This window comes from Loxodonta africana, chromosome 27 (assembly GCF_030014295.1).
Source record: "Loxodonta africana isolate mLoxAfr1 chromosome 27, mLoxAfr1.hap2, whole genome shotgun sequence".
NCBI lineage: Eukaryota > Metazoa > Chordata > Mammalia > Proboscidea > Elephantidae > Loxodonta > Loxodonta africana.
The window spans coordinates 11,135,246-12,288,678 of NC_087368.1; the positions used below are offsets into that span (position 1 = coordinate 11,135,246).

Here is a 1,153,433-nt window from a genome sequence, read left to right on the forward strand (position 1 = left end):
GCCATCCACACGATCATTGCTACTTTTGACCCCATTGTTGCAGTCACTGTGACAATCCATCTCATTGAGGGTCTTCTTCTTTTTCACTAAACCTCTACTTTACCAAGCATGATGTCCCTCTCCAGGGACTGGTCCTTCCTGATAACATGTCCAAAGTATATGAGACAAAGTCTTGCCATCTTCGCTTCTAATAAGCATTCTGGCTGTACTTCCTCCAACACAGATTTGTTCGTTCTTCTGGCACTCCATGGTGTGTTCAGTATTCTTCAGTAACACCGTAATTCAAAGGCATTGATTCTTCTTCGGGCTTCCTTATTCGTTGTCCAGTTTTCCCCTGCATATGAGGTGCTTTTTAACACCTTAAAGCAATCTTTTGCAGCACATTTGCCCAGCACAACACATCATTTGATTTCTTGACTGTTACTTCCATGTACGTTGACTGCGGATCCAAGTAAAATGAAATCATTGACAACTTCAGTATTTTCTCCACTTATCATGATGTTTAATATTTTCCACATAGAATATGGGGAAATATTCCCTAAAATATTAAACAACACAGGCAGCATCAAAAGAAGATGGAGGGAATACACAGAGTCATTATACCAAAGAGAATTGGTCAATACTCAGCCATTTCAAGAGGTGGCATATGATCAGGAACTAATGGTACTGAAGGAGGAAGTCCAAGTTGCAGTGAAGACACTGGGGAAAAACAAGGCTTCAGGAATTGACGGACTATCAATTGAGATGTTTCAACAAATGGATACACACTGGAAATGCTCACTTGTCTATGCCAAGAAATTCGGAAGACAGCTACGCGGCCAACCGACTGGAAGAGATCCATATTTATGCCTATTCCCAAGAAAGGTGATCCAACCAAATGCAGAAATTAATGAACAATATCATTAATATCACATACAAGCAAAATGTTGCTGAAGATCATTCAAAAGCGGCTGCAGCAGTGTATCAACAGGGAACTGCCAGAAATTCAGGCTGGATTCAGAAGAGGACTTGGAACCAGGGATATCATTGGCTGATGTCAGATGGATCCTAGCTGAAAGCAGAGAATTCTAGAAGGATGTTTACCTGTGTTTTGTAGACTACGCAAAGGCATTACACTGTGTGGATCATAACAAATTATGGATAATATTGAGAAGAATGGAAATTTCAGAACACTTAATTGCACTCATGAGGAAACTTTATATAGATCAAGAGGCAGTTCTTCAGACAGAACGAGGGGATATTGTGTGGTTTAAAGTCAGAAAAGTTGCGTGTCAGGGTTGTATTCTTTCACCATACCTATTCTATCTGTATGCTGAGCGAATAACCTGAGAAGCTGGACTATATGAAAAAGAACAGGGCATTGGGATGGGAGGAAGACTCATTAACAACTTGCATTATGCAGATGACACAACCTTGCTTGCTGAAAGTGAAGAGGACTTGAAGCACTTACTAATGAAGATCAAAGACCACAGCCTCCAGTATGGATTATACCTCAATGTAAAGAAAACAAAAATCCTCACAGCTGGACCAATAAGCAACATCATGATCAATGGAGAAAAGATTGAAATTGTCAAGGATTTCATTTTACTTGGATCTGCAATCAACAGCCATGGAAGCAACAGTCAAGAAATCAAAAGACACATTGCATTGGGCAAATCTGCTGCAAAAGACCTCTTTAAAGTGTTGAGAAGCAAAGATGTCACCTTGAAGACTAAAGTACGCCTGACCCAAGCCATGGTATTTTCAACCACAACATATGCATGCAAAAGGTGGACAATGAATAAGGAAGACAGAAGAATTGATGCCTTTCAATTGTGGTGTTGGCGAAGGATACTGAATATACTATGGACTGCCAAAAGAATGAACGAATCTGTCTGGAAGAAGTACAACCAGAATGCTCCTTAGAAGCAAGGATGGGGAGGCTGTGTCTTACATACTTTGGACATGTTTTCAGGAAGGGCTCAGTTCCTGGAGAAGGACATCATGTTTGGTAAAGTACAGTGTCGGTGGGAAAGAAGACCCTCAGTGAGATGGATTGACACAGTGGCTGCAACAATGGGCTCAAGCATAACAACGATTATGAGCGTGGTGTCGGTCCATACAGTGTTTTGTTTTGTGGTACATATGGTCATTATGGGTCTGAACTGACTGGACAGCACCTAACAACAACAACATCATGATGTTGCTTACTGGTCCAGTTGTGAGGATTTTTGTTTTCTTTATGTTGAGATGCAATCATACTTAAGGCTGTGGTCTTTGATCTTCATCAGTAAGTGCTTCAAGTTCTCTTCACTTTCAGCAAGCAAGGTTGTGTCATCTGCATATCACAGGGTTGTTAATGAGTCTTCCTCCAATCCTGATGCTGCGTTCTTCTTCATATACTCCAGCTTAGTGGATTATATGCTCAGTGTATATACTGAATAAGTATGGTGAAAGGATACAACCCTGATGCACAACTTTCCTGCCTTTAAACCATGTAGTATCCCCTTGTTCTGTTAAAAAAAAAAAAAAAAAAGACTTGAATAGAAAGGAGCAAACCAGTTGTCATCACGCTGATTCCAATTCATGGCGACCCCATCTGTGTCAGAGAAGAATGTGCTCCATAGGGTTTTCTTGCTATTTTCTTTTTAATTGAAGTTTGTTTGAAGTTTTACAGAACAAACTAGTTTCTCATTAAACAGTTACTACACACATTGTTTTGTGACATTGGTTACCAACTGCGCGATGTCAACCATTTCCCCTTCTTGACTTTTGGTTCCCTATTACCAGCTTTCATGTCCCCTCCTTCTAGTCCTTGCCCCTGGCCTGGTGTGCCCCTTTATTCTTATTTTGTTTATGGACCTGTCTAATCTTTGGCTGAAGGGTGAACCTCAAGAGTGATTTCGTTACTGAGCTAAAAGGATATCCGGGGGCCATAGCCTCGGGATATGCTCCACAGGGTTTTCAATGGCTGACTTTTCAGAAGTATATTGCCAGGCCTCTCTTTTGAAGCACCTCTGGACAGACTTGAATTTCCAAATCTTGCAGTTAGTAACTGAGTGCCTTAACCATTTGTACCACCCAGGGACTCCAGGAAGGAGCAAGTCCTTTCCTATTTCTTCAAGAACTTGCAGTCTCTCTCCAATACCATTCATTGCAAAACCTAACGAGGAGCAGCTGGCAAAGCAGAAAAGTGGTTTGTAGAATCCCAGCATCACGAAGTAGGCAATAGAAGGGTAGGTTTGGAGATGAGAGACAATAACTTAATAGATTGCAACTCTGTGTCTTAGATTCTTGGTGCTGCTGTAACAGAAATGCCACAAGTGGGTGGCTTTAACAAAGAGAAATTTATTTTCTCCCAGTTTAGGAGGCTAGAAGTCCAAATCCAGGGTACTGGCTCTAGGGGACACTCTGTGTCAGCTCTGGAGGAAAGTCCTTGTCTCATCTTCTCTAGCACCAGCATTCTTTGGTGGTGTCCACATAATCTATCTTTCTCCCCTGTTTGTGCTCACTTGCTTCTCTTGGTGTCTATGCTAGAGCCCTGGTGGTGCAGTAGTTAAGGGCTCGGCTGCTAACCAAAAAGCAGGCAGTTTAAATCCACCAGCCACTCCTTGCAAACCCTATCGGGCAGTTCCACTCTGTCCTATAGTGTCTCTATGAGTCGGAATCAACTCAACAGCAATGGGTTTTGTGTCTATGGTACTCTTTATATCACTAAGAAGTAATTAAGTGGCGGAGCCAAGACGGCGGAATAGACAGACGCTTCCGTAGAGCCTTCTTTACAACAAAGACCCAAAAACACAAGTGAAACGAGTATATTTGAGACAAGCTAGGAGCTGGTGTTTTTTTAGGACCCCTGAGCATCAAAGGCAGGCTTAGACAACGAACTGAGAAGTGGGGGAGGAAGAGGCCATTCAGAAGCGGAGAGGAGTTACCAGACCTGAATCGCAGGGAGCCCTCAGCCACCATTTCCGGAGCAGCAGCAGTGGTGGGCTGGTCCTAGCATTCGGCTGCAGTGTCCTCGGGGAGAAGCAGCCAGCCACACAGCCCACTCACGCCTCCGGAACCTGAGCAGAAGGGCGCTCTTGGCAAAAGCTAAGTACTTGAGTATATTTTACGACCCGCCCCCCCCCCCCCCCCCCGCAAGCTGGCTTCAGTGGCTGAATCTCTGATCCTGAGATAGACCCTGGTAAGCACCTAGAGCCATCCTCCCAGCCTTGGGGAAGGAAAAAATTTGCAACTGGGGGGAAAAGATAATTTGCTAGCTCCATTAACCAGGGGAGCTCAGGACAGAAGCAGCTCCTGTCCAGGCATAAACTGTCCGTGGACCTTGAGCACCTTTCCCTTTTGCATGCAGATAGCATGATCTTATACACAGAAAACCCTAAGGAATCCTCAAGAAAACTACTGAAACTTATGAAGAGTTCAGCAGAATATCAGGATACAAGATAAACATACAAAAATCAGTTGGATTGCTCTACACCAACAAAAAGAACATCGAAGAGGAAATCACCAAATCAATGCCATCGACAGTAGCTCCCAAGAAGATAAAATACTTAGGAATAAATCTTACCAGAGATGTAGAAGTTTGTAACCAATCGCGCAGTTGGTAACCAATGTCACAAAGAAAACTACAGTACACTTCTGCAAGAAACAAAAAGAGACTTACATAAGTGGAAGAACATACCTTGCTCGTGGACAGGAAGACTTAACATTATAAAAATGTCTATTCTCCCAAAAGCGATCTATACATTTAATACAATTCCGATCCAAATCTCAAGGACATTCTTCAATAAGATGGAGAAACAAATCACGAATTTCATATGGAAGGGAAAGAGGCCCCGGATAAATAAGGCATTACTGAAAAAGAAGCACAAAGTGGGAGGCCTTACTTTACCTGATTTTAGAACCTATTATACTGCCATAGTAGTCAAAACAGCCTGGTACTGGTACAACAACAGATACATGGACCAATGGAACAGAATTGAGAATCCAGACATAAATCCATCCACATATGAGCAGTTGATATTTGACAAAGGCCCCAATACAGTTAAATGGGGAAAAGACAGTCTTTTTAACAAATGGTGCTGGCATAACTAGATATCCACCACCAAAAAAGTGAAACAAGACCCATACCTCACTCCATGCACAAAAACTAACTCAAAATGGATCAAAGACCTAACTATAAAATCTAAAACAATAAAGATCCTGGAAGAAAAAATAGGGACAATGTTAGGAGCCCTAATACGTGGCATAAACAATATACAAAACATTATAAAGAATGTAGAAGAAAAACTACGTAACTGGGAGCTCTAAAAATCAAACACCTGTGCTCATCTAAAGACTTCACCAAAAGAGTAAAAAGACTCCCTACAGACTGGGAAAAAGTTTTTAGCTATGACATTTCTGACCAGCGCCTGATCTCTAAAATCTACATGATACTGCGAAAACTCAACTGTAAAAAGACAAATAACCCAATTAACAAATGGGCAAAAGATATGAATAGACACTTCACTAAAGAAGACATTCAGGTAGCTAACAAATATATGAGGAAATGTCCACGATCCTTAGCCATTAGAGAAATGCAGATCAAAACTACAATAAGATTTCACCTCTCTCCAACAAGGCTGGCATTAATCCAAAAAACACAAAAGAATAAATGTTGGAGAGGCTGTGGAGAGATTGGAACACTTCTACACCACTGGTGGGAATGTCAAATGGTGCAACCACTTTGGAAATCTATTTGGCGCTTCCTTAAAAAGCTAGAAATAGAACTACCATGTGATCCAGCAATCCCACTCCTTGGAATATATCCAAGAGAAATAAGAGCCTTTACACGAACAGATATATGCACACCCAAGTTTATTGCAACACTGTTTATAATAGCAAAAAGATGGAAGCAACCAAGGTGCCCATCAACGGATGAATGGATAAATAAATTATGGTATATTCACACAATGGAATACTACGCATCGATAAAGAACAGTGAGAAATTTGTGAAACATTTCATATCATGGAGGAAACTGGAAGGCATTATACTGAGTGAAATCAGTCAGCTGCAAAAGGACAAATATTATGTAAGACCACTATTATAAGAACTTGAGAAATAGTTTAAACTGAGAAGGCAACATTCTTTCGTGGTTATGAGAGGGGAGAGGGGGGAGGGTGGGAGAGGGCTATTCACTAATTAGATAGTAGATAACAACTACTTTAGTTGAAGGGAAAGACAGCACACAATACAGGGGAGGTCAGCACAATTGGACTAAACCAAAAGCAAAGAAGTTTCCTGAATAATAAGAATGCTTTGAAGGCCAGCGTAGCAGGGGCAGGGGTCTGGGGACCATGGTTTCAGGAGACATCTAAGTCAATTGGCATATTAAAATCTATTAAGAAAACATTCTGCATCCCACTTTGGAGAGTGGCTTCTGGGGTCTTAAACGCTAGCAAGCAGCCATCTAAGATGCATCGACTGGTCTCAAGCCACCTGGAGCAAAGGAGAATGAAGAACACCAAAGACACAAGGTAATTATGAGCCCAAGAGACAGAAAGGGCCACATGAACCAGCGACTACATCATCCTGAGACCAGAAGAAGTAGATGGTGCCCCGCTACAACCGATGACTGCCCTGACAGGGAACACAACAGAGAACCCCTGAGGGAGCAGGACAGCAGTGGGATGCAGACCCCAAATTCTCAGAAGACCAGACTTAATGGTCTGACTGAGACTAGAAGGACCCCAGTGGTCATGGCCCCCAGACCTTCCGTTGCCCCAGAACAGGAACCATTCCTGGAGCCAACTCTGCAGACAGGGATTGGACTGGACAATGTGTTGGAGAGGGATGCTGGTGAGGAGTGAGCTTCTTGGATCAGGTGGACAGTTGAGACTATGTTGGCATCTTCTGCCAGGAGGGGAAATAAGAGGGTGGAGGGGTTTAGAAGCTGGTGAAATGGACAGGAAAAGAGAGAGTGGAGGGAGAGAGCAGGCTGTCTCATTAGGGGGAGAGTAATTGGGAGTGTGTAGCAAGGTGTATATGGGTTTTTGTGTGAGAGACTGACTTGATTTGTAAACTTTCACTTAAAGCACAATAAAAGTTATTTTAAAAAAATAATGAAGTTTAGGGCACACCCTACACTGAAATGGTGTTATTAACATAACAAAGAAAATCTTATTTCCAAATAGGATTACATCCACAGGTATAGGGGTCAGGACTCCAACAAGTATTTTGGGTGGGTTGGGGCAGGGTGGAGGAGGGGACACAATTCAATCCATAGTACTCTGCTTTTGGGAGGGCTGCCTTGCAAATTGCTCTTTTCTTGGTGTTCTCACCAGGAATCTTGGAACCAAGGAATGATCACATTGTTTTACTTAGCGGTCACATGGAGCTGGTTGTGCTTCCTGAAGGGAAGGCAGGGCATGACTTCTGTCATAAATGATCCCTCCTCGTTTTAGAGATAAGGTGAATTCTGTGTGTTTGAGGAGAGAGACAGCCTATGCCAGGACCATCCTGAGAAGCTGGTTTCCTGCAAAATTCTTTAAAAATGGGTTCTTTAGTTCTTACATGCTTTTAATTAGCAAAATGAAATTCCTCATTCAGATGTTCCAGCCAATCTGATACATTTTCAATTTCAAATGATAGTCTCAACATTATGTCTGCATTACATAGCAAGAAACCCAGCCACAAACAAGAAGAAACTCCACAGTCCTGGCAAATGGTAGCTGCCAAGTGGAGGCATCCATTACAAGGCTGTCTCTTTGGAAAACAGAGGAAGTAAACTACAAATCAGGAAAGAAGTGTAAGAAACTGCAGATGGAAGGTAAGGGGTGGGCACCTGCTGCTAAAAGGAAAAAGTCAATTTTTACATGATATGGTATGCATAGAAACCCTGGTGGCGTAGTGGTTAAGTGCTACAGCTGCTAACAAAGAGGTCGGCAGTTCAAATCCACCAGGCGCTCCTTGGAAACTCTATCGGGCAGTTCTACTCTGTCCTATAGGGTCGCTATGAGTCGGAATCGACTCAACAGCAGTGGGTTTGGTTTCGGTTTATGGTATGCTTGGTAGAAAGTCATCAACAACACTTACAGGGAAATTCTTGGGAAGGAGAAAACCTTGAGATGCTCTTGGAAGACAGGCTTGTTATGAGTTTACAACTACATAAAAGAAGGGGACCCAACCCATGCTGTAATTCTAAGCTACTTTTCCAATTGTGCAGAACAGTGGCAATAATAGTACTTGTGTTGCTCAGTCTGTCTCTTCAGCCCTATAATCATTTTGAGCTTGACAAGCCCAGGGTTTAAAATATTCCTTTCATCGGGGAACATCTCGGAATCATAGGATGTCAGATCTAGACAGGACCTTGGAGCAAGAGAAATCATAGAAGAGCTAAAATGAATTCTGTAGCAATAAAAATTTTATAATTCTAAACAAAAGCCTCAGGGGGGATAAAGTTAGAAGCAAGTGTCTGAAAACTAATATTAAGGGAGGAAAGAGTTTGGGATAGTTCAAGTAAATAACTCAAACAACTCAATTTGAAATAAAGCAACTGTGAATTAGGATGAAAATTACAGTTTAATGATGAAGAGAGAAAGTAATGGGAACTTTATTCACTTTATGAAATGTCTTACACCACTAAACAATACAGGGATCTTTCATCCAGGAAACTCGAGTATATTTGAAATAAACTCTGAGTAGATCATATTATTCAAGATTTTATAGAGATGTGGCTATTCCTCACATATAGGAAAGACAGAGCAATTGACGCATAAACAGGCATTGTTCTAATCATACTTACTGAGCCCATCGATATGCTAAGATCTTCAAGGTCCTACACCGTATGCTTCCATCCTAAGTCAACTTGACCCACCAAGTGTTATTATACAGTACACTGCTCACAGGTAATCCGGTGCATAAATTCTCCAGCGATAACGAAGAATTGCCATTTGCTGACCACCTATGTGCTAATGTTTTTCACAAAAGTTATTTTCTTTCCATCTTTAAATGAAAACTTTTTATGTGATTGACTTGACAAGCAGGGAAATAGTAGCATCAAGCAAACAGTGGTCACGGAGCTTGGTTTGAGCCCAAGAGGTTATGTTAAAGACCAGGAAGCCACAGGAAGGAAAAGGTGGCTGTCATTATTTGGAAGCACAGGCTGTATGTGTCGTGGGGCTGAGGAGAACTCTAACCACATACCACACATCTGTCACTTCAGCCACAGTAATCCAGACCTAAAATAGCTCACTAGTCACATGGGGTTTAAATAGAAAGGGTGACATCATAAAAACTGGTTGGGATGCTTTTTACCTTACCTCACTTTATAAGCACATACATTAGGCACCTACTTGAACCAGGCATTGTGCTTGGAGGTGGAAACCAAAACTTGTTGCCATGGAGTTGATTCTGACTCATAACGACACTATAGAAAAAAAGCTATGGAGGCAGTATTGTGTAACGGTTAAGAGTTTGCCACTTTGAATCAGAACTAGGTTGGATTCTTAAGAACATGCTATTTGCCCTCAGGCAAGTAACTTGACCTCTCTAAGCCTCATTCCTACCTCACGGAGTTGTTATGAGATGGTACAAGTAAGTAAAGCTTATAACAGTATTCCACATATCAACAAATGGTTGCCAATAATATTTAATCAATAACTTAATTTAATTATTTAAACTCTAGAAGTTTGCAATCTAGCTTAAAGATGGGTATTAACACATCTGTATTATAACAGTGATTCAAATAAAACGCAATGGGAGATATTTGTTTCTAGCAGGAAAGAGAAGAGATTGAGAGAAGTTTTATAAAGGATATAACATCTACTATTAAGAAAAATTAATTTCTAAATGGTAGATTATCCCCAAAGTGGCCCAAAGTTCTATTTCTATGATGATAACACAGGAATGGACAAATAGATCTGTAGTACAAAATAGGACATCTGAAAACAGATCCAAATATATACTAAAACTGAATATGTGATAAATGTGACATTATAACTTAGAGAAAAAATAATATATGGGGTTAAGAAAATCAGTTATCCATTTGTAAGGGAATAGAATAAATCAATCACATACAACAATAAATTTGAAATAATATTAAAGACCTAGATGTAAAAATAGAACATATTAGAAAACAGAATATTTTTATAACCTCAGAGTGAGGGAAGTCTTTCTAAGCAAGTCGAGAAACCCAGAAGCCAAATGACTGATAGATTTGAGATGCGTTAGAGGGTGGTAGCAGACTTGGGGTGGAGAGAATATGTTTGATCCAAGTGCCGAAGGCTTCAACGAATGAAGAGGTCACCAGGGAAAGAATAAGTTTGAAACAACTGCCAGGCTCAGAGAGAATAAGGTCATATTATGACAGTACCAGTCAAGTAAGAATTTTCTATCTTCGTTGCTTTTCCCACCCCTGCCTATACCTTGGCAGATTCAGCGATCTCAGGTACCAAGTTAGGGGAGAAGAAATGCTAGACATGAGAAGAAAAGAAAGAAGACCACTCCTCTGTTCCAGGCTCTTAGTAGGCCTCAGCTGCAGGGAAGGGAAAAGCTTAAGGGTGAGTCAAGTTGAAAACCTTTATTATCGGAGACTAGGCAATATCAAATTGAGACTGTGAGCCCTGGTGGGCTAAGATCTCGGCTAACCAAAAGTTCAGCAGTTCTAATTCACCAGCCACTCCTTGGAAACCCTATGGGGCAGTTCTGCTCTGTCCTGTAGGGTTGCTATGAGTCAGAATCGACTAGATGGCAACAGGTTTTAACAGGTTTTATGACTTAAAGTTACTGTAGAAAGTTTCTAGTTCCTTTGAGCAATTAAAAAAAGTAATTAAAAAAAAATTTAAAAAGTCATAGGGACTGTCCAAAAGCTTACTCATATATAAAAGAAGTCACCCCGGCACACACACACACACACACACACATACACAGGGGACACATTTAAAGGGACAATAAAACTAAAAAAACCAAACCTACTGCGGTCGAGTCAACACCAACTCATGGCGATCCTATAGGACAGAGTAGAACGGCCCCACAGAGTTTCCAAGGAGCAGCTGGTGGATTCCAACTGTGGATTCCAACTGCCAATCTTTTGGTTAGCAGCTGAATTCTTAACCACTGTGGGTTTTTTTTTATGGGTGATACCAAGGCTCCAAAGGAACAGCAGGAGTCAAAAGTAAAATCTTGCTTTTTATACTATCACCCCATAAGTTTCCTGTGTTCAGTAAACCAGTTATACACAGAAAGGACTCAGCTAGTGAGAAAAACATTAGGGAGAATCTAGTCTAAATATAACAGTATGGAAGCCCTCTTAAAAGAGGCATCGTTTAAGCTGAGGCCTAAAAAATGAAAATGGAGTCAGCCACACACAGGTAAGAGGGTTGTTCTTCACCCATGTGTCCTTTCAAATAACCATAAAAGCATTTTTAAAAAATAGGCAAAAGTCCAAGAGAACAGAAGAAGAGAGAAATTCCAATCATCTACAAGGGAATTTCAGTCTTTATAGAGTAGGGAGAGGCCTGGTCCAGAAGCTTCTTTTTTTAAAAAAAAATTTTTATTCTGTTTTAGGTGAAAGTTTACACAACAAATTGAATTCCCATCCAACAATTCATATACAAATTGTTCTGTGACGCTGGTTACAGTCCCTGTAATATGTCAGCACTTTCACTATTTCCACCCCGCCTACCTCGTTTCCATCTGTCCAGTATTCCTGGCCCTCTTTGCTTTCTCATCTTTGCTTTTGTGTAAATGTTGATCGTTTGGTTTCACATAGTTAATCGTTTAAAGGAGCACATTCTTCACAGGTGTTACGTTTATTTTATAGGTCATTTTAGTTTCACTGAGAGGTAACCTCCGGGAGCATCTTCAGTTCCAGGTTAAAAGGGTATCTTAGGGTGGTAGTCTCGGGAGTTCTTCTAGTCTCCATCAGTCCAGTAAGTCTGGTCTTTTTTATGAATTTCAGTTTTGTTCTACATTTTTCTCCCATTCTAGCCAGGACCTTCTATTGTGTCCTTGGCCAGAATGGTCAGTAGTGGTAGCCATGTACCATCTAGTTCTTCTGGTGTTAGGCTAGAAGAGGTTGTAGTTCATGTGGGCCATTAGTCCTTTGAACTAATTGTTTCCTTGAGTCTTTGATTTTCTTCACTCTCCTTTGTTCCAGACAGAGACCAATAGTTGTATTTAGATGGCCGCTCGAAAGCTTTGAAGACCGCAGATGCTACTCACCAAAGTAGGATGTAGAACATTATGTTTACAAACTAAGTTATGCCAATTTACCTGGTTGTCCCATGAGACTATGGTCCTGAGCCTTCAAACTCAGTACATCAATCCAACGAGGTGTTTGGGCAAAATGCTTCTTAAACATTCTTACCTAATCATCTTGTTTCCACTCCCACTTCCAGAGTTACCTGGGCTGCCAATTTCCTCAGTGCAAATTGGGCTCCACTTCAGCTTCCCTTGCTGCTGCCTTAGGCTTCAGCTCATTTGTCAAGTCAGGTACCACTTGTTTTTCTGCTCCCTGGCTTCTAAATTTAATTACCATCTTTGCTAGCTGTTGCAGACAAAACGGTGACCAAGAGCGACATGAGTCCTGTCCTTGTAGAGTTTATATCCCAGTGGAGGAGATAGGGGAAACACAAACGAATGAAATAATTGCAAACTGTGGTGAATATTGTGGGGAAAACCCACATAACAGGGCCTTAAAATTGAAGTTTCAGCTGAGACTCTGCGATACTACTGATTTTGCATTCCAAAAGAGGGGTTAGACTCTTGCTAATCAAAGGGGGGGGGGGGTGCGTGGAACATCCATCACCCTGGAACATGCTAGAAATGCAGAATCTTGGGCTTTCTCCAGACCTACTAGGTGATTCCCGTGCACGTAAAAGTTTGAGAATCAGTGTAGTAAAACTACATGAAAAATTTCAAAGGCTTTAATTGAAAACATATTTCCCTCCCTCCCAAATTAGGGTTTTTTTTTAATTATTTTATTGTGCTTTAAGTGAAAGATTACAGAGCAAATTTGTTTCTCATTAAACAGTTAATACACATATCGTTCTGTGACATTGGTTGCCAACCTCTCCATGCATCAGCATGCTCCCCTTCTTGACCTTGGGTTTCCCATTTCCATTCATCCAGCTTTCCTATTCCCTTCCTGCCTTCTTGTCTTTGTTTTGGGCTGGTGTGCTCATTCAATCTCGTATACATGGTTGAACTGCATGTGTTATTGTTTGTTTTATAGGCCTGTCTAATCTCTGGCTGAAGTGTGAACTTCATGACTTTCATACCGAGATATAAGGGTGTCCCAGGCCCATACTCTTGGGGTTTCTGCAGTCTCTATCAGACCAGTAAGTCCGGTCTTTTTTGTGAGTTAGAATTTTGTTCTATATATATATATATATATTTTTTCATGCTCTGCCTGGGACCCTTTATTGTGATCCCTTTTTCAGTTTTTTGCAGTAGTGTTTTGTAGTTTCCTTTGTATAGATCTTTTATATCCCTGGTTAGATTTATTCCTAAGTATTTTATTTTTTTAGGGGCTACAATGGTGGAGCCTGGTGACACAGTGGTTAAGAGCTACAGCCGCTAATGAAAAGGCCTGCAGTTCGAATCCACCAGCCACACCTTGGAAACTCTATGGGGCAGTTCTACTCTGTCCTGTAGGGTCAATATGAGTCAGAATCGACTTGACAACAACGTGATTTTATATAAATGGTATTGTTTACCTGATTTCCCTTTCATAGTTCTCTTTATTGGCATACAGGAATACAACCAATTTTTGTATGTTTATCTTGTGTCGTTTGTCCTATCGTGGTGTCTTGTGTGTTGCTGTGATGCTGGAAGCTTTGTCACCAGTATTTCAAATACTAGCAGGGTCACTCTTGATTGACGGGATTCAGTGAAGCTTCCAGACTAAGACAGACTAGGAAGAAGATCCTTGCAATCTACTTCTTTAAAAAATTGGCCATTGAAAACCTCATGACTAGCAGAGAAACATTGTTTGATATAGTGCCAAAAGATGAGCCCCTCAGGTTGGAAGGCACTCAGAAGATGACTAGAGAAGAGCTGCCTCCTCAAAGTAGAGTCGACCTTAATGATGTGGATGGAGTCAAGCTTTTGGAACCTTCATTTGCTGATGTGGCACAACACAAAATGAGAATAAACAGCTGCAAACATCTGTTAATAATCAGAACATGGAATGTAGGAAGTACGAATCTTGGAAAACTGGAAGTTGTCAAAAATGAAATGGAATGCAGAAAGATCAATATCTTAGGCATTAGTGAACTGAAATGGACTGGAATTGGCCCTTTTGAATCATTTTGAAGAGGAATGGTATCACATTCATTTCAAAATCTATCCTGAAGTACGACGCTGTCAGTGATAGGATAATATCCATATATCCCAAGGGAGAGCAGTTAATATGACTACTATTCAAATTTATGAACCAACCAGTAATGCCAAAGATGAGGAAATTGAAGATTTTTACCAACTTCTGCAGTCTGAAATTGATCGATATGCAATCAAGACACATTGATAACTACTGGCGATTGGAATGTGAAAGTTGGAAACAAAAAAGGACTGGTAGTTGGAAAATACAGCCTTTGTGATAGAAATGACTCTGGAGATCACCTGATAGAATTTTGTAAGACCAACAACTTCTTCATTGCAAATACCTTTTTTAAATCACATAAATAGCAACTAACTATACACGTAGACCTTGCCAAGATGAAGGAGTTAAATTGATGACATCTGTGGAAAGAGACGATGGAAAAGCTCAATATCATCAGCAAGAACAAGGCCTGGGGCCAGCTGTGGAACAGATCATCAATTGCTCATGTGCAAGTTCAAGTTGAAGCTGAAGAATATTAGACCAAGTCCATGAGAACCAAAGTATAACCTTGAGAATATCCCACTTGAATTTACAGACCATCTTGAGATTTTTGTGTGTGTGTGCTTTAAGTGAAAGTTTACAGATCAAGTCAGTTACTCATACAAAAACTTATATACACCTTGCTATGTACTCCTAGCTGCTCTCCCCCTAATGAGACAGCACACTCCTCCTCTCCACCCTGTATTCCCCATGTCCATTCAACCAGCTCCTGTCGCCTTCTGCCTTCTCCTCTGGTCTCCAGACAGGAGCTGCCCACATAGTCTCATGTGTCTACTTGAGCCAAGAAGCTCAATCCTCCAAAGTATCATTTTCTGTCCTATACTCCAGTCCAATCCCTGTCTGAAGAGTTGGCTTTGGGAATGGTTCTACTCTTGGGCTAACAGAAGGTCCAGGGACCATGACCTCTGGGATCCCTCTAGACTCAGTCAGACCATTAAGTTTGGTCTTTTTACAGGGATTTGAGGTCTGCATCTCACTGTTTTCCTGCTCCATCAGGGATTCTCTGTTGTGTTACCTGTTAGGGCGGTCATCGGACATAGCCAGGCACCATCTAGTTCTTCTGGTCTCAGGCTGATGTAGTCTCTGGTTTATGTGCTGCTCTCTGTCTCTTCAGCTCATTTTTACCTTGTGTCTTTAGTGTTCTACATTCTCCCTTCTCTAAATGTGTTGAGACCAATTGATGTATCTTCGATGGCCACTTGCTAGCATTTAAGACCCCAGATTCCACTCGCCAAAGTGGGTTGGAGAATGTTTAAAACAATAGATTTGATGCATTGAATATTAACAACCAAAGACCAGACGAGCTGTTGAATGAAGCAAGGACATCACACGTGAAGAAAACAAGAGGTCATTAAAAAGACAGGAAATAAAGAAAACACCAAAACTGATATCAGAAGAGACTCTGAAACTTGCTCTTGAACATAGATTAGCTAAAACAAGAAGAGAAAATGATGACATAAGAGAGCTGAACAGAATATTTCAAATGGTGGCTCTAGAAGACAAAGGAAAGTATTATAATGAAATGTGCAAAGACCTGAAGATAGAAAACCAAAAGAACATTTCTCAAGCCAAAAGAGCTGAAGAAAAATTCAAGCCTCAAGTTGCAATATTGAAGGATTCTATAGGGAAGATTAAATGCCACAAGAAGCATCAGAAGATGGAAGAAATACAGTCTCTGTACCAAAAAGAATTGGTTGACATTCAACCATTTCAGGAGGTAGCATATGATCAAGAACTGATGATACTGAAGGAAGAAGTCCAAGCTGCACTGAAGATATTAGCAAAATACAAGGCTCCAGGAATTGACGGAATGCCAATTGAGATGTTTCAAAAAATGGATGCAATGCTGGAAGTACTCACTTGTCTATGCCAATAAATTTGGAAGACAGCCACCTGGTATGCAGGGGTGGTTCAATATTAGAAAGCAGTTAATGTAATCCACCACATAAATAAAACAAAAGACAAGAATTACATGATTTTATCAAATGATGCAGAAAAGGCATTTGACAAAGTTCAACACCTATTCATGATAAAAACTCTCAGCAAAATAGGAATAGAAGGAAAATTCCTCAACATAATAAAGGGCATTTACACAAAGCCAATACCCAGCATGATCCTAAATGGAGACAGTCCGAAAGCATTTCCCTTGAGATCGGGAACCAGATAAGGTTGCCTTTTATCACCACTCTTATTCAACATTGTGCTGGAGGTCCTAGCCAGAGCAATTAGGCTAGATAAAAAAATAAAGGGCATACAGATTGATAAAGGCCCCAATCAGTTAAATGGGGGAAAGACAGTCTTTTTAACAAGTGGTGCTGGCATAACTGTTTATCTGCAAAAGAAACAAGACCCATACCACACTCCATGCACAAAAATGAACTCAAAATGGATCAAAGACCTAAATATAAAATCTAAAATGATAAAGATTATGAAAGAAAAAATAGGGACAATGTTAGGAGCCCTAACACATGGCATAAACAGTACACAAAACATTATTAAGAATGCAGAAGAAAAACTAGATAACTGGGAGCTCCTAAAAATTAAACACCTATGCTCATCCAAAGACTTCACCAAAAGGTAAAAAGATTACGTACAGACTGGGAAAAAGTTTTTAGCTATGACATTTCTGACCAGCACCTGATCTCTAATATCTACATGATACTGCAAAAACTCAACTACAAAAAGACAAATAACCCAATTAAAAGATGGGCAAAAGGATACGAACAGACTCTTCACTAAAGAAGACATTCAAGTAGCTAACAGATACATGAGGTAATGCTCACAATCATTAGCCATTAAAAAAAATGCAAACCAAAACTACAATGAGATTTCATCTCACTCCAAGCCTGGCATTAATCCAAAAAACACAAAATAATAAATGTTGGAGAGGTTGTGGAGAGACTGGGACACTTATATATTGCTGGTGGGACTGTAAAATGGTGGAGCCACTTTGGAAATCTATTTGGCGCTTCCTTAAAAAGCTAGAAATAGAACTACCATAGGATCCACCAATCCCACTCCTTGGAATATATCCTAGACAAATAAGAGCCTTTATAAGCACAGATGCACACCCATGTTCATTGCAGCACTGTTTACAATAGCGAAAAGGTGGAAGCAACCAACGTGCCCATCAACAGATGAATGGATAAATAAACTATGGTATATTCACACAATGGAACATTATGCATTGATAAAGAACAGCATTGAATCTATGAAACATTTATAACATGGAGGAATCTGGAAGGCATTATGCTTAGTAAAATCAGTCAGCTGCAAAAGGACAAATATTGTATAAGACCACGATTATAAGAACTTGAGTAATAGTTTACACAGAGAAGAAAATATTCTTTGATGGTTACAAGAGGGAGGCGGGAGAGAGAGAGGGAAAAAGGTATTCACTAATTAGATAGTAGATAAGAACTACTTTAGCTGAAGGGAAAGACAACACACAATATAGGCAAGGTCAGCACAACTGGACTAAACCAAAAGCAAAGAAGTTTCCTGAATAAACTGAATGCTTCAAAGGCCAGCATAGTTGGGGTGGGGTTTGAGGACTGTAGTTTCAGGGGACATCTAAGTCAATTGGCATAATAAAATCTATTAAGAAACATTCTGCATCCCACTTTGGAAAGTGGCATCTGGGATCTTAAATGCTATCAAGCAGCCATCTAAGATGCATCAATTGATCTCAAACCACCTGGACCAAAGGAGAATGAAGAACACCAAGGATACAAGGTAATTATGAGCTCAAGAGACAGAAAGGGCCACATAAACCAGAGACTACATCAGCCTGAGACCAGAAGAACTAGATGCTGCCTGGCTACAACTGGTGAATGCCCTGACAGGGAACATAAAAGAGAACACCTGAGGGTGCAGGAGAGCAGTGGGATGCAGACCTCAAATTCTCATAAAAAGACCAGACTTAATGGTCTGACTGAGACTAGAAGGACCCTGGTGGTCGTGGCCCCCAGACCTTCCATTAGCCCAGGACAGGAACCATTCCCAAAGCCAACTCTTCAGACAGAGATTGGACTGGACAATGGGATAGAAAAAGATACTGGTGAAGAATGAGCTTCTCGGATCAAGTAGACACTTGAGATGAGAGGACAGAGAGAGCTAGAAGCTGGCGGAATGGACAGAAAAAGAGAGAGTGAAGGGAAGGAGCAGGCTGTCTCATGAGGGGAAGAGCAATTAGGAGTATATAGCAAGGTGTATATAAATTTTTGTATGACACACTGATTTGATTTGTAAAGTTTCACTTAAAAGACAATAAAAATTAAAAAAAATACATATTGCATTGGGCAAATCTGCTGCAAAAGACCTCTTTAAAGTGCTAAAAGGCAAGGATGTCAGTTTAAGGACTAAGATGTGAGTGACCCAAGCTGTGGTATTTTCAATCACCTCATATGCATGGAAAAGCTGGACAATGAATAAGGAAGACTGAAGAAGAAGTAATGCCTTTGAATTATGGTTGTGAAGAATATAGAATATACCAGAAGGATACAGCCCTGGTGGTGGTGTGGCTAAGAGCTTGGTTGCTAACCAAAAGTTCAGCAGTTCGAATCTACCAGCCACTCCTTGGATACTCTATGGGCAGTTTGACTCTAACTCTAGGGTCACTATGAGTTGGAACTGACTCGATGGCACCTAAAAACAACAGCTAGAAGAAGGAACAAATTGGCCTTAGAAGTACAGCCAGAATGCTCCCGAGAAGCAAGGATGGCAAGACTTCATCTCATATACTTTGGACAAGTTATCAGGAGGGACCTGGAGAAGGACATCATGCTTGGTAACATATAGGGTCAGTGAAAAAGAGCAAGACCCTCAAAGAGATGGATTGACACAGTGGCTGCAACAATGGAGTCAAACATAGCAATGATTGTGAAAATGGCGCAGAACCAGGCAGCATTTTGTTCTGTTTTACATAGGGTCGCTATGAATTGGAACCGACTTGACAGCACCAGCAACAACAACAGCAGGATACAGTTATATGCTGAGAGCAATAGGAATATTAAAACAAAAACAAACACACAAACCTGTTCATTATGTATTGAATTGTTTCCCCCCAAATATGTATGTCAACTTGGCTAGGCCATGATTTCCAGTACTGTGTGGTTGTTCTCCAATTTGTGACCTGATGTGTTCATCTTAGGTGTTGTAAATTCTAACCTCTATGATGTTAATGAGGCAGGATTAGAGGCAGTTATGTTAATGAGGCAGGACACCATCTACAGGATTAAGCTGTATCTTGATTCAATCCCTTTTGAGATATAAAAGAGAAAAGTGAGCAGAGGGGAGAGGAACGTCCTACCATCAAGAACGTAGAGCCAGGAGCAGAGCATGTCCTTTGGACCCAAGGTCCCTGCCCTGAGAAGCTCCTAGACCAGGGTAAGATTGCTAACAAGGAACTTCCCCCAGAGCTGACAGAGAAAGAAAGACTTCCCCTGGAGCTAGCACCTTGAATTCAGATTGCTTGCCTCCTAAACTGTGAGAGAATGAATTTCTCTTTTTAAATTCATCCGCTTGTGGTATTTCTGTTATAGTAGCACTAGATAACTAAGACAGAATTTTGTAGCAGGAGAGTGGGGTACTGCTCTAACAGATACATTAAATTTGGAAGCGGTTTTGAAACTGTGAATGGGTAGAGCCTGGAAGAGTTTTAAAGTGCCTAATAGTAAAAGCCTAGATTGCTTTGAAGAGGCTATTGGTGAAATTATGGACTTCAAAGGCTATCCTCAAGAGGGCTTTGAAGAAAGGGAGGAGAGTTTTGACACTGGAGATGGCGCAGAAGGCAAGAAGCAGCAGCAGAGAATCGGCAGCATCAGAACTAGGAGACAGCTGACTCTCATTGCAAGACAGCTGAGTGCCTTTGGGCAGGGGGCTTCCTGGTGGAGTGGAGTGCCTCTGGGCACTTACTGCTAGAGCTGAAGAGTTTTGTAACGCTTGCTTGAGCAGGGCAAAAGCCAGGCCAGCCCAAGAGGCCCTGAGGGGCTGAGGGGCCAAAAGACCAAGGAACGAGGAAGCAGTAGGTGAAGAGACAAGGAACAAAGGATGCAGAGCTGCTTCAGTCTCAAAGGGAAGGCCACAACCTCTGGGGTCTCAATGGGTGGGACCACGGCCTCCCAGGTTACAAAGAGTCAGATCTTCACCAACTGGGTTCCAGAGTGTGAGGTTGCCTTTCACCAGTAGTAGTGGGATGGGGCCAGATCCACTGCCCAAAGCTGAGGGGAGCAGGGCTGCCATGCCCTAGGGGCAGAAGAACAGGGACTTCAGGGGCTGAGGGGGTTGGGTTACCACTCAACAGCCTAGGAGAATGGGGACACCCAAATGCAAGGGAGCAGAGTTGCCATTTCAGTGTGCCTAGAAGGTAGAGCTAAAGCCGAGGGCTGAGGCGCCTTTACCCAGAATCCCGAGAGTGTGGCCAACACCCGGAGTCTGGAGGGCAGGGCCATAGCCTATATAGTCTCAGACAAGAGAGGATTATTTTCAAGCCTTGAGAGTTAATGTAATGTATTCTACTAACTTACTTGGTGCCGCTTATCTGTTTTTTCCCTCCAATTTTCCAATTTCTCCCATTTGTAGTAGAAATGTCCACCTTGTGCCTATTCCACCATTGTATTCTGGAAGCAGATAACTTGTATTTTAGATTTCACAGATGAAGAATAATTTTGCAGAAGATGAGATTTTGGACTTTTGAGATTATACAATGGTGTGAGTGTTTTACACGTTGCAAGGAAATGAATTTGGGGGGACCAAAATGTGGAATATTATAGATTGAATTGTATCCCCTCAAAAATGTGTGTCAACTTGGCTAGGCCATGATTCCCAGTATTGTGTGGTTGTCCTCCATTTTGTGATCTGATGTATTTATTCTGTGTGTTATAAATCCTTTCTATAAGATTAATAAGGCAGGATTAGAGGTAGTTATGTTAATGAGGCAGGACACCATCTACATGACTAGGTTATATCTTGACTCACTCTCTTTTCAGATATAAAAGAGGCACTAGAGCAGAGAGGAGAGGGATCTCATACCACCAAGAAAGAAGAGCCAGGAGAAGAGCATGTCCTTTAGATCCAGGGTTCCTGCGGTGAGAATTTACTAGACTAGAGGAAGATTAATGACAAGGAGCTTCCCCCAGAGCTGACAGACAGAGAAAGCCTTTCCCTAGAGCCGACTCCCTGAATTCAGTCTTCTAGCTTCCTAAATTATGAGAGAATAAATTTCTGTTTGTTAAAGCCACACACTTGTGGTATTTCTGCTATAGCAGCACTAGGTAGCTAACACACTGTTTCTGTTCAGTCGATTGCAACTCGTGACAACTCCATATGTTACAAAGTAGAACTCCATAGGGTTTTCTGGTCTGTAATCTTTACCAAAGCAGAGTACCAGGCCTTTCTTTCCCGGCACCACTGGGTGTGTTTGAACCATCAAACTTTCAGTTAGCACCTGAGCACTTAACCATTTGTGTCACTAGGGCATCTTTGTTGTTGTTGCTGTTAGGTGCCATTGAGTCAGTTTCAACTCATAGCAAACCTGTGTACAACAGAACAAAACACTTCCCTGTCCTGTGCCATCCTCATCGTCATTGTTATGCTTGAGCCCATTGTTGTAGCTACTGTGTCAATCCACTTCATTGAGGGGTTTCTTCTGTTTTACTGACCCTCTACTTTTACCAAGCATGACGTCCTTCTCCAGGGACTGATCCCTCCTGATAATGTGTCCAAAGTACATGAGACATAGCCTCACCATCCTTGTTTCTAAGGAGCCTTCTGGTCGTACTTCTTCCAAGACAGATTTGTTCATTCTTTTGGCAATCCATGCTATATTCAATATTCTTCGCCAACACCACAATTCAAAGGCAACAATTCTTTTTCAGTCTTACTTATCCATTGTCCTTTAGGAGTCCTGTATTTCTTGGCAATGTGGTCTCCAATTTTCATTTGCATATGAATAACCTGGGGATCTAGTCAAAATGCAGATTCTGTTTCATAGGTCCTGGGTGGGGCCTGAGATTCTGCATTTCTAGTAGGTCTCCAGGACCAAGTGATGTTGCTGCTACTAGTGCATGGACTACACTGAGTAGTAAGGGTCTAGGGAACTCCTAACCAGTCTCTTGGGGAGAGTTAATGCTCCCCTTCTTAGGTAAAAATAAATAAATACATAATAATCACATACATACATTCTTGACTTTGCTATCCAAGATTTTGGCAACAAACATACATTTATATCTCGGTGATCATCACCCAGGTTATTGTACCTGTTTGTAGTCTGTGTTGGACCAATATTAATTCTCCTTGGTGATCCAGCTCAGGGAAGACATAGATCATTTGCATGTGTAATGTAATTTCCTTTTGTGCTTAAAAAATTCATGAATAATAGTGTAGCAGAATATGACTTTATAAGCTTTGCTGTGACAAGCAATTTCTCTATCTCAAATTGCATGCACATTATCTTTCTTTTAGATAACATTGGCTGCCACCTCCTTCAACTCCTACCCTCAACCCCAACTGTGGTTCTCACAGGAGGTGGGTGTGAGAATTGGGTGAGCTACCCAAGTAAACACCTCAGACTTTGGCCTCCCCGCCAGATACCAAGACAAGGATTAGAGGATCATCTGAGGCACCGTGTTTTCCAGCCACTTGCAAGAAATGAGAGTAGGGACCACTTCTCTAATTCCAACAGTCATCACCTGCCAAGGTAAGTCTAGCCCAATCAGACTTCTGTTTTCAGTTACATCCTTTACTTTCAAACCTGTCTCACTACCCCCTTACTCCATCCTCCCATTTAGACAAAACTATTCAAACACTTAAATTCATTTTCTTATTTCTAAAACCATTTTATCAGTTCTCATACAGAATTATAGATAGCATGCCCACCAATTTATAAGTTCCCCAGAGGCTGAACCATTTGATCTCTTCTCCTTAAAAGGAAAGACTTTTTGCTGCCCACCCTAGAGATAACAAAGCGTGGCTGCTGAGGGGAAGGTGGAGGAAAATCAAGTCTTGAGGCAACATCGCTCCAAAGACCTGCCCCCAAATCCACCAGAAATGGTAAGCTTGTTGGGAGCTTTTTATGTTTCTGTTACAGGAATAGTTTGCAGTTATATCTGCAGTGGAAACTCTCATGCCTGATTGAAAGGAGATGGGGTTAGTGGAGGATCCATCCAAAAACACAGTCACTTTGAAGACAGGGAGGAGCAGATGATGCTTGAGGGCCATGGTTTTCAAGATTCTTGGTGGTGAGGGGGCTCATGGTTACAGGTCTAAGATTCCTCCTTTCCCAATTTGAATGGGACAAAAAGCTAGTGGCAGAAGAGGAAGGGAGTATTGGGGAGAACTGCCTGAAGTTTCTGGTCCTAGACTTAAAGATTGATCTTCCTGAGCTAATGCTAACAATAGTGCTGCTGCAACTTGATAAGAGGAACTGAGTGAGAGTGTTTGAGACCAATCCGATACTAGTCAGAGATATCACTGAGAAGACAGAACTTGGTAGGAGGCCCACGTGAAGCCTGATGACTGCAGGAGCCCACTCTTGGGAGAGTGGCTGTGAGAAGGGAAGGCTGCTCCCCTGGGGAAAGCACCAGTACTGGGGAAGTGCATTTCAGCATGTGGATCTGATGGAAGCTTTCAAAGTGCTCCAGCAAACAGGGCATCTGTCCTTAAACTTCACTTGAGAAATCCCTCAACAGCCATGTCCATACCAGACAGCGCCTAAACCAGTGAGTCCCCAGACCAGCAGAAGTAGCATCACCAAAGCAGTTATGACAGTTTTAGACCTACTAAGTCAGAAACTCTGGGCAATCAGCCTGTCCTTCCAGAAACTTTCCAGGTGATTCTCACGCATATTCAAGTTTGGCCTAAACTAAGCAGGAAAAAAAAAAAAAGAGTCTTTTTTTCTCAAGGGACAACATGTGTTCTGTGGGGGCAGAGTTATTGTTAGATTTGAGAAGTTAATACTTGAAACTGAAAATCAGAAGGCATAAAAGTTGTATAGTTCATAGAGCAATAAAAAACATCAGAGTTGTTGATTTGTGGTTGTAACCGAACCATACAGGAATTTTGAATTTGGATTGGGGAAAGTAAAAATGTACCATATGTGGATGTAAGATAACTACTCCCCGCATGGCAAAGGCATTTGGGAAATTTAATTAAAAACAAAATCTGCTCCCAACCTAGAAAACCTCTTCACAAAGATAGAAGAGAAAGCAAACACTTTGATTACTGAATAAGCATTAAACCAGAATGTGATACATCACAGTCGATCACTAAAGAGCTTGCAAAGACAGAAAGGAATCTTAACTCTTTTAAACAGCTAAGTGGATACAACCCACTCAAGATCTCATATCTTTATGGCTGGAGGTCGGTTTGCAATTTGGAGCCTGATACCACCTGAAGTCATAGAAACTAGGAAATAGGAACGCTATCTTCCTTGATGATCACATTTCTAAAGAAATGACTCCTTGGTCCTCGAGGAAGCATCCTACATTTACATTCTTTCCAAAGAGACAGAGAAAGAATTTATAAATCACAGGTTTTCTAAAGCCAATACTGAAAGAAAAGGGGAAGAAGGTGGGGAGTCCCTTCCTAGTTTTTATTCGTATTTGCCTTTATAGAATGTACTAGTTTTTATTCGTATTTGCCTTTATAGAATGTACTAGTTTTTATTCGTATTTGCCTTTATAGAATGTACTAGTTTTTATTCGTATTTGCCTTTATAGAATGTACTAGTTTTTATTCGTATTTGCCTTTATAGAATGTACTAGTTTTTATTCGTATTTGCCTTTATAGAATGTACTAGTTTTTATTCGTATTTGCCTTTATAGAATGTACTAGTTTTTATTCGTATTTGCCTTTATAGAATGTACTAGTTTTTATTCGTATTTGCCTTTATAGAATGTACTAGTTTTTATTCGTATTTGCCTTTATAGAATGTACTAGTTTTTATTCATATTTGCCTTTATAGAATGTACAAGGAAATGGCTCACGCAGTTGTGGAGGCTGGCAAGTCCCAAATCTGCCAGTCAGGTCTCAGGCTGGAGGCTTCTCCCAACACTCTTTGCAGGGGCTGACAAACCCAAAATCTGCAGGTCAGACAGCAGACTGCTGGCTCACAGCCCAAGAACCAGAGGTCAGAGGATGATGAGTCAGATCCAGGATCAAGAGAGGCTGAGCTTTGCCGGAACATGTATTGAATACAGGCCTATCTTAGTTCTCTAGTGCTGCTATAACAGAAATACTAAAAGAGGATGGCTTTTACAAAGAGAAATTTATTCTCTCACAATCTAGGAGGCTAGATGTCCGAATTCAGGGTGTCAGCTCCAGGTGAAAGCTTTGTCTGTCTGTCAGCTCTGGTGGAAGGTCCTTGTCATCAAATTTCCCTGGTTGAGGAGCTTCTCAGTGCAGGAACCCTGGGTCCAAAGGACACACTGTTCTCCTGTCTCTGGTTTCTTGGTGGTATGAGGTCTCCATATCTCTCTGCTCACTTCTCTCTTTTCTATCTCGAAAGAGATTGGCTTAAGACAAAACCTAATCTTGTAGATTGAGTCCTGCCTCATTAACATAACGACCACTAATCCCATCCCATTAATATCATAGAGATTGAATTTATAACACATAGGAAAATCACATCAGGTGACAAAATGGTAGACAATCACACAGTACTGGGAATCACGGCCTAGCCAAGTTGACAGATACTTGGGGGGGACACAATTCGATCCATGACAAGGCCACCCCCCCACCCCAAGGAAACTCCCCAGACACCAGATCACCAAATGGAGGATGATTACATAATATCTGCTAAACCACTGGGAAGCATGGCCTAGCCAAGTTGAAACATAACCTTAACCAATACACAGAGGAATAAAGAAAACGTCATGTGATGTAGTAGAAGCACTTTAATCACACAAAAAGGTGGACTGTTGGTGCTGTATGAATTTGTCCTGAGCAACAGTGCTAAATGCTTTCCTCTCCTCTCTTTTGATTTCATTTAATACTGTCCTTGGGGGAGCAAGAGACTGGGCCAATATCCAGACCTGGTGGGATGAGAGATTTCTCAGTGGAATTCATAATAAAAAATGGGTTCTGTTTCCTGGGCTAGCAGCTTCTCCATCATTCTGCCTGTCTGCCCTTCACTCTGTATCTGGGCTGGATTAATTCCCGGAGAATGGAGTATTTTTCTGGTGGAAACTCACAGCACTGATTGGAAGGAGATTAGTGGAGTTTCAGTTTTGGTCCTGATGCATTTTGGAAACTCAGTCAACACAGGGTATCCTCAAGACACATTTTCTCAGTTTCCTTTCCTGTTTTTCAACCTGAATTTAATGCTTGGATCTCATTCTTTTCTCCTTGCCATTCTGCTTTAAAAAAAATATGTATTTGCATGCATTAATGACATACCTGCTGTGTGCAATGCACAGTGCCAGGTAATTTCACAAACCCACATTTTCATCCCATTGTCTCCAACATTTGAAAAGAATAAACTGTAAAATACCTCTCTCCTCACCCCTTGCCACTATTTTTTTCTGGCATTTCTTTAACCTCTTAAACTACACTTTAAGAGAAAATAATTGGGATATCTCACATTTTAAGCCATTTGTGAAAAAGGCAGGGAATTCTTAGAAACCAAAAAGTACACATGGCATGTCCTTTCACAGTGGGACTGCAGCTTTGATCTATGACTCTCCTGGGCTCACGGTTTCTGTTGGTTATTTTCCTATTGAACAGAGAATAAGAAATGGGAGTGAGTTGTGGGAATGAGAGGTAATTGCTTCTACTCTCTGCTGTGCTACTTTGCAGGGGGCAGAATAAGCCTTTTATCAGCAGAGGCAGATGCACTGGGCTCTTTTGGTCCTTCCAGAAGTACATTGTTGCCACAGAGTAGGACTCTGGTCTGCTGCCTTTCACCAAGGCAACTGAGTTAGTCACAAGTGGCAATCAAAAATGGCACTCCTCCAGGCAGAGATGTCCATATTGTATGCACAAGGGGAAGATAACTCCCACCTAAGAAATAAGGTGTATAAGATCCCACATTTACATTTGTATGGATTATTGAGAGGACCGTTACAATCTATGTCAAACAGAAACTGAAGTTGCAGTAGTTTTCAAAATTTGGGAAGCAGAAAAATGAAATCTAAGAACAGAGCTTCTTTTCAAGCTCACCAGAGTCATAAAGGAATGTTTACGAGATAATGAAATTGGCAAATGTTGTGCTATATATGTATTTACAACCACAACAATAAAAAAAAAAAAAGATAGGTAATAAGTATTACGGTTTGCATTCAACTGCAAGTCAAAAGGTTAGCAGTTTGAACCTACCCAGTGGTGCCATGCAAGAAAGGCCTGGCAATCTCTTCCATAAAGATTACAGCCAAGAGAACCCCACAGAGCTCAGTTTTGTTCTGTAACACATGGGGTTACCATGAGTCGAAATCAACTCAATGGTAACAGTTTTGGTATTTATAATGCTCAGCTCACTACCCACATCACCGCCACAAAACCTGATTTTTAGAGAATTCAGGAAAGGAAGTTGTGTAATGTTTCATGAAGATGTACCTGGACCTCTAGTCTAATAGTCTTAGTCTGTAAATTTCTAGCAGTCTACATATGTATTTCTCTTTAACAAGGCAACTCCATGCCTTTCCTTCTGCAGGTTAACATGTAGGGATGTCCTCAGAAATCCATTTCTGCACGTGGTTTAAGAGGCTGTGCTGGTTCGGAATGGAGGCTCAGGACTCAGGCCTATCTAGCTGAAATCTATTCTTCTCTGCTTTGGAGCTGTGTGACCTTGGTACATTTTTTTAACTTCTCTGAGCCTCAGTTTCCCTAGAGAGTGCTAAAGGATTACGTGAGATGATACATGTAAAGAATTTAGCACAGTGCCTGATGCAAAAGCCACATTAGATTTTAGATATATTTGTTATCAGTTGAACACCTAAGGGAATTTTGGTTGCATTTATTTAATTATTATGTCTATTTTATGCTCAGTCTAGTCAGGACAGAGTTTTGTTTTTGTTTTGGGGGTTGTTCATTTTCTCCTCCCTCCCCATCTCTTTTCATCACTCTTCTCAACCCAGAGGAAATAGCCATCTGAAATGAGGCCTGCTTTGCATTAGTCCCTTGGGAAAAGGCTTGGATCACCGGCCACGCTGTAGGTGTTTGTTTGGCAGGCTGCTGGCTTCTGCCCATGGTAAGAGGCACCTCAGCAGGTTTAGGTATTTAAAAAAAGGGAAGCAAGGGCTGCTAATGATTCCTAGAGGGTGTGTGTGAATGGCACCTTTACTTTCTCCCACTGTCCCTGGGGCTACCGCTCTTTCCAGGGCCTCTAGTTGACCCAGGGAGTCAGGATTCCAAGCTTCTTTTGCTGGACTGTGAGCTGGCAGGGAGCACACAGCACTGTGCCCTTAGCATTCCAGCAGCTCAGAAGACGGCGCTTCTCTCTTGCCCTCATTAGAGCCAGCTGCCTCCAGCATACACAGGAGGACAAGCAGAGCCTCTGTAAGCCAGTAGCAGTGCACCTGGGGAGGTGACAGGAGGGCAGGACCTCCTCCTCAGAGCCAGCCCCAGCAGCATTATGTAAATGACTTCTTGGAATTGCATGCCCGGCGCTGGTGAGACTGAAAGATCACCTTGCAAGTGGGCCGGCTGCCAGCCTGCCAAATGGCCTGGACTGCTCATAGCTCAGCCACATTAGGCTCATCAAGTGTGTTCCCTGAAGGCAGGTGGCCCAGCCTGGAGTGTCAGGGAGGCCATCCACAGCTCAGGCTGCAACACAGGTTCACCAGCTCTCCCTGCCCACTACTCTACCCTACACCTGCGGTGTTTTCTCTGAAGAAGTAAAAAGACCTCTCTTTCTACCTAAAGGAAACCCTAGTGGCACAGTGGTTAAGTGCTGTAGCTATTAACCAGAAGGTCAGCAGTTCAAACCCACCAGGTGCTCATTGGAAATTCTATGTGACAGTTCTACCCTGTGCTATGAGGTCACAGTGGGTTTGGTTTTTTTTTTTGTTCTACCTAAAGCAAATCTCTGAGCCTTCAGACTATTGATTCACCTCTAGCCTAGAAGGAGCCTTGATGGCGCAGTGGTTAAAGCACTCAGCTGCCCAACAGAAAGGTCGTAGGTTCAAATCCCACCAGCCACTCTGCAGGAGAAAGATGTGGCAGTCTGCTTCCTTGGAAACCCAATGGGGTAGTTCTACTGTGGCCTACAGGGTACTTATGAGTCAGAATCCATTTGACAGCAACTTTTTTTTTTTTGGTCTAGCCTAGCCTCTACAGGACAGCCCTTTACAGAAATCAATTGTTTCCATCAAATGAACCAGCTACTGCAAAGTTAAAAAGGACAATAAAATAACAAAGCCTATTTTGAAGAATGGGCTGTTTAGAAACCCTGAGACCTCAGTAGGGTATTAAGAAAATATTGGACTTTGAATTTTATGATTTCATGTCTCCTAGGACTTCAGACCTCTTGTCATGTTTTGTTTTTTCAAAGCATGAGTCCTTTTTATAATAGTCAGAAAGTGTTTTTTAAATGTTTAACATTTTCTCTCCCTTATACTCAGCATAAAGCCTGAGGTGACAATGTGCCTAGACTCAGCCTGTGTATTTGAGATAAGCATTCAAGGAGAGAAGCCTTTTTAACTCACAACAGAATCTGTTTGCAGCCATTATTCAATTACTGTGGGGTATCTCGTTCTTGGGCATGTTGTATAATGCATCACAGTGTAAACCAAGCCTTTTCAGTACTGACACCAAACTTGATAACAATGAAGAGGGAGGTAATTTGTTAAATTTCTTAGAAGTCTTCTAAAACAATTCTTCTCAAGACTGAACGAATTGACACTTCGGAGCTGAGATGCTGCTGAAGACTATGTGTTGGTTATAATAAGACATCTAGAAGGAAACTAGAAAAACCGCATGCCATGTCCTCTTTAGGAGCCAGAAAAGCTGTCAGATGAGTTAAGATTAAACCTCATGAGAGGCTGTGGGTGTGCAAAGTCACCAGCTAGCTAATATTAACACAGCTTGCAGCAGAATGCTGTCGCTAGAAATAGGACAGCCGCAATTTGCATTCTGTGGACCAGCCCCTAAATTCCTCCTGGCTCCTCTTGCCCTCGGGGCATTGTATTTCAGGACACTTTTACCCGGTGTTCATACTAGGCTGTCTGGTTTCACCGAGAGCTCTATCTAAAAGAGGAAGCAGCAAGGACAAGGAGAAAATCTGCTTTGTTTGCAGGGAAGTGGGTGAGCTACAAGCAAACCTCTAGGCAACTGAGGAACTGCAGAGTTTCTAAATTTCATAAGGTTGCTGACAGAGAGAGGCAGACAAGAGCCCTCTTGCCTTCCCCATTATGGAGAATCTGTTGCCTCAGTCTAGATTCGCTTATTTCAAAAAATACCCTCTCCATGCAATTAGGAAATACTTGTCGACACTGAGAAACCAAAGAGCCGAAGAACAGGTATCATTCCGTTTATGTCATCTTTAGTCAATGAGTGCTTACTTCTACGTGTTGTTCTTTTGTTGTTTAGCGATTTAGTGTCGGCTAGTTTACATAATTATAGGCACAGGTTGGTTGCTGTTTATGGCTGTTCAGACTTGGCAATCAGAAGAGCGAGCAGGCTTGTGAGGATTTACCTAAATTTGGAGAACATTTGGAGCCTGAGTTTAATCTGAAGTTCTGCAATGAACCATGTGCTTTTCTTTTTTCTGAGTAGCTAGGCTAAACCACTCTATCGGAGTTAAATTCGGCATTCCTTGATAATTTTCCACCTCTTCAACTACAAATTTTGAAACATCAATATCTTGACAAAGAAAAATATGAAGCCCTAGAAGTACATTTGACTTTTTGTATGTATTTACGATGATGCTAATATCACTAGGATTTGTAAAAAAAAAAAAAAAACTTTTTTGTAGACTATTTTGAACAGATCATTAATGAGCTGTGAAGACCGTTCTGAGGTAACTAGTAATTTTGTTTCATGGTGGAATACTGCAGGCTTCAGTCTTTTTAGTCAATCAACAGTTAGGATTTCTAGTCACAGGTTCTATCCTGTGAGAGTATAAGTATTTAAAAACTATGCAAACGTCTGATTATTTCTCATTTAAAATCATGCATTCCTCTTACTGCTTGAGGTTTCTATCATTCCATCCCTTACAATCTGTGGAAAAAGTAGTTATAAAAATGGCTCTTATGAATTGTACCAACTTGTGAGAAGAAATAGCAACATCTGATCCTTTTAAATCTGGTGGTTCATTTAGGAAGAAGTGTGGCAGTGGTGGAGCCCTGGTGGCACAGTGGTTAAGAGCTTGGCTACTAACCAAAAGGTCGTCAGTTTGAATCCACCAGCCGCTCCTTGAAAACCCTGTGGGGCAGCTCTACCCTGACCTATAGGTTCGCTATGCGTCGGAAGGCAATGGGTTTGTTTTGGTTTGTGGCGGTGGTATAGGAGAAATGGGTAGCCATGGGAAAGATGGAAACAAACAAACAAAAAAAACCAAACCCAGTGCCATTGAGTCGATTCAGACTCATAGCGACCCTACAGGACAGAGTAGAACTGCTCCACAGAGTTTCCAAGGACCACCTGGCAGATTCAAACTGCTGATCCTTTAGTTAGCAGCCGTAGCACTTAACCACTACACCACCAGGGTTTCCAGGAAAGACGGAGTCATAAATTGCTTGTGCATTGTGCTTGTAACTAGAACTGCAAAACTGTACGTGAGATATTCTCAGTGGTCCTATATTTGTCCTCCTTTGTGATATGAGTTGGCCCACTTAATAAAACACTTCCAGGAAATGAAAGGAAAGGTCAACTGACGGAAAATCCTCTAATGACAGGTTTCCAAAAAAAGTCAATGCCTAATTTGGAAAATGCAAATCATTGCTTCTGATTGAGATGGCACTGTTTTTATGCCACACTTTAATGATTTTATAAAAGTTGGGAATTCAAACAGACTATGCTAAGAGAGCTTACTTAGGCAAGGTATCACACTTACAAGGATATCTATTGGTTTCCAAATCTTAGCAGGCACTTGATTTTTGAAGGGGAAAGCCAGAGAACAGGGTGGTCGTGCTCCAAGTTGCAGTTTGTCCCACTGGCAAAGTTCACAGGCATCTTCAGGCCCTATTCATTATGGGGGGGGCGGGGGGGCAGGGGGACACATGGAACAGGGAGAGGAGAGGTGGCTGAAAGGATGGGGCCAGAATTGTGGAATACGGATTAAGTGATTTCCTCCTCTCCTTTTCTTGTGATTTTAAGTTTTCTGAGATGTGGCTATATTGTTTATTTGTTGTTGTTGTTAGTGCCATTGAGTCAGTTCCAACTCATGGCAACCCCACATACTAACAGAGTAGAACAGCTCCATAGGGTTTTCTTGGCTGTAACCTTAACAGAAGCAGGTCTTCAGGCCTTTTCTTTCCCAGCACTGCTGGGTGGATTTGAACCATCGACCTTTAGGTTAGTAGCTGACTGCAAACTATTTGTGCCACCCCAAAAAACAAAACAAAACATTGCTGTTGAATCGATTCTGGCTCATAGAGGCACAATGGGACAGAGTAGAACTTCTCCCTAGGGTTTCCAAGCCTGTAAATCTTTACAGAAGCAGACCACCACATCTTGCTCCCTTGGAGTGGCTGGTGGGTTTGAACTGCCGACGTTTTGGTTAGCAGCTGAGCACTTTAACTGCTGTGCCACCAGGGATCCCTTGTGCCACCTAAAGACCTTATACAAAACTGAAAAAACCAAACCTGTTGCTGTTGAGTTGATTCTGACTCATAGTGACCCTATAGGACAGAGTAGAACTGCCTCCTAGTGTTTGCACAGTGCACTTGGTGGATTTGAACTGCCAACATTTTGGTTAGCAGCTGTACTACTTAAGCACTATGCCACCAGGGTTTCCAGAGACCTTATACAGGGCTTTTACCGTTTTTTTTTTTTTTTTTAATTTACTTTAAAAGTGTTACAAAATGCATTCAGCTAGAACATTAGAATTTAATGTGGAAACATCTGACTTGGACTGGGTGGGTGGTCCCCTTCTCAGCTTACAATCACTTAAGATGACCTGGGAACAGCTATGGAGCCCTGGTGGCACAGTGATTAAGCATTTGGCTGCTAACCAAAGGGTCAGCTGTTCAAATCCACCTGCTGCTCCTTGCATGCCCAGTGTGGCAGTTCTACTCTCCCCTATGGGGTTGGTATGAGGCAGAATTGACTCAACGGCAATGGGTTTGGTTTTTTTGGGTTTGGGAACAGCTATGAGCAATGCGCTGAGTGCTTACTTCTATAAGGGAATGGGGAAATAAAGAAAAATAATGTATTTGATTCCTTTCTAAAACCAATGAAAGCTCTGCAGATATAATGTCTCACAGAATTAGAGAAACTAGGTCAGAGTCAATCATGACTAACCTTGAAAATCTTGTTGGAAAGTTATAAAGGAGGTCAACAATGTCTATAATTTTATGACCTGCATATTTGTTGTCTCTTACTCCTGTAAGACTGATGCTTCTTATAACGGGAGGGAAGTGAGACTTAGGGCTCTTAAGAGGGCTCACCCAAGGCCACCCAGCTAGTAAGTACTAAAGTAAGATTTGAACTCCTGACTGCCTGATTTTAAACTTTATCCATTTTACCCTGCTTGATCCTTGAAAAATCTAGTGACAGCAGCACATCGGACTGCGAACTTTTCACCTCTCTAGGTTCTTCCTCTCTAGGGAGTTTTTAAAACTTTAGATACTTACATACCATTGTCATAATTCTTACCATAGGTGTTTATTACCTCAATATTTTTCTATATATTTAAATCACTCACTTTTTATACTTCCTTGTTTAAAAAGAAAATTTCATAGTACTACTGTAAATGGAAACCACTATCATTTGCCATAAATAGAACAGAAGGATACATATAATTAAAGCAAAATAATATTAAACTCTAGCTAGATGCTGTTACCTGTGAAACCTGAGCCTAAAGCCTGCTCTGTTTATTAAGAAAGAAATTTAGTTTTTAAGAGAAGTGTGAAAGCATCCTAGTAGCCAGTTGAGAAATTCTGCTAGGCAAGGAGAGATAGGAATTAATTAAAATGTAGACAACGGAGACAGTAAAGGCCACATGAACCAGAGACTTACATCATCCTGAGACCAGAAGAACTAGATGGTGCCTGGCCACAACTGATGACTGCCCTGACAGGGAGCACAACAGAGAACCCCTGAGGGAGCAGGAGATCAGTGGGATGCAGACCCAAAATTCTCATAAAAAGACCAGACTTAATGGTCTGACTGAGACTAGAAGAATCCCGGCGGTCATGGTCCCCAAACCTTCTGTTGGTCCAGGACAGGAACCATTCCCGAAGACAACTCATCAGACATGGAAGGGACTGGACAATGGGTTGGAGAGAGATGCTGATGAAGAGTGAGCTACTTGTATCAGGTGGACACTTGAGACTGTGTTGGCATCTCCTGTCTGGAGGGGAGATGGGAGGGTAGAGAGGGTTAGAAACTGGCAAAACGGTCACGAAAGGAGAGACTGGAAGGAGGGAGTGGGCTGACTCATTAGGGGGAGGGTAAATGGGAGTATGTAGTAAGGTATATATAAGTTTATATGTGACAGACTGACTTGATTTGTAAACTTTCACTTAAAGCACAATAAAAATTATTATTTTTAAATGTAGACAATGTTCACATCAAGTGATTCATTGTTATTTAATACAGCATCTGCATGCCCCCTAAAATCTTCTCCTGCTTCATCTGGTGAGGTACCATTGGGTACCACCTGTGTTGTGTCCCACATACTTGGGGAATATTATCCCAGACACACCATATGCTTCTCCACTCTTGTGCATTTGAACACATTCCTCCGTCTAGCCCAGAATATTCCTCCTTTACTTACTCCTTGCCCACCTGGAGATCTCCTACACGTACTTCAAGACTCAGGTTACATGGGCTCAGTGAAAACCGTTCTCCAATCCTGATGAAGGTTTTCTGAGATGTAGATATATTGTTTATATAGGATTTTTTTTTTTAAGTGTTATAAAATGTATTCATTAAGAACAGTAGATTTAACATGGAAACATCTGGACTTGGACTGGGTGGGTGGTCTCCTCCCCGGTTTACAACTGTTTGGGGTGACCCATGAACAGCTATGAACATTGTATTGAGTTCTTACTTTCTCAGCCCCTGCCTTTCCCAAGATATTCTGTGTTTGCTTCTATTACAGCTCTTATTGCGTGTAGTAAATAATTTACTTACACATCAACATATTTGCACCCATACACACATAATGTCAGGTTGTATCTTGTTCTTTGTTCCCTCAGGCCCATCTTAGAGCCTGGTACAAACTGGAGTAGGAGGGACCTGCATCCCAGGCAGAAGGTACACACTGCGTTGCCTATGGAGTATACCTCCTTTCTTGACTCTGCACATTTCTTGACTGGACCTGGAAGGTCTCTATGCCCCTCTTCCCTGGTCTAAGTCATGGTCATTGTTATACTCGCCCTGTGCACAAGTCCTTTTTTATCCGAAGCTTCTCCTCAGCAATCTTCTCCGTTATACTTGGCATCATACAGATGTGAAGGTTGACATGAGATATGACTTTTTGTTGTTGTTGTTTTTATTATCATTGTTGTTTCTATTGTGATGTACCAGCCAATGGTCAACAGGCTATTTATCAAATAGAGAACAAATAACTCATCCTCTATGGCCCTGAGATCATCTTTAAAAATTAAATAAAAAATATCACATGAGGTCTTCTAAAAATCAAACAGTGGCTTAACCAGTAAAAAATTTCTGCCTTGAGCATGATGCTGTTTTAATATTTATCTGTATAGGGTCACTATGAGTCAGAATCTCCTTGACAGCAACTGGTTTGTATGGGATCAAAGTGACAACAGCAACTTGAAAGATTAGATAGGAACCTTAGGACCTCAAGAATTTATTTAATGGGAGAGGAACAACACAGAAATGGAAGGTGAGAATCGTTGCACAATTCAAAGAATGTAATCAATGTCACTGAATTGTACATATAGAAAGTGTCATGGACTGAACTGTGTCCCCCAAAAATACGTGTATCAATTCGGCTAGGGTGTGAGTCCCAGTATTGTGTGATTGTCTACCATTTTGTCATCTGATGTGATTTTCCTACGTGTTGTGAATCCTACCTCTATGATGTGAATGAGGTGGGATAGGCAGCAGTTATGTTAATGAGGCAGGGCTCAATCTACAAGTTGGATTGTGTCTTGAGCCAATCTCTTTTGAGATATAAAAGACAGAAGCAAGCAGAGAGACAGGGGACCTCATACCACCAAGAAAGCAGCACTGGAAACAGAGCTCATCCTTTGGACCCCGGGTTCCTGCACGGAGAAGCTCCTAAGCCAGGGAAAGATTGATGACAAGGACCTTCCTCCAGAGCCAACAGAGAAAGCTGTCCCCTGGAGCTGGCGCCCTGAATTTGGACTTCTAGCCTACTAGATTGTGTGAGAAAAAACTTCTGTTTGTTAAAGCCATCCACTTGTGGTATTTCTAGATAGCTAAGACACTGTTGAAGTGGTGTATGTTTTGCTGTGTATATTCTCAACGATAAAAACAACAACAACAAAAAACTTATCCTCTGCCTTCCCAAGCTTTCTTGTATCAGGCATTTCATAAACACCAAGCCCCTAAACAAGTAGAAAATTGAGCCCATTAATCAGATGAAGATGCTGAAGTTTGTGAAAATTTAATAATGAGGCATTTTAAATCAGTGTTATTTAAATGGTGTTGTAGTGATAAGGGGTGGGGACAGCCAAAACCCAAGTGAGGTCTCAGATGAGTCTGGGCAGGTTTGCTGAACATATGCATGAGGGTGTATAGTTTTAGCTATTTTTATTTTGGCCTGAGGGGAAAAGCCAGGGTTGGACTCAGATGTTGGTGTTAGAGCTTGGGAATGATTTCATGAGTACTAGAGGCCCAATAATCGGCTTTATGGCTTAGGTGACCAAGTGGGACACAGAGGTGGAAGGGAGAATTTGCTCCATCTCTGGGCAGACCGTAGCCTGGCTTCAATGACGCCTGCAGAAAACAGTGTGCCCTATGAACACCCAAGAGTACTGCCCTTGGGGGCCAGCACTCTTGGTGCAAACACTATTCATGGGTGACAGCATCAATCACTATGAGATAACAGTTTGTGACCTCTCCCTGGGTGAGCTCCTCCTTTTCCACCGCTCCCTCATGTTTACCCTCAGCTCAAACCTCTCTCTGCACTCAGCTTTGTATATCCAATTGCCTACTTGACATCTCATCTGAATGTCTTACAGGCTGAATGTGTCCAAAGAGAGCACACAAGTCCCATCCCCAAACCTGCTCCTCCCCGGGTTTCCCCATCAATCAACCCAATAGCTCAAACCAGAAACCTGGGGTCACTTTGGCACCTCACTTTCTGTCCTTCATCTACCCTTCCCAATCCCTTAGTGAGCCTGGTCAATTCTACTTCCAAAATAGTTACTGAATCCTCCATCTTCACTCCAACAAAACGGCTACGCTATCCTCTCTCACTTTGACTATTGCAATAGCATTCTAATTTGTCTCCCCACACTCAACTCTTGCTACCCTACTCTTCATGTTCCTCATAGCAATCAGAATTCTCTTCTTTAAATAAAAATCTTATTTCACCCCGATGCAGTGAACATGATTGTTTTCCTTTTCTCTTTTGTCCCCAGTGCCAAGCATAAATCTGGCAGATAAGTAGGTGATAAATTTATATAATTGAATGAAAGGGAATTCCATAGTTATGAGAGAAGCTGGGGGGGGTTGGGAGTTCAGGGGCTAAGATGCTGTAATACACGTGAGCGTGAGATGATGAAAATAGGGTTATTACCCTTAGTAAAGGAGTCCCTGGGTGGTGCAAATGTTTAACGTGCTCAGCTGCTAACCAAAGGGTTGGAGGTTCGAGTCCACCCAGAGGTGCTTTAGAAGAAAGGCCTGGAGATCTACTTCTGGAGGCTGGTGATATCTAGGGGAAATCGTATAGAGTGATTTATTTTATGGATGTGAAGCTAGTGTCAGAAGTTAAGGCATTTGCCTAAGTTCACACAGCTCACTTGTGCCAGAGCTCAGATTAGAATTTGGCTCATTGACCACCAGCTCGGTGTTTTTTTTTTTTCCATATGTATTGTGAATCCCTGGGCAGCAACGTAGAAAAGGCAATATTCCTGCCATGCAAAGAGAAGAGGACTGTATGGGCTGCGTTTAGAAGGCAGTTGGTACCGTGGGGTCGCCTGTCAAGAGGAAACAAACCCCTCTGATGAAAGGCTGAGTCAGAGAAGAGCCTGTTCTTTTTAGCTCTTCTTCCTTATACTGTCCTTCAGCAGCCTCACCAACCTGAATCTAGTCTCCTACATGTTCCTCCAGGAGAAAAACGGGCAAGGAACCAGAAAATACAGGATGGCTAATTTAATAGACAACGATTCAGGATGATTTATGCTGGTAGTGCCTTGTTCTTTTGAACAGGAAGACTTTGGTCTGAACAAGAAATACCATCTAAGAGCTGACCTGACAAGTCTTGCCTATTTAACAATAAACCTGCTTAAAAGAAGAGTGGTCATAACAATAAACCTGCTTAAAAGAAGAGTGGTCTTTGGGGCCAGGAGGTATGTACAGTAGCTATATTTTAATTAAGGATTAGAACCAGACTTTGTTTTGGAGGCTGTTCAAAAGTTTTTCTTCAATGGCTCAAGGAAATATTTCCAATTTGAACAAGATCACTGGATTTTTATTTATTTATTTTTTGCGGTTTTAAAATATTTAAAGGAATTTTTATTAAGTTTGTAAAAGGAAATTTTTTTAACATATCTTTTTTGTTGTGTTTAGGTGAACATCCATAGCTCAAGTTAATTTCTCATACAAAAATTGATACACATATTGTTTTGTGACATCAGTTGCAGTCCCCACAATGTGACAGCACACTCCCCCTTTCCACCTCAGGTTCCTTGTGTCCATTCAGCTAGTTCCTGTCCCTTCCTCCATTCTCATCCTGCCTCCAGACAGTAGCCACCCATTTGATCTTGCGTATATGATTGAACTAAGAAGTACACTCCTCACGTGTGTTTTGTTTGTTTGTTTGTTTTATAGTGCTGTCTAATCTTTGTTTGAAGAATGGGCTTCAGAAATGGTTTCCATTCTGGGTTAACACAGTGTCCCAGGGCCACACTTTTGGGAGTTCCTGCAGTCTCTGCCAGACCCTTAAGTCTGGTCTTTTTAGAGGAATTTGAGTTCTGCTCCACACTTTTTTCCTGCTCAGACCAGGACTCAGTGATGTGTTCCCTGTCGGCGTAGTCATTGGTGGTAGCTGGGCACCATCTAGTTCTTCTGGTCCCAAGCTGGTGGAGTCTCTGGTTTATGCGGTTAGATGTCACTCACCAAAGTAGAATGCGAAACATTTTCTTAATAAACCCTGTTATACCAATTGACCTAGATGTTCCCCAAAGCTATGGTTCCTGGACCCCAGCCCCAGCTACTCAGTTCCTCAAAGTGTTTGAATGTGTCCAGGAAACTTCTTAGCTTTTGCTTTGGTCCAGTTGTGCTGATATCCCCTGTATTTTGTGCTGTCCTTCCCTTCACCGAAGATGATTCTTATCTACTACCCAGTTAGTGAATTCTCCTCCCCCCTCCCATAACCATCAAAGAATGCTTTCTTCTGTGTTTAAACCTTTTCTTGAGTTCTTATAATAGCGGTCTCACACAATATTTGTCCTTTTGCGACTGACTAATTTCACTCAGCATAATGCCCTCCAGATTCATCCATGTTGTGAGATGTTTCTCAGATTCATCATTCTTCTTTATTGTTGCATAGTATTCTATTGTGTGTATGTACCATAATTTGTACAACTATTCATCTGTTGATGGGCACCTAGGTTGTTTCCATCTTTTTGCTGTTGTGAACAATCCTGCAATGAACATGGGCGTGCATATGTCTATCCATGTGATGGCTCTTATGTCACCAGGATATATTCCTAGGAGTGGGATTCCTAGATTTTTTTTTTTTAATGGTACTTCTAACTCTAACTTTTTAAAAAAGAAAGCATTAAATCATTTTCAAAGTGGTTGGGCCATTTTACCTTCCCACCAGCAGCGCATAAGTGTTCCAGTCTCCCTACAATCTCTCCAACGTTCATTATTTTGTGTTTTTTGATTACTGCTAGTCTTGTTCACGTGAGATGGCATCTAATTGTAGTTTTGATTTGCATTTCTCTAATGGCTAATGATGGTGTGCATATCATCGTCTGTCTGGTAGCCACCTGAATGTCTTCTTCTGTGAAGTGTCTGTTCACATCATTCACCCATTTTTAAATTGGATTATTTGTCTTTTTGTTGTTGAGGTGCTGCAGTTTCTTATAGATTTTAGAGATTAGACCCTTATCAGATATGTCCTAGCTGAATTTTTTTTTCCTGGTCTGTATGCTGTTTTTACTCTTTTGGTGAAGTCTTTTGATGAGCCTAAGTGCTTGATTTTTAGGAGCTTCCAGTTATCTAGTTTCTCTTCTGATGTTTGTGCATTGTTATTTATGATTTGTGTACTATTTATGCCATGTATTAGGGCACCTAGCGTTGTCCCTATTTTTTCTTCCATGATCTTTATTGTTTTAGATTTTACATTTAGGTCTTTGATCCATTTTGAGTTAGATTTTGTACGTGGTGTGAGGTATGGGTTCTTTCATTTTTTTGCAGATGGGTGTCCATTTATGCCAGCATCATTTGTTAAAGAGACTGTCTTTCCCCCATTTAACAGACTTTCGGCCTTTGTCAAATATCAGCTGCTCATAGGTGGATGAATTTATGTCTGGGTTCTCAATTCTGTTCCATTAGTCTATGTATCTGTTGTTGAACAAGTACCAGGCTGTTTTGACTACTATGGCGGTATATTAGGTTCTAGAATCAGGTAGTGTGAGGCCCCCCATTTTGTGCTTCTTCTTCAGTAATGCTTTACTTATCTGGGCCCTCTTTCCTTTCCATATGAAGTTGGTGATTTGTTTCTCCATCTCATTAAAAATTGCCTTTAGAATTTGGATCAGGATTGTATTGAATCTGTATATCCCTTTGGATAGAATTGATTTTTACAGTGTTGAGTTTTCCTATCTTTTTTATGAGCATGGTATGTTTTTCCACTTATATAGGTCTCTTGGTTTCTTGCAGTAGTATCTTGTAGTTTTCTTTGTATAGGTCTTTTACGTTTCTGGTTAGGTTTATTCCTAAGTACTTTAGGGGCTATTGTAAATGGTATTGATTTGGTGATTTCCTTCTCTAAGTTCTCTTTGTTGATGTAGAGGAATCTATGTTTATCTTGTATCCTGATACTTTGGTGAAATCTTCTGTTGGTTCCAGCAGTTTTTTGTGAATTCTTTGGGGGTTTTCTGTGTATACAATTACATCATCTGCGCTAGGGATACTTTTACTTCTTCCTTACCAATTTGGATGCCCCTTATATTTTTTCCTTGCCTTATTGCTCTGGCTAGGACCTCCAGCACAATGTTGAATAAGAGTGGTGATAAAGGGCATCCTTGCCTGGTTCCTGATCTCAAGGGGAATGCTTTCAGACTCTGTGTTTAGAAGAATGTTGGCTGTTGGCTTTGTATAAATGTCCTTTATTATGTTGAGGAATTCCCCTTCTATTCCTATTTTGCTGAGTTTTTTTTTTTTTTTAAATCAGGAATGGGTGTTACACTTTCTCAAATGCCTTTTCTGCATCAATTGATAAAATCTTGTCGTTCTTATCTTTTGTTTTATTTATGTGATGGTTTACATTGATTGATTTTGTAGTGCTGAGCCATCCCTGCATACCTATTATGACTCCTGTTTAGTCATGGTGCATTTTTTTTTTGACGTGCTGTTGAATTCTATTGGCTAGAATTTTGTTGAGTATTTTCGTGTCTATGTTCATGAGGGATATCGGTCTGTAATTTTCTTTTTTGTGGTGTCTTTACCTGGTTTTGGTATCGGGGTTATGCTGGCTTCATTGAATGAGTTTGGGAGTATTCTATCCTTTTCTATGGTCTGAAATATCTTTAATAGTAGTGGTGTTAACTCTTCTCTGACAGTTTGGTAAGAATTCTCCAGTGAAGCCGTCTGGGCCAGGGATTTTTTTTTTTTTTTTAATTAACTTTTATTAAGCTTCAAGTGAACGTTTACAAATCCAATCAGTCTGTCACATATAAGTTTACATACATCTTACTCCGTACTCCCATCTGCTCTTCCCCTATTGAGTCAGCCCTTTCAGTCTCTCCTTTCGTGACAATTTTGCCAGCTTCCCTCTCTCTCTATCCTCCCATCCCCCCTCCAGACAAGAGCTGCCAACACACTCTCAAGTGTCCACTTGATATAATTAGTTCACTCTTCATCAGCATCTCTCTCCCACTCGCTGACCAGTCCCTTTCATGTCTGATGAGTTGTCTTCGGGGATGGTTCCTGTCCTGTGCCGACAGAAGGTCTGGGGAGCATGGCCGCCGGGATTCCTCTAGTCTCAGTCAGACCATTAAGTCTGGTCTTTTTATGAGAATATGGGGCCTGCATCCCACTGATCTTCTGTTCCCTCAGGAGTTCTCTGTTGTGCTCCCTGTCAGGGTAGTCATCGATTGTGGCCGGGCACCAACTAGTTCTTCTGGTCTCAGGGTGATGTAGGTCTCTGGTTCATGTGGCCCTTTCTGTCTCTTGGACTCCTAGTTGTCGTGTGACCTTGGTGTTCTTCATTTTCCTTTGCTCCAGGTGGGTTGAGACCAATTGATGCATCTTAGATGGCCGCTTCTTAGCCTTTAAGACCCCAGACGCCACATTTCAAAGTGGGATGCAGAATGTTTTCATAATAAAATTATTTTGCCAATTGACTTAGAAGTCCCCTCAAACCATTTTCCCCAGACCCCTGCCCCTGCTCCACTGACCTTTGAAGCATTCATTTTATTCCGGAAACTTCTTTGCTTTTGGTCCAGTCCAATTGAGCTGACCTTCCAGGTATTCAGTGTTGTCTTTCCCTTCACCCAAAGCAGTTCTTATCTACTGATTAATCAATAAAAAAACCCTCTCCCTCCCTCCCTCCCTCCCCCCTTCGTAACCACAAAAGTATGTGTTCTTCTCAGTTTTTACTATTTCTCAAGATCTTATAATAGTGGTCTTATACATATTTGTCCTTTTGCCTCTGACTCATTTCGCTCAGCATAATGCCTTCCAGGTTCCTCCATGTTATGAAATGTTTCACAGATTCGTCACTGTTCTTTATCGATGCGTAGTATTCCATTGTGTGAATATGTCACAATTTATTTACCCATTCATCCGTTAATGGACACCTTGGTTGCTTCCAGCTTTTTGCTATTGTAAACAGACCTGCAATAAACATGGGTGTGCATATATCTGTTTGTGTGAAGGCTCTTGTATCTCTAGGGTATATTCCGAGGAGTGGGATTTCTGGGTTGTATGGTAGTTCTATTTCTAACTGTTTAAGATAATGCCAGATAGATTTCCAAAGTGGTTGTACCATTTTACATTCCCACCAGCAGTGAATAAGAGTTCCAATCTCTCCGCAGCCTCTCCATCATTTATTATTTTGTGTTTTTTGGATTAATGCCAGCCTTGTTGATGTGAGATGGAATCTCATCGTACTTTTAATGTGCATTTCTCTAATGGCTAATGATCGAGAGCATTTTCTCATGTTATCTGTTGGCTGCCTGAATATCTTCTTTAGTGAAATGTGTGTTCATATCCTTTGCCCACTTCTTGATTGGGTTGTTTGTCTTTTTGTGGTTGAGTTTTGACAGAATCATGTAGATTTTAGAGATCAGGCGCTGGTCGGAGATGTCATAGCTGAAAATTCTTTCCCAGGCTGTAGGTGGTCTTTTTACTCTTCTGGTGAAGTCTTTAGATGAGAATAGATGTTTGATTTTTAGGAGCTCCCAGTTATCTGGTTTCTCTTCATCATTTTTGGTAATGTTTTGTATTCTGTTTATGCCTTGTATTAGGGCTCCTAGGGTTGTCTGTATTTTTTCTTCCATGATCTTTATCATTTTAGTCTTTATGTTTAGGTCTTTGATCCACTTGGAGTTAGTTTTTGTGCATGGTGTGAGGTATGGGTCCTGTTTCATTCTTTTGCAAATGGATATCCAGTTATGCCAGCACCATTTGTTAAAAAGGCTATCTTTTCCCCAATTTACTGACACTGGTCCTTTGTCAAATATCACCTGCTCATACGTGGATGGATTTATATCTGGGTTCTCAATTCTGTTCCATTGGTCTATGTGCCTGTTGTTGTACCAGTACCAGGCTGTTTTGACTACTGTGGCTGTATAATAGGTTCTGAAATCAGGTAGAGTGAGGCCTCCCACTTTCTTCTTCTTTTTCAGTAATGCTTTGCTTATCCGGGGCTTCTTTCCCTTCCATATGAAGTTGGTGATTTGTTTCTCTATCCCCTTCAAATATGACATTGGAATTTGGATCGGAAGTGCGTTATATGTATAGATGGCTTTTGGTAGAATAGACATTTTTACTATGTTAAGTCTTCCTATCCATGAGCAAGGTATGTTTTTCCACTTAAGTATGTCCTTTTGAATTTCTTGTAGTAGAGCTTTGTAGTTTTCTTTGTATAGGTCTTTTACATCCTTGGTAAGATTTATTCCTAAGTATTTTATCTTCTTGGAGGCTACTGTGAATGGTATTGATTTGGTTATTTCCTCTTCGGTGTTCTTTTTGTTATGTAGAGGAATCCAAGTGATTTTTGTATGTTTATTTTATAACCTGAGACTGCCAAACTCTTCTATTAGTTTCAGTAGTTTTCTGGAGGATTCCTTAGGGTTTTCTGTGTATAAGATCATGTCATCTGCAAATAGTGATAACTTTACTTCCTCCTTGCCAATCCGGATACCCTTTATTTCTTTGTCTAGCCTAATTGCCCTGGCTAGAACTTCAAGTACGATGTTGAATAAGAGCGGTGATAAAGGGCATCCTTGTCTGGTTCCCGTTCTCAAGGGAAATGCTTTCAGGTTCTCGCCATTTAGAGTGATATTGGCTGTTGGCGTTATTATGTTGAGGAATTTTCCTTCAATTCCTATTTTGGTAAGAGTTTTTATCATAAATGGGTGTTGGACTTTGTCAAATGCCTTTTCTGCATCAATTGATAAGATCATGTGCTTTTTATCTTTTGTTTTATTTATGTGATGGATTACATTAATGGTTTTTCTGATATTAAACCAGCCTTGCATACCTGGTATAAATCCCACTTGATCAGGGTGAATTATTTTTTTGATGTGTTGTTGGATTCTATTGGCTAGAATTTTGTTGAGGATTTTTGCATCTATGTTCTTCAGGGATATAGGTCTGTAATTTTCTTTTTTTGTAATGTCTTTACCTGGTTTTGGTATCAGGGAGATGGTGGCTTCATAGAATGAGTTGGGTAGTATTCCATCCTTTTCTATGCTTTGAAATACCTTCAGTAGTAGTGGTGTTAACTCTTCTCTGAAAGTTTGGTAGAACTCTGCAGTGAAGCCGTCCAGGCCAGGGCTTTTTTTTGTTGGAAGTTTTTTGATTACCGTTTCAATCTCTTTTTTTGTTATGGGTCTATTTAGTTGTTCTACTTCTGAATGCGTTAGTTTAGGTAGGTAGTGTTTTTCCAAGAATTCATCCATTTCTTCTAGGTTTTCAAGTTTGTTAGAGTACAACTTTTCGTAGTAATCTGAAATGATTCTTTTAATTTCATTTGGTTCTGTTGTGATGTGGTCCTTCTCGTTTCTTATTTGGGTTATTTGTTTCCTTTCCTGTATTTCTTTAGTCAGTCTAGCCAATGGTTTATCAATTTTGTTAATTTTTTCGAAGAACCAGCTTTTGGCTTTGTTAATTCTTTCAATTGTTTTTCTGTTCTCTAATTCATTTAGTTCAGCTCTAATTTTTATTATTTGTTTTCTTCTGGTGCCTGATGGGTTCTTTTGTTGCTCACTTTCTATTTGTTCAAGTTGTCGGGACAGTTCTCTGATTTTGGCTCTTTCTTCTTTTTGTATGTGTGCATTTATTGATATAAATTGGCCCCTGAGCACTGCTTTTGCTGTGTCCCAGAGGTTTTGATAGGAAGTATTTTCATTCTCGTTGCATTCTATGAATTTCCTTATTCCCTCCTTGATGTCTTCTATAACCCAGTCTTTTTTCAGGAGAGTATTGTTCATTTTCCAAGTATTTGATTTCTTTTCCCTCGTTTTTCTGTTATTGATTTCTAGTTTTATTGCCTTGTGGTCTGAGAAGATGCTTTGTAATATTTCGATGTTTTGGATTCTGCAAATGTTTGTTTTATGACCTAATATGTGGTCTATTCTAGAGAATGTTCCATGTGCGCTAGAAAAAGAAGTATATTTTGCAGCAGTTCGTGGAGAGTTCTGTATAAGTCAATGAGGTCAAGTTGGTTGATCGTTGTAAGTAGGTCTTCCGTGTCTCTATTGAGCTTCTTACTGGATGTCCTGTCCTTCTCCGATAGTGGTGTGTTGAAGTCTCCTACTATAATTGCAGAGGTGTCTATCTCACTTTTCAATTCTGTTAAAATTTGATTTATGTATCTTGCAGCCCTGTCATTGGGTGCATAAATATTTAATATGGTTATGTCTTCCTGATCAATTGTCCCTTTTATCATTATATAGTGTCCTTCTTTATCCTTTGTGGTGGATTTAAGTCTAAAGTCTATTTTGTCAGAAATTAATATTGCTACTCCTCTTCTTTTTTGCTTATTGTTTGCTTGATATATTTTTTTCCATCCTTTGAGTTTTAGTTTGTTTGTGTCTCTAAGTCTAATGTGTGTCTCTTGTAGGCAGCATATAGATGGATCGTGTTTCTTTATCCAGTGCGTGACTCTGTCTCTTTATTGGTGCATTTAGTCCATTTACATTCAGGGTAATTACAGATAAATAAGTTTTTAGTGTTGTCATTTTGATGCCTTTTCATGTGTGTTGTTGGCAATTTCCTTTTTCCACATACTTTTTTGTGCTGAGACGTTTTTCTTAGTAAATTGTGAGATCCTCATTTTCATAGTGCTTGACTTTATGTTAGTTGAGTCGTTACGTTTTTCTTGAGTTATGGAGTTGTTATACCTTTTTGTGGTTACCTTATTATTTACCCCTATTTTTCTAAGTAAAAACCTAACTTGTATCCTTCTATATCGCCTTGTATCACTCTCCATCTGGCAGTTCAATGCCTCCTGTATTTAGTCCCTCTTTTTGATTATTGTGATCTTCTACCAATTGACTTCCATGATTCCCTGTTATGTGTATTGTTATTTATTTATTTAATTAATCTTAATTTGTTTTTTTTTGTGATTTCCCTATTTGAGTTGATATCAGGACATTCTGTTTTGTGACCTTGTATTGTGCTGGTATCTGATATTATTGGTTTTCTGACCAAACAATATCCTTTAGTATTTCTTGTAGCTTTGGTTTGGTTTTTGCAAATTCTCTAAACTTGTGTTTATCTGTAAATATCTTAATTTCACCTTCATATTTCAGAGAGAGTTTTGCTGGATATATGATCCTTGGCTGGCAGTTTTTCTCCTTCAGTGCTCTGTATATGTCGTCCCATTCCCTTCTTGCCTGCATGGTTTCTGCTGAGTAGTCTGAACTTATTCTTATTGATTCTCCCTTGAAGGAAACCTTTCTTTTCTCCCTGGCTGCTTTTAAAATTTTCTGTTTATCTTTGGTTTTGGCGAGTTTGATGATAACATGTCTTGGTGTTTTTCTTTTTGAATCAATCTCAAATGGGGTTCGATGAGCATCTTGGATAGATATCCTTTCGTCTTTCATGATGTCAGGGAAGTTTTCTGTCAGGAGTTCTTCAACTATTTTCTCTGTGTTTTCTGTCCCCCCTCCCTGTTCTGGGACTCCAATCACCCGCAAGTTATCCTTCTTGATAGAATCCCACATGATTCTTAGAGTTTCTTCATTTTTTTTAATTCTTTTGTCTGATTTTTTTTCAGCTATGTTGGTGTTGATTCCCTGGTCCTCCAGATGTCCCAGTCTGCATTCTAATTGCTCGAGTCTGCTCCTCTGACTTCCTATTGCATTGTCTAATTCTGTAATTTTATTGTTAATCTTTTGGATTTGTACATGCTGTCTCTCTATGGATTCTTGCAACTTATTAATTTTTCCACCATGTTCTTGAATAATCTTTTTGAGTTCTTCAACAGTTTTATCAGTGTGTTCCTTGGCTTTTTCTGCAGTTTGCCTTATTTCGTTTGTGATGTCTTTAAGCATTCTGTAAATTAGTTTTTTATATTCTGTATCTGATAATTCCAGGATTGTATCTTCATTTGGGAAAGATTTTGATTCTTTTGTTTGAGGGGTTGGAGAAGCTGTCATGGTCTGCTTCTTTATGTGGTTTGATATGGACTGCTGTCTCCGAGCCATCACTGGGAAACTAATTTTTCCAGAAAATCCGCTGACTGGTACGCTGGGTCCAGGCTCTGAAAACAATCGCTGCCTCTCCGTATTTGTTCGTTCTCCATCTCTAAATCTGTGTTTGTTGTTCAGGGTTCGTAGATTGTTATGTATGTGATCGATTCACTTGTTTTTCCGTGTCTTTGTTGCAAGAGGGATCCGTGGTAGCGTCCACCTAGTCCGCTGTCTTGCCCCCAGGGATTTTTTTGTTGTTGTTGTTGGAAGTTTTTTTAATTACCTCTTCAATCTCTTCTTTCATTATAGGTTTATTTAGCTTTTCTACCACTGTTTGTGTTAGTTTAGGTAGGTAGTGTGTTTCTAGAAATCTGTCCATTTCCTCTAGGTTTTCAAATTTGTTGAAGTACGATTTTTCGTAGTATTCTGTTATGACCTTTTTTATTTCAGTTGGGCCTGTTGTGATATCGCCATATCTTTTCTTATTTGGGTTATTTGCTTCCTTTCGTGTTTTTCTTTTGTCAGTTTGGCTAGTGGTTTATTAATTTTGTTGATCTTTTCAGAGAATCAGCTTTTGGTCTCGTTGACTCTTTCAATTGTTTTTCTATTCTCTATTTCATCTCTTATTTTTATTATTTCCTTTCTTCTGTTGGTCAAGAGCTTCTTTTTTTGCTTTCTTTCTATTTGCTCAAGTTGCAGGGTTAATGTTTTGATTTTTTTCTTTTTGGACGTGTCCATTTATTGTTATAAATTTACCTCTAAGCACTGCTTTTCCTGTGTTCTAAAGGTTCTGGAAAGATGTGTTTTCATTCTCATTTGATTCTATGAATTTGTTTTTTCTGTCCTTGATTTCTTTTATGACCCAGTAGTTTTGGGGCAAGGTATTGTTCAGTTTCCATGTATATGATTTTTTCCCTTGCTGTTTCTGTTATTGATTTCTGCTTTTATGACACTATGGTCAGAAAAGATGCTTTGCAGTATTTCAATGTTTTAGATTCTGTTTAAGGCTTGCTTTGTGGCCTACAATGTGGTCTATTCTGGAGAATGTTCCATATGCTTTGGGAAAGAATGTATACTTGGCTGCTGTTGGGTGGACTGTTCTGTATATATCTATGAGGTCACGTTGATCGATTGTGGCATTTAGATCTTCCATGTCTTTACTGAGTTTCTTTTTACATGTTCTGTCCTTCAGTGAAAGTGGTGTGTTGAAGTCTCCTACTATTATTGTGGAACTGTCTCTTTCTCTTTCCAAAGCTATTAGAGTTTATTTTATGTATTTTGGAGCCCCGCCATTGGGTACATATATATTTAGTATAGTTATGTCCTCCTGATGTGTTGACCCTTTAATCATTGTATAGTATCCTACCTTATCCATTGTGGTGGATTTTGCTCTAAAGTCTATTTCACTGGAGATTAATATTGTTACTCTTGCTCTTTTTGGGCTGTTGTTTGCTTAATATATTTTTTTCCATGCTTTGAGTTTTAGTTTGTGTCTTTGAGTCTAAGGTGCGTCTCTTGTAGGCAGCATACAGATGGATTGTGTTTTTTAATCCATTCTGCCACTCTGTCTCTTTATTGGTACATTTATCCATTTACATTGGGCGTAATTATTGATAGGTATGAGTTTACTCTGTCATTTTGATATTTGTGTGTGTGTGTGGTGTTGACAGTTTCTTTGTTCCACTTAATTTTCTGTGCTGAGTTGTTTTCCTTCATGCATTTTCTTTTCACTTTTTTCATTATTGTTGATTTTGTGTTTGCTTAGTCTTTACGTTTTTCTTCTTTTTTATTTCAATGGGAAGGGTTGTTAGCTTCCTTTGTGGTTACCTTAAAATTTACCTTTATTTTTCTCGGTTTAAACTGATCTTTTATTTTTTGATACTGCCTTAACTTCTTCATATGGAAGTTCTATGATTACACTATTCTCTCTTTTTTGTTTTAGCATTGTCATCACTTACATATTGATGTCTCTGTTTCCCTATTTTCAGTCTTTTAGCTTTGACATGTTTTTGTGACTTCCCTATCTAGGTTGATATCTGGTTGTTCCGTCCTGTGTTCTAGCCTTAGGTTGTTGTCTGTATTGTTAGTTCTCTAACTGGAGCACTCCCTTTAATATGTCTTGTAATTTTGGTTTCGTTTTTGCAAACTCCCTCATCTTCTCTTTATCTGGAAATGCCCTAATTTCGCCATCATATTTGAGAGACAGTTTTGCTGGATACAAAATTCTTGGGTGGCAATTTTTTTCCATTCAAGGCCTTTTATATGTCATCCCATTGCCTTCTTGCCTGCATGGTTTCTGTTGAGTAGGCAGAGCTTAGTTGCATTGACTCTCCTCTGTAGGTGACTTTTCTTTTATCTTTGGTTTTCGCAAGTTTGATTGTAAAATGTCTTGGTTCGTTGAGCTTCTCGAATGGAAATCTTATCTTTCACTATATCAGGGAAGTGTTCTGTCAGCAAATCTTAAACAATTCTCTCAGTATTTTCTATTATCCTCCCCTGTTCTGGTACTCCAATCACTCATAGGTTTTTCCTCTTGATAGTGTCCCACATAATTCTTAGAGTTTCTTCATTTAAAAAAAAAAAAAATTTTTTTCTGAAATTTCCTCAGATAAATTGATGTCAAGGGGTTTATCTTCAAGCTCACCAATTCTGAATTCCATTGCCTCGGTTCTGCTCCTACGACCTTCTATTCAGTTGTCTAATCCTGAAATTTGATTGTTAATCTTTTGGATTTCTAGTTACCATCTCTCTGTTGTTTCTAGCAGCCTTTTAAATTTATCGTTCTGTTCTTGTTTGTTTTTCTGAATTCCTGTATTGCTTTGTCTATGTGTTCCTTTGCTTGGTTTGAGTTTTGCCTGGTCTCCTTCCTGATCTCTTGAAGAGCTCCGTATATTAATCTTTTGATATCTATCTCTGATAATTCCAAGACCTTATCTTCCTCTGGAAGGTTTCCTGGTTCTTTATTTCGGTCACTTTGCTGGTGCCACCTTGACCTACTTCTTTACGTGATTTGATATTGACTATTGTCTCCAAGCCATTAATAAGTTATTATATTTATTTATTGTATTTTTTTTACTGTGTCCTAGTTTTTGTTTTGTTTTGATATGCCCAAGTAGGCTGGACTTGTGAGCTACTTTCGTTATTGGCATCTTTGAAGCTCTCATGTCCTGTCACCAAGTGGATAGAGCAGCTACTAGGCGCATGAGCCCAGTAGTCTGTTCACTTTTCTTGTGCGGATGTGGTTCAGGTGCCTAGGTCGTTGGTCACCAAGTGTGTGGTGCGGTCTCTCACCTACAGTCTTAGACAGTAGGGCTGTATAGGTGTGTTCGGATCAGGCACAGATTATCTGGCTGTAGTAGGGGGCTATGTGCTCAGTAAGGCAGGAGCTGATGGCTGCCCCTGGGTGCCTGGGTGGAGGGCATGTCCCTGTCCCCTAGAGCACTTAGGGGGTTGGGTTTTCCAGCCAGTCCTTGAGCACCCAGTGCTGTTGGCTGTTGGGACTGGGAGGTACTACTTATTCTCAGACCCCTGTTGTGGGTGGGGAAACCCTGGTGGCATAGTAGTTATGTGCTACTGCTGCTAACCAAAGGATCGGCAGTTCGAATCCGCCAGGCACTCCTTGGAAACTGTAGGACAGTTCTACTCTGTCCTATAGGGTCGCTATGAGTCAGAATGGACTCAACAGCACTAGGTTTTTGGGTTGTGAGTGGCTAGATGGAGCGAATAATCCTGCCAGCCCTCAGGCCTCTGATGCAGGTGGGTGAGGTCTGTGCTTAATGGGCAGGATGGTGTCAAATGTCATGAATCTGCAACTCCCCCTCGGCAACCACAATTGAAAATGGGCTTCAGGTGTATGCCTTGTTGTTTTATGCTAGTGAGGGCATGCTGTGTTGAATGAGCCCACACAGGTCTAAGCAGGGGTGAAAGGTGCTACAAGTCGGTGAATCTCTTATGCCAGTGCCAAGGCAAAGGGGCAGACCTGCCCTGAGTTCTAGCTTAGGAGGCGTGGTGTTTTTTAAAAGCCCTCAGATTTGTTTGGGCCTGGATAGCCCTTAGTTCTGGCTTAGGGGGTGTGGCAGTTGTTGAAAACTGCTTCATTGGTGTCAGAGCAGAGTGGGGTAGGCGGTGGGTGAGAGGAAAGAGGCGCTTCTCTGCAGTGAAAATCTCAAGGGGGGGGGGTTATTTCGACCCCGCGGAGGAGGTTAGAGGCTTGCACTTAACTTTCGCAGATCTAGCAGTGCTTCCACCTCGCTCTGGAGGCTTGTGCAGACCCTCCGCCTCCTGGCCTCTTCTGACTACATGGTGAGATGCGTGTTCTGAATGCTTCTGATTGCCTCAGCCCATGCGCCCCGGCTGTCGCAGCCAGCAGGGTGCCAGCAGCCTCATGACTTGCACTCCTTCGCTGCTTCTGAACTGTCTCTCCTCTGGTACTGCTCTGTCTGACTCCTCAGCTTTGTCTTTGATGATCAGGGCTCCTAGATTGTCAAATACAATTGATTCACTTGTTTTTTCTGGTCTTTGTGGTAATAGGGACAACAGGAAGCGTCTATTCTGCCATCTTGGCCCCGCCTTGGATTTTTATTTCCTGCTTTTTTTCTTAATAATCACCCCAAAGTTGGATTGTGAAATATTTGAATTTAATTTGAACTTGAGGAACATACTTGTTCATTTTGATTCTTATACCTACCTGTTCTTAATAATAATTTAAAAATTGTGACTTCTCTCCTGTCCCCCAACCCCCCCCCCCAAAAGAAAAAAACTCTCCTGAGATTTGGAATACAATATAGGAGTTTTAGGTTGCTGATGGAGTGTCTGCCCTTACTGGGTAAATTGATAGACATTTCACCACAGCTCGGTTTAAGGTATGTTGGGAGTTTTTAGCTCTTAAAGTGAGTTGGTTATATCTTGGGAGTATATTAAAGCTATTCATTTATAAACGAAGTTTTAATCCTTTAGAAGCAGTAGGAAAAGATTAAATAGAATTTAAGATAGAGGGCAGGAAAAAAAAAAAGAGAGAGAGAGGGCAGAGATTCTCCACCACTTTTAGGTTGGAACTGGTGTAATTATATATAGGTAACAGTGACAGTTAAATTGCTATGGTAATATGAAACTGAGCCTTAATATTTCTGGCTATTAAATATTACGTTAAAAATTAAGCTATTTTATCATGGTAATTATAACAATCTCCTCTATCTGAAAGAAGAAATAAAGAAAAAGAGCTATATATTTACCCTAAAAAAAAAGCCACCAATGAATTTCTCCACAATCTTCAGGGTATCTAAGCGTTGTAACTGATAGCTTGCATGAAGATTAATGCCTTGCAGTCTTGAGCACCCACCCTGAGATTTCTCTCCCAAACCTGTTTTCTCTATTTAAGCAAATAGCTCCACCACCATCCCTCCTGTTATTCAGGCCGGGGCCTAGAAATTATATTTGGTATTTTTGCTTCCTCAGTCGATATCTAATCTATCACCAAGTCCTTTCAATTCTATCCCTCCAGTCAGTCCACTTTCTCTCCGCTCCTTGCCCTTACGATCACTCTAGTCTAAGAATCATCATAACTTCTTGCCTGAAGTACTGTAATAGCCTTCTCACTGGTCTTCTACTTTTGTCCTGTCTAATAAATTCTTCCCACTACAGCCAAAGAGGTCTTCTAAAGGTACAAACCTGACCACACAACCCCTAAATCCCATGCTTAAAATCTTTCATTGGCTTCCCGTTGTTTCTAGCATAACACAGCTCCCCAGCGTGGAGGGTCTTGCATGGTCTAGCCCTGGCTCTCTCCATTGCATGTTTACCTAGCTCCCCTTTGCTCTCTGCATCCTAGCCACAGCATTCTGTCACTTCTCCCGCTTCTCTGGCACTGTTTGGCCAGAGCTTTTGTTCCAGGCCCCCTCACTCACTTTCCCTAGTAAATATCTGCTCTCCCTTCAGGTCTCAATTCAATATTATCTCACTGAGGGTAGCCTTTCCTGATTTTCCCCTCTTGGTCATATCTCTCATTGTGTATTTGAAAGACACCTTGCAACTCTCCTGTGCTTTGTTTACCCCAGTAGCAATTTTATATGTATTTGTGGGGCTATTTGAGTCCCATATATTCCGGGTGACTACAGTAACTTAAAAAAAGACACTGAATACAAGTTTGTGGAATGAGTTAATTATGGGGGTGAGGTGTGTGTGTGTAAACAAGCACTATCCTGAGGCAGAAGCATTTGAAAGATTCCTGGATATTGGGCTCTGTGATGAAGAGACTTCAGACATGATTAATTTTGTGTGTGTGTGTTTTTCTTTAGATTTGTAAGGACTAATTTGTAGAAGAAAGGTGGGGATACTTTTGGGAGGTTCCAGAGGAAAAAACCATGGCTAATGGGTAGAACTTCAGGGAGAGGTTTTGATTCAGCAGTAGGGGTGGACTTATAAAAATGAGAAGGAAAGGGACTACTTTTTCAGAGGGCAGAGGTGTGTGACCCCTCCTCAGGGGTTATTGTATGGATGATCTCTGTATCATAAAAGAGAAGACTAAATGATGTATTAGACCCCTTCTAGCCCTGGGATTCTTGTGCAGTGGCCAACAGAGAGATGGACAGTTCAGATACCTTAGGAACAAGGCGAGGGCACCGGTGGACTGGTTAGAATCATTTGATTTATGTGGTTAGTGGTAAACACTCCACAGCCTGAGCATGCTGCTCTGGAGTCTAGCACCAAAGGACATAGAATCAAATGTTTTTAGAAATTTGGGTAGCATGTAATCCTCCGGCAAGGAAAAGAAATAGAGCTACATCTAGCAGACACCTCAGGTGAAAAACTTACACACCAGTGCCTAGCTTTTCTGAGCATGATGGACCACTAAACTACTTCTGTCCATAGTTTTATAGGTTTTATAACTCCCTCCAGTGTAAGGATAGATAACTAAGTGTACTTATGCAGTCATTGTTGGACAGGAGTGCTGGGAGTTTCAGGTTAGTCAGAGAGATTTTAACTACTGGTTTTTGTCTGTTCATTTTGCTTTTTTCCCCTCTTTTAATATCGTTTCATTGTTGCTGAGTTAATTCTGACTCGTGGCCACCCTGTATGTGCAGAGTAGAACCGCTCCACAGGGTTTTCCAGGCTGTGACTTTTCAGAAGCTGATCACCAGGCCTGTCTTCCGAGGCACCACTGGGTGAGTTTGAACCACTAAACTTTTGGCTGGTAGTTGAGTGCTTAACTCTTTGTGCCACCCAGGGACTCCCATTTTTTAATGCCAAGCCTCTTTTACTTTTCACGCTTTTTCATGCAGTTAATGCTGCCAACTTTCTGCTTAGAACGGTCTCTGCTGAAGGTGTTCCGTCCTTCTTGTCTGCTTGGTCACACCTGTGAAATGTCAGAATGCCTGGGAGACACCTGGGCCCTCAGCTGACTTCTAAATTTTTCTAATCCCCTAATCTGCTCCTGAAATTTCCTAGTCTCATGTGCTCAGATGCCTTGGAAACACAGGAGTCAGTAAATGGATGAGTACCAGAACTGTGGCTTTGTCTTTCAAATAAGCATATTAAATGCAGTGCAAAACCTTTTCCTGAACTACAGTGAAGTTTGATATTTCATTCCACTTCTTAAACAGCTCATCTCTAACATTTTATTTGGTAACTTTTGTTCAGAAGAGAAGATGATGTATTTTCACACCGTGTATAAACAGTTTCATGCCTTCACAGAAAAAGAACTTCCTACATACGTTATACTGTTCGTAATTTGTTGTCAAGAGAGCAGGAAAAATGCTGGAATTATTTCTTTCCTGCTCATTCTAAAGGCAGCATATTAGTAAGACTATTTCAAGAAATACAACTTGGATTAGGCATTCAAGAATAAAGAGTTTTAATTGTTATTAAATGTTTTATACATGCCAGACAGTTTGCAAGGTGCTTTACATACATTGTCCTTTAATCCTCATAATAAGCTTGCAGAATAGATGGCATTGTCCTCTTTTTATGGATGAGAGAACTGAAGTTTCAAGAGGCCATATGACTTGGTACACAGCTCATAAGTGATGACAGTAAGATTTTAGTCCCAGGTTTGCCTGTCTGACTGTAAAGTCTGATTCATTCCATCGTACTGAGCCACCTCCCAAGGGTATGGCCCCTCTCTCCCCTTCTATCCTTCATTCTTTCCATTCTTTTTCTTCCTTCCTTCTTTCCTTGATATTGGCTTTTCTTTCATTTATTGAGGAAGAAGGGGTTAAAAATAAAACCATTTCCACTGTATGCTTGGCCATCAATGCTCATTGCAATATTACTGCTCACAACAGATGCATAGATAAACAAAATGTGCTATAGTCATACAATGGACTATGACTCAGCCAGAAAGAAAGATGAGATTCTGATATATGTAAACCTCAAAAACATTATGTTGAGTGACATAAGTCAGACACAAAAGGACAAATATCATCTCACCTGTATGAATTATGTAGGCTAGGCAAATACATAGAGACCAAAGTCTATTTGTGGTTATTAGGGTCTGGAGGGAGAAAAAAATTGGGAATTACTGCTGAAGGGGTACTGAGTTTCTGTTTGGGGTGACATAAAACTTTTGGAAATGGATAGTGGTGATGGTAGTACATCATGAATGTCGTTAGTGTCACTGAATTATACACTTAAAAATGGCAAATAAGTAAAACTGTAACTACTGTGACAGGGAAAAACTTAAATCCTTTTGGAATAAGGAATATAGTTGGAGATCCAGGTTTCTGAGGGCTTTCAATGCTATTCACTTTGGGGGACCTTTTTTAAGAAAAATAATACAAAATCATGAACATTAAATGAGATTTAAAAAATGAGTATTCATTTATTTAGAATGGAAAAAGTAATCACGACAAATTACAAATCTGAGTGCCAAATATCACAAACATCAGAAAACCCAGAAAAATAGGGTTTCTAAGCTGACACACCCTAAAATGCTTGTTCCATTTTTTTGGCTGCAGTCTTTAATCACTTCACATGGCAGTGATTTTCTAATGCAGGCACTACCCAGGTTACAAAGGAGATCTGTCCCTAAGTGTGTCTTTACGTCAGATTTGTAGGTAAGTTAGAACAGTGTGTACAGTTCTTATTTACCCTTACTTTAGTGCAAGAAGGAGCCCTGGTGGGACAGTGGTTAAGAGCTAGGCTGCTAACCAAAAGGTTGGCAGTTGGAATCCAGCAGTCACTCTTGGAAACCCTATGCGGCAGTTCTACTCTGTCCCGTAGGGTGGCTGTGAGTCCGAATCAACTCAACAGCAACAAGTTTTAGGGCAAGAAGAGGCTCAAAGTGTTTTCCAGGCTTTCAAAGCTGCAGGTGCAGCAAGTGAAGGTGACTGTGACGAAGAATTTGTTGCTGAGCAGGGGTTGGTTCAACCGTTCCAAAGTGAGGGCAGATTTACGTAGCATTAAAGGGCGAGTATGAGTTGTCCCCAAGCTGGATATTCATAACCCAGGAACTCGCGCTATTCTCCAAAGACATAATAGAGAGAGAACCCAGGCTGTCCTCTACAAAACCCAGTGCCATCGAGTCTAGCTTGGTTAATTTATAATTTTTTTTTTTCTTTTTTTAGAGTCAAGGAAAGTTCCACAGAGTAGCTTCTGGCTCTGTTTCTCCTCTACCACCTACATATTCCAGGTGCTGAGTGCCGTGGGACACATGTATATCACGATTTCCGTCCCTGTAGATTAGTTTGTAGGTAATAGGAATATTCCTTGATGTCATTTCTCTATCAGAACAGCTAGCAATAACTTTACCATATATATATATATATATATACGATCTCCATTAAATTCAAGCAAAATCTAAATCTATCACTGTCTCAACTTCCTTTGAGCCAGATTCAAAATATGCCCACGACCACTCTAATGCTACCTGATAGGAGTGGAAGTGTGAAGGAGGGAAAGTCAGCAGAAAGAGTGCTCTGAAATCACTTGTATTTAAATATCTTTTGCAAATTTTACTATAAAATAACACCTTGAGAACATGGCTAGAGTCTCAGGGATTTGAAAGGGGCCTTTGCAGGTGAAGGTTTCCAAGAAAATTAATCTCTGAAGGAACAGGATGGCAAAATGGTATTAAACTATATAATACGTAAAAGTCCATGCCACAGTGTGGCTTCAAAAGATAGTGCTGTATGAGGTCCTATTCTGAGCAGCTTTATCTCCCAACCCCGTGGGATGAATTTGAAGATGTTCTCTCGGAGTATTTTGTTCTACGGTAAGGAGTACTATGGAGATTGAGATGTTCTGGTACTGCAAAAATTCATCCCCACCCCAATTTCTATTTGAAAAAGACATTATTTACAAAAACAAATAGATCTCAATACTCCTATATTGACCTAACTAATATTAAACACACCATTTACTATCTTTCCAAGCAGGCCGGTTAGTTAACGTACATAGAGAAAGAGCATGCAATTACTGTTAAAGACTACACAGTAGAGAAATTTATAACAGCACTAAGCAAAACAAAGTCTTTAAGAATTCATTAAGATGTAATCAAGCTTTCGCACACTCAGCTTTTATTTGTAATTATAACATAATTACTGTAACTTGTCTAATACCCTGGAAAAAATCTTTATGCTGAGTTTCTGGATTTCTTTGCTGAATTTTCCTCACTGGTAATGTATTCAAATGCCCTTGAAGAGAACTCTTGCTGAGTTGTTTGTTATATCTATGAATGTTGCTGTTGTTAGGTGCTGTGGAATAGCTTTTTGACTCATAGCGACCCCACGTGACAGAGCAGAACTGCCCCATAGGGTTTTCTCGGCTGTAATCTTTATGGAAGCAGATCACGAGGTCCTTCTCTTGCAGAGCTGCTGGGTGGGTTTAAACCGCCAATCTTCCAGTTAGCAGTCAAGTGCTTAACTGTTCAGCTGCCTTAAATGTAAGGAGTCTTCATAATTTTATCCTGTGCCATCAACTCTATTATAATATTTGCCACTGAACTAGAACATGGCCTATAAATGCATCTCAAATTAAATAAAGCAAATGATAGGAGTATTTTAGCCTTGTATAAAAACGAGTGCATAGTTTACAAACTGTTTAAAGTGATTGAGTAGTATGAATAGTGTAAAGCTCAATTTTGAGTAAAAAAAAAAAAAAATTCCCTTTTGCTCTATTCCTAACACAATTCCTGAATGTACTTCAGAAAAATCTTTATAGCCTCTGAAAAGTTACACAGAACTTTTTTTAAGGGGTGCAACACTTTCTCTAAGTGATACATTGTTTGAAGAGAATGACATTTTCTATTTACTCTGTAAAGCCTCCCCACTACCCCTTTCTTTCATCCACCTGGTGCTGCTAAAGCCTGATATACCTGGTCAAAGAAGCATTGTTCCAAAGGTCCTCACTCTGTTCTTGAGAATCGAAGCCTGTTAGCACGATCAAAATATTATTAGATGAAGGTTTTATATTTCTTGTAAACCGGAGCTCCAACTTTAAGGTACGTTGGGATCCTGGAGGATTAGTTAAAACAGAATGCTGGGCCCCATCCTTGTTGTTATTAGTTGCAGTTGAGTTGATCTGGACTCATGACAACCCTGTGTGTGCAGAGGAGAACTCCTCCGTTAGGATTTTCAAGGCTGTGACCTTTTGGAAGCAGATCACCAGGCCTTACCGCTGAGGTGCCTCTAGATGGGTTTCAACCACTAACCTTTTGGTTAGTAGTCCAGCGCTTAACTATTTGTGCCACCCAGGGACACCTGGGCCCCATTCCTAGAGTTACTAATTTGGTAAGTCTGGGGTGGGGCCTGAGAATTTACATTAATAAAAAGTTCCCAGGTGGCAGGACCTCCTCTTTAAAAACCACTGGTATATACCATTTCATGATGCATATTTTCAAAATCAAAGTTGACAGGGGTTGCTATGCTTTCTCAGGAATAGCACATGTGCCATTTAGTAGATGAAAAGCCATTTTTGAAGCCAGGGGAGATAGTAATGCTGACTTACAGCTTCACAGGTTCTTAATTGACCATTTTCAACCACAGCTGCCCCAGGCCTAGCATTACATAATGCTTAGTAATGCAAGAAGCCATTAAGCAAGGTCTTTGCTGTAAGAATATCATCTAAAATATGTTCTTATCTCTTTAATTCCTTCTTTCATAACCATTTACTGACTGTAAAAATGACGTGGCTGGGGTGTCTGACATCTAACTTCACAAGGGGGAAGGAGAATCAAGATCAACAGCCCGAGGTTGATTCCTATGAGCCAGGGGTCAGGCCAGCCTCCACCCTCCAACCTTTTTACCAATTCTGACACCAGCCATCCATCCTACAGCACCCTCTATTTCTCTGCTGGGTTCGAAAATTCATTGCAATGGCCACATAAACTCACAGACCATACTCACAATTACAGGGTTTATTAGGGAAGTAATAGGTTACAATTCAGGTTGGGGAATGCTCAGGATACAGTTCTTTGATCAGAACGGTTGTTCTTATTTGTGCCACAGGCAGGCCTCTCCTTGGCCCTTTGGCCTGGCCTCTGCCCTGCTTTGTCAAGTGTTACAAAGCACTTTTGGCTCCACCAGTAAGTGCCCGGAGGTGCCCCACTCCACCAACAAGCCTTGGCTCTCTTGCTCCACGGGTCAGGAAGCCGTCTCCTGCCAGTCTCTGGGTTCTGCTGTCTCTGCTGCTGCCTCTCACCGATTCTGGTGTCATAGCTCTCCCTCTCTGTACTTGTTCTACTGCCTCTCTCTGTCTTTGGTGTTACAGAGCCCCCGGCCCCCACCCCGTGTCTCCCTTTAATCCTAGCAACATGGCAAATTTGACCAATCCCCTGGTTAAATTTCCATATACCTTATTTGCATGGTCCCACCACCACAAGGGTGCCGTGCACTTTACTGACATTATTAGCAAGCTTTCCATTTCCCTTGATGGGCTGCAAGTACCTCTTTTGCATAGCCCCACCCAGTCATTTGTTGAGCATTATAAAACTATGGCTAGAAGGGACATATAAGTAATTCACTGCACTGCGCTGATTAAACTGATGTGGCAACTGAGAGTTTTAATTATGGGTTTAAATTGTGGAATATAAAAAAGGTATAATAGTCGTTATGTTCTCTATACTGTCTAAAGCCATTATGAGGTCTTCACGTTAAAGCCAAAATTTCTCAATTTTCCCTTGCACCTATTCTGGTTTAGTATGCAAATATAAAGACGCAGAACAAAGAAAAATTTAACTACTTGGAAAAATTAAATTGGTATTTTCAATACTGTTTAGTGACTTTTAGATCCTAGGACATGTGTTTAATATGTATTCTGTTAATTTTTTAATGAATGTATCTCAATTACTTATTGGATAATCCCTCTAAGATGGCTGTGATAATTTCCTCATAAGATTACACTCCGTTTTAGCAGCACTTTTCAACCCTCAGAGGATAAACTCAAGGGATTCTAGAACAGCTTCTTCTTGGAGTGTGATTTCCCCGGTGTGACGGTATCTGAAGTTTAAGTAAGTACAGGCCAGTAGATAAAGACAGTGACCAAGGGTGTTTTAAAACTAAGTCCTTATTAATTAACACATCCTTGAATGTCATCAGATGACGTCTGGGCCGAAACCCTAGGATCAGGATACCCTAGTCTCTATAGATGTTGCAGAGGCTTCAATGGATTGAAAGAGGTAAGAATATAACACAAAATGATAAGCTAGGAAAGGTAATCCAATAAACAGGGAAATTTCCTGTGTTGAAGTCAAGAAGGATATTTGACTACTGGCTTCGACATTAAATAACGAGCCCTGGTGGCACAGTGGTTAAGTGCTCAGCTGCTAACTGAAAGGTCAGCAGTTTGAAACCACCAGCCACTCACTCTGTGTGGGAAAAATTTGGCAGTCTGCTTCCATAAAGATTTACAACCTAGGAAACCCTCTGAGGCAGTTCTACCCTGTTCTACCGGGTCGCTATGAGTCAAAATGGATTTTACAGCAATGGTGGTTTTGACGTTAAATAGTAAGAAATTCTTGTGCAAGGAGAATCACCTGTCTGAGTCTCAGCTTTGTCAGCTATAAAAACAAGCAATTAACGAGACCTGGTCTGCTTACCTCATAAGGTTGTTGTGAGGATTAAGTTTAATGACGGACATGGAAGTGCTTTGTCAACTCAAAAGCCCTAAACAAACATGTAGTTTTGGTGGCTGTTCAGTGAAAATTGATTTTCATTTCCCGAAAAAGAATTTAAATTATTTAATCAAATGTGCAATGTTGGCAGCTTTACCTTACCAAGCACTTTCCAGGGTTAAAATGAAGGATTTGATCACTGAAACTTGAAAAGAATACACGTAGGTTATTCTTTTTTTAAAATAAAATTTCATAGCTTTTGAACTGCTGTAAATCAGCAAATAGATATCAGCAAATAGATATAAGTTGAAGTACAAACTCCAAAATAGTAAGTATCTTTGTTGGAAAAAAAAAAGTTCACATTTCAGAGAGGTATAAACTTAATTTCATTTTAACAGTTTCATAGTAGAATTTAAAACTAAGTAGTCATTAGTTGGTGGAGACCTGGTGGCACAGTGGCTAAGTGTTTGGCTGCTAATCAAAAGCTTGGCAGTTCAAATCCATGAGTCCCTTCTTGGAAGTCCTATGGTGCAGTTCTGCTTTGTCCTATAGAGTTGCTATGAGTTAGAATCAACTCCATGGCAACATGTTAGTCATTACTTGACAAAACAGAAAAAAATCTGGTGCCAGGGCACACGATTATATTTATATAATATAAAAAAAAAAAAAACAAGGGTAAAAATTATAAATTCTCACTATTTTTCAAAAAATGAAATAGTTATATTATTTAAGAATGCTCCTGATATGTTTATGAGAAACTGTCAACAGTTGCTGAAGTCAGTATCCAAGTTTTTACTTTTTGTGCTAATATGGCAATCACTTGTGTAGTCTCTTTGACTTACACCTTACTTTGTAACTTCTCGTTGATTAATATTTACATCAGCATTTTAAATCATTGATTTAACATTTTATACTTTGAATATATTAGATTATATTATGTTAGCTGGGATTGAATTCTTTTACCTTTCATGTTGTTATATGTCGTGAAGTCGATTCTGACTCATAGCAACCCTATGTGACAGGAACTGCCCCATAGGGCTTCCCAGGCTGTAATCTTTACCGGAGCAGAGCACAGGTCTTTTCTCCTGGGGAGCTGCCGCTGGTGGGTTCGAACCACTGACCTTTCTGTTAGAAGCCCAAAACCAAAAAAAAAAACCCAAACCCAGTGCTGTCCAGCTGATTCTGACTCGTAGCAACTCCATAGGACATAGTAGTACTGCCCCGTAGGGTTTCCAACGCCTGGCGGATTTGAACTGCTGACCGTTTGGTTAGTAGCCATAGTACTTAACCACTATGCCACCAGGGTTTCCGTTAGAAGCCCAGGGCTCCTTTTTTAGGAGTAGCCAAAGCATCAACCAACTAATATTTTAACCTATGTGTTTTTATGCAAAGTAAGCTATTTTTTTCTCATTTAATATTCTATCAGTTAGGATGCTTCTAGCTGCAAGTAACAGAGAACGCAATTTGTTAATTATCTCATGCTAAAGGAATTGCACTGGTGGGAGAGACGCCAGGATTGGTTGATTTGTTAGCTTAATTATATGTTCAAGGATTTAGCTCCTTCCATCACTCCTTTGTTATTCTTGGTGTTGGCTTTCTCCCTGGGAGGGGTAACGAGGTGACTGCAGCACTTCCAAGTGTTCAGTATTACCAGGAAGGCTTGTGAAATCACAGATTCTTGGGAGCCACAACCAGAATTTCTGATTCAGTAGGTCTGGGTGGGACCTGAGAATTTGCATTTCTAATAAACTCCCAAGTGATGCTGGTGCTGCTGATTCTGAGGTCACATTTTGAGAAATACCTAGTCTAATGATTCTGGGGGAGAATAGATGTTTGAAGATCACTTACGATGTTCATTGCAAGATGGACTTTATCATTTGGAATGTAACAGAGTTCCCTTTACTCTCTTTATAAGGTCTGATACTATTTCTAGTTTGTCAACCTTCCTGTTAAATATCCTAGGCTGAAATGCCGATCACTTAGAACACCAGTGATCCTGGTAGTTGATGCTGTGGTTTCTTAGAAAATGGTTTTGCATCGAGCTCTTCGAATTAGGAGTTGGTTGGGCCAGTTTGAGCCCCAAATTTGCACTTTTTTTTTCCTGACAGCATTTTCTCCCCTTTCTTTCCAGAATCCCACTTTCCAACTTCCTCCAAGTATTACATATTTGACACTATTAAGTTACTTCTAATATCTTCTGATCTAGGCATAAGCATAGCCTTTTAAAACTATGAAAGCAAAGTTAAAGTTGCCTGAAGGCATACTGTAAATGTCTCCAATCTAACTTTTCACCCGATCTTTATTCGTAATGATGAATTTTCTAACCCAAAGGTTTAACAATTTGCTTGTGTTGCAAAAACTCCATCCTGCCAAATTGTAATGTCCTCTTAGATATCATCTATTTTGCAAACCATCGTGCCAAATTGTAATTTCCCTTCTCCCTCATCTATCTTGCAAACTATCTCTTTGGCATGGGTTCTATATTTTGCATAATATGCTCAATGGAAGTAGTGGTCTTTTTGCATAATTGTCCAGGGCCAACTTCAGGACCCTCGTAAAGCCTTGGGCTATTTCTGTGTTGTGTATCTCCCTAATTTTTTTTTTTTTTTTTTTTATCGTAATGGCAATTTTTTCCCATTTATTTTCATAACAGGAAGCACAGTGGAGACAGATGATTTCTGCAGGGGTCCTGGAAGGATATGGGACAAGTTCAAGCAAAGATGCAAGCTTTGCAAAAAAAAAAAAAAAAAAAAACCACTCCTAGAAAAGAGTGGGGTAGGAGGGTTTTAAGTGCAAAATATGCCTTTTGGAGGTCTGAGGAAATGCAGCCTTTCCCAAAGCTTAGATACTGGTGTGCAGCAGGGTTGAGACTAAAGCATTTCTGATGTGAAATTGAGAAAGCATTTAAACGGAGGGAGGAAGCCTTAGCTCTTACTGCAAACATGGCATGGAATCTGATACGGGGCCTGCAGAGCATGGTATGGAATCTTTCTCATAGTTTCAACTATTTATGACAACCAACCATCAACGAAGTTTCAAGGTTGGTAGAAGATACTAGCCATTGGCAATTTAGCTTACCTGGCTATTCTAAGGCCCGTTGCTTATATCTAGCTTCCTAGATGTCTTGTCTAGGAATTAAGAGTAGATCCTTTGATCCCTAAGGTAATGGTCGAAGATTGTGCTGGAAATTATAGTGCTTTAAGCTTTGATAGGCATTGATATGCATGCTAACGAAACCCACAGCAAGGGCTTAGTTGAAATTTCCTGTGTGTATGGAAATTGCCACTTCAATGCTGTTATCTTTTGATTTCAAATGGTTAACTGGGCTCAAATCCTGGGTGTGTAATTTCATCTGCTCTGGGCAGTGCTCAATATTTAACACTTCTTGCAATGATTAGGACTTATTCTTAGATCATGTTGTCCTAGCTAACCTTTTGTGGTTTCAGAGATGTAGATTCATTTTTAAATCTTTTAAAATCCCTCAACTTTTCTTGAAGAGTCCCTACATGGTGCATATGGTTACCACGTGTCTGCTAGCCAAGAAGTTACAGGTTTGAGTCCACCTAGAGGCACGTTGGAAGAAAGGCCTGGTGATCCACTTATGAACGATCTGCTATTGAAAACCCTGTGGAGCAAAGTTCTACTCTGACTCACATGGGGTCACCAAGAATGGGAATCAATTCAATGGCAACTTTTTAAACCTCTGCTTTACAGGAAAGTAGGAACTCAGGTTTAATTTGATCATAGGAAGCAAACAGCAAAGCCAAAGGTGGGATTATGGTTTACTCATTCAACAGTAAATATTTATTTATGATGACCACTTTTCAGACTACCCATGCTGTTGTTATTAGTTGCTGTTGAGTTAATTCTGACTCATGGTGGTTTCATGTGTGCAGAGTAGAGCTGCTCCATAGGGTTTTCAAGGCTGTGACCTTTAAAAAAAAAAAAAAATTTTTTTTATTCTACTTTAGATGAAGTTTTACAGAACAAACTAGTTTCTCGTTAAACAATTAATACACATATTGTTTTGTGACATTGGTTGCCATGACATGTCAACACTCTCCTCTTCTCAACCATTATCGGCTTTCCTGTCCCCTACTCTCTTCTCATCCTTGCTCCTCGGTTGGTGTACCTATTTAGTCTCGTTTTCTTTTATGGGCCTGTCTAATCTTTGGCTTAAGGGTGAACCTTAAGCGACTTCATTACTGAGCTATAAGGGTGTCCAGGGGCCATACTCTTGGGGTTTCTCCAGTCTCTGTCAGGCCAGTTAAGTCTGGTCTTTTTTTTTTTTTTTTTTGTGGGTTAGAATTTTGTTCTACATTTTTCCCCAGCTCTGTCCGGGACCCTCTATTGTGATCCCTGTTAGAGCAGTCAGTGGTGGTAGCTGGGGCCCGTCTAGCTGTGTTAGACTCAATCTGGTAGAGGCTGTGGTAGTTGTGGTCCATTAGTCCTTTGGACTAATATTTCCCTTGTGTCTTTGGTTTTCTTCATTTTCCCTTTCTCCAGACGAGGTGAGACCGGTGGAATATCTTCGATGCCCGCTCACAAGCTTTTAAGACCCCAGATGCTACTCAGCAAAGTAGAACGTACAAAATTTTCTTTACAAACTGTTATGCCAGTTGAGCTAAATGTTCCCCACCATGGTCCCCACAAGGGCTGTGACCTTTTGAAAGCAGATCACCAAGCTGTCTACTGAGATGCCACACGGTGGGTTTAAACTGCCAACTTTTTGGCTAACGGTTGAGCACTTAACGGTTCGTGCCGGCCGAGGACTTTGCAGATTACCCATTCTACAAGACAAAATGTTTTGGGGCCAGGGATAAATTATGCCAATTTGGAACTAGACAGAATGGTATGTTTTAAATACCATTTTTATCTCAAAATGAATCTCGGGGCCTCGTGATATGAAATATTGTATGTCTGCGGACTCAGGGGCATGAAACTCATACTCACTTTGCTCTCCTTCCTTCCCTTTTTTATCCTCAACTATAGCCCCTTCCACCCTTCACCCTAACCCAGAGGAAAGTAATTTTATTGGGGTGCATACCAAGGATCCCAGATCTCAGGCTCTGAACAGGCTCAGAACCTTTGAATGGGGAAAGTGAGTTATACTTAAATAGAAATGAGAAGAGTACACTTTAAACTCTCTACTTCAATTTCTTCGGCTCGGTTTCACCGAATGTTTCATGTTTAGAATGCTAGCATGTAGGAAAGAGGCTGTGGATTTTTGTGTGCCGATAAAATGTTTGTAGAGAACTTGAGGATTTGTGTGCTGTTAAAACCAACCAAACACGGGCAGCTCTAATTTGAGCTTATTCTCGTTTTTATTCTTGCTTCCAGCTGTGACCATTCCAGCACTGCTACAGCACGAAACCAACCAATTTCATAGCCATTCTGGCAGGTATTTCTTAGATACTGATTTCACATGACACTTCTTGCAATCAATCTCTATTTCCCCAAACTTGACACTTAACATGTCCTTTCTCCTATAAAAAGACAAATTTTTCTGTTGCTCTGTTGCAGTAGGTTAGCTTATAAAAACATAAGTAGGCTAGCTTTTAAAATACCCAATTAGAAAAAAAAAGACAACCTTTTTTTAAAAGCGACTAGGTGAAATCCCTTAACTGTTAACCCTTGGTACAATGTTGAAACAGCCTTTGAAATGAGATTGAGGAACGATTTTAAAATAAACTTTCCCAAGTTAGTTTTTAGATCTTCAAGGGCCATATATTCCTTTATCATCCAGGTTTTTAAAAATGCCAGCTATGAAATTTGATATGAAAAGCAAGATGCCTCACATCTTTTGTGAAATGGGGCACAGTATGAATAAAATGAGAACATCGTGACCATTCTTCCTCAATTTTCTCCATTTGCCATTTATTTCCCCCAAGCAGAGATGCCTGACAAATTTTTCCTATATTGCTCACATGTGACTTTTTATACCAGATGTGTTTAGTTTTGAAGGTTAAATATTTAGCACAAAACGAAGAGTACCCAAACCAAACTCACTGCTGTGCAGTCCATTCCAACTCATAGCAACCCTACAGGACAGGGTAGAACCGCCCTATAGGGTTTCCAAGGCTGTAAATCTTTATGGAACCAGATTGCTACATCTTTCATTCCTGGAGTGGTTGGTCGGTTCAAACTGCTGACCTTTCAGTTGGTAGCCAAGCACTTTAACAACTGTGCCACCAGGGCTCCTTAAGATAATAGTAGAAAGGATTTTTAGAGTATTGATTTCTAAGCAAGAAATAAGGGGAAACTTGGCCATAATACATTCCATGGCTACTCTTTCATTCTAGCAAGGTAATATCCCATGCTTTTGCTTGCTTCTCTGTATGATAGTCTTATACTTTTATAAACCTGTTGTAGTCGATTCCGACTCATAGCGAGCCTATAGGACAGAGTAAAACTGCCTCATATGGTTTCCAAGGAGCAGCTGGTGAATTCAAACTGCCAACCTTTTGGTTAACAACCAAATGCTTAACCACTGCACCACCAGGGCTGCTTATAACTTACAACGTGTCACCATTTATGTTATCGGAGCCTCATTAACAATTTTGAGGGAACGAAGGTAGTTATTATGCCTGTATCTTAACATATACAAATATATATGTATGTGTGTGTATGTTTGTGAATACATATATTCATTTGCAGTGCACATTAATCTTAGTCCCTTCCTCCCAAGATAAGGAGGTGAAGATTGCTGCACAACACAGTATCATGGTAGTTTAGCTGGTCTGAGGAGTGGATGCTGGGAGAAGGAAGAGACCTTCTGAAGCTTGTGGTCCAAGCATTCCCCATTGCTCTGGCTTGAACAGTTAATACCTGGTGACTTTCACGTACAAAATGCATACATATACATAAGAAATGCTATTTTTCATATACATAGGATGTAAAAATCGCTGCTATTGATGATTACTAGCTTGGGAGGGGGAAGTGTTCAGGCACAGAACAGATCACTCTGTAGAGAGATATTGCTGAGGTTCAAGGATTAGCTAACTGGTTGAACCTTTAAAGGTTCTTTGCTGCCCCCAAGCCTAAGTAGTTGTGAGATGACTGTGGATTAAGAATGAAGTATGTGACAATTCTTCTGGGATAAACCTGGTGTTACCCAGGTTTTTGTTTTTGGCTTAGCAATTAGAGCAATGGCTTTCACAATTTGTTGTTAGTTGCTGTTAAGTATTCTGACTCATGGCGTGCCCATGTGTCTCAGAGTAGATCTGTGGGTTTTCAGGGCTGTGACCTTTCAGAAGCATATTGCCAGACTTGTCTTCTGGTGTGCCCCTGGGTAAGTTCAAACTAAAAACCTTTCAGTTAGTAGTCAAATGCTTAACTATTTACACCACTCTAGGGCCTCTTTTCACAATTTGATGTTGTTAGGTGTTGATGAGTTGATTTCGACTCATAGCGACCCCACGTGACAGAGTAGAACAGTCCCGTAAAGCTTTCTAGGCTGTAATCTTTATGGGAGCAGATTGCCAGGTCTTTCTCCTGTGGAGCAACCAAAAAGTAAAATTTCAGTGTAAGCTACTTTAGGTATAAACATGGAGCTATAAATCTTTAAAAAAAGGGGTGCTAATTATGAATTCATTGCTAATGCTGGGGTATCACAGTGCACAAAAATAATTCTGAAAAGTTGTCTCAGATGAAGTATTTGAGCTAAGTAAAGCAATCCACGAGTTCTGGACCATGAAATTACCCTCTAATTTGTAAATCCAAATATTAATATCAAAGTGTTTATATCCTTTATATTTCTCACCTTAGAGCTGTCTTGTTTTTAACATGATGCTGTGATGTCAAGGACCGATCAGTGAAGTAACTAATAATCATTGTAAATTGATTACAACATTGAGAAGGAGATAGCACATTCATTATTGTACAAATCATAGGCTTATAAAGCCACTGTGCAGACACAAATCACTAAGCATGCAAGCCAAAGGTGGGTCATAGATAATTAACTCTTAGACTAGAAACCTGGTTTTTATGGTTACACCTTTGAAATCTAGACGTGGCCTCGCTGGAATAAAATCTCATTATTTCTTAAAAGAAAGGTAAATCTAGAAAGCTGCCCAAGATTTTTGATCCTAAACTAGTTCCACTTATTTCAGACCATACACAGAAAAACAGGCAACTCGGTCCACTTGTTTTTGATATTGAACGTGTAGTTGGTGAGCATTTTGGGGTATGTTTCAGGACCTGAGAACACGGGCAAATTTTTAACAGGTATAAGCGTTGATGGAGAAAAATACCACTAGCACCTGACGGCCTTTGAGCATCCGAGAGCTCTTTCAAGGCTGGCCAAGAACTCACTAGATGAAGCCCTGCCCTCTAGTGGATATGAGGGCAAGAGGACTCGGGTTCAAAGTCTTCCCTGTGTGTCTGGCTCCCAAGGCTTATTTATTAAAACCAACAGGCCATCAAAAAGCACTTGTTAGGGGTCTGGGTTAGGTGCTGAAGAAGTGAAAGGTCCACGTAGCAAAAGACATAGCCAGTGCCCGACGATATAAGGCCCATTCTTCGGCTTCCATCTCTGGGCGCTCGGTTTCTATTGCTCTTTCAGCTTTTCCGGCTGCCTACACCTGACTTGGACGAAAAAGCAGCTCGGGGTCCTCCCTCGAGCTCTCGGGGCCGATCCTTGCCCTCTGTTTACACGCGGGGTCTGAAACTGACCCCTCCCCGAGAGAGAATTTTGGGAAGTCGCCCAGAGATGAGCTGCTTCAGCCAAGGGAGTGCAGCAGCCCTTCAAATCGGGGGTTTGCAAGTTACGATGCAAGGCCAGGGAGGCTGTTCGCGGTTCCCAGTGCCCAGCAGAAACACGGGCGTCCCTCCGCGCTCGCCCCTTCCTCAGGCGGCCCCTGCGTCGCCTGCCGAGATTGTGACGGTCCCCCCGGCGGGAGGGGCTTCCCCGTCGCCTTTGTTGAGGGCGCTCAAACGCCTCGGGGCAGCGGCCATGACTGTCCGTCCGGACCTCGAGGCCGCCTCAAGGGAATGTGCGGCCCATGCAGGGAGCATGTCAATCTCGGATCCTCGCGCTCAGTGGGTGCGTAGGAGCCGGCGGGCCCCGACACAGGGTCAGCCAGGACGCGCCACAGGGCAGCGCAGAGCCAGGCCGTCGAGCCCACGTCCCCGACTCACGCGCGCTTCGCCCCGACCCCGCGCCGGCTCAGGGCCAGCTGCCCAGCCCTCACTTCACTTCCGTTGTCCTCGCCAGGGCGTGCGAGTGCGCGTGCGCGCGCGCCTCTTGAGCGGAAGTAGTAGCGACAAAGCTCGGTCCGCGGCGGGCCCGGGAGTGCGGGGCGCGCCGCGGCGGCCGGCGGCGGGGAGGGGCGGAGCGCAGGCGGCGGAGGAGGGAGCAGACGAGCGCGGCCGGGCTGAGCGTGACGGGCCCCCTTGCCTCCTCTCCTTTCCCCTCCCCGCCCGACCGCCGCTCCCTCACGCGCCTTCACGCAGCCGCCAGCCATCCGCCTTGCGCCGCCGCCCCGCGAGGCGCTCCTCCTCGCCCGAGGCACGCGGGGCACCCCCACGAGCCCCGCGGGTGAGTCCCCGCAGCCTGGAAAAGGAGGCCGAGACTTTGGGGAGCATCGGGCTTATCTCCCACTCATCCCTATTGACAGAAACTTCCAGATCCTGAGGGAAGGGGGTGTCCGGGGATGCACTGGCCGGGGGCGTCTCTAGGGCGCCGCCCCGCCGGCTCGAGCCGGGGACACTGGGGCGCAGGTCTCGGGGGTGCCAGAGGTGACGGCGGGGCGGGGGGTCTTTCTCCTCTCCGGCTCGCTCTCTAGCGCAGCTTCTCCTGGTTTTTCTTGCAGATGCTGCTGCTGGGGGTGGTGGGAGAAGCCGTGGGATGCGTGGCCGGGAGCGGGGGTGACAGCCTGGGATTCCGGGGGCTTCTCTTCCTTGTCCTCTTCTCGTTCCTATTTCCAGTGTGGCCGTGGCTGACACTAAAGACTTTGTAGCCATCAACCCAAGTGCAGTTTCGATGGACAATGAAGGTAAAGGCCCCTAGTAAACGGGTTGCAACGCGGAGTTGAGGGTGTGGTGGTTTTGCTTTTAAGTTGTCTTTCTTTTTCCGTCTTTTTATTTCCATGATTTTTTTTTTAATTTGCATATGAAGTGTCCAAGAATTTGCCTTCCATCGTTTTACCTATCATTTATTTTGGTGATTTGCAGCATTTCGGGGTTAAGATTCTGTGGAAGACTGAGCTTGACTCGGCTTTCCTGAGAAATTCATGCTTTCTTTAGCTCAGGAAATGGAAGGGAGTTTTCTTTTAGGATAGCATATATGCTTGTTTAAATTGGTATTTGAAAGGAATCACCCGAGGGGAAGTGGAAATGGGGGAAGGGGGGGAAGGGAACGGGCTGCTGCTTTGTGCCTTTGCATGTCTAGCCTTGCTATGGTATGTGACTGGATTCAGTTACTAGAAAGAAAACGGCTTTTCATGGTCTCCAGTTTTGGGGAAAAAACAACTAATTGTTTTTCAATTCACAAGAATTCTCTCTTTCTCTCTCTCTCTCACACACGGACACGCGCATAACCAACCCTGAATTTAATGAAATATTATGAGGCGATTTCCTTTTTTAAAGTTCCGCCCTATTTCAAAACACAGTTTAGGAGGTTGACAGTGGAACCTGTTTGTCCACTATACACTTTGGACACATTAGATTCTCATTTACATGTTACTTGATTCTTTTGGCCTAATTAAAATATTTACTGCTTTTCATACACAGCACTGGTTATTTTTTAAAGAGAGTTGAACAACCCTGAATAAATGATTTTTTCCTCCCTGAAACAACCACACTTAAATTTTTTGGATTGATTTCTGATTTGTGTATGATATTTGTTTTTTCTTCTTTTTAACCACAGGGCTGCAAGATGCTGTAGAATATACTTAACAAATTACCTTTTATCATCTTGTATCTTTTCAGTTGTTTAAAAATCTTTCAGTATAAAGGAGCTGCAGTTGAGGAGGCTGACTGCTCTCTCATTTGTTTTTCTGTTGCTGAGAATGTAATCTTGATTGTCCTAAGTAGGACTAGTAATTTTAAGATAGATGTTTCTTATAGATGCAGTAACCTGTTTTGCTATCTGAGACCCCCTGGGATATGTAGGGAATACAAGCCATGTGATCATATTGCCCAGTTTTACTCTGGGTGGATCATTGGTGGAAGACATTTTCTGAAGTACTAAAGTGTGTAACTGCAGACGAGTGAAAAACTGTCTAATTGGGTCTTTAGAAACAGCATTTGAAAGCAGTAATGTTTTTGTCTGCTGGTATGGAAGATTGCTTTCCTGAGGATTTTTCCTCTTTTAGTTTATAAATTCAAGAAAGGCAGATAAGCTCTGTCCAGAAGAGACAAAGAATATTTAATTCATTGATATACCTGTTTCTTTCGGTAGTCGCATTTTAAATAACATCCAAAACGTAACGCACGTTTGTGAGCCCTGCTTTCGTAATGTTACCAGATTTAAGAGAGTAGCCTAAAGGTGGATTCTTAGTTTTAGTATTTTCTTGATCTCTTTGGAAAAAGAGCTTGAGTAATAAGGCTGACTCATATTATCTGGAAACCCTGGTGGCATAGTGGTTAAGTGCTTCAGCTACTAACCAGAAGGTCGGCAGTTCGGATCCACCAGGCGCTCCTTGGAAACCCTATGGGGCAGTTCTGCTCTGCCGGATAGGGTCGCTATGAGTCGGAATCGACTCGATGGCAGTGGGTTTTTTCCCTCATATTATGTATTGAGTGGAAGGGAGTTGGTTATGAGATAGGAGCATGGTGCACACTTGTGTTTCATTGTGCCTCCATTTTACGGCCAGATGTTTAGCATCAGTAAAAGATACAGTTCTTAAAAACTCACAAGGTATTCTATCTTGTTTTTGGTCACTAGGAGGTCATTTATATCAGTTTCTCATATAACATATTTCCCCCTTTTCCTATTTAAACACCTTGAAGAACTTATATACGGCCTAGAAATTTTCAAAAGCAATTGACCATCTTGAAATACATAGATTGATACTGCTTTATTTTGTAGTGTCTTCTTTTTGACAAGGTGTAGTAGTAACAGCTTGGGGAGGTGAAACAAAAGTAGATTCAAATCTTGCCATAACTATTTATAAGCTGCGTGACTTTAGGAAAATTACTTCACCTCCCTGAGCCTCCATTTCCTCATTGATAAATTAGGATTGCTAGTATTTTTTTTTTTTTTTTTAGTATTTAGCTCATAGAGTTGAGTAGATTAAATGAGAAACCCTGTGTAAATTCTGTTGAGAGGGAGGAAGGGTAGAGTTTGAGAGCATGGGCAATGAAGTCAGGCAACCTGATTTGAATGTTATATTCCCACCTATTATTTGGCCATATGCAGATTAAAGCTTTTTGTCCTTCACTTTCTTTTGTCTGTAAAATAAGGATAACAATACAGCCTCCCTTATGAAGAGTTGTAAGCATTTGGAATAGTACCTGGCATGTAATAAGTGCTCAATAAATGTTGTTGAATACCTAACCCAGTGTTTACTGCAAAATAATATGCCAACTGGCATTAATGTTGTTATGTCAATTGAATATTGGAAGGGGGAACAAAACCAAAACCAAACCCGTTGCTATTGAGTTGATTCCAACTCATAGCTACCCTATACAACAGTAGAGCTGCCCTATATGTAGAGTTTGCAAGGAGCAGCTGGTAGATTCGAACTGCCAAACTTTTGCTTAGCTCTTAACCACTGTGCCGCCAAGGCTCCGGAACGGGGAACAGTAGTGGCCAAAATATTCTCTCCGAAGTTGCCATTATTGGTTAGGAGATGGGGGAAGTTAAGTAAGAGAATTTTCTAGAGTCTTAGAGGTTCCAACTCACAGAGAAGGTTTTGGCTTTACCAAGAAGCTAGGCTGTTGCTGTGGAAGGAGAGAGGCTTGGATTTTAATCCTGGTGGGTGATTTCTCCTCTTCTAAAAGCCTGACAAATTACTGTGCTTTTAAGCTTTCTCATCTCTGTTTTCTCATCTGTAAATAGGCCCTCTTGGAGGGTTGATGTGAGGAATAAATGAAGCCTAGAACAGTCGTTGGCACACAGTGGGCAGGCATGTGACCAATAGTGGCTCCTTGGAGCATCAGCACGAACGTTCTTAGGCCTTTCCAGGCCTAAGGGGTAATGTGCCGTGTGTATAATGGTTGTTGGAGGAGCGAATGGCTTCACTTAGTGGTTCCCTTCAGTAACGGTCGTATTTTCTTTGGCACTTGAGTCTATTCTTTTGGACGTTTTTTCCAGGGGTCCCTTACACTTTCTCAGTATAGCTTAACCAGTATTCAGCTTTCGCCTCCGTGATGCTTCATGGATACATCCTGACAGTCACTGGGAGCATTTGAAGTGTTAAATTCCCGGATTTTCAGAAACCTGTCCAGGACATCCGTTTGTGGGTTAGGGTTTTATCCAGATCCTTTGGAACTCCTTTTTCCGTGTTCATCAAGAATCCAAACAGATACCACTTAGGAATGCGTGATGCACACCAGTAAATGGCCGTTTTCTGATTTTTTTTTTTTTTAAATTGCCTTGGTGTTTAAAAGGATAACTTACTAGAAAATATGTTTAGGTATTTATGTCTAGATGGAGAATTTTGTGAATAGTTTTTCCTACTCAGTTATGGGCATATTCTTTGGAATAAATTTGGCCTTTCCCATAGAAAAAACAATGTAAATTTAACGCACACAAATTTTTTTAAAAAAAATATAATGACTAGAAATATAATAATGTTCAGGACATGCTTAATTAAAGATTATAAGTAGAGGTAACGTAGTTGTAGTTGTTGTTAGGTAGCTTTGAGTCGATTCGAACTTATAGCAACCCTGTGAACAACAGAATGAAACACTGCCCAGTCCTGCCGCATCCTCACAATTGCTGCTATGTCTGAGCTCGTTTTTCAGCCACTGTGTCATTCCATTTTATTGAGGGTCTTCTGCATTTTCACTGATGCTCTACTTTACCAAGCATGATGTCTTTCTTCAGGGACTGGTCCCTCTTGGTGTAACACGTCCAAAGCACATGAGACAAAGCCATGCCATCATTGCTGTGAAGGAGCATTTTGGCTCTACTTCTTCCAAGACAGATTTGTTCATTCTTCTGGCAGTCAGTGGTATATTCAATATCCTTCGCCAACACCATGATTCAAAGGCACCAGTTCTTCTTCGGTCTTCCTTATTCATTGCCTAGCTTTCACATGCATCTAAGGTGATTGAAAACACCATGGCTTAGCTCAGGTACACCATGGTCCTCAAACTGACATCTTTGTTTTTAATACTTTAAAGAGGTCTTTTGCAGCAGATTTGCCCAAGAAATCATTTGCTTTCTTGACTGCTGCTTCCATGGGTGTGGACTGTGGATCCATGTAAAATGAAATCCATGACATCTTCAGTATTTTCTGTTTATCATGATGTTGCTTATTGGTTTAGTTGTGAAGATTTTTGTTTTCTTTATGTTAAGGTGTAATCCATACTGAAGGCTGTAGTCTCTGATCTTCATCAGTAGGTGCTTCAAGTCCTCTTTACTTTCAGCAAGCAAGGTTGTGTCATCTGCATATCACAGGCTGTTAATGAGCCTTCCTCCAATCCTGTTGCCCCATTCTTTATATAGTCCAGTTTCTTGGATTATTTGCTCAGCCTAGAGTAAGTATGGTGAAAGGATACAACCCTGATATCCCTTTGTTCTTTTTGGACGACTCCCTCGTGGTCTGTGTACAGGTTCCACATAAGCACAATTAAATGTTCTAGAATTCCATTCTTTGCAGTGTTATCTGTGATTTGTTATCCACACAGTTGAGTACCTTTGCATAGTCAATAAAGTACAGGTAAACATCTTTCAGGCATTCTCTGCTTCAGCCAGGATCCATCTGATAATCAGCAGTGATACCCCCTTTCCATGTCCTCTTCTAAATCTGGTCTGAATTCCTGGCACTTCTCTGTTGATGTACTGTTAACAACTGTTTCTGAATGATATTCACTAAAATTTTACTTGTGTGATATTAATGATATTGTTCGATAATATTAATGATATTGTTTGATAATCTCCCCATTCTGTTGGGTCACCTTTCTTTGGAATGGGCACAGATACGAATCTCTTCTTGTCGGTTGGCCAGGTAGCTGTCTTCCAAATGTCTTGGCATAGATGAGTGAGTACTTCCAGCATTTCATCTGTTGAAACATCTCAAATTGGTATTCCGTCAGTTCCTGGAATCTTGCTTTTCACCAGTGCCTTCATTGCCTCTTGGACTTTCTTTCAGTACCGTTGGTTCTTGATCATATGCTACCTTCTGAAATGGTTGAATGTTGACCAGTTGTTTTGGGTTCCATACCCATTGCCATTGAGCCAATTCTGACTCATAGGGACCCTATAGCACAGAGTAGAACTGCTTCATAGGGTTTCCAAGGAGCAGCTGGTGGATTTGAACTGCCGACCTTTTCGTGAGGAACTGAACTCTTTAACCACTCAGCCCTGATATTCCTTACATTTTCTTTGGTTGTGTCTTGTGTCGTTCAGTGTTTTGCACATAAATCCACTGCCATAGAGTTGATTCTGACTCAGAACAACTCTATTTTGCCCATAGAATCCTTCAACATTGCAACTCAAGGCTTGATTTTTTCTTTGGTCTTGTAGCTTGAGAAATGCTGAGCTTGTTACTCCCTTTTGATTTTCTAACTCTGGGTCTTTGCATATTTCATTATAATATTTTACTTTTTCTTCTCCAGCCATCCTTTGAAATCTTCTGCTTGGTTTTTTACGTGGTCATTTTTTCGTTTTGCTTTAGCTACACTGTGTTCAAGAGCAAGTTTCAGAGTCTCTTCTGACATCCATTTTGGTCTTTTCTTTCCTGTCTTTTTAATGACCTTTTGCTTTGTTCGCGTATGATATCCTTGATGTCATCCCACAACTCCTCTGGTCTTTGGGCATTAGTGTTCAGTGTGTCAAATCTATTCTTGTGATGGTCTCTAAGTTCAGGTGGGATATACTCAAGATCATACTTTGGCTCTAGTGGACTTGTTTTAATTTTCTTCAGCTTCAGCCTGAGCTTGCATATGAACAGTTGATAGTCTGTTCTGTAAGTGGCCCCTGGCCTTGTTCTGATAGATGATACTGAGCTTTTCCAACATCTCTTTCCGCATATGTAGTTGATTTGACTCCTGTGTATTCCACCTGGTGAGGTCTGCATGTATAGATGCCGTTCATGTTGTTGAAAAAAGGTATTTCCAGTGAATAGGTTGTTGGTCTTATAAAATTCTGTCTTGTAATCTCTGGTGTCTTTCCTATCACCAGGGCCATATTTTCCAACTACTGACCATTCTTCTTTGTTTCCAAATTTTACATTCCAATCACCAGTAATTATCCATGCATCTTGATTGTATGTTTGATCAATTTCAGACTGTAGAAGTTGGATAAAATCTTTAATTTTTTCATCTTTGGCATTAGTTGGTGGTAAATTTGAATAGTAGTCATATTAGCTGGTCTTCTTTGTAGGTATATGGGTATTATCCTGTCACTGACGGTGTTGTACTTCAGGATAGATCTTGAAATGCACTTTTTGTCAATGAACGCAACACCATTCTTCATCAATTTGTCATTTCTGCAGTAGTAGACCGTATGATTGTCTGGTTCAGAATGGCCAATACCAGTCCATTTTAGCTCACTAAGGCCCAGGATATCAATGTTTATGCATTCCATTTCATTTTTGACTGTTTCCAGTTTTCCTAGATTCAGACTTTATACATTCCACGTTCTGATTATTAATGGGTGTTTAGAGCTGTTTCTTCTCATTTTGAGTCATACTACTGACACATATATTGGTTTGTCGTACTGTGGGGGTCTTGCATGTGGCTTTGATGCTATGCTGGAAGCTATGCCACTGGTATCTAAGTACCAGGAGGGTCACCCATGGTGGACAGGTTTCAGCTGAGCTTCCAGGCTAAGACTAGGAAGAAGGACCTGGCGGTTTACTTCTGAAGAAAGCTAGCTGGTGGAAAAGCTTAATGAATGGCAAGAAGGAACAAATCTGCCTTCGAAGAAGCACAGCCAGAATGCTCATTAGAAGCAAGGATGGCGAGACTTCATCTCACATACTTTGGAGATGTTATCAGGAGGGACCAGCCTCTAGAGAAGGACATCATGCTTGGTAAAGTAGAGAGTCAACAAAAAAGAGGAAGACCCTCAATGAAATGGATTGACACAGTGGCTTCAACAATGGGCTCAAGAGTAATAACGATTTTGAGGATGGCGCACGACTGGGCATTGTTTTGTTCTGTTGTACGTAGGTTGCTATGAGTCAGAATCGACTCGTTGGCACCTAACAACAACAACAGCAGCAAATGAAGATCTAAAAGCTTTACTACATCCACGTCATTAGGGTTGACTCTACTTTGAGGAGCGGCTCTCTTTAGAAAATAAATCCTGTGATCTCTTTGAATAGCATTGAAAAATAATATCATTTATACTTATACTTTACTTTTAAAAATAGTTTATTTCAAGTTGAAATTGCTAGTCAGCTTGGAATGACTGCAGATAGGATAGTTGTGACTGTAGATAGGATAGTAAATGACCGTGTTAGGATAGTTGGAGGAACTATAAGAAAACAGGGAGGAGAAACTTCCTGAATTGTATTTGACTGGAAATAGGAACCAGTTGTGAACTCATGGCGACCGCATATGTGAAATAGGAAACCAGATCATAAAAATACTTTATTTCCTGAGGTGTGGAAAATGTAATTTATTTTGTTCGCAGTCTTGTCAGTAAGATAGTATTCTTAACTAATACTGTATGAGAATTGAAACTAAAAGAGATAATGTATGTGACAGCATTTTATACATTATAATAATTTAAGCCAGCGGAAGGATGCTGCAGAGATTATTTGTAAGGAGTAACCCTCTGACAGTTGAATCCCAAATACTTGATTTGTCTTAATGTTTTTATCATTTATTTAATGTAAGCAGAATTCACCTCTGTTAACTGAAGCTTTATGAAACAAAGTAGTCTCCTAGGGAACGCTCCTTGGGGCCCACATCTTTTTTTTTTTTTTTTTGAGATCTCGATTAGCCATAATCCTCTTTACAAGGTTAAATTTTATTTCAAGGTGGAAAGAACACCATGGCTTTATGGTAAAATTAGTAGGAGTGAATTTTCAGTTTACTGTTGTTACATATGATACCCCTTAAGGATTAGTTTAAAAGGTTTCCCTACATTTGCTCTGTTACAAGAAGTTCTTTTCACAGTAGTGTTAGGCATGCAGTTGTGACAGTAAAGGAGCCCTGATGGCACAGTGGTTAAACACTTGGCTGCTAACTGAAAGGTCGACGGTTTGAATCCACCAGCCACTGTGTGGGAGAAAAATGTGGTAGTCTGCTTCCATAAAGATTACAGTCTTGGAAACTCTATGCGGTAGTTCTGCTCTGTCCTCTAGGGTCCCTATGAGTCAGAATCAACTCCATGGCAGTGGATTGGGTGTGGTTTGGTTTTGGGTGTGACAGTAAAGGTCTGAGGTTAAAGCCATTATTTTATTTGTTGTTACTTGCTGCCTACTCAGCTCCGACTTGTGGGGACCCCATGTACAACAGAATGAAAAGTTGCTCAGCCTTGTGCCATCTTAACGATCACATTGTTCAGGCCATCGTGTATTTTGAGTGCTTCCGTCATAGGGGGTTCATCTTCCAGCACTATATTGGACAGTATTCTGTTGTAACCCTTAGGTTTTCATTGGTTGAATTTTGGAAGTAGATGAAGAGGCAGGCCCTTCTTCCTAGTCGGCGTTAGTCTGGAAACTACTGAAACCCGTCCACCATGGGTGACCCTGCTGATGTTTGAATAGCTTCTAGCATCATAGCAACATGCACGCTACCACAGTGCAACAAACTGACAGACCAGGGTGGCGGATCATTTTATGTCAGAGGGGGAAAATATGTCAGGCTAACGATGCATTTCCTCTTGAAACATATATGCATTTGTTAATATATTTTCCATATTCAAGGCTTTAAGTTGCTTTTGACAGTTATAAATCTTAGAATTATAACGAAATCCCTTAAATTGTATTGAATTAGTTTAGCTTAGGCTAAGTTGTGATCTATTTGGAAAATGGAAGGAAAATGTTACTATCGTAGGTTATAGACAGAGATGGACAGTAATGGTTGTATTACCTTAAGATGGCTCTAAGGGAGCATCTAATTCCGTTTCAGTACCTTTTTTCTTTCTGCTTTGGTATCCAGACAGTGTGCAGTGAACTTAGTTAATATACATGTTAACTCTAATTGCTTGCCTAAGTGAAGCCTTTGACTTGACTTTTAATCATTTTATAAAAGTGATGACCTAAAATTTGGTCCCACACGAGAAAATGCATCAATTTAGCATGACATAGTCTTTTTTTACTATGGTAAAATATATATGTCATAAATTTGGCTGTTTTAATCGTTTGTAAGTGTACAATTCAGTGACATTAATTATATTCACCACGCTGTGCAGCCGTCACCACTGTTCCCTAAAATAACCTCTTACCTACTTTGGTCTCTCGGCGTTTGCCGATTCTAGATAGTTCATGTAAGCGTGGTAATAAAGTATTGGTCCTTTTGTGTCTGGCTTGTTCCACTTAGCATGTGTTTTTAAGGTTTGTCCATGTTGTAGCATTTATCAGGACTTCATTTCCCTTGATGGCTGAGGAGTAGTCTATTGTATGTGTATACTACATTTTCTTTATTGTCTGCTGATGGACACTTGGATTACTTCCACCTTTTGAGTATTGTGAATATGCTCCATTGAATGCTGGTATACAGGGGTCTGGTTGAGTCCCTGCTCTCAAATCTTTTGGGTATGTAGCCAGGAGTGGTATTGCTTGTTCATATGGTAATTTTATGTTTAACTATTTTCCACAGTGGCTGCACCATTTTACATTCCAACTAGCAATGGACAAGAGTTAGGATTTCTCTACAGCCTTGTCAACATTCACTGTTTTCCGTTTTTCTGAAAATAGACATTCTGGTAGGTGTGAAGTGGTGCCTCATTGTAGTTTTGACTTGCTTTTCCCTAATGATATTGAGTGCCTTTTCCTGTAGTGGGACGTGTTCTTTATTTTAGGAAACAAAGCTTACTTGCAAACATTATTTTCATTATTTTTTTTTTAATTACATAACCTGATAAAGTCAGAATATCAGCAGGACCCTAAATATATTTCCCACTGCACACTGTTGTTTGATGTTCAGCCTTTACGGTAAAGCTCAGAAATAATAACTATAGCAGAAATATTCAGAATATCACCCACCATACTTTTATCGAACATTGTTTTTTAAAAATATGCAGTATGAATAAACGTTTTGATTGTTGTCGTTAGGTGCCGTAGAGTTGATTCTCACTCATTGGGACCTTGAGTGTAACAGAACGAAACGCTGCCTGCCCGGTCCTGCGGCATCCTCATGATTATTGCTGGACTTGAGCTCATTGTTACGGCTGTTGTGTCATTCCACCTCATTGAGGGTTGTCCCCATTTTCTCTGACCTCTCCTTTACCAAGCATGATATCCTTCTCCAGGGACCGATCCCTCTTGGTAACGTCTAAAGTATGTGAGAAAAAGTCTCTCCATCCTCACTTCTAAGGAGCATTCAGGATGTACTTCTTCCAAGACAGATTTGTTCATTCCTTGGAAGTCCATGGTATATTCAGTATTCTTCACCAACACTATAATTAAGGCATCAATTCTTCTTTGGTCTTCTTTATTCATTGTCCATCTTTTACATGCATATGAGGTGATCGTTAACATCATGGCTTGGGTCAGACGCACCATGGTCCCCAAAGTGACATCTTTGCTTTTAAACACTTGAAAGAGGTCTTTTGCGGCAGATTTGTCCAATGCAATGCATCACGTGATTTATTTTCTTTATTGTGCTTTAAGTGAAAGTTTACAAATCAAGTCAGTCTCTCATACAAAAACTCATATACACCTTGTTATGTACTCCTAGCTGCTTTCCCCCTAATGAGACAGCACACTCGTCCTCTCCACCCTGTGTGCTCCGTGTCCATTCAGCCAACTCCTTTCCTCCTCTGCCTTCTCATCTTGCCTCCAGACAGGAGCTGCCCACATAGTCTCATGTGTCTACTTGAGCCAACAAGCTCACTCCTCACCAGTATCATTTTCTGTCTTACAGTCCAGTCCAATCCCTGTCTGAAGAATTGGTTTCAGGAATGGTTCCAGTCTTGGGCTAACAGAAGGTCCAGGGACCATGACCTCCGGGGTCCCTCTTGTCTCAGTCAGACCATTAAGTCTGGTCTTTGTATGAAAATTCGAGATCTGCATCCCATTATTCTCCTGCTCCGTCCGGGATTCTCTGTTGTGTTCCCTGTCAGGGTAGTCATTCGCGGTAGCCAGGCACCATCTAGTTCTTCCAGTGTCAAGTTGACGTAGTCTCTGGTTTATGTGGCCCTTTCTGTCTCTTGGGCGCATATTTACCTCGTATCTCTGGTGTTCTCCATTCTCCTTTGCTCCATGTGAATTGAGACCAATTGATACATCCTAGATTGCCACTTGCTAGCATTTAAGACCCCAGAAGCCACTCACCAAAGTGGGATGCGGAACGGTTTTCTAATACATTTTGTTATGCCAGCTGACCTAGATGTCTCCTGAAACCATGTTCCCCAGACCCTAGTCCCTGCTACTCTGGCCTTCAAAGTGTTTGGTTATATTCAGGAAACTTCTTTGCTTTTGGTTTAGTCCAAGTGTGCTCACCTCTCCTGTATTGTGTGTTGTCTTTCCCTTCACCTACAATACTTGCTGTCTACTATCCAGTTAGTGAATACCCTTCTCCGTCCCTCCCCACCCTCGTAACCATCAAAGGATGTTTTCGTCTGTGTTTATTTCTTGAGTGATCTCATATAATATTTGCCCTTTTGCAACTGGCTAATTTCAGTCAGCATAAAACCTTCCACGTTCCTCCATGTTACGAGATGTTTCATGGATTCATCATTGTTCTTAATCATTGCGTAGTATTGCATTATGTGACTATACCATAATTTATCCATTCATCTGTTGATGGGCACCTTGGTTGCTTCCACCTTTTTGCTATCATAAACAGTGCTGAAATGAACATGGGTGTGCATATATCTGTTCATGTAAAGGCTCTTATTTCTCTAGAATATATTCCAAGGAGTGGGATTGCTGGATCATATGTTCTGTTTCTAGCTTTTTAAGGAAGCACTGAGTCGATTTTCAAAGTGGTTGTACCATTTTACATTCCCACCAACAGTGTGTAAGTGTTCCTGTCTCTCTACAATCTCTCCAACATTTATTATTTTGTGTTTTTTGAATTAATGCCAGCCTTGTTGGAGTGAGATGGTATCTCATTGTAGTTTTGATATGCATTTCTCTAGTGGCTGATGATCATGAGCATTTCCTCATGTATCTGTTAGCTGCCTGAATGTCTTCTTTGGTGAAGTGCCTGTTCATACTCTTTACTCATTTTTTAATTGGGTTATTTGTCTTTTTGTTGTTGAGGTTTTATAGTATCATGTAGATTTTAGAGATCAGATGCTGGTCAGATTTGTCATAGCCAAAAACTTTTTCTGAATCTGTAGGTAATCTTTTTACTCTTCTGGTGAAGTCTTTGGATGAGCATAAGTGTTTGATTTTTAGGAGCTCCCAGTTACCTAGTTTCTCTTCTGGTGTTTATGGGTTGTTAGTAATATTTTATATACTGTGTATGCCATATATTAGGGCTTCTAGCATTGTCCCTATGTTTTTTCCATGATCTTTACCATTTTAGATTTTTATATTTAGATCTTTGATCCATTTTGAGTTAGTTTTTGTGCATGGTGTGAGGTAAAGGCCTTTCATTTTTTTGCAGATGGATTTCCAGTTATGCCAGCACCATTTGTTAAAGAGACTGTTGTTTCCCCATTTAACAGACTTTGGGCCTTTTGTCAAATATCAGCTCTCATGTGTGGATGGATTTATGTCTGGATTCTCAGTTTTGTTCCATTGATTTATGCATCTGTTCTTGTACCAGTACCAGGCTGTTTTGAGTACTGTGGCGGTATAATATCTTCTAAAATCAGGTAGTATGAGGCTTCCCGCTTTGTTCTTCTTTTTCAGTACTGCTTTATTTATCCGGGGTCTCTTTCCTTACCATATGAAGTTGGTGATTTGTTTCTCCATCTCATTAAAAAATGTCGTTGGAATTTGGATCAGGATTGCATTGTATCTATAGATGGCTTTGGGTAGAAGAGACATTTTTACAATGTTGAATCTTCCTATCCGTGAGCAAGGCATGTTTTTCCACTTAGGGAGTTCTGTTTTGGTTTCTTGCAGTAGTGACTTGTAGTTTTCTTTGTTTAGGTCTTTTATGTCTCTGGTTAGATTTATTCCAAAGTATTTTATTTTCTTAGGGGCTACTGTAAATGGTATTGATTTGGTTATTTCCTCTTCGATGTGCCCTTTGTTGGTAGAGAGGAAGACCACTGATTTTTGAATGTTTATCTTATATCCTGAAACTCTGCTGAACTCTTCTATTAGTTTCAGAAGTTTTCTTGAGGATTCTTTAGGGCTTTCTGTGTATAAGATCATGTCCTCTGCAAATAGACATACTTTTACTTCTTCCTTACCAATTTGGATGCCCTTTATTTCTTTATCTAGCCTAATTGCTCTGGCTAGGACCTCCAGCACAATGTTGAATAAGAGTGGTGATAAAGGGCATCCTTGTCTGGTTCCCAGTTTCAAGGGGAATGCTTTCAGACTCTCTCCATGTAGGGTGATGTTGGCTGTTGGCTTTGTGTAAATGTCTTTTATCACGCTGAGGAATTTTCATTCTATTCCTATTTTGCTGAGAGCTTTTTTTTTTTTTTTTTTTATCATGAATGGGTGTTGGACTTTGTCAAATGCCTTTTATGCATCAATTGATCAGACCATGCGGTTCTGGTCTTTTATTTATATGATGGATTACATTGATTGTTTTCTAATGTTGAGCCATCCCTGCATATCTAGTATGAACCCCACTTGGTCATGGTGAATTATTTTTTTGATATGTTGTTGAATTCTACTGGCTTGAATTTTGTTGAGGATTTTTGCATCTCAGTTCATGAGGGATATAGGTCTGTAATGTTCTTTTTTTGTGGTGTCGTTATCTGGTTTTGGTATCAGGGATATGCTGGCTTCATAGAATGAGTTTGGGAGTATTCCATTCTTTTCTGTGTTCTGAAATTTAGTAGCAGTAGCATTAACTCTTCCCTGAAAGTTTGGTAGAATTCGCCAGTGAAGTTGTCAGGACTAGGGCTTTTTTTGTTGGAAGTTTTTAAATTACCTTTTCAGTCTCTTCTTTTGTAAATGGGTTTATTTAGTTGTTTTACCTCTGTGTTAGTTTCGGTAGGTAGTGTGTTTCTAGAAGTTTGTCCATTTTTTCTAGGTTTTCTCACTTGTTAGAGTACAATTTTTCATAGTAATCTGATATGGTTCTTTTAATTTCAGTTGGGTCTGTTGTGATGTCGCTCATCTCATTTCTTATTCAGGTTATTTGTTTCCTTTCCTATTTTTCTTTTGTCAGTTCACTGATTTCGTTAATGCTTTTAAAAAATCAGCTTTTGGTCTTGTTAACTTTTTTGTTTTTCTGTTCTCTATTTTATTTAATTCTGCTCTAATTTTTATTATTTGCTTTCTTCTGGTGCCTGAGGGTTTCTTTTGTTACTCTCTTTCCATTTGTTCAAGTTGTAGGGACGTTTCTTTGATTTTGGCCCTTTCTTCTTTTTGGAAAAATTGTAAATTGACCTGAGCACTGCTTTAGCTGTGTCCAAAAGGTTCGGATAGGAAGTGTTTTTATTCGCATTGGATTCTGTCTTTTTCTTTATTCCATCCTTAATGTCTTCTGTAACCCAGTAGTTTCTGAGCAAGGTGTTGTTCAGCTTCCAAGTGTTTGATTTCTTTCCCTTGGTTTTTCTGTTTTCTCCTTTTTGGCTTTATGGTAAGAGAAGATGCTTTGTAATATTTCGATGTTTTGGATTCTCTTAAGGCTTTCTTTATGACCTAATATGTGGTCTGTTCTGGAGAATGTTCCATGTGTGTTGGAAAAGAAGGTATACTTGGCTGCTGTTGGGTGGAGTGTTCTGTATATGTCTGTGAGGTCAAGTTGGTTGATTGTGGCATTTAGATCTTCTGTGTCTTTATTGAGCTTTCTGGATGTTCTGTGCTTCACTGAAAGTGATGTGTTGAAGCCTCCTGCTATTATTGTGGAGCTGTCTGTCTCACTTTTCAGTGCTGTTAGAGTTTGTTTTATGTATCTTGAAGCCCTGTCATTGGGTGTGTAAATATTTAATATGGTTATATCCTCCCGGTATATTGTCCCTTTAATCATTACGTAGTGTCCTTTCTGGTGGGTTTAACTTTAAAGACTATTTTGCCAGAAATTAATATTGCCACTCCTGTTCTTTTTCGATTGTTATGTGCTTGATATATTTTTTTCCATTCTTTGAGTTTTTTTGTTTGTGTATTTAAGTCTAAGATGTGTCTCTTGTAGGCAGCATATAGACAGGTGGTGTTTTTTTTTTTTTTTTAATCCATTCTGCCACTCTCTGTCTCTTTATTGGGGCATTTAGTCCATTTACATTCAGCATAATTATGGGTAGTTAGGAGTTTAGTGCTGTAGTTTTGATGTCTTTTTTGTGTGTGTTGTTCACAGTTTCTTTTTTCTACTTTTTGTGCTGAGTAGCTTTTCTTTATATATTGTCTTCCTCTTTTTCATTGTTGTTGATTTTGTTTTTTGCTGAGTCTTTATGTTTTTCTTGTATTTTATTTTGATGAGTATGATTGTTAGTCTCCTTTATGGTTTTCTTCATATTTACCCCTATTTTTCTAAGTTTAAACCAGACTTTAGCTCTTTATGTTGTCTTGACTTCCTCTCCGTATGAAAGATCTATTACTACATTTTTAGTCCCTCTTTATTGATTTAATGTTGTCACCTTTTACGTAATGACATCGCTGTTTCCCTGCTTTGAGTGTTTTTTATCTTGATTTATATTTGTGATTTCCCTATTGGGTAGCTATCTGCTTGCTCTGTCCTGTGTTCTGGTCTTGAGTTGTTATCTGATGTTATTGATTTTCTAACCAGAGAACTCCTTTAGTATTTCTTGTAGTTTTGGTTTGGTTTTTGCAAATTCTGTAAACTTCCGTTTATCTGAAAATGTCTTAATTTCGCTTTCATATTTGAGAGACAGTTTTGTTGGATATATGATCCTTCGCTGGCAATGTTTTTCCTTCAGTGTTATATATATGTCATCCCATACCTTTTTGCCTGCACAGTTCCTGTCCACTAATTTGAGCTTATTCTTATCGACTCTCCTTTGTAGGTGATTTTCCGTTTATCCCTAGCCACTCTTAAAATTCTCTTCATTTTTGGCAGGTTTGATTATAATATGTCTTGGTGACTTTCTTTTGGAATCTGCCTTATTTGGGGTTCGATGAGCGTCTTGGATAGATACCTTCTCATCTTTCATGATTATCCGGGAAGTTTTCTGCCAACAAATCTTCAATAATTCTCTCTGTGTTTTCTGTTGTCCCTCTCTGTTCCGGTATTCCAGTCACTCATAGGTTATTTCTCTTTATGGAGTCCCACGTGAATTCTTAGGGTTTCTTCATTTGTTTAAATTCTTTTATCTGATTTTTCTTCAAATATATTGGTGCCAAGTATTTTACCTTCGGTCTCACTTATTCTGACATCCATTTCCTCAGTCCTGCTTCTCCGACTTTCTGTTGAGTTGTCTAATTCTGAAATTTTATTGTTAATCTTCGGAATTTCTGATTGCTGTCTCTGTATGGATTCTTGTAACCTATTATATTTGTCATTATGGTCTTGAATAACCTTAATTTCCTTGACTGCTTTATCTCTGTGTTCTTGGCTTGTTCTGTGTTTTGCCTGATCTCCTTCCTGATGTCTTGAAGAGTTCTGTATATTAATGTTTTGTATTCTACCTCTGGTAATTCCAGGAAGATATTTTCGTCTGGTTGATTCCTTGATTCTTTGCTTTGGCAGCTTGTTGAAGTGATCATAGTCTGCTTCTTTATGTGATTTGATATTGACTGTTGTCTCCGAGCCATCTGTAAGTTATTGTATTAATTTATTTTATGTTTTCTTACAGTGTCCTGGCTTTTTGCTTTGTTTTCTTTTGATGTGCCCAAATAGGCTGCTTAAGTGACCTAGTTTGATTATTTGCACCTTTGAAGCTCTAACAACCTATCACCAGATGGCTAGAGCTGTTACCAGGTATATAAATCTAGGAGCCCATTCACTTTTCCTGTATTGGTTTAGCTCAGGTGTCCAGGTAGTTGGTCATGAAGTGCGTGTTGCACACTCTTCCCTACAACGTTAGAGGAACAAGGGTGATTGGTATAGGCACAAGTATCTGGTTGCAGCAGGGGGTCACATTCTGAGCAAGGCAGGGGGCTAACAACCATGCCCTGAGTATCTGTGAGGGAATTGCCTCCCTGTTTCCTATAGCGCACAGGTGGGTGGGTTCTGCAGTCAGACCATGGGCACCCAGTGCTTTTGGCTGTAAGGATTGTGAAGCACCATTTATCCTTGGACCCCTGTTGGAGGTGGCTATGTGGTGTGGATGGAGCCACCAGTCCTCAGGCCCCTGATGTGGGTAGGTGATGACCCTGCTTAATAGGCAGAGCAGTGTCAGACGTCAAAATCCTGCCTCTCCACTGCACAGCTGAAACAGTTGATGTCAGGTCTCAGGCGTATACACTGTTGCAGTCTGCCAACAAGGGCCTAAGCTACTAGGATGGGCCCACACAGGTCCACAAAGGGGTGAAGGCATTCAAAATCCATGGATCGTTTGTGCCTGGACAGGAGCCGCTTCTGCCCTGAGTTTCCAGCTTAGCGGAGCTGGCAGATTATTTTTCCCCGCTTTGTCAATTTGTTCCCTCTACAAGGCCTGGAGAACGGCTCAGGGCATGCAGCAGGACCTATGTTAGGCCCAGGGAAATCGGTAGCCACTGAAGCCGTCTTGGGAGCTAGGGTAGAGGGAGGAGGGATCAGATAAATGGGAGAGAGTTCTTTTGCAAGGGATGCTATTTGATGCACGCAGTAAATTAGGTGCAAATACCTACCTTTGTCGAGAGCACTGTTCTTCACTGATTCCAGAGGCACGAGTAGACTCTGTGCAGTTTGCTCTCTGGCTGAGCAAATGGCATCCCAGACGCTACAGCCAGCCCTGCTGCGGTTGCACCAGGGGATGATGCCTCAGGGGCGCCGGTTCCCGCTGAGTCCGGTACTGCAGCTCCTCACCACTTCCGAACCGTCTCTCCCTTCCCTGCTGCTCAGTCCGGTTTCCTAACTCTGCCTTTGGTGTTCAGGGCTCCTAGCTTGTCATATATATAATCGTTTCACTTGTTTTTTTGGGTCTTTTTTGTAAGAGGGATCACCAGAAGCTTTTGACTACTCTGCTCTCTTGGTCTCACCTCTCCTCGTTTGATTTCTTGACTGCCGCTTCCATGGGCGTTGATTATGGAGCCAAGTAAAACGAAATCCTTGACAACTTCAGTGTTTTCTCCGTTTATGGCGATGTTGCGTATTGGTCCAGTGGTGAGGATTTTTGTTTTCTTATGATGAGGTTCAATCCATACGGAAGACTGTGGTTATCAGTAAGTGCTTCAAGTCCTCTTTGCTTTCAGCAAGCAAAGTTGTATCATCTGTGTATTGCAGGTTGTTAATGTGTCTTCCTCCGATCCTGATGCCACATTAGGTTGTGAATTTCAAAGATTGGATTTAAAATTATCTTGAACTTAAAAGGATAAAGCATTTATTTCCTAAGGACCATAAGTACAATGAAGTTCATTCTATGCCTAAGGGAGAGATCATCTTCAAAACACATCGTGGATTTCTTCTCATCTTAAGTCATTGCCTTCATTTGCGATACAATGTTGCAGATTAGCTTTTTGGAGCTGTAGTTTTATATATGTACATAAAATACATGCTTTGTGTGCAGTTATTTCACTAGATTTTGTTTGGCTATCTGTTTTAGAGTTTACTAGTGGCATGTTTGCTTTACCTGCCTTCATCTGGGTTTATACATCAGCAGGGGCAGAAATGTTGCTTTGTTTAAGCTTTCTTCAGCAGTCTTAATTCACTTGATCTGTTGAGTGTCAGGTCTACATTCTGTGGAGCAGGCAAAAGTGCTTCATTGCGTGAGTGCCAGAAATAGCACACAAGCCACTTTTTAATGGCATACCATTTTACCTGTGCTATGTTCTTTCTTAATGATTGTCAGGGCTGCTATTTATTGAGAGTTAACATCTGGCTTCTGAAGTTAGGTCTGTGATCAAACGGGAAATTCCAGCTTCCTTCCCCACCCCAGAAAAAGAGGATATTATCTTTGCTGACCACTCTTTGAAGCCTGCTAGTCCCCTACTCTAGAGATTGGTAGTTCGATTATGATATCTTGATGTATAACCCTTAATTCATTTGAGGGACCGAAATTAGTTCCTTCTGATTTCTTCCAAAATTGTGTCTGTGATAGAGTGGTGGGAATGGAGAGTAGGGATGGATGAGAGAGACATTTTACAGGAAAAAATCAGCAGGACTTGAGAGGCTGTGACTAAGATACAGGGCAATGAAGGGGAAGACTGAGTCAGAAATGACTGTAGGCTGCCACTGACTGGATGGAGGAGTGAGCTGATTTGGGGCCTGGCAAAGGGGAGCATGTTGACGGTCATTGTCATGGTGTGTGTGTCATAGGGCTATGTATAGAGAGAGGTTTTAAATCAAACACCAGTTGGGCTGAAAGACGAGGGTTCAAAGTGAGCTCCTGAGGGTAGAGACCTTGTCCCTTATTCAACTTGAATGGAGTCTGGCATGTAGCTATTGTTGATTGAATGAAAATTATGGCTTTCTTGCTCTAACTCCAGTGATTCTCAACTAGAGCTAATTTTGATTTTGCCCCCTCAGCGAACATTTGGCAATGTCTGAAGACGTTTTTTTTTTGGTTGTCAGAAGTGGGGGTCTGGTGCTACACTGACATCTAGTGGGTAGAGGTCAGGGATGCTGCTAGATATTCTACAATGCACAGGACAGCCCCCCACAACAGTTTTCCTGGCCCACAGGTCAGTGGTGCTAAGATTGAGAGACACTGTCCTAACCAAAGGCAAGGGAGTGAACTCTAAGACTTGGTTTCCTCTCTAGTAAAGGGATGACTGTGATTCTGCCTCAGATTTGTTAGGATGAAATAGGGCAAGCAGGAGGGAGCTGCTCAGCCAATGCTAATTTTCCTTACCTTGGTTGATGAATAAATTTGGGAAAATTAATGTTGGTCACTGGTCTCTTAACTTCTCATTTCAAGGCTTCATGTATTTTTTGAGAAAGGAATGAATGCCCAGGAAACCTGTAGTAGCTTTTATAATCAGGTAATGCTTTTCTCATAATTTTATCAAATTACGATTTTGACACTGCTTTGATTTTGGGTTTGAGTATTTCATGATTTGTAACTAGCGGTAGTCAGAAATGTTGAAATCTGGATTAAAAGCTTTACCCATTAATGGTGAGGATAAACCCTTAATTTTACTTTTTAGCCTGTAAATGTATTATGAGTACTATCTACCTTTCTTGAAGCCTTGATGGTGCAGTGGTTAAGATCTATGGCTGCTAACCAAAAGGTCGGCAGTTAGAATCTACCTGCTGCTTTTTGGAAACCCTGTGAGGCAGTTCTGCTCTGTCCAGTAGGGTCCCTGAGAGTCGGAATTGACTCGATGCCAACGGGTTTGGTTTGGATTATCTGCCTTTTTCAGGACTTTACCGTTCTTTGAAAGCAATTTTACTGTGTGAAATCAAACCAAACTGTTCTGAGTTACTTCTTTTGGGAAATGCCATACCTTATGTGTCTCTGATGTCCTTTCCCTTTTTATCCATTTACAAAATTCCAGCAGACAACCTCTCCGAAGTCAGAACTCTTCCTCAGATTTATTAGGATCTTTTCATCAAATAGCTTTCTATTGCTTGTAAAGTACCTCTTTTCTTTTTTGTAAGATGTGAACATGACCACTAGCTCCTTCACTTATACTAGGAGCAGGACACATGTATTTTCAATTCTAATGCCATTCCCTTGAAGATGCATCCCAACCATTGCCTTACTGTGTTTAAGGCCTACTTGCGTGTGCATTGTTGGGTGGCATTCTCATTTTTAGGGGGCCACTGAAAGTCTTCTGGGGCTCTTTCCTTTTAGGAAATTGGTTCAGTCATACTATGCCTTAATTTCCCCATCTGTAACATAGGCTTACTAGGTAAAGGTACTTATATTTAGTAAACTACTTATTAGACTTTAACTAAATGTATTTTTTATTAATGGCAGGTGGAATTTAGAAACAACGACATTTGTTCTGTTTTTCCAGCTTAGATGAATTATTTAAACCTGTCATTCATTAAGTAGTTTATTATATTAAATTGTATTTGATGATAAACTGCATTCTTGGGCTTGCATGGCTGCCTGTTGTACCTGTAACCATCTAGATTGGTAAGCACAGGGTGCAGAAGATGCCGTGGTCATGTCTTTGATTTCATTTCATAAGGGCTTGATTTGCTGTAGCCTGTGAAATTAAGCCCACCAATTAACTGCTTGAATGCCCGTGGTCATGGAGGAACTTGGAAAGGTATGAAGGAGTCTACCATTTGTCACTACAGTAGAGTGACTGGGCCAGTGGCAGAAACTTGAAGGAAAGCGATCTCTAACAAAGGAAGAATCAGTCTTTCCTTTTTAAAACATTTAATTTCCTTCTTTACTGTGATACTTTGTCCTGTCGTGGGCCGTCAGGTCAATTCCAATTCATAGTGACCCTATAGGACAGAGTAGAACTGCCCCACAGGGCTTTCCAGGCTGTAAATCTTTATAAAAACAGTCCGCCATGTCTTTCTCCCACAGAGCGGCTGGGAGGTTTAAGCCACCAACTTTTCAGTTAGCAGCCGAGTGCTTAACCATTGTACCACCGGGGCTCCTTGTCTTATGACTAGTGATGTTAAATGTGAACACTTGGTAGAGATGGTGCCTGCCGGGTTGCTCCACTGTGAAGTTCCTCTTTTTCCTTTGTAATTAATACCATACTTTGAAACCATGCAGATACCCTGTTTATCATACTTTCAGGGGCCAATATTAGCATCCAAATGGGATTCTTGGAGCAGTTACACTGTGGTGTTTGTCCAAGGATGATTTTCTATTACCCTTATTCCTTCTATATTTATTAATTAGAATTCTACTGTTGGCAAGAATTCATTTATTATCCAGTTATTTATATCAGCATTGATTTATGGATATTTATTTTACTGTATGAGTTATAATCTAATATCATTATTTTATTGCTCAAATTGTTCCAGCTTTGGTTATTGAGCACTGTCAAGTTTGATCCTGTGTCCTTTCTATATGCCCCCATTTTGTGAGCACTGATTTACTTTCTGGCTCCATAAGATGTTCCAGGTCCATCTTGTGTTTCTCCTGCCTGTCCCAGCCATGGAATCAGTCCTTTCTCTCCAAAGGAGCTGGGTTTGTTTTATTGGAGAAAGGTATCTAAGAACCAAGCTCTGGGTGCCAGGTGTGTTCAGTACTACTGGAGGTTCATTGTTTCTAGGTCCTTTCAGTAGACAGAACTAGCCAGTGTATATATAGTAGCACCCCCACGCACATTTTTTATTTCCTTATCTATCCATATATAGGAAACCCTGGTGGTGTAGTGGTTAAGTGCTACAGTTGCTAACCAAAAGGCTGGTGGTCCAAATCTACAGGTGCTCCTTGGAAACTCTGTGGGGCACTTCTACTCTGTCCTGTAGGGCCACTATAAGTCAGAATTGACTCTATGGCAATGGGTTTGGGTTTTTTAATTTTGGTTACCTATATATATATGTATATACATATACACCCACATTAAAAACCATGAGTTCACATAACAAGGTTCATTCCAGCATTTTCTTTTTTCTAGCCCTTTTCCTTCTTTGTTACTTCTCTACAGGTGAGAAACCTTGTTCTCATTCACAAGATGTTAATTCATTTGTTCAATCCTAATACACACCAGAGTAGTTTTCACAATTGCTAACCCATTCCCCAATGAGAAATAAATTTTTAAGCTAGAGTACAATGTTTGTCTTTAACTATATAGTATACAAAGTTTTGTTTCCCAAAGTTACATATGTTAGTTCTTTTCTTCCCCCACTCCTTTCTGTATGGTAGTGTTCATTTATTATATAATTAGATTCTTTTATTACTGTTTGTATTATATTTTAGATTGTTCCTACACCCTGATTTTAATTACTAAATCTTTTTGAAGTAAATGGTGATGATATCTCTCCTCCATTTACCAGGAATGAAGGTTGGATCTTAAAAGGTCTGGAGTTGCTTAAAGTTAGGCACAGCTGTAATTGCTTTGCCTGAAAGAAGGAGCAGGGCTGTCAACATTCTCTTGGGATTTCTGGCTTGGTTTCTTAGTTACACTTCTCGTTTCTACATTTTCTACACTTGGGGATTTATTCCAGCTATGATCCAGTAACTATAAGTGCTTGGAATCAGCCAACCCTTCCTCCAACTAGATTTTCTTTGTTCTGAATGCATAGTTTTAGACCCAAAGCTACCTATATGCTGAATACTAATTCTCTTATTGCTGAGGTAAACCGTGAATTAAAATATTTTGCAGATTCTGTCCTGTACTTTTTTCCCTTTGGAAATATAATTCATATACCCTAAAATTCACCATTTTATAGTGTACAATTTAATGGTTTTTAGGATACTCAAAAGGTTACGCATTGATCACCACTATCTAATTCCAGAAATTTTCATCCCTCCACACTGAAATCCCAGGCCCATTGGCAGTCACCGCCACCCCCCACCCCCACCCTGAGCCTCTGGCAACTACTAATCAACTTTCTGTCTTAATGGATTTTCCTAATCTGGAGGTTTTATATAGATGGAGTCATACAATATGTGACTTTGTATATGGCTACTTTCACTTTAGAATAATGTTTTTGTCAGACCTGTTGTAGCGTGTATCAATATTTCACTAGTGTTTTTTTTTTTTTTTTGTGGAGGACCCTGAATAGTGTTCCATTGTGTGGGTGTACCATGTTTTGTTTATTCTTCAGTTGGTGGACATTTGGGTTGTTTCTTGGCTGTTATGGATAATAGTGCTGTGAGCATTTATGTGCACATTTTTGTGTGAATGTATGTTTTTGATTCTTTGGGTGTAGAACTAGGAGCGAAATTGCTAAGTCATATGATAATTCTATGTTTAAGTTATTGAGGAACCACCACAGTGGCCGTACTGTTTTATATTCCCACCAGCAGCGTGTGAGAGTTCTAGTTGCTCCACATCCTCTCCAACACTTACTTTCCTTTCTTTTTCTGCAGAAGCACTGGCAGTGTAGTGGTAGCATTCTCACCTTCCATGCAGGAGGCCTGGGTTTGATTCCCTGCCAGTGCGCCTCGTGTGCCCCTCTGTCAGTGGGGGCTTGTGTGTTGCTGTGATGCTGAATAGGTCTCAGCAGAATCTCCAGGCTTAGATAGACTAGAAGAAAGCCTGGCAATCTATTGAAGATCAGCCGGTAGAAACCCTAGGGGTCACAGGGGTGTAGTCTGCAGCCAGTCGTGGGGATGGCTCAGGAGCAGTCAGTAGGACAGGCAGCATTTCATCCTCTTATACAGGGGGGTTGCCGTGAGTTGGGGGCCAACTCGATGGCAGCTGACAGCATCGACTCATGATGATGCCAGGTACCTTGTCCTATTGGCCATTGGTGTATCTTTTTGGAGAAATGCCTATTTAAGGTGTTAGCTCATTTTGTAATTTGGTTATTTGTGTTATTAATTGTTGAGCTGTAAGAATTTTTTATATATTCTAGATACTAGGTTCTTACAAAATAGTCATTTGCAAATATTGCTCATTCAGTGAGTTGTCTTTTCATTAATAGTGTCCTTTGACACACACAGTTTTTAACTTTGATGAAGTCCAGTTTATCTGTTTTTTTTTCTTTTGTTGTTTGTGCTTCCAGTGTTATATTCAAAAAACATTTTCTGATTCAAGGTCATGAAGATTCACACCTATGTTTTCTTTTAAAACTTTTATATTTTAGCTCTCACATATAGGTTTTTGATCCATTTTGAGTTAAATTTTGTTTACGATGTGAGGTAATGGTCCAACCTCATTCTTTTGCGTGGAATATCCATTTGTCCCAGCATCGTTTGTTGAATAGACTGTTATTTCCCCATTAAATGTCTTTGGCACTGTTGTGGAAAATTGATTGGCCATAGATGGATGAGCTTGTTTCTGAAGCCTCAGTTCTATTCTCTTGGTCTATGTGTGTATCCTGATACCAGTACCCAGGTACCACACTGTCTTGATTACTGTAGTTCTTGTCGTAAGTATGAGTTTTCCATCTCCATTCTTCTTTAAGATTGCTTTGGCTGTTGGGATCCCTTGGATTCCCATATGAATTTTAGGATCAGCTTGTCCATTTCTATAAAGAAGGCCATTGGAGTTTTCATAGGGATTGTATTGAGTTGTCCTTTACTTTTGAGAATACGATATTCTTAAGTAGATGCAAACAAAATAATATATTTTTGAGCATTTGAGTATTATCTCTTCCTATATAACTGTGCAAAATGGCTGTAAAAGCTTGAATTAGCCTAATTTTAATCCCCTTTTCCCCCCTCCTTTCCCAGGAACAACTTAGTGGTATAAATAACTTAGTGGACAGCTGGTGAACTCTTAGGGAAAAAGTGTAAAGTTGGAATGGGGAAGGCTTCTTAAAAAACTAAGCATGCTGTGAGACCCCAAAATCATAGTGGAAAAGATTGAAATACCTCATTGTATAAAAATTTTAAAAAGAAACAAGCAAACAAAAAACCCACCATTAAGTCAATAGACAAACTGCAAATCAGTAATAAAAAACTTGAAATAAATGACAAAGGGTTACTTAACTTCAGAAGGCTCTTTACATTTGTAAGAAATGCCAGTAATTTCTAGAGAAAAAAAGTAAAAGGACATGAACAAGCAGTTTGCAGAAAAAGATGCAGATGACCAAAAGATTTATGAAAAAATGCTCTGCCTCTTACAAAGTAACCATTTTCCACTCAGTAGAGTGGCAAAGTTTAAAAAGCATGGTGATGCCTGGTTTTGGCTAGATTGTGTCTGTTTGACACAGCCCCTTTGGAGGGCAGATTAGCAATAGCTACCGGAGTAAAAAATAAAAACACTCCCAGGAGTGTATCCTGTATCTGTATTTGCACCCACATACAAAGAGGTTTGTGTAAGGATGTTCATTGCATCAGCGGTTATAATAGCGAAGGATGGGAACCAACCCAAAAGAGCCATCAAGAGGACAGGTTAAACTGAGGTACTACTATATAATGAAATGCCCTGCAAGCCATTAAGGAGAATGAGGCAGAGCAGTATATGTGGTAAAATGCAAAGTCCAAGATGTATTGAGTGGAAAAAACAAGTAGTTACTGTGTGGTTCCATTTGTAATTAAAAATAAAAACTGTATGCCTACGTGGAAGATATCTGGCAGTATAGACAGAAACCATCAACAGAGGTTACTTCTGGGCAGTGTGATTGGGATGTAGACCTGTTACATTAAACCTTTTGTTCTAGTACTTGACTTTTTTTTTTAGTTTTAAACAATGAGCAGCTTTTTATTTAAAAAAAAAATCATTAAAAATGACTTAACAGTAGTAATTAAAAAGTCCTTTAGGAGTAAGATTTGTTTTTCTGTCAGTTTGAGAGTATTTGTGTATAATCCCTGTTGATCTCCAAAGGAAAATGCATTTTTTTTTTGTGATTTGTATTGCCCTACTGAAAATCAATTACAATTAACTCTTGGATACAAATACTCAACATTTAGAACCCTTTGTTTTCCATTCCTAAGCATTGTGGATGCAGAGGAAAAATACAGTTTATTGTTTTAAGAGTTGTAATCGTGCTAGTTACAATTCATCAAATGAGGAACCTCTAAGTACTGGTCTACACTGGAGCCTGGCAGTGCCACTCTTCTTTGCGGGTCCATGTTCTGGCACTTAAGGATCAGTGTGGAAGGTAACCATCTAAATTTTTTTTTTTTTTTTTTATCTCAGAGTACCCCTCTTAATAAACCAAAACCAAACACATTGCCCTTGAGTCCGATTTCGACTCATAGTGCCCCTACAGGACAGAGTAGAATTGCCCTATAGTGTTTCCAAGGCTGTAATCTTTATGGAAGCAGACTGTTACATCTTTCTTCCGGGGAGCAGCTGGTGGTTTGAATTGTCAGCTTTTTGGTTAGCAGGTGAGCACTTAACCACTGTGCCACCAGGGCTTCTTCAACCAGTTCATTGCCAGGAACCTTAGTACCGCAGGCAATGAGCAGGCAGTGGGATCTCCCTGCCCTTTGCCAGATCATTCCTAGAATCTTAGGGTTTACAGGGGACTATCTTCCCACCTCATGTAAAAATCCCCAACATTCTCTCCTGAAAAGCTTTTGGTCATCGGAAACTTTACTTTTGTCTGTTGATGCTGGTTCTATCCTTAATCTAGGTAGACTGTCATGTTTTGTATAACAGTTCTTAAAATTTGAAGGTGCCTGTCATATCCTTTATTCATTTAGAACCTTTATTGAAATCCAATTGATGGTCTGGCACTGCTCTTCATAGTTCTGTTCTCCAGGCCAAATATTTCTAACTCCTTCCACCAGTCTTCTTAAGACCTGTTTTCATAAATGTCACCCTGCTGTGCCACACCTCGGAACAGACTGTAGTGATGTCCTAAACTGAATAGAACTCTCAAGGTGTGGTTGGATCAATGTTGAGTACTCTGGGCCCATTACCTCCCTTGGTCTAAAAACTGTGCTTCATGTAATGCCATTTAAGTTGCTGCTTACCTTTTTTTTGCGGTAGGGTTACAGTGAGAAGAATTTTCTAGCTCCTTAAATGGTGCTTAAGGTCAGCTTGCCCATGTGTTTAGTAGTTATTTTTTGAGTAGTTGGTATTTCCAGCTTTCTCTAATAAGTGTATATGTGCTTTGATGAATGTGGAGGTGGTGAAATATTGCCTCTGCTCACTTTTCAGCCTGATAAGCTTGTTTGAATTACGTTTTGATTGTGAGGCAAGGTGGCTGCTGCTCCCCGGTCTTGGGTTGATGTCATGTCTAACAAGCACACTATTTAGGTATTTATCCCAGTTGATAAAATATTAAACAAGATAGAGCCTAGTGGCACACCTAGAGCACTGAGTTTAGTAATGCTGTTGGCTCACCTAGCCAGAAAGCTGCCCAATTTAGCCAGTGTGTTTTCATTTTAGTCAGGTGACAATCAGAATTTGTAAAATGCCTTGGTGGCATCAAAACACTATACAATCTCAGTATTCTGACCTTGTTTAAAGTTCTTAGTTGACACATACTGGTTTTAAATGGTCATCATTTTCTCCTTTTCAAACTTCAAAAACCATCTGCAGCATCTGTTCAAGAATTTTTGGGATGTGTGTGAGAGAGAGGTGGGGGTTGAGATGCTTCTTTGCCCCAAGGTTGCTTTTTGTTAAAAAGAAACTTTGTTCTTAAAGAATTTTAAATCTGGTTTCACCATACTGAAATTTTTTCCTCTGAACTTGATTAACTTTGAAGTTTTTTTGTTCACCTGATTCAGTATAGTGTAATTGTTAAGAAAGAGGGCTTTAGAGTTAGACCTTGGTTCAGTTCCTGGCTGTACTACTTAAGTTTTGTTCATTTGTTTTTATCTTGGGCAAATTACTTAACTTCTTTAATTTTCTCGTGCACAAATAGGAAAAATAATAATGCCCACTTCAAAGGGTTTTCTGAGGATTAAATGCAGTAATGGAAGTAAAGCACGCAGCATTCCGGCTGGCACCCAGGAGCTGAAAAGCGTAAGCCTATTCTTCTTCCTCCTCCTTCTGCTACTAATCCTACTCGTCTTACTGCTCTTGTAACGTTTGTGAATACTGAGCCCCCAGGGGCTGCACGCATGCACACAGTTCAATGTTTGGCTGCTAGCTGAAAGGTTGGCGGTTTGAACCCACCCACAGGTACCTTGGAAGACAGGTCTGGCCGTCTGCTTCCGAGAGGCCATATAGCCTTGAAGACCCTGTGGGACACGGTTCTCTGACACACATGGGGTTGCCATGAGTTGGAGTTGACTGGATGGCAACTAACAACAATATGCTGAATCAGAAGTTCTAGACTTTTTTTTTACTTAAAGCTCCAAAATGTTAAAAACATCGTATTTCTTATAGCTCCTTTAAGGATAAATAGTTTATGTTCTTAAATAAAAGTGCTCTGGGAAAGTTGCATGGCTAGAAATTTTTGTTCTTTAGCATTTAAGGTTAAAGCCACATAATAACCAAGAAAAATTTAAGATTAGAGTATACCAATATTATTATTTTGGATTAAAGATATGGAGAACGCATTCTAAAATAAAGTTACATTATGTTATGGTTTAAATTTTTAAAAAATTTATTTAAATTACTGACTCATGCCAACTTACTTTTGGCTTGTTTGTGTTTAACGGTGTCATTTTTTGAGTGTCTTTTATTATACCTTAATAAAAGGATTAGCAGGTAAAGCAAAGTATTAAAGATATAGATGAGAGTTACTGATGTAATGATATAAATTGTGTTACACAGGTAGATGCCTAGGAATGAGGAACTTGCTTGAGTAACATATATATATATATATATATGTATATATATATATGCATTTTTTACTTTTATTATGCTTTAGGTGAAAGTTCACAGCACAAATTAGTTTCTCATCCAAAAATTTATACATAAATTATTTTGTGACATTGGTTGCAACCTCTGCAACGTGTGAGCACTCTCCCCTTTTCCCTTCGCACCCCAGGTTTCTTGTGTCCATTCATCCAGGTTTCCTGTATCCATTCATCCAGGCTTCCTATATCCATTCATCCAAGTTTCCTGTGTCCATTCATCCAGGTTTCCTGTCCTTCCTGCCTTCTTTGGTTTTGGGCAGGCGAACTAAGAAGCACATTCCTCATGTGTCCTTTTGTTTGTTTTATAGAGCTGTCTAATCTTTGGCTGAAAGGTGGACTTTGGGAGTGGCTTCAGTTCTCAGCAGGGTCTCCAGGGGCCATTGTTTCGGAGGTTCCTCCAGTCTGTGTCAGACCAGTAAGTCTGGTCTTTTTTTGTGAATTTCAATTTTGTTACATTTTTCTCCTGCTTTGTCTGGGACTCTCTGTTGCAATCGCTGTCAGAGTGGTTGGTTGTGGTAGCCAGGCACCACCTGGTTCTTCTGGGCTCAGGCTGGTGGAAGCTGTGGTTCATGTCTCTTAGTCTTTTGGACTAATATTTTCCTTCTGTCTTTGGTTTTCTTCGTTCTCCTTTGCTCCGAATGAGGTGGGACCAATAGATGTATTTTAGATGGTTGCTTGCAAGCTTTTAAGACCCCAGACACTGCTCATCAAAGTAGGGGGTAGAACATTTTCTTTACGAACTGTGTTATGCCAGTTGACCTAGATGTTCCCTGAGACTATGGGCCCCAGCCCTCAGCCCAGTAGCTCAGTCCTCAAGGTGTTTGGATGTGTTTAGGAAACTTCTGTGGCCTTGCCGTGGTTAAGTCGTGCTGACTTTCCCCTATATTGTGGGTTGTTTTTCCCTTCACCAGAGTTAACCCTTGTCTACTATCTAGTTAGTGATTGCCGTTTCCTACCCCTCCCGTTTCTCATAACCATCAAAGATGGTTTTTTTCTGTGTGTAAACCTTTTCTTGGGTTTTTATTATCGTGGTCTCATACAATATTTGTCCTTTAATTTTACTCAGCATCATGCCTTCCAGATTCATCCATGTTGTGAGATGTTTCGCAGATTCATCATTGCTCTTTATTATTGCATGGTATTCCGTTGTGTGTATGTACTGTAATATGGCCATTCATCTGTTGATGGATGCTTAAGTTTTTCCATCTTTTTGCTATTGTGAATAGTGCTGCAGTGAACATGGGTGTGAATATGCCTATTTGTGTGATGGCTCTTATTTCTCTGGGATATATCCGTAGTAGTGGGATTGCCAGATCATAGGATATTTCTATTTCTAGCTTTTTACGAGGCACCATACTGTTTTCAGTAGTGGTTGTACCATTTTACGTTCCCATCTGCAGTGCATAAGAATTCCAGTCTCCCCACAACCTCTCCAACATTTGTTGTTTTGTTTTTTTAATTAGTGCCAGTCGTGTCTGGGTAAGATGGTATCTCATTTGTAGTTTTGATTTGCAGTTTTCTAATGGCTGATGATCAGGAGCATTTCCTCATATGTCTGTTAGCCACCTGAAGGTCTTCTTTGGTGGTGTCAGTTCATTTCTTTTGCACATTTTTTAATTGGATTATTTGTCTTTTTGTTGTTGAGACGTTGAACGTAGATTTTAGAGTTCAGACCCTTGTTGGATATGTCATAAACAATTTTTTTTCCTACTCTGTAGGTCCTCGTGTTTACTCTTTTGGTGAAATCTTTTGATGAGCATGAATGTTTAATTTTTAGGAGCTCCCAGTTATCTCATTTAGCTTCTGGTGTTTGTATTGTTAATTATGGTTTGTATTGTATTTATGCCAAGTATTAGGGCCCCTAGTATTGTCCCTGTTTTTCTTCCATGATCTTTATTGTTTTAGGTTTTATATTTAGTTCCTTGATCCATTTTGATTTAGTTTTTGTGTATGGTGTGCATTATGGCTCCTGTTTCTTTTCTTTTTTTTTTTTTTTTTTTACAGATGGACAACCAGTTTTGCCAGCACCATTTGTTAAAAAAAATGACTAAGAGATTTTTTTATTGCCCTTCTTGTACCTTCCATCTCCCTTCCTCAGAGTATACTTCTGGCATGGGAGCATGGCTTTCAACAGAAGGCAGCCCAGTTTTTACGAACAAGTATGAGAGTCACTGAAATCTCCTGCAGTTATTTATAATGCAGAGCAAACTGAGTGTTAGCACTTAAGGGAAAGCAGCTGGATCACTGAATCTTTCTTTGGCTCAGTAGTTACTTTGGATGACAGGAGGGCTTTTCCCCCTAGTATAGATCAGGCCAGAATAGCTAGATATAGAAGGTATTTTTGAAAGAAAAGATTTAAATATGAACTCATATTGGGATTAATTCATTCTTAAGTATAGGAATGTACAGTTTTAGTTTATGAGGACAGGTTTGGTTCTGTGGTATAATTCTCAACTTTCATGCTGGAAACCTGGGTTTGATTTCCAGCCAGTGTACCTCATGTGTTATCTGTCAGTGAGGCTTGTGTGTTATGACCTGAGCAGGCTTCAGCAGAGCTTCCAGACCTAGACAGACTAGGAAGAAAGGCCTGGAGATCTCTCTCTGAAAAGCAGCCAGTGAAAACTCTGTGGGTCACAGTGGTCTGATCCACAACTGATCATGTGGCTAGTGCAGGACTAGGGCCACATTTTGTTCTGCTGTGCATGGAGTCACCATGAATCAGGGGTGACTCATCGGGAGCCAATAACAATAACAGTTTTAGTTTAGGGAAACAGCACTAGTTGAAACAGTTAAGGTTAATAGTTAAGTCTAGTTTGTTAGCTTAGTTATTCATTAATCTTTTTATTTAACAGTTATTGAGCATGAACCATATGCCAGGAATGGTCAACTTTGTGCAGTTCCTGCAGCCATGTAGTGAAGAGAAAAAAAGACATGTCAATAATATATTTGGAGAAGGTGTGGCAGCCTGAGCGGAGCACTTAGGGGTGAGTTGTTCACAGTTGCCAGGGAGGCATCACAACAAGGCTCACAGAGGGAGTAAGCCCTGAAAGCTGAGTAGGTAATAGAGCGGGCAGGCAGGACCTAGTCCCTTTCTCCTCCAGAGATGTGCTGCAGTCATTTCAGGCAGAGGGAGTAAGTTCAGACTTCTCCCGTGTAGGCCACTTACAGTATTGTGGTTTTGGACTTTATGTTTAGCCAGCTGTTGCTAAAGCTTTCTGAGTCAGTTTAAATCTAATTGTCAGTATAGATAAGTGGGTTATGTATTCTACTAATGCTAAAAAAAAAAAAAAAAAATGCTAGGGAGTTGGTAATCCTTTTATGTGAAGGGCAACGTTATTAGAACATGTAAAGAAAACTATTATCTGTGACAGATAGCAAAATACTTAAGTCTAGTTAATAGGATTCTCAGTGTCCAGACTAAGAGTAGGAGGAACGTCCTGGTGATCTGTGTCTGAAGGTTAGCCAGTGATAACCCTATGGATCACAACATCTGATCGGAAATGGTGCAGGACTGGGCAGCGTTTTGTTTCACTGTGCCTGGTGTTGCCGTGAGTTGGGGCTGACTCTGGCAGCTAACGACACTCCCTTTGGGGATGTTCTCAGATCTTATTGTTTATTATTAGAGTTAAATCAAAGCTTAAATGTGTATTCTTACAGTTTTTCTTTGCTTTTCAAAACCATTGTGTTTCTTTTGCCTTGAGAGGGGGAGACAGCTGGTCTCAGTGTAGGCAGAACTCAAGTTACCTGACTAATGAAGCTGAGGACTGTCTGAACCTGTTTGTGTAACTTGACCTTTCAGTTCTCTTTATTGTCCATATACAAAAGTGATATTTTCCTTTTCATGTTGGTGAGTGGTTTTTCCAGACACGGCTTTTGTTAGTATGTACTGATCGTGAATTCATTTCCCTGATTGCGTCCTTGAAGCAGCCAAAGTCATTGGTTAGCAGAGACAAAGCATTGAGTAGTTAGATTTATTCTTCATTCTTCAGAGGATAAACCTAACTACTGGGCAAAGAGTTTTTTTTTTTTTAAGGGAATATGATGAATACACTGTTGTAACTTTTAATATTAAAAATTGAATAAATAAGCTCAGTGATAATCAGCCAAATGGCCAGAACTGTTATAGATCAATAATACAGGTTTCAGCTTCTAAGAGACAGAAGATAGCTCACTCTCTGTCCCTCATTCATACATCACTTCTCCCTTTTCCCTCCAAACCCAAACATGGCTTCAGTAGCCTTCTGTGGCCAAACCTAAAACCCATTGCCATGGAGTCAATTCTAACTCATAGTGACCCTACAGGACAGAGTAGAACTGCCCATAGGGTTTCCAAGGCTATAATATGTTTTTTGTTTTTCCTTGTTGAAAAATTCATACAAAAATTGTTTTGTGACATTGGTTGCAATCCCCACAATGTATTAGCACTCTCCCCCTTTCCACTCCGGGTTCCCTGTGTCCATTCGTCCAGTTTTCCTGTCCCTTTCTGCCTTCTCATCTTTGCTTTTGGGCAGGTGTTGCCCATTTGGGCACATGTGTTATTGTTTGTTTTATAGGCCTGTCTAATCTTTGGCTGAAAGGTGGATTTCAGGAGTGACTTCAGTTAGCAGGATGTCCGGGGGCCATAGTCTTAGGGGTTCCTCCAGTAAAGGGATTCTTTAAAACAGCAGATTAATATCGTGAATTCCTTTGAGTTGCTTTATTCATTTCATATAAGTTTAGTCTGAGTTGGATTACAGATGGTGTACAATTGTATTCAGCAGATAACAGTTGGGAATGAATGCCAGAGCCTATTTTTGAATCTTGCTTAAAGGGTACTGTGTGCTGAAAATGAAAATGAAACACTTTGCTGACATGGACTTTTAAGAAAATCTACTAAGACTCAAATCATGGATGAAATTTGGCAAGAGAATGTGTATCATTGGTTTCTTATTGCATTGTTGCAGAAAAACAAACTTACCTTATAAATCATTTCAAGAAGGACTTTGGTCATGAAGTATATAGATCTAAATTTTCGTTAGTGTTGGAGGTAATGTGGAAAATACAGCTAACCTTGAAGAGTCGGTGATCCAGTTCTTTACCTCTGCATGTTGTGATGGGATAAGAAATGAACTGTGTTTGCCATAGTAGATGGGGAAGAACTAAGAAGAATTCTACCCAGTGCGGCAGAGGAAGTTGCCAGAAAGGTGGCAGAGGTCTGCCAGCATCACTAATACCAGGGTTAAACAACTTACTAAATGGCTCAGGAAAAATGTCTGTTGACATCATGTAAAACCTTATTTAATGTATAATGGACTAAATATGCAGAAATGAAGGTTGGGGAGAGTATACATACTGTATTCTTTACTATTTTAGTTTTTTTAAGAAAGCACTTAGCATTCTGGGAAACATGAATTGGCAGATAAGAGTAGGAAATGAGAACATCTACTTTGGGAAAGGGAGAAAAAAGTTGAGATTGAAGGGATGGATTTAGAATATTGGATTGGAGCCAAGGGAGGGAATACCAGGACTTTGATAAAAACAACTGCTATAGATACTGTGTTCTAGAGCAATAAACTAGAGTTGGTTAGTTTGTAAATGTCAGAACCAAGTTCTTTAATGGAAAGGACAGTAACATCACTGGATTTTGTAGGTATAGTTGAGACATACTGCTCGTTTCTCCCTAAGAATTGTGTTGTCATGTCTGACAGTTGCTTTCTAAGGGTTACCTTGTATAATAGTAAGCACTGGCTTAGTACTAGATAATTCATGGAACTAAGCATTATAGTTCTTTCTTAAAACATGGAAAAATATGTAAATACAGGGATAATAAAAGATTGATAAATTTGACTCCATAAAAAGAAACTTTTTGCATGGCAACAAAACAAAGTCAAGACAACTAACAAGCTAGGAGAAAATATTTACAACATACCACAGTTCAAGGGTTAAGGTCCCTAATATACACAGACCTCTTAAGAACTGAGAGAATAAATTACAAAAACCTGATAGAAAAATGATCAAAATAGAGAGAATTCCCCCAATAAAGATATAAAAATGGCCCTTAAACATATGAAATGACTTCAAACTCATAATTAGAGAAATACAAATTAAAGTACATTGAGAACACCGTTTTTACCTATCAGATTAGCAAAATATAAAGTATAACACATTCTTTTGGCAAGCCTGTGGGGAAGCAGACATACGTTGCTGGTGAATTGGCAAACTGGTTCAACCCTATTTGAGGAAAATTTGGCAATATCCAACAAAATCCTACATATGTAGGTGCCTTTTGATCTATCAGTCTCAACGTCTAGGAATTCATGATGAAAATACACCTGAATAATATGAAAATACAAAGTTACTCATGGAGCATTGCTTGTAATCTCATCCATGGAAGGGTGGTTAAGTAAGCCGGGTACATCCACGTAAGAGAGTACTGTGTTGCTGTGATAGAGTACTATGTAATTGTAAAAAGAATGAGGAAGATCTCTGAACTGACATGGAGCTGTTTTTCAGGATGCATCGTTAAGTGGGAAATAACGTATCCATAGAGTATGCTACTTCATACAAAAGAGAAAGAAATAAGGAAATGCGCGCCTAGCTGCTCACTTGTGCTAACGTGAACATAGGAACAATCAACTGGAAACTAATAGGCTGATTTCCTAAAGAGGGTGGAGAGAAGGATCAAAAGAATGGAGGGGAAGCGACACTTCTGGTTATATCTGTTTTGAATAGTTTTGACTTTTAGAACTAAGTTACTATTCTAAATAACATTAACAAGGATTTTATTAGCAAATAAATAAACAAACAGAATTAACAGAGATGGGGAAGAGGAAGAAAAAGAAAATCCCAAATAGAGTAATACAAACAGAAACAAATGAACCTAATTATATTTCAAATAACAAAAGCTCACTGAAAGGTGGGCATGGAAACTAACCTAAGGAACTTTGGAGTAGAGTGTTTAAACTATGTAATCTAAGACCAGTGACTAAAAGAACTGTAAACAAACCTAAGGCTAAAGACAAAAAGAACAGTACAGCTATATTATACTCCAGTTTGATTGTGATTGCTAACCATACCAGTGTGAAAAAAAAATCCCGTAAATATAATAGAGGTGATGAAAGGCAGGTTTCTCACTGTAAGAGAAGGGAATTAGAAATTAAGGAAGGGAAAGGCTGGAATGAACCCTTGTTTATTTAGATAGGAATTGGTGGCATCAGTAAGAACTTGTGGTTATTAACATATATACAGGTAGATGTATACACAAATTTCTTAGCTCTGTCTGCTGTGAAGACCTAGAAGCCTTGGCATTTCTTTACGAGTGTCCAGATCCTGGTTTCTGAGTACTGCTTGTCAGTAGAAGGAACCAAGGCTTCCTGGAGAAAACATCCTGTGGAGCCAGAAAGTAAAGAAGTGCTCGAAAATTGCTGAGAACATGTCAGAAGGACACAAGGAGCCAACCTGAACAGGCTATATACTGGCCAGAATTGGGCAATTTGAGCAACAAAATGGTAGTAATGGATTTCCCATAGAATAAAATAAGAACCCATGATATAAAAAGTGGTGATGATGATATGTACAACTAAATAGGGAAGAAGGGAAAGCTCTTCTCGCAGTAGGATTCCACCTAATAAAAATCAGAAAAATCACCATTTGGTAATCAGTATAGTAATAAATGAGGAGCCCTGGTGGTGCAGTGGTTAAAGCGATCTGCTGCTAACCGAGAGGGCAGTGGTTCGAAACCACCTGGGAGAGAGATGTGGCAGTCTGTTTGCATAGAGATTTACAGCCTTAGAAACCCTATGGGGTCCCTATGAGTCGGAATCGCGCAGTGGGTATAGTATTGGAAACCCTATGGGGTCCCTATGAGTCGGAGTCGCGCAGTGGGTATAGTATTGGAAACCCTATGGGGTCCCTATGAGTCGGAATCGCGCAGTGGGTATAGTATTGGAAACCCTATGGGGTCCCTATGAGTCGGAATTGCGCAGTGGGTATAGTACTGGAAACCCTATGGGGTCCCTATGAGTCGGAGTCACGCAGTGGTTATAGTATTGGAAACGCTATGGGGACCCTATGAGTCGGAATCGTGCAGTGGATATAGTATTGGAAACCCTATGGGGTCCCTGTGAGTCGGAGTCGCGCAGTGGGTATAGTATTGGAAACCCTATGGGGTCCCTATGAGTCCGAATCACGCAGTGGGTATAGTAATGGAAACCCTATGGGGACCCTATGAGTCGGAATCGCGCAGTGGGTATAGTAATAATCGTGCTGGGCAAAAATTAGGTAGTGAGCAGAGTATGATGTGGAGTGCCTGGGTGGCTCATACAGTTAATGTGCTCAGCTGCTCACTGAAAGGTTGGCAGTTCAAGTCTACCCTGGGGTGCAGGGCGGGGAGGGGAGATGGAAGGCCTGGTGGTCTACTTTTGAAAAATCAGCCACTGAAAACCCTAGGGAATGCAGTTCTACTCTGACACGGGTGGGGATACCATGAAATGTGTAGGTGGCAACTGTTTTTTTTTTCTTTTAAATAAAGTATGATGAGATATAGGATTTTTACATAGTCTCAAAGTTTCATCCTGTAAGATACTTATTATTTATAAAGAAAAAAACAGTAAATTGATAGTGGGCAATCTGATAGATACCACCTTAGCCAAGTGATCAAAATTAACATCACCATGGGACAGATCACAGCGTATGCCGCTTGATGATGCATTGAGAAGGATATAACATAGCTTCTGTGTTGGTGTTCCTAGCAAAAACATTGCCTGAATTTAACGAGGAAAATCAGACAGACCCAAATTGAGGGGTAGCCTACAGAATAACCTGCTTGTACTCTTCAAAAGTGTCAAGGCCATGAAAGACAAAGACTGAGGAACTGTTCCAGATTGAAGGGACTAGAGAGAGAGACAATTAAATGCAAAGTGTCATCCTCAATTTTTTTTAAGCTATTTGTTCAAATCAGGATTGTAGAAAGGTTCACACACTGTAGTTGATTAACATATCTTTTAAATGTTAAATATCTCCTAATCTAAAAAAGCTCCCTCTCATTTTTTTTCTCTTGTAGTTTATTTGTTAAAAAAACCAGGTTGTTTGTCCTGTAGAATTTCCCATAGCTTGGATTTTGCGGAATACATCCTGTGAAGTACTTTAATGTGTTTCTCTATCCCCTGTATTTTCTATAAACTGGTGGATAAGTACAGAATAGTGCTTCTCAGCCTTGACCCTACGTTATCTCACTTAGGGAGATTTAAAAAAAGACCAATCACTGGGGCCCACCCACTGTCTCCGGGGATTCTGATTTAATTGGTCAGGAGTTCTGGCATAGGAATTTTTAACAGCTCCCTAGGTGATTTTAATGTGCAGCCAGGGTTGAGAACTGTTGCTCTAGACCTAATTACCACCGGTGTTTGGGCTTGTTCAAATTCGGCTCTTTTTTGGCAAGAATACCTGCATCATTAATAAGCACCCACCTCCACTTCCAGCTGATTCTGAAGCCCCCTAAAGTTTGAGAATCACTACATTTCATTTTTCCCTTTAGATGATGAGTTTTTTTTTCTTTTATTGTGTTTAAAGTGAAAGGTTACAAATCAAATCCATCTCTCATATAAAAACTTACATACATCTTGCTGTGTACTCCTAGCTGCTTTCCCCCTAATGAGACAGCATACTCGTCCTCTCTACCCTGTATTCCCTGTCCATTCAAACAGCTCCAGTCTCCCTCTGCCTTCTCATCTCGCCTCCAGACAGGAGCTGCCCACATAGTCTCATGTGTCTACTTGAGCCAAGAAGCCATTCCTCACCAGTATCATCTTCTGTCTTACAGTCCAGTCCAATCCCTGTCTGAAGAATTGGCTTCGGGAATGGTTCCAGTCTTGGGCTACCAGAGGGTCCAGGGACCATGACATCCAGCGTCCCTCTAGTCTCAGTCAGACCATTAAGTCTGGTCTTTTATGATAATTTGAGATTTGTATCCCACTGTTCTCCTGCTCCGTCAGGGATTCTCTGTTGTGTTCTCAGAGCAGTGATCGTTGGTAGCTGGGCACCATCTAGTTCTTCCCATCTCGGGCTGATGTAGTCTCTGGTTTATGTGGCCCTTTCTGTCTCTTGGGCTCATATTTACCTATATCTTTGGTGTTCTTTTCTCCATGTGGGTTGAGACCAGTTGATGCATCTTAGATGGCCCTTGCCAGCATTGAAGACCCCAGACACCGCTTACTAAAGTGCAATGTGGAATGTTAATACATTTTGTTATGCCACGTGTCCTAGATGTACCCTGAAACCGTGGTCCCCAGGCCCCCATCCCTGCTAGGTGATGAGTTTTTGTGTTGGTGACTTTGGCAGATGTAATTGGTGGAAAAACTAGCGACTTTCATATATGGGAGGCATTTATAGATGTTTCTGAATACTTAGTTATCTGTGTAATCTTGGACATGTTACTTCAACTTGGTCACTTTATGTTTAAAGTGGAGTTAAACCTGCACCTCAGGTAGTGCAGCATTTAATGAAAGCATGTTTACAGGGTCTTTGCCTTCCTATGTCAACATTTCTTTATCCCATCAGGATCAGTGATCATGAGACAGAAAAGAGATCAGCTTGGCTATAATTAAATGGCCTTTGATTCAGTATTTTTGGAATCTAAACCTAAGTGTGGACCACCATATAACTTTTACTGCTAGCACCTGAGAACTACTTGAGATTAACAAACTAGATGCTCAGACAAGATAAGGGGCTATATTTCTGTGGCATCAGTTTGTGCTTTGAAGAGCTCCGTGATGGTCAGACTGGCTTTTCCTTTTTCATGGCTAGTGCATTTGCCGGTACAAATACAGTGGCAGTGGAAAACCTTATTATCAGCACTTTCAAAGGGAAATACATGCCAGGTCCTTGTAGAAGACAGATTAATTCATAGATGATCAAATAATTCTTTTTCTGATCTCTGCTCTCTGCTTGTACTTTAATGAAAGATAATTTAAGAGGCACAGGTATGCCTCAGGATAACAGCACTCTTTTGTTGCTACATATTTGTCTGTTAAGATAGAAAATCCTAATTTTTTTTTATTTTACAATACTTCTCATGCTATATATTATTTAAGCGCTTTGCAGAGGATACCAAGATGACAAAAACTTGTCCATAAACTTGTCTGTCAGTTTGTTGTACTGTGATGGCTTGTGTATTGCTGTGATGCTATAAGCTATGTCACACGTATTTCAAATACCAGCAGGGTCACCCATGGTGGACAGGTTTCAGCAGAACTTCCAGAGTAGGACAGTCCAGGGAGAATGACCTGATGATCTACTTCTAGAGAAAATTGACCAGGGAAAACCTGATGGAAAGCAGTGGAACATTTTCTGATATAGGGCTGGAAGATGAGCCCCTCAGGTTGGAAGGCACTGAAAATATGACTGGGGAAGAGCTGCCTCCTGAAAGTAGAGTCGACCTTAATGACATGAATGGAGTAAAGTTTTCGGACCTTCATTTGTTGATGTGACATGACTCAAAATGAGAAGAAACAGCTGTAAACATCTGTTAGTAACTGGAATGTGAGATGTACAAAATATGAATCAATGAAAAATGGAAGTTGTCAAAAGTAAAACAGAACACTTGAAGATTGATATCCTAGGCATTAGTGAGCTGAAATGGACTGGTATTGGCCACTTTGAACCAGACAGTCATGTAGCCTACTATGCCGGCACGACAAATTGAAGAGGACTGGACTCGCATTCATTTTCAAAAAGAACATTTCAAGATCTATCCTGAAGTACAGCACTGCCTGTAAGGAAGACCAGTTAATACGACTGTTCAAATTTATACTCTAACCACTAATGCCAAAGATGAGGAAATTGAAGGTTTTTATCAACTTCTGCAGTCTGAAATTGATCAAACATGCAGTCAAGATGCATTAATAATTACTGGTGATTGGAATGGGAAAGTTGAAACAAAGCAGAAGGATCAGTAGTTGGAAAATACTACCTTGGTGAAAGAAAGAAAGCCAAAGATCGCATGATGGCATTTTGCAAGACCAACAACCTATTCATTGAAAATACCTTTTTTCAACAACATGAACGACAGCTATGTACATGGACCGCGCTGGATGGAATACTTAGGAATCAAATCGACTACATCTGTGGAAAGAGACGATGTAAAAGCTCAGTATCATCAGTCAGAACAAGGCCAGGGGCGGCTGACTGCAGAACAGACCCATTAATTGCTCATATGCAAGTTCGAGTTGAAGCTGAAGAAAATTCAGACACGTCCAAGAGAGCCAAAGTATTAAGTATATCCCACCTGAATTCGAAGACCATCTCAGGAATAGATTTGACACACTGAACACTAATGACCAAAGATCAGATGAGTTGTGGGATGACATGTAGGAATCATACATAAAGAAAGCAAAAAGGTCATTCATTAAAAAGACAGGAAAGAAAAAAAAGACCAAAATGGATGTCAGAAAAGACTTGAAGAAGTCTAGAAGCTACATTTCCTAGAAGTCCTTGTCAGCAGGCTTCGAGGATAGAGTCCACCAATGAGAAATCCCTTGCAAGACTGGAAGGAAGAAGAGAAGCAGAAGCCATTATTAAAGCAGCAGAAAGGTGTGTGGGCTTTGCCAGACAGTTGATTTGAGATTTCTCAGTAGCTTCTAGGCATTCTCTTGTAAATTGCCTGTTTCGGGCAGCTGAGGCCATTAACAGTAATTTCCTGTAGTTCCCACAATTCCTGCAACTTCCTAATTTCTTAAAAGCTAGTTAAAGCTTTTCCTGACCTTCATTTCCTGAGCTCTGTCAGTAGGTTTGTAAGCATTCAGCTTCCTGGATTAAATTCTTTTTTCTTGGGGGAAAAAAAGAGACTTGAATGTTCAGGAAACTTGTTCTTGAACATAGAGTAGCTAAAGCAAAAGGAAGAAATGATGAAGTCAAAGAGTTGAACTGAAGATTTCAAAGGGTGGCTCGAGAAGACAAAGTACTATAATGTCCAAATATCTGGAGTTAGAAAACCAAAAAAGAAGAACATGCCCTATAGGCATTTCTCAAACTGAAAGAACTGAAGAAAAAAATTCAAGCATCGAGTTGCAATATTGAAGAATTCTGTGGGCAAAAAATTGAATGACACAGGAAGCATCAAAAGAAGATGGAAGGAAATACAGAGTCACTGTACCAAAAAGGACTGGTCATTTCCGGAGGTAGCATATGATCAAGAGCCTATGGTACCGAAGGAAGAAGTCCAAGCCGTATTGAAGGCATTGGTGAAAAACAAGGCTTCAGAGATTGATGGAATACCAGTTGCGATGTTTCAACAAACGAATGTAACACTGGAAGTGTTCGTTTGTCTATGCCAAGAAATTTGGAAGGCAACTACCTGGCCAGCTGACTGGAAGAAATCCGTATTTGTGCCCATTCCAGAGAAAGGTGATGCAGTGGGATGTGGAAATTATCAAACAATATCATCAGTGTCACACGCAAGTAAAATTTTGCTGAAGATCGTTCAAAAGTGGCTGCAGCAGTATATCAGCAGGAAACTGCCAGAAATTCAAGCTGGATTCAGAAGAGGATATGGAATGAGGGATATTGTTGCTGATATCAGATGGATCTTGGCTGAAAGCAGAGAATACCGGAAAGATGTTTACATGCGTTTTATTGACTATGCAAAGGCATTTGACTGTGTGGATCATAACAAATTACGGGTAACACTGCAAAGAATGGGGAGTTCCAGAACACTTCATTGCACTTACGTGGAACCTACACTTAGACCAAAGGCAGTCAGTCGAACAGAACAAGGAGATAGTGCGTGGTTTTAAAATCAGGAAAGGTGTGTGTCAGGGTTGTATCCTTTTACCATACTTATTCAATCTGTATGCTGAGCAAATAATCGAGAAGCTGGACTATATAAAGAAGAATGTGACATCAGGATTGGAGGAAGGGTTATTAACAACCTGTGTTATGCAAATGATACAACCTTGCTTGCTGAAAGTAAAGAGAACTTGAATCACTGATGAAGATCGAAGACTACAGCCTTCAGTGTGGATTATGCTTCAACATAAAGAAAACAGAAGTCCTCACAACTGGACCAGTAAGCAACATCATGATAAATGGAGAAAAGATGAAAGTTGCCAAGGATTTCATTTTACTTGGATCCACAGTCAGTGCCCATGGAAGCATTGTCAAGAACCAAATCATGTATTGCATTGGGCACATCTGTTGCAAAAGTCCTCTTTAAAGTGCTGAAAAGCAAAGAGATCACTTTGAAGACTAAGGTTTGCCTGACCCAGGCATGATATTTTCAGTCACCTGATGTGCATTCGAAAGCTGGATAATGAATAAAGGAGACCAAAGATTACTTGATGCATTTGAACGATAGTCTTGGTGAAGAATATCGAATAAACCATGGACTGCAGAAGACTGAACAAATCTGTTTTGGAAGATGTGCAGCCAGAATGCTCCTTAGAAGCAAGGATGGCGAGAGTTCATCTCATTTACGTCGGACATGTTATCAGGAGGAATCAGTCCCTGGAGAAGGACATCATGCTTGGTAGAGGATCAGCGAAAGAGAGGAAGGCTCTCAAATTGTCACAGTGGCTACAACAATGGGCTGAAACATAGCGATGGTTGCGAAGGCGGCATAGGACTCGGCAGCATTTTGTTCTCTTGAACGTGGTGTCACTATGAGTCGGAACTGACTTGACGGCCCCTGACAACAACAACCCTTGTCAAGATCGGTTTCGTGTGGGGGTGATGCAAATGTGTATATATGATTAGTTTTACGCCATGGCAAAAATCAAAGAAAACCAAACCAGTTGTCCTCTAGTCGATTCCAACTTCTGGTGACCCCTTTTGTGCAGAGTAGAACTGCACTCCGTAGCATTTTCAAAGTTGTGACCTTTTGGAAGTAAATCACCCACCCGGAGGCACCACGGAAGAAAGGCCTGACCTTAGGGCAAGAGGGCCAGTATTTGAGAACCTGCCATACGCTAGGCAGTGTGCCACAGCTGTAAATGCTGTTTCTTGTGATTCTTGTTGAAACCAAGATAGGTATTATCCCTATATTCTATTGAGCAAAAAAGACCCAGAGGAGTTAAGTAACTTTTTCCAGGTCACACAGCTGGCAAGACATAGACTTGGGAGTATAAATTGGTGATTATAAATTGGCTTTCCTAGTTTATAGGTCTTACCAAGGTAATCAGTCTGACCTTGACCAGAGCAGTGGTTCTAAAGTGTGAGCCCTGGACCAGCAGCATCGACATTGCTTGAACACTTGTTAGAAAGACCCACACAGACCTGCTGATTGAGACACTCAGAGGGTGGGACCCAGGTGATTTTGAGCCTCCCTGAAGCTGAAGTTTGAGAACCACTGTACTAGAGGGTTTCATTTCCCCCCCATTTATAAAAGCTGTAAAACCCTTTGTTTAAATATTACCTTTTTTGAAGAATCCTGAATATACAGTATATAAAAGTAAAGCTGTTGTTTTTGAAGCCGTGGTGAGGCTGGGACATTGTCCTTTCTTCCCGCTTCTGAAGGAACCTGCTAAGTCATGGAAGCTTGGTTTAATACTGCAGTAAAGTGTCTCCCTTCCCCAGCTGAGCATGACATAGCGTTAATATAAATAAATGGGACTTGCGGGAAAATACTGGCTGCTTTTTTTTTATTTGCAACGAGAAAATCGATTAAAGAAATTGGAATCACCAGGACATCTTGGCGGCCAGTATTTGCATCTAATGATAGTATCATGGGCTTTACTACAAATATGACTTGCTGAGAGGTGCCAAGTGAAAATTCTCCCTGGAGTGTGTACTATGCACGTAAGCCTCTGTTTCAGTAATTACAGCCATGTCTAGGAATTATTTCATGTCACTCGCTTTTGGTTTTAATGAACAAAGCAATTGCTTCTTAAATTGAGCAGGTCTGCTTGATTTCTGTAGATCACAGTGAAGCTGCGGTTCTTCGTTTGGAACTGCCGTTATCAGTATCTTCTTGTTGGAACTGCTGTTTCGTTATCTTTATGTTGTTGTTGTCCTTCTGCCCGTATATACCTTCTTCACATTCATAAAATGCATTGTATGGCTTGACACACACAGTTTGCACTAGCTGGATAACCCTGCCTTTCCACGTCATAGCTGTTTAACAGCCGTGGAGAGATGCCTGGTTCTCATGAGTTAAATGCTTAGTGCTCTTGATTTTCTTGGGTATTAGATTTGTTTCTCATTACTTGCAAATGGAACTTGGAAAAGTGTTTTGTTGTCAAGAGTTGACTTGAAAAAAACTTTTAATAACCCTTATGTAATAGTGTAATAGTCCTGAACTTTGTAGAGATGAAGCATTTTTAGTTTTTCCCCCATAGCTTGACTTCTTTTCGCTGATGTGGACCACCTTTGCCAACTTGCTTTTTAAAATCAGGTTTCTGTCTGTGTGCTGAAAGAAATGACAGAATTTATTAAAGGGTAATTCCCTCCTCCCCCAAGAATATTTTAAAGACCTATGGTGGTACCTCATTTTAGAAGATGTTTACATATCAGAAGTAAAATATTCTAGAGTTTGAATTTAATCATGACTTTTAGCCCTGTCCTCTAGGCCAGTGGTTATCTACCGTGGCTGCACACTACACTAACCTGGGGGAGTTTTAAAAAAATAAACACATTTTGGCTCTACTCCAGACCTAATAATTTATGCTCTGAAAGGATGGTGCCTGAACACCTGGGTTAAAAAAAAAAAAAAAAAAAAGACCCCGATGTAATTCTGACTTATGTCAGGATTAGAAGCTGATGAATAGCAGTGGTTCTCAGACTCAAAAATGAGAGTTAGCTGCTAATCTCCGTAGACTGCAAGCTGGGCTCGCTAAGTCTGGGCTGGAGTCTGTGCACACAGGACCCATATTTAACGGAATTATTTCTAAAATCCAAATCTGAAAGTTCTTGTAGCTTTTATCTGCATCCAGTTAAAACCTGTAGTTTCTCTACGGTCTGGATGGATCTGGATCATTTAGTAGAAGTAGAGGTGCAGAATAAAACAGTTATTCCTTCCAGCCAGATTGGCCTAGTTGTGCAGAAAGTAACGTAGCTGTTCGTTGCTATGCCTTTTCTTTGTATTCATCTCTTGTTTGGAACACTTCCTTGGCGTATTCTGGCCATCCCCTGCCATCCATTCTTCAAGGTTTAGGTCAGGAATGTTTTCTCTCATTACCGAAGGCTGGAGTAATGTTTCCATCCTCTGAATTCACAGACGTACTTGTGATTTCAGTAACCTGACTGCTTTGTGTGTGTCACACATCTCCAGTATGTACGCGCACAGGTATGTGTGTGCTTTGGCATTATTGGGCTGTCCAACTGAATTACTCACCTCTGCAGAGTGTAGACTGTGGACTCTGATTGTGGTGTGGTCTATTATGCAGTATATGTTTGTTGAAATGAGCTCATAGAATCTAAGGTGTAGATCTAATAAATGCCATTATTTGAAAGCGATATAAAGCGACTGTGAGGAAATTAAGATATGTTTAAGCACAAGGTAATTTTTAGCCCAGATAGGAGATGAGTAAGTAATACTTAGTGTTTGAAAACTGAGTCCATAGACGGTGGGCTTTTTACAATAATAGTGAAAGTCATGGCATCTCCTCTTAGGATGGTTTACCTTTCACTGAACTTATTTGATCTTGTATTTTGTAATTGTCAAAGTCAAAGCTTTAGCAAATCACTCAAAGATTATTTGAGCTGAAAAACTCTCCTAACTTAGCCAGAGAAAAAACTCGATCCCGTATACACAAGTGGTGGGATTGTAAAATGGAGCAGCCTTTATGGAAAACAGTTTGGCAGCTGTTAGGTATTATTATGCTCCGTATGAGGATTCTAGTTTTTCTACATCCTTTTTTACTTTAATTAATTTTGTTGTTGAGAATATACACAGGAAAATATACACCAATTCAACAGTTTCTACATGTACAATTCAGTGACATTGATTATATTCTTTGAGTTGTACAACCATTCTCACCCTCTTCTGAGTTGTTCCTCCCCCATTAACATAAACTCACTGTCCCTGAGGTTTACATTTAAAGACTGTCTCAGGGTAAAAGTTTCAGAGGTTCATCCAGCCTCATGACTCCACAAAGTCTAGAGTCCATGAGAATTTTAAATTCTGTTCTGCATTTTCCTCCTTTGATCAGGATTCTTCTATAGACTCTTTGATCAAACTTCTGGTCTCACGGCAAAGGAGGCAGCTGTTCATGGAGGCAGTTAGCTACGAAGTTCATTTCCTTTTCTTGTTCCTGACTTGAAAGAACTTTGGTGGCACAGTGATTAGAAGTGCTTGGCTGCTAACTGAAAGGTCAGCAGTTTGAACCCACCAGCGGCTCCACGGGAAAAAAATGTGGCGGTCTGCTTCCATAAAGATTACAGCCTTGGAAACTCTATGGGACAGTCCTGCTCTGTCCTATAGGGTTACTATGAGTTGGAATTGACTTGGCAGTGGGTTTAGTTTTTAGGTTTATTCTTGACTCTCCTTCTTACCCTGTTGCTCCAGGTGAGTAGAGACCAATTGTGCCTTGGATGGCTGTTTGCAAGCTTTTCAAGCCTCAGGCACTATGCAGACAACTAGGAGGTAGAACCGAAACACTAAACATTAACTAAACATTAGGCCAATTAACTGGGATGTCCCGTGAAACCAGGACCCTAAACCTCCAAACCAAGGAACCAGATTTCATGAGGTGTGTGGTTGTACATAAGCAGCCTCAGTAGCTACTTTCTCTTTTTTTCTGTTCTGAATATGTCTATCATACAGCTTTTGCCAATTTAACTTTTTACAAGTATACAACTTATTGACAGTAATTATAATAGTTGACTACGCAAATCTACCCTCTGCATCCTTTCTAACAGTTGTTATTATCTGTCTTTTTCATTACAGCCGTCCTAGTAGATGTGAAGCTTGACCTCATTGTAGTTTTGATTTTCATTTTCCCAGTGGCTAATGATGTTAAGCATCTTTTCAGTTGCTTATTGACCATTTATATATCTTCCTGGGAGAAATACGTATTCAGATCTTTTGCCCATTTTTAAATGGGCTATTTGTCTTTATTTTTGAGTTCTATCAGAAAAAAAAAAATTCTTTATGTATTCTAGATACAAGTCCCTTAACAGATACATGATTTGCAAATATTTTCTTCCGTTTTGTGAGTTGTCTTTTCAGTGTCTTGATTGTATCTTTTGCAGCACAAAAGTTTTTAATTTTGATGATGTCCAATCTACTTTCTTTTGTTGCTTGTTCTTTTGGTGTCACACCTAAGAAACCATTGTTTAGATTTATGCCTAGGTTTTCTTCTAAGAGTTTTGTGGTTTTAAGTCTTAAATTTAGGTCTTTGATCCATTTTGAGTTAGATTTTGTATATAATGTAAAGGACGGGCCCGACTTTATTCTTTTGTATGTGTGTTTTCAGTTGTCCCAGCACCATTTATTGAAAAGACTTCAGTATTTTTAACCATGACGAGTAGCATCACTATTCAGCATGTAAGACAAGCCAGAAATCTTGTGTCATCCTTGATATATGTATCTAGTTCATCATCATGTCCCATTGTTTTTACGTCCTTTTCCATTTTCACGGCCCACCACCTTGGTCCAAGCTACACTTATCTCTTGTTTAGACTTCTATAGTAGCGTCCAAACTGATGTACTCTCACCACTGCCACCCCCCACCCCTGCCCCAATCGCCTTTATTTTCCAGCTTGTGTGAGTCACTTCTTATTTTTTTCAGGGTCTTCCATTTGCTCCCAGGATCAAGATAAAAATTCCATGACATAAGCCACAGGGCCTTGTAGGATCCCTGCCTTCTTCTTTAATTGTGTTTTTGCCTCGGATACCCGCTTGATTTCTGCAATCCAGACATTTCTCAGAAGAATATTTCTGTATGTTCCCACTGTCACAGCTGCCTGCATGCCTGCTCCTGCCCATGTTACTCTGCCTTCCCACCTTTCTATCCATTTCCTTATCCTTAGCCCTTCTGCTAACACACTGGATTCCGTCCCTCCATCTAGTCAAGGATATCACTTTAACAATCGTCCCATCTCTCTTCTGCATTTTCAGCTTTTTTTTATTGTTGTTGTTGTTATCAGATCATTCAACAAACAAACAAACTCATTGCCATCAAGTTGATGCTGTCTCATAGCAACCCTAAGGACAGAGTAGAACTACCCTCTAGGGTTTCCAAGGAGCGACTGGTAGATTCAACCTGCCCACCTTTTGGTTAGCAGCCATGCTCTTAACCACTGCGCTGTCAATATACATGCTGTTATTTCTTCCATCTTAAAAAATAAAACTCCTCTTGATCCCACTTTGCATTCTGCTTATCGCCCATTTCTCTTTTACTGCAGAAGGAATTATCTATACTGGGTATCTCCAGTTTCGCTCATGCTCTTCTCTCAGTTTTTTGATCCTTATCATTAGAGACTGAAGCTGTTCTTGTCATTGAGTTCCATGTTGCCAAGGCCAGTGGTCAATTCTCACTTCTCATCTCAGTTGACTTTTCAAGAAAATTTGGCCTAGCTGTTTATACCCTTCTTGAAATACTTATTTCACTTGGGTTCTCTTTTGGTTCTCCTTTTACCTTACTGGCTGCTTCTTCATGATCTTCTTTCTCGGTTAACATTCATCTCCGATCTCTATGTCGGAAAAATGCCCTAGCATCAGTCCCCAGACCTTTTCCTTCTATGCTGGTGAACACTGTTCCTGTGATGGCAGGCATGTTTATTCTCAAATGTAATACATTTATATGCTAATAACTTCCCATGCATGTATTTCCAACCTGGACCCCTCCTCTGTGCACACATGCCCACCTACCTCCTGGAGATTTCCACCTCGATATCTAATAGCTATTTCCTCGTTCTTTCAGGTCTCTGTGCCCAAATGTCAGAGTATTGGAGAGGCCCTCCCTGACCTTCTATATAAAATGAAGCAATTCCTCCCCTACTTATCTCTCTTTTCTTAATTGTTTCCTAGAACATTTATTATGTAATACATATATGTGGATCCATGAGGCTAGAACCTTACATGTTTTGGTCACTGCTGTGTCCCCAGTACCAAGAACAGTGGCAGGCAGGTAATAAGCGTTGACTGTGTGTCAGAAGACTGAATGAATAAAAACTGGTGGCCCTCTTTTAATATTTTTTTCTAGTCATGCTTTCCCCTTCTTGGGGACTTTACCCAGTATTCAGTTCTCTCTGTTTTTCCCTACCTCCCCTAGTTAACTTATTTTTTACTTCTAGGCACATCACTTCCTCAGCAAAACCTTCCTTTCCTGACTAGTGAGATCCCCTGATTGTAAGTTCTCATAACGCCGTGGACCTCTCCTTCATAGCAGTGATCAGTTGCCATTTTCTATTTATTTGTGGATTTTTTGATAACATGTCTGCTCCCCCAGCTGTTCTTGCTCACTGTTAAATCCCAAGGGCCCAGCATAGGGTCACATTCCAAATAAGTGCAGTGTTTGTTGAAAGAGTAAGTGAAAGAACAGATTTAAAATACTCTTATGAGCCATATAACTACATAATAACCCATCTGAGCTGGTAAACTCTGTGCCATTTGCTTAAAAAGAAAATAGGATTAACATTTCAGTAATTTATATAATTTTATTGACATAGAATCTAGCAAGCATAAATACAGATGAAATCACTGCCTTTGGCCAATAATTTTCAGTGCTATGGCTTGCCTCTCTTACAGAAATTCCTTCAGTGAAATCAGTCCTTATTAGATGGCCGTCTCACCTTTTCTAGAACATGTCCAGCACTTTTCATTCTAACTCCAGAAGCTGGTCTGCTGTAAACCCCACCCTTTGGTTTTGGTGTTGCTCTGTTTCTTTGGCCCTTCATATATTTAGAAAGTTATGTCCCTTTTGTGTCTTATTCTTCATTAACTGAAGTAGTCTCATTTTCTTTTTTGAGATTTTCAGCTCTTTTGGGTCCACGGGACATTCCTTTGGGATTTTATGTGAAGCGTATTCCAGGATTATCGTTTTTCTGGTGTGCTGTTATGTCGATTCTGACTCATAGTGACCCTATAGAACAGAGTAGAACTGCCCCATAAGGTTTTCTAAACTGTATTCTTTATGGGAGCAGATTGTCAGGTCTTTTCTCTCGTGGAGCAGCTGATGGGTTCAAATCACTGACTTTTTCCATTAGCTGCCTAGTGCTTAACCCTTGGCAAACCAGGTCTCCTTGTGTTCCAAGATAGATTCTGTTTACCAAGTACTAAAGAATTACCAATTTAAGAATGTTTTGTGAGTAAGGCTCTTATACTGTGTATTAGAGGTAGCAAGGTTTCAGTATATTTATAATCATAGAAGAGCATATTTTAGTAGAAAAATTATTGTAAGTCTCTAACTTTATTCTCAATTAGTAATTTAGTTCTGTATGAGTGAATTGAGCTAATTGCACTTTTGAATATGTACATATAATTATTAAATTGTTTTTAAAGAAAAATAGGTATCATTTTGATAGCTTATCATCCGATTGCCTTTTTGAGCTCTTATTTGAGCTACATTTATTTGAGTGCTTATTTTTAGTAGATCAAGCTCTATTAGTGGAATGGCTCCTCACAACCACTTAGTGGTTTAGGCATCCCCATTTTATACATAAAGAAACTGAGGTTCAAGAATCATAGAAATAGAGTATATTATTAATCTAATTTTCATTGCAGGCAATGTAAACATACTTGCGTCCAAGATTATTGGTATAATAACGAACGGCACTATAGGCAGACATTTCTTCTTGATCCTTTTTAATTTTGCTTCATGATCTCACAAGATAAAAATAAAACCCATGTGAACTGGTTTAGTTCTCATTGTTTTATAGGACTCAAGACATTTTGGGGGGAATTTTCTCCAAAACTTAAAGATTGTTCACTCACATATTTCGCCGTCCTAGTCTGTTTGTTTTATAGGGTTTTCCCAACGGAGCATAGTTCTACCCTGACACACGTACGGTCGCCGTGAGTCGGGGTTGGCTTGACAGCAGCTGGTTGATAGCTTCTTCTATAGATTTGAAATAAAGACATTCAGTAGTTCTAAAATATGTGTATGACTTTTAAGAAATTTCCAGCCTTTTTCCTAAGGTTTTGAATTTCTTAATTATGTAAAGATATTGTGCAATGAAATAATTTTAAGACCTTCCTGTTTTTCATGAAACAAAAGTAACCTGTCTCCAATTTCTGAGACTATTTAATCACCAATCTCTTCATTTAAAGTGGAAAAATACTGAAGCTGTTTGCTTTAAAGCACTTAAACATTTAACAGTGCCTTTTTAACAAAAGAGATTAGAAAACATGTATTTGGTAGTTTCAGAAGGTAAGCCACACTTGAGAAGGGTACTTTTTTACTCAGCTGCTTACCATTTGTGGGAGTAAGTGCAAAGACTCTTTATGCACACAGGCTTCTGTAATGACACTTTATCAGTAGTAGAATCTTATTCTTTGATCTCATTCATTTTCTTAAAGAAGTATTGCCTGAAAACACATTTCAGGGAAATTTTATCCTAAAAATGCTGATCATCCAAGGTTGAAAACATTTCCACTTGAAAGTTTAAAGCCTTGTATCTTGGCAGTAAGATGATCACTTTAGTTTTATTTTAATCAGTAGTTGTGTGGCTACTAAGGTATTTTCTAAAATGCCAGTTGTTTTTGTCTGCCCTTAATCAGCCCCCGACTCATGGCAGTGCCATGTGACGGAGTAGATAGAACTGCTGCACAGGGTTTTCCTGGCTCTAAGCTTTATGAGAGTAGATCAGCAGGCCTTTTCTTCTGCAGAACTGCTCGATGGGTTTGAACTGCCAACCTTTCACAAACAGCTTGCAGCACTTGGGTTTCTGAAGTGTTAGTGGGTGGTTTTTTCCTTCCTTTCTCCCATTTGTTCTCAGAGCTTTTCATCTATAGAGAACCTCAGTTTGGGACCCAGGACAAATCTGGATTGGGGATTTATTTCTAGAATTTCTGTTAAGCACTTTTGTCAGTATTTGCTTATGAAGCTACATCAAAGTAGGTACCATGGTTACCGCTCTCTCTGTGGATTACCCTGCTTGTTCACAGCCCCTTCACTAACCTTTGCATCCTCTGCTTGTCTGATCTCCTTTGCCTTTCCTCCTTCCCCCAGGATAGCCCTTTACAGTCCCGCTTGCTGTCATGGTGCTTTGATAGAGTAGCCAGCTATCCTTTTTGGATAAATAAGAAATGAGCTGACCAAGGGGAGTAGTTAAAATGGAGAAGCTTAGCTGTTCCTTTTCCCTTGTGTTAAACATAATGAGTTTAAAGGATTATGACTACATGTAATCATCAGGATCTGCTAGACGGGACATCTGTTGTACTTCTTGACTCTTACATTGGAGTAGAAATAGCATCCTTTTTATTTAATGTGAAAATTATTTCGCGTCCTAGCTGGCACTGGTGTTAGAGCTGATTTAATTTTCAAAGTGTACTTTCTGGAAAAATAGCACACAGTTAGTGTAAAATTGTCTCATTAGGAATAGATACTCATTATTAGTCTGGGAAAATACTTGTTTTTTTAACTGTGGAAAATAACGTCACTGTGCACATTTGGATTTTCATTTGTTATTCTAGACTGCGTTAGAGCTGTTTAGTACATTAAAACATTTTTCCTTTGCTTTCATTTCGTAGGTTGCACGTTTTCAAAAAATACCTAATGGTGAAAATGAGACAATGATTCCTGTATTGACATCAAAAAAAGCAAGTGAATTACCAGTCAGCGAAGTTACAAGCATTCTTCAAGTAAGTGCTCGTGGGAAGAAAGGTAACCGATAGTCAAATCCATCGCTTAGATCAGTGCTATCGAATAGAGCTGTCTGCAATGATAGACATTTTCTGTTCAGTGCTGTCCGATATAGTTGCCACAAGCAGTACAAGGCTGTCGAGCACCTGAAATGTGACTAGTGTGATGGAAACCAACCCAAAACCAAACCCACTGCCGTCGAGTCGATTCCGACTCATAGCGACCCTACAGGACAGAGTACAACTGCCCCATAGAGTTTCCAAGGAGCGCCTGGCGGATTCAAACTGCTGATCTCTTGGGTAGCAGCCGTAGCACTTAACCACTGCGCCACCAGTGTGATGGAGGAGCTGACTTTATTTTAATTCACTTAATTCTGAGTAGCCGCATATAGCTAGTGGCTACCTCATTGGGTAGTGTATCTCTAGATCTTTAGCATCGCCAGGACTATTTGTGCTGTTTAGGGATTAGGTAGATCAGAGAAAAAAAAGGCAGTTTAATTAGTAACGTAAGTAGAGTTTATCTTTTTTATAAATGTTTTCTACAGTAAAGTGAAAGCTAAGTATAAGTAGAAAACTGCAAATAAACTTCAGCTGATGATGTGATTTAATCTGTCCTAGTTTTAAAAAACACAGTCTAATGAAACATGAAGAAAATAATAATTTTTTTTTTTTTTTTAATCAGACATTCAGGCATTTTAACAATGACATTAAAAACATTGAATGTTTAGCTTTTGACCAGGGGAACTAATTATTTTGGGGGTGCAGGAATTTTCATTCTTAAATGATATATATAACAAGTCATGAGAGACAGTGACTAAAGGATGTAGGTGGTATTCATAAAACGTAAATATTCCAAGAATCAGTTGATCTTAATAACATCATTATCTCGAGTCATTTAGGAAGCACTCATCTTTTTGCTTAAAAAATTACATAATCTAAGAGCAAAAGTAATATGCACTTCAGGGTTTTGATAGGCTCAGAAAATAAGGAAGGCAGTTACGACCTATTGAATGTCCTTTCGGAGAAACTAATTTTAGAAAACAATGACAACACAAAAAGCTAATTGTAATGTACCAGTATTTTACTTTCTGTAAGTCTTGTGGCTGGTTTGTGTTATTCTTCTTTCCCCATAGCAAAATGTAAGCTTTTTGTTTGCTAAACTCTACCTTGTTGCTTACATTAAATACAAACAAAAAAAACTTTATTGAGACATAGTTTACATACAATAAGATGCACCCATTTTAAGTGCAGGGTTTGGATTTTGACAAATGTGTATACCTCAGTAACTACCATGCAATTAAAATATGGAACATTTCCATCACTCCTGAAACCTCCCCCGCCAACATCACGGCTGACCCCAGGCAACCACTGATTTGCTTTCTGCCACCCCATATTAATTTTGACTATTGTAGAATTTCCTATAAATGTGATCATACAGTACGCTGTCTCTTGTTCTGTGCTTACATTTTCAATAACTGTAATGTGTGCAATCTGGTAGGCTGATCTTCAGAATGGCCTAAACAAATGTGAAGTTAGTCATAGGCGAGCCTTCCATGGCTGGAATGAGTTTGATATCAGTGAAGACGAGCCACTGTGGAAGAAGTATATTTCTCAGGTGAGATATTTTTTATTTCCTCTCCTGTATAATTTACATGAATTTTTGTTACTGTAGTTTATTTTTGTGAAGCTGTTTCTGAAAAAAGAAAATGCTTAACTTTTCTTTTTGTTTGGTTTACTGTCTATGATTTTTATCGTGTAACTCCTTTTTTTAAAAAAATTTTTATTGTGTTTTAGGTGAAAGTTTACAGCATAAATTAGCTTTTCATTCAAAAATTTATACGCGAATTGTTTTGTGACATTGGTTGCAATCCCTGCAATGTGTCAGCACTCTCCCGCCTTCCCTCTCCAGGGTGTGTGTATCCCAAAGGTTTTGGTATGATGTGTTTTCATTCTCGTTTGATTCTAGGAATTTTTGGATTCCATCTCTGATTTCTTCTATTACCCAGTGGTTTTTAAGCAGGGTGTTATACTCAGTTTCCATGTAGTTGATTTTTTTTCCCTGGCTCTTCCTGTTAATTTCTACCTGGATGGTATTGTGGTCAGAGAAGATACTTTGTATTATCTCAGTGTTTTAGATTTTGTTGAGGGTTGCTCTGTGGCCTAAGATGTGGTCTATTCTGGAGAATGTTCCATGTGCGTTGGAAAAGAATGTATACTTTGCAGCTGTTGGGTGGAGTGTTCTATATATGTCTGTGAGGTCAAATTGGCTGATTATGCTCTTTAGCTCTTCTGTATCTTCACTGAGTTTCTTTCTAGATATTTTGTCCCTTATTGAGAGTGATGTGTTGAAGACTCCTGCTATTTTTGTGGAACTGTCAATGTCTCTTTTCAGTGCTGTTAGCATTTGTTTTATGTATTTTGGAGCCCTGTCATTGGATGTGTAGGTGTTTATTATGGTTATGTCTTCATGATGGATCATCCCTTTAATCATTATATAGTGCCCTTCTTTATCTTTTATGGTGGATTTTGTTTTAAAGTCCATTTTATCTGAGATTAATATTGCCACTCCTGCTCTTTTTTGGTAGCTGTTTGCTTGATATATTTTTCTCTATCCTTTGATTTTTAATAAATTTACATCTTTGTTTCTAAGGTGTGTCACTTGTAGACAGCATATTGATAGATCCTGTTTTTTTACCCATTCTGTCACTTTCTCTTTTTTTGTGGGTGCATTTAGGCCATTTATATTCAGCGTAATTATTGATACAGGTGTGAGTTTATTGCCGTCATTTTGTAGTGCTTTTTTTTGTGGTGCTGATGTTTTCTTTGTGCCCTTGCTCTCCTATGCTGAATTCCTTTTGTTAGTGGATTTTTTTCCCATTTCTTTTGTTTTTGCTGAGACTTTGTTTTTCTTCTTTCTTTTGATGAGTAGGTTTGTGAACTTCCTTTGTGGTTACCTTGAAATTTACCCTTATCTTCCTAAGTTTGAATCAGCCTGTCATTACTTGGTATCACCTTGTCTTCCTCTTCACTAGAAAGTTCTATACCTACAACGTTTATTCCCTCTTTTATTGTTCTGACATTGTTGTCATCTACAGATTAACCTCTTCTGGTTCCCTGTTGTAATTCTTTTGGTTTTGGATAGCTCTCGAGAGCTCATTTCCTAGGTTGGTATCTGGCTGCTACAATCTTGCGTCCTAGATTCAGGCTGTGGACTGATGTTGTTTGTTCTCAGACCGAAGGACTCCCTTTAATAATTCTTTTAAGTTTGGTTTGGTTTTATACATATTGCCTTAATTTCTGTTTATCTGGAAATGTCCTAAATTCACCATCAAATTTGAATGAGAGCTTTGCAGGATTATATTATTCTTGGTTGGCAATTTTTTTCTTTCAGAGTTTTATATATGTCATCCCATTGTCTTCTTGCCTGCACGGTTTCTGCCAAATAATCAGAGTTTAGTCTTACTGTTTCTCCTCTGTATGTGACTTTCCGTTTCTCAAGCTGCTCACAGGATTCTTTGTCTTTGGTTTTAGCAACTGTGATTATGATATGTCTTGGTGATTTTCTTTTGGGTCTATCCTATACGGGGTTTGTTGAGCTTCTTGAATGGTCAGCTTTTCATCTTTCATGATATTAGGGAAGTTTTCTGTCAGCAGTTCTTCAGCGATCCTCTCTGTGTTTTTCGTTTTCTTTCCCTGTTCTGGAACTCTGATCACTTACAAATTTTTGCTTTTGATTGTATCCCACATAATTCTCAGGGTTTTTTCATTTTTTTTTTTTTATTCTTTCTCAGAGTTGTATTCAAGTGTTTGTCTTCAAGTTTGCTGATCCTGTCTTAAATCATTTCAAACCTGCTCCCTCAGCCCTTCTATGACACTGTCCATTTCTGAAATCTCGTTGTTTTTCTTTTGGATTTCTAATTGTTGTTTTTGTATGATTTCTAGTTGTGAATTTATTTTGGCATTTTGTTCCTGTATTATTTTCCTGAATTCTTCCATTTTTTGTCTGTATTTTCCATGAATTTGTCTGCCTTTTCCATAAGCTTGTCTAGTTTTTCTTATTTTTGTCTGCTTTTTGCTTCAACTCTTGGATAGTTCTGAATATTAGAGATTTTAATTCCCTATCAGGTAGTTCTAGTGCCGTTTCTTCTATTGGAAAGTCATCTGGTGTTTTATTTTGGACGCCTACTGGAACCATCCTGTCCTTTTTAAAAAAAAAAAAAAATATGTTTTGATATTATCTGCTGTCTTTGGGACATTCAGTAGTTATTTTCTTTGTTTATTGATTGTCGATTTGTTTGTTTCTTCCTGATTTTTTGTTTTATTTGGATATGTCTGAGGAGACAGGCTGTGCGTTCTTTGTTGTTTGCTCATCTGTGGGTATGATACTTTTCACCTTCCTGTCCAGTGGGCAGGGCCAGTTGCTCAGCTGTGGTGCAGCAGGGCAGGTTCAGCTGAAGGGGAGGGACTGGGATGGGTTGTTTGTAGCATGCACTAGGTCCAACAGAGCCGGCTGGGAATCAGTTCAGGGCAGATTCCAATAGGCCGTGTCTGTGCTGCTTGGGAGTATGATGTTCAGCACACGGTGCAGGTAGGCAGGAAGGAGGGGGGTGGTTATGATATGTGTAGCTAAGATGGGTATGGGAAAGAAGAGATAGAGCAGAGAGAAACAGGACAAACAAAAAAATAAGTGCTAAGGGACCTTATCGTTGGAGTGGAGAAGTGAGAATCCGAGAAATGGAAAAAAAAAAAAAAGGCGGGGAGGGGAGGGAAAAATAAATAAATAAAATTTAGAAGAAAAGAAAAAGGGAAAGTCCCCAAGGATCCCACTGGTGCAGCTGCGAAGACCGGGGAAGTGGCTCCCAGGCCGTGTAGTACAGCCTGGCTAGAAGGCGTAGAGATGTCACAGAGCACCAGGTATTTAGGAGACAGGAAAAGAAGGTAGGTGTAGAGAGATAAGAAACTGAGAAAAGAAACATTAAAAGGAAAAAAAAAAAAAGAGAGATGCCCCCAGGGATCCCACTGATGTGGCAGTGCAGACTGGGAAGTGGCTCCCAAGCCACAAAGTAAGCCTGGCTAGTAGGGGCTCCCAACCCGCAAAAAAAGAAAAACAAAGCGGAACAGAACAGGACAAAGCAAAACAAAAAGCCCTGGGGATCCCACCGGCATGGTGGCAGGGGCGAGGAAAGCAGTTCCCCAGTCAAGTGGCACTTCACAGCCTTTCAAGAAGCAGAGATGGCACACAGAGCCCGATGTTTGAGAGAAAGGAGAGGGAGGTGGTGAGAGGCACAGAAGAAACCAAAAGAAGCGGAAAAAAGCAACATCAGCAACAAATGACACTCCGGGAGCTGACCAGCATGGGTGGGATGAGTCCGAGTGACAAGGGACTGAAGTCAGTGCCTCTTGGCCAAGAGACTGTGGCTGGCAGGAAGCAGAGGAGGCCGAGCAAAGGGGGAGAAGGATATGGGGGTGGGAAAGCATATATCGCCAGTTACCAGGTGCTTTGTCTCCTACTGGGAGCTCATTGAAGCTGCTTTCTCATACACCCTGTCCGTTCATCTCTGATATGGGTGGGGTGGATCCAAGCGGCATGGACCCTACATTTCCTGGCCAGCCGAGTGACTGCAGCCAGCTATGAAGTGGGGGAGGTCGAGCAGGGGGGAGAAAGATGGGGGGTGGGAAAGCATATATCACTGGTTACCGGGTGTTCATCTCCTGCTGGGAGCTCTGTGAAGCTGCTTTCCCATACTCCCCGTCCACCGATATCCGACAGGAGCCCAAGGTGGCGAATCTGTGCTGTTAGCTGGTAGGGGACCTCCGCACATATCTCTGTTCTCTGTCAGTTTCTTATTCCGTGCGGTGCTTGGCTGAGTTCTTTATCTCTTCATTTGATGTTTAGGGTTCCTGGACTGATATTTGTCTCTGTTTTACTTAGTTTTTCGTGTCTTTTCTGTGGAGGGGGCGGCGTGGTGCCTCCATTTATAGCACCATGATGTCCGGAAGTCCAGAATATTTTCTTTATTAACTATGTTATGCTAATTGACCTGGATGTCCCCCTGAGGCTGTGGTCCCAGTTCTTAATCCAGTAAATTGGTCCCTCAGGGTGATTGCATGTGTCTGTGAAGTTTCTATGACTTTGCCTTGGTCACATTGTACTGACTTCCCATATAATCTGTACTGTCTTGCCCTTCATCAGTTACCACTTATCTCCTATTTAGTTAGTGATTTTTCCCTCCCCACCCCTCCCCTCCCTCATACCATCAAAGATTGGTTTTTTTCTGTATGTAAATCTGAGTTCTGTGAAAATTAAGTGAAACAATACTGGTAGTATATTTAAATACAAGCAACAGTTAACAGTGATTATTGTTAATCATAAAGCACTGGGTGACTCTTTACTCCTTATAGAAAATACTGACGTTGTTCTGCAAACATCCGCTCAGTGTCTGCCATATGTCAAGTGATGTGCTTAGTACTATGGAGCAGTTTTTTTGGGGGCGGGGGGGAAGACCACGAACCTTGGCTTCAACATGTGATGATAACAGTTAACATTTGAAGACGGTTTTATGGTTTACACAGGGCTTTACTTTAATGTGTATAGTTTATCCTCACTGCAATCCTTGGGAAAAGGTACGATTTTACCAGATGAGAAACCTGGACTAAACAATATTGCCACACGTAAGTGGCAGGGGCTGGATTGAACCTAGTTGCTTATACTCAGGTTAGTGTTTTGTTAGCCCTGATCCATATTGCTCTTGTAGTTTTATTTTGCTAGAACAGTGATTTTTAGTTCCCTATGCATTATGCATTAGAATCACTTGGAGTGCTTAAAAAATGCTGAAGCCTGGGCGCTGTGGTCAGAGATTCTGATTAACTGGTCTGGTGTGAACTTGGGCATTGGTATTTGTTAGAAGTTCCTCACATGATTCTCAAGTAAAGCAGGTTTGGAACTATTGTGCCGGGGAATGGAACCTTGGTTCTCAAAGTGGGTAGGAGGTGGTATCATTTAGCCTCCAAGCTGTGATATCTAGGGGCTGGGACTCTTCTGGGACATATTCTTTGTAGCCCGGTTACTTTGCAGGTTTTACAGCATTTGGCACCACTTTGGCAGAAGACAAGATTCTGGTATCAGCTCTGCTGTTTGGGGAGCAGGATGTCCAGTTGACATTTGCGGTGGCCCTGGTGTCTGTCATTTAAGTGCTGCCTAATTGGGTTGGCTACCACTCATCTGTCAGTTCGTCATACTTTGGCAGCTTGCATGTTGCTGTCATCTGGAAGCTATGACACTGGTATTTCAAATACCAGCAGGGTCGGTGCACCAGACCTGGCTCCATGGTATTTTCAGTCACCTCATATGCCCATGAAAGCTGACAGTGAATAAGGAAGACGAAGAGGAATTGATGCCTTTGAATTATGGTGTTGGCAAAGAGTATCGACTATACCGTGGACTGCCAGAAGAATGCACAAATTTATCTTGGAAGAAGTATAACTAGAATGTTCCTTAGAAGCAAGAATGGTAGGACTTCATCTCATGTACTTTGGACATATTATCAGGACGGACCAGTCCCTGGAGAACGGCATCATGCTTGGTGAACTAGAGACTCAGTGAAAAAGAGGAAGACTCAATAAGATGGATTGTCATAGTAGCTCTAACAGTGGGCTCACACATAGCAACAATTGTGAGGATGGCGCAGGACTGGGCAGCGTTTCATGCTGTTATGCATAGGGTCACTGTGAATCTGAACTGAATCAGTGACACCTAACAACAACTAACAAATTGGATTGGTGCTCTGATCCTGTCCCTTTGGATGCTATAGCCTCAGCTAGATAATTCATTGCTGTTGGGTTGATTCCAACTGATAGGGACCATATAGGACAGCGTAGAGCTGTCCCATAGAGTTTCCAAGCCTGTAATATCTACTGAAGCTGCCACATCTTTCTTCCATGGAGTGGCTTGTAGGTTCAAACCACCAACCTTTTGGTTAGCAGCCAAGTGCTTAACCACTGCGTCACCAGGGCTCCTTCCTCGGCTAGATAGATGTTGGGAAAACCAGCCTTGAGGGAAATCTTCAGCTTCTCCTGTGGAGATCTTAGTGTCTGTTCCCGCCTGCCCCTGGAGGTTGTTCTTGTGGTGTGTGGGTCAACCAAAGCATTGTAATTTGTACTAATATACTTAATTTGAGGAATGTTTTAATCTCGTAGTTTTGGTGCGTTACCTAGTGTTTAACCTAAATCCTTAGCTTAGAATCGTTTCCCACTTTTTCTAGCCTCAGTAGAAATTCATAATAGCTATATTTATTTCATTAATCAATTGGAAATACATGTGTACTATAAGGAATTAGTTTTATGTATCTCTAATTTTCTTTTTTTTCCTCAAAAAGAGCTGTTATAAAGGGGTATCTTAAATGTGAAGTATAAACAATATTTTGCTTTGTTGAATTGAAAAATATGTAAAATAAACCAAATTTAGTCTCTTTATAATTTTCTAATCATGTTTGCATATATATATGTATTTTTTTTTTTGGTTAAAGTTTTGCTGAGATGGAACTTTCATTCGTATAGAACAGTGTTGAATTGCTGTTTGTTTTTACTTTCAGTTTAAAAATCCTCTTATTATGCTGCTTCTGGCTTCTGCAGTCATCAGTGTTATAATGCATCAGTTTGATGATGCTGTCAGTATCACTGTGGTAAGAAACAATATATGTAATTTTAATCTGTTGGTTAATTGTGCAAATTGAGATTGGGTTATAGTTTGGAAAATGGATTGAGAGATGCCTTAATATTTTTCCAGGGTTTTTTTGTTTCTATGTAAATTCTGTTTTTAGTTTTAGTAGTCTCCAGTAATGCTCAAGGATCTATGATTGACATATTTGAAAATTTTTTTAGCAATGTGATAATTTCATAGATATAAAATATTTTATAATTTGTGGTTAGATTTTCAATTTTTTTAACTTTCTAGTTAAGAACGTTTTAACTAATTGTGAACTGTAGCCTGATATGCATGAAATTAAGGTCAGTCTTTAACAGTGCACCCTTTATTTACTGTATCACTTCATTCTTTCCAGCTAGTTTATTCTGGCTTTCATTGATTATTTTCTTTATCTTTTTTCCTTACTCGTGTTTAACTGTAGTGTAAAAATTTGTAGCAAGTTAAATCATTCATTAAAACTAACGTGTTTTGCTTAAGAACACAATAGAAAGTAATGTTGCGTGACAGATTTTGAATTGTTGCTTGTGGCCTCCCAGGAGTCCGTGAGATCTTTTCAGAGGGGGTATGTGTGGGGTGAAACTGTTTTCATAATATTAAATGTGATTTCTCGTTACATACATTGGCATTTGCATGGATGGCACAAAAGCAATGGCGGGTAAACGGTTAGGGCCTTAGTGTAAATCAAGAGAAGTGACATCCAAACTGTACTAGTAATTGTTTTCTTTTATCATTTCTCCTAGGTGTGTTCTTGATAAAGCAGTAAAAATTAATTTTATTAAGTCTTGAGCTTTGAGTACATTCCTTTTTAACATTCTACGTGACGAAATGAAAAGTACGCATAAGAGCACTTCTGTTCGTTGAAGTGCGGTGGTTGCCTTAAGGCGATTGTTTCAGCTGTGAGCTGAACTAGCTTTTTACCTGAAGGATGACTGATAGACAAACTATGGCTACTGCCACCTGGGTATTTGGGCAGAATGTTTTTTTGAAAGTGAGTGAAGTGAGCCTGTGGCTTCAAGGAAAACTACTGATAGAATTTGTTGCCAATGATAAAATTCAGGCTTTTAAATGATAATTAGAATTTTGGAAAATTTTTATGTAATACCATAAGCTGAATAGTTATTCAATATTTATGACTTTCTTGATGAGATTTTCTGTAGTGATCTCAATGAATGTGATTTTTTTGGCCATTATGAAATTTGTCAACATGTGGATGACTTGAATAACTTCAATAACCGATATTTTTTAAATGACCAGTGCATGGTATTACAAAGATCCATGCAGAAGGCAAGGTAAATCAGTGGTTTTTACACTAGCAGATTATGAAAAGTTTGTTGATATAATTCCAAATTCTATAGTGCAAATTATCTTAGAAACTAATACTTACTGAGTTTTGGTGTAGTAGATACGAAAAATATCCATAGTCATCTGAAAAAGCTATTAAAATACTCCCCCTTTTCTAGCTGGAAATATGTGTGAGGCTGGATTTTCTTCATATACTCCCACCTAAACTGCATATCTCAATAATTTGAATGCAGAAGTAGATATGAAAATCCCGTTTTCTGTCAAGCCAGACATTAAAGATATTTAGAAAATGTTAAAACATTGCCACTTTCTTCACAAACCTTTTTGTTTTAGAAAATATAATTTTCATAAAAAGCATTATTGTGTTAACATGTAATGGGTTTGCTACTTTTTTAGATAAATTAAGTATAAATGGAAACTGAATAATTGTTGAAGTATCTAATATGATAAATATCAGTAGATATAACCCACATAAACAGAAGCTCTTTGTGGTTCTCAGTTGTAAGAGCATAAAACCAAACCCTTTGTTACCGAGTCGATTCCAACACATAGTGACCCTGTAGGACAGAGTAGAACTGCCCCCATAGGGTTCCAAGGCTGTAACCATTTTGGAAGCACACTGCTATATCTTTCTCCCACGGAACAGCTGGTGGTTCCAACCACCAACCTTTTGGTTAGCAACCGTGTGCTTAACCACTGCGCCACCAGGGCTCTTTTGTAAGAGTATAACCAAAAACCCTAAACCAAACCCATTACCGTCAAGTCGGTTCAAACTCATTGCGACCCTATAGGACAGAGCAGAACTGCCCCATAGGGTTTCCAAGGCTGTAAATCTTTATGGAAGTAGTCTGCCACTGTCTTTCTCCCGAGGAGTGGCTGGTGGGTTCCAACCGCCTGCTTTTTGTTTCGCAGCTGAGTGCTTTAACCACTGCGCCACCAGGGTTCATCATGTAAAAGTATAAAGTGGTCCTGAAATGCAAAAGTTTGAGATGCTATCCTAGGGGAGCAAACTACCGTCAGATGTCCGTTTCTTCCTCTCAGGCCTCTGGACAGAATCATGATTTTTTCTCCAGCCGTTCTCAAAGCTTAGAATCTGTTATCCTGGTGCTGTAGGTAGAGTCAGAAAAAATAAAATGTGGTTATATCTCAAGTTACTGTCTGATTTAAAAGGCTGTTTTTTTCTTTTTTAGGCAATACTTATCGTCGTTACAGTTGCCTTTGTTCAGGTGAGTAGGTAGCCTATTTTGCCAACATGAAAATGGTGTTTTAGTTAATTGCTTAAAAAAATTAAGGTGGTTCAAAGCGATATCAGTAGTCATGGGGAGGTGGCGACGACTAGTAGAACATTTTAATTTTTATGCTTGTCAAATACCTTCAGTTATAGACATCTTTCCAGCAAGCTTGTGGGACTAACTTGACAGCTTTGATTTAGGTAGTGAAATGAAGAAAGTCTAGTTTTTTTATTTGAGGGTGTTAGAATAACTGAAGCAAATGGAACCGGAAAGCACATTAGTAGAAAAAAATATTGAGTAATAGATTTTTGTGTTTCCAATTAAAAAATTCAAGGTTATATTCTTATAACCATATTATGTTTTAATACCTATTAGAGGTAAGTCTAGAAGAAACCCCTCCATAAAAAGAGGTAGAATTCAAAGGTCAGTTGACGAAGTAGTATTTGCAGAGAATTCTATGGATCTCTGTGAACGGTCCCCCTGGGAGAATGATTTACTTACTCACCTCCCCTCCAATCTTATATTTCATTTGAGTTTTTTAGGGGGGAATTAAAAAGGCTTCTAATCACTGTTGGTTACTTTTTTTTTTTAATTCCTCATTCCTCCACAGTAGAAATGTTCTGATCTTGTTCAACCTTCCTATTCAGCGAGCCACTGAAACAGTAAATAAAACATGAAAAGGGCCCCCTTTTAAAAATTAATTTCAATAATGTAGATATAATGTCAGGATTTTTATTGACAAGTATAGGCACAAATAAAATCAGGCTTAATTTTATGTTTAATATATAACTTCTGCAGGTTTTAGAACAATGTTCCAGAATATTGGCAGGTCTTATTGGCATGTTTAATAAGAATAGAAGAATTATTCTGTTTTTAGAGAATACGTGAAATATTGTCGTATGACCCTGAAGATTATGCTGCTTTGAATCTTAAGGCTGTATTTGGAGTAATAGTGGCTGTTCTCAGATCCATAGTGTATACTGTGGGTATGTCCCGTCACTGTCCTGGCCTCCTATGGTAATCTCTAATTCAGTGAGTTATTAGCTTTATAGCAAGTCAGTTGGAATCAGATCATGTTCAGCAAATCTGTGAGCTCTGTTATCAGTAGACCATTAGGGATCCTGTCTCTCCAGAACCCTCCTGCTTAGAATAGATACAGGCTGCCCTGGGGCAGAGGAGCTGGTTAGCCTAGCGCAGGTCACTCTTGGCTGGGTGTCATTCAAGGTAGCTGTTCAGGAAGCCGGATGAGTGGTACAGCTCACTGAACCAGGAACTGGAACCCTCCTTCAGTTTTAATAACTCTTCAGATATATGGGACACGTGCCCTTTTTCCTTTTTCAGAAGGATTCTTACAAACTTTTAGCACTACAAATGGAAGACCTCAGTGGCTTGTTCTTTCTGGTACATGAGAGAGCGTTACCCTAAAAAAAAAAAAAGTACCCCACAAAATCGTGATTTTAACAGTCATTGTGCAATTTTACACAGATAATTTGCTATATGCTTTTAAAATGTAATGGCTGAGACTATCTGCTAAATATCTTTATGGTAGGTTCATTTTGAAAAGCCCCAGAAAAGATCAAAACATTTATGAAAAGCCTAGTTTCAAATTGGTAGGTCTGGCTTCTTACACAGATGGGACCCTTTTCCCCAAACATGCCTATGAAACCAACGAAATTTTTTATGAATAACAATTTAAAAAACCCTCTCTAAAAAGACCCTATTTATTGTTGATTGAACCTTTATCAAAAATGTATCAAAAATTCTTAATACTTTATGATTATCTAGTATTTTTGTTTTTACCTGGGAAGAGAGTGCTTTTTATATCCTTTTTATATTTATGTCTGCCTGTCTTTATCTCCTTCTAATCCTCATTCCCCACCCTCTTAAACTCTACCCCAACCATAAAAATAGCCAACTGTAGTCAAATAATATCATCTTAAATGAATTTGACAAATAAATTTTAGATATTCATTAGAAATGGCCCTTGAAATAAGTATCTTTGAGGTATCTTTGTAGTTGTAGAGAGTTACCTGTTGTTGTCAAGTTGATTCCAACTCAAAGTGACCCTATAGGACAGAGTACAACTGCCCCGTAGGGTCTTCAAGGAGTTGCTGGTGGATTCGAACTGCTGACCTGTTGGTTAGCAGCGAAAGTCTTAACCACAGTGCCACCAAGGCTCCAGTTGTAGGGAGTAGAAGCTAAGAAAACAGAAGAAAGAGGTAAAGATGGGGGTAGCTTCTATGTCATTCATTATTAGGATCTAGGATTGGTGAATATTTTCTAGCCTTTTATGGAATTTTTAGGTAAAGTGTCCAAATTCTTTAATATCCTTGGTATGGTTGGGGAGTATTTTATAATTTTTTATATTTGTAGATTATGATGTATTTGTACCTACTGCCAAGTAGAGACTGAGTTATAAGTTATGCTCATGCAGCTTTGCATTTTCTATTTGCGAAAGTTTGTGATGAACGTGAAGTTTTGACTGCGGCTATTTCACAGCTCTCCTTGCCTTTCGCCCCGGCCACTTCCCCCTCACCCGCCTTAACCTGATGTCCAGAGATTTGTGTCCTTAGTGCAGACGTGAGGCAAAAATAGCAGTGATGTATAAAGTAAGACTGCTAATGGAAATGGGAACTCCACAGAATAGTGAGATAGAGGATGTCTGACTCTCAGCTGTGTTTATAGGAGTGGAAGACGTCTGGAGCATCACAGAGAGCTAGGGCTCCCAAGAATTTTCCCTTTCTGATAATTCACATGACTGGTAAGATATTCATCAGTGTAGGGCCAGCCACGTCTCACTCCTTGTTTAACTTTTATTTTTCCCAAGCAAATTGAATCCATAAACCATTGCAATTAGCATGGGCTTAAATCCTCAAAACAAGTGTTGCTTGTGGTTAATTGTCTTTGCCTTCTTTAGTCTTTAAACACTAAGCATAAAGTTCTTTAATTATGAGACTCAATGATATTAATAGCTTTTAAGGACTCAAAACTATATACTCTTGTACACACTAATCAGCTTTCTTCATTTTTTACAAATAACTTAAGCTAAGATTTGCACTTTGAATATTAAAATATAAAATTTGGGAGAATATTTAATGATCAAAATTGTTCACTATAATTTAACATTGTTTAATGAGAGCAAGCTTTTATAGGTAGGAATATAAGCAGAGGTAGAGGAAAGGAAAAGAATTGGGGGGAAATTTAAAAATAATGATTGAAATTAATATTTAATTTCTATGAGTATGTCCGTAGGACCATATATAATTGTACTTCTTCATAAATGTTTTGTTCTGTTAATCTCTGCTTTTTCTTTTCAATAGGAATATCGTTCAGAGAAATCTCTTGAAGAATTGAGTAAACTTGTGCCACCAGAATGCCATTGGTATGTTCCTTGTTTCCGATAAGAATTTCTACATTATGGCTCTGTATTTGTGTAAAGATGTAAAAATCATTAATCAGACATGAAAAATTCATATTCTATTCACTGTAACAAATTGCACTATTAAGACTTTAAAATTGTAATTTTGAGATCCTTGAGACATGAGTTTATTCAACAGATAACTTTTTGCACGTGAATGTGTGCCACGCATTGGCCCAGATACAGTGATGAACAGACAGACAGACCCAGATGGTCCAGAGTTAGCTTCAGTTTTTACACTGGAACAACTAGCCAGATTTTCCAGTGATTTTCTGCCATCTAAACATCTTTTTACCAAGAGCACAGAAATAATACTTTTCTTCGTTCTTCCTTGACTTATCTGCTTGGAAGTGGTAGTAATAGAATGTTTTCCCTTGATCAAGCCCAGTGGAAAGAATTTTTTAGATGAGTGTCGTGACTTCTTTTAACTAGGGGGCCTTCTGTTTTTTGGTACAGTGTGCGGGAAGGAAAACTGGAGCATACGCTTGCACGAGACTTGGTTCCAGGTGATACAGTTTGTCTTTCTGTTGGGGACAGAGTTCCTGCTGACTTACGCTTGTTTGAGGTAAGTTTGGGAATCTTATTTGGAAAGCATAGTTAATAAGAAGAGAAGAATTATTCTGTATTTAGAGGAAAAGGGAAATACTATCATATGAAACTGAAGATTACATTGTTTTTAACCTTAAGACTGTATTTGGAGTGATAGTGGCTGTTCTCACATACCCTGGGTATAAATTTGTGATAAGTAAAAATACTTGGATGTAGATCAGAGGATAAATATTAGCAGTTTTAAGAATTAACACATAGTTGATTTGAGACATTTACTTTTCTAGTTTAAAAAAATGACATGTAAATATGCTTTTTTAAAAATATTTTGTGATTATGCAAGTTAGGTTTTCATTTAACAATTTCTACACAAATTCACTGATACTGCTCACATTTTTCACAATGTGTCATCATTCTCATTCATTTTGTTGTGCTGTACCGTTTCTTGAACTCTTATTTCCCTGCCCCCTTACCTTTTGATCTTTGCTTTAGAGTATTTTTTGACCATTCAGTCTGATAAAGATGATTTTTTAAAGGAGCATATTACTCACGGGTGATATTCTTTATATTATGAGCCAGTCTGTTGTTTAGCTAAAAGGTGACCTCAAGGGATAATTTTGGTTTAAGGTTTAAAGAGTATCTCAGGGCAGTAGTCTCAGGGAGTCCTTTATTCTCAACTGGTCCAGTAAGTCTGGACTTTTTAATAACTTGATTTCTGTTCCATATTTTTCTCACCAGCAAGAACCAGAAAATGTGTATAGGCACGTATGTATATGGGTATGAATATGTGGGTACATACATGTACACAGATGTATCTGCAGGCATATGTACATACAGGTATGTGTGTATGTGCGTGTGTATTCAAGTATATAGTAAGCTACGTAGAGGACACAGGTATAGATCCTTCTTAGACATAACCAAGTGCCTTGTGAGATTGGTTTTCTGGGTTTGAAGGCTTCGGACCATAGTCTTGTGGAACAACTCCGTTAATTGGCATAATATAGTTCATAAAGTATATGGAAACATATATATGTGTGTATATATACATAGAACTTTTGAGGCATCCAATTAGTACATCAGATCTTTGTGGAAAACTGTGTATTAGGCACTGTGGAAGAGACAAAGACGATAAGATTCTTGCCATTAGGGAGCATACTATTTGTGTGCACAAATCACTCACCATAAAATAAGAAAGAACTCAGTAAGCAAGTAAGAGAAGTACACAGAAAAGAGAGGTATGAAAGTTTAGAGATGGGAGAGGGCACTATGATGTGGGTGAGACTAGAGAGTGTCGCAGACAATGTGGCTTTTCGTGGAGATGATTGAAGAGTAGTATTGGACAGAGATGATGACGACAGAATGAAGCAACAGTATTCAGGGAGCTGGGAGCATTCTAGTATGTGATATGGGCCTACGGTACATTAAGCATGGAAAATGTGTGAGGGAACCAGATTCAAGAGGGTCTCAAATGTGAAACTCCACTTCAGATTTTATTGATTAGGAATTAACTCTTAAAGCTTATGTGCAGCTAGTAAATGATGGTACTTTTTTTGTGGAGTCATCTGATCTTATATATCTATATAAAAAATTGTGCTTTAGTTGAGAGTTTGCAGAACAAACTAGCTTCTCATTAAACAGTACACATATTGCTTTATGACATTGGTTAATAAAGCCACGATATGTCAACACTCTCCCTTCTCAACCTTGAGTTCCCTATTACCAGCTTTCCTGTCCCCTCCTGCCTTCTAGCCCTTGCCCCAGCGCTGGTTTGCCCCTTCAGCCTCGTTTGGTTTTACGGGCCTGTCTAATCTTCGGCTAAAGGGTAGACCTCAGGAGTGACTTCATTACTGAGCTAAAACGGTGTCTGGGGGCCATGGTCTTGGGGTTTCTCCAGTATCTGCCGGGCCAGTAAGTCTGGTCTTTTTTTTTGTGAGTTAGAATTTTGTTCTGCATTTTTCTCCAGCTCTGGGACCCTCTATTGTGATCCCTGTAAAAGCAGAAATGATGTTACTTTTAATCTGGCCACAGTGTATAGAACGGGTTGAAGGGGTGAAAAATGTAGTTAGGCACCTGAGTCAAGAGGCCGTCATAGCCCATTAGCATGCCAGCCTCATCTGCTGTTGGAATTAATAGCTGTTCATTGACACCTGTAGAGCTCCCAGTCTTTATATTTAATGATGTCCCGAAGTTCTCGTACAGAGCTTATGAAAAGCCTCAAGACCCTTTTGAATTATAATAAGAACAGACTTCATTTAATCTTAAAATAGAGGTCTTTTCCCCAGATACTTAATATTTATCCTCAGAAACATAATCAAATTGCTGTAATTAAGTGAGTGGGAATAATTTATAATACAAGTATTAGGAATGTTATAAATTTTATTTTCTACCTTCTTTCTCCACTTTGAAGGTCTTTTTATGTTATTTCTTCATTTTTCTTCCATTTCTCTTGTCCCTAATTATACTTAGTTTTTGTAGTACCTTGGATTATTATTCCTCAGAGATTGGGTAGTCCTGTCATATGACATGTCATCTCCCCACAAAGAGCACTAATTTGAATTCATGGAGTTGATGTTTCTCTGTTCTGGACTGCATCTCTTCCAATTCAGAAGCAGGCCTCCTTAGTGGGATAGTCAGAAAATAGTGTTTTCCATGGCTTGAAAAATTTGAGCAGTATAATGACAGAAACTTCAAAATACTACATGGCTTGGTAAAGTATTTTAGGGTTTTCATTTAAATAAGTGGTAATTGATCTGAGAATTAAGTATCTCAAAGTTCACATATAAACAGCAAAAAACCTATCAAAGTATGAATTGGTATGGTTTTGATGCACTCAGCAAAATATATATTGAAGGTATTTTAAGTTCAATAAGGAGTTCCTTACTTTTTAAAGATTGATGTCTTAAAAATTATAAAGCATATGTCTTGTGGAGTAATTGTTTAGTTGTTAGTGCTTTCCTCCTACATGTTAGCTTTTCAAACACTTTATCAGCATGTTTTATTCTGCAGTGCTGTAGTTAGGTTGATTTTGTTCTAGTTAATCCATTTTTACATATGTAGTCCCCCCCCCGCCCCCCAGTTCTGCCTCTGGGGTCCCTCCAATCTCAGTGAGACCATTAAGTCTGGTCTTTTTACTAGAATTTGAGGTCTACATCCCACTTTTCTTGTGCTTCATCAGAGATTCTCTGTTGTGTTTCCTGTCAGGGTAGTCACTGGTGGTAGCCAGGCACCATCTGGTTCTTCTGGTCTCAGGCTGATGGAGTCTCTGGTTCATGTGGTCTTTTCCTTCTCTTGGGCCCATATCTTACTTGTGTCTTTGCTGTTCTTCATGCGATCTTTGGATAATTTTGCAAGGCTAGCTGATCATTTGATCTCCTGAATGAAATAAACTGTTCATTATGGTTTAAAGGAACCAGAAAACTCCTTGGTCAATGTTGGGATATCATTAATTTCTCACTAACAAAGCAAATGGATTTCACTTTAGAGAAAGCGAGTGCCTGGACTTCTGCAATACAGCTCTCTTCTTGTGGACTGGACCCAAGATTAAGGTTGCCACTTCAGCATCGTCATGCTGCAACTCTGTGGTTCTTGTCATGAATTTCAGTGGGCAGTGTTTCAGATTTTGGCTGTAAATCTTAATTGGCTCCATAGCAACATCTTGTCAGCAAAATCAAGTGACCTGACTGCTGTATATCTTTTATCTGGTATTATCTATTCATAGGCTGAGACTAGCATTTGTAAATACTTTTAAAAGAAGGTTAATATTGATAACTTGAGGACTTTGTGTTTGTTTTTTCCTGCACGAGTCAGTTTTCCCTGGGAGAGAGCCAGTGTGTTCGTGGTAGTAACCTTTCCAGCTGAGGAGCCTGAGAGACCCACTGATAGACAGTAAGACTTAGAGGAACTGTTTTTTACTGGAAAACTTTGGGCCTGTTTTTCATCTTTTCCCTGAGAGCTTTTGTTTTAATTTTATTTTATTTGAGAACCGGCACCACTGGACAATCGGTGGTGGTCATTGGATTGGTCTTTAAATGAAGCAGTCTTGTATCCTATTTATATCTGCCAAACAGTGCTTTTTGCCTTTGTGAAAAATAGCATATTTTCCAGCTGAAGTTTATATTGGTATTTGAACAAAGACTGTTTTATAAAACAATGTGAAAGTCAGATGAAGGACTTTTATTTTTTTTGGTCTGTTGAAAATATTTTACCTCTTCACTTATAACTTTCTAACTAAGCCCAATTCAATACATTGCCTGAAATGGTAGCAAATTTTTCTTTCACAGAGAGTTCTGAATAAATACTTCCATTGACTTTTCTTTCGTGGTTTTATGTGCTTAGGGCTGCCCCATTGTCTTTGAGAAGTGTCTTCAAGATCTAGACGCTAGCTGCAACTGCCTTTTTTTTTAACGGAATTTTTGATCTTACAGTTTTCTGAATGTATCAGACTTCTTTCAGAGAATTAGTACCATTTGTGGGGCTGAGAGCCAGGATTTGGTCATTTTTATGACAGTAGATTATCAGATCATTTTAACCTGGGCAGAAAAGGTAGCTCCATTAGAGTCAAGGTCTACTGGGGCCAAGCCCAGAAGTCCAAACTCACACAAGCCAGTTGTCATTACGTATTGAGTGAGCTGTTTTTTACCTCATGAATCCAGGAAAATGGTTTGGCTCAGTGAATAGTTTTTGATATCCTCAGGGCTTGTTCTTTCCTGTTCCCTTGTTCTAAGGGGAAGTAAGAACCAAAGATAATGGGCATGGTTGAGCAGGTATAGATTACTTTGACCACCTCTTACCTGAACGGGTAAGTGATAGTCTTCTCCACTGAAACCCTCTTGACTTTTATCCCTATCTGTATATTGTACAGCCTTTTGTTAAGAACCACTCGTAAGCTGCTGCTTCTGTGTTAGGTAACTCCATTGGGAGAGCCATCTTTCTGTGTCAGAATATTCTGTCTTCCTGGATTACAAAATACATGTTGCATTTTCTCAATGAAAAACTTTATATTCTGGCAAAACCCACATTGCAATTCTGGTTTCATACTTTTCCAGAAAAGGATCTTTTCAAACATTTAATAGAATGTAAGCATGTAGTCATATTTATAATTTACTTCTGTTTGTAATGAAGCTGATTTAGGCAAAATGTGATCTGTTTCTTAAGGAATCAGCCTGTGACACGAAGCCACTTTAGCTATTGAGTAGACATTTGAGGGCCATGTACAGAGCGCTCTACCAGCCTTCAGAGCTAAGAAGTGAAAAAGACACAGTTTGGACCCTGTCTACTGGGAGATACCAAATTACAGGCAGCTGAGATGCAAGAAATAAAATGCTGCTTATGAAAGGAAATGAACTGACCACAAGAGCTTAGGCAACCACTGAACTTTTTAGGCCCCACTTTTCTAAGTGTGAAGTGGAGTTAGTTGTCTTAGGGCAGTGCTTCCCAAACTTTAGTGAGATAAGGAATCATTTAGGTTCTGATTCTGTAGGTTTGGGGTGGAGTCTGAGACTCTGGGTTCCTAACCACCTCTTGTTGTTGTTGTTAGGTGCAGTTGAGCCGGTTCTGACTCATAGCAACCCTGTGCACAACAGAACGAAACACTGCCTGGTCCTGTGCCATCCTTATAATCGTTGCTATGCATGAACTCATTGTTGCAGCCACTGTGTCAGTCCACAGGGTCTTCCTCACTTCTGCTGACCTTGTACTTTGCCAAGCGTGATGTCCCTCTCCAGGGGCTGATCCCTCCTGACAACATGTCCAAAGCATGTAAGACGCAGTCTCGCCTTCCTTGCTTCCAAGGAGCATTCTGGTTGCACTTCTTCCAAGACAGATTTGTTTGTTCTTCTGTAAGCCCACGGTATATTCAGTATTCTTCACCAACACCACAATTCAAAGGGTCAGTTCTTCCTCAGTCTTCCCTATTCATTGTCCAGCTTTCACATGCATATGTTGCAATTGAAAATACCATGGCTGGGATCAGGGGCACCTTAGTCTTCAAGGTGACATCCCTGCTTTTCAACACTTTAAAGAGGTCCTTTGCAGCAGATTTACCCAGTGCAGTGGGTCCTTTGAGTTCTTGACTGCTGCTTCCGTGGGTATTGATTGTGGATCCAAGTAAAATGAAATCCTTGATTAACTTCAGTCTCCTCTCTGTTTATCATGATGTTGTTCATTGGTCCAGTTGTGAGGGTTTTTGTTTTCCTTATGTTGAGGCTCAAGCCATAGTGAAGGCTGTGGTCTTTGATCTTCATTAGAAGGTCACCTAACCACCTCATAGGCCATGCCAATGTGCTGGTGCACCCACCACATCTTAAAAAAAATTTTTTTAATTGCTTTACTGAGATGTAATTCACATATCATATAATTCACACATTTAAAGTAGTTTTCAGTATATTCAGAGTTAAGTAATTACCACCACAATCTAATTGTGGAATATTTTCATCACTTCCAAAAGAAAACCCTTACCTTGAAGTAACTACTTTGTAGCCCTCCCCACACCCCAGCTCCTGGCGGCCACTAACCTGCTCTCTCTGTTTCTGTAGATTTGCCTGTTGGGGGCATTTCCTAGAAATGAAATCATACAATATGTGTTTGATTTCCTTCATTTAACGTAATGTTTTTGAGATTCGTCCATGTTGTGCTGTATATCAGTACTTTATTCCCTTTTATTGCTGAATAATATTCCATTGTATTTGTTTCCTGTTCCTCAGTTGATGGACATTTGCTTCTACTTTTTAGTTTAATAACGCTTCTATGAACATTAGTATACAAGTTTTATGTGAACACGTGTTCTTTGTATTTTTTTTTATTTATCTGGAGATGTGCTTTTATGTATCTAGGAGTAGAATTGCTGGCTTGTTTGAAAACTAACTTTTGGAGGAACTGCCAGACTATTTTACAAAGCAATCGCACCATTTTACATTCCTGTCAGCAGTGTATGAGGGTTCCAGTTTCTCTACATTCTTGACAAAACTTGTTACTGTCTGTCATTTCGAGTGTAGCTGTGGCTTTTAAAAGACCTTTCACATTTGGATTTATAATTCTTATTCTGATTGGGAACAAGATTGGATCCATGAAAGCCTTTTTTGAGGGAGAGCTGAATTTTGTAGAATGAATAGCGTTTTTTGAGTTCCAGAAGGGAGAGGAAGGAGATTGCTTCATGGCTTGGTGGTCCGAACATAATCATATAAAAGCATATGTAATGGAAGAATGTTGTGTGTGAAATAATATAGTAAAACACAAAATAAACTCATATTTTCTGTTTATTATGATAAAGGCTAGCAGAACATTTTTATTGCTTAATTCTTCAGCAGGGAGAAAAGATCTATTAAAAAAATCTCAGAAGGGAACAGATATATTATAAATTTATTTATGGACTTAAGTGTAATATTTTTTGCAAGGTAAATTTGATAATTTGTTTCATGGTATGTTACTGTCCCTCTTATTGTGATTTTATACTTAGATTTGTAAAAAAACACTTTACAGGTAGGTAGTGGGGATTTTAATTTAAGCATTAAAAGAAATTTAGTAGAATGTTTGAGAAAGGTATATAGTATACTTGTGGAATTTAGAAATATTCACGAAAAACAGTTCGATGTAGTCACACGTGTGCATTTCTGTGATAGCATTCATTTTTTTTTCTTTTTTATTAGCATAAACAACCCAGTAAGTGACTCCAGAGGTACTTAGAGCATTGAAATGCTTGTTCTCTTAGATTGGATAATAAGCTTTTACTGCCTAGTGCTTTGTTGTCTGATTTTTAGAGTTCAGTGGCTTCAAAACAGTGTGAAGTGAGGAATGCTATTCATGTTTAAAACACTGAAGAGAAAGAACATTTCCCCCCCATTAAGTCAGTAGCATTTAAAAAGGGAAGAAAAAACCAATGTGACTGTGTTACTGTCCACTTATTTTTTTTTAAGATTCTCATTTCACATTGGTTGGAAAGGACTGTTGCAAAAGTAGATCCCTTAAAACATTTTTTAAAATTCATTGTTTTATTCAGCTTTTTTTTTTCTTTTTTTTAGAGCATACCATGATAAGGCACTGTTCCAGGTGCTGGGGTTATACCTCTGGAAATAAAAAAATATAAAACAAAAACACAACGCACGTGCACGTACACATACCCCCCACAACTGCCTTCGTGGTGTTTACACAACCCAGTTGAGAGAGAGAAAAATAAATAAGATCAGTGCTATGATCTTGGTTTTGAGAAGGTTTGGAGCTATTTCTGGCTCAGGTATAATGACAATTAGGTGTCTTTTGAAATTTGTTTTAATAATTGTAGTGAGGTCATTGTTAGCTGAATCCTGGCTTTTGAACTATTGGCCACTTGATCAAATTCAGCCTGTGTGCTTGAGTCAGACAGATGATTGTTCATGCATGAATTTACCATGGGATAAAATCGATTTCTTGTTGCCTTTTCAATAATTTATAACACTTGGGTTGTCTAGGTTTTAAGTGTTGATAAGCTAGAGATCATGAAGAATTTTTTATTACATATTTCTTCGTTTAAATAAACAGAGGAATCTAATTTTAAGAAATGTTATCATAATAAGGCACCTGCAGATGAATATTTTGAAAAATTATTTTCTGAGGAAAGAAATCCATTTCTAATTTGCTTTTTAATGACTTTCAATTCTGGACTAGACAGGTGATTGGCTCAAGAGCATGCTGTGTACAAGCTGTTCTTTAGTTTAAGAACTTAATTATAGCTGCCAGTTGTTTCATATATTAATTTTTTAAAGTACTTTTTGTCATTTAGGAAACTTTTTGACTTTCATATATGCCTGTTTTCTGCCTAGTGTTTTTTACAGGAATAATAATCCTGTGAATTTTTTCAGCATTTTTATTCTGTAGGTGTTAAATATTCAGGTCATGGATTAGATATACATCTTGCTTATTATTTATATTCTGATTTTTGAACGGTGTCATGAGTTATTCTCTCACATCTATCAGAGTGCCTGAGGAAGAATGAAGAAAAAGTGAAAATCACTTTCTCTACTCATTAGCAACTCTTCTGAAGGTTTAATGTTTAAACTTTTGGCTAGTTGGCGTGAGGTTGATCCTTTGATTTTATTTTATCTTACCTTTCTCTCATCCATGCAGTGGATAAATGACTCTAATGTCTTATGAAATAGATTGTGACTTTGTTAAACTGTAATAGGTTTGCCTAATTTACTAAATATCACCCCTGGAAATGACCTCCTTCCCCCCACTCCCTCAAAATGCTGCCTCCTGCTAAAACTCTTGCAATCACTGGAACCTTTAGAAAATATTATAGTTCCAAATGAAGGAGCAAAGATAGATCAAGAAGCATAAGCAGTTTCAGAAAGTCATTAGGTTAACATTTGTTCACAGCAGTGTCCGTCATTTGTATTAAACTGCTTCCTTTTCTACTGAAGTTTGATTGGAGAAATTGTAATTTGAGCTTTTGAGGGATAGTGGTTCTATTTTTGAAAAAGATTTGTGTTTCAGGAGTGTGGAGCATATATTTTCCTTGTGGATTTGCATTCTGGTGGGGAAAGACGTACACAAAAGAGATGATGATAAAGCTTATGGAGAAAAATAAAACAGGGAAGGGAGATAGGGTTTGTCACATGTGGGGAGTAGAAAGTTGTAATTTAAGATTGAGTGGTTAAGGAAGGTCTTACTGAGAAGTTAATATCTGGGCAAAGACCAGAAGGGAGGTGGAAGAAAGAAATACCTTTTGTAATATGAAGTTGAGCGTGGGAATTAGCACCATGGCAGTAGATGCTGAAGAAAATTGAGGTCACCGTGCATCTGAGGAGAAAAGTACTAGAATAGGTTGCATTAAAAATAAAAGGACATTCCATGTTCATGGATTGGAAGAATTATAAGATGTCAGTACTATCCAAAGTGATCTATAGATTGAATGGAATCCTGATCAAAATTTCAACAGCTTTCTTTGCAGAAATGGAAAAGCCGGTCCTCAAATTTAATGGAATTTCAAGGGGCCCTGAATAGATAAAACAATCTTGAAAAAGAGCATTGAGGTAGTAGGACTCATACTTACTGATTTCAAAGTGTACTACAAAGCTATAATACTCAAAACAATCTGATACTGGTAAAATGATACACATATAGACCAATGGAATGGAATTGAGAGTTCAGAAATAAGCCCGTACATCTGCGGTCAGTTGATTTTCAATAAGGGTGCTAAGTTTCTTTAATGGGGAAAGAATAGTCTCTTCACTAAATGGTTGGATTTCCATATGCAAAAAACAATGAAGTAGGATCCATACCTTACACCATATATGAAAATTAACTCCACATTGATCAGTGACCTGAAATCATTAAACTGTTAGAACATAGCATAGGGGTAATACTTCGGTACCTAGTTTTGGACAATGGAGTCTTAGATGTGACACCAAAAGCATGAGCAACAAGAAAGACAAAATAGATAAATGGGACTTCATCAAAATCAAAAACATTTGTTTATCAAAGGGCTTTATCAACAAAGTGAAGAGACAGCCTAAAGTGTGGGAGAAAATATTTGGAAACCAGATTAAACCTCAGAAGGGTTTAATCTCCAGAATATATAAAGAACTCCTGCAATTCAACGACAAAAAGTCAACCCAAATTAAAAAAAAAAAAAATAGGCAAAGGACTTGAAGAGGTATTTCACCAAAGAAGATATATATAGTGGCCAGCAAATAAAGGATACTCAACATCATTAGTCATTAGGGAAATACAAATCAAAATGACAGTGAAATACCACTTTACCGCCACTGGGACGGCTGTGTATGGTGAAAGGATGCAACTCTGACGCGCATCTTTCCTGACTTTAAACCACGCAGTTTGCCCTTGTTCTGTTCAAACGACTGCCTCTTGATCCATATACAGGTTCCTCATGAGCACAATTAATTGTTCTGGAATTCCCATTCTTCACAATGTTATCCATAATTTGTTATGATCCACACAATTGAATGTCTTTGCATAATCATTAAAACACATGTAAACATCCTTGTGGTATTCTCTGCTTTCGGCCAGGGTCCATCTGACATCAGCAAAGATATCTCCGGTTCCATATCCTCTTCTGAATCTGGCTTGAATTTCTGGTAGTTTCCTGTTGATACACTGCTGCAGTTGCTTTTGAATAATCTGGAAAATTTTACTTGTGTGTGGTATTAATGATATTGTTTGATAATTTCTGCATTTGGCTCAATTACCTTTCTTGGGAATAGGTATAAATATGGATCTCTTCCAGTCAGTTGGCCGGGTAGCTTGTCTTCCAAATTTTTTGATGTAGACGAGTGAGCACTTCAGCGCTGCATCTGTTTGTGGAAACATCTCAGTTGGTGTTCCATCAACCCTGCTTTTCGCCAGTACCTTCGTGCTTTCTCCTTCAGTGCCAACGGTTCGTGATCATCTGCTACCTCCTGAAGTGGTTGAACATTGACCAATTCTTTTTGGTATAGTAACTGTGTATTCTTCCATCTTCTTTTGATACTTCCTTTGTCATTTAGTGTTTTTCTCGTAGCATCCTTCAGTATTTCAACTGTAGGCTTGAATTTTTTCTTTGGTTCTTTCAGCTTGAGAAATGGCGAGCATGTTCTTCCCTTTTGGTTTTCTAACTCCAGGTCTTTGCTCATGTTGTTACAGTACTTTGTCTTCTCGAGCTGCCCTTGGAAATCCTCTGTTCAGCTCTTTTACTTCATTATTTCTTCCTTTTGCTTTAGCTACTCAATGTTCAAGAGCAAGTTTCAGAGTCTCTTCTGACATCCATTTTGGTCTGCGTGGATTAAAGTCAGGAAAGGTGTGCTTCAGGGTTGTATCCTTTCACCATACTTATTCAATCTGTATGTTGAGCAAATAATCCAAGAAGCTGGACTATGTGAAGAAGAACAGGGCATCAGGATTGGAAGAAGACTCACTAATAACCTGCGTTATGGAGATGACACAACCTTGCTTGCTGAAAGTGAAGAGGACCCGAAGGACTTACAAATGAAGATGAGAGACCACAGCCTTCAGTATGGATTACACCTCAACATAAATAAAACAAAAATCCTTACAACTAGACCAGTAAGCCACATCATGATAAATGGAGAAAAGATTGAAGTTGTCAAGGATTTCATTTTACTTAGATCTGCCAGCGACGCCTGTGGAAGCAGCAGTCAAGAAATCAAACGACGCATTGCGTTGGGCAAGTCTGCTGCAAAAGACCTCTTTAAAGTGTTAAAAAGCAAAGACGTCACCTTGAGGACCAAGGTGTGCCTGACTGAAACCATAGAGTTTTCAGTCGCCTCATATGCATGCAAAAGCTGCACGCTGAGTAAGGAAAACCCGAACTGATGCTGTTGAACTGTGGTGTTGGTGAAGAATATTGACTATACCGTGGACCGCCAGAAGAATGAACAAGTCTGTCTTGGAAGAAATACAACCAGAATGCTCCTTATAAACAAGGATGGCGAGATTATGTCTCACATATTTTGGACACATTATCAGGAGGGATCAGTCCCTGGAGAAGGACATCGTGCTTGGTAAAGTAGATGGTCAGCAAAAAAGAGGAAGACCTTCAGTGAGATGGATTGACACAGTGACTGCAACATGGGCTCAAGCATAAAAATGTGATGATGACACCTGACCGGGCAGTGTTTCATTCTGTTGTACATAGGGTCATTAAGTCAGAACCAAACTGAGGACACCTAAGAACAGCAACGACAGAATGGCTGTTGTGAGAAAAATGGAAAATAACAAGTGTTGGAAAGGATATGAAGAAATTGGAACCCTTATCTATTGTTGGTGGAATTGTTAAAATGAAGCAGCCGCTGTGGGAGGTACTTTGGCAGTTTCTTAAAAGGTTAAACATAGACTTGCATATGACCCAGCAGTTCCACTCCTAGGTATGTATACGCAGAGAGATACAGTCAAGCGCCCCATAACATCTGTTCAGTAACATTCGACCTTATGTATGTCTGTGATCTCGTAAGGTTAAAATACAGTTCAGAAATTCTGATTGGAGAATTGGATGAAGTGGACGTAACTGGATGTAGCAAATGCCTGCGGCTTCCCACATGCAACACGTGTATCTCATGTCTCTTGGCTGAGCTGGTGCTGGGGGCTGAGTGGGGCAGGGTGACTCGTTTCACTTTTCCCGCTGCCACAGGGGCTTCTCGGAATCTGTGTACATCTTGCACCACCTGAACCTGAGTGGAGCTTCCCGGCAGTCCTGAGCAGTGAGTAGTTGGCCCCACCACAGACACCAGGCATCTGGGAGGGCGTGTAGGATGCTGAGGTGTGCTAGGCAGTGGGAGGCTGCCAGCACCAGGCCAGAGTTGTCAGAGGTTGGAGCTGCAACCCAGGTTCGTGGTCAGCAGGTGGGAGCCCAAGTGTCTGGATGCTGAGAGCTTTCAATTGGTGACCTGGTGTGGGGTGAGCACTCCTGCAGAGTCCTGAGGCCTTGGAAGGACGGGTGATCATCTAGGGTTAGGCATGCTGGAGGCGTCTGGAGCAGGAACCCAGGCATCCGAGCAGGAGGAGGTGTCTGGCGCTGCCAGGCATATAATGGTACCCCAGAACCATTAAACCCACTACTGTCGAGTCGATTCCGTCTCATAGTGACTCCATAGGGTTTCTAAGGCTTTAAATCCCTACAAAAAAAGACTGCCACGTCTTTTCTGTGGAGCTGCTGGTGGTTTTGAACTATTGTTCTTTTGGTTAGCAGTAGATCACTTTAACCACTGTGCCACCAGGGCTCCTTATATAATGGTACCAAACCCCTTGCTGTCGAGTCGATTCTGGCAACCCCATAGGACAGAAGAGCTTCCAAGGGGCGACAGGTGGATTGAAACTGCTGATCTCTCGGTTTGCAGCCCAGCTCTTAGCCACCGTGCTACCAGGGCTCCATATGATGGTATATAGTACATATATCATGTATATTACCTTGCCAGATATGTTAGCTGAGATACAATACTGTGTGTGTACATTATCTTGGATAGTCAGTACAGGTACACTACGGTACCCTGTATCTCTTTGCTAAGAACATAATATGGTGTTGGCACAACGTCCAAACCATGTAACATCCTATTTCACAGACTGTATCGTGGATGTTAAGCAATGCATGACTGTCCTTATGTATTAGTGTTCGTTGCAGCATTATTCACAATAGCCAAAAGATGGAAACAACCCAAATACTCAACAACAGACAAATGGAGAAACGTAGTAGTATGTGGCATATACATGCAATGTAATATTACTTAGCTATAAAGAGAAATAAAATTCTTATACGTCCTATGACATGGATGAACCTTGAAAACATTATAGTTAGTGAAATAAGCCAGACACAAAAGGAGAAATAATTGTATGACTGCACTGACACGAAATGTTTAGAATAGGCAAATGCATGGAGACCAAAGTTTCTTAGCAGTTACCAGGGGCAGGTGTGAGGAGAACAGGCATTATTGCCTACCTGAGTTCCTGTTAAGGGTGATGGAAAGTTTTAAGAATGGATGGAGGAGATAGCTGTCGTTGTAGAGGAAAAAGACCCCAGACTCAGATTTCATGAAAAGGTTTTTATTCAGCTAAGACAAAGATAATCGCTGCAACGAAGGATCCGCTCGCATGCACGGGGCGCAGGAGACTAGCAGCATCCACTGAATCACGATCGGGGTGTCTGACACACTGTCACAGAGGGAAGTGAGGTTGGACAGACACTCTGGCGGGTTAGTCGTTAATACCTTACTGTCCCCAGTGGGAAGCGTAACGTGTGGGGATATATGACTGGTTTAAAAGAGCCTTTGTTGGCTAGATACCATTTAGTTACTGTGGGGAGGTTTCTCTGCGAAGGAGCTGGCGTCATCTGTTCTTGGCTTAGTGACTTGCAGTGGGTTTCCAGGTGAGTCATAAGGAAATTGCAATAAGCTCCTTTCTGAGAGCGTAACTTCCCTGTAGCAGAGCCCCTTGGTTGGTCAAGATAAAGTGCGCTTCATGGAACATTCCTCCAAGTAGGGGAAATAATTAAACAATGAGTTTCGGCTTGCACTCTCATTTCTTCCTGAAACTACATAATGATTAACTTTTAACAAATGCTCACACAAAATGGATTCTAGCATCAACTATAACCTTAAACAAATTCTTACATAAGTTGGATTTTAGGCCTGAACCCTACTTTTGCTTCTCTTCGTCTGGTTAAGACCTCATATAGTTTTAAAGTCTCCATATCATTGTACAACATGGTGAATATAATTAATGTCACTGAGTTGTGCATGTGGAAATTGTTGGAGTGGCAAATGTTTTATTATACGTATTTAGCACATTAAAAAAAGGAGAAATTCCTTAAAATCAACTTGACGTACATAAAAATTTGCCCAGGGCTGACCTTTCACCTACGGAAAGGAGACAGGAAGATGTGCTGTTACTTCGTTTCCACCACATGTATACCCCAGTTTGCAAACTTAGAATTTAAGATAACATTGTTAGCATCATGCTTCATGATGTTTTCCACATTCCAAAGTGGAGATGAGAACAAACATGTGAACACAGCCTGTTCTATGCACTGGGATGCCTGGACAGGAATTCCACATCACCAAGTGACAGTCAGAATTCGATGATTTCTTGACGACGCTGGGATTGTAAACTATGTTCCCAGTCTTAATCATTTTCCTAGTAAACTTTATACTTTTGGGATTGATCACGTTTTTTTCTTGGTTAATTTTCTTAATAAAAGATGAATTTATGCTTCTTAAAATTTTTTTTGTTAGAAAGTTCAAATTCATATATTTGAGCATTAAATTTTATTAAAGTAATGGTTACTTGGTTTCTCAAACTTGATGTAAATGTGTATACTTTTCTATAATCTTGAAAGGAGAAAACCATTTGGTGTCTAGTTTTTATCTAGGACTTATTCTTAAGGTCTTTAGTAGAGAAAGAATCATTTCATGAAAGGAAAAAAATTAACTGGTTAAAGTAAGTAGTAATTTAATGTAATTCCAACTCAATTTTGTACTTTGCTGCTATTTTAACTCTTAAAGTATGTTCTCTTAAGATACCTTATTACCTGTATTATAGAATAACTGATTTCTTATATATTATTAAATGCTAACTCTGTGCCAGACAATTTGCAAGAGTTTGGATATTTGTTTTATAAGAGTTTTAATTAGTGATTAAAACAATGTGGTCTCTACCCTCTTTATGCTAACATTCTTGTGGGAGAGACAGACAAAAAGCGTATCTTATTGTTTGACCTCATATGATCTTCCTAGCTTGTAGGTGCACATTTGGCATTGTTACAAACATTTCATTTACCCGTTTTCTGTTTCTTGGGCAGTGAAAAACAGAAAAACCAAACTTGTTGCCTTTGGGTCAATTCTGACTCATAGGACAGAGTAGAACTGCCGCATAGGGTTTCCAAGGAATGCCTGGTAGATTCGAACTGCCAACCTTTTGCTTAATGGCCATAGCTCCTAACCAGGGTTTTCTGGGCAGGGAGAGGGATTTCTAAACTGTAAATTTCCAATTGAGGATAAGCTCCCTGGGGCCAGAGAACATGTCTTGTTTGTTGTATCCATATTAAGTAGCACTGTACCAGGTACAGAGTAGGGACCCAGGTACTTAAATAAATGATTATATGGATTTTAATCCCTACTGTTTTGTAGGAATTACTGTCTCAAAACAAACCTTATTCCTGTGAGGCTTTAGGGCCCTTCTTCAAACCATGTGAACCTCTTCATTCCCCTATCTCTTCTTGTGGACTTGCTCAGCTGAGCTGTTTTTAGCTGTGTACTCTTTGCTTCTCTCCCTTTAGTTATTTGAAGTGCCCACCATAACGTTCCTTTCTGAGGTGATTGAAAATTGTTTTAATAGCTGAATTTCTTCTCTCTTTCTTGAAATGTCAGCAGAGTCTATAAAAAAAATCAAAATGTGCTAGTTTCCTTCCAGTTGTTTTTGTCACCTGAAAGTGCCTTTGATAATCTTATATTTTTGAAACAGACAGATGAGATCTATACAGCTAGTAGCTACATTGTGTGATTTAGACAAATCTCATTGGTTATATGTTCTTGGTAGTTTGAGTTCTAGTTAGGAATTTATAATTATATAGAAAAAAAAGAGACGTAAGGGCCCAAATCCCCTTTTTCTTCCTTACCAGCTTGTCTCCTGCACTAGACAAGACTGATTGCTATTGTGCTGTGACCCTCCTTTTCTGTAGAATTTAAAAAAATTTTTAAATTTAAAAAATTCTTACCCTCCTCAATGGCCGTTGGCCTAAGGTTGAAGCTGAAGAGCCAAGTCACTGATAGGACTAATAAAGCTATGCTTTTCCTCTCTTTTTAAAAATACCTAGGGTATCCATGATCTCCATGGAGGCATATATGTATACATTTTGATTCTTACTAACTTTTATTTGGAATAAATGCAGGGAAGTATAGCAAGAAGAATTTCATGGATATTGACCTCAAAATGATGAAATGATTTCTTTTTTAACTCTTTATTCATGTTTCTCATTTTATCATCTTTGGTTTTATATCTGCCAAACACATTTCCAGAACTTTAAATCATGTCAAAATTAGGACATCATATTTTATTATTAAAGAGTTTAGTTTTCTCTTGATAAAGACCAGGTCTCAGCTAGTGTTTCCTTTTCCCTGGTTATATTTGAAATTTAGCCTGATCTAGTCTCATGGTGTAGCAGCCAGCTTTTCATGTCTTGGATTTTGCTCATTTAACTTCATTTTTAAATATGGGTGTATATATTCTGGTCTTCTGTCTTTGAGTAATGGGTATTATATAAGATATAGATGATCAATAAAAACGGGATGTTTGAGAAAGAAGTGATGGCTATGAACTTTTGAGATGGTAGGTATAGCGCCGAGAATCTTCAGGCTTGAACTAACAAAGGTTTTGTTCTCCAAGGCTGTGGATCTTTCCATTGATGAGTCCAGCTTGACCGGAGAGACCACTCCTTGTTCTAAGGTGACAGCTCCTCAGCCAGCTGCGACTAATGGAGATCTTGCATCAAGGAGCAACATTGCCTTCATGGGAACACTGGTCATTTGTGGCAAAGCGAAGGTATTTTTTTTTCCTTGTTTTAAAAAAAGTAGTTCCTTTCTTTTCAACCATTTTCTCAAATACTGTTTTACTAATTTTATGCCATTTTCCAAAATATATGGCAGAAATGACAGTATGAAATACCTAACTAATGGGAGCTATTTGTGAGCCTGGGAAGAAGCTTTGTCCATAGTTTTGTCATTTACCAGATATAATGGGTCTTTTAAAAGCATAGTCCTCGGTACCTGTTCCTTTTTTGACTTAGAGTGGTTCATGGACTGCTGGTTAAAGAAATTTTTAGTATTTAGTTGATATGGTACTGGCTGTGAATATTCTGGCTACATATTGTTTACCTACTGATTGTCTTCAAATACTTTATTTCTTTGATTCTGATATTCACAGAACAACTGCATTTGAGTGGAAGAAATCATATTAGCTGTCTATATTGAGTATAAGAGATTCAGATTTCAGAAATATTAAAATAGGCAAAAATGGGCCCCAGAATTGAGGCAGTATTATTTTAGTGAAATATTTGCTTTCACAGTTTGCATCAGAAGAAGTAAATACTAATGATGTATAGTAACACTGAAAAGTAAGCTGACCAGGAACATTGGATGTGAGTGTCAGGCATCTCCTCTGTGGGCTAGCCTTTAAAGTAAGCTGACCAGGAACGTTGGATGTGAGTGTCAGGCATCTCCTCTGTGGGCTAGCCTTTAAAGTAAGCTGACCAGGAACGTTGGATGTGAGTGTCAGGCATCTTCTCTTTGGGCTAGCCTTTAAAGTAAGCTGACCAGGAACGTTGGATGTGAGTGTCAGGCATCTCCTCTGTGGGCTAGCCTTTAAAGTAAGCTGACCAGGAATGTTGGATGTGAGTGTCAGGCATCTCCTCTGTGGGCTAGCCTTTAAAGTAAGCTGACCAGGAACGTTGGATGTGAGTGTCAGGCATCTTCTCTTTGGGCTAGCCTTTAAAGTAAGCTGACCAGGAACGTTGGATATGAGTGTCAGGCATCTTCTCTTTGGGCTAGCCTTTAAAGTAAGCTGACCAGGAACGTTGGATGTGAGTGTCAGGCATCTTCTCTTTGGGCTGGCCTTTAAAGTAAGCTGACCAGGAACGTTGGATGTGAGTGTCAGGCATCTCCTCTGTGGGCTGGCCTTTAAAGAAAGGGGATGAAAGGGTTTGATTTTTGATTGAGAGAGGTGATTCCATCTGAATGTCAATGTATTTTTCTTTTTTCCCTCCTAGGGTATTGTCATTGGAACAGGAGAAAATTCTGAATTTGGAGAAGTTTTTAAAATGATGCAAGCAGAAGAAGTGAGTATTTACCTCTCTAGTTCAAATCTGAAATTCTTCACTGTAAGTAGAGGAAAGAGAATATTGGTGGGTTATTTCATGTACTGTGGAAGCCGTATTTTATTCAGAATATTAGTCTCTGCTTAGCAACATAACTGGAAAGTCTTTTATTGAGTACCTGAACTGATACAGTATTCTAAAACGTTTTGATTTTTATTCATTGTTTATGGTGGAAAAGGTTTGTGGCCAATCATTTAGAGATCTTACTCTTTTTAAAAATTAGCTTTATCATATCAGTTTTAAGGATTACTGATTAATATGTTTGTACTTCAGAACATTTCTTCTACCAATATTTTCAAATTTACATAATTCCAAGCAAGGAAAATAAAAAGATTGCCTAGTACAATAACCTAAAAGATATTCTTGGTAAACGGTGTTTTGAAGATTAGTTCTTTCTGATTTAAAATACTTTTCTATATATAAAAAATTGTATTCTGCAAATACCATATTCCAAAAAAATCACATGGATTTCTCAGGTTACCTTCTAAGACTCCAGTATCTGATGAAGTGTGAAAATCCATTCCAAAAAGCTTGACAGTGAAGGGAAGACTGGGTGGGGAGGGGGTCAGGGAGTGAATGGGGTAAAAAGTCTTGGGCCACTAGTCTGTTGGTCAACACAGAAAGTGAACAGATTAGAAAACCAAGTGAGGGGACAGCTGGTGGTATAAAGTCCGGGAAAAGTTGGTAGATGGGAGAATAAATTTTTCCTCAAAGAGAAGCACAGGAGAATAGATTTTTTCAAATAGACTTTTTGAAATTGAAGAGTTTTTGCCTTCCCTTGCTGCGAGACCTTAGCCATTGTTTTATGTCTCTAAGTCTCAGTTTCCTCAGTGAAGGTGGTCATGTTTATCTTATGGGAGAGCTGTGTGGTTAACTGAGACCTGGGTATGTTAAGCACTTAGCAGAGTTCCTGGCATCTGGTAAGGCTTGGTAAGTTTTAGTTACCGTAACAACAGTAGCCGATGTCTATTTACCTGGCATTTTAAATGGTTTCACCGATATCATTTTTAAGCATCTGATTTTTTTTGAAAAGGAGACATTTGTGTTTACTTATATTAAAATGGTGTTTGCCCAGTAATTGTGATGACACTTCTCTCCACTTTGGCAAGGCCCCAAAAACTCCTCTACAGAAGAGCATGGACCTCTTAGGAAAACAACTTTCCTTTTACTCCTTTGGTATAATAGGTAAGAGAAGAGTGAGTATGTCTATCTCATATTTTTACTTTGCTTTTCTTTTTTGGTGGGGGAGTGAGGGGCTATTGTAGTCCTGTTTCATTTGGTTTTTTTTTTAGCTTGCTACTTTTTTTAGAATCATTATAAAACTAATGCCCAGCTATGGTGCCTTTTTTTTTTCTTTTTTACAAAGAATAAATAAAACTTCATATAATCTCTGTAATGAGAGGGGATTTCTATAAACATTTTAGGGTTTTCCTTCTAGTCTTTGAGAAAAATATGAGAGTTTTTATGGCTTACCTTTTTTTTTAAAACGTCTCATCGTGAATATCCTGTCATTAGGTAGTGCTCACCTAAGACATATTTAAAGCCTCCATTGTATGAATACATATAATCGAGTCTCTTTTAGGCATTTAGGTTGTTTTGAGTTTTTTTTTTAACTCATGTAAATAATTCTTCAGTGCAGGTATTTATTTTTTGTGAACACCTCATTTCCTTAAGGTAAATTGTTAGAAGTGATATTATGTGGTCAAAGGGTTCGTATGTAATTTTTAGACAAGTTTTTAAAGGCACCTGCTTTGTATAGCAAGCTGTACCCTTCATGAGCAGGTTAAAAGTACCTCTCTTCTAGCACTCTTGCCAACTTTGTTATTAATTTCATAGGTGAATAAAACGCCACTCATTATTTCATTGTGTAGTTTATTATTAGAGAAACTGAACAGCTTTTCACATGTGTCTTGTTCCTTTTTATTTTATTTTATGACTTACCAATCCCTCCCTTTTGTCCCTTCTTCTTTTGTGGCTTGAGTCATAGATTGGTAAGAGTTCTTTATATAATTGCAATATCAATCTTTTTGCTGTTTAAGTTATAAGTTTTGGTTTTTGGTTCATTTTCAAATTGTACTTGAGGGATGTGTAACTTCGTGGGGATAGAGGAAATACAGCACAATTTAAACAGCCCCTTGCCCTGAGCTCCTTATAGCCCCCTGCCATTGCGAATTATGCAATTATGGTTTCTGTGTTTGTTTTGTTCATAAAGGGTTTTCCAAACTTATGATTGTAAAAATATTTATTTAAACATTTTTCTGCTACTTTAGATTTTATTTTAGACACTTAAATTTATCTGTTATACTTAGAATTTATCACATGGCATGAGGTAGAGTTATAGCTTTCTTACTCAAAAGTTAATTATTGAGACCAGAAGAACTGGTTGGTGCCCGGCCATAACCGATAACTGCCCTGACAGGGAGCACAACAGAGAACCCCTGAGGGAGCAGGAGATCAGTGGGATGCAGACCCCAAATTCTCACAAAAAGACCATACTTAATGGTCTGACTGAGACTAGAGGAATCCTGGCGGTCATGGTCCCCAAACCTTGTGTTGGCCCAGGACAGGAACCATTCCCAAAGACAACTCATCAGACATGAAAGGGACTGGACAGTGGGTAGGAGGGAGATGCTGATGAAGAGTGAGCTATTTGTATCAGGTGGACACTTGAGACTGTGTTGGCACCTCCTGTCTGGAGGAGGGATGGGAGGATAGAGAGAGTTGGAAGCTGGCAAAATCGTCACAAAAGGAGAGACTGGAAGGGCTGACTCATTAAGGGGAGAGCAAGTGGGAGTACGGAGTAAGGTGTATATAAACTTATATGTGACAGTTTGACTTGATTTGTAAACGTTCACTTGAAGCTCAATAAAAGTTAATAATAATTAAAAAAATAGTGAATTATCCCAGTACCATCAATTCTATAGTTCATTCTTTATTCAATGAATTGAAATGACATTTTTATTGTAATTAAACACTTGCCTCTATTTCTGGAATTCTTTTTTACTTCTCATTCTTCTACCATGCTATTTTTAATTATTCTAGCTACTTTATTGTCTTAAAATCGATAAATTTTAAAGCAGTGTTTCTGCTGTACAGGCTCAGTGAAGTAATTCTGTAAACATTAATTCCATTGATCATCTGTCTTCATAAAGTAGAAGGTAGGAAGGTAATTAGCTGCTCTCGCTGAGCTAATGTGGATGTTCTCATAACACCCTTTATTTAATTCTTGCTATTTATTTTCTAGAATTTTTGTAGTAAATTTAATAAAGGGCATTCCAGCGAATTAAATCATGCTGGACTCAATGGCACTGGGTTAGTCTATATTAACACTACACTGTGGTAAAAAAAAAAAAAAAAAGGCAAAAACCCTCAATTTAGTGATAAAAGGCTTTCAACTTTATCACTGCCTGGTTCTGTGTTAGTATAATGCATTGGACATAATTTTCCTTGGCAAGATATTATATGGAATAGAACCTACATCAGTGGTTAGCAGACTTTTTTTTGGTAAATATTTTTGACTTGTAGTCCATGTGGTCTGATGGAAATAATCAACTCTGCTGTCAGTGGAAAATCAGCCATAGAAAGTATGTACATGAATGGGCGTGGCTAGGCAGGAGGCCCATAGGTGATGGTTTGCTGACCCCTGGTATAATTCATTGGACATAGTTTTTTCATCAGGATAGTATTTGGGGTAGGATCTTTGAGAGCCATGATCTGGATCCTTGTTTTGTAGTTGTACAAAGATGAAGAAAAATTTGTTTTAAATGTCTGTATTGTTCTAGAATACAATCTCAAGATTGGTTTATTTTATTAAACCTCAGATGATACTATGTTTTCTTGTTTCTCACAAGCTCAGTGGTGCCCTGTATTCTTAAAGATTAAAGTAGCGGGCATGGAATCAGCTGTTTGGCTTATGTTAGTGGATTTTTTATTTTTAAATGTCATGAAAGGAGTAATTTTTAAATGTTAATGCAGTTTGAAATGTCCTAAGTAAGGTGCATCACTGAGCCAAGTCCTGAGTGCTTCTTATTTTATATTCTGTGAAAATACCAACTATGTTTTCTTACACTGGGGATTCCCAGATGTTATTGCTTTAAGGGATGAGAGGGAGCAAAGGCAACAAAAGGTGGTATTTTGTATGTGCATGTGTCCACATCGCTGACCTTAATCTCCCTTACTTAATGAATTTTTGTAATATATTGTATACCTTCCCTTTTATGTCAAGAGAATTTTGGATACCATCAACTTGATAATATCAAGGGAACTTTTGTATACTGTCAACTTGATACTGTGTCCTTTCTATGCCTAGTTGATTTTATATAAAAGGAAAAACTAGCCCTTTGATTCTTTTTCAGGTATAATCATGTTGGTTGGTTGGTTACTAGGAAAAGATATCCTGGAAATGTTTACTATTAGTGTAAGGTAAGTTTTGATAGTTTGCTTATAAAGTGCAAACTATTTCTCTGATAGGTATAGTTTGCATTTCAGTATGGTGGTCTGTATCATATGAGCACGTAGAAGTACCTCTAACTACTTAAATTGTTTCAAAAGTCGTATATTGAAATGATACCATGGGAAAATGAAAACCTTCATATATGGCAGTGAAAAAAATCCACACCAGATGTCTGGAATTATCAGCCCAGTATTGCATTTTTAAATATAAATAGACAATTAAAGATTGCCAAACTGAAAACTAACAGCATGAAAGAGAAAGACCAAAATAATGAAAGTTAAATAATCTCAAAGGCAACAGAAAAATTCAAGACATAAAGAGAAATTAAAAATAAACAGAAAATGTATTTTCACAGATTTGTGAAGAAACTACATCCATGATTGAGGGAACAAATTGCTGTAGAAAAAGATTAGCGAACCAAAAAGGATTTTTATAAATTAAGATTATGATTGCTGAAATTAAAAATTCAATTCAAGGGCTATAATATGAAGTCAAAGAGATCTGCCACAAAATAGAGCAAAAAGTCAGAAGCAGAATGAGATAAAAGTGACAAAGAGGAATAATTCAGGAAATATCACATTTAAATAATAGGAGTTTCAAAAAGAAAGACATAGAAGGAAATTGAGAAATAATACATGAATATTTTCTTGAACTGAGGTGAGATATGTAGTTTGAAAGAGATTGCCAGATGCCAGGCAGGATGGGAAAACCTGCAACCTAGATACATCACTGTGAAACCAAAGGGGACAAACAAGTGAGATCAGCTACAAAGCCAGAGTAATTAGACTGGCATTAGACTTCTCGTTAGCAACTGCAGCTTCCACCAGGTGGTCTTTTTAGTTTCTAGTAGACAGACTCCCAAAACTCTCATAGGCCACCTCTGGTACCTGTCTACTCAGACGGATATGGGACAGGAACGTACAGTGTAACTTTAGGCATCACTCTTCTGAGAGAGTCCTGCACAGCAGCTCATATAGCAGTTAGCTCACGTATAAGGACATGAGCTCGACATTGTGAGTGCAGGAACCGTGCTGGGTTAATAGGTAGAGTTTCCCAGGTGCCTGCAAAAGGGACGTGTTCAGTTACAGGGGTCACCACACTTAGGAAACCCAAAGCTATGGCTTCCTATAGGAACTCTAGAGAGAATTTGTCAGGGGATGTGTATCATAAGCAATGTTGCCTAGCAACATTGTTGACACACTACGCTTATCAGCTCATTAGAAGAACAGAGCTAGGGAGTTAAATACAGGTGAAAAACAGGTATTATCTTGTTAACCCTTCGTCCACAGCAACATTGTAAAACATTAGAAGACAGTGGGGCAGTCCTACTAAATTATGAGGGAAAATTATTGTAAATTTATAAATGTATGCCTCGCCAAAGTGTCAGTCTAATTGATTACAAATAGATAAGCAAGTACTGAAAATTTGTCTCCCACCTATTCTTGTATGAATTTAAGGGTGAAAGAAAGGACGATGATGATGTGTGGCATATAAGAAACTAGGTGGAACTAACCTAGACATGTAAGGAAAAAAAATCCTGGATGCCAGTTACATAGCAGGCCTACAGGGTAACTGGTTCAGGTGTTAGAATGAAAAATCAATGGATTTCATGAAGAAAAATGGAATGGATTAGAAGGAATAAGTAGAATGAATAAGAAATTAAAAGATGTCTGTGATGTGGTGAATCAACCTTTAGTAAATTATTTATTGAACTCTTGGCTTTTGAGGGTTTTTTTTTTTTTTGGAGCAGTGTTAATTATAAAGATTGACTTTTATTTCTTCAAAGTTGTCTAAAGAACAAAAGGAAATTTTACTATTTTTTTGAAATAAAATAAAACTCATTCTGTCTTGCAGTTACCATGTGGGCCTGTTAGACCCTTTTATAAATCTGAGATATGTTATGGCATCTTTAGCGACCTTATTTTCCCAGTATCTTGAAACATTTTTCTAATTCATCACCCTAAGAAGTATTTTAACAGTTATTCCCAAAAAAGACTAAAACAGTAAGGAAATGGGAGAGTGATGGAATTTCTCAGAAGGTTGGTTTGACAATAAATCACTGCTTTTTTTTTATTCTATTATCCTTTAGTTTTCTTATTATGTTGCCCTCAAAGTATTGCCCATCATTTAAGAAGGTATAAAAGATGTATGGAGACAAAATCTTTGTAGTCTTTTTTTTTTTTTTCAAGCTTCCATTGAATAAAGTTGAGGATTCAGAATTTTTCATTTTCTACCATAATGGCAGAGAGAAGATTTGAGAGAGAAGACTTCATAGTTATTAGACAAATCAAAAAATAAATGCTAGGGGAGATATAAAACCACTGTAGGCTCTAGTGATGAGGGTGAAGTTGATCGTGTGTGCAGTCTCAGACTTTGAGCCTGGATGATGATAGCCTAGATTTTCTCAGACCTCTGAATTGATGAGTGAACACTGTATTTCTAAGGACAAAAAAGAAATAGCTATTCTCTTTCAGTTAGTCATTCTACCGGAAGGAATTCATCATTCAGTGTTTTCTGACCAGAACCTAGGCTATTAGTTTTGCTGAGAGGATGTATGACAGTATTCTTTCATCTTTTATGATGTTTGTTTACCAAAATTTACTCGAATTGGTTTATAAGTGGAGAAACATTGAAGGTTGGTGTGAATATAAAGATGATTAAAAGAAAATAGATGATACAGAAATGAAAAAAATCATTGGATCCATCATTGTAATTAGTGTTTATAACCCTAATACAAAGATGTTTTGCAGTGTTTTGTAAATATTGCGTTTCGATGATACAAGTACAAAGAGAGGATCAGAATTCATAAGCCAGAACCTGTTAGAAATGTTTTTGAAACCTGAAGTCAGCATTTCTGAAATAAATAGTTCAGGTTCACTGATGACAGTTGATGAGTGGTTATATCCACAGGATGTTTCCCATTTTAGATATATATTTTATGTATACTATTTATATATATAAAAAACCAAAACCAAACCCACTGCCATCCAGTCGATTCCGACTCATAGCGACCCTATAGGGACAGGGTAGAACTGCCTGATAGAGTTTCCAGGGAGTGCCTGGTGGATTCGAACTGCCGACCTTTTGGTTAGCAGCTGTAGTAGCACTTAACTGCTATGCCACCAGGGTTTCCATATATATATATGTATATATATATATACACATATATATATACACACACACACACACACACACACACACACACACCCCTTCAAAACCAAGAAAATAAGGAATACAGTTTTGGGTTTAAATTCAAATGAAAATTTCTAATAAAATTTTTTGCTCTCTGTCATGGATTGAATTATGTCCCCCAAAAATGTGTGTATCAATTCGGCTGGGCTGTAATCCCTGGTATTGTGTGATTTTCCTATATATTGTAAATCCTAACTCTGTGATGTTAATGAGGGAGGCTGGGTGGCAGTTGTGTTAGTGAGGCAGGACTCAGCCTACAAGATTGGATTGTGTCTTGAAGCAATTTCTTGAGATATAAAAGATAGAAGCAAGCAGAGAGACAGGGCAACCTTATACCACCAAGAAAGGAGTGCTGGGAGCAGAGCGCATCCTTTAGACCCAGGGTCCCTGTGCTGAGAAGCTCCTAGTCCGGGGGAAGATTAGTAAGGAGGTCAACAGAGAAAGCCTTCCTCTGGAGCTGACACCCTGAATTTGGACTTTTAGCCTACTTTACTGTGAGAAATAAATTTCTCTTTGTTAAAGCCATCTACTTGTGGTGTTTTTGTTATAGCAGCACCAGATGTCTAAGACGTTCTCCCTTTATTATTCTGTAAGTTATTTGTAAAATGACTTAAATATAAAGTATTTAAAGGTCCAGCATATAGTACATGATGATGACTGTTTTTCCTGGTATGGAAGTGAAAGAAAAGAGGATTCCATTTTAGCTAGGGACATTCACTTAGAGGAGACCAAAAGAAACAAGAAAGTGTTGATAGTATATATTTCTTGACTCCTCAGTGTTCACTGTTTAGCCATTGGTATTGTAAGCATTGCTCATTAGCATTCGACTTTAAGAATCCACCTGTAGAAGAGGTAATTACGGTTATAGAGCAGGATGATAAAAGTTACCGAGGTAGATTACGTGAAAGAAAAAGTAGGTAACAGAAACTGGGAAGTAGAAACAAGAGGGAACAGTGGTAGAGTGAAGGAAAGGGGTGCTTGTGTCCTCATCTGTAGCAGAGTAAACAGAGATGTAAGTAGCAATGAAACAAGAAATAGAGACCTAAGTAGATTTTTAAAATTACAAAGGAAAATAGATAATTTACCTTTTTAACCATTTTGAAGTGTTCAGTTTAATGATGTTAAATACATTCACGGTGTTGTACAACCATCACTATTACCTTGTTCTAAAACTTTTTCATCACTACAAAAGGGAACCCCATGCCCATTAAGCAGTTGCTCACCATTCTCTCCCCCAGCCACTGGCAACTACTGAACTGCTTTCTGTCTCTGGATTTCACTATTCTGGACGTTCTGTATAAGTGGAATTATACAATAGTAGTCTTTTGTATCTGGCTTCTTTCATTTAACGTAATGTTTTCAAGACTTATCCACGTTGTAGCATGTATCAGTACATCATTTCATTTTACATCTGAATAATTTTCCATTGTATGTGTATACCACATTTTGTTCATTCATCAGTCAGTGAGTATGTGGGTTGTTACTACCTTTTGGTTATTGTGACTAGTGCTGCTTTGAACACTTAGGTACAGGTTTTAAATTGAAGACCTGTTTTCAAGTCTTTCAAGTATATACCTAGGAGTGGAATTGTTGGCTCATATGTTAACTCTGTGTTTGACTTACTGAGGAATCATCAAACTCTGTTCCACAGTGGCTGTTCTGTTTAACATTCCCACCAGCAATATGAGCGGGTACCAGTTTCTCCATATTCTTTCCATTACTTTATATCTTCCAATTTTTGATCATGGCTTTTCTAGTGGGTGTGAAGTAGTGTCTCATTGTGGTTTTGATTTTCGTATTCCTGTTGGCTAATGGCACGAGCACTTGTTCAAGTACTTGTTATTTCCTTTGGATAAATTTCTATTCAGACCTTTGTCTTTTTTGTTGTTGAGTTGTAAGAGCTTTATGTATTCTGGATAGTAGACCTTTATGAGATATACGATTTGCAGATATTTTCTCTCTGTGGGTTGTCTTTTTGTTCTTTGGATAATGTCCTTTGCACAAATGGTTTTAATTTTGATAAGGCCTGATTTGTCTGTTATTTTCTTTGGTAGGCTGTGCTTTTGGTGTCATACTTAGGAAACCATTGCCAAATCCAAGGTTATTAAGATTTGCTCCTAAGTTTTTTTTTATATAGTTTTAGCTCTTATATGTAGGCCTTTGATCTATTTTGAGTTAACTTTTATATATGGTGTGAGGTAAAAGTCCAGCCTCATTCTTTTCATGTGGATATCTCTGTGTCCTAACACTGTTTGTTGAAAAGACAGTTCTTGCCCCATTGAGCTGCTTGGCATACTTGTCAAAAATCAGTTCGCCATAGATGTATCAGTTCATTTCTGGACGCTTATTCCTGTTCTGTGGGTCCATATGTCTTCTTTATGCCAGTACCACATTGTTTCTTTTAATTTGTGTAGTTTTAAAAAATCATGTATTTTGCTGTAAATTTTGAAAAATATAGTAGGTATTCTTTGAGTAAACCCATTTCACATAGTTTAGGTATATATTAAAATGTCAAATTCCTTATAAGTAAGTGAACTTCCAATGTCGTGCACAGTTTTAGTTTCAGGAAACCCAACTCTAATGTAAGAGGTAAAAAATACACCTAGAACTGCCAAGTCCAGGTTCTAGCTGTTGTCCTTCATGGGTAGACCCAGTGTTTGAAACTGTATTGTAAAGGTTTTGTTTTCCTCCTTTTCCTATCTGTTTCTTTGTCATACTTTGGCCTCATTTTTCAGAGAGACTCTTGACATGTATAGTAGGCAAGATGGTTTACTGCAACCTGTATTCACACCCTCTTCTCCTTATACCCCCAAAAGAAAGAGATCTTGATCACTCTAGTAGAAATGGACCATCACTCTAGTAGAAATGGGCTGGTGAGGACTCTTGATTGGGCTGATTGGATATCATTAGCTGTCTCTGAACCAGTCATTGGATAATGGGCTACCCTTGCCAGCCTGGTTAGCCTCAGGTCACACACTCAGCCCTCTAGCCTGGGGTGTGGAATCTCATGCATCAGACCCATGTGAAGTGCATTCTCCAAAGGAAAGAGGGTACCCATTACCTGTAGATACTGTGTTGTGTGAAGACTGGATACAGGTAGCCAAGATAAAAGATGATCAATTCTGGTAGCATAGTTAAGAGAAGCCAGGGTGTGAAAGGAGACTTCAGTTTAAATTCCAGCATGTTCTGGGACTTGTGATTAGTAAGATCTTCTCCGTGAGTTTTATTTTTTTCTTCTGTAGAATAGATTAGATTGGGTTCTAATTTATGGGGCTTTTGAATTCATTGAGGTAATGGTAGTAATAAATAATAGCAAACATTTACTAAACAGTTACTGTGTATATGGCACTGTTATTAAATGCGTTTCATGCTTAGCCATTTAGCCCTCACATTAACCCTATCAAGTAAATGTTACTGGTACCCATATTTTACAGATGAGGAAACTGAACTCACAGAGGTGGAGTAATAAGTAGCCTGGGGTCACACAGGTAAAAATTGGTGCAGCCTAGGGTATAAACCCAGGCAATCTGATTTTACATCTCATGTTCTTTAAACCGCTGTGCTTAACCTGGCAGCCAGTGTAAGTGTCCAGTAAAAATTCATCTGCTCTCCCTTCTTTTGAGAAGGCCTTTTTTGAAGTTCTGCTGTTAATGTTGAATTTTATTACTCTTTATTTTAAGTAACATACAGTTACAATTATTGCTGTGGCTACTGTGTCAGTTACATTTTAATGCTGTGTACATATTGGTTACAGTTTGGCTGTAGCAGCAATTCCTGAAGGGCTTCCCATTGTGGTCACAGTGACTCTGGCGCTTGGTGTCATGAGAATGGTGAAGAAAAGGGCCATTGTGAAAAAACTGCCTATTGTTGAAACTCTGGGTAAGGCTGTGTTAAAAACATCCTTATGTAAAAGTGTGTCAGTAGTGAATCATCTTTGGGTTTTAGAATATTTGTCTTAGAGGTTTGCACAGTGATTTTGACTTGTGGCCCAAAAAAAAAAAAAAAAGAGTAGAAATAATGTATATCACTCAGGGCGGGATTTCAGGAGACCTCTTTTTACAGCATGGGGTGTTCTAAAGCTTAAATTATCTTGAAAATCTACACAGAATGAAACCCAGAAGTAAAATTAATAATAGAGTTTTTTCTTTTGACATCTCAAGGAAGGAAATTGATAATTATGCATCCCAGAATATCATTCTTGAACTGAATTTGGTTACAAGAGCAGTAAATTTACAGTAATGGTATTACTGTAACATAGCTTTATATGTGGTATGCTATAAAACTTTCTTCCCTTGAATTTAGAATATCTAAAAATGTATTGAATTTAAGTTTTAGAGTGTATTTTAATATCGGGATGGTAAAATACCTTAAAAAGCCTTGACTAAATAAATTTTATGGGCCTAAACTTAGGGACCCTCCAAGCTTTTTAGAAAACTTTTTTTTTTAAACAAAAATTGTTACGTAAAGCCAAAATCAGTAGCTTTGCAGAAATCAACTAGATAAAGAAGATCTGAACATTCATCATTATCTAATTTTTAATTCTAATTTCAGGAACTACCTTCTTAGGAAGCAAGCATAATGAAAGACGATATTATAAAATTATCAATGGGTTTGATCTCCACAAAATTCAGAGAAGTAGGACAGGTTTCCAGGGTCTTTGATTTGCTTTCATTGTGAGCTTGTATTTCTCCTCCTGATTCTTTTGGTGACAAGTAATGATTTATTCTTTAGGTTGCTGTAATGTGATTTGCTCAGATAAAACTGGAACTCTGACAAAGAACGAAATGACTGTTACTCACATATTTACTTCAGATGGTCTACATGCTGAGGTACTCTATAGGTTTTTTTTTAAAAAATAATATTACTTTGCTAAGAAACTCTATGTTTAACATTTGTAATGATTCTAGGGTCTTACCTTCAAAAGGGCTGTAGATAAGCAGCAGAGCTATTTCTGTCCCATGTGATCCTACCAAGAGTTAGTCCCACTTGCCCTCTAGTTGTACAATCCAGAAACTTTGAATCCTCTTTGATGCCTTTCAGTTACCCATCCATCCTCCTATCCTTCCATCCATCACCAAATCTGGCAGTTTTTCCCTCCCATTACTCTCCTAGCCATCCATTCCTCTATTTTATAGCCATCCTTAGTCTAAGTTACCATCATCACTCACCTGGCTTACTGGTAAAGCCTCTTGACTGGCTTTCTGACACTGGCTCTTGATGCCCTTACACTTTATGCAGTATAGGATCTTTAAGGGCCATATGTTGAGCATTTGTCACTCCTCAAATAAGGTGCTTTAGTGGCTTTCCATTGTAATCAGGATCCTGAGCTGTGGCCTCCCAAAGCCCTACATGTTTTCTCCCTTATTTTCCTCTTCAGCATTACTTGCTCCCCTTTGCTTTCTGTGTACCAAATACACTAGCTCTGTAGTACTTTAAGAGTATTGAAATTTCTCTTTACTTTAGGGCCTTTGCTACTACTCTCACTGCTTAGATCAATCTAGCACTTCATCCTTTGCATCTCAGTTCCAGCCCCACTTCTTCAGAAAAGATTCTACTCACCATGCAGATCTGGCCCTATGTTATATGTCATCATAGCACACCATACCTCCTAGTCCTGTCCCAGGTGAAATTTTCTTTATTTCCCATTATACCGTAAGTTGTAAGAGACCAGGAACCATGTTGCCTAGCACAGAGCTTGCCTTATTGTAATGAGTACTTATTCAGTGAATGAACGGATTAGTTAATGTATTTTACAGATCATGTACTGACAGTCTTTTAAGTGCATATCACTGTATGTGCATTGGTTCATGCAGAAGCTAGGTCCCACCTGGTCTTGTCAGAATTTCTGACTGGAATGCTCATGAACACTACTTACAATGGGTACAGTATTTTAAAATGTAATTACAGCTAATGAACTAAGCAAAATAAATATTAAACGAATTGATAGAAGTTATACTTGGGTTTATTTAATCCCATTATATATATAGGTCTTAAAACGAGTCTGTTAACATTTAAGTAGTTGGATTTGGCCAAAGGTACCCTATCTTATGTTGGTGACAGTGTCCTTTCTGGATGACTCAAAGGGATCCTTGAAGTTACATGTACTTATATGGTCTGGAGATAGGATATTAATGCCTCTTTATAAGTCCATGTCCAATATGTACCATTTGTGAATTCTTTTCTCTCTAAATGGCCTTTTATCGAGAAATTTTAACTTTTGTTTGGCTTGATTTGTGTAGCCACACAGAATGAGTCTTCGGCCTGCCTCTGTCTCTGAATTCACCGAGTTCTGATTGTTAACGTTGTTGATATGGTGTGTTAGTTTCTAAGTGCTAGCTGGGTTCAGGGCAGGTCACTTAATACCTCTGGGTCGGAGTATCTTCAAAGGGAAGGATTCGGCTTCTGTCTAGGTTACAGGTTTATATGGAGTATTAGGTGTGGTAATGAATTTGAGTTCTTCAAAAACTGCAATATGCTGTCTAAATGTAAAGTTCTGTAAATTTAAGCTCATTTATTTGTGTGTAGAGATTTTCAGGTTTCTTATCCTTTTTATAGTATAAGTAGAAACAACCTAATATCTTCTTAAGTTCATCATTGTGGTGAAAATTAGAATGTATATTCATTTAACTATTAAATCTCTTCTAGACAAATTGAAATGCTTTTCTAGGTGTACATTTTAACAATGTCATGCTGTATAAAATGAAGTTAACATAACTCATCATAGTTTTTGGTTTTCATAAGTATTGTCTCTTTATTGGTCCCACTTATGCTCCTTAGGTTACCGGAGTAGGTTATAATCAGTTCGGAGAAGTGATCGTTGATGGTGATGTTGTTCATGGATTCTATAACCCAGCTGTTAGCAGAATTGTTGAGGTAAATATTTTATTCTCCAAGACAGTGGCTTTCTTCATATTGACTTAGGACACGGTGATGGTTCATAGAGTATGTGTATTTCTCTTAGGCCGGCTGTGTGTGCAATGATGCTGTAATTAGGAACAACACTCTAATGGGGAAGCCAACAGAAGGAGCTTTAATTGCTCTTGCAATGAAGGTATGTGCCTACAAAGTACATGGTCTTTCTTCTTGGCCTAAGAGATAGTACCCTCAAAAGAGGGTCGTAAGTCCTACATTTGATTTAATGAGAAATTTAAAACTCTAATTTCTCACTCTCATACATCAAAAACTGGTCTACTTTTAGGAGCAATAGGTTGCTTAAGATGAGATACAATGTAGAATTGTATTTAATTAAGTAAAATAAATTGGATATTTTTAGAATTCTCTCAACAGAAAGCTACATTTCTTTATCATTTGGACTCATTTTAACTAAAATAGCATCCTGTAGCTTTCTAAAGGTGTTCTGAAGATGAACCGGTAAAAATTTTCTTCCGTATGTGATGCTTAACCAGGTATTAGGCTCTTTGAGAGGTGAAGAGTCTAACGACCTCCTTACTGGCCTCAGGGGCCTCACAGTTGAGGTGGAGCGTTAAGACTGACATTTCTTGGAACAAATAAAAGCAACCCAAGACAATAGACAGCTAAATTCTGAACGTTGAGCCACATTTAAGAACAGTACAGATTAGGGCTGGGAGCTGAGTTTTGAAGGATAGGAAGGGTTTAGATAGGCGGTAAACCGGGGAAGGAGCTAGACTAAAAGCATAAAGGAATAAACAAGCGTAGGATAGGTTACCGTTAATGAGTTGGGTAACGTAGAGGAAATGGAAGGATTTTGAGTAACCAGGAGGATTGTTGAACAGGAAGAAGAGCCTGAACATGATTCAGTAGACAACATAAAACAATGGATTGTAGGTTTTTGAGTAGTTTTAATGGTATTTTAGGATACTTGAAAGAAGATGCAAAAGAGCTTTGGGAGAGATAGCAGCTAGACGACAGGGTAGAAGGTGGTCGAGGATAAGGTACGAGGATGATAGCAATAGGTGAGACAGATTTAAGAGTTTCTAGGAAGTGAAGGGTTGAATTTAAAACTTTTATTATCGTTCATAAAAAATATATGCTTAGAATTGGCCAGGTGCCTTTATTTATTTGTACATTGCCTTCTTCCAGAATTTTGAGGCAGTAGAGATACCAGTATAGTCAGTGCTGGAGGTCTGGTCTGCATACAGCCCGGTGTGCTCTGTTTCTGTGGCCTGGACTGTGGCTACACACCCAGCTTTCATGTTGAAAATGCATGTTGCTGCTCAGAGAAATCCATCGTATAGATGGAGCATTGCTATTGTATTACCATTATTTGAAAAATAAGTATCTCCAACCAACCTAGCTATAAGTTGTGAGTCTCGTTCTTTGTTAAAGGGAAAAAAAAGTCCCATGTTTCCCATGTTGGTGATAATTAACTTTGTGTGTGTGTGTGCATCATATAGATGGGTCTTGATGGACTCCAGGAGGACTATATCAGAAAAGCTGAATACCCTTTTAACTCTGAGCAAAAATGGATGGCTGTTAAGTGTGTACACCGAACACAGCAGGTAACTTTCTCCTGAAAAAATGTTTATTATATCCTGTTCAGCTTAGATGACTTATTTGAATCCACCTTTAAACAGTCATTGAGTATAACAGGTAATCTGTTGCTTTAAAGCATGTATAATTAACAGTACCCATATTCCTTGTTATTCTCACATTCTCTCTGATACTGCTTCCTTATAGAATCCATGCATAGATAAATTCAGTTATGTGGTATGAGCAAGTGTCCTTCACTAATGTGAGTGGGAGCCTGGTCTCAGTCACCTAGAACTTGTGACATCAGGTTCTCTCAGCATGTTTTTTGTTCTTGATGACAGTTCATTGTAGGTGTGTTCTCAACCAGTGTTCTTTCATTGAGGTACTGTCTTATCTACAGAAAAACAATGACAAAAAAAAACCACGTTATTTTGTGGAAAAATGGTTCCCGAATATATAATTAATGCTAATTGACCTAGTTTACAGACTTGGAAAATGACGTGCACTGATACACCGTTCTCCCACTTCGTTCCTGGGTGCTTTGGCAAGTTTTCGACAATGTTAGTGTAATAAGAGTTTTCATTTATCTTTAGTGTGTAATTCTATCACTCATGGTTGTTACTACCAGCTTGGTGCTTAAGGTTACTTTGCCCTTAAAAGATGTACATTTGCTATTCTTGCATTTCACCCAAGAGGAATTAATGATTGGTTATGACCAGACATTTTGAAACCAGTTACATCTCTGTAGGCAGGAATGTATGAGAGGATTCCTCTCATTCATAATAAACAGGAACTGTTTTACTGCCTTTAAAAGAAAGGTAAACTTGGCCAGCACCATTGAACTTGTGAATAGAAGTCTGTCACATAACTCTATTCCTGAGGGGGTAAAATTTCAGTCTAAGCTCTAAAGGAACTTTTACAAACTCCTGGTAAGGGAAATAATTGGTAACAAAAGTATAAAAATGAAATGTCTGTTATTTTAAACCTTGTAATATAAAGCTTACTGAAAGAAGAGAGTCTCAGGAAACAAAGGCAACGCCAGATGCCAAGGAAAATTTCCAAAGACAGTAAAAAATTACAAGAAAGTACTTTCAGAAGAAACTTGTCTCCTAAGTGAAGGAATCTATCAGAAAGTACAATAATAAAAAAAAAAAGAGATGGACAATATAAAATCAGGAAATAAATACGGGAGATCAAACATCGACCTAATAGTGGTTACAGGAAGAAAGAACAGAAAATGGGAAGCTATTATCAGATAACACCAGAAAAATTTCCAGAGCTGAAAGATTATAGCTTCTAGAATGAAACGGTCCATCAACTGCTTAGCGCTATGAGTATGTCGATGGTGGGGGTGGAGGAAAAAACACACCAAAGCTTGTAATCAGATGAGATTTATGAAAGAATTCCAAAAGCTTCTAGAGATTTGGGGATGAGGGGTGTGTGAGGGAGAGATTCCATACCAAGGTCCAGAGTTAAAGTACCTTCTTTAGTTTATTCAGCTGCAACACTGAAGCCTGGAAAATAATGGAGCAAAGACTTTAAATTGAGAGGGAATTTTATTTCCAGCTAAGCTTAAAAATGTGAGGCTAGAACGAAGACCTTTTCAGACATTCCAAGTCTCAAAATGTGTATTCCACATACCCCTTCTTAGAAAGATACTGGTGGGTATATTCTCCCAAGATGAGTGAATAAACCAAGGAAAAGGGAGACATGGAATCCAGTAAGTCCAACCCCAGCAGAGGGGTTAAAGGAACCCCCAGAATAGAAGACCCAAACCAAATCCATTCTGACTCATAGTGACCCTATAGGACAGAGAAGAACTGCACCATAGGGTTTCCAAGGCTGTAAATCTTTACGGAAGCAGATTGCCACAATTTTCTCCAGCAGAGTGGCTGGTGGGTTCAAATCGCTGACCTTTTGGTTAGTAGCCAAGCACTTAACTGCTTAAGCAGTGCTAGATATCAGCCAGCCCAGGTTGGAAAAGGAAAGGAGATTGAGGCTCAAGGAGGGAGATTGCCAGTAAAAATATGGAAGTAATAGCTTACATGCTCATTTGATCAGGTGAAAAATATCATTGAGAAGAGTTTTATAGTTACATCGAGGAGCTTGGGAAGAATCGGTGATAGGTATAAAGAAAACTAAACAAATAAAAAAGAGGCAGTTACTACCTTAGAAAAGACAAGTTGCCTATTTGATGTATCAGTTAAGACAGGCTATCGATCTTCTTAACCATGAGACCAGAAGGACTGGATGATGCCCAGCTACCATTACAGAACGTTTGAATCATAGATCCTGTAGAAGAATCCTGATCATAAGGGTGAAAATGCAGAATAGAACTTCAAATTCTTATGGAATCTAGATTTTCTGGAGCAATGGAGGCTAGATGAACCCCTAAAACTATTGCCCTATATAATCTTTAAACCTTAAAAGTATCCCCAGATGTCTTCTTAAAACCAAACAGTAATTTAGCTTAAATTTTTTTTTTTTTTTTAGTGAAGAATGTCTGCCCTGAGCGTTATGTTCTTTTAAGAACTCTCTGTATTCCTATTGACAACAGCAACTTGAAAGAAAACTTAGGGGGCAGTGAGTTTATGTTAATGGTGGAGGGACAATCCAGAAAAGGAGAGGGAATGATTGTACAGCTTGAATGAAATCACCGTCATTGAGTTATACATGTAGAAATTGTTGAATTGGTGTACCGCTGTGTGTATTCTCAACAACAACAATAACAAAAGATAGGCTATGGAAACAATGCCATCCCCTTCTGTTCCCCCAGTCCCAAGTATCTGCTTTCTGTAGTTAGTTGGAGACCCAGAAGATGGAAGCTCCATCTCAGTGTTAGCACACATGTCATAGAAAGGGCCAGGCCATAACAAGTCATGCAGTGGTTGCTAGATTTCTGTTTGGAAGTGACGCAAGTACTTCTGCTCGTACATTACTTCAAACAGGAGCAGGGAAATACATGCTTATCATGTGTCTGTAAGAACTGGGCTGCCTGTGAACCACTGTAGTTACTACGGAAACCCTGGTGGCGTACCGGTTAAGAGCTACAGCTGCTAACCAAAAGGTCGGCAGTTCAAATCCACCAGGTGCTTTCGGAAACCCTATGGGGCAGTTCTACTCTGTCCTTTAGGGTCTCTATGATTTTTTTTTTTTTGGTAGTTACTACCACATTTGGCTCAACAATGAGGAGTCAGTGTAAACAGAATACTGACAAATAAGTTTTGCTCTAACTATATTATGAAGACGGGGGCGTGGATAGCTAGTAAGGGGTAGGCCAGATTCACATCTAGCCACAATGGGCAATGTCTACAAGTGATAAATGCAGAAATAGCTGTGTAAATATATTTAAAAGCATGGATGTAACTGTCAAGAGAAACAGCTGTAAGTAAAAACTGGTTTGCTTCTGTGGAGCAGGACTGTGGGTGAGAAGGGTTGGACAGGGGACTGCAGTCTTTCATTATAACCTTTTGTATATTAATTTGCTATGATAAAAAATTCAAAGAAAATGTCTGGAAACATCCATAATTACAAGGTAGTCGTGAGAATTAAATGGGATCACACGCGTGTATATTGTAGCTAGTCTGGACCACAGTTTGTGGGCTAATGTTAGGTGTCTTTCCTTTTCCTGTTTTGTTTAATATCTAACTCTGGGGTTAGTATAACACTGCCTTTGGAGTGTGTGTGTGATGGAGAGAGAGACGGGGAAAGGGGGAACGGGGTCCTGCACAGAACTGAGGGTGTAAAAAGCTCCCACATGTGAGCTTTTGGTCTTCAGACTTCAAGTGCCACTAAAATAAATAAATAAAAGCCTTAGACTCAAGTAGCTTCCCTGGTGATTGTGAGAAATGCATGAGACTTGTTTTTGGACCCCAGTGGCAGATACGTACAAGTTGAAATTTAACTTGAATTTGTTTGGTATGTTTTTCTCCTTAGGACAGACCAGAGATTTGTTTCATGAAGGGTGCTTATGAGCAGGTGATTAAGTACTGTACCACATACCACAGCAAAGGGCAGACCTTGACCCTCACCCAGCAGCAGAGAGACTTGTATCAACAAGAGAAGGCCCGAATGGGCTCAGCAGGACTCAGAGGTAATGCCATTTCAGCGTAGTGTCCTGGGGAGGGAAGAGTGCACCTTCTTGCCGTTCATTGCAAGTGGATTCATGGCTTCATATCTGAGCTGTCCAGCTTTATTCCAGTCGGTGTAGAACTCTTGCCTTTTCTGAGTTGCTGTGTTCTAGCTGGTTAACTGGCCTCCAGTAGATGGAAAGTCAGAAATGTAGCAAATATGAAATCTCTGGTTCTTCAAGGCCTGCAGTGAACTCTGAGTAGCTGATGGAAATTTTATTTTCAACAAGTTTACCTTGTGTGATAAGGGAGATGGATAGAGATAAAGTAAGGCTACTCCTTTATTTCACCACTTTGTTTTTGATAATAGAACTAAAATATTTTCCTGAAAATTAAAGTCATAAGGCCTTAATTTGTCTTTTAAACTGAAGTGATTGCTAACTTGATCCTCATCTGCTATGTCTCCCTTGCCACTCATCAGGGAGCTAAAGATATGCCCAGAAACTGTTTATATAGGTGTTGCTCACTGAACGATGATGGGAGCAAGGATCTGCCATGCACACACATCAGGCCACCTGTCCTGGGGCACTAAGTGAGAGATTGGAGGAGCAGGGTTTGGGGCCACACCCAGTTTTTACCTTCCCTGGATGGTCATCTGGCTTGTGGGAATGTATGTACTTATGTAATTTCTCAAGGAAAGTGGAGAGCTGGCTTCCTTATTCTTGTTGTTTTAATGAAATGAAAGTCAAGCACTATAATTTCTGGGAGGAAGGAAATGAGTTATGTAAAAAATGCTATTCATATTCATGGTTCCCTTTTGCAAGGGCTTTCTGTGGGTTTAATGTAGCTAGATTTATTGGACTTCTGCCCTTATACTAAGCTAGGTTTGGAAAGATACTGGGATATACAGAGTTTGATAATACTTGTGGCTTTATTTGAGGTCAGTGTTTTGTTGCTCTTAGTCCAAAGCAAGAGGATTTCAGAGATGGCATGGATGTAGAGACCATGTTGATGTTGTGTGCCGCTGAGTCAATTCTGACTCATAGCAACCCCACAGAACTGCCCCATAGGGTTTTCTAGGCTGTAATCTTTACCGGTCTTTTCTCCTGAGTAGCCACTGGTGAGTTTGAACTGCCGACTTTCAGTTAGCAGCTAAGTGCTTTAACCATTGTGAAACCAGGACTCTACAGAGGCCTTAAAGAGATCTGTAAAGGTTTGGCATGTGCTCCCTGTTTTCTTTAATTTTTAGAACAAAATTTTCATCCTTTTTTCTTTTAACTAATTCTTTTCATCTTAAGGGTTTTGAAGGTTTGTGTATGTGAGGCTTGGTGTTTAATATTGTAAAATAGACCAGGGTTGGTAGAGGAGAAAAATCTTTGTTTCACAACGTTTGGGGAAACGTTTGATCATGTCTCTTTTGCTTTATGTCTTTTCGTCTCCTGTGCACCACTCCCCTCCTTCCTTCCCCTGAAGTTGCCATAGCAAAGAAAACAAATATTCTTAATTTAAGCTGATATGTACTTATTTTGCATCTTACAAAACTTAAGTTGCTTAAAAAAAAATCTAATTTGAAATTAGAATATGATTTGTTTTTGTTTTAGTCAGGGGCATTCTACATGAGAGAAGTCTATCTATCCTTATCCCAAAGAGTAGCAGTAGATCTTCATTTGTGCAAAGAAGCAGACACATAAATGAGGGCCTTTAAAGAGAACTTAGGTCTCAAACCTGGTGTGCCTAGGCTCGTGCCACCCCTCAACTGGGAGTGCCCAGAGCGGAATTTTTCCTTCTCAGGACTTGGTGAAACACAAATTGATACTCAGTTTCCCCTCTAGGACCATTTTGCCTCTATCCAGGGTGAAAGCATTTGGGGCCCCCATCTATGTAAATTGCTAGATGTGATTCTTACATTGGAAAAATATAAGTTACTTGCTTATAACCTTGGTTTTTCCAAATATGTCTAATCCTCCATACTTTGTTTGAGCAAGAATAGATACTTCCTTTGGTTTCTTTGGGATTTTTCAGTTTTCCTATGAGGTCCTTATGTTGAATTTCTGTGCTTTTGCATGTTCTGTTTGGTAGTTGTTCAGTCCATTACTATCCCTCCAGGGAAGCACATCCCCTTCCTTCCATAAGAGTAGTTCTCAGAAGTTCTGGAATTGTAAGAATAAGCAAAATGGTGTTTGTGAAATGAATGGTACTTGGTGATATATCTTAAGTGCCCAAGGATGACAAGAAACTAACTGTAAATAATAATGTGGTGGTATTATTTATATATAGTTAGAGAACCAAACTTAAAAATAAGAAATGCCTGTTAATGTTAGGGAAAGAGTGAAAGAATCCAAACTATTGTGGGTATTAATGGTTTTACAACCACGTTACAGATTAACTTGACCTCTAAGAGTTTGTCATGTAGAAAATTGTTACAGGCTGTATATAATTAATATAACTTTCTTTTGAGGCTATTGAATTTTTCTAGAGATCTATGAAGTGGAAAGAGGAAAGATACATGAGTAGAAGCCACTTTCAAAGATGTCTGTTTAAAATTGACCTTAAAGCTTGACAAACCCATAGTTTCTCCAAATAATTAATTGGGTTTTCTGAAGAGGCAGTGATTTCTGCCCACAGTAAATGTGCAGTTGCTGTGCAAAGACATTCTTCTTGCGCTTCTCACTTGTCTTCTCTGCTTACCAGTTTTTTTTTTACCTAGTCCTAGTCCCTTAAAATTTTTATAGCTTAAACCAACCCATATCCAGAACCATTAAAGGGAAGATTCCTTAGCATGTTATAATTTTGATTTTTAAAGACTATATAATAACTACAAATGATGTTATAGTCTTAAGTGATCTATTCGAGAAGTAGTGTCTCCAGCTCCTATTCTATCAACTAAATTCTAATGTTTTTGAGACTCACATTTTCTTTTTTGGATTTTGTTATTTCTCAAGTTCTTGCTTTGGCTTCTGGTCCTGAACTGGGACAGCTGACGTTTCTTGGCCTGGTGGGAATCATTGATCCTCCTAGAACTGGCGTGAAAGAAGCTGTTACAACACTCATTGCCTCGGGAGTATCAATAAAAATGATTACCGGAGACTCGCAGGAGACCGCGGTTGCGATAGGTATGACTAGGCTGGTTCCTTTTGTTTTTGGTAGCTTTTCTTAAAACACTGCCATGTACATCTAGTTTTGTGACTATTAGACATTGTAAATGTGTTTATAAAATAATGAGGTTATACAATTAAATCAACTCATGATTTTACTCATACTCTTTAAAAGATGATGTGCAAAAATTGATTTAAAAGGTAATACTATTATTGAAAATATATAATTGAATCATGAAATCGTATCTATTTTATTCACAAAATGGTAGTTAATTATTTTTAACTTCATATTCCACTTTGCTAACATTAAAGCACTAGGTCATTGAATGTGAATGGAAACTAAGTTTTCCTTTCAACTTAATTTTGAAAGTATGAATTTCCGAAGCACCTTCACCAGATTTATAGGGAAATAGCCTGTGTGTATGTTTCTGTTGCCTCGTCATGTATATGCCAGTGTTTCAGTGTCATTTTAACGTTGCCTTAAGAAATATGAGAAAAATAATGAGTAGGAAAGTTAATCTCCCAGAACCTGTGAACAGTAATTCACACTGATAAATTTAAACAGTTCGCTAAGCTCCATTAATTCTGGTTTTATTAATTTGAAGAGGGGCTGGAACAGGAGTTTTAAAGTTGATGTTTTCCAAGAAGAATAAATCACTAGAAATATAATAGTGTTGAGAAGATTATACCTAGAAAAAATTTTCAGTATTTATTTTCATTTATATAAAAACTACGTGATTGTCACAGAGCCACTGTCTTTTTGTTTGGTTTTGAATATTGTTCTTAAAATACACTCTGATCTTCATTAAAATTGAGCTGCTGAGCTAACTGGTCCAGCTTCAGTTCTTAGGTATGCCAGCTTAAAAAATAAAAATTTCCTTTTCTTAAGTTTAAACAAAAAACAAATAGTCAAACAAAAAACACAGGATTCTTACTAATTCAGGTGGGGTTTGTCAGTAATTACTAATAGTTTGTCTTGTGATCCCTTGCTATAAAGACACGTCATACTTTAAAAAAAAAAAAAAGTGTGTAATTTAAAGCATACTAAATGCGAAGTATGTTGACTAGCCCATGGAGCAAAAACAATTTGGTTAATTACATCTTCTCTTGCTTTTTACTTTAGCCAGTCGTCTGGGATTATATTCCAAAACGTCCCAGTCAGTCTCAGGAGAAGAAATTGATGCAATGGATGTCCAGCAGCTTTCACAGATAGTACCGAAGGTAGGCCGGAAGCGTTTGAGACTGAGGGACCTTATTCTAGCTGTTACCATTTCTGCCAGTAGCCTAATGAAAAACTTTATTGGAGAATGTTTTGGACACGACCACCAAACCTCTTGGTGGAAGTCATGAAGTGAAGTCTTATCATTGAGATAAGGCTTGTCACTGAGAGTATAATACGAAGTGATCATTATGAATATCAGTGTAAAATGATTAACTTCAGCAGGAACTGAGTTTCCTCTGAGGAATGTACTATGGAAATTAACAGTGGTTGTGTTTATAGAGAGTGCAGAGGGACCATTACTTTACACTTCTTAACCTTTTGTTCTATTTTAGTGTTGGCATGAATATGTAATGCCTTTTTTTTCCTTTCAATCGCGGTATCATTTACATACAGTAAAATTTACCCTTTTTAGTGTACTGTTGTGAGTTTCGACAGATGTGTGCATTCGCGTAACCACCACCACAATCGAGATATAGAACAGCTCCACACTCCTGCAAAGTGCTCTTTAGACCCTTTAGTCAACTCCTACTTCTAGCCCCTGGCAACCACTAATCTGTTTCCTGTGCCTGTAATTTTGCCTTTTCCAGAATGGTCTAGAAATGGAGTCACACAGCATGAGGCCTCTGAATCTGCTTTTTTCACTTAGCATAATGCATTTGAAGTTTATCCATAGTGGCATGTGTATTAGTAGTTCTTTTTTTTACTGCTGAGTAACATTCCACTGTATGGATATACCTTACCTGTTCACCAGTTGAAGGGCATTTGGATTGTTTTCATTTTTTGGCGATTATTAATAAAGCTACTGTAAACATTTGTGTACAAGTTTTTGCATGAACGTAAGTTGTCATTTCTCTTAGGTGAATACCTAAGAGTAATTGCTGGCTCATATGGTAGGTGTATGTTTAACTTTGTAAGAAATTGCCGAGTTGTTTACAATCTGGCCTCATCATTTTGGGTTCCCATTAGCAATGGCTGACAGTTCTGATTACTCCACGTCCTCATCAGCACTTGGGATTGTCCAGTTACCCCCTTTCCCTAGACGAATAGGTGTCTAGGAGCATCTTAGTGTGCTTTTAATTTGCATTTCCCTGATGGCGAAGGATGTTGAACATGTTTTCATGTGCTTCTTTGCCGTCCATGTATCTTCTTGGGTGAAGTGTCTGTCCATATCTTTGACCTCTTTTTTAAAAAATGTGTTGTGTTCCTATTATTGAATTTTGGGAGTCCTTTATATATATATATTTTTTACATGTTATGAATACAAGTCCTTTATCAAAATTGGATTTGACAATATTTTTTCCCAATCTGTGACTCGTCTTTTTATTCTCTTAACAGTTGCCTTCAAATAGCAGAAGCTTTAATTTTCAAGTCCCAATTTATCATTTTTTTCTTTTATAGATCATGCTTTTGATGTTTTATCTACAAACTCTTTGTCTAACCCGAACTCTTTGTCTAACCCAAAAGCACAAAGATTATTTTCATCTAGAAGTTCTACGTTTACATCTGTGGTCCATTTTGACTAAATTTGTATATATTGTGAGTAGTGCGTTGAGGTTCATTGTTTTGTTTTTTTTTTTTTGCATGTGGATGTTTAGTTGTCCAGTACCATTTATTAAAAAGACTACCAAGAGGTCGGCAGTTCGAATCTACCAGCCGCTCCTTGGAAACCCTATGGGGCAATTGTCCTCTGTCTTATAGGGTTGCTGTGAGTCAGAATCGACTTGATGGCGTCGGGTTTGGTTTTTGTCCTTTATTAGCTGAAATGCCTTTTTACCTTTGCGTGTAATGCTTTTCTAACAAATACATAGAAAACAAGGATATCTCTTGTCCCACAAGACAGCAGCTTCTTTAGAGCCAGGTCCCCCTGAGACAGGGTTGACTTACTTGATTATCTCTGGATGTTCTTGGGGCTTAACAAAGCCTAGTTGTGAGAACACAAGTCCCATAGGAAGGGCCCCATATGAGTTGGGCAGCATTCTACATCCAGCTTGTTGGTAGTTCACATTTCTTAACCTCACTGTTACTTGACCTATTTGTGCATACATATACATATATTCTTTAAAAGAAATGCTTATCTCCTGGCATGTATTTTATTAGCCGTTTTCTAGCCATTCATTCACAGTGTGCTACTGTAAGAACGGAGTGGGGGTAGTGTCTGACCTCCTCTAACTTCACAAGGGAGAAGGAAAATCAAGATCAATAGCCCAGGGCTGATTCCGATGCTGCAGAGGTCAGACATGCCTCCTATCTCCGCCGTCTTAACCAATTCAGAAACTAGCTGTCCCTCCCGCGGCATCTTCTGTTCCGCTGGGTTTGATAATTCATTGCAGCGGCCATGTACAACTCAGAGCCCATACTCAAGGATTATGGGGTTTATTGGGGAAGTAACAGGTTAGAGTTATTTAATTGAAGTAAGTAACAGGTTACCGTTATTTAAGTTAGGGAAGTAACAGGTTACAGTTCCGGCTTAGGGAGCACTCAGAATGCAGTTCTTCGATCAGGACAGCCTCTTCCCAGCTGTGCTTGCAGGCACGCCTCTCCCTGGCTCTTAGTCTCTGCCCAAAGGCACCCAGCTTTCTTAATCCATGGGACAGGAAGTCCACTGTGCCATCTCCTGCGGGTCTCTCCTTCCTTGGTGGTGGTAGGCTCTTTTCCTGCCTCAGGGGTGGCTCATTTTAAGCCCAGCGGGGTGGCAAAACTGACCTGTCCCTTTGGTGGGCCACAGTTGCCACATTTGCACAGTCCCACCCAGTTGCTCGGGTGGTTACAAGACCATGGCTAGAAAGGCCATGCAGAAGCCACTCACGGCACCGCAGCCACTTTGTATTTTGATTTACTTTACACTCACAAGCGCAAGCTATGTACTCTACAAAACACTGAATTTCCTTAAATTGTTCCTTCCACATGTTAAGGCTTATCTTTTTATAATACTTTTTTCTGGTTAGAAAATGAATTAATTATTGTTGTTGTTAGGTGCCCATAGTGAAATGGGGAAGTATAGAAAAGAGCTCAGGTTCAAGCTGCCTATAACCCAAGCCAGACATTCAGAGTATAACCCATTATGTCTTTTTTGTGAAATGTGTTTAACAAAACCCAATTTGTACTATGGTCTTATAATTTGAACAATCATGTAACATAACTTGAGCATTATTGAAACTATTAATTATTAGAAAACATGTTCTTAATGGCTGCACAAGATTTTGTTTGGCTATTCCATGTGTAATGTGTGTAAGGAAATAACAAATACAGGGTTATATAACAATTTACCTGTTGTTGGAATTTCAGCTTTCATTTTTTTTTTTTTTTACTACTATAAATAACACTTTAAGAATAATAACACTACCAACCATTTACCATGTGCCAGGCAATGCATACATTATGTATATTATCTTACTTACTACTACTTAGAGCCACCTTATAAAAGATAGGTAAACCATTTTTAAAAACGAGGAAATCGTGGCTCAGAGAACTTTGAAGACTTGCCTGAAGCCTCAGAGCTGGTGAGTGGTGGCATTGGGACTGGAACCTAGGTCTGTGTGACTCCAAAATTCATGATCTGTTTTACTAATTTTTTGAACATCATTGTACATGTGCCCATCTGATTATTACTGTAGAATAAATCCCTGCAGGTGAAATAGCTAGACAAGTGATTGGCCCATTTTTAAGGCTCTTGATACAAATTCAGTTTATAGTTCCAGAGGCTACGCCAGAATGCTCCTTAGAAGCGAGGGTGGCAAGACTTTGTCTCACATACTTTGGAAAAGTTATCAGGACGGACCAGTCCTAGAGAAGGACATTATGCTTGGTAAAGTAGAAGGTCAGTGAAAAAGAGGAACACCTTCAATGAGGTGGACTGTGTCAACACAGTGCCTGCAACCATGGCCTCAAACATAGTAATCCTGGTGAAGATGGTGCAGGACTGGGCAGTGTTTCGTTCAGTTGTGCACAGGGTCTCTATGAGTTGGAACCGACTTGAGGGCACCTAACAACAAGAAGGACACGCTTCATACAGTAGCATTGAATACCTGGAGCTCCAGCTTCATGCTCCTTATCCTCTAGTAAGCAGTTAGATTTTGGATATAGTTAGTAGTAGAAATGCACCATTTTGTCCATCCAGGTTTCTCTTTCTCAAGCTCCGGTCACTCATGGGTGCTGTTTTCAGAGCATCTGGGGCAGTGTAGATGTTTGATTTGTTTAGGTTTGAGGGGAAGGTATTTCCACATTTGAAAAGGGCTCTTTTGTGTTTTATCCTGATAGTTTCTTCTTTATATTTATTTCTGAAAGAATAAATCCCACATTGAGTTCTCCTGAGGCACTGGGACAGAGTATATAATAGTAAGGATATGTGAAATCTGTAATTAATTAAATATTTTCCCATCAGACCTTCATTTAGCCTTTCCTCCAAATTTTTTCCCGGAGATGCTAACAAATAGTGAAACTGAGAGATTTAAAAATTTTCATCTTAGTTGCTTTCTTCATTTTACTCTTTGGCACTCAGATAAAAATGCTAATAATGAACTCTGAAGGTGGTTAGTTAAGGGAAGGAAGAGGCAAATTACATCACTGGCCCGCACAAATTACATCATCTGTTTCTGCAGGTGGCGTGTTCATTAATTACGGCAAATACCTGGATGCTGCTTGGAAGAGACTAAAGTAAAATAGACGCTAAACCTTGTCAGGAGCTCGTTTAATTGCTTAAAGTCATCCTGCTCTAAATGGAAGTCCATAACTACCAGGGCTTCCTTCTCCTTTTAGCTGTTCCATGTCTTATGAATACTTAAATCTTTTGTCCAATTATTATTCATGAATTTTAGTCCTTTGAGATTAGCAAGACTCCTTTTTTTCACCCTGGTTTGTTCTCATTGCCCATACACACACTTTTTCTTGTTTTATACCTCTTACATAATCTTACAGCCAGCGTGCATACTTGGTCATCTATTTCTTTTGCTTCACAGCAGTTTCAACAGCATTTCTTTTATTAGTGTTAAAAAAAAAAAAAACAAAAACTTTGCTGTAAATAACCAGCTTACTGACATTTTCCCACATGTGCTAAAAGCAAGCATACTAATTCTGTTGCCCATTAAAATGTTTTCCAGCTTTCTCTTGCCATAATTCAATCACATATTCCAAATTTCCTAACACTGCTATGGCCTTTTGATCTATAGCCCATTAAAAACTGGTATGCAAACTGATTATTTTGACCATGTCATCAGGAAAGACCAATTGCTAAAAAAGTAGATCATGGTTGGTAGAGGGTCAATGAAATGGGGGAAACCCTCAACGAGATGGATTGACATAATAGCCGAAACAATGGACTCAAACATAGTAACGAGCATGCAGATGACACAGGGCCGGGCAGCGCTGGTTCTGTTCTCCTTACAAGGCCGCCCTGAGTTAGAGCCCACTCAGTGACGACTGACGACAGCACCGTGCAAACCGCCCTGAGTTAGAGCCCGCTCGGTGACAACTGACGACAGCACCGTGCAAACTGCCCTGAGTTAGAGCCCGCTCGGTGACAAGTGACGACAGCACCGTGCAAACCGCCCTGAGTTAGAGCCCGCTCGGTGACGACTGACGACAGCACCGTGCAAACCGCCCTGAGTTAGAGCCCGCTCGGTGACGACTGACGACAGCACCGTGCAAACCGCCCTGAGTTAGAGCCCGCTCGGTGACGACTGACGACAGCACCGTGCAAACCGCCCTGAGTTAGAGCCCGCTCGGTGACAAGTGACGACAGCACCGTGCAAACCGCCCTGAGTTAGAGCCCGCTCGGTGACGACTGACGACAGCACCGTGCAAACCGCCCTGACTTAGAGCCCGCTCGGTGACGACTGACGACAGCACCGTGCAAACCGCCCTGAGTTAGAGCCCGCTCGGTGACGACTGACGACAGCACCGTGCAAACCGCCCTGAGTTAGAGCCCGCTCGGTGACGACTGACGACAGCACCGTGCAAACCGCCCTGAGTTAGAGCCCGCTCGGTGACGACTGACGACAGCACCGTGCAAACCGCCCTGAGTTAGAGCCCGCTCGGTGACGACTGACGACAGCACCGTGCAAACCGCCCTGAGTTAGAGCCCGCTCGGTGACAAGTGACGACAGCACCGTGCAAACCGCCCTGAGTTAGAGCCCGCTCGGTGACGACTGACGACAGCACCGTGCAAACCGCCCTGAGTTAGAGCCCGCTCGGTGACGACTGACGACAGCACCGTGCAAACCGCCCTGAGTTAGAGCCCGCTCGGTGACGACTGACGACAGCACCGTGCAAACCGCCCTGAGTTAGAGCCCGCTCGGTGACGACTGACGACAGCACCGTGCAAACCGCCCTGAGTTAGAGCCCGCTCGGTGACCACTGACGACAGCACCGTGCAAACCGCCCTGAGTTAGAGCCCGCTCGGTGACAAGTGACGACAGCACCGTGCAAACCGCCCTGAGTTAGAGCCCGCTCGGTGACGACTGACGACAGCACCGTGCAAACCGCCCTGAGTTAGAGCCCGCTCGGTGACGACTGACGACAGCACCGTGCAAACCGCCCTGAGTTAGAGCCCGCTCGGTGACGACTGACGACAGCACCGTGCAAACTGAATTTTGCTTAATTATTTGTAAAGTCCATCTGGGAGTTTTCAGGGGTTTCTGTTTATGATTTCTTCTGGTGTGTCCTACATTTACCCATTGATAAAGGTAGTCGTCCTCTTTCATTTATTGTTCTTTTGATTTTTAGAGTAGTACCTCTTTGTATTTTCACCAGATCTGTTATCTGAGCCCCTATAAAATGATTGCAGTTTGTATATGGTTTAATTTTTGGCCAATCATAAATGCTTACTTCAGTCACCTATCTTCCTGTCAGTGCAACTGTTACATTTTTATCTCTCTTGGTAGATTATTATTCTAATGCCAGAGACACTGTTTTTCATTCGCCCGTTGTTTAATATTTACCTATTTCCTTCTTTTAATGACTTCCTTTCCCTAGTGCTCTTTGTTTCTTAATGGCAATCAAAATGCAAGTGTTTGCCACAAATATGACACCGAAAAGAAGGCGGAGGAGAAGAGAACAATACCTTTGCAGGTTCCTTCTGAAAACATGTAGCCCTTTTCTCCTTCCTTTGCTGGTTTTTCCCTTTTTTCACTCATATTATTCCCAAATCTCTCTCCTTTTCTGAAGTAGTTCTCCTTTCCCGCCATCCTCCTCCTGTCTTTTTCTCTTCCACTCGCAAACCACAGTGATCGCATTGTGCACTTATCTTTAATCAGTAGTATTCCCTTTTTTTTTTTTTTTAGGTGGGGAAACATACAAAGGTCAAGAAGATTGTTAATCTTGAAAATTCAGTCACCTCCAGATTTAATCCTAGCTCTGTGATAGTGATATAGTTTAGCTTTTAGTCAGCACCTGACTTCTTTAAGCCATAACTTTTGTGCCTGTTTAATGTCAATATTTTCACTCAACTAAAAGGATTGAGCTGCTTATCTTGGCTCTTTTGTTTTATTGCTTTAAGAACAACTTTTACTCTGTGCAATGTCATGTACTACTTAGAAAACACCAAGTGCACCTTCAGCTTTGGATCGAGATCTGCTTAGCCTCAAAAGCAGCTGCTCTTATTTTTGAGTTGTCATCAAAAGCTTCGAAATGCTAAAATCTTGTATCAAGTAATAGGTGTGCTGGATGCATGCCAGGTAATTGACTACTACACAAAAGAAATATGCCTTTAGTCCAGCAGTTGGTGGCTTGTCATTCCTCCTGCCATTATCAGCAATAACCCCTGGGAGCTATAAAGAATGATCTGCAATGTTTCAAAATTTTTTTGTGCAGAACAAAGGCAAAATTCTACTTTGTACAACTTGAATATTTGTAATTAGCCTTTTATTTAAGTAGCCTGCAAAAATCTACAGTCTTTGCTATTCTTGTACTTCAGTGTTGTGTGCTTCATAATTAATTTGAGGTAACCTAGAATTTTCACTTTAGAAGGTAACCAATTTACTTTTAACATATATATAGTGTAGTCCTTCTAAAAGACACATAAAAGGATTTCTGAATGGATTTTTGAACTTTGTTTTAAAAAGAGCATAGCTTCCAAATATGGGTTATATGATTCATGGCACCTAGAGGGCCTACGGATAATCAGTAATGTGGTATTACAGTTCACCTGAGTCTTTGGTCTAAGAAAATACTCCTCTTTGGTTTTAGACATTTATTGAAATTGGGACAGAACCTGGGAACAGTCTGAATGATGGTACTAAGGTTCATTTAATCATTTATTCTTTCATCTTAGATGTACTTATAGAGCACTGGGCATAGAGGGCACAACTCTTTGCCTTCATGGAGCTTATATATATATAGTATATATACTATGATAGATAATTTTTTTTTTAGATAACTGCTAAAGAGCACTAAAAAAGCAGGGAGGAGAGAGTTGAAGGGTCAGAGAGGGAGATTAAACTTTTTAGATAACATGATTAGAGAAGGTACTCTTTGACAAGAGACCTGAAAGAACCAAGGAAGTAGGCCATGTGGTTATCTGAGGAAAGAACATTTCAGGAAGAGAGAACAAGAATAAAGGCCTTGAGCAGTGCCTGGCCTGCTTGAATGTAGAACAGCGAGGAGGCCAGTGTGGTTAGAGGGAAAAGATCAGTGTTGTGGGGGTGTACTTGGTGCAGAGCTTAGCAGGCCGTAAGAGACTTTGACATTCACTGAGAGAGAGATGGGAAGTCATTGGACGATTTTGAGCAGAGGAGAGGTGTGATCTCACTTTTTACAATGTCGCTCTAGCTACTATATTGAAAATAGATTGTAGGAGGCAAGGGCAGAGATAAGAAGAGTTCAGAGGTATTGGCCCAGAGTGTTGACAATGGCTATGGTGTAAGGTATTTGAATTGTGGATATGTGTGAAGGTAGAGCCAACAGGATTTGCTGTCACTGCTTGTGGTATGTGATAGAAAAGGAGCAATCAAGGATGGCCCGCAAAATTTGAAGTCTGAGTAGTCCCGCCCATTAACAGAGGGCGGGAAGGAGCACGGTTTTCTGGAATTAATAGGGGTTCATTTGGGATATGTTTAAATTTGATATGAGACATCCAGGAGGAAATGTGGCGGAGGTAGGTGGTTTGGTTTCATTGGTCTAGATTTCAGGAGAAATGTCTAGGCTGGAGATCTAAATGTATATAAATGTTATCCAAAGCCATGAGACTGGATGTGATCACTTAGGGAGAGACAGTATGGTGTAAGACCTTGTATAGTGAAGAGTCTTAAGAACTGAGCCTGGTGTACTCCAACATTTAGACTTCTGAGAGGTCAGGAGGAACCTGCACAAAAGGAGCAGCTGAAAGTGAGGAGGAAGACCAGGAGCACGTAGGGAGGTCATGGAAGCCAAGGGAAGAAGGTGCTTCAGGAGGAGGGAGTGACCAACTCTGTAAGTGCTGAGGAGAGATCAGGTCAGATAAGGAAAGACCCTGGGCCTTAGCAGTGGGGGGCAGGTGGGGGGAGCTTTGGTAATCCAATCTTGAAGAATGGTTTCAGTGCAGTGGTGGGGGTAATGTCCTGATTAGGATGGATTCAGGAGAGGATAGGACAAACCCAAAACCCAGTGCAAGAGACAGCAAATAAAAGCAACTCCTTAAAGGAGTTTTGGTATAAAGGGAAAAGGAAAATTGGGTTGTTGGCTAAAGTGAAGGTTTTTTCCCCCCAAAGTTGGAAGCAATAACAGCATGCTTGTATACTGACGGTAAAGACACAGCAGTGAGAAACATTTTTTGATGCAGAAGAGGGGAAAATTTTAGGAGCAATTGTCTTTAATAGGTAAGAAGGTGGAATATATAACTTTGACTGGCACATATTCAGAAACCCTGGTGGCATCGTGATGAAGAGCTATGGCTGCTAACCAAAAAGTCGGCAGTTTGAATCCACCGGGTGCTCCTTGGAAACCCTGTGGGGCAGTTCTACTCTGTCCTATAGGGTCACCATGAGTTGGAATCGGCTCAACGACAACGGGTTTTTTTAAGAGCCTATTCAGTTCACCTGTAGTAGTAAAAGGAAAGAAGGGTATAGATACAAGGATATAGATACTGGATGGTGGGAACTTGTGGAAACTCCCTTCTGATTCTGTTTTCTCTGAAGTAGGAAACAAAGTTGTCAGCTGAGAATGAGGTTAGAGAGGGGGTAGACCGGTGGTATGAGGGGAGAAGGCAAATATGAACTCCCCTCTGGGGGTGTGGGAAAGAGAATGATGTATTACGTGGATAATGAAATCACCATGACTTGCATGTCTTGTTGGAGAGAGTGACAGTGAGGCAGAAGTTGAAATCTTGGCACAGTGAGGGAAGTAGCCAGGGGAGCAGTGGATGCCTGCAGTTAGTGGGAAGGACAGTCTGATGTGACGTTCAAAACTGGGGTCTTACGGAAGAGGAAGAGAAGATGGAGGGAGGACACCTTCCCCGCCTCCAGGCCCTCCTGGTGGTACTATTTGAGAGCATAGTGTTTCATGAGAGGGAAAATGAGGTTCGAGCAAGGAGGTGAAAAAGAGTCAAGGTGCAAGGGGATATTGTTGATGGCTGACATTAGAGCACAGTGAAAGGGTTTTCAGGAGACCAGGAAATGGGGCCAGAAAAGAGGACCAAATATAGGGCTTAAAGAGAGAAAATCATATATGCAATTTGGAGATACAGTGGAGGAGAGGCTACTGAATTAACCTGAGTAAAAGGAAATAGATACTTGGCACTGTAAGGAACGGCTGTGTGGACATTGAGAAGCAGCTGTTCCTTATCGCCCCTGAAGACAGAACAAAGGGAAAAGGACATTTAAGTTGTACACGAGTGTCATGAGGAAACAGATGCCCGAGAATTTTTGCTTTCTCTGTCTCTGAATCAGTTCAGAATAAGACTGTTGTGTCTTCACAGTTTAAATATAATGGAATAAATTGGATGCCTTGTTTAGATTATTTTTTTCCTGTGGTACCTTTGGTAAAATGAGATGGCTGTAACGAGTGTATTAAGAAGTATATGGTATATTGCTGAAGCTTGATCTGTAGCTAAATTAAACACAGTTTAAGTGAAAAATCAGAGTTACTTATGGGTGCCTCAGTCATTCTGATATTTCGTAACATTAAAGATTTTTAATGTGTTCTGTATTTTAACAGGTTGCAGTATTTTACAGAGCTAGTCCAAGACACAAGATGAAAATTATTAAGGTGGGCATCTAAGAATCAGATCATTTTTTCTCTACATATAAAATGCCTCTTCTTGTCTTCCGTTACTAGGAGTATTGATGAAGTATTAAAACTGCAAGTATCTTGAAGCAAAACAGATGATTTTTTAAAGCTTAAAATAGTAACACTAAAAGAATGTCGTTGGCATAGGAACATGTAAAAGAAAACTTCAGTGCAATATCTGCAAATATAGCCTCCTTAAAAAAGTTGAACAGTGTAGAGGTATATTCTGACAGGGACCCATAGCCAGATCATCCCAGTGTGAACAGCAGCAGTTAGAAACTGAATACAGCAACAACAGTAAGAAAATTCTCTGAGAAAGTAAACAATATTTAAAAGGGTATGGCTGTTTATATTAGCCAAATATATACAAATCAATTGTCAGCATCCACTAGTTAGTAACTGGACTTAATCAAAATAGCCTACCATTATAATTCAGGGTTTCTCAACCGTGGCACTTTTGTCTGGATAATTCTTTGTTGTGGGGGATTGCCCTTTTCATTGTAGGATGTGTAGTAGCATCCCTGGCCCCTACCCACTAGCTTCCAGTAGCATCCCCCGAGTTGAGACAGTCTAAGATGTCTCCAGATATTACCACACATGTAATACCCCCAGTTGAAAACCACTGGTGTATGACTGGATCCGATTTTAGACATACAGTTCTCACAGATGAGGATACTAAAAGCAACCTTTTCTAAACTATCTTATTAAGACCTCCATGTATTAAGTTTATTGAAAAATTGTTGGTCTGTATTATTTCTAATCTTAATTATGTGAAGAAAATAATTGGCAGAGGATTTGTCTGTCCCTTTATCTGTTTGGAAGTGACCTTTTTATCAGAACCCGTCTCCTCCTTCCTGCCGCAGTCTCTGCAGAAGAACGGGTCGGTCGTAGCCATGACGGGAGATGGAGTAAATGACGCCGTTGCGCTGAAGGCCGCAGACATTGGAGTTGCAATGGGCCAGAGCGGCACAGATGTTTGCAAAGAGGCAGCAGACATGATCCTGGTGGATGACGATTTCCAAACCATAATGTAAGTTTTCTTCCCATGAGTCTTCCCCCTTCCTTCTCGTACCCGATCCCCAGGCAATTCGACTGGAAAAGCATAAGCAGAATTTAAGCATTGTGTAAACTAAACCATTTTGCTAGATTAATGTTATTTTATGACCCAGTGTATAGTTCTGGAGAAAATGATTTGTGTGGAATGGAGAGGGCATCATGCACAGTAAGGCCGTTCATTCAAGAAATATTTATTGAGTACCAGTTACATGTCACATTTTTCTGGGTACAGCAGTTAAACCCTTATTCTAGTTAAATTCAGGCTGTCAGAAACATGAATGTGCATGGCTTTACAAATATTAAAAATTGTCAAGTTCACATTCGTATCTGTTTCCTTTTGTCCGTAATCCTTCATGTTGCCCTGGTTTCATGAATTTATTGAACTGAAATTTCTTGGAACTCATGTCCGTTTCAGCCAGTTTCTGCCTGATTTAAGTCTCCAGTGTAATACCTGGTGGTATGAATTTCACGGTGTTCAGGCGGGGGTCACCTGAATCTCATTTCCTTTTGATGATCACCTGTTGGATGACTCGAGTCTTACTCTGTTCCATCGTACATGCTAGTTAATGCCCTAGGCTGCTGTATTATCTCACTGTGACCTTAAGTACAGACAGCATGTGGGAGCTCAGGATTCCCAGGTATTTGCCCAGCTCTTGAAGGGTATAACCCGTTTTCTTTCAATTTTTAGAATTATATATACAGATCTCGCAAGAAAAGGGAAGTTGTTTAATAGATTCTTTTTCCTAGATTCAGTCAAATGAATGAGAGAATTTATATGAATCTTTGTAAACCATATTGTGTCATTTCCCTGCATATTTATCTAATTGTGTACAGGAAGAATAACTTAAATTCCATAGTTCTTAAGTATTTCATTTGCCATTTAATTCCTGACATACATTAATTTTATTCCTCACCATGCATCTTGTACCTCTGAGGAAAATGAAGCTAGAGGGATAAAGATCATCATTTTATTATTATAAACCAGGTACTTGTACAGAAAGACAGTGTGTGATTTTAATGTTGAAATACCTTTAAGAATAAAAATTTTTATATTATGTAATAAAATTAGTTCAACTAATGCTTAGCAGGCTGGACTTCCTTGTATTTTTTTTTTCCTCATCTTAATTGTGTAGAGAAGATAATTCTTTTAGTGATACATGTATGAGGTGGTAGTTTATTTTCAAAATTAGCTCTATCGTATTTTAGTATAGGTATATCTTTATTTTTATGTGCTATTTCTCACCTCTTTGTTTTTAATTTCAGGTCAGCAATTGAAGAGGGTAAAGGGATATATAACAACATTAAAAACTTTGTTAGATTCCAGCTAAGCACGTAAGTTTGCAGAAATGTGTCATGACGGGTCTTTTAGACAAAGGATATTTCAAGTCTAATTCAAGCAGAATGCTTAGAAGCTTTTGGGCTTTTTCTGAGGGTTGTTCATGTATAAGTTTTTCAAAATGAAAATTGTGTTCTGAAATTTAAAATGGCATGATAAGTAGATTCTCAATGAAATTGGATGTCAATGTTACGAAAACCTTTGTGATTATTTAATAACTCATGAAATAACGAAGGAAAGGTAGTCAGATTTTAGTGTTCCCTCTTAGTATCTCTTTCCAAAAGTAGAAGGGCTTTTCTGTGGTCAGAAAACATTTACCAGAATATCTCTTCAACTGTTATGTAGCAATAGCTATTCGGAACTCAAGTTTAAAAACATTCCTCTGTATCTGTTGTCTGAATATCTTTTTAAAAAGCTTTGTTAAAACACTGTGTTGACTCTTCAGAATGTTCAGATAGAGGAAGCATAGGCCCCCACAACACAGACCTCCTTCCAAAGCCCGGCAGTGACGAGAGATTTCTAAGTGCTAAAATGTGGTACCAGATCATCAGGAGGAATTTACACTGCTGACCAGCTTCTAAATGACTTTTTTCCACAGGAGTATAGCAGCGTTAACTTTAATCTCATTGGCTACATTAATGAACTTCCCTAATCCTCTCAACGCCATGCAGATTTTGTGGATCAATATTATCATGGATGGACCTCCAGCTCAGAGGTAAGAGTGTTTTTTCCATGCATGAACTGGAAGGACAAGGAAAGCGTGATATCGTGATGATTCAGTTTTAAAGCTTCATTCATGGATGGCATCAGAATGCATTGCAGCAACATGTTTGTTATAAATCAGTTATTCTTTTTGGGTACTCGTTCATTCAGATGGATCTGAATCTTTACTGTGTTAGATGCTCAGCCTTAGGCTGAGAACAGATCAGGGAATAGACACAGTCACTGCCCTCAGGAAGTAAGCGTTTTATTTTTGAAAATGAAATGTCATGGAGCAGTTGCTGAGTTCAATGTTATTAGATTCTGTTGTCAATTTTAGACAAGTATTGAAGTATCTAAGGGCCTAACTATTTTATAATAACGGGCCATATATGTCACTTCCCAACATCAAAGGAATAGTTGAATGAGATATGTCACACATGTCATTGGCCATTGCAACAAGTCATCCTAGTCACAGCCTCCTCGCGTGGAAGGGACTTCAAAGCCTAGTTGGTAGGTCATTCATTTCAGGCTATATCTGAGGCAAGTAAACTTAAACGTAATATATGTAGATGGTATTAGAATTTTTTTTTTTTAAATTTGGCTAGCAAGCCCTAGAAAACTGCCAAATAAATAGGGTAAAAGAGAAAGACCAGTGACAAAATCAGTGGTTATTTTCGAGTATCCATAGCTAAGAATTTCTTTATGATTGAGCGTTTGGTTTCCATAAGAAAGCATTTAGGTTACTGGGTAGCTGAGGTTTATGAGGTTGAGAAGGTAACAAATCCAAACGATCAAACTTGAAACCAATTCACTTTTCTGTTTGCTCTTCAGCCTTGGAGTAGAGCCAGTGGATAAAGATGTCATTCGTAAACCTCCACGCAACTGGAAGGACAGCATTTTAACCAAAAACTTGATACTTAAAATACTTGTTTCATCAATCATCATTGTGTGTGGGACTTTGTTTGTCTTCTGGCGGGAGGTACGGTCACTGAACTGCATTACTAACATGCATCCTGTGTGATAGGATTCTTAAAGTTGTTTAGGGCGTTACACTGAAGGCTGGAGGGCTAGGAGAGCTCTTTGGGAAATATAATAGTAAAAATATTTTAAAATAGTTTGATTTTAATCTTTATGGGTTGGTGGACTTCCTGATTCATTTATTAGAATAATTTAAATATAGAGAGAAGAAGTATCAAAGTAGAAATTAAAATATGAAAATTTTGGAAGACTAAGGAAATCTGAGAAGGTCTTTAATACAACTATTTTTATTAAAAAAGAAAGTTGGCACATCTACCACGGCCTCCACCAGACTGAGTCCAGCTCAACTAGATGGTGCCCAGCTACCACCACTGATTCCTCTGACAGGGATCACAGTAGATGGTCCTGGACAGAAATGGAGAAAAATGTAGAACAAAATTCTAACTCAGAAAGAAAGATCAGACTTGCTGGCCTGACAGAGACTGGAGAAACCCTGAGAGTATGGCCCCCGGACACCCTTTTGGCTCAGTAATGAGGCCACTCCTGAGGTTCACCCTTCAGCCAAAGATTGAACAGGCCCATGGAACAAAACAAGACTAAAGGGGCACACCAGCCCTGGGGCAGGAACTGGAAGGCAGGAGGGAACAGGAAGGCTGGTAATAGGGAACCCAGGGTTGAGAAAGGAGAGTGTTAGTACAACAATGTGTGTACTAACTCATGAGGAAACTAGTTTGTTCTGTAAACCTTCATCTAAAGTACAATTAAAAAAAAAAAGTTTAATAGCTAATATATAGTTCATGAGATGTTCACTTTTAATTGTCTAACCACAAAAACCCATTGCTGTGAAGCTGATTCTGACTCATGGCGACCCTATAGGACAGAGTAGAACTGCTCTGTAGGGTTCCCAGGAAGCGGTTGATGGATTCGAACTGCCGACCTTTTGGTTAGCAGCCATAGCTGTCAACCACTGTGACACGAGGGCTCCTTTAATTGTATAGACTAAGCTATTCATAGGTGTCTTATTTAAATGGCTTATAGGAAATTTGGTAGCTTTTATGTTTCATATCTTAGACTAAATCTTTTCATCTTAATGGGAAGAAAATAATTCACCTTTTAAAAGCATGAAGTATTTGTTCATTAAATTTAGTCCCTGAAAATTTGTCTTTTTCTCGTTGACAGCTACGAGACAATGTGATAACACCTCGAGACACAACGATGACCTTCACATGCTTTGTGTTTTTTGACATGTTCAATGCATTAAGTTCCAGATCCCAGGTATGTTAAGGTGGTCGGAGCTGATGAGCTCAGTTGGGTAGAGCACTCTACTAATAAGCAGTAGGCAAGGGTTATGGGGTTTTAGTCTTGCTCAGTGTTGTCACCACAGATTACAGCTTCATACACAGTCTTCCTACAAACATGTACTACTGGTCACAATGAGAATGGGTGTTGGGGAAAATCAGCCTTTCCTTTGACCAGAAGACCAAAGTAAATTCCAGCTGCTGGCACCCAATCTTTTTCCTTTCTGTCCTTTTGTTAGCTATATATGATAGGCTCCAGTTAATGTTACCTGAGTGCACAGGACAAACCTCATGGGTTCTGTTAAGGTAATACTGGGTTTCATTTTAGAAGACAGTACTGTTAGAATTCCAAGAATAATTTTGTGCGTATTGATTTTTTTGCATTACTTTTGTCGGGTGTCACAAGCTTAGGGCATTTTAAATTTGCCTTCCTTTCTGTGAGGTATTTCAAGGTGTGACCACCACCTCTTCTTGTCTGCAGTGCTGTGGTAGAAGACAATGAGGTAGAAACTAGTGGTGTGTTTTTAGAGCATATCATCCCTGAAAAGTCCATCCCAGGCCGTATCATTCATTTCAATTTTAAGAGACTTTGGACATCCTTAACTGTATCTGTTACCATTTACCATGTTAGAGCTTTCCAAGTTCACTGCGTTGTCACTGGTTTTGACTAGTTTTTGAAGAAGCTGTAGTGTGTTTTTTGTTTAAAAAGGCAGTTTTACTTTTCAGGACACACATAGCTACTTCGTTCTTCAACAAAGCTTGTTAGGTTATCTACCTTATGAAGGGGTACAGGTGATTTAGCATAGTAACCATAGACCAATAAAACTTCTTAATGTTTTGGGATTCCAAAAATAGGATTTCTTTCTTCCTGTGGTCATATATATATAGAAACACTTTGTTTTAAGAAAGCTTGTTCTTGATAGATGGAAGCTTCTTTAAAATTTACCCTTGTTCAGTCTGAATTATTAAAAAACAATAGTTAAAAGATTTTATGAAACTAATATTACAGAATTTGGTGACTACAAAAGTTTCTTTTTGGGGGGGCGCTAATTTACACATAGTGGTACTGTTTGAAGCTTATTAAAAAATTGTGGCAGTGAATGTAATAATAAAGAAGTTGCTTCTGTGATCAAGGAGTAATGCACTCTCTGCTCTGCCTACAGACCAAGTCTGTGTTTGAGATTGGACTCTGCAGTAATAAAATGTTCTGCTATGCGGTTCTCGGGTCAATCATGGGACAGCTACTCGTTATTTACTTCCCTCCACTTCAGAAAGTTTTCCAGACCGAGAGCCTAAGCGTACTGGGTAAGTAAAACGTTATCTTTATAACTGACATATTTTAGATGAATTCCCTTAAGTATTTTCTACATTTTCTCTAATAAATTTTTTTTTTTTTTTAAACAGTGAAATGTAAAAATGACTGACTTGAGAAAAGAATATGTGCTGTTTCTTCATTTGGGAAATTCAGGGAGTCACTCTTCCTAACTGTTGTTGTTGGTTGTACTTGAGTCAATTCTGACCCATGGCGACCCAAGGCGCCTTTGGGTAGTTTCGAACTGCCAATCTCTTAGCTAGTAGTTGAGTGCTTACTGGTTTGTGCCACCTGGGGACTGACTTTAGGGGTTTTCATTTTTTTTTTTTTTTAATTATCATTTGTTAAGAGATCCTATTGGTGATTCTGAAGGCTGGCAAATCGAAATCTGTTATAGAGTAATTGTAGTTTATAACTTTCTTTTATGTACTTTTCAATCTCGTATGGAGATAAAACTAGATTTACCCATACTAAAAACAAACTTTTAAAATTCTAATTTTTGATAATTAAGCTAATATTTCACTGTATTACTTGCTAGTTTGCACACTCTAATTTTTATGAAATAACTGATCCTTTAAAAGCAGACAGTTGCAGCAACATTCTATGGGTGAAGTTAGGCATTATTAAAAAAAAAAAATAGCATGTGTTAAATGTGTCAGGACGTGGTATATTCAAAACGAATCTTCATATGTAGGCGTGAGGAACGACGTAGTCCATGGTAATGCTACCGTTAAGTCTTGGGGTTTTAAGTTAATTTGGTGTATTTATGAAAAAAAGTGTGATACAACTTCACTGTACGTTTAAGTTGATCTGGTTTAATTTCTGTATTTTAATTCCATATTCATATCCTTTCCTCTTTAAAAAGAAGTTTTAAGGACACAGCTGTAATTTTTTAAGCAGTAAAGAAAAATTGAGAGTGTGGGTATAATTGTCAAGGTGTGGTCTTTAAAAGACGAGCTCTTGTAGACTTTGAAATTGAACAAACAGATGCGAATTTCCAAGTAATCTTCAGATAAGCATTTTCAGTCAAATAGTTACCACTGCTTACAAAGTACCTTCTACAGGCTGTGTAATCTATTCCATAGAAAACTCCTCTTGCTTGTGTTACTGGTAAAGGCTAGCCACCTGAGGTCAGCCCACGGTTCAGGGGAAGTGGTCAGAGGATGGAGGTTCTATAGTTCTGGCTGCTGCTTTTTCTAGTGTGCGACTCTGGGGAAGTCACATAGTACCGTCGAGCCCTGCTTGGTCAGTTTTTAAACTGAGGATGATTGTGTTTAACCTTATGGAATGGTTGCGAAACAACAAAAAAAAAAAACATTTAAAAGCTGTGGTATAATGCTAAGACAATGTAAGCTATTAAGCTTTATAGCCTGTTTCAAAGAATTTGTGAAACCTTCTTTTTCTCTCTCGCAGATCTGCTGTTTCTTTTGGGTCTCACGTCGTCAGTATGCATAGTGTCGGAAATTATAAAGAAGGTAGAAAGAAGCAGGGAGAAGATCCAGAAGCATGTTAGCTCACCATCATCGTCTTTTCTTGAAGTATGATGCATATTGCATTCTTTTATTTGCAAACTGGGAATTGCAGTCTGAGGATCACTTGGAAGGGCAAGTTCAAGAGGATAAATGAAGACCTGAGAACTTTTTAACTTTTCATTGACTAAAAATGAGCGTTAATGTTCAAGACTTGATTTGAGACTTTAAACCTGCTGGCAGACCCAAATGAAATTATGCAACTTTGATAACTTAACTCTTCATTTAAATTGGCTTTTGCGATTGAGTGGAACTTTATAAAGCATATGGGCAATTATTTAATTACCAAAAAAAAAAAGAAAACGAAGCCTAAACCACCTTCTGCACTTAAAGAGGTCTAACAGTACAGATACACTATCTATCTTAGATAGATATAAATATTTTTTTTTTTATTTTTAAATATTGTACTATTTATGGTGGTGGGGCTTTCTTACTAATAAAAAAAATAAATTTTATCGTTTCAAAGGCATTCTGTTTGGTTTAGAAGTTGAGTCCCAAGAGTGCCGTATTTCAGCTACTGTATTTTCTTTTTCCTGCAGTATCAGCATCTCTGATACCTTGTGCTACCATTTTTGTATCTCACGTTTGTTGCACAGGATGTGACCACTGTCAGATCACTGTTCTTTTCTTTCTTTTTGTGATTGAAAAGCCTATACTGCAATTTGAAGTAAATGTTTGCTTTTCTTCTAAGTGTAAATGGTTGCTTTTCTTTTTTAGGCATGAGCCTTTGTTCTAGCAAAATTAATACAGGGCTGTCAAGTGGCATTCTAGTTGGGTAGCAGTGTCTGTAATTAACACTTAGTCATAGAATCAAAAACATTTAAAACTGGGCTGAATTTTATAACAAATGATATTACCGTGTCATGCCTCTTTTTGAGTTAAATATATATACTCTGTCAAACATCATTTTGTTATCCCCTAAATATAAATCCAAGTACCTCAGCTGCAGAATTGACTTTCATTATTTTTAATGTTTTCTGTGTGTTTTTACGCATATTTTTAGGAAGTATAGGCTGCTACACTTAAAGAATAAAAAAGCTGCGAACTCAGTTTGTGAATCAGCATCTGGGTAGAAGACTGTGTGCTGACCGTGTGCTTCACGTACCAGCAGGTTCTTTGGCCCACCCTGTAGCTGGCCGCAGCACACCGGGGTCTGTCCCTTCTACTTCCACCCTTTACCTCTGCCTTTGTGCTTCACTGGGCATGCTACAGAGGTGGACGGATTTGCTTTGTGTAACGCCATCAGTTTTTGCAGTGACTTGATGAGGTGTGAGTAACTTGTTTCAAAGGTATGGCACATTTGGGCCAGAAATTTAAAATCAGAAATCCATTCTCCTATTCTGTATTTCTCACTATAAACAGAAATGGGTCTTAAATTCTTACAGCTTTAATTCTTACCTAAGTTAGTAAGTTTTATATTTTAAAATAATTCTACATTTTTAAAACTGCCAAGGTAAGCCACACACTTTAGTTTTTATCACCAATATTAAATTGCAAGTGTTGGCACTGGAATACTGTCCTTAATGATAGGGAAAAAGATGTATTCTTCGAGTACTTGTTACTGAAACAGTTGAGTTTAGCAGCTGAGATGTCTGCAATTTATTTCTGCTTTGCCCTTTAAGGCCGAATAGTCAAATGTACACTGTTCTTTTTCATTACTTCACAGGGAGGCCATTTTGCAATCAACTTTATCTTTAGTGATTTGGTATTTCATACCTCAATTTTGTAATGATTTTTCTTCTCTGTTACAAAGACTTGAAGTATGTACTACACGCACGTTCATCTTTCGCCTTGCATTTTAGGCTCAGAGTATGAAATAAACGTGCCTATCCTTGCATTTGGTTTTTGGACTATAAAAAATAAGATTATTTAAATGAATAACCTCCCATGGGGCTGTTAGCATTAATAATTACCCATAGGGATGCTGAAGATAGATACAGAAATTAGGGAATATTCATAGTATACAGAATGTGTGCTTGAAAAAGAAGTGAAATGTACATTATAGATCTGATACATCCAGATTTGAATTTTCCATTGATTGTATGGTCTCCAAATTAGCATGGGTCATTTAAATGTACTAATATGTAAGTTTTGTATTTTTACACCATTTTTTAGACCAGGGGCTTGCTGCCTGTTGCCCTTGAGTTGCCTTCAATTGACGGTGACCCCGTGTGTTTCAAGAGTAGAACTGGGTTCCATACGTAGGTCTTTCAGTGGCTGTAAGATAAGAGTCGCTGGGTGGCGTCGTGGTTAAGCACTTGACTGTGAGCCAAAACGTTAGTGGTTCAAACACACCCAGAGGTTCCCTGGAAGACACGTATGGCAATCTGCTTCTGAAAGATCACAGCCCTGAAAACCCTGTCAGAAGTTCTACTCTGGACCCGTGGGGCTGCCGTGAGTTGGAATGGACTCAGTGGCAACTAACAGTCCTCCAGAATTAGATCACCCGGCCTTTCTTCTGTGGTGTCACTGGGGGGATTCAAACCACCAACCTTTTGGTTAGCAGTCAAGTGCAAACCATTTGTGCCACTAGGGGCACTTAGGGCTTGCCACAGTACTTAATAATACGAATTTACTTGATTTTTCCCTGTTAAGCTATCTAATGAAGTTATTGACTCACTACAATGTAAATATCCTCAGGAAGAAAACAAGAAACTTAAGATAACAGTTCTCAGATGTTCAAAACTGGCTTCATAAAACAACTGAGCATGTTCTGTCGCAGTTGTGTTGGACACTGCATGACCCAGAGATGAAACAAGTACCAAACCAGACAACTCAGAGGACCACCCCCTCAGGGAAGGGCTTGATTTAACAGCAGGACCTGCAGCTCACCTGGGTCAGACATGTTTCTTCACCTTTCATGCCCATGCAGGGTATGTCTGGTACATCGGTAGTCTTTCTGAAATCACTAAGTTTTTATCTTTTTAATACATTATTTAAATAAATGGGTACTGGCCACACTTGAAATATTTTCTAACTGAAATGAACTGGTGGTAAACAATATCTTAAATCTGGGGACCTTAATTATCTCCACGCTACTTTCTGCCTCTGTCATTCGGCAATTCATATGCATTTTATTTCCACATACAACTTACCTAAGAGCTTAGGTGGATGAATTGATTGTCTTTTCAGTAAACATTTATTGAACACCTGGAATGTGCTTAGAAGTAGAAAGATGACAGCATCCCTGCCCTTCAGGAGCCCATGGACCGGGGTGGTGAGGGATGTAACTGTTAGCAAGCTGTTTCAAGAGAGGTAGTAGTGGTCTTTGCGCATTTATTTTAAAAGTACATATATACTAAAATGTGTCCAACATACATTTCTTTGGAAGTTTCCCTTGACTTTGGCAGCCGAAAAGTCTTCCAAATGCCGCCCCCCCCCCCCTTTTTTAAGGCTGAGCTCATGCAATCTAAACAGTAGCTGATTTGCATACACAGTGCAGATAAACATTAATCCCAGCTGGTGTGTAATTAGACAAAGAAATCACCTTAATAATTAAGCATCCTGAAGCTCACCTGGCAGTTGGTATGATTATTGACTCGTTTAAAAACCCGATTTTGGGTTTTGGTTGCCAGAGTTGGTTATTGCTAATAGTGGGTAACAGTTAACCTATACCTGATATTAATGCAGGTGTCAGTCTGCAAACACTGTTCTAGGTTTTATATTTATAAAGAAATAACAGGTAGTATCTTACCGTCGGCTCCCTAATGGCACAGTGATTAAAAGCTTGGCTGCCAACCATAAAGTTGGCAGTTCAAATCCACCAGCCGTTCCTTGGAAACCCTATGGGGCAATTCTACTCTGTCCTACGGGGTCACTGTGAATGGGAATTTGACTCAATGGCAATAAGTGATCTTACTGTCAGGGTTCTCAGTCTTAATTCTGGAGACCGATAAATACATCCAAGTACAGTGTTAAATGCTGTTCAAAATACTACAGTAGCTTACAGGAGAGAAATAATTTCATGGAGAGCAGTTGCCAGAGAAAGTTCTGTCATTCCTGGCATCTGAATCAGCCTTCCATTTGGTAATCTCTAGCAGAGATGCAGCAGGACCTGGCAACCAAAGGGCACGGACTTTGCAGAGATGTCGGTGGGAACTGGAGGGTACATGTGAGAGTCACATGGTGCAGTGTGAGGTGCTGGACACATTGGCAGAAGCCTAGCGATAAAGTAGGAGGCATGTGACTTTGTCTCAGGGCACACTGGAGGAAGGACAGAGTGTGACATGAGTTTGGAATTTTATCTTGTTTGTTACATGATGATGGCAGCACACAGGGCGGCTTGTAAAGACTGGAAACGGAGAATGATGAGAAATTGTGGAAGCTTAAAAAAAAAAAAAAGGAGTATATTAATTCCCTAAAGCTACTGTAATAAAATACGAGAAGCTGGGTGGCTTATAAGAACAGAATTTTATTGTCTCACAGTTCTGTAGGCTAGAGGTCCAAGTCAACGTAGCTGCTATGTTGGGACTTCTTAGGGCTCTGAGGGAGAATCTGTTCCATGCCTCTCCTAGCTTTGGTGGCTGCCAGCAATCGTTGGTGTTCTTTGGCTGCCAATCTCTGCTTCTGTCTTTCCTGTCTCTGTGTATCATAAGACACCAGTCATACAGATTAGGACTCACCCTACTCCAGTACGATCATGTTCACAGATAACATCTTCAAAGACCTTATTTCCAAATAAGGTCCCGTTTACAGGTACAGGGGTTAGAACTCAAACACACCTTTCTGGGGAACACAGTTCAATCCATAACAAGGGCTAAAGGGATAAATGAGTCCAGGTGATCGGTATGGAGAGGAAGGCATGCTGTATCAATCTTCTAAGACAGAGCATTTCTGTGACTACAGGGTGGAGTGGAGAAAAACATGGAAGGCACTCCAGATTCTGGCCTTCTGGCTTGAGTTGTACAGCTGTTGACAGAATAGCCAAAGCCAAACAGGCTTTAGTGGGACACAAGTCAGTTTGAAACGTGAAGTCTGTGGTGTCTTGGAGACGTTCCGGGGACACACTGAGGAGGTTTCTAGCATGGAATGAATTGAAGCCACGGCTGACTGATTATAAGCCAGTAGCAGAACAGTTGCCGTGTACAAGCATCAATGATTTTTTGTTAAAAGTAAAGCAGTAAGTGAACTTAGCTTTAACAGAATAAGATGTTTTCAAAAGTAATGTCTTTGGCATTGTTATTACCAGGAAACAGCAACTGATTGTATAAATTCAAAATGCAAAGCTGAGGTTTTGTTCACATTGTACCTTAAACACAAATTTTAAATAGATGATAGACTCCTGGATCCCTGACTGCTGGATGTCAGTCAATTCCCAAACGGTAAGGATCATGACCAGCGTGCATGGAAAATATCCCGCCATCGTGGTGTATTAGCTAAACGGTTAACAATTCCTCTTTCAACACAAACCTCCTCTTTCACTCAGGAACAGTTTATGCCCAGACCAAGTCACGTAAGCGAAGTAAATGTATACAACGGGGAATTTTGAGTCTTAGGCTGTCACTTTGTTATTTAAAAGTAAACTACATTCCAATAAATTATTGTCAAGTTCAAAAACTGTTTTTTCTTTCTTGTGACCATTAGTCAAACTGTAAAATGCTACTTCTTGTCAAGAACCCTCTGTACAGATAAGCCTTGATATATGATTGTTGGAAGAATGTTATTCAACTTGATTTTGAAAGCCCTGAACACTTACGCCCTCCTTTATTATAACGTGTGTGTGTGTGAGATGAGAGTATATACAGTAAAGAACTACACAGCTCAGACAAAAGTTTGTTGTGCATGGAAACCCCACTGAGTGAGCAGCAGTAGTAGTTGAAAACAGCTACTTGCTCAGAACAGGTAATTTATGGCATGAAAGTAGAAAACAGTGCTAATTTTGTTCACTTATAATTCTTCCTTGGCCCTTTTAGCCTCATTTCCCACACATTGCGCCAAAAGAAATCTCCTGCCAGGTCTTTTTGGACACTATTCCTTCAACTTGAAATTTTCTTTCCTCTGCCTCTTCTTTTTTTTAATAAGTTTTTGCTTTTTTAAAAAATATTTTGTTGTTGGATATATACAGCAAAATACACCAATTAAGTTTCTACACGTAGTTTAGTGACACTGATTACATTCTTTGAGTTGTACATCCATTCTCCCCCTCCTTTCCTGAGTTGCTCCTCCCCCATTAACATAAATTCACTGCCCACTAAGGTTCCTATCTAATCTTTGAGTTGCTGTTGTCACTTTGATCCTATATAGACAGTTCTTAAAAAGAGCATAATGCCCAAGGCAGATAAATTTTTACTAGTTAAGGTAGACTATTATTTACTTTTAAGAAGACTTTAGGTGATATTTTTGGTTTAAGGTTTAAAGATTACCTCAGGGCAATGGTTTCAGGGGTTTATCCAGCATCTGTGGCTTCAGAAAGTCTGGAGTCCATGAGAATCTGAAATTCTGTTCTGCATTTTCCCCCTTTTGATCAGAATCTTCTATAGAATCTTTGATGAGAATGTTCAGTAATGGTGGCTGGGCACCATCTAGTTCTTCTGGTCTCATGGCAAAGGAGGCAACTGTTTGTTTGTGGAGGCAATTAGCCACACATTCCATATCCTGCCCTATTCCTGACTCTCCTCTGTCCTGTGTTGCTCCAGGTGAATAGAGACCAATTATCTTGCCTTGGATGGCCGCTTGCAAGCTTTTCAGACCCCAAGTACAATGCAGTGAACTAGGAGGTAGAACAGAGGCACTAAACATGTTATTAGACTAATTAGCTGGGTGTCCCATGAAACCATGACCCTAAACCTCCAAACCAAGGAAAATTCCGTGAGGTTTTTGTTTGTACATAAGCAGACTAATGCTGCTGCTTTTCCCCCCATTGTTGTAAATACATCTATCACACAGCTTTTGCCAATTCAACTTTTTACAGGTGTACAGCAGTTACAGTAATTGGCTGTGCAACCTATTCTTAGTCAATGTGGTTTTTCCATCACCATTAGCCCCCCTCCTCATTTTTGAGACTCAAAATTCTGACCTGGTCTTCAAAGCCCAACTGAAATGCCAGCCATCCTGTTGAATGAAGCCTTTCTAGTGTGTGTGTGTGTCTGTGTGTGTCTGTGTGTGTGTGTGTGTGTGTGTGTAGTGCAATTTCTTACAAACACTATTAAGAATAAATGTAGCCAGAAGTTTGGGCATTAAATTTGTGGGGCTTTATGTTTCAGTGTTAAAATTTAAGTCCAAGTCACTTTGTTGAAAAATTTAGAAGAGAATTAGAATAAACTTAAGTGTTGGTGTTTGAGGAGGAAAATGAAAACAAATACCCTGGCCATTAGTTTGAATTTCTTAGAAATTCTTTTTGACTAAACCTGACATTCCTGTGTACAAGCCAAATGCACACAATGGTGTGTTAATGACGTGTACTCAGGCTGCTTCAGGGTAGCTAGTGTTTCACGTGCAGGTGCAGTGCAAATCCGATTTCCCATTCCTATCCTGTTTTGCTCAGTGCTAGCCAGTTGACAAAGAGCCTGGCAAAGGCCCACATTTCTGTGGTGGCTCTGTAGCTGTTAGGCTTGTCAGAACTGCCCTTTATCTCAACTGCACGGCTTCCCCATCACTATATATATATATTTTTTTAGCAGTAACTGCATTGTTCTATTTAGTGACACTCTGAGCAGAAAGTACACCTCACTGAGCAGTCACTGACAGAAACTGCACAGATTGTTCTACATGAGTTCCAGAAGTCTATTTTAGAGCTCTGTGCACTTCTGGCTCTTAATTCAAGCAAAATGTGCTTTTTAATGCAGTATTAAAAAAAAAATATTAACCCACTCAGCCACATTAAACGCAATTTTCTATTAGGACCTTCTCTGTGATAAATATACTGGAGTGCCCCAAAGGTGAGAAATGGCCATTTGGAGCCATCTTGTGGTCATAAAGAAAATACTGTATGTGATACCTTGACCAACTGCCATTTTTCACCAAGTTTGCATCTTAAAAGCATATAATGAAATGTCTTCGTATGTGAGTTTAAAAAACATTCTCCTTGGAGCTAAACAAATACATGATTTTGTAGAACGTGTGTGTGTGACAGGAAAGATACGACAAGCTTTATATTTAAGCATTACTAGATCAGTTGTAGAGAGTCCTAAGTGTAATTTTTTACTCACGTTCCTTGTAGCAACCATATGGTTACACAGTGCGAGTACACTAGATTCTGCATCTTTGTACATGGAGCGAGTATGGATGACCCATTAGCTATAGGTGTGACAAGTCAGGGAAACTTTATTTTAATCCTTCCTAACCCACCTACATGGAACTACTGATTTAGTTTTAGGGTTGGCAAACTACGGCTCCGGGGCTAAATCCGGCCTACTACTGCGTGCTTTGTAAATAAAGTCTCATTGGAATACGGCCAACACGTTCCTTTACGTATTGTCTGTCGCTGCTTTCGTGCTACAACAGAGATGTACAGCTATGACAATGACCATATGGCCCACAAAACCTAATTATTGTCTGGCCCTTTATTTACATAAACAGTTTGCCGAGGCCTCATTTAGACATCTGAAAAAAGGGCCTATGCTTTACATTGAGTGGACCAGAAAGGAAGTGGCATCAATTTTCTCTACCTTTCACTCTCCCAACAGGTGTTTTCTCTGGCACGGATGCACTTGGTAGCAGATTGGATGTCAATGACTCCTCTTAGGCTCCACCAAGGCTCCCACGTGGAAAAAGTCAGTCTCAGTCTGTTCTCACTTCATCATCAAGGGAGAGGATATGCCAGTTACTCCCGGTCCCATATCACCGCCAAGGCCCCTTGTTCTAACTTGTTGTCCCATCTGAGTAGCTGTGCCCTCTCCCAAACACGCCCGCGCACGCGCACAGACACACTCGCTCTTTCTGTCTCTTTTTCCCTGCTCACCCCAGGCTTTCGTCCATAAGCAGCAGTCTGCTCCTCACTGGTCTCTCTGCCCCTTCCACCTCTCTGGGTGTGGAAGAGAAGTGGGGCATCCTTCTCATTGGCTGTTTCCTCCTAGTACAGACACAGAGAAACAGACTTATTTTGAAGAGGCTGAAAGTATGTTATCTTGCTTAGGGAAGACAACGTTTAGTAATAGAAACCACAATATCTAACAGCCCAGTCTTAGGGAAAAATACAATTTAATTTTCTCAGAACATTCCATAAGCCAAAACATATTGCATAATATTTCTCATATTTCGAAAAATAATCATGGCAATATCTCCGAGTGAATTCCTTTTATGACCCACCCTGGTTGTCTATGACTTCAACTGCTTTACAACACAGATTATGGTTATCCTAATAGGGTCAATTTCTTAAGTTTGTCTTTAAAAAAGCAACTTGCCTAGGAAATAGAAAGGCCGTGGCACTCTGTGACTAAAACTCGGGCTTGTGGTGTCACCATTCCCAGATTTCCCCACTGACGGCTACCTTCCCCCCTCCCATTTTTACTCTCTTGTTTTTCCCAGTTGTCTTGGGGCAAGGCAACAGTGGAGTCTTGCCCTCTGGATGCCACACTTCCCAGGAGCTGCAGACGTTAAACATTTCTCTTACTATAATAAGACCTCATGCTCGTTACAGACACTCTGTAAACAGAGGCGTAGAAGAGGAAAACGTTTCATAATCTCAACGGCCAAAGTCTATAAATGTCGAGGTTTTAATGTCATCTTTATTTATCCCTGACTTTTCCTTTTGCTCCCGATATATATCCAACTGCCTAACATGTCACCATGGCACTCGCTCCCTCAGGTGTGTCAGACTTAACGTATCCGCAACAGAGCCACCCATTTCCCCACCTGCCAGCTAGACCCGTCCTACACGAATGAAGGATAAATGGAAATTTGAAAAGGGAGAGTTCCTGACATTGTTCTAACGAAGGCATAAAAATTACGGATTACTGTCGTGATTTTAGCAATAATTCCTAACAGTTATCATTGGTACATTTACATGCCCTGTTTCAAGAATAATGCCAATATCTATTTAATCAGAAACTGTTTTCATATTTGTCAGAGCAAGTTCACCTCCTGACATCTGAATTCATCCGTATAGTCCTGCCTACATCATGAAATATAAAGTGAATCACTGTGTCTGTGATAATATGCACTCAGCCACTGTGCAAAGTCGACTTTTTTTCACGTCAAGGTCCTTTGACCTACTTCTCTGTACCGTGTAGCCACACATGAACCAGACGGGTGGAGAGGGGGAAAGTAACGTCTAGACAGACACACGGCGGTTTTCAACACGGAAGTACTGGCACCTCAGTTAATCCACCAAAAGGACTAATTACATGTAAAAAGACACCTACCTGAAAAGTTTCCCTATTCTTGTCTGCTAGCTCATGCGATGGCATAATTTTTTCAGAGTCAAATGATTCAGTCCTATAAATAATCAAAATACCACTATTGGTACGTTCTGATGTCCCGTGTTGGTAAGTGTGATCAGGGTTTCAGTTAACATCAGCTTTTTTTTTTTTGGAAAAACATTCCTAAGTTGCCCGATTCTGAGGAGAATGGATTATATTGTGCACAGAAATCTCTGTCTCCAGTGTGGTAATATCACAGTTCTTTTCCAAACATACACAGATATGTATACACACACACATATATACTTTTATATATATATATACAAATACATATTAAGCAAAAGACTTAGCCGTTTTAACGAAATATCTAAAATGATGTCAAGACTAGTAGGAACGACGGTGATGCTTGTGCACTGGCAATTTGTTCATATGACATTTGTTTTTTCCTCCCTGAGAGCAGAATCCAGTGTAACTTGTTGGGAACGCTTGTCCATGTATTATCTCATTCATCTGTTTCTGCCGTTTTAAGGCTGGTCATTGATCTGCTGCAGTCCTGCCTTTGAATTCGAAATCTTCCTACTTAGCGTGAGGTTCTCATCTTAGAATTTTTACAGCTGGCTGGACTTGAATTTGGCATTACTGAGATCTTGGGAAACAAGTGCAAAAAACAACCCCTCCTGTATGGCTCAGAAATTGGCTGCTGGGAGGCATCTTTTTAATACATCTGTCCCAGAGAAATGGTGTTTTAATATCAAACTGGTACAAGGTACAGAATCATATTCAGCTGCCTTGACTGAAATGAGGCGTCAGAAAGTGTTATGTGATAAACACCAAGTTCCCCGCAGCCAGCTCACTAAAGATATAAGGCCACCACATCTGGAGTCAGGTATTACAAAGAGTTATCCTTTTGCAGAAGTGAAACTCTGCCTCCTGGCCCTGGTGCTGGCTGCTCTCCAGGCACTGCTCGGGGTTCACGGTGGGCCAGCAGTCAGGCAGCATGTGCAGAGCACAGCACCGAGTGGACCCTGCGCCCAGACTGTGCCTTAGGGCTGTGGGGTAGGGCCAGGATAGCCCTGGCAGTTGCAGGAAGAGGAAATTCCCAGGAAGTGGTAATAGCAGCTCTTATTTATTTTTGTTTTTTTAATTTTTTATCTCTGAACATACCCTGGACTTTTTCAAATTGAGTTTAAACCAATATGGAAAATTTGGACAACAGGAGAAGGGGCATAGGAGCTCATATGGGAATAGCTGGTCTCTGTTTTCATTATTTTCTGAGTTTGAGTTCAGCCACCTATCACTTTTCTTGGCACTTCTCCACTCTTTTCAGGGTGGCTTCAGCCTGACAACTTTGATGAACTTCCTGTAATGGTTTCTTCTTACGTTCTTGCCCTTCTTCCCATCTTGACCACACTGGATAGTTAGTGCATTGGATAGTGCTGACCTCTCCCGCCTTTGCAAAATTCTGCCTTAAGCTTTGGCAACACTGGTCTCATGGTGCCTTGATAGTTCTCCTCAGCCTTCTCTCACTTCTTCCCAGATACCTTGCTTTGCTCTTGCTTTTCACGTGCAGATGTAACAATAATGGCTATCATTTGTTGCATGTTTTTAGTTCCAGACACTGTGCTGTTGTTGGTAGGTGCCATCAAGTCAGGTCTGACTCACAACAACCCTATGTACAATGGAACAGAACACTGTCCAGTCCTGCACCCTCCTCACCATCATTGTTATGCTTGAGCCCACTGTTGCAGCCACTGTGTCAGTCCATCTCATTGAGGGTCTTCCTCTTTTTCGCTGACCCTCTACTTTACCGAGCATGATGTCCTTCTCCAGGGACTGGTCCCTCTTGATAACCTGTCCAAAGTACGTAAGACAAAGTCTCAACATCCTTGTTTCAAAGGAGCATTCTGCCTTCCACAACAGGTTTGTTCATTCTGGCAGTCCATGGTATATTCAATGTTCCTCGCCAACACCATAATTCAAAGATGTTAACTCTTTGGTCTTCCTTATTCACTGTCCAGCTTTTGCATGCATATGAAGTCATTTTGAAAATATCATGGCTTGGGTCAGGTGCACCTTAGTCCTCGAAGTGACATCTTTTCAGCATTTTAAAGAGGTCTTCTGCAGCAGATTTGCCCAATGCAATACGCTGTTTGATTTCTTGACTACTACTTCCACGGGCGTTGATTGTGGATCCGGGTAAAATGAAATCCTTGACAACTTCAGTCTTTTCTCCGTTCATCATGATGTTGCTTATTGGTCCAGTTGTGAGGATTTCTATTTATGTTGAGGTGTAATCCATACTGAAGGCTATAGTCTTTGATTTTCATTAGTAAGTGCTTCAAGTCCTCTTCACTTTCAGCAAGCAAGGTTTTGTCATCTGCATAACGCAGGTTGTTAATGAGCATTCCTCTAATCCTGATGCCCCGTTCTCCATACAGTCCAGCTTCTCGTATTATTCAGCATACAGACTGAATAAGCATGGTGAAAGGATACAACCCTGATGCACACTTTTCCTGACTTTAAACCACACAGTATCCCCTTGTTCTGTTCGAAAGACTGCCTCTTGGTCTATGTACGGGTTCTGCATGAGCACAATTAAGTGTTCTGGAATTCCCATTGCAGTATTATCCATAATTTATTATGACCCACACAGTTGAATGCCTTTGCATAATTAATAAAACACAGGTAAACATCTTTCTGGTATTCTCTGCTTTCACCCAAGATCGATCTGACATCACCAGTAATACCCCTTCTTCCACGTCCTCTTCTGAATCTGGCTTGAACAATCGGCAGTTCCTTGTCAATGTACTCCTGCAACCATTTTTGAATGATCTTCACCTAAATTTTCCTTGCATGTGATAATAATGATATTGTTGGATAATTTCCCCGTTCTGTTGGACCACCTTTCTTTGGAATGTACACAACTATGGATCTCTTCCAGTAAGTTGGCCAGGAAGCTGTCTTCCAAACTTCTTGACATAGATGAGTGAGCGCCTCCAGCACTCCCTCTATTTGTTGAAACATCTCAATTGGTATTCCGTCAATTCCTGGAGCCTTGTCTTTTGCCAATGCCTTCAGTGCAGCTTGGACCTCTTTCTTCAGTAGCATTCGTTCTTGATCATATGCTACCTCCTGAAATAATGTCAACCAATGCTTTTTGGTACAATGACTCTGTGTATTCCTTTAATCTTCTTTGATGCTTCCTGCCTTGTTTAATATTTTCTTTGTAGAATCCTCCAATGTTGCAACTCAAGGCCTGAATTTTTTTCTTCAGTTCTTTCAGCTTGAGAAATGCCAAGTGTGTTCTTCCCTTTCGGTTTTCTAACTCTAGGTCTTTGCATATTTCATTTCAATCCTTTACTTTGTTTTCTCGAGCTGCCATCTGAAGTCTTCTGTTCACATTGCTAGTCTATGTTAAAGAACAAGTTTCAGAGTCTCTTCTGACATCCATTTTGGTCTTTTCCTTTCCTGCTTTTTAATGACCTTTTGCTTTCTTCGTGTATGATGTCCTTGATGTCATTCCACAACTTGTCTGATCTTCTGTCATTAGTGTTCAGTGTGTCCAATCTATTCTTGAGGTGGTCTCTAAGCTCAGGTGGAATATACCCAAGGTTATATGTTGGCTCTTGTGGACTTGCTCTAATTTTCTTCAGCTTCAATTTGAACTTGCATATGAGCAACTGATGGTCTACTCTGCAGTCAGTCCCTGGCCTTGTTCTGACTGATGATACTGAGCTTCTCCACAGTCTCTTTCCACAGATGTCGGTTTGATTCCTGTGTACTCCATCGAGTGAGGTCCATGTGTATAGATGCCATTTATGTTGTTGAAAAAAGGTTATTTGCATCAAAGAAGTTGTTGGTCTTGCAAAGTTCTATCATGTGATCTCTGGTGTGATTTCTATCACCAAGGCCATATTTTTCAACTACCAATCCTTCTTCTGTTTCCAACTTCTGCATTCCCATCACCAGTAGTTACTGATGCATCTTGATTGCATGTTTGATCAATTTCAGACTGCAGAAGGTGGGAAAAATCTTCCAGTTTCCTCATCTTTGACATTAGTGGTTGGTGCGTAAATCTGAATAATAGTCGTAGTAACTGGTCTTCCTTTTAGGCATACATGTATTACTGTATCACTGACAGCGCTGTACTTCAGAATAGATCTTAAAATGTTCCTTTTGATGATGAATGCGATGTCATTCCTCTTCAACCTGTCATTCCTGGCATAGGAGACCATATGATTATACGATTCAAAATTGGCCAAGACCGGTCCATTTCAGCTCACTAATGCGTATGATATCGATCTTTATGCAGTCCATTTCATTTCTGATGACTTCCAATTTCCCTAGATTCATACTTCTACATTCCTTGTTCCAGTTATTGATGAATGTTTGCATGTTTGCATGTACATGTTATTTAATCCTTAGACAATAATCTGAACTATTTTGATCCCCATTTTATAAGTTGGGTAACTGATGTGTCATAGTTGTTGATTCATTTACTTTTATGCAGAAAAGAAGATAATTCTAAGACCTTTTAAGCTTAAAAGAAGAATGGCTGTTTATGTCCTAAAATCCTAATCACCAATGTGAGTTCTCTTTTGCATTATGATCAGCTGGCATGAGAGGCCTTTAGAGAGTGTATTTCCAGCCTATATATTAAAATTTCGAGGTGCAGGTGTCTTAAAAGAGGCTTTTACAAATAAAATTCAAGTCTAATTTCATCATCACCAAATACAGAATATGATTACAATCTAATAAATGTTTTTTTATCCAAGTTTATCCCTGAAATTTACTCAGCTGTCCAGAGTTCCTTTTGTTATTTAACTTGCCAGCTGCAGCCTTGCCCTTCCAAAGCGTCAGGTGAGATTTCATTTGCTAGAATTGAGACAGAAGGAGCAGGCTCTAAAGAGTTGATTAAAAACAAACAGTAGAGTTCACCAGTGGAACATGGGACTATAGCACTGCTTCTGTACAGACACTCCCTGTTTTCTTCTGTACCTGATCTGAATTACCTGCCACTTAAAGCAAAACTCAAAAGCTAGGTCTGAGAACACTTCTGATTTACTCTCTAAATCATGTCATACTTCTCTCGTAAACTCCTCAGATATCCTATAAAGTGCCTGTGACCTCTCATCCATTACTTGCAGGGAAGACACACACAGCAGTAAGTAGCTTTCCTAAGTTCCCGCAGAGAGTGAGAGTGAAGGAGATTATTGCTAGAGTTTAATGCCTGCAAGGCTGCATAACTTCATGTGAATGGCTGTAATGACAGTGGTTAGAGGAGGAAACCTGACTTCTTAAAATCAGCTAAAGGAGGACCCTTTTGCTTGGAATACTCCTTTTAATAAAAGAAAAAGATGACTGATGGAATTCAGTTGACTTTTAATCAAACTCTGTAGCCCATACACTTTCCATTTTGGTACCTATCAAAACAGTTATTTGCTCAAATGGCAATGGGAGTGAATGGTTTTCCAGGCAGGATTGGTGGTTTTAAAGGGCAGTGTTGATGATTAACGAGGAAACTGGACACTTATACTGGTATTATAATTTCCAGGTTGGCTGCACACTCTACAAGCTAATCAAGGAAAAGAGAGTATTGACACAAACAAGGTTACATGTTTATGGCCCCTACTGGATTCACTATTTGCTGGTGAAACATGTCTCTTCTCAAAACGAGATGCACCTGACTGCTTTTCATACTTCTGGGAATAACCTTGTCTTCTCACTACCATCTCTTGAGAGACATTAAAAAGTGCCACCATGCTCTCCTAGAATAAGGAAAATTTCCTTCTTTCAAGAACTCTCACTTGAAAGAGAAATCTGTTTTTAGGGTTGAGAACTTTAGGAGCAAATGAGACTGTGTTTTTGCTTTTTGTAAATGGCTAAAGCTAGTCACTACGTGGGAGGTGTGTGTGGACACCAGCTGACGCTCTGAGAGTACGGTTCTTCTAGGGGACTGCAGAGACTTGTTTCTCAGGCCTGTTCAGAATGGCAGCTGAGAGCAGCCTCTAGGGTTATTACTGATGGAACAGGCCATTAGGAGAGTAGAGAAGAAGCAAGGAACACAATTTGTGTGAAGAAAAGTAAAACGAAGATTGAATATACTTTCAGATCTTCAAATCTTGCCCAAGTCTCTTCATTCCACTTGCTTCTTTTTACTGTCAAATTCTTTATTTGGAATTGGCCAGTATCTTCCAAATCTGTTGATGCTGTGTTTTTAGCAGCCATGGTGCGTTCCAGAACAAAGCCTTTCAGACTTTTTTGACTGTAACCCACAGTTACAGCAGGTTTTAGGTTTTAACCCACAGTAAGAAATACATTTTGCACGACAATCTAATTCATGATATACATGTGTGACACATTTTTTTCATTTAAATATGACAGTTATGACCCATTAAATTTCACATCCCATTAGTGGGTCAAGAATGTTAGCATGAAAAAGGGTGTAGAATCTGGTACTGCTGCATGTATCCTGAATATTTTCGTTTCTTCTCATTGGTTCCTCTTTCCTCCTATAGATCTTGCAGCTCAGGATGATGTTTCGTATTTTGCCCATTACGGTTTCAACTTCTGCCTTAAAACCTGGAGCGTCCCTAAAGTGCTCATCGACGCTGCCGTGCTCTCATTTACTAAGTACTTACTTTCTGAATAAAATTTGCTGTCTCGCGTCTTCACTTCTAGGAGCCCTGGTGGTGCAGTGGTTAAAGCACTTGGCTGCTAACCCAAAGGTTGGCGGTTTGCACCCACCAGCCGCGCCGCGGGAGAAAGGTGGCAGTCTGCTTCCGTAAAGATTTATAGCCTTGGAAACGCTATGGGGCAGTTCTACCCTGTCCTACAGGGTTGCTATGCGTTAGAATCGACTTGACAGCAGTGGGTTTGGTTGGGGTTTACCCTCACTTCTATCTTCCATGGCCCAGGCCTCTCATACTAACATATGAAGAGGGATCTGTTTTGCAGAAATTTTGAAATGGTAACAACTCAGCTTCTACTTAGAGGAAATAAAGGAAGTAGGACTCCTACTCTGAAAATGTAACTGGCTGAGTTGCTGCAATTCAAAGGTTATAGAATGTTATAACTGGAATGGAACATGAGCCATACAAACGTGTTTAAGAAATACACAAGTTTCTTAAATCGGATTGTATTTAGTAAAATCAGTACAAAATACCCTGGAGTTCAAAGGTTACCGACTGCATTGTCAATCCCTTAACAGGTTAGTGCCAAAGAGAAGAGTTAATCATTTCAAGGGAAGTGATAGGAAAATTTTAAGTCAGAATTAATTATACATCTGGCTGCAGACTGAGCTTATTCAAGCTCTGAGGCCTCAACATGCTCCTCCAAGTTTTCAACCTTTAACAGCCCAAATCGATTGCTTCCCTCATGCCGACACTTGGTACCTGAGGTGGTTCCCACTTTATTCTTTGGCCAGCTGCTACCTTGTTTCTTCTGCCTTTTCTTTTTTGAATGTGATTTACCCTTTGGTAGGAATGACTCAGGAGGGGCAGATGACTGCATGGCATTGAACATCTGTTCATATAGTTGCTTTGCCTCAGGACACATGCTCAGGAGACTTTCCACAGAGGGTGCTGATGCTAGTAGCTCTCGGCATAGTCCGTGCACCAGGCTTCCACTGTACAATCTGTCAAGGGGAGACCGAAGTGTGTTGTTAAAGCTTAGGCTCACTGCACTGGACCACTGTCATTAATGTGGCAGAAACACACTGAGAAACAAACACACTGAGAACTCTTACTGCTTGTGAAAAATTATTAAAATTATTTAAGAATAATCTGTTCCTTGAAGGAAAGAACTAAGTTGTTATAACAGAGATTAATTATTGGCTGATGATATTTAACAACTTTATCAGCAAATTAAATGATGAATGCTAACTGGTTTTCCAACTGGACCCAAGCTAAGGGTGACCAAAAAAGGAAAGGAGTAAAGAATCTATAGGTCAAAGGCCAATTAATCGTATTCAGTTGAAGGTTCTAGGGTTAGCTCAGATATGAGGCCCAGAGATGCATTAAAAACACTATTTACTGCTGGGGAGCTTTTCACCTTGAAACATATTTATAGTTGTATCAGCGTATTTTGTATGTCTCCGAACCATTCATTCATTCAGCAAATACTTGAGTACTTGTGTGATAGGAACTGGGGCTACAACAATGAACAGACAATTCACTGCCCTCATAAAGCTTACATTCCAGTGGAAAGGGACAAACATTTTACAATCTCAAATATGCCATTCTCTAACCAACCCCCTTTCACCTCCTGGATCGACCAGGACAGACAATCCATTGATCCCACCATTTTTTCACTGGCCCCTACCCTGCCGTTATCATTTTCTTCTTCCTTACCCAGCTTAAACTCCACAGTCAAACAGGATCACTCCCTGGGATACAGGCTCAACTCCCTTGCCTCCTCTCCCTCTTCATTCTTGCCTGGATAAAGCCCACTTAGATGTCTAATAGGCTCCTCACTGGAATAAGCTCTGTGACAGCAGAGACATTTTTTATTGTTTTGTTCATTACATCCCTAGCACAGAGCAGGCACTTAATAAATATCTGGATGAATGAATGAGTGAATACTATGTCAAGTGGTAAGAAGTACTATTAAAAAAAAGAGTAATAAGACTAGGGTGATTGGCGGAGGGGTGGTATTTCATATAGGGTGGTCAGGAAATGCCTCTAAGGTGACATCTGAGCAAAGACCTGATGGAAGTTAGGGAATGAGTTAGAGCCTCCCAACAACTGCTTCTTTCTTTCGGTTATATTAGTGTTCTACTTTAAGGAACTGATTTTTTAAAAATGTTTTACTGGATCCGATCATGGCAGCTTTCTTTTGAAATACAGAAACAACAATACTTTTCCCATTTCCAGCTCTTCAGCTAGAACAGTGATCCAAAATCAATTACGTTGACATTAATTATAAAAAGTAACTTTGCTTTAAATGTATGCATTTCCCTCTTGTGTGCATCCACGTGAAGTCAAGTCCTGCGTGGCACTTACCGAGTTAGGTCCGGCTCGGGGAGAGGCGTGGAGAGCAGCTGATTGAGATAGAGCCCCATCTGCAGGCAGCACTGCCACTGACAGAAGACGTGAGCTGCGTCTAAGTCCAACTTCTTGCTCAGCCGGGTCTGCGCCTTCACTCTGTGCAACTCTTTATACAACACCTTGGCACCATCGTCACTTGCATCTTCCTTATCTAGATAACGAGACAACCCAAGGGCAGTATTTCCAAAAACATATCACCTTGTAATTCTCCACGTATAAAACAACACATTCCACAAGGGAGACAATTAGTTTACGAGGCTCAAATGCTTTTCTGTTTTGGCCCCTTACTATTTTAACTCAAAATAAAAGCCTTGCTGTTTAAATTGAAATATTTATGCTGAGATATGTTTTTAATAATTTTATTGAACCCAAATAGTTAATTTTGTCCTTGAAATAAATTCTCTTCTACTAGTTCGCTAAATCTAAAAAAAAAAAAAATCTAGTTCACTAAAAAAAAACCTGGCTTTAAATACATTTACATTTGAACTCTCCAAATCCACAGTCTATGTCCATGAAAATTAAAAATTACTATTAAATACTGTTCCTTTTCACTAAACTTCCTCTCATGGAAACCCCAATGCTATAGTGCATTTGTTTTTAAAAAACAGGCAGTATGTTCAAAGCACATTTTAGCTTCTGTTTTAGGAGAGAAAACTAAAGTATAACTCAGGGAATTTGAGGATAAGGGACAAGAGGCAACTCTAAGGAATAAAGAACACTACATGTGCTCAGCTATCAGCTGCAGGTTGGTTTGAGCAGGTGACACAAAATGGCATCTGGATCAACTTGAAGGTAATGAAAAGGAGGCCCACCTTTGACCCATTAGTGAACAGCACGGCACTGAGCCTGCCTGGGTGAGGGGTCCGCAGTCCCTAAAAGAAGAGAAACAGACCCTTGGCGTGCACCTTCTGTTAGACTCAGCTAAAGACTTGTGCTGAGATTTATATTTTTCATTCAATGGGAGGAAACACTCTATGTTTGTATCCTAAAGCAGTTACCTCTTGCCATCAAGCTGAATCCTACTCACGGTGGCCCCATGTGTGTCAGAGTAGAACTGTACTCCATAGGGTTTTCAATGGCACATTTTTAAGAAGCCGATCTCCAGGCCTTTCTTTCGAGGCTCCTGTGGGTGACTGGAACCTCCAACCTTTCAGTTAGCACCAGGCTCGTTAACCTGTCTGCACCACCAGGGAGCACTTAAAGCAGTAGTGGGCCTTAAGTCATTTCTTTTGCTCTCATGTAACAGTCCCTCTGACAGCTACTTGAGCCTGAAAACCTGGGGTATCTTGAAGTCCATGCTATTTCGCTCTTTCATTTATTTTAAGAAGTAAATGCTAGAGTACTGCTGTTCAACGGAACTTTCTGCCACGATGGAAATGCTCTGTATCTGCGCTGTCCAGTACAGCATCTTCTAGCCACGTGTGGCTACTGAGCACTTGAACCGTGGCTAGCGCACCTGAGAACCGGAATTTTTCATGTTATTTGATTTTAATTAATTTAAACTACAGTGACCACATGTGGTACCATATTATACTGTTTTAGAATGTGGTAACACGTTTAGATAAAGTGCTATAGCATTCAGAATCCTTGAAAGAGAATAATTCCATTACAGAACTTACCTCCAAGTGTATTTCTCTAGTAGAAACAGAAGTTACTGTATCTAGCATCACTACTTACATACTATTTGAATTTACAGTAGAGGAAAAGGAATAAAAAGGTTAGTTAAAAAAAAAAAAAAACCCCAAGCACGAATGCCTATGGAGGTTGCAAGCATTCGGAAGCTTCTCCAGTGGGCAGTTTTAAGTCAGTTCTTGTGGGGATGTCGCTGCTGTACTGAAGATGGATAAGGAACGTGGAATACAGAACGCAACTGGCAAATGCGCCTGCCAGGCACCTCACAAGGTAAAGCGTTAGGTGCCACAAAGCAGGCGGGATGAGGCAGAACCAGCTCTTCACTGCTGTACCGCTCGCTGGAGTCAAGTCCTCCAGCACCGAGCCTGGCACTATCGGCAAATATTTCATGCCAGAAGTATTTTATCAACGAGTGAATGACTCTTTGATGCCTCCTTTTCTAAGCTGTGGTATAAACTGGTGAGAGTAAACAATCCAAAAACATTTTCTTGGTTAAAGCTTCGCGTATATGCAAGTAACATGGAAGGCTATACTCCCGGGAATTCCGGACACCTACCAGGGCTGTTGGTTCTGGCATGCAAGGGCCCCATCAGCATCCCCAGCAATAAGGCCTGTACGTGGTGCAGCTTTGCCTTGGCCTCCGTGTGCTGCAACCAGTAGGAGCTGACAGCAACGGGCAACCTCAGCGAAGGAGGAACTGGGTCCAGGATGGTCCGCTTCACCTTCAGGGTTTCTAACAGAAGCATCTCCCGTTTATCCAAGGAAAGCTGAAAATATATACCAAACATCTTGGAGGTTACTTTGGGGAGTGGCATTTTTTTCCCCTCTAGCACAAAAAGAACACAAATGAGACTTTGGTGTCAGCTGTTACCCTCATCTTCCTGGAAAAAAATCAGCCACCCTCAAAGGATTTAGAACATTCATGAAGCACTTGGTATCGTTGACTGAATGGCTGCACTGTCTCCCCGAGCTACCCGGCCCCTGCTTGTGTCATTCCATCCTCCCTGTGGAGGCTGGTGAGCAGCAAACTTCAGCACACACAGCAAACAAGCAGGGAAGCAGGTTAAAATTTCAAATCTTCAGCCCACCTCCCAATTTTGATTCTGTTTAAGTCCGGGGGAATGCAGGAATCTGCATTTTAACTAGCAGCTGAGAGGCAGTGCTCTGAGAAGCAAAGATCTGTACTCCTGGAGGGCCTGCCCTTATTTGCTAGTAGTGCTTAGGCCATAGCTTCTCATGAAGCCATCCCTGCTCACCTCCAGAAGACAAACTCTTCGTTTATGCAAACCCTCTGGGGGGATCATGCAGCCCAGTTTTGCTGGGGTCCTGCCTTGTGAACGCCAGCTTGAATGTTTTATTGTCTTTGTGTTCTCCCACACCAGGATCCTCACAGAGAGACTGCTTATAGGTCAGGGGAACACTGAAGGGAGTTGGAAGCATCTTAAGGACCACCTGCATTGTGCTTCCAATACCCACTACCCTTGTGTTTACACCAGGCTTTGTAGTGCACTTGAAATCAAAGTTAAGAAACAAACAGCTCTGCCAGATTTAGGCTTCATGTTGAAACACTTTTAATTAAGTGAATCTTCTGTACTTACAAAGCCACCAAAGATCTTAGAGGTCACATACTCTTATAGATAAAGCAACAAGGGCTATTAAAAAGGCAACTTCAGGAGGACTTCACAATCAAACTCTGAGAAAAAAAAAAAGTTGTATTTCCAGCGTCTGCACACTGCCAGAAAAGGATTTCTTTCTTCTTAACTTTCTGGGCGGATGTGACAGTCTGGCACATTTCTTAACACCCAGCACACAGTAGCCAAGTGTGGTAAACAGCTTAGAACAGAGACGTTAACCTGAAATAAAACATGTCAAAATTGACAAAACTGTCTTATCAAGGCATAAGAGCATTAACTAGTACAATTTCTAAATAACTTGTTTTGATAAGATTGTGACAGTGGTAAAGTTATGTTTTTTTAATTAGTAATACACAAAGTGCTTTATAATCAATCACCTCTACTAGAAATAGCATTAACTACTTAAAGTAAAATAAAAACTTCTCTTTGTAATTTCCTAAATTGATAGAAAAATACACCAAGTAAAGGTAAGAAAATACCTTCATCCTTTTCTGACATGTAATGCTTAAATTATTGAATTCTAGAGCTAAATTACAACTTTAATGACTGAGCTTTGTTCTACCCCTCACTAACTCTACACCTTGCACAAGTTTCCAAGCTCCTCTTCAGTCTCTTCAATCTTCTGTAAAATAGGCATTTTAATCACTTGCAAAAGATGCTTCAAGGGGGGGCCCACAAGTCCTCAGCTCCTTCCAGAAGGGGAACTTCTCTGCTCACTGCCCTTGGTAAACTGTTCAGGTTAATCCCATATGACAACTCCTTTCCCTTCCCTTAGGGGTAGCGAGAGCGCGTGGCTGCAGAGGAAGCTGCCAGAGCGGCCTGCATGGGCACCCAGAGACGCTACTCTTGGCACTGCCTCCCTTCCAAGAATGACCCACTTCCATGTCTCCTTACAACTAACCTCCCTTTTCTTTGGTTAACTTAAGTAGTGCTCTGTCCATTGCAGCCAACAGGACCCAAATGAAACCTTACCCCACGTGGTTACTGTGGGAATTGAGTGAGCAATTATATAAAGTTCCTACCAGCTGGCACAAAGCAGGTAATTAAGTATTTACTATTACCACATCATCTTAAGACACGACACCGAAATGACTAAATACTGTCACCAGGTTTCCATTCTTGTACCTGCATTTGTATTTGGAATCCTATTTACACCTGGTACCATTTAGAACTGTTATGGGCAAATTAGAACCAACAGTATTGGACTAAATACAGAATTGATGAGTTCGTGCCAAAGGAAAGCCAAATGACACCCCAGCAGAGAGTGAACTAAGATTTCACACTACTCTGAATAAAGGTAAGGAGTAAGACTCAAGTCATCTCCACTTAGCAAGGGTTATAACTGGCAATGGTTGAATTGATTCAATTGGATTTCCATAAAGTGGAAAGTGTTCTGATTCCTACTTTACACCACCCACAAAAAAACCAAACCTAAACAGATTGTAAATTTAAATATGACAACAAAACAACATAGCTTTTAGAATAAAACACAGAAAGACATTTTTGTGACCTTGGCATAGGCAATTATTTTTTAAGCAGATCACAAAAGTGATAACCATAAATTTAAATTGGACTGTATTAAGAACTTCTGTTCATCAAAACATACTAAAGAGTGAAAAGGCAACCCACAGAATGAGAGAGGCTATTCACAATACATGTCATTTAACAAAGGACTTGTATACAGAAATCAACAACAAAAAGACAACATGATAGAAAACTGGGCAAAGACTAAACAGAAACTTCATGTAGAGAATCTCCGAATGGCCAATAAACATATGAAAAGGTGTTCAAATTAATCATCTGAGAAATGCAAATTAAAATCATTACATACCCATCAAAATGGATAAAATGATACCACTACACAACCGAAAGAACAGCTAAACTTTAAAAACCAGGACAGAAAATTCCAAGTACTGGCAAGGGTGTAAAGTAAAGGGGACTGTCATATGCTGCTGGTGGGACTATCAATTAGTACAACCACTTTGCAAGACCATTTGGCAATACATCTTCTAAGCTGAATGTAAGCGGATCCTAAACCAAACCCACTGCTGTCAGTTGGTTCCGACTCATAGTGACCCTGTAGGACACAGTAGAACTGCCTGCCCCATAGGGCTTCCAAGTCTAGAAATCTTTACTGAAGTTGACTGCCACATCTTTCTCCTGCAGAGCAGCTGGTGGGTTCAAAGGACCAACCTTTCAGTTAGCAGCTGAGCGCTTTAACCACTGCACCACCAGGGCTCCTTAAATGCATCCTATGACCAACAACTCCACTCCGAGGTATATATGCAACAGACATGTGTCCAGTGTTCACTAAATAACGTGTACTAGAATGTTCATAGCAGTGCTACTCAGAAGAGCCAAAAGCTGGAAACTACCCAAAGTGCCCATTAGCTGTAAAACGGGAAAAACAACTGTGGTGTATCTCGTAACGTAGTGAAATGCAGCGGTGAGAATGAATGATCAACTCCTCACACCAACAGTGGATGAGTCTCACAAGCAGTGTGCTGAATAAAAGCCAGACATAAAGGAGCTCATACTGTATGACTGAGCTTTTATAAAGTATAAAAACAAAACTTTCTGTTGTTAGGGGCCAGGGCAGTGACAAGAGTAGAAGGGATGCGTGACGGGAACAAGCCACTGGGAAAATCTCCTGGGTGCTGGTCTTATGTCTACTCAGATGTTTGTGAAAACTCATCAAGCTGTGTGACTTCTGTGCACCAATCTATATGTATATGTATAAAAAAAAAAAATAGTCAGGGAGGGATAAATTATAAAAGGGCACGAGGAAACTTTGGGGGTGATGGACATGTTGGTTATTTCAGTTGTGGGATGGCTTCACAGACGTATAGACAGATCACAACTCACCCAAGTGCACACCAATGAGCAGTTCATTGCTCATCAATTACTCCTCAATAAAGCTATAAAAAGTAAAACAACAACACGTGTGGCCCAGCACCGTCTATGAGAAATCTAATCTCAGCCAAACACCTTTAGAATGTTGCTAATTAGAATTTTATTTGTATGGGTAAAGGGTTAATAAAGCACTCCTATTTGAGACTCCGACCTGTGTAGACCTTTCTGGCTCCGTAACTCTGGAAACCTGATTGTCAGTTGTGTTACTAAACACGATACTAAAACTGCATCTAGACTTGAACATAAACAGGCATCTGATGGGAACACCCTATCTTAGGGCCTTCCTGAATAGTGACGTTTGTCATCAGCCATGTCCCTTGCAGGGAGCTCAAAAGCTCTGTCTATAGAACGGTTACATGGAAGACTGGGCCCTGTGGGGAATGAGGCTTCTAAGCCAGTGAGGCTTTGTCCCCTCTGAGATATAACTCATACCATACACCTCACCTGGTCAGTGTGTAATTCAGGAGTTTGTGGTCTACTCACAATGCTGTGCAACCGTCACCACTATCTAATTCCAGACCGCCTTCATCACTCCAAAAGGAACCCTGTACCCCTTTAGCAGTCGCTCCGCACTGCCAGGCAAGCTCCTGCACCCACCCGCCTGATGCCAGTCTCATTTCCTCGGACCTGAGCTGCCACTAATGACGATGCTAAAGAGGCTAGTTCTTGCCAATCTCACCACTACTGACAATTTGGGCCAGATAATTCCTTGCCATTAGGCGCTGTCCTGTACGTCGAAGGATGTTTAAGCTGCACTCTTTGTCTCTGCCCACTAGATGCCAGCAGCAATTTTCTTCTGGGAAGCTGTGCTTGTTCTTCTAGGTCCCTGCGAGTAGACTGGTGCCGAGAGCGGCCTGTGAGAGGCTGGTGACTCTGAGAGTTCAGTTGGATCTAAGGAAACTACCGATGGGCATTGCAGCTGGTGTTCTAAGTTTATCTGCATTCACTCTGGAGGCTTAACTGTGTTATCGGCATAGACCTTTTGAAATCTATTTGTATTTTTTCATACATTTATGTAATATTACAAAAAGAAATTAACTCAGCACTGGGGTGATCCAGGGGAATTTTATTTCCTAGAAAAGGGGATTGGTCTGAGCATTACTCAGGTTTAAGGAACAATGAGTTAGGCTAAGAGTCACGTTTTCAGTATCAAACTAAGGAAATCACCATGATGCCACAAGGCTAAAGCCTGAGGGGCCTCATCAATAAAATAAAAAATCCGACTCAAGCATCAGTACTAATGTTAACTGAAACCTGATACGGTCTGAAATGTTAGTTTCATCAGTGCTGATAAGCACGCTTTTTTTTTTTTTAAGCCACACAACCCAATCTGTCTGATAGCTAGTGGAAAGAAACCCTGGTGGCGTAGTGGGTAAGTGCTACAGCTGCTAACCAAAGGGATGGCAGTTCGAATCCGCCAGGCACTTCTTGGAAACTCTATGGGCAGTTCTACTCTGTCCTATAGGGTCACTATGAGCCACAATCGACTTGATGGCACTGGGTTTGGTGTTTTTGGGTTTATTGATAGCTAGTATCAACATAGTAGTGATAGTACCGGCAAAGATAACCCAGATCACTGAATTACAAATGGTTGATTTGGAGCTAAAAGGTCTAGGTTTGAATCCTAATGCCCGCACCCTGGCTGGGATATTAAACAAGGCAGTTTACTTGACTTCCAGTTTTCTCAGCTATGAAAAGGGAGCAATAGAGCAATCTACCTCAGTTTGTTGTATTAAGCAAGGTGATATATGTGAAAGGAGCCCTGGTGGCGCAGTGGTTAAAGCACTCAGCTGCAAAATGAAAGATCAGCAGCTTGAACCCGCCAGCTGCTCTGCGGGAGAAAAGACCTGGTAATCTGCCTCCTTAAAGATTCACAGCCTTCTCAAATTCTCTTAAAAAGACCAGACTTAATGGTCTCACTGAGACTACAGGGACCCAGAGGTTATGGCCCCGGGACCTTCTGTTAGCCCCAGGCTGGAACCATTCCTGAAGCCAACTCTTCAGGCAGGGATTAGACTGGACTACAAGACCTTTTTTTTTTTATAAGACAGAAAACGATACTGGTGAGGAGTGACCTTCTTAGATCAAGTAGACACATGAGCCTATGTGGGCAGCTCCCGTCTGGAGGAGAGATAAGAAGGCAGAAAGCGACAGGAGCTGGTTGAATAGACACGGACACGGGGAATACAAGGTGGAGAGGAGGAGTGTGCTGTCTCATTAGAGGGAGAGCAGCTAGGGGTACATAGCCAAGTGTGTATAAGCTTTTATACGAGAGACTGACTTGAACTGTAAACTTTCACTTAAAGCACAAAAAAAAAAAAGAAAAGAAAAAAAGATTCACAGCCTATGGGGCAGTTCTATTCTGTCCTACAGGGTCACGATGAGTTGGAATTGGGTTTGGTTTAATCTACATTATAACCTGTAAAGTGCTTTACAAGGATTTCATTGGTATCATACTTACCTCAGTCAATTTGCTGAAGTCAGAATAATGCTCAGGCAGTTTTACTGCATGAACAATCGATGTTTTGATATTTTTATTAATCCTTTCCACTTCGCTGACAGCTAGTGGCTGAGCAGGTGGTGCTTTCCAGGGCATGCTTTCCAGGTGTGGAGAAGCATTCAAAAGCAGCCCGTAGATGGTTTGCCGGATGGACTGGGATATTCTGTGGGCATTGGGTTGCTGCATGTTTTCCACCTGTGTGTGAAGAATGGTCCGTCTTAGCACCAGAGCATCGCTGATGAAAGGTGATAGCTGGCCTTTGGTCAAAGCTGCTAGTACCCATTCTGGTAAGCCCAGGTTCAAGGAGTCTGGACAGACATAAGCACCGTACTGGAAGAAGTCCTGCAGCTTCACCAGGGACTGCTGGTATTCTTCCATGGAAGAGCAGAGAAGCTCCTTAACATTTGCTCGATCCTTTTTGGGGACATGCTTCAGAACATTATCTAGTGCTTCCGTAGGGCCAGCAAAATGAGACAACCAATTCAGAAGTCCCAGAACTCGGTGGTGTCTCCTCCCCTTAGGACTGGTAGCTCCAAGAGGAAGACGTATTTTACTTAAGACTGTCTCCATGATGGGCAGATTGACATGGTCGTTTCCACACAGCACTGCAAAGAGAGGTAGCAGAGCTTTATTCATGTTGCTGAAGTGACGGCAGAACGCATCAATGGAAAAGCACATGGCAGGAATATAGCAGTTTTGGGTGCCTTTAAGGGTGTTCACATTTCTCCACTGAAAGCCACTCAAGGGGCAAAACCCAGCTTTCAGGTCAAAAACGCAAAAGTCGCTATCCGAAGATAACACAGGGCAATCCCAGTGATTAGCAAGCGTCATGATATCCCGATCTGCTTCTGAGAAGCACTGGACAAAACATACCTGCAGCTTGATCAAAACCTGTATGAACACTTCCCGGATGAGTAAGGGACACACACACCCGCCCCCACCAACAGAAAGGGAATGGGCCATCTGGATCTTCTCTCTGGCCCGATCCTTTAAAGTTGTAAGCTTTTTATCTGAAACGTCACATCCTCCATCCAATACAACATACGGACGTATATTACAAGCAGATAGTGATTCAAAAAATTCTTGTACAACGTCTGTAAAAGAATCATAGTCCCCTCCATACTGGAGCTCCATGTCTGAACTGAAGCAAAGCCGATGGAAAAGAGCATAGCCATCAATGACAATTTTTGTGTCCCGCAACTTCAAATCAGTGAAGAACTCGTTACGATGATCTTCCACAAAACTCATCAGGCCCCGGATACCCATGATGACAGTCTGAAGAACTGCCTGTTTAAAACAATGGAAAAGGTTTCAATTGATGCTGGTTATGGTTGCTTCCAGCGCCATCAAATCATCAGCAAATGCTATGAAGTGCTGTTTTGACAGAACACATTAGGTGTCAGCATTTCAGAATTCTTACCTAGATCCTCAGCCAACACCAGCTAGGTGAGCACTTTTTCATTCTTTTGTCTTCCCTGTGTGTTATAAGGCACAAGCCCGGTGGTTTCATGAATTTTGATCCTTGGGATGGAGGCTGTTGATGATTCTAAAAGAAAACAAGCTAAGTCCATTAATGACACACCAATATTATGCTTCTGTGGCCTTGGCTTTGATACTGAGATAAAGAGTAGTCATATAACACAGAATATGTTTTGTGGGATCAAGATAAAAAGCTCTAAGATATAAAAAAGATATCCTTTTCAATTGCATAATTAATAAATCAGAATTAGACTTCAGTTAAGTGAAATGTGTAGGGCCAGTGATACATATCCTGTTTTTTGTTGTCACTGAAAATCAGAGTCTGAGAATTTCAGGCCTTGGGCTCCTGGGCCTTTTAACTGGCAAAGTTTCTGGCAAGGAAAACTACTGCTCCCTGCCTCCAAGAGCTCAACTCTCCAGTTTCACCCAACCAGAGGCTCTTTTCATCTTCTTGTCTTTGCTCACCTGGCCTAGTTGCCTGCAATACACTCACTCCTTCCCCATCTGGCTAACTTTACTCACAGAATCCAACCAATTAACCAGGTGCTGTGGAGTCGCTTCCGACTCAATGGCAACCCCACGTGCGTCAGAGTAGAACTGTGCTCCATAGCCTGATTTTTAGGAAGTAGACCGCCAGGCCTTGCCATTCTTTTGGTTAGCAGCCAAGGGTGATGGCGGTTCACACCATCCAGGGAGTCACTCACAGGATCAGTATTACTGATCATTCCTTTCGCCTCAGGTTCTGATATAGCTCAGCACAGCACTGTTACTGAACTTGTCTTTATGAAAAACTGTGACATTTGTCAACGATGAATTTTTGGCATTCATTTTGATTTTTTAAAATACTGCATTAAAATTTATTTCAGTTTTCTGACGTCCCCGTATACTCTGCGCCCAACTCAGCTCACCCCAGTCCCAGTCCCCTCTCTCTCAGCGCCTTATCCTGTGCCGTACTTACTTCTTCACAAGTCTGTCTTGCAAGCCCACTGTGACCACTCATCCTAAACTCATTAGAGCACCTTGCTTAGTTGTTCAGGAGAGGCCGGTACAAGGTAAGAGCCAAGCCCTCAAACACAGGCCTTCAAACACCGCACCACCCCAACCCTCACAGCTCGTCCCCGATCCAGCAGCAGATCCCACCTGCTCGGTCCTCCCAGGGGACCGGCTCCTCCATCAGACGCCGGAAGGAGCCCAGCGAGACCTGGAAGCCCCGACACGTGAAAGTCCAAATCCAGGAGCGGGAACCGGAAGTCTCTGCGTATGACGTCACTGGGATACCTCCCCCCTCCCCCCGTTCCGTGGGGCCGGGTCGGGCCAGCAGGGGTGGTGCTCTCAGGAGCGGAGGCACGAAGTTACTAAGGGAAGCTGGGGAGTACGCCCCCAAATGGCTGCTGATTGGTTAGGAAGCTCGCCCGCTCTTTTTCCCCGCCCACTTGGCTCCGCGGACACTTCCGCCTCGGGGACTGGTTTTGGGACGCCTCGCCCAGACTTCCCAGCATGCCCCGCGCTGTCTCCCTGACGACGCGGCTAAACAGTCGTGGCAGGTGGTGGTCCCTGAGCTCGGCGGGCGCCGCTGCCCCTCCGTTGAGGCCGGTGCTCTGGGCATGCTCCCGGGGCCGCCGCTCCTCTCTCCAGGACGGGGAAAGGTAATGCGAACGGCGCGCCTCCGGGCATTCCGAGCTCTGCAGCGCCGCGGAACGTGATCGTTTCAAGCAGCCCTGGCCAGACGACACCCCTTGCCATCTCTGGGCTTCTGTCCGCGGCTCTCTCATGTCCCTTGACTCCTTGCCTCCCGGATCTGCTCCAGTTTCCAGGGCGGACAAAAAAGTGTTGCTGGTGCTGCTCGATATACGTTAATCTGCTTTACGAAAACGTGAATTTTAAAAAAGTTGAGAAAACAAGGAAATTGTTCATTTTACCTTAATGTTGACGTTTACCTTTAAGGTTAGACTTCTACTTTTGTAGAACCTGGCCTCAAATCTGCTTCCTCTCGTTTACTAATATTGGGAAAAGAATAATTCGGCTTCAGGCCGTGGTGAGCACTCCTTTTTCCCATGTCTTTTGCCCCCAGCCAGGTCAACTTCACCTACAAGGGTCACTTTGCCTAAGGCAGTATTCTCTGCTTTCTCGCAGAGCCCATCCAGCTTTCTTAACCTTTTTTTCTGGGTGCCAGTTGGTCTGCTGAACGCTTATTTTTGGTAACAGAGTTCAGCGAACACCTACTATATGCCAGGCGTGATGCCAGGCACCAGAGATACAGAGATAAAGGTGTGTTTTCCACACTGAAGCCCTGGTGTGATGGAGGGGAAGGGGTTTTGACAAGTGAACAGGTAGTTCTGCAATCTAGACAGTGCCGTGCATTCTCAGGTTGATGGAATCCCAGAGGAGAGGAATGGAATAGATGGCCAAGGGTGGACTGTGAAGGAGGCATGGCTGAGTCTTTCAGGTTGGGCCAAATTTTGTCTAACAAGAGTCCTTGGGTGGCATAAAAAGTTAAGGGCTCAGCTGCTAAGGTTGAGCTGGAAAGGTTGGGGTTGAGCCCATCCAGAGGCACCTCATGAGGAGGCCTGGCAATCTGCTTCTGAAAAGGTCACAGCCTTGAAAACCCTACAGAGTGCAGCTCTTCTCTGCCATACATGGGATCGCTCTGAGTCAGAACAGACTCCACCACGACTGGTTTGGTTTTAACTCTGTGACCCAGATCAAACGTGTTAGGACCTGCTGGGTTAACCCCTCACTTACAAATAGGAGCTGCTGGGAAATTGGAACTTCTCAGGTGAACTGCCTACAGCACCTGGTATCCCCAGGTGGTCTCCTATCTAAGTACTAATCAGGCCTGACTATGCTTAGCTTCCAAGATCAGATGAGATCAGGTGGTTCAGGGTAGTATGGCCGTAGACTGGGAGCCCTGGTGGCACAGAGGTTAAGAGCTTGGCTGCTAACCAAAAGGTCAGCAGTTTACAATCCACCATCTGCTCCTTGGAAACCCTGGGGGGTAGTTCTACTCTGTCCTATAGAATCACTATGAGTTGGAATAGACTTGATGGTAATGAGTTTGGTTTTTTCGGTCAGGAGAACTGAACTGGCTGCTCTAATTCTGTCTTTCACAAAATGGGGACCTTACACTAATCTTTGACATGGGAATTACTGCGTGATCTGAAGGGCCTTGTGAGTAGAAAAGGCTGTGAGTCCGTACGTTTTCCTGAACAGCCTCATTTGGCCAGAATATATCGCTCTTTTGCGAGCAAAGGAAGTGGACAGAAGGCATATTTGGAGACCTGCTCGGTTATTTTGTCAGCAGAAAATTTCACTGACATTTTATTTCCTGTGATCTTGATAACTCCACATAATTTTTTATTTCCTCTGATTTTTTGAGGTATGAGCCCCAACTCTGGGCCCCGATGCTGATGTTTTAGTGTTGTCAGGAATACCCAGTCACTCAGGTGGTTTAGTTTCTATTTCCACCTACCCTCCCCGCCCTGCAAAGAAAAGGCTGGCTACTAGTCGCCTCACTGGCATCTGGTGCAGCTTACGTGATTAAATACATTATTTCAAGAAGCAAAATACTGTACACAGGCATTTACTTGTTCATGTTCTATTTTGAGGATTATTTTACCCTCCCTGGTGGTTTTGTGGTCACTTGCCACCACCACGTGACACCGGTTGGCCACATACTGCCGATGACATAGATAACACCTGTTTTATCATCGTAAAGAATGGGTTTTTGTCTTATAGCTGTGGAATTGTTAAGTATGGAAACCTAAGTCCAAGGTATAGGTGGTCTTCATTTTAAAATCAGGTTGTCATATAGATGTAAAACAAAAACTTAATTTTCACGGTTATTATCAAATCATTTCCCATTTTGATGAAATAAAAGTGATTTTACTGTGCTCATTCTTTTTTTTTATTCTTATGCGAAACAGTCCTGCCTTTGATAACTCTGTCATACACTGAGCAGCTTTTTGAGTAATGGCAGACTTACCTATGACACATTTGATATTCAGCTAACGATACAGTGCAGTTTGGGGCGTGAACTGCGTTTGTGACACTCTTTCCAATCCAGGGAGGTTAGTCTATACATAGTGTGTGTAATAGAAATGTCAGAAACAAGGTCAGAATTTGCTTAGGATGGGAAAAATTTCTGAGTCCTTTTCCCTTTTTAAGCTATTCTAATAAATGCAAAAGACATGGCTTAAAGTCTACCGAAAAAAACAAAAACAATCTAAAGGAGCCAGCATCATTGCTAATTTCTGGTTTAATCCTAACTCCCCATTTGTGAATCCAAATAGACACACAGTGGGATGAAAGCATAACAAAACAAGGTTGATGGAAATGTATAGATTTTAGGAATTGACAGTGCTCTTGCATTTGGATTTTTTTAAGTAGGCGGGAAATGTAAATATTGAACTGACTACTGATTGTAAAACAGATACATCCCAGAACTTCAAGAAAAGTTGGCTGTAATGCATTTTTGCCAAATTTGGGGGTACAAAGGAAGGCTTTCTTCTTGTGAAAGGGTGCCGTCTATCGGAATCTGCAGTGTCTCCACCTCTGAACATTTTTCTCTCCAGGTGTTAAACTTGGCCGGTATGGTGTCATGTATTCTACTAATCCATGGCCAGGTGTCTCTGTCAGCACTTTACACTTTTTGTTAATGATCATTAAAAAAAAAAAAAAAAAGATCATTAGCATCCATTAAACCTGATCTCTGGACTTTTCACTTTCAGGGTACTGATCTCAGAGTACTGTTTGGGTGAATTTGACCATCTCTTAGGAGACTTGAACGTTAAGTTTCTATAAACGAGTAAACCAGTTTCTCTCTTGTTTGAAGCAATGCTGAAATTCCAGGAGGCTGCTAAGTGTGTCAGTGGGTCAGCAGCTGTTTCCACTTATCCAGAGACTTTGGTTGCCAGAAGATACGAGCTTCTCCAGAAACTTGGCAGTGGAAGTTTTGGAACGGTCTATCTGGTTTCAGACAAGAAAGCGAAAGAAGGAGAGGAACTGTAAGTAAAAGTACTTCCTGCAGATCTTCAATTGGCTGCCCCCTGTGTGCAGCTCTGCAGTTGAGAACATGGAGTGCTGTCCACCCTGCTCCTTGCCTTAAGCAAGAATTTCCTAAAAGATAGAAATGCTCCTTGACTGATCATTAGATAAGGCTTTAAAGGCATTTCAGCAGGTGAATAAAGTATCCAGATGACCTAGAGAAGCAAATGGGGTTTATTACGTGAGAATGAGATTTTTATGCATACCGCAGTCTCAAATCCAACATTGCTTCCACCTAACTTGATTGGACCTCCTTGAACAGGAAGATAAGAATTGTATATGACGACTGCATTTTTAGCCATGCTATGAAATGCAAATAAACGGTAATGCACACGTGAGGTGACCAGAGCGTGCCAAAGCGAATGCACACGTGAGGTGACCAGAGTGTGCCAAAGCGAATGCACACGTGAGGTGACCAGAGTGTACCAAAGCGAACGTGGGATTAGTTTTCTTTTGCTTTTTGTGGAACGACAGAGATTTCGAAGACTGTAGTCAGCCCTCAAGTTAGATATTTAAACCAGGCAGGAGCTCCCACTTATGATTCGCTTATGTTGATTTTTCCCTTGGACCTTCTTTCTTTTGACTTAGAATTTTATAAACTTTTAGAGGAGAGAAAAACTTAATACTGTTTGACAGTAGGTCTCTTACAGATGAGAGTAAACCTTGAATTTTAGCTTAAAGTTTTTTGAATTTGCTGCAGTGAAAAATGAGTCGGAGCTGAAGGTAAGAAACTTGGACAACAGAAGCAGAGCAGGGAGTGCTCCTATGAAGAATGCTCTCTATGAGCCGAACCTGACAACAGTTAATCTAAAGCACAGCTAAGAATGTTAAAGGGGCAGAGAGCCTAAATTCATGGTGATGAAATGGTGTGGGTAGACTTGAGAATAGTTACCCAATGGGAAGTGTGTAACCAGTGTTATTGAACTGATCATGAAGAAGTTGTGAATGGATGTATGTTTGGTTGTGTGTATTGCCACCAAAAATAAATAATTTTTTTTTTTTTTAAAAGAAAAGAAAGAAGGAGGAATGACCCAAGAAATCAGCCCTTAGCCCCAGAGGGCCAAGTTTCCATCCCATAAACAGAGGGTTTTAGGCTACTGCAAGTTCTTCCACTTTTGCCAATTGGATTTTGAAGTATGAGTTCAAAATCAATGTGGGAAATATGTTTTTATTTCTTCATGTTATAGGAATTGTAAAGGTAAAAGTAACTGATATACCTTTAAAAGTCAACCCTTTAAATGGTCTCTGGGTCCAAATTTTTTAAAGTTGTAACTAATTATCTGGAATTCATGGTTTTCAACCAACACTTAGGAGAAGAATGATGAGAGGGCTGTCACTTTCCTGGTGTCCTTGGGACATGCATTATGACTCCTACGGAAAAAGATTTCCCCTTAAGTCCTAAAGGCACTCTTTGGCCGTTGAGACCAGCATGATACATTTCTGACAATTACAGAGAGCCTTTAGGGAAACACTGAGAGTAAGACATACATCTGGCCTGGGATTTATAAAAACCACACTGGAGAACTGTGTCAGAGAATTCACAGGAGGGGCTAAAAGGTTGATGTAAAAAAGTAGTATAAAGACCGGACTTGAAAGCTTCAGACTTGAGATGGTAGGTGAGTGTAGTGTGTGGGTGTGTTAGAAGAAAGAGAGGGAGATTGAGAATAAGCACAAGAGAGAAGAAGGGGCTGGTGGTTGGGAAGTGGTTTGTTGGTGATCCTTCATGTAGATGAGCTAGTCTTACAGCACGTGGCTTGAGCTGAGGATGGCAAATGAAGCCTAGGTGTGGGGAATGAGTCTGCAGGGAGGATAACTGCCAAATCACTTGGCACCAGAAGATCTAGTCCCGAATTTCTCGGAAAGGAAGAATGCATCATCAGAATCTCTAAATACAGACTGGCCATGTTCAGCTTTCAGATGTGTTTTTTTCGGCCTGCAGTGTTTCTTTTTTAATCTAAATTAGTTGCCAGTATTTAAAAATGGGCAGCTCTCATAAAAATTGAGCTTTACATCTTCTCTAAAAAAATCAAAAGATTTGGTAGCATTGGTGCCTGCGTGGCTACAGTCACCTGGAGCTGGGTGGCAGTTGCTTTTCACACAGACCCAGGGCTCTCCAGTTAGCCACATTCCCACCTCTCCTCAGTGTGTCTTACACCCACCTGCGTCACACCTTTCTACTACCTGCCCAGCCTCATAGACATTTGATTTTGGAACTCTCTGCTAAAATCATGAAGGGCATCGATGTGGCTGCACACAAAATCCTAGACTGCAAGAGAAGGCAGGCAGTACTGTGATGGGTGAAGGCCACGGGCTTTCAAAGTAGACAGGTCAAGGAGTAAAACCATGCCCGTTCTTAACTGTGAGGTTAGGGTTATGCTGGTTCCTAAGCTGAGTTTCTGTTTTGTCATCTGTAAAATGGGTAAAATAATACCTCATAGGATTCTAATAAGGGTTAAATAAGATGGCGTTGTTATTAGGTCCTGTCGAGTCGATTCCGACTCATAGTGACTCTATGTACAACAGAATGAAGCACTGCCCAGTCCTGCATTATCCTCACAGTCCTTGCTATGTTTGAGCCCATTATTGCAGCCACTCTGTCAATCCATCTCATTAAGGGTCTTCCTCTGTTTTGCTAACCCTCTATTTTACCAACCATAATGTCCTTCTCCAGGGACTGGTACCTCCTGATAAGATGTCCAAAGTATGTGAGACAAAGCCTCACCATCCTTGCTTCTAAGGAGCATTTTGGCTGTACTTCTTCCAAGACGGATTTGTTTGTTCTTCTGGCGGTCTATGGTATATTTCAATATTCTTCACCAACACCGTAATTCAAAGGCATCAGTTCTTCTTGGGTCTCGGTTATTCATTGTCCAGCTTTCACCTGCATATCAGGCGATTGAAAACACCATGGCTTGGGTCAGGCGCACCTTAGTCCTTGAAGTGACGTCTTTGCTTTTTAGCAGTTTAAAAGAAATCTCTTGCAGCAGATTTGCCCAGTGCAGTGCGTTGTCTGATTTCTTGGCTGCTGCTTCCATGGGCATTGATTGTAGATCCAAGCAAGATGAGATCCTTTGACAACTTCAATCTTCTCTCCATATATCATGATGTTGCTTCTTGGTCCAGTTGTGAGGATTGTTTTTTTCCTTATGTTGCGGTATAGTCCATAGTGAAGGCTGTGGTCTTTGATCTTCATCAGTAAGTGCTTCAAGTCCTCTTCACTTTCAGCAAGCAAGGTTGTGTCATCTGTATATTGCAGGTTGTTAATGAGTCTTCCTGCAATCCTGATGCCTCATTCTTCATATAGTCCATCTTCTTGGATTATTTTCTTAGTACACAGATTGAAGAAGTATGGTGAAAGGGTACAGCCCTGACACACACCTTTCCTGACTTTAAACCATACTGCTTGCCTTGTTCTGTTCGAATGACTGCCTCTTGGTCTAAGCACAGGTTCCTTATGAGCACAGTTAGGTGTTTTGGAATTCCCACTCTTTGCAATATTATCCATAATTGTTACGATCCACACAGTTGAATACCTTTGTGTAGTCAGTAAAACAACGGTAAACATCTTTCTGGTATTTTCTGCTTTCAGCCATGATCCATCTGACATCAGCAATGATATCCCTTGTCCCATGTCCTCTTCTGAATCTGGCTTAAATTTTTGGTACATTCCCTGTTAATGTACTGTTGTAACCACTTTTGAATGATCTTCAGAAAAATTTTACTCGTGTGTGATATTAATGATATTGTTCAATAATTTCCACATTCTGTTGGATACCCTCTCTTTGGAACGGGTACAAATATGGATCTCGTCCAGATTTCTCAGCATAGATGAATTAGCTCTTCCAGGACTGCATTCATTTGTTGAAACATCTCAGTTGGAATTCGTGGAGTCTTGTTTTTTGTCAGTGCCTTTTTTTTTTTCAGTGCAGCTTGGCCCTCTTTGTTTAATATCATCTATTCTTGATCATATGCTACCTCCTGAAATGGTTGAATGTCGACCAGTTCTTTTTGGTACAGTGACTTTGTGTATTCTCTGTATATAATGTATCTGTTTATATATAGCTACACGTATTGCATTGCCTTACACATAGTTATCTCTCAATAATAGCTGACATCTTTGTAAACAATCCAAGTTAAGGGAGTAATTAAAGAAAACCTAATAGTTAATCATCACCCAACAACTGCAATTGGAACGCTACTAAAGGGAAGTTTTTATTTCACATTCCGTTTTTAAGAGAGAAAAATTTCTAAGAACACTCAGGTAGTAGGCATGTGATTTAAAAAAACTTCAAGCATCTTTCTTGAGATTATAACAATTCTGTTATCTATTCTTTTACTTCTCTCTTGTTGCCGTTGTGTGCCCTCCAGTCGATTCCAACTCATAGCAACCCTATATGACAGTAGAACTGCCCCATAGGGTTTTCTAGCTGTAATCTTTATGAGAGCAAATTGCAAGGTCTTTTCTCCCACAGAGCTGCTGGTGGGTTCAAGCTGCCGACCTCAGTTAGCAGCCAAGTGCTTACCCATTGTGCCAGCAGGGCCCCTTTATATATCCGTGGAACTGTCCAGAAGAAATTGTTGACCTTTGAGTTGTGTAAGAAGTCAACTTATCGCTGATTGTTTTATTTAATACATATGTTTTTTTATGGAGGCAGGAAGCTGAACTCGTATTTTTTTTTTCAGGTTTTCCCCCAGTTGAACATCTAGTTTGACAGTAAAGCACGTTACGCATCACCCGTTGTCCGTACACTTTGGTTAGGTAAGGTTTTAAATTCTGCATTATATAAAACCTGTTGCCACCAAGTCCATTCCAACCCATAGCAACCATACAGGGCAGAGTAGAACTGCCCCACAGGGCTTCCACGGAGCAGCTGGTGGATTCAAACTGCTGACCTTTTGGTTAGCAGCCATAGCAGTTAACCACTGCGCCATCAGGGCTCCTTGTTTTGTATAGCGGGCTGTAAACATAGGGAATTGGTTAATGTTAGAGGTGGGTAGACGATGAATAATTTTCTATAAAGATTTCTGTAATGTTATGAATGTTCTTTCTTTAATAGATCAGACTAGATCTGATTCCCTTCATTATTTTGCAGACAGATCCCTAATCCTTTGCAGTAATAGAGAAGGTGTGTCATACCTTTGCATACCAGATTATCCCTTGCTTGTCAGTACTAAAGAGTGGCTTTGTAGGGGAACATGAGTCCAAGATGGTCTTCAAGACACTTTAATAGGCTCTGTCAAGTCTAGGTTAATATAACATGCATTTATTTCTAGTTTTAACCAAAGAACTTGACAAAACGGAACAGCTGTACACAGTGCTTCCAACTTTTCCATCAGAGTCTTGCAATATTTCATTTTGCCACTTGGGGGCACCACTCTACCATTGACATTCTGCGTGTGCTGTGAACTTGAATTACAATGTAAATACCATATTCCTTTAAATTTTTGTTGACTCCGTTAGCGCTGGAATGAAAAAAAAAAAGAAGCTACAGGCCTTACACTCGATCAATGCGAGTTTGGAGAGGGTTTTCTTTTTAGCATAAATATCTGGCATTCCTTTTTTAGCTCTCATGATAGAATGAAATTGAACTGTTAACGTGAGTAGTGGTCTCCTGTAATGAATGAGGTAGGAGTTTTTCCTTTCCTGCCAGGTGCTCCTCGGAAACTCCACGGGGCAGTTCTACTCTGTCCTATAGGGTCGCTGTGAGTCGGAATCGACACGACGGCACTAGGTTTGGTTTTTTGGGTTTATGTTTCATGAAATTCGTAAAAAAAAAAAATCTTTGGGTGCATTCTCTTTCATCATTATTGAAAATCTGGTCTATCGGCTATAATAATGTTAACTCATTCTTAAATAGGTTGGTCTAGTTCATAATTTTATATTTTTCTTAAGCAGTCAAAGTATCCCCCACCACCTTTTTTTTTCAGCAAATTCAAAAGATTTTGATGAGCCAAGAAGTTACTGTGGCCTTCAGTATAATAACCAAAAACCCAAACCCGTTGCCACGAGTTGATTCTGACTCACAGGGACCCTATAGGACCAAGTAGAACTGTCCCATAGAGTTTCCAAGGAGCAGCTGGTGGATTCGAACTGCCGACCTTTTGGTTAGCAGCTGAGCTCTCAGCATCCAAAAAACCAATACCCAGTGCCGTCGAGTCGATTCCGACTCACAGCGACCCTACGGCACAAAGTAGGACTGCCCCATAGAGTTTCCAAGGAGCGCCTGGCAGATTCGAACTGCCGACCCTTTCGTTAGCAGCCGTAGCACTCGACCACTACACCACCAGGGTTTCCAATACATAGTGTGAGTAATTTAATCAAAAAGAGATGTTAAGGAAGTGAGCTTACTCTAAAACACACGATTAAACTTGTGATTAACAATGGCTGTAGTGGCAATGAACCCCAGCGTTTATCGGCATAGAATGCTGGCTGTAGTAATTTTTTATATGTCATCACAAGGTACAGTGAAATGATCACATGGAGTTGGTTTTTTGCTCTAGTCTTAGTCTGTCAACTAATATTTAAGTATTAGACTTTAGACTCAGCACCTGGGGAAAATTGAAGCAATAAAAGATAAGGCCTGGCCCTCAGGAGCCATCAGTCTAGGAGAGACAATTAACATATGGAAAACAACTAGCAAACAGCGTAAGATAATGGCTTAAGGGTCTGCTCAAGGCAGGTGGTTCTTCCAGAGTTGGAGTGGCCAGTGCCTGACTCCCTGTAAGCTGTACACAGTCGTTCTCTAACTAGTTTCCATGCATTATAAAAATTAGCTTTAATTTTTCCCCTGGTCCTTTCCACGTAAATTCCCGAATATTTCCCCCAACACCGGGCATCCACACCTTGGCCTTAGTCTAAGTAATGTTTTGTGATAAATGTGGAAATGCTTTATTTCTCCAGAGATCATTTCTCCACAGTTTCCAATGTCTGTAACACGAGACAAAGATCAGGAGGTGAACAGGAAAGGCCTCTAAGTTCTTAAAGAAGTGTTCTGAAGCCCAAGCGTTGACCCTCAGGTCCTTGCCTCCTAAGAGAGCTCTTGTGCTGGTATCAGAGTAGATTTTAGATTTTAGTCCTAACAAGCTGATTTCCCACCCAGCCATGGAAACAAAGTGGAGGGGAGGGGGCCGAGAGCAGCAGAGGAGAGTGATCTCGGAGCTGGAGAGTAAGAGAGGTAAAAAGAAATCATCAAAGGGCAGTTAAAGAAACAAACAACCTGCAGTCCAGGTCCATTATTTTATGTCTCAAGACCTTCCCATACCCCAGCCCCTCCTGAGAACATCTCTGGCTTACAGCCCAGCTGCAGGGGGTGGGGTTGAAGAGGGTCAGGGCCTTTGGAGGACAGAACTACGGTTGAGCCAGCATGTCCAGGTCTATCCTGATCTTTTCATGTTCTTAATATACCTGGCAGTTTGAATCCGCCAAGCACTCCTTGGAAACTGTATGGGGCAGTTCTGCCCTGCCCTTTAGGGTCGCTATGAGTCAGAATCGACTTGACGGCGCTGGGGTGTTGACTGGGAATATACCTAGAATGGGAGCCCTGGTGGCCAAGTGGGTAAGAGCTTGACTACTGATAAAAAGGTCAGCAGTTCGAATCCACTAGTTGCTCCTTGGAAACGCTATGGAACAGTTCTACTCTGTTCCATAGGGTCACTGTGAGTTGGAATCGACACTATGACAGTGGGTAAAGATACCCAGAGACGGTCAGTCTTGGTGAGGAGCTTATGCGAACTAATTAAATTCAGTTAAGGTAGAGCTATAAACCATGATGTCAGTTCTTAATTCAGGGCCAAAATGAGCAGGATCTCCATTTCCTCTGCCCTCCCACCGTTTCTGGTACAAGTTGTGGAGAAACCAAATATCTAATAGAAGTGAAAATATAACGTGAACAAAGCAGGTGGAATAATTGGACGATTATTCACCTAAGCCAGATGACAGAGAATACCATTCTGAGTGACCGTTTTTCTGAGAACCCTCAGACCCAGTGTCCCTGCCTCCTTGTTACCGGAATAAGGTTCCTGCCTCTCACTGGTCAAGAATGAGCAGGTGTAAGGTACGTAGAGTTTTCCATACAAGCAAAGCTTTATTGAAGAGGTTTGCGAGCTGAGACGAGGAAGGCCTAAAGCAACGCTTACCCTCATCTCACAGAACAAGGACCTGCCTGAGTTTTTAAAAGTTCTTGGGTGGGAGAAGATTCATGTTTATTCACAGGCATAGGTGGGGTTTTCTAGCAAGTAGCCCGTTTTGGGAGGGAATAGGTTAACTAAGGTGCACACGCAGCGGGTTTCTAAGATGGCTCCTGTCCTGGAGACCTCTGGGATTCGTAGTAGGACTTTTTATGGGGTGTCGTGCCTGTGCAGTCTCTCACTCCCCAAGTTCAATTCCCGGCTGCTGCTGCCCCTCACTGCCCCTGGTGGAAGGTCACTCAGCGGTCACAGGTGGACATTCTGCGCACGCCCCTGGGGCTGGTTTTATCCGGCTGCTTCTGTAAGACAACTTTAAAATAAAGTTTGTGGGCTGTTTTCTGATACCCTGTCCCATTGTTCTGGGGAATGCCTTTGTTTCTGTGCCCCAGCCCATTTCCTGTACTTTGTTTGCAGATTTGGGGAGCCCTCTGTTCCCTGTCTTATCCTCACTATCTCTGGGTACACACACACACACACACACACACACACACACACACACACACACACACACCCATCCTTAGGGTGCCTTCTTTCTGATATTGAAAGCAGTGTGCATTTATGTGTTACCCAAAATGCAGGTGTATAGAAAGAAGCAGGGAAAAAATTAGTAATTCTGCCACCCAGCATCTGGTCTTTTCTGTATGCATTGCCGTATAATTAATCATTTGAAGAAACACGTTGTTGTTCATAGTTGCCTCAGAGTGGGGTGATAGAGAGGGAAAGAGACTGACTTTTCACTTAACCCTTTTTGTACATTTGGGATTTTGTACCATGTATAAGATTAAAACAAACAAAAAACCTACCCACAAAATAAATAAAAGTACATATTGATTCAACAAGTATTTACTGGCCACCTGCACCTTGAGATGCATGAAGCCTGGTGCAGTGGTTCTCAGCCTTGGCTGAACGGTGGAATCACAGTTCGATAGATTCCGTTTTAACTGGCCTGGAGTGTGGCCCAGGCGTCTGGATTTTTGAGAGCCTCCATGTGATTCCAGTGTGCAGCTAGGGTTGAGAATGGTCTGATGTGAGAGGAAAAACACTAATAAGATTAATCAGAAAAATAAGTACTTGCAAGCTGTTCTAACTGCTGTGGAAGGAAAGTCTTGGTTGGTCTGAGAGTTCTAGAGACGCATTTAAGCTGTCAGGATGGGTTGGGTGAGGAAAGGCTTTTCTGAGAAGGCGTTGTTTAAGCTGAGACCTGAAGAAAGATCAAGAAGTAGCTAGTGGTTTTCATACTTTCGTGGGCATCATAATCCCCTGGAGGTGTTGTTGAAACACAGGTTGCGGGGCCCTATCCTCAGAGTTTCTTTTTTCAGAAGGCCTGGGACGGAGCCTGAGAATCTGCATTTAACAAGTTCCTAGGTAGTGACCACGATCCTACCCTGAGGGACTATACTTTGAGAACCACTCAGCTATGCAGAAGGGTGAGAGAACACGTCCATTCAGTGCAGAAGACCCTAAGATGGAGCAGAGGGTCAGACAATGTGTTCATACAATTTTGCATCTTTTTTTAACTGCTAAAATGTGTTTTCTCATGCTATTGAACACTGTTAAAAGCATCCTTTGAAATGCCTGCATGATAGTCCATTTTATGGCTTTAATATCATTTCGGTCCCTCTTGTTGAGTATTTTGGTCTGGTACATATTGCATCTTTGAAGTACAAGTAAAAAACTATTAGTTTGCCTTTTAGCATCCTCAGGGATTTGATATAATGGTTGTATTCACATACCTTTTCTGTCAGTGGTAAAACTTTGAAAAACTAATGAAGAGCCGAGTGCCCATCACTGAAAAGTGACGGGCATTGTGTGCCACTCAGCTGAAGCATATTTGGGTCAGTTATAAAGTCTGGGCCACATTTGCTGAGATACTCAGTCGTAAATCAAGTTTATTCGTGACACACTGAGAAATGGAGAAATCAGTTTTTATATCATAAGGACTGAGCTAAAAAAAACCTCCCTTTTTGTGTATAAGTTTTCACTGTTTATAAGAAAGACATTATTTTCTTTTAGAAAATTGGTAAATTGATCTTAGTGGCTTGAGAGTATCAAAAATAATTAATACTGAGTAATAAGTGTCACTAGTATGCATGGCTTTTGTAGTATTAGATGTAAATTTTCAGTGATTCAGAATGCGAGAAGTAATTTCTGCCTTTTAATAGCTGATATCCCCTTCACCAAAACTAGGATTTATATATTGTGCCTACTAGCACCTATTTATGGATTTTCTGTCTGTTTTATTTAATCCTTTTAGCAGTGTTAACAGAGCATCCAGGGACCATAGTTTTGAGGGACATCTAGGTCAGTTGGCATAACAAAGTTTATTAAGAAAATGTTCTGCATCCCACTTTGGTGAGTGGCGTCTGGGGTCTTAAAACTTGTGAGTGGCCATCTAAGATGCATCAATTGGTCTCATCCCACTTGGAGCAAAGAAGAATGAAGAACATCAAAGACGCAAGAAAAATATTAGCCGAAGAGACTGAAGATCCACATAAACCAGAGACTCCACCAGCCTGAGACGGGAAGAACCAGATGGTGCTGCTACCACCGATGACTGCCCTGACAGGGAACACAACGGAGAGTCCAGACAGAGCAGGATGACAGGACAGAGCAGAATTTAAATTGACACAAAAAGACCAGACTTCATATCCTGACCGAGACTGGAGGAGCCCCCAAAACTGTGGTCCCTGGATTCTCTGTTAACCCAGAACTAAAACCACTGCCGAAGCCCACTCTTCAGACGAGGATCAGACAGGAGTATAAAACAAAAAATAATACACATGAGGAGTGTACTTCTTAGTTCAATCAGGTACGCAAGACCAGATGAGTGGCTCCTGTTCAGAGGCAGGATGACAAGGCAGGAAGGGACAGGAACTGGTTGAATGGACTCAGGGAACCCAGGGTGGGAAGGGGAGTGTGCTGTCACATTGTGGAGATTGCAACTAATGTCACAAAACAACATGTGTATAAATTTTTATGTGAGAAATTAACTTGAGCTGTAAACTTTCACCTAAAGCACAATGAGAAAAAAAAAAACAAAAACAAAATCCTTCCTTTTAGTTTTGAGTCATTCTAAACAAACATCAGTAGATTTAAGGAGTCCAACTTTGAGCCCAGTCTCTGTACTCTTATTAAAGCTATTATTTCTGTATTCTGACCAGGAGGAGTTCTCTCAAGTGGCTCTCTGTGAAGGGAGAATCGAGTTACTGAGTGGGCTGAGCGAATCTAACAGGAGTCAGTAGCTTACGAAGCGGAGAGTTATGAAAGCAATTTAGCCGAAACGAATGATTTCTTTCCATTTTGCGCTGCCAGGTCTCAGAACACAGTTTTCTTCGTGGCGATCGGTTTCTTTTTCTTAAAATCTTCTGTCATTTAAGATAGATTCTAACATGCTTTTATATATTAATCTTTAAATAGTTCTGGGGGATCTTGTGTTTAGGCTCCTCTAGGTAGAAAAAAAAATTTTTTTTTTTAGGTAAGTCTTGAAAGGATCCATTCGAACTTGGATTTCACTTTGGGCTTTGCTGGTTCTCTGCTTGTGGTAAGGTCAGGCCTCTGAGCTGCTGGGCATCTTACAACCTTTAAGGTTTCGGAGATAAAAGAAAAAAAGGGGGGAAGTGCGTGGGCACACAGTTCCTTTGGCTGACCTCAGTCGTGGCAAGAGGTCTGCGTTCTGAGGGAAATGATTTAGATTTCCCTGCAGCCACTTTTCTGCACATGTCACCATGAAAGCAACATGTGCTTTTTTATCTGGTTTTTAAAGAGATGAGAGATGATTAATAAATAAAATAATTTAGGATGTGTTTTTTTTTTTTTTAGGATGCAGGGAAGTCCTCAGGTTCTTTTTGGCTTTGGCAGGAGGCCAGAAAAGGCTCCTTTGAAGTCTGAATCCCCAGGAAGCATTTAGGAAGAAGACAATAAATAACAATAACAACAAAAATCCCTTCTTAAAATGTTTTTTTTTCTTACAGTGCTGTTGTTGGAGAGAAAAAAAAAAGCAATTTATTTAAAATACCACGATGTTGACAGGAAAAGAATGTACGCACACTGTAGGATATTTATTACATTTCCAGACTGGCTCTTTAAATGACTTACCCCATTCTGCTCTTCCTAGGTATTATTTTCGTACGATTTGTGGGTAGGGAAGCGATAGTTTCGCTAACACTGAATAGCATCCCCAGAAAATAAACGGCATTCTTCAATGAAATGTATGAAATGGGGGGGATATCAAAGTTTTTTTTTTTTTGTAATTTTTGGTAGGAAAATATTTTTAATATAAAATTTGCCATTCCTTTTTAAATGTACAGTTCTGTGGCATTAATAATAAAAAAAAATGTCATTGGATATGTCGATCATCCACCATTGTCATTGTTGACTCAATGCCGGATGTAAAAAAGGCAACATCTCTGTTTTAAGCCTATTATTCTACCTGTTATTTTGTCTCATTTATTCAGTAAATAAAACAAGATATTCTAGGATGAGCACAAAATATGTGAGAGCAGAACTTCACAGGTGTAGTCTAATTCCAGCTTTTTCCCCACCAAAAAAACATTTTTTTTTTTGCAAGGTGCATTACAGCAAAGACTGAGGTAATTTTTAATAGGTTCCAGAGGTGGAAATTTCAAAGTGTCCTCAATAACAAAATCTAGTGTTTTAAAATGTTCATATCAGAAAGTTATCTGGACTGGCTTTCGTTTTCTGACCCATGACACCGTCATGTTTAATCTGTAACTAGCCCTTATGATCTTGGTCCCACTTAGGCGACCTTCTTAGGAGACTTTTTCCTCCAACAGCGTTTGGTGGGTTGAGCAGCCCAGGGCCCTCCGTGGCCCGCAGCAGGCAGTTCCCCTTTCCCCTTTGTCACTGATTCCAGCAGGATCAGCTGAGGGAGGCGTCCCTCCACTCAACCCTTTCCCTTCTCAACTGCTCTGATTTCCTTTTCTGACAATACATGGACCTGGCAGTTAGGCAATTTTGGCTAGCACCCAGCTATATAGCCGTTTTGAACTGGGAATTAGAGCTACAATATCATCGACATTTAAATAACTTGGAATGATGTATAGGACTTCAAACAAATGAGAAGGGGAAGCCCCTCAGGTTAACATTAGTTCCTGGCTCAGTGTATCATCTTGAGTTGATTTTCCTGGGGAAAAATGTAGTTACCATGATATCTGTTTTAGTGTGCTAGTGCCGTTAATAACAGAAATACCACAAGTGGATGACTTTAACAAACAGAAACTTATTTTCTCACAGCTTGGGAGCCTAGAAATCCAAATTCAGGGCGCTGGCTCTGGGGGAAGGCATTCTCTCTCCGTCAGCTCCGTGGGAAGGTCCTTGTCTCTTTTCAGCTTCTGTTTCTGGGTTCCTTGGAGATCTTCATGTGATGTCTGTCTTCTCCCATCTGCTTGCTTCTTGCTCTGCGTAATCTGCTCTTTTTATATCTCAAAGGTCATTGGTTTAAAACACACCCTACATTCATATAGCCTCATTAACATGACAAAGAAAACCCTGTTCCCAGATGGGATTACATCCCAGATGTATAGGGGTTAGGATTCACAACACATATTTTGGGGGGGGGACACAGTTCAATCTATAACAACATCTCTGTCTAAGTAATAAACTTACAGTGATGTGTGTGACGTAAAAGTTGACAAAGGGGGAAAATAACCAACCCTTATGTCCTATTAAACCCTGGTGGCATAGTGTTTAAGTGCTATGGCTGTTAACCAAGAGGTCGGCAGTTCAAATCCGCCAGGCGCTCCTTGGAAACTCTATGGGGCAGTTCTACTCTGTCTTATAGGGTCGCTATGAGTCAGAATTGACTCGACGGCAGTGGGTTTTGGTTTGGTTTTTGGGTATGTTCCTATTAGTTTTTTTGTTAGTTATTACTAAGGTTGGTTTTTTCAAAGAGTGATTTATATTTATGTGGGAAATAGAGGCCTGTAGGCGCAATAGTTAAGCACTTAGCTGCTAACTGAACGTTTAGCCATTCAAAGCCACCCAGTAGCTCTGCAGGAGAAAGACTTCGCTATCTGGTCCTGTAAAGATTCCAAAAAAGCCAAAACCCACGGCCGCCGAGTCGATTCCGACTCATAGCGACCCTATAGGGCAGAGTAGAACTGCCCCATAGAGTGTCCAAGGAGCACCTGGTGGATTTGAACTGCTGACCTCTTGGTGAGCAGTCGTAGCACTTAACCACTACACCACCAGGGTTTCCCCTGTGAAGATTATAGCCTAGAAAACCCTACGGGACGGATCTACTCTGTCACACGGGGTTGAAAGCAACTTGACAGCACCAAACAACAACACTAAAGAGTTCTAAAAGTAGCTTCTGTACTCCCCTGATCATGCATTGTATAAGTAATCTCATGTAGTATTAAAATCAGAGTTAATATGGTCTGGCTTTTATTGCTTTAAAATCCTGTGAAGCTGAATTTTTGACCCATAGTTTAACCAGAACGCAGTCACTCTATTCCTCAGCGGCTTCCATAGCCCTTACTACCTGATACTCGTAAGTATGAATGAACAGCTTTGAAACCTTGGCAGGTCTTCTCATTGCGTGCTGAACATACCGGTCAGTATAATAGTGCTATGTTTAGGTAATTATGCGAAAGACCGACCCAACGTTTTAATTATTAAAAAAAGCACCCCCCGGGCATGAGGACATTCTGGAGGATGTTGCATATGTGAGGTAGTTTCACGGGCACATACATATGTCAGAGCTTATCAAAGGACATACTTTATGTGCAGTTTATTGCATGCCAGTTATACCTCACTAATATTTAGGAAGCAAAGCATTTAGACTTTCAGTATAGATTGGACTTGGTACATGTCTGAAGCTGAACTTTAAATAAGCCGTAGCCCACTGCCGTTGGGGTCATCCTGACTCATAGAGACCCTACAGGACAGAGTAGAGCTGCCCGGTAAGGTTTCCAAGGCTGTGAATCTTTACAGAAGCAGACTGTCACATCTTTCTGTCGTTTTGAACCGCTGACCTTTTGGTTACCAGCTGGGTGCTGTAACCACTGCACCACCAGGGCTCCTCAAGTAAGCCTTACTGTCTTCAAAGGAATTGAATATTGAGCTCATAAGGAATACATTTATTTTCAAATGTTTTGAGAACTGACAACAGTAGATAATTTCCCCCAGGTAAGGCAATGGGTTTTGGAAGGTTTATTTTGACTTTATTTTGCCAACCCCTCACTATCATAAAAACCCTGTGTCTGTGTGTGCACGCGTGCGCATGCAGGCGTGCTTACGTGTGTATGTATGTGTATATATATGTGTCCATGTGTGTATGTGTATACATATATGTGTGTGTGTTTATGTATATACATATGTATTTGTATACATACACATTCTTGATTCCATAGTTTTTCAGTTCAGCACTAGTTTCAGCAGCAAAGGTTGTGCTCAGCTGATAACAAATACCCTGCTCTTATGGAGGGAGAGGTCAAGACTCAATTTCAGAGCCACACTCAGACAGACACTAGAAATACTCAGCTGGGAAGTCTACTTATAAAAATTCAAAAGGCGTTAATATGGCCCCTCCCTGGAAGGCCCACACTGAGAGACCCTAACTACCCTGCCTCTGCAGTGTGGGGTAATTGTGGGGTCTCCCCTCGACAGCTACCCCTGGCTTGTATTATGCCATTAACCAGACCCATGCCAGGATTCCTTGAAAACTGTGTGCCGACCTGAATAATTTATTACTCAGTGATCAATTATTCATAACTCGTTATTACAACTGAAATAAAACCTCAAGGTGGACTCATTCGGCCGCTTATGAATATCCAGCAGATCACTGGGAGCTTGCAGTGGAGTTTAAGTCCTTGCGGCTCCCACTGCCTGTTTGTTTCTCTGAAGGGATTCCAGAGAGAAGAGCCTTCTGAAAGGGAATCAGAATCCGTGAAAGCAGTAACAAATGACCCCCTGCCGCTGCTGCCGCATTGGTTCATCTATTCCTGCTGTTTGTCTTTTAAATTCTAGCCTCATTTACACCTAGAAATAAAACTTCAGTTTGAAAGAATCTAGGAGACATTTATGGCACTGTTGGTTTATTAAACAGTTCTTAGGAGGTCCAGGAGGATACAAAACTCACCCTTAGAATATCTTTTCTGGGGTAAAACGTGGGTACCTTTGATACATTTTATTGACATTCATCATATTACATTGGCCTGTTCTATCATTTATCTCTGAGTTGTATTTTATTTATTTACTGGACTATACATTTCAAGTATATATAAAGAAGTACCATGTGGTTTTGACATATATAGAACATGTTTTAATAGATTTTTGTGAAAGCATAACAAAAAAAGCCTAACTTTTTTATTCAGAAAAATAGTAGGAAGTAGTTTGGTTTAAGCCACACTTTTATTTTTTTCATAATCACCATGATTTCTAAAATGTCTTGAAAGTTGTTGGAGGGTTTTAGAACCCAGTTACATTGCAGTGTGAAGCGGGTTTGTCTCTGGGGTTTCTTGTCTCCCGGCCAGTTGGCTTTTCAGTGGGTGCCCTGGCACTGAGGAGTGGGCAGCGCTAGCTCTGTGATGCTTCACTTCTGGGTGGCTGTTTCAGTGTGGTGGCACTTCCTGTGTGGTGACCTCCAAAAGTAAGTCGGTATTAATTCTGGGCATAAAAGTCCCGGGACACTGCCGTTAGCATTGCCATGTTTTAAAAACCCCAGCCTGTAGATAAAATCTTAAGCTATTGAGCAAGTATTTTTCAGTAGATGTTGGAGATTTTTTTTTTCCTACTGATATCCTGAACCATGGTTCTGTAAATGTCATGAAGGCTAAATGGTTAAGCAAGTTTTAAATGGCCTGACCCACAGCTCCCACACTGGACCACACAGGATATCCCAGGTGACCCACCAAGCCGAAGTTTAAGTACGAATTTAATTTTACTGTCATGAAACCGTATGGGTCAATTTTTTTCTTTTAAGACAAATCCAAATGTGTCATGGAGTAGAATGAACACTTTGTATAATTTTTGAACTTTCGAGTTTTTAATAAGCTATCCATTCACATGGTTCAAAAAAGGTATACTGCTAAAAGTCTCCTCACCCTGGCTTCATTTTTCTGCATTCCCATCCTCTTCCCCAAGGGTAACCACTGTGAGAGTTTCTTGTGCATCCTTCATGAGTTGTTTTAAGGAACTCTGGAATATAGATTCTTATTTTTGCCCCTTTGTGATAAAAAATTGCATATTATGTGCGCCATTCTGTGCTGCTTTTTTATATACCAAAAGATCTTGGAGATCTTCCATGTTAGTAAATAAGAATTTCCCTGTACGTTTCTCCAACGCTCATAGTGTTCCATCCTAGGGCTGTGGTAGAGTGGATTTACCCACTTTCCTGCTGATGTGCATTTCAGCTGTTTTTCACCTTCTGCTGTTAAGTATGCTGCCACAGTGGATAACCCTGACCGTTTGTCACTTGACAAATAGGTCAGTACTTCTTGCGCTAATTTTTTAAGATAAAGCAATAGATTTCAGAGACCTCTGCTTTTGGCAGTTCCATTTTGAGGGTATGAGTTTATCCTTTGCTATAACGGGAACTTTGAAGGAGAAATTTGAGAAGCACTGCCGGAAACTTGTTATTGAGGCCTGGTGGTGGGATGATTTTTCACTTTCTGAAATAACTTCGCTGTGAAATGATAGTGACGATAATGCTGGTTTGCCATCCGGTGTTTCCCAGAGGCGATGTTATAAGAAAATGTGTACATCTGGTGACAAATGATTTATAAGCAGAAATCGTATTGTAAAATTGTCCCATTTGCTTGTAGGCATTTTCTGCAATGAACCATTTCGAGCTGTGAGTTTTTGGGACAGGCTAAGTGCCCTTTAACCCTAAGCTCTAGAACACCAAATGTTGGTGCCTTGGAAAATGTCAACAAATGTTCTGCATAAAAAAAAGTTCCATGATTAAACAAGTTTGGCAAATACTAGGCTAAAAGAGAATTGAACGTTTCTTTACTGGGGGACTGTTCAGAGCTGTGAATCTGTAGGGTAAATAGTGACTCTCCAAACGTTGGATGTGTGTGCAGCATTTCCAAAGCTTGCTTGGCTACTGAACTCCCCCCCGCCCCCTTTTTTTTTCAGACTACTCTTATTTATTTATTTATTTTTACTCTTATTAGTTCTAGTGTCCCACGGAACCCAGTTTGGGAAATACTACCCTAAAGGCCACTATGTTGAAATTAGCAGCTAAAGGTAATTAGAGTGAAAGTCACTTTTAGAATTAACCATTATGAACAGCAGATGGTGGTAATGTCACATGCAGGCTGACTAGGAAGACATGGCAGTCTGGCCAGTGCCGATGATAATTCAACATCCAGAATGTCATCTTCATTTAATTACAGCTTACCAGTGTTTTAACTTCACCGGTTAAATGAATAAAAGGCTAAAAGTAGGCGATTAACATACTTCTAACTTTTTCCCAAGGAAAAGCACAAGTCAGCTGAGAAATAAATTTGGAGAAATCTTTTTTATCTTCATAGACTCTTTTAACTGGCATGAAGTAGGTTTGGTTTTTCTTGCTGTGCGAGTATTAGATAGCTGTTACCTAGTTTAGAATTACGTGGACCCAAAGATGTGTGCATTATCTCGCTTAAAACAAAAAGCCATAAAAAACAGTACCAGTCATCCAGCAAGCGTCTAGCTGGTGTCTGCCAAAGGGATTTTGGGAACTCAGAGATGAAGCAGCTACTGCCATTGTCCTCCAGGAACTGACATTTGGGCTAGAAATAAGACGTGAACATGAACAGTTCTATTAGAAGTCCAGTGGGATCAGAGAGATCAGGGTCCCTTGAGGTCGTGAGGGGTCTGGGCCACTGCCATTCTTTTGAAGTCTATCAAACTAGGTAAGACTGTGTAAAACCAGGCAGTAAAAAACAAGGTATATTTAAATACTTGCATTTAACAGCAAAAATATTTAACACACAAAAATGCAATGTAATTATTAAAAAAAAAGATTGTGGTCAAGATAACTGCTTACAAAATAATTGTTGTTGTTAGCTGCCGTCGAGTCGGCTCTAGACTCATGGCCGCCCCACGTGTTACAGAGCAGAACTGCTCCGTAGGCTTTTCTTGGCTATAATTTTCTCAGAAGCAGTTTGCCAGGCCTTTCTTATGTGGAGCCACTGGGTGGGTTTGAACCACTGACCTTTAGGTTTGCACCACCTAAGCTCCTTATAAAATAATTACAGGATTATTCTACATGTTAATTCCTAGTGTATTACATTTGGGACATGCATGTAAAGTTTTGTATGAACACCTTCCAGACTGTGCCTCCGTGACAGAGGGTGTAACCTGACTTGGAGCCCTTTTGGCCACTTCTGTGAAGTAGGTGGTAAACACCAGAGGAGCTGAAGGGAGAGGAGTGACTCTTCCCAGGAGTCCATCTGCACCAGCCTGATGAATGTGGAATTGCTGAAGGTGGCTCAGGGGAGGGGTTGTATAGCTAGGTTGATGGGTATCCCCCAGTATGGGAAACCACAGTTGGGAACTATCAAAGGTCCAGTTGTGCAGCTTCTTAACCCTGTCCCTCCCTTCCTCCTCACCCCCAGGGTGAGCTTGCTTCACTCCTCTTTCCAGATGTAGCAGAAGGACCAGCCTCAGCCAGGGCTGAGGTCCTAATCAACTGGCCAGATCCCTCACCCCTGGGGGTAGGTGAGCCTTGATGTCTTACTGTCCATGAGTGGCATGGGGCCACTTTTTTGATATGAAGACCTCTCTCTAGGTCCTTCAGTAAAAACAAAGAGATCCAGTTTATGTCAGTGAAGTACTTATAGCAATGGTTATTCAGTTAGTAAAAATTAGGAAGCAGTATTTTCCTAGAGTAATCTACAATGTGAGTATTCGTTCAGTCTTTGGTCAATGGAAACGATTGCCAGCAGTGCCAGGCGCTGTTCCAGCCTGTGTGAACAAAGCACTGTCTCTGTTCTCAGGGAGGAGATGTTCTGTGGATCTGTGGAGGGAGGCCAAAAGATGTGTAACGTTAAAACGGGATTCAGTGCTGTGGATAAAAATAGAACAGGAAGAGAGGATATAGAACGCTGGGCGTGTGTCTGTCTGATAAATGCTAGTCGATAGTTCACATTATACTTGGTATGAAATGGCAGTAAACATTGACTCTGAGGAAAGCACCGAAAATGAAAGATTGTTGGGAGCAATAGCTATCATTAAAGCTCTTGTTTCCCACTAGCAGGAAGAATCGATATTTTTTCATGTTTATGTTTCTGTGGGCACTAGCGCAAAGAAATCGAGCATGCTGTGTGTCACCCGGTTCCTTCTCTTGGAGAGTTGGAGCCGTTTTATAGGGCCATAAACCACGAATGGGGAGGGAAGAAACGGGTGTTGGGATTTCCCTCTGAAGGGCTTTAACTCATCTCATTGCCTGGAGGTCAGTGAGGACTCCTGGGGAATCTCCCAGCTGGTCTGCTGCTTTCTCTGTCTCATTATCTGTCTCTGCTCTGCCGAAGAGATGTCACACCGGGATGAATGGGTGCCACGGTATTGGGGTGGGGGAGATCTGGAATGGGGTAGTGACCCCATCCCCTGCCCTTGCAGACAGGGTCTTCCTGGGTATGAAGGAGTTAGATGTTATCAGAGGGACATTTCGGTGGTGCAAATTGTTTGCGCTCAACTACTAACCTAAAGGTTGGCAGTTCGAACCCACCCAGCAGCACCATGGAATAAAGGCCTGGCAGTCTGCTTTCATAAAGATTACACCCAAGAATATCCTTTGGGGAAGTTCTGCTCGTGGTGTCACCAAGAATTGGAATTGACTCTATGGCAACCTTTTTTTTTTTCTTTTTTATTCAGTGTTCCAGCCTTCAGCTTCATGCAGGGCCTGAACACATTTTGTTTCTCCAGCAGTGGCCAGCACACTCAGCGTGGTTTTTCCTTATCAGGGTCAGTGATGTGGGAGGCCCTCAGGAAAATCCTCCACTGGGGGCCCAATCTAAAATCATAATAATAATGGAAATAGTAAGCCTCAAGATAACCTGATTAATGGTGCCTCTTTCTCTTGGTGAGCAGATGGGTCTAATGTGCTGCGACTACTATTTATCATCCTTAAGTGTATTACCCAAAGATCTTGTGCCTCTTTCCCTTTGAAACTCCCTTTGGTGAAAGCCCCTCTTTGTTAAAAAGGGTGGAAATCACACCAGCTTATTACGGTTCCAGTAGAGAACAGACAGAAACTTGTCCCTCTGTGTCCCAGATGTAGAGAGGTATCACCAAGGACCTATATTTGCCACCAAGGGGGTCAGGACAGATGCCCTCCAGGCCTTCAGAAAAGCACCCTCAAGGGCAGGCACTCCTTCCTCTTTTGGTCCCCAATTCTGAGACGTGCAACACCTTCCCCAGAGCAGGGCTGTTTGGACACTGAAGAATCCTGCCTTCAGGCTTCGGGCTGAAAACTGTGGGGATAATATCTGGATATTGCTTGTCATTGAATGTGATTGAGAATAAAGGATCAGTGAAGCCTGTTGACTCATCTCTGTCTTTTGATATCTCAAAGCCTGCATCACAGTTCTTTTAAATAACTCGAACCACAGAATGGACAAGAGAGGGGATTCATCCTTAATTTTAGATCCTAAGATCATGATACTCAGCTCACTGATCCTCACAAACATGTCTGACTGGGTAACAGGAATTATCCCTGACACAGCCGAGGTAATAAAGGGCAGGTATTTGGCCCACGTTCAAGGTATGCTGGAGAGCTGAGGACAGAGCATAAGAGTTCCTGTCTCTTAATTGAGACTTTAACCACTAAATCCTGAAAACAAAATCTGGAGTTGATTAAGGGTGAAATATTTGGTATTCTTTTGTCTTAATTTTCTATGAATATAAAATTGATTGATATTGATTCACCTCTGAAAGTGTAGGATACATAAAGTAAAATGACATAAAGCTGATAATACCTTTTATTCCAGAAATTTGTCCTTATATTGTTTCCCGTTAGCAATAGTGTAACTTTTTTTTTCTCAAAAAAATTGAAAGTATTTTAGCAGCCATGTCTCATTTGTACAGCGGACCAGTGAGGAGGCATCAAAAAGATTAAAAAAAACAAAAAACTATTGATGAACACCAAGGTACTACTGATCTCTAATTTAGGAAAACTCATAATTTTAACAATGAAAATGCATTTTCAGATTATTTTAAGAAGCATCTTTTACTTGGTTCTCATGAAAATTTATTTTGCGAAATGATTTGTGTATAGATTTTTGAATGAGAAATTAATTCGCACTGATAAATTTCACCTAAAGCACAATAAGATTAAAAATGTAAATGTATTAGTTCATTAAAACTATTACTTCAGTTTTATTTTGAGGTGCTTTTTCTGGAGCTGGAGATCAAATACAAGAGGAAATTTTATGATATACGTTCATTTTTATGTTTTTACATACATTCTTGAAAAGTTAGGGTAAAACTATTATGACTTAGTGTCACATTTTGGAAACCCTGGTGGCGTAGTGGTTAAGTGCTATGGCCGCTAACCAAAGGGTCGGCAGTTTGAATCTGCCACCTGCTCCTTGGAAACTCTATGGGGCAGCTCTACTCTGTCCTATAGGGTCACTATGAGTCGGAATCGACTTGACGGCACTGGCTGGTGTGTGAGTAGAGTCACCTTTTCCTGATGTGAGAACTTTAGAAATGTAACCCACAAGAAATGAAAGCTGGTTTGAACATGTAATAGAATTCCTATCAGAGAATCTTGTCATTCTTCGCAGTTCTGTCAATGTAGAGACGTGTGCGTTTACTTCTTTGTGTGGGATATGTACATTAAATAACACTCGTTTCAGAGTATGGACACAGTTGGTTCCCCTTTGATTGGGCTTTTCTACTGACCAGAAGGTGAACGTTTAAGTGGCCCATGGTGATAGCTTTCTCTGCACTGCAAGTTGAAGGTGTTTCAGTTTCCTTTAAATGTTTCGATGGCCTTCTTAACCTCCTGACCCACAGTAACGGCCTCACGCCCCTTCCATGTTAAGACCATTTATAGAACTGACAGACACATAGGGGACTGACATGTCTGAGCCCTGCCTCAGTTTATCAAATGTATAAAAGCAAAATTGATGCTCTGAGGTTGGTAAGTTTAGCAAGAGTCACTTGTAAATAGCAATCGTGCTTGAATAACACAGGCAGGACCGGCTACATAATTTGGGGGGCCCAGTACAAAATAAAAATACAGGTCCCTTGTTAAAAAATTAAGAAGTTTCAAGCTGGTGATGGCAGTACATCAAACCACGTCCTTCTGAGTGTGGGGCTTTGTGTACTGCACAGGTCCCAAGCAAGTGAAGCCAGCTCTGAACACAGGATAGCATAGATTTTGCTGTTGGTGGGAGTAAAGTTCCCCACATGACAGACCTATGGCAGAATTCAGTAGCAACCGAGGTAGTTGGAACTGGTTCTGAGTAACTGAAGATAATTAAGCAACGGTGAAGTCATCTCCTTTGAACAGATCTTTATAGACTCACATGGAATCTTAGACACAGAGGTCTTTGAGGCCATATTTAGTGAGAGAAGATAGGCTTTGTCTTTTCACAGTTAACTGGCTTTGGTGGTTTTTCTCAGTGAGGCAATTTATCCTTCTGATGATTAACTGAGTCGAAGTTTACATGGTAAAATATTCTTCTGGGGTGAACAGTGATGGACTAAGTGTAGGTGTTGCTTCACATTTGCTCCATCTACTTTCCTAATTTTCCCTGTTACCTGTGAGCCAGTGACCCTAAACCTGCATCTTTAACCTGACCTTCCACCCATTATGCTATCTTAGGTTTCCAGAGGTCTAAAGAAAATCTCCATTTGAATACCAAGGTAAAGTCTGAAAAGTAGCAAATCCAATGGAAAATATCCTTCTCCTGGGTAGTTACCAATCCTCCTGGTTCTGAAGACTAAATAGTGTTCCATGTGACTCTCTCCTCTTTGCCCACCACGTATCCACTAGACCCAACCCCCAAAATTCTTTCTCAAGAAGCTCCCAAATTCACCTTTCTTCTCCACCATTGACTTTAGGCCCTCTCCGTGTTGCGTCCCTAGGAGCTTCCTGGCTGGTGGGCCGCTCAGCTCTCCTCAAGATCAAGGATGAGCCTTTTTCAGTTAACACTTTTGTAATCTCATTCTCTTGCTTAAGGTTTTATAGCTCTTGAATTCCTCCTGTCAGACAAAATTTCAATTAAGCCTCACAGTCAGGGCTTTCTATCAGCTGAACCCTTTCTATCTGTCTGGACTCTATTAACCATTATTTCCCAACCTGACCAGTCTCCGCCCCTTCCCATGCTCGTTGTCCTTTTTGCTTGTTTGTCATCCTCGCTGTCTTCCTCTTCTCCCATCACTGTCTGAGAAAAGGACTTGATAGCTTGCAAATACCCATTCAGAGGTTTTGTATTCAAGACGTGGAATTCAGGGTATAGAGGAGCTAGTTTTGGAATGTACACTAATCTGAATTCCCTTGGCCGTAGAGTGATAGGCTTGGGTTAGCTGATGTACAAGCTCCATCTAGGTCTAAACTCTGATTCTACTGGGAGAGTCAGTCTTCACTGACTGAACCCACCCTGTCTCTACTATCTGTTTGCTTCCATTTCTCTTGCCTACCCATACGTAGTGCATTTTAGGGAATGCCTGACTTTTGCACTGGCTCCTGTTGGGGGTGGGTGGGAGCCTGGGAAGGGACAGGATGGAGGAGAGGAACATGGTGGTTCTTCTCCCTCCTTAATGGCCAGAGTTTTGGACAGTGCTGTCTCTACTAGGACCCTGTATTGTTTAATCAGGCCATGGCAACACATCTCTAAAACATTATTCCAAGTGAAAGAAGCCAAATAACAGTACATACTGTATGGTTCTATTTATTCAAAACTCTATAAAAGACTTCTCTATAGTGACAGAAGGCAGGTCAGTTGCTGCTTAGACCCAGGGTCTGGGGAGGATTGTCTGGAAAGGGGCATGGAGGAATTTTTTTGGGCTGTGGAGATGTTTTGTATCTTGCTTGTGGTCATAGGATCCTTGGTTTGTGAATCTGTCAAAACTATTCAGGATGTACACTTAAAATAGCTACTTTTTACGGTACATAAATTTTATCTTGACAAAGTTGATGTTAAAAGAATCAGGCCATGGTAACAAGAGGGAGAGCAGGGAGAGAGGAGTGCAGTGGAAGTTAGCCTTTAACCTGGAGGTTCCCTGGTTCAGATGGCGAGGTTGTAAAATGTGTTTTCATATCCAGAGCATCAGGGATGATGGCAAGTTGCCAAGACCATCTACTTCTTAGTTTTATGGCAACACCATGGTTACATGCTGCACGCATGTCCTGTCACCTTAACCCATGCTGCTTGGTAACGGAGAACCTTGTCATTCTTGCTTAGCAGCTCTGTGTATGCCTCAACTTCTTCAAGTAAGATGAAAGCTCTTAGATGGCATGAATTAGGTCTATTCTAGGGTAAAATCATCACAAAGTTATAGTAAAGCAAAAAGAAAGATGTTATTCGACATATGTTCAAAGAGGCAGAGTGGGAATTGGATAAGCATGCTGCCTGAATCCAAGGAATATTACAGAATAAGTAAAAGTGGGAAAACAGATAAGCATGCTGCCAGAGCCATGTCTGCCCCAGTCGGAGGAACAGAATGTTGCAGGAATCATCAGTATACATTAACATCACAAACGGATAAAATCATTGAAAGCTTCACGTTTTCACAGATTGGCTAAAAACTGTGAAGTAACAACAGTCAGGAGGGCCTTCATTGGTCCAACAAATCTTACTATGCACTAAATGCTGACAGAAGAAGATGAGTGGAAAGCATGTGGGTCTTTTGTACTCTGTTTTATTAGTTATGTGTAAGGTTCCCTAAAAGATTTTCTGGGATTGTCCTAGCTATTATCTTTATAGCTCAGAGCCCAGGTGATGTGTCTTTGTGAGTCTTTGGGTCCAGCTCCAGCTGGGTCACATTCTAGGACAGGGAATAATGGCTCCAGTATTCTCTCTTAGATCAAACCTTTAAGTTTTTTTTTTTTTTATTAATGTGCCAGTGTTCCTGGTGCCCTTTGGATTAATTTATTATCTGTCAACTCTTTTATCCATCAATTGAGCATTGTATGCTCCACGGTCAGTTGTCCTGGACTTGGAACCAGGCTTGATGCCATCAGGGCTCAGGGACCGCAGGGAGGCCACTCTGGTGGTGGTCCTGGGACAGCAGTGAGATAGACGGTGGGGAGGCTGCAGGGTCGTGCTCAGGGTGGAGGCAGCAAGGGGTGCTGCCTGGCTCGGGGTGTCACATGATTCTGAATGCTGGAGTATTATACCAGGTAGGCTGTGTAGTTCCCGAGTCTGGTCCTCCAGAGCCCCTGGTTAAACTGTGAGCTCTCCATTAAGTTTTTAATAACACCTTTTCTGGCTTCATTTAGCCAAATCTTATTTGGTTGCTTGGAACCAAAAAACCCGATAGATGAGAGAAAGGAGAGTACACACATTTTAGTAGTCTCTAAAGGAAGAAAAAAAAAATTTTTTTTTTTTTAAAGAGAGCTTGTGTGAACGTGGTGAGATCTATCTTTTCCCTTTTTCAGAGAAAGCAAGAGGTAGGAAAAACTTTCAGAAATAGGAAAAACATACAAAATTCTCCTTGAGTAGGGACTCAGTACATTTTGTTGTTGTTAGTGGCCATCAAGTTAGCCCCTGACTCCTGGCAGCCCCATACGTAATAGAAGGAAACGCTGCCTGGTCCTGTGCTATACCTGTGATCAGTGCAGCTTGGACTGGAATACATTTTAGATAATAGTCAATGTGAAGTTTTGTTATTTGATCATAAGGCAGAATAGTTAAACATTAGATTGAGTCTACCAGGTACAGAGCTAGCATACCATGCACATGTAGACCACACCCTGCCCTGCATTCCATCCAGTGTGGGACTCCCTTCTGCAGCTTTCATGGAAGATGCATCAGCCAAACTCAATTTGACACCAGTTAATGAGGTAATGTCCTCCTGCCTACAAGTCTCACCCACCAGTTCCACGTCTTCAGTCCAGAACAGCATAGATCACATGTTGTCCACTGAACACACCACAGGTCTTCAGCTATTTACAGAAATTTTAGTTCCTTTTAAGGCAGTTGTTCTCAAACTCAAGTGTGAGGCAGAAACCCCTGTAGATTCCTAGGCCTGAACATGGAAATTTGATTAAGTAGGTCTCAGCTGGAGTCCTGGAGCTCTGAGTTATTCTGCTATAAGTGATCTATGACTTCTATTTATTGAGCACTCACTGCATGCCCAGTTATGTGTCAGGCACTAGGAATATAAAAACAAATAGAAATAGACACTTCTCCAAAGATATAAAAATGGCTAACAAACCCAGGAAAAGGTGTTCAACATTTTTAGTCATCAGAGATATGCAAATCAAACTACAATAAGATACCACCTCCCATCCACTATAATGGCTATAATAAAGGAGACAGATGATAGCGAATGTTGGAAAGGATGTGGAGAAATTGGAACACCCACTTACTGCTGGTGGGAATGTAAAATGGTACAGCTTCTTTGGAAAAAAGAAGGTTAAACATAGAGTTACCACACGACCCAGCAATTCTACTCCTATAGACAAGAGCCGTGTCCTAGTTTTGTCTACCCAGAAAAAACCCAGTGCCGTCGAGTTGGGTGAAGAAAATTAATCATCTTTGTTGTTGTTAAATGCCATCGAGTCGATTTCTACTCATAGCCACCCTATAGGACAGAGTAGAACTGCCCCATAGAGTTTCCAAGGAGTGCCTGGCGGATTCAAACTGCCGACCCTTTGGTTAGCTTTATTAACACCTTTATTGAGATATAGTTCACAAACCATAAAATTCACCCTTTTGAAGTGTACAATTCAGTAGTTTTTAGTATATTCCAAGAGGTTTTCAACCGTCACTACTATCTAAGATCATTTTCATCATCCCCAAAAGAAACCTCTTATCCATTAGCAGTCACCCTCCATCCCCCCTCCCCACAGCCCCTGTAAACCACTAACCGACTTTGAATCTCTGTGGATTTGCCTATTCCAGACATTTTATATAAATGGGATCATACAATATGTGGACTTTTTTGATTGACTTCTTTTATCAGCATAATGTTTTCAAGGGTCTTCCATGTCCACGTTTTCAGTGTTCATATTATAGCATGTATCAGTACTTCATTTATTTTTATTGCCAAATTACTATTAATTGTATGGATATAACCAACCAACCAGTTACCACTGAGTTGATTCCACAGGGTTTTGAAGACTGACCTTTTGGAAGCAGAACACCAGGCCTTTTTTTCTAGGTACGTCTAGGTGGGTTCAGATGGCCAACCTCTCAGTTGGTAGTCAAGTGTTTGTTTGCACCACCCAGGATTTATCTATCTCTTAGTCAGTTGATGGGCATTTGGATTGTTTTCACTTTTTAGTTATTATGTATAATGCTGCTATGAGCATTCACGTATAAATTTTTGTGTGGACATCGCGGTATAATTGATTACTTTTGTGTGGCCTTTCTAGCCATGGTCTTATAAATCCCACCCAGGTGATTGGGTGGGACTGTATGATAGGGTAATTGTGGCCCACCAAGGGAATTGGTCAGTTTTAAAGAGAGCCAATTCCAGAGCAGGATCCTACCACCACCAAGGAAGAACAGCCAGGAGCAGAGAGTGCATCCTTTAGACCTGGGATCCCTGCTGAGAAGCTCCGGGAAACAGGCAACCAAAAGAGAGAGAGAGAGCAAGAACAAGAGAGAGCAAGAGTTGAGAAAGAGCAAGCTGTAACCCTGAAGACGGTAAGAAGCAGTGGCAGGAGAGACCTGGTAGCAGAGACCTGGCAGCAGGAGATGGCCCACAGAAAGAGAAAGCTGAATGCGCTGGGGAGAGGCCTAGGACCGGGGAGGGGCCTAGGACCGGGGAGAGGCATGCCTGACCATGGTTGGAAAGAGGCTGTCCTGATGGAAAAAATGTATCCTGAGTGTTCCCGAGACTGAACTGTAACTGTTACTTCCCTAATAAACCCCATGACCCTGAGAATGGTCTGTGAGTTCTGTGTGGCCACTGCAATGAATTATTGAACCCAGCAGAGAAGTAGAGAATGCTGTGTGAGGGACAGCTGGTGTCAGAATTAGTAAAGGTGGCCAAGAGAGGAAGCTTGTCTGGCTTCCAACTCATGGGAGTCAGCCTTGCACTGGTTGATCTTGGTTCTCTTTCCTCGTGGGGTTGGAAGAGGTCAGACACTACCCCAAGTCGTTTTTACAGACATGTTTTCATTTCTGTTGGCCCAGTCTTCTCTAGGTTAATATTATCAGCATTTAACTGCTGGATAAAGGTTGCATGAATAGTGTAGTGGAAGGAGCTTTGACTTTCAGGTCAGACTCTCCTGCTTTCATATCTCAGTTCCTCCACTTACTCTGGACAGTTGCCAAAACTCAGTCTCAGTTTTCTCATCTGTAAAACGGAGAAAATAGTAACTAGCTCTGTGTAGTTTTAAGTATTAAATGAATGGCACAGGAAACATTCCTAGCACATTTTCACAAGTTAATTGCTCAGAGTATATTAGCTCTGTCTCCTTATTTGCCTGACTATTCCTTGGATACCCTATTTTAGTTTCCTAGGGCTGTCATAACAACGTACCACAAAGTGGGTGGCTTTAAAGAACAAACATTTATTGTCTCATAGTTCTGGAGGCTGGGAGTCCAAGTTCAGAGTGTTGACCGTGGTGACTTCTGAGGCTTGAGGACAGAATCTGGTGCAGGCCTCTCTCCTAGCTTCTGGTAGCTCCAGTTGTTTCTTGGCTTGCTGCTGCAGCGTCACACAGTGTCCTTCATCTGTGTGTCCATCTCTTTTATAAGGACCACTAGTCATACAGGATTAGGACCTACCTACTCTGTTATGACCTCATGTTAACTAATAACATCTTTTTAAAGATCCGATTTCTAAACAGGATCATTCGCAGGTGCCGGGGCCAGGACTTGACCATATCTTTTTGGGGGCCACAATTCAGTCCACTGACACTGACTGTAAGACCCCTCCACATCTTAGTCATCATCTCTTGAGCAACTTTGGTGGTAGCATTCCTCTCGAAATGAGTCTCCTAAGCTTGAACACAAGGGACATGATGGAACAAAGTATATCGGTACTAAAACTTTTCACACAGTTTCAAATTCAGGTTAAAATCTCAGGAGCCCTTTGACAGTCACTTTGTTGGCTTACATTGAATTTTGGGGAAACCATCACCTTCCAAGGAGCCCTGGTGGTGCAGTAGTTAAGAGCTATGGCTGTTAACCAAAAGGCCAGCAGTTCGAATCCACCAAGGCCATTCCTTGGAAACCCTATTGGACAATTCTACTCTGTCCTGTAGGGTCCCTATGAGTTGGAATCGACGGCAGCTTTTTTGTTTTTTCCGTCTCCTTCCCACACACTACTTTCTTGCAGGCTTTACTCATCTTAGATTTGAGGATTTGATTTTCTTGATTCTAACTATAAACTTCAGTTTAGCCTTGCAAAATTTAATTTTGGTGGTTTCAAGCTTACCCTAAAGTTTCTTCAGTCATTTTGAAAAATTGACTCTGCCTTATGTCTGTTGATTAGGCTGCCTGGCTTTGTGTCTTCTACATGCTTGGTAAACATGTCTTTTCACATCTTCAAGCCATTGATAAAACATGGGTGAGAATATTGTGAGGGGAGAGCGTGGTGACATGACAAGAGGTACCACCTGCGAAGTGCCCTGAGGCCCTTGCCTCCAGCAGGTATGTTTACCCAGCCATCCCTGCACAAGAAGATTGCATCTCTCCCGTATTAACAGGGTCTCTCAAGGCTCTTTGCTTTGACATCTGTTAACATGGCTTCATCAAATAGACTGAAATCATGATATACCCCCACTAATTGTTTTTTTCTGATCTACCAATCAAATAACCCTCTCCCCACCAAAAAATTAGGTTAATTTGTATGGCTTTTTTTTGATAAGCACATTTGAGCCCCTGTTGTCGCTACTGCTTGTTCTAAATGCTCACAAGCCATCTGTTTAATCATCATTTCTCCAGTTTTGCCAGGGATTGAATGAGGTTTGTTCTTTACAATTTCAGGAATACACTTTTAATGAAAGTTAGAACATGTGCTTTTTGGGGGCTTGGGGGGATGGGCCACTTTTCCCTTCTCCTGCCCTGATTATTCATATTACCAACTTTGTGCAGAAAATATATCTTCAAGTTATTTTCTGCTCTTGGGGTATGGCTCCTTTGGGTCTGGCTGTGTAAACTCAGAAGGCAGGCTCCCATGATGGTTAGGTGCCAGGTTCTGGATTCAGAAGTGTTATAATTCAGTGCCATTATTACTAGGTATGCTTTGTGTTTGGGTGAGAGTCTTACTGTCTGTGTGTATCCGTTTCTTCATTTCACAAATGGAGATAGTAATAGTCTCAGCACAGTGCATGGTGCCAATCGACTCTTCCATATATAGCACTTGCTGTCATACCTATCACCACTATCATTATTTTAGTGATTGGATGCTATATCTTGGAATTCGGTTCTCCTTCTAGGAGACTCAGTTCATCCTTTTAAGGTGCATGGTGCTTTGTTGCAGTTTTTAGTTACTTGTCTCTGCTCTCCTATTGGATTGCCAACTCCTTGAAGGCAGAGGCTGTGCCTCTGACAAATAGAGTGTCTTGTACAGATCAGGTGCTTCCAAATTTAGAAACTAGAATTAAGAGTTAAGAAGCTTTTACTAAATTAGACATCAATTAAAGTACATTATTCCATATGTAGGAGCCCTGGTGACACAATGGTTAAGCGCTCAGCTGCTAATTGAAAGGTCAGTTGTTTGAACTCACCAGCTGCTCTGCAGGAGAAAGATGTGGCAGACTGCTTCTATAAAGGTTTACAGCCTTGTAAACTCTGTGGGGCAGTTCTGCTGTGTCCTATAGGGTCACTATGAGTTGGAATCAACTCAACAGCAGTGAATTATTTTTTATTTTATATGTAAATTGGAATTCTATATCTGAATATATTCTATTTTTAAAAATCACTGATGTCCTCCTTGGGAAATACCTCCAGTGCTATTTGACTAAAATTAAAACTGGCTTATGTCAAGAAGGATCTAGAGATCCAATGCTCATGGTTTGGAAGACTTAACATTGTAATAATGTCAGTACTACCCTAAGTTATCTATAGATACAATACAATCCTGATCCAAATACCAACAACATTCTTTAATGAAGTGGAAAAACTAGTCTCCAGCTTTATACGGAAAGGAAAGTGGCCCTGAACAGTTAAAGCAGTATAGAAGAAGAACAAAGTAGGAAGCCTCACTTTTCCCAATCTCACCACTTACTATATAGCTACAGTAATCAAAACAGTCTAGTACTGGTTCAATGAAAGGACACACATTAATGGAATAGAATTGGGAACCCAGATGTAAGTCCATCCATCCATGGGCAGCTGATTGACAAAGGGTTGAAATCCATTCAATGGAGAAAGAAATAGCCTCTTTAACAAATGGTGCTGGCAAAACTGGTCATCCATTTGCAGAAAAAATGAAAGAGCATTCATACTTCACACCATGCCCAAAAACTAACTCAAAATGGATCAAAGACTTAAATGTTAAAGCTAAAATTATAAAATTCCTAGAAGATAATGTAGGAGCAAAACTAGAGGACCTAATTTTCGGCATAAGTAGCCTATCAAACACAACTAAAAATGCATAAACAACAGAAGATAATTTAGATTACTGGAACCTCCTAAAAATTAAATACTTATGCTCATCAAAAGACTTTACCAAAAGGGTAGAAAGAAAACCTACAGCCTGGGGAAAAAAAAAATCATCGGCAACAGCATATCTGACAAGATCTTAATCTAAAATATAGAGAAAACTCCAACAACAAAAAGGCAACTAATCTAATCAAAAAATGGGTAAAAGACATGAACAGGCAGGTCACCAAAGAGAACTTTCTAATGGCTAACAAATACATGAAAAAATGCTCATGATCATTAGCCATTACCAAAACCAAACCAAATCCATTGCTGTCAAGTCGATTCCAACTCATAGCACCCATGTAGGACAGAGTAGAACTGCCCTATAGGGTTTCCAAGGAGCACCTGGTGGATTTGAACTGCTGACCTTTTGGTTAGCAACTGTAGCTCTTAATCACTATGTCACTAGGGTTTCCCATTAGCCATTAGAGAGATGCAAATCAAAACTACAATGAGATACCATCTTACCCCTGTAAAAAAGGTAATGATCAAAAAACAAAAACAAAAACAAAAAATGTGGATCAAAGGAGAATGAAGAACACCAAGGTCACAAGATAATTATGAGTCCAAGAGACAGAAAGGGCCACATGAACTAAAGACTTACATCTTCCTGAGACCAGAAGAACTAGATGATGCCCGGCCACAACTGATGACTGCCCTGACAGGGAGCACAACAGAGATCCCCTGAGGGAGCAGGAGAACAGTGGGATGCAGACCCCAAATTCTCATAAAAAGACCAGACTTATTGGTCTGACTGAGACTAGAAGAATACCAGCAGTCATGGTCCTCAAACCTTCTGTTGGCCCAGGATAGGAACCATTCCAGAAGACAACTCATCAGACATGGAATGGACTGGACGATGGGTTGGAGAGAGATGCTGATAAGGAGTGAGCTACTTGTATCAGGTGGACACTTGAGACTATGTTGGCATCTCCTGTCCAGAGCGGAGATGGGAGGGTAGAAAGGGTTAGAAACTGACAAACTGGTCATGAAAGGAGAGACTGGAAGGAGGGAGCGGGCTGACTCGTTAGGGGGAGAGTAAGTGGGACTATGTAGTAAGGTGTATATAAGTTTATATGTGAGAGACTGACTTGATTTGTAAACTTTCACTTAAAGCACAATAAAAATTATTTAAAAAAAAATGGGGAAGTTGTGGAGAGATTGGAATTCTTATACACTGCTGGTGGGATTATAAAATGGTACAGCCAGTATGGAAAACAGTATGGCGCTTCCTCAAAAAGCTAGAAATAGAAATACCATATGATCCAGGAATCCTACTCAGGTATTTATCCAAGAGATATGAGAGCAGTGACACTAAGAGACATATACACACCTATGTTCTTTGCAGCATTATTCACAATAGCAAAAAGATGGAAACAATCTAAGTACCCATCAACAGAGGAATGAATAAACAGTGGTACATACATACAATGGAATACTACAGAACTATATAGGATGATGAGGAGGCCTCAAAACATAACATGGTTGAATCTGGGGGACATTATGCTGAGTGTAATAAGTCAATCATGAAAGGACAAATATTGTATGGTCCCACTCGTATAAAAAGTCAGGAATAGGAACACAGAAGGAAACATTCTTTGATGGTTACCAGGGATAAGAAGGAGAAGGAAGGGGAATCACTTGTAGATAGTAAAAAAAAAAAAAATAGTAGACACTTGTTATTTTTGGTGACGGGAAAGGCATTACCAAATACAGGTAAAGTCTGCACAACTTGACCAAGGTAAATGAAGCCACTAAGAAGTACCCAAGAAGGGACAACTTTGGTAAATGCTATCACATGGACAATTTTGTAACAGTGGTAATAACAGCCAAGAAGTATGTGTGTGGTCATACAGGTAGAAGTGTATGTGTATTTGTGTATAGGAAGGCTCATGTGAGTACATGCACGTGCAGACATAGTTGTATCTGTAGGCATATGTAAATACATGTTTGTGTGTATTACACATATATCCATGTATATAATAAAGCACATAGGGGGCGTGGTTACGGAGACTTTCTAGACATATCTGAACAATTTGTGGGATTGCTTTACTGGGTTAAAACGCTTAGGACCATAGTCTTACGGGGCAATTTAGTCAATTGGCATAACTTAGTTCACAAAGATAATGTCCTACATCCTATTTTGGTGAGTAGCATCTTCGGTCTTATAAGCTTGTGAGAGGCCGTCTAAATCTGTTGGTCTTTACTTGTCTGGAGCAAAAGAGAATGAAGGAAACCAAAGACCCAAAGAAGAAATCAGTCTACAGGACTAACAGCCCACACAAACCATAGCTTCTTCTAACCTGAGACCAGAAGAACTAGATGGTGCCCAGCTACTACTAATGACTGGTCTGAGCAGGGGCACAATAGAAGGTCCTGGATAGAATGGGAGAAAAATGTAGAACAAAACTCAATTTCCTAAAAGAGACTAGCCCTACTGGACCAATAGAGACTAGAGGAGCCCCTGAGACTTATCGCTCTAAAATACCCTTTGAACTTGGCATTGAAGCCACCCCTGGCGGCCATTTTTCAGCCAAATAATAGATTGGCTTTTAAAATAAACAATATCATCCATGAGTAATGTGTCCCTTAGACAATCAACTCTATGAGACCAGGGAATCCCTGGTTGCGTAGTGGTTAAGCACTATGTCTGCTAACCAAAAGATTGGCAGTTCAAATCCAACGTTAACATTTACCCAAAAGCAAAGATGAAAAGGCAAGGAGGGGAAAGGAAGTTAGATCAATGGAAACAGAACAAACAGAATGGAAATAAATGAGGATGCTGACATGTTGTGAAACTGTACCCAGTGTCATGGAACAATATGTATAAAAATTCTTAAATGGGAACCTAATTTGCTGTGTAAACTTTTCACCTAAGACACGATAAAATATTAAAAAAAAGATCCAGAGATTGAAATACCCTCTTGTAATAGGCAAGAGGAGTCCCTGGGTGATGCAAAGAGTTAATGCGCTTGGCTGCTGACCTAAAGTTTGGAGGTTCACGTCCATCCAGAAGCACCTTGAAAGAAAGGCCTGGTGATCAGCTTCCAAAAGATCAGCCGTTGAAAACCTGACGGGCACAGTTCTGTGACACACAGGGTCACCCTGGATCGGAACCCACTTGACTGTAACTGGTTACTAAGCAGGAATTGCTTCAAACTGCCATCAAAATGACACAGCCTAAGAAGCTTGGAACTAAATTTGAAGCTCAGATGTAGCAACAGTTTATGGTCAGCATGATTGTGTCCTCCTTTTCTATTTCTTGTTTCCACCTACTCTTTCTGGTCCTAATTTTCTATTCTATTATATACTTACTGCAAGTTAGAGCAATCCTCTGTGGAATGAGTACATTAAAGTAATAAATTATGTAACAAGAAATGTTTGAAGGGTCAGTGGCCAGTTGTACTTTATAGTAATAGGAGCAGAACAGGAGGAAACTGGTGTAAACTGTAGTTTAAAGAATGTGAACCAAAACTCTAAGGGAGACTTTCCTAATGGTGTTTTAAAATGGTGACTGGGGTTCTGGGGCCATATTGGTGCTGGCTGTGGAATACTGTCAGGAGGCAACGTAGTCAAGTCTCATGGCCTCTCTAGACTCCACCATTCTCATCTGTGAAATGAGAGGACTGGACTAGCATGGGCTCCCAAACCTTAGTTGTTAAAGGAGAGCTCCTGCTCAATGGGCGTGAGAAGGGGACCATGCCCCATCACTTGGCCTGATCTTCAAGCCCACCCTCTCCCCAAAGTCTTCGGAGGACTCGGGGACTCTTCAACAGCCTTATCTGGCAGCCTTCTGGATCCCTACCTGCTCTAAACCTGCACTCAGTGTGTGGTCCATGGACCAGCAGCATTGGCATCACCTGGGAGACCCCACCCCAGGTCTATTTTAGCAGGACCACCAGGAGATTTGTATGTGCTTTCGAGTCTGTGAAGCACTGCTGTAGGACCCCCAAACATCATGTTTTTATGATCCTAATAGTTTTTTTTTAAATAATTTTTATTGTGCTTTAAGTGAAGGTTTACAAATCAAGTCGGTCTCTCACATATAGACTTATATACACCTTACTACATACTCCCACTTAGTCTCCCCCTAATGAGTCAGCCCGCTCCCTCCTTCCAGTCTCTCCTTTCGTGACCGGTTTGCCGGTTTCTAACCCTCTCTACCCTCCATCTCCCCTCCAGACAGGAGATGCCAATACAGTCTCAAGTGTCCACCTGATACAAGTAGCTCACTCCTCATCAGCGTCTCTCTCCAACCCATTATCCAGTCCCTTCCATGTCTGATGAGTTGTCTCCAGGAATGGTTCCTATCCTGGGCCAGCAGGTTTGGGGACCATGACTCCCGGGATTCTTCTAGTCTCAGTCAGACCATTAAGTCTGGTCTTTTTATGAGAATTTGGGGTCTACATCCCACCGTTCTCCCACTCCCTCAGGGGTTCTCTGTTGTGCTCCCTGTCAGGGCAGTCATCAGTTGTGGCCGGGTACCATCTAGTTCTGGTCTCAGGATGATGTAAGTCTTTAGTTCATGTGGCCCTTTCTGTCTCTTGGACTCATAATTATCTTGTGACCTTGGTGTTCTTCATTCTCCTTTGATCCAGGTGGGTTGAAGCCAATTGATGGATCTTAGATAGCCACTTGTTAGCATTTAAGACCCCAGACGCCACAGTTCAAAGTGGAATGCAGAATGTTTTCATAATAGAATTATTTTGCCAATTGACTTAGAAGTCCCCTTAAGCCATAGTCCCCAAACCCCCGCCCTTGCTCCGCTGACCTTCGAAGCGTTCATTTTATCCAGGAAAATTCTTTGCTTATGGTCCAGTCCAGTTGAGCTGACCTTCTCTGTATTGAGTATTGTCCTTCCCTTCACCTAAAGTAGTTCTTATCTATTATCTATTCAGTAAATAATCCTCTCCCACCCTCCCTTCCTCCCCCCTCTCAAAACTACAAAAGAATGTGTCCTCAGTTTAAACTGTTTCTCAAGATCTTATAATAGTGGTCTTATATAATATTTGTCCTTTTGCATCTGACTAATTTCACTCAGCATAATGCCTTCCAGGTTCCTCCATGTTATGAAATGTTTCACAGATTCAACACTGTCCTTTATCGATGCGTGGTATTCCATTGTGTGAATATACCATAGTTTATTTATCCATTCATCCGTTAATGGACTCCTTGGTTGCTTCCAGCTTTTTACTATTGCAAACAGTGCTGTAATAAACATGGGTGTGCATATATCTGTTCGTGTAAAGGCTCTTATTTCTCTAGGGTATATTACGAGGAGTGGGATTTCTGGGTTGTGTGGTAGTTCTATTTCTAACTTTTTGAGGAAACGCCAGATAGATTTCCAAAGTGGTTGTACCATTTTACATTCCCACCAGCAGCACATAAGAGTTCCAATCTCTCCGCAGCCTCTCCAACATTTATTATTTTGTGTTTTTTGGATTAATGCCAGCCTTGTTGGAGTGAGATGGAATCTCATTGTAGTTTGAATTTGCATTTCTCTAATGGCTAATGATCGAGAGCATTTTCTCATGTATCTGTTAGCTGAATATCTTCTTTAGTGAAGTGCGTGTTCATATCCTTTGCCCAATTTTTAATTGGGTTGTTTGTCTTTTTGCGGTTGAGTTTTAACAGAATCATATAGATTTTAGAGATCAGGTGCTGGTTGGAGATATCATAGATGAAAGTTTTTTACTCTTTTGGTGAAGTCTTTAGATGAGCGTAGGTGTTTGATTTTTAGGAGCTCCCAGTTATCTAGTTTCTCTTTGTCATTTTTAGTAATGTTTCATATTCTGTTTATGTCTTGTATTAGGGCTCCTAACGTTGTCCCTATTTTTTCTTCCGTGACCTTTATTGTTTTAGTCTTTATGTTTAGGTCTTTGATCCACTTGGAGTTAGTTTTTGTGCATGGTGTGAGGTATGGGTCCTGTTTCATTTTTTTGCAAATGGATATCCAGTTATGCCAGCACCATTTGTTAAAAAGACTGTCTTTTCCCCAATTAACTGACACTGGGTCTTTGTGAAATATCAGCTGTTCATATGTGGATGGATTTATATCTGGGTTCTCAATTCTGTTCCATTGGTCTATGTGCCTGTTGTTGTACCAGTACCGGGCTGTTTTGACTACTGTGGCTGTATAATAGGTTCTAAAATCAGGTAGAGTGAGGCCTCACACTTTCTTCTTTTTCAGTAATGCTTTGCTTATCCGAGGCTTCTTTCCCTTCCATATGAAGCTGGTGGTTTGTTTCTCCATCACATTAAAAAATGCCATTGGAATTTGGATCGGAAGTGCATTGTATGTATAGACGGCTTTTGGTAGAACAGACATTTTTACTATGTTAAGTCTTCCTATCCATGAGCAAGGTATGTTTTTCCACTTATGTAGGTCCCTTTTAGTTTCTTGCACTAGTACTTTGTAGTTTTCTTTGTATAGGTCTTTTACATCTTTGGTAAGATTTATTCCTAAGTATTTTATCTTCTTGGGGGCTACTGTGAATGGTATTGATTTGGTGATTTCCTCTTTGATGTTCTTTTTGTTGATGCAGAGGAATCCAAGTGATTTTTGTATGTTTATCTTGTGACCTGAAACTCTGCCGAACTCTTCTATTAGTTTCAGTAGTTTTGTGGAGGATTCCTTAGGGTTTTCTGTATATAAGATCATGTCATCTGCAAATAGAGACAATTTTACTTCTTGCTTGCCGATCCAGATGCCCTTTATTTCTTTGTCTAGCCTAATTGCTCTGGCTAGAACCTCTAGCACATCTAGCACAATGTTGAATAAGAGTGGTGGTAAAGGGCATCCTTGTCTGGTTCCCGTTCTCAAGGGAAATGCTTTCAGGCTCTCTCCATTTAGAGTGATGTTGGCTGTTGGCTTTGTATAGATGCCCTTTATTATGTCGAGGAATTTTCCTTCTATTCCTATTTTGGTGAGAGTTTTTATCATGAATGGGTGTTGGACTTTGTCAAATGCCTTTTCTGCATCAATTGATAAGATCATGTGGTTTTTGTCTTTTGTTTTATTTATGTGGTGGATTACATTAATGGTTTTTCTAATATTAAACCAGCCTTGCATACCTGGTATAAATCCCACTTGGTCGTGGTGGATTATTTTTTTGATATGTTGTTGAATTCTATTGGCTAGAATTTTGTTGAGGATTTTTGCATCTATGTTCATGAGGGATATAGACCTGTAATTTTCTTTTTTTGTGGTGTCTTTACCTGGTATCAGGGATATGGTGGCTTCATAGAATGAGTTAGGTAGTATTACATCATTTTCTGTGCTCTGAAATACCTTTAGTAGTGGTGGTGTTAACTCTTCTCTGAAAGTTTGGTAGAACCCTGCAGTGAAGCCGTCCGGGCCAGAGCTTTTTTTTGTCGGGAGTTTTTTGATTACCTTTTCAATCTCTTTTTTTGTTATGGGTGATCCTAACAGTTTTTTCCCTTTGATTGTATTAACATAAAAACACTTTGATTTATTCTCAAATGAATTCCAGACTCTCTAGAAACAAAGCTTGCGAGAAAGCGCATCCAAGACTTTTTTCTGAGTATTTTGCTCAGTGTTGGAGCCCTGGTGGTGCAGTGGTGAAGAGCTCAGCTGCTAACCAAAAGGTCATATGTTGGCATCCACCAGAGCAGTTCTGCTCTGTCCTTTAGGGTCGCTATGAGTCAGAATCGACTCTAAGGCAATGGGTTTGGTTTGGCTTTTGCTCAGTGTTAGGACTTGAAGTGGCGGTCTCCTGTGCCAGGTCCTATGGGCCACTTGGGCAGGCAGGACAAATGCTCCCCAGCCATCTCTGTGAGGTGTAGCAAGCGCTAAGCAATCTGGAGCATTTTACTCAGCAAGGCTCTCCTCATAACTCTCGTCTTTGAAAAATGAAGCCTTGTGTAATCGGAGACAGCCTCGAACCACAACTTTCCCTGTCTCATCCTCTTCATGGCCAACAGGGACTATTTTGTGTGTTACAAATCAATGAGTAAATCCATAAGCTGTCATTCAGGGAGACCAGATCCTTTCTCGTAATTTGTGGCTCTGGGGGTAGGTGAAGCCCTGGCTTTTTAGGTGCATAAAAACAGAGTTTTATTTCTGTATAAGCACAGCTCAGCAAAAATAGTAAGACTCAGAATCAGTTGCTTAAATCCTCTTAATGGAAGTGTGTAGCGGAGAGTTTTGCTTTTCTCCCTTCCTACCTTAATATTAAATGTAGGAACCTCCTGCTTTATGCCATAGTTAGATTAAAGGGACGTGTTTTAGCTCAAGTCCATATATTGCAATTTCTATAACCAAACAGACTGAAATTTAGAATTACAAACTTTTTGCTGTTTTGGCTGTCTTAATGCTAACTTGAGGACAAACTTTTTGAGAGGTCTTCAAACATCACGTTTTTATAATTCTAACAACTAGGATTCCAGAATTTTTTTTTGTGGTTCTAACAAATAGGATTAACCCATTGTCCTCCAGTTGATTTTAGCTCTCATAGTGACCCTGTAGGACAGAGTAGAACTGCCCCATAGGGTTTCCAGGGAACAGCTTGTGGATTGGAATTGCTGACCTTTTGGCTAGCAGCTGAGTTCTTTAACCACTGTACCACTGGGCTCCATAAATAGGATTAAAAAACTAAAACTAAACCCATTGCCATTAAGTTGATTCTGACTCATAGTGACCCTATGGGGCAGAGTAGAATTGCCCCAGAGGGTTCCCAAGGAGTGCCTGGTGGATTCGAACTGCTGACCTCCTGGTTAGTAGCCGAACTCTTAACCACTATGCCACCAGGGCTTCCACAAATAGGATTAGGGGATTTGATTTCACTGAAACCCTAAATTATTTTTTTCTTTTTCTTTTTGGAGCATCAGCTTTCTTCCTGCCTGGTTTACAGTTGAATTTTTCTTTAGACAGAGTTTATCATTTGTCAGTTTTTCGTAGTCAAGGAAATGAAGACAATCAGTTTTTATTACTTCTTAAAGCTTGATTTGTTCCTGCATCTTGATTTGATGGTAGGTTTTGCATCCCATGGTTATCTCATTGAAATCTACAACTCTAGTATTTTTCCGTAATGTTAAAAAAAAAAAAACCTGACGTGAATTATGCATTAGAATATTGCATTTTGAATATTAACCTAACATTAATTGTAAATTTGGAGCATATAACAGTCGTAACAAAAGCTAACCCAGTTATCTATGGTAAATTATTCTTTCATATCCTTACTGACATTGTCATGCTACTTAATGTCCTTGCGGACATAAACGATCTTTGTTTTCTCTAAGCTCAGTACCTTTTAAAGTGTGATAGGAGACTGAGTGGTTTGTTGCATAGAGTCGTGTATTGTTAATGTTTATTGTTTTTAAGGCATCTTAATATTCTTCCATTGTTTAAGAATTTCGAATCAAATCGAGTTTTACACAATTGAATTTTATTAAAAAACTGGCCCTAAGACGCACAGAATCACACCTGGAGGGGTGTGGTACCTGGCACTACCTTAAGAACGTGGGCTTTACCACTTTGCTAGGAAAGTTGAATCCTGAGAAATAATGTTTCTCTCCTCTGTAGGTCTCCCCAGACCTCCAACCTGGGCTCTGTAACGGGCAATAACTCTTGACTATTGGCTGGATTTCCCCTAACTCTCAAGTGATAACTAATGAAAAACAGACATAGCCTCATTAGTACCTCATCAAGAACAAGACCATTATTCCAGTCACTTATGAAGAGATTTTTTGTTTTTGTTTTTCCCTTTTCCTTAATGCTAAAGGAGGGGACTATAGGAGGTGGCAGGATTGTTTTGTTCTTTGAAAATGCTTTGGAAAATGGAAAAGTTTTAGACTTTCTTGGTTGTTAGAGACTGAAGATTTTTATACTAAAATGAAAAAGGGTAAAATGGTTAAAGTTCGAAGCCTCTTCTTCTGTAGAGTGGGTGATCTGTTTCCTCCTTCCAAGAGATAAACGGTGGCACTTCTGTAACTTGCTCTATGACCTTGGATAAATTATTTACTTCTCAGGACTTTAATAAGCTGAGGGGCTTTGATTATTCACTCTCTGAAGGTCTTGTTTAGCTTGAAAATGCTAAACATAAAATCCATCCCAAAATTAGGAGAGGAGTTGAATAAGGAGGCAAGGATGGGAAAACTGGGCAGCTTTGTGCTTCTCCTAAATTAGGTCATTGCAGTGGGTGTCATCATTTTTCTAGAATACTGTGGTGAGTGAGCTGAATTTTGAAGGGTGAGGCGTATGCAAGTTTGGTTCAGTTCAGAGACACCAGATACTACTGGGTGCCAGGGATTCTATAGTAAATTAAGTGTGATCTTGGCCTTTAAAGTGTGTACAGTCCAGTAAGGGAACTCACTGTGTAAACCAAAAATGTGAGTAGATGTCATGAAATGCAGTGGGAGCACAGAGAAGGGGCCCCTGCCTTGGCCCTAGAAAGGTCCAGCCACAAAGGTTTTCAGATGAAAGCTTTTCACAATGTCTCAATATGGATAAATGTTACCTATAGCTCTTGGAGGAAACCCTAGTGACGTAGTGGTTAAGTGCAACGGCTGCTAACCCAAAGGCCAGCAGTTCGAATCTGCCAGGTGCTCCTCGGAAACTCTATGGGGCAGTTCTACTCTGTCCTATAGGGTCGCTATGAGTCAGAATCAACTTGACGGCAGTTTTTTTTTTTTTTTTGTAGCTCTTGGATCGCTCTGAGTTGGAATCAGCTCAGCAGCAATGGGTTTATAGTTCTTGGAGGAGCCGTGGTAGCGCAGTGGTTAAAGTGCTCGGCTGCTAACCAAAAGACTAACAGTTGGAGCCCATGAGCCCCTCCATGGGAGAAAGATGCGGCAGCCTACTGTGAGGATCACAACCTTGGAAACCCTGTGGGGCAGGCCCACTCTGTCCTACAGGGTCGGTATGAGTCAGAGTCGGCCTGACGGCAATGTGTTTTTTATAGCTCTTGGAACTTGGCTTTACTTTCTTCTTCTAAAAATTAAAAGACAAGTTTTTTTTTTTTTGTCTCTAACACCTAATAACTTCATTCTTAATTTCTTTAAATTTGAGGTTTCAGGCTATGTAAAATAAAGCCATTCCTTATATTAATAATTTTTTCTCCTTTCTCTATTCCCAGAGTTGTAAAAACCTGTGTTTATTACTATTTATGAATGTATTTATATATATATCTATATATAGATATTTTTGTTTTGTTTTGTTTTGCAGGGCAGGGGGAAGACCAAATATTTTAGGAATTCTTTTATCTTGGTCTTTTCCATCTCAGTTTTTTTTATTATTATTATTTATATATTCTTTCAATTGGTGAATTATTCAGGCCCCTTACTTCACTCTTTTTCTCCTTGCAACCCATTTTGAATTACCTTCTGTTTGCTATCATAACTCTTGTATTAGCAACTAAGGGAAGGAAGGAAACAATGGTGAAATTTTAATTATTTTAAATGTTGATGCTTTTTGGTAACTGCTAAAATGTGTTAATATATAGAAATTTTGAATTAATGACTAAAATTACGTTTTCAAATTATTTAAAGAAAGACCGTGTTGTGCTAGCTTCCAGATTTACTAAAAACATAGACCTTCTCGTTGTTTGTCCAAATCTTTTTATTGCTGTAGATTCATTTTTGAATAATTCACTGTCATGACTTTTTAAAGATTCATACTATGTTCAAGTAGAAAAGAGCCAAATTATAATACCTTTTTCAATTTCAATTAAAACACTCATTAAGTGCTTTCTAAAGGCATAGCCCCTGTTCTCAAGGGGCATACCTTTGGGCTGAGCTTTATGTACAGCACAGCTAAACCAAGCTTCAGTTTTTGGGTTTTCACAACCTTAAGTATGTGCAAACAAGGAGACTATTTATCTACATTTTCCACCTCGGCTTCTGATCTCTTACAGTTTCCTCTTCTTGTAGCAGAGTGTCAGTGTCCACTGGGATGTCTGTAGTCATCAAAAACAGCTTAAAGAATAAGACAGTTATCTCCCTAACAAAGAGCCCTGGTGGCACAGTGGTTAAAGTGATTGACTGCTAACCGAAAGGTCAATGGTTCAAAACCACCAGTGGCTCCGCAGGAGAAAAGATGTGGCAGTCTGCTTCCATAGAGATTTATAGCCTTGGAAACCCTGTAGGGTCGCTATGAGTCAGAATCGATTCGATGGCAGTGGGTTTGGTTTGATTTGGGTATCTTCTTAACAAGAAGCCGGGAAGGAGAGCAGTTCCAGGGTTAAGGAATTCAGTAGCTCAGCATTGTCAGCCACAAGAGACCTCACTGTCTTCTCTCTTCCTTCTCCATCGTCCAGCCTGTTGTTTCATCATCTTTGGGTGCCTTCCCTCGTGGTCCCAAGATGGCTGCCATGGTTCAGGGATTCATATGCAGATGATAACGTGCAGAGGCAGATTAAAGAAGAGTTTCTTTTCATGTTTCTTGTTTTATCAGTGAGGAATATCTTTTCCAGAAAGTCCCACAAGACTTCTTCTCACATCTCACAGGCCAGAATCATATTACATGACCAGACCAGTCACTGGCAAGAAGAGTAGGATTACATGATAGAGTTAGACAAATTATAATTCACCCCCAGAGGCTGAAGAGAGGCCCTTCCTCCCCGGAAGCATATGATGGTGGGCACACGGGGATGATTGTGGGGTAGGCAGCCATCAACGTCTCTTCATATAATTAAGCCTCAACATTGAATGACTTTGCCCATTTGAATAAATAAGAAAAATAGAATTTTTCTTCTTTTTTTCTGACCACTTGTTTCAAGGTACAGGGGAGCAGGAGAAGGGAGAGGCAGAGCCATAATTGGTTTTGAGGGGTGAATTAGAATTGCCCTTACTGCTTCCCTAGTTGTAAAGAGAACTTTTAGAATCTATAGTAAGAAGTTCCAGAAAGCTGTCCTCCATGAAGGGAACCCACTCATTTTTTTTGGTTAAAAGGAGGGGGAAGGGCACTTCGTTCTCAGTGGAACTCTTTCATGAGACAATCTGAGCACCCCTTACAGAGGCTATGATTTAGGAATGGGGAGAACATAGCTTTTTTGTAGTGAGTGTACAAATACACAGGCTTACCCAACTTATCCAAAACAAATGCCGGCTTTTGCAGCTCCCCAGTTAATTGATATTCACCATGGTCAAGCCTTGGGAGAAGGACTTTGTACAACAGAACAGGTAGACATTTTATCTTTTTTTCCCATGTGACCTCAAGGAGCTCTCCCTTCTCCAGAGAAGGGCTAGTTGTGGTCCATTGTGAAGCCAGCCTATTGTTTGATCAGCACCAGAGATTCTCTGCAGAGAACCCTCTCCCACGAGCACCACCACCGTTTCCAGCCTTGAGACATGTGCCCAAGCCATTTCTATTTTTCTTATTTATACGAGCAGGAAAAGTCTTTGAATTCACAGGATTATTAGATATTTTTTATTCAGGCAATATTTGTCTTCAAACCTCCTACTCTTGAAATTTCTGTTTACTCTGTTCTGTTTCTTAAAAATAAGTGGCAACTTGTGTAATTTGTTATGGTACCAGCATTAAGACACTGCATGGAAGTTGTCACCACAGATGAAAATATAATCTAGGCAGGAGCCAGGAATAGGATCTTTGCCAAATAAAAATTTCTGAAATAATTCTACTGTTATTTATTCTTTGTTTATTATCTGTATTATCATTTGTTACTAATTCTTTGCTTATTATCTCTATCTAATGGTTCTATATGCTGCTAAAATGTTTGTAAACCAAACAAGTCTTAAAAAACATAAAAAAAAAAATGAAACAGAATTTACCTCTAGTCTAAAGGTTGATTTGTAGTTTCATTATTCAGTATTCAGGACAGTTTATTTTACTTTGTCTAAGAATTACTGTATCCTGGCCATGTTTGGGTGTATAGATGAAAGACCAGAATTAAAATGAGGAAATTTCTGTAATTTTTGTCCCAGTGGAAATAGTTTTGGTGCCTACCTGTATCCCCCGGGCACTTAACATTTCCTTGTGCTCTGGGCCACCCTTTAACTTTGGATGACTCCCTCTAACTGCCCAAACCCATAAACCCATTGCCATCGAGTCAATTCTGACTCGTAGCAATCCTATAGGACAGAGTAGAACTGCCCCATAGGGTTTCAAAAAAGTGGCTGGTGAATTCAAACTGCTGACCTTTTGGTTAGCAGCCAAGCTCTTAACCAATGTGCCACTAGGGCTCCTTCTGCCAACACTTTAAATCTGTCTAAGGGCTTTCTCTGGCCATTAGGGCCAGCTGTCCCAGAGCATGGGACAGGGCTGAAGATCAGGGGAATTAATACCCCCGGGAGCAGCCATAACCAGTGTGGGATGGGAGTTGATGGGTGAATATCCGGGCTCCTCACTCCTTGCTGTTAGGCGAGGGAGGTCCGAGGACATGCTCAGCACCGGCTGCCGGAGCTCCTCTACAGGAGTAAGCTCCAGACGCCCGCAGTGGGAACCATTCTGATAATATACCCTTTAGGGGCTGCCTTCTTTTCCTTGTCTCACTTTCCCACTTCCCGGATTTGCTGATCAGTGAACCAGTGACCAGTGGCCTTGAAGGCAGTGCTGAGTCATGGCAAACCCGTGGTCGTCAGAGCAGAGCTGTGCCCAGTAGGGTTTTCAGTGGCTGATTTTTCAGAAGTAGGTGGCCAGGCCTTTCTTCTGAGGCTCCTCTGGGTGGACTCAAACTTGTAACCTTTCGGTGAGCAGCCAAGAGCATAAACTGTTTGCACTGCCCAGGGGCTCCTCAAATTGACTGCCTCTACTCAAATCCTTATCTCAGAGTTTACTCTCTGGAGAACCCAAATGAAGAAAGTCCCCTAGAGCAGAGCCGAATGCAAGGGTTCCTCACGTTTATTTTAAAAATCTTTTTATGTAAAGCATAAGTGCTTTTTTGATATAAATGAGGAATAGATGCCTGGGTGGGGAGGAGGGAGGGCGGGAGGTAAGGGAGGAAGGAAGGCACAAGTGAAGGAGTGGTTTCTAAGCCTGGGGATTTTACAGGTCTCATCCAGCGTTGCTTAATGTGTACGTGCTCAGCTGCTAACTGAACGGCTGAAGGTTCACGTCCACCCAGAGGAGCCTCAGAAGAAAGGCCTGCTGACTGTGATTAGTGTGTGTGTGTTTAAGAAATGATATATAGATACTGAAATTTTTAAGTAGTCTTTCTTAAGTAGTTTTCTTTTTAAAAAGTCACATGCTTTTAAACTTTCATAGCCTCTTCAAGTAATGCAAATACAGACACTCATTTACTGGGTGAGTATTGATTTATTTAGGGCAAATAGTAAAGAAAGATAAATTTCTTTCTTTTGCTACTTGGGATCTGCCTGGGAAAAAGACTATTCAACATACTATAAAGTGGTTTGGGGGGGCCCTGGTGGTGCAGTGGTTAAGAGCTCAGGCTGCTAACCAAAAGGTCAGCAGTTAGAATCCACCAGCCACTCTTTGGAAACCCTATGGAGCAGTTCTACTCTGTCCCATCAAGGGCAACAGGTATAAAGTAGTTTGCGTGTGCGTAACGTCCTGGGGAATGTCCGTGGGCTCTAATCCAGAGGTTTTGCCTTTTCTTCTCCCCTCCCCTCAGTACTTATAATATTTATCATAAAGTTATTGAGCTGTTTTTAGGCTTGTCTACCTTCCCAATGGGACCGAGCTCTCTCAGATGCAGGAGTTTTATCTTTTTTTTCATCTGTTGTATCCCCAGCACCTGGCATGGTATTTAACATACAGGAGGCAGGCAAAAGATGGTGAAGTAACGCAAGTTCTGGAATTCCTGTCTTCAAGCATTTGGTAGTGGCCCCGTGGGGCTTTGTGTTGGGGAGCCTGAAGTCTAAGCTGGGCAGAAAGAGAGTGCTGCTGTTTGCTGACGTCTGCCATGGGCCCTGGAGGGGCACTTGGGCTTGCATTTTGCCAGCTGGCACTACATGGTGATGCATCTGAGCCCCTGCTGTGTCCAAAGACTCAGCTTCTTGCTTGTGAACATGGGTGGAGAGGAATGAACAAGATGATCCTGAGAGTTCCAGCCCCCAAATGAGCTAGGGTCAGGGATTTAGTTGTTAAAAACAAGAAGCGGCTCAGATGATGGTGACCCATAAAATAATTGTGTACTTCGCTCTGACCATGGACATTAAAAATATGTTTGTTGAGTTGCTGAGGGAAGGACAAAACAACAGAAATAAAAGTCCATTTATGGTGGTTTCTCCACTAACCTGTCCTATGTTCTTGTTTTGTTTTCAGCTGTGCCTTCAAGCACCTTTAGTTTTTGGCTTTTCTTTTTTGTTTTTTTAATCAATATGCATCTTTTAAAAATAAACGTCTCTCTTTTCCACTTATGTTTTTTCATGTCTCTTTACTTTTTAAAGTATATGTAACACTAAAGGGAATGGAATTTATAGCAGTATGTTTTCTACTTGCATGATATTTCTGTCTATAAATGGAGAAAGGATAACTGTGCCCTCAAGTCCCTCAGAAGATAGTAAGTTTTAAGATGAAAAAAAAAAAATTTTTTTTTTTTTTTTCTAAGGCTAATGAGTCAACCCTTTGGAGGTTTATTTCCCGTTGCCCCCGATGTTCATAGTGATTTGTGCTAACACCTGAAAGAGCTTATATGTTGCATAATTGCACTGATCAGGGCTCCCAGGTACAGATAAGAGTGTCCACCCTGTGAGAGGCTTAAGCAAGATTTGTTCTGGAACCCAGATAACTCTACCCTCAGTGGGAGGGCTTTGGGAGCAGGCTGGAGGCAGCATTTCCAGGAACCTCAGCCAGAACCACCACACTGAAGCGGCCTGCTGCCACTGACCCCAGGGCCACGCTGTTTCTGATAATGCCTGCATCAGCCTGGACGCCAGCTCCCGGTCAGTTCACGCAGCTCCCACCCAAGTCAAAGTATCAAGTGGGTGCGTCTGTCTGGCAGAACCTAGGTCACACTCCTGTACCCCAGCTCAAGGGAGGCTGGGAGATACGAGGTTTGTTGGTTTTTGTCTATTGGGGAAGGCAGGATTCACAGCACCCAGGTCTATGACCATGCAGAGAAGCTGTTCAAGATGCTGGGCAGCCAAGGTGACAGGTGTCTGCTGCAGCGATGTCTCATGAGAACAGCAGTGAGAATATCGTGTAAAATGTTTGGGATCTACTGCAAAAATCCTGGAAGGCAACACAAAAATGTTAATCGTAATTATCTTTACGGTGGATTTTGGGTATGATTTCCTCATGCTTTCATGTTTTCAAATTTGCTATAATGAACTATTTTCTTATTAACTAGAAAAAATGAGAACTTACCGCTTAAGAAAAGGGGATTAATTAAAATAACTGCTGCCTTGCTAAACTGATGAAAACTCTAGCTTAAAACTCCCAAGCAGGTTTAATAGTCTCCCTTTGTTAACCACGTGAACACTGAATTAAACAACAAACAAAAAATTACTCTCTTGTCCAAACCAAAACCAAACCCACTGCCGTTAAGTCGATTCCGACTCATAGCGACCCTATAGGGCAGAGTAGAACTGCCTCATAGAGTTTCCAAGGAGCGCCTGGCGGATTTGAACTGCTGACCTCTTTGTTAAGAGCCGTAGCACTTAACCACTACGCCACCAGGGTTTCCTCTGTTGTCCAAGCTGAAGTTAAAATCTATTTCCTGTGACTTTGCCCTCAGTGGGTGCAGCGAACCACTGACCACATCACATCAGAGAGGCATATCATCTTTTATAAAAAAATTGTATTCAGTTTGTTGCTGTTGAAAACATACACAGCAAAACAGTTTCTACATGTATAACTCAGTGACATTGATTACATCCTTTGAGTTGTGCAACCACTCTCAGCCTCCTTTTCTGAGTTGTTCCTCCTCCGTTAACAAAAACTGTCAGCACCCTAAGTTTCCTATCTAATCTGTCAAGTTGCTGTTGTCACTTTGGTCCCATATAGATAGATCTTGAACACAATGCTCGAGGCCGAAAGAATCATAGAATCTTAAGTCAGAAAGGCCTCTGACATCATTTACCTCAACCTCGTAGCCTTCTTCTCAACTGGAAGTTTAAAAAACCCAAACACACATGTTATACACATTCATACACACTTGTTTAATAGCCATCTCCCCCAGAAGACACAAGGGCAGGGACCATGAATCCCCAGTGCCCGCTGCACTATAGACACACAGTGGGCACTTACTACATGTGTGTGCAATGAACGGATGTTGATGGTTACATCACAAGGGAAGGGACTGTAGCTATCTCTAGACTAACTGAGAAGCCATTCCATCCCACCAGCTGCCTGCCCTCACGGAGATGGTGTGGCTACTCTCCTTGTCTCACCGGGATGCTGGAGATTCCAGGGCGCTCTCAGGCCCATTGGTTTACATGACCCTTGAAGACCTTTTTTCATCTCCTACACCTGCTGGACATAAGAAAATGTGGGGGTCCTGCTGTTTTGTATGCCCTAATTTGGGAAGAGAGCACATCTTAGCGCTCTCTTTCCCCACATGCCCTCTTTAGACCTGGCCAAGGGGGCATGAACTGCTTTCAGGGGCTCAGCAGAACCTAATTTTCTTGCTTGCCTCTAGCCCGCTCCCCTACCCCTGATCTAGAAGATCTTTTTCTCACCTGGGGGCAGGAGGAATGCTCACTTACTGATAAGTCTTCCTCCACTTATTTTATCTTTAGCCTCAGTCTCTCCTTTGGAAACTTAAAAACCAGGAATTTGACATGTATTGTCTGTAGTTTGTGATGTCATCTTATTCCTGAGGCAGCTGAAGGTGCTGGCTAAAAGGGAAAATACGAAAGGTATAATACACAGAAGCTTGGTGGAAAATAGCCTGCGGTTAATGTCTCAAAAATATCATCTGCCCCATTTGTATGAAAGGTGGACCAATTTTAAGGAATGAAATTAGCCATCGTCATCCCAAACTTCCAAAGTCATGCTTCAACGACTTTGTCAGTTCACTACTGATTCTAGAAAGAAGCACGCGCTCAGGAAGGAGAGCAGAGAGTTTGAAAAATTAGTGCATCTGCAGGGATGCCTGGCTTGGCTGCTGTCATAAAGTTTCTCCCCAACAGTTGAGGTTCTGATAAAGTAAATATCTGGCATGTTATTTAGGAGCGGGTGACAGGCTGCGAGTCACTGAGCAGGTGACAAGTCGTCCTTGATGTGGTGAGTTTCCATGGCTGTCTTTGGCTGATAGGGATCTCCTACTAAGTGACATGCAATGAGGGTTTCCTCTGTCAGTTCTGTGACAGTTTCAGGCAAGGAAGATAGAATGTCTTCTTGTCAGTGAGAGATGATTATAATAGATATCACCTGTCTTAATGGCCCTACCTTCGTTGGCAAAGCTGTGGGCGAATGAGATGTCATGCTTTATCATCAGGCTGCCAGATGGGGCTCAGGTAACTATATGTAAAATCTCAGGCTCTGTTGCACAATAGTCGTTTGCAAGGGAAAGTAAGTATCTCAAAGCTTTTTATAGCATTTGTTCTACCACATCAAGAGAATATTGCAAGTTTGTAGAAGGCTTTATATTGTCATGTTTAACCACCGTGACTTATAATTGCATGCTAGCTGGGGCACAGTACATTACCAAAAAAGCACTACGAAGATGTTATTAAGCTTTGCCGGCTGCTTCATAATCTTCAAAATTATCGAAAAACATAGCTGCGTGTGTCATTTTGAGCCCTTTTTTTGTATACTAACAGTCAGAGATGCTACTCCTAATGACTTTAGGTCACTTTTAAGTCAAATTCTTGATAGGACAGTCTTCCCCTGTAGTTGTTGTTAGGTGCCGTTGAGTTGGTTCTGCAACACGGTGACCCCATGTAACACAGAATGAAACACTGCCCAGTCCTGCTCCGTCCTCACAATCATTGTTATGCTTGAGCCCATTGTTGCAGCCACTGTGTCAATTCATCTCGTGTAGTCTTTCTAGAGGATATATTATGAAGCAAACATTTCTCTACAGTCTGCTTCATTATCAAGTAGGGGCTGATTAGGCTGTTCAGGAGTTAAAAAACAAAATCAAAACAATGTGAAAGCACCTGTTAGAGGGAGGGAAGTGAATGCTCCAGTTTTCTAAATTACCATCGTGTTCAAAGACTCCTGTAAATGGCAGAGCACACCTGGTGCCCATGAAGCGCCAGGTTCCTGGCTGTTCTTTATAATCCCATTGATCTGCTCTTTGTAGAAGTAGCCTGCTCTTGCTTGTCTTTTGGGGGTGGGATGAATTCACAATGGGACGACCGAGAGGAAAATTTAAAATAAAATGTTATCGGACCCAAGTTTTTTCCTTGTAAGATTTTTGAGAACAGTTAACATAGCTTTTATTGATTAGAGAGGGAGGAAGGAAAAAAAAAAAAAAAGCCAGATGCTACTTACCCAACATCTGAGGAGGCTAACTATGCTTTCTAAGTTTTTCTACTTGGAATAAGGGAAAAACTGAATCTCAGTTTTTAGTGCAGTGTCTAACTTAGAATTTACATGAATTTTTCCCCATCGACTCACACTGAGAAATGGAATGGGGGAAAACTGTACAATAGTGTGTTGACAGCAATTTCAGAGCTTCTAGGCCCTGAACTTGAAAGAGGAAACAAGCACTATCTCGGTATTGCCTGTGGAAATTACTTTTCTACCACAGTAAAACCCCCACACATCTGTCAGCTTGTCATAGTGTGGATGCTTACATGTTGCTGTGATGCTGGAAGCTGTGCCACCGATATTCAAATACCAGCAAGGTCAGCCATGGTAGACAGGTTTCAGCTGAGCTTCCAGACTAAGACTAGGAAGAAGGACCTGGTAGTCTACTTCTGAAAAGTTTTAGCCAGTGAAAATCTTATGAATAGCGGTGGGACATTGTCAGATATAGTGCCAGAAGATGAGCCCCCAGGTTGGAAGGCACTCAAAATATGATGGGGGAAGGACAACCTCCTCAAAGTAGAGTTGACCTTAATGAAGTGGATGGAGTCAAGCTTTTGGGACCTTCATGTGCTGATGTGGCACGACTCGAAATGAGAAGAAACAGCTGCAAACATCCATTAATAATCAGAACGTGGAATGTACGAAGTATGAATCTAGGAAAGCTGGAAATCATCAAAAATGAAATGGAATGCATAAATATTGATATCCTAGGCATTAGCTGAAATGAACTGGTATTGGCCATTTTGAATCAGACAATCATATGGTCTACTACACCGGGAATGACGACTTGAAGACAAATGGCATCGCATTCATCGTCAAAAAGAACATTTCAAGATCTATCCTGAAGTACAACACCGTCAGTGACGGGATAATATCTGTATGCCTACAAGGAAGACCAGTTAACACAACTATTATTCAAATTTGCACACCAACCACTAAGGCCAAAGGTGAAGAAATTGAAGTTTTTACCAACTTCTGCAGTCCGAAATTGATCAAACATGCAATCAGGATGCGTTGATAATGACTGGTGATTGGAATGCAAAAGTTGAAAACAAAGACGAAGGGTCGGTAGTTGAAAAATATGGCTTTAGTGATAGAATCCATACTGAAGATCGCATGATAGAATTTTGTAAGACCAGCGATTTCTTCATTGCAAACAACCAGCTGGAAGAGATCCTTATTTATGGCTATGCCCAAGAAAGGTGGTCCAACGAAATGTGAAAGTTATTGAACAATATCATTAATATCACATGCAAGTAAAATTTTGCTGAAGATCATTCAAAAGTGGCTACAGCAATATATAGACAGGGGGCTCCCAGAAATTTAAGCTGGATTCAGAAGAGGATGTGGAACTAGGGATATCATTGCTGATGTCAGATGGATCCTGGCTAAAGGCAAAGAATACCAGAAAGATGTTTACCTGCATTTTTTTTTTTTTTTTTTTACTATGCAGAGACATTCAACTGTGTGAATCATAAATTGTGGATAAAGTTGAGAAGAATGGGAATCCCAGAACACTTAATTATGCTTATGAGGAACCTGTACTTAGATCAAGAGGCAGCCGTTCAAACAGAACAAGGGGATACTGCATGGTTTAAAGTTAGTAAAGGTGTTTGTCAGGGTTGTAGCCTTTTACCATACCTATTCAGTCTGTATGCTGAGCAAATAATCCAAGAAGCTGGCCTATATGAAGACGAATGGGGCATCAGGATTGCAGGAAGACTCATTAACAACCTGCGTTACGCAGATGACACAACCTTGCTTGCTGAAAATGAAGAGGACTTGAAGCACTAGCTGATGAAGATCAAAGACCACAGCCTTCAGTATGAATTATACCCCAACATAAAGAAAACAAAAGTCCTCACAACTGGACTGGTAAACAGAGAAAAGATTGAAGTTGTCAAGGATTTCGTTTTACTTGGCTCCACGATCAATACCCATGGAAGCAGCAGTCAAGAAATCAAATGTCTCTCTAAGTCAATTGGCATAATAAAATCTATTAAGAAAACATTCTGCATCCCACTTTGGAGAGTGGTGTCTGGGGTCTTAAATGCTAGCAAGCAGCCATCTAAGATGCATCAATTGGTCTCAACCCACCTGGAGCAAAGGAGAAAGAAGAACACCAAAGACACAAGGTAATTATGAGCCCAAGAGGCAGAAAGGGTCACATAAAGGAGAGACTACGTTAGCCTGAAACCAGAAGAACTGGATGGTGCTGGCTACAACCGATGACTGTTCTCACAGGGAATACAACAGAGAACCCCTGAAGGAGCAGGAGAGCAGTGGGATGCAGACCCCAAATTCTCATAAAAAGACCAGACTTAATGGTCTGACTGAGACTAGAAGGACCCTGGAGGTCATGGTCCCCAGACCTTCTGTTAGCCTAAGACAGGAACCATACCCAAAGCCAACTGTTCAGACAGGGATTGGACTGGACTATGGGATAGACAGTGATACTTGTAAAAAGTGAGCTTTTTGGATCAAGTAGACACATGAGACTATGTTGGCATCTCCTGTCTGAAGGGGAGATGAGAGGGTAGAGGGGGTCATAAGCTGGCCGAGTGGACATGAAAAGAGAGTGTGGAGGGAAGGAGTGTGCTGTCTCATTTGAGGGAGAGCAATTAGGAATATATAGCAAGGTGTTTATAAATTTTTGTTTGAGAGTCCAACTTGATTTGTAAATTTTCACTTAAAGCACAATAAAAAAAAATCAAATGTCTCATTGCATTGGGCAAATCTGCTGTAAAAGACCTGTTTAAAGTGTTGAAAAGCAAAGATGTCACCTTGAAGACTAAGGGGCACCTGACCCGCCATGGTGTTTTAAATCACTCACCTCATATGCATGGGAAAGCTGGACAGTGAATAAGGAAGACTGGAGAAGAATTGATGCCTTCGAATTGTGGTGTTGGCAAAGAATATTGACTATACCATGGACTGCCAGAAGAACAACAAATGTGTCTTGGAAGAAGTACAACCAGAATGCTGCTTAGAAGCAAGGATGGTGAGACTATGTCTCACATACTTTGACATGTTATCAGGAGGGATTAGTCCCTGGAGAAGGACATCATGCTTGGTAAAGTAGAGGGTCTGTGAAAAAAAGGAAGACCCTCAATGAGATGGACTGACACAGTGGATGCAATAATTGAGCTCAAGCGTAATGATTGTGAGGATGGCGCACGACTGGGCAGTGTTTCCTTCTGTTGTACATGGGGTCCTTATGAGTTGGAACCAACTCGATGGTACCTCACAACAACCACCACCACAGTAAAACAGCTGGAGGGAAAGGGTTGTTTGAATCAATGAAAAGTTTATAGTATCACATTTTTAAAAATAGTAGGAGCCCTGCTCTCCAGTGTGATTGGAACTGGTAGTTGGTTACATAGAGGAAATGGCATGACGTAACTAAACATTTACATCAATTTGTCGTTATTGTTAGGTTCCATCAAGTCGGTTCCGACTCAGAGTAACCCTGTGTACAACAGAATGAAACTCTGCCCAGTCCTGCGTCATCCTCACAATCATCGTTATGCTTGAGCCCTTTGTTGCAGCCTCTGTCAGTCCACCTTGTTGAGAGTCTGTGTCTTTTTCACTGACCCTCTCCTTTGCCAAGCATGATATCCTTCTCCAGAGACTGATCCCTTCTGATAACACGTCCAAAGTATGTGAGAGAAAGTCTCACCATCCTTGCTTGTAAGGAACATTCTGGTTGTACTTCTTCCAAGACAGATTTGTTCATTCTTTTGACAGTCCATGGTGTATTCAATATTCTTCACCAACACCATAATTCAAAGGTGTCAATTCTTCTTCAGTCTTCCTTATTCGTTGTCCAGCTTTCACATGCATATGGGGTGATTGGAACTGGACAATCATGTGGTCTACTATGCCAGGAATGACAGGTTGAAGAGGAATGGCATTGCATTTATCATCAAAAATAGCATTTCATGATCTATCCTGAAGTACAACCCTGTCAGTGATAGGATAATATCTATCCACGTACAAGGAAGACCAGTTACATCAACTTACAACATGTAATTACACAGCCAACATCTAATGTCTTTTGGTGGGCAGTTCCCTTCTTCTTCCTTTTTATTTTTGCATGAGCTATACCCTTAATATATTGACTAAGATTTCCAGGTTTACCTGGAATGAAAATTTAGCCATCTGAACCCAGAATACTGGATTTTTACATCTTTAATCAGCCTTTTGGAGTTGTCTTGCCAATTACTTATTTGAGAGCTACTTTTTTTTTTTTTTTTGCAACTTGCCATTCATTTTCAAGTTTTTTTTTTTTTTTTGGTAAGCATCCAACTTAGTTTTCCTAGCAAAGATAACCCTCTCACACTTGTTCTTCATCAGTTTACATCATACTTAAATCACATATTTAACATAGTGAGTACAACCGGCATAAGCAGGTTTGGGGATAAACACAACGTCTCAGGTAAGCAAGCAAACATCTGAACTAGAAGGGCAGAATTCATGGGTGTGCCAGAGAGGGCCTACCAGCCACAGGCATTCCATGTGGCAAGGGTATCCATAAGATCTTCTACAAAGTAACTGGAGAACATTGGTTAAGCTATGAATTGGTTAAGGGGACTTTAATTAAGACAGTTTCTGCCGTAAATACATTTTCATTAATATGCATAGGTACTATCTCCTAAAGAGGATTTTCCTGAAGTGTTTTCTAGCACACGTCCTACAGAACTTATCTTAATGAGCAGCCGAAGCTCACTTATAATCAGCAGAGCCTTTCTGCACATATAATTGATGTACTAAAGTGCTTTTCCCCAGCAATCTAGTTTAGACCATGGTACTATAATTGGTTTGTTCTTCAGACTTTCTTTTTTTTTTTCCTTAGATGGGAAAGGATATGTTTTGGTCCACTCTTCATTCAGTTATCCCGATTTTTAAATTAATGATTTAGAGACTTAATGAGATACTGTTCCCTTTATACATGCCAGTGATCCTAAATACCTCTATCAGCTTTTTCAGTTAAATTTGTTCTTCCCTTAAATACTGTGAGCAATAAAATATGATATGGAAAGGATAATTTGAGAAGGAAATTAAATAGACATTGGTCCTATTAAGTTGATTTCAAAAATTTTAGAGCTGAGAGACAGAACAAGAAGTCCAAGCTGTGCTGAGGGCATTGGCGAAAAACAAGGCTCCAGGAATTGACAGATTACCAATTGAGATGTTTCAACAAATGGATGCAGTACTTGAGGTGCACACTTGTCAATGCTAAGAAATTTGGAAGACAGCTACCTGGCCAACCAACTGGAAATGATCCATATTTGTGCCCATTCCAAAGAGAGGTGAGCCAACAGAATGTGGAAATTATTGAACACGTGCAAGTAAAATATTGCTAAAGATAATTAAAAAATGGCTGCAGCAGTATATCAAGAGGGAACTGCCAGAAATTCAAGCTAGATTCAGAAGAGGACGTGAAACCAGGGATATCATTGCTGATATTAGATAGATCTTGGCTAAAAGCAGAGAATACCAGAAAGATGTTTACCTGAATTTTATTGACTATGCAAAGGCATTCGACCATGTGGATCATAACAAATTATGGATAACATTGAGAAGAATGGGAATTCCAGAACACTTAATTGTGCTCATGTGGGGCCTGCACTTAGACGTAGAGGCAGTTGTTTGAACAGAACAAGGGGAAACTGTGTAGTCTAAGTAAAGGTGTGCGTCAGGGTTGTATCGTGTCACCATACTTATTCAGTCCGTATGCTAAGCAAATAATCTGAGGCGCTGAACTATCTGAAGAAGAATCTAGCATCAGAATTGGGGGAAGACTCATTAACAACCTGTGATATGCAGATGACACAACCTTGCTTGCTGACAGTGAAGAGGACTTGAAGCACTTACTGATGAAGATCAAAGACTACATACAGCCTTCAGTATGGATTACACCTCAACATAAAGAAAACAGAAATCCTCACAACTGGACCGATGAGCAACATAATGATAAACAGAAAAAAGATGGAAGTTGTTGAGGATTTCGTTTTACTTGCATCCAGTCAGTGTCCATGGAAGCAGGTCAAGAAATCAAACGATGTGTTGCATTGGGCAGATTTGCTGCAAAGGACCTCTTTAAAGTGTTGAAAAGCAGAGATGTCACTTTGAGGACTAAGGTGCACCTGACCCAAGCCATGATATTTTCAGTTGTCTCATATGCATTCAAATGGTGGACAGTGAATAAGGAAGACCAAAGAAGAATTGATGCCTTTGCACTATGGTGTTGGCAAAGAATATTGAATATACAGTGGACTGCCAGAAGAACAAACAAGTATGTCTTGGAAGAAATATAGCCAGCATGCTTCTTGGAAGCGAGTGAGACTTTGTCTCACGCACTTTGGACATGTTATCAGGAGGGATCAGTCCATGGAGAAGGACATCATGCTTGGTAAAGTTAAGAGTCATTGAAAAAGAGGTAGGCCCTCAATGAGATGGATTGACACAGTGCCTGCAACAATGGGCTCAAGCATGGCAATGATTGTGAGGATGGTGCAGGACTGGGCAGTGTTTCATTCTGTTGTGCAGAGGGTTGCTATGAGTTGGAACTGACTCGATGGCACTGAACAACAACAGCATGTATACACACACGCATACACACACACATATTTGTATATACACACAGGCAGAGAGAGTGAGTCAGGGAGGGGAAATACAGAGGTATACAAAGAGTAAGAGAGATGGACAGAGTGACAGAGACAGCTAGAGACGGGGGGAAGGGGAGACACACACACGCATACACACACACACACACGCAGAGAAAGAGATGCCAAGGTAGAAATAGAAGAGAAACAGAAGAAAACGGAAGGAGACAGAATGCATAGAAAGAAAGAGGCAGAAACAGCATGGAGACAGACATAGAAACCTCTAGAAAGAGCAAGTGCTACCCCAGCAATGTTGCTTGAGATTAGCTTCAACTGCCCTTTTGACCAAAGCTGCAGAGCACACAGTGTGGAGGCCAGAGGCCTTGGGAAGCTGTATCACTGACCAGGGCAGGAGAGCAGGCCCAGGGACCAAAAGGAGGTGTAGTGCCACATTAGGCAATTCCAGACCTGTGAGAAGGTGACGGCCTACACATTAACTAGGTGGCCCTGCATCACTTGTTCAGATCTGTGAAATGTGCTTTCTGGCTCTAAATGTATTTTTTTTAATTATTATTATTTTTGGCTGCAGAAAGGTACTGAAGGAAATCTCTGTTGGAGACCTCAATCCAAACGAGACTGTGCAGGCCAATTTGGAGGCTCAGCTCCTCTCCAGGCTGCATCACCCAGCCATTGTGAAGTTCCATGCGAGCTTTGTGGAGCAAGATAATTTCTGCATTATCACGGAATACTGTGAGGTGAGACTATCCTGTCCTGTAACTCAATAAAAATCTGTTCTGCCATAAAAAGGGTTCCCTAAGGAAACATTCAATAAATTCAATAATCTAGGCACAAGCTGAATCCCGAAAACCTGGAATCTCATATCTTGTAGCTAAGAATAATCATTTTTTTATGCAATGGACAAGCTTATTCCCGCCACACACACACACACACACACACACACACACACACACTTTGGCAAACTCAGTCAATCTTAAAAAATTGCTGAAGAAAGCTTCAATTTCCCACCCCGCCTTCGGTCCCCAACCCTTCTCCAACGGCTCAGTGCTTATTTGGACATTTAAATGCTGTAGCAGAGGCATGGAGGAGCATGGAGGAGCAGGGGGACATCTCCTGAGTTATGGGTTCTAGCTCTACGGTGCACTGTCCCCAGTATGCATGGAATGCCTGCATATTTATTGATGTGCGATTTATGGCTTCAAATACTTGGAGTTTTCCCCAACACTCCACGTTCTCTTTGAGTAATGGTAATGCATTTTACTGAGTCTCAAGTAAGCATGACGCTGCTTGGAAAGGTAAGAGAGGGGAGAACTGACAACGCATAGCTAATGGGTATCTGTGTGTTTACTCCTGAGAAACTAAGTAGAAGTGAGTTACATGGGTTGTGTCAGGCAGAGAATACCTAAAATTAACCTTGCTCAAAAAGTATCTCCCAGAGCGGTCTGGGAACCAGGATTAGCCAAAATATCTTGGGCGAATTTGGTATTATTCACACTTTAGAATGAATTAAGTCAGCTCATCACCTGTGTGTTACTGGGGCCCAGAAGAAATGATGCTGGGGATAAAGAAGACACTTTTTAGAGTGAAGGGCAGGCCTGCTGGGGTCAGAAACTGTGGACAACCACATACAACCCAAGGTGTGTGTATTTGAGAGGCAGAAAAGAAGAGACAGAAGGGGAAGCAGTTCAGAAGCAGTGGGAAAAGCAACAAGACTCACCTTGCCCTCTTTACAAATGAGCCGATATGTTACCCAAAAGGAAATCAAAAGCCAGATTAGAATATCTAAACAAGTTTGAAATGTTCCAAGTCTCGGCCACTTCCCTTCACCTCAGCCTCCTGAGTCTTGCCCATCCTCTGCTTGGCGGAAAGTGGGGGAACAAACCAAACCAAACCCAGGTTATTCAAATGTCTACTTCTCTCTGCCTCCAATGGATTGTTAACAAAGTCAATGAGATGACAAGATGTGCCAAGTGCTGATATTGAATATCTACTCAGCCAATAATCCATGCAAGATGACAGCTGTTTGCACAAGTAGCTACACTGTGATGCATCTGTTATAATTTAATCGTTTTTCTTGCTTTAGCTCTGTCAGTTATTTTATTTCTTAAACAATTGACTCTTATTGCTTTTATGACTATACTGATACAGCTTTTTTTTTTTTTTTAACATTTTATTGTGCTTTAGGTGAAAGTTTATACAAGAAGTTAGTTTCCCATTCTATAATTCATGCACAAAGTGTTCCGTGGAAATTGGCTGCAGGCCCCACACCACGTCAGCGCTCTCCCCGTTTTCACCCTAGGTGCCCCGTTTCCATTCACTGGGTTCTCCTGTCCCTCTCTGCCTTCTTGTCTTTGCTTTTGGGCAAATGTTGCCCTTTTGGTCTTGTATAGTTTATAGTTTCAAGGAGTACATTCCTCATGGATGTTATTGTTAATTTTCTAGGCCAGTCTATCATTTGGCTAAAAGGTCGCTTCCAGCAGCGGCCACAGTTCCATGTTAGAAGGGTGTCTCAGGGCTACAGTCTTGGTGAGTCCTCCAGTCTCTATCAGACAACTAAGTCTGGTCTTTTTATAAATTGGATTTTTGTTCCCCATTTTTCTCCCTTTCTAACCAGGATCTTCTGTTGTGTTCCTGCTCAGAGCGGTTGGTAGTGGTAGCCGAGCACCATCTAGTTCTGGTCTAAGGCCAGAGGAGGCTGTGTGGCTCATTTGGGCCGTTAGTCCTTTGGACTAATTGCTTCCTTGAGTCTTTGGTTTTCTTCGCAATCCTTTGCTCCAGACGAGAAGAGACCATCTTAGATGGCCACTCACAAGCTTTAAGACCCCAGGCACTACTCACCAAACTAGGGTGTAGAATATTATCTTTATGAACTATGTTATGCCAATTGACCCAGATGTCCCCTGAGACTATGGTCCTTAGCCTTCAGGCCTGAAAACTCAGTCCCATGAGGTGTTTGATTATGTCTAAGAAGTTTCCATTTTACTTGGATCCACAATCAACAGCCATGGAAGCAGCAGTCAAGAAATCAAAAGACGCATTGCATTAGGTAAATCTGCTGCAAAGGACCTCTTTAAAGTTTTGAAAAGCGGAGATGTCACCTTGAAGACTAAGGTGCGTCTGACCCAAGCCATGGTATTTTCAATCGCATCATATGCATGTGAAAGCTGGACAATGAATAAGGAAGACCGAAGAAGAATTGACGCCTTTGAATTGTGGCGTTGGCGAAGAATATTGAATATACCATGGACTGCCAAAAGAACGAACAAATCTGTCTCAGAAGAAGTACAACCAGAATGCTCCTTAGAGGCAAAGATGGCGAGACTGCATCTTAAATACTTTGGACATATTGTCAGGAGGGATCAGTCCCTGGAGAAGGACATCATGCTTGGCAGAGTACAGGGTCAGCGGAAAAGAGGAAGACCCTCAATGAAGTGGATTGACACAGTGGCTGCAACAATGAGCTCAAGCATAGCAACGATTATAAGGATGGTTCAGGACCAGGCAGTGTTTCATTCTGTTGTGCATAGGGTCGCTATGAGTTGGAACTGACTCAACGGCACCTAACAGCAACAACAAGAAGTTTCCATAACAGTGTCCCCTGAGTGCCATGTTACATATATGACTATACATGTAACACACACAAATATTTATGTGGAAATATCTGCAGCGATACCTACATGTGCACACAAGTGTATTCCCGTAAGACCTCCTGTACCTATTTAGTGTACATATGTACCTATGTATCCACTCACAAATTATTGTTTGTTATTACTGTTGTTGCAGGATTATGTATATTATGGTATTTACCGTAGTTGCCCTGGAAACCCTGGTGGAGTAGTGGCTATGGCTGTGCTATGGCAGCTAACCAAAAGGTTGACAGTTGAAATCCACGAGGCACTCCTTGGAAACTCTGTGGGTCAGTTCTGCTCTGTTCTAGAGGGTCGCTATGAGTCGGAATCGACTCGACGGCAACATGGCAACATGTAATTGCCTCTTTCTCTTGATCATGTTGTGCTGACGTCCTCCATATTGTGTATTGCTATTTCCTTCACCAGAATTTTTACTATCTAGTTATTCTCCCTCCCTCCCCCCTCCCACAACCATCAAAGAATGTTTATTTCTGTGTGTAAACCTGTTCTTGACTTTTTATAATAGTGGTCTCTTACAATATTTGCCCTTTTGTGATTGACTTATTTCACTCAGCATAATGTTCTCCAGATTCATCCATGTTGTGAGGTGTTTCACAGATTCATCACTATTCTTTTTCATTGTGTAGTGTTCCATTGTGTGTATGTACCATAATTTGTTTATCCAGTCATCCGTTGATGACTTATGTTGTTTCCATTTTTTTGCTATTGTGAATAATGCTGCAATGAACATGGGTGTGTATATGTCTATTTGTGTCACCGTTCTTAATTTCTCTAGGATATATACCTAGGAGTGGGATTGCTGGATCATATGTTATTTCTATTTCTAGCTTTTTAAGGAAACACCATACTGTTTTCCATAGTGGTTGTACCATTTTACAATTCTACCAGCGTTGTATAAGAGTTCTAATTTCCCCACAACCTCAACAGCATTTGTTGTTTTTTGATCAGTGTCATCATCATTGCTGGGGTGAGTTGGTATCTTGCCGTAGTTTTCATTTGCATCTCTCTAATGGCTAATGATTTTGAGCATCTCTTCATGTGTGTGTTAGCTGCCTGAATGTCTTCCTTGGTGAAGTGTCTGCTATGTCCTTTGCCTATTTTTAAATGGGTTGTTCATCTTTTTGTTGTTGAGGTATTGAAGTTTTCTATAAATTTTAGAGATTAGATACTTGTCAGATATGTCATTTCTAAAAATTTTCTCCCAGTCTGTAGGTTTTCTTTTCCTTCTTTTGGTGGAGTTTTTAATGAACGTAAGTATTTAATTTTTAGGTGGTCCCAGTTATCTAGTTTATCTTTTGCTGTCTATGCATTATTAGTTATACATGTAGGTCTTTGATCTATTTTGAGTTATTTTTTGTGTATGGTGTGAGGTGTGGATCCTGTTTCATTTTTCCACAAATGAATGTCCGGTTTCACCAGCATCCTTTGTTAAAGAGACTATCTCTTCTCCACTTAGTGGACTTCGGGCCTTTGTCAAGGATCAGCTGACCATAGCTGGATGGATTTACACCTGAGTTCTCAGTTCTGTTCCATTGGTCTATATGTCTGTTGTTGTGCCAGTACCAGGCTGTTTGGACTACCATGGCTGCGTAGTAGGTTCTGAGATCCGGAAGTGTGAGGTCTCCCACTTTGTTCTTCAATAATGCTTTGGTTATCCAGGGGCCTCTTTGCTGTCCATATAAAGTTGGAGATTAGTTTTTCCATCTTGTTAAAGAGTATTGTTGGAATTTGGACCAGGATTGAATTATATCTATAGGTCATTTTGGGTAGTATTGACATTTTTACAATGTTAAGTTTTCCTGTCCACGAGCCTCGTATGTTTTTCTATTTATGAAGGTCTCTCTTGGTTTCTTGCAGCAGTGTTTTGTAGTTTCCTTTGTATAAGTCTTTTATGTCCCTACCCAGAAACCCAGTGCCATCAAGTTTATGTCCCTAGTTAGATTTATTCCTAAGTATTTTATCTTTGGAGGGCTATTGTAAATGGTATTGTTTTCCTGATTTCCTTTTTGGAGTTCTCTTTGATAGCATAGAGGAATCCAACTGAGTTTTGTGTGTTGACCTTGTACCCTGCCACTTTGCTAAACACTTCTGTTAGTTCTAGTAACTTTCTTGTGGAATCTCTGGGATTTTCTGTGTATGGGATCATGTCTTCTGTAAATGAGGATGGTTTCACTTCCTTATGAATTTGGATACCTTTTATGTCCCTTTCTTGCCTTATTGCTCTAGCTAGTACTTCCTGTACAATATTTAATAAGAGTGGTGATAAAGGGCACCCTTTTCTGATTCCCATTCTCAAGGGGGAATGCTTTCAGTCTCTCTCCATTGAGAGTAATGCTAGATGTTGGTTTTGTATATATGCCCTTAATAATGTTGAGGAATTTCCCTTCTATTCCTGTTTTGCTGAGTGTTTTTACCAGGAAAGGGTGTTGGATTTTATCAAATGCCTTTTCTGCATCAATTGAGATGATCGTGTGATTCTTTTCCTTTGTTTTATTTATGTGGTTAATTACATTATTTGATTTTCTGATGTCAGACCACCCTTGCATCCCTGGTATGAATCCCACTTGATTGTGATGTATTATTTTTTTGATATACTGTTGAGTTCTTTTGGCTAGAATTTTTATGTCTATGTTTATGAGGGATATTGGTCTGTAGTTTTCTCGTTTAGTGGTGTGTTTGCCTGACTTTGGTATTAAGGTTATACTGGTTTCATAGAATAAATTAGGGAGTGTTCTTCCCTTTTCTATGTTCTAGGATTTTTTTTTTTTAATTTCTTCTATTAACCAGTGATTTTTAAGCAAGGTGTTACTCAGTTTGCGTGTATTTGATTTTTTTCCCATTGTTCTTCCTGTTATTGTTTTCTAGTTGTATGGCATTGTGATTAGAGAAGTTGTTATGTAATATTTCAGTGTTTTCTAATTTATTGAGCCTTGCTTTGTTGCCTAAAGTATGGTCTATTCTGGAGAATTATCCATGTGCACTGGAGAAGAGTGTGTGCTGTGCTGCTGTTGGGTGGAATAAGGTCAAGTTAGTTGGTTGTGTATCTTTGTTGAGTTTCTTTCTAGTTGTTCTTTCCTTCATTGAAAGTGGTGTGTTAAAGTCTCCTACTATTACTGTGGAACTGTTTATCTTTTCAATACTGTTAGAGTTTCTTTTGTGTATTTTGGAGCTCTGTCTTGTGTGTAAACATTTATTATGGTTATGTCCTCTTGGTGGTTTTTCCCTTTAATCATTATGTAATGCCCTTCCTTGTCTCTTATGATGGATTTTGCCTTAAAATCTTATTTATCAGAGATTAATATTGCCATTCCTCTTTTTTTGGTTACTGTTTGCTTGATATATTTTTTTCCATCCTTTGATTTTTAGCCTATTTATATCTTTGTGTCTAAGGTGTGTCTCTTGTAGGCAATATATTGATGAATCATGTTTATTATTATTATTTTTGACCATTCTGCCAATCTCTGTCTCTGGACTGGTGTGTCTAAACCATTTACATTTAGTGTGATCATCAATAGGTATGAATTTACTGCTTTCATTTTGTTATGCTTTTTTTTTTTTTATGGTGCTGACAGTTTCTTTGTTCTGCTTAATTTTCTGTGTTGAGTTCTTTTCCTTTAGGAGTTTCTTTCCATTTCCTTCATTGTTGTTGATTTTGTGTTTACTGAGTCTTTGTGATTTTCTTCTTTTTTATTTTGGTGAGTAGGTTTATTAATTTTCTTTGTGGTTACCCTGAAATTTACCTTTATCTTCCTAAGTTTAAAACAGTCTGTTATTTCATGATACCTCACTGACTTCCTCTCCATATAGAAGTTCTATAACTGCACCATTTATTCTCCCTATTTGGTTTGAAGTTGTCATTTACAAATTGATGTCTCTGTTTCCCTTTTTTCAATTTTGTAGCTTTAGTTTACTTTTGAGAATTCTTTGTCTTGGTTGGTATTTGGGTAATGCTGTCGTATGTCTTAATCAGGTTGTTGCCTGATGTTGTTCATTCTCTAGAGGACTCCCTTTAATATTTCTTGTAAGGTTGGTCTGATTTTTACAAATTCCCTTAATTTCTGTTTATCTGGGAATGTCCTAGTTTTGCCATTGTATTTGAGAGACAGTTTTGCTAGATGTGTGATTCTTGGTTGGCAGTTCTTTTCTTTCAGGGTTTTATATATGTTATCCAATTGCCTCCTTGCCTGCATGGTTTCTGCTGAGAAATCAGAGCTTAGTCTTATTGGTTTCCCTTTGTAGGTGAGACTTATTTTTCCCAAGCTGCTTTCAGGATTCTTTCTTTGTTTTTGGAAGGTTTGATTATGATATGTCTTGGTGACTTTCTTTTGGTTTCTATTCTGTATGGTGTTTGTTGAGTTCTGCTCCACATTTTTCTCTCCCTCCATCTTGGTCTGTCTTGTGTTCCCTGTCAGGGTGGTCCTTAGTGGTAGGTGGGCACCATCTATTTCTTCTGGTCTCAGGCTGATGGAGTCTCGGGTTTATGTGACTCTTTTGTCTCTTGGACTAATATTTCCTTGTGTCTTTGGTGTTCTTCATTCTCCTTTGCTCCAGGTGGGTTGGGACCAATTGATGCATCTTACATGGCTGCTTGCAAGCTTTTAAGACCCCAGACGCCACTCACCAAAGTGGGATACAGGACGTTTTCTTAATAAACTTTGTTATGCCAGTTGACCTAGATGTTCCCCAAAACTATGGTCTCCAGGTCCAAACCTCAGCTACTCTGTTCCTCAAAGTGTTTGGTTGTGTTCAGGAAACTTCTTAGCTTTTACTTTGGTCCAGTTGTGCTGACTTCCCCTGTGTTGTATGTTGTCATTCCCTTCACCTACTATGATTCATGGTACTATCTAGTTAGTAAATTCCCCTCCCCACCCTCATAACTATCAAAGAATGCTTTCTTCTGTGTGTAAACCTTTTCTTGAGCTCTTATAATAGTGGTCTCATACAATGTTTGTCCTTTTGCGACTGACTGATCTGACTGATTTCACTCAGTGTAATACCCTCCAGATTCATCCATGTTGTGAGATGTTTTGTGGATTCATCGTTGTTCTTTATTGTTGCAGAGTATTGCATTGTGTGTATGTACCATAGTTCGTTCATCTATTCATCTGTTGATGGGCACCTAGGTTGTTCCATCTTTTTGATATTGTAAACAGTGCTGCAGTGAACATGGGTGTACATATATCTATTCATGTGACAGCTCTTATTTCTCTAGAATATATTCCAAGGAGTAGGATTGCTGGATCCTATGGTACCTCTATTTCTAGCTTTTTAAGAAAGCACCAAATTGATTTCCAAAATGGTTGTACCATTTTGCGTTTATTTTAAGGTAATTTTAAGCTACCAGATAAGTTATAACAATAACATGGTGAATACCCATATACCCTTCATCCAGATTTACCAAATGGTGACACTTTGCCAAATTTACTTTATCATTATATTTGTCTATCTGTCTGTTTGTATGGCTATCTACCTATCTATCCACCTATCTTTCTATGTACCTACCTACCTTCTCTACCTACCTACCTACTTTCTCGGCCTGCCTACATTCTCTACCCACCTACCTACCTTCTCTACATACCTACCTACTTCTCTACCTACCTACCTACCTTCTCTACCTTCCAACTTTCTCTAACTACTTACCTTTTCTATCTACCTATATACCATCTCTACCTTCTGACCTACCTTCTCTGCCTACCTACCTTCTCTACCTACCTACCTATCTACCTTCTCTCTCTACCTACCTACCATCTCTACCTATCTACCTACTTTCTTAACTTACCTGTCTACCTTCTCTATCTACCTGCCTACCTACCTTCTCTCCCTACCTACATTCTCTACCTATGTACCTTCCTTTCTACCTTCTTTATCTACCTACCTACCTATTTACCTACCTTTTCTATCTGCATACCTACCTTCTCTGTCATACTTACCTACCTTCTTTACCTACCAACATTCTCAACCTACCTACATGATCTATCTACCTACCTACCTTAAGTATGACAGAGAAAGTAGGTAGGTAGATAAGATCAATAGGTAGGTAGGAAGGTAGAGATGGTAGATAGGTAGGTAGAGAAGGTAAGTAGAGAAAGTTGGTAGGTAGAGGGGGTGGGTAGGTAGGTAGACAACATAGGTAGAGAAGGTAGGTAGGTAGGTAGACAACATAGGTAGGTAGAGAAGGTGGGTAAGTAGCTGGAGAAAGTAGGTAGGTAGGTACTAGAGAAGATAGGTAGGTAGATAGAGAAGGTAGGTAGGTAGGTAGTGAAGGTAAGTAGGTAGGTAGGTAGAGAAGGTAGATAGGTAGGTAGGTGGTAGACAACATAGGTAGGTAGAGAAGGTAGGTAGGTAGATAGATCATGTAGGTAGGTTGAGAATGTTGGTAGGTAGAGATGGTAGGTAGGTAGAGAAGGTAGATAGGTAGGTAGGTAGAGAAGGTAGGTAGGCAGAGAAGGTAGGTCAGAAGGTAGAGATGGTATATAGGTAGATAGAAAAGGTAAGTAGTTAGAGAAAGTTGGAAGGTAGAGAAGGTAGGTAGGTAGGTAGAGAAGTAGGTAGGTATGTAGAGAAGGTAGGTAGGTGGGTAGAGAATGTAGGCAGGCCAAGAAAGTAGGTAGGTAGGTAGAGAAGGTAGGTAGGTACGTAGAAAGATAGGTGGATAGATAGGTAGATAGCCATACAAACAGACAGATAGACGAATATAATGATAAAGTAAATTTGGCAAAGTGTCACCATTTGGTAAATCTGGATGAAAAGGGTATATGGGTATTCACCATGTTATTGTTATAACTTATCTGGTAGCTTAAAATTACCTTAAAATAAACACGAAATGGTACAACCATTTTGGAAATCAATCTACCTTCTCTATGTACTGACCTATCTTCTCTACCCACCCATCTACCTTTTCTACCTGTGAACCTACTTCCTTTACCTGGCTACCTTCTCTACATTCCTGCCTACCTACCTATCTACTTTACCTACCTACCTAACTTCTCTACCAACCTACATACCTACTTACCTAGTTATCTACCTACATTCTCTACCTATGTACCTGCCTTCCTACCTTCTTTATCTACCTACCTTCCTACCTATTTACCTATCTTTTCTATCTATATACCTATCTTCTATACATATCTACCTACCTTCTCTACCTACCTACTTACCTTCTCTACCTATCTACCTACCTAGGTTCTCTATCCAAATACCTACCTTTTCCACCTATCTAATTTCTCTACCTACCTACCTTCCTTCCCTACTTACTTACCCACCTTCCCTACCTACTTACCTGTCTTCTCTACCTACCTTCCTACCTACCTAATTACCTTCTCTACGTACTTATCTACATTCTCTACCTCCCTACCTGCATTCTCTACCTACCTTCTCTAACTACCTACTTCCCTACCTTCTCTACCTATCTGCCTACATTCTCTAATTACCTACCTACTTTCTCAACCTACGTACCTGCATTCTTTAACTACCAATCTACCTACCTATGTACCTTCTTTGCCTTCCTACCTTCTCTAAACACCTACGTACCTATGTACCTTCTTTGCCTTTCTACCTTCTCTAAATACCTACCTTTCTACCTATATACCTATCCACCTACCTTTTGTACCTACCTACTTTCTCTATCTACTTGCTTACCTACCTTCTCTACATACCTACCTACCTTCTATATGTACCTACTTTCTCTACCTATGTACATAGCTACCTACCCTCTCTATGTACCTGTCTACTTACCTACCTTCTCTACCTATGTACCTACCTACTTACCTTCTGTACCTACCTACCTATGTACCTTTCTAGCTAGCTAGCTACTGTCCTACCTATCTACCTTCTCTACCTACCTATTTACCTATGTTCTCTACCTACCTACCTTCTCTACTACCTACCTACCTACTACCTTCTCTACTTATATGCCTACGTACCTTCCTTTTCTGCTTACCTAATTACCTACATTCTGTAACTACCTACATACCTATCTTCTCTACCTACTACCTGCCTACATATCTACCTTCTCTACCTACCTACCTTCTCGATAAACCTACCTATTCATCTATCATCTTTAAATACCTGCCTACCCACCTGCCTACATGTCTTCTTTACCTACCTACCTTCCTACCTACATACCTACCTTCTTTACCTACCTACCTACTTACCTATCTTCTCTACCTACCTACCTTCTCTGCCTAACTTCTCTACTTACCTAATTACCTATATTCTCTAACTGCCTACCTCCCTCCTGTACCTACCGGTCTACCTTCTCTACCTAACTACCTCTGTACCTACCTACTTACCTACCTTCTCTACCTACCTGCCTACCTATCTTCTCTACCTACAACCTTCTCTACATATCTGCCTGCCTACCTACCTTCTCTACTTACCTAATTACCTACCAACCTACCTACCTACCTTCTCTACCTACCTACTACCTACCTTCTCTACATACCTATCTACCTACCTACCTACTTACTTACCTACCTTCTCTACCTACCTACCTTTTCTACTGTTACGGATTGAGTTATGTCCCCCCAGAAATGTGTGTATCAGCTTTGTTAGGCCATATGTGGTTGTCCTCCATTTTGTGATTTTCCTATGTGTTTATAAATCATAATCATAATCTCTGCCTGTGGCTAAAAAGTATTAGGGTGGGCCCTTGCTCAGGCCACACCCCTGATCCTTATCTCTTAAGAGATAAAAGGAAAGGGAAGCAAGTAGAGAGCTGGGAACCTCATACCACCAAGAAAGCAGTTCAAGGAGCAGAGCTCGTCCTTTGGACCTGAGATTTCTGCGCTGAGATGCTCTGAGACCAAGGGAAGACTGATGACAAGGACCTTCCTCCAGAGCTGACAGAGAAAGCTTTCTCCTGGAGCTGGCATCTGAATTCGGACTTCTAGCCTACTGGACCGTGAGAGAATAAACTTCTCTTTGTTAAGGCCATCCATTTGTGGTATTTCTGTTACAGCATCACTAGATGACTAAGACATCTACCTACCCATCTTCCTACCTTCTGTACCTACCTACCTCCTCTACCCACCTACCTACTTATATTCTTTACCTACCGACCTTCTCTACCTTCTCTATCATGAATTTTTTTTTTCTGAACTCCTTTAGAATAAGTTGAAGGCATGATGTCTCTTTGCTTCTAAACACTTCAGTGAGTATTTTCTAAGACTCAGGACATTAGCATTCAGACAATGCTATTATGTAATCCAGTAACTCTCAAAGTGGGGTCCCAGACAAACAGAATCAGCATCACTTGAAAACTTGCTAGGAATACATATTTTGAGGCCCTACCCCAGAAATAACCAGAAATTCTCAGGGTGAGGCCTAGCAATCTGTGTTTTGACAAGTCCCTCCAGGGAATTCTGATGCCCACTCAAATTTGAGAGCCACTCATCTAATAGTCCACAGACCAAATTAAAATTTCTCCAATTGTTTCAATATTGCCCTTAACCAAAAGATAAATAAACAAACCCATTCTGACTCATAACAATCCTGTAGGACAGAGTAGAACTGCCCTATAGGGTTTTCAAGGCTGTAAATCTTTAAGGAAGCAGACTGCCACATCTTTCTCCCACAGAGTGGCTGGTGGTTTTGAACCAGTGACCTTTCAGTTAGCAGCTGAGTGCTTAACCACTTAAACCACCAGTGTTCCTTAATAACATCCTTAGAGAGGATATTTCTGTAAGAAACATTTTGCCAGTTCAATATCTAATCCAGGATCATCTGCATGGATTTTTAAATGGTAGGTGGTTTCCATGGGCTGAGCTGCTCTGCGGGGGGAGAGGGAGGGTGTTGACATGGTGACATGGTTGACAGGGCCCAGAGAACAGCTGCCGGGTTTCCGGGGCTCTGAAGCAGCCGAGCTGTCGCTTCTCTGGCTCCTGAGGAATGATGTGTGCAGATTGCTCCATTCTTGTTGTTAGCAGAGACGTTTCTCATCTTCAGACCCAAATTTACTCTTAACTTACACAGGCCTGGCATTATCCCCTTTTTATTAAAGTAAAATAATAATACTGAAATGGCAGGTGGCCAAACTTGCAGCTCATAGAAAAATGCTGTCACCATTGAAATGCCTGACTTTTTTTTATCTCCGAGTTCCGTCTCCTGCAATTTAATTTGGGGCTTTGCAAGATTGAAATGTATAAATGAATGAATTCACGAGGTCACTATATCCACTACCCACCCCTTTGGATACATCACATCAGACTGTGAATGTAAAAAGCAACCAACCAAACTCCCTGTCAAAATCTAACCAGAGCTTTGGTGGGGAATTATTTGAAACCTACCAAGGTGCCAGAATGTTGGTGTCTTCCTCTTCTCCTCCACACAAAGAACTATTTGCTGTTTTCTGTCCATCCACCTCTTCAGCTTTGGTTAGGCAGTTCCCCTTCAGAATGCCCTTCCCTTTCTCCTAGGATCACATCTTTAAATCCTACCCATCCTGCCAGGGCCAGTTTAAATGCTGCCTCCTCTATAAAGACTTTCATGATCTTCTGGTTGAAAATCACCACCACCACCCCCTCTCCCCCCTAACCCCTGCAACTAACTCTCATGGCATTTTAACTCAGTGGCACCCAGCATATTATACGTCGCCGTCGCATAAGCCATTCCCGACTCTCAACGTGTGGGACTGAGTCTTTTCCTGAGTTGTTTTTGTATCACATCGTGAACCCACGTAGGGAGCCACAAAGAAGTTAGCACTCGGGAAATTATTTTTTGATAAATGAATTCTTTACCACTTGCTTCCAGCTGCCTCTCACCTCATTTCTGTCAAACACTGATGGTAAAAGAAAATGTTGGATTCTTCCACTTGTCGTATGTGCCAAAAGCATCTTGTCCTACCTTCTTCTGCTGGCACACCTACAAATGTGCTGCACTGAAGACTGTGAGGCACTGCCTGAAGATTTTCCATTTGGGTGAGGATAAGGCATCCCCAGAAACTTGGGGATTACATTAGTAGATACAATACAGAGCAGATGAGATCACATATCTAGAGAAAGGCAGGAAGATAGAACATGTGACTAACTCCCAAGGCAAAAAGCAGGGAAGATTGGACTTGCCTATTTCCTGCTTGTTGGTGTTAACAATGCTAAACAAAAATTACAGGCAGTCCCTGGGTTACGAATGTCTGACTTACCTACAACCTGTGTTAAGAACCAACCCTCGTAAAGCCTATTATATGAGAAATTCGAGGTACAGACAATGGTTTGTAATAACAAATGGGTGCTACTTTGCAGTATGCATGGAAATATTAACTGTATTATTAAAGATGTTTTAGTGTACCTGGAAGTGTTTCTGTAATGTTTTTTATGCATACAAAGGTGTACTGTATACTAAGACAAACATTTGACTAACTGACGTTGGGTATGTACCTGTTTCGACTTACGTACAAATTCAACTTAAAGACAGATTTGGGAATGGAACTGTATTTCAATAGAATAGTAGCTCTCAGCCCCGGCTGCATGTTAGAACCACCTAGAGAGCTTTCGATAATTCTGATGCCTAAAACCCACCCTCAGAGATTCTGATTTAATTGATTGGGGTGTGGCCCTGTTATCAGGACTTTTGAAAGCTCTCTAGGTGATTCTGATGTGCAGCCAGGGCTGAGAACTGCACAAAAGGGAGAATGGGTAGCGTGGAAACAGCAAAATGGTGTCATAGAGGAGAACTTGGGTTTATGGAGTACTGAGCAGAGACGAAGCCCAGGCCCAGGGAAGTCTGGCCCTGGTGGGTGTAGATTCTGATCAGACCACCGAATTTGTTGCCATTATTCACCAATACCACCCAACTCACTCTCTAAGCAACTTTCTGATTCCAGTTCAGCTCTCTACGTACGCCTTTTCTAACAGAAAAAAAATATGCTGGCTAAACCAACGTGAGATTCCTGCCTTCTTGGCAGGTCTGTTTCTTGTTGTTAGTTGCTGTCATGTTGTTTCCTACTTGTGGTGGTCCTATATGTGCAAATTCTCTGTTTCTCATTGCGTACGAATAAATTGGCACTCTGGTTTATCAGTTCCTTATGAGCTTGACGTTCACAAAGGCAATAGTAATCAAAGGCTTTCAGAAATCCATCACTGAGCCCCAACTCTGTCAGAGAGTTCCAGGCATGGTGTGGGGTAACAGATAATTTATTCAACGTATTTGTCTGGTAGGGTGAATGAATCATTTATATCAATGGCTAAAATACAAAGGAGAAAGTGATATTACAGTGCTGTGGAAGAGGAGAGAGAAATAACTTCTGACCACGGGAATCACAGAGGAGCTGGCATTGTATCTGGACCTGAAGGATGGGAAAGATTTGGTTCAGTGGAATTGGGGCACGGACATTTTAAAGAGAATAATGTAATAAAAGGCTCCGAGGTAGACAAGCACGGGGTATGATTTAACTGCAGTGTGTTTGCAGTTAAACAGATTCCCGTAATGTTAACAACTTACACAACCGTAGTACAGTTATCAAAATGAGGAGATTAACGTTTTACGGGTTTTCCTCTAATGTCTTTTGTCTGCTCCAGTATCCAGTTTAGGATACTACGTTGCATTTAATTGTGTATCTTCTTAGTCTCCTCCAACCTGTGAGTTTCCCTTTCCGTCCTTGTTTTTAATAATCCTGAGCCCTTTGATGAGTTGTTGTTGTTACATGCCGTCAAGTCAATTCTGACTCATAGCTACCCCGTAGGACAGAGTAGAACTGCCTCATAGGGTTTCTAAGGAACGGCTGGTAGATTCGAACTGCTGACCTTTTGGTTAGCAGCCTGAGCTCTTAACCACTTTGCCACCAGGGCTCATCTATGATGAGCATTGGTAAGTTATTTTGTAGTGTTTCTCAACATGGGTTTGTCTGATGTCTTCTCATGATTAGATTCAGATTATGTATTCTGAGCAAGCATTTGCCAGAGGCGAGGTTGTACCCTACTTAGTGAATTGTATTGGAGGACATGATGTTGGTATGTCTTATTACTGGTGATGTTAACTTTGATCACTTAAGGTTGTGTCTTGCTAGGTTTCTCCACTGAGAAGTTACTGTTCTTCACTTTGTAATCGATACTTTGACACTCTGCTAACATCTTGTTTCTCCTGAGTTTCACCCACTATTGTAAGCATATTATCAGTGGAAGTTGCCTGCAGCAAATTTTACTGTGGCATTTGCCTAATGATGATTTTATATCTCCCTCATTGCTTCTGCATTTACTAATTACAATTCTCATGTAAGGAAGAGCCGCCCCTTCTCCTCCATGTGTATATTTATTTACATCAGTATGGATTCATGGATATTTATTTTAATCTATGGATTATAATCCAATGGCATCGATATTTATTTTGTTGATCAAATTGTTCCCACTTTGGCTGTCAGGGTTTCTTCAGGTTGGCTCCTGTGTCCTTTTTACATGCCCCCATTCTTTATCAAGCAGACCCAAAAACCAATCGGTGAGTCGATTCCAACTCATAGCAACCCATAGGGTTTCCAAGGCTGTAAATCACTACGGAAGCAGACTGCCACATCTTTGTCCCCTGGTGCCACTGGTGGTTTCAAACCGCCAACCTTTGATTTGTAGCCAATCACTTAACCACTGTGCCCCCAGGGCACCTTCCTCATCCAGCAGAAGTGGATTCTTATTTTTTAATCCTGTTTCACAGATGAGGAAACACGACCCCAGAGAAGCAGAGTGATTTTTCTGGCAATCAAATGGCTAGATAATGTTGGATTTGCTCCAGGGAAGCATCAGGACTAGGGGTATTGGGAAAGCATCTCCTTTTTTTTTTGGCTCATTCACACTTAAGTTCTATATGATTATCTGTCTTTATTTCTATATTATGTATACACAAACACATGTACACCCATAAATATTTTAATGTAATGATTATGCTATTATTTTTCTCTCATTAGGAGACTGTTTTGATCACTTGCACTTCACTCCCCTGGCGAGGGAGGGATTCCCGCCCTAGGGTTATGAGGATGGCCAAACACGGCACCCGGCATTAGACAGATGCGATCAATAGCAGTTCATCAGTCACATACACTCACAGCAGGGGGAGCAGGACACAGCGCACCACACAGGACCACATGGGGGTACACTCAAGGACAGAGTGAATGATCAGGGGCTGTGAGAGGCAGACTTTGCAGTAACAAAAGGGGTAGATGACCATTGGTTTCCAAGCAGGATGTGGTTGGCTTACTTGAATAATTCCATATACTGGCAAAGAACTGAATCCCACAACTCAGAAATAAGCAGACACTATGCCTTGGTACCATGATATGAGGGTTGTTTAGGTCAGAGACCTTATCTGCAGGAGCACACTGGGGAAGGGACGTGCAGTTTGGCCACTCAGGGCCCTCCTTTTACCATCAAAGAAGCACATAAAGTTGAATCTGAGTTTCAGGTTTACACCACAAAGAGGATTTAAAATCGTGAAAACTGTATGGGCTTTGGCATCAGACTGACTTCTGTTGAAATCTTGTTCCATTTCCTTGAGCCGGTGCTTTATTTCTCTGATCCTTTTACTGATCTTAAAATAATATAATGACATTTATGTAGTTGGGTTTTTATAGGAATTCACAATAATGAACGTTGAAAAAAACAACTCTGATCCTTACTGATCTTAAAATACTATACCCAACCCACCTATAGTGACACCTATTTTGTTAGGTTTTTATGAAAATTCAAAATAATGAATGTTGAGAAAAAACGACTATCAGAGGCTTGCAGGTAGTAGGCCCTTAATAATGGTAGCTGCTATTATAATCGTTCACTATTTCGTATATACTTTCCCACTCCCAGAGCCCTTGTGCAGTGGTTAAGAGCCACAACTGCTAACCAAAAGGTCGGTAGTTTGAATCCACCAGCTGCTTCTTGGAAACGCTATGAGGCAGTTTTACTCTGTCCTATAGGGTCGCTATGGGTCGGGATTGACTCAATGGCAATGAGTTTGGTTTTTTTTTTGGGGGGGGTCTCCCACTCCCAATAGTTGTTTTCTAGAAGGCAAGCTAATTTTACCTCTTTGAGTTTCTGGCTTGCTGCCTTTGATATGAGGATTCACACCAGAAGGAGGAAACATGCAAATTCTTAAACACTAATGGGTCTGATAGCAACTTTTAGGCAAGTACTTTCCAGGGATCTGTTGGTGCTATAAAAAACACAATTTGAAATTTTCACTTATGTTTCTTGTTTATACAAAACTGTTTAAATAAACCAAGAGGTGGGATGTGTTTTACAATCTTGAAACTCTAGTGGGTGTTGATAGACTCTTGGAAGTGAATTTGCCAATGGTGCGATAGCCACAAGGCCTCCTAGTCCTCAGAGGGCCCTTATAGAACTTCACACTGGGCAAGATGGGTCTATTAAAGACAAACACTTCCCTGACCTTCAGAGCCACTGCCCATAGTCCTGAGGCTCTGTCAGGTGCTACCACCACCCATAATTGGCTATTTATGGATGAGAGACACTCCTGGGGTGTTGTCCATTGTGGCATTGGTTGGCCAATCTTCCTAGTGGGAGCTCCAGGTATCCTCACATTGAGGGTGTCTTCGGTTGTCTGCGTTGCTGGGATTACAGCTGATTGAGAAAACTAAGCATTATCTGCAAAGAGGTGGATCCCATCAGGAGTCCTCTGGTTTCCCTGAGCAGCTCCACCCTGGAGTAGGTAGGCCTCCCTGAATTTACCATGGGTCAATACTTTATTCAGTTTGGAAAGGCTGTAAATAACGGCAGTGTCCCATGTTTTTACATACCTAAACTGATCAGGTTATGATTTTCTTGAGTATCAAAATTTGGTTCCATTTATTTTCTTTCTTTAAACTCTGAAATATTTTAACCTTTATAAAAAAGGGAAACTCTGGTGGCATAGTGGTTAAGTGCTACTGCTGCTAACTGAAAGGTCAGCAGTTTGAATCCACCAGGCGCTCCTTGGAAACTCTATGGGCAGTTCTACTCTGTCCTTTAGGGTCACTATGAGTTGGAATTGACTCAACAGCAATGGGTTTTTTTAATGGAAAAGGTTAAAAAATAAGGCCACTGATTTATATTAAAAATGTAAAAATTGAAAAGCAAAACTGGTTTCATTTAAAAGAAATGCTCTAAGGCACTAATATAATGCAGTTCACAAACCTAGTACAGTTTATGGCATTTGGGGATGGCTGCAGAAAAGAGTTTATATAAATATAAGTGTTCAAAAATAGAAGCAGAATAATTCACTTCACCTAGTTTATTAAAAAAAAAAATTCAGTGCTTTACAGATGAAAGCATTTATTTCATGACACTTTTTTTCAAATAAAAATAAGTTCTGCCATTTTATTCTTATTCGTGTAAATTGACCTCAGCAGGGAAAACACTTACTCTAGAAGAATTTGTAAAAAACCCAGAAAGGCTTATTCATATTATCAGACCTAAATGTTGTGATACTGCATGGCCTTCTTTAATAATGATTTAGAAATTGGATTTTCTTATTTTGCTTGTAAGAGCATGATGTGGCTTACCATTTCCTCCCTGTTTATATAGCCTGTTACACTGAACTTCCAAAATTCTAAGGAAATGTCTTCAGATTCTACAATGTCATGACAGAAAATGTCCTCCCAACACCTCTGCCTCCATTTTTCAGCGTTCTCCTAAGTAATGTTGCAAACTTTAGAAAATAGGTCATTGTAAAATGATTCTTAGCCAACCTTGCCTTTCCCAAGTACATCTTTTGCCTTTTGAATTGTTCAAAGTATTGGACAAAATGTTTCCATTGATGGCCTAGATCCAGATTTATTGAACCTCAGCTCCATCCAGATTTACCAAATCGAAGTCTCTGTTGGTATGGCCTGGAAATCCGTTTTTTAAAAAGCAACTTGGGTAATTCTGATGCATGTTAAAATTGAGGTCCACCAGAAAAATGTTGGAAGGTTGTTTAAAGGAGATGTGGTAGGGTGTAAGGGAACAACGTTTTCACATGTCAACCCAGTGAGTTAATAAGGAGCAGTGTTTCCATTTTAAAATGAAGAAGCAAGGCAGAATGACTTTTCAGGCTCCTTCTGGCCCTAGAATCCTGAGATTACATTGTCCTCTGCGTATGCTCTTAATATTGTAGACAATTGAGAATGCTCTCCTTTGGTTTCTTAAGCTGGTTGTAAGTGTTTCTACTGTGGACTAAAAAAACACGGATTAATTTTTTTCATCAAATCCTTTTAGGATTTAAAACTTAACGGCAGTCAAAGCTGAGGTTTAGACGTTGTATTTGGGCCATTCTTTGTTTTGCCAAGGCCTCAGCATTTCGAAGTCAATCTGGTGTTGGCTAACTTGGATGAGGGAGGAAGGAAATCCCATTAATCCATCAAATGGTACAGTTTGGACTACAGATTTTGAAAACCTTGGAAGTTAACATCAAGGCTTTTATTGTAATTTTCAAGGGCTGATATTAGTGGAAGAAAGCATTTTCTATCAGACATGTAGACTTAAAAAAAAAAAGACTTAGAAAAACATTAATATTGGTTTGAATTAAAGTCAATTCTCTTCTCATTAATTTTAGCAGTAAAAGTCACCATTAAATATTTCTCAACGACAACGCTTAGAAAATCAAACGAACTTACAAATTTACCGTAAGAACTTTAGAAACCAAAGAGTGACATTTCATCAGAAAAAAAATTTTGTTTTTCCTTGGAAAATAGCTTAGAGAAGAAAGTAATAAATGCTTTTCATATTGCTGAGTTAAGATCAAACTGCTTCACAAAATTACATTTCCTTGTTATATGAAAGCATAATTTATTGTATCTTAATCTATGAGCGACTTGTATAGCTTAATTAAATCCTAACAAAACAATCCACAGAATGTTTATTAAGGAAGAAAGTGAATACAAAACAAAGATTTTTTTTCTTTGGAGATAACATACAAAATGAAAAACGTAGGAGCATTAGCTGAGGAGTCCCAGGAATAGCTCTCTGATTAATCTTTTGGCATTCTGTCTTCCTGTTCATAGAACATGCCCTTTGCTTAATCCATAAAAGTACATTTCTTCCTTTATGGATTCTACCCAGAGAACAAGGGGGAATTTGTGTATTTCCTTTTGATGTTTTACTTTGGGGCCTACTATTGAAAGCTCTTTTTTTTTTTTTAATAGTCTAAATACATATTTAGTCAGAGGGTATCATGCACTTAACATTAATTCAGGCAACAGACATCCAACTTCTACTCATTCCTTAGGAGGGGGAGCAAGGAGGTGACTGTCAAGTTAACAATAAGTGCCACCCAGAGAATGTGCTCCCTTTTTGGCGAGATGTGACTCACAGAAAACATAATTTCACTCACTCATAAAGTAAACAATACAAAACTGATCCAAATGTGTAGAAATTCATGTCCTTCACTTGCCACAGTTTAAAAAAAATGACAGTAGAAATGAAAAGCAGCTTTGCAGTTTGGGGATAAATCCCTGAAAGGAATGCTGTTTTAATCCACAGACAGCTTTCTCCAAATTTCAACATTATTACAATTGAGGCAGACAATTATATACGTGAAGGCTGTATTTGTAGACAGAACTCTGCTTACGTGTGTTCTTTGTAAAGTAAGAATCATCTTATTGGCCTAAGGCGTTAGCTGGCGGCTTCACTGGTGTTTCTTTAAGGCAGGCTTTTCCTTTTCTGTCATCATCTGACGCTATTAAAGGAGATGGCAGCAGGTAGATAATTATCTTTCTGCAAATGGGATAATGAAAGGAGGTCTTGTTTTTGTTTTACATTTTTTCATGTATGAGCAAAAGCTTTTCTAGCGTCATCTTGGATGAAAAAGGAAAACTGAGATTGGAAAAAAAAAGTATATTTATAGCTCACCTTTAATCTCAAGTGCGTTCATGTCTCTTTCACCGGATGCAGTAACAATCTTTTATCAAAAAACGTTTTTGCAATTCATAGAAACATTGTTAACAGTATAGCTTGTATGATCCCTCAGAATTCTAGCAAGCTGTAGGATTAAAAAGAAGGAATATAAAGGTAAGTTTGGGGAATGAGAAAGAAACAATGCTCTTTTGACAAGGAATCTAATATTTAATTCACCGTATTTTTTAATTCCAGCAAGCTTTGGTCTTCTTGCCCGAGAAAATCCAGCAGAAAGTTGAGCCTGGAATAGGCTACAAATTCAGTGTCCGAAAGGTCACTTTTGACTTGTTATGGTCCTGTGTGCAAGGAGAGAAAATGCTAAGCAAATATTTGTCCATTGCACTGAAAGGCAATAAACAATGCATTATAAACGAACTAGTCAGTTGACCTCATGATTCGATTAGAAGTAATTTTCTTTCATTGCCCATAAACACTTTTGCATTCTACCTAAAGATGACTCTGTCATGGTCTGTGAGTAGCTTAATGTTTTAGCTCTTATGCTCCTCATGGAGGTGGCAAATACAACCTGATCTTTGACTCTTTCAATCTGAGCTCTCCTGCTCTTTGTGGGACCTATGCTGTTGGCACCTTTTCAAACACCAGACACAGTTGTAATTAACCCGTTCCTTTCCTCAGAAGAACTCTTCTCAGATTGTCTCTAATTCCTCAGGATTTTAAGATAAAAGGGACCAGGTATACAACTGCTCCAAGAAAATGTTTAACATTTTGTGTTTTCCTTTCCCATGGTAGTTGAAATATTTAATATTAGCATAGTCAGGAAAGACCTCACATCAAACACTGCCAGGCAATTTCAGATGTTGTCGTTTGTGATCATGATTAGTTTTTGGCACCAAGTATAATTATTTTAAGGAGGCCTGGTGGTGCAGTGGTTAGTGCTCAGCTGCTAACTGAAAGGTTGGTGGTTTGAACCCAGCAGTGACTGCAGGAGAAAAGATCTGCTCACCTGCTTATGTAAAGATTAAAAACCGTTAAATAAAAAAAAGTTGCCGTTGAGTCCGATTCTAACTCATAGTGACCCTATAGAACATGGGTGACTCTGGAGGACATTATGCTGAGTGAAATAAGTCTGTCACAAAAATACGAATATTGTATGAGACCACTATTATAAGAACTCAAGAAAAGGTTTACACGCAGATAAAAGCATTCTTTGATGGTTACGAGAATGGGGAGGAGGGAGAGGGGAAGTCATTAACTAGATAATAGGCAAACATCAACTTCGGTGAAGGGAAGGATAGCACACAATACAGGGGAAGTCAGCACAACTGGACCAAAGCAAAAGCATACACATTTCCTAGACACATTCCAACACTCTGAGGGACCAAGTACCTGGGGCTGGGAGCTGGAGACCATAGCCTCGGGTTGGGGGTTGGGGGAGAAATGGAACTTCTAGGTCAATTAACATAACATAGCACATAAAGAAAATGTTCCACGTCCCACTGTGGTGAGTGGCATCCGAGGTCCTAAAAGCTTGTGAGTGGCTATCTAAGATACATCTATTGGTCCCATCCCATCCAGAGCAAAGGAGAATGAAGAAAACCAAAGACAGAAGGAAAATATTAGCCCAAAGGACTAAAGAACAACATGAACCAGTGACTCCACCAGCCTGAGACCAGAAGAACTAGGTGGTGACTGGCCACCACCAATGACTAACTGCTCTGATAGGGACAGAGTGGGAGCAAACTAGAACAGAATTCAAATTCATGAAAAAAGACCAGACTTACTGGTCTGACAGAGACTGGAGGAACCCCTGAGACTATGGCCACAGACATTCTGCTAACCCAGAACTAAAGCCATTCCCACGACCCACTTTTCAGACAAATATTAGACAGACTTATAAAATAAAAAATAGCATATGTGAGGAACATGCTTCTTGGTTCAACCAAATATATGAGAACAAATGGGCAACTCCTGTCCAAAAGCAAGATGAGAAGGCAGGAAGGGACAGGAACTGGATGAATGGGCACAGGGAACCAGGGGTGGAAAAGAGGATCAGATTGCCGTGTTGGGATTGCAACCAATGTCACAAAACAACATGTGTATGAATTTTTGAATGAAATTCACTAGAAGTGTAAACTTTCACCTAAAGCACACACACATGCACACACACACACACAAGTTGCTGTATTCATGAGGATTTTGCTATACAGTGAAACCTGTGAGAGATTGCCTTGTTTTTCCAGGTCTCACAAGTTTTCTGCCTTTGACAAAGTACAGCCTTACCACTTTTCTGTTGATCGCTTTAGTAGAAAATATTTGCCTTTCCCTTCTCTGATAGGTTTCTGCCTTGTACAGATTCCTGCTTTTGCAGGTTTTACTGTAGCTAAATGAAGAAAATGAGAATTAAGTTGTCACAAGGCACATGGTAGTCTGGGCGTGCCAAATTCAGACAGGTCTGCACTACAGCTGTCAGTGCCGTGGGCACCGTGCTGGCAGCAATTTAGTTTCACCAAAACATTGCTATCTTTTTATTAAATTAATATCATTAATTAGAATTTTATGTTTTAATTTGTATATATATTAAAACCCAAAAACCAAACCTATTGCCATTGAGTCGATTCTGACTTATAGCAACCCTACAGGACAGAGTGGAACTGCCCCATAGGGTTTCCAAGGAGCTGCTGGTGGGCTTGAACAGCCGACCTTCTGGTTAGCAGCCAAGCTCTTAACCACTGTACCATCAGGGCTCTGTATATATAATAAAAAAAAAAAAAAAAATTTTTTTTTTTTTTTAGAGTTCTATAATTCTATAAAACTCTAAGTAAAGTTATTCTTAGTTTTATGAGCGTACATATTTAGGTAATGTGATTAAAAAAAAAAATTAGGTGGAGGTATCTTGATAACATTTCTCCTTTAGGAGAGTTTTGTCCTTGAGTAATTGTTAGAGTTGTAATATGCGCTCACTTTCTTATAAACAGAGTACTATATATTGGCTGTTGCTAAGAGAACTTGATTTTAAAATCTTAACAGAAAAAAACAATATATGAGGAATTATGCTATTTTGTTTCAGGGCCGAGATCTGGACTGTAAAATTCAAGAATATAAAGAAGCTGGAAAAACGTTTCCAGAAAATCAGATAATAGAATGGTTTATCCAGCTGTTACTGGGAGTTGACTACATGCATGAGAGGTATGTTCATTTGCTGCTGAAAGTAGGATTTCTTATTTTTAACACTCATCTCTGAACTTGAGAAATGATTTTTTTTCTTTTTTTTTTTTGTAAGTTTGAAAGAAAAGTACAAAGGGTAAATGGCTGTAGGTAAACATCTACAATATGCTTTTTCACAAGGAACTTGAGTGATTTTATTTAGAGGATTTACTAGCATACCTTTTTGTTGTTGTTTCTCTAAATTTTAAGTTGGCCTTGAGTATAAGTCAGAAACTTGTATTAAACACATTCCCTTAGATCTGATAGTATCTTGTGAATTACAAGTGAATCTCAAATACTTGTAGCATGCTATGTATTATATCTTATGGTAGCCTTGGGCTATAAATACTACTCTCATATGCTACAAATGAATTGCGTGGTCACCTTGGGATGTGTCATTGTGCATTTAGCTGGGTTCACATCCCAAGATGAGTTGAGCCATTGAAGTGGGAGACATTCTTTGACCTCAGAGAGATCAATATTCAGATCAAAAGTCAGTTTTGATGTGAAATCTCTTATAAAGAATGTCAAAGTATGTTTTATGAGTTTCAATTGTCTGTAATTTGCATTTACAATTCTTGACTCTAAAACCTATTTTAAACCTTTTTATTAGTTTCCTAAATCCTGGTGGCATAGTGTTTAAGTGCTATGGTTGCCAACCAAAAGGTTGGCAGTTTGAATCCACCAGGCGCTCCTTGGAAACTCTATAGGGCAGTTCTACTGTGCCCTATAGGGTGGCTATGAGTCGGAATTGACACGATGGCAACAGTATAGGTCAAAAGTAAGAATTTCGAGATGTTAAATGTTTTGCAGACTCATCAAGAGCAATGAATGTGTTTGAAAAGATGAACATTCATAGACAAATAAAAGTAGAAGCTATGAGGTGCCCATGAAAGTAGACACTTAGACTCTTTACCTGGGAGTGGGCTAGAATACATCGTAACTTTCTTCTTGAACAGAAGTGGTGATTTATGGGGTAAATCAAAGCCTGACTATCCGTAGGTACCAAACTATTTAAATGTGTCATCTGTGGTTTCTGATAGCATAAAAAGTAATCAGATTATTCTGTGCTTTGTCATGTATCTTCTAAAACACATGTTTGATAATACAGATAGCCACTGGTTTACTGACAACTCAGAACAATTTTTTGAATGATGTCAAATTAGACTGAGAGACAATGATAAAAGAATATCAAATAATTTTTTAATAAACTATCCAAAGCTGCTGAATGTAAGTCTTCAGCATACATACAGTTATATTGGTATTTCTTTTATTTTCTTTACTACTTTCTGGCATATTGTTAGCTTATACACAAGGAAAACTACTCAAAGCAACACTTAACGTAAAGATTATAACTTTTGTGTTCTGTGCGCAAAATACAAAACTGTTTAAAATCTGGTTGATGTAAGAATCCAAATATTTTTGACCTATCTTGTTCTGCTTAATAATGTTGTCATTAGGTGCCGTCCAGTTGATTCTGACTCATAGCGACCCCATGTACAACAGAACGAAACATTGCCCAGTCCTGCCCTATGCCCACAATCGTTGTTATGCTTGAGCCCGTTGTTGCAGCCACTGTGTCAATCCATCTCATTGAGAGTCTTCCTCTTTCTCATTGACCCTGTACTTTACCGAGCATGATATCCTTCTCCAGGGACTGATTTCTCCTGACAACATGTCTAAAGTATGTAAAATGTAGTCTCGCCATCCTTGCTTCTAAGGAGCATTCTGGTTGTACTTCTTCCAAAACAGATTTGTTCATTCTTTTGGCAGCCCATGGTATATTCAACATTCTTTGCCAACACCACAATTGAAATGTGTCAATTCTTCTTCAGTCTTCCTTATTCATTGTCCAGCTTTCGCATGCATATGATGGTATTGAAAATACCATGGCTCGAATTACGCGCATCTTAGTCTTCAAGGTGACATCTTTGCTTTTCAACACTTTAAAGAGGTCTTTTGCAGCAGATTTGCCCAATGCAATGTGTCTTTTGATTTCTTAACTGCTGCTTCCATGGGTGTTAATTGTGGATCCAAGTAAATGGAAATCCTTGACAACGTCAATATTTTCTCCATTTATCATGATGTTGCTTAGTGGTCCAGTTGTGAGGATTTTTGTTTTCTTTACGTTGAGGTGCAATCCCTGCTGAGGACTGTGATCTTTTATCTTCAGCAGTAAGTGCTTTAACTCCTCTTCACTTTCAGCAAGAAAGATTGTGTCATCTACATAAAGCAGGTTGTTAATGAGTCTTCCACCAGTCCTGATGCCCCGTTCTTCTTCATATAGTCCATCTTCTCAGATTATTTGAATAGGTATGGTGAAAGAATACAACCCTGACACAGACCTTTTCTGACTTTAAACCACACAGTATCCCCTTGTTCTGTCTGAACAACTGCCTCTTGATCTATGTACAGGTTCCTCATGAACACAATTAAGTGTTCTGGAATTCCCATTCTTCGCAATGTTATCCATAATTTGTTTTGATCCACACAGTCGAATGCCTTGCATAGTCAGTAAAACACAGGTAAACATTTTTTTGGTATTCTCTGCTTTCGGCCAAGATCCATCTGACATCAGCAGTGATATCCCTGGTTCCACGTCCTCTTCAGACAGAATCTGGCCTGAATTTCTGGCAGTTCCCTGTTGATATACTGCTACAGCCACTTTTGAATGATCTTCAGCAAAATTTTGCTTGCATGTGATATTAATGATATTGTTTGATAATTTCTACATTCTCATGGATCACTTTTTTTGGGAATAGGCATAAATATGGATCTTTTCCAGTCAGTTGGCCAGGTAACTGTCTTCCAAATTTCTTGGGGTGGACGAGTGAGCACTTCCAGCACTGCATCCATTTGTTGAAACATCTCAATTGCCTTTGGCGCAGCTTGGACTTCTTCCTTCAGTACCATCGGTTCCTGATCATATGCTACCTCTTGAAATGGTTGAATGTCAACCAAGTCTTTTTGGTATAGTGACTATGTGTATTCCTTCCATCTTCTTTTGATGCTCCCTGAGCCATTTAATATTTTCCCCATAGATTCCTTCACCATTGCAACTCGAGGCTTGAATTTTTTCTTCAGTTCTTTCAGCTTGAGAAATGCAGAGTGTGTTCTTCGCTTTTGTTTTTCTATCTCCAGCTCTTTGCACATGTTATTATACTTTATTTTGTCTTCTTGAGCCACCCTTTGAAATCTTCTATTCAACCTTTTATTTCACCATTTTTTCCTTTCACTTTAGCTATTCGACACTCAAGAGCAAGTTTCAGAGTCTCTTCAGACATTCATTTTGGTCCTTTCTTTGTTTCTTATCTTTTTAATGACCTCCTGCTCTCTTCGTGTATGATGTCCTTGATGTCATTCCACAACTCTTCTGGTTTTTGGTCATCGGTGTTCAGCGCATCAAATCTATTCTTGAGATGGTCTCTAAATTCAGGTGGGATATACTCAAGGTCATACTTTGGCTCTTGTGGACTTGTTCTAATTTTCTTCAGTTTCAACTTGAACTTGCATATGAACAATCGATGGTCTGTTCCGCAACCGGCCCCTGGCCTTGTTTTGACGGATGATGTTGAGCTTTTCCATCATCTCTTTCTACAGATGTAGTCGATTTGATTCCTGTGTTTTCCATCTGGCAAGGTCCATGTGTATAGTTGCCATTTATGTTGGTAAAAAAACGTATTTGCAATGAAGAAGTCATTGGTCTTGCAAAATTCTATCATGCAGTCTCTGGCATCATTTCTATCACTAAGGCCATATTTTCCAACTACAGATCCTTCTTCTTTGTTTCCAACTTTTGCATTCCAATCACCAGTAATTATCAATGCATCCTAATTGCATGTTCAATCAATTTCAGACTGCAGAAGTTGTTAAAAATCCATTAGTCTTCTAAAATTCTATCATGCAATCTCCAGCATCATTTCTATCACCAAGGCCATGTGTTCCAACTACAGATCCTTCTTCTGTGTTTCCAACTTCCGCATTCTGATCACCAGTAATCATCAATGGATCCTGAATGCATGTTTGATCAATTTCAGACTGCAGAAGTTGATAAAAATCTTTAATTTTCTCATCTTTGGCCTTAGTGGTCGGTGTGTAAATGTGAATAATAGTTGTATTAACTGGTCTTCCTTATAGGCATATGGATATTATCCTATCCCTGACAGCGTTATACTTCAGGATAGATCTTGAAATGTTCTTTTTGACGATGAGTGTAACGCCGTTCCTCTTCAAGTTTTCATTCCTGGCATAGGAGACCATATGATTGTCTGATTCAGAATGGCCAGTGCCAGTCCATTTCAGCTCACTAATGCCTAGGATATTGATGTTTTTGCTTAATAATAGTTAAAATAAATGAGTTTAAAATGACCTTTCAAGGAGACAATTATTAGTAGATGGTTTAAAAGTTTATCATTGTTTCTGAGACGCACGTAAGAAAAGCAGTCAAAACTCTAATAATTTTTTTTTAATATTGAGTGTTAAAAAAAAAGTCATTAAAAGGGGCTAATTATTTGGATATTTGTGGTATGTCGACCTGAAATACCATCCTTTATGATTCAGATAACAAATGATGATGACTCTTATTAATTATGTTATTGTAGCCAATTAATATAAATTTTTATGTATAGACAGAAATTTCAATTTTATATTCAGGTTCACTCAGTCATTTGTTCGTGATAAATTAAAATAACCACTGATGGCACAGTGGTTAAGAGCTATGGAGTGTTATGGCTGCTAACCAAAAAAAGGTCAGCAGTTTGAATCCACCAGCGCTCCTTGGAAACCCTATGGGGCAGTTCTACTCTGTCCTGTAGGGTTGCTATGAGTTGGAGATGACTCAATGGCAATGGGTTTGTTTTTTTTTTAACCCCCAAAAGCTGTTAGTAAACTAGCAGAAATAAATCATGCACTCAAATAACTATAATCTATGTACCATGGTGGATACAGAGAACTTGAAGTCTAGGTCAGCCTCCACTACTTACTAGCCTCATGTTCTTGGACATGCTGCTTAAGATCTCTGAGTTTTCATTTCCCCATCTATAAAATAGGGATACTAATGGGATTCTTTTTGCTTACTTTATAGGGCTGTAGGGAATATGAGTTGGGATAGCATACATGAAAGAAGTCTTCAAATTGTGAAGTCCTACATAAATAATAGTGGTAGTGGTTGTAATTCTATGTAGAAAGGAGGGCATAGCCAGGAGGGCTAAAGAAACTGACAATACCAAGTGTTGACAAAGATGTAGAGCAACTACAACTCTGTTACATTGCTGGTGGGAATGTAAATTGGTATAACCACTTTGGAAAAATGTTTGGCAGCATCTACTAAGAGGTACCCTATGACCCAGTAATTCTGCTCTTGAGAGTGGAAATGAGTACTCATGTCCAACAAAATACATACACAAAATTGTTCATATTTTGGCTATATTTTAATAGCCAAAAAATTGGAAAATGTTCATCTACAGCGGAATGGCTAGATAAAATTGTGGTATAGTCATACAGAGGAATACTACTCTGCAATGAAAACAAACATACTACTAATATACAAGGTCTACAGATGGCACAAACAGTTCGCACTCAACTTCTGACCTAAAAGTTGGCACTTTGAATTTAACCAGCAGTACCACAGAGGATAGGCTTCCCTTAAGATTACAGCCAAGAAAACCCTACGAAGCAGTTCTGTTCTGTAATACATGGGGTTACCACGAGTTGGAATCAACTCAACAGCAACTAATAACAACAGCTGATATATACATGACCTGGAAGAATTTCAGAGATATAATGTTGGGTAAAAGAAAAGCCAGATGCAAAAGAGTGCACTTGTATGACTGCATTTACATGAAGTTCTAAAACAAGGCCACAAAGAAGCCGTCTGGAATGCTGAAAGTGTTCTATATCTTGATCTGGGTAGAGGTTTACAGGGGTGATATATACGTAAAAATTCATCAAGTGGAAGATTTATGCACTTTACCGTATGTAAGTTAAACTTTAGTTTAAAAGAGTTGATGAGGGTGCCAAGAAAAATATAATTAGTAGTTACAGGAGAGCAGATAAACTTCTATTTTGGAAAATTGACGAAGACTTCTTGAAAGAAGTGACATTCGACCCTAGGTAGGTTTTGAATATGGTAAAAGATGAGTCAGATCTTTCCAGGTTTAGGGAACAGAGTGAGCAAAGTCACAGAGTTGGGAAAACATTGTACTTTTAGCGTGAATGGTGAGTGGTTCAATTGGGAAGACTCTTGAACAAAGTTGTGAGTAGGGAAAGGTAGGTTGGGATCAAATTATGATTGGTTTTATTTTGTAGAGTAGACATTGGGCATCACAGGAGGTTTTTGAGTGGAACTATAATGTCACTAAGGAACCCTGGTGGTGCATTGGTTAAGTGCTGGGCTGCTAACTGGAAGGTGGGTGGTTTGAACCCACCAGTTGCTCTGCAGGAGAAAGATATGGCAGTCTGCTTCTGTAAAGATTATAGCCTTGGAAACTCTCTGAAGCACTCCTACTCTGTCCCATAGGAACACTGTGAATTGTAACGGACTTGATGGCAATGGTATAACATGGTGAGGTCTTGCTTCAGGAAGATCAGATGATGAATTATAGAGTGGACAGAGGGGAACTTGGGTTATCAGTCAGAAACCCTGGTGGTGTAGTGACTAAGTGCTACGGCTGCTAACCAAAGGGTTGGCAGTTCGAATCCACCAGGCGCTCCTTGGAAACTCTATGGGGCAGTTCTACTCTGTCCTATAGGGTCGCTATGAGTCGGAACCAACTCGATAGCCCTGGGTTTGGTTTGGTTTTTTGGTTAGGAACCTTTAATAATACCCATAGGTGAAGTTGTAAAACCTAAACCAAGGTGGCAGCAGTGAGCAGGATGTAGAACGATATGAATAAATTTAAGTTGAAATGACTGGACTTAACAATTAAGTGGATTTGTGAGATATAAGGAAAGGTTCAAAGATGAATTCAAGATTGGATGGAAAGACAGATTTGAAACAGTGGTACTGAAACGATTGTGAATATGCTAGGTTTGAGAATTCTGTAGAATATGGAATTTTTTTTTTTTTCTTTATGGAACAAGCCCATGAGGAAGTTAGAAGTGAAGCTCTAGAGCTTGGGGAAACACCGGAATTTGCCTTAGTTTAGGTTCCTCCAAAATTAGAGCCCTGAAACAAGGACTGGTCTATTTGGGAGGTGATTTCAGGAAGCAGAATACGGTGAGTAGAGAGAGTGAGATGGGGAAGTGAGAAGTAACATAAGGCACATCATTGAGCTGGTTGGTTGCTACTGCGGATGGAAGGATGCAGAGACGGCATTCTTCTATGCAAGTTTTAGGTTTAAGTTTCTGCATTCTTTCTGGGCCTTTCTAAAAATTCTTGCCAACGCATCACCAAAAAACCAAACCTTTGCTGTCAAGTCGATTCCGACTCATAACGACCCTACAGGACAGAGTAGAACTGCCCCATAAAGTTTCCAAGGAGTGCCTGGCGGATTCAAACTGCCGACCTCTTGGTTAACAGCCGTAGCACTTAGCCACTACGCCACCAGGGTTTCCTGCCAATGTATAAAATTATGGCTATTGTTTTTTATCACTCTTAGGAACTTCCTCTTGAAAATTTTCTTATATTTCTGGGGAATTTTGGGTGGGAGGAGAAAGCAGGTGATCCCCATCTTGATCCAGTCTTCAAAGTAGGTTTTATATGGAGAAATACTCTATTTTCTTCCTGATCATAAATATATAATCTACTTTTCACTTCTGCTAACTTTCAGTATTTAATTTTGTATAGTTACAAGATATGTTTCCTTCAGAAAATAAGCTTATTTATCTTAATTATGTTTTAAAAACAATTTAAATCTAAAAGAGTGATTTATTAGCATATGGCATGAACACTTAAAAATAAAGATGTTAAAAGCCAGGTATATTTACAGTTCACTAAATGTAGCATTAAAACTTACTCCTGCCAATCTCAGTGGCTTAAAAGAACAGTAATTTCTTGCTCATATTGCAGGTTGGCAGCTGTGGGGCAGCTGCAGTTGCGCTTTATGTGTCTTTTTATTCCAGAACCCAAACAGAAGGAGCAATTCCTGTCGGGGACATGGTTTTCTCGTGGTAGAGGGAAAAGTAAGAGAATTAGCAGGAACCCTCAGTGGCTTTTAAAGCTTCTGCCTAGACAAGGCAAACGCCACATGCCATTGGCCAAAGCAAGTCACACGACCAGGCCCCGTGTCAGGGGGGTGGGGATGCCTGTTCCTCCCAAAGGAAGCGCTCACTGCAGGGCACAGCAGGTGTGATTATTTGGGAACAAGAAGGCAGTCTACCACAGTGTTTCATTCAGCTTTAAACTGTGGCCTATAAAAACAGGACTATGTCCAAAGCATTATTCCAGTTTTTTCCTTGTATTCTCCATATTAAAATGTATTTTGAAAATTATGTAGATTGCTTTCATGTGAGATGAGATTGCATTGGAAACAGTCTATGTGAAGAGGTTAGATTTGGCTCCTCCATTGCAAAATAGCTTGCAAATTATTTCAGTGCAGCATCAGAGGAAGTAAATACTGCCTGGAAAAACTGCAAAGAATGAGGGTACGCAAGAAACAAGGATTTTACTCACTCCGTTGGAGCTTTCCTGTGCTTAATTTGGTTTATTTATATGTATGTAATATTCTATATAGCATATGGCATAAACGCTTATAAATAACGATGTTAAAAGCTGAGAATATTCACAGTTCATGAAAAGCTACGCTAAGAATGTAGCACTAAAATCAATTCCTGTTGAAGAGGCGGAGTTCAGTTAGCCTAGATTTCTTAAGATGAAGGACAGAGCAGCCTCTCCATAGAGAGTCTGCGGGCTGCTGATCTTTCTGGTTTTGGTACTTTCACAGTGGAGGAAAGAAAAGGCCTGGGGCACTGTCTTAGTTATCTAGTGCTGCTGTAACAAATACCACAAGTGGGTGGCTTTAACAAACAGTAATTTATTTTCTCACAGTTCATGAGGTTAGAAGTCTGAATCAGGGCAGTCAAGCACTTAACCACTGCACCACCAGGGCTCCTGTGCCCAGGGTAGTGTTTTTAAAGTCAACATACATTTGAGCATCTACTGTGAGCAAGGAGCTATGTAGGAGAGGAAAAGATGAATCTGACAGGCCAGAGTTTTTGCTGAGGCTGCTGGAGGCATTGGCAGGTCCAGATTGCGCGGTTCCTGATAAGGCCATGTCGGGAATTTTAAACTTTATTCTGGAAGCAGTGTCAAGCCATTGAAGTTTTTTAAGTTCTGAGCCTGAGTCTCAAGAATTCTGCTCCCAGACTGGAGTCTTCTAGTTAGGTCCAGTGATCAGACACACCACAGAAATTGAGGTCTGTTATAATTATGAATCATTAACAATATCCTTTGTGAAATCAGGGAACTATATAGTCCATTTTAGAAAGATGTGTATAAAAAATAGTTTGAGAAGTTCAGGCACATATAAATCTAAGGGTTCCATCAAGTTAAACTAACCAAGCTTAAAAGTCTAAGGTATTGCAGGTAATAATACGGGCAAGTAAGATGTGGACCTTCTAGAGTTTATAATTTGCAAGAATGATTAGCCAATTTTAGAATATGCTATTAAAACAAGAACTAGAAACTCAGAGAAGTAGGAGAGCATGTCTAACTTCTCAATGGTAGTAGGGATGATGCTTAGGAATTAGGAGAAGATGATAGAGAAAGATCCTAGTCTGAGCGTAGGCCTCTAGGAAACAGAGCCTAGTGCAATGATTAAAAAGCTGACTCCTTCCTTGGGAGGTGTAGACCCTGGTGGTGAGAGTGAGGTAAGGATGTGAGGCAATGTAAGGTTGTGTGTTATTATGCTGGCCACCATTTCACAAGGAGCATGGGAGAAATAATAGGGGGTTGCTTGCAGGGGTATATGCACGTTGTATGGGCTTTTCTAAATGGATTGCAAGGGAAAATCCTCAAAGAGAGGAAGGAGGGAGAATTTATCTGCCCAGCATCTTTTTACCTCATCTCTCATTGGTTCACACCAAGGCAGTTAACTCCCTTACACTTTCAGGTTGTATGATGTAGCTCCTGGTGTTTCATCCTAGTGTTCTGTTGCTGTCAAGTCGATCCTAGAGGGCTCGGCATACCCAGGAAGTCCTTGACTGGCCCCAAGTACAGGAGATGGGCAGTATTTTGGGAAGGAAGGAGGCAATCAAGGAATCTGAGGAGGTGTACATGAGGTTTGTATCTAATACAATCCTGAAGGACAGATAAGATTCTGAAACACAGGGATGATATTTTAGTATGAGCAGTGACATAGAGGAAAAATGTGTGATGTATTTAAGATCAAGCAAGTAACACAATTTGGCTACAAAGAGGTGTGACAATTTCTTGGACTAGATTTTCTTGGCATGTAATGTTTTTGAAATTTTTTTCCTATTAGAAGTTACACTGAATGCATAACTGAATGTCTATTCCTTCGTTAGATTTTTTGTCTGAAGAAATTCACCAACTGGAAAAAAATCCTCTTTGAGGTATTTCTTACAGATGTGTGTGAATAGGTGGAAAAGGAGGCTGGAAGTAGAGGAATCCAAATGCCAAGCTGTCCTTCATTCAGCCAGCAGTAGGAGTCGAAAGACAATCTTGAATGGGGAATAGAGTGTGGGAAAGTGAGAGGCAAGATGACATGGTTTAAACCACTCCCAACAGTTCCCGTCTTACTCTGTTTCTCTTGAGGTAATCTGCGTGACTCAGCTGCTCTGTTGTTCACTGTTCAACATTCGTCTTTGCTAGATATTCTCACAACTCTTCCTTTTTGATATATTGGTGATAAGAATAACAATGGCAATGTGAGGGGTAACAATAACAAACACAACAATGGCTCATTCCCTCTCTTCATTCATGTCCCTGCTCTAGTCTCATTTTATCAAAGTCCTTCCCTGACCATCTGATCTAAACTAGCATCTCCTCAACCCTGGTTAGCCTCTAATCTCTTGCTTTCCATCATTGTGTTTTGTAGCATTAATCACTAAAAAAAAAACTAGCCGGTGTCATATTATGTATCTGCTAATTTAGTTGTTTTCTGTATATTTCTTTTAATTTAGTTGTTTTCTGTATATTTCTCTTATCAGAAGGATTTGTCCATCTGATCACTCACTCCTAGTGTCTGGCCCTGGTCTAAGCACTTTATAGGATTATAATTGAATTTTTTTGAGGCCAGAGAATGTGTGTACTGTATGACACTGATTCTTTGGCATCTGTTCAGGCTTGCTTTATATATTAGTTCATTGTCAATTTTTGAAAACTTCAGGTATGCATGAAAGAACATGCATTTCTTAATTGTTGGATATAAAATTCAATTTCTGGGCATTAGCTCAAGCTAATTGTATTTTTCAAATCTATAATTGTGCTGCTCGAATCTTTACTAACTTTTTTGCCTACTGAGTCTATTAATTACTGAGCAAAGTATGTTAAATTTCCCACTATAATTGTGGTTGATCAATTTCTCCTTAAATTTCTATTAATATCAATTTTTTAATTATATGCCTAAGGCTGAGTATACAAGTATGGAATTTTAAAATGGTCTCAATAAAAGATTGATGTATTCATTATGTAGTGATACTTTTTAACTCTAACTTATATTGCTTTTGCTGGCTTTGTTTTGCCTAGTGTATCTTTTTCCATCCTCCCACTTTTGGCCTTTATGTGTTCTTATGTTTTAAGTGTGCTGTTTATAACATTAAAAAAAAAAAAAAATCTGTCAGCTTTTATGTCTTAACTAAGATGTGTTTAGTCCGTTGTGATTAGCAATGTGTTGCATATATTTCTACCATCTTGTTTTGTTCTTTTTATTTACTCTGCTTTTTAAAAAACACTTTTTCTCTTTTCTCAAATTTCTTTGGATTGGACGGGTTTTAGTTATCCTTCTTTTTCTTCTACTAGCTTGAAAATTGTACATATTCTATTGTTTTAATACTTACTCTTAAATTATTAAATGTATACTTGAATTAATGAAGTTTGAAGATAATATCTACCCTTGAACATCACAAAGAATTTAACTCCAGTTACTTCCTTCCTTCCTTTTTATATTATTGTTGTTCTGGATTTTAGTTCTACTTTCTTCTCATACTCAACAGATTAGAAGTTATGATTATTGGATTATACAGCATTTGCTTAGATTTCCTCATATTTACCAGTCTCTCTTCTGACCCGTCTTCTTGCACCCCAGGCTTTTCTTCTGTGGCCATTTTCATCCTCCCTGAAATAAATCCTTTAGAAGTCCCTTCAGTGAAGTTCCTTCAGTGAAGTTACGTGAATGATAAATACTCACAGGTTTTTGGTTGTTTGAAAATGTCTTTGTTTTGTCCCTGTTCTTGTATAGTAGTTTAGCTGGGTATTAAATTCCATGTTGGCAGATATTTTGTCTAACACTTTGAAAAATATTATCCCACTGTTTTATGGATTCTGTTATTGACATTAAGAATTCTGCTTTCTGTCTAATTGTCATTCTTATTACGGTAGTCTCTTTTCTTCTAGTCCTTAATATACTTTCATTCTTCTTGGTGTACTTCAGTAGTAGGGAGTTATTTCTAGTTATGGCTTTATTTATTTATTTATTCTGCTTGGGGTTTGTTTTACTTGGACGTGAAAATTCATGTCTTCCTAAATTCTAAAAATTTCTAGTTATTTTCTTTCTTTTTTTTTGAATTTTATCTCTCCTGTATTCTCTTCTCTCCTTTCAAAGTGCTGATTAGATATATGTTGTACTTTCTCCTTGTATTTCCCAATCCATGAGCTCCATCTAGGATTCCATTTATAAATATGTTAGGACTTTTTAACCATGTTTCGGATATCTCTTATACTCTTTTTGATACTTTTGTACTTTAGTCTGAATATTAATCATTCTGATAGAGCAAGTCTGAAACTAACCAATATTTCAGTTTCTAAATCCTCCCTCTGCTTTGTTTAACTTACTTCCAAAAGTACCTACTGAATTCTTAATTTTAGTAATTTTTTTTTCTTTCTAGAATTTCCATCTGAGCCTTTAAAAACTCTATTTAGTACCAGGTTCTCTGATGACATTCTCCATTTTGTCATTTGTTTTCTTTAACATAGCAATCACTGTTATTTTTAAGCCTTACCCAGTAATTCCAATAGGAGATCAGCTGTGAATTTGTTTTCTCTTAATTTTTGGTCATTTGGTCTTGTCTCCTGGCATGTGGTATAGGTTAAATTGTATCCCCAAATATATTGAAATCTTAACAACCGGTATGGTGAATGTGACTGTATTTGGAAATAGTGTCTTTGCAGATGTAATTAGTTAACATGAAGTCATACTGAAGTAGGGTGGGCCCTAATTCAGTATGACTTGTCTTTATAAAAAGAGGAGGAGAAACATAGAAAGATACGCAGGGAAGATGGCCATGTGAAGATAGAGGCAGAGATGAGAGTTATGCTACCACAAGCCAAGGAACATCTAAGGCTACCAAAAGCCAGAAGAGACAAAGAAGGATATTCCCCTAGAGTCTTCACAGAAAACATGGCCCTGTCATCACCTTGAATTTGGACTTCTAACCTCCAAGACTGTGAAGAATAAGTTTTTGTTGTTTTAAGTCACCCAATTTGTGGTTCTTTGTTACATGGCAGCCCAAAGAAACTAATACAGCATGCCTGGTAGTTTTTCATTGAATTCTGGGTATTATATATGAAAAATTATAGAGACTTTGGATAATATTATCTTCCTGTGAAGATAATTAAAAAAAATTTTTTTTCTGGCCAGTAATTATAGTAGGGGCAGATCCAATCAGAGACTGAGGTAGTTTACGATGAAGTTTCAGGCTTGGTCTATTTCCAGTTTGCCTTTATTTCAAAGAAGTAATCCTTCGGAATTTTCAGCTGAGGGCTTTAGTTATTTTAGTTACCTCCTCTTGGTGAGCCCTGAATTCTAAGTTTAGTTTCTCCAGTGAATCTACTGAAAGCTCAGCTTAGTATTTTAGCCTCTTGATAGCTATTTTCTTGCCCCTGAATAGCCTAGGATTCATCAAGTGCCTCGGGTAAAAACCGTACGGAATATCAGACTCATTCCTCTTTGGTTCTCTTTTCTCTGGAAAATTTTACCCTCAAATCCTGGCTAGTCAATTAGCCCTGAACTACATTTTTGTCTCCCAGTCGCAGTGGAACCTGCCACAAACTCTAGGCCACAGCATTCGGCTTATTCTAAAAGTCCTGAGAGGAAAACACAATAGGAAATGTTTGGCTCATCTCAGTACATTTCCTTTCTCTCCAGGATCCTGGCTCCTTAAGACCTGACTGTCTTAATTACCTTAGCTGATCTCTGATATATTCAAAGAGCTATTTTATAAAAAAAAAATTATTCAGATTTTACATTGTGTAAATTTTAGAGTATTCTCTATACAACCGTGGAAGAAGGGAGATTTGGTGTGATATTTGTATACTTTATTCAACATTTTAAGGCATTTTTTAGGCAAGGGTTTTCAGATTACCTAGTTCTCCATAATTTCAGAAGTAAGTCTTAGCTCACATAATTTAAGTGCCTGACTTATATATAGTAAAACTCAATAAATGTTATCTGTTATTAAATATCATCATCAGCATTATTGTTTCCATAAATATACAAAACCTCAACATTTGGGTAAGAACATATTATAGCCTTTGATGAGAACTGGTGGAGCAGTTGTGTGTATGGTTACTGAATGTGGTGCTATGTAGATCATGCTACGAAAACACGATAAAATTTGGCCTGTTGAAGTAGTTAAAAGCACATTGCCCTTTTTCCAACTACATGTTCCTCTCCCTTTAAAGCCGTTATTCAACTCCTATTTCCCCAGAGAAACTAGAAAATATTGTGTCTTTGTAATTTTAAACATTCAAAAGATATACCTATGGGAATACATATTTTTGTGTGTATCACTTTACATAAAAAAAAAACCCAGTGCCGTCGAGTCGATTCCGACTCATAGTGACCCTGTAGGACAGAGTATACAACCATATATATTATTTACTTTTGGATTTAAAAGTTTTATATTTTGCATAAAACTGCATATCCATTTTTTGCCTTTTGTAGGAGGATACTCCATCGAGACTTGAAATCAAAGAATATATTTCTGAAAAATAACCTACTTAAAATTGGTAAGATTTTTTTTTCTATTATCCCAAACACATGGAAGAATCTATTCTAAATGCTATCAGTATATCAAGTTGAAGTATATGGTATCTAGAAGTACTAATCACTGGTTGATTTAAACTTCTCAAATTTTTGCTCTTACCAGGCTGTGTCCAATTAAAAAATGTTATTTTGCTCCAGATTATCTGGTATAAATTGAGGGATAAAACGTTTGCTGAATATTTGGTAGATTCTACGTAAATTTATTCATTCAACAAATATATTTTGAGTTCCTACTCTATGCCAAGCACATTGCAAGTAGGCCGTTTACTGGTTTGAATCATTACTACAAGTTTCTTGCTTATTTTATCACAAGCAATAGGCAGTTACCATAGATAATTAAAATGTTGATGTAATAGCTTTATTAACCTTTAGTTCTTCTTCACAACTGTAGCCCCACTCATAACAGTTAGCTATTGAATCGATTAATCTTAATGTAGGGTGCTCGTAGGGAGGAAAGACAAAAACGCATGAATTATATTAGGCAAAAATAGAGAAGCTGATGGGTTCAAATTTTTATAGTTGTATTCTTGAAAAGTTTCAGGTCTTTTATTTTTAAAAATTTCTTTATTGTAATTAAGAACAAACTATTCCCTTTCAAAATACAGTACCTGCCTTCAAAGCCATTCCTTCCAGAATCATTCTGTTTGCTGTTATTCAAACTGGAAATAGCTTTTTGTTTGAAGTTTTCTAGATCTGTATAAAAAATCTTAGCTTACATAATTCATTTGCCTGGCTCATGGCCTTCCTCATTCTATAAGGCTTATGTTTTAAAGCATTCACCAGCATTGCATAATTTAAAATACATAATTTTTCTCTTGTTTTCCTTTAACATGGTATGAATCATTGCATATTAAAATGATCAAATTAGACAGTTGTTCATTTCCAGTGCTGATTTCTGTTATTTGAAAGTTCTCATACAAACTAATTATTATTTTGAGGGGATTTCGGAGTTTCTCGACTCCTGATGGGACCCTGTGACCTGGCAACAACTTTAACTGGAACTCCCCATTACATGAGTCCGGAGGCTCTGAAGCACCAAGGCTACGATACAAAGTCAGACATCTGGTGAGTGGGTTGCAGGCTGGTCCATACTCTTCATCTGCTGCCCTGCAGGAATGCTGCGTGTTTTCAGGCTCATGTACTACATCAGCTCACTTTGTCCTTTTGACGTGTGAGTCATTATGGGACCAGAGCAAAAGAAGCTCTTTTGGATTTGAAACATGATCTAGTCCATTAAGTTGATTTTTCGAAATTCTCTTTATTCATAGATTACTTGGTTGGTGTGGATTTTTCTTCCTGAACCATAGGGAAAATTCTTAATGTACCATAAGCCTTAAATTTTGATACATTTCTGCTTGCCTGTTAAGTAAAGCGTTTGTAACCCTAAATACTGTATTTTATTTTAAAGCTAACTTCCACCTCTGTGGGAAACATACAGCTTTTCTTTCTTTCTTTTTATTCTTGCTACTTTTAAGAATTTTTGCTAACACTATTGACTTTAAGGATAAGCTTAAATTTAAAAAATTGTGGGTTTTCACTGATAGATACATCTGAGATTTCAGTTGTTATGAGCTTATACACAAAAAGGATTTCTCCTTCCTTCTCATGGAACCAGTTTAAATCTCAATGCAGAAGCCGTGTGGAAAATTGCGCTCCCTGTGTTCTGTTGAAAGCAACAAGATCCTATTTGGGAAAAATTTATTTCCCTTTGAAGGGAAATCTTATATAATTTTCAGCTTGTTAAGGGTCAAAAGGACCGTTTAGCTGAGAACCATGTTAATTAAATAATTATTGTATGCAAATCAGCGTAAGTAGTTCTGCTTTCAAAGACAAGCAACGTGGAAGGTGTGCCCACTTCATTCTTTTGAAGGGGATAAGGTAGAAGGTTACCTTTTTCTCTGACTGGGGAAGGGGAAATTAGAATTTTCTTAAGGGTCTTTACTCCTGTTTTTATTCTGGTTTCTCCCAAGTGAGAGAGAAATCTGTCAAGATTGGGTGTGGCTAGGACAGGTCCTCATCTGCCCTGTCCCTTCAGTTCACTCTTGTGATTATTCATTTCTAGATTCTTGACTGGGTTTTTTGTTTTTTAAATGATTGTGCTTTAGGTGAAAGTTTATAGCACATATTAGCTTCTCATTCAAAAATTTATACACAAATTGTTTTGTGACATTGGTTGCAATCCTGCAATGTGTCAGCACTCTTCCCCTTTCCACCCTGTGTTCCCTGTGTCCATTTGTCCAGTTTTCCTGTCCCTTCTTGCCTTCTCATCATTGCTTTTGGGCAGGTGTTGCTCATTTGGTCTTGTATACTTGGTTGAACTAAGAAGCATGGTCCTCACGTGTGTTAGTGTTTATTTTATAGGCCTGTCTAATCTTTGGCTGAAAGATGAACTTTGGGAGTGGCTTCAGTTCTAAGTTAGCAGGGTGTCTGGGGGCCGTAGTCTTGGGGGCTCCTCCATTCACTGAGTTTTTTAACCCTGGAGATCTTTTCTAATTTGCCTATCATCTTCCCTCTATCACATCCTTCCCCTGTACCCCCTAAAAAATGAACAAAAAACTGAAAGCAAACAAAATCACAAAGGTATGATCAGAGAAATGAGTTCTTTCATTTTTATTTTATTGCGCATCTACTGTTTACCCTGGACTGTGCAATCACCCTTAGGGTATAAGAAGAAAAATGATAATATTTCTCCCCCTCAGAAGAAACCTTTTTGCTCTTTCTGGAGTCCCTTTCTCCAGTTTGAGAAAAGTAGTTGGATTTCCAATTGAATTTTAGTTATATACCTACATCTGTCTTCACACTTAATATATTTATTATTATGGGCATTTAAAAAATATTCAAATATACAGTTTCTTCATATTTTAAGATTACATGCTATCTCAGGGGTATTACATCATATCATTTGAATAAGAGTAAATTAAATTATGAGGCCTATCGTTTATGTTTTTGGAATTACATTTACAATCAGCTCTCCATATCCGTGAGTTCTGCATCCATGGATTCAACCAACCGCGGATTGAAAATATTCGGAAAAAAAAAAAAGAAAGTTCCAAAAAGCAAAACTTGAATTTCCTGTGCATGGAGCACTTCCCTGAATCCACGCAGATGAAGTGATGGGTAGGCATCCCCTGCTGTAGCCTCCTGCCATCTCACAGATCCTCAGTCTCTCTCCGACACTCGTTTTCAGCATTCGCTTCATATCTTGTCATTATTCTTTAAACAATACAGTATAACAACTATCTGCATAGTATTTACATTGAATTAGGTATTACAAGTAATCTAGAAATGATTTAAAGTATATAGGAGGATGTGCATAGGTTATATGCAAATACGATGCCATTTTATGTAAGGGATTTGAGCATCCTGAATTTTTGTACCTGCAGGGGTCCTGGAACAAATCCCTCACAGATACCAAGGGACAACTATAGCAAGAAACTGGCTCCTTTTGACAGGTGTCTACATCTGCTTGCCACATAAGATGGATGTCTCGTAGAAAACTGAAGCAACAGGACCCACAGGGAAAAGTACAGTCTTCCCCTTAGTTGTAACTATGTTATTTCTCTTTTTTATAATTGTTCCTACTAGCACTGCATGAAGATTTATAGGAACATCAGACAGCGTTGGTATGTTTTAGGGTTACAAAAATGATATCCGACTCAGGCAAAACTTAAAATAGCCAAAATCTCCCGAATATAAAAATACAGGAGAATTTTAATATATTTCTCTGAGCCCTCCTTGCAGAGATTATTAACTATTCAACAAATACGAACTGATGCTTTATCGTCATCCTGACCCCAAATAACCACTTTATTATGAATTTAATACATTTCTCGATTGTATCAGAATCCAAATGGGCTTATGTGGTAATGAAATTTGTATTACCAAACCTACAGTGGAAAGAATAATGAACTATTAATGATAGCGGCAGATACATAAGTGTGATGAGTAATCTTTGGGAGACACTCTTAGACAATTTAGATTGAATGGGGTTAAGAACCCTGCTCTGAATCTCAGTGTGTAGTGTCTTTTTATTGTGAAATATTTTCTCAGGCTTGGAAAGACTTATGAATAATTGACAGGTGTTTTGCTTTAAGCACTAATGGCTGTACATAGTGTATTTATAAAGGCTTGAAGAAATTGGTCCTAATACTAATTATATTTTCATCTGTTAGCATTTGCCCATATATAAACTTATCCTCCTGCAATCCGTTAAACCTTTCTGGATTAATTTCTTTATAGCAATCAAGTGCAGGAAGTCCCTCTCTTAAAAATGGGTTAAGTTCCAGAAGTTTTTAAACGGCTATTTGGAAAGTTAGGTTCACCAAGGACAATACCTTAAACGTAGCTGAGCTGATATGTATAAGCAATTGCTAAACACTTTTTCCTCAGAGGAAAAAATTCAATGTATGAATTGGGTTCCTAGACCAGCTGTTAAAATTGATTCAACTTACATACAATTAAAATGTATTTATTTTGGTAGGAGAAACAAATAAAAAACAATCCTATTGGAATAATGATAGCGTGATTAAACAGAAAGGAACCAGAATATTTCACTGTCAGTCTTGTTTATCTCGATGAGAGAGGTCAACCAGATGGCTCTTTGATCTTGTGGGCCTATATTTTTAGATGATTTAAGTGGAGGGAATGGTGGTGGGAGTGTGGTGGTGGAAATAGTGGGGGGTGTCAGGGTGGACTGTGTTTAGCTCTCAGGGATTTGCTCAGACATCTAGTATCGAGGTTGGGTGGGCAGAGAACACTGGAGGAGTGTGGTTCACACCTAAAGCTGGAGTCAGGCTTTAGTCATCTTGGGCAGAAGTGTCAGAGAGGCTTAGCTCTGGGTAAAGAAACAGAGAACCAGCATCTGCCTGGCTGCCAGGATCAAGCAGGTGTCCTCAGAAGAGAACATTTCCAGGGTGGACAGGGACATGGTGTGGGAAGCAGAACAGACTATTTGCAGGTGAAGGATTTAGGAAGGGGGGAAATACAGGCCAACTTTCTCACAGCACCACATAGGAACTGTGTCTCCCCAAAGCTTTGTTGTTTAGAATTAGAGATTTTTACTTTGTTGTTGCAGATAAACAGTGGATTGGCAGATTTATATGCCCTTGCTCTGTTGATCTGAGGGAAAGTGGGAGAGGAGTGTTAGTTCAAACTTTTCTTCCTCTCCTTTTACCAAAGGGAAACTTGTTTGTGTTAACAGGCTTTTATTTTAAAAAATGCAAATCTTGGCAAGTGTTAAATCTCCAGTCACCATACTTCATTGTCAGTTACTTCTGAAATTTGTTTTTCATTGAAATCCCTCATGGAGACCAGTAATTCCATAGCAGATAAAGTTGGGATTGACTCTCCCCAGTTTCAGGGCTAGGCATTTTACAGCAACAGGCATCTCAGGCAAGGAAAGGGTATAGACATGGGGGCCTGGGGAGGGCCTGTGTCTCTGAGGAAAGAGGCTTATGGATGGGGGCAGAAGGTAAACTACTCCCATGATCCTTAGGGTCATGTGACAGATTATATTTTCTAAAGATGGCTGTTATAGTCCTTTCCACATATTCTTTTTACAATGTTATGTTGACACTATTCCTATTGAGAGGTATGGTCTATGTTCCCCCACCTTGAATTTGTGTAGACCTGTGATTATGCAAAAATTCTAGGTCATAAAAAGGTGACACAGTTTCTCCCTTGTCATCTTGGAATTCTTGTTCTTAGAACCTTGCTATTATGTTATGCCTCCACGTGTCTGTCAGTTTGTCGTACTATGGGGGCTTGCATGTGGGTGTGATGCTGGAAGGTATGCCACCAGTATTCAAATACCAACAGGGTTCACCCAAGGTGGACAGGTTTCAGCTGAGCTTCCAGACTAAGACAGACTAGGAAGAAGGACCTGGCAGTCTGCTTCTGAAAAGATTTAGCCAGTGAAAACCTTATGAATAGCAGCAGAACATTGTCTGATATACTGCTGGAAGATGAGCCCTCCAGGTTGGAAGGCACTCAAAAGACGACTGGGGAAGAGCTGCCTCCTCAAAGTAGAGTTGACCTTAATGACATGGATGGAGTAAAGCTTCCGGGACCTTCATGTGCTGATGTGGCACAACTCAAAGTGAGAAGAAACAGCAGCAAACATCCATTAATAATCGGAATGTGGAATGTACGAAGTAGGAATCTAGGAAAATTAGAAGTCATCAAAAATGAAATGGAATGCATGAACATGGATATCCTAAGCATTAGTGAGCTGAAATGGACTGGTGTTGGCCATTTTGAATCAGACAATCATATGGTCTACTACGCTAGGAATGACAACTTGAAGGGAAATGGCATTACATTCGTTGTCAAAAAAAACATTTCAAGATCTATCCTGAAGCATAACACTGTCAGTGATACGATAATATCCTTACGCCTACAAGGAAGACCAGTTAATAGGACTATTATTCAAATTTATGGAGCAACCACTAAGGCCAAAGATGGAGAAATTGAGGATTTTTACCAACTTCTGCAGTCTGAAATTGATCGAACATGCACTCAGGATGCACTGATAATTACTGATGATTAAAATGCAAAAGTTGAAAACAAAGAAGATCCGCAGTTGGAAAATATGGCCTTGATGATAGAAACAATGCCGGAGATCGCATGATAGAATTTTGCAAGACCAATGACTTCTTCATTGCTAATACCTTTTTTCACCAACATGAACGGCCACTATACACGTGGACCGTGCCAGATGGAATACACAGGAATCAAATCAACTACATCTGTGGAAAGAGACTATGGAAAAGCTCAATATCATCAGTCAGAACAAGGCCAGGGGCTGACTGCAGGGCAGGCTTCTCTTTGCACAGACCAAGCAGATTTCAAAGTATGACTTTAGTTTTCTTGAGTCAAGGCAAAGCCCAAGGTACATTTTCAATTCATTATCATCCTGCACTTCAGGAATCCTCTTGGCAGCTCCGGTCGACTTGGACAGATGGCAAGTTTACGGAGCTCAGGTGTAATTTGCTTCACATGGACCTGATCCCACTCTTTCCTTCCATTGCTTACGTTAACTCCCTAAGGGATCTATGTGCCTACTCCTTCACAGCTGTCTGCATTTTGGACAAAGAAAGGAATGCAAATCACAGACTTCAAATAAAAACGCACCTTTCTCTTGTCGTTTTTCCACCTCTCCAGCTGTCCCCCCTCACCCGTCCAATGCTTTTGTATTGCCAGAGTTAAGAACTGGGAGCCAAATAGGAGAAAATTCTCCAAAAAGGATGGAAGTGATGAGTTTGAGGTGATAGAATGATTCCCATGTAGAAATTTATAGATGGAAATTGGGGAAAATAAAAACCAGGAGTACATATATATATAGTTACCAGAATAGAACATATATATATAGTAGATAGATTTTAAAACTTATAACAGAATAAGCAAAAATCGTTTGCCCCAAGTGTCACAGTCTTGTTTGTCATCAGATTGTCTCACATTTCAGTTACTGGCAAGCCTTCCAGGCAGGGGCATTGGCACCAGAGCAGGTCCCTTTTAACAAGTTACTGGTTGATCAACAAAGTCTTCTCCACGTGCTCAAGTGCAAACAATATCATTATATCAAAGGGAAATGGAAAGCAACATGCTTTCAGTGTAGCTGAGAGGATTTCCAAAAAAGAGAGTAGCCCTATATGGAAGCTAATTCATTACTGAGCCAGCCTCTAGATCTAATTGTCCCATAATCCGTTTAACCAGATAATTGCACATCTTGTTTTAAAACCTTCATGACTTCATAAAATGTGGCTCAGGTTGAGGCAAGCCTTTGTAAAACCAGAGTTTTACTTAGTGGTCAGTTCACTGCGCTGAATAGACCTCTAGCCCCATTTCCCTTCCAAACAACAGAAAAAATTGATGCTGTAAAAGGAAAACAAAATGAAAATTAGTGCCAAAAGAGCCGTACTTGCCTGCCTTCCTTTCCTTTTGTCAGGGAGTCTCATTACCTGTAAGCCTTATACCTGACCTGCATGGCTTGTTGTCTCAGGCCCCAGGGATCTCTGGAGGTGGAATATGGTTCCAGAACAGATCTGAGGTGGGCTTGGGAGGTCAGACCCTGCCTGGAAAACTTCTATCAGAGCTATCCATGATTTTCAACTCAAGAGAGCCCTACATGATCAGAAATGCTCTGATTGGTGCAGTACATTGAGCCGGGGGGTATCGGAGAGTCACAATCCTAGCTTCACCACTTATTCACTATGGAACCTTGAACAATTTACCTAATCTTATTGTTTCCTGAAAAATGGAAATGACAATAATAGTTCCTACCTCATTGGGATTATTTTGAGGATGAGTAAATGAGTTAAAATATGTAAGAAACTTAGAAAAGGGCGTGGCTCACAGTAAACACTTGAAATTTTAGCTATCAGTGTCATTATTGTTATTATTGTTACCATTTGCATTATTGGAGGAGACACTCTAATTGTCTGCTTCTAAGACAGCTCAAATCGTCCTGGATCAGGGATTGTTTCTCCTAGCCAACCTTTAAGACCTGTCAGAGCCAGGAGAGGTTGTCTTGTTCTGCTTCTAACCAGAGTTCCCAAGGAGACTTTGAGTTGTGAGGGCTGGGGAGAAGTCTTCAAAAGAGAGTGTGGGTGCTCAGCAATTGATAGCCTTCTGTTACTCGGGCCTGCAAGTGTGATTTCTTTTTTCAGTATTCCGATCATTAGATGTACATTAGTATATAACAGGCCGTGAACAATGTATCTTTTAAAAACATTTTTAATAGAGGGTCCCGGATAGAGCTGGAGAAAAATGTAGAACAAAATTCTTAACTCACAATAAAAAATCAGACTTACTGCTCTGACAGACTGGAGAAATACCAAGAGTATGGCTCCCGGACACTGTTTTAACTCAGTACTGAAGTCACTTCTGAGGTTCACCCTTCAGCCAAGGATCAGACGGCTTACAAAACAAAATGAGACTAAATGGGCATACCAGCCCAGGGACAAGAACAAGAAGGCAAAAGGAAACAAGAAAGGTGGTAATAGGGAAACCAAGGTTGAGAAAGGGAGAGTGTTGATATGTTCTGGGGTTGGCAAGCAGTGTCACAAAACAATATGTGTATTAATTGTTCAATGAGAAACTAATTTGCTCTGTAAACCTTCATCTAAAGTACAGTAAAAAAAATGTGGAAAAAAATTTTTGTGAGAAATACTGGGTGAGAACCAACACCAACATAAGCTGATCTAATGTGGGACTTTTCTGGGCAAATCACTTCTCTCTGATTTTTGATTTTCCATTGATAAAATGAGATTTGAAACCTAGCAAATTTTAGTCCCTTGTAGCTCTGTGACTCTGTGATTATAGAAGGAAATTCTTTAGGCCCAAATTAGATTCTCTTTGGGGACATAATTAAGTATAATGGGGCAACTTATAACACACAGATATTTTATGCACATTTATACAGGTGAAAATATTTGGCTCAATCTGTTGATTATATTTTAGAAGTTATATATGCCCCCTGTGTTTTTTTTTTTTTTTAGAAAAAGCTTTTTCATAGTATAAAAAATATATACTTGGTATTGTTTGTATTCTGATGATTGTATACTGGTACTGTGCTGTGGTTTTAATTGCATTTCTCTGATGACTAATCATGTTAAACATATGATTTTTGGTTAGCGTCTACTCAGTATTTTGCCCACTTCTGTATTGGATTCTCTGCTTTTTTTCTTTTGATTTATATATTTTATTTTACACATTCTGTCTACCAGTCCTTTGATGGGCATTTGAATTGTAAGTACCTGCCTTCCTTTTTCACTCTTCTGATGGTATCTTTTCATGAGGAAAAGATCATAATTCTAATGAAATTTTATTTATCAGTCTGTCACTATATTGTTAAGTGCTTTTTTGATTTTGTTTAAGAAATATTTGCCTACTCCAAGACCAGGAAGATATTTTTCTGTTTTCTTTTAAAGTTTAATAGTTTTGACTTTCATAGCTAGATCTGCCTGTAGTTCATTTTGTGTGTTTGCTGTGAGATAGGGGTCCAGATGCATTTTTTCCCATATATTCAATTGGTCCAAAATAATTTGTTGAAACAACCATCTTTTCTTTCAGTGCGGTGCAATGTTACCTTCGCATTAATCAAGGGGTTGAATAGCGTGGCTCTGTTGCTGAGCCCTCTGTTTTGTTCCAGTCGTTTGTTTTTTCTTTGCCAACCTCACCCTGTGATAGTTAAAATAGCTTTATAATCAGTATGTGGTGATACAGAACATTTAGATTTGTTCTTCAGTTATCTTGGCTATCCCTGTCCCTTTGCATTTCCATATAAATTTTAGAATTAGCTTGTCAATTTCTACAAATAAATCTGCTAGGATTTTGATTGATGTTGTATTGAGTCGATAGATAATTCTGAGAAGAGTTGATGTATTCATAATATTGAATCTTCCAATCCATGAACAAGTATATATCATTCCTTTTTTCTTTTCTGTCTTTATTAATTTCTCTCGGCAATATATTGTAGTTTACAGTGTAGAGTCTTGCATATCTTTCCTTAGATTTATTTGTAGGTCTTCGTGATGTTAATGTAAATGACTTTTTAATTTCATTTTTTAAATGTATTTGTTGCAGGCTTATAGAAATGACCTTTGTATTCAGCAACCTTGCTACATTCATTTGTTCATTTTAATATTTCGTAGATTCTTTTGGATTTTTTATATACACAATCATGTTTTCTCAGGATACTGATAGTTTAGTGTCTTCTTTTGAAATCTTTATATATTCTGTTACTTTTTCTGGCCTTATTTCTCTGGCTACATCTTCATTATAATGTTGAGTAGAAGTAGTGATAGTGGACATTCTTATCTTGTTGGTCATCTCAGATGAAAAGCATGAACTCGCAATATTTGATCAGTAGTAATGACGTTCGTCATACATGTTTAGTTTTAAAATACCAGACTAAGGAAGTTCCCTTCCATTCCCAGTATGCTAAGAGTTTTCTTCTGTTTTCAACACAAATGGGTATTGAATTGTATCAAAACTTTATTTGCGCATCTATCAAGATGACGATATGATTCTTTTTTGATTTTCAAATATCAAATCAAACCTAGATTCTTGAAATAAACTCTGCTTGATCCTGATGATTTTATTTTAAAAAATATTAATAAATTTTATTTATGTTGTCTGTGCGTGTGTGTGTTTTTTCATTTGGATTCTGGAAACCCTGGTGGCAGAGTGGTTAAGTGCTATGGCTGCTAACCAGGAGGCTGGCAGTTTGAATCCACCAGGTGCCCCTTGAAACTCTATGGGTTAGTTCTACTCTGTCCTATAGGGTCACTATGAGTCAGAATTGACTTGATGACAGTGGGTTGGGTTTTGGTTTTCACAAGATATTTTTAATAATGTTTTGTAGAGTCAATATTCATCTATATATATTCACAAACTACTTTTTTCAATGTACTTCATTCCTTCCTGCATTCTTTATTTCTGTCTCAGATCATTTTTCTTCTGTTTGAAGAGCTTGCTTTTAGGATTTCTTTTAGTGCTTTCCTGCTGGCAATGAATTCTCTGTTTTTGTTTGTCTGAAAGTATTTTTATTTGAAGGAAAAGTTTTCTGGTTATTGAAATCTAAGTATATCCTTCTATATCAGATACCACTTAATAGTCTTACAGATAGACTCAATTTATTGAGCCTCAAATAATTTTTTTTAAGTTATAATGTTTACATTGATCTTGGTGTTCTAGGCAATATCATCTAACTTCTTCTAGCATCCCCCTTCTTTCTAGTATGATACAATGGGCATAGTCCAGGATTGGGGAAAAAATAAACAACTTAATTCAAGAGTGAGTTCTGCCTGTGTGATATAGGCAAAGTCACTTAACTTCTCTGAACCAGTTTCCTCATTGATGACATGGGAAAAATATAATATTGCCTTATATCACTGGGTAGTAGTTATGAGATTCTGTTGAGACATACGTGAGAGTGCTTTGTACCATTCAGTTGGAATATTTTAGTGTTATTATTATTTACTGGAAGAGAAATATTCTCCATGCATATATCCAGAGTTCTTTTACAAATAAAAAATTTCATGAAAACCCACAAAAAGTTTAAAATGATTGAGTTCATATAAGTATTTATTTATGTATATACCCCTCCTGGTACCAGAAAGAATTCAGAACATTGTTAAAGTTACATAAAACACAACTTACACAAGATTAGTTACAAACGTATTTCTAAGCTTTCAAGCAACTAACACAGAAAGGGAAACCTAATTAATTACATAATTCACAATGTCCATATGATAAAAATAAATACACTATTCAGGAGAGGAAATCCTGGTGCAGTGGTTAAGAACTACAGCTGCTCACCAAAAGGTTGGCAGTTCAGATCCACCAGGCACTCCCTGGAAACTCTGTGGGGCAGTACTACTCTGTCCTATAGGATCGCCATGAGTCAGAATCGACTTGACCGCAACAGGTTTGGTTTTTTGGTATGCAGGAGAAGTAATGATTATTTCTTAATACTAAGGCCAGCCAAGAATTTCCCCTTAGTTTTCTTTATGATGCAGAGTTATTTAAAAGATTTTCCTGCTGGCTTAGAGGTTACTGATTTCCATGGTTAATCCAAATCAGTGTTGGACTGATCTAGAATTTTAATATTCTGTTTCATAACCCAAAGGAAAATTACATATTTTAATGTGAGCTGCAAGTAGCTGCTCTTCCACCCTACTTGCAAATGGATTATATTCAGAAAACTAATAAAGAATGCCAGTTTCCTTTTCAGAATGCCTGGGTACACATTAGAGGCAAGGTTAGGCTAATGAATTAAAATTTAATTTTGCGTTTATTATATGAACAAAGCTACTGTAGGATGACATGATTTAGTTGCCTTCTATTTTTCCACCATAGAAGTTAATTCAAAAATTCCTTCCTTCGCTGATCAAATACTTATTAGGTACCTACTATGTGCAGGCATGTTGTTACTATTGGTTTGTTTGTTTGCTCTCTTTTGACAAAAAGTAATCATTCAGACTTAGCTTTTGCACTTTCTTCTTTCTTTTTTTTAGTAAACATGAATCTAACTGGAAAAGAACAGTATAAAACTGAAGTTTTTAAGCAGACAACTGAAGTGTATGGTAGTGCCTCACACACAATGCCCTAAAATCTGAGATTTTGTAGAGTGAACATATTTAAAATCGAACATTTGTTCTTATTTAAATTCTCTGACTTCGTCTTCAGGTCACTGGCGTGCATTTTATATGAGATGTGTTGCATGAATCATGCATTCACTGGCTCCAATTTCTTGTCTATTGTTTTGAAAATTGTTGAAGGCAACACGCCTTCTCTCCCTGAGAGATATCCAAGGGAGCTAAACGCCATCATGCAAAGGTATGGAAAATAAATATGGGTCACCAAAACAGTTTTAGATTGTATTTATATTTTTGCTCATTTGGAAAATAATTTTCTTTTTAAACATTGCAGCATGTTGAACAAGAGTCCTTCATTGAGACCATCTGCTATAGAGATCTTAAAAGTGCCTTACATTGATGGACAACTGCAGGTATTTAAAATGAAAAGGATATTGGGAAGTACATATTAGCATTTACATACCTATCCTATAACTTGGGAAATCCTGGTGGCGTAGTGGTTAAGAGCTACAGCTGCTGACCAAAAGGTTGGCAGTTCGAATTTACCAGGCGCTCCTTGGAAACCCTATGGGGGAATTCTACTCTGTCCTTTAGGGTCGCTATGAGTCGGCATCTACTTTGTTTTTGGGTTTTCTATAACTTGAAGATATGCTGTGGGAATGAGGTGTACTAAGAATTAGTCAGAAAGGAAAAACAATCTTAAAAAGAAGCTGAGGGAGATATTAGTCGTGACAGTCTCTTGTGAACTCTAGTTTCCTGGTGCCACCCTAGGTATGAGAAAATTAGAGTTGTGATTTTGTGCCTAAACAACAGCTACCCTTAGAGCTCTTGGTTTACAGACCTTACCTCAGCTCTTTACAAATGTATCGCTGCTAGGACAAAATGTGCTACTACTACTGCGAAAATCTGGGATTTTCTCTGAGCACTAGTTTTTTTTTTTTTTATATATTATTCTACTCATTATATATCTCAATAATACTTTTGATTGAATCCAAACCCAAAGCCACACCCAGTGCCATCAAGTCGATTCCGACTCATAGTGACCCTATAGGACAGAGTAGAACTGCCGCACAGAGTTTCCAAGGAGCGCCTGGAGGATTTGAACTGCCGACCCTTTGGTTAGTAGCCGTAGCACTTAACCACTACGCCACCAGGGTTTCCTTTGATTGAATAGGTGAGTTTATTTTGTTTTCCTGTAGATTAGAAAATTTGATACAGAGAATCTTCCTCAGATGGCAAGAAAGAAGCAAATGGACCCCTCTTGGGAAGTTTTGTTTTTGCTTTTGTAACTTCTTAGCTTTTTACGACACAAATTCCTCAGGCAAATGTCCTCTAATTTTATGAGTAGCTTGAAGAGGAACCACAAGGCATTCATTCACCTTAAAAAATTCACATGCCTTTTCGTTAGCAGGTCAAGCCCTAAATCCAAGGAAAACCTGGATGATGACTTGATGTGTGTTTACTAGTTCAGTGCAAGGCTTTTTGTTGTTGTTAGGTGCCATCAAGTCTCTCCTGACTCATAGCGGACCCCATGTAGAAGAGAACAAAACACTGCCTGGTCCTGCGCCATCCTTACAGTCGTTGCTGTGTTTGAGCCCGGTGTTGCAGCCACTGTGTATTTTGAGTGCCTTCCAACCTGAGGGGCTCATCTTCTGGCACTGTATTAGACAATATTCCACTGCTATTCATAAGGTTTCCTCTGGCCAATTTTTTCAGAAGTAGCTTGCCAAGTCCTTCTTCCTAGTCTGTCTTAGCCTGGGAGCTCCGCTGAATCCTGTCCACCATGGGCAACTCTGCTGGTATTTGAAATACCAGTGGCCTGTCTTCCAGCAGCACAGCAACACACAAGTCACCACAGTACAAGGGCGTCAAAATGAAAGGACCTGATACACTTCCTGCGCTTGCAGGGCTGGATTAAGGCATGCGAGGGCCCTAAACGCTAATAATGTGTGGTGCCCGCTTCTCTGCTTACTCACCCACTCTCATGGGATATGTGACTTGTATGCATGCATGTCTCTCTCTCTCTCTCCCCCCACATATGTATATGTGTGTATGTATATGTATGGGTGTATATAAAAAAACAAATATGTGTGGGTGTATATATGTGTGGATGTATATATGTGTGGATGTATATATATATATATATATATATATATATATATACATATATATGGAGATCTGGAGGTCCAGTGGTTAAGTATTTGGCTGCTAACCATAAGGTCGGCAGTTCGAATCTGCCAGGCGCTCCTTGGAAACTCTGTGGGGAAGTTATACTCTGTCCTACAGGGCCACTATGAGTTGGAATCAACTCGGCGGCCATGGGTTTGGTTTTATATGTGTGTGTGTGTGTCTTAGCTATCCATGATGTAACTTCTTTTTAAATGTGACTATGATATTAACAATTGAATACAGAATTGGCGTATACTGTTTTAGCAGAATGAGATGAACTGGATTATAAAATTCTTACTGGATACAGGCTCCTGAGATTTTTAGTACATACCACATTTTCTACTAAAAGAGTATTCCACTAAAAGAGTATTCCACATACTCTACAACAAGGAAATGAGTCAGTGAACTCAGTTGTTCCACCAATCAGTGTAAAATTCTGTTGATCTCCCACAACAAAAAATTGACTTTCACCAATCCTGCTTTAAACTGCTCATACCTCAGTTTTGATGCTTGTTTCATAATAAGTGCTACAATTATAAATGAACAGATGAAAAGATGTCATAAAAGAAAACTTAATGATCAGAAAACAAATACTACAACAAATTCCTATAATCACCCTTGCACGGGGGCACCCTCTTGACCCTGCGTGAACTTTGTTTCCAGCCGCCATGTTCTCACGCAGCGGAGCTGGCATCAGTTTCGTTTAGTGCCCTGCCAGTTCCTTTCCGCTTCAGCACTTGCTTTTCCTTGTGTCCTGTCTGCTTGGCATCTATGTGTCTTTGGTTCGGACAACTGGTGCCCCTGTTTTGTTGATGCCCTGGGCACCTGCTTACCTTGCTTATTGGGTCATCCATCCCTGTGAACTTGAATGCTAGTGGGAGAACCCAATACCTTTAGGTTAGTTGAGTGCTTAACCATTTGTGCCACACAGGGACTTGCCCAGTAACTAAAATAAATAAATAAAGTAATTACAAATTATCGTAAGCACTAGGAAGAAAGTAAACAGTATCCTGTAAAAACAAGGGAGGGGGTGGGTTCTCGGTGATCAAAGAAGGAGTAAACCCAAAAACCAAACTTGTTGCCATTGAGTCAATTTCGACTCACAGTGACCCTAGTGGACAGAGTAGAGCTGCCCCATAGGGTTTCCAAGGAGCAGCTGGTGGATTAGAACTGCCGACCTTTTGGTTAGCAGCCGAGCTCTTAACCACTGCGCCACCAGGAAGTGGGTGACATTTAAACAGCATTGAGACAGATGAGAAGCAGCCCCCCATGCGAAGAACCTAAGGGTGCTGGAAACCCGGGGAATAGCTAGTCCAAAGGCCCAGAATTAGATCATGTTTCCCGGAGGTAAACAAAGAGAGGAGGGTTCTTATGCAAGAGTGTTCTCCCAGGGGAAACTGGTGAGGAAGTAGGGAAAGCAGGACAGAACAAGGGAGAGGGGTGCGTAAGTCCCCTGGTACTTCTAGCCCTCCGTATAGGCAGGCAAAGTGGCTGCCAGTAGCCCGAGGTCAGGCCGCTGAAAAACAGGTACGGGTGCTGGCTGTCAGGATCCAAAATACAATGAGGGGACAGTGTGCATACACAACCCATCAAAAGGGATCTGCTGAGACCAGGGTGAAGCAAGTCAGTTACTTGCCCGACGTACAAAATTTAAGAGGATGCAAAAAAAAAAAAAAAAACCTCAAAAAACAAAAAAAAACCCCTCAGTAATCAAGATAAAGAATATTCTTAATGCAATATTAAAAAAAAAATTAATGCAAAAAATCCATGGTGAACAAAAAATCAAAAGTTTACATAAAGCCAGGATCCGACGGGGCCAAGATTAGGGTGAGGTGAGTGAGGCAGAGTTGTGCAAGTATAGGGTTGGATCCTGTCTTTATGTAAACTTTTGATGTTTTGTTCATCATGGGTTTTTGGCATTAATTTTGATCTTTTATGATGTTGCATTAAAATATTACTTATCCTGGTTGTTGGATTTTTTTGGTGACCCCTTAAATTTCATTCCTGAGGTCAGTGCCTCACTTGCCTCACCCTAGTCCTGGCCCTGGAAGCCTGGACATTGTCTAGTACAAGAAAGAGCTATGTATTCTTGGAGCTGGGAGGTCTGCCCCATGGCTGAGTAACGGGGAGTGAGAGAGCAAGCAGCACAAGATGAAATTGGAGAGTAAGTGAGAGCCTGACCCAGCAGGATCTTGTTACATAAGCTACCATGTAATTTATGTAACCCTTTTTAGAAGGAAAAATAGTTATCCAGTGCTTGGTTTTCAGGTTCCCCACCATGGTCAATAATACCGTAAATCAGAAAAGGCACCTGGTAGTCTTATACCTTTTCATCCCTGAAGAGAAGTCCTTAAGGTTTGTCAGAGTTGTTGCTCTATTTTTCAGCACCTGATGTGTAAATATTCAGAAGCGACTCTGGAAGACAAGAATTTGAATTGTCAGAAGGAGGCCGCTCATATAATTAATGTCGTGTAAGTAATTGCTTTGTTTTTAAAAAGCCCATCGAGCGTAAATGTTAAATGCATTTGTCTTTAAAAATCTGTTAGTGCTGAGCTGACTTCATGAAGTATCCTTGAATTCACTTAAGCCTTGCCAAGAAATTAAGGAGCTTCAGTAACTTGGCAGTTCCAAAGCCCTTTGCCCCAGGTGGTAGCAAATTGAAGTCATGAAAGTTTAAACCAGTGCACAGCTTACCGATCTGCAGGGTAGCCCTGCAGTTGCCTTAGAAGTATATAGAGAAATTAATATCTCAGACACTGAGTGATATTTATGCTAATGAGTCTTCCATATTAAGCATAAATGGCTTTCACATGTTTGTTTAACAGGATCTGGCAGAGTATCTACTCAAAAGAGCATATTGTGGAGTCCTGGGACAATTGAAAATAAGCCAAAATTTACTTTCTTGAGATGTGCATCCTTTCACATAAGAACTAGAGAATGTATATATAAAGAACCATAATTATTTCCTGGCTGAATGCTTTTTTCCTACCTTGTTCAAAATTTTTGTGCTATAACTTGCAAGAGTCCAGAATACTATAACATGGTCGTGAGATCACGTTAGAACAGCCACATACAGCTGTCTAGGCTGTGCACTGCACAACTGCAAGGGGACTCCATTTATAAAGACCAAACCTATGATTTTGCTGAAGCAGCTCTCTTTAATCTTTTAGAGATCCAGTAAGAATGCCAGTTGCCTCCTGAGAGCTGTGCAAAGTAGTAGGATGAGAACAGCAACCCTCAAAAGGCTGATCTTCAATGCCAAATAGCACAAATGTGCTCATTTAATACCCAGTCCAGTGATTTCTCAATGGCTCCAGGTTTGCTTTCCATCTTCACTTTCAAACTGAGGAAGCCAGTCAGAAATTTGTTTCCTGGAAAGACTTCTGACTTACCTATAAAGACCAACACATTGGCAGGCTTTTTAGAGGATGACTTTATAAATCTATACCATGAAAACCATTTTACTGGGACCAGTGTTAGAAATGGTTTTCCCAAATTCAGACAAACGAGGGGTATCTGGGTCTCATAGATGCAGAAGCTCCAGTCCCTTCTGGGTGCATGGGATAGTCTTGAGGGAAAGCCCTGGCCGGTGTCACATTCTGAAATAATATGTGATATTGCTATATGACTATGTGAGTTTTCCATCTTGTGTATAAAATACTTGTGTCTCTATTTAGACTAATCATTACATGCAAATTAGGGAAAATGCCTGTTTATTCAGCTTACTTATTCCAAGAACGGTTGTTGGTTTCTCTTTTTGGATCAGTGGCTACCAAGCAGGCGGTCCCAAAGTTGTGGGACTGTTGACTCTTCGCCGTGGCCTATATTTTGGTCATGGCACTGTGACACTCATCTTACCCTCCTCATGATCTTTTCACTTGTTACAATTTTTTTTTTTAATTCCTAGAAATTAGCTCAGTATATTCATGTTTCTGGAGGAGAGGAATTACATGAATCAGTAAAATGGAAAGATAACTCTTAATGTTCCCCTTTTTACACCCTCCCAAATCCTTTATGCGAGTAGTTAAGAAGGCAGATTTTAGTTTTTTTTCTCTCTACACCCTATGACACCACCACCGGCATTTCACACATTGATTACTTTGTTGGAAACAATGGACCCTTACTCCCAGGAGTCAGATTTTTTTTCCTGGCTATGATATATTTCATACCATTCCCAAGCACAAATTAGCCCAGTGCCCCTATGTAAACCTTCTTCATGCAGCCTGGACCAGCTGGTCACTTTGATGGCCCCATGGTTTGATGGAAGTCAGACCTGAGGTGACAGGAAAATGCTGGGGTTTGAGGACCCCCTGGAGCTCAGGTCTACTATAAAGCTGGTCAATTTTGATAACATGGAGAGTGGACCTGGGAAGCTCTAGATGGAACTGCAGCCTCCCAGGTAGGAGACCCTGGAGGCGAAGAGTCCTGACACTTGTAGGCAACCAGGGATTAATATTAAACAGGCCAAAGGCACAGGCTTTCAGGTCTGTACTCAGCTGGGCAGACCCTGAACCATCATAGATCGTCTGTCTTTGTTTATAATACATGCTTTCCTGTTAAAATATACTGCCCCTTGAGGGGCAAATTTTTAGCTGTGCTCCTAATAACCTAGGTTTATTAGGTTGCTACCTATAATTTGTAGAAAGCCTGGAATTGCTTATTTCATTTTTTTTTAATTTATTTTATTTCATCCCATTAACTTGAGACATGAGAGTATAAAAAACCAAAACCATTGCCATCGATTCCAACTCACAGCGACCCTGTAGGGTTCTCCCATAGGGTTTCCAAGGAGTGGCTGGTGGATTCGAACTGCCGACCTTTTGGTTGGCAGCCGAAAGCTTAACCGCTGCATTGCCAGCGTTCCAGGATATCTCGTTTTAAAAATATAGGACAAATTCTAGCTATCATTTTACACAATCGTTGTGAACCTGTTTGCCTGGCACTGTTTACAGTTAGCAGTGTGCAAGAATCCATTTGTTTGAAAGGCATTTCATATTATGAAAAATTGGTTTCAAATAGTCACTCTTATTTTCAAGATCTAAAACTTTGTCTTTAAGATCTATTTGTTCTCATAAAACATCTCACCCCACTGCCATCGAGTTGATACCGACTCACAGCGACCCCATAGGGTTTCCAAGGCTGTAAATCTTTATAGAAGCAGATTGCCACACCTTTCTTCTGTGGATCGGCTGGTAGGTTTGAACTGCCGACCTTTTGGTTAGCAGTTGAGTGCTTTAACCACAGCACCACCAGGGCTCCTTTCTTACAAGATAAAGGATGTGTATTCCTGAAAATTGCACAGCCCCTAGAGGCTTTGGTCTGGCCAGTATTACAGAGAGATGATAGCAGCTACAATAGTTGGCAGAATTTTCTCATAGTGTTTCTTAAAGAGACAGTTGATTATGAAAAGCATTCTACAGTATTAGGACCTAACCAAGTCTGGGACAGAAGCAATCGTTATTGAGAAAGTGGTTGCAGGCTTTGAATGTGTGATTAATTTAGGCACATTTCTTTAACTGAAGAAAAGAAGTTTTTAAAGAATAATATTGGCAAACATGATTTTGGATCCTGACCACACACCTGACTCTGTTGTAAGCACTTTACCTGAATTAACTCGTTTATCCTCATAACAACTTATGAAGTAAACACTTTTTTTTTTTTCCTTCATGGTCATAGGGATGTTAAGTAACTTGTCCAAAGACATATAGCTTGTAACTTTGGAGCTAGGATTTGACCCAGAGATTGTTACTAACCTGTGCAATTAACCACTACCCCATGCTGCCATAAATACCTACTGTATAAAGTTAGGGATATAAAACACAATTTAGCTATAATGATAAATACTACCATTTTGGATGCCTTTTATGCACCGGCCACTGTATGTGTGTTACCTCATGATACTCACGATAGCCCATTCTTTATGGATGAGGGAACTGAGGCTCAGACAGGTTTAGTAACTGACCCAAGGCTACAGAGCAAAAGTGTAGCGGAGGTGGGATTCAAACCCTGGCTGTCTGGCTCCAAAAGCTGTGTCCCTATCACCGTGGTTGAATTACCCTGCTGTCAATTTACTCGTTAATTGCCAAGCTCCTAATTTGTCTTACATTATGAAAACCAGTCGTAGGCAATGAAATGAGAAGAATTTGGAAAGTACATAATTTGCTTTTAAACAAAAATCTAATTAAAAAAATATTGCCAGTTAACTAGAGTCCTGGCTGGCTCATTACCTACCCGGAGTTGATTAGTTTTTGCCTGGCCTGTCTCGAGATGTTTTTCTCCTCTCAGTCATGTAATGATAATTCTGTAAAATATTTGTTTAATTTCTGTGAGCACGTTTGGGTTGGGTTGCATATGGGGAATCTTCATTATTTATAGGAAAAAAAAGATCCACCTCCAGACTCTGCGGGCGCTGTCTGAAGTGCAGAAAATGACGCCGAGGGAAAGGATGAGGCTGAGGAAGCTCCAGGCAGCTGATGAGAAGGCCAGGAAGCTGAAGTAAGCTGCCTTTCCTTTGGACACCCATGCCCCTAGGCTACTTCCTAGGGCTCTAAAGGCATTTACTGAAGAAAAGCAAAAAGCAATCCAAGAAATCAAAATGAGCACAATCATATATTTACTTGTTTATTCAATTATTTATTCACTCATTCTCTCAATACAAAGTTATTGAGCCATAGGTGGCTGTGGGATGCCAGACATTATTAGTGTCAGGCTTCCTAGTCTTACATGAAGGGAAATTGACTATCAGGGAGGTTACTAGTGAAGAAAATAGAGTCTGTCTCCAAATGGCACCTTATTGTTGTTGACTCCTTCTGTACACACCTGAAAAGAGGGTGAAAAGGAGGCTTCACTACTCCTCTGTTGTCACCTGGGGTGCTCACTGCCCCTCTCAGCATGCAGCCCACTCCTCAGGAGGCCCAGCTGATCCAGAGGGAGGAGACTGTGCTAGCAGGAGATGGCTGGCTTTAGGAAGGAGGCTGGAAAGAGGCTGCTCTGTTCTGTCAAGTGGAGACTTCTAAAAAGTGTACGCTGAGGGCATTGCTGCCCTGGGAGATATCTCTGGTAATTAGACTATTTACATGAAGAAGTGGAATTCCCAAGAGCTCCAGACTCTCAGTTTCTCAGACTTTTTAGTTGGTATGTTATCCAATTTCCTAATTTTTCTTCTTCCTTCCCTTGCCAACTTCTTGGTAGCTTAGAAGCCCCAACCACGAACTAGAGAGACAGAAAAGACCTGAAACTCAAATCTGTTCATTTTGTGACCTTGTTAACGTACCTGAAAAATGATTTAGAGGTGTCCTCGCACTTAGAATGAATGTCATGCTGAACCAAGTAAGAACCTATGAGACTATTTTCTCTTAGTGCATTCTTTCTTTAATAAATGTGGGAAAAGGTTTCCATCAAAGTGCATCGCAGGCGGTGGTGTGCTGGTAAATGTTTAACAACCAGCTCTGGGGTGAGGCTATGAAATCAATTCGTTTGCTGGTTTCTGTGGTATAAATATTCTCACAATAGCCAGCTTCAAGGTACCAATATGATATCATCGAACGTGCTGTTGGGAAGAGATTCATACAACCGGCTCTTGGGAGCCAACATGAGTGGGTTTCAGCAAACTGCTGAGTGTGGGCTTTACTAAGAAAACATACATACATTACTTGTGCCATTGCATCAACTTACAAGCTCTGTTTTGTTCAGTTCCCAAACCTGTTTCTAACACTTCAGAAATGGCAAGATTTCCAGGGTACCATGATTCATGTCATTGGCTGAAGGTAAAAAGAAAGTTAAATTTCTGATAAGAACAGATTAAAAAGACAATTCAAGAACTTACTTGCACAGCCCAAATTATTATTCAGATTAAAACTGTTTTCTTTTTTCTGTGCAAAAGAAAGTAATCTTTCTGAGTTATCTTCTGAATGACACTTTAATATTTTTAATATTAAATTAATTTATGACATTTACTATTTTTCTTATTAAAAGGCAATGGTTTTTAAATAAAGTTCGACCTTGATTTGATGAATGAATGCATTGGAATACATTGCTTTTGATTGTTGTTTCTAGAATTTGGGAGGGATCATGTGTTTTAATCTAGAAAGTGGTTCTTTTGCCAGAAGGGTTATAATGTATCCATTTACAGACGAGAAAATTTGACTACAGAGGTGTTCGGTGACTTTTCAAACATCTAAGCGTAAATTAGCAGACAAGTTATCACAAGAACTCAAATCTTTCTTCCAGTCGAGTAGCAGGTCTATTAACTTCTGCTCTCTGGTAGTAGAGGAAACAAAATATGTATGGAGCAAAACTCCCATTCACAGTGACTCTGATATTCTTTTCTATACGTTCTTTGCTATGTATCTCTATTTTCCTTGTTTATGGGTTTGTTCATCCAGAAACAGTTATTGAGTTACTAGTACATGTCAGGTAGTGTGTCAGGCATCAGGGACACACCCCGTCATCACACTCAGAGAACACACAGGGATCAATACTGTCTTCTGCATTTCAGCAGTTCTAATGATGGACAAGGAGCCAGAGAGCCCTGGTGTGTACTTTAAAGAGAAGAAAGTGGGTGCTGCACGGTATTCACGTTGATGAGGAAGGGACCCATTGGCATGGCTCTCCAACATCCCAGTCCGCCTGCCAAAACAGGGATCATGCTTAACTGGATTATGTAGATATGGTTTTAGAAAATTGGAGTTATTTTTCTACATTCACTGTGAATTTGCAGAAAGCTTGTAGAAGAAAAATATGAAGAGAATAACAAGCGAATGCAAGAGCTGCGATCTCGGAACTTTCAGCAGCCAAGTGTTGATATACTCCATGTAAGTACCCTCTTATTTTAAATTTTACATAAAACCTTTTCTTGCATCAGACTCTTCAGATTTATGGGGCCAAGTGGGTAGGAAGAGGGACAAGGTAGGAAAAAAAGCAACCAGACTAACTTTGCCCAATTCCATGGAGAATCTACTGGGGTTCATTCTAGAATGTAGGTCAGCGGTTAGTAACAACCCTAATTCAAAGTAATTGGACCTAAAGATCTATTAATTGATTCATCAAGCAAATAGTGAGTACCTACTGTGTACAAGATAACACTGGAGGAATAGTTGATGGGTTAAAATGATTAATTTGTAGAACAAATGTGTGTATTTCTAATTTCAAATTCATGCTATTGTTGCTTTATATTTTTAGTCCATTTTTCTATTTTTCAGTGCCTTATTTTTTATTCTTTTTTTCTTTTCCATCTCCCACCCATATCATTGTGCATTGTGTTAATTAAAAAAATTAAAACCCATTGCCGTTGAGCCATTTCCAACTCATGGTGACCCCACATGTGCCAGAGTAGAACTGCTCCACAGGATTTTCTTGGCTGTAATCTCTATGGAAACAGATCGGCAGGCCTTTCTTCCGTAGCACCACCGAGTGGGTTCAAACCACCAACCTTTAGGTTAGTAGCTGAGAGTGAACGTCCATCATAGATATTCAATAACTAATAGGGTTGTAGAGCCACATGAAAGAGGTCCCGGATTCATGTCCTCTGCCTTCCAAACCCCTAAAGAGCAAATACCATTTTCTTTAATGGCTAAAAACATCTCCATAGGCCTCTGGGCAGGCTCTGCTACTTAAGGTAGTCTTGATTGAGGGTCCTTTTTCAATGATAAACATCAAGACCAACCTCATTGCACTTCTGGCAAAAGCAGCCTGGGATGGGTTCACTTCCGTGGAGAACTTTCCCTGACTCTAAATCTGGGTGTTCATTCGTTTGAAATCCCTGCATGTCAAGGAGACTTTTTCCTTTTGCAGGAAGAACCAAGCCCCCTGGGGCTGTGGGGATAATCCCCAGAAGCCTGGAGATGCCAGTTGTGCCTGTAGTTCAGGCTGCAAATCCTGGGGCATGCAGGAACCCCCAACAGAGCTCATTCTCCGCAAGGCCAAGCCTAGGAACGCTGGTTTTCTGCCCCTCTCTGAGAGGAGGAAGCTGCCAGTAATCCGCTTTTCTTCATTATTTAGGGGCTGTAGGTGTTTCAAAGTCCTGAAAGTCCAAAGTTGGACCAGACAGGGACCCCAGGCTCCTCTGACATTAAGAACCTCCCTCTGCTTGTTTACCCCGTTAGCAGATAATGTGGGAGTGCTGGCGGTGCATGCTTGATGCTCCCCCCTTTCCCACGCACCTGCCACCCCCATTAAGTGAAGCCAGCTGTGAGATCTGTTCCAGGCCCCAGAGACTTGGGAGGTGGGATCTTTTCCGCTCCTGGAACCTTGGCGAATGGAGAAATAGCTGACTGTAAGGGCTTGGGGGTCAGAGGTGTGTCCAGTCCCTACTCTGAGAAGGGTCTTGATGCCACTCTGTGTGGGAGAACCCAGCCCCCCTCTGAAAACTGAGCGCCTTTCTTCAGTTTTCCAGTCACTTTCTGGGCCCTGAAATTATGACTTGTGAAATTGTATCTTCTTTCCCAGGTCAGTCAGCTTTGTTCCCCACAGGACTGAGAACTGCAGATTCTCACAGAGCCCGACAGGCAGTGTGGCATTATTATAAGAAATAAGTCACAGAGGGCAAATATTGTATGATCCCACTTGTGTAAAATATCTAGAGTAGTCGGATGTATAATGACCATCATTTATTAGTGGTTACCAGGGGTAGCAGGGAGTGGGGAATGAGGGCGTCATTGCTTAGGGAGCTCTGAGTTTCTGTTAAGAAAAAAAAAAAAAAAGTGGTTAAGAGTGATGGAAAAATTGGAAACAGTGGTCATGGGTACACAACATGACAAGTGTTATCATAAGGCCAATAAAAATATACTTTCAAGCATGATCTTAAATACTAGTATTTGACAATCAACTCTTTGGTTTTCTTTTTTAACCTTCAAAATAATCATTTTTGTGTTCTTTTCTATATATGATATAATTACTATAATTAATTATTAAATGTAACTGTACTGTAGGGAGGCCCTGTCACCCCTATAAATCAGGGTCCTTTGAGGGGCCTTAAGTAACTTAAGATTAGACTGAGACCACATGTGAAACAGAATCTCAGGAGAATTGCTCAGCCATATGCTATCCCATGGAACATGGGAGCCAGACAAAATGTCCTGCTCTTGGAGCAACTCACAAAGATTTTATGAATGTATGAATTCTCAAGTTTTAACTTCTGCTGGTCATCCCATTTCTTCCCAATTCCACCCCCTTTCCATCAGCAAGGAGCAAAGGAATCAGGAGGGGAAGTGTCTGATGTTATCTTGGCCAGAGGCCTGGGCTTATTCTTTGCTCTTCTAAGATTTAGGACCACTCACATCTTGGCCCTGACTTTCCCAGAAGCTGCTTTCCTAAATTTGCATATTGATGGGGGCATAAACTGCTCCAGACAGATACTTGGCTCTTCTATGTCTTTTTTATGGACACTTCATGTCCAATTTAAGATAATGTCCTCTTCCTGGCTGGCTCAGTCCCACAGACAAGGTTGCTCATTACCTGCAGGTTTCTTGCCCTCTTTTGTGCAGTTTTCATTTCCCCCTGGGCTTCCCACTGTTAGCATCTCACTTTCTCTGTTTCAGATGCCACCTCCTCCTCAGGAAAACCTTCTTTGACATCTCAGGTCCATAGTTAGCCCTTTTCCTAATTGTTATGATTTGTAGTAATGCTTCTCAAACTTTCATACGGCAGCTGAATCCCCTGTGGATCTTGTTAAAACGCAGATTCTAATTCAGTTGGTCTCAGGAGGGGCCTGGGATGCTGCTTTTCTAAAAAGCTCCCTGGTGACTCTGATGCTTTGGGTCCGTGGACCACACTGATTTATAATGGACAGAAATCAGGGCTTCTGAAAGCAGCAGCTCACCTCCTAGATGAATGAATACCTGGAAAAGCCTCCAATGAACAAACTTCCTTATCTCTCTAGGCAAAAAAGCATTTAATAGGGACAGAAGAAAAGGAGGTGCGATCTGAGGGAAGGCTTTCTTGTTTCCCCCAGGAGGAGGCTGGAGACAGGAGGCCAGGCAGGGAAGAGGCAAGTTCAATCACATTCACAGGCAGAAGAATGAGGCAGGTTTAATGATATTCGGAGAACAAAGGAGGGAGAAGACGGGAAGCAGAACCGTTTGCAGAGGAACTGGAGGGTTTTAAACATCTCAAGGAAAGGCATCATTGAACTGAGAATAATGAAATATAGGAAAGAAGCTGGACTAATGAGATGGAAGCAGTCAAAGAGAAATGTGATGAAGAAGAACAAGAGGAAGGAAGAGGAAAATGTCCCATCTTTGAGTGCTTTCTTCCCCTTTACCCATACACTAATTTATGATTTCATGTCTTCCTAAGCTTTTTGGGGCTCCTTCCCCTCCTCCTTCTTTCTTGCTTAGCTGAAGCAAACAACTTTACATTTCAGAAGCAGCTGTGGGAGATAGAATCAGAGTTGGGGGACAGAATGAGCTCTCCTCTGAAACATTATGAAATTTTTTGAGACATTTAAGAGATGACTTGCTTTGTTTTTCAGACCCTAACTGACAGGGCCTTTTATTTAGGCAGGCATTGTCTGCTTGACTGAATTTGGCCTTAGAAATCTTAAAGGACAGTCTCCTCAAATGTGGAACTGAAATCATGTTTGGCACCATTTCTTTAAAGGATGCCAGCTTAAAACCAACTCTGTTCCATGATACACAAGGCAGCTCAGTCTCTCTTTTATCCTGTGGCATGTACAGTTGTGCTGGTGCCAGAATTGGGGTTCCGTAAGAAGTGCATGGTACACCAGGCCTCCATATGTGACATGGTCATGGGGGTCCCAGCCTCCATACGTGAAATGGTCATGGGGTCCAAGATCAAATCAGGTCCTTCAGTTTCTAAGAGAAGCAATCATAATAATTCTTGTCTGTTATCGTCAAGGGGGAACCACAGCAACTCAAAGTCAATTGAGGGTCCAAATGCTTATTTGCAAGTAATTTCTGAGGTACATACACATGAAGACACGTTTCATACAGTCTTTATTCTTTGTTATTAAAGCTCTCTGCATGGCATCAGTGAGCCTTTGAAATTTTAACCAGTTTTGCCTCCTAAACAATTATACCCAAGCCATGATATTTTCAGTCGCCTCATATGCATGAGAAAACTAGACAACGAATAAGAAAGACCGAAGAAGAATTGATGCCTTTGAATTATGGTGTTGGTGAACAATACTGAATATACCATGGACTGCCAAAAGAACAAACAAGTTGTCTTGGAGGAAATACAGCCAGAGTACTCCTCGGAAGAGAGGATGGCGAGACTTCGTCTCACATACTTTAGACATGTTATCAGGAGGGACCAGTCCCTGGAGAAGGATATCATGCTTGGTAAGGTAAAGGGTCAGCGAAAAAGTGGAAGACCCTGAACAAGGTGGATTCACACAGTGGCTGCAGCAGTGGGCTCAAGCATAGCAACAATTGTGAGGATGGTGCAGGACTAGGTGATGTTTCTTTCTGTTATTCATAGAGTTGCTATGAGTCAGAGCCAACTCGACGGCACCTAACAACAATGAAACAGTTATACAGTACAGAAAGAAAACTTCTTAAAAATAATTTATGACTGTTTTCTCACAAATTCCTCAGCATGGTGTGGCATGGCTTCATTTTACTTTTTCCTTTAAGATTAGTTTGAACTTTCCATCTTGCTTTTTATAAGAAAACACACTTGGAGTAGTTTCCTGTGAAAGCCATTTGTCAAGGAGAACAGGTTGATTCAGCACCAGCCCTAGATTACAAACAAAAAACTGGGGAAAAAAAGGCAAAATAATTTACGGCAATACCTACTGATGTTTTGGAGCAGTTTAACTTTTTTTTTTTTTTTCATTTTCAAAGTATCAATTCTTTCATCTGTGTCCTCTTAGATCTTTCTTTTAGGAAATTGCAATTCACAGTATCACAGAACTTTTAAACTAGAGGAGAACTTGGAAGTCACCTAAGCCAACACCTTTAATTTTGAGATGAGGAAACTGAGCAGGGCCACCAAGAATAAGGTTAGAGGATGCCTTGGGTGCCAGATTTAAGAAGGTACTCTCAGGTGCCAAACCTATACTTGCACAAACCTAAAAGTGAGTGCCCTCTTAAATTTGGCACCCTGTTTATTTGCTTACTTTAATCCTGGCCTCAAACTGCCTTCCTTTAATTTAAAAATGTTACCATGTTTAATGGAGATGATTAGGTAGGCTTTTGCTCCCAAATAGTTTTCTAAGAACGTTGTTTCGTTTGTGGTAGGGCTAGTTCCTTCTATCAGCTTCTCATGAATTGTTAATTACCTTCCACCAGGAATCTGATGAACCAACTTCAGAGAACCTGCCTGAGTCTCAGCTCATTCCTTCCCTGAACCTCATGAAACTTGAGTCAAGTGCAGAGGACACCACAGCCGACCTTGCAGAGTGTGGTATGAGTTGGTACTTGTATTCAGAAGGTGCTCTCAGCTGACACACGTGGGTTGGTGTTAAGAGAGTTCCATGTGCTGGTTCCTGACTGACCTCACAGAGAAGGTGTGGGTTGTAAGTGACCACCTACCATCAGTTTGCCAGAGCTGAGCTGTGATCAGGAAGAAAAGCAGAGAAGCCAAGGGATTTGTCTGTCCTCTCATGTCTTTTTTGTTAATAGTAAAGATTGGTTTGAAACTCATACCAGGTGAGGGACATCTTCTGTCTGGGTTGAACGATACCATAATCAACTTGACTTTGGCAATGTGTAGGGACTGTCAGTGCTCTGAAGCGCTTGTGTTTCCTCTATTATAAATGCGTTCCCTGGCCCTCATAAATTTAAATTGAGGAAGTGAAGCCAGTCTTTGAAAATCAACAATTCGAATGATTAACCATTGCCAGAAAAAAATAAAAGTGCTCAGAAGTGCCACCCAAATGGGGGAGATGTGTGATAGCCTAAGGATTCAAAACATGAGTTTTAGAGTTTAAAAATCTGGTCCTATCACTTCCTGGCATTTGGTGGTTGAGTGGCAGAATTCTCGCCTTTGGTACTTGAGATCCTGCTTCAATTTCTAGCCGATGTCCCTTACGCGTAGCCATCACCTGTCTGTTGGTGGAGGCTTGTGTGTTGCTGTGATGCTGAACAGGTTTTATTGGAGATTCCAGACTAAGACAGACTAGAAAAAAAGACCTGGCGACCCAGTTCCCAAAATCAGCCGCTGTAAACCTATGGGTCACAATAGTCTGATTCCCAGTGAATCATGGAGATGGCAGGTCTAGGCAGTATTTCAGCAGCCTTTCGCTCTGTTGTGTTTGGGGTCTCCATGAGTTGGGGGCAGCTAAGAACAACAACAATCACTTCCTGGAAAGCCCCTGGCAACTTTATCTAGGTCTTAGTTTTCTTATCCATGACACAATAGCAATGGCTTCTTTCAGGGTTTTTGTGAAGAGCAAATGACACTAGGCATGTCAAATGCTCTTAGCTGAGAACCTAGCACACAGTCAAAACGGAAGAAAGGGAGGCAGTTATGACAACGCAGGTGAGGGTTATGAGCCAAGGGGCCTTCTCCATCTTGTTCATCATCTCCCTAGTGCTTAGACAAAGTGCCAGGGACATTGTAGGCACATGATAAATATGTCTTGAATGAATGAATGAGTAGATAGATGAATGAATGATATCTTTAGCTGGACCTCTGCGAAGTAGACACCAAGATGGGATTAAATTGCAAGGATGTTACTAGAGGAAATGCCTGCGTGAAAGGAAATAGGAAAGGAGTTGGAAAAGGCTGCGAGAACCATCAGACCTCAATGCAAATCTGGCTCTGAGTGAAGGAGAGAGAAGGTCAGGCAAAAGTGTCTTAGTCTGCTATGCAGTCAAGGGAACATTGTGCAAAGAATCAGGAAGTCCTCAAGCACAGTCTGCCATCAGAGGCTGCCTTAGTGTCCCCACTGTGCTCAGGCAGTGACAGGGAACGGCCCATGGGGAGGCGTAATAGCTTCCCAAGAAAGTACAGAGTGAATTTCAGATCATGGCAGCTGGGGCCCTAGGTCAGTTGTGCTCCCTGTAGTTGGGAGGTCTGTAAGGTGCATCCTGAAGACTGCATAATGGTTTAACAACCCTCTTTGGCAGTAGTTCAGTTTTCTCCTTAAATTGAGAATGAAGGTAGTGAAGCTTGGCTAGGCCGGTCATGTCAGCCCAAATTTGCACTTGAGGCCTTCCTGGTAGAGCTGTTGGAGCTTGTGCTGCCTCCGTCAGCTGAAAGGAGACTTAGCACCTGAGCTGTTTAGGTTGGCATTTGCCAACTTTTAAAATGGTCTTGTGGAAGCCACCTTGTAGCATATGTCATAGACAAACAAATGTGTATATCAGATGGATTTGTTTCTCAGACCCTTTTGACATATTTCCCTAATATATTATTTGTTATTTTCCAAAAATAAAATCTGGAAGCATAGAAATGTCCCATGGACTTTTCTGTCCAAGAATATAAAATTGAGACAGGGCATTGTGTAGCACCTGAAATGGATGGCTTGCGCTCTGGTGGAAGGCAGGGCTATAGCTGTGTATAAAAGGGAAGCCCCCGATGGGATGTTCAGTGGGTAGTCTAGGATCAAGAAATCTGGGCCCAGCCTCCTGGCTCAAAATAGGAAAAGTCCTTTTTACTGCAGTGTCACAGATGTAAAGCCAAAGACATTAAGTGATTTGCTCTAGTACGCCACCCACCTTGCCTTCTAGTTCAGCACTCTTTCCATTTCCCCCAAAGCCTGTGTGTTTGGAGGAGGTGGGTAGGATCAATGGAGTTGTGAGAAACAGGCAAGCATGTCAAGTGAATTGGACGTCCAGAAGACAGAATCTTTGTGTGCCTTTATGCTAATTTTTGTGAACCGTAGCAGCCAGTCCTGCCCCATAGGCTCCAGCTGCAACCAGGAGACTCAAGCTGATATCCTTACCTCTCATTTTGTCTTTTGTCATGGAGGTTTCAATATGGTGGACAATGCATTGATTTACCAGTCAAACTGGGAATGGCCATATCTATTCCTTTGACCATCTTGTTCCATGGTATAAGGAAACACTACTTAGGTCTCCGTAGTAAGCTGTAAGATTCAAAAAAACATACAGGCCAAATGCCTTGTAAAGTGTTTTAAACATATCCCTTATTTTTGTCTCTGTGAATTCATTTTTTTCTACATGTTATTCTTCCTTAAATACTAAATTGGAAAAAAACGCTTGGAATGATCAAGATGCAACTTGTAGATTTTATAAGTCATTAGAATATTGTGCGACTACAAGATGGTTGGTGATCATGTCGTTTGATCATGAAACGAGACTGATTTATTGGCGAACTGTAAAATGGGTAATTATTTTCCCAATGCTCTTTGCCTTTTAGAAGATTGGACTCCAAACTTTCAGCACCCAGAGGAATTTTTATTTGTTAATTTTTTATGTACCATGTATATATAGGATAAAATTACACAGTCATTTTTTTAAACTCCCACATCAATGTTTAATCAGTCTTTGATGTTAAATTAGAAAATTCTCTCTGGGATGTGGGAAGCTGGATGCAGGGAAAGAAAACAGAATAAGACTTATTATGTACATTTGATAAGCATTTAGTTGACTACAGCTAATTTAACCTAGCTGAATTTATGACTAAACCATTATAATCAAATGAGAAAGCACAATTGGAACTTTAAAAGAATTTTCTATATTTAACTTTTTATACATAATGCTGAAGATGTCTTGCACATTAATTTTTGCCAGACACTTCATTGCACTCTAGCCTTATTTTCAGCAACTCACAGTTGAGTTGCAGAGCGGAGTTCCCTGCAAAGCTGTGGGATTGTCTGAGACTCATGGGCCCGGGCTGACCCAGAGTATGGCTCCTTAACCCCCGCTTTCAGATGTGGAGGCTTCTTGGGAGTAGGCCTTGGCAGCCCCCCCACACCCAGACCAGCTGTCACCTCTTCCTTTCCCTATCAGCCACTCCTAGAGCAAGTCTTGAGGCCCTTCCCTGTGCTTAGAGAGAGCCCTGGCCCAAGGGAGTTGTACTTTGTTTGCCCGTAGGAACTCCACATGCCCTTTTTAGTCGTGTGCTACTCCGTGATTTATGACAGAAGCCTTGATATCTCTTCCTGTTAAATGTCCAAGTGGAAGCAAGGTGATTTGAACTCTGTTAAACATGATGTATTTTTATTGTTTTAATTTAAAAAGAAAAGAAAATCCCTACTGACCAAGCAATTCTACTGCTACATAATTACCTGAAAAACGTGAAACCACATGCCTGAGATGGTTTGAAAAAATAGCCACAGCAATGGACTGGAACATACCAACAATCATGAAGATAGCGCAGGATCAGGCAACATTTTGCTCTGTTACACATAAGATCTCCATGAGCTGGAGCCAACTCGATGGCAAGTAACAACAACAACAATAAGACCTGCACACAAATGTTCTTAGCAGCTTTATTCATAAATACAAAAAATTTGAAACAAGTCAGGTGCCCATCAACAGGTGAATGCATAAACAAACTTGTATATCCACGCAATGTAATACTACTTGGCAATAAAAAAATAAACTACTAACACACACAACAATATGGAATCTCAAGAACATTATGTTGAGTGAAAGAAGCCTCATACAGAAAAGTTTGTAATGAATGATCCACTTACATGAAGTTCTAGAAGCAGCAGTATCACTAATCTATAGTGATAAAAATTAGGTCAGTAGTTGCCTGGGGTGGTGGCAAGGGGAATTGACTCCTAAAAGGCAGAAGGGAACATTTTGAGGTGATGGGAAAGTCCTGTATCTTGATTGTGGTAATGGTTACCCATCTGTATACATCTGTCAAAACTCATCAAACTCTACACTTTGAAAGATAGCATTTTACTGTCTATAAATCTAACCTCAGTAAAATCGATTTAAAAAATTAAAATGTGCAAACCAAAAAAAGAAAGGAAAGACAGAGAAAAACATCTTGAGTTACGCCCATCAGTCTTTGTTGCAGCTAATGAATGGCTGATAGAGACTGGGGTGAAGTGGTGGAGATAGAAAACAACTGGGAAGATCTCTAGATATTGTTTAGGACTTGAAGTCCTTAGACTAGGAAATGATCATGGAGTTATCTTGGTTGTCGTTGTTGAGACTCTACACAGCAAAACATGTATGAGAGTTTCTACATGTACACTTCAGTGACGTTGATTATATTCTTTGAGTTGTATAACCATTCTCACCCTTGTTTTCTGAGTTTTTCCTCCCTCACTAACATGAACTCACTGTTCCCTAAGGTTCCTGTCTAATCTTTGTCAATTTTATCCCATATACATAGTTCTTAAAAGAGCATGATGCATAATATCCCCTGAAGTTAAACTATTTTTCTTTTTTAAGTTGACTTCAGGAGATATTTTTGGTTTAAAGTTTAAAGATTATCACAGGGCAATAGTTTCAGAGGTTTATCTACCCTCCATGGGTCCATGGCTCCAAAAAGTCTAGAGTCCATGAGAATTTGAAATTCTGCTCTGCGTTTTTCCCCTTTTGATCCAGGTTCTTCTGTGGAATCTTTGATCAAAACGTTCAGTAATGGTAGCCAGCATGAGGTTTTCTTCTAGCACCAATTGAACAACATTGTCTTCACAGGAATGTTCACAAACAGAATTTTGGTGTCTTCTCTGGAGAGGAAAATTAGCTACTTAGAGGTGAGGGGCTGGAATCCTTTAGCCCCTCTCTTCAATCTTAATAGTTGGAGTGCACACATCTGAATGGCCAGGCACCTACACCAGCAGATCTAAAAGGACCTAAAACCAAAAAAATACCATACCAGTTGCCATTGAGTTGACTTTGACTCAGGACAACCCCATGCGTGTCAGAGTAGAACTGTGCTCCATTAGGGTTTCCAATGGCTGATTTTTCAGAAATAGATTACCAGGCTTTCTTCTGAGATTGCATCTGGGTGGACTCAAACCCCCAACTTTTCAGTTAGCAGTAAAGCGTGTTAACTGTTTGCACCACCCAGGGATTCCTTAAAGGACCTAGTGCCTGCTAAAGCATCCTGGGTATAATAGAACAAAAAATAATAGTCCAGACTCCAAAAAACAGCCAGAGCTGCCTTCAGCTCTCAGAAGACCAAATTCTAGTGGTCACTTCTAGGTCCCCCATCACGTCCACAGCCTTAGATGTCTTAAAGGCCTGGTTTGTAAATACAAATTGGTGGTGGTCTTATATTGTATTTGTCACATATTCTACTGAGTTACAGTTGTGTTTCATGATAGTGTTTCCACCTGACTCTAATATTTACTCTCATGAATAAAGACCCTGCAGTTCCTCCCTAATTTCCTGAGCTCTAGAAGATAATTAGAGTGAATCTAATATTGAATGAAAATCTGCTCATTGTCTGCCCTGAGGCATATGTAATAATTTAGAGCGTTCCTTGTGCATACCAAGGCGGCTAGGTGTCTGTAACTAAGTTTAAAAGATTATGTTGAATTTGAGAAATTAAAGCAGGTGCAGAATAATACCTGCCCAAGCAGCTACTTTGCTGTGGTGTCCTAAGAAGGCATAATAGAATGATTTGGTCCTCAGCACATCAGTTATTCCAGAGAAAATCAGCACCCACAGACCTCTTAAAATAAGTTTCTCATCTGGGAAGGCTATCTGTGATCTCACGGTTCATCCATCAGCTAAATATAAATTATACTGTAGTTATTAAACTAAGGGCCCTGCCAGTAGGACAGAGAGTACCTTTAAGCACTCTGATTCTTGGTCCACCGTGGTTCAGTTTTGGAATGAAACAATTAAACAGAAGATTAAATAAGCATCGATCATGGCTTTAAGGTAGCAGAGAACACAAATATAATAGAGTAAAATCTTATCCAACGCATGTCTCAGACAGTGTTTTGCATATACCATGGAATGGTTTTTCTTTAGTGAATTTATTTTTAGCAAGTGGAATTTATTTTTGGTGCGTCAGGGTGATGCCCTGAGGAAGCTAAGGTACCATGTGACTCAGGGAAGAGTCATTCAGATCTGAGTTTGAGTCCTGGCTCTGCCACTCGCTAGTTCTGCGATCTTGAGCAAGGCACTTAACATCTGTGATCCTCAGCTGAAAAATTTGTCGAGGAAATGGAGTTAGTAATACCAACCTCTGGATTTTTATTATGAGCCTTAAGTGAGAACCACATGCACAAGATGTCTGTTCCTCTGTCTGACTTAGTAAATGATCAGTCCGGTCCAGTCCAGTCGCCATCAAGTCAGCTCCAACTCATGGCCTCCCCATATGTGACAGAGTAGACGTGTGCTCTGTAGGGTTTTCAGTGGCTGATTTCTCGGAAGTAGATTGCCAGGCCTTTTTTCGAGGCACCTCTGCATGGACTCGTACTCCCAGCTTTTTGCTTAGAAGCCAAACATGTTAACCATGCGAATCACCTAGGGACTTGCTAAAAGATAAGAGTTATTATTACCATGCCAGACAAAGAATGTTTAGAATGGTGCTTATTGTCTTTCCTCTACCTCTTGGAATCCTACCCATTTTTTAAGTACTGGCTCAAAGCATTGGTCTTTTTATTTACCTTTTCAGGTGTCTCTCACCAGAATTCCTTGACTATTCTCAAGGGTCATTTTCTCTTTCCTTAGAACCTACCCCGTGCTGCCTTACAGTACCATGATTTGTGCATCTGACCTTGGGTCGTAAAACTGGGATGTCTTTGTTACAAACCTTTTTGAATCACTTTTAAAAGCAATACAGTGAGTAGTTGTGTTGTAAAAATTATAGATATAGGGTAAACAACAACATACAAAAAAGAAAGCTAGGAAATCTCATTTAAATGAGTACTTGTAATTTAAAACTTGTAATGACAGTTTCTTATACAAATTCAAAGAGAGCTGTATCTCAAACATCTTAGCTGGAAGTGCTCTGGAAAGTTGGGTTGGACAACTCTTAGTCACCTAGTGCTTGTTGTAACACAAATACCACAAATGGGTGGCTTTAAAGAACATGCATTTATTTTTTCATAGTTCTGGAGGCCAAAAGTCCAAATCAGGGTCTCGGCTTCGTTGATTCCTTCCTTGTCGGTATCCGTGGACATTCCTTGGTTTCTTGGCGTTCCTTGGCTTGTAGACAGTTCTTACCTGATGTCTGTCTTCCCCTCTGTGTGTGCATCTCTGTGTCTGTCTGATCTTGTTATAAGTCAGAAGTGACTAGGTTTAAGATTCACATTTGTTGGCATGAGATCAACCAATTGATTATATTACATTGCATTATGGAGGATATATTATGGAAGATGATTACATTACATTATAATTACAGAAGGTAATCTGCTTTACCCAAAGTCAACTGATTTAATCACATGTAATTACCCCATGATAGCAGCTAGACTAGTATTTGGCCAAATAACTGGGGACCACAAACGAGCAGGTTGACCCATAATATTAACAATCACAGACTCCAAGTAGCCAGAGCCATGGCAAAGACGCTTATGTCTGGTTGTTTGTAAGGAGCTTGGACAGTTGCATTTCATGAAATTTCAGAGTAGAGGGGAAGGCAGTATCTCTAAATATACTACTTCATATGAAAACATAAATTTAAGTTCACTAAATTAATAAAATAAATATTATAAATAGCTTTCTATTTAATTTATATTCCTGATAGTTTGACATTCAAAATTGGCATTATTAATAGAATATGTGGCAAGTATTTTAATCTTCTAGGTTTCCTTAGATATCCAACCTAAAATACGCGTTTTTGTACACTCAAACATCTCTGAAACTGAGATGCATCTTAAAATCGATGGTGTGTCATAATTTCAGCAACAGTTTTTTTTTTTTAGTGACATAAAATAAAGGTGCATCTTAAAATTGGCTACAGTCTTTGACATTCATCATAAGTGCTTCAAGCCCTCTTTGCTTTCAGCAAGCAAGGTTGTATCATCTGCTTATCGCAGATTGTTAATGAGCCTTCCTTCAATCCTGATGCCGTTTGCCATTTTAATCATTTTTAAGTGTACAGCTTGGTGGCATTAATTACATTCAGCATGTTGTATAGCCATCACCACTATCTATTTTTAAATATTCCCCCTTACTCCGAACAGAAACTCAGTACTCCTTAAGCAAAACTTCCCATTCCCTCCAACCCACAGTCCCTGATAACCACTAATAAACTTTTGTCTCTACGCATTTGCCTATTCTAGATTCTTCATATAATGGAAACATGCAATATTTGTCCTTTTGTGACTTCCTTATTTCACTCAGCATAATGTTTCCAAGGTTCATCCATGTCATAGCATGTTTTGGAACCTTATTTCTCTTTATAACTGAATGATATTCCAGTGCATACACGTGCCACCTTTTGTTTATTCATTTGTCTGTTGATGGACACTTGGGTTGTTTCCACCTTCTGGCTATCATGATTAATGATTAATGCTGCAGTGAACACTGATGTCCAAGTATCTGTTGGAGTCCCTGCTTTTAAGTCTTTTGGTTATATACCTTGTTAGTCATAAGGTGATTCTGTGTTTAACTTTTTCAGGTACCACTGTACTGTTTTCCACATCACCTACACCGTTTTGCACTCACAACAGCAATGAGGGTTCCAGCTTCTCCACATCCTTGCTGATGCTTCTTATTTATTTATTTTTTAGTGTGCTTTAAGTGAAACTTAGTTTCTCATACAAAAATTTATGTATACATTGTTATGTGACCCTAGTTGCTGTCTCAATAATGTGACAGCACACTCTTCCTTTCCACCCCGGATTTCCCGTGTCCATTCAACCAGCTCCTGCCCTTTTTGCCTTCTTATCTTGCCTGCAGACAGAGCTGCCCATTTAGCCTCATGTGTCTACTTGAGCTAAGAAGCAGTCTCTTCACAAGTGTCATTTTGTGTCTTATAATCCAGTCTAGTCTTTGTCTGAAGAGTTGGCTTCGGGAAAGGTTTCGGTTTCTGGCTAACAGAAAGTCCAGGCACCATGTCTTTGGGGGTCCCTCCAGCCTTAGACCATTAAGTCTGGTTTTTTTACTAGAATTTGAGTTCTGCACCCCACTTTTCTCCTGCTCCACCAGGGATTCTCTGTTGCGTTCCATGCCAGTGCATTCATCGGGGGTAGCTGGGCACCGTTTAGTTCTTCTGGTCTCTGGTTTATGTGGTCCTTTCTGTCTCTTGGGCTAGTATTTTCCTGGTGTCTTTGGTGTTCTTCATTCTCCTTTGCTCCACATGGGTTGGGACCAATTGATGTATCTCAGATGGCTGCTCGCTAGCTTTTAAGATCCCAGACTCCACTCACCAAAATAGGATGCAGAACATTTTCTTAATAAACTTTGTTGTGCCAGTTTACCTAGATGTTTCCCTGAAACATTGGTCCCCAGACTCCCACCACTCTGTCTCTCGATGTGCCTCGTTGTATTCAGGAAACTTCTTAGCTTTTGGTTTAGTCCAGTTGTGCTGACTTCCCCTATATTGTATGTTGTCCTTCCCTTCATCTAATTCTTATCTACTAGTTAGTGAATACTTCTGTCCATCTGTCCCTAGCCTTGTAACCATCAAAGAATGTTTTCTTCTGTGTTTATACCTTTTCTTGAGTTCTTATAATAGTGGTCTCATACAATATTTGTCTTTTTGTGACTAATTTCACTCAGCACAATGCCTTACAGATTCATCCATGTTATGAGATGTTTCACAGATTCATGGTTGTTTTTTATCATTGCATAGTATTCCATTGTGTGAATATACCATAATTTGTTTATCCATTTGTCCGTTGATGGGCACCTAAGTTGTTTCCATCTTTTTACTATTGTGCAGTGAACATGGGTGTGAAAATATCTATTTTTGTGATGGCTCTTATTTCTCTAGGATATATTTCAAGGAATTTTTGTTATTTCTTAAAATAGCCACCCTAGTGGGAGTGAAGTGATATTTCGTTGTGATTTTGATTTGCATTTCCCTAATGACTAAGACAGTGAACATCTTTTCATTTGTTTATTGGCCATTGTATTTCTTCTTTAGAGAAATATCTGTCAAGACTTTTCCCAGTTTTTAATTGGACTGTTGGTCTTTTTGTTGTTGAATTGTAAGAGTTCTTTATATATTCTTGCTATTAAACCCTTATCAGATATATGGTTCCCAAATATTTTCACCCAATTTGTAGGTTGTCTCTTCACTTTTTAATTTTGATTAAGTCCAGCTTATTTATTTTTCTTTTTGCTTGTGCTTTTGGTGTCATGTCTAAGAATACATTGTCAAAAGGTAGGTCCTGAAGATTTACACTTATGTTTTCTTCTAAGAGTGTTATTGTTATAGTTCTTATATTTAGATGATTGATTCAGTTTGAGTTAATTTTCATATATTTTATAAGATATGGGCCCAACTTCATTCTTTAGCATTTGGAGATCCACTTGTCCCAACGCCATTTATTGAAGAGACTATTCTTTCCCCCAGTGAATGAACTTGACAACCTTGTCGAAAATCAATTGATCATACATGTATGCGTTTATTTCTGAACTCTCAATTCTATTCTGTTGGTCTGTTTGTCTACCATTATGCCAGTACCACATGATCTTGATTACTATAGTTTTATAGTAAGTTTTAAAATCAGGAAGTGTGAGTCCTCCTCCTTTGCTCTTCTTTTCCAAGATTGCTTTCGCTTTTTGGGTCCCCTCGCAATTCCATATGAATTAAGAATCGACTTTTTCATTTCTGCCAAAAAGGCTCTTAGAATTTTGTTAGGAATTGTGTTGAATCTATAGATCACTTTGGATAATATTGACATCTTAACAATATTAAGTCTTCCAGGCTAAGAACATGGGATGACCTTCTATTTATATAGGTCATCTTTAATTTTTTTCAGCAATGTTTTATAGTTTTCAATTTACAAGTCTTTCACCTCCCTGGTTACATTTATTCCTAGGTATTTTATTGTCTTATATGTTGTTGTAAATGGACTTGTTTTCTTAATTTCCTTTTCAAATTGTTTGTTGCTGGTGTATTGAAGCACAGTTGATTTTTTTTAAAAAACACAAGTGATTTTTGTGTGTTGATCTTATATCCTGTGACTTTGCTGAATTCATATATTAGCTCTAGTAGCTTTCTTGTGGATTCTTTGGAGTTTTTTTTTTTTTTTGCATATATAATCATGTTGTTTGCAAATAGACATAGTTTTACTTTTTCCTTTCCAATTTGGATCCCTTTTATTTCTTTTTCTTGCCTTATTTTTCTTCTTAGAACTTCTAGTGCAATGTTGAATAGCAGTGGTGAGAGTAGACATCCTTGTCTTGTTCCTGATCATAGAGGGAAAGGTTTTGTCCTTCTTCATTATGATATTAGCTGTGGGTTTTTCATAAATGCCATTTATCATGTTGAGGAATTTCCCTTCTGTTACTAGTTTGTTGTATGTTTTTATCATGAAAGGGTTTTGAGTTTCGTCAAATGCCTTTTCTATATCAATTGAGATAATTGAGTTCTTTTCCTTTGTTTTATTAATGTGGTATATTGCATTGATTGGTTTTCTTATGTCGAACCGCCCTTTCATTCCTGGAATAAATCCCACTTGGTCATGGTTTATAATTCCTTTAATATACTCTTGAATTCATTTTGTACTTGTTGAGGATTTTTGCATCTATATTCATAAAGGATATTGGATTATAGTTTTCTTGTGGTAGGTTTGTCTGACTTTGTTATCAGGGTAGAGGTAATTCTTACATAGGTTTTTAAATTTTTTGAGTCAGCCCTTAATATGTAAAATTATATTTTGGGGCCAGCTTAAGCCTTGTTAAAAACTTCTGATCAACAGGGTTACATATGTAATATTTATAATCTATCTTAATTTTTTTTATCTTAATTTAACTCCTTATTTCTATGAGCTGAAGAAAGCTATTATGAGAGGCAGAGTACACGGCAAAAGGTAGTATATTAAGGTTGCAAATGGAATTAAGGCTGCTAATCAACTGACTGACAAGCAAATGAAATGGAATGCATAAACATCGATATCCTTGGCATTGGTGAGCTGGAATGAACTGGTATTGGCCATTTTGAATTGGACAATCATATAGTCTACTATGCTGGAAAAGACAACTTGAAGAGGAATGGCGTTGCATTCATCATCAAAAAGAACATTTCAAGATCTATCCTGAAGTACAACGCTGTCAGTGATAGGATAATATCCATATGCCTACAAGCAAGACCAGTTAATACGAGTATTATTCAAATATACGCACCAACCACTAAGGCCAAAGCTGAAGAAATAGAAGATTTTTATCAGCTGCTGCAGTCTGAAATTGATTGAACAGACACTCAAGATGCATTGATAATTACTGGCGATTGGAATGCGAAAGTTGGAAACAAAGAAGAAGGATCAGTAGTTGGAAAACATGGCCTTGATGGTAGAAACAATGACAGAGATTGAATGATAGAATTTTGCAAGACCAACAACTTCTTCATTACAAGTACCTTCTTTCAGCAACATAAACGGTGACTATACACATGGACCTCACCAAATGGAACACACAGAAATCAAATTGACTACATCTGTGGAAAGAGAACATGGAAAAGCTCAATATCATCAGTCAGAATAAGGCCAGGGGCTGACTGTGGAACGGACCATCAATTGCTCATATGCAAGTTAAAGCTGAAACTGAAGAAAATCGGAGCAAGTCCACAAAAGCCAAAACATGACCTTGAATATATCCCACCTGAATTTAGAGACCATCTGAAGAGATTTGATGCATTGAACACTGGTGACCAAAGACCAGACGAGTTGTGGAATGACATCAAGGACATCATACATGAAGAAAGCAAGAGGTCATTGAAAGGACATGAAAGAAAGAAAAGACCAAGATGGATGTCAGAGGAGACTCTGAAACTTGCTCTCAAACGTCGAGCAGCTAAAGCAAAAGGAAGAATTGATGAAGTAAAAGAATGGTGGCTCGAGAAGACAAAGTAAAGTATTATAATGATATGTGCAAAGAGCTGGAGATGGAAAACCAAAAGGGAAGAACATGCTCGGTGTTTCTCAAGCTGAAAGAACTGAAGAAAAAATTCAAGCCTCAAGTTGCAGTAGTGAAGAATTCTATGGGGAAAATATTAAACGACACAGGAAGCATCAAAAGAAGATGGAAGGAACACACAGAGTCATTATGTAACTGAACGCCACTTGGGTTCTTGTCCTGTCTTATTAGCTGATTGAAATAAGATGGACACTGATCGCAAGGGAAACAAAGCTTCCTTGATCTTCCATGATCTTCATAAAGGGGTTTTCAGTTTTGTTTTGTGACATTGAGGGCCACATCAGTAAAAAAAAAAAAAAAATCGGTACCAGTCATTAATTGTTGTATGTGGGACAGCCTCTTAGATTCACCTGGATTCACGTTCCATTTTTTGATATGAAATAGCACCTCTCCAGAAACAGAATAAAACATAAACTAGAACTTTCCAGCAAGGGACTATGGCAGCAATATCTAAAACATTTTCTCATTCGTAACTAACAGCATTTTCAACTGACTTCTCTTTTCCTTTTGCTTCTAAAAAAAAAAAAAAAACTTTTAAAATAGAAAAATAGGAAACCTATAGAAAGATCCAAATGATTGTCATGTTTCATAGTATTATGTCTGTGTGTAAGAAGTACAATGAATGCGACTTATTCCAAAGCCAGTGAACCAGTCAACTTTTTTTTTGGATCTGCCTGTAAGGAAGTGTGTGTGTGAGGTTGTCAGCATTTGCAGCCCACCAGTTAGATATGTCTCTGAGATTTCAGAGGGAGTTCTTCCGAAGCCCATTTTAGTGTTTTGTGTATCAGTATCCACATGCAGGCATGTATTTACAGATGTAAATGTATATACCCAGCTTCGCAGCTAACCTTGGTAGTCCTTTCCTGCTAAACCCTTGACTCCTCCGGGCTTCTTTTTCTGGCCATGGCTCCTTTAAATTATTAATGCAGATTCCTTCTTACTATTAAAGATTACCCTGCTAAGTACAGATTTTTAGATTAGCTTAAGATGCCAGCACTCTTTCACTTTCTCTTCTACCTGAGCTTTGTGAGTTGTAGAGATCAAAATGACTTTACCTTTTTTGTATCTCAGGTTAATTTTTCTCTTTTGAATTTGGGAAAAATGAACAAACCCAGCCCCGTTCCCAGCTTAACACTGAGTAACCTGTTTTCCTGGATTCAAATAGCATAGAATTAAATTAACCCCCTTCCTTCCTGCCACCCACACTTCCCCACAACCCCATTTTAAGCTAAAATAATATGACAATTTGCCTAAGCAGTTTCTTAAAACCATATGGTTTCTAGCCTTACAGTTGACCTCCTTTTATTTGTGATGTTACACATTTTAACAAGACCAGCCTGTCTTTGTTCATGGTGACTTTGATGAGGAATTTTACTAGTACATGCAATAGGACGAGGTGTCTACTGTTTGAAAAAAATGTAGGTTTGGGGAAAATTTTTAAAAATGCTTCACTTGGCCCTTTAGCTCTGTGTCATTGATAAGGAGAGGGGTTCAGTGCTTTGATTGTGCTAACATGTTCACAAGGCCGTGCTCTTACCCGTTCCAGGGAATGCTATCATTCTTTGGACCCACCTTGATGTTGTTCCAGGCCTCACCTCTTTTTTATTCTCAGTAAATTATACTCTTGCAATCATTGCTCTCTCAGCTCAAAATCATATGTAACAGGCATCGTAGTAAAAATATATATTTTTTCAGTTGTGTTGACAATATTCATTGATTCAAATTTGGCAGGACTCCTGAGAAGCATTCACAGTAAAGGTGGGTGTCACAGCATAACAGCTGTCTCTTAGTTACCTAGTGATGCTGTAACAGAAATACCACAAGCAGGTGGCTTTAAAGAACAGAAATTTATTTCCTCACAGCTCTAGAGGCCAAAAATCCAAATCAGAGTCTCAGCTGTGTCAATTCCTTCTTTGTAGTTAGCCTCAGACATTCCTTGATCCTTGGCTTGTAGAGAATCCTCACATGGTATCTGTTTTCCCTAATATGTGCTTGTCTGTCTCTATCTCTGTCATGGATTGAATTATGTCCCCCCAAAAATGTGCATCAATTTGTCTGGGTGATGATTCCTGGTATTCTGTGATTTTCCTGTATATTGTAAATCCTGCCTCTATGATGTTAATGAGGGAGGATGGGTGGCAGTTGTGTTAGTGAGGCAGGACTCAATCTACAAGATTGGATTGTGTCTTGAGGCAATCTCTTGAGATATAAAAGAAAGAAGCCAGCAGAGAGATAGGGGGACCTCATACCAATAAGAAAGCAGTGCCGGGAGCAGAGTGCGCCCTTTAGACCCGGGGTCCCTGCACTGAGAAGCTCCTAGTCCGGAGCAAGATTGATGAGAACGCTGATAGAGAAAGTCTTCCTCTGGGGCTGACACCCTGAATTTGGATTTTTAGCCCACTTTACTGTGAGAAAATAAACATCTCTTTGTTAAAGCCATCCACTTGTGGTATTTCTGTTATAGAGCACTAGATGACTAAGACAGTCTCTATGCTGCTCTTTTTACAACTCAGAAGTGATTAGGTTTAGGATCCACCCTACACTGGTATGACTTCAACTGATTGATTGATTACATCTGTATCACATTATATTAGATATAAGGTAATTACATTACATTACATCCACAGATGTAGGGGGTAGGGTCCCAGTACATATTTTGGGGGAATACAACTCAATCCATAACAAATCGAGAACCAATAAACTAGTCCTTTGTTAGTTACAGTATGGTCTGTGAACCTGCAGTACTGGCTTTACTGAGAGCTTGTGAGAAATGCAGAATCTCAGACCCCACCCTAGATTTACTGGATCAGACCTGAATTTTAATAATTTGTATGTACATTAAGGTTTGAAAAGCCCTGAGTTAAACTGTAGGCCCAGTAAGAGGATGAACAAGTCTGTCTTGTTCGTCATTTTATTCCCACCTGCTAAAACAGTGACAAGCTCAGAGTTGATGCTTGGTAAATATTTGTTGGATGAATGACTAAATCTTGGAAAAAAATTATATGAAGAACACTAATACCTTTTGTTATAAACAGCATATATTTCTTGTAGAGATTAATTTAGTTTGGGAAACAGTAGAATGACAAATTGCCAGAAGAGGCTAATTTGTGTGCATTGGTATTCACCTGTAATTTTTTCTCTTTCTTCTTAAGGGAGATTGTAATTTAATCTTACCAGATGGATCCTGAAAAGAAGACAAGTAAAGGAGTTTCAGAGACATGAGGATGGAAGTCCTCCATGCTTGCTTTTGAGTCTCTAACCGCTGCTTCTTTCTTTATCCATATGCCTACACTTAAAACATCTCTCATGTAAGCAACCAACAGTGCAGAAGTATGGTTTCTTCCTCTGCAATAAATGTAGGACAGTATTAATTTCATAGAAGTGGCCATACTACCACAAAGAACTAAGGAGTCAGGTTCCTTAGTGTTATGGATTGAATTGTGTCCTCCCAAAAATATATGTTGAAATCCTAACCCCTGAAGCTGTAAGTGTGACCCTGTTTGGATATAGGGGTTTCCTTTTGTTATGTTATGAGGCCATACTGGAATAGGGTGAGTCCTAAACCTAATTACTCAGAAGTGTCTTATAGAAAGAACTGTATAGATACAGATACACACAGGGTAAGACAAATGCCAAGAAACTTCCAGGGCTACTAAAAAAAAGGGCCCTCCCCTTGAGCCAATGCCCTGATTTGGACTTCTGGCCTACAAGACAATAATTTCCTGTTCTTTAAAGCCACCTACTTGTGGTATTTTTTGTTACGTCAATACTAGGTAACTGAGATACGTAGTTACCCAAAATGTGGTCTATGGACTGACATCACTGAGAACGTGTTAGCAAAGCAGAGTCTCAGATTTAATCACCCTAACAGGGTTTCATGAAGTAGAGTCTGTGTCACAGGCACACACACGCTTGTTTCTTTTGTTTGCATCAGCTTTAGTCTCTCCATGAAACCCATGACAGCACTTTAGATATGGCAAAGCCTGAGCAAATATTGATTGGTGAACTACTCTTTATTTTTTAAAAAGAGTCTTGGCCTTAAAACTTAAACCAAAAATATCCCCTGAAGTCTTGGTATAAGACCAAACAATAGTTTAGCTTAAGTAGTAAAAAAAAATGTCTCCCTTGAGCAATTATGCTCTTTTAAGAACTATCTGTACGGAATCAGAAGATGCATTGCTTTCGACAGATCTTCTGCAGAAGACCTCTTTAAAGTGTTGCAAAGCAAAGACATTACCTTGAAGACTAAGGTATACCTGACCCTAACTATGGTGTTTTCAATCGCCTCATATGCATGAGAAAGCTGGATGATGAATAAGGAAGACTGAAGAATTGATGCCTTTGAATTGTGGTGCTGGTGAAGAGTACTGAATATACCATGGACTGCCTTACCATGGCTGCATAGCAGCTGTAGCTCTTAACCATTGTGCCACCAGGGAAGGATGGAATTGTAGCTAGAGGGCTGAGTGTTGTGCATATTTGGCTGTGCCCCCAGAGAGGGTTATGCCTGTGATGTCACTCATTTTGTCAAGATGGCAGGAGGTTTGGAATGGCTGCACTGAGGGAAGGCAGGCTGGATGTGGGCATCCACTTTGAAGGAGCTGAGGCTAAGTCTTGTCCATGCTCAGAAGTGAGCAGGCCTTAATAGACTGAGTCAGACTACCTCAAATTCACAAGAGGCTGAGATGACCACCTGGCATCTCAAGGTGACTTTGTATGTGTTCTGAGTCCAAGCTTTCCAATTGGGCTTCTTATCAGAATCACTTATGGAGATTTAAAACATACAAATAAAATGGTGTCCGTCCTCTGAAACCATGATTTAGCAAGTTGAAATTGAAGAAAATTAGAAAAAGTCCAAGAGAGCCAAAGTACAACCTTGAATATATCCCACCTAAATTCAGAGACCATCTCGAGAATAGATTTGATGCACTGAACACTAATGACCGAAGACCAGACAAATTGTGGAATGACATCAAGGACATCATACATGAAGAAAGCAAGAGGTCATTAAAAAATGGAGGAAACAAAGGCCAAAATGAATGTCAGAAGAGATTCTGAAACTTGCTCTTGAATGTTGAGTGCCTAAAGCAAAAGGAAGGAATGATGAAGTAAAAGAGCTGAACAGAAGACTTCAAAGGGCAGCTCGAGAAGACAAAATAAAGGATTACAATGACATCTGCAAAGACCTGTAGATAGAAAACCAAAATGGAAGAACGCACTCAGCATTTCTCAAGCTGAAAGAACTAAAGAAAAAATTCAAGCCTCGAGTTGCAATATTGAAGGATTCTGTGGGGAAAATATTAAACAACACAGGAAGCATCAAAAGAAGATGGAAGGACTATACAGATTCACTGTACCAAAAAGAATACACAGAGTCACTGTACCAGCCATTTCAGGAGGTAGCATATGATCAGGAACTGATGGTACTGAAGGAAGAAGTCCAAGCTGCACTGAAGCATTGATGAAAAACAAGGCTGTAGGAATTGATGGAATGCCAACTGAAATATTTCAACAAATGAATGTAACACTGGAAGTGGTCACTCATCTATGCCAAGAAATTTGGAAGACCGCTACCTGGCCAACCAGATGGAAGAGATCCATATTTACACCTATTCCCAAGAAAGGTGATCCAACCAAATAAAGAAGTTATCAAACAATATCATTAACATCACATGCAAGTAAAATTTTGCTGAAGATCATTCATAAGTGGCTGTAGCAGTATATCAACAGGGACCTGCCAGAAATTCAAGCTAGATTCAGAAGAGAACATGGAACAAGGGATATCATTGCTGATGTCAGATGGATCCTGGATGAAAACAGAGAATACCAGAAAGACGTTTACCCGTGTTTTACTGACTATGTTATGACTGTGTGGATCATAACAAATTATGGATAACATGGTGAATAATGGGAATTCAAGAACACTTAACTGTGCTCATGAGGAACCTGTACATAGATCAAGAGGCAGTCATTAGAACAGAACAAGGGGATACTGCATGGTTTAACGTCAAGAAAGGTGTGTGTCATGGTTGCATCCTTTCACCATACTTATTCAGTCTGTATGTGGAGCAAATAATCCTAGAAGCTGGACTGTATGAAGAAGAACAAGGCATTAGGATTGGAAGAAGACTCATTAACAACCTGTGTTAAGCAGATGCCACAACCTTGCTTGCTCAAAGTAAAAAGGACTTGAAGCACTTGCTGATGAAGATCAAAGACAACAGCCTTCAATTTGAATTACACCCCAACATAAAACAAAAATCCTCACAACCATACCAATGAGCAACATCATGATAAATGGAGAAAAGGCTGAAGTTGTCAAGGATTTCATTTTACTTGGATCTACAATCAACACCCGTGGAAGCAGCAGTCAAGAAATCCAATGGTGCATTGCATTGGGCAAATCTGCTGCAAAAGATCTCTTTAAAGAGTTGAATGGCAAAGACTCACCTTGAAGACTAAGATGTAGTTTACCCAAGCCATGCCGTTTTCAATCGCCTCATATACATGTGAAACCTGGATGATGAATAAGGAAGACCGAAGAATTGACACCTTTGAATTGTAGTGTTGGCAAAGAATATTGAAAATGCCAAAAGAACAAACAAATCTGTTTTTGAAGAAATACCACCAGAATGCTCCTTAAAAGCAAGGATGGGGAGACTACGGCTCACATACTTTGCACATGTTATCACAAGGGATTAGTCCTTGGAGAAGGACATCATCCTTGGTAAAGTAGAGGGTCAGTGAAAAAAAAGAAGACCCTCAATGAGATGGATTGACACAGTGTCTGTAACAATGGGCTTAAGCATAATGATTGCGACGATGGCGCAGAACAGGGCAGTGTTTGGTTCTGTTGTACACAGGGTCGCTATGAGTCAACCACACCTAACAACAACCTAACAGCAGTAGTTCCCAAACTATAGTGTGCATCAGAATCACCTAAAGGGTTTGTTAATAACACAGGTTGTTGGGCCCAGTGGTGTGCTGGACCTGGCTGGCACTGACTGTCAGAGCCTGTTGTATGCCTCTCTTTCCAATATCAAATTCAGTGATATCATGTGAGTAGCTTGGAATCAGCCGTGGTGGGAGTATTTACACCAGGGAAATTGGCAAATTCGGTAAGTCTGGGACAGAGTCTAAAAATTTGCGTTTCTAATAAGCTCCTGGAGTCCCTTAGGAGTATAAGCAGTAAACTTAACTGGTAAATCAAAAGGTTGGAGGTTGGATTTCACCCAGAGGTGCCTTGGAAGAAAGGCCTAATAATCTATTCCTGAAAAATCAGCTATTGAAAGCCTCAGGGAGCACAATTCTACTTTGAGACATATGGAGTCGCCGTGTGTCAGTTTTGACTCCATGATAAGTTCCCAGGTGATGCTGATGCTGATGATCTGAGGGTCACACACTGGGAAAAATTTTTCTAGGACCATGCTGTCCAATTCAATAATCAGTGGCCACATGTGGTTATTTAAATTTAAATTCAGTCTAATTAAAATTAGATAAAATTTAAAAATCTCTTCCTCAGTCACATTAGTGACATTTCAAATGATTAATAGTCTCATGTGGTTAGTGACTGTCATGGATGGAATTGTATCCCCCCAAAATATCTGTCAACTTAGCTTGGTCCATGAGTCCCAGTATTGCGCGATTGTACACCATTTTATGTGATTTCCCTGTGTGTTGTAAATCCTATCACTATGATGAAATGAGATGGATTAGTGGCAGTTACACTGATGATCTACAATATTAGATAGTGTCTTAAGCCAGTCTCTTTTGAGATATAAAAGAGAGAAGCGAGTAGAGAGATACGGGGACCTCATACAACCAAGAAAGCAACGCCAGAGCAGAGAGTGTCCTTTGGACCTGAGGTCCCTGTGCTGAGATGCTCCCAGACCAAGGCAAGACTGATGACAAGGACCTTCCTCCAGAGCCGACAGAGAGAAAGCCTTCCCCTGGAGCCAGCACCCTGAATTTGGACTTCTAGCCTCCTAGACTGTGAGAGAATAAACTTCTGTTTGTTAAAGCCATCCACTTGTGGTGTTTTTGTTACAGCAGCACTAGATGACTAAGACAGTGACTACCATTTTGGACAGAACAGTTCTAGAACATTTTCATCATTGCAGAAAGTCCTGTTGGGTAACTGCTCTAGGGTAAAACCTGTGCAACTCAATTTTTTAAAATTTCTACAGATGATTCTGGTGGGATGCTTGTTTCAATAATCACTACAACTATTAAATTTTGATTTTATGTTTCAACTCTGTAAAAACCAAATTCACAAAAATTCCGTTTCCCTCATTTTCTAGTTCTTATTTCGGAAAGGGACTGGTTTGCTGAAATTCTCAAATACTGACAACATGTATTAATGACCACTTATTGTAGATAAGGACATTGAAGTGCAAAGAGGTTAAAAAAAAAGGTGGGGGGGAGAATTGTTGAACTAGGATGCAGTCCCAAATCCATAGTGTTTTCAGCCCAGAGCTTTCTCCTTTGTGCTAAATAGAAGAAATGATTATGTATGTTTGCTCACAGTCCTGCCTGGAGATTCGGGCTCAACAGTCTGATACCATTATACTGCCTCACCCTAGTGGTCACACAGATTGAAAAGTGTGTCTTTTGGACTCTCTCTAATAACAGCTGTCTCCCAACCAGTGAAGCATAAGACTTGCATTTATTGAAAACCAATTGATCATGTTAATTAATTGGAAGTGTTCAAACCAGCAGATCACACAAGAGTCTAGAGGGAATAGTATTTAATTAGTAATTAAGGGTCAGGTGAAATGGTTAACAGTCAAGTGACGAAAACCTGCGTTAATGTGGTTTACACAGACAGAGGCCTGATCTTAGGCCAGGAAAGAGCTGGCCTGGGTTAATGTGGTTTACACAGACAGAGGCCTGATCTTAGGCCAGGAAAGAGCTGGCCTGGGTTAATGTGGTTTACACAGACAGAGGCCTGATCCCCGGGCCAGGAAAGAGCTGGTAAGGCGCACTGCAGTGTGTGGGCGCGTCTCTGGTGTGTAGTTGGTAATAGTCTGCTTATTAAATAGCCTGGCTAAGTTTTTAAGAGCAGTATGCTTTATGAATTCCCGTCTCCAAGATGCTTCTGTAGCCTAAACAGTGTCCACTTATTTCAGTCTCTGTGTGACTGAAATTTTATATTTCTTTACAAATAGCCAGTGGTGTTTCTTTCTTCCTCTGAAAGATTATAATAGCCTTTATTTTCTCAGGTGGCGGTTTGCGTCTCTAAGATTCAAAAGTTGTTGCCTCTTCTGGTTCTGTAAAACCTCTCCAAAACGACGCCACACCATTTCCTTTTAGGAATTCTGACCTTTCCCACTGTCATTATCCTAGTACTTTTGAATCCTAATTGAGCTACTTGCTTTGGCTTTCTTTAGTTGCCTTTCACATCCTCAGCAAAGCATTCCCTAAACACTTTATTTTTTTTTAAATCAACATTCAACTGCCATCAAATATTTTTTGGTTACTCACTTTGCTGGGAAAAGAATGCAAGTGTGAGCAAGACAGACTTGATTCTGCCTGTATGAAGTGGAGTTTTCTCCACCCAAAAGCCTTTAATTACTTTATTCATTCCTCCAGTTTTTGTATAATGCTCAAGAGAGAAGGTTATGTAGTTAGATTATCTGGGTTCAAGTTCTGGCTTGCCAATCATTGGCTGTATAATTTGGGTCAAATTACTTGAACTCCTGTGTATCAGTATCCTCATCTGTAAAATGGGAAAAAGAATATCTGTGTCATAGCATTGTCATAAGGAATAAATAAAAATACGTTAAAAAAAAAACAAAATCCAAACTTGTTGCCTTTGAGTTGATTCTGACTCAGCAACCCTATAGGACAGAGTAGAACTGCCCCATAGGGCTTCCAAGGAGCGGCTGGTGGATTCAAACTGCCAACGTTTTGGTTAGCAGTTGTAGCAAGTTGACCACTCTACCACCAGGGCTGCTGGTGGAACACAGTGCTTAATAATTATAGCCAATTATTTTACTCCTATCTTACTAATTCCTTGATGTTAAAAACTTAGAGAATCTTTCACAACCACTCCAGACTAGAGTGTTTTTTCTCACTCCTCACTCCCATAGCCCTCTGTTTCTTCTACTCTAAATCACAGACTGCCTTGTGATGGTATTTAACATTCCACATCAATATAGAAAGCAACAAATACTGAGGCTCTGCTAAGTTCAAGGTGTTCTGCTAGATTGACAGGAGCCAGGCAGGCTTGTGGTACTGTCACTGGATCAGACCAGATCCATCCACCTGTAGGAGAGGGCTTGGAAAGGGGGTGTCGGGAATACAAATTACTCAGTGCTGAGACTTATAGATAAGTCGGTCAACCAAGGCTGGATCATAGACTCTCACCCATCCAAAATTTAACAAAATGAAATAGAAAAATTTTTTTTAAAGCAAAAGTTCGTCTGCAGCAAATAAACAAGAATAGGGCATGACCTCATTCACTGATTCATTCATTCACTCAAAAATATTTATCAAGTACTCATGTGCCCAGCATTGTGCTATGCACTGAGGGTTCAGGATTGAACAAAGCAGATAAAAATTCTTGCCTTCATGAAGCCTATAGTCAACTGAGGGGGTTGGATAGTAAACAAGATAATTTTTGTAAGATATTTACAATGTTTGATAGTGGTGGGTACTCAAGAAAAAAAATAACGCGGGGAAGGGCAATAGAAAGTATCGGGGAGGGGTTGAAATTTTAGATGGGCTGAGAAAGTGAGCTTTGAATGAAGACCTGAAGAAAGTGAATGAATAAGCCATGTAGGTATCTGGGGGAAGAGTGTTCCAGATGGAGGGCATATCAAGTGCAAAGCCTTAAGGTAGGAGTGTGCTTGGTGTGTTCACGGAGCAGTAAGGCCAGTGTGTCAGAGTGGGATGGGTAAGGTGAGTAGGTAATAAAGTCAGGGAGACAACTAGGGGCCGGGTCATTTAGGGCCTTCTAACCAGAACCAGTTGTCATCAAGTGGACTCCAACTCATGGTAACCCCATGTGTGTCTGATGAGAACTGCTCCATAGGGATCATGGCTGATTTTTCAGAAGTAGATTGCCAGACCTTTCTTCTGAGGTGCCTCTAGGTAGACTTGAACAGCCATCCTTTAGGTTCCATACTTTGAGTAAGATGGAGCAGGCATTGGAGGGTTTCGGCAGAGGAATGACGTGAACTGTCACGTGTTTTAACAGGATTATTATAGCTGCTGTGTTGAGAATATGCTGAAGGTAGGAAAGCTAGAAGCAGAGACTAATTATTGCATCCAGGAAATAAATGATGACAGCTTGGACCAGCATGGTATTGGGGGGCAGTGGTGGTAGTGGTGAGAAGTGGTTGAATTCTGGATATCATTTTTTAGATAGAGCTGACAGGATTTTCTGACACACTAGATGTGGGATGACAGTGAGAGAGTGGAGTCAGGATGATACCAAAGTCTTTGGCCTGAGCACTTGAAAGAATGGATTTGCCATTCATTGAGATGGGAGGACTATGGGCGGAGCCATTCTGGAAGACAGTTATAAATATCAAAGAATTCAAGGAGTGGAGCATTTTTTGAGCCCTTTTTGATTAAATACAGGCAATCAGGAATGAAAAGGGAAAATCTGGTTAACAGGATAAATGAAGAAGCTCTAGGAGTTAGATTAAGGAGCCCTTGTGGTGGAATGGTTAAACCCTCAGCTGCTAAAGTTTGGTGGTTTGAATTCACCCAGCAGCTCCGTGGGAGAAAGACATGATGATCTGCACCCATAAACATTACAGCCTAGAAAATCTTATGGGGCAGTTCCACTCTGTCACATGTGGTTGCTATGAGACAGAATCAACTCCATGGCACTACCAACAACAGCAGGATTTAGAATCATGTCAACAAAATTCTGAGGTTAGGGTGTAACCAGATAGTTCCGTTGTCCTTTGAGTAAGAAATAGTAACAGACAGATGTTCTCAGGCTTACAGGATTCAGAAAATATAATACCTAGAGTGCTCATTCGAAAATAATTGCTAATAGTTTCAAGAACAAAATCGCAGTTAAAAACTCAGGAATCAAGAAACGGTGGTTAAAATGTTTATTTATGGGTATTGAATCCCTTAATCCAAGATTGTAATCCGGGATAATCTCCCTATTTTAAAGACTAAAGATCTGTGGGAAATATGATTTAAGAACAAACTATAATATAAAACAAACCTCAACAACATAAAAATAACACATAACTAAATTGAGAGATGAGTAATAGCAGGAAATCAACCATTATTATTTAAAAGTAGAACACAGAGCTAATAAGAGATACAATGACTACAGCCTCTTCACATTTTTTATAACCATTATTCTTATCCTTAGAGATTTCAGTAACTAGTGTCTTTTGTGTAAAGAATCACTTATCTAGAGCTCAGCAATTACTGAGTTTCAGTTTTTTTTTTTGTTAATTTCAAATAAACTACATTTACTACTTAGAAGAAAACAATACTGTTAGTTTCCTGTTGCTGCTGTAACAAATTACCACAAACTTAGTGGCTTAAACAATACAACTTTATTATAGTCCTGGAGGCCAGAAATCTAAAATAAATCTTGCTGGGCTAATATCAACATGTCAGTAGGGCTGTGTCCTTCTGGAAACTCTAGGGGAAAATCCATTTTCATCACCTTTTCCAGCTTCTAGAGGACACCTGCATCCCTTAGCTTATGGCCCTTTTCCTCCATCTTCAAAGGCAGTAACATCATGTTACCATCTCTCTGGCATACCCTTTTTGCCTCCCTGTTTCACTCTCAGGGCACTAGTGATTACATTGGGCGCACCTGGATACCAAAAAATCAAACCAAACCCAGTGCCGTCGAGTTGATTCCAACTCATAGCGACCCTATAGGACAGAGTAGAACTGCCCCATAGAGTTTCCAAGGAGTGCCTAGTGGATTTGAACTGCCAACCCTTTGGTTAGCAACCGTAGCACTTAACCACTGTGCCACCAGGGTTTCCCCACCTGGATAAGCCAGGATTATCTCCCTATTTTTATTTATTTATTGTACTTTAGAGGAAGGTTTACAGAACAAACTAGTTTCTCATTGAACAGTATGCATATTGTTTTTGACATTGGTTAACAACCCCATGACATGTCAACATTTTCCCTTCTCAACCTTGGGTTCCCTATTATGAGCTTTCCTGTTCCCTCCTGCCTTCTAGTCCTTCCGCTGGGCTTGTATGCCCCTTTAGTCTCATTTTGTTTTATGGGCCCGTCCAGTCTTTGGCTGAAGGGTGAACCTCAGGAGTGACTTCATTACTGAGCTGAAAGGGTGTCCGGGGGCTGTACTCTTAGGGTATCTCCAGTCTCAGTCAGGCCAAAAAGTCTGGTCTTTCTTTTTGAGTTAGAATTTTGTTCTACATTTTTCTCCAGCTCTCTCGAAGACCTTCTATTGTGATCCCTGTCAGAGCAGTCAGTGGTGGTAGCCAGGCACCACCTAGTTGTACTGGACTCAGTCTTGTGGAGGCCGTGGTAAATGTGGTCCATTAGTCCTTTGGACTAATCTTTCCCTTGTATCTTTAGTTATCTTCATTCTTCCTTCCTCTGGAAGGGGTGAGACCAGTGGAGTATCCTAGATGGCCGCTCACAGGCTTTTAAGACCCCAGACACTACTCACCAAAGAGAGTGTGGAACATTTTTTTTTTTTTTATAAACTATGTTATGCCAGTTGAGCTAGATGCCCCCTAAGACCATGGTCCCCATAGCCCTCAGCCCAGCAATTCATTCCCTCAGGGAGTTTGGATGTGTCTATGGAGCTTCCATGACCTTGCCTTGTACAAGTTGTGCTGGCTTCCCCAGTAATCTCCCTATTTTAAGGTAACTTTATTAACAAACTTAGTTTTTTATGCAACTTTAATTCCCTTTTTCCATGTAAGATAATGTATTTACAGGTTCCCAGGATTAAAATGTGGGCATTTTTTTGTTGTTGTCGTTGTTGGGTGCCATTGAGTCAGTTTCAACTCATAGAGAGCATATGTACAACAGAACGGAACACTGCCCTGTCCTGTGCCATCCTCACAATCATTGTTACGCTTGAGCACTTGGTTGCAGCCACTATGTCAATCCATCTCGTTGAGGGTCTTCTTTTTAGCTGAATCTCTACCAAGCATGATGTTCTCCTCCAGAACGGGTCCCTCCTGCAACATGTACAAAGTATGTGAGGTGAAGTCTCACCATCCTTGCCTTCTAATGAGCATTCTGGGTGTACTTCCTCCAAAACAGACTTATTTGTTCTTCTGGCAGTCCATGGCATATTCAGTATTCTTTGCCAACGCCATAATTCAAAAGCATCAATTCTTCTTCGGTATTCCTTATTCATCGCCCAGCTTTTACTTGCATATGAGGCAACTGAAAACACCATGGCTTGGGTCAAGTGCACCTTAGTCCTTAGAGTGACATTATTGCTTTTTAATACTTTAAAGAGATCTTTTGCAGCAGATTTGCCCAATGCAATGAGACGTTTGATTTCTCGACTGCTGCTTCCGTGGGCATTGATTGTGGCTTCAAGTCAAATTAGAAATCCTTGACACATTTAATCTTTTCTCCATTTATTATGATGTTGCTTATTGGTCCATTTTGAGGATTTTTGTTTTTTTTTAAAGGCTGTAGTCTTCAATCTTCATCAATAAGTGCTTCAAGCCTTCTTCATTTTCAGCAAGCAAGGTGGTATTATCTGCATATCTCAGGTTGTTAATGAGTCTTCCTCCATTCTGATGGTACATTCTTCTTTATGTAGTCCAACTTCTCAGATTATTTGCTCAGCATACAGATTAAATAGGTATGGTGAAAGAATACAAACCTGATGCACACTTGTCCTGATTTTAAACCATGCAGTATTCCCTCATTCTGTTCGAATGACTGCCTCTTCGTTTAAGTACAGGTTCCTCACGAGCACAATTAAGTGTTCTGGAATTTCCATCTTTGCAACGTTATCCATAACTTGTTATGACCCACACAGTCAAAAATAGGTAATAAAACACAGGAAAACATCTTTGTGGTATTCTCTGCTTTAAGCCAGGATCCATCTAATGTCAGCAGTGATATCCTTTGTTCCACGTCCTCTTCTGAATGTGGCTTGAATTTCTGGCGGTTCCCGTGGATGTACTGCTGCAATCGCTTTTGAATGATCTTCAGCAAAATTCTACTTGTGTGTGATACTAATGATGTTGTTTGATAATTTCCTTTTCTCTTGGATCACCTTTCTTTTGAATGGGTACAAATATGCATCTCCTCCAGTCAGTTGGCCAGGTAGCTGTCTTACAAATTTCTTGCCATAGTCGAGTGAGTGCTTCCAGTGCTGCATCCATTTGTTGAAACATTTTAATTGACATTCTGTCAATTTCTGGAACCTTGTTTTTCACCAGTGCCTTCAGTGCAGCTTGGGCTTCTTCCTTCAGTATCATCGGTTCTTGATCATATGCTACCTCCTGAAATGGTTGAACATCAACCAATTCATTTTGGTACAGTGACTCTGTATTCCTTCTACCTTGTTTTGATGTCAATTTGTCATACTGCGGTGGCTTACATGTTGCTGTGTACTGGAAGCTTTGCCACTGGTATTCCAAATGCCAGCAGGTAGACTGGTTTTACCTGAGCTTCTAGACTTAAGACAGACTAGGAAGAAGGGCCTGGCAGTCTATTTCTGAAAAAACTGGTCAGTAAAAAACTTATAAATAGCAGCAGAGCATTGTTGGATATAGTGCCTGGAGATAAGCCCCTCAGATTGGAAGGCACTCAAAATATGACTGAGGAAGAGCTGCCTCCTCAAAATAGAGTTGACCTTAATGACATGGATGGCGTCAAGCTTTCAGAACCTTCCTTTGCTGATGTGGCATGACTCAAAGTGAGAAGAAACAGCTGCAAACATCTGTTAATAATCAGAGCGTGGAATGTATGAAGTATGAATCTAAGAAAATTGGAAAGCATCAAAAATGAAATGGAACACATAAACATTGATATCCTAGGCATTAGCTGAAATGGACTGGTATTGGCCATTTTGTATCAGATAATAATATGGCTTACTAAGCCGGGATGACAAATTGAAGAGGAATGGTGTCACGCTCATTGTCAAACAGAATATTTCAATATCTGTCCTGAAGTACAATGCCATCAGCGATAGGATAATATCGATATGCCTATGAGGAAGACCAGTTGATATGAGTATTATACAAATTTTTGCACTGTCTTAGGCTGAGTTCTCTAGATAAGCAAAACTAGTAAAGCATATAAATATATAGAGAGAGATTGATATCAAGGAAGTGGCTCATGTGGTTGTAGAGGCTGGAATGTTCCAAGTCTGTAGGTGAGAATAGAGGCTTCCCCTGATTCGTGTAGCCACAGGGGCTGGCGAACCCAAGATCAGCAGATCAGAGAACAAGGCTCTTGCTCACAAGCTGCAAAGATTGATGAATCCCAACATCGGCAGGCAAGACTGCAGGTAAGCTGCTAGCTCAAGTGCCAAGAACTGGAGGTCAGATGAACAGAAGCCAGCTGCAGGATCCAGAGCGAGCAAAAGCCCATAGAACCTTGTCAGTATGCCTACTTATATTCGATGCAGGCCATACACCCAAGAAAACTCCCTTTCAACTGATTGACTACTCACAGCAGGTCCCATCATGGTGATCACATTATATTAAATCTTATTATGGAAGTGATCACAGCACCATGTGACTGCCAAACTACTGAAAATCATGGCCCAGCCAAGTTGATACACAACCATAACCATCAGATGCACCAACCACTAAGGCCAAAGATGAAGAAATTGAAGATTTTTACTAACTTCTGCAGTCTGAAATTGATCAAACATGCAATCGAGATGCATTAATAATTACTGGTGATTGGAACTCGCAAGTTGGAAACAAAGAAGAGGAATTGGTAGTTGGAAAATATGGCCTTGGTGATAAAAATGATGCTGGAGATTGCATGATAGAATTTTGCAAGACCAAGACTTCTTCATTACAAATACCTTTTTTTCAACAACATAAACAGCCTCAATACACGTGGACCAGATGGAATACGCAGGAATTAAATCGACTGCATCTGTAGAAAGAGACGACGGAAAAGCTCAATATCATCAGTCAGAACAAGGCCAAGGGCCAACTGTGGAACAGATCATCAGTTGCTCATATGCAAGTTCAAACTGAAACTGAATGTCTCAGTTATCCAGTGCCGCTGTAACAGAAATACCACAAGTGGATGGCTTTAACAAAGAGAAATTTATTCAACTCACATTCAAGTAAACTAGAAGTCCAAATTCAGGGCACCAGCTCCAGGGGAAGACTTTCTTCTCTGTGTTGACTTTGGAGAAAGGTCCTTGTCATTAATCTTCCTGTGGCCTAGGAGCTTCTATGTGCAGGAACCTTGGGTCCAAAGGATATCCTCTGCTTCTGGCACTGCTTTTTTGGTGGTGTGAGGTCCCCTGTCTCTCTGCTGTCTTCTCTCTTTTATGTCTCAAAAGAGATTGGCTTAAGACACTATCTAATCTTGTAGATCTCATCAATATAACTGCGACTAATCCATTTCACTACATCATAGTGATAGGATTTACAACACATAGGGAGATCACATCAGATGACAAAACGGTAGACAGTCATACTATACTGGGAATCATGACCTAGACAAGTTGACAGATATTTTGGGGGAACACAATTCAATCCATGACACCGAAGAAAATTAAGTCCATAAGAGCCAAAGTAAGACCTTGAGTATATCCCACCTGAATTTAGAGATCATCTCAAGAATAGATTTAACACATTGAACACTAATGACCAAAGACCAGACGAGTTGGGAATGACATCAAGGACATCATACATGAAGAAAGCAAGAGATCACTAAAAAGACAGGAAAGAAAGAAAAGACCAAAATGGATGTCAGAAGAGACTCTGAAACTTGCTATTGAACGTAGAGTAGCTAAAAGCAAAAGGAAGAAATGATGAAGTGGAAAAGCTGAACAAAAGGTTTCAAAGGGCGGCTTGAAAAGACAAAGAAAAGTATTGTAATGAAATGTGCAAAGACCCGGACATCTTTTGGGGGCATTTATTCTTCAAAGTATACTTTTTTAGAAAAGAGTTAAAGCTAGGAAGATAATTTGGAGTCTGGCTGTGTGGGATCTTGAGTATGTTAGCCTGTGAAATATAAATTTTTCTCATGAAAGAATGGGAGGCCACTGAATGGCTTTGAGTGGAAAAATGAAATTAATAATCTCCATTTGTAGGCTTTATTCCATGGAAAACATCTTACACTGGTTACCTCTAAGTCCATACAATGCTGTAAGGAAGTTATTATTACCTTCATTTAATTAATTAATATTTTGAAATAATTTTAGACCTTCATTAAAGTTGCAGAAATAGTACAAAGAGTTTCTGTATACACCTTGCTCCCCCTAATGTTAACATCTTACATAACCATAGTATAATACTAAAAGAAACCCTGGCAGTGTAGTGGTTAAGTGCTACAGCTGCTAACCAAGAGGTCAGCAGTTCGAATCAACCAGGCGCTCCTTGGAAACTCTGTGGGGCAGTTCTACTCTGTTCTATAGGGTCCCTGTGAGTCGGAATCGACTCCACAGCAGTGGGTTGGGTTTGGGTTATAATACTAAAAAACCAGGAAGTCAACATTGATACCATACTACTAACAAAACCTCGAACCTTATTTGAATTTTACCAGTTTTGCCCCAATGTCTTTTCTTCCATGCCAGGGTCCAATTCAGGATCTCACATTGCATATAATTATTGCATCTCCTTTGTCTCCTCCAGCCTGTTAACATTTCCTCAGTTTGTCCTTGTCTTTTATGACCTTGGAATTTTTTATTATTATTTTATAGAGTGTTTCTTGATGTGGGTTTGTCTGATATTTTCTCATGATTAGATTGAAGTTAATGTATTCTTGGCAGGAATATGACAGAGGCGATGTCATATCCTTCTCAGTGTGACCTATCAAGTGGGAAGCATGATGTTGATATGTCTTATTACTCTGGGTGTTAATCTGGATCGCTTGGATAAGGTGGTGTCTTCTTTGCAAACAGTGGTGTGTCCATTGTGAACTTAACCATTTTTTCTTTATAATTGGTAAATATCCTAGGGGAGGTATTTTGAGAGTATATTGCTCCCATTTTATTTTACTATTACTATTTTAATTTTATTGTGCTTTAGGTGAAAGTTTGCAGTTCAAGTTAATTTCTCATTCAAAAACTTATACACATTTTGTGACATTAATTGCAATCCCCACGATTTGACAGCATGCTCCCCTTTTCCACCCTGGGTTCACTGTCTCCATTCATCCAGTTTCTGTCCCTTTCTGCCTTCTCTTCTTCCTGTTGGACAGGAGTTGCCCATTTGGTCTCATATATTTGATTGAACTAAGAAGCACATTCCTCACATGTGGAATTTTTCGTTTTATAGGCCTGTCTAATGTTTGTCTGAAAAGTGAACTTTGGGAATGGTTTCCATCCTGGGTTAGCAGATTATCTGGGGCCCATAGTCTCAGGGATTCCTCCAGGCTCTGTCAGACCAGTAAGTCTGATCTTCCTTTGTGAATTTGAATTCTGTTCTACATTTTTCTCCTCCTCTGTCCGAAACTCTCTGTTGTGATCCCTGTCAGAACAGTCATCGGTGGTAGCCAGGCACCATCTAGTTCTTCTGGGCTCAGGCTGATGGAGTCTCTAATTCATGTGGTTCTTTAGTTGGGCTAATACTTTCTTGTGTCTTTGGATTTCTTCATTCTCCTTTGCTCTGGATGGGATGGGACAAATAGATGTATCTTAGATGTCCACTTGCAAGCTTTTAAGACCTCAGACACTACTCACCACAATGGGATGTAGAACACTTTCATTATGAATTATGGTATGCCAATTGATCTAGATGTTCCCCAAGACTATGGCCCCCAGCCCTGAGCCCCAGCTACTCTGTCCCTCAAAGTGTTCGGATGTGTCTAGGAAACTTCTATGCTTTTGCCTTGGTCCAGTTGTGCTGACTTCCCCTATATTGCGTGTTGTCCTTTCCTTCATGGAAGTTGACACTTGTCTACTATCTAGTTAGTGATTTCCCCTCCCCACCCTCATAGCCATCATTGAATTTTTTTTTTCCTGCATGTAAACAATTCCTTGATTTCTTATAATTGTGGTCTCATACAATATTTGTCCTTTTGTGACTGACTTATTTCACTCAGCATAATGCCCCCCAGAATCATTCACGGTATGAGATATTTCGCAGATGCATGGATTCATCATTGGTCTTTATTGTTGTGTAGTATTCCATTGTGTGTTTGTATCATAGTTTGTTTATCCATTCTTCTGTTGATGGGCATTTAGGTTTCCATCTTTTTGCTATTGTGAACAGTATTGCAGTGAACATGGTTGTTCATATGTATCTTCATGTGAAGGCTCTTATTTCTCTAGGGTATTTTTTTTTATATTCCTAGAAATGGGATTGCTACATAGTATAGTATTTTTATTTCTAGCTTTTTAAGGAAGCACCATATCATTTTCCAAAGTGATTGTACCGTTTTACATTCCCACCATCAGTGCATGAGAATTCCAATCTCCGCACAACCTGGCCAACATTTTGCTATTTTGTGTTTTTCGGATGAGTGCCAGCATTTTTTGGGTGACGTGTTATCTCAGTGTAGTTTTGATTTGCATTTCTCTAATGACTAATGATGATGAGTATTTCCTCATTTTGTTAGCCACCTGACAGTCTTCTTTGGTAAAGTGACTATTCATGTCCTTTGTCCATTTTTAATTGGATTATTTGTGTTTTCGTTGTTGAGGTGTTGCAGTATTTTGTAGATTGTAGAGATTAAGCCCTTGTTGGATATGTCGTAGCTGAAAATTTTTTTCCCAGTCTCTAGGTTCTCTTTTTACTCTTTTGGTGATGTCTTTTGAAGAACATAAGTGTTTAATTTTTAGAGCTCCCAGTTATCTAGTTTCTTTTCTGGTGTTTGTGCATTGTTAGTTATGACTTATATCCTATGTATCAGGGCCCCTAGCATTGTCACTATTTTTTATTCCATAATCTTTATCATTTTAGATTTTATATTTAGGTCATGGATCCATTTTGAGTTAGTTTTTGTATATGGTGTGAGGTATGGATCTTCTTTTATTTTTTAAAAGATGGACATCCAATTATGGCAGCACCATTTGTTAAAGAGACTGTCTTTTCCCCATTGAATGGACATTGGGCCCTTGCCAGATATCAACTGCTTATAGATAAATAGCTTTACTCCTGGGTTCTTAATTTTGTTCCATTGGTCTATATGTCTGTTGTGTACCAGTATCAGGGTGTTTTGACAACTGTGGATATACAACAGGCTCTGAAATCAGGTAGTGTGAGGCCTCCCACTTTGTTCTTCTTCAGTAAGGCTTTACTTATCTGAGGCCTCTTCCCTTTCCATATAAAATTGGTTATTTGTTTCTCCATGTTGTTACAGAATGCTATTGGAATTTGGTTTGGGATTGTATTGTATCTGTAGATCACTTTGGATAGAACTGACATATTCACAATGTTAAGTCTTCCTATGCATGAATATGGTGTGTTTTTCCACTTACGTAGGTCTCTTTTGGTTTCTTGCAGTAGTTTCTTGTAGTTTTCTTTGTGTAGATCTTTTATGTCTCTGGTTAGATTTATTCCTAAGTACTTTATCTTTTTGGAGGCTACTGTAAATGGTATTGATCTGTTGATTTCCTTTTCAAAGTTCTCATCGTTTGTGTACAGGAATTCAACTGATTTTTTTTTCGTATGTTAATCTCGTATCGTGCTACTCTGCTGAAATCTTCTGTTAGCTCCAGCAGCTTTCTTCTGGATTCTTTGGGGTTTTCTGTGTATAAGATCATATCATCTGCAAATAGGGATAATTTTACCTCTTCCTTGCCAATTTAAATCTCCTTTGTTTCTTTTTCTTGCTGTATTGCTCTAGCTAGGGCTTGCAGCACAACGTTGAGTAAGAGTGGTGATAAAAGATATCATTGGATGGTTCCTCTTCTCAGGGGGAATGCTTTCAGTCTCTCTCCATTTAGAGTGATGTTGGCCGTTGGCTTTGTAGAAATGCCCTTTATGTCAAAGAATTTTCCTTCTATTTCTACTTTGCTGAGAGTTTTTATAAGGAATGAGTGTTGGACTTTATTAAATGCCTTTTCTGCACTGGTTGATAAGATCATGCGGTTCTTTTGTTTTATTTGTGTGGTGGATAAGGTTGGTTGATTTTCTAATGTTGAACCATGCCTGAATACCTGGTATGAATTCCACTTGGTCACGATGTATTATTTATTTATTTTGATATGCTGTTGAATTCTATTGGCTAGAACTTTGTTGAGAATTTTTGCATCTATGTTCATGAGGGATATTGATCTGTAATTTTTTTTGTGGTATCTGTGCCTGGCTTTGGTATCAACGTTATGCTGGCTTTATAGAATGAGTTCCTTTCTTTCCTACACTCTGAAATAGCCTGAGTAGTACTTGCATTAGCTCTTCTCTGAATGTTTGGTAGAATTCTCCAGTGAAACCTTCCAGGCCAGGGCTTTTTTGTTGTTGTTGTTGCTGGAAATTTTTTTATTACCATTTCAATCTCTTCCTCTGTTATAGATCTGTTTAGTTTTTCTACCTCGGTTTGTGTTAGTTTAGGTATAGATACTGTGTTTCTAGAAATTTGTCCATTTCCTCTAGGTTTTCAAATTTATTGGAGTACAGTTTTTCTTAGTATTCTGTTATGATGCTTTTTATTTCAGCTAGGTCTATTGTGATATTGCCCATCTCATTTCTTATTCAGGTTATTTGCCTCCTCTCCTGTTTTTCTTCTGTCAGTTTGGCCAGTGGCTTATCAATTTTGTTAATCTTTTCACAGAGCCAACTTTTGGTGTTGTTGATTCTTTCAACTGGTTTTCTGTTCTCTGTTTTGTTTATTTCTGCTCTAATCTGTATTATTTCCTTTCTTCTGGCACCTGAGGGCTTCTTTTGCTGCTGTCTGTCTATCTGTTCAAGTTATAGGGTTAATGTTTTGATTTTGGCCTTTCTTTTTTGATGTGTATGGTTATTGTTATAAATTGACCTCTAAGCACTGCTTTTGCTGTGTCCGAAAGGTTTTGGTAAGATGTGTTTTCATTCTCATTTGAGTCTATGAATTTTTTTATTCCATCCTTGATTTCTTTTATAACCCAGTAATTTTTAAGCAAGATGTTGTTCAGTTTCCATGAATTCAATTTTTTTTCCTTGCTGTTTCTGTTACTGATTTCTACTTTTGTGGCATTATAATAGATAAGATGTTTTGTATTATTTTGATGTTTTAGATTTTGTTAAGGCTTGGTTTGTGACCTAAAATGTGGTCTATTCTGGAGAATGTTCCATGTGCACTGGAAGAAAATGTACACCTTGCTGATGTTGGGTGGAGTGTTTGGTATATGTCTATGAGGTCAAGTTGTTTGATTGTGGCATTTAGATCTTCCATATCTTTTCTGAGTTTCTAGATGTTCTGTCCTTCCCCAAAAGTGTTGTGTTGAAGTCTCCTACTATTATTGTGGAACTGTCTATTTCTCTTTTCAGTGCTGTTAGGGTTTGTTTTATGTATTTTGGGGCCCTGTCATGGGTGTGTATATATTTGTTATGGTTATGTCCTCCTGGTGTATTGATGCTTTAGCTATTATATAGTGTCCTTCCTTATCCTTTATGGTGGATTTTTGCATTACAGTCTATTTTATCAAAGATTAATATTGCCACTCCTGCTCTTTTTTTTGGTTATTGTTTGCTTGATATTTTTTTTCCATCCTTTGATTATGTCTAAGGTGTGTCTGTTTTTTTTTAACCCGTTCCACCATTCTCTCTTTACTGTGCCTTTAGGCCATTTACAGAGTTATTTTTGATAGGTGAGTTTACTGCTGTTATTTTGATGTCTTTTTTTTTTTTTTTTTTTTGTGGTGTTGAAGGTTTCTTTGTTCCACTTAATTTTCAGTGCTGAGTTCCTTTTGTTTATATATTTTCATCTCTTTGATTATTGTGGATTTTGGGTTTGCTGAGTCTTTATGTTTTTCTTCTTTTTTATATTGATGGGTAAGTTTGTTAGCTTCCTTTCTGGTTACTTTGAAATTTACCTTTATTTTTCCAAATTTAAACCAGTCTTTTATTTCTTGATATCACCTTGACTTCCTTTCCATATGGGATTTCTGTGACTACACTGTTTATTCCTTCTTTCTTGTTTTGATGTTGCTGTCTTTTACATATTGATGTTTCTTGTTTCCTATTTTCAGTCTTTTAGCTTTGATTTGTTTTTTTGAATTCTCTGGGTTGATATCTGGTTAATCTATCCTATGTCTTAGTCTTGGATTGTTGTCTGATGTTGTTGGTTCTCTAACTGAAGGTCTTCTTTTAGTATTTCTTGTAATTTTGGTCCACTTTTTTACAAATTCCCTTAATTTCTGTTTATCTGGAAATGACCTGATTTTGCCGTTGTATTTGAGAGACAATTTTTCTGGATATATAATTCCTTGTTGGCAATTTTTTTTCTTCAAGGCTTTATGTATGTCATCCTATTGCCTATTCTTGCTGGTATGGCTTCTGCTGAGTAACCCAAGCTTAGTCTTATTGGTTCTCTTTTGTAGGTGACTTTTCATTTCTCCCTAACAGCTCTCAGGATTGTTTCTTTGTCTTTGGTTTTGGCAAGTTTGATTATGATATGTCTTGGTGCCTTTCTTTGGGAGCCTATCCTGTATGGGGTTTGTTGAGCTTGTTGGATAGATATCTTCTTGTCTTTCATGATATTAGGGAAGTTTTCTGCCTGCAAATCTTCAACAATTCTCTCTGTGCTTTCCATTATCTCCCCCACCCCTATCCTCATACTCTGATCACTCACAGGTTTTTCCTCTTGATACTATCCCACATAATTCTTAGGCTTTCTTCATTTTTTTTTCCATTCTTTTTACTGATTTTTCCTCCAACAAATTGGTGTCAAGGAATTTATCTTCAATTTCATGAATTCTGACTTCCATTGTTTTAATTTGGCTCGTATGACCTTCTCTTGAGCTGTCTAGTTCTGAAATTTTATTGTTAATCTTTTGGGTTTCTAGTTGTTGTTTTCTGTATGGTTTCTAGCACCCTGTTTATTCTGTCATATTGTTTTCCTGAATTCTTCTATTGTTTCATCTGTGCAGTCCTTCATTTGTTCTGTGTTTTGCCTGATCTCCTCCCTGACCACTTGGAGAGCTCTGTGTATTAGTCTTTTGAATTCTTAGTCAGGTAATTCCATTGCTTTATCTTTCTCTGGAAGGTTTTCTGGTTCTTTATTTTGGTTGCTTGCTGAAGCCATCTTGTCCTGCTTCTTTATGTGATTTGATATTTACTGTTGTCTCCAAGGCATCAATAAGTTATTGTATTTATTTATTGTATTTTTGTTTTGTTTTGATATGTCCTAGTAGGCTAGGCACGTGTTCTGCTTTGGTCATTGGCATCCCTGATGTTGTCACTTCCTGTGCTTAAGTGGTCAGAGCAGCTACTAGATGTGTGCACCTGGGAGTCTCTTTGCTGTTCTTGCGGGGGTAGTGAAGATGGCGGCAGAGATTTTTGGTGAGGTAATGGACCTGTCCTGCTTGTCACCTGGCTGCAGGTGCAAGGTGTGCCCACCCTGGTCATTGGATTAGAGGTTTTATGTGTGCTTCCTGCTTACTAGTTGTGCAGGGCGCTGGTATCTGGGTAATCAGTCACCCAGTGTGTGATGCAGAGACTCTCACCTATAATCCTAGGTGGGCCGGGCTGCGTGAGGACGTTAGGGAGCTGGCATGGACCTCTGGTTGCAGTGGGGGGCAATGTGGGGGAGGGGCAAGGCAGGGGGCTATAGGCTGCCCCTGGATGCCTGTATGGAGGGCATGCCTCTGGCTGTTAGATCGCGTAGTGGGGGAGGGTAGTGCAGCTTGTCCTTGGGTGCCTGGTGCCATTGGCTAGAGGGATCCTGAGGCACCCCTAATTCTCAGGCCCTTGTGGGCAGCTAATGGAGTGGTGGTTCCTCCGGCAGTCAGGCCCCCAGTGTGTGTGGGTGAGGCCCCTTCTTAGGGGGTGGTACAGCATCAAATGTCACCAATCTGCAGCTCTCACTTGGCTGCTATAGGTGAAAATGGACTTCAGGTGGACTTCAGGTGGATGCCCTGCCTGTTTTGTCCTAATGAGGGTGTGTGGTGTCAGATCAGCCCACAAGGCACTGGGACAGGGGTGAAGGGCACTGCAAGTCTGTGGACTACCTATGCCAGTTGCTGGCTGAAGGAGCGGATGCCTCAGTACCCAGCCTCCAGTTCTCAGCTTGGGGGGCTGGTGTTGTTGATTGCCACCAGACTGGTGTTGGAGTGGGGGATGGGTGAGGGAAAGGGGGTACTCCTCAGCCTCAGAGCTGTTGTGGGAGGAAGGGTAATAGTGCGTGTGTGGTGGTTTGGGAGATTGCACTTAACTTTCACAAGTCTGATGTTGCTTCTCTTTGGTTCTGGAGATGTGCGCACTCTCCCTGCTGTTTGGCTGCACCAGATGGGGTGGGTTTCAGCTTGGGATGTTGCTGCTTGCCTCAACCTGTGTGTGTTGTGCAGATTCAGTTAGGAGGATGCCAGCAATCCTGCTGTCCATAGTTCCCTATTTCCACTATTTTTGAATTGTGTCTTCTTCTACTTATCACTCAGTCAGATCCTTCAGCATTGTCTTTGGTGATTAGGGTTCCTAGATTGTCATATATATCTGGTTCACTTGTTTTTTCAGGTTTTTGTTATAAGAGGGACGACATGAAGCATCTGAGTGTTCTGCCATCTTGGCCCTCTCAATGTGATTATTGTTCCCATTTTAGATGGGACAGCTGAGGTTCAGAGAAGTAAAATGACTCATGCAAAGTCACACAGCTAGTAAAAGGAAAAGCCAGAATTTTGAAGGCAATTTTACCTGACTGAGAAGCTCACATTCTTCCCACTGCCTGTTTTAGGAAGTTGGTCTCAGCAGTAATTATAAAAAGAGCAGGGACAGCCTAGAGCCAGAGAGCCCAGCTAGACTATTGAGTACACTCCAGGCTAGAAGTTCTCAAACTTTTTGGTCTCAGGACAGCTTTATACTCTTAAACATTATTGAGCACACCAAAGAGTTTTGGTTTATGTGGTTATATCTACCAATGTATAATATATCAGAAATTAAAACCGATAATTTAAAAATATTTAAATCCATTTAAAAATAACAATAATAAGTTTATTACCTGTTAACAGAAATAGCATATTTTTTTAATGAAAATTAACTGTCTTTTCTAAAATAAAACAAAGTATTGAGAAGAGTGGCATCAGTTTACATTTTTACAAATCTTTTAAATACCTGACTTAAGAGGAGGCAACTAGATTCCTGTATCTTCTTTGCATTTAATCTATTGTGATATTCTGTGCTATGTAGTGTCTAGAGAACTCCAGCGTATTCTCATGAGAGAATGAGAGTGAAAAAGGCAAATGACATCCTAATATTTTTATGGAAGCCATTTAGTTTGGGACCCCCTGGAAGGGCTTCAGGGACCCCCTGGTATTCCTGGGCCAATCTTAAAGAACTCCTGCCCTAGGAATGAAGTGAGACAGTGAAAGAACCAGCATTAAATATTCCAGGACATCATGAATAATTTCTCCATCTGTACTGCCCTGTTAAGCAATTTTTTAGTAAACTGGAAAAAGGATAATGAAGCAGTAGGAGCCCATTTCATGAATAGGGTGCTCTAAGATAAAAGCCGAGGAGCCCTGGTGGTGCAGTGATTAAGCATTTGGCTGCTACCCGAAAGGTTGTGGTTCCAGCCTACCAGCCTCTCCATGGGAGAAAGATGTGACGGTCTGCTTCCGTAAAGATTAAGCCTTGGGAACCCTATGGGGCAGTTTTACTTTGATTTATAGGGTCACTGTGAGTCAGAACCGACTTCACCGCAATGGGTTTGTTTTTTTTTTTTGAAGGTAAAAGTCCTACTTTATTTGAATTTCATAGGTGTGAAATCATTAATAAGCAGAAAAAATGTTGCCTGTGTTATTGTAATGGTCATAAAACTCTGCAGTGTTACTGAGATGATGCATTTTTATGCTTTAGTTGACATCATTTTATGTGCTAAAAAGGTAGATGCTAGATCTTGAAATTGCTTCGGGGTCTCCTACGGGGATAACTTGGAAATTTCTAAAGTCACCCAAATGCCTGGCTCCGGAGTTCATTAGATACAGCAGTATCTCTTCACTGAAGAATCCCAAATGAGATGCAAATTCTTGGATAAATTATTTTGTGTTACTCTTCTACTTTTCAAAAAAAAAAAAAAAGTCCTTGGAGAGCTAACTATAGCCTCAGCAAATGCCGTCAATGCATTAGAGAAGGTTGGTTTTCAGTTTTCATCTTCATAGAAATAAAACCTTTAGACACTGGGGGTACGGTGACGGTGAAACGTGTTCTTTTCCCGGTGGCATGGGATTTCACAGCAGACCTTTAGTTGGATTGTCCTATGTCAGCACTGATAAGTTACAGGTATAGCTCTCTCTATTTCAGTTTCTCCGGTTATATTCTTAAATGAACATATTCCTGTTTTGTTCAATGTTTTCTTTGGAAGATTTAAAATTATTTTTGGTTCAATGACCTGTGAAAAATTAGGTGCGTTTGATAAAGTGCTTAATGTGCTGAAGGAATAAACACGATTCTATTTGAATACACAGCAAAAGCACCAATGGGATCAAATTTATAATATTTCTATATGTGCCGCTATTCTTTTGTCAAATTTTATTAGCTCCTACAGACTTTTGTAGGGGCTTTTCAAAAGGATCCTATTAATTCATATCGTGGAGTCAGAAGCATCTAACATTTTGTCACTTTAACAATGACAATTTTTCCCTTTCCCATTGTTTAAAACGGTCATTTTCATTTTATTGAGTCAAGTAATACAATACTTAGGCCGTTTGCATTGTTAAAATTTTATAAATTGATCTTCTCTAGTTACATATTTCAGTAATAATTGTGACACCATTTTAACCATAAATTTTGCTTGTGTTTTAAATTGAATTTTGCAATTGATTAAATAGGAGAAACCACAACCATTTATAAAATACAAAATATATTTTTCCCTTAACTTTCGCTAGGAAATTTTCATCCTACCTATTATTCAATTGGATGTATCTTCTAAACATTGTTTTGTATGACAAATATAGAGCAAGAAGGCTGCATAGCATAGTGAGAAATCCAGAGCCGCAGAGTGAGACTGAGTCCAGCCCTCCCACACTAGCTGTGTGATGTAAGACAAGCTCCCAAACTGTGCCGAGCCTCAATGTTTTTGCCTCTAAATGGATTCTGAGGATCCAATACCAGGCCGCTACTGGACCCATCCAAGTGCCCAAGTCTAAACCACTGTCTTCCCCCGTGAAGTGCTGCACTAGTCTCCAGCCAGTCCCTGCCTCCGACTAGTTCATTCTCCACATGGCTGCCAAAATGATTCTTTAAGTTCATAGCTTTCTTGCTTAAAACTCCCCAGTGGTTTTCTTTTGTGCTTAGAATAAAAAATGGAAAATCTTTAGAATGACCTACATGAAGTCTCTGAGTGGTCCAAACAGTTAACACACTCGGCTGTGAACTGAAAGGTTGGAGGTTCAGTTCCACCCAGAGATGCCTTGGAAGAAAGGACTGGTGATCTGTTTCTGAAAAATCAGCCTTTAAAAACCCTATGGAACACAGTTCTACTCTGACATACATGGGGTGGTGGCCCTGAGTCAGACTTGACAGCAACTGGTCTGGTTTGAGAAGGACCCTGCTTGTCATCATCTGCCAACTTCACCCCATCCCCCACTCTCTATCTCACTTCTGTTAGGGTGACCAGCCTTCCCAGTTTACCCAAAGGGCTCCCTAATGTATGATTCTCTTTATGTAACCATCAAGACCAGATAAACCATACTCTATCTTTTAGAAATGATACATAGTTGGGAAACTAAGTAAAAGCAAGGAAGTGATTACTATAAAAGTGACCAAACCAAACCTGTTGTTGAGTCGATTCCGACTCATAGCGACCCTATAGGACAGAGTAGAATTGCCCCATGGGGTTTCCAAGGCTGTAAATCTTACAGAAGCAGACTGCCGTGTCTTTCTCTGTGGAGCAGCTGGGAGGTTCAAACCACTGACCTTTCAGCTAGCAGCCAAGTGCTTAACCACTGTACCACTAGGGCTTCTTTGTAAAAGTGAACATATTGTTTATTTCTAGAGTGAGGAGCAGGGTTACAACCAGGTCAGAATATGGCATGTAGGGATGTGGGTAGTGTTTCTAGGGTACCGGTTAATTCTGAATTTCTTGCTATAGGTGGTAGTTTTATAAGTATTTGCTTTATATTTATGCATTATATTACACATTTATGGCTTTGTTTAGGAGGTAGAATTTTCATATAGACTTGAATGAAATGAGAGAGCAAGCCATGAGCATATCTGGGAGAGGGATTCTCTGACTGGAATGCTCATACCCCTTGAGCCAGCATCTTCACTTGTAGTAGTTAAGCCTCCAGAAATACCCCTACAAGCTTGCAAAGTTATATGTTCATCACAACATTGTTTGGAGTGTGTTAGTAATTTTGGAATCAGAGCTTATCTTCAGTGGGGCTTCTGTCTGAGCAAATGCTAAACTAGGTTCTGGAGAAATGTCCCTCTAGAGTCCTTTCTTGTTTGTTTCTGGCAGGCATCCTGGGGAACTTCTTCAGGCCAATTTAATGTTATTTCCTCAGGAAAATCCTGTAACACGCTGTCTTAGGCTGGGTTCTCTAGAGAACCAAAATGACTGAAGGATATATATATATTTATATATATATACACACACACGCACATACATGTAGAGAGAGATTTATCTCAAGGAAATGGCTCATGCGGTAGTAGAGGCTAGCAAGTCCGTAGGTCAGGTGTCAGGCATCAGGCATCAAGGTGGAGGCTTCTGATGCACGTAGCTGCAGAGGCTGTTGAACCCAAGATCGGCAGGTCAGACGGCAGGCTGCTGGCTCACAGACTGCAGAGGCCAACGGATCCCAAGATTGGCAGGCAAGCTCCTAGCTCAAGTCCCAAGAACCAGAAGTCAGAAAATGATGAGCTGGGTGCAGGATCCAGAGCAAAAGCCTTACTGGAGCATCCATTTATATATTGGAGGCAGGTCACACCCCCAAGGAAACTCCCTTGCAACTGATTGACTGCTCATAGCAGATCTCATTATGAGTTGATTCCATCATTACATAATTATCAAATTACATCCTTACAAAACTATCAAATTACATCGTTACATAACTGCCAAACTACATTACAGCTGCCAAACCACTGAGAATCACGGTTCAGCCAAGTTGACAGAAAACCTTAACCATCAACACATGAAGAGTAAAAATTCAATTTTAAACTCAGGTCAGGCTTTGGGTTTTGATTTCTCATGAGTTTAATTTTTTCCTACCCAAAGCCATAGGTTACCCAAACGGGTTTGGTTTTTGGGTTTTTTTTTTTAGTTTTTTTTAAGCCATAGGTAGAAGCAGAGCTTTCCTGCATCTCCCTGAGCCAGTAAAAAAAAAAAAAAAAGCCAGTAGGAAGAGGTTATTCAGTCTCTTATCACAGAGAGTACAGCCCTTAAAAGGTCACAGCCTCACACAGGATCTTGTCTCCTGTCTGTGCATGGCTTTGGGGAAGGGACTGTGGATGAGGCTTAGTGTTTGGGTAAGACTTACCTTGGTGAGCTGAAATCAGATACTAAAAAATGGTTTCTCACTCTTTTGATTGGTTCTTAGAATCCAGAATAAGCTCAACAAGATTTTTCTCTTCAACAGTGAAAAGCCCTGTGTTTCACAATGAAGGTTCTGGGCCTCATTGACCATGAAGTGTTGTACAACAATTTCCAAGTTTACTCTGGTTGCATTGGAAGCAGCCAAAGATTTGAATGAGAGCCTGCTCATAGCTCCAGAGGTGTGTGTATAATATTTATCCACAGTGACCAGTAGCTTATTTATTGCCTAAATCAGGGATTGGCAAGCTTTCTTAAAGGACTAGTAATAAATAATAATAAATATGTCTTTATAATCTGTACCAACTCAGCCATAATTACTCAACTGTACTGTAGAACTCTGCCATTGTAGAGCAACAACAGCCATAGACAATGTGTAAACAAATGGGCATGGCTGTGTTTCCATCAAACTTGATTTACAAAAATAGGCAGCCTGAATTTGGCCTGTAGGTCAGTTTGCTGACTCTTGGTCTAAATTATTTTCTGCCCATTGCCTTTGTGTTCTGAGCATGTTGGCAGATAGCATTAACAGTACTGGAAAATATAAATTTGAAAATAAATACGCTTGCTAGATGTTTATCTTCCTTTTATTGAAACTTGCTTCAGCTTCACTGAAACGAAAAGTTTTAGTACTATTACCATGCAAATGTACAACACATCCATCCCCCCTATGTACTGAATAGGGAAAAATTAAATTTCTAGGGGGATAATTTAGCATTTCTGTTTATGAACAGAATTGGATGCACATTCGGTAGGTGTGCCCTGGGCTTTCTCATTGTTTGCAGCATGGGTACAGTCACAGTGCATGAACATATGTGCTCTGAGGCAACGAGGAGCTGAGTATCAACAGGAAGAGGGCATGCAACTGTGTGACTTCAAGATTTTTTATTCTCCATTGTGAGTAGGAATTTCTTGGGACTCTTGTCAGCTAAATATGAGTTAGAATTCATTAAACACTGTGGCCAAGCAATGTAGGTTAATGCTTATAAGTGTCCAGTCCAGATCAGGAGGCCTGGGCAAACTGGAGGGAGGAATGAGGGTGATTCACTGCCCTTGGACAAATCTCTGGATAGCAAGATGTTGGTGTTGAGTGGACTTTGTGCAAAGCAAACTAAAGATTCATTTGGGTTTGGGCCCTCTAGAACAGCGCTGTTGCATTTGAGACTAAACTGAATATTTGGCTACCTTGGAAGATGGCCAAACAAATTTCTTTAGTCAACATGATTTAATACAAAAGAGCACTGGAATGGGGTCTGCCACTTCCAAGTTAAGAGTTCAGGTAACTTGCTGAATTTCACATTCCTTGTCTGTGATGTGAAGAATAACACCATCTCTCTCATATGGAGGGGCCCTGGTGGCTCAGGGGTTAAGGGCTTGGCTGCTAACCGAAAGGTCATTGGTTTGAACCCACCAGCCACTCTGTGCAAGAAAGGTGTGGCAGTATGCTTCTGTAAAGATTTATAGCCTTGGAAATCCTATGGGGCAGTTCTACTCTGTCCTGTAGAGTAGCTATGAGTTGGAATTGGCTCAATGGCACTGGGTTTTTATCTGTCATAGAGTAGACGTTCGTACTCTGATTAGTGTGAAATTGAGAGATTTATTGAAAAAAAACAAAAAGACAACTGGAGCTGGGAGTAGGCTGAATTCTCTATGTGGTGGAATCCAGTAATTCAAAATGGCCACTCAGCAGTGACTTTTTTAGGAGAACACTGAATATGAAACATGTTACTTGATTGGTATTTACAAACTTAGATCATTGAAAGACATTACTTGATTGGTAAATCACAAGCTTAGATCATCGAAAGGCATTACTTGTTTGGTAGTCGACCATTTTAAAGCAGAGCTTCCTGTGCCCAGTTCCTTAAGCCAGTTGGGTAAAACGGTATTCATCTCTTTCTTAGATTGGATACAGTGCAGCAATTACATGGATATGCGACAGGGAGGGGTCGCAGTATAGTTACATCATCATTATCGGGCCTACAGTACAGAAGATGGCAGGTTGTAGGGTGAAAACAGAACTGCAAACAGGGAATTGCAGCCAATCCTGAAATTGGCCATTTCAGATCATATCAGGTACCTCAGTTGTTGTTTTTTTTTAATTCCCTTACACATATCTCACATGGTTGCTTTTAGAGAGTCTTAAATGAAAAAAATATATTTGAAAGCACTTTGAGAATTGTAAAGTGTCATACTTACTGCTTACTTATTGTTATTACTTACTGCTCCGGGATCATGTAAATGGAAGTTTTCCCAGATTTTATAGGTCGTGAAAGAGTTCCTTTTAAACTCGGGTTTTCCTTGCCCTGTATGACCAGATCACATTTAGCAGGAAGTAGCACTGGGTCTGGGTACCCCGGATGAAGAAAGGGCAGTCCATTCAGGAAAACCCAGCATTGCAATAGAAATGTTTCCTGACCTAAGTAGGATCGGAAAAACTTACCTAAATGGATGTGTATGATAAGCATTTTCTTTAATTGAAAAATTTTAAATGAATGAATGCCCACAATATCCATGCAGCAGATTCCCCTTGTGATTTTCTTGGCTGATTATTGGCTTGTCTTGCTGTATTAAGTTTGCCGGTTCACACTGATGAGCCAAGAACATATTGGTGCCAGCAAGCATTTCTGACAGTTTCGTAACTGCCTCCAGCTGGGTAGTTAACAAAGTGGAGCTACCAATGGGAAACAAATGTTTTCCAGGAAACTGGAGGTAGAAAAGAGAAATTATGACTATGGGCCTTTTGATGGTTAAGGTTGTGTGTCAACTTGGCTGGGGCATGATCTTGTGTAATGATATAGTTTAGCAGTTATATGATGCATAATTTGGCAGTTATGTAATGATGTAGTCATTCTTCATTTTTTGTGATCCGATGTAATCATCCTCCATTTTGTGATCTGGTGTGAGGCCAATCAGTTGAAAAGGGCATTTCCTTGGGAGTGTGGCCTGCATTCAGTATAAATGGGTATTCTGACAAAGCTTACTCGCTTGCTCTGGATCTTGCTTCCAACTTGAGTGAGCAGCCTGCCATATTGCCTGCTGATCTTGGAATTTGTCAGCCTCCATAGCCAGTGAGCCTACAGCCTACCATCTTACCTGCTAATCTCAGACTCATCAGTTTCCACAGCCTGTGAGCCAGTGGCCTGCCATCTGACCTGCTGATCTTGGATTTGTCAGCCCGCATGTGAGTCAGGAGAAGCCTCTAGTCTGATGCCCAGCCCACAGACTTGGGACTTGCCAGCCTCTACAACTGCATGAGCCATTTCCTTGAGATAAAGCTCTCTCTATTTATGTGTGTGTATTTATATATATATATAAATAAATATATATAAATATTTATATATATATAAATATATATATATAAATATATATATATATATATATATATATATATATATATGGAAACCCTGGTGGTATAGTGGTTAAGTGCTACAGCTGCTAACCAAAGGGTCAGCAGTTCGAATCCGCCAGGCACTCCTTGGAAACTCTATGGGTCAGTTCTGAGTTCTGCTCTGTCCTGTAGGGTCGCTATGAGTCAGAATCGACTTGACGGCACTGGGCGTGTGTGCATATATATATATATCTCACTAGTTTTGCTTCTCTAGAGAACCCAGCCTAAGACAGGCCTTCATCAGAGAGGAAATCACATTTGGCATACAAGGTGTTCTCTCTTCCAACCAACAAAGAAATTGCTAAACACATTGGGCTATACATGCAACTCTGTTCATGAGGATGTACAGCCAAAGAAAAATGAGAGAAGAGGCAGAGGCCTCGTTTTTGATAGCAATTCAAATTCCCTTTCTTCATGAAAATCTTAGTTATAATCTCACTTGTTAGCAAAATGCTTGGTGGCCGGGAGCAGAAAGCAGTGGTTTGTACCCTTGCTGCTCAAAGTGTGGTTTGTGGACTGCAGCTTGGGCATCACCTGTCAGCATGTCAGAAATGCAGACTCCCAGACCCACCTCAGACCCACCAATCAGAACCTGCATTTCATCAAGCTCCCCAGGTGATTCAGCTGCACACTAAAGCTTGAGAGGATTGGTCTAGTCATAAGCTCACAGGCCTTAGAACCTCTGGTTCAGCCTTCTGTTTTCAGGCTGGTGAATTACAGCTGTCTCAATTTTATAGACAAAATGCCTAAAGCCCAGAGAGCTCAAACCAATTGCCTGAAGTCTGCCTCTAAACATGGCATCCAGCTATGAACCAGCTCCTTCAGGGTCTCCATTTACTCTCCCTGGATTTCCCCTTGAAAGAATAGATTTCCTGGTCTGTGTTTATTTCTGTGAATCTGGTGAAGAACAGAAAACTTGACCTAGTCATTTTAACTTCTGTTCTCCAAAGTAGGAAAAATGTTACAGTTTTGCCTGAAGGAGAGTCATCCTGACACATAGGATAAAGGCATACACTCCAGAGCTCAAGAAAGACCTATTTCCAAGTGGATCGTGGTGTTATTTCTGTTGTGGGGGTGTGGGGGGAGGGGGTGGGGGGAGGGTGCTTAGTGCACTCAGTCGAGTAGAGAGATGTCACTCTGAGAAAAACTTACAGCAGAACCTGCTGTCCTATATATAAAAAAGGTACTGTACTGTACTTAATTTAATCCTCCATACAGAAAGAGTCATGAATATGCATTTTGGCTAAGAAAATTATTTCTTTTCACAGCCCCATGTGTGATGCTGCAGGCTAAGCTAATCAACGTGGTTAATTTTAGCCCTAGTTTTAAGGGTTTATTTTAGAAAAGGTCACAGCACTAACCTATAGCTTATTGTTTGAGAAAAGAAAGCATTAAAGAGATGTAAAACCAAGCAACTGCTGTGCCACTCCCTTCCCTCAAGACTATAAATGTGTTGTTTGTTTTGGGGATTTAGCACCACTTGCATTTAGTGATAATTATTGATGAAGTGGACTTGAACCTGCTATGTGGTGAAAGGAATTGTATAATACGGGGTCTGGGAGGCCCATGACCTGCCTTTCTGTGAGGCAGTGGGTGGAGGTTAGACATCTATTAAAGCTCTGCTTATAGATATTATGTAAAATAATGTGAAAAAAGGCATCTTATAGATGAGAAGGTTTGATCTGATGTAGATCTTATTGTGGCTCTGGGAAAAAGCAGAAGTCCAGGACTAAGGCAGGGTGGAGTCACTGCTTCTCCCCTCCTGTCATTGATTCCAGGATTGTTAGAGCTGGAGCACCTCCAAGGGTTTGTGGTTCCACTTTCTCTTTTACAGGGGTGGGGATTGATGGTACCAAGGGATGGAACTGGAAATCGGAAAGGTGAATTGACCCACAAGCCGGGGCTTCAAACTGGAGCCTGTGGCTCAGCAGGGTTAGATAACTATATCTCTACCTATGTTGTTATTGTTGTTAGTTGCTGTCAAGTCCATTCTGACTTAAGACAACTGCGACGGTTAAGGTTGTGTGTCAGCTTGGCTGGGTCATGATTCTCAGTTGTTTGGCAGTTATGATGTAGTTTGGCAGCTATGTAATGATGTAATCACCGCCATAATGAGATCTGTTATGAGCAGCCAGTCAGTTGAAAGGGAGTCTCCTTGGAGGTGTGGCCTGCATCCAATATATGTGGACTTTTGGGCAAAGCTCACTGACTTTTGCACGCTATGGATCCTGCATCTGACCTCCAGTTCTTGGGACTTAAGCTAGCAGCTTACCTGGCGATCTTGGCATTCATCAGCCTCTGCAGCCTGTGAACAAGCAGCCTGCCATCTTACCTGCTGATCTTGGGATTCATCAACCTCCACAGCCTGTGAGCCAGTGGCCTGCCATCTTACCTGCTGATCTTGGGATTCATCAACCTCCACAGCCTGTGAGCCAGTGGCCTGCCATCTTACCTGCTGAACTTGGGATTCATCAACTCTGCATTTTGGGAGCCAGAGGCCAGCTGTCTAGCCTGCTGGTCTTGGGCTCATCAGCCCTGTAGCTGTGTGAATCAGGAGAAGCTTTCAACCTGACCTGTGGACTTGGGACTTTCCAGCCTCTACAACTGTGTGAGCCATTTCCTTGATATAAATCTCAATCGCTCTCTCTCTCCGTGTATGTACACACACACACACACACACACACACACACACACACACTTCACTGGTTCTCTGGAGAACCCAGCCGAAGGCAGCAACCCCCTGGGCAGGGTAGACCTGCTACATATGGTTTTCAAAGCTGTGACCTTTTGAAAGTAGATTGCCAGGCTTGAACCCTGGGTGGGTTCAAATTGCTGGCTTCTCAAGTTGATGGTTGTTATGGATTGAATGCTGTCCTCCCAAAATCTGTATCAACTTGGCTAGACCACAATTCCCAATGTTGTGTGGTTGTCTACCATTTTGTGATCCAATGATTATCCTAAATATTGTTAATCCTAACCTCTATGGTGTTAATGAGGCAGGATTAGAGGCAGTTATGTTAATGAGGTGAGACTCTGTCTACAGGGTTGGGTTGGATCTTGAGTCAATCTCTTTTTAGATATAAAGGAGAGAATTGAACAGAGAGGAGAGGGACCTCATACTACCAAGAAAGAAGTAGCAGGAGTGGATCATGTCCTTTGTACCTAGGGTCCTTGCACTGAGAAGCTCCTAGACCAGGGGAAGATTGATGACAAGGACTTTCCCCCAGAGCTGACAGAGAGAGAAAGCCTTTCTCTGGAGCTGGCACCCTGAATTCAGACTTCTAGTTGCCTAAACAGTGAAAGAATAAATTTCTGTTTTTTAAAGCCATCCACTTGTGGTATTTCTGTTACAGCAGCACTAGATAACTAAGACAAAATTTGGTACCAGGAGTGGGGTGCTGCACTAACAGATAAAATTGTGGAAGCAGTTTTGAAACTGTGAATGAGTTGAGGCTGGAAGGGATTTAAGGTGCTTAATAGTAAAGCTTTTGGGTTTTTTAATAGTAAAAGCGTAGATTGCCTAGAAGAGTCTGTTGGTGGAATTATGGACATCAAAAACAATTCTGGTGAGGGTTCAGAAGGAAGTGGGGAAAAACGTTAATACCAAAGATGGTACAGATAGTGAGAAGCAGCAGCAGAGAACCGGCAGCAGCAGAACCAGGAGACTGATGTGAGATGGCACAGGAGCTGACCCATGGAGCTAGAGAGCTGAGTGCCTTTGTGCAGGTGGCTTCCTGGTGGGGTAGGGTACCTCTGGGCACTTATCAGTGAAGCTGGGCTTGCTGACCCACAAAGTAAGAGAGCTGAGTGCCTTCCAGCTGAGGTTATTGGTGGAGTGGGGTGCCTCCAGGCACTTACCAGTAGAGCTACAGAGCTTTGAAACACTTGCCCAAGCAGATAGTGAGAAGCAGCAGCAGAGAACCAGTAGCAGCAGAACCAGGAGACTGACGTGAGATGGCGCAGGAGCTGACCCATGGAGCTAGAAAGCTGAGTGCCTTTGTGCAGGTGGCTTCCTGGTGGGGTAGGGTACCTCTGGGCACTTATCGGTGAAGCTAGGCTTGCTGACCCACAAAGCAAGAGAGCTGAGTGCCTTCCAGCTGAGGTTTATTGGTGGAGTGCGGTGCCTCCAGGCACTTACCAGTAGAGCTACAGAGCTTTGAAACACTTGCCCAAGCAGGGCAGATGCTGAGCCAGCTCGAAAGGCCCAAGCAGAAGCTGAAGAGACAAGGAACACAGGAAGCAGAGCTACCTGAGTAACAAAGGGTAGGGTCATGACCTCTGGGGTCTCAAAGGGTGGAGCCATGACCTCTGGGATTTCAAAGGGTGGGGCTACAGCTTCCTAGGTTTCAGTCAGTTCTTCACCAACTCGGTTCTTGGAGTGGGGGCTGCCTTTCACAAGTACCAGCAGGATGGGACCAGATCCACTACCCAAAGCTGATGGGGCAGGGCTGTCATGCTCAAGGGACAGAAGAACAGGCCTGCCAGAGCCTAGGGAATAGGGTTGCCACTCAGATGGACTAGGATAATGGGGCTGCCCAAATGCGAGGGAGCAGAGTTGCTGTTCCAGTGGGCCTGAAAGGTGAAGCTGAAGCCCAGGGCTGATGGGCTTCTACTCAGAGTCCAGAAAGTATGGCTAACACCCAGAGTCTGCAGGACAGGTCCATTGCCTAAGTGGTCTCAGAGAACAGAGGATTATTTTGAAGCCTTGGAAGCTAGTGAGAATATGTTCTGCTGTCTTGCTTGGTACCTGTTATCCCTTCTTTCCCTCCAGTTTCTCCCACTTATGATGGAAATGACTACCTTGTGCCTGTCCCACCATCGTACTTAAAAGTAGATAACTTGTATTCTAGATCTCACAGATGAAGAATAATTTTTGGAATTTGAACTTGGAGTTGATTTAAGACTGTTGGGATGATATGATGGAGTTAATGTGTTTTACATGTGACATGAACATGAATTTTGAGGGACCAAAGGGCAGAATTTATAGATTGAATTGTGTCCCCCCAAAATATTATCAACTTGGCTAGGCCATGATTCCCAGTATTGTATGGGTGTCTACCATTTTATGATATCATATGATTATCCTACGTGTTGTAAATCCTAACCTCTGTGATGTTAATGAGGCAAAATTAGAAGCAATTACGTTAATGAGGCAGGACACAGTCTCTAGGATTCAGTTATTTCTTGAGTCAGTCTCTTCTGAGATATGAAAGAATCGAGCAGAGAGGAGAGGGACCTCATACCACCAAGAAAGAAGTGCTGGGAGCAGAGCATGTCCTTTGGACCTGTGGCCCCTGCGCTAAGAAGCTACTAGACCAGGGCAAGATTGATGACAAGGACCTTCCCCCAGGCTGACAGTTTCCCTGGAACTGGCACCCTGAATTCGGACTTCTAACCTCCCAAACAGTGAGAAAATAAACTTCTGTTTGTTAAAGCTCTCCACTTGTGGTATTTCTGTTATAGCAGCACTAGATAACTAAGACAGTGATCGAGCACTTAACCGTTTGTGCCACCCAGGGACTCCTATCTGTATATTTCTATGTATTTGTATCTATATCTGTATCTTTAGCTTTATCTATATAGAGGACCCTTTAGAACATCGCTGTCCAGTAGGGCTTGTTCAATAATGCAAGTGTCTTCTAATCTTGTCACAGATGGCTATTCAGCACTTGAAATGTGGCTAATGTGATGGAAGAACTGAATTTATAATTTTAATTAATTTAAATTTAAATGTGGTTAGTGGCTACCATACTAGACAGTACATTTCTAGAAGGAGCAGTGCTTTAAAGGAGTGAACTTGGAAAACAAGAGCAAGTTTAGGAAAGAATGTAGAACCCAGATTACAAAAGCTAATATTATGATCCAAAGGTTCATCTAAGAATCATCTAGAAAGCTTCAGAAAAATAAACCTGTATGGAACCAGCCCAGGACCACCCATTCAGAATCCCCCAGGAGGAAGCCTTTTGGTATATACCTGTTACGGATTGCATTGTGTTCCTAGAAAAGTTATGTTGAAGTTCTAACCCCTATACCTGTAAATATGTCCTGTTTGGAAATAGGGCATTTCTTTGTTATGTTAATGAGTACATACCAGAGTAGAGTGGGTCCTCAACCTAATAACCTCTTCTAAGTGGTGTCTTATAAAAAGAGCAGAATAGACATAGACACACACAGGGGAAGACAGAGTCCACATAAAGATATCTGTTCAACCTAAGGAATGCCAGGAAATGCCAAGGGATGCCTGAGGCTACTGACAAGGAAGGTCCCTCCCGTAGAGCTGATGCCCTGATTTGGACTTGTAGCCTCCAAAACTGTGAGACAATAATTTCTGTTCGGTAAACCCACCCACTTGTGGCATTTGTATTGTGGAAGCCTTAGTTGACAAAGTTAAATACCTTTAACTGAGAACTCTTAAACTCATTGGTGGGAGTAGGCCAGTCTGGGAAAGTGGGTTTCAGCCAGATGATAGAAGTCCATGACTGTCTAGCTGAAGACTTTGTATTCAATTTTATTGACAGCATGGGAGTTGTTGTGGGGGAAGAGTGACCTGGAGAGTGCTTTAGGCAAGATTTGTGGCAGCTTGTGAAAGATGCAATGGAGGAAGAAGACTGGAGGATATTGTAAGAGCTGAGAGGTAAAACAAACATTTTACGTTTTGTTTGAGAGGTAAAAATACCTGGAGTGTTCATTTCTCTCCCAGAGTATTAGTGTGTTTATTTCATTGGGGCGCTGTCCATATTCTTCCCTGGGCTGAACGTTGGCTCAAAACATTTCTTGGCAAATATGCAAGCCTCAAGCCCCTGTAAATGTTATGGTGATTGAAAATTACCGTTTTCTTTTCGTGGGCCCAGATGGGGCTCTGGGTAATGACATAGATGCAGCAGCCATTTGGAATATGGAGTAATAGCCTCTCCCGGGACCTCTAGCCAGGGCCCATAATATCCATAAAAAGGGATGACTCACCACAGGAAGGAAGGAGCACAGGTCCCAGAATGTGCTCTTCCCACTCTATGACTTTGGAGCTCCAATGAACAATCTTAACGGTTGCCGCTGGGAACCAGGCCACCACGAGAACTGTGTTCTAGACACAGCTGATGACTCACTGCATAACCCTGATAGACCATTTCACAGTTCACAGGGGAGGGAGAGATGACTTTTAAAAATTGAAAAGGAAAAAATGAAATCCAATGTATGTTGAATTGAAGTTTAGAAATTGACAAAATGCTTTTTCAAAAACAGCAAAATTTCAAAGATTCACTCCTTCTGGTAGTGCAAGGGAAGATATGTCGGAGGGTGAGAAACTGAGGTTGTTTATTAGCTCTCGGGAGAATGGAAGGCTGAGGTTTTAAAAATGATTTTTCTCTGATTGGTGGTATTCAGCTGTTCCCCTGATGGACAGGTTACCTTGGCCTGAGGAGTCTTTTCTCCAGCTCTGCTTTTGGCCCTTTATATGCAAATGCTTCTCCTGTATACCAATATGATTTAGCCTAGATGTCAGCTTGGACCCCTCTGCCGATGGGAGATCTGGAAAGCTTGGCTTTAACAGACATTTTCTCAGCCCATGGTTGTCTAGAGCTTTCTTCAGAATTGCTGTAGACAAGCTACTTCAGGCTTCCCTCTGCCTCTGCCTCATGTGCACAGACCAGCAGCCTCCATTTGGCACTTACCAGTTCAGATACTAAGCTCAGCATTTTCACCTATGCCAAGTGTTTGAAGAGTTTACTATCTCACAGAGCATGTGACCTTCCAACATCTCACGGGCTTTAACCCCTGTTCTCCTTCCCTGGCCCTTTTCTGGAGAAAGGCCAAAGCCCTCCTTTTGTTTCTGGCAGAAGTTCATCTCACAATCTCACGTATTCTTGTCAGGGTATTTTTCTAAATACAGTTTCTTATGAAGAATTTTCTCACCAACTGTTAAGAAAGCTAATATTTCCTACCTCTGAAAGTAATGATAACTGCCATTTATTGAGCACCTACTGTGTGCTGGACACTATGCTAGAGTGTTTTAAGAAGACTCTGAGCAGGAACTTTTGGCTAGACTGACAAAGAAAGAAAGAAAAGGTGAAAATAACCAAAGAGATGTAAGAGGGGACATCACAACTGACCTGATAGAAATAAATTGAGTATTATGACAGAATATGATAAACAACTATACTGCAACAAACTGGGTAACCTAGATGAAATGGACATATTCTTCGAATCACACAACTTACCAAAACTGACTCAAGAGGAAATAGAAAGTCTCAACAGACCTATAACAAGTGAAGAGATCAAATCAGTGATCAAACAATCCCCCCCCCCCAAAAAAAAATAACTCTGGATCAGATAGCTTCACTGGAGAATTCTACCAAACATTTAGAGAAGAATTGATGCCAATACTGTTTAAACTCTCGAAAAGATAGAAAAGGAAGGAATACTCCCTAATTCATTCTATGAAGCAAATATAACCCTGATACCAAAACCAGTCCAAGACACCACAAGAAAAAACTACAGGTCAGTATCTCTTATGAACATAAATACAAAAATTGTCAACAAAATACTAGTGAACAGAATCCAGCAGCATATTAAAAAGTCATACACCATGACCAACTGGGATTTATTCCAGGAATGCAGGGATGGTTCAACATTAGAAAATCAATCTTCTTAATACACCACATCAAAAGAACAAAGGAAAAGAATCACATGATCATCTCTATGGATGCAGAAGAGGCATTTAATAAAATCCAACACCCTTTCTTGATGAAAACTCTAAAGAAGATTGGAATAGAAGGAAAATTCCTCAGTATGATTCGGGGCATATGTGAAAAGCCAGCGGCCAACATTATACTTAAGAAAGACTGAGAACTTTCCCCTTGAAATGAGGAAAAGACAAAGGTGCCCACTCTCACCACTTCTATTCGATATTGTATTAGAAGTCCTAGCCAGAGTAATAAGACAACAAAAAGAAATAAAAGGTATCCATATTGGAAAAGAAGAAGTAAAATTATCTGTATTCATAGTTGATATGATCCTATATACAGAAAATCCCCATGAGTCCATAAGAAAACTTCTAGAGCTAATAAAGGAATTAATCCAAGTTACAGGGTACAAGGTAAACAAACAAAAATCAGTTGGGTTTCTATACACCAGCAATGAGAAATCCAAAAGGGAAATTAGGAAAACAATTCCATTTATAATAGCGTCTAAGAGAATAAAATATCTAGAAATAAATCAAACCAGGGACATGAAGGACTTATATAATAAAAACTATAAAACACTGTTGAAAGAGATGAAAGAAGACTCAAATAAAAAGAAAGATGTTCTATGCTCATGGATTGAAAGACTTAATATTGGTAAGATATTAATACAACCCAAATGATCTGTAGGTTCAACGCAATCCCAGTAAAAATTCCAACAGCCTTCTTTACATAAATAGAAAAACTAAGCCTCAGCCTTTATATGGAATGGGAAGAGGCCCTGAATAGCTAAGGCAATGTTGAAAAAGAAAAGCAAAGTAGGAGGACTCACACTTCCTGATTTTAAAACATACTTTACAGCTACGGTAATCAAAATAGCCTGGTACTGGTACAACAATAGATACATAGACCAATGGAATAGAACTGAAAGTCCAGAAATCAATCCACACATCTATGGTCAACTGATTTTTGACAAGGGTGCTAAGTCTATTCTATGGAGAAAGAAGAGCCTCTTCAATAAATGGTGCTGGGAAAGTTGAATTTCCACATGTAGAAAAATGAAACGGGATCCATTCCTCACACCATATACAAAAACAAATCCGAAGTGGATTAAGGACCTGAATGGGCAGACTGAAACTATAAAATTCTTAGAAGAAAAAGCAGGAGCAGCGCTGCCAGGCCTAGCTTTCAACAATGGATTATCTAATGTAATAACAAAAGCACAAACCACAAAAGACAAAATAAATGGGACCTCATAAAAACTAAAAACTTTTTCATCAAAAGACTTTACCAAAAAAGTCTTTTTGGTCCTGACTGGGAGAATATCTTTGAAACTATACGTCCAACAAGAATCTGATAACCAAAATAGATATAAAACTTCGGCAGCAACAGAAAGACAAATAACCCAATCATAAAATGGGCAAAGGACTCGAATAGACATTTCACCAAAGAGGACATTCAAATGGCCACCAAACTCATGAAAAGATGCTCAGTGTTATTAGCTGTCAGAGAGATGCAAATCAAAACCACAATGAAATACCATTTCATTCCCACTAGAATGGTTAAGAGACCCTCTTGGCATAATGGTTAAGTGTTCGCTTGCTAACCAAAAGGTCAGTTGTTCCAATCTACCAGGCGCTCCTTGGAAACCCTGTGGGGCAGTTCTACTCTGCTTATAGGGTCACTATTAGTCAGAATCGACTTGGCAGTAACAGGCTAGAATGTCTGAGATTAAACAAACAAACAGAAAATAACAAATGTTGGCGAGGATGTGGGGAAATTGGAACCCTTACCCATTGCTGGTGGGAGTGCAAATGTACAGCTGTTGTGGAAAATAGTGTGGTGATTCCTTAAAAAAACAAAAGTAGAACTACCATATGACCCAGTAATTCCACTCCTGGGTATATACCCAAAAGACTTGAAAGCAGAGACTTGCACACCAATGTTCATTGCAGCAGTATTCAAATAGCCCAAAGGTGGAGACAACCTAAATGCCAAGATGAATGGATAGACAAAATGTGGTACATATATACAATGGAATACTACTCAGCCAATGGGAGAAATGAAGTCTAGATACATGCTACAGTATGGATGGAGCTGGAGGACATTATGCTGAGTAAACTAAGTCAATCACAGAAGGACAAATATTGTCCTTCTCATGTACATAAAAAGACAAAACTATAGAGACCAAAGTTTATTAGTGGTTACCAGGGGCTGGAGGGAGGGGAGAAGGGGGGTTAGCTGTGATGAAAATATCACATTAATTAAGGGTAGGATTGCACAGCCAATTATTGTAATTGCTGTCAGTGAGTTGTACACCTGTAAAAACTTGAACTGGCAAAATTTGTGTGATAAATATATTTACAACAATGACAGCCAAAAAAAAAAAAAAAAAAAAGCTGCTGAGGCTGCAATGTACAATCAAAAACCTCATGGGATTTGGTTTCTTGGTTTGGAGGTTTAGGGTCATGGGTTCATGGGACATTCCAGTTAATTGGCCCAATAACATGTTTAGTGTTTCTCTTCTACCTCCTAGTTTGTTGTGTAGTGCCTGGGGTCTTAAGAGATTGCAAGCAGCCATCCAAGGCTCAACAGGTAGTCTCTATTTGCCTGGAACAACAGAGAACGAAGTAGAGTTAAGAATAAGAGGAGGATTTGGAATGTGTGGCTAATTTCCTCCATGAACAACTCCCCCCTTTGCCATGAAACTAGAATCACTGGATGGTGCTTGGCTACCATTACTGAACAGTTTGATAAAAGATTTCATAGAAGAATCCTGATCAAAAGGGGGAAAATATAGAACAGAATTTCAAAATCTCATGGACTCCAGATTTTGTGGAGTCATGAAGGTTGGATGAATCCCCGAAACTGTTACCCTGAGATAATTTTTAAACCTTGAACCAAAATATCCCCTGAAGTCTTCTTAAAACCAAACAATAGTTTAGCTTAACTAGTAAAAAAAAAAAAAAAAAAAAAAAGGCTTGAGCATTATGCTTTTTTAAGAACTGTCTATATGAGATCAAACTGACAACAGCAACAGATTAGATAGGAACCTTAGGGGGCAGTGAATTTGTTAACTGGGAAGGAATAACTCGGAAAAGGAGGATGAGGATGGCTACACAGCTCCAAGAATGTAACCAATGCCACTAAATAGTACATGTAAAAACTTTTGAACTGGTGTATCTTTTGGTGTGTATATTCTCAACAACAGCAACAAAAAATAAATAACATTTTTAAAAAAGACTCTGAGCAGGGCCAGTAGGACTAGATCTCATGAGATAAAAAATTTAGCAGTCCGAGATATAATTGATATCCGACTACTGACTCACTTTGGCAATGTCATAGGTGTGGGCTCTATTGTTTTCTAGAAGTTCTAAAGATTAATTTGTAATATAAAAGAGCGTGACCTTACTGCCATCTGGCTATGTTCCTTTAAGGGATGTTTATATTACTGCATAGCATCATTTATCTTTTCTAATATGTTGTAGCTATGTGTTAAAGTATTATTGTTGGTTGGGTTCTTTAGCCTGAGATGGGTATTTGGATATTGAGGGAAAGCTCTCGGGGTGGGGTGGGGTGGGATGTGTGTCTGGACACGGCAGGGGAAGGACCTAATCAAGGAGGTGGTCTCAGCTGGAGACTAGCCCCAGCCTGATCCCACAGTGAGCTCTGGAGCATAAATTTTAACTAGAGGTTGTCCCACCTTGAGTCAAAGGGGCTGGTCTTTTACACCTCCTGTCAGTCATTGGCCAGAACTGCCCCTGGGGTAGAGATGAGGCTGAACTCTTTGACAAGAAACCTTCTTTGGGCAGATGGCAAGTCTCTGGAGAAAAGAGCAGCTGTGAGTTTCTAGCAGCCAGTACTCACAGCAGCTGGAGGTTGAGTCCACCATATGTTTCTTGGAATGTGTCTAGTAAAGGGGGTTTGGTGAACACCAGCCTACTGCTGAAAAAACTGACCCCAAGAAGTGACGTAGCCTGCCCAAGGTCACATAGCTGGGTTTGAACCTGACCTGCCCCACAGCTTGTCCTCTTAATCACTACTCTGTACCATACCTCCTTCTGGGAGACAGTCTTTCCCAGAGGCAGTAGCTACCACCAGTTAACTTGACTTCAGTTTCTGTTTTTTTCTTATTTGTCCCCACCTTACACAAGGTGGAGCTCTTTGGGGAAATGGAGTTAACTCAGCATAGAAATTAATGTGTGTCTGTCTTTTTCCCTACTGTTTTGAGGATGTTGTAGATTATTATGTATGAGAAAATGATGTTTAATGTTTTTTAATTAAAAAATGAAGTTGGCAATCTCTTTCAGATCCACAAAGGCTATTCTGAAGAAATTGTGAGACCTACCTTTCCAGCACAATAATAACTATTAAACTATTATCATGTAAGCACTGTAACTTCCAATTTCTAATGAGAGAAAATGGTCTTTGCAGAGGCCACATGAAGATACAGTATAACAATAAATAGGTTTGTTGTTATTATAGCCTTTGTTCAGTATTCTCTGGCTCAGTGAAGTAAAGCCATTGCCCCCTTCAGAAAACTGGGGACGGAAGGAAAAGTAGAGAAGGATCTCTCTGGGCAGCTGCCTGCCGCTGAGGTTCCTCCCTGCCCCCAGCCTGCCTCACCCCAAAATCCAAATCCATGGCCATCGAGTCAATTCTGACTCATAGTGACCCTGTAGGACAGAGTGGAACTGCCCATAGGTTTTCTGAGGAGCGGCTTATGGATTCAAACTGCTGACTTTTTGGTTAGCAGCCATAGCTCTTAACCACTGTGACACCAGGGCTTTAAATAGCACCCTCTCTTTATAAAAGTGATTCTTTCTCCCAAGCTGTGGATTATGGTGAGAGCCGTTTTTAAAAGTATCTTTTGGATATTTTTGTGCTTTCTGGGAGAAGAAGCAGAAGGGTGCAGGCAAGTCTGTTAGATTTCCCAAATCACAAGTCGTTTGATCGCCAAGCTCAGCAAACATCAATCAATTCTGACACCATTATTAGATGTGTATAGCAAGGCAGGGTGGTGTCCTAGCTGGAGCGGAGTCTGGGGCACCTGGAGAAGCCACGGTCTGTCAGCGTATGGCATCACACTCCTGGTAACCTTGGCTGAGTCCTCCAAGTTGGCAGGCCTGTAGGATGTGGCTAGAAATTTTAGTAGGAAGACTTGTTTTTTGATTGTTCAAAGTTATGACTACATCTGGTATGTAAGTTCAAATTATGTGAGAAAGAGGTCTCTTAGGGGAAAAAAATCTATGTCTCTTCCATCTCCTTCTCCCCCGTGCAAAAAGGCTAGCAAATTCTTGCATGAGGTACTATGTGGTAGTTTGGAAGTCCCCATTTCTTAGGAATTAATGCATTTATTTATGTAGCAAGAAGTTCTGAGTGTCTCATCTGTGCCACGCCTTGAAGCTACCACGGTGAGCAGGACAGACAAGATTCCTGCCCTCCTAGAGGTTAACACTGAGCAGCCATTAAGTGCTGGTCTTGGGGGTAAATTAGTGGGTCTCAAACTAAGTGTGGAGCAGGATCACCTGGAAGGCTTGTTAAACCGTGGATTGTTGGACCCCAGCCCAGTTTCTGATTCTGTAGGTCTGGGGGTGACCTGAGAATCTGCATTTCTAACAAGTTCCCAGGTGATGGCTGCTGCTGCTGCTGCTGCTGTTCTGGGGACCATGCTTTGAGAACCTCTCTGCTAAACTGGTTACGTGCATTTGCTCCTGGTGAGGGTCATCTAGGATGTGAGGGTCATCTAGGATGTGGTGGCCACGCAGGCTGACATAACTCCTTCTAAACAACAAAGTTCCTTTAAAAAAAAACAACTTGGTTTTTGCCTTTTAGGCCAAGTTCCAGTCTCATGATAACTGGCTCTTTTTTTTTTTTTTTTCCGTTTTCTTTAACTCTCGAATATATTTCCTGATCATTTTCGATCTTTAAAGAGCTGGTGCGATAATATATGAAATAACATAGAGTTTCATTTAACAATTTCACCGGTATGTCATTTCCTCCTTGAAGGTCCTATAAGATAGAGCAGTAGTTCTCAAAGTGTGTTGCCAGACCAAGCAGTATGAGCACCACTTGGGATCTTCTTAGAGATGCAGAACCTCAGGTCCTGCTGTGGTGAATCAGAAACTCTGAGCGTGGAGCCTAAGCATCTCACGAGCCCACCACGGGATTCTGATGCACTATCAAGTTTGAGCGCGCCTGAGATAGAGGGAAGTGAGAATTGGGCTGGATCTGAGTGAGGGCCCCTGGCACTCAATATTCCCAAGTCCCTTCAGACAATCTACCAGGTATGACTGAGTTTCACCTTTCCGATCTCATAAGTCAAAAGTCATGGGGAAAATAAGTTTATTTGTGAAGTTGTTTTAGTTTTTTTTTTAGTAGCAAAGATGAAAATTCCCACTAAGTAGCACCACCACTAAGGTAGCACCACCACTAAGGTAGCACCACCACTAAGGTAGCACTGTTGTGTGCTGTCACACTAATCTTTAGAAAAAAAATAGGACCCTTGTGTTCAACAGGAGAGCTGTGTGACTTTTGGTGGGTTATGAGTGTGGCTGAGTCTCACTTCTCAGCAAAATGGGCATAACAATGTCCTCCTGGTCTATCTTGAAGAGTTGTTGCACTGATAAAATGAAATAATGGGTGTGAATGTGCTTTTAAAACTGTAAAGTGCTGTGCAGGTATAAGGACCATGACTTTGGGCTGCTCACCCTCAGCTTTGTTCTTACCCATCAATAAGATGGGATTAGCCCGTTATAACTCCACAGAGATTATGTGCATAATTGAGACATCTAATGGCACAACAATTTGAGATTTTCTAGAGTTATTTCTTTTGTCATTTTTTGTGTTTAACATCCAAAGATTGGAAGATGCTGAGATACTATAGAATATTATACCATAGTGATTCTATTTGAACTTGTGACATTCAAGAGCTGTGGTTCTCAAAGTGTAGCCCCTGGACCAGCAGCGTCAGCATCACCTGAGAACTTGTTAGAGATACAAATTATCAGGCTCCACCCAGACCTACTAAATCAGCAACTCTGCATTTTAACCAGCCCTCCACGTGACCTGGTGCTTAAATCTTAGAAGGTCAAGGGCCGGACAAAAAACCACCCTTTTCCTGGAACAGGTGATTGCATCTCTTTTTCTCCAGCGTGGATTTGCAGCATCCGTGTCCAAGCCCGGGCAGCCATTATTGGATTCTGTCGTCAACACACTTTGTCACTGTCTGCCCAGCACAGAGAGCTGAAATGCCATTCCAGTGCATCTGTTACGACACTGACTTCAGGGTTTGAGGAAATTAAAGCTATTTATCACCGACCATTTTTCCCTCAGCGACAGGGGAAATGAGCCTGAGCCTCACATGGCTTCAATTTGGACCCATGTGTGAAAAGCACATGCTTGACATATCCAGCTTGAGCACACTTAAATTTCTTTTGACTTTTCCCTTGGAAAATGAGCCTTGTGAATAGCACCAAGCTTGTGTTGCTTGTGTAAGAAATGCTGGTGATGGATCCAGCCCAGTTTGTTTTGAGACTTAAGCATATGTGGCAGGATGGCACTTTCCCCCTTATCATTTCTTCCTTTCTCCCCTTCCTTGGAGGAGATCCTTGATAAAAGAGGGAAAGAAACTAAGATAATTTGTACAGTGAGGCATGTCATGGGAGGAGAGGTTTCATGTTTTAGCAAGAGAAGGGTTTGTATGTGTTGTAGCGCTACTACTCGTCTATTGCCTGTTTTTATAAATAAAGTTTTATTGGAACATGATCACACTTATTTGTTTATATTCTGTCTATGACTCCTTTCAAGCTGCAAAGGCAGGGTTGGGTAGTTGTGACTGAGTCTGTATGAAACCACAAGGCCTAAAATTTTTGCTATGGCCTTTACAAAGTTTGACATCCCCTATTGTAGTGGTTCCCTCTAAGTGGCCTAGAGGGAGCCCAGGTGGAACCAATGGATAGGAAGGACAATGAGGGGAGGACAGAGTAGCTAAATGCGCAAGAGCCCCTGCGGAGTCCAAAAGGAGGGAAATCAGAGAAGTGATTCCTTATTGCCTATCTGTGTTGGGTTCTGTATGGATCGAGAAGTTGATTCTATTTGAAATGTAAAGTATACATTTGTAATTTATAATATTTATATTTCTTCCTGGTGATGGGCATTACATGTAAAACTATGGAGCGTTTGCCTTACTACTTTCAATAGTAACTAACATTTACTGGATACGTACCATGTGTGCAGCACTTGGTATCCATTATACTATGTAGTGTTCACAACATCCTGTGAAATCGGTACTATCATCTCCATTTTACAGACGGCAAAACTGAAGTGCAGAAAGTTGGGATAATGCCCAAGGCCACGGAGCTGGTGTTGTTAGGTGCCGTTGAGTAGGTTCTGACTCATAGCAACCCTGTGTACAACAGAACAAAACCCTGCTCGATCCTGCACCATCCTCACAATCATTGTTATGTTTGAGCCCATTGTTGCAGCCACTGTGTCAGTCCATCTTGTTGAAGGTCTTCCTATTTTTCACTGACCCTCAACTCTTCCAAGCATGACGTCGTTCTCCAGCAACTGATCCCTCCTGATAAGATGTCTAAAGTATGTGAGGTGACGTCTCTCCATCCTTGATTCTAAGGAGCATTCTGTCTGTATTTCTTCCAAGATAGACTTATTCTTTCTTTTGGCAGTCCGTGGTATATTCAGTATTCTTCTCCAATAGCATAATTCAAAGGCGTCAGTTCTTTGGTCTTCCTTACTCACTGCCCAACTTTCGCACGCATATGAGGCAATTGAAAAAGCTATGGCTTGGGTCAGGTGCACCTTAGTCTTTAAAGTGGCATCATTGCTTTTTAACGCTTTAAAGAGATCTCTTGCAGCAGATTTGCCCAGTGCAATGTGTAGTTTGATTTCTTGACTGCTGCTTCCATGGGTGTAGGTTGTGGATCCAGGTAAAATGAAATCCTTGACAACTTTATTATGATGTTGCTTATTGGTCCAGTTGTAAGGATTTTTGTTTTCCTTATGTTGAGGTGTAATCCATAGTGAAGACTGTGGTCTTTGATCTTCATCAGTAAGTACTTCAAGTCCTCTTCACTTTCAGCAAGGGAGGTTGTGTCATCTGTATAACACAGGGCATCAATCCTGATGCCCTGTTTTTCTTCCTATAGTCCAGCTTCTAGGATTATTTACTCAGCATATAGATTGAATAAGTGTGGTGAAAGGATACAACCCTAACACACACCTTTCCTGACTTTAAACCAGGTAGTATCCCCTTGTTCTGTTTGAACGACTGTGTCTTGGTCTAAGTACAGGTTCTTCTTGAGCACAGTGAAGTGTTCTGCAATTCCTGTTCTTTGCAGTGTTATCCATAATTTGTTCTGATCCACACAGTTCAACTTTGCATAGTTAATAAAACACAGATACACATTTTTTTTGTATTCTCTGTTTTCAGCCAGGATCCATCTGACACCAGCAATGATATCCCTCATTCCATGTCCTCTTCAGAATCCGGCTTGAATTTCTGGCAGTTCCCTGTTGATGTACTACTGCAACTGCTTTGGAACGAGCTTCAGCAAAATTTTACTCATGTGTGATATTAATGATATTGTTCAATAATTTCTGTATTCTGTTGGATCACCTTTCTTGGGAAGAGGCATAAATATGGATCTCTTCCAGTCACTTGGCCAATAGCTCTCTTCCACATTTCTTGGCATAGATGAGTACTTCAGCGCTATATCCATTTGTCAAAACATCTCAGTTGGTATTCTGTCAATTCCTGGAGCCTTGTTTTTCACCAATGTCTTCAGTGTAGCTTGGGCTTCTTCCTTCAGTACCATCGGTTCTTGATCATATGCTACCTCCTGAAATAATTGAATGTCGACCAATTCTTTTTGGTACAGTGACTCTGTGTATTCCTTCTATCTTCTTTTGATGCTTCCTGCTTTTTTAATATTTCCCCTGTAGAATCCTTCAGTATTGCAACTTGAGGCTTGAATTTTTTCTTCAGTTCTTGCAGCTTGAGAAATGTTGAGTGTGATTGTCCCTTTTGGTTTTCTATCTCCAGGTCTTTGCACATTTCGTTGTAATACTTTACTTTGCCTTCTGCAGCCACCCTTTGAATCTTCTGTTCAGCTCTTTCATTTCTTCTGTTCACTTTAGTTATTTGATGTTCAAGAGCAAGTTTCAGAGTCTCTTCTGACGTCCATTTTGGTCTTTTCTTTCTTCCCTGTTTTTTTAATGACCTCTTTCTTTCTTTATGTATGATACTCTTGGTGTCATTCCACAACTCGTCTGGTCTTTGATCATTAGTATTCAATGCACCATATCTGTTCTTGAGATAATCTCTAAATTCAGGTGGAATATACTCAAGGTAGTATTTTGGCTTTCGTGGACTTGTTCTAATTCTCTTCAGGTTCCATTTGAACTTGCATATGAGTAATTGAAGGTCTGTTCCACAGTTGGCCACTGGCCTTGTTCTGACTGATGATATTGAGCTTTTCCTTTCTCTTCCTACAGATGTAGTCGATTTGATTCCTGTGTATTCCATCAGGTGAGGTCCATGTGTATAGTTGCCCTCTATGTTGGTGAGAAAAGGTATTTGCAATGAAGAAGTGGTTGATCTTGCAAAATTCTATCATGCCATCTCCATCATGGTTTCTATCACCAAGGCCATATTTTCCAAGTACTGATCCTTCTTTGTTTCCAACTTTCGAATTCCAGTCACCAGTAATTATCAATGCATCCTGATTGCATGTTCAATCAATTTTAGACTGCAGAAGTTGGTGAAAATCTTCTGGTGTTAGAGCCATGATTTAAATGCAGGTCTTTTTGTTACCAAAACCAGCATTATAAACCAGTGTTTTTCAAAGTCTGGGCTGTGAAATCAATTGCAAGTTACAACTAGCTTTTTATTTTTTTTAAATTAAGTAGAATGGAAAATTCCAGAGTGCATCACATGTAATGTGGATAAGCTTTGATATATGAAAATTTTATTTTAGTTATAAAGACATTTATTCACACGCACATGCACACACACACGTTTCTGTGCACTTGGTCAAAATGTAAACCACATTTCTTACTGCCATAGCCAAGTTTGAAAGCAAGTATTCTTTCCTTGGGTTGGGAGGGGAAACCCTGGTGGCGTAGTGGTTAAGTACTACAGCTGCTAACCAAAGGGTCAGCAGTTCAAATCCGCCAGGTGCTCCTTGGAGACTCTACGGGGCAGTTCTACTCTGTCCTACAGGGTCACTATGAGTTGTAATCGACTCGATGGCAATGGGTTTGGGTTTGGTTTTGGTTTTGGTTGGGTGGGGAGGGGAGGATAGGAGAGAAAGAGGACTAGACAGGGGAAGAACAAGAGCTAGAGGTGATGAGTGAGTGAATGAATGAATAAATGTCAAAAAGAGACTTAGGGAGAGGAGAGGAAGTGGGTAGGGAAGACTCAGGGAGGGGTGGGAAGTGGGTGGAGGATACTCAGGAGGAGGTGGGGAAGACTCAGGGAGAGGGGAAAGTAAGTGGGGGAGACTCAGGGAGAGGGGGAGGAAGTGGGTGGGTAAACTCAGGGAGAGGGGGAGGAAATGGGTGGGGGAGCCTTATGGAGGTGGAAGAGAGGGAGGGAAATTCAGGGAGCGGGGAAGAGAGGGAAAGAGACTGGGGGGGTAGCGGGTACAGAAGATGTAGGGATGGGGGAAGAAAGAAAAGGGGAAAGGAGACGTAGCACAGGGGTTCTGTCCACCATTGCACTCAGCAAGCACTTGCCCCTACTTGAGGCATACTGGAGCCCTGAACTGTTGTCTTCTTAGTGGATTTTAGTTTTCATGTACTTTCTCCTTCTGTAGCCCATTTGTCATTCTGAATGTGAGCCTAATAAAGGTATGCATTTTTCACAGAAACATGGCCTCTGTATACAAATTTCATCTGGTGCTCAGCTGACCAATGTGGATTAGAGATACCGAGAGAAAGTATGAGATTTCCCAATACACCCCTTCCTAAGCAATTGACAAAAGCAATTATTAATATATGTAGTTTCTGTCTTTTGAGCTGACTAGTTTGGATTCCACTGTACTGCCTGTTGTGTTTTAGTGGGAAACCATAAATTAACAGATTTTAAAGCCTCCTATTATTAGGGAAAGAAAGGAGCCCTGGTGGCACATTGGTTAAAGCACTCAGCTCCTAACCAAAAGGTCAGGAGTTTGAACTGCTTCGTGGGAGAAAAATGTGGCAGTCTGCTTCTATAAAGATTTATAGGCTTGAAAACCCTATGGGGCAGTTCTCCTCTGCCCTATAGTGTGGCTATGAGTTGGGATCAACTCAGTGGCAATGGGTTTGGTTTTTCGGTATTGTTAGGGAATTTTATATCCATTAAACATTTTACTTTTCAAAAGATTCTGGAGTCAGCTAATGAAAAGCCTACGATTAAAAAAAAAATGATTACAGACGTGAAAATTGGGTGAACGTTTGTATAAAGCTTACCTATTTACAGACTGCTTTCCTAAGAATTGGGTTATCGAATCCCCATGGCTACCCTGCTTGATTGCCCTTATGCCAGTGTTACTGGAGAAATTGGAGCTCTGTAAGTTTAAGTCTCTTGCCCAGGTTCTCCTCTAGGAGGTGGTAGAGCTAGGTTTTTTTTTTTTTTTCTAAGTCTCTTGCCCAGGTTCTCCTCTAGGAGGTGGTAGAGCTAGATTCAAACCTTGATTCTCTGACCCCAAATTCCGTATTTTTTTCCTCTAGACAGAAAATAGGAGCCCTGGTTGTGCAGTGCTTAGGAGCTGCGCTGCTAACAAGAAGGTTGGCAGTTGGAACCTACCATAAAGATGTGGCAGTCTGCTTCTGTAAAGATTTACAACCTTGGAAACCGTATGGGGCAGTTCTACTCCGACCTATAGGGTTGCTATGAGTCTGAATAGACCCGGTGGCAACAGTTTTGGTTTGGGCTTTTGACAGAAAACAGCAAAAGGGGATGAAAAAACAGTGCTGTGTGTTACAATTTAGGATAATTTTGTTTACAAGTCAGGGTATGGTACAAAGGCTAAAATGCCAACTATTTCACCATGGCCAGGTATCATTATGTAATTTCCTCCTCCCCCTGCCAAGGATATTTTTCTATTTCTAGGTCCCCATTAGCAAATTGGATTTGGTATCACTATTTTTTTTGATTCATTTTTTTAGCCTGTCTTGTATAAAGATTGTTATAAGCACTAACTGTGTTTTTAGTTACTGATAATGTTGCACCAAGTAACTTGGGTAGCCACTTCTTGGCGTCAGCGTAAGTGGGTGTCCTTTTTTAAAAATAAATGCTGTGTGTAAATGGGGGTGGAACCCACCAGAGCGAACTCCATCTCAAAAGCCTTCATAGCCTGTGAGAAAAGAATTGTAAGGTTTTGCCTATTTACCAAAATGTCATTGTTATAAATTCTATCTATATTGTTTGGTCTCACTACTAACATTTTCTTTAAAAAAAATTTCCAGGAAGAATGCTGGCCTAGCTCCCACTGCCTCTGCTAAAACTTCAATGTGAGTTGTGGAACAGGGTCCTGTAGCCAGGGCTCCTTGCCCTGCTTTTGCGCCTAAACCAAACCAAAACCAAACCTGTTGCCATCCAGTCAATTCCGACTCATAGTGACCCTACAGGACAGAGTAGAACCACCCCATAGGGTCTCCAAGGAGTGGCTGGGGGATTCAAACTGCCGACCTTTTGGTTAGCAGCTGAGCTACTAAAAACTGCCACCAGGGCTCCCTTTTGTGCCTGAGTCCTCTCATTTGTAATAAGGATTCATGCCTCCAAATAGGAAGACTTTAAAGCAGATAGACTTTTCTTGTTTCCTTGTGTCATTTGCCCACCTTCAAAAGGTGGAGTCTCGTTGCTGAATGTTAATTACATTCAACCAGGTACTTTCAGGAAGCTAAGATTCAGCTCTACACTGCACAAAAGCTTCATCAGTACAAACAAAATGTACATCTCTGGGAAAACACAGGGGAACCCAACCTCATTATAATTTTAATAACTGTTGGGACCTGATTGTTATTTATTCTTTATTTCAGAGATCCCAGAAGACCCACTTGTAGCTGAAGAGTATTATGCTGATACATTTGATTCCTGTTCTGAAGAGAGTGAAGAGGAAGAAGAAGAAATAGTGTTCTCAGGGCCAGAGGAGGAGGTCAAGGACAAGGAGCCCCAGCCTGCTTACAGAACAAACCAGGTACATGCAGCTCCCTACCAGAAGTAGTGGACCCCTAAGACAGTCAAGGGAGTTTTACAGTATGGAGTTGGGGGTAGAGGATTACAGTTTGTTATAATGGCTCCAAAGAGCCCTGGTAGTGCAGTGGTTAAAGTGCTTGACTGGTAACCAAAAGGTTGATGATTCAAACCCACCAGCTGCTCTGTGGGAGGAAGATGTGACAGTTCACTTCACTAAAGATTTACAGTCTTGGTAACCCTATGGGGAAGTTCTGCTTTGTCCTGTAGGGTCACTATGGGTCAGCATTGACTCGATGGCAGTCGGTTGGGTTCGGTTTTTTATAATGGCTCCACAGGGCTTTCCATGGGATAATTCTTGTTTTACAAAGTTCAGGGGCAGGTGGGGCATCATGGAATTCTGAGAATCTGGTCCAGACATGTTGATGAAGGGGGGAGGACAAGACCATTGCTGCCTAGCCTGTGGCTAGAGGAGACAATAGTTGCTGGAAGTGGGGGAGAAGTGCACTGAAGAGTGTCCCATATATAGCTACTGAGGCTCTTTAGCCGGGATAAACAGATTTTTTTTTTAACTTTTCTGACTGGTAATTAGATTTGGGAGTTATGGCTCAGTGAACAAATATGTAAAGACTGGCTTAGTCCCAGAGATCCTCGGCTTAGGTGATGGTCTTTCTAGCCACTTCCAGCCTCTGAGAACCCATCTTTATATCTTGGCCATAAGCCAAGGAATAGCCCTGACATATGCTTTCTCTGTTCAATGTCTGTGGGAGAGGAAAAAAGCAAGAGGTAAGTGAAGAGAACGCAGATGATTTGAGATAATTTATGATCATATACTTCATTTTCTTCTTGGCCCTTAACCTGATAACCTTTTCAACCCGAAACTTCATAAGGTAGAGAAGCTTTTTGTAAACTGGGAACCATTAAGTCATGAAAATAAAAGTTAAGCAAGGATACCTGAGTCAGTGGAAACTTAATGGGGGCGTGATTTTTGGAAAGGAGAGCAGTTGCATACAATCCAGTCAACCATTGTTAATGAAGACTAAGCAGTGCATCATAATATTCAATAAATACAACAAATAACAAATGTCCTTATGTTGTATATAAGAGGAGAAAGAGGCAGCGAGAAGGGAACCAGTACGGTATGGGTATGGGGCTAAAAAGAGAAAGGGGTGAGAGAGAGAGAGAAGGAGAAAAGATTGGGGGGGGGGGGGAGATGAGAAAGGGAGGAGAGAGAAAGGTAGCCTGATAGACAAGTACATGAAGAGAGAAATAAATGTTGAGAGAAATACAGTGAGAAGAGGTAGGGGAGGGGAAAGAAGACACATGGCAGGCAGCTGGCTCAGTGATCTCATGAACTGGAGGTCAGATGATGAGGAGCCAAATGAAGGATGCAGAGCAAAAGCCAGTGAGCTTTGCCAGAAAGTCCGTATATATTGGATGCAGACCACACCCCCAAGGAAACTCCTTTCCAACTGATTGGCTGCTCATGGCAAATCTCATCATGGAGCTGATTACATTATATTAGATCTCATCATGGAGGTAATTACATCATTATAGAACAGTCAAACCAATGAAAATCATGGCCCAGCCAAGTTGACACACAACCTTAACCATCACAAGGATTAAATGAAATAATGTAATAAAGTAATGAGATATTAGCTATTATTATGAAATTATCCAGCCATCTTTCAGTCTTCTTATGATAAACTGCCAAAACTCATTAACGATAAAGTGAGATTTTACAATAGTATAAAAAACATCCCATCCCTTCTTATTATTTCTTAAGACAGATGATAAATATAAGGGCATCAGTTTTGCTCCCAGGTTTGAGCATCTGTCACATATTATGTGACAGCTTGTGATTGATTTTAAATAATCTACTGGGCAGTAATCTAAGGCCTCTAGCACATATTTTTTTCTCACAAAATTGGGTAGTTATCCTTATTTTCCAGATGGGGAAACTGAGTTTCAGAGAGAAAAGCATCTTGCCTGTGGTCACCTAGCTAGGGAAGGGTCAGAACCATGCACCAGGCCCAGGTCTATCACCCAGGCCACGGTTTTTTTTTTTTTTTCCTACAGAAGGTTTGTCAACCTAAAAGGGACTTGGCTTAGAGAAACAGGAGTGGAAATCACAGTAATTTGTAGTAGCGATAGGTCATTACGATCCCATTTCTTTTTCCTAGTAATTTGATATACTTTCCCTTCTCCAAAGGTGGTGAGTGTGGAGTTGTAATGAGTGTTGACTCTCCCCTCTTTAAATTATAAGCGATGCACACATAGCAGCTAAAGAACGCAATCCTGAGACCCCATCATTTTGGCTTTGTGAAACAGGTGAATCCTGGGGCCGTCCCCTTGATTTGCCTCTTCTCCCCATCTTCAGTCTCTCCTTGGCCTGTGAGTGTGCCATGTTCGGTTTTAATGCTCATCATACCGTGGCTTTTATCTGAGTCGATTCCCCTCCTCCAGCTAGGGCAAAAGTCATATCATTTTTACTTTGATGAGAGAAGAGTTTCAATCCTATGCTTCCAAAAGAAAAATAGCCATAAGCTTCATTGTGATTGATTGCTGAGCCCCTTGTTCCGCCCATGAAAACCTTTCAGCAGCAGCATCTCCAAAGTACAGTTTTATTAAGCACCTAATTGCTGTTGATGGTCAGTTGTTTTTCTGCTGTTAGAGAGAGCATCAATAACACCTTTTATCACAAGCCATTATCAAATTGTTGGTAGCTCCTCTGGGAAATCTACGGTCACCGAATTGGAACGAGCCTCTTAGATCTCAGGAGACTACTGTTTGTAGCTGTCATCATAACAGGGTTCTTGACAGTATTTGTGGGACCCCTCATTGAAAAGTGTTCCATGCATTCTAATGTTTAGGGCTGAAGGCTGATGGGTGTTTTTGTAGACTCTTCTATATTTTCCCTTACTGCCTTGATCACCTTTTTCCACTCTGAAAATAATTAATGTCACATGCTAAGTAGACTGTAATGACGTGATGGAGAACTCCCTTGAGTGCCCTTCACTGGAGTTTTAAGAGGGCTCTTCAAGACCATGGTGTTTGTTCTTGTTAAGATGAAGGACTACAAAGACCCAGTTTTTCCAGCTCATTCTGAAGTTTTCAATACTTATTTTCCAAATCCTTTAGTGATTCTGAAATTTTTTTCTGCGTAGTGAAGTATTAGGAAAAGCAGTGATGATCTTCTGCTTGGAACATTGCCACAGCGGCAGAGAGATAGATATGGGGTGGGCAAGGCCCAAGGCTCTATTAAGGACTCTCAGGTCAGAACGTCATGAGGATAGGTGCCTCTAGGAGCATCTTACGAAAGTGGAGTCATTAGTTTAACAAAGTCATGATTATTATAACAGTAACAGCTAGCATTTCTAAAACCTTCGTTCTGTGCCTAGTACTTTACATGCCATGCCAGTTCAGGTCCTCCAGGAAGCAGATGACAAGACAGAATTAGAAACGAAAGGGAGGTGCCTGTGAAGTAGGTAGGGAGAGCCTCAAACCATGATGCTGGTCTGATACCTTTGAGGGGAAGGAAGGAAGGAAGGAAGGCTGGGTGAGAAAAGCCTTGGACTGCAGTGTAGTTCAGAAAAAGTCTTGGCCAGGCTGATTAGGGAGTCCAAGGTCAAAGACTCCTCCCAGGACAGGAATCCTGCACTGGGCAGGAATGACCCACCTCCAGTATCCTCACCATTCTCTCCTTGGCTGGGAGCAGCCCAGGGAGAGTGAACACTGCAGTGTATCCCAAAGGCATCTGACAGCACCTATGGACTTTCATTCAAAGAGCGATGCTCTAGAGTGAGAATGCGCAGAGAGCTGTAAATCTAAAGTGCCCCAGCTGCGTCTCAGTTTTTGTGTTTTCTCTCAGGCTGTGAGACTCTTTGCTTTGAATTATTGCTCTAGACTTAACAGTGTTTAAAGATGCATGGTTTTCATATGATGTAGTCCTTAAGTGTAATCAACTATTTCATTTGCTGCTCAATAAAGAAATAGCATTGGAGAATCATTTTCTGATAATTGATATTTCATTAAGGACTGACTTTTAAACCCAGCCCCTCGGAATCGTGAGGCTATCGTGATTACACAAGAGGAAACTGAAGTTTGGGGAGGTGAAGCAACTTCTGCAATGCCTGCAGCTAGTAAGTAGCAGAGCTAGACTGTCTGACTGTATTTTTAGCCCCCTTTTTACAGTCGTTCGCCCTGCATAACAAACAGGATTCCTCCTCCTCTTTACTGATGGAGTCAAACACTTTAGGTGTGAGGGAATGCCTGAGGGGCTGTTGTATTGTCTGCTCCTCTGGCCAGACCTGTTTTCCTGAATTTCTGAGCTATGTACAAGGCAAAATTTATACCAGCCTAGGAAATTGCTGAGTTCTGAAAATTAAAAAAAAAAAGAAGACCCACCTCTCGAGTCTGTCATGGGTTGCACATTTATCTCCTCCTACTGTGTTTTTATACAAGATGCCAGAACTCTTGAGTGCAAGTAGTGGGGCTGATTTCCCTGCTAATTTAACATGATTAGACCTAATTAATTTAACTGCACACATGGGAAGAAACACTTTTTGTCTTAAATTTACTTTAGAGGTCATCGCTTCCAACAAGCAGCCAGCCCAGTTGTCATAAGCTATTGACTCATTTCTCCATCAACTGCCCCATCCTGCATCCCAGGCTATAGAGCAGCCATCCTTGTTAAAATGTTAGTGGATGCTCACGGTCTTGTGTGTCATTCCTTCCAGGTAATGGGCCTTCTGTGGATTCAATATGTGTTGCTTCAAGGAGTGACTTCTATATGAGAATTACTACATCCACCCCCACTCCAGTTCCTGTTTCCATCATGGCTGTTTTCCCATCCCTCTTTACCACTTCTTGTGCAGGATAAAGTATAGCTCATTGCTGGTCAGACTGGGGCCTTGTTCTGGGGCATAGTACATTGGGCTTTGTACATAGTACATGTACATAGTACATTGGGCTTTGTAGAAGGCCTTATTCCCTAAAACTTTAAAATTACATCTAGTTTTTTTTTTTTTTTTATTGTGTATAGGGGAGCCCTTATAGTACGGTGGTTAAGAGCTCAGGCTGCTAACCAAAAGGTAGGCAGTTCAAATCCACCAGCTGCTTCTTGGAAACCGTATGGGGCAATTCTACTCTCTCCTGTAGGGTCACTATGAGTCGAAATCAACTTGACATCAACGGTTTCTTTTTTTTTTTTTTTTGGTTTATTGTATTTAGGATCACACCTCTACTTTCTTGCTCCAGTATAAAGCATTATTCATAATTGCCAAACATTAGAAGCAGCCAAGATGCCCTTCAGTAGGTGAATGAATGAACTGTGGTATATCCACGCCAAAACCAAACCAGTTGCTGTGGGGTCAGTTTCAACTCATGGTGATCCGTGTGTGTCAGAGTAGAACTGTGTTCCATGGGGTTTTAGTGGCTAATTATTTGGAAATAGATTGCCAGGCCTTTCCTCCAAGGTGCCTCTTGGTGGACTTGAACTGCCAACCTTTCAGGTAGCAGCTGAGCTTTTGATTACCAATGATGTGTTATTCAACAATAAAATTAATGAATTATCATGCTATGAAAAGGCATAGTGGAACCTCAAATGCATATTGCTAAGTGACAGAAACCAATCTTAAAAAGCTACATACTATATGATTGTAACTCTGACTGTCTTAGGCTGGGTTCTCTAGAGAAGCAAAACCAGTGAACCGTATATATATATATATATGATAATATGTATATATGTGTGTGTGTGTGTGTATATATATATTTGGCAGCACAGTGGTTAAGTGCTGCGCCTGCTAACCGAAAAGTCAGCAATTCGAATCCACTAGCTGCTCCTTGAAAACCCAACGGGGCAGTTCTACTCTGTCCTATAGGGTCATTATGGGTCAGAATTGACTTGATGGTAATGGGTTTTTTTGGTTTATGTATATGTATGTATAAATAGAGAGAGAGAGAGATTATATAGAGAGAGATTATTGTGGAGGTGATCACATTATATCACATGTCACCGTGGAAGCCATTCCATCATTATATGACTGCCAAACTGCATCATAATTGCTAAACCACTGAGAATAATGGCCCAGCCAACTTGACACACACGCTTAACGATCACAGTGGCATTCTGGAAAAGGCAAAGCTATAGAGACAGGAGAAAGATCAGTGGCTGTCAAGGGGCCAGAGGCAGACAGAAGGGATGAATAAGTGCAGCACAGGGCATTTTGGGGCAGTGAAACTATTCCATATGATACTGTAATGATGGACACATGCCATGATGCATCTGTCAAAGCCCATAGGACTGTACAACACAGTCTAATATAAGCTGTGGACTTCAGTTAATAATGTATCGATACTGGTTCATCGATTGTAACTAATGTACCACGTGAATGTAAGATGTTGATAACAGGAGAAACAGTGTGTGGAGGAGACAGGAAATATGTGGGAAATCTGTATTTTCTGCATAATTTTTCTAGAAACCTAAAATTGCTCTATTAAAAAAAAAAAGCAGCAACAGGAAGGAGACAGGGTGGATAAAGACAAAGCAAGAGAGCTCCTTTCAGTGTGGAGCATGATGAGGTCACCAGCTTTCATGACCACCCTGTTGTTGGATGAGCAAGAGAAAAATGTCCTGTCCGGTGAGGTGTCCCCATGCTCTGCGGTGGTGTCCTGGAGCATTAGAGGTGATGGCGGCCAAACAGTTTATGCTGATTTTTATATAAGTTATAAGACTAGTTGGAATGGTACCTTTGGTACCAATAATAATTCCTGTCTCCCTGGCTGTCATCAGAGTTTAGGTGCCTTGACCATACAGGGCACAAAAAAGTCTGCAAAAAACCTGAATGTCCTCCTAAACTGCCCTTGTAAGCAGGAAAAACTAAAGACCCATCGCGTTACTTTGTGATTCAGTTACAGAGAGAAATCAAATTTTATTCCCTGAGTATTTTATTCAAGCTGGAAAGGGGAGTGAGTGACTATTTCATGGTATCCAGCCTGGAAAGAAAAGGATGTGACACAGCTGGGACATTGTTGGAGGTGCCGTCCTTCCAGCATGACCTGCTAGTCTGGAGGTACCTGGGTTTGTGTTACACCTGAGGTAGCAATAGTCCTGGCTAATAGAAATGCAGCTGCCTGACAGCATGCCAGGCACTGTGCTGAGTCCTGTGTGGGCATCATCTGGTTTTACACTCACAGGCACTTTCTGGGGTTAATATCTCTCATTCCATTTTACACTGGAGGACCCTGTGAAGCCGAGAGGGTAACTGATTTGACCTCACTCACCCAGTCCAGTGACTCATTGTGTCAACTCTTAGACATTTTGGATAAGCATAGAACTTAAGGTAGAAGTCAGTAAAGGAGACTTTAAAAAGGAGATGCTGGGGACCTGACAGACAATTCCGAACTGTGGGGAAATGGAGTGTGATCTGATGACTGAAAATCACTGCGTGAAACACAGCACCAAGCTTTTCACTTACTTGCCAGGATGTAAATAGAAATAAAACTTGAGTTGGACTCAAAAATAGTTAATCTACAGTAAAGAAGTGCCTCTCATGAGGGCTGCATTTGGCATGTGAAAATGCTTCCTCTTTTTGTTCTAATAAACCTCTCTTAAATTGCAGGACTTTCTTTCCGAGACTGTTGGATGGAAAGTGTGTAAAGAGATAAGTAGTTAATCAAGAGTAAGGGTGCAGGCCTGTAAAACAAACAATAACACACATGAGGAACATACTTCTTAGTTCAATCAAGTATACAAGACCAAATGGGCAACACCTCCCCGAAAGCAAAGAAGAGAAGGCAGGAAGGGACAGGAAAACTGGGTGAATGGACACGGGAAACCCAGGGTGGAAAGGGAAGCGGGGACAGTGCTGACACATTGTGGCAATTACAATCAGCGTCACAAAATTTGTGTATAAAATTTTGAATGAGGAACTAATTCGTTCTGTGAACTTTCACCTGAAACACAAAGTTAAAACAACAACAACAAAAAAAGGGGGAGTAAAGGCACTATTGGGAGGGAAGGGATTGATTGGAGGTGACCTTACCACCACCCAAGGGAACTCTATAAATGGATTTCACAGAGGGAGCATGGGCCTCACCAGCTCCTGAAAAATCCATTGCCTGTGTTCTTGGTCTGATGTCCTGGTGTCACTCCGTCAGCCCTGCATTCTTTTTCCTTCTCTTGATCCTTTACATTTCCAAACCATAATCCAAAATGCCTTAAGAGTTCTGTCACTGAATACCTATAAATGCCTTTGAAACCCTAAAACAACCCTGCAGACACCAACTCACTGTGAACCGAAGCCTTAATAAAAGACAGCTGCAGTTAGAAGGCTTTACTAATGCAGAGTAAACAAGGCATTAGCAGTGAAATGTGGACACATTGGCAGTCATGTTTCAGTGATTCTGAATTCAGTGACAGGGCCGTTTAGTGTTATGGGAGCCGGGGGCTTGTTTGCAGCTTGAATTTTGCACATGTGGCCCTGTGTTCCTGCACACACTGAAGGGCCTTTTCTCCTTGGCAGAAGGTGACCACCAGCAGTGAGACAGGAGGAAAGAGCTTAGCTTCCTGATCTCAGGGCAACCCCCACAAAGGTGCCATCAGCTCTTCATGGCTTTGTGCTAAACGGCGCTGTCTGTCTTCCCATGAATTATGAATGCAGATAAGCAAGGACTCAGGTTCTAATAAGATTCAAACAGAGATGTGAAAGGTGCATCTGAGTGTACAGAAAAAGGTGTTTTGGCCTCTGTAATTTAGTGACTTTTTCAGGGCTCTTCTGGATATGTTTTGAAGGTGAGTGGATAAGAACTTAGTACAGCAACTTGCAGAAAAGAAAGTTGGTGGGCTGTTGCTTGAATCATTTATTTACACATGAAATGTTTGAGCGTTCTAGACGCTGAATACACTACAGTGACTAAACAGACACAGTCCCACCTTCATGGAAATCTCACTCGGTCTTTTATGTTTAAATGGTATTTATAGATGGGCAACTCCCAATTGTGTGTCTTCTGACCTGGGGTCTCCCTGGAACTCTAGACTCACACATCCAGTCTGCCCTGCTATGGGAGTGGGGTTAGAAGTCATGTAGATGGACCTCTTTCTAACTGACACCCTAAACAAAACATGTTCAAATGAGCTCTTCACATAGTCCAGCCCCAGCTCAAATCAGGAGCCCTGGTGGTGCAGTGGCTAAGAGCTCAGCTGCTAACCAAAAGGTGGGCAATTGGAATCCACCAGCTGCTCCTTGGAAACCCTATGGGACAGTCCTACTCTGTCCTGTAGGGTCTCTATGAGTTGGAATCGACTCGACGACAAGGGGTAGCCCAGATCAGCTCCTCCTGCATCAATCTTGATCTGATATCCTTTTACTCCCCTTCCACAGCCAAACTATAAGCAAAATCTGTTGGCTTGATCTTCAAAATATATTTAGAATGTGACCATTATTCAGCACCTTCACTCCTATGGCCAAAGCCACTATCACCTGGCAATAGCTTTAACTGGTCTCGCCGTGACCTCCCACCCATCTCACTCAAAAGGAACAGTCTTCTCAATGGCCTCTAGCATCCCGTCATCTGTCCCTACTAGCTTACTGAGCCCTTCTCCTCTATCACCATGAGAATCACGCTCGCTCACTCCTCTCCAGTTACACTGCCTCCTTAGTGTTTCTGGAACACACAAGGCATGTTCCTGCCTTGAGAAGCCTGCAGTGCCTTCCCTCCAGACATGCAAGTGGTTCTCCCTTGCCACCTTCCAGTCTCTACTAAAGTGTCACCTTACTGGGGAGAACTCTGACCACCTTATATAAAAGAGCACTCACTGGCCTGTGAATCTCTCTTCCTCTTCCCTGTTTTTTCTCCATACTCCCTGTCATCATTGGATTTACCCACTCTTTACTAGCTGATTAATTTATGGTCTGTCTCCCCCTAGTAGAGTACAAACTAATAGGGAAGAGATGTTGTCTGTTTTATTCACTGCTATATTCCCAGCAACCCTGGTGGCATAGTGGTTAAGTGCTACGCCTGCTAACCAAAGTGTTGCTATGAGTCGGAATCAACTTGAAGGCACTGGGTGGTTTTATATTCCCAGCACCTAGAACAGTGTTTAGTACAGAGCAAATACTTAGTAGGTATCATGAAATGAACAAATGAATGTATGAATGAATGAATGCCTAGAGTGTACAGTCTAATGGTATAGGTAGCCAGTAAGCCAGTACACAAACAAACAAATACAAGCAAATAGGACAAAAAGAAGCTGAAGTGATGGAGCAAATGGACATTTGGGAGATATGGGGAAATGTACTGAGAAGGGAAACCCTGGTGGTATAGTGGATAAGAGCTACAGCTGCTGACCAAAAGGTTGGCAGTTTGAATCCACCAGGTGCTCCTTGGAAGCTCTATGGGGGCAGTTCTACTGTGTCCTAGAGGGTCGCTATGAGTAGGAATCGACTTCACAGCAATTGGTTTGGTTTGGTTTTTGGTACTGAGAAAAGGGGTGTTAGGGAGAATTCCAATGGAATTATATTCGGCTGTGACCTGAAGGACAGAAAGAAGCCAGCCCCGAAATATAAGAAAAGGGAGTTGGAGACGGAGTGCTTCAGCAGGAGGGAACAGTATGTGGGGTGGCCCTGGGTCACAGAAGGGCTTGGCAAGTTCGAGAAACTGTATAGTGAGCAAGAAGACGGTATGAGATGAGGTTGGAAAGATCAGGTCAGCTGTAGCTACGTCGTGAAGGCCTTATAAGGGGTGTAGATTCTATTACAGTTGAAAAGGCAATCTAGGGAATGGTAATTGAAACAAAGTCTTAAAGTGAATCTATGATGATAGAAATTAGAACAGTGGTGTCTGAGAGGGGTGGAGGCCTGAAGGAGCTTTCCGGGATGATAGAGACGCTTTTTATCTTGTTTTGGGCGATGGCAACAGAGGTGTATGCATTCTTTAAAACTCACTGAATTGTACACTTAAGATCTGTGCATCTCACTGTATGCAAATTGTGCTTAAGTGAAAATAATAGATCATCAACAATGTCATCGATAAGAAAAGAAAAATTACACCAGAGTCATGATACTCATATATATACGTAATGAGGCACACATTTCCTCAGCCTGCATCGAGGCCTCTTCTCTGACTGCTGTGGCCTGTGCATGACTTCAGCTTCAAGGAAGTGTGCTCAAATGAGGTCTCTCAGGGGAAAAAAAAAAAAAAAAAAGGTGGATCTAGAATGACTGGGCAAGTAAGGAAAAGGGCCCCTGCACAGTCTGGTCTTATCACACGGGATGACTCTGAAAGGAGAATCAATCAAGAGGTGAAAGAAATCAGTCCTGTCCCACTCTCACATCCATTGAAACAAGGGACCCTTGAATGTGAGGATGACCCTGGGCGGGGCAGGTGGCAGGGGGGGCGCGTCTGAGTAAGATGAAGCTCAGTTGGGCTCTTTTCTCCGGCTGGAGCCGTAATGGAAGATCATGTCCTCTTTGTCCATACACGTACAGATCTGCACCTGCTGGGATCGTTCAGCAGACGGAGACCATGGTGTCAGGCCTGGCAGCACACCCTTCAGGCATCCATTCCCACTCTGAGCAGCTTTCCACCACCGGAAACATGAGGCACTTCTGTAGCTGTAAAACTGTCTATGTTTGTGTTGGTATCTACCAAGCCTCCTGTGGATGTGCCTTTGGGAATAGCTTAGCCCACCTGCCAGGAGAGTGCTGAGGGTGCAAGATATAGACAGATGGTTGCGTCTTCACTGCCTCAACGTGGAGGAGCAGTGAGCAGAAGAACAATTTGGGAAGCTCTTGACACTCTCTAAAAATAGATAGTCAATCTCCAAGGGGCTGCTGGTGACAAGACTGAGCCCTCATCCCAAACTAAGGCCTTATGACAGCTAGTTACATTTCTTTCATTCATTCGCTAATTCATTTGTACATTCACAACCCATTTATGAAGGAATGCAATATAGTACCATTTTACTTATATCATTGCTGGATCTTTCTCTTATTTATCCTATATTCAGGTTTAAAGAGAGCCATACAATTGTTTTCATTTAGCTGAGCTTGTAATTAAAGCCTCTCCTATGGGTTTATCTCAGACTTTCAAGTTTCAAACTTGGTCAACACTTCTTTTAACCAACTTGTAAAAATTTCGGCCAACTTACAATTATTTTTCTCCTTTTCTCACTTAATGAGAGGAAGAAATTCACTGGGGAAAGTGGAGGAGGGAGGGTTGCAGCATTTTTATGTTTCTGTGCCTTGCCTCCCTTTGGCTCCTCCCCCTGTGATCTCCGTTTCATCCACATAAAGACCAAATGCCCTTGGACTTGGGACAAACAAAACTTGCAGGACTAGGCTTCTCCCGGGAGTGGGTTCTCATTGTTTTGTTTCCTAAGTAGTGGCAGAATCTCTTTTCCTTCAGTTTCACCTTTTTTATTTGGAATTCAGTTGCAGCTTGAACTTGTACAACAAGATAGAGTCTCTTGGATAAGTAACTATCAGCAACAGCTCAAGAAACAAACTGCCTCAAAGAGATTTCTCCAACTTTATCCATTTCCAACAGTTGGAGCCATCATCCATCGTCTGTTCCAACAATTTGGGTAGAAAATTAAACTGTGTTCACTTTAGGATACTGTGCATGTTTGTTGTCCACTCAACAGGCATTTCTGAACATTTTTTTTTAAACATTTATATTGCACTTAACATGTACTAACTAGGTACTGATCTGTGCACTTTACAGATGCTTATTTAATCCTCTCAACAACCTATTTTATAGATGAGGAAACAGAGGTACAAACAGGTTAATAATTTGCTGGAGACACATGACCGGCAAATGACAGGACTGGACTTAAACCCAGGCAGATTTACTCGAGTCCATGCTCTTAAGCACTAGGATATGCCCCTCTTCCTTGGCCTATTCCATCAGAACTTCAATTTTGGCCAGTGACTACCCTTTCCCCATGATGTGGATAAGTCCGGATTCACTCAAGCCAGAGTGGCGTTGCACTCCACTTGCCCAGGGATTGGTTTAAGATGAACATGCAGTCAATTCTGGCCAAAAGCTGTGAGAGCTTAGTGTCTTGAGAAAGAGGGGTCTTTGAAAATGCTTGAATGGTAACATAATAGGTCTCTTTGTGTAAGTCTTTTTATGTAGGTTTTTGGTTACTTACAGTTGAAATTTTGGAGCCTTGGTGACGCAGTGATTAAGAGCTCGGCTGCCAACCAAAAGATCAGCAGTTTGAATCTACCAGCCACTCCTTGGAAACCCTATAGGGCAGTTCTACTTTGTCCTATAGGGTCACTATGAGCCAGAATAGACTCAACGGCAACAGGAAACAGTTCAAATTGTCCTAGATGGGATAGATGCTAATTAAGATTTTTTTTTAAAGCAGAAAAATCAATGTGGAAACATGATGGCATAATTTTTGGATTATATTTTTAAACCAGCAGGTTGTCAACTTTCAAATGAAAGTTTGAATTTTCAAGGAACACAGTGATGCTTGGAATATACAGAAATGTGGCATTTTGGCTTGCCTCAAAGAAACTAAAGATTGAAAAGAGTAAGATACCGTGTAGCTCTGGTTTGATATAAGCCTTGCGGTTCTGTGATTTGTAATTACGTTTTTACTTCTGTGTTCTGTTATCAACCATACATGGAGTATTTTTGAGAATTTGGTGTACTGTTCCTCTCAGAATATTAGATTCCGACTAAATAAATAACGCTCATAGAAAATCTTCTTCCTGAATTGGGAAACTGCTTTTTTATGCCCCTGAATTCTTCATGGTTGGGAGATTTTTGTTTCCCAGGAGCCAATATTCTCTTGTTATATCAGTAGTAAATTGACTAGGAAAACAGCAAAAGTTGTTGTTTCTGGCAATCATAGCCTTTTTTTTTTTTTTTTTAATGTTCAAAACAAAGGTTTTCAGAACTTCTGATTTCTAGTGTATGTAGGATTTACAGCATTAAAGTGGCTGGTCCAGAAGAGCTCCATGATAAATGTGATTCTTTTGATTGAGTTTTGTCCCTTTTTAATTCGTCACTAACATAAATAGCACCATACTTTATACACCAAAGTCCCTCAATTAATATTTCTCACATGAAAACAGGGGTAAAGATTTCGCTGTGGTTTTAAACATGTATTATATATAATGCACATGTTAAATTATTATCTTTGGTTACAATTTAAGTTATATAGTTATATTCCCACATTCATGTGTGGGCGTACACACGTGTACACATACACATACATGCACACATATGTACCCCACTAATGTTAAATGTAAAGCTCAGAAAATAAGAGCTAGCATGTTTTTGCAGCTATGTGGGGAAGTTGAAACACCTGAGTCTTAAACAACCTTTCTTAGAAGTCAGCTTTATTTTTTCACAGGTATAACTTAGTGTTGTGAAATACATTTACATAGCAGTCAATGACGTCTATGGACTTAGATACTCTGTAACAGAGTACAGCGTGTATCATGATGCCAAATGACTCTGAATGGGCATTTTGTCCCCCCTGGGATATTTGTCAATGTCTAGAGACATGTTCTGTGGGGGAAAGATGTGGCAGTTGCCTTCTGTAAAGACTTACAGACTTGAAAACCTTATGGGGCAGTTCTACTCTGTCTTACAGGGTCACTATGAGTCAGAGTCCACTTGTTGGTGATGGGTTTTGTTTGGTTGGTTTAGAGACATATTTAGTTGTCACAACTAGAGAGCGATTCCTAGCAGTGAGTAGAGTCCAGGGATGTTGCTAAGAATTCAAGAATGCACAGGGCAGCCCCCTGCAGAAAGAATTATCCAGCCCAAAATACCAGGGGTATTGAAGTTGAGAAATCCTGAGTTAGCAAAATAGTGAATATGACAATTCTTCCCAGATTAAAGTACCATTCACACTACCTGAATAAATAACAATGACCTAAAGCACCTGTATTTTCTAGTATAATGCTCATGGCAGGGTCGTTTAGGAAGTGTACCGTCGAGTGCATTCCTCATATAATTCACGTTGGCTAGAGTTTGCTATTCAAATTGTAGCCCATGGCCCACATGGACCACATCAGCATCTCTTGGCAACTCATTAGATATGCAGAATCTCAGCCCTACCCAAGACCTACTGAATCGGAATCTGCCTTTCAACCAGATGCCAAGGTGATTCCCATACACAGGGAAATTTGAGAACTACCGTGAAAGAGAGCTGTATACCCACTAAATGAAAGGGGATTCCAGGCAATCATGGGCTGCTTTAATGTAGTTGAATTGAAAATAATCAGCCACAAAATGTCTATAGACTTCTCTCTTAAGTCAGCACCTCACCTCTAGAGTGACTAGAAACCATGCCCAGAGGTCCACTTCCCAGAAACATGAAGCAAGACTGCAAATCTTGCACACCCAGGATTCAGGTAGACGTTTCCCTGTGAAAGATGTTCATGTTAACTACTTTTATTGCCCCCTTTACACCTTTGTTTGTGGGCCAGCAATTAAAAACCAAAACCAAACCCATTTCCACTGAGTCAGTTCCAACTCATAGCAACCCTGTAGGACGGAGGAGAACTGCCCCATAGGATTTCCAAGGAGCAGCTGGTGGATTTGAACTGCTGGCCTTTTGGTTAGCAACCATAGTACTTAACCACTGCACAACCAGGGCTCCTCTGCAATTAAAAGAAGAGTGAGAAATTCATTGAAACACACTGAATTTTAATATTCAAACTAATACAGGATTTGATACAGGTCTACTGCCACCAAATGTGAGAGTTATTGACTCCAAAAATACTGTCCCAGTTTCATCCTAAGATCTCTTTGGGTAGACCAGACTTATGTTTAACAAGATTAAAATACAAAAATTCTCTCAACCTCTGCAAAGAAACAAAGCAAAGCCATGCTTCATCTTTCTTTTTAGAGGTTGCTTCAGAATCTTCGATTAGTTTAGAGATTCTAATGTGAAACAACAAGTTATAAATATGTAATGGAAATGCCAGTGCTTGATATATATATATATATATATTTTTAACATGAAGTGATTTGAGGGGGATGGTGAGAAAATAGCATTTTTTTTTTAACCTCAAAGAAAGAACTGTAAAAAAAAAAAAGGTCTGAATTTGTAAATTTAAAGTTAAAGGTATTTTAGGTTTGGGGATGCTAAAGCAGTCTTTCTTCCAACCAGAGGGATTTATATGTAATAGAATAGGTGTTATAAATAAATAAAATAAGGACCAGGAGCTTGTAACATCCCAGGACTGAATTCTATAGAGACCATCAACTGTGGATCCCAGAATGAAAGAATTGAAACAAAAAGCTCTATTCAATGGGTTTGTCCTTGTTAGGGTTTCCCAAAGAATGTTCCTGGGACTTCCACAGAATGGACTGGGTTCCATGGTCAGTTAAGTTTGGCAAATGTTCAGTTAAACAAAGTTGTAGATCTTACTTTACTACAGGGTTTCTCAGAACGTTCAATGTGTTCACGAGAGTTATGAATCTCCAAGCTACAATATGTAGCATTTCCAAAACATGTTTTCATAGATCTTTTTAAAAAGTCCTTTTGTACATATGTCTTTGGCATATACTTTGGTAAATGCCACCTGTGTTGCTGAGTAATAAGTAGTGGGGACATAGTGTAGAGTGAGAAGATTAAGAATAGTTCTGATCTGAGACCAAGGTGATGAAAATTGTGACTCAGGTAGTAAAGGGTCTAGTTTCTCATAGGCCATGGAATCGTAAGAGGAATAACTTATGGGGCTGCTGGAATATGGACTTGGGAAGAACAGCGAACTGTTCCCAGGAAGGACCAACCATAATTCAAGGAAAGCCTGAGAGACACTAATGACCTCAAAGCTGAATTTAGGACGGAAACTTTAAGCCTGTCACTGACTTACCCCCAACAGTTGTATGTCTCACAGAGCCTGATGGTGTAGACTCTTGTGGTAGCCTCAGGGGAGTAAAGCTTACAGGAAAGGCTTCTACCCACAGTGGGGCTGTCTTTTGAAAGGAGAAGATCCTAGACATTTGGGAAGTAGCTGTAGAAGGTTGCCCAGGAAGCTCCTGATAGGGATCCTACCAAAAGAAACTTAAGTTTGGGGGGTGGAATATTAAGTCATACCTGTCTTTGGCATCACCTCAGAAGTAGTCAGAAAATAGCCTTACAGAAGGACATTTGTGAACCAAAAGGGTACCTGAAGGATGAGAAAGTCATGCGTATGTGAGGCAGAGCATTCCAGCCAGTGAGAAGACCCTAAGGTGGGAAAGATCTTGGTAGGTTTGAAGAACTGAAAAAGACCCACAGGACTGGAGTATAGTGAATGGGAGACAGACTGGAGTGAGAGGAGATTGGAAAGGAGCTGGGCTGTGCAGGGAGTGGCAAGCCAGCTACTTACTCTCTATAGAGGGATCTGGATTTTATTCTCTGTATGGCAGCAAGGTGATTGCTGTGAGGGAAGTGGATTAGTCAGGCAGCAGTGGAAGCAGAGAGAGAAGTAAGGAGGCTGTTGATGGTCCAGGGAAGAGATAATGGTGGCTTGAGTTGGGATAGCTATTGAATATTTGTCTGCTTTTAAAGAAAAAAGACCTTTTATACTGGTTTCTCAACTTGGCATCTGGAATCCTACTAGTCACCTCACGGTTGAGAACATGTATCACAGGAGAAATTGTTGGGAAGATTTACTGCTGAAAGACCAGTGAGTCACTAAGCATGCCAGCTGGGTTGCCCTAGGGACACGCTCTGTCATCCATCCCAACCTCCGTTCATCTGCTCTCTTCACTCCCATATATAGAAATGGATTATCTTCCCAAACTAGTGAGCCAAGCTGCGTCTATCTCCCACCTTTGTATATCCATGCAGCGTGATTTTTTAAAAATTGTTTATTGTTGCTTTAGGTGAAAGTTTACAAATGAAGTCAGTCTCTCATATAAAAAGCCGTACACACCCTACCATGTACTCCCAGCTGCTCTCCTCTTAATGAGACGGCACATTCCTCCTCTCCACCCTGTATTCCCCATGTCCATCCAGTCAGCTCCTGTCCCCCTCTCCCTTCTCGTCTTACCACCAGATAGGAGTAGCCCACATATTCTCATGTATTTACTTGAGCCTCAAAGTTCACTCCTCACCAGCATCATTGTCTATCTTATAGTGCAGGCCAATCCCTGTCTGTAGAATTGGTTTCAATAGATCCAGTCTTGGGCTAACAGAGGGTCCAGGGACCATGACCATCAGGGGCCCTCTAGTCTCAGTTAGACCATTTAGCCTGGTCTTTTTACAAGAATTTAAGATCTGCATCCCACTGTTCTGCTCCATCAGGGATTCTCTGTTGCATTCTCTGTTAGGGCAGTGATCGGTGGTAGCCAGGCACCGTCTAGTTCTTCCAGTCTCAGGCTGATGGAATCTCTGGTTTTTGTGGCCCTTTCTGTCTGTTGGGCTCGTATTTACCTTGTGTCTTTGGTGTTCTTCATTCTCCTTTGCTCCAAGTGTGTTGAGACCAATATATACATCTTAGATGGCTGCTTGCTAGCGTTTAAGACCCCAGACATCTCTCACCAAAGTGGAATGCAGAACGTTTTCTGAACACATTTTGTTATACCAGTTGACCTAGATGTCCCCCGAAACCATGGTCCCCAAACCCCTGTCCCTGCTACTGTGGCCTTTGAAGCTTTTGGTTGTATTCAGGAAACTGCTTTTGGTTTAGTCCAGAGGTACTGACTGTCCCTGTGTTTGTGTTGCTGTTCCTTTCACCTAAAAAATTTTTTTTGTTTACTATCTAGTTAGTGAATATCCCTCTCCCTCCCTCTCCACCCTCATAACCATCAAAGAATATTTTCCTCTGTTTTTAAACTTTATCTAGATTTCTTATAATAGTGGTCTCATACAATATTTGTCCTTTTGCAATTGATGAATTTCACTCAGCATAATGCCTTTGACATTCCTCTATGTTATGAAATGTTTCACAGATTCATTGTTGTTCTTAATCGTTGCATAGTATTCTATTGTGTGAATATACCATAATTTATTGCTCCATTCATCCATTGACGGGCACCTTGATTGCTTCCATCTTTTTCATGCAACGTGACTTTTGAAGCACTGTGAAGACCCAGCCCTCTGTCCCCCTTTGACATTCCTACTTGCTGCTGCCTAAACATTTGCTGGTAGAAATTAATTCCTCTGATATGAGGTTATATCCTTTAACGAAACACAGATGTCCCGAGAGAGATAACATGTGAGCCTTAACAATCATTTTGGCTTTAATGAATCTAGCATCAGTCACTTGAGAGCAAGCAGATTTCACTTGAGGGGAGGATGAAAAAAGCATGAAGACATTGTAGCTCATTGTGGCAAAAATGCACTGCTTCAAGTGGGTGGGAGGGTGGAGAAAAGGACAAAAGCAAAGAAAGAGGAGAATTTCTGAATGCTCACACTCTTTGGCCAAAGAATTCCACTTCTAAATGGCTAACCTAATGAAATCATCAATACACAACAATTTATGTGCAACTAGCCTTTGCAATATTTCCAACAAAGTAAGATGGAAGCAACCTAGATGGGCAATGATGGAGTATATGTGAATACAATGTGGCTGTACAGTGCAATATTGTACAACTATTGACACTGTTTCTGAAGAATTTTTAATAGCATGAGATAACAGCCCAAACAAGTGAGTGTGCACACACACGTGTATCTATGTATGTATACAAACCAGTTGCTGTCTAGTCAATTTCAACTCATGGTGACTGTTGTTAGAGTAGAATTGTGCTACATAGGGTTTTCAAGGACTGATTTTTCCGGAGTAGATTTCCAGGCCTCTGGATTTCCAAGGTGCCTCTGGATAGACACAAATCTCTAAACTTTTGGTTAACAGCTGAGTGTGTTAATTGTTTGTACCACCCAGGAACTCCATATATGTGTGTGTACATATATGTTATTGTTGTTAGCTGCTGTCTGGTTGGCCCCTGACTCATGGAAACCCCATGCACAATGTGACTATGGTGATCCATAGGGTTTTCATTGACTGATTTTTTTGAAGTAGATCCCCAAGTCTTTCTTCTTAGTCTGCCAGCCCTGCTGAAACCCATTCAGCATCATACCAACACTCAAGCCTTCACTGGCAGATAGATGTTGGTCGCACATGAGGTACATCGGGCTTTTATGCCATGCTATTAAAAATTCTTCAGAAACGTAATGTTAATATCCGCACAGTCAAACCCGGTATCCCACATGGAAGGCGAGAATTCTACTGCCGAGCCACCATACCCCCTGCATACACACACACACACACACACGCATATACATATACATACACACACTCATACATGAGCATACACACACATATATAGTATGTATACACACATATCTTGTACATATGTAGTAGAATCTCAAATACCAAAAAGATGTACGTAGAAAACACTGTATGTATGTGTGTTAGTAGTGATAGGATTTTTGGTGACATATATTTTCTTTCTAATAATTTGCCATATTTTGCACACCTAAAAAATACATATGTATTACAACAGAAAATATTATTTAAAATAGCCATATACAATCATTATTTAAAAATATCATAGCTTTTTCTATGACTGCTGGGCAGGCATTAATAGTTATTATGCCTATTATGGATCTGACTCTGCGTGTGTGTGTGTGTTCGTATGGGTGCGCATGTGCATCTGTGTGTGTTAGGTGCCTTTGAGTCAGTTCCAATCATAGTGACCCTGTGTACAACAGAATGAAACACTGCCCGGTCCAGCGCCATCCTCACAATCATTGTTATACTTAAGCCTGTTGCTGAAGCCACTGTGTCAGTACATCCCATTGAGTGTTTTTCTCCTTTTTGCTCACCCTCTGGAAACCCTGGTGGCATAGTGGTTAAGAGCTACAGCTGCTAACCAAAAGGTCGGCAGTTTGAATCTACCAGACACTTCTTGGAAACCCTATGGGGCCATTCTACTCTGTCCTGTAGGGTCACTTTGAGTCCGAATCGACTCAATGGCAACAGGTTTTCTACTTTACCAAGCATGGTGTCCATCTCCAGGGTCTAATCCCTTCTGACAACACGTTCCAAAGTATGTAAGACACAGTCTCGTCATTCTTGCTTCTAAAGAGCATTCTGGTTGTACTTCTTCCAAGACAGATTTGTTCATTCTTTTGGCAATTTATGGTATATTTAATATTCTTTGCCAATACCACAATTCAGAGGCATCGATTCTTCTTCCTTCCTCCTTATTCATTGTCCAGCTTTCACATGTATATGATGTGATTGAAAATACTATGGCTTGAGTCAGGTGCACCTTAGTCTTCAAGGTGACATCTTTGCTTTTCAACACTTTAAAGAGGTCCTTTGCAGCAGATTTGCCCAATGCAATGAGATGTTTGATTTCTTGACTGCTGCTTCCATGGCTATTGATTGTCCTTGACAACTTCAATCTTTTCTCCATTTACCATGATGTTGTTCATTGGTCCAGTTGTGAGGATTTTTGTTTTCTTTATGTTGAGGTGTAATTCATACTGATGGCTCTGGTCTTTGATCTTCATCAGTAAGTGCTTCAAGTCCTCTTCACTTTCAGCAAGCAAGGTTGTGCCATCTGCATATCGCAGGTTGTTAATGAGTCTTCCTCTAATCCTGACACCCTGTTCTTCTGCATATAGTCCAGCTTCTTGGATCATTTGCTGAGCGTACAGATTGGATAAGTATGGTGAGAAGATACAACCCTCATGCACACCTTTCTAGACTTTAAACCACACAGTATCCCCTTGTTCTGTCCGAACAACTGCCTCTTGATCTGTGTAAAGGTTTCTCATTAGCACAATTAAGTGTTCTGGAATCCCCATTCTTCGAAATATTATCCATACGTTGTTATAATCCACACAGTTGAATGCCTTTGCACAGTCAATAAAACCACAGGTAAACATCTTTCTGGTGTTCTCTGCCTTCAGCTAGGATCCATTGGTTATCAGCAATGATATCACTGATTCCACGTCCTCTTCTGAATCTGGTTTGAATTTCTGGAAGTTCCTTGTCTATGTACTGCTGCAACCACTTTTGATTGATCGTCAGGAAAATTTAATTTGTGTGTGATTTTAATGATATTGTTTGATAATTTCCACATCCATTTTCTTTGGAATGGGTACAGATATGGATCTCTTCCAGTTGGTTGGCCAGGTAGCTGTCTTCTAAATTTCTTGGCATAGAAGAGCGAGCACTTCCAGTGCTGCATTCATTTGTTAAAACATCTCAGTTGGTATTCCGTCAATTCCTGGAGGCTTGTTTTTTGCCAGTGCCTTCAGTGCAGCTTTTTTTTCAGTGCAGCTTAGACTTCTTCCTTCAGTACCATCAGTTCTTGATCATACGCTACATCCTGAAATGGTTGAACCGTAACCAGTTATTTTTCATACAGTGGCTGTGTGTATTCCTTCCGTCTTTTTTTGATGCTTCCTGCATTGTTTAATATTTTCTCCGTAGAATCCATTACTCTTGCAACTTGAGGCTTGAATTTTTTCTTCAGTTCTTCCAGCTTGAGAAATACTGAGTGTGTTCCTCTCTTTTGGTTTTCTATCTCAAGGTCTTGGCACATTTCATTGTAATACTTTGTCTTCTGGAGCTGTCCTTTGAAATCTTCTGTTTGGCTCTTTTACTTTATCATTTCTTCCATTTGCTTTAGCTACTCGGTGTTCAAGAGCAAGTTTCAGAGTCTCTTCTGACATCCATTTTGGTCTTTTCTTTCCTTCTTGTCTTTTTTATAACCTTTTGCTTTCTCTTTGTATGATGTCCTTCATGTCGTTCCATAGCTCATCTGGTCTTCAGTCATTAGTGTTCAATGCATCACATCCATTCTTGAGATGGTCTTTAAATTCAGGTGGGATATACTGAAGGGCTGTACTTTGACTTGTGGACCCTCTCTAATTTTCTTCAGTTTCAACTTGAACTTGCATATGAACAATTGATGATCTGAGGCATAGTCAGCTCCTGGCCTTATTCTTTCCACAGATGTAGTCAGTTTGATTCCTGTGTGTTCCATCTGGTGAGGTTCACGTGTATAGTTGCCATTGATGTTGAAAAAAGGTATTTGCGATGAAGAAGTGGTTGGTCTTGCAAAATTCTATCATGCGATCTCTGGCATAATATCTATCACAAAACCTTATTTTCCAAGTACCAATCCTTCTTCTTGGTTTCCAACTTTCACATTCCAATCGCCAGTAATTATCAATGCATCCTGATTGCATGTTCGATCAATTTCAGAGTGCAGAAGTTCATAAAAATCTTCAGTTTCTTCATCTTTGGCCTTAGTGGCTGGTGCATAAATTTGGTCTTCCTTGTAGGTGTATTAGTAGTATTCTATCACTGACAGTACTGTACTTCAGGATAGACCTTGAAATGTTCTTTTCGACAGTGAACGCAACGCCAATCCTCTTCAATTTGTCATTTCTGTCATAGAAGACCATATGATTTTCTGATTTAGAACGACCAATACCAGTCCTTTGGGGTCATTAATGCCTAGGCTATCGATCTTTATGTATTCCATTTCATTTTTGATAACTTCCAATTTTCCTAGATTATACTTTATACATTCCATGTTCTGATCATTAATGGATGTTTGCAGCTGTTTCTTCTCATTTTGAGTCATGCCACGTCAGCAAATGAAGGTCCCGAAAGCTTGACTCCATCCACATCATTAAGGTCAGCTCTACTTTAAGGGGACAGCTCTTCCCTAGTTGTACTTTGAGTGCCTTCCAAACTGAGAGGCTCATCTTTTGGCTCTGTATCAGACAATGTTCTGCTGCTATTTATAAGGTTTTCACTGTCTACTTTTTTCAGAAGTAGACTGCTAGGTTCTTCTTTCCTAGTCTGTCTTAGTCAGGAAGCTCTACTGAATCCTGTTCAGCAAAGGCTGAACCTGCTGTTATTTGAAATAGTAGTGGCAAAGCTTCCAGCATCACAGTGGCACACGAGCCACCACAGTATGATAAACTGACAGACACATGGTGGTGGATCTGACTGGACCTCTTGAAAAAAAGGTACTCTTTACACCTTCATTAGCCAAAGAACTGCATCTGCTTTTGAAGAAAAAAAAAAAATCTGGTTGTTTGACTGGACTTCAATCTATGGGACAATTTTTTTTGGACCTGAATCTTAAAAGATGTTCCTGATGGCTCTAAGGTATTTTCCGTATGGATGGGTTGATGGTTATGGGAGAAGGAGACTTGATGAACATCTAAATTAATTGGCAAAGGAATCATCATGTTATTTTCACAGCATCTGAAAGTCGGCTGGCTTCCTGGCTCTTGGCTGAAGTGACAGAAGACTGGCATCATTGTAATTTGGCATCAAGCAAGGTGTGGTTGTTCTTCCGGGACACTTAGCTCCATAAGGTTTAAATTGTGAAACAATAAGGAAATGCAAAAGTTTCAGTCAACAGCATAATCTCCACATTGCACAGGCCATAATATGGTCCTGAAAGATGTCTTCCTTCACCAACCTTCTTGTTAATGTACAAACACAGTGCAGAGTATCAGACGCCATCTTTAAAAGGGCTTGGCATTCATTTCCGTTTGTGTCTCCCCTTTCTCATGGGAGTGGGTATATTTCTGTTGGGCTTGTTTCTATTCTATTAAATGACAGTTTCTGAAATGCTAGGAATGAATTGGTTGGTAAGTTAAATGGCAACACAGTAAAACAAACTCTTTAACTCTTCTTCTAAATTGTTATTTAGTATTAAAAATGTAGAACCCGGTCTTTGTTTGAGTTGTCTCTTTTTCAAAAAAGAGAGTTTTATTTAAATGTTACAAGGTACAATGGCTTCTTCTTTTATTCTATGGCTTATAATCCATTAATATTATTACTTATTTTGATGCCCTGATTGTTCCAGATTTGACTTGTAGGAAAAAAATATGTGTGTACCTATAAATACAGAGGTATATGTAGATCAGTAGCTCTCAGCCAAGGGCAGGTTTTCCCCCCAGGGGACATTGGAAAATGTCTAGAGTTGACAACTGTGGGTCAGAGGGGAAGAAGGGGCAGTGCTACTGGCATCTAGGGGGTTGAGGCCAGGGATACCGTTAAACAACCTCACTGCACAGGACAGGAATATCCAACGCAAAATGTCAATAGTGCTGAGGTTGAGAAACTTTGATGTGGATAGATGAGGGAATGAAAAAGTAAATGTCACAGAACATTGACATCAGGGTTAAGAGTGTATGGGAATTTTTATACTATTTTGCAACTTTTCTCTAAGCCTGAAATCATTTCAAATTAAAAAAAAATTTTTTTAATGGGTACAGTTGGCTGTTTGGGTCTTAATACCTTGACCTGCAGCCTCAAGAGAGAAAATGACTTGTCCTTGTTGCAAATATAAGTCCAGGAATTGTTACTGATTCTTCATGAGCTTATGCCCTGGTTTCTCCAACAGTGTTGGGAGCTCCTCTGGGTTAGAATCCTTGCCCTTTGTTACTTTTATTCATATGTGTGATGTAGTAGCTAAGATGAGTTCATGCTCTGGACACATAACTGCCTATTCACCTCTGACTAGTTGAGTGGCCTTGGCTATATTATGAAACCTGTTTGTGCCTCAGCTTTCTCAACTGTTGAGTGAGGGTAATAATAGCACCTAGTTCATTAGGTTTAAATGAATATAGGAAACCCTGATGGCGTAGTGGTTAAGTGCTACAGCTGCTAACCAAACGGGCGGCAGTTCGAATCTACCAGGCGCTCCTTGGAAACTCTATGGGGCAGTTATACTCTGTCCTATAGAGTCGCTATGAGTCGGAATCGACTCAACGGCACTGGGTGTGGTGTTTTTTTATGTAAATTGATACAATAGCCCATTTTAAGAGCTTAATAAAAGGTAGTGTTAATTCACTCAGTCTTTTAGCCAATATTAGAATTATTTCTGCCCTTGACATACCCCTATACAGTGCTCCCTAACCTCTGTATTAGAAAACATACTTGATGTGTCCCAGCCAGTCAGATGGCTCTTACAGCTGTTTCTGTTGGTGTCATCACCTTCATACTTAGATGTCTCAGGTTCTTGCTGTTTCCATTGATTGAGTCAACTCAACAAAAACTGAGAATCTCTGTGTTTTGTGACAGGCACAGTACTTGGGACCAGGGGCAAATTATCCAATTGGCAAGGTAACCAAGGTGCTTACCTTGCTTACCAGATCTTCTGTAGTGAACAATTTCACATTTTTCACCACATCAAAGATTCTGCTTCTAGGTATGGCTGGCATCTGTCTCTCCCAACCCCACAGCACCTTCCTACAGAATCAAAGCCTCTTTTCAAACTTACAGTCCCTGACAGGGGTGGACGACCAGTATGCAAGGTAAACATAGGTTTACTTGTGCTTACTTACTAATCTGAGGTGAACATTTTCACTACAGATGATCTGGTAAGCAAGATAAGCACTGTGCTTACCTTGCCTACTAGATAATCCACCCCGATTGGGACTTTTATATTTAATCTTCAGTTTCTCTGTCCCTCTCCCATCTCCTCCTATCTCCTCTCCCATTTGAGTGTTTCCAAAGAGCCATGCACTGTACTAAGAGCTTTATCTGTATTATTTACTTTACTTCTCATAGGAGCCCTGTATGTGAGAGAGGCCATTATTCTCACTTTATAATGGAAGAAACTGGGGTTTGGAGGGTTAAATGACTTGTAGTGTGCTTTCCCTCCACTTTTCCAATGACAATGTGCTTTGAACTTGACAGAGTCTGGCTGTCTAACTGGAGGTAGAAGACAGTTCAAAGAGTTGCTTCTATGCTACTAGTTTCACTTCCTTGAATATCACAGAAGCTAGAAGAGACCTGCAAAGATACGTATTTAGCATAGTGCAAGGGGCTGGGCTACAGCTGGGGACATAAAAATGGAAAAGACTTGGTCAGTGGCCTCAATTTGTTTACTGTCTCAGTTATCTTTTGCTGTTTAACAAAGCATTACAAAACTTAGTGACTTTAAAGGATGATTTACTGTTTCTTATGATTTTTTGGGTTGCCTGGGCTCACTCAGCAGTTCTTCTACCCATATGATATTGTTTAAAGACACTCATGTAGCTGCATTCAGCTGGAAGCTTGGCCTGGGGCAGACCAAGATGGCCTCACCTAGTGTCTGGCGGTTGATGCTGGCTGTTGGCTGGGTGCCTTTGTTTTCCTCCACCTGGCCTCTCATGCTCCGGTACCTGCCACTGTGTCATCTCTCCAGTGGGATAGCCTGGACTTCTTTACATGATTGCTGGCTTACAAGAGAGTCAAATGAAAGCTACCAGACTTCTTAAGACCTGGTTATAAAAGCCACACACTATCACTGCTGCCACATTCTGTTGACGAAAGCAAGTTACAGGGTCAGCTTAGATTCAAGGGGTGGGGAAAGAGACTCCACATCTTCATAAGAGGAATGACATAGGAGTACAGGGATGGGAGGGCTTATAAACATCTTTGAAAACAATCTACCACACTTACTGATCATCTAGCTCTTTAGCCAGAAGCATAGGGTTTTAGAGCTAGAAGACTTCTTATTTATCATCTGATCCAACCCCCTTATTTCACAGATGCAGAAACTAAACCTGGTAGGTCAAGCCACTGGTCGGTCCTAGGCCACCGTGCTAGTGGAGGTGCCAGGCTTAGAACCTGGGCTTCCGTGGTTGGTATCATCACCTTCATATTTAGATGTGTGCTCAGCTTCTTCTCCAGCAGAGGATGTCTCTCTGCTGAGTTCTACCCCCTGACTCAAGGCTGTTCCTGCAAGTTGGGAGGACACAAGGGTGCATTGACCAGGCATACCTTCCTCAACATGGCTTCCCTGTAAGTTCTGAGTGTATGAAATGATACTAGGTTTTACCATATGACTAAAAAAAATTGCTGCCCAAACCCCACGGGATGTTATAAAATAAAATCTAACACATTTATATAACATTTTAGTTCAGTATACTATAGTACCTGTTTATAATATCCACAATTACTACAATATGAAATGTATTGTTTGTTTTGAAATGAAGCAGGTGATCCATAAATTACTAATTTCTCCTAATATAACCACAAACCTGAAATTATGGCATAATTAAGAGGTTCCATTTTCCCAGATCACGATAGTATTTTTTGGTATTTCCAGCCTGTTGAGTAGAGTACAGAAACTTATTTAGTATAAAAGGTAATTGTTCCATGAAGAAAACCAAAGACACAAGGAAAAGATTAGTCCAAAGGACTAATGGACCACAACTACCAAAGCCTCTGCCAGACTGAGCCCAGAACAACCATATGGTGCCCAGTTACCACCACTAACTGTTCTGACAGGGATCACAATAGAGGGTCCTGGACAGAGCAGGAGAAAAATGCAGAACAAAATTCAAAATCACACACACACACACACACACAAAAAGACCAGATTTACTGGTCTGACAGAAACTGAAGAAACCGCAAAAGTATGGCCCCCGGACACCCTTTTAACTTAGTACTGAAGTCACTCCCAAGGTTCACCCTTCAGCCAAAGATTATAGGGCCAACCCCCTACGTGTCTGTCATTTTGTTGTACTGTGGGGGCCTGCATGTTGCTGTGATACTGGAAGCTATGCCACTGGTATTCAGATACCAACAGGGTCAACCATGGAGTACAGGTTTCAGCTGAGCTTCGAGACCAAGACAGACTAGGAAGAAGGACTCAGCAGTCTACTTCTGAAAAGAATTAGTCAGCAAAAATCTTATGAATAGCAGCGGAACATTGTCTGGTATAGTTCCGGAAGGTGAGCCCCCCAGGTTGCAAGGCACTCAAAAGATGACTGGGGAAGAATTGCCCCCTCAAAGTAGGGTTGACCTTAATGATGTGGTTGGAGTCCAGCTTTTGGGACCTTCATTTGCTGATGTGGCACAACTCAAAATGAGAAGAAATAGCTGCAGATATCCGTTAATAATTGGAACCTGGGATGTACAAAGTATAAATTTAGGAAAATTGGAATGCCTCAAAAATGAAATGGGACACATAAACATCAATATCCTAGGCATTAGTCAGCTCAAATGGGCTGGTATTGGCCATTTTGAATTGGACAATCATATAGCCTGCTGTGCCGGAAATGACGACTTGAAGAGGAATGATATTGCATTCATTGTCAAAAAGAATATTTCGAGATCTATCCTAAAGTACAATGCTTTCAGTGATAGGATAATATCTATATGCCTACAAGGAAGACTAGTTCATACAACTATTATTCAAATTTACACACCAACCACTAAAGCCAAAGATGAAGAAATTGAAGATTTTTTCAGCTTCTGCAGTCTGAAATTGGTCAAACATGCAATCAGAATACATTGATAATTACTGATGATTGGAATGAGAAAGCTGAAAACAAAGAATAAGTTGGAAAATATGGTGTTGGTGATGGAAACAATGCCAGAGATCAAATGATAGAATTTTGCAAGACCAATGACTTCTTCATTGCAAATACCTTTTTTCACCAACCTAAACAGTGATTATACACATGGCCCTCACCAGATGGAACACACAGGAATCTAATTGTCTACATCTGTGGAAAGAGACAATGGGAAAGCTCAATATCATCAGTCAGAACAAGGCCAGGGGCTGACTATGCCTCAGACCATCAATTGCTCATATGCAAGTTCTAGCTGAAACTGAAGAAAATCAGAGCAGATCCACGAGAGCCAAAATATGACCTTGAGTATATCCCACCTGAATTTAGAGACCATCTTAAGAATAAACTTGAGACACTGAACACTAATAACTAAAGTCCAAACAAATTGTAGAATGACATCAAGGGCATCATACATGAAGAAAGCAAGAGGTCACTGAAAAGACAGAGGAGACTCTGAAACTTGCTCACGAATGTCTAGCAGCTAAAGCAAAAGGAAGAAATGATGAAGTAAAAGAACTGAACAGAAGATTTCAAAGGGTGGCTCAAGAAGACAAAATATTGTAATGACATGTGTAAAGAGCTGGAGACAGAAAACCAAAAGGGAAGAACATGCTCGGTGTTTCTCAAACTGAAAGAACTGAAGAAAAAAATTCAAGCCTTAAGTTGCGATAGTGAAGGATTCTATGTGGAAAATATTAAACGATGCAGGAAGCATCAAAAGAAGATGGAAGTAATAAACAGGGCCATTATACCAAAAAGAATTAGTCAATGTTCAACCATTTCAAGAGGTAACATATGATGAGAAACCAATGGTACTGAAGGAAGAAGTCCAAGCTGCACTGAAGGCATTGGCGAAAAACAAGGCTCCAGGAATTTACAGAATATCAACTGAGATGTTTCAACAAACGGAGGCAGTGCTAGAAGTGCTCACTCGTCTATGCCAAGAAATTTGGAAGGCAGCTACCTGGCCAACCGACTGGAAGAGATCCATATTTATGACTCTTCCCAAGAAAGGTGATCCGACAGAATGAAGAAATTATCCAACAATATCATTAATATCACATGCAAGTAAAATTTTGCTGAAGATCATTCAAAAGCAGCTGCAGCAGTATATTGAGAAGGAACTGCCAGAAATTCAGGCCAGATTCAGAAAAAGATGTGGAACCAGGGACATCATTGCTCATCTCCGATGTATCGTGGCTGAAAGCAGAGAATACCAGAAGGATGTTTACCTGTGTTTTATTGACTGTGCAAAGGCATTCGACTGTGTGGATGATAACAAATTATGGATAAGGTTGAGAAGAATGGAAATTCTGGAACACTTAATTGTGCTCATGAGGAACCTGTACATAGATCAAGAGGCAGTCGTTCAAACAGAACAAGGGGATACTGTGTGGTTTAAAATCAGGAAAGTTGTGCGTCAGCACTGTATCCTTTCACCATACTTATTCAATCTGTATGCTGAGCAAATGAACCAAGAAGCTGGACTATATGAAGAAGAATGGGGCATCAGGATTGGAGGAAGACTTATTAACAACCTGCATTATGCAGATGACACAACCTTGCTTGGTGAAAGTGAAGAGGACTTGAAGTACTTACTGATGCAGATCAAAGACTGCAGCCTTCAGTATGGATTACACCTCAACATAAAGAAAACAAAAATCCTCACAACTGGACCAATAAGCTACATCATGATAAAAGGAGAAAAGATTGAAGTTGTCAAGGATTTCATTTTACTGGATCCACAATCAACACCCATGGTAACAGCAGTCAAGAAATCAAACATCTCATTGCATTGGGCAAATCTGCTGCAAAGGACCTCTTTCAGGTGTTGAAAACCAAACATAGTCACCTTGAAGACTAAGGTGTGCCTGACTCAAGCCATGGTATTTTCAACCGCATCATATGCATGTGGAAGCTGGACAATGACTAAGGAGGAAGGAAGAAGAATTGATGCCTTTGAATTGAGGTGTTGGCGAAGGATATTGAATATACCATGAACTGCCAAAAGAATGAACAAATCTGTGTTGAGAAAAGTACAACCGGAATGCTCCTTAGAAGCAAGGATGGCAAGACTGCATCTTACATACTTTGGACGTGTTATCAGGAGGGATTAGTCCCTGGAGAAGGACATCATGCTTGGTAAAGTAGAGGGTCAGAGAAAAAGAGGAAGACCCTCAAGGAGATGAATTGACACAGTGGCTGCAACAATGGGCTCAAGCATAACAATGATTGTAAGGATGGCACAGGACGGGGCAGTGTTTCGTTCTGTGGTACATAGGGTCGCTATGAGTCAGAACCAACTCGATGGCACCTAACAACAACATAGGGCCAACAGAAACTCTGGTGGTGTAGTGGGTAAGAGCTATGGCTGGTATCCAAAAAGGTCAACAGTTCAAATCCACCAGGCACTCCTTGGAAAGCTCTACTGTGTTCTATAGGGTCATTATGAGTCAAAATCGACTGGACGGCAACAGGTTTGTTTTTTTCTTTTTCTTTTACGGGGCCAACGATAACACACATGAGAAACTTGCTTCTTAGTTCTATCATGTATATAAGACTAATGGGCTTGCCAGACCAAAAGCAAAGACAAGAAGGCAGAAAGGGACAGGAAAACTAGACAGATAGAAACAGGGAACCTGGGGTAGAGAAGGGGAGAGTGGTGACATATCGTGGGATTGTTACCCAATATCACAAAACAATTTGTGTGTTAATTGTTCAATGAGAAATTAACTTGCTCTGTAAACTGTCACATAAAACAAAGTTTTTTTTAAAAAAGGTTAATCGTTCTTCTCAAATACAGTTGTGGATCCCACCCAACCCTTGTGTGAGTGCCTGACTCTTATGGTGTATGAAGGTAAATGAGGAGTGCAATTTGTAGTTGCATGACTTTTTGAGGACCATAAATTTCCAAAAAGAACTAGTGGAGAAACTCTCCAGGAAAAATGATCGCTTAAATTCTGCTGTATTGAGCAGATGATAGATTGAATAAAACTTTTTTAAATTCTAATAACATTTACTATTTTTTTTATAAATTAAAGAAGTAAAATTGTTTATTGTAGAAAATTTGGAAAAGAGGTGAGCAAACAAAGGAGAAAATACAGATCAACCATAATCCCACCTTTCAGTCAAAACCACTATTAACATTTTAATGTATGTAAATCAGAGAAGTGAAGCAGTAGACCTATAGACTGATCTGCCCATTACCACTGAGTTGATTCCAACTCACAGAGACCTTTTAAGACAGAGTAGAACTGCACAATAGGGTTTCCAAGGCTGTAATCTTTACAGAAGCAGACTACCACATCTCTCTCCTGTGGAGTGGCTGGTGGGTTTGAACAGCTGACCTTTTGGTAGCTGAACATTTAACAACTGTACAGCCAGGGCTCCTTCACAGACTGATAGAGAGAGCAATATACACACATACATAGTCATTTTTCTTTTTTATGTGATGGGATCATACTATAAAATAATTTTGCAACCAGATTTTTTACTTTATTTTATTTTGTTTTGCTTAAATAAACATTTTTCTGTGTCACTATTATTCTACCATAAAGATAAAGTAAATCTTTCTCTCTTATTTGGCAGGACAGTGATATTGAAGCACTGGTCAAGTGTTTGGAAAATGTCCTGGGTTGCACCTCTTTAGGTGAGTAACGTTCTTCAAATTCCAAAATATAGTGACACCTACTGATTCTATTGGAATATCCAGGAAATTGGACGTTTGAAAGGGATCTTACAGTCCAGCCTCCTTGTTTAAAGATGAGGAAACTGAGGCCAGTAGAGGTTGGTTGGCTCATGTAAGGGCCAGTAAACACAAAGAAGAATTGTTTTATTATTATTATTATTTTAATTAGGAAACTTGTAAGTGACCCTCAGTCTCCAAGGATGAAATAATTGTAAGTTGGCAGCCCACTGTGATCAAACGGTGGCCTGGCAGTGCATAGCAACAGTTTTTATAGGTTTCCCGGGAAGAGGAATCTCCCCACCCATTTGTCCTGTAGAAACAGATTGTGTTGAGCTGTGCTGAAAGGACCATCACTTTGAAGGTTGGTCAGTTATTGGAAAAGTTTTGGTTTGAAAAACTAAGCTGAAATTTCTTGAACGTTGTCAGTCTCGATAAATGGGGTTGATGTGCCTCAAAGATAAAACTCTATTTCTTAGTTACTTCTTCTGTTTTCTAATCCGAAAAGCCCAACTGTGATAACTTCTAGCGCCAGAAGATAAATTGTCACACCTGACATGGATAGAATACTGGAGGGTATTCTCGTAGGTCCTGGGTGAAAAGGGCAGAGATTTTTTTCTTTGAAATTTGATTGTGAATTTTTTATTTTTAATTGCATGACCAAAAACAATCTCTTCAAAGGGAATGGCAGAAGTAAAGATGAAAAATTAACCCAACATTTTCAGGTATGCCAGCATTTTGTTAGGGGCTAGATGAACAATTTGTAGCCTTTCCCTAGCTTATTCCACATCTCCATGGGCCTCAGTCGTAATGTAGCTCCCGGGTTTTTCTCTCTGAACCACCATCTGATTGGTTTAAATGCATATCGGTAACACTGGTTAGGTACATTTAACTCCCAAGTGTGGATCTGGAAGACCTGAAAGGCTTTGCTTTGGTCAAGTCACTTCCCCTTCTGGACCTCAGCTGGATTGGATCAGTAGTTTTCAAACTGGGTTCTTGGGGGTTTCCAGGGAGGAAGAGAGAGAAGGTGTACCAAGCAGCATGAGGAGAAAAGCATGTGTGCGTCGCTCATTTCTGTGTCTCCAGTCTCACACAGGGCCTGTGCAGAAGAGGCCCTTAACAGATGTTTAAGAATTTTTTAAAGAGGAGTAAGATGCAGACCTGCTTCTGTTCTAGCTTCAACCAAAATGGTTTCACTCATCTGTTTTACAAATTGAATTTCTACATAAGATTATGTCTTAAAGAAAGATTCCACTGCAAAAAAAAAAAGTTAACACTGAATTGGATAGGTGATATTTAAATTCCCTTCTATACACTGTGATTTTATAAAAGGAACATTAGAAAAATGGAGTAAAAAGACATTTATCTCTGCCTGGAGCGCCACTGATATGACAGGAAAGAGATAAAGCTGATATAAACCTATAGGAACAAAGAGAACGGAAGAGGAAATGGGAGCAGATGAGAGCTTCTTGTGAACTTTAGAAGACAGAAAGCAGATGGTTGAGTGGTGACTGATTTAGACAACAGAAAAAACTGAAAGCTAAATGCCTGAGGTGTGTGGGGAGGAAGGAAGGGTGAGGGATAAGCCAGGAGAAGCAAGCCAACTGACCCTGCAGACTCTCAGTAAGGCTCAGGATTTGGAGCCCCCATTTGCCTCTGAAGACAGAATGTGGGTGAAGGTCCCCTCCCTCCATGGGCACAGCCAGGAAATTCCTCACCCCAGTCAAAGCAAAAGATTTGATTTTAGGGAGAAATGACTCAGAGAGGCTCTCTGGTTTTGAGGGTACCAGGATCACCAAAGGGGAGAGTGATATGATGTGATGGAAACAGGGATGGAGTGAAAGTTTGCATATGCAACAATGAAATCCCCAGAAACCATCCCCACTTGATTTCTGAAACTATGACAACAATGCAGGGACCGCCATCCAGAGATTAGAAGATATCTCTCTGGGACCACTGACTAGCCTAAGAGGAAATCCTAAGGATACTGACATTCCTCTAAAAAAAAAAAAAAAAGTGAGGATGAGCCCTACAAATTGACAATCCCTGAATCCACAAAAAGAACTTTAAGTTGGCTTTTGATATTTCACACTCAAATTTGAACAGACAGCCAAGGGTAGCAGACATCTGGGAAAATCTAACGAGAATGAGAAATCTAAACAAAAACACACAAAGAAGGACTCAGGAAACAGATAATATAGGGAAGCAAAAAAAAGTTTAAAAAACTATTATGAAAATCCTAGAAGATTTCAGAGAAGATGTTATCTCCATGAGACAAACAAAAGGATATACAGAGAATAACAAATCTTGGAATTATAATTCTGATAGCAGAAATTAAAAATTCAATAGAAAATTTGGAGATAAAGTTTCAGAGTTTAGGTAATAAATGATAAGAAAATCAAATGATTAATCCAAGTGGTTCAGCATCTAACTAATAGGAATTCCAGGGGAAACAGAACAGAAAAACAAAGAAGAAATTTATTAAAGAAACAAAAAATTCCGGAGAGAGTAAAACAGGTCACGTTGTATCAGAAAAAATTTGATTTTTCAACAATACTGAAAGCTAGAAGACAGTAAAGTTTGAACCCAGAATTGTGGATCTATCCAAACTATTAATCAAGTGTGAGAGAGAAATAAAGACATTTTCAGACATCCAATGTCAAAAATAAGGTCTCAAAAATACCTACCTCCCATGACTTTTCTCAGGAAGCTCCTTGAGGATATGCTCCGCCAAAACATGGGAGTAAACCAAGAAACAGAAACACATAGGCTTCAGGTGATAGGAGATCCAACAAAAGGGAAAGGTTAAGAGAATTCCTAGAATGATGGTAAAGGAGCAATCCATTCAGACTGGAGTGGGTCATAGGGGTCCAATGATCAATGGATACCTCCTAGAGAGAAATGGAACTAATTGGGTTTGACCACAATGAGGGGAATTTTCAGTTCTTTTGGAGAGTTCAAGGATGAATTAGAAAGAGATAATCAGAAAACTAGGCAAAGTTAAAAAAAAAAAAAAACCAAGACAATTATTAATCCTTGGAAAAACAAAAAGTTATAAAAGAAAAAATATAATCTGGATACATTAAGGACTTAGCTGTACACAATATTTTCATAGTCATAATAATTTAAAAGCTGAATTATATAACTAAAACTTATGATATCATTATTTGAAAGTTGGAAGGAGAGAAAGAATATGTGAATGTGTGTGTTCATGTATGCGTATGTGTGTGTGTAAGAGAGGAAACAGAGAGATAAATCCATATCCTCCAAACCAGCCGCCGTTGAGTTGACTCTGACTCATAACAACCCCATAGGTCAGGGTAGAGCTGCCCCGTAGGGTTTCCAAGGGGCGCCTGGTCAGTTTGTACTGCTGACCTTTTGGTTAGCAGCCATAGCTCTTAACCACTACACCACCAGAGTTTCCATCAAGGCAACCGAGTCTAATTGATGCCGCTGCTGAAATGAAAGGGGTCCTTTGATTATGGCCACAGACATTGAGGTGGTGAGAGAGCATGCTTTAGAAATACCTGTCTTCAGAGGGAATTCACAGCAGAGCCATCATTGCAGATGAGAATATTATTGCTTTCAGACTCCAGACACTTTCATACCATTACATAGAAGTCATAAACACAATCTCCTCATGTAGTCTCATAGGGGACGAGAGTATGAGATTGCTTTGCTCTTACTACATTAAAAAAAATAATAATAGTAATGCCATTGAGTCATTTCGAACTCATGGCAACCCCATGAGTTCCAGAGTAAAGCTGCTCCATAGGGTTTTCTTGGCTGTAATCTTTATGAAACCAGATCTCTTGGCCTTTCTTCCACGGTGTCACTGGAGGGTTCTAACTGCCAACCTTTAGGTTAGTAGCCGAGCACAAACCATTTGTGCCACCCAGGGACCTTAGCTACAGTAACAGCTAAAAACAAGACCTGTTACCTTCAAATCGATTCTGACTCATGGCAACCCCATGTGTTAACAGAATAGAACAGCTCCATAGGGTTTTCTTGGCTGTAATCTTAATGGATTCCCAAGGAAGGTGATCCAACCAAATGTGGAAATTGTCGAACAATGTTATTAATATCACACACAAGTAAAATTTTGCTAAAGACCATTCAAAAGCAGCTGCAGCAGTATATTGGCAGGGAACTGCCAGAAATTCAAGCCAGTTTCAGAAGAGGACATGGAATATCATTGCTGATGTCAGATGGATTCTGGCTGAAAGTACAGAATACCAGAAAGATGTTTACCTGTGTTTTATTGACTATGCAAAGGCTTTTGACTGCATGAATCATAACAAATTATGGATAATGGTGCAAAGGATGGGAATTCCAGAACACTTAATTGTGCTCATGAAGAACCTGTACATATATCAAGAGGCAGTTGTTCGGACCGAGCAAGGGGATAATGACCGGTTTAAAATCAGGAAAGGTGTGCGTCAGGGTTGTATCCTTTCAGCATACCTGCTCAATCTGTATGCTGAACAAATAATCTGAGAAGCTGGACTATATGAAGAAGAAAGGGGCATCAGGATTGGAGGAAGACTCATTAACAACCTGCAATATGCAGATGACACAATCTTGCTTGATGAAACTGAAGAGGACTTGAAGCACTTAGTAATGAAGATCAAACAAAGACCACAGCCTTCAGTATGGATTACACCTCAACATAAAGAAAATAAAAATCCTCACTACTGGGCCAATAAGCAACATCATGATAAACAGAGAAAAGATTGAAGTTGTCAAGAATTTCATTTTACTCGGATCTACAATCAACACCCATGGAAGCAGCAGTCAAGAAATCAGACATCTCATTGCATTGAGCAAATCTGCTGCGGAAGACCTCTTTAAAATGTTAAAAAGCAAAGGTGTCTCCTTGAAGACTAAGGTGCGCCTGACCCAAGCCATGGTGTTTTCCATCGCCTCATATGCATGTGAAAGCTGGACAATGAATAAGGAAGACCGAAGAAGAATTGATGCCTTCAAATTGTGGTGTTGGCAAAGAATATTGAATATACCGTGGACTGCCAAAGGAATGAACAAATCCATCTTGGAAGAAGTACAACCAGAATGCTCCTTAGAAACAAGGATGGTGAGACTATGTCTCATATACTTTGGACATGTTATCAGGAGGGATCAGTCCCTGGAGAAGGACATCATGCTTGGTAAAGTAGAGAGTCAGTGAAAAACAGAAAGACCCTCAACGAGACGAATTGACACAGTGGCTGCAACAGTGGACTCAAGCATAACGATTGCGAGGATGACGCAGGATCAGGCAACGTTTTGTCCTTGCTGTACATAGGGTCGTTATGAGCCAGAACCAAATCCATGGCACCTAACGACAGCAGTCTTTCGTGTGTGTGTGTGTGTGTGCTTTAGATGAAGGTTTACAGCTCAAGTTAATTTCCCATAGAAAAATTTATACACATGTTGTTTTGTGATGTAGCTACAATCCCCACAATGTGACGCCACACTCCCCCTTTCCACCCCAGGTTCCCTGTGTCCATTCCACCAGTTCCTGTCCCTTCTTGCCTTCCCATCCTGCTTTTGAACAGGAGCTGCCCATTTGGTCTCTTATATCGGATGGAACTAAAACGCACATTCCTTGTGTGTATTATTTTTGTTTTATAGTGGGAATGGTTTCAGTTCTGGGTTAATAGTGTGTCCAGGGACCATAATTTCTGGGGTTCCTCCAGTCTTTGTCAGACCATTAAGGCTGGTCTTTTTTTGTGAGTTTGAGTTCTGTTTTATATTTTTCTCCTGCTTTATCTGGAACTCTCTGTTGTGTTCCCTGTCAGGATGGTCATTGATGGTAGTCAGGCACCATCTAGTTTTTCTGTTCTCAGGCTAGTGAAGCCTCTGGTTCATGTGGTCCCTTAGTCCTTTACGACAACAATCTTAACGAAAGCAGATCGCCAGGCCTTTCTTCCATGGCACTGCTGGGTAGGTTCAAGCCTTCAACTTTCAGGTTAGTAGTCAAGTGCAAACCGTTTGCATCACCTAAGGACCTTACAATAACAGCTACAGCTTATTAATCGTTGTGGTTGTTAATATACCTCAGAATGTTAACAGGATCCAAAGGACAATTTATACTTAAATGTGGCAGAGTATAAGCCTGGTCACTTAAAAACCTCTGTGAATTGTGCTAGGCTTTCCTCATGTTCATTATCAGCCTGCTTATTCTGGGAATGTCCATTTAGTCATTAAGCATGTTAACATGTTAAGCATCTTCCACAAATGGTCTTCGAGGGCATCTCCTAACCCTCAATAAGAAAGAACAACAGAAGCATCCTTCCTAATGATTTGGACCAAACGAGTTTTACCTTTGTACCCTAATATGGTCTCATTTCTCCTGAAAACAGGGAGAAAGGATCCTTTCCCTTCTTGTATCACAAGGGAATGAAGAAGAATTACTTAGCATTTAAGACATCCTGAAATAGAAGGTGCGCTTTTGTACCCCAAGCCTAGGATATTAGTCTCATCATGGTCAGACTAAAACTTTGATGTTAGTGGTTCTCACACTTGAGCGTGCATTAGGGTCACCCCTTGTGACATTGCAGCTTATTGGGCCCCACTTCAGAGTTTCTGCTTCAGTAAGTCTGGTTTGGGCCAACAATTTGTATTTCTAACGAGTTCCCAAATGATGCTGATGCTTGGGTCCAGACCACTGCTTTAAAGTCCCAAATCCCTGAGGTCATTAGTGTGCCCACTATTCCAATTTATAATCCAGACCAAACAATACCAAAGTATAAAATAAAAACTGTATTTCTCAAAGTTATATGGAACTTGCCTGTGAGCTAAAATGAAAATAGCTTCTTTCTAGATTCCCTTCTCACTGCCCTCCCATGGTGCTCTCAGTGTGCACTGGGCTATGGCATTGTGTACAAGAATTACCAGCTTATTTGGGACTAGTATTTTACTTCTACCTTATTCTCAGTATCTGCATCAGCATTTAGGGAGGCCTGGTAGGTCCAAGGAGCCCTGGTTGCATAGTGGTTAAGCACTCGGCTGCTAACGAAAGGATCAGTGGTTCGAACCCACTAGCTGCTCCAAGGGAGAAAGATGTGGCAGTCTGCTCCCATAAAGATATACAGCCTTGGAAACCCTATGGGGCAGCTCTGCTTTGTTCTACAGGGTCACTATGAGTTGGAATCAAGTCAATGGCAGTGAGTTTGGTTTGGTCTGGTCTGGTCTGGTCTGGCTTGGTGAGTCCAAGGGACCATATGAAGAATCAGTTGTTGAGAGCAATTTGGAAAGTAGTCCTAGCCACCAGGTGAGGTCCTGGACAAAGGAAGCTTTGTAGCAATACCAGGAACTCCCACAAGATGTGTCTTTCATACATGGAGGACCTAAAAAAAAAAAAACCCCGTTGCTATTGAGTTGATTCCAACTCATAGTGACCCTATAGGGTAGAACTGCCCCATAGGGTTTCCAGGGAGTGGCTGGTAGATTCGAACTCCTGACGTTTTGGTTAGCAGCTGAGCTCTTAACTACTGTGCCACCAGGGCCCCATATTGTCACAAGTAGAGGAACCTCGTTTCTGAAGCTCCCAACTCCCCCTGAAATTTCCCATGGAATATGAGCAGGAAGGCTGCTCATGAACAGATTTGTGAGTGATCTAGGCAAAATTAGAAGAGGGAAGAAATGAAAGAGTGAGCAAGAAAGACTGGAAATGAGGGCACAAGGAGTCTGCTAAGAATGTAGCAGCGACCATTTCACTGAGAGCAGATATTTTAAAAACATGAAGTTTCCATGGTTGTTATGTGTATCCTTCTTTCCTACTCTCCTCCTACAAATGTGCATAAAGTACTTACTATGGGCCAGACGTCACAGATACAGTGATGAAGAAGATAAGGTCCCTGTCTTAATGAGCTCCCAGTCTAGTCAGGGAGTCAGATTATGGGCTATCATTGCATAGACAAGAGATGATGTTACTATAGTAACTGTTCAGGCCCATCACTACTTAGCAACAGAATACCAGGTACCGTGATGAACACAACACATGCCGTGAACAGGTGAGTGAAGGAGGATGATCCACCATGTGGGCAGGGCCCAGGGAAGACATAACAGAGGAGGGGGAGGTTTATAATCTCCTGTATCTGGGAGCGCAAGGCAAAGTCTTATTCATTGCAGTGTTCTCAGAGTCTAACACACAGCCTAACACATGGTATCTTTTTTCAATAACTATATTTATCATATAAAAAAAATTTTTTTTTTTTATATGATAAATAAGTAGAAAGATGAGGAAAGTTTGTCAAGTGTTCAGGTGGGAGAAGTCTTCTCCAGAAAGGATCAAGCAGTATGAAGGCTCAGAGATGTGAAACTTGATATATTCATGGAACTATCAAGAAGTTTGGTGTTGCTGGAATGTAAGGTGTGAGGAAGGGATTGGTGAACCTGGGTATATAGGGCCAAAGCCATAAAGAATCTTGTGTGGTAGGTTAAGGAGTTTGAACTTTATCCTGTGGGTTAGGTTACCACTGGTTTCCAAGCATGATTAGGAAAGATCACCTTTAACACACAATAAGGAGGGTGCTTTGAAAGGAGTAACTTGAGATGGGGAACTGATTAAGGATTATCACTACATAGACAAGAGATGATGTTACTGTGGCAGCTGTTCAGGTCCAACACTACTCAGCAACAAGAAGAGAAGAGGACCTTCTGTCTTCATCTTTTTCGAACTTCTTAGAAAGGAAAATTCGGTCTCCGTATTTCTAAGTAACCAGATTATGAGCCAAAGTAACATATTAAGTTTAACATTCTTTAATGTTTGGGAAATTATTCATACTTCTAGAGAGAAGTCATCAGCAAAATGATGCAAATCCTTGGTAGACTATATTTATAAAAAAGCTTTGTAGATCTAAACTGAATGTTGTCACAGAAGCAATTAGAATATCACAGATGCTTCAGAGCCTCTCTTCCCACTAAGATCCCTTTAGTCTGTTGGTGTGTCTGATCTGTTTGGCTTTTGAAAATTGTTACCCCTCAATCTTCCTTTGAGCCTTGGTAATGACTATTTAATCTCTGCTAAATAAAATGACTGATATAGACCAGAAAAGCAAACTTCCTTTGCCTAAGCTCTTCAAACTCTTAAGCAGTCAAGTGTAGGGATGACTGACAGCCATTTAACCTTGTGCTATTGTGCTTTTGGAAACCCTGGTGTCATAATGGTTAAGAGCTACGGCTGCTAACGAAAAGGTTGGTAGTTCGAATCCACCTGGCGCTCCTTGGAAACTCTATGGGGCAGTTCTACTCTGTCCTATAGGGTCACTGTGAGTCAGAATTGACTCGATGGTAATAATTTTTTTTTTTTATTGTGCTTTTAACCTTGGCAGAAAAGAATTTCTCATAATATAGTATTTTCAACATAATATTTTGTCTTTGGTTATTGACACATTGAAACCACTATCATTTGGAGGACAGGAAGGATATTTTGAATCATAAACCACTAGGATCATTTTGATGTGGATGTATATCTATTCGTCACTATCCCTTTTGTTTATGTCTTACAGCAGTTTAACAGTTCCTATAGGTTCACTAAGGAGCCCTGATGGCACAGTGGTTAAGAAATAGGCTGTTAACCAAAAGATCAGCAGTTCAAATCCACCAGCCTCTCCTTGGAAACCCTATGGAGCAGTTTTACTCTGTCCCGTAGGGTCACTATGAGTCGGAATTGACTTGATGGCAACAGGTTTGTTTTTTTGGTTGGTTATAGGTTCTGTAAAGCTCAAATGAACGTAACATGTTTAGAATTAGTAGCAATTTATGGAGAATCTGCTATGTGTCTGCTACCTTGTCAGGTACCTTAATATGGCAGATGTGTGGGGACAGGGAGGAGGCAGGGAAAAGGCTTTGTAACATAAATAAATCCCTACAACAGTATTATTAATTATTCTTAGCAGTATACTCTTAGCAAAGAATATTCTATGTATTCCTATTACCTTGAGAAAAAAGTTCCACTAATTAAACTTTCCTAAATAGAAGAGAAACTTAGCAATCATTATTCATTTATACATTCGCACGTTATGGTTTAATCAAAGTTAATATACTTTGCAGAAAGCATGCTGTTAGGTACTAGGCTTACATTGATTTGGTACACCTGGATCCTACCTGTCATGGATTGAATTGTGTCCCCCCAAAATACCTGTCAACTTGGCTAGGTTCTGATTCCCAGTATTGTATGATTGCCTACCATTTTGTCATCTGATTTGATTTCCCTCTGTGCTGTAAATCCTATCACTATGATGTTAATGAGATGGATGAGCAGCAGTTTTATTGATAAGATCTACAAGATTAAATAGTATTTTAAGCTAATCTCTTTTGAGATATAAAAGAGAGAAGTGAGCAGAAAGACATGGGGACCTCATACCGCCAAGAAAGCAGTGCCAGGAGCAGAATGTGTCCTTTGGACCTGAGGTTCTTGAGTGGAAAAGCTCCTAGACCAAGGGAAGATTGATGGCACGGATTCCTCTCCAGAGCCAACACAAAAGGCCTTCCCCTGTAGCTGACACCCTGAATTCGGACTGGTAGCTTACTAGACTGAAAGAATAAATTTCTCTTTGTTAAAGCCATGTACTTGTGGTATTTCTGTCATAGCAGCACTAGATGACTAAGACACTACCCTTGAGGACTTATGATTTTACAAAGGAACTAAGAGCCTAAGTAACTATAAACCAAGCAGTAAGAGCTGTGAGGATTCAGAAAAGGAGATTAGTATTAGTTGAAGGGATAAAGTCATCAAGGAAGCTTTAAGGAGAAGGTAGCATCTGAGATCATTCCTGATACAAGAATAGATTTGACCATGAGGAAATGAGGAAGGCCCTGCAGGTGGAAGGGAAGGCACGAGGAGGGACACGTAGGGGGGCAGGCAGGGGCAGGCAGGCTTTGTTCAGGAATGGTGACTGATTCTATTTAGTGTTATTTGTCTGAATCATCACACTTGTGAATGAATACAAGGTAAACTAGCTAATTGTTATTTTTTCCAAAACAAATAAGGTCTTTCTTTTCCTTAAAAAAGGTGTTTGCTGGGATCTTTAATGTGCAATACCCTTTTTTTTATTTTCTAAAAACAGCTTTATTGAGAGATATAGTTCACGTAGCATACAATTACTAATTTAAAGCATGCAGTTCAGTGGCTTTTAATATATATCCACAGGTACAAGCAACTATCACCACAGTCATTTTTAGAAAATTTTGGAATATTTTATCACCTCAGAAGCAACCCTGTACCCTTTAGCCGGCACTCCCCTATACTCTCAGCCCCTTCCCCAGCCCTAAAATCTACTTTCTGTCTATAAATTTCCTTGTTCCGTACATTTCATATGAATGGGATTATGTAATATGCGGTGTCTTGTGAGTGGCTTTTTTTACTTAGCATAATTTCAAGGTTCATCCATGTTGTCGCATGTATTAGTACTTCATTCCTTGTTAGAGCAGAATAATCATCCCTTGGATAGATACCCCACATTATCCATTCATCAGCTGATGGACATTTGGATGGTTTCCACCGTTTGGCTATCATGAATAATGCTGCTATGAATATTCATGGACATTTTTTTGGTAGACATTGTTTTTTGTCTCTTGGGGATATGCCTAGGAGTGGAATTGCTGGGCCATGTGGTAACCATGTCACAGTGCATGAGAGTTCCAATGGCTTTTAATTCTAGCCATCCTGGTGGGTGTGAAGTAGTACCCCATTGTGATTTTGATTTGCGTTTCCCTGATGACTAATACGTTTGGGATGACTAATAGTGTAGAGCATCTTTTCATGTGTTCATCGTCCATTTATATACCTTCCTTGGAGAAATGTCTATTCACATCTTTTGCCCAGTTTTTAATTGGGCTATTCGTCTTTCTATTATTGAGTTTTAAGAGTTCTTTATATATTCTGGATACAAGTCTCTTATCAGATTATATGATTTCCAGATATTTTCTCCCATTTCATGTGGATGGTGTCCTTTGAAGCACAAATGGTTTTAATTTTGATGAAACTGATTATCTATTTTTTTCTTTTGTTGCTCATGTTTTTGATATCCTAAGAATCCTTTGTCTAATCCAAGGTTATGAAGGCATAACCCTGTTTCTTTTTCAGGGTTTTATAGTTTAGCTCTTACTGTTAGGTCTGTGATCCATTTTTAGTTAATTTCTGTGTATGCTGTGAGGTTAAGGGCCTGACTTCATTCTTTGCATGTGGCTATCCAGCTGTCCCAGCACCATTGAATGGTCTTGGCACCCTTGTCAAAAATGAGTTGGCCATGTGTGTATGAGTTTATCTCTAGACTCTTAATTCTATTCCATAGATGTGTCTTTCCTTGCCTCTGGGCTGGTGTGCCTCTTTACTCTCATTTTGTTTTATGGTCCTGTCTAATCTTTGGCTGAAGGGTGAACCTCAGGAGTGACTTCATTACTGAGCTAAAAGGGTGTCAAGGGGCCATACTTTCGAGGTTTCTCCAGTCTCTATCAGGCCAGTAAGTCTGGTCTTTTTTTGTGACTTAAAATTTTGTTCCACATTTTTCTCTAGCTCTGTCCGGAACCCTCTATTGTGATCCCTGTCAGAGCAGCCAGTGGTAGTACCCAGGCACCATCTAGTGTACTGTGCTCAGTCTGGTGGAGGCTGTGGTGGTTGTGGTCTGTTAGTTCTTTGGACTAATCTTTCCCTTGTGTCTTTAGTTTTCTTCATTCTCACTTGCTCACAAACGGGTGAGACCAGTGGAGTATGTTAGATGGCCGCACATAGGATTTTAAGACCCCAGACACTGCTCACCAAAGTAGAATATAGAACATTTTCTTTATAAACTATGTTATGGTAGTTCAGCTAGATGTTCCCCAACACCATGGTCCCCACAGTCCTCCGCCCAATAATTTGGCCCCTCAGGGAGTTTGGATTTGTCAATGGTGCTTCCATGACCTTGTCTTGTATAAGTTGTACTGGCTTCCCCAGTGTTGTGTACTGTCTTACCCTTTACCAAAGTTACCACTTATCTATTGTCTGTTTAGTGTTTTTCCATCCCCACCCCTTCCCTGCCTCTTAACCTTCAAAGATTGTTTCTTTTGGTGTGTAAACCTTTTCATGAGTTTTTATAGTAGTGGTCTCATACAATATTTGTCCTTTTGTGATTGACTTCTTACACTCAGCATAATGCCCTCCAGATTCATCCATGTTCTTAGATGCTTTGCAGATTCATCATTGTCCTTTATCATTGCCTAGTACTTCACTGTATGTGTGTATCATAGTTTGTTTATCCATCCATCTGTTGATGGGCATCTAGGTTGTTTCCATCTTTTTGCTATTGTGAACAATGCTGTAATGAGCATGGGTGTGCATATGTCTATTTGTGTGATGGTTCTTATTTCTCTAGGATATATTCCTAGGAGTGGGACCACTGGATCATATGGTATTTCTATTTCTAGCTTTCTAAGGAAGCGCCATATCGTTTTCCATAATGGTTGTACCATTTTGCATTCCCACCAGCAGTGGATAAGGTTCCAATCTCCCTGCAGCCTCTCCAACATTTGTTTTTTGTTTTGTTTTTTGATTCATGCAAGTAATACCGAGGTGAGATGGTATCTCATTGTGGTTTTGATTTGCATTTCTCTAACAGGGTCGCTATGAGTCGGAAGTGACTCCATGGCAGTGCATTTTTGGTTTTTGGTAATGGCTGGTGACCTCGAGCATTTCCTCATGTGTCTGTTAGCATCCTGAATGTCTTCTTTGGTGAAATGTTTGTTCTTTTCCTTCGCCCGTTTTTTAATTGGATTATTTGTCTTTTTGTTGTAGAGGTGTTGGATTTTCCCTTAGATTTTAGAGATTAGACTTTGGTAGATTTGTCATACCCAAAAACTTTTTCCCAGTTTGTAGGTTCTCTTTTTACTGTTTTGGCGAAGTCTTTTAATGAGCGTAGTGTTTAATTTTTAGAAGATCCCAGTTACCTAGCTTGTCTTCTGGAGTTTGTGTATTGTTAGTTATGATTTGTATCCTGTTAATGCCTTGTATTAGGAACTCTAGAGTTGATCCTATTTTTTCTTCTATGATCTTTATAGTTTTTTTTGTTTTATATTTAGGTCTTTCATCCATTTCGAATTAGTTTTTGTGTATGGTGTGAAGTATGGGACCTATTTCTTTTTTTTTTTTTTTTTTTTGCAGATAGACATCCAGGTTTGCCAGCATCATTTGTTAAAAAGACTATCTTTTTCCCATTTCATGGACTTGGGGCTCTTGTCAAAGATTGGGTGACCATAGGTGGATGGATTTATAACTAGGTTCTCAATTCTGTTCCCATTGGTCAATGTAGCTATCATTTTACCAGTACCAGGCTGCTTTGTCTACCACACCTGTATGGTAGTTTCTGAGGTTAGGTAGTGGGAGTCCTCCTACTTTATTCTTCTTCAATGGTGCTTTACTTACCTGAGACCTTTTCCCTTTCCATATGAAGTTAATGATTAGTTTTTCCATCTCTTTAAAGAATGCTGTTGCTATTTGGATTGGGATTGCATTGTATTTGTAAATTGCTTTGGGTAGAATTGTCATTTTCACAATGTTGAGTCTACCTATCCATGAGCATCGTATGTTTTTTATTTATGTAGATCTCTTTTGGTTTTTTGCAGTAGTATTTTGTAGTTTTCTTTGTATAGGTGTTTTACATCCCTGGTTAGATTTATTCCTAAGTTTTTTTTTTTTTTTTAAGGAGCTATTATAAATTGTATTGTTTTCCTGATTTCCTTTTCATAGCTCTCTTTATTGGTGTACAAAAATCCAACCAATTTTTGTATGTTTATCTTGTATTGTGCTACTCTGCTGAATCTTTCTACTACTTCCAGTAGTTTTCTCGTGGAGTCTTGGCTTTTCTATGTATAGTATCATATCATCCGCAAATAGGGACAGTTTTACTTCCTCGTTACCAATTTGGGTGCTGTTTATTTCTTTTACTTGCCTTATTGCTCTAGCTAGAACTTCCAGCAGTGTTAAATAGGAGTGGTGATATAGGGTGTCCTTGTCTTGTTCCTGTTTTCAAGAGGAATGTTTTCATCCTCTCTCCATTAAGAAAGTTGTTGGATGTTGGTTTTGTATAGATGTCCTTTATTATGTTGAGGACTTTTCCTTCTATACCTATTTTATTGAGAATTTTTGTCAGGAATGGGTGTTGGACTTTGTCAAATGCATTGATTGAGATGATCGTGTGATTTATTTATGTGGTGGATTACATTGATTGATTGTTAAACTATCCTTGCATACCCGATACAAATCCTACTTGGCCATGATATATTATTTTTTTGATATGATGCTGAATTCTGTTGGCTAGAATTTTGCTGAGGACTTTTGCATCTATATTCATGAGAGATATTGGTCTGTAATTTTCTTTTTTTTGTTGTGTCTTTGCCTGGTTTTGGTATCAGGGTTATGCTGGCTTCATAGAATGAACCTGAAAGTACCCCTTCTATGTATGAAATAGTTTGAGTAGTCCTGGTATAAGCTCTTCTCTGAATGTTTGGTAGAATTCTCCCAGGAAGCCATCTGGGCCAGGGTTTTTTTTGTTTTGTTTTGGGAGGGGAGGGAGTTTTATTATCTTTTCAACCTCTTTTCTTATTAGAGGTGTGTCCAGACTTCATGATGGATCGTCCCTTTAATCATTATATAGTGCCCTTCTTTTTCTTTTATGGTGGGTTGTGTTTTAAAGTCTATTTTATCTGAGATTAGTATTGCCACTCCTGCTCTTTTTTGGTAGTTATTTGCTTGGTATATTTTTTTCCATCCTTTGATTTTTAATAAACTTATGTCTTTGTTTCTAAGGTGTGTCTCTTATAGACAGCTTATTGATGGATCCTATTTATCCATTCTGTCACTCTCCATCTCTTTATGGGTGCATTTAGGCCACTTACATTCAGTGTAATTATTGATAGGCGTGAGTTTATTGCTGTCATTTTGTAGTGCTTGTTTTTTGTGATGCTGGCATTTTTTTTGTTCCTCTTACTCTCCTGTGCTGAATCGGTTTGTTTGTGGGTTTTTTTTTTTTTAATTTCTTTTGTTTTTGTAGATTTTGTGTTTACTGAGACTTTATGTTTTTGTCTTTATTTTGATAAGTAGGTTTGTGATTTTGTGGTTACCTTGAAATTTACCCTTATCTTCCTGGGTTTGAGCCAGTCTATTATTACTTGGTATCACCTTGCCTTCCTTTTCATTAGAAAGTTCTATGCCTACACCATTTATTCCCTCTTTGGCTGTTTTGACATTGCTGTCATCTAAAGATTAACCTCTCTGGTTCCCTGTTATAAATTTTTTAGTTTTGAATAATCCTTGAGAGTTCATTTCCTAGGCTGGTATCTGACTGGTATGATCTTGCGTCATCTGATGATGTTTGTTCTCAAACCGAAGGACTCCCTTTAATAATTCTTGTAAATTTGGTTTGGTTTTTACACATTCCCATAATTTCTGTTTATCAGGAAATGTCCTGATTTCACCATCATATTCGAATGAGAGTTTTGCAGGATATATTATTCTTGGTTGGAAATTTTTTTCTTTCAAATTTTTATGTCATCCCATTGCCTTCTTGCCTGCATGGTCTCTGCTGAGTAATCAGAGCTTAGTTTTACTGTTTCTCCTCTGTATGTGACTTTTTGTTTTTCTCGAGCTGCTCTCATGACTTTGTCTTTGTCTTTGGTTTTAGTCACTGTGATTATGATATGCCTTGGTGATTTTCTTTTGCGGTCTATCCTATATGGGGTTCATTGAGCTTCTTGGATGGTTAGCTTTTCATCTTTCATAATATTAGGGAAGTTTCCTGTCAGCAATTTTTCAGTGATCCTCTCTGTGTTTTCTGTTTTCTCCCCCTGTTCTGGAACTCTGATCACAGGCAAACTTTCGCTTTTGATTGTATCCCACATCATTCTCAGGGCTTCTTCATTTTTCTTCTTTCTTTTTTCTGGTATTTCCTCAAAGTTGTATTGAATTATTTGTCTTCAGTTTCACTGAGCCTGTCTTCGATTGTTTCAAATGGGCTCCTAGGACCTTCTGTGCCATTGTCCATTTATGAAATCTTATTGTTTATCTTTTAGATTCCTACTTGTTTTTGTATAATTTCTAGTTTTGAATTTACTTTGACATTTTGTTCCTGTGTTATTTTCATGAATTCTTCCATTGTTTTGTCTGTATTTTCTATGAATTTGTCTGCCTTTTCCATGAATTTGTCTACTTTTTCCTCATTTTTGTCTGCTTTTTGCTTCAACTCTTGGATAGCTCTGTATGTTAGAGATTTGAACTCCCTATCAGGTAGTTCCAATGCCTTTTCTTCTACTGAAAAGTCACCTGATGGTTTATTTTTGATGCCTACTGGAACCACCCTGTCCTGTTTTTTATATGTTTTGATATTGTCTGCTGACTTTGGGACATTCAGAAGTTATTTTCTTCATTTATTGATTTTGGATTTGTTTATTTCATCCTTCTTTTTTTGTTTTATTTGGTTATATCTGAATAGACGGGCTGTATGTTTTTTGTTGTTTGCTTGTCTGTGGGTATGATACATTTCACCTCCTTGCCCGATGAACACGGCCAGTTTCTTTTATGGTGCACTAATTTTTTTAGGGCAGGTCCAGATGAAGGGGAGAGGCTGGGATGGGTTGTTTGTGTCACGTACTAGGGCTAAGACAGGACAGGCTGGGAATCAGTGCAGGGTAGGTTCTGGTAGGCCATGCCTTTGCTTCTTGTGAGTGCAATGTTCAGCGCATGGTGCAGGTAGTCAGGAGGGAGGGGTAAGGTTGTGATGTGTGGAGCTAAGGTGGGTATGGGAAAGAAGAGAGAGAGGAGAAACAGAAGCCAAGAAAAAGAAAAAAAGAAAGTGCCGAGGGAGCCTGCCATTGGAGTGAAGAGATGAGAAACCAAGAAATAAAGAAAAACAGAAAGGAAGAAAGAAGAGAAAATTAAAAATAAAAAAATGTCCCCAAGGATTCCACCAGTGACTGGGGAAGTGGCTCCCAGGTTTTGGGGCACAGCCCACCTAGAAGGGGCAGAGGTGGCACACAGTGCCAGGTATTCAGGAGACAGGAAAAGAAGAAAAGTAGAGATAGATGAGAAACCGAGAAATGAAGAAAAACAAAAAGAGAAAGGAGAATAAATAAAAAGAAAGGCCCCTAGGGATCTCACTGGTGCTGCTGTGCAGACCGGGGAAGTGGCTCCCAAGCCATGCAGTACCCCCTGGAGCGGAGATGGAACACAGCACCAGGTATTTGGGCACAGGAAAAGAAGGTGAGGAGAGAAAGATGAGAAGCTGTGAAATGAAGAAAAACAAAAAAGAAAAATAGTAAATTGAAATTAATTTAAAAAAATGCCCCCAGGGATCCCACCAATGCATCTGTGCAGACTGGGTAAGTGGCTCCCAAGCCCCTCAGTGCAGCCTGGCTAGAAGGAGCAGAGATGGAACACAGCGCCATGTATTCAGAGACAGGAAAAGAAGGTAAGTAGATAGAGATGAGAAACTGAGAAATGAAGAAAGACAAAAAAGAAAAAAACAAAACAAAACAAAAAGTCCCCAGGAATCCCACCAGCATGATGACGCAGACCAGGGAAGTAATTCCCCAGCTGAACTGTGCTTCACAGTCTGTCAAGAAGCAACAAAGATGGCACATGGAGCCAGGTGTTTGAGAGAAAGGACGTGAGAGGCAGAGGAAAAACAAAAAGAAGCCAAAAAAAGCAACACCAGCAACAACGAAATGGCACAGAAGGAGCCAGCCAGTGTGGGAGGTGCAAATCCACGCAGCATTGAGTGGAGCCTTCCTGGCGGAGTTCGCTCAGCCCACTGGGAAGTGGCAAAACCTAAGCAGGAGGAGGAAGGGTGAGGGTTGGAAAAGCATGTTTCAGTGGTTACCAGGTGCTCTGTCTCCTGCTGAGAGCTTTGTGAAGGTGTTTTCCCATATTCCTTCTCCACTGATCTCTGACAGGAGTCCAAGATGGTGAACCCATGCTGCATTAGCTGATAGGGGACTTCCACTCGTATATCTCTTCTTGTTCTCTGTTCTCTGTAAGTTTCTTATTCCATTGAGTGTTTGGTTGAGTTCTTTATCTCTTCATTTGATGCTTAGGGTTCCAGGATTTTACGTTTGTCTCTGTTTTACTTAGTTTTTTGGGTCTTTGGTGTGGAGGGACAGCATGATACTTCTGTCTGTAGCACGATGTTGGCTTCACCTCCTTATTTTGGCTATTCTGGGCCCCTTGCAATTCCATATGAATCTTAGAGTCAGCTTGTCAATTTCTACAAAGAAGTCGGCTGGGATAGGGATTGCGTTGAATCTGTAAATCACTGTGAGGAGTTCTGTAGTGCCATCTTGACAATGTTAACTCTTTGAATCCATAAACAGGGATGTTTTACCAATTATTTAGGCCTTTTTAAATTTCTTTCAACAATGTTTTGTAGTTCTTAAGGAATGAGTTTTACATTTGTTAAATTTATTTCTAAGCATTTTTTTCTTTTTGGTGCTATTGTGAATGGAATTGTTTTCTTAACTTCATTTTAAGATTGATCATTGCAAATGTATATAAATACAATCAGTTTTTGTATATTGATCTTGTATTCTGCAACCTTGCTGAACTAATTGTTTTTTACTGGATTGTTTAGAATTTCCTATATACAAGATCATGCCATCTGCAAATAGAGATTTTTTTTTTTTTAATTTCTTTCCAATCTAAAAAAAAAGGTTAAGAGCTCAGCTGCTAACCAAAAGGTCAGCAGTTTGAATTCACCAGCCTGTCCTTGAAAACCCGATGGGGCATTTCTACCCTGTAGTACTATAGGGTTGCTGTGATTCGGAATCAACTCAATGGCAACAGGTTTGGTTTTTCTAACCTGGATGCCTTTTATTTCTTTTTCTTGTCTAATTTCCCTGTTGAAGTGTGAGCAGACATCTTTGTCTTGTTCCTGATCTTAGGCAGAACACATGTAGTATTTCATCATTAAGTATGATGTTAGCTGTGGGTTTTTTGTAGGTGCCTTTTATCAGATTGAGGACATTCTCTTCTATTCCTAGTTCATTGTGTATTTTTATCATGAAGGAGTTTTGGATTTTGTCAAACACTTTTTCTGTGTCTCCTGAGATGATCATGTGGTATTTGTTTTTTCTTCTATTGGTATGATGTATTTTTATTACATTAATTGATTTTCTTATGTTGAATACTCTTGCATTCCTGGGCTAAATCCTACTTCGTCATAGTGTATAATTCTTTTTATAGGTGACTGAATTTGCTAGCATTTTGTTGAGGATTTTTACATTCATGTTCATAAGAGATATCAATCTGTAGTTTTCTTTTTTATGTATAATATTGTTGTCTGGTTTTGGTATGAGGGTCATATTAGCCTCCTAAAATGTGTTGGGAAGTGTTCTCCAATAGCTTTTTGTGTGGAGAGAAATACTACCACTTGCTCTTGATTTAATGTTCTGTGTATTAAGCTAAACTACTTGGCACATTTTCCTGAACATTTAAACATTACTTACCAAATAATGTATTGTAACTTTTAAGTAGAAATTTCAAACATTTGAATGTTGGTTGAAGTCAAATATTCTTAAGTATTTCAACAAAGTCCCACCCAGCCAGTGCCGTCAGGAGTTGAATATGTCAATTTCTCTTAAAAGAGACTTACACACTTTAAAACAAAATGTATACCAAGAGGTCACAACAATGACAAAGTACAGTGTTGTACATACACTTAAACTCCTTTACCCATATTCTGTGAGCTTGACTCATTTCTTTATTATTTTTCTACTTATTATACACCTTCCTTGAGTTAATCTTAATCCAACCCCAAAGAAAAAGATGACTGTCTCACATCAGCTGAAGTTACAGCTTTGGCACCTTAAACAATTGATTCTTGATCAGGATCTAAGACCTAAGTAAGACTTCCAAGTTGATTCAGTTCTGAACTGACTTTTCTTATGTGATTGCCCTCTTGTGTTCAAGGTCACCTGCTACATCCAAGTTTACACATTTTCTTGTACCTGGTACCTCCCTTTATGCCCCCATGCTCTTTAATTCCTGATGATAGGGCATTGCAGCACAGTTTTTGCTTTATTTACTTCATTAGGTCATATTAGCAAATAATTGTAATTAGTGGAATCATCTAGGGGTTTCATCTCTCAGCAGTAGAGTAAGTTTGCATATTCAATTCTTGTTACTCATTTAACGAGTCTGTCATCTCACATCACACAATCAGACCCTGTCTTAGTCATCTAGTGCTGCTGTAACAGAAATGCCACAAGTGGATGGCTTTAAAAAAGAGAAATTTATTTTCTCACAATCTAGTAGGCCAGAAGTCCAAATTCAGGGCGTCAGCCCCAGGTGAAGGCTTTCTCTCTCTGTCAGCTCTGAAGGAAGGGCCTTGTCATCAGTCTTTCCCAGTCGAGGAGCTTCTCAGCACAGGGACCCCAGGTCCAAAGGACATGTGTGCTCCCGGTGCTTCTTTCTTAGTGGTATAAGGTGCCCCTGTCTCTGTGCTCGCTTCTCTTTTATACCTCAAAAGAGATTGGCTCAAGACACAATCCAATCTTGTAGGTTGAGTCCTGCCTCATTAACATAACTGCTGCCTATTCCACCTAATTAACATCATAGAGGTAGGATTTACAACACATGGGAAAATCACACAGATGACAAAATGATGGACAATCACACAATACTGGGAATTATGCCCTAGCCAAACTGATACACATATCTTTCAGGGGCACAATTCAGTCCGTGACAGACCCTCTTTCTCTTTGGTTTTTAGTGTAATGGAGCCCTTCTGCAGGATCCATGCTTCAACACAATAAACAATAATTTCAAAATTGGCTTTAAGATAAATGCAGAAACAGTCTTCATATATTTTGTTTCTTACCCTTATCATCTATAAAAGCTTTAGTTCATTGTTGATTATTTATGGCTGCGTAACAAATTACCCAAAAACTTATTAGCTGAAAGAACGCAAATTATGTATTAGCTCTCATGGTTTCTGTGGCTCATGAATTCAGGAGTGGCGTGGCTGGGTAGCTCTGGCTCAGGGCCTCTCATGAGGTTGCAGTCAGATGTCAGCAGGGGCTGCAGTCATCTGAGGACTTAACTGAGGGATACATTTCCAAGGTGACTCACTCTTGCAGCTGGCAAATTGATGGAGGGCTGCAGCCCCCACCTCCACAAGGCTTCTTGAGTGTCCTCAAGGCATGGTGCTGGTTTCTCCCACAGAGACCAAGGCAAAAGCTGCGATGCCTTTTATGACCTACTCTGGGGACGCAGTGGTTAATAGCTTGGCTGTTAACCAAAAAGGTCATCAGTTGGAATCCATCAGCAGCTCCTTGGAAGCCCTGTGGAGCAGTTCAATTCTGTCCTATAGGGTCACTATGAGTTGGAATGGACTTGATAGTTACGGGTTTCTGGTTTCTCAGAAGTCACAAACTATCACATTTGTAGTACTCTCTTGGTCATGCAGGTCCAGCCCTGATTCAAGGGCATGGATACCAGGAGACAAGGATCGCTGGGGCCTGTTGAGGCTGGCTGCCATGGTACATAACTCACCGATGGTGTCTCTGAGGGGACTAGCGTAATGTTGTCAAGTTGTGTGGTTGTATCTATCAGTGTTCTTAGCTGCAACAACAGAAACCAACTCTAATTTAGGCAGAAAATGAATTTATTATAGGTTGTAAGCTAGGCCTCGAAAAATAGGCTTGGAAGCCAGGCAACCAAGAACAGTGTCCTAAATCTGGCCACCCAGCTACTTAGCACAGGCATTGCATGGTTAGGCATGCCTAACCACTAATGTTAGACACTGGGCATGGTTGTTAGACTGACTATCATTGCTGTCTTGGGAACCTGACTAGGTCCACTTCTGCTCCATTGCTGCCTGGATGGACTCCATGTGGTCTCTTCTCATTACCAACATCTGATGTAAAATTGGGAAGGATGTATCTTGTGGGCAGAGGCTGTGTCGAGTGCCTATATCCTAACAACAAGGGAAGCTGGAAAAGTATCTGGCACTTGTAGCTTCTTTAGTGGGAGACAGGCTCTGCCCCACAAAGTGGAAGATTCTCCTAACAAGGGAAGGGAGAATGCAAGGCCAAAAATAATAACAAATATCTGCTATAATAATTAACTTCCTTGTTATAAAGATAGACCTTGAAAATACCTGGGGTGGGGGGAACCCATTGATGTAGAATTGATTCCAACTCATGGTGACCCAATGTTATAGAGTAGAACCGCTCCATAAAGTTTTCTTGGCAGAAATCTTTACAGAAAAAGACTGCCAGGCCTTTCCTTCAAGGTGCTACTAGGTAGGTTCAAACCACCAATCTTCAGTAGTTGAGCACAAACCATTTGAGCCACTCGGGAACGTAACTTCTGGAAACATCTCCTTTTTTGGCCGGGTTTGTCACAGAAGCTAAGGAGTAGACAATGCAAGGTAATTTTTTTTTAATTTAATTTATCCTTTCTGCTGTTGACTGTAGAGGGAGCCATGTGCTTGGAACAGCAGTTGCCAGGATTGATGCTCTGTAGTGAAAGGTGAGAACCTGACTTGAGTTCTCACCTGAGTGGAGACTCATGCCAGGGCCAGCTGGTGGTGTACCACATGGGGTGCTCCTAGCAGGACCAAAACACTTGGTCCTGGATCTGCCTAGCTGAGTGCACAGCTGAGACTCCAGAATTCCACGGCATTTATCTTAGCAGAGGTGGTAGAAGCACAGACCCCCTGCCATCTATCTCAGCCCCAGAAGCAGTTCAGTAATGCTCCTGGGTGCATCTCAGAACATGCAGCACAGATGGCCAGAGATGTTCCTGCCTGGATGAGTGGCTGCTAGTGGCACCCCGATGAATTAACAGATGAACCTGGCCATTTGGATTTTAGAGAGCCCCTGTTCTGAAAAAAAGAATATTGAGCTGTTCTTTCTGGCAGTAATTAGACATCAAACCAATTGCTTCTTGAGGCCACTTCTAGTTGGGGTAGTAAATCCCTGTCACCAGCCAAGCTGGGATTGCCCACCTACTTGCTAAGGCAGTTCATTTAAAAGAAGTATTAGGTTATTTAATATGAAATGGGGCTGCATTCACTGCAGATCACTTAATTATCGAGTGTTTTTTGAACATTTCCTGGCATAGAAACACTGTAGGGCATACAAAGGAATATCAGACACAGTTCACGTTTTCAAGAAATTTCCAGGTTACGTGGGGTGTTAACATCTCTAGACCAAGTTACTAAGACTCCAGGCAGAAAGTTGTGAATGCCACATGAGTGGGGCGGATCACCAGGGCTGGACCAGTGGTTCTCAAACTGTTGGAGTGTCAGAATCACCAGATCACTGGAGCCCACCCCTGGAGATTCTGATTCCGGAGTTTTGGGGTGGGCCCCAAGAATCTGCATTTCTAACAAGCCCCCGGTGATGCTGATGCTGCTGGTCTTGCTGGGCTAGGAAATCAGAGAAGGAAGAGTTCACTCCCAGCTAAGGCTTTACAGAGAAAGTGCTTATTGTTGACAAATTGTAATAATGGTTTCTGTGGCTCATGAATTCAGAAGTGGCCTGGCTGGGTGGTTCTGGCTCAGGGCCTCTCATGAGGTTGCAGTCAGAGGTCAGCCAAGTTTTTAACAAAATTGTCTCACATTCAACTTTTAACGTATTTGTTGCCCCACTGAAGAGACCATTATTTACAACCTAGAGATAGGTTTTCTCTCAACATTTAGGTTGTACTAACCTGAAAGAATAAAATATTTTTGACTCAGCATGTCTGTGTCAAGGAATTTATCTTAAAGAAATAATCAGTTGTGTCTAAAGATAAATATACAGGGATGTTCATAGCAGTGTTTATGTTGTTGTTATTTGCTGTCAAGTCGATTCCAATTCATGGCAACTGCATGTGTTTGTAAGAGTGAAAAATTGGAATCAAATAAATGCCCAGCAGAAGAGCGTATCTTCCAGAACAAAGGAAGTTCTTTATAATTTATTAAAATGATGTAGTTATATGTTCAGTGGCATGAAAGGTGTAATAAAGTACTATAGCAGATTTCTAGACGCACAATCTAGAAATACTAAAATGTTAATAGTGATTATCCCTGAATGCTCCTCCCTTTCTGTGCACATGGATGACTTATGTGATTTTTTTCAACTAAAAGAAGGCAGTATTGATGTACCTACCTTATGTATTTTTGTCAGTCTTGAAGCCAGTCCCAACTTGCTGTTAGAGAAAAACAGGTTTTATCCTTAAAGCAAAATTCTCTATGTTGGCTGCCTAGAATGGTTGAACTCCCGAAACGTTACCTGCTGTCTCCACAATGCAAACCCAGCTGAAAAGTTAGGTAGGGTCTGGCTTCCATATACTTCTTCTTACTCTGTATCCACATTTATTGCTGTGTGTTGATCCAAAACAAGACACTCCCTCTTCTTTTAGTGATAGATGCTGTTCTTCGAGCCCTCTTCTGGTATATTTAACAAGACACAGAAATCTTCAAGTCCCTGAACTTCTGTTGTGTTTAGTTTTCCATACAACTCAGTTGAATATTTGTAGTGTTAAATAACTGTGTTTTAAAAATAGAAAGTTTTTTTTTCCTATTTTCTGGTATTTGTCATTTCTCCTATGAGTAGCAAGTTTACTTTTCCAAGCTGACCCAGTTTTTTTCCAAGTATTTTATTTTGGTGAAGGCAATGGAGGTGCTATTTATTTGAGAAGTAGCCCTGTGCAAAGCGCTGTGGTGGGCCATGGGGATGAGGGAGGCAGTGTTAAGTTTGTATTGGGCCTTTCTTTACCAACAGGAAAGCCTTTGTATGCATTATTGCATTTAAGCCTTGCTAGGGCTCGCTATGAGTCGGAATCGACTCGATGGCAGTGGGTTTGGTTTTTTTTTTTTTTTTTTTAGGGCTCTAGAGGAGCCTGGGTGGCACAGTGGTTAGGAGCTACGGCTTCTAACCAAAGGTTGCCAGTTCACATCCACCAGTTGCTCCTTGGAAATCCTATAGGGCAGTTCTACTCTGTTCTATAGGGTCACTATGAGTCGAAATTAACTCAATGGCAAAAAGTTTTTTGGTTTTTTAGGACCCTGGGGGGTAGTTCTGTTTTTGTTTTTGGTACAGGTGGGGAAACTCAGCCTCAGAAATTTTGTAACTTACCAAATATCACGGAGTCGGCACTCAAGCTGAAATCCTCTAAGCCCAGATCACACACTCCTAATATGTCCCACTTTCTTTCCTGCTGGAAAGCATATGGAGGTTGTTCATTCCTGTATCATCTTCCTCCACGGATGGGTTGGCAACAACTTTCTTAGGCAGTGGCTTCTGCCCTTTGCCAATAAAACAATTCTCTCAAAGAGCTGGGATGGGCAAGGGATAGTAGGAATGGCCACATCTGATCTGTCATTTCTATTATTGCTCTTATTAAACACTCAACTTGTTAAAGGTGCCAAGACAACCATCTCCATACTCCTCAAATCTTCCCCCAAACCCAGTAGCCATGTGTCCTGGGTTTGGCACTGCAGGAAACAGCCTCCAACATGCAGTTTAATGAGCAGGATGTTTATTCTGGAGTGCCTTTGGGATTGGCACCTGTGGAGAGGAGGGGAAAGAAGCAGGATGAGGCAGAGGGAGAGGTTGAGCCAAGATGCAGTCCTGACAAAGCCCTGGCCAAATCCACAAGGAGCTCTGGACCCAACAGAGCTGTTAACATAGCCGGGCTTTGTACCTCTACATTGGTCAGTCATTAAATGTGGGCCGCCTGGGAAGAGCATGACCTTGGGTGAGGCAGCTTTCTGTAGCTGAGGCAATTCTCAAAGAGCCACAGCTGGGGGCTATCGTACTGCTAGCAGCCGGGGCAGCAAATCTTTCCATGAAAGGAGATCCAGGTAGCCCATCTCCATCCCTAGTGTGTCAGGGTGACATAGTGAAGACAGAGAAGAGCCTGCTTTGCAGGTTCTCAGGGAATTTTACTGACTTTCTAATGCCTACTAACATCACAGGAGAAGCTTAGTGTGGGTTAGTTAAGCTTCTCAGCAGAGTGGAACTGCTTTCACATTGCCCTGATTCACACTCCCTTTCAGAATAAATGGTGGAGCCGTCACCTGGAGGGATAGAGAAATGAGATGGCAGATGTAGATTGTAACAGTTTCACTTGGAGGTGCAGTCTTATCTGATAATCACCTGAGTTTTCAAAATGTTGTGAAAAATCAGCCTTCAACACACCTACCTGGAGGTGGCACGTCTGTGGGGTCTTAGAAAGAACACTCATTTGGGAAGCAGGAAACCAGAGTTCTGGTCCTGGCTCTGCCCTTTCCCCTTATAGCTCTATAGCCTTGAGAAAGTCACACAGCCTCTCTTGGCCTCAGTTTCCCCATCTGTGAAATGAGGGAATTGGGCTATAAGATTTCCATGGTCACTTCCAATTCATAATGGTGATGATTCTCCAGGGGTTGGCAAACTACAATCCGCAGGCCAAATGTGGCTTCTTGCCTGTTTTTGCAAATAGAATTTTACTGAAACACAGCTGCGCTCATTTGTTGACATGTTATCTGTGGCGTTTTCTTGCTATAACAGCAGAGTCAAGCAGTTGTGACAAGAATCCATATTACCTGCAACGTCCAAAATATTTACTATCTGGCCTTTTTCAGAAAAAGTTTGTCGACCCCTGGTCCAGACAAGTCTTCCATCATATGCCACTTCAAGGAATAGGTTGAGAAATGTTGACCATGAGGTCATACTTTGGGACAAAGAATGGTGTCTGTCAAGTAAATGGGATTTTTTGAGTATTCCTTAGGAAATTGAGAGAAGGGAGAGTGTTAAAGGATTTGGGTGAAAAGCATTCTAAATGTACTGTGCACCAAGGGCAGTGTCTGCAAAGATTCCCGAGTAAGCAATGTCCCAGGTGCTTAAGAGAGATCTTGTTTGCCAAAATAGCCATCCCTGCAGTCCCTGCATCAGCTCTTTGTTACCCACATGGCAGGATATTTAGAAGGGAGGGCAAATGTAGGTTTTGTATTATGATCAAGGTCATTTGTCCAGGAACTGAAGTGAGTAAAGGGAAATTTTGGAAGGAAATTTAGAAAGAAATGAGAGAATAATCTGTCTCTGATAGTGAAATGTCAGAATCATCAAGGTGTCACTCCTTCAGAAAAAATAGCTCTGCTGGTGAGAGACCACAGAAGTAGGAGGAATTCTGACAATATTACCCTAAAAGCTGTGATTTGCGCTCGTAAGAAACACTGCTTCTAGGAGCTTAATGCCTCTTCATATCATTTTGTTTTCATCTCATTGTCAAAACATTCCCATGGGGTAGTGTCAAGTGTTATAATCCTCATTATCTTATACTTCACAGGTGGGGAGAGAGACTTCAAGATGATTTTGCCTGAAGTTATATAATACTTGTAGCATTTATTGTTGATCCCAGCCACTTGCCTCTTAGCATTTGGTCTCTTTGGTTGCTATTTACCTTTGTTGTATACAGGTATTGTCTTCCTAAGTAAACTCTGTGCCTATGGAGGTCTAGTGATATGTCTTAGATCATAGACTGTTAGAATTGAAGGGAGGCCCTCAGTCTAATGAAATCACTTAAATTTAAATGTGGAAGCTGGCCCAGGGAGATATCTCAGGGCCACATAGCCAGTGAGAGTAGAACTAAGACAATAACTGTGGCCCCCTAACTCAAAGTCCAGTTCTCTCATTATACCTCTTTGTATTTCCCACACCTAGCAGAGTACCTTATGTATATATACACTCCGTAGTACATCCGGTTATTATCTATGTAGGTACCCCCTCTTTTCCTCTTGACTACAATCTCTTTGTGGGCTAAAGACCACAGCTACTATTTTTATTACCCTTAATTTTAACTCCCACCTATTGAATATCTAAAATATGTGCCTTACCTTGAGTAACTAGAAAAAGAAGAGCATATTAAACCCAAAGCAAACAGGAAAGAAGGAAATAACAAAGACTAGAGAAGAAATAAAGAAAATAAAGAATAGAAAAATAATAGTGAATATTAACTAAGCCAAAAGTTGTTTTTTTGAAATGATCAACCAAATTGACAAAACTCTAGCTAGACTGACCAAGAAGATAAAAGGCTCAAATGATTAAAATCAGGAATGAAAGAGGTGACTTAGCTTTAAAAATAATAAAGATTATGAGGATATACTATGAATAACTATATGCCAACTAATCAGATAAGCTAGATTAAATGGGCAAATTTATAGTAAGACACAAATTTCCAAAACTGACTCAAGAAGAAATAGAAAATGTAAGTCCTTAACAAGTAAAGAAATCAAATTAGTAATTTTAAAACTTCCCACAAAGAAAAGCCTAGGCCCAGATAGCTTTATTGGTGATTTCTGCTAACCATTCAGAGAAGATTAATACCCATCCTTAACAAACTCTCAAAAAATAGAAGAGGAGGGGATACTTCCAAGTTCATTCTACGAGACCAGTATTACCCTGATAACAAAACCAGGCAAAGACATCACAAGGAACAATAACTACAGAAAAATATCCATTATGAAGAAAAAGAAAAAGAGATGCAAAAATTCTGAACGAAATACTAGCAAATGGAATCCAGCAACATATAAAAAGGATTATACACCATAATCAAGTGGGATTACCTCAGGAATGCAAGGGTCATTCAACATATGAAAAAAAATCAGTGAAATACAGCGTATTGATAAAATGAAAGAAACGAAACGTGATTTTCTTAATAGAAAAAGCATTTGACAAGATCCAACAGTCTTTCATGATCAAAACACTCAACTAACTAGAAACAGAAGAGAATTTCCTCAACCTGATAAAGGGCATCTACTAAATATTCATAACTAACATCGTACTTAATGGTGAAAGACTGAATGATTTCAGTCCCTCTAATATCAGGAACAAGACAATGTCTTCTCTCAGCACGTCCATTTAACAGTGTTTGAGTTTCTATCCAGGGAACTTAGGCAAGAAAAAGAAGTAAAAAAGGCATCAAGATTGAAAAAAGTAAAACTATCCCTCATTGTAGATGACATGACCTGTATATAGAAAATCCTAAGGAATACACAGGCATGCATACACGCACACACAACTATTAGAACTAATAAATGAGTTCAGCAAGGTTGCAAAATACAAAATGAATATACAAAAAAATCAGTTGTATTTCTATATACTAGCAGTGAGCATTTCAAAAATGAAACCAAAAAAGCAATTCATTTACAATAGCATCAAAAAGAATAAAATACTTAAGGATAAATTTAATAAAATTTGTGCATAACTCAACTTTGGAGATACAAAGATGAACAGGACACAGCCTCTGAGTTGAAGGAGCTTACTACCTAGTTGCAAAGGGTAGGAGAGTGGAGGGAAAAATTCACATCTATAGCTAAGGGTACTGGAAGACAAAATGGGGTAAGGAGCATCCCAGCTAACACCTAGCAATTGTCAACATAGAGTGGGTATTTACTGAGTCTTACTACCTGGGATATGTAGAGCAAAGTGGCTAGAGAAAGGACTGTGGAATAAAAGAAGACCTGGTTTCAGCTTCCAACTATGTAATTTATCAATTGTACAAATTTGAATAAATTACTTGACTTCTCAAAACCTCAATTTACTCGTTGTAAAATATACCTGCTTCATAGGAGCCCTACATGAGATGATACAGATGAGATGCTTAGCACTGTTACTTGACTGGTCTGGCACTTGACTACTAAAAAGTTTTGGCCGTTATTATTGTTGTTGTTGTTGTTGCTAATGATAAATTGGAACAAATCTGTATAGAAATTAAGTTATACAAAGACAATAAATCTGAACAGTGAAATGTGAAATGCATGACCTGAGGCAGGAAGAAAAAAGAACCTAGGATGGACGAGGTGGGGTGAACACTTGAAGGAGGGGATCAGGGAAAGGGGAGAGCAGCAGAGAACAGACAAAGACTGTGACTAGAGAGGATGGGGGTAGAGTCTGAGCAAGACAGACCCCAGGATGAATGACACAAGAGGGAAGAGTGGAGTTGGTTTAAAAAGAAACTCAGTGGAACCACCTGGTGAAGGGAGTGATGGGTATGGGGAATAGGAAGAAAATGCTCAAATTATTCCATGTTACATTTTTTGTCACCACTTTATTTTCAAAATGGCGGGGCCCTCAGCTTTGTTGCTGACCCATGGTTTGAGCTATTCCCTATAAGCAAGTGGTTTACTCCACTGCTCAAGCAGCATGAAGGTCACTGTTTTATGGGGCCATATTCCCCTTCTAAGGGACAAACAGCCCAAGCAGCGAGTGGGTAGAAGGAGGTAGGACATAGCGGCCATTTTGTGCCCCAACCGCATTCTCCTCTGGCTTGAGGCTGCAGCCAGTGAAGATCTGCTGAGTCTCATCCACACAAAACACAATGCAGAGATTTCCACAGAGGCATATTTGAGTCAAATATCTTCAGAATTTACAACTGGCAGAAGACAGTGGTCAGAGTTTTTTTTTTAAATCTACCGTGGCCACCCCTTGAATGTGTACACATCCACTTTAAAGAAACCACCATAGGTACAACTGTTCTGTGGCTGGCTAGTGGACATTTTGCAGTCTTTGGAACTGAGACGAGAAAAGTTCTACCTAACTATTATGGATTGAATTGTGTTCTCCAAAAATGTGTGTCAACTTGGCTAGGCCATGATTCCCAGTATTGTGTGGTTATCCACCATTTTGTGATCTGATGTGATTATACTATATTGTAAATCCTAACCTCTATGATGAGGGAGGATTAGAGGGAATTATGTTAATAAAGGTGGAGTCAATCTACAGGATTAGGTGGTATCTTAAATCAATCTCTTTTGAGATATAAAAGAATTGAACAGAGAGATAGGGATCTTGTTACCACCAAGCAAGAAGAGCCAAGAGTGGAGATTGTCCTATGGACCCAGGGTTCCTGCACTGAGAATCTCCTAGACCAGGGCAAGACTGATGACAAGGACCTTCCCTCAGAGCCGATAGAGAAATCCTTCCCCAGGAGCTGGTGCCCTGAATTCAGACTTCTAGCCTACTAAACTGTGAGAGAATAAATTTCTGTTTGTTAAAGCCATCCCATTGTGGTATTTATGTTACAGCATCATTAGATAACTAAGACAAAATTTGGTACCAGGAGTAGGGTGCTGCTCTAAGATACCTAAAATGTAGAAGTCATTTTGAAACTGAGAATGGTGGGGCTTCCATGCCCAAGGGGCAGAAAAAAAGACCCTCCCAGGGCTGAGAGGGTAGAGGTCAACACGCAGATGTGCTAGGACAATGGGGCCACCCAAAGCTGAGGGAGCAGAGTTGCTGTCCCAGTGGGCCTGGAACCCAGGGCCAAGGGGCTTCCACTAAGAATCCAGAGAATGTGACCAACACTGCGAGTCTGGAGGGCAGGCCCATTGTTTAAATGGTGTTAGAGGGTTATTTTCAAGCTTTAAGAGCTAATGCAGTGTGTTCTCCTGACTTACTTGGTGTCTGTTATCCCTTGTTTCCCTCTATATTTCTCTCATTTATAATGGAAATGTCTACCTTGTGCCTGCTGCACCATTGTACTTTGGAAGCAGATAACTTGTATTTTAGATTTCACAGCTAAAGAGGAATTTTTGGAATTTGGATTTGGAGTTGATTTAAGACTTTTGGTATGATATAATGGGGTGAATGTGTTTTACATGTGGCAAGGACATGAATTTTGGGGGGCCAAGAGATTGAAGTTATGGATTGAATTTTATCTCCCCAAAATGTGTATTAACTTGGTTAGGCTGTGATTCTCAGTATTGTGTGGTTGTCCAACATTTTGTGATCCAATGCGATTATCCTATGTGTTGTAATCCTAACCTCTATGATGTTAATGAGTCAGGATTAGAGGCAATTATATCAATAAGGCAGGACTCAATCTATAGGGTTAGGTTGTATCATGAGTCAGTTTGTTTCGAGATATAAAAGAGAGAATGGAGCAGAGAGGAGTGGGACCTCATACCACCAAGAAAGAAGTGCCCAGAGCAGAACATGTCCTTTGGACTCAGGGTCCCTGTGCTGAGAAGCTTCTAGACCAGGGGAAGATTGATGACAAGTACCTTCCTCTAGAATTAACAGAGAGAAAGCCTTCCCTGGGAGCTGATGCCCTGAATTTGAACATCTAACCTCTTAGACTGTGAAAGAATAAATTTCTGTTTGTTAAAGCCACCTACTTGTGGTATTTCTGTTATAGCAGCACTACATAACTAAGACACTAACCAGTGCTTAATGGTATTAACGACCAGTGCTTAATAGTATTAACGACATTAAATACCCAATAAAAAAATCATGACAAGGAGGAAGCAGCAAAAGAAAGAAAAAAACTTTCTCTTTTTAAACGTGGGTCCTTGCTTTTTCATTCTGTAGCTGGCCCTGTCTAGATCCTTTAGAGTCATGCTACTCCAAGTGTCATCCAAGGACCAGCAGCATCAGTATCACCTGGTAGCTCATTACAAATGCAGAATTCCAGGCCCACCCCTGACCTACTAAATCATGTTAATAAGATCCCCAAGTGATTCATGTCACATTGAAGTTTGAGAAGCAGTGGTCTAGAACAAACTCTGAACCTAGTCATCAGTGACGTGTTAGACAAAGCCTGTCATTCTAAACCCAACCATTCTGTCATGATTGCTAGATGTGTTTTCCTTTTCCTTGACATAAACCAACCAGCTGTCATGTTTAGAAGGTGGAGTGGAAAAGAAAAACCACCCGGCCAATAAGAAACACTGAAAAAGGAATTGCTCTGAACACAGAGCTTTGCCAATACTGTTGTTTGAAATTATATTTGCCCTGTTCTCTGTCCTTGGGCTCAAGGTTTAGCGTCTTTCCCAGCAGCAGTGAGCCTTACTGAGGGGAAGAGTGGCCAGATTAAATAAGCTTCAGCCCTTGTGAAAATTGCTTTGACCGTTATTTGTATAAGCCTTCAGGACTTGCCAGCTCTCTCTAGAAGAGGTGGGAAAGCAGCACCTTCCTTTCCTTCTTGGCAGCACTGATTTCTGAGCACACACATGTGTGACTTGGCATGGTGTGGCTACTGTTGCTTTAGTAACTTGCCAGCTTCTAGGAAAAGTGACCATAAAAAGCAGCCAACGTGGGTGGTCGTACAACATGATGGATGCAATTGGCTTCATTGAATTGTACAAGTCACAAATGCTGAATTGTCAAGTGTTGTGTTATCTATATTCTCTACAACAATAAAATAAAGAACATGAATATGAGATGAACCCCATGTCTCGTCCACCTCCCCCTGTAAGTCTTCTGGGGAAAGCCAGCCCCCTGCTGCAGGGGGAAAGGTGGAAGCTGAAAGGCAGCAGCAGTCCAGCGGCAGTGAGGGCTGAGGCGGATTTCTGGGTGTGGAGGAGGTGTCCCCAGAGTGAGAGAAAGGGGGGTAAACATCAGCTGCTAGTACTTGTGTTTTTAACCTGGGTACACAATGATTACTGTACCAGGAAGGACGGGTTGTTTATTCAACTAATTGTACTGTGCCCTTTAAAAAGCCCATACTAGTTGATGCAGTCATTCCAATTCTAGGGCTGGCCTGGGGAAAGATCAGAGGTTTTGGCAGAGTTAAGCAGGAGAATAACCATCTCGATGATATTTGTAAAAACAAGAAGATTGAAGTAAGACACGTGCCCCAAGGGGGTATTGCAAAAGGGGTGTGTATGTGAGAAATATTAGAAATTGCATCTCACTTTTAAAATTTAAAAATATAAGAAAAAATAAGGTTTACTTATATGTAAAGTGGTTAAGAGCCCTGCTGCTAACCAAAAGGTCAGCAGTTGGAATCCACCAGCTGCTCCTTGGAATTATTACTGTACCAGGAAGGATGGGTTATTTATTTAACTAATTGTACCTCTTTTTTGTAGACCCTCCAGCCTTTGGTAATGTTAATCCTTGCACCACTCAGAGACTACTGTAATAGCAGCTACATGTGTCTAATTTATAAATGAATGGTAGGGGTGCTTAAAAATTTTTTTCTGATGGGGTGTGCAGCACCTTGTGGGAGGTGTCCAGAAATGCACAGGAGGCCTGTGCCCCAGCAGTGAGTAACAGCTCCAGGGCGGCTTACGGCAGCCCGCGGCCCACATGTAAATCCAGCTCTGTGGATTCCCTGAGACCTCGCTAATGGGCCAGCCTTAGCCTCTAGTGACTATGTCTTTCCCTTCCGTTTCTACATGTTTTGTAAGGACCTCCAGGGTGTGTTGGTAAAAACTACAGCTGTCTCAGCAGATTTCATAACACCACAGCTTTCATTAACAGCTCTTCCCCTTCTGAACCCAACTCTGGCCTTCTCCTCTAATCTGCTAGAGTTCAAGGTGGCAGATGACCCTTCCCCCCCCACCAATCAGCATCCTGCTTTCCATTGTAAAAAAGGGTAATGCCCAGGTATGGGATTAAAGTAAAGGAAAACCAAGCTTATTAGAAAAAATTCTTCAGTCATCTAAACATATACCCACACCTGCTGAAAGCGAATGGCCAAAGGTTCTCTAAGAACCTTTGCTTTTCTATAGGTACGTTTTCTGGAGTTTTCCTAGTATTAAAAAAACCATGATTTAAGTAATAATTTTCTGTTTAAACAGTGCTCCTTGGAATTCCTCATGCATATTAAAACTGTAAATAATCGTATTATTTGGGCTAAATCTCCTGATGTGCGTGGCATAATTGAATTCATCTCTGATTAATGTAGCATTACCTTGTTGCAAAGGTGGATTAGCTTCTGTTTTCTGATTGCCCTTGAATGTTGCCTTGAGGTTGTAGGAGTCCTGATGAAGTCAATAAGGGTTGTGCATTGGTTTTCAGACACAAGAACCATCACCAGCAAAGTTCCAGACATGTCCCAAGGACCAACAATTTTCAACAGTGCGATGGCCGGGACCAAGATGAAACGCATGAGGGAGTAAGTAGCACGTTGCCTGATCCCTAGGAATGGGCAGCGTTAGAACATAGTGACACAGAGCGTGACCCAGTCATGTCTCCCTCTTGCACTCAGCCCCCGTAAAAATGGCAGCCGGGCTTCATTTTTTACACACAGCGGTGAGTGGAATGGGCCAAAGCCCAGTTGAAGGGCCTGAGTATGCATCACTGGTGCCTCTTTCAGACTTCTTGGCCAGGAAGAGACACCCAGCTTCCTAGTCTAACCTCTCTCATACGACCCCTTACCTCTAGATCAGGGGTTGGCAGAAGTTCCCTGAAAAAGGCTACCAGTTGCCACCGAGTCATTTCCAACTCTCAGCGACCCTATGTATGCAGAGTAGAACTGCTTCGTAGAGTTTTCAATGCTGTGACATTTTGGAAGCAGATTGTCAGGCCTTTGATCCAAGACACCTCTGAGCAGATTTGAACCACCATCCTTTCAGCGAGTAGGCTAGTGTTTAGCCATTTGTGTCACCTAGGGACTCCTTGTAAAAGGCAAGATAATAAGTATTTTAGGTTTTGTGGGCCATACGGTTTCCATTGCCATTACTCAGCTCTGCTGTTGTAACACAAAGAAGCCATGGACAACATGTAAATAACTGAGCTGTGCTATTATATCATTTATGTGAATAAATGACCATGTAGCTTTGCTCCAACAAGACATTTTGTTTTGACAGTGAAATTTGAATTTCATATCATTTTCAGGTATCACAAAATATTCTTTTTTTGAAATTTTTCAATCATTTAAAAATGTAAAAGCCATTCTTAACTCATAGGATGTACACAACCAGATGACGGGCCAGTTTTGGCCTGTGGCTCTATAATTCTCTGTGCCTGCCATAGATGTTTTAATTCAGAAACTTCTCTCTAAAATCCACCTCCTACGTTGGTGCTGGTTGAGTAGTTAGGGAAGTTTGGTAAGATTTATTTTTCAGTCAATTTACATTTATATTGTTCTTGTAAAATTATGTATTATCATCAAGCTAATAGTTGAAAACAAATGATTTTAAAAAATGCTGAAAATCATTTCCAAACCTGAAGCTGGTAGTGTGTTTAGATGCTTATTGTTTCCAAGGCCTGCCTGTACCAGTGTAATCATAGAGTAACAGAGTTACCATGGCAACAAAGGGTTCCCAGGAACCGAAAGTGGGTATGTTTAGACTACACTGACCCTCCTCCGCCTACCTCCATCTCTCCTTGCTGGAAGGAGATGGTGGAGAAGGCTTTGCTAATCTCCCAGGCCATAATCTTCAAAGAGAAGAGTAGCTAACTTCTTTCCCCCTTAAAATTTAATAATGTGTTATTGTCTGATTTTTTTGTATCTAAGACTTCACTTTTGCAATGTACGCAAACATCCCAAGTCCTAGTATATTATGAAATGTTTTCAATAATTAAAATGAAACTAGTTTTGCCAAGGTAAATGACCGAGATGCATTTTAGTGATTTTATTCCTGACCAAGTGTTTCCTGGCTCACCTTTTCATGGGGACAGTGCAGTTTGCGCTGCTCTCTCCGGGGATAGGAGTGTTCCTCTAGCAGAGCCACCTGCCATCCCCCTAAACTCCGTGTCAGGAAATGCTGTACTGTTCCAGAAAGACAAAAAGGAGATGGAGGCTGCAGGGCTTTGCATCTTCTGCACATATTGTGTTTCCTTGGTTTCTAAGACTTAGGACACATTCAGAGGAGTGGGAGTCTTGCCATCCTGTCACTGCAGGGCGGTGTGCTGTGTGCTCAGAGTGTAGACAGCAGCTGTTGGGACGCAGAGAACAGTGAGTGATACTTGTCCCCAGGGAGCTTACGATGTAGAGAGAGCACCAAACTTCAAGTGTGGGAAGTTAAATGATAACAGCAAAAAGAAAGTAAAATAAAACCCAAACCCATTACCATCTAGTTGACTCCAACTCATAACAACTCCATCCATGACAGAATAGAACTGCCCCATAGGGTTTTCTTAGCTATAATCTTTACAGAAGCACTTAGCCAGGCCTTTCTCTGAGGCATCGCTGAATGGGTTCAAACCGACAACCTCGTAGGTTAGTGGGCAAGTGCAAACCATCTGTGCCATCCCCCTGCCCCCCAAAAAAGACATTGCCATCAAGTCAAGTCAATTCCGACTCAAAGCGACCCTGTAGGACAGAGTAGAACTGCCCTGTAGAGTTTCCAAGGAGCACCTGGTAGATTCAAACTGCTGACCTTTTGGTTAGCAGTTGTAGCTCTTAACCACTAGGCCGCCAGGGTTTGTACCACCCAGGAACCCTTAAATGACAACACAGTGGTTATGTAGTATGAGATAATGGTTAACAGAAGTGCCCATGGAGCCATGTGCCAAATGGAGCAAACAGTGAGAACGCTGAGGTCAGAAAGGGGAAGTCAGGAAGGCCTCTGGGAGAAGCAAGAACTTGACCATGGCCTTAACAGAGGAGTAGGATTTGGAAAGGCAAAGAGATGGGAGGAGGAGCTGGAGATCAGCGGGTTTGGATGGAGTGTGAGTTGTGGCTTTACCACTTAATGGCTTTCTGACCTTAGGCGAGTGATTTTCTAAGTTTCCGTTTCCTCAGGTGCAAAATGGCCAAATACCCAGGAAGTGGGCTTGGAGACGGGGGTTAATGTGCAGGAGGTTTGTGAAGAGTGTTCTTGAGGCCAATGCCTGTAGAAAGGAGGGGTGAGGTAGTGGACTGGGCAGAGGGAGAAGTCAAACTGAGAGGCAGCTGACCCTACAGGGAGCTCTAGAGTTGGAATGACTCTTCAGAACTGTCCTGAGTTGGGAGAAAAAGGACCAGGCCTTTATAACCCCAAGTCTGGCAGTCTTTGGATATGGGCCACCCTGGTGGGTGGTTAAGGGGCTGTGACTGGGCAAGATGCTTTTCAGCCAAGGAAACCCCCCAAGGGGCTGACAGCTGAGGGCCGCAGCTGGGAAATGCCCGAGGGGCTGCTGTGACGAGAAAATGACATAATGCATATAAAAGTGATGTATATAAGAGGAATTCTTTAAAAAAAAAAATCAAGTAGAATTGGTATTCATCACTGAGGAGCAAAGAAGACAACTCTTTTTCAAGAAGCTATAGGGAAGGGAATGCAAGGGATATCTTTGGGGCATAGTGATTTCATCAGGTTAATTATTTAAAAAAAATTAATTTTGAAAAAATGCCAAGCCTACAGAGAAGTTGCAAGAATAAGAATAGCACAGCAAACACCTATATATCCTTCACCGAGGTTCACCACTTGTTAACATTCTGTTACATTTGGCTTGCATGCTCTCTCTACATATATAAATATATGTGTGTAATAATTACTACTGATTCTTTCGAGAATCAATTTCATAAATCATGATTCTTTGCCCTAAATATTTAAGTGTGTAGTTTCTAAGAACAAGGACATACTCTTATATAACCGTAGTATAATTATGAAATTCAGGAAGTTTCACATTGATACATACTATTATTTAATATACCAATTTATATGCAAATTTCACTCATTGTCTCAATAATGTTCTTCATGGCAATTTTTTTTTTTTTTTTTCCGAATCCAGGGTCCAAGCCAGGATCACATGTTGCATTTTGTTGTCATTGTCTTTTTAGTATCATTTATTCTGGAACAGTTCCTCAATCGTTCTTTGTCTTTCACGACACTGACATTTTTGAAGGACATAGACCCATTGTTTTAGAGAGTATCCCTCAATTTGGGTATGTTCTGGTGTTTCCACATGATTAGATTCAGGTTGTATATTTTTGATGGTATTCTACATAAGTGATGCTGTGTGCTTCTGACTTTTTAAATTTTTAATTTTGGAAAGATGCAGACGTATGTAAAAGTAGTCAGAATGGTAGAATTAACTCCCATAGACTTGTCAACCAGCCTCACCAATTATGAACATACGGCCAGTCTTGCTTTTTCTGTTCTCCCATGTCATTTTTAAGAAAATTCCACTCATTATAGCTCTTCATCCGTGAACATTTCAGAGAAGATGTGAATTTTAACCTACTCTTTGACATCTCGCTTTGGATGTCCATTAGGCATCTCAAAGTCAGGATGTCTAAAACTGACTTCCTGAAGTTCCCTACTAAAACTGCCTTGACCAAAGCCTTTTCCACCTTTACACAAGCAAACATAAGATCTAGAAAAGGACAAACCTTCCAACTCAGCCATCGTTGCCTCTAAATGGTTTACTGTGTGGGGATGTATGAGTATCAGATCCTCATGTGGGTAAGTGAAGCTCGGTATGGAAGCTGGAGAGCGGCACATCTGACAATCATACTGTCACCCTTCTGCAAGTTCTGTTAGCTGCTGTCCATAGGGGTTATGGGGGACGCTGGGGCAGTAAACACAGTGTCAGGCATAGAGTCCACTCTAATAGGGTGGTCAGGAAGGAAGGGGATGCTCTACCACTTAACTAACATGTGACCTTGAGCAAGCTACTTATCCTCTTTGTACCTCAGATTTTTATCTGTAATGCGGGGACAGTAATGGTTTCTACATCATAGAGTTGTTATGAGGGTTAGTTGAGATGATGTATGAAATGTATTTAGGATAGTTCACGGCACATTGTAAGTCCTCAATAAATGTTAACAATTTATAGTAGACTCTCAATATACCTGTGGTTGCTTCCTTTTGAAAAGCCCCAAGCCAAGTATCTGAAGGTGTTGCCATAATGTTAGTCTGCTAAGTGATGTTTTATACCTGAGGGCATCTGTGGGTGAAGCTGTCTGTGAAGACATTTATATAACATTTTTTTAGCACACAACAAAAGTACCAATTCTCTGGGAAACTGTCACGAAGTTGTTGAATATAAAAGCCAACCATTTGCCGTCCTCTAACACTTGGCTTCCTGCCATGGTCTATTCTTACTCCTACTGAGAGACTGGTCTACAAATAAAACTCTCCTGCTGAGGCACAGGCAGCACTCAGCTCTCAGAGGTCAGCATTTGTTAGGTGGTGCCACTTAAAATCATTGGAGTGTCAGGAAAATGACACGAAATCAGTATTGACTTACTTTCTGGCTAAGAAATTTCCATATACATTTGAAAAGAGAATGCTATTCATATATAGATGGGTGGGTGGATGGGTGGATGGATGGGTAGATGGATGGGTGGATAGATGGATAGATGGAGGTGGGCCTTGGCAGCTTTGTGGGCCTCCTGGAGCATCTACCCTCACGGCAGGGTTTTCTGTTAAGAAGAGTTTTCTTCACCATCAGGAGCTAGATTCTATTCCATGCCTGGCTCTAGGCTCCACTAGGGGCCAAGGAAAAGATCCTGTGGAATGGCCCTGGTCAGCTTTAAGCTCTGATGAGAGTAAACAACACACACTGTCACCAAGGGACCTAATCCTTTAGGTCACAGGGGCTGAGGCCATATATCACCTGTACCAAACCAAAACCAACCTGTTGCCATTGAGTCATTTCCAATTCATAGTGACCCTATAACTGCCCTGTAGAGTTTACAAGGCTGTAAATCTTTATGCAAGCTACTGCCACGTTTCTCTCTCGCAGAGCAGCTGGTGGGCTCAGTCGACTTCTTGGTTAGCAGCCGAGTGCTGAACCACTGCTCCACCAGGGCTCCTTCATCACCCATAAATGGCTTGTTTAATCTGAACGGATGGTTCTCCTGGCCTCAGATTTACATATCAGGTGATCTCACTGGTGTCCTGGCTTTGCTACTTAAAGTATGGTCCATGGACCAGCAGCATCAACATTACCTGGAAACTTGTGAGAAATGCAGAATCTCCACCTTTCTTGAATCAGAATCTGCATTTTAAAAAGCTCTCAAGAGATTCATATATGTACTAAAGTTTGAGAAACACTAACCCAAGAGGACTTTCACCCTGAGGAGGAGCTTGCTACCAAGAGTATGAGTTGGGATCAATTGTAGTAAAAGCCAAATATTATATAAAACTATATCTGTGTATATATGTTCTTAAGACCCAAATGTTTTGACTTGTAAAAATTCATTTGTTTTCCATTTATTTTATTAAGGTAGAATTTACACACAGTAAAAATCACACTTTTTAGTGTCTAGTTCTATGAGTTTTGACAAGTGCATCACTTTTTTATTTATATACAATAAAATTCACTCTTTTTGGTATGCAGTTCTAGCAGTTTTAACAAATACGTATAATCTTATAACCACCACTACAATCAAGATTATAAATGTTATGTAACAAGGGACATCATTGCTGACGTCAGGTGGATCTTGGTTGAAAGCAGAGAATACCAGAAAGATATTTACCTGGGTTTTATTGACTATGCTGAGACATTCAGCTGTGTGAGTTATAACAAATTATGGATAACATTGCAAAGAATGAGAATCTGGAACACTTAATTGTGCTCGTGTGGAACCTGTACACAGACCAAGAGGCAGTCGTTGAACAGAACAAGGGGATACCGCATGGTTTAAAGTCAGGAAAGGTGTGAGTCAGGCCTGTATCCTGTCACCATACTTAACCTGCGTGCTCAGCAGATACCGAGAAGCTGGATTGGAAGAAGACTCATTTACAACTCGTTAACCACTGCACCACCAGTGCTCGCTGACAGTGAAGAGGACTTGAAGCACTTACTGATGAAGATCAAAGACCACAGCCTTCAGTATGGATTACACTTCAACAGAAAGAAAACAAAAACCCTCACTATTGGACCAATAAGCAACATCATGATAAACAGAGAAAAGATTGAAGTTGTCAAGAATTTCCTTTTACTTGGATCCACAATCAGTGCCCATGGAAGCAGCAGTCAAGGAATTAAATGATGTATTGCATTGGGCACATGTGCTGCAAAAGACCTCTTTAAAGTGTTCAAAAGCAAAGACGTCACCTGGAGGACTAAGGTGCACCTAACTCAAGCCATGGTTTTGCAATCACCTCGTGCATATAAAAGCTGGACATTGAATAGGGAAGACTGAAGAAGAATTGATGCCTTTGAATTATGGTATCAGTGAAGAATATGGAATATACCATGGACTGCCAGAAGAGCAAACAAATCTGTCTTGGAAGAAGTACAGCCAGAGTGCTCATTAGAAGGGAAGGTGGCGAGACTTCATCTCATGTACTTTGGACATGTTATCAGGAGGGACCAATCCCTGGAGAAACACATCATGGTTGGTAGAGAGTCAACAAAAAGAAGGAAGACCCTCAATGAGATGGATTGACACAGAGACTGCAACAATAGGCTCAAACATAACAGGGTGATACAGCACTGGGCAGAATTTCATTCTGTTATACACAGGGTCGCTGTGAATTGGAACCGACTCAATGGCACCTTACAACAACAGCTAGCGCTTCAAAATTTTCCTTTACGCCACCCCTTTGTAGCTAACCTCTCATTTCATACTCTACCGCTGGCCACCATTGGTCTGTTTTCTGGCCTTTGCCTTTTCCAAAGTGTCATATAAGTGGAATCATCACTTAGCATCATAAGGCGCCAATTGTAACTAGATAGTACTTGTGAATATGGATCTATGAATAGTCATGTGTTGTGAGAACCTTGCAGTTCTGATTTCTTTCATTCCACATAGAATTGTCAGAAGAAGGGTTGGATTTGGGTTAAAGTCTCCAGTACCTCACTAGTTTCTGGCCCTAATAAGAAGCTGCCATTAAGGGGACTTTGCTGCCAGGAAATTCAAAGCCTTATGTGCTGGGTTCTCTGTCAGGGATTAGTCAGGTTCCTGTAGCTGAGAGGTGCCTCAGAACAATGGAGAGAGGGGCAGACCCTTTGGACAAAGTTCCAGGGATGAGATCCACCTCATCAACACTCAGCCTGCGAATGGGAAGGCACAGAAAGTTCTGAGGGTCTGGGGAAGAGTCTGAGCCCACTGCTGCAGCTGGAAGTTGATGGCCTGAAAAATATTTGGACCCTAAGAGTTTTTTTTTTTTTTTTAATGAAATGGATGGGATATCCTTGTAGTGACCACAACTCTAAAATCACCTCTGCATTGCCAATTCAGGCAGAGGGCTCAGGAAAAACAATGTATTTGTCTTCAGGGGTCCTTATCTTTCCCTTCAGAAAGGCCAGTTACACATACATTAAGCTGCTTGAAGTTGTCCCGCAGCTCATTGATGCTCTGATTTTTTTTCTCTGTTGATTTTGGATATTTTCTATTCCCATGTCTTTAAATTTGCTAATGGTTTCTTTTATAATCTCTAATCTCCTCTTCATTCCAAATAGTGCATTTTTCATTTCAGACATGGTAGTTTTCATTTTTAAAAATTCAATTTGGTTCTTTTTTACATCTTCACTGACTCTGCTAAACAAGCTTAAAAAAAAAGCTTACATAAGATAAATGTTTGATATCTTGTTTTCAAAATAGTGAATTGGTTCCCTAAGATCATCTACAAGTAACCAACAAGTTTTGTTTATTATTTTGAATATCATTATGAATTCACAGACCTAAAAATAATTTATATCTTTCACTCCATTTTATTTATTATTCTTGTTGATGCTAAAATTGCCCTGTTTTCAGTCATTTGGAGACTCCTCAAATTGGTTCCTGGGTCTTCTTGACAAACTGGTAGTATTTGCTAGTCTCTCTGATTTCTGGAGAAGTGACATGATTTAACCTATGTGTTAAAAAGAAAGGATCCATAAAATTCCTATTTTTTTAAGTGAAAAATCCAACACCTCTATGATAAAAAGACAAATCATCCAATTAAAAGATGGGCAAAGGATATGAACAGATACTTCACCAAAGAATACATTCAGCCAGCTAAGACACATGAGGAAATGCTCAAGATCACTAGCCGTTAGGGAAATACAAATCGAAAACACAGTGAGATACCATCTCACCCCAAAATTACTGGCACAAATAAAAAAAAATAAATAACAAATATCGGAGATATGGGGAGATTGGAACTCTTACGCAGTACTGGTGGGAATGCAAAATGCTACAACCATTTTGGAAAATGATATGACACTTCCTTAAAAAACTAGAAATAGAAGTACCATATGATCCAGCAATCCCACTCTTAGAAATATATCCTAGAGAAATAAGAGCTGTCACACGAATAGGCATATGCACACGCACGTCCATTGCAGCATTGTTCACAATAGCAAAAATATGGGAACAACCTAAGTGCCCATCAACAGATGAGTGGACAAACTGGCACGTACATGCAACAGAATACTATGCAATGATAAAGAACAGTGATGAATCTGCAAAACATCTCATCACATGGATGAATCTGGAGGGCATTATGCTGAGTGAAATAAGTCAATCACAAAAGGACAAATACTGTATAAGGCCACCATTATAAAAACTCATGAGAATGTTTCCACACAGAAAGAAACAATCTTTGATGGTTACAAGAGAGGAGAGGGGTAGGGACGTACTTCATAGTTCAATCATGTATATGAGACTAATGGACACACTAGCCCAAAAGCAAAGATGAGAAGACAGGAAGGGACAGGAAACAGTGAACATGGGGTGGAGAAGGGGAGAGCATTGACACATCGAGGGGTTGGCACCCAGTGTCACAAAACAATATATGTATTAACTGTTTAATGAGAAACTAATTTTCTCTGTAAACTTTCACCTAAATCACAGTAAAAATTAAAATAAATAAATAAAAATAAAGGAATTTTCAAGCCTTAGACCTAGAAGCAGGCATTTCTCTGATATGCTCTGGTTGCTTTTAGTTGGAAAAATGATATTTTAGATGCTTAGAAGCAAAGATGGCGAGACCACGTTTCACATACTTTGGGCATGTTGTCAGGTGGCATCAGTCCCTAGAGAAGGACATCATGCTTGGTAAAGCAGACGGTCAGTGAAAAAGAGGAAGACCCTCAGTGAGATGGATTGACACAGTGGCTGCAACAGTGGGCTCAAGCTTAAAAACAGTTGTGAGGATGGTGTAGGACCAGGCAGTGTTTCATTCTATCGTACATGGGGTCGCTATGAGTCGAAACAAACTCAGTGGCGCCTAACAAAAACATCATCTAGAGGAGCCCTGGTGGCACAGTGGTTAAAGCGCTCAGGTGCTAACCAAAAGGTCAATGGTTCAAACCCACCAGCCACTCCACAGGAGAAAGAAGTGGCAATCTGCTTCCATAAAGATTACAGCCTTGGAAACCCTATGGGGCAGTTTTACTCTGCCCAATAGGGTCGCTACAAGTCAGAATCGACTCGACAGCAACAGGTTTGGTTTATTTATCACCTATCTATCTCTTTTATAAATATAGTGTTTTACTATATGGCCTATTTTACTTGCTTGTTCCTTCTCTGTTTGTTTTTAGAATTTAAGAAGCTATGAGTAGGAATGGACTCGATAGCAATGGGTTTGGTTTTGATTTACAGGCAAACACATTTGAGGGTCGAGTACATCAGCTGTCCCAAAGTCTAGATATGGGGTGGAAGGCAAGAAGCCATTTTTGGTCTGAGGTTTTGCTTGAGCTTTCCAACACAGTATGTCAGATAGAAACCTTGCATATTGGGAGTCGGATGGTGCCGCTTGCACAGGTTAATAGAAGTGATGCCTTTTTTTTCTTGCATTGAGCTGTTTAGTCAGAGATTTTTGTGCAACTTAACCTACTGGTCAGAATCTTACTGAGGAGAAGGGATTCGTGGTGCTCCTATTCCCTCATCCGCAGAAGAATCACCTTTCCTGGGCTGCTGCCTTTAGTGTCATTGGTCTTAGATGAGTAAAGCCTAGAGATCCAGTGTCAGTGTGGTGATGTACTACGTCATGCCTAAGTGGGCACAGCTTCTCCTATAAGTAGGCACTTTATCATCTTTGTTGGGTACGTTGAGAAGAAAGGCTATCGTGGAGCGGCCTAGTGCCCTGCTGCATTTAACGGGCTACACTCATTGGCTTCCCTGTGCAAGCATTCCTGGCCCAGTGCATGCCACTTCTGTTGCTCGAAATTGGTTTCTGTATTTTTTTCACTGTCAAAGAGGTCTGCCCTGGGCCGGATGGCACAAGATCTTATGTCAGCTGCCGTGACTGCAGACCTTCCTTGAGTGCCGCGGGTCTGGGGAGAGCTTCCTGTCAATTTCATTGTTAAACCCTTATATCAGCTGCTTTGGAGAGGTCTTGCCAAAGTCAGAGCACAGCCCTGGCCGAGTGCTGTGATGAGGGCTGAAGTCAACTATTTAGAGGCTGCAGAGGCACCAGGAGGTTCTGTAAGTAATGCTGAGGTCAGACGTAGTAATTGGTTCAGTCTCAGATAGCTGGGCTTACAAGTTCTTGAAATTTTTGTTTCACTTTCAATCACAGGAAACCCTGACCAAGAAAGGACAAAGTGAGGATGAGAAGTCCTTGGCCTTTATTGTCCTTCTTATTAGCCTGATACAGAGCTCACGGCACAGTAGCAATCGCTTGTGAAAATGATGGTGGAGCGTTAAGCACTTGCTAAAACTGTTTACAAGATAGAATAGCATGAGGTTTGTGGCAGCATCAGCTCAGGTTCTGAACGGAACCAAAGCCATAACAATGTTTAAGTGGGGCAGCTTGCTTTTGTCGCATGCCTACGTGCCAGGGTGTGTGCTGAGCCAGACACACTCTGTCACGTGCGGTTCTCACCACAACCTGGCAGGTGGATAGGATGCCCCTTTTATGGGCAAAGAATTCGTGCTTCAGGAGATTAAGATACTTTCCCAGTGTCACACAGCTTGTAAGTGGCAAGGCTACATCTTCAGCAGAAGTTTCAACCAAACCAAGACCAAACCTGTTACCGTCGAGTCCATTCCGACTCACAGGGACCCTATAGCACAGAGTAGAACTGTCTCATAGAGTTTCCAAGGTGCGCCTGCTGGATTTGAACTGCCAACCTTTTGGTTAGCAGCAGTAGTACTTAACTACTATGCCACCAGGGTTTCCAAAGGTTAGCTAATTCTAAACTCAGTGCTGATAGCCACTGCCAAGGTGGGGTGAGGACGGTGGGAGTGGAGCAACACAAAACCCTGGGTCACATCAGGAATGCTAAAGGATCCTGGTATGGATTGCACCATGTCCCCTAAAAAGCTTGTTGAATTCATAACCCCTGTACCTGTGACTGTGACTCTGTTTGAGAAGAGTCTCTGAAAATGTTGTCATTTAGGTTATCATAGGTCGTACTGGAGTAGGCTGGCTCCTAATCCCATGTGACTAGTGCTTTTATAAAAGAGGAGATACACAAAGTCAGAGACGTAGAGGAAGGATGCCACGTGACAATGGAGGCAGATACAGCTGCAAGCTAAGGAATGCCAGGAGCCACCAGAAGCTAGGAGAGAGGCATGGGGCAGATTCTCCCTTCAAAGTCTCAGGAGGAATCAATATGCCTCAAGAACTGTGAAACAATAAAGTTATGTTCTTATAAGCCACCCAGTTTTTGGCATTTTATTACAGCAGGAAATTAATCTTGGTGGTGGTTGCCATCAAGTCAGCTAATGGTTACAGAGTAGAACTACTCCATAGGGTTTTCTTGGCTATAATCTTAATGGAAGCAGATTGCCAGGCCTTTCTCCTGCTGTACTGCCGGGTGGGTTCAAACTGCCAACTAGGTTATCAGTGAAGCACAAACCATTTGCGCTACCTTTTTTTTTCTTTTACAGATTCCTTTTTTTTTTTTTAACGTGTGGTATGTTTCATTAAATTTTATTGTGATAAAACAGAGAACCCAAAAGTCGCCATTTCGACAGTCTTTAAGGATACGATTCAGTGGCATTAATTACATTTACCGTGTTGTGCAGCCGTCACCACTATCCATTTCCAAGTGTTTTCCATCATCGTAAACAGAAATTCAATGCCATTAAGCAAGAAATCTCCATTTTCCCTCCATGCCCCTTGTAACCACTAATAAACTTTTGTTTTATGCATTTGCCTATTGGACATGTTTTATATGAGTGGATCATACAGTATTCTTCCTTCTGAGCCTGACTTATTTCACTCAGAACGTTTTCAAGGCTGATCCATGTTGTAGCATGTAGCACAACTTCATTTCTCTTTATGGCTGAATAATACTCCATTGTAGTATCTATCATGTTTTGTTTATCCGCACATTTGTCGATGGACACAAACCAAACCCGCTGTCATCGAGACAGTTCCAACTCATGGCAACCCCATGTGTTATAGAGTAGAATTGTGCTCCATAGAGTTTTCTTGGCTGTAATCTTTACAGAAGCAGGTCACGAGGACTTCCTTCTGCAGTACCACTGGGTGGGTTTGAACCGCCAACCTTCAGGTTAGTAGCAAAGTCTTTGCGCCACCCAGGGCCCTGTGATGGACAGAGATCATTTTACTTCCCACAGACCTTCTACGTGCCTGACATCACGATATGGAACCTACTTGTTCTCCTTCGATTGCCCTGAGTATGTGCCAACCCACTTTTAAGATGAAGAGTCTGATTCAGAGAGAGGAAGTCACACACCCAAGGCCAAAGCTGGCAACCAGGCTTGGTCTGTCTGCTATGAAATATTATGTCTTTTCCCATGGTGTTCAGAGCTGGTGGATATTTGATATTTGTATTTTGACAGCATCTCATTCTCTCAGCCCAGGCTTCTCCTTTGTCAAATATATACATTTAATACACAGGGCTTACTATTTTAGGATTTCCAAGGTGCTGTATGAATAAAGCTCATTCCCTCTCACTGATTGAAGTAACCCTTCAGTGGTGAACCGGGTGAAGTGATGGCTCTTTTCTCCTCTGCTCTCCGAATCTCACTGAAGGGGTGTTAGTTATGCCTTCAACACTCCCTGTCTTTAATCACAGGTTAGCGTCAGGCAGCATTTCTGAATGGACCGCTGATCGAAACCAGCGTTTCAATTCCAAAATAACAACAAAAGCTTGTCAGTAAGGAAGGCGTGGTAACTAGCAAACAAGGGTTCTTTTCCGAAAGAGCAGCGGTCCTAAATTTAAATCCTGTATAAGGCTTAAGAGATCTTTGACAAGTTGCCATACCTCTTACTCAGCCATCTCGAAGTCTGCAATCGATTAATTGTCCTTTTCTCAAAAGTGTATTAGGCGTGAGACGTTATGCAAAGTTGTGTGGGGTGCACAAAGGATGAGAAGCCTTGCGATTTAGCCAGGGAGGTTGAGTACACCTGAAAGTGCGTCACAGGACTGAAGGTCAAGGTAGAGTGTCGCCTGAGTGGTGTCAACACCCAGGAGGCTCGAGAGAGGGGCTCATCTCTGTGTTGACAAGCGCTGGCTGCCGTCCCGCCCGCTCTCAGTCATGGCCGCCCCGTGTGTGTCAGAGTAGAACTGTGTTCCACAGGGTTTTCAAAAGCTGATTTTTCGAGTAGAGCACCAGGCCTTCCTCCTGAGGTGGCTTTGGGTGGACTTGAACTGCCAATCTTTCTGTTAGCAGCCGAGTGTGTTAACCATTTCTACCACCCAGAAACCAATCCGTGCACTGCCAAGATGGCGCCTTCTCCCTCAAATGGACCTATTATGTTCATTTTCCTGCCCCAGGAATGACTGAAGGCCCTCTCATGAGGGCAAGATGGCCTGGCAAGAGTTCAGCCACATAACTGTAACCCACCTGTCAGCCGATTTGCCCCGCCCCTCCAGGTGTAAGCAACTTTGACTCAAATCCTAATCCCATTGCCCTAGGGTCGTTCAAAGCCCCTCCTAAAACTTCTGTGAATTCCTGTGTGTTTCTTGTGATCATCTCAGCCTCTGACTTCTGGCTCTCTTATCCTCCTTCTGTGCCACATTGATGGAGACTGAAAATCTAGACTTTTCCTGTATTTTCCCTGATACCTCTACGCACCTGTATCACCTATGAGGGCACTAGACTGTTCTGAAGATTTGGAAGCTGGTGATAAAAGACTCGTATCACAAGGACATGGCAACTTCAAACTAAACATTAGGCATCCCCGTCCTTTAAAATGCTCTTTAACCACCCATTGCAGGGAAGGCTCGCTGGAAAGTAGGCTCTGAGATGGAGATTTGTACACGGGAAGCTTCTTGGGGAAGGCTGGCTCTGGATCCATAGGTGTGGAGAAAGGGAAGGAGGAGTTGGGCTGTGCTAGGATCTCAGCAAGGCTGGGTGGACCGCACAGGACGTGTTGAAGGTGGATGGCCCTGCAGAGATGTTCTGAGTTGGGGTGTCCACCAATCATGGGCTGCAGGAGTGTAGGAAGGGATGTGACCCCTGGTGAGGCAGGCCTCTTCAGCTGAGCTGAGGGCAGTTCCTGAGAGGATTGACAGCTGATAGCTGAGGGCTGACCTCCAGGGGCACTCCAAACAGCTGGGGAATAAGACTTCAAACCTGAACAGGGATGTTATGGTTTGAATCATGTCTGCCAAAAGGATATGTTGAAGTTCTAATCCCTGGTACCTGTTAATGTGAATTTGTTTGGAAATAGGGTCTTTGAAAATGTTATCAGTTAACTTGAGGTCACACCTGAGGTCACACCCACCCTACTCAATCAAATCTGAGTGATATCCTATAAAATACAAGAGATAAAGAAAGCAGAGGGAACATGGCTATAAGAAGACAAACATACAAGGCAAGGAGTGCCTGGGGCTACCAGAAACTGGTCAAATGTCAATATCTTCCCCTAGAGACTTTTGAAAGAGCATGGCCCTGCCACACTCTGAATGTGACTTAAAGCCTCCACAACTGTGAGACAATAAATTTCTGTCATTTGAAGCCACCCACTTTGTGGTACTGTGTTACAGCAGCCTGAGGAAAATAATACAAGGGATTGTGAGGGTGCCACCCAGAGTCCACCACATCCCTAGTGTTTTTCATCCCCAGTGTCACCCCAGTTTTCTGGCATCTCTTGCTTCCTCTCTCTCAGGAGCAAAACTACATTTTCTCAAGCAGGGTGTCTTAGCTGTCCTCCCCTTCTTAGACTTTTGCTAACACCCATGCCTGAGGCTCCTGCGAGTCTTCTCTAGGTATTTTTTCTAAATGAAGGCTTTTGTACCCTAATGACATTGGTTTCCATTTCAACAACAGTGGGAGGCATCAGAGAGGCCAGCTGCTGTACTGAGAAGAGCTAGGATTTTAGAGTCTGTACAATCTGGCCCCTCTTCTTACTGGGTCTTAGACAAATCTCTTTGCCTCTCTGAACCTTGGTTTCTTTATCTATGAAATGGAGTAATAATTAATCTAAGTGTTAAATAGCAGGTCAAATGCTGTATTAATTTCATGGGGCTGCCATAACAAAATACCACAAACTGGGTGACTTGTAAGACAGACATTTATTGTCTCAGTCCTGGAGGCTTGGAGTCCAAATCAGGTATTGGGTATGTGGGTTCACTCTGAGGGAGAATCTGTTGCATGCCTCTCTCCTAGCTTCTGGTGGCTCCTGGCAATCCTTGGTGTTCCCTGGCTTGCAGCCACGTGTACTTACATCATCACATGATTGTCCTTCCTTTGTCTCCCTGTCTCTGTGTATCTTCTTGTCTTTTAAAAGGACACCTCTCACATAGGTTAGGACCTACCATACTCTAGTGATCTCATGTTAACGTAACTGATAATATCTTCTAAACAGGGTTACATTCACAGGTACCAGCCATTAGAACTTTAGCATATCTTTTTGGGGAGTACAATTCAATCCATAACAATTGCCTAGCATTGTACTTAGTACTAAGTGGGTACCCCCAAAATGCTAGTCTTCTCCTTTCTCACATCTTTCTTGACCCCTTCCGTTGCCATTCTGCAGCTCTTGACTTTATGTATTGATGTCTAAATGAATATGAAAATGCTTGTTCTGTTAGTTTTTTTTGCTATATGTATTTGAAGTCATACTTCCAGGCAAACAATCTTAAAGAGGGATCTCTAGGATATCATCAACTATAAAACACGTATTTGTTGATCTGGCATGGGTGAGGGCTTACTCTCCCTCCTGCCTTCCCTCTCAGCCTGCAACTCAAGGGTTTCTTGGCCAATATTTATATTCACAGCTCCAAGGCTTGCTCAGTCTTCCTGGTGTCTCCTGTTTACTCTTCCTTGTTCATTTTTTTTTCTTTTCTTCTTCTTAGAGCCATAAATATGTTACACATATTTGATTTCCATTAAGAACATGCTTGAGTTGTAATATACGTGTAATTTTCCCAGTTGGGTACAATAGACATTGTTTTAAAACAATTGAACATGTTTATGATAAAATTGCAATAAAGTAACACAGCTGGTCCTATATTATTTTGAAATATCTACAATTTGTGCAGTGCTGAAAACCCTAAACACCACTAGGTACCACAGGTTAAGCAGGGAATCTCATGCTTATTGTTATATTCATTGAGTTTTGACTCAAATAGTTTTCAGTTTGCCAAATTAGAAGACCAAAGTCAGCATGCAACCAGATTCTTATCTGGTGGAATAAACCATCGCATGAGTTCCCCACTCACGGAACTTTGAGAAGGAGGCAGGCTCCCTCTGACAGTATGATGTGAAGATGCTGGCAAAGACATAATCTAAACAAATGTTGTTTTGGATTCTTGACCAGGTGGAGTAGAGTCAGGAGTTGCGTCTGCCCTTCCCTAAGTTCCTCCAGGTGTGAGGGGGACAGCTGGGTAAGTCATCCTTGCCCAACCTGAATGTTCAAAGGGAAGAACCAGAAGCACTCTGAGTAGAGTTAGATACAGAATAATGAGCAAAACCTAGAAAAATGGAAAGAATACTAGAGCCATAGTGTTTTCAACTCCATGTGAAAAAGAAGGTATTTTTTGTCAATCTGTGCCCATGGAAACTGAGCTGGGTGGATGGATAACCTTATAAGAGCAGGAATGCTCTGCAGTGTGGCTAAGGAGAGTCCCACAGACACAAACAGGTCCCTCCATCTGGGACAAGAAGGACAAGACTCTGTTGTGGGAATAGGACCCAGATTTGGCGACTTGATCTGCTTCAAAGCTCATCCAGGGATCTTTGTTTTGAGCCCAGGTCCATCCAGAAATTTTTAAGCACTATATTGTGACTCCTTAACTAAGGCAGCAGGGAATATCTGAATCATAAGAGTAGCCTTGAAATTGTATCCTCCTCCTCCCTGTCACTCAGGTCATTGTTTCCTAAACAATTGTCCACTAGTATTCTGAGCTCAGGGATGTCCTCTGCTGCTGCAGTGCTGCCGACTCTCTGGGACCCAACCTGGCATTTGATCCAGCAGTCTCAAGACAGCTTATAATAATACACCCAGGTTCCGGGGTGCACCCAAGTCCATCATACTTGTTAAGATCGGGTAACTGCTTATTGGAGAAATCAAGATATTCTCCACCGGTCTTCATATCCTGCACCTCCTATTTTTAAATTAAAATATTGCCTCCCAGGTTACATCAAGCTCCAAGAAATGTAATCCAAACCCTCAATAAGCAAGAGTTAGCCCTTGTAGCCTTCAGTAGTATTTATGGCAGCCCCTGCTGTTTGCAAAGAATGGTGCTCACTGCTGCAGAGAGCAAAATAGAAGACAGTTTTTCCCTTCAAGGACTTAAAGTTTACTTCATTTAAAAATGTATTAGTAAAGTTGGACCCATACCTCAATTTTTGTACCATATACAAAAATTAACTCAAAATAGATCACTGACCTAAATATAAGAACTAAAACATAAAACTTTTAGAAGCAAATTTAGAGATAAAGCTTCAAGATTTGCTTCTGACAACAGATTCTTAGATATGACACCAAAAGCATGAGCAACTAAAGAAAAAATAGATAAATTGAACTTCATCAAAACTAAAAACTTTTGTGCATCAAAAGACTTTACCAAGAAGGTAAAACAATAACCAACAGAATGGGAGAAATTATTTAGTAACCATATATTTGATAAGGATTTAATATCTAGAATATATAAAGAACTCCTACAACTCAACAACAAAAAGACAACCCAATTTAAAAATGGGTAAAGGATTTGGACAAAGATGTGCATGTGAAAAGATACGCAACATCATCATTAGTCATTAGAGAAATGCACATCAAAACTACAGTGAGATAACACTTCACACCCAGTAGGATGGCTACTATCAGAAAAATGGAAAATAACAAGTATTGCTGAGGGTGTAGAGAAATTGGAACCCTCATGCTTGCTTGTGAGAAGGCAAAACAGTACAGGTACTATGGAAAACAGCTTGGCAGTTCCTCAAAAAGTTAAACACAGAATTACCATATGACCCAGAAATTCTACCCCTAGTTATATACCCAAAAGACTTGAAAGCAAGGACTCAAAGCAGATATTTGTATACCGTGTTCATTACTGCATTATTCACAATAGTTCAAGCACCCAAGTGTCCATCAACAGATGAATGGATAAGTAAAATGTGGTATATCCATACAAATACCAAAAAAACAAACAAGCAAAACGAAACAACCAAAGTCACTGCCTTCAAGTTGATTCTGATTAATGGCAACCCTATAGGACAAAGTAGAACTGCCCCATAGAATTTTCAAAGCTGTAAATCTTTACGGGAGCAGACTGCCACATCTTTCTCCCCCAGATCAGCTGGAAGGTTCAAACAATGGAATATTATAATGGAATATTATTCAGTCAAAAAGATAACCGATGTTCTGATTCATACTACAACATGGATAATCCTTGAAAACATTTTGCTTAATTAAATGCAAAAGGGCAAATATTGTATGATCCCATTCACATAAGAGATGTAGAATAGTCAAGTGCATAGAGACATGAGTTTATTAGTGGTTACTAGGGGCTGTTTTTTTTTTAGGGGCTGGGGGAAAGGAGGAATGAAGAGTTATTGCTTTTAGGGGTACTGAGTTCCTGTTTGTAGTGATGAAAAACTTTTGGAAATAAATAATGATGGTGGTTGCTCAAGATGGTGCATGCAATTTATGTCATTAAACTGTACACTTAAAAATGGTTAAAATGGCAAATTTATTGTAATATATATTTTACCACAATAAAAAAATTTAAATGTATTTATTTTATAACTGTCAAATAGATTCAAAAATCAAGTTACTAGTTGATGCATATGAATGGCATATATTTTGCTGATAAGAGCTTAATTCTAACTACTTAGAGAAATTTATTCAATGTATTTTTACATAAAATGCTATATGCAATAAGGCTAATACAATGATAAAAAAATAGAAAATGAAGATCAGAAGAAAAGTGAGGAAATAAGGAAGTCAATATGCTGTCTATATTGCTGTGGCTGAGTGTATGGTTTGGCAGTGAGCTTCCAGGAAGGCAAGTCAAAAGGAGAAAACATGATACAATTACTAGCTTTTATGATCAAGAATGTGGAAATGTTACCAGTTCCTCAAGGAAGATAGAACTTTTCACATGGCATTTTATATAGAACATAATAAGTGAAGCAATATCCTGAATAGCAGTTCTGCAGGAATTTTATATTGGTGGTTTTTTGGTGATAAAAAGTTTCGGGCATCATTCAAGTTCACCTCAATAAAGGCTGTCTGTGATGGGGTAATCCATGTAGTCTACCAGGAGTCTAATGCCATTCAAAGGTAAAACGTGGAGTACCTAGAGAATTTACAATCTACTGGTTTTAATTAGAATTAAATGCTTGCTTCCTGCTGTATTTAATTAAAACTATGTGACCCTGGAAGAAGGAAAAAGAGCAAAACTGAAGACAGGTTTTGATTTAAATTCTCTGGAGGAATAAATGACAAGGATGTCCTTGGCTGGTTTGATGAGTATGTTCCCATAATGTCATGCATTAATTAAGAGTGTTTTGGCTTTCTATTTTTATGGTCAGCTCCTAATCAAGGAGTGTTGGAGTACAATGACTATTATAGATGTCCTAAGAAAAGCAGGAAGCAGAATAACGTCCATTAGTAACTCAAGGTGGAGCCTCCTTGGTCAGCCTTGGGTTGGGGGTTCAGTTGGGTTGGTTTGCCCATTCATCAGGCAGTAGAATCTTATCTATAATAACCAGGAAAACCTTGATATAATGAAGGATGGAGAGGTTGCTTAACTCCAACCTGCCTGAAAACATCTCAAGCGTGAGTGTAATCAACTTTACCCTCTTGCATGAGAACAAGGTAGCTATGCAGAAATACGTAAAACCAATTCTGATGGCTAATTGAAAGGGGGCAGAGGACCAGAGGAAGTGATCATGATAAATTTCTACCTCCTTCTGTAACGACTGGGGATTCCCTTTTCCAGTAGGTTTCCTCCAGTCACGTCTAGATTTTAGTCCTCCTTGTACAGCATACGTTCTTTCTGATGGTCTTCTAAGTGTACCACTCTGTTCTGGACTGGGAAGACCTATTCTTTTATCTGGGTTCTTTTATAATAGGCAGAAATTCCTTGATATTAGTACCCGAGGATTCTCAAGATTCAATGTAAGTATAATCATTATTAGCCAGCTTTTATAACTTGTGCATTCTCTAATATACAGTAAAATTGTAGGTGCTGCATAATTCCACTAGAATAGTTTATGCTGTATGCTTGGCCTGTAACTCTGTCTAATGTCAGGACTGTAGTTCTCTGTGTCAGTATTCTGCCTGCTGTGCTGTTGGGAAGAGGATTTTAAAATTCTTTGGCTTATGCTCTTTCCCAGTTATGTCTTTGGGAAAAACTAAACCATCACAAGTTGGGCCCTGAAGTTATTACTTGGACTATTATAAAAAAAATTATTGGCGTATAAAGAGTCACTTCCTGAGGTTGAGGCTAAACTGAATCTCCCACTGTCAGAAGGATGGACAACACTTGCTATAAGACACTATCCAATAACCTCCCCTTCCACTGCCTGCAGCAGCTCAAGTAGGTGTTCCCATTAGACACAACTCTAAGACAATGTAGTTTCATTACTCAAAAAATCAAACCAAAATTCTTCATAGACTGGAACATTTGGATACAAGACAAATGCTTCCAAATTTATAGAGAAATGGATAATGAATAAATTAAGTTAGTAGGTAAGTTTGTTGCCAGACAGCCCGAAGAGCTTTATAGAGAAAAATCCTCTCATGTTTAGAAATGTTAGGGTAAGAAACTGTATTTTAAAGGGCAAAAATGATTTTCTTATTATATTTTTTTTCCATAGGAAAAAGGGTACTAAGATCTTTGTTCTTAGGACAGGGTTCTTTTGGTTCTTTGCTGATTCTTCAGCACAAAGAGTAGCTACTCAATAAATAACTGATGGGTAGATGAATGAATGAATGGATGCGTGAATCAGTGACTCAGTCAATGAATCAATCAATGAATAAATCAATGAAATGTGGGGGCGGAAAATTTTTTTTTTTTCCTTATTGCATTCTCGAGTCTCCATAATTCAGGTCTCTGGTTCCCCCAGATGAATTGTGGTTAGACTTAAAGAAATGGTTTCTAAGGGCAGTTTTCAGACATTCGCAGGTTTTCTCTGGATGAGGTGTAGGTCTGCAACGAGCAGCTGGAGCCAAGCCAGTTGCCATCAAGTTGATTCCAACTCATGGCAGCTCCATGGCGTTTTCAAGGAGGTGACCTTTCGGAAGGAGATCACTAGGCCTTTTTTCTGAAGCACCTGTGGGTGGGTTCAAACCACCAGCCTTTCAGTTAGCAGTCAAGTGCGTAATCATGTGTGCTACCCAGGGACTGCCATTATGGGAGACAATATGGCCTTAAAGGCAAGTCTCAGGGCTAGATGAAGAAAGATTTCATATATAACTTCACGGATGGATGGCTGAGCTATTACCTTCTGAAGATTTTATTTTTTGAAATCTCTTGTGTCTCAGTTTTTTGTTTTTGCTTTGTACATGACAAATATACTTTGAAACTTAAAAGTGAAAAGCAGTATCAGAGGTGCTGGCATTCACACCTTTTGAGCGTCAGCTGCAGTGGGATCTGTTTCTCGGCGGTGTTTCTTGGCTGCTTCTGCACATCAGAAAAAAGTACAGTGTGTAACTGCGCACAATAAAGACATACAGGAAAAGACAGGACTTGTGTAATAACATAATGGGGCACCTCATCTCAAGCAGTGTTCTAAAATAAAGATGTTTCATATCTTAAAGCAGCTGTTGTCAGTATCCCTGATAAGATATCTGTGAATATGTAGCCCAGTTATTTGCTTCTAGCTGTGCAGCATAAGCACCCAGACCTCCTTCCTGAGCCACATTAGGGGAGAAGAAAATATTCTTTGGTCCTGTTATCTATGTTTCCCCATCCCGTAAAACCTACTGTGGATCAGTGGAGTTCCTGGTATCCCTGGTCTTTAGTTTGTGTCCAGGGCTGTGCCAGCCCTGGGGGATTTGGGAGATTTGCCAACTCTGTGGCTTGGGACAAATTGCTTAGGCTTTCTGAGCCCCCATTTCCTGATCCATAAAACGGGAAAAAGAATGTTACCTACTCACATTTTTTTATTATAAACCTTGAATTAAATGGGATAACGCATACAGAAATGCTTGTATTCCATGACATTGGCTGAATATTGATGAGTGAATAATGTTTGGGAAGATAGATGATTGTGGAAGAGCAGAAGTTTTTAATGTAATTTAAAGAACGTGCTAAGGCAACTGACATTTGCCACTTGGAGACAAGACTAGACGAGCACTGAGAAGGATGTCATGGGTGAGAAAGAGAATAGCTTTTGCAAATGTTTGATGTGTGCAAATCAGTAAGGTCTAGTGATAAACATCATGGAGAAGATGAAGATTTAGCAAAGTCATAAAACCACCAGTTGTTTTCTAGTACTGCTGGATAATTAAGTAGAAACCTAAAAAGGTTAGAGATATTTTGTCTTTTTTTTTTTTTTTTTGGAAGAGCTACTTGGCTTAACCTAGGAAACTATTAGAACCCATCCGTTCTCCAGAAGCTATAGAAAAACTCAGAAGGCAACCAGACCACAGGAATCATTGGTTTTGCCCATAAACATTTAATTGCCCAAGAGAAGGTATCTAAGATAGGATGGAGGGTGGGGAGCAGGAGTTGGATGAAGCTATGCAATTGCCCTGAGGTGTTAGGCATGTGAGTCTTGGAGCCAGGGAGACCTGGGTTCAAACTCTGACTTTTTGCCACCCAACGACTTGTATGATCTTGGACAAGTTGATTTATATCTGAGTCTTAATTTTATCATCTATGAAACGTGGGTAACAATGCCTGTTTCTCAGGGTCGAAATAATTGGATAATACATTAAGTGATTAGCACAGGACCTGGAACATGGAAAAAGCCAGTAAATTGCAGTTATTTTTTATTACCCTAGACCCCCAATGGCCATCTCTTCTCCTTTTCAGTTTCCCCACCTGCCACACTCATTACTGTGTCCAGTGGCTGTTTTTATCCTAGATGCTGACTGTCGTTGTTGTTATTAGTTGCCATCGGGTTGATTCCAGCTCATGGTGACCCCGTGTGTGCAGAGTAGAACTGTGCTCTATAGGGTTTTCAAGGCTGTGACTTTTGGAAGCAGATCGCCAGGACCGTCTTCCAAGGGCACCTCTGAATGGGTTTGAACTGCCGGTCTTTTGGCTAGTAGTCGAGCACTTAACTGTTCTCACCACTCAGAGGCTGCTAGATGCTGACTAAAACAATGCACAATGCCCAAATTGTGGCAACTAACAACAGTTATCATGCCTTTAAAAAAATGCCATGACATCTTCCAAGCCCATTGACCCCCACATGTGGCCTGGGGGAATCAGAAGTGCAGATGTGAGCCCATTTTACAGATGAAGGAATATCCTCCAAGCATCAGCCTTGGGCCAGAGCAGACCTAGAATCCCAGTCTCCTGACCATTAGTCCAGGCAACTTCTGTGCAGGGTGGGTTCAGGGTGGGCTCAGGCTCCAGGGGTCTTCCCTCTGAGGAATCTGCTCATCGCCCAGCGGTTTCTTTACAAAAAAAAAGACACTTAATATTTGTTTAATAAATGAACATTCAGCCAATTCAGCCTCATAATTGTAGCTTTTACATTTAAAACAAACAGCACAAACTCAGTTTGATCCCTTCTAATATAGATTGGAGGCAAGAATGATTCAGCCAATAGTCTCAGAGCCCAAGACACTTACAAGTGCTTGTTTCAGAGTAGGTCAAATAGGAAGACTAAAATTTAGAGGCAAGGGACGTAGGTATTAAGTTTTCTCTATGAAAAAGTTGAAGTTTTTATAGTCTTCTCTGTTATACACAAAGCAACACATCTGAACGTTCTTATATTACTGTGTTTACAAATAAATGATTTTGCAATTTTAAACAAGAACAAACAAAAGGATCTTAGGACTTTTCATGCCCAGTTCATGTACACAACTCTGTTGCTTTTCTCCTACAACAGTTGCTTTTTACAGTAAAGTGGGGGTAGTAGTTTCCCCCTGGGTTAACAACTTCAATGTTGTGCTTTTTCTAAGCTAAATGTTTGGCAGTTTTTTCATTCATTTGAAAGTGTCTTAGTCATCTAGTGCTGCTATAACAGAAATACTACAAGTGAATGGCTTTAACAAAGAGAAATTTATTTCCTCACTGTAAAGTAGGCTAAAAGTCCAAATTCAGGGTGTCGGCTCTCAGGAAGGCTTTCTCTCTCTGTCAGCTTTGGAGGAAGGTCCTTGTCCTCAATCTTCCCCTGGTCGAGGAGCTTCTCAGGCGCAGGGACCTCGGGTCCAAAGGATGCACTCTACGCCTGATGCTGCTTTCTTGGTGGTATGAGGTCCCCCTGTCTCTCTGCTCTCTTCTTTCTTTTATATCTCCAGAATGCCTCAAGACACAATCCAATCTTATAGATTGAGTCCTGCCTCACTAACACAACTGCCACCCGTCCTCCCTTATTAACATCATAGAGGCAGGATTTACAACCTACAGGAAAATCACATGATACCTGGAATCATAGCCCAGCCAAACTGATACACACATTTTTTGGGGGACATAATTCAATCCATGACAAAAAGGTTTTCTTTTTTTTTTTAAATTGTACTTTAGATGAAGGTTTACAGAACAAACTAGTTTCTCATTAAACAGTTAGTACACATATTGTTTTATGATACTGGTTAAAAGCCCCACGACACGTCAACACTCTCCGTTCTCAACCTTGGTTCCCTATTACCAGCTTTCCTGTCCCCTCCTACCTTCTAGTCCTTCCCCTGGGCTGGCATGCCCCATTAGTCTCATTTTGTTTTATGAGACTGTTCATTCTTTGGCTGAAGGTGAGCCTCAGGAGTGACCTCATTACTGAGCTAGAAGGGTGTCCAGAAGCCATACTCGCATGGCTTCTTCAGTCTCTGTCAGGCCAGCAAGTCTGATCTTTCTTTTTGAGTTAGAATTTTGTTCTACATTTTTCTCCAGCTCTATCTGGGACCCTCTACTGTGATCCTTGTCAGTCAGTGGTGGTAGGTGGGCACCATCTAGTTGTACCGGACTCAGCCTGGTGGAGGCCGTGGTAGATGTGGTCCGTTAGTACTTTGTATGAATCTTTCCTTTGTATCTTTAGTTTTCTTCGTTCTTCCTTGCTCCTGAAGGGGTGAGACCAGTGGGGTATCCTAAATGGCCACTCGCAGGCTTTTAAGACCCCAGATGCTACTCACCAAAGTAGAATGTAGAACATTTTCTTTATAAACTGTGTTATGCCAATTGAGCTAGATGTTCTCTGAGATCATGGTCCCCACGGACCCTCAGCCCAGCAATTGTATCACTCCGGGAGTTTGGATGTGTCTATGGATCTTCCATGACCTTGCCTTGGGCAAGTTGTGCTGGCTTCCCCAGTATTGTGTACTGTCTTACCCTTCACCAAAGTTACCACTTAACATTTTTCTATCCCCATCCCTCCCTTCCCTCATAACCATCAAAGATTGTTTTTGTGTGTAAACCTTTTCCTAAGTTTTTACAGTAATGGTCTCATACAATATTTGCCCTTTTGTGATTGACTTATTTCACTCTGCATAACGTCCTCCAGATTCATCCATGTTATGAGATGCTTCACAGGTGCATCGTTGTTCTTTATCGTTGCCTAATACTCTGTTGTGTGTATGTACCACATTTTGATTACCCATTCTTCTGTTGATGGGCATCTAAGTTGTTTCCATCTTTTTTGCTATTGTGAACAATGCTGCAATGGACATGGGTGTGCATATGTCTATTTGTGTGACGACTCTTATTTCTCTAGGATATATTCTTAGGAGGGGGATTGTTGGATCATAGGGCTTTCTTAGGAAGCCCCATATCATTTTCCAAAATGGTTGTATCATTTTGCATTCCCACCAGCAGTGCATAAGAGTTGTGATCTCCCCACAGACTCTCCAACATTTGTTGTTTCCTGTTTTTTTTTTTTTTGATTCGTGCCAGTAATGCTGGGGTGAGATATTATCTCATTGTGGTTTTGATTTGCATTTCTCTGATGGCTAGAGATTGTGAGCATTTCCTCTTGTGCCTGTTGGCTGTTTGAATGTCTTCTTTGGTGAAGTGTCTGTTCGTTTCCTTTGCCCATTTTTTAATTGGATTATTTGTCTTTTTGTTGTAGAGGTGGTGGAGTTTCCTGTAGATTTTAGAGATTAGGCCTTTGTCTGATTTGTGATACCCAAAATTTTTTTTCGCAGTCTGTAGGTTCTCTTTTTACTCTTTTGGTGAAGTCTTTTGATGAGCATAAGTGTTTAATTTTAAGAAGATCCCAGTTATCTGGGTTATCTTGTGGAGTTTGTGCATTGTTGGTTGTAGTTTGTATCTTGTTAATGCTGTGTATTAGGGTCTCTAGCGTTGATCCTATTTTTTCTTCTAAGAACTTCATAGTTTTTGGCTTGATATTTAGGTCTTTGATCCATTTTGAGTTAGTTTTTGTATATGGTGTGAGGTATGGGTCCTGTTTCATTTTTTTTTTTCAGCTGGACATCCAGTTTTGCCAGCACCATTTGTTAAAAAGACTGCCTTTTCTCCATTTGATGGACTTTGGGCCCTTGTCGAAGATCAGGTAACTATAGCTGCATGGATTTACATGTGGGTTCTCAATTCTGTTTTCATGGTCAATGTATCTGTCATTGTACGAGTACCAAGCTCTTTTGACTACTGTATAGTAGCTTTATAGTAGGTTCTGAGATCAGGTACTGTGAGTCCTCCTACTTTATTCTTCAATAGTGCTTTACTTATCCAGGGCTTCTTCCCTTTCCATATAAAGTTAATTATTAGTTTTTCCATCTCTTAAAAAAATGTTGTTGGTATTTCAATCAGGATTGCATTGTATTTGTAAATTGCTTTGGATAGAATTGTCATTTTCACAATGTTAAGTCTACCTATCCATGAACATCATATGTTTTTCCATTTATGTAGATCTCTTTTGGTTTCTTGCAGTAGTATTTTGTAGTTTTCTTTGTGTAGGTCCTTTACATCCCTGGTTAGATTTATACCTCGGTATTTTATTTTTGTAGGGGCTATTATAAATGATATTGTTTTTGTGATTACCGAATCTTTCTATTAGTTCCAGTAGTTTTCCTGTGGAGCCTTTTGGGTTTTCTATGTACAGTATCATAAAAAAAAACCCAGTGCTGCCGAGTTGCATATCATCCACAAATAGGGACAGTTTAACCTCTGCATTACCAATTTTGATGCCCTTTATTTCTTTTTCTTGCCTTATTGCTCTAGCTAGAACTTCCAGCAGAATGTTAAATAGGAGTGATGATAAAGGGCATCCTTGTCTTGTTCCTGTTCTCAAGGGGAATGTTTTCAGCCTCTCTCCATTAAGAATGATGTTGGCCATTGGCTTAATATAGATCCCCTTTATTATGTTGAGAAATTTCCCTTCTAAACCTGTTTTATTGAGAGTTTTTATCAGGAATGGGTGTTAGAGTTTGTCAAATGCCTTGTCTGTATCGATTGAGATGATCATGTGATTCTTTTCTTTCCTTTTATTTATGTGGTGGGTTACATTGATTGATTTTCTAATGTTGAACCATCCTTGCATACTTGGTGTGAATCCTACTTGGTCGTGGTTTATTATTTTTTGATATGATGCTGAAGTCTATTGGCTAGAATTTTGTTGAGGATTTTTGCATCTCTATTCATGAGAGATATTGGTCTGTAATTTTCTTTTTTTGTGGTGTCTTTGCCTGGTTTTGGTATCAGGGTTATGCGGGCTTCATAAAATGAATTTGGCAGTATCATTTCCTTTTCTGTGACCTGAAATACTTGAGTAGTACTGGCATAAGCTGTTCTCTGAATGTTTGGTTGAATTCTCCAGTAAAGCCATCTGGGGCATGGCTTTTTTTTTGTTGGGAGTTGTTTTTTGTTTGTTTGTTTTTAATCTTTTCAATCTCTTCTCTTGTTATGGGTCTGTTCAGATTTTCAACATCATTTTGTGTTAGTTTGGGTAGGTAGTTTGTTCCTTGAAATTTGTCCATTTTCTCTAGGTTTTCAAATTTGTTGGAGTATAATTTTTCATAATATTCTGTTATGATCCTTTTTATTTCAGTTGGGTCTGTTGTAATGTCCCGTTTCATTTCTTATTTGGGTTATTTGTGTCTTCTCCTGTTTTCCTTTTCTCAGTTTATCCAGAGGTTTGTCGATTTTGTTGATCCTTTCAAAGAACCAACTTTTGGTTTTGTTGATTCTTTCTATTGTTTTTCTCTTCTCTATTTCATTTATTTCTGCTCTAATCTTTTTTATTTCCTTTCTTCTGGTGGCTGTGGGCTTCTTTTGCTGTTCTCTATTTGTTCAAGTTGTGTAGCTAATGTTTTGATTTTGTCCCTTTCTTCTTTTTTGATGTGTGTATCTATTGCTGTAAATTGACTTCTGAGCACTGCCTTTCCTGTGTCCCAAAAGTTTTGGTATGATGTGTTTTCATTGTTGTTTGATTCTAGGAATTTTTTGGTTCCATCTTTGATTTCTTCTGTTACCCAGTGTTTTTTAAGCAGGGTGTTATTCAGTTTCCATGTAATTGATTTTTTGTCCTTACTCTTCCTGTTGTTAATTTCTATTTTGATGGCATTATGGTCAGAGAAGATACTTTGTATTATCTTAATGTTTTGGATTTTGTCAAAGGTTGTTCTGTGACCTAAGATGTGGTCTATTGTGGAGAATGTTCCATGTGCATTGGAAAAGAATGTGTACTTTGCAGTTGTTGAGTGTAGTGTTCTATATACGTCTACGAGGTCAAGTTAGCTGATTGTGCCCTTTGGCTCTTCTGTATCTTTGTTGAGTTTCTTTCTAGATGTTCTGTCCTTTACCGAGAGTGGTGTATTGAAGTCTCCTACTATGACTGTGGAACTGTCAGTTTCTCATTTCAGTGCTGTTAGGGTTTGTTTCATGTATTTTGGAGCCCTGTCCTTGGGTGCATGGATGTTTATTATGGTTAAGTCTTCATGATGGGTTGTCCCTTTAATTATTACCTACTGCCCTTCTTTGCCTTTTATGGTGTATTTTGTTTTAAAGTCTATTTTATCCGAGATTAGTTTTGCCATTCCTGCTCTTTTTTGGTAGTTATTTGTTTGATATTTTTTTCCATCCTTTGGCTTGTAATAAATTTACATCTTTGTTTCTAAATTGCATCTCTTGTAGACAGCATACTGATGGATCCTGTTTTTTTTTGTTGTTTGTTTTGTTTTTTAATCCATTCTGTCACTCTGTCTCTTTATGGGTGCATTTAGGCCATTTACATTTAGTGTAATTATTGATAGGTGTGAGTTTATTGCTGTTATTTTCTAGTTTTTTTTTTTTTTTGTGGTGCTGACATTTCTTTGTTCCTCTTATTCTCCTGTGCTGAATTCCTTTTGTTTGTGGATTTCTCTTTCATTTCTTTTGTTTTTGTAGATTTTGTTTTTATTGAGATTTCATGTTTTTCTTCTTTATTTTGATGAGTAGGTTTTTTAACTATCTTTGTGTTTACCTTGAAATTTACCCTGATCTTCCTAGGCTTGAACGAGTCTATTATTACTTGGTATTGCCTTGCCTTCCTCTCCATTAGAATGTTGTGTACCTACACCATTTATTCCTTCTTTTATTGTTCTGATATTATTATCATTTACAGGTTAACCTCTCTGGTTCCCTGTTGTAATTCTTTAGATTTTGGATAGTCCTTGAGAGTTCATTTCCTACAATTGTATCTGGCTGGTACAATCTTGCATTCTAGATTCAGGCTGCGGTCTGACGTTTGTTCTCAGACTGAAAGACTCCCTTTAATAATTCTTGTAAGTTTGGTTTGGTTTGTACATAGTCCCTTAATTTCTGTTTATCTGGAATTGTCCTAATTCCACCATCGTTTTTAAATGAGAGTTTTGCAGGATATGTTATTCTTGGTTGGCAATTTTTTTTCTTTCAAGATTTTATATGTGTCATCCTATTGCCTTCTTGCCTGCATGGTTTCTGCTGAATAAACAGAGCTTAGTCTTATTTTGGAGTCTTATTTTAGTCTTATTGTTTATCCTCTGTATGTGACTTTTTTTCTTGAGCTGTTCTCAGTATTTTTTCTTTGGTTTTACCAAGTGTGATTATGATATGCCTAGGTGATTATCTTTTGAGGTCTTTCCTATATGAAGTTTTTTGAGCTTTTTGGGTGGTCAGCTTTTCATCTGTCATGATATTAGGGAAGTTTTCTGTCAGCAATTCTTCAATAATCCTCTCTGTGTTTTCCATTTTCTCCCCTTATTCTGGAACTCTGATCATTTTCAAATTTTTGCTCTTGATTCTATCCCAGATAATTCTCAGGGTTTCTTCATTTTTCTTCATTCTTTTTTCTGATTTTTCCTCAGAGTTGTATCCAAGTGTTTGTCTTCAGTTTTGCTGATCCTGTCTTTTGTCGTTTCAAGCCTGCTTCTTAGCCCTTCTATGACACTGTCTGTTTTTGAAATCTTGTTTTTGTTTTGGATTTCTAATTGTTGTTTTTGTATGATTTCTAGTTGTGAATTTATTTTGGCATTTTGTTCCTGTATTATTTTCCTGAGTTCTTCCATTTTTTTGTCTGTATTTTCCATGAATTTGTCTATCTTTGGAGTGGAGAGATGAGAAACTGAGAAATGGAGAAAAATCAAAAAGGAAAAAAGGGGGGGGTGAAAAGAAAAATAACTAGATAAAAATTTGGAAGAAAAAAGAAAAGCCCCCAGGGGTCTCACCAGTCTGGCTGCAGAAACTGGGCAAGTGGCTCCTAGGCTGTGTAATATAGCCTGGCTAGAGGCAGTATAGATATCCCACAATGCCAGGTATTCAAGAGACAGGAAAAGAAGGTACGTATGGAGAGATGAAAACTGAGAAATATAGAAAGACAGAAAGGAAAAAAGAGAAAGAAAGAAAAATAAATGCCCCCAGGGATCCCACCTAGGTGGCTGCACAGACTGGGCAAGTGGCTTCTAAGCTGCGCAGTGCAGCCCAGCTAGAAGGGACTCCCAAGCTGCGAAAAGAAAAAGAAAATAATCAAATAAACAAAGCAAAAAAAAAAAAAAAAAAAATCCTCAGGGATCCCACCAGCGTGGTATTGTGGGCCAGAGAGTGGTTCCCCAGTCAAGTGGCCTGTCACAGCCTTTTAAGAGGAAGCAAAGATGGCACACAGAGCCAGGCGTTTGAGAGAAAGAAGGGGGAGGTGATGGGAGGCATGGAAGAAGCTGAAAGAAATGGAAAAAAGCGACACCAGCAATAGAAATGGCACTCAGAGAGCCAGCCAGTGCAGTTGGGATGAATCCAAGCAGCCCAGGGCCGAAGCAGTTGCCTCCGGGCCAAGAGAAGCATAGAGTTTTGGGCAGGGGACGGGGATTAAAACCAAAAAAAAAACCAAACCCAGTGCCGTCGAGTCGATTCCAAATCATAGCAACCCTATAGGACAGAATAGAACTGCCCCATAGAATTTCCAAGGAGCACCTGGTGAATTTGAACTGCCGACCCTTTGGTTAGCAGAGGTAGCACTTAACCACTACGCCACCAGGGTTTCCGGGTGGGGATTAGGAAAGCATATATCACTGGTTACTGGGTGATCTGTCTCCTGCTGGGAACTTGATGAAACTGCTTTCTTGTACTCCCTGTCAGCTGATCTCCAGTGTGGGTGGGGCAAATCCAAGCAGCACAGATGCTGCACTTCCCAGTCGGCCAAGCCACTGCTGCCAGCCTGGAAGCATGGAGGTAGAGCAGTGGGGGAGAGGATTGGGGTGGGAAAGCATGTTTGGCTGGCTATGGGGTGCACTTTCTTCTGCTGGGAGCTTTGTGAAGCTGCTGCCCCATGCCCCTTGTCTGCCGATCTCTGACAGGAGTCCAAGAGTGCGAGTCTTTGCTGCATTAGCAGGTAGGGGACCTCTGCATGTATCTCTCCTTGCTCTCCATTGTCTGTTAGTTTCTTATTCCATTCGGTGCTTGGCTGAGTTCTTTATCTCTTCATTTGACAGTTTAGTTTCCAGGACTGATATTTGTTTCTGTTTTGCTTAGTTTTTCAGATCTTTGTTGTGGAGGGACAATATGGTGCTTCTGTCTACCACGTTAGCCAGAACTCCTTAAAAGGTTTTCAAGTGAAGGTATATTTACTTTTCAGCCCACTGTACAGGGAAATAAGTGTCAGCTGCCAACTCAACAATGCTGGCATTTGCTCCTGTAATGACATATAGCTCTTCATCTTAGATCTGACCTGGGATGGGGATTCTGGTTGTGAATCTCCAGATTCATCTCCAGAAATCTCACTGGTTGCTTCTCCCACTTTCTACATGCAGAAAAAGTGTGTTTGTGTGTTGCATTAAGGACGCTAAATTGTAGAATCCTGTGATCACCTCATCCCACATCCTGTCTGTCCTATTTACTGCTAGGGAATGTGTGGCAGTAGATAGAGGTGGAAACTCATAGAACAAATGTTAAAAGATGATAGGCTATCTGGTGTCTCCAAATAGGATGAGGCAGTTTGACCCATAAAAAAAAAAAAAAAAAAAAAAAAAAATTTTCAAATTACACAGCAAAGCTTATGAGGAAATCTACGCTCATAAAAAGTTTTGTCTTTAGTGGAATCCTGCCCAACCTTTCTTGGTTGTGTATCATCAGGGTCCTGTTAGGAGAAAGAAACCACACCAATTATTTTAATAGAGAGAATTTGATGTAAAGAGTTGTTAACCAGGTAATTGTTGGTTGCCTTCTAGTCGCCCCTGGCTCATGGTAACCACACGCACAATGGAACAAAGTGCTGCTTAATCCTACGTCCTGCGCCATCCCCGTGATCAGTTGTAGATCAGACTGTTGTGATCCATAAGGTTTTTATTGGCTGATTTTCAGAAATAGATCACCAGACCTTTTTTCCTAGTCTCTCTTGGCCTGGAAGCTCCACCAAAACCTGTCCAGCATCATAGCAACACACAAACTTCCACTGACACGTGGGTGGTGGCTACACTTGAGGCGCACTGGCCAGGAAAGGGGACAGTGGAGCATCATGGGGGAGCAACTGCAGGAAGCAGCTACCACCCCCAGGCTGCGAGAATAAGGAAGAGGTTGGGACTCTTAAAACTTTGAGGCTTGGAAGAGGGTCACTATGGAGCAGGGATTCATACCTCTCAGATCAGGGCACTGCCTGGCTGGTGCTGGTGTCTCTGGCCTAGGAGGGGGTGTCTCATGGCTGGAGCCCAGGTTCCTGAGGAGAGGGTACGGCCAGCTAGTGCTGGTGTCACCTATGGGAAGTCGTGATTCTGGTTCTGTAAATGTTGGAAAAACTGCAAACTGGATTTAGCTGCTGCTTTGAGAAGGAATTGCCACTGCTGGGTTGAGAGGTGTTACTGACAGGACCAGTCACAGGAACTGGAGGGTAAGTTCCTGTTCTCTGCTCCAGCTTTCCAGCCTCTCTCCAGCTGGAGCCTAATCTGGGGCAGCAGACAAAGCTAAAACATGGTCAGCAGAGTTTTGGGCCCAGCATCACAAGGCAGAGCACTGAAGGGTGGTCTTGAAGCTGAGACAGTAGCTTAAAAACAGGCACTTCTTGCCGCCCCACCCCACACCGAAGGCATTCTCAGAGCAGACCATGTTTACTTGCTCCTTGCTTTACCCTGAACCCTGAGGAAAGAAACTTTATGCCTCTCTGATTTGCTATTCAAATAGATCTTAAAATGCAAATAAAAGTGTAACCAAGAACAAAAACAACCTAATGGCTAAGCACCACATTTTTTAATAATCCCTAATTAGAGCAAAATTTAAAGTGAATACAAGCATATTAGAAACGTTCTGTCTCACTTATCCTTCGTTTATATCTATCCTCATAAAACAAACCCTGCATGTCTCCGCCCAGATCTAAGTGGAACACACTTTTTTACCCACATTGAATCTATTTCTTAAAGGCAAACACCTTTCCTAGGTGTAGACACAGCAGGCACATTCAACATCCTCACTAGGTGACAGAGTTCTTAAAAGCTGCACTAACCTGAGTGAGTCTTGCCCTCTTGATTACACTTTGAAAAGGAGAACAAGCATTAATTAGTCTTCCTAGGGCTCCAAGCCAGAGCTTTTGCTCCTGTTTTGATTTTTTTTTTTTCCTCACAGTATCTTCATGCCTCACTACGCTTAGGCTGAAACTGAGAGACAGAAAACCTAGATATGCCAGGACCAAGCACTGTTTCATTAAATCAGGGAGGTGCGAAATGTTCCCTCTTCTACAGCTGGTGAGATTTCCAAGCTAGCATTTACACTTCTCTTGATTCGCAAGGGCCCAAAGGCGAAGAAGCTATCATAAAGAAAAAATTAAATGCAGAAATTTCTTGGTTCCTAAACACCCATATCCTTGTTTTTTTTGCCAGTGTCTTCAGAGCAGCTTGGACTTTTTCCTTCAGTACCATCAGTTCTTGATCATATGCTACCTCCTGAAATGGTTGGACATTTACCAATTCTTTTTGGTACAGTGACTGTGTATTCCTTCCATCTTCTTTTGACGCTTCCTGGGTCATTCAATATTTGCCCATAGAATCCTTCAGTATTGGAATTCGGGGATTAAATTTTTTCTTCAGTTCTTTCAGCTTGAGAAATGCCAAGTGTGTTCTTCCCTTTTGGTTTTCTAACCCCTGGTCTTTGCACATTTCATCATAATACTTTACTTTGCCTTCTTGAACCTCCCTTTGAAATCTTTCGTTCGGCTCATTTACTTCAACATTTTTACTTTTTGCTTTAGCTACCCTATGTTCAAGAACAAGTTTCAGATTCTAGTCTGACATCCATTTTGGTCTTTTCTTTCTTTCTTGTCTTTTTAATGACCTTTTACTTTCTTCATGTATGATCATGAAGAATGGGAGTTTCAGAAGAGTTAATTGTGCTCATGCGGAACCTGTACATAGACCAACGGGCAGTCGTTCAGACAGAACAAGAGGATGCTGCACGGTTTAAAATCAGGAACGGTGTGCATCAGGGTTGTATCCTCTCACCATACTTATTCAGTCTGTATGCTGAGTATCTTTAATGTCATCGGACAGCTCGTCTTGTCTTCGGTCATTAGTGTTCACTGCGTCAAATCTATTCTTGAGATGGTCTCTAAATTCAGGTGGGTTATACTCAAGGTCATATTTTGACTTTCATGGACTTGTTTTAATTTTCTTCAGCTTCAGCTTGAACATGCACACGAGCAGTTGATGGTCTGTTCCGCAGTCAGCCCCTGGCCTTGTTCTGACTGATGATATTCAGCTTTTCCATCATCTTTTTCCACAGATGTAGTCTATTTGATTCTTGTGTTTTCCATCCGGTGAGGTCCATGTGGATAGTTGCCGTTTATGTTGATGAAAAGGGTATTTCTGTTGAATAAGTTGTTGGTCTTACAAAAGTCTATCATGCGACCTCAGGCATCATTTCTGTCACCAAGACCATATTTTCTAATTACTGATCCTTCTTTGTTTCCAGTTCTCTTATTCCAATCACCAGTTGTTATCAATGCATCTATGCGAAGAAGATTGGAAGACAACTACCTGGCCAAATGACTGGAAGAGATTTATATTCATGCCTGTTCCAGAGAAAGATGATGCAACAGAATGTGGCAATTACCCAAACGATAGCATTAACATCTCATGTAAGTAAAATTATGCTGAAGACAATTCAAAAATGGTTGCCACAGTGCATTAACAGGAAACTGCTAGAAATTAAAGCCAGATTCAAAAGAAGACATGGAATAAGGTATATCATTGCTGATGTCAGACGGATCTTGGCTGAAAGCAGAGAATACCAGAAAGATGTTTACCTGTGATTTATTGACTATGCAAAGGCATTTGATTGTGTGGATCATAACAAATTATGGATAACATTGTGAAGAATGGAATTTCCAGAGCACTTAATTATGTTCATGCAAAACCTGTACATAGATCAAGAGACAGTTGTTCAAACAGAACAAGGGGATACTGCATGGGTTAAAGTCAGGAAAGGTGTGCATCAGGGTTGTATCCTTTCACCATACCTATTCAATATGTCAACCCAAAACATTCAATGTGTATGCTGAGTAAATAATCTGAGAAGCTGGACTCTCTGAAGGAGAACAGGACATCAGGATTGGAGGAAGACTCATTAACAACCTTCGTTATGCAGATGACACAACCTTGCTTGCTGAAAGTGAAGAGGACTTGAAGCACTTACTGATGAAGATCAAAGACCACAGCCTTCAGTATGGATTACACCTCAACATAAAGAAAACAAAAATCTTCACAAGTGGACCAATAAGCAGCATCATGATAAACAGAGAAAAGATTGAAGTTAAGGATTTCATTTTACTTGGATCCACAATCAATGCCCATGGAAGCACTAGTCAGGAAATCAAATGACACATTGCATTGGGCAAATCGGCTGCGAAAGACCTCTTTAAAGTGTTAAAAAGCAAAGATGTCCCCTTGAGGACTAAGGTGCACGTGACCCAAGCCATGGTATTTTCTTTAGCCTCTTATGCATGTGAAAGCTGGATAATGAATAAGGAAGACCGAAGAAGAATAATTGCCTTTGAATTATGGTGTTGGTGACGAATATTGAATATACCATGGACTGCCAGAAGGATGAACAAATCTGTCTTGGAGGAAGTACAGCCAGAATGCTTTTCAGAAGCGAGGAAGGTGAGACTTTGTCTCAGGTACTTTAGACATGTTATCAGAAGGGACCAGTCTTTAGAGAAGGACATCATGCTTGGTAAAGTAGAGGGTCAATGTAAAAGACAAAAACCCTCAATGAAATGGACTGACACAGTGTCTCCTACACTGGGCTCAGATATATAAACAATTGTTATGACAGTGCAGGACTGGGCAGTGTTTCCTTCTGTTTTACACAGGGTCACATGAGTTGGAATTCACTCAATACTACATAACAACAACAACAAACATGCATAAGTAATTCCAGCTGGAACGTGGGGAGGTTTTGGAGGCCAGCATTAAAATGGTATAATCCCAGAAGGAAGTTGAGATGCCATAAAACCTAGACACAAACTACTTTAATGCTGGCCTTGAAGCAACAGTTCCCAGCCTGTTCTTCTATTCCAGTATAGGAAATAACAAAACGAGGCCTCACACCTACCAGCTGTAGTTTACGGTCTCCTTCAGGACAGGATCTAAGGCAGGCAATTGCCGCCTAAACTTAGAAGAGTGTTAGCAACACCAAGTACTACATGAATCAAAGGATTGTTGGAGTACTCTGTGTGACAGAATTTATTACTACATTATGGAGGTGAAGCACATAAAATATTTTTCAGAAAAAGTAAAAAAATAAGCATACCATAGTGTCATGGTGCAACTTAGTCAATTGGCACAATATAGTTCATAATGTTCTACATCCTAGTTTGGTAAGTAGCATCTGGGGTCTTAAAAACTAACAAGTAGCCACTTGAGATACAACTATTGGTCTTTACTCGTCCAAAGCAAAAGAGAAAGAAGGAAACCAAAGACTCAAAGAAGAAATTAGTCTACAGGACTAATAGTTTACCTTGAGACTAGAAGAACTAGATGGTGCCCAGCTGCCACTACCAACTGTTCCAACCAGGGACACAATAGATGATCACTGATAAATGGGAGAAAAACTCAAATTTCTAAAAAAAAGTCCAGATTTACTGGACTGGTAGAGACTAGAGGAACCCCTGAGACAATCGCCCTGGGATACTTTTTAAACCTGGAACTCAAACCACTTCCAGAGGTCACCATCAGCCAAATGACAAATTGGCTCATAAAATAAATAATATCACCTGTGAGTACTGTACTCCTCTAAATAATCATCTAAATAAAACCAAATGGTAAACATTTACCCCAGACCAAAGATTAGAAGGGAAGGGGGAGGGAGGGGTAGCTAGATAAATGGAAACAGAGCAACCAGAATGGAAATTATGGGAATGCTGACACATTGTAAAAAATGTAACCAATGTCACTGAAAAATATGTATGGAAATTGCTAAATGAGACCTTAATTTGCTGTGTAATCTTTGACCAAAAACACAAAATATTTTTAAAACGTAAGCAAAAGGTTTGAATGCAGCAGTTGTTTGGGCCTGGTGCTGGTAAGAGCACAGGATGAACCTGATGGGCAGAGCAGCTGTGGCCAGCTTGTTATGTTTATCACCTTGTAACATTTGCAGAGGGTTCCTGACTGGCGCACACTGTTAATGAATTTGGCTGCTAACCTAAAGTGCCTTGGAAGAGATACTTGGAAGAAAGGCCTGGCAATCTACTTCCAAAAATCAGCCACTGAAAACTTTATGGAATCTGTGTATATAGGATCAAATTGTCAACAGCAACTTGAAAGGTTAGATGGGAAACTTAGGGGGCAGTGAGTTTATATTACTGGAGGAGGAACAACTCAGAAAGGGAGACTGAGGATGGTTGTACAACTCAAAGAAGACAATGTCACTGAATTCTATATGTGGAAATTGAATTAGTGTATGTTCTGCTGTGCATATCCTCAACAACAATAAAAATAAATTTTATTAAAAAAATAAAAACCTTACGGAGCACAGTTCTCTGATACACACGGGGTCACCATGAGTCAGAGTCAACTCAATGGCAACTGTTTTTTTTTTATATTTTCAGGAGACACTCTTGGCTGTCAACAGTAATGCTCACAGCTCTCGCCATTGTTTAGTACAGCACCTGCCTGTTTTTTCTGGCCGTGGGCTTTGTCAATAAGTCTCTTCTACTTGCTTATTAAGTCCCCAGGCCAGCAGCATCAGCATCACCTGGGAGCCCACTAGAAATGCACAATCTCTGGCCTCACTCTAGACCTAATGAATCAGAATCTGCATGTTAACAAGTTCCCTGGATGAATCCTGTGCCCATGAAAGCTGGAGATCCACTGATCCCAATCGGCCTCACCAGTATGTCTGACTTTCCCCATGCTGTGGATTTCCATGTGTTTTTACAAGTGTGCCATAGTACTCTTGGAGTTTGCAAGTTTTCTTTCAAACACACACATACAGGAACACACAGACAAGTGTATCCCATTCCCTGCTGATAGTGAAAAATGAAGCAGTTACTTTCATACAATTTTGAAGGGAGTGTTAATCAGTGCTATCATTTGGGGGAAAATTTGGCAGTGTCTATTCAGATTCTTTGAAATGAACATTCCCTTTGATCTACCAATTTCAGGATTTATCCCAGAGGGACAGACTAGCTGGGGCTGGGGCCTGGGGACTGTAGGCAGACATCTAGGTCAATTGGCATAACAAAACTTATTAAGAAAATGTTCTGTATCCATCTTTCTTTGGTGAGTGGCCTCTGGGGTCTTAAAAGCTTGCAAGCAGCCATCTAAGATATGTCAATTGGTCCCAACCCACTTGGAGCAAAGGAGAATGAAGAACAACAAAGACACAAGGAAAATATGAGCCCGAGAGACTGAAGGTCAACATAAACTAGAGACTCTACCAGTCTGAGCCCAGAAGAACTAGATGGTGCCCTGCTACCACCAATGACCACCCTGACAGGGAACACAGCAGAAAGTCCCAGACAGAGTGGGAGAAAAGTGTAGAGCAGAACTCAAATTCATGGAGAAAGACCAGACTTAATGGTCTGACAGAGACTGAAGGAACCCGCAAAACTACAGCCCCTGGAAGCTCTGTTAACCTAGAACTAAAACCATTCCCAAAGCCCACTCTTCAAACAAAGATTAACTCACTGCCATCGAATCGATTCCGACTCATAGCGACCCTATAGGACAGAGTAGAACCACCCCATAGAGTTTCCAAGGAGCGCCTGGCAGATTTCAACTGCCAACCTTTTGGTTAGCAGCCGTAGCACTTAACCACTATGCCACCAGGGTTTCCAGACGAAGATTAGGCAGGACTATAACACAAAAAATAATACACGTGAGAAGTGTGCTTCTTAGTTCAATCAGGTACACGAGACCAAATGGGCATCTCCTGTCCGGAGGCAGATGAGATGGCAGGAAGGGACAGGAACTGGTTGAATGGACACAGAGAACCCAGGGTGGAAAGGAGCAGTGTGCTGTCACATTGTGGGGATTGCAATTAATGTCATAAAAAAATACATGTATAAATTTTTATATGAGAAATTAACTTGAGCTGTAAACTTTCACCTAAAGCACAATTAAAAAAAGAATTTATCCTCAGAAACCCATGCATAAAAGCACAAAAAAGTATGTCAAAGGTATCTATTATGGTACCGTGGTAATAGCAGAAAGTCGTAAATAGCCTAAAGGTATCAATAAGAGTTATTTTGAAAAAATCTACATATAGTTCTGCAATGAAAAACTATCCTGCTGTTAAAAATAATTGAGGAAGATTGTGGTGAGCTCACTAGGTTATATTGTTAACTGAGAAAAAAGTACAGATCAATAGGTGGAGACCTGGTAGTGCAGTAGTTAAGTGTTTCGCTGCTAACCATAAAGGTCAGCAGTTCAAATCCACCAGCTGCTCTTTGGAAACCCTGTGGGGCAGTTCTACTCTGTCCTATGAGGTCGCTATGAGTCGGAATTGACTAGATGGCAACAGGTTTGTTTATGTGCTCTGTGTGTGTGTATATGTCTATGCATGTGCAATTTTTAAATGTGCATTTTTTAAATTTGAGATAAAATTTACGTAACATAAAATCCACCACTTTAACCAATTTAAAGCATACAATGTATTGGTTTTTAGTATATTCACAATATTGTTTCCACCATCACCAGTATCTAATCAAAGACATTTTCACTACCGCGTAAAGAAAACCCAAACCCAGTAAGCAGTCACTCCCTCTTCCCTCCCCTCCCCAGCCCTTGGCAACCACTAATCTACTTATCTATGTGTATTTGTCCGTTCTGAACAGTTAATTTAAATGAAAGCATACACTATGTGACTTTTTGTAACTGGCTTCTTCCACTTAATGTCTTCGGAGTTTGTCCGTGTCATACCACGTATCAGTACTTCATTCCTTTTAATGGCTGCATAATATTATTTCATTGCGTGGGTATGCCACAATTTGTTTTCTCAATTTCAGTTGATGAACGTTTGGGTTTTTTTTTCTACTTTTGGGCTGTTGTGAATAATGCTGCTGTGTACAAGCTTTTGTGTGAACCTGTGTGTTCATTTGTCTTGGGTATATACCTAGCAGTAGACTTGCTGGATCATATAGTAACTCTAGGAAACCCTGGTGGCACAGTGGTTAAGTGCTACGGCTGCTAACCAAGGGGTCGGCAGTTCGAATCCGCCAGACGCTCCTTGGAAACTCTATGGGGCAGTTCTACTCTGTCCTACAGGGTCGCTGTGAGTCAGAATCGACTCAAGGGCACTGGGTTTGGTTTTTGGGCTTTGTAACTTTTTGAGGAACTGCCAAACTGTTTTCCACAGTAACTACACCATTTTATATTCCCATCACCGGTGTGTGAGGGTTCCAGTCTCTCCACATCCTCACCAACCCTTGTTATTTTCCAGTAAAAAATTATTATTGTTAATATCCATCCTACCTGTTCCGTTGAGTCAATTTTAACTCGTAGTAACCCTATAGGACAGAGAAGAGCTTCCCCACAGGATTTCCAAGGCTGTAAATCTTTATGGATGCAGACTGACACATCTTTCTCCACCAGAGCAGCTGGAGCGTTCAAACTGCCAACGTTTTGGTTAACAGCCGAGTGCTTAACCACTGCACTACTAGTGCTCCTTCATATCCACATCCTAAAAAAAAAATCCTAGTGGGTGCGAAATGGCTTCTCATTGTGGCTAAGATTTGCATTCTTATAGTAACTAACGATGTTGAGCACCTTTTCACGTGCTTATTGGCAATGTATGTATTTTCTTTGGAGAAATGTCTAAGTCCTTGGCCCGTTTTTAAAATGGGGGTATTTACCTTTTTGTTGTTGAGTTGTAAGAGTTCTTTATAGTTACTGGATACTAAACCCTTATCGGATATATGATTTATAAATATTTTCTCCCCATTATATAGGTCATCTTCTCACTTTCTTAAAGATGTCCTTTGAAGAACAAAGGTTTTTGATTTAAATCAAATCTATACCTGTTTTTGGAGCCCTGGTGGTTAAAGCACTTGGCTACTAACCTAAAGGTCAGCAGTTCGAACCCACCAGCTACTGCGTAGGAGAGAGATGTGGCAGTCTGCTTCCATAAAGATTTACAGTCTTGGAAACACTATGGGGCAGTTATACTCTGTCCCATAAGGTCACTAAGAGACAGAAGAGACTCAGTGGCAGTGGGTTTGGTATTGCTTTTATGTCCATTTTTTCTTTTGTTGCTAGTGTTTATGACGTCATATTTAAGAAACTATTGCCAAATCCAAGGTCATGAAAATTTGCCCCATGTTTTCTTCTAATAATTTTTTAGCATTAAATCTTAAATATTATAGACCAACACCCCCTCAGATAGCCACCTCAGCACTGGGAGAGTTCCCAGCTAGGCAAGATAAAGGCAAGCCCTTTGAACTGGTCCTCCAGGAAGCTACCAAAAAAGTCAAAACACACAATGACAGTTCCATGTGAATGAGACTGTGATGGCTAAGGTTGTGTGTCAAGTTGGCTCGGCCATGATTCTCAGTGGTTTGGCAGTTATGATGTAGTTTGGCAGTTGTATGATGTTGTGATCACTTCCATGATGACATTCAATATAATGTGATCACCTCTTTGATGTGATCTGCTGTGAGTAGCCAGTGAGTTGAAAGGGAGTTTCCTCGGCCGTGTGGCTTGCACTGAATATAAATGAACATTCTGGTAAGGCTTGGGAGCTTTTGCTCACTGTGGATCCTGCAGCTGGCTCATGTTCATCTGACCTCCAGTTCTTGGGACTTGAGCCAGCAGCTTAACTGCAGTCTTGCCTGTCAGTCTTGGGATTCACTGATCTTCACAGCCTGTCATCAAGAGCCCTGCTCTCTGACCTGCCAATCTTGGGTTCCAGCCACTGTGGCTACATGACTCAGGAGAAGCCTCTAACCTGACCTACGGACTTAGGACACTGTAGTCTCTACAAGTGCCTGAGCCATTTCTTTGATATAAATCTCTTTCTATATATATTTATATGCTTTACTGGTTTTGCTTCTCTAGAAAACCCAACCTAGGGCAGAGGCCCATTCTGACCCTCTGGTGATGAGTACTCTCCTGGAAATGTACTGGGAATGTATCTTCAAGAAAACCACTGAGCTGTGAAAGGGGAATGGGACCAGGATACGTTAAATACCACAAATCTCTTTTACCAGGATTTAGCTGGATTTTCAATTTTTTGTCCATGAAAGTTTACAGAGCAAACTGGTTTCTCATTAAACAGTTAAATGCACATATCGTTTTGTGACACTGGTTGCCAACCCCATGACATGTCAACACTTGCCCCTTCTCGACCTTGGGATCCCCTTTACTAGCTTTCTGCTCCCCTCCTGCCTTTGCATCCTTGCCCCTGGGCTGGTGTGCCCGTTTAGTCTTGTTTTATTTTATGGGCATATCTAATCTCTGGCTGAAGGGTGAACCCCAGCAGTGACTTCATTACTGAGCTATAAGAGTATCCAGGGGCCATACTCTCAGGGTTTCTTCAGACTCTGTCGGAGCAGTAAGCCTGGTCTTTTTGTGTGTATGTGTGTGTGAGAGTTAGAATTTCGTTTTACATTTTCCTCCAGCTCTACGTGGGACCCTTTATTGTGATCCCTGTCAGAACAGTTGGTGGTGGTAGCCGGGCATCATCCAGTTGTGCTAGACTCAGTCTGGTGGAGGCTGTGGTAGCTGCAGTCCATTAGTCCTTTGGACTAATCTTTCCCTTGTGTCTTTGGTATTCCTCATTCTCCATTGCTCCGGAAGGGGTGAGACCAGTGGAGTATCTCAGATGGCTGCTCAAAAGCTTTTAAGACCCCAAACGCTACTCGCCAAAGTAGAATGTAGAACATTTTCCATATAAACTATGTTATGCCAAATGAGCTAGATGTTCCCCAAGACCATTGTCCTCAGCCCTCTCATCTCAGTAGTTTGGTCCCTTAGTGAGTTCAGATATGTTTATGCTGCTTCTATGACTTTGTTTTGGACAAGTTGTGCTGGCTTCCCCAGTATTGTGTACTGTCTTACCCTCCACCAAAGTTATCAGTTATCTATGACCTATTTAGTGTTTTTCCCTTGCCACCCCTTCTCCCTCATAACCATCAAAGATTGTTTCTTTTTGTGTATAAAACATTTCATGAGTTTTTGTAATAGTGGTCTCATACAATATTTGTCCTTTGTGATTGATTTATTTCACTCAGCATAACTCATAATGAGTTATGCTGAGTGGAATCTAAAATCTATAGGAAAATCCAACACCTCTACAACAAAAAGACATATAATCCAATTAAAAAATGAACAAAGGATATGAACAGATACTTCACCAAAGAAGACGTTCAGCATAACTCCAGATTCATCCATGTTGAGAGATGCTTTGCAGATTCATCATTGTTCTTTACTGTTGCATAGTATTCATTGTGTATATGTATCATAGTTTGTTCATCCATTCATCTGTTGGTGGACACCAAGGTTGTTTCCATCCTTTTGCTATTGTGAACAATGCTGCAGTGAACATGGTTGTGCATATGTCTATTCGTGTGACAGCTCTTTTTTCTCTAGGATATATTCCTAGCAGTGGGATTGCTGGATCGTGTGATATTTTTATTTCTAGCTTTTTAAGGACGTGCCATATCGTTTCCAAAATGCTTCTATCATTTTATATTCCCACCAGCAGTGCCTAAGAGTTCAGTCTCCCTGCAACCACTCCAACATTTGTTATTTCCTGTTTTTTTGATTCATGGCAGTAGTGTCAGGGTGAGATGGTATCTCATTGTGGTTTTGATTTGTATTTCTCTGATGGCTAGTGATCATGAGCGTTTCCTCATGTATCTGTTAGCCACTTGGAGGTCTTCTTTGGTGAAGTGTCTGTTCATATCCTTTGTCCATTTTTAAATTGGATTATATGTCTTTTTGTTGTAGAGGTGTTGGATTTTCCTGTAGATTTTAGGGATTAGACCTTTGTCATAGCCAAAATTTTTTCCCAGTCTATAGGTTCTCTTTTTACTCTTGAAGTCTTTTTAATGAGCATAGTGTTTAATTTTTAAAAAAGATCCCAGTTATCTAGCTTATCTTCTGATGTTTGTGTATGTTAGTTATGGTTTGTATCCTGTTAATGCAGTGTATTAGGGCCTCTAGCATTGACCCTATTTTTTCTTCTATGATCTTTATAGTTTTTGTTTTATATTTAGGATTTTGATCCATTTTGAATTCGTTTTTGTATATAGTGTGAGGTATGGGCCCTGTTTCATTTTTTTGCAGATGGACTTCCAGATTTGCCAGCACCATTTGTTAAAAAGACTGTCTTTCGCCATTTGGTGGACTTTGGGCCTTCTTCGAACATCAGGTGACTGTAGGTAAATGGATTTACATCTGGGATCTCAATTCTGTTCCATTGGTCAGTGTATCTGTTGTTGTACCAGTCCCAAGCTATTTTGACTACCATAGCTGTATAGTAGCTTCTGAGGTCAGGTAGTTCAAGTCCTCCTACTTTCTTCTTCTTCAATAGTGCTTTGCTTATCTGGGGCCTTTTCCCTTTCCATATAAAGTTAATGATAAGTTTTTCCATCTAAAGAATGCTGTTGGTATTTGAATCAGGTTAGCATTGTAGTTGTAGATTGCTTTAGGTAGAATTGTCGTTTTCACAACGTTGAATCTACCTATCCATGAGTATTGGTATGTTTTTCCATTTCTGTAGATCTCTTTTGGTTTCTTGCAGTAGTGTTTTGTAGTTTTCTTTGTAAGGGTCTTTAACATCCCTGGTTAACTCCTAAGTATCTTATTTTTTTAGGGGCTATTATAAATGGTATTGTTTTCCTGATTTCCTTTTTGTCATTCTCTTGACTGATATGTAGGAATCCAACTGATTTTTTTAATGTTAACCTTGTACTCTGCTACTCCACTGAATCTTTCTATTAGTTCCAGTAGGTTCCTCGTGGAGTTTTTTGGGTTTTCCATGTATAGTTTCATTATCAGCAAATAGGGACAGTTTTACTTCTTCCTTACCAATCTGGATGCCCTATATTTCTTTTACTTGCCTTATTGCTCTAGCTAGAACTTCCAGCACGATGTTAAATGAGAGTGGTGATAAAGGGCGTACTTGTCTTGTTCCTTTTCTCAAGGGGATTGTTTTCAGACTCTCTCCATTAAGAATGATGTTGGCTGTTGGTTTTGTATAGATGCCCTTTATTGTGTTGAGGAATTTTCCTTCTATACCTATTTTATTGAGAGTTTTTATCAGGAATGGGTGTTGGATTTTGTTGAATGCCTTTTCTGTGTTGATTGAGATGATCATGTGATCCTTTTATTTTTGTGGTAGATTATGTTGATTTATTTCTAATGTTGAACCATCCTTGCATGCCTGGTATGAATCCCACTTGGTCATGGTGTATTATTATTACTATTGATGTGATGCGGAAGTGTATTGACTAGAATTTTGTTGAGAATTTTTGCATCTATATTCATGAGAGATATTGGTCCGCAATTTTTTTGTTGTTGTTGTTAGGTCTTTGCCTAGTTTTGGTATCAGGGTTATGTTGGCTTCATAGAATGAATTTGTAAGTATCCCTTCCTTTTCCATGTTCTGAAATAGCTTGAGTAGTACTGGGCAAGCTCTTCTTTGAATGTTTGGTAGAATTCTCTAGTGGAGCCATCTGGACCAGGACATTTTTGTTGTTGTTGTTGGGAGTTTTTTTTTTTTTTTTAAATTACCTTTTCAATCTCTTCTCTTGTTATGGGTCTGTTCAGATTTTCAACTTCAGTTTGTGTTAGTTTGGGTAGGTAGTGTGTTTCTAGAAATTTGTCCATTTCCTCTAGGTTTTCAAATTTGTTGGAGTATAGGTTTTCATAATACTCTGTTATCCTTTTTATTTCAGTTGGTCCTGTTGTAATGTCCCCTGTTTCATTTCTTATTTGGGTTATTTGCGTCCTCTCCTGTTTTTCTTTTGTTAGTTTGGCCAGTGGTTTGTCGATTTTGTTGATCCTTTCCAAGAACCAACTTTTGGTTTGGATGATTCTTTCTCTTGTTTTTCGATTCTCTATTTCATTTATGTCTGCTCTGATCGTTATTGTTTCCTTTCGTCTGGTGTCTGTGGACTTCTTTTGCTGTTCTCTTCCTATTTGTTCAAGTTGTGTAGCTAATGTTTTGATTTTGTCCCTTTCTTCTTTTTTGATGTGTGCATCTATTGATGTAAATTGAACTCTAAGGACTGTCTTTGCTGTATTCCAAAGGTTTTGGTATGATGTGTTTTCATTGTTGTATGATTCTAGGAATTTTTTTGTTCCATCTTTGATTTCTTCTATTACCCAGTGGTTTTTAAGCAGGGTGTTATTCAGTTTCCATATATTTGATATTTTTTCCTTCCTCTCCCTTTTATCAATTACTACTTTGATAGTGTTGTGATCAGAGAAGATACTTTGTATTATCTCAGCGTTTTGGATTTTGTTGAGGGCTGCTTTGTGGCCTAAGACGTGATCTTTGTTGAAGAATGTTCCATGTGCCTTGGAAAAGAATGAGTACTTTGCAGCTGTTGAGTGGAGTATTCTATATATTTCTGAGATCAAGTTGGTCAGTTGTGGCCTTTAGATCTTTTGTATCTTTGTTGAGTTTCTTTCTAGATGTTCTGTCCTTTACCGAGATTGGTGTGTTGAAGTTTTCCACTATCATTGTGGAACTGTCAGTTTCTCTTTTCAGTGCTGTTAGAGTTTTTTTCTGAATTTTGGAGCCCTATCATTGGGTGCATAGGTATTTATTATGGCTGTGTCTTCATGGTGGATTGTTCCTTTAATCATTATATAATGCCCTTCTTTGTCTTTTATGGTGGATTTTGTTTCAAAGTCTATTTTATCTGAGATTAATATTGCCACTCCTGCTCTTTTTTGGTAGCTGTTTGCTTGATATATGTTTTCCCATCCTTTGAATTTTAATAAACTTATGTCTTTGTTTTTTAAGGCGTGTCTCTTGGAGACAGCATATTGATGAATCCTGTTTTTTAATCCATTCTGTCACTCTCTGTCTCTTTAGGGGTGTATTTAAGCCTTTTACATTCAGTGTAATTACTGGTAGGTGTGAGATTATTGCTGTAATTTTGTACTGCTTTTTTGTGGTGCTGATGTTTTCTTTGTTCCTCTTACTCTTCTGTGCTGAATTTCTTTTTTTGTTTGTTTCCTTCATTTTTGTAGATTTTGTGTTTACTGAAACTGTTTTTCTTCTTCATTTTGATGAATAGGTTTGTTAACTTTCTTTGTGGTTATCTTGAAATTTACCCCATCTTCCTAAGTTTAAACCAGTCTTTTATTACTTGAGAATGCCTTGACTCCCTCTTCATTTGAAAGTTCTATACCTACATCATTTATTCTCTTTTTTATTGTTCTGACGTTGTTGTCATTTACAGACTGGTGTCTTTGGATCCCTGCTATAAATTTTTTGGTTTTGTTTTATCATTGAGAATTCATTATCTAGGTTAGTATCTGGCTGCCGCTGTCTTAGGTGCTAGATTCAGGTTGTTGTCTGTCCTCTAACCAAAGGACTCCCTTTAATCTTGTAAGTTTGGTTTATTTTTAATGTATTCCCTTAATTTCTGTTTATCTGAAAATGTCCTGATTTTGCTATCATATTTGAGTGACAGTTTGTAGAATATATTATTCTTGGTTGGAAGTTTTTTCTTTCAAGATTTTATATATGTCATGCCATTGTCTTCTTGCCTGCATGGTTTCTACCAAGTAATCACAGCTTAATCTTATTGTTTCCCCTTTATATATGCCTTTTCATTTTTCTCTAGATGCTGTCAGGATTCTTTCTTTGTCTTTGATTTTAGTGAGTGTGATGATGATATGTCTTGGTGTCTTTCTTTTGGGGTCTATCCTATGTGGAGTTCATTGAGCTTCTTGGATAGTTGGCTTTTCGTCTTTCATGATTTTAGGGAAGTTTTCTGTCAGCAGTTCTTCAGTGATACTCTCTCCTTTCTTTTTTTCTCCCCCTGTTCTGGAACTCATATCACAGGCAAACTTTTGCTTTTGATTGTATCCCACATTGTTCTCAGGGTTTCTTCATTTTTCTTTGTTCTTTTCTCTGATTTTTTTCTTTATTCTTTTCTCTGATTTTTCCTCAAGCAAAATGGTATCCAAGTATTTGTCTTCAGTTTTGCTGATCCTGTCTTCCATTGTTTTGAATTTGCTCCTGAAACTTTCTGTTGCACTGTTTCTGAAATCTTGTTTATCTTTTGGATTTCTAATTGCTGGTTTTTTTTTTTCTTTTATCATTTCCAGTTTATTTATTTTGACATTTTGTTACCATATTATTTTTCTGAATTCTTCCATTATTTTGCCTACCTTTTCCTTGATTTTATCTCTATTTTCCATGATTTTGTCTATTTTTTCCCTATTTTGTCTGCATTTTCCTTTATCTGTTGGAGAACCCTGAATATTAGAGTTCCGAATTCCCTATCAGGTAGTTCCAGTGCCTTTTCTTCTAGCAGAATGTCATCTGGCATTTTATTTGGTCATTTTGTGGAGCCATCCTCTCCTATCTTTTTGCATGTTTTGATATTGTCTTCTGTCTCTGGGACATTCAGGAATTATTTTCTTCATTTATTGATTGTAGATTTGATTGTTTTATCATGATTTTTTGGTTTATTTGGTTGTGTCTGGGCAGGCAGGCTGGGTGTGTTTTGCTTGCTTGCCTGTGGGCACGATACTTCTCACCACCTTGCCCAAGTGGGCAGGTCTAGTCACTCAGTTATGGTGCAGCAGGGTGGGTCCTGTGGTGGAGGGGGGGCAGGGGTGTGTAGTTTGCAGCACAAACTGGGGGCAACAGGGCGGGACTAGGGTCAGGGCAGGGTGGGGCCTGGGGGACTGCATCAGTACTGCCCAGGAATGTGGCACTCAGCACATGGTGCAGATATGCAGGAGGGAAAGGAGAGGATGTGATGTGTACAGCTAAGTGAGTGGGTGAAAGAAGAGCAATAAAAGAGAGAAACAAAGACAGAAGTAAAAAAAAAGACATTATAGATAAATAAAAAGAAAAAAAAGTAAATAAAATGGCAGTGCAGCATAATTTGGTGGGCAGGGATGAGGCAGACCCAGTGAGGCTGTGTGCTGATGGCTCTCTAGCTAAGCAGTGTGGCTTGGCCTGTTGAGAAGCAATGTGAGTGGCACATGGGGCTAGGTGGGTGGGAGAATGGAAAGGAAAGGGAGAAAGGAGAGAGGAGAAACTAACAACCAAGCAAATAAAAAAATAAAATAAAACAAAAAAATGTGGTGAGGCGGGGCGGAATTGTGGTGGCGGCAAGCTGATGTCTGTCTCACCAGGTGGCACAGCATGGCATGTCAGGAAGGGTTAGAGGCAGCGCAGAGCCTAGGTGAGAGGGAGAAGGAAAAGGAGAAGGGGAAAGGTAAAGAAAAATATAAAATATGGTGCTGAGGTAGCTCACCTATGGGGGAAGGAAGCCATGTGCCAGTGGTTCGCCAGCTGAGTGGTACAGCACAACCCACCAAGAAGTTGGGAGCGTTGCATAGGACTGAGTGGATGGGAGAAAGGATTGGCAGTAAGTGAGAGAGACAAGAAACAATAACAACAACAAAAAAGGCAAAAATAAAAACAATAAATAAAATGGCACTGAGGGAGCTTATTGGCAATGGTGGTGCAGACCCAGCATGCTGCACAGTGCCTCTCCAATGGAGAGGTGCAGCACAGCACCTCTAATAGCGTACACAAGGCTGGTGGGCAGGAGAAAGGAAAGGAGAGAAAGAGAAGAAACTGAAAAAAAAAAAGAAGCAAACAAACCAAAAAATCACAGCTCATCAAGGAGGAGAGGGGATGGCACATGGGGCTAGCTGGCCGGGAGAAAGGAAAGGAAGGAAGGGAGAGAGGTAGAGAACCTACAGAAAAAGTTAAAAAAACAATATCAAAAAATAAACAAAAAAAAGAACAAAGCAAACTAAAAACTCACAGCCCATCAAGGGAGAGAGAGAAGCAAAGAAATAGGCCAATATATATATATATTAAAAAACAAACAAAAATGCAAACCAAATAGAAAACAAAAAAAAGGTGCTAAAGTGAGGGTGGGGCAGAACCCCCACCGGCAGTGAGCTAGTGACTCTCTGGCTGAGCAACTATGGCCCATTGGCAAGCGGTGGAGGCCTCATACAGGCAAGAAGGGTATGGGGTGGTAAAGTGTGAATCCCTGCTTATCAGGTGCTCTGTCTTCTGTTGGGAGCTCCCTGAAGTTGTCTTCCTGTACTCTCGGTCTTAGTTCTTTGACTGTAGCCCAAGATGGCAAATCTGGCCACATTAGCTAGTATGAGACCTCCACTCCATAGCTCTCCTTGTTCTCTGTTCTCTTCCATTTCTTATTCCATTTGGTCCTTGACTGAGTTCTCTGTTCCTTCATTTTATACTTATTGTTCCAGGATTGACATTGCATTTTACTTAGTTTTCCAGGTCTTTGCTGCAGAGGGACAGTGTTGATGCTTCTCTCTGTAGCGTCAGGTTGGCTCTGCCCTAGCTGGTTTTCTTGATTAAGCGTACCCCTTGTCCTGCAAGGTTAGTTTCCAGAGTTTGAAAAAAAAGAATCAATTCTGACAGTTTTAACAGTTTTTTCATTGTATTTGTGGAAGGACAGACTTAAGAAGTTCCTTGCTCTGACATTTTTATTGACATCACTGCCTATGCACTTGTATATACATAGAAAACTTCTGGTAAGTTGTAAAGGGAACCACTAAGAGTGGTTTCCTTTTCAAAGTGGGGCTACCAATCTGGGGAGGCTTACTTTTCATCATGTTTTCTTTTGCACTTGTAGAATTTTTTTACCCTGTACATGTATCATTGGTAAATTAATTAAAAAAAAAAAGTTTAGAGAAACAGATACATTTTCTTCTTTCTCTCCTACCTAGATTACTTCTTTTGCTTAATAACGTAAATATTATTTTCACTCTCAGAGTATTATAACACATTTCCATTGTGGAAAATTTTGAAAAATACAGAAAAATATATAAAGAATAATTTTTTTAAAAACCTTATTATTTTGGAAACTCTGGTGGTTAAGCAGTAGGGCTGCTAACCAACAGGTTGGCACTTCAAATCCACCAGGTGTTCCTTGGAAACTATGGGGCAGTTCTGCTGTGTCCTGTAGGGTCGCTATGAGTTGGAATCGACTCGACGGCAACAGGTTTGGTTTTTTGGTTTATTATTTTTAACGTTGTTGATGCATTTCCTTCTAGTCTTTTGGATATCTATATCGAAATATATATAATTTTATGTATAATAAATAACATTGTGTTTTTGCAGCCGATGAGATATTCTGCAGTCAACATAAACACTATTTTGGCAGATTTTTTAATAACTTCGGACATGCTTGTGATGTAATGCTAAGTTAAAAAAAACAACATTAATGTCATTTTTTTCCACCTATCTTGAACATTTCCCAATGTTATTAAATATTTGAAAGCATCATTAATTTCTCTATAATGTCCTGTTGTTTGGTCTTTAGGTTTCCAGTTTTCCCAACTCATTTATAATGTTGACATAAACATTTTTTTTTACTTTAATTTTTTACTCTTTCCTAAGATAAATATTTTGTAATTACTGGTTCACAAGTTGTGATCTTTTTATTATAATTGCTGATTCGTAGGATATGACCCTTGATATGTATTACCAAATTGCTTTCTATAATGGACAAAATTTTTTGTGTATGTGTGCTTTAAGTGAAAGTTCACAAATCAAGTCAGCCTCTCACACAAAAATTTATATACACCTTGCTATGTACTCCTTAGTTGCTCTCCCCCTAATGAGACAGCACACTCCTTCTCTCCACCCTGTACTCGCCCTGTCCATTCAGCCAGCTTCTGTCCCCCTCTGCCTTCTCATCTCCCCTCCAGGCAGGAGCTGCCCACGTAGTCTCATGTGTCTACTTGAGCCAAGAAGCTCACTCCTCACCAGTATCATTTTCTGTGTTATACTCCAGTCCAATCCCTGTCTGAAGAGTTGGCTTTGGGAATGGTTCCAGTCTTGGGCAAGCAGAAGGTCTAGGGACCATGACCTCTGGGGTCCTTCTAGTCTTAGACCATTAAGTCTGGTCTTTTTACGAGAATTTAAGTCTGCATTCCACTGCTCTTCTGCTCCATCAGGGATTCTCTGTTGTGTTCTCTGTCAGGGCAGTCATCGGTTGTAGCCAGGCACCATCTAGTTCGTCTAGTCTCAGGCTGATGTAGTCTCTGATTTATGTGGCCCTTTCTGTCTCTTGGGCTCCTAATTACTTTGTGTCTTTGGTGTTCTTCATTCTCCTTTGCTCCAGGTGGGTTGAGACCAACTGATGCGTCTTAGATGACCACTTCCTAGTGTTTAAGACCCCAAACAACTCTCACCACAGTGGGACGCAGAATGCTTTCTTAATAGATTTTATTATGCCAAATGACTTAGATGTCCCCTGAAACCATGGTCCCCAGATCCCCATCCCTGCTACCCTGGCCTTCAAAGCGTTCATTTTATTAGGAAACTTCTTTGCTTTTGGTTTAGTCGAGTTTGCTGGCCTCTCTTGTATTGTGTGTTGTCTCTCTCTTCGCATAAAATAGTTCTTGTCTACTATCTAATTAGTGAATACCCGTCTCCCTCCCTCCCCACCCTCATAACCATCGAAGAGTATTTTCTTCTGTGTTAAAAGTATTTCCTGAGTTCTTATAATAGCAGTCTCATACAATATTTGTCCTTTTGCAACTGACTAATTTCACTCAGCATAATGCCTTCCAGATTCCTTCATGTTACGAAACATTTCACAGATTCATCATTGCTCCTTATTGATGCATAATATTCCATTCTTTAAATATACCAAAATTTATGTATCCACTCATCCATTGATGAGCACCTTGGTTGCTTCCATCTTTTTGCCATAGTAAACACTGCTGCAGTGAAAATGGGTGTGCATATATCTGTTCGTGTAAAGGCTCTTATTTTTCTAGGATATATTCCAAGGAGTAGGATTGCTGGATCATATGATAGTTCTATTTCTAGCTTTTTAAGGAAGAGCCAAATCAATTTCCAGAGTGGCTGTACCATTTTACATGCCAACTAGCAGTGTATAAGTGTTCCAGTCTCTCCACAACCTCCCCAACATTTATTATTTTGGGTTTTTTTTTTTTTAATTAATGCCAGTTTTGTTGGAGTGAGATGGTATCTCATTGTAGTTTTGATTTGCATTTCTCTATTGGAAACACTTGTGGCGTAGTGGTTAAGTGCTACGGCTGCTAACCAAAAGATCAGCAGTTCAAATCTACCCGGTGTTCCTTGGAAACTCTATGGACTAGTTCTACTTTGCTGTATAGGGCCGCGATGAGCCAGAATTGACTCAACACCAACGGGTTTGGTTTTGGTTTTCTGGAATGGCTAATGATTGTATTTCCTCATGTATCTGTTAGCTACCTGAATGTCTTCTTTAGTGAAGTGCCTGTTCATATCCTTTGCCCATTTTTTAGTTGGGTTATTTGTCTTTTTGTTGTTGAGTTTTTGCAGTATCATGTAGATTTTAGAGATCAGACATTGATCGGAAATATCATAGCTAAAAACTTTTTCCCAGACTGTAGGTTGTCTTTTTTTCTCTTTTGGTGAAGTCTTTGGATGAGCATAGGTGTTTGATTTTTAGGAGCTTCCAGTTATCTGGTTTCTCTTCTGGTGTTTGTGCATTCTTAGTAATGTTTCGTATAATGTTTATGCCATGTATTAGGACTCCTAGCGTTGTCCCTATTTTTTCTTCCATGATCTTTATCATTTTAGATTTTATATTTAGGTCTATGATACATTTCCAGGTAGTCTTTGTGCATGATGTGAGGTATGGGTCTTGTGTCATTTTTTTTGCAGATGGATATCCAGTTATGCCAGCACCATTTGTTAAAGACACTGTTTTTTCCCTATTTAACTGACTTTGGGCCTTTTGGGCCTTTGTCAAATATCAGCTGCACGTATGTGGATGGATTTATGTCTGGATTCTCAATTCTGTTCCATTGGTCTATGTATCCGTTGTTGTACCAGTACCAGGCTGTTTTGACTACTGTGCTTGTATAATACATTCTAAAATCAGGTAGTGTGAGGCCTCCCACTTTACTCTTCTTTTCCGGTAATGCTTTACTTATCCAAGGCCTCTTTCCCTTCCATATGAAGTTGATTATTTGTTTCTCTATATCGTTAAAAAATGTCATTGGATTTTGGATCAGAATTACATTGTATCTATAGATCACTTTTGGTACAATACACATTTTTACAATGTTGGGTCTTCCTAACCATGAGAAAAGCATGTTTTTCCAATTATGCAGGGCTTTTTTGGTTTCTTGCAGTAGTGTCTTGTAGTTTTCTTTGTATAGGTTCATTCCTGTACGAGATTCATTCCTAAGTTTTTTATCTTCTTGGGAGTTACTGTAAATCATATTGATTTGGTGATATCCTCTTCAATGTTCTCTTTCTTGGTGTAGAGGAATCCAACTGATTTTTTGTATGTTTATCTTGTATCTTGATGCTCTGCTGAACTCTTCTATCAGTTTCAGTAGTTTTCTTGAGGATTCCTTAGGGTTTTCTGTGTATAAGATCATGTCATCTGCAAAGAGAGATACTTTTACTTCCTCCTTGTGAGTCTGGATGACTTTATCTCTTTACCTAGCCTAATTGCTCTGGCTTGGACCTCCAGCACAATGTTGAATAAAAGTGGTGATAAAGGACATCCTTGTCTGGTTCCCGTTCGCAAAGGGAATGCTTTCAGACTCCATTTAGAATGATGTTGGCTGTTGGTTTTGTATAAATGCGATTTATTATGTTGAGGAATTTTCCTTCTATTCCTATTTTGCTGAGAGTTTTTATCATGAATGGGTGTTGGACTTTGTTAAATGCCTTTTCTGTATCAATTGATAAGATCATGTGGTTCTTGTCTTTGTTTTATTTATATGATGGATTATATTGATTGTTTTTCTAATGTTGAACCATCCCTGCATACATGATATGAATCCCATTTAGTCATGGTGAATTATTTTTTTGACATGTTGTTGAATTCTATTGGCTAGAATTTTGTTGAGGATTTTTGCATGTAAGTTCGTGAGGGATATAGGTCTGTAATTTTCTTTTTTTGTGTGGTGTCTTTACCTGGTTTTGGTATCAGGGATATGCTGGCCTCATAATCAGTTTGGGAGGATTCTGTCCTTTTCTATGCTCTGAAATACCTTTAGTACTAGTGCTGTTAACTCTTCTCTGCTGTTAACTCTCCAGTGAAGCTGTCAGGGCCAGGGCCTTTGGGGCGGGGGGGGAGTTTTTTCTACCTTTTCAATCTTTTCTCTGTTATGGATTTATTTAGGTGTTCCACCTCCGTTTGTGTTAGTTTAGGTATGTATTGTGTTTCTAGAAGTTAATCCATTTCTTCTAGGTTTTGAAATTTGTTAGAGTACAGTTTTTCATAGTAATCTGATACGGTTGTTTTAATTTCAGTTGGGTCTGTTGTAATATTGCCCATCTTATTTCTAATTCAGTTATTTGCTTCCTCTCCTGTTTGTCTTTTGTCAGTTTGGCCAATGGTTTATCAATTTTGTCAAAGAATCAGCTTTTCATCTTGTTAACTCTTTCATTTGCTTTTCTGCTCTGTGTTTCATTTAATTCTACTCTAATTTTTATTGTTTTCTTTCTTCTGGTGCCTGAACATTTTTTCTCTCTTTCTATTTGTTCAAGTTGTAGTGATAATTCTTTGATTTGGGCCCTTCTTTTAGTATCAAAATTTATTCATATAAATTGACCTCTGCGTACAACTTTAGCTGTGTCCCAAAGGTTCTGATAAGAAGTATCTTCATTCTCATTGGATTCTATGAATTTCTTTATTCCATCCTTAATTTCTTTTATAACCCAGTCGTTTTTGAGCAGGGTGTTGTTCAGTTTCCAAGTATTTGACTCCTTTTCCCTGCTTTTTCTGTTACTGATTTCTACTTTATGGCTTTGTGGTCAGAGAAGATGCTTTGTAGTATTTTGATGTTTTGGATTCTGTTAAGGCTTGCTTTATGGCCTAATATGTGGTCTATTCTAGAGTATGTTCCATGTGCGTTAGAAAAGAAAGTGTATTTGGCTGCTGTTGGGTGGAGTCTTCTGTATATGTCTACGAGGTCAAGTTGGTTGATTGTGGCATTTAGATCTTCTGCGTCTTTATCGAGCTTCTTTCTGGATTTTTGTCCTTCACTGAAAGTGTGTGTTGAAGTCTTCAACTATTATTGTGGAGATGTCTAACTCATTTTTCAATGACGTTAGAGTTTGTTTTGTGTATCTCAAAGCTCTGTCTTTGGGTGCATAAATATTTAATATGGTTATATCCTCCTGGTATATTGTCCCTTTAGTCATTATATAGTGTCCTTCCTTATCCTTTATGGTGGATTTTAAAGTCTATTTTGTCAGAAATTAATATTGGCACTCCTGCTCTTTTTTCATTGTTGTTTGCTTGATATATTTTTTTCCATTCTTTGAGTTTTAGTTTGTTTGTGTCTTTAAGTCTAAGGTGTCTCATATAGGCAGCATATAGACAGATCATGTTTTTTAACCCACTCTGCCACTCTCCGTCTCTTTACTGGTGCATTTAGTCCATTTACATTCAGCGTAATTATGAATAGATATGAGTTCAGTGCTGTCATTTTCATGTCTTTTTTTGTGTGCTGTTGACAGTTTCTTTTTCTCACTTAATTTCTTGTGCTAAGTAAATTATATTTTGCCTTTTTGTCTTATTCATTGTTGTTGATTTTGCTTTTGCTGAGTCTTTATGTTTTTCCTGTATTTTATTTTAATGTGTACCATTGTTAGTCTTCTTTGTGGTTACCTTAATATTTATCCCTATTTTTCTAAGTTTAAACATAACTTTTAGTTCTTTATATCTTCTTGACTTCCTCTCCATATGAAAGGTCTATGACTACATTTTTTTGTTGTTGTCATTTTTTAATTTTATTTTTATTGTGCTCTAAGTGAAAGTTTACAAATCAAGTGTCTCATACAAAAATTTATATACACCTTGACGTGTACTCCTAGTTGCTCTCTCCCTAATAAGAGAGCACACTTCTTCTCTCCATACTGTATTTCCCCTTTCCATCTGGCCAGCTCCCCCCTCTGCCTTCTCATCTCCCCCTCTGAACAGTAGCTGCCCACATAGTCTCATGTGTTTACATGAGCAAAGAAGCTCACTCCTCGCCAGTATCATTTTCTGTCTTATACTCCAGTTCAGTCCCTGTCTGAAGAGTTGGCTTTGAGAATGGTTCTGGTCTTAGTCAAACAGAAGGTCTGGGGACCATTACCTCCAGGGTCTTTATAGTCTTAGTCAGACCACGAAGTTTGTTTTTTTCCAAGAATTTGAGGTCTGCATCCCACTGATCTTCTGTATAACTACATTTTTTAGTTCCCTTTATTTTTTTAAAAGTTTTCATCTTTTACATAATGGCATTGTTGTTTCCCTGTTTTGAGTTTTTTTTTTTTTTTTTATCTTGACTTATTTTTGTGATTTCCTTGTCTGGGTTGATACCTGATTGCTCTGTCCTGTGTTCTAGTCTTGGGTTGATATCTGGTATTATTGATTTTCTAACCAGAGAACTCCCTTTAGTATTTCTTATAGTTTTGGTTTGGTTTTTACAAATTTCCTAAATTTCTGTTTATCTGGAAATGTCCTAATTTCACCTTCATATTTGAAAGACATTTTTGCTGGATATATGATTCTTGGCTGGCAGTTTTTTTGTTTTTGTTTTTTTGCCTTCAATGCTTTATATAAGTCATCCCATTGTGTTCTTGCCTACACGGTTTCTGCCGAGTAGTCGGAGCTTATTCTTATTGACTCTCCTTTGTAGGTGACTTTTCATTTATCCCTAACTGCTCTTAAAATTTTCTCTTTTTCTTTTGTTTTGGCAAGTTTGATTATAATATGTCTTGGTGACCTTCTTTTGAGATCTACCTTATGTGGGGTTTGATGAGCATCGTGGATAGATATCTTCTCATCTTTCATGATACCAGGGAAGTTTTCTGCCAACAAATCTTCAGCAATTCTCTCTGTATTTTCTGTTATCCCTTCCTGTTCTGGTACTCCAAGGACTAGTAGGTTATCTCTCTTGATAGAGTCCTCCGTTATTCTTAGGGTTTCCTCACTTTTTTAATTCTTTTATCTGATTTTTCTTCAAATATATTGGTGCCAAGTGTTTTACCTTCAGTCTCACTAATTCTGCCTTCCGCTTCCTCAATTCTGCTCCTCTGACTTTCTATTGAATTGTCTAATTCTGTAATTTTATTGGTGAAACTCTGGTGGCATAGTGGTTAAGTGCTACAGCTGCTAACCAAAGGATCGGCAGTTTGAATCTGCCAGGCGCTCCTTGGAAACTCTATGGGGCAGTTCTACTCTGTCCTATAGGGTTGCTATGAGTCGGAATCAACTCGACGGCACTGGGTGGGTAATTTTATTGTTAATCTTCTCAGTTTCTCATAGCTGTCTCTCTATGGATTCTTGCAGCCTATTAAATTTTTCATTATATTCTTGAATAAGCTTTTTAATTTCTTCAACTGCTTTATCTGTGTGTTGCTTGGCTTGTTCTGCATTTTGCCTGATGTCCTTCCTGATCTCTTGAAGAGTTCTGTATATTAATCTTTTGTGTTCTACATCTGGTAATTCCAGGAATACATCTCCATCCAGAAGATACCTTTATTCTTTGTTTTGAGAGGTTGTTGAAGCGATTGTGGTCTGCTTCTTTGTGATTTTATATTGAGTATTGTTTCCGAGCCATCTATAAGTTATTGTATTAATTTACCCTATGTTTGCTTACTGTATCCTAGCTTCTTCCTTTGTTTTGTTTTGATATGCCCAAATTGGCTGCTTGAGTGAGCTAGCTTGATTATTTGTGCCTTTGAAGCTCTAACATCCTGCCACCAGTTGGCTAGAGCTGTTACCAGGTATATGAGCCTAGGAGTCAATTCACTTTTCTTATATGGATTGAGCTCAGGTGTCCAGGTAGTTGGGCATCAAGTATGTGGTACAGGCTCTGTCCTATAGTCTTAGAGGGGAAGGGGTGATTGGTGTAGACACCAGTATTTGGTTGCAGCAGGGGGTCATGCTCTGAACAAGGCAGGGGCCTGACAACCGTCCCCCAAGTGTCTGTGAGGAAAGTGCTCACCTGTTCCCTAGAGCTCACAGTTGGGTAGGTTCTGCAACCGGACCATGGGCACCCAATGCTTTTGGTTGTAAGGACTGGGAGGCACTCCTTATCCTTGGACCCCTGTCACGGGTGGCTAGGTGACATGGGTGGAGCCACCAGTCCTCAGGCCCCTGGTGCCGGTAGTTGAGAACCCTGTTTAATAGGCAAAGTGGTACCAAACATTCAAAAACCTGCCTCTCCACCGCAGAGCTGAAACAGTTGAAGTCAGATCTCAAGCACCTACAGTGTTGTAGTCTGCCAACAAGGGCCTAATTTCCTGAAATGGGCCCACATAGGTCCATGCAGGGGTGAAAGGTATTCAGTATCCGCTGGCCATTTGTGCTTGAACAGGAGGTCCCCAGTTTAGTGGAGCTGGCAGATTATTTTTTTTTTCCCAAATTGTTAATTCATTCCTTCTCCAAGGCCGGGAAAATGTCTCAGGACGTGCAGCGGAACCTATCTCAGGCCCAGGGAAATCAGCAGCCACTGAACCTTGCTTGCGGGATGGGAGCGTGGTAAAATAAATGCAAGTACTTACCTTTTGCTGAGAGCACTGTTCTTCCCTGGTTCCAGAGGTGTGAGTAGAGTGTGCAGCCCTGAGGAAACTGCATCCCGAATGCTATCACCAGCCCCATCACAGTCACTCCAGTCGATCGTGCCTGAGAGGTGCTAGTTCCTGCCAAGTCAGGTCCGGCAACTCCTCGCTGCTTCTGAACCATCTCTCCCTCCCCCTGCTGCTCAGTCCGGTTTCCTAACTTTGCATTTGATGTTCAGGGCTCCTAGCTTGTCTTTTGTATAATTTTTTTACTTGTTTTTTGGGTCTTTGTTGTAAGAGGGATCACCAGAACATCTGATTACTCCACCATCTTGGCCCGGCCTCCTGGACAAAGATTTTAATGTAATAGTTTCAATTTTTGCTAATGTAATTGCTTATTAAAAGTGATCATTCATTCAATGAACTTTTTAAATTTGAGATAAAGTATTTATTAATGCATAGTGTGTGTGTTGAGTGATAACCCAGTGATGTCTGGATCCAGGGTTGGCTGCATAGCCATGAGACCAGAGAAAGACTCTGGAACCAGCGATCAGAACATATGGTTTATTCAGGGAACTTACTTACAGGACAGTGAAGGGTGGCAGCTGGACCAGAGTAGCACTCTGCTACCACCTAGCAAGGGACACAAGCTTGTATACAGTTCCAGCTGGGGCTAAGGCTTTTTTTTCTTCCAAGTCTCTGGGCAGCCACCGCTTCCAGGGACTACACATCCAGGCCCAGATGTTTTTCTTTCTGTTGATAATGTGTTTCCTGGCCTTGGTCACCAGCCCAGTCACACCACTTCCAGCTTTGTATCTTAGCCTGAGTTTATCCCCAGTTTATCCCCAGCATGCTTCAGGGAAGAGCAAAGCTGCCTCCATTAGGAGGGAATGCATATAGCTGAATAGTATTACCCTACAGTGTGCCAAGCTCCCTTAAAGGCACTAGGCAAACCATTATAAATGTGCTTCCTACTTGCTACTCAAAGTATGGTCCCTGGCAGGCATGGGAGAAACAGACACTTAAACACATAATTACACTGTGATGTGATTCAGGTTTTCATAGAATGATGCCAAGAGCGCCACGGGAATACAGCACACTTATGGTAAAATTTTTCAAGTCCTCTTCACATTCAGCAAGCAAGGTTGTGTCATCTGCATAATGCAGGTTGTTAATGAATCTTCCTCCTTCAAGCACTTAGCGATGAAAATCAAAGACTACAGCCTTCAGTATGTATTATACCTCAACATAAATAAAACAAAAATCCTCACAATTGGACCAATAAGCGACATCATGATAAACTGAGAAAAGATTGAAGTTGTTAAGGATTTCACTTGGAATCACAATCAATACCCACGGAAGCAGCAGTCAAGATGCATTGCATTGGGCAAATCTACTTCTAAAGATCTCTTTAAGGTGTTGAAAATCAAAGATGTCACTTTAAGGATTAGGTGTGTCTGACTCAAGCCATTGTGTTTTCAGTAGTCTTATATGCATGGGAAAGCTGGATAATGAATAAGGAAGACCAAAGAAGAATTGATGCCTTTCAGTTATGGTGTTGGTAAAGAATATTGAATATACCCTGGACTGCCAAAAGAAAGAACAAATCTGTCTTGGAAGAAGTACAGCCAGAGTGCTCCTTAGAAACAAGGATGATGAGATTTCATCTCACGTGCTTTGGACATGTTATCGGGAGGGACCAGTCCCTGGAGAAAGACATCATGTGTGGTAAAGTAGAGCGTCAGCAAAACAGAGGAAGACCCTCAAAGAGATGAAGTGACACAATAGCAGCAACAATGGGCTCAAACATAACAACAAATATGAGGATGGCACAGGACGGGGCGGTGTTTCCTTCTGTTGTACATAGGGTCACTATGAGGTAGAACCAACTCAATGACACCTAACAACAACATGGTAAAGTTGTGATAATTAACCAAGAAATGGATTAGAGTCTTATACTTAGCCTTGAACCTTCCTCTCCCACATTCCCATTGAAGAGTAGTGTTAACTTGGTGGTGTCCTCTGTTAGGGAGCAATCTCACCTCTCTTCTTCCTCCTATCAGAGTTCAGGTATTAACTGCCTCTTTCTGACTATAACAAGTAAATAGAAATCTATCCTAGTTTGTGATTTTAAGGTCTGGTACCATTTATATACTTCTTTCACAGATTCAGAAGATGTTAAGCCTTCTTCAAGGGTGCATACATTCATCCTGATTTTATAAGCCAACTTGGCCTTCTAACAGCCCATTTCTTCTGGCTTCTTGGAATAGAAAGGAGTTATCTAGCCTTTAAAACATTTTCCTCAACTTCTTAAAAAAAAAAAACTTAAAAACAAAGAAACAATCTAGCCTCCATAAATAGCACTCTTCTTTGTTTTAATATTTCTCATGTCAAGAAATTTTAATCTGGACTTGAATAGACATTTCACCAAGGAGGACATTCAAATGGCTACCGAACATGTGAAAAGATGCTCAGCATCATTAGGCTTTAGAGAGATGCAAACCAAAACCACAGTGAGATACCATCTCACTCCCGTGAGGATGGCTAAGGAGACCTGGTATCGCAGTGGTTAAGCATTTGCCTGTTAACCAGAAGGTCAACAATTTGATTCTACCAGCCACTCCTTGGAACCCTATGGGACGGTTCTACTCTGTCCTATAGGGTCATTGTGAGTCAGAATTCACTTGGCAGCAACAGTTTTTTCAGGACGGCTAGGATTAAAAACAGAAAATAACAAATGCTGGCAAGGATGTTGGGAAATTGTAACCCTTACCCATTGCTGGTGGGAATGCAAAATGGTGCAGCTATTGTGGAAAACAGTGTGGCAGTTCCTCAAAAAAACTAAAAATAGAAGTACCATTTGACCCAGCAATTCAGCTCCTAGGTATATACCCAAAAGACTTGAAAGCAGAGACTCAGACTTGTATACTAATGTTCATTGCAGCACTATTCACAATAGCCAAAAGGTGGAATCAGCTTAAATGCCATCAACAGAGGAAAGGACAGACAAAATGTGATATATACATACAATGGAATACTACTCAGCCAGTAGGAGAAATGAAGTCTTGATACATGCTACAGTATGGATACATTATGCTGACTGAAATAAGTCAATCACAAAAGAAAATTGTATGACCTCGCTTATATAAAAAGACAATAAAAGGCAAATATATAGAGAACAAAGTTTATTAGTGTTTACCAGGGGCAGGAGGGAAGGGGAAAAGGGGAGTTAAAGGTGATGGGAATATCACATTGATTAAGGGTAGGGTTGCACAGTTGATTATTATAACTGCTCTCAATAAGTTGTACACCTGTAAAAAGTTTAATTGGCAAAAGTTGTGTGATAGGTTTACTTAAAAAAAAAATTAGCTGCCGAGGCTGCTTATGTACAACCAAAATCATCCTGGGATTTGGTTTCTTACTTTGGTGGTTTAGGGTCATGGTTTCACGGGATATTCTAGTTAATTGGCCTAATAACATGTTTAGTACCTCTGTTCTACCTCCTAGTTCAATGTGTAGTGCTTGGGGTCTTTATAACTTGCAAGCAGCCATCCAAGTTACTACAGTTGGTCTCTATTCACCTGGGGCAACAGAGGAAGAAGGAGAGACTGGAATAAGTGGAGGATTTGGAATGTGTGGCTAATTGCCTCAATGAACAGCTGCCTCCTTTGCCATGAGACGAGAAGAACTGAATGATACCTAGCTACCATTATTGAACATTTTGATCAGAGATTCTATAGAAGAATCCTGTTCAAAGGAGGTGTGATGGTTGATTGTGTGTCAACTTCTTTATATGTGATCACCTCCATGATGGGATCTGCTGTGAATAGCCAAACAGTTGAAAGGAAGTTTCCTTGGGCATGTGGCCTGCATCTGAATATAAGTGGACGTTCTGGCTTTTGCTTGCTCTAAATCCTGCAGCTTCCTCCTGTTCATCTGACCTCCGGTTCTTGGGACTTGAACTAGCAACTAACCTGCTGCTCTTGGGTTTGCCAGCCCCTGCAGCTACATGAATCAGGAGAAGCCTTGCAGTCTTGGCTGGCTGATCTTGGGATTTGTTGTTCTTCACAGCCTGTGAACAAGAGCCCTGCTCTCTGACCTGCCGATCTTGGGTTTGCCAGCCCCTGAGGCTACGTGAATCAGGAGAAGCCTCTTTATTGATCCACAGACTTGGGACATTTCGGCTTCAACAATCGAGCAAGGCATCTCCTTGATATAAATCTCTCTATATATGTATATTTATACACTTTACTGGTTTTGTTTCTCTAAAGAACCCACCCTAAGACAGGGAAACTGCAGAACAGAATTTCAAATTCTCATGGACCCCAGACTTCCTGAAACTATGAAGGCTGGCTGAACCCCTAAACTATTGCTCTGAGATAATCTTTAAACCTTAAACCAAAATATCCCTGAAGTCTTAAAACCAAACAATAGTTTCACTTAACTAGTAAAAAATGTCTGCCTTGAGCATTATGCTCTTTTAAGATCTATCTATATGGGATCAAATTGAGAACAACGACTCAAAAGATTAGATAGGAACCTTAGGGGGCAATGAATTTATGTGAATATGTGAGGAACAACTCAGAAAAGGAAGAATAGATATACAACTTGAAGAATGTAATCAATGTCACTAAATGGTACATGTAGAAGCTGTTGAACTGGTGTATATTTTACTGTGTATATTCTCAACAACAACAACAATATAAATAATTTTTTTTAAAAAAAGCTCTAAACTGAAACATTCGGATTAGGCTGAACTATAGAAAATTGCCAACATTTGACTATTTTTGTTTTTTACTTAGAAAAATGGCAGTTTCCTTCACTTCAACATAAAACCTGCCATTTAATTCTTCCTGTTTCTTCCCTACTGTATCTGAAGAGCACCCATATGTTGGACCTAATTGAAACTTTATTTCACACCAAATGATTTCTGCAATACCTGCTGCAGATACAAAGAAGAGAAAATTTATTAATGCAAATTTATGCTTGGTTGTCACTTCCTAATCGGATCATCAGTAAGGTATTAGAATATGATATTCCCTGAACTGAAGGGAAAGACGTTTCCTGCTTATTTAAGCAAAGAGATTTCTAGCTTATGCAGAAGTAAGAGTCAGGAGCAAAGGTGGGCAAGCAGATCCAGCAAACTACCAAAGAGATTAATTCATAATCTCCAACCCAAACAAGGCTATTGTCTTCCTCTTAAGAAATACAGAACTGTGGCCCGTTTGGGGTCCCTGGGAGGTACAAGCGGTTAATGCACTTGGCTGCTAACCTAAAGCCTGGAGGTTCAAATTCAAACCCTATAGAACACAATTCTATTCAGACATATATGGGGCCACCATGAGTCAGAGCTGACAGCAAATGGTGGCCTGATCAATGCTGAGAGTATCTGTGCACCAGAGATAAAAAAGTAATCTTAGTAATTCGGTAGTAATGCTGGTATGGGAAATGATGCCTCAGAGCTTGGAAAGCTGGACTGAGCCTAAAATAGCATCAGAATTCTCTGTCAAAATCTAATTCAACCCTGGTGGCATAGTGGGTAAAGACCTCGGCTGCTAACCAAAAGGTTGGCAATTGAATCCACCAGCTGTTCCTTGGAAACTCTTAGGGGCAGTAGAGTCTTGCTACTCAAAGTAGAATCCTCTGTTCCAGCCAGTGCTTCTGAAACTCTAATGTGCATATGAATGGGTCTTGTTAAGATGTGGATTTGACTTTGTAGGTCTGGGGTGGGATCTGAGATGCTGTATTTCTAACCAGCTCCCACGTGATGTGATGCCCTCGGCTGGACTCATACTTTGAGTGGCAAGGTTGCGGTAGAACCTCCTTCTGATGGCTTTGGTTCCTTTTCTTTATCGGCAGTCAGATCCTGAGAGTCATATACCAAAAACTGAACATCAAGAGACTTGGTCTCCCCTTCAGTGACTTTGCTCCCTCCTTATCCCCACTCTTCTCACCTGTAAAATAGGGCTAACACATCCATCTTTAGTGTTCTCTGCGAGCAGAATCCGACTTTCTGGGGAGGAGGAGACTTTGGAAATAACCCAATTCAACCTGGCCCCTCTACTTCCATCCCATCCTGGGCCTGAAAGGCCATGCCATAGATCCTGCCACTGAGTTTGCAGTTGTGATTCTCATTTTACCCATTGGACCCGGGAAAGTTCTGCAGGATCAGGGCCTCTTCCAGATATTTTCAAATAAGTGGGAGTGGCTAAAAAACCTATTGCTACTACAAAGTCACTTTAATGAGGGATTTTCTTCTTTGGTCTCAAGGCAGAAGACAAAAAAAAAAAAAAAGTTTCCAGGTGAGATGTTTTAGCAGTTTCCCTCCCTCCATGTCGTTTCCCCACAGCAGGTGCAAAAAGCAGAGCTCAGTCTTGATTCACCCCCCTCCTGTCAAGAGTAGGTGTCAGCTTCAATTACTGTTTTGCAAAGTCATTTCAGTCCTTTCATGCAATTCACCTGGAATGAGGTAATGCTTCCCCACTCTCAGCTATTTTTCCTAAGGGCTGTACACAGTGGCTTCTAGTCTTTCCTTGTTTTCCCCTCCCCACCCCCACCTGTCCCTCTCTGTCTGCACTGCCTGCCACATTCCTGGTAAACGTTCTCCAATAAACCCGTCTGTAGTATCGACCCGAGGGCAGTGGGTTTTGGGTAGTCATCAAAGGAGAGGTGTAATAAATTCACATTCATTGTGTGAATGTGTGTGAGAGATGTCATGTTGAAAATCGTTTTTTATTTATGGTGAAACTTTTTAATTTGGACACAAAATGATACAAACCAAGCGTAACTATGCCTCCGCAGTCAGGACTAAAAGGGAGCTTCTCATTCAATGAGTCTGTTTTCTTTGCCCTTTGCGTATTGCTGTTGCCCTGTTTTTAAAGCTTAAAAAAGACGTCTTCTACTTTTGGAGGACCTCTAGTCAGTGAATTTCATGCCATATGTAGTGACCATGTAATTTATTGTTCAAACCAGGACACTTCAGAGAGTGGAACAGGGTGCCACTGGTGGTTGTACTTCTACCTCAGGCATATATGAGGATGATCTCAGGTAAACTGAGACACCTGGTCTGTCTAGTTATGAGCAGTTTGTGATGTGAGACCTAATGACAGTCTGGCATTGAAAGGTGAATCTCAACAAATTAAAGGCAGCTTTATAAATTCACTCTTATCCAAGAAAATGTGTTATTATGGATTGTGTCCCCCCAAAAGATATATTGAAGTCTTAACCCCTGTACCTGTGAACATGACATTGTTTGTAAATAGGCTCTTTGAAGATGTTACCAGTTAACAAGAGGTCATATTGGAATAGGGTGGGTCATAATCCAAATAAGTAACTGCTTATAAAAGAGAACAGATACAGAGAGACACACAGAGGGAAGGACAGCCATGTGAGGATGCCTCTATACATCAGGGAACATCTAGGGTTACCAGAAGTTGGGAGAGATAAGAAAGGGTCTTCCCCTTGAGACTTTGGAGGGAGCATAACCCGACCAACACCTGATTTTGGACCTCTAGCCTCTAAAACCGTGAGACAATAAATTTCTGTTCTCATAAGCCACCCACTTTGTGATATTTTATTATGGCAGCCCTAGGAATCCAGACACCCATAATTTTTCAATCATGAAAATTCATCTTTGCTCTGAGTAATTCTTCCAAACATATTTATATTCTAATTTCTTTTCCTTTATGATTTCTTTTTATTTTACTTTGCAAGTCCAATTATTCTTGTTGTGTTTGATTAGGGAATCTATTTTATCTTCTGATCCTTGCTTCTGCTTCACCAAAGCTGGAATGAAATTGACTTTTGAGAAATGAAAAACATGGTTTAAATTGATGAAGGGAAGCACAATTTTAATTCAGCAGGAAGAACCTCATCAAGGGGGTACATGTCTTGGTGCATTGTTTAGTGAAGCTGAGAGAACACAAGGAAAAGCAAGGGGGTGTATTTTATGCTCATCTGTATGCCCATTACAGTGGATGTCCAGTGTAGGGTCTGCCTGGTTTCTGTAGCCCAGTGCTCATCATCGGGCAAGCCCCTTCCCAATTCTGAGTACCAGTTTCTACATCTATAAAATGAAGGTGTTCGATTAGATGAGTTCTTTGGTACTTTACAGGCCTTTTTAAAAATTCCATAATACTGATTTTTTTTAAATCACTCCATCCCTCTCTAGACTGTACTTCCTTATTTAAAATATCTATGTTAAAGCCATTATAAAGGATCATAAATGAATGATGGTAAATCAATCTGAAAATGATGATTTAATGTAGAACCTATCTTTGAAAATCTCAAAGTTTTCTATGCTTGTTTATGTCTTGTAGTTTAATATGTAATGATTCCAAGGAAACACGTGCAAGACTGCTCACAGCAGCTTTATTAGTTAAAGTGTGTGGGAGTAAAGAGGGGGATAGAAACCACCTGAAATGACTTCAGCAGGAGAGTGAATACATAAACAGTGATGGACTGCCACACAGCAGTGAAAATCAATGAGCTATAGAATCAGAGGGGATGAATATCAATGGTGTTGAGCAAAAAAAGATGAGAAAAAAATTAAGTGCAATATCACTTACCCAAAGTGTGAAAGCACACAACACTGTATTTTTTAGGGGTACGTACCTACATATATACAGTAAAAGTATTTTTAAAATGAATGCTGTTGATAAACACCAGATTCAGGATAGTGGTTACCTCTGGGGGGATGGGAGAGAGACAATTTGGAAGGAGAAGTCATACAGCTTTAGATTTAGGAATCTAAAAGTCATACAGACTTTTAGATTTCTTAAGCTGGGACTTATATATGTGAGTGTTCATTGTATTAAACCTTTTGGTATGCTTTAAAATATTTTATAACATTCATGTGATAAAGTTGGGAGCATCATGAAAAGACATTGCATGCACTAGATTATGAAGATTAGAAACAGAATCTCAGTGAACTGCCATAATTTTTTAGTAACAAAGGCTAAAGTGGATTTAAAATGTTTTGCTACCTTCCCCAAAACAAGACAAAACTAACAAACAAAAAACTTCTGAACACACTGCTGAAAGAACTACAGGTCAGATACCAGTCTCTTGATCTACAACTACTTATGTGTGTAATTACTAGTATTATTTCCTTATAATTTGTGCTGCTTTGAGAAAGGTTTATGGAAACATCTATGAGTAGTTAGGTATAAAATTGAGATTGGATGCCATATTGATAAATGAGCAGTTTGCTCCGCAAATAACCACCAAACTCAGCTCGGAGCTGCCAAGTGACCAAGATAAGAAGAGAAACCCTATGAGTTACAGAAACCAGTTGCATAGGAGAGTTGGGCTTTTCTTGGCATTAAATTTTGGGGAATAACTAGTCACAAGAACCCTTATGTAAAGGAGACTGAGGATTTTGAGTAAATTGGTGCTTCTGCCAATTTACTCTTGGCAGGGGATCATCCATCCATTTCATATACAGAGTGATCTTGTTATACCAGGACTCAGTTCATTTCAGCCCTCCAAAGCTTCCCATTGTACCACATGTAAAGTCAAGACCTCAGCCTCCAAGGTCTCTGCCCTTGCCTAACCCTTCCACCTCGCTTACCTTTCTCCTCTTCTTAAGTAGGCCCCAAAGACCCTAGTCTTCTTTTCTTCTTTAAACTTTTGTTGTGCTATAGAGTCTTGGCATTTCATCTTTCCTCTGTTGGGAATGCTGTTCTCACAGATCCCAGCATGGCTGACTCATCTTTATCATTCAAGTCTCCATTCAAACGTCACTCTCATCCAGGGGCAGATTACCCAATAAATAAGCAAGGTACGCACGGGCTTACTAATCTGTAGTGCACACTTACACCTGTTTTTCACTACACCAAATCAACCATCCAAGAATCAAAATTTCACTTCCCAAGCCACTTCCTTCTTTCTCTTACAAAGTTCCATGCTCTAGTGAATCTGGAGCCAGTGCAATGAATCCCACTTCTGACACCAATGGTAAAAACAGTTTAGGGGCAGTGTCTGACCTCCTTAAACCCTACAAGGAGGAAGGAGAACCAAGATCGGAAGTGTAAGGGTGACTCCCATGAGGTGGAAGCCAGACAAGCCTCCTTTCTCTGCCATCTTTACTAATTCTGACACCAACTGTCCCTCGCACAGCATTCTCTACTTTTCTGCTGGGTTCAATAATTCATTACAATGGCCACACAGAACTCACAGACCATACTTATGATTATGGGGTTTATTAGGGAAGTAATAGTTACAATTCAGGCTTAGATGTGCTGGAACCCATGTGAAATTGTGTACTACAGATTAAATAATAAGTAAGCACAAACCCATGTGTACCTTCCTTACTGGTTAATCCACCCCTGCTCCCACCCCACCCCCCAGAGAGGCCTTCATTAATTATGTTAGTAAAAGTAGCCTCTTCTCTCGTACCACCCTTAGACTTGGCCAAGAGGGCTTCTCTGGGCCACATGCTGTGGAGGACACCACTCTGGTCATTCTCTAGCCACATCTCTCCCCATGGACCAAGGAGTCCTTGAAGCCAAGGGGACTTGCCTACCAGAGACTGAATCTCCCCTTCTAGGTCATGCTTCGAGTGCCTCCCCATATGGCCCCAAACCCATTTCTGTGGACTTCTGCATTGGATCCTTCCTCCCATGAGTGGGCTGAGCTTTCAGTTTGCATAACCCTGAGCCCAAAGAGGAAACCCTGCTGGTGTAGTGGATAAGTTCTATGCCTGCTAACCAAAAGGTCAGCAGTTTGAATTTACCAGTTGCTCCTTGGAAACTCTATGGAACAGTTCTACTCTGTCCTATCAGGTCACTATGAGTCAGAATCAACTCGAGGGCAATGGGTTTTAGTTTGGAGCTCAAAGAGTGACCACAGGGTGCCAAGAATTATGGATGGATCTTGGACATGTACACTGAGGTGTACATGTATGTGCAAGAACCCCTTCACGGTGGGAGATGGAGCCATGCTGGGAAGGGAAGGGGACAAACCAAGACCTGGAGATTAGGGGTCTGGGGGCCAGCTCACTTATTGCTACCGCATTCTGATACAGAGCTCTGAGGAGTTCTAGAATCTTAAATTCAGACCTGCCTTCCAGGTCTTAATAAAGCTAATTTGTCAAGGTAAGATGATAGGTCACATTTAAGAATTTGTTAGCTTGAAATAATAATAACAATAATGAGTTTTTCAGCCTAATTTACAACTTTTAATTGTTTAGACATACATGGGCCTCCATTTCTACCCTTGCTTCATCCCCCACTAATGTAAGATGCAGGCCTAGCTTCCCTGAATTCGTATCAATCAGGACGATGGAGGAGCTGGTTCAAATTACAGGGCTTGGTGGTAAAAAGGGGTCTGTGGCAAATCCTCTAAAAATATCTTTACTGTGTCCACTCTTGCTGAAGGTCTAAATGTTCTTTTCCTCAGCCCTGCTCTCTAATCTCTCCTATTTCCCTGTTTTATTTTCTGTGTAGCATTGACAAAAATACGAAATTACCTTGCTTGTTCGTTTACTCATTTAACATATGTTGTCTTCCCGTTAAGGAGCACAGAGGTTAAAGCTCTCAGCTGCTAACTGAAAGGTCAGTAGTTCAACCCCACCAGCAGATCTGAGGGAGAAAGATGTGACAGTCTGCGTCCTTAAGGATTACAGCCTTGGAAACCCTATGGGGCAGTTCTACCCTGTCCAATAGGGTCACTGTGAGTTGGAACCAACTCGAAGACAATGGGTTTGGGTTTGGTTGGTCTTCCCATTAAAATATCCATTCTGTGAGTTAGAGGCCTTGGCTGTCTGGCTTATGGCTGCATCCCCAGCAGTTGACAGGTCCTAAGTGCTCCTTGGAGCCCTGTTGGCACAGTGGTTAAGAGCTTGGCTGCTAACCTAAAGGTCAGCAGTTCGAATCCACCAGCCACTCCTTGGAAACCCTATGAGGCAGTTCTACTCTGTCCTATAGAGTCACTATGAGTCAGAATCAACTCGACGGCAATAGATTTGGTTTTATTTATTTATTATGCTAAATGCTCCTTAAAAATTTGCTGAAGGAAAGACTTAAGTGCTGTTTTGTGGAAAAATGACTTTAAAGAAAGGTTCCTGTCCCCAAGGGCCTAAAAGCCTACTGGAGAGCAGACCTAAAAAACAAGCAAAAGTCCATTGTTTTTAGTTTACACTCCTCAAGTGGTTAACTAATCTGGAAATATGCAAACAAAATATAGGTAACCATTACAAGGAAGCTTCTACTGGGCAGAGAAGTTGTTTTCAATGCAAATATGCTCCAGGGACAGGGAAAGACTTTTCTGTTAGTATTTCTAAATGGTTAGGGATAAGAGAACTTTTAAACTTGATGATCCATCAGAACTGGTGGAATCTCATTTGTTCTCCTTCTCCCTGAGAAAAAATTGCTTATTGTTTTTCTAGGAGGGGAGAACGCGTTAAACATTTTCTGCTGTGAAGCTAAAATATTGTTTAGAACAGAAGGCTAAAATCTCCTCAGCTGCTGCTCTCTGCCTTATTTAACTCACCCAGCAGACGGTGACATCTGTTGAGCAACACAGCCTCAGCTGCTGACTCCCTCCAAGGACCCGAGGGTCTCTGGAGTCAACGTTCTGAAAGGTCTCACATGCGCAGTGGGACCTCTGGGGCTTTCAGCAGACTTGGACAGATTTCACTTGGTCTCCAAATGGCTTGGGTATGCAAAGCATGAAAGAAGGTGGGTAAGAACACAGTCCTTTCCCATAGAATTTTTTTTCTTTAAATATGTCTTGTTTCTTCCCAGTCAAAAAAAGTAAAGAATCATTTTTATCCAAAGATGTTCTTACAGGGCACATAAAGCCAATTCACTTGATAATAGGGATAAAAATACTATAATAAATACTGAAAACTACACTTAATTAGAACTTATAATTTATCTTGAAAAACAACAACTAAAAATCATAAAAATGATCCTATATTTTGTGGAAATTATTAAACAATATCATTAATATTACACGCAAGTACAATTTTGCTGAAGATTATTCAAAAGCTACTGTAGCAGTACCTCAGCAAGGAATTGCCAGAAATTCAATCCAGATTCAGAAGAGGACATGGAACCAGGGATATCATCGCGGATGTCAGATGGATCCTGGCTGAAAGCAGAGAATACCAGAAAGATGTTTACCTGTGTTTTATTGACTATGCAAAGGCATTCGACTCTGTGGATCATAACAAATTATGGATAACATTGCGAAGAATGGGAATTCCAGAACACTTAGTTGTGCTCATGAGCAACCTGTACCTATGCAAAGAGGCAGTAGTTTGAACAGAACAGGGGGATACTGCCTGAATTAAAGTCAAGAAAGTGTGCATCAGGATTATATCCTTTCATCATACCTATTCAATCTGTATGCTGAGCAAATAATCCAAGAAGCTGGACTGTATGAAGAAGAAAGGGGTATTAGGATCCAAGGAAGACTCATTAACAACCTGCATTATGCAGATAACACAGCCTTGGTTGCGCGAAAGTGAAGAGGACTTGAAGCACTTATTGATGAAGATTAAAGACCACAGCCTTCAATATGGATTACACCTCAACATAAAGAAAACAAAAATCCTCACAACTGGACTAATAAGCAACATCATGAGAAAAGATTGGAGCTGTAAAGGATTTCATTTTACTTGGATCCACAAGCAACACCCGTGGAAGCAGCAGTCACGAAATCAGAAGTTGCATTGCATTGGGCAAATCTGCTACGAAAGACCTCTTTAAAGTGTTGAAAAGCAAAGATGATTAAGGTGCCCTTGGCCCAAGCCATGGTGTTTTCATTCACCTCATATGCATGCAAAAGCTGGACGATGAATAAGGAAGACCGAAGAAGAATTGACGCTTTTGAATTGTGGTGTTAGCAGAGAATACTGAATATACCAGGGACTGCCAAAAGAACAAACAAATCTGTCTTGAAAGAAGTACAGCCAGAATGCTCCTTAGATGCAATGATGGCAAGACTATGTCTCACATACTGTGGACATGTTATCAAGAGGAACTGGTAAGTTAGAGAGTGAAAAAGAGGAAGACTCTCAATAAGATGGATTGACACAGGGCTGCAACAATGGGCTCAGGCATAACAAAAATTGTGGTGCAGGACTGGGCAGTGTTTCGTTCTGTTGTACATAGGGTTGCTATGAGTTAGAACCAACTCAACAGCACCTAACAACAGCATACTTTACCAAATTAGATTATAATTTTACTGTGTTATTCATAGAATTAAAAAAAAATACCAAATCTGTTTCCGTCGAGTCAATTCTGATTCATAGTGACCCTATAGGACAGAGTAGAACTGCCCCACAGTGTTTCCAAGGAGTGCCTGGTGGATTCAAACTGCTGATTTTTTGGTTAGCAGCCAAACTCTTAACCACTATGCCACCAGGGTTTCCATTCTTAGAATAAGCACTAAAAAAAAGTTGCTGTCAAGTCATTTCCAACCTATGGCACCTTCATGTGTGCTAGAGTAGAACGGTGCACCATAGGGTTTTCAATGACTGACTTCTTTGGAAGTAGATTGCCAGTCCTTTCTTTTGAGGTGCCTCTTAGAGAACTTGAACTTCCAACCTTTCCGTTAGCAGCTAAGAGTATTAACTGTTTGTACCACCAAGGGACAAATGCTAGGATGCATAAATTTTAGAAATAAAATTGTGTAACATCACCATATTTCTTTTCTATTTGACTTTCAAGGTGTCTGTTCATTTGTCCAGGTGTTTATTATGTACTTACTATGCGCCAGGCACTGTTCTAGGCAGTGGGATTGGGGAACAAAAGAGACAAAAATAATCCTTGCTCTCATGGCCCTTATATTACAGTGAGAAGATTGATGAATAGTAAAATATTAAGGAAAACAATAATGTGCTAGAAAATAACAAGTGCTAAGGAGAAAATATAAAAGCAGAGAAGGTAGATAGGTAATGCCAGAATGGGGTAACTGCTACTATTTTAAATAGGGGGTCAGAGTGAGTCTGTCTGAGAAGATAACACGAGAACAAAGACTTGAAGGAGGTGAAGGAGTGGGACATATGGATGTCTGGAGAAAGAGCGCTTCAGTCAAAGCGAACAGCAACTGCAAAGGCCCTGGAGTGGGATGTGCCTGTGTGTTCAAGGAAGAGCAAAGGACCAATGTGCCTTCGATAGAGTGAATTAGGACAAAGAGGTAGGAGATACGTGTGGAGGGTTACGTGGGGCGGATCATTCACGATATTATAGACCACTAGAAAGACCTTGGGTTCACTCTGAGTGAGATAGGAAGCCCAGTGGAGGGTTTCAAGCAGAGGACTGATGGGATCTGACTCACTCTGGCTGCTGAGTTGACAATAGACTATAGGAAAGTGAAGATAGAAGTGGGAGAGCAATTTGGAGCCTATTAAAGAAATCCTGGTAAGAAATTATGATAGTTTGGACCAGGGTGGTAATGGTGGAAATTGTGAGAAGTGTTGGGATCATGGATATATTTGCAAAATGGAGCTGATGAGATTTGCTAACTAATCTGAGTATGAGAGAAACTGGACGATTGGAGTATGAGAGAAAGAAAGGAATCAAGAATAACTTCAAGGTTATTGGCCTGAGCAAATGGAACTCAGGAGCTGACATTAATGGAAATGAGGAAGGCTACAACATTACGATATTTTGGAGGGAAGATCAGAAATTCTATTTTGGATATGATAACTGTTATACGTTGAATTCTGTCCCCCTAAAATATGTATTATAAATCCTAACCCCTATACCTGTGGTTATAATCCCACTTGGGAATAGGTCTTCTGTGTTATGTTAATGAGGCAGTACTAGTATAGGGTGTTTTGGATAAGTCTATTTTGAGATGCAAATGAACAGATTAACCACCCTGCCTGGAGTAAGGGAGAATGAAGAAAACCAAAGACACAAGGGAAGGATTAGTCCAAAGGACTGATGACTACAACTACCACAGCCTCCACCAGCCTGGGTCCAGCACAACTAGATGGTGCCTGGCTACCAAAACTGATGACTGCCCTGTCAGGGATCATAATAGAGTGTCCTGGACAGAGCTCAATGGCAGTGGGTGGTGGGTTGGACAGAGCTGGAGAAAAATGTGGAACAAAATTCAAACTGACACAAAAAGACCAGACTTGCTGGTCTGGCAGAGCCTGGAGAAACCCCAAGAGTATGGCAGCTGGATACCCTTTTAACTCAGTACTGAAGTCACTCATGAGGTTCACTCTTCTGCCAAAGATTAGACAGGCCTATCAAACAAACAATAATATGCATAGTTCAACGATGTATATGAGACTAAATGGACACACCAGCCCAGAGGCAAGCACGAGAAAGCAGGAGGGGACAGGAAAGCTGGACAAATGGAAATGGGGAGCCCAAGCTCGAGAAGGGGAGACTGTTGACACATTACGGGGTTGGCAACCAATGTCACAAAACAATATGTTTATTAATTGTTTAATGAGAAACTAATTTGCTCCGTAAAACTAGACCTAAAGCATAAAAAATAAAAAGAACAGTTTAGGCTTAGAGAGAAAGCGGAGATGGGGGAATGTAGATCCCACGCCACGTGAAGATCACCAAGGAGCCAAAGAATAGACTGAAGAGAAAAGGACCTTCCCCCCAAACCAACAGAGAGGCAAAAGCCTTCCCTGAGAGTCGGTGCCCTGAATTCAGACTTCTAGCCTCCTAAACTGTGAGACAAAAAATTTCTATTTGTTAAAACCACCCACTTGTGGTATTTCAACAGAAGCAGCACTAGATAACTAAGATAATAAGCATAAATATGTCTATTGGGCATACAAGTGGAAATGCCAAGTGGGTAGTTGAATATTCAGGAAAGAGAAGTCTATGCTGGAGGGAAATACTTGAAAACCATTAGCTTATGGATGGCATTTAAAGTCATAAGACTTCATGAGCCACCTTGGGAGTGACTATAGATAGAGAAGAGAAGAGGTCTGGGGACTGAGCCCTTGGGCACTCCAACATTAAGAGGTGGGGGAGATAGGGAAGAGCAAGCAAAATATAATCCTAGAGAGGATCATTTTTGAGAAAAAAAAAAAAAAATTAGAGTACTTTATTAGTTTTTTCAAAGTCTTCTCTCAATCCTCTAAAATTTTAATCATCCTATTTAGAGCACCACCCTGGTGTCATCATTGTTGGTTTTTTAGTTCTTTAATAGTTAACTGGCATAATGCTCAGACAGCACAATTCCAACATTGCTTTCATCACTATGTGAAACCCTGCATTGTTTGCAAGTTTTGCAGTGTCGTGTCAATGAAGTCAGTTTTTATTGTATTTGTACTCTGTGTTCAGCTGTTCACAGAATCCACAGCTAACAGAACTCTTAGTGTGATGGAGAGAGCTAGAAACTGGTATTCAGCAGACAGGCATATTTTAATAAATGGTGCTGGCAAACCTGGATATCTAACTGCAAAGAAATGAAACAGTATCCATACCTCATACCATACACATAAACTAATTCAAAATGGATCAAAGACCAAAATATAATACCAAAAACTATAAAGATCATAGAAGAAAAAATAGGGTCAATGCCGGAGGCCCTAATACACGGCATAAACAGGATACAAACCATAATAGTAGACAAACACCAGAAGATGACCTAGATAACTGGGATCTTCTAAAAATTAAACACTTATGCTCATCAAAAGACTTCACCAAGAGTGAAAAGAGAACCTACAGACTGGGGAAAAAAATTTGGCTATGACAAATCTGACAAAGGTCTAATCTCTAAAATCTACAGGAAAATTCAACACCTCTACAACAAAAAGACAAATAATACAATTAAAAAATGGGCAAAGGATATAAACAGACACTTCACCAAAGAGGACATTCAGGCAGCTAACAGACACATGAGGAAATGCTCTTGATCACTAACCATTAGAGATATGCAAATCAAAATCAAAATGAGATGCCACCTCACCCCAACATTACTGGCACGAATCAAAAAAAAAAAAAAAACAGAAAACAGCAAATGTTGGAGAAGCTGCAGGGAGATTGGAACTCTTATGCACTGCTGGTGGGAATGCATAGTGGTACAACCATTTTAGAAAACGATATGGCGCTACCTTAAAAAGCTAGAAATAGAAATACCATATGATCAAGGAATCCCATTCCTAGGAATCTGTCCTAAAGACATAAGAGCCGTCACACGGATAGGCATATACACACCCATGTCCATTGCAGCATTATTCACAATAGCAAAACGATGGAAACAACCTAAGTGCCCATCAACAAATGAGTGGATAAAAACAATAGTACATACACACAGTGGAATACTATACAACAATGAAGAACAATGATGAATCTGAAAACATCTAACAACATGGATGAATCTGGAGGGCATTATGCTGAGTGAAATAAATGACTCACAAAGGATAAATATTGTATAAGACCACTATTATGAAAACTTATGAAAAGGTTTACATACAAAAAGAAACAATCTTTGATGGCTACAAGGGAGGGGAAAGCTGGGGAGGAAAAAATACTAAATAGGCAATAGATAAGTGGTAACTTTGGTGAAGGGTAAGAGAGTACAAAATACTTGGGAAGCTAGCATAACTTGACCAAGGCAAGGTCATGGAATCTTCATAGACATATCGAAACTCCCTGAGGAACCGAATTACTGGGCTGAGGGCTGGGGACCATAGTCTCAGGGACATCTAGCTCAACTGGCAAAACATAGTTTATAAAGAAAATGTTCTACATCCTACTTTGGTAGTAGCATCTGGGGTCTTAAAAGTTTTTGAGCAGCCATCTAAGATACTTCACTGGTCCCACCCCATCTGAAACAAGGGAGAAGGAAGAAAACCAAAGACTCAAGGGAAAGATGAGTCGAAAGGACTAATGGATCACAACTACCACAGACCCCACCAGGCTCAGTCCAGCACAACTAGATGGTGCCCTGCTACCACCACCACGTGCTCTGACAGAGATCACAATAGAGGGTCCCAGTCAGAGCTGGAGAAGAGTGTAGGACAAAATTCAAACAACAACAAAAAAAAGACCTGACTTTTTGGTCTGACAGAGACTGGAGAAACCCCAAGAGTATGGCCCCATACACCCTTTTAACTCAGTACGCAAGTCACTTGTGAGGTTCACCCTTCAGCCAAAGATTACACAGGCCCATAAAACAAAATGAGACTAAGTGATCACACCAGCCCAGAGGCAAGGATAAGAAAGCAGGAGGGGACAGGAAAACTGGTAGTGGGGAACCCAAGGTCAAGAAGGGAGAGTGTTGACACACCGTGGGGTTGGAAACCAATGTCACAAAACAGTATGTGTATGAATTGTTCAATGAGGAATTAATTTGCTCTGTAAACCTTCATCTGAAACACAACTTAAAAAAAAACTTTGGTTTTGGGTAATGAATATTAGATGATAATGGGTAATGAATATTAGATGATAATGACTCCCTGTGTATGCATTAAACCATTAGCAACATCTGCAGACAAATTCTGAAGGAGAATTCATAGGTGTTAGAGCTGAGCTTAGAGATCATTCTAGAAGCTAACAGCTGTATTTCATAAAGGAGGAGCAACTAGAACTCCCACATATTGCTGGTGGAAGTATAAAATGGAACAACCACTTTGGAAAACAGTTTGTCATTTTCTTATAAAGTTAAAGATACACTTACTATGTGTCATGAATTGAATTGTGTCCCCCCAAAAATATCTGTCGATTTAGCTAGGTCATGATTCCCAGTATTGTATGATTGTCTAACATTTTGTCATCTGATGTGATTTCCCTATGTGTTGTAAATCCTATCACTGTTATGTAATGAGATGGATTAGTGGCAGTTATATTGATAAGATCTGCAAGATTAGATAGTGTCTTAAGCCAGTCTCTTTTGAGATACAAAAGAGAGAAGAAAGCAGAGAGACATGGGAACCTCATACCACCAATATGCGGCACTGGGAACAGAGCATGTCCTTTGGACCGGGAGTTTCTGCACAGAGAAGCTCCTAGACCAGGGGAAGACTGATGACAAGGACCTTCCTCCAGAGCTGACAGAGAAAGCCTTCCCCTGGAGCCGATGCCCTGAATTTGGACTGGTAGCCTACTAGGCTTCAAGAAAATAAATTCTCTTTGTTAAAGCCATCCACTTGTGGTATGATGAGATGACCAAGACAGAATTTGGTACCAAGAGTGGGGTGCTGCTCTAACAGATATCTAAAATGTGGGAGTGGTTTTGAAACTGTGAATGCATAGAAGACTCAGAAGGAAGTGAGGAGAACTGGTAACGCTGGAGAAGGCGCAGATGGTGAGAAACGGCAGCAGAGGACCAGCCGCAGAAAGGAACTGGCAGCAGCAGCAGAGTAGCAGCAGAGGACCAGCAGCAGAGGACCGGAAGCAGCAGGACCAGGAGACTAGTGCCAGACAGTGCTGGAGCCAAGCCACAGAGCAAGAGAGCTGAGTGCCCTTGCACAGGAGGCTTCCTGGCTGAGTGGGGTGCCTCCAGGCACTTATCAGTAGAGCTGCAGAGCTTTGGAACACTTGCCCCGGCAGAGCAGATGTGGGTGTGAGGCCCGAGGGGCCAAGATGCCAAGGAACCAGGAAGCAGAAACTGAAGAGACAAGAAACACAGGAAGCCAAGCTGCCTCAGTCTCAAAAGGTATGGCCAGGACCTCTGGGGTTTCAAAGGGTGAAGCCATGGCCTCTAGTGTTTCTAAGGGTGGAGTCACCACTCAAATGGACTAGAAGAATGGTGTGCCTAAAGCAGAGGGAGCAGAGTTGCTGTCCCAGTGGACTTGGAAGGCAGAGTTGAAGCCAGGGCAGAGAGGTCTCCACTCAGAATCTGGAGGGCAGGGCTATTGTGTGAATGGTCTCAGAGAACAAGGGATTATTTTCAAGCCTTGAGGGCTAATGTAATGTGTTCTGCTAACTTGCTTGGTGCCTGTTATGTCTTCTTTCCCTCCAATTTCTCCCATTTGTAATGGAAATGTCTACCTTGTGCCTGTTCCACCATTGTACTTTGGAAAGAACGTGTATTCTTGATTTCACAGATGAAGAGAAATTTTTGGATTTCAGACTTGAAGTTGTCTTAAGACTTCTCCTATGATATGATGGAGTGAATATGTTTTACATGTGGCAAGGGCATGATTTTTTGAGGGCCAAAGGGTAGAACATCATGGATTGAATTGTGTCCCCCCAAAATATCTGTCAACTTGGCTAGGTCAGGATTCCCAGTATTGTATGATTGTCTACCATTTTGTCATATGATGGGATATCCCTATGTGTTGTAAATCTAATCACTATTATGTAATGAGATGGATTAGTGGCAGTTATATTGATGAGCTCTACAAGATTATGTAGTGTCTTAAGCCAATCTCTTTTGAAGAGAAAGTGAGCAGAGAGACATGGGGACCTCATACCACCAACATGCAGTGCCAGGAGCACAGTGCATCCTTTGGACCTGGGGTTCCTGCGTGGAGAAGCTCCTAGACCAAGGGAAGACTGATGACAAGGACCTTCCTTTAGAGCTGACAGAGAAAGGCTTCCCCTGGACCTGACACGCTGAATTTGGACTTGTAGCCTAGTAGACTTAGAGAATAAATTTCTCTTTGTTAAAGCCGTCCACTTGTGGTATTTCTGTTATAGCAGCACTAGATGACCAAGATACCATGTTGTTGTTGTTAGGTGCCGTTGAGTCGGTTCTGACTCATAGCGACCCTATGCACAACAGAATGAAACACTGCCTGGTCCTGCACCATCCTTACAACCGTTGTTATGCTTGAGCTCACTGTTGCAGCCACTGTGTCAATCCAGCTTGTTGAGGGTCTTCCTCTTTTCTGCTGACCCTGTATTCTGTCAAGCATGGTGTCCTTCTCCAGGGACTGATCCCTCCTGACAAAATATCCAAAGTATGTAAGACGCGGCCTCGCCATCCTTGCCTCTAAGGAGCATTCTGGCCGCACTTCTTCCAAGACAGATTTGTTCGTTCTTTTGGCGGTCCGTGGTATATTCAATATTCTTCGCCAACACCACAATTCAAAAGCGTCAACTCTTCTTCGGTCTTCCTTATTCATTGTCCAGCTTTCACATGCATATGATGCGATTGAAAATACCATGGCTTGGGTCAGGCGCACCTTAGTCTTCAGGGTGACATCTTTGCTCTTCAACACTTTGAAGAGATCCTTTGCAGCAGATTTGCCCAATGCAATGTGTCTTTTGATTTCTTGACTGCTGCTTCCATGGGTGTTCATTGTGCATCCAAGTAAAATGAAATCCTTGACAACTTCAGTCTTTTCTCCGGTTATCATGATGTTGCTCATTGGTCCAGCTGTGAGGATTTTTGTTTTCTTTATGTTGAGGTGTAATCCATACTGAAGGCTGTGGTCTTTGATCTTCATTAGTAAGTGCTTCAAGTCCTCTTCACTTTCAGCAAGCAAGGTTGTGTCACCTGCATAATGCAGGTTGTTAATGAGTCTTCCTCCAATCCTGATGCCCCGTTCTTCTTCATAGAGTCCAGCTTCTCATATTATTTGTTCAGCGTACAGATTAAATAGGTATGGTGAAAGAATACAACCCTAACGCACACCTTTCCTGACTTTAAACCAATCACTATCCCCTTGCTGTGTCCGAACAACTGCCTCTTGATCCATGTAAAGGTTCCTCATGAGCACAATTAAGTGTTCTGGAATTCCCATTCTTTGCAGTGTTATCCATAGTTTGTTATGATCCACACAATCGAATGCCTTTGCATAGTCAATAAAACACAGGTAAACATCCTTCTGGTATTCTCTGCTTTCAGCCAGGGTCCATCTGACATCAGCAATGATATTCCTGGTTCCACGTCCTCTTCTGAAACCGGCCTGAATTTCTGGCAGTTCCCGGTCAATATACTGCTGCAGCCATTTTTGAATGACCTTCAGCAAATTTTGCTTGCGTGTGATATTAACGATATTGTTCTATAATTTCCACATTCGGTTGGATCACCTTTCTTGGGAATAGGCATAAATATGGATCTCTTCCAGTCAGTTGACCAGGAAGCTGCCTTCTATATTTCTTGGCATAGATGAGTGAGCACCTCCAGCACTGCATCTGTTTGTTGAGACATCTCAGTTGATATTCTTTCAATTCCTGGAGCCTTGTTTTTTGCCAGTGCCTTCAGAGCAGCTTGGACTTCTTCCTTCAGTACCATCAGTTCCTGATCATATGCCACCTCTTGAAATGGTTGAATATCGACTAATTCTTTTCGGTATAATGACTGTGTATTCCTTCTATCTTCTTTTGATGCTTCCTGCGTTGTTTAATATTTTCCCCATGGAATCCTTCACTATTACAACTCGAGGCTTGAATTTTTTCTTCAGTTCTTTCAGCTTGAGAGACGCCGAGCGTGTTCTTCCCTTTTGGTTTTCCATCTCCAGCTCTTTGCACATGTCATTATAATACTTTGTCTTCTCAAGAGGCCCTTTGAAATCTTCTGTTCAATTCTTTTACTTCATCAATTCTTCCTTTTGCTTTAGCTGCTCGATGCTGAACAGCAAGTTTCAAAGTCTCCTCTGACATCCACCTTGGTCTTTTCTTTCTTCCCTGTCTTTTCAGTGACCTCTTGCTTTCAAGATAACATATGACCCAGCAAATCCCACTCCTAGCAAATTTATCCAAGGAAAATGAAAACATATGTCCATACAAATATTTATACATGAATAATGATAACTTTATTCATAATCTGCAGAAAACAACCAAAATATTGGTCAAATGAATTTTTAAAAAACTGTGATACACTCATATAACAGAATACTATTCAGCAAGTAAAAAAGAATGGACTACTGATAACATGCAATAACTTGGATGAATCTCAAAGGCATTATGCCAGGTGAAATAAGTGAGTCCTTAAAAAATTACATTCTGAATAATTCCATTTATATGACGTTCTGGAAAAAGCTAAGCTATAGGAACCCAGGGTCGTGGGAAGGAGTTGACTAATAGAAGACACGAGGGCATTTTTGATGTGATGGAATTGTTGTAGTGGTTGTCAAACTCATAAAACGGTACAATCAAAAAGGCAAATTTTACTGAATGCAATTATTTTCCTCAAATTAAAAAAAAAAAAAGAGAGGGAATTTCACAAAATCAAAACAAAACAAAAAGCCTAGCAGACTTTCTTGTCCTTAATAGAACCCCAAAACAACAACAACAAAAAAAACGGGTTTCTTCCCCATTTCTTTTTTCCCTCAAGCGGTAATTATATAACTGAAAGCTTTTAAAAAGACTTTTCTTCTTTGGATGCTATTAAAAAGACTGAAATTCATGATTCACAAAGAGTCTCATTTTTCTATTTGTTTTTGAATCATTTACTTATTTATTCTTTCAACAAATATTTATTGATCACCTGTAATATTTATTGATTACCTGTCCTATAGGGTCGCTATGAGTCGGAATTGACTTGATGGCACTGTGTTATTTTTGTTTTTTTTTTTTGTTTGTAAGCAAAGAATGTCTTACTGTGCTTTCACTTAGAGTCTGAACATTTAGAGCTGGAGGAAACTTCAGGTACATTTAATCTAAATTGCAGATGAGACAACTGAGGCCCTAAAAAAGGAAAGTCACTCACCCAACACCAACAGTGAGTCTGTGGCAAAAGCACAGCTAGCACTAGAGTTTCTGATGGGGCTTTAGTCCTCCTTCCTTCATGCTCAGCTCTGCAGCCCCCAAACCTACTAATAACTGTTTTGAGAAGCAATCCCTCTAGCTCTATGAATGTGCCCTTCAGTGGTAGAATTTTATATAGAGTGACAAGTGGCATGAGGAAAATCCCTGGAATAGGGCATTCTTTCCTGAGGCTCTAGAAACTTGCTTCACAAGCTGCTTCCTTTCTCTAAGAGGACCCCTTATTTCTCACAGCACAAGATGAGTAGAGCTGTATGGAAGAATTATGAACTTAGCACTTGGAAATGACAAAATGCTTCTATTACTTCCAGGGCATTTTTTGGACCCAAGAGAAGGAAGAACCCTTAACTGATGTGGGTAGAACTCTAACAATGCCTCAAGATAAGAGAATGCTATGCTTCTGAAGAAGTCCCTGGGTAGTGCAAACGGTTAACCCTTGGCTGCTAGCCAAAAGGTTGGATTTTGAGGCCACCCAGAGGTACCTCAATAGAAAGGCCTGGCAATCTACTTCCCAAAAATCAGCCACTGAAAACACTATGGGGCACAGTTCTACTCTGACACACCTGGGGTCTCCACGAGTCAGAGCTGACTCCATGATAACTGCTTTCTACTCCTGAAATGTCTTTCGGCTAAAGTATAAGAGAGCGGGAGTTGGTAACCACCATGGGCATGGGCAATACAAGTTGAGGGACATTTTACTGAATAACTGGCTTCTACTTTTATAAGTGTCAAGGGCATTGAAGGAGACTAAAGAGACATGACAGCTCAATGCAACGCATGATTCTGACCTGGGTTCCTTAGTTATTGCCCAGCTGGGGAAACGGGATGGATAGAGGATTAGATGACGTTAACGTGTCACGTTAGTGTCCTGATTTGGGTGGCTGTTCTGTGGTTATGCAGGAAAGTGTTTTTGTAGGAAATACAAAGTATTGGGGGTGGGGGGTGGGGATAGGACATCAGGTCAGCAACTTATTTTCAAATGGCTCAGGGAAAAAAAGAGTTCTTTGTGCTATACCTGTAACTTTTCTGTAAGTGTGAAATTGTTTCACAATTTGAAAAATATTTTAAAAGTAAGGACATTTTCCCATGAAATCCTATAGAACTAACTAAGTAGATTTGCTCTTCTTCTTTAGAGCCCCAAAGAGATGCAGATAAGCAATTAGAGGACTCACAGAGCAGTCAGTCATTGACGGGAAAATATATAACAAATAAAAAAAACCTAATTGCCATCCAGTCGATTCCGACTCTTGACGACCCCGTGTGTGTCAGAGTAGAACTGTGCTCCGTAGGGTTTTCAATGGCTGATTTTCAGAAGTAGATCGCCAAGGCCTTTCTTCAGCGATGCCTCTGGGTGGACTCCAACCTCCAGCCTTTCTGTTAGCAGCAGAACAGGTTAACCTTTGCACTTTGCACCACCTGGGGACTCTAGGCAAATAAATAAATGTGATAAAATGTTTTGTTTGCAAATGAGAGCTAAGCACAGGAAGAGATAAGTAGAGGAATTTGGAGGTTGGGAGGTAGAGTGTGGAGGAAATGAGCAAAGGGGAGAGGAAGAGCACCCTTACTGTTTAATGGAGTTTGTCAGCTGGGGTGTCAGCCAAGCACACAGTCGGGATTTTCCCCAGGCAGCCCGAGCTGTGGGGCCATGCAGACCCTTCCTCCAAATTGTCTGTGTCTGAGCATCATGTCTGTGAGGGAGGGTGAACTGGCCCAAAGATCCTGAAACCTGAAGTCTCGCTGATTTGTCCCCAACTAGCTGTGTGATCTTGGGCAAGTCACTTAACTTAGAAGCATTAGAACAAAGCTGATATTTGTTGTTGTTGTTAGGTGCCACCTAGTCAATTCAGATTCATAGCCAAATGTGATGGAATAGAACTGCCCCAGAGGGTTTCCTGGAGCCCTGTGCGCAGTGGTTAGAGCTATGGCTGCTAACCAAAGGTCGACAGTTTGAATCTACCATCTGCTCCTTGGAAACCCTATGGGGAAGTTCTCTGGTCACTATGAACCGGAATTGACTGCATAGCGTTTGGGTTTAGTTTGGTTTTTGATAGAGCTTCCTAGGCCATAAGCATTTGGCTACTAACCCAAAGGTTGGCAGTTTGAACCACCAGCAGCTCCATGGGAGAAAAAACCTGGCAATCCGCTCCTGTACCCATTGCCATCAAGTGGATTTTGACTCATAGTGACCCTATAGGACAGAGTAGAACTGCCCTATAGAGTTTCCAAGGAGCACCTGGCAGATTCAAACTGCCGACCTCTTGGTTAGCAGCCATAGCACTTAACCACTACGCCACCAGGGTTTCCAAAACAGCAAGAGAGTTTCCTTAAATAGAATTTTCTATTTTATGAATCCTAAAATATTGTAATCTTTATGGAAGCAGACTGCCACATCTTTCTCCCGCAGAGCGGCTGGCACCACCAGAGCTCCTATAAAGATTACTGCCTTGGAAACCCTATGGGCACTTCTGCTCTATCTTATAGGGTCGCTAGAAGTCAGAATTGACTCAACGGTACACAAACACAATGGTCTTTACCGAAGCAGATAGCCAGGTCTTTTCTTCTGCAGAGCTGCTGAGTGGACCAAACCACCAACTTTTCAGTTAGTAGCCAATCATTTAACCATTGTGCCACCAGGGCTCCTTAGAGGAATCCCTAAAAAACTAGGACTTTTGATTCTTGAACAAGATGATAAAATTAGGAAAGGAAATGGATCATAGGGAGAGATGAATGGAAAAGAATGAAAATGTAAGATCTTTTCATTAAAAAAAATTTTTTTTTTAATCAATGTCATGGAAGTAGCAGTCAAGAAATCAAAGGACGTCTTGCATTGGGCAAATGTGCTGCAAAAGACCTCTTTAAAGTGTTGAAAAGCAAAGACGTCAGTTTGAGGACTAAGGTGCGCCTGACCCAAGTCATAGTATTGACCTAACTAAGGAGAGAGTTCTTTCTCTTTCTCCCCTCCCACTTCCTTTAAAAAAAAGAAACTTGGAACCCCTTCTTTAATTTGAACAGCATGGAGAACACCGACCTCCCTTCTGAAATCTTAGATAACAGCAAGAGACCAAAAAACCCACTGCCGTTGAGTCGATTCCAACTCCTAGCAACCTGATAGGACAGAGTAGAACTGCACCATAGAGTTTCCAAGGAGCGCCTGGCAGATTCAAACTGCTGACCTCTTGGTTAGCAGCCGTAGCACTTAACCACTACACCACCAGGGTTTCCAAAACAGCAAGACAGTTTCCTTAAGTAGAACTTTCTATTTTATGAATCCTAAAATATTCGAATGCATCACTGCAGAAATATTACATCACGTTCCCCACATGTCAGAATAAATCTGCACTGCACTATTACAGTGCTTGGGCCCGTGTCACTTCTCTGTTGGCCTAAAGTGAGTTTGTTTATGACACAGCTTATTTCTTCTTTGACTGTAACTTACTGAAAATATGTTTTTAGATATAAAACATGTAGAATTGTTTACTTCATGTTTTTGCTACAGATTTCTAACAATTGTATTGTAGTAGAAAGACTAGATTTTGTATGAAACCAATTCTTCAAAATGTACTGAGGCTTGAATTGTTGCCTAGTATGTGGGCAGTTTTTATAAATGTTGCCTGAGAGCCTGGAAAGAATGTGTGTTCCCTAATTGTCGGAGAAGCGAGAGGGTTCTAGATATATTCCTAAGCTTACTAAATATGTTATTGGAATCTTCCACACCATTACTAACTTTTTGAATGCTTCACCTATCAAAAACTGAGCAGGTGTATTGAAACCCTTCGTTGTTGTTGTTAGGTACCATCAAGTCAGCTCCAACTCATGGTGACCTTATGTATAACAGAACGAAATGCTACCCTGTCCTACACCAGCCCCACAATTGTTGCTATGTTTGAGCCCATTGCTGCAGCCACTTTGTCAGCCCATCTGGTTAAGGGTCTTCCTCTTTTACACTGACCCTCCTTCAAGCATGATGTCCTTCTCCAGGGATTGGTTCCTCCCGATAACTTCTCCAAAGTAAGCAAGATGAAGTCTGGACATTCTTGCTTCTTTTTTCACTGTCCAGCTTTACAAGGCACATGAGGAGACTGAAAATACTATGACTTGGGTCAGGCGCACCTTAGTCCTCAACCTAACGTCTTTGCTTTTCAACATTTTAAAGGGGTCTTTTGCAGCAGACTTGCCCAATGCAAAACGTCATCTGATTTATTGACTGCTGCTTCCATGATATTGTTTTTGGATCCAAGTAAAATGAAATCCTTGACAACTTCAATCTTTTCTCCATTTATCATGATGTTGCTTATTGGTCCAGTTGTGAGGATTTTTGTTTTCTTTATGTTGAGGTGTAATCCATACTGAAGGCTGTAGTCTTCGATCTTCATCAATAAGTGCCTCAAGTCATCTTTACTTTTGGCAAGCAAGTTTTGTCATCTGCATATCATTGTGAGGAAATGTTATGAGGTATATCTGACAGCTTCTCTCTGTAGTGCTGTTTATTTTGAGTCTATTTTGTTAGATACGTACTAATTTAGATGTTTTCTTTCTTCCTAGTAAACGGCACTGTTTACATTATCTAACAACCTTTTTTTTTGTCCTAATGCTTTTTATTTTTCCTTAAAATCTATTTTGTCTCATAGTAACATGATTACCCCTAGTTTCTTTTGGTTATTATTTCCTGGCAGATCATTTTTTAAAAATTCATTTCCTGTAAACTCTTCTATGCCCTACGTTTTAGGTGGGTTTCTTGTAAACATTACCTAGCTGGATTTTGTTTTTTAGTCAGTGAGTTCAGTCCATCTTATATTTATTGTGATTATGAACAATGGAAGGTGATTAGGTCCCAAATAAAATAAGGCTTTTAGGCATGGTGGGTTGTAACAGAGTAGCCAATCAATCATTGCACTCAAGATTCTCTTGCCCAGGATGGAACGGGGCGAGGGGAGCCCCAATTACAGAAAGGGGCCTGAAAGTCACACATCCCACCTAGGGGTGCCACGTGTCACCCAAGACTCCACCAGCACAGCCACCTGCCTCTGTAAAGAAAGCTTCTCTGTGTTTGCCCACCAAATTCAGAGACAGCTATTTATTTGAAATATCAGCCATGGGGAGAAAGGGTATAAAATCCATCCAAATAAAGATTCCTGATGCTTGTTAGCCCCCAATGATCGCTGAAACAGCAGCACTGAATGGAAAATCCATTGCACCATTTTATCCCTGCAGTGACTCATACATATTTGATGTGCAGGGGCTTCTTGTATTCTATAAAATCATTTCAGGGTTTTCCTAAACTATGCCTGGAGAATAAGCCAGGTGTTCTTTTAATGCTTTGTGGTTATTTCTACAAAATTACATTCATTTTTACTCCCACAGGGGCACTGTCCCACTTGTGTCATTTTTTTTCTTAAACAGGTTCAGCAGTAGAAGTGAAAAATATTTAAGACAGTGTCTTAACCAGAGGTGGAATTACACAATTGCTTGAGGCGTCCACTTAAACTAAAATAGGGTCGCTGTGCATCACCATTGGGAAAGGAGCAATCACGTACATGACGGTACAAGAATAGCTGTCCAGAGCCTGGTAGGGGCAGGTTCTCTAAGATATCTGTATCTATAGATATAGATGTAGATAACCTGTTGCCCTCAAGTCAGTTCTGACTCATAGTGACCCTATAGGACAGACCCTATAGGCTGTGAACTGCCAACCTTTTGTTTAGCAGCTGTAGCGCTTAACCACTCTGCCACCAGGGCTCCTAGATGTAGATATGTATATCCAATTGCCGTGGAGTCGATTCTGACTCATGGCGACCCCGTCTGTGTCAGAATAGAGCTGTGCTCCATAGGATTTTTAATGGCTGATTTTTTTGGATATAGATTGCCAGACCTTTCTTCTGAAGCATCAATGGGTAAACTCGAACCTCCAATCTTTTGGTTAGCAGCCGGGTGTATTAGCCATTTGTACCACTCAGGGACTCCACATATATATAGTTTTTTTCTCTATTTAAATATGAAAAATCTGGTCTGAGACTAGAAGGACCCCAGAGATCATGGGCCCCAGACCTTCTGTTAGCCCAAGACAGGAACCATTCCCAAAGCCAACTCTTCAGATAGGGATTGGACTGGACTATGGGATAGAAAATGATACTGGGGAAGAGTCAGCATCTTGGATCAAGTAGACACATGAGACTATGTGGGCAGCTCCTGTTTGGAGGGGAGATGAGAGGGCAGAGGGGGTCAGAAGCTGGCCAAATGGACACGAAAACAGAGTGGAAGGAAGGAGTGTGCTGTCTCATTAGAGGGAGAGCAACTAGGAGTATATAGCAAGGTGGATGTTAAGTTTTTGTATGAGAGACTGACTTGGTTTGTAAACTTTCACCTAAACGAAGCACAATAAAAATAAATAAATAAAATATGAAAATGTGCAGCTCAGAGACATTAAGTAAGTTGCTGGTGATAACATGATTAGTGAGGGACGAGCCGCCATTCCACCCTGGGTATCTCTAAATTCAAAGTCCACATCATAGTGCTGAAGAGTGATCCCTGGAATGAAACTACTTAGAGTGAAATCCCAGCTCTCTCACTTAAAAGCTGTGTGGCAGTAGACAAGTTACTTACCTTCTCACCTCAGTTTCATCTGTAAAATGGAAATAACAATAATATTGATCCATTTATGGTTGGGAGGATTTAATGGAATGATATGAAAGATGGCTCAGAACAGAGCCTGGCACATAGAGAAAGCTGGAAAACTATATTATTATGGTTTCAGGGGATACTTCTTGGGCTCCTTTGTATCAGGAATGATTGATATTACTAGTCAAATTCTAAGCTTTCTTTAAATTTGAAAGTCATGTGATTCTCACCTTCACCTTCATGTGTCTTGTTCTCCTGCTGAACTGATCACTGATTTCCCAGTGCTCCTACTGTGGGCACCTACCTGGCTTCCCTCCAGCTGTCATGGCCCAAATTACATGGTGTCTTCTCTCTCATGGGGCGCTCCCTGATTTTCCCAACTGTAAATTTTCACAATACTTTGTGTTTTCCTCATGATACTTAGGAGAATGGCTGTATGGGTCATTCCTCCATTCTGCAAATATTTACTGAGCACCTATTACACTGAGTCAGAATCGACTTGATGGCAATGGGTTTTGTTTGTTTGTTTACCTATTACATGCCAGATCTTGTTCTAGGCTCCGGGAACTTATACGTTAATAGAGGGGATGGGGAAAGACAAACCATGAACAAATACACAGACAAAGATAGAAGAAAAATACCAGAGAGCTGTAAGTGCTATGCAGTAGTTAAAGTGCTGTGATCTATGAACTAACTGGACGGCTACTTTAGACTTTAGGTCTGGGAGAAGGTGAAGTTTAAGCTGAGATCTAAGTCGCAAGGGAGCCAGCCACATAAAGATCAACGGGAAAAGCGTTCCAGGGAAGAGGGTACAGCTAGTGCAAAGGCCCTCGGGAGGGAATAAGCTTGTGTTGAGTTTCAGAAACAGAAGGGAGATAAGTGTGACTGGAGCACAGTGGGTAGAAGATAGAGCGGGGCCTCAGGGAGGGCTTGTGGGTAGAGAAAGGCAGGATACAGATTATGCACCACCTGACCAATCAGAGTAGAGAAAGGGCAGTACCCTGACATGATAGGAGGCCACTGGAGGCTTTAAGCAGCTAAGTGATAGGACTTGGTTTATATTTTTAAAAGCTCAGCTGGCCATAGCATACTGAGAATGGATGGTTAGATAAGTGGAACCAGAGACTATTGCAAAGGTCAAGGAGAGAGATGACAGTGGCTTTAACTATGGTGGCGATAGTTAATGAATTTAGGATTTGGTTTGGAGGTAGCGTATGCAACATGCTTCTCAAAGTGTAGTCCAAGGACCTGTTACCTGTTTGCATGAGGTAAGCACAGAAATTGAGAGAACATTTTTAGAAACTGTTAGAGCAAATTAACACTGCCACCACATCCATGCCTGTTAAGTAGGCTTGCCTCATTGAAGAGGGTGTAGGCCAGAGTGAAAAAACCAAACCAGTTGCCACTGAGTTGATTCTGACTCATGGTGACCCCATATGTGTGGGCGTTGTCAGATTTTCTTGGGGAGCTGCATGTGGCAGGAACTACGTGAGGCATAGGCCATGTATTAGTTATGGGCCTATATCAGTTCACAGTGGGATGGGAATAAAAAAAAAAGAGAACTGCTTCTTAATAACAGATGGTTTGCGGAGCATTATAAGACTTGCTAACGGGTGGGAATTGAGAGAAAGCAAGGAATTGAGAGTAGCTTGACTTGCAAAATTGGGCAGATATTGGTACAATTTGCTAAACTAAAAAATACTATGAAATTAACAGATAGTTTCAGGGAAAGGGAGGTGGCAATTAAGAACTCTTTTTTGGCCATCTCGAGGATGAGTGAGATATCCATTAGACATCCAAGTGGAGACAGCAGGTGAAGTCTGGAGTTTTAGTTAATACTGCCTGTGGACAGTATTAAAGACCTGAGACTAAGTGAGATCACATAGGCAGAGAGTGAAGACAGAAGGGAAAAAGGGGGCCTGGGATTGAGCCCTCGGATACTCCTAAACGTAGAGGCAAAGCGAGGAGGAGGAGGAGTCAGTAGAGGAGGCTATGGAGAGGCAGCCAGTGTGGCTGGAAAAAATCCTGGAGAGGGGGGTATCACCAAAGGCAACAGATAGAAGGGTTTTAAGGAGGGAGCGGGCAACTGTGTAGAATGGTTATAAGATACGTATAAAACACCAACAGGTGAATGAATGAGTAAACACATGGTAGTATATACATAGGATGGAATGTGTGTGGACTCAGCCATAAAAAGAAATGTAGTAGTTAACTCACAAAATGCCACGATGTGGATGAACCTCAAAAACATTATGCAAAAAAATCAGGCACAAAAGGTCACATAGTGTATGATTGCATTCATATGAAATACCCAGAACAGGTAGATTCACAGAGGCGGAATATCGGGTGCCGGGGAGAGGCTGGAGGGAGGGGGAAATGGAAACTGCCTACCAGATACGGGGTTTCCTTTTGGGGTGATGATAATGCTTTGAAACTAGATAGAGGCGGTGGTTGTGAATATAATAAATGCCACTGAATTGTTCACTTTAAAATGGATAATTTCATGTTATGTGAATTTCACCACAATAAAAAAATAATAATTTTAGAAAGATATGTACAAAGAAGTGACCGGAGAAATTGGCCATAGGAAGGTCATTGCAAGAGTAGTTTCAGGAAGAAGTGAGGACAAAGGCCCAAGAGGAGGGGACTGAAGAAGTGTGCAGTGACAAAGTACAAACAACTACTGTATCTTACTCTGTCAAAAGTTTTATTAGGAGACAGGATTAGGAGGTGGAAGGAAGAGAGTGAGCCAGTTGATAAAATCATCGGTAAATAAAGGAAGTGACCAGCATTTGGTAGACGTTCGAGAAGGGGAAAGCTTGGATTTCTGGGGGTGCCTGAGGCAACTAGGGATGTGCAGTATGCTGGGATCCGTCCTGATAATCTCTTACCAGGAGGTAGGGGACCAGAGGTAGGTGTGGGGCCCTAGGGCTGCTGGTCTCTCTGGCACTTGGAGTTCCAAGACCTGAGTTTGAGCTCCAACTCCACCACCCACTAGGTGTGTGAGCTTGTGAAAGGCAACTGAAACCTATTTATTCTCTTCTGTAAAATGGAGATAAAAATCCAACGAATTGCCTAGTTCACAAGGATCATTTGAGATAATGCAAAAGCACTTTGCAAGCTCTAAAGTGCTATAAAAATTAAAAATGTATGTACCATGATTAGAGTCACTGACCTCTAAACCAGAGCAGGACCTATTACTTTATTCTTCCTTTTGGCTGCCACAATACCTGACCCAGTTCCTTGTGTACTAGAGATTACAGTAGTATTCAGCCTAGAGATTGAATAGCACTCCACAATAAAAGCTTATAAAATGAAGGCATCTCTGACTATTGCCTTCGAGGTTATTGTTAACTACCAGTACTATTTAGCCTTAATGCTTTACAAATTCTGAAAAAAACACCAGATTTCTTTTCATTAAATCCACTGAAATGAAAAATAAATACTTCTTCTTGATAAAAGTCATAAAACAATGCATACATTTTGACCTAATCTAATTCCCATAAAATTTTTATCTTTTAATCAAGTACAACATATACACAGAAAAGTACAGAAATAAAAATGCATTTATGAGTTCCCACAGAGTGAACACACCCATGTAATTAGCTCCACTTCTAGAAATTTGATGCCGGGAAATATTCTCCTAAACAGCCTGAAGATGTTGACCAGGTGTTACAGTAAGAGTAGAGAAAGCGAAATGTTCAGTGGAAGAATGATTAGGTCGGTGTTGACACATAAACCTCAATGGAACATTGTGGTGGAGCCCTGAAAAACGGCAATTTTCAAGAACTGTAGAACAAAACCCACAAACCCAAATGCCCTTGAGCGAGGCAGGCAGAACAAATATGAGAAGCAGCCTAGTACAAGCTGAGATGGAGCGGGGGTGGGAGGGGCGAAGGACAGCCAGAAAGGGAGGGGTGGAGAGTGCAGGCCCTGCCTAAAGACATTAACGTATAGTTTTTAAAAATAATAATAAAACCTGGTGCTGACCGTACAAAACATGTCATAGGCCTAGTTTGTGACTCTTGCTGGAAATAGAGGAAAATATTCAGAGGAGAAAAAAGCATCATCTAAGATGGGGTGTGGCAGTACAATTATAACAATGCAAAGATTATGTCTACATATAGCTAAGGACTGGAAGTGTGTATGGAAAAATAAATGTTAGCCTCGGTGGGAACTTGGCCAAATTACATCTTTAAACCTCAGTTTCAGATTTAAAAAAATGCTTCCCTTATAAAGCTGTTGTAAGGTTTATGTAGAAACCCTGGTGGCATAGTGGTTAAGAGCTACAGCTGCTAACCAAAAGGTTGGCAGTTTGAATCCACCAGGCGCTCCTTGGAAACTCTATGGAGCAGTTCTACTCTGTCCTATAGGAACTCCATGAGTTGGAATCGACTCGAAGGCAATGGGTTTGGGTTTTTTTTTTTTTTTTTAAGGTTTATGTGTGTAGTAAAGTGCCTGGCGCACAGGGTTAATAAAACAATTCTTTCCCTCTTTTTCCTCCTCCTCCTCCTCTAAATTATTTTATTATTATCATTAGCTACTTCTCTGATTTTGTTTCCCACCATTCTCTTTCCCTTTGTTCTCCGGACTCCAGGCACACTAGCCTTCTGGATATTTCTCCAGCATGTTCTAACCTTAGGTCCTAAACTCCCTTCCCCTAGTATTTGCACAGATTGATCTCTCACTTCGTGGGATCTCTGCTCAAGTGGTATCTCCTCAGAGGGAATTTCCTTGTCCCTCTCCCTTCTCTCACCCTACTGCACTTTTTGTCATAGCACTTAGCACCACCTGCCATTTTATTATCTCTCTATCTATCTGGAGCCCTGGTGGCGCAATGGTTAAGAGCTCTACTGCTAACCAAAAGGTCGGCAATTTGAATCCACCAGCCACTCCTTAGAAACCCTATGGGGCAGCTCTACTAAGTCCTTTAGGTTTCGTTTTGGTTACCCATCTATTTATCTGTTTATTCTCTGTCTCTACTTTAGAAGGGAAGTTCCATGAAGGCAGGAATTTTCCTAACTTGTTTACTTCTGTATTCACAGTTCCCAAAGGGGTACCTGGCACATAATAGACATTTAAGAAGAATTTATTGAATATTGTTGAATGTTTACAGTAGAGACGCTGTGCCTTATTTTTCTTGCCTTTTTTTCTAAATCCCATGGTTGCAATGTTATTTGTGTAATAAATTATTTAAAAATACATTTTTCTTACAGGTGGCCTCAATGTGCAATTTTTCCTCACCTTTTCTAACTTGTTTGGCAGATCAGCGATGCAGAAACTGGGAGCAGAAGTATTTGAAGAGGTCTATAATTACCTCAAGAGAGCAAGGCAGCAGCATGCCAGTGAAGCGGAGATCCAGAAGTCTCTAGAAAAAGTGGTGCCTCGGGCCAGTGACTGTTTTGAGGTTGACCAGCTCCTCTACTTTGAGGAGCAGTTGCCTATCACAACGGGAGATGGGCCCACATTCCAGAACCTTCGTTAAGCAACTGTCAAAACAAGCAGACACTCAGGTGGACAAACTGAATGCATAGGGTAGACTCTATTGTGGAAAATGGGTACACAACTGGAGCTGCCGCCTTTACTTCAGTTCCTTGTCAGGAGAAGCAACGACACCACTTGCTGTTGAGTGGTTGCGTATGTGTCAGAGTAGGACTGTGCTCCACAGGGTTTTCAATGGCTTATTTTTCAGAAGTAGATTTTTCTTCCAAGGCACCTCTGGGTGGATTCAAACCTCCAACCTTTCAGTTAGCAGCCGAGCGTGTTAACCATTTGGGCCACCCAGGGACTCCATTTAGCAAGAAGGAAACATGCCTGCCTATACTTGGAGTGTTGTTTGGTCTACTTCCTGAGAGGCTTATGGATGACTTTGGCTTCTTATAAAGAATTTCCCCCATGAGCTCCCCCAGGGGTTTCAGCAGGCTTGGGCCACCCAGGATGATGGGCTGGGAGAAGCCTTATGCAGTTTCCAGGTGGAGGACAGAGCTCAGTGCCTGACTCCCTTGGGTCTCAATTGACTGTGGCCAGCCTGCTTGCAAACCTCAGTGGACACTGGCCTCTGACACACCAAGTGACTGCTCAGGAGTCAAACATACCTGTCTCAGGTAGCCTGCTTTTGGCTCACTTTTGTCCTTCCATGACTAACAAGCAAGAAGTCCATATTTAAAAGGACTTGAATTAAAATGCAAAAACATGATTCACGTCTGTCACTTATTCCCCAAACTCATCCCTGCAGTATTGAAGATATTTATTTCTAGCAAATATACTTTCTATGGTTACAAAATAAATCACCTATTTTATCTTTTCCGTATCCAAAAGTATCTTGTCGAATGTCATACATCCATCTAATGATAATTATCACTCTAATGGCAGCTAACATGTGGCTTATTTGGTGCCAGGAAACCCTGGTGGCATAGTGGTTAAGTACTACAGCTGCCACCCAAAAGATCGGCAGTTCAAATCTGCCAGGCACTCCTTGGAAACTCTATGGGGCAGTTCTACTCTGTCCTACAGGGTCGCTATGGGTCGGACTCAACTCGACGGCAGTGGGTTTGGTTTTGGGTTATTATATACCAGATGCTGTGTTAAGTACTTTAAGATTCTTCCTTCACTGGATCTTTTCACCAACTCCATGGATAGCTGCTGCTACTATTTATAGCTGAGGTGTGAGAACCAGAGCTGGGATTTCCATCTGGGTCTCTCTGACTCTAGCACACATGCTCTTCATCAGAGGGGTTTTCATCCAACAAGCTATATCAGACTTGCTTGAGAAACTTCTTAAACATATACTTGTTTAAACATACCCCACCCCACCTCACTCCTTCCCTGGGGGGATATAAGTCCAAAGCATGTCTTCTGTTACAGAGTTACCCTGGTGAACATGATGCATAGAAGCATGGTTATTCACTATTCAACCTCCTACTAATGATTGAGGAAACTGAGGCAGAGAGAGATCCGTTAGTAGTGCCATGCTTCTACATGATGATGCTCTTCCTTCTAGGCCAGTGGTTCTCAAACTTCAGCTGCATGAGAGCCATCTGGTTGTTAGGAGCCGCCGAGTTGATTCCGACTCATAGTGACCCTATATATAACAGAACGAAGCCCTACCCGGTCCTGCACCATCCTCACAATCATTGCTATGCTTGAGCCCCTTGTTGCAGCCACTGTGTCAGTCCATCTTGTTAAAGGTCTTCCTCTCTTTCACTGACCCTCTACCAAGCATGATGACCTTCTCCAGGGATGGGTCCCTCCTGACAACATGTCCAAAGTATGTGAGACAAAGTCTCACCATCCTTGCTTGTAAGGAGCATTCTGACTGTACTTCCTCCAAGACAGAGTTGTTCGTTCCTCTGGTAGTCCATGGTATATTCAATATTCTTCACCAATACCACAATTCAAAGGCATCAATTCTTCTTAGGTCTTCCTTAAAAAAACAAAAAACTAAACTCAATGCCATCGAGTCAATTCCAACTCATAGCAAACCTATAGGATAGAACAGAACTGCCCCATAGGGTTTCCAGGGAGTAGCTGGTAGATTCAAACTGCCAACCTCTTGGTTAGCAGCTGGACTCTCAACCACTGCACCACCAGGGCTCCGTTAAAAAACCAAACCAAACCCATTACCACTGAGTCGATCCTGACTTGTTAGCAGCCAAGCTGTTAACCACTGAGCTACCAGGGCTCCTAGGGCTCCCTTAAAACCCGTTGAAAACCCCATTGCCGTAAAGTCAATTCCGACTCATAGTGACCCTATAGGACAGAGTAGAGCTGCCCCACAGGGTTTCCAAGGAGTGCCTGGTGGTTTGAACTGCCAGCCTTTTGGTTAGCAGCTGTAGCACTTAACCACTACACCACCAGGGTTTCCAGGGCTCCCTTAGGAGTTGTTAAAACACAGATTGCTGGCCCTGCCCTCAGAGTTTCTGATTCAGGTAGTCTGGAGGAGGGCCTGAGGATGTGCATGTCTAACAATTTTCCGGATGGTTCTGCTACTGCTTGCTGGTATGAGGACCATAAGCAGAACCACTGCTCAAGCCCTTCTTTCTATTGCCTGTCTTCTCCCGCCATCATTTCAAACAGTTGTTTTGAGTGCTCTGAATTGGAGCTTACAATTCAACACACCTAACCCTGGTGGTATAGTGGTTAAGAGCTACGGCTGCTAACCGAAAAGTTGGCAGTTCGAATCCATCAGGCGCCCCTTGAAAACTCTGTGGGGCAGTTCTACTCTGTCCTATAGGGCCACTATGAGTCGAACTCAATGGCAACGGGTTTTTTGTCTTTGTTTTTCAATATCTCTAAAGGTGGAATGAGGACTGGGAAAAAGGGCCCAAGGACTTCAGCTGCCTCACCCTGTGTACTTTAAAAAAGTAGCGAGAAGTCAAAGTGTGGCTAAGAAAACTAGATGGGCTCATTTTATGGACAAGGGAGTATGGCCACTGTGGCTCCCAGTCTCTGCCTACTCCATGGCCTCACTCCCACTTCTCTCCAGCAACAAGAGGAGCCACGGGGTGCCCAAATGAACTCACAACTTCTGTGGTGTTCAAGGACTTGTGAACATCACTGTTGCCTTTTCCCTCAACTCCTGGTTTCTCCTTTACACTATGGAAGAGTGTTGGGGACAGCACAAGTCTTCACCCTGCTTCTCCAAGCCAGTGGTGGTTGCCCATTCTCCCCCTCCATTTCTGTATGCTGGGGAATCGGTCCTGCTGGGAGACAGAAATCATGTTGGTGCTCTCACAGCCCCTCTAAGCATCTGGTTCAGGAAGGGCAGGCCTTAAATATTGGCTTCTAAAAGTGGGATCTGAGATTTTTCAGAATTCTGTACTTGAACATGTTAGGCACGTCAAATCTGGGACCCGTGACTGTTGCCATGGTAGAACACTGAAAATCAGGTTTGTCTGGGAAACCCAGGATGGTGGGGCATGTGACCACTCCACTACCGGGAGCAGGCATGGAGATTCTATCATGCTAACAGGGAAGAGACCTAACCACCAGGAAGAGCTCCCTTTGACCCTACAGGCCTTTTTAGCCATTCAGATTTCAAATGGATATGGAAAAGGGTTGTGATCATAGCACCCAAGTTAAGGAAAGTTTCTGAATCTCCATGCTAATGGTTTTTATAACCTTAGAGCAGAATACTTCTGTGATTTCCTAAGTCAAAAGGGGGAATAGCTAGATATTCATAGTCCTCACCATCTTTCACAAACAGATCACACATCCAGGGAACGATACCCCTGTTTTAGATGTTTCCGAGAAGACAGGTCCAGACTGAGAACACCTTACCCTTCTGGGTCTTGTGCTATACACCGCATCAGGCTTAAAGCAAAGGGAAGCTGGGAGAAATACCATTTTAGATCACAGTCCCATGCCTTGTGAAGAAGCTCACTCACATTTTCCTTTCACTTGGCTCACTGCAGGGAAGCAAAGTTTAAGACGATGTCTTAGTTATCTACTGCTGCTCTACCAGAAATACCCCAAGTAGGTGGTTTAACAAACAGAAAATTATTTTCTCACAGTTTAGGAGGCTAGAGTCTGAATTCAGAGCATTAGCTAGAGGGGAAGCCTTTCTCTGTCAGCTCTGGAGGAAGGTCCTTGACTCTTCAGCTTCTGCTCCTGGTTCTTTGGAGATCCCCATGTGTCTTGACATCTACACCATCTCTTCTCTGCTCACTTGTTTAATCTCTTTTACATCTCAAAAGAAATTGACTCAAGATACTTCCTACACTAATTCTGCCTCATTAACATAACAAAGACAACTCATTCCCAATGGGATTATAACTATAGGCATAAACCCAAAAACCAAGTGCTGTCGAGTCGATTCCGACTCACAGCGACCCTATACGACAGAGTAGAACTGCCCCATAGAGTTTCCAAGGAGCACCTGGCGGATTCGAACTGCTGACCCTTTGGTTAGCAGCCATAGCACTTAACCACTACGCCACCAGGGTTTCCAGACTATGAGGTTAGGATTTACAACACGTATTTTGGGGGGATATAATTCAATCCCTAACAGATGACTAACAGATGACTAGAAGAATATACGTTTTTGTTATTACCACTGGGAAAATGCTTTCTCCTTCAGCCATTCTCAGGCTTAATTCTGAGCAACTCTGATGTGGGTATTAATAACTAGCCAAATTGCAACATGATAGGGGAAGTCAACTGAGATTTAAAATAACTAGGAAGTTGCTTGTTATGAAACAGTCATAGACATGAGAGGATAAAGGGACCCTGCTAGCCTGCTGCTTTGTAAAAAACATATATATTTCACAAATGCCAATTGACCTTTCTGCTTCCTATTTATGCTGAGGAAATGCCACTGGCTATTTTGGGTGATACAGAGATAAGGCACATAAAAAAGCGAATGGAAGTTAATTATTTAATGTCTTTGGGGCTGAGACAGGAGCAAAAGCTCAAGGTGTATTATAAGATCCAGCTATCACAGTGGGCTTGGAAGGATAAAGGAGGCAGGCAAATTTAGTAGCTCAAGGGGGAAAAACACACCACATTCCTCTTGCAAAATGATGGGATCACTAACTAATGTATCAGAAGGGAATGGAACCAGCCACCGAGATAAGAAGGGAGCAGAGACGAAGCAAAGAGAAGGGAGGAGTGTGTGTGTGCAACAGAGACAGAGACAAAAAGAGACAGAGCAGCCAGCTAGGGATGGACATGTAGTAAAGAACGTTTTAAAAATACTTTGCTGCAAGCGGCCATCTAAGATGCATCAATTGGTCTCAACCCACCTGGAGCAAGGGAGAATGAAGAACACCAAAGACATATGATAAAGATGAGCCCAAGAGACAGAAAGGGCCACATAAACCAGAGACTACATCAGCCTGAGACTGGAAGAATTAGATGGTGCCCAGCTGCCACTGATCACTGCCCTGACAGGGAACACAACAGAGAATCCCTGATGGAGCAGGAGAACAGTGGGGTGCAGATCTCAAATTCTCATAAAAAGACCAGGCTTAATGGTCTGAATGACACTAGAGGGACCCTGGAGGCTGTGGTCCCTAGACCCTTTGTTAGCCCAAGACTGGAATCATTCCAGAAGCCAAATCTCCAGACAAGGATTGGACTAGACTATAAGATAGATAATGATACTGGTGAGGAGTGAGCTTCTTGTCTCAAGTAGACACATGAGACTATGTGGGCAGCTCCTGTCTGGAGGCAAGATGAGAAGGAAGAAGGGGACAGGAGCTGGGTGAATGGACACAGGGAATACAGGGTAGAGAGGAGGAATGTGCTGTCTTATTAGAGGGAGAGCAGCTAGGAGTACATAGCAAGGTGTGTATAACTTTTTGTATGAGACTGACTTGATTTGTAAACTTTCACTTAAAGCACAATAAATAATACTTTGCTTCAGTTTTTGTAAGAAAAAAGAAATTGAACTGTACATTAGCTGACTTGGAATCTAGACCTATTCTTGCTATTTACTGTGTAATCTAGGGCAAGTCATTTTCTCTGAGTTTCCTTCCTAGGTCAGAAGATTGGTGTAAAGAACCAATAAGATAATACAATAGGTTGAATCACATGAAATTGCCAACATGTGGAAGTGCTTTCATTGCTGTAAAGTGCTATAAACTTTGTGAGGAGGAATCATTAACTTTATCATCAGACTGCCTGATCTTCCACCATTGCAGAATTCATCCCTGAAGACTTCCTTGGGCTTCTAAGATCCTACTATTACCATGCAAACACACCCCAAAACATCTATCCATTTCCAGTTAGCACTTGACTAGAGATTAGCTGACCAGCAGCTACCAGCTGACAGAGCAGCTCCGAAAGGCAAGTGAGTGGGCTTTTAGGACCAGCTTTACCTCCTGCACAGTTCTTCCACCCATTTTACATTTCATTAACCTACTGTGCAACTCCAAAGTAAGTATCGGCACCAGAACTCTTACGGATGCTCAGTTCCCCCATAACTTGGAAATTCAAAATTTGGTCCAACAAAAATACATTATTTTGAATTCATTAGGAGGATCACAGTCATTAAAATGGGTGTAAAATTGAATTTTCATCTCCAACAATATTTTCAAAGTAGATTTGTAGGTTTAGCTTGGGAGGCAATCTTTCAACAGCTAGAGACACTTTTTTTTTTTTTCTTTCCAAAATATATATATATTTTTTGATAGATTGAATTTTGGGTCCCAATTCACTCTTCCATGTACCCTGCCTACTGCCTTATAACTCTGTAGTTCTTCCCCCTCTATGTAAGGAGTATATTTCCCTACCCCTTGACTTTGAGTTTGGCCATAGAACTTGTTTTGGCTAATGAGTGAGGCACTCAGGGGCTGGAAGTGTGCATGTACAATTGGGTATGTTCTCTTACACCTCTGTCATCATCAGCTAGCTCACCAATCATAAGAGAAGAATGAGAGAGCTGATGGAGCAGAGCCACTCCAGCCAACCCAGAGAGTAAAGCAAAGCCATCCCAGCCAGAATAAAGGAGAGCCACTGCAGGTGATCGGCAAACTCCTGGGCAAGAAACAAATGCTCATTGCTGTCTGCTCCTCAGATTTCCTGGTTGGTTGTTATGCAGCATTATTGTGGCAATCAACGTAAATTGCGGTCAAGTCGATTCCGACTCATAGCACCCTACAGGACAGAGTAGAACTGCACCATAGAGTTTCCAAGGAGCACCTGGTGGATTTGAACCGCTGACCTTTTGGTTAGCAGCCTCGTACTTAACTATTACGCCACTGGGATTTCCATTGTGGCAATTAGCTAATCAATATACCTTCCTTTTCCTGATACCACTTCTATACCATTTCTCTAACATCTTTTATCAAATTTTGGGATTTCGTTCTTTTTTGCATTGATTTTATAAACCTGAGGGAAAGTTCATCTCCTGATTGACTGATTTTGTGGCGTCCTGGAGGACAGGGGAGACCATGACACCCTTTCTCGAAACAGCTCAGGTGAACCATTGAACTCTGTCTTTCTCGACTTTCAGCATTGTATGAATTGGATTGTGTCCCCCAAAAAGAGTTGTTGAAATCCTAACCCCTGTTCATGTGAATGTGACTTTGTTTGGAAATTCAGTTTTTCTTTGGAGATTTTATCAGTTAAGTTAATGAGGTAACTAACTCCTTCTGAGTGGTGTCTTACAAAAGGGAAGAGCAGACGCAGAAACAGAGTCACATGGGGAAGATGCCATGTTAAGATCATCTACAAACCAAGGAATGCCAAGAGATGCCTGGGGCTACCATAAGCTGGAGGAGATGAAGAAGAAGCCTCCCCTAAAGCAGAGAGAGCGTGATACAGAAAACACCCTGAACTTAGACTCCTAGCCTCTAGACTGTGAGACAATACATTTCTGTTCTTTAAGATTACCCACCTTGTGGTGTTTTGTTAGAGCTGCCCTAGGAAACTAAGACAAACATGTTTCAAGGCAATGCTGCATGAATGTACGGGATCAACCAGGACCAGCTTTTCCACAGAGGTGGCTTGCTTCTTCTTTGGATTTCAGCTCAATGTGTACTGATTTCCCATTCTATATCAGGCATCATGTCTAGGTTCACAATTTTAAATGATAAGTAAGAATTCATCAGGCAAATAAGAGGAAGAAAAAAACCTTGTAGGCATGAGGAATACAAGGATGAAGCACACAGCCTTGTGGGTTCTGGGAATTTGAAATCTCTTGGTGCTGATGGCACATAACATATAAGAGTGAGCATTTCAAGTCTACAGAGAAAGGTGTGGCAACCACCCTCCAAGAAGGCCTCCAATGATCCTCACTTCTAGTTTTCATGCCCTTGTTTAGTTTCTGCCCACATTGCATCAGGATGGCCTGTGTGACCAACAGAATACTGTAGAAGTGATGATGTGTGACATTATGAATTCACCTTGCTCTCTCTTGGATCACTCATTCTGGGGGAACCTGTTACCGTGTTATGAGGACACTCAAGAAGCTCTGTGGAGAGGTCTATGTGGTGAGAAACTAAGGCTTGTAGCCAGCAGCCTGTGCCAACTTGCCAGCCATGTGAGTGAGCTACCTGGGAAGTAAATTCTTCAGCCCTAGTCAAGCCTTTACTTGACTGCAGCCCTGGCCCACATCTGAACAAACACATCATGAGGGACCCGGATCCAGAACCACTCAGCTAAGCCATTCCTAGGGCTTCTAACCAGGTTAGTTCTGGTTTGAATGTCTGCTGAGAATTTGCATTTCCAATAAGTTTCCTGCTGATAATTTGCATTTCCATCCCAGATGTACTGGATCAGAATCTACATTTTAACAGGATCCCCAAGTGATTCTTATGTATAACTTCCTGGGAACTTGTTAGAAATGCAAATTCTCAGCATGCGTTTGAACAAGACCAAAGCTGTTTGCAGCCCTGACCATTCCTTAATTCCTGACCCACAGAAACTGTGAAATACTAAATGTTTATTGCTGTATTAAGTTGCTAAGCTTTGGGGGTAATTTGTTAGTCAGCAATAGATAACTAATACAGAAGGCAAAGCTCAGATTTTAGTTGTTGAATTTGCTCTGCTGTATCCTGTAGCCAGGGACAGGAACCGAAAAGGTATTGGCAGGGTACGGCCTTTACTTGTAACTGAGCACTGTGTGGAAGGCAGGTTTGAAGAGTGTGAGACTGGAGGCAGGACAGGGAGGCTGTGAGGAGGTGTAGTCCAGGTGAGAAAAGATGAAGTCCTGATCCCAGTTAGGGCATTGAGAGTGGAGATGATGAGCAGGAACTCAAAATTGAGGACCGCTGGATGGGGGAGAGAATGAGGAGTTGTCCATGAGGGCTCCCAGGTTTTCAGTTTGTGACAGGGCAGGTGGTCAGTCACTCATAGAGCTGGGAGATACAGGAGATGCAGATTGGGGGTGGGAAGAGGGAAGTATACTGAGTTCAGTCCTGCATGTGTAGGGTTTGCGGTGGTTGTTGGGTATTCAGTGAAGAGGCCCACACATGAAGTTGGAGCTGTCTGAAAAATACTGTCCTTGTAATGAAACTGATGGATCTAATGGACTTCAGATAACACAGAGTAGATATTCTTGATGATGGACCTGCAAACAACCTAGAAAAGGGCTGGGTTCTGGAGAATGCCACTTACTTAAAGGCTTCTGGGTGTGATTTCAGGTATATGAATGCTTTAAAAATAATGATAATAGAGGCAGGGCCAAGATGGCGAAAGAGTCAGAAGCTTCCTGTGGTCCTTCTTACAACAAAGACCCGAAAAAACAAGTGAATTGATTATATATGACAATCTAGGAGCCCTGAACATCAAAGACAAAGTTGAGGAATCAGACTGAGCAGCAGGAGGAGAGACAGTTCAGAAGTAGCAAAGAAGTGCCACACCTGACCTAGCTGGCACCCTGCAGGCTGGCCCACTTGGCACATGTGGGCTGAGGCAAGCGGTAATGCTTGGGACACATTTTTACCATGTTGGGAGAAACTGAGCAGTGGAGACTCTGCACAGCCTCTGGAGCCAGGGGGAAGCAGCACTGGATCTGCAAAAGTTAAGTGCAAGCATCTAACCTATCACATGGAATTAAAATAACCCTTCCCCCAGGGGGAAGTGCCTCTTTTCGCCTCACCTGCCCCTCCCCACTCTGCTCTGGTGCTGGTCCCCAGAGTTCAACAGTTGCTGCACCATCTGAACTGTAAGTAGGAAACTTCATGCATTGCCAGTCTCCCAACTTTGGGAAAGGAACAAATAAATAAATGAACAAACAAAAAGGAAAACACCAGCTCCCCTAAGCTGGGCCCTCAGGGCTAACTGCACTCAAACCAGTTTTGTGGCTTTAAAAAATCACCACACCCCCTAAGCCAGGAACTCAGGGCAGGCATTGCCCCTTTGCCTAGGCACAGGCATAAGGGGTCCACGGACTTTGAGTGCCTTTCACCCCTGCCTAGACCTGGGTGGGCTCATTCAACACTGCAGACCCCCATTAGCGTAGTACAGTAGGGTATATACCTGAAGCCTATTTTCAACTGCAACGGCTAAGAGGGAGTGGCACATTTATGACATTTGACATTGCCCTGCCCATTAAGGCAGAATCCCCACCCACATCAGGAGCCAGAGGATTGGGGGCTTCACCCACTACAACTAGCTACCCATGACAGGGGTCTGAGAACAAGTGGTGTCCATAAGTCCTCACAGCCAAAACCACTGGGTGCCCAAAGTCTGGCTGCAAAACCCATCCACCTATGCGCTCTAGGGGACAGGGACATGCCTTGCACCTAGGCACTCAGGGGCAGCCATCAGCCCCTTACTTTGCTCAGCACATAACTGCCTACTGCAGCCAGATACCTGTGGCTGCTCCAATCGCCCCTATGTATCCCTGCCTGTCTAGGATGGCAGGTGAGAGCCTGCACCACACAATAGGTGACCAACAACCTGGTCACCTGAGCTGAATCCACACAAGAAAAATAAACAGATTTCTGGGTTCACATATCTAGGAGCAGCTTTAACCACCTGGTTAAAAAAAAAAAAAAAACAGGACATGAAATCTTCAGGGAAACCAGTAATCAAAATAGCTCACATGCCCAGCTTATTTGGGCACATCAAAATGAAACAAAACAAGACGCTAGGACACAGTAAGCAAATATACAATAAATAAAATAACTTATTGATGACTCAGAGACAACAGTCAGTATCAAATCACATAAAGAGGCAGACCATGATGGCTCCAGGAAATGACCAAAACAACCAGGAAACCTCCTGGAGAAAGATAAAGTCTTCGGATTACCAGAGGTAGAATTCAAAAAATTAATATACAGAGCTCTTCAAGAGATCAGGCAACACTCAGACAAAGCCAAGGAACACACTGAAAAAGCAATAGAAGAATTTAGGAAAGCTATAATTTTTTTTTTATATACAACAGCAAAATGACAAATTTAACAGGCTGCCAGAATCCACAGAGAGATAGCAAATAGATAGCCAAAAGATTAACAATAAAAGAATTAGACAACTCAATAGAAGGTTAAAGAAGAATTAAGGAAATGAAAGTCAGAGTTAGACTGAAGATAAAGCACTTGACACCAATTTATTTGAGGAAAAATCAGATAAAAGAATTTTAAAAAATGAAGAAACCCTAGAATTATGTGGGACTCTATCAAGCAATAGAAACCCTAAGAACCATGTGGGACTCTATCAAGAGGAATAACCTACAAGTGATTGGAGTACCAAAACAGGGGCAGGGAATAACAGAAAATACAGAGAGAATTGTTGAAGATTTGCTAGCAGAAAACTTCCCTGATATTGCAGAAGACAAGTAGATATATAACCAAGAAGGTCACTGAACCACACACACGGTAGATCCCAAAAGAAAGTCACCAAAACATATTAAAATCAAACTTGCCAAAACTAAAAATAGAGAATTTTAAGAGTGGCTAGGGATAAATGAAAAGTCACCTACAAAGGAGGGTCAATAAGACTAGGTGCTGACTACTCAGCAGAAACCATCCAGGCAAGAAGGCAATGCGATGACATATACAAAGCCTTGAAGGAAAAAAATTGCCAGCTGAGAATTATATATCCAGAAAAACTATCTCTCAAATATAAAGGCAAAATTAGGACATTTCCAGATAAAAAGAAGTTTAAGGAATTTGTAAAAACTAAACCAAAATTACAAGAACTACTACAGGGAATCCTCTGATTAGAAACTCAATAACATCAATCAGATAAAAACCCAAGACTAGAAGAAAGGACAAAGCAACCAGATATCAACCCAGACAGGGACGACACAAAAATAAAGCTAAAGCACTGAAAATAGGGAAACAGAAACATCATCATGTAAAAGATGACAACATTAAAGCAAAAAAGAGGGACTAAATAGCATAGTCATAGAACTTTCATATGCAAAGGGAGTTAAGAGGATATCAAGAAATAAAAGATTGGACTTCTGTAAAACATGGCACCCTGGACAGAAGCACCACACCGTCCCTCCACAGCAAAGACCCCTAAATCTAAGTAAAACAGAGACAAATGTCATTCCTGGAACCTGAAGTGTCAAATGAAGACATAAAGAACTCAGCCAAGCACCGAATGGAATAAAAAACTGACAGAGGACAGAGAGCAAGGAAAGATATGTGCAGAGGGCCCCATCAGCTAAAGCAGCATGGATCTGCCATCTTGGACTGCTGTCAGGGATTGGCAGACAGGGAGCATGGGAAAGCAGCATTGCAGATCTCCCAGCAGGAGACAGAGCACCCGGTAACCAGGGATACATGCTTTCCCACCCCCCATTCTCTCCCGCTGCTCCATCTCCAAGCTTCCTGGCTGGTTGCAGTGGCTCCAGCTGGGAAGTGCAGCATCTGTGCCACTTGGATTCTCCCCATCCACATCAGAGATTGGCAGACAAGTACGGGAAAGCAGTTTCACAAAGTTCCCAGTAGGAGACAGAGCACCCGCTTGGAAGCCCCTTCTAGCCAGGCTGCACTGCACAGCTTAGGAGCCACCCCCCCCCCACCCCAGTCTGTGCAGCCACATAGGTGGGATCCCTGGGGGCAATGCTTTTTTTTTGCTCCTTTTTTTCCCCCTTTTTTCTTTTTCCCTTTCTTTCTTCATTTCTCAATTCTCATCTCTCTTACCTTTGTTTCCTGTCTCCTGAATACCTCATGCTGTATGACATCTATACCCCCTCTAGCCAGGCTATACTGTGCATCCTGGGAGCTACTTACCTGGTCTTAGCAGCCCCACTGGTGGGACTCTGGGGCTCCTGGGGGCTTTTCTTTTCCAAATTTTTATCTAGTTGCTTTTTTCTTTCTTTTTCCCTTTTTCCCTTTTTGCCTTTCTCCATTTCTCGGTTTCTCATCTACCCACTCCAACGGCAAGCTCCCTTAGAACTTTTTTTTATTTGTTTTAGGCTCCTGTTTCTCTCTTCTCTTTCCCATACCCCTATTAGTTCCACACATCACAACCTTCCCCTCCATCCTGCCTACCTGCGAGCAGCACAGACATGGCTGGAACCTGCCCAGCACTGGTTCCTGGCCTGCCCTATTGGCCTAGTACGTGCCACAAACAACCCATCCCAGGCCCTCCCTTTCAGCTGGACCTGCCCTGCTGCACCATAGCTGAATGACTGGCCCTGACCATTGGACAAGGAGGTGAAAAGTATTGTGACTACAGACGAGCAAACAACAAAGAATGCACAGCCAGCCTGCTCAGACATAACCAAATAAAACAAAAAATCAGGACAAAACAAAAAAAAATCTACAATCAAGAAACAAAGAAAATAACTACTGAATGTCCAGAAGACAGCAGACAATATCAAAACATATATTAAAAAAAAAAAAAAAAGGACAGGATAGTTCCAGTAGGCATCCAAAATAAAACACCAGATGACATTCCAGTGGAGGAAAAGGCACTAGAACTACCTGACAGGGAATTCAGATCTCTAATATTCAGAGCAATCCAAGAGTTGATGCAAAAAGTGGACAAAAATGAGGAAAAAACAGACAAATTCATGAAAAATAAAGACAAAACAATGGGACAATTCAGGAAAGTAACAGAGGAACAAAATGCCAAAATAAATTCACAACTAGAAGTCATTCAAAAACAACAATTAGAAATCCAAAAGATAAACAAGATTTCAGAAATGGACAGTGTCATAGAAGGGCTGAGGAACACGTGTGAAACAATGGAAGACAGAATCAGCAAAATTGAAGACGAACACTTGGATACAACTCTGTTTGAGATAAAATCAGAAAAAAGAACAAAGAAAAATGAAGAAACCCTGAGAACTATGTGGGATACAATGAAAAGCAAAAATTTGCAAGTGATCAGAGTTCCAGAACAGGGAGAGAAAATGGAAAACACAGAAAGGATCACTGAAGAATTGCTGACAGAAAACTTCCTCAATATCATGAAACATGAAAAGCTGACCATCCAACAAGCTAAGTGAATCCCATGTAGGATAGACCCCAAAAGAAAAACACCAAGGCATATCATAATCAAAATAAAATCAAAGGCAGAGAAAAACTTCTATGAGCAGCTCCAGCAAAACAAAAAGTCACATACAGAGGAGAAACAATAAGAGTAAGCTCTGATTATTCAGCAGAAACCATGCAGGCAAGAAGGCAATGGGATGACATAAATAAAACCTTGGAAGAAATTACCCTGCAAAACGTTCATTCAAATATGATGGTGAAATTAGGGCATTTCCAGATAAATGGAAATTAAGGGAATATGTAAAAAACAAACCAAACTTACAAGAATTATTAAAGGGAGTCCTTTGGTTTGAGAACAAACAACATCAGACCACAGCCTGAATCAAGGATGCAATATAGTACCGGCCAGACACCAACGTAGGAAATGAACTCTCAAAGACAATCCAAAATTAAAACAATTGCAACAGGGAACCAGAGAGGTTAATCTGTTAATGACAACACCGTCAGAACAATAAAAGAGGAAATAAATGGTATAGGTATAGACCTTTCTAATGGAGAGGAAGGCAAGGCAATACCAAGTAATAATAGACTGGTTCAAACCTAGGAAGATAAGGGTAAATTTCAAGGTAATCACAAAGAAAGTTAACAAACCTACTCAGCAAAATGAAGAAGAAAAACGTAAAGTCTCAATAAAACAAAATCTATAAAAGCAAAAGAAATCCACAAACAAAAGAAACTCAGCACAGGAGAGTAAAAGGAAAAAAGAAAATGTTAGACATTATGCTGAGTGAAATAAGTCAATCACAAAAGGACTCATGAAAAGGTTTACATACAAAAAGAAACACTATTTGATGGTTATGGGGGAGGGGAGGGGTAGGGATGGAAAAACACTTAATAGACAATAGCTTAGCAGTAACTTTGGTGAAAGGTAAGACAGTACACAAAGGGAAGCCAGCACAACTTATACAAGGCAAGGCCATGGTAGCTCCACAGACACATCCAAACGCCCTGACGGACTGACTTGTGGGGCTCAGGGCTGTGGGGACCATGGTCTAAGGGAACATCTAACTCTGGCATACAGAGTTAATAAAGAATATGTTCTACATTCTACTCTGGTGAGTAGCATCTGAGGTCTAAAAAGCTTGTGAGTGGCCATCTAGGATACGCCACTGGTCTCACCCCTTTGGGAGCAAGGAAGAATGAAGAAAACTAAAGACATAAGGGACAGATTAGTTCAAAGGACTAATGGACCACACCTACCACGGCCTGGACCAGATGGAGTCCAGTACAACTAGATGGTGCCCACCTACCACCACTGACTGCTCTGACAGAGATCAAAATAGAAGGTCTTGGACAGAGCTGGAGAAAAATAGAAAAAAGCTCTAACTCAAAAATAAAGACCAGACTTGCTGCCTGACAGAGACTGGAGAAACCCTGAGAGTATGGCCCCTGGACACCCTTTCAGCTCGGTAATGAGACCACTCTTGAGGTTCACCCTTCAGCCAAAGATGGAACAGCCCCATGGAAAAAACAAGACTAAAGGGTGCATCAGCTTGGGGGCGGGGACTGGAAAGTAGGAGGGAACAGGAAAGCTGAGAAGGGAGAGTGTTGACATGTCGTGGGGTTGTTAACCAATGTCATACAACAAGGTGTGTACTGTTTGATGAGAAACTAGTTTGTTCTGTAAACCTCCATCTAAAGCTCTATAAAAAAATTGAAAAGAAATAAAAGATTGCTTTAAACTTAGAAAAATAGAGGTAAATTTTAAGGTAACCACAAAGAAAACTAACAAATTTGCACATCAAAATAAAAAGCAAGAAAAACATAAATACTTAGCAAATACAAAATAAAAAATGATGAAAGGGATGAAAAGAGAATACATAAGGAAAAACAACTTAGCAACAGAAAATTAGGTGGTACAAAAAAACTGTCAACACCACACACGCACACAAAAAATACACAAAATGACAGCATTAAATTCATACCTATCAATATCACATTAAATGTAAATGGACTAAATGAACCAATAAGCAGAGTGGCAGAAGGGATAAAAAAAACACGATCTGCCTATATGCTGCCTACAAGAGACACACCTTAGCCTCAAAGACACAAACAAATTAGAACTCAGAGAATGGAAAAATATATATCAAGCAAACGACAATAAAAAAAGGCAGAGGTGGCAATATTAATCTCTGACAAATTACACTTTAAACCAAAATCCACCACAAAGAATAAGGAAGGACACTATATAATGATTAAAGGGTCAATACACCAGGAGGACATAACCATAATAAATATTTACGAACCCAATGACAAGGCTCCAAAATACATAAAACAAGCTTTAACAGTGTTGAAAAGAGAAACAGACAGCTCCACAATAGTAGTAGGAGACTTCAACACACCACTTTTGGTGAAGGACAGAACATCTGGAAAGAAGCTCAATAAAGACACGGAAGATCTAAATGCCACAATCAACCAACTTGATCTCACAGACATATACAAAACACTCTACTTAACAGCAGTCAAGTATAGTTTCTTTTCCAATGCAACTGTCTCCAGAATAGACCACATATTAGGCCATAAAGCAAGCCTCAACAGAATTCAAAGCATCAAAATATTACAAAGCATCTTTTCTGACCACAAAGCCATAAAAGAAAGAAATCAATAACAGAAGAAGCAGGGAAAACAATCAAACACATGGAAACTGAACAACACCTTGCTCAAAAACTACTGGTTACAGAAGAAATTAAGGACAGAAATTCACAGACTCAAATGAGAATGAAACGTATCCTACAAGAAACACTGGGAAACAGCAAAAGCAGTGCTTAGAGTTCAATTTATAGCGATAAATGCACACATCCAAAAAGAAGAAAAGTCTAAAATCAAAACATTAACCCTACAACTCAAACAAATAGAAAGAGAACAGCAAAAGAAGCTCTCGGACATCAGAAGAAAGGAAATAAAAAAAATTAGAGCAGAATGAAATGAAACAGAAAATAGAAAAACAGTTGAAAGAGTTAACAAGACCAAAAGCTGGTTCTTTGAAAAGATCAACAAATTGATAAACCATTGGCCAAACTGACAAAAGAAAAACAGGAGAGGAAGCAAACAACCCAAATAAGAAATGAGATGGGCAACATCACAACAGACCCAACTGAAATTAAAAGAATCATAACAGGATACTATGAAAAATTGTACTCCAATAAATTTGAAAACCTAGAGGAAATGGACAAATTTCTAGAAACACAGTACCTACCTAAACTAACAGAAACAGAGGCAGAACAACTAAATAAACCCATGAAGAAGAGGTTGAAGAAGTAATTGAAAAACTCACAACAAAAAAGCCCTGGCCCTGATGACTTCACTGGAGAATTCTACCAAACTTTCAGAGAAGAGTTAACATCACTGCTATTAAAGGTATCTCACAGCACAGAAAAGGATGGAATACTCCCAAACACATTCTATGAAGCCAGCATAACCCTGATACCAAAACCAGGTAAAGACATCAAAAAAAAGAAAATTACAGGCCAATATCCCTCATAAACATAGATGCAAAAATCCTCAACAAAATTCTAGCCAATAGAATTCAACAACATATCAAAAAATAATTCACCATGACTAAGTGAAATTCATACCAGGTATGCAGGGATGGTTCAACATCAGAAAAACAATCAATGTAATCCATCACATAAATGAAATAAAAGACAAAAACGACATGATCTTATCAACTGATGCAGAAAAGGTATTTGACAAAGTACAACATCCATTCATGATAAAAACTCTCAGCAAACTAGGAATAGAACGGAAATTTCTCAGCATAATAAAGGGCATTTATACAAAGCCAACAGCCGACATCAATCATCCTAAACAGAGTCTGAAAGTATTTTCCTTGACAATTGGAACCAGACAAGGACACCCTTCATCACCACTCTTATTCAACATCGTGCTGGAGGCCCTAGCCAGAGCAATTAAGCTAGAAAAAGAAATAAAGGGCATCCAAATTGGTAAGGGAGAAGTATAAGTATCCCTATCTGCAGATGATATGATCTTATACACAGAAAACCCTAAAGAATCCACAAGAAAACTACTGGAACTAATAGAAGATGTCAGCAGAGTATCAGGATACAGGAAAAACATACAAAAATCAATTGGATTCCTCTACATCAACACAGAAAAGAGGAAATCACCGAGTCAATACCATTTACAATAGTTCCTAAGAAGATAAAATATTTAGGAATAAATCTAACCAGGGACATAAAAGACCTATACAAAGAAAACTACAAGACACTACTGCAAGAAACCAAAAGAGACTAAAAAAGTGGAAAAACATAGCATGCTCAAGGATAGGAAGACTCAACATTGTGACAATGTCAGTTCTACCCAAAGCGATCTACAGATACAATGCAATCCTGACTCAAATTCCAAGGACATTTTTTAATGAAAGGGAGAAATAAATCACAAACTTCATACGGAAAGGGAAGAGACCCCGGATAAGTAAATCATTACTGAAGAAGAACAAAGCGGGAGGCCTCAGACTACCTGATTTTAGAACCTATTATACCACCACCGTAGTCAAAACAGCCTAGTACTGGCACAACAGCAGATACATAGACCAGTGGACAGAATTGAGAATCCTGGCATAAATGCATTAAATGGGGAAAAGACAGTCTTTTTTAACAAATGGTGCTGGCATAACTGGATATCCATCTGCAAAAAAATGAAACAAGACCCATACCTCACACTATGTACAAAAACTAACTCAAAAAGTATCAAAAACCTAAATATAAAATCTAAAATGATAAAGATGATGGAAGAAAAAATAGTGACAACTCCAGGAGCCCTAATACATGGTATAAACAGAATACACACCGTAACTAATAATGTACAAATGCCAGAAGAGAAACTAGATAACTAGGAAGGAGCTCCTAAAAATCAAACACTTATGCTCCTCAAAAGTCTTCATCAAAAGACTTCATCAAAAGAGTAAAAAGACTACCTAAAGGCTGGGAAAAAAAAATTTGGCACCACATCTGACAAGGGTCTAATCTCTAAAGTCTACAAGACACTGCACTACCTCAACAGCAAAAAGACAAATAACCCAATTAAAAAATGGGCAAAGGATATGAACAGACACTTCACCAAAGAAGACATTCAGGGGGCTAACAGGTACATGAGGAAATGTTCATGATCATTAGCCATTGTTGTTGTTGTTACGTAACATCGAGTCAGTTCAGACTCATAGTGACCCTATGTACTACAAAACGAAACACTGCCCGGTCCTGCACATCCTCACAATCATTGTTATGTTTGAGCCCACTGTTGCAGCCACTGTGTCAATCCATCTCATTGAGGGTCTTCCTCTTTTTTCACTGACTCTCTACTTTACCAAGCATGATGTCCTTCTCTAGGGACTGACCCCTCCTGATAATATGTCCAAAGTATGTGAGACGAAGTCTTGCCATCTTTCCTTCTAAGGAGCATTCTGGTTGTACTTCATCCAAGAAATACATGGTAGTCCATGGCATAGTCACTAATTCTTCTCCAACACCACAATTCAAAGGCATCAATTCTTCTGTCTTCTTTATTCACCATCCAGCGTTCACACGCATAGGAGGCGTTTGAAAACACCATGGCTTGGGTCAGGTGCACTTTAGTCTTCAAGGTGACATCTTTGCTTTTCAACACTTTAAAGAGGCCTTATGCAGCAGATCTGCCCAGTGCAATGTGTTTTTTGATTTCTTGACTACTACTTCCATGAGTGTTGATTGTGGATCCAAGTAAAATGAAATCCTTGACAACTTCAATCTTTTCTCCATTCATCATGACGTTGCTTATTGGTCCAGTTGTCGAAATTTTTGTTTTATGTTGAGGTGCAATCCATACTGAAGGCTGTGGTCTTTGATCTTCATCAGTAAGTGTTTCAATTCCTCTTCACTTTCAGCAAGAAAGGTTGTGTCATCTTCATAACGCAGGTTGTTAATGAGTTCCTCCAATCCTGATGCCCCGTTCTTCTTCATATAGTTCAGCTTCTCGGATTATTTGCTCAGCATAGAGATTGAATAAGTATGGTGAAAGGACACAACCTTGATGCACACCTTTCCTGACTTTAAATCATGCAGTATCCCCTTGTTCTGTTCGAAAGACTGCCTTTTGGTCTAAGTACAGGTTTCTCATGAGCACAATTAAGTGCTCTGGAATTCCCATTCTTCAAAATGTTACTCATAATTTGTTATGATCCACACAGTTGAATGCCTTTGCATAATCAATAAAACACAGGTAAACATCTTTCTGGTATTCTCTGCTTTCAGCCAGGACCCATTTGACATCAGCAATGATATCCCTGGTTCCACGTCCTCTTCTGAATCCGGCTTGAATTTCTGGCAGTTCCTTGTTGATATATTGCTGCAGCCACTTTTGAATGATCTTCAGCAAAATTTTACTTACTGTGATATTAATGATATTGTTCAATACTTTCTGCATTCGGTGGGATCACCTTTCTTGGGAATAGGCGTAAATATAGATCTCTTTCAGTTAGTTGGCCCGGTAGCTGTCTTCCACATTTCTTGGCATAGACAAATGAGTACTTCCAGTGCTGCAACCATTTGTTGAAACATTTCAATTGGTAATCTGTCAATTCCTGGAGCCTTGTTTTTCACCAATGTCTTCAGTGCATCTTGGACTTCTTCCTTCAGTACCATAGGTTTCTGCTCATATGGTATCCCCTGAAATGGCTGAATATCGACCATTTTTTTTTTTTTTTTGGTATAGTGACTCTGTATATTCCTTCTATCTTCTTTTGATGCTTCCTGAGTCGTCTAATATTTTCCCCATAGAATTCTTCAGTAATGCAACTCAAGGTTTGAATTTTTTCTTCAGTTCTTTCAGCTTGAGAAATGCAGAGCATGTTCTTCCCTTTTGGTTTTCCATCTCCAGGTCTTTACATATGTCATTATAATACTTCACTTTGTCTTCTCGAGCAGCCCTTTGAAATCTTCTGTTCACTCTTTTACTTCATCACTTCTTCATTTCTCTTTAGCTACTTGACATTCAAGAGTAAGTTTCAGAGTTCCTTCTGACATCCCTTTTGGTCTTTTCTTTCTTTCCTGCCTTTTGAATAACCTCTTGCTTTCTTCATGTATGATGTCCTCGATGTCATTCCATAACTCATCTGGTCTTCTCTCATTAGTGTTAAACGTGTCAAATCTATTCTTGAGGTGGTCTCTAAATTCAGGTGGGATATACTCAAGGTCGTACTTTGGCTCTCGACGACTTGCTCTAATTTTCTTCAGTTTCAACTTGAACTTCCATATGACCAATTGCTAGTCTGATGTGCAGTCGGCCCCTGGCCTTGTTCTGACTGATGATATTGAGCTTTTCCGTCATCTCTTCCCACCGATGTAGTGGATTTGATTCCTGTGTATTCCCTCTGGTGAGGTCCGAGTGTATATTTACTGTTTACATTGGTGAAAAAAGGTATTTGCAATGAAGAAGTGATTAGTCTTGCAAGATTCTATCATGTGATCTCTGGCATCATTTCTATCACCAAGGCCACATTTTCCAACTACTGATCCTTCTTCTTCATTTCCAACTTTCATATTCCAATCACCAGTAATTATTAATGCATCCTGATAGCACATTCGATCAATTTCAGGCTGTAGAAGTTGGTAAAAATCTTCAGTTTCTTCATTTTTGGCCTTAGCGGTTGGTGCATAAATTTGAATAATAGTCATATTAACTGGTCTTTCTTGTGGGTGTATGGATATTATCCTATCACTGACATTGTTTTACTTCAGAAAAGATTTTGAAATGTTCTTTTTGATGATGAATGCAACACCATTCCTCTTCAAGTTGTCATTCCCGGCATAGTAGACTATACTGTCCAATTCAAAATGGCCAATACCAGTCTATTTCAGTTCATTAATGCCTAGGATATCGAGCTTTATGTGTTCCATTTCATTTTTGACGATTTCCAATTTTCCTAGATTCATACTTCGTACATTCCAGGTTCTGATTATTAATGGATGTTTGAGCTGTTTCTTCTCATTTTGAGTTATGCCATATGAGCAGATGAAGGTCACGAAAATTTGACTCCATCCATGTCATTAAGGCAGACTCTACACTGAGGAGGCAGCTCTTCCCCAGTTGTCTTTTGAGTGTCTTCCAACCTGAGGGGCTCATCTCTGGCACTAAATCTAAGAATGTTTTGCTGTTGTTCATAATGTTTTCACTGGGTAAATCTTTTCAGAAGTAGACTGCCGCATACTTCTTCCTAGTCTTCCTTAGTCTGGAAGATCAGCTGAAACCTGTCCATCATGGGTGACCCTGCTGGTATTTGAATACCAGTGACATAGCTTCACAGCAACACCCAAGCCCCCACAGTACGACAAACTGACAAACACATGGGGGATTAGCCATTAGAGAAATGCAAATCAAAACTACAATGAGATACCTTCTCACCCCAGCAAGGCTGGCACTAATACAAAAAACACACAACAATAAATGTGGAGAGTTTGTGGAGAGACTGGAACACTCATGCACTACTGGTGGGAATGTAAAAGGGTACAACCACTTTGGAAATCAATTTGATGCTTACTTAAAAAGCTAGAAATAGGGAGGTGGTGCCAACATGGCACTATAGACAGAACACTACGCTGTTCCTCCACAGCAAAGACCCAAAAAACTATGTAAAACAGAGACAAATATTAGTCCTGGAACCCTAAGTGTCAAATGAAGAGATAAAGAACTCAACCAAGCACTGAATGGAATAAGAAACTGACAGAGAACAGAGTGAGGGGTCCCTTATCAGCTAATGCAGCATGGATTTGCCAACTTGGACTCCTGTGGTAGATTGGCAGGCAGGGAATATGGGAAAGCAGCTTCACGGAGCTCCCAGCCGAGATAAAGCACCCGGTAACCAGCAATATACGCTTTCCCAACCCCCACCCTTCCTTGCTCCTGCTTAGCCTCCGCTGCTTCCCAGTGACTGTGGCCCAGGAGGTACCAGCTCCATGCTGCTTGGATTCACCCTGCCCACACTGAGCAGCTCCTTCAGTGCCATTTCGTTGTTGCCAGTGGTGCCTTTTTCAGCTTTTTTTGGTTTCTTCCCTGCCTCTCACCCAGTCCCCCTCCTTTCTCTTGAACACCTGGCTCTGTGTGCCATCTTTGCTCCTTCTTGACAGGCTGTGAAGCACCACTTGGCTGGGGAACTGCCTTCCTGGTCCACTCCACCATGCTGGTGGGATCCCTGGGGTGTTTTCTTTTTGAGGCTTGGGATCACCTTCTAACTAGGCTGTACTGTGCATCTTGGGAGCCACCTTCCCAGTCTACACAGCCATGCCAGGGGGATCTGTGGGGCACTTCTTTTTCTTTTTTTCATTTTTATCTTTATTACTCAGTTTCTCCTCTCTACTTTTTTTTTTTTTTCTGTCTTCTGAATACCTGGTGCTGTGTGCCATCTCTGCCCCTTCTAGCCAGTTTGTACTGTGCAGCTTGGAAGACACTTGTCCAGTCTGTGTAGCTGTGCCAGTGGAATCACTGAGGGCCTTTTTTTTCTTTTTCTTTTTTCTTTTTTGTTGTTCTTCATTTCTCAGTTTCTTGTCTCTCTCTACTTCTTATCATGTCTCCTGAATACCTGGCACTTTGTACCATCTCTGCCCCTTCTAGCCAGGCTGTACTGTGTGGCTTGGGAGCCACTTCTCTGGTTTTCACGGCCGTGCCAATGGGATCACTGGGGGCCTTTCTTTTTTATTTATTTATGTTTTCTTTTATCTTCTCCTTTTTGTTTTTCTTCATGTCTCACTTTCTTATCTCTTAGTGCTTTCCTTCTTTTCCTATCTCCTGAATATGTGAAGCTGTGTGCTGTCTCCACCCCCTTCTAGAAGGCTGTGCCCGAGGCCTGGGAACCACCGGTCACTGGTGGGATCTCTGGGGTCATTTCCTTTTTTTAAAATAAATTTTATTTATTTTTCTCTTTTTCTTAATCTCTCAGTTTCTCATCTCTCCACTGCAATGGCAAACATCCTCAGCACTTTTTTGTTTGCTTTTTTGGCATCTGTTTCTCTCTCTTCTTTCCCACACCCATTTTAGTTCCATACATCACAACCTTTCCCTTCCCTCCTGCTTACCTACACTGTATGCTGAACATCATACCCCCGAATAGCGCAGGCACGGTCTTTGGAACTTGCTCTGCACTTACCCCTGGCCTGACCTGTCAGCCCCAGTACATGCCAAAAAAAAAAAATCCCAAACTCTCCCCTTCAGCTGGAACTGCCCTGCTACACCATAGCTCAGTGACTGGCCCTGCCCACTGGATAAGGAGGTGAAAAGTATCATGCCCACAGACGAGCAAACAACAAAGAACACACAGCCCACCTGCTCAGATGTAACCAAATAAAACAAAAAAGCAGGACAAAACAAACATATCTATAATCAATAAACAAAGAAAATAACTACTGAATGTCCTGAAGACAGCAGACAATATCAAAACATACTAAAAAAAAAAAAAAAGGACAGGATGGTTCTAGTAAGCATACAAAAGAAAACACCAGATGACTTTCCAGGAGAAGAAAAGGCACTAGAACTACCTGATCTGGAATTCAAATCTCTAATATTCAGAGCTATTCAAGAGTTGAAGCAAAAAGTAGACAAAAATGAGGAAAAAATAGAGAAATTCATGGAAAAGGCAGACAAATTAATGGAAAATACAGACAAAAAATAGAAGAATCCAGGAAAATAATACAGGAATAACATGTCAAAATAAATTCACAACTAGAAATCATAAAAAACAACAATTAGAAATCCAAAAGATAAACAACAAGATTTCAGAAATGGACAGCGTAATAGAATGCCTGAGGAGCAGGTATGACACAACGGAAGACAGGATCAGTGAAACTGAAGACAAACACTTGGATACAACTTTGTTTGAGGAAAAATCAGAAATAAGAAGGAAGAAAAATGAAAAAACCCTGAGGATTATGTGGGATAAAATCAAAAGAAAAATTTGTCAGTGATTGCAGTTCCAGAACAGGGGGAGAAAATGTAAAACACAGAGAGGATCATTGAAGAATTGCTGACAGAAAACACCCCCAATATCATGAAAGACGAAAAGCTGACCATCCAACAAGCTCAACAAACCCCATATAGGATAGATTCCAAACGAAAGACACCAAGGTATATCATAATCACACTCGCTAAAACCAAAGACAAAGAAAGAACACTGAGAACAGCTCGAGAAAAACAAAAAGTCACATACAGAGGATAAAGAATAAGACTAAACTCTAATTACTCAGCAGAAACCATATAGGCAACAAGGAAATGGAAAGGAAAAAAATTGCCAACCAAGAATAACATATCCTGCAAAACTCTTGTTCAAATATGATGGTGAAATTAAGACATTTCCAGATAAACAGAAATTAAGGGAATATTTAAAAACCAAATCAAACTTAAAAGAATTATTAAAGGGAGACCTTCAGTTTGAGAACAAACAACACCAGACCAGAGCCTGAATCTAGGAAGCAAGATCGCACCAGCCATATGCTAACCTAGGAAATAAACTCTCAAGGACTATTCAAAACCAAAAGATTTATAACAGGGAACCAGAGAGGTTAATCTGTAAACAACAACATCACAACAATAAAAGAGGGAATAAATGGTGTAGGTATAGAATGATGAAGAGGAAATTAGGAAAACAATACTATTTATAATGGCTCCTAAAAAAATAAAATACTTGGGAATAAATCTAACCAGGGATGTAAAAGGCCTTTACAAAGAAAACTATAAAATACTACTTCAAGAAACCAAAAGAGATCTACGTAAATGGAAAAACATACCATACTCATGGATAGGTAGACTCAACATTGTGAAAAGGACAATTCTACCTAAAGGAATTTATAAATACAATGCAATATTGATCCAAATATGATTAACATTTTTTAAAGACATGAAAAAACTAATCATTAACTTTATATAGAAAGGGAAGAAGCCCCAGATAAGCAAAGCACTATTGAAGAAGAAGAAAGTAGGAGGACTCAAACTACTTGACCTCAGAACCTACTATACAGCTACAGTAGTCAAAACAGTCTGGTACTGGTACAATGACAGATACATTGATCAATGGAACAGAATTCAGAACCCAGATATAAATCCATCCACCTACAGTCACTTGATCTTTGACAAGGGCCCAAAGCCCATCAAATGGGAAACAACAGTTTTTTTTTTTTTTTTAACAGATGGTGCTGGCAAAACTGGATGTCCATCTGCAAAAAAAAGACACAGAACCCATACCTCACACCATACACAAAAACTAATTCCAAATGGATCAAAGACCTAAATATAAACCAAAAAGTATAATGATCATAGAAGGAAAAATAGATTCAACATTAGAGGCATGAACAGGATACAAACAATAACTAACAATGTACAAACTCCAGAAGATAAGCTAGATAATTGGGATCTTCTAAAAATTAAATACTTAAGCTCATCAAAAGACTTCACCAAAAGAGAAAAAATGAGAGCCTACAGACTGGGAAAAATTTTTTGGCTATGACAAATCTGACAAAGGTCTAATCTCTAAAATCTACAGGAAAATCTAACATCTCTACAACAAAAAGACAAACAATCCAATTAAAAAATGGGCAAAGGAAATGAATAGGCACTTCACCAAAGAAGACATTCAAGTGGCTAACAGACGCATTTCGCTCATGATCACTAGCCATTAAAAAAAAAAAAAAAGCCATTAGAGAAATGTAAATCAAAACCTCAATGGGGTACCATCTAACCCTAGCATTACTGGCAGGAATCAGAAAATAACAAATCTTGGAGAGGCTGTGAGGAGTCTGGAACCCTTATGCACTGTTGGTAGGAATGCAAAATGATGCAATCTGGGTCTTAATTATCTAGTGCTGCCATAACAGAAATACCACAAGTGGATGGCTTTAACAAAAAGAAATTTATTTTCTCACAGTCTAGTAGGTTTACAAGTCCAAATTCAGGGTGTCCCAGGGGAAGGCTTTCTCTCTCTGTCAGCTTTGGAGGAAGATTCCTTGTCCTCAAACTTCCCCAGTCAAGGAGCTTCTCAGGTGCAGGGACCCCGGGTCCAAAGGATGTGCTCTGCTCCCAGTACTGCTCTCTTGGTGGTATGAGGTCCCCAAATCTCTGCTTGCTTCTCGTTCCTTTTATCTCTTGAGAGATAAAAGGTGGTGCAGGCCACCCCCACAGAAACTCCCTTTACATTGGATGAGGCAGGTGACCTGAGTAAGTGTGGTGTTACAATCCCACCCTAATCCTCTTTAGCATAAAATTACAATCACAAAATGTAGGACAACCACACAAAACTGGGAATCATGGCCTAACCAAATTGATACACATATTTTGAGGGGGACACAATTCAACCCATTACACAACCGTTTTGGAAAATGATATGGCACTTCCTTAGAAAGCTAGAAATAGAAATATATGACCCAGCAATCCCACTCCTAGGAATAGATCCTAAAGATATAAAAGTCGTCAAACCCATGTTCATTTCAGCATTGTTCACAATAACAAAAAATGGAAACAATCTAGATGCCCATCAACAGAAGAATGGATAAACAAACTATGGTACATACATCCAGATGGAGTACTACGCAACGATAAAGAACAATAATGAATCTGTGAAGCATCTCACAACATGGATGAATGTAGAGAGCATCATGCTCAGTGAAAGAGTCAGTCACAAAAGGACAAATATTGTATGAGACCACTACTATAAAAACTCATGAAAAGGCTTACACAGAAAAAGAATCTTTGATGATTACAAGGGTGGGGAAGGGTTGTTGTTGTTGTTGTTAGGTGCCGTCGAGTTGGTTCCGGCTCATAGCGACCCTATGCACATCAAAACGAAACACTGCCCGGTCCTGCGGCATCCTTACAATCGTTGTTATGCTTGAGCTCATTGATGCAGCCACTGTGTCAATCCACCTTGTTGAGGGTCTTCCTCTTTTCCGCTGACCCTGTACTCTGCCAAGCATGATGTCCTTCTCCAGGGACTGATCCCTCCTGACAACATGTCCAAATTATGTAAGATGCAGTCTCGCCATCCTTGCCTCTAAGGAGCATTCTGGTCACACTTCTTCCAAGACAGATTTGTTCATTCTTTTGGCAGTCCATGGTATATTCAACATTCTTTGCCAACACCACAATTCAAAGGCATCACCTCTTCTTTGGTCTTCCTTATTCGTTGTCCAGCTTTCACATGCATATGATTCGATTGAAAATACCATGGCTTGGGTCAGTCACACCTTAGTCTTCAGGGTGACATCTTTGCTCTTCACCACTTTGAAGAGGTCCTTTGCAGCACATTTGCCCAATGCAATGTGTCTTTTGATTTCTTGACTGCTGCTTCCGTGGCTGTTGATTGTGGGGAAGGGTAGGGATGGAAAAACACTAAATAGACAATAGATAAATGGTAACTTTGGTGAAGGGTAAGACAGTACGCAATAGGGGGGAAGCCAGAACAGCTTGTATAAGGCAAGGCCATGGTAGCTTCATAGACACATCCAAACTCCCTGAGGGACCGAATTACCGGGCTGAGGGCTGTGGGGACCATAGCCTCGGGGAACATTGAGCTCAATCAATGTAACATAGCTTATAAAAAAATGTTTTACATTTTACTTTGGTGAGTAGCGCCTGGGGTTTTAAAAGCCTTTGAGTGGCCACCTAAGATACTCCAGTGGTCTCACACCTTCAGGAGCAAGTGAGAATGAAGAAAACTAAAGATACAAGGGAAAGATTAGTCCAAAGGACTAATGGACCACAGCTACCACGGCCTCCACCAGACCGAGTCCAGTACAACTAGATGGTGCCTGGCTACTACCACTGACTGCTCTGACAGGGATCACAACAGAGGGTCCCGGACAGAGCCAGAGAAAAATGTAGAACAGATTTCTAACTCACAAAAAAAGACCAGACTTACTGGCCTGACGGAGACTGGAGATACCCCGAGAGTATGACCTTTTAGCTCAGTAATGAAGTCACTCTTGAGGTTCACTCTTCAGCCAAAGATTAGATAGTCCCATGAAACAAAATGAGACTAAAAGGGCACACCACCCTGGGGGCAAGGACTAGAAGGTAGGTGGGGACAGGAAAGCTGGTAATAAGGAACTCAAGGTCAAGAAGGGAGAGTGTTGACATGTCATGGGGTTGTTAAACAATATCAAAACAATATGTGTACTAACTGTTTAATGAGATGCTAGTTTGTTCTGTAAACCTTCATCTAAAGTAAAAAAAAAAATTACATTAAAAAAAATCTAGAAATAGAAGTACAATCCAAAAAAAAAAAAAAAATACAATCCAGCAATCCCACTTCTTGGAATATGTCGTAGTCATCCAGTGCTGTTATAACAGAAATACAAGTGGATGACTTTAACAAAGAGAAATTTATTTTCAAGTCCAAATTCAGGGTGCCAGCTTCAGGGGATGGCTTTCTCTCTCTGTTGGCTCTAGAGGAAGATTCCTTGTCATCAATCTTGCCCTGGTCAAGGACCCCAGGTCTAAAGGACATGCTCTGTTCCTGGTGCTGCTTTCTTGGTGGTATGATGTCCCCAATTCTCAGCTTGCTTCCCTTTCCTTTTACCTCTTGAGAGATAAAAGGTGGTACAGTCCACACACTGGGGAAGCTACATTGTATCAGGGAAGTGACCTGAGTAAGAATGGTGTTACAGTCCCATCCTAATCCTCTTAACATAAAATTAAAATTACAAAATGGACAACAACCACACAATACTGGGAGTCATGGCCTAACCAGGTTGATACACACACTTTTTAGGGGACATAATTCAATCCATGACAGAATATATCCCAGAGAAACAAGAACCATTGCACAAAAAGATATATGAACAGTCATATTCATTGCAGCACTGTTCACAATAGCAAAAAGAGGGAAGTAACCTAGGCGCCCATCAACAGACAAATACATAAAGAAATTATAGTGCATACACACAATGGACTACTATGCAAAAACAATGAAGAATCTGTGAAACATCTCACAACATGGATGAATTTAGAGGACAGTATGCTGAGTGAAATTAGTCAGTCACAAAAGGATGAATATTATATGAGACCAGTATTATAAGAACTCAAGAAAAAGTTTAAACACAGAAGAAAACATTCTTTGATGGTTATGATGGTAGGGAGGGAAAGAGGAATTCACTAGATGGTAGACAAGAATCGTCTTGGGTGAAGGGAAGGACAACACACAATACAGGGGAAGTCTGCACACCTGCACTAAAACAAAAGCTAAGAAGTTTCCTGAACACAATCAAACGCTTCAAGGGGCAGAGTAGCTGGGGCTGGGGGCTGGGGACCATGGTTTACAGGGACATCTAGGTCAACTGGCATAAAAATAACAAAGTTTATTAAGAGAATGTTCTGTGTTCTACTTTGGTGAGTGGTGTTTGGGGTCTTAAAAGCTTACAATTGGCCATCTAAGATACATAAATTGGTCCCAACCCACTTGGAGCAAAGGAGAATGAAGAACACCAAAGACACAAAGAAAATATTAGCCCAAGAGACAAAAGGGCCACAAAGAACAAAGGCTCCATCAGCCTAAGTCCAGAAGAACTAGATGGTGCCTAGCTACCACCAAACACTGCCCTGACAGGGAACACAACAGATAGTCCCTGACGGAACTGGAGAAAAGTATGGAACACAACTCAAACTCACATAAAAAGACTAGACTTAATTGTCTGACTGAAGCTAGAGGAACTCCTGAAGCCATGGTCCCCGGAAAAAAAACACTATGCTAACCCAGAACTAAAATCATTCCCGAAGATCACTCTTCAGACAAAGATTAGAATGGACTACAAAACATAAAATAATACTTGTGAATACCGTGCTTCCTAGTTTGAGCAGAAACATGAGATCAAATGGGTGGCTCCTCTCTCAAGGCAGGATGAGAAGGCAAGAAGGACAGGAGCTGGTTGGATGGACTTAGGAAACCCGGGGTGAAAAGGGGAAGCGTGCTGTCACATTGTAGGGATTGCAACTAGTGTCACACAACAATATATGTATAGAATTTTGTATGAGAGATTAACTTGAGCTGTAAACTTTCACCTCAAGTACAATAAATAATAAATAACAGCACTTAGGCCTTTCAGAAGTCCTTTTGGATAAACCCCAACTGGCTATAGCTGGTAGCTCTCTGCTAGTGGCACCTTCCCTAACCCCATCCATAAAAAAAAATCCATACATTCCTCTAAATCAGTGGTTCTCAACCTGGGATTTGCATTGGAAGCACCTAGAAAATCTTATCAAGATTGAGGATTAAGTGGAATGATTTAAAATTACCTGGCATAGGTAGATGTTGGTGGGAGTCTTTTTCTTGTCTAAAAGGATTAAAAAAATGGTGAGACTAAATAAACCCTTGTGTCTCTCTCCCTCTCCTGGACCAAAGGGATCCTGTCTGTGAAAGCGTTTTGTGAAATGCAAAGCTTTATTCAAATGTAAATTATGACTTTTACCTTAACTTCAGGAGAAGTCAAAGATGTTTTTATTTTGAACTTTTACTGTGGAAAACATCAAACATATATAAAAGTAAAGAGAATAATAAGCTCTTAATGGACCCATCACCCAGCTTAAAAAATGATCAATTCATGGCCAATCTTGTTTTATTTATACTCTCACCCACTCTCCCCTCACTGAGTTATTTTCATCATATTATTTCCTTCATAAATATTTCAGTATATATCTCCAGAACATAAAGAATCTTAAAAAAAAACCTATCGCCACATTTAAAAAGTACATCAATAATTCCTGGAAATATGAAATCAGAATTTACATTTCCCCCACTGTCTCACTTTTTACATTTGTTCAATTTAGGATCAAATAAAGCCCACTTGCTTCAATTGATATATTTCCTCAATCTTTTTTAATTTATAGATTCTGCCTCCATCAGTCTTTTCCTCTTGTGATTCATTTAATGAAGAAACCGGGTGACTATTCCTGTAAGGTTTCCTTCAGTTTAGACTTTACTGATTGTATTCTCCTGATTTTTTAAAAATAAACTTCATTTTTTTTAGAAGCTTTTGATTTACTCCCCCCTCCAAAAGGCAAAGATAATATATAGTTCCCATATACCCCACCCAGTTTCTCCTGTTAACATTAATACGGTACATTTGTTAACAATTAATGAATCAATATTGATGTATTTTATTAACTAAAGGCCATACTTTATTCAGATTTCCTGAGTTTTTACCTTAAATCCTTTTTCTGTCCCAGGATCCCATCCAAGATACCATACTACATTAGTTATTATGTTTCCTGACGCTCCTCTTGGTTGTCACAGTTTCCCAGTCTTCCTTGTTTTTGATGATCTTGACAGTTTTGAGAGGTACTAGCCAGGTGCTCCTCGGAAACTCTATGGGGCAGTTCTACTCTGTCCTATAGGGTCGCTATGAGTCGGAATCGACTCGATGGCACTAGGTAGTTAGGTATTTTGTAGGATGTTCTTCCACTGAGGTTTCTGTGCTGTTTTTCTCATGATTAGACTAGGGTTATATGTTTTTGGGAGGAAGACCACATAGGTAAAGTGCTATTTTCATCATGTTATGTCAAGGGCACATGCTATTCATGTGACTTATCACTGTTGATATTGGCTTCATCACCTGCAGGGAAGGCAGGGAGAAGGCGGAACCTCATACCACCAAGAAAGTAGTGCCGGGAGCAATGTGTGGCCTTTGGACCTGGGGTCCCTGCGCAGAGAATTTCCTAGTCCGGGGGAAAATTGATGAGAAGGTCGACAGAAAGAGAAAGCCTTCCCCTGGAGCTGACACCGTGAATTTGTATTTTTAGCCTACTTTACTGTGAAGAAATATATTTCTCTTTGTTAAAGCCATCCAGTTGTGGTATTTCTGTTATAGTAACACTAGATGATCAAGACAGGCTCCTTCATTCTTCAATTGGAATATTTTTATAAAGAGAAACTTACCCTCACCAACTATTTGGTAGCCCTAAGGTATAAACCATATAAGAAAGGCAGGATAAATGCTTAACTCTTTTCTCTATTAATGTTAAAATGAATTGGTCCAATCTGACCACTGAGTTACTTCTGCATTTCAGTGTCATTATGAACACGGGGTGGGTCTTCAGCCCTGTGGTGTACTCCGCTCTTTACCTCCTGCCTTGACTCCTGAGTAATCTGCCTCAGAATGCGGGGTGGGGGAGCAGATTCTGGGCCCTCCTGGCAGAAGCAGAGAGCCGCTTGGATACGGATGTCGAGGTTGGGGGAGGTGGGCCTTGAGGGCTTCCATGTTCATCCTGAAAAACTCTGGTCTCCAAAGTCATTTATTCCTGTATAGGGGTTTCCTACATTGGCTGTATACTTGGTTTTATAGAGCTTTTCCTCATGTTGCCTTAGAATAGCTGGTTGCCGTCTCCTCAGGCAACCAGGAAGACAAACAGAACAGTCTGAAGCTTTGGGAAGAGGCATAAAAACAAACAAAAAAAACAAACCAGTTGTCATCAAGTCTATTCCAGTGGGTAGGTTCAAATCACCAACCTTAGTTTTAGGGTTTATAGTCAGTCACAAACCACTTGCACTACCCAGGGACAGAAGCCCTGAAAGGAAGCCCACCTAGGACAGAAACCAAGTAACCTTCAAAATGTTAGGCGTGAGGGGTAAAGCATTGGTTCTCAACAGTGGCTGCTTATTAAAATCACCTTGAACACATTTAAAACCACCTCCAGAGACTCTGATTCAATTGGTCTGGGGTGGGACTCAGGAAAGGGCAATTTTTATAAGCTTTTTGCAAAGTGATTCTAACGTTTGTTGTTTTTTTTAGTTGCCCACAGTCGGCTCTGACGCGTGTTAGTTGCCCACAGTCGGCTCTGACGCGTAGTGACCTTACATATAACAGAACAAAACGTTGCCAGGTTTAACCCAGGGCTATTCTAAGTGCTGAAATGGTTGAACATTGACCAACTCTTTTTAGTATAGTGACTCGGTGTATTCCTTCCATTTTCTTTTGATGCTTCCTGATTCGTTTAATATTTTCCTCATAGAATCCTTCAGTATTGCAACTTGAGGCCTTGAATTTTTTCTTTAGTTCTTTGAGCTTGAGAAATGCTGAGCGTGTTCTTCCCTTTTGGCTTTCTATCTCCAGGTCTTTGCACATGTCATCATCATAATACTTTGTCTTCTTTTACTTCATCATTTTTTCCTTTTGCTGTAGCTACTTGATGTTCAAGAGCAAGTTTCAGAGTCTCTTCTGACATCCATTTAGGTCTTTTCTTTCTCTCCTGTCTTTTTAATGACCTCTTGCTTTCTTCATGTATGATGTCCTCAATGTCATACCACACCTCATCTGGTCTTCAATCATTAGTGTTCAATGCGTCAAGTCTATTCTTGAGATGGTCTCTAAATTCGGGTGGGATATATTCAAGGTTGTACTTTGGCTCTCGTGGACTTGTTCTAATTATCTTCAGTTTCAACTTGAACATGCATATGAGTAATTGATTGTCTGATCTGAAGTCAGCCCCTGGCCTTGTTCTGACTGACGATGTTAAGCTTTTCCACTGTCTCTTTACACAGATGTAGTTGCTTTGATTCCTGTGTATCCCATCTGGTGAAGTCCATGTGTATCTTTGCCATTTATGTTGGTGAAAAAAGTATTTGCAATGATGAAGTCATTGTTCTTGCAAAATTCTATCATGCCATCTCCAGCATCATTTCTATCATCAAGTCCATGGATCAAGAGGCAGTTGTTCAGACAGAACAAGGGGATACTGTATGGTTTGAAGTCAGGAAAAGTGTGGGTCAGGTTGTATCCCTTCACCATACCTATTTAATCTGTATGCTGAGCAAATAATCCAAGATGCTGGACTATATGAAGAAGACGGGGCATCAGGATTGGAGGAAGACTCATCAACAACCTGCATTATACAGATGACACAACCTCACTTGCTCAAAGTAAAGAGGACTTGAAGCACCTGCTGATGAAGATCAAAGACCACAGCCTTCAGTAGGGATTACAACTCAACTTAAAACAAAAATCCTCACAACTGGACCAATAAGCAACATCATGATAAATGGAGAAAAGGCTGAAGTTGTCAAGGATTTCATTTTACTTGGATCCACAATCAACACCATGGAAGCAGCAGTTAAGAAATCAAAAGACACTTTGCATTGGGCAAATCAGCTGCAAAAGACCTCTTTAAAGTGTTGAAAAGCAAAGATGTCACCTTGAGGACTAAGATGCACCTGGCCCAAGCCATGGTGTTTTCAACAGCCTTATATGTATGCAAAGACTGGGCAATGAATAAGGAAGACCGAAGAATTGACGCCTTTCAATTGTGGTGTTGGTGAAGAATATTGAATATACCATGGACTGCCAAAAGAACAAACAAGTACAACCAGAATGCTCCTCGGTAGCAAGAATGATGAGACTACATCTCACATACTTTGTACATGTTATCAGGAGGGGTCAGTCCCTGGAGAAGGACATCATGCTTGGTAAATTAGAGGGTCAGTGAGAAAGAGGAAGACCCTCAACGAGACAAACTGACACAGTGGCTGCAACAATGGGCTCAAGCACAGCAACAATTGTGAGGATGGTGCAGGACCAGGCAGTGTTTCGTTTCCGTCATGCATACGACTTGATGGCACCTAACAACAACAACGAATTCTAAGCACCAGGGAACTCTTGCAGGCTAATGCCAATTGTGCCACACCTGCAGCCTCATTGCCTTGATCCAGGTGTGTGTCTCCTTCGCCCCCGCTGGGTGTGCTAAGGCTCTAATAAGCCTGGCTGAGTTCCAACCCTGGGGTCTTTAACGTAACCCACAGTACTCCGCGCCATCCTCAGCTCCAAGAATGACAACATTTACTACGTGCCAGACACTGTTCAAGGAGCCCTGGTAGCGCAATAGTTAAGAGCTTGGCTACTAACCAAAAAGTCGGTGGTTCGAACCCACCAGCAGTGGCGCTGGAGAATCTGCTCCCATTTATAGGGTCACCATAAGTCGGAATCAACTTGATGGCGATGGATTTGTTTTTATTTTTTTTAGGAATGGTCTAAGTGCTTTAAGCCTCTCAACACCCCTGATCGTTTGAGCATCATCTCCATTTAACAGATGAGCAGCTGGGGAACTGAGAGGGTTAAGTGGCTTGCCAAGGTCACAAGCCTGTGTTTTGGGTTCTTTCCTACCACATCCTGTCACTTACAGGCTGTGCTTTATGCTCAGGCTCTCTCAAGGAGTGGCTTCCTCTTTTCCTTTGTGTAATAAATATTGATTCTTGGTGTAGGAGCAAAGCGCAGAATACAAGGCCTGAGGAAAGGTGGGGAAGGCCTGGCCTGGGGGATCCTGAATCCCAATTCTTCAGCATCAGGCCCTGAGTAGCCTCGTGCACTGGTGCCGAGGTCACTCACCTGCTCACCCCACCCCCTTCACAGCTCCAAGGTCTCAGTGTTTGAGAGTAAAACCTAGAAAGTCTTGGGGGCTTCTTCTACCTCTGACCCCTTCTCACTCTCCTTCCTGTGCCCACACAGTTCCACCCACAGCTCATTCCTCACCCACCCTCCCCCAGACGCTCTCATCCAATCCTGTGACTTCTCTATGCCCCATTTCGTGTGCATCAGACCCCACATCTACCTGCCGAGTGCCCATCGCTACCCAATTTCTAACAAGAACTTATTACTGATCACCCCCTTCCTATGATTATCATTTCAAAAAATGACATTGCCATCCACTCAGGCCAAGTACTCTGACCACAAACTAACCCAATTCTCCCCCTACACCAAGTCAGCCACGGAGTGCCCTTCATTGCACCACTCAACCCAGCCGTTACAGCCATCACTCCTCCAGTCCCTACTGCCCCAGGATAGGCCACACCTCAGAAGCCAACGGCCTTATTTCCTCCTTCTTAAGGCCAACTCCAGCCCCTGTGCTTCGTGTACTATCCAGAGCAAAGCAAGTGTAGCTTCCTGAACACTCCATGTTGTTCCCTGGGCTCCCAGGACTCGTCCCTAATGGAATCTGACTCATGCTGCAGAAGCCCACGTGCGCCCCAGCTCTCCTGACCTCCTGGGGAACTCCGGCAGCCGCCGGACTGTGAGCTAAGCACTCATTTACCGTCTCCTGGCGGCTCCAGGACGCGGGCCAGACCTTCAGCCCCGCCCCAGGCCCGAGGCCCAACCCGTGGGAAGCTTTCGGTTTCCCGAGGGTCCCCCTGTCCTCGACTTCACCCAGGCCTGCAAGCCCCGCCCTCATTGGCTGGGTCTGGGGAACGAGTCGCCGCGCCCCGCCCTACGCCTGCCGGGATTGGCCCTGGAGGCCCCGCCCAGGCCCGGATTGGTCCAGGGTGGGGTCCTCTCGCTGGCCCACTGGACGCGGAGACAGCGGAGGGGCAAGCATCCGGCCATGGCCGGGAGCCGCCGCCTGGAGCTGGCCGAGGCCCTGGCGCTGGGGCCCCGCTGGCGACACGCGTGCCACGCACTGCTCTACGCGCCCGACAAGGGGCTGCTCTTCGGCCGCATCCCGCTGCGCTATGCTGTACTGGTGAGGTCCCGCTCCCCGGCCCGTCCCTGCCGCATCCCGGGCTGCGCCTCCTCAGGCGCTGCAGCCCATCCTCGCTTCCCCTTCCGCAGATGCAGATGCGCTTCGATGGGCGCCTGGGCTTCCCCGGCGGCTTCGTGGACGCGCAGGACGACAGCCTGGAGGATGGGCTGAACCGCGAGCTGCGCGAGGAGCTGGGCGAGGCCGCGGCCGCCTTCCGCGTGGAGCGCACCGACTACCGCAGCTCTCACGCCGCGTCCGGGCAGCGCGTCGTGGCCCATTTCTACGCCAAGCGCCTGACGCCCGAGCAGCTGGCAGCGGTGGAGGCCGGTGCACCGCGCGCTAAGGACCACGGGCTGGAGGTGGGACCAGCCGGCAGATCCTGCCCCACATCCATCCGATCACGCCCATGCCCTCCTCTTCTCTGGCAAAGCCTCACTGTAGGCAGGTCAGCGCCCTTGCGCTGTCTTGTAATTTCCTGGTATACCTGGGGGCCTTGGTCTTCTTTCAACTGAATGGCTGTCAGCCTACCTAGTGTCCCCGCCAAGGTTTTCTCCCTCCACCCCCGCACCCCCCCCCTTTTTACTGGCCTCTGCAGAGATCTTTCGAGAAGATACAAGTCTCTCTTCTGCTCCCCAATGGTAATGGCCAAGCATGGCACCCTAGGCACTTATTTTCAGGCTCCTGCTTTTCTTGGGTAGGAGATGTATCCTGGTACTTTAAGGGGAAGCCTGGGCACCGAGGCTAGGTGAGTAGGAAAACAGATTGTGTATGGAGGTGGTTCTCGCCCTTTGACAAGTATCAGGATTATCTGGCGGTCTTATTAAAACCCGGATCACTAGGTCCCACTCCCAGAATTGCTGGTTCAGTAGGTTTGGGGATAACGGGAACCCAATAGTTTGCATTTTTCCCAATGTCCCAAATCACACTGGCCTGGGTACCACACTTTGAGATCCACTGATGTAGGGCCAAGCCTGCATCATGGAGGCAGAAGCCACTGCAGGTTTAAGGGAGATGTTGAAAGAATTGGTGTTTGATGTCTTGACTCATTTGCGAGGAGAGGGCTGGGCCCATTGGGCTCCACTGAGGTGTGTGCCTTGGTATGGTTCTGCTGGGCTGATAAGGGCTAAGGCCTCTGCTCTAGAAAGAACTGGTTGGGGAGAGGGTGGGAGTAGGGGGGTGGGCTCTCTGGGTTTCCAGTGTCCCGTCTACTTCTTTCCACAGGTGCTGGGCCTGGTGCGGGTGCCCCTGTATACCCTGAGGGATGGCGTGGGAGGCCTGCCCGCCTTCCTAGAAAATTCCTTTATTGGCGCTGCGCGGGAGCAACTGCTGGAAGCTCTCCAGGACTTGGGATTGCTGGAGTCTGGATCCCTCCAGGGCCTTAAGATCTCAGCTCGTCACTAGAGGCAGCTTTTCATGGGCTTGTGGAGCCCAATCTAAGGACCTTGGCACAAGGGAGGGAAGGAAAGAGGAATGTTTTCTCCTCTGGGCCTGGGAGATAATAGATAACAGATTAAAAGAAGGAGAAGCATGTGTAATATGTTCTGAGCAGAGACCCTCCTGCCCACCCTGCTCTTGCCAGTTCACAGCATCAGGGGCAAAAATCATCCCAGGGGCCCTAGCAAACTCTCAGTGCCTGCTTCCTCCTGGATTCACGTACATACACACACACATAGCCTGGCACCCTCTCTGTCCCCCACTCCAATCCTCGCCTCAGGTATTTGAATGCACAATCTGTGTCCACACACAGGCTGACATCTTCACCCCATTTAACCTGGAAGTGTTGTGGGTAGGGCCTGGCTTGTCACCATACCTTTCTCCTTGCTGGGAAGGGGCTTTTGAAACAGGGAAGGGTCTTAGGCTCCTACATGACTACTTTCTAGGGCCTAGCCTGGCCTGTGCTTGCTGGCAAAGGACAGAGAAGCTATCTTTGCTCCCTGAAAGTGGTCATGTTCTTGCCAAGGGAGTGACCAAAACAGTGGGTCCCTGAAAGGTGGGAGAGGGTTTCAACCAACGCTTGACCCTCTCCGTCCCCTGAAATTAAGCAGGGGGTGGGGGTAAGGAAGGGACATGGTTTCCTTGGTCTGACCTTAGACATGAGACCTCTGAGCCCTGGTGCCTCTCCAATAGGACCTTTATCTTTGGGATCCCTTGGACTCTGGGGAGATCAGAAGAGAACTGATCCAGCTCCTGTCTACCCTAGTCCTGCCCAAAAGAGCCTCCCAGGAAAGAAGGGCTTGTAGCTGGGGCTTAAGGCCTAACAGTTCTTTCAATAAGTGTTTGTGTGCCTACTAAATGCTAGGTACTGTACAAGGTATTAGAGATCTAGTGGTAAGGGATCCATTGGCCCTGTTCCCCAAGACTCAAGCAGGGATCAGCAAACTTTTTCTTAAAGGTCCTTATGTTAAATATTTTAGACTGAATAGGCCACATGGTCTCTGTCACAACTACTCAACTCTGCCTTTGTATTTCAAAAACAGCCATAGACAATATATAAACGAATGAGTGGGCTGTGTGCCAATATAACTTTATTTTAAAAAGCTGGTGACTAGTCTGTGGGCTGTTGCTTACCAACCCCTGCTCTAGAAAGGAAAAAAGAAAAAAAAAAAATTTTTTTTTGAAAGGAAGCTAGGTTAAAATTTTTAATAGTGATGCCTATTTATTTGCTTTATTTATGTAAGTGTTAAGAAGAAATAAACAAGGGACTGATACAGGTTATATCTTGATGTTTTTAATATTAGTTGGAGGGGTCTGAAAGGGCCCTCTCTGAAGAGCATTTAAACTGAAGGATAAGAAGGAAGTAGATGGGAGTTATGGAAAGAGTATTCCAGGTATTCCAGGGAAAAGCATGTCAAGGCCCTGAAGTGGGAAGAATCCTGGCAAACTATTCCAAAACTTAGTGGTTAAAACAGCCATTCTATACCTCAAGATTTTTTGGATCAGAAATTTGGATAGGGCTCAGCTGGGTGATTCTTCTGTTTCATGTGACATCAGTGGCGATCCCTTGAAAAGGCCTGGTTGTATTAAGCTGGTGAATAGGACCAGTCTGGAAAGACAGCATCACTTACAAGTCTGGCACCTGGTGGTGATGGCAGGAAGCCTGGGCTCAACTGGAACCGTTGGCCAGAGCTTCTGTGTATTGTGTCTCCAACTTGGTGGTCTCAGGGTCGATGGATTTCTTATATAGTGGCTGAGGGCCCCCGAAGAAGTATTCCAAGAGACCAGGTGGAAACTGCAAGGCAGTGATCTGGTGTCAGAAATTGCACAGCATCAGTTTTGTCACCATTGGGCCAGCAAATCATCTAAGGGAAGGGAGATTAGATGCCATCTCTTAGTGGGAGTAGCAGCAAAGAAGTTGTAGCCATCTTTAGTCTACCACAGCGTGGTCTAGAAATTGGAAAAAAAACAGTGTGATTAGAATATGGTAAGCACAGGGAGATGGAGCTGAAATGGTAATCAGGAGCCAGATGGTACAGGGCCTTACAGATCATGGTGAGGAGCCTGCTGTATGTTTCAAGGAAGTCACTCCTGCTATTGTGTGGAGCTTGGACTAGAAGGGGCTAGGAGAGGAAGCAGGACAGGAAGCTACCACAGTAGGTCACATGGGAGATGATGGTGATCGGGACTTGAGTGGTGGCAATAGAGATAGAGATAAGATGCATTTTAGTTTTTGGAGATGGCGTAGACGGAATGTACCCATGATGGACAGATTGAGGACAGAGATGGGGAAAAGGATTTAAGGATGACATAGGTTTGTGTCTTAATTTGTTCATTCATGTTGTAGATGAAGTGAAAACTGGGTGGGTGCTGGGAGTAAAGCGTTCAAAGGGAACAGGATCAAGGTAATCATTTGCAACATGTTGAGATGTAACTTTGTGAGTCATCTGCATAAAAAAGGGTATACAAATTTGTGGGAATGGACGAGGTGATCCAGGAAGAGAAAAAAGAAGCAGGCTCAGGACAGGGTCCCAAGGAAGTCCAACTCTGAGAGTCTGGGTAGAAGAGGTGGACATGTTAAAGAAGACCAGGAGCTGAGAGAGGTAGCTGCTTTAGGAAAGTGGACTTCCCAAGTGCTTTGAAGAATTTCAGTGAAATGAGGACAGAACTGTCAGTTGGGTTTGGTAACATGAGGTTGGTGATGACCTTGATGGGAGCAGCGTCCTGAAGGGGTGGGAGCAGAAAGACAGGAGTTGGTTGAGTGAATGGGAAGTAAGGAAGGGAGTGGACAGTGAGAAGTAGGTCCTAAAGGGGCTCAGAGAAATGGTGTGATAACTGGAGAGGCATGCGGGGCTCTAGGGAATGTTTAAAGTAGGAGAAGTTGATAGGAACAATCGAGACTGAGAGTGGAGAGATTGATGGGGCAGTGAGGGGGGGGGTTCCTGAAGGAGCACTGCCCTTGAAAAAGGAGGAGGGATGGGGCCTTTGGTGGGAGGACGGACAGTCGGACAGCATTGACAGAGCTCAAGAAGCGGAAGATGAGGACAATTATAGATGACTTAGTAGGGCTGAATTAGTGGTGGGATGATGAAGGAGTTTCAAGCTCTTCTGGATGAAATGAACGAGACCATCAGCTGGATGTGGGTAGAGATGGTTCTCAGAAGGTATGAAGTAGTCACTCATCTTGGCATGGAAAAGCAAATCTATTAAACAGAATGGCAGGACAGGCTTGAGATAGGAGATGGGCAGTTTAAAGTGGGAAACTAATCACTCAGGTGTATGTATGGGGGTGCACACATGTGTTTCCCCTTCATTATTATTTAGCAGCTTGGTTGGAGACATTTGATATAGATTAGGGTTTTGCCTGGGGGTACAAGGACAGGAGAGAGAGAAGAGGCGGTTAAGATTACTTGCACAGGAGAAATTGTAATGATGGACTGTGGGGGTCTAAGTTTAATCTGGATAAGATGGGAAATGAAGACAGGAGGTGACTTCAGAAGGGGAGGCAAACTGGAACTCTTGAGAAGGTGGAGCTATACCACGGTGAGGGGCAGGGCAGGTAGTGTGTTTGAGCCCGAGACCGGTGTGTGTGAAATTGAGAGGTGGAGCAGTCACAGGTAAAATCAAGGTCTGTGGTGTGAGCCGGGATGGCTGGCCAGGGGAGGAGCTTTGGAAGGTGAGTTCCAGGAACAGTGAGGCCAGAGGGTGGATCGAAAGCCTATGTGGGCTGACAAAGTAGGAGAAGAGCTGGACACGGTGCAGAAGGTTTGCGAATATCAAAATCAATTTCTGTTTTTCTTTCCTGTGTATATACATGATCTATGATAAAAATCCATGTCTAATAAGTCTAAAACTTCTTTTAGAAGAAAATCTGTAGAAGAAAAATTATAAATGATATGAAAGCGTTGTAATATAGCTTAATGGAAGCATTTTTCTTTCTAAGAGGTGCATAAAAGAATAATACATGTTGCAGTCAATGGTGTCTTAGAGTAGATGAAATTCAGAAGAGGACCTGCCTTTTATCTTGGAAGCATCTTAAAACCCTTTCATGACCAATTGTTTTCTGCTTTGAGTTTTTCATTAATACCATGTGTTTTGATTAATGGAGGGCATACTGACTCAAGGAGCATTCCTGAAATTTCATTATGAAATGTGGATTTTGATACATATTATGTGGGTCACACGTATCCCTCTGCACTCTGGAGGTAGGATTATATGGGACACACTTGTAGCTCTGGATTCTCCATTGCCTTCTAGATCCCTTGACAGGTGCATACAATGTATGGTCCCTGAAAGTGCGGTATTTGGGCCAACTTGGAATCATCACAAGAAATGCAACTTCCAAATAATGCAAAGGAACCTGGAAATATGCTTACAAGGCTTATCTGACTGTACAAAACCAAAAGAGACAAAAGTTTTGCACAATCACACCTGCAGGATGTACCACCTAATACAATATCCTGTAAAAACAGCAATTTGTGGCACACACCCGTTTCTTTGGTTTCAGTTACACAGGTCCCCACATGCCAGCAGCACACTATATCGGTGGGAAAGCAGATTCCCAATAAACCCAAACGGTGGAAAATGGAGGTGGGTGCTATATGTCCCTCTGGTCGTAAAAGGGTATAAGTGACTTCTAAGAAGCAGCCCATGTTATACAGTGATGTCTAAGAGATGTTGTCTTAGTTATCCAGTCCTTCTGTAACAAAATACCACAACTGCCTGACGTTAAAGAATAGAAATTTACTTTATCAGTTAGAAGGCCAAAAATTCAAATTCAGGGTGCCGGCTCTAGGAGAAGGCTCTCTGTCAGCAGTGAGGGTAGAACCTTTTCTCTTTCAGCTTCTGTAGCCCTGGCATTCCTCCGGTTCTTGGTGACCTCCATGTGGCATCTGTCTGTCCCCATTTGTGCCTGCTTGTCTCTGTGTCTAATCTGCTCTTTTTATAACTGGGAAGTGATTAGGTTTAGGACACACCCTACACTGATATGGCCTCATTAACTTAACAAAAGAAACCGTACTTACAAATAGTATTATATCCACAGGTGTAGGGGTTAGGATTCCAACACGTATTTGGGAGAACACAATTCATTCCATAACAGATGGTGAGTCAGAAATGCCAGTGACATGGCTGCTCTGCCATCACCTCGCTCCGGGCAGAGACCAGGAAGGAACGCAGACTGCAGGAGAACAAGCAAAGCTGTGGCTTGAGGCAGCGTTAGCTGGGTGCTGGGTGCAGGGCTCCTAAGCATGAACCAGGAAAAATGTTTTCAGGGGCACAAGGTTTGGGAAAGTAAGGGTCTTCTGCCCTTCTGAGGCTCTGATGACCTGACCAACTTGAAGTGTCCTCAGAGGGCCTGTAAGGTCCAAGCCAAGAGGAGAATTACACAGAGACATGAAACTGTCTAAAGAGACAGTAGGCTAACGGTGTAGGAAGAGCTGCCTGGGCCGCATTGGTGCAGCCAGAATCAAAGCTTTACGGGATCTGTTGCTTGCAAAAGGGGTTAATACTGCGTCGAGCTTGTAATCGGAACACGTGTTTTGGGGAGAATAATTCAACCACCTGGAAGGCTCCTAAGGTCTCCAGAACCTTGTACTTTAAGCTAGTTGCTGTCGAGTCAACTCTGACTCCTGGCGACCCTATGTGTGTCAGAGTAGAATTGTGCTCAATAGGGTTTTCAATGGCTGGTTTTTCAGAAGTACGTCACCAGGCTTTTCTTCGTAGGTGCCTGTGGGTGGGCTTGAACCGTCAACCTTTCAGTTAGCAGCTGAGTGCATTAAGCATTTGCACTACCCAGGCACTCCCCTTGTACTTTAAGATCTGTTTAAATACTGGCTCCATTATCCCATTTCTCAAACCAGGACCTGCATTCTCTCAAGGCTTCTCCAACTTTTGTGGACCAAGGAGCAAAATGTTTGAAATTAGACATATGGTTGACATAGGTATCAGGCACCTGCTCTCGGGAACTGCCAAGGACATGCCGGTCCTCTTTTTAGTAACATATTGATTGCATTAATTGCAGCTCATGGGCTGGTTCATTCCTAGAAAGTCCTGCTTGCTTCATGCCTGGCTAACACCTACTTGTCCTTCAAAGTTCATCACCCCGTTAGGGCAGCTTTTGCTGAACACCAGTCTGCTGTAGCCCCCTCCTCTGGGCCACCATGGCAACCTGGCCATTCCAGCACAACAGCACGTATCCCACTGCCCAGGGTCCTTCCTTTAACTGCTTTTGGCCCCGCTAGATCATGACTTTATTTTCTCAGCATCTGGTATGTTGCCTTATAAAGTAAACTCAGTAAGTACACAGTCAAATGCTTATTGGAAACCCCAGTAGCGGAGTGGTTAAGAGCTACGGCTGCTAACCAAAAGGTTGGCAGTTCGAATCCACCAGGTATTCTTTGGGAACCCTATGGGGCAGTTCTAGTCTGTTCTGTAGGGTCACCATAAGTGGGAATTGACAGCAATGATTTTTTTTTTTAATGCTTATTGAATAAATGCTTCTTCAAAAATCTTTTCTCTTACAGAAGTTAAACAGCTTGTAGAAGCTCATTTTGAATATTAATTCATATCAATTCTTTTCCCAAGAGCTTGGTCACAGTGAGACAAAGAGCACTGGACTAGGATTCAAGTCTCTTATATAAGTCCAGTGGTTGGGTAACTTTGGGCAGCGTACTAAGCCTCAGTCTCCCCATCTTCAGTGAAGAAGGACTGCAAAGTGAATATCTCAAGGAAACGGGGCTGGGTGCCTTGTGTCCCCCATTATCTAGCACTGTGCCTGGCACATATTAGGTGCTCCATAAATGTTTGGTTCGGTGAATGAGTCTGTAAAATGAATAAAGGGATTGCATAAATGACTTCAAAGATTCCTGTCTTCATTATCTAGTGCTGCTATAACAGAAATACTACAAGTGTCTGGCTTTAACAAACAGATTTATTTTCTCACAGTCTAGTAGGCTAGAAGTCCGAATTCAGGGCACCAGCTCCAGGGGTTGGCTTTCTCTCTCTGTTGGCTCTGGAGGAAGGTCTTTGTCATCAATTTTCCTCTGGTCTAGGAGCTTCTTGGCCCAGGAACCCTGGGTCCAAAGGACCCACTCTGCTCCTGGCACTGCCTTCTTGGTGGTATGAGATCCCCCTGTCTCTCTGCTGGTTTCTTTCTTTTATAGCTCAAAAGAGATTGATTTAAGACACAACCTAATCTTGTAGATTGAATCCTGCCTCATTAACGTAACTGCCACTAATCCCACCTTATCAACATCATAGAGGAAAGATTTACAACACACAGGAATACATCAAATGACAAAATGGTAGGTAATCACATAATACTGGGAATCCTGGACTAAGCAAGTTGACACACATTTTTGGGGGACACAGTTCAATCTGCAACAGTCCTTCTAATAATGTAAAGAATTAATTCATCTCCATCCAATCAAACACATTTAGAATTCTTAATCCACAGGGTTTAGTGTAACGAAGTAAATTTACAAGGCTGCTCAGAGATATCCTAGCAACTTATTACCATGGCAACATCACACTTCCTAGTCTGCATATGATGGGTACAGTACAGATGAGCCCACTTAAGATACATGTTGATGTTTGGAAGTCAAGACCAACCTCTTTGACTATAATGTGACAAAGTCGTAGTGGTCCCTAGAGACTGTCCTCAGGTACTCTTCCACATGTTGACTGATGCCTAAAGTTCTCTTATTCATTCCTTTTTTTTTTCAATAGTGCCTGACATTAAAATAAATATCCTTATGTATGGGCTGCACAGAGTTTTTAAAGATAACGTTGGTGAGTCGAGAGGGTCATATTGCTTGAGGTTCATGATGATATTTTAAGGGAATTAACTTTGCAAACCGTTGCTTCAGGTCTGCTAGCATGACAGCTGGTGGCAGTTCATCGTATATTGGTAGTGGTGGGCAGGCTGGACCCGTGAGTACAAGTGTTATACTAATTATGTGACAAAAGTCTTTCCTAAAAATCTCAGCTAGGCCACATTTCCCTAGGAACTGTGTGTAGGATGTCTTCATTTATATCAATGCATGAAGAAAGATCTGGAAATGTGCTCAAGTAGGGAAAAAGCATAAAGCTTCAAAGGTAAAAATTAGGGATAGAGATTGTCGTTGTGTTGTTAGGTGCTGTCCAGTTGGTTCCGACTCATAGTGACCCTGTGCCCAACAGAACAAAATACTGCCTGTCCTGCACCATCCTCACAATCGTTGTTATGCTTGAGCCCATTGTTGCAGCCACTGTGTCAATCCATCTCACTGAGGATCTTCCTCTTTTTCGCTGACCCGCTACTTTACCAAGCATGATGTCCTTCTCCAGGGGACGGATCCCTCCTGATAACATGTCCAAAGTGTGAGACGTAGTCTCACCATCCTTGCTTCTAAGGAGCATTCTGGCTGTACTTCTTCCAAGACAGATTTGTTTGTTCTTTTGGCAGTCCGTGGTACATTCAGTGTTCTTCACCAGCACATCAAAGGCATCAGTTCTTCTTTGGTCTTTTTTATTCTCCAGCTTTCCCATGGATGTGAGGTGATTGAAAACATCGTAGCTTGGGTGAGGCCTACCTTAGTCTTCAAGGTGACATCTTTGCTTTTCAACACTTTAAACACGTCTTTTGCAGCAGATTTGCCCAATAAAATGCATCATTTGATTTCTTGACTGCTGCTTCCTTGGGTATTGATTGTGAATCCAAGTAAACTGAAATTATTGAAAACTTCAGTCTTTTCTCTATTTATTATGACGTTGCTTATTGTTCCAATTGTGAGGATTTTTGTTTTCTTTATGTTGAAGTGTTAATCCATACTGAAGGCTGTGGTCTCTGATCTTCATCAGTAAGTGCTTCAAGTCCTCTTCACTTTCAGCGAGAAGATTGTGTCATCTGCATATCATATAAGTCTTCCTCTAATCCCAATGCCCAGTTCTTCTTCATATAGTCCAGCTTCTTGGATTATTTGCTTAGCATACAGATTGAATAATTTTGCTGAAAAGGTGTGTACCCTGACACACACCTTTCTTGACTTTAAACCACACAGTATCCCCTTGATCTGTGTCAATGACTGCCTCTTGATCTATGTACAGGTTGATCTATGTAATGCTTTTGCATAGTCAACAAAATGTAGGTAAACATCTTTCCAGCATTCTCTGCTGTTAGCCAGGATCCATCTGACATCAGCAATGATAACCCTGGTTCCATGTTGTCATGGATTGAATTGTGTCCCCTAAAAATATCTGTCAGTTTGGCTAGGTCATGGTTCCCAGTATTGTGTGACTGTCTACCGTTTTGCCATCTGGTGTAGTTCCCCTGTGTGCTGTAAGTCCTATCACTATGATGTAATGAGATGGATTAGTGGCAGTTACACTGATGATCTACAAGATAAGGTAGTGTCTTAAGCCAGTCTCTTTTGAGATATAAAAGAGAGAAGCTAGCAGAAAAACAGGGGACCTCATTTCACCAAGAAAGCAGTGCCAGGAGCAGAGTGCATCGTTTGGACCTGGGTTCCTGTGCAGAGAAGCTCCTAGACCAAGTGAAGATTGATGACAAGGGCCCTGCTCCCGAGCTGAAAGACAGAGAAAGTCTTCTGTTGGAGCTGGTGCCCTGAATTTGGACTTCTGGCCTACTAGACTGAGAGAGAAGAAACTTCTCTTTGTTAAAGCCTTCCACTTGTGGTATTTTTGTTATAGAAGCACTGGATGACTAAGACACACGTCCTCTTCTGAATCCAGTTGGAATTTCTGGAAGTTCCCTGTTGATGTACTGCTGCAGTCACTTTTGAATGATCTTCAGCAAAATTTTACTTGTGTGTGATATTAATGATATTGTTCGATAATTTCCACATTCAGTTGGATCACCTTTCTTTGGAATAGGCATAAATATGGACCTCTTCCAGTCAGTTGGCCAGGTAGCTGTCTTCCAAATTTCTTGGCATAGGTGAGTGGACACTTCCAGCGCTGCATCTGTTTGTTGAAACATCTAATTGGTATTCCGTCAATTCCTAGAACCTTGTTTTTCACCAATACCTTCAGTGCAGGTTGGACTTCTTCCTTCAGTACCATTGATTCCTGATCATATGCTACCTCCCGAAATGGTTGAACATTGACCAATTCTTTTTGGTATAGCGACTCTGTGTATTCCTTCCATCTTCTTTTGATGCTTCCTGCATTGTTTTATACATTCCCTGTAGAATTTTTTCTTCAGGTCTTTCAGCTTGAGAAATGGCAAGAGTATTTTTCTGTTTTGGTTTTCTATCTCCAAGTCTTTGCACATGTCATTATAATACTTTATCTTCTCGAGCTGCCTTTTGAAGAATTCAGCTCTTCTACTTCATCATTTCTTCCATTTGCTTTAGCTACTTGAATTTCAAAAGCAAGCTTCAGAGTCTCTTCTGACATCCATTTTGGTCTTTTCTTTGTTTGCTGCCTTTTTAATGACTTCTTGCTTTCTTCATGTATGAGGTTCTTGATGTGATTCCACAACTCGTCTGGTCTTCAGTCATTAGTGCTCAGTGCATCAAATCTACTCTTGAGATGGTCTCTAAATTCAGGTGGGATATACTCAATGTCATACTTTGGCTCTTGTGGACTTGTTCTAATCTTCTTTGGCTTCCGCTTGAACTTGCGTATGAGCAATTGATGGTCTGTTCTGCAGTTGGACCCTGTCCTTGTTCTGACTGGTATTTAGCTTTTTCATTGTCTCTATCCACAGATGTGGTCGATTTGATTCCTGTGTATTCCGTATGACAAAGTCCACATGTATAGTCACCGTTTATGTTGTTGAAAAAAGTTATTTGCAATGAAGAAGTCATTGGTCTTGAAAATTCTATCATGCAATCTTCAGCATCATTTCTATCACCAAGCCTATATTTTCCAACTACCAATCCTTCTTTGCTTCCAACTTTTGCATTCAGTCACCAGTAATTATCAATGTACCCTGTTTGCATGTTTGATCAATTTCAGACTGCAGAATTTGGTAAAAGTCTTCAATTTCTTTGTCTTTGGCCTTAGTGGTTGGTGCATAAATGTGAATAATAGTCATATTAACTGGTCCTCCTTGTAGGTGTATGAGTATTATCCTATCACCGACAGCATTGTACTTCAGGATAGAGCTTGAAATGTTATTTTTAGATGATGAATACAACTTCATTTCTCTTCAAGTTGTCATTCTCGGCATAGTAGATCATAAAATTGTCCTATTCAAAATGGTCAATACCAGTCCATTTTAGCTCACTAATAGACGGCACTGGGTTTTTTGATACCTAGCATATTGATGTTTATGCATTCCATTTCATTTTTGACGATTTCCAATTTTCTTAGATTCGTACTTGGTACATTCCACATTCTGATTATTAGTGGATGTTTGTAGCCACTTCTTCTCATTTTGAGTCATGCCACATTAGCAAATGAAGGTCTCAAAAGTTTGACTCCATCATGTCATTAAGGTCAACTCCATCATGTCATTAAGGTCAACTCCATCATGTCATTAAGGTCAACTCCATCATGTCATTAAGGTCAACTCCATCATGTCATTAAGGTCGACTCTACTTAGAGGAGGCAGCTCTTCCCCTGTTGTCTTTTGAGTGCCTTCCAACCTGAGGGGCTCATCTTCCAGCACTATATCAGACAATTTTCTGCTGCTATTCAGAAGGTTCTCACTGGCTAATTCTTTTCAGATGTAGACTACCAGGTCCTTCTTCCTAGCCTGTCTTAGTCTGGAAGTTCAGCTGAAACCTGTCCATCATGGGTGACCTTGCTGGTGTTTGAGTACCGGTGGCATAGTTTTCAGCATCACAGCAACATGCAAGCCCTCACAGTAGGACAAACTGACAGATGCGTAGGGAAGGGACAGAGATAGGCATTGCCGGGGGGTTGGGGGGGGCATGCTCAGAAGGAGGTATAGGCCATCCTGCATCCCATTAGGTAACAATAAATTAACACCCAATTAATTAACAATTACAAGAATGCTATATAACAACCAATCTTAGCAGTGAAGAACGTGAGCATTTATTTAGATCCCACAACTGCTGCCAGCCTGGAGTTATCTGTTCTAGGCTGGGCTTGACTGGGGGTGATTCCATTCCATGGGTTTCTCATTCCCCTCCTGGGACCAGCTGGCTAGCTTAGGGTATTCTACTCATGGCCACTGCAGAGGTGCAAGGTGCAATTACACAAGTGCTTTTCAAGCCTTGTAGTCCCTTTGTGGTACAACAGTTAACAAGCTCAGCTGCTAACTAAAAGGTTGTATAGGTTGGAGTCCACCCTCACATGCCTTAGAAAAAAGGCCTGGTCATCTACTTCCAAAAAATCAGCTATTGAAAAACCCTATGGAGCACAGTTCTACTCTTGACAGTATGGGGATGCCATGAGTCAGAAGCAACTGGACAGTAACTTTTTTTTTTCCCCTAGCCTTTGAGCACATCACCCCTGCTAACGTTCCATTGGCCCAAGCAAGTCACATGGCTGAACCCAAAATCACAGGGCAAATTACCACAGGGATAGGTTCCAGGTTAAATAGGTAAGCCAAGTGAGAAAGTGACTTTGTTCTACTTTTAGATGGGAGATTTTTAGTTTTTTCCTTGATATGAATGTTTATCTTGGGCCCTCGAACTTTATATAACCATCTTGCAACCATAAAGATCCAGTTTTGGGTTGATGGCAGAGAACAAAGAAGTAAAAACATCAGGCCTTTGATTTTAATGCCTACTCAAAATGACTGTGAATCCCATCTTAAAATACTAACACAAACCAATAAATTCCCACACTGATTAAGCCATTTTGAGCCAGGTTTTGTGTTTACTTACATGTAAAACATCCTAAGTAAGACAATGATAATTTTGTGACTCTCTCCTCAATATAATTTCTGAGCATAAAAGCCAAAGCTTAGCTCATGTAAAATAACCACTTTATTGGACAAATAAATAAGTTTCAAGGATTTCAGTTTTGGCTATGACAATCAATACTCCAAATTATATACAGAAGAGTATTGCTGAGAAGATTCGCTTTCTATAAAAGAAAAAATATATATGTCCATATATATATTTAAATATATGTACATATGCACACATATATGCACAGTCATTAAAGAAGCAAGTGCAAAAGAGAGCACAGAAGAAAGTAAACAATTACCATAAAATTCATAAACCAAAAAAAAAAAAACCATAGGCTATATATAATTTGGTGCACAGGCTTTGGAGCTTCAATAAAAATATATTCTCATGGAGATTAGTATATGTAATTTTACTTAAGTATTGCCATGCCATACATGAAGCTCTCAATACTTCCTATCATACAGATTATTTGCTAAATTAGCTGGATCTAAACCAGAGGCCTAAAAAAAAAATCAGGGGACAGGAAAATTCCCTCTGCCTCTTAGTAGGATGAATTGCAAAGTCACATGGTAAAGAATATGAGTAATGGATACAGAGAGGGGTAAAGAATTGAGGTCATTTCTGCAATTTACCCCATAAACTATATTATTTATAGCAAGTGTTATTTCTTTACATTTTAACCAGTGACCAAGCCCATTGGATGAATGGTGGATTTTTCCAGTATCACTCAATATGACTGAAGACTTCCCAGCTCAACCTGTGGTCTACAATCTTTTCATTTCCAGCTAGAACATCCCGGGCTAAGAACAGATCTTTAAAAGCTGTTAGAAATACTCAACTGTTCTTGCCTTCATATTTATTTCTAATTGAGGTTTGGGCAAGTGAGTGGTTCTGACTGAATTTTTTCCAGGAGAGGGAAACCTATTCCATATCTTTATTTCAGGGACATTCATAAGTAAATGCTGCTTACTAACTACATAAGGCCAAACAAGACTGGCAAGTAGAACGCCCATTGCTGATACCGTGTGTTGCAGAGTAGAATGGCTCCACAGGGTTTTCTTGGCTGTAATCTTTATGGGGAGCCCTGGCGGTGCAGTGGTTAGAGTTTGGCTGCTAACCAGAAAGACTGGCAGTTCGAATCCACCAGCTACTCCTTGGAAACCGTATAGGACAGTTCTACTAGGCTGCCACATCTTTCTCCACAGAGTGACTAGTAGGTTTAAACTGCCGAACTTTTGGTTAGCAGCCGAGTGCTTAACCACTGCATCACCCAGGTTCCTTGTCAGGTAGAATAGGGCAAGTAAATTCACTGATAAACTTTTCCCTCAACTTTCTTAACCAAAGCTATCTGCTCTTTCTTGATGACAGGCAAGGAGAAGCTGGCCCCTTGAGGTTGGCCGTAGGGGCTTTTGGCACCCACCCTCAGTTTCTGCTGACCCATTGGCTAATGGATGATAAAGTGCTTTGCCTGTCTGATTGCCTCATTGATCTTGGGCCAACCAGGTGAGTGCTGGGGCAATTCTAGCTCTGCATGACCTGCAGAGCCTTTGCTGCTTAGTGACCATTCAAGGAGGCAGCCAGAATGGCTGGGGTTTCATAGTTTAAATGCAGCACTCATGCACAAACAAATTACAAATTCAGGACTCAGATTGTACTTGAGATGTGGAGGGAAATCATGTTTGCTTCGGTAAGACCGTCTGCCTTGACTATGCATGCCATTACCAGGAATGGTGAGCTGAGCCCTCTGTGATGAAATGCAGGAAGGCAAACGTAATTTTGGAAAGACAAATACATTTCCACTTGCTGTGGACATATGTTATTGACAAAGTTTTTGGTTGATGTGACAGAAGACCGAATTCAAACTTTTTTAGCTCATATACCTGGCAAGCTCAGAGGCATGTGGGTTTCAAGATTATTTGGTCCAGGGGCTTCATGACTTAGTTTCATTCTCTCATTCCACTCCACCTACAGAGAGAGCTCCATCTCCAGGCTGTTCTCTAATTCACATCCAAGCAGAGTCCTTAGCTGTGTGGATCAACACTGAACCAATCCTTGTGCTCATAGGAAGGCCATGAGCTGATTGGCTTAGGCCTGGGTGACCTAAATCACTGTGCTAAACGGAATAGGAATAGGATTACCAAAACCCAAACCAAACCCATTGCCTTGAAGTCATTTCCAACTCATGGTGACCCCCTAGGGTTTCCGAGGCTGTAAATCTCTACGGAAGCAAACTACCACATCCTTCTCCTATAGAGCTTCTGGTGGTTTTGAACCTCTGACCTTTTAGTTAACAGTCGATCACTTTACCCACTGCACCACCAGGGCTTCTTGGGAATAGGGTTAGGTGGGGCCAATTTTATTCAAATTTCATGTCTACTATCCACCCAGAGGCACCTCAGAAGAAAGGCCTGGCTATCTACATCTGAAATATCACAGCCATTGAAAACCCTATGGAGCACAGTTCTACTCTGAAACACATGTGGTTGCCACTGCGTCAAAACTGACTCAATGGCAACTGTTTTGGTTTTTGGTTTGCTTAGTGAGGGAGGGAAGAAAACCTCAATATCCAACCCATAATAATAATGCCATGGAAGGTAGAACATTATATCTGAATGAAGTGCATAATTATTTCTGTCATCAAAGTGTAAAGGGGCACCAGGGAAACTTGTATTGTTCTACCTGATCACAAACGATTCTCTGACATTGGAAGGTTTTATGAAGCCATTGGCTCTCCTTGGCCGCCTGCCCGCCTACCTCATATTCAATAAGAGACTGAAGTCAGATCTGCAGCTGGGTGCCATGGCAACCAGATACTTGTAGCCGGCCTTGTGTCCATAGCTTCTGCTGTCGAGAATGCCGGGGCAGACAAAAAAGGTTAAATACCTTCTCCATCTGGCATAATGTCCCGATCTGAGTCAGGGCTAAAGATTCAAGTCTCAGCAGCAATGTCTCAAATGGTCAATTAAAAAAAAAAAATCACTTGCCAGTTGGGCTCTTCTCCAAAGACAGTTTCAAAACATTTATTTGCTTAAGAGACTATAAAATTAGAAATATGGTTAGGTCTCAAATTAATGGGCTAGTGCAGCCTTAAGCTCCACTTGGCCAGGACATTTTGTACTGATTCTTGTTATTTTTAAAGCCAATATGCTATGAAGCCTTTTACAATTGACCGGGACAGATTACTCCATAAGCAAGTTAAGCACGGGCTTACTTGTGCTTACTTACTAATCTGTGTAGTGAACAATTTCACCTTTTTTCACTTCATCAAAGTTTCTACTTCGAGGTATGGCTGGTGTCTGTCTCTCTCCCAACCCTCTAGAACTTTTCTACAGAACCAAAGCCTCTTTTCAAATTAGCCGTTCCTAACGGGGTGGATGACCCAGTAAAAAGGGTAAGCACAGCCTTACTTGTGCTTACTAATCTGTAAGGAGCAATTTCACATGGTTTGATGTGGTGAAAAACATGTGAAACTGTTTACTACAGAGTAGTAAGTAAGCACAAGTAAGGTTGTGCTTACCTTGCTTATTGGGTCATCTGCCCCTGCAAGTAACAAGGCACCAAACTCCTTCCTTCTGGGGATCTGGAAGCACTTTACAAACACTAGAACCCCTTGAGATTGTACAAGTCTCTGTGTGTGTGTGTGTGTGTGTGTGTGTGTGTACCATACGTGCTCACGTCTGCACAGAGAACTGAGTGTCTGCTGTGTATCAGGTACTTTACTCAAATCATTTTATTTAATCTACGGAGTCACTTATTAAATATAAGCTCCATTATACAGATGAAAAAACTGAGGCTTAGAGAAGCTAAACGATTTTCCAGCAGTTATAGAGCTAGTAAGTCGCAAGCCATGATTTGAACTCATGCCTGCCTGTGGTCACAGACCGTGATCTACCCACCCAACTTCACTGCTTTGCTGCCCCTCTAGGAGTTGAATTAAGTTACATTTTTCATTTTGCTGTTACCTTTGCCTTCTTCTCTTCCCACCTCTTTCCTGCCAAACTCTATGTTTATTCACTAGATAAATATTTATTGAGCACCTCCTATATACCAAGTACTCTTTTAGGTGTTGGAGATACAACAGTGAACAAAATAGACAAAAGTCCCTGTCTTCATGGAGCTCACATTTTAGCGGGAAAAAGGTCAGTGTTCTGTGTCTTGATCTCCCAGACTTTCACTCTAAATATCCCTTTCCTTGCAACCACTCAATAACCTCAGGGCCTCCTCCCCTAATGTAGTTGTTTGTCCCTGACTTATGGTAATTCCATGCACAATGGGATTGAACTGTTGTGATCCACAGGATTTAGGAAATAGATCGCCAGACCTTTCTTCCTAGTCTGTCTTAGTCTGGAAGTTCCTCTGAAACCTGTTCTGCATCATAGCAACCTGGAAGCCTCCACTGATATACAAGTGGTGTCTGTGAAGGAGGTGGATCGGCTGGGAATCAAATTCAGGGCTCCCTTGTGGAAAGTGAGAATTCTACCACTGACCCACTGCTGTCCTCATCCTCAAATGTTACTTGCCCTAAAATATAACTCAAAAATTCAAATTTATAAGGGCAGTAGCAATTTTCCTTTAGTCTTATCCTCCAAGACACTCTGCTGACCCACTGTTTTGGCTTCATTGAAGGTGGCAGGGCCCTGCACTGGCCACTTCCCCAGTAGCACATGGATACATGAGCACTAGGGTGCCCAGTGGGCCATGAGATGGTTGTTTGGATTTAAATGGTGTCACAGGTCTAGTTTCCAAGGAAGCAGTCTGAGTCAGAGATTTGTGGGCAGGAAGTTTGTCGAGAAGTGCTCGCAAGCACAGATTGAGCTGAGAGAAATGTTCAACTTCACAGCAACCTCAACAGAGAACAATCCCAAAGGGAGTCTGGAATAAGAATAGCCTTCGGAGTCATACCTCACTGGGGAGAGGGAGCCGGGGCTTTGTCCCCCGACATTAGCCAGTCATTGGATGTAGACTACCCCTGGGAAGGGAATGTGACTTTGGACTAGGCAGCTCTTTCCAGTTGTGGCAGCTCCCAAAACGGGCCCCAGCCAGGTGTCAGCCTCCAACACACCTAGAAGCTGGGGAATGAGTGCCTCGGTCTGCCTCTGCTACAACGATTTACTCCTGTGTAGACTGAGAGTGAGGAGCCCTGGTGGAGCAGCGGTTAAGTGCTCGGCTGCTAACTGAAAGGTCAGCAGTTTGAATCTACCAGTTGGATAAAGATTTACAGCCTTGGAAACCCTATAGGACAGTTTTACTCTACCCTATAGGGTTGGTGGAGCCCTGGTGGCGAACTGGTTAAGAGTTCACTGCTAACCAAAAGGTTGGCAGTTCGTCTACCAGTCGTTCCTTGGAAACACTATGAGGCAGTTCTACTCTGTCCTACAGGGCCACTATGAGTCAGAATCGACTCAATGGCAAAGGGCTTATAGGGTGGGTTTGAGTAGGAATCAACTCAGTGGCAACAGGTTTGGTTTGGTTTAGGCTGAGAGTGACATCTCCTCCTGCCTTCCCAGCTGTGACAGTCCTATGGCCTCCTCACCTTCAAATATTACTATAATAGGCTTTTGAAGAAACTCAAAAGACCCTAAAACATGAAGTTCAAACCTCAACACCTCTAGACTCACGAAATAAATGCCATAGAAAAACTGGGCAGCTTATGTGTGGTCAGGGAAGAATCGTGGGTGGACAGTAGTCTTCCAAGTGAAAATCTACCAACGCTGAAGGGCCAAAGGGGAACAGGTGAATGAGCAAATGCTAAATGCCAGCTGGTCAGTCTGTTTTCATCAAGTCTCCTCTCCCCACCCCCCCCCCCGGGCCCCGCTGCCCAGCAGGACTTTTGCAGTAGCTTGATCAACCCTGATGACACTGGCCTCCTGTGCTAGGCTGCTAGTTTCTGTGGCAAAGGGGCAAGCAATGACCCAGTCAAGGCCACACACTGGTGACATAACAGCAGAACCAAGAGACCTCCCTCAGCCCATCCACTCTGTCAGCTCTACCTGCCTGGCCATCCGCCCCAACCTGCAGGCCCCATCTCCCACACGCTTGCTCCAGACAGCCTCTGACTCCCAGGGAGGTCTTGCAGTTTTGGGTGTTGATAGTTTTCTCAGATCTTCACTTGCATCTGCTGCTACAGCTTTTCTAGAGTAGATTTTAGGGGAAGGGAGCCAGCAACCTATGCTAGTTCAGTACTTTGATGGAACCAAGAAGACAGCAAACAGGTTCCCCACACACAGTCCTCACTGTACAGAGGAATCAGTGGTATAGACACCTGAGTCCCACTTGTCTCTCCCGAGAGGTAGAACGGACAGTGCAAGGAAACAACGTCAAGGACCAGCACTTCCCTCTATTTCTCTTCAAATTAAGCCTAAGATAAAGCTTCTTCTAGCTAATGACTCAGAAACTTCGAAAAGAGTTTAATAATAGCTCCTGATGATTCATATGAATATTTTACCCTGAAGTTGCTTGTCTTTGCCGCATGTTGGTGTGCAACTTTTGCTCCCAGGAAGTGCGGGTGAAGGTCTGAGTACTTATTGCTTTGGGAAGTGGTTATGATAATAGTAATTAATAACTGTTTTTCTCTGTGCTCTGCCAAAGCAGTTGCACAGTGCAAAAACACTTTAGAAGAAAGCAATAAATAGATGAAGTAGCTAAAGACTTTAATTAAGCTGCTTAAAATAAAGTATCCATTTCATTCTTTTTTTTTTTAACCTTGATGTCTACAAACTTTAAAAAATAGTGTCTGAACTAATTGCTTGGGTAGATAACAAGGACTATCATTTGCAGAAATACATTAGTATATGGAAATAAAGCTACAGTGCCCCTATATGATACGGGATCAAATTGACAGAAACTTGAAAAGTTAGATGAGAGGCATATGGGACAGTGTCATGGATTGAATTGTGTTCCCTGAAAATATCTGTCCACTTGGCTAGGTCATGATTCCCAGTATTGTGTGACTGTCTACCATTTTGTCATCTGGTGTTATTTCCCTATGTGTTGTAAATCCTATCACTATGATTTAATGAGATGAATTAGTGGCAGTTAAATTGAAGAGATCTACAAGATTAGATAGTGTCTTAAGCCAATCTCTTTTGAGATAAAAGAGAGGTGAGCAGAGAAACATGGGGACCTCATACCACCAAGAAAGCAGTGCCAGGAGCAGAGTGCATACTTTGGACCCGGGGCTCCTGCACTGAGATGCTCCTAGACCAAGGGAAGACTGATGACAAGGACCTTCCCCTAGAGCCAACAGAGAGAGAAAGCCGTCCACTGGAGCTGGCGTCCTGAATTCGGACTTTTAGCCTACCGGGCTGTGAGAGAATAAACTTCTCTTTGTGAAACCCATCCACTTGTGCTATTTCTGTTATAGCAGCACTATTTGACCAAGAAGGCAGTGAGTTTATCTCAGTGGTGGTGATATAATTTGGAAAAGGATAGCGAGAACGTTTGCACCACTAGAAAGATCTAATCAATGTCACTGAATTACGCATGTAGAAATGATTGAACTGGTGTATATTTTCACCAAATAAATAAATAAATAAAAAGAAAGTTTCAAGATTCTAAAATGCATTTGATGTCAGTGCTTCAGTTTGAGACCAAAATCTTCCCTAAGTGGTAGAATTTAAGAGAGATCCCAGCCTGGAAGTTCTAGGCCTGGCCTGCCACCAGCTGGCTCTGTATCCTAGGTCAAGTCTTTTAACCTCTCTGGGCCTCAGTTTTCTCATCTGTTAAATGAAGTCACTGGAATAGCTCTCTTAGACGCTTTCCTGCTCTAGAATTCTCTAAATTCTGTAAATGTACAAGGGCTTCCCTACTCTGAGTGTAGTAAATGTTTCATGAATTTCCCACATGAATATCATTTCATAATCATAGTTTATAATGTTTTCTCTAACATTTTATTATAAAAATTTTCAAATGGAAAAAAATTAAAAGAATTGTATCATGAGCATGCATATACCCACTGCTTAAAAAAAAAAGATTCCACCATTAACATTTTACTTGATTTGCCCTACACATTTCTGTCTATCCATGCCTTTACTCATCACCATTCCATTATATTTTGAAGCATTTCAAGTAATACATAGCAGTATACTTCGTCCCTAAACACTTCAGCATGCCTATCCCTAACGAGAGGTAAGTGGCAAAAGCAGATACTTGTATAACCCACTTCCCCATCAAGGTAACACTACCGCCACCCTTCCCAGTCAATCCCCACTCCCACCACCCCACCCCACCTCACTTCATTAATTCATTTTGCCTGTTCTAAAAATTCATATAAATGGAATCATGCTGTACGTTCTCTATTGTGTCCAGCTTCTTTCACTCTGCGTAATGTTTTTGAGATTTATCCGAGTTACTGTGTGGTAGCAGCAGTTATTTCCTTTTATGAACATGTAAGTTTTGTCATCTGAATATACACAGTTTACTTAACCATGCTCTTCTTGATGGGTATCTTGGCTATCCCACTGTTCTCTTCACCCTCACGAAATTTACCTTGTCTGAATTGTCCCATGTTTCAACAGATCCATTCCTGGAAAATGGAATGTAAGGGTACTTTGATATATCAAACCCAATCTGCCTATTAGCTTAGGCCAGAGCTTCCCAAGGAACATCCTGTATGCTAGTGAGCCAAGAGTGGGACACGGATGCCTGGCATTATTGATGCCCTCCGCCCTCAGGCCTGTTGGGTGAGGCCTGGGGCAGCCGAAGCCTGGGGTCCCCCAGTCAGTCACCTTAGGGTCTGTAGGAACCTCAGGTATTGCACAGATGTCATTTTTATGAGTGTCACCATGGGAAAAACTTTAAGAAGCCTGGATTAGGCTTATAAAATAAGAGATACATGCCCCACTGAAAAAGAAATTGAATTATCATGGAATCACATTGGAGATTTTAGCAAAACTTAAACACACATGCACATACACACCATACATTTAAAAGAAAACTTTAGATGAAATAGAAATAATCCTAAAAATATGTTCTAGTGATTCAGAAAAAAGAAAACCAGTTGCCATTGAGTCGACACCAACTAATGGTGACCCATGTGTGTCCGAGTAGAACTGTAGTAGAACTGTGCTCCATAGGGTTTTCAGTGGTTGATTTTTTGGAAGCAGATTGCCAGGCCTTTCTTCCAAGGTGCCTTTGGGTGGCCTCAAACCTAAAGAAGGCATTAAAGAGCAACTGTCATGGGAAATGTGGGAGAGGCAGCTGTGAGCTTTCATTCCCTTCTGAATGTGGTTAAAAGAGCCAACAGGTTCCAAAAGAGGGGTCCTTTTTTTTTTTTTTTTTTGTCCCCTTTCCCACCTCACAGCACCTTTTCCCCTCCCTTTTAAGAACAGCCTGATCCGTTTCATAGAACACAAGGGGAAAGGCTTTGGGGTCTGGAGATTGACGATCCCCTCTCAACTCTTCCTATAACCAACCGTGTGACCTTGGCAAGTTACTTTAGAGAAAGGAATAAAAATTCCTATAAAAATGTATACCTTGCCCATTCCCAGAAATGAATTTTGATGTGACTTCTAACAAAATCATCTTTATTTTCTTCAGCATAACCATGGAATCTTCTTGATGTCCCTTGTTTTCAAATCATGCCAACTGTAGAGATTATCAGAGAAAGTGGCATTTCACAGCTATCAATGTCCAGACAGCTCATCCAATCTAACACTTTCATTTCACAGATATGAAAACTGAGGTACAGGTACCTCTGAAAGCTGAAAAGTTAGGGAGTCCAGAACCCTGGCCTACTTAAAAATTTAGATTAGTTATTCCCCTCTCTCCCCAGCCTTTGCCTAATTTGAACAGTATTTGCAGTATATTTTTATCATTTGCTCTTGGCTGCCCAGCATGTGAAGTTCTTTTTATTTTGACGGTGCTTTGCATCATGGCCACCTCCCCTGTAGAAGCTGAAAGTGCTAGGTAGAGAGCTTGCTTTCCCAGACTTCCTTGCACTAGGGTACAGACATGTGATCTAGGCTCTGACAATCTAGAACAACCATGCAGGGCTTTTTCTCAGAAATAGGAGGGAAGCATTTGCTCTCAGGCAACCTGTACCGGCATCAATGGTTTTCTCACTAGAATCATTACTATGAGACATCTTTTGGGGTCTGCCATCTGGGCTATGAGCCTTTCTTCAGACCTCTTAATATTTTTGTAAGCTCACCAATATCTATTTAATAAATTCCTCATTACATGCAACTAAGAACCTTGAAAAGTTCTACTGATTACTTCCTTTACTTCCAAAAGGATTCTGGTGGCACAATGATTAAATGCTCAGCTACTAACTGAAAAGTTGGTGGTCTAACCCACCCAGTGGCTCTTTGGGAGTATAACCTGGTGATCTGCTCCCATAAAGATTACAGCCTAGAAAGCCCTATGGCAGTTCTTCCCTGTCACATGGGGTCTCTATGAGTTGGTATACACTTGACAGCACCCAACAAGAACCTTGCTGACCTCTGCTAATAATATTCATTATTAATACTTATCAGACACTTACCACATGCCAGGAATTGGTTGAAGGATTTTACACTCATAAACTCATTTAATCCTTACGTAACCCCATGAGATAAGTATTATGATCGTTCTCATTTTACTGGTGAGAAAACTGAGGCACAGCGAGGAAAGTAATTTGAGGTTAAGTAAATTACCCAGAATTAGAAGCAATGAAGTAGCAAGCCCAGGATTTGAGTTAAGCTGTCTGGATCTAAGTCTGAGCTCTTAATCACTGCACATACTTCTGCTCTACAATTCTTTTTTCCTGATTACATAATTAACAACTCTTCACCACAGAAACATTAAAAGACTATAGATGAATAGAAGAAAGAAAATACTATTAACTGCAACTCTGCTACTTATAGAAAATCTTTGTCTATAGCTATATATAGCCATATTTGACTACTTAAATTTAAATGAATTAAAATTGAGAAAAGCAAAGGTTCAGTTCCTCTGTTGCACTAACCTTTCAAGTGCTTAATAGCCATATGTGCCTAGTGACTTATGTTATGGATAGCGCAGATATAGAACATTTACATCACTGCAGAAAGTTCCAGAAGGCAGCCCTGCATAGTGTGATGACCTCCTTTTTTCAGAGCTCTTGGTGGGTGTGTACAAACACATATATGTAGTTTTCTATAAATGGAATGATATTTTCCATGCTGTCTTTTATTATAGGGACCTTTCTTTATTCTCTTTTTTCTTCCACGTTTTTTCTTACCTTGCCCCTTCTCTGCTCTTCTCTGTGATAATCCTGATGGATATGAATTCTTTCATATTTTCCTCCAAGCTCTTATGATCATATAAAGTCACAGATTCATATGTGTAGGGTCTCGTTGTTGTTGATAAACACCTTTAGCCCTCTTGCTTTACTTCACTTAAAAAACACTGTGGTATGACCTCAACTGAAGTAGCAGGTTGCTTACATTAGATTGCATTATACCGGGTCAGATTACATTCACAGGTACAGGGGTTAGGGTTCCAACACAAGTGATTAGGTTTAGGGTGGATCCTAAACCTAATCACTTGTGAGTTATATGAAGAGCAACACAGACACAGGGACATGCAAGCAACCATGGGGTGGGGGAGGGCGGATGCCATGTGAGGACTGTCTATAAATCAAGGAACCAAGCATTGCCAGGACTGCCTACAAGGAAGGATTTGACATGAGCAAGGCCCTGATTTGGACTTTTAGCCAAAAGAAATGTGAGAAAATAAATTTCTGCTCTTTAAAGCCACTGACTTGTGGTACTTGTGTTACGGCAGCAGTAGGCAACTCAGACAAGTGGTGGAAGAGGTCACCCAGGGAACAAGCAATGAAAGGTTGCACTAGATGTAGAGAATATAAAAACGACAATAAAACTAACTAAAAATCGGTCTGCTTTTTATTATCACCACATGTTGGGCATTTGAAACAATGTCAATAATAAAATACCCCTCCCCTCAAAAATCTTTTGTTGGTCTAAATTCTAAGCAATTGCCGTGGTTACTGCTGCGTTGTAATAATATATATGTACCCTTCAAATCCCAGTTATACAATTGGCCTCAGATACACATGCTTGTTTCAAGAGTAAATTTAGAACAGTTCAGAATAATTCTAGTTCATTTCGGGTGCAGTTTGTGTCCCCAACCCGGGGGTCCTACATATTCAGCCTGTGCTGAAGGAAGAGAGTCAAATAAACCATGATAGCTGGGTGCAATTTCTCTTTTCTGAGATTAAACAGACAAAAACAAAATATTTTCAAATGGCCATAATTGGCCTTGAGCTATGTGCTCTGAAATATTGAGCTTTAAAATTGTCCCTAAAAGATCAGTGTACGGCAATTGTGGAAAAGGCTGTTAACAAGGCAACAATAACAAAAAGTTAAGGAAATAGATAATCTCATAGAAAATAGAGTCAATTTTTGAAGAGGATTGCCAGGAAAAATGGCAAAAGATGCTGGTTTTATATTGCCAGAAGAAATAAAAAAGACAATGCTTGCATGTTGTTGTTAGGTGTCATCAAGTCAGTTCTGACTCATAGCGACAGAATGAAACACTGCCCAGTCCAGCGCAATCCTCAAAATTGTTATTATGTTTGAGCCATTGTTGCAACCACTGTGTCAATCTGTCTTGTCGAGGATCTTCCTCTTTTTTGATGACCTTCTACTCTACCAGGCAATACTTGAATACCTTGATCATTTTCACCAAGAACTAGACACTTGTGCTAAAGTGATGGATCCAATGATGCCAGTGTTTGCTATCCTGCCATTTTCTCTAATTTTTGCAGAAGAAGAAAACCTTCAAAGTTTTTACCAAATGTAATAGAAATTTATGGTGAGTTTTCTGGCAAAAAATACTTGAGTGGAAATGTTTCAACTGCGAAGACATTTGAAAACCACTGAGATCAATCCTGAAGAAATAAAATGTGGGCAATATTGCCATTTCTGGAATTTATCGTGAAATGGTAGAAACCCTGGTGGCGTAGTGGTTAAGTGCTATGGCTGCTAACCAAAGGGTTAGCAATTCGAATCCACCAGGCACTCCTTGGAAACTCTATGGGGCAGTTCTACCCTGTCATGTAGGGTCGCTATGAGTTGGAATCGACTCGACGGCACTGGGTTTATTGTGAAATGGGATTTTTATGAATCTCTGTCAAAGTTATCTGTATGTTTGAGACTTTTCCCAATGACTTGTCTAACTTGCTTCATAAGAAAGAAACTTTAAAATTAATAAAAATTGTTCTTTCATGAATTGCAAGAGAAGATGGGGGACAAATCTGCGTACTCCATTTCATATTGATATGAAAATTTTGACAAAAGCCACTGACATCTGCAGAAGTTAAGGCCTGGAAATAAAAGCTACAATGTTATTTCATTACTAAGATTGACCAATATGTGGATCTTATAGATTGAATTGTGCCCTCCCTGCCAAAGATAAGTTGAAGTCCAAATCCTTAATACCTGTGAACATTACCTTGTTTGGAAATAGGGTCATTAAAGCTGTTACTAGTTAACAGGAGGTCATGCTGGGTTAGGATGAGTCCTGATCTAATATGAGGGGGGTCCTTGTAAAAAAGGAGAGGAGACACAGACAGACACACAGAGGGAAGATGGCCATGCGAAGACGGAGGCAGGGAACGAAGCAATGCATCTACAAGCCAAAGAACTCCAAGGATTGCTGGCCATCACCAGAAGCTACGGGAGAGCCGTGGAGTAGATCCTCCCTTACAGTCCTCAGGAAGGATCAACATGACCTGAATTTGGATTCCCAGATGCCAGAACTGAGACAATACATTCCTGCTCTTATAAGCCACCCAGTTTGTGGTGCTTTTTTATAGCTGCCCTAGGAAATCAATACAGGAGGTATGAGGTTTTTTTTCCCTTAAAAAAAAAAAAACTAATATAATTTAAAAATATAATCATTATTTTTTCTTTCATCATTCTGTAATATTTATTTAATTTCTTATTTCTTTTACTGGCATAATTATACACGCCAGATAGTAATTATACACACAGAATTCAACAGTAAAAAAGCTTACTGTGGGAATTTTTTTTCTGATCATTATTTCATGAGTTTACTGACATACTATTTCATAGTAATTATTACTGATTAATACTGAAAATACTTTTGAAGTTGAGAGGAGGACTTTTTTTGTTAAAAAGGGATCTACCCTGGGTGTTGAGTACACTGGGTACATCACTGTCTCACTATTTCTTTCCCTTGCACTTCCCTGACAACCACAGAAGCTGAGCACCTTTTCACGCTTATTGGACATTTGAATACCTTCTATAAATCCTCCGTTCATATCCTCTCTGGGATGGTAGTGCTCAAGCTTGTTTGGGTCAGGGACCCCTTTGAGAATATGATAAAATTAATCAGTCCTTTCCCACCAAAGAAGCACAGTTGTTCATTTACACAGCACCTGAACCAAGCCATGGTGTCGTATGCGTGTGAAAGCTGGGCAATGAATAAAGAAGACTGAAGAAGAATTGATGCCTTTGAATTATGGTGCTGATGAAGAATATTGAATATACTATGGACTGTCAGAAGAATGAACAAATCTCTCTTGGAAGAAGTACAGCCAGAAGGTTCCTTAGATGGAAGGATGGCAAGACTTCGTCTCACGTACTTTGGACATGTTATCAGGAGTGACCAGGGCCTGGAGAAGGACATCATGCTTGGTAAAGTATAGGGTCAGTGAAAAGAGGAAGACCCTCAACAAGGTGAATTGACACAGTGGCTGCAGCAACGGGCTCAAATATAGCAATGATTTTAAGAATAGCGCAGGACTGGGCAGTGTTTCGTTCTGTTGTACGTAGGGTCTCTATGAGTCGAAACTGACTTGGCGATGCCTAACAACAACAACAGGGGTAACTATGAGTCAGAATTGACTCGACTGCAGTGGGGGGTGGGACTCAGAAAGCACTTCTTCCTCATTTTACAGATATAGAAACTCAGACTAAGATTTCAGACTAATTTGGAGCAAGTCACATGTCCCCTGCCTCCAGTTTTTCTCATCTGCATCTGCAGAATAGGAACAATAATACTTAACCTCACAGGATTAAGTTAAGGCTAAGACTAAAACCGGAAACCCTGTTGGCATAGTGGTTAAGTGCTATGGCCACTAACTAAAAGGTCGGCAGTTCGAATCCACCAGGTGCTCCTTGGAAACTCTATGGGGCAGTTCTACTCTGTCCTGTAGGGTCGCTATGAGTCAGAATTAACTCAACAGCAGTGGGTTGGGTTTTAAGACCAAAACCAAACTGTTACCGTGGAGTCAATTCCAACTCATGGTGACACCATATGTAACACAGTAGAACTGCTCCATAGGGTTTTCTTGGCTGTAATCTTAACGGAAGCAGACCAATGGGTCTTTCTTCTGTGACGCTGCTGGGTGGGTTTGAACCATCAATCTTTAGGTTAGTAGTCAGGGGCAAACCGCTTGTGCCACCTAGGGACAGTAATACTAGGCTGTTGTGGCTGTTGTTAGTTGACGTGGAGTCGATTCACGTTCATGGTGACCACATGTGTGTCAGAGCAGAACTTCTCCATACAGTTTTCAAGGCCGTGACCTTTCAGAAGCAGATGGCTAGCCCGTCTTCCAAGGTGCCTCTGGGTAAGTTCAAACCACCAGCCTCTCAGCTAGTAGTCGAGTGCTTAATGCTTTGCACTACCCTGGGTCTCCAGCATACTGGGCTACAGGTTACAAAATTACTGCACGTTTTGACCTGTGGGTCTATTTTTCTTTTCTTCTCTTACCCTCAAGTACATTTTTAAACTTTGAATTTGTTAAAACGTTGGGAGATTTCACACTTCCAAAAAGTCCATGTTTCTGGCTTACCCTAGAAAACTGGAGGTTCTGGCAGCACTGAGCCCACCTTGCTGCATGCAGACAAGGGCCAGGGTGGAGAGGCTGCTGAGCCTCCAGAGCCCAGCTTTGATCAAAAGCGCCCGGCCTTCTCCTCATTCCTGCTGTTGCCTGGTTGTCTGGAAGCAGTGCTGGGTACAGTTGACCATCCTACAGCTGGGGTGCTTCACTCATTTCCTTTACCTGCCAGGCCAGGTAGGCCTTTGGATTGGGGACCCCTGCCCTAGGCATTTAGTATCAATTCCATTGTGCACTCCTCTTCCTCAGGGCCACACCTTGTCAAGACATTCACACTAAAGTAATTGTCAAGTCATTCACACTAAGGTAATAAGGGTCAATAAGGACTGAGGCAGATGTTATCATCCTCTGGAACATTTGCATTCTAGTCAGACTCTGGGGCCTTATTCCTGACACTTTCTGGCCATGAAAAAAATCCCTAAAATTATTTGAAAACTTTTTGCAATCTGGGCAAAGAATTATTAGTGGAACTGCAGTTGATTTTACTCCAAAATATCTCACAATTCAGTGGCGTTTTCTCCATCTCTACTGATACTACCTGTGATGAGCAAGGTTGTGTGTCAACTTGGCTGGGCCATGATTCTCAGTGGTTTGGCAGTTATGATGTAGTCTGGCAGCTCTTTACTCATGTAATCACCTCCATAATGAGATCTGATACGATGTGATCACCTCCATGATGAGATCTGTTGTGACCAGCCAATCAGTTGAAAGGCAGTTTCCTTGGGGGCGTGGCCTGCATCCAATATAGGTGAGTTTCTGGCAAGGCTCACAGGCTTTTGATTGCTCTGGATCCTGCAGCTGGCTCCTGTTCATCTGAACTCTGGTTCTTGGGACTTGAGCTAACAGCTTACTTGCTGTCTTACCTGCCAATCTTGGGATTCTTCGGCCTCAGCCTTTGAGCCAGAGGTCTGCCATCTGCCCTTCTGATCTTGGATTCGCCAGCCCCGGTGGCTAAGTGAGTGAGGAGAAGCCCCCAATTTGACCCACGAACTTGGGACTTTCAGCCTCTACAACCACATGAGTCATTTTCTTGATCTAAATCTCTATATGTATTTGTATGCTGCACTGGTTTTGCTTCCCTGGAGAACCGAGCCTAAGACACTATCCTAGTTCAGGACACCATCACCTGCCTAGATTCTCATGAGACCCAGAAAAAGCCTTGCAACAACTTGGTATTTTTGTTCTTTTAGATAATGTTTGTTTTTTAATAAGCCCTTCTAATTTTCGAGGGATTGAATTCACAATTGCTGATTATTATCTCTGCTTATAATTTTTAAGTTCAGAAATTCAAGGAGCATGCAGAGAAATCATTGTGTGGAGGACTAGGGGTTTGGCTGAGCTAACAGTATTATTAGCTGCTATTGAGTGGGCTCCCATGCATGTACAACAGAGAGAAATGCTACCCAGTCTTGTGCCATCCTCATGATCAGGTGTGAATCAAACTGTTGTGATCCATAGGATTTTTATTGGCTGATTTTCAAAATTAGATTGCCAGGCCTTTTCCTAGTCTGTTTTAGTTAGAAAGCTCTGCTAAAACCTGTTCCGCATCATAGAAATATGCAAGCCTCCATTGCCAGATGGGTAATGGCTGTACATTAGGCATACTGGCCAGGAATTGAACCCAGGTCTCCTGCATGGAAGATGAGGATTCTACTGCTGAACCACCACTGCCCCCAGGGGCTTCAAGGATAGTTGTCTACAAATTAGCAACCTAAAGGCAAAATATTGCAGGAGCTAACTTCTCAGGAAAGAGATTTGTACCAGCATCAAGAGTTGGGAGAGGAACATGAACAAGGATTTCTCTAAGTTTGGAGGTGATGTTCCCCAAACACAAGGTTTTCTGTCCACTGGCCTCCTAGACTAAAGAGGGGAACCATGAACTTGAAGTTGTGAAATCTGGCTACTGAAAAGCCTTTCTGGGGTTAATCACCGTGACCAGGAAGGAACTGTGCAAGGCCCAACTGTTTCAGGAGTACACACAAAGTTAGCAGGCTGACGGAGTCCCTTGCCTTCTGTCCCTGCAAGGTAGTTCATTCCTCTCCTTGCGCTGGGTTCTATTTTAATCAGGCACCATCTGGTCCTGATAGAACCCACAGGCCTCCTTTTCTGAGGCATGTTTCTCCAGTGCCACAGTGTATCGCTGGATGCTTAGCGACCCTTTGAAGAATCAGGGTGTCCCAGTGCTTCTTCAAGTGTCCTTGTGATAGTATCCTTCTGGGGTGCTTGCAGGAAACGCAGATTATCTAGGTCTTGCCCAGGCCTCCTGGATAAGAGTCTCTAGGGTGGGTTCTGGGAACCTGTGCTTTAAACCAACCTGGTTACTCACCCCACGCTTGAAATCCTTCAGTGATTTCCCATTGCTTTTAGGATAAGAAGAAACTCTGTATGCTTTTATGGCCTGTGAGGTCCTGCATGGTCTGGATCCCGTCTGCTTATCTCCCCTGAAGCTGCCCCTCCATCTCTCAGCTTAGAACCAAAATGGCTTTTTGTCTGTCCCTTCTAGCTCTCCCTTCCTCAGGACATGCTCTTCCCACTGGCTGGAATAATTTTCCCTTCCCACTTCACCTAATCAACAACAAATCATTCACAGCTCAGCGTAGGAGTCCCCTATCAGGTCATAGTGCCTTATTACAGGTTTTCATAATACTTGTCCCCTATTACATGAATAATTGATTAATGTCTGAGTCTTCCAATAGATCATACACTTGTGAATGCTAGGGCAGTGTTTGTTTTTTTTCTCCCAGTAAACCCACAAAACTTAGGATAATGCTTGGTAGACTATGTAGGTACTCAACACATATTTGCTGAATGAACGAACCTTCTTTTCCCCAATGAGATAAACCCTATGGGTCACAATGGTCTGATCCACATCCAGTCATGGGGATGGTGCAGGGCTGGGCAGCGATTCATTCCATTGTGCATAGAGTCACCACGAGTGATTCAACGACATCAAACAAGGATAACAAGTAGCTAGTTAATCCCAAATTTATATCTTCAGCTTCAGTCTTTATTTGATATCTCCACTTGACTGTCCAATAGGTATCTTCAACTTAAAATGTCCAAAGTCAAACTCTTGATCTACTGTTTCCTATGTCATAAAATGGTACCATGATTCACCCAGTTGTTCAAGGTCCAAAACCCAGTATCATCCTTGACTTTCCTCTTTGTCTCTCACCCTGTATTTGGTCCATCAGCAAACTCTACAGTTTCCTTTCAGAATTTTTTCAGAAACCTCCAGTGATCTGCTCCACTGCTACCATATTAGCTCAAGCCATCATTATCTCTCAAGAAGATTGACTTCTGTAGTCCCTTTCAGAAGGAAACCCTTGGGTTAATGGGGGCTTCTGTGATCATTTAGACATTCTACATTTCATGGGTACCATAGAATCTTTGCAGTAAATTGTGGAACATGGGAAAGCAGATAGGTAGGACCATACTAAGGCTAATAATTTAGTGCCCTTTCAAATAGGTAGCCTTTAAATATATATTCAGTTGAAAGTTGGGGGTTTTAGGCAGGGGTAAGGTCAGAGAAAGAGGATGCCGGGGGTAGGGCTTGGTGTCTCATTTACTGCCCCCAAACATCTCAGCTCTGGCCCCATTCTCCTGAGTTTCTAAGACTCACTTTCCTTAAAACCTATTACCATCAAGTTGATTCTGATTCGTGGCAACCCCATGTTTGTCAAGTACGACTGTGCTCCGTAGGGTTTTCAATGGCTGTAATCTTACAGAAGTAAAGTGCCAGGCCTTCCTTCTACAGAGCTATTGGATATAGTCAAACCATCAACTAGTAGTTGTTTACACCACCCAGGGACCTCCTTAGAAGGCATCTATTGTTTCTTGTAAAGTGCGACAAAACGGCCACAAATTCCTCCCATCCTGATATGCGTGCCCTTTTGCTGTGGAGTCTATTTCCTCACCCCTTGAATGTGAGCTAGCTTTGAGACTTGCTTAGGCAAATGGTGACAGAAGTATTGTTATTAACTTTTGAGTTAAATCCCTAAGAGCTGCTATGCATTCCTCTTTTGCCCTCCTAGTACAATGATCCAATGGAGGCCAACATCTAAGGAAGCCAGTCTAGCCCCCTGGAGAATAAGAGACCATGTGGAGGAGAAGCCAGGTGCTCCAGTGAACAGCACCAAATGCCAGACATGTGAGTGGCGCCATCTTGGGCCTTCCAGCCCCGCCATCTCTCTAGCTGGTACAGCCACATGAATGACCGCGGGTAAGACCCGCAGAGGAACTGACCAGCCAATCCACAGAATCATTAGAAATGATAGGTCATTGGTGCTGGAACCACTAAGTTTTGGGGTAGTTTGTTACATAACAGTAGAAAATTAAAGCATTACTCAAGCATGCCCTTCAAAGGAATAGCATCAAAGGAAGAGCAAGGCATTCTTCTAACCATATTCTTCGCTTTCTCTGGGATGAGTCTTGGTAAATATGTTCTTACTATCTTGATGCACACTTACTGAATTGGTATACTGTCTGGCCAATCTACTTCCTAACCTGGTCGTAGGCAAAACATGGTAGTTCAGTGTTCAGAAGAGGTGCTTTGCTTCAGGCATCTCCCTCAGAATCAGAACTGGCCCAGCTAGCCAGAATCTTCCTCAGAGGGGAACAGGGTCTATAGGTAGACAAGTGTGGACTAGAAGAAATCAGGTTCCCCTGTTACGCAGAGCAAAAACTCCCATATATGGGTCACTTCCAGCAGCATGGCTGTGCTGGACCCTCAAGAGATAGGTCAACAAGACCCGGCTCTACCTGAGGCTCTCACAGCCTTCAGTGAGGAGAGTAGATCCAGGCTTGGTCCCTGAGGGCTTCAGCTTGGCTTTTCCTTCCCCTAAGAACCATGAACTCACTTGAGAAGGAAAGGCCCCATCTCTTTCCTCAGGCTCTAACTCTGTGTGAGGGGAGAAGAATCTGGTGGATTTAAAGCATGTCTATAAATTCTTTAGAAGCCTGTGTGGTGCAAGTGGTTTACAATCAGCCGTTAACCCAAGGGTTGGCAGTTTGAACCAACCCAGCAGCTCCATGGAAGAAAGGCCTGGCAATCTGCTTCCATAAAGGTTACAGCCAGGAAAACCCTATGGAGCAGTTCTACTCTGCATTCATGAAGTCGCCACGAGCCGGGGGTTGACTCAACTGTGGCTAACAACAATAACATGAATTCTTTGACATGCTTTCCTTCAAAAGGTGGAGCCTAACTTCCCTCCCTTTGCATATGGCCAGGCTTAGTGACTCACTTTTAATGAAAACTCATACCCATTGCCATCAAGTCAACTACTCATAGCGACCCTGTAGGACATAGTAGAACTGCCCCATAGGATTTCCAAGGCTGTAAATCTTTATGGAAACAGACTGCCACATCTTTCTCCTATGGAGTGGCTGGTGGATTCGAACCACTGATCTTTTGGTTAGTAGGCGAGCACTTTAACCACTGTGCCACCAGAGTTCCAAAGTCAGGGCTAAAAAAACCAAATCAAACCCATTGCTAAGAAGTAGATTCCGACTCATAGTGACCCTACAGGACAGAGTAGAACTGCCCTATAGGGTTTCCAAGGCTGTAAATCTTTACTGAAGCAGACTGCCACATCTTTCTCCTACAGAGCACTTAGTGGGTTTGAGCCACCAACCTTTCAATTAGCAGCTGAGTGCTTAACCACTGCGCCACCAGGGCTCCTCTTCTAATGAACAGAATGTGGCAAAAATGATGCCATGTGACCTCCAAGCCTAGATATCTCTTTGGTTGCCGTCAAGTTGATTCTGACTCATGGAAACCCCATGTGTGTCAGAGTAGAACTGCTCTATAGGGTTTTCAAGGCTGCAACCTTTCAGAAGCAGATTACCAGGCCTATCTTCTGAGGAACCTCTGGGTGGGCTTGAACCCTCAAACTTTCATCTCGTGGTTGAGTGCTTAACCATTTGCGCCACCCTGGAACTCCTAGATCTCTCCTGGGCCTTTGGAGCCCTGAGCTACCACATAAAAAGTCCAGCCATACAGAAGGGACTATGTGGGGAAACCACATAGAGACAGATTTCTGAAGAGCCCAGCAGTTCTAGCTCGCAGCTGTTTTAGTCTTTCCAGCCCATGTACCAGACAGGTAAATGAAGAGGCCTTGGAGATAACCCTAGCCCCAACTACCATCTGACTGCAAATACATGAGAGGCCCCATGTGAGAACCACCTAGCTGAGCCCAGTCAAGCCCCCAGAACTGTGAACGAAATATTATAATAATATATGACAGTTGTTGATTGACACCATCAGTTTGGGCTGGTTTGTTACACAGCAGTAGATAACTGCTACAGAATCCTTGAGCACCGCTGAGGTGAGGAGCCAGGCCAGGGGAACTGTGGAGACTGGCTCCCTCCTACATGGGACCTCAACACTGGTCAGAGTCTGCAGTCTTGCTGAGTGGCAGGTCACCCCTCTGCCCCTGGCCATGGAGGAGCAGCCTGGAATTGAAATGTAAATATCATCAAAATGCTAAGCCCTATTATTAATACAAAGAAACTCTGCCAACCACACATCCTGGAGAGGGTGAAATTTTAATTGCATTTGGCTACAGGTGGTTCAAATTCGAATTCAATCAGAAATGCTAGGCCTAGAGATAAGGGTTTTTTTTTTTTTTTCCTGTGGAAACCATCTTACCCTTTCTCTAAAAAAAAAAATTCTCTGGTGAATATAAAATCCTTTCTGGAATTTTTACTAGTTAGAAAAATAAGCCATGCTTAAAATATCTAAGCCAGAAGGGTCCTTAAAGATTATCTGGTCCAACTCCTGAATTTACTGATAAGAAAGCTGAGTTTCAGAGAGATGAGGGAATGCCCCGAGTTAATAGGTGGCAAGGCAGGGGCCAGAGGCCAGGATTTTAGACTCCCAACCTGGTGTGCTCCTCATGTTATCTGTAGATGCTCATTGAATTTATATTAAAAACATCTATTTTTTTTTATATAAAGCACTTACAATGTTCTAAGTGCTTATTAGAACTTAATGCAAACTTAATTCTCACGATGAGGCCAAGGGATAAGTGCCATGATTATTCTTGTTGTTGTTGGGTGCTGTGGAGTGAGTTCTGACTCATAGTGACTCCATGTGACAGAATAGAACCGCCCTATTGGATTTTCTAGGCTGTAATTTTTATGCAATCAGATCACCAACTCTTTCTCTCAAGGAGCCTCTGGGTGGGTTTGAACTGCTGACCTTTCAGTTAGCAGTCGAGCAATTAACTGTTGCATCACTAGGACTCCTTATGCATTATTATTCTTGTTGTCAGTGAAAGGAGAAAACTGAGGCATAAAGAAGCTGTGGCTCAAGGTCAGCGCCACCTTGAGACTTGAGGGAGAAGGGCCCTGCCCTGGGCTCTGTGCTTTTGAGGGCCCCACTCTGGCCCCTGAGCTGCAGGGGGAAGGAATCAGTGGGCCAAGGCGCCTGCCTAAATGAAGGCTCTGTCCTACCTTCTGGACCACCTCCAAGGGCCCAGTGCCCTGGGACTCCCACCCCAGTAGCCCTGAGAACACTTCCAGGCCCTGTGCTGGCCTCTTTTCTTAGGGCTGTCCTCCTGAGGGTGCACCTCCTTCCGTGTGTGTACAGCCCCCGGCCAGAGGGGTGGCCAAGGAGCAACCATTGTGGTTGTGGGGCCTAGGAAGTACAGGCTGGGGGCTTCTCACTCAAGGAGAAGGGAACTGGGGCAGAGTACAAAGAGACCATGGGTAGGGGCCGGCTGTCTTCCCACTGCCACGTAACATGGAACCCTGAAGACTATGAGAATTCTAAGCTTGAGCCGGGAGCACTGGGCCATTAAGAAGGTGTATTTGTCAAGGTAGGAGAGTAGAACAATTCTATTTAACAGTGTTAATGTGATTTATAACTTTAAAATAATTGCACATATCGTGTATGTATTCCTTCCCTTGGGCTGCTGAAACAAATTGCAGAACACTGGCCAGCTTAAAAGAGGAGCCCTGGTGGCGCAGTGGTTATGCGCTCTGCTGCTAACCAGAAGGTCAGCAGTTCAAACCCACCAGCCACTCTGCTGGAGACAGATGCGGCAGTCATCTTCCTTAAAGATTTACAGCCTTGTAAACGCTATGGGGCAGTTCTACTCTGTCCTACAGTGTCACTATGAGTCAGAAGGACTCGGCGGCAGTGGGTTTGGTTTTGGTTTGGGTGGCTTAAAACAACAGAAATCAATTTTCTCACAGTTCTGGAGACTGGAAGTCTAAAATCAAGGTGTTGGCAGGTCCATGCTCCCTGTGAAGTTTCTAGCAGAGAAGCCTTCCTTTTCTCTTACACTTTAGGTAGCCCTAGGTGGTCCTCAGCTTGTGGCATCTTAACTCCAATCTTTGCCTCTGCCTTCACATGACCGTCTTCCCTCTGTGTCTGCCTTCTGTCTCTTCTCTTCGTGAGTTAGGGTCCCCCCTAATCCAGTCTGACCTCATCTTAATTTGATTGCATATGCAAAGGCTATATTTCCAAATAAGGTCATATTCACAGGTACCAGGGGTTCAACATACCTTTTAGGGAGGACACAGTTCAGGCTGCAACAGTATATAAGCCTGCATTTGTGTTCTTACCCTGAACCCCATAAATGATAAAGGTGGGCAGGGGTCTGCTGGTAAATGTTTAACAGCCAGCTTGGGGCAGGGAAGACCCTGATTTGTATCATATGCCCACTTCCATACTCTCACCATGGCTGATTTCCAGTCACCAGCAGGTTGTCACTGAGTGCAGAACTGAGAAGGGATGTGCACAGTCGGCTCTTGAGAACCAGTACAAGCTACCTCCAGCACATTACTTGGGGCAGGCCTGAGGTCACACAACTAGCAAGTAGCAGAAGTAGAATTTGAACCAAGGCAGTCAGGTTCCAGAATCTGGACGTTTTAATCACTATGCTCCTTTTAGTCCCTTCTTTCCCAAACCCACATTATTAGGTCCTCCCTGTGAGGTATAGATGGCATTTCACCACGCTGAGCTTTGAGTCCTGGACCCTGGTGGGCTGAGTCCTAGCATCGGGAGATGCCACTGTAGCCGTAGATGTAGAAAAAAGCCTTCCTACTGAAACAAGGTGGCCGTGTCACACTTCAGTCTCAACATCTCTTGCGTGTGCCATGGATTGTTTAGCTTTTATGTTTATCCCAGCTTCTGGAAACTTCTATTTCCCAGCTCCTGCTTGCTTGCCTGGCCTTTCCCCCCATTTTGTGCTTTTACTCACTTGGCCCTGTGGCAATTTTTTGAAGAGAGCTTTTGTAGTCACATGGAACTAAGTCTGAATCTTGTCTTAATCACTGTCATGGATTGAATTGTGTTCCCCAAAATATCTGTCAACTTGGTTAGGTCATGATTCCCAGTATTGTATGATTGTCTATCATTTTGTCATCTGATGTGATTTCCCTGTGTGTTATAAATCCTATCACTATGATGTAGTGAGATGGATTAGTGGCAGTTCTATTGGTGAGATCTGCAAGATTAGATAGTATCTTAAGCCAATCTTTTTTGAGATAAAAAAGATAAAATGGAGCAGAGAGACATGTGGACGTCATACCACCAAGAAAGCGGTGCGAGGAGCAGAGAGCATCCTTTGGACCTGAGGTTCCTGCGCAGAGAAGCTCCTAGACCAAGGGAAGATTGATGACACGGACCTTCTCCAGGGCTGACAGAGAAAGCCTTCCCCTGGAGCTAATGCCCTGAATTTGAACTTGTAGCCTACTAGACTGTGAGAGAATACATTTCTGTTTGTTAGAGACATTACCTTGTGGTATTTCTGTTACAGTAGCACTAGATGACTAAGAAAACCACTTGTGAACTTTGGCCGATGATGCAACCACGCTGTGCCTCAGTGACCTCATCTATAAAATAGGGTACTAATAGTACCCATCTCACAGAGTTCTCAGGAATAATGATTATGATAATTCAAGTAAAGCACTAGCATAGTTCCTGGCCCATAGTAAAACTCTGTAAACAGGGTTAGTGCCTTATTGTTGCAGATGAAGAAACTAAGATTTAAGAAATTAAATAACTTGTTCGAAGTCATGAAATGAATAAATAGAAAACCCTCAACTCAACGGACATGTACATTCTTCTCTGTATTAGTTTCATAGGGATGCCATAACATAGTACCGCAAAGTGGGTGGCTTTAAACAACAGAAATTCATTGTGTCACAGTGTTGGAGGCTAGAAGTTCAAATCAGCAGATCAGCAGGGTCATGTTCTCTCTGAAGACTCTGGGGGAAGATCCTTTCCTAGCTCAGCTTCTGGTAGCCTCAGGCACTCCTCGCTTTGCAGCTGTGTCATAATTCCATCATAATATATCCATTTCCCTTTGTATGTTTATCTCTTTTCCTCTTTTATAGAACACCACTCATATTGGATTAAGACCCACCCTACTCCTATATGACCTCACATTAACTGATAATATCTTAAAAAACCCTATTTCCAAACAAGGTCACATTCATAGGTACCAGGGGTTAAGGCTTCAACTTATTTTTTATGGGGGCACAGCTCAATCTATAGCATTCCCCATCATGCCTTTTCCCAGCAGCTTTATCCCTCTGGATCCTGGTTTATTGTCTATAGCTCGTTCGTCTAGGTGCTGGGATTCTGTGACATATCTCCAAGTCCTTGTCCCTTGGTCATTTTCATTGTCAACAGCAGCAGCAGCTGAAGATGACACAATGATGGCCTTCCTTCTACTAAGTTGAAGAACCCCAGACCCTGCCCAGTCTTTAAGGACAAGAATCCACTTCTAACTGCTAACTTTCATACTAAAGAGTAAACCAAAATTGGGATGCAGGACCCCAATTTTCACAGGGGCTGCTTTGTCCTAATTGTGGCTCAAAGGCTCCCCTTGAAGTCACACATTGATCTAAAGGACTGGGGAGCCAGAATGAGACTTGTGACCATTTATCCAGAAGACAGAAGACCTTAGTCTTAAATTTCATTAAACTAGACTGGCTTGAGGTCCATGGTCATCCCCTGACCTAGTTTCAAGGCTCTGTATTCTTTTTTCCATCTGTAGAACAGTCATACTCACACTGGATAGCTATATGGCCTTTTAGGGATGCTAGATCTAATTAAAAGAATGCATCTGGGATCTAAGGAACAAGCCACAAGCTTTGAGGAGAAACAAGATTGTAGAAATTTGTGGGTAGAATAATTGTTGAAGTCTTCCTGATGCAAATCCACAAATACAGAGGCCCAAGAATAGAATGATCTGATAGTTTCAACTTAGAGCTGAGCTGGGAGACATGCATGGGTTGGAGGATGTGCTAGGCTTTCAACAGATTAAAAAAGCTTGGACCAACTTCCAGTGGGCTTGACTACTAAATCTCCAATTGCCTCCTCTTTCTAGAGCAGTAGTTCTCAAAGTCTGATCTTTGGACCTGCAGCATTAACGTCACCTGGGGACTTGTTAGAGACGTAAACTCAGCCCAGACCTACTCAGTCAGAAGCTGGGAGTCTGGACCATCAATCTTTGTTTCAGTAAGTTCTCCAGGTGATTGTAATGCAACTCAAGTATGAGAACTACTGTTCTAGAGTAGAACTGCAAATCTAGACATGTGCCTCTAAGAGCGCTAGAGCCCTGTGGAGACAGAAGCATGCTGGACATGGGGAAGAGAGGCAGAAGGAAGGTGCAGTGTCCCCTTGGTGTATAACCTTATGGGTTATAGCATTTCTTCAGGAGCCCTGGTAGCACAATGATTAAGTGAAAGGTTGGCAGTTCAAACCCACCCAGCAACTGCACGGGAGAAAGAACTTGTGATCTGCTCCTGTAAAGAACACAGCCTAGAAAATCCTATGGGGCAGCTCTACTCTGTCGTATGGGGTCGCCTTGAGTCGGAATCCACTCAGCGGCACCTAACAACATTTCTTCAAGTAACTGGGAGTCCGCCTTGCTCTACCTGTACCGCAGCACATTGTTGGTTAAATTTTGACATCAATTGAAATTCCTTACGATGGAGGTGGCTCCCAAGGCTGTATTCCATCCCAGCCTCCGTTCTCGAGGTTATCAGATGGCTTTCTGTGACTGCTTATTAGTCACCTCCTGTGAGGTATATGAGCCTACCCCTCTCTTTCCACATTTGCACGAAGAATATCTTTTAATGAGGATGATTCAGATTTCCAGCATTTGCTCCCCCCCGCCTTTTTTCCCTTCTGCATCCCAGCCCAGTAACCTGCATGCCAAATAGAGCTCAGAGGGAGCATATTAAATGCACGGAAAAATAATACCATTAAGGCAAAAGGAGTCGTGACCAAGCTCATCTTGCCTGTAATTGACACATTAAAATTGAAGATATCTAGTTTCCTTTATGGCCAAACATTAATGAGTTCAGACTCCTGAGACCTTTCAATATATTTGAAAGCCATAAGGCCTAAATCTAGGACGGTAATGACACCCTGCAGTGCTGAGACATGATCAGGAAAAATTCTGCCTCTGACACACACAGAGGTGGTGGACGAGTGAAGCTCGTCTTTTCTTTTTATCTGGCAGAAATGGGCTGAGTTACTTGCCCAGGAGCTTCTCCAGCATGGCAGCATGGGCTGACAGTGCCTGGCCCACTTCCCCTCAGTGTTCGTCTTTGCTTTCTGAGAGTTGCTTACTGGAAATACCTTTCACTCTATGTTTGAGGAAACACTGGTGGTGTAGTGGTTAAGAGCTATGGCAGCTAACCAAAAGGTCAGCAGTTTGAATTCACCAGGTGCTCCCTGGAAGCCCTGTGGGGCAGTTCTACTCTGTCCTACGGTGTCACTATGAGTTGGAAGGGACTTGATGGCAACGGGTTTTCTGTGTTTGAGGATTTTTGGTCTGGCAGAGGGCACGTGCTTGGCCTGTGTGCAAAACAAGCTGGAAATTTCAGGAGCTCATGTACCCAAAGCAACGCTCAACCAAAGACAGACGGGAAATTGGTAGATAAACACCCCAGCGTCCTCACCTCGTGGCCGAGATAGACCTGAGGAAGGTCCTGCACGATCCCCAGAGTGCTCGGTGGACCAGTACTCCAGTTGCCCACTGTCGAACTAGCTTAATAACAGTTATTAGCTTCTTTCTCTTCCTCTCTTACTTCCCTACTCTCAGCTGGTGTTTTCTTAGATCACTTCTCAAATAAACCACTTGTCCTTGAATCCTTATCTTAGAGTCTGCTCCTGGGGAACACAATACAAACTAAGAAAAGGATAATTAAAAAATTAACGTGGGGTATCCAATAAGGCCACTGGTGGATGCAAACAGTCTGCACTCAGCTACTACTGAAAGGCTGGCCTTTCAAACCCACCCAGTGACATCAGGAAGAAGGGCCTGGTGATCTCCTTCTGTAAAAATTACCACCAAGAAAACCCTACGGAGCCCAGTTCTACTCTGTAACACATGGAGTTGCCATGAGTCAGAATCAACTCAACAGCAATGAGTTTGGCTTGGTTTTGGTCCACTAAGGATCAGGTATAATTTTCATTCTTTCTTCAAAAGTTATAGAGTCTCTAGCAGTTGTATATGAGACATTCCAAAAATCCAAAAGCCACACCCACTGGTGTTGAGTCACTTCCCACTCCGTGTGTTTTCAGAGTAGAACTGTGGTCCATAGGGTTTTCATCGGCTGTAATATTATGGGACAAAGAGCTCTGATGGTGCAAGAGTTAAGCACTCAGCTGTTAACCAAAAGGTTGGCAGTTAGAACCCACCCAGTGACTCCAGGGGAAAGGCCTAGCAATCTGCTCCCATAAAGATTACAGCCAAGAAAACCATATGGGGAAGTTCTACTTTGTCACATAGGGTTGCTATAAGCCAGAATCAACTAGATGGCACCCAACAACAATCTTGTGAAAGTAAAGCGCTGGATGGATTTGAACCCCCAACCTTTCTGTTAGTAGTTGAGCACAAGCCATTTCCCCAAGGAAACCCTGGTGTCATAGTGGTTAAAAGCTATGGCTGCTAACCAAAAGATTGGCAGTTCAAATCCACCAGGTGCTCCTTGGAAACCCTATGGGGCAGTTCTACTCTGACCTTTAGGGTCTCTATGAGTTGGAATCAACTCGACAGCAATGGGTTTTTTGGGTTTTAGGGACCATCCAAGTGGTTGCTATTCAGATGGTCCAAGGAAGCAGCCAGAAGCTCAGGGAGCTCAAAGGTTGCTCCCACAACACTGCCATATGCTTCCAGATGGGAACATAAATAAGCAATGAACAGGGAGTGTTGAAACAAGAGATCTGAGAGCTGGCCATTTGAAGAACAGAGCAAAGACTTTCAGCCATTTTCTAGCAATTTCACAACCACAACTGAAGTCAGCATAACATTTACAACCTGTTTTAGACCATCAAAGGAATTGTGGTTTGACTTCTGGCCAAATGTACATTTATTTCTCTTTTATACCCACTGCATCTGTACTCACCTTGCTGTGCAATAGCGTAATTAACTGCTGGGGTTCAGAGAGAGGTGATAATTGTCAGCTTACTCTCAGCTCATTTTCAGTCAAAATTTTAGTTTGGAAATGATTTTCCTCCTCCCTTTGGCAGCAGCTCTCAGAAATAGCTCTTGCTGGAAGCCTTCTATTTTCATCACTCTGATTGCTTTATTTATGTTGCAAATCACTGATTTGGTGTTTGGGAAATTGCCATGTTTGGGGCAGCAAAGATCTTGGTTAATGGATTGAGGAGTTTTAAACTTATTTGTAAAATTTTAGTTTTTTTAAATAAAGGCGCTTGAAGTTTCAACTCATCATTCGTTATGTTCAGGACAGTGATAAATAGTGCCCTATTTTATCATTTATCCCAACTCTTGGTATGCCGTCAACACTGTAGACCAGATTTATCTAGTCTTCACTTAAGAACATCTTTGCTTAAGAGGTTATTACTTGCTGTAATGACCAGGTTGGATAAACCAGTCTGAATACCTTTTTCCCTAAATAGCTGAGCTTGTCAAATGGAATCCTGCCTGTGGGGAGTAACCCTGGAAGGTTATCCTCACTTTGATGCTTCTTGCCTGGAAGACTGACTCAGGACCCAACCAAATCCAGTTGCTGTCGCGTTGACTCTGACTCACGGTGACCCCACGTGGGTCAGAATAGAACTGTGTTCCAGAGGGTTTTCAATCGCTGATGTTTTGGAAGTAGATCTCCAGGCCTTTCTTCCGAGGTGTGTCTGAGTGGGTTTGAGCTGCCAAATTTTCAGTTACAGTCGACTGCTTTAGCTGTTTGCACCTCTCGGGTACTACCAAATCCTTATACCAAAACCCATCGCCTTCGAGTCGATTCCAACTCGTAACCACCCTATACGACAGAGTAGAACTGCCTCATAAGGCTTCCAAGGCTGTAAATCCTTACGGGAGCAGACTTTCTTCCACAGAGCAGCTGGTGGGTTCGAACTCCCAACCTTTCAGTTAGTAGCTAAGACCGTACAGATTCTGTCAAAGAGCTTGGAACATGGACAGGTGGCATTGATCTACTCTTCATTCTCTTGTCCTCCTTTCTCTTCTAAGCTCTAACTCCTCTGGCACTGAGAGGGAGCAAGGGTGAATGTCTCCTCACACCATTGGCAGTGTTCCCGGGCAGTGTGCCCAGATAGTTCAAGCCAGCCTTTCCTCCTAGCTGTCCATTTTAGTTTTTTTAAATAAAGACCCTTGAAATTTCAACTCATCATTCATTATGTTCAGGACAGTGATAAATGGGGACCTTTTTTCAGTTCATGTGCCTTTACTTGACACAGGTGGGCCTGCCAGCTGAACCACTGCCCCACCTCCCAACTTCCCCATTCTTTCCGCATTTGTTTATGTAGGTTTAGGGGCAGATCAATAAGCCAGCTGATTTCCTGAATTTCCAAGACCCCAAGGCTATTTCCCCTCTGCTGGCATCTGCCTAGCCTTCTGGGATTGAAACTTTGGGATTGTAACTTGAAATTTTCCCTTAGTGGCAAAGGAGGCCCATCAGACCAAGGAGAAACTCCATGCCCTTTCTTCTTTGTACCCCTTTCTCTCCTTGATTTCACTCCAGGCTCCTCAGTGGCAGAAGGCAACAGGGCTCATGAGACTGGGAGCTGAGACCTGGCCTCATCCTTGTCTCCATACATTTCCCTAAGGAGAACCTTTGGCATTTCTGCTCTGAGACTCTGGAAAAATGAGGGACCACAAGGTGGGCACAGAAAGCCTGGTTCCTTGTTTATGTCCCCCCCCCTCCCCGCCCTCCAATTTGTTGTTCTATGGTGGGAAGGCCTAAGCCTGATGTCTGATTCATGGTCAATAGCTGGCAAATACTTGCTGTTGTGTGCCATGAAGCCAATTCTGACTCATAGAGACCCTAACTGTCCCCACAGAGTTGCCAAGGCTGTAATCTTTATGGAAACAGACTGCCACATTGTTCTCCCTTGAAGTGGCTGGTGGGTTTGAACCTCCAGTCTTTCAGTTTAGCGGCCGAGTGCTTAACCATTGCTCCTCCAGGACTCCTTATCTTCCTTCATGTCACATTATGTCCTTTGCTCACTCTCTTGTATCTCTCTTTATTTGACTTGGGGGAAAAGGGCAAATTGTGGAAACGGCTTTGAGGTCTTTCAGAGCAAATGTGAGCTGTCCATCTGTGAAGCACCTGCTCTGTCCCAGGCACATTGCATTGGTGACTTCATTCCATCTCCAGAACTCTCCTGTGAGAAGGGACTGCTGTCCTCCATTGACCGGTGAAGAAACTGAGCTGCACAGAGGTTGCTACTTGTACGAGGTCCCTCACCTTATAGGTGCTAGGGGCAGGTTTTGAACCCAAGGCTGCCTTGTCCAAAGCCTATATTCTTTCACCACAGGCTGCTGCCTCCTACACCTTGGAGGACAAAATTCAAAGGTGGGATGAGGTTGATGCTTGCTGTGAGACGCTGCCCTTCCTTCTCCCCTCCACCTCTGTCACTGTTGGTTGGAGAGAGGTGGGGAGGGAGGGGCCTACTTTGAAGGAGGGTGGCCCAGGAGGGTCCGATCTCTGTCTCCACAACACCCCCTCCCCAGCAGCACACAACAACTAAACGGGTCCACCTTCCGGTGGGACGGTAGAGCCTCCTAGCCTGGCTGGCAAGGCCTTTGGGGTGATGTAGTCTTGCTGGTTCACAGTCAATAACGTCCCCCTTATTTTTCTCCCTCCAGGTGGCTCCTCTGCAGAGGTTTTCATTAGCATGCAAGGCTTAGTCTCATTAAGTATTGATGTTAGGAGCATTATTTTTACTGTAGCTGGAGGAGGGAAAAGGTTAGGTCCTTGCAGGGCCCATTCATATGCATGACTTCCTCCAGCCCTCCCAGACTCTCAAAGGCCCTAGGAAACGGTGGAGAGAGCTGGAGAGCTGGAGCCTAGAGGAGGGGAAGGCAGAGCTGTCCCAGTGCTCCCCCAGAATTCTCCTCTCTGCCCGTCCACTACTTACACACACACACACACAAACAGGCACAAACACGCACATAACCTAGGGTGGGGCAGTGTCTTTCTCTTTGATAGGATTCTTTTTTTTTTTTTAATTCTTGTAAAAATACAGGTAACACATTTGCCAATTCAACATTTTTCAAGTGTACAATTTAGGGAGACCAATTACATCATTCATGTTGTACAAGCATCGCCAATATCTGTTGCCAAATTTTCCATCACCCTAAACAGAAACTCACTGCCTCAGAAACCACGATTCCCCCTCCCTCCTGTCCCTGGTTGTTGCTGTTAGGTGCCTGTGAGTCAATTTTGACTTGAACTAACCTAGAGTTTTCTAGGCTGTAATCTTTATGGCAGCAGATTGCCAGGCCTTTCTGTCACAGAGCCACTGGGTGGGTTGGAACTGAGCGCTTAACCGTTGCACCACCAGGGCTACTTTCCTGCACCTGGTAACCTCTATTACACTCACCTTGAAAACACTGTGCTGAGTGAAATACATTAACCCAACAGGATTCTTTACAGGGCTTGATGGGAGCAGGCACAGGCTCTGCACACCCAGGGTCCTGGTTCTGAGAAGGCGCAGTGTCACAAGAGAAAGGCCACCCATGGGCTTTTCCAGCAGGTCTCCAATCAGTCTGACTCAGCACCACCTGGATGTGTCAAGCGCTCCAGTGTCTTGCCTGCTCCCGATATTGGGAGGAATCTTGAAGACATATTTCTCCTAGTTATCGCTTGATCTGATTTCCTGCTTCTGCTGAATTCTGGGTTGTGCTGTGTCTCTGTGGCTGCTTCCTTTATTCTGCCTTGCATCCACCCCAACATCCAACTCAGCTCCTTTCCCTCCAGTACCACTTATACTTGTGAGAAGACTTTGCTACTGAATATTTGGGGGTGACCATAGGCCTGGGGTTGGGGGCCCTGTGGACCAGCACAACGGGTCAGTTAACACCGGTTATCAGGGATCGCTGTTCTCAGAAGTCCCTCAGCCACATCCGCCTCCAGCACCTTGCCACTCGTGGTCACTTTGTGGGGCCCCCTCTCCTGTCATTTCACTTGGCCTCCACTCGGCGCTTTTCCATCTTCTATTATCTAGTCCTAGAACCCTCACCTCCTCCCTCTGGGTTCCCTCAGAAGTTCAAAATTCTTTCTACTTTACATGCAGAGCGCTTTCATTCATGTTCCTAGTTTGATCCAGGGCATGTGTTAAAGTTATCTTTCCACAACCAAAACAAATGGAAAAAAAAGGACAGGGGGTTAGGGGTGGGAAACACACACACACACACACACACACACACACACACACACATCCCTGACACATTTCCATGCCCGATATTAAACTAACAATCATTATTTTAGATTTTAGCATCTGCTACTCTAGTAAGGATTTCACGGTGGGGAAAAGGGCCAGAAAAGGACAGAGGGCTGTGGAGCAAAGTCATTAGGCCTCTGGGTTCTGGACACAGAGAGACCCAGATTATTTAAGACTTACATTATCTTATAATATTATCAGCATATACCATTATATGTGCCATGTACTTTACATGCATTAGCTCATTTAATCCACACAATAACCCTCTAAGAGAGAGATTAATATCTGCCTCCCCTAGATCTCCACATTCAAGTAGCTCTCTCAAGGTCATCAGCTAGAATGCAGAAGGGTTCAAACAAGGTTACCCAACTCTGAAGTCCATGTCCTTATTCTCTATGCTATATTTCCTCCTCTTTCTTTCCACATGGGCCATTAGAACCAGGAAGAGCTTTTAGAGATCACATGGCACAAGGATCCCTGGTGGCACAACGGTAAAGTGGTCAGCTGCTAACGGAAAGTTTGATGGTTGGAACCTGGGAGAGCTGCTCTTGTAAAGATCACAGCCAAGAAAACTCTGTGGGGGCAGTTCTACTCTGTCACGTGGTGTGGCTTTGAGTCAGAATCGACCTGACCGCACCCAACAACAACAACAACATAGTTCATCGTAGGTTAGAGTCTCCAGAGTCAGAGGCCGAGGTGGAGTTCGGCGTGTTGTTGTTGTATGCTGCTGAGTTTACTCTGACTCATGGCCACCTTACAGGACATGAACTTGGTCCATCTATTTTCATAATACAAGTGTCAAATCTTCTAAATTTATGGTTTTAGATGAGGAAAAATGGTCCATACTCATAAAATCACATTGTTGTTTTCAAATGCTTTCAACGAAATTGTAAATAATGGTTTGAATAAAAGAATCTTGTTACCCCTTCACTATTTTGAAGTGATGGTGTGGACTGTGAAAGGATAGTTTAGTGACACTTTTTAAAAGTCATTAACTTTTCTTTTGCTTAAAATTTTAAATATTGGCTCTTAAGAATATGGGTTCTGGAACCTGACTGCCTGGGTTTGAACCCAACTCTACCACCACCAGCAACTTTGGAACCTGGGGTAAATTACTTAACCTCAGAGCCTCAGTTCCCTCATCTGTACAATGGTGAAATAATAGGATCTTCTCTGCCAGATTGTCATAAGGATTAAATTAGGAAATCCATAAAAACAAGGCCTGGCACATGCCGGATGTTATAGTGGGAAGTTTGTAGCTACCGTGTTTTTATGCAATAACGAGAGCCTTCTATGTTCGTTTGCCAACCTCACTCTCCGCCCCCCCCGCAAAGTGTTTTGATAAGCATGCTATGCTAACTTTTTACAGCAATGTGTAAAAAAAAATTGGCATAGCAAAGGGTACAGTTCACAAACATAGAAGTTTTGTGTTATTTGTGTAAAAATACAGTAATTAGGGAGAGAGCACTTTATATTTCATTTTCTCTATAAAGCAGGCAGAATGCAGTGTTCAAAGTTTGTACCCCCTCTTGCTAGCAGTACTGTATTTATAATAGTATTTCTACTTGTATTTACAAGAAAACTATCTTCTTTGCTTCTGCTTTTGTTGCAAATAACAAAATAACACTTTGAAGCAAAATGATCTCATATAGTCTACACTTCTGCATTTGGAAATTGTAAACAAAAAAACAAAAATAAAGCTGTTATTTATTCTGCATTTGTTACATGCCCATTGCTGGCGAATATACAGATCTGGGGCATATTGGCTCTGTACAAATACTTTTATATTGTCAATCATAAGCTTTATAATCATCTAAGCTATAAATAACCCCATCTGTGAAAGGCTGGTAATATCTGTCAGCATGATACCAAAGTGTGTTTAGCAATTTATTGACTAATAATTTGGTAATTCATTAGTAATTTATTACGCAATTATTTAATAATTATTTTTTAGGCTATTTCATGGTAATATTAAAAATTCAATAAAGTTACATTTAATTGTCAAGAAAAAAAAAGCGAGGTACTTTACACACATTTAATCCTTACAATAGCTGGAAGGAGACAGTATCAGTCTCCCCAGGATGTATGATGATCAAAGGCACCGAACAAAACAAAACCAAACCTAGTGCCGTCCAGTCGATTCCGACTCACAGTAACCCTGCAGGACAGAGTAGAGCTGCCCCATAGAGTTTTCAAGGAGCACCTGGTGGATTTGAACTGCTGATCCTTTGGTTAGCAGCCGTAGCACTTAACCACTATGCCACCAGGGTTTCCACCAAAGGCACAGAGAGGTTAAATTAGTTTCCCATGATCTCATAGCTGATAAGTGGCAGGATTAGGATTTGAAACCTTTTTTTCTTTTTTTCTTAAATGTGATGGTAAAACCCCGTGTGCTGTCTACTGTACCACATAATTTCTGACTTCATCCAGGCTTTGTCCTACCTTCCTCATCCCCACTCCACCTTTGTGGCTTCTTCCCCAGCCCCCTTGATGCTGCCTTTGATTTTATTTTTAACACATGTAATATATTTCTAAGTGAAAAAAATCAAGACTTTCTTGCTCTTTGTGTCTGTCTGTCTCTCTCTAAAAACAAAAACGGTTGCTGTCAGGTAGACTCCAACTCCCGGCAAACCCATGTGTGTCAGATCAGAACTGTGCTCCATAACATTTTCAGTGGCTGACTTTTTGGAATTAGATCACCAGGGCTTTCTTCCAAGGTGCCCAGGATGGGCTCGAACATCCAGCCTTCAAGTTAGCAGCCAAATGACTTAGCCATTTGCAGCACCCAGGGACTCTTCCTCTCTCTCTCAATATATCAGAATGGAACAGGGCTGCGTTCTGTCATAAGTTGGTTCTGATGTAAGTTGAATACCTCATTTTTTTTTTTCTGTTTTCATTATTATTGCCTTTTATTATCAGTATCTTCATAAATTCGATTTTTATTTGTCTTTAGGGTTGGAAACATACATTAAAAAATACTTAAATCATAAAAAGTTACTCTGACGATGAAGCAGAGTTGGATGACATTGGCATTTTGTCAGTTGCAATAATAACTCCATTTTTGAAAGGTTCTAAATCATCTGGATTATCCCTGAGAACTGGGATGATATTCCTAGCCAGAAAATTAGTGAGGGTGGTCTGCATGGTCCTTGCCTTTTTTCCTTCCTAAGTTTCCTGGTATCATCTCACTGCTTACAGAATCTGCATATCAACTTTAATAAAGTGATCAGCATTTCGGCCCATGTTTTCAAGCAACTGAAGCCCCTGATGTAGTTTAGAAAACTAAACCTATACAGCAGTGTTTTGAAAAGTAAATCATAAAATTGAAAGAACATCTGCTAGTGAACATCTGAGAATGATAACATCTGGAAATTATGAGCTAGGACATAGTATGTAGTACATATTACTAACGCTAAGATGTACAAAAAAAAAAAAGAAAGTGTGGTCGTAAGTGCAGTTCATTGTAACCTGAATGCGTAGTAAGTCTAGGACTATCTACTACCTGTTCTCTCTCTATATATATACGTAAACTGACATGTGTCTGTCAGTTTGTGTTACTGTGAGGACTTAAGTGTTGCTGTAATGCTGGAAGCTATGCCACCGGTATTCAAATACCAGCAGGGTCACCCATGGTGGACAGGTTTCAGATGAGCTTCCACACTAAGACAGACTAGGAAGAAGGATCTGGTGGTCTCCTTCTGAAAAAAGTTAGCCAGTGAAAACTTTATAAATAGCCATGGAACACTGTCTGACAGAGTGTCAGAAGACGAACCCCTCAGGTTGGAAGGCACTCAAAAGACAACTGGGGAAGAGCTGCTTCCTCAAAATAAGAGTCAACCTTAACGACGCGGATACAGTCAAGCTTTTGGGACCTTCGTTTGCTGATGTGGCACGACTCAAAATTAGAAGAAACAGCTGCAAACGTCCATTAATAGTAGAAACATGGAATTATGAAATATGCACCTAGGAAAATTGGAAGTTGTCAAAATTGAAACGGAACACATAAACATCAATATCCTAGGCATTAAACTGAAATGGACTGGTATTGGCCATTTTGAATCAGACAATCATATGGTCTACTATGCCAGGAATGAAAAATTAAAGAGATATGGCGTTGCATTCATCATCAAAAAGAACATTTCAAGATCTATCCTGAAGTACAATGCTGTCAGTGACAGGATAATATCCATACACCTACAAAGGAGACTAGTTAATGTGACTCTTCAAATTTACGCACCAACCACTAAGGCCAAAGATGAAGAAACTGAAGACTTTCACCAACTTCTGCAGCCTGAAATTGATCGAACAGTAGTTGGAAAATAAGGCCTTGGTGATAGAAATGATGTTGGAGATTGCATGATAGAATTTTATAAGACCAGCCACTTCGTCATTGAAAATACCTTTTTTCAACAACATCAACAGTGACTATACACATGGACCTGGGTGGATGGAATTCCCACGAATCAAGTCAACTACATCTGTGGATAGAGACGATGGAAAAGCTCAATATCAGTCATAACAAGGCCAGAGGCTGACTGCAGAACAGAGCATCAATTGCTCATATGCAAGTTCAAGTTGGAGCTGAAGAAAATTAGAACAAGTTCACAAGAGCCGAAGTACAACCTTGAGTATATCCTACCTGAATTTAAAGACCATCTCAAGAATAGATTTGATGCACTGAATGCTATTTACTAAACATCAGCTGAGTTGTGGAATGATACCGAGGACATCATGCATGAAAAAAGCAAGAGGTCACTAAAAAGACAGGAAAGAAAGGAAAGACCAAAAGTGGATGTCAGAAGATGTTCTGAAACTTGCTCTTGAATGTAGAATAGCTAAAGCAAAAGGAAGAAATGATGAAGTAAAAGAGGTGAACAGAAGATTTCAAACGGCTGCTTGAGAAGACAAGGTATTCTAATGGCATGTGCAAAGACCTGGAGTTAGAAAACCAAAGAGAAGAACATGCTTAGCATTTCTCAAGTTGAAAGAACTGAAGAAAAAATTCAAGCCTCGAGCTGCAATAGTGAAGAATTCTATGGGCAAAATACTGAACGATGCAGGAAGCATCAAAAAAAAAAAAAAAAAGGAAAGAATACACTGAGTCACTGTACCAAAAAGAATTGGCCCATGTTCAACATTTCAGGAGGTAACATATGATCAAGAACCAATGACAATTAAGGAAGAAGTCCAAGCTGCACTGAAGACGTTGGTGAAACCAAGGCTCCGGAAATTGATGGAATATCAGTTGAGATGTTTCAACAAACAGATGCAGTGCTGTAATTGCTCACTTGTCTATGCCAAGACAACCGACTGGAAAAAATCCATATATATGCCTATACCAAAGAAAGGTGATCCCACTGAATGTGGAAATTATCAAACAATATCATTAATATCAAAACAGAGGTAAGCATCCTCTGGTATTCTCTGCTTTCAGCCAGGATCCACCTGACATCAGCAATGATATCCCTGGTTCCACGTCCTCTTCTGAAACCGGCCTGAATTTCTGGCAGTTTCCTGTCAATATACTGCTGCAACCATTTTTGAATGATCTTCAGCAAAATTTTGCTTGTGTCTGATATTAATGATATTGTTCTATAATTTGCATGTTCGGTTGGATCACCTTTTTTTGGGAATGGGCATAAATATGGATCTCTTCCAGTCAGTTGGCCAGGAAGCTGTCTTCCATATTTCTTGGCATAGACGAGTGAGCACCTCCAGCGGTGCATCTCTTTGTGGAAACATCTCAATTGATATTCCATCAATTCCTGGAGCCTGGTTTTTTGCCAATGCCTTCAGAGCAGCTTGGACTTCTTCTTTCAATACCATTGGTTCTTGATCATATGTCACCTCTTGAAATGGTTGATCATCAACTAATTCTTTTTGGTATAATGGCTCTGTGTATTCCTTCCATCTTCTTTTGATGCTTCCTACATCGTTTAATATTTTCCCCATAGAATCCTTCACTATTGCAACTTGAGGCTTGAGTTTTTTCTTCAGTTCTTTCAGCTTGAGAAACACAGAGTGTGTTCTTCCCTTTTGGTTTTCCACTTCCATCTCTTTGCACATATCATTATAATACTTTGTCTTCTCGAGAGGCCCTTTGAAATCTTCTGTTCAGTTCTTTTACTTCATCAATTCTTCCTTTTGCTTTAGCTGTTCAATGTTCGAGAGCAAGTTTCAGAGTCTCCTCTGACATCCATCTTGGCCTTTTCTTTCTTTCCTGTCTTTTCAGTGACCTCTTGCTTTCTTCATATATGATGCCCTTGATGTCATTCCACAACTCGTCTGATCTTTGGTCACTAATGTTCAATGTGTCAAATCTATTCTTGAGATGGTCTCTAAATTCAAGTGGGATGTACTCAAGGTCATATTTTGGCTCTCGTGGACTTGCTCTGATTTTCCTCAGTTTCAGCTTGAACTTGCATATGAGCAATTGATAGTCTGCTCCACAGTCGGCCCCTGGCCTTGTTCTGATTGATGATATTGAGCTTTTCCATGTTCTCTTTCCACAGATGTAGTCAATTTGATTTCTGTGTGTTCCATATGGTGAGGTCCATGGGTATAGTTGCCGTTTATGTTGCTGAAAGCAGGTATTTGCAATGAAGAAGTAATTGGTCTTGCAAAATTCTATCATTCGATCTCTGGCATTGTTTCTATCACCAAGGCCATGTTTTCCAACTACCGATCCTTCTTCTTTGTTTCCAACTTTTACATTCCAAACGCCAGTAATTATCAATGCATCTTGATCGCATGTTCAGTCAATTTCAGACTGCAGCAGCTGATATAAATCTTCTATTTCTTCATCTTTGGCCCTAGTGGTTGGTGCATAAATTTGAATAATAGTCATATTAACTGGTCTTCCTTGTAGGCATATGGATATTATCCTATCACTGACAGCATTGTACTTCAGGATAGATCTTGAAATGTTCTTTTTGACAATGAATGCAACACCATTCCTCTTCAAGTTGTCATTCCCAGCATAGTAGACTATATGATTGTCCAATTCAAAATGGCTAATACCAGTCCATTTCAGCTCAGTAATGCCTAGGATGTTGTTCCATTTCATTTTTGACGATTTCCAATTTTGCTAGATTCATACTTTGTACTTTCCAGGTTTCAATTATTAATGGATGTTTGCAGCTGTTTCTTCTCAGTTTTGAATCGTGCCATTGCTGATGTCAGATGGATCCTGGCTGAAAGCAGAGAATACCAGAAGGAAGTTTACCTGTTTTATAGACTACACAAAGGCGTTCGACTGTGTGGATCATAACAAATTATGGATAACATTGCAAAGAATGGAAATTCCAGAACAGTTAATCGTGCTCTTGAGGAACCTTTACATAGATCAAGAGGCAGTTGTTCGGACAGAACAAGGGGATACTGATTGGTTTAAAGTCAGGAAAAGTGTGTGTCAGGGTTGTATCGTTTCACCATACCTATTTAATCTGTATGCTGAGCAAATACAAGAAGCTGGACTACATGAAGGAAGGATTGGAGGAAGAATCATTAACAACCTGTGTTATGCAGCTGACACAACCTTGCTTGCTGAAAGTTAAGAGAACTTGAAGCACTTACTAATGAAGAACAAAGACCACAGCCTTCAGTATGGATTGCACATCAACATAAAGAAAACAAAAATCATCACAACTGGACCAATGAGCAACATCATGATAAATGGAGAAAAGGTTGAAGTCAAGAATTTCATTTTACTTGGATCCACAATCAACAGCCACGGAAGCAGCAATCAAGAAACCAAACGACGCATTGCATTGGGTAAATCTGCTGCAAAGGACCTCTTTAAAGTGTTGAAGAGCAAAGATGTCACCTTGAAGACTAAGGTGTGCCTGACCCAAGCCATGGTATTTTCAATCTCATGATATGCATTTGAAAGCTGGACAATGAATAAGGAAGACCGAAGAAGAATTGACACTTTTGAATTGTGGTGTTGGCGAAGAATATTGACTATACCATGGACTGCCAAAAGAATGAACAAATCTGTCTTGGAGGAAGTACGACCAGAATGCTCCTTAGAAGCAAGGATGGCGAGACTGCATCTTACATAATTTGGACATGTTGTCAGGAGGGATCAGTCCCTGGAGAAGGACATCATGCTTGGCAGAGTACAGGGTCAGCAGAAAAGAGAAAGACCCTCAACAAGGTGGATTGACACAGTGGCTGCAGCAATGAGCTCAGCATAACAACGATTATAAGGATGGTTCAGGACCAGGCAGTGTTTCATTCTGTTGTGCATAGGGTTGCTATGAGTCGGAACTGGCTGGACGGCACCTAACACAACAACAACATCATTAATATCACACTCAAGTAAAATTTTGCTGAAGATCATTCAAAAGTGTTTGCAGGAGTACATCAATAAGGAACTGTCAGAAATTCAAAAGAGGGAGTAGAACAAGAGATATCATTGATGATGTCAGATGGATCCTGGCTGAAAGCAGAGAATACCAGAAAGATGTTTACTACGCAAAGGCATTTGACTGTGTAGATCATAACAGGTTATGAATAACATATCGAGGAATGGGAATTCCAGAGCACTTAATTGTGCTCAGGTTATCAGGAGGTACTAGTCCCTGGAGAAGTACATCATGCTTGGTAAAGTAGAGGATCAGTGAAAAAGAGGAAGACCCTCAACGAGATGGATTGACGCAATGGCTGAAAAGATGAGTTCAAGCATAGCAACGATTGTGAGGATGGTGCAGGACTCAGCAGTGTTTCGTTCTGCTGTACATAGGGTCTGTATGAATCGAAGTGACTGGACAGTACCTAACAACAACAACGACACACACACACACACTTTGGCAATAATTGAGAATGAGTTTAATTTCCTTATTATGCTTTTGTATATTTAGCAAGTTGTATACAAATAACGGAATCGCTGTAGTGGTTAAGTGCTACGGCTGCTAACCAAAATGTCAATAGTTTGAATCTGCCAGGCGCTCCTTGGAAACTCTATGAGGCAGTTCTACTCTGCCCTATAGGGTCACTATGAGTCAGACTCGACTCGACGGCAACGGGTTTGGGTTTTTCATACAAATAACAGGGCAACTGTTTTTTTTAAAGCAATTATAAGGCCTGAGTTTTTACCTTTACCTCTTTGAATTGACATTAATGAACATCACTTATCCAAATTGAGTTTAATTTTGCTTTCATGGTCTATGCCTATTTTCCCCTCATTCATTTTCCCTGTAAGTAAATAAATGTCTTTGCCTTGGTCCTAGGTCAGGAAGCAGCTGTGAAGTGATGGATTAAGTGGGTGGAAAGTTAGGGGTTTCCTCTTCCAGAGGAAGTAGGAGGACTATGGGTGGAAAACTCTGGGAAATCAGGCTTTTATTTGCTTTTTGAGAATGCAAAACACAGCTTAAACAACTGTATAGGCATAAGAAAAAAACTTAAGGTACTACATCAGGAGAAAAGGGAATATACAGATTTATTCATTCATCCAATTAATGCATGCTGAACATTTTTAATTGTGGTGACAAGCACTCTCCTAGATGCAAGATCTCTCGTGGAGCTAAAGGGGAGAGATATTACAAGGAAAAAATAACGAAACATGTGATTTCAGATAGTCATAAGGGCTAGGATGGAAATAAAAATAGGGTAAAAGAATTGGTAGGACAGGTGAGAAGCTGTCTTAGAGTAGGTTGTCAGACATGAGTTCTCTGAAGAGTTGACATTTGAAAACTGTAGTCCTCTCTCAGGAGTGGATTAAGCAGTGTCTTAGTTATCTAGAGCAGCTATAACAGAAATACCACAAGTGGATGACTTTAACAAACAGAAATTTATTCTCTCTCTCACAGCTTAGTAGTGTAGAATTTCAAATTCAAGGCATCAGCTCAAGGGGAAGGGTTTCTCTCTCTGTCAGCTCAGGGGGGAGTCCTTGTCTCCTTTTAACATCTGTGGGTCCAGCGTCTCTTGGAGATCTCCATGTGTCTTGGCATCAGTCTTCCCTTGGGTCTAGGAAGTTCTCAGCATAGGGACCCTGGTCTAAAGCATGTGCTCAGCTCCCAGCTCTTCTTTCTTGGTGGTACTGTTACCAATTGCCTATCTGACACAAAGGGTCCTTGTTTTTTCCCGAGTAAGAACACACGCAAGAGAAACTTTATCTTCAGCAAGCTTTATTTTTCTTGAATCAAGCAAAAGGAGTCAGGGGGATCTAAGCCTCTCCAAAAGACTGACTCAAAAAGGGAAGCAAGGCTAGGGCTTATATGGGTTCGGTGGAGACAACAGAGTAATGAATATTTAGTGGGCTTCTTTCAAGGGGTGGGTACTTCTCAAAATGGCAGTATATGTAACTAGGCTGCACACGCATCTGGAATCTAAGATGGAACCTGCTGATATTTAAGATGGAGTCCTCTCGGCAGCCCTTGGCATCACTTATTATGGGATATAGCGCACGCACACTTGATCTTCAGCACTACATCACCATCTTCGGAGGGCTAAGGAAGGTCAAACAGCAGTCACATTCTTCTCCTCTGTGCATACAAAGCCTGCAAAGGAGAAGGGGACTAGAAAGACACTAAGAAGGAGATAGTAATTCTCGGGCTGCCCCAATCCTATCTCATGTTGACAGGGTGGGTTCCTGTTTACCCAACTTCTAGATGGTAATCTTTTTAAAAGCTCTTTTGTTTCACCAGCACAGTTAACCCTATCTGTCTCACGATAGGGTGTGGTTCCTCTTTACTCAACTTCTAGATGATAATCTTTTAAAAGCTCTTTTGTTCAGCCACCGGCACAGTTAACCCTGTCTGTCTCAGTACTGAGGCCCTTCTCTCTGTTCACTTCTCTTTCCTTTTACCTCTTGTAAAATAAAAGGTGATGCAGGCCACGTCACAGGGAAACTGCCCCTACATCAGACCAGGTCTGTGACATGAATAATGGTGCATACCACCCTAATCTTCATTACCCAAAAAACACTTAATAGTCTCATTAACATAACAAACAGCTCACTCCCAAACGGGACCATAACCACAGGCATAAAAACAAACAAACACCAAACCCGTTGCCGTTGTGTAGATTACAACTCATAGCGACCCTATAGAACAGAGTAGAACTGCCCCCGTCGGGTTTCCAAGGAGCGGCTGGTGGATTTGAACTGCTGACCTTTTGGTGAGCAGCTGAGCTCTTAACCACTGTGCCACCAGTGCTCCATCTACAAGCATAGAGGTTAGGATTTACAACACATCACAAAATGGAGGAAAATCACACAATACTGGAAATCATGGCCTAGCCAAGTTGACACGTATTTTTTGGGAACACAACTCAATCCATGACAACCGGGAAGCAAGGAAGCATGGTACACACAGGCTTGTTTGCATTTACTTACTAATCTATAGTGCATAATTTTATGTAGGTTTCAAAGATGTGGTGAAAAACAGGTGAAATTGTGCACTACAGATTAGTAAATAAGCACAAGGGAGCTCGTGCATACATTGCTTACTGGGTAATCCATTCCTGAGAAAGGACAGTTTTCAAATGTCACCAGAGGACCTCTCTGGTAAAGTAGAGGGTCAGTGAAAAAAAGGATACCCTCAAGGAGATGAATTGACACAGTGGCTGCAACAATGGGCTAAAACGTACCTACTATTACCAGGTGGCACAGGACCAGGCAACATTTTGCTCTGTTATACATGGGGTCACATGAGTTGGAGCCCACTCAATGGCACCTAACAACAATAACAAAGTCCTCTCTGAAGCAGTCCCTGGGTGGTGCAGTTAAATGCTTGACTCCTAGCTGAAAGGTTGGCAGTTCGAATTCACTCAGCAGCACCTTGGAAGAAAGTGTGGAGATCTACTTCCAAAAAATCAGCCATTGAAAACCCTACAGAGCACTGTTCTACTCTACACACATGGAATCTCCATGAATTGGAAATGACTTGATGGCAATTACCAACAACAGCCCTCTCTGACTGTAGCTTTCTAAAAACCAAGGAAAAAATGGTGTGGCTGTAAGCAACACTCTGAAATCCTGACAGTGAGTGGGTGCACTAGAGTGGTAGGTGTATGTTTTTTCTATTCTCTGTATTACAAGTTTTCTGTAATATCTTCCTATATTTTAATTATGAACAATAACTTGATTTAAAAAAAGAACTGTTGATATAAGAGACCCAGATCCCAGGCTCTCACACCCTAAAAAAACAGTTGCCACTGAGTCAATTCCGAGTAGAACTGCCCCATAGAGTTTCCAAGGAGTGGCTGGTGGATTTGAGCTGCTGACCTTTTGGTTAGCAGCTGAGCTGGGAGGGGCTTTGTTCTGCCATTCACGCTAGCTTGGGAAAGGGGTAGGATTCAGAGACTAGAAGCAGCTTTGTCCAGTTGGAAATTTTGGCTCTCCAGCAGCTGTCCAGTGACACTGAAGTCAGGCGAACTCAGAGATTATTTTGGAAAAGGTTTCAGCCCCTGGTGCTTCCAGCCGTTTCTAAGCAAACAGCCCTCAGTAGTGTCAACTTACCTTGGGCCAACACAGGATGATTCCTTCTCTAAGGCCCCCTGTCCTGTCAGGCCCCGGCTTCTGTGTTTGCCTAACGCACACTGTAAGTTTGCGTAGGCCATGGCATTTCAGGAAAGGTCAGCCACTCTGAGGGCATTCCCTGAAAGCTTTTCCTACTTCAAAAGTGATCTTTTCCAAGAGGTGCTAGTTTGCAGCTGAGGGCTTCTAAATTCATTTGAAGCCACAAACTTTTTGTCTCCTGTTGGGTAGAGACCCGTGTCACCCAACAACAGAGAGGTGGGTTGAAAGTGAAGATGCAGGGAACTACGGCTGACAACTTGCCTGGAATTTGCCTGGCTGCTGCTCCACACTGAATCCTTTGTCTTTCTATGTCCAGCCCCAGCTCATGTACTATCTGGAAGGCTGCTCACAAGCTCCATCAACTTTGTGACCCATGGGAAAAAAAGCCAGGAAGGCTGTTTCTCATTTCTAAGTGGAAGCCAGAGCCAGGAAGAGAAACGCTGGGAACTCCCTCTATAGTTCTGGGGCAGAAGTCTGAAATAAGTACCACTGGACCCAAATCAAGGTGTCAGCAAGGCCATATTCCCTCTAGAGGCTCTAGGGGAGAATCTGTTCCTTGCCTTTTCCAGTTTTTGGTGGCTGCAGCCTTCTTTGGCTTGTGGCCACATCACTCCGATGTCTATCTCTATGGTCATTCTGCCTTGTCCTCTTCTGTCAGCCATCTGCCTCCCTCTTACAAGGATACACATGATTGTATTTAGGCCCATCCAGATAATCTTCCTATCTTAAGATTCCTGACTTAATCACATCTGGAAAGTCCTTTTTTTTTTTTTTTTTTAACTATATAAGGTAACGGTCCCAGGTCCCATGGGTTAGGATGTGGTTATCTTTTGGCAGACCATTTTTTGGCCTACCACAACCCCTGTCTTAGTCATTTAGTGCTGCTATAACAGAAATGCCACAAATGGATGGCTTCAACAAAGAGAAATTTATTCTTTCACAGTTTAGGAGGTTAGCAGTCCAAATTCAGGATGCCAGCTCTAGGAGAAGGCTTTCTCTGTCAGCTCTAAGGGAAAGCCCTTGTCATCAGTCTTCAACTGGTCTAGGAGATTCTCAGCACAGGGACCCCGGGGCCCAAAGGACACTCTCTGCTCCCAGTGCTATTTTCTTGGTGGCATGAGGTCTCCTTGTCTCTCTGCTTACTTCTCTCTTTTATATCTCAAAAGAGATTGACTCAAGATACAACCTAATCCTGTAGATTGAGTCCTGCCTCATTAACATAACTGCTTCCAATCCACCTCATTAACATCACAGAGATAGAATTTACAGTACATAGGAAAATCACATCAGATGACAAAATGGTGGACAGTCACACAGTACTGGGAATCATGGCCTAGCCAAGTTGACATATATTTTGGGGGGACACAATTCAACCCATAACAACCCCCAAGAAAGAAAGTTTTCCTACTGCTACGTGGGAGCGTAACACCAACACTAACTCAAGACTTTGACCTGAGCAGAGAGGCTTCCCTTTTTAAGACCGAAGGTGTGTTTGTAGAAGAGGTGGTTGATCGGGAGCCTCCAAAGCCAGCATCTCTTTGGAGAAGGCTCTAGAATGGCCCATAATATGAGAAGCAGGAGGTGTTCCAAGTCATAGAAGGATGGAAGGAGAGAACAGAATAAAGGATGAGGTGGAGTGTTTACGGATTGGGAGTAGGAATACTCCATATTGTTCTAGTGGTCTGGGATATTATTGATGGTGGAGTATCTAGACACTAGGCTACTCTGGGATTCTCCATCCCTACATGCAAATGGCAGAAACAAAGATTGTAATTTTTTTTATTGTTGTTAAATAAACCTCTTTCTAAAATACTGCAAGAGGGCTTATGAATGGGGTGACTGAATGTTGAGGGGTGGGGAGCAAAGTATCCTGCCCCAAAAAGGAACTTGTCCCTTCTATTTTGAACCAAAAACAAAACCCATTGCTACTGAGTCAGTTTTGACTCGTATATACCCTAAAAGACAGAGTAGAACGAACAGCCCCTTGGCTGTAAATCTTCACGAAAGCAGACTGCCACATCCTTGTCCCGTGGAACAGCTGGTGGATTTGAACCACAGACCTTTTGGTAAGCTGGTGAAAGCTTAAATGTCTTTTATTCTAGAGTCATGTAAAATATCACTTTCTGACACTTCCTCCTTCTGAGTCTTTTTGCCCTTGTATTTTCCCTCAACACCTCTCAATTCTGCCCCAATCTCCCTTTCCCTTTCCTAGATATTGAAAGTGTTCATGGTTGTTCCACAAGACTGAAAGCATGCGTGAGCAGCCCGCCATTGCCCATGTTCATGAACATCAAGCAAGGCAGCTGGCCTGATGGTGTGAATGTTCTCCAGCAACGTCCAGCAGCTGGGGCCAGGCCTGGAGAAGATGAAAAGCTGGGCTTTGCTTTCAGTGAGATCAGTGAAACATAGAAAAAGGGCATCAGGCCACATGAGCTAGGAGAGTAGGAAACAGTAGTAGGAGAAGTGATATGTGAAATCAGAATTTTTGGAGGTGTGTTCAACAATTCTATCTTGAGTGACCACAATGTGCCAGGCAATTTGTGATTATCTTAATACATCTTGTCAAGGAAGAATAGACCAAGACTAAACCTGGATTCACTCATACTAGCTGTGCTAGGGGGTTGTTTAAGTGCTGGGCCGCTAACCAAGATGCTCCCTGGGAGAAAGATCTGGTGATCTGCTTCCATAAAAATTCCAGCCTAGGGAACCCTATGGGGCAGTTCTTCTCTGTCACGTGGAATTGCTGAGTGGAAATCCACTTGGTGACACCCAACTACAACAACTTGGTCACTTTTGTGGTGTGGACAACTTTCTGTTTCTGTCTGTACTCAGACTTGGTTATGGAGTGCTCTTGTTTTTGTTTTGATCCATTATAATCATAGAGTGGCCTTGTGTGATGTTGATGTTCTGTGAAATTGTCATGTTGGACAGAACACTGTGATATTACTAGCCCAGCTGATATTACTAGTCCAGCTTACAAGTGTGAGAGGCTGTACAAGTGACCAAACATTACGAGAAAGAAAATTCCAGATTTAAATAAACTGGCTCTGCTGGTCTGACATTCAGGAGAAACAACAACAAAAAAAGGCAGGGTTAACAAATTCCCCACGCTCCCTGCAACAGACACACACTGCCTTTTGAAGACTAATTAAAATTTCATGTCAAGGCCATTTAAATGCAAGAGCAATGAAAACACCGAGTTTCACTTATTATAGGTACAGTCTAGAGACAGAGCCTCAGAATCTGACCTACTTTAAAACCCTGATAATCTTGGGGGGATTATCTCGTGGATGCTAAATAATTTACTTTTAAATTCCATCCCAGCTGCTGTGGTTTTTTAATAACAACACACTTTGTATTTTCATGACCTTGAATATATTGCTTTTTTTTTTCCTGTCCATATTACCGTTGTTTCAGCAAATGAATGCATCTGGAATAAAATACGTGATTCCCAAAACCATACTATTCAGGAGAAACTCAAATAGCAAATGTTGATGCTGGAAGGAAGATATCAGAGCACGAATCATCACCATGGTCACCAAGCAAACCCGGCCCTAGGTCTCTAGACTCCCTGCTTTAGTCAGTCAACCTTTAATCAGAGAATTCTCTCACTCTCTAGAAAGTAAGCTGTGTGTGAGCAGGCACATTTCTGTCTAGTTTACTGCTGGATCCCCAACACCTAGCATGGTTCTTGATGCATTAGGGATACTCAAGAAGTGACTAAATAATTAAGTTACTTTTTTTTTGGAAATGGAGAAACAAAGCACATTTCTAGAAAGTCAGTAGCTTGAAGCTGTAAAGGACTTCAGACCCTCTTATTCAAAATATACAGTCCCTTTGTAGCACAAATGCTTAAGCACTAGACTACTAGCCAAAAGGCTGGTGGTTCAAACCCACCCAGAGATGCCTTAGGAGACAGGCCTGGGGATCTGCTTCTGAAATATCACAGCCTTTAGGACTTTTGGAGCAGTTCTACTCTGCACATGTGGGGTCACCATGAGTCAGAACAGACTGTACTGCGGCTAACAACAAGTATGTGAAAGGTCCCTAGGTGGTGTCAACAGTTTGCACTCGACTACTAACCTGAGGGAGCCCTGGTGGCATAGTGGTTAAGAGTTAAGGCTGCTAATCAAAATGTCAGCAGTTTGAATACACCAGCCGCTCCTTGGAAACCCTATGAGGCAGTTTTACTCTCTCCTATAGGGTTTTTATAGGGTTGCTATGAGTTGGAATCCACTCGATGGCAGCAGATTTGGTTTTTTGGACTAACATAAAGGTCAGAGGGTCAAACCCACTCAGTAGTACTACAGAGGAAAAAGCTTGGTGATGTGCTGCACACATGGGGTCGCCATGAGTTGGCATTGACACCATGGCAACTGACAATAACAACTCAAAATATGGTCTGTGGCTCAGCAGCACCAGCATCATTTAGGAATTTTTACATACAAATATATATACTTGTGTGGTCGCCACCCAGATCAAGACATAGAATATTTCCAGCAGCACAGCTCCTGTGAGCGCCTTCCCAGTCAGCACCTGCCCCCCGCCCGCCTCCTCTACAGAGGTGACCTACAGATCTCTTCTGATCTCTTGCATCGGATATTCATTTTGCCTGTTCTTGAACTTCATGTAAATGGAACTATAACTGTATGCATTCTTTTTTTTTTTTTTAACTTTTTATTTGGAAATAACATCAAACTTACAGAAAAGTTGCAAGCATAGTGTATATGGAGTACAGATATGAAACCAGTCCAGAGAAAAGCAAATAAAATGATCAAAAATACGGAAAAAAGAAAAGCAAATAAAGACTTCAGTATGCTCATACCATTCCCTTTGTTTACAAGCCTTTTGCAGGCCCTTCCACGTCACCTGTCGGACACTATGCCAAACATGGGAACACACAGAGAGGTGAACAGGCCATATTTCATGCCCTGGGAATTCACAGAAGACTAAGAGCCTCTAGGGTTGAAGTCTAATGACATGGGGACAGAAGGATCATGAGCTTGTCTATCAAATTTCAAAAATCTTGGTCATAGCACTGCCCCTTGGAGCTTGAAAAAAGTGATTTTAGGACAGATAATAGGAAGCTCTATGCCATGGATTGAACTGTGTCCCCCAAAGATTTGTGTCAACTTGTCTGGGCCTTGATTCCCAGTGATGTGTGACTGTCCACCATATTGTCATCTGATGTAATTTTCCTATGTGTTGTAAATCCTGCCTCTATGATGTTAATGAGCAAGGATTACAGGCAGTTATGTTAATGAGGCAGGACTCAATCTACAAAATTAGGTTGTACCTTTAGACAATCTCTTTTGAGGAGCAGAGAGACAGGGGTCCTCATGTCACCCAGAAAGCAACACTGGAGCACAGTGTGTCCTTTGGATCCACGGTTCTTGTGCTGAGAAGCTCCTAGACCAGGGGAAGAATGATGACAAGGACCTTCCCCCAGGCCTGACAGAGAAAGCCTTCCCCTAGAGCAGGCACCCTGAATTTGGACTTTTAGCCTCCTAAACTGTGAGAGAATAAACTTCTGTTTGTCGAAGCCATCCATTTGTGGTATTTCTGCTATAGCAGCACTAAACCAAGACACCCTACTGAACTCTGCAGGTAGTTAAGCACTGGCTAAAGAATTATCAGTAGCTCAATGATGAACTTTGGTAAAACGTTATATGGTTAATTCATAATGAGGAAATGGCACGCATGCTAAATAAGAGCACATGGGACAGAAAAAGTAGATCTGACAATTTTTAAAAACATTTTCTTGAAAAAATATATTTAAAAAAATATAGAAATATTTCCTGAGAGATTCACTTTCTACTTCCTGTCCCAGGGGACAGAACTGCCTGGGTAGGGTGGGGACTTCTACAGGGTCCCTTAGAAACTTTCTGAGCCCTGCGATAAGCAAGTAAGATCCTCAAACATCACTGGCAATTATGAATGGATTGAAGAACGTTCTGCTCCTTTCTTTTGCCTTTATCAGCTTCTCAGCACCTTTTAGGATTTTGCAACTTCATTTAGACACTTCAATCTGTGTTACTGGAAGTGCTGGCCAAATCAGCGACCCTGGGGCAGAGCCCAGATCACTTGGCCCTCTGTCAGTCTAGGTCTGCTTCCCCACCCAATGCAAGCATCACACATATAGGGAAGAAATGGTCTGTGTAACTGCCCTGTGGAGTCCCTAGGTGGCACTAATGGTTAAGTGCTCAGCTGCTGACTGAAAGGTTGGTGTTTTGAACCCACCCAAGTGCACTTTAGAAGAAAGGCCTGGCCGTCTACTTCCAAAAGGTCGCAGCCACGAAAACCCTAGGGAGCGCAGTTCTACTCTGTACACATGGGTTCACCGTGAGTCTGAATTGACACTATGGCAACTGGCTAACTGCCCTGCTGGGCTGATTCTATCTGTAGCTTAAGGAGATGTTTCCAGGCCATAATTTATTTCTCCTTTCTTCCTCCTCTTTCCATCCCCCTTCCATTTCTCCTGAAGGTATTTACTGATTGCCTACCATGTGAGTTCTTCTCACTCCCGAATTTAAGTCTTCTTCAACAAGAATTTCATGAATGTTATTATGTCCTCCTTGTTCTGGATGACTGGAAAGGAATCAATTCTTTCCAGCCGTTAAGGAACTAAAAGTAGAACCTAAGATACACAGTTCCAGTTTCAAATTAGCTCTCATAAAATCCTTCAGTTAATCTCCTTTTCTTGCTTTCTCCCGCCCTTTCTTCATTCCCTTTTTAAAAGGAGGTATGATGACTTACCAGAAAGACACACACAGAGTGGGACTGTATATACCTGACAATATACACCTAAATATTAATTGCCATGCACCATGAATAGGAATGTTGGGTTGGGATGAGATAATTACCACGGAAGCCAGGCTAAGAAGAGTTGGTTCATTTGAACACATACTTGTACTCAGTATTGGGGGAGTCAAGGCAGGGACACCTGAAGGACTAAAGATCTTCCTCTACCTGATTCAAGGATGGACTTGAACATTCCAGCAATTGTGAGGATGATGCAGGACTGGGCAGTGTTTTGTTTTATTGCATGTAAGATTGCCACGAGTCAAAGTCAACTCGGCAGCAGCTGTCTATCTCTATCAGGGTTGTCAAGTGTAATACTGCTTTGATGCTGCCAGTCTGAACACTGCCTTTCACCACGCAGGCCCATGAAACCAGCCTCTTTCCTCCCTTGCTGTGCAGTGGCGCACCCTCCTGGGGTTCTGGACAGCCCCAGATAGAGATACTTGAACCCATCCAATATCCACTAGCTGAAGTGATACAGGCTTTTGCGTTTCTTCCTGCTTTCCATGTGGTAGCTTATAACTTCACCCAGGACGCTAGAGATTAGTTCTTTCTTCCTAGAGATTCTGGAAGTTCCAAGTTGTTAGTACAGGACCTTGCTTCGATCACTGGAGGAAAAATGCAGTTTTAGGAGTGAAGGGAGAAAAGTGATGTAAAGGCAAGTTGGGCATTCCCCTTCTGGATCTTACGGAAGAAGAGGATAAAAGCAAAATCCCTATTAAGAACTAGGGGAAAAATTACTAGTACGTGCGTAATCACTTGAGGGGGAAGCCCTTGTATACCTCAGTCAGGCAGCAGGTAACAGCTATTTTTGTCTCAACAGAGGAGGTTGACATTTTGAACACATTTAACTTGGCAAAATCTTTCTGAGGGGCAATTCAGTACTACATATTCTTTCACCCAGTCATTTCATTTCTAGGAATTTACTTAAGAAAATAACAAATGATGTCCACAAAGATTTAGCTAAAAAGATGTTCATCACAGAAGAGTTTCTAATGATAAACACAAAGCAACATCAAAAAGCAAAAGCTTAATGATATTAAAAGATATATTCTCAACTGAAATAAATACTATAAAACAGCACAATCCTATTTATTATAAATATAGATCTATACATAGATCTATACATAGAAGGTCTAGAAGATGTCATCAGTCATAGTATCTCTGCAGGGTAAAATCATGAATTGTTTTTGTTTTAAATTTTACATAAAAAATAAATATTACTTTTGTAATGGAAAATAAACAAAGGTTATTTTTAAAAATGCTATTATTTCTTTTCTTTGGTGTTTTTTAAAATCAAACTAAGTGTCCATTGGCCCATAATGATATTTTCCTAATTTATATTTTCTCATTCAGTGGGTTTTCCGAATGTCTTTCCTACTATTTATCATTTCTATGAAAACAGGAAACTACCCTTGACTCAACATAGAATCAACATCCCAAGAATCCAGGAGGTACCAAAGAGGACCCCTACCTTGGTCAGAAATGGTGGCATCTCTATGCCTAGGAATCACCAAAAGCCTGAGAAGTTCTGACATTTTCTTACCTGGTGGTGAAAGAAAAGGATCATTAGAAGATTTCTTAAAGTTCTCCAGATCATTGACCTTCTGTGTTTGATAAATTAGGTCAACTTATCAAATAAATAGGAGGAATGGTGAATACATAGACATTCTTCCTAGCCTTGCCTGCCCATGAAAATGCACAGAGGCCAGGAGTGCCTAACTGCCCTGTTCAATGCACCTCACCATCTCATGGGTGCAGAGAAAATTGGGACATTGTCCTTACAAAGCTGTAAGAATCCACCATTCAATTAAATTTTGAGTTGATTTTTTTAAAGATGGTTCGGCAGTTTTAGCTGGTGTCTTAGTCATCTAGTGCTGCTATAACAGAAATACCACAAGTGAATGGCTTTAACAAAGAGAAATTAATTTTCTCACAATCTAGTAGGTTAGAAGTCCAAATTCAGGACATCAACTCCAGGGGAAGGGTTTCTCTCTCTGTCAGCTCTGGAAGGAGATCCTTCTCATCAATCTTCCCCTGGACTAGGAACTTCTCCTCGCAGGAACACTGGGTCCAAAGATGTGCTCTGCTCCTGGCACTGTTTTCTTGGTGGTATGAGGTCCCTCTTCTGTCTTTGCTGCTCTTTCTCTTTATCTCTTGTAAGATAAAAGGTGGTGCAGGCCACCCTCCAGGGAAACTCCCTTTACATTGGATCAGTGATGTAACCTTAGTAAAAAAAAAAAAAAAGAAAAAAAAATTTTTTTTTCTTTTTTTTTAAGGTGTTATAATCCCACCCTAATCCTCTTTAACAAAAAATTACAATCACAAAATGGAGGACAACCACATGATACTGGGAATCATGGCCTAACCAAGTTGACACATATTTTGTGGGGACACAATTCAATCCATGACAGCTGCTATGACCTCTTCAATATTCTGGAACCTCAGAATTCATTAAAAAAAAAAAAAAAAAAACTCACATAATGTTTTACTGACTGAAGCTATTTGCAGGTCTATTCAATACCTAAAGGATCCCTGGTCGTACAATGGTTAAACACTCGGCTGCTAACTGAAAGGCTGGCAGTTCGAACCCACCCAGCAGCTCTGTGAGAGAAAGGCCTGGTGATCTGTTTCTATTACAGCATAGAAAACCCTATGGGGCAGTTCTGCTCTGTCACTTGGAGTCACTATGAGTCAGAATTGACTTGACAGCACACAACAACATCCAATATCTATTAGTCAGGCCCAAGACCATGCTCAAATCAAAACAGTAATTTTAGAGTTGACTGAGAGGGTAATATGACTGTCTTGACGTACAACCTGGAGTGAAAAGGCAGGATTTTTAATCCTCATTTTCTATTCACTGTCATCAGCACCCAACCACTCAAATACATACTTGACCCTCTTGCTCTCTGAGGATGGTGCAAACAGCCCTGCCAAACAGAGCAATTTCACTCGAATGTAAGTGGGAGTGGTTAGTGGGTGGCATCAAGCAGTGACAAGTGACCCCACACCAAGGCCAGCTTTTCCTCTTACACTAACTCCTACCCAGCTCTCACTATGCCTAGCTCTGGCAAATCTATCTTTTGGGAACTCCCTTCCCATCTCAGGTGATGGGAGAAGAGGTGAAAAATGAAGAACTGAAGGGACATGAGATATACTTTCTTTTCTTTACAATAAATGGGAGAAGCTGCCTCCCAGAAAAGTTGTATAAGCCATGGCTGCAGGTGTGGTGTAAGGGAGGAGGTTCCTTCCTTCCCACAGCTGGAGGAAGAGCCTACTCAGAGATTCCCACCAAAGTGGCTGGGAAACTTGGGTGGCTGAAAGCTGGGACTCTGCCCAGAATGCATGACTTGGAGTACAAAGGGGACCTTCAGTTCTCTATTTCTCAGTATTATCACGTATAAAGTGGACATGGTAGCAACCACTTCGCAGGGTTGTTGAAGATGGAAACCCTGGTGGTGTAGTGGTTAAGCGCTATGGCTGCTAATCAAAAGGTTGGCAGTTCGAATTCTCCAGGTGCTCCTTGGAAACTCTATTGGACAGCTGTCCTCTGTCCTATAGGGTTGCTATGAGTCAGAATTGACTCGATGGCAGTGGGTGGGTTTATGTGTTAAACAGCTGGCACTTAGTGGGTGTTCAACAAATGGTTTGTAGTTCTGACCTTCACCTTTGAGTCATAAGGGAGAGGGGCCCTGATGAGGCCTGGGAAGGAAGATTTAACCATTAATAAGTCAACCCTCAGGGATCTGCTGGTACAACTTCACTCACACCTAAGAGTCTCCATTTCCACACCAGCTTTTCTGGAGTTGTGCTAAAGCATCCAGACATGAAAATTCTGTAACGTCTTGATCTGTCCCAATAAGAAATGAAGCTCATAAATAAAATTTTCTCCATTTTCAGTTTTTTCTGTCAGGAATTTTTCTTAAACCTGGATAGCTTGCTTAGTGGACAGTACGCTTGTGATTTTATCAATAAGTTGAGATAAGAGATAACAAGTTTGTAATGCAAACTAAAACAATTTGGTGGGAGGCTAAAGCAGAGTTCGTAATTCATGAAACAAATATATTATTATTTTATGGTGCTCTTCAAAGATAATTAAGCCTCCCAGGTTGTTATATAGAGGGACATTAGAAAGCAAAAGTCAGGAGCCTTGATTTTAGCCCAGGCTCTGCTAGCCACTTTTAGTGAGACCCCAGACAAATCCTAGATCCCAGACTCGGCTTGTTTCCTCGGTTATACACAGGGTCACTAATATCTGACATTTGCATACTGTGATAAGGTGAGTCTTAGGCTGGGTTCTCTAGAGAAGCAAAACCAGTTATGCATATAAATATATATACATATATATTTATATCAAGGACATGGCTCACATGGTTGTAGAGACTGGAACGTCCCAAGCTGATGCATCAGAATAGAATGCTTCTCCTGATGCACATAGCTACTGGGGCCAGTGAACCCAAGATCAGCAGGTCAGTGAGCAGGGCTCTTGCTCACAGGCTGTGAAGACTGACGAATTCCAAAGATCAGCAGGCAAGACAGCAGGTAAGCTGCTGGCTCAGGTCCCAAGAACTGGAGATCAGAGGAACCGGAGACAGCTGCAGGATCCAGAACAAACAAAAGCCCACAAGCCTTGACAGAATATCCACTTACATTCAATGCAGGCCACACACCCAAGGAAACTTCCTTTCAATCGACTGGCTACTCACAGCAGATCCCCTTATGGAGGTGATCACATAATATCAAATCTCATCATGGAAGTGATCATATCATCAATGACTATTAAACCACTGAGAATCATAGCCCAGCCAAGTTGACACACAACCTTAACTATCACAAGGTGTAAAGCATTTTCCCAAGGTGGTACTTTCACATGAACACAAACCACCTTAAAATAAAAATAGTAGTATACACATATAAGTCGAACTCCTGGTGGCACAGTGGTTAAAAGCTTGGCAGCTGGCCAAAAGGTTGGCAGTTCAAGTCCACCAGCGGCTCCTTGAGAACGGTATGGGGGCAGTTCTACTCTGTCCTATAGGATTGCTGTGAGTTGGAATCAACTCAACAGCAATGGCTTTTTATACACTTATAAAACAGTATTTTTACTTTTTAATAAAGTTGTCTCCAAATTGGAGACAATTGGATTGCTCTGGTGGGTTCCCAACTAATTGGCCTGGCTTTCATATAAGTACCTTGCCTGTCTATACATGATGTTGTTTTAGACCAGAGGTTCTTAACCTTGGCTGTACATCGGATTTCCTGGGGGGCTTTAACCCAGCCCTGATGCCTGGGTTCCACCTCCAGAGATTCTGAAAACATTGGACTAGGGTTTTAAAAGCTCCCTGGGTAGTTCTGATATGCGGCCAGGATTGAGAACCACTGCTTTAGGTAAAGCCAAAACCAAAACCAAACCAAACCGGTTGTTGTCAAGTTGATTCTGATTCATAGCAGCCCTGTAGGACAGAGTAGAACTGTCCTGTAGAGTTTCCAAGGAGAGCCTGGTGGATCTGAACTGCCAACCTTTTGGTTAGCAACCATAGCTCTTAACCACAACACAACCAGGGTTTCCAGGTAAATGCAAGGCTGCCTTTATAAACCATTGTGAGAATCTCCTTGTGTCTGAGGCATTTCCCTCCCTTCAGGCTCTCTCTCTCTGTTGGCTCTGGAGGAAGGTCCTTGTGGTGAAGGAGCTTCTCAGGTACAGGGACCCCGGGCCCAATGGAGGCGCTCTGCTCCTGGTGCTGCTTTCTTGGTGGTATAAGGGCTCCAACTCTTTGCTCGCTTCCCTTTCCTTTTATCTCTTGAGAGATAAAAGGTGGTACAGGCCTCACCCCGGGGAAACTCCCTTTACCTTGGATCAGGGAGGTGACCTGAGTAAGGGTGCTGTTACAATCCCACCCTAATCCTCTCAACATAAAATTACAATCACAAAATGGAGGACAACCACACAATACTGGGAATCATGGCCTAACCAAGTTGATACACACATTTTTGGGGGACGTAATTCAATCCATGACACCTTCCCAATGCAGGGCATCCTCACTGGTTACTGTTTAGAGAAATGAACCATGCAAGCGGAGCGGAGATGCTGCCTGTTCTCATTTCACAGGTAGAAAAAGTCCTGTGTTTTTATGTAACACAGATCTTTTCCTTATTAAAAAAAAATAGCTTTCATTTTATCACCTCTTCTTTCTTTCTATACTCCCTCAGCTTTGATTCATATTTTCCTAAATACCTATTTCCTCTGTGGATACTGTCACCTCTGTTCTGCCATTTATGGTGATATTTTGTCAGCAGGCTGGATGCTATTAACAGCCTAGCTCCCCATGTTTGAGGAGGGGGGCGAACAGCCACACCTGGACTCCTCTGTGAGGTAAAGCATCAGACTCAATACTTCCTGTTAGCAGAGTAAAATGGACAGGGCACCAACAGCTCTGGTGTCATCTTTGCTTTGTTATTAACTACACCACTACCTCAGATAAGAAAATTAGTGTGGGATGCCCAAGAAAGCCATTTATTATTGTTCATTCTGACACAATTCCATTAATATAAGTTGTCCATGCATTTTTGCCGTGACATTTGTGATGAAGTGTTTAGTTTGTTCCTTCTAAAATAAAGCAAATTCAAAGCAGTGTCAGCACTTGATGGATGTCCTATGTGTTTTCTTCAAAAATAAAAATAAAAATAAATAAATTCTAAATGCCTTAAGCCATACTCAACGCTCACAGAAAGCCTACTTTTGGAGACTCGAGACCAGAACTGTCACTTTGACTCTCTCAGCCAGATGTCAGGAAGGAGCAATTATGCACCTCCTGTGTCAAGAAGATTTTTTGGCCAGCTGGGTTCAAATCATTTATTTCCTTTTGTGGTGCTACAGATTGCATCCACTGAGATTAATTTGGCTCGTCTAGCTTGAACAGGCCAGTTCATTAATCTAAAAACAACGGAAAACAATGCGTGATATGGACGCTCTAAGTTCTTTGGAGACAACAGTTAAAAGCAGAAAAGTAAATGATGAAATTGAGGCTGCTGACCCTGCACGCTCAGGACTCTGTTTTCTGGATGGGACAGTGACACTTTACCTGGGTCCTCTCATTTTGGGGAATTCTAGGCAATTGCTGGAAAGAATCTGAATGACAGTCATCATTTGGTCTTGTAAGGCACGAATTGAGAGACCATTGTCATTGCTGGGGCCATGTTCCTGGTCTGGGAGGAATTACTACTGTAGGGATTAATACCGGAAGATGGCAGATGAGGCATTATAGCAGATACAGCAGTAAAACTGCAAACTGAAGGAGAATATCTGTTACGACACTAAAGTCAACTTCATGAAAAATTCCTGAAGGCAGCAGAAGCTTTGTCATTAGTCAAGAAAACTCTCGTGAGGAACTGCTTCCTATACAGAAAACCGGTAGCCATGAAATGACACATATGATTACAAAGCTCCTGAAGAAGTTTGCCCAACGTGGCCTCACAGCACCGTGACCTGTTTGTGTCTTTCTTCAAACGCTCTCTTGGGTCAGCAGATCAGGAAAATAGATACCAGCAACATGCCCTATCTTGTCAAAAGCGCACCACCATGTATGTAACTATTTATAAAAACCAGGTGAGCAGTACAAGTCTATTCTCCCTGCCATATTTTCTGCAAAAGTGAGGAGAACACCCAAAGTGGTAAACTTGAGGCAAAATAAGAGTAATGGGCATTTCTAGGCTAATGCAATCCAACCAAGGAAATTAGCCGTGTAAAAGCAACAAAGTAGCTGGCAAAAGGACATCCCACTGCAGGCTAGGAGACTATTTGCAAAACTCGTGCCACAGGAAGTCACGGTGCTGTGCTTCTATTCTGACACACGGTACCTCTGCCAAGAGTGAGGGGTAATACAAACATTTAAAGGGGTCTGCGTTGGAGCATTCATCCCAGAGGTACAAACAACACGCTCAGTGTCAGCATCTCAGACGCTGCTCTCTTTCCTCCCGTAGCGGGCGTTTGCTGCTACATGGCCAAGAGTGTCTGTCTGAGTTATCCAGTGCAGCTGTAACAGAAATACCATAAATGGGTGGCTTTAACAAACAGAAATTAATTTTCTCACAGTTTTGTTGTTGTTATCAGTTGCTGTCGCAGAATGAAGCACTGCCGGGTCCTGCACCATCTTCACAACCTTTGCTACGTTTGAGCCCATTGTGGCAGCCACTGTGGCAACCCATCTCCTTGAGATTCTTCCACTTTCTAGCTGACTCTCTACCAAGCATGATGTCCTTCTCCATGGAGTGGTCCCTTCTGATAACATACGCAGAGTACGTGAGGTGACATCTTGCTGTCCTTGCTTCTACGGAGCACTATGGCTGTACTTCCTCCGAGACAGAGTAGTTTGTTCTTCAGTCAGTCTATGGTATATTCAACATTATTCGCCAACATCATAATTCAAAGGTACCAGTTTTTCTCTTGTCTTCCTTATTCATTATCCGGCTTTCGCATGCATGTGAGGAGACTGAAATTACCATGGCTTGGGTCAGGCGCACCTTAGCCTTCAAAGTGACATCTTTGCTTTTTAACACTTTAAAGAGGTCTTTTGCAGCAGATTTGCCCAATGCAATACATCTGATTTCTTGACTGCTGCTTCCGTGGGCACTGGTTTTAGATCCAAGTAAAGTAAAATCCTTGACTTCAATCTTTTCTCCATTTATCATGATGTTGCTCATTGGTCCAGTTGTGAGGATTTTTGTTTTATGTTGAGATATAATCCATACTGAAGGCTGTCGTCTTTGATCTTCATCAGTAAGTGCTTCAAGTCCTCTTCACTTTCAGCAAGTCGTACGATCTGCATATCACAGGTTGTCAAAGAGCCCACTATTACACTCTCAAATATTTAATCCCTTTGTAAATTATATCCTTACACCTGCTGTAAGAAATGCTTTCATTGAAGTTTTAGTGTTTGTGACATCATCCAATTTACCCATGTCAGGGTCCAGTGTGAAGAAAGGACTAGTCAACATTAGAATTCCACCTTTAGCTGCCATAGAACAGGCTTCTGGGTAAGATAAGGGTCCTGGGAAGGAAGGAGGATGACCAATACTTGGCGTAACTCTAAACGTAGGGATTCCTTGGCCAGTTGGCCTTCCTGAAGCCTACAGAACATACCCAAAGTTCAGTATTTCCATATTTTATTACTTCAAAACTAGTACCAACCAATGTTGAACAAATGTCTAATTTGAGTAAAGTTTAGTTACAAAAAGGGCCCCTACTTAAAGACAACATCTGAAACAGTAAAGCAAGTCCAAGCCCAAATCAGGACCCTAGAGGGCTCTACTGCTAAAAATCAAATTCCTCTACTATCTACCCAGCAGCTTTCTGTTCAGTACCCAGTACCCAGTGCCGTCGAGTCGATTCCGACTCATAGCGACCCTGTAAGTGCTACGGCTGCTAACCAAAGGGTCTGCAGTTTGAATCCACCAGGCGCTCCTTGGACACTTTCCAGGGCAGTTCTACTCTGTCCTATAGGGTCGCTTTGAGTTCTGTTCAGTAGACATCTAATATTGCCCGCAGGTTCCACACAAGGAGGTAAGCAAGCCAGCATTGGGACTATTACTTCCTATTCTTAGACAGCAGAATTCCACTTTCCACTGTCCATTTGAGGACAGATGCTGAGGCAAGCCGCTTGTGCCATAGCCAGAAATAGTGATCCAAGGTCCTTAGCAAATCATGTGTTTTGCTTAGTGTTGGGCCAGGTGGACTTTGGCTAATGTATTCCATGACTGGAGGGAAGGCTTCTTCCTTTAGCACCTCATTCAAGAGGACACACTTCTGGCCACCCAGCAAGCCTGCTGGAATGGGGTCCAGATCCTCTCCAGTAAGCAGGTAGCTAGTGGTACAAGGTGCCGGCAGTGGGGAGCAGATGGGGAGATAGAGCTCTATTTCTTGTTGCTTTAGGGCCTGGGATGGGGGTAGAGGATGGGAATGAATGTTTTTTGCCCCGTACGGCTCTTGAAATACAGGGCTCACACTTGTGATCCTGAAAGGTGATTAGAAATTTTCTCCATAAAACTCAAGTGCAGGGCTCCGGACCACTGCAGACTAGTGATAGGTGGTGGTGGGTTTGGGGCAGGTTGTCTGTGGAAAGGGCTCCCCGCTTTCTTCAAATCATCTTACGTTCTGGGCAATAGGCTCATGAGTTGCTCTTGCTCTCCTTCCACCATTTGACAATTTTCAGATACTACGATGCAAAAATACCTTTCCCTCCTCCTCTTTACAAACATATCTTGCAGGAAAAAGATTTTTACGTTCTCTTAGCAATAATCACCCACTTGTCTTTAAAGAGCCACTTTCGATTGCTTTACCAGCAAACTTTAATGCATCTATAAGTTCATTAAAATCTTTTGATCAAATAAAAGGGGAATTAAGACATACAGTATTTCGAAGTTTAAACTGAAGTAAGTATTCTAAGTCCCTAAACATAGTCGAACCCACCAGCTGCTCCTCCGGAGAAAGATGTGGCAATCTCCTTCCATAAGGGTTACAGCCTAGGAAACCTTACGGGGCAGTTCTACTCTCTTATAGTCGTTATGGCTCAGAATTGACTCAATGGCAATGGGTTAAACACTGAATGGGGCATACTTAATGGATACCATATTAAGTTTTGATTATTCTTTATAGTTGTACATGAATTTTAGAATTAACTTGAATAGTTGAAGTCCTGCCCAGATTTTAAAATAGAACTGAATTCTTTACCGTATTCCGTATTGAGTCTTCCTATTCATGACTGCATTCCTCTCCCATTATTAAAATTTTCTTTTGTGCCCTTCGATAAAGTGTTATCTTTTCCAGTAACACCCTAGCACATTTGTTAGGCTTGTTCCTAGGTACCTTGTCTTTTTTGTTACTGTTATGAATGCTATTACCCCCATGAAATCTCCCAATTAACTGCTTTTATAAGGGATGTTTGTATATTAACCTTGTATTCAGCCACCTTTTTGAACTCTCTTTATTGATTCTAATAGTTTGTCAGTTGATTCTTTCTGATTTTCTAGGTGGATTATATTTCCTACAAATAACGAAGATCAAAGACCACAGCCTTCAGTATGGATTATGCCTCAACATAAAGAAAACAAAAATCCTCACAACTTGGCCAATAAACCACATCACGATAAATGGAGAAAAGATTGAAGTTGTCAAGGATTTCATTTTACTTGGATCCATAATCCACCCCCATGGAAGCAGCAGTCAGGAAATCAAAAGACATACTGCATTGGGCAAATCTGCTGCAAAAGACCTCTTTTAAGTGTTGAAAAGCAAAGATGTCACCTTGAAGACTAAGGTCCGCCTGACCAAAGCCATGGTATTTTCAATCGCATCGTATGCACATGAAAGCTGGACAATGAATAAGGAAGACTGAAGAAGAACTGATGTCTTTGAATTCTGGTGTTGGCGAAGAATACTGAATATACCATGGACTGATGAAAGAACGAACAACTCTGTCTTGGAAGAAGTACAACGAGAATGCTCCTTAGAAGCAAGGATAGTAAGACTACATCTCACATACTTTGGACATGTTGTCAGGAGGGATCAGTCCTATTGGACTCTAAGGTGTAGAACAATAAATGTGAATTTTAGGAAATGGTTTATTTAAAAAGGCTGCACCATAGTCCCCATATCATTTTCCATTGCTTGAAAACAACCCCTTCAAAAAGACAGACAAATCTTTAATAAAAGAAGTTAAATTTACAAACATCTTAAGATAATTTGGAAAATGCATAATAAAAAAGAGTGCAGCTCAAAATGTACAAAGATTTTGCTAATATGCAAATTGTCAGCCCATCTCAAATTTGGTACATCCATCCAATCTACTTAGCTGATCTGTTAAATATGGTAATTTTTCTAACAAAACTCAGTTGGGGGATGAATAATATCTTTAGGCCCTTGACAAGATGTTAAGAATATTATTGTTATGACCAAAAAAAGAATATAGCTCCTGCTTATATCATTTGCACTGGCTCAGCAAAGTCCACAGACTATGTGAGGTTCAACTATGTCCAGCTGTGTCAGGCATACGTAATAGAAGGTGCGCTGGGCTGACACACATTTTCATCATACAAATCTTCAGGTAGTTCTTCTTCGTCTCCATCAGGAAAATAGGTAGGGAATGGTAGATTTTTACAGAAATCCTTATATGCTGGCAACTTGGAATCTCTAATCTGGAAGGACAAGCAAAGATCTTATTGGTAAGTGCTTCTAGTAAACTGCTTATTTAAATATATAATGCTTATTATTCACCAACAAAGAGTATCTGTTCCTATATTTCCTAATATGAATAACACAACTGTTACATATATATAACATATATATATAGTAAAAGGACTCAGTCAAGGTATTATTCTTTTCATTTCAATAAATTTAATTAATCCAACTATAGAAAAACAATCTCCCCTCAAGCTAATCAGCCACTGCATAATAAAATTACACTGATTATTACTTAATCTTATTCATAATTTATTAATCTCTAGAACTGTCCAAAAAGATAAACTGTTTTTAAATTACTACTCAAATATCAATTATATCCAAATTTTTGACTTTTCCAATAAAGATCTGATACAAACTATATACTTAATATTATCTATTTTTAATTACTTATTTTATTACCTACTCACACTACCTATTTTTATTTTATTTTCTACTATTTATAGCATAGATTTTTTCTAGCTGAGGTTAGAAACGTACCTAGCATATTTGTTAGCCTCAACTCTAAGACACAGAACCAAATATATGAACTTTTATTAAAAAATTTTGCTCCATTGTCACAGAGAAGAGATTAATATTTAGAAAAAGCTATGATAATAAATCTATAAGTCTTTATAATAGCTGTTAACTCCTTATGTTCTAACAATACTCTAGTTTATCTGTGAACTCAAAGACCAAAGAATTTTAATACAGATATTGATATGATCTAAAACGTGGTCTTATTTTTGAAAAACAGTATTAGGTTTTTCAAAGCTTCTGACTCATTCTACAGCCTTCATTCGAGAGAAATTTTAAAAAATGCATTTAATTATACACACAGAGTAAAGTAAGGCATAATCAGTTTTGCAATAAGAAAATGAATAATTTGGTTGAAGTAAGTACACAGCTGCTAGGAACAGCTAAGTACAGAGTAATAGATCTATTTTAATCTCTCATTATAATTGTCCTAAGAAATTATTGCTAAGTTAGCCCAGAAGAAAATAAATTTATTCAGCTTTTTTCCCCCAATTTACTAATCTTGGATTGAACCTGAACCTTAACTTAAAAAGTCATATTCATACCAAATTAAACTTTCTTAGAATTTGGTATTAAAAATAAAATCCAAGCCACTCCTGAAGTCCACCTTTCAGTCAAAGATTAGACAAGACTATAAAATAAACAATAACACACACAAGGAACATGCTTCTTAGTTCAATCAAGTATACAAGACCAAATGGGCAACACCTGCCCCAAAGCAAAGCCGAGAAAGCCGAAGCGATAGGAAAACTGAACACGGGTAACTCAGGGTGGAAAGTAGAGTGCTGACACATTGCAGGGATTGTAACCGATGTCACAAAACAATTTGTGTATAATTTTTTAAAAGAGAAACTAATTTGCACTGTAAGCTTTCACCTAAAGCACAATAAAAAAGGACAAAATATGATGTTATATAGGAAAGAAAACCCCAAACAACGAAGCCAACAATAACAAAACTTCCTTTACTAATTTGATAAATACATTTAGTCATAAATGAACTAAATAGCAAATTCTGTTTATTTTACATTTTTTATAGGTAATTATAGCTGAGGAACATTTCAGACAACACAAGCACTACTTTTATACTGAAAGTGTAAACACTACTATAATTGATTGATTTGAAACATACAGTATGACATCTCATCTAATTTTCTTCTATTTTGGTGGCTTGAAAGTTGAGAGCCAAAAATTTACAAAAAATTAAAAAGCATGAAAGACTCTGTGAGGCATGAATTTCTGTGCACTTAATCTTAACCCCTGGCTTTATTATTTCCCTATCTTCACCAAGACTCTATCTATCTCATTCTTTTTATATTTATGTGTATTGGCAAACCAGTTCAAATCTTTGAGGAAAGGACGGGGCGGGGACAAACAAAAAATGGTAAATCTGATAATACACTTACATTTGTAAGTCAGGTTATAGAAATGAGCACACATGAATAATACTTCGTAACATACATATGATGGAAACAACAGTTCTTTAAGCTCTCTTGGTATATTTACTGAATCCAAACAACATCGAAAAGGTTACACTAATCAAGGTGGTTGGTCATCTCTAGGATCTTTAAAAAAACAAACAAACAAAAAACTGGCAGCCCTATACTCTTAAGGAGAAAAAGGGCCTACAGGGGGAGTAGATGTTAACGAGGCTGCTTGCCCAGGAAGGAGCATCTCAATCTCCATGGACAAGAGGCTCATTCTCCTGATTTCAATCACCTGGAAGAATGGCAAAAATGGGGTAAATGTTTTCAAAAGATGTACCAAGCTTTTGACATTTAAAACATAAACTCACAAAACATTCCCTCAAACCCACATCTTGATGTTTGAGACAGACATTTGAGACCTTAAACCTTGTTCAAAATTATGAGACAGTTATTTATGACGTATTTCAGAGATCCTTTTTTTTTTTTTAAAAAAAAAGATGAGTTCTTTTTATCCAAATATGTTTGTTAGAAATATATTCACTAGTGTGTTGACATAACAATGATTATGAGGAAGGCGCAGAACCAGGTATGTTTTGTTCTGTTTTACAGAGTTGCTATGAGTTGCAGCCAACTCAAGGGCACCTAACAACAACAGTGTGTTAACAGTTCAAAGTGGACTAGATATTTCTTTGATGCTACAGTTTCTTTTGGGATTGCATTTGTTGTAATGTCTGAATACCTTCAGTGACAATAAACCATCACCCTTCAAGAAGGCTGACTGAGTTTTTAAAAGCAACCTTTTATTGAAGTGGATGATAAACCTGAGTATAAACGGTTTGAAATAACCAGCTCAGAACATCACTACACTCACTACGGTTTTTGAAGATGGCTGACCTATTCATCCTTTATGGTGTCAACGAAGATGCTGACATGCCACCTGAGAAGTCACAGGAGTGGGTAAGGCCCAGCTAGAAAGCCAGCATAGTATTATATACATCCAAACGAGAGAAAAGGAGGATTTGACAATATTAAAAAAAAATTATTTGCTATCCAGTTCAATTTTACTATGGGGACTAATTCTTTTCCTTTTTTCCTTCTGTTAGGCTGTGATACTCAGAATAGAGCTGGGTTACACTGAATTATGAAGGTAAAATGTTATGAGAAGTAAAATGACAGTTTGTTGGCTTCCACTACATGTGTGTCACTGTGTATAACTAAGCCATCTGAGGACTGGAAACCTACTTAAACTTAGAAGCCTACATCCAACCACAGGGGGCAGGACAGGACCTCCAGCTGCCCAAGGCCTAGGCTTTACGTGAGCCACAGTAGCACACGCTCTTCTTGCAGTTCCTGGCTGCAATCCCAAGGGCTTGTACAATGAAGGAAGGTGTCATGTGATGACAGGCAAAGAGGGCTGGCAAAGCATTATAAAGTACTGTCCTGTGTCCTCCGTAGAGTAGGAGTGGAGGTACAGGAGGATCCACACAAACTAATGGTAAGAAAAAGTATGAAGAGCAGAACAACAGAAACACCTCGAAAGTCTTGCTTAACAAAGGGCATCCTGGAAGAAGATTCTCAGTTCTCCAAAGTCTCATGACAATGTTGTTTTGTCTTTTCTTTATCGTCATTTAATTATAACAATCTCAATATGAGATACTGATGATGGTAAAATGCACCGTATCCTAACCAAAACTGAGGCAAAAGAATCCTTGTTCAAAGTCCTAGAATTTGTTTTAGCTTTCCGTTGCTTTATACTTACATAAATACATTTATATATCACATCTTAAGGAATAAATATACATTTTGCTGTTTTCTATCACCTTACTAAATGTCAAGGTTGATTTTCAACCATATTCTGTGAGACTCAAGATCAAATAAAAAAGTGGGAGAAAGGACATTTCAATAATTTAATTTACAAATAAAAATACTAGAACATGTTTAATACTGTAAAGTTGTTTTCATGCTAATAAACTACTACTTATTGAAAAAGGAACCATATCCGTTGCAAAGAATGGATGATTATTCAATCCAAACAACATCTTCCTTTGGATATTCATTTTAATAACTCTTTCTCTACAAAAAGATGCTAAACATAAAATCCATTCTGGGTATGAAATCATAACCAAGAAGAGCTGCAAAGTTACCTTTTGCTTCTATTCCTTTTCAGAACTTGATGAGAATATAAAGCATATCTTAAGTGATGTGACTTATAAGGGGAAGAAAAGTTTTTCTTTATAGAAAATGAGAGAAGCGGAGCCAAGATGGTGGAACAGACAGACGCTTCCGACGAGCCCTCTTTACAACAAAGACCCGACAAAAAAAGTGAAAGAAGTATATCTGTGACAAGCTGGGAGCCCTGAGCATCAAAGGCAAGCTTAGACAATGAACTGAGGAGCAGGGGGAAGAAGAGACCGTTCAGAAGTGGAGAGGAGTTACAGGACCTGAATTGCAGGGAGTCCTCAGGCACCATTCCTGGAGCGGCGGTGGCGGCAGCGGCGGGCTGGTACTAGCGATCGGCCGCAGTTTCCTCGGGGAGAAGCAGCCAGCCACACAGCCCACTCACACCTCCGGAACCTGAGGAGAACGGCGCTCTCGGCAAAAGCTAAGTACTTGCGTATATTTTACTGCGCACCCCCAACCCCGAGCCAGCTTCAGCGGCTAAATCCCCGGGCCTGAGATAGACCCTGGTGAGCACCTAGAGCCATCCTCCCGGACTTGGGGGAGGAAAAAATCTGCAACTGGGGGGAAAAGATTATTTGCTAGCTCCATTAAATGGGGGAGCTCAGGATAGATGCGGCTCCTGTCCAGGCATAAACCGTCTGTGGACCTTGAACACCTTTCCCGTCTGCATGAACCTGTGTGGGCCTATTTCGGGAGAATAGGCCCTTGTTGGCAAACGCCAACCATTTCAGCTGTGCGGTGGAGAGGTGGGTGTTTGACGTTTGACATTGCTTTGCCTATTAAACAAGGTCCTCACCTACTCACATCGGGGACCTAGGACTGGTAGCTCCACTCAGGTCACCCAGCCACCTGTGACAGGGGTCCAAAGACAACCAGTACCTCCCAGTCCTTAAAATCAAAAACTTTGGGTGCCCATGGCCCCTCTGCAGAATGCACCCACCAGCACGCTCTAGGGAACAGAGGAGCATTTTCCTCAGAGACACTTGGGGGTTGGTTCTCAGCCCCCTGCCTTGTTCAGAGCATGACCCGCTGTTGCAATCAGATACCAGTATATACGCCAATCACCTCTGCCCCTCTAAGACTGTAGGACAGAGCCTGTACCACACACTTGATATTGGCTACCTGGAAACCTAAGCTGAATTCATACAAGAAAACTGAATGGACTCCTAGACTGATATACCTGATAACAGCTCTAGCCAGCTGGGGACAGGACACCAGAGCTCCAAAGGTGAAAATAATCAAGCTACCTCACTCAAGCAACCCAGAGGGATATACCAAAACAAAACAAAAAAAGCAGCTATGACACAGTAAGCAAGCATGAACTAATACAATAACTATAGATGGCTTGGAGACAACAGTCAATATCAAGTCACATAAAGAAACAAACCATGATCACCTCAACAGGCTCTCAAAACAAAGAACCCAGGGAACTTCTAGATGAAAGCGCATTCCTGGAATTACCAGATGCAGAATAAAAAAGTTTAATATACAGAACCTTTCGAGACATCAGGAAGAAAATGAGGCAATATGCAGAACAAGCCAAGGGACACACAGATAAAGCCACTGAAGAAATCAAAAAGATTATTCAGGAACATAATGAAAGTTTAATAAGCTGGAAAAATCCATAGACAAACAGCAATCAGAAATTCAGAAGATTAACAATAAAATGACAGAATTAGATAACTCAATAGAAAGTCAGAGGAGCAGAATTGAGCAAGCAGAAGTTAGAATTTCTGAACTCGAAGATAAATCACTTGGCACTAATATATTTGAAGAAATATCAGATAAAAGAATTAAAAAAAATGAAGAAACCTGAAGAATCGTGTGGGAATTTATCAAGAGAAATAACCTATGAGTGATTGGAGTACCAGAACAGGGAGGGATAACAGAAAATACAGAGAAAATTCTTGAAGCTTTGTTGGCAGAAAACCTCCCTAATATTGTGAAAGATGAGACGGTATCTATCCAAGATGCTCATTGAACTCAACATAAGGTAGATCTTAAAAGAAAGTCACAAAGACATATTATAATCAAGCTTGCCAAAACCAAAGATAAAGGAGAAGTATAAGAGCAGCAAGGGATAAACGAAAAGTCACCTACAAAGGAGAGCCAATAAAAATAAGCTCAGACTACTAGGCAGAAACCATGCAGGCAAGAAGGCAATGGGATGACATATTTAAAAAACTGAAGGAAAAGAATTGTCTGCCAAGAATCATATATCCATCAAAACTGTCTCTTAAATATGAAGGTGCAATTAAGACATTTCCAGATAAACACAAGTTGAGGGAACTCATAAAAACTAAACCAAAACTATAAGAAATACTAAAGGGAGTTCTTTGGTTAGAAAATCAATAATATCGGGTATTAACCCAAGACTAGAACACTGGGCAGGGCAACCAGAAGTCAACCCAGACAGGGAAATCCGAAAAAACAAAGCAAGATTGAAAAAAAAAAAAAAAAGCCTAACAGGGTAATGGCGATGTTATTACATAAGAGAAGGCAACATTAAAATAATAAAGAAGGACTAAGAAATGTAATCATACACCTTCCATATGGAGAGGAAGATATGGTGATACAAAGACATAAAAGTTCGTTTTAAATTTAGGAACATAGGTGTAAATAATAAGGTAACCACAAAGGAGACAAACTATCGTACTCATCAAAATAAAATACAAGGGAAAAATACAGACTCAGCAGAAACAAAATCAACCACAACAAATATGAGGAAGGGACAATATATAAAGAAAATCTACTAAGCACATAAAAGCAAGTGGGAAAAAGAAACTGTCAACACACAAAAAAAGTGTGTTTTTTTGTTATCATTGAAATGATAACACTAAATTCATAAAAAAAAATTCATACCTGTCCATAATTATCCTGAGTGTAAATGGACTAAACGCACCAATAAAGAGACAGAGACTGGCAGAATGGATTAAAAAACAAGACCCGTCTATACGCTGCCTACAAGAGACACAATTTAGACTTAGAGACACAAACAAACTAAAACTCAAAGGATGGAAAAAAATATATCAAGCAAACAACAATCAAAAAAAGAACAGGAGTGGCAATATTAATTTCTGACAAAATAGACTGTAAAGTTAAATCCATCATAAAGGATAAGGAAGGACACTATATAATGATTAAAGGGACAATACACCAAGAAGATAGAACCATATTAAATACCTATGCACCCAATGACAGGGCTGCAAGATACATAAAACAAACTCTATCAGCATTGAAAAGTGAGATAGCTCCACAATAATAGTAGGAGACTTCAACACACCACTTTCGGTGAAGGACAGGACGTCCAGAAAGAAACTCTAAAATAAAGACATGGAAGATCTAAATGCCACAATCAACCAACTTGACCTCACAGACATATACAGAACACTTCGCCCAACAGCAACGAAGTATACTTTCTTTTCTAGTGCACATGGAACATTCTCTAGAATAGACCACGTATTAGGTCATAAAGCAAGCCTTAGCAGAATCCAGAACACTGAAAGATTACAACGCATCTTCTCTAGCCATAAGGTCATAAAAGTGGAAATCAATAACAGGAAAAGCAGGGAAAACAAATCAAACACTTGGAAACTGAACAATACCCTGCTCAAAAAAGACTGGATTATGGAAGACATTAAGGACGGAATAAAGAAATACAGAGAATCCAATAAGAATGAAAACATTTCCTATCACAACCTTCGGGACACAGCAAAAGCTGTGGTCAGAGGCCAATTTATATCAATAAATGCACACATCCAAAAAGAAGCAAGGGCCAAAATCAAAGAATTTACCCCTAAAACTTGAACAAATAGAAAGGGAGCAACAAAAGAAACCCACAGGCACCAGAGGAAAACAAATAATAAAAATTAGAGCTAAACTACATGAAATAGAAAACAGAACAACAATTGAAAGAATTAACAAGACCAAAAGCTGGTTTTCTGAAAAAAATCAACAAAATTGATAAACCACTGGACAAACTGACAAAAGAAAAACAGGAGAGGAAGCAAATAACCCGAATAAGAAATTAAATGGGTGATATTACAACAGACCCAACTGAAATTAAAAGAATCATATTAGATTACTATGAAAAACTATAATCAAACTAATTTGAAAACCTAGAAGAAATGCATGAATTCCTAGAAACACACTACCTACCTAAACTAACACAAACAGAGGTAGAATAACTAAATAGAACCATAACAAAAGAAGAGATTGAAAAGGTAATCAAAAAACTCCCAACCAAAAAAAGCCCTGGTACGGATGGCTTCACTGCAGAGTTCTACCAAACTTCCAGAGAAGAGTTAACACCACTACTACTAAAGGTATTTCAGAGCATAGAAAAGGACAGAATACTACCAAACTCATTCTATGAAGCTATCATAACCCTGATACCAAAACCAGGTAAAGACACAAGAAAAGTATAGACCTATATCCCTCATGAATGTAGATGTAAAAATCCTCAACAAAATTCTAGCTAATAGAGATCAATATATCAAAAAAAACAATTCACCATGACCAAGTGGGATTCATACCAGGTATGCAGGGATGGTTCAACATTAGGAAAACAATGAATGTAATCCACCACATAAATAAAACAAAAAACAAGAATCACATGATTTTATCGATTGATGCAGAAAAGGCATTTGACAAAGTTCAACACTCATTCATGGTAAGAACTCTCAGCAAAATAGGAACAGAAGGAAAATTCCTCAACATAATAAAGGGCATTTATACAAAGCCAACAGCCAACATCACCCTAAATGGAGAGAGCCTGAAAACATTCGCATTGAGATCGGGAACCAGACAAGGATGCCCTTTATCACCACTCTTATGCAACATTGTGCTGGAGGTCCTAGCCAGAGCAATTAGGCTAGATAAAGAAATAAAGGGCATCCGGATTGGCAAGGAAGAAGTCAAAGTATCTCTATTTCCAGATGACATGATCTTATACACAGAAAACCCTAAGGAATCCTCCAGAAAACTACTGAAACTAATAGAAGAGTTCAGTAGAGTATCGGGATACAAGATAAACATACAAAAATCAGTTGGATTCCTCTACACCAACAAAAAGAACATCGAAGAGGAAATCACCAAATCAATGCCATTTACAGTAGCCCCCAAGAAGATAAAATACTTAGGAATAAATCTTACCAGAGATGTAAAAGGCTTGAACAAAGAAAACTAAAGAGACCAAGAAACCAAAAGACACTTACGTAAGTGAAGAACATACCTTGCTCGTGGATAGGAAAACTTAACATTATAAAAATGTATATTCTACCAAAAACGATCTATACATTTAATGTAATTCTGAGCCAAATCCCAAAGACATTCTTTAATGAGATGGAGACACAAATGACCAATTTCATATTGAAGGGAAAGAGGCCCCAGATAAATAAGGCATTACTGAAAAAGAAGAACAAAGTGGGAGGCCTTACTTCACCTGATTTTAGAACCTATTACACCGCCACAGTAGTCAAAACAGCCTGGTACTGGTACAACGACAGATACATGGACCATTGGAACAGAATTGAGAACCCAGACATAAACCCATCCACATATGAGCAGTTGATATTTGACAAAGGCCCCAAAACAGTTAAATGGGGAAAAGACGGTCTTTTTAACAAATGGTGCTGGCATAACTGGATATCCATCTGCAAAAAAATGAAACAAGACCCATACCTCACTCCATGCACAAAAACTAACTCAAAATGGACCAAAGACCTAAATATAAAATCTAAAACGATAAAGACCATGGAAGAAAAAATAGGGACAATGTTAGGAGCCCTAATACATGGCATAAACAGTATACAGAACATTATAAAGAACGTAGAAGAAAAACTAGATAACTGGGAGCTCCTAAAAATCAAACGCCTATGCTCATCCAAAGACTTCACCAAAAGAGTAAAAAGACTACCTACAGACTGGGAAAAAGTTTTTAGCTATGACATTTCTGATCAGCGCCTGTTTCTAAAATCTACGTGATACTGCAAAAACTCAACTGCAAAAAGATAAATAACCCAATTAAAAAATGGGCAAAAGATATGAATAGACACTTCACTAAAGAAGACATTCAGGCAGCTAACAGATACATGAGGAAATGTTCACAATCATTAGCCATTAGAGAAATGCAGATCCAAACTACAATGAGATTTCATCTCACTCCAACAAGGCTGGCATTAATCCAAAAAACACAAAAGAATAAATGTTGGAGAGGCTGTGGAGAGATTGGAACACTTATACACTGCTGGTGGGAATGTCAAACGGTAGAACCACTTTGGAAATCGATTTGGCGCTTCCTTAAAAAGCTAGAAATAGAACTACCATACGATCCAGCAATCCCACTCCTCGGAACATATCCTAGAGAAATAAGAGCCTTTACATAAACAGATACACGCACACCCATGTTTATCGCGGCACTGTTTACAATAGCAAAAACATGGAAGCAACCAAGGTGCCCATCAACGGATGAATAGATAAATTATGGTATATTCACACCATGGAATACTATCCATCGATTAAAGAACAGTGATGAATCTGTGAAACATTTCATAACATGGAGGAACCTGGAAAGCATTATGCTGAGTGAAATTAGTCAGTTGCAAAAGGACAAATACTGTATAAGACCACTGTTATAAGAACTTGAGAAATAGTTTAAACTGAGAAGAAAACATTCTTTCGTGGTTATGAGAAGGGGGAGGGAGGGAGGGTGCGAGAGGGGCATTCACTAATTAGATAGTAGATAGGAACTACTTTAGGTGAAGGGAAAGACAGCACACAATACAGGGGAGGTCAGCACAATTGGACTAAACCAAAAGCAAAGAAGTTTCTTGAGTAAACTGAATGGTTCCAAGGCCAGTGTAGCAGGGGCAGGGGTTTGTGGACCATGGTTTCAGGGGACATCTAAGTCAATTGGCATAATAAAATCTATTAAGAAAACATTCTGCATCCCACTTTGAAGAGTAGCGTCTAGGGTCTTAAATACTAGCAAACAGCCATCTAAGATGCATCAATTGGTCTCAACCCACCTGGATCAAAGGAGAATGAAGAACGCCAAGGACACAAGGTGATTACAAGCCTAAGAGACAGAAGGGGCCACACGAACCAGCAACTACACCATCCTGAGAGCAGAAGAACTAGATGGTGCCCGGCTACAACCGATGACTGCCCTGACAGGGAACACAACAGAGAACCCCTGAGGGAGCAGGAGAGTAGTGGGATGCAGACCCCAAATTCTCATAAGACCAGACTTAATGGTCTGACTGAGACTACAGGGACCCCGGTGGTCACAGCCACCAGACCTTCTGTTGCCTCAGGACAGGAACCATTCCTGAAGCCAACTCTTCAGACATGGATTGGACTGGACAATGGGTAGGAGAGGGATGCTGGTGAGGAGTGAGCTTCTTGGATCAGGTGGACACTTGAGACTATGTTGGCATCTCCTGCCTGGAGGGGAGATGAGACTGTTGAGCGGGTTAGAAGCTGGCAAAATGGACAAGAAAAGAGAGAGTGGAGGTAGAGAGTGGGCTGTCTCATTAGGCGGAGAGTAATCAATCGGGAGTGTGTAGCAAGATGTATATGGGTTTTTTGTGAAAAACTGACTTGATTTGTAAACTTTCACTTTAAGTGCAATAAAAATCATTAAAAAAAAAACAACCCAGTCAGGAAGCAAAGCATTTCAAAAGGGAATCTAAGACAAGTAAAACTCTTAAGACTTTAAAAAAAATTGTACCTTATGCTAGCAATGGAACTTACTTTAAGAAATAAGAATACAGAAAGATGCAATTTTAAAAATTTGAGATTTAAATTTAGAGATTTTTTGTTGTTGCGAGGCCAATGAAAATATGTTTCTGGGGATAGCTGACATCACTTCTACTACAACCTTTCAGAATAAAAGATTACAAATTCAGAAGTGAGAGAATTTGTATTATGTTGGCCTAAACCCGAGACAGAATATCTATTTTGATAGAAATAACCATCTAAGAGTTTAAGAGTTTTCACTTCAAATCTATCCTGCACATGCTTATTTCCTTCTTTTACTTTGTTTTTGAATTAAAAAAAAAAAAAAAAGCCTTTTTTTTTTTTTTTTAAAGGGGGGAAAAAATCACAACACACACTTAAAGGGGTAATAAGGGTAGTGGTAGCAGCAAAAGGAATCTCTCCATAAAATGTCTACTTTTAATCACCTTTCTCGATGACTCTCTCTCATTTAATTTCCACCCCACACACTGCCAATGCCCGCACCAAAGTAACTCTCTTTAAAAGGCAAAAAATTTCTTGTTCTTGGAGGGACAGTGATATACTGACATTCTGACAATAAATTTCCTCATAACTTTGTCACATTTCTGAAGATCCCTCTGCTGGTGGCTCTACTTTTATTTTTGCAGGTTTCCAGATTTATAGGGTTTTTTTAGGGTATTCTGTGTAACTTTTAATTCAGATACACCACCCCAAAATGGAAACCCTGGTGGCGGTGCGCAGTGGTTAAGAGCTATGGCTGCTAACCAAAGGTCAGTGGTTCAGAGCCACCAGGCGCTCCTTGGAAATCCTATGGGGCAGTTCTGCTCTGTGCTATCGGGTCACTCTGAGTCGGAATCGACTCAACAGTAAAGTTCAGCAAAGAGCACCTGATAAAAGAGCCACTAACTTTCCAAACACACACACAGATCAAAGAAAAATTCACAGCACACACCACGTACCTGTCAACTATATACACATACCTTTACTAAGCAATTTTTATGTCCAGGTACAGAGCCATTTACATAGATTATGTTGTGCTTTGTGTTTATTCTCCACACCTAAAGCATAAAGTGAAATGAAAGTTAAAGCACTAAAAATTTGGAAATATACTTGTATTAAAACAAATAAGCAGTAGCTGTTAGTAAAAGATGAGGAGGACGGAAGCTTGTAAAGTAATAACCATATTAGCATTTCAACATGTTGAACAGGAACTGAAAAAAATTCAAACCATATGAATGACATTGGGAAAGAATAATCTATCAAGAAATGGTACTGAGAAAACTAAAGTTTTGGGTGGAAAATCAAGTTTGATTCACATTTGACATAATCTATATACCTGGTGTATGACCTCCCACTTTTCTCTGTGCTTATATAACAGCATAGCAACACACAAATGTAGGAGTTTGTGGGTTCACTTTTTTATGAACCATGCCCTGACTCTTTTTCTATGCAACATTTTCCGTTCTTTAAATATAAAACTGTAAGTTATGCCCTATAGAAGTGGCAGAAAACTCACTTCAAATATAAACGTGACTGAAATGATCAAGACTACCTGGATACCTCAGTGAACTCTGTTGGCAGCCTTAAAGCACACCAAAATTTTTTTCTAGTTAACATTAGGAACTAGGAACTGGGCAAGCCACAATTCCACTGGGACGGTTTTCTAAAATAAAAGGGCCAAGCAGATCTTCATGTGGAGAAAAAAAATTACATAAACAAACGGGAATGATCAGCCAAGAAATGATACTAAGACAACTAAATACTTTTGAGGAAAATGAAGTTTTATCCAGAACTCATATGTAACAATGGCTAAAAGTTAAATACTATAGAAACTAAAATCACACACACATACACACACGGAAAAAAAAAAAATGATGATCTCTGGTAAGTGTAAGAGTAATAGAAGGGTAGAGCAAAATTCTAACTCACAAAAAAAGACCAGACTTACTGGCCTGACAAAGACTGGAGAAACCCTGAGAACATGGCCCCCTGGACACCGTTTTAGCTCAGTAATGAAGTCACTCCTGGGGTTCATCCTTCAGCCAAAGTTTAGACAGGCCCATAAAACAAAATGAGACTAAGTGGGCACAATAGCCCAGGGGCAAGGATGAGAAGGCAGGGGGGGACAGGAAAGCTGGTAATAGGGGACCTAGGGTCGACAAGGGAGAGTGTTGACATGTCATGGGGTTGGTAACCAATGTCATAAAACAATATGAGTACTAAAAAAAAATAAATAAAATAGAAGGGAAAAAATCTTGGATTTAATTATACAAAATTTAATTTTTTTTTTTTGCTGGTCAAAAATTATAAAATATATCTAAAATAGAAACTAGAAGGACATGTACAAAAAAGATTATCTTTGGATGTTCTTATGGGTGGCTTATTTTCTTTGCACTTTCTATGCTGTGAAGCGTATATGCATACATACATAGTTTATTTTTATAAACACAGAATTATACTTATTCATTATAGTGTAACTTGTTTTCATTTATGTAGCATATAATTCAGTTTAGTAGAGAATGAACTTAAGTTTTCCCCTTTAAAGCACAAGATTTTATAAAAATGTCTGTATTTCTAATCCTTTTTTTAGTTTTATTCCCCACCCCCTGTTTTGCTTGCCTCTCTCTCTTCTTCCTCACCTACATCCATGTCCACCCACCACATATTTGACATGTAATCCACAATCGGTATGTAACCTTCCACTTTTCTCCATGCTTATATAATGTCATAGTAACACACACGTAGGGAACGTTTTGTTCACTCTTTTATGAAAAAAAAAAAAAAAAAAAAAGCTCTGAGTCTTACTTTTTTCATGCAACATTTTGTAGAAATCCTCCAGGTCAAATGGCAGCTAATTTTTCCCTTTTAATGGCTGTACATGCCGCTGCTTGCTTGCTAAACGGCTACGTACTGCTGCTCTTGCTGCTACTGCTACCACAACAGCACACACACACACAAGTGACTTCTACTTCACCTCTCAGTAACTTTAAAGCACTATTAGAACAATGAGACAGACACGTATTAAATACACACTCAGGTGCCTCTGCACTGAGGCATTAATTTGCCATTCTTAACAAGCTGCTTCAGAAACTTACTTTCAGTCCAAATGCTGTCCTGTCTCTGTTTCCCGTTTGTCCAGGCATTTTAGTTCCAGGCCAGACTCTTGCAACATCCTAAATGAGAGAACCAAAGTCAGCAGTTGCCAAGTACTCTCAATTTCAAAGAGCAATGATCAAATCAAGATGCAAACTAAGCATATGAGTTATTGAAACGTTATTTTTTCCCCTATCCTGAGGATTTCCTTTCTAAACCAGGCTGACAATGTAAGTAATAAGTAAGAAAGATACTTAGGAGAAAAACTCAATAACAAAAGTGACCGATGAGTAGGAATTGGCTGGATGGCAACGGGTTTTGGTTTTCCATGGTCAGAGTAATTAAAAGAACAGGGTTAATTATTAGAATATTGAGTTTGTCTAGTTCTGGTTGTTTGGTTCACATAAATCAAGCAGCTTCAGACTATTTCTGATATTCTACAAATATACTTACTCTGTGATAAGCACTATGATTATCATTACAGTACTAAAATAGGATTGACACTGTCCTGCCCCATCAAATTTATACTGTCATTAAAGGTATACCCTAACTCTTAGGATTATGAAGGCATTTACTCGCTAATCTTTAATGAAAGTATTTACATAGACATGGAAGTGTATGTTTCACGATAAATAACTTGCATCGTAAGAACAGGTTGTCCTATATTCCTAAGTTTTAGAAGAGCTTTATTGAGATATAATTCACATATGCATTTTGCCCATTTAAAGTGTACAATTCAATGGTTTTTAGTAGATTCAGAGTTCTGCGTCACCAAAATCAATTTTAGGCCATTTTAATTACCCCAAAACAAAATCCCATACTTATTAGCAGTCACTGTCTTTTCTCCCGCCAAGCCTCCCTAGTCCTGTGCAACCGCTCATCTACTCTGGCCATTTCGTATAATGGAATGGAGTCATCCAATATGTGGTCTATCTACTCTGACAGGCTTCTTTAACTTAGCATGTTCCCAAGGTTCACTCATGTTGCACCATGTATCGGTACTTAATCCCACCTTATGGCTAAATAATATCCCACTGTACAGATATACCACATTTTCATTACCCATTAATCAACTGATGAATATTTGGGTTGTTTCTACTTTTTGACTATTATGAATAATTCTGCTATGAATATACATGTAGAAGTTTTTGTGTGGATATATGTTTTCATTTTTCTTAGAAATATACCTAGGAGTGGATTGTTGGGTCATATTTTATGGTTTTTTTTAACCTTTTGAGATAATTTTACACTCAAAGTTACAAAAATGGTACAGTGAATTCCTGAGCACCCTTCACCCAGCTTCCACAAGTAACAGCTTACAAAACCACAGTACAATCATCAAAACTAGGAAACCGATATAAGTACTATGTCATTAACTCAACAGTCCTTATCCTTCTTCCTTTTTGGGGTTTCACGTACACTCATTTTGTGTATGTGTGTAGTTCTATGAAGTTTTTGACATGCACAGATTCATGTACCCACCACCACAATCAGAATACCGTGTCATCACCCCCAGACTTACCTCATGTTATCCCCTTATAGTTAGCCTTGAAACCACTGGTCTGTTCCTCATCACTAGAGTTGTGTCATTTAGGTTGTGCTATACATATAATCATATATATAATCAGAATCGACTCGACGGCACTGGGTTTTTTTTTTGGTTTACATGATCATACGGTATGTGACCTTTTGAGGTGGCTTTTTCCTACCCAGCATAATGTTCTTGTGACCCATTCCCACTGTTGCATGTATCAGTAGTTCTTTCCTTTTTAGGCGTGAGCTTTAAGTAAACTGTTCCAAAGTGGCCGTACCATTTTACTTCTCGACCAGCAATGAATGAGAGTTCCAATTTGTCCACATCCTCGCCAACACTTGTTCTTATTCATCTTTTTGATTATAGCCATTCTCGTAGGTGTGAAGTTGCATCTTATTTTTTTTTTCCAGTATAATTCAATTTACACGAATATTAAAAACAGGCAAAACTTTTACATGGTGGGAGAAGTTGTAATAGTGGTTACCTCTCCAGGAGTACTGACTGGGAAGAGGCATGATTATATGGATGTATGCATCTGTGTTATGGATTGAAATGTGTCTTCCCCAAAATATGTGTTTGAAATCCTAATCCCTCTACCTGTGGATAAGGAGCCCTGGTGGCAGAGTGGTTAAAGCACTCAGCTGCTAACCATAAGGTCTGTGGTTCGAACCCATCAGCTGTTCCACAGGACAAAGACAAGGTAGTTGACTTTTTTTTTTTTTATTAGCTCACTCCTCACCAGCATCCCTCTCCAACCCATTGTCCAGTCCAATCCATGTCTGAAGAGTTGGCTTCGGGAATGGTTCCTGTCCTGGGCCAACAGAAGGTCTGGAGGCCATGACCACTGGGGTCCTTCTAGTCTCAGTCAGAACATTAAGTCTGGACTTTGTATGAGAATTTGGGGTCTGCACCCCACTGCTCTCCTGCTCCCTCAGGGGTTCTCCGTTGTGTTCCCTGTCAGGGCAGTCATCGGTTGTAGCCGGGCACCAACTAGTTCTTCTGCTCTCAGGATGGTGTAGTTGCTGGTTCATGTGGCCCCTTCTGTCTCTTAGGCTCGTAATCGGCTTGTGTCCTTGGTGTTCTTCATTCTCCTTTGATTCAGGTGGGTTGAGACCAATTAATGCATCTTAGATGGCTGCTTGCTAGCGTTTAAGACCCCAGACGCCTCCCTCCAAGGTGGGATGCAGAATGTTTTCTTAATAGATTTTATTATGCCAATTGACTTAGATGTCGCCTGAAACCACGGCCCCAAACCCCTGTCCCTGCTACACCGGCCTTCTAAGCATTCAGTTTATTCCGGAGACTTTTTTGCTTTTAGTTTAGTCCAATTGTGCTGACCTCGTCTGTACTGTGTGTACTTATGTTAGTTTTACAAGTCCCTGATGACTAATAATGTTGAGCATCTTTTCAGGTGCTTAGAGGTTAAGTGCTACGGCTGCTAACCAAGAGGTCGGCAGTTCGAATCTGCAAGGCGCTCCTTGGAAACTATCAGGCAGTTCTACTCTGTCCTGTAGGGTCGCTATGAGTCAGAATAGACTTGATAGGGTGGTGGGTTTGGTTTGGTTTGGTTTTGGTATTGGTATCTTCTTTGCAGAAATGTCTACTCAGATCCTTAACCCACTTTTTAATTTGGTTATTTATCTTTTCACTACTGAGTTGTAAGAGTTCTTTACATATTCTGGATACAAGTCACTTATCATATATATGATTTACAAATATTTTTTCCCATTCTGTGAGTTTTTTCACTTTCTTGATAGTATCATTTGCAGCAAAAAGGTTTTTAATTTTGATGGTCTAATTTATTTTTTCTTTTGTTGTTCGTGCTTTGCTTACCCCAAGATCACGAAGATTTACTCGTTTTCTTAAGTTTATGTTTACAATATAGGTAACCTTTGAAACTTTTATATAATTCAGATAATGTCACATTTACAAAAATGTTACAAGAATACAAAGAATTCTCAGGCTTTCTGCCCACATTCCCCATATGCATTTTGCTCCATTATTTACTCTATCTCTGTACATGTGTATCTTCTCCTGTACCATTTGAAATTAGGTGGCAGATATGATACTCCTTTAGCTGTAAGTATCTCAGTGTGCTTTTACTAAGATCAAGGATGTTCTCACATAACAACAATACAATTATATAACTCGGAAAATTCAACATACTTTTTTATTATCCAATCCTAATCCACAGCCTATATTCTAATTTTGTTAACTGTCCCAATCATGTTCTTTATATTAGTTGTCCTGTCTCCTCAGTCTCCCTTAATCTGGTATAAGTTTTTTGGTCTTTCCTTGTCTTCCATGACCTTGACATTTTTTTTGAAGGATGTTGTTTCAGATGTCATCGAGTGGGCTCCGGCTCATAGTGACTCTACGTACAACAGAACGAAACACTGCCTGGTCCGGCGCCAGTCTCACAATCATTGTTATGCTTGAGCCCGCTGTTGCAGACACTGTGTCAATCTTGTCGAGGGCCTTCCTCTTTTTTGCTGACCCTCTACTTTATCAAGCATGATGTCCTTCTCCAGGGATTGGTCCCTCCTGATAACATGTTCAAAGTACGTGAGATGAAGTCTTGCCAACCTCACTTCCAAGGAGCACTCTGGCTGTACTTCTTCCAAAACAGGTTTGTGTGTTCTTTTGGCAGCCCGTGGTATAGTCAACATTCTTCACCAACACCACAATTCAAAGGCATCAGTTCTCTAGTTTTCCTTATTCGTTGTCCAGCTTTTGCATGCATATGGGACTGAAAATACCATGGCTTGGGTCAGGTACACTTTAGTCTTTAAGGCGACATTTTTGTTTTTTAACACGGTAAAGAGATCTTTTGCAGCAGATTTGCCCAATGCAGTATGTTGTTTTATTTCTTTACTACGGCTTCCATGGCTGTTGACGGTGTATTCAAGTAAAATGAAGTCCTTGACAACTTCAGTATTGTCTCCCATTTATCATGTTACTTATTGATCCAGTTGTGAAGACTTCTGTTTTGTTTTAAGGATGCAAGCCAATTATTTTGTATAAAACTGCTCACTTCGGGTTTGTCTGCTGTCTCCCTATAATTAAATTTAGGTGATACATTTCTGGCAGGAACACCACAGAAGCAATACTGTGTTCCTTCCAGGAATCATATCAAGAAGTACGCTATGTTGGCTTGTCCCATTATTGGTGATGTCTAGTTTTGCTCATGTAGTTAAGGTTGTGGTTCACTAGGTTAATCATTCTAAAGTTATTCTTTTGTAATTAATAGGTGATTTATTTTGGGATTATGTAAGCATCTTGTCTCCATCAAGCTTTCACCCACTGGTTTTAGCATCTATTGATGATTTCTGGCTGAATTAATTACTATGATGACTATCAAAGAGTGATGTTCTAATTCCATCATTCCTTCTGTATTAGTTGGCATTAAATTTCGAGGCAGAGCTTTCCCTTTCCTCCCATTTATTCACCTATTCATTCATTTTCATCAGTGTAAACTGATGGATTCTAATTTTATTCCATGAATTCTGTTGTTCTTATTTTTTTTAGTTTGAAACTCAAATGCTCCTGTTTTGGCCAGGAGGAGCCTGTTCAGCTGGCTCCTGTGTCCTTTGAGGTGCTCATTATTTTTTAAGCACATCTGTGCTCTCTTGCATGAGATGTTTCAGGTTTATGTTTTACTCTTCTTGCCTCATGCCTGAAATCAGCCATTTCTCCAAGGAGCCCTAGTTTCTTTCAGTATGGAATGGTGGTTAGAAACCAAGATCTGGGCTCTAGGTATGCTCATGGCTCCTGGAATGTCTTTGCTTTTATATTCTTTCAGCAGACAGAGCTAAGATATAAATACAAGCACATATATACACACACATACATCCCTACCTCTATTTTTCCTCCTCTCACTCTATATACAAACAGGAAATTCATACTGATACTTATAATTCTAATTCGACACTATAGGGTTCATTCTCATTTCCCCCTTTCACATTTTAATCCCCTTCTCCAACAGTGTGGGGTTTCCATTATCCATATATTGACTCATCTGCTCAACCTTACAATTTAGAAAATTATTTCAGAACTGCTAAACCTATACCACTGCAAAAAAGAAACCTTCTAACGAGAATCCAACATTTGTTCAGAGGACATTTTTAATTTAGACTGAGCATATATAGCCAATGTACTGTGTTCAAGAGTTATTTGAATTAGTCCTCCCTCTACCTGCAGCCCACCAATTCAGTATAGTTATGTTATTCATTTGAAACGCTGTTAGGTTCATTTTCTAATTATATTCCATTTTGGATTTTCCCCCTCATCTATAGTTTTTACTTCATTTAAAAAATGTTAAAACACTACCATGGTTCCAAAAGTAAAAACTGTCACAAAAGTATAGCCAGCAAGTGTCACTCCTGCCATGCCTAAGCCCTCCTACCATTCCTACCCATCCCTCGTAGGCAACAAATCTCACTAGTTTCTGGTTTATCCTCCCAGTTCTTCTTTGTTTGTGCAAAAACAAACACATACATGTACATTTCCTGGAAATTTCTTCAAGGTTTCACCATGACCTTATCGTTCTTTTTTTCCCCATCAGCGTAGTATCGTACTGAGTAGGTGTATCACAGTTTTGTGGGAAACCCTGGTGGCGTAGTGGTTAAGTGCTACGGCTGTGAACCAAAAGACCGGCAGTTCAAATCCACCAGGTGCTCCTTGGAAACTCTATGGGGCAGTTCTACTCTGTCCTATAGGGTCGCTATGGGTTGGAATTGACTCGACAGCACTGGGTTTGGTTTGGTTTTTGGTTTTATCACAGTTTATTCAACCAAACTTCCGTGTACAGGCATTTATGCTTGAAATTACAATCAATGCTGCACTGAGTAATTCTGTACAAATGCGTGCTTTGTATCGTTAGAATACCGTCAGGGTTCATCCCTAGGAGTAGGGTTGCTGTGTCAAAAGGTAAATGCGTGCTTTGTATCATTAGAATACCGTCAGGGTTCATCCCTAGGAGTAGGGCTGCTGTGTCAAAAGGTAAATGCATGCTTTGTACTGTTAGAATACCGTCAGGGTTCATCCCTAGGAGTAGGGCTGCTGTGTCAAAGGTATATGCGTGCTCTGTATTGTTAGAATACCATCAGGGTTCACTCCTAGGAGTAGGGTTGCTGTGTCAAAAGGTAAATGCGTGCTTTGTATTGTTAGAATACCATCAGGGTTCACCCCTAGGAGTAGGGTTGCTGTGTCAAAAGGTATATGCATATGTAGTCTTGTCAGATGTTGTCAAATTCCCCTCCATAAGGACTGCATCATTTTGTATTCCCACCAGCAATACATGAGAGAGCACCTGTTTCCCTACATTCTTGCCAAGTGAGTGACAAAAATTAAACAGTTTAATAATACAACCCACTAGGTGAGAAATCAGGGTAGTTTTAATCTGCATTTCTCTTATTACGTGAGAAGCAGAATATATCACCAATCTCTTGTGACTGACCTTGGATTACTCTGATGCTCCAAAGAAGACTAAAAGTGCCTTGGGCTCTCCATGCTACATCTCTGTAGAGCTGGACTGGCTTAGCAATAGCAAGGGTTCGTCTCCATTTCCTATGCTTATTCTTTTCTACCACATTTCCTTGCACCCACATTTCCCTTGCACCATGGTGTTGTCTTTACTAAACTTCCCCAACTGTCTCTTTTAATGCAAAAACAAATCTGTGAAGGAACCAGTGGAGCCAGATGGAAGGGCATTCTAATCTCTTATTTCTGCAGCAGACTTCCGAGTGTAGGATGGGAGACAGAGAAGGGAATAAAAAAGCAGCCAGATTGAGAACACAGGTTGGAAATATGTGGGATATAACTAAATGATTAAGTCTGGCTCCTGCTAAAATGAACAGTAGGCTTAAACCCAAAACCCAAACCCACTGCCATCGAGTCAATCCCGACACACAGCGACCCTACAGGACAGAGCAGAACTGCCCCACAGGGTTTCCAAGACTGCAATCTTTACGAAAGCATATGGCCACGTCTTTCTCCCACGGAGTGACTGGTGGATTTAAACTCCTGATCTTTCTGTTCGCAGCCGAGCACTTTAACCACTGTGCCACTCTAATCTAGTGGCCTAAAAATGTCACTGCACTAGGACCCGGCTGGAGTCAGACTGAAATTATACGACCTGGTCTCAAGGACAGCCTGAAAGACTCTCTGTGCAGAAGTTGAAGACCGAACATTAAAAAGAGCATCACTAGGTCACACTTACACCAGTGGAAATCGCTCCCGGTCTCCGGTGGGTTTTCGTTTGACCGTGAGAAGCAGGCTGGCCTGCAAATCCCCATCTTTTCATGACACCTTGAAAACCTTTACCAATACTGCAACAAAACAAATATTAGAATTTACATACTGAACAGAGCTTAAAATATTCCCAACTGTACACTTTCTTCATAGTACCTCAGAGTTTTAACAAAGCTTCTTATCTAAATAACTAGAAAAGGCTATACAAGCAAAACTGCAGAAGAACACTCCTTTCTTTATCTCTGTCCTGGTTTGCACCCCTTCCTGGAGTCTCATTCTATATAAAAAGATTAATTAGAGACGTGAGACAACAGCAAGCAAAGCACAGGGAGTTTTTTCTGAGCAGGGAATTTCATCATCACAATCCTGTGAAGACAACACTGTAAAAGCGGTAAAGATCGATCCCAAAGTATTCATAATAGATGTGGCAGGCTACTGTTAAAACGGACCTCAAAAATCCCTGCCTCCTGGCACTCACGCCGTGTGTAATTCCCTCCTCTTGAGTCTGGGCTAGACCTAGTGACTTGCTTCTAATGAATAATAAGGCAAAAGTGATGAGATGTCAATTCTGAGATTAGGGTGCAGAGACACTTTGGCTTCTGTCTTGGCACTCTCTTGGTCCCTAGGCACTGAAGGAAGCCAACTGAGTTACTGTAAGCTGTCCCATGAAGAGGCCCATGTGGCAAGGATGTTTGAAGCCAAAAGCCATTAAAGATCTGGAGGCTACCAACAGTTACATTAATGAGCTTGGGATCTGATCCAAGGATTTAAAGTAATTGCAATTCATTGTTTTAAGCCATTATGTTTTAGGCTAACGCATTATGCAACAGTAAATAACACAAAAGCACACCTAAATAAAACAATGATGCCCTAAATGCTGAATTAATTTTACTTTTAGAAGTTACCACACGAATCTCAGTTTCAAGGTCTGGATAGGAAGCCAATGGAGAAATAAAGTCAGAGGGTAACAACTTCTTAAAAGCCTAATCTCTTAATCTTTAAATGAAATCACTTCATTTTCCAATTCTATTAACTAGAGAAACATTCTGAGAAGGAGGGAGAAAGTAAGTAATGCTAAGGTTCAAACTTTAAGGCTTGTCTCTGAATGTCGAGTATATCGATCAGTACAAATGATACAATGAAAAGGCTAGAAGGAATTTTAAGGCTGTACTGGACATATTTTACAAACTAAGACAAACTCTTTTTCACCTTTCACTAGATAATATGGAAACATATTTATGATGTAGTATTCCCTATCCAGAACAAAACTAGCTATTATTAAATAGACAGTACATAGCTCTCTGTACTATTTATAAAAAGGCCATTTATAAAAAGACCAAAACAGATGATTATGAAAACCACCTTGTTTCCACAAGGACCTTACTATGTATTTAACAAAGAATTATCAGAGAGCAATGAACTGAAGTTAGCTCATGTGAGTAATATAATTTGTTTCAGATAAGTCAAAAATTCAAGACAGAAACAATTATAAATTTTATGTATAACAGCTGAATATAATCACATTATATAGGTCAAAAGTCTAAGACAGGAACCTAAGATAACTGAATACTTCACTAAAATTTTGCTTTAGAAATTTACAAATATTTCTGCTTAACACTGAATCTTAGAACATAACTAAAAAATAAAAAAGGTTGGCAATTTAAGAATAAAAGGACTATCTGAAGAGCCAAATGAACCTCGGATGTTGCTGCGATAATGTGTAGTAAATAACACTTTAGAGAAAAAAGGGGAGGGGCAGTGAAAATACTAACTTGAAATAAACACCTGTTTTTAAAATACCACATCCCAACGTTGGCCATTCTTGGTAGAAAGTTTACTGGTACCTTCTGAGTTCTCAAACTGATTCATCTCTTACTTAAGAAGAGAGAGGGCAAGTACGTGCACCAACGGAACACATGCCAGGTAAATTACAGAAGATAATTTAGCTCATTGTAAGAGTAAATGATTATAAGATGAAAGTGGTATCCTGAAAGTGCTAATTATCTGCCGACTAATTACAGATTGTTTTTCAATCTAGCTCTAAAATACATCATGTTGTTACACTGTGTACAACGGGAACCTCTTCAATAAATAACCTTTAAACAAAAGGATAAAACACAAATGACATGACAAATTATTGGCTTAATTCAAATCACAAGAGAATAGAGTGCACCTGTTGATCTATGGGTGGTACAGGTATCTATTCTACTGCCTCTGGCAGTTGACACCCAACTTGAGGACAAAAACAAAAGCAAAAAACGAACTAATCTATACTTAGCATACCCAGGCACATTTCAAATGCAAGGTCTTCACAGGTCACATAAAATAAAAGCATCATTTTATTAAAAGTGATATTCAACACATAGAACACGACGGTTCATCTCCCTCACCCCCCTTTTTCCACTGCTGTTTTTAAGTAATGACAGCAGGAAAAAAAAAAAAATCAAATAAAGGAAAATTCAAATCAGAAAGAAGTGTTAGGAAAACCAAATTTAGTACAACATATCTGAAAATCAGGAAAAAGTAAAATAACACATTTTATTGAGACCACTTATACTTGTTAAACCAAAAATGTCTCAGAAATTCAGATGCACCATTTAAATTTAGGAGGCTTTATTGCCCTTGTTTCTCAGTCCATTTTCCCTTACTGTACTTTATGTTCATTAAGGGCAGGGACTGTGGCTGATTTAGCCCTATGTCCAATCCAGAGAAGTCAGAATAAAATTTCTTCCTGGCTATGGCTGTGCTGTGAGAACCAAGATGACTCCCTTCCTTTATTGTGTTCTGAAGTTTCTAACAGGTGTATCACAGACATACTTTACCTTGTTATAATTTTTAAAAAGATGGTATTAAGTAAAGGGGGGGCAGGGGTTTTTGGAAAGTATGAACAAGCAGAAGCTCACAGAAGGGAATGCCCCTACTGCATTCTATAAACCTCTAGGGAGCTCTACTCTGTGAACTTCATCCCCTTGTGTATTGTAACAAATGTCCAAATGTCTATCAGCAACACTCAGGCTTTAATATAAAATCTATCATCTATTTCTCCACTTTGTGAGAAGCTGCCTTTCACTGCATGATTCTGGATACACTTGTAAATGGGGACAAAACAAAAATGTCCCTGAGGTGAGCAGTGACCTGTTCTTTTGAGCCTGTCCCTTCAAGTCCTTTGGGAACTTGCTCCAATCTCCCCATCACCTTGAGGAGCTCCCTCGCCTCTGGCTCGTTCCTCCATGATCCTCCCTCACTTCCCTTCTTTGGAAATAAACTGCTTGAAAGCGCTCGCCGCTGGGTCCGCCCCCCTCACAATACCCATGATATTGAAAGTATACTGTCCCATCACTCTTTGGAACTTGCTCTGGGGCTAACCCCTTAATTCCCAAATCCCAAAGCCTTTTATTAACATAAGTTTTTATTATGAAAGTCTCAAAGATTAAAGTTTATTATGGAAGTTTTAAAACATGCTCAAAAGCAGAAAGACTAGTATGATGAACCCTACAAATCCTTCACCCAGGGACAATTACCAACTCCTACTTTGTTTCATCTATTTCTCTCCTCTCAACTCCAATGGTTTAAGGCAAACTCCAGATATCATATCATTTTTATATGTAAACATTTCAGTATGGATCTCCAAAACATATGGATTCTTTTTAAGAACAAAATACTATTGTCACAACCCCTCAAAATTAGTAAATTCTTTTCCTTAATATCAAATATCCAAAGTTCAAATTTCTTTTTAAACAGACTCTCCACAGGGTTCTCCTCTCCCCTCCTTCCTAGCCTCCCTACCCTTAGTCATAATCACTCTCCCTATCTTCCTACTTCCCTGCTGCCCTTTGAGATGTCCCTTTCCCCTTGCTGCTTCAAGAAAAGATGATCTCAGAGTCCTGCCTGTGACCCTCTTCTCATGATAGTTTAAACCAGGGGTCAGCAGACTACGGCCTGCACTGGCCACCTGTTTTTGTAAATGAAGTTTTTATTGGAACACAGCCACATATATTCATTTACATATAGTCTATGGCTGCTTTACAGCTATAATGGTGAGCTGAATTACAACAGAGACCATATGGCTTGTATACCTAAAGTATTTACTATCTGACATTTTGAGAAAAAGTCTGCCAATCCCCAAAACCATTACTTATAAACTTGAGCTCCATGAAAGCTGCCCTCTGATAAGAATCTCTCCTGCTGCCACCCACATCCACAGATGTGCTGACCATATCCAATCAGAAGTGCCTCAGTCATTCATTAGTTTCTGAAACAGAAACGGAGTATCCTCCCCTCTGGAAGCTAGCCTCATCATGTCACTAGAGTAAAATTTCTAAGTGGATAATCCGGTCACACAAGCCTCTCCTCTGCTTTAAAAGACAAAACAATGGAAACAACCAAACCACAACCCTGAATGGTTCCCTAGCAACTTCCTCAGTCTGAGGCATACAATGTCTTTTACAACCAGGCCCAGCTTGGCTTTTAAACACTGCCCACCACAAATCCTAGGCATAGCAGATTAGATTACTCCATGAGTCCCTTACTACGCTCTTCTCCTTCATGCCCCTGCTCATTCTGGTCCTCCTGCCTCAAACACCCTTCCCATGCACTGTCTTTCTACCATTATCATGAAAAAAGTACCAGAAGTATTTACCACCAAGCGTTGCATCACCTGCAAAGTACTTGATTCTCTTAGTTAAAAAAATTAACATCAGTGCTAAGCAGAGGTTTTTCAGTCAGACCCATTTCCAAATTAAAAGCTTAAACTTTCTTCAGCGAATTCATGCTGTAAAAAGGTTAAGTGACTTGTATACAATCTCTCAGAAAATAAATGAGTACTAAATAAAGGAAAAAAAATAAATAAAGAGAGGGCTCTTAACGTCTCTAAGAATGTGCCAAGATCAGGTTATATTTTTATATTTAATAAATAAAAGTGGGGGTGAAGGAAGAAAACAATCAGCTTCTCTATGCTATGATTAAACACTGTGTCTGAATATAGGGAAATGGAAGACTCACTTCAGTTCTCAGCCAAATCAAGATTGTGCTTTATGTATAAAACTGATCCACCAAGAACATATTAGAGTGAAATGAAACTTTTAACTGTGGAAAAGTACTCATGGGTATAAAAGTACAATGTTTAACCCAACATCAAAAGAATTCTTTGTATAATTTAAACATTTCACCATGTATTAATTCAAACTTTCCAAATTAGTTTTAAAACAAATAAAAAATTCCGACAAACAAAAAAAGGGAAGATAACTTTTACCAAAATATCACATGTATATAAAAGGCTTGTTATCAGCCAATTCACTGTCCGCTCAGGATTCACTTTCAATTCACGATGAACTAATATGGCACAAATGTTTTCGTTTTTAATTGCACCTTCTCCCCATTTCAGCAAACTCACCCAGATGTTATCTACCTACTTTCATCTTCTACACATTTCAAAGTTATAGTACCTCTACTGAAGGGCCTTGTAAAGTCTGGGAGTATGTTTCTATCCAAATCAGTGTTGTTGTATAAACCTATCTGATCAGTGGTGAACAGCTCCTAAGGCCACAAGTCAGTCAGTCACGGTGGGATTCCCTAGTTGCTTTGTGTTCCATGTACGTATACTTTAAAGCTGTCATATAAGGTCTGTATAGCCGTAACTCTCTAGGATGAGTCCAGGACAGCATGACCTGAAATGCAGGCATTCTGCTTCTGTCTGAAAACCATAAACTTCCCATCAATATCTGCAATGTTTTCATCAACAAGTGATTGCTAAGTGATTTCTAGCATCAAATCGAACTCATTCAATAGTAAACAGACCCATCTATGTGGTCATTCCTTTGTGCCCTCTTACGAAAAGGAAGCATTTGTTGGCTGGCCTAAATAAATCCAGAACAACACATCTGCTGTCCTGAGTGCAGTCAGCTCTTCTCAAAAACAGGAAACTCGAATGACCAATTCTGCCATATTCTCAGTTTTCAGAAGGTCTTCAGCCGTATCACTTTCTTCAACAGATCAGAAGACCACATTGCCATGCTGTCGATCTGTCGTGAAATACCTGTTCTGTAGTATAGGTAAGAGTGGGCCCTAACACTTGGAAAACTAAGGGATTATTTTTTGGAAGCAGATTTTTAGAGTTGAAAGCAATCTTGGAAACCATTTAGTCCCATACCCTCATGTTAAAGATGATAAAATCTAAATCCAGAGAAGTTGTCACTTACCCAAGGTCAAAGCCCCGGAAATGGAGGCATCTGGTTACGCCTTCAGGTCACACTACCCGTTGAGAAGTAGATTAGAACAAAACTATAAAAGTATGCAACAAATCCGAGAGGCACGAAGTTATTTCAAGGACATCCTCATTACTCTGTAAATTCTAGATGTAGCACACAGTATGTTATCTTAAAATTACCTAGAGTGCTTTGAAATGCTACCTTGCCATACAAAAGATAGTATTAAGAGAGAAGGCAAGGCTTCATGTTTTCTATTCATTTAAAAACTATTTCCTATTGAGGCAGACACGGATCATTCCCTTTTTAAATAGGAACCAAATGCTCCTGAGCTGTGGATGCCATGTTTTTAGTCGCTACCCTAGGCTGCCTCTTATTAAGCCTTGATTTTGCTGACCTTGGGTTAAAAAAAAAAAAAAAAAAAAATGCTGCTTTGTGGAATTAGAGAGGCAATTACAGGTGCCTACTATGATGCCTACTATAAAAAATTTTAAAGCAACAAAATGTAACTGTAAAACATCACTCCCAACTCTAGTCTTTATCTTGAAACATTCACTTTGACCAGAGTTTTTTTTTTTTTTCACAGAGATTATATCCCTCTCTAATCATTTTGAAACTGTTCACTAATATGCTTAAAATTTGACTTCCAAGAGTAACTAGTAAACAAAGTAACTAATTAAAAAGGAAATAAAATTGAAAATGTGCAGGGATGGACAGAAATTGTACCCCGAAGGCAGCATACTCCCTTGCTTCCCCCTCCCAGAGTTTACAGCAAGCACCCAGGAGTCACAACAAGCAGCCAGTGAGGAGAGTTTCTCAAGGACAGCGGGCCACTTCTCTGAAAAGTGTGCAGGGCTGGGCACAGAGCCCAAAGATGCTCTGCTCTTCAAAGAACCCATTTAGCCTTTTCATCACTTTTAAGACTGGTGGACAAAATACTTCTTTATACATTTTGATATTTTAATGACAGAGCCCAAACTAACTGAACCTCGGCTCCCCCATATTCCCTTTCACTTTTATCACCAGGGACAATCCAAGGAGTCGCCGACTTACGATGGGGTTCCGTTCCAAGGGCTCCATCATAAGTCTGTTCTGACTTAAGTCGAATACCTCTTTTCTGGTTGTTGTTTTCATTTTTATTGCCTTTTATTATCAGTATCTTTATAAATTCGATCCTTGGGGGGTTGGAAACATTACACATAAATATCTGCGAGTGAGCACCTGAGAATGGTAACATCAGCAAATCGCGCTGCAATGCTGTACGTGGTGCATATTACTAACGATAAGACGTAAAAAAAAAAAAAAAAGAACAGTTGTAAATATGGTTCGCTGTAACTCAAATACATCGTAAATCGAGGGCTACCTGTATCACCAAGATAAATGTCTAACTTTCCATTTTGAGGCTGAAGGACAATGAGAATTTAAGGGGCACCGATGGCTTTAAAATAATAAGATCATGCCTAAAATTGCTATTGGTAAAAACATATGGTTTGTTTTAATTAACCCAGATCAGTAGACAGGATATTTACATTATCCTTCTTCCAGAAAGGAAAAAATCTTTTAACTAGTGGAATGAATTGTCATCTGACTTCAATCTGGGTTTCAACTTTTAAATGACTGAATGAATAAATTTCAGACAACCAGAAACAAAGTTACTTCAGGTATGCCACTGCCATGAATTCAAAGTTCAGTGAGACAGCTGGCAGGAACATGCCCATCCGTGACCACTGCTATGTACCCATGACCACATCTGTAGCCTTCACGTCCTTTGAGGCAGAGACCTAGCATTTTCCCCAAACACAATGGATAGACACATTTTTTACAGTGTTCTATTTCATTCTTTTTCTACTTCTTTCCTTTTTCTTTTTAATTACAAATTATAACAAGCACTGCTAAGATTCAACAGAAATAAGTGGGCTAAACATCCTATGTTGAAGATGGAATCGATAGTCATACTTCACCTCAGCGCACTAGGGTTTGTTACGTCTAGGAGAAAACTGTAGAAGAAAAAACTATTTGTATTTATACATTGTCTATAGCTGTTTCCTCCTCAAAATTGAGGCAGAACGAAAGGGAAAATGTTAGACCTCCAAACCACGATCTATTACAAACTATGTTGGAATATAATCACCATTACAGAACAAGAATATAAATTGTGGAAGGGTGGCAGGGAGAGGGAAAGACATCATTACATATGTTAAAAAACAAACAAAACCCTTTGCCACTGAGTCAATTCTGACTCATAGTGACCCTACAGGGCAGAGCAGAACTGCCCTATTGGGTTTCCAAGGGGCTAACTAGAAATATGAACTGCCAATCTTTTGGTCAGCAGCCAGCTCTCAACCATCATGCCACCAGGGTCCCGTATATATGCTAGCTCTTAAATTTTACTTAGAATGAATTACATAAAACTATCACATTTCAAAGACTGGGCTTTATTATTTATTAATAGCATAACAAAACTATGAAAAATTATTCTGCTAGAATGGTTTTATAGGTAAGATGTAAGAATCTTTCCCATAAAATCTAAATTGGATTTGTATTCTCAGGCCCTTTAGATAAAAAGTTATTTCTGGTATGAAAGTAAAATGAACTCTGGTAAATATATATTTACCTCACATCTCAAAGCAGAGACTTGTAAATTTATCTGTTTATGTAGAGAATTATACCCAAATTCAGATAAACACAATGTATCTTTCAGTGTAAGCAGATTTCCTATTGCAATTATTAAAAAAACAACATTTTTACATTTTAAAGAAGCCTTCAAGAGGTTGCTGTCGGTCACTGATTACTTAAAAAAAAAGTCTGATACAATTTCAAACCTAAGGTAGATTCTATTATACTCTATTTTCTTAAATTACACAGTAATTTTTTCTTTTTCTAATTTTCTTATTTACATAGCTATTTCTAAAATATTTTTAACCCAGTAATTAAAATCGAAGGTATACGGTATAAAAATTTGAAATGCTCAACATATAAGTGTATATTAACAGTTACACTTATTACGACATTAAGAAAATTGAGATTTTGGAGATTTGAAATTTTTTTCTAATGGAAATGAGATGATGCAGCAAATTCCTAAAGAGGCCAATCTTCAGTTTTATGCTAACCAAATGTAAGTAAAATAAACAGGCTCACTTTGATTGACAATGTTACTTGAAACTGGATGAATTAAACTTGCTTTAACGAGATGTTTCTGTTGGCACTTCAGTGGAGTTAAGGAAAGGAAGGCACTAGAATTCTGTGCTGGGTAAAGGAGTGAGGGAGGAAAAGCATTTCAACTCCGCTGAGCTCTGGACTAGTCTCCAGTCCGTGGGTCTCTGGGGGAGCAGCATCAACATAACCCGGGAACTTGTCAGTGACGCAAATTCTCAGGCACTACTCCAGATCTGGGAACCCTGGCGGCTCAGTGGTTAAGTGCTCGGTTGCTAATAGAAAGATCGGTGGTTTGAACCCACCACCTGCTCTGAGGGAGAAAGGTGTGGCAGTCTGCTTCCGTAAAGATTTACAGCCTTGGAAACCCTGTGGGGCAGTTCTACCATGCTACAGGGTTATGATGAGTTGGAACTGACTAGACGGCAACAGGTTTGGTATTTTTTTTGGTGGGGGAGTTACCCCGGATCTGGAGCCTTAGTGGCACAATGGTTAAGTGCTCAGCTGCTAACCTAAAGGTCAGCAGTTCAGCAGTTAAACCTATCAGCTGCTCTTCGGGAGAAAAGACCTGGTGCTCTGCTCCTGTAATGATTTCAGTCTAGGAAACCCTATAGGGCAGTTCTGCCCTGTCCTATAGGGTCACTGAGAGTTGGCTCAATGACATGCAACACCAACCCAGATCTACTGAATCAGAAACTCTGTGGGTAGGGCCCTGAAATCTGCGTTACAAGCCCTCCAGGAGATTCTGAAACACCCAAACATGAAAATCGCTGCTCCAGTCTCTAATCACCCCACTCAACCATGTCACTGCACAATTTTTTTTTCTCCAGTGTTTGCACCTGTAACAGGATTAATAATGAAAAAGAAGATGGAGCTCAGAAGTTTCAAATTTTTAAAACGGGCTGGAAATAAAGGACAACGTACTGAGGGAACATATAGTCAATAAGGAAAAGAACATTTTCATTGGCTATAAAGGACTTAAACTACAACTACGGGGAGCTGCCTAAAAAGGAAGCATCAAGGAAAGGGGATAAAAGAAGAGTTTAGAAAGAAAAAGGAAAAGCAAGCAAATGCACGTACACGTGTGTGCACACACATTCCCCACAACCCAGGGAGGGCAGCTGCAAAAAGAAGAGGCTAGTTATCCTCCCGGCTCTTATCAGCTCTCTAGTCCCGAGGCTGGCACATGGCTGTACACAATCTTGTTTTCTAGGAACACCACCTTAAAAAAAAAATTCCCTTTTCATTTTATAGTCATAAGCAGAAGGATAAAGTTTTAAAAATAACTTTTAAGAAGCCAAGGGAACACAACAGTAGCACACAAGATGAAAGCGTTCACAGCACGCAGGCATTTGAAAAGCGAGGCTCTAATCCAAGCTAGTCACAAATCCAGCCACGAGGGTCTCTGCCATAATGGCCTCTGACTTTGGATGGTTCCTCAGAATACCCCATATATCCCGTAAAACACACAATGGGATTCACACACCATTAACTGTGTGTAAAGTATATTATACACAATAATTCAGATATTAAAAAGTAAAATAATCTGATTCATAAAACACACACCTTTCCAACTAACCAAATCAAAGCCTTACGGCTCCAATACTCTGAAGTTTTGACAAAGGAAGGTAGAATAAACACAGTTATCAAGACACCAGTGATTTTAGGGGCCCCATTTTTTTTTTTAGTAACTAGGGATGAGTCCCCAACAACCAGGGAGCAGAAAAAAGGGGGGAAGTAGTTCATAATCTCCCTAAAAAGAGCAACTGCCCTACTTCCAAGCTATCACACTCCATTTCTAAGTAGCCTGACAAAGGCAAAGGCATACTGCAGCTGCCTGCAATGGCTTGTATTTGAAACCAGGCCATAACAGTGTGGGAATGAGGAATGCATTTGGCTGTGGTAAGGAAACTGATGCTGGCACTCGTACCGTTCCCATGGGTAAAGGCTGCTCTGGCTCCGTCACTGGGATCATGGGACTCGCCCAGAGCACCTGGGGGTCACTAGTCATTTACAAAGGGTTCCCAATCAGAATACCCCGGGAACATAGGCTGCAGACATTGTCATATGATCCCAAAGAGAAAACTGAGGCACAAAGTGAGTTGAAATGCTATCTAGATCGAGAGAACAAGACACTGGATGGATAAGAGCTGATACCTGGAGTTTTGCTTAGTCTAGGTCATGGGGATTCCAATAACCTACAGTGAATACTTTCTATATAAACATATGTAAGGGCTTGGTTGATTCATTCCACAGAGAAGTGATCTCAACTCATTTTTGAAAAACTACTTCTCATAATATCTCAATGTTTTCTGGAGATCGTCTAGCCAGTAGTGAACCACCCTAAGCCATCTGATTCAGACACTAAGATATGAAAGAACTCTAGCACCAAAAATACCATGGCCTAGTCTAAATGTGACACAACATTAGCATTTCTGTTAGTGGCAATCAAATGTTCATTGCTACTTAACCCTTGTTTAAAGTTTACACATTAAAAAAAAAAAAAAATTTTTTTTATTCTGCTTTTACAAAAGTCTCACTTAACTAGTACTGACAGATAACATGCTATCGAAGGGTCTACAGTGTGACACCATTTCTTCTAACCAGCTTTTGACAGGCTTTTAACACAGATACAAAATGTTTTCTACTTTAGCTGTTTCCTAGAATTGGAAAGAAGTGCCAATTACTAGACCACAAAATAATTTCACAAAGAACTCCATCAGCATTGCTCATGGATATTTCACCATCAAAATGTAACCTTTAGTCTTCAAAATAGAAGTCAGCCCAACCCACAAAGAACCTGAGTAATGTGACCTATCTCTTAGCTCCATTTCAAGAAGCATACATCTCAGTTTAAAAGCTGTAACCTGATAGGAACTCTTCACATACAACTAACTCAGTACAATTTTAAAAACCAGTATATGCAATAACATTAAAGATCAGAATTACGAATAAATAATAGGTATTTATTCTTTATTCACTGAGTTGAAGGCTGTACTTCACTCACGCAGTTATTTATGACTATATGAAGAAAATAAACAGAAAAAGAACTCGCAACGCAGACCTACGTTTTGGCTGTGACATCCACATACTGTCCTGGGCGAAAATGGGCAGCATAAAGAGGAGTGCCTTAACAAAAAAGAAAAAGCAATATGAAATTCGTCAGCTCAGAAACAGGAAGTCTTCTAGCTATCAGATTTCAAAAATGGTAGGAGTCACTTCTGTAAGTATAAATATTAGAAACATTCAAATAATTAAATTATTCAACCAACATGCTTTTTAATTGTCTCTGTGTAGGCTGAAGAACAATGTGCCCTGGTGCCTGGTGCTGGAGTGAGCCACAAACCACAGCTGGCTGACGGGCTGGGGGCCACAGAGGTGCTGGTTGACATGGGCAGTTCCTGTGACAGCACAGTGGTCCTGCTGGTAAATGCGCTGGTTTGATGCCTCTCGGTCATTTTGTGAATAACAATAAACTGAAATAAGGTTAAGTTTCCTATCTCAGATACAGAAAACAAAAACAAAAGAATGACTCAAAAAATGTTGAGGCTGAGTAAGATCTTTTTTCATCCACTGGAGATAAGTTATCCAAAAGTAGGAGATTTAATTATTTCAGCCCTGATCCCTCATTTACAGGGAAGTGATTACGGCATGTATGATATGCATGCAAAGCCCATACTTATCAGAGTTTTGGCAGGCTGGTTACTGTTTCAATAAAATATAGTCATCCCAGAATGTGCCCAGGTAACTGAAATAGCAAAAAGCTACTACTACAGATACCTTTTATTTTTTATATAGTAATGTTCCCAAAATTAAGTTATGCAGAAGTCAAATCTTACTTTAAATGGACTTAGGAAACATGTTATTTAAAAAAAGCTTTTTGTGACTACAGTCTTTCATGATATTTTGTTCATAAAAATTTAGAATTAACACTTATTTTAATAATTTGGCAATTAATCAGCAAACATTTCTAGGGCCCTTAAAATATGCATAGTTAGGAATAGAAAAATATAAGACACGGCCTTGACCTTAGGAAATTTATTATCTAGATGAAGAACCAACATTAACATCATCAAATAAGAGATTCTTTAAAAAAAAAAACAAAACAAAACCAGAAAACCAGGAACAAACATAGGAGAGAATGTAATTGAAAACTAGGTTTCCTGTTTGTTTAATACAGGCAGTACAGCACTGCAGGGTTTCACCGGGTAGACTCCTTTAAGGCAGGACCAAACCTGGATTTGTATGGGCAGAGAAAAACTTTGAAACAAGAAAATATAGGAGAGATTAAGAGTGGCCTCATTTCTATGGGGCTGAACAACCGAAAACTTATTTTGACATTCTATGGATTAAGTATGTCAGAATTTTTAAGTAAGAATCTTTACGTTGAGGTACTGTGGTTAGTCACTCTCCCGGTGCAGGCTATACTTCTTCAAGTTCCTCTATCTAAGCAAGAGTCTAAATATTCTTTACCGTGAATATTCAACCAGTTTTGACCCATAAAAAGATCAATTTTATATGATTTGACTGACAACAAAAGTTAATGTGGACTCAATTTTTACTTTTATCCTAAACATAAATAAAGGGTTTAAGAAAGTTAGCTATGTTAACAATAAATAGGGGAAACTGCTTCAGATCAAACTTTCTATACAACCAAATAATATTTTAGAAATGTCCCTTTATATTTAAAGTAAAATATGTCCATAATAAATCATTCAAACATATAATGATCCCTGGACTTCTACAAATTTTTATACTTTAATTTCACTTACTTTACCTTAAAGTTACAAAACTGGCACTTCAAAAGATACTTTTAATTCTAGCTCATATCAAGGTTGACCCTCTGCTGCACTAATTAAAATAAAATAAAATAAAAAATTTTTTTTCTATTGCAACTGCATTTTACTTCAAGAAATTCAGTTCAGAGTTTTAAATAGCAAATCTTAAAACATCCTTCTACTGTCTTCTTCTTGAACTCAAGTTCAAGAGATCAGGTAGCTTTTTTGAAATTCAAAGATGTCAAAATGCTGTATTTTGTTAACTATTTGAACCAACGTAGAATTATATGCCAAAATCTTACTTTTTGACATTCTATGGATTAAGTAAAGTATTTTGGAATTTTTAAGTAAGAATCTTTACATTGAGGTACCATAGTCAGTCACTCTCCCATTGTAGGCTGTATCTTCTCAAGTTCTCCTACCTAAGCAAAACTCTAAATATTCTTTACTTACTAGAATAAAATACCAGCCTGCAAATAGCGAACCTTGCATTTTAAAAGTTAGTGTATTTATTTGGAATGGCTTTTCCAAATGCAAAACTCTCTCTACATTACAAACAAAAGTACTCCTCCGTCTCTCACAGGAAAACAAAGTGTTCTCTCCAGTTTTTTCCTCTTGAAAAAGAAAAAGACTTGTTTATTCCTAGTGATTAAACCAAATACAGTTTTATATTTAAAAATAAATGTTTGGGTCTTTGTATTTTGGATTCAGCTTTATTGAAAGGGCTGACATTAAACGAATCACATATATGGGTATTTTTACCTCCCTCCTCTCCCTGACCTCAGATTACCTGGCTTAATTACAGCGTTATCTGTCACATGAAAGATTTTAATTTTCTGTTTTGGTGGTAATCCAAGTTCTTGGTAAAATTCCAATATGGATGGAGATTTCTAAAGAGAAAGGAGCACATATAAGCAACACATTAGATACTAAAGAGAAATGAGCACAAATAGATACCACATTAAATACAAATCAAAGAGCACCCTGTTCCCCTATGGAATGGGGGTGAGAATTTTATCTATAATCCAGTTACAGTTCAATGAACAAATAACCTTACTATTTAGGATCAAATCATTTGCAACGTCTCAAATATAGTACCCTGGAAAAGACCTCTGTCCTGTAGGAAAAAGAGTTGGGTCAGATTTGAATACGGACTGGAGACTGTGTATCAAGAACCTTATTTACACCCTCTGACACAATAAGCTCCTTTCTGGGAGACTACCAGGAGGAATTACTCTGAAACATGTATGTCCGCAGCATTATTTTGCTATTTTATACCGCTCCTTTGAGGGGTTATAAATACCAGATATCTTTACTGCAGGAAGCACATGGAAGTACGAGAAAAAAAAACACCTAGAAATAGCATTAGTTTTAACAGTGTATCCAACCATACGCTTAAAAAAACTGGAATCATATGCATATATAAGCCTTAAAGATTTTCTTCTCCCACTTTAAGCACTGTACCATGATTCTCCCCTCAAGGCATTAAATATTCTCCAAAAACACAATTTGTAATTGTTATGAATTCCATATTTGAGCTATTCCTGAATTTCCTTAGCCAGTCTCTTAATGTTGAACCTTTATGCAAAGAAGTAGCTAACGTAAGAACTGAAAAACCTTGACCTTTTTGCTTGTTTACCTCAAGCACCTCAAAGCCCAGACCTCCCACGGTATTCCTCATCCTGGAGACCCTCACCCCTTCATGTTGTTGTTAGCTGCCATTAAGATGGCCCCGACTCATGATGATCCTATGCATTATACAGCAGAACTGCTCCACAGGGCTTTCTTGGCTGTAATCTTTACAGAAGCAGTTGGCCAGGGTTTTCTTCTGCAGAGCAGCTAGGTGGATTCAAACCACTAACCTTTGGCTTGGCTGCTGATAGCAGACTGCTTGCACCACCCAGGCTCCTCTCACCCATTTATAGCTTTATACATTCCCTAATCCAACCCCTCCTATCCTTTCCCAACCCTGATGGTGATCCCTGAACACAAACTAACCTGTGGTAGAGTCCTTTGCTCCAACTAAACCAGATCTTTACATAGAACACTGCGTCCTCAGCAGCCCTCTTTGGGCATAGTTAACTTGCCCCCACACACCACTGAGCTGAGAGGTGGGGCAAGCGTCCCCTTTGCTATCCTTGTTGCTTCTGTATCATTGTGCTCCACCCGCTTCCTAAAAGGCTCAGCTCCTCTGAAGTTCATGACATCAGACTGCAATACCTGCTATCCACAGACCAATCTTTTTCATGTTCACTGTCACTCTCTGAGCACTGTCCCTGTATCATGTTCTGAACCCCGGTGATTTCAGCATCACACTGATTGACCTTCCCATCTCCTGCCCTCTCAATTCTCTGACTGCCTCACTTCTAGCGATCTTGTTCTCCGCCCCACCTCAGCCACCACTTTCATGGTCATATCCTAGAATCTATTTTAACTGTTTCCTCTCCAAAATCTCACTCTCTTTTCTTTCTAAGTCCCACAAATCTTTGAGCAGGGCATATCATCTGCTGATCCTACTTCCTTTTCTTTGGCCATCGCTCCTCACCCCCATCCTCACTTCCTTCCTTTTTGGGCTTAGATTCCATGGTCCCTCTTTATAATCATAGCCTATCAACCCCCTTGCCCTCTCTGGGTAAAACCTCAACCCTGGGAAATCCGACTCTTGCCTACTTGCACCCCAAGCAGCTAGAAGAAAACATGGTGGGTTCACACTTAAATATATAACCACAAACTTCAGAGTGAGTCCTAAATATGGCCCGGCCAACTTATATATCCCTGGTTCAACCTCCTACCAAGACAAATCACATCTCCTTCTAAAACCTCCAGTACTGTTCCTTCCTCCTCGCTTTTACCTGATCATGTTACTTCTTATAAAAAAAAAAAAAAATAGAAGAATCAAGAGAACTTCTCCATCTGCACTAATATTCTGTCACTCCTCCGCCCCATCCTAGGTTACACATGAGACACAACAGGGAAGCTTTTAGAAAATAACAATGCCAAGCCAAGCATCAGGATTTTTTAGAGTGCCCTAATGGGAAACTAAGGTTGAGAATCACATTGACAAATTGAACTGCCCATGCTTCTACAAAAAGCCAAATCCCTCACTTGTGAACCAATTTCCCCCTTTCTATTGAAACTTCCCTACCAGTATACAAATGTGTTGCAATAAGACGCGTATTAACACAAAACTGCTTTGATCACACATCCTTCTTCAACTATTTTTTTCTCTTTCCCTTTACAGCAACCCCCCTGAGAGGAAGAAGAGGCATCCCCCTCCCCTAGAAAGACTTGCTGTGTCTACTTCTTCTCTTCCTACTCTTTCAAATCCACTTTAATCAGGCACTTTCAGTCCCTGGTACTCCATGGAAAGTGCAAGTCAAGAGATCACTCACTTTCTCTACAAGGTCAAACACACCGGTCAACACTCATTTTACTGACTGCATCAGCAATGTTTGACATAGGTAACCACTCTCTCTTTGAAAGACTTTCACTTGGCTTCCAGTCATTATTCTCTCTGTTCTCATATACAGTGAAGACCCCACATTTCTAACTTCAATCCCACATCCTACTCGGAATTACAAACTCGTACGTCCAGCTGCCAACTTACTATTTCCACCTCAACACCACACAGCAACTCAGGCTTAACATGCCTAAAATTGAACTAGATCTTCCCCATACCTGCTTTCCTCTGGTCTTCCAAATATCAATAAATGGCAACTCCATAATTCCTCCCCCACGTTTGTCAGTTTGTCATACTGTGGGGGCTTGACTATTGCTGCAATGCTGGAAGCTATGCCACTGATATTCAGATACCAGCAGGGTCACTCATGGAGCTTCCAGACTAAGACAGACTAGGAAGGACCCGGCAGTCAACTTCTGAAAAGCATTCATCAGTGAAAGCCTTATGAATAGCAGCGGAACACTGTCTGATATAGTGCTGGAAGATGAGCCCCCACCAGTTGGAAGGCACTCAAAAGATGACGGGGGAAGAGCTGCCTTATCCAAGTAGAGTCGACCTTAATGATGTAGATGGTAAAGCTTTTGGGACCTTCATCTGCTGATATGGCATGACTCAAAATGAGAAGAAACAGCTGCAAACATCCATTAATAATCTGAACCTGGAATGTACGAAGTATGAATCTAGGAAAATTGGAAATTGTCAAAAATGAAATGGAACGCATAAACATCATTATCCTGGGTGTTAGTGAGCTGAAATGGACTGGTATTGGCCATTTTCAATCGGACAATCATCTGGTCTACTATGCTGGGAATGACTACTTGAAGAGGAATGGTGTTGCATTCATCATCAAAAAGAACATTTCAAGATCTACCCTGAAGTACAAGGCTGTCAGTGATAGAATAATATCCATACACCTACAAGGAAGACCAGTTAATACGACTATAATTCAAATTTATGCATCAACCATTGAGGCCAAAGATGAAGAAATAAAAGATTTTTATCAGCTGGTGCAGTCTGAAATTGACTGAAAATGCAGTCAGGATGTGTTGATAATTCGTGGTGATTGGAATGCGAAAATTGGAATCGAAGAAGGATTGGCAGTTGGAAAATACGGTCTTGGTGATAGAAACAATGCTGGAGATCGAATGATAGAATATTGCAAGATCAGTGACTTCTTTGCAAATGCCTTGTTTTACCAACATAAATGGTGACTATACACATGGATCTCACCAGATGGGACACACAGGAATCAAACTGACTACATCTGTGGAAAGAGACGATGGAAAAGCTCAATATCATCAGTCAGAACAAGGTCAGGGGTTGACTGTGGAACAGACCATCAATTGCTCATATGTAAGTTCAAGCTGAAACTGAAGAAAATCAGAGCAAGTCCACGAGAGCCAAAATATGACCTTGAGTATATCCCACCTGAATTTAGAGACCATCTCAAGAACAGATTTGATGCACTGAACACTAGTGACTGAAGACCAGAGGAGTTGTGGAATGACATCAAGGACATCATACGTGAAGAAAGCAAGAGGTCACTGAAAAGACAGGAAAGAAAGAAAAGACCAAGATGGATGTCAGAGGAGACTCTGAAACTTGCTCATGAATGTCGAGCAGCTAAAGCTAAAGAAAGAAATGAAGTAAAAGAACTGAACAGAAGATTTCAAAGGGCCTCTCGAGAAGACAAAGTAAAGTATTATAATGACATGTGCAAAGAGATGGAGATGGAAAACCAAAAGGGAAGAACATGCTCGGCATTTCTCAAGCTGAAAGAACTGAGGAAAAAATTCAAGCCTTGAGCTGCAATAGTGAAGGATTCCATGGAGAAAATATTAAATGAGGCAGGAAGCATCAAAAGAAGACGGAAGGAATACACAGAGTCATTATACCAAAAAGAATTAGTCGATATTCAACCATTTCAAGAGGTGGCATATGATCAGGAACCGATGGTACTGAAGGAAGAAGTCCAAGCTGCTCTGAAGGCACTGGCGAAAAACCAGGCTCCAGGAATTGACAGAGTATCAGTTGAGATGTTTCAACAAAGAGATGCAACGCCAGAGGTGCTCACTCATCGGTGCCAAGAAATATGGAAGACAGCTTCCTGGCCAACTGACCGGAAGAGATCCATATTTACACCTATTCCCAAGAAAGGTGATTCAACCAAATGCAGAAATTGTAGAACAATATCATTAATATCAGATGCAAGCAAAATTTTGCTGAAGCAGCTGCAGCAAGTATATCGACAGGGAACTGCCAGAAATTCAGGCTGGTTTCAGAAGAGGATGTGGAACCAGGGATATCATTGCTGATGTCAGATGGATCCTGGCTGAAAGCAGAGAATACCAGAAGGCTGAAAGAAGAGAATACCTGTGTTTTGTAGACTATGCAAAGACATTCGACTGTGTGGATCATAACAAATTATGGATAACGTTGTGAAGAATGGGAATTCCAGAACACTTAATGGCGCTAATGAGAAACCTTTACATAGATCAAGAGGCAGCTGTTCGGACAGAACAAGGGGATACTGATTGGTTTAAAGTCAGGAAAGGTGTGCGTCAGGGCTGTATTCTTTCACCATACCTATTCAATCTGTATGCTCAGCAAATAATCCAAGAAGCTGGACTACATTAAGAAGAACTAGGCAGCAGGATTGGAGGAAGACTCATTAACAACCTGCATAATGCAGATGACACAACCTTGCTTGCTGAAAGTGAAGAGGATTTGAAGCACTTACTAATGAAGATGAAAAACCATAGCCTTCAGTATGGATTGCACCTCAACATAAAGAAAACAAAATCCTCACAACTGGACCAATGAGCAACATCATGATAAACAGAGAAAAGACTGAAGCTGTCAAGGATTTCCTTTTACTTGGATCCACAATCAACAGCCATGGAAGCAGCAGTCAAGAAATCAAATGATGCATTGCATTGGGTAAATCTGCTGCCGAAGGACCTCTTTAAAAAAGTGTTGAACAGCAAAGATGTCACCTTGAAGACTGAGGTGCGCCTGACCCAAGCCATGGTACTTTCAATCGCATTGTATGCATGAATAAGAAGACCGAAGAAGAACTGACGCCTTTGAATTGTGGTGTTGGCGAAGAATATTGACTATACCATGGACTGCCAAAAGAACGAACAATCTGTCTTGGAAGAAGCGCAACCTCAGAGGCAAGGATGGCGAGACTGCATCTTACATACTTTGGACATGTTGTCAGGAGGGATCAGTCCCTGGAGAAGGACATCATGCTTGGCAAAGTACGAGGTCGGTGGAAAAAAGGAAGACCCTCAAAGAGGTGGACTGACACAGTGGCTGCAACAATGAGCTCAAGCATAACAATTTTAAGGATGGTACAGGGCTGGGCAGTGTTTCATTCTGTTGTGCATGGGGTTGCTACGAGTCGGAATCAACTTGATGGCACCTAAGAACAACAACATAATTCCTCGTTTGGGCCAAAAATCAAGGAGCACTGATGGTGTAGTGGTTAAGTACTGGGCTGCTAACTGAAAGTTTAGTGGTTTGAAGGCACCGGCTGATCCGAAGGACAAAGATACGTGGAAGTCTGCTTCCGTAAAGATTTCCGCTTAGGTAACCCTATGGGGCAGTTCTACTCTGTGCTGTGGGCTCGCTATGAGTTGGAATCAACTTGACAGCAATGAGTTGGGCCAAAAATCTTGTAGTCACCCTTGACTCTTCTCTTTCACATTCTACATCCATCCCATCAGCAAGTCCTATAAAGCTCTACTTAAAAATACAGCCCACATCAATCATTTCTCATCACTCCACCCCAAACCACCATCTTCTGCCTGGATAATTTCAACAGACTCCTAACTGGTCTCCAAGTTTCCACACTCCCGACCCCCTGGTCTGTTCTTCATTCAAAGACTATGAGCGTTTTAAAACTAAAGCTGTATCACATCAATATAATGGCTTCCATCTTGTGCAGGATCGCATCCTAAGTCCTTCCCGTGGTCTACGAGGTTCTATACAAAGTAGGTCATCTACTATTCTCCCCTGGCTCACCCTGCTTCAGGTACAGTGCCCTCCTTACTAGTCCAAGAGCACAACGAACACCTGTTTGACCTGCCTCTTCTTTCCACTGTTACTGCTGTTGCAGTAGTTCTCAATGTACAACGTAGTACGTTTGCGGCCTGACAGTTTGTGACCTCTGTCTTCAGGTCTAGTCATTGTAAAACTATAGTCCTCGAACACACATCAGTACCTACTGTGAGGATGAACAACAATCCACGAGAAGCTAAAACTGGTTATTATGAAACCAAAGCATAATTTGTAACTAAAAAAGCAAGAACAGCAGCAAATGACAAACGCTGACCAACTCAAGACGATGCAGATGGTGTGCTGACAACAAAGCACCCTCCCCCCAAATCCCAATGACGTGTCTGCACAGCCAGACTTACTGCAGAAAACCATGTTTGAAAGGCCAGCAAACTTCAGTTACTTGCTAATTCCAATTTAAAACGTGAAATGTTAGTCTCCCTTCATAACTTACTCAGTGAGTTGCTTTAAAAAACAAACAAACACGTACTGGCCCTTGAGCTGATTCTGTCTCATGGCAACCCCGTGTGTGTCAGAAGAGAACTGCACTCTATAGGGTTTTCGATAACTGAATTTTCAGAAGTACATTGCCAGGCCTTTCTTCCGAGGTATCTCTGGGTGGACTCGAACCTCCCATATGCTCAGAAGTAGACTGCCAGGCCTTTCTTCCGAGGCACCTCTGGGTGGACCTGAACCTCCAACGCACCAAGCGCATTAAATGTCTGCACCACCCAGAGACCCCAAGTTGCCTTTAATTAACATGAAATTGGACAGCATTAGCCTACAAGCACAGAACTTTAATTTTTGGATCGGTCCACAACCCACTGAGGATCTCTCTGGGGCTCGCTAGTGGCGCTGTGCAACAAACGTTGAGAAGCTCTGCTCTGGATGCCCACCAGAGGCTGCTCTGTTCCTCAGAGTTCCCTCAAGAAGAATTCTTTCCTCCAACGAGTGATAACGTAAATTCATTCAAGTCATCCTCTATGACCTCACTTCCCACACGGAAACAGAAGACTAATACTTGGCATCCCTCTTAGCAAGGCCCCAACTTTTCATCTTCAGTCATAATTGCTGCTAAAACAAAAGTTCTCATTTTAAGTCTCTTTGAAATTATTTTCCTGATGTATGTGTCAAATTCAGATTTATTAAATTTTAGAATAGACTTCCATTTTATTTTTGTCATTCATATATTCCACCTGGTGATTTAAAAAAAGCATAATATTATGTTAATACATCAGTTTTAAAGTATGCCAAAGGCTTCTGAGAAAAATATTTTATTTCTCTAGTAACACAAAAGGGACAAGGTGAATATCTTGACCTAAGTAACTACAGTCTGAGAAACAAATCGAACCAAGGTAACATATACTTGTTAATTATCTTCCAATTTCACTAAAGCTGAAAAGCTTAATTTTTTCTTTTAAAATCCAAATGTTATAAAACTAATTAGGTGTCAGCTATGAGAAAAACCAAATGCTCAAAATGAGCTGGAATCTGCCACAGTATAACAAAAAGGGTTTTTTTTTTTTCTCCTTTTTTAAACTTCTACATAAATGATTTCAAAATGCAATTGAAAAGGCTGACAGCAGCGTCACACTTGGGTAATCCCATCTGTGAGGTCGCATTTTTTTCCCTCTTCAACGTTGTCTGCAATCATCCTTTTCAGAATGAAAATGCATCTCTGCTCCTAAGATGAATGACTTGATCAACTTTTAAGGCCACTTAACTTCCTTATTCAAAAACCTCATGTACCACTTTAGCTTTTGTTTATAATAAGCTACAAAAATAGCAAAAGCAAAGTAGTCTTTCTGGGAGGCGTAAGTTCCCTGTAAATCAAAAAAAGAAAAACAAACAAAAACAGTTCTGGCCCTATTACTAAGCTTTTTCTTAATATTGTAATAAATGTCCCTTTGGACCTAGAAAATTTGAATCTTGAAGGAATCATCTAAGAAAGTCCTTTGGAATGCTTTCTATACTAGAGAAGTGAGTGGTTTTTAAAAGTTTCTGTAAGTGGCTCAAAATCCAGTGCAACATAGGAATATAGCGCCGAAATCACATTGCTGCATATCAGTGAAGAGAACAAAGCTTAAAATATGCAGACTACAGTCTCAAGGCTGAAAGTACTTTCATTTCTAGAATATTTCAGTTATTAGTATTATGTTAGTTAACACTATTATGTTCATGAAATTTTATCTACACCACATTTTCATTACTAAGTAAAATGGACTAAATTAAAATGAGCTCCCAAGTACATTTTTTTACCTCCCCCCCCGCCCCAGCCCCGAACTAGAATATTCAGAGAACCAACGTAAGCCTTTTGGAACTGGCAGAGAATTTATAAACTGTCAAGTCCCATTCTTTGTTTTTATGGGTAAGGAAAGGGACTTCCAAACAAGTGGGTGGAAGGGTAGCTAAGAGTAGCGATCAGGATGAGAACTCAGCTCTTCTGACCCCAATCCACTTTTTTTCCCCACTATCTTCTATTTCTGAGAAACTAATGTTCATAGATCTGTTGGAGCAGAATGGATTATCCTAACGTGGTACTAGATTTACAAGTTTCAGGTCATAAAGTCATGAATTTGCAAAACTGCTAACAAAAATAAAGACAACAGTGCTAGTCATTACAAACACACAGAAGTGCAATCAGTTAGAAAACAGTGCTGTTTGTCAAACCAAAGGAAAGCTGTCATGTATTTAAAAAATTCAAACATTTGACATCTGAAAAAAGACTTTATAAGTATCTCACTGTACTTTTAATTGCTGTGGAATTATTTGAATCTTTAACTTATAATTAATAAACCCTCCAGAAGAGCTGGACACCTATTTCTACAAAGTTTTAATTTTATAAATGGCCTACACTAACATGTAAAAAATAGCAAACTTCTCTAACATTTATAAAACATGTCAGTTTAAAAGGACATCAGTGGTTCCCACTACCCCCTCTTCACTGATGCCTCCCACATCATTATTTCCACCATTTATCGGACAATTCCACCTCAAACACATCCCTTCTGCAAAACTTTCCTTTCTTTGTCCCTATCCCAGGTCAAAGCACCAGCATGGACCCAGCCGCTGAGTTAAACTGCTCTACATCTGTGTCCTCTCACTACAACATGTCTACCAAGCCCTTTACGAATCCCCACCCCTTCCAATCCCAGTGCAACCACCTTGGTTCAGAAGGCTTCTACCAACTCTCCCGGAGTTGCTTTTAATCACCTCCTAAGTGCACTCCCTGCACCTCGCTTCTTCTAATTGTGGTTAACCAAAATAACAACTTGACCACAGTACTGCCTGGTTAAAGAATTCTGAAAGCTCCTTGGAGTCCACCAGATGAAGTCCAAGCTAGTTACTGTGGTATAAAGGCCCTTTTTGCTCTAACCTGAGAGCTTCACCTTTACCACCTTCCTCCATTGGCCCCACAACCGCACACTCAAATCCAGCCACCATATTTCTATTCCCAAGCACGCATGCTCCTCCACATGGCTTTAACACCCATTCTCCCGCCTGGTCTCCTCCTTGTGAAGCCTCTGGGGTTTCCCCAAGCAGAGCTGGCCATCCCATTTCTGTGCTCCTACTGCATTTCTAGCACTGTACTGGGATGGCTGATTGATTTGCCCATCCTTCCCCCTCGTCTATGAGTTCCCATAAGGTGGACATCAAGACACAATAGAGAGTAAGGTTCTGGAGTCTGACTGTCACTTTACCTTTTATCAGTGGTAAAACAGTGGCCCTGAGTGAGTTACTCAAGCCTCTTTAAACCTCAGAGGCTGAGACAGTTATATAAAAAATTCATATGTTGAGCATAAGTCTCAACAAAAGTTAACTATGATGAAGAAACATGCATACAATAAACACTTGCTGAACAATTCAAAGGCTAGTTATGACAGGTGAGAATATGGGCTATATCCTAATTTCCAACCATTGCTCATTTTGAAAATAATTTGCAATGAAAAAAGGTGTTTATCTTAGACATAAGCAATATGTTCTAGTAAACCTAAAGATGTTTTGTCATCTATTAGTGAAAACAGTCACCATTTTAGAGAGGTTTTCTCTGCATTTCGTCATCAATACTAAAAAAACAACAACAAAACAGTAGGAGCCAAGTCGGCTCCTACTCATGGTGACCCCAAGCGTGTCAGAGTAGAACTGTGATACACAGGGTTTTCAGTGGTTGATTTTTCACACGCAGATCACCAAGGCCTTTCTTCTGAGGTACCTCTAGCAGCCAAGCATGTTAACCATGTCTGCCGCGGAAGGGTTTCGTCAGCAATAAAGGATACCAATCGTGCAAAATTTAAAAAATTTAAACTAAAAACCCAGCATTCTATTGAGTATTTTACTTGGAAAAAAAAAGGCTTTCTTTAAAAAAAAAAATCTGATTTGGCTTCATATATACTTATTGGTATCAAGTACTCAGACAATTTTCCTTAGGAAGAAAGTAAAATTAACAACACAACAACCAACAGCTGCCATATATCGTCTCCTCTATGCCAGGTATAAAAAAAAAAAAAAAAAAAAAATTTTTTTTTTTTTTTTCTATGCCAGGTATATTTGGAAAAGCTTCATTTAATCCTCATAACAAACCTATGATGGAAGTGTTCACTTTATTCCAAGTTTACAGATGAGCAATGTTATGGATTGAATCGTGTCCTCCTAAGACTGTGTGTCAATTTGGCTAGGTCATGATTTGCAGTATTACGTGACTGTCCACCATTTTGTCACCTGCTGTGACTTTCCTATGTGTTGTAAATCCTACCTCTATGATGTTAACAAGGCAGGATTAGAGGCAGGTATGTTAATGAGGCAGAACTCAACCTACAAGATAAGGTTGTATCTTGAATCAATCTCTTTCATCTTGAGTCAATTTCTTTTGATATATAAAACACAGAAGCAAGCAAAGACACAGGGAGACCTCATACCACCAAGAAACAAAAGCCAGGAGGACAGCATGTCCTTTGGCCCTGGGGTCCCTGTGCTGAGAAGCTTCTTGACCGGGGAAGACTGATGACTGACAAGGACCTTCCCCCAGAGAGAAAGCTGTTCCCTTAGAGCTGGCACCCTGAATTTGGACTTCTAGCCTCCGAGACTGTGAGAAAATAAATTTCTCTTTGTTAAAGCCATCCACTTGCGGTATTTCTGTTATAGCAGCACTAGATGACTAAGACAGGCAAACACTGCAGCTCAGAAAGGTGAAGCTACTTGTTCCGGATAGTTAGGAGTGTTGCTGGAACAAATTAAAAGTCACTTGGGTTCCTGGGCTCAACGGCCCTGCTAAGCTACCTCCTCCAAAGTGCCCCATTTACCTCACGGACAAACACACATTTATGGTTGTCGAACAGTCTCAAAACAAAAGAATTCAGATCGGAAGGTAATGAAATACACTACTCCAGTCATGAAAACACATCCTTACGTGAAAGCGTGACACGGTTTTTCCTCCTACGGTCAGGGCTGCCATTTTCCCATTGTGATCTTCCTTTGGAGTGTATTTCAGGACATGACAATCTTGAACCTAAAAAACACAAAGAACTAAGTATGTGCCAAGATACATTTTAACATTACACACCAAACACGTTGTGGCTCTGGGACAATTAGGAATTCCCTGAAGTTATTTATCTCGTTACGTCCCTAAATCAACCAGTCTAAAAATATATAAATCAACTTAAAAAAAAAAAAAAAGTCAACACTATTGTAAGAACTCAAGAAATAGTTTAAACAGAGAAGAAAATATTCTTTGATGGTTATGAGAGTAAGGAGGGAGGGAGGGGGTAGTCACTAATTTCATAGTAGACAAGAGCTAATTCAGATGAAGGGAGAGACAATACACAATACAGAAGAGGTCAGCACGACTGGACTAAAACCAGAAGCAAAGCAGTCTCCTGAATCAACCGAACGCTTTGATGGCCAGCGTAGCAGAGGTGGGGGTTTGGGGACCATGGTCTCAGGGCACATCTAGGTCAATTAGCATAATAAAATCTATTAAGAAAACATTCTGCATCCCACTTTGGAGAGTGGCATCTGGGGTCTTAAATGCTAGCAAGCAGCCATCTAAGATGCATCAATTGGTCTCAACCCACCTGGAGCCAAGGAAAATGAAGAACACCAAAGACACAAGGTAATTATGAACCCAAGAGACAGAAAGGACCACATAAATCAGAGACTACATCAGCCTGAGAGCAGAAGAACTAGATGGTGCCCAGCTACATCCGATGACCGCCCTGACAGGGAACACAACAGAGAATCCCTGAAGGAGCAGGAGAGCAGTGGGATGCAGACCTCAAATTCTCATAAAAAGACCAGACTTAATGGTCTGACTGAGACCAGAAGGACCCCGGAGGTCATGGTCCCCAGACCTTCTGTTAGCCCAAGACAGGAACCACTCCTGAAGCGAACTCTTCAGACAGGGATTGGACTGGACTATATAACAGAAAATGATCCTGGTGAGGACTGAGCTTCTTGGATTAAGTAGACACATGAGACTATGTGGGCAGATCCTGTGTGGAGGGGAGATGAGAAGGCAGAGGGGGACAGAAGCTGGGTGAACGGACATGGAAATAGAGGGTGGAGAGAAGGGGTGTGCAGTCTCATTAGGGGGAGAGCAACTAGGAGTATAGAGCAAGGTATATATAAATTTGTGTAGGAGAGACTGACTTGATTTGTAAACTTTCACTTAAACCACAATAAAATTTTTTTAAAAAATGGTCAAATGTAATCACACAGGAAAATGCATATAACATAAATGTATAATGAGTATTTATAAAGAAAGTAAACATGTAACCACTACCTAGGTCAAGTAGAACCCCAGAAGCTTCTTTGGGTCTTGTCCCAATCTATCTCCTCTCCCCCCTCCACCCTTTTTACCCTACAGCAGTGGTTTCAGACTGTACTCCTGGAAAAGCAACATCAATATCAACTGGGAATCTGGTAAAAACACAGATTCTCAGGCCCAGACCCAAACTTAATGGATCTGTGTGTTTCACCAGCCCTCCAGGTGCTTCTGATACTCATTAGTTTGAGAACTGCTGCCCTAGAGATAACCACTACTCTTGACATTTATGGGTAATCATTTACTTTTTTCTTTTTTACAAATTGCCACCTTGGAAAGTACTGCTTAATAATGTAGATTAGTGTTGTCTGATTTGAACTCGATGTAAATGGAATCAGACTGTACGCACTTTCCCATGTCTTGCTTCTTTCACTCAATACTCTATTTGTAAGGTTCATGCATACTGTCGTGCATAGCTCTAGTTTGTTCATTTTCATTGTTGTACAGCATTCCGTTAGGTGAATATACCACCATTTATTTTCCCATCCTACTGTAACGGACATTTGGGTTATTTCCAATCTTGAGGTGTTAAGAGTGAAGCTGCTCTACACGTTGTTACACATATATCCTGGTGCACATCTGCTCAAGTTTTTCTAATAATACTCGGAGTACAACTACTAGTCTACAAGGCCCGCCTTTCTCAACTTTACCAGATAATGGTAAACATTTTCTGAAGTGGTTGTCCCAGTTTACAATCCCACCAGTCCTTCCTGAAGGACTGTTACTTAGAGTCTTGTAACTGTAGTCTTATACTGGATCATTCAAAGTAAAAAAAGAAAATTACTAAGGGCACGTAGGCCCTCTGTGTCTGTTAGCACTTGAAGCACTTTAGTGTATAGCTCTCATTTTAATCAACATCACTTGTCTAATGAGCACATGAAGACCAGGTCCCAAATATTAACCAGTTTTCCAGTGATTTGGGGAGTGATGATCTCTTAACTTTATCAGTGATCTTTCTATAATAATGATAAAGACAACAGTACCTAACATTTCTTGGGAATTTACACATTGTTTTAAATGCTTGACATTAATCATCTTGTGCAATCCTCACTATAATCTTTTAAAAGGTCGTAATTACTATTTTCTTTTATAAACGAGGGATAGTGCTCCACATGACACAGCTAGTAAGTGGCAGAAGCAGGATCTGAACTCAGGTACCCTGACCCCAGAGCCCACATTCTTTGCCATTAGAGTATACTTCACTTCAGCAAACAAAACGCTGCCTCTCCAGACAAGAGAGCGTTACAGTCTGACAGTTAGCAAAGAGATCAAACTTATCATTTGGACTTGAGAGAACTCCAAAACTGAAAATAAGATGGGACAGATTTTATTGTTTAAATTAGTAATTAAACTGGTGCATCTATGAGATGTTAGGTTATAATCTTTTTTCTTCATTGCTCAATTACCTCAACACCAGGATCAAGAAGACCACCACTAAAGCAAGAGTCAGAGCATTCACTGAATCCAGCAAGTAAAGTTCTTTAATATCACCTATGGTCGACATTACTCTATCCTTCACCATACAGTTTTAGGGTACATATATTGCCCATTGAGGTTTATTTTGCATAAATAGATCATGGCACACATACAGAACCTTTACACCCCATTTCTTTCTTACCTGAAGTAATGTGACCACGTGCTGTTTACCATCCTTGGTCCACAAAGGCATCATGCCCAGCTTCAGTGCGATAAGGCCAACTCTAGAGGAACCTGACAATTAAAACCAAATAAATGTCAGCACAAGCGTCTTCAACACTTCCCAACATGACACAAGTCTTTCCTAAAATGCAGTTTCAATGCAACGGCAGACAGATAAGAAACATGCTAATATAGTCAAAGTAAAACACAACTGTTTTTCCTCATAGGTATAAGTGCCTTGAACCATGCCTGGCATAATATATTGATGTTCAGTAAATCTTTGTAAAATGAACAACTGTACACAATAAAGAAAACAGACTGCTATATTCCAGTTTGAAAATGTTAATAGAAGACATGATAAATACATCACTACACTTTCCTAGTATCAATTCATATCCAACTCATTAACTGGAAAACATTTACCACCCAAATTCTAAGAGCTGGAGCTATAGGAATGCCACAAGTGGTCACGTTGCTAAAATAGGTCAGCCTTCACCTGACACTTGGATTTATTGCATAAATTGGTAAAGTTGCTCTTACTCTAAGACCTTCTGGCCACCATACAATCCAACTGTCACTATAAACCCAATTCAGAGACCACATGCCAAATAGGAGAGGTCTCATTCTTTTTGGTCTGGCCACATATGAGTTTAGCAACTCACCAGGCATGAAGCTAATTCTGGGGTCATGCTTGGCAAACCTTGAGTGCTAGAACCCAACAAAAACATCTGCTCGACAAATTACAATTTAGATTATATTCTTCCAGTCTTTCTTCCTTGATTTATATATATTTTTTATCAGAAAGAAGCAGCGAATATATACAGAATGATTTTCTTTTCACCTACAAAATGGCTTCTTGAGGAGGTCTTTGTATTAGATGTTCACTAACAGTAGAGTAGCGGCCTGGAAATAAACTTGCAAACCAAATCACAATGAAACAGGTATACTTAGACATGAGAAATAACTTCAAGCGATGATAAATTTACTCAGCATTCCCCACGATTTTGAATGTGCCCAGCCACATAATAATCAGGAGGTGAAAACTCATCACAAAATAACCACCTGGTTCCCAAGGAGGTACAGGCCATGGTTCATCTTTCAGAGGACACAGTTTACTTGCTAATTGAGCTTTATTCTCATCAGAGACCAACTGCTTAATAAACGGGACATTTTCTTCAGAAAGATGCTCATCCCACCAAGTACAACTTTTGCCATGGAGACTTCTAACAAAAAGCCATAAGTTTGCTCTGTAAAAAAGAAGAAAACACAACTCAGAAGGTTCCCCTATTTAATGTAGAGAAAAAGAGGTCACAGGAGCTAGAAAGTGTAGTCAGGGCTTTAGGAAAAAGGTTTGGATTCTATGCAAGACTTTCTCCCTAACACTTGGAGCTTCGGAAGGAGGTATGCAATTCTTTACCCAGTGACACAACAGAAGTAGAGCTTCCTGCAGCCTGTGAACCCCCTTATAGTCAGGTAGATCCAGGTTGGAGTCTCAATTTTCCATTTATTTGGAGCGACCATGCGCCAGTTACTTCCCCTATGTCCTAGTTATCTATAAGGCGAAATAACAACAAAATCTGCTGCTGTCGAGCCAATTCCTATACGCCAGAGAACTGTCCCACAGGGTTTCCAAGGAGCGGCTGGTGGGTTATAACTGCCGGCCTTTTGGTTAGCAGTCTGAGTTCTTAACCACTGCGCCACCAGGGAATAGTGACAGTGTCTGTAAAATGGGTCAAGAGAGCTGGCTCGCGTGAGGGCTACGCGAGATAAGGCGCCTAATACACTTATCAGAGTATCTAGAACATAGAAAACACTCACTAATAGGAATATAATACTACTGTTGATTGCTGGTAATGTTCGCTGGCAGTCACTGGCTCCTAGGCATTCGGAAAAAAACAAAAAAACGCCCTTTTAGCCCCTTAGAAGGCACATCCTTAGGTAACACTCCTTATCCCTCTGGGCCCCAGGTCTGGCCAAAGCCCCTTTCTCTACCCAGGTCAGGCACCTCTGTGTCCCGCCAGGGCCGTCGCCCAAAGCTGCGATGGGGGGGTCCACTCCCCCCAAAACCCGTCTCTCCCCCCACACCCACCTGTTCCCCGAGCCCCGGGCAGCACCCAGGGCGCCAGCACCGCGGCCCAGCACTTGGCCGCCGGCCTGAGCCAGCAGCCTCCAGCTCGGCATGGCGTGGCCGGGAAGGGTTCCGGCTACGACACCTCCCGGCGCCCCGAGGCTCTGCTCTCTGGGGGTCCCCACGCCGTGCCACGCGTCCTGCGGCAGGCGCCGGGAAACGTCGCGCTACTTGCCCGCCGATGCCCTCGGCGACGGAAGGACAGCCGCCGGAGCCACTTCCGGTCCAGGCCACAATGCGCTCCGGGCACCCGAGACCCGGAACTAGAGTTCCACCTCGGGAATAGCCGAGTGCGCGTCGGGAGGGTAGAAGCTGAATGGTCTCTCCCGAAGTCGAAGAAAAGGGATGTACAAGGAATGAGACTTCGTCTGAGGAAGGGAAGGGGAGGGAAATAACTTCTAAATGTGCCCACTGTGGGGCAGGCCGTTGGGCTAAGCAGCGCGTGATGGACTTACATTGGTTGACCTTCACAACAGTCCTGAAAGGAAGTTATTTTTGTTTTATAAATAACAGAACACACATTGAGAATTTAGGCGCTTCTCCAAAATCACACATCTGACCGATGGGCAGAGCGAAAATTTGAACCAGCCTGAGTAAGGGCAGCACGCCACATTTCTTCACAAGGAGAGTTCCTGAGTTTTACACACCTCACAGAACAGCCGTCCTCTCCCTTGGTTGCCAGCATCCAATAGGACCTCTCACGATCCTTGTCTCCTGCTATTCGTGCCCTTGTGTAGTTCCTTCTCTCATGGAAACAGGCCTGGCCTGTGTGATCAATAGACTATGGCCAAAGGGATGATGTGTGACTTCCAGGAGTAGGTCATAAAAGGTATTGCCACTTCTATCATGGTTTCTTGGATTGCTCCCTATGGGGAAAGCTAGCTGCCATGTCCTGTAGACCCTCAAGCATTCTTGTAGAGAAACCCATACATACGGAGAGGAATCAACGTGCTGGCCACATGAGTAGGGCACTTACGAAGTGGATTCTCTGGCTCCAGATGACTGCAACCCATGAAAGACTCTGAGCCAGGCAGCCAAGCAACTCAGTTTCCTGACCCAAAGAAACTGCCAGAGAGAATGAATAATTGATGTTGTTTCGAGTCACTAAGTTTTAAGATTTGTGATAGAGCAATAGACTACTAACACACCCAGGCTTATCACCGTATATGTACCTTGGGCATGCATTCTACTACTCCATTTTTTTATTTGTCAAATGGGTGTTTGTAGACATGCTGAAATGAAAACTTAAAAAACTTTAGCTATTTCAAACTCTTCTTTTTGACATCTGGCAAGCATAACTTAAAAACTCCAAGCAATGGTCCAAGCAATTTCTGGCTACTACTTGGATTTTAGTAGGCACCAAAGATTTGTTTGCTTGCCCTCTACTCTACCCAGTGCTCTTGCAGTTACCACAGACACTTCTCAATAGTACTTTGGGCCTTGGAGGAGAAAATTATCTCTCTTCATCCTAGCCGTTCTGCCTAGTTCGCCAGTTAAATAAGAATGACCCTCCATTGGACAAACTTGTCTTGAGGTGTGCTGGGATAAGAAGACTTGACCACTACTGCCAATACCTAGCATTTCTTGTGCATATAGTATGTGCTCAGAATTGTGGAAGCCCACCAGCCAAAGACCACCAGAAGCACATCTCAATTCAAACAAAGTTAGGCTTATTTAGCTTGCTACAGCAAGAGAGAACACACACATAACATTTCTGTGTGAGTTGAGAGGGCTTGTTATAGGATTTGGGCTTCTGATGAGTGATTTTAAGGTGGCATCAAGGAAACGGGCTTGTTTTGAATCATATGCCATGAAGAAGCAAGTGCAGTTCAGCAACTGGGCGTTTCAAGAGCATTTTTTAGGAGGCAGGAAGAATCCAGAGTGGGACAGGAAGTGACTTTGGTAAGACAGCAGCAATCACTCAGAAGGAAGAATTGTTAATCATTTGTAGCTGTGTGTGGTCTTGGGTGTGGTCTGTTGGAAAAATTGTGTTGATGTTATAAGCACTATAGCATGATTACTTAACAGGGTTCATTTTCACTCTCAGTATATTTTTTCACTTAATCTTTATAACAAACCCATGTGATAATACTATAATTATCTTCATTTTACAGTTGAGAAAACAGGTACAGAGAGATTATTTAACTTAAATGAAGTCATCCAGCTAGATTTAAATCTCAGCAGTGTGACCAGAGAGCTTCTGTTCTTAGCCATTCCGTTTCTTTTATTCTCTATGACAAATACGTTGCTGCCGTTGCCCTGTAGTTCCTCCAAGGCCAGAGAGGAAAACTGGCAAATAAACATATCACATACAGTGGTCTGTGAGTATTGAGGAAGAAGCCTTTTACCCTAACCTTTGCCCCTAGTGTCAAATCTCTCCTGGTCCAGAACAGGGACCTTGAGTTAATGAAACCCTTCACTGGCACCACTACTGAACTGAATCAGAGCAAGGAGTCATTCGTCTGCTGTCACACAGCCCATGTCTCCTGATTGCCTGCCAGGTCTTTGAGGTTTCATCATTCTAGATGTAGTCACTGCAGTATGCTGTTAACTGACAAGTACGGGACCCAGATCTCAAGGATCCCAGCCCAGGCTCATTCAGGGCACTCAGGCACTGAGCTCCATCTTCCTGTCATTTCTGGTGTCATCTTTGGGAGACTGCTTTTGCTGTCATTCTTGGGAGACTGCCCTAGACCCTGGGACCCTGACACCACTTTGCCTCACTGGGACTTCAATTCTTCATCAGAACGAGGGTAATCTCCACAATTTCTTTTTAGTGCTACAATTCTAAAATCCTTACTCCATTAATTCAGACCAAAAAGCTAGTATAATAAACATATTTCTTACTGAATAAAACATTAGGAATAGTTTCACTTCTGAATTGCTAAAGTTGTGTCCAAGTAATGAGAATCACTATAGAAGGAGTAGCTTTCAAACCGAGGGTTTATTGGAAATAACGTTGTCCACGTGTTGCTGCATTTAGGGCTGTCAGCTAATTCTTGTAATGTTTGCAACATGTCCTATATGTTTGACATGTTGCAGAATGATAATTTTTCATTGCTGTTTAATTTCCTTTTAAATATTAATTCATGCTGTCTCTTGGTTTATGATATGCCTTAAATTTGAAATTAAAGATTATTTTTAAAAACGTGTTTAGACTTTTCCCTAAATTTTTCTTGTCCTTTTTCCAATTTTTGGGGAATTCAAATTGCACTGTACTAAATGTTGTTGTCATTAGGTGCCATCGAGTCAGTTCTGACTCATAGCCACCCTGTGTGCAACAGAAGGAAATGCCACCTGGTCCTGTGCCATCCTCACAAGCGTCGCTATGTTTGAGCCTGTTGTTACAGCCACTGTGTCAACCCATCTCCTTGAGGGTGTTCCTCACTGAGATGTTTTTTGTTGTCGTTGGTACTAAGTATAGGAGATAATAAAAAAATAATGATAATATCCTCTATGTATTGGCATTTTATATGCCAGGCACTGGGCTCAGAGTAGACAGTGTGAAGGTTGCTCCTGACAGTAGAGATAGATACATTCACCATCTTGCATATGGGATAACTCAGACAGTAAGTGACTTTCTTACTTAGCTATTAAGTAGCAGAGCTGAAATTTGAAACTAGGTTGGTCTGGCTCCAAAACCCCCAAATCACTATGCTGTTTTGCTTCTACTCCAAAACAGCAAAACAAAACCATCTTGACCACATGATCCTATGATCAAAAGAAATAGATGATGCCCAGTTACTGCTAATGACCACTCTGACTGGTATCACAACAAAGGGTCCTGGACAGAATGGGAGAAAAATGTAGAACAAAAAATCAAATTCACAAAAAAGGCCAGGCTTACTGATCTGACAGAGACTGAGTAAATCCTTGAGACAATGACCCTAAGACACCCTTCTAACTTGGATTTGAAGCTGTTCTTGGAGACCACCTTCCAGCCAAACAATAGGCAAGCTCATGAAATAAATAATAACACACGAGAGAAATGTGCTCCTTAGAACAGTCAATTATATGAGATCAAAAGGGCAATATTTGCCTAAAAGCCAAGTTGAGAAGGCAGGAAGCAGTAGAAAATCCAGACAAAAGGAAACGGGGAGCCCAGGGTTGAAATGCGGAGAGTGCTGACACATTGTGGGAAATGAAACCAAGGCCATGACACAATACTTTTTTTTCTTTTTTAATAATTTTTATTGAGCTTTAAGTGAACGTTTACAAATCAAGTCAGTCTGTCACATATAAGCTTATATACATCTTACTCCCATTCACTCTCTCCCTAATGAGTCAGCCCACTCCCTCCTTCCAGTCCCTCCTTTCATGACAATTTTGCCAGTTTCTAACCCTCTCTACCCTCCTATCTCCCCTCCAGACAGGAGATGCCACCACAGTCACAAGTGTCCACCTGATAGAAGTAGCTCACTTTTCGTCAGCATCTCTCTCCAGTCGATTGTCCAGTCCCTTCCATGACTGATTAGTTGTCTTCGGGAATGGTTCCTGTCCTGGGCCAACAGAAGGTTTGGGGACCATGAGCACCGGGATTCCTCTAGTCTCAGTCAGACCATTAAGTCTGGCCATGACACAATACTTTATGTACAAATTGTTGAATGGGAATCTAACGTGCTCTGTAAACTTTTACCTAATGAACAATAAAAAACAAACAAGAAAACCACCGCAGTCCTGGAGGAGCTCACTGTGTAGCAAGGGAGACAGAGGAGGTAAGCAGTGAAAGTGGTAAGGCCAACGTAGAGGTGTGTATACAAAGTGCCAGCCTAGGATACTCACAGAGGAGGGAATTACTTGGTGAGGGAAGAGTAAGAGCGCTCAGGAGTAGAGTAGAGAGAGAGCATTTCAAGTGGAGGGAACCTGTCCCTCCTACTACTGCTGGGTGATAAAACACCCCAAACTTTGTGGTGTAGGACAACCGCCATTTTATTATTTGTATGGTTTCTGTTGGTCAGGAATTCATAAAGACCACAGTGGGGTTGGCTTATCTCTGCTTCACTGTATCTGTAGCCTCAGCTGGTATGATTCAAAGACTGGGAGTGATGTCAGCTAGGGGCTGAAATAATCTGAAGTCTCATTCACTCCATGTCTGGTGATTAATGGTGGCTGTCACCTAGAACCTTAACAGGGCTGTCACCTGGGCCACCTATGTGTGTGGCTCCTCCACATGGTTACTTGGGCTTCCTTACAACATGGTTGGCTTCCAAGAGGAAGTATTTAAAGAGAACCAGACATAAACTGTATTATTACCTTTTATGACCTAGCCTCAGAAGTCACGTAGAAGGAACATAGAACCCAGCCCTCAATGAAACATGGCAAGGTCACATTGCAAGAAGAGCATGTACAATGGGACACATGGTTGCAGCCATCTTTGGAGAGATGCTACAGACTGTACACTAATTGTATGTTTGTGTAAAAGAATGGACTTGCATTAAGGTAGTTGCAGAAGTTGACCAATTGGTAATTACCGTGGTAAATTTACCTTGTGGAAAAGCTTCAGATTATGTCCAGGGGTGGATTAACCAGTGAGCAAGGTATGCACATGTTTACAGTAAGCAAGCTATGCATGGGCTTAATTGTTTTTACTTTGATGTGGTGAAAAACAGGTGAAATTGTGCACTATAGATTAGTAAGTAAGCACAAGTAAGCCAGTGTGTACCTTACTTACGGGGTAATCTGTCCCTGTGTCCAGCTCATTTACAGGAGAGAAAAGAAGACTCCTTCCAGACTTCCTTTGACTCCCCAGTGCAACTTTTGAGTAAATGTCTAGTATTTTTTCTGTTCAGATAGACAAAGGCCAGGCTTAAAGGATTGTATGTGTTCAAGAGGACATGGTGCGACTCGAATATGGCCTGGCATGAACAACACATAAGGGGAGTCTGACCATCAAACAGGGTGAGCTGCTGACCTTGATGGCCCCCCACCTGTGCCTGTGGCACCCAGTGGAAAGGACTAGGCAGCTGAAAAGGGTCTAGAAGGAGGAGTGGGCAAGCTTTAAGGGGCAGAGAGGGCACTGTCAGGCTGTGGCGTCAGTGGTTCCTCCATGTGGTATTTCGACTCCAACCAGACCTAGCACGATTGTCATGGCAACCCGCCTGTCTGTGCTGTTGAACTGAGACAGGATTCCCTTAGTAACCAAGGAGCCCAGGAGATGATGCTTAAAATAATCTTTTATGCCCAGACAGAAATGCCTTTGTAGTTTTATTAACCATGAAGCATCATGGGACATGGCTTTCAATCCACTTTATTTCAAAATGGAACAAAATGGCTTTTTAAAAAAGGGAATTTCCAACCACGGGACAAATGCTGGCCTTGCTCCACAGAAAACACACATCCCACTGAAGCCAATGAACATCACATCTGAGTTTTTGAGAGGAACTGCTGGTCACTATTGTATAAATTACCTTCAAATAGATCAGGCGATCTGTGGTTGCAATAGCTGGGCTTCATCTCCTCTCTTTTCGATTTCCTATTGAAGTCCCTGCCAGCCTCTCAGCAGGATAAATAGTTATGCTTGGCAAGAGTTTAACACTTGAGTCATTGAGCCTGACAGTTTCTTGCATCTGTGAATCCTCCCTGCTCACACACCCTGTTGTGGGTTGAATTGTGTCATCCAAAATATGTGTTGGAATCCTAACCTCTATACCTGTGGATGTAATACCATTTGGAATATGGTTCTCTTTGTTATGCTAATGAGGCCATGTCAGTGTAGAGTGTGTCTTAAACCTAATGACTTTTAAGATGTAAAAAAAGCAGATTAGACACAAAAGAAGTAAACACAAATGGGGAATGATAGATGCCACAGAGATCTCCAAGGAACGCCAAGGCTAGACAAGGTGAGACAAGGATCTTCCCTCAGAGCCAACAGAGAGAGAGCCTTCCCTTACAGCCGGTGCCCTGAATTTGGAGTTCTAGCCTCCTAAACTGTGAGAAAATAAATTTCTGTTAGTTAAAGTTACCCACTGTGGTATTTCTGTTACAGCAGCACTAGGTAACTAAGATACCACCTCTCTGATTTTCCCCCATGTCCAAGGTCTGTCTGAGACCTAAGGACTCCCTCATAATTCTTCGCCTGATTGTTAATTCCTCTCCTCCCTTAGCATTTACCAAGAGTATTTTTTTTATGTTTCGCACTGTATTATTCTCTTTTATTTTAGATCGTGAGAGTGCCTCAAGCTTATAAACAGAGTTGTCTCAACAAGACTGCAAACCCTTTAAAGGCAGAGTCATATGAATTTGCTCAACTCCCGCAGAAACCCTATATTATAAGATACTTTCCAAATATGGAAACCTGAGTGGTGGTGGTTGCAGATCTCTGTGAATATACTAAAACCCAGTGAATTGTACACTTTGAAAGGGTGAATTTGGGGGTGTGTGATATATACCAATAACAAAAAGTTTAATATATGTGGCAATCTGACGTGAAAATCAAAGAAAGTCACCAGAGTTACCAGACCAACAGAAAAATTGGCAACCCAGAGCTATAGCTCAGGTGAATGGGCCTGTACTTGGTTACCAAACATCTAAAAAAAGGAAAAGGAATCTTTCTTGCCCACCAAAATATCCCTTCTACCTCCTCCTCCACCGGCATGTACAGAAGGGGCAGGATCAATGTACTCATGTAATGGTTAGGAACGATCTTATCGAGAAGCAGGCAGGTCTGCGTTCAGTTTCTGTCTCTGCTACAATTTCCACGAGCCTGGCTGAATCACATCATTTCTCTCAGCTTCTATAAACTATGATGGAAAATACCTCCTTCTTAGGGCAACAGTGCAGATGAAATGAAATGATGCCTATAAAGGGCTTAACCCAGAACTTTGTACAAAGTAAGACTCAGTAAATGCTGGCTACTGTTATTACTGATATTTATATCACTTTCTGGAAACCCTGGTGGCATAGTGCTTAAGTGCCACGGCTGCTAACCAGGCACTCCTTGGAAACTCTGTGGGGCAGTTCTACTCTGTCCTATAGGGTCGCTATGAGTTGGAATTGACTGGACGGCAGTGGGTTTGGTTTGGTTGGGTTTTATATCACTTTCTGCTATCCATTACAATAATTATGAAAAATCCCTCTTCATCCTTTTCTAACAACTTTCTCATTGGTGTTTTCTGCGTGAACAATTTCATCTTGATGCAATCATGCAAGATTCTTAACAAGACGTTGGGAGATCTCTTTGTCATTCTTTGGTCTTTAGTATTCTTTCTCCACACGCAGACCTCCTTTCAATTCTACAGAAATAAAAGCATATGCTAAAGTAGTGGTCTTATTGTTTAAAAAAATCACCACCACCATCATCATCATCATCAGCTCCCTAGATAATTAATACATAGAGAGCTTAGCCCACTGCCCTCTTCCTTGGGATTCACGATCCCCACGCAGGCCCAAGAGAGTTGCACAGAATGCCAAATGTGGATCTTCAGACATTGCTAAGCAAACAACACAACAACAACAATAAAACCGGTTCCATTTAAATGCAGTTTGCACCAGACTGTTGGAGGCAGTGTCTGCGGTCAGTTCAGTTCCATGTGAATTTGTTGTTCCTTCCATTTCAGCTGTTCGTTGATGGGTACAGTCATTTGTTTGGAAGAACACATATTCTTTAAGAAAAAGCTGCTGCCAGACTACAGTGATAGTAAGAGTGGGGCTCCCTGGGTGGCTCAACCGGTTTGCTCTCAACTACTAAACCTAAAAGTTTGTGGTTCGAATCTACCCAGCAGCACCATTGCAGAAAGGCCTGGCAATCTGCTTCCTTAAAGATTACAGCCGAGAAAATCCTATGGAGCAGTTCTACTCTGTAACACATGGGGTTGCCATGGGTTGGAATTGACTCAATGGCAGTGGGCTTGGTTTCGTTTTTGGTATAGTAATGAAAATGCTCATAATAGAAGGGTTTTTATTTTATTTTTTGAGCCATTTATATTATGTCTGGTGCCATGCTAAATTTTTCGCAAATATTGTTTGATTTAATCCCCACAATAATCTATGAGGTAAGTACTGTGGCCAGAAAGGTTAGGTAAATTGCCTAAGTCCACACATCTAATAAACACCTCCAGTAGACCTACATGCCTTATAAAGCTTGGTTTAGAACCCAGGTCTTCTACTCATCCCAATGTTTTCCACTCTACATGGTGCTGAGCCCTTGGGTTTGCTCTTTTGGAAGACTGAAAGCGGAAGTTATTTATAAACTGTGTCCTTGCTTAAGTCATGGCTGGCAGGAAAGGGAAAAATGATCTTTAAAGTGAGATATCAACTAGATTGAAAATGTCTAAATGTAAAATGTCATTCTGAATGGGAAGGTTCTCCCCAAAAGAGGGTTTGGGACTTACTTGGTCAGACAGGAGAGAAGTTAAGCTATAAACTGATTCTTAGGGAAACTGACTTTGTCACCTAAACTTGGCACTCTCCTCCATGAGCACAGAGTAATGTCCCAGCTCTGGGCTGTCAGGAGTTCTCGAGCTGTGGAAAGGTGCTGGTCACAGTAAATGCTTCCTTGGGTTCTAAAGCAGAGTGGCCATTCAAGAGGAGGAAAAAGAAGTCAGCCTGTGGGAAAAGGAGCCATTCTCCCTCAGACTTCCAGCAAATTTAAAGGACACCTTACCTCCTAATTCCCTTCTGTGGACAAGAATGTGAGAGAGATTTGATCTTAATTCTTCACTCTTCCCTGCATGTAAGTCTGAATTATCTTATCCCAAATTCTGAGATGAAAAATGTATTGGGTGTCATATGATGGGCACCAAGGGAAGTGGTAAAAAAAAAAAAAAAGAGTAGTAAATACAGAATCAGGGGAGCAATCAGTGGGTTCCCCAGAGGTAGAAGGGAGGAGGACACTACAGTTGCCTGTCTCATCTGCCCCTTTTCCCTGCAGTGTCTATGCAAATGATTTTATTTGCGCTAGGAAAAAATCGTCCGTTCTTTTCCATCTTATGTAAGGAAGTGAAGGAGAGGTTGGTAAATGGGCAACGTGTTTGTTCTATTCAACAAATACCTGGGTCCCTTCTATGTTCCAAGCACTGTGCTAAATCCTATGAGAAAATCAAAGATGAACCCGTTCTTCAAGATTCTAGGGCAGAACCTTTACAATAAAAAATTTTAATAGATATGTAATATCATATCAGAGCCCTGGTGGTGCAGTGGTTAAGAGATTGGCTGCTAACCAAAAGGCCAATAGTTTGAATCTACCAGCTGCTCCTTGGAAGCCCTATGGGGCAGACCTACTCTGTCCTTTACGGTCAGTATGAGTTGGAATCGACTCAATGGCAACCAGTTTTTGGCTTTTTATCAACATATTAATCTGTTTTGTTAGTGCCATCGAGTTGGCCCCAGTCTCACAGTGACTCAGTGCACAACAGAAAGAAATGTCGTCTGGTCCTGTGCCATCCCCATGATCGGTTGGGATTGGATTGTTGTGCTTCATGTTGCATAGGGTTTTCTTTTTCTGTTTTTTTTTTTTTTCCAGTTTTATTTATTTTATTGTTTTTGAGAATAAGCACAGCAAAAATACACCAATTCCACAGTTCCTACATGTATCATTTAGTGACATTTTGTGCAACCATTCTCACCTCTTTTCTGAGTTGTTCCTCCCCAATTAACATAAACTCACTGCCCCCTGAGCTTCCTATCTAATCTTTCCAGTTGCTGTCATCACTTTGATCTCATATAGATAGTTCTTAAAAGAGCATAATGCTCCGAGTAGACATTTTTTACTAGTTAAGCTAAACTATTGTTTGGTTTTAAGAAGATTCAGGGGATATTTTTGGTTTAAGGCTTAAAGATAATGTCAGGGCACAGTTTCAGGGGTTCATCCAAACTTCACAGCTCCAGGAAGTATGGAATCTATGAGAATTGGAAATTCTGTTGACATTTTCCCCCTTTTGATTAGGTTTCTTCTATAGAATCTTTGATCAAAATTTTTGGTCAAAATGTTCAGTAATGGAAGCCAGGCACTATCCAGTTCTTCTGGTCTCATGGCAAGAGAGGCAGCTGTTCATGGAGGCAGTTAGCCACACATTCCATCTCCTCCTTCCATTCCTGACTGTCCTTGTTCCTCTGTCGCTCCAGGTGAACAAAGACCAATTGTTGTGCCTTGTATGGCTGCTTGCAAGCTTTTAAGAGCCCAGTACTACTCAACAAACTAAGTGGTAGTACAGAAGCACCAAACATGGTTATTAGGCCAATTAACTGGGATGTCCCATGAAGCCATGACCCTAAACCTCCAAACCAAGAAACCAATCCCATGAGGTTTTTACTTGCACAAAAGCAGCCTCGGCAACTACCCTTTTGTTGTTGTTGTAAATATATCTATAACACAACTTTTGCCAATTCAGCTTTTCACAGGTGTACAACTCTTTGACAGCAATTATAATAATTGGCTGTACAACCCTACCCTTAATCAATGAGATATTTTCATCACCATTAACCCCTCCATTTCCCCCTCCCTCCTGCCCCTGGTAACCACTAATAAACTTTGTTCTCTATACATTTACCTTTTTATATAAGTGAGGTCATACAATATTTGTCCTTTTGTGATTGACTTATTTTACTCAGCATAACGTCCTCCAGCTCCATCCACGCTGTAGCATGTATCAAGACTTCATTTCTCCTGCTGGCTGAGTAGTATTCCATTGTATGTACGTACCACATTTTGTCTATCCTATCATCTGCCTTTTTTTTTTTTTTATTGTGCCTTAGGTGAAAGTTTACAAATCGAGTCAGTTTCTCAAACAAAAAGCCATACGTATCCTGCTGTGCACTCCCAGCTGCTCTCCCCTTAATGAGACAGCACATTCTCCCCCCTCACCCTGTATTCTCCGTGTCCATTCAACCAGCTCCTGTCCCCCTCTTCCTTCTCATCTCACCACCAGACAGGAGTTACCTGCCTGGTCTTATGTGTCTACTTGAGCGACGGAGTTCACTCCTCACCAGCATCATTGCCTATCTTATAGTCCAGGCCAATCCCTGTCTGTAGAGTTGGTTTTGGCAATGGTTCCAATCTTGGGCTATCAAAGGATCCAGGGAGCATGGCCATCAGGGTCCCTCCGGTCTCAGTCAGACCATTAAGCCTGGTCTTGTAATTTACAAGTCCATTAATCTGTTGATGGGCATTTAGGTTGTTTCCACCTTCTGGTTATTGTGATTAGTGGTACAATGAACATTTGTGTACAAGTTTCTGTTGGAGTCACTGATTTCAAGTCTTTTGGGTATATACCTAGGAGTGGAATTGCTGAGTCACGTGATGGTTCTATTTTTAGTATTTTGAGGAGCTGCCACACTGTTTTCCGCAGTGGCTGTACCATTTTTCATTCCCCCCAGTAATGGGTAAGGGTTTCAATTTCCCTACATACTTGCCAACGTTTGTTATTTTCTGTTTTTTCAAATTTTAGCCATTTTAAACCCAAACCCATTGCTGTCAAGTTGATTTTGACTCATAGCGACACTATAGGACAGAGTAGAACTGCCCCATAGAGTTTCCAAGGAGCAGCTGGTAAATTGGAGCTGCTGACCTTTTGGTTAGCAGGCAAGCTCTTAAACACTGTGCCACCAGGGCTCCTAGCCATCCTAAGCCAGTGCTGTCAATTAGTGGGAGTGAAATTGTATCTCACTGTGATTTGGATTTGCTCTCTGATGGCTAATAAGAAAACCCTGGTGGCGTAGTGGTTAAGTGCTATAGTTGCTAACCAAAGGGTCAGCGGTTCAAATCCACCAGGGGCTCCTTGGAAACTCTATGGGGCAGTTCCACTCTGTCCTATAGGGTCGCTATGAGTCAGAATCGACTCGATGGCACTGGTTTTGGATGGCTAATGATACTGAGCATCTTTTCATGTGTTTGGTGGCCATTTGAATGCCCTCTTGGTGAACTGCCTATTCAAGTCCTTTGCCCATTTTATGATTGACTTATCTTTTTGTTGTTAAGTTGTCAAAATTTTATATATATTTTGGATATTAGGTTCTTGTCAGATATATGGTTTCCGTAGCTATTCTCCTAGTTGGTAGCTTGTTTTTTCATTTTTTCGGAAAAGTCTTTCAATGAACAGAAGTTTTTAATTTTTATGAGGTCCCAATTATTTATTTTGTCTTTTGCTGTTTTTATCCTATTACATAATTCATTGTTAAAAGCTAGTCCTGACAGCATTGCCCCTGCTTTTTCTTTAAGAATTTTATGATTTTAGTTTGCACATTTAGGTCCTTAATCCATTCTGAATTTGTTTTTGTGTATAATGTGAGGCCTGGATCCTGTTTCATTTTTCCACATGTGGAAATCCAATTTTCTCAGCACCATTTATTGGAGAGACACAGGGTTTTCACTGACCGATTTTTGGAAGTGGATTCTCAGGCCTTTATTCCGTGTCTTAGTCCGGGAGCTCTGTCATAACATGTTTAGCATCACAGCAACACATAAGCCTCCACCGACAGGCTGGTAGAGGCCGTGCATGAAGTGCGTTGAACCCAGGAACTGACCCTGGGTCTCCTGGATGGGCTCCTGCATGGAAGCAAGAATTTTACCACCAAACCACCACTGTCCTTTCCCCATATTAATTTAGCTACTTCTTATCTCCGCAAGGATTCAGGGACCAGAAGGTAAGTCAGGACCATGGGTTCCCTCTGTGGGTAGTGGGGCAGAGGAGAAATGTTTATTCAGTGACTTGCTGCCTCCCTCTCCCTCCGACTCTGCCATCTTTCTTCTCTGCCCATAGCTAAGCTACGTTAGCCAGAACTCTTTGGTTGCAAGGAACAGAGCCCATCTTCAACTGACCTAAGCAAAAGAATCTTTAAACCTTAAACCAAAAATATCCACTTAAGTCTTCTTAAAACCAGACAGTAGTTTAGCTTATATGCATTTGTAATTTTCTGCATTTGTTTGACAGCTGTGCCCCCCTCCCCGCATGAGGCACCCTTGCAAGTACTGCCAGGCCAATCCTTTTCCACAAGTTGCTGTTAAAGAAAAATTAGCATGGTGCTCTTAATACCTGGGGGCAGGGGCAGGCAAACAAACACAGAGGTGCGTGTTACTTGCATAAAGACATGGTATTGTTTTTAGCCAGGGTGTTATCTTCTAGACCAAGTTTCTTGCCCATTATGCTATAAATAATGACTAACACTCACAGACCCCTAACTATCTGCCATCCACCACCCACCTGCCAGTTTGTTGTACCGTGGTAGCTAGTGGGTTCTATGACGTTGGAAGTTATGCTATCAATATTTTAAATATCAGCAGGGTCAGCAGAGCTTTCAGACTAGGAAGAAAGGCCCAGCAACTTACTTCCAAAAATTTATTACCCATTGCCGTTGAGTTGATTCTGATGCATGAACACCCTATAGGATGAAGTAGAACTGCCCCATAGGGTTTCCAAGGAGCAAACTGGAAATTCAAACTGCCGACTTTTTGGTTAGCAGCTGAGCTCTTAACCACTGTGCCACCAAGGTTTCCTTTCAAAAATTAGCCAATGAAAATCATTGGAAGGGGTCAATCACTGGAGGAGGGGATTGTGTTTGGCAAAGTGGTGGGTCGGTGAGGGCAGGGAGACCCTCACTGGATTGACACAATATCTGCAACAATAGACTTGAACAAGCTGGTGATTGTGAGGATGACACAGGACTGGGCAACATTTTGTTCTGTTATACATAAGGTTGTCATGAGTCGGAGATGACTCACAGCGGTAATCTGTCTATCTGTCTGTCTATCTACCTGCCTACCTACTTACCTACCTACCTGCCTGCCTATCTATCTTCTATCATCTATCTATCTACAACACCACACATTGAGCTGTACACTTTACAGATAATTGTCTCCTGAAGTGCTCACAAGAACAGTAAGAGGTAGCTAGTACCATCTCCATTTTACAGATGAGGAATCTGCGGGTCAGAGAAGGTAACTAAATTTACCTTCTCTGGGGAATGTGTTTTTGCCTGATACCAAACCTCTCGCTTATAACCACTGTGATGCTGCCTTCTTTAGGATGGTACGTTAGATCCTTTCTAGAATGGATACATGCACTTCCTGGGATGAACTAGAGATTTCCAGAATGACGGCTCAGCTAAGCTCTTTCTGATCCTGAGGGTATTAAACAAAGAGGCAAAGAACATGATGGTAATTTCTGGGCTGCAGCTACATTTAATGATATTTTTAGTTACTTTCAATTCATTTGCTTCATATTAAACTCTAAATGAATTAGTTTAGATGATGCAATTATTGTCTCAGCCTCACTCAGTCCCTGTGGGTGCGGGTATTTTTAATATCCTTCACTCTGGCCCACCTGGGTGTGACATTTGGTTCTCTGATTGCTTTCCATGATGCAGGGATTACAATCCCAGCGGATCCCAGTGTTGCCAAGCATTTATCTTTGGGCTGTTAATGAATGTAAGAGGTCCTTTTCAGCATTTTTGTTACTTGGAAAAAATCATTCAATATGCAAGAGGGAAGAAAAGATCTTCCCTTTGAAATGTAACAAACCTTTAAATTACCTGTGAGAGAAATTCCTTTCTTAGAAACTTCACCGATGATCAGGATAGAGCAATAGTAGGAGAAATGGTGTCTGCTCACCTTTGAGGGAGCCCTGCCAAGTTCAGGTTCTGCTTTCAACTTTACAAAAATGAAAGCTAATGAATATATGTACATACATGCATAAAAGATAAACAGAGCTGAGATGAAAGGATGCTGCCTGTATTAAAATAAACCATATAGGTGCTTGAATCGATTTTGCCCTCAGAAATTCCTGGGCAAGATGAGAGAAATTATTCGTAATGTCAGAGCTTGAAGCTGTATTTACTTTCTGGGGAAAAGCATTTTTTGTTCCATCAACAAGGTTGCAGTTTCAGGACCCTGTTATCTTCTCAGGAGTCACACAGACAGGAATAGAATTACAGCCTGGTGTTCCTCTGCAAATCCACACTGGAGGTTTAAAATAGGAAACCACTGTAAGTTTAATCAAATGGGAAATGCATACAGAACCTCAGTGTCCCTGAGTAAACTACAAAATTATATCATCCATCCTAAAGACCCAAAAAGATCAGAGTTCCAAGCACAGTTACAAATCCTAGCATTTCTTCAGGGACCCTGGTGGCATAGTGGTTAAGACCTCGGCTGCTAACCGAAAGGTCAGCTGTTGGAATCCACCAGCCGCTCCTTGGAAATCCTGTGGGGTCGTTCTACTCTGTCCCATAGGGTTGCTTTGAGTTGAAATCAACTCGATGGCAATGGGTTTGGCATAACTGCAAAAGGTAGACGAACCTTTACGTTCAGAATATGAAGAAGGCTTGAATGCATTTTGACACTGGCAAAGGGAATGGAATTGTCGAGATAAATGTTCATTATTGTTGACAAATATAAAATTTTATAAATATTTAATACAGCATTACTTTTTTTCTTCTCGTTGTTGTATCATCGGGTCGAATCCAACTCATGGCTACCTTAAAGGACAGCGTAGGGTTTTCTAGGCTGTAATCTTTGCAGGTGCACATCACCAAGTCTTTTCTCCTGTGGAAAAGCTGATGGATCTAACTGCCGACCTTTTGGTTAGCAGCCGAGCTCTTAACCATTGCACCACCAGGCCTCTTTTTCTAGGGGTTATTAAATTAATGATTTACTTATGGAAAATAACCAGATTTTCCAATTCTCTTGAAACACTGGATCAACTGGATCAACTGGCTGCATTGGGTCCACATTCTTGCATGGACCCTAGAGCTGTGGTGTAGCTGCCCTCTTCTGGACACATTCGTTCCAGTTTCCCTCCATCCTCACCACTTTCCGCTCTTATGTCCCTGTTTAAACCTTGCCTCCTCCTCTGTCATTCCTGTGGCTTGCTCAGCTCCTGGAACCATCTGTGTTTATAATGTCTGACCTATATCATCTACTCGGCATCAAGAGGTCGGGAAGACCTGGATATATCCTGAGCATCTTCACTGCTCACAAAGGGATGTTGTCATGGATTGAATTGTGTTCCCCCAAAATATCTGTCAACTTGGCTAGGTCATGATTCCCTTGTATGATTGTCTACCATTTTATCTTCTGATGTGATTTCCCTAAATATTGTAAATCCTATCACTATGACATAATAAAATGGATTAGCGGCAGTTATCCTGGTGAGGTCTACAAGATTAGGTAGTGTCTTAAGTCAATCTTTTTTGGGGATATAAAAGAGAGAGGTGAGCAGAGATATAGGAACCTCATACCACCAAGAAAGCAGCGCCGGGAGCAGAGCGTGTCCTTTGGACCTGAGGTTCCTGCGCTGAGATGCTCCCAGACCAAGGGAAGACCTTCCTCCAGAGCCATCAGAGAGAGAAAGCCTTCCCCTGGAGTTGACACCCTGAATTTGGACTTGTAGCCTACTAGACAGAGAATAAATTTCTCTTTGTTAAAGCCATCCACTTGTGGTATTTCTGTTCTAGCAGCACTGGATGACTAAGACAGATGTTGTACAGCACAAAATGCCAAGAGCTCACGAGAAGCTAAGATCACTAGATGGGACGTATTTTTTTCTGAAATGGGGGCAAAGTTCATGTTTTAAGGCTCACTACTCTCAAATCAAATCTAGTAATTTGCTGTTTAATATGGCCAAGTAGAGGGTTATAGTGCCAGGAGGATAGCTGAAATGGGGATTATATGATGAGTTTGGACTCAGGAGCCAGAGTGTTCTACCCTTTGATAGATGTGTGACTTTGGGCAAGTTACTTAACCTCTCTGTGTCTCAATTCCCTCATCAGCAAAATGAGACTGATAATAACACTCAAAGGACTATTGGGAGGATTAAATGACATAGTCCTTATACTCTCTCATTTCATAAGATAGGGCCTGCACTTAGAACAGTGCCTGGCATACAGTATACCCTCAACAATTGTTAGTTATTTTTATTATTCTTTGAGCTGGGCTTGAGTATTGCTACAAAAAAAGCAGTAAACTGTCTGAAGGTTCTGCTGGACAAACTGGGCTCTGTCCTCACCATTCCGTTCCATAGATTCCAGGGTTCTTGACATGAGTGTAGTAGATCCCAACAGATATTTAAGAATGACATAGTGTAATATCATTTTGATTGACAGCCGCAGGTCCTTACTCTTCCTGTTAAATCTACAATGGATTTGAGATTGGTACCAAACCCCCACCCCAAAATCCAAACCCATTGCCATCGAGTCAATTCCAATTCATAGCAACAATATAAGACAGAGAAGAACCGCTCCATAGGGTTTCCAAGGAGTGCCTCATGGGCTTGAACTGCCGACCTTTTGGTTAGCAGCCAAGCTCTTAACCACTACAGCATCAGGGTTCCCTTGAGATTAATAGAGGGCAGATAACAAGTCCATTCATTCATTCCATTATGGTTAGAACAAGCATCTGCGATTTCTGTAGTAGGTTGTTGTTAGGTGCCATTGAGTCGATTTTGAATCATAACAGCCCCACGTGACAGACTAGAACTACCTAATAGGATCTCCTAGGCTGTAATGTCTTTCTTCCATGGAGCCGCTGGGTGGGTTGAAACCGCCAACCTTTCAATTAGCAGCCAAGCACTTAACTGGTGCACCACTGGGGGTTCTTTCTGTAGTATAGGGTGTAAATATTTTAATTCCTTGTTTGCTAAAAGCAATGGTCCGTATGCTTCAATGGGACCATGACAGAGCTATTCCTAAATCTGTGGCCAGGTCACCTACATGAAATAAATCACCATTAGGAAATCACCTTGAAAAGAGAAACAATATCACGACTCTTAGAAAAAATTCTGTAAGTGCCCAATTTATTCATAAAACAATACAGTTTAAATGTTTATGATTTTTTTCAGTCGTACATTTTTACCATCATTCCCAAAATGTTGTGCATTTGGCTGACATGTATTTGCAAAGTTAGGATCTATAATTATAACGCTGGAAATCATACAAGGCATTTGATTTGCTTGTTCAAACCCACCCCCCTCCCAACAAACACACACACAGGTCTATTATGCCTTGCGATTTATTTCCAATCTCTCTGACCAAAAATAAGTTCCACCTTGTGCTTTTTATGCCTGCAAAACACTTGTCCTTTCCTCTGTGAGAAGATTATGCAAGTGAAACGTTCATTCTTTTGACTTAAGACTGGCTGGCTTACATCGAAATAAAATACCTCCACCCCAAACAATGACTCCAGGTATTTCTGTTGATCTACTCTGCTCTCAGCAGTGACAAAAAGAAGCAAAATGATCAAAGATTGACTTTGTGGACCAGATGTCCGGTAAGCCATTTTGCATAGCCAGTTGCAGTGGACATTGTTGTGGTTCCAATGAAGACGTTTTAGGTTATTCCCAGGGAGTGACATAAAAATGGAACCAACCATAGAGTGTTGAGTGATGCCTCCTTGCAGAGCGCAGGGGCTGGCCACTGAAGGAAGAGGTGTGACTAGATAGCAGTGAGACTGATTTGGGGTGTGTAGCTTCTGGAATCAGTCTCACGGCTTTCTCTTCCCACCTCTGAGACAAACAGGGCTTTTGTGCTACCGACAGGGACGAGGTGCCATCCTCAAGCAGACTAGGCGCTGCCCTGTTTCAGGTGGTCTCTCTGATCACACCCAAAAGTCTAGCACCTCACTACTCTCAGTGTGATCCAACGAATGCATGGGTATCACCGGGGAGCTTGTTAGAAATGCAGAATCTCAAGGCCCATGCAGACCCACGGCATCAGCATCTGAATTTTAACAAGATCTTCAGGTGAGCTGTGTGCACTGTAAAGCTGGAGGAGCGCTTCAAGATACACTTCAGAAGACTCTCCCTAGGTGAATAAACCTCCTCTTCAATAAAAAGACCATTCTTAGCAGGGAGGGATCAGAGATAACAACTGCTAAAACAGTGTGGGTTTTTGTTTTTTTATTTTAAACATGCAAAATACAGTCCATGCATCTGCCATTTTGAAAAGTCTTTCATTCTGTAGCAGATAAAACCAAATATGTTTTGGCTATCGACATTCAATAAATGTTTCAAAATGCTTTACAATGTAAAGATAATAAGAAATTTAGCAAAATTTCAACAAACCTGTATAAAAAATGGATACAGATAACCATTTTATTTCAAGGCGACATGCTGTACTGTAAAGAGTAGGTTATTGTTATTTGTGTTTCTGTGTAAAAAGTCTTTAACAATACAACGGCTTAACAGATCCAGGCCTTGGGGCTACACATGCAAAAAAATCATTGGTTAGTTAAAAATCACCAAAACGTGCTATTTTTAAATGTGTATTGTTGCTTGTTTAAGTATGGGAGTAGTAGAAGTATTTAAATATTATACGGAATAGTATTTCAGAACGCTGTAAAAGTGTGTGAAGTTCATGGTGCTAGTGTCCTGGAAGATTCGTACATTTCCGATGAACATTTTGGTTTAATCCCCTTCCCATTGTAATAGTCCACGACTTGGTTTGGGACTTCGGCCAACACAGTCTTTGCCAGGGCAGCAGGAGATGCCTGCAGGAAAGAAGAAACCACCATGACTATAGCGCTTGGCCAAAGGAATCTGACTCAGGCTCGGTCTGAAAGACGAAGAGTTCTGATCTGAGCAGCTAGTTTCATTTATTCATTCATTCAGTGTTTGTTGAGGGTCTACTCTAAGCAAGAATTGTCAGGTTGTTGTAAAACGGGACTTTAATAATCATATTTTTCATGTTTGTCCCAAGACATTAAACTATTCACATCTGAAGGTGGGTAGGAACTGGATGGCTAAATGAATTATTTTGCTTCTGATTTGCATTCAATTTCAGATACTTATTTATGTTCCAGGCACTGAACTAGGGTATGTGGGGTCTATGGTTCTTGCCATCAGGGAGATTAAATCATGCGAAGGGAGTCTGGTGTGGCCAAGATTAATCTTAATATGAGGCAGAACACGATACATGCTGTGGACCAGCAGCATCATTTCACGTGGGAGTTTAGTGGAAATATTGGACCTTAGACCTATCCCAGAGCTACTGAATCAGAATTTTCACTTTTAACAAGATGTTCTGATGATTTGTATGAATATTGAAATTTGAGAAGCACTGCTCTAGAAAGCCTCAAACACCGTGTGACCCAAGCATAGCAAAGAGAGACTGAGGCATCTCAGAGCAAATTAGACCAGGCTTTCCAAGAGGAGGTGGCATTTGAGCTGGGCATGATTTAAAAGACTAGAGACAGAAACGAAACCAGTCTCAGAGAAGAAACTAGTCTACGGAGCTAACAGCCTATACAAACTATGGCCTCATCTATACTGAGAGAAGAACTAGATGGTGCCTGGCTACAGCTACCTACCATTCTGATCAGGGCCACAATAAATGGACCGTGACAGAAAGGGAGAAAAACACAGAACAGAGCTCAAATTCTTAAAAAGTTCAGACCTACTGGACCAGTTGAGGCTAGAGTACTCCCTGAGACTATTGCCCCGGGATACTCTTTAAACCTTGAACTGAAACATCCCCTGAGGTCGCCTTTTAGCAAAATAACAGACTGACACACAAAGTAAAGGGTATTAACCATGAGTATGGTGCTCCATTTAAAAAAAAAAAAAAAGAAACATCAATAAGGGACCAAACGGTCAGCAATTACTCCCAAGCAAAGACGAGAACATAAGGTGGCAGGGAAACAAGAGCACTGGAAACAAAACTACCAGGATGCAACTAAAGAGATTGCTGACCCATCGTGCAAAACGTAACTAATGTCACTGAACAATGTGAGTAGAAATTGTCAAATGGGAACCAGTTTGCTATGTAAACTTTCACTGAAAACACAGTGAAATATTATTAAAAAAAAAAAACAGACATAGAGAATGGCGTTTGATCATTCTAGGTACAGTGAGTCATCTAATGGGGCAGAAAGTGTGTGTGTGTGTGTGTGTGTGTGTGCGCGCGTGTGTGTGTGCTAGGGTTGCAGAATTGGTGGAACATTCAGTTGAGGTCAGGTGACAGAAAACCTTGAATACCATGCTAATGAATTTAGCCTTTTTTAAAATCAGCATTATTGATCCACTCTATGTTTTGGGGGCAGGGGAGCAACAGGACCATGTATGTGATTTATTTATCTTAGGGCCATGTGATTTATGGCGGTGACTGCAGCAGAGGAGAATTGAGGTTAATATCACACCTGGATTCTGGGTCATACAGAGCTGGGTTTAACTCCTGACTGTGGCATTTAGGACTACCCGAATGATCCCTAGAAACCCTGGTGGCGTAGCGGTTAAGTGGTACAGCTGCTAACCAGAAGGTTGGCAGTTCGAATCCACCAGGTGCTCCATGGAAACTCTATGGGGCAGTTCTACTCTGTCCTATAGGGTTGCTATGAGTCGGAAGTGACTCAATGGCAGTGGGTTTGGTTTGTTTTTTTGTGGAATGACCCCTGGGCAGGTAACTTCAATAGTCTGAGTCTCATTAGAGCTATTATTGAAGAGGTTGAAATCCTAAGGCAGAGCGACCAGTTAACATGTGTTTAAGACCTCTCAGGAAAGATCCCAGAGGAAACAGGCCTTGACTAAATGCCTGGTTTCTACTTCTTCTCTTCCCAGGTGGCTTGCCACTTAGCCATTCAACTTTGCTAAGCCTGAATGTTCTGAGAGGCAAAATAGAGAAGAATAACAACCCATCCTACCTCATAGAATTTTTAGGAGGCTCAAAATGAGACATACCTTTTTTTTCTTTTTGAGACATACATTCTTAAAAATAATCTGAAAATACTAGGAAGAGTTTTTGTGAAGTGATGTCTTACATTTTGAAGATGTCATAGCATGTTGAATATTTGACTTTATGATTAATTGTTCAGGACTGTGTTAGACCATGGTCTGTGTGTACACCATGGCAGACAGAAAAGTCAACCCCACCCTTGCTTCCTGGCCATCTCTCCTAGAAAGGTTGGAGGGCCAAATATTTGATTTCTCAGCTGCCTTTGCATCTGGGGTGGCCATGTGAGACATAAATGGAAGTTTTCTGAGGGAATATTCTTGGAATGCTTTTATTTCCTGGTAAAATGGGACAGACATGGCTCTCTTTCTCTTTCCCCTTTCCTTCTCCTTTGAATGAGAACATGATCCTGAAGCTATAGCAGCCATCTTATTTCATGAGGGAATGGCAGAGGGAATCACAGAGTGCTGGCCCTGATAGGGCTGAATCACTGAAAGAAAGAAAAAAAAAAAAAAAAAAGCCAGCAGCTGCCAGCTCCTAACTACTAGTTACATGAGAAAAATATGTTCCTATTTATGTCACCCAGGATTTCTCAATTGGCTCTATTGGCCTTTAGGGCCAGGAAATTCTTTGTGTGGGGACTGTCCTGTGTATTGTAGGATGTTTAGTGGCATCCCTGGCCTCTGCTTATTAGATGGGAATAGCAACCCTTCAGCTGTTACCATCAAAAATGTCTCCAAACATTGCTAAATGTCCTCTGGGGAGAAAAATTCCTCCTAGCTTAGAACCACTCATGTAAGCCACTGCAAAGTGAGTTTGTTGTTAAAAAAAAAAAAAAGCCAAAAAATATCCTAACCACTGTTGTCCAATAGGACATGAGAATTTCTATATCTGCACTATCCAATACAGTAAGTTATTAGCAACATGCAATCACTGAGCCCTTGAATTATAGCTAGTGTGATGGAGGAATTGAATTTTTAATTTTATTTAATTTTAAAGAACTTAAATTTAAATAGCCACAAGTGGCTAGCGGCTACCATAATGGACAGCGTAGTTCCTAAGTAATTCTCTCAGCCCCTTGCATCTCTGTCCTGGTGGTTGTGGTGAGCAAATAGGGCTTGTGGGGGCATTAGCTGGTTGGGAAAAGGCCAAAAATATGAAAGCAGCTGGTTATAACGGTAATAATAGCTACGTTTTTTTAACCACCTACATGAGCACTGTGCTAAGCTTTATATAGACATCACCTTTAATCCACTAATGTGTGTATCATGAGTCTCATTTCACAGATGAAAGTGCCATAGCACAGAGAGGTTAAAAACTTGCTCAGAGACACATAGCTTTGAGCCTGTGTCCCATCTGCTTCAAAGCTCTGAGTTATGAAAGCTCTGAGTTTCTGCAGAGCAGAAAAAGAAGAGGTGATTCATGGGTTACTGGCTCGTATGAAATATCAGCTCTTCACCTTCCCTTTCTGATTAATTGCTTATTGAATTCAGAGTAGATTAGTTTGGATAACAAAATGGTTTTCAAAATCTAATTTGAAATCCATGAAGATAACATGCATGAATGTGCTCCCGGCCTTGGTCATCCACAGAGCAGCTGGAGACCCTGTGGAGTGCAGAGGCTGAATTGGGCCGGCTCGTGACACTCCCCAGTGGCTGATGACCCTCAACTCCTGCTCACCAAGGCTCTGTATTTTCTCTAACCCCCAGCTCAAGCTGAAAAGCTTTCCTTGTGGCCATTTCTCTCTGCTCTGAAATCCTGTAGAACACTTCAGCTCTTCTCAACCACTTCCAGATTGCTTAGCATGATTTTTCTGAGACCTGTGTCCCAACTATGCAAATCTTCTGATAACTTCCTTGGGGCCTAGACAAAAGGCTTTATAATCTCGCGGTGGTCCCAGTGCCTGGCATGTGCCTTGCACATAGCAGGCACTTGGTGAACATTTGGAGATGAGGAAGAGGCCTGGGGTAGATGTTGTAGCCTTGCTAGGCTTAGTGACACTGCTTTAGCATATGTAAACATGGGTGTGTGTGTGTATGCTGGGGTTAGAAAGGATGGTTTGGAAAGTTTATGACTCTCTTACAGAGTGAGCTCTTCTGACACCTCTTCACCCAGGCAATGTTATGGGTGGTGGTGAGTGATGTGGTTACCTCTACTTTCTCACTGACAAGTGGAGCAGAACATCATAAGCTGTAAGAATACCTCTCCCCTGTACCTGAGGTATCATGCACGTATCCATCTTCATTTATGAACATAATGGCACCAAATTTAGCTTACTCTAGCACATTCCCCCAACCTCAACATCGGCTCCAGGAAATAAGTTAACTTGGTCCTTCCTTTTACAGAATACTATTTCTTTGTGACTCCCCTTTTTGCTGTCCATGTGCAAATGACTTGAGAACATGGAGAGTTACTTCCATTTAATGAGTGCTTTCATTTGGAAACCCCCTCCTTGGGAATGCTGAAGATGGAATATGCTGCCCACACTCACGACCCCCAGGAGCGTGTAGGGGAGCGTGGTTATGGCTGCGCTTCCTTGGAAACTCCCTCTGCACTCAACTCTGGAGCCAGGGACTTTCTGTGCCTTTCATCATTCTAATTACATGCATCCCTCCTTAAAAGGAAAATCATAATTGTGCGGTGGTGCAGTTATGAACAAAACCTCATCATTCAAGGAGCCCTAGAGTGTGTACTTCCCTATAAGGTCCTGGCAGGTCACGAAATCTAGGGTTCAGCTGAGGCCGTGGTGCTGGAGATTTATCTGAATGCTCACTTTAAAGCCCGTCCCAAGAAGGTGGTGACACAAACAGCACTTTACAATTTATGCCTAAGCCTCTGACATGAGGACTGCTGCTTGCCTGTACTAAATAACGATCCAGCCATCCTTCCACTCCTGTGCTACCCTTCCCCAGTGTAGTTGGGGTCCCAGCTTGAGCCCAAACTGGGATTCAGATGTGATGAAACTAGCTCTGAAGAATGTCAGGAATTAATTTAAATGAGGGTTTTTGGCTGGAGGAGAAAGACTTTTCCAAATAAGCATCAGAAAGAAAGGGCTTGGGGTGGACGGCCTGGTGCCTGTCCCTTCCTCTCCCTCACCTGAGCCCCATGGAGGGAAGGGCTGCAGTGGAAGGCAAAAAGAGATGTTTCCAGCAGGAATCTTTTGAGATGTGGGGACACAGATTTCTACTTTACTGGCCCAGGTCATGAAGGGTACTCACAGCATGGAGGGGAGGGGATTCTATTTTCAAGGGGACTGCAGAGCAGCTTTAGGGCACTGAGGGCTCTGGAGGTTCCTTCCTGTTGGGGCAGCTTACGTTTAGTTAGCAGCTACTGGGAGTGGAATTGTTGGCACCAACAGTAGTGCTGAGGGCAGGACCTCAGAGGGTAGCAGGAGCCATGTGAAAGCTCCACTCTTAGGCTACTTCCAATAGGTGCACTGTTATAGATTGAATTGTGTCTCCCAAAATATGTGTTGAGGTTGTGACCCATGTGCCCATGAATGTGGTTCTGTTTGGAAATACGGCTTTTCTTTTGTCATGCTAATAAGGCCATACCAGAGCAGGGTCGGTCCTAAACCTAATCACTCCTGCTCCTGAGTGGTGCCTTATAAAGGGGCAGAACAGACAGGGAGAGACATACACACAGGGAGAAGCTAGACGTCATTTGAGGACCTGTCTACAAGGCAAGGAACACCAAGGAATAACTGACAGGTTTTTTTTTTTTTTTTTTTAATAGAAGCCGAGATAAAGAAGGAACCTTCCGTAGAACCATTGCCTTGAATTTGGACTTTTAACCTCTAAAGCTGTGAGGAAATACATTTCTGTTCTTTAAAGCTGCCCACTTGTGGTCTTTTTTGTTATGGTAGCACTAGCAAACTAAGACAGGCATGGAACAGAAAACATAGAGGACTGTCTGTGACCACCCACGTTACCCCCAAGGCCTCCCATACACACAGTGGTGTGACTCTGAAGGGTACTTCAGGGCCACCACTAGTCCATATGGAGCATTTGTACAAATTAGAAAAGGTACCCTACATGTGCATGGTTTTGTGGAAATTTGAAAGATGTCTCTTTCTTCATGGGATTAATAATTGTCCAAAATTTGGAAATGTGGAAAAATTATTACTGAGTACCTTTCCAATGTCACAGTAGAGCATTGTCTAATGGGCCTGCTTTAGAATATCAAGGGAATATAACATTGCTAGACTTACTATTTATTGTTAATTAAAGACCAAGCCTATAGTCAGATGTTAACTCATAGAAAATTGATAAGATGCAAATGACTTCTGTCCAATAAAAAAGAGAAGGTAATCCAAAGATTATGGTTTTTAAACTCTATTTGTCATTAATCAGCTATTGAATCAAGCTTAGCAAACTTATTCCACTATTTTCCCCCACTGACTATATTCTCTGTTTCATATCTTCCTTTGAACCAATTTTGTCATCCTGCGGGCTCCCTCATTAATGAGTTAAATAAATGTTTGATGCCACTGTTATATATTTATAGGGGTTATAGGTTTTTATCATTTTGAAAATATGCTTTGCCAAGGCAAACACAAACATGTCTTGACAAGCAGGACCCAGACTTCATTTCAGCTTCTCCTTGCTTCTTCCACCAGGCACCCTTGGACGAGGAACACTGGGGCACTAGAGATCCTGTACCTGGAAGAGGGCAAGCACCAGTGAAATGTTGGCTCTCATAAGCATGACTCCTTATCTATAACTCAGTTTATACTTCTTTCTCCAAAGAATCAGCTCTATATATCCTTGCTGTGGGAGATGGCCTGGCCAGGCAGGGATAGCTAGTATTCCTTCAAGACGGCAGCTTACTACAAACACTGGCAGAAAAATGTGGGAGACGGTATGCTTTGGTTCTCTTTGCCCACAGGAAGCCCCGGAATTGTGCGTACGTGTTTGAAGTTCCTGAAGGGCACAAACTGGACGATGTCTCGAAGGACAGGCTCTCCCTTGGGTGACCTCAGGATCCCATCGTCACCATCCAGCATCTGCATGTCACTGAAGTCAGCGTTCCCAACTCCCACGATGATGACTGACATGGGAAGGTGGGAGGCGTGAACGATGGCCTCCCGGGTGTCGGCCATGTCTGTGATGACACCATCTGTCAGGATCAGCAGGATAAAGTATTGCTGTGGCCAGACGTCAGCAGGTGATGGGGGATGGAGAGGTGGGGAGACAAAGACAACACTAGTTAGACATCTGTATGTGGTTTTGCGGCATACTGACCACAGCAACCAGGATGACACCTGTGCTAACAGCCTTAAAGCCTTAAGGTTATGGTGAATGGAATCTAAAGGCAGACCCGGTAATTATGGCTTAATTATAATAACCACTTTAGTAATAGTTACAAAGCACGAAGTGGGAGAAAGAGCAGCAGATGGAGACCCAAGAGGACTGGGTTCAAAGCCTCAGTCTGGGAGGTCCTGGGAAAATTTTTTCACTTCTCTGAGTCTCAGCATCTTCATTTCTCAAATGAGGTGTGGGATTAAGATCATTTACATGGTCCTCTTCAGCTTTATGATTTTTAAGTCTAAAGCTATGCTGTCCAGTGCAATAGCCCTTGAAATGTGGCCACTGCAACTGAGGAATTGAATTTTTAATATTATTTAATTTTAATGAGTTTAAATTTAACCTTAAAAATGGATACCAATTCACTTATTGGAAACCTTTCAAGTATGTCTGGAACAACTTAAGTACATGAATCTATTTTTTCCAACTCTAAATTTATAAAATCTAAATAAGGATCAAGTATTTTGGGTGAAAATTTAACATCACATTGAGATGCTGTAGGTGTAAAATACACACCAGATTTTGAAGACTTAGTACAAAGAAAAGGGTATAAAATATTTCATTAATAATTTTTTATATGGAATCCACATTAAAATGAGAATATTTGGCTACATTGAGTGACCTGGCCAATGCATCTTAAGTGCAGCCATCACCCATCTGTCAATGGAGGCTTGCATGTTGCTGTGATGCTAAACAGGTTTCAGCAGAGCTTCCTGACTAAGATGGACTAGGAAGAAAAGTCTGACGATCTACCTGCAAAAAATCAGCCAATGGAAGCCCTATAGATCACAATGGTCTGATCCGCAACCTGTAACGGGATGGCGTAGGACTGGGCAGCATTGCATTCTGTTGTGCATGGGGTTGACATGAGTCAGGGGCTGACTTGGTGGCAGCTAACAACAACATTAAAAAAAAAAAAAAAAAAAAAAAACAACAACATTAGATAATTAAAAATTAAATATATTACTCGAATTATATTTCCATTGGACAGCAGGAGTCCAAAACCCAATTAGAGAGGGCCAAGATTGCTATGTCTCTCTCTGAGGCCCCCATGCCAAGCCTTGCTTGTATATGCTTGGAGGTGGTGTCCTCGCTCCACACACACAGGCAGAAGGCTGCCATGCTCCTGTGGCTTCCCACTCTCAGTCTTGGCTCCTGACCTGCAACCTGCCTGGCCCCCTCCCACTTGGAAAGATGGGCAAGTAGGTCATGTGAGATGAAGATTGGAGGAAAGGCTTTGATTCTTCACCACAGGCAAGGCTTGGAAGTGCTTTGGGGTCTGGAGAAGGAGGAAAAAGGCAGGTCATCACTGTTGTCCATCATCATCAGAGGCACCATGAAAACCTCTACAGGTGAGAGGGTAGAGACGTGGCTCATTGTGATGCAGCTCATCCCAAAAGACCCAGAAACTCAAAAGAACTTCCAGTATAATCTCCGCAACATGCTCAAAATTTACAGGGAGTGAATGTTGGAAAATTAAACCATTCCAAATTGCCATATTTCAAAAAAGAAAAGCTGGACAGACTAACTATAATTTGAAAACATCTGGTTTAGAAAATCATCTACATAAAAGGTTGAAAATAGGCTGGCAGTGCTCAAGAGTTCCCTCTTTTCTCTGTAATCCTGAAAAAAATGTTTTTAAACAAAATGACTCAGTCAAAAATATAACTGGAGATACCTGCAATCACACCATGATGAAGACAGTGCTGAATACTCGCCATATAGTTTTTAGACAGATTAATCCTGTTCCACGTCCATTAACTGACCTCCCACCCTGAGTCCTAGCTGACCACTCAAGTTGCAAATTCTTTTGAGTTATAAATTTTCGTCTATATCTATGCTCTTTTCATCTTACATGTTCACAGGAAGGTGGTGTAGGAGTTTAGAAGAGGGTTTCGGGAGGATGAAGTGAAAGAGAAGTGAGAAAGGTGCAGAAAGAAAGGGCACCTTGGCAGTTTGGGGAATGGAAGGAAGGGGTATAGAATATACCAGATACATGAATCACCATTACTCCCCAGGGTGCTCCTCAGAAGGCCAGGACAGATGCCACACCTGGAAGGAGATCACTTCTGATTCATAAGTAAGCGGACCCTTGAATGGAGCACACCTCTGGGTCTTCTGCCTCCTCTCTCCTCCCTCCCCAAACTCTTGTCTGATCTGATCTTTATAGGTCAGGGGCTGGATCTTCCTAATCTTAAAAAAAAACAAAAGAAAAATCGGACAGTTATACCACCACACTGAGAAATTTTAGAGTTATAATGTTCTAGAGCAGGGATTGGGGAAATATTTTCTATAAAGGGTCAGATAGTAAATATTTTAGGCTTTGTGGGCCATAATAGCTCCTGTCACAATGACTCAGCTCTGCTGTTGTAGCGTGCAAATAGCCACAGACAACACATAAATGGAAAAGTGTCCCTGTGTTCCAATACAACTTTAAGGACATGAAATGAGAGCATCAGAAAAATGTAAAAACCTTTCTTAACTTCTTGTTGTTGTTGTTAGGTGCTGCAGAGTCGATTCCAACTCATAACGACTCCTACGTACAACAGGACAAAACACTGCCCAGTCCTGCACCATCCTCATGTCATCGCTATGTTGGAGCCCACTGTTGTAGCCACTATGGCAGTCCCTCTCATTGAGGGCCCTCCTCTTTTTTGCTGACCCTTTTCTTTACCAGGCATGATGTTCTTCTCCAGGGAGTGATCCCTCATGTCCAACGTATGTGAGACAAAGTCATTCTCACTTCTAAGGAGCATTCTGGCTGTACTTCTTCTAAGGCAGATTTATTTGTTCTTTTGGTAGTCCATGGTCTATTCAATATTCTTCACCAACACCATAATTCAAAGGCATCAGTTCTTAGTCTTCCTTATTCCTTGTCCAGCTTTTGCATGCATATGAGGTGACTGAGAACACCGCGGCCCACCTTGGTCTTCAAGGTGATATCTTTGATTTTTAACATTTTAAAGAGGTCTTTTGCAGCAGATTTGCCCAAGGCAATGTGTTGTTTGATTTCTTGACCGTTGCTCCCATGGATGTTGATTGTGGATCCAAGTAAAATGAAATTCTTGACAACTTCAATCTTTTCTCCGTTTATCATGATGTTGCTTATTGGTCCAGCTGTGAGGATTTTTGTTTTCTTTATGTTGAGGTGTAATCCATACTGAAGGCTGTAGTGTTTGATGTTAACAAGTATGTCATTCAAAAACAGGTGGTGAGCCATAATTCGCTGACTCACAAACTACATGGGTCAAATTAAGAACTAAGATCTAGGTTTTTAGCCTGGGTCTATAGATTGTTGAAATATTCCAGGCAATTTGTGAACTCGGGGTGAATTATATTTTTATTTTCACTAGTCTCTAACTGAAATTTATTATTTTCTTCAATTACAAACGTAATCAACAAATCAAATTAGTATTAGCTGTACTTGTGATTAAGTCACTGATAGAAATCATAGTTTCCCGTTATATTTACAGCAGCTGCAAATATCTGAAGGTATCATTTACACTCAACACTATGTCAAAATTGCAGATTAGACTAGCTAATGCTTCTCATAATTTAATGTTAACAAAGTAGCATTTTATTACTATATTTGTGCTATTTCTATCACATGTAAAATATTTTGCTAAATGCATTTCAATATAATTGGTTTACTTCATAATTTTGTATATTTTACACTGTGTACTTTTTTAAATTTAAAAGCAATATTCTGAGGAGGGGTTCATGGGCTTCATCAGCTACTAAAAGGTCCATGGAACAAAACAGGTTAACAATCTCTGGTCTGGAGAAATTGGCAGGATTTTAGAATCTGATTCTCCAAGTTTAATCTAGCTAAAAGTAATAGGCTGCAGACTGTTGGATCGAAAAAACTTGATGGAAATTTCCAATAAAGCTAGTGGTAAGAGTCCCTTCCAAAGTCAGGCTTGGAAAATGCTCTCAGATGAAATATTACAGTCTTTGAATATACTTGAGGTCCTGTTAAGATAAGGAGAAGCCTTTTTTTTTTCTTTTTTATCCCCAGAAGACTATCAAAAAAATGAAGGAGAAAATCCTACAGCCCTAGACTCCTTGGCACCAGTTTCTCTAAGATTCAAGGAGTTTAGGACCCTTATCAATTGGTGATGCAAGGGACCCTGGACCAGAGACTGTTCAAAGAACAGAAAAAAACTTCTGAGGAAAAGTGTCATTGTTCTCAGCTTATAGGAGTAATTTATTTGGGGACCTCTGAGAGTGGATGCTTCTTGCGAATGGTGCCATTTGCTGACCTGTCCTCCTTTCAGAGCAATGAGTCACAGCCAAAAAACTCATGCTGGTTTATACAAGTCCTGGATTCAGACCTATGCCAGCTCTGTTCTTTTCTTACTCATTTGGGTCTTGGTACCTCAGGGGGACTGAGGTCACCTAGTTTTCAAACTGGGCTCTGCGGAACCCTAGGGGTACGTTGGATGTTCTTCGGGATTTAGCAAAAATAGTCTCTCTCTCTCTCTCTCCTTTCAAATCTATTTTATATATTGATTTTCCAAGCAAGGTATCATTTGAAAAGTAGGTTCCAGCATTAAGAAAAAATTGAAAATAAAATGAAATATTGATTTTGTCCAACACTTATTCCTAAATCTTACATCCATGAGGATTCAAATTTGCCCCAAGGTCTCTGTGGTCAGAGGAAGACATATTCGGAGAAACCTTGCAGAGCCTCTGGACCAGTGGAGAAATGTTGGTCTGCAGTGGGAATTGTTTATGGCTTCTTAAGGGAAAAGGGAAGATGGCCAGAGAGGAGGCATGGTTTTCTCAGCTCCTACATTGAGGGGAGGCTTGTCTTACATCAAGTCCCCAGCATCTCTGCTGGACTGGATCCCAGCTTAGAGTGGTTCTATTCAGCTTAAGGAGACCTGGTGGCACAATCGTTAAGAGCTACGGATGCTAACCAAAAGGTCAGTAATTTGAATCTACCAGCCACTCCTTGGAAATCCTGCAGGGCAGTTATACTCTGTCCTATAGGGTCACTATCAGTCAGAATCTATTCAACTGCAATGGGTTTGGTTTTTTTTTTGGGGGGGTTGGGGTAAGGAGTATTCAGCTTAAAGGCCAAAATGCCCACAGTTGATCACCAGCCTGAGCATATTGTCCAAGGAAAAACACTCTGGCTCCCTAGGGGTCAGTGATGGACTGTGTGAGGTCTTCAAGTCTCTTCTCAGGCAAACCACCTTCTAGTTAGTGAAATCACCTGTTAGTGATTCACAAACGGAATGAGCAGAGGAGGTAAAGGAAGATGCTGCACAGATCAGACCCATTTGTTTCTCATATTAGCTCTGGTTTCCAGATGGATGCTGGGTAGGAGGTTTCAATGTGGTCATACAGTTTTAATGTGGTCAACTATGTAACTAAAAGGAAGTTTTCAGATTATTAGACTATGAAAAAAATTTGCTCTACACTATTCCCATCCCCTCATAGAAAGAATTATGTGTCACTAAATGTAGCATTTTATCCTCTCTCTCTTTACTTAGCTATGAAGCCTAGAGGGGCTAAATGTACTACTGAGAGGTAAGCAAGAGATGGTGGACTGAACCAGACATGTGATAACTGCTGTTCCCTCTAGGGACCTTGGAAACCCTGATATTTTCAAAGGGGAGACTTGAAACTATAACTGAAACAGGAATTTATATTTTCTGTCTTATAAGGATTTCATTTTAGTTGGATCCACAATCAACACCCATGGAAGCAGCAGGCAAGAAATCAAAAGGCACATTGCATTGGGTAAATCTGCTGCAAAGGACATCTTTAAAGTGTCAAAAGTAAAGATGTCACCTTGAAGACTAAGGTGCGCCTGACCCAAGCCATGGTATTTTCAATCACATCATATGCATGTGAAAGCTCGACAATGAATAAGGAAGACCAAAGAAGAATCGACGCCTTTGAATTGTGGTGTTGGTGAAGAATATTGAATATACCATGGGCTGCCAAAAGAACGAACAAATCTGTCTTAGAAGCAGTACAACCAGAATGCTCCTTAGAGGCAAGGATGGTGAGACTGTGTGCTTACATACTTTGTACATGTTGTCAGGAGGGATCAGTCCCTGGAGAAGGACATCATGCTTGGCAAAGTGCAGGGTCAGCGGAAAGGAAGAAGACCCTCAATGAGTTGTATTAACACAGTGGCTGCAACGATGAGCTCAAGCATAACAACGATTTTAAGGATGGCGCAGGACAGATCAGTGTTTCGTTCTGTTGTGCATAGGGGTCACTATGGGTTGTAACCAACTCGATGGCACCTAACAACAACAACAACAAGATGTGCATATATTTAAGGTATGCATCAATTTTACAAAAGAAAATTTAAAGTACTTTTCACTACATACGTATTAAAAGTAATTTTAGAGTGACTTCATACTCATTCTTTAAAAAATATTTATGGAGCATGCACTGTGTGCAGACAGTTTTGTGTGCTGGGGATATAATGGTGAACAAAGCCTCCCTCATCATGAGCTTCCATGTGACAGGGAACCAAAAAAAGAAAAAAAAAAGAAACCCATTGCTGTCGAGTCAGTTCTGACTCAGAGCGACCCTATAGGACAAAGAAGAACTGCCCCATAGAGTTTCCAGGTAGCACCTGGTGGATTCAAACTGTTGACCTTTTGGTTAGCAGCCGTAGCTCTTAACCACTACGCTACCAGGGTTTCCATGAAAGGGAAGGTGACATGAAATATACAATTTAGCAAATGCATATCAGAATTTTAGGTAGTGATCAGTGCTGAGAGGGGAATAAAGCTGAGACAATTGTGGGGGTGGGTGAGTTGGCTATTTTAAATAATGTAACAGGGGGGCATTTCAGAGGATGTGATATTTGAGCAAAGACCTTAATGAAGTCAGAGTGAATCATGTGGAGGTCTGGGGAAGACAAATTCTGGTAGAGGAAACAGCAGGTGAAAAGCTGAAGGTGGGACTATGTTTGGTATGTTTAAGGAATTGCAGGAAGCCCAGTGTATTTGGGGCCTATGGGGCAAAGGAGAGAAGGTTGGAGTTAAGATCAGAGAAGTAGGCAGAGGCTAGATCATATAGGGCCTTCTAGGCCATAGTAAGGAATTTATATATTATTCTGTATATAATGGAAACCCATTGGAGAATTTAGAGCAAAGGAGTGATGTGATATTAATTACATTTTTAAAAGATCAGTCTGACTTCCATGTAGGGAGAAAAAAATGAAGCAGGGAGTTCATTTAGGAGGTTTTGTCTTAGTCTGGGTGAAAGGAGTTGATGAACTGGAGTAAGTAGTGACTATGGAGGTAGTAAGTGGAAACCCTGGTGGCAAGGTGGTTAAGAGCTACTGCTGCTAACCAAAAGTTTGGCAGTTTGAATCCACCAGGCACTCCTTCAAAACTCTGTGGGGCAGTTCTATCCTGTCCTATAGGGTTGCTGTGTGTTGGAATCTACTCGATGGCAATGTGCAATAAGTGGTAGGATTTGGGACATATTTAGAACACAGGCTGGGATAACTTGCTGATAGATTAGATATGGGTATGTGATAGTCAGCCTTCAAGATAGCACCCAACAACCCTGCCTCCTGGTTAATGTCCTTGTATAGTCCTTTCTATGTGTATAGTCCTTTCTATGTGTATAGTCCTTTCTATGTGTATTCACTGTTCATGTTGGTGAAAGAAGGTATTTGCAATGAAGAAGTCATTGGTCTTGCAAAATTCTATCATTTGATCTCCAGCATTGTTTCTATCACCAAGGCCATATTTTCCAACTACTGATCCTTCTTCTTTGTTTCCAACTTTCGCATTCCAATCACCAGTGATTATCAATGCATCTTGATTGCATGTTCGATCAATTTCAGACTGCAACAGCTGATAAAAATCTTCTTTCTTCATCTTTGGCCCTAGTGGTTGGTGTGTAAATTTGAATAATACTCATATTAACTGGTCTTCATTGTAGGTGTATGGATATTACCCTATCACTGACAGCGTTGTACTTCAGGATAGGCCTTGAAACATTCTTTTTGACGACGAATGCAACTCCATTCCTCTTCGAGTTGTCATTCCCAGCAAAATAGACTATATGACTGTCTGACTGAAAATGGCCAATACCAGACCATTTCAGCTCACTAATGCCTAGGATATCGATGTTTATGCCTTCCATTTCGTTTTTGATGATTTCCAATTTTCCTAGATTTATACTTCGTACATTCCAGGTTCCGATTATCAATGGACGTTTGCAGCTGTTTCTTTTCATTTTGGGTCGTGCCACATCAGCAAATGAAAGTCCTGAAAGCTTTACTCTATCCATGTCATTAAGGTCGACTCTACTTTGAGGAGGCAGCTCTTCCCCAGTCATCTTTTGAGTGCCTTCCAACCTGGGGGGCTCATCTTCCAGCACTATATCAGACAATGTTCTGCTGCTATTCATAAGGTTTTCACCGTGTTTTATTGACTATGTAAATGCATTCGGCAGTGTGGATCATAACAAACTATGGATAACACTGCACAGAATGGGAATTCCAGAACGCTTAATTGAGCTCATGAGGAACCTTTACATAGATCAAGAGTCAGTCGTTCGGAAAGAACAAGGGGATACTGATTGGTTTAAAGTCAGGAAAGGTGTGCGTCAGGGCTGTATTCTTTCACCATACCTATTTAATCTGTATGCTGAACAAATAATCCAAGAAGCTGGACTATATGAAGAAGAACGGGGCATCAGGATTGGAGGAAGACTCATTAACTATTATACAGATGACATAACCTCGCTTGCTGAAAGTGAAGAGGACTTGAAGCACTTACCAATGAAGACCAAAGACCACAGCCTTCAGTATGGATTACACCTCAACATAAAGAAAACAAAAATCCTCACAACTGGACCAATGAGCAACATCATGATAAACAGAGAAAAGATTGAAGTTGTCAAGTATTTCGTTTTACTTGGATCCACAATCAACAGCCATGGAAGCAGTAGTCAAGAAATCAAAAGACGCATTGCATTGGGCAAATCTGCTGCAAAGGGCCTCTTTAAGTATTGAAGAGCAAAGATGTCACCCTGAAGACTAAGGTACGCCTGACCCAAGCCATGGTATCTTCAGTCGCATCATATGCATGTGAAAGCTGGACAATGAATAACGAAGTCCAAAGAAGAGTTTATGCCTTTGAATTGTGTTGGCAAAGAATATTGAATATACCATGGGCTGCCAAAAGAACAAACAAATCTGTCTTGGAAGCAGTACAACCAAAATGCTCCTTAGAGGCAAGGATGGCGAGACTGCGTCTTACACACTTTGTACATGTTGTCAGGAGGGATCAGTCCCTGGAGAAGGACATCGTGCTTGGCAGAGTACAGGGTCAGTGGAAAAGAGGAAGACCCTCAACGAGGTGGATTGATGCAGTGGCTGCAACAATGAGCTCAAGCATAACAAGGATTGTAAGGATGGCGCAGGACTGAGCAGTGTTTCGTTCTGTTGTGCATAGGGTCTCTATGAGTCGACTCAACGGCACCTAACGACAACAACAACAGTCCTTTCTATACATGAAGATGGTGCAGGGCTGGGCAAAATTTTGTTCTGTGATACATACATGAGTTGGACCCAACTCGATGGCAACTAACAGCAACAATAAGAATGAAGTCCTCTCTCACACTGAAGAGGGCTGTCTTGTGTAACTAATAGGATACTGTGGAAATGATGGAGTATGACTTCTGAGGCTAAGTCATAAAAGATGTGTAACTTCTGCCTTGCTCCCTCTTGTGTCACTTGCTTTGTAGAAAGCCAGCTTCCATGTCATGAGGACATTCAAGTAGCCGTGTGAAGCAGTCCATGTGATGAAGAGCTGAGGCCTCCTGTCAACAACCAACACTAACTTGCCAGGCATGAAAGTGAGTGACTTTGAAAGAAAATCCTCCACCCCAGTTAAGTTTTCTGATGACTCCACCCCCATCAATATCTTTACTGGAACCTCATGAGAGACCTTAAACCATGCAGGTAATCTGCACCTGAATTCCTGACACAGAAACTGTGAGAGACGATGAATGTTTATTATTGTTTTAAGAATAAAAAAATGACTTCAAGGTATTGGTCTAAGCAATTGGGTGAACAGTGGGGCCATTTACAGAGAGTTGGAAGACAGGGCAAGGAGAAAGCATGAGGGAGAAATTTAAGAGTTCTTGTTTGAATATGCTACATTTGTGCTATCAGGCACCCAGGTGGAAATTCTGAGTAGAGAGTTGAATATATGAGTTCAAAGTTCAGGAGACAGGTTTGAACAGCTGATACATATTTGGGGACCACAACGTATTTGTGACCTGTGAAGCCATGACACTAGATAAGATACCACACACATACAAGGAAGGATATTTAAGGACTGGATCCTGTAGATAGAACATTTAGAAGTCAAAAAAATGGGGATAGCAAGAAAAAGAGACTTAGAAAGAGCGGTCAATGAGAAAAGAGAAAGTCCAGGAGAACATGGTATTCTGGAATCCAGGTGAAGAAGGTGTTTCAAGAAGGAGTGTGATCACCTGGATCGACAGCCACTGGTGGTCAAGAGGAAGCCTGAGGTTTGACCCTTGGTTTTGGCAGATGGAGGTACTGTTGACATTAACGAGTTTGACAAGAGTACATTTAATGTTATTACCATGATCCCACAGTAATAACCCCATTACAAATGATTTGAGAAATGTAATTTTCAGTGGAATGTTGGGGAGAAGTGCCTGACTGATATGAATGGAGGAGCCCATGGGAGGGGACATGGAGACATTGAGTACAGGCAACTCTTTCAACAATTTTGCTCTAAAGAGCAGTAAAGTAAGGGACAGTAGCTAGAAAGGAAAGTGGTGTCAAGGGAGAAATTTTAACTTAAATAGCATGGATTATAGCATGTTTGGGGTCCCTGGGTAGGATCGCCATGAGTCAGAATCTACTCAAAGGCAAGTAACAACAACAACAACATAGCAAGTTTATATGCTAATGGGAATGAGTTTTTAGTAGAAAGGGAAAAGAGAGATGACACAGGAGAGAGAAGGGGAATGTAACTGTTGGGTCAAAGTCCTGCGTAACTGAGAGGGATGTTCCTCAGTGCACAAGGGAAGAGGTCGGCATTAGGTAGGAGTGTGGTCCATCTATTCTAACATGAGCGAAGGCTGAGCTCATGAGTACAGTGCAAGTGGTTAGATGGGTTCATTCTAAGAAGAGGAGGGGGAAGTATAATATTTCCCTTATGCAAATACAGTATTCCGAACAAATGAGAAACTGATAAGTTTCAGATATCAGTCATGTTCTACTAACTAGAAAAAAAAGCAAACTCATAAAGCTAAAAGAGAAACACTGATATCATTAAAAAGTGACACATAGAAATTATTATGGTAATATATTTAATTCTAAATATTAGACAATAACCCAAGCTGTTTTGCCTTATAGCCTTAGTCTGTGTTTTTCTGAAGGAAACCGCCATAGAATGTGAAACATATCTTTGTTGTGATGTTGTGTACGGTGGCATTTTACCACCAGGGAGCAGAATCATCCATTGTTTCACTTCTGTGGCACTTCACTTCCATCTACAGTATGGGTACATTGGAAAGGAGGCTTATTTTTAGACAGCTTGTGTTTCTTCCCAGGAGTGGAAGAGGGTTATGACTTACACTCCAGCAAATATAGTAGCTTCCACTGTTGAGTGCCTTCTGTGTTCAGCCTATGTGAGAGACATTTGATATGTGTCATCTTTAAGCTGCACAATAACTCAGCAGAGATGGGCACGGTTAGCCTCATTTTTCAGATGAGAAGACTGAGGATAGGGGAAGGTTAAGATACTTGTCCAAATTCACACAGATAGAAATGCTGGAATTTATTGTTAGAGTGGGATGGGTGCTATGGTCAATATCCAGGTGAGGAGGTAAATTCCCGTTAGCAGACGGCTGGCCAATACTTACCGAAGCCTCCTTGGTGTTAGTCTCCTCTGATGCTGACTTGGCGACCTTCTGAATGATGGGGGCAATGTTGGTGGGCCCGTAGAGTTGTAGCTTAGGAAGGCAGCTCTGATAGGCTTCCACAACTCCTTGAATTCCTAAGGTGAAGTTGGCAAAGGTCAACAGTCTCCTCAAATATATTTGTAATCAAATACACACAAATGTAAAGCATTAAAAAAAAAAAAAAAAAAGCATTAACTTCCCCCAAATAGCTCTTATCAGCATCACATTTTTGTTTTTGAGAAAAATAGAAAATATCACACCGCTGGTGTTGCTGCCTCCTCTCCTTCTGAAACCATTCTCCTCTTTAAAGTCTCAAGTCAAATGTAACCATTCTACAAATTTTTCTCTGATATTCCACTTTACATGTAAGATTTCATTAGATCCTCATCCCATTGTCCATTGCCGTCAAGTCGATTCTGACTCATAGCAACCCTATAGGACAGAGTAGAACTGCCCCATAGGGTTTCCAAGGCTGTAATCTTCACTGAAGCAGACCATCACGTCTTTTTCTCATGGTGAGTTCAAACCATCAACCTTTCAGTTAGCAACCAAGTACTTAATAACTGGACCACCAGGTTTCCTCAGATTCTCACAGTATAATGAAATAGGTACTATAAATGGGTACATGTTACAGGTGAAGAAACTGAGGCTTAGAGAGATTTAATAATCTTAGAGAGATTAAATAATCTGCCCCAGGCCACACAGCAAGTGAGTGATTGATTCAGGGTTTAAGCCCAGGTGTCTAGTTCTAAGAGCTGTGTTCTCAGCCACTAGGCAAGTCTCCTTTAATGATCGTCTAGTTTTCACATAACCTTGTTAAGTCTACTCTAGTATACATCACTCTGGGCCACCTATAAGAGTTATGTGTACACACATCTATCTCCCCAGACGGCAAACTCCTTGAGGGCGGGAATCATGATTTATTCAATTTTGTTTTCCCCCAAAGAGTTTGAGGCAGTGTCTGCACATGGCAGATGCTCACCAAGTGTGTGAAGGATGAGCAAAGTGGCTGATACACTCATCTACTGGATGTTAGTACAGATGCATGACATTCATCATTATGGCCAATCCCAAGGGGCTTCCTTCCTGAGTCACATGAGCCAAGGCAAGAGTAAAAGGTGGGACTCTGCTGGGAGAGGCAGCCCCTTGCCTATGTAGCTTCTCTTAGCGTTTGATGCATCTTGACTGCACATTTAATATTAAAATCATGATCCCACAGTATTTGTTCTATTACAAATTATTTTTATTCCAATGCCTCCTCTTTGTGCCTGTGTTACCTTTGCCTCCATGTTTCAGCTCATCCTTCTATCCTTCTCTATCCTGACACAGCACATTGATCCTGTTCTTGGCTAGAGAGGTCTACACAAGCCCCTCCTGAGACTGTTCCGATACCTGCCATGTACAGCAAACCAGCTCTGGGCTGTTTTGGATGAGTAAATTTGGTTCTGTTTTGTCCTTAACGCTCATGCTCCCACCTCATTTAAAATGCTGTACCCACTTTGCCCTGCCCTAAAGTCATTCTAAAGACAGATGCCAAATCATTATGGGCCCTAGTTCTAGAGTTAAGTGATACTGAGTGGAAGCTCCTTATCTTTTGAGGTTGTTGAGTTTTTGCCTAAGATAAACAAGTTTCATTTCCCTTTCAAAAGTATCAGGCTAATGAATTCTAACAGCAAAAAACAGATGAACACTAGGGTATGTATTTTGTTTTGCTTTGGTAGAAAACCACTCTTATAGTTTAAGATAGAAGGTGGTTTGGGAGGAGAGAAGCCTAAACCATCACAAATTGGGGGTGAGGGATTGTGGGAGGGAATAATGGCAGAATGGGGATTGAGTCTTGGAGGTTGGTATGTACAGACACAATACTATTGATATCTTATCTTGGACATTAAGTGCCGAGTTTGTAAAAGAAACTGCTAGATGCTCTACACACCCTATTGGGTCTGCATTAACCCTTGCTCAGCCTCCTTCCTCACTGACGAGAAGGAGGAGAGAGATACGGGTATTTCTTTCTACTCCATCATAAAAATGTCTTAAGGTCTTCTAACAACAAATGTACTTGGCTCTATTTGTTATGTAGAAATTGGGAAAATTAATTATAGAATAAAATTTATCACTATAATCATCATCATAGTGTCATCATTATTATTTTGTGGAATTATGTTAGAAAACTTCTGCCTGGAAATGATGAACATAGAACACAGTCTTTAAAAAGGCTTTTTCTGGAACAAAACCAAGAAGCTACTTGATCAAGATCACTGAGGCCATGTCCTTTGCAAACGTGCTGAAAAGTTCAAATGATTTTCATGTTTCCTTGTTTCCTTATGCCTGCATAGAGAGGGAATTATGAAAAATAGACTTGATGAAAACTTGGAAAGCAAGAAAGGGGTGTCTGGTCACTGCCCATGAGATGAACTTCCCCCCATGTTATTTTGGCCATAGCAATCCAGGATTGGGATCAATATTCTTGCTGTAAGCTCAAGATCTTTTCTGCATTTTGTCTTGTCCAGAGCTTATTTTTCTGCTCTGTTGTTATGGTGCTCTCTGTTGCCTGTAGAGTAGTATGGCTTATTTGGATCCAGATAGCCAACTTCTTTGCTGTGAACAATCATAACTGAGTCAAAGGAGAGAGGCTAAAATGGGAAACGTATAGACAGGAGGGCTATGAGACGCTAGCTTTCTTTTAAGTTGTGATTTACCTGCACATTCCGGGTTGTCTTCATTAAAGTTGATTGCAAAGTCATGAGAGACCTAGACACCAATTAAATTTTTAAGAAGAAAGAAAGAAGAATTACAACTGTAATACAGTAAGGAGGCACTGGGGTTTGGAGCATGCACACAAATGCCCATTATATTCATTATGTGTTAAACAGCAGGAACCATTTTAAGCCTTTACACAATCAATCTGAGATGGATGGTGAATTCTAAGCTCCCTGTGGAGTTGAGGTGACAGAAAGATTTTCTAGAATCAGATAAATGTTGGCAGGAGGGCAGAATAGGGCATATAAAAAAATCCAAGAAAATATTTCATAAAAATGTAACTTCAAATAGCTCCCAGATAGAACTGGCCACAGAATGGAGGCTTAGATTTGCCTAGACTCTACTTGGACCAAGTGATAAAAAACAAACAGACAAATAAACAACAACAACAACAAAACTCAATAAACCAAGCTGTCCTCTCAACACGGCGATAGTTATAAAGGCTGCAGCTAAATGGTTGACATTTGAGGATCATTCTGATGTGATATGTAGAGCTACAAAGCAAGGAGATTTTCACATATTTACAGGTAAAATAACTGCACTTTTGGAAAACTAACAAAGTATTATATTTTGTAATCTTCCAACACAAATTCCTCTACCTGGCAGGGCCTATGAGCAAGGTCAAATAACATATTTTTCATTTTTCTCTTTCCAAAACTTGATAAAGTAAGAGGGCTTTTCTGGTATTTGGAATTTTGTGGAAAATTCCATTTCAAAGGCTATTTCCAAGCAATGACTCCCTTGGGGGCTAGAAAATGGGTCACCGTGTTAAAAGACCCTTCTTTTCTTTGTAGGAGGTCATAGCAGATACTCTTGTCCTTAGCACTTCCAGGCAAGTCAACTGACTTCCAACCATAGGGCTTCTTTGCCGTAGGGCTTCCTGTGGCCTCTGGAGCCTGCTTTGCCTAAGTGACAGATAAAAAGTGGTGGGGAACTAACGTTCCCTGAGAGCAGACTTGAAGCCCTAGTGATGCAGTGGTTAAGAGCTATGGCTGCTGACCAAAACGTCAGCAGTTTGAATCCACCAGCCACTTCTTGGAAGCCCTATGGGGCAGTTCTACTCTGTCCTGTAGGGTCAGTATGAGTTGGAATCAACTCCACGGCCTCAAGTTTGGGTTTTAGTTCGGGAGCAACCTTAATCAAGGGTTAACAGGAGTTGATGAATAAAATGCCTCAGCTCCCGTATGCCTTGGGGTCTGTGTATGCTCTACTCTGTCTCCCAGGGCTCCCCAGCAGGATTAAGCTCCAGTTGCCCACAGGGTAGCTCTCTTGTTAATATACCTTTATTGGCTTCCTTCACTGTTTCCTCACTTTTTATTGATGTTTCCTCTACCTCCAAATAAACGATTTACATCCAAATCCTTGTCTCAAAGTCTGTTACTGGGGGAATGCAAATTAGAGAGACTTGCTTGTTTCTGAGTCTTAATGCACACTCTAAGACTATGTCCTAAAGAAGTAAATCATGGTGACCTTTTAAACTCTCTGGGGTACCTGGGCTGCTGAGACCATCAGTGCATGTCTGGGGCAGAGGGGGGATTAGGCATGGAAAAGGGATATTTGAATGGCTTTTTTGGACTAGAGGAGACATGAAAGGTGCCTGTTAGGACAGCAGAAAGAGCAAGTTAGCTGACGGGTAGGGTAGAGCTAGGGGATCAGGTGAACCTGAAGGTGTCAGGAATGGCAAGAAGGCTAAGTTACTCCAGTCAGGGGACCAGAACAGATGTTAAGGATGAGAAGAAGGCCTGGAACAAGGCATGCCACACAGCTCTGTCCTCAGCCCTGCTGGGCCAAGTCAAGGCCAGAAGACTGCTTGGTGGCGATGTGGTGGAGAACACTCAAGCATCTGGGTAGTTGGCCTGATGGTTGTTGAGGTGCATTCCAGTTTCAAGGCTCATCAGCTCTGTGAAAAGGTGAGTACCCACCTGCCCACATTCTGCAGCTGATACCCTATCTAAAGACGACTGGGTCTCCTCAGATCTGGGCTCATTCTTGCATGTGTCATCTTTTAATCTTAGCTCTACCTGGTCTTTCAGTTTTTCAAGAGAAGCCGGAAATCTGGCATTTTATATGAAATTTCCCAATTCTTAAAAAAAAACTGTGTATCAAATATAATATGGTTATGGGCTAATTAAGTTTCGTAGGCTAGTAGTTGACAATTCCTGTTCTATAATCTTTCTCCCCAAGTGCTCTATTTCGGACAAATGCTTCTAGAATTCCAGAGCCATACCCAGCAGGGAGGCTAGTGTTGAATACAAGGCAAACAAGAAGGGGGAGGGGACAGGAAGACATGGCAGTCCATCCACTGCTCAGCCCAGTAGTAACAGGGCGATCAATTCCCTCTTTCACAAAGTACACTGGAGTGGAAGGCGGCTGGTCTGACAGCTCTGGTGACGAAGCAAACGTCAGTGCCTGTTTCCTGACCTGTGGGTTAGATGCAGTATGTAAAAAAGAAATTGATGACTGGGCAGTGCTGCTTGCACATAGCTCAGGCTTCAGAGAATGCCTTGGTAAAGCCAAGGCTGGGGAAGGGACCCCACTGCCTCTCGAAGACCCTGCCCACCTGGGGGAGCTGAGTTCCCTGGTGGAGAGGGGCCCACAGGAACACCTGAGTGTACCACGGCAGAGTGCCTCGGCTCCACTGCAGTGCAGATCTCTCTACATACTAGCTTTGCCTTCTTTGTGTCATGAAAAATCAGTATTGAAACCAAATAGGATTCCAACATCTTTGTAAAAATCTTTCAGCTTCCCAATACTCTAAGCCAGAATGGTTTTTCCTTCAGAACTTCCCTGAGTCTCCCATGCAAGGCTGGATCTCAGAGTCTTGGGATAATGGAGTCTGTAGACTTCATTGTATTATGGGTTTTCAGTTTTTTTCTTAAGGGAGATCTTAATAGGTTTTGAGTCACAGGAAATCAATGTCCTGAGTGTTTTCTCTGTCTCCGACCATATCTACAAGATGCTAGACAACGGAACCCTTCATTTGGGCCTCTGAAAAGACCTACCCAGAATAGCAGGTGATTGGGTTTTGACAAGAGACAGGCTCTGAGAAGATAATCTAGCTGATTCTGTGGGTCATTTCAGACTCTCTGTACCCCATTTACATAGTTTATATCAAGTACCAAGAGTGAGACTCCTGAAAAGGAAACCCAGGGTAACCTTGGGCCACAGCAAAACGAAAGAAGATCCTATCCCCATCCACTCACCGTGTACTCTGGAGGTATCCTGGCTCCAAATCCAAAGGCTGGGAACATTTTGTCACTGAAATCAAAATTAAAAAAAAAAAGAAGAAATGCTTCATTTGTTCATCTAATAAGGAAAAAAAAAAATGAACCTTCATATCCTCCCTGGAACAAATCATGGTGCTAACTCACGCTTTCTGATTATCTGCTAATGGGGCATCGCAACAGCACGGGTGATTAAAATCAAGAAATAATCCCCAAAGTTTGTTAGTCATTAGTCTGCAACTTCTTCCCTTAACTTTTTTCGAGATTTGATACCAAGGAATAAAATGGCCCCAGGGTTTTTTCCCCATTACAGCTTTCTGTTTCCTTTGAAAAGTGATTATCAGATAACTCCTGTGGTTGATTGTGTTAGGGTCTTTCATACATACTATCTTTTAAAATCTGCACAGAAAGAGATTATTCCTCTCATTTTATTGGTGTGCAAACTGAGGACTTGAGAGGTGACTGGCCCAAGATTATGCTGCTAGTTAGTGCCAAGGTTCAAATCCAGCCTGGCCTGAATCCAAAGCACTATTAAAAAGCAGTGGAAAGCATTTGACTGCTAACCAAAAGTTTGGCGGTTCAAACCTCCAGCCACTTTGTGGGAGAAAGATGTGGCAGTCTGCTTTCGTAAAGATTTATAGCTCTGGAAACTCTATGGGGCTGTTTTACTGTCCTATACGGTTGCTATAAATTGGAATCGACTCAATACAATGGATAACGATAGAGCTTGGTCCCATTTACAGGACTCATTGACTCCGGCATCTTATCACACAACAACAGCAATAAATTGTTTACAAGTCTCTTATTAGCTTCTGATGTCTGAGGAACTCTATCTTTTGTATTAATATCTTTACATCTCCACCGTCACCCCCCTCCCCAGTCCTTTCTCCTGTCCCCACTGTCAGCATAGTACTTATCACAGAGCGTGTGCTCAGTAAAGATTTAATGAATAGATAACCCATAAATTGAATCACTGAAATGTGGCTATATAAAGAAGGGAGAATTCTTGTGAAAATTCATGAACGTCACATATATGTCCTTTGTCTTGTTTTCTCTTATGCATATTGGAATTTTTTTCCCTAAATTTATTCATTCAAATCAAATTTGTAACTCAATTCTAATTGTACTGTACTTTATAGGTAAGAGTAGGGGGAGGAGGTGAACTAACACTTATTGGCACATAATATGTGCCAGATACCACACTAGGTGATTTACATACTTACCTCATTTAATTCTCACACAATCCTTGAAATACCACCTGCTTCTTAGTCCCATTTTACAGATGAATAAACTGAGTCTCAGAAAGGTTCAATAAGTGGCCTAAGGTAATTAAGTGGAGGATTATGCGATTCCAAAACCCATGCCTTTTCAACCATACCTTCATAATATAATGCTTATATGTGATACTAAACCTGATTTCCTTCTGGCACTTCTAGTAACTGTGTCCTCTGACCAGGCAACACATAAGACCCTTCTTAAGCAGATTTTGTGCTACCATGGGGGCGGGGGTGGTGGTATTGCAAAGAGGCACTGGAGTACTGCACTTGGCTGAGGGCATGTCCTTCTCATGCCATCTGCCTCCCACTTCCTCTGCCATTAAGAACACAACTGAGATATGCTCTTGGAACCACTCCTGCATTTTTCAGCTCTTTGCAGAGTTCATCGAGGAGAAAAGGGAATTGAGATTAGGCTTCGCTGTCCCTAAACATCTTCTGTAAGCAAAAGGAGGCCTTGCAGTCTGGCTGAGAAATCAGAGGAGCAAGGGCACATTCTCACCCATCACCACCTAACCAATTTGGAAATCATTAGTAGCCAGTGATGACCTTGGCAAATACTCACCAGAACATAACCAGTTTGACCAAATTTGTGGCTAGGGGTTTGGAGATACAAGGAAGCCACAATTTTTACAATGAATTCACAAAATTATTTCCAAAGAATTTTCTTTGGAATCAAAAACTAAATTCCCCAGAAAATCACCAGGCCCCTCTCCCCTTTCCCTATTGTTTTGTAGATCCAGGCTTTGTGATGCATTACAAAAACCATGTATTAGAGAAGGTATTAATGACGATAAGAGAATCATAACAGCTTATAAGTGATAAGCCAAAGCTCTGATAAAGAATACTTCTGACTAGACTTAATGGTCTGACTGAGGCTAGAAGGACCCCGGTGGTCATGGCTCCCAGACCTTCTGTTGGCCCAGGACAGGAACCATTCCTGAAGCCAACTCTTCAGACATGGATTGGACTTGACAATGGGTTGGAGAGGGATGATGGTGAGGAGTGAGCTTCTTGGATCAACTTGAGACTATGTTGGCATCTCCTGCCTGGGGGGGAGACGAGAGGGTGGAGGGGGTTAGAAGCTGGCAAAATGGACACAAAAAGGGAGAATGGAGGGAGAGAGCGGGCTGTCTTATTAGGGGGAGAGTAATTGGGAATGTGTAGCAAGGTGTATATGGGTTTTTGTGTGAGAGACTGACTTGATTTGTAAACTTTCACTTAAAGCACAATAAAAATTATATGTATATAAAAAAAGAATACTTCTGGTTCTTGGAAATACTGAAATACTTTGTCTCAGTAATTCCTCCTTAACCAAGACAAGGAAGTGTGTGTGTCAAAGGGATCTACCAGATGGATTTCAGATGTATTTTCTAGTTACGTCTAGAAGAAGGCTTTCCTGGTAGAAGATGAGTCTGGTTCTTCCAATTCAGACAGCTTGGAAGTCAAAATAGGAACAGAGAAACCTGGGAGGCTCCACACTTAATTTTCTTCTTGATGATTTTAGGAGAGATGAGATCTAACATTTTATCCATTTCTAAACACCAAACCAGTGTCCCAGCCTTAATGATTTCCCACTTGTAACTTCTAAGCCACCCCTGGGGATTTGAAGTTTCTTGGACATGCTATACTGTTACATAATTGAGTTTCAAGAGTAGGGAGATGGGAAAATGCCTCACCTACAAGGGGAATAATTAATGAGCCAGGAGGGCATAACTTCTCTGAAGTTAGCTACCACAAAGCTCCTAACTAATAAACATACTAAAGAAAAATTCAAGCTTAAGCACAATAGATTGAAACATCCCTTCTTCCCCATTAAATACAAAACTAGACAGAGAATAGTTTTATGTAAGAAGCAAGAGAAGGCAAGCTGAGCACAAAGCAAAGCGTAGGTATGCCAACACTTCAAATAACGCCGTGGGATTCACTTTGATTGAGCAAAAGGGACATTTAGCAACTATCTGGGAAACTGATTGGTAGAGCCTGTCAATCTGGGAATTTCAGCGGTGTATCACTGCATTGGTATAGGCAATATTTCCTACTACTGGAATAAAATAGCATAAATACAATAACAGAGCCCATGGTCTTCAGTGGTAATGAGTAAGCCGTCTTGCACTTCTCAGGAAATGACTATGGTCAAGTGATCTCTAGACGGAAGATTCAGTTTAGCTCCCTGTAAGGGAGACTTTGACATAAGGCAAGAGATAAATGAAAGTAAAGACGAATAATTGCGTCCATAAGGAAATGGAGACTAACAGAGCATTTCATGACATTTAAGAACACCTAGTTTTTTTTTTTAGACATTTAATAAGCCATTTCTGGATGGTTAGTGCTCACCTGCTAACTGAAAGGTTGGAAGTTTGAGTCCACCCAGGGGGGCATCAGAAAAAAGGCCTGGTGATCTTCTTCTGAAAAATCAGCCATTGAAAACCCTATGGAGCACAGCCCTACTCAGACATGGTGGGGTTGCCATGAGCAGGAGTCGATTCCACAGCAACCGGTTTTAGACATTCATGTCATGAAGATTGTTCTCTAGAGTGGCGGTCTTAAAACTGGGGTATATGAAATGCAAAGCCCTTACAGGGGCATGACAGCATTTTTTTTTTTTTTTTTTAGGAAATCTGATTCGGTTCCTCCACTTCCATATATATTTTTTGCTGAAATTCATCTTCTGGCAACACCTGTGATGGAGAAATCTGTTCTCCCTTCACACCTTCTCCTTCACAATCGCCCTTCTCCTTTCCCCATTCTGAATCTCAACTACCACAGTGCACGGCTCCCAAGTGTAAAAACTCCGCAGCATCGAATAAAGAAATACTTCTAAATGTGCACGATTCACTGGAAAGCAGATACTTTTGCAAGTCGGATAGTTGCCAATGTTTGCTTTAAAAAAAATTGTAGAAAGTGCTGATCTCAGTGGGTAGATCATTAAAAATATATTTTGATGATAGATTGTGTGATTTCAATTCTAACTTAGATTTAAAAGAATTGAGTAATACCGTTAGTGAAACTTTTTCCATTCCTACATACTCATTTACAAGTTTTCTTAGTATTGACATTAATGTAAACAGAAATCTGACTAGGATTGATGTGGGTTCTCCCATTCTAGTGATAAGTAGCAGTTTATCCATGGATACGTAAACTGATTAAAAAAAATTATCTGTTTCATTAAGAGCTAGATTTCCAATAAATTTTTGCTTTTTATAGTCAATAATTAAATCATAACACTTCCAATATATTTGTGCTTTTTTTTATTCGTTGTATATGAATGATAATGGTAATGAAAATTCAATCCAGAAGGCATTTTTTAAATGCTTTGAATCTATGGTCACAGAAAATTCTAGAAAATTTTAAGTTTCAATTTATATTCATATTTATTATAGAAAGTATGATACAGTGATCAATAAATGGATACTGAAACAAATTTACTAGGGTATGTTAGGATAAAATTCTGGGAGGGAAGGGAGTAAAAATATGAGTTTATGGAAAAAAAGAAACAGTGAAAATTCCCATCTCAAACTGAAGAAATTGTTCATGCATTTTTTTTTAAATGGATGATGGTGGGTATGAAAGAGCTATGACATTTAGATTCTATTGGATACATTCACAAGAGTTATGTGAGAGTTTTATTTTTAAATGGCTATATTTACAATACATTAGAAATTTCTTCTTTTGTCACTATTTAAACCCATAGAAAGAAACATTAGATTTCAATGTAAAAAATGTGTGAGCGTTATACATTTATGCCAAATTCTTTCTATGGGTACAGGAGAAAAAAAACAACCCAAAAGTAAACATCATTGGTCCAAAATGGCCTTTAGCGCTATACTCCTTTCTCCTTTTGTGCTCAGCTTATTTTTTTAAAAATAAATCTAGAGTATTAAAGAAGATAGCCTCTACCATTTATTGTTTACAAAGGGCAGAACCTGTGCTAGCTAGCTGCTTTATATGTAACCCTTACAACTGTTCTTCAAGAGATGCTAGATAAACCTTCAATCTGCAAACAAGGAAACCAAGGCCCAGGTAATGTAAGACTCATGAAAGAAGAGGGAGCAGAGCTGGGGGTGGAACCCAGATCTACGTACCACCAGGACCCATGCTCCTTCCATTACCTCTGTTGACTCTGCCCTCGTTGGAGGCTAGTTTGGTCTAATGATTCAGAATCATGAAGACAAGTACAAACCGAACCGAACCGAACCAAACCAAACCAAACCTGTTGCCATTGAGTTGATTGCAACTCATGGTGACCCTATAGGACAGAGTAGAACTGCCCCAAAGAGTTTCCAATGCTGTAATCTTTACAGAAGCAGACTGCCACATCTTTCTCCCATGGAGCAGCTGGGGAGTTCAAACCATCCACTTTTTGTTAGCAGCCGAGCACTTAACTGGTGCACCATCAGCGTGCCTTTGAAAAGTTCAGTCATGTTCTAATTATAACAAACTACAGAGTTTTTTTTTTTTTTTTTTTACAGAGTAGGCAGAATTCTGATCAGCCCATAAATCACCTGTGCAGGGTGCCCTTTTTGACCATTCCTCTTCTCACCAAGATTAGAGCTTATGCTTCTCCCCTTTACGCACTCCCCATCCTTGTACACGCACCCTAGTTTGCCCTGGCCATGCTAGGCTGTGATTTATTTACATGTCTTTCTCTGCTATGAGACTGAGACACTTGAGAAAACCGTGCTTTGTTAATTTCTATCTGTCTTCGCCACACCACGTGAGGTGCCTAGCACCCAGGAGGTGCTGCATAGGTCCTTAGTGAGGGAAGAGAATGGAAAATGGAATGAAAATGGTGACCCATCTGACCCATCTCTCCCAATTTAACTCTGGTTCTTGACTCTGCATGCCCATTTGAATCACCAGACCAAATACACCAGAATCTCTAGGGTGGGACCCAGGTATCAGTACTTGAAGACCTCCCAAGTAGTTCCAATGTGCAGATAAGGTTGAGAATAACTGACGAGTATTGGTAGTGTGGAAAGGTAGCTCTGTGATATGAACCTGTCTTCTGATTTCTACCCCAATCCTCTACACTCAAGATACCTGTCCTAATTGGGTTTTCATTCTCACCTTGCATCCTAGCAAAGTACATAGCACATTGTGGAGGAAGACTCCTGCCTCAGTTTCTGGATATCATTCTCTCATTCTGGGGGGGGCCACATCTATAAAATGGCAGTTTGTATTTCCAGCAATGTGCTCAATATTCATACTCTCTAGATAGCAGACAGATAAGCCATTCTATTACAGAACATTTCATATAGTCGGAAACCCATGTCTGTGCTGGGCCCAAGGAGTGGATGGCAACTTGGCCTTGAGAAGCTTTAGGAGACCAGGAAGGGAAAGTGTACGTCCCACAGGGACTGTATGAGCTCGTGTGTGCCTGTGTCTGTACATGCATGTGTACGTGTGTGTGTGTGTGCATGCTTAGGAAGTCAGAGTGGAGGGAATCGGTGGTGATGTCTCCTTCAGAGGGCCAGAGATGGATCAGACTGGCAGGATTGCCTTTTGGGTTTGAGGATCAGATATTTGAGGGGAGCGTCCCTCCAAGGCCACCCATAGAGCAGCTTTATGCCTCTCTCTAGCTGTTCTACTTCGCGGATCACCTCGCAATGACCTCTTAGCGATGACTACAAGGCAGAAAAAAAAAAAAACTGTTGGCTGTCAGGGGCTGAGAGGAATTTCTAAGGCTCATGGGGATTAAAAATCTCTCTGTCGCAGCAGGAGGGGGAATGATGCCTTCTGTCCATTCGTATTCAAGTGTTTTTTTTTGAGCACCAACGTCACTGACTTTGATGGGAGAATAAATTAATTCCAGAGCACCGACTTGAAATTTCCTGACTCTGCCTGTCTATTGTCTATCTACCCACATGAAGGAGAGACTGCGACCCTTGTCAGTTTTTAAGCGAGCAGTTTGCAATTACACATTCTTCCAGGGAGACTTTTAAAAGAGCTCTGAGGTTTTCAATCATGCTTTTCTTCCTTAGATATTTGTCTATTTTAACATGGAGCTGCCTTCTTTGTATGAAAAGAAAAAAAAAAAAAAATCGCTCCCCTAGCTTTCAGAAACTTAATTTTCTTAGGCAGCTGGGGCTAATAGCTTTGGTATTATCCTCTTAAACTTTACAAAAGAATCCTTTACGGTAATTCATCACGTAATTCCTAAGGTGCTGTATCTTATTTTTATACTGAATCTACATTTTGGGGGGGAATACAAAAATCTTCCCAATCTTTGATTCACTTTATAAAAGGATAAAAGCTTTAGAAGATGTACGTGTCACTCTGATAATAGTATTTGCCTTTAGTAGGTAAGGCAATCAGGAGACGGAAAAGTTGAGTGAATTGTTCCCGATTGTCCAATACTTAAGCCATAGGATCAGGGAGAGGGTCTGGGCATGGATATCTTAATTTCTGGACAGCCCATAAACTTTTCTGCTTAGGATTCATTATTAGACTGCTTTTACTCCTGGAGACTCAGATTCATATATACGTATGAGAGACGTATTAAGTGCTTTTACCTCACTTTATCTCTTTTACAAGTATTTTCAGTTTTAAAGAGTTATTAAGAATCCCCAACACTTCCCCTCCCCTCCTTCTTGCCTTTTAATACATACACTACGTGGAGTCCCTGGCCAGTGGAAATGGTTAACACGCTTACTGCTAACCGAAAAGTTGGAGGTTCGAGTCCGCCAAGAGGTGCCTCAGAAGAAAAGCTTGGTGATCTGCTCTTGAAAAATCATCCATTGAAAACACTATGGAGAACAATTCTGTTCCGACCATGTGGGGTCTCCATGATAGTAACTGGATGGTAACCGGTTATTATGCTAGATTATTCCTGCGTGTGTTACAGAAAGATGAGAGAGAAAAATTGTATTGATGTCTTGGGGAAGCTTAGAGAAGCTTCTGCTATAGTGGAGGTGTAATTTTTTTTTTAATTATTTTTTTTTTATTGTACTTTAGATGAAGGTTTACAGAGCAAACTAGCTGCTCGTTAAACAATTAATACACATATTGCTTTGTGTCGTTGGTTGCCAACCCCATGACATGTCAACACTCTCCCCTTCCTGACCTTAGTTTCCCCATTACCAGCTTTTCTGTCCCCTCCTGCCTTCTCTTCCTTGCCCCTGGGCCGGTGCACCCATTTAGTCTTGTTTTACTTTATGGGTCTGTCTAATCTTTGGCTGAAAGGTGAACCTCAGGAATGATTTCAAAGCTGAGCTAAAAGGGTGTCTGGGGGCCATGCTCTTGGGGTTTCTCCAGTCTCTGTCAGACTCAGTCTTTTCTCTCCTTGTAGAAATCTTCACATGATATAAATCTCTCTAGGAATCCTCCCTGTACTTGGGCCTCCAGGGGTCGGAGCTGAAATTAAGTCATCTTTACAGTCAATATCTCAAGCTTAAGTGTGAGAAGAATCATTTCAACCAGGTAATGTGAAAGGACTCTTGCCTTCTGCTAGAGGTGTACAGGAGGGGAAGTGTCAGCAAGGGCCGGAGTGTTTAAAGCTCTGGCTTCACTGTGCCTGGTCATTCATCCCCTAAATGTCTTCGCACCCGTTTGAGTTACTGGAGGTGACCAAGTGGAATCCAGAGCAGTCCAGCGGGAAGGAAGGAGACTGATGGGCCCTTTCCCATTACCCGTCTTATTTGTTTCTCACTATACTATGGTCACTAAAAAAAAAAAATGATGTGTCATTTCCTGTGGCGTGTGGGGTAACAGGTTTTCAAAATTGTTATCACCAATTCTGAAACTAGAAAGAAGTTATACTATAGCATAAAATTTCTCAGAAACTTGGAAGATAGAGTCACTTTATTTTCCTGGTTTAAAAGATTAGTTGCTGCTCATTACTATGCTAACTAACCTTGTTTAACAACCACACCAGGGAGTCAACTGAGATTTACAAATATTTAAATTTAGATTGATTCCACCTCCAAAAGTCTTCTTGAACACACACCTGAGCTTCTTTACCTCAATCTGGAAATACTGAATAAAGACAGAATAAAACCAGTTTAACGTAATTTATGTAAATCACTTGTTACAGGGCATTCCTTGGTGGGAAAGGCCAATATTTAGTATCAAGTAAAAACAATATGACAGTGATCTGATCTTAAAATCATGTTTTCTATACACACACACACATTTGCACAGGCACAGATACCTGCATGTGCATGCAGGCAGACACGTGACCCTCTACTAAAGCTACCAATAGTGTTTGAGGTCATTAAACTGAAATATCGTGTTAAGATAGATCTAAGTTCAAATCCTGCCTCTGGCTGTGTGACAGTGGGCAAACTACTCCCTGCACAGTTTTCTTCTTTGGTTAAACAATGCTTACAATAGTGAGGATTAGATGCAATAATGTCCTATAAACCAGGGCTTCCCAAACTCTGCAGTACACAAAAAAGATGTACATGTCACTCTGGTAATAACATCCGCATTTTGCAGGCGAAGCAATCAGGAAACAGAAAAGGTCAGCAGTTTGTTTCAGATCATCCATACATCAGCCAGCGAGCCATGATGAAGGCTCTGGGAATCTAGCTAAAAAAATAGATTCGGATTCAGTAGGTCTGGGGTGAGTCTAGAATTCTAAGTGAGTAGGTGATGCTATCCTGATAGTCCATGGACCAACCTTTGAGTAGTAAGGCACATATTAAAACTTCAAAACTGAAAACCATAATTGCTATACAGTGGTCCTGCAAGCCAATTAAGAAAAGAAATCTGAGAAAGGATTTTGTTGGGTGACCAAGGTGAGCATGGTACAAACTCACTCAGCTTCTCTAGGTGTGGAGTGGGTGAAACATTTAGAGAAGGTTGTATCCTGTTCTTTCATGAGTTTCTGCATGAGGAGTTGCTAGACTAATTTCCATTGACCTGCTGAGAATCAGCCAGGGACCATCTGAACCCACATGAGAGACGATAAATTCAGCTGCCCTGTACTCTCTTACCTGTCATAGTCTTGGCAAATCTCCCCCACAGCCACCAAGGCCTTCAGGTACTCGTTGGGTTGATAGGGGTGGATGTAGTGCAGGGAACAGCTGTTCCTGGGGTCCCCGTTGGAGGCAGTGAAATCTATAGCTACCTGGAAGAGGAAGAGAGGAGAAGAGGTGGGTTTCAAGTGAACGTATCTCCTAGGAATTGTGATTCGCCACAAGGAGACATGGCCACAGATGGAAAAAAGCAGCACCTTATATACCCTGCCCAAAAGGAAAGTTAGAGAAGAAATTAATTAGCTAAGAAAACTAGTTAGCAATTTGGTTATGACCTTCTCTGTAGTCTCCTTCTTCCCCACTTCCTCCTCCCTGCCATGTGTTCTCCTTGTCCAAAACAGAACTTGAGATTGAAGTCTAGGTCAGAAATCCTAGCCACTGCTGACTCATGTCATCAGGCAGTAAGCAGAATATTCTCCACATTTCACTAAGAAAAGGTTTCTGTGTTCTCTGTGTAGGACAACTTCATCTCTGAGGCATAGGTTAAACCCCTTAACATTGAATTCTATGTTAAAGACTAGGCTTATGTAAACAAAGCCATTGTCATAGTTTATGAGTGGCCAGCTGTAGACAGACATGTTGTCCTGGTTATAAAAAATGTTCTTCAAGAAGCAGCTTCATGTAAGACATTCAACTTTTTGTTCCCCATTCATGTAAGAATTCTTACCTATGACCAAGAATATGACTGACCACTTATGTCACTTTGAGTGGGAAATGGAGAAGTGAAACCTCTATCTTACCACTTGTTCTGTGCCACTGAGTCCGTTTCAACTCATAGCAACTCCAGGTAACAGAGCAGAACTGCCCTATAGGGTTTCCTAGGCTATAATCTTTGCGGAAGCATAATCTTTATGCAGAGCTGCTTGGTAGGTTCGAACCACTGAATGTTTAACTGTTCGTGCTACCAAGGCTCCTTATTTTACCATGAAGTAGTCACTATTCTTCAACTTCTTACATATTTTCTCACTCCCATCATCATACCCATCTAAATAAAAGTTAACTCAGGAAACACTTCTTAACAGCAACAACAGCTTAAGCCTGAAGGGTGTAAAAATGAGACGCAGCATTTCTTCTCATTTCCAACATAATCACCATCTAAATAAAGAGTTTAATCCAGCAAATGGTTCACAAAAAATGCTTAAGCTTGGGTGTAGGTATTAAAACGAGGCGTCATAGAGGAAGAAGGAAACATTCATGTTCCATCTTTCCCTTCTCTCTTGGGCTCAGCAAATTCATTCACTGAAAATCTCTCTTTTCTCTTATGCTCTTGTGGATAGAAAGTGCTATTTGTATTATATCTGGCAAAGCTCAATTATAACGGATTACTGGACTGCCCTATCGGGTTTGTTAAGGTGAGATGTTACTTCTAGAAGGTCAGAGAGAAGGTGCCATGTGCTCCATTTGTGTTTCTTAAGGATCAGCCTGTAAGAGTAAAGCTGATGGGAAAAAAAAAAGTAACCTTGAAATCAAATCAAAGTGACCAGAAAAGAAAAGCAATTGGCTAATAAACAGTAATTCACTTACAACTTTTTATTCTTTACAAAATTATTATTCCATCACTGATTTTTTTTTTTTTCTTTTCTTCACCACCCCTCCACAGGACTGTGGGTGAAAATAAATTTAGACAGGGTTCAAACTCTGTTTTTGGCATACATAGATGTTTTAAAGAAGAGGGTACCAACTGACAAAATGCTGATAGCAACAGTGTGCCTGAAGGAAAGGCCAGGTGGAGAAAAATTGCCTAGTCCCTCCCTGACCCTTAGATGTTCTCAGTTTGATGTAAAAAGGAGGAAAGAAGAGATGAGTGATCTTTGTTAAAACCCTATTCTGTCTCAGGCACCGTACTAATTGCTTTATAGACATTATGTTATTTAATATTCAGAAAACTCTGGGAGATATTATTACTCCATTTTAATGATGAAGACACTGATGCTCAAAGGTGAGGAAGGTCACAGGTAAGAGGAGTGGAGGTGGGTTTAAATCTAGGCTTATATGGCTCCAAAGACTGTGTTCTTCCATAACATTCAAGAGAACATGTATGATCAATATACCAAGGCTTCTTATGGATATGAAGATTCCCATAAAAAATGGAAGGAGTTGGCCTTGAGGCAGGGAGACCAGCTAAGAGGCTACTACAGTAATTTAGGAGAGAAAAACCGCCTTGACCAAACAGCTTTGTGCCCAAAGCAGTTATAAAATACAGGAAAGGGAGGGACTATTGAAATATGTGCGTATGTGGAGGGGGGTGTGTGCGTGTATGCATGTGTACGCACACACGACACACAATGGTGGGAATATATGCTACTGCGGACTACTGGAAGTGACCCAAAAGAACCACTGAAATCTCAAATCTTCTGAGATGAGTTTCAGCCTGAAGGGGAGAGAAAGCCAATCCACTGGAAATGTTAGGAAGATGTAGGTGAAGATCCTTTTAATCGAGGATTGTGATACAAATCTAGTGGTGGGTGGAGTCTACAGGTATTTTGTGAACAGAAGGTGGTGTGAAACACCCTGGGATCCATCCATGAGGCCCTGACCAGACAGAGGTCCAAAAACAAGCGCATAATTCTGGGAAAACTTCCTCAAAAGGAACGCTCAAGGGGCACTTGAGAGACAGTGTTCGAAGAAATCATACACCTGGGGACCTCTGAGTATACTAAGCTCAACCTCCCAGAGCCTTTTTTTCCCAATGAGACTCACTTGAGAGACAATGACACCTTGCAAGTACGTACATAGTGTTTAAAAGATAAAAGCAGCACTTGGAAGTCCTGGTGTAAAGCCACCCCTTTCTTTCCTACTGAAGAAAACATTTTAGAATTCTAGATGGTGTGAGGATGTTGTTATGGAGATAGCCTTGATTCTGCCCTAATTTATCTAAAAAAGTAAATTATTGGCAAATGCTGATACTTTATAAAGTACTCTCACCTCTCTTCTAGATGTCCTTCATAATGGATCACAACACTCCTCACAACTAAAGGCACCAGACCTGTGCTTTGTGAAACTGTCCCAGAATACAACATGTGCTGAGTACATGACTGAGACTCCTCAAGGGTCAAGAGTTTTCTGTGATGACAAAAACATGTTGATGTCTTGCTATAAAAGCAGACAATGATTCGGGTAATACAAAGATCAGAGAAAAAAGACTTCCATAAAGAAAAATTGCAACTCCATACACGACAAAGCTTCAGGAAAATTGTCTCTCTTCGTCTTTCAGGCATGGGCAACAGCCTCTAAGCACGCAGACACCAAGCAGCAGGACCTGAGTATATCACTTAGATGAGTATGTGGTAGTATCTGGTGAAGTGTGCAAGGTATGGATGAGCACACATTTCAGCAACCATGGATTTTAAAAACTCAAAATGCAACAACAAATCACAGGGTCAGGACTTGGGTGGGATGAGAGCGGCAAGCAGGGCATAAGACCCAGGGAGGCGCTCATTCTTGGCTGACTATGCGCCTGCACGACCCTGAGAATGAGTGCTTCCTGCAAGTTTGTACCTTAGGCATCTATCTCTCTTCTTCATGCTTGTCCTGCCCCTGCTGAGTCATTTCTAACAACTCTTCATCTTCAGGTTTGCAATAATTCCTTTATGTGTAATGAATAAGGGCGGGACAGAGATGATGGTCACAAGGGGATTATGACTGAAGACATTAAGGACAGAAAATGAATCAGATTTGATGACCCAGTGAACGTGGAGTTGAGTGTCAGAGAAAGAGTACAGTCAGGTTTCTCTGGAGATGGAGGAAAATAACCCCGTTTTGGGGGTCCTGCAACAATCTGAAGGTCAGTGTTAGAAGGTTGGTATTGAGCCGCCTGTTCTTGGTGGACATAAAAATATGCCTGGTGAAAAATTTCCTTTTTTTCCTGCAATCCTTTGGGGTTCCCACTTTGTCCATGGGAATGACCCCTGTGGATGTGACAACCTTGGAGACTATGCCAGCTCAGGAGATTCTGATAAGCTCTGGAGGATAGTGTGAACTTAAAAATTAACTAATGAAAAAAGGAAATAAACCAATGATCCTTACCACCTGCCTCTTTCAGTACTTCTTTTGCTCATACAACAATATTTTATCATATGGCTATACAGCAATGAGCAGTCTTAAGTACATGGCAGCTAAAAGATTTTTTTTTTTTTTTTCTGTCTGGCCAGTGATGGTTTCTAAAGTCTCCTGATGAAGCTGGAGATAAAATGTCTATCTTCAGGAGGTGGCCTTCTACCAAGAATTCTCTGTGCTCTTTAAAGGAAGCATTAGTGGAAAGAGAACAGAGTGAAAGGGTAGGTTTATTTTGAAAAGCAATGGGGAGGCAGTGAAAGACAGGATTAAGTTGAGAAATAATAGCAAGAAAATGACTGAAAAATGCCACTTTGTGGAGGTGGAAGCCAACGCCTGATTTCCTCAATGTCCGTTTGTGAGTCGAGCCACCACATTTTCATTTTTTGATAGGAAGCTTTTATGAAAGCCTGTGGTTCTGGTATGCGGTCCAATCTTCTCAGCGGGCAGCTGCAGAATTGGCGCTTGTTGCCCTCCCAGGAGGCCTTGCTCACTGTTAAGCTGAGCTGTGAAGGAGCTTTGCAAAAACTCATAAAGTAAGAATGCAAAATTCTCCCTCCGAGGCCACCATGGTCCCCAATGCCTGGAGCTGCTGGTGGGAGAAGGTGGGAAGGGAGTTGATGAGCACCTTTCTTGGACATATTAAACCAGGGCTTCAAACTGGAGCCTTCTGGCTCGAACCTCTGCTGAGAATTTGCATTTCTAACAAGTTCCCAGGAAGTTATACATAAGAATCACCTGGGAATATTGTTAAAATGTAGGTTATGATTCAGTATATCTGGGGTAGAGATGCAAATTCTCAGCAGGGAAATTATTGAAATGCAAACTCTCAGCAGAGCTTCAAACCAGAATGAATCATTTCAAAGCCCTGGTTTAAACATCTTCCATGAAACAACCCACTCCTCACATCCTTTCCCCACATGTAGCAAACACGCCATGTCAAAATCTCCCGGAGGTTTCTTTTTTTAAAAATTTTTAGTGTGCTTTAAGTGAAAGTTTACAAACCAAGTCAGTCTCTCATACAAAAACTTATGTACCCCTTGCTATATACTCTTAGTTGCTCCCCCTCTAATGAGACAGCATACTCCTTTCCTCCACTTTCTATTTTCCTGTCCATTTGGCCAGCTTCTGCCCCACTCTGCCCTCTCATCTTTTCTCCAGACAGGAGCTCTCCAAATAGTCTTATGTGTCTACTTTATCCAAGGAGCTCATTCTTCACCAGTATCATTTTCTGTCCCATTGTCCAGTCCAATCCCTGTCTGAAGAGTTGGCTTTGGGAATGGTTCCTGTCTTGGGCTAACAGAAGGTCTGGGGACCATGACCACCAGGGTCATTCTAGTTTCAGTCAGACCATTAAGTCTGGTCTTTTTACGAGAATTTGGGGTCTGCATCCCACTGTTCTCCTGCTCCCTCAGGGGTTCTCTGTTGTGTTCCCTGTCAGGGCAGTCATCGGTTGTAGCCAGGTACCATCTAGTTCTTCTCATCTCAGGCTGATGTAGTCTCTGGTTTATGGGGCCCTTTCTGTCTCTCAGGCTCATGATTACCTTGTGTCTTTGGTGTTCTTCATTCTCCTTTGCTCCAGGTGGGCTGAGACCAATTGATGCATCTTAGATGGCTGCTTGCTAGCATTTAAGACCCCAGACACCACTCTCCAAAGTGGGATGCAGAATGTTTCTTAATAGATTTTATTATTTCAGTTGACTTAGATGTCCCCTGAAACCATGGTCCCAAAACCTTCACCCCTGCTACGCTGGCCTTCAAAGCATTCAGTTTATTCAGGAAACTTCTTGGCTTTTGGTTTAGTCCAGTTGTGCTGACCTCTTCTGTATTGTGCGTTGTCTTCCCTTTCACCTAAAATAGATCTCATCTACTACCTAATTAGTGAAAACCCCTTTCCCTCCCTCCCTCCCTGCTTTCATAACCATCAAAGAATATTTTCTTCTCTGTTTAAACTATTTTTCAAGTTCTTATAATAGTGGTCTCATACAATATTTGTCCTTTTGCAACTAATTTCACTCAGCATAATGCCCTCCAGATTCCTCCATGTTATGAAATGTTTCACAGATTCATTGCTGTTCTTTATCAATGGATAGTATTCCATTGTGTGAATATACCACGATTTATTTATCCATTCATCCATTGATGGGCACTTTGGTTGCTTCCATCTTTTTCCTATTGTAAACAATGCTGCGATGAACATGGGTGTGCAAATATCTGTTAGTGTAACAGCTCTTATTTCTGTAGGATGTATTCCAAGGAATGGGATTGCTAGATCATATGACAGTTCTATTTCTAGTTTTTAAGGAAGTGCCAAATCGATTTCCAAAGTGATTCTACCATTTTACATTCCCACCAGCAGTGTATAAGTGTTCCAATCTCTCCACAACATCTCCAACATTTATTATTATTATTATTATTTTTGATTAATGCCAGCCTTGTTGGGGTGAGATGGAATCTCACTGTAGTTTTGATTTGCATTTCTCTAATGGCTAATGATCGTGAGCATTTTCATGTATCTGTTAGCTACCTGAATGTCTTCTTTAGTGAAATGCCTGTTCATATCTTTGGCCCATTATTTAACTGGGTTATTTGTCTTTTTGTAGTTGAGTTTTTGCAGTATCACGTAGATTTTAGAGATCAGGTGCTGATTGGAAATGTCATAGCTAAAAACTGTTTCCGAGTCTGTAGGTAATCTTTTTACTCTTTTGGTGAAGTCTTTGGATGAGCATAGGTGTTCAATTTTTAGGAGCTCCCAGTTATCTAGTTTTTCTTCTGCATTATTAGTAATGTTTTGTATACTGTTTTTACCATGTATTAGGGCTCCTAACGTTGTCCCTATTTTTTCTTCCATGATCTTTATTGTTTTAGATTTTATATTTAGCTCTTTGATCCATTTTGAGTTAGTTTTCGTGCACGGTGTGAGGTATGGGTCTTGTTTCATTTTTTTTGCACATGGATATCCAGTTATGCCGGCACCATTTGTTAAAGAGACTGTTTTTTCCCCATTTAACTGGCTTTGGGCCTTTGTCAAATATTGGCTGCTCATAAGTGCATGGCTTTATGTCTGGATTATCAATTCTGTTCCATTGGTCTATGTATCTGTTGTTGTACTAGTACCAGGTTGACTACTGTGGCGGTATAATAGGTTCTAAAATCAGGTAAAATGAGTCCTCCCACCTTGTTCTTCTTTTTCAGTAATGCTTTACTTATCTGGGGTCTGTTTCCCTTCCATATGAAGTTGGTGATTTGTTTCTCCATCTCGTTAAAAAATGTCGTTGGAATTTGGATCAGAATTGGATTGTATCTATAGATGGCTTTTGGTAGAATAGACATTTTTACAATGTTGAGTCCTCCTATCCATGAGCAAGGTATGTTTTTCCACTTATGTAGGTCTCTTTTGGTTTGTTGCAGAAGTGTCTTGTAGTTTTCTTTGCATAGGTCTTTTCCATCTTTGGTAAGATTTATTCCCAAGTATTTTACCTTCTTGGGGGCTACTGTGAATGGTATTGATTTGGTGACTTCCTCTTCAATGTTCTTTTTGTTGGTGTAGAGGAATCCAACTGATTTTTGCATGTTTGTCTTCTATCCTGATACTCTGCTGAACTCTTCTATTAGTTTGAGTAGTTTTCTGGAGGATTCCTTAGAGTTTTCCGTATATAAGATCATGTCATCTGCAAATAGAGATACTTTTACTTCTTCCTTACCAATTTGGATGCTCTTTATTTCTTTGTCTAGCATAATGGCTCTGGCTAGGACCTCCAGCACAATGTTGAATAAGAGTGGTGATAAAAGGCATCCTTGTCTGGTTCCCGATTTCAAGAGGATGCTTTCAGACTCTCTCCATTTAGGATGATGTTGGCTATTGGCTTTGTCTAAATTCCCTTTATTATGTTGAAGAATTTTCCTTCTATTCCTATTTTGCTGAGTTTTTATCATGAATGGGTGTTGAACTTTGTCAAATGCCTTTTCTGCATCAATTGATAGGATCATGTGGTTCTTGTCTTTTATTTATATGATTACATTAATTGTTTTTTCTAATTTTGAACCATCCCTGCATACCTGGTATGAATCCTACTTGGTTATGATGAATTTTTTTTTTTTTGATATGTTCTTGAATTCTCTTCACTAGAATTTTGCTGAGGATTTTTGCATCTACATTCATGAGGGATATAGGTCTATAATTTTCCTTTTTTTGTAGTGTCTTTACCTGGTTTTGGTATCAGGGATATGGTGGCTTCATAGAATGAGCTTGGGAGTATTCCACCTTTTCTATGCTCTGAAGTACCTTTAGCAGTGGTGTTAACTCTTCTCTGAAAGTTTGGTAGAACTCTGCAGTGAGCTGTCCAGGCCAGGGATTTTTTTTATTGGGTGTTTGATTACCTTTTCAATCTCTTGTTTTGTTATGGGTCTATTTAGTTGTTCTACCTCTGTTTGTGTTAGTTGAGGTAGGTAATGTCTTTCTAGGAATTCACCCATTTCTTCTAGGTTTTCAAATTCCTTAGAGTACAATTTTTCATAGTAATCTGACATGATTCTTTTAATTTCAGTTGGGTCTGTTGTAATATCACCCATCTCATTTCTTATTCGGGTTATTTGCTTCCTCTCTTGTTTCTCTCTTGTCAGTCTGGCCAATGGTTTATCAATTCTGTTAATTTTTTCAAAGAACCAGCTTTTGGTCTTGTTAACTCTTTCACTTATTTTTCTGTTCTGTATTTCATTTATTTCTGCTGTAATTTTTATTTGCTTTCTTCTGGTGCCTGAGGGTTCTTTTGTTGCTCTCTATGAATGAATTTTTCATTCATTTGTTCAAGTTGTAGGGATAATTCTTTGATTTTTGCCCTTTCTTCTTTTCATAGGTGTGCATTTATTTATATAAATTGACCTCTGAGCACTGCTTTCACTGTGTCCCAAAGGTTCTGATAGGAAGTGTCTTCATTCTCATTGGATTCTATGAATTTCTTTATTCCATCCTTGATGTCGTCTATAACCCAGTTATTTTTGAGCAGGGTATTTATTTATTTATTTATTTATTGTTTGGTTTCCAAGTGTTTGATTTCTTTTCCCTGCTTTTTCTGTTATTGATTTCTGCTTTTATGGCCTTATGGTCAGAGAAGATGCTTTGTTAATATTTCAATATTTTGTTTTCTGCTAAGGCTTCCTTTATGACCTAACACGTGGCCTATTCTAGAGAATGTTCCATGTGCACTAGAAAAGAAAGTATACTTGGCTGCTGTTGGGTTGAGTGTTCTGTGTATGTCTACGAGGTCAAGTTGGTTGATTGTGGCATTTAGATGTTCCATATCTTTATTGGGCTTCTTTCTGAAATGTTCTGTCCTTCACTGAAAGTGGTATGTTGAAGCCTCCTACTATAATTGTGGAGCTGTCTATCTCACTTTTTAATGCTGATAGAGTTTTCTTTTTTATGTATCTTGCAGCCCTGTCATTGGGTGCATAAATATTTAATATGGTTATATCATCCTGGCATATTGTCCCTTTAATCATTATATAGTGTCCTTCCTTATCCTTTGTGGTGGATTTAACTTTAAAATCTATTTTGTCAGAAATTAATATTGCCACTCCTGCTCTTTTTTGATTGTTGTTTGCTTGATATATTTTATTTCCATTCTTTGAGTTTGTTTTTTTGTGTCTCTAAGTCCAAGGTGTGTCTGTTGTAGGCAGCAAATAGACTGATCATGTTTTTTAATCCATTCTGCCACTCTGTCTCTTTATTGGTGCATTTAGTCCATTTACATTCAGCGTAATTATGGATACGTATGAGTTTAGTGCTGTCATTTTGATGTCTTGTTTTGTGTGTTGTTGACAGTTTCTTTTTCCCACTTAATTTTTTGTGCTTAGCAGCTTATGTTTATGCATTGTATTTCCCTCTTATTCATTGTAGTTGATTTTATTTCTGCTGAGTCTCTATTTTTTTCTTTTCTTTTATTTTGATGTTAGGATTTCTTTCCTTTGTGGTTACCTTAATATTTACCCTTATTTTTCTTTATATTGCCTTGTCTTCCTCTCCATATAAAAAATCTATGACTACATTTCTTGGTTCCTCTTTATTATTTCAATGTTGTCTTCTTTTACGTAATGATCGCTGTTTCCCTGTTTTGAGTGTTTTTTTTAATCTCGATTTATTTTTGTGATTTCCCCATCTGGGTTGACATCTGATTCTTCTGTCCAGTGTTCTAGTCTTGGGTTGACATCTGATTTTTCTGTCCAGTGTTCTAGTCTTGGGTTGATATCTGATATTATTGATTTTCTAAACAGAGAACTCCCTTTAGTATTTGTTGTAGTTTTGGTTTAGTTTTTAAGAATTCCCTAAACTTCTGTTTATCTGGAAATGTCCTAATTTGGCCTTCATATTTGAGAGACAGTTTTGCTGGATGTATGATTCTTGGCTGGAAATTTTTTCCTTCAATGCAATCATCCCACTGCCTTCTTGCCTGCATGGTTTCGCTGAGTAGTCCAAGCTTATTCTTACTGACTCTCCTTTGTAGGTGACTTTTTGTTTATCCCTAGCTGCTCTTAAAATTCTCTCTTTATCTTTGGTTTTGGGAAGTTTGATTATAATATGTCTTGGTGACTTTCTTTTAAAATTTACCTTATTTGGAGTTCAATGAGCATCTTGGACAAATATCTTCTCATCTTTCATGGTATTAGGGAAGTTTTCTGCTAATAAATCTTCAACAATTCTCTCTGTATTTTCTGTTCTCCCTCCCTGTTCTGGTACTCCATTCACTTGCAGGTTATTTCTCTTGATAGAGTCCCACATGGTTCTCAGGGTTTCTTCTTTTTTTAAAATTCTTTTATCTGATTTTTCTTCAAGTATATTGGTGGCAAGTGCTTTATCTTCAACCTCACAAATTCTGCCCTCCACTTGCTCAATTCTGCTCCTCTGACTTTCTACTGAGTTGTCTAATTCTGTTATTTTATTGTTAATCTTCCGAATTTTTTGATTGCTTTTTCTCTATGGATTCTTGCAGCTTATTAAATTTTTCATTATGTTCTTGAGTAACCTTTTTAATTTCTTCAACTGCTTTATGTGTGTGTTCCTTGGCTTGTTCTGCGTATTGCCTGATCTCCTTCCTGATGTCTTGAAGAGTTCTGTATATTAGTCTTTTGTATTCTGCATCCAGTAATTCCAGGAAGGCACCTTCATCCAGAAGATCCCTCGATTCCCTGTTTTGAGAGCTTGTTGAAGTGATCATGGTCTGCTTCTTTATGTGATTTGATATTGACTGTTGTCTCTGAGCCATCCGTGTTATTGTAGAGTTTATTTTATGTTTGCTTACTGTATCTTAGCTTCTTGCTTTGTTTTGTTTTGATATGCCCAAATAGGTTGCTTGAGTGAGCTAGCTTGATTATTTTCACTTCCGAAGCTGTAATGTCCTGTCCCCAGATGGCTAGAGTTGTTAGCAGGTATATGAATAAGCCTACAATTTCATTCACCTTTCTTGTATGGATTCAGCTCAGGTGTCCAGGTAGTTGGTCATCAAGTGTGTGGTACAGGCTATGTCCTACAGTCTTGGGGGGCAGGGGTGATTGGCATAGGTACCGGTATGTGGTTGCAGCAGGGGTTCATGCTTTGAAGAAGGCAGGGGGCTGACAACCATCCTCTCTGAGTGTCTGTGAGGAAAGTACGTCCCTGTTCCCTAGAACACACAGGTGGGTGGGTTCTGCAGATGGACCTTGGGCACCCAATGCTTTTGGTTGTAAAGACTGGGAGGTAGCAATTATCCTTGGACCCCAGTCATGGGTGGCTGGGTGACCTGAGTGGAGCCACTAGTCTTGAAGCCCCTGCTGTGTTTAGGTGAGGACCCTATTTAATAGGCAAAGTGGTGTCAAACCTCAGACACCTACCTTTCCACTGCAGAGCTAAAACAGGTGCAGTCTGTCAATGAGGGCCTATTCTCCTGAAATAGGCCAGCACAGGTCCATGCAGGGGGAACAGTATTCAAAGTCTATGGACTGTTTATGCCTGGACAGGAGCCATTTCTGTCCTGAGCTCCCTAGGTTAGTGGAGCTGGAAGATTATCTTTTCCCCAATTGTGAATTTATTCCTTCTCCAAGGCCAGAAGAACGGCTCAGGTCATGCAACAGGACCTATCTCAGGCCCAGGGAAATCAACAGCCACTGATGCCAGCTTTGGGCGGGGGGCACGGTAAAATATACGCAAGTACTTAGCTTTTGCTGAGAGTGCCGTTCTTCCCTGGTTTTGGAGTTGTGAGTAGGCTGTGCGTCTGGATGTTTCTCCCTGAGGAAACTGTGGCCAAACGCTACCACCAGCCTGCCGCAGCCGCTCCCGGGAATGGTGCCTGAGGGTTCCCAGCGATTCAGGTCTGGCAACTCCTCTACGCTTCTGAGCCATCTCTCCCTCCCCCTGCTGCTCAGTCTGTTTTCTAACTTTGCCTTTGATGTTCAGGGCTTCTAGCTTTCTTAAATGTAATCTTTTTTTTTTTTTTATTAACTTCTATTAAGCTTCAAGTGAACGTTTACAAATCAAGTCAAACTGTCACATATAAGTTTATATACACCTTACTCCGTACTCCCACTTGCTCTCCCCCTAATGAGTCAGCCCTTCCAGTCTCTCGTGACAATTTTGCCAGCTTCCAACTCTCTCTATCCTCCCATCCCCCCTCCAGACAGGAGATGCCAACACAGTCTCAAGTGTCCACCTGATACAAATAGCTCATTCTTCATCAGCATCTCTCTCCTACCCACTGTCCAGTCCCTTTCATGTCTGATGAGTTGTCTTCGGGGATGGTTCCTGTCCTGGGCCAACAGAAGGTTTGGGGACCATGACCGCCAGGATTCCTCTAGTCTCAGTCAGACCACTAAGTATGGTCTTTTTGTGAGAATTTGGGGTCTGCATTCCACTGATCTCCGGTTCCCTCAGGAGTTCTCTGTTGTGCTCCCTGTCAGGGCAGTCATCGGTTGTGGCCGGGCACCAACTAGTTCTTCTGGTCTCAGGATGATGTAGGTCTCTGGTTCATGTGGCCCTTTCTGTCTCTTGGGCTCTTAGTTATTGTGTGACCTTGGTGTTCTTCATTCTCCTTTGATCCAGGTGGGTTGAGACCAATTGATGTATCTTAGATGGCCGCTTGTTAGCATTTAAGACCCCAGATGCCACATTTCAAAGTGGGATGCAGAATGTTTTCATAATAGAATTATTTTGCCAATTGACTTAGAAGTCCCCTTAAACCATGGTCCCCAAACCCCCGCCCTTGCTCTGCTGACGTTTGAAGCATTCAGTTTATCCCAGAAACTTCTTTGCTTTTGGTCCAGTCCAGCTGAGCTGACCTTCCATGTATTGAGTATTGTCCTTCCCTTCACCTAAAGCAGTTCTTATCTACTAACTAATCAGTAAAAAACCCTCTCCCACCCTCCCTCCCTCCCCCCTCGTAACCACAAAGTATGTGTTCTTCTCAGTTTATACTATTTCTCAAGATCTTATAATAGTGGTCTTATATAATATTTGTCCTTTTGCCTCTGACTAATTTCGCTCAGCATAATGCCTTCCAGGTTCCTCCATGTTATGAAATGTTTCACAGATTTGTCACTGTTCTTTATTGATGCGTAATATTCCATTGTGTGAACATACCACAATTTATTTAACCATTCATCCATTGATGGACACCTTGGTTGCTTCCAGCTTTTTGCTTTTGTAAACAGAGCTGCAATAAACATGGGTGTGCATATATCTGTTTGTGTGAAGGCTCTTATTTCTCTAGGGTATATTCTGAGGAGTGGGATTTCTGGGTTGTATGGTAGTTCTATTTCTGTTTAAGGTAACGTCAGATAGATTTCCAAAGTGGTTGTACCATTTTACATTCCCTTAAATGTCATCTTATCACTCGTTTTTTGGGTCTTTGTTTTAAGAGGGTTCACCAGAAGCATCTGACTACTCTGCCATCTTAGCTGCACCTGCTGGACGGTTTCTAAGAGAAGCCTCCGTGAATTGATCTCAGATATTTGCTGAATCTCTCTTTATCATCTGCTTTGGCACTATCAATTGCTAAGCAGCTTTTTTGGAGCCCTGGTGGATCAGCAGAGCCCTGGTGGTGCAGTGGTTAAGAGCTTGGCTGCTAACCAAAACGTTTCCAGTTCAAATCCACCAGCCACTCCTTGGAAACCCTATGGGGCAGTTCTACTCTGTCATATATGGTTGCTATGAGTCAGAATTGATTCAATGGCAATGGGGGTTTGGGGCAGTGTTTTTAGATCTGTATACATTCCAAGGAGCCTTGGTGGCACAGTGGTTAAGAGCTCAGTTGCTAACCAAAAGGTTGGCAGTTTGTATCCACGAGCTACTCCTTGGAACCGAGAGTAGTTTTACTCTGTCTTATAAGGGCTGCTATAAATTGGAATCGACTTGATGGCAACAGGTTTTTTTTTTTTTTTTTTTTTTTTTTGTAGACATTCCAAAGAAAGGTGATCCAAAAGAATGTGGAAGTTATTGAACAGCGTCATTAATATCACATGCAAGTAAAATTTTGCTGAAGATAATTCAAAAATGGTTGCAGCAGTACATTGACAGGTAACTGCCAGAAATTCAAGCCTGATTCAGAAGAGGACATGGAACGAGGGATATCATTGCTGGTGTCAGATGGATCTTGGCTAAAAGCAGAGAATACCAGAAAAATGTTTACCTGCGTTTATTGACTACCCAAAGGCATTTGACTGTGTGGATCATAATAAATTATGGATAACATTGCAAAGAATGGTAATTCCAGAACACTTAATTTTGCTCATGAGGAACTGGTATGTAGAAGAGGCAGTCATTAAAAACAGAACGAGGGGATATTGTGTGATTTAAAATCAGAAAAGTGTGTGCCAGGGTTGTATCCTTTCACTAGACTTACTCAATATGTATGCTGAGCAGATAATCTGAGAAGCTGGCCTATATGAAGAGGAATGCAGAATCAGGATCGAAGGAAGACTCATTAACAATCTGTGATATGCAGATGACACAACCTTGCTTGCTGAAATTGAAGAGGACTTGAAGGACTTAGATGAAGATCAAAGACTACAGCCTTCAGTACGGATTATACCTCAACATAAAGAAAACAAAATCCTCACAACTGGACCAATAAGCAGTATCATGACAAATGGAGAAAAGATTGAAGTTGTCAAAGATTTCTTTTTACTTGGATCCACAATCAATGCCCATGGATGCAGCAGTAAAGAGGTCAAATGATGTATTGCATTGGGCAAATTTGCTGCAAAAGACCTTTGTAATGTGTTAAAAAGCAAAGATGTCACTTTGAGGATTAAGATGCACCTGACCCAAGCCATAGTATTTTTAATGTCATATGCATGTGAAAGCTGGACAATGAGTAAGGAAGACCGATGAAAAACTGATGCCTTTGAATTATGGTGTTGGTGAAGAATATTGAATATACCATGACTGCCAGAAGAACAAACAAATCTGTCTTGGAAGAAGTATAGCCAGAATGCTCCTTAGAAGCAAGGATGGTGAGACTTTGTCTCTACATGTTCTCAGGAGGTACCAGACCCTGGAGAAGGACATCATGCTTGGTAAAGTAGATGGTCAGCAAAAAAGAGGAAGGCCCTCATTGAGATGGATTGACAGAGTGGCTGCAACAATGGCCTCAAACATAGCAATGATTATGAGGATGGCACAGGACTAGGCACTGTTTCGTTCTATTGTACATAAGGTTGCTTGAGTCGGAACTCTCTTGAAGGCACCTGACAACAACAACAAGATATAACTGGACTTATACAATGAGCTTTTATGTAGAGCCTTGGCGCTCAACGGTTAAGTGCTTGGCTGGTAACGAAAAAATTGGCAGTTTGAACCCACCCAGGAGGTCCGAGGGAGAAAGACCAGGAGATCTGCTCCCATAAAGATTACAGCATAGAAAGCCCTATGGGGCAGTTCTAATCTGTCACATGGGTTCAATATGAGCCAGAATTGACTCAATGGCACCTAACAACACCAACATTGTTTAGTCTGGACCATTTCTTAAGTGATAAGTTGAATTCTCGTTCTTTATTTCCACAAACTCCATAGGGGGTAGAGAATAGGAACCTAGACCAGATGGAAAGACCCCTGAGGCCATTTCCTGGAACCTGAACAATTTCTCATGGTTCCTTGCTTATTGGGTAATCTGGTCCTGTCCAGTCCTTATAATTATCATTTAAAATGACTTTATCATAGTCCACTTAAAGGAAATGCTATACTTTACATAGCCTTAATTTACATTTAGGTTGTTTTTAACTTGTCTCTGTGATAATTGGTGTTACAATAAACATCTTTGTGCCTCTGGAAAAGCAATAACTTTCAAAAGTAACCTTTAATTCTTCCACTATTTTCCTCCCAAATACCTTATGGCGTCTGTCTCTTCTATGCCATCTATAATTCTGTATTTGGTGTGTGGAATTCTAGTATCTGGTTTTATTTTTAGCTGCTGTGCCATGTGTCAAACATATTGAACCAAATCTCTCTCCCTGTAGTCTTTGTTTCACCTCCACCTTCCTCTTCCAAGACTGTGATGCAAGAGTTGCTCTTGGGTTGCTATGACTCAAGGGTTCACATAAGGCACAAGGATTATCCTTAGGGGCATCCTTGATCTCCTAAAAATATGTGCAAAATTGGGTGTGTACATTTTCTAACGAGAATGTATATGTCATGTATCAGGTTCTCAAGTTATCCAGGTCACCAAAAAAGAACAAAAGTCAATGACTAGGCTCTTTTTAGCATCATTTATCTCTTTCCCTCCACTGTGTCTTCTTGGCTTTGTCACGTTCTAGCCTAAAACTTTTCTTATGTAATCCTCAATTGCCATATTCCTTTCCTACTTGTGCCTTTCCTTCACTGCGAATCTTCTTGAATAAATATTTATACCTACTGTGTCCACTCCCTTACCTTTGTTTAGATCCTAAATCTTTGGCCTCTCCCATCTCATTCTGCTGAACTTGCTCTTTCAAAGATGATAGACACCTATGCATCAAACGAGTTAACCATTGTTTTTTTATTCTTTTCCATCTGACTTCTCTTAGTATATGGGATTATTGCCCTCCATCTTGTAAGCTTTTCCTCTGTGAGCATTTTAGTTACTGCTTGCTCCTGGACCTCCTTCTCCTCCTCTGGCATCTCTTCTCTTACTATTTTCCAGTGTTTCCCTTGATGCCAAATAGTGGTCTTCTACCATTTTCTGTCATCAGAATTCTTCTCTTTAGCCATCTCATTCAGGCTCATATATATGCAACTCCCATCTCTCTCCTGATATCTAGGTCCATATTTATAAGTACCATCTCCATCAGATACCTGAAAGTATCTTTAACACGTCCCAAACCAAATTCATCATCTTGTTCCTCAAAGAGCAGATTTTTGTAATGGTCATACATCCATAAACAGGACCATCATACTCTGTCCATCAGGCACAAATACTTTGAGTCATTCTGGACTCATGGCTGTCCTTGCTTTCAGTCTCCTCACTGTATCATATGCCGTGGCTTATTGACTGTCTCTCCACAATACCTCTTCCTACTGTTACTACTCTAGACTCTTTAGACTCTTATTACTGTCACCAGGACTATTGCAGTGAGTGTAATCTCATCTTGCTGCTTCTTTCAGACTACCTTCAGGACCAACAATGGCTTTCACCAAACACTTTCAGATTCACTTCCCCAAAGCACAAGACTTATTGCTTCAGTGCCCTGCTCAAGATTCTTCTGAACTTTCCCATATCCACCAAATTACCTCAAACTTCCCTATTCTGGTTTTCAAAGCCTTTCAAGTTCTGTTCCCAAACCACTTCCCTAAAACTCCTCCAAATATGCCTGTTTATCAGTATTAACTCAAGCAAGGATTTATATTTATCATTAGAATATATATACATATATATATATATATATATATAAACCCCATTGCCGTCTAGTCGATTCTGACTCATAGAGACAGTATAGGACAGAGTAAAACTGCCCCATAGGGTTTCCAAGGCTGTAAATCTTTTCTCTCTCTCTCTCTCTCTTTTTTTTTATTGTACTTTAAGTGAAAGTTTACAATTCAAGTCAGTTTCTCATACAAAAACTTATACACACATTGTTATGGGACACTAGTTGCTCTCCTTATAATGTGGCAGCACACTTCTCTCTACCTTTTATTTCCCGTGTCCATTCAACCAGCTCCCGTCCCCCCTGCCTTCTCATCTCACTTCCAGACAGGAGCTGCCCACATAGTCTTGTGTGCCTACTTCAGCTAAGAAGCACACCCCTCACCAGTATCATTTTATGTCTTATAGTCCAGTCTAATCTTTGTCCGAAGAGTTGGCTTTGGGAATGGTTTTAGTTTTGGACTAATAGAGAGTCTGGGGGCCGTGTCCTCTGGGATCCCTCCAGCATCAGTCAGACCATTAAGTCTGGTCTTTTTACTAGAAATTTGAGTTCTGCACTCCACTTTTCTCCTGCTCCATCAGGGGTTCTCTGTTGTGTTCCCTGTCAGGGCAGTCATTGGTGGTAGCTGGACACCATCGAATTCTTCCAGTCCAAGGCTGTAAATCTTTACAGAAGCAGACTGCCACATCTTTCTCCCACAGAGTGATGGGTTCGAACTGCCAACCTTTCAGTTAGCAGCCGAGTGCTTAACCACTGGGCCACCAGGGATATAGATGTATGAATATTTACATTTTTTAAAGTAAAAACCTAGTATCATATTTATTCTCCTAGTTCCTTATTTTTCCTAAACCTAACTCCTCTTTAAGGGTCAGTGTTCGATTCATCACAATTCAACAACAGTATCTTGAATACCCACTACACATCATTTTGGTACCTGAAGAGAACGGCACCCCATCTTTAACACCCAAGGCTAGACCAGGGGCACCCAGTGTCTGTGCAAGACACAAAGGCTTTTTCCTAGCTGCTGTTTGTAATACTTGTTGGTCAGGATCTGGACTGGAAACCAATGGCCACTCAAGAGAGGGGATTGAGGAGAGTTTAATAAAGGGGCAATTTGAGAAAGACTAAGGGAAAATGACAAGAGAGGGAGGGAAGAAGCAATTACTAGGACTCAGTAAGAGTACTACCTGAGGAGAGGGTACCCAGCAGGAGTTCCGGCTTTCTATAGGGTCTCTACAGTCACTGCCTAACCACAGCCTGATTGGCAGAGAGCTGGGGGAATATGTGCCCCAGCTTCTCTCTCCTCCCATTCTCTGGTCTCTGGCTGGTGCCTCCTATTGGCCAAAGCCAACCAAAAGCCAAATGCAAGACAGTCCAGCTGCTGTATCCAAAGAGGCTGGCTTCCTGGGGCACAGAAGGGGAAAGGAAAGAGGTAAAGAGTAGGTCTGGAAGAGGAAATGAGAATTTTCAAAAATTTATGTCACCTTTGGCTCTTGGAGGTCTTTTTCCAGGAAGATAGAAAGTTAGTCTTGGCTAAACTTTTTATTCTCTCCCCTCTGCTCATCTCCATGTGAGGGGGCCCTCTTTTCCTCTCTTCTCATCTCAGCCATTTTCTTGTGCTGCCAGATGGTTTCCGTAAAATTACTGGGCAGATAATAAACACTTATAGATCAAATTAAACAAGACAGATACACTTTTATTAACAGTTTGCATCACAGTTTATAACTTACATTAGATTGTATCGATTGAGCGATAAGAAATTAATAATGAGAAAGCTGACTTAATTTTGGAGGAAAATGGTGATGAAATGACTGGCATTTTTTAAATATACGGCTTAAAATAGAATACATAGCAACACTCTTCTGAGTCCCTAGGCTTAACCCCTACAGAAGGAAGGGCTTCCTGGCAGGCACCATTGATGGTCTGCCCCCATCTTTTTAGCATCCATCGCTACACACTCCTCCTCTTCCTATTCCTTGCTACACACTGCTTTCCCCTGTTTCTCCCACTACACGTCCCTCAGTGGGCACTGGGGGGAGCTGAGAAGCTGTGACGGGGTGGGGTGGGGAGAATCCCTGAGGTGGTACCTTCCAGTGGAGCAGGTCAGCAAAAGAAAGGAGGGGAGAGTGAAGCAGGGAGGGCAATCTTCTGTGTCAGGCAGGCCACAAAGACATCTGTGAGACAAGACGTGGAGCTGGGGTCCTTCTGGGGGTTAAATCTCTGGTTTTGGTTGGGGTAAATTATTTGCCACACCACTCCAAGGGCAAAGGAAGCCTCTGAAGGTTAAACAAAGAGCTGTTCAAGGGCATGAGATCTATAGAATCTAAAACAGACCCAAATCAATAGAGCTTTTGCTTGAAAACCTATAAATAGTTTCCTGAAATCACTGCTTTGCCTACAGTCTTGGAAAACTATTTCCTGTAGTTCTCCTTGATGACATTGCTAGCTTCTCTACTTCCATCCGCATATACCCAGAGCAGTGATGAGCCACAGGCCAGCTAGAGTCAGGTGTGAATGCCTGTAGTGAACGTTTTCTCCTTCTGTGTGTCCCAATGTTCATGCAAGAAGACGAGATGGGTTGTCAGTAGAGAAACTTAGGCTTTAAGAAAATGACCAGACTGTGTAATTAACTCCTGTTAAGTATTAGGGATAAATGAACAATGCCCTGAGTTTAGGCAGGAAGTAGGTAGAACCCTATGAGATTAGCGGAGAGGATAAACCTCTAGCTAGGGACAAGCTGGCCTACTAAACAGCCCCCTATCTCTTTCCTGTTGGAAAACCCCTTTTAGTCCTTGAAGCATCACCATCCCTGGGCCCAGGAATACATTGGTCCAGTCTACTCCCTTGGGATCAAACCTGGACAAAAATTAAACCTATTTCCCTTGCTTTCCTCACATGACTGAGCTCATCTAGGGAGCTAAGCAGGGCTGAGCTTCATGCAGATGCTTCTCGAAGATGAGAAAGAGATGCTGTACAAATTGTTTACATCCAGGCCCATTTCTCATAGGTTTTAGCAGGTTTATCTTTTGCCATCTGGGGATTCTCTTTCTGGAGGTCACATCTGCCCAAATCTAGTAGTATTTTGAAAATTAAGTCAGTGAAAACCAGTTGTGTCAGAGACAATGGACACAAAATCTCTGACACAAAAACACATGGCCCACCTGGGCACTTTTAAAGGACCCAGCCTACTCACCTAAATATACATTAAATAAAACAAACAAACAAAACAAACCTATCGCCGTTGAGTCGATTTCAGCTTATAGCAACCCTATAGGACAGAGTAGAACTGACCCACAGGGTATCCAACGAACAGCTGGTGGATTCAAACCGCTGACATTTTGATTAGCAGCCAAATGCTTAACCGTTGTGCCACCAGAGCCCAAAATATGCATTGTTCTTGTGTGCTGTTGAGTCAATTTCAACTCGTAGCAACCTATAGGACAAAGAAGAACTGCCCCACAGGATTTTCAAAGAGTGGCTGGTAGATTCGAACTGCTGACCTTTTGGTTAGCAGCCAAGCTCTTAACCACTGTACCACCAGGGTCCCAAATATACATAAAAAAAAAATACATTAGGAGAGTATAAATCTCTTGGGCTCACAGACTATAGGACAGAATCCTCAAACTGCCCACTGAGTCTATATACCAAATCTACTTCTCAACCTTGATTTCAACCTAGTTCTTCAATCCTTGGAATTCATCTTTCATTGCTCAGTGAACTATTTGGATGGTTTTCCTTGGCACAGACCCTTAGCCATGATGTTTGTGTTCTGGCCACATGAACATAATTTAGTGGCATGTACTTTGGCTTGGTGGGACTTACCAGCAAGGTTCACTTCCTTCCCATCCTCCTGACTGGGGGATGGGATCTGGCAATGTACACCCTGGCTTGTGCCTCATATAGTTACTGAAGGAATTAGGAGTGTTCCTTAAGTCACCTAAAGTTGAGTGGCATGAGTTTTCTGCTGTGTCATTAAAAACTATACTCATAGGAGAAAACAGAGGAGTATAGATTCATTTTAAAAACCAACATGATACTATACCGTATTTCAGGAATAAGACTTGAACAAGGTTGACTAGGGTTTTAACAGATTTTCTCCTGATTTTGCCCCCAAACCTAACATTGCTCTCCACCCCTTGTTCCCTGAATAAGAACGAATGTGGAGACAACTTACTGTAAACTGGATTTGGCAACCACCCATGATGTAGTCCAAGAAAGAATGCATCTTGTGGATCTACACAGGAGGAGGGGACAGGAAACCAGTTAGTAACAGCATGACCAGTTTCCTCACAGACTAGAGGCCTGAGCTTCGGGGGCAGTCTGCTAAAACCAGAGGAAAGAGCAGGGAGAGATCTGCAAATCAAAGGTCTGTTGATTTTATTCCCCTAAAGGAAAAAAAGTAAGCAATGCTCAATACAGATGGGCCTGTGAGGGCTGCATGTATCCATCTTTTGCTCCCTTCTCCTCCCTCTTTGGTTTATGCATGATTTTAATTAGCCTCTCCCTATAGACTGAAAGCTATATTTTCAAGGGTCACCACTGTTTTGAAATTAATAAAATCTCACATTTGGCTTCTGCCTTGCTTCTCCGTGCCAAAGTCCCCATCTGATAATACTTGTAATACTGCAAGTAATTAGATTGGCAGCTTTAACATCACAATTTCCTGAGGCCTTTACTGAGAGTTTCCAGTTAGCTATACCCTCTCCCTTGCCATGAAGAACAGTGATCAACATTTCTTGAGCACTTACTATATGCTAGTATATACTCAACACCCTTTATCTTATTTAATTCTTAGAATAACCGTATAAGGGTATTTAATATATCGACTTTCTGATTTTTGTTTTAAAAAAAGATCATGCCTTCTTTACAACCTTCCCCTCTGACTCTACAATCTAAGCTCTTCCCCGAGACACCCTGCCTTCATACTCCTGGGAGAAAGGGGCTGTGCACATACCTTGCACTGATTCAGAATCACAATGCCCGAGTTCTTGTAATTTTTCTTCTTAGCTTTGTACTTAGGGTTGATGCACTCCCACTGCACCTGAAACAAAAGGAGTCACAGGAGAGCCTGCTTGGGAAGAAGGTGAATTATTCAATAAGGCCAAGACACCAGGCACTGCTATGGATGGACTGAAGGGCTGACAAATGGCATCTAGGTGGTCAACCTTGCATCTACAGGGGCGGTGATGGACAGTGGTTGAGAGTGCAGACTATGGAATTAGACTCTCTGGTTTGAATCCCTCCACTTCCCGGCTTTGGCAAATTATTTGACTCCTCCATGCCTTGGGTGTCTCTTTTGTCAAATGGAGCTCATAATTATATCTATCTTATAGGATTGTTTCAAGGGTTAAATAATTACTACATGTAATACACTTAGAATGGTACCTGGCACATGTAAATGCCCACTATTAACAAGGTCAAAACAGGTGGTAGACAGCAAAGATCTGCAGACACAGTTGAGTGATGTCCAGGTACTGAGTCTTAGTGCCTGGGAATTGACGTAAAAGATAGGAAAATTGAGGAATGCTTAATAATGGCTCCAGGAAGTTAATGGGACAACAATGAATTTACACAGAACTTCACTGGGAACTAAAATAATGAATTGATATATGTCACATAAGTGGCACAGAAGTTCTCTATGGGACCTTCATTAGGGCCTCTTCAAGGAATGGATGGCATCAGAGCTGCAGGAGTAGCTGGGAACTGGGGGCCCTAACTGGGAGCTAAGGAGTTACCTAGGGGAACAGGTGTCAGTGTTCTCCAGCCTATGGAAGATTTCATGGGACAAAATCGATTGTGGGTCAAACAACCAAGAGCCATTGAGTACGCTCTAGAGTGTGTTCAAGAACCAAGGTTGCCAGGAATCACTGGTATCACTCCCTTGACTGGTCTACATGGGAACGACAGGACTGCCTTAATGAGACTCTAGTTGTCTCATACCTGACCCAGAGATGGCCTGAGGACTCACTCAAAGCGAAGCGCTGGTTTCTGGGTCCAGGTTGACCCTGGAGCTCAAGATTGTTCTGCTGTGGTTGGGGAGGCCAACAGAAGAAGTGAGTGGGAATGATACTGAAAATTGTGGAAGTATCTCTGGGGCCTGGAACTGAGTATGCCCATCTGCCAAGATAAACTCACCAGGGAGGAGCTGCAAATTTGCATTTTTATCAAGCACCACAAATGATAATGATGATCTTGTTAATTTGGGAAGCTCAGCTACAATAAATAGGAGCCCTGGTGGCGCAGTGGTTAAGCGCTTGGCTGCGAACCAAAAGACTGGAGGTTCGATCCTACCAGTTGCTCCGTGGGGGAAAGATGTGGCAGTCTGCTTCCATAAAGATTTACAGCCTTGAAAACCCTGTAGAGGGAGGCAGTTCTACTCCATTCTATAATGTTGATATGGGGTCGATGGCAATGGGTTTTGTTTTGGGGTTTGCTATAAGATATATCTTAACTCGTTTCTTAAGTTCATTGTTCTCCTCGTTGGCACATATTCTCCCTTCTCCTCCCATTTCCTTACCCTTCTCCCAGCCCTTATTACGCTTGTCTATGCTCAGTTCATATTCTGGGATTGCTCACTTTTTTGCCAATAATGAGAATTCCAAGTTTCATTCTTAAACACTGGTGTGAAAAATAGCCACTCCTACATCAGCTCCTAGGAAAATAACCGTGTCTTAAAAAGCCACACAATTCACACTTTTATTCCTGGGGTCATTTCCAAGGGAAAGGTAAAAAATGTTGTACACCTAAGGGTATTAAATGCAGTGCTATTTTTAAGAGTGAAAATTTTAAACAAAATTCCGGTATATCAATATAGGTTTGGTGACTTAAATTATGGTAATTGATGGAACGTGCACTCTATGAAAAATGATAATTTTGGAGATCAAGCTGCAACGTGGAATGGTGCATATTATGTAATGCTAAGGGAAGGGAGAAGAAAAAAGTATGTGTGTACATCTTGAAGGTACATGAAAACATTAAATGATATTGGTGAGTTGGTGCTGACTATGGGATATTTAAAAATACTTATATGTTTATTAATATTGTCTGAGTGGTACTTGGGTACTTTAATAATACAACAGCTAGACTGGCGGGTCATTGTGTCAAACCTGCTGTAGGAGAGATAACGGGTGTTGATGGAGAGGATGGGCAGAAGACATGAAGAGGTATATACCACTATCGCCCTTTCTTCTTTATCCATGTGTAATTTTGTGTCAAAATATAAACAATGGTGATGTTTCTTTTCACCACCTATAGCAGAAACTGATGGGGTCCCTAGGTGGTGCAAATGGTTAAGTGCTCAATTACTCGCTGAAAGGTTGGGGTTTGAACCCACTCAGACGCACCGCAAAAGACAGGTCTGGTGATCTGTTTTCGAAAGCTCACATCCTTCAAAACCCTGTGGAGCAGTTACTCTGCACACATGGAGTTGCCATGAGTCAGACTCAACTCGAGAGAAACTAACAACAACAACAGAAGAAACAGCTGGTGCCCTAGTCACACCACCGTGTTCCCACCATTTCAGTTCACATTGGCCTGACTTCCAACTGCCACATCAGCATTAATTTGTCCAAGAGGTTTCTCTGGCCTCAGACTTCTGGTCACAGGAGCTTCCATGAGGCCAACTGAAAATGTCAGGGGATAAAATATTCCTGGAACCAGCCCTCAACTAATGACCAGCATGAATTGGTGTATACATACCCTAGCTCCCTCCCGCTCTGGGTGGAATAGCTCTGATGGTTGTATTCTACACTTGTTTCTAGGATTTCCTCAGCAGGGTTAAATCTGAGTTGCTCACAGTGGCAGCTGGCTTGATAAAGTATCATTTATTGTCTTTCTTTCCTTCCCAACCTCACTTCTCCACTCCCTTACTGTGAGTGGAATGTTTCCTTCACTTTCCATAGACGCTCCCTACACTTACATTCTTATCTCAGAGTCTGCTTCTGGGGGAATCCAGACTAAGATACCACAGGGCTGTCTTCCGTAGTATAGACAACAAATAAATAACATATTTTGTTTAAATGGATTCTGATGATTGCTTTCTTTAGTGTATATTCAGTTCAGGATATTAATGTCTAAAGGTAAATATCTGGACTGTCACTTCTCGATCTGGGGAAAGTGATATCTTCTAGATCCTTCTGCTCCTGCCCACCATTCCATGGGTGTTGGATTCTAGGATTTCCACTCAGGAGACAAAGGAGCTCCCTGAACAGTAGGAAGTGTCTGAAAATGAAGCACAGTGTCTGAGGCCACCTGAGTGAGGTAGACTGATACAGTGGTGGCCCTCAATGATCCATTCTTCTACGTGTCCACGCATTTGTATGGACACGCTGACTCTCAGCTTAGCCATGGGGCTTGTTTTTTTTTTTAACCAGTGGGACATTAGCAAACATGATACGAGCAGAGCCTTGAAAAGTGCCTGTATATTGGGGCTCGCTCCATTCTTGCTGCTGGGAAGATTTCACCACCATAAAAAAAGCTTAGGATAAAAGAGCACATGGAGAAAGGACCGAAGCATCCCAGCTGAGACTTAAATGCATGACTGAGTCCAGCTGGCGCCATGAGGAGCAGAGATGAGTTGTCCCAGCTGAACTCGGCCCACATTGCCAACCCAGAGAACCGTGAGTAAATAAATGATTGTTTTTTCAACCAAGGGGTTTTGGGGTAATTTGTTACTCAACGACGGATAAAACTGATAGCGTAGTTTCTCACTGGGGAGATTCCAGCAGGGACCAGGCAACCACATAAAAGTGTGGAAGGATATGATTCTGCACTGGCTAAGGGGACTCCAAGACTCCTTCCAGATCTGGGATTCTTGGGAAAGGAGAGACAGAGACAGGGAGAGACAGAGAGAGAGAAGCGAGGGAGAGAGGAAAGAAAGAAGGAAAGAGTCAAAACTGAACTTGAAATTCGGAGCTCTTCAGCCCCGTTTTATTTTTTAAAGGCCTAATCTGTCACAATGGTTGCCTTTCTTTCCCTCCCTTCGGTTTTCTTCTCATTTCCTCTCCATGTGGATGGTGCTTGATAAGTAAGAATCCTACCCTGGGTAGAAACAGATCGAGTATTTTCAGACCTAGTATTCCAAGTCTCTCCTAAGCCCATCCAAATAGAAATGGCCTTTTCTCCAAAGCTTCCTCTAATGTTACAGTATAAACAAGTGGCTTTAGGGATTTACGGAACAATTGGAAGGAAAAGACTCTAAAATTAACTGTGCTTATTCCTTTGTCATTCTAAATAATTGCTATTAATCTCAGTTTCTTCAATCAAGCAGGACCTTGCAAATGAAATCATGAATAAGTTAAAGGGTCCCAGTTCTGTTAAGGAGTACAATAATGGTCTATAAAAAGCCTACTCATTTCCACCTCAGGCTAAGCTGGACCAGTGGTGCGGGAAGGTTTGCTCAGTAAGAGAAGGCTTTAAGGAAGCTGAATCAAAACCAGGGGTGCTTGGGGCCTTTGTGCCTGTTGGGTGGGAACGGGGTGCTGATGAACTAAGTCTGGTAAATATCCTGCATCTGCCCTGGAAAGAAGCTGTACTATAACTATGGGGTACACACTTCACTTCCACAACCCTGTTTAACACTCCACAGCACCTGCTTTTAAAGATGAAAGACCCAAGGCTCATAGAAGCGAAGGGACTTGCCCAGTTCACCCAGGTGGTAACTGGTAGACCTGGGATTTACACTGACATCGGTCTCACCCCAAAGCCTGACTTTTTTTTTCTTTTACCTTGTGGTTTTTTTTCCTATATATTTTATTACATTCTTTCTCTTTCTCTTTTAAACTTAACCTTTAGATATTTTTTATTCTTTTACTTTATTTTTATTATGCCTTAGATGAAGGTTTACAGAACACACTAGCTTCTCATTAACAATACACATATTGTTTTGTGACATTGGTTGCCACCCCCACAACATGTCAACGCTCTCCCCTTCTTGACCTTGGGTTCTCCATTACCAGATTTCCTGTCCTCTTCTGCCTTCTTGTCCTTGCCCCTGGGGTGGTGTGCCCATTTAGTCTTGTTTTGTTTTATGGGCCTGTCTAATCTTTGGCTGAAGTGTGAACCTTAGGAGTGACTTCGGTACTGAGTTAAAAGGGTATCCAGAGGCCATACTCTTGAAGTTTCTCCAGTCTCTGTCTGGAGACTGAAAGTCTGGTCTTTTTTTTGTGAGTTAGAACTTTGTTCTACATTTTTCTCCAGCTCTATTGTGATCCCTGTCAGAGCAGTCAGCGGTGGTATCTGGGCACCATCTGTTTGTACTGGACTCAGTCTGGTGGAGGCTGTGGTAGTTGTGGTCCATTAGTCCTTCAGACTAGTCTTTCCCTTGTGTCTTTGGTTTTCTTCTTCCTCCCTTGCTCCAAACAGGGTGAGACTAGTGGAGTATCTTAGATGGCTGCTTACAAGCTTTTAAGACCCCAGACACTATTCACTGAAGCAGGATGTAGAACATTTTCTTTACAAACTATGTTATGTCAATTGAGTTAGATGTTCCCCGAGACCATGGGCCTCAGCCCTCAGCCCAGTAATTTGCCCCTCAGGGAGTCTGGATGTGTCTATGGAGCTTCCATGATCTTGCCTTGGTCAAGGTGTGCTGGCTTCCCCAGTATTGTGTACTGTCTTAACCCTTCACCAAAGTTATCACTGGTCTACTGTCTATTTAGTGTTTTTCCATCTGTACCCCTCCCTTCCCTTGTAACCATCAAAGATTGTTTCTTTTTGTGTGTAAAACTTTTCATGAGTTTTTATAATAGTGGTCTCATATAATATTTGTCCTTTGGTGATTGATTTATTTCACTCAGCAGAACACCCTCCAGATTCATCCATGTTGTGAGATGTTTTGCAGATTCATCACTGTTCTTTAAAATTTATCAGTTTTCTGTTGTGTGTATGTACCACAGTTTGTTTATCCATTCACCTGTTGATGGGCACTGAGGTTGTTTCCATCTTTTTGCTATTTGTGAATAATGCTGCAATGAACATGGGCATGCATATGTCTATTCGTGTGATGGCTCTTTTTTCTCTAGGATATATTCCTAGGAGTGGGATTGCTGGATCATATATTTCTATTTTTAGCTCTTTAAGGAAGCACCATATCATTTTCCAAAATGGTTGTACCATTTTGCATTTCTACCAGCACAAGGTACCAGCAGTGCATAATTGTTCCAATCTCCCAGCAGTCTCTCCAACATGTTACTTTCTGTTGTTTTGATTTGTGCCAGTTATGTCAGGGTGAGAAGGTATCTCATTGTGGTTCTGATTTACATTTCTCTAACGGCTAGTGATCTCAAGCTGATTCCTCCCGTGTCTGTTAGCAGCCTGAATGTCTTCTATGGGGAAGTGTCTGTTCATATCTGTTGCCCATTTTTTAACTGGATTATTTGCCTTTTTGTGGTAGAGGTGTTGGATTTTTCCTGTAGATTTTAGAGAGTAGAGCTTTGTCAGGTTTGTTATAGCCAAAAATTTTTTCCCAGTCTGTACGTTCCCTTTCTACTCTTTTGGTGAAGTCTTTTGATGAGCATAAGTGTTTAATTTTTAGAAGATCCCAGGTATCTAGCTTATCTTCTAGTGTTTGTGTATTGTTCATTATAGTTTGTATCCTGTTTATGCTGTATATTAGGGCCTCTAGCATTGACCCTATTTTTTTCTTCTATGATCTTTATTGTTTTGGGTCTTCCACTTAGGTCTTTGATTCATTTTGAATTAGTTTTTGTGTATGGCATGAGGTAAGGGTCCTGTTTCATTGCTTTGCAGATGGACATCCAGTTTTGCTAGCATCATTTGTTAAAAAGACTGTTTTCCCAATTTCATGGACTTTAAGCCTTTTTTGAAGATCAGATGACTGTAAGTGGACGGATTTACATCTGGGTTCTCAATTGTGTTCCACTGGTCAATGTATCAGTCATTGTACCAGTACCAGTTGTTGTACCAGTACCAGGCTGTTTTGACTACTGTAGCTGTATAGGAGGTTCTAAGGTCAGGTAGTGCGAGTCCTCCTACTTTCTTCTTCAATAATGGCAAAGCCTGACCTTTTTTAACCACAATGCCTTCCCCAAGGAGAGTCTTGGAGGTGCTTTCCTATTTGTGCCTGGAAGTTTCTCCTTTGGCCACTTGAAAGTAAGGATGTTCATGAAGGTTACTTAAGAAATAATAAAGGTTGATAAAAATTTACTCCATACTTTCAGATGCATGGCTCTCACAGGAGGAGGGAGCTTGAAAAATGGAGTCTCCAGTTCTTCTCTCTGACTCTGCATGCTGAGGTTTCTCAGAATTCAAGTGTCCTCTATCCTCTCTTCTCTCCCTAGATGATCTCATCCCTTCTTTTGGTTTTAAACACCTTCTCTTTGTTGATGGCTCCTAGAATATATCTCCAGTCTAGTCTCTCCTGTGGGTGACAGTTTTCCAAACCCAACTCTTGAATTTTCCTCACAAACTAGGCCTCTCTGCCCCAAGGGTTCCTCATCTCAGGAAACCATACCAACATCAATCCATCTATCCATGAGTCATCATTTTCTTTCCTTTCTTTTCTCCTCATACCTGATTTCTCAACAGATCTTGTAGCTCCTATGTGGTATAAGGCCTAATACTAAGGCTCAATATTATTTGTTGCCTTGGTATCTGGTAAAATTGGGAGGGCCTCAGATGACCTAACAGCAAGTTCCCTTCCCCGCTCTGCTTCTTTGGATATCATTCCCTGGCTAAACAACCCTCTTTATCAAGGGGACCAGGCACAGTTCCTGTTAATCCCTGAGTAGCAGGTTTCAGTTTCCTGCAGCCTATAGAATTGTTCAAACAAGCCACTAACATTCTCTTGTCGGAGCCAGGTGACACCCCACCTTCTTGAAACTACAAAACCTGCCTCCCACAGCCCTGCTTGTTCACTCTGCTCCAGAGTACAACCCCATGTGGCCTTGCATGGTGTGCAGTGCCCTCCTCCCCAGGATGGGAGGATATGTGACTAATGAACTGCTATCTGTCTCATCTGCCAGTGTCAGGTCTTGAATGTCTGGCCATTCCCACAAGCCTAGAATGAGAGCTTCTCCCTCATCAAAGGGGTGAACAGAAGTGACCATTATCACCTCTTGCCTTGCCTATAGTACTAGCCTCCTAACACATCTCCATGTATCACTCTCTTGTCTCTCTATAATTAATTACATACATAGTTATTGCTGTTAGTTGCCATGGAGTTGAATCCCACTCAAGGCAACCCCATCTGTTCAGAGTGGAACTGCTCCATAGAGTTTTCAAAGCCGTGACCTTTCAGAACCAGATTGCCAGGCTTGTCTTCCTAGGTTCCTTTGGGTGAGTTTGAACTGCCAACCTTTTGGGTAGTAGTCTAGTGTTTAATCATTTGCACCACCTTTTTTTTTTTTTATATATATATATACACAGTACCCAAAGTAATCTTTGAAAAATTAAAACCAATCATGCCATTCTTTAGCTTAGAACCCTTTGAAACACTGTCCAATAGAACTCTCCTTGATGATGGAAATATTCTATATCTGCACCATTCAACGTGGTAGCCACTAGTCATTGTGGCTACTGAGCACTACGAATGTAGCTAGTGTGACTGAGGACTGAATTTTTTATTCAGATTAATTAATTAAAATTGAAAATTAAGTAGTCATATGTCATTAGTTTTTTTTTTTTTTTTTTATGTCATTAGTGGCCACTGAGTTGGACAACACAACTTCAGTGTATTCCCATCACGTTTAGGAGAAACTCCAAACTCCTTTCTCTGAGCTCTCAGAATCAACTTTTTTCTGGCCTCTGCCCCTGTCTTTGACCACAAATTATGCATGGCTACCTTACCCTCTCTGCTCCAGACACACCGATCTCATTTTAGGTCCTCAACCACACCAAGCTCTTTCCTGCCTCAGTATTTTTTTTTTTTTTATTCCCTCTGCCTGAAATGCTTTTCCCTGGCTTGCTGCATGGTTGGGTTTTTTTTCATCCTCAGTGGGCCTCAACTTAAATGTTACCTTCTCTGGTTATCCCTTCCATACACACACTTTTATAGCTGATAAGGCAGGATCAGCCTTTTTTTCAAAATAGGATTTGTCACAAGTTATAATTACATTTTTACTTTTTGTTTATTTGATTTTTGCTTACATTCTTCCCAGACTCGTGTCAGTCTGTAAGCTCTCAGAAGACAGGGACCGTGTCGGTGTTGTCAGTCATGGCACACTGAGAGCCTGGGCTACTGGGGCTCCTCAATAAATATTAATAGAGTCAATACATAAGAAAATAGATCGCACAGTGCAATGTGATGAAACGGGTTGGGCAGTTGAACTACAATTTTATGATATCTCCATGATACGGTAAAGTACGGCAGCATATTGTCTATTTCTTCAGTAGAACTTATGGATTTGTGTTCTGATTGCAGAAAGACTCAGGCTTTGGAGCTTTCAATTGTGGTATATGTTAGGATCTCACTTTTAGTATCCTCTTAGGAGCCTAAAGATGAAATGTTTCCATATTTATTGATTTGGCCATTTTTATTTATAGAGAATAAGGCAAAGCTTTCAAAAACCCTTTAGAACACGAGTGGATACTATTGATAATTGTCATTTATTCATTACCTCAATAGGGCCTGGTTTTGTAATGCAATGACACAATTTCTCTGCTTGTATTTGTTGTTATTCTGGGAGTGATTGTTTTTATAATTTAGTGCTGGTTTTAACAGTGGCCCTGAAGCTCTGCAGGCCTGCCTGTGGGTGATGGGCTCTTTGCATCTGACAAGTTTCTTGCAGTGCTGGGTACATAATGGATCATAGAAAGCAGGTTGTAGGAGCTATGCAGAAACCTGCCCTTGAGTTTCCAGACCAAAGGAATGTATTCGACAAAGGGTCTGATTCAGATTAAGCTTCTAAGAATATTATTTCATTTCTATCCAGTTTGGTTATATTCTGGCCTTATATTTGAAAGAAGAGACTTGAACAACGAGTTGGGATATCATCTCTAACCAGCACCTGACCAAGCCAGGCAGAGTGTCATCTCCAAGGGAAAGGAACAGTCTCAAAGCCACTGAAGGTTCTGCTTTCACTCCTTTATCCTCCATGGGAACTGTGGGCCCCAGAGGAAGAATGAGTTCCTGCAGAAGCAAACCTTGAGGCAAGGATTTAAGTGCTGTAGTTTATTTTGGGTTTAGTTTATTTGGGGGGGGCCTGGTGGTGTGGTGGTTAAGAGCTCAGGCTGTTAATCAAAGGGTAGGCAGTTCAAATCCACTAGCTGCTCCTTGGAAACCCTGTGGGCAGCTCTACTCTGCCTTCTAGGGTTGCTCTGAATTGGAATCGACTTGACGGCAACTGGTTTGGCTTTTGGTTTTTAGTTCATTTGGGAAGTGATAACAGGAATTAAAATAGGGAAGAGAAAGCAGCCAAATAAAGGTACATTATCAGGCTAGTTACCGCTGTGGACGGCTGGAGCTTATTCCTGCTGGGGAACTCTGGGAAACAATATAGAACATACACCTCAAAGTTATGCCACCTGAAGAGCAAGGGAGCTGGGGTATTTATACCCCACTTCCATTAATTAGTTATTGAGGGCTGCTCCCTGGATGGCATTACATCCTCCCACACTTCCAGCCACGGGCACAGGCAGATCAGTTACATGGTTAGGGTCTAAGCAACAACTGACAGATGTATATGTATATATGAGGGTACCTGTGTCTGAGAGAGAGAAACACAGAGGAGGCTTAGGTCTCTGTGTGGTGTAATGGATCCTATGTGCATCTGTGTTGTGTGTGTTTGGGTACATGTTTTTGTATCAAGTGTGTAAGTGAAATTCTGAAAGTAGATGAAAACTTGGTGCCCATAGTGAAAATTGGGCGAATCAAAATAATTTCTCCACAGAACTAAATGTTATTAATGTAACCAAGTCATGGAAACACAGAGCTGCAATGTGCTAGGTACTTCGCTAAGGGAATATTACAGATGATCTCGCTTAATCCTTACAACAATTCTATGAGTTAAATTCAATTATTACCCTCGTTTCCAAGGTGAGAAAACTGAGACACAGAGATTAAGTCACTTGTCCAGTGCTTTACAACTAAAGAAAATTAGAAACATTCTCATCTGACCTTTGCATTTTACCTATGGAGACACTTTACCGTAGCGGGACAATGTCTTATTCAAGGTCACACAATTGTTTGGGTGGGGCTAGTATCAGAGTCAAGGTACTTATATTCCAACAGGCTCCATTTTCATCACACTTAATCCTATATTGATATCTCACCTCTAGGTGTTTCATATGTGGCTGGGTGCTAAGTATGCATCAGGAGAGAAGCATCTGGGGAAGTAACACAAGTGGTTTCCCACATACCTGTTTCCCTTCCAATGCTCCCCTCATCTCCTTGAACGTGGAGGTGAATTCTCCAATGAAGTCATGTTTGCCATTGGAGTCCCAGTCCCATACGATGCACTGCAAGAGAAAAGAAGTTTTGTTTTGTTTTAAGAACGCAGCCACAACAGCTGAAGGCAGCCTGAGCTTCATCGGGGATTGCGGCACATGGCATGTAATAATCCCTTTGCTTCTACAGTCCTTTTCTGAGCCATGATCTCCAAGCAACCCTTTGATGCAGCGATAACTGTAATCATTTGTTTCTCTGATAAGGCCAGGAAGACCCAAAGGAGATCAGTGACTTGCCAAAGGAACCTTCTAATGAATGACAACCTGGGACTTGAAGGCAGGTGTCCTGGCTCTAATTCCAGTGGCGTTTTCCCCATGTTTGCTGCTGAGTCAATTCTGACTCGTGGCGACCTGATATGTTACAGAGTAAAACTGCTCCATAGAGTTTTCCTGGCTGTAATCTTTATGGAAGCCGATCTCCAGGCTTCACTTGCGTGGTGCTGTTGGGTGGGTTTGAACTGCCAACCTCTAGGTTAGCAGCCGAGAACAACTCTTCTGTAGTACGATAGGTACCCTGGCTTAGGGCTGGACTCAGATACCTGAGGCCTTATCCATAGTATCCACAATGGCAGCTTAGGTGTAATGATTTGAATGAGGCCATATCAACCATGTTTTTCTATTTCTTTTCTCACCTTAAAGACCAAAGAGTGATGCCCATAAAAATGAGTAAAAAGGCAAAAAAAAAAAAAAAAAAGTGAGCCTTTAACTCTGCCCACATGAAAAATGGGTGTCAGATGGGGCCAGATAAGCCACACTTGTAAATATCAGAAGTCTATCACAGGATGTGACAATTTATTTCTAACAATACAACTTCCTCTAAAAACGTTAAGGGATAAATTCTGGGCTCCCAAGCAACACATTGTCACGCGACTTTGATTAAAGTAGCAGCTAACCTCTGCTTGGCCACACATGCTTAAGTGAAGAGCAAGCTCTCCAGTTTTTTTTTTTTCTATTTTTCCAGGTGGAGGTTGAACTAGGGTCTCAAGCACTTTAGACATTTCTTGTGCATCTTAAGCCAATGATTTACTGCAAGAAAGTCACAAACTTCTAACGAGGTCGAGGCAGCAAAAAGGACACTCGCTCAGGTTTTCCCTTTTTTTTTTTAAGCAGCAGCCTGGCTCTTCCTCAGGATACAGAGCCCCCTGTTCACTTCTGCCTAAAAACCCTGACTTACAAATCTGTTCCCAGATCCCGCTTGGATGTCCTACAAACCTAAAATGAAATACGTCTGAAACACAACATTATCTTCCGCCTAAGGTTATTCCTATTCTTTATTTTCTACCACTGTGATTTGCACCAATAGTCACTCAGTTGCTACAAACAGAAAACCAGGCTTCATTCCTGATTTTCCCCTCTAGTCTCCCCCTCCCACACCAGGTCCTGTCCATTCTGTCTCCTCACTAGAACTGGATTCCATCACTTCTCCCCACTCCCACTGCTTCCTCTCACCTGCTTTACAACAGCCCCCCCAGCTTTGCCTCGCCTGTGCTCCCTACCCCATATAATCCACTCATCATGTTATCCCCTGCTTAAAATACAAATGAGTATTGGCTAACAGATATTCCAGGGTCCTTCATAATCTGACTCCCTTTTACATGATCACTCAGTATTCCCAAATCCACTCTTTATGAACCACGCTTACAGTATTTAAAACTTTTTTTTTTAATATGTGGTTGATAGGGAGAAAAAGCACTTGCTTAGAATTTTTTTTCCTGAGCCATCTGAAAGAAAAATTGTAATTTCTCCATTTCTACTCTCTATTTCAAAGTGGAGGTTTTGGTGGACAATTCTTTAGTTTGGAAAACATATTAATAAGGATTTTGTTATGAAAGAGAACGGATTAGAAAAGTTGAGAATAGAAGAGGTCAAGATAAAGCAATGGTCAAGTGGAGTTCACCCCTTGGTAACTGGAGACAAGAGGTCAGGGTCTGGAAACACAGGTTGGGAAAGAAGTTGGGACAGGTTTCATCAGAGGGGTGAAGATGGGCCCAGCATTGGGGTGGGAGTGTGTGAGAGACAGGTAAGGAACTTTGGAAACTGTGAAGTCTAATTTTCTTTCTTTCTTTTTTTTTTTTTTTTCTAGAATACAGCACAAAGCTATGTTAGTATTAAGGATATTTCAGATTATGTTTATAATTCTGAGGCTAAGTACAGAAATTGGATAATAACTATGACACTCAGGTTCATGAATCACAATATATTTATCCTCAATTTAGTTTTTTTTATAGTTTATTTATTTGGTAGCTATTGTCTTAACCCAGAGTTATTTATAATTTCAACATGTTGTTGTATGCCATTGAATCAATTCTGAATCATAGTGACCCTATAGAACAGAGTAAAACTGTTCTGTAGGGTTTCCAAGGCTGTAATCTTTACAGAAGCAGACTGCCACATATTTCTTCTGCAGAGCGGCTGGTGGTTTCCAACCACCCACCTTTCAGTTAGCAACTGAGCTCTTAACTACTGTGCCACCAGGAGTCCTTTGTGAGGTCTACGTTTTAAGGTCTAGCTATTTATGTCTGTCTGTCTCCCCTACTGGTGGCGCAGTGGTTAAGTACTACAGCTGCTGACCAACAGGTAGGTAGTTCAAATCCACCAGGTGCTCCTTGGAAACACTATGGTGCAGTTCTACTCTGTTCTCTAGAGTCACTATGAGTTGGAATTGACTCGACGGCAATGGGTTTGGTTTTTGTTTGTTCTCCTCTACTTCTCCCCCTCCTTGCCCCACAGCTATTATTCCTGAGACTTCAGTGAAGTCTGCTACCCACAACAGTATTATGCTGGTGGTGACTTGGGGAATGAAGAGGGGCTGTGTCTGTGTTTTGTGGACAACAATCCAGAAAGCAGCACGAGATGGCCCACAGTGAGTTTCTCCCATGGAGCGGCTGGTGGGTTCGAGCTGCTGACTTTTCGGTTAGCAGCTGAGCTCTTTAACCACTGTGCCAGGGCAACTTAATTGAGAATTGAGTGGGGTATAGGAGTGTGGAGAAAACAGTTTGCCAAACCCTAGGACTGGCACTTCACAGAAATACTAGGGAGGGAGGCTGATTTGTGCAGTCACATGCTGTGAGAATTCAAGTTATTTTATTTAGATATTAAAAGAAAGTTTGACCCCAGAAAGTTGGAGACTTACAATTGTTTCAGCTAAAATCATTACTCAGGCTATATTAGCATTTTATTCATTATGCATTTACTCAATTGGTAGGTGCCAAGAGTTAAAGACTAGCATGTGAAGGACTGAAAATTGTTTCAATGGTAGATTAAAAAAAAAAAAAAAAGATCCTTGAGCTTGTAAAGTCTGCATTTAGTGCTGGTCACTAAATAGTCCTGGTTTTCCTTCTAATCACACGGTAGAATAATACTTCCTTGTCTCCTTGAGTTTGAGTGTGGCCATGTGACTTGTGTTGGACAATGAAACATAAGTGGAAGTTACTTGCATCACTTTCAGGTAGGAGCTGAAGCATGATTTTACACGTTTTATCTCTCCCTTTAAGGAGCCCTAGTGGTGCAACACTTAAAAAAAAAAAAAAAAATTTTTTTTTTTTTTTACTTAAGTGGTCACCAAAAGGTCAGCGGTTCAGACCCACCCAGCGGCTCCAAGGGAGAAAGACTTGGCAGTCTGTTCCCATAAAGATCAGCCTAGAAAACCCTATGGGGCAGTTCTACTGTGTCACACGGGGCCACCATGTGTTGAAAATCGATTTGATGGCACACAACAGCAACAGCAGTCTCTCCCTCTGCTTCGGTGATCAAAAACATTCCTGAGAGCATCTGTTCTGTCAACCTAAATGAAGGCAATGCACAGCAGAACCCCAAGATGAGCCATGATGGACATAGGCATATGCAAGACAAAAACCTTTGTTGTTTTCAGCCCCTGAGATTGCTACAGCAGAAGCTAGTCTAAGAACCATTTAAGTACTTAAAAAGCTGCCCTAAGTAAAGGTATTACAATTTATTTTGAAGAGGTTACAAAGAAGTAACAAAGAAAGCAATTCCCAATAATTAAATCTATCCACATATAGTCTTTTTGTTAAAGAGTGTTCATTTTAGTGCTTGAAATGTTCAAACAGAAACCACAGGACCACATACAAAGGTGGTAATAGAGAAAGTCAAGTAGACAAATTTATAGAGGATTGGGTGGGATGGTCTTTGAACTTTCTTCTAACTTGGAAATGCAAAGACTGGTTCTAGTCATAAAAAAAAAATTTTTTTTTTTTTTTTTTTTTGCTGCAAAATGAAGTCTTGTAGATCTCATGGTTGGAATGGGCTCCCTGTTGCAAAATCCTCTTTTCGCTATTGCAGTAGTCCCTTTCTCCCTTCTTGCAATAATCCTTGCAAATGAAGTCTCTCCTTATTTAAAATAATAATAATAAATGAAGCCAAGGAAAGGCTAAGCTCATTCTGGTTGAAACACTAAGCAATGCAACTTAGCTTTGGTAGGAGTGATAAGAAATTCTTTTTAACTTAAGGTAGGACGAAGTTCTACCTCATTCTTTCCGGTGGACAGTGGAACCAATCAATGATTTGGTTGTTCGGAAAAATTGCTCGGGATGTGCATAGTGTAACATTGTGGAACACTGTGAATTGATTTGCTGTTACTTATAATCAGTTGTTTTTCCCTTTGCTTGCCCTCCTTGCTGACCCTGGCACTCACACATTTATTACCAGGAGAAAGAAATGGAAGAAAAGTTGCTGGGACTAGCCACAGAAAGAGAAAGGAGGGTGGTTCCTGGGATCCTGCCTTTAAGGCTCATAACTCTGCCTTGTAGTAAATATAGCCCACTGAGTGCCAGGGTCTGACCTTCAGATACTCACTCTTCAGAGGCAGAAGCAAATAAGAGAGGAGAAGCAGAAGCAGCCTTTTAAACATCTCCTGCATTGAGAGAAACTGTAAAAACCCATTGCTTCCAACTCATGGTGATCCCATGTGTTACAGGGTAGAACTGCTCCATAACTTTTTTTTGGCTGTGATATTTATAGCAGATTACCAGGCCTTTCTTCCGAAGTGCCACTGAGTAGGTTTGAACTGCCAGTCTTTATGTCAGGAGTCTAGTGCAAACTGCTTGTGCCACCCAGGAACCAGAAAAGAGGGTAGGAGTCCCGTTTTAGGGAAAGGGATATAACTCTTCCTCCTCTCTCATAGCAGTAGAATAGAGAAAAAACAAGGTGCGGGTCTGGGTGGGGGTGTAATTAGTACTTTGCTGTGTCACAGAATCATAGCCAAAAACCACATGTTGGCAGAGCCAAGATGGCGGAATAGATAGACGCTTCCATCCAGCCCTCTTTACAACAAAGACCCGAAAAAAAAAGTGAAATGAGTATATTTGTGACAAGCTGGGAGCCCTGAGCATCAAAGGCAAGCTTGGACAACGAACTGAGGGGCAGGGGAAGGAAGAGGCCGTTCAGAAGTGGAGAGGAGTTACCGGACCTGAATCACGGGGAGCCCTCAGGCACCATTTCTGGAGTGGCAGTGGCGGCGGGTGACTGGTCCTAGCATTCGGGGGCAGTTCCTTCAGGGAGAAGCAGCCAGCCACACAGCCCACTCACACCTCCGGAACCAGAGCAGAAGGGTGCTCTCGGCAAAAGCTAAGTACTTGCGTATATTTTACTGCGATCCCCCCACCCCCCAGCTGGCTTCAGTGGCTGAATCCCTGGGCCTGAGATAGACCCTGGTGAGCACCTAGAGCTGTCCTCCCGGCCTTGGGGAAGGAAAAAATTTGCAACTGGGGAGAAAAGATAATTTGCTAGCTCCATTAACTGGGGGAGCTCAGGACAGAAGCAGGTCCTGTCCAGGCATAAACCGTCCAGGGACCTTGAACACCTTTCCCTTCTGCATGAACCTGTGTGGGCCTATTTTGGGAGAATAGGCCCTTGTTGGCAAACTCCAACCATTTCAGCTGTGCAGTGGAGAGGTGGGTGTTCTACGTTTGACATTGCTTTGCCTATTAAACAAGGTCCTCACCTACCTACATCAGGGACCTAAGGACTGGTAGCTCCACTCAGATCACACAGCCACCCGTGACAGGGGTCCAAAGGTAACTGGTACCTCCCAGTCCTTACGACCAAAAAATTTTGGGTGCCCATGGTCCCTCTGCAGAACCCACCCACCAGCACACTTTAGGGAACAGAGACGTGTTTTCCTCAGAGACACTTGGGAGTTGGTTCTCAGCCCCCTGCCTTGTTCAGAGCATGGCCCCCTGCTGCAATCAGATACCAATATATACGCCAATCACCCCTGCCCCTCGAAGACTGTAGGACAGAGCCTGTACCACACACTTGATATCAGCTACCTGGAACCTGAGCTGAATTCATAGAAGAAAACTGAATGGGCTCCTAGACTGATATACCTGGTAACAGATCTAGCCAGCTGGGGACAAGACACCAGAGCTCCAAAGGTGAAAATAATTAAGCTAGCTCACTCAAGCAACCCACAGGGGTATACCAAAACAAAAAACAAAGCAAGTAGCTACGACACAGTAACCAAGCATAAACTAATACGATAACTTATAGATGGCTCGGAGACAACAGTCAATATCAAGTCACATAAAGAAAAAGACCACGATCACCTCAACAGGCTCTCAAAACAAAGAATCCAGGAATCTTTTAGATGAAAGTACATTCCTGGTATTACCAGATGCAGAATACAAAGTTTAATATACAGGACCCTTCAAGACATCAGGAAGGAAATGAGGCGATATGCTGAACAAGCCAAGGAACACACAGATAAAGCAATTCAAGAAGTTAGAAAGATTACTCAGGAACATAATGAAAAGTTTAATAAGCTGGAAAAATCCATAGACAGACAGCAATCAGAAATTCAGATTAACAATAAAATGACAGAATTAGATAACTCAATAGAAAGTCAGAGGAGCAGAACTGAGCAAATAGAAGCTAGAATTTCTGAACTTGAAGATAAATCACTTGGCACTAATATATTTGAAGAAAAATCAGAGAAAAGAATTAAAAAAAATGAAGAAACCTTAAGAATCATGTGGGACTCTATCAAGAGAAATAACCCACGAGTGATTGGAGTACCAGAACAGGGAGGGACAACAGAAAATACAGAGAAAATTGTTGAAGATTTGTTGGCAGAAAACTTCCCTGATATTGTGAAAGATGAGAAGATATCTATCCAAGATGCTCATTGAACTCCACATAAGGTAGATCTTAAAAGAAAGTCACCAAGACATATTATAATCAAACTTGCCAAAACCAAAGATAAAGAGACAATTATAAGAGCAGCAAGGGATAAAAGAAAAGTCACCTACAAAGGAGAGTCAATAAGAATAAGCTTGGACTACTCAGCGGAAACCATGCAGGCAAGAAGGCAATGGGATGACATATTTAAAAAATTGAAGGAAAAAAATTGCCTGCAAAGAATCATATATCCATCAAAACTGTCTCTTAAATATGAAGGTGAAATTAAGACTTCCAGATAAACACAAGTTTAGGGAATTCGTAAAAACCAAACCAAAACTACAAGAAATACTAATGGGAGTTCTTTGGTTAGAAAATCAATAATATCAGGTATCAACCCAAGACTAGAACACTGGGCAGAGCAACCAGAAGTCAACCCAGACAGGGAAATCCAAAAAAACAAAGCAAGATTTAAAAAAAAAAAGCCCAGCACAGGGTAACAGCGATGTTATTATATAAAAGAAGGCAACATTAAAATAATTAAGAGGGACTAAGAAATGTAATCATACACCTTCCACATGGAGAGGAAGATATGGTGATACAAAGACATAAAAGTTAGTTTTAAATTTAGAAAAATAGGGGTAAATAATAAGGTAACCACAAAGGAGACAAACTATCCTATTCATCAATATAAAATACAAGGGAAAAATACAGACTCAGCAGAAACAAAATCAACCACGACAAATATGAGGAAAGGACAATATATAAAGAAAATCTACTCAGCACATAAAATCAAGTGGGAAAAAGAAACTGTCAACACACACAAAAAAGACATCAAAATGATAGCACTAAATTCATGCCTAACCATAATTACCCTGAATGTAAATGGACTAAATGCACCGATAAAGAGGCAGAGAGTGGCAGAATGGATTAAAAAAATAAGATCCGTCTATATGCTGCCTACAAGAGACACATCTTAGACTTAGAGACACAAACAAACTAAAACTCAAAGGATGGAAAAAAAAATATCAAGAAAATAACAATCAAAAAAGAGCAGGAGTGGCAATATTAATTTCTGACAAAACAGACTTTAAAGTTAAATCCATCAGAAAGGATAAGGAAGGACACTATATAATGATTAAAGGGAAAATACACCAAGAAGATAGAACCATATCAAACATTTAGGCACCCAATGACACAGCTACAAGATACATAAAACAAACTCTATCAGCACTGAAAAGTGAGATAGACAGCTCCACAATAATAGTAGATGACTTCAACACACCACTTTCGGTGAAGGACAGGACATCCAGAAAGAAGTTCAGTGAAGACACAGAAAAATGCCACAATCAACCAACCTGACCTCATAGACATATACAGAACACTCCACCCAAGAGCAACCAAGTATACTTTCTTTTCTAGTGCACATGAAACATTCTCTAGAATAGACCACATATTAGGTCATAAAGCAGAATCCAAAACACTGAAATATTACAAAGCATCTTCTCTGAACATAAGGCCATAAAAGTAGAAATCAATAACAGGAAAAGCAGGGAAAAGAAATCAAACACTTGGAAACTGAACAATACCCTGCTCAAAAAAGACTGGATTATAGAAGACATCAAGGATGGAATAAAGAAATTCAGAGAATCCAGTGAGAATGCAAACACTTCCTATCAGAGCCTTTGGGACACAGCAAAAGCGGTGCTCAGAGGCCAGCTTATATCAATAAATGGACACATTCAAAAAGAAGAAAGGGCCAAAATCAAAGAATTATCCCTACAACTTGAACAAATAGAAAGAGAGCAACAAAAGAAACCCACAGGCACCAGAAGAAAACAAATAATAAAAATGAGAGCTGAACTAAATGAAATAGAAAACAGAAAAACAATCGAAAGAATTAACAAGGCCAAAAGCTGGTTTTTTGAAAAAATCGACAAAATTGATAAACCACTGGCCAAACTGACAAAAGAAAAACAGGAGAGGAAGTAAATAACCCGAATAAGAAATGAGATGGGCTATATTACAACAGACCCAACTGAAATTAAAATAATGATATCAGATTACTATGAAAAACTATACTCAAAAAAATTTGAAAACCCAGAAGAAATGGGTGATATCCTAGAAGCAAACTACCTACTTAAACTAACACAAATAGAGATTAAAAAAAAAAAAAAAAAAGAGATTGAAAAGGTAATCAAAAAACTCCCAACAAAAAAAAGCCCTGGCCCGGACAGCTTCACTGCAGAGTTCCACCAAACTTCCAGGGAAGAGTTAACACCACTACTAAAGGTATTTCAGAGCATAGAAAAGGATGGAATACTACCAAACTCATTCTATGAAGCCACCATATCCCTGATACCAAAACCAGGTAAAGGCACCACAAGAAAAGAAAATTATAGACCTATATGAATGTAGATGCAAAAATCCTCAACAAAATTCTAGCCAATAGAATTCAACAACATATCAAAAAAATAATTCACCATGACCAAGTGGGATTCATAACAGGTATGCAGGGATGGTTCAACATTAGAAAAACAATTAATATAATCCACCATATAAATAAAAGACAAGAATCACATGATTTTATCAACTGATGCAGAAAAGGCATTTGACTAAGTTCAACACTCATTCATGATAAAAGCTCTCAGCAAAATAGTAATAGAAGGAAAATTTCTCAACATAATAAAGGGCATTTATACAAAGCCAACAGCCAACATCACCCTAAATGGAGAGAGCCTGAAAACATTCCCATTGAGATCAGGAACCAGACAAAGATGCCCTTTATCACCACTCTTACTCAACATTGTGCTGGAAGTCCTAGCCAGAGCAACTGGGCTAGATAAAGAAGTAAAGGACATCCAGATTGGCAAGGAAGAAGTCAAAGTATCTCTATTTGCAGATGACATAATCTTATACACAGAAAACCCTAAGGAATCCTCCAGAAAACTCCTGAAACTAATAGAAGAATTCAGCAGAGTATCGGGATACAAGATAGACATACAAAAATCAGTTGGATTCCTCTACACCAACAGAAAGAACATCGAAGAGGAAATCACCAAATCAATGCCATTTACAGTAGCCCCCAAGAAGATAAAATACTTAGGAATAAATCTTACCAGAGATGTAAAAGGCTTATACAAAGAAAACTATAGTACACTTCTGCAAGAAACCAAAAGAGACTTACGTAAGTGGAAGAACATACATTGCTCGTGGATAGAAGACTTAACATTATAAAAATGTCTATTCTACCAAAAGCGATCTATGCATTTAATGCAATTCTGATCAAAATCCCAAGGACACTCTTTAATAAGACAGAGAAACAAATCACCAATTTTGTATGGAACAGAAAGAGGCCCCAGATAAATAAGGCATTACTGAAAAAGAAGAACAAAGTGGGAGGCCTTACTTTACCTGATTTTAGAACCTATTACACCGCCACAGTAGTCAAAACAGCCTGGTACTGGTACAACAACAGATACATGGACCAATGGAACAGAATTGAGAATCCAGACATAAAGCCATGCACTTATGAGCAGTTGATATCTGACAAAGGCCCCAAAACAGTTAAATGGGGAAAAGACGGTCTTTTTAACAAATGGTGCTGGCATAGCTGGATATCCATCTGCAAAAAAATGAAACAAGACCCATACCTCACTCCATGCACAAAAACTAACTCAAAATGGATCAAAGACCTAAATGTAAAATCTAAAACGATAAAGATCATGGAAGAAAAAATAGGGAAGTTAGGAGCCCTAATACATGGCATAAACAGTATATAAAACATTGTAAAGAATGCAGAAGAAAAACTAGATAACTGGGAGCTCCTAAAAATCAAACACCTATGCTCATCCAAAGACTTCACCAAAAGAGTAAAAAGACTACCTACAGACTGGGAAAAAGTTTTTAGCTATGACATTTCTGATCAGTGCCTGATCTCTGAAGTCTACATGACACTGCAAAAACTCAACTGCAAAAAGACAAATAAGCCAATTAAAAAATGGGCAGAAGATATGAATAGACACTTCACTAAAGAAGACATTCAGGTAGCTAACCAGATATATGAGGAAATGTTCACGATCATTAGCCATTAGAGAAATGCAGATTAAAAGTACAATGAGATTTCATCTCACTCCAACAAGGCTGGCATTAATCCAAAAAACACAAAAGAATGAATGTTGGAGAGGCTGTGGAGAGATTGGAACACTTATACACTGCTGGTGGGAATGTCAAATGGTACAACCACTTTGGAAATCGATCTGGCGCTTCCTTAAAAAGTTAGGAATAGAACTACCATATGATCCAGCAATCCCACTCCTTGGAATATATCCTAGAGAAATAAGAGCATTTACACCAACACATATATGCACACCCATGTTTATTGCAGCACTGTTTACAACAGCAAAAACATGGAAGCAAGCAAGGTGTCCATCAATGGATGCATGGATAAACAAATTATGGTATATTCACACAATGGAATACTATGCATCAATAAAGAAGAGTGAGGAATCTGTGAAACATTTCATAACATGGAAGAACCTGGAAGGCATTATGCTGAGTGAAATTAGTTGCAAAGGACAAATATTGTATAAGACCACTATTATATAAGAACGTGAGAAATAGTTTAAACTGAGAAGAAAACATTCTTTGGTGGTTACGAGGGGTGGAGGGAGGGAGGGGGGAGGGGAGCATTCACTAATTAGATAGTAAATAAGAACTACTTTAGGTGAAGGGAAAGACAGCACACAGTACAGGGGAGGTCAGCACAATTGGACTAAACCAAAAGCAAAGAAGTTTCCTGAATAAATTGAATGCTTCGAAGACCAGCGTGGCAGGAGTCTGGGGACCATGGTTTCCAGGGACCTCTAAGTCAACTGGCATAATAAAATCTATTAAGAAAACATTCTGCACCCCACTTTGAAGAGTGGCGTCTGGGGTCTTAAATGCTAGCAAGCAGCCATCTAAGATGCATCAGTTGGTCTCAACCCACCTGGATCAAAGGAGAATGAAGAACACCAAGGACACAAGGCGATTACGAGCCCAAGAGACAGAAAGGGCCACATGAACCAGAGACTACATCATCTTGAGACCAGAAGAACTAGATGGTGCCCGGCTACAACTGATGACAGCCCTGACAGGGAACACAATAGAGAACCCCTGAGGGAGCAGGAGAGCAGTGGGGTGCAGACCCCAAATTCTCATAAGACCAGACTTAATGGTCTGACTGAGACTAGAAGGACTCCAGTGGTCATGGCCCCCAGACCTTCTGTTGCCCCAGGACAGGAACCATTCCCGAAGCCAACTCTTCAGACATGGATTGGACTGGACAACGGGTTGGAGAGAGGTGAGCTTCTTGGATCAGGTGGACACTTGAGACTATGTTGGCATCTCCTACCTGGAGGGGAGATGAGAGGGTGGAGGGGGTCAGAAGCTGGCAAAATGGACACGAAAAGAGAGAGTGGAGGGAGAGAACAGGCTGTCTCATTAGGGGGAGAGTAATTGGGAGTGTTTAGCAAGGTGTGTATGGGTTTTTGTGTGAGAGACTGACTTGATTTGTAAACTTTCGCTTAAAGCACACAAAAAATTATTTTTTAAAAAAAAGCACATGTTACTCTTTCTTTGCATTCTTTTAGATTCCCCTGCCAACCACAACAGTCAAGATGTTTGTAACGTGTTATCCAACTGGGACAGAAAGGGAGTGACCCCGGAGGCCCTGAGTGGGAGGGTGAGTCAGGCCTTACAGGAGCCCAGTCGTTGCCTCACAGGAGCGGCCCTGGTTCTTGAATCGCTGCCATTTCTCACCATGGCAGTTGCAGAATTTTGTTTCGATTTTTCTCAGAAGGGATCCCCAAGGAAGGAAGGCATGGCGAGACAGACAAATAAAAACACTGTTTTCCTTTTCTTCCTGCCAAAAGCTGGCTTATGACAGCTTTGACGGGGCTGACAGAGGAACGTATCTTGGTGAAAAGAAACAGAACCACCAGCCTGTAGAAAAACCGAGATGGAGACAGCGTTCCTGGTGTGAATCAATAAGGCAGCCCTGATACACCTGCGGGAGATCAGCATCTCAGAAGGATCCACGAGCCAGAAAGTCTCCTCAAGCTCTCACATCTCACAGTGGAGTTAGGTGTAGAATTTTAAGACGTCTGAGTGCTCAACCCCCTATTTTATAGAAAATGAAACCAGTGGCAGAGAGGGGAAGGAACTTCTGCAAGTTCACCCAATTTAGAACTAGGACTAAAATCCAGGTTTCCTGCCTCCTTGATTTCACCACTGCCACCCAAACAGCAAATCACCCTGGTTAACAATGTACCTAGGGCTTACTACATTCCAGACAAGGGGACCTGGTAGTGCAGTGGCGAAGCTCTCGGCTGCTAACTGAAAGGTCAGTGGTTCAAGCCTGACAGCCGCACCTCAGGAGGAAGATATAGCAGTCTGCTCCTGTAAAGATTATAGCCTTGGAAACCCTATGGGGCAGTTCTGTTCTGTCCTATAGGGTCGCTGTGAGTCGGAATCCACCCGACAGCACACAACAACTACATGTGCCAGACACTGTTCTGAGCAATTTACATATATTAACTTACTTAATCTCTGAAACAACTTCTCATTATCCTTTCTCATTTTATAATGGAGGAAACCAAGGCACAGAGTAACTTTTCCAAGTTCAAGCAGCTGACGCTAGGTAATCTTTGAACAGTAAGACGTTAAACTTCATAGCTTGTCTTAACTGAGCATCTTTCATGAACCCAGGCCATTTGTGCTTGTGGTCTTTAATCCTTTGTAACAACCCTGAGATGATGTTATTTTTGTTGCCATTCACAGGTTAGGAAGCTGAGGCTCAGAGAGGTTAAATGACTTGACTAGATACCTGGTAGGTGACAGAGATGGATTTGAACCCAAGCGTCCGATGCCAAACCTGATGTTTTGGTTATGCAATACTGCCTTTTAACAGAAGGGGGAATTCAGAATCAGGATTTCCTAAGTCTGCTGTGTAGAAAAGCCCCATTCTTTGAAACTGTAAACCTCCAGTTTCATTGACGGGCTCAATGAACAACACTAAGCTCCATTTAGAAACATAGAGAACCTGCTCACTGCTCCCACACAAAAGGATGCAAAGACAAGCAGTGTGTGCACTGTCCTAGGGTCCTCAGCTGTCTGTGAACAGCATGGACAGGCATGTCTCGAGGGATCAGACTATTCCCCCCTGCTCTTATTTCACTTTCACAGTGAACCCATCAGAAACAAAGGTCAACTTGCTCACTAGCCTTTTGTGATGATGAGTTTTACGTGTCAGCTTAGCTAGGCTATGTGTTTTTGGGTGCCGTTGAGTTGATTCCAACTCATAGTGACCTTTTAGGACAGAGTAGAACTGCCCCATAGAGTTGCTATAATCTTTGCTGGAGCAGATCACCAGTTCTTTTCTCCCACGGAGCCGCTGGTAGGTTTGAACTGCAGATCCTTTGGTTAGCAGCCAAGTGCTTGACCATTGTACAACCAGGCTCCTTTGGCTAGGCTAGAAAACCCATTCAGCCCATTGCTGTTGGGCTGATTCCGATTCATGGCTACATTATAGCCCCAGTTATTCAACTAAACATTAATCTAGGTGATACTGTGAAGTTATTTTGTAGAGGTGATTTACGTTCGTAATCAGTTGACTTTAAGTAAAGGTGTTATCCTAAATAATCTGGGTGGACCTAATTCAATTGACTGAAAGCATTTAAGAGCAGCAATGAATTTTTTTTCAAAGAAGACATTCTACTTGTGGACTGTAGCTTCAGATCATTCCCAAGAGTTTCCCTTTGCCCTTCCTGATGGCCTGCCCTGCCGGTTTCAGACTTGCCTAGCCAGCCCCTACAATTACATAAGCCAGTTACTTGCAGTAAATCTCTTAATATGTATATCCTACTTGTTTTGTTTCTCTGGTGGTACCCTGATTCATTCAGCTTTCCTTGCTTCCTCCCTCACTTTTATATGTTCACATTTAGAAGTGAGTTTCCAATGACAATTGTTCTCATGCTAGAATATTTACTTTCTCCAGGCATTGTTCTAAGGGTTTGACATGTTCTAGCTCATTCAATCTTAACAGTTAACACTATGAGGGTGTTGCTATTATTACCATTTTCACTTTATTGATGAGGAAACTAGGAAACAGAAAGGTTAATTAACTACTGCTGTCGCAGAATATTCAGGGTGTTTATTATCAAAATGTTGTTGAAGATCATTCAAAAGTGGCTGCAGCAGAACTATCTGCCAGAAATTCAAGTCAGATTCAGAAGAGGAGATGGAACAAGGGATACCATTGCTGATGTCAGATGGATCGTGGCTGAAAGCACAGAATACCAGAAAGATGTTTACCTCTGTTTTATTGACTATGCAAAAGGCATTTGACTGTGTGGATCATAACAATTTATGGATAACATTCGGAAGAATGGGAATTCCACAACACTTAATTGTGCCCATGAGGAACCCGCACATAGACCAAGAAGCAGTCATGCAAACAGAACAAGGGGATACTAGGTGGTCTAAAGTCAAGAAAGGTATGTGTCAGGGTTGTATCCTTTTACCATACTTAGTCAATCTGTATGCTGAGCAAATAATTCAAGAAGCTGGATTATGTGCAGATGATACAAACTTGCTTCCTGAAAGTGAAGAGAACTTGAAGCACTTCGATGAAGATCAAAAACTACAGCCTTCAGTATGGATTTTACCTCAATATAAAGAATCCTCACAACTGGACCAATAAGCAACATCATGATAAACGGAGAAAAGATTGAAGTTGTCAAGGATTTCATTTTACTTGGATTTACAATCAACGCCCACGGAAACAGCAGTCAAGAAATCAAAAAAGCATATTGCATTGAGCAAATCTATTGAAAAGACCTCTTTAAAGTGTTAAAAAGCATAGGAGTCACTTTAAGGATTAAGGTGCACCTGACTCAAGCCATGGTGTTTTCAGTCACCTCATATGCATACAAAAGTTGGACAATGAATAAGGAAGACTGAAGAAGAATTGACAACTTTGAATTATGGTGTTGGCAAAGAACACTGAACATACCATGGACTGCCAAAAGAAGAAACAAATCTGTCTTGGAAGAAGTATAGCCAGGATGCTCCTTAGAACCAAGGATGGCAAAACTTTGTCTCATGCACTTTGGACATGTTATCAGGAGGGACCAGCCTCTGGCGAACAACATCATGCTTAGCCAAGTAGAGGGTCAGCAAAAAAAGAGGATGATCTTCAATAAGATGGATTGACACAGTGGCTGCAAAAATGATCTCAAGCATAACAATGATTGTGAGGATGGCACAGGACAGGGCAGTGTTTTGTTCTGTTGTACATAGGGTTGCTATGAGTCGGAACTGACTTGCCAGCACCTAACAACAACAGAGTATTAGGACTGAGTATTTGAAATCAGAGTCATAAGACTCTGAATCTGATCCATTTTCTGGCGGGCAGGGGTGAGTTTTCCAAACCCGGGTCCTAAAAGCTCATAACTACCACCGGTCAGGGCTGAATTTTTACAGTTAAAGGAAATCTGTTCTTTCCTTGACATTTTTTATTTTTTTGACATTGCAACTTGTCAATTGTCCGGGTCTGATAGAATTCACTGTCAAATTTCTTCTGGCTCTTTAGTTACACCTTCTGCTAAGCTTCCATTGCAATCTGTTTACATCTGCATTGATGTATCTCTCACTCACTACATGATAACCATTGGCTCCTGAGCTGATACTACTTGCAGGAAACTTCTGAGCACTGAGATTTTTAACAAAATTTAACACCATTCTTGGGACACAAGTAAGAACTCAGATATATGTTTGATGAGTGGATGAAAAAGGATTTTCACCCTGAATCAAGTTGATGGCAGGTCTCTGAGTGTTTGGCCCTGCCTTCATACCACTAGAAAAAGGGAAGAGGTTGCAATAATCTGGCTAATTTTTATTAAAAGATATAATAAAACTGGATAAGTTGTTTTAGCAGGTGTAGACGGGGGTTGTACACACAAAATTGTATAGCTGGGAAAGTCAACACAGCTTTAGTGGTTGTAGACACTAGTTGCTAGAGGCTGGGACACAGGAGACTTGGATTCTAGTCTCAGCTCTGCTGACATTTTGTGAGACCTCAGGCAAGCATCTCAGTCTCTATGTTCCTCAGTTTCCTTCTCTAAAAAATGGTTGTGCAGGGAATGAGAATTGGAATAAATGTTATCTGAGGTCCTTTCTGTACTGGGTTGAACAGTGTTACCCCAGAATTCATGTCCACCCAGAGTCTTAGAATGTGACCTTATTTGGAAACAGGATCTTTGCAAATGCAATTTTTTTAAGAAGAGGTCACACTGGATTAGGGTGAGCTCTAAACCTAATGACTGGTGGCCTTATAAGAAGGCCCTGTGGAGACACAAACACGTACAGAGAGAGTACCATGTGATGACAGAGATTGGAGTTAGGCTTCCACAAGCCAAGAACTGCTAGCAGCCACCAGAAGCTAGAAGAGGGGCATGGAACAGATTCTCCCTGTCAGTCCTCAAGAAGCAATCGCTTCCGCTGACTCCCTGATACCAGACTTCCGGCCTCCAGAACTGTGAAGGAATACATTTCTGTGGTTTTAAGCCACCCAGTTTGTGGTGTTTTGCTATGGCAGCCCAAGGAAATTACTGTACCTTCCAAATATAAAATTCCCAATTACATGGCACTGCAGCGTAGAGTTAACCTTTATCCTTTTCTCAACCTTCTGTTCTAAAGTCTGAGATTATCATTCTTGTTATTAGTTGCCTTTGAGTTGATTTTGAAACTCCCTGGGGTTTTCAAGGCTATAACTCTGGAAGCAGATCACCAGGCCTGTTTTCCGAAGCATCTCTGGGTAGTTTCAAACCATCTCTAGGTGGGTTCCAACCACCAATCTTTAAGCTAGTAGTCCAGTGCTTAACTATTTGCACCACCCGGGGGCTCCATAGTAAAGTAATAAAACTGCTAGTTAACCATCAATACCTGATTAACAAAACACTACTCCCTTTGTTTTACTTTGTTAGAAGTATTTTTTTACCCCTTGGGCAATAAAAAGTCAATTGTTCATTGCCTTATGGTGATTCTTACGGGGGAGCTCCATGAGATGGAGGTCCATTTTTACAAATGACGATCCTTAAATACAACAAAGCAACCTAAGGTGACTTATTTCAATGCACGAAGCTAGGAAGATTCAAATCAGGATGTAAACTTGGCTTTGTTTCTCCATATCCAGGTGCCTTTTCTTCATACCATGTAGCTTCACAACTTACTTCTGCCAGGTACCTTTCTACTGACAGGCTGCTGCTGCTGTTGCTGCTTTTTTTTTTTTTTTCTTAATGAACTAATGCATGGAAGTCTAACCTCTCCTAAAAAAAAACAAAAACAAAAAACAAACCCACTGCCCTCGAGTCGATTCCGACTCATAGCGACCCTATAAGACAGAGTAGAACCGTACCATAGAGTTTCCAAGAAGTGCCTGCAGGATTCGAACTGTCAACCTCTTGCTTAGCAGCTGTAGCACTTAACCACTACGCCACCAGGGTTTTCTAGGGAGGGAATATATATATGTATATTTTAATGTTTTCTTTGATAATAGGCATTCTTTAAAATTTACCCAGAGTGATTAACCCAGAAGAGGCCTTCATGGGCTCATTTAAAGGCAGAATTTTAAATTGAGACCACCAAAGCTAAAGGCTAACAAGGTCAGCAATGTCGGAATCAGTGGTGCTTTCATATCACTGCCTAGAACAGTCTTCTAACTGTGGCTTTTGGGAAATCAGGCAATGTTCTGTCATTTAATGGCTATGTTAGGCAAATACATACAGTTTTATTTCAGCACGGCTATGATTAGGGATTTGCGAGAATCCCATCAATCATTTAGTGTTTGGAATGACCCCTTTTTCAGAAATACTCAGTGACGGCTCTTAACACAAAATTGCTTTAGTGGTTTACACAGGACTGTAAACATCTATGAAAGGAATATCATAGAGGGCCCAAGCTCCCTTAGTTATTTTCTTCTTACTTTATTGTTATTGCTCAGTGCAGACCTGGCAATAACCCTCAACCAGGCTGCTAGGATGGGCGTTGAAAGTAGCTCCTGCGTGGTAACATGAACACTCTGATTTGGAACTCTGTGTTTGGCAGGGCAAGATTCTATGCGGAGTGAAGACAGAAAATCCTCATAGAAGAATGTGGGGTGGGGGGATCTAAGTGGAAGGGAGAATTTCTCATACTTGCTAGACTGGCAGGTAGAACTAGTGAATCTGTCTGTATGAGAGCCTGAGTATCTTCTGAGGGATTCAACCTCAGGTGAGAGTCAGGAAACACAAGATTGGTCTCGAAACAAAGAATTGGATGTTGGAGAGATGTTTGCCTCATCTGAGTAGAGTCTGATGACAATCATTCAAGTTTGTCCCCAGACCTTGCCACCATGGACTTATGTCTGAGTTCTAGGGAGCGGACCGTAAGTAAACAGACAGCGTGAAAGAGCAGTTTTCAGGAAACAGCAGGATCTCCCCAAGATCAGGAGGACAGAGGGAATGGTTTTGGTGCACCAAGAGCTTCAGAGTACAAATCTGGGCATTCTAAGGGCTCAGGTGCAACTCTTGACATGGTGGAAGTGCTATCTGGTGGTCAGGGGAGGGGTGGCGGCAGCAGAGAGCACAGCACTGGTGTCCAAGAACCAAGGCTTCTATGCACCAAGGCAGCAGCAAGAGGCAGCAGCAGAGAAAGTGATGCTGGAATCTTTGGGATCCATGTAGAATGATCTCCCTTGGCTCCAGTTAATGCTGTCATGGTGAGCCTCTGACACAATGACAGTGGAGAAGGGGCCTCCGCTGGATCCAAAGGTAGCAGAAGTAGGAAACAGTGTTTAAGAGGACTGGAAAGGGTGTGTAGAAGATGGCTCATACCATAAGGTAACTGAAAGAACTTGTGGATGAGATGTGCAAGAACAAGTTTGACGATTTCAATATAAAGAACTGAGGGATGGACCTTAAAGGAAGACCAGAAGTTCTGACTTACTGATGGAACAAGACCAAGTAAAAGGTAGAATCTACCACTAGCCTTTGTTTTGTAATCTGTGCTAAATATTGGGTATGGCCATATTCTAATTCTAGGTGCAGACACCATAACTGAGTCTGTGCACAGTCATCCATCACTCCTTTGCCCTGCCTGGTCTGCCCTCACTTGCTGACCTCACTGATCTCGCCTCAGGAGGAAATATGGACACATTTGGGTCCAGATGCAGTGAATAAGTGCTTTGCATTCATCTTGGTATTGCACAACCTTCCTTATCAGTACTATGTGTCCAGGCTGGTGGGGCTTCCTCTAATCCCAAAATTCAGACCAGGTTCTTAGTGGGGAAGGCATTCCAAAGCATGATCTCCCCTCACAGAGTCAAGTCAAAGCATTTATCTTCATCTGCTCCTTATATCCTGCTGTATCCCGTTCTAGACACTCTTGCTGCTGACTTTGCTACTTGTTCTTCTAAATCTGCTCTCAATTTACAGTGTAGATTAGACTCACTCCATTCCCACTAATGGGGCAAAACTTCCTTTTTCACAATTAGACTGTTGGTTAAAGATGTAAGAATTTCTCAGGAGGGAACTCACTAGTGATCTGGCATGGTGGAAACAGCAGAATTCTTGGAATCATTCAGAATTTGATTACAATCTCCTCCTTTTCACTGGACAACCATGTAATCATCCCCCCACTTGCCTTGCCTTTCTCTCCTTAGTTTATTCATGTCTAAGGTGGGGAAGAGAATTCCTTTCTACTCACCAGGTTATTCACACATACTTATCATTTCTTTATCACCTACCATGGGCTAGGAATTGTGCTGGCAATGAAGAGAAGGAGATGAAAGACTTAGCTCCTATCTTCAAGAGGCTGAGGATATAGTGCAGGAGATGGATGTGAAAATAGATAACGGTGGCACAGAATGGAAATGGCAAAAATGGAGGGTTCCACCAAGGGTTTTCTGGGAGTGTTTTCCAGAAACAGGTAGAGCTTCCAAGAGGAACTAAGATAATAGCACCTGGGGAATGGCATCTACAAGGATAAGAGGTCTTTATTTCATTTATACAGAAAAATAAATGACTAATATTAGAATCTTTCCTGAGCATAAGGTAAGGGCAGAGAGAGTAGAAGAGCACTCTGGGTGTCTAAAGGAACAACTGGAGGATGCAGAGATCCCATCTTCTCCCTTTTGTTTACACTCAGGCTGAGCCTGCACAGAATTGGAATGTAATCCATCCAATTTAGTCTTTCCTTTCCCCTTTATTTTTTTTTTTCCCCTTCGATTACATGCCACAGAAATGGGTCCAAACAGCTTCGAGCACTTCTCTATATGACCTTGTGTTATGCCAGGGTGAATGCCCCAAAAGATAGCGACGAGAATGTTGTGGTGTAATAGGGACAGACCTTGGAGGGCAAAGTTTTGGGTTCCAGTGTGGCCTTTGATGTTAACCAATGGTGAGACACTGGGCAGGTCGCTCTACCTCTCTGGGTCTCAGTGTCCTCGTCTGGGAAATGACTGGCATGGGTGGGCCAAAAACCAAACCCACTGCCATCAAGCCAATTCCAACCCATAGTGACCCTATAGGACAGAGTAGAGCCGCTCCATAGGGTTTCCAAGGTTGCAATCTTTGTAAGAGTAGAATGCCACATTTTTCTCCCATGTAGTGGCTGATGGGTTCAAACCACTGACATTTTGGTTAGCAACAGAGCTCTTAACCACTGTCCCATCAGTGCTCCTACATGGAAGGGAGGAATAACAATAAAAAAATTTTAAGTATAGGAATTTAATATGCCCAAGAAAAGCTTACATTACAAAATTTCAGATATCCAGGCCCTACTCTCAGAGATTCTGATTCAGTCATTTGGGGTGGGTCTCAAGAATATTCCTTTGAAACAAACAACCTGCCAGACCAGATGCATTTGTCTATGGATCACGTGCTGAGAAACACTGGACAGAAAATTCAAGAGCCCATATTTCTGTGACAATTGATTACAATTATAGCTTGGCTAACATTTGCCATCTTCAATTCAATGAAAAACCCAACCACAATATCTAGGGCCATGTGTGCTCCTTAATGATCATTCAATGCAGTTCTGTTCTAAGCAGGCAAATGAAACCCTATAACAGTATGCTCATGAAAGCCAGGCTGAGAGATGCTGAAAAGGCAAGGGTGATGGGTATTTTGGCTTTATCTTGTCAGCTCATATATCTCTGCTCTTCTGGACTCCGGCCAAGCCCAGAGACATTCTACAATGAAGTATGTCCTCTTGGAAGCTTTCATTGGAGATTTATGGCCTTGGAAGGCTCCGTTGGTTTAGATAAGCTTCAGAGGCTCCCAAATGCTTGTTCAAACCTTTTTAACTTCACACTTCACTACTCTTTAGGAAGATTGAAACTCCCGTGGTTGTGTGGGTAGAGTGAAGAGGCAGGTTTTGACAGTGACTTATGCCTCAGGCTTTCAAAGAGAGCTCCATCTTCATTATCAGAGTCACTCTGCACTGGCTCCACCTGTACTATACTTTCTTCTACCAAATTTACAGGTATGCGATCTCTCTGAGAACTACATTTGGTTAGTGACTAAGAGGTAGCTGGATTCAGGAACTTCCTTGTGTGAATTGCAAGTGTGAACACAATCCCTACTCAATGCAGAGATATCCAGTAATACAAGACAGTGCAATAGGTTGCTAGTATATGATGCACACTTTTCTTAACTTTTGATGAAGCACTTCTATCCTTGAGGAGTTCTGAAATTAGGGTCTCTCCCTTACTTTATCTCTAATTATCTCTGATTTTCTGTTTGGTCTCTTTGTCTCTATCATTATCTCCATCTCTCTGTGTATGTCCTGAGACCTACTTTATGACCTAACAGGATGAGTCTATTCTACGCTAAAAAAAAAAAAAAAAAAAAAACCCACTGCTGTTGAGTTGATTCTGACTCATAGTGACCCTATAGGATAGATTAGAACTGCCTCATAGGGTTTCCAAGGCTGTAATCTTTACAGTAGCAGACTGCCACATCTTTCTCCTGCTGAGTGGCTGGTGAATTTGAACCACTGATCTTTTAGTTAGCAGCTAGTGCTTTAAACACTGTGCCACCAGGGCTCCTATTCTGTAGTAGAAGGCAGAAAACATAACAGAGAATTTTTATCCTATTTGATAGTTTTCTTTCAATCATTATCAATCCTTTATTGAGTACCAACAGTGTGTCAGGAGATGACCTGGTGCAGGACAGAAGACAACAAATGGGAAAGATATATGAGGTAATCTGCTCACATAAAGCTTGCAGTTCCATGGTGAAGACAAACGTTGATTACACAATGAAAGAATGTAAATTCCAGTGGGTATACAATAGGAACACAGTAAGTGCTGGTTGGAAGAGTAGATAAAACCAATATACAAAAGGCATATTTATTGCAAGGATCTTGGAGCACTTTTCACAAATGCTAAGCAATAAATATCTCTAAACGTTCCAGAAGATCAGTAGAAGCTGACACAAACCCAATGCCATCAAGTCAATTCCTACTTACATTAACCTTACAGGACACAGAACTGCCTCATAGGGTTTCCTAGGCTATTTAATATTTATGGAAGCAGACTGCCACATCTTTTTCCCACAGTTGCTGGTGGGCATGAATCACCCACCTTTCAGTTAGCAGGTGAGCACTTAGTCACTGTGCTACAAAGGCTCCTCGGAATGGACACAGACACCCCAATTTCATTTAGAATTTAGACTAGGTATGAGAGGATCTCAGAGTTATAAGGCAGAAAGGTTGTTCGGGGACCCAGGAGTCTGAGCCACACAGCACCCACAGCACGTGTCGTAAGAAGAAATAGAAGTCTACCTACAACTCATGGTGGAGAGATACTATGAGGAGAGTAGTATTTAGGGAGAACAAGTCCCAATGTTCTGAAGAAAAGTTTGCCTTTCATTGAGTCACGAAGAGCCTTTCTGTGTAGTCCTCATGGAAGGGTCATTGGACAGTTAGGAGATGAGTACTTTTGGTGTCAGAACGGCCATTGCCTTTTTTTGGCAATATACTTTATTTCTCAGGGGCTCACGGTCATCATCTGGAGAAAGCCTCCATGATCCCTAAGTTCCCATCCTACTATTAAAATGGTTGAAAAATCAAATGATTTCCCTCTCCTTCACTGTTGTTGTTTGTTGTTAGGTGCCGTCAAGTCGGTTCTGACTCATAGCGACCCTACGCACAACAGAACGAAACACTGCCAGGTCCTGCGCCATCCTTACAATCGTTGTTCTGCTTGAGCTCATTGTTGCAGCCACTGTATCAATCTACCTCGTTGAGGGTCTTCCTCTTTTCTGCTGACCCTGTACTCTGCCAAGCATGATGTCCTTCACTAGAGTTGGTCTATTCCATCAGTAGGATAATACTTGATTACCTCCAGGAAAAATCATTGCTTCATGCTTCCTATTAACAGAACCACGTACTTCTAGATCCCCGTCCTGTGTCATTGCATCCATTCTAGGCAGTAATGGCTCACCAAGTGTAGAAGATGAATTCTAAAATCTTCCAATTTCATTTTTACCTAATAAAGATATATCTCCAATAGGTATGGATATTTCTCATGAAAACAAACTAAACTTTTAAAACTGAAAAATCTTTATTTAACATGGAGAAAAGATTTATTAATCTCACTGAAAAGAGTGAATTTCAGTTCAGTGACAGTAAGGCTCTTTGTCTGACTGAATGGGGTTGATGTGTGCAATTTAGCCTTTAAGTCCTGGAGGTCACAGCTCACAAAGCCCCAGTTTTCCTTGGAAACTGTCCTATATAGGTGATGTCTAGTAAGTATATGTTTTCTGTCCTGTCAACTTGTTTGTTTCTAATACATTCAGTATTTGAGTTTTTCTATATGTAGGCACTCATTGGTCAAGTCCTCTAAGTACGTCTCATTTAATCCTCCCAACAAACCCAATAGGCACATGTTGCTAACTCAATTTAGAAGGAAAATGAAGCACACGAAGGCTAGATATCTTGCCTGCAGTCATCCAGCTAGAAAGTAATAAAGCTGGAATTTGAATCATAGTCTGTGGGGAAGAGTCTGTGCTTTTTCCAGCATACCACACTGCCCACTTACTCACCATTGAATGAATATTTATTGTCTGCTATGCTTTATGTAACTTTCTGGGTATTGATTCATTGGCATTTGAGACAGGATGTCATTTCTCTACATTTCTAAACACAGGGCATCCCAGAGAATTCCTTGGTTGGATTGACCCACTGCAGGCAATTCAAAGATTTGTGTAGGATTTTTTATTATTATTTATTTTGTTGTTGAGATTATACATAGCCGAACACAAACCAATTCAACAATTCCTACATGTACAATTCAGTGACATTGATTACATTCTTCAAATTGTGCAATGACTCTCATCATTTTTTTTCTGAGTTGTTCTTCTTTTGTTAACATAAACTCACTGTCCCGTAAATTGACATAATCGGATTAGCAATTTAGAAAGACTGCTCTAGGTGCCAAGTAGAGAATAAGAAGGGACAAAATTGAAGTCCAGTGAGGGCTTGAAGTGAGCCTATGACACCAAGAATGGAGAAATTTTACAAATATTAAAGAAGCAGAAACTATAGGTCTCAATCTCTAACCACAGATGCTGAGGTTGAGGGAGAAAGAAACGGAAGAGAAAGAAATTAAGGATTATCCCCACGCTTCTAGATGCACCATTCACCTAGATGGGACTCACAGGAAGAACAAGTTTGAGGGTCAAGGGACAGTTTCATACGTGGCTGTGTTGAATCCCACACTCTTGACCTCTAATAAACACCATGACTCCCTGAATCCATGACAGGTAATCATTGTTTCTTCTAGCAAAATGCCTCTGTCTCTGTTTCTAAATGAGCCATGGTACTCGCAGTTTATTGATTGTTGTAATTTGATGCTTGGGGACAACCTCCTGATGGGTCCCTAAGGAAGAAAAGGCTCTTGAAGACCGTAAAAGAACAGATGACTCCATTTGTACGGCTTAATCAGTCTGGAAACCACAAGCTGGTGATGTGGGACTCACTCATAGCCAAGAGGAAGTCTTGGCACAGCCAGACAACTTGATTACTCAGTAATTCCAACATAAGCTCATTTACTCGCTTCTCTTGTTTAATTACTGCCTGATGCAACTACCATAGTTGTTCAGGATTTGGAATTTTTAAAGCAAGGAAACAAAACAGATCCTAAAATCATGGAGGACACTCTTGCCCTGGACGTTTCTTGCTTTATCATAACCATCGGTCTTACTCTCTGCTCTTTTCTAGTGCCTGTAATGTTCTCGGAGCCCTGGTGGTGCAGTGGTTAAGAGCTACGGCGAGCTATGGCTGCTAACCAAAAAGGTTGCAGTTCGAATCTACCAGCCCCTCCTTGGTAACCCTATGGGGCAGTTCTACTCTGACCTATCGGGTCTCTATGAGTGGGAATACATTCAACAGCACTGAGTTATTCTTTGGCTTAACCTCTTGCTTGGACATCTAGCTTATCCTTTGTGCTCAATGGCATCACATCTTTGATGCTCAGGACTCTTTAGGGCATAGCTAATCCTTGGGATCTTTGCATTCATTAACTCTTTTAGGCAACCATCACATCTGGCCTAAGTGTGGTGCTTAGATCCTAACCCAGGATTTGGCTCTGGCTGAAGGCACATGTAGTCTTACTCAAGCCACCCTCAAGGTAACCAGAAACCAAGCTTAGGATAATCTAATACTTCTTTTTTGAAATTTAATTTAATTATTTGTGATAGGGACCCCTGGCGGTGCAGTGGTTAAAAGCTAGGGTACTAACCAATATGTTGGCAGTTCGAATCTACCAGGTGCTCCTTAGAAACTCCATGGGGCAGTTCTCCTCTACCCTATAGGGTTGCTATAAGCTGGAATTAACTTGTCAGCAATAGGTTTGGTTTTTCATTTGTGATAGGGTCTCTGTTTCCAGCAGATCATTTTCTATGTCACTTAGCCTTTCTGCACAGCTTCTGAATTTATGCCCAATCCCTACCTCATTGAATTATGACACTTACTTGTTCAGTGTGAGCACAACAGTTTGGAAGTTCTTTGGTGAAACAAGAAAACCAAAAATTTAAACTTTGTTGCTGCTGAAACTCTATTTGTCAAAGGGAATCAATTCTCCTAAATAATAATTATAGGCAGACTCTTGGGTATAACATTTTCCAGGGAGTTAGGAGAACTTGGTTCTATGAGTCAGCCAGGAAGGCATCCTATTCTTTTTATCCAGATGGAGTCAGACACACATTTGCAAGATGGACAAGCAGAGGCCTAAGATTTTGACAGTGCTGAGCAGGGCCACCGACCTATCTTATCAGGCTTATTACCGAAGTAATTGAAATTTTCTTCTCATTCCATTCCCATCACTGGACAGACCAATAGCTTTATTTGTCTCTGGGAAGATGAAACAGATCTGCTTTACCTGGAAGTGCGAACCTATTCATTCAGTGATGGGAATGGCCCTCCTAGCAACAGGCCTCATCAATAACCACTTTGGAAGGCTAGCAAAAATAATGGAAAATAATTAGAAATTTCTTCTGACTGCCATAACATTCACTGTATTTTCAATGGTGGTTTTTGATAAATGGATCCAAGTTTCCATCTAAATTCCCTTCTACACGTCAAGGTTATCATTTGAAAGAGCAGAAACTAAAGCTTATTACTCTATATAGGAGCATAGCATTTTTAAAAGTTCATTTTACAGTACACCAGCTATACTGGGATTTTATAAGTATTAGTAAAAAAATTTTTTTAGTAAAAAATAAAAAAGGACTCAATACTCAAATAAGTTTGAGTTATTCTGGGATAACAGAAGTTAGGCAGATTTATTTCAGGAATTCTCAGAGCCTTTGACATGCAAACGTACAGGTTCAGAGTGGATTAAAGCACATAGGTGCATCTGGCAGACAATTTTAGGAGGCATTCTCAGAGCACTGCGAGTGCAGTGTTGGCACTTGTGTGAGCCTGAGAGTGAGTGCCTCCTTAAATTTTGCACTGTACACAACTATTTGCCTTACCCAGGTTCTGCTAATGTGCACTGGGAATAATTTTCAAGATTAGGGCAATTTACACAACCTTTTCCAATTTATTTGCCTCAGGAATTTGGATTTGTACATATATAAAACTTGTCATGAGATTAATTTCTTATGAAACAAAAATTGAGAAATGGTTTTTTTTTTTTTTTAATTCATTCATATTTTTTGAGCATCTACTATGTACCAAATAATGGCTAGGCATTGATACCAAAATCAAAAGGAAACAGTACCTTTCCTTAAAATGATGAAATCAAGTAGGAAAAATCAGTTCAAATAAACTAATAATACAATTTAGTAAGTAACCAGTTGCCATTAAGTTGATTTGACTCACAGCAACCCGATGTGTGTCAGAGTAGAACTGTGCTCCACAGGGTTTTCAATGACTGATTTATTGGAAGTAGATTGCCAAGACTTTCTTCTGAGGTGTCTCTGGGTGGACTTGAATGGCCAACCTTTTAGCTAGCAGCCAAGTGTTTAATTGTTTGCACTATGAAGGGCTCAAATACCATGCTAAACGTACATTTAAGGTGGAATACTGTGGGATTAAACTGGATGGCATTCAACTCAGTCTGGAATTTGAGGAAAGCCGGTGAAGAATGTGTGGTGGGGCTGAGTAGGGAAGCTGAGTTTTCGAGGATGAATGCAATTAAACTTGAGGTATAAGAGGATGACAAGTTTTTTAGGCAGAAGGAACAGCTCATTGCACTGTGTGTACTGACATGTGAGAGTCCATGGTGTGTCTGAGCAACTGCATGGTGTTGGCTATGCCTGCTGAGATGGAGCCATGGAGAAGACAACATTCATTGAAAGCAACTGGCCTTAAAGAAAGGCTGTTCTAAGAGGTTTATAATAATGAAAGATTGAGAGCAAGGGCATGGATACACACATATAATCACCCTTCATAAACCAATGCATGACCAGAAGGGTCTAAGACATAGATCCAGGAAGAATCAACAGAACTAGGAAGAAGGCCAAAATCCTTACCATTCTTACCAAGGTCTATAGAGCCTTGAAGGTCTCTATTTCTCCAGCCTCATTTTTCCCAATGTTTGTTCTAATTTTTAGAGCTTCAACCATATAGGCATTTTTTTTTTTCTTAATCTCTCTCACCTAGGGGCCTTGACACATGCTGTTCTTTCTGCCTGAAATGTTTTTCTCTCCAACTTATTCTAGATAAAGATAATTCTGCTCAAATTGCAGATATCAGCTCACATGCTCCTTTCTCAGGTACTCAAACTAGATCTAACTTGTTACTAACTTTCTTCTCCCCCTGTACTTTTCCTTTCTTGCGTGTATCACAGTTTGGGATTTTATGTTTTCATAATTACCTGATTAATTCCTATCTCCCCCATAAACTGTAAATTAGCTCCATGGGGGCAGTAACCCCTTCTGTTTCACTCATAGAAACTGTTATTCCCAAGAGCTTGGTTGGATGGGTTAACACAGAACTTTGTGTATTTTAAGTGTTAATACTTATTTGTTGGATAACTGTGTGGCACAGTTGGCTAGATATCCATGGAATATTTGTGGTTCCCTTCCATACTGAAAGGAGCTCTGGTGGCACAATGATTAAAGCAATTAACTGCTTACTGAAAGATTTACCACCACAGCTCCACAAGAGGAAGATGTGGCAGTCTGCTTCCATAAATATTTACAACCATGGAAACCCTATGGGGTTGCTATGAGTTGGAATCAACTAGATGGTAGAGGGTTTTCCATACTGCAGGGCTGTTGCTAGATAGGCTACATCTCCTAGCCATATAATGGTTACTACCAAGGGAATGGAATGTGTTTCACCTCTGGGCTGAAGTAGTTAAGAAGTAGGTGTGGTTTTTTCATTCTCTTTTCTTATCCATTGCTTGTGAGTGAAGAACTTTAAGTCCTTAGAGGATGGTAGACTCACAAGATATATGAAGCCTGCATCCCTGAATCCCTGATTAAAGAATGTCCATGGGAAAACCCACTAGACATTACCTGACTGAGAAATAAACTTCTACTTTACTATTTTTTTTTTATTAAGTCCCTGAGAATTCAGTTGTTGTTGATAGGAACTAGTATTACTATAACTAATACAAGTAAAGGAAGATTAAAAAGTAATCCTCATGTGATCAGAATAGAGCTGGCTATCCATCCCACATTAGTTAAGAATTTTCAACAATAATTAACAAAAAACTCACTCCCATTGAGTTGATTCTGACTGGTAGCAAATGCATAAGGTTTTCAAGGCTGGAAATCTTTATGGAAGCAGACCGCCACAACTTTCTCCCTTGGAGATGTTGGTGGTTTTGAACCACCAAACTTTTGGTTAGCAGTTGAATGCCAGGGCTGTCACAAATAAATACCTGGCTGGGTTGGCAATATTCCACTTAAAAGTCAAGATTCTTGTACTCAGAATAAGTGAAACTAGTTCATTTTAAACCTTTTAAGAATGCTGTCTTACCAGAGGTGGGGCCAAGATGGAGTAGTCAGATGCTTGTGGTGATCCCTCTTACAACAAAGGCCCGAAAAAATGAGTGAAACAGTTATAAATATGACAAGCTAGGAGCCCTGAACATCAAAGGCAAAGTTAGAAAGTGGACTGAGCAGCAGGGGGAGGGAGAGACGGTTCAGAAGTAGCAAGGATTTGCTGGACCTGAATTGCTGGGAACCCTCAAGCACCATTCCCTGGAGTGGCCATGGCAGGGCTGGTGGTAGTGTTCCAGATGTGGTTTCCTCAGGGAGAGACAGTGAGCCGCACAGCCTACTCACACCTCCGGAACTAGAGAAGAACAGTGCTGTCACCAAAAGCTAAGAACTTGCATTTATTTTAATGGGCCCCCAGCCCTCAAGCCAGTTTCGGTGGTGGTTGATCTCCCTGGCCCTGAAATAGGTCCTACTTCATGACCTTAGCCATTCTCCTGGCCTTGGAGAAGGAATAAACTCACAGTTGGGGGAAAAGTAAATCTGGTAGCTCCACTAAGCTGGGGAGATCAGGACAGAAGTGCTTCTATCCAGGCACACATGGTCCATGGACACTGAATACCTTTCACCCCTGCATGGACCTGTGTGGGCCCATTTCAGAAGAACAGGTCCTTGTTGGCAAACTGCAACTGCTTCAGCTGTGCAGAACAGAGGGGGTGTTTGATGTTTAACAAAGATTTGCCTATTAAACAGGGTTCTCACCTACCCACATCAGGGGCCTAAGGACTGGTGGCTCCACCCATGTCACCTAGCCCTATGACAGGGGTCCAAAGATAAGTGGTACCTCCCAGTCCTTACAACCAAAAGCATTGGGTGCCCATGATCCAGCTGCAGAACCAACCCACCAGTGCACTCCAGGGAACAGGGATGTGTTTTCCTCACAGACACTGAGAGAATGGTTGTCAGCCCCCTGCCTTCTTCAGAGCTTGACCCCTTGCTGCAACCAGATTCCAGTACCTACACCAACCACCCCTGCCCCTCTAATACTGTAGGACAGAGCCTGTACCACACACTTGATGACCAACTACCTGGACACTGAGCTGAATCCATAGAAGAAAAGTGAATGGATTCTTAGGCTCATACACATGGTAACAGCTCTAGCCATCTGGTGACAGGACTTCAGAGCTTCAGAGGTGAAAATAATCAAGCTAGCTCACTCAAACAGCCTATCTGGGCATATAAAAACAAAGCAAAGCAAAAAGCTAGGATACAGTAAGCAAACATAGAATAAGCTGATAAATAACATAGGTGATTTGGAGACAACAGTCAATATCAAATTGCATAAAGAAGCAGACCATGATCACTTCAAAAACTCTCAAAATAAAGATTCAAGGAATCTTCTGGATGAAGGCGTCTTCTTGGAATTACCAGATGCAGAATACAAAAGGCTAATATACATACTCTTGAAGACATCAGGAACGAGATCAGGCAAACCTCAGAGCAAACCAAGGAACACACGGATAAAGCAGCTGAAGAAACTAAAAAGGTTATTCAAGAACATAATGAAAAATTTAATAAGCTGCAAGAATCCATAGACAGCAATCGGAAATTCAAAAGATTAACAATAAAATTACAGTAGTTAAGTCAATAGAAAGTCAGAGGAGCAGAACTGAGCAAATGGAAGGCAGAATTAGTGAGACTGAAGATAAAGCACTTGGCACCAATATATTTGATGAAAAATCAGGTAAAAGAATTAAAAAAAAAATGACAAAACCCTATGAATCATGTGGGACTATATTAAGAGAAATAACCTATGAGTGATTGGAGTACCAAAACAGGGAGGGGTAGCAGAAAATACAAAGAGAATTGTTGAAGATTTGTTGGCAGAAAACTTCCCTCATATCATGAAAGATGAGAAAGTATCTATCCAAGATGCTCATCAAACTCCACATAAGGTAGATCTCAAAAGAAAGTCACCAAGACATATTATAATCAAACTTCCCAAAACCAAAGATAAAGAGAGAATTTTAAGAGCAGCTAGGGATAAATGTAAAGCCACCTACAAAGGAAAGTCAATAAGAATAAGCTTGGACTACTTGGCAGAAACCATGCAGGCAAGATGGCAACGGGATGACTTATATAAAACATTGAAGGAAAAACGTTGCCAGCCAAGAATCATATATCCAGCAAAACTGTCTCTTAAATATACAGGTGAAATTAGGACATTTCCAGATAAACAGAAGTTTAGGGAATTTGTAAAAACCAAACCAAAACTATGAGGAAAAAAAAGGGAGCTCTCTGGTTAGAAAATCAATAATATCAGATATCAACCTAAGACTAGAACACAGGACAGAGCAACCAGATGTCAACCCAGACAGGGAAACGATAAATATAAATCAAGATAAAAAAACACTCAATACAGAGAAACAGTAATGTCATTACGTAAAAGAAGACAACATTAAAACAATAAAGAGGGACTAAGAAATGTAGTCATAGATCTTTCATATGGAGAGGAAGTCAAGGTGATATAAAGAAATAAAAGTTAGGCTTAAACTTAGAAAAATAGGGGTAAAATTTAAGGTAACCACAAAGGAGACTCATCATCAAATAAAATACGAGAAAAAAATAAAGACTCAGCGAAAACAAAATCAACAACAATGACTAAGAGGAAAAGACAATATATAAACTACTCAGCACAAAAAATTAACTGGGAAAAAGAGACTGTCAACAACACACAAAAAAAGACATCAAAATGGCAGCACTAAACTCATACCTATCCATAATTACGCTGAATATAAATGGACTAAATGCACCAGTAAAGACACAGAGAGTGGCAGAATGGATTAAAAAACACGATCTGTCTATACGCCGCCTACAAGAGACATACCTTAGACTTACAGACACAAACAAACTAAAACTCAAAGGATAGAAAAAAATATATGAAGCAAACAATAATCAAAAAAGAGCAGGAGTGGCAATATTAATTTCTGACAAAATAGATTTTAAAGTTAAATCCACCACAAAGGATAAGGAAGGACACTATATAATGATTAAAGGGACAATATACCAGGAGGATATAACCATATTAAATATTTATGCACCCAATGACAGGGCTGCAAGATACATAAAACAAACTCTAACATCATTGAAAAGTGAGATATACAGCTCCACAATAATAGTACGTGACTTCAACACACCACTTTCAGTGAAGGACAGAACGTCCAGAAAGAAGCTCAGTAATGAAGGCACAGAGGATCTAAATGCCACAATCGACCAACTTGACATCATAGACATATACAGAACACTCCACCCAACAGAAGCTAAGTGTACTTTCTTTCCTAGTGCACATGGAACATTCTCTAGAATTGACCGCATATTAGGTCATAAAGCAAGCCTTAACAGAATCTAAAACACTGAAATATTACAAAGCATCTTCTCTGACCATAAGGCCATAAAAGTAGAAATCAATAACAGAAAAAGCAGGGAAAAGAAATCAAACACTTGGAAACTGAACAATACCCTGCTCAAAAATGACAGGGTTATAGAAGGCATTAAGGATGGAATAAAGAAATTCATAGAATCCAATGAGAATGAAAACACTTCCTATCAGAAGCTTTGGGACACAGAGAAAAAAAAACAACAGAGAAAACAGTGCTTATATCAATAAATCACACATACAAAGAGAAGAAAAGGCCAAAATCTAAGAATTATCCCTACAACTTGAACAAATAGAAAGAGAGCAACAAAAGAACCCTCAAGCACCAGAAAAGAGCAAATAATAAAAACTAGAGAATTAAATAGAGAACAGAAAAACAATTGAAAGAGTTCAGAGGACCAAAAGCTGGCTCTTTGAAAAAATTAACAAAATTAATAAACCACTGGCCAAACTGACAAAAGAAAAACAGGAGAGGAAGCAAATAACTCGAAAAAGAAATGAGATGGGCGATATTAACTACAGACTCAACTGAAATTAAAAGAATCATATCAGATTACTATGAAAAATTGTACTCTAACAAATTTGAAAACCTAGAAGAAATGGATGAATTTCTAGAAACTCACTACCTACCTAAACTAACACAAACAGAGGTAGGACAACTAAATAAACCCATAACCAAAGACGAGATTGAAAAGGTAATTAAAAAACTCCCAACAAAAAAAAAAGCCCAGGCCTGGACAGCTTCACTGAAGAGTCCTACCCAACTTTCAGAGAAGAGTTAACACCACTACTTCTAAAGGTATTTCAGAGCATAGAAATGGACGGAATACTCCCAAACTCATTCTATGAAGCCAGCATATCCCTGATATCAAAACCAGGGAATGACACCTCAAAAAAAGAAAAGTACAGACCTATATCCCTCATGAACTTAGATGCAAAAATCCTCAACAAAATTCTAGCCAATAGAATTCAACAACATATCAAAAAAATAATTCACCATGACCAAGTGGGATTCATACCAGTTATGCAGGGATGGTTCAACATTAGAAAAACAATTTATGTAACCCACCATATAAATAAAGGATAAGAACCACATGATCTTATCAATTGATGCAGAAAAGGCATTTGACAAAGTCCAACACCCATTCATGATAAAAACTCTCAGCAAAATAGGAATGGAAGGAAAATTCCTCAACATAATAAAGGGCATTTATACAAAGCCAACAGCCAACATCATCCTAAATGGAGAGAGCCTGAAAGTATTCCTTTGAGAACGGGAACCAGACAAGGATGCCCTTTATCACCACTCTTATTCAACATTGTGCTGGATGTCCTAGCCAGAGCTAGACAAAGAAATAAAGAGTATCCAGATCGGTAAGGAAGAAGTAAAAATATCTCTATTTGCAGATGACATGATCTTATGCACAGAAAACCCTAAGGAATCCTCCAGAAAACTACTGAAACTAATAGAAGAGTTTGGCAGAGTATCAGGATGCAAGATAAACACAAAAATCACTTGGACTCCTCTACACCAACAAAATAAACATTGAAGAGGAAATCACCAAATCAATACCATTTACAGTAGCCCCCAAGAAGATAGAATACTTAGGAATAAATCTTACCAGAGATGTAAAAGACCTATACAAAGAAAACTACAAGACACTTCTGCAAGAAACCAAAAGGGACATACATAAGTGGAAAAACATACCTTGCTCATGGGTAGGAAGACTTAACATTGCAAAAATGTCTATTCTACGAAAAGTGATCTATAGATACGAAGCAATTCGGATCCAAATTCCAAGGACATTTTTTAATGAGATGGAGAAACAAGTCTCCAACTTCAAATGGAAGGGAAAGAGGCCTTGGATAAAGCATTACTGAAAAAGAAGAAGAAAGTAGGAGGCCTCACACTAATTGATTTTAGAACCTGTTATACCGCCACAGTAGTCAAAAGAGCCTGGTACTGGTACAAAAACAGATACATAGACCTATGGAACAGAATTTAGAATTCAGACATAAATCCATGCACATATGAGCACCTGATATTTGACAAAGGCCCAAAGTTTCTTAAATGGGGAAAAGACTGTCTCTTTAACAAATGGTGCTGGCATAACTGGATATCCATCTGCAAAAAAAATGAAACAAGACCCATACCTCACACCATGCAGACAAACTAACTCAAAATGGATCAAAGACCTAAACATAAAATCTAAAACGATAAAGATCATGGAATAAAAAAACAGAGCAATGCTAGTAGCCCTAATACGTTGCATAAACAGTATACAAAACATTACTAACAATGCACAAACACCAATGGAATACTACGCATCGATAAAGAACAATGATGAATCCATGAAACATTTCATAACATAGAGGAATCTGGAAGGCATTGTGCTGAGTAAAATTAGACTGTTGCAAAAGGACAAATATTGTATAAGACCACTATTGTAAGAACTCGAGAAATAGTTTAAACAGAGAAGAAAATATTCTTTGATGGTTATGAGAGTGGGGAGGGAGGGAGCAAGAGGGTTATTCACTAATTTGATAGTAGATAAGAACTAATTTAGGTGAAGAGAAAGACAACACACAATACAGTAGAGGTCAGCACAACTGGACTAAACCAAAAGCAAAAAAGTTTCCTGAATAAACCAAACACTTTGAAGGCTAGTGTAGTCCGGGCAGGGGTTTGGGGACCATGGTTTCAGTGGACATATAGGTCACTTGGCATAATAAAATCTATTAAGAAAACATTCTGCATCCCACTTTGGAGAGTGGCGTCTGGGGTCTTAAACGCTAGCAAGCGGCCATCTAAGATGCATCAATTGGTCTCAATGCACCTGGAGTAAAGGAGAATGAAGAACATCAAAGACACAAGGTAATTATGAGCACAAGAGACAGAAAGAGCCACATAAAACAGAGACTACATCAGCCTGAGACCAGAAGAACTAGGTGGTGCTGGGCTACAACCGGTGACTGCCCTGACAGAGAACACAAAAGAGAACCCCTGATGGAACAGGAGAGCAGTGGGATGCAGACCTCAAACTCTCGTAAAAAGACCAGACTTAATGGTCTGACTGAGACTGGAAGGACTCCGGAGGTCCTGGTCCCCAGACCTTCTGTTAACCCAAGACAGGAACCATTCCCAGAGCCAACTCTTCAGACAGGGATTGGACTGGGCCATAAGATAGAAAATGATGCCGGTGAGGAGCAAGCTTCTTGGATTAAGTAGACACATGAGACTATGTGGGCAGATCCTGTTTGGAGGGGAGATGAGAAGGCAGAGGGGGATAGAACCTGGCTGAATGGACATGGAAACAGAGGGTGGAAAGAAGGAGCGTGCTGTCTCATTACGGGGAGAGCAACTAGGAGTATATAGCAAGGTGTATATAAATTTTTGTTTGAGAGACTGACTTGATTTGTAAACTTTCACTTAAAGCACAATAAAAATTAAAAAAAAAGAAAGAATGCTGTCTTACCAAGATTTGTTTCTTTTTGCAAGTAGTACACTAGTATAATCCTTCCATTGAATTAACCTCCCTTTCTCTCTTCCTCCTTTTTTCCCTTCTGCGCAAATATTTTTTGAGGGCTAATCATGCCAGGAACTGTGCTAATCCCTGGAGATAAACACAACAGTAATGGCTCCTGCCTTATGGCGTTTACAGTCTAGCAGGAAAGACAATTAACTGAACAACTACATTACAACATTATAAATGCTAGCCTAGGGAGTGCACAGGGTGTAATGGCAACACTCGTGGAGTCAACTCAGCACACACTATCAGTATGTTCCACCCATGTCACATGGGATCTCACTACCATTTGGGGCACACCAACTACTGATGTCCTTTCTCTCCCTACAGCCAGCACTTGTACCTCTTCGCTGGTGGCCTGTCCTCGGGCTGCCAGAATGGTTTCCCTTTGTGTGTGGTACTTGAAGAGCTACCCTACACACTGGTGAAGAGGAAGACATTTCCTTAACCAGTGATAGATGCACGTGGAGGTTTAAATTCCATCCCTAATTGGAACAACTCTGAGATGTGGCCATACTGTTTCCAGAGACCCCTGGTGGGATTGAGCTAAAATTCCCATTTGAAACTTGGCTTGATATCCTATCCTTGCTTTGCCTACTTCATTTTCTGGTTCCATTCCTCCAGTCCCCTATCAGTCTTTCCTGGGAATCTTTGTCTCAGGATTGGCTTCCAGAGAACCCAATCTAATACAGCCACCTAACCCAGTCTAGAAAGTTAGGGAAGGCTTCTTGGAAGAGTTGTCACCTAAGCTAATGTCCGACGCATGAGTTTATTAGTTTCATACCTTAGATCATGTGTATGGGGAGTGGGTGGAAAAGAAAAGTGTTCTAATTTGGGTGTAGAGTTCATTCAAAGGCTCCTCCTGGAGAGGCTGTGGTTGTGTGCAAGTCACCCCTCTTGAATCCATTTTATTTTTTCATTGGCAAGTTTTATAGTAAGCTCACATTTCCTGTAAGCTCTATGCCAGCGATATAAAAATCCCTATTTACTCCTGACCAGTATTTCGCAGGGGATATTTTCTTTTGATTCAAAACAAAATGTATTCGTTCCTCATTTATTGATGGATTCATTGTCTGTATCAGTGTGAATAATGCCTCGGTGAAAATGAGAGCAGGCTAGTCCATTACACTTAGTGATATAAATTATCCTTGATGGAGAAGGTCCATGTTCATCAATACTGATGTAGCTGTGTCATCAATTTAATAGTCGAACGCTAAGGACCATTAAACCTAGCACTGTTTGCCATACCATTATTTATAATAGTGCCCAAGAGTAACATGTAATTAACTCCATGACTGATTGACAAAGTAAATTGCAGGGTAATCAATCATATTGTATAAACACTTGTCACCCGGCTACATGTGGGATGTGAAGGCTGACTTGTGACGTTTCAGTGCTTCCCTATAGATCATTGCTCTGGGTTGCTGTGAGAATCAACACTGACATGGGCTTTATTTTCAGATACAGATTTAAAGCTGGTTGGTGTACTCTGATATTCAGTTCAATTATGCTGTCTAGCTTGACTTTAACCAATGCAATTTTGATGGCAACCTATATGATGGGTCTCTCAGTTCCTCTTCTTTCTTGAATGTCTTTCTCTTTTGAGGTCTCCCTGCTCATGATTTTTTCCTTTGCCTACTAACCTGTGCTTTAACTTAGTTTTCCTTCTGCTATTTACCTTTAAAATGAATGATGTTAACTCAAAGGGTATAAAATAATTTACACTCTTCTGCAAAAGCTTCTCCCTACTGAGGTCATTTTGTAACTCTTGCTCCATTTTGAGCTAACCAGGAATGAGAAATGCCTATTAATTTCTTCATTAGCAAAGGCATAAAAGACCAAGTCAGAGAGAGATTTCCTTCCAAGTATGGACGGTTTTGTAAAGTTTACAGTGACCCAGAAGGGTCAGCCACTGTGCCTGTGATAGCTACTTGTAACTTCAGAAACTTCAGGCTCTGTGTGGCCCAAAGGAAGACGGAGGCAACTGTTGTGATTTGTCCCAGAGAGAAAAGTGGTTGATGGAAAGATAAGACTCCCCTATTAACGTTAGTTTCTTCTAAATGAATTTCAAGGCTCCTGTGCATTATTCTAATATGGCTGCCGGTGGAAACTGGGCTTCTGTAGTTAGCTGGGGGTCTTCCTCCAAAGACGGAGGGGGCATTGTTTTAAGTATTTCTCGTGGAAAGGGGGTCAGGTCCTAAGAGTGGTCCTCTCTCTCTTAGATTTAGACTAGCATGGCAACTGCTTGGCACAGGCATTATCAGCCATCCTCCCCACTACTCCCTGCCTAGCCTCTTATCCTCATCCATCGCAGATAGCACCAACCAAAGACTATATACTCAGTGAGTCTAGATAAAGCCTCCTTCTCAATCCAGCATCCGACTTAGTCACTGGCTATTGATCAGAGTTGGAATGTGAGATTAAAATCTATTTCCTATTGTTGGTCTCAACTCTGATGAGTCAGGATGTATGCACATCTACACATACTTGTAGGAGCCTGGGAGCTAGGAGGGAAAGAACTCCCTGAATGTCATTGCCTTAGCCATAGGGGCAGGACTGTGAGCCCTAGATAACGAGCCGTATATTGTAAGCCAGATCATTTTAGCGTCATATTACTCTCTGGGTTTATTTCCCCTTTATTCTCCCCTCTCTTTTAGTAACATTTGCTTGGAATGATCTTGCCATGCTGCAGCTAGGCCACAGAGTACCTAAAGGAGAACCGTGTGTCCATGATTGGGTCCGAGCTAAAGATGAAGCTGGGTTACCTTAAGACCAGAGTACATCTGGCACTGCTAATCAGTGAACACTCGTAGGGAAGTCTGAGTCCTAAGGTTGAGCTGCTTTTCCTCACTCAGATTCTTCCTTCTACTGCCAACCTTGGTAATCCTGAGTGCTATTTCATTAAAGAAGGTAATTTTTCTTTTTGCCATCTTCCCAAGACTATCAAGAACTCACAATGGAGTAGTAAGAAATGACAACTTCATTCATGGAAATTACCATCCTACCCCCCTTTCTCTTACCTTTACTTTACTCAAAGCCAAAGAGCATAGGAAGAAAAGGCAGAGAAGTTTATTGTGATAGCCTAAAACCAAAGTGAAGTGGTGTGACAATTTAGTAGAAACTTCAGAGAAAGGGTTGAGTTGAAGCAAAGGAGAGAGTTATCACGTGTCCTCCTTGGACTGAGTCTTATTTGTCTCTGTAACTTATGCCAGGAAAAAAAGTAGGTGCTTAATAAATGGTTGATGAATGCAGTTGAGAGGAAATACGGCGGGTTTCCAGGAGGAAGTCATTTTTGTAGCAGATCTGGAAGAAAGTTGACCTAGAGGAAGTAGGAGGAGGTACTATGTAGAAAACTGAAGGAGCATAGAAATAGAGGGGGTGGGGGCAGCCTCCTGGAACAGAAGAGATGGACAGAGAATAATGAAGGAGTACAAGTGCACACTGATGGCATTCACCTTTAGGTAGGCCTTCCTCCCAGATTTGATCTCTATAAATTTGAAGAGACATTCTTCTACTCCCACTTACATGTAACTAGAGATATAATATGTGCATCTTCTTGTTTCTACTCAAGAAATGGGAATACTGCATTGCTCTCATGGGAAATGGAGTCTCCTTGGGATTTTCTGAAGCTCATCAAACTGTCTTAGATAAGTAGTTCTTAAAAGGTAGTTATTATGCACAAGAATCACCTGAAGAGCTTGTTAAAACACAGATTTCTGAGATCCACTCCCAAGTTTCTGATTCAGCAGGTCTGGGGTGGGGACTGAGGGCTTGCGTATCTAACAAGTCCTCAGGTGTTGTTGCTGAGTTGGGGACCACAGTTTGAGAACAACTGTTTGTGCTAACTAATAACCTAAAGATTGGTGGTTTGAACACACCCAGTGGCCCCATGAAAGAAATCCCTGGTGATTTGCTTCCATAAAGATTACAGTGAAGAAGACTCAATGGATCAGTTCTACTCTGTAACACATGGGGTTGCCATGAGTTGGAATTGACTCATGTTTTTTTTATTTGGTCTTAGATAAACATACAGGTTCCTTTCCCTCATGTTTACATCATTTCCCAAGACATGGAGAGAATCAAATACCATAAGATGACTGTGATAGGCAGAGCCTTTTAAAATGTTTGCCAAATGCTGCTGCTTCAAGCATGCTGGTGTCAGATGAGATAAGGGTTCTGGAATAAAACTGCATTAATTTCCAGTTTATGAATTATTACACTCTGCAAGTTCCTGTTGTTAATTGTGTGTCTGGAACTCTGAACATTATTTTCCTCAGAGCGACAATGTTGTAAATAGTGTATAGATCTCCATCTCATCACAAAAGTGCAGGTTACCTGGAATATGTTTAAAGCACTCAGTTTAGCAATAGATAATGACAGAAAACAACACTGTTGCAATGTAGTTGTTGTGTGCTGCGAGTCCATTCCAACTCATAACAACCCTATATGAAGAGTAGAACTGACCCACAGGGTTTTCTGGGCTGTAATCCTTATGGGAGCAGATCATCAAGTCTTTTCTCCCTTGAAGCCACGCTGGTGAGTTTGAACCACTGACCTTTCGGTTAGCAGCCAAGCACTTAACCACTGCGCCACTGCTGAAATACCACTAGTCAAATCAAACACAACTTTGTACATGTGTGCTCCACTCTGTCCAACAGACAATTCTTAAAGGTCCCATGACCACTAGATTTTGATAAATCAAATTGTATTTTTAACATATTTAGAAACTCACTAATTAAAAGACTCTTAATCAATGAATAAGAGAGTAACACACAATAAATTTTAAAATAATGAAATCATCTGCCATGGATTGAATTGTGTTTCTCCAAAATATTTGTCAACTTTGCTAGGCCATGATTCCAAATATTGTGTGATTGACCACCATTTTGTCATCTGATGTGATTTTCCGATGTGTTGTGAATCCTATCTGTATGATTTTAACGAGATAGGATTAGTAACAGTTAATCCTACCTGTATTATTTTAATGAGATAGGATTAGTAACAGTTATGTTGGTGATGTAAGACTCAATCTACAAGAATAGGTTTTGTCTAAAGCCAATCTCTTTTGAGATATAAAACAGAGCAGGGAGCAGAGAGACATGGTGGACTTCATACCACCAAGAAACAAGAGCTAGGAGAATAGCTCGTCCTTTGGACCCAAATCCCCTGCACTGAGAAGCTCCTCAACCAGGGAAAATTGATGACAAGTACCTTCCTCCAGAGCCAGCAGAGAGAGAAAGCCTTCCCTGGAGCTGGCACCCTGAATTTGGATTTCTAGCCTCCTAAAAAAAAAAAATATATATATATATATATTTAAATTAACCCCAGTGCCTCCTAGATTATGAGATAATAAATTTCTGTTTGTTAAAACCATCCACTTGTGGTATTTCTATGATAACTAAGACATGGTGCATAAAAGGAGTTCTTAAAACATTTGTTTTATGCTTTTTAAACTAGAATTTCATTCTCTATGTCATAGTTCTTATAGGAAAGGAATTTGGCTTATATAGGAATTACAGACTCTATTATGGCACTGGCTTTTAACATTCTACTGGACAGGCTAAAGTGAATGGAAGAAATGATAAAGTAAAAGAAATGAACAGGAGATTTGAAAGGGCAGCTCAAGAAGACAAAACATTGTAATGAAATATGCAAAGACCTGGAGTTAGAACACCAAAAGGAAAGAACATGCTCGGCATTTCTCAAGCTGAAAGAACTGAAGAAAATAATTCAAGCCTCAATTTGCAATATTGAAGGGTTCTATAAGTAAAATATTGAATGATGCAGAAAATATCAAAAGTAAACGGAAGGAATACAGAGAGTCACCGTACCAAAAAAAATTGGTCAATGATCAACCATTTCAGGAGGTAGCAAATAATCAGGAACCAATGGTATTGAAAGAAGTTCAACCTGCACTGAAGGCACTGATGAAAAACAAGACTCCAGGAATTGACAGAATACCAATTGAGATGTTTCAACAAACAGATGCAATGCTGGAAGCTCTCACTCATCTATGCCCAGAAATTTGGAAGACAGCTTCCTGGTCAACCAAGTGGAAGAGATTCATATATGTGCCCATTCCAAAGAAAGGTGAACCAACAAAACATGGAAATTATTTAACAATATCATTAATATCATGCACAAGTAAAATTTTACTGAAGATAAATTAGAAACGTTGCAGCAGTACATCGACAGGGAACTGCTGGAAATTCAAGCCAAATTCAGAAGAGGACGTGGTAGAAGGGATATCATTGCTGATGTCAGATAGATCTTGGCTGAAAGCAAAGAATACCAGAAAGATGTTAACTTGTGTTTTATTGGCTATGCAAAGGCATTCAACTCTGTGGATTATAACAAATTATGGATAACATTGCAAAGAATGGGAATTCCAGAAGACTTAATTGTGTTCATGCAGAACCTTTACAAAGACCAAGAAACAGTAGTTAGAACAGAACAAGAGAATACTCTGTGGTTTAAAATCAGAAAAGATATACATCAGGGTTGTATCCTTTCACCATACTTATTCAATCTATATGCTGAGCAAATAATCCAAGACACCAGACTATATGAAGGATGTGGCATTGTGATTGAAGGAAGACTCATTAACAACCTGCAATATGCAGATGACACAACTTTGCTTGCTAAAAACAAAGAGGACCTGAAGCACTTACTGATGAAGATCAAAGACCACAGCCTTCAGTATGGGTTACACCTCAGCATAAAGAAAACAAAAATCCTCACAACTGGATCAATAAGCAACATCATGATAGATGGAGAAAATACCGAAGTTGCCAAGGATTTCATTTTATTTGGATCCACAATCAATGCCCTTGGAAGCAGCAGTCAAGAAATCAAACAATGTATTGCATTGGGCAAATCTGCTGCTAAAGACCTCTTTAAAAAATGTTTTTTTTTCCCCCTATGCAAAAGACCTCTTTAAAGTGTTAAAAAGCAAAGATGTCACCTTGAGGACTAAGGTGCACCTGACCCATGCCATGGTATTTTCAGTAACCTCATATGCATGTGAAAGCTGGACAATGAATAAGGAACACCAAAGAAGAATTGACATCTATGGATTATGGTGCTGGCGAAGAATATTGAATATACCATGGATTGCCAGAAGGAACAAATCTGTCTTGGAAGAAGTACAGCCAGAATGTTCTTTAGAAGCAAGAATGGACAGACTTTGTTTCATGTACTTTGGACATGTTATCAGGTGGGACTAGTCCCTGGAGAAGGACATCATACCTGGTGAAGTATAGGATCACTGAAAAAGAGGAAGACCCTCAATGAGATGGATTGACACAGTGGCTGCAACAATGGGCTCAAACATAGCGATGATTGTGAGGATGGCGCAGGATAAGGTAGTGTTTCGTTCTGTTGCACATAAGGTCACTATGAGTCGGAACTGACTGGAAGGCACCTAACAACAACAGTAACTAGAGAGCCTAGCCTCCAGAACTCCCACAGCCTCCTTCTGAGGGGTTACATAAGTTGCCATAGTGGTGTCTCACGCTCCTGATTCCTGGGTCACAGATGACAGGCCAGAAACAATCAGCCTGTTGGATGGCCAGGGGCCTATAAGGTGACCTGGTGTGGAAGTTTCTTTCATTATGAGCAATGGGGGCTAACTCCACCAATCAAAGAAAGAAGTAGGTGGTTGTGGGAGTAGAAGATGAAGGACACAGAGACTAGCTGAGTTGCCATAATTGTGGAGAATGAGAATAAACTTTTGTGAACCCCTGTGACTCAGTGGGTTGACTAAATGACCCAGTGCTCTGAATTTGGAATGACTTTCTAAGTCTTCCACTACTCTGAGACCTGGCTGTTCAGGTGTGCCTGGAATCCAGTTAAGTGTAAAAAATAAATACCCTATCTTCCCTTTTTTTCAGGTGAACCCTTATAAAAACCCTTCAAAACAAGAGGTAATCCAAATTCCCGTTTAAGGTTAACTGCCTTTAGTGTCCGCTCCTAAATCATGGCGATCCTACCCAGAAGGGCATGAAACACTACCCCATCTTTCTGGAAGATCAGAATCATTGGCTGATTTCTGGAAGTAGATCACCAGGGCTTTATTCCTAGTCCGTCTTAGTCTAGAAGCTCCACTGAAACCTGTTGAGCAGCATAGCAACACACAAGCTTCCACTGACAGACAGGTAGAGGCTGTGCATGAGGTGCACTGGCTAGAAATTGAACCTGGGTCTTCTGAGCAGAAGGTGAGAGTTCTTCCACTGAACCACTACTGCCACAAACATAGACTCCAACGGAAGACGCCTAGTGGCATGTTTGGCACATAACTGGTGTTCAATATCCTTACTTTCTAATCTTCCTTTCAGATCCCTGGGCTCAAGTTTTTTTATTGGGAGAATTGGCGCAATATTTTTCTCCTTCCACTTGGGAAGAACTCATGGATCAGCAAGGTAGAATATACACAGCTTTTAATTAATCAGAACTGGAGGCACCTAAAAATGCAAGGAATTAAGGAACAGGTGGAACACAAAAGAGAAAGGTAGGGGGAGAGTCAGGGAGCCCTCACCACGAAGGAAGGTGCAAAGACTTTGATGAGCTGCATCTATAAATAATTAGTTCTGCCAATCTCTGTGAGGCTTTGGCCAAATAGAATCACGGATCCTCCAGGTTCCCTAGGGATAATGAGGTCCAGGAACATACTGTAACCTGAACCTGAAGATGATGTGCTTCAGATCCTCACCCCCTACTTGTGTGGTGAAGATCTATAGTGCTGATGAGTGCTCCCAGGAAGTTAGTATTCCTTGATTCATTAAATGGAAACTTACCATGCCTTGTCCTGAGTTGGTCATAGAAATCTTAGTATCTCATAGTTGGGGTTGAATTGAATCTTACAGTTCAATGGCAATTTGGATGTCATTTCACTCTGACCTTCTCATTTGGAGGACAAGGAAACTAAGGCTGTGGGAGGAGAAGTCACTTAACCAATATCACACAATTTATTCATGATAGCATTGCTTTTAAAGCCCTCTTCTACCTATTCTTAGCTTAGAGGCAATAAAAACTTCACCTTACTGACCCATTCAATCACTTAATTTGTGGGGCCATATATAACAGCTCCAGTGCTGTCACGTATCTTATCTATTGGCTATCTCCACAGCCCTTTGAGATGGGTGAAGTATCATTTGTATTTTACAGGTGAACAGGCTAAGGCTCAAAGGGGTGAGGCCATTTTCCTTAGGAACCCATATCCTCTGACTTCTAGTCCAGGTGTCACTCCAATGGATAATGTATTTGAAAACAATTTGTAAACTCAAGTTTGCAATAGAAATGTTGGTCTTTATCATAACCCTCACCTTCATCCCCATGCCCCTTTCCACGCACTACACAAAGGTGTGTCCTTCAGGGCAATTTTTTTGTACCTTCAGTCTTCTGGCACATCACTTTGAAATTACAGGAATTCTTCCCAAAATAAGTCAGACTCTTCGCTGGGTTTTAAATAAAGCCCCTCTGAATGGTGGTAACTTTCTTAGATTCCTAAGAAACCATTTTCTTCATGGAGTCAAAGGCTTTCTTTTTGAGGCCTCACTTGAAGATCACTGTGACCACTGTCTTCAGAGGCTTCTCCTTGACACCAACATTGACCCACCATCACTCAAGCCATTCATTAATTCATACACTATCTAATGAGCAACCACTATGTGCCAGACACTGTTAAATACTAAAGATACAAAGACAACAAGGCCTGTCTCCCACAAACTTAATGTGTGTAGAGAACTGGAGTTCTGGGCAGAGGGGTGGGAAAGAGGAAAGACAGGCAAATACATCAATAATTATGATAGAGGTGATCACTTGCTATGATAAAGACGAGGACAGGATGCTGTGGAATCACAGAAGAGGAAAGTTCTAAATTGGAATGAGGGACCAGGGAAGGCAGTTTGGAGGAGGTGACACTCATCTTGGGAATGATCCCTCTCAAAGACAATGGACCACCCTCCTGAATCTGCAGGGGAGCCCTTGGAATGAGCAGAGATGACTACAGATTATGGAGGCTTCTTTCCATTCCTATACTCTACCACACCAAAAGAGGACCAATCTTGTCAAATGATCCATTTTACAGATGATCAAACAGAGGTCCAGAGAGATGAAGTGACCACTCCAAAGGCAGGCAGCCACTGATTTGGAGATCTCAAACTCAAATCTCCTCAGCCCTCTATATGTTTTCCTTTTTGTTACAAGATGGGCTCTTGTCTGTGTTTTCTGTGCAAACTGACAGGCCAAAAGAAATAAGCTGGGGCTTGATGCAGTCCTGACAGTGTTCCGCGGCATAACAATTTGGGAGGATAAGCTTCCCTTTGGCCTTATTTTAATTATCGAAAGCAGGGATTGGTCTTACATAGAGGAGGTCTGTCTGATGTGATATGAATGAGGACCCCCAAAGGCTTCTGTTCATCATATATTTCTCTCTCGGGAGCTGGAGTGTGCACCATTAGTGAGGCCAGGTTGAATGGCAGAGAACCTTGGGTAGAGACCACACTCCATCTTCACAATGTTAGAGTTCACTGCTTTATCAAATGTAAGCATCTTTTTCAACCCCAAAACTGTGAAGGAATGGGTCAGCGTATGGGAGGCATCACTTTGGAGATGGGTACAGGATAAGGTCTGAAGATATAGGGAATTTCTCAAGGTGTGTACATGGGTGGGGGGGGTTGAGTACTGGGGTGGTTTGGGAGGGTAGAGGTGACACTAAAAGCATAGAGAAGGATGACACTGAAGACACATTTAACTCATTTCCTTGTTTACTATCTTATGGGCTTCTGAGAATTGTATTAGTCCTTTGGTTTTCTACCTGTGTGTTCTGTAGTATCTGGGCCTCCTTGAACATTTCTAGGACACTCTTGGAAAGAAACTGTGGTTATAGCAGAATGTATTTTCTCTGCATTTGCTCCAAGCTTCCAGGAACCTGTTTTTTTTAGTTGTGTATCTTTTTATTATTTAACATATCTTAAGCATTTTCACATATTAAAGAGTCTTTAAAAAACATTTCAGTTGTTGCATAATCTGAGACTATTATATTTATTCTTTGGATAAACTATCTTGCACAGCAATCTTTTCTATATATGTGATTTTTTTTTTATATGTGCTTTAGCTGAAAGTTTACAGAGAAAATTAGTTTCTCATTAAATAGTTAATACACAAATTGTTTAGTGACATGGGTTGCCAACCCCATGATGTGTCAACATTCTCCCCTTCTCCGCTCTGGGTTCCCTGTTTCCATTTGCCCAGCTTTCCTGTCCCTTCCTGCCTTCTTGTCTTTGCTTTTGGGCTGGTGTGCCCATTAGTCTTGTACACATGATTGAACTACGAAGCATGGTTCTCACGTGTGCTATTGCTGGCCTTATAGACCTGTCTAATCTTTGGCTGAAGGGCGAACCTCAGGAGTGACTTCAGTACTGAGTTGAAAGGATGTCTGGGGAACATATACCCGGCATTTCTCCAGTCTCTGTCAGACCAGCAAGTCTGGTCTTTTTATTTTATTTTTTAATCTGAATATTATTCTACCTTTTCTCCTGTTCTGTCTGGGACCCTCTACTGTGATTCCTGCCAGAGCAGTTAGTGGTGGTAACCAGGCACTACCTAGTTGTTCTGGGCTCAGTGTGGTAGAGGTTGTGGTAGTTGTGGCTGATTACTCCTTTGGACTAATCTTTCCCTCGTGTCTTTGGTTTTCTTCATTCTCCTTTGGTCCAGCTGGGATGGGACCAGTAGATGTAGCTTAGATGGTCATTTGCAGGCTTTTAAGACTCCAGGTGCTACGTAACACAACTGAGTGTAGAATATTTTCTTTATAGACTATGTTATGTCAACTGAGCTAGATGTCCCCTGAGACCATGGTCCCCAGCTTTCAGCCCAGTAGCTCAATCCCTCAGGGCATTTGGATGTGTCTATGAAACTTGTATGGCTTTGTCCTTGTCAAGTTGTGCTGACTTCCCCAGTATTGCATACTGTCTTACCCTTCACCAAAGTTACCACTTATCTACTATCTAGTTAGTGTTTTTCACTCCTTACCCCTCCCTCCTTCATAATCATCAAAGATTGTTTCTTTCTGTATGGAAACATTTTCATGTTTTTATAATGGTGATCTCCTACAATATTTATCCTTTTGTGATTGACTTATTTCACTCAGCATAATGCCCTTCAGGTTCATCCACATTGTGAGATGCTTCATAGACTCACCATTGTTCTTTATCGTTGCGTAGTATTCCATTGTGTGTATGTACCATAGTTTGTTTATCCATTCATCTGTTGATGGGCACTTAGGTTTTTTCCATCTTTTTGCTATTGTGAATAATGCTGCAATGAACATGGGTGTGCATATGTCTATTTTTTGTGATGGTTTTTATTTCTCTAGGATATATTCCTAGGAGTGGGATTGCTGGACCATATGGTATTTCTATTTCTAGCTTTTTAAGGAAACTGTATGTCATTTTCCACAATGGTTGTCTCATTTTGCATTCCCACCAGCAGTGTACAAGCATTCCAATCTCCCTGCAACCTCTCCAATATGAGTCGGAATCGACTCGACGGCAATGGGTTTGGGTTTTTTTATTTGTGCCAGTAATGTTGGGGTGAGATGGTATCTCACTGTAGTTTTGATTCACATTTCTCTAATGGCTAGTGATTGCGAGCATTTCCTCATGTGCCTGTTAGCCATCTGAATGTTTTCTTTGGTGAAGTGTCTGTTCATATTCTTTGCCCATTATTTAATTTGAATTATTTATCTTTTCATCGCAGAAGTGTTGGATTTTCCTATAGATTTTAGAGATTAGACCTTTGTAGGATTTGTCGTGCCCCAAAATTTTTTCCAGTCTGTAGGTTCTCTTTTTACTCTTTTGGTGAAGTCTTGGATGAGCGCAAGTGTTTAATTTGTAGAAAATCCCATTTATCTAGCTTTTCTTCTGGTGTTTGTGTATTGCTAATTACAGTTTGTATCCTGTTTATGCCATATATTAGGGCCCCTAGTGTTGACCCTATTTCTTCTTCAATGGTCTTCATAGTTTTGGTTTTATATTTAGGTCTTTAATCCATTTTAAATTAGTTTTTGTGTATGGTGTGAGGTATTGGTCCTGTTTCATTTTTTACAGGTGGTCCTCCAGTTTTGCCAGTAATGTTTGTTAAAAAGACTGTCTTTTCCCCATTTAATGGAATTTGGGCCTTTTGTCAAAGATCAGTGGCTGTAGGTAGATAGATTTACATCTGGGTTCTGATTCTGTTCCATTGGTCACCGTGTCATCATTCAAGTACAGGCTGTTTCGACTACCATAACTGTATAGTATGTTCTGAGGTCAGGTAGTTGAGGCCTCCTACTTTGGTCTTTTTCTTCAATAATGTTTTACTTATCCAGGTCATCTTTCCTCTCCATATAAAGTTAATTTTTTTTTTTCACCTCATTAAAGAATGTTGTTGGTATTTGGATTGAGATTGCATTATATTTGTAGATTCCTTTGGGTAGAATTGGCATTTTGACAATGTTGAGTCCACCTATCCATGAACATGTTATGTTTTTTCCAGTAATGTACGTCTCTTTTGGTTTCTTGCAGTACTGTTGTATAGTTTTCTTTGTGTAAGTCTCTTACATCCCTTGGTAGATTTATTTCTAAGTATTTTATTTTTTTAGGGTCTGTTATAAATGGTATTGCTTCCTGATTTCCTTTTAGTAGTTCTCTTTATTGATGTATAGGAATTCAACTGATATTTTTGCATGTTTAGCTTGTATCCTGATACTGTGCTGAGTCTATGAGTTCCAGTAGTTTTCTTGTGGAGTCTTTTGGATTCTCTGTGTATAGTATCATATCATCTGTGAATAAGGATAGCTTTACTTCTTCCTTACTAATTTGGATGCCTTTATTTCTTTTTCTTGCCTTATTGCTCTAGCTAGGACTTCGGGCACAACGTTAAATAGCAGTAGTAATAAAGGGCATTTATCTATTAGTTCCAGGAGTTTTCTTGTGGAGTCTTTTGGATTCTCTATGTATAGTATCATATCATCTGTGAATAAGGATAGCTTTACTTTTTCCTTACTAATTTGGATGCCTTTATCTCTTTTTCTTACCTTATTGCTCTAGCTAGGACTTCCAGCACAATGTTAAAAAGCAGTAGTGATAAAGGACATCCTTATCTTGTTCCCGTTCTCAGTGGGAATGTTTTCAGCCTCCTTCCATTGAGAATGATATTGGCTGTTGGTTTTTATAGATGCCCTTTATTATGTTGAGAAATTTCCCTTCTATTTCTATTTTATTGAGAGTTTTAATCAGGAATGTGTATTAGACTTTATCGAATGTCTTTTCTGCATCAATTGAGATTAGCATGTGATTTTTTTTCTTTTGTTTTATTTATGTGGTGGATTACATTGATTTTTTAATGTTGAACCCTCCTTGCATACATGGTGTGAATCCCACTTGGTCATGCTATATTATTATTATTGTTTTATATGGTGATGAAGTCTATTGGCTAGAACTTTGCTGGGATTTTTTGTATCTATATTCATGAGGGATATTGGTCTGTAAATTTCTTTTTCTGTGGCGTCTTTGCCTGGTTTTGATATCTGGGTTATGCTGGTTTCATAGAATTAATTAGGAAGTATACCTTCTTTGTTTATGTTCTGAAATAGTTTGAGTAGTACTGGTGCGAGCTCATCTTCAAATGCTTGGCGGAATTCTCCAGTGAATCTATCTGGGCTAGAAAATTTTTTTTTTCTTGTGAGTTGTTTTTATTACATTTTCAATCTTTTATCATGTTATGGGTCTGTTCAGACTGCCTACCTCAGTTTGTGTTAGTTTAGGTAGGTAGTGCGTTTCCATTTCCTCTAGGTTTTCAAATTTGTTGGAGTACAGTTTTTCATAGTACTCTGTTATGATCCTTTTCATTTCAGTTAGGTATGTTATAATGTCCCCCATTTCATTTCTTATTTGGGTTATTTGCTTCATCTCCTACTTTTCTCATGTCAGTTTGGCTAATGGTTTGTCAATTTTATTGATTCTTTCCAAGAGCCAACTTTTGGTTTTGTTGATTCTTTCTATTGTTTTTCTATTCTCTATTTCATTTATTTCTGCCCTGATCTTCAATAGTTCCTTTCTTCTGGTGGCTGCCGGCTTCTTTTACTGTTCTATTTGTTCGAGTTACAGGGCTAATGTTTTGATTTTGTCCCTTTCTTCTTTTTTTATGTGCGCACCTATTGCTATAAATTGAGTTCTGAGCACTGCCTTTGCAGTGTCCCAAAGGTTTTGATATGATGTTTTCATTCTCAATTGATTCTAGAAATTTTTTTATTCTTTGATTTTTTCTTTATTACCAGTGGTTTTTAAGCAAGGTGTTATTCAGTTTCCATGTTTTTGATTTTTTTCCCTTGCACTTCCTGTGATTAAGTTCTACTTTTATGGCACTGTGATTAGAGAAGATGTTTTGATTTATCCAGTGTTTTGGATTTTGTTTAGGGTTGCTTTGTGGCCTAAGATATGGTCTATTCTGGAGAATATCTCATGTATATTGGAGAAGAATGTATACTTTGCTGCTGTTTGGTGGCGTGTTCTATATATATCTATGAAGTCAAGATGATTGATTCTGGCCTTTAGATCTTTTATATCTAGATGTTCTGTCCTTTATCAAGAGTGGTGTGTTGAAGTCTTCTACTATTATTGTGGACCTGTCAATTTCTCTTTTCAGTGCTGTTTGAGTTCGTTTTATGTATTTTGGAGCCCTGTCATTTGTTGGGTGCATAGATATTTATTATGGTTATGTCATCATGGTGGATAGTCCCTTTAATCATTATATAATGTCCTTCCTTGTCTTTTACGGTTGATTTTGCCTTAAAGTCTATTTTATCCGAGATTAGTATTGCCATTCCTCCTCTTTTTTGGTTGCTGTTTGCTTGGTATATTTTTTCTATCCTTTGATTTTTAATGTCTTTGTGTCTAAGTTGTGTCTCTTGCAGACAGCATATTGATGGGTCATGTTTTTTAATCCATTCTGTCATTTTCTGTCTCTTTATGGGTGCATTTAAGTCATTTCCATTCAGTGTGATTATCGATAGGCGTGAGTTTATTGCTGTCTTTTTATAGTGCTTTTTATTTTTGTTTTTGTGGTGCAACATTTTCCTCTTACTCTCCTGTGCTGAGTTCCTTTTGTTTGTGAAATCTCTTTTCATTCTTTCATTATTGTAGATTCTGTGTTTACTGAGGCTTTATGTTTTTCCTCTTTATTTTGATGAGGTGTGTTGACTTTCTTTGTGCTTACGTTGAAATTTACCCTTATCTTCCTAATTTTGAACCAGTCTTTTATTACTTGATATTGTCTTGACTTCCTCTCCACCTAAAATTACTATACCTACACCATGTATTCCCTCTCTTATTGTTCCAGTGTTGTCATTTACAGATTGATGTCTCTAGTTCCCTGTTTTGAATCTTTCAGTTTTGTTTTCCCTTAAGAGTTCTTTACCTAGGCTGCTGTTTGGCTGCTATTGTCCTGTGTTCTAGATTCAGGCTGTTGTCTGATTTTGTTTACTCTCTAACCAAAGGACTTTCTTTAATAACTCTTGTACGTTTGGTTTAGTTTTTACAAATTCCCTTAATTCCTCTTTATCTGGAAGTGTCCTAATTTTGCCATTATATTTAAGTGAGAGATTTGCAGGATATATCATTCTTGGTTGGCAATTTTTTTCTTTCAAGGTTTTATGTACATTATCCCGTTGCATTCTTGCCTGCATGGTTCCTGCCAAGTCATCAAAGCTTAATCTTATTGTTTCCTCTCTTTATGTGACTTTTTCTTTTTTCTTGAGCTACTCTCAGGATTCTTTGTCTTTGGTTTTGGCGAATGTGGTCATGGTGTGTCTTGGTGACTTTCTTTTGGGCTCTATCATATATGGGGTTCATTGAGCTTCTTGGATGATCAGATTTTCATCTTTCATGATATTAGGGAAGCTTTCTGTCAGCAAATCTTCAATGATCCTCTTTGTGTTTTCCATTTTCTCCCCCTGTTCTGGAACTCCCATCATGTGGAAATTTTTGCTCTTGGTTGTATCCCACATAGTTTCTAGGTTTTCTTCATTCTTTTCTCTGATTTTCTTCAAACAATGTGGCATCCATGGATTTGTCTTAAATTTTGCTGTTCCTGTCTTCTATCATTTCAAATTTGCTCCTAAAACCTTCTATTGCATTGTCTATTTCTGAAATTTTGTTGTTTGTCATTTGGATTTCTAATTGCTTTTTTTGGTATGATTTCTAATCATTTATTTTGACTTTTTGTTCTTGTATTATTTTCCTGAATTCTTCTATTGCTTTGTCTGTGTTTTCCTTCCAATGTTTGATTGGTTTTGTCTTTGTTTTCCATGATTTTGTCTGCGTTTTCCTTGATCTCTTTCCTAATCTCACTGAGTGTCCTGAATATTAATCTTTTGAATTTCCTATCAAGTAGTTCCAATGCCTTTTCTTCTGCTGGAAGGTCAACTGGTGCTTTATTCTGGTCACTTACTGGAGCCATCTCATCCTGTTTTTTTAATTTGTTTTGGTATTGTCTGCTGTCTCCAAGACATTCAGGTATTATTTTCTTTATTGATTTTAGGTATGCTTGTCTTGTTCTACTTTTTTGTTTTGTTTGGTTATGTCTGGGCGTGTGGGCCAGGAGTGTTTTGTTGCTTGCTCATCTGTGGGCATGATAGTTCTCACCAACTTGTTCAGGTGCGCAGAGCCAGTTGCTTAGCTATGGTTCAGCAGGGCAGGGCCAGCAGGGGTGGAAGAGGTGGAGATGGGTTCTTTGTCTGCATTGTGGACTGGGCCAGGGGCTGGAACGGGGCCATGGCAGTCAGTGGGGGGATGTTCTGAGCTGGGGAGGAGTGCTGGGGCCAGGGCTGTGTTCTCTTGGGGCTGTGTTGGGCAGTGGGGAGGGTCCAAAGCTGGTGGGGAGGGGCCTGGAGTCCAGGACAGGTCCCTTCAGGGCCACAGTGGGCAGCAGGAGGGATCTGGAGCCTGGGGGAGAGGCCTGGCATCCGGCTGGGTCTCCCCAGGGCTGCAACAGGTGGTAGAAGGGATTAGGAGGTGGCGGGGAAGAGCCCGGGGGTCCATTCTAGGTCACCTAGGGTCTACAGCTGCTGGGGTGGAGAAGACAGGTAGGAAGGTGGGCAAAAGCAGGCACAGAGGGAACTAGATGAAGAAGGGCAATAGGGTGGGTTGGTATTGTGGTTCCTGGTAGTTGGAGTTGCTGAGATTGGGTGGTTATAGCTGCTGTTCACCAGAGAGGTGAGGTTTGTAGGCACATGCTCCTGTGGTTACCAGGTGAGAGAGTCTGGGCTCCTCCTCAAGTTGCAGCCAGCAAATGTGATATTATATAGCCTTGGGCGTGTTCACGCTGCACCTCTATCTCCTATTGGGAATTCCATGAAGATGCCTTTCTGTGTATGGGTTTGTTGTTTTTATTCCAAGATAGCCATGCCATTTGGCCGTGAACTTCCACTCTGTACCTCTATTCCTTCATGTTTTCTATCAGTTTCTTTTTCTCCTCATTGAAATCCAATCTAACACTTTATCCCTTCATTTAAGGTTCAGAGTTCCAGGACTGACATCTGTATCTGTTTTACTTGGTTTTTCGGGTCTTTGTTGCAGTGGGATGGCTTAGTGCATCTCACTAGTCCACCATCTAGGCTCTCCCCAGGAACCTGATTTATTACTGGTAGAGATTAGATGTCCAAGCAATGGAACATTTATTAGAAAAGACATTTTCCAAAGCCTGAAATATCCATCAAAGGTACATGTGTTCATAGAGCATCCACTACTATTGTTGTTGTTGTTAGCTGCTGTTGTTTCAGCTTCCCCTCCCCCTGCCCAGTTCATGGCCACCTCATGTACAATGGAATGAAATGCTGCGTGGTCCTGTGCCATTCCCATGATTGGTTGAGGATTGGACTGTTGTGACCCATAGAGTTTTAACTCCCTGATTTTTGGAAGTAGGTCACCAGGCCTATTCTATTCTGGCAGCTTTGCTGAAGCCTGTTCAGCATCATCACAACTTATAAGCCTCCACTGACAGATAGGTGGTGGCTGTGTATGAGCTGCATTGGCAAGGAATTGAACCTGAGTCCCTCACATGGAAGGTGAGAATTTTACTCCTACTTCAAATGACCCCTCCCCACCATTATTAGGATGGGGGAGTCAGAAGAGGTCCCTTCCCACAAGGAAGGAGACAGCATTGGCTTCTGAGTATTGGCTGATTGAACAATAGAGAATGGTTCATATCTAAGGGCTTGTGTGTAACCTGCAGCTTAAAGACCATCAGCATTCAGAGGGATATTAGCCTAGGCAAGCTGGGAATGCTTCATGGGAAGTTCTGTGATACAAACTTTGAAGAACAAGCAGCTTGTCCGTGGAGGGGAATGAAACATTGTGGATAAGGTCATGAAGTTGTTATCCCTGGAATGGGGGGAAAATGACCTGGTCATACAGGGAGTGCTGTGAAAGAGCGATGGGAGGAGTTGCAGCTGTAGGCAAAATGGGGAGACAGATTAAAGGGTCCCAGGCAGAAAACCTTTGGGAAGCACATCCTAAGAGGGCTTGGAAAATGTGAAGTATCCATACTGGTGTAAGAGGCCCTATACCATGTAGCCCACTGGTAATTCCCTGACAACATTATCTACCACTCTCTCCCTTGCTCACTTCACTCCAGATTTTGTGGCTTCCTCACCCTTTCAAACTTGTATGGTACACATCTGCCTCTGGAACTTTGTGTTTTCACTGCCTAAAACATTCAGCTCATAGGCTTCGGCATGGCTTGCTCCTTTATTTACTTCTGGTTTGTGCTAATATGTCATCTTCACATGAACTCTTCCCTGAGTACTCTATCGACAATGAGTCTCCTCCCTGCACACTTTATTCCTCTTACTTGCTTTGGTTTTCTCCATAAGACTTACCACCATTGGACATTCTGCTTAATTACTTTTCTGAATGTAAGCTCCATGAGGGCAGGGATCCTTTGTCTGTTTTGTTAATTATCTACCTCCAGTGCTTAGAATAATGCCTGGGCATAATAAGTGCCCAACAAAAATTTGCTGATTAATGCTATAGAGAAAGAAAGAAAGATAGAAAAGAAAGAAAGAGGAAAGGCAATGTTCACTTTCATGTGGCAAGAGAGACTGACAAAAAAAATCCATAGAACATTTTATGGAGTCATTTTTTTCTGCCTACCTTCTCCCCGAGATCCCTCACTAAAAGGAGCTCAATCAGTCAGCTTGAACCTCTTCTCATCTCCCTTATCCACTTTTGGCAGAGGTTAATGTATCGGTGATTTCCAACATATTTCACAAGGGTGAAATGGTGATGGGGAGCCAAATGAAGAAGAAACAGAGAGGAGAAGAAGACCGAGCAAGAAGAAAGACCAAGGGGCATTATGGGAAGAGTACTGGACATGATTTTTGGTTTTAAGTTGCAGCTCTGTATCTTACCAACTGTGTGATCTTAGATAAGTTACTTTTTCTTTTTTGGCCTCAGTCTCCTTGACTATAAAATGAGGCCATAGGTGGCCTAGGTCAGGTAAGACTTTCATAGGATAATTATGTTGTTCCTTTCTCTTTTTAACCTCAACAGACCATATCAATCATCTTTCATGGAACTCTTACTCATTGAACTTGGACATGACTTCAGGGTACTGCTCAGCATGGCAGTCTATGTAGCCCACTATTAATTGCTCAGAGCTCAGACTTGAGATGACCCTGCTGTCATCCTTGGCTTAGATTGTCTCTCAAGTGACTTCCAGTTTACTGAGTTTATTATACTTTAAGTTCAGAAAGAGGTAGGTGTGGAGAATGAGATAGTGACTTGAGGGGTCACTATCATGGAGATGGGGAGAATAAAATCACAAGGAATAGAGAATTAAAATGAGGTAAGTTGGTATGGTAGGGAGGATTCTTAAGCATTGTGTAGACAAATCAGCAGGTTCTAAGCTAGTAAAACTTGGAAGTATCATGAGATTGCAGCAGAGTGTCAGCCAGGGCACAGCAGCATGCAGGTGTACTGCTCTGGTTGCATAATGTATTAGAGACGATTTTTATAGCCCTCATAGGTGAAAAGAAATGTAAAAGTTTCTGGGAGAGCCACCAACTATCATGTCCCTCTTTTCTCAACACAAAAATTGTTGTAATTGTTTGGCTGATTTAAAAAATAATGGAGGAGGCAGGGCCAAGATGGGAGAGGAGTCAGATGCTTCAGGTGACCCCCCCTTACAACAAAGACCCCCCCAAACAAGTGCAATGATTATATATATGACAAGCTAGGAGCTCTGAACATCAAAGGCAAAGTTCGGAAATTGGACCGAGAAGCAGGGGCTGGGCGAGACGGTTCAGAAGTGGCGAGGAGTTCCCGGACCTGACTTAGTGGGAACCGGAGCCCCTCAGGCACGATCCCCTGGCATGACGGGGGTGGGGCTGGTGGCGTTCGGGACAGGAGTTCCTCAGGGAGAGACAGCGGGCTGCACGGTCTACTCATGCATACGGAACCAGAGAAGAGTGCTCTCAGCAAAAGCTAAGTACTTGTGTCTATTTTATCTCACCTCCAGCCCCCAAGCCAGCTTTAGTGGTGGTCAATTTCCCTGGGCCTGAAATAGGTCCTGCTGTGCATCCTGAGCCATTCTCCCAGCCTTGGAGAAGGAATAAATTCACAACTGGAGGAAAAGATAATCTGCCAGCTCCCCTAAACTAGGAACTCAGGGTAGAAACAGCTCCTATTCAGGCACAAATGGCCCATGGACTTTGAATGCCTTTCACCCCTGCATAGACCTGAGTGGGCACATTACAGGAGATTAGACCCTTGTTGGCAGACTGCAAAAGTATATGTGCCTGAGATCTGACTTTAACTATTTCAGCTGTGCACTAAAGAGGTGAGTTTTTGATGTTTGACAGCACTCTGCATATTAAACTAGGCTCTCATCTACCTATATCAGGGGCCTGAGGGCTGGTGGCTCAACCCACCCCACCTAGCCATGCACAACAGGGGTCCAAGGATGGGGGGGACTCCCAGTCCTTACAACCAAAAGCATTGGGTGCCCATGGTCCGGTTGCATAACCCACCCACCTGGGTGCTCTAGGGAACAGGGATGTGCTTTCCTTACAGACACTCAGGGGACAGATGTCAGCCCCCTGCCCTACTCAGAGCATGATGCCTACTGCAACCAGATACCTGTGCCTACACCAATCACCCCTGCCCTTCTAAGACTGTAGGACAGAGCTTAACCCACACACTTGGTGATTAACTAGGTGGACACCTGAGCTGAATCCATACAAGAAAAGTGAATGGACCCCTAGGTTCATACACCTGGCAATAGCTCCAGCCATTTGGTGACAAGATGTTAGAGCTTCAAAGGTTCAAATAATCAAGCTAGCTCTCTCAAGCAGCCTATCTGGGCATATAAAAACAGAACAAAGTAAGAAGCTAGGATAGAGTAAGCAAACATAAAATAAATTAATACAATAACTTATAGATGGCTCAGAAACAACAGTCAATATCAAATTTCATAAAGAAGCAGACCAAGATCACTTCAACAAGCTCTTGAAACAAAGAATCAAGGGCTCTTCCAGAAAAAGAGGTCTTCCTGGAATTACCAGAGGCAGAATACAAATGATTAATTTACAGAACTCTTCAAGAAATCAGGAAGGAGATCAAGCAAAATGCAGAACAAGCCAGGGAACACACAAATAAAGCAGTGGAGGAAATTAAGAAAATTATTCAAGAGCATAATGAAAAATTTAATAGGCTACAAGAATCCATAGAGAGACAGCAATCAGAAATTCAGAAGATTAACAATAAAATTACAGAATCAGACAATAAAAAGTAAGAGGAGCAGAGTTGAGGAAATGGAAGTCAGAATTAGTGAGACTAAAGATAAAACACTTGGCACCAGTATATCTGAAGAAAAATCAGATAAAAGAATTAAAAAAAAAAAATGAAGAAACCCTAAGAATCATGTGTGGGACTCTATCAAGAGAAATAACCTATGAGTGATGGGCATACCAGAACAGGAATGGAGAACAGAAAATACAGAGAGAATTGTTGAAGATTTGTTGGCAGAAAACTTCCCTGATATCGTGAAAGATGGGAAAATATCTATCCAAGATGCTCATCAAACCCCACATAAAGTAGATCCCAAAAGAAAGTCACCAGGACATATTATAATCAAACTTGCCAAAACCAAAGATAAAGACAGAGTTTTAAGAGCAGTTAGGGATAAACAAAAAGCCACCTACAAAGGAGAGTCAATGAGACTAAGCTCGGACTACTTGGCAGAAACCATGCAGGCAAGAAGGCAATAGGATGACTTATATAAAGCACTGAAGGAAAAAAATTGCCAGCCAAGAATCATATACCCAGCAAAACTGTCTCTCAAATATGAAGGCGAAATTAGGACATTTCCAGATAAACAGAAGTTTAGGGAATTTTCAAAAACCAAACCAAAACTATAAGAAATACTAAAGAGAGTCCAGTTAGAAAATCAATAACATCAGATATCAACCCAAGACTAGAAAACAGGGCAGAGCAACCAGGTATCAACCCAGAAAGGGAAATCACAAAAATAAATCAAGATAAAAAAAAAACTCTCAAAACAGGGAAACAGCAATCTCATAATATAAAAGATGACAACATTAAATCAATAAAGAAGGACTAAAAATACAGTCATAGATCTTTTATATAGAGAAGTCAAGGCGACATAAAGAAATAAAAGTTTGGTTTAAACTTAGAAAAATAGTGGTAAATATTAAGGTAACCACAAAGGAAATTAACAATCCTACTCATCAAAATAAAATACAAGAAAAATATAAAGACTCAGCAAGAACAAAATCAACAACAATGAAAAAGAGGAAAAGACAATATAAAAAGAAAAATTACTCAGCACAAAAAAGTAAGTGTAAAAAAGAAATGGTCAACAACACACAAAAAAGGACTTCAAAATGACAGCACTAAAATCATACCTATCCATAATTACACTGAATGTAAATGGACTAAATCCATCAATAAAGAGACAGAGAGTGGCAGAATGGATTAAAACACGATCCATCCCTATGCTGCCTACAAGAGACATACCTTAGACTTTAAGACACAAACTAAAATTCAAAGAATGGAAAAAAAATATATTAAGCAAACAACAATCAAAAAAAGAGCAGGAATGGCAATATTAATTTCTGACAAAATAGACTTTAAAGTTAAATCCACCACAAAAGATAAGGAAAGACACTATACAATGATTAAAGGGACAATATGCCAGGAGGATATAAACATATTAAATATTTATGCACCCAACGACAGGGCTGCAAGTTACATAAAACAAACTCTAACAGTATTGAAAAGTGAGTCTGACAGCTCCACAATAATAGTAGGTGATTCAACACACCACTGTCAGTGATGGACAGAACATCCAGAAAGAAGCTCAATAAAGACACGGAAGATCTAAATGTCACAATCAACCAAACTGACCTCATAGACATATACAGAACACTCCACCCAACAGCAGCCAAGTATACCTTCTTTTCTAGTGCATATGGGATGTTCTCTAGAATAGACCATATATTAGGTCACAAAGCAAGCCTTAACAGAATCCAAAACATTGAAATATTACAAAGCATCTTCTCTGACCATAAAGCCTTTTATGGCTTTATATAACAAAAAAAGCAGGGAAAAGAAATCAAACACTTGGAAACTCAACAATACCTTACTCAAAAAGGACTGGGTTATAGGAGACAATAAGAATGGAATAAAGAAATTCACAGAGAATGAAAACACTTCCTATCAGAACCTTTGGGACACAGCGAAAGCAGTGCTCAGAGGTCAATTTATATCAACAAATACACACATACAAAAAAAAGAATGGGTCAAAATCAAAGAATTATTCCCACAACTTGAACAAATAGAAAGAGAACAACAAAAGAAACCCTCAGCCACCAGAAGAAAACAAATAATAAATCTGAGCAGAGTTAAATGAAATAGAGAACAGAAATACATTGAAAGAGTTAACAAGACCAAAAGCTGGTTCTTTGAAAAAATTAACAAAATTGATAAACCATTGGCCAAACTGACAAAAACAGGAGAGGAAGTACATAACCCAGATAAGAAATGAGATGGGCAATATCACAAAAGGCCCAACTGAAATTAAAAGAATCTTATCAGATTACTACAAAAAATTGTACTCTAAGAAATTTGAAAACCTAGAAGAAATGGACAAATTTCTAGAAACATGCTACCTACCTAAACTAACACAAACAGAGGTAGAGCAACTAAATAAACCCATAACAAAAGAAGAGATTGAAAAGGTATTAAAAAAACTTCCAACAAAAAAAAGAAGCCCTGGCCCTGATAGCTTCACTAGAGAATTCTACAAAACTTTCCAGAAGAGTTAACACCACTACTACTAAAGGTATTTCAGAGCATAGAAAAAGATGGAATACTCCCAAACTCATTCTATGAAGCCAGCATATCCCTAATAATAAAACCAGGTAAAAACAAACAAACAAAAAACCCCATTGCCTTCAAGTCAATTCCGAATCATAGCAACCCTACTGGACAGAGTAGAACCACTTCATAGAGCTCCCAAGGAGTGCTTGGTGGATTCAAACAGCTGACTTTTTGGTTAGAAGCCATAGCACTTAACCACTACACCACCAGGGTTTCCAAAACCAGATAAAGAGACCACAAAAAAAGAAAATTAAACACCTATATCCCTCATGAGCTCAGATGCAAAAATCCTCAACAAAATTCTAGCCAATAGAATTCAACAACATATCAAAAAAATAATTCACCACGACCAAGTGGGATTCATACCAGGTAGGCAGGGGTGGTTTAACATTAGAAAAACAACCAATGTAATCCATCATACAATTAAAACAAAAGACAAGAACTACATGATCTTATTAATTGACGCAGAAAAGGCATCTGACAAAGCCCAACACCCGTTCATGATAAAAACTCTCAGCAAAATATAAATAGAAGGGAAATTCCTCAACATAATAAACGGCATTTACACAAAGCCAACAGCTAACATCATCCTAAATGTAGAGAGTCTGAAAGCATACCCCTTTAGAATGGGAATCAGAAAAGGATGTCCTTTATCACCACTCTTACTTAACATTGGGCTGGAGGTCCTAGCCAGAGCAACTAGGCTAGATAAAAAAATAAAGTGCATCCAAATTGGTAAGGAAGAAGTAGAAATATCTCTATTTGCAGACGACATGATCTTATACGCAGAAAAACCTAAAGAATCCTCAAGAAAACTACTGAAACTAATAGAAGAATTCAGCAGAGTATCAGGTTACAAGATAAACATACCAAAATCAGTTGGGTTCCTCTACACCAAAAAAGAGAACATCGAAGAGGAAATCACCAAATCAATACCATTTACAATAGCCCCCAAGATGATAAAATACTTGGGAATAAATCTTATCAGAGACGTAAAAGATTTATACAAAGAAAACTACAAGACACTAGTGCAAGAAACCAAAAAAGACCTACATAAGTGGAAAAACATACCTTGCTCATGGATAGGAGGACTCAACATTGTAAAAATGTCCATTCTACCAAAAGCAATCTATAGATACAATGCAATTCTGATCCAAATTCCAACGACATTTTTTATTGAGATGGAGAAACAAATCACCAACTTCATATGGAAGTGAAAGAGACTCTGGATAAGTAAAGCATAACTGAAAAAGAAAAACAAAGTGGGAAGCCTTAAACCACCTGATTTTAGAACAGTTTATACCACTACAGTAGTCAAAACAGCCTTATACTGGTACAACAACAGAAACATAGACCAATGTAACAGAATTGAGAATGCAGACATAAATCCATCCACATATGTGCTGCTGATATTTGACAAAGGCCCAAAGTTTATGAAATGGGGAAAAGATAGTCTCTTTAAAAATGGTGCTGGCAAAAGTGGATATCCACCTGCAAAAAAATGAAACAAGACCCATAACTCATACCATGCCCAAAAAATCAGTCAAAATGTATCAAAGACTTAAATATAAAATCTAAAACGATAAAGACCATAGAAGAAAAAATAGGGACAACACTAGGAGCCCTAATACATGGCATAAACACTACACAGGACATTACTAACAATGCACGAACACCAGAAGAGAGGCTAGATAACTAGGAGCTCCTAAAAATTAAATACCTATGCTCATCCAAAGACTTCACCAAAAGAGTAAAAAGATTACCTACAGACTGGGAAAAAGTTTTTAGCTATGACATTTCCAATCAGCGTCTGATCTCTAAAATCTACACGATACTGCAGATACTCAACAACAAAAAGACAACCCAACTAAAAAATGGGCAAAGGATATGAACAGATACAAAGAAGACATTCAGGTAGCTAACAGATACAGGAGCAAATGCTCTCGATCATTAGCCATTAGAGGAATGCGCACCAAAACTACAGTGGGATTTCATCTCACTCCATCAAGGCTGGAATTAATCCAAAAAACACAAAATAATAAATGTTGGAGAGGTTGTGGAGAGACTGGAACGCTTATACATTGCTGGTGGGACTGTGAAATGGTACACCCACTTTGGAAATCGATTTGGAGCTTCCTTAAAAAAACTAGAAGTAGAACTACCATACAATCTTGCAATCCCACTCCTTGGAATATATTCTAGAGAAATAAGAGCCTTTATACAAACAGCTACATGCACACCCATGTTCATTGCAGCACTGTTTACAATAGCAAAAACATGGAAGCAACCAGGGTGCCCACTGATGGATGAATGGATAAATTACAGTTTATTCACACCATGTTAATACTATGCAATGATAAAGAACAACAATGAATCCTTGAAATATTTCACAATGTGGAGGAATCTGGAAGGCATTATGCTGAGTGAAATTAGTCAGTTGCAAAGGGACATATATTGTATGAGACCACTATTATGAGAACTCCAGAAATAGTTTAAACACAGAAGAAAATATTCTTTGATGATTACAGGGTGGGGAGGGAGGCAGAGGGGTATTCACTATTTGATAACAGACAAGAAGTATTTTAGGTGGAGGGAAAGACAGCATACAATACAGGAGAGGTCAGCACAAATGGACTAAAGCCGAAGCAAAGAAGCTTCCTGAATACATCCGAATGCTTCGAAGGCCAGATTAGCAGGGGCGGGGTCTGGGGACCATGGTTTCAGAGGACATCTAAGTCAACTGGCAGAACGAAATGTATTAAGAAAACATTCTGCATCCCGCTTCAGTGAGTGACTTCTGGAGTCTTAAACGCTAGCAAGCAGCCGTCTAATATGCATCGATTGGTCTCAACCAACCTGGAGCAAAGGAGAATGAAGAACACCAAAGACACAAGGTAATTATGAGCCCAAGAGACAGAAAGGGCCACATAAATCAGAGACTACATCAACCTGAGACCAGAAAAGATGGTGCCTGCCTACCACTGATAACTACCCTGACAGGGAACACAACAGAGAATCCCTGATGGAGCAGGAGAAAAGTGGGATGCAGACCTCAAATTCTCATAAAAAGACCAGACTCAATGGTCTGACTGAAACTAGAAGGACTCCGGAGGCCATGGTCCCCAGACCTTTCGTTAGCCCAAGGCTGGAACCATTCCCAAACCCAACTCTTCAGACAGGGATTGGACTGGACTATAAAACAGAAAATGAAACTGGTGTGGAGTGAGCTTCTTGGCCCAAGTAGACACATGAGACTATGCCAGCAGCTTCTCTCTGGAGGGGAGATGAGAGGACAGTGGGGGACAAGAGCTGGCTGAATGGACACCGGGAATACAGAGTGGAGAGGAGGAATGTGTTGTCTCATTAGGGGAAGAGCAACTAGGAGTACATAGCTAGGTGTATATAAATTTTTTTTATGAGAGACTGACTTGATTTGTAAACTTTCACTTAAAGCACAATAAACACACAAATAAATAAAAGGAAGCCCAACTGATAAGCAAAAAAAAAAAAAAAAAAAGTGATCATATATTACAAGGACATGATTTAAAGAGATAGTTTCTTGGATCAAGAAATTATGTTAATGTTTTAGAATTGACAAAAACGTGGTAGGGTAAGTCTATTCTCTTTTGGCTTAGTGGAACCTTTTTACATTCACCTTCAGGCCCTGAGTTACCTGCCACTTCCTGGCCAGATATATGCTAATTTTTTGTCTATCAGTGAAGATACCACCTATGGGAGGCAGAATAATGGTTCCTCAAAGATGTCCATGTCTGTCCTGTGATTGATTACATTTGTGTGGCCTTTCTAGCCTTGGTCTTGTAACTCCCACCCAGGTGATTGGATGGGACTGTGTGATAGGGTAATTTGGGCCCACCAAGGGGATTGGTCAGTTTTGCTTTAAAAGAGAACCAATTCCAGAGCAGAGAGGAGAATCCCAGCACCACCAAGGAAGAACAGCCAGGAGCTGTCACATCCTTTGAACCTGGGATCCCTATGTTAAGAAGCTTCTGGACCCAGGAGACAGAGAGTGAGTTGTAACCTTGAAGACGAGTGAGAAGCAGTGGCAGGAGAGATCTGACAGCAGAGACCCAGCAGCAGGAGACAGCATGGTAGGCTTTCTGGCTCATGGAGAGAGAAAGGTGAGTGCCTCTGGGCAGAGCTTGAGGGCTAGGGAGAGGCGTGCCTGTGAGCACAGTTGGGGAGAGGCTGTCCTGATGGAAGAACTGTATCCTGAGTGTTCCTGAGCCTGAGTTGTGACTGTTACTTCCCTAATAGACCCTATAATTGTGAAGTATGGTCTGTGAGCTCTGTGTGGCCATTGCAAGGAATTATTGAACCCAGCAGGGAGTGCTGTGGGAGGCACGGTTCGTGTCACAATTAGTAAAGATGGTGGAGAGAGAAGGCATGTCTGACCTCCGCCTCATAGGAATCAGCCTTGGGCTGTTGCTCTTGAGTCTCCTTCTCACTTATGAAGTTAGAGGTGGTCAGGCATTGCCCTCATTCTGTTTTTACAACGTCCAAAATACCTGTAAACTGTGCATATATTACTTACATGGAAAAAGGGATTTCGCAGATATAATTAAATTAAGGATATTGAGGAGGGAATATTTTCCTGGATTATTCAAGTGGGCCCAATGTAATCCCCCTATAAAAGGAGGACAGCAGAATTAGAGTAAGATAAGGAGATGTGATGACAGAAGCAGAGGTTGGAGTAACGTGATTGCTGGAAGGGGCCATGAGCCAAGGAACGTAGGTAGCCTATAGAGATTAGAAAAGCCAAGGAAATAGATTCTACTTTAGAGGCTTCAAAACAAATGCATCTCTGATAACCCCTTGCTTTTAGACTAGTGAGACTCATTTTAGGTAATTTGTTACTGCAGCAACAGGAAACTAATACACCATCAAGTGGCTTTTGTCTGTTATTTTCCTGTTGAGTATGAAGGCTTTTGTAGCCAAGGACAATCCTTAGGAAAAGCCAGAATGGAGGTCAAATTAAGACTCAAGTTCAAAGTCTAGGTATTGACTCTCACACAGAACTATCACTGGATAGACAAGCCATATTTCCCTCTCTTTACTGTGAGATCGTTATAATCACCAGTCAGAGTTCCCCATCGCAATGGCTTACCTATAGCCATTTGCTCTTACTTCTGATACTGCCCCTTCAGGCATCATCCAGGCCATAATCTTAGAAGTTACAGCTTTCATGGCCAGCCTCAGAGAATTATTCATATTGACACTTTCAGTCTGTAAATCTCACTCTGAGGAACTTAGAATAAATGTTACTAGAAATTAGGCCATTAAATAGCATGTGTCTGGCGACATGCTCTACTGTGTTCTTCCCTACTGATAATCAGCTGGCTTCTTAAGCTGAGGCCTATGTCTCCTGACTGTACCTCAGGGAAATTTCTTATTATAAATATGACCCCTATTCTAGTTGTGGTCTGCTATCTGCTTTCCCTACTCTCAGGAATCTCCTTCGATCTCACTTCCTTACTCCCAATTTTGGTCTTAAGAAGTACAATTAATTCCCTTCTGTGACCTTCCTGTTACCCATTGTTGTCCAGCTGATTCCAACCCACAGTGACCCCACTGGGCACAGTAGAATTGCCCCATAAGGTTTTCAAGTCTGTAAAATCTTTCTGGAAGCAGACTATCACATCTTTCTTCCATGGAACAGCTGGTAGGTTCGAACCATCAACCATTCGGTTAGCAGCCAAGCACCTAACCACTGTGCCATCAGGGCTCCTTACTGTGACCTTGCTATACTGAGAAGCACGGAGCTTGCATTTGTTCCCTTTGTCAATGAATTAGACTATCTGCCGCATACTGGCTTTACAGGGATCTGACTTTGTCCATGGTACTGATAATGTCGATTCTAGAACACATAATCTCATCGTAGCTCAAGTTGGAAATGATTCTGCTTCACTACCTTGGTCAGTTGCTTGGTGGGTGCACCTAGGAATATCTACAACAGACAAAAGTATGCTCCCAATTCCCCTTAAAGCCAGACCACATGTTCACAGAGGACAACAGAGGCAAGGTCAGGTATGTAATGGGAGGCTACAAAGAGTTAAGGTGGATAACTCCGTCTGAAATGTCTAGAGAGTTCCCACATCTATCCCTTTGTGACACTGCCAACTCTATTTTTATATCAGCTTTCTATGTCACAGAACTCTACTGCAGTGACATCAAGCTGAAAAAATAAATCTGAACTTTTGTTTTATGCAAGAGGACAGATGGAATGTGCTGAAATGAAGTCCATCCTTGGGTGCTGATTTTTGTTCAGGTTATGAAAAGTTGTGATGGTTCCTGTGGGTAAACCATTTTACAAATTCTGCCCCCCACCAAACCTGAATTTACAATTCTGGGACACTGTGGTCTCCTCTCATTGGACACAGGGCTGTCAGCAGCCATTGTCGCAGGAGTTTCCCAAATGGCTCCTCTCAAGAATAGTCTGTCTTGCCCTTCCTTGCTTCCTTACTCCTGCCAGGTGCTTTACTCATTTTGTCTTGAAGTCCTCCCACTTAGGATTGATTTCTCTTTACAAAAAAGCTAGTACAAGCTTCTGAGTCAAGGTCCTTGTTACTCAAAGAGTGGTCAGTGGATCAGCAGCATTGGCGTCCCAGAGGGAGTTAGAAACACAGACTCTGAGGCCGCACTCCAGACCTACTGAACCAAAATCTGCATTTAAAAATCCTCAGGTGATCTGTATGAACATTAAAGTTTGCGAAGCACTGGTTTGGTCTCTCAGTTGGCTCAATTAGTAAGGCCAGCTTCTAATATCCTAGATCTGTTTGCTGGGCTTATTAACATCCATGCAGTTAATGAGCATCTACTCTGTATTAGGCACTCCCCTAAGTTCTTTGGTGAAGAGGGTATAGGGTATAGCCTCTTTTCTTTCTGCGTGCCATGGCATTTTTTCCCACCTTGCCCTGCCTGTTAGCTCTGGCAGGCCTGCCCCTTTCTCATGGTCCTCCTTAAGTTTGGGTGTCTTGCCTTGCTCTAGTTTCTGCTATATGGATTTTTTTGAGTTTTGCCTGTTAGCTTGGTTCTCTTTTGTTCTGCCATCAATCTATCTGGATTCTCTGATTCTGACTTAAGACATCTCTCTGACCATCTGCTGCCTGTCTCATGTATCAAATTTTGCTGAGGCTGCTCAGACCCTGCCTTGCTTCCCTGTGGCTATGTCTCATTGCTACATCTGCCCTTGGACCGTAGCTTTCTCACTCTACCCTAAGATACAGGTTACCCTACCTGCTGCTGACACCTGGGTCCAGGTTTCTAGGAATTGTGGCTGCCTCTAGAAACTGCTAGGTTCATACCCTGGGCAGACATATTATCAGGAGGGACCAGTTCCTGGAGAAGGACATCATGCTTGGTAAAGTAGAGGGTCAGCGAAAAAGAGGAGGCCCCTCAATGAGATGGATCAACACAGTGGCTGCAACAATGGGCTCAAGTATAACAATGATTATTAGGTTCGCACAGGACTGGGAAATGGTTTGCTCTGTTGTACATAGCATTGCTATCAGTCGTATTCTACTCGATAAAATAGAATCTAACAAAAACTAGAGACTGCTAAGCTCACACCCTGGGGAGAAGTCACCTGCCTTTGCAAAGGAAAATGAAAGATCTATTTTCCTGCCATACAAAGTAGACTCTGTCCTCCAGAGCCTATTTTTGTACCTTCCTCAATTTAAGTGTTTCTTTTTAGCAACAGAGCAATGAACTACCACTGGGATAGCAAAACTGTTATATTTTCTAGAAAGCCTGTTAAATTTCCATATTCTTTCCATTCTCTTTTATCACCCAACAGAACTTTCTTTACATTGACTCTAACACTAAATCCAAATACATTCAATTCAGTTGAGAGGTCTGGACTAGAACCCACAGATTAATTTGGAGAGATTTTTTAGAAGGCAGACTTCATTTGGGCTTTCTAATTTCTTTAGTTGAATAATGTTTCACCCTAGATTGGTTCTATTTAAAACATGCTCTTTTCTCCCTACATTCACATGGCATTTATCGGGTTACTATTATCTCATATGATGCTACAAAAGCTCTGTGAAGTCTAATAGAGCGGTATTTTACCTCCATATTTAGACAAAGATATTGTGCTTGGAGAGCTAAATCAGTCCCCTTATGCAGCATAGCTTTGGCACAACTGACTCAAACTTAAGTGTTCTTACCTAAGGCCAGTGCTCTTCCATCTACACTTCCCAATGTATCTCTAGTAGGGTCAGAGAATGGCCCATTTTGGTGCCCAATAACCCAGAGGCCAAAAGAGGACTTGCTGGGTAAATCTCAGCTTTATGTATTGGGCTCAAAAAGCTTTAGCAGTTACCTGAGGTTGCCAAATGGCTTCTTACTACAGTTCTGGCAAAATAGCCTTTTTCATCTTCTGGATAAAATCTGAATGGTTTAGGTGAAAAGGAATGGAATATATATTTTCCTCTGCAATAGTTCCAATCTTGGGAAAACTCGCTTTCTTTTCTTGTCTCACAATCTAAATACCTTAGTCCTCATTCACTCCTAAACTGAAGTGAGTTCCCACAAATATCATTTACTAAATCTTGATAGAGCTCAGCTCCATATGATCAAGCAGAAGTGTTGGTCATCTGCAGAATTCCTGATTCTACCCTCACAACCCAAGTATCTTAGAGAGTCTCCAACTGGATCCAGAAATAAATATTTCCGCTACAGTTACCAAGGGGCATACTCTTCTTTGCTTCCTTCCTGCTGTCTTCTCCTTAGCCCCTTAAGGATGTTTCGTGATTGCAGCTGCCACTGGCATCCACGCTGATGCCTATACCTAAGGAAGTAGCCCTCAAAGTTCTCAAAACTGCCAGAGGTAGGGACTCTGAGCAGTGCTGGGTTTTGCAGAAGTGAACAGAGGACACTTTTCTTGAGTCACACATTGTTATTTGGGTACCAGAGCAGCACTCCATGTGCACAGAGGCTCATAAAGACACTCACGAAACAATGTCTTTAGATTCTGGTCCTCACCCTCTACAAACAGAGCTCTAGTTCAAGAAGCAAGGCTAGGGCAGATACTGTCCCACCCATTGTTGGTTTGCTCTCCACATCCACCCTCTTCTCCATCTGCTCGGTGTTCTTGGATGCTGATCTACATAAACTGCATAAATAGTTCCCCTTGCCCTATAGCTTCTGGTTGGATTCAGCCAATGGGTGTACAAGCAGGGCACTGGAGGACCGGAGGGAGCGTGAGATCAGGACAATGATTCTGTTGACTCCTCCCCAGCTGGCTTCCTTCATTGTTGGCTTCATCCTTCCACTGACGGTTCTGGCTCCCGCCAGGTTGTTCCTCACCCCATGGATCCCTCTGTCTGGCTTCTGGGAATAGTTTCCCTCCTCTTAACCCTTTAGACCTAGGGGTAATAATGGAGGCCTGTTGTCCCTAGGCCAGGCCTACTCCACTCTCCTTTGTAGTTTACCTACATCCTAACCCTATTTTTGTAAATAGGCCCTTTATTAAACTCTCTTCAAATTACCAAATTTTAATGTGCCATCTCTGTCCTGCCAGGACTCTGATACACTGATTATTAGGCCTTTCTGTCACCCTGCACCCTGCCAGGGCTCCATACATCCTTTCTCCAGTTCCTCCCTTCTCTCACTTAGACATAAATAAATAGTGCATTTAAAGCCCTCAAAGCATCTAGAAGGTCATGGAATCATCATTTTAAGAAACACCCAAACTCTAAGGCCATATTTGGCCTTTCCTACCTTCTCTCTGTTTTGACAAACCTTTATTAAACTTCTACTATGTATCAGAAATTATATTACCATATTTCATTGGCTCTAATTTATTATTATTGTGAGGATGGCATAGGACCAGGCGTCGTTTTGTTCTGTTTTACATAGGATTGCTATGAGTCAGAAGTGACTCGATGGCACCTAATAACAACAACAAGTTATTATTAACTGAAGGAAACCAGCTGCTGTTGAGTCAAATCTCCACAGGGTTTCCAAGGAGCAGCTGGTTGATTTGAACTGCCAACCTTTTGGTTAGCAGCCAAGCTCTTAACCACTGCACCATCAGAGCTCCAGTTATTTTAGGTTTCACTAGGAAAGTAAAACTATACATGATGGGGAGTCTAATAGGTGACCTCTATATAATGCTGGGACTCCATGGGGTTACCCTCTGAAGTTAAGAGTAAACGAGAGGAAAAAAAAAAAAAAAAGCCTACCATTCAGAAAAGGCCAGTAGGAAAATTTATATATCTCAACCATAGTATTAGTTGGAGGGAGGAAAAGAAAAACCTCTTCTGAGAATTTCAACCAAAGCTGGCACTCATTCAGAATCATGGTCTGAATTCACACTACCAGAGCAGTCCATAAGGCTTCAAGCAGAGACTTTAATTTAAAAAGGTCATGTCTCAAATGAATGGCGGAAACAAACATAAATCCTTACTGGAGTAACTCAACTGTACTTGTGCTGTCCAATATGGGAGCCACTGGCCACTTGTGGCTATTTAAATTTAAAACAATGGGAATTAGCCAAAATAAAACATTCACTTCTTTAGTTTGCATCAGCCACATTTCAAGTGCTCAAGAGCCATATGTGACTAGAGGCTACCATATTGGGCAGAACAGATATAGGACATTTCCATCATCACAAAATTTCTACCAGATAACACTGACCAACAGCAATAGTAACATGCCATTTGCTGTAAGATGTAGCCTGATTTCTGAGACATAAGAATGCGAAAAAGTGTGAGTCTTACACTCAATGAAATATAGCAGATGTGGAAGTAGGGAGATTAATTAAAGACCACTTAGAGGACTTGGCAGATGTAGGAGTCAGAGTGCCTGTGAATCACTTGAGACTGAGTCAGGGCATCCAAAGTCCCAAATCATGGAGGATTCCTCTTCAGTCTTCTGAGCTCTTACTGCAGTCAGGAGCCAGTTGGACTGAGAGCTTACTGTGTGACCTGGGGCATTAACACAAAATCTCATTACTTGGATGGCATTCCAGGACCCCTAGTTCTGTGGAAATTAGAATTGAATGCAAAATGATGTATTTTCAGATATCTTCCCCCACAATATATCTAGCCTATTCCTTTTAAAATTAAATTCGTGTTTTGTAAAGTTACGGTTAATCGTTAGCGTAATATAATCATTGTTTGAGTCCCAGTGGGAATACCAGTGGGAGATCCCAGGGGAAGAGTTTTTAAAGAGTGAATTTCCGCCTCTCTAGCATGTTTTTTTTAGCATTACCTCAATTCACATCATTTGAAACATCTCTCTGACTCTTTCATTTCGTTTGATCGAGAGTTTGAAACACAGGAATTTTATCTGGGGAAGATATGCAGAGCTATAGTAAGCCTAAAAAATGGAGCTGTTCTTTTGGGTTTGTACAATTCCAAAAAATGTAGAAAGACGTAGTACCTAATGCAATTTAACGATGGAATGTTTAACTTCATGAAAAAATTACTTTGTGCCTCTGTATATTTTTTAATTTCTACCCATTTATCTCCCAGTCCAATGTATCACTTTTTACAGAAAAACTCAAATTGTTAATATTTTTCTTTTTCTTTAGTTCATGACAAGCGATAATTTGAAATATGGTACCATCATAAAGTGCATGTTAGTGAAATAACTGCCTCATATAGTACTGTTTAGTTCTAAGAATGAGATAAAACACTGAAGCAATAGGTTTTGAGACAAAACAGTGAAGCAGAAGGCTTTTTTTAGGAGAGGGGGGCAAAAGATGAGGAAAGTCAGAAAAGAACGGAGGAGTTGTGGAAGGGAACCTCACATTTATTTAGCGCTTACTATGTGACATTGCTTACACATTGCTCACATTATCTCATGGAACTCTATGAAGTAGAGATTAGTATCTTCATCTTATGAATGAGGAAACTAAAACTTAGAAAGGCTAGGTGCCTTGCCCAAGGTCATGCAATTAGTAAGTAACAGAGGCAGATTTGCCAACACCATTCTGTCAAAACCAGTCTTGTAAATGAACCCACAATGATAAATCCAATGGCACTTTTCAGTCATTGTATCTCTTGACCTATCAGCAGCACTGATCACTTCCTCTTCTTCAATAGACTCTCTAAACTTGGCTTTCAGGACATAATATTCTCCTCGTTCCCTTCCAATATCATTTGACACACACCTCGAGACTCCTTTGATGGTTCCTCCTCATCTCCTTGAACTTCTAGTATTGGAGTGCCCCAAAGCTCAGTTCTTGAGCACCTTCTCTTCTTTAGCTATGCCCATACTCTAGGTCAGGTTTTCCCAACCTTGGCATTATTGGCATTTTAGGCCAGATAATGCTTTGTTGAGGAGCCTTGGTGGTGTGGTGGGTTAAGTGCTTGGTTGCTAACTGAAAGATCAGTGGTTTGAATCTGCTAGCTACTTTGTGGGAGAAACATGTGGCAGTCTACTTCTGTAAAGATTACAGCCTTGGAAACCCTATGGGGCAGTTCTACCCAACCCTATAGGGTCGCTATGAGTCAGAATCAACTCAACTGTAGTGGGTTTGGTTTGATTTTAATGCTTTCTTGTGGGTGGCTGTCCTATGCATTGTAGGATGGTTAGCAGCATCCTTGGCCTCTACCCATTAGATGCCAGTAGAAACTCCCAGTTGAGAATCATTGCCCCAGGAGATTTCATCTAGTCTCATGGCTTTAAAAATCAATAGTAAGCCAAAATTTCTCAAGTTTATATCCCAACTTTATATATCCAATCTTCCTTTAACCTCCGCCTACTCCACTTTTCCATTTGAATGTCTAACCTGTACTCTTCATTTGGGTCTTCTACCCCAAACATGCTCCACTTGCTGTCCTCCCCATCTCAGTTAATGGAATCCCTACCTTCCAGTTACTCAAGTCAAGACTCTTCTCTCTTCCACACACCACATCTAATCCCTTAATAAATCCTGTTGGTTTTACTTTAAAAATATATCCAGAATCCAACTCCATCTCATCATCTCCACGATTACCTGCCTGGTATAAGCCACCATCATACCCTGCCTAGATTATTGTAATAGTTACCTAACTGACCTCTTTGCTTCTACCCTTTCCCCTCTATAACTTCATTCATCTTTCCATCTCTAACCACCATAGGTACTTATTTTAATGCAGCGGAAACTCTTTCTTCTCAAGCATACATGTAGCAATATTTATAAAAATTGGTCCCTGGCTAGGACTATAACATAAAACGAGTCTCAAAAAATGCCAAAAATGAGCATAAACATGTTTTGCGACTACTGCTGTTAAGTTAGAAGTTGATTTTAGAAAATAACTAGATTGTCATACATCTAAGAATATTTTTTAATTCACTAATATAAATAACTCATGGATTAAAAAACACATAATAATGGAAACAGAAAGCTACTTGGAACTGAATGGAAATGAGGACACTAAATATCAGAACTTGTGTGATGTGGCTAACATAACGCCTTAAAATTTTTGAAGCCTTAAATGTTTACATTAGTAATGAAGAAGGGGTTAAAATTAATAAGTCAAATGTTGAACTTAATTTTTTTTTAAAAAAGAACAGCATAAACTCCCAAAAAGTAGAAGAAAAAACAAATAAAGTTAGCAGCTGGTTTTGGTTCACTCTCCCCCTACCCATCTAGAACTTTCATTTTGTAACTTTTTCAGTGGCTGCAGATGATTCCATTATGCAGTTTGTTCCATTGTTAAGGTAACTGTTCACCTATGTGGAAATTTTATGTATAAATACAAATATCCATTATGCTTTCCATAGAAAAAATTCTTAAAAGTGAAATTGTGAGGTTAAAAAGTTTATACCTGCTTCAGGCTTTTGATATATTTGAGGGTTGGGATGGTTAGCCATACTAACCTTAATTAATGTTAGATATTATACTCCAATCCTCGATACATTTAATAACAACCTACTCCTACTCTCGATCTTGCTCTTTGTGTAATATACCAATGTCTCCTCCCTAACAACATGTATATCTATCCCTCAGATATTGGAAACACATTTAATAGTCTCCTGAACTTTATATACTCTGAACATTCATTAATTACTTAATAAATTTAGAAGATATGAATGCCAAGATCGGCAAGCATTCTGCCAATGCTTTATCCATAGGAAATCTAGTTTAGAAAGAGTGCTTCCCTTTAGATCATTTCCCCAGGTATAGCTGTCAGAATCAATGAAGAAAGTAAGTAATCAAACTCACTTATTATCACTATCCAATTTTGCTGAACTTCAGCAGTGAAAATAATTCTAGGGACAATTAAACTTGGGTCTCCAGTTCAGTAGCCAGTACTACTCAATAATTTCATAGTCAGTCCTTATTTGCTCATCTTCATTCTTGAACTGAATATCTCAGATTGGGTAAATATGATTACTTCTACTTTAAGTCTACTCTGGCCTTCAATGTTGTTACCCTGGAGACAGACAATACCTTATAAGTGGAAGGGGAATTAGAGGATAAAAGGTAAAGCTGAAGCAATGTTCTTCCCAAATTCATGTGTGAAAACCTCTGAGGTTTAAAAAACCTATAGCTGTGTTTTAAGACAGACTACTCCCCAGTTTTATATCATTGTTCATAAGCTGATATTATCCTGAGTAGAAAATGAGGAGAGTGGGTATTCTATCTCTTGGCTTAGGAAATTACTGGACATTCAAAAATATCGGCAAAAATCAACCTGACAACATTTTAAATGGTTCTGGTATTGTTCACCTATGAGCTTCTGAAGTTCTAAGTCTTTTATTGATAAGTTATCCCTTTGAAAAACTTGATTATGTGATTGTGATAGCCCTTTAATAGATGGCTTATCATTCACTTGTCTGAACAAAAAATGAATTTAAATTCTTGTATGATTTCTGTTTGAAGAACTGTCTTTTGTATATTTCATGATTTCTCTCAAACTTGGATCCAGTAGCCTTTCCTATTTGAGATAGATTATTCAAGAACTAAAGTTGTAAAAACTCTCAGAAAATCTGTTGGTCCTAGAACGACTGAGCTCCTGTCATAGATGGAAGATTCTTGACTTTGTCAAGCAACCCTAATTAATGGCTTAGACATAATCATTTTGGACTGGCCCTGCAAGTGGTCCACCAATTTTTTAAAAGGACTATTCTCGTTTTCTGGGATTCTTGTTTACTGATTTGTAGTTTGCTGAATGCTCTTCGAAAGTATAGAATCAGCTTCCTATTTAATTAATTATTGTGTAAGACATTAGACAGATGTATGTACACCTGTGCTGTACAACAGGGTAGCCACTAGCCATATATGGCTTTTTAAATGTAAATTAAATAAAATTTAAAAATCAGTTCCTCTGTGGCCACTAGCCACATTCTAAGTGCTCAATAGCTACATGAAACCAGTGGCTACCCTATGGAGTACTGCAGATATTAAACATTTCCGTCATCACAGAAAGTTCTACTGGACAATGCTATTTGACATGTATCCATCTAATACCCTGTATAAAAAGTAAATAAATTCAGGCTGGGTAGCAAAGTCAAATGTCTTCAGGGACCAGGAAGGTAACATATGTGTTTAAAGCAACTTGTTGTAAGACTATAGAGGGATTCAATGTCTTTGTTGAATTGGACAGTATAGAATATATCCAAAGAAATGCCTGTCTGTATCAAGCAGTGTATACCCCGGATCCAGGCTGGAAGGTTACATGGTGGTTTCAGACAGGCCTATGATCCCACATGGCCCTGAGAACACTTCTGCTAATTTAAGTAAAATCTTGCACTTTTAAAGATATCAGCTTAGTTCATCTTCCAGAGGAAATAACAGCCATGAAAGACAAATCTACTTGTGAACTCCAAACACAATTTCACGCATGAATTTAGTGGCTTTATATAATCGAGGTGTAAGATTTTTGCATAGTCTATACAACTAGTTCTCAAAATTTAGCGTACATCAGAATCACCTGTAGGGCTCAAATTTCTGCTTCAGTAGCTCCTGGGTGGAGCTCAAGATTTTGCATCTCTAAGAAGTTCCCAAGTGATGTTCATGCTGCGGGTTTGGAAATCACACTTGGACAAACACTAGTTTATGCACTTGCTAATAGTTTTTCTAGCCATTTTATAGACCCAGCTTTTAGCTGAGGATCACATTTATGCTTATGGAAGAAGAGACCATTTGTGCAGAAAGTGAGAAGAGTCCAGGATTAAGAGTTAGGGGACCTTGTTTCTTGTCTCAGGACACTAATTGGCTGGCCTCGAGCATGTTGGCACCCTCCTCTGGGCCTTCAGACAAGGTCTAAGGATGCTATGGACTCTAGATAAAGTTGGCAGAAATGTAAGAGGGGCATAATCAAGGAGGTGGAGGAAAATGGACACAACCTAAAGTTCGAATAGCTTTCCAGTAATGGACAGAAGCAAAGAAACAGAAAGCAATTATTCCAGTTTCAGATAATTCAACTGCAGCTCAATAAAAAAGTTTTCAGATAAAGATGGAGAGACTTAGACTGATGTTGCACTAACAGAAAGCCCGTGATGAACTGGGATGGAGAATCGACTGCTAAGAGAGATGCTGGAGGTACCAAACCATCACTGCCTAGAGGAAAACACAGGAAAAAGCTGAAGACTGATCACCCTTGGCAGAAGTTTTCAAGTTGAAGGGACACCGGATGTCATAAACTACATTTCTGTTGCTGCCACTATCTGTCTGCATTATCCTAGCTAACACTGCACCTATGCTGAAATGGGAAAGGTTTTCCAACCTAACAGCTGGAGTTAGAAGGCCTCATGGTTACTAACGGAAGATAGTATCTCCACCCCTTTCAGGTTTAGCCATTTTTTTTCTTGGAAACCTTGACATTCTTTATAGGAGTGACAGATGCCTCAGAGAACATATGTACTTTTCATTTATTGGTGGCTATAAAACATCTTAATAAATGATCTATCAGAGTGTCTAATACAGGTATTTAGTGCATACTTCTTGACCACTTATTTTTATATGTTGAGTGTATTGCTTCCATTTCCTCCTTTAATCCTTATAACAACTCTTTGAGGCATGTACAATTTTATGCCAGCTTTATTGATGATGGAGGTCCAGAGAAGTATCTTACCTAGAGTTATAAAAATTAAACAAATTCCAAAATTTCAAATAGAGAGTCTTGGCAAAGTTAGCAATGAGTCGACTTTTCATTGTCAAGTCTCAGCATTCAATGCCTTTGGGGCATACAGCTGGCTGCCCTGACTGTGTGGCCCTAACTGCTGAGAAGACATTTCTAAAAGAACAGACTCCTTAGAGAAATCCAAACTGGTCTTTAGACTTTCTCAATGACTCAAAAAAAAAATGTCACTGAGAAGTGGGTGGGGGCAGGCATTACCATTTTTGTTTTGTAGGTAATTCAGCTTAAGCACAGGAAGGATATTTGTCCAAAGTCACATAGTGAAGTTTCAGAATTGTAAATAGAACTCAGATCTTGACCTTGAGGATAGACTCAGGAAGTTCAAGAACCTGTTCTAGAAAGGTCTTTCTTTTTAACAGTTGCAGGGTATTTGGCTTCTAATGCAGGGGGTTACTTTGTGCTGAAAGTGGTTAGAATTTCACCATTTGTAATTCACTAAGGACACAACCTTTACTGAAAAAGGTGGCAAACTATATGTAAATAGAAGGAAAACAATAGAAAACTTTTCATTGCCTATTAGGCTAAGACACTGAAGGACTCCATCTACATTTCTCTTAAAACATACACTGTCCCTAGAATTCAGAATCAGGCCAGAGGGCTGTTCCCCCTCCCACAGCAACATAATTCTTATTATAAAATGGAATCAATAGAAAAAAGATAATTTCATTGATAAGTGCTTTTACTGAAACCACCTATTCTGTGAAAGAAGGGAAATTCTTTCTCCTGCACTATTATGCCAGTAGAAAATCGCATAAGGTTTTCTGATTTCAGAAGACCTCTTCAAAAAACCCTTCCCATATCTTCCAGGTCCAACAGATGTCACAGGGCTAAATTCAGAGATAGAATCCTGTGGAGGACTGGCACAGTAGACACAATGTTAGGAAACCATCTCAACTCTGGACCATTTGTATTCTTTGAAATTCTCTTCAGCAACTTGGTGGGGCAGTAAATGAATAGGCTGAAGAAAAAGTAGTAATCAAGCACGTCAAACCAAACCCAACCCACTGCCGTCGAGTCGATCCCAACTCACAGCGACCCTGTAGGACAGAGTAGAACTGCCCCATAGAGTTTCTAAAGAGTGCCTGGCAGATTTGAACTGGCGATCTCTTGGTTAACAGCCGTAGTACTTAACCACTAGGCCACCAGGGTTTCCCCAAGCATGTCAGGATGAAGAAAAGGGCTGGGCAGCCAGTGACGACAGCTGGGTGCCATCTCTGGGCTCTATTGGTGCTAGGGAACATCTTTGCTACCTTCAAAATCACTGTTGGTGATGCAGAGTTGTGGTCCACAGATGGCACCATTTTGTCATCTGAACCATCCACCCCCAGCCTTGAGGAGAAAAAGTGGGGGAAAAGGGGACTTTCTACTCTGCTGGTAAAAACCAGTTATTGTCGAGTTGACTCCAACTCGTGGCCACCACATGTGTGTCAGAGTAGAACAGTGCTCAGTACGGTTTTTGATGGCTGATTTTTTAGAAGTAGATCATCATGTCTTTCTTCCGAGGCTCTTTTGGGAGGACTTGAACCTCCAACCTTTCGGTCAGCAGCAAGAGCGCGTTAACTATTTGTATCACCATTAACTCCACTCTGCCTGCAGCTGTCTTCTAATTGTATGGATTCAAAGGAAACTTTGAGGGATAATATTGCTCCTTTCCGCTGCCAAGTTTCTGTTTTGCCAGACAGCTGGAATGAAGGATGGAGCCTGAGAAATGCTGGTGAGCCAACAGCAAATTGGAGCTCCTGATTGTTGCTTCTCAAGCCTTTCCATTTGGAATGAATCAGATGTGTCACAATACCTGGAGATGTCTTGAACAACCACAGCAAGAGTAATGTGATGGCCAGGTGTCACTGCAGAGTCTGCCTGGATTGATTGCTACGGACCAGATTACAGGGCAAATCTGAGAACTGTGCACCTGCTCTTGGAGAAGAGTGATGGAGAAGGGATGCGGGAGGTGAGAGGAAGTGAAGGCTGTTTATCGGGCCCCACACTTTGCCTGCCCTCCACTATCTCTGACTGCCTCATCCCTTCCTTCTCCTTGCTTTATCTAATGGTCCAGGGAGCAGATTTTTAGATCTAAGAATTGGGGCACATGTCTTCTTTTTCTCAACCTCATGATGGGTGCTCAATCAGTTTTTCTTTTTCTGGTATTTCCACATTAAAAATTTTTTTTTGCCTGCTTATACATTGACCTTAGTCTTCACCATTACACTGTGAATGTCCTGATGGTAAGAACATTCATCTTTGGTCCCCCAGAATCTAACATGATGCTTCTCAGAGATTTGATCTTGAATGGAGATTTATAAATGACTGACTGACTGATCACATAGTAATGTATTTAAGGCAGATGATACAGAGAAGATATTCAGGAAATTTATCATTTTTAGGGATAAATGGTATAAAATATTTGATATTTAGGTTACTCTGAAAGTTCTGGCTTTGTTCCTTGATCACATTTTTTCCTTGAGGATTCTTAAGGCTGTCTTGATATATAGCAGGCAATCAAAGATTTGTTGAATGAATGATTTAATGAATGTATGAATCAGCCCTATGAAATAAGAGCAAAAGGGCTATTATCTTCATTTGACTAATAAAGAAACTGAGGCTCAGGGAGGTTAGCACTAAGCTCTGAGATTTGCCCAAAGAGGCCTAATCACCCATAAGTAGGGGGCAGAGCTACAACCGAGGGCTGTTTGTGTGTCTGTCATTCCAGTTCAACAAAAGTCCTTCATCAGAACAAAATGGCAACCAGCAAGGCAGGCTCCAAATCTAAGCATTTTTCCTCCTTGACGCTATGTTCTGCGTTTGGTTAGTGATGGATCTGTATCATCAGGACTCTGGGAAGGCATGGACAAAAGCTCCTAGATAGCTGTGCCCACGTGAAAAAAGGATTTGTAAGAAGCAGCAGCTTTGATATGTTATTTCTTTCTAGCACATCAAAACAGAATGAAAGGAAGGGCCTATCGAATTGCTTCTCAGAACTCCAAGCTCCATAATATCAAATCAGTCACCTTCTTGAACTCTCCAGTCCAGCATCCTTATAGCCTTGATGGATGATCCTCACACAGACTCCTTCTCAAGTGTAACAACCATACAGAGAACCCACTCTCATCGCTTAAGAGATGCGAGCTATACAGACATCACTGCTAAAGTAAAAAAGCATCCAGGTAGGGCATGAATGGCATTACTGGGAACCTAATGGAAAGGCTAGTTAAGGTCCGATTTCCCATTATGAAAGGCCAGCAGACGAAGGGAGCATCTAGATACTTACCCCTGCTACCTCTCTGCCACACTGAGGTTTTGGCAGTGCCCCTTTCCTGCTACAGCTTTTGTTGGGGACACTCTTTCAACAGTTTTTACTCTCTCTGTGTTCTGGTAACTTAAGTCCTTGTCCTTGTCCCCCTTAGGCTTGGAGTGGTAAAAGCTTAATGCAGGAGCCCTGGTGGCACAACGGTTAAGCACTCAGCAGTGTGAACCTACCCAATGGCCCTGTGGGAGAAAGACCTGGTGATCTCCACCATGGGGCAATTCTACTTTGTCACGTGGGATTGCTATGGGTTGAAACAGACTTGGTGACATGCAACATCAACAATTGTTAATCCTCGTGCATTTCACCATCTCTCAGTTTACATCTTTGTAATAGTTCCTTCATTCAGTGCTCTGCCAGGATCCTGACTGATACAGAAGGAAAAATAATTTCTCAACTTTTCTCCTTAAGAGATCAGGTTGTTTGCTCCTGGGGAAAAAAATTTTAAAATGTGGGATGAAAATATAGCGCTAAAGTAGTATTTGAAGATGATTGTGGACTAGATCCCTGTTGGACTAGATATAAAATTTTGCTTAAAAAGAAATTCTCTTAGACAAATTTTACCACAAGGGAGGAACAGCCTGATATTACTCATTTTCAGAATACATTGCACATAGTAGGTGCTCAATATATGTTTCACGAATGAATAGAAAAATAAATGAGTGTGGAATTGTTCGTATTTGTGATACGCTACAGGGCCATTTGGATGCAACAGAAAAAGGGAAGCTAGAACTGTCTTTATTCTCGGTTCCAGGCTGAGCTGCAAGTCCCTTGCTTGTCACTTCTGACTGTGGGACCTGTGGCAAATTGTTTAACCCTGCCAAATTTCAGTTTCCTCACCCACAAAATGGGCACGAGAATACCAACCCCATATCTATGGTTTTCAGGAAGGTTAAACGAGATCTTGTGGGTAAAATGCTTAGCATAGCACCTAGCACCTGGTACATGCTCAAATTCTTCAGAATGTCTACACAAATTCAATGGGGTACAAAAGGGCATTTAACGATGCATTAATTTTCTATTGCTATGTAATAGATCACCACAAAATAGTGGCTTAAAACAACACCCATTTGTTATCTCACAATTTCTCTGGGCCAGGCATTCAAGCTGGGCTTAGGTAGGTCCTCTGCCTGAGGCCTCACAAGACTGAAATCTAGGTGTCAGCTGGGCTGTATTCTCATCTGGAGGTTTAACTAGGGAAGGATCTGATTCCAAGTTCCCTCACGCTGCTGGCAGAATTTATTCCCTTGTGGCAGTAGAATTCATGGAGACTTACTTTTTGAGAACTGGCAACAGAGATGGTCTCTGCTGCTTCAACTCCCTGACTTCAGGGAAGGTCTAGGCCTTCTTTTAAAGGGCCTACCTGGTAAGATCAGACCCAGTCTGGTTTAATTCAAAGTCAAGTGATTAGGAATCTTAATTACATCTTCACCTTTGTCATATAATGTAACATAATCACAACAATGATATCCCATCACCTTTACCATATCTACAGGTTCGAAGGTCACAGGTCCTGCCTACACTAAAAACCCCATTGCTGTCAAGTTGATTTCAACTCATAGTGACCCTACTGGACAGAGTAGAACTGTCCCCATAGGGTTTCTAAGGAGCGGCTGGTAGAGTCGAACTGCTGACCTTTTTGGTTAGCAGCCTGAGCTCTTAACCACTGTACCACCAGGGCTCTGCCTATACTAAAAAGGAGGGGATTACACAAAGGTAGGGTTACCAAGGGATGGGAGTCATGGGAGCTACCCTAGGGTGTGTCCACCACAACTGGGGAGAAGGAAGAAAATGTTAGCACTTCATTTATGTCCATTTTTATCACATCCTTTAAAAATTCTATTATTATACATATTTTAAAATGTAGATATTATATTAGTAAAGGTATATAAGTAATAAAATATGCATATGTTGAAGAGTGCTCAGCTTTTTTTTATTGTTGGGAGTGCCAAAAAAATTTTTTTTTTGTAAGCCATTCCAAACAGCAGCTCTATTTCCCACCTTTGCTAATTACCTGTGCTATCCTGTGTAAACTGTTTATGTCTCAGTTTCTTCGTCTATAAAATGGAGCTAACAATTCCTATCCTGTCGACATCCTAGGTGATGCTCTAAAGAGAAAATGTTGGGAATTATTTGAACATGGACACAGTATATACAAAGTAGGCAGAAAGAGAGTTTTCATCACCTCTGATTTTAGATTAAGAAAAGCAAGAAAGAACTTGTTCAAGGTGCCTTCTCCTTCTGCTTATGTGTAATTTCTTTCTCCCAAGTGATTTAAACACTGTAGGGCTCTCTGAATTTTTATAACAAACTTACAAAAATTTTTTGACTCCTGCTTCCTGATTGTTCACTGCTAAGGGTGCTTCATCTGAAACGTGGTGGGCAATATTAAGTTGCAGGAAGGTCCTTGGAATTTCTCCTTTTATTCTCATCCTTCAATCACTGAGGATGATGGGTAAAAAAAAAAAAAATCTGGTGGATTCAGAAAAGGACGTTTGTTGAAACATCTCAATTGGTATTCTGTCCATTCCTGGAGCCTTTTAGTTTTTCACCACTGCTTTCAGTGCGACTTGGACCTCTTCCTTCAGTACCATCAGCTCCTGATCACATACCACCTCCTGAAATGGTTGAACATCAAGCAATTCTTTTTGTTACAGTGACTCTGTGTATTCCTTCCATCTTCTTTTGATGCTTCAAATATTTTTGATGCATCCTTTAATGTTTTCCCCATAGAATCCTTCAGTGTTGCAACTCCAGGCTTGAATTTTTTTTTTTTTCAGTTCTTTCAGCTTGAGAAATGCCAAATGTGTTCTTCACTTTTGGTTTTCTAATTCCAGGTCTTCACACATGTCATTATAATACTTGACTTTGTCTTCTCAAGCTGCCCTTTGAAATCTTCTGTTCAGCTCTTTTACTTCACCATTTCTTCCTTTCACTTTAGCTACTTGACATTCAAGAGCAACTTTCAGAGTTATCTTTCGAAATTCATTTTAGTCTTTTCTTTCTTTCCTGTCTTTTTAATGACCCCTTGCTTTCTTCATGTATGATGTCCTTGATGTGATTTTACAACACATCTGGTCTTTGGTCATTAATGTTCAACTCATCAAATCTATTCTTGAGATGGTCTCTAAATTCAGGTGGGATATACTCAAGATCCTACTTTGGCTTTCAATGGACTTGTTCTAATTTTCTTCAGCTTCAACTTGAACTTGCATATGAGCAATTGCTAGTCTGTTTCACAGTCAGCCCCTGGCTTTGTTCTGACTGATAATATTGAGCTTTTCCATCATCTCTTTCCACGAATGTTGTTGGCTTGATTTCTATGTATTCTGATGAGGTCCGTGTGCAGTCACCATCTGTGTTGTTGAAAAAAGGTATTTGCAATGAAGAAGTCCTTGGTCTTGCAAATCCTATCACGTGATCTCCAGCATCATTTCTATCACCAAGATCATATTTTCCAAACTACTGATCCTTCTTCTTTGCTTCCAACTTTCACATTTCAATCCCCAATCATTATCAATGCATCCTGATTGTATGTTTGATGAATTTCAGGTTGCAGAAGTTGGAAAAAGTCTTCAATTTCTTCATCTTTGGCCTTAGTGGGTGGTGCATAAATTGAAATAGCAGTCGCGTTAACTGGTATTCCTTGTAGGCGTATGGATATTATCCTATCACTGACAGTGTTGTACTTCAGGATAGATCTTGAAATGTTCTTTTTGGCAATTAATTCAATGCCATTCTTCTTCAATTTGTCATTCCTGGTATAGTAGACCATAAAAAAATATGTCCAATTCAAAATGGCCAATACCAGTCCATTTCAGCCCACTAGGATATCAATGTTTATGCCTTCCATTTCATTTTTGATGATTTCCAATTTTCCTAGATTCATTCCTCATACATTAGTAATGGATGTTTGTAGCAATTTCTTCTCATTTTGAGTCATGCCACATCAGCAAAGGAAGGTCCTGAAAGCTTGACTCCATCCATGTCATTAAGGTCAACTCTACTTTGAGGGGGCAGCTCTCCTCCAGTTATCTTTTGAGTACCTTCTAACCTGAGGGGCTCATCTTGCAGTACTGCATCAGACATGTTTTACTGCTACACATAAAGTTTTCACTGGCTAATTCTTTTCAGAAGTAGATCACCAGGTCCTTCTTCCTAGTCTGCCGTTGTCTGGAAGCTTGGCTGAAACCTGTCTGCCATGGGTGACCCTGCTGGTATTTGAATACCGGTGGCATAGCTTCCAGTATCACAGCAACATGCAACCCCACAGTACAACAAACTGACAGACACGTGGCATACAGTAGGTACACAATAACGGCTTAATGTTCTTCTCCCTTCTGTAAGTCCACATTCAAGTCTTGGTTTGGCTTTAATGAGCTATGTGATCCAGGGAAAGTCATTTATTCTTTCTAGGTTTCAGTTTTTCCATTGGTAAGATCAGAATAACTTAAGGTTTCTATCACATGATTCTAGAGAATCCTAGGTTTCAATTATCAGCACTGCTGTACAAGGTTCCACAGGATCCAGGAAAACTCACCTAAACTTCTCCCACATTCTCTTCCTTACCTCAGAGTGAGATTGGTGATACCATTTCTAGCCCACTTGGTTTAAAAAATATTTGATGAAGTCATTGGCCAGGTGCTTTGCAAAGAAGTTAGGTGCTACAACTATATAGTTCCAAATATATACTCGGTCACTATATAGTATAGGTTATGATTGCAGAATGAACAGTACAGAAACATAGTATATGATAAACTCATTTTAGAAAACAAGTATATAAGGGCAGTATATAAGTATATAAAAGTAGTCTTCTCTGGTTGTTTGAGTTTGCATTACCAAGTAATAGCTCTATTGCTAGGTTACTTTAAGCCTAAGTAGACACTGGAATTTAAGAGATAAACCAAATTTATCCAGAACTCATTTCCTAACTTTATAACATCACTATGCAAAAATAGAATTCACTTGGCCATCACCAGAAAACCCTCTGGGACTTTCAAAATAATTCTTTCAATTTTGATTTCTAAAGTAGGAACTAAAAAAGGTCTAAGGCAATATAGCAAATTGGCATGGATATTAAAAATGTGTTTGTGTTTTAGGCTAGTGTTTTTCCTTTTTGTAAAGTAACACATTCTTAAGGGAGAAAAAAAAATTCCAAAGAAATAAATAACTCTATTATTTAACCACTGAGAAATGTTTATTGTTAACATTTTGGTGTGTTTCCTTCCAGTCACATGCACATACACTTGTGTGGATGTATACACATACACATATATACTTACTGACACCTCTTACTTTTATGCCCCAGCCCAGATCTCTCTTCTGAGAGTCAAATGCACATAGGCAACTGCCAGGTTGACCAATTATCTGGTTTGCCCAAGACTGAGGAGGTTTCTGGGATGGGTAACTTTCAGTGCTGAAGACTGAGACAATCCCAGGCAAACTGGGAGGGCTGACTATTTTACCAGCTGTGCACTGGATGGTCCATACACATATTAAACTCGGAAATGAACTCATCTTTCCCACCCCAAACCTCCTGCTCCTTCTGTGGTCCCATTCTTAAGGAATGGTGTCGCTCTCCATCCATGTGACCAAGCCAGGAATCAGAGACTAATTCTTGAGTTTCTCCTTTTCCTCTCTTTCACATCTAATAGCCAATCTGTGGCCAAGTTCTGGTCATCTCTGTCTGGTAAATAACTCTTATCTAGATTATTGCTGACTTCTAACCAAGTCTGCTGCCTCCAGACTTACCCTTATTCAATCCAAGTGCCACAAAACAGGCAGAGTACTGATCCAAAACATTCAAATATATCTTTTTACTTTTCCGTGTAGAATCCCTCAGTGTCCCTTATTGCTCTCAGATTATAAATTTCAACTCCTAAACAGGACACACGAGGTTTTGTTTACCTCACTAGCTTTGTCATTTCTTATCATGCTCTGGGACCCTCTCCCCCAACACATTGGGCCTATTAATCAGAAACTTCTGGGCCTTTGCTTATGCCTTGAAAGTCCTGGCTTAGATGTAATATACTTCTAGGATGCCTGCTCCAAAGACTGTAAATATTTTATGTTCTTTCTAATAATTTTACGCAACTTACATGTCAGCAGAACTTTGAGGGCTAGTTAGCTAAAACAGTCTTAAGAAACTGAACAGAAAATCTTGTGTTAGACTGGGTAGCTGTCTCCTCATTACCCTTATGAAAAAATCCAGCAAGGAGTTACATCTTCTCACTTTTCTCAGCTGAGCAGTTCTCCCCTTGGCTGCACATTAGAATTGCCTTGGAAGCATTTAAAAATTTCTGATGCCTGGACCCCATCACCAGGAATTCTGCTTAATTGGCCTGAGGTGGGGCCTAGGAATCAATAGGTTTTTAAAGCTCCCCAAATGATTCTAATAAGTAGTCAAGAGAACCACTGCCTTAATTATATTACTGGAGTCCCACCTGGTATTTATATAATTCTCTTCTACCCAGTCTAAGATTAAGTATGGGCCAGGGCTTGGAACCGGTTCATTCCAGTTTGACTCCCTGCAAATGTGCATTTCCACCCCCCCAGATATACTGAATCGTAATCTAAATTTCAGTAAGATTCTCAGGTGATTCTTATGTATATACCCGGCTATCCCTATTAATATCAACCCAAACATCTTCCAGGAGAAGTGATCTTTCCTTTGCATTAGGGGCCAATTTTCAGCAGCAATGAAGTCATAGTTTGATCGCCATGTGTCTGAATTTTATGTTTACTTCTCAGTTGGGTCAAACTCAGATTAGGAAGAGATGTAATGAATTTCACCCTTAAACTCCAACAAAGAAGAGGTTGAAGATACAATAAACTAGAGTAGTAGTTAACAACCTGGGGTGATTTTATCCTCCAGGGGACATTTGGCAATGTCTAGAGACATTTTTGATGACCACACTGGGGGGCAGGGGGGGTTCTACTGATATCTATGGGTATGGGCTAGGAACATTGCTAAACATCCTACAATGCACAGGACAGCAAAGAATTATCCATTCCCAAATGTCAATAATATTGAAGTTGAGAAGCCCTGATCTAAAGACTAGGTGACTTGAAAGCTTCCTTCTTTCTAGCTTTAAAATACTTGTATAAGTGACTAGCTATGAAAGAATCTTTGAGCAATATGAATTGAAATGAAGCAGGCAGATGAATGAGTTATTTTTGGACAGAAAGAAATAATGGATGCAGATATAGAGAAATTTTGGGGTGGGGATTGGTGAATTCAGAGAAACATGTTGAGGTGATTCTTTACATGTCAGCTCTGGATAAGCAGCATCAACAACATCTGAGAACTTGTTAGAAATGCAAATTCTTGGGCCCCAACCCAGACCTGCTGAATCAGAAACTCTGGGGTTGGGGCCCAGAATCTGTGTTTTAACAAACCCTCTAAGAAGTTCTGGTGCATGCTAAAGTTTGACAACGTTGTTCTAGATCATATGCTGAGCTTTCTGGTATATTGTAAACCTTCAAGGGTCAATTTCATTATTAGGAGTAGCAGGGGTGAGTGAATTGAAAGAGATCTTATGAAGAAGGCCAGCTGGTCTGCAGGGGAGATGAGCTAGAGGTAATGCTTCCTGACAGGTCCATTTAGTGATTTTACTCTTTCAAGGGATGACTGTCATAAAGTGTTTTAAATGCCAGTGCAACCAGACATGCTGAGTAGTCAACAACAATAATATCTGGGCAGAGGTTTAACTGCCAAGGAAAAGGGAAGAAAAGAAAAGTAGCTTACAGAAAAGGTTCTGAGAATCAGAATCTAGACAGTTTTTTTTTTTCTCACCCACTCCAACACTGAACTGAATCCTATTTGTATCACTCATCCTGTCCCCTCTCACGATTTCTTTCATTGAAAATCTCACAGCTTAAAGGTAAACCAGGATTTATCATTCTTAGAACTAAACTTGGTCCTTGATATTTCAGAGGCTGCTTGAGGAAAACAGATACCAGAGAAACAAAAGGAACTTGATGTTTACAACATCCACAAAGAGGCTTTCTCTCCTAAGACAAATTTAGGTCCTTTTGTCCTCCAAAAACTATGCTGTGAGAACCGGATGAGGCCAAAGTATACATACTCTTTTCTTTGTGAGAATCTTATTCCAGTCCCTCATTCATGAGGACTGTCTTCTCCTTTTGGCTTCTTACTTATCCAAACTCTTCCCCTCCCTCCCTTTCTTCTTATAACACCATGGAGCTGGTGGAGGGAAAGACATGTTTGTATTTGAGGCAAAAAACTGTTAGAGTATGGTGATAAAAGGGGCAGCAGTTGTCCAAGACCCTGGCAATAAGGGAAGAAAGCTTTTGAAATGAATTTAGATAATGTCTTAAGTGAAAAAAAGTGCCCCGGGTCAAAAGTGCTGTAATGAAAATATTAACCTAATCAGTAGTATCAATATATGTCAGAGGAAGAATAAGTGAATGAGGCGAGTGCATTTCTTGGGGTCTTTAAAAGGGTAGACTGAATAGCAAAAACCTGAGAGTATGTCTTCTACAGGGTCTAGTTAGTACAACTATGGGTTAAGCCATATCCATCTGCCCATCTATCCATCCATTCACCCACCACCCACCCATCCACCCACTAAGCACGTATTTATTTAGCGTCTACAATTGAGCATTTGGCTGCTAACCAAAAGGTCGGCAGTTTGAATCCACCAGCTGCTCCTTGGAAACATTACAGGGTAGTTTGCTCTGTCTTATAGGGTTGCTATGAGTTGGAATTGACTTGACAGCAATGAGTTTGTGTGACACTCACTCATCTATGCTAAGAAAATTGGAAGAGAGCTACCTGACCAACTGACTGGAAAAGATTCATATTTGTGCCCATTCCAAAGAAAGGTGATCCAACCAAACGTGGAAATTATCAAACAATATCATTAATGTCACACACAAGTAAAATTTTGCTGAAGATCATTCAAAAGCAGCTATAGCAGTACATTGACAGAAACTGCCAGAAATTCAAGCTGGATTCAGAAGAAGACGTGGAACAAGGGAGGTCATTGCTGATGTCAGATGGATCCTGGCTGAAAGCAGAGAATACCAGAAAGATGTTTACCTGTGTTTACTGACTATGCAAAGGCATTCGACTATGTGGATCATAACAAATTATGGATAACATTGTGAAGAACGGGAATTCTGTAACACTTAATTGTGTTACATAGACCAAGAGGCAGTTGTTTAAAATAGAACAAGGGGATACGGCATGGTTTAAAATCAGGAAAGGTGTGCAGCAGAGTTGTATCCTTTCATCATACTTATTCAATCTGTATGCTGAGCAAATATACCAGAGCTGGCTGTGTGAAGAAGAACATGGCATCAGAATTGGAGGAAGACTCATTAACAATCTGCATTATGGAGATGACAACCTCGCTTGCTGAAAGTGAAGAGGACTTGAAGCACTTACTGATCAAGATCAAAGACCACAGCCTTCAGTATGGATTAGACCTCAACATAAAAAAAAATAAAAAAATAAAAAAAAAACCTCACAACTGGACCAATAAGCAACATCAAGATAAACAAAGAAAAGATTGAAGTTGTCAAGGATTTCATTTTACTTGAATCCACAATCAATGCCCATGGAAGCAGCAGTCAAGAAATCAAGCAATATATTGCATTGGGTAAATCTGCTGCAAAAAACCTCTTTAAAGTGTTAAAAAGCAAAGATGTCACCTTGAAGACTAAAGGTGCACCTGACCCAAGCCGTAGTGTTTTCAATCACATCATATATTTGCAAAAGCTGGACAACGAGGAAGACTGAAGTAGAATTGACACCTTTGAATTGTGGTGTTGGTGAAGAATATTGAACATAACATGGACCGCCAAAAGAACAATCAAATCTGTCTTGAAAGAAGTACTACCAGAATGCTCATTAGATGCAAGGATGGCGAGACTGTGTCTTACATGCTTTGGACATGTCAGGATGGCTCAGTCCCTAGAGAAGGATATGGTGCTTGGTAAGGTACAGCATCAGCAGAAAAGAGGAAGACCCTCATTAAGATGGATTGCGCAGTGCCTGTAACAATGGGCTCAGGCATAACAACGACTGCGAGCATGGAGCAGGACTGGGCAGTGTTTTGTTCTGTTGTACATAGTGTCGCTATGAGTTGGAATCAACTCTACGACACCTAACAACAACAACAACAATAGCAAATGGCAGGCACTGTCGTAGGGACTGATAATACAGCAGTGGATTAGCTAGAACAATCCTTTTCTCTTGGACCTTGGAGTTTAGATTTCAGTAGAAGAGGCAAACAATAAACATGTAAACAAATAAACAAAAGATGATTACAGATGATGGGAAGTGCCATGGAAGAGATTAATAGGGTTATGAGATGGCGAGTAACTGGAGGAATGCATGTATAGACAGTGAGGAATGGGAAGGCATCTCTCAGTGGTTGAGTTTTGAGCTAACGCCTGAAGGTTAAAAATGTACCAGCCATTCTGAGATGGGGACGTGTTAAAGAGGGACAGACAAGAATTTAAGGTATATATCAGGCTCTAGAGATGTGAACTCAGTGGGGGCTATTTGAAACCATCAAGAAAAGTTATTCACAAGCTAGAGATAAGGCCAAGAGTATGAACTGAAGGATATTAACCAGTGTTGTATCTAGAAATCTTAGTCCTTAAAAAAAAAAATTATTTCTTGTAGACCCAATTCCTCAAAATGTTCTTGGAGAGCACTTCTACCATCTTACTGGTTTCCTCATTAATTTTTGAGTTGAATAAAATCTTTGATATTCATCTGATAATTGAATGAGAGCCATGCTTTCTTAGCTTTTTGAAAATTATGCTTTGACAAGACTCACCACAGCTGAGCTCAAGAGTGTGATGTCCATAAAAAAAAGGGTCCACAAGGCTTTAGAATTTTGAGAGCATTTTAGAGGTTTTTTTTAAAAGCAAGTATCTTATTATTTTAATCACATTCTCCAAAGAGTTCTTGCCTAAAAATTGCTGACCAGAGTGAAATTACTCTCAAGACACCTAGTGTGCCCTTGCATTGATTTTCCGTGCTCACCAAGAAGTGTTCTGATTGCTAATTCTGCTTCATTAGTGTTCAGACATCAGGAAAGGGGTTGTATGGAGCATGGGGATTCTGGTTTTTGTCAAATTAATTATATTTCATTATTTATTTATTTATTTATTTTGTAAATTAACAAATTGGCCTTTTGACTTTTGCATCTACTTCTTATGTGAATCAATTCTTCTAGGTCCCATCAAGCCTGAGTGATAGGATGAAGTTGAGTTCCTATATCAATAAAGAAGCTGGAGACCAGAACAGGTGAAAGGGGGCTCTGGGTGGAGAAGTCTAGCCTGAGCAGCCTCTTTAGGCAACATAAGGAGGCATCTCTCTAGCTTGTTTCTCTCTAAGTTCGTAGGGTAGAGCTGGGGATAACAATCGTTCCAGTTTTCTTCTCCTTATTCCGAAGGCGCAAAAGCATTTGTACTTCTTCAGAATAATTTCAAGGTCACAGTAAATAATTCATTTCTTATGAGGTCAATCAACTTGTTCTCCCTGACATGAGTTTCATATGTTCCCCACAGACAAAACCTTGGCATTCCTCCACTCCTTTTTGGAAGCCTAAGCACTTTGCAGACAGATAGGGGATTGGCGGTCTCAGAAGTGCCATTTTTATGAGGAGGTACCAATACTCTTTCAGCTCCTGAGAAAGAGGGCCTGTGGGACTGTTTTGCCAAGCACCTAGAAAAGGGTCTTTTCCCTTGGCCTCAAGGACCCTCTCTTTATAAAGGTTGTTTTTCTTCCTAAGAGATAGCTACTTTAACATTTTATTTGGTGATTCTATTGAAAAGCCTTTCCAGAAAGAAATGCCCAGGGCGGCTTTAGATTCCAATGCTTTAACAACATCCCTGTTTAATGTTTAAAGTGTGGTAGAGTAGCTGAATGCCCTGTGGAAGCTGAGTCAAAGCAAAAGCCTCTTGGGAGGCCAACCCAGCTTGTGAAAATCTTCCTTTTGACAAGACCAGGTTTAAAAACATTTACAAAGGTCCCAAAAAATCAAAATCGAAATCTCGAGACAGTTTTTCCAGCATGTGTTAATAAGCTGGTGCGACGGACAACGAGCACGAAGGGACCCACATTAAAAATAAATAAAATAAATAAAAATAACTAATAGCATATATCTCTGTTACCATCACGCAGCATCATTTGGACAGAGCAGCTAGCCTATTGGTCTGAACTATGCGGCAAGGCTGCAGCAGAGAATTTTCATAGTCTGCTCAGAATACTCCTTTCCCTTCACGATTCAGCAGCTTCATCCAGCTTCCCAGTTTCCCCCATGCATCTTCTCAGTAGCTGGTTAGCTATCTTCATTTTCATTGCAGAAATGGGCACAGATGGGTTAAATAAAAGGAGGAAGATACCTCCAGTCATGGCATTTTGTGATTTATTTAGATGGAAGTTTTCTCCAGTGGGGAAAAGCCTACCCCTGATGACAAGAGGGCCCCCTCTTCACTTTAAACTAGAGATCTCACAATGGCCTGATTAGCATTTATTTGGTGTTCTTAGTTCTGAATTTCAAAGTCTTTTTCAAAGGTGCTTTTTTAAAAACCATTTTCTGCACCCATCAGGGACAGAGCATGACCGCTTTATTTATTCCCAATAAAATAGTTTGGCCAGGTCCTTTACTCGGTTGGTGAAAGGAAGGACGTCCCACCCTCTCCTCACAGGGTTTCACAGAGGGAGGAATATGGGAAACTGAATGGCTGTTAGAGCTGCCATGCCCTCATCCCAGACTGCTGAGAGAGCAAGACCGTCTGTCATAAGTAGTAGAGATGCTTTTAAGGTGTACCAGCTTTAGGCAGGAGTCAGATGTGCCTCAGTACAATAATGTTAGGTAGTGATTCACAGAGGGGAGGCTGAAAGTTGTGTTAAGAGGAGGAAGATTCTTTTTTTATATAAGACCAAGACCGGATGGTGTAAAAATAAATAAAATTTAGAAGAAAAAAATTACAGCCTAAGAAACTCTATGGGGCAGTTCTACTCTGTCATACAAGGTTGCTATGAGTTAGAATTAAGGAGCCCTAGTGGCGCAGTGGTTAAGTGCTCAGCTGCTAACCTAAAGGTCGGTGGTTTGAACCTACCAGCCAAACCATGGGACGAAGATGTAGTAGTCTGCTTCCATAAAGATTGCAGCCTTGGAGACCCTATGGGGCAGTTCTACTCTGTCCTGTAGGGTCACTATGAGTTAGCATTGACTCAACAGCAACGGGTTTGGTTTTTGGTTTATAGCTGGAATTGACTCTATGGCACACAACAACAACAACAACAAACAGGATAAAGAACAAGATGCCTTGCTTTCTTCCCACTTGTGGAAGGCTGGGCATTATCTGAGGAACGTAGGAGGAAATATGGTTTCTATTTCCTTGTGGCAGGATTTTAAGTGTTGGTTATCTTACAAGATTAGTTTGATGACCATAGCTTTACAACTTTAACTTTGCATTAAACCATAATATAAATAGAGAAAAATGTACCTACTTAAAAAAAAAAAAAAAAAAAAAGACCAGATTGTGCAGTTTCTTGGGGGGAGGGGAGCATAGCACTTATTTTGGCAAGGTGTGCTCTCAGATATTGAGGAATTCAGAGCTGGTTCTCACTGGTGGAAAGGTTGACTTGGGAGTGGGCAGGAGGGATAGGAAAAGGGGGACTCGCTGCTTAGTGTACACTGTTAAGGGTCATGGGAAAATTTGGCAATGGATGACGGTAATGGTTGAACAGCATGATAAACAACAATTGTCACTGAATTACACATGTAAAAAATGTTGGAATGGCATATGATTTGTTACATGTACATTTACCACAATAAAAATAATCCATTATATATTAAAAAGAAGGTGACTTGGGGTTGAAGCACCTACTGCTGGCCTCCTTTGTGGGAGACCCCATTCTTCTCTTTTTGGAATCATTAAAGACAGGACAGAGGAAGGCTCTTTTAGCAGCAGAAGCTTGGCTCATGAAAGGGCAGCATTTTCTCCTTGGTGGGTGGGAAGGATGGTGTTTATTGGAGAAAATAGGGTGGGATACCAGCATGCAAGTGGGGGGCTGAAAACAGAAACGAGGCTTGAAGCAAAAGAGAAGAGAGATTGGGAAAGGGGAATTACTCTGACCATATGTGTGTAGCGGCCACTGGATTGAATAGCACAGATGCAAAACATTCTCACCTTCGTTGAAAGTTCTGTTGGACACGGCTGGTGTAGAGTTTAGTTTCCAGAGTCAGACAGACCTGATCCTGGCTATACCACTGGCTAGCTCTGTGAATTTAGGCAAGTTATTTAATCTTTCTTACAGTTTTCTCATCTGGAAAACAGGGCTAATAATCGTATCCATCTGTGGGATAGTCAACAAACTGGCCACCAAAAACGTGTTTCTTTTTCTTTCTAGGCCCTCATCTAGAACATATTTTCCAGGCTCCCTTGCAGTTCGGTGTGGCCATGTGTCTTACGCTGGGTTCTCTAGAGAGGCAAAACCAGTAAAGTGTATAAATATATATATAGAGAGATTTATATCAAGGAAATAGCTCACTCGACTATAGAGGCTGGAATGTCCCAAGTGTGTCAATCAGGATAGAGGTCTCTCCCAATTCATGCAGCTGTAGAAGGTGGCGAACCCAAGACTGGCAGGTCAAAGAGCAGAGCTCCTGCTCACAAGCTGTGAAGGTCAATGAATTCTAAGATCTGCAGGCAAGAGGGTGAGGTTTCTCCTGATTCATGTAGCGGCAGGGGCTGGCGAACCCAAGATCAGCAGGTCTGGGTGCAGGACTCTTGCTTGCAGGCTGTGAAGACTGACGAATCCCAAGATTGACATGTAAGCTGCTAGCTCAAGTCCCAAGAATTGGAGGTCAGACGACGAGACAGCTGCTGAATCCAGAACAAGCCAAAAGCCTTGACAAGGCAGGCAGGAAGGAAGTAGGTGGCAGAGGGTGGAGAGATGAAGGCTGAGGGGTTGGAGAGCTGCCACAGACCCCTCCCCTGCCAATACCTCTCAGAAAATTCCATCATGGGGATGATCACATAGCAAATTTCAACAGGGAAGTGATCACAACATTATACAACTGCCAAAACACTGAGAATCACGGCCCAGCCAAGCTGACAAGCAATCTTAACCATCATATCATGTGATTCAGTTCTAGCCATTGGAATGTAGGCAGCATCACTGAGTGCTGCTTCCAGCTAAAACTTCTAGAGAGAGCCCTCTCTACAATTTTTATCCTCTGTCTGCTGGATGCAAATAACGAGGCCCTAAGCTATGTAAAAAAATATAGAAGCACTTAAACCATTGTTCTTGAATCACTGCATGGAGGAGAGGCAGCCACTGATTGGAAACTCTGACCTTTGATAGTTATGTGAGCAAAAAATAAAATTCATTTGCATGGGGGCTATTTGCTACTGCAACGTTGTTTAATTTAGGGTAATTATAGGGCTCAATGAGAGAGTTTAGACAAAGTGCTCAGCATAGTATCTGGCACATGGTAAGTGTTCAGTAAATATTAGCTGTCTTGTAATAGTTAAGAGCTGGGGCTATGAAGCACAAAAGACTTGGGTTTAAACTAAGGCTATGCTGTGTATCTGTGTGGTCTTAAGCAATTTGCTTAACAAAGTCTTGACTTCCTCACCTGTAAAAAAAGATAATATTAATGAAAAGGAAGAATTATTAAAGTTAAAAAAATATATAGTTTTTCTCTCAATTCAGATGCCTCTTCTGTTTCTGCATGGTTTAACACTATTTAAGCTGATAATTATTTTCCATGCTGCAGTATTGATTATATAGATCTGAGTAGAAGCAGCTTGCTGGGCCCAGGGGTACATTTACTTAAATGGAGCCAAGAATTCCTGTGCCATGGCTGATCCAATATCAAGACACCTTGATGAGTCTGCAATCCCCTGGTAATTGCAGGACATTTAGCTGAGTGAGCTATCGACAGGCACGAAACCAGCAGCCCTAAGTCCAGAAGGCCATAAAGAAAGCACTTGAATATTAACAGATCTCAAGAGATCTTAGCAGGTCCAGGAACAATCTAAGTTGTTGTTGCTGTCTTGTTTTTGTTGTTTTCTTTCAATTATAAGGTGAGTAAAGAGGGATATGAAATTGCTGTCAATTGTCTGAGATGGCAAGTTCTTTATTGCAAATATCCAACAATACAGAACAGAGTGAATGATGGACTCCTCAGTTCCCAACTCCTTGTTCCCAAGAATCAAGAAATGTGGATGTAACTAATGGGATATGTAATGACTGAAACCATTTCTACGGGTTTGAGGAAATCAGGAGAGTGAACTGAGGCCACTGCCAAAGACAGATCTGGGGGCAGGGGGAACAGGTGGTGGAACTGGAGTAGGGTTTCTTCCTATCCAAGTAGTAAGAGCCAAATTTGTTAGAGAAGATCAAGGTGAAACAAAGAAAAGAAGCATGAAGAATGAGTCTAGAGGGTGAGAGGCAAAAAAAAAAAAAAAAAAAAAAGAGGCACTTAGGGGGTCTGGCAGTCATGGAGGTTTGGGAATTAAGGGGGAAAATAAAAGGCAACTTCTAGGAACATGCATGAGGGGTCAGATTCATTTGGCAGTTGTGTGCCATCCTGGCTCAGAGCATCCAAAGCAAAGAAAATGAATTTGGGTAGAAATACAATCTCAGTTCAAGATGGACTGGTCATACCCAAGAAGAGGAGGACAAGAATAGCTGGAAGTAACCTAGTGACAAATATAATAGGATAGAAAGTCCAACTTTGCATGAAGGTGGCAGAAAAAAACGCTGAGCTACCCCAGGGAAGTAGCAGTGAGTCAGCCAGCTTTGCAGAGCCAATAGGAGAACAGTGCTTCTCAATGTGTGCCTGGCTAACGGCCTGCACCAGCATTGTCTAGGAAAGTTGGTAAAATTGAAGATTTCAGGCCCACGGGTCTAGAATTCCAATTCAATAGAGCACTTTTCTGACTGGCCAGGAACCCAGCTTTGGAGGTGTCAGAAGGGAGCTTGTGAACATAAGTCTGGGCAGGCATGGCTGCAGAAGAGGGGGGGCCCAGAGAGTGAGAAAGATGAATCGGGTGTGAAAATGTCATTTGTTGGTTGCTTTAGTCTTGTATTTGTGCCTCCTTTCACCCCTTTAGGAATCCTGGGGTGGTGCAAACAGTTAAGTGCTTGGATGTTATCCGAAGAGTTTGTGGTTTGAGTTGACCCAGAGGTACCTCTGAAGAAAGGCCTGGTGTTCTACTTCTGGAAGATCTTAGCCATTGAAAACCCTATGGAGCACAGCTTTACTTAGAAACCAGTGGGGTTGCCATGACCCAGAGTTGACTCGGTGGCAGCTGGTTTGGTTTTTGTTTTTTTCAACCTTTCATGGGCTCCTGGGTCTTACTCATCTCTATTTTGACTTTGGAGACTTGTCTCTTCCTCCTGCTACTTCCTTCTCCCTGGTTATGTATTGCTTGTGTCCACCCCACCATGACCTCAGGTAATAATCTGGGTGTCTCTCCGGCATAAGGTATGGAAACAAGTTCTAGAGAAACAACTGGCTCCCTCGCCCTAGCTCCCTCTTTAAGGCAACTAGCTTCTATCAGTCATACTCAGAGGGTCCCTGATGGACTTGTACAGGGGAAAGTCTCCAAACTACAGTGTGGTTTGAACATTAGAAAGGGAAATGGGAATTGGCCCTGTTACACGTGTGATTAAATGGCCTGAAGGTGCTTATAAGGCGTCTGTCAGGATTGTTCTAGCGTTATATTTTGCCACAGTGCTAGGCATAATTGTAGTGTTTATGGGTGCTTGTAGATGGTGCCCTCTCACCCTCTTCTTCTTTAAGACCCCATCTGGAAGATTCTATTGTTACACTGGCATTGCTTCCAAAAGAATATGCCCTGAGTGTTAATAGTGTGTTGATCAAATCAAGGGCAATGATCAATACTATATTTCATAGGTTCTAAGATGCACATGTTTTCTTAACAACCACGCATGCGTAAGAAAACATGTTACAGTTTTACTGAGAACATTTTTTTCTTAGTGGTACATTGAATAATTGATAGTAACTCAGATTTTTGGAAATATGTTACATACAGACAAGTCTTGTTTCTACTAAATGTTAGAACAATGGTAAATAAAACATCCTAGTTGAATCAGAGTCAAGTGATAATGCTTTATCAGGATGATTTATTTTCTAAGAAATATAATACGACAAAACAGAGGCAGCAGAACCCAAAGAGAAGGGCAGTGAATTTGGCACGTGATAACATGCTTCCTTATCTGTAAAATGGAGCTAACGAAACCTACCTCACAGTGTACACAAAAGTAAATGAAATCATGGTTTTGGTGAGGCCTATATAAGCTCTAATATGCCATAGAAATAGAGGATCATTTCATTAAATAAAAAAAATAGGTAATATTAAATATAACCATAAATTTATTCACAAAGCAATGTAATGCCTTTTAAATTGCTCAGAGCTATTTGCCATGTTGTCACTAGGGTTACCATAGCACAAAAATTTTCTTTGCTACTACAGGTATTTAAGGCTCAGTAGACAAAGTCCCTGACTGGTGCAAATGGTTAGCGTGTTCTGCTGCTAACTGAAAGGTTGGAGGTTGGAATCCACCAAGAAATGCCTCAGAAGAAAGTCCTGGGAATCTGCTTCTAGAAAACCAACTTTGAAAACCCTTTAGAAAGCATTTCTACTCTCAGACACACATGGGGTCACCATGAATTGGAATGGACTTGATGGTAACTAGTTACTTACAAATGTGGTTGAGAAAGTACTCAATCTATGACACCCTGAGAGTTACTTTAAAAAATTAATCTCTGTCCTAATTAATGGAGAAATACTACAAGATTTTGCACTAATGTGATGAATAAGACAAGAATGCTGTCTATCTCCATTATTAGTTAACACTGTGTTGGGGTTCGAACCAATGCAATTAAAGAAAAGAAGTAATTGGAGCCATTAGAAGTAAGCAGGTAGGGGCAAAACTATCTATAATTTCAACTGATAAGATTATATAGTTGGAAAAAATAATAGAAAAATTACTACAAATAATAAGAGGACTCAATAAAATAGCAATTTAAGAAAAAAAATTCAATTGGCTTTATGTACACAGTCAGTTAGAAGATATAACGGAAGACTCCATTTATAATGGCTAAATAAACGAGCAAAAACCAATAATCAAACCCAGTGCCGTTGAGTCGATTTCGACTCATAGTGACCCTACAGGACAGAGAAGAACTACCATAGAGTTTCCAAGGAACTCCTGGCGTATTTGAACTGCTGACCTTTTGGTTAGCAGCTGTAGCACTTAACCACTACGCCACCAGGGTTTCCAAAATAAATGAGCATAAACTTAAAAACAAATGTTCCAAAACTATAAGAGACAAACATTAAACACTCCTGCAAAACTCAAAAGGAGGCTTGAACAAATGGAAACACATGCCATGTTCTTGGATAAGAAGACTCAATATTAAAAGGAGACCCTTTTCCCTAATTTACAAATTTAATGCAATCTCAATAAAAATACCATCAAGTTTTTTCTTTTTTTTTGTACAGACAAGTTGTTTATACAGTTTATTGGAAAGAACAAACAAGTACAATATATTAAAAAAAAGAAAAAAAAAGCCTTAAGAAGAAGGAATGCAGAAGGGGCAGGGCTAGCTACGGGTGATACAGTCAGCTAGGTGCCTGACTACTAACCGAAAAGTTGGCGGTTTGTACCCACCCGGATGCACCTCGGAAGAAGCGCCAGTGCTTATCAATGACTGCTAACACCATAAGAAAGCAACATCACCTATGAAGTATTCTTTACAGAAAACACCCTGAATCTGATCAAGTCCCAATTACCATGTGACAGGGAATACATGATTTAAGAAGTGCTTCTCAGTCACAGAACAAAGCAACCTGCTTTTGTCAGTAAGTAAATTGCAAGGAGAGTAAAAAAAGAGGGAGAAAGAACGAACACATTAAAAGAGACTTCAGAGACATCTCAGTCAAATGCAATGTTTGGACATCGTTTAGATCCTAATTTGGAAAAAAAAAAAAAAGATTGTTTAACAAATGAGACAGTAAGGCAAATTTGAATACAAGCAGTCCCCAGGTTGTGAACGTCTGACTTACGTTCAACCTGTAGGTACGAATCAACCCCCATAAAGCCTATTATATTAAAAATTTGAGGCACATACAATGGTTTGTAATAACAGATGCTACTTTTCGACTTGCATCATCAAAACATTATCACTGTATTATTATGTTAAAGATGTTTTAATGTATCTGGAAGTATTTAATGTTTTTTATGTGTAGAAAGGATTACTATATACTAAGACAAACATTTGATTAACCTTAGATACAAACTGTACCTAACTGTTCTGATTCACATACAAATTCTATTTAAAGACAGATTTGGGAATGCAACTTGTCTGTAATCCGGGGACTGCCTGTAGTGGCAGGATGCTTGATGGTATTAAGAAAGTACAGTTAATCTTCTTAGGCGTGATAATGGTTTTGTGGTTATGTTTATAGAAAGATTCTTTATCCTTTAGAGATACATATTGATGTATTTTTGGATGAAAGAACATGTCTAGGACAGGGCCACTATGACTTTCATTGGCTGTAGGCACTCTTGGCTTCATGGGCCCCTGCTATCATAATTGGTTTTCATGGGCTCTAAAACTTTATTTTCTGATATGGAAAAAAAAAAAAAACCCTTAAACACTTTAGTCAATCTGATTTTAAAAGAAATGAAAACCTTTTCTTAGGCTCCTTAAAGTATCATGGGCCTGAGGCATTGGGCCTGTTGTGCCTAATGGAGGATGTATTGGTCTGGAATTCCCTTCAAAACAATTGAGTGGTAGAGAGAGGGAGGGAAAATGAATGGTGGGGGCATAGCTGAGATAAAAGTGGCCACGTTAGTAATTGTTGAAGTTGTGTAATGGGTGTGGAGGTTCTTATAGCATACATCTACTTTCGTGTATGCTTGGGCATTTCCATAATATGTTAAAAATAAACTTCTGAAAAATACTTATTTGAATAGTGTTTTTATTTTCTCATAAGGGAGGAGTAGAGAATAAATAGACAAAACCAAAACAAAATGTTAGTGTAGATTGTGAATAAATGAGAACTAAAAAAAAAAAAAAATTTTTTTTTTTTTTTTTTTAATATCAAGCCTCAATGAGGCAAGGACCTAATCATTAAAACTTTGCTAAGATTTTCAATCTAACCTGATGAGAGGGTTTTCCAAAAATTCACTTTTGGTTTTTCTTTTTTTTTTTACGATCAGGGAAGAATGACACCCACCTGGACAGAGCGGCTGCCTGCCAATATGGTGCCATTTTGTTTTGGAGAAAGTTGGCTAGGGAAAGCCGTGGGAGAATTTCATGGCGGATTTTGTAACAAAATAATCAATGTGAATAAGGGACAACACTGGAAGTCTGTCCTGCCTTTCAGAAAAGCTGTATCTAGTTATTGTGAAAGGAGCCCTAGTTGCGCAGTAGTTAAGTATTTGGCTGATAACCAAAAGGTTGGCACCTTTTGGTTCTAACCCACCAGGTGCTTTGCGGGAGAAAGACCTGGCGATCTGCTCCCATAATTACAGCCTAGGAATCCGTATGGGACAGTTCTACTCGGTCACATTGGTTTGCTATGAGTTGGAATTGACTTGATGGCACCTAACAACAACACTTATTGTGAGCTGGTTACTGTGAAACTGTGTGGCCTAGTAAACCACCCCCCCCACACACATACACATACATCAGTGAGGGCAGTGAGGCTCAGACAGCTCATGACCTGATGCCTCCCTCACGTCTCTATCCCTTAATTCTGGAAATAGTCACTGGATGTCGGCTCTGTGCTAAGCACCATGCTAGATACCTGGGTATGTAGTGAAGAAAACACAACTCCCACCCTGAAAGGCTAAAACAGGAAGAGCAAATCATCTGTTGGCGAGTCAGATATGTAAACAGGCAATTTCAGAACAGGCAGAGAAGTATTCCCATGGGCAGAGTTGGGGGGTAATGAGGCAACCCACCCAGGCATGAAGAAGTCAGGGAAGGTTTCCTGGGAGTGGAAGGAGGTTTAACAGACCCGAAAGAAAACAGTATGTTCCAGGAAAATCAGAGAAAGGTGGAAGGAAGGCACCCAGGCACCGAGAACCGCAATTGCGAAGCCCTGACGCTGAGGAGAGCGAGGACATGTGGTGAGCGGGTGCGGGGCTGAGAATGGCGGGAGAGGGTTGACTGGGTGGTGGAAAGTCACGTGAGGACATTTAAGGAGCAAATGTCAACACCAGGGCTTCTCAGCAGCATCAGCAATACCTAGGAACTTGTTTTTGTTGTTAGTTGCCATGGAACTGATTTCAACTCATGGCGGCCCCACATGGGCAGAGTAGAACTGCACTCTGTAGGGTTTTCACGGCTGTGATCTTTCGGAAGCAGTTCACCGGACTTACTTCTGAGGCACCTCTAGGTGGGTCTGAACTGCCAACTTGTGGGTTAGTAGTCCAGCGCTTAACTATTTGTGTCACAGAGGAACTTGGTAGAAGTGCAAATTCTCAGCCTCACTCCAGACTGACTGAATCAGAAACTGTGGGGATGGGGCCCAGCAGTCTGTGTTTTAACAAGCCTTCCCAGTGACTTTGATGGGTGCTGTTTGAGAACCACTGATCTAACCCTCCAGGGGACATTTGGCAATATCTAGATACTCTCATGGTTGTTACAGCTGGGGAGGGAGAGTGCCACTAGCATCTAGAGGTCAGGGATACTGCTAAATACCCCATCACGGAATCCAGATGTCAGCAGTGCAGCTGCTGAGAAATCCTGGTTGGCCCTCCCTTCCTTCCATCCATCTTCTTCACTCCTTTTCCTCTACAGACAACACTCAAAAGAGTACAGAGTACTCCTTTTCTACATTTTTATTTATTCATTTACAGATAACCCTTTCCTTTTATCCTTTTAGTAATTTCCCATGACAAAGCTGACATATGGCTCAAAGAGATATTATAATTATTTATGGCCAAAGGCCACTTATCTCCCTAGGAGTGGGATAGTGCTGCTCAAAGTACAGACAATAACAGCCCCCATGCCTGGAGCTGTAGCTCTTGGCTGTTCTGGGCTCATAGGAGCTGCCACATGAAGGCCCAACAACCAGGAGTCCTGATTTTGGCATTACTGACAGTTTCCTGTGGGGATTGAGGCTTGAAATATCTTGGCTCTTATTGGAAATATTAGGGCATAACTCTTGAGCTGCTCCTCAAGAATATGGAAGTAAGCATGTCCTGTGAGAGTTCAACCACAAAGTCCACACAGAATAGGCTTAAGCAGAGTTATTCAAAGTCACCTTATAGGGGGTCCTAAACCAACCAGATGGATCTCTAACCTGACTGATAGCATTTACATCAGAAGAAGGTTTGTGGGGCAAAAGGAGTGAGGAAAATATGAAGCCATCGAGAGAAACATTGGAATGCCCGTCTAACACTTCCCAGGGGATCAGGTACTCTGAAAGATCAACATGAAAGTTTAGTCTTCCTGATGGATCTACATTCCCATAGCGGAGGTAGATGCCTCAGGCTTTCAGAGTCTGAAGTCAATAGTCAGCTCAGTTATCCAGCATCCTGGCTCTGCTTTCAGATCACAGCAACCTTCTAACAATGGCCTTCCCTGGGGTTTGCCAAGAGGGAGAAAATACCCAGGTGAGGGTGATGTGATACCAGGTAAGCTTGATGATCATGATTCTCACTAAACATTAATCAGTCAATCAGTTAGACTAATCCTTAGTCGCCTGTGAAGAAGCCCTGGTGGCGCAATGCTTAAGTGCTCGGCTGCTAACTGAAAGGTCGGCAGTTCGAACCCACCCGCAGCTCCGTGGTAGAAGACCTGGTGATCTGCTTTGTAAAAGATTTCAGCCTAGAAAATCCTATAAGGCAGTTCGTCTCTGTCCAATAGGGTCACTATGAGTCAGAATTGCCTCAACAGTCTCCTGTGAACTGACTTGTCAGCCTGAATTGGTAAAATCAACTCTGGGGCACTGACAACATGGAACTTCTAAGGTAGAGGGAGGGATAGACCATGGACCAGAGGGAATGCCCCCTGCACTTTGCTTCTGGTGTTCAGCCAGTTGTCTGCCCTTGGTGATTCCTGGCCCTCACACTATGTTTTTTCTTTCAATTTCTACCTTCCCGTACTGCTCAAAAAACATTTATGGCTGATTGAAAAGATGGCCATAATATTTTGTAGCTCCTCCCTGCAAGAGGTGGGGTTTATTTCCTCAACCCCTGAATCTAGGCTGGCCATGAGACTTGCTTTGGTCAATTGTGGAGAAAAGTGACCTTATGTGAGTTTTGAGCCTAGGGCTCAAGAGACTTTGCAGCTTCTGTCTTCACTTTCTTGGAACCCTAAGGCCACTGTGTGTATAAGTCCTAGCTAGCCTGCTGAACGATGAGAGACATATGGCCCACCCACGCCAATCAGTGCACTAGACAGCCAGCCAAACCCCAAAATCAGAGTGACTCTGCTCATGTGCAGCTGATGGCAAACACAGGAGGGAGTCCAAGTGAGATGAACAGAAGCACCACCCAGGTACACGCAAGCTCAATTTCCCAATGCACGGAATCATAAACTAAATAAAAACTTATTGTTTTAAGCTACTAAGTTTTGCAATAATAGATAACTTATACGACAACGATTGTGTTTTTGATAACTACTTAGTATACCCTGATCTTATTTCCACAGTTTTGTCTCTGAGAAGCCATGGCTTTTGCCTCTGAGATTTATTTTGGGCTGTCTCATGAGCTTCAATGGTTCTAACAGAAAAAACAGGTGGTTGAAAAATGGAACAGAAAGTTTTGGGTTTGCCAGTGTTAACTTGAGTTGAAAGAGAAGGATGAAATATATAAAGAATTGCATTTCTCAGACATAGATTTCTGACCTTTAGCCGGCGGTCTAGGTCTCCACTGCATAGAGAATTTACAGATACTTTGAATGATTTCCAGGCTGGACTTAAGTTATTCATCACAACCTGAGAAAAGAAAGAAAAGAGTGGTGGGTGAGGGAGGAAGTACTTGACGTTTTCACATTTCAACATAAAAACTGCTTGAGCAGTCGTCTTGAAGCTTATGGAAAGAACAGTTGTCTGGAGCAGGTGCCATCATGAAAAGCTGGAGTAGTAGATCTTTTAAGGGTGATCACTCTGTGGGTCATTATGGGCAGAAGTCCTGGCTGTCACTGGCCTGGGGGTTGTCTCATGAATCAGGACAGTAATATTACCCAGCCTGTGGATGCTGGGAATGATTCCTTCTATATCAAAAGAAGCTGGAAACAAGAATGTTGGGTGGCCTCTGGCCTTTGACAGAGGATCCCTAGTTCTGCAGGACCATCAGTTCTATGGCATAATGCCCTTGATTGGGTCAGCAGGGGTAAAGATTCCTGGTGGGGTGGAAAGGGGGAAGGGAGAAGGAATAAGGTAGCAGTGCAATTCTACCGTTAAAGAATTGGATGGTCTTTGTAATCTGTGACCTTGAGTCAGATCAGGTTGCAAGCCAGAGGAGATGTTTCTAGAAGAAAAACCCCAGAAAGCAAAAACCCACTAGCTCATCACCACCTCAATCAGAATATACTAGGATGGCACAACAGGGGCAGATCTTCAGTGTTATAAACTAAGTCTGCAATATAGTAAAACCCATCTAAAAGCAACTTCCAAATAATGGATTTGGTTAAATCCTGCCCAAGAGTCCATACAAGTCAGATCTTATCCTGCCGTCACTATGATTCATTCAAATAATTTAACTTGGTTCAGGATGTATGAGTACCTGCTCTATGTCTAGCACTGAGGTGGGTTCTTTCAGGCAGGGGTTCCCAAAGTGTGATTTCCAGACCAGCAGTTGCTGGATCTCCTGGGAACCTAAAAGAAAAGCTATTTCCTGGGCTCCACCCAGACCTAAGGACAGAGACTCTGGAGGTGGGCCCTCCAGGTGATTGCGATGCTTGCTAAAACTTTGAGAACCACTGGTCTAGGGGACATACAAATAACGGTAAATAGAATCCTGTCATATTCGTTTTTCTTCCTATGAAGTTTTTACTTAGCAGAGGTCTTAGAATTGCCAAAAAATTAACCTTCTATCCAAATAAATACAACATAAATATTTTATAAATGATTCCCTCTTCTGCTAAATTCCTTAATATAACTATGGATTATTGATTAGATCATGGAATTATTATTAAATTTCTTTTAAGGCATTAAAATATAAAAATAATGTTCCTGTGTGAGTTAGTCTCATGTCCTGATATCATGGGGATCATCAACGTGATGGTGAGAAGAAAAATTAGATGAGATTATTTGGGTTAATTGTAATTTCTTACCCTTACATGAAAATCTAAGAGACAAAGATGTTTTATTGAAACAGTTTTGAAAAACTCAATAACAGATCAAAATTTCAGCTAGAAAACTTCTCTGAAATTAAATGTGTGTGTGTGTGTGTGTGTGTGTTTACCCCCGGAGAACAGTATTGCTTGGTATGTATTTTGTATATACTGAGTAAGCAAGGTGGAGCGGGGGGGAATCAAGGTTATGTTGTTTGACTCATTAGAAAACTTTACAGTCATGTTTCTTGTGAGACTCCAGGAGCCTGTCAGCATTGGGGTGTGGGGGAAGTTCTTGAGATTCTTGAGAATAGGAGAATTTACCAATATCAAGAATGAGAAGAGGTATGTTGAGTTGCAAGGAGAGAAGAATGTTGTGAGACCAGAATATATAGATATAGCACCCACCTCCAACAGAGATACCCCCCTCCTTTTCTGCTGCACATTAAAGCCCCCATTTTACTGACTGGAGCAAAAAGCATGAATAAATATCAATTCTAGTTATTCCCAAAATTTATGCACTTCTCCTGAAAGAAGTTTGTTCCACCAAAGGAATCTACGTGTGAAGGTGACTCTGCTTGGTGCTGGTGGCAGAGTGTCACTCAGGGCACCTGTCCTCAAAATACTCCCCAGGTATTAAGTTCCAGAGAGTCAACATTGTACTGCACCATGCAGTAGACATACTACGTATACTCAACTCCGTTCATTTATTCATTGTTTTATTAAACACACTTTTTTAAATGCCTGCTATGTGCCAGCTGACAGCCACAGACTAGCCCATCCAAGGCCATTTAATCCTTGTCTACTTTAAATATGTCATGATACGTTAACTGTGTTAATCCATCTCATTCAGGGTCTTCCTCTTTTTCACTGACCCTCTGCTTTACCGAGCATGATGTCCTTCTCCAGGGACTAATTAACTCCTCCTGATAACATGTCCAAAGTATGTGAGACAAAATCTCGCTATTGTGGACGTACTTCTTCCAAGACAGATTCGTTTATTCTTCTGGCAGTCCATGGTATATTCAATATTCTTCACCAACACCATAATTCAAATCCATCAATTCTTCTTGGCTCTCCTTATTCCTTGTCCAGCTTTCACATGCCTGTGAGGTGATTGAAAACACCATGGCTTGGGTAAGGCTCACCTTAGTCCTTAAAATGATATCTTTGCTTTTTAACACTTTAAGAGGTCTTTTGAAGCAGATTTTCCCAATGCAATGTATCCTTTGATTTCTTAACTGCTGCTTCTATGTGTGTTGATTATGGATCCAAGTAAAATAAAATCCTTGACAACTTCAAACTTTTCTTCATTTATCATGATGTTGCTTATTGATCCAGTTGTGAGGATTTTTGTTTTCTTTATGTTGAGGTGTAACCCATACTTAAGGCTGTGGTCTTTGATCTTCACAGTAAGTGCTTCAAGTCCTCTTCACTTTCAGCAAGGAAGGTTGTGTCATCTGCATATCATAGATTGTTAATGAATCTTCCTCCAATCCTGATGCCCCATTCTTCTTCATATAGCCCAGCTTCTCGGATTATTTGCTCAGCATACAGATTGAATAAGTATGGTAAAAGGATACAACCCTGACACACACTTTTCCTGACTTAAACCACTCAGTATCCTCTTGTTCTGTTCCAACGACTACCTCTTGGTCAATGTACAGGTTTCTCATGAGTACAATTAGGTGCTCTGGAATTCCCATTCTTTACAGTGTTATCCATAATTTGTTATGATTCACACAGTCGAATGCCTTTGCATAGCCAATAAAACACAAGTAAACATCTTTCTGGTATTCTCTGCTTTCAGGCGTGGTTCATCTGACATAAGCAATGATATACCTTATTCCATAACCTCTTCCGAATCTGGTTTCAGTTTCTGGCAGTTCCCTGTTGATGTACCCCTGTAACCGCTTTTGAATGATCTTCAGCAAAATTTTACTTGTGTGTGATATTAATGATATTGTTCGATAGTTTCTGCATTCTGTTGGATCGCCTTTCTTTTGAATGTGTACAAATATGGATCTCTTCCACTCAGTTGGCCAGGTGTCTGTATTCCAAATTTCTTGGCATAGAAGAGTGAGCACTTCCAGATCTGTATTTGTTTATAGAAACATCTCAGTTGGTATTCTGTCAATTCCTGGAGTCTTGTTTTTCACCAATGCCTTCAGTGCAGCTTGGGCTTTCTCCTTCGATACCACTGGTTCTTGATCACATGCTACCTCCTGAAATGGTTGAATGTCAATCAGTTCTTTTTGTTACAGTGCCTGTGTATTCCTCTCATCCTCTTTTGATGCTTCCTGAGTCATTTAATATTTTCCCCATAGAATCCTTCAATATTGCAACTCGAGGCTTGAATATTTCCTTCGGATCTTTCAGCTTGAGAAATGCTAAGCACGTTCTTCCCTTTTGGTTTTCTATCTCCAGGTCTTTGCACATGTCATTGTAATACTTTATATTGTCTTCTTGAACCGTCCTTTGAAATCTTCTATTTAACTCTTTCACTTCATCATTTATTCCATTAGCTCTAGCGACTCTATGTTCAAGAGCAAGTTTCAGAGTCTCTTCTGACATCTGTTTTGGTCTTTTCTTTCTTTCCTGTCTTTTTAATGATCTTTTGTTTTCCTCATGTATGATGTCCTTGACGTCATTCCACAACATGCCTGGTCTTCCCTCTTTAATGTTCAATGAGTCAAATCTATTCTTGTGATGGTCTCCAAATTCAGGTGGGATATACTCAAGGTTATACTTTGGCTCTTATGGACTTGTTCTAACTTTCTTCAGTTTCAACATGAACTTCCATATGAGCAATTGATGATCTGTTTGTTCCACAGTCGGCCCCTGGCCTTGTTCTGACTGATGATATTGAGCTTTTCCATCATCTCTTTCCACAGATGTAGTCAATTTGATTCCTGTGTTTTCCATCTGGTGAGGTCCATGTGTATAGTCACTGTTTATGTTGTTGAAAAAAGATATTTGCAATGAAGAAGTCTTTGGTTTTGTGAAATTCTATCATGCAATCTCTGGCATTCTTTCTATCGCCAAGGCCATATTTTCCAACTACTGATCCTTCTTCATTTCCATCTTTCCCATTCCAATCACCAGTAATTATCATTGCATCTCAATTGCATGTTTGATCAATTTCAGACTGGACAAGTTGGTAAAAATCTTCAATTTGGTGTGTAAATTTGAATAATAATCATATTAGCTGATCCTCCTTGTAGGCTTATGGATACTGTCCTATCACTGACAGCATTGTACTTCAGGATAAGTCTTGAAATGTTCTATTTTACATGAATATGATGCCATTCCTCTTCAATTTGTCATTCCCAGCATAGTAGACCATATGATTGTCTGATTCAAAATGGCCAATACCAGTCCAGTTCAGCTCACTAATGCCCAGGATATTGATCTTTATGTGTTCCATTTCATTTTTGATAACTTTTAATTTTCCTAGATTCATACTTCATACATTTCACGTTCTGACTATTAATAGATGTTTGCAACTGTTTCTTCTCATTTTTGAGCTGTGCTACATTAGCAAATGAACGTCCCAAAAGCTTGACTCCTTCTGCATCATTAAGGTAGGCTCTACTTTGAGGAAGCAGCTCTTCCCAGTCATCTTCTGAGTGCCTTCCAACCTGATGGGCTCACTTCTGGCACTATATCAGACAATGTTCTGCTGCTATTCATAAAGTTTTCACTGGCCAGTTCTTTCAGAAGTACATTGCTAGGTCTTTCTTCCTAGTCTCTATTAGTCTGGAAGCTCCACTGAAACCTGTCCACCAAGGGTGACCCTACTGGTATTTGAAATACCAATGGCAAAGCTTCCAGCATCACAGCAACACAAAGCCACCACAGTATGACATGTAGTGGTGAGTGGGTTTGGGGAAGGCATTTCTGGGTAGTGAGGAATAAAGTTTGAAGCCACATGGAGAAAGAAGAGAAAGGAAGATAAGGAGATGCAGGGAGACTAAGTGGCTGCTGAGACAGGGCAGCCGTTCACGTGATAGTCTTGACATAAATTCAGTATATGCGTTTTCCCTGAGGAAGCAGATTGGCTTTTCAAATTACAAGGAAGCTCAGGGTCAAACAACCTTAGTTCAAACCTCAGCTAATTGAGAAAGTGACAGGACCTCCCCAAAGTTCAACTTTAAAAAGGCAGTAATTATAATAACTATGTGAAGGGATTTTTGTGAGAAGTAAATAAAATAATGTTTATATTAATAACTTAGTACAATGCTTAGAACATAGTATTCCTCACTAACTGTTAGTTAGCATTCATGTTTTTATTATTAACAAGTGGCTTTCTGTCTATACTGAAGGCCAAGAATGGAAAACTGGGGTTAAAGAAGGTGTTCCCTTCCAACATCTAAATTGAGGGGGAGAAAAAAAAAGCTATAAAGGTAGAAAGTAACCTTGAGAACAGTGAAGGCTCCAGGTCTCAGCACCTATTCTACAGACATTAAAAATGTGAGGGGTTTCTCAACCCAGTTTATCCTTTTAGGAGACAAGATAGCATAGCTAAGATAACGTGTCTCACCTCAGTTCGGTGCACAAGCTGCTGAGTTGCATCATCGTTCATGCGGAAAATTTCCAGAAATGGGTCAGATTTACTGAAGAAATCCTAAAATAGGTAGAAAAACAGTAATGAGTTATTTATTTTTGTTGTTTTTTTCTTTTTCTGCTGCATTTGATCCAGCTGTGATCAATATGTGGAGTGGAGGCCATGCTTGTCATCTCTCCCCGTGTGCCTGCCCCAATTACACCCTAAGTTTCTTCCTCCCTCTCCCATCCCTTCCCTGATGGATGGGGCCACATTAGCTTGTTCCTATGAACCCTTGGGCTCCTTCTCTGGTATTTCACTTAAATAGATTGTTGGTCCCTCAGGGAACTTGTTTGTGAATTGTACTCACTTCTGACCACGCTGGAAGAACTATCTGTAATTTTTCTTTTTCCTCTTTGTTGATAATATAATTTTACTATCATCAAGGTATTACATTTTTACTCAAAATGGATAATATAGAAAAACAGAAAGAAGGAAAAATAGCCCATAATCTCACCCATAATTCCACAATCACCAATAGCATTTTGGTGAGTCTTTTTCTAGAATCTAGACATATTTTGTTTTCTTTTTTTAAACATATTTGTAGTCATACACTGTATACAGTTTAGTACTCTGTTTATGCCATTTAGTAGTATATTGCAATGCTTTTTCTATTTCAGTTCATATCCTTTTTAAAACACTATTTACTGTGGGCAGAATTGTTGTATGGAGGACATCCTATAAATCAGGGGTTCGGGTGGACATAAGGAGTCCTTGGGTGGTGCAAATAGTTAATACTGCTAGCTGAAAGATGGGAGGTTTGAGTCCACCCAGAGGTGCCTCAGGAGAAAGGACTGGCTATCTACTTCCAAAAACTCAGCTACTGAAAACCTACGGATCACAGTTCTACTCTGACATGCACAGGGTCACCATGAGTCAGAATTGACTCAGTGGCAACTGGTGTGTGTGTGGAGGAGGGTGGACATAAAGAAAGATCAGGTATAGTCTTTGTCTTCAAGTAATGGAAAATATAATACGTAGCATGCTGGCTTTTGGACTGTTTTCATATCTGGACTCCACCACATATAATCTGGTTGATCTTGGGCAAGATATTTAATTTCTTGCAGTCTCAGTATCTTCGTCTGTAACTGGAGAAAGTACCACTTCTTGCCTCATAGCAATGGGGGAGGATTAAAGGAGCTGGTGCATGTGAAGGGTTGAGTCCAGTGCCTGGCACATGTAAGCACTCAAAATATGTTGGCTGCTATGATCATTATCAATAGAAAAGACAATGTATGAGGGCACTGTGTAAGGGATGATTGTTATTAAGGAAGTATCTGAAATAAACTCATAAGCAGCTCACAGATATTTGAAGTTTATATTCAGAATGCATAGCTTAAAAACCACAACTCTGGGTCTAATTATGGTCACTTGAGTGCAATCTGGAATTTTTGGTCGTCCATTCAGATGGCCCTCAGGTCCTCAAAAACTAAAAATGGAACTATCATATGACCCAGTAATTCCACTCCTAGGTATGTACCCAAAAGATCTGAAAGCAGAAACTCAAACAGAGACTTGTTACACCAATGTTCATTGCAGCATTATTCACAATATCCAGAAGTTAGGAACAACCTAAATGCCAATCAACAGATGAATGGATAAACAAAATGTGGTACAGACACACACAATGGAATACTACTCAGCCAGTAGAAGAAACAAAGTCTTGATATGTGCTACAATATGGATGGAGCTTGAAGACATTATGCACTATGAAATAAGTCTGCCACAGAAGGACAAATATTGTACAACCTCACTTACATAAAAAGACAAGAAAAGGCAAATATGTAGAGACCAAAGTTTATTAATGGTAACCAAGGGAAACCCTGGTGGCATAGTGGTTAAGAGGTATGGCTGCTAACCAAAAAAGGTCAGCAGTTCAAATCCAGCAGGCACTCCTTGGACACATCATGGGGCAGTTCTATTCTGTCCCACAGGGTCACTGTCAGTTGGAATTGATTCGATGGTCATTTTTTTGGGGGGGGAGTTTTAAGGGTGGGAGGCAGGGGAAAGGAGGTGTTAATAGTGATGAAAAAATCCAATTGATTAAGGGTAGAGTTGCACAGCCAATTACTGTAATTGCTGTCAATAAGTTGCACACCTGTAAAAAGTTAAACTGGTAAAAGTTGTGTGATAGATATGTTTACAATAATGAGAAAAAAAAAAGAATAGCTGCTGAATATGCTTATGTACAAAGAAAAACCTCATGGGATTTGTTCCTTGGTTTGGAGGTTTAGGGTCATGATTTTACGGTACATCCCAGTTAATTGGCCTAATAATGTGTTTGGTGCTTCTGTTCTACTTCCTAGTTCGATACATAGTACCTGGGGTCTTAAAAGCTTCCAACAATGTATGACAATTGGTCTCTATTTGCCTGGAGCAACAGAAAAAAAAGAGTCAGGAATATCAGGAGGAGATGGAATATGTGGCTAATTGCCTCCATGAACTAATGTCTCCTTTGCCATGAGACCAGAAGAGCTGAATGGTGCCTGGGTGCCACCACTGAATATTTTGATCCAAGATTCCATAGAAGAACCCTCATCAAAAGGGAGAAAGTGCAGAACAGAATCTCAAATTCTCATGGACTCCAGGCTTTCTGGAGTTAAGGAGTCTGGATGAACCCCCAAAACTATTGCCCTGAAATGTCTCCTGAAGTCTTCTTAAAATCAAACAATAGTTTAGCTTAACTAGTAAAAAAAACTCTGCCTTGTGCTCTTTTAAGAATTATCTAAAACTATCAAAGTGACAACAGCAACTCAAAAGATTACATAGGAAGCTTAGAGGGCAGTGAGATTACATTAATTGGGAGCAACAACTCAGAAAAGGAGGGTGAGAATGGTTGTACAACTCAAAGAATGAAATCAGTGTCATGTAGAAATGGTTGAATTGGTATACGTTTTGCTGTGTATATTCTCAACAACAATAACAGCAACAAAAAAAGGTGGCCCTTGGAGAGATTCAGTGCAACGTAGATGTAATAAAGTAGGCATTTTAGTTAAGTTTTGCTATGGTGAAATGCTTTAATAATTTGGAGGCCATGTTACCCTGCAGTTTTGGTCCAATATGAAAGAAATTTAGTTACGTGAGATGGTGGTAAGCAATCAGCTGAGGTTTGGACTGGAAAGGAAGCAGCACATATCCGTGAGAGTGACCTTAAAATAGAATATTGGAAATAGAAGAGGTAGCCTGACAGATGTGGAGTCGTATCCACACTCTATTGCTCAATAGCCTTTGATTTGGGGCAAATTGTTTAATCTCTCTAAGCCTCATCTATAAAATGGGAATAATACCACCCACCTTTGGGAATATGGTTACGAGTTTTAGGGATGATGCAGGTGAGACACATGGCACATTTTCAGCGTTTAATGATTATAATTTTCTACAGTTAATGCAGATTGGATTACGGTTCCCAGGCAGGCATACTTACACAGAGTAAAATCACAGCACAACAGGTAGAGATCTCACAAGGCCTGAGAGAAGAGGCTGGCAAACTGTGGTTCACTGGCCAAATCTGGCCTGCTGCCTGCTTTTGTAGATAAAGTTTTATTGGAACACAGCCATGCTCATTCATTTACCTACTATCTGTGGCTGTTTTTGTGCTTTAAAGTAGAATTGAATAGTTGGGACAGAGATCATATGGTCTACAAAGGCTAAAATATTTACATCTGGCTCTTTACAGAAAAAGTTTGCTGACCCCTGCTTTACAGCCAGATTTATTTGCTTATACATCACTTGATTAAACCGGCATCACGTAACCCTAAAAACACAGCCTATAATGATTACTATTACAAATTGGAGGCCACCAGGGTGAAAGAAAATCAGTTCCAACACATAGACATGAATACTTTCTCAGAAATGGGTGGGGTAAGAATACTTGAATGTTCAAGAGTAATTATTACATTCATATCTTCTACCTACAGGTTAGATTAATTGCTAACTGGCTGCTAATGTAATAAGTATGCTTTAGAAATGAGAAAGCCCATCTCTCTGCTAAGTGGATTACATTAACATTAGATAAACAAGTTATTTCTTGAAAACCTCATCTACTTTATACACTGGCTGTCACTGAAGACCGCCTCTTAGGCTTCAAGGACTCTCTGGGTTTCCATCTTGGGAAGATAGCTGGTGGTCTGTTGGACAGCATTGGATAGCAAAACTAAAAATAACTATTTCTGTCAAAAGGAATGAGGCTTTTCTCTGTCACTGAAGTTTGCAAAAGTACTCAGTGCTCCCTGATATACCCTACGACAGCTATTTTTGAACTTTTTGGTCTTAGAACACCCTTACACTCTTAAAAATTATTGAGGACCCCAAAATAGCTTTTGTTAATGTGGGTTGTATCTATGAATATTTACCATATTATAAATTTAAACATAATATTCATTTAACATTAATAAAAATAAACCCACTACATTATAACATAAATAGAATTTTTAAGGGAAAACAACTCTATTTTACAAAGTTAAAAGAAATAGTGAGAAGGGCATTATTTTATACTTCTGTAACTTAGTTTAATGACTGGCTCAATAGATGGCAGCAGGGCTGTCATATCTGCTTTTGCATTCAATCTGTTGTGATATCACAGAGCATGTACCCACTGGAAAACTCCACTGTACGCTTATGAGAGAATGAGAGTGAAGAAAGAAAATACTGTCTTATTATTATTATGAGAATGGTTTTGACCTCATGGACCTCCTGAAAGGGTCTTTGAACCCCAAAGGCTCATTGGATCCTGCTTTGAGGAAGCGTACCCTCATCTCCTTCCTCCCTGGCTTCCTACTTCCCGAAAATACATGAGCACTTTACCTAGTCTTTCACATTCTGAGAAATCTACAACTTCTACCCATTAACTCTCTGTCCTGAAAGAAGATTTAGATTTCAGTCAGGCAACCTGAGTGAATTCCTCTCTGTCATCAATTTTTTTATGAGCGTGTGTGTGTGTGTGGGTGTGTGTGGGTGTGTGTGGCCTTGGGTAAGTCATTTCACATCTCTGAACCTCAATTTTCTTATCTGTAAAAGAAGGGAATTGGATTAGACCAGTGGCTTTCTACCTGAGGTACTTGAATACTCTTTGGTTTACTAGGAATCCAGATCTTCTATAATCATTGTCTGAATTGGATATTGCATATTTCCCCCATATAGTCGTACTGCAATTTTTCAAATGTATGTAGAAATCGGTTGTGTTCAAGATACTCATTAAAGAGTAAAAAGCTAAGAGCTTTGTTTATCTCATAGGACCTTTTAGTTGTGATATATTTTCTAAAAAGATAAATTCAACTGCTAATGTCTAGGTGGCTACAAAATCATTTGATGCTAAAATCTAGAAAGAAGCCCTCCTTGAGGACTTCTGGGAACTGTTTCTCAGCTGTGACGTGAAATGACTGTGCTGTCTTATTCTGGCTTTATCACAAAAATATTGTGGCACATTGCATTTTCCAAGGATGGCCACCACAATGTCCAGTGTCCATATGATTTTTTACAATATAACCTTGCCACTGTTACATCAAGGGGGTGGAGCCTAACTCTCCCTCTTGGAATCCGGGCAGGCCTTATGACTCATTTGTAACCAACAGAATACAGCAGAAGTGAAGATGCATGACCTTCAAGGCTAGGTCAGAAAAGGCCATGCAGCTTCCATGTGATTTCTTTGGGATGCTTTCTCTGGGAGAAGCCAGCCATTATGTATGAAGTGCGACTACCCCAAGACCATCATGTAGGAACTCTCATTTACTGTCCCAGCCTTTCAGCAATTCCATGTGCTGGGTACGGGAGTAAAGTTAGCTTGGACCCTCTAGACCAGTTCAGCCATCAGCTGGGTAGCACCGAGTGATCTCGATCAACGTCAAGAGGACCAGAAGAGTTGCCCAGTTGAATGCTGACTGATGGCCTGACCCTCAAAATTATAAGGTATAACTAAGTAGTGGTGGTTTTAAGCCACTAGGTTTACGGGTGGTTTGCGACGCAGCAGTAGACAACCAGAGCAGTAGTACTGGGTCTTTGGATAAATCATCAGAACTTGCTAAGCCCTGGTTTCCAGAAAACATTGATGAGTTGATCATCAGGGGATCATCTGATTCTAATGCTCCTTGATTCTACAACTTCAGCCTCTTTCCACCTGAGACCGTTCACATCCCAGCCCAAACCAGAGCTAGGTGTCTGCTTTACCCACATATCAAGTATCTGGGCTCTATAACACCAGGACATGAGGCTCAGCAAGGACAGGGCCCTGGAAGATCACTGCAGCAAAGGGTGGGAGTGGCCATCCCATCCAGAACCATATGAAATGCTGGAGGGGCTCCTTCGGTTCTGTGAGCAAGTGCTCATTTGACTGAAGGGAAACTATTCACTCACCTTAGAGCCAAAGGGCCCACTAACCAATCCCCAGCCTCCCTTGCACTGTAACATAAGTCAGTTAGAGGACAAATTACAGGTAGTAAAGAAACTACTTTGAGCCCTGGTGGTGCTGTGGCTAAAGCACTTGACTGCTACCATAAAGGTCAGTGGTTTGAACCCACCAGCTGCTCCGCAGGAGAAAGATACAGTAGTCTGCTTCCATAAAAGTTTACAGCCTTGGAAATTCTATAGGGACAGTTCTACTCTGTCCTATAGGGTCACCATGAGTCGGAATTGACTCCATGGCAGTGGGTTTGGTTTTCGATTTTAAGAGACTACAAGGAGCCTGGGTGGTGCAGTGGTTAAAGTGTTTGGCTGGTAACCAAAAGGTCAGTAATTCAAATCCACTTAAGTGGAGAGAAGCCATTACAAGCCATTAAGAAGCTTAAAACTGCTACAAGTTGACCAGATAACTTAAATGGTGCCAGGGAAGATACTTTAGTATGGTGAATTACTCTGAAACTTGGGGAGATGAGGGCGAAGGAGCATCAATAGTTATGGAGAGGTGAGGGTTAAAAGCTCGCACCCAGCTGAGGTCAATGCAGATTGTAATTCTCAGCACATGACTCAGGCTAATGTCCAGAGGTAGAAGTTTGTGAAGTTTTCACACGATCTACTTTGGACACTAAAAAACACCCAGACATAATTAGTTTATAAGGATAAAGTCTTTCTTGATGTCCTGAGGCAGAATGAATTACCCTTTCCAGGACATTCTGGAACATGTATAAAGATTATTACTGGACCTATTGCCTGTCATGGCTATAGTATTATTATATCACTTGTTGCTTAAATTTTTGTCTCAGTTAGATGGTGAATTCCAGGTCGTGGCGTGAGAGTGATTTGAAGCACATCTTTTTTCCAGCATCTCAACAAAGATTTGGTAAATACATGATGAATAAATGAACAAATAAAAGAAGTGAACAAATGAATGCATAAATGGGCTGAGTATTTTTTGTAGGTGAGAAATGCTGTAGACATACCCAGAATATAAGCTGCTGCTTAAGACTTTAGGGTGTTGCTTGAGAAATTGCTTTACCTTTTCAGGCTAAGGCCTGTAAGTCATTGAAAAGTGGTGTTGCATGCCCAAATTTCCAATTCTCTAGTTTTACTCCAGAAAAATGGGGTCCTATACGCTTATTGATGTAATGGCTTGTTGTTTCTTTCTTTTTTTCTTAGAGTATGGTTGGTGGGAAAATATAGATATTATATGGCGAGATTGGGGAGGACACTTTTTTTTAAGGGGCGGGGACAGCAGAGCTTTTTCTGTATGTACAAGACTCACATGGCACATGATTGGGTGTTAGCTGCAAGTTGTAATAGAAAGAATACAGACAGGAGTCAGACTAACTTGGGACCGAGTCATCACTTTTCCCACTTAACTACCAGAGTGCAGTGGCCATGAGAATGTGCCTTGCAGACATTCAACTACAGGAAGTATAGCTGACCAAGGGTCCCAGCTGCCGTGCTCTGAAGTCAATCTCTGAGTTTGCTCCTAGGTCAGACTTCGCATGGTCTGCTCCTAGCCAATGACTGAGTGCGTAGGGGATACAAAGGCAGCCCCATTCCTGGGAGGCATGGGGCTCCTCTGATGACCACCTCCGGCTCCAGAGCTCCTTTCTTAGGCTGCGTGGTACTCCAGGGTATGTCCTCCCATTCTTCACGCTCTCTCTTCTTCACTCAGAGTCAGACTTACATCGTCGTCAGCCACCTCTCCCAGACTTCCTCCCTGTGTTCCCTGCACAGGCATTTCCCCTAATAAAACCCTTGCACTTTTACTCCCATCTTGGTGTCTGCTTCTTTGAGTATCTGAATAACACATCGAGTGACCTTAGACGAGTTATTTCATCTTTGAATCTGTTTCCTCGTCTTTGAACAGGTTATAATACTTGTTTCCTGGGGTTATTAGAATGACTCAATGTGATAATGCATGAAAAGCTCTAAATTCTGTACCTGGAATATATAGGTGTTTAATAAATGCCATTTTTCTTCCCTTTCACATCTTCCTTTTTCCCTTGGACTAGCCCTAGCCAATGAGGTTAAATAATACTTACCTGTGCACATCTAGCCTGCAGCATTTGGGGACAAATGAAGTCTTGGTATAATAAAATTGTCCTGTTTTAGTTACAGTCTTTCCACATTCTCATTAACTGATTCTCTACTTGGGGGAAGCCTTACTTTGCAGATCTCTCTGAAATCTTTGATCTGTTTAATAAAGTCGGTTGAAAGGAAAAAACAGCTGCAGGGGGAAATCTGATTAAATTGTGTGTGCTAGCTTTACTACTTCCTTCATTTTTTTTTTTTTTTTTCAGTAAGGTTAATGCCAAACACTTTACCTTGTCATCCAATTTCCGTGCGTTGAATGCAAGTTCAACATAGTCGTCGTTGCCAGATAATTCTTCAGCAATCACCTAAATGAAAAGGCATGCTTCAGTTGAATTAGAGCTAGGCCACTCAGCCCAGTCACCCAGGAGCAAATTTAGCTCATGCCCAGCCCAAAATCAACAAAAACAAAGGTCAGACAAAGAGTTTTTCCACAATCTTGTGCCCTGCCTGGGGAACATGGCCCAGCGTTTCCAGGTGTACAAGAAAACTCTCTGGAAATAGACTACAGTAGATGCTTAGATCTTATTTGTGCTAATCATAAGAGAGATGGGACTTAAGCTGAAGAAAGTGGTATTTGGAGCAAGTGTCAGGAGAAGCTTCTTTCTTTTAAGGTCACATAGCACTGAATGGCACGTCCATGAATAACTGTATATTTTCTCTTTGGGAGGTTAAAAAGGAGGAAGAGCAGTTAACATTTCTTCACTGTTTTGAGTCAGACCACCAAGGGATGGGGAATAAATTGGTCTCTATGTCCTTTCCAACCAACGATTGTATGGTTGTCATGGAAATGTTCTAATCCCTATTTAAAAAACAAAAAGGCTGTTCTGGGCTTTCTAAGATGGAAGGGAGAGGAAGAGACAGAGAGAGAAATAAAAGTATGTCCCAAGCCCTTACCATCCAAGAACAGGGCTTTCCTGACAAGAATTTTGATGTAAGTGAAGATGTAAGAATGTCCAGGAACCTCTTTCCTAATAAGTCACTTTCCCATATTTAATAGCCAGTGACTCTCAAAGTTTTGGATCAGAAATTGGTGGCAAGTCAGCAGAAAAAAAACTATAGGCCAGTCTAGTTGCATATATAAGCCATTTATAAATAATGCTGCAACCTCACCAAGTATTCAGGGACCACAGCCCGTGGTCATCCTTGTTAAATTGGTTATGTTGAGACACTGAGGCTTAATTCAATTCCATCTCAGTTCTTTCTGAGTTCAACTGTTCCATTAAAAGTTGGGTCGATTTGTTCTGAGTAGTCACTGGTGGTAGCCTCTGAGAAATTTAAGTTATTTTATATCAAATATTAAAGGTAAAAATATTGTCAAAAAAAGAACCCCCCCCCCAAACTGTATGAGCAGCTGAGGAATAGAGAATGAGTCTGGGTACACAGTAAAAACTCAAAAATGCTTGATAAGCCAGAAACCATCATATTTATATTTTTTCATTTGGTCCTCTTTTGTCCCTTATCATCTAACACATCTTAAATTCAACTTCGACAGTGGTCCTTAACTATTTTGCAGCTATGGATGTCTTTGGAAAGCTAATGTAGAGACCCAGAATTTTGCATACATTTTCAAGTGTTTTCCAGAAGCCATGGAGTCAATGTTTTGATCCAAGGACCCAAATTTAAGAGGAGAATTTAAACATTTAAAATTAAGAAAAATATTAAATTTTGGGGGAATGTGTGGAAGAAATTCTCCCACATATCTTACAGAAAAGGTGGCAAGGTGAGGATTTGTTCTGAGGAAGAACCATGGCAAACCTCATACCTGGATCTACCATTCCAGTACTCTTCTGGGTTTACAGGCTTTCAGAGTGAGCCCTTGGGTCCATGGCTTTGTAGGGCACCACTAGTCTTCAAAGACCCATTTGCTGCATAATTGAATGTGGCAGTCAAGGATAAGCTTCCACATGGCAGTGTCTTTTAAAATGTTCAAGCAATAAACTAAGATTAAGTTCTTGTAAGAATGGCCACGATATTCACCACTGGGAACACTTTTAAATTTTTTCCTTAAAAAACTTGCTTTTAGAAAAATGAATCAGTCATTCTCAAGTTAAAAGAGAATGTTCAAAGGAACTTGGAAGGTTTGCCTCCGGACAATTTGCCTTACTTGCAATTCAGATTCTCCTGGTACTTTTTTCTATCCTTCTTTCCCTCCACATGGCTAAATGGTTGGACCACTTTTTCTACGTTCCTTAAGGCCTCTCATATAAGGTGTCAACATTTCAAATTCTATAAGTTCTATTTGAAAATTTCTTGCAATGCTCAATAGAACATTCTGCCATGATAAAAATGCTCTATAAACTTCACTGTCCCATACAGTAGCCTCTGGCCACATATGACTATTGAGCACTTGATATGTAGCTGATGTGACTAAGAAACTAAATATTTGATTTTATTTAATTTTGAATAATTTTAAGTTTAAATAGCCAAATATGGTTAAAAAAAAAATGGAGGCTACTAATTAGACAGCAAAGATCTAAACTATTATATCAAAGATGAGTTTTAAATGCTGGATCTCTGATGCTTAGGCAACAAACCAATCCTTGGATCAAATTCTATTTCAGCAAATTTTTAATTCTCTACCGAAACGAGAGGCAGGGATAGGCATCTTTGGTGAGAATGGCGAGACTTCATCTTATATACTTTGGACATGTTATCAGGAGGGACCAGTCCTTGGAGAAGGACATCATGCTTGGTAAAGTAGAGGGTCAGTGGAAAAGAGGAAGACCCTCAAAGAGATGGAGTGACACAGTGACAGTAACAATGGGTACAAACATAGCAACTGTTGTGAGAATGGCACAGGACCGGGCAGTGAGTCATTCTGTTGTACACAGGATCACTATGAGTCAGAACAGACTCAACAGCACCTAACAACAACAACAACTGTGTTGGATAACGCCATCTTTCTCCTCAACTAAAACCTACATTGCAGTTAAAGAAATGCCTAGTAGAAGTGAGTGACCTCACTTTCAAACCCTTCTTCTTTGCCACTTTTCCTAGGGGTGGAAGGGTCAAAATTCCATTGGCAGGAAGGAGAAAGGAGGTGGCCTGGGTAGTCCAGCAACTGTAGAATCAATTTGCAATAGCCAGAGGGTCTGCTTCCTAAATATTCAGTTAGGACCAGCCAGCTCCATGGGGCACTCTACCTGGGCAGACAGATGCTTAGGGAGGCTTACCGTGATGGAGGACTTTCCTGCTGTGTTCCCATGCTTCAGCAAGGATTTGGACAACTTTCTCTGGGAAACAATCTGTACAAAAGGAAACAAAAGGTGGAGATATTTGTCATATGACTGCAGGTCTGTTTTGTTTTTTTCTCTACAAAATTCAGCATTCACAGGTCTACTAGAAATTATGACCACACTTAATCTCCATTTATATTCCAAGATTTACCCATGAGCCTCTCTGAAAATACAAGTTACTCTCTTCTTCCTTTCTTTCTTCTCTCTTATGAAATGTGACATAAGAGACTCAGTGAGTGAGGAATTATAGATAATTCTGTCAATTAGTAGGTGGCTTCATTGGTGCTGAGCCATTTATATCAAAATTAGTTGGAAAAAGTTGAACATGCACATTAAAACAAAGCAGATAAAGCTTCAGAATGATCTCAAATTAGCACTAAACCTCTGCAAAGCGAGGAATGGGTGCAGGAAGGGAATGGAACTCAAGGTCTAAAATATACTCCTTTGGTATGTATAACTTCTAGAGCTCTATTTTTAATATATTCAATAGTAAACTATAAAGTTAGTTATCAGGAAACTGATGCTCAGACAAGCCAAGTAGGAGTGATTGGGGTCTTCACCATGATTCAGTGTCAATGCACAATGTGCAATGACAATTAAAATCATCATTATCTTGGGAGATATTCTTGGCAGAACCTGCACCACCCTCACTCCTCCTCTTGCTTCCTTTTCTGAATGAGAAGTTCGGCAAGGCATTGAGACCCTAAGGATAAAAGGCTTAAAAGTGAAAGCCATGCTCTTGCCTAGGGAGAACAAAGTCACTGTTGTGGTAGGCAGCTTGTAACTAAGATGGCTCCCAATGGGCCTCACCTCCTAGTATTCATGCTCTTGTGTAATCCCCTCCTTCTGAGTGCGGAATGGACACATGGCTTGCTTCTAATGAAGAAAATACCACAAAAGTGATGAGATGTCACTTTGGAGATTAGGTTACAAAAAGACTGTGACTTCCATCTTGCTCGCCATCTCTCACTCTCTCTCAGAACTCTCACTCTGGGGGAAGAAAGCTGCCATATTGTGAGAAGCCCTATATAGAGTTTTATATGTCAAGGAATAGATGTCTCTGACCAACAACCAATCAACCAATGAGGGTGTGAAGCCTGAAAACAGCCCCATGAGTGAGCTTGGAAGCAGATCCTTCCTTCAGTACCTCTCGAAATAACAGCACCTTAATTGCAGCCTTGTAAGAGACTCTGATTCAGAGAACCCAGCTAAGCTGTGCCCAAATTCCTGACATGCACAAATACTAAATGTTTGCTTTTTTTAAGCTGCCAAGTTTTGGGGTAATTTGCTATGCAACAATAGGTAACTAACATATACATTATTTACAGACAGAAAAGGACATCACCATGAAAGGCAGGAAGACAAACTCGTCCTCTGAAATCCTCATATATTTTGTCTCTGCGCTAGAACAATGAAAATACCAACAGTATGGTGCTGCCAAATGCAAAAAGTCTGGAGAACTTCCCAAAGCCAAGCAGATTTAACAATTCTGATGTTCAGTCTGCTACAATCTGAACCGAAAAGAATATTTCTGTAGAAAGGGGGGTAAGGAAATTGAGGCATTTAGATGGGTTGGTTTGAGTATGGTTTATTTATGTCTTGTTGTTGTTGTTGTGTGCCGTTAAGGTGATTGCAACCAGGGCTTCGAACTTGTTCTTCCTGGTTCAGTCACGGCTAAGGAAGCTTCAGTCATGGCTGAAGATGCGAATCTGAAATAGACCTGAATTTTTAGAATTTGGGTGAACTGGAGCAGTAACTAGAATGGAAAAAAAAAAAAAATTACGGGTCAAAGCCCTGCTAGAAGTTTAATCTCCCTCTTAGAAAACAAGGGCAGCATACACATTTCATAGCAACCAAATCTCTTGCCCTTTGGATTTTGAGCAAAGATGGCAATAGTGGTGCCCCAGTCAAAGATGGCGGCTGACCTTAAAAGTGAAAGTCCTGCCAATAATCCAACCTCATGCACAAGGCTCTTGGAAGGGCTCACTATGCCTCTTCTGAGTCTCCCATTCCAGGGCTTTGACCTGTAATTTTTCCCGTTCCGGTTGGCATTCCAGGTAACACAAATTGTAAAACTTCAGGCCTATTCCGGTTTTACTTCATTGGCCATGACTGAATCAATTTGAACGGGTTCAAAGCCCTGATTCCAACTCACAGTGACCCCACAGGATACAGAGTAGAACTGCTCCATAGGGTTTTCTAGGCTATAGTCTTTATGGGAATAGATCGCCAGCTCTTTTCTACAGCAGCTCTGCTGGGTGGGTTTGAACCACCAATCTCTCAGTAAGCAGCTGAGTGCTTAACCATTGCGCCACCACGGCTCCTTTTATTGATGCCTTAGAGAAGTTTGATCCTCACAGGAGTTGACTTTGAAGAGAGAGAAAACCTTCGCTTTATGGCAGAAGATTGCATGTATCCTTTAGTTCCCTCCAGTAATCCCATAAATATGTGCTGCTCCCTGCTGGGGTCAGGTGAGAGTCAGTGGAGGAATCAGCTCGTACTACTGGCCAAGCAGCTGATAGACAAAGTTATTTTTGAGACTTAAAAGGATGTTGTTGTGCCAACATGATAGTTTTCTTTCATTTTGGATTTATTCCTTTTTTTGTAGCTGGGTATTAGGCATTGTCCCCAAGGATTCCTACTGCCAGTGAAATGAGTGTCCATTAAGAGAGAGTTCTGAAGGAGAACATTTCCTAAAAGTTAATCTCCAGTGTGGTGGCCAAGTCCTCTCTTGCTACTCCAATAATGACCCCATTAGAAAGCCCCACATTGCGTTTTATGGATGAAGATGATTATCCTTCAGATAAAATGCACCTAGTCTAAGTCAGTGGTCCTGTTTAGCTCCACTTTCTGAGTAATCTTGATCTTAACCTTTAGTTGTCAGGTGTGGGGAAAATGAAATAGAATTTTCTTCCAGTATTTGATATAGAAGCGTCTTAGCCATTGCTACTCAGAAATAATGTATTGCTTAGTTACAGAAAACTAGAAGCTCAAATGTGGAAAATGTAAAGACATCTAGCCTCACTACACGAACTCTTTTTCCTTACTATCACCTGTTGGCGGTAGTGGTGGTGGTGGTGACAATGATGATGACAATGATAAAAACAAAAACAAAAAAAACTCAGTGCCGTCAAGGCGATTCCGACTCATGGCGACCCTATAGAACAGAGTAGAACTGCCCCACAGAGTTTCCAAGGAGCGCCTGGCGGATTCGAACTGCCGACCCTTTGGTTAGCAGCCGTAGCACTTAACCACTATGCCACCAAGGTTTCCAATGACAATGATAGCAGTGGAAAATCCCATTTAAGAAGTAACTATTACATGGCAGATGGTTTATTCATTCCACAAATATTTATTTAGCCTCCATTGTTTGCCAGACTTGGTGCTAGGCGCTAGGAATAGAGTGGTAAGTAACATGAGATGCAGTATGTGACCTCATAAAGCTTGCAGACTAGCGAGGAAGATGGGAATTAGCCAAATGGTCACATAAACAAATATAACCTGTCAGAAATGAGAGACGCACTACCATCGTGGGGACAATGAGTGGACGGGCAGCTGGCCAGACAGGAGTAGATGCGTTAAGAGGCTCCTGCAGTAGTACAGAAAAGAGGTGAGGGTGGCAGTGGAGTTGGAGAGAAGAGTCCAGACTCATGAAATAATTGGGTGTAAAATTGTCAGGACTTGGAAATGGATTGAAAATGGAGACAGACAGAGGAGGTGTCATAAATGCATCACTGGATTGGATGGTCGTGTCATTCACTGAAACGAGAAACATGCAAAGAAAACAGTAAGCTTTGGGCAAAAATGATGTGTTCAGGTTTAGGGAAGAAAATGGATTGGAGGGCGCTAAAGAAGAAAAGAAGAGGGAAGGAAATGGAGCCAGCATGTGAAGAGAAGTTTCAACAGGTTTTGCTATAATGTAGAAAAGAAAGAATAGTATCTATAAGGGAATGAGAAATTAAGTAAGATTTTGGCCTTAATGGGTACTCTACATACATTATTGAGTCCCCGGATAGCACAAATGGTCAAGCACTTTCTGCTAACAGAAAGACCGGAGGTTCAAGTCCGCTCAGAGGCACTTTAGAAGAAAGGCCTGTTGACCTACTTCTGAAAAATCAGCCATTGAAAAGCCTGTGGAGCACAGTTCTACTCCAACACGCATGGGGTTGCCCTGAGTTGGAATTGACTCAACGATAACTGATTTGGGTGTGCAAATGCTTAATGTGCTCGGCTGCTAACGAAAAGTTTGGAGGTTGGGGTCCACCCAAAGATGCCTGGGAAGAAAGGCCTGGTGATTTACTTCCAAAAAATCAGCCACTGGAAACTCTAGAGAGCATAGTTCTTCTACTCTGACACACACGAGGTTGCCGTGAGTTAAAGCTGACTCAAATGTTTTAATAAAAAATACATTTTTGCTAATTTTTTAGCCCTGCAATTTGATATTAGTAGTTCCCTTTTTAATAGATGAGGGAACTTGGGCACAAAGAATTTTAGTAACTTTCCCAAGGCCACAGAGCTAAGAGGTGAGTGTGGCAGGGATTTGAATGCAGACCTCACTCCTGAAACTGAGTAAGTGAAGTCATGAAACAGATTCCGGAAGTTCTCACAGCTGGATTTGCGTAGTATGTGTTTAAGCACTAGATCTCATGTCAGGGCACTATATCCTCAATATGTAAACATGGAGAAAAATGTAACTAACCAAGCTAAGCCTCATGTATGGAGTAATCTGAAGACCTTGGCCTTGGTTAAGGGCAGTGTGGCATCATGATAAGAAAACATAGGTTCTTTATTTATAGTTGGATATCCATAAACTAGCATAAATGGAATGTCAAATGATAATGGAGTTTGCATTCCTTCCAACCCTTAGTTCTGAAACTAATCTCCTCATCTTTTCTACCTGACTTATTAAGAAGATTCCAGTGGTTCTTGTCCTGTAAACAGAATCGTTGTTTTTCCCCTTCCCCATGCATGCATTGTCACTTATTCTAGGAGAGATACCACTGCCCAGAATAATGTAGACATTGTCTCAAACTTGAGATGAATCAAAACACAGCAGGAAAAAGAGAAGACAGACAGCTAAAGAACATTAGGAAGACTTTAAAGTTTCCCTCCAGGGGTGTTTTAGCAAGCTGGGCTGGGGGCGGGGGGAAGACACATGAATAAATAACAAAATGAGGGTCACCTCTTAGCAGTAGCCAGGCCACCATCTGACGGAAGAACTGATCATATATTCTTTTTCCCAAATAAAGCTGGTCTCAGAAATTACTTGTGCTCACTGTTATTCTGTTTCATCTGTATTTGTTACCTACCCCATGGCTCCAGGTGACTTAAATAACCCTTTCATGCAAAGTCTTAACCCACTCAGGTGTGGGTCTTTGCAGGTGGCTGTGTTCACAGGCTATCTTCCAAAAACTACATAATCTTTTTTCAAGAAAGACCAACCAAAACCAAACCAAACCCAGTGCCTTCGAGTCGATTCTGACTCATAGCGACCCTATAGGACAGAGTAGAATTGCCCCATAGAGTTTCCAAGGAGCGCCTGGCGGATTTGAACTGCCGACCCTTATGGTTAGCGGCTGTAGTGCTTAACCACTACACCACCAGGGCTTCCCAAGAAAGACCAAGGAGGATTAATCCATGAGAATCTGGTGTCACAGTTCTCTCTTCTTGCTCTAAGTTATCTAGAAATATCAACATTTCCCTTCACAGGGTGTGAAGAGAATGCTACCACATACCTGCTTCTGTTTTTGGAATTGGTAGGCAGATAAGCAATTTCCCAGGAAATATCCCTCAAGAAATGGGCATTTGGGTAGACAAGTGGCTAATCAAGCAGGCCTCCATTTCAGCTCCAAAGAATGAGTAGTAACGAGGGATTGAAACCTCTCATTGTCATAATGATCAACAAGGAATGAGTTTCTACTGACATTACATTCTTAGGAATGTTGGGAAAAGCAGGAGGGTTGCCCAGCTGAAGCCATGATCTGTAGAGAAAAGCCCATTCGTTGTAAAGGCCACTTACGTGTGCTTTCTTGCAGCCAAAACAATTGCAACAGGTTGAAAAAGGCCTTAGGTCTTGGCAGAAGCTGAGCAAAGTTAGAGTGACAAGGACTCACTCCAACTCCCAGCTGACAGTTTGAGGCTCACAAAGAGCAAGCTCTGCCTGCCATCAAGCTAAAGGGGATGCGCTTGTCAGAAGTCCTCTATCTAATTTGATTCTTTTCACTCTCTAGTAGATTCACAGCTGCAACCCTTAGCAACCAACAAGAAGTGAAGTGTGGTGGGGAGAAAATGGAGGTTGAAACACTCTTTTTAGCAAGGACAGACCGGGGGGAAGTTAGCACCGTTAGGTGCCTGGTCTGCATTCACACACTGCTCTGGGGCTGAAAAGCTTCTCTCCTGGGGAAGCAGACAAGGGCTTCTGCATGGCGTGGGTCCTCGTTTTACAAGGAAGTCTACTGTTCTACTGAGGTGAGTGGGAACACAGCCAGGAGACTTTTTTTTCTTGCAGATATTCCTACACACGTATATTCAGCTGAATAGTCTCTCTTTCAAAGTCTTTCAAATAGCCTTTTTTGGGACTAGACACTCATTTCATGAGACGACTGTTACTGAGAATATCTTCAGAATTCTTTCCCGAAATTGTTTTAAAACTCTGCTACAACAACAAACATCTATTGGACAGCTTCTATGTTCCAGTCGCTGTTCTGAGGCTACAGCAGCTAAGGAAACGGATTAACAACGTCTTTACAGTACTTTATAGTCACGTCTCTAATGGTCTGAACTGCTAATTCACTACATGTTTTATAGAACTCTCACTCCTTGGAAGGGAAATACATACTACATGAAAAAAAGTCTTTCTGTAAATAAGTTTCAAAATCACAGGATTAAAAATGTCTAAGTCATCTCACCTGCAGGACATCGCTGGCGCTTTAATTTTCGAATCTGCCTGAAGATGACCTTGTGATGAGTTTGGTCCCAGAGCCCTTTTGTCAAAGAGCATCTCTAGTGCTCGGCGAACTACTAGTACAATGACTGCTACCACCATAGCGGAGCGCAACTAAGGTTTCCTGATCAGTCACCGCAGCAGGCAGAGGAAGGCCTGTCCACATCCCCTCAGACCTTTTCAGGTCAGCATCTGCAAATCTTTGTCTGAGGCTTTCTCTGGGTCCAAGCCTGCGGCCTACGGGCACAGCAAACTGAAGTGGGGAGAATGAGCTCCCCTTAGGAGAAGCCTTCAAGGAGCCCTGGTGGTGCAGTGGTTAAGCGTTTGGCTGCTAACCACGAGATCAGCGTTTTGAACCCACCGGACCTCTGTGGGAGAGAGATGGTGGCAGTCTACTTCCACAAAGGTTACAGGCTTGGGAACCCTATGGGGCAGTTCTACTTTGGGGGCCTCTGTGAGTCTGAATCAACTTCATGGCAACGGGCTTGGTTTGGTAGGAGAAGCCTTCAACCAAAACTGGCGGACTTTGATGCATAAAGGCCTCAACTTCTTTACCCCCTGGGTTGAGGGTCATGACTCTGAGGTGTTTGCTCTACGCTGATACCCGAATTTCCACAGTGGGATTAAGCTCCTGTTGCTCCCAGCTGGTGATTGTTAGATAACACATTCTTATTATATTGGCTGCTTTCTTTTTCCTGTCTCATTTCTCCACTGCCCTCCTGGGGTTTCCTTCACTTACCCTTCAATCCTTGTCTGCTTCTGGGCAAACATGAACCAAGATACTTGGTATCAGATAATGTGTGGAACACTTTACATGTGTTATCTCATTTATTTAATCATCAAATCCCAAGCAATAGGGATGAGGGAACCAAGGTTCAGAGAAATTAAGAAGTGTGTCCAAGGTCACACAGCTGCAGCCAGGATCCATTCCCTCATTTAACAGATATTTAGTGAGTGTGTATTACATGCTGGGTATTGAGAATAAGATGACGCAAAGCAGGCAGAGGCACTGCCTTCTCAGGGATGGCCACACAAAGCAAAGTTCAGGTCCCGGCTCTGCCAGGAACAGCAATGTCATGCCATGAGAAGGGGTCTGGCCTGGTTGGAAGCTTAGGGAAGGCATTTCTGAAGAAAGGACTGCTGAGCTGGAGGCTTAGGGAAAATAGTCGAAGAGCGGGGAGACGATGCTCCAGGTGGGAGGAACAGCAGGTACAAAGGGCATGTGTGAGTATCAAGGGCAGAAAGAAGACCTGGAATTTATCTCCAGAGACTAAGCTCTTGGCCATGCCGCATCTTGACCCTAAGTACTCTAGGCAATGGCGGCTTAGTCCATGACCCTTACATCCGGGCTTAAAGTCCCAGGAAGAGATAGAGCAATGGCCTCAGAGACTGATTTTTAGGAAAATATCTTCACATTTCTTTCCCTAAGACTCCTAGGCAATATCAGTTCGCCTAGTAGAAAATTAGGCCAAAAAAAAACCAGACCTGTTGCTGACAAGTTGATTCCAACTCACAGTAACCCTATAGGACAGAGCAGAACTACCCCATAAGGTTTCCAAGGAGCAGCTGGTGGATTTGAACTGCCGACCTTTTGGTCAGCAGCCGTAGCACTTAACCACTGGGTCACCAGGGCTCCATCTCAAAGTATATGTCATAGAAGACCCTTGTCTTGGTGCTCCTCCTGCTATCTCCTGGTCCCCTGGCTCCCAAAGGACCCACAATCTTGTCTGAGTCCAGAGAAAATAACCCCTGAAAACTGGCCTTTTGTGTGCATTACAAATAAAGAAAAGCTTAATATTTTAAAGAGTATTTAAAAAAAAAATTACAGTTTTTCCTCATACGGTTCACCCTCTGCCCTTAAGTGGCAAATTTTATTCATTTGTCAAGATCCTGTAAGGGTAAATACAAAGCAAAAAGAAAAGAAAAAAAAAGGTATAATTATCCCTGGTGCAAAAAGGAGATGGAGATCTCTACCTTTTTTTCTTAGTCTTTACTTTAGAAACCAAAACCCGGGTGGTAGAAACAGTTAACCTGTTCAACTGCTAATCAAAAACTTGGAGGTTCGAGTCTACACAGAGGTGCCTTGGAAGAAAGGCCTGGTGATCTCCTTCTGAAAAAATTAGCCATTGAAAACCCTATGGAGCACAGTTCAGTTCTGACACATGTGGGGTTGCCAAGAGTTGGAGTCAACCTGATAGCAATCAGTTTACTAGTCATCACTGACATATGAATGTTTTATTAAACAAACACAAATGGCCACCCAACTCCCAGGCGAATTTAGGATGAACTTTGTGTGACAAATGGTATTGTCAAGTCATTTTGCTTGAGGACTGTTTGTCGTTTCTCTCGACAACATGTATGAAATCGGTTGTATCTGCTCAGCTATGTAAAAGTTTTTTTTCTGTCTACAGTCTCTTTAGTGGATCTCCTGGGATGCATCACATTCTGGCTTAATGCTTTATTCAATAATAAAATTGTTTTTGTTTTCATCTACCTTTGTGGAGAGGTTTTTTTGGGTTGGGAGCAGATTTTGTTTTTAATGATATTGCCCCAACAATCCACATGAGAAGTTTGAAATCGTTGCTGAAGTAGGAGGGGTGGTGAAGGCACCTGTGAGCTCAGGACGGATTTTCCTCTTGCTTCTCACGGTCTGCCTCCCTGCCCCACCTGGCTCCCTTCCCCAGGAACAGCAGCAGCAGCAGCAGGGCCTAGGAGCTTGTTAGAAATGCAGAGTCTCAGGCCCCACTCCCGATGGTACTGAATCAGAATCTGCATTTTAATGACATCACCAGGTGCTTTGCACACACATTGAAGATAAGACCACCAAGCTGGAAAGGGAGTGTTGCATGTAAACACTTCTAGTACAATTTGATCAGACTTAAAAGATTTTTAGAAAAGGATTTTTAATCGTTTCTGCTGATTTGGACTTTCGTTAATGGGTAAAAGTCATAGAAACAAAGAAAGGTCTGATGCTGAGGCTTTCTCAGCCATTCAGGCGAGAGAACATGCCACATGCCTGCGTCCACTTTATGTAAATCAGTACAGTCCTCGGCTCCCCAGTGGAGAGCCACAAAAGGACCACCCTAGGAAGCATGATTCAGAATGACAGGAGCAGTGGGTAATCCACAGGTTTGGGCTTCCTGTCTTAAGCTTTCTATTAAGCAGGGCTCTAATTATTTCAAGTGTAATTACAGCCTTTTACCCTTTCTCTGACTTCATTAGCAAGGGATGAAGTAGTGAGGATCAGAGAGGGATCTGAGGACTGCCTTGTGTTAATTACCCACCTTTGCCTCATCTCTTGGGTGAGGCCCCATCGCCATCACAAATGACTTAGCTTAGTTATCAGTCAGAGGCTCCCCACCTGCTCCCCACCTGACTGTACCATGTGGAAATCAGGATAAAGAAGAAACAGTTACATTTCTAAGCAGGCTGATACTCATGGTAGAGCATTTTGTCAATCTTTTTCCAGGGTACGTGAGCATTTTTAAGCCACCATATTTGACTGATATAACTTTTCTTCAGTGAGGCTGGTAACCAAATATTAGTGGTCTATATGACAGAGGAGTATTGGGGAGATTTGAGGTAGCTGCTGTTGTTAACTGCCATCGAGTCAGCCCTGACTCACGGCAGCCCAACGCACAACAGACCACTGCCCAGTCCTGTACCATCTCCATGACTGTTTTTGGATCGGACTATCGTGATCCAAGGAGCCCTGGTTAAGCACTCAGCTCCTAACCGAAAGTTGGCAGTTGGAACACACACAGTGGCTCCACAGGAGAACGACCTGGAGATCTACTTCCGTAAAGATTGCAGCCAAGAAAATTCCATGGGGCAGTTCTACTCTATCACACGGGGTCATGATGGGTCAGAAACTGATTCAAAGGCACTAAATCACAACATTGGCATCCATAGTGTTTTCACTGGTCGATTTTTCGAAGTAGATCACCAGGTCTTTCTTACTAGTTCTTCTTAGTCAGGAAGTTCCCCCTGAAACCTGTTCAGCATCATAGCAACACACAAGCCTCCAGTGACAGGTAGGTGGTGGCTGCGTGTAAGGTGCGTTGCCCAGGAATGGGACCATGTCTCCTACACGGAAGGTGAGAATCCTACTACTGAACCACCACGGCCCTCACTAAGTAATTTTATTATTACCAATTAACAAGTGAAAGGACCAGAAGCTCAAATATATCTAAGGTCACACAACTATTAAAGAATCATAATATATACTACTTAGCACTTATTATGTGCCAGGTACTGCTCTCGAATGCCTCCTGTGTATTAACTCATCTAATTCTCATGATAGCCTTGTAAAGTATTATCGCATGTACATTTACAGATGAGAGAATTGAGGTACATAGAATGTATTAGTTTCCGATGACTGCCATAACAAATTACCACAGTTCTGGATGCCAGAAGTCCAAAATCAAGGTATTGGCAGAGCCTTGCTGCCCCAAAAGTCTCTAGGGTTGTGTCTTGGTTATACCACAAATGGATGGCTTTAACAAAGAGAAATTTATTCTCTCACAGTAAAGTAGGCTAAAAGTCCAAATTCAGGGTGTCACCTCCAGGGGAAGGCTTTCTCTCTTGGCTCTGGAGGAAGGTCCTTGTCCTCAGTCTTCCCCTGGTGGAGGACCTTCTCAGGCTCAGGGACCCCAGGTCCAAATGATGTGCTCTGCTCCTGCTACTGCTTTCTTGGTGGTAAGAGGTCCCCACTCTCTGCTAGCTTCCCTTTCATTTTATCTCTTGAGAGATAAGAGGTGGTGCAGTCCACACCTCAGGGAAATCCCCTTTATACTGGATCAAGGGTGTGACCTGGTAAGGGTGTTACAATCCCACCCTAATCCTCTTTAATATAAAATTACAATCGCAAAATGGAGGACAACCATACAATACTGGGAATCATGGCCCAGCCAAACCGATACACACATTTTTGGGGGGACATAATTCAATCCATGACAGGGTGATTCCATTCTTTGTCTCTTACAGCTTCTGGGGGCTGCTGGAGTTCCTTGGCTTATAGCTGCCTTAGTCCTGTCTCTGCCTCTGCCTTCCCACGGTCTTCTCCTCTTCTGTTCTCTCCTCTGTGTGTCTCTTATAACGACATTTGTCGTTGGCTTTAGGGCCCACCTGGATAACCCAGGATGATGTCTGCATCTTGTGGTCCTTAACTAAATTACATCTACAAAGACACTTTTTCCAAATAAGGTAACATTCACAGGTTCTGGGGATTAGGACATGAACACATCTTTGGCCACCATTTAGCCTACTACAGAGAGGTTGGTTAACTTGCCCAAGGTTCCACAGCTACTAAGTAGCAGAGCTGGGATTTGCATCCAGAGTCCAGTTCCAGAGTCCACATCCTTGACTGCTAGACTTTCCTGTTTCCCATAAATGACAGAGTTGGGATTGATACAAGGCCCTGGGCTAAACCCTACTAGATACACAATATAATCTACAGTCACCTTTGTCCTCAAGGTGCTAACCACAGAAGGGAGTGAGTTACCTCTCACTGACACCACCGCAAAGGTCTCGTAACCCTCCCCCTCCCCTAGCTTCACTCTTGCTGTATAATGTAGGACAAGGATCATACGCGAGGCTCAAACGCTGGCCCTGGTGTGTGACCCTGAGAAGGTTCACCTCTCTGAGACTCAGTTTCCTCATCTGTGAAATGGTGATAATATTACCTACTCCACGGGTTGATCACGCACGGAATGAGTATTGGCCCAGTTAACAAAAGCCCAGCATCAGGCATACACAGATGCTTAGGAAATGCTACTCTCCTCTTTTCTCTTAATCAATCCCCATAGAGAGATAATTACAGTCATCTATAGGAGTGGAAACCTGTTATCCTGGAATCAATGTCAACTCATAGTGACCCTACAGGACAGAGTAGAACTGCCCCATAACATTTCCAACGAGCAGCTGGTGGTTTCAAACTCTTGACCTTTTTGGATAGCAGCTGAACACTTAACCACTGCACCACCAGGGCTCCCGTTAGATCATATAGGGTCGCTATGAGTCAGAATTGACTCAATGGCAATGGGTTTGGTTTTGGTTTATAAGAGTGGACTTCAGGTTACAATGTAGGGATAAGGGAGGAGACAAATGGATGGATAACAGTGATATTTAAGGCCCGAATTGATGAGGCTATGTGATTGCTGATGGGCTGTGGGGGTGGAGGGAGTGAGTGGGAGGCATAAGGGAAGGCTCCCAGGTTTTGGGGCTCTGCATGGAGGAGAACGAAGGTGTCACGCGCTGATCAGGGGCATAGCGGAGGAGGGGCAGACGGACAGGGTGGGAGGGGAAGCAGGAGGAGATGGTGAGCTTGGTTTGGGGCTGTTGAGTGTGAAACACCTGAGAGTCATCCAAGTGAAGTTAATATCTGGAGGCTGTGGAAAGCATGAGTCTGGGGCTCAGAGGAGAGACCAGAGTTGGGAGACTTCAACGTGTGGATCATAAAAGGAAGAGCAGGAACTGATGAGAATATGTGAAGGAAAGAAAGAAAGAAGCTCTGAGAGTGTGGCAACCTTCCCAGGCTGAGGCCCATGGGAGCTGGGACACAGCAGTGTTGCCTGTCCTCACTCTACCCTCAGTCCCTCTTGGGGACCAGCCTCCAGGGCCAAGAACAGTGACTAAAGAATGGGCTGTGTGTGGGTGTGTTGGGGGGGTGGCGAGAGGGACATCCATTTTAGGGCAGGGCTGTATTCTTGTTTGCGAGGTGGTAGAAGCTTAAAAAAAAAGATTAAAAGGTGGAGTTTACTGAGGATGCAGGGAAGAGTACTTTTGTGCATTGCACCGGGTTGTGCAAGTTGCTACAATCTTTCTAGATTGCTGGGAGCCAGGCTGCAAGGGCGGCCCCTCTGCACCCACTGTCCCCAGCATAAACATCAAAGAATTCCTGAAAAGTCAGGAGGAGCCAGGCTGCAAGGGCAGCCTCTCTGCACCCACTGCCCCCAGCATAAACATCAAAGAATCCCTGAAAAGTCAGGAGGAGCCAGGCTGCAAGGGCGGCCCCTCTGCACCCACTGCCCCTAGCATAAACATCGAAGAATTCCTGAAAAGTCAGGAATATCTCTGTCATCTGTGTTATGTTTCTGTTTCATTTTCAGCCTGTGTATAGCAGAATGTATAAGCATAAAATTCCATTATAGATTTAGGGACCTTTGGAGGGGGGCGTCCTACTCATAATCCCCTGGTAAAATCCCGGGTAGGGACAGCCCGTGTATTACCTGAGGATCAACATGAAGTTGTCTTAGGGGGAAAACGAATAATAGCTCAACTATGGAAAACAAAAACAGGATGGTGGAATCCTGGTATTTATCGAGGCCCTTTTGTGATTAAACCACCACCCACACATGATCCCATAAAAGTGGAAAAACAAAAGGCAGTGAGTTCTCTCAGCCAATTTCTCAGCCAATTACAGGTCGACCTTCTCGTCTACCCCGCTCACTGCTGCGCTTGACTAGTCTTTGGGTGTAGAGATTGGGCTAATTGTCCTTGGCATAATCGCGGACAATATGACGTAACCTAAAGTGGCTGGACTACAAGAACTTGGCCACCCTGGACAAGATGGACAAAGCCTATGTGGCAATGGTTTTGCAAAAAGATTAATTGTTATAAAAACTGTGGAAGGTATTGCAAGATTAAGCATAAGTGTAAAGCAGTGTGAAGTCAATTGTTACTCTAAATCAACTAAACAAAAGCTCATTGTATTTGTGTGTGTATGCGGAACTGTACTATGTGTCACTTGGAAAATTATGTCTCTGGGAAATAATGTTTATGATTATATCTTGTACTGCCCCTTTCTTGATCATGCGATGTTATGCTTTTGTAAGCTTATGATATAAAAGACCATGTAAAAAATTAAGAGCAGAGCCTTCTTTTTCTGCAAAATGAAAATATAAGACACACTACCTCTCATTCTTTTTCACCGAACTCTACCCCTCCTCTGGTAACCCTGTTCATTGCTGAGGCTGGCCCCCAGCACTAGATAGATATTTTGTGGTTTGTATTTTTTTTTATATATGTATTAAAAAAAAAAAAAGAAAAACTTGTTGCCCTCAAGTCAATCCCGACTCATAGTGACCCTCTAAGACAAAGTAGAGCTGCCCAGTAGGGTTTCCAAGGCTGTATGGAAGCAGACTGCCACATATTTTTCCCACAGAGCAGCTGGTGGGTTCGAACTGCTGACTTTCTGGTTAGCAGCTGAGTGCCTAATCACTATGTTCCACCAAACCAAAAAAACCAAACCCACTGCCGTCGAGTCGATTCAGACTCATAGCGACTCTTTAGGACAGGGTAGAACTGCCCCATAGAGTTTCCAAGGAGCGCCTGGCAGATCGTAGCACTTAACCACTGCGCCACCAGGGTTTACTCTGTTCCATCAGGGCCCCTTAATTTGTGTCAAAAGCCTTAAAAATGTCTGCCCAAATACTCCACTGTTGTTAATTTATCCTAAGGAAATTACTGTGCAATGGTACAAAGATATATATAATATGATGTTCACCAAAACCTTGCTTGTAATTGTGGAAAGCTGGAAACAGATTTAACGCCCACAGTAGGGGACAAGTTACATGAATGATGCTATCATGGGGCACTATGTATCCCTTAAAATAGGTGATGTTGAAGTACATGCATTAACATGGGAAGGTGCTCATGATATATTATTATGTGAAAAATCAGGCAACAAAAATCATACGTAAGTAAGCAAATGTTTGTTTTAAAAAATGACCCTATGTACATGCATGCATAGAAAAGTCTATAAGAATTTGCACCAGAACATTCAGTGGTTATCTTTCAATGGTGGGGCAAAGTAGTGTTTTATTTTCCTTTACACTTCTGAATGCATTTTACAATGAGCCTGTATTATATTTACGCAAAGCAATAAACCCATTTTCTAAAAATAATGAGATGGAAGGCTGAAAAATTGTGCTTGGCTTAGACTGACACAGAGGAAGTTCTTGGGTGTTTGGAGGAAGAGCCTAGGATGGAGGCCCACAGCCCACTAACAGAGAGATGGAGGGTCCATGGGTGTAGAGAAACCAGGAGCTGCCAATAGCAATTGTCAGAGTCCAATATCTGGTGAACTGGGGGACAAGAAGATTTGAAGGCTTGGTCTCCACAGGTTGTGGCTGATGCAGGCTTTGTCGATGTTTCTCAGTGATCAGCCTTTCGCTAAGTTTTGTGTTAAAAGTGCTGGCAAGGGGGATATTTCAGCCTGACAAAGGCACAGATTTGCTTAGGAGTTGAGGTGAGGGTGTTGCCTCCAAGTCAGAAGTCCTGCGTTTAAATCATGATTCCTCCCTTGAAAACTGCGTGCACCTAAACAAATTACTACAAGGTGGAGATGTTTCATGGAAAAATGAGAAAAGCATGGCCTTTATCTTCTGGGGTTTTTGCACAGAGTAAATGAGTTCATTCATGTCAAGTTTTCATCATAGGGTCTCGTAGTAACATCAGTTGCTCGACCCTCCACCTGGAACATCTTCCGGATGTTTTTGCACTGCTCACACCATCCTTTCTTCTGGTCTCTGCTCAGAAAGGGATCCTGACTTTCCTATCTAAATTAGCACCCACCCCTTTCCCTTCGCTCTTTACTACTTATCCTGCTTGGTTTTCCTTCATAAACCAGTTGCCCACTCTGACTCATGGTGACCCCGTGTGTATCAGAGTAAAACTGTTCTCCACAAGGTTTTCAATGGCTGATTTTTCAGAAGCAGATTGCCAGGCCTTTCTTCTGAGGCACCCCTGGGCGGATTCAAACCTCCAACCTTTCAGGTAGCAGCCAAACATATAAATGCTCGCACCACTCAGGGACCCCCTTTCCTTCATAGTACTTATTATTATCTGTTATTACCTTATGTATGAGTAGGTTAGCTTTATGCAAGATGGGATTTTGACGCCTTGGTTCACAAATGAATTACCAGTGCCTAGAACAGTGTCAGAAACCCTGGTGGTGTTGTGGTTAAATGCTACGGCTGCTGACCAAAGGGTCAGCAGTTCGAATCCACCAGGCGCTTCTTGGAAACTCTATGGTGCAGTTCTACTCTGTCCCATAGGGTTGCTATGAGTCGGAATCGACTTGGTTGCAATGGGTTTGGCTTTTTTGGGTTTAGAACAGTGTCTGCATATAGTGAGTGCTCAGTAAATGGATGAATGAATACATACATATTTATTTGGAAAAGTGAATAAATGCATATTAGCTATTGTATTATTGTTGTTAGCATTAAATGAATGCATTCATTGAATGAATGAAAACATGTCAGTTATTTTAGCACTATTGTCATAATTAACTCCTACATGAGCAATAGAGCCATACCATGGGGTGATACAGTCCTAAATCAGTTACTCAGACCTTTTGGTCCAAGAGTATTTCTGATAAATACCCAACTCATTTGCAAGTAGTACGTCCATTTGCAGATGAACATCACAGGATCCCTGAGCTGAGAGAAAGATTTTTAGATACAGGAATCAATTTATCAACTGGTAGAAAAAGATCCCTCTTCCTTCTTGATCTCTGGGAGCAGTTTTACAGTGGTAACATGGAAGGAGAATTGCTACTCCATTTTTTCAAATTTGGAAAGGGCTGTAGAAATTGAATGCAGTTTGATAGGCAATGTGGTTTAATGGGAAGGCAGGTATTAAAGTTGGATAAGCGTAGGTTTGAATTTTAGCCCCTCACCTTGCTGTCAGCATGATCTTGGATGAATCACTTGAGTGCTCAGGGCCTGGATCCTGATCTATCAATACTGGCCTCACTTAACATAATACCTGGGATGCAACAACGCCTCCCAAATTTCAGTCTTCTCCCTCTAAAGGACCACTTATTAAAAAGTCAGTGGGGGGTTGGTATAGGAATACCTATCTTGGTGGTTCGAACTCACCTATCCGCTCTGTGGGAGAAAGAACTGGCAATCTGCTCCCATAAAGATTCTAAAACCAACCAAAAACCAAACCCATTAGCAACAAGTTGGACTCATAGTGACCCTGCAGAACAGAGTAGAAATCCCTCAAAGGGTTTCCAAGGCTGTAAATCTTTAATGAGCACGCTGCCACATCTTCTTCCCAAGGAGGGGCTGGTGGTTTCGAACCACTGGCCTTTTTGGTTAGCGGCCAAGCGCTTAACCACTGTGGGCCAGTTCTGCTCTGTCACATGGGATCACTATGAGTCAAAAATAGACTCTATGGCACCTAACGAGAACAACAACAATATGAAATGAAAGCCCAGCGGCAGTGCGATTTAGGGATAAGGGAGAAACAGGTTACTACTCTAACTTTGAATCCCAATGCCAGGTGTTGAATCTTGGCTCTGCCACTTAGGGGTGTGTGATCTTGGTTTGGTGATGATGATGATGTTGTTGATAGCACCGAGCTCATAATGCCTGGTGTATAAATCAGCACTTAGTAAATGTTAGCTATGAAAATGACTATTATTATGACATGACCATAAGATAGAGTGTCCAAATTGGAACACTTCTGAAAGTGAAAGTGGACAGTGTTAATAACTAAGCCATGACAACAGGTGTAAACTGGGACTGCCTGGGGGCAAACTGAGTCATGGGTCACCCTATTATGGGGTGAATCCCCCCTCCTTGGAAGTGTGTAAGCAAAGGCTGAGAGCATCTGAGAGCCAACTCTTATCCTGGGTCTGGGTAAATTCAGCACTGCTTTTGTCTGCTCCCCAGTTTAAAGCTTTTCTGATTCCACTGGGGTCCTGTCCGCAAGTTTACTGCAATCCTAGTTTTACACTGGAGAGAGAGTCTTTTTTTCTTTTGTTTCTGATAACTGGCTTGGGAGTATGCGCTGACCTGAGTCTCATGGGGGCAGGTGCTAGAGGAGGGTGAGTGAAACACACACCATCAGCTCACTTGGGGCCTAACCCAGAGTCCTGCTCTTGAGCCTACACCTGTGCTGACCTGCCCTCTAGTACAGAGAAGTCCCAAGGCTCTCCTTCCATCCAAAACAAAGGTAATGAATTCATACCTGGCTTCATTTTGTCCTTGAATCTGAAACCCAAGCTCTTGGGATTGATTCTGTAAGCCAAAATGGTTATTTGTTGCTCCCCCCCTAAAATTATTAATTAAAAAAAAATTCTTTTCCCAAATTAGGCTTGAACTGGGAATTCTAGAGTTGCGGGGGCGGGGCGAGGGGAGCCTCAGAATCTCTTTGCAGTTCCAATGATGCTTCCTTAACTTATTCCTCATTAGTGCTCCAAGCCCTCTTGGGTCTGTTCTGTAATCAAAAATAATATTACAAAAGATCGGAATCAGATTACCCAAGCAACCCCTTCTCCCTGTAGGGGAAGGAGTGCAGACTAGGGGTTTACCAGAAAAAAAAAAAAAAAAGCATCTGCAAAATGCTCTCTGAAAAACCTAGCAGAAAACACAGCCTCAGCAAGTGTCTCACCCCAAAGCATTCCCCACAAATTTCCCAAATTAAGTATTTTACACTTTTTAAAATTCTTCAACAGTTCGTTTTTGAATCTATACAAGGCTTGCATGTCTCACTCTTCCATTTGAGTGTGAGTCCTTATTATTACGCTTTTACTAACATCCATCATCATTTTTTCTGATTATAGAGACAATATATATTCCTTTTATAAAATACAGAAAACCACAGAGGTGGCATTAAAAATTGCCCATAATCTCACAACCTGGGTGTTATCACTGTTAATATTTAAAAATACATTCTCCCAGTCCGTTGGCTTGTGAAGAAATAAGTATTTATATATATAGTTATATATATCAGTAATATATATATATTATATATATATTTCACTCCCCCTTTGTGAGAGCAGTATCTATGTTTTGGAGAATGTCCTGAGAAGCTGCTTTGGGAATGGAAGGGGAGACCTCAGGGTTTAATCTGAGGGAGATACTGTATAGCATGAGTTGGTGTTGCTGGGAGCAGTTGGTCAGGAATAGGTGGGAGAATAGGACAGCAAGGGTGTCTAGGAAAAGATTGAGAAGCCTGGAACAAGAGGGAAAGATGGCCACAGAGAAATGCAGAAATTCCCAGTGTCAAGGTAGCCAAAGGACTCACAAAAACAAGGGTGTTTAACTTTTAAACCTTCACATAGTCCTGTCCAATAGGTTCTTTAAAAGAGTGAAGAAATTAGAATGATGGCCAGTATGAAACTATATAGGGATGAAAAGGGGTAGCACTCATAGGATAGCGAGTTGATTGATAAACAGAACTAAATTAGAAGCAGGAACTCATAGGTAACTGGCAAGAAACGAAAGCCTTTTAAATAACTACCCTGGCAGTTCCCAGGAGATTGAGAGGGATGCTGAGTGCCTCACCAAATGAGAGGACATTGGTGGAACCAAGTTCATTAAAATCTCACAAGACAAAATAACCGTACATTAATACTCACCCACATCTACACATCATCTGCACACGCACACACCTCATATCCATTTATAATATTATTTTTAACTTAATAACATAGTATAAGCATTTTCCCATTCTAGTAAACATTACATGATTTTCATGGCTGCCCGATATTCCGTTTGAAGATATGCAATAATTTTTCAAAAATAATCCCCCATTATTGGACATTAAAATAATTTCTAATTTTTAATTCATAGAAGAGAGCTATGAGGGAAACTGTGTATATTTTTAAGGTTGACGAGACAAATCATGGATTGCCCTTGTAGTGCAGGAGACTGTCTGCTTCCTCACGCCCTCATAAAACTCTCATTTTACAGGTGAAACCATCATGTCAAGAGGTAGTGCAGTGTGCTGGTTAAGAGCAAAGATCCCAGAATCTGGCTGTCTGGGCTTAAATCATAGCTCTGCCAGTTGGGTGACCTTGGGCAGGTTACTCAACATCTCAGTGACTTAGGTTTCTCACATAAAACCATAAATAATGACAAAAGTGCCTATAGAGTTGTTGGGAGGATTAACTGAATTATAACATATAAAGCGCTTAGATCAGAGCCAGCAAGTGGTAAACAGTCAATAAATCCAAACTCACTGCAGCTGAGTCAATGGTGACTCACAGCAACCCTATAGGACAGAGAAGAACTGCCCCCTAGGGTTTCCAAGGCTGTAAATCTCTAGGGAAGCAGACTGCCATCTTTTTGTCCACTGAGCGGCTAGTGGGTTGAACCACCAATCTTTTGGTTAGCAAGTGAGCACTTTAACCACTGCAGCACCAGGGCTCCTTGATTACCTATTACTAACCTATTTTTGGAGCCCTTAGTGGTATAGTGGTTAAGAGTTCTGCTGCTAACCAAAAGGTCAGCAGTTCGAATCCAACAGCTGCTCCTTGGAAACCCTATGGGGCAGTTCTACTCTGTCCTATAGGATCACTGTGAATGGAAATAAACTCTGTGGCAAGGGGTTTGGTTTTGGTTGCTTTTTAAAAAGTCGTTTAATGTAGGGAAAGACTTAAGTTTGTTGTTACCAAAGTAAAGCCTGTGAAGGGCAAAGGGTGAATATACAAGGCAAAAAGGGATAAAGTCATAAATAAAAAAGGCAGGGACCTGGCCAGGTGCTCTTACGGGAGGTTTACTCTTAGAAATATGTATAGATCCTTCTTTCTCTTAGATAGGAGAGAGGGAGAAAGGGTTGATGACATATCAATGTTTTGAAGTAGATGGGAAAGGGGGTTGAAGGATTCATTTCACTCTGACCACAGTTTCTCAGTGAGTGGCTGCCTGCTGATGGTAGGGGAAAAGGGGCAAGGATACAGTAGGGACTTTAAAAAATGGGTGACTATTTGGGACTATCCCTTAGCTCAGATGAGAGAAAGAACTTTTGAGTAGCATTAATTTGCATCCTGGATAGTCATTAGTAATGAAAGATATGTGCTCATCGCCAGGATGGGGAAGGATAATCAGACGTAACAGGTTTGTTTGGCCAAGGATTGGACATTGATGAAGTGATGAGGAAAGACCAGAAAGACAAGGCAACTCCTCTAGCTTGGGCTGAAATGGCTGCCATGGCTTCCAGGTCAGGGGTGGGCTCAAGGAACAGAGCGGAGGGTCGGTGAAGAAGTGGGAAGGAAAAAGAGGTAAGGATCATAGAGGAGATGTGGCTCTTCCAGATGAGGAGGTCTGGAGTAGGTTTGCTAAGGCAGAGTGGAGACAAAGGCCATGGAGTGAGTGGGGGAGTGTTAGATCAGTGCGGCTATTCAAGGGAGCAAACAACAGGTGATAGGGTTAGGATGGATGTGGGGCCAAGTCCTTGATAAATACGGAGGAGTGTCTGAATGTCTGGAGGTTGGTAGAGGATACCCTAGAGAATGTAAAGAGAGGGGGATGAACAATTGATGAGAACATCACAGGAGAAGCAGTGACTGGATTAATCTTTTAGAATAGTGTTGCTAAATTTTTGTATAAAGTTACAGGTAATGAATATAGATAAATGGGCATGACTATGTTTCCAATAGCCACTCATCTGTCAGTTTGTCTCACTGGGTGGCTTGCGTGTTGCTATGATGCTGAGAGCTATGTCACCAATATTTCAAATTCTACTGTGGAGAGGTTTTAGTGGAGCTTCCAGACTAAGAAAGACTAGGAAGAAAGGCCTGGGATCTTCTTCCAAAAATTAGCCAGTGAAAACTCTATGTATCACAACAGAACGCTGTCTGATACAGCACTGGAAGATGAGCCCCCTAGGTTGGAAGCCACTCCAAATACACAGGGGCTGCAACAATAGACTGGAGCATACCAATGATCATGAAGATGGCACAGGAATGGGCAACATTTTGTTCTGTTGTACATGGGGTCGCCATGAGTTAGAGCTGACTCGACAACTAACAACAACGTTACAATAAAATTTATTTATGAAAACATTTGGTGGACAATCTTTGGCCTATGGGCTGCAGTTTGCCAAGCTCTGTTAAAGAACAATTGATTCTTTTGGGCTCTCTTTCTTTCTCATTCGGGTAATCTCCTGCCTGCACCACCCCCTTACACCACCCCAAGGTTGGCCTGTTCAGATGCTTGGCTAGGTTGCTGGGCTAGGAATTGGGTTTTCTGTGTGGAAACTAAGCTAATTTACCAAAATCCAATTTGCTGAATGATCAATTCGCCAAATGATGGTGTCACAAATTTAGTACGTATACTGATTTATTAAAAATGTGCTTTCTCTAACTCTTTAGAAAGTTTACAGTAATTGATTGAATGGAATGATTTTTATAATATTTTAAAGATTATTGTGGTACTTTATTAGCCTGATTTTTATTTTCCTTCAGAGAATTCTTTAAGAACTGTCCAATTTGTTGAACACCAGGAAACAAAGGAGAGTTTAGTCCTTATGGCTACATCCGATATTCAGAAAAGTTTAGATAATCAGTAACTAAATTTCATAAGTCACTTAAACCAAAAATTTGCAGAGGTCTTGACAAGTTTTAACATAATTGTAGTAAACTTCATAAATAATTCAAAAATCTTATTTTGGGTAATTAAAATATTTGATGAATTTGAGAATTGGTTTTTGAGCTAATATATTATTTGGTGAATTGATTTTTTGGTTGATTTCAGGAAATAGGCCATTTGGCATACTGATGTTTCAGTTCATTGTGCTATAATATCTCATGCTTCAGGAATGGGACAAGGACAAGGGCATTTTTTTTTTTATCTTCAGCAAGCTTTATTTTGCTTGAATCAAGCAAAAGGAGTCAGGGGGGATCTAAGCCTCTCCAAAAGACTGACTCAAAGAGGGAAGCAAGGCTAGGGCTTAAATGGGTTCAGTGGAGACAACAGAGTAATGAATATTTAGTGGGCTCCTTTCAAGGGGAGGGTACTTCTCAGAATGGCGGTGTATGTTAATTAGGTCGCACTGCAGCTGGAATCTAAGATGGAACCCACTGATATCCAAGATGGAGTCCTCTCGGCAGCCCTTGGCATAACTTATTATGGGATATAGCGCATGTGCACTTGATCTTTGGCACTACATCACCATCTTCGGAGGGCATGAGAGTTCTTCTCACTCCCAGATTTAAGTCTTCTTCAACAAGAATTTCATGAATGTTATTATGTTCTCCTTGTTCGTTAAGGAACTAAAAGAAGAACCTAAGATACACAGTTCCAGTTTCAAATTACGCACTCATAAAATCCTTCAGTTAGTCTCCTTTTCTTCCTTTCTCTCACCCTTTCTTCATTCCCCCTTTTTTTTTTTTAATTTTTATTGTGCTTTAAGTGAAAGTTTACAAATCAAGTCAGTCTCTCACACAAAAACCCATATACTCTTTGCTACACACTGACAAGGGCATTTTTTATCTAAGCCACCCAGGATGCTGATAATTGAGAAGATGCAGCAAAACAACATAGGGGAAATGACAGGGCCAAATGATGGGGACAGCTTGGGTAAAAACCATGGACACAGGGATTCAGGTTGGATTTTTACAACCAGTTGGTGTGAGGTAGGTAGATATGGGATTGGAATGAAAGCTGGTTGGGAATAAGCAAAAGTGGAGCTGTGGTGGAGGGTCCGGGAAGCTGCTTTCAAATCCAGATTGGCATGTGTGTCTCTCTGAGTGGGTGGACAGATCCACAGTACACTGGTGGGATAGTCTGGGGGCTGAGTGCCCTCTATCAGCCTTAAAGAATTGCACTGGCTTAAAGGGTGGGGGCCAGGACAAACTCCTGAAGCTGCTTTTCAGCAATGACATGCTAGGCCTTGCAAATTCTCATTTCAATTCTAGATCTCTTGGCCTCCTCCCCTGTGCTCGTGGAGCAAGGAGAGTTACATGTTATCGTCAATGTAAGCAGATACAGGTCTATTGTAATTGCCATTAAATATCTCTTCTAAAAAGTATCTTTGCAATTGCATAGGCAGACATAGGCTTTTCTGGGGTTACTTAGACAAAATGATATAGTCTGTGACTTAGCATGAGGGAATGCTACACTTACTGAGATGAGGAGTGGGTGGAGGCATGTCCTGCAAAGGGCTGAGAATGCAAGAAGTGGTGCTTAAGGAGAAAGGAAAGAGATGAATGAGAATTGTTGAAATGGAACGAATTTAAGGGTCAATCAATCCAAAACCTTTCCTCTAGAGAGGAGGGCATGACACCACAGAAAGGTTAAGCAATACACTTAGGATCACACAGGGAGTAGGTGGTAGACCCAGGACTCTCAGCCCAGGGCACAACAAAGGAGACTTAAAGGTATAAAGAGGAACCCTAGTAACGCCAGGGTTAAGTACTTGGCTGCTAACCAAAAGGTCAGCGATTAGAATCCACCAGTGGCTCCTTGGGAGAAAAGACCCAGTGATCTACTCCCAGAAAGATTACAGCCTCGGGAATTCTATGGGGGCAGTTCTACTCTGTCATATAAAGTCCCTATGAGTCGGAAGTGGCTCAACAGCACACAACAACAACAACAACAACAAAGGAACAAAAGGCAGACTCCAGAGGAAGCAGAGAGATTTTCCTAGGATCTGAATTTCAAAAGATTACTTACCTGACAAAGATAGCAAGGAAAAAAGCAAGAACTAGTTTTATCCTCCTTGGAAAACTGAAGGCTTGCTCACCCACAACCAGTCAACCACCCTGTGTGAATCTCATCTGACTATTAACTGAACAGTCAGCAGTAGAAAGCAAAACTGTGTCCCGGGGATTTCTATCCAGTCTACAGGAGCTGAGATGATATTTTTTACTTACGATTATCACTCATCACTCATGTGGCTATTACGTGCAGTAATTCTGCACAACTAGGAAAAGCTTTTCATGTGAGAAGCAAAATGAAAATGAGTTGCCTGCTCCAATGTGTACATTTGACTTTCTGGGGCCATTAATTTTATGCCGAGGATATTAGATGTTATTCCACAAATGCCAACCCCTAGGATCTTGCTGTGGGCATTGCATTGAGGTTGGACAGCACCCTCTGCATTGTCATATCCCCTTTGTCCACTCATCAGGGCCACCCTGATCTGAGACCAAATTCCCATTAATGACTGTGAGCTTGTGGTTGGCTGCTCCATTCAGGGGCTAACGTGGTTGACTTAATCCTAATGTTCACCAGTGTCAGGAATGGAACCAACAGTCCAGATACTGGTCCATTCAGCTACATTTAATGGATGGGAGAAACAAACTCTAGAAATCAAGATCTTCACCAAGAACATAAACTTCACGTAGTGCAGTTTCCCAGGGGACTGTAAACGATATGAAGCAACTTTTTTTTCCCTTTTCCTCTCCAGATGTCTTCTTTACCCTCCTTAAATTCACCAGATAATTGCCCAGTGCATTCTTTTTGTATTTAATACTAGTGGTACAGTGTCCAAGACTCAACGTTCATGCCATTTTGGATATGATTTATTCTAATTAAACTTACTGCCCTACATTGTCAGAGACAGGTCCAGGTAAGTTGCCTCTGCAAACTATAGAGGTTGAGTTTACCTTAGGGGTAAAATCACAAAATCGGAGGAGCTTTAAAATTTGTAGAAGGATTCCTCTTGAGCAAGTTTGTCCACCAAGTTTCCATGCCTGGATTCGTCTCAGACTTGTCTGCTGCAGACAGCTGAAGCGGTGCTTCCTCTGAGAGAGATGATCTCTACAGGTCTATAGTGCAGTGGTCCATGAGGATGGGAGGGGATGGGGAACAGGGCCAGGAAGAGAGGGCCCCTAACAAAGGGAATGGCCATGGTGGAAGCAGAGCTCAGTATCAGGCTATCTGGGGGCATTTGACACTACCAAAGAAGTTTCCAGCTTCAGTAGAGAATGGAGGAGAAGTGGGAGGATGCCTAGTTTTCTTCTGGTCTCACTTAGATTCAAAGAATTTTAGAGTTACAAGCAACCTTAGATGTCACCCTGACTGGCGCCATCCTACCCAACTGGATTTTCTTCTCACAAGCCTCAGCTTCTGACTCAGCTGATTATGGTCCAAGGCAGCATGGCAACATTACCAGCTCCAACCAGTAGGAAGGTTTTTGTTTTTTTTTTAAACACATTTTGTATCTTTGACTTCCTTTTTTTTTTTTTCATTGTGGTAAATATTAACCTGTTGCTATCGAGTTGATTCCAACCCATAGCGACCCTATAGGACAGGGTAGAACTGCCCCGTGGTAAATATATATGTAACAAATCATTTGTCATTTCATTATTCTTCACATTTACAATTCAGTGACGTTAGTGAGGTGTCTTTTTGTTCCACTGAGCAGAAATCAGCCTCCTTGTATTGTCTGGTATTAGTCCTTGTTCTGCCTTCTGGACTAACACATAGTAATTCAACTTCTGTTTCTATCTAGTGACTTCCTCAATGTGTGAAAACAGTTAGCATACAAATTCCAAGTCTTCTCTTCTCCAAACTAAATTTTCCAAGACTTCTGAACATATTCTCACGTGATGGGCTTTCGAGATTCCTTTCACCATCTTCAATATAAGTTCCAATTTGCAGATGCAATGCTCTACCCTTTCTGTGTAACTACAGCTACCATCACCTGCCTTCCCTCACCCAAGACAGCAGCTAACTTTTCTCTCTGCCGGAAACAACCTATATTCCAATTGCACATGACTAAACCCTCTCCACTCTTCAACACGCAGTATACATGCTGCATACCCCATGAAGTCTTGGCTGATATCCCTGGTGACAAATGGTCACTTTCGACTCTGAAATCCAGTAGCATTGAGTTTCTACCTCACTATGGAAAACCATGTTTGTCTTGTTTCATGGTTATTTGTACCCATGAATCTCTTCTAAAAACAATGAGACAAAGGAGGAGGAGGAGAAAAGTAGGAGGAAGAGGAGAGGAGGAGGAAGGGATAGAAGAAGAGACATATGCTGAAGGTTCAGTGTGTGTTAGACATTGTGCCTAGAACTTTACCTAGATTATGTCACTTAGTTATCATAACAATCCTAGGAATAGGTTCTATTATTATACCCATTTTACAGATAAGAAAGCTGAAAATTAACTAATGAATGGTAGAAGAGAGTCAAACCTAGACACTCTGACTCCATAGCCCTGTGTTTATCCTCTATGATACTGTTCCTAGCAGACTGTAAACTACTTGAGGGCACAAATGACACCTAGCCCACTTCTGGTGTCCTCCCTGTGCCTATTTTGTATTCTCCACCCTCAGCATGGGTGTCTAAGCCCCTATGTTAGCTAGTCAGGGGTTGAAAGGTTGAGAGTAGCAGAACAGACCCCAAGCTAGCATAAGCAGAAATTGGGAAGAAGGGCATTATTTAAGGTCACAGTCAGGAGCACAGCCAGCCTCAGGAACCAGGACCTGGAAGTCAACAGGAATACGAGCAGTTCTTCACCCTCCATTATACACACTCCATATCTCTGGGCTGCAAGACTTCGCTGCCACTTGTCCATGCTTCTTTCTACAAATTCACTTTCTCTTTTTTCTCCAAACAAGAGAGGTAGCTACGATGCTTGGCCCTACATACGTGTTCTCTGAGGTCATGCATCTTATAGGTCTAGAACTGCCAAGACCAAATTCTAAATTTCCAGACAAGGCAATGTTCTTAGGTTAGTCCTGGTCCACTTAGCTGTGGCCAGGAGGGTGGGGCAGCATGCCCTGCTGCCCATCTAGCAGGGTGGTGGAAGCAGCCTCATTGAGAAGGGGGCAGAGGACAGGGCTGTGCAGGATGGGTGGCTCTTAGAGAATGGCAGGCAAGAGGCATCTACTATATACACCCTGCAGACCTCCTCCCAGTTCCCAAGTGTAAGCCAACTTCAGCTGCCTCCTGCCAAATCTGCTAACCAGTTCTCTGCCCTGCAGGGGCCAGTTTCCTGCACTTCCCAGACCCCACTCAGGCGCCCCACCTCCAACTGAGAGGGCTGAGTAGCTAGCAGGCTCTTGACTAAGCTGGTCCACCTCACAGCCCATAATGGTATCTGGCTCCCATGGATATATAACATTTGCCCACAAAGAAAAGCTGGGAAAGAAGGCTTCTCTCTCATTGTTCCAAGTCTCCACTGGGGGCACCTCTGCTCAAGTTTCAAAGGTTTTGCCACACTTGTTAGAGCATTCCCCACCAAGACCCCAGGACAGTCGTTCTCAAAATGTGGTCATCAGAACCTGGGGACTTGGTAGAAATGCAAATTATTGGCTGTCTCCCTAGATCTACTGAGTTAGAAACTCTGGGGGCAGGACCCAGTGATCTGTGTTTTAAGAAGCCTCCAGGTGATTCCGATGCATATTCAAGTTTGAGAACCACAGCTCCGGGGGAAAATGGTGCATGGTTTCTCTCTCCTGAATAAATGTCAGAGGCTCCCCAGACCATCTGCAGCCCCTTCAAGGGTTGCAGATTTCTTCGACCCGCTTAGATGACAGAAGCAGAAAGTTCTCGGTTTTAAAAGATGTTCTCTGAACTTGGGGTTAGAAACACACCAAAAAACACGCACATGGCAATAAAGAGAGGAGGACTTTACACCATTGTAACTGTCCTCCAAGCTCTAGAGAAGAGAAACATCTGCAAGAAAAGCAGCCATGAAACTCAGCGACAAACCGCTGATTTTGGATAATGGGTTTATTCAGCATGGTTGAGGATGAAAGGAAGGCCAGGCGGGGACATCTTCTGGCTGCTGAGTTCATAAGATTCTGGTTTTGGGAGGCTGACACTTACATTGACACTTTTCAAGAAGCAATATCATTTTTTTAATAAATTTGGTATGCAAACGTTTGAGGGGGAGGTAACCAAGGCTATTTTTCTGCTAGAGGATTCCTTGGTTGCCTCTCTCAGCTTTGCTATAAAACAAACTGAAAAACAAACAAAACAAAATCAAAACTAGTAAGTTCAACTCCAGCTGGCTTTCCATGAATAGATGCCACATCTTAATTTACACTACTTTATGACAAGCTGGTAAATGGAAAAGATCATGAGGGACTTTAGAGCTAGACAGATCTGTATTCAAGTCTCAGCTCCACCACTTACTAGCTATGTGACCTTGGATAAGTAACCTAGCTTTACTTAGCCAAAAAATGGGGATAATAGTAGTGCCTACCTCCCATTTCATTAAATGAAATGAGGTATAGTAAGAGCCTAGCCTGTTGTTGTTGTTAGGTGCCGTCGAGTTGGCGACTCATAGCGACCCCATGCACAACAGAACGAAACACTGCCTGGTCCTGAGCCATCCTTACAATCGTTGTTATGCTTGAGCTCATTGTTGCAGTCACTGTGTCAATCCACCTCGTTGAGGGTTCTCCGCTTTTCTGCTGACCCTGTACTCTGCCAAGCTTGATGTCCTTCTCCAGGGACTGATCCCTCCTGACAACATGTCCAAAGTATGTAAGACCCAGTCTCTCCATCCTTGCTTCTAAGGAGCATTCTGGTTGTACTTCTTCTAAGACAGATTTGTTCATTCTTTTGGCAGTCCATGGTATATTCAATATTCTTTGCCAACACCACGATTCAAAGGTGTCAATTCTTCTTCGGTCTTCCCTATTCATTGTTCAGCTTTCACATGCATATGATGCCATTGAAAATACCATGGCTTGGGTCAGGTGCACCTTAGTCTTCAAGGTGACATCTTTGCTCTTCAACACTTTAAAGAGGTTCTTAGCAGCAGATTTACCCAATTCAACACGTCTTTTGATTTCTTGACTGCTGCTTCCATGGCTGTTGATTGTGGATCCAAGTAAAATGAAATCCTTGACAACTTCAATCTTTTCTCTGTTTATCATGATGTTGCTCATTGGTCCAGCCTAGCCTAAAGCCTAGTACCTGGTAAATAAAAGTGCCTGGAGAAAGGTTGCTGCTATAATTATTATTTGTATTATTTCTGACTCAGTGTCCACTGTGTTTGGTGGAGGAAGAAGTGAAAGAACATAGGCATGAATGCAGGAGTTAGTAAGCAAAGAAAGAGAAAATGAATGCATTGCATCAAAGAAATTTGGCTTGCTGTTCTGGATAGTGAGAGATCATGTCTCTCCTTGGTGTGCCCTCTGTTGACTGGGGCAGGAAAGGAGCTTATCTGCTTGCCTCCTTTCGGCCAACAGAAACCCAAGGACAGTCTCCAGGCTCTCCCAGGAGAAGTATACAGCTTTCTGAGCACCCTGTGATTCACCCCCCTCATCCATCTGCTCAGAATGCACACTGTTCTGCCTCGAGTGCTCTCTGAGGACATGAACCTTTCTTTAGCATTTTTGCTCAGTGCTAAGTCACTTGCTCTACTTGTAGCCCACTTCATGGCCAATGCCAGGTTTCAGCATTTTGAGGGCTGATGTTCTCCTTCCCTAAAGGCCAAGAGTCCTGCTGCTTCACATACATGGCAGAATGAGAATGTGGCAAACTCAAGTGGACAGAGAGAGTATCAGAGTATCTGTACATGGCCTTGAGAACACAGGTTCTGAATCTGTGACTCCCTGCACAGATTTCTGGGGAAGCCACTTTATCTCTCCATTTGTGTCTTCACTGTAGCAAGACAGGAATCAGTAAGCCTGCACCAAATTACTTCAGAGATCTGGTTTAAAACCATTTTTCTTAAAAATAATCTGGGAAGAATAAATACCAGAACACACACACATAATACAGCCCCGATTTGAATCTTTTGACTAAAAAAAGTACTAAACAAACTGGAAAGAAAATTGTAAGTTCAATTTTACTAATTGCCCAGGACAAGGGTGCTTCATCATAACACCTTCATACTTTATATGTCCCCCTTCACTTCTGAAACAATGTTGGTTGCTGCAGGTGTAGATTCTTCCCACTATCTCATGGATATATATATATATATATATATATATATATATATATCCTGAGTGCTCCCTCTGTTCCAGGGACTCTGCTGAGCACTTTACCTGCCTTATGTCACTTGATCCTCACAATATTCTTTGGGGTCAGCACTATTATTACCTCCATTTTACAAATGAAGAAACACTGAGGCTTGCTGTTGTTTTTGTTAGGTGTCGTCTACTTGATTCCAACTCACAGAAACCTTATGTACAACAGAACAAAACACTGCCCAGTCCTGCACCCTCCTCACAATCATTGCTATGTTTCAGCCAGTTGTTGCAGCCACTTGTGTCAATCCATCTCATTGAGGTTCTTCTTCTTTTCCCCTGACCGTCTACCCTACCCAGCATGGTATCCTTCTCCAGGGACTGGTCCCTCCTGTTAACATGTTCAAAGTATATAAGATAAAGTCTCACCATCCTGCTACTAAGGAGCATTCTGGTTATGCTTCTTCTAAGACATATTTGTTTGTTCTCATAGAAGTCCATGGTATATTCAATATTCTTTGTTAACACCATAATTCAAAGGCATCAATTCTTTTTCAGCCTTCCTTATTCATTGTTCAGCTTTCATATGCATATGAGGCAATTGGAAATACCATGGCTTGGATCAGGTACCCCTTAGTCCTCAAAGTGACATCTTTGCTTTTTGACACTTTAAAGAAGTCTTTTGCAGCAGATTTGTCCAATGTAATACATTGTTTGATTTCTTGACTTCTGCTTCCGTGATCCAAGTAAAATGAAATCCTTGACAACTTCAGGCTTCTCCATTTACTATGATGTTGCTGGTTGGTCCAGTTGTGAGGATTTTCGTTTTCTTTATGTTGAGGTGGACTGTATACTGAAGGCTGTGGTCTTTGATCTTCATCAATAAGTACTTCAAGTCCTCTTTGCTTTTGGCAAGCAAGGTTTTGTCATCTAAACATCACAGGTTGTTAATGAGTCTTCCTCCAATACTGATGCTATGTTCTTCTTCATATAGTCCAGTTGCTTATTTGCTCAGCATACAGACTGACCAGATGTGGTGAAATATAATGACCGTGACACACACCTTTCCTGACTTGCCCCCTTTGTCTTAGTCATCTAGCACTGCTATAACAGAAATACCACAAGTGGATAGCTTTAACAAAGAGAAATTTATTCTCGCATTGTCTAGTAGGCTACAAGTCCAAATTCAGGACATCAGCTCCAGGGGAAGGCTTTCTTTCTCTGTCATCTCTGGAGGAAGGTCCTTGTCATCAGTCTTCCCTTGGTCTGGGAGCATCTCAGTGCAGGAACCTCAAGTCCAAAGGACTTGCTCTGCTCCCAGCCTGCTTTCTTGGTGGTATGAGATTCCCAATCTCTGCTTGTTTCCCTTTCTTTTTATGTCTTATAAGATAAAAGTTGGTGCATGCCGTATTCTAGGGAAATTCCCTTTATGTTGGATCAGGGATGTGACCTGGTAAGTATGTTACAATCCCACTCTAATCCTCTTTAACATAAAATTACAATCATAAAATGGAGGGCAACCACAGAATACTGGGAATCGTAGCCTAACCAAGTTGATACACACAATTTTGGGGGGACATAATTCAATCTGTGACACCCTTGTTCTGTTTGAAATGACTGCTTCTTGGTCTATGTACAGGTTCCACATGAGCACAATTAAGTTTTTATGGAATTCCTATTCTTGGCAATGTTATCCATAATTTGTTATGATCCACACAGTTGAATGCCTTTGCATAATCAATAAAACACAGGTAAACATCTTTCTGGTATTCTCTGCTTTCAGCCAAGATCCATCTGACATCAGCAATCCCTTGTTCCATGCCCTCTTCTGAATTCAGCTTGAATTTCTGGCAGTGTCCTGGTGATATACTGCTACAGCCATTTTTGAATTATTTTCAGCAAAATTTTACTTACATGTGATATTACTGATATCGTTTGATAATTCCCACAGTCTGTTAGATCACCTTTCTTTGAAATGCACACCCATCTCTTCCAATCCGTTGGCCAGTTAGCTGTCTCCCAAATTTCTTGGCATAGAAGTGTGAGCACTTCCAGTGCTGTATCTGTTCATTGGAAATCTCAGTTGGTATTCCATCAACTCCTGGAGCCTTGTTTTTTGCCAATGCCTTCAGTGAAACCTGGACTTCTTCCTTCAGTACCGTCAGTTCTTGATCATATGCTACCTCCTGAAATGGTTGAATGCCGACCAATTCTTTTTGGTACAGTGACTCTGTATATTCTTTCCATCTTCTTTCGATGCTCTCTGTATCATTCAGTATTTGGCCCATCTAATTCTTCAATATTGCAACTTGAGACTTGAATTTTTTCCTCAGTTCTTTGGCTCAAGAAATGCTGAATATGTTCTTCCCTTTTGGTTTTCTAACTGCAGGTCTTTGAATATTTCATTCTAATACTTAACTTTGTTTTCTCTAGCCACCCTTTGAATCTCAGTCATGGGAGAAGCAGCCTTCTTTCATCACATGAGTTAAGGAGAAGGAGAACGTTGATAGATATTCTTTTTGCTTGATTATACTAGAGAGATGAACAATTTAGAGCAAAGAGAAAAACTCTCATTCGTGCCAAAGATACAACTGGTGTAACTATGAAGGGTAAAGGAATACAGCTTACCCTTCATAAAACTCTGTTACAAATGCACTTGTCTGTTATGTTATTCTACACATAGAAAACACTCAGCAAAGATTTTGGATTTTAAGACAACATCAAGTTCATATTTTTCATTTGAAAGAGGGTGAAAAGAGAGATGTCCTTACATACTTAAGAATGTTTAAGAAATCCTTTATGTTTTTTTTATAAATGGCATGTTCAACGCATTTCCTTCAAACAAACAAACAACAAACAAATACTCATCAGTCTCTTTTAGGAATCTCATCCATTTCCATGCTACCAATTACCACCTATGGGGTGTAGCCCCCAAATCTATAACATCTGCTCTAGATCTACAAGATCAATTGCCAACTGGCAACCTTATCTGGATTCTCGACAAAAATCCTGGGCTGAACATGTCAGAACTACATTTTATGACCGCCCCCCCCAACTGATTTCCTCAATTACAGCCAAATCTGTCCTCCAGTCCCTAAGAGAAATGCCCCTTAACTCCTCCTCCCTTACCCGATCTCCAAGGCATGTTGATTCCGCTCTTGGAAGAATTCTCTTTTGGGTTGCCATTTCCCAACTTTCATCACCACTGCCCTCCTCAACTCTTTCCTGCTATTGTACCAGTTACCTGTTTTCCTTGTATTCATGTCCACTCCCTGCAACCCACTCTTCATAGGAATGTCAAAGTGATCTTTCTAATATGCACACATCCAATCTTGTCATTCCTCCTGTCAAAACCTTCTAGTGCCTTCAGTGTATCAAATCCAAACTCTCCAAACTTTAAAAAAAGGCCCTTGAAAGACTTTATGATCCCTCTTCTTCTGTTCCTTTCCCATCCTCATCTGACCATGCAGCCCTGTTGAATCGCTAAGGGTCTTTGTGTATGCCAGTCATTTTTCCCGGAGAGTCCTGATTTCTTTTCTCAGCTGGTGAGTTCCTACTCATCCTTCAAGATTCAGAGCCAGGGTTATCTTTCTTGTGAGACTTCCCTGATTCCCATCTAGGCAGAGGTAAGCTGTCTCCCTTGTAGCCCCTGGGACACACCTGTATTATAACTCTTAATAATATGCATTTGAATTATTTATTCACCTGTTTGAGTCTCCTGGCTGATTATAAGCTCCCCTGGGGCAGGGCCTCTGTCTTTTTTACCTTTGTGTCTCTAGCATCTAGCACACTACTTGGCATATCCACGGCACTTGCTAAATGCTTGTAGGAAGGATGAATAAATGAATAAATGAAATTTATCATGTTAACAAAATAAATGTTCATACTGATCTGACATTTTCAAAATTAATTAATTAATAAATTGGCTTGAACACCTGTGATATTTAAGGCATGGTGTTACATTAGATACAAAGGAGTACAGAACATGGCCCCTACCTCAAGAAATCTTCAATCTGGTGTAAGGACCAGAATATAAAAATAAATGCTAATTAAAAGATAAATATAGTTTTAAGGCCATACAGAATGAATTTCCACATGAATGAGACAGAGATGGGTTTCAGGGTCTTGGAGTTTGGAAAGGCCACGAAGGCCTGGGAAATGATCGCAGAGAGATGGACAGAAATCAGGTACTTGGTATAATTTCTCTCCATCTCTCTGGTCCTCCTTTTAAGGTGTCAGCTTCCATTCCTCTTCTTCTATATGTTTTCATGTTATTACCCCTCCTCTTCTTCCCTCAGCAGCTCCATGTTCTCCCCTTGAAGGCTAGCATTTCCAGAACTCCCAGACTCACCCTTTATTTCCCAGAAGGCCCCCAAAACATATATTTGCATCTCATTTTCTCTGGCTACATACCCTTCCCTGAAGTTATCATTCTGGCAACATTAATGGGATATGCTGATTGGTTCAAGCCAATCAGAGCTTTACCCCTAAAGTGTGGGAAAGGTCAATCCCACCTACTACATGACTGATAATATGAGAAGTGGTTCTGCAATAATATACAAGATACTCAGAGAGATCAGAATGTCACATAAAAGTGGAGCAGTGTGGCTTGGGAAACATGGCTTAGGACTACACTGAATAAGAATGATTCGTTGCTCATTTGCTTCATCTAAGACAAGACATTAAAGAGTTCTCAGAACAGGTGGTCTGCCCATATTGCCTTCCCTTGGCCATGGAGGAATGGAGATGTCTGAATTAAGAGGCAAGAGCTCCTGGCTTCTGGTCTTGGCCCTGTCAAGACATTGAGTTTTTCTGATCCTCAGTTTCTCATCTACAAAATGGGGTTGATAACACCTGTCCTCCCAGCATTGTCATGAGTGTCAAATAAAATTTGAAGCTTTTTCAAAAGTTTCAAGCAATATGTTTAGAAAACACTATTTGCAAAGAAAAGACTATCAAAGAGCCCTGGTGGTACAGTGGGTAAGTGCTCGGCTGCTAACCAAAAGGTCAGCAGTGGGAATCCACCAGCTGCTACTGGGGAGAAAGATGTGGCATTCTGCTTCTGTAAAGATTACAGCCCTGGAAACCCTATAGGGCAGTTCTACTTTGTCCTATAGGGTTGTTATGAATTGGAATTGACTTGATGGCAATGGGTTTGGTTTTTGGTTTATTTGCAATGTCACCCTCAATGTTCATTTGTACATATTCCTGATCTTGATAGATTAGAAAATGAAGCCAATGTAACCACCTGGTTTCCCTCTGCTCAACACATTCAGTCAGCCTGGCCTCTTTTAGTCCCTTAGAGGTACTCTATCAATTATGCTGCTTTAGCTCAAGGAATGGGAAATCCCACCTCAAACAGCTTCAACAATTAGTACATTTATTCTCACAAAACAAGGAGTCCACTGATGGGGTGGGCTCCAGGTTTCAGTGTGTCAGGCCCGTGTCTCCACATCTCTATAGTTCTCTTGGCTCTGCCATCCTTAAGGGTTGCTTTCATCCTCAGCCTTGCTGCAAGATGGCTGCGGTGGTTCCAGCCATCACAGGAAGACAGGAGCCATTTTTTTCACATGTGTCTTTTTTTGTAGGCTAGGAAACATTTCCAAGAAAATCTTCATGTCTTATTAGTCAGAACTGACCCCCATGCCCAACCTAAACCAATCACTAGCAAAGGGGAGGGAGAATAGCATTCATATGAGGGTCTGAAATTACTCAGGATCCACTCTTGAGCTAGAGATATGGCTATTTTCTACTTGGTCACATGGTGGAAAGTAGACATCTGAAAATGATCAGGGGTGTGACAGCTAAAAGAGCAAGGCAATTGGCTATTGGGGTACATAACCAACAGAGTCTGTGCAGCAGATGCTGTCAGTGCCCCGTTCAGAACCCCAGGGCCTATGACTTCAGTGTGCATTGCTGACTTACGGCTGCCAGCACTTGCATTTCTTTGCTTACCAGCTCTCTTAGTTATCTAGGGCTGCTATAACAGAAGTACCACAGGTGAATGGCTTTAACAGACAGAAATTTATTCCCTCATGGTTTAGGAGGCTGGAAGTCCAAATTCAGGGTGGCAGCTCTAGGGGAAGGCTTTCTCTCTCTGTTGGCTCCTGGGGAAAGTCCTTGTCATCAATCTTCCCAGGTCAAGGAGCTTCTCAGCACAGGAACCTCTGCTCTTGGCACTGCTTTCTTGGTGGTACGAGGTCCCCCCATGTCTCTGCTTGCTTCTTCTATATCTCAAAAGAGATTGGCTTAAAACACAATCTAATCTTGTAGGTTGAGTCCTGCCACTAATCCTATCTCATTAACATCCAAGAGACAGGATTTACAACACACAGGAAAATCACATCAGATGACAAAATGGTAGACAATCATACAATATTGGGAATCGTGGCCTAACCAAATTGATACACATATTTTTGGGAGACACAAATCAATCCATGACACCAGACTTCTCTGGTCTTTGCAGCCTGCTTTGTTGCCCATGCAGCAGGCCAGAAGTGCTGGGGGATTAACGCTCCCACCCTGGGAGCAGCCCTTTACCAATGGCTGATGAGAGTACATATACCCCCAAGTATAAAAATAGCCTAGATCCTTCAGCCTTAGGATGAGGTACCTCTGTGGTGTTTGCTTCCAGAATTTATCCAACATAATTAAGCTCCAGTTGTTCACAGTGGTAGGGGGCTTGACAACACATCCTTCATAGGGTACCTGTCTTAGTCTGGGGAAACCCTGGTGGCGTAGTGGTTAAGTGCTACAGCTGCTAACCAAAAGTACAGCAGTTTGAATCCGGCTGGCACTCCTTGGAAGCTCTGTGGGGCAGTTCTACCCTGTCCTATAGGGTTGCTATGAGTCGGAATCGACTCGACGGCACTGGGTTTTTTACTGGTCTTAGTGTGGATTCTCTAGAGGAGTAAAATCAGTGAAGCATATACATAAATATATAGAGATTTATTTCAAGGAAAGTGTTCACACATTTGTGGAGGTTGGCAAGTCCCAAATCCACAGGTCAGGCATCAGGCTGGAGGCTTCACCTGACTCACATGGTTGCAGGGGCTAACGAACCCAAAATGGCAGGTCAGGCAGCAGGCTGCTGTCTCATGTCCCAGGAACCAGAGGTCAGAAGACAACGAGTCAGATGCAGGATTGAGAGCCAGCAGCCTGCTGCCCGACCTATAGATTTTGCAGCTTGCCAGCCTCCACAACTATGTGAGCCACTTCCTTGAAATAAATTTCTCTCTATATATTTATATATACACTTTACTGGTTTTGCTGCTCTAGTGAACTCTTTTAGTGAACTCAGCCTAAAACATTCGTCCTGGAAGAATGGGGTGCTGCTCTAACAGGTATTTAAAATGCAGAAGCAATTTTGGAATTGAGTAATGGGTGGAAGCTGGAAAAGTTTTAAGGTGCCTAACAGCAAAATCCTAGATTTTCTTGAAGAGACTGTTAGTAGAATTATGGCTGTCAAAGGCAATTCTGGTGAAGGCTCAGGAGGCAGTGATGAGAGCTGTAGAGAAAGTTTCTATTGTCTTAGAGACTACATATGGCACCAGCAACAGAATGCTGCTAGAAATGGGGACGTCAACTGCTTCTGGTGAGGCTGTAAACAAAATGAGGAACACGTGATTGAACAGTGGAAGAAGGGAGATGCTTTCTATGTCATGTCAAAGAACTTGTCTGAATTATGTTCAAATGTCTGGTGGAAGGTAGAACTTTTAAGTGATGGATATCTGGCTGAGGAGATTTCTAAGCAAACTCTTGAAGGGGCCAAGTGGTGTTTCCTTGCCCCTTATAGTAAAATGTGTTAGGAAAGAGATGGACTTAAAAATGAACTGTGCAAAATGAAAACAAAATTTAAAGATTTGGAAAATTCTGTTGTACAAACTAAGGACACATGTTCTAGAATTTTCACCAAGGATGTGGCTACATAATCTTTCGTAAAACGTGACTGATGGATCTAACCAACAACCACAGGAGAAAACCCATCAGCTTAGGCTGAAGGGGACAGAGGAAGAATGAAAGGAGAGAATGCTTTCTGTCTCTTGGAATTCTACAGGAAGGAAACAGGCCAAAGGAGCTACATCTGTTGTCCTCCAAGAAAAAAACCATCACTGGAGCAGCTCCGAGATCAGCAGAACTGTTGGAAGGAGCACAGGAAGCAAGGCTGCCTTGGTCTCAAAGGGTGGGGCCATGGCCTCTGGGGTCTCAAAGTGTGGGGCCACGGTCTCTGGGGTGCCAAAGGGTACAGCCACAGTCCCCTAGGTTTCAAAGAGTCAGATCTTCACCAACTCGGTTCTGGAACATGGGGATGCCATTCAGTTTGGCCAAGAGGATGGGGCTGCTGCCCGAAGCTGAGGAGGCAGGCTGCCATGCCTAAGGGGCAGAAGAATGGGGCCTGTCAGGGCTGAGGGGGTGGGGTCACCACTCAGTCGAACTAGGAGAATGGGGTTGCCAAAAGCCAAGGGAACAGTGTTGCTGTCGCAGTGGGCCTAGAAAGCAGAGCAGAAGCCCAGAGTTGAGAGGCCTCCACCCAGAATCCAGAGGGTGTCCCAACACCCAGAGCCTGGAGGGTGGGGCCATTGCCCAGAGAGTCTCAGAGAACAAAGGATTATCTTCAAGCCTTGAGAGCTAATGTAGTTTGCTCTGCTGGGTTTTGGGCTTGCTCTGTGCCTGTTATTCCTTCTTTTCCTCCGATTTCTCCCAGTTGTAGCAGAAATGTTTACCTTCTACCTGTTCTACCATTGTACTTTGGAAGCAGATAATTTGTATTCCAGATTTTACAGGTTCACGGATGAAGAAGAATTTTGCCCCAGGGTGGAATACACCTAAAGTCTTACCTACATTCGATTTAGATGCTTCAGAAGATGAGATTTTGGACTTGGAGTTGATTTAAGACTTTTGCAATGATGTGATGGGGCGAATGTGTTTTGCATGCGGAAAGGACAGGAGTTGGGGGGGCAGGGTAGAATGTTATAGATTGAATTGTGTTCCCCCAAAATATGTGTTGTAATTTTTAACCTTTATGTCTGTGGTTATAATCTCAATTGGAAATTGGTTATCTTTGTTATGTTAATGAGGCAGGATTAGTGTAGGGTGTTCTTGAGTTAATCTCTTTTTAGATATAAAAGAGATTAAAACAAGCAAGCCAGAAAGCAGAGATGGGGGAAGAGAGATCCCAAGGCACATGAAAATCACCCAGGAGTAGAAGCTTAAAAGAGACAAGAACCATTCTCCAGAGCTAACAGAGAAAGAAAGCCTTCTCCTAGAGCTGGCACCCTGAATTCGGACTTCTAGCCTCCTAAACTCTGAGAAAATAAATTTCTGTTATAGCAGCACTAGATAACTAAGACAGTGCCTTCTTTTCCCTTCCTTGAGGGCATCTAGCACAATGTCTGGCACAAGTACAGGGTCAAAAACTTACTATCGGAATGACTTACTGACTGTTGGAAAGATAAGCATTGTGGGAGACTAAAGATATACGTTTGAAGACCATTTTCATAGACAAAATCATCAAAGCTTTGAATGAAAAAGCTCTTTTACCAACAGGCTTCCTACATAGACCTAGATTTACTTCTTGGGACAAAATATAACTTTTATACATAGAAGAGATGCCAATTTTTGGAGGGAGAATCTTGGTATGGTTCATTTATATCTATAATGATGCCATTTTAATCATCTTATTTTATTTATAAAATACAGATTCTACCCCAAGTCCACAATCAATTAATTAATTCAATATCTACTTATTGAACACTGTGCCAAGCAAGGCTCTGAAACTATCTGCCGTCAACTCTTTTTGAAAGCCATAGGAGACATTACATTTGTAGAGGATATTCCAGGTTCTCTCTCTGACTGCCCCCAACCCCTGCTGCCCCAGTTGTATTTCTACATTAGTACTTTGCTTTCATTAAAGGAACAACGAAATATCCTATGAAATCGCTCATCATATTTGCTGAAAAAGAGTACTGAGGACTTTGTCTATTTTGTCACTTGGTGCCTACATACGAGAAATTCCTTTTAGTGTTAAGTGGCACAGGCAAAGTAAAAACAAACATGCAAACTTGCCATCTCTTTGCCAGGTAGTCTTTTTCTCGCGAGTCCCTAAAACAGATCCTTTATTTTTGCAGGGAATGGGCCCAGGTTTTGTGGAGTCCGAGGTTTATATAAATTGGGAGAAAAATAACATCAACAGGAGAAAGAAAGCAAGAATTGAATAAGGGAGGGGGATGAAAAGGGAGGGAGGGAGAAAGGCCCAAGGAAGGGTGGGAGAAAGGGGTGTCAGGTGACCCACCTGGCCAAGTGTGCACTCCATGCCACCTAGGAAGTCAGCCTCCTTCAGCCCATTGTGGTTGCTGCTGATGTCGTGGACTTCAAACCGTAGACGCTGCACCTCTTCAAAGTAAAAGTCCACAGTAAACAGTTTTGAGTACACTGGGTTTATGCAGGTGCGAATCACCTCTGTTCTGTCAACCTGCAGAGAGAGAGAAAGAGAAAACCCATCAGGGTTTAGGGCTTTTATTATTGCCCTTCAAGCAAATTAATCTCATGGTGCTTCCCTTTCTTGAAAACTTTAAATGCCGTCTATCAAGTCCAGGTTCACCAGGGCAAGCAGTTAGAAACTCTGCAAGGAAACACCTTAGAGAACGAGCCAAGTTTCAGGGAGGAAAATCTTGTTCAACATAATAAAATGAAGCATTGTGTTTGAAGATTTAGAACACCTTATATTATTAGGTACCTGGGCAGCAAGTACATCAGTTATTAGTGGCTGCCTGGAGCCTTGGGTTGAGAAAGACTCTCAGGGCAAGTCTGAGCTCAGGAGGAAAGGAATCTGTAATTGATTAGTGATGTCCGATGGGCACAGTAATGGCAGGGTGGGTATCCATTTTAGCCAACCCCACTCTATCTCATGAGTCCCAGAATACTGAAGTGGAAAACTATCAGAATGGTTAGGAAGGTAACTACCTTTGGTCTCAACTCTACCCTTGATTAAGTGTATAATGTTTACCCACTTGTTTCAATTCCCTGGGCTTCAGTTGTCTCATCAACAAGATGAGTATTAGAGGATTAGAGAATGCTCTACCATTCCATGAATTCATAGGATCCCCCTTGCCTTCTGTAATATTTATCCCACTATGATCCAAATTTGCCACTTTCTGCCCATCTCTGTGCTCCAGGAGGATGACCTCTGTGGATTGTGTTTCTTGGGCTCCCTTGCTTTCTGGGTTCTGGTTGGATTTAGCCAAAGGGAGGGCTTGGCAGGAGATTGGAGAGGGGAACAGAGAGGTAGGTGCCAGCAGTGGCTGCATGCCTCACATACACAGCTTCTACCAGCAGACTCCCTTTCACAGAGGGAACTCTTGCTGGGATCTGGTAACATATTCTCCCTCCACCCTTCAGACTGAGGGGTGGTCGCTTCCTGCCATTGTTACCCTCTATGCCTTGCCATCCTTTGTTGTCTCCCTTAACCCTGCCTATACCCCTATAAAGAGTCCCTTTGTTAAGAATTTAACCCTTTAGGTGAAACTCTCTGGGTATGCATCTGTTTTCCTGCTGGAATCTTTGCCATTAAAGATCTTTTCTTCTATGTTTCTCACAAGTAAAAATACATAAAACCATTTATATTCTAGGAAGCCTTAAGGGACCATGCTAGGGATCACTCAAGCTCCCACAGCACCTCTCAACTGGAGATACCCATCCTTCATATTTTATAAATCAATGGAGCCTATTATATACTGTTGGCTTTCAAATAGGAACATAGTTTGTTGACAACTTTTCAAGCGTCATTCATTGGCACAGACTATGAAAACCATTTCCCCCACTTTCATATTAGCAAAGGAAACAGGCTCTCAGTAAAATGAAGGGAAGGCAGTCTTTGACCATATCATGTGTGTCCTGTGTTCTCCAGCAAAGAAAATGTGATACTTGCTCCAGCCTCTCCTGACACTCTTGAATTTCGTGCCGCTTCACTGGCATCTACTACTTAGGACTCTGGGAGAGAGGGTTGTCCTTAAGGAACACCTATCTGCCATTCTTGGTAGCATAGACAATCCAACTTGCAAGGAAAATGAGAATATGGTTCTTTTTTTTTGCTTTTGGATCTTATTGTTTATTTTTATTGTGCTTTAGATGAGGGTTTAGAGAGCAAATTAGTTTCTCATTAAACAATACACATATTGCTTTGTGACAATGGTTGCCAACCCCTAGACATGTCAACACTATCCCCTTCTTGACCTTAAATTCCCAATTTCTATTCTTCCAGCTTTCCTTTCCCCTCCTGCCTAATCGTCCATGCCCCTGGGCTGGTGTGCCCATTTAGCCTCATGTAAAAAAATAAATAAATAAAATAAAATAAAAATTTTATTTATTTTTTTACATGGTTGAGCTATATGTATTATTGTTTGTTTTATGGTTCTGTCTAATCTTTGAAGGGTGAGCCTCAGGAGTGACTTCAGTACTGAGTTAAAAGGGTGTCCAGGGGTCATACTCTCAGGGTTTTTCCAGTCTCTGTCAGATTAGTAAGCCTGGTCTTTTTTTGTGTGAGTTTGAATTTTTTTCTAGCTCTGTCCAGGACCCTCTATTGGGATCCCTGTCAGAGCAGTCAGCGGAGAACAGGTTCTGATCATGTCTCTGTCCAACAAATAGAAAAACCAAACCCCAACCCACTGCTGATTAGCATTTTAAAACAAGTTACTATTTAGACAAACGGCTGTTTGACTATTCTGGTTTTCCATGAACACCCAGCTTCTATTTGAGCTGAATTTTACATTCTTATATAATGTTAGTTCTGGGAACAGGACTGATTATACCATTAACTAATGGTGTAGGAATAAGAATTTCCTACACCGGTTTTTGTTTCTGTTTTTTCAGTTGTTCAGAGAACATGGTTTTGAATAATAGTATAAGTCAGAAGTAACAAACTAGTAGTCTTCGGGCTCAGGCTAACTTGGTGGTGTTTTATTTGCCCACTCAAAGTGTTTTTCCCTTAATTTGCCAACACAAAAAAGGAATATTTCTATTGCTCCATTCTTGGAAAATGATCAGAACATCTGACATCCTTGCCCACATTCCTATGTGGTGATAACTGGGGGTTGCCCGATTCAAACAGGACATTCATTCCCTCGTTCACATGGTCCCTTCTAGATCCTTCTCTCCTCACTGAATTTCCTCACTTGGCCCCTAGAGGCATTTGAGTTTGCATCATGTGGTCCAAATTCATGGAATAATAAGTATATGATAAGGGAGTTAATTATATGCATATAGTGCGTTTTGAAGGAAACCCTGGTGGCATAGTGGTTAAGTGCTACGGCTGCTAACCAAAGGGTCAGCAGTTCGAATCCACCAGGCACTCCTTGGAAACTCTACGGGGCAGTTCTACTCTGTCCTATAGGGTTGCTATGAGTCAGAATCGACTCGACAACACTGGGTTTGGGTTTGGTAGTGCCTTTTGATAGAAGATTTCAAAATAATTCCCAAGAAGTAACTTATAGGTGGGTTTGACATTCTCAGTTGAGACACAAAAGGTACTTTCTCTTCTTCTCTTCTTGTCGATAGAATAACAGAGTCCCGCGTGAGTATAGATTATAAGAGGTAGGAGATGGAAAGGCCATTCTTTGTTTCTCTGTCTTGTTGTTGGTAGCTGCCATTGTGTGGACTCTGACTCATGGCTACCTTACATATAAAAGAAGGAAATGTTGCCCAGCCTTATGCCATCTTCATGACTGTGGTATGTTTGAGTCTATTGTTGACATTCTGTATTTCGATTACTCATATTTTGAGTGCCTTCCAAATTTTTTTTTTTTCCAAATTGGTAAGGCTCATTTTACAGCATTATATTGACAATATTTTGTTGTGATCCATAAGGTTTTTATTGATTAATGTTCAGAAGGAGATCACCAGACATTTCTTCTTAGCCTGTCTTAGCTTGAAAGCTCTGCTGAAACCTGTCCAATATGGATGAACCTGCTGGTATTTGAAAAGCCAGTGGCACAGCTTCTATCATCACACAGTACAACAACTTAACAGATGGGTGGCTGGTACAAATAGTTCTTGATTTCCAAAGAAGCACCTCACATAGATATAAAGTTCATGCTGTCGTCAAGCCACACATCTTAGACATGCTATTCAAGGTGAATTTCCAGGGTACAACACTGAACAGCTTTTTTTTTTTTTTTCAAGGAAATGATAAATTGGACAGAAACCAAATAATAAACATTCACAATACCAAGAGAGATAATTTCCAAAAGTAATCTCAGGGCAAGTAAGAATTCCCAGAGGTGCTCAGGAAAAGAAGGGAAATGATGATAGAGGAAGTGTTTGCAATACTAAACGCATATTTGAAGGATGTTTCAAAACATTCTGTATTCCCAGTCATTCTGGGAGATGAATTACCCTTTCTGGAGGCTTAAGTCAGGTTTAACCTGAGCAACACAGCCTAAGACAGCTCATTTTCTCATTGAGAGGCATCAAGGTCAAGGTGGTTGTTTCCAAAACATCCAGCATCCACTGACTGGTGCTACCTAGCTGCATCAGAATCAACAGGGTTGGGAACTTTTTTAAAACTCAGATTCTTGTTCCCTACCCCATGTGATACTGATTCAGTAAGTATGGAGCGGGACCCAGGAACCTTCCAATATTGATACACCTTTTCAGAGTGTCCCTGGCAATTCTAATGGAAATCAGGGTCTAAGGGAAATGAAGAATTGTGGGGCCTCTCCCTTGCTCTCCCGTGAAATGTGTCAATTTTTAATCTTGCAGGCCCTCATTTACCCAGTCTGCAAAATGTGGACACTAATCTCCTCTCCTCCCTAGTAGTAATGACTGATACATTCACGCTGTTTATAGTTGACAGAACAGGCTTACATCCATTTTATCCCTTTGATTCTTAAAGCAATCATGGGATATAGCATCATACCATTTTACATATGAGAAAGTTCAGGGACAAAGATCAGCACAAGCTACTGGATGTCTGAGTGGGCACTGAACTCATGTCCTCTCACCTCAAAGTCTGGGCTATGTTCCCTAATTTGTATTTACTCATGAGTATCCCTAGAAGGAAAGGGAAAACACAGCTAGGTTATGGTATGACAGTGACAGAAGGAACCATTGAATATTGGTGTTGATGAGACATGCTTTTAAAAATTTCATCTAAAATATTTTTCTGCATACCAATAAAATTTGTAATCACAACTCTGAAGACCTGCCATGCCATGCCAGGCTCTCACTTTTCATAAACAGTTTTACTGAACCATAATAAGGTATGCTTATTTTAAATGCACAATTTGACACATTTTGACATACGTCTGCACTTGTGAAAATATCACCACAATCAAGATGTTGAACATATTCATTGCCCCCAAAAGCGTCCTCCTGTTCCTTTAAAATCCCTCCTTCTTGCTGCTCCCTGATCCCATTTTCAAGCAACTACTGATCTGCTTTATGTCATCATAGATGAGTTTGTGTCCTTTAGAATTTTGTATAAATGATATACAGTTCGTTTTTGTCTTGCTTCTTTCATTCGGCTTAATTTGAAATTGATCCATGTTGTTGTACACATCAGTGGTTCACTCCTCTTATTGCTGAGTGGTATTCTATTGATGACATTTGGATTGTTTCCAGGTTTTTGGCTGTTACAAGCAGCTGTGAACATCATGTACACGCCTCTGAATGGACATATATTTCCGCTTTTCTTGGGTAAATACCTTGGAGAGAAATGGCTAGGTCATATGACAGATGTATATTTAATCTTTTACATTCTAGTAGGTGTGCAGTGGTATCTCATTGTGGTTCTAATTTGCATTTTCCTAATGACTAATGGCTCAGTGGTTAAGAGCTACAGCTGCTACCCAAGAGGTCAGCAGTTTGAATCTACCAGCCACTCCTTGGGAACCATATGGGGCAGTTCTACAGTGTCCTGAAGGGTTGCTATAAGTCAGAAGCGACCGATGGTTTTAATGACTAATGATTTGGGGCACCTTTTCATATACTTACTTGACATCTGTTTATCTTCTTTGATGAAGAGTGTTTAAATCCTTTGACAGGATCTTGCATTTTTATTCTTATGATAACACTTTGAGGTAGGTATTATTATCCCCTCTTACCAACTGGGAAACTGAGGTAGAGACCTCACAAATTTCCCAATTTCACCCAGCTTGCAAGTGACAAAGGTGGAATTTGAACCCGTGTGGTATATAGCTCCAGAGTCTATGTGTTTAACATCTATGCTATATAAAAAAACCAACGAAAATCCAAACCCATTGCCATCAAGTCAATTCCTACTCATAACAACTCTATAAAACAGTAGAACTGCCTCATAGGGCTTCCCAGGCTGTAATCTTTATGGAAGCTGACTGCCACATCTTTCTCCCATGGAGCAGCTGGTGGGTTTGAACCACCAACCTTTTGGTTAGCAGCTGGTTGCTTAACCACTGTACCACCAGGACTCCTCCTATGCTATATTGTTATGCAAATTTGGAGCTTTTTTTAATCTAAATTCTGTTGTTCAAAATAATGCTTAACCTGGGAAACAGACATATACAATATGAAACTGATAGGGAAAGGCAATGAATGAGGCTGCTCTTGTGTCACTGGATATCTGCTTGGCCCACTAGGAATACAATAGGGGCCATGAACCTGCTCATAGAAATTGGACTGTGTGGGAGACAAGGTCAATGTGACATCAACAAATGGTTCAAGACGATTCTCACAATGGCACCCCAATGCTGGAAAGTCCAGAGGCAAAGTTGCCAGGAAGCTACGACTAAATAACGTGATGCTATTGGCAAGGAGGAGCTGATGGCAGGAGTTAAAATTTATGCCAAACCATAAAATAGCTCTTAAAATTTATGCTCTACCTCCCAGTATGGTGAGTAGTGTCTGGGGTCTTAAAAGCTTACAAGTGGCCACCTAGGATACAACTATTGGTCTCTATTAGTCTGGAACAAAGAAGGAAACTCAAGAATCAGAGAAGAAACTAGACTGCAGGACTAATTGTCTCTATGTACCACTGCCTCCTCTATCCTGAGACCAGAAGAACTAGATAGTGTCCAGCTACCACCACCGAAAGCTCTGATCAGGGACACAAAAGATGGATTCTGATGAAAGGGAGAAAAATGTGGACCAGAATTTCAAATTCATAAAGATTCCAGACTTACTGGACCTAATGAGCCTGGAGGAGTCCTCGAGACTACGGCCCTGAGCTACTCTGCAAACCTTGAATTGGAATTATCCAATGAAGTCACCTTTAAACCAAGTAATATTTTAGCCCAAAGAATAAAGACTGTCACCCTTGAGTATTGAGTTCTTTTAAAAACAATTATCTATATAAGATGAAATGTCCAATAACTATTTTAAAGCATAGATGAGAAGGTTGGGAGTAAGAAAGTTTAAGCTAATGGGAGCCAAACAAGGAGAACAGAAATAATGAAAATATCAGCACAGTGTGGAGAATGTAACCAACGTCACTGATCATTACGTCTAGAAACTGTGGAACAGGAGTGGGCTTTGCTGTGTATATTTTCACCAAAAATAAAGCAAAACAAAAAATTGATGCCAGTGACTCAATGGTCCAAGGTAACCTGGAGAAGTACAAGTTTTTAGTTCTAGGTCAACAGGTGCTTTGTGGGAGGTTGGCCTGGGGAAGAATGACATCACGAGGCAGAGAGAGGCACGAGTGCCTCCGGGCCAGGCTTACAGTTAGCTATTCCTTCAAGACAATATTCTTGAAATGTTTGCTCAATATTTATTTAGTGAGTGTGGAGAGAAATAAATTTCTCTGAATAAAAAATGAGTAATTTTCTTATGTGAAAAAATAAAGGATTTATTAAAGGCAATCCTTCAAATCGTAAAACTTTCTGGGGACATACTAAGCCACATAAAGTTTAGATAATCACCAGCCACCAGAAACATCATTCAAATTCAGGCTTGTGGCTGCTGATTTTAAATGACTGGTTTCAGGGTTGGTGGCTTGTTCTGTAGCTGCAACAAACAAGTTGTGGATCTGAAAGTCACTCAACAGAGTGAGAGATAGATTGGTGCTAGTGAGATAGGTTTTTATTTTCAATATAAGTGGATTTCCACTTTGATGGGACTAAAACTGCTTAACATTCTGCTGGTTATGTAAAGAGACACATGTGGAAACCCAAGTTTGTTGTTGTGAGTTGCTGTAGTCATTTCCGACTCATGGTGACTCCATGTGTTACAAGAGTAGAACTGCTCCATAGGGTTTTCTTGGCTGTAATCTTTATGCAAGCAGTTTGCCAAGCCTTTCTTCTAAGGAGCTGCTGGGTGGGTTGAAACTGCCAACCTTACGTTAGCAGTCCAGTGCAAACTGTCTGCGCCACCTAGGGACCTTAACGCAAGTTTACTGGTGCCATTTTTATCATATGTCCACATACTAAGGTCACACATTTTCTGGCTGCCTGGCTGGCCTGCCATGTAGACTGGGCATTCCTGCTCACCCTTTCCTAAAACTGCAAATATGTCTCAGTCTTTGGCAGCCTTTGTTTCTCCTTAAGTTCTCACACACAACTTGGGCTGAAGCTGACTTTGACATATTCGTCTAGCTTAGTGGTTCTCTCTCTCTCTCTCTCTGTAGGGCAGTACTTACTGTCCCAGGGGGCATTTGGGAATGTGCAGTGGCATTTGGGGTTGTCACTCGGACAGGGTAACGTCACTGGATGCTAAATACCCTACACTGTGGAGGCTAGTCTTGCTCAATGAAAGCTAATAATGTCCCCTATTAATCCAGTCCGTCTTCAATCCCAGCTAGACAAATTGGGAAACTTTGCCAAGTGTTCTCTGGCTCTCAGAATCAATCATATGAATGGATTTGAGTGAACCTAGAAATAAATATTTGGATCCTCCAGGGAGAAATGCCAGAAGACACCCCATATTTGAGGTAATCAAAATTTTTGACTGTCATGGATTGAATTATGTCCTCCCAAAAATGTATGTATTAATTGGGCTGAGCCATGATTTGCAGTATTGTGTGATTTTCCTATACGTTGTAGATCCTGCCTCTGTGATGCTAATAACGGAGAATGGGCGGCAGTTGTGTTAGTGAGGCAGGACTCAACCTACAAGACTGGATTGTTTCTTGAGGCAATCTTTTGAAACATAAAACAGAGAAGTGAGCAGAGAGACAGGGGGACCTCATACCACCAAGAAAGCAGTGCCTGGAGTGGAGCGTGCACTTTGGACCCGAGGTCCCTGTGCAGAGAAGCTCCTAGTCTAGGGGAAGATTGATGAGAAGGCTGACAGAGAAAGAAAGCCTTCCCCTGGAGGTAACACCCTAAATTTGGACTTTTAGCCTACTTTACTGTGAGAAAATAAACTTCTCTTTGTTAAAGCCATCCACTTGTGGTATTTCTGTTATAGCTGCACTGGGTGACCAACACTTGGGCACTTTACAGAAGCCACTTCCTTAGGTAATCATTCTGGCCCATGTCTACTGAATTATTTAACTTCTTGAAATAGATAGCAAATTGGGTTACTGTCCAGTTATTAACAATGATTGTAGCTTTACTGCTCAGGCAGAGGAAGGGGTGAGAGAAAATGATGCACTTTTATAGCATACCTGCTTAGTGCTGGGCCCTGTAGAAGATATTTTATCTCCTTCAGTCCTTACCTTCTTTAACTTTAAATTTTACAGGTTTACATCTTTCAAATTGAGATCTATGTTATAATTGATGATATATCATTGTTTAATACAAAGCGTTTTTTTCATTCATGATGATTCATAAAATAGTGATTCATTTTACAACCAATGATCCTATTAAATATATTATTCCCATTTTGCAGATGATAAAACCGTGCATCAGAAAAGCAGTGGTAGAGGTAGGACTCAAACACAGTCTGCCTGACTCCCAAAGTACATGCTCTTTCTACCATAGCATCCTACTTCTCTCAAGAAACATCAAACCTTGGATTTATCTCAGAAAAGGCACTGTTAACCAGTCAAGGGCTAAAACCTTCAAAATGACTAAGCAATCCAAGATTACAAGTATCTTTCCCTCATTATTCATCTACTGAAGTCTCCTTTCATCCTGCTATGCACTTAGCCTGGCTTTCAAGTAATGGAGCCTCTCATGTCACTTGATCTGTTTACGGACCCTGGGAATGAACCTGCTGGAGAAAGCACAGCCAGATATTCCTTTCATCACTAGACATAGCCCCAGGCTGGGCTGCTTATAGCAAACAGCAGAATCACATCACCTTACCCAGGAGTATAGCACAATCGAAATGAGCATCACCCTTTAGGTACAATTGCTACAATGATGGGCTCCAGGTCTTCCTCTTCCTTCCTATCCTTCCCAGCCCCTGTAGGGTGCTGGTTCTATCCTGCACAAGCCTGAGCCAATCTTGACTGGGCTGGCATATTGGCTGGGATCTCAAATAAGTCTTCCTGTGCTGAACACCTCTGTGTCCTTCAAAGGTGTTCCTTTTCCTCAAAACAAGTGCCCAGTTTGTGTGGTTTGGTTTCCTGATTTCTACTCCGTGTCTCATTGCCCTGAACCCTAGTTCACTTAAGCTGGGCATCCTGTCACTGTCCCACTGCTATACAATAGAACTTTCCATGATGACGGAAATATTTTATAGCCACAGTGTCCAAAATGGTAGCCGCTAGCCACATGTGACTTTGAACACTTGAAATGTGGCTAGTGTGACTGAGGGACAGTATTTTAAATTTCATTTAAATTGAGTTATTTAAAATTTAAATTTAAATAACCACATGTGGCTAGTGGCTACTGTATTGGACAATATACAGTATTCTAGCCTGTGTTACTTCTGTCTCCCTGGAATTAGTTAAATCCTGCATATGATGTGTGTTGCGTATGAATACAAACATACATACATATATATAACACACATATCTGCATATATATACATATACATATTTATATATAATATCAACGGCTCTTAAACTTTGCTGCACATTGAAATCACCTGGGGATTTCTACACTAATTAAAATAGAATCTCTAGGAATGGAACCTAGGCATCAGTATTTTAAAAAAATCTACCCAAGTGATTCCAGTACACAGCTAAGTTTAAGAACCAGTAACATATATTGCCAATTGCTATGACTCAGCTCCAAGGTGGATGAAAATCAGGAGCTAGAAGCTATTATGTGATATACTCCAACCACGGCTGTCTGTAGATTCCCATTTCTACACCCCAACCTCTGGATCAGACCTTGTGAAATGATACTTGTCAGAGTCATTCTTGCTCCTTTGGAAGCTGCCTTTTGATGGCTGCTCACCTCACTGCAAGACATGAGGATTGAATGAAATAACCATATTATGGGAAAAGTTGGTTTACTTGGATCTTTAATCCAACAGAGTCCCCATTAACTGGCATAATTCCTATTTGTGAAATAAGAATTAGGGAATGTGGTAGTTATTCTCTTTTGCATCACCAGATCTCTCTGCTCTGCTCTGTGTCCCAGGAGACTGACCTCCATGGATTGTTTCACTCAGGTTTCTTTGCCAGTTTGTCCCCTGCAGCCAATGGGAGGCACCAGTAGGAGATCAGAAGACAGGAGAGAGAGAGAGGTTGGTATATTTTCTTGCTCCCACCCTGCCTTATGTTCCACTTTTGGCAGTGACTGTGTGACACCTACAGCCGACCTCCTATCAGCTCTTCCTGGAAGGCTACAGCTCTCACTGGGTTCCGGTAACACTGCCACCTCCGCCACCCTTCAGGCCCAGTGGTGGTATAATGGCTTCCCTTATTGCTAGTCCCTGGGTACCCCAGCATCCCTTTCTGATTCTGTTCAACTTGCCCACACATCTCTAAGTGGTCTGTTCATTAAAATCTCTTCATTTGAACAATCTGGGGCAAAATGTTTCTGATGGAACTCTCACTGGTTCACTGATGCTCTTAAAAATTCCTGAGACTACAAAACCTTAAAGAGCCTTCTAAATCTCATGGGCAGGTAAAATTGTGTCCAATATGGTGGTTCATCATAAATTAATTAAATGGTCTTTTAAGACTTTGAAAACTACTAATCCATATGTGATTCACATGGTAACTTCCTACTAGCCATAAGATCCTATTCCCCAACAACTAGATAATGGATCGTAACAAATATTCAGAGGCACTTCAAAAGAAAGTCTTGGAGATCTGCTTCCAAAAAATCAGCCATTGAAAACCTATGGAGCACAGTTTTACTCTGACACTCATGGGCTTGCCATGAGTTGGAATCAATTCAAAGGCAACTGGTTTAGTACATACCAGGCATTTTTCTGCCACTTCACATATGTTATCCCACTTAATTATCCCAACAACTATATATTATCATTAGTCACTATTTTACACACAAGGAAACTCAGGGTCAAAGAGGTCAACTAGCACAAGGTCACTCAGCTATTAAGTGACGGAGCTCCTTATGATTTTCCTTGAAACTCTTGCCTGTCACATGGCATTTCTCTTGAAGAGGAGAAATCCATTCAAATGATGTCTGGCCATTATGGTTTCAAGAAGAGGGCCTTCCCAGCACTCAATACTCTAAATGATCCTTGAGAGATAAATAATCTTTAACACCCTCAGTGGGGAAAGTGACCCTGAAAAGTCTTTTAAATGTGGCTGCAAAGTGTCCAGCATGACCTTTCCCGTTTTCAAACTTCCCCTTCCCCCTCCTGTCACATTTTGCTCTTCAAGTTCCTTCCACTGAACTAGCATACCTCTAGAATAGCTCAGGAGAAATCTGGATCTCCAGGCCAAGAAGACAAATCTATAAGGTGCAAGGTGTTTTTTGCTCCTAAATCAGCTGTCCTCTTCTCCACACAGCTGTAAACTAGCACATAAAGTTCACACAATTGGAAACTGCCTTCCAAAATTCATGCCTTCCTGCTAAAAGCAGGCTGAGCTTGCCAGGATCAGGAGTGGGAACGTGTTTGGATTGCAGGTCACTCAAAGTTGCAGCAAATGTCAGATCCTCTTCATTCGGGAGCTTTGAGGCTAATTCCACACAAGTGTAAAGCCATTTGCACTTCACTTAGATGTTAGTTATTAACAGGATGTTCCTACCATCTCGTCTGTCTGTCATAGCTGTGGAATCCTCCAGAAAGGTCATTCAAGGCTGGATAGTCCTGGATTTCTGATTAATTAATGTTCGAAAATAGTGAAGAGAAACTCATCTGCAGGATGTTGCATAGGCATCCAAAGTCCAGTATGCTCAGCATCCAGCAGTTGTGAAGGTGGATTAGCTGAGGCCTGCCTAAACCCTCCTGTCTTAGTTATCTAGTGCTTCTATAACAGAAATACCACAAGTGGATGGCTTCAACAAACAGAAGTTTATTCTGTCATAGCCTAGGAGGCTAGAAGTTTGAATTCAGGGTGTCAGCTCCTGGGGAAGGCTGTCTCTTTCCATTAGTTCTGAGGGAAGGTCCTTATCATCAATCTTCCTCTGGACTAGGAGCTTCTCGGCACAGGGACCCTGGGGCCAAAGGATGTGCTCTGCTTCTGGCGCTTCTTTCTTGATGGTATGCGGTCTCTTTCCTCTCTACTGGCTTCTCTTTTTTATATCTCAAAAGAGGTTGACTCAAGATACAACCTAATGGCGTAGATTGAGTCCCGCATCATTAACATAACTGCCCCTAATCCTGCTTCATTAACATCATAGAGGTTAGGATTTATAACACATAGGGGAATCACATCAGATCACAAAATAGTGGACAACCACACAATACTGGAATCACAACCTAGCCAATTTGATACATATTTTTGGAGGATTACACACCTCCAATTCAGTCCATTACACCTCCTCACAAGAGTGACTTCCCCAAGCCATGTATGAGGTGTCTGTGCACAGGAATGAAGTGATGGGGGATGTTCCATAAAGTGGGGTTGTAACCTGCCGTTAGTCAGAAAAGACTACCTTAAACTAGTCTTAGCCAGATTTGGCCCACCCTGCATGTGCAGAAGGGCCAGCCGTGACCGTCAACTGACCTCAACAGAGGATGCAGCAAGAGGTGGAATGAATCAGAAGGAAAATCATCACTCAGGCCCCATTCCAAAGTGAGGGATCTGACAAGAATCATGTCACCTCCTGTTTCCTGGCTGCCATGAGTCCTGCAGTGTCTTCCTTCTAGAATTTTCTCTCCCCAGTATGCCCAAATCACATATAAGCCCTGCTTTCCCACAGTTTGGGGAGTCAGATCTGAGGAACTTCATCCTGGCTCTTTGCTCTGTGCATTGCAATAAAGTTACTCTCTGTTTCTCAAAGACCAGTGTCCAGATCATTGGCAAGCCTGAGCACACCAGACAAGGATCCACCTTCCTGGGTTCAGCAACAAGGTCAGTTTCCCCAGGTTCCAATTCTCGCCAGCCCCTCCAACCTCTTTAGAATAATCAATATCCATTCTGCTTATAAGTCAATTTCCAGTTGCCAAAATCGTGAATTATTCACACGATCCCAGTGAAACTTCTCCAAATACCATTGGGTATGGAGAAGTACATCAGTCTTCTGGCCACCTCTCTTTCCCACAGCACTTCATTGTTAATCAGGCAGCACTCACCTCTTCCTGGCACTTTGTTCTCCCTATGAAAAGGTTAGAATATCAAATGTTTATTGTAGATAGCAGTAATTTTAGATCTTAGATTGCTAACACTGGTGGGATTCTTGGAGTTTATCAAGTTTGGGAATGGCAAACAGGTTTCATCCTGCCTCTCAATTCTGAGTGATTGGTAGGAATATGGTGTTGTGAAGGTACTTGTTATGGGTTGAATTGGGTCCCCCAATAAGATAATGTTCAAGTTCTAACTCCTGGTACCTGTAATGTGGCCTTATTTGAAAATAGGGTCTTTGCAGATATGGTAAGTTAAGTTAAACAAGGTCTTAACTAGAGTAGTTGTTGTTATGTGCCATTGAGTCAGTTCTGACTCATAGTGACCCTAGGTACCACAGAACAAAATACTACCCGGTCCTGCACCATCCTCAAAATCATTGTTACGCTTGAGCCCATTATTGCAGCCACTGTGTCAATCCATCTCGTTAAGGGTCTTTCTCTTTTTTGCTGATGCTCTATTCTACCAAGCATGATGTCCTTCTTTAGGGACTGGCCCCTCCTGATAACATTAGAGTGAGCCCTAATCTAGATTGGCCTTGCTTACAGGAAGAGTAGAGGCACTGAGACAGTGAGATAAAGACAGGGAGAACGCCATGTGAAGACCCCGAGAGAAGCAGAGGGAAAATGGCCATGTGAAGACAGAGGCAGAGATTGGAATGATGTATCTGCAAGCCAAAGAATATCAGGGATTCTGGGAAACCACTAGAAGCTAGGAGAGAGGCATGGAACTGACTCTTCCTCAGAGCCCTCTAGAAGTAACCAACCTTCCCAACACCTTGATTGTGGACTTCTAGCTTCCAGAAATGTGAGAGAATAAATTTCTGCAGTTTTAAGCCACCCAATTTGTGGTACTTTGTTATGACAACCAATCCTAGGAAATGAATACAGAACCTGAGGCTGTGTCTGTATTTAGTGGGAAGAATGGTCCGATCACTCAGCAATATCTGCCCTGGACATAGGTGGGTAGGCATGGCTCATGTATCATACGTATTTCTGGCTTCATTTACTCCTGTGCTTCATTTTTGAGAAGAGGAAACTAAGTCCCAGAGATGTTAAAATGATACTCTCATATTCCTGTAGCGAAACACTGGCAGTTGAGACGTGGATCCAGCTAGTTCCCTGATCCCGGTGCAGTGCTCATCTGGCCGTGCCAAATTGCTTATTACATGGAATGTTTACAAAATCCAGAATTTCTTTAGTGACTAAAATAGGTTTTAACAGACACATAAACATATAGACATTCAGCATTTTTTGTGGTTTTGTCAATAAGGCCTGACCCTCTACAATATCTAGAAAAAAAAATTCCCTTGAGGGGGAAATCATTATGGAAGTAGGCTATGCCAGGAAGCCAATCAGGAAATGGACTAGCCAGGCCCAGAGCCTGAGGAAGGCAATCTGAGGCAATGGCACCTCCTACGCAAACGTCAGTCAGTTGGAAAGGACTTTGGACCAAGCTAGACTGGTGTGGTCTGCTAAGAGAACAGTGCAGGTCAGACATCACTGCATGTTCTCTAAATGGGATGATTAATTCTTAAAAGAGCATTTCCTAAAGCATGTTTCATGAACCCTAGCTCTACAAGCTACTCCTGGAAATAAAGGTTTCCATAGTTGAATGAGTTTTTGGAAGCCCTGCACACTACACCCCTTTCTTGGAAAGTCATCACACAGAATACATTATTAAAGACTCTTGAGGAGTTCTGCCACAAATAAATGTGCTTAACTTCTTCTAATTCAATATTTTCCAGAATTATTGAACCTTCTTTTTCCCCCATCCTGGAACATATCATATTGTTTTGTTGCTGTGTGCTGTGCGGTTGATTCTGACTCATAGCAACCCTATAGGATAGACTAGAATGGGCTTGTAGGATTTTCTACGCTGTAATCTTTATGGGAGCAGATCACCAGGTCTTTTAAACTGTGAAGTGGCTGGTGGGTTCGATCCTCTGACCTTACGTTTAGCAGCCAAGCACTTAACCATTGTGCCACCAGGGCTCACTAATATATATATTAATATCCTACTAAACACATTTTGTAGAGTTTGCATTAAAGTGTTAAGAAAATTGGCATCTCTAATTTTCTCTAAGTGCAAAGAAATTAAAATGCAAGCAGGGCAAGCTGACTTATATACCCTACGCTTGGTAAAGTGCCCAAAACATACCACTTATTCTATAACTATTTATGAACTTAACGAACAATCAGCCTATGAATGTGTTCACTATTTTGCTCAATTTCCTTGGGCCCCAGCCTCTATTTTTCACTGATTTCTCACTTGACTGAGTTCCCTCCACCGCCTCCTCACTAAAATGATAAGCTTGTATCTGAGGTCAAACCCAGGTTACCACAAATTCTTAACACCATGAAACACTAGCTCAGAAGCTAGAAGACAGAGTGGCAGAGATAACTGGATTTCCTCTCAGCCAGAGGTGGATTCCAACATGTGCAACAGGTTCTTCTGCCTTTTCTCCACACTCAAGTCAGACCGCACAGGTTTGTTTAGCCGTGAACCACAGACCTTGCCCAGTGAAAAATCTGGAGTGGTGCCCATTTGGCAGTCACTAACTATATATATGGATTTTCTATCCACTGATGCCCAACGATGAGCACACACTCCCATATGTACCACTTTTTGTTTTATTAGCTTCTAAAGCACTTCCTGTTGAAGTCAAGGAACTTACACAATATTATTACATTTGGTAACTTAAAAGTCGAAGCTACTTAAGCAAGGTTTGAGAGAAAGCATGGTGGGGTCACTGCTCAGAGTTTAGGAACAACATACTCTTTTTTGAATCCTGATTGTCTGGAGCTGGCGTCCATCCTGTGGTGAGCTAAGTACAAAACTCTTCTAGATAATTACAAATGATAACAGCTCCGTTTCCACCCCGGAAGAGTCAAACTACTCCACATACCACAAAGTTCCCCAAAATGCTGATTTCCCCCCTTCTTATTTCTGTTCCTTTCTTTGTAAACATAGGAGTTTCTGAAAAATGAAAAGGTTTGGTAACCAGAAAATTAATCTCAATGGATTTTCAATTCATTGCCCACCATTTGGGCACAAGGATTCTTTATGGCAATTATTCTAAGACTGTCAAAGATATGACTTTATTAGGAGAGGTGATATCTTTCTCTTGTCTTCTATGTCTTTCTTTTTCTCCTTCCCTGTCCGAAACTTCTGTTTCCCTTGTCTTTAAATGCATACACAGTGGCATTGCTCTTACTCATTTGTCATTAAGCCTGTTGATACAGTGAAGCACTCATGTTGCTAAGTCCTTCACAAGCACTATTAATAAGTGGGGTTGAATCTCCAAGTGGTAAAATTTCCCATCACAGTGTCATTGCCATCAGCATCATTAAAGTGTTCATCAAGTGACCAACATTTTTGTATGCTGACATTTTACAAGCATGGGGCTGGGCACTCTCATGGTTGTAAGGAAGCATCAAGTCAACAACACAAGAGTGCTTTGAGAGCCTTTCATGGGCTCTGTGCTAAGTTTCTAACGTTCATTCTGTCCTTGAAGCGACAAACAACCTGTCTGTGCTGGCCTCTTGCTCTCTACGATCTTCTAACCTGTCAAACACCTGATTCAGGGCATGTAATCCAAAATATATGCTTTTTTGTAACAACGTCAATGATCTCAGTGCCTAGGCTTGACCCCTGGAAGACTTCTCTTTTTCTTCCAATAGAACCCAAAGTTTCTTTTCTTTGTCTTATTTATTGAGTGAATTCTTTGCAAATGCTTCTGATTAGGACTTTGTACTCATCTACATTCATTCAGTCATTCACTGGAAGAGTATTTAATGAGAACGTGTGGTTTTCCCAGCACTGAGCTAGGCCTTGGGGAGTCAGCATTAAACTAGATATGTCACCAGCCATCCCCGGTCAGGTCATTGTTGTTAGTTGCCAGCGAGTTGATTCCAACTCATGGCAACCCCAAGTGGCGACACAAATGGTTAGGCACTGGACTACTAACAGAAATGCTGGCAGTTCAAACCCACCCAGAGGTGCCTTGCAAGAAGAGCCCGGTGATCTCCTTCCACAAAGTTCACAGCCTTGAAAATGCTATGGAGCGCAGTTCTACTCCGCACACTTGGGGTCACCATGAGTCCCAGAACATAGATTCCAATTTATAATTTGCCTTCCATTCAACATCCCATTCATTCTGCTGAAAGCCTAGGGTGCACAAGGACATTGCATGTAGAAGCAGCTATTGGGATCGCTCTGTGGTACCTTGAAGTGGAGGCATTCCTGCCCCAGCTCAGAGAAAGATGGACTGAAAACAAATCACAAAAGTCGTGTTTTCAGATGTGCAATATGTGTGACAAATACAAGTGACTCTTCATTGTGGTTGTAACAGCAATTCTGCAAGCCCATTATACACTTTTTATCTGATCTGGCAGCTGTTCTGGGAACTGGGCTGAGTGTGTTTTATATTCGTACAGCAAGAAACCAGGCTTTCAGGAACTAACAGGCAAAGGCCAAGATGAAACAGATTTTGACCCCATGAAATCAGAAAAATCCAAAGAAGGAATGAGACACTGTGTAACTGTAATGAAGGAGATTTAAGTAACAGATGGCAGGGGTGGACTAATTTTTAAGGCTTCTTCCAAGCCTGGAATTCTAACTTTATGCCTGAATCCAAATATGGATTTTTTTTTTTTTTTTTTTTTTTTTTACTGGTTTTGATAGCCAGAGAGTGGCTAGTTTCTAATGACCCAGGGGATAAGTTCAGTGCTCATGGATTACCCATGGTTCATTCCTAGCTCCCTGATTTTGCTTGATCCACTGTGAGGGCTACTTTGCTTGATTCAGTACTTATGCACAAACGCTAAGAAAACAGAGCATGACTATAGGAAGTCCTACGGCCTATAGGAAGGTATTTTGGTAGAGAAGGACCAAATAAAATGGAAATTTAAGGGGTGATTTTGCAGATTTAAATTGCTTTTCCCTGCCCACTATGGCCAGCATTTATTGAGCGCCTACCACATACAACTGCATTTAGACTACTTAAGTCTCCGAACAAAATAGTACTGCAAGGTAGATGCAATCAATATCTATCCTGTTTTAAAGGTGAGGAAACTGACACTTGAAGTTATTCAGCTTGCCCGAGTTATACATCTGGTTTCTGGCCATGCTGGATGGGAAGCCAGGCTTTCTGTTCCAGGTTTTTCTTTGTTTTTTTCTTGATATCCCATTACCTCTCTCTATACCAAATACGAATGTAAAAGCAGTCTGCCCTGGTTCTGCTTTAAGGCAGAAAACATAGCCAGAATGGGAGGGGGTTTTCCTATCTTCTACCCACAGAGTCAATTTTGGCCAATTGAATTGAGACTGTAGCATATGCTAGACTTAATGAATGGAAGAAGTAGGTTTATAATCAAGTAATAGGGGTACAAGACCTGCTGGTACAGCTGCTAACTGCAAAGTCAGCATTTTGAACCCACTAGCCATTCCACAGGAGAAAGATGTGGCAGTCTGCTTATATAAAGACTACGACTTTAGAAACCCTATGGGGCAGTTCTACTCTGTTGTATAGGGTTGCTATGAGTTGGAATGGACTAGACAGTAATGGGTCTGGTTTTTGATTAATAGGGGTACAGGATAAGGATAAGGTACTGAAATCAAACTGCCCCCGTGGCTTCAGAAGGAGCTGGCCTGTGACTGATACAGCCAGTTTTTCCTGGCCCTGGTCTCAGGCAGAAACTCCTCCTCTAAAAAAAAAAAAAAAAATGCATCCCTAAATGCCTTAACTCAGCTCTATGTGTTTTCCTGATCCCAGGGTTAATTCTTGGATTACTTTAATCGCTATAGGACCTCCCTAGGTCATCAATACAATCTCAAGGTTTTAAAAAAATCTAAGCTGATGACTTCTGAATTGATATCTCAAGACCAGCTGTGTTCTCTGCTGTCCCCACCCCACTTCTGTGCAGTGGCAAGAGGTTCTGCCCAAGGGGAGACGCAGGTGTTAAAGAGGAGAGCTCTGAGTAAGGGGGCTCATTTTACTGGACATCTTGGTGGACAGCAATTAAGAGAAGGCTGGGAGCCCTGTGATAAACCAAACCACTTGTGGCCCAGTCAGCTCAACTCATGGCAACCTCATGTGTATCAGAGTAGAACTGTGCTCTACAGAGTTTTCAGTGGCTGATTTTTTGGAAGTAGATTGTCAGGCCTTTCTTCCAAGGGGCCTCTGGGTGGACTGGAACCCCAATCTTTCGGTTAGCAGCCAAGTGCATTAACCATTTCCAACACTCAGGGATTCCGTGTATATTGACACCAATGTTCTATTACAAATTACCTCAAAATGCACTGTAAGCTAAGCCAACCGCAGTGTCCCAGGACTGGTGTCTTTTCTCTATAAGAAGCAAAAAGCCAACTTGTAGATGAACCAGAAATTTAACAAAGAAAGCCAGGGAAGGGGGCCACCAAGAAGAGCCCTCTTGTGAGCAGACTCATCCCTGGGGGTCCTAAAATCTGTGCATGTATGCTAGGCTGCACCCACTCAAGAACATTTAGAGCAGGACATGCAGCAGAGTGGAAAACATTCCCTAAGACACACACAGATGCATCAACAAAACGGCTTAAGTACAACCTCTGGCCAAATACTGGCTGAACAATAAGCTAGAGGTGACTCCTAGCAAGTCAGGTTTTAAAAATAAAATCACACTCATTCCTGATGGTCTGGAAACTGTGTGCATACCCAAGGCTGCACCCTCTTAGGAGTGACTTGAGAGAGAACCTCTGAGCTACTAGTCCCTTGTATGCGGGGGAAAGGGGAGCAGGGGATTGTAAACTCCCTGAACTATGACAGCAGTCTCCAAGCCCTCCTACCCCCATATCCAATGGTGAAGTGTGAAAATATAACTGGCTAAGGAAGCTTCAACATACGCCCAGCTGCCTACTCTGTCTCTCCACTTAAGACATCTCACGGGAGTCTTAAATTTTAAGTGTCAAAACACAATAACCACCCCCACCCTTGTTCCTTCACCAGAACTACCCATCCGAGTCAATGGCTACATTATCCTTCTTGCTGCTCCAGGAAAAACCTTGAGGTCATACTGAATGCCTCCTTTTCTCACATCCCATTTGTGACCCATCAGCAAATCTCCTTGGCTCTACCTTCAACATAGATAGTGCATTTGGCCACTTCTCCCTTCCCCTGGTCCCACCATTTAAATCCAAGCCACTATCTTCTAGGATTATTAGGGTGCTCTTTTAACTAGTTTTCCTCCTTCACCTCCCACCACCTTTAATCTAGTCTCTCTAAAAAAAAAAAAAAAAAATTTTTTTTTTTTTTTTTTACTACATAGCAGCGAGAGTGATCCTCTTAAAACTCAGGTCAGAAGATGTAATTCCTTTGCTTAAGACCTTCCATCAACTTTGCCTCTCACTCAGAGTTCTTCTATGACTTCTAAAGTCTGTCCCCAAACACTCCTATATTACCATTCTGATCTCATGCAGCACTATCCTCATCCTTGTTCACTCTGGCCTCCTTGCTCTCCTTTGAGTCCCTCAGCACACTCTCACCTCAGCGCCTTTGCCCTTGGTGTTACCTCTGCCTGGAATGCTCTTCCCTGAGGTATTTACATGGCCCCCTCCCTCATTTCCTTCAGGTCTTTACTCAAAAGTCACCTTCTCCATGAGGCCTTTTCTTGTCACACTATTTAAAATACTAATACCTCCCTTTAACACTACATATTTCCATTCACTGCTTTAATTTTTCTCCTTCACACTTATTACTGTAATAGGGAGGAGGAGAGCTTGCACTCTGGAAGAGGAAGAGGCAGGGGGTGGTGACATTCCTCAATAGGACAGTCCCTACATAGTTAAACTTTAAGCTGAGGAAATGATCTTTACAGGGGTCTTTGATTTGATAAAGTCCCTAACTTGATAAGATCTCTAACTTGGTAATTAAACCTTAAGCCAAGAAAATAGTCTTCATAGGGGGGTCTTGTCCTGCCTTTTAAATGTTAATAGAGACAGATAAAGAGACAAAAAGAGTATAAAACCCTAAGAAAATGATTGGGGCTCTCAGAGTCTCTCTATATCTGAGTAGCCCGCTTGACACTCCCTAGTCAAGTGTACTTTTACTACTGACCCTCTGCTTGCTAATAAACCTCTGCTCGCTTGGCACTATTTGTCTCAGTGTTTGAATCCTTTCCTACACTGAAGACAAGAACCGAGGCCATTCTCCGGTAACATTACTATATAACATAACATAAATCCTATTCATTTTCTTGGTTTATTGTTTGTTTCTCCAAGTAGCATGTAAGCTGCATGTGGCCAGTATTTAAAATACTTAAAACTGGTTTGGTAAGAACATCACCCAATCAGAGCAGACGCTGGCCCATTTGAATGGACAACTGCTGTAAAGAACTAACACGTGTATACCAGTGTGAGTTGAATATCAGATCTACATTTGTATCTAATGAGATAAAACTAAACGGTTTGCAAATAAGCTGAGAAATGATCCAGAAAACAGACGGGTTAATTGTTAGGAAATTCTAATAGTCTAGAATTAAAAGTCCTAACCCATTTCAGAAAAACCAGAGTTGGAATGGGGTGGAGTGAGGCAAAGTATTCCAAAGAACTTATACGGAGGAGAGGGGGGAAATCAAGGAAGTAAAAATTCTCTGAAAATCTTATGTTATTGGGGTAGGTGAACGTGGGAGACAGAAAGTACCTTAGCATGGGAGAGAGTTATCCTCACCGAATACCCAAACCCAGTGCCGTCGAGTCAATTCCGACTCATAGCGACCCTATAGGACAGAGTAGAACTGCCCCATTGAGTTTCCAAGGAGCGCCTGGCGGATTCGAACTGCCGACCCTTTGGTTAGCAGCCATAGCACTTAACCACTATGCCACCAGGGTTTCCATCCTCACTGAATAGAACACTGTATTTTTTTCTTTATGTCTGTGGGACGTTTATGTAAATTGGCTTTATAATTAGCCACCAAGTAAACCTTAATAAAGTTTAAACTGGAGATTTTATAGGATACATATTCTGAATAAACTCCAATAAAAACTGAAATAAAGAATTAAAAAAAAATTATCAAAGATCTTAATTACTTTGAAATTTAAAAACCAAATTCTAGATAACTCTGTTTCAAAGAAGAAATAAAAAGAGAAATTTTAAACAATCTAGAAAGCAATTAAAAAAACACTTCTCACCAAAACCCATGGGACTCAGTTTAAATTCTACTCTTTGGAAAAAGTATAGCCTTAAATGCCCTTACTATTGAAGAATAAAATACAGAGACTTGGGGCTCATCTTAAGAAATTAGAACAATAAAATGAATCAGAAGAAACTAGGAAGAGGAAATAATAAAGAGAAAGTTGACATCGACAAACTAGAAGACAAACAAATATTAGAAGGGATGAATAAACCCAGAAGTTGGTTTTATTGAAAATTAAAATGAAATAGGAAAATAAGATAAACTGATGTAATAAAATACACAAACACCTAGCAAGTTGGATTGTAGATAAAAGAGAAAGAGCAATCATGGATGCAGGAAATATTAAAAGACTAATACATGCAAATTATTTCCCAAAAGGAAAAGATTTTTTTTTTTTTTTAGCAAAATATAAATTACTCAGATTTATCTAAGCAGAAGTGAAAAACTTGAATAGACCAACAACTGTAGACAAGCTTGTGAAGGTGTCTAGAGATCTATCAAGGAAAAGGGCACCAGGACCAGATGGGTTCACAGCTGAGATTTAGCTAACCTTTCAAGACCAGATAATTATGACGTTTTTTTCAACTGGTTTAGGCCACAGAAAAAGCTAGAAAGCTCCCCAGTTAATTTCATGGAAAAAGCATAAATTTAATACCAAAAAACCTGATAAGAATAGTAGAAAAATAAAAAGTGTTCCAACTTCATCGTATTTTCTGGAAGAGATTGGGTAGAATTGGGATTAATTCCTCTTTAAGCGTTTGGTAGAATCCTCCAGTGAAACCATCTGGCCTGGAGCTCTCTTTGTTGGGAATTTTAAATGGTAAATTCAATTTCTTTAATAGTTATAGGAGCCCTGGTGGCACAGTGGTTAAGAGCTCGGCTGCTAACTGAAAGGTCAGGAGTTCGAATCTACTAGCTGCTCTTGAGAAACCCCATGGGGCAGTTCTACTCTGTCCTATAGAGTCGCTCTGAGTTGGAATCAACTCAAAGGCAATGGGGTTTTGTTTTTTAAATAGTTAAAGGGCTATTCAAACTGTAACAGTTTGTGTTTTTTGAGGAAGTGATCCATTTTGTCTAAATTGTCAAATTATTGCGTGTAGAGTTGTTTGTATACTATTTATTATTATTCTTTTGATGTCTGTGGGGATCTGTAGTGATATTGTCAATTTGTGTTTTCTCTCTTTTTTGTCAGTATTGTTATGGGTTTATAATTAAAAATATATATATTTTCAAAGAACCAGCTTTTTGCCTCGTTTATTTTCTCTATTGTTTTCCTATTTTCTATTTCAGTGATTTCTGATCTTTATTATTCCCTTCATTCTGTTTGCACTGGGTTTATTTTGCTCCTATTTTTCTAGGTTCTTGAAATGAGAATTGGATTATTGATTCGAGACTTTTCCTCTTTTCTAATGTATGCATTTGGTACTATCAAATATCCCTCTCGGCACTTCTTTACCTGCATACCACAATTTTGGTATATTTTCATTTTCATTCAGTTCAAATATATGATTTCAATTCTTTTAATTTGTTGAGGTCTGTTTTATGGCTCAGGATATGGTCTATCCTGGTAGATGTCCTAGGTGCAGTTGTAAAGAACATGTATTCTGCTGTTGTTGGGTGAAGTGTACTATCAATGTCCATTGGATCCTGTGGGTTGATGGTGTTGTTGAATTCTTCTATATCCTTGCTGATTTTCTGTTTAGCTGTTTTATCAGTTGTTGAGAGAAGGATATTAAAGTTTCCAATTATAATTGTAGATTTGTGTCTTTCTCCTTTCAGCTCTTTCAGATTTTGTTTAATGTAATTTGAAGCTCTGTTGTTTGGTGGATACACATTTAGGATTGCTATGTCTTCTTGGTACATCGACTCTTTCACGATTACATACTGCCACACTCTCTTTCTCTGGTAATTTTCTTTGCTCTGAAGTCTATTTCATCTGATATTAATGCAGCCACTTCTGCTTTTTTCTTAATGTTTTCATGATATATCTTTTCCATCCTTTTACTTTCAACCTGCCTTATCATTATATTTGAAGTGAGTTTCTTGTAGACAGCATATAGTTGGTTCATGTTTTTAATACAATCTGTCAATCTCTGTCTTTTAATTGATATATTTAAATCATTAAGACCTGGCAATCTGCTCCCATACAGATTACAACCTAGGACACCCTATGGATCAGTTCCACTCTGTTACATGGGGTAGCTATTAGGCAGAATCGATTCTGTGGCACACAACAACAACAACAACAAACAATTAAATTTTATTGTAATTGTTAACACGTTAGAACTTATGTCTGCCATTTTATGTTTTCTCTGTCGGTTCTTTTTTTTTTTTTTTTGGTCTTTTTTTCTTTTTCTACGAGTTACATGTTTTTTAGAATTGCATTTTGACTTACTTATAATTTGTCTGAGTGCCTCTCTTTGTATAGCATTTTTAGTGATTGCTCTAGGTATTACATTATATTTACATAACTACCACAATCCACTGGTGTCATCATTTTATCAGTTCAAGTGAAGCATAGAAATCCCACTTCCTTTTATGTTCCTTTACCTTCCATATTTACAACAGAATTATATTAAATATTCCTCTACATATGTTTTGAATCACATCAGACAGTGTTATAATTTTTGCCTCCATTGTCAAATAATGTAGAATTCAAGAGGAGAATGAGTCTATTAAATGTACCTATATTTTTTATTATCGTGTTCTTTCCTGAACCTCTTCTTTCCTGATGTTCCTCAGTTCTTTCTTTTATTGTTCCCTTTTTGTTTAGAGAACTTCCTTTAGCCATTCTTTTAGAATAGGTCTGTTAGTGACAAATTCTCTTTTATTCCCTCATCTGATAATTTCTTTATTCCCCCTTTATTCCTGAAGGATATTTTCATTAGGCATAGGAATTCTGGTTGACAACTCTTTCCTTTAAGTACTCAAAAATATTGTACCACTTCCTTCTGTCTTCTATGGTTTCTGACGAGAAATCTGCTGATAAGAAAATTGCTGGGAAAATTGTTTTTGCCCTTTAGGTAAAGTGTCATTTTTCTCTATCTGATTTCAAGATGCTTTTTTTGTCCTTAGTTTTCAGAAGTTTAATTATGATGTACCTTGCCATGAGTTCCTTTGGGTTTATCCTACTTAGGGTTCACTCATCTTCTTGAATCTGTAGGTTTATGTCTTTTGCCAAATTTGTAAAGTTTTCTGACATTAAACTTCAAGTACTTTTTCAGCCCTGCCTTCTTTCTTGTCTCCTTCCTGGGCTCCATGGACATAAATATTAGATCTTTTGTTATAGTCCACAGATCTCTGAAATTCATTTTTATTTCAGTCTATTTTCTCCCTGTTGATCATATTGAGTAGTTCTTTCCTCTGTCCCTCCTACCCTGCTATTCTTCTTTCTGTCCCTTCCATTCTGCTATTAAGCATATCCACTGGAATTTTTTTTTTTACTGGAATTTTTACTTGAGCTATTACATTTTGTAGTTCTAAAATTTTCATTTGGTTCTTCTCATTCTTTGCTGAAGTTTTCTAGTTTTTCGTTTGTTTCAAGCATGCTTGTGATTGCTCTTTGAACTACTTTTATGATCACTGATTTAAAATCTTGTCTGATAATTTTAACATCACTGTCATCACAGTGTTGGCACCTATTGATTGTCTTTTTAAATTTGGTTTTAGATTTTCCTGGTATAGAATGAGATTTTCCTGGTTTAAAAGTTTTGGTATGACAAGTGATTTTCAATTGAAACCTGGACATTTTCATATTATGTTATGAGACTCTGGATCTTATTTACATCTTCTGTTTTAGCTGATTTTTTTCTGATACCACTCTGGTAGGGGAAGGGGGACACTGCTTCATTATTACTAAGTGATGGTAGAAGTACAGATTCCTCACTTGGCATCCATTGACACCCAAGTGGGGAAGCTCCTCATTATCACTGGGTAGGGGTGGTAGTTCAGGCTGCCCACCTGGTCTCCACTGCATTGTGCGGGAAGTGGCCTTGTTACCTTTGGGTAATGGATTAAAGTCTTGTCTCAACCAGCCCTCCTCTGACACAACCCCACTGGGGAGTGGGAAGGAAGCTTTGTTAATGCCAGGTGGGAGTAGTCCATATTTACTACATGGTCTACACTGATACCATGTAGTATCAGTGGAGGATGGAGAGATGGAGATGGAGGGCTTGTTACCAGCCATCAGGGATGAAAGTTTCAGACCCCTACTTAGAATTCTCTGACACCAGCCAAGATGGAGTTTTGGGGTGCCTTGTTACAGCCTCACAAGGGTGGAAATCCAGGCTGCCCACCTGACCTTTGCTGGCATGGGTAGGGATGTAGCCAAAGGTTTTTCTCTGCTGTTTGGCTGAAGTAGAGAGGTTATTGTGTAAAAGTTTTTTGTCTTTTTAGGCTGCCCATTTTCTGGTCCTTTGGGTAGTGCTACGGATTGAATTATGTACCCCAAAATGATATGTTGAAGTCCTAACTGCTATAATTGTGAATATGGTCTGTCTGAAAACTCGGGTTTTCTTTTGTTATGTTAATGAGGTCATACCAAGTGGGGGGGGGTCCTAAACCTAATGCCTTCTGAGTGGTATCTTATAAAGGGAAGTACAGACACAGAGAGACAAACACATAAAGAGGAAGACAGCATGTGAGGATCTGTCAATAATCCAAGAAATGCCAAGTAATGCCAATGCTTATAGAAGCTGAAAGAGACAAGGATCTTCCCCTAGAACTGATACCTAAATTTGGACTTTTACCTTCCCGAACTGTGAGCAAATAAATTTCTATTCTTTAAAGCCACCTATTTGTGTTACTTTTGTTATGGCAGCAATAGGGAACAAAGACAGGTAAAGAAAGTAGGGTTTTGCTGGGGCTTTTTTGGTCTGTACACTTTGGCATTTCTAGATTGTGGGCTTCTTCAGCTCCAGGTTCTAGATATATGAGACAAAAAGAAAACCTATGGAAATTACCACTGTGTCATTACTTAGGTCCCAAAGTCCCTAGCTGGTCTACTTTCTCTTGACCTTTTAGAGTCTTCTTATTGTTGTGCCATTGTGTGCAGTTGAGTTGATTCTGACTCACACCAACCCAATTTTACAGTGGAGAACTGCCCCATAGGGTTTCCTAGGCTGAAATCTTTACAGAAACAGATCAGCAGGTCTTTTCTCCCACAGAGCCACAGGTGGGTTAGCTTTACTATACATATAATGTCCAAGGTTTTAGTTGTACTTTGTAGAAGGAATATAAAAAGGTATACCCACTCTTCCTGGAAGCATTCACTGGTCCTCTCTTGAAACTAAATTTAACATAAAAGGTACTATATCTAAAGGAGGAAATTTATATAATTTAAAGGACAAGATATGAACAAAATGGAAAAACATATGATTTTGAATGGGAAAATTTATCCCATTCTTCTTGACCATTTCTTCAAAACTAATACATGAATTTAATGCAATCCTAGTAAGGGTTTGAAGGAATTGATAAAATGACTGTAAAATTTATATTGAAGAACAAATGACTGAGTCTACCAGTAACCAGTTGCCGTCAAGTCGACTCCGACTCGTGGTGACCCTGTGTGTGCCAGAGTAGAATTGTGCTCCACAGGGTTTTCGATGGCTGATTTTTTGGAAGCAGAGCACGTTAACCATTCGCACTACCCAGAGTCTAGCCAAGAAAAATGTGGAAACAAAATACCAGTGAAGGGAAATGTTTCTTACCAAGTATCAGAACATGTTACAAAATTAATGTCGATCAGATCAACATGTTTTTAGCAAAGGAAAAAGCAAATACATCAGTGTAACAGAACAGAGATTTCAGAATTTTTCCCAGTATTTATGAAAATTTATTAATGATGAAAGTCTACTTCCGTGGTAAGAAATGAATTGTGTGATAAATCCACAACTGTCTAACAGCTTACAAAAAAAAAAAAATTAGACTGCATCTCACTCTATACAGATTAAAAAAAACATGTATAATACTGAAATCTTAATTGTAAAGAAACCATAAAAAAAATATTTTGCAAGAAAATCTCTGTAGCTACACGCACATGACTCACTAGAGAAGAAACCACTCTTAACCATGTCCAGAAATTCAGATGTTTTAAAAGGTAGACATATTTGACTCAAACGTGTAAAACATTTGTATGACAAAAAAAAAATCATTAAAAAGTCAACAGACAAATAACAGATTTAGAAGGAATTCAGATGCCAGATAATTCAGATGCAAAATGTTAAGGTTAGTAATGTACAATGAGATTTTGCAAACTGTCAAGAAAAAGGCAAAAAAAACAGCAGAAAAATGGTTACAGGACATGAACAGACAATACACAGAAGTGAAAATCCAAATAGCCAACATATTTTAGAATTCTCAAATTCACTAGTGTTCAGGAAAAATGCAAAATGAAATAACAATAAGATATCATACCACTCGGCTTCCATCAGACTGGTTAAAAGCCAAAAGACCAACAACACTTATCTTGCTTGAGATGAGGCTTAAAAAGGTCCCTCATGCACCGTTGGTGGGAATGTGATTATTACAGCCTTCGAAGAAAGCTATTTAGCAACATCTACTTACAATTTTTGTAAAACATAAACATGCCTTTCAATCCAGCAATCCTGTACTCGAGCATATACCCCCTGGTATACAAAAAATATGAACAAACGTGTGGATGGTAGCACTGTTTTTAGTGTCGTAAAAACTGGACCATGAAGAATGAACATCAGCAAAGGCATGGCTGAGTACGTTACTGCTCATCCACACCATGGGATATCGCGTGGCCATTTGAAAGAATGGATTAGGACTGTATCAGTTGACTTGGAGGCATTTTCACAATGTATTTTTTAATAATAAATCAAGATACAAGAAATGATGTGTAATGTGCCCACTTTACGTAAATCAGTGACCACTATACATACTAATGTTTACGTCAATATCTGTATAAGAATACATGAGCAAAAAGGGAAACTTAAAAGGGTATATTTCAAGTTCTTTACATTGGAATGAGAATATACAGGGAAGGGAGAACAGGAAGGTGGAACCAAGCAAAAAAAGTACAAAGGAAAAAAAAAAAGAGAGAGGGAGTAAGAGAGACTGTTCTTAAAAAAAGTGCTGATAGGATCATATTTAAGTCATATATTTCTATAAAATGTGTGCGTGAACATTGTGTGTTTGAAACAAAATCATCAAGATTTTAAAAATACCTTAAATCATCCATCAAATATGGACATAATTTCTTCCAGTAAGCTCAAAACAACTGATTTGTCGCCCCAAGTTGGAATACTAGATTGCTGGTTCTTTGTATAAGGATGAGTTAAAGTAGTTGATTTATACATAGGGGCCATGTTGTACTAAAAATATATATTCTCTTTGTACCCTGACCACCAGTAATAGCTGCCAGCAGCAAGAAAATATAGTTGAATTTATGTAAGTTGACGCTCCTGTGACATGAAGCTATAGGCTGCGGTTCCAAACCATAAACCGTAAACACCAAGGCACCTCAGGACACCAAGGTGAACTCACAGGGCCAATTTCAAGAGAAATACAGCATATATATATATATATATATATATATATATATATATATATATATATATATATATCTGGCAGATACCTTGCAAACTACCAGCTCTAAGCAGTTTACATTTTCAACAGTAGATTACTACATTCCTTTCAATGCCATTATACCTTTGTGACAGTAGATTTTTGGCAGACGCTAAAGTGTGAAATAGGAAATGAGGGTGGTGGTGTCCAACGGGATTCCCAGGCTTGAGGAGCTGTGCAGTGCCCAACAGGCACACACACCCCCTTATCAAATAACGGTGGCTATTTAAGAATGAAATCAAAATATCATTTTTCTTTTAATCCACATGTGTTTTTATTTCTTTCAAATGAGCTATTATGTTATTTGGACCTAACTACTTAACAAATAGAACGGCTAAGCATTTCTTTTAGCTAAGGTACATTGTAAGAAAATTACTGAGCCTCTAAGGAGCATGAGGAAACCCTGGTAGCGTAGTGGTTAAGTGCTACAGCTGCTAACCAAAGGGTTGGCAGTTCAAATACACCAGGTGCTCCTTGGAAACCTTATGGGGCAGTTCTACTCTGTCCTATAGGGTCGCTATGAGTTGGAATCGACTCGATGGCAATGGATTTTGGTTGGTTTTTAAGGAGTGTGAATGTGTCATTTACTCTAGGATGATACAACCTAAGCTCTTGTCTGAGAGAAAAAAAACAAAAAAATAGCAGCTCAAACCTCCATAGGGGAAGAGGCAATGGCTCTAGCTACCTTGAAAAACAGCTATATGGGCCTGTGATAGGTGACCATTATGTAAAAACAATGAACTCTTTCTTCCTCACCCGTAAAAAAAAAAATACATAAAATATCCTAAAAGTGCTGCCACTGACTTCACTTGTATTTAAGAAATTAATTTATATTCCATCCTCTGCCTCTACCACAACCTGTAGCAATGAAAGAATACGAAACAATTACAAATCGATTACTGTTATGTTAGATTTTCAGGAGCCATAAATCTGAAAGCTGCCTTGCTAGAAGACACAATAAGTTTGACAAGTATCTTAATATTCAGAATAATTAATATCAGATCTATTCAGAATTTGCACATTCTAGTGTTGATTACTTCCTTTTTTGTATGTTTTGTAATGGGATTTATTAAATACAAAGGCCACATGCCTACCTTATTGTATCATTATTAAATAGATCATATTAGGATTGTCTGTCCCATCATATTAGGCACTCTTAGGCTGGAGACTGTCAGGGTTGCTAGTACGTTGAGAACATTTTTCACAGAAAGTCAGTAATACAATTTTAAAATGTAAAAGTTCTCTGGCATGCCGAAGAGAAATTCTTGATGGTGTGCTTCCATAAAATCTCCATTTCCTTTTGAAAGAATGCCAATAAAATCATCTAAGTCTGCCTGATCCAATTGTTCTCATACCACCAAGAATATATTCAAGGGTAGTGCACAGCATGCCAATGCAATGCTAGGGTTTTTTTGGGGATACCCTTGGCACAGTGGTTAAGAGCTTGGCTGTTAACCAAAAGGCTGGTAGTTTCAATCCACTAGCCACTACTTGGAAAACTCTATGGGGCAGCTCTATACGGTCACTATGAGTTGAAATCGACTTGACAGCAACAGGTTTGCTTTGATTGTTTGGTGTACCCTGGGTAAGGAGCCCTGATGGTGCAATAGTTAAACACTTGGCTGCTAACTGACAGGTCAGTGTTTTGAACCCACCAGCGATTCCAAGGGAGAAGGACCTGGTGACCTGTTCCCATAAAGATTTATAGCCTAGGAAACTCTATGGGGCAGTTCTACTCCGTCACATGCAGCCACTATGAGTTGGAATTGACTCGATGGCACACAACAACATAGCCTGCGTGGTTCAAATGGTTAACGCGTTCAGCTGCTAACTGAGCAGAAGTGCTCAGAAGAAAACTCTGATGATCTTCTTATGAAAAATCAGCCATTGAAAACCCTATGGAGTACAATTCTACTCAGACACACATGGGATCACTGTGAATTAGAATCGACTTTGTGGCAACTTGTTTTTTTACTGATGGAAAGAGGCAGTGGCTAAATGTGCCAAAAAGCTTTGGGGTTTAGAACACCTGACATTTCTTTTCCCAAACACAAGAAGTGTTGATACAGTCCCAGCAATTAGGGCCCCAAGTCTTCATTAGTACTAAAGTGTAAATAGTCTTGTAAAATAAATAGCCGTATTTAGCCATATTCACTTGCTTGATTTCCCTTATTGGAAGCAGAAAGAAGCCTAGATTTTTTTTCAAGAACGTTTGTTTTTCTTACCTCAGTCTTCCATTTCCACCTTATTAGTTCTAAAGCTTCACAAACCACCCCACCCACGCAGGAGCCCACCTGGATGAAGAGCTCACTCCCTAGAAACAAAATCTGGAAGTACCATCCTAGGGTAGAGCTCCTCCTACTTTGCTGCCACACCAGTCATACCAATATGCCTTTACCTAGAAAGGTAAATTCCATCAAGTATGTCATGCCTTGGGTTGGGAAAGATGAATGATGGAAGGCAACTAAGTTGGCTTCAATGGCCAGATTTGTACAGGAGATAGCAGGAGAAGGCCACATCAGTGAAGATAGTAGTCACATGAGATGGCTCATTTGGGACTGGGCCATCAGTGGCTGTCAGAGTGACAGTTCTCAGGGATTTAGAAATTCAAGAACAAAGGCCTGAATTGGAGGCTCAAGGTTGGGAGTTGAAGCATACCTAACTCGAAGACAGAGTCAAGTAGGTTGGGATACCAGTGGGAATCTAGCCAGTCCTAGTTAGATGATATGAATGCCAGAAAGTGGAAGAAACAAAGCAAGAAGGAATAAGTCAGGAATTATAGTCTCAGCACAGGTCTTTGGGAAGCAAGAAACAGGTCAGATGGATAGGCAACAGGTTCATTTTGGAGCCACAGGCTAAAGCTACCAATTATGTATCAGGGAGGGATTGATATTCCACAATCCTCTACCAAGGTGGCCCCTCATCAGAATCTTCACTATAAGGATAGTCTACTTAAGGGAGCTCGTCACTAGAAGCCAAGAAATTTGATTTCTTGAAATTCTCTTCCAGTCTCTTATTTACTGCGGCCAAAACAAGGTTACTAATTCCTTCTCTTTCTTCACTGCTCAACCTCTAGTTTATAAAACAGGGGTTCTAATACTCATCTTATGGTAGATTCAAATCCCATCCTTCAAACAAGGAAATAGACATAGGGATACCAACCCAAACAAGAGAGAAGTTAGATCAGATCTAAATGAAGTCATCTTGGGGAAAGAAAAGGGGTGGGCGTGGGGATGGGAGGAGAAAAATACAGACTAAAACTCAAGTACTGACATTGTAGCATTCATGAAAAGCAAGAACACTTCAACATCACCCCTGAGACAAATGTGCATAAATCTATAAGGCACCTCACTTGCTACTCTAAGTACTGCACTCTAATGTAACTTAAGTGCTGTGGAGGGCAGAAGGTCATTAGCATTATGGCTTTATCAGGTATCCATTTTATAAGATCAACTCCAGACAGCTTTGCCATTTCTAAAACAGTACTTCCTCCATTACAAATAAAATGCCCTGGCCACTGTGATCTACCATGATAACCACTTATTGAAGAATCTTACTAGCCACTTTGATGTCTCATGGTCAGAGTGCAAATACTGTGGATTTTTTAAAAAAGGGTCAATTCCATCAATACTGGAGTTGCCACCATAGTCATTAATTCAGGAACAATCTTATCCAAACAAAATGCATGACTACAAGATCTGCTTAAGTTATAACGATAAGATTTTGTCCGAGTTATGAGACAGAAGGGGGCTGACTTTTTTTAGACCTTATTCTAGGTATATATAATTAAATCCTCACAGCATCTCTGTGAAGTGGCCATCCTTCCCAGTGTTTTACAGATGAGGGAAAAGAGGCTCAGCAAGGGTTTGTAATTGGCCCAAGGATAAATAACTAGTCAGTAGAATATTTGGGATTTGAATCTGATCCTTTCCTTGAAGCAAATTGTTGAGCAAAATACCATAGCCAGTTCCCCAATCTCTAATCAAGCCCCAGGTTCCCCCGTGATATGCGTGTCTACATTCTACTGTAGGTGACCATCTTAGCTCCAAATGCAGAAGCAGCCCTGGAAATGTCCCTATTTTCATCCCCCAAATTATCTGAGTCACCCTTAAGATGCAGGGTGTATGACATTTGCATATTTCATGGGCTAGGATAAATCATTTTGCCCTTGAGGATAAGCTGAGCTTTGGAGGCTTTTATCCGTACTCCACGGACAACCAAAGAAAGAATTCATTTCTAGGAAAGCTTAAAAATGTGGCCATTTTTATTTTCAAAAGATCAATTGGAAATATAGACTAATAGCAACCCTTCTTCATAAAATGAGGTGACTGGTTCTGACCATTCTCATGTCTTGGAGTTGCATTTGGGCCAAAGAGATGGCAAGTTAGAGGAGGAGATTCAGGACGATGATTTGATTTTCTTAGTAGCTGGTTCAAGAACCCCCTGAGGAAAGGGATCCACCTTCTTTGTTGAGAAGATGCCTAGATAAGTCCACTTTGGGGTAGAATCTGAGCCTTTAGGGCCTAAATGAGGGTAGGACTGTTGGCCTCAGATTTGGGGTTCTTTCTCCAAAGAGGGAGAGATAGAGAGAGGGAAAACAGAAAATACCAAATGAAATGAGGTAAGGCCTCTTGACATATGAAATGATTCTACCTCATCCTTCACCCCTTATTTCCCATCAGGTTACCAAACTCACACAACACTTAGAACAAGTGGAAATTTTAAACAAAAATTAATGAAAAGGCATATTGTCTCAAATGACAGATTGGTAGGACAAGAAAAAAAGGTCATGGTGATAGAGGTAGAGATCCATAAGAAAGTAAGCTTCTGAGAACTTTTGTCAATTTGGGAGATGGCTCCAGACTCCCACAGGCCACGGAGTTGGGCTCTGGCTCAAGTTTAACCAGATACATGAGGCTGCTGACACCTAGATTCCGTGTTCTGGCTGTTTCTCATTCCATTTGCCTCTCTTGGGATCCTAGGGCTCTTATCACCCCACAATGATGTGCTAGGTTAACTTTCAACAACACTGTGAAGAGAAAGGAGCAACAACAGATGCAGAAATGGAAGAAGGTAGGATGTCTGAATGTTTCTCAAAAATACATGATGCCCAGCTGGGAGGAGATGGTAATCTGCATCAGCATTGCTCTAATGCTCAAATAAAAAATTAGGAGACCTTTTTGAGTAGAAATAAATAATTGGGTTATTATTTATAGTCAATCAATTAAAGAGCAAATGACAGCACTCAAATAAGATTTCCTTCCCTAGTGAAATTTCAATAGTGACCTATCTTGATGCTCATTTTATTAGGAATCTTTCTAGCAACTTTGATATTTACTTCAACAGGAAACCTATTTTTAAAGTGACTCTTGCCCTTTCAGTCAAATCCTCAATCTCCCTCTGTTATTAAACTCAGTTATCCTGGATAGTGAAGCTTCAGTTGGTTTGCAGCTGCCTATTCCCTCCATAGGTCACAATATTAAGGGAAGCCCAAGAAAACAGTATATAAATCTCTTTTATGATTTTTGCAAAATCCATTAAACGGGCACCCACTGGCCAATCAAATTTCAAAAAACCAAAAACCCATAGCTGTCAAGTCAATTCCGACTCATAGCAATGACATAGGACAGAGCAGAACTGCCCCATAAGGTTTCCAAGGCTGTACACCCTTATGGAGCAGACTGCCACATCTTTCTCCCACAAAGCAGCTGGTAAGTTTCAATTGCCAACATTTTAGTTAACAGCTGAGAGCTTAACTACTGTGTCACCAGGGCTCATCATCACCATTCAAATTAATAGCTACTATTTTTTTTTTATTATTCAACTCGGTGGGTTTGGTTTTGGTTTTTTATTATGTGCCAAGTTGTATACCAAGTACTTTTTTTACTTGATCTCATTTAATTCTTCTAAGAATAAAGGTAGTATTACTTCCATTTTACAGATGAGGAAACTGAGGGTCATAATGATTAATTTACCTCAGTTTTATTCATTTGTTCATTCATTCATTCACTTCTTCAATAACTATTTACAGGGTGTTGAACAGTGTTTTAGTCGTTTTAAAGGCACAACACTGAACAAAACAGAAAAAGGACCTGAATTTATATCCTAGTGAGAGATATAGACAAAACTAAATATGTAAGATATAAAATAAGTGATTATGCTGTTATCGATAAAAATAAAGTAAGAAGGGAAAATAGAATGTATTAAGAGGATTGCAATTTTAAATAAGACAACCATGAAGGTCTTACTGAGAAGACGTGGTGGGTTAAAGATGGCCCAAATTCTTTGACACTCCTCCTATCAAGAGAATGGATCTATTTATACCTTTCCCCTTGAATTGAGGTTGTTCTGTGTCATCTTTGACCAACATCACACGGCAGAAGTTACACTATGCCTAGTTCTAGTTCCCAGCCTAGCTTTAAGAGGACTGACCGTTTCTACTTTGGTTTCTTGGAGCTCTAAGTTGCCATTCAAGAAATTTTTACTACTCTGAGGTTGTCATGCTGTGAAGGAGCTCAAGCTATACACAGCAAGAAGTATGTAAAGAGAGAGGTGGAGCCAACATGGAGCCCTAAACAGTCAGCATGCTGTCTCTCTGCAGCAAAGACCAAAAAAAACTAAGTAAAACAGATAAAAACATCAATCCTGGAACCCTAATCATCAAATGAAGGGATAAAGAATTAGGTCAAACACTAAATAGAAGAAACTGAACAAAAACAGAGAACAAGGAGCTATATGAAATGGAGGTCACCTGCCAACTAATAGCACAACTTCACCATCTTATTGCGCTGCCAGAAACAACCCTGGTCAGGGAGTATGAGAAGGCAACTCCATGGAGCTCCCAACAGGAGAGAGAGCACCTGCCATATATGCCACCTCCTTCATTCCTGCCAACCCTCATGGTGCTGCTATGGCTACAGCATCCTAGGCTCAGGTCCGCTGCCCCACCAGGCTTGCATTCTCCCTCCCCTTCCACTATTTGACCAGCAGCTGAACAGAGGGAAGAGAGCCCACACCACTCCCTGTCTGACACTATGCCTCTCCAGCAAGAGGCTGTGAATGTTCCCATCCCACTGGAACAACACCAAGAGGCAGACAGTGCACACCCAGTCTGCCCTCAGCCACCCTGCCAAACCAGTGTACAGCAAAGTGGGCTTACTCTGCTGCTGCTGCCCTACCCACCAGGACGAGGTGGTGAGAGCTATTGTGCTCAAAGAAGAGCAATTAGAAAAGCACACCCATGCTGCCCTCCCTGACATATCAAAACAAAACAAAGAAGCAGGATGAAACAAACACACATTCAATAAATATAGAAAATAGTACCTTAGTGTCTTGGAAACAGCAGACAATATGAAAACATATAAAAAGGCAGGACAAGATGGCTCCAGCAAGTGACCAAAATAAAGAAACAGATGATCCCTGGTAGAAGAAAAGGCAGTGGAACTACCTGATACAGAATCCAAAAGACTAATGTTTAGAGCTCTCCAAGAGATTAGGAAAGAGATCAAGGAAAACACAGAAAAACCATGGAAAAAATAGATAGAATCATAGAAAACACAGACAAAACCAATGAAAACATAGCCAAAATCAAGAATAACACAGAAAAAGCAATAGAAAAATCCAGGAAAATAACACAAGAACAAAACATCAAAATAAATAAACAATTAGAAATCATACGAAAACAGCAACTAGAAATCCAAAAGATAAACAACAAAATTTCAGAAACGGACAACTAGAAGGTTGTAGGGGCAAATTTGAAACAATGGAAGATAAAATCGTGGAGATTGAAGACAACTCCATGGGCACCACTTTGTTTGAGGAAAAATCAGAGGAAAGAATGAAGAAAACCTAAGAATTATGTGGGATATAACCAAGAGTGAAAATTTGTGTGTGACTGGAGTTCCTGAACAGGGAGAGAAATTGAAAACACAGAGAAGATTGTTGAAGATTTTCTGGCAGAAAACTTTCAAAGTATCATGAAAGAAGAAAAGCTAACCATCCAAGAAGCTCAACAAACCTCATATAGGATAGACCCCCAAAGAAATCATCAAGGTATGTCATAATCACACCTGACAAAACCAAAGACAAAGAAAGAATCCTGAGAGCAGCTCAAGAAAAAAGAAAAGTCACTTAAAAAAGGGAAACAATAAGACTAAACTCTGATTACTTGACAGAAACTATGCAGGCAAGAAAGAAATGGGATGACATATATAAAACTTTGAAAGAAAGAAAAAAAAAAAAACTGCCAACCAAGAATAATATATCCCGCAAAACTCTCTCAAATACAAAGGTGAAGTTAGGACACTTCCAAATATAAATAAATAAATAAGGAAATTTGTAAAAACCAAGCCAAACTTACAAGAAATATTAAAGGGAGTCCTTCAGGTAGAGAAATAACAACATCAGGCAACAGCTGTAGTCCAGGACACAGGACAGCATCAGCCAGACACTACTCAAGATAAGGAACTCTCAATAATAAAGAAAAGCTAAAAAACTTAAGATAAGGAAACAGAGGTGTCAATCTATAAATGACAACAATGTCAAAACAATAAAAGGGGGAATGAACAGCATAGGTATAGAGCTTTCAAATGGAGAGGAAGTCAAGGTAATATCAAATAATAAAAGACTGGTTCAAATTTAGGAAGATAAGGGTAAATTTCAAGGTAACCACAAAGAAAGCTAATAAGCCTACTCATCGTAATGAAAAAAGAAGAAAAACATAAAGTCTCAGTAAACACAAAATCAATAAAAATGAAAGAAAATCCACAAACAAAAGGAATCTAGCACAGGAGAGTAAGAGGAACAAAGAAAACATCAGCACCACAAAAAAAAAAGTACAGCAATTTGACAGCAAACTCATACCTATCAATAATCACATGGAATATAAATGGCTTAAATGCATCTGTAAGAAATAGAGAGTGGCAGAATGGATTAAAAAAAATCTATCAGTATGCCATTTACAAGAGATACACCTTAGAAACAAAGATATAAATATATTAAAAATCAAAGAATGGAAAAAATAAACATCAAGCAAATACTAACTAAAAAAAGGGCAGGTGTGGCAATACGAATCTCAGATAAAATAGGCTTTAAGGCAAAATTAACCACAAAAGACAAGGAAGGACATTATATGATGATTAAAGGGACAATACACCAAGAAGACACAACCTTAATAAATACGTATGTACTCAATGATGTGGCTCCAAAATATATAAAACAAACTCTAATAGCACTGAAAAGAGAAATAGACGGCTCCATAGTAATAGTAGGAGACTTCAACACACCACTGCTGGTAACGGACGGAACATCTACAAAAGAAACTCAGCAAACATACAGAAGATCTAAAGGTAAAAATCAACTAACTTGATCTCATCGATATATGTATATAAAAGACTCAACCCAACAGCAGCAAAGCATACATTCCTTCCCAATGCACATAGAACATTCTCGAGAATTGACCACATTTTAGGCCACAAAACAACCCTCAATAAAATCCAAAACATCGAAATAATACGAAACATTTTCTTAGATCACAACGTCATAGAAGTAGAAATCAATAAAATGAAGAGCAAGGAAAAAAAACTCAAATACATGGAAACTGAACAACACCTTGTTTTAAAAAAACAAAAACTAGGCAACAGAAAAAATCAAAGAGGGAATAAAAAAATTCCTAGAATCAAATGAAAATAAAGACACATAATACCAAAATCACTGGGACACAGGAAAGGCAGTCTCAGAGGTCAATTTATAGTGATAGGTGCACACATCAAAAAAGAATAACAGGCCAAAATCAGAACATTAGACTACAATTCAAACAAATAGAAAGAGAACAGCAAAAGAAGCCCACAGCCACCAGAAGAATGAAAATAATAAATATTAGAACAGAAATAAATGAAATAGAGAACAGAAAAACAGTAGAAAGAATCAATAAGACCAAAAGTTGGTTCCTTGAAAATATCAACTGAATCAACAAGCCATTGGCTAACCTGACAAAAGAAAAACTGAAGAGGAAGCAAATAACCCAGAAAAGGAAGGAATACTCTCAAATTCATCCTATGAAGCCAGTACAACCCTGATACCAAAACCAGGCAAAGACACCACAAAAAAAAGAAAACTGCAGACCAATATCTCTCATGAATATAGATGCAAAAATTCTCAACAAAATTCTAGCCAATAGAATTCAGCATCATATCAAAAAAATAATATACCACAACCAAGTGGGATTCATACCAGGTATGCAAAGAAGATTCAACCTTAGAAAATCAATCAACGTAATACACTACATAAATAAAAGAATCACATGATCATTTCAATTAACATAGAAAAGGCATTTGATTCCTGATAAAAACTCTCAATTAAATAGGAATAGAAGGGAAATTCCTCCACATAATAAAGGGCATCTATACAAAACCCTGAAGCACTAGTGGCACGGTGGTTAAGAGTTTGGCTGCTAACCAAAAACGGTGACAGTTTGAATTCACCAGCCACTCCTTGGAAACCCTATGGGGCAGTCGTGCTCTGTCCTATAAAACCAACAGCTAACATCATTCTCAATGGGGGAGAGGCTGAAAACATTCCCCCTGAGAACAGGAACAAGACAAGGATACCCTTTATCACCACTCCTATTTAACATTGCACTAGAAGTCCTAGCTAGAGCAATAAGGCAAGAAAATGAAACAAAGGGCATCCAAATTGATGTGATACTATACATATAGAACCCAAAAGGCTCCACAAGAAAACTACTGGAACTAAAAGAAAGATTAGCAGAATAGCAGAATATAAGATCAACATACAAAAATCAGTTGGAATCCTATACACCAATGAAGAGAATTTCAAAAAAGAAATCAGGAAAACAATACCATTTATAATAGCCCCTAAAACGATAAAATGCTTAGGAATAAATCTAACCAGGGACATAAAAGACCTATACAAAGAAAGCTACAAAACATTATTGCAAAAACCAAATGAGACCTACATAAGTGGAAACACATACCATGCTCATGGATAGGAAGACTCAACATGGTAAAAATGTCAGTCCTACCCAACGAGATTGGCAGATATAATGCAATCCCAATCCATATACCAACAACATTCTTTATCAGGATGGAAAAACTAATCACCAACTTTATATGGAAAGGAAAGAGGCCCCAGATAAGAAAAGCATTATTGAAGAAAAAGAACAAAGTAGGAGGCCTCATACTACCTAATCTCAGAACCTACTATACAGCCACGATAGTCAAAACAGCGTGGTTCTGGTACAAAGACAGACACATGGACCAATGAAACAGAATCGAGAACCCAGATGTAAACCCATGCACCTATGATCAGCTGATCTTTGACAAAGGGCCAAAGTCCTTTAGTGGGGAAAAGTCAGTTTTTTAACAAACGGTGCTTGCAAATCTAGATGTCCATCTGTAAAAAAATTAAACAGGACTCATACCTACACCATATGCAAAAACTAACTCAAAATGAAACAAAGACCTAAATATAAAACCTAAAATGATAAAGATCATGGAAAAAATTTTAAGGACAATGCTAGGGGCCCAAATACATGGCATAAATTCAATATAAACAATAACTGACCAAATACAAATACTAGAAGATAAACTAGATAACAAAGAGCTCCTGAAAATTAAACACTCAATGCTCATCAAAAGACTTCACCGAAAGGGTAAGAAGAGAATCTATAGACTGGGAAAAAAAATTTGGTTATGACATATCTGACAAGGGTCTATTCTCTGAAATCTATATAATACTTCAACACCTCAATAACAAAAAGACAATCCAATTTAAAAATGGGCAAAGGATATGAACAGACACTTCACCAAAGAAGACATTCAGGCAACTAAACAGACACATGAGGAAATGCATGCAATCATTAGCCATTAGAGAAATGCATATCAAAAAACTACAGTGAGATACTGTCTCACCCCGACATTACTGGCAGGAATCAAAAAAACCAGAAAATAACAAATGTCAGAGAGGCTGCAGGGAGACTGGAACCCTTATGCTGCTGGTGGGACTGTAAGATGGTACAACCACTGTGGAAAATGATATGGTGCCTCCTTAAAAAGTTAGAAATAGAAATACCACAAGATCCAGCAATCCCAGTCCTAGGAATATATCCTAGAGAAATAAGAGCTGTCACACAAAGAGACATATGGATACCCATATTCATTGCGCCATCATTCGCAATAGCAAGAAGATGGCAACAACCTAAGTGCCCATCAACAGATGAATGAATAAACAAATTATGGTACATACACACATTGGAATGCTAATAAAGACAATGATGAATCTGCAAAAGATCTCATAACATGGATGAATCTGTAGGGCATATGCTGAGTGAGATGTCTATCACAAAAAGACAAAGATTGTATGAGATCACTACTATAAAAACTCAAGGGAAAGGTTTCCACCAGGAAAAAAAAAAATCTTTGATGGTTATGAGGGAGGGGAAGCATGGGGAGGGAAAATCACTAACTAGACAGTACAAAAGTGTTAACTTTGGTGAAAGGAAAGACAACACACAATATAGGGAAAGTCAGAGTAACTTGACCAAGACAAAGCCACAGAAGCTTCCTAGACACATCTGAACACCTTGAGGGACTGAGTTACTGGGGCTGAGGGCTGGGGACCATGGTCTCAGGGGACATCTAGCTCAATTGGGGTAACATCGTTTATAAAGCAAATGTTTTACATCCAAATGTTGGGAGTAGAGTCTGGGGTCTTAAAAGCCTGCAAGCGGCCATCTAAGATACACCTATTGATCCCATCCCAGCTGAAGCAAAGTAGAATCAAGAAAACCAAAGACACAAGGGAAAGATTAATTCAAACGACTCATGGACTACAACTACCACAGCCTCCACTAGACTGAGCCCAGGACAACTAAATGGTGCCTGGCTACCACCACTGACTGCTCTGGCAGGAGCACAATAGAGGGTTTGGGACAGAGCGGGGGGTGGGGGGGTGGGGGGGAATGTTGAACAAAATTCAAATTCACAAAACAAGACTAGAATTGCTGGTCTGACAGTGGCTAGAGAAAACCTGAGAGTATGGCCCCCGGACACCCTCTTAACTCAGTACTGAAGTCACTCCCTAGGTTCACCCTACAGCCAAAGATTAGACAGGTCTATCGGGGGAACACAGGCAAGGGAAGTGCTTCATAATTCAATCATGTCTAGGACACCAGACCAAAAGCAAAGACGACTGGGCAGGAAGGGGCAGGAAGACTGGGTGCATGGAAATGGGGAACCCCCAGTGGAGAAGGGGAGAATGTTGACACATCGCAGGGCTGGCAACCAATGTCACAAAACAATTTGTGTATTAATTGCTCAATGAGAAACTAATTTGCTCCTTAAACTTTCACCTAAAGCACAATAATAAAAAAAAAAAATTAGAAATTAGGCATGAATTTTCCCATATAAGCCAAGTAGCAAATGATCCTTAAGTTCCCTGAAAAGCAACATAAGTCTGTGTAACTGAAAATGAGGTAAAACTACAAGCCTATGAAGACTAATCGTTTTTTTAACATGATTTATTTTTTTAAATCAATACAGCAACGTCTGTTTATTTTTTAAATAAAAGAAAATGATGGCAACTTAAAAAAAAAAAAAAAGTATGTAAACAAAGAAAGAGAGGAGAGAGATTGCCAGTCTGCCTGGAGCTGTTTTACCCCTTTGTATTCAAGTCATCCTAGCTGAGACCCCAGATACTGGAGTGCAGAGACAAGATGTCCCCCTGTGCTCTGTCTGATTTTCTGACCCACAGAATCATGAGATACAACTATTATAAATCGTTGTTACATAAACCACTAATGATCGAGGAGTTTGTTGCACAATGAAAGATAACCAGAACAGACGGTGACTTTTGAGTAATGGCCTAAAGGAGGTTAGGGTGTGAGCTAGGAATAACATTCTAGGCAGAAGGAACAGCACTTACAAAGGCCTGAATAGGCCTGGAGGGTTCAACAAACGGTGAAGAGGCCAGGGTTACTGGAGCAGATTGAGTGAAGGGGAAAGTGGAATTAGATGAGGTTAGAGGGATAAAGGGGGAGGTGGATCATGCATGTAGGTCAGCAAAGAAGAAGAGGACCCTCAACGCAATGGATTGACACGTGGCTGCAACAATTAGCTCAAGCTTAACGATTGTGAGGATGGCAGTGGACTGGGCAGTGTTTCGTTGTGTTGTACATAGGGTCACTGTGAGTCAAAAGTGAATTGACAGCACCTATTTTTTTTTTTTTTTTTTTAAAAACAACAACAGATCATGTATGGCCTTGTAGGCCACTGTAACGCCTTTGAATGAGATGGGGGTAGGAGGCATTAGAGGGTTGGGGTAGAGGAATTACGTGGTTTTACATATCCTTTAACTATTATTCCTTAAGGATCTATAAGCCAATAGTGGGTACAAACTGTTGAATAAAACTAATGCAGACTTATTTAATTAAATACTTCCAGCTTATCTGGTACAAAGCTCCTTTTCCTCACCACACATTCAACACATACAACCACACATATATACATATATTTTTTCTTAACAGAGTATGTTCATTAAATTGAAAGTACCCAGCAGTTAAGTGACAGAGCTGCCTCTCTCAACCAAAGGCTCCTTAATCCTTGCACCATGCCTGATCGAATTAGAGACTGATCAATTACTGCACGACATCTCAGTGCTCAGCAAAGATTCAGTATCGTCATTTTTTGCTTAGTATAAACAAGGAGCTGCTTACCTGTTTCTCAAGTTGAGAAGTATTATCGAATAATACATAGAATGAAAAAAAAGAACCTAGAAAATATGTGAGGCATCATTTTTGAAGCAAAGCTTAGACTGCTCAAGGTTAAGATCAGCGTTGGGTAGGGTGAATTGGGAAGATCACTGACATGGAGTTTAGTGCCAATTCTACCCCAAAATCCTTAGGTGAGTTTGAGAGACTTAGTTAGTCTCCCCGGGGCCCTGATACCTCATCAATGTAACAAGAGGTATGGATTAAACTAGCATTTCCCAGATTTATCTTGTGGAACATTAACTGATGAGACAGCTGATTTAGAAAAGGAGTATGTTTGGTTTTATGTGTTGTATGCTGTTATGGATTGAATTGTGTCCCCCAAAAATATGTGTTTCAATTTGGTTTTGTCATGATTCCCAATACTGTATGATTGTTTACCATTTGTCATCTGATGGGATTTTCCTATGTGTTGTAAATCCTATCACTATCACGTTAATGAGATGGACCAGTGGCAGTAATATTGATGAGATCTACAAGGTTAGATAATGTTTTAAGCCAATCTCTTCTGAGACATAAAAGAAAGAAGCAAGCAGAGAGACATGGGGACCTCATACCACCAAGAAAACAGTGCCGGCTGTGTCCTTTGGATCTGAGGTTCCTGTGTGGAGAAGCTCCTAGTCCAGGGGAAGATTGATGACAAGAACCTTCCTCCAGAGCTGACAGAGAGAGAAAGCCTCCCCCGGAGCAGATGCCCTGAATTTGGACTTGTAGCCAACTAGGCTGTGAGAGAATAAATTTCTCTTTGTTAAAGCCATCCACTTGTGATATTTCTGTTATAGCCGCACTAGATAACTAAGGCATATGTGTATGTGTGTCTGGTGCGGGGAGGAGCTTTGTACTAAATAAGCTGGAAAATTTTTCATGTTCTCTCCGCTTTGTAAAGATTCACAATACTAATTAGCAAATTAAAGGCCGTGAGTAGTTCTGCAGTACACTTGGGGGCTGCACGTAGTTCCACATGGTAAATCACTGTGTGCCTTTATAACCTCAGTTTCTGCATCTGAAAAGTCAGGATATGCACCTATCTTGTCTCATTGTTGAGAGTTGTTGTTGCTAGGTGCCACCAAGCTGGTTCCAACTCATAGTGACCCTATGCACAACAGAACGAAACACTACCCTGTCCTTCACCATCCTCACAATCGTTGCTGTGTTTGAGCTCATTGTTGCAGCCACTGTGCCAATACATTTGTTGAGGGCCTTCCTCTTTTTTGCTGACCCTCTGCTTTACCAAGCATGATGTCCTTCTCCAGGGACTGATCCCTTCTTATAGCATGTCCAAAGTCTGTGAGATGAAGTCTCGATTCTAAGAAACATTCTGACTGTACTTCTTCCATGACAAATTTGTTCGTTCTGGTGGTCCATGGTATATTCAGTGTTCTTTGCCAATGCCATAGTTCAAATGCATCAATTCCTCGGTCTTCCTCATTCATCGTCCAGCTTTTGCTTGCATATGAGGTGACTGAAAATACTATGGCTTCGGTCAGGCGCACCTTAGTCCTCAAAGTGACATCTTTGCTTTTTAACACTTGAAAGAGGTCCTTTGCAGCAGATTTGCCCAATGCAACACGTCATTTGAGTTCTTGTTGTGAGTAGTTGTTGTTAAATAATTCATCATGCAGTAAGGTGTCTAGTCTATAGCTGATGCTCAATATACGTCAGTTCCAACATCTTTTCTCATCCCTTCTCTCTCTGACCTCAGTTAAAGTGAAGTTTTCTAGATCTTCTGTTTCTTGAATATTACATCAAAGTGGGTAACCTATGTGAATGACAGGTGCATCTTTTGTATTGCAAACTCATAAACAGAGTCACTGCTCTGTCTGCATGGTTTGGGGAAAGAAATATATTAAGGATTGAGGTTATCCACCCACCTCTTATGAGCCAAGAGCTTCAACCTCTCTCCTCATTTATATTTTCTTTTTTTCCAGAGTAACGTAAGAGATATATGATGAGATGTATGTTCCGACATTTATCCCAAGGATTCAAAATAGTCAGTCATGTGATTAGGGTGTGGCTAGTTAGTCAGAATAGGAGAGAGCTGGCACCTGAACAAAATTAGTTAAGAATTAGATAACCACATTTTAAAATATAAAGATTTGATAAGTACAATTCCATTCCATTCAACAGGAAAACTGAGGTAATAACATGAAAAACATCAAACGGTTTCCTCCTTACTTAACATACACATTATGTTTTTCCTTGATCAAGTTACAATTGTCAAAGGCTTATGATCTTTTCTATATACAGTCAAAACTTCTACCTGTCAAGGCAGGAAAAACCTCACATGGACAGGGGCAACCAAATCAGCCCCATGGAGATTCCCAAAGGGAAGAATGTAAGGGAGGAAAGAATGTATAAACCAGAGAGTGGTTTCTTTTAGAAAAATTAAATATTCTTTTCAATCCAGGACGTGACCATATAGAATTCCCTCCAGACACAGTAATGCAGGTTGCCCCAGAAAGTTCTGGGTTGTTGTATGTGTCCTTAATTATGATACAGCAGCCAGCGTTCGATTCCCTCTCACCATGAGTTTCTCCTCTTTAAATAGGACAAGTAATAAGATATCATGATAGATGTGATTTAGCAACTGACTTAATAACTGAGCCAGTATGAACCAAGGCTGCCACGTCCAAGCAGCCTTTGTTTGATGCAGCCGATCCGCAGTGCACACTTCCTGAGTCCCGGTCATGAACACCTTTCTGGTGCTCATTGTGCTCATGTGTGATTATAATAAATTACTTCGTTATTCTTCCCACGCTTCCATTTATTTCTGGAGATGTCTCATTGTAATTTAGCTCAAGTTAATGATAACCCTAAATGTAATGCTACCAGTTATTATTTCTCCCTCTGAAATAATGCCTAAGTGACTAATGTGCCCTAGTATAGATAAAGTGCTAGGCCAGGTAATGAGGAGATTATGGTGAGCAGAAGGAAGAGGCCACAGGAAATTGTGTCTCTGGCTCTCCCATCAGATAGTGTTTACCTCCCAGACTTCTGTCCCAGGCAGGCAAAGGATCTGAGGGAAACTGGCTACTAACATCAAAGAATAAATAGCACTCACCTTCACTGCTCATGGGATATATATTTTTTTTGGAAGAAAATTTAGCAATATGCAATAAAAGCTTTAAATATGTAAGTGCTCTTTGATCAAGCAATTTAATACATAGGGATTTATCTTACGAAATAATGAAAGAAGAAATCCAAGGTTTATTTATAGGGACAGTCATAGCAGTATTTTCTAAAATAGTAAAAAAAGAAAGACAGAAAGCAACTAAAATGTACAATAATTTTGATTTGATGAAATAATTATGGTTCTTTCCAATACGGTTTTCAGCAAACATTGTTTAAGTGTTACCCCATATGCGAGAAACTCTGAGTACTTTATGAATTTCAATTTATTTGATCTCCATAATATTTCTATGAGGCAGCTACTACTATGACGCCCATTTTCAGATGAGTAAACTGAGTCACAGGTTTGTAAGTAACTTGTCCAAAGTCACAAGGCTACTAAATGGCTGAATTTGCAATTGAATCTAGCAGAGGGGCTCCATAGTCAGCATTCACTTCTTCTGATTCAAGTAAGTACAACTGATGTTAGGGATGCATCTATTTTCATGGAAAAATGTTCAAAATATGTGAGTGAAAAAGCAGGTTACAAAACACTTTGAATAGTGTGGACACATTTTTATAGAAAAGAAGAGATAATATATTTATAAAAAGAAAGAACCCTTAAAGGTCTTTCAGGTTGTTGTATTGTTGTTGTTAGGTGCCGTCCAGTCGGTTCCAACTCATAGCGACCCTTTGCACAACAGAAGGAAACACTACCTGGTCCTGAGCCATCCGTACAATCGTTGTTATGCTTGAGCTCATTGTTGCAGCCACTGTGTCAATCCACCTCGTTGAGGGTCTTCCTCTTTTCCTCTGACCCTGTACTCTGCCAAGCTTGATGTCTTTCTCCAGGGACTGATCCCTCCTAACAACATGTCCAAAGTATGTAAGACACAATCTCTCCATCCTTGCTTCTGAGAAGCATTCTGGTTGTACTTCTTCTAAGACAGATTTGTTCATTCTTTTGGCAGTCCATGGTATATCCAATATTCTTTGCCAACACCACAATCCAAAGATGTCAATTCTTCTTTGGTCTTCCTTATTCATTGTCCAGCTTTCACATGCGTATGATGTGATTGAAAATACCATGGCTTGGGTCAGGCACACCTTAGCCTTCAAGGTGACATCTTTGCTCTTCAACACTTTAAAGAGGTCCTTAGCAGCATATTTACCCAATGCAATGTGTCTTTTGATTTCTTGATTGCTGCTTCCATGGCTGTTGATTGTGGATCCAAGTAAAATGAAATCCTTGACAACTTCAATCTTTTCTCCATTTATCATGATGTTGCTCATTGGTCCAGCTGTGAGGATTTTTGTTTTCTTTATGTTGGGGCGCAATCCATACTGAAGGCTGTGTTCTTTGATCTTCATTAATAAGTGTTTCAAGTCTTTTTCACTTTCAGCAAGGAAGGTTGTGTCATCTGCATAATGCAGGTTGTTAATGAGTCTTCCTCCAATCCTGATGCCCCATTCTTCTTCATATAGTCCAGCTTCTCGGATCATTTGCTCAGCAAACAGATTGAATAGGTATAGTGAAAGACTACAACCCTGACACGCACATTTCCTGACATTAAACCAATCACTATCCCCTTGTTCTGTCCAAACAACTGCCTCTTGATCTATGTAAAGGTTCCTCATGAGGACAATTAAGTGTTCTGGAATTCTTCTCGATGCTATCTATAATTTGTTATGATCCACACAGTCGAATGCCTTTGCATAGTCAATAAAACAAAGGTAAACATCCTTCTGGTATTCTCTGCTTTCAGCCAGGATCCATCTGACATCAGCAATGATATCCCTGGTTCCACATCCTCTTCTGAAACCAGCCCGAATTTCTGGCAGTTCCCTGTCAATATACTGCTACAGCCGTTTTTGAATGATCTTCAGCAAAATTTTGCTTGTGTGTGATATTAATGATATTGTTCTATAATTTCCACATTCAGTTGGATCACCTTTCTTGGGAATAGGCATAAATATGGAAACCCTGGTGGTGTAGTGGTTAAGTGCTACAGCTGCTAACCAAGAGGTTGGCAGTTCAACTCCACCAGGTGCTCCTTGGCAACTCTATGGGGCAGTTCTACTCTGCCCTATAGGGTCGCTATGAGTTGGAATCGACTTGATGGCAGTGGGTTTGGTTTTTTGGTTTTTATGGATCTCTTCCAGTCAGTTGGCCAGGAAGCTGTCTTCCATATTTCTTGGCATAGACAAGTGAGCACCTCCAGCGCTGCATCTGTTTGTTGAAACATCTCAATTGATATTCCATCAGTTCCAGGAGCCTTGTTTTTCACCAATGCCTTCAGAGCAGCTTGGACTGCTTCCTTCAGTGCCATTGGTTCCTGATCATATGCTACCTCTTGAAATAGTTGAACATCAACTAATTTTTTTTTGGTATAATGAGCCTGTGTATTCCTGCCATCTTCTTTTGATGCTTCCTGTGTAGTTTAATATTTTCCCCATAGAATCCTTCACTATTGCAACTTGAGGCTTGATTTTTTTCTTCAGTTCTTTCAGCTTGAGAAACTCAGAGTGTTTCTTCCCTTTTGGTTTTCCATCTCCAGCTCTCTGCACATGTCATTATAATACTTTGTCCTCTCAAGCCGCCCTTTGAAATCTTATGTTCAGTTCTTTTATTTCATCAATTCTTCCTTTTGCTTTAGCTGCTGGATGTTTGAGAGCAAGTTTCAGAGTCTCCTCTGACGTCCATCTTGGTCTTTTCTTTCTTTCCTGTCTTTTCAATGACCTCTTGCTTTCTTCATGTATGATGTCCTTGATGTCATTCCATGACTCCCCTGGTCTTTGGTCATTAGTGTTCAATGAGTCAAATCTATTCTTCAGATGGTCTCTAAATTCAGGTGGGATATACTCAAGGTCATATTTTGGCTCTCGTGGACTTGCTCTGATTTTTTTCAGTTTCAGCTTGAACTTGCATATGAGCAATTGATGGTCTGTTCCACAGTTGGCTTCTGACTGATGATATTGAGCTTTTCCATCGTCTCTTTCCACAGATGTAGTCAATTTGATTTCTGTGTGTTCCATCTGGCAAGGTCCATGTGTATAGTCACCGTTTATGTTGATGAAAGCAGGTATTTGCAATGAAAAAGCCGTTGGTCTCGCAAAATTCTGTCATTCGATCTCCAGCATTGTTTCTATCACCAAGGCCATATTTTCCAACTACTGGTCCTTCTTCTCTGTTTTCAACTTTTGCATTCCAATCACCAGTAATTATCAATGCATCTTGATTGCATGTTTGAGCAATTTCAGACTGCAGCAGCTGATACAAATCTTCTATTTCTTTGTCTTTGGCCCTAGTAGTTGGTGCATAAATTTGAATAATACTCGTATTAACTGGTCTGCCGTGTAAGTGTATGGATATTATCCTATCATTGACGGTGTTGTACTTCAGGATAGATCTTGAAATGTTCTTTTTGACGATGAATGCAACACCACTCCTCTTCAAGTTGTCATTCCCTGCATAGTAGACTATATGATTGTCCAATTCAAAATGGCCAATACCAGTCCATTTCAGCTCACTAATGCCTAGGATATCAATATTTATGTGTTCCATTTCATTTTTGATGATTTCCAATTTTCCTAGATTCATACTTAATACATTCCGGGTTCCAATTATTAATGGATGTTTGCAGCTGTTTCTTCTCATTTTGAGTCCTGCCACATCAACAAATGAAGGTCCTGAAAGCTTTACTCCATCCACGTCATTAAGGTCAACTCTACTTTGAGGAGGCAGCTCTTCCTCAATCATCTTTTGAGTGCCTTCCAGCCTGGGGTCTCATCTTCCAACACTATATCAGGCAATTTTCTGCTGCTAGTCATAAGATTTTTACTGGCTAATGCTTTCAGAAGTAGACTGCCAGGTCCTTCTTCCTAGTCTATCTTAGTCTAGAAGCTCAGCTGAAACCTGTCCTCCATGGGTGACTCTGCTGGTATGTGAATACTGGTGGCATAGCTTCCAGCATCACAGCAACATGCAAGCCACCATGGTACGACAAAGTGACAAACACATGCGGGTTATATCAAACTATTAACAGTGGTTATTTTGGGGTAGCACCTTTGGGTGCCCCTGAAATTTTCTTTTTGTTTATCTCTTAGTTTGAATCATTGTTACAAACAACATGTATTCAAATGTTAAACCTCCTCAGAAATCAAAGAAGTGTAAATTTAAATAATAAAAAATAAAATTATAATTAAATTATGTCATATATATGTATGTGTGTGTACTGTGGGTATATATATATATGTATATATACGTGTGTGTTTATATATACATATATATATTTTTTTTATATAGTACATATGTGAAGTAAAACCTGCAAAAGCCAGAATCTGTGTAAGGTAGAGACCTGACAGAGAAAGAAAACTCAAATATTTTCTATTAATAGAGAAAGATAGAAAAGTGATAAGACTGCACTCTGTCAAAGATGGAAAACTTGTGAAGCCAGAAAAACAAGGCAGTCCTGTTGAGTTCCGGCTCTCACAGGTTTTAATTTCTCTCTTTTCATGTATATGTGTATATATACTCTCTCGCTCTCTCTATATATGCATATATATACTCTCTCTCTGTACTTATATAAAAAACCATTGCTGTCAAGTCGATTTCAACTCATTGACCCTATAGGACAGAGCAGAACTGCCCCAAAGAGTTTCCAAAGAGCGGCTGGTGGATTCTAAATGCCTACCTTTTTGGTTAACAGCCAAGCTCTTAACTACTGTGCCACCAGGGCTCCAGTATATATGTACATATATATGAATATATGTATATATAAACACATGTATGTATATGTATATATGTATACATAAATATATACATATATATGTATATATATATACATACATATATATACACACACACATAAAATCAAACCAAGCCTATTGCTGTCGGGTTGATTCTGACCCATAGTGACCCTATAGGACAGAGTAGAACTGTCCTGCAGGGTTTCCAAGGAGTGGCTGGTAGATTTGATCTGCTGACCTTTTGGTTAGCAGCCATATCACTTAATCACTGTTCCACCAAGGCTATACACACACACACACACACATATATAGATATACAGAGAGAGAGTATATATATATATACATAGACAGAGAGAGAGAGAGAAAGAGAAAATCTCTTTAGGTAGCACAAACAGTTAAACATTTGACTACCAACTGAAAGATCGAGGGTTCAAATCTACCCAGAGGTGTCTTGGAAGAAAGGTCTGATGATCCACTTCTGAAAGAGTTCAGCCATTAAAAACCTTACGGAGTATAATTCTACTCTGAGATACATGGGGTTGTCATGAGTTGCAATTGACTTGATGGTAACTGGTTTTATATATACCATAGTTTGCTTATCAAAAGTTGCTTTAAGTTGCTCACCTCACTGTGCCCACTAATCAGAAGCTGTTATATCATGTTGTTGTTGTTGTTAGTTGCCATGGAGTCGATTTCGACTCATAGTGACCCCATGTGACAGAGTAGAACTACCCCCTTAGGATTTCCTAGGCTGTAATCTTTATAGGAGAAGATCGCTAGGTTGTTTCCCCACAGAGATACTAGATGGGTTCGGACAACTAATCTTTCAGTTAAGAGCCAAGCCCTTAACCATTGTGCTACTAAGGGGTCCTTGTTACATCATGAGCTCTGCCTAATCCCAACCAGTTTCCTGCCTGGCAAGACATGCCTTAAATTACCTGGCCTAGACCCTAAACCCTTTAAAATGTCCTCCCCTCGTTTCCCCCATCTGAGACAGTACTAAGACTCCATCAAGTTCTTGTTCTCCTTTACTACAGTAAGTCTAATAAACAGAGCTTTTCTGAGTCAATAGTTTTTCTGGTGGTTTTTTTTTTTTTTTTAACTTATTGTGTTTTAAGTGAAAGTTTACAAATCAAGTCAGTCTCTCATGCAAAAACTTATATGCGCCCTGCTATTAAATTTTTTTTTTCTTTATGTACTCCTAGCTGCTCTCCTCCTAATGAGACAGCACACTCCTCCTCTCCACCCTGTATTCCCCGTGTCCATGCAACCAACTCCTGTTCCCCTCTGCCTTCTTATCTCACCCCCGGACAGGATTTGCCCACATAGTCTCATGTGTCTGCTTGAGCCAAGAAGCTTACTCCTCACAGTATCATTTTCTGTCTTATACTCCAGTCCAATCCCTGTCTGAAGAATTGGCTTTGGGAATGGTTCCAGTCTCGGGCTAACAAAGGGTCCAGGGACCATGGCCTCCGGGGTCCTTCTAGTCTCAGTCAGACCATTAAGTCTGGTCTTTTTATAAAAATTTGAGATCTGCATCCCACTGTTCTCCTGCTCCATCAAGGATTCTCTGTTGTGTTCCCTGTCAGGGTAGTCATCAGTGGTAGCAGGGTACCATCTAGCTCTTCTGGTCTCTTCTGGTGGTCTTTTGGGAGAGTCAGCAGTTGACAGCCCTCAGAGAAAAGATCAGAGGAAAAAATTGGGAGAGAGGGATCTATGAGGCAACAGCAGTGACATTGCTGAAGCTGAGGTAAACCCCAGGACCCGATGAAGGATAGCCACGTCATTAGTAAAGCAACAGAGAAGTGGAACTATGAGGAAGAAGCACTGAAGGCACACAAGGTTGGAGAAGTTGCATGAACTCATTGACTCTTGGAATCAAATGGTACATGGAAGACAATGGAGGCTCTAAGTGGGTCTGGCACTAGCAGCTTCAAGTTTGCCAAGCAAACTTCAGTGTCGCCTGAGAGAATATGTGAATCCTACTAAGCTTATGGTATGAGTTAGAATCAAGTCGACAGCAAAATTTGGCTTTTGACAGGGAAGGAAGAGACTTGGCCAGCTAGGGTCTTAGAAAGTCCATTTGTTGGAGCTCAGTGCTAGAGTTTTGTAAATGCTATTGACCTCACTGCAGTTAAGGGGATGAACTCTGGTGCCAGAATGCCAGCATTCAGGCCCTAACTCTGCCACTCATTAGCTGTATGACTCTGGGTAAGCTATCTGACTTTGATCCAATTATTCTAATCCTGGGTTTTCTCATCTGTAAAATGAAATTACTTCTACTAATAATACCTACTGGATTGTCTTGAGGATTAAATAAAGTTGTTGACACAGTATTTGGGACGTAGTAAATACTCAAGAAGTATTACGCTTTATTTACTATTACTTCATTAACGTTATCCCCTTGGTGGAATATTTTCTAGGTGCCAGGAGGAGAAAATAAATGGGAAGCTTAGTCAAAGGTATTCATTATAGTATTACTTATGATACCAAAAATTTTAGAAATAAGCAGCGGGTTGCTGCTAAATGTGTAGGATTTGCAGATTTTCATGACATAAATCCTTCTATTATTGCTACTGAATGAACACAATCAAACTCAGGTCTCCAACATGGACGGCACGAATTCTACCAATGAAACACCACTGCCCCCTACCATTGCCAGTCTTAAGCTACCAGTATGAAGTCACTGAATGCAAAGTTGGAAAAAGATGTTCAGAACTGGCTCCCCAAAACTGGTTCGAGCCAGCTCCAGCACACTGCTTGGGAAGAATCTTAAACATATTACCAAAGCAGGATGGTCAGTGGAATGTCCCTTGATTATATAATACATGGCATAAAAATTAGAATTATAAAGACTACAAAATGCTTATGATAATAAAAAAAAAAATCAAGATACAAAACCATATCTATAACGAGATTACAATTCACATGTTCCCTGGATTGTAAGATGCACATTTGTCACAGTTTTGCTCAGTTTCTGTGTTCATGATGCATTTTACCATCAGCATTAATGTTCTGTGTCATTTTTTTTTGTCCTGAAAAGCTGTTAACAGATCAGGGGTTCCCTTCATAAGTAATGGTGCTCTAGAATCAAGGATAAATGGCAGATAAAACGACGCCAACATTGGAACGGAACAGGAAGAAAACACAGCAAAGTGGAAAAAGTTTGATTTGTTGTTGAAGCAAGGCTTGAAGTCAATTTTTCCTTTCATTTGGATGCCTGTTAATGTTGTATTCATGATAAATCATAACCCAACCAAAATCAAACATGTTGCCGTCGGTCGAGTGGCTTTCCAACCAACTCATAACGATCCTAGAGTAGAACTGCCCCACAGGGTTTCCAAGGCTGTAATCTTTACAGAAGCAGTCTGCCACATCTTTCTCCTGTGGAACAGCTGGTGGGTTCAAACCTCTGGCCTTTTGGTTATCAGCTGAGTGCTTAACCACTGCACTGCCAGGGCTCCTTCATAAAAAAACTTTAAAACAGTCTAAACCTGGACGTAAATGCATATGTGCAAGAAAGCGTCAAACTTCTTACTTTTCTTGCTCTCTTTCTTGCTTGCTATTTTTCCTTTTCCCTCTCATTTTCTTCTTTTTTTTTTTTTGCTTTAGTCTTTGGTCTGCAGCTTATCCATTGCATTCTGATTATTGTTGTTGTTGTACGCTGTTGAGTTGATTCTGACTCGTAACAACCCTATATGACAGAGTAGAACCACCCAGTGGAGTTTCCTAGGTTGTAATCTTTTACAGAAGCAGATTTCCAGGTGTTTTCTTCTGTGGAGCCACTGGTGGGTTTGAACCACCAAACTTTTTGTTAGCAGCCAATCGCTTAGAGTGCTTAACCTTTGTGCCACTATACGGTAGCAAAGGCACAGTGTGGACAGTGCAGTGTGTGCGTGTGGTGTTTATGTGTATCATGCTTAGATATTTAGGAGAAGATTCCCCCATCACCCCTCAGCTTAGTTTGCCTTCTATCCAGGAGATATATATATTGAGATATATATTTAGAGCTGTCCCTTTAAAGAAAGCTAAAGAAAACCAGTTTGAACTGGCTAAAAAACAAGCAGGACTCAATAAAGAAAGACTGGACCTGTCTGAGCTTTGTGAGTGGCATTATTTTATGCTAAGGGCACAATTGGCTCCTTCAACCTGGCTGGGGCACTGATGGGGGTACTGGTGAATAGTCGTAACCCCTTTGCCCTTGAGGTAAGGAGAGAACATTGTTCCTGCTTTGTCAGACTTGAAAGGGAAAAAAAAAAAAAAATTACAGCCACAATTCTTTCCTCTGCTTCCTCAGTGAATATTTTTTCAAAACAAGAGCTTCAGATCTAATCTGCCTACCAAAAGGATATCTTTGAGCTAGAGGGATTTCTTTTCAATTCCCCAAATCCCCTCTCCCCAGTCATCTACACTCAGGTTTCACTTTTTCCTTTAACACTTTTTCCTTTAAGAGAAACCATTTTGAGTGTCTGCATCCAGAAAATCAAGTACCCTTATCAAATAGAGTATACACCCTATTATTCTATTCAGAAACCAAGTATCTAGTTGGTGGACTACGTAGGTTTCGGGTTTTTCCACTGTCTTGTTGCTTTATTTCTTCTTTCAGGCCTGGTTAAGGGGAGGGTAGGGGAATAAAAGTGGCTTGGTGCAGCTCTGGGTCAGGATATCTGGGATCCAAAAACTTGGTGGAAGAGGAGGCTGAGATTTATCATTGTAATCAGGCTTATGCAATTTTTCATGGACTGCAAGTTTCAATCCTCGCCTGCTCTTGCCATCCCCGCAGAAAACTAAGAGCTGGTTTTGAGAAATGTTTGCACCCACTCACTCTAGAAGCTGAGCCTGACTTCTGGTGGCTGCACAGCTCACCTAGGATGCCCAGAAAGCAAGATTCTGTCAAAGGCCAGGAACTTTAATTTCTCATCTTGCAAGGAGAGGTGGAAATGAGAACAGAGCACTAGATAGGCTAAACTGGACACACAAGAGACTTGAAAAAAATCCTGTCATATAGGTAATATCCTGAGTCCAGATGAATCTGCCCATTGGGGTAGAAATTGACTCAGAAATCCTCCTTTGTATAGATGCCTTTCATGTCGATCTTTTCTTTCCATTCAGTGTTGTTTTGGTATCAAATAGAATCTCTCAATTTTAAGAAATTGAAGCACTTAAAGGACCTTGAACTGGCTTAGACTCGGCTAACACTGCCTGCCAAAACTTTTAAATGGAATGGTTCAGAGGGATGTTTGGTAAACTATTTCATCTCCAACAAGTTGGGGAATGGCTCCCTCTGGTCAGCTGTCCAAAGGCCTGGGAAAAACGGAATTGGTTTCCTTCTGCTGTCACTGATGATTCTGCCTTGTTTTTTATTCTCTGCACCATGAATTCAATGCCACACTTCCCTGCAGTGCAACCAGATTGGACATGAATACTGAATGAGGCCCCCGGAAAGAAACTTGAGTCGCCAACTAAGCCATAGTTCAAGAGAAAGGCTACCTCCAAAAGGATTTGCTTATTCAAGGAAAGTACTAAGTTCTTTGCGTCTTACATATGCTAGAAAGAGGCATTTCAAATATTTCATAGGCCTGAGGACCAGGTAGAGCAAATTGTTTTAAGTCATATTTTTAAGATACAGACTAGGATGATAGTGTGGGTTTTCATCAAATGACTATAAACTTTGACCTCATCCAAGCACGTGATCATCAATTGGTACTGTTAGAGATAAACAAATTTTGTTGCTCATAGAATTTTCCAGTCCTTATGGATTCCCTAGTGTTACGTGAGATAACTTATTTACTTCAATGGTGCTCTCATTGAATATGCATCATCAGAGGGCAAATTTAGAGATGGGGTTCTGGAAGCCGTAAAACCAATTTGCTATACAAGTGAATTTACAGAAATACGACACGTGATTGTCTCCCTCGGGGTTGTGGGAAGATGTGTAGAAAACTTGTGTGCCAAGTTCCTCTTCTCTGATAGACCAAAAGACATCAAAAAAAACAAAAAGTCATAGCCATCTGTAAATGAAGGCATATACTTGTGTGAACAATATATATGTATTAAGTCTAACAGTTACTTTTGTTGACAAGATGGCTGACAGCTAATTGGTCTATGCTGAAAAGGAAAGATTCAAACCTTTGCTTGTGATGTTAACAAGGAGCCTAGACACAAGTATACCCAAAGAGAAATGGATGCTTGAGACCTCCCAAACAACAGTAAAAATAACCTGTCCCCCCCTCCTCTATTTTAAGTTGAACTGTGGATCATTATTTGCTTGCCCTGTCTTTTAAACAGACCATTATCAAGGTCAAATAATTAGAACTGTGTTATGAGATGAGCATTGTTTATTTCCTCTTACTTACATTTTTTGGCTAATACGACCAAAGCTAAAACTTCAATTTATCCTCAGCTCTTGCTCTGGGCCCCAAAACACTCAAGATGAATTTTGTATACTCCATGATGCATTCACTCCAACAACAAAGCAAGAACTTCTAGACTTTGAGTGAATTCAAGTTATTCAGTGTCTCCATGTATGTATGTTTGTTTGCTTTGTTTTTGTAACACAAAATGTATTCTGTGCACTGACCGAATCCACATGCAGATTCACAAACAATTGTTGAATGCCCAGGTTCATATTAATATGTTACATATGTAAAAGAATGTTGAATTGGGGCTTTTTCTATTGCCCTGGAATTTCCTAAAGCTGAGGACACAGATGTCAAGTACCCCATAATTTAAAGCGTCCTCACAATTGGGGGCCAGACAACACCTTTGTGGAAACAGCCTGATTTCTAACCATTACTGCTTCAAATAAAAGCTTAACATTGGAGAGGAAGGAAAGGAAGGTCTAGGAACTCTAGAGTTGTAGTTGTCGGCTAATAAGGAGTGTAGTGTCTTCCCTCTCCCCACCCAAGAAAGGTAGGGCTTTGTCATTCCACAAACTCAATGAAGCAGAAGAGCTGCCCAAAAAATCCAAACCTGTTGCCACTGAATCAGACTCACAGCGTCCCTATAAGACAGAGTAAAACTGGCCCATAGAGTTTCCAAGGAGCATCTGGTAGATTTGAACTGCCGACCTTTGGGTTAGCAGCTATAGCACTTAACCACTACGTCACCAGGGTTTCCAGAGATGCTACAGGAGATCTCTAATCCGAGATTGCTGGAGTTGGACTCCTGCTTGTGTAAAGTGGCCTTATTAATATTTCCTTGATGCCTATTTGAACAGTTGTTGTTGTTGTAAGGTGCCGACAAGTCGGTTCCAAATCATAGTGGCTCTAGGCACAACAGAACGAAACACTGCCTGGTCCTGAGCCATCCCGACAATCGTTGTTATGCTTGAGCTCACTGTTCCAGCCACTGTGTCAATCCACCTCGTTTAGGGTCTTCCTCTTTTCCGCTGACCCTGTACTCTGCCAAGCATGATGTCCTTCTCCAGGGACTGATCCCTCCTGACCACATGTCCAAAGTATGTAAGACGCAGTTTCGCCATCCTTGCCTCTAAGGAGCATTCTGGTTGCACTTCTTCTAAGACAGATTTGTTCATTCTTTTGGCAGTCCATGGTATATTCAATATTCTTTGCCAACACCACAGTTCAAAGGTGTCAATTCTTTGGTCTTCCTTATTCATTGTCCAGCTTTCACATGTATATGATGTGGTTGAAAATAACATGGCAAAGGGAAAGAAGCCCGGATAAGTAAAGCATTACTGAAAAAGAGGAAGAAAGTGGGAGGCCTCGCTCTACCTGATTTTAGAACATATTATACAGCCACAGTAGTCAAAACAGCCTGGTACTGGTACAACAACAGGCACATAGACCAATGGAACAGAATTGAGAACCCAGATATAAATCCATCCACATATGAGCAGCTGATATTTGACAAAGGCCCAGTGTCACTTAATTGGGGAAAAGACAGTCTTTTTAACAAATGGTGCTAGAATAACTGGATATCCATTTGCAAAAAAATGAAACAGGACCCATACCTCACACCATGCACAAAAACTAACTCCAAGTGGATCAAAGACCTAAACATAAAGACTAAAATGATAAAGATCATGGAAGAAAAAATAGGGACAATGTTAGGAGCCCTAATACAAGGCATAAACAGAATACAAAACATTACTAAAAATGACAAAGAGAAACCAGATAACTGGGAGCTCCTAAAAATCAAACACCTATGCTCATCTAAAGACTTCACCAAAAGAGTAAAAAGACCACCTACAGATTGGGAAAGAATTTTCAGCTATGACATCTCCGACCAGCGCCTGATCTCTAAAATCTATATGATTCTGTTAAAACTCAATCACAAAAAGACAAACAACCCAATTAAAAATAGGGCAAAGGATATGAACACACACTTCACTAAAAAAGATATTCAGGCAGCTAACAGATACATGAGAAAATGCTCCCGATCATTAGCCATTAGAGAAATGTAAATTAAAATTACGAGGAGATTCTATCTCACTCCAACAAGGCTGGCATTAATCCAAAAAACACAAAATAATAAATGTGGAGAGGCTATGGAGAGATTGGAACTCTTATACACTGCTGGTGAGAATGTAAAATGGTACAACCACTTTGGAAATCTATCTGGCATTACCTTAAAAAGTTGGAAATAGAACTACCATACAACCCAGAAATCCCACTCCTCGGAATATACCCTAGAGAAACAAGAGCCTTCACACAAACAGATATATGCACACCCATGTTTATTGCAGCTCTGTTTACAATAGCAAAAAAAAAAATTGCAGCTCTGTTTACAATAGGACAACCAAGGTGTCCGTCAATGGATGAATGGGTAAATTATGGTATATTCACACAATAGAATACTATGCATCAATAAAGAACAGTGATGAACCTGTGAAACATTTCATGAAGGCATTATGCTGAGTGAAATTAGTCAGATGCAAAAGGACAAATATTGTATAAGACCACTATTATAAAATCTTGAGAAATAGTTTAAAATGAGAAGAACACATCCGTTTGTGGTTACGAGAGTGGGGAGGGAGGGAGGGTGGGAGAGGGTTATTAACTGATTAGATAGTAGATAAGAACTACTTTAGGTGAGGGGGAGTACAACACTCAATACAGGGAAAGTCAGCTCAACTGGACTGGACCAAAAGCAAAGAAGTTTCCTGAATAAACCGAACGCTTCAAAGGTCAGTGGAGCAAGGGTGGGGGTTTGGGGACTATGGCTTCAGGGGACATCTAAGTCAATTGGCAAAATAAATTCTATTAAGAAAACATTCTGCATCCCGCTTTGAAGTGTGGCATCTGGGGTCTTAAACGCTAACAAGCGGCCATCTAAGATGCATCAATTGGTCTCAACCCACCTGGATCAAAGGAGAATGAAGAACACCAAGGTAACAAGGTAATTATGAGCCCAAGAGACAGAAAGGGCCACATGAACTAGAGACTTACATCATCTTGAGACCAGAAGAACTAGATGGTGCCCGGCCACAACCGATGACTGCCCTGACAGGGAGCACAACAGAGAACCCCTGAGGGAGCAGGAGAGCAGTGGGATGCAGACCCCAAATTCTCATAAAAAGACCAGACTTAATGGTCTGACTGAGACTAGAAGAATCCTGGTGGTCATGGTCCCCAAACCTTCTGTTGTCCCAGGACAGGAACCATTCCAGAAGACAACACATCAGACATGGATTGGACTGGACAGTGGGTTGGAGAGAGATGCGGATGAGGAGTGAGCTACCTGTGGACACTTGAGACTATGTTGGCATCTCCTGTCTAGAGGGGAGATGGAAGGGTAGAGGGGGTTAGAAACTGGCAAAATGGTCATAAAAGGAGTGACTGGAACAAGGGAGCGGGCTGACTCATTAGGGGGAGAGTAAGTGGGAGTATGTAGTAAGGTGTATATAAGTTTATATGTGAGAGACTGACTTGATTTGTAAACTTTCACTTAAAGCACAATAAAATTTTTTTTTTTTTTTAAAAAAGAAAATACCATGGCTTGGGTCAGGTGCACCTTAGCCCTCAAGGTGACATCTTTGCTCTTCAACACTTCAAAGAGGCCCTTAGCAGCAGATTTACCCAATGCAATGCGTCTTTTGATTTCTTGACTGCTGCTTCCATGGCTGTTGATTGTGGATCCAAGTAAAATGAAATCCTTGACAACTTCAATCCTTTCTCTGTTTATCATGATGTTGCTCATTGGTCCAGGTGTGAGGATTTTTCTTTTCTTTATGTTCAGGTACAATCCACACTGAAAGCTGTGTTCTTTGATCTTCATTAGTAAGTGCTTCAAGTCCTCTTCACTTTCAGCAAGCAAGGTTGTGTCATCTGCATAATGCAGGTTGTTGATGAGTCTTCCTCCAATCCTGATGCCCCGTTCTTCTTCATATAGTCCAGCTTCTCAGGTTATTTGCTCAGCATACAGATTGAATAGGTATGGTGAAAGTATACAACTCTGATGTACACTTTTCCTGACTTTAAACCAATCAGTATCCCCTTGTTCTGTCCAAACAACGACCTCTTGATCTATGTAAAGGTTCCTCATGAGCACAATTAAGTGTTCTGGAATTCCCATTCTTCGCAATGTTATCCATAGTTTGTTATGATCCACACAGTCGAATGCCTTTGCATAGTCAATAAAACACAGGTAAATATCCTTCTGATATTCTCTGCTTTCAGCCAGGATCCATCTGACATCAGCAGTGATATCCCTGGTTCCACGTCCTCTTCTGAAACCAGCCTGAATTTCTGGCAGCTGCCCGTCTATATACTTCTCCAGCCATTTTTGAATGATCTTCGGCAAAATTTTGCTTGCATGTGACATTAATGATATTCTATTATTTCCACATTCAGTTGGATCACCTTTTTTGGGAATAGGCATAAATATGGATCTCTTCCAGTCAGTTGGCCAGGAAGCTGTCTTCCATATTTCTTGGCATAGATGAGTGAGCACCTCCAGCGCTGCATCTGTTTGTTGAAACATCTGAATTGATATTCCATCATTTCCTGGAGCCTTGTTTTTTGCCAATGCCTTCAGAGCAGCTTGGACTTCTTCCTTCCGTGCCATCGGTTCCTGATCATATGCCACCTCTTGAAATGGTTGAACATCAACTAATTCTTTTTGGTATAATGATTCTGTGTATTCCATCTTCTTTTGATGCTTCCTGTGTCATTCAATATTTTCCCCATGGAATCCTTCACTATTGCAACTCGAGGCTTGAATTTTTTCTTCAGTTCTTTCAGCTTGAGAAATGCCGAGCGTGTTCTTCCCTTTTGGTTTTTCATCTCCAACTGGAGATTTGAACAGTAATAGGAGAGATTTGGAGGAGAGGGAAGGAACATCAAGGACATCCATCATTGGGTGTGACAAGGATATACAACTTTCATTTTAGTCTAATGAGTGTCCCAGCAGCTCACTTTTGAGGGGCAGCAATGAGACGAGGCTCCAGGAGGCCCAAGAGATGATGGAGTAATCCTCTAGAGGCGGGAATTACAGTCAGGCCAAGATAGCTAGAGGAGGGCTGGGGTCCTTCACCCAGTGTTTATGACCACCTGCTCATCTATAAGTCTCGAAGGGCAATTTCGAAAGCTGGTTTTCTGAGCTTTCTGCCATCTCAGAACCAGCTTAGGCTGTGCCTTTGCCACAGAATGTTCTCATCTTGGAGATGACCTTCCTAGCTAACTAGATTAAATCTCATAATTAGGATTCCTGAACATAAACTGCTAAGTACTTCAGACCACTCACAAGATATTTACCAGAGTTGTCTACCTGAAAAATCTGAAGAAATCACCAATCTTTTTAGAAGATGGTCATTTAGTTTTCTTTACCAAACCAGCACATGTGAAGATCTATTTATAAAAATAAAGGCTAAGAGCAGTGTCCAATGACCATCATAATCTTTATCTTGATTGTAATTACTTATTTCCGTTGACTTATTAATGAGTATTGTTAAAGTTATTATCTACAATTTCTATAGACTTAAAGTTTTGCCCCATCAAGTTGTAAGCTCCATGAAAGTGAGAGCATGTCTGATTTCTTTAATGCCTTATCCTCAGTGTCTGGCACAATGTCTGGTACATAACAGATGCTCAGTAAATGTTTGCTGAATAAACAAATAGATCCTTAAAATGCGACAAATGAACACATGCAAGTTACAAGATACACGGCATTTATTTATTTTTTAGCTAGTGACAATGTAACTTGGATCCAGAATCCATACTGATTTTTTTAAATCCTCATTTTGATTAGATTGATACTATCTGAGAACAGCTTCAGATGCTCCTGACTATCTTGGGCTCCTGCTCCACAGTTAGAGGTTAACCTCAGTTTTGTTTTTTATTTTGTTTTGTTTTCCTGCACATCACCAGAGCCAATAATTACTGACCATGGGTCTGCATTTAGTTTAATTGATTTTAAGGGATTTATGGCCAAAAACCTTTTCTGAGCTGTCACCAACCCTCCTCATTACCAATAAGCAAATGATCAGGCGACAGATGGAACAAGGGTACAGAGAAGCTCCTGAAGGGAGCTGTCCCAGGACGTTTAGCAGGATTCCTATCCCTCAAAGCAATATTCCTTTTTCTATCAGAGGAGCTGGGCCACCACAGGAGTCAATATTGCAAGATTTGAGTGGACTGTCTTTAACGAGATTGAGATTAAGGAATTACAAAGAAAACAAGACTACTTGGCCTATACCTACTCCACACCAAGACAGTGCCTAGAATGTATTAGGTGCTCAACAAGTGTATGTTAAATGAATGAATGGATGGAATACATTACAAGCATTAACTGGTTTTAACAAGGAACTATAAAGTAAGATCTCGAGAGTCTTGCCACACTAAATGGACTTAGCAGCTGTGTCTGACATGTCAATAGACTGTGCAAGCTATGTGAAGGAATCATCATATTAGCTATGTGCAAAGAAATTCTACTTAGGGTGTCTTGACAACATCAGAGTTGCTAGATGTATCTCCTCTAAAACCATCTGGCTCCCATGACAGACTCATCAGAGAATCATGAAATGCAAGAAGCCATAACTTTTCCCAGAAACAACAATTATTCATGTGAAGTCACCTGGTCCTTCCACACAGATTTGTATAACATAGATGGCCTCATAGCACCCTTTCAGTTCAAAAATATGAGGGATGCATTACCTACTACCATACCATACTGTGCACGATTTAATATTGGCACATTTCTTCCATTTTGTTCCTTTTGAGAGCTTGTAATTTGCAGGTTACATCATGATTCTGCATGGAGAAAGCCCAGACTTAGTTGACCAGTGAACACTATTTATTGAATGCTAGTCAGTCTGCACCTTATCTGAAGTGTGACCTACATACAACACTAACAGATACATCATGGATTATTTTAGGAAATGGATTGGTTGCTGTTATGTATTGAATTGTGTCCCTCCCCCCGCCCTGATTATATGTTGAAGTTCTAACTGCTGGTCTCTGAGAATGGTGGCCTTTTTTGGAAATAGGGTCTTTGAAGATGTTAAGAGTTAACATGAGGTCATACTCAAGCAGGATGAGTCCTAATTCCATCTGAGTGGTGTCTTATAAAAGAGGATAACAGACACAGAGATAGAGCTAGACAGAGGAAGGATAGCCATGCGATAATGGAGGCAGATGCAGCTGCAAGCCAAGGGTTGCTGGGAGCCAGCAGCAGCTGGGAGAGAGGCATGGAGCAGTTTCTTTCTCAGAGTCCTCAGAAAAAATCAACACAGCTGATAACCTGATGGGACTTCTAGCCTCCATAACTAGGAGACAATAAATTTCTGTTCTTTAAATCACTTACTTCGTGGTATTTTGTTACAGCTTCCCCAGGAAACTGATACAGTTGCTCTTTGAGAAACATACCTTTAAAAGTTTAGACTGTAACTCCAAATTCTGTTTCAGGTTTCCTTAAGAACTAACAACTGACCAATTACCCCAAAATTAATTTGAACTTTTTAGAATATACTGCCATTTTAGACTGAACTAATTTATGAGTAAATTACAAAAAGAGTTAATTAAACATTTTATTTGGTGTCTAGTAGGCTGTAGGTTGAATTGTGCCCTTCAAAAAGATATGTTGAAGTCCCAACCCCAGGGACCTATGAATCTGACCTTATTTGAAAATGGGGTCTTTGCAGATGTACTCATATTAAGATTAGGTCATCAGAGTGGGTCCTAATCCAAAATGACTGTTGTAAGTATAAGAAGAGAAGAGACATAGCAATCTTGTGAGATAGATTTTTTTCCCTCTATTTTTCAGATAAGGAAACTGAGGCTTAGTGTCACCAGACAATAGCTATTCCTCACTTCCTCCTTGCTAGAAGAACTCCAGCTTTAGTCAGTAGGCAGAGACTTCACGGAGGAAAAGTGTAGTGCAATGAATTACTTAACACAGCCCTTTTAGCCATTGTGACTCACACACAATGATCGAGTGGGACTATGCAAATAAATATATGGAACCTGTGATGGTTGGGGTTATGTGTCAACTTGGCTGGGCCACGATTCCCAGTATTGTGTGGTTGTCCTCCATTTTATGTATTGTGGATCCTGACCTCTGCATGTTGATGAGACAGGATTGGTATGAGGTGTACCTCAGTCAAAGCCTTGCAAGAGGGCATGATTCAGGTCCCACCCTTACTAAAGTTATACTCTTCCCTGGGGTGTGGCCTGCATATAAGATATATGTACATGTCCTGGAGAGGCTCTCTGTCTGCATCGGGGTCCTACATCAGGTCCGTGATCAATTGACCTCCTTAGAAGCCTGCTGTCTGACCTGCTGATTCTGGGATTTGCCGGCCTCCACAGCCCCTTGGGGCAGCAGCCTATCTGTGACCTGATTCACCAGCTTCCGCAGCCTTGTGAGCCAGCAGCCTGTGGTCTGAACTGCTGGTTTGGTTCATCAGCTCCTGCAACCACATGGGTTGTGAGAAGCCGACGCTTGACCCAGGAATTTGGAACTTCCCAGCCTCCACAATCCCATTTCCTTCATATGGTTTGTGAGTTCTGTGAGATGTTGCAGCAAATTAGGGAAACCAAAGAGGGGAGGGAGAGTACTGAGGGGAGAGGGAGTAGCTGATGTTAGAGATGATGGAATGGTAGAGCAGCTTTGGAAAGTTGGACATTTGGACATCTTTAACCTCCACCTCATAGGAACCAGCTTTGTGCTGATCCTTATAGAAGAAATTATTTGTTTAAAGGGCTCCTACCCAGAGGCCGAAACATGATTGGTCAAAATCTCAAGTGATAATCTCATTCTCTTTTTTGTTGGTGATTGGCTTAGGGGTAAGCCTCTATCTAGCTTCAGCTAAAAATACAGCAGGGGGAATCTGTTGAGAAGCTTCTGCAACAGATTTTTCACCTTGAAAATAATAATAAAAAGATAGAAGCAAAGAGAAAGGACCTCTTTTCTTCTTCTGTGAGGATACAATATCTTGAGCTGCAGCTGCCATTTTACTACAGTGTGAAAGCCAGCAATGCCCTGGATAGAGTAGCAAAAAGATGAAAGAACTTGGGTTTGTAGGAACATTAACAATTAATAATAAGTAATAAATAGTTGAATATTGTATTACTTGCAGTCAAAAGCATTCTAGCTGGTAGAGTGACACAGATGAGATACAAATCCAGGGCCTATTGACCACAAAGCCCATGAAATTACCAAGACAATTGATCTGGTTACTCCCAGTAATCCTTCTCTTTTTCTCTTCCATGCTTCAGGTGACAATGCCAAGAAGTAGGGGGAAGCTAAGCTGGAGAGTTTCTATTCATGCTGCCCTCCACTAACCCCCCGCCACCCTAGTCAACACAGAGGTTCTGAGTCAGATATTGTCCTTAAAAATCATAGAAAACTACAGCACCACGACATGCAGCTTCCTTGAAAATATAATTCTATTTCAAGCCAACTCTAAACCAGCAGTCTCTTTTGCTTGAGAAGAGATCTCTTAAAATCTTGGTCCAATGTTTGCCTCAATTATTTTGGCTGATAAGGGATACAGCAGAAAGAAAGGAAAGATGAATCCCAAAGGAAACCCAGAAACTTCCCTTTAACTGACCTGGTTTAACTTCTTTCTTACCTAGATCTCTTTTTCCCTGGGCTATCACCAACGGCGTTGGGTTGGATATTACCAAATCAACTTGCTTTCAATTCTAGCTTTTTTTTTTCTCTCTCCTTTTGTCTTTTCCCTTTCATATTCATATTTTTTACTTCTGATGAGGACTGAAATATCCTTGGGTCCTACAGAAGGAGAGAGAAGAAAGGGGGAACACTGGGGCTGTGAGGCAGTAACAAACATTTCACCAACTGTGGCAGAAAACTCAGAGCATATTTTGTTTAAACTTTTGAATCTTCTTGAGACAGGTTTCAGTGATCATTTTATTTTGCTCCAAGGAGTTAACCATCTGTGGTGGGGTAAAATTTTAGCCCGTATACAGTAAATGTCTAAAAGATGCTAGAGAGAGAGAGAGATAATGGGGTAAATGGGTAGGGGTTGAGGGGGAGAAGGGAGAGGTGGGAAGAGAAAGAGAGTATTTTAACTACTATATTTCATCACTTTAAATGCCACTGAATGCATCCTTCCTTGGAATGGTCTAACCTGAATACTCAACATTAGCCTTCTGAGATGCAGGTAAAAATGAGAGACAGCAATGATACTGAAAAGCCATGAATCCTCAGGTCCTATTTTCTGTGGGTCAGGGTGCCTGCCAGCAACTTGCTAGGGCCAGAAAGTAAGTTGGGAAAAAGTTGGAAATGTTCCAGCAGTAAGACAAGAAGTTTTGTCTTCTTTATTTGCTTCAGTCCATCACCTCAGAGTTCAGAACTAAAGAGCAAAGGGAACAGTATACATTTCTTGACTTCTCTGGGTTTGGGAGATCAGAATGTGCCAGTTGAGAGAAACCTTAGTGGGCAAACACATCATAAAAATAAATGCATAATAAATGCACTGGCCTAAACATACTGCAGAGCTCCCTAAGCCTTTATGCACAAATGTGGTCCACAGAAGTAATGGCGAAGCAACAGACAAATGGGTGTCAACACTTCCAAGCTCTGGGACCCTCCTCCAGGGTTGAGTATACTTTTTCCTGCTTGCCTCTTCTCTCCTCCTTGGCTAACCCAGAGTACTTTTCTGACCAGGTCACTGCCTAACTGCCATCCCAGCTCCTCACTAGCTTTCAAATAAGCTTCCCAAACCAATAAAGCATCCAAGGCAGGTAATGGTACATCAGTCTCTTTAACCTATTTGCCATGAACTTGATAATGGACTTTACTTTCTTCAGTAAGATTGTCTCCTTCTCACAAGTCACAAAGCCAAGGTACCAATAATTTAAGAAACATTCTCAGAGATTCACTGATAGTAAGTGGCAAATCAGAGTCCCAATCAATGGAGATCAGTGCCTCTTTACACTGCTTCAGGACCTTTCAATACCTTGACTGGAGGCTTCAAGAAATAAGAGTTTCCAACAAGAGAGGGAGGAGGCTGATAACATCTCAGTTGAAAGTTCTTTACCTCACCATCCTGTTGCCACCCACAACAGATAAGGAGAAAGTGTGATGATGGGAACTTTATTTTAGACAAAACCATTCCAGTCAGCTTCAAATTGATGCACTGAAGCCAGGTGAGAGAGATACACCTAGAGATAAAACAGATGCCAATTTGGAAAAAGCATGACCCAAAGCATTTATACTGGAACTAATCAGCATCTCCAAGAGCCAACATATTTCACAGAAACCATTGAAAATGGGGCTGCCTCATCTAATACGCTGCATCTATTGCATCTTGTTGAACAATGGCCTTTTGTTCATCAGGAGCTGACAGTTGATTAAGGACCCTTCTTTGCTGAAAAAGTAACTCCCCTCCTCAGCTTCCACCTGCCACACAGATATCTCTGGAGACCTGTTAAACATTAAGAAGCAGACCGAAGCAAGTGTATAGATTGAATTAAGGAGTGACAGCATAATTCATGGAGTTTCATATCAGTTACTGCTGCTAGCTCAGGAAGGCTGGCTAAAGACTGCTGTATTTTTCCATTTTCTAGTTGGAGATGCCATGCTTCTCCTGTCCTCAGAGCTACTACCATTGGACTATACACCACTTGAAGACTTAGCCTTATCCAAGACTCATTTTAAAATACATACATTAATCTTCCTGAAAGAGGGGGTTATCTTACAGGAAAGGTGCACCTTGACTGTGGAAGTGTTGTTTTTTGTTTGTTTGTTTTTCCCTGAAAGGTTATAAGGTGATATGATTATGGGAATCCATGTGTCTTTCCCCTGCAATGATGTGAACCTAATCTCTCCCCAATGCTCACAAAGCAGGAATAGCTCTCAACACACCCTGCCCTTGGGTAGGATTATAAATAGAAATGCAGACAGAAGGAAATGTGAGAAATGTGCAGGCTTGGCTTTAAGTAGACTTTAAATCAAAGACAATAGCATTTCAGGAAAGCGTTTTTTGTGAGTTTCAAGAGCCTAGGAATTTTGAATAACAAAAGTAAAACTTATTATAAATAATTGATTTCGGAAAGGGTAGCTCAAGGGTAGGAATACCTCTCCACAGGGTAGATAATGGTTGTCCAACTGGAGGAGAGATCACATTGGAGAGACAGGCCCAGAGGGACGCAGGAGCAGACTCAGGCACCATTCCAGGAGGCACTGTTCATTAGGAGCTATCGTGGCTGCCCTCTTCGAGGAAGATGTTTCATCGGTAGCAGCCCTCAAGACCCTGGTGCACCCAAAGACTTGTGCAATCCCATTGGCCCTATTCAACATCCCAGGTGACTCTTAAGCCCTTCAAGACCAAGAGTGGTCCTTAGCCATGTAGGGGGTGGTGGGGATTAGAAAGGAAGGCATTCAGCCCCTATCCTTGGATGAAGCTGAAAAAAACTTTGTGGAGATTTCCCCCTAAGCAGGCCTAGAGGTGAAACACTCCCCTTTATTGCAACTGTTATTTAATGATGGTGTGTTGAGGAAATTCCGTAGCTCTGCCTTCAGGACATCTATACTGATTCTGTATGATTCTGACCTCATTGTCAAAACTGAGTCTCCCAGCAGGACTGAGTTTTGCTCCCTGGTGACTATGTTTTCCATCTTGAAAAACTGCTGTTTGCATGGAGAGCCTGGCTTGGTTTTTCTCTTGTCCTCTTGTCCCAGACATAGTATCCTGGTCTGGCACTGACAAGTGACATGGCATTGGGCAAGTCATATAATCTTCTTGAGCCTTAGTTTCCTCATCTGCAAAGCGGAGGTAACGATCACTGTCATATAGTAAATGCATATTATAGTGCAGTTTCTTGCACAGAGTAGGGGGTACATAAATGGCAGATATTACCGTTGCAGTGGTGGGAATGGCTAAGCGCTCTACCACTAATTCAAAGGTTGGCAATTCAAACCCACCCAGAGACACCTCAGAAGAAAGGCCTGGTGGTCTGCTTCCAAAACATCACAGCCTTGAAAACCCTATGGGATACATTTCTACTCTGCACACATGTCACCATGAGCCGGACTCGGCTAAATGGCAACTGGTTTGTTTGTTTGTTTCCATGGTCACCCTCCCTGTTCTAACTCTACTGTGTGATAGATCAGAAAATCTGTTTCTTTTGTGGAGTGTCTGCCACAGAGAAAGCTGAGAAAATTCCTAGGACTGTCAAAGAAAGTGGACAGCCAGATAAAGATACTTTTTCCCCTATCTGTCTTATCTTCCCTCTGGGGAGCTGGGGCCCAACCAAGGGGGGTGGTGTGGAAGCTTATAGAGCCAGAGGGTCATAGAAAACCAGTGCTCGGGAAGTAGCACCAAGAGACAAAGTGGAGAAGCTAAACTTAATTGTCCTCAGGTCTAAGGGGGAGATATGGAGACAGGACTAAGAGATGTAGCTTGAGGTTAGTGTAGATGGACAGGAGACCAGGAGAGGTCTGGAAGGGAGAGAGGTCATGAATCTTGGCCATGGTAAAAACCGGTTTGCTCAGAGGTCCCCTGAAAGTTCAATGACTGAACCTCTGGGTGTTTGGATGTTTCTCCAAGGTGGGGTTGGGGGAAAAAAATCCACTCTGAATCAATCCATCCCTGTTGGTTGGTAAACACAGGTATGGATAAAATGAAATTGGGTCAAACTTTGTTTCCACTCTTACCAAGAACTCAAATTTTCAGAGTAAGCCCCCAAAACAAGGCATATTTTCCCAAGGTGTTCCCCCCCTCCCCACATAAATTGCCTGGATATGGCTGGAAGGAGGCCGTTCTCAGGAACAAATACGCTAAAAGTGAAGAAAATCTGCCTGAAGAGACATATCTATCCTGTCTTCCATAAGGACAATGATGTCATAAGTCCTGAACCTCATTTTGTGTTTACCAGAGTTAAAGCTTCAAATTTTATCCCAGTCATTCCAATATTTACGTGGAAAAAAATAGGAATGAACAATAACCAATAAATAATAAATATGCAAAGCCCTTTCAGAATCTTAATGGCAGAGCAGTACAGGGCCCCCTTAAATGAAAGACTGAAAAGTTACCAAAATCTAAGGAGAAATTCTTTCAGAAGTATTTGCAGCTAAGACAAGTAGAAATTCATTGCTTGTTCACCATTTCTCCTAATATGTCCTTTCTGAGTCATGGTTGGCTCAAAATCAACATTCTTACACCAAGCGAAAGCCTTATCAAATGCAGCGTCTTATAAACCTCTGGGCTTCTTATTTAAGCTAGGAGACTTGATTGAAATTTCAGCCCTGTCAGATACTAATGACTTGCTCTCTCAGGCAAATAGCTTAGCCTTTGTAAGCTTCAATTTTCTCAGTGTTCACAGCACACAGAACCTTGTTCCCCATGCCATAGCCCTTCTATGGCAGCTTCTTGAAGCAGGGATAGCTTTTTCAAATCTCCACATCTATGTCCCCACCACTGATCCTGGCAGAGAAGGGAATGGATAGTTGTCTGTTAGATCACAGGGTGAATGAATGAAGGATTGAATGAATGAGGATATGAAATAATTGATATTGAAATGCTTTGAAATGGTTAAATGAGTTGAAAAATACCACTATTTTCATATTTCTGCCTTTCTTCATTTTTTTTTTTTCTCACCTTCAAAACCCTAGGTAGAGGAGTACTTCAAACCAAAGAGGTCAGACTTTGTGGTACATAAAGAGTTGAAACACAACCAGAACACAGTTTTAATGCTGGAACACAGCCACCTCTCACCTCCACCCCATGGTCTCTGTCTATATACTTGAGTGTCCCAAAGACACGTACCTAGTACTGCTCATCACTAAACAAAGAATTCAAGCAAAATATGAAAATCAATAAGCTGCATTTGGCTGATTCCCAAAGCTGACAGTTGGTACCATTCATAATAAGAAATATATCAGTGAAAAGAGATGTCCAACATAAAAGTTTTTCATATACTATTATCTTCTCTCCTCTATTAGAACAGATTTAAGGTTCACTAATGTATCGTATTTTGCAGATACTTTATATTATCAAAATATTTAATAGTTTAATCATACCATCCTACTATTTAATGCACTTTGAACACTTTGGACACACGTGCATTGACGCACACACACACACAAAGAATAGAGTTCATTGTTTCAAGTTATTGTGAAAAGATTAATTTTATTCCAAAGAAGCCATAGGTGGTTTCTGGAATTAGGAAACTAGATTAAAATGTGCGAACAGAGAATATTATATATTGTGGGAGATGGCAGCTGGAGGGCCAGAGAGTCTAGGTCCCCTTCGTAGGGATGATAAATGGAAATATAGATCTGCTGGTATTTTCTGCTCTTGGTGTTTCATGCACTGCTGGTATTTTCCCTAGAAGGGCATGGTAAAACCCACCTCTCCTCAGTGAAGTGAGGCCTCATAAATTTTACAAACTATGTGGGCTTCCCAGTTTTGAGGCTGTTAGGTGTTTGGGCCCATGCTGCTGACCTTAGATAAATATTGGGTAATAAGAATATTGTGGCCAACTCTGAGAGGGGCTCAATTATAGTTTATCATGGTCTAAGGATCCTGGATAGGAAAGTAAACTGTAATGACTGTGCTGCAGCCTAACTCCAGCCATTCTTGATTACGGCAACATCAAAAATGCAAATAACCATAAAGAGGAGAAAGACAAGTCCTTTCAGTAAAACCGACGAAAAATGAAATGACAAATGCAACTTTAGAATTAAAAAGACTTTGGCTTTTCCTCTAATTCCTATATCCTCTAAGATAAAGTCTGGAACTTCTACTATAATAAACAAGTACTAATTTTTAGTGCTTCAACATCGCTTCTAATCAGTAGATCTTGTAGTGAATAATGGGCATTCATTTTGGCCATCCCAGAGCTGAGCTCCCCTTCCTGTTGGGGACTTAGGAATCCTGGTGGGAGCTGTCCCAGCTTCCCTTGCAGCTAAAAACAGGCATAAGACTTGGGCCTTGCCAAATAGATAACCTGGTCTGGAGTTTAACTCACTAGCTTTTCTCTGGAGGTGGTGGCAGCTGCAGTTGCCACAAGATGGAATTTCTAGTATAGAATTTCTAGTGTTGCCAGTTCTACTCTAGAAATGATTAGTGGTTGTGATTTTTTCACAAAACCATTTTTGCAGCCTGGTTTCGGAAATTATCGCATGCCTCCAGCCTGGTTCTCCAGTTCTCCTAATTTTCCTAAAGGGTATCCATATCCTCTTCATTAAGTTCATTTTTTGCCTTAATCCAATTTAGTACCATCTGACTTCAAAGTACGTGCTCTTAAAAATTACTGTATCGGTCCAGAAAAAAAGAACAAGGTGGTGATAGAAGAGAAATTGAGGCAGTTAAGCAAAGGCACTTCCTGTCATTCTGGCCAGAGGACAGACCCGTCCAGGAGACAACTGAATTCAATCTCTATTTCAGAGTGTCCTGGATGATTTACTACCACCCATTTAACAAAAGCTATAAATTTCCCTCAAAGTACCATTTTAGCTGCATCCTACATTCAGATCTAAATATTTCATAATCTCCTCTATTATTCCCTCTTTCACCCATGAATTATTTGGAAATATGTTTTTAGTTTCTGAATATATATTTTTGAATTTTTGTTTTTGTTTTTAGTTTTGTTGAATTGTTGAATAGAAAACAAAGTCTAAATCCATTTAATTCTTTAGAATTTCCTAGCATTTCTTCATGTTTCACTACAAAAGAATGTTTTGTAAAGAATTCACCAATAGATGAAAGAATGATCTTTTGTTGGAGAATTTTCATTTCTATCTAGTAATCATTCAAGTCTTTTGTAGCCTCACTGAATTTTGTCTGCTGGTTACATCACTTTATAAAGGAAGTGTATTAAAAATATTTCACTGTGGCTTTGTCAGCTTCTTCTTGTGATTCTCCAAATCTTGCCTTATATCTGGAAGCAGACATGTTAAGATTTAGGATAATTATATCTTCCTGGTGAAGCATCTATCTTAAAATTCTTCTTTAACTCAAGTGATATTTTTACCTTATATTCTATACTTACATTCTGATACTAATACAGACATTAATTGAACATTCTGTATTCTGTTTATTCTTTTTAAATAAAATTTGGCTGGAATATATTTTTCCATATTTTAACTTTTAAACTTTTGTGTTATTATGTTTCATATGAATTGCTTGTAAACAGTGTATAGTTAAAAAAAGATATTTTTAAATGTTAAATATTTGCCTTTTCAGAGTAAGTTAATCAGTTTATATTTAACTGTTAACATATTTGGATATATTCTCTCATACTATTTTGTGTTTATTGTTTAGAATGTTTTACTCTGCTTCTAAATTTTTCTTTTCTTAATTTCTTTTTTATTTTTAATTCTCCTGATGTTCTCCTCTACTGGTTCAGAACATAAACATTTTATTTTTGTTTTATTGGTTGGCTTTATATCATTAATATGTATATTGTCCTGTACTACAGATATTTCTCTCCTCTTCCACAACTACACAAATATCCTTGTATCATTTTATCTCTCCTCCTCCATGTTATTATTATCTAATACCTTAACTCCCCCCAAATTTTAAACACTGTCAATAATAGCAATTATAGTGATAACGTTATAATTCTAATAATTACATAGTAATAATTGTTACTGTTTATACTCTGTGTTTTAGATTTACTAAGAATGTTTCTCAATGTCCTTGTCACAACCCTCTCTTTTGATTCAATTTCTTTCCTTGTAAAGTATACCCTTTAGTATTCATTTAGTGAGAAGCTGTTCATAATAAATTCTCTCAGTCTTGTATTATAGAAAACATATTGTATTGACAGTTACTTTTTTTTTTTCAGCCCTTTGAAGATAATATTTGTTTTCAGGTATTTATTGTTATTGATGAGATGTCTGTCAGTCAAATTGTTTGTTTTGTTTATTTTTTGTATTAGATAATCTGCCATTTCCCTGTGGTACTTGTGACTTTATCTTTGATATTCTAAGGTACTTTTACTATGATGAGTCTAGATACAGATTTTTTGTTTTTTTTAATTTGACATGGGCTTACTGAAATCTTCCAATATTTAGATTCATGTCTTTTTTCAAATTCTAGAAAGTCCTTAGCCATTATCTCTTTAAATATCACCTCTCCTACATTCTATCTACCATTTCCTTCTGCAGTTTCTCATTAAATCCTTCATGCCTTTAAACTATTTTTCAATTTTTATCTCTATGCTGCATTGAGGGGCATTTCTTTAAGCTTAATTTTTAGCTCACAAATTCTTTCTTCAACTGTGTCTAGTCTACAGTATATATGATTATTATTTTTATTGTGATCTATATTTTTCACTTCTATGATTTCTAAATGGCTTTTTTTAAGTTCATCATTTTGTTTCCATTCTGTTTTATTTTTGTCTTACTGCTTCTCTCCCTTAGCTCTCTGCATATTTTAAAAATACTTCTTTTAAAGTTTTTTCTGACTGTGCTATTTATTATCTGAAGTTCTTTGCATACAAATTCTACAGCTTATTACATCTGCCAGCTGTCTCTCATGTTGGTTTGTTTCTCCAAGTATTTTGTAATTTTTACCATGAGCTCCTCTTCAGCAGGAATGGCATTCCTTTAGAGTCTGGATTCTCTGGGTTTGGAGATGTCCCTAAGGGATGAGCTTGAAGTTTGCTTCTGCCAAGACCCCACATGAGACAGAAGTTCCAGACTACTTTTTTGCCCATTGATTTCTTGACTTGGGTTTTTGTATATTCAGGTAGTATAAATCAAGATTGTATTTACTCCTCCAGCAGACTATTCCTAGGTATATGACCAAATTTTTGATGCTTCTCCAGGATTTTTTTTTCATTCTCCAATCAAAGTAACTCCCATTTCTATCCAGGAGCTTAGCTGCAAGGCCCAAAGCCTCCTCTCTTATTCTGCATGAGGAATTAAAGCACCAGCTGTCTAGGGTTTAGGGCCTAAACTCAGATCTTACAGCTTTATGAGCTGGTCATCAACAGCCTCTGACTAACACTCTACCTTTGCTCCCCATTTTCATTTCTGGCACCTGGGATTGTCTTGTCTCACTTTCAAGCTCAGCTCTGGGTTCACTTTGTTTTTGTTTTATTTCATCTAGCATTTCTTTGTGTTTGGAGATGGGCAAGAGTCTTTCCATGTCATGTTGGGTTACCAGGGTGATTAGAAGTACTTTCCATATGTAATCCCTTATCAGAAATGACACATACTTCAGATAATATGGAAATTCATGTCAGATGCTTAAAAAAATAACAACACCGATAATAACAACTGACATCTGTAGAGAGTTTACTTTGTGACAGACAACATGTTGGGGCTTTATATTGCGTTGTTTAACTTAATCATCTAAACAACTTTATAAGATAGGTACTGTTCGAAAGAAAAAGAGACTGAGGCTAATGTAACTCTCCCAAGGCTGCACAGAGGGTTAGTAGATAAGCCACCTAGAATGCTGTAGTGCTTGAACAGCTAAAGTACATATCCTGGCTCCCTCACTTACTATGTATACGATTTTGGGCAAAGTAGTTAAATTCTTTTAGCCTTGGCTTCCTCATCTGGATAATGGGGATGATATTAATAATGTTCACTATGAAGATTAAGTGAGAATATCCTTAGAAAGTGCCTAGTGTAGTGCCTGGCACATAGTACAGTCTGTAAATGTTAGATGTTATTACAGAGCACTTATTTAGAAGTCATATTTGTATTACGGAAAATAAAAATAAATTTTTTTCTTATGGACCTCAAGGGATGATGTTATGTTTCTTTCGTCAGATCCTAAGAAGTCAGCACCCACACATGCTCTTTCTGGTTGCCAGGTACTTCCCTGCACACCTGTGAGCACATCAGTTATTACTGACATGAATGTCTGCCTCTTGATTTGTATCTTCACACATTTTAAATTCATATCGTTTGCTAAGTGATGCATCCATCATGTTCCAACTCGCTTCCTAGTACACCAAAGTCGTTTGTAAGATTTTTTTCCTGGATCTCCAGAATTACGTTTCTATAGGTGCCAGGGAAGAGCTGACTTGCCACCGTGGTCTAGAGCAATATATGGGAGAAGATGAGAGAGGGTGTCATAGGTTGAATTCTCCAGAAGCAGATGTTGAAGTGGGTTTGAGGGTATACCAGTTGCTGTTAAGTCGATTCCAACTCATGGTGACCCCATGTGTGTCGGAGTAGAACTGCACTCCATAGCGTTTTCGATGGCTGATTTTTCAGAAGTAGATTGCCAGGCTTCTCTTTCGAGGTGCTTCTGGGTAGACTCTAAACTTTCAATTAGTAACCAAGTACCCAGGGACTCCTGGGTATGAGGGTACGAGGTATGTATTAGGGATTAACAGCTACGAAAGGAGGAGGAGGAAGCAGGATTCAGCAGAACAGTATGAACTGCATTGTAGGTTTGATAAAGTCTTTGTCAACCCTTACCTCTAGGGGAGGTCTGCAGAAAAAATTGCCTGTCAGAATTGCTTCGCATTGGGCCAAAATAGCTATGCCTTTACACCCCAGGTCTCATCGTCACTGGATGCCCTGGGAAGGGTGTGTCATTGGTTGAGGTGCTCCTCTGCAGCTCAGTCTGACTCTGAGGAATCTGAGAGCTGGAGGTTCTCCGACCACCCTCCTCACAGATAGGCAAGAACTTTCCTTGAAGGAGAATCTGGGCAGCCTGCCTCTGTATCTACTACAGAAAGAGACTGAAACTATACGTGAGGTTTCATCAATATCCTAATATGAACTCTAAAATGACTGCCTTTCCTCTTCCTTCAATCTTATATGATAGTTAATTTGGTACCTTGACTTCCTTACAGTTGGTTATATGTTCTCAGAGGGTAGAAGCTGGGATCTATGAATCTGAAGACCTCACAGCACATATCACAGCGACCTTTATATAATGAGCAGGGACAGGTTACCCAACAAGCAAAGTAAGCTTAGGGCATCAATAAAACAGGGGCACCAGTTGTCCAAAGCAAACACCCATAGATGCCAGGTAGACAGGACACAAGGAATAGCAAGCAGTGGAAGAGAACTGGCAGGGCTCTAAATGAACTTGATACTAGCTCCACTGTGTGAGAATGTGCTGGCCAGAAACACAATTCATGCAGGGTCATGAGGGTACCCACACACAAAGTTTTTTAATCTATGAGGCCCCTACCATTTCAGCACCTTTGTTGACATCTGTCTCCTATAGTCCCCTCCCATGTAATTGGAACTTCTTATCTTGGCGGGCCTCTGGGGAGTAGACAATTTCTTTCTCATAAACAAACGTGGAGGTGGGCTGTTGAGTCGAACTCTTGCTACATTCGCCCAATATGCAACCGAATCCAATATAAGCCGTTACTGGGCAAGGACAGATTATATTAACAGATAATGGGTCTCTGATCCATTTTGAGAGAACTGTCTTGTATACCCACATCTCTCATCCAGCAACTCCAGCCAGGAGGGCCAGCAATACTTCTGCCATTATACACACAAAAGGGTATGCTTTTATACAAGTCCTGGTAAACAACCAATGGGAACTCTAGTTCCATATGACAGCAAAAGCTAGGGAACTTGAATAAATCAACCATTATAATGAATTCAATCAAATTATTTTTTAACTATGTAGCATGTACATACGGAGTTATGTCCTAAGTTTTGTAAACAAAAATATTTATAACTTTAAAATATGTTTGGATGCAATCTAACATACATTTAATACTAACATGGGTAATAATTTAATATAATACAAACATAGCAAATGTCAAAAAATACTGGAAATATTAATATTTATCTAACATGAAAAGCTTTAATTTATGTATCGAGTGGGTTTCATTCTTTTTGTCTGTTGCATGGGACACAGTGCTTGATATTACTCTATAAAAAATGCTAATAAATGAGGTATTAGGCACATTAAGAGGACACGAAATTCAATATTTATTTATCATGCAAAATACATTTCTGTTCTGCAACAAGTGTGTTTCTAAATTCATTTTCCAAGAAAGCAACAAAAGGCATTTACCAGAACATTACATTTGTATTTTATCAGAATATTTATGTATCTCCGTGTAATGAAATTGAACAATTCCTCAAGGAAATAAATTAAATGAATATTTAAAACAAAAACAAAAAAACTAAATCCATTGCCACTGAGTCTATTCCAACTCATAGTGATCCTACAGGATAGAGTAGAACTGCCCCATATGGTCTCCAAGGAGCGCCTGGTGGATTCGAACGGCTGATTTTTTGGTTAGCAGCTGTAGCTCTTAACCACTATGCCACCAGGGTTTCCTGGTAAAGTAAAGGGTTAGTGAAAAAGAGGAAGACTCTGAACAAGATGGATTGACACAGTGGCTGCAATGATGGGCTCTAACATAGCAATGATTGTGAGGATGGAGCAGGACCAGGCAGTGTTTCATTCTGTTGTACTTAGAGTTGCCATGAGTTGGAACCAGCACTCAATAACAATTTTCAAATATAAATTTTTGTGTTGACATCCAAATTTCAATGTGAATTTTATTTTATAAATTTCACTTGTTTTATAAATATTTATTTTCAGTTATTAAAATTTATTTAAATAATGACATAATTTTATATCCAGGTATAATGAAACAGCAGCAACTAAGTAGAGCACAAAAATAAAACCTCACGGAAGATAAAAAGAAAAGGATTTGTGAATCCCTAAAGGCAATTCCAAAATTAATTTCCTTTTTAAAACATAACGAGTAAGAAGAGACTTCTGTTAACTGCTTGAATTTAATGGGTGCATATTGTTGTACTAGTACTACTAGCGCTGCAATTACAGCAATACAAATACAGCAGAATTTGTCCCAAATTCTGCATCCATTCCTTGCTGTAGTAAAAAAATTAATAATGGTGGAATAAGTGAAACTATTTCAGAGTCTGAAATTGTCACATTTGCAGAGCCCATAAATAACAGAAATACACATCCTGCATAATTTTTCTTCTAATCAAGTAAATTATTGGATCGAAAGAGGGCTGAGTGATTGTCAATATTACAGTGGACAATTTGAAAATTAGTGTACAAAATTTCTGGATGGTAAATAAACAAGGTCCTGTAGCCAGGATATATTTCTAGCATGCAAAGCTAATGGTGAAACGATAAGAGGGAGTGGCTATTATGTTCTTCACCAGCTGGCTCTGTATATTGTTTTGTTTGTAAACTAAAACCCAGTGCCGTCGAGTCAATTCTGACTCATAGTGACACTATAGGACAGAGTGGAACTGCCCCATAGAGTTTCCAAGGAGCGCCTGGTGGATTTGAACTGCTGACCCTTTGGTTAGCAGCTGTAGCACTTAACCGCTACGCCACCAGGGTTTCTGCATTTGCAAACTAGTCAGTCCTAAATCATTTAATTTTTTATTTGTTACAGATGGATTTAGTGACTAGTGCAACTCAAATATGATTGATAAACATGAAAACAGCATCATTTACAGAGATTGTAGGTTGTCACGTTTAAACCAAAGACATGGTTTTGGCTAAACTCATGAATTGGAAACACAAATTAATGAAAAACGTCAGTATTGGAAAGCCTTTTTGCAACATGTTGTTGTTGTTATCATAACAATTGCTGAACGTGGACTATCTTTTTGAGGAAAAAATGAAGTGCTTGGATCCCCACAAAACGGAAAATTTTGAGGTTTACTTGAACTCATTGCTCAGTTTGATCCATTTTTAGCAGGTCACATCTCAAAATATGTGAACACAGGACAGGGCAACCCATCATATATGTCTAAAACAGTGTGTAAAGAATTAATAAATTTAATAAGTGATAAATACCAATTGAGATGTTTCAACAAATGGATGCAATGCTGAAAGTGCGCACTTGTCTATGCTAAGAAATTTGGAAGACAGCTACCTGGCCAACCAACTGGAAGATATCAATATTTGTGCCCATTCCAAAGAAAGGTGATCCAACAGATTACAGAAATTATTAACAATATCATTAACATCACACACAAGTAAAATTTTGCTGATGCTAATTCAAAAACAGTTACATCAATACATTGACAGGGAACTGACAGAAATTCAAGCCAGATTCAGAAGAGGGAGTGGAATTAGGGATATCATTGCTGATGTCAGATGAGTCCTGGCTGAAAGAGAATACCAGAAACTTATTTACCTGTGTTTTACAGACTGTGCAAAGGTATTTGACTCTGTGGATCATAACAAATTATGGATAACACTGTGAAGCATGGGAACTCCAGAACACTTAATTGTGCTCAAGAGGAACCTGTATTTAGACCAAGAAGCAGTCGTTTGAACAGAACAAGGGGATACTGCGTGGCTTAAAGTCAGAAAAGGTGTGCGTCAGGGTTGTAACATTTGACCATACTTATTCAATCTGTATGCTGAGCAAATAATCTGAGAAACTGCACTATGTGAAGAAGAATGGGGCATCAGGATTGGAGGGAAACTCACTAACAACTTGTGATATGCAGATGACACAGCTTGCTTGCTGAAAGTGAAGAGGACTTGAAGCACTTACTGATGAAGATCAAAGATTACAGTCTTCAGTATAGATTGCACCTCAACATAAAGAAAACAAAAATCCTCACAACTGGACCAATAAGCAACAACACAATAAATGGAGAAAAGGTTGAAGTTGTCAATGATTTCATTTTACTTGGATCCACAATTAACGCCCATGGAAGCAGCTGTCAAGAAATCAAACAATGTATTATGCAAACCTGCCGCAAAAGACCTCTTTAAAATATTAAAAAGCAAAAATGTCACTTTGAGGACTAAGATGTGCTTGACCCAAGCCATGATATTTTCAATCGCTTCATATGCATGGCAAAGCTGGACAATGAATAAGGAAGACCTAAGAAGAATTCACGCATTTGCATTATGGCATTGGCGAGAAGAACAAACAAATCTGTCTTGGAAGAAAAACAGCCAGAGTGCTCCTTAGAAGTCAGGATGGTGACTCCCACCTACTCTGGACATATTATTAGGAGGGACCAGTCCCTGGAGATGGACATCATGCTTGGTAAAGTAGCGGGTCAGTGAAAAAGAGGCAGATCCTTAACGGGATGGATTGACTCATTGGCTGCAACAATGGGCTCAAATATAACAATGATTGTAAGGATGACACAGGACCGGGCAGTGTTTCATTCTGTTGTACATAAGGTCACTGTGAGTCAGAACCAACTTTATGGCACCTAATAGCCGTAAGAACCTATCTCCAACAGATGGAAAACCTGCCACCAGGGTTTCCTTATCACATTCGCTAGCTTAAAAAGTGAAGAAATTGCAAATCAAGTACTTCACTCCTGTGTGAAGTTTGCAAAAGTGATTTTTCTGAGTGCAGAGGTCAATCCTATGACAATGCTGCCAACATGTCAGGGCATTATAAAGGCATGCAACAGAAAATTTTAGAATGTACTGAATATTGAATATGTCATTTTCATACCATGTGCTGCTCATTCACTTAATCTTATAGGCTGTAGTGCAAGTAGATTGTTGTCTGAAAGCAGTTGATTTTTTAACTACTATTCAGTTACTCTACACATTTGTTCTGCCTCTACTCACTGATAGGAAGCTCTTAAAACTTATTTAAGTGATGATCAAGTATTAAAATGCTTTTCTAATGTACATGGGGAAGCACATGCTGTAGCAACGAGTGCAATCCTGGAATTGTACACTCAGATTCTAGATGCCTTAGAAAATATTGCTGAAGACCAGGCACAAAAAGGAGATGCCAAAAGAGAAGCTGAAAACATCACCAACAAAATGTGAATACTAGAGTATGTATTTATGTTGGTTATGTGAAATATTACCGCATTTTCATCAGATGAGTCAAGCTCTCCAAGATTCAGATGTAAATTTAAAGACATGCACTGATCTCTACCAGTCATTGATAGGGTATTTACATACTTTAAGAGAAGATTTTGAAAACACATTAGAATAAATACTGCCAAACTACTGATTATTAAGCAGTTCACCGTTGCAGAAAAATTAGAAAGAAACAAATAATGGTGGAAGTGCTCCAGAAGCATTGAGTGCCAGAGATCACTTTTGCATAACCACATATTACACCATTGTTGACACAGTTGAATCTCGAGTGAAAAGAAGGCCAAAAGTATATGAAGGTCTTTCAAACTGACTTTCCTTCTTAAACAATGTGGATATGCCTGATGAAGAATGCATGAAGGCCTCCAAGAAATCAGTGCAGGCTTATTCCAAAGACTTAAATACAAACCTTTACCTAGAAGTGTGACAATTTCTTTCTCACATGAGAACTAAGTTTACAGATTCAGGAAAGACAGATTTTACTCATGTGGCATGTATGATTCCATACTACAAGATAAAATACAGTGCATATTTCCCAATGTTGAAATTGCTTTGTGTATATTCTTAACTTTAATGATCAAAAATCACACAAGAGAATTTTGTGATTCATTTTCATCCCTAAAGAGACTCGAAAACCCTCAGCATACAACAATGATTCAAGAAAGACTCAATTCATTATCCTTATTATGTATGGAAGTAGATGTTGTTTGGTAGCCTGTGAAGAAATCATTGAAGAATTTGTAAAAGCAAAGAATAGAAAACTGTTTTTAACTGTAACACATTACAGAAGAAAGATCTAAAAATAAAATATAGTAATTAATTTGTTGTAATACTTGTTTTCTGATCATTAAATCTTCTTTTATGACATCTTTTCACTTGTTCATTTATAACATTTATCCTTTCATGACTCATGCAACATAAGTTATCCCACCCACTTTTTATGCCTCTGGAGTTCTTTGAAAGTATACTTGTCCCACTGAAAGTATTTGCTTCCCTCCAGTGGGGACTTGTGCAAGTGTGAAAGGTGAAAGAAATGTTCATTGAAGCAAAACAGCTGGGGTATTAGGCAAAACCAGAGGTTTCCCATGTACCCAAATGGAAGGTTCCCCACAATAAAACCTGCTACCCAAACCAGTGGGCCAGACAGACTCCCACAAATCATGTATTTTCACATAATATTTCTCAAAGTCTATATTAAAAAAAAATTTAAACACACTCAATGCCTCAGCATGCATTCTACTACTGAAAATATACAGTAGCAACACAAAATTCAAAGCAGAAAATAATTGGGTCTTGGAAGGGTTATTATGAAACAAGCAACAAAACTGAAGTATGAGCCTTTTAAAGCAAAATTGGCGAAAGTCAATTTTTTGTTGTGGGAGATCAACAGAATTTTACGTTGATTGTTGGAACAACTGAGTTCATTTTCTTTGTTGTAGAATAAGTGGAACATTCTTTCTGTAGAAAATATGGTATATAGTAAAAGTCTTAGTACCCTGTAGCCACTAAAAATTTTATAACCCAGTTCACCTCATTCTACTAAAATGGCATAGTCACATTTAAAAAAGAGGTTACATCATGGACAGCTAAGACACACACATACATATATACATGTATATATACATGCCTGTATATATATAACTCATATATTCCATTTGAATGCCTTAATCTGACCCTGATAAGGAGTGTGCAGCAGATGTTTGTCAAATAAAAAAACTACAGGAGAGTTGTACTTAGGGCCCCAGGAAATAATTGCTCAGCATATAATTTTTAAACATTTGTTTAATTGATAAAAAGAAAAGATTAATCAGTACATACATCATCTATGTACTAAAATGAACGGCAAATGTATTAAAGTCTTAAAAAAAAAAATTGAAACCCTAAACCAAAGAAAATAAAAGTAAACATGATTCCAGCTTTGAATTCCAACCTTAAAAGCAAAGGAAGAAACCACAAAATAAATTGATAGCTTGCTTTTATAATTTTTAAATTTCTATATATAGAAACTGAAAAAAAAATGTAAAGGCAAATGAACAATTTGGAAAACATTTGCAAAAGATTAAGTCATTCTTAATAAACATATGGTATCTTACAAGGTCATATAAGTTGATTAGGAATATAAAAGTGCCCTAATGGAAAAAGGAGCAAATGATATGAATGTGCAGTTCCAAAAAGAAGAAATATAAATCACCAAGAGATACATGGAAAAAGTTCAGCCTCTTTAATAACCAAAGGATGCAATTTTAAATCTGGGGAGAAAGTTTTTCATCTACCTAACTGACAAAGATCAAAAAGATAACACTCAATGTTGACAGAGATTGGGAGATGGTATTTACATTCATTTATAGTGGCAGAATGAATTTATACAAATTTTCTTTAGGACATTTTGATCACATGCATAAAAAGCCCTCAATACAATGATTCAACTTTGAGAATCTGCCCTAAGGAAATTATCTGAGATGTAAACAGTGATAAATCTCTAAAAATAAGGGAATTAGGATTAAATAAATTAGGGTTTATCTGCTCATTGTGTAGCTAATAAAAATTACATGTTGAAGAATATTTAATAAAACTAGAAAATGCTGAGATTATAATGTTAAGTGGAAAAAAGTCAAAGACAAATAATGTGAGTCTAAATTTACCTATAAATAAATATATATATAGACATATATGAATGCCTACATACTAGATGAATAAAAATTAGCAATGATTATGTCAGGATGATGAACAATGATACGACTTTTCCTTATTTATTCTTTTCTCTATCTTCAAAATGTTCACATTGTACACATATTAATCTGTTATGCAGAGAATACAACCAAACACACACATACACACACTTTTAAATAAGAGACTAATAATAGAGAGCAAAGTACTTAAACTCTCTAAGCTTAATGGTCCTAAGTCCAGTAGGGTCCTGCTCTTTCATTAACTACCCATCTTAGGCTATCACCCTACATCCTTAAAGAAAGGATCCCCTAACTCACTCACCTTCCTTAATCAAAATACTTGAGATTCTGAGAGGGTGCAATTTACCCTAGAGTGTAATCAACATGAACTTTGGAACTGCTGCACATATTTGGATCTGAATCCTCAGCCAGCCAGTTATTAGCTGTGGGTCTTGGGCAACAATCTTGTACTCTCAGAGAGTTAAAAACATCCACCTAATAGTATTGCAGCAAGGACACTATGGTATGACAGTTTAAAGCACAGAATCAGGAGTCATTGCCTGGGTTCAAATCCCAGCTTCGCTACTTACCACTTTATTAATTAGGAGAGTTACATGAGTCAATAAGTACTTAGAGCATCCTAATACACACTGCACCCTATGTCAGGGACTGCTATTATTACTTAATGAGGAAACTTAGATAAAGCACCTATTGAAGAGATGCAATTCAGTAAACTAAGCATTTGAATGCCCACTTTGTGCTAAGTCCTGTGTTAGTGGTCCAAAAACTCAGAATACATAACCTCTCCTTTTGAGAAAGAGGGCAATGGTGGTTCGGTGGTGGAATTCTCACCTTCCACGCAGGAGCTAGGTTCAATTCATGACCAAAACACCTCATGTGCAGCCATCACCCATCTGTCAGTGGGGGCTTGTGTATTGCTGTGATGCTGAACAGGTTTCAGCAGAGCTTCCAGACGAAGATGAACTAGGAAGAAAGGCCTGGCAATCTACTTCTGAAAATAAGCTAATGAAAACCCTATGGATCATAATGATTCGATCTGCAATGGTTCATTGGGATGGCACAGGGCTCTGCAGGATTTCAATCCATTGTGCATCAGGTCACCATGAGTCAGGGGCCAGCTCGATGGCAGCTAACAATAACAACCACTTTTGAGAAGCACAATATTTCAAGAAAAATATGTACATGAAGAAAAAAATCACAATAGAATACAAGTTAGAGCTCCATACAAAACACCTCAGGAGCAAGAGAAGCTGCCCTTGGTCTACTCTAGGAGTTCAAGAACGGGGATGAACCAAAAAACATATGTGGGGGTATATAGATATGTACATAGGCATATATGTGTGTTGTTAGGTGCCATTGAGATTCCAACTCATAGCGACCCTATGTACGACAGGATGAAACACTGCCTTGTCCTGTGCCATCCTCACAATCATTGCTATATTTAAGCCCATTGTTGTAGCCACTGTGTCAATCTATCTCATTGAGGGTCTTCCTCATTTTCACTGCCCCTCTACCAAGCATGATGTTCTTCCCCTGGGACTGGTCCCTCCTGATAACATGCTCAAAGTATGTGAGATGAAGTCTCACCATCCTCGCTTCCAAAGAACATTCTGACTGTACTTCTTCCAAGACAGATTTGTTTGTTCCTCTGGCAGTCCATGGCATATTCAATGTTCTTCACCAACAATTCTCCTTGGTCTTCCTTTTTCATTGTCCAGCTTTTGGATGCATATGTGGTGATTGAAAACATCATGGCTTGGGTCAGGCACCCCTTAGTCCTCAAGGTGACATCTTTGCTTTTTAAGACTTTGAAGAGATCTTTTGCAGCAGATTTGCCCAATGCAATATGTCATTTGATATCTTGACCGCTGCTCCCCTGGGTGTTGATTGTGGATCCAAGTAAAATGAAATCATTGACAACCTCAACCTTTTCTCCATTTATCATGATGTTGCTTATAGGTCCAGTTGTGAGGATTTTTGTTTTCTTTATGTTATCTTTATGTGTATAGGTGTGTATATGTGAGTATATATAGGTGTATGCATATGTACACGCATACGCATCCATGTGACTGTATATATTCATATGTACAATAAAATACATGGGGGTATGATTACAGATATTTCTGAGAGATAACCAAATACTCGTGGGATTGGTTTTCTGGGTTTGAAGGATTAGGACCATAGTCTGGTGGAACATCTTGGTCAATTGGCATAATACGGTTCATATGTTCTGTGTCCTAGTTTAGTGAGCACTGTCTGGGGTCTTAAAAGTTTGCAAGCGGCCATCTAAGGTACAACTATTGGTTTCTACTCGTCTGGAGCAAAAGAGAAAGAAGGAAACCAAAGACTCAAAGAAGAAACTAGCTTAGATGGTGCCTAGCTACCACTACTGACTGTTCTAATCAGAGCCACAATACATAGACCCTGATAGAATGGGAGAAAAACGTGATAGAGAAACTCAAATTCCTAACCAAAAAAAAAAAAAAAAGGACTTACTGCACTAGTTGAGACTGCCTGAGATGATTGGCCTGAGATGCTCTTCAAACCTTGAACTGAAATTTACCCCTGAGGCCACCTTGTAGCTAAATGACACGTTGGCTCACAAAATAATGAATACCACTCGAGAGTACTGTGCTCTTTCAAAAAATCATCTATATGAGACTAAACAGCCAACAATTATTTAAAACAAAGATGGAAATGTAAAAGGGCAGGGAAACTAGATTAATGGAAATGGAACAACCAGAACAAAAATAATGACAATGTTCACGCATTGTGAAGAATATGACCAATGTCACTGAACAATTTGTGTAGAGATTGTTGATTGGGAACCTAAACTTCTGTGTAAACCTTCACCAAAAACACAATAAAATATTATTTGAAAAAAAAGGGGGTGACACCGAGCTGAAGCTTAAAGCACGTAAACCAACAGCCAAACCAAACCCATTGCTATCGAGTCTATTCCTAATCATAGCGACCCTATAGGACAGAGAAAAACTGCCCCACAGCACTTCCAAGGAGCAGCTGGTGGATTCAAACCACCAACCTTTTAGTTAGCAGCTGTGCCACCAAGGCTCCATAAACTGAAAACCAAGCTTGTAGCTGTCAACTCGATTCCAACTCACAGCAACCCTATAGGACAGAGTATAACTGCCCCATAGAGTTTCCAAGGAGTGCCTGGTGGATTCAAACTGCCCAACATTTTGGTTAGCAGCCAGTGGGTACTTAACCAATGTTTGTTTTCTTTCTTTATCCATTCTCTTACTAACCACTTCCCTTTGTGAGATCCTTAAGTGGAAACTGGGTAACTGGAAACAGGAGAGGGAATCGGGGAGAATCATGCTCGTTCTTCTCCCCAACTTGCCCTGTCCGCCCATCTCAGGCAGCCTGGTGTCATAACACCAACTTGCACTCACGTGTGTCACACTTTTGACATTTCAAGGTCCTTTCTCCTGTTGCTGCCAGCCAGGTATGGGAGTTATATACTTCTCATCCTACATGGGTTGCTTTGACCTTTAGTAAAAGGCTGTGCTAACTCTTGTACTCACAAAGCAATAAATACCCAAGACTCCCTGTCATAGGGTTTTAAAAACACAGGGACACATGAAGATTAACTAAGCTGTTCAGCTAAAGCCCACCTTCCCCTTCTTTGTTCTGCAGGCCAACTGGGACCTGTCTAGAGATCCTCCTCAAGAGAGCTGATTTTGTTTGCCAGTCACTCCTTGGCTGGCCCTAAGGAGTTAAGGAGCCTAATTTGGAAGTTCATGTTTGTCCAGTACAGGTCAAGTATGGGTTATCTGGGAAAGCCAGCTGCTGCCTCTGCCTAGAAACCCTGTCCTTTTCTTTTTGCTTGTCTTCTGAGCTTCACCTGTGGAATCAGCCCCTTTGAAATGTTTTCTTTGACTCTTCTTCCTGGTTGAGTTAGATGCTGCTCAACTATTATCATCAGCACTTACCAACTTATCACACTTGACAATAATTCTCTTTTTCATGAGTTTTTTTGAGAGTAGTGATTATGCCTTTTATCTCTGTAGCCCAAGGACAGCATGGTGGTGACTTGGTACATAAACAAACAGCAACAACAACAAAAAAACACAGTGCTGTTGAGTCAGTTCTTACTCATGGCAAGCCCATATGTTCTAGAATAGAAATGCTCCAAAGGGTTTTTTGGGCTGTAATCTTTACAGAAGCAGATTGCCAGGCCTCTCCTCTGCTGGGTGGGTTTGAACTGCGAACCTTTGGGTTAGTAGACAAGCTCAAACTGTGCCGCATAGTAGGTGTCCAATCAATGTTGAATGAATAAATGAATGAACAAATGAACTTGCCCTGCAGGTCAGGTATAGAACTTAATGTAAAGGTAACAGAGGAGGTCTTAGGAGCAAAAATATCCACGCAGACCCCGTGTTGGACTATGTCTCCTAGGTCTTCAAAGAGGGGCACTGTCTTAGTCATCTAGTGCTGCCATAACAGAAATACCACAAGTGGATGGCTTTAGCAAAGAGAAATTAATTTTCTTACAGTCTAGTACGTTACAAGTCCAAATTCAGGGAGTCAGCTCCAGGGCAAGGCTTTCTCTCTCTGTTGGCTCTGGAGGAAGATCTTTGTCCTCAATCTTCCCCTGGACTAGGAGCTTCTCAGGCGCAGGGACCCCATGTCCAAAGGGCACGCTCTGCTCCCAGTGCTGCTTTCTTGGTGGTATGAGATCCCCAACTCTCTGCTTGCTTCCCTTTCCTTTTATCTCTTGAGATATAAAAGGTGGTAGAGGCTACACTCCAGAGAAACTCCCTTTACCTTTGATCAGGGAGATGACCTGAGTAAGGGTGGTGTTACAATCCCACCCTAATCCTCTCAACATAAAATTACTATCACAAAATGGAGGACAACCACACAATACTGGGAATCATGGCCTAACCAATTTGACACATTTTTTGGGGGAAATAATTCAATCCACAACAGGCACTTTAGTAATTTAGAGCTGGGCATTAGCTCACCTTCCTTTGTTGGAGACATCCACACTTCTCTTCTTAAAGTTTTAACCACATAAGTAATACACGATTATTGCAGATTTTAAAAAATGTATGTAAACAAAATGAATAGCCCAACCACTGCCAATATTTTTTAAATCAGGTTCTTTCCAAGACCTGAATGCTAGGAGGTATTTCTCACACAGGACTTATATGGAGGCACGAAGTAAATGAAACTTTCAACCAGAGTCATACAGAAAATAAGATGTAAGGTTTCATACGCCTGATTTGCTCTTAGTAAATAACAATAAAATGCAACTCATTGTTGGTAAATATTTGAAGTGCTAAATAGTTTAAAAAAAAATACATTTCCAGGTATTATGGATTGAATTGTATCACCCCAAAATATGTGTTGGAATCCTAACCCCTATTCCTGTAGATGTAATCCCGTCTGGGAATAAGGTTTTCTTTGTTATGCCCATGAGGCCGTACCAGCATAGGGTATGGCCTCAGCCTAATCACTTCTGAGTTATAAAAAGACCAGAAGAGACACAGAGGTGAGCACATACTGGGAAAGACTGATGTCATATGAGGATCACCAAGAACCAAGGGACGCCTGGGGCTACTGACAAGGGAGAAATTTATATGGCTGAGACCCTGATTTGTTCTTTTAGCCTCCAGAACTATGAGAAAATAAATTTATGTTCTTTAAAGTCACCTAAACCAAAAAAACCCAGTGCCGTCAAGTCGATTCCGACTCAACCCTGGCGGCATAGTGGTTAAATGCTATGGCTGCTAACCAAAGGGTCGGCGGTTTGGATCCGCCAGGCGCTCCTTGGAAACTCTATGGGGCAGTTCTACACTGTCCTATAGGGTCGCTATGAGTAAAGTCACCTACTTGTGATATTTCTACTACAGCAGCACCAGGTAACTTAAACACAGGGACTGCATTGAAATAATTCTGAACTAAGACTCCAACACCAGTTACACGCTTACATACTTCTAAGCTGGTATCTAAAATATGTTATCACAGGTTTCAATAGCTACACAGAATATAAAAACCAACGTATCTTATTTCTGCCATCTTAAAATGAAACTGTTTGAAATCTGAAGAGTGGTATAATTTGATGCCATAATGATTTAGTGCTATCATTTATAGAAAAAAAAATACACAAACTCTTACTTGACAAATTTTATAACCTTCCTTTTTCTCCTTCAAATTGTATTTCCATTTCATTTCCTTCTCAAAATTTTACCCTAATGAAACATAATTTTATATGTTAAATTGTTTTATTGATAAGTGTCTCACATCTCTGTAACAGAATGTTTATAAACATAAATCTTTTAACTGTCTGTAAGTTAAGTGCTAAACATTTTATTTTGGATTGAGTTATAACAATTCGGAGTATAAAATTGATCAAAGCAACAAAATATATTATAAATTTTGATAAATAATCAGTGGAGTTAAGATTATAATTCAAAATGCCTCTCTTCGTGAGATGAACGACCACTCCTCCAAAAAATACTTCACGTATTCATGGATGGATATCACCAAATGCTAGAATAAACAAGGTTCAGTTTTAATTCAGTTCCTGTTTTTCATTTTTATAAATGCTTAGAACGGAGGAACTTTTCCCTGTAAATAAATAAATGCGAATGGAGGTTTTGTAATAGCAGAGTCACTCAATTTTTTGAACTCCTTCCAAGTTGTATATCAAAATCACATAGTGATTTATCATCAAAATTATTTTTAACGATGCATCCATCTACTGACAGTTCAATTAGGTCTACCTTCAATTCCGTGGAAAGCAAAGAACTGGAAAACCTGACTTTCAAAAAGATTTGTTGATTACTGAGTCAGGATACTCATCCATTTTCTCAACGCCTACTCTAATATTTCAAATAGAACTTTGCTTAGCACTCCGGAGGTTTTGTAAACCACAGGGCAAACACCATAGAAAGAGTCCAGACAGTGACAACTTCCCTTTATTTGATAAAGTGGGAGGAAGGTGAATTCTTAAAAAAACAAACAAACTTTGAGTAGATTCCTACTCATAGGGACCCTATAGGACAGGATAGAATTACCCCCATGGGGTTTCCAAAGCTGTAATGTTACAGAAGCAGACTGCCACATCTTTCTCCCTCCCAGCCGCTGGTGAGGCTACATCCCCGGGATTCACCACCCGGGATCCTTAAAATGGAACATAAATATCCATAAATTAAGCCCCACTGTACACTCTGTGGAAAATCTTCTTCCTCCAGGAGTGTGCTTCCCCAAGTTATCCTATGCCAACCTGTCAACAGACTATATAAGATTGGGAAGGAGGTAAACTACTGACATGCTCTGAGATGCAGAAAGTCAATCAGGATTCCCTGATATTTCTTTTCTGGGATAAAGCAGGTCTCCCTGTTCCCCCGTGGCTACTTGGTGTCCTGGGGGGGTTACGTTAGTGGCTGATTTTATCTCTCCTGAGCCATCTGCAGCCAAGCTATGCTTTCTCCGTTATTTCAGCCATTAACTATCTAACAATAGGACTCATTTTCACTATTAAGTCTGATATTAAGGTTGTCAGAAGACATTGTTGTTACTTAAGATATTGAACTATAATTACTCAGCCACAGAACTGGCAATTTTCTTCTTGAATCAGAATTAAAGAAAACTAGGAACTGAAAGGTACCTAGGTCTTCCCCGAGGTGGAGGGTAAGACGATGGGTGGGTCAGGAAGAGGTTACAGGATTCCTCTTGGTACAGTAGCCCTCATCTGTCAGAATATGAAAGGGCCCAGGACTGTAATAACTGAGACGTTTATTTGTGGCCACACCCACTTTTATGGCATCTCAAATCTCTTTTCATTCAATTAATATTGTAAGAGAAAAATCAGTCAACAAAGAGTTTATATATAACAAATCATTCAGTTCCATTTTCTTCCATTTCAGATGCTTTTTCTTCTTCAGGAAGGCATTTTATGTAATACCAGTGCAAGGGTGCTCTGCACAGTCACTGTTTGCATTTTAATTTACCTCGAAAGCACCCATTTGCCCTTAATCCCCTAAATGTTACCACACGCAATACCCTGTCCACAGTTACTCTTGAGGAAATCTCAACCCACGGCTTGGAATACTATTCATATACTGTATAAACTGTAGTTTACACGAATAGCCCTGGTCTCTTCACTAATCTCCAATGTGAATATCCAACTACCAATCAGATATCTACACTTCGAAATTTGACACACATTTCCAAGGTAACCTTCCAAAAAGGAATTTTATTATTCTACTCCCTTGTACCCCAACCCCAACAAACTGGCTTCTCCTCAGTCTCCCCTGTTTCTGTAAATGGTACCACAATACATTGAGTTGCTCAAACCAAAATTTGCAGTCATTCATCTTTTCCTGTGCCCCAAAATTCAATCTATCAGCAAATGAACATTTCCCATTTCACAGCATTTCCCAAATCTACACACTTCTGTCTCCACCAGACTAAGACTCTGAGGAGAATTGCCTTCTGGTAGTTTCCCTCATTTTTGCCTCCCTCTGCCCTTTTAATCCATTCTCTACACAGGACCAACAGTGACATTTTAAACATGGAAATTGTATCATGCCACTCCCTGCTTTAAATCCTTCATAGTTTTCCATGGCTCTTAAACTTCTTACCATAGCCCGTAAGACTCTATATCAGTGATATTTAACCTAACCACTGATTTTTTGGAGAACCTAAAATAACAAGGAAAACAAAATTAAAAAAAATAAAAGCAAAAAACCTAGCCGGGCTCCCAACCCAGACCAGCTGAACAGCAGAACACCTGCGTTTCTGGTACAGTGGGAGTTGAGAACCATTGCCCGGCATAAGACCCCTGTCCGTTGTTCTGGCCATGCCTCCAGGCACTCTCTCTCTCACTCACTGAAATCCTAACACACTAATATTATTTTCTTTTTTGGAGGGAATGGGGTAGAGTGGCTTTTTGAACACTGAATTTGTGCCTACCACATGGCATTTGCACTAGCTGTTTCCTCTTTCTAGAATGTTTTGTATTTGGCTGGCTCCTTCTCATTCAAGTCTCAGTTCAAATGCTACCTCTTCAAAAAGGAGAGGGTCACAGAGAAGAGGGTCATGGGCTTGTAAACCTTCATGTCTGCATACATGTGACCAGAGTCCTTATATCAGGAATTAGCAGCCTGCATTCTTTAATCTCTCATGTATCATGTGACCTCCTTCCATTTCCTCACAGTGGTGTATAGCCATCCCAAGAAGCACCAGATGACCAGGTTCTTAACATGTCACTTAAGCAGGAGCCACCTCTGATTGACTCTGAGGAATGACACTTCATAGGGTCTTTCCCTGGGGATGTATCTAGACATAAAGGCCTTTCTAATCACCCTCAATGACCTTTCCCAAAAAAATTTTCGTTGAAAACCTAGTTCAAATTTGGAACCTACTTTTCCAGGGTAAAAGCCCTCAGTAATAGAGTGAGTTTCAACCCAGGTGCCCAAGCACAATTTTTCTTTAAAGGGATCTCCCTCTAGTCCACCACTTCCAATATCTTCATAAACTTACTTTGATAGGGAACACTACACCTTACAAAGCACTTATACAGATGTTCTCCTTTGAATTCTCACAAAAATTCTGGGAGGTGAGGCTGATACCAGGTCCTTGCATTCTATTGTGTTGCTTGTGCCTTGCAAAAGGATGCCTGGCTAAGGGGGTGAGTAGGGAATGAAATCCAGCCCCCTCACCAAGCCAGTCTCCTGCCGCAGGGCAGAGTCAGCTCAGAGGAAGGGGTGTCTTTCCCAAATTCAACTACCAGAAAAGCGGCATTTTTCTCATTTCCACCTTATGCAGTGGCCGTAGCATTGAGAGTACTATTATTTTTGTTTGTTGTTTGTTTATTGATTGTTTTGCAGATGATGACCTTGTTATCCAGAGAGATGAAGTACCCTATCCCAGCAGAAAATCTGCCAGTGAGTTTACAAAAAAAAACCTAAAGCTCTTTACATGAACACTCAGAAATACTCTTCCTTTGAGATGATTCCTGCTCATAACCAATGCAGCTGAGTCCACAATTACAGGATGAGAGGCAATATCATCATTAATATTAGCCCCCAGTTCCACTAGAATCATTTAACCTGTTGAGGTTTCTTCTCCTCACTCAGAAACTTAGGAGGTGGACTCAGCACCAAGTAATGTTCCTTCAGGCTCTAATATCTTTGTCCAGAGGGAGTGGCTGAGCTCTTTATAAATTGAGGACTTTCTTTACTCTTTCATCACAGCTGTCCAAGGTTATGTGAATCAAAGCCATCTTGTGAGACACCTTCTGCCACATTAGGCCATTCTGGAATCATCTTCAGCCTCATTAACTGCTCTTGAATTGAATTCCTAACTTGGTTGAAATCAGGTGTCCAGCCTCCAGGAGCTTAATTACAGACACATTCATTTATTCTGGGCCTGCTCCCTCAGATCAAAAGCACGCATACACCCCATAGTTTTCTACAAAGAGGGCATGTTTCCAAGCATTGTTCCTGCAGTGTGTGGAGGAAATGATGAAGTTTGGAGGAAGGATGCAGATAAATATATTTTCTCTAAGTCAGCTCAAACTAGAATAACTCATTGCCACACACCACCCCTTCCTCCACCTGCTCCCTCTCCCCCAGCCTCTCCTTCAGTAAATGGATTTAACCTCATTTGCTACTCTCTAGGGAGAGTGCATTCAACCACAAGTTTCCCAAGGTGCTTCCGTTCCTGGTACAAAAAGCTGAAAATGTCATAGCATTTGCAAATGAACAGAAACCTCCCACTCAAAGAGCATCAATGCCACTGTGGCTCACAGAAGCAGATGGCAGGAGCCTTCCTCTCACCACCATTGCTTTGTTGTTAGAATAATACATACATATTCTTTTCATCTAATGACGTTGGGCAAGTTTAACTTTCTTTGCAAAGGTAACAACTTTTTGTCTCCAACCAGAAGGCTGTTCTCTCTTTCTTTGGAAAAGGGCAGAATTGTTCCTATTCATTCTAGATGATGCCAGTCACCTCCAACATCTGCACATGTGTTTACTTAAGATGTGCTCCATATTGTATGGTTAGAACTGGTAGTTGGTATCCTTAAGCTATGGCAGTCTGAATTCTGGAATGAAATGCTTGCTCCATCAAACCCGTCTTTCTTGGTATTGCGATTTGTCAAGGAGAGCTGGACTGAAAGCAAAATACTTCATGTCCCTCATGATTTTCAATGACCTGGACCTTCAGCCCATTTTCTCTGATTTAATATTTCCTGAGCAAGGGTCCCCTAACTCTGGTCAGAGGAGGGAGTTGTGAAAGGCAGAACAGAATATATCCAATTTACTGGGAAACTGACTAAGAGTTATGGAGCATGAAGGAGCCATGATGGTAAATGGCTTCACGTCAATGGTTAGTCAAAACCAACAGCTTCACCCTGTCAGAAACCCTTTCCAGAGTATCGGCAAAGGTGTTCACCACAGATTCCACTAGAAATCTTTCAATTAGCTTTATTAGAAGCTTTCAAAGGTACGGCCTAGAAGGGGCTAACACTCAGGACATTTTTTATATGTTTTCATCTTATTCTGGAGCAACCAGGAACATGGAAATGAGGGGGCTCTTGTTAGAAACTTTACTGATGCTTTAGACTCAATGGGCACAGAAAGCTGGGTCAAATGTTTTACCGCAGCTAGGAATGGCAAGCTAGTAGGTCATTGTTCACAATGCTAAAGTAGGTGTTTTGAGGTAGAGTGGCTGTCATGTTCTTAACAAATCAATCAATGCCCTTTACATCAAAACTCACAGAACGAGCTTAGTTTTGAGTTTGAGTCTCTTGCGTATAAGAGAATTTGGTGAATGCAAATGCCCCGTGAACAGTCAATGCTAGGACACAGGACCACAGATGTCCTACCATTGGGCCTCTGCCATAGTTATAAGAAGAGCATACCTCAAAAACCTCACTCACAGGCTTCTACCAACTAAGATGTATCTATGGGGATCAGACAATAATTCACTGATCAACACCGAAGTCCTACTCTGTTCCATGACCTGTGCAAGACAATGGGAAGATAAATAAGACATGATTTCCACCCTCAATAATATCGCAGTATAAAGATAATTATAAGCACAAAAATAGTCTTATGTTAAAGGCAGGCATGGAGTGATATAAAAAAAAATCACACCTAGAAATCTCATCTAACTTAGCCTAGGAGAGGGTAGTGAGAAGATGCTTCCTTGAAGAGGTAATCAATCCTTAAACTGATTCTGACATTGTCTTGGTTACCTAGTGCTGCTGTAACAGAAATACCACAAGTGGGTAGCTTTAAAGAACAGAATTTATTTTCTCATAGTTTTGGAGGCTAAAAGTCCAAACCAGGGTCTTGGCTGTGTCGATTCCTTCTCTAAGCTTCTCTCCTAGTTTCTGTTGTCTGCTGATGACCCTTGGCTTTCCTTGATTTATAAATGATCTTCACATAACATCTGTCTTTCCCCATACATGTCTCTATGTCTATTCTGCTCTTTTTATAACTCAGATTAGATTTAGCACCCAGGCTACTCTGGTATGATCAACCTCATTAACATAGCAAAAGAAAAACCGTGTTTCTAAACAGGATCACATCCAGAGGTATAGGGGCCAGGACTTTAATACATATTTTAGGAGACACAACTTAATCCACAACGGATATAATAGTGGGGTGCTTGGCAGTCCAAAAAGGAAATTTTTCAACCTTCCAACTTTCTCTCAACTAGGCAGGTATTTGGAAGTAAGAAAGTAACTACTTCTTATTCCCTTCAAAGCTGAATTGAGAAATTAAATGGGTGGTAGAAAACTGCTAATGTTTTGATTATAGGACATTAATGCCAATGGCATCATAGCTTGAATTTCACACAGAAAAGTGATTGCTTAGAAGCTTTTGGTTTTTTCCTTTTTAAATAAAAAACTCAGTACAAAATCAATACGATAAAATTGTGCAAAGTTTAACTCCATTACACTTTGGAATTTAAATTGAACTTGTGTGCCCCATAGTCAATTAAAGACACTTTTCTCCAAACTCTTCTGACAAGACATTTCCAAAGAGTTTAAGATCTTTGTGGAGTTTTGAAAACTGGCTTTCAAAGGAAAAAAGGTCGTGGATGCTACTGCGGATGTGTTTGCCATTTTTAAAGTCATCCCGCGGAAGACTGGATCTAACTGAGTTAGAAAAGATATAGACAGCTGGGCCAGACCCTGCTTCTGAGGTAAAAATAAACTCATTAAAGATTAAATTCTGGGCAGGGTCTATATGACTCAGAAAAGGAGCTGAGCTGCAATACAAAGATGGGACTATCATAACAATCTCATTCAAGACATGGCACCCAGGAAGTTGGGCCAGGCTCAGAATTCTCCCGTGGGATTCTATGAGGGTATATTCAAACCCATCCTACTGAACCCACTCTTTAGGCCTGGGGAGTTCACAGAATTATTATTTATGCTAAAGAGGTAATTAATTTCTACCTCCTCTAGTATTTCTTTTGCTTTTTTTTTTTTTTTTTTCTGTTACTTCCAGTCTCTGAATTTAATTATAAAATAAACTGGAATCTTCTTCTTCCACAACCTCTCCCTTTCTCCCATTCCTCAGGGCCCATGAATGATGCTCTATCACTAAAACTAGGGCCACATACAATCATTGTTTTAAATGGCAGCCTCGTCTCCTTTCTTTCCTAATGTAATCACTAGTGAAATGTGCCCAGAATGACTATTCAGTGGTCTGTGTGCTGAGAACTTCCTAGGGTTTGTAAAGACACGGCCAGCATTAACAGCTAGTGTTACTGTTGAAAAACAAATGCAAGGCCTAGGAGCTCTGAACATCAAGTCTGAATCTTCACTTGGATCTTTTATTGTTGATAAACATGACTCAGTCCAATGGGTTTGCTGGTAAGTCATAGTTGGTAAGTTTTATATTAAAAAATGATCAGACAAGGATGCCCTTTATCACTGCTCTTCTTCAACATTGTGTTGGAGTTCCAGCCAGAGCAATTAGGCTATATAAAGAAATAAAGGGCAGCCAGATTGGCAAGGAAGAAGTAAAAGTGTCTCTATTCGCACATGACATGGTCTTATACACAGAAAACCCTAAGGAATCCTCCAGAAAACTACTGAAACTAATAGAAGAGTTCAGCAGAGTATCGGGATACAAAATAAACATACAAAAATCAGTTGAATTCATCTACACCAACAAAAAGAACATCGAAGAAGAAACCACCAAATCAATGCCATTTACAGTAGCCCCCAAGAAGATAAAATACTTAGGAATAAATTTTAACAGAGATATAAAAGACTTATACAAAGAAAACTACAGTACGCTTCTGCAAGAAACCAAAATAGACTTACATAAGTGGAAAAACATACCTCGCTCGTGGATAGGAAGACTTAACATTATAAAAATGTCTATTCTACCAAAAGTAATCTGTACATTTAATGCAATTCCGATCCAAACCCCAATGACATTCTTTAAGGAGATGGAGAAACAAATCACCAACTTCATATGGAAGAGAAAGAGACCCTGGAAAAATAAGGCACTACTGAAAAAGAAGAACAAAGTGGGAAGCCTTACTTTACCTGATTTTAGAACATATTATACTGCCACAGTAGTCAAAACAGCCTGGTACTGGTACAACAACAGATACATAGACCAATGGAACAGAATTGAGAATCCAGACATAAATCCATCCATGTAGGAGCAGTTGATATTTGACAAAGGCCCCAAAACAGTTAAATGGGGAAAAGACAGTCATTTTAACAAATGGTGCTGGCATAACTGGATATCCATCTGCAAAAAAAATGAAACAAGGCCCATACCTCACTCCATGCACAAAAACGAGCTCAAAATGGATCAAAGGCCTAAATATAAAATCTAAAACGATAAAGATCATGGAAGAAAACATAGGGACAACGTTAGGAGCCCTAATACATGGCATAAACAGTATACAAAACATTATTAAGAACGCAGAAGAAAAACTAGATAACTGGGAGCTCCTAAAAATCAAACACCTATTTTCATCCAAAGACTTCATCAAAAGAGTAAAAAGACTACCTACGGACTAGGAAAAAGATTTTAGCTATGACACTTCCGATCAGCGCCTGATCTCTAAAATCTACATAATACTGCAAAAACTCAACTACAAAAAGGCTAATAACCCAATTAAAAAATGGGCAAAAGATATGAATAGACACTTCACTAAAGAAGATATTCAGGTAGCTAATAGATATACGAGGAAATGTTCACGATCATTAGCCATTAGAGAAATGCAGATCAAAACTACAATGAGATTCCATCTCACTCCAACAAGGCTCGCATTAATCCAAAAAACAAAAAATAATAAATGTCGGAGAGGTTGTGGAGATATTGGAACACTTATACATTGCTGGTGGGAATGTCAAATGGTACAACCACTTTGGAAATTGATTTGGGGCTTCCTTAAACAGCTAGAAATAGAACTACCATACGATCCAGCAATCCCAGTCCTCAGAATATATCATAGAGAAATAAGAGCCTTTACACAAACAGATATATGCACACCCATGTTTATTGCAACACTGTTTACAATAGCAAAAACATGGAGGCAACCAAGGTGCCCATCAATGGATGAATGGATAAATAAATTATGGTATATTCACACAATGGAATACTACGCATTGATAAAGAACAGTGAGGAATCTATGAAACTTTTCATAACATGGAGGAACCTGGAAGGCATTATGCTGAGTGAAATTAGCCAGTTGCAAAACAACAAATATTGTATAATACCACTATTATAAAAACTTCAGAAATAGTTTAAACTGAGAAGAAAATGTTCTTTTGTGGTTACTAGAGGGGGGAGGGAGAGAGGGTGGGAGAGGGGTATTCACTAATTAGATAGTAGATGAGAACTACTTTAAGCGAAGGGAAAGACAACACACAATACAGGGGAGGTCAGCACAACTGGACTAAACCAAAAGTAAAGAAATTTCCTGAATAAACTGAAGGCTTCGAAGACCAGTGTAGCAGGGGCAGGGGTTTGGGGACCATGGTTTCGGGGGACACCTAAGTCAATTGCATAATAGAATCTATTAAGAAAACATTCTGCATCCCACTTTGAAGAGTGGCGTCTGGGGTCTTAAACGCTAGCAAGCAGCCATCTAAGATGCATCAATTGGTCTCAACCCACCTGGGTTAAAGGAGAATGAAGAACACCAAGGACACAAGGCGATTACGAGCCGAAGAGACAGAAAGGGCCACATGAACCAGAGACTATATCATCCTGAGACCAGAAGAACTAGATGGTGCCTGGCCACAACCGATGACTGCCCTGACAGGGAGCACAACAGAGAACCCCTGAGGGAGCAGGAGAACAGTGGGATGCAGACCCCAAATTCTCATAAAAAGATCAGACTTAATGGTCTGACTGAGACTAGAAGGACCCCGGTGGTCATGGCCCCCAGATCTTCTGTTGGCCCAGGAAAGGAACCATTCCTGAAGCCAACTCATCAGACATGGATTGGACTGGACGATGGGTTGGAGAGGGATGATGGTGAGGAGTGAGCTTCTTGGATCAGGTGGACACTTGAGACTATGCTGGCATCTCCTGCCTGGAGGGGAGATGAGAGCATAGGGGGTTTAGAAGCTGGTGAAATGGACACGAAAAGAGAGTGTGGAGGGAGAGAGCTGGCTGTCTCATTAGGCGGAGAGTAATTGGGAGTATGTAGCAAGGTGTATATAAGTTTTTGTGTGAGAGACTGACTTGAGCTGTAAACTTTCACTTAAAGCACAATAAAAATTCTAAAAATTAAAAAAAAAAGATCAGATTTGTTCCCTGGAAAACACAGAAATTCAGAGTTGGAGCTGCCATATTAAATATTCATCTCTCAAGATAAAATTCCAAGTTGAAATCTGCACCCTGACCTATTAAATGGTTGAAATCCTACGAGGACTAACATCAGTGTCTGAACAATGTGTGTGCTCTGTGGGGGAAAGAGACAGGTATTCCCCCTACTCATTAAGTACTGAGGTTGGCACAGGCCACCGTTTGCTTGGATCTTATAACCATCTGTCTAGCTCCACCTAGATGGCCCAGATTCCTCAAGTCAACATGCCCAAAACAGAACTCAGCTCCTTCCCCTGTATTCTTTAGCATGGCACATGGCACCTCCATCCACATAGCCATAGTAAAAAATTTTGGCATCAAGCAAAATTCTTTCCTGTCATTCCCCACAATAGCTGTCAGGCACTTCCTCTTCAACATCTCTCTGGCTTCTGCTTTAATTCAGTACCTCATCATTTCTCATTTGGACCATTTCACTAGCCCCTACAAGGTCTCTTAGCCTCTTATCTCCCTAATCCCCCCTCCTCAATGCTTCTAGATCAGTGGTTCTGAACCAGAGAGGACTTTCCTTCAGAGGAGACATTTGGCAATATCTAGAGGAATTTTTGGTTGTCACAATTGGAAGTGGGAAGCACTGTCATCTAGTGGGTAGAGGCCAGGGACATTGCCGAACATTCTACAATGTACAGGACAGACCTCTACAAAAAGCAATTACCTGACCCAAATGAGGTTGACAAACCCTGTTCTAGAGTGATCTTTCTAACAAATGAATCTGATACACCATTATGTCATTCTCCCATCAGAAACTCTTCACTGACTCCCCATGATCTCAAGATAAAGTCCACATTCTTTGGCACAAGTTCAAGGTCTGACATGGTGGTCTTACCAACTCTCACGTCAACACCCTAACTTCCAGCCTTCTAAGCCTCTTGTTGTTCCTGGAACTACAAACTTTGATTTTCACACCTTTGTGACTTGACCTATTAAAACCTCTGCAGGAATAGCATTACCTTCAGCCTCATCTTTTCTCTTACTTCTTCAAACTAGAGAATATCTATTCGTTCGTATATAATTATGTGTATATCTGCATGTGTATGTGTGTGTGTGTGTGCGTGTGTATAACATACATATCCTGCTCCCAGAAACCTTTTCAACAATCCCAAGAGAATTTGTGTCCCTAGTGTAACCATTAACAGCATTATCACAGCTCTCCTAGCACCTAATAAGTCTCTACTACTATTACATGGTAAGCTGCTTGTAGATAGGGCCCACTTGTCTTAATAATCTACATATCCTCAGCTCCTTGTAATTATCTAGCATACAGTGGGTGCTCAATAAATATTTATTGATGATTAAATGAATGGATAAAGAGCTGAATGAATGTTGTTTTGGGGTTTGTAGGCTCACGACAAAAATGTCGAAAGAAATAGTTTTAAACAATTCTGTCACATTTAATCAGTCCACTACAAGCAAGCAGAGGAAACAATACCCTGGATTGTGATACCACACATATCAATATTTTAATTTTGTAGACCCTTGGAATATCAAGGCCGGAGTAGTTCTGAGTCAATACTTTGATTGCCAAAATATCTGATGGATGAGAAAAGCAGGGTCTCTTTCAATTCTGTTTAGTGCAGTAAATTTTGTGCGGGGGGCTTTGAACTGGTTGGAACCAGTGCAGTCATGGCCCACAAAGAGAAACCAGAAGAGACCCGAGTTTTTACAATTTGGGCTTTCCAGGATGGTAACCGAAACAAGAAAAATTACTGGTCAAAGCCCTGGAATGGAAAACACAGAAGACGTGTAGTAAGCCATTTCAGGAGCCTGATGCATGAGACCGGATTAACAGTAGGATTGTGAAGAGCGACACACATTTAAAGCAGCATGGTCAGCTGCCATCTTTGAGCTGGGCACCACTGTTTCTGGCTGTGCTCAAAATCCAATGGGCAAGAGATTTGGTTGCTATGCAACGTGTATGCTGCCCTTGCTTTCTAAGAGAGAGATTAGGTTTCTAGCATGGCTTCAACCCGTAACTTTTCCTGTTTCAGTTTAAAAATTTTTTAATTTTCAGGTCTGTTCTGGTTTCACTTCCATAGCCATGACTGAACCACGAACAACTGGTTCAAAGCCCTGGTTTTGTGGGAATACCGGCCCTGTGTCAGGCGCTCTTACTGCATATTTCTCACTAATGTTCCCATTTGCAGGCTGGGAAGGCTCAGTTGGTGATAATCCAAAAAAGAAAAGCTGGGATTAAATTGTGGAGGCTTTGAATATCAGCCTAAGGATGTGGGCTTAATTCTACATTGGAGGTTTTGAACAAGTGAGACACATGATTGAATATATGCTCTTAGGGAACCTATTCTGATAGCAATGGGGGATGGCTGAGGCCAAAGCTAGAAATGCCTAATAAGCAGCTACTTGATCCTCTGAGAGATACAAAGATGACCTCGATGCGTGTGGTAGCAGTAAAGAAAAAAGGACATGAAAGATAGAGCTATTTCAGGGATGGACTCATCTGACCATCATAGTGAGGGATCACCTAGAAAGATTTCCAAGGTGCTCCCACATTGTTTGCAAAAAGGAAAGTAGAGATGAGGAAAAGGACAGAATTCAAAATGTCAGCAGTGATTTATGTCAAGTGGAATAAGTATTCAGAACCCTGTAAGGTATCTATCATCTGTACATGAGCATCTATGTCTGCATATGGCACTTGCAGGCAGCCCCTATCATATCTTCAAGGGGCCTGGGAAAAATGATCTGCTTCTATTAATAACGGCTACAGCAGGCCAATCAATCAGTGCTCAGGCAGTGCTTGGACATTTTCTAAAAAGCTCATGTGGCTTTCCTATCTGAAGTGGGGCCAGGTTTATTTTTGTACTTTACTATATTGCACAATAACTTCCTGCCCAGTCACCCCAGACCTTATACTACTGCCAAAGAGTTGAACCTATAAAATTAAGGTACAAAAGTTGCCTCCTGGCACTAAGTAGAAAGAAAAATGGGCTAAGCCCAGATGTTCCATGTGCTCAAGTCTCTGTCAAAGCCATATGTCAACTGAGGAGAAAAAGTCCAGAGAGCTATGGTTCATGGCTCATTACTTCTTACAAAAAACTGGACTTAACCATGGGTTAGCTCTTTCAAATACAAGATATCTCAGTGCAAAACACTGCAGGATATAAACTGTAGTGCACTTAATTATTATTTTCTCAGGTCTGTGAGCATTGCCAAGTATTCAGTAGATGTTCAATGTCAGGACTTAGTTTGGGTACAATGCCTAAGTGGCACTGATTCCAAGCCATGCTAAGATTCAAACTGAACTGAGGCAGATCGCAACAGGAATGTAGAGAGATAGGGACACTGCAGGGTCTACAGATGCGATAGCAATAATCAGATGAGTCTATCTTCCAGGTCAGGGCATAGGATGGGAGTCAGCTTTAGAAGTTCAGAGAAAAGATAAAAGGAGAGTCAGTTTCATGCCACATTAGTCAAGGCTACACATCCAAAGTAAAAGGGAAGAGATTAATATAGGAAAGAGCCCAGATGGACTTTGGTGAGAATCAGGTTCCAGCTACCTGGTCAAAGTAGTATGCGAGGTTCGCTTTCTGATAATGGCCAGAGTCCTGGAGCCACAGAAACACCAGGTGCCCAAGGCAGAAAAGAACCCATTATATAAAATGGGCTCTTTGGGAGAGTATCATTCAAATCCTTCCGACCGCTTGTCTTGGTGTAGAGCAGTAGACTATTACACACTCCTCTGGCTTGCACAACAAAAAATGTTGACACATTGCCCAGCTGCTCCTTGTGAGTTCCAAAAGTGAAGAGTGGTAGGGCCATCAGGAGATGATGGCCACACACTGAACTCAGCTGGGGCAGGGCCAGGGCAGCAGTGAGCGATGCCGGGCACTGTAAACTGAAACACCTAAGTCACACTCATTGAGCTTCTCAGGCCTGAGCAAGGCTGTGAAGGATGTCAAAGAACATACGTAGAGCAGTGCCCCTTAGCAACATCCTCAAAGCACAAAGTGTTCACAGAGGGAAACCCCAGAATCGCCCCCAAAACCTGTGTCAGATGTATTTGAAATCTCAGAATTGAATCAAACAATGAAGACAGAAATTCAGCTTTATGGACACAGAGGAAGAGGCTGCTTCCTCCTTGACAATCTCATAGTGGGATCAAGTCATGATAGCACAGAGCCAAAAATCACAAGAGAGCCAGTTCACAACCCACAGAGACGATTGTCCCTGCATAGGTACTTCAAGAAGTTGCCTTGATCTTAACATCCTGGCCCGAGACTGAACTTTTGGATGGAGAAAAGACTGGAATTAGATATTTCTGAGGTTAGGTTATGGGAGCAATATTCAATCTTGGGGAGGTAGTGAGAGTTAGGAGTCCCTGGGTGGTGCAAACAGTAAAGCGGTCAGCTGTTAAGTGAAAAGTCGGAGGTTCGAGTCCACCCAGAACCTCCTCAGAAGAAAGGTCTGGCAATCTCCTTCCAAAGACTCATCCATTGAAAACCCTGTGGAGCACAATTCTACTCTGACACACACGGGGTCACGATGAGTCAGAGTCAACTCAGCAACTGATTTTTTACAAGTATTTATGCATAAAACTTGGCATATGTCATAAATTTACCAGCACCCCACTACTTATTTCTAAATTTTTTGCTGAAATTCTAGTGTCTAGGAGTAAAAGAAAAGAAAATTGATACAACCTATATATTTCCAGAAAAAAAACTCATTGTTGGCATTTTAGGAAATATCTTTCAAAATATATTTAGGTAGAAGAAGAGAGAAAAAAGGAGAAATATCAGTCACCAACCACTCATCTAGGCTGAGTATTGACTGATCTTGGATGAAAACTAAAAATTCTAATTCACTATAGTTTGCCCTTTGTTGCTTCTGTGAAATAGTGGGTAAATAAATAACATGGCATTCTTTTTTATTTATTTATTTTTACTTCTTACTGTGAGATTACAATAAGTAACTGATGATAAAGTTAGCACTTCCATGAGGATAAGAGGACATAAGAATGATAGCACAGGATTTTTTAAGGTGGAAAGAGCGTTAAAGATTATCTAATTCTCTTTCTCTTTTTAAGGTGAGAAGCGAGGAAAATAAATCACAGGGAACTTATGTGCCTGGCTAAGAGTCACACAGTTCATCGGTAGTAGAGCTAGTCTTTGTTCAGAACACTTACCACTGTTCTACCTGCCTCCCTAAAGGAGGAAATCTTTGAAAAAAAGGAAGAAGCAATTGTAGGATAAATAAAAGAAATGGTCCAGTTAGCAACAAAGGATGAAAAGATGATACAAGACAGGTTATGACAAGCCATATATTATAGCTACATTCTTATTTGTTAAGAAAAATTGGATATCTTTGATATATGGTCTTTGTAGTGGATGTTTTAGAAAACAACCAGACTCCCCTACATATCCCATGATCTCACTTTCGGAGAATGAATCTTGGGCTGACCCTGGATAACACTTTTTTTAAAATGTTCTATAATTCAAATAGTAGAATTCAAATTACTTATCACCCCCAAGTGGTAATTCCTAAAGCATGATAGTCATTAGTGGTATCACTGAATATTCCAGGACTTTCCTCTTCTAGGCCCATGACAAGATTATATTCACTGTCCTCCTTTTGGTAAGGAGGGGCCGTGTAATTGGCTCTATTTAACTAGTTGTGAATGGAAGTGACTTGTTTGGCTTTGGGGCTGGAGCATTTAATAGCCAGTGTGAGACCCACCAGAGTTCTCCTTGCTCACCCATGGCAATCAGCAACATTCGAGATTGCGGATCTAGTACCCTGGGTCACAGAAAGAAGACAACATAGAGGAGGGACACAACTAATCTGTAATGGACATATGGCATGATAAATAAATGAACCAATATTGTTTTAAGCCATTACAATTTCGCAGTTGTTTGTTTCTGCAACATAATTTTGCCCATCCTGGCTATCACAATTAACATTGCTAAGTGCCAAGGTATGAAGGCTAGCGATACCCTTCCATAAAGCCAGAAAAGATCATTAGTTCTATAATTTTCTCAGTGTACTTCCTGCAACCATGCTGCTCGTAACAGAGGTCCCTCTATCTCCCTGAAAATTTGGCCCAGTCTATGAAGTCAAAGGCTTATGGCACCCCATAGTTACTTGGAGTTATTGTTCAAAGCCCAGCATAATGCAGGTAAACCATTTGTGGTAGACTCATTGCATAAATGGTCTCAAGAACATGGCACCTTAGACAGAAGCACCACACCGTCCCTCCACAGCAAAGACCTGAAAAACTAAGTAAAACAGAGACAAACATCATTCCTGGAACCCGAAGTGTCAAATGAAGAGATAAAGAACTCAGCCAAACACCAAATGGAATAAGAAACTGACAGAGGACAAAGAGCGAGGAGAGATACGTGCAGAGGTTCTTTATTAGTTAACGTAGCAGGGATTTGCCATGTTGGACTCCTGTTGGAGATTGGCTGATAGGGAGCATGGAAAAGAAGCTTCATGGAGCTCCCAGGAGGAAACAGAGCACTCGGTAACCAGGGATACATGGTTTCCCACTCCACATCCTCTCCCCGCTGTTCTACCTCCAAGCTTCCTGGCTGGCTGTGGTGGCTTGGCTGGCCTGGAAGTACAGCATCCATGCCACTTGGGTGCACCCCACCCACTCTGAAGATCCTCAGACAGGGAGTATGAGAAAGCAGCTTTTAAGAAGTTCCCAGGAGGAGACAGAGAACCCAGAAACAAGTGATATAAGCTTTCCTAGCTCCCACCCTTTTCCCCCTCCCCCTCTGACCTCCTCTGCTTCCTGCTAGCTGCATTCACTCAGCCAGGAGGCAACTCCTTCTGTCCCGGGCCTCTTGGACTTACCCTGCCCACAACAGCTAGGTCCCTGAGCTGGCATTGCTTCTTTCTGTCTCCTTCGGTTTCTTCTATGCCTCCCACCACCTCCCCCTCCTTTCTCTCAAACACCTGGCTCCGTATGCCATCGTTGCTTCTTCATGAAGGGCTGTGAAGCCCCGCTCAACTAGGGAACTACTCCCCCGGCCCGAGACACCTGCTAGTGGGATACCTGGGGCTTTTTTTTTTCTTGTTCTGCTTTGCTTTGCTCTGTTCTGTTTTGTTTGTTTTTCTCTTTTCACAATTGGGAGCTCCTTCTGGCTGAGCTGTGCTGCATGGCTTAGGAGC

General features: G+C 40.7%; 6 protein-coding genes and 1 pseudogene across 24 annotated transcripts in view; 3 read left to right on the forward strand and 4 right to left on the reverse strand.

Annotated features, from left to right (window-relative positions):
* The first annotated feature begins 22,831 nt into the window (after window positions 1-22,831).
* On the forward strand, window positions 22,832-205,905 carry ATP2C1 (ATPase secretory pathway Ca2+ transporting 1). Of its 6 annotated transcripts, XM_010600484.3 has the most exons (29): window positions 72,253-72,285; window positions 72,675-72,742; window positions 101,508-101,608; window positions 127,055-127,165; window positions 128,664-128,780; window positions 135,757-135,846; window positions 138,362-138,397; window positions 141,724-141,785; window positions 142,278-142,386; window positions 160,227-160,382; window positions 161,605-161,673; window positions 162,822-162,897; window positions 166,068-166,134; window positions 173,112-173,236; window positions 174,089-174,186; window positions 176,135-176,230; window positions 176,319-176,408; window positions 177,733-177,837; window positions 181,745-181,901; window positions 184,821-184,991; window positions 186,097-186,194; window positions 197,320-197,370; window positions 198,255-198,421; window positions 199,711-199,779; window positions 200,382-200,498; window positions 201,317-201,464; window positions 202,643-202,738; window positions 203,925-204,066; window positions 205,487-205,905. In XM_010600484.3, exons 2-29 carry the CDS (start codon window positions 72,730-72,732, stop codon window positions 205,615-205,617), a joined length of 2,868 nt encoding a protein of 955 aa, XP_010598786.1. In that variant the 5' UTR covers window positions 72,253-72,285; window positions 72,675-72,729; the 3' UTR covers window positions 205,618-205,905. The 6 variants fall into 6 exon arrangements, with proteins under 6 accessions (XP_064133397.1, XP_023395804.1, XP_064133396.1 ...); XM_064277327.1 differs by lacking the exons at window positions 72,253-72,285; window positions 72,675-72,742; window positions 101,508-101,608 and adding exons at window positions 22,832-23,046; window positions 23,278-23,399; XM_064277326.1 differs by lacking the exons at window positions 72,253-72,285; window positions 72,675-72,742 and adding an exon at window positions 30,722-30,802.
* A 3,443-nt stretch (window positions 205,906-209,348) lies between these two features.
* On the reverse strand, window positions 209,349-236,462 carry ASTE1 (asteroid homolog 1). 8 transcript variants are annotated; one of them, XM_064277329.1, is made up of 9 exons: window positions 236,246-236,460; window positions 235,047-235,172; window positions 233,588-234,913; window positions 227,136-227,346; window positions 224,903-225,098; window positions 223,295-223,536; window positions 214,502-214,612; window positions 210,324-214,334; window positions 209,350-210,183 (listed from the first exon to the last, which is right to left on the reverse strand). In XM_064277329.1, exons 3-7 carry the CDS (start codon window positions 234,890-234,892, stop codon window positions 214,596-214,598), a joined length of 1,971 nt encoding a protein of 656 aa, XP_064133399.1. In that variant the 5' UTR covers window positions 234,893-234,913; window positions 235,047-235,172; window positions 236,246-236,460; the 3' UTR covers window positions 209,350-210,183; window positions 210,324-214,334; window positions 214,502-214,595. The 8 variants fall into 8 exon arrangements, with proteins under 8 accessions (XP_064133398.1, XP_064133399.1, XP_023395808.1 ...); XM_023540040.2 differs by having other exon boundaries at window positions 209,976-210,183; window positions 214,209-214,334; XM_064277328.1 differs by having other exon boundaries at window positions 209,349-214,334.
* A 1,425-nt stretch (window positions 236,463-237,887) lies between these two features.
* Window positions 237,888-238,005, reverse strand: LOC111748091 (5S ribosomal RNA; annotated as a pseudogene).
* A 1,783-nt stretch (window positions 238,006-239,788) lies between these two features.
* Window positions 239,789-609,306, forward strand: NEK11 (NIMA related kinase 11). 4 transcript variants are annotated; one of them, XM_010600488.2, is made up of 16 exons: window positions 239,789-240,108; window positions 300,623-300,788; window positions 325,572-325,690; window positions 340,771-340,835; window positions 341,811-341,937; window positions 354,064-354,213; window positions 354,307-354,385; window positions 358,527-358,612; window positions 362,517-362,636; window positions 364,861-364,954; window positions 368,020-368,127; window positions 370,394-370,508; window positions 441,875-442,032; window positions 455,462-455,464; window positions 474,922-474,982; window positions 609,130-609,306. In XM_010600488.2, exons 1-16 carry the CDS (start codon window positions 239,939-239,941, stop codon window positions 609,234-609,236), a joined length of 1,728 nt encoding a protein of 575 aa, XP_010598790.1. In that variant the 5' UTR covers window positions 239,789-239,938; the 3' UTR covers window positions 609,237-609,306. The 4 variants fall into 4 exon arrangements, with proteins under 4 accessions (XP_010598790.1, XP_023395811.1, XP_023395812.1 ...); XM_023540043.1 differs by lacking the exon at window positions 368,020-368,127; XM_023540044.1 differs by lacking the exons at window positions 340,771-340,835; window positions 341,811-341,937.
* Window positions 609,307-647,072: 37,766 nt separating this feature from the next.
* Window positions 647,073-648,759, forward strand: NUDT16 (nudix hydrolase 16). 2 transcript variants are annotated; one of them, XM_003420919.4, is made up of 3 exons: window positions 647,073-647,234; window positions 647,324-647,593; window positions 648,456-648,759. In XM_003420919.4, the coding sequence occupies exons 1-3, from the start codon at window positions 647,097-647,099 to the stop codon at window positions 648,633-648,635; spliced, it is 588 nt and encodes a 195-aa protein (XP_003420967.1). In that variant the 5' UTR covers window positions 647,073-647,096; the 3' UTR covers window positions 648,636-648,759. The 2 variants fall into 2 exon arrangements, with proteins under 2 accessions (XP_003420967.1, XP_023395814.1); XM_023540046.2 differs by having other exon boundaries at window positions 647,324-647,679; window positions 648,456-648,601.
* A 64,439-nt stretch (window positions 648,760-713,198) lies between these two features.
* Window positions 713,199-782,736, reverse strand: MRPL3 (mitochondrial ribosomal protein L3). 3 transcript variants are annotated; one of them, XM_064277331.1, is made up of 12 exons: window positions 782,521-782,733; window positions 781,494-781,678; window positions 780,412-780,503; window positions 777,381-777,479; window positions 765,242-765,341; window positions 762,742-762,802; window positions 750,286-750,394; window positions 742,534-742,611; window positions 740,419-740,496; window positions 719,719-727,534; window positions 717,283-717,571; window positions 713,199-716,891 (listed from the first exon to the last, which is right to left on the reverse strand). In XM_064277331.1, the coding sequence occupies exons 1-10, from the start codon at window positions 782,610-782,612 to the stop codon at window positions 727,382-727,384; spliced, it is 1,047 nt and encodes a 348-aa protein (XP_064133401.1). In that variant the 5' UTR covers window positions 782,613-782,733; the 3' UTR covers window positions 713,199-716,891; window positions 717,283-717,571; window positions 719,719-727,381. The 3 variants fall into 3 exon arrangements, with proteins under 3 accessions (XP_064133401.1, XP_003420953.1, XP_010598792.1); XM_003420905.4 differs by having other exon boundaries at window positions 713,199-717,571; XM_010600490.3 differs by lacking the exon at window positions 740,419-740,496 and having other exon boundaries at window positions 713,199-717,571; window positions 782,521-782,736.
* A 19,639-nt stretch (window positions 782,737-802,375) lies between these two features.
* Window positions 802,376-1,153,433, reverse strand: part of CPNE4 (copine 4) — a 504,022-nt gene continuing 152,964 nt past the window's right edge. Inside the window, exons 3-16 of the mRNA XM_064277332.1 lie at window positions 1,040,901-1,041,080; window positions 998,982-999,053; window positions 996,039-996,113; window positions 987,253-987,336; window positions 981,280-981,369; window positions 872,871-872,969; window positions 861,508-861,594; window positions 860,728-860,787; window positions 838,593-838,726; window positions 828,359-828,413; window positions 825,095-825,146; window positions 822,357-822,490; window positions 810,059-810,295; window positions 802,376-802,972 (exon numbers count right to left, since the gene is read on the reverse strand). Of these exons, the coding sequence (XP_064133402.1) occupies window positions 802,838-802,972; window positions 810,059-810,295; window positions 822,357-822,490; window positions 825,095-825,146; window positions 828,359-828,413; window positions 838,593-838,726; window positions 860,728-860,787; window positions 861,508-861,594; window positions 872,871-872,969; window positions 981,280-981,369; window positions 987,253-987,336; window positions 996,039-996,113; window positions 998,982-999,053; window positions 1,040,901-1,041,080 (1,494 nt within the window). The 3' untranslated portion in view covers window positions 802,376-802,837. The remainder of the gene's footprint in view (window positions 802,973-810,058; window positions 810,296-822,356; window positions 822,491-825,094; window positions 825,147-828,358; window positions 828,414-838,592; window positions 838,727-860,727; window positions 860,788-861,507; window positions 861,595-872,870; window positions 872,970-981,279; window positions 981,370-987,252; window positions 987,337-996,038; window positions 996,114-998,981; window positions 999,054-1,040,900; window positions 1,041,081-1,153,433) is intronic.

Coding starts and splice junctions, on each gene's coding strand:
- ATP2C1 (XM_010600484.3), top strand. Junction 127,166..128,663: donor AAGTTACAAGCATTCTTCAA/GTAAGTGCTCGT, acceptor GCAATCTGGTAG/GCTGATCTTCAGAATGGCCT. Junction 142,387..160,226: donor CTGACTTACGCTTGTTTGAG/GTAAGTTTGGGA, acceptor TTGTTCTCCAAG/GCTGTGGATCTTTCCATTGA.
- ASTE1 (XM_003420904.4), bottom strand. CDS start 234,892: ATGGGTATCCGGGGCCTGATGAGTTTTGTGGAAGATCATCGTAACGAG. Junction 227,347..233,587: donor ACTTCAGCAAATTGACTGAG/GTAAGTATGATA, acceptor ATATATTTTCAG/CTTTCCTTGGATAAACGGGA. Junction 223,537..224,902: donor CCCGAGCCGGACCTAACTCG/GTAAGTGCCACG, acceptor TCCCCTTGACAG/ATTGTACAGTGGAAGCCTGG.
- NEK11 (XM_010600488.2), top strand. CDS start 239,939: ATGCTGAAATTCCAGGAGGCTGCTAAGTGTGTCAGTGGGTCAGCAGCT. Junction 364,955..368,019: donor CAAGTGTTGATATACTCCAT/GTAAGTACCCTC, acceptor TTATCTCTCTAG/GCAAAAAAGCATTTAATAGG. Junction 474,983..609,129: donor CCTGGGTTGCACCTCTTTAG/GTGAGTAACGTT, acceptor CTTGTTTGGCAG/ATCAGCGATGCAGAAACTGG.
- NUDT16 (XM_003420919.4), top strand. CDS start 647,097: ATGGCCGGGAGCCGCCGCCTGGAGCTGGCCGAGGCCCTGGCGCTGGGG. Junction 647,235..647,323: donor CGCTGCGCTATGCTGTACTG/GTGAGGTCCCGC, acceptor CCCCTTCCGCAG/ATGCAGATGCGCTTCGATGG. Junction 647,594..648,455: donor CTAAGGACCACGGGCTGGAG/GTGGGACCAGCC, acceptor TTCTTTCCACAG/GTGCTGGGCCTGGTGCGGGT.
- MRPL3 (XM_064277331.1), bottom strand. CDS start 782,612: ATGCCGAGCTGGAGGCTGCTGGCTCAGGCCGGCGGCCAAGTGCTGGGC. Junction 781,679..782,520: donor GCCCGGGGCTCGGGGAACAG/GTGGGTGTGGGG, acceptor TCTTTTTTACAG/AGCAAACTTATGGCTTTTTG. Junction 740,497..742,533: donor GGACAGCATTTGGACTGAAA/GTAAGTTTCTGA, acceptor TTTATGCTTTAG/GTGTGGAGAATAAACACAAA.